A 1,145,246-nucleotide genomic window follows, 5' to 3' on the forward strand; every position below is an offset into this window, starting at 1 on the left:
GGGGTCACGCAGTTGTTTCAGCTATTACATACAAAACCTAAACGTCTCTCGCTGCAGCCTGCTGCCCAGCATAGCTCCCAACCTGCCTCACATCTAAAATCTCCAGCAGCATCCCACCAAGCCGGGCGCCTGCTGGAGGTCTGGGTGAGAGCAGCCACACCAAGGCATAACTTGCCTGAACAAGGCTGTGTGTCACCAGGCTAGGAAATGCACCTCCATGGCCTAAATTCAGCCCAAGCTGATTCCTGTCCAAGCACGAGAGCCCTTGCTGGTTAAAGCAATGCTCTGAACAGTTCCAGCCTGCCAATCTCACAGAAGGTGATCCCAAACTACTGAGCCACTGCAGGATGCTGGCACCTGGGTTGACAGTTTCCAGTGACAGCAACAAAAACAATGAAAAATGATGACAAAATCCAGCCCTGGCCCCCTGTGCCCGTGGTGGCTTTTTCTCCTCAATAAGACGATGTTCTCGGCTCGCAGTGACAAGCTGCTCAGCACCCGCAGGTGGTGACAATGTCCACTGCCCACCAGTGACACTTTCAAAATGTCGTGGTTCCGCTCGAGTGGGCAGCCGAGCTCCACCACAGCCGCTCTCTCACTCCCCCTCCTCAAAGAGGAATAGGGAGAAAATATGTGAAAAGGGCTCAAGGATTGAGATAAGGACGAGAAAATCACGCAATAATTATTGTAACGGGCAAAACAGACTCGGCATAAGGAGATAGTAAGATTTATTGCCTACAACTAACAAGCGAGAGAAGTGAGAAAACAAAGGAAAAAAAAAACAAAAGCACCTTCCCCCCCATCCACCCTCTTCCACCTCCTCCCCCCGAGCGGCGCAGGGGAACGGGGAATGGGGGTTATGGTCAGTCTACAGCACTTCTTCTCTGCCGCTCCTTCTCGGTCACTCTCGTCCCCTGTGCTGTGGGGTCCCACCCACGGGATGCAGTCCTTGATGAACTGATCCGGCGTGGGCTTCCCACAGGCAGCAGCTCTTCCAGAACTGCTCCAGATATGGGTCCGTACCACGGGGTCCATCCCTCAGGAGAAAACTGCTCCAACCTGGCTCCCCTACGGGCAGCAGCTCCTGCCAGATCACCTGCTCCTGCGTGGGCTCCTCTCCACGGGCTACAGGTCCGGCCCGGAATCTGCTCGGGCAGGGGTCTTCCACAGGCGGCAGCCTCCGTCGGTGCAGGGCCACCTGCTCCACCGTGGTCTCCTCCACGGGCTGCAGCGTGGAACCCTGCTCCACCGTGGTACTCCATGGGCTGCAGGGGGACATCCTGCTTCACCATGGTCCTCACCACAGGCCGCAGGGGACTTCTGCTCCGGCGCCTGGAGCACCTCTCCCCCTCCTTCTACACTGACCTTGGTGCAAGGCTGTTCTCTCACTCCCTTGACTCTCCCGGCTGCTGTGTGGCGCAGCGTTTTTTCCCTGTCTTAAATATGCTCTCACAGAGGCGCAAAACAACATCGCTTATTGGCTCGGATCTGGAAAACAATGGGGCCCTTCCCAAACATGGGGCAGCTTCTAGATCTTTCTCACAGAAACCACCCCTATGGCTCCCTGCTACCAAAACCTTGCCACATAAACCCACTACACAAAAGCATCTCCAGCAGCAGGGGAACAACTCCACCAGAAACAAGGCGCCAAGCATTTCAGCCCTCTGATGAATGTATTCATAAAAATAAATACATTTTCACTTTTTCCCCCCCCCCCTCACACAATAAAAAAGCAATTAACTGAATTAAGCAAGTTTCCTTCCGTTTTCATGTGTAAAAACAAGTGATGATACATAACAGCTACAGAGCTATCTGGATGTTTATATGAAATGATCTACATATTAAAAGCCTATTGCAATGATCACTCGTATTTTAATTATCAGCACAGTTCTCTTAATTTCAAGCTTGGCTAGAAACACACAAAAATCAATGTTTGATTAATGGAAAAAGGCTTTAATGGGTCAAGGAGGAGGATATTTTTGCACTTCTGCAAACTATGCAGGCAAGAGAAGTAAACAAAGATGTGGAAAGCTATTTAAAGAAAAATATTTGACAATATCCTGTTAAACAAGTTTAAAATTTACATCGAGACTTTTCCAAAATATTTGAAGTTATATTCATGATTCTGGGGGAGGAAAGGGACAGTAGAGGAAGAAGGGGTAAGAAAGTACTTGAAATCCAGTTTTTGAATCTATTTAAACCCGTTCTGAACGCAGTCCAAAGGTCTGCAGACTGTGCAATCATTGCCTTCAGTGACATTTTTGTCAGATCGGTGCGGTATCCAAAATCCATTTAATACTATGAAAAGCAGCACCTTTTTCATGAATTCTGATTTATTAATATTAAATCAGTCTAATATGGCACAGAAGCAGCAAAAAAAACACACTCAAAGCAACAACCAAACCTACTCTCCCCTTCGACAGCTGAACGAGCAATTACTGCCTTTCCGAGCACACCTCCTGAGCATGGCATCGCAGTTTCCTTATTACGAAATGCAATTTCACTTGGGTGCTGCAGCAGCAAAATGTGGCCTGTTAGGTCACAGCTAACAATAGAGATGAGAATGTGAACACCGATAACGCTAATTTTATATATATATATATATATATATTTTTTTTTTTTTTTTCTTAAGCAGAGCAGCAATAAAAATAGAACTTGAGTCATAGCTGCTGTCAAGCCCAGGTCGGCAGTGGGCGATGCTGGCAGTCACAGCCCGAGCAGGCTTCATGCCCACCACCACCAGGCTCCAGCAATGGGCACTGGCAGAACCTGAGCATCCTCCCTCAGTACCCATAAGAACGGAGCACCCAAGGATCTGCCGGCCCCCTTGGGTTTGTGAAGGGTCAGGGCACAACCGGAGCACAACTTCTGCCTCCCTCTTTTTTCATTTTCCAAGGGGAGACAGTAGCTACAGCTCCTTGTGCAGCGGCTGCTCCTGCTCCTGAGACAAACGAGTTCATGAGCTGACAGGTCATACCCTCCTGAGCAGAACAGCAGCCCAAAATTCAATGAAACCAGCAGTTAAGAAATGCCAAAGCGCAGTAAGTGACAAAGAGATCCTTCCCCTGCCGAAGGAAGAGCTTGTCCCATGATTAAGAGAAGGGGCTGATTGATTTCTCCTGATACCCTGTTCTCTTTAATGAAACTACAGAACAATTACAGAGCAGGGGAGGGATATCAAATAAAGTAATTATTAGATCCATGAGACAAACAACCACATAGATTGAGCTGGGCTGCAAAATTAAGATGCCGACAAGAAACAATTACTTATCCTGGCTTTTCTCTGGCTTTGAATTAAGGACAGTTAACTTCCCCAGTGACATTAATTACTAGAAAAGGTGAGAATGAATAATGTCCTGTAAATAAATTCATTTTACATCTAATCTATGAACATGTTTGCTGCATCTTGACTAGGAACAGCTCCCTCTAACTCGGTATAGAAGGACAAATCCACAAACGAAGCAGGCCAGCGAAGTCAGCTGTAAATCTGACCCCGTAGCATTTGGACTGCGTTATTCTTGTATGGATAACTCTAACAAATACAGCTGTCTCAGGAGAAGGGATTCCAATACAAAAACAATAAAAATGACCTTGTGGTGGCTCAGCAAATGTTTGAACGAGTTCATATTGGCTGTATTTGTGCCAGTTCTGTATTTTCTGTCCTCAGGTGTTCCTGTAAGTGAGATTTAATCAAATATTCCTGAAAAGGCACTCGCTCAGCTCCTGAAGCAAGCTCTAAATCAGCAGCCTGATAGTAGGAGATGAACTGGTGTGGCTGAGAGGCAGAGGATGTGCTTCTGACAGCAGCCACCAACCCACAACCCCAGTTTCCAGTTTTACCCATCCAAAGCCCAGCTACAGCTCAAACTCCAGTCACAGCTGACTGAGGGACACTCAGACAGGGGAAAAGGATGCGCGTGTCAAACGAAGGGGCTATTGGAAAGCATTTGCCCAACTGGGTTTGGCAGTTTGGCAGCAGAGAGGGAAGAGGGTTATTTCTAAATAATCTATAATAATTTCTAAAGGAGCACTTGTTTCTCAAAGCTGAGACATGGCCGAGTGCTGCCCTGACAGTACCCCAGTGCCCTCCCAGGGGCTGTTGCATAACCTCCAGTAAGGCAGAGCGGACCCACAGGGACTGCACCCAGCCTTAAAAATGACAAGGAAGGCTGCATGGGGAAAGCACAACTTGTGTCACGCTTACTGGACAAATTCAGATCCCAAGGCTACAGCCTGCTTAATGTTCTAGGGTGTGATTTGTGAAGATTTTACTCAAGTGGCATTTTTCCTGCTAGGATCAAAGAACCAATTACTGCCATGCTTTGTGGGAGGCCAGGGGATGGAAACGGTTTGGCATGTGCTGATCACCCAGCTCTCCTGAATCCTACCCTTCTCTCCTCCCACAGAGGGAGGGCACCGAGTTACATTCCTGTTTAAAAACACTTTCCTATCCTTCACCTCTGCCAACACAGACAGCTACAGACGTTCTTCCTGCAACATTGCCATGAGCAAACCCAGGTCCCAAGGACACAGGAGAGATGGGGGCAGAGAGAAGTAGAGAAAGGTCTTAAAGAAGAGTAGTAATAGTCAGGAGGATGGCCAGGAAATAGATGTTAGAGATTATACAGAGACAACTTTGAAAAGCAGGCAGAGGACTGGGGAGAAGCCTGCTTCGCTTTCCCTGTGCAAGGTTATGTTCCACAATATTTTATCCACCAACATTGTAATTCTATTTCTAAGCCTAATAAATTTCCCACAGAAGCCCTATTCATTCTTAAATCTCTGACTGCTGATTCAGGGAACTGTCATGTTTTTTCCATGCCAGCATCAGCTCGCCCCGTACTAAAAAAGCAAGATAAGGACTACAAAATAAAAGGAGGCATAATGCTTTTACCCAAAGGAAAGAGACAGCACGGGAAAGACTTGACAGTCTAATTTTGCTGATCATCAGTCTCTGCATTGGGCTCTGCGACCTATTAATGAAACGCGGGCTGCAAGAGCTGTGATTTCACAAGAAATCTGACCTCTCTCATCCTGAGATTTAGAGCTAAGCAGGAGGTCTTGTTCTCCCCATCACTGGTCCAGTCCATCATCACCACACTGAACTGCTGACTATCCATACTGTACTACTCAGGCTGATAAAACTTCCCAAGTGTGAGTATTTGGGGAGGTAAGAACATGACAGACAGCCCAAGGACCATGACATTTATTCTCCCAAACAATGGGACAGTTCCAGGCAGGAAAAAGGGGATTTTTTTCTTCTAGCTTTGAAGCTGTTATGCACCGTGCCATCCATACCCAGCAAGACATTTAGTTTCCCTTTGTGAAGGAGAATAAGTCCCTCTCTTCCATCACAGAGACACGTGGTACCTCAGTGCCTACAGCTGCTAACATCAAAGGAGCATCTCGGAGCAGGCAGTGCCCCAGGCCACCCTGCCTCTGGGCTGCCTCCAAAGCCTACCTAGAGGATTTCAGGAAAAACACCGCAATTTTTGATCCTGGCATCTGCTCAGAAGTTAATGGGCTGATACCACCAAACTTCACTCTTTTGCCATCCAGGACCAGAACAGTAACCCGCTGTTCTCCCATGAGACTCATTTCTACAGCCTCACCTGCCTCCTGACAGTCCTGCCATTTGCTCTGTTCACATTTCCCTTTTAGAAAACCACTCGTGCAGTCAACTTTCACACCTCTGATTTCACCACCCCTTTTTTCTTCAGATCTGCTCTTTACACGCTTTTCTCCCCCAAACCTAGCCTGTGTCACCATGCTAAGAGAAATAATAACTAACACAGAAGAATTCAAAAGGGCACAGGGCTGAACAACAAGAACCACTGTATTTGTACACATTCCCTTTTTCTGTTACTTCTCTCATAATAGAAGTCTTGGAATTCTCTTTGAAGTCACTTTAATTGGGGAAGAGCTGGCTCTTGCCAGCTGTAATAACACTGATGTTTGTCATCAAAGAGGTGCTTTTTGATTTGGTTTGCCTTTCTGCTGATAACACTTGCTAAGCAGCCAACCTCATCTTAATTTATTTATTGGCTCTACTCAAGCAGTGGCTACAAGTTAATTGCAGCTTGCTTTTTGTAACACAAAAACATGGTGTAAAATGGTTTTATCAGTGATCAAATCCTTGGATTACTCTGTAAATTGTGACCTGACTTAATCATGAAGAGTATTCCAATTTAATAGGCAATTTCTCCAGCTTTTTATCTTCATGGTTGCAAGCCATGCTTCTCTGGCAGAAAGCAAGGACCATTAACAGTGCTTTGGGAATGAATTCTAATTTCTGTATCAAGTGTTCTCCATTTAAACACACCACCATTTCCACTATTAAAAGAATCAGAGCTGCAATCCAGCCTTTTTTGTAATAATTTATAACCTCTCAGCAACTATGTGCATGTTATACAGAAACCGCTGCATGATCCATCTCCGATTTGCACAGGCTCAACTTTTGTTGGCAGATTTGTCAATCATGTTTATAGGTTCCTTTCTGCTGTACAGTCAGGAATTCTCATCCTATTTTGATCTGTGTCATAAAAATGTACTGGGACTGATATACACCCAAGGACTTTCTGTTGATTTGTTTCTGTCGCGCAAGCTATGTCTAATTTATGTACAACTTATCTCATTCTATTAGATCACTTTGTAATCATATTTAATTTAGATTTATTCTTGACAGTTCAGGCTGGCTCCAGGCATTTAATTAAATTTTGCCCTCTTAAGCCACTTAGTCAGTCTAGATTTCAAACATGATGTAGTTTTTCCTTGGACAGCTCTTTTCTATCCATAACCTTTGAATTGGTAATTTGTGTGTTGCATCTTACATGACATTTTCAAGAACTCCTTTAAAATCTGGCCTTGATGCTGCTCAGCACGAGCATGCAGGGAGTGTGGAGCGGAAAGCCTGGGGAGAGGAAGCCCAGCACCATCCAGCCCCAATTCAATGGAAACCAAGCTGCTTAGACACTTTTTTTACCATGCACAGAAGCCTGAAATCACAGCCACTGAGTCAACCAGGACACAAGAATTGAGGTCAAAGCAGGGATCATAAAGTTACGAAACTGCATTATTAAGTTACAAATTTGGCTTGGTTTGGAAGTCTTAAATTGAGAATTAAAATCTCATGAAAATTTGAGTAGAAAAATATTGGTTGAAAAATCATGGGATAAAATTAACAGCTATTAAATTATTTTTTATGTAGGCATAAGACAATTGCCCTTTAGGAGATGGACTGTAGGAAAAAAAATCTTGCCAAATATGGAAAATAATCATGAACATGAAAGTGTTTAGGAAAAAATAAGTAATGGAAAATTAGAATTAGAAAACAACCTTAAATACTGCGTTTATTAACTATATTACTTTTCTTCCTTAATTTTTATTAATAGGCAAAAAAAAAAAAAAAACTTTGCACGAACAGGATTCTTGATAGTTTCCTAAGAATTCTTCCTCTCTTGCTGGTTACTGGAATCGTCTCTGTCCTACTACGGTTACTGTCAAATAACAGGATTTCAGAGAACGTGCTTTGAATTTCCTTTTGTCCTGCAATTTACCTCACCTGTGTTCCTCAAACTTGAGCAAAACCCTTCAAGTCTTACAGATGTTCTCCTCCCCACGACAAATCCTCCCTGTTCCTTCCCTGCTGCTCTACCAAGTCTGACATCATTAAAATGCAGACAAGACGTGCTTCCGTGACAGCCATGTACCTGCGCACATTTGTGATGCTTTGGAGCTCCTAAAGCACGGAGACAACCTGCCCGCTGCTTTCCTGTTCATGTTCATGGAGGTCTTACACAGCAGAGTGCCCTGCAGAGACGGCTAGGCTAATCAAAATGCAAATTCAGGGAGAAACTAGTCACTTAAATTCTACTAATATACTTTAATTTTTCACCCAGCAAAATGATATATGGCTCCACTATAATTCAATCTCCTTACATTTTTCATGAATTAAATAAAGCATATCAAGATAGAGTCCTTCAGCTGTCATATTTCACTCCATGTGCAGAACTACTTCAAGCAGATGCAGAGCAAACCCTACATCCCACTTGGTTAGCTGCAGGGAATTTGAACCCAAGTAAACATAGATCTGAGGAATTAGCACATTGACGGACACAGGCAGCCCACTCAGATCAGCATCCCAACCCTATGAGTATTATTATTTCAGAGGGAGGTATATGAAACTTTTTTGCTAAGAAGAACTTATCAGCTAGGAAATTTCCTATTTGCTTTTAAAGCTCAGGTACTGGGGTATGCGTGCTTATCCCCTTCCATAATTATTTTCTTTTGAATGCAGACCAATTGTTTCAATGCTTCCTTCAGCCCAAAGTATTTGTAGCATCCACTGAAACCTCCAGACTATTTCAATGACAGCAGTATCTTGGTTTCAGCACAGCTTCAAAGGAGCAGCGAATGCCATGAAGGGTGTTTCCCCAAAACTGATTTCTGAAGGCTTAAGGAGGGCTCTGATTTACCACACATCCAGACTCACAACCTCCTGGCTGCCCAGGATTTCTGTATGCGGCTCCTTGACTGCATTGCAAGCACCACAGGCTTGTTGAATGCAAACACTGTAAAGCTCTGTTTCTCCTCTCACTCTTTTTACAGAGCATAGAAGAGAGCAAATGGACAATTCATATGAATAAATAGCCACCATTATAAGCAGAGATCGCAAAATGGTTCTTTGGAAGTACAAGCTCTGTTGTTACCAGAGTAGTCATTTGTACACCTCAACTTTCATAGCGGCTACTCTATTTTAGGAATTACACATTTATATGATACCTCTTTTACGTTCCATATAACAGCATTTTGTGACAGTAAGAAGTAGAAATCAAGAAAAATGTATTTCATTTACTTACTTTCCATTTTTGCTCCCTACCAGAGGCCATTTTGCTACAGAACAGTAGCTTTCCAACCTCTGACAGAGCTGCTCCTCGTCATTTTTCTTTCATCATTTACTTTCAAAGCTGCTCTATAAACTTTCCATCAATGCATTACTAATAATCTTAACAGACTTTTATCAAGGGAAAGCATAGGTTTTCATTGTCAGGAGGCCTTTCTCTGAACCTCAAGTGCTGGCATTTTTTTTTTTTTTTTTGGTCAATCCATCTAAAGACAATCGTCTCCTATTGACTTTTTCCAGCTATTTCGAGAATGACAACACATTTTAGGTCTGACAGTTCACCTGGCTCATTAAATCTTCCCTCCCACCTCCCCCACCCCACCCCTAAATCTTGACTGAAAATGCTGTTCCCTATTAAAAATACCTGACTTCAAATACCAGTCTCCATATTTCCTTCATTTCTCCAATTCTGTCACTCTTATTGCCATCAAAAACAAGAATCAAAAAAACATTTTTAAATGCTTCTGCTCCTACTAAAAAAGTTCGTATGTTCTGCTGCTCCTACTTTGATGGCCATTTTCAGTATGTTTTCAGTATTTTAACTTTTAGGACAATGACAGAAGGCAATACATCATCTCCTCTTAGGAATCACTGGGTGTTCACCCAGCAGCAAACCCCAGGAGGTGATGGAGTTGGCACATGAGCCATGCCTGTTTTGTCCCCATTTGTGACTGATGACCATGTCCCCTGGGTATCTCCAGTCCCTTTGAAGCAATGCCTCTGTTTGTGGTAGTCCTGAGGTCTGACTCTGCACCTTCTTTCCCTCTAGCTCATTACAAAGTCCCCTCGTGTTCAGCAGTGAGAGAGATGAAAGCGCCATTTACAGGCTTTACTGAACTGGAACCACATGTCTGTTTTCCTTCTGTAACGTACTTTTTTCTTCAATACAACTCCATTTCCTACAAGCTCTTTCTTTCCTTATAGACAGTTTGATCAAGTTTTACTCTTTATTCTCTCCAATAAGCCAAAAAGCCATTTCAAAATTTATTTGAACCTTATGTTGTGGTAATATTGTGTTAGGAAGCAAAGTAACTTCATTTTTATATCATTTTCTTTCAAGAGTATCTGTTCAAACGGGGATCCTGCCCATCCTAAATACCCATTTTCCTTATTGTCTTTCCAATTCCCAACACCCTTGGCTTTCTTTCTGTCTTCTGTGCCTTTTTACTTCATTTACCACAGAACAAGGAGGTCTTTCCTTCACAGCACACTAAAAACGCCCCCACACCACAGGTTGGACATCAGAGCAGCTCAGCCCTTCCAGTCACCCTGTCTCACGTACACACATGGGTCCAGAAGATGCTTCTTTGGCCCAATGCGGGCCCAGCTTTGGGGAGCTGTAGCCACCCATTGCTCCTCAATCCGAACAGAATGGTGCTTAAAGCCAAACAAGACAAAAGAGAAACATTTTTAATTGCTGGTTAATCTCTTCTTCTTTTCCCCATTGCATTTCCTGGGATGTTCCTGGCACAGCTCAAATTCCTTGCAACTGCACACCATAGATTTTTGCCCACTGACAGTAGCCATATCTACTCTGAAGAAATATCTACATACCTACCCGGAGAAATCCCTCTCCAGCCTATAAAAGACTGACTATGGCTTGCAGTTGCTAATTTTAAATTCATAGTCTGTCAACATTGAAAAGACTTCTTCAGCAACTTCTTCCACATATGTTCTTAGCTATTACATCCAACCCTTCTCTGCTACTTAAGAGGAGAACAAATAAATTCTAATCACATGCACAAATCTCCTTCCAATATTTGCTAAGCACTAAATCAACTCTTTATCTTTTCTCATATTATTTCCCAGAATACTCTTAAAGCTCAAGAGAGCCTGAAAATGAGAGGAAAAGTGCAGAGCATGCTAAAAGAAACGTGGAGGAGAAACCTTTTTTGAGTCAAGGGAGAAATCAAAGGCTTGAGTGATGGCTGACAGCACACAGGTTGTTTAGGATGAGAAGCCCAGCACCAGATTTGACCCTCGCTAAAGCCTGAAGCTGATAGCTAGACCAGATCCTTGAGAAATCTCTTGGGTAGAAAGTTTTATTGTTATTAAAGCAGAAATTGCGTAGGAATTTTATGTAAGAGACTTAAGAAAGAGACTGCCTTTTCTTCACAGATCTGTTTGGCAGATGCTGGCACAGCTTCTTTCCATTTTGATCTCCCCTAGGTTTTCATTTCTATGTATTTATGGCATGCTCACAGCCTTCAAGTCTACATCTGATTCAGGATGGAATTTTTCTACACTTCTAAATGACTTAGGACCACTGGTCCCTTTGGCCTCTGATAACAATGGTGCTCCTAAGCAGGTATGAAATCTCTGATCATAGCGCCTTGTAAACTACACCAAATAAAAACCCCTTAAGACAGGTATTTGGGTTCTGGCTGTTAAAACCACTTGGCTCATCATAAAACAGCAACGAGGTCCAACATTGCCCTCCTGTTCTTTAAAGCCATGAACCTCTGCATTTCAGGCTAAATCAAGCCAGTTAAAAATAAAAAATAAAAAAGCTATGTTTGAGTAAGAACCAGAGCTGCAGTAGGTGGAAAATGTCTCAGAAGCACTGGGTGCAGAAGGACTCCATCACTCCTGGAGCTGCATTAGCCTCAGTCAGAGGCAAAATGCCTTTGCTTGCCCACAGCTCAGCTAAAAACACCTCCGGGAGCAGGGCAGCCGTGCCCAGCTGGTGCACAGAGCCGAGGAAGGTATCAAAGCCAGAAGCAGCCAAATGAGAGTTGAAAGCCTCTGTTGTCAAACTGAAAGGTGAGAGAAATGGGATCTTTGAAACACATAGGCAGACTGAACAAAAAAAATTGTTTTTCCCCAAAAAAAACATTCATGAAACACCCACCCAAATGTAATCTCAACATTCATAGTGTGGCTGCACGCAGGCAAGCGGTTACCTTGCTTTTTCCAGATTCAAATCTGAATCTTGCAAGAAGAATACATTTAATCTGGATTGCTAAATATGTTGCTATAAATAGCATGCAAAACTGTGAGAAAGGTATAACACCACCAAGAGAACTCTTTTATTTTATCTGAAACATTCTTGCAGTTTTTGTAATTTTCCTGAGTCCCACCAGCACTCTGCATTGCATCAGGATTAACAAACCCGTGACATTTTGCAGCTCCAGAAATCAATGTTTTTGGAGTGTTTTTGGAAAAGAAGTTCACATAAAAAGAGGTTTTCTGCAGAGACCCCCAGCAATACAAACTGAAAACTAGACGGTGTGGAAAGGCATTGCAGTGAGCTGCAGATGGGGGCAGAAGCCACGGGGCTGTGCTGGAAAGCTCCCCTAACCCCACAGCACATGTAGAGAGCACATGAGAGGACACATTAATGGGGAAAAAAAGGGAGATACCCCAGGGCTGTGGACAGGGAAGGCAGAAGGGGCTGGAAGAGACCTGTAGAGTCCAACCCCACTTGAACAGAGACCTGATCTCGCTGAATTTACATGAAAATATATGTTGCTGCTAGACCGACAATGCAGCTGGCATTATGTTGCCCAAATTCATTATGAACTTTCTTAGATACAGTTTTCATATATAATTGCACAGGGCCTCCAGAAAAGCGAACAAGCTTACTAAGGAAAGTCAAGCAGCCAAATCCTGCTAATTCCTACTAATAACTGAGATTTCCCTGCAAGTTGCTGAAGCTTAAAAAAAATAAAAAATAAATAAAAAATAAACAAGCAAATAAGCCAAGCTGAAAAGCAGGGTATCCCAAGCTGTTCCTTCCTGGCGCTGTCACATTTTGCTAACTTGCTACCGAGTGGGTCACTGCTCGTGGAAAGCAGCCACACCATTTTCTGCTGTGCCTCATAGGACAGCCGGAGGGAACAAGGACAGCGCCAGTAACCCCAGTAACAAGAGCATCAGCATGCTGCCTCCCGCAAACTGGTGAGCAATGGGAAGGAACAAGTCCCGGTAGGACAGGGTAAAATTTTAGCAGGCTGCAAATTCAACACCGTTTCTGTAGGTCATGTTACATGGCCCAGGAGGAGGCCGCTAGATCGAGTGACACAAAGCCATTAAGCGCTGTATTTCCCCAGTGCAGTCCAAGTAATGAAACACCTGGAGATGGATGGCTCTGTGCAACTCCGGCCAGAAAATATTGAAGCTGTTGCTACTCAGGGGCCATGCATGGATTGGTATGGTCAGTGCACGGGGACCAGCAGAGGTGCAAAGCCTGGGGACAGGCCTGCACCTTCCACAAGAGGAGGCAGCCAAAGTCACAGCAGCTCCTGCACAGGTGGAAATGGGACTGTGAAGGTGTACAGCAGTGCACCGGGCACCTAAAAGGTGCTCAGTTCCTTAAGGTGCCCTTGCAGAAGAGCTGCACACTATTGGGGTGTCATTTTGCTGATAATCAAAAGCGATAGGCAAGCAAACAGGCACCCCGGGCAACATTAGACAAATGTAATATCCATGAAGTGACTGGGTCTGAGAGGATGCTGAAGAGAGATGAAGTCAAGAGCTGAGGAAGAGACACAGACGCTTCCAGCCCCACCTCATCCCCTGCTCCATAACAGAGAGATGAAGATAAATAGTAGAATGAGGAAGTTTTTCATTTTTAGCTAAGGCTTTTTCTGTTGAAAGGAGAAATAAGGCCCTAATTTGTTTATTATCTTTTTTCCCAGACTTCAGGATCTGATCACATCAGTTTGAAAGTTCCCTTTTTTCCTAGGAAGATAAACCCCTGTCACTTTATTTCAAATGCTCGCACTTTAATATAAGCCACAGGCTACTTCAGGAATTATATGTATATAAAAAAAAAAAAGTGACACATCCAAAAATATGAGGAAGTCAAATTATTTTCCCTGCTTTGATGTTTATTTGTATTTTGTACTGCGGGGCACTCGTGCAATATGCACAGAAATGCCAGGAGAATGACTGAATCCTGCTCAAGTAATTTAGAGGATGAAATGGTAAAAGGAACCGCTTTGAACTCATCCCACCGGCACATCACAAAACGCACTTTGTGGTCCCCGCGTCGTCACTGCCACATAGCTTGGGTTCGTGGCTGTCGGGTACATCTGGCCATAGACACAAAACGATGTACAGGGGTGAGACTTCAAGCTGGGGCTTCCTCCCAGGGCTGAGAAGGCTTAGGAAAAAGCAAATATGGGCCTTGTTTTTCTTTCAAGTCCTTGGATTTAAGAAAAAAAAAAATCTCAATTTTGTAAATGATTGATAAAACTTGTCAAGTAACAATTTCCCACTGATTTTCCCACTGCCTGAAAACAAAGCTTACTGCTTCCTAAGTGCCAACTGATCCTCTGAAGGTAGACCATGCTGTTAACTCGTGTCATCATTTTAACACCAGTCCCAAAAATAAAAATAAATAAATAAATAAAAACACAGCCACAAGTGGAATTCTCAGCAGTATTATTTAGAAAGAGAAGAATTAGGATACCAAACATCCCCCTAGCAGGAAGGATAGATTAGTTTTACATACAAAGAAAAAATTATGCAGAGGCTAAGAGTTCAAAGAAGTTAAATGAACTGTACCTGTGAAGAACGGGTTTCCCCCATTACTCCAACACAACCACTAAAAATTCATTGTGCATTACTTAAAAAATTACTTTGGTTTAGCTAAATAAACTTAAGTATTGCAACTATTAATTGAAATCCAACCCTTGGCTAATGTGAATTAGTGCTGGATTATAACGCTACATCATGATAAGCAGCTTGGAAATATTTCAAACAGATTTGGAAAGTTGTTTCCCCCGTTAGATTATAAATATTATTAACAGATAAAAAGCCATAAAAGAGCCCATCACTTCAAAAGGGATCTGGCCATTTTCTCGCAGAGGAGCTGGAGGTACACAGTTTGCTAAGCCAAATTTCAAAGCAGAAAGCAAATCAAGGCATATAGAATTATTATTGATTCCCTAAATTATTAACTTAAAGGATTACCTTGTTCACTTTATTTTTGCTCAGAATAAAACATTAGCTGGATATAGTAAGGGATAAGACGTGCTAAGCTTTTAGCTCTAAACATTAGAGGCTTTTGAAGACACACGTAAAATCAGCATAATGACATTATTTTTTTCCCTGAGCGAAGCTAGGGATAGCCAGGGGAGAGCAAGACTCTTGTGGGGTTGAGGACAGGCACAGGAGCAGTGCTAGCTCTGAGACACCCAGACACTTTCCTGTGCCTACATTGGATGCATCTTTATTAGCAGTTTATAAGAAAAACATTAATGATAGATTCACCTGAGGTTAGGCCAGTAGCTACACAAACATGTAGTTAAAAAAGCAACAACAACAAAAAAAGCCTTTCCCAAGTGAACAAATTGCAGAGAGATAATGAAATGGGGCAGACAAGGTGTCCTGAGGGAAAAAGAGATGAAATTAAACTTTTCATCGGCTGATCAGCATAAAGTTTTCTTTTCAGATAAATCCATCGAAAGAGGTTTGATCACAAAACACCATTTGGACAACTCATTTTCATTAACACCTTCTACATTTCCTTTGCTCCAGCAAGTGGGTGATCCCTTCTGCTCAGCCTCAGGTCCCTGCTCATGTAGATCAGGAGAGCAAATGGCTTTCTTCAGCCCCTGTGGCCACCCCTGGACCATCCTGCTGCTGCTTGCTTTGGCCCCAGAAATAGCAATCAACTAGTTCTGTATTTAAACCACATTATCCTGCCACTAATAACACAAATTTCCAAAATGTGCTTCTCAGGAAGGACTACCCCAGGCTCCATACACCTGTTCCTCTTGTAATCACAATCCCTCTTCCCACATTCCCAACGTACTCCCTATAGGCAGCTTGTCTTGATTGCTGCAAATCTCTCATATAAAGCACATAACAGGTAGTGACACATTTATAGCACTTTTCATCTTTACAGCTCTGTGTGCTGGTCAGTTTTTATTACACTTGCCAAAGCGCCTTCCTTATTGTCCACCAGGAAAGAGATTTTTTCCCAGACAAGCTTTTAGCCCGGCAAGATGTAACTACACAATAAAGACATACACACATCTTCCCCTATTACACTAACTGATAGAAAAAAGTTTGATCTAAGCACAGTGCGTTTCCATCTCTGTTCCCAGCTAGCCCAGTGCATCATCCTGAAACTGCTCATTTTTATGGTACCTTTGGACTTGGTACCATCTAGCCCCAAAGTGCTCCCTCGAGGGCCCGCATTCAACTCAGAAAGGATGAAAGGGCTAACTAACAAGGTCTGAGCTGTTGCAGGTTCAGCTTTAGGGGGCACAGAAAGCAAATTTCTGGTTTGTAGCACTTGCTTATTCCTAACGTTATTAACTGCTCCGATGCAGTATTTATAGCGGGGCTGCCTGCCTCCCTTTCCCCCAAGCAAAACTGTCACTATTTTAATGCTATAATAAGAAGCTGATTTAGCAGTGTGTAACTTCAAAGGGAAACTTTCTTCAGCTGCCTGATAAAATATTAATGGAAAATAACGCAGCGCGGCAGTGCTGCCCAGGAGCCTAGGACACAGCTCTTCTGGGGCTGCCAAGCGGCACTCCCCCTGCGCGGTGCCTTTTGTTCTCGCCAGGTTGCCTAATAAAGCTGCTGGCAGGAAGCTCTCCGATTTGTTTCCCAAACTGTGGCCAGGGACCAGCACCACTTTACCTGCACAATCTGTTTCCCTTCCAACCCCAAAGCTCCCAGACGAGGCGGTGCGGGCAGAACCAGCTGTGGGGCAGGCTCCTTTTGGCACTTGGGAGGGTTTGGCAACAATGCAACAAGTTGGGGAGCATGAGGAAGAGGCAAGAATAGATCAAAGCAAGAACAGGTCAAAACAACGGACAGTTTGTCATGCAGAAACCCCCAGGCTATGGAAAAGATGAACTCACCATCCCAGGCTCCAACCAACAACCATCCCACCCCAGCGTGGCTGCGAGGATCCCCCCTTCCAGCAAGCGTCATCTGATGGGGTTCCCTCAGCCCACTCTCAATGCACAAACACATCAGGTTGGTACATCAAATCTAGCACATGCCCACGTCCTGCATTTCCAACAGCAGTCCCTGTCGCCCTCTTTCCTCCCCTGCCTGGGTGGGCAGCAAGCACAGCACAACTTTTCATTCAGCTCTCCAGATTTTCTACAATTTATGCTTCCTGCATTTTCAAGATGTGTATGAAATGACAATGCTGTACAGTTTGGCACGAGCAGCTCCCCAAGCATTATGTAGCTCAACCAGTAACAGCAGCATTCTGCAGAGCTGTGGTAAGTCACGTTCTGCTCCTCTGCGCTGAAATCACAATTCCCAAATTGCTGCAGGTCCCAGCCACCCTTCTCAGGGGAGATGGAAAAGTGCAGCGCATCATAAAGGATGAGCACTGCCAGCTTCCAGTCATTTTATGTTCTTCCACCAACAAATATAGCCCCTGCAGGCAGGATTCAGATGCACGGGGCTGGATCCTGGGCCCTGAGGTGCCTTTGGGCTTTGCACGCCCAGCACCAAGGCTCCTGGTACAGGCAAACACAGACCAGGTTAGGTCGTGGTGGTGGTTACCACTGGTTATGGGGCTCCTTTCAGATCTATTGCTGCTTCCATCTTATTTCATAACGACTGATATAATTGCTGTCAGAGTGCCCAAATGCTCACTCCAGATTTCAGTTATTTCCCAGGCACTTGGAAGTACCTTAGCTCTGATGGGTACTACATGAAAAATGGATCCCTTCGCACCCATGTCATCCCGCAGGTTTAAATGTTGCCCCTGCTAAATCTCAGTGAACACCGCAGGACCCCAAGTCATTATTCACTATGGAAACATCAGCTTCTGGCCTCGGTAACGGGTACAGTGCACAAGGTCTTGTGATGGACCTGAAATCACCTGGGGCAGCACCCAGCTTCCTCCTGCAGGGGCAAGGCATGAGCCGAGAGCAGAGGAAGAGCCATTAACGCTCACTGATGTACAATGCACATACTACATTAGTCACAATCCTATAAATAAACATGTTTCTTATCCACACTACATTAATCTTGATCCTATAAATAAACAGATAGAGCACTGTTGTGGCTGGCTGAGATACCCCCTGCAGAACGAGAGTGGCGGTGCCAGAGTGCACCGCAGAGCTGGGCTGCAGCATCCACAGCTGATGAAGGCACCATGGCTCTGATTATTACTTCATAATGGCAAGTTTATTTATAGGAAAAATAGTGGCCTTGGGGGGAAGGGGTAGGTTCACACGCTATAGTACTGACTTCTAGTACTGTTCATTTCTAAGGGTTTGCACCACAGCCTCAGATAACTTTGCATTAAACCCAGCTAAATAAAACTGGCATCCCACGAGCATCACTGAGATTTCTCCTTACAAGATGAGGGATGTTGAGCATCACCTTACATCCACACAGTACTCCCTCTGCTTGTGCTTTTTGAGAAGGAACCCAATGTGCTTCTCAAAAAAGTAATATATATGTGTATATACTTTGGAATCGCTTTACCGATTACAGGAATGTGGCAGCTGATCAGCTGCTGGCCAGCTCAGGACAGGGCTGACACTGTTCCCAAGTAAAATAACAAGGAAGTGAAAGGAGGCAGAACACGGCCACCTAAAGTGCGATTTGAAGCAAGTGTCAGTGGATATTAGCGCCTTCGTATAAGCTGTAAAATTGTTTCTTAACAATCCACTTTAGCCATCGACCAGCTAAGGAAATGCCAGCAAATGGAAGGAAACAACAACAACAAAAAAAAAGTGTTAAGATGATGGAAAGATAGAGAAAGAAAAACAGAGTGAACCCTTTTAACCCCAAGCAGGTGGACCTGGAAACTTGCAGTTAGACACGGTGGAAGAGAAAGGCAGGAGGAAAGGAAGAAAATTAGTATTTAATCTGAGGCACAATTTCATTAGCTGTGTCTTAGTCTGAAGTGTAGCATTGGGCTAGAATTGGACATTTTTGTCTTTACAACAAACAGCTCTTGTATTTTAGCATATGACGAACCTCAGAGCATCTCACGAGCCTGGCTGCCTGCTCGTCTGGGTCTGCACAAGCTGGATTTGGGCAGCACGTCCCAAGGGCACAGGTCAGGGCTCAGGGAGCACCAAGCAGTACTCAGATGATTGGGAATATGATGCATTGGCCATTTTAATTAACTTTCCCACTGAGGGCTGACTGTTTATATTTTGTGCAATAAAACATGCGCAGCGTTCTTAATTTTTAAGACCTTGCAGACAACGAGACAAAATTAGAGCAAGCTATTGAGGCCATCCCTGGGGACCAGAGCTGTGTGTTGTCATTCCCCAGTGAGACCAAAACCAGCAGAGATGCAGAGGGAGCACAGACCATGGCCATGGCACCAGAAGTCTCTGATAAATGCAACTTCTGAGGCCTAAGCAAACTTCTAACATTTCCATTCACATGTGTTAACTGACTTTTTACTGAATCTTATCTTAGTGGAGGCACTTAAGCAATCAGAGCTAAAGCTCCCCATTAACAATACTGCCTCTTTTTCTACTCGTCCTTCTCAGGAGGGTGTAATCAAGGGAAATTTAATTGTTCATGAAAGACAGCATCTGCACATACATCTAACATACATCCGCCTGGAAAGCTACCCAGTGCGGCCATTCAGTTTGCTGCATGTTACCTTTACACTTGTCATTAACAAAGTTGATTTCATTATTATGGACCTGGAAGCTGTAGCAGGGGGCGATGCGCACATCCAGAGCATCTGTGCGCCTCCTTACAGGAGATGTACTCCATCAAAAGCAGATGCAGATGAATAAACTGGTAGGCAAGGTGTGTTGACTTTTTATTTTACTTAACAGTAATGAAATGTAACAAGTGCACCAGAGGGATGCATTTTCATAAGCAGACAAGCAGATGGGTGAAGAAATTTGACTTGCTATAAAAAGCTCAGAACTGCAGATCTGTCTGAAAGGCGCTGTGGAAAGAGTCGGCTGCTCCACGAAGAGCACTCCCCTTGCCAAGATCACACCTTGCACGCTGCAGACAGCTCTGGGGCCCTGCACATCCCACAGGGGATGAACCTCAAAGCCAGCTGCCAGCCGGGAGCCCCACACTGCCTGGCCCCAACACGTGAAGTCTCCCAGTTCCCCTCCTGCAGTGGGCAGAGGTTTCCACTTGAAGCACTCACCCCATTGATTCCACTGCCCACTGGGGTCTTAAAATAAATTGAAGCATCAGAGATTTCCTAAATCAAATACTCTGAAACCGTGCACATGCTGGAGGAGAGGTCACTACCAACCATCACTGGCACTTCATCAGGCAGGCTAACCAGGCCACAACAAACCCAACCCAGCTCCTTCCTCATGTGCAGAAATGCAGATGTATTCTTTCCACACCATAAACCGAATAAATATTTGGTTTTAAGGAACGCAGCAGGACTTAGCTGTAACTTTGTCCTGGGCTACATCTTGAAGCAGCAGTGAGGTTTAAAGCTGCTGTGACCCTTTTTCAGCTTTCTGCTAGAATCTTAACAGCAAAAACACTTCAGACCCTTTGTAGATGTGATCATTTAATCCAGCAAAAATGCCAACAACATCCAACAGTCATGCTCAACTCACAGTAGCTACCATGGTCAGCTTGCCTGGGTGTTTCAACCTGTTGCTTCGCAGGGTTTTAGGCTTTTTTCTTCAGGATTTCATAAGCAAACCACTTTTCTTGGTTATTTGTGTTCATTTGCAAGAGGCATAAGTCATCAAAAGCAGCTACAGATGAATACACCGCTGCACATTGTGGGTTTCCTTTTTAATACTGACAAAACCTAACAAGCCAACTTGAGAGATGTATGTTTATAACCAGTCAACCAGATGGGTGCAAAAATCTGATTTGCTATAAAAAGCTTATAGCTGCTGAAAATCTTAAGGATTTGCTGGAAGGACTCAGCTGCAACAAATCATGCCAGGGTACTAAAAAGACTGATCCAGCTTTGTCCAACTGTTGTCTCAGCATTTGCTTTCCTTGAGCTGTGCCAGGGCTGAACCTAGCACACCTCCCAGGACAAATAAGTGCCTAACGAGCAGATTCTCAATCAGCACAGCGCTTTGATGGACTCCAGGCAGAGCTCACCCCTCTGCAAGCTGCTGTCCTCTCTCTGCTGCCCCGGTCCCTGCCTCCTCTCCCACCTTTCTGAGCCCTCCAGAGAAGATGTTTCTGCAAGAGGACCCCAGTGGCTTGCAGGAACTGGTTTACTTCCCAGTTATTGCTAGGGTGTTGTGCAAGCACAATTCAGAGCAATCTCTTCTTCAGGCTGTAACATTGCCCCTCCATCACGCATAAGCAGAGCACGCAGCACAAAAACCTTTTAGGTTTTGATTCACACATGGAAGCTATCACCAGCCTTCTGTGTCTGAAAGGAGATTTGCAGAGAGACAAAAGCTGTTGTGCAAAACCTGCCCTGGACTGTTCATCCAGTTGAACTGGGAGCTCCACCAGGCCCCTCAGGGCTCTGGGAAGTGCCTCGCTTTTTCTCCATGGAGTTTTTCCTTCTGCTTTGGGGGTACACAAACCATATCCTGGCAGAAAGCAATTGTTTTTCACTTTATAATTTATGTTTTTCTTGAGAGGCAGTTTTCATATTCTGGGCTCTTTTGCACTGTCTGGGAGCCTGGCTCAGAAAAGGGTCAAGGCTCCCCAGCTGCCCAGGCCTGCAGGGCAGACGCTTTGACAAGAACGAAGCCTGTGCAAGACAGACAAAAACAAGACCTACTCACTCAGAAACAACAAAAATAATAAGCTGTGCAGATTCACACTGGAATTTGACACTAATCTGACAGAGTTCCCTGAAAGCACCCCAGGAGCAGCCTCACCTGCCCTCAACCAGGCTGCCCAGTTCCCCCCAGCCTCTCAGCCCCATCCCTGGCTCCATGCCCCCAGGGTGAGCTCAGCTCCCACTGCCCATCACTGCACCCAACCTGCCTGCTTTCCTCAGGTTACAGAGAGGGAGCATCACCAAAAAAAAAAAAAAAAAAAAATTCTGCTGCTTTAAAACCCAGCCATGATAACTGGAATCCACAAATTGTTGTTATTTCTTTTTTTTCCCTCCCAGACCTGTGGGACTGCTCTGAGCATAATTAGGTTTTGGGTTTACAAAAAACGCCAGCATCTGTTGCCTGCTCTGTGCACGCTGCCAGTCTGAAGGGACTGCTCCAGGCTCGCTCCAGCTTTTGTTCTCGCAAAAAGAGAAAACTTTGTTGAGCCTGGAGCAGGGCTGCTGGCCAAGGGAAGCTCCAGTTGTATTTGGGACTGGCAGCAGAAGCAGAGGAAAGGAAAGGTATGGAGTGGAGTGCCTCAGCCTCTAGCTGAATTTAATTTGATGAGTCTCAGTTAAATTTATGGGGAAAATTCCCAGCAGTTACTGCCAACAATCACATTATAAAATAAATCTGGCATAAAATAATCACCAGCATATGCCTATCTCTCATTTAAAGGAAGTTCCAAGAATTAGAGCTTGACCAAGCCTCTCGCTGTTTAGTAAGGAAAGTCCTCATTAGACAAAGATGCTTTCCTTGCCATCCACCAGCAGAGGAAACAAAACAGCAATGCTGCCCAAGCAGAGCCATCCCCAGCACTCTTACACACTGGCAAGGGGCAAACAGAGAGGTTGCTGCTAGTTCTCCTCCTCTGCACCGGGTAGAGTTTCATGGTCAAAAAGCCTGAGAAAATGACTACCATGGAGGAAAAAAATCAAAAATAATTTTTAGAAAAAAAAAAAAAAAAACATGTACTACAGACCTCCTGCACTCCTGCAGTCTACAATTAGCTCTGCTCTGAGCAAGCTTCATGGTGACCCCTCTGCTGCTCTCAGCTCTGGCTGGTTGCTGTTCCAGGAGCAGCAGCATGGTACAGAACAACGTAACGTGGAGCCTCAGGCTGGGAGGCATTAAAGGAGGACCACATCTCTTTGATTGTTAATTAAGAGCTCAGAACTGCACATCCTATAATGACTGCAGGTGATGGTCACTGTGTACAAGGTTGTCCTGCAGGCAGCATTCTTTGTAGTAATGTACCAGGCCAGAAAATCCCACCCAAACACACCTGAACATCAAGTTACATTTGGGTTTGGATCCTAAGAATTCCAGCCAAATCACTACTGTGCTGGGGATTAATTTCCCTTTCTAGGCAAGCTCCAAGCAGTTCTGGTTTCAAACCTGAACTTCTGCTCAGTTTGGGCTCTGCACTCTCTCCCTCAGCATCCAGCCTCTTCTTTCCTCTTTTTATTTTTTTTGTACATGACAGTGCTGTAAACATACTGTCCAAGCTTTATGGCACATTCTGCTTCTTTCTCTGAAGCCCAGAAGCACTTCTAGGAATTCCTCCCACTGCTCTGAAAGCACTATCTCACCTCTGCAAGGCTGGGGGAAATCCAGTCGCAGACCTTCTGCACGGGGGGACCAACCCGGCACGTCACGAGCTTGTAAGTAGCACTGATTCTAACCCAGGGGACCATGTTCAGCCAGCTCAAACCTGCATACATTTTTAGGAATACATTATGTATGAGGGTAGAGCTGTGCAAGTAGAGTTGAAGTTAAAAAAAAAAAAAAAAAAAAAAAAAAAAAAGCCAATTTACCTTTTGCTTCCTGCCATACTCAGTCCTAAGACAGAAATTTGATGAAGTAAATTCCAAGAGGTATATTCCATGGTATAGGGATTGGCAGGTGACAGTTTACTTTCCATGCTGTCAGACAAGTGGTGCATTTTGAAGGCCGTTCCCCACCAGCTGCTCACCCAGAAGGGTCAGGCACAGCCTCATGCAGGGTCAGGAACGGGAGCGCTTGCCCTCTGTCTCTGCTGGAGCCACCGGTAAAAAGCTACACTAACACCAAAGCAAGTTGTTTTGCCACAAGACACAAGGTTGTGCAATTGCTGTCCAAAATTCAGAGCAGTACTTCTGCAAAAATAAAGCAAAAACTCGCCCCAAACTCCATCTGAAACAGTTATTGTATCGCCGTGAATGCAAATGCGTGAAGCCGCTGGAGGCGTTCTGTCATATGCCAGGCTCTGGAGTCCTGCGGGTTTTCTGTCAAAGACGCCAAAGCTTTGATGCCAAAAGAACCGAGTTTGCAATTATATCGTTTGCCTTTTTATTCCCTATTTTTTTCTTATTTCCTTATTGCCTTTTCTAGGAAATGCTTAAAATAAATTGATGATGGATGGATAAGGAAGGAGCCTTAAACCAAGAAGGATAAAAAAGCCGTTACATGGAAGTGTTCAAATGTAGGGAAAATTATATAATGATATGTTACATCTACACTATTAAGAAGTTAAAATAGACTATAAAAGGAAGGTAGAATTGAAGGCAAAATAATAGGACTATTTCCAGCACATTTCAAACAAAAAGCTGGTAACAGGAGTTGTCAAACATTTCTGAAATCAAAAGACAAAAACTACCTCCTCGGGCACTTAAAAAATAAATAAAAATAAGAGAAAAACTTCTGTTGGCAGAAAGGAGGGAAACAGACACCAGAAATGAATGTTTTCTTCTCTCAAGTAAGTGCTATTGCCCAGGATACCATACCCAGAAGAGACTGTGGGGAATTTACTCCTGCAGACTAACAAAAGCCACCCACAGCTGCAATCACCCCTCAAATTCTGCAGGGAAAAAAAATAATAAAAAAGCAGAATAGCCAACACCGCCCTAACTACATTGTGCTGGGAGAGCTACGTCTGAGGCAGAGCCCTGACTTTCCATACCACAGCACAGTCCAGCACTGCCTCTTCAAGGAGAGGAGCTAGGAGCACTGGGGAGTAGCTGAGGGTGAGCAGAAATAAGTGATTTAAATTGAATACCCTCGTCCGCTCATGGGCCATCGGGGCTGCTATGAGGAAGGGGTGACCTCCTGGTTATTTTGAAGTGCTAATCTGAAAGTGTTGTCAGAGACCATCCAGATAAAGTTAATTGAGGAGCCAGGGTAGAGCCATTGCAGAGAGTGGCTGTGTTTTGTAAAAGCCTTTCTTTGTCTCTGTGTCAGTCTCATCTTGTTTAACTTTCCTGCATCAGCCATGCTGAAAAAATACATCAAGTCAAGCAATGTCTTTTGGGTTTCTTTTTTTTTTTCCCCCCCTCCTTTTCTTGAGGGACTGAATATTGTCCCAGACAGAAATTGCAGGCCAGGCTTGGAAGCCCTCTAACTCAAATACCGATTGACTTCAGTGGGGTTTCCATGTGTGAAGTACATGCAAGATCAAGCACATCGGTCATTGTTATAATACCACTTACAAAAGCACTTCATGCTTCAGAAATAAATTGATAGCTGCAAGAGGAACAAAAGAGTGTGCACATTATGGTACAGCTGAATGGAGGCTCAACATTGCTTTACATTATGTGGGCCATACAAGTTTGCTGGTTAGATGATTAGAAGGGTTATTAAGGCAATTCACTATCTTATGCCCCTGTTCTGCCTTACACATGCAGTAAAGACCTTAAAGCCTACTATTTCTTCTAAAACAATGAGAAAACAAGACATGAATTTGGCAAGTCCTACAAAAGCTGAAACAACACGCAGCAGTTGAAGGAAATAAGCCATTGACAGCTATAAGTTGTAAAGCAAAGCAAAAGAGAACCTATGGTTAACACTTCGTATATCTCCAAATGACTTGCCATAATCTTGTGACACCAGGAGCTACGTCCACTAGCGTGACATTTTGATAACCTGTGCTTTTAAAACCAAATCAACAAAAATAGAAAAAGCAGAGATAAATCATAGCAGGAACCAAGAAGGAGGTGGACTGTTGTTTGGTTTTTTTTTGTTTGTTTGTTTTTTTAAAAAGCCATCTGTATAGGAGTGTGGCCACACTGGGATACTCTTCATCTTCCTGAAGAATAGCGCAAATATAGGGTACGAAAAAGGAATTCATAATATATATATATAAAAGACTATTTACAACTCTGACAATCTCAGGAAAGACCAAGAAGTACTAAAGTATTCTGCAATTACTTCTTGTAATAACTACAAAAGGATCTTAATTAACATAAATCTCAGGGCAGCTGATGATTATGGACAGAGAAGTATGGGGCGCCACGAATATCTACCTACATTTTTACTTTAAACAATTTTTGAGGACACACAGAGATAAAAGGAAGCCCTGAAAAAGGACTGAGAAGAAATTATGTATGCGTGTTTGTCCGCGAAGCACAGAGCATCTAAATGAGGACTCGCATAAAACAAACTGCAATAGAGACCTTAGGCAGCACGTTAGGAGAGCATCAGACAAGGGTAAATATTTGTTGTGAGCTTACAGCAAACAACCGATGGCCTTTACGAGACCTAGCAGAGAACCGAAACCCACTTAGATCTCATATGCACAAACAGGAAAGCATTCGCAAGCAAAATTTTGTTCACGCCACTAGTCCCACCGTCAGCAGCCGTGCTGGCTCATCTGATGAGTGGCAATTTCATTTTATGCATCAGAAATAAGCTCTTCGATAATATAATTTTGAGGAAGACATTTGTGTGACAAATGCCCGTTTCATACTAGTCTGCTATTAATTTTGGAATGTTGTTTTTATTTTAAACCCACTCTCGTCTCCCGAGGTCCTTCTGCAGCCTTGCCTTCCTTCAGTGCCTAACTGATGCCATCGTGTGGTGGAAAAGGCTCTAACGCTGGCAGCCGGTAGCCAAAATAATCCCTAAAAAACCCCAGCCCAGTGCCCCTGGGACAGACCTCTTTCTCCCTCACAGCCTCTAGGACTGGGTTTCCACTGAATGATTCTTGCCCTACTTTAGGCTTTTTCCAGGGAAAACCAGCATATTTCATGCACCACTCTGGGATGCTTCCTGGGCAGGTTTCACGTGCCCCTGGATGCTCCACTCACATTTTCTCCAGTCTTCTTCTCAGAGCACTGACCTTACCCACTTGAAATGAGTCCAGTCCTTCCCTCCTGTCCCAAAACACACAAGGTCTTCCCTCTCCCCAGGCCAAATGAGCGGGTCCCCCCACACACACACACACCCTGCCTGTCCCCTTTGCTGGGGCAACCACACTTGGCCTCCTTTGGATGGCTGCAAAAAGTGGGCTAACCAACAAGGAGTTGCATGCACGGATCCAGCTCCCTTTCTCAGGCCTTTTTCTATTGCACATATTGCTCCATCAGCCATTGGTTGTGTGCAGGTAGAAATCTTTCATTTCCAAGTTACGCTTCTTAACAAAGCTCCCAGATACAGGCTGAGAATAGGGGGGGGCAGGCAGATACTCGCAGGGCTTCACTTGGTGCCTTGGTGAAGAGTCACCAGAAAAACCTTCCTGGTTTCCTAAAACCCACACATGAACAATGACTGGGACTTCACCATGAGCACAGACAGCAAAGGTTTTGTCTCCACCTGCCTTGGTGAGCCCCTGCCTCCCCCAGGGCCCCCAGAAGGTTTTGTTGTTTCAGCCTCCAGAAAGGCCAGGCTTTTTCTGAGCAACAGATACAGCAACCAATCTACCTGTCTGGTGACAGGTAAGAGATTGCCCCCCCACACCCCTTATATTTTCTTCTCCCCTAACTTAATTTGCCGCTGCTTTATTAAGTATTGGATTTTGGTTTGTATAAAGGTAAACAATGTTATCACACAAATCTTAATCTTATAATTGCAGCCTCACTTGAATTGCTTGATGATTAGCTTCTAGGCATAACACTCATCTCATTCAGTTATACCTTCATTATCATCAGATTCATTAATTTCATCCTCTGCGTGCTAAAACACTGCATGGTTAAAGGCAACATTTAGCAATATTCAGAATATCAGCAAGGTTTCCCAGTCCCTGCTGAAGAGTTTGTAGAAGCAATATTGCACCAAGAGAATCAAGGAGATATTTTTTCCTTTAAATCCTTGATGCATTGAGGTGATTGTATGTGTGTGTGTATATATATATATATATATATATATTTAACTTAACTATTACTTAATTATTCAAATTGTACCAAAACATAGCTGCAGTGTATCCTGAGCATGGTAAATGGCCTTGGGGTGGGCTCTGAGGGGCTGTGGGTGAGGCTGGGAGCTGCCTCCTCCTGCCCCACATGAGAGCAGCACAGCTGGAGAGGCCAGGATCCATGCCTGCTTGCAGGGATGAGCATTTTGTCAGCTATATCACTACCTGTCAGCAGCAGGATTTGCTCATCCTCCTGTCATCCATGGCTTTGCAGGCAGATTGGCTTTTTATTTTTATTCTGTAGTTGTTCCTGGCAGCACCTTACACCACCAGGTCATGCACAGTTCCTTCGTGTTCCTGGACTTGTTAGAGTGGGTCCAGAAGAGGCCACAAGGACGATCAGAGGCTGGGCACCTCTTCTAGAAAGAAAGGCTGAGAGAGCTGGGAATATTCAGCCTGGAGAAGAGAAGGCTCTGGGGAGACCTCATTGTGGCATTTCAGTACTTAGAGCAGGCTTATAGAAAAAATGGAGAGAAACTTTTTACATGGACAGATAGAGATAGGACAAGGGGAATGGTTTTAAACTAAAAGAAGGGAGATGTAGATTAGATGTAAGGAAGGAATCCTTTACTATGAAGGTGGCAAGGTGCTGAGCAGGCTGCCCAGAGCAGCTGTGGGTGCCCCAACCCTGGAAGTGCCCAAGGCCAGGATGGATGAGGTTTGAGCAACCTGGGCTGGTGGAAGATGCCCCTATCCATGGCAAGGGATTGGAGCCAGGTGGGCTTTAAAGTCCCTGCCAACCCCAGCCTTTCCCTGATTCCAGCACCATTAAGGCTGTTTTAAATAAACACAGCTGGAAGGAGGCTGAGATCACAGCAGGGAGGAGGCTCAATCACAGCAGCTCAGTGAGGGATGGAAAGCAGCCACCGAGGTTACGAGCTCAGGAGAAACTGTCTCTAAGCGACAAAGGTGATGAATACAGAGGCAGCAAAGCCATCAAACCAAGCCTGGTATAGCCTCTCCAAGCCGCCCAGAGTATGCTTATCAAATTACTGTTCATTATAGCTACAGAAGAGTAAAATAGGGGTGTCATGACATTTATCTTTAAAACACGTGTTTTAGTACCTGCTTGAAGAGTGATGTTTTGACAAGATTCCCCCGCCCTCCCATAGGGAAATGAAACCCTTACAGGCACAAAATGTGCCCTTCAGGAATTGCAACAGACAGATATGTGAAAATGAGTACTCTAAAGCTACTCCTGTATCAGCTTATAAAGGCTTTTGTACAGCACCACCAGAACAAAGAGGTCCTACATGAACATAACATTACCAAACCAGTTCACATCACTACAGGACATGTCTGTACTCCTGGGCCACTAAGGAGAACAAATACACAACACAGAGAAATAGCTGGCTGTGTTCCAGCTAGAGGCACAGTGACCACTGCATGTGAGGCATCAACTTTAGGCTATAAACACAGTATTTTAGCTTGATACTGAACCAACATTATTTTTGTAGAGATTGATACAACAACACTAGTTGTAGGCGAGAAGTGGTGCAGCTGACCTGCAAATAAACCACAGAAACATTCCCCTGGCACACTGAATTTAATAGGTAAAAAGGAAGGAATTAAGTAAATACACATGCAAATATGTGGGCCAATTTAATAGGGGCCTTCGGGCTCAAGTGCTAACATTTGTACAGCTTACATTCTGCACATCTTTTGTGTACTCTTAGGCTACAGACAGCTTCATTCAACAGCACAAATATGACCCACATTAGAAGAGCAGTGAAACATTTTTCTGGCTTATCTTCCAGGGCTGGAGCCCAGACACAGGATGGGAAAAGGAATCCAAAATACATTTAATCAAAGAGAGGTTTACAACTTCTATTTTACATTTAAAATACCTGTTTCAGTGGAGACACATTATTCAAATTATATTTCTCTAAGGAACTGCAGAAGATGGATTCCCTAAACACAACAAGAGCTCAGCAGCTCAGTTCCTCTCTATCCCTTTAGAAAGCCAACCAAAAAACACCAGCAAGGTTGCAAATGAGTATTTCTTGTCTTCTGGAGGTTTCTCACTGCTGGCTGTGGAAAATATTAAACTGAGCTGGGGAGGAGGGAGCTGCAGGAACATGTGTGAGAGTCCCCAGCTCCACAGCACACACCATCCTATACCAGGGAGGACTCCTCCAGCAGAGGAGTTCACTCCTCTATGCCTTCTCTAAAATAAAATATAAATAAATCACTTATTTACGAATACATAGTCACACAGAGCTTCTAAAGCCTCCTGCTATCTCTGCACTGCCTTTATCTGGGCTCTGGACCAGCTCTTAATAACACTTGCAAGTAGCTGATGGTGGACTGGCACTGCTACAGCAGGGATGTGAACGCAACTTTGGCTACAGGCTTCATGTGTACAGAATCATGCCCAACAAATTAAATTAAGTTATATTGAAGCCAGGGACCACTAAAATGTCAGTTAATTAAAGCTGGATTTACCAAAGGCTATGGGACATATTGCCAGCTGTTAATCTGTCAAAGTGTGAAACTGAAATGCACTGAGGAGTTCAGGGGATGTTTTAGGGTGATCAGACAACAAATCATGTCACACACACACTGACTTGCCTATGTAAAGTTGCTTACTTTCCAGAAAAGAGATCTTCAAAACGTTAGTTGGCCTTGAAGAGGCCACAAGACCAGGCTCCACTAATAATCCCACTCAAATCTGAGGAATCAATGGTCTTAAAACTAAAATTGATAAGGAAAAGAAATAACGAAAGGGCTCAGTTTCTTCTAAAATTATGTAATGGTGAAATTTATCAAGCATCAGGTCCTGATTTCACTTGTTGCTTTTATATTTACTTGGGATCAAATCTAGATACTCTCTCATTAAAAGCAACAGGCCAAGTGAAGAAGCAAGGTGGTTTCTCTGGAAGAGTAAAACTAGAGGAACGTGGTCCTGACCTATTTAAATCACAATTATAAAATGAGTTACCTGCAAGAAAGATACAAATTTCAGAATCAAAGACTTTCTCCTTAGCAGCCATGCTAAGAAATGACGGTGTGTGCATGTGTCACCTCATGTATCTTTTCAAAAAAACTAATTAAAAACATGGCATGGTGTCAAGTTTTTGTGTAAGTCTAAATCTCATCTCCATAAACTAATAGAAGGTTTTCTGCTTCAGCAACAAGGCAGCAACAGCACAGGCAATCAGTCCCTTCCCAGACGATGCCTGCTTCTGTGTTATGACAGAAAAGTGAAATGCTAATAACCTCTTGAGCCTGATTTCTTTTGGTAATTTTGAAATACAAACTCAAAAGTATTTAAAAAAGTAGGTAGACCACAATAATAGGGGGCTCTAAGTTCAACCAAGAGTAATTATTTGCCCTGCAGCCACCTGCACCCGTTCAACAAAAACATTCTCTGACCTCCAGAAATTTCTAAGTGTTATTTACCAAGCCGAGCAGCATCTAGGTAATGTCATTGAGACTTTAATTAGGTTTCTATCAGATCTGAATCCCAGACTCCAGCATCTAGAGAACATCTATTTCAGACTTCCTATTATGGGATCTTCAAATCACAGTGTCCTTCGGTTCAAATTTTGAAGTCACCTTCCCAAGCACCGCATGTCCTATTGCTAACTTGACTTTCAGTGGGGTGCTGGGGGGATAAACTTCAGTTTCCTCTGGAATAAAAGAGGACCTCAAGAAGACCTTATAGCTGAAACCCCACCCTCTGTCAGCCAAGGGACCCTGTTTGAATGAATGGCACAACAGCTTTCACCTGCCTTGCTGGGAGGGAAGGGGACACGTGGCATAAGGGGAATGGTTATGGATGTGGCCAAACCCAGAGCAGTCAATAATGTGATTTTTTGCACATCAGACATTACACATCCTCTGGACCCCATCATTTAGCAAGTCCACAACAGCCATGAGTATAACACGTGCAGGGAGGTCACCCCAGGTGGGGCTCAGCGGAGAACATACATGTGGGCCTCACAACACCAGTATTGTGATCTCTGAAGTTTTGGGGATACCAGTAAGTAGGGATTCAAACTGTGAAAGGGGTAACACAACACATGCCCTGGAAGTGTTCACAGGTAGCCTATATCAGCTTAATTGAGGCTGTAGCCCCTACAACCTGCAGGCTCAATTTGGAGTCTCCCCCACCTGCTCCCACCAGCTGTACCTCAGCTCCCTGCCCCACACCACAAAAACAAGTAACAAGATACGTGGCTTAAAAATTCTTACTTCTTGTCTGAAAGGTGTTTTTTATCGTGTCATCAAATGAGGGGCTCAGATACATAGAAGCTGGAAAACTAGGAAAGATTTCTACCACAGTACATTTGATCCCAATCTATATGCAAAATATAGTTCAGCCGCACTGCACAAGAAGAAAATCATAACCATATGTTTCCAAACACCGAGGAACACAATTTTCAGGAAGATTCAGCACTGCTAATTCTCTCTCACCAGGCCCACGCTCATTCATTTGGCTGTGCTGACCCCCAGAGCCCAGCACCCTGCATGGCACATCCTCACGCTGGGACCCAGGCGGGCACTGACGAGCTTTCCTCCTGCCACTAATTCAGAGAGGTTCTGCCGAAGTGATTGCTCCTGCAGGCTGGGAATGATTGCACCCTGACAGCCTGATGGAAAACATACATTTACTCCGTGTTGACTTAAATTGCTGCATACATGAGGAGCTGCAGAATTAACTAGATAAGGGAAACAAATTCATAAGTGTTACAAAAAAAAAAAAAAAAAAGAAAAACCACGTACACAAACTCATGGGGAAACTGCCTGATTGTGTCTAATATCTCCAGCCACATACCTGGCCAAACTCAAATTATCTCTAGATAAACACCAGCTGTGGCAGAAGGGATCAGTTTCTGCTTCTTGAAAGGCAGGAGGAAGCTGGTGCTAGTTTGTATTTTACACTTTTAGGGCTTTTATTCCTCTTTCTCTGAAATATTTGTTTACCACATTAATAACTGTCAAACATACTAATCAATCATTCTTAAACAGAAAGCAGAGATGGATGGTTTGGTTAATTATTCTTATGTTATTGCTGCATAAGGGAAATAATTGTTTAGAATGCATTTGCAGCATTAAAACCCCTGCAATGGGGACCCAAACCACTGGAGCATGAGAGAACACTGGAAGCCCAGTGATTGCTTTCTGTCTCCCTTCTCAAACAGGTTTCTTCCCAAAGCGTCATCCAAACAAGCAGAGTAGTGCAGAACACAAATACCTCATGCACAGTGCAACATATTACATGGAAATAAAGAATTGACTTTAAAAAAAGTATGCCTTCTGTCACATACTTTCTAGCAATGGACCGCCTTGACTCCCTTTTGCTGCCAAACCCCCCGCAAAACTCATTCTAGGATGCTGGAACAAGCTGCGGAGATGCAGTTATTACCACACTTAACATTTCCATTTCTCTCTTTTCTGATGGGTGTCACATTATCACGCAGTGCTTCCTACACATCCTCCTGTGAGGACAGGACCTTTGCTCTTGGCTGTGCTTCCCGACCTCCTCCTTTTTCTCCATCCCCTTTATGCTGACACTTGCCTCCCCAGCCACTACTGTGGTGATAATAAGTAGCAACAAACCAGAGGAGCAGCATTGTCTGATCTAACACCCAGGACCACACACTGGAGAAACCACAGGACTTCACCACCACCTCACACAAACACCATCACCACCATTTGCAAAATACCTGGTGCTGCATCCACTTACTAAGAAGCGAGAGGCTTGTATCCATCCCTACCCAAGCAACAAGCCTGACATACATAGCCCTGTACTGAGAGTTTCAGCCTCTTGCACTTACCTTTTCTCCTGAAGTTTCATGCTTGCCCAATACGTCCTCTCCTCCAGCCACAGGGTACGACGTGCCCTGAAACCAGCTCCTCCACCACCAACACCAACTTCCTCAGAAGCTACTCACCTTTGGAAAAGTTTCTTGGGACCACCAAAGAACAGGAGGCATTTCTTATAAAGAGAAGGCAAAAGGAAATCCAGAAAAATGATTAAACTTCCCCTTTGAAGAGCAGACAGAGTGGGGGAAAAAATGTTTGTGAGTGAAGCCATCAACACCTACAGCTGGAAACAATTGATCACAATTAAGACTTAAGTCATGAGCAGGTGTTCTGGTTTTAAGTAATTCACTCCCACCTGGTTTGCCTTTTTTTTTTTTTTTTTTTTTTAAAGGTAGCTCCCTAACAATTACATTACCAACACTCCTTAATGACAAATGATGCATTTCACAGTGACGATGTGATCGTTTGCGCTAGAAGCTTGTGCCAGTCTCTACGTTAATAAAAGTTGGTCCTAAATAAGAAAATAAAAAATAATAATAATAATTTCTTGTTAGATAAGCCAAATATCTCTCTTATCCTTTCAGATAATAAATATATAAATAAAGAGTTTTACATTCCAAGTATAGCTATTAAGAACAACATACATAACTAGTCAGTAGGCTGATTTTTGAGACACCCTTCTTCAGGGCATGCAGTCCCCAAGCCCCTCCACATTCTGGGTTCTTGCAAGCCCTGAGCATTTTAGATCTCCTTTTACTTTTGCTCTGTCCATTGGGTCCCTTTGGACCACGGTGCACAACCACAGCTATAGGCTGTAGAAAGGGCCTGCAGGATGGGGCCTGCAGCCCTCATTCTTTGCAAAGCCTGGCCCAAAGGAGGACTTGAAGAACCACAAAGGAGAAGTGAGGGAGCCACGGACCACTGATCTGTGGTAGCCTGCTTCCTGACGGGTGTTCTGGCAGTGGGTGCTCAGCCTGGAGTATGCAGGGCCAAGAAGGACTCAGAATCTAAACCCCTAAGTAACTTCCTTACTTCAGGCTGGGAGTAGAGAGAGACCCTAAAGTCCTACAAACTCATTTAGTGTGCGAGCCCTCAGCCATTTAAACCCTCAAACCTAGCCTGAACCTGGAAAGTCAATTTAGACAAAATCTAACACTCCTGGAATGATTTTATCATGTTCACCTTGCGAGGTTACCGCAAATTAAGTGTCCCAGGCTGTTTTCCATTAATCCACAAATTAGCTGCATCTTATCAACAACATTTTTTTCCACTAGCTCACTGAGGTCTGTTATCACAGTGCAGCTGCCTCGGGGATTTCTGGGCACTGGGTCACAGCTTTGGTGCCCCAGCACATGTCATGTGCCTGGGCATACACCAGCCACAGCAGCAACGCGTTAAAGCACATGTGGTGTGTGTTTTGTACATATTAGTGCATTTACAACTAAATTCATAATATGTGAATTGATTGTTCATTAAGCTTTTCTTACACAGATGAGAAATATTGCCCGATTCTGAATTAGAGCTGTCTGGAACAGCGTAGCTCTGCAATACTGTTGTTTCCATCAGAGAAATTCTGAAAAATGCACACACACACACACACAAAAAAAAAAAAAAAAAAAAAAAAAAAAAAAAAAAAAAACAGAGGAACTTGGCAAGGCTGCTCTTCCATCCTGAGGAGGGGCTGCTTGCCATGTTTCCCGTTCGTTAAGGCCTGAACTCTAATTTGGCTGTGGTGCCCCTGGCTCCAGCTGGTGGGGAGGCTTGCCAGGCTGCCCTCCTGCACAAGGTGACTTTGCAGGCACAGGAGCCCGGCACCACATCTGTGGGATGTTTCACGTTACAAACAGGAGACAAAATATTCCAGGTAGGAAGGTTTCAAGGAGGCAAAATGGGCCATCAGAAAGGGATTTGGCTGTGAGTAAAATAAGTAAAACAAAATTTTCTGTAAAAACGCCAATCCATGTGGTGTTTCCTATTCCTCCAGCAGAAAAGCAGAGCCCAGTGAGTTCTTCAGGTGGGTTCAGGATAGCTGAGCTCTGTGAAGTGAAATGCGGGGTGGAGGGAGACACCTATTCCCGGGGAGAAAAGGTTATGTACTGGGTTGTAATGAGATAAAAAATGTCTTCCAAATAGGAGTAATGTTTCTGATGTTGGCCTGGGGCTAACCAGTAGAAAGGGTTTGTGTTCAAAAATCCTCAAGAAATATCAAATAGGGTACGTTTCTGTCCCAATACAACTCTGAGTTCAAGTACATGATTTAAATTACACTTCGACATTCACCCAGTGAGACAAACTCAGTATTGGGTGAAAAAAACATTGCAGAAAAATGATAATATGAAGTAAGGGGCTGACAATCAAAACTAACGTTCAGATCTCTTATGCTCAAGAGAAGAACAGAGCCTTTGGGACAGGCATTACATGTCCTTTAAAGGGCCCCTTTACAAGCTTGGCTGAGTGCAACCAGGGTCTCGCTTTTAAGACTTGTAATTTACTGAGCAATATGCTGAGCAGGGGCTGCCGAGGTTTGCAATGAAGGAAGGAGAAGTGGCAGGCTCATGATAATACAGTTCGTAAATTGGGGCCAAATCAAATGCATTGAGCTCCAGCAGCTGTGCCAATTAAATCTCATTCAATTTGCTGAACAAGAACATTAGCATTAATCACTTTGGCAAATTTCTTAGAATATTTCGCGTCACTAAGTAGTTAAGTGATTTTGTGCTTGTTTATAGAGCAGCATAACGTTACCCAAAGCGAGAGCGTTAATCACGGAGCAACCGCGGGATGCTCTGGGAGCCCCGGGTAGCTCATGGCAACATTTCTGTAGCAGTCCTTCCTATATACTTTTTTTTTTTTTTTTTTTCTCCAGAAGCCTCCAATAGATGAAGTTATTTTTAATTGCAATTATTCTTTGCCAGTCATTTTGAAATAAAATCAAGAGTATTTGCAAATTCCTCCAGCTGCACGGAGCAACCCACAACATGACATTGCCAGTGTTGATCCGAAAATTAAATTTCAGGATCCCACATGGTAAATCCAGTGTTGTACATCGTTACTAACAGAGGCAGCACGAGGAGCATTGCTGGAAAACCAGTGAGCTCAGTGAGACGTAACGTAAGACAAAATGAGCTGTGCTACCTGTTAAATGTGTTGGTCTTTCCAGTGGTGTGGGAAATGTGTTAGGAAATAACAAGCCTATGGGGGTAAATGTGGAGGTTCTCACGTTTTCTTTCATCCTTTTTGTAAGCGCTCATCCCAGAAACTCAGCCATTTTGAGGAATTTCAGTGGTGGCCTGGAAAGCCCAACTCTGGTGAGTCGCCCCATGCCAGGCAGCCCCATCTGTTGTGCCTCCAGCATTTGGGGTGCAGGAGAATAAACACATCCCACACACAAGGACAAACTAAACCCAGAGTCTGTAATTGTATTAAAGAGGAAAAAAAGCCCCATAGAGTGATGAGAATGTCCCTTGCTGTCAGAAGCTGACAAAATCAAAACAGACCCAGAGGAGTTGCGTTAGGCTGTTTTTTATTCAAATTAAAGTACGGGGAACTACAACGTGATTTTGTTATAATGTAAATACGTCAGTGAAGACCAGTCCCTGCATTTTTCATCACACTGGACAAGGCAGCTGTCAAAGAGAATTGCTTTGCAACGTCCTTCATCCTTCACACACACAAATCTTTTATTAAAAAAATGAGCTTCAACCATCTTATACTGACTTATACTGTCAGCTGTTGAACCAACAAAGTCTGCTTTACAAAACCCAAGAATTCCACACCCAGGTAAATTATACAATCTTCTATTGTTCTTAAAGGTTTCTGTTTTGTTTTAATACATAAAAAGTACACGTTAAAATTCTCCACATTTATTTATTGTCACTGTAGAGGAAAATTTATAAACTCAGAAATAAAGATAAAGGCAGAGGGGGGAAAAAAATTAATTCATTCATTTCCAGGCTACAATGTCTAACATCCTCCCAAACGCTGTAGCTTTGAGCAACTGATTATGGGTATGTGGATGTTATTTATGAGCACAATGCCAAGCCAAGGGGGCAACTGCTCCAGTACAACATTTTATTAGCAACGAATCCCACAGGTTAAAAACAAGCTGCATTTATCTGCGGAACCATCACGTTAGCTTGATGAATTAGGCATCACACATCACTGGATATTAAGGATTTTTGTCTCCAAACATTGCAAACAAGAGAACAGTATTAAGCTTTCATGGTGTTGTCATGCAAATGCCGCCAAGTATATTTATGGTAATTACAGTGCTGTACACATCTGTACAAAAAAAGTATTTGGAAAAACTGAATGAACTGGAAATTGGTTTTAATCACCCCCAATTTATCTATTAGGCACAAATGGAAAAGATGGACTTGATTCAAACTTGTTTAAACAACAGATTGCTTGAGGCAAATATATCCTACTTTACATATGCTTGACTGTTTTGCAAACCAGCCGCGTGTGAGCCTCTTCACAAGCGCATACCCACAAGTGGTGCTGTCGGGTTCTGTGGGTTCACATCCTTAGAGATGCTTTCACCAGAAGAGCAAAGTCCCCTTGTGGAAACCCAAGGCCATAATCCTTCAGTGGGGACAGCAACAGACCCGTGCTGAGGAAAGCCTTCAAACTCAAAAAGGACCATTGGGAGGAAGCGGAGGAAGCAGCCTGAATTCCGTTTTAAAGCTTTTACAAAACCTGCAATAATTCCAGTATTTTTGGCAACCCGTGTCGTTGTGTTGTGCATCGCATCCTCCATCCTCAAGCAATGCCATGCTCACACAGGAGAGATGAGAAATTAAACCACCGAGAGACAGCTTGGCCACCAAGCTGCCCAGAAAGCAAACACAGCAGCAGAAAATTAAATTATTGAAATTGGTTTGAAATAAGCTAATAATCTAAGAGCATAGTGGTGACTGAGGTAATGGATTTTAATTTATTCCATAATGTTGAGCCCGATGCTGTCCTTCTGCTATGTCAGAATCAACATAAGAGCTGTCCCAGACCCTGGTTACAACATTTAATTGCTTGTGCAGAAAACATACAAATTCACACCTACGTCATGGCCAGCAAAAACTTGCACAGGAGTGTAAGAATTAGATCCAGGATTTAACATAAACGTCATTGATGACCATAAAAAGCAATCCAAAAAATTATTTAAAATTCTTATAAAAATATTTACAGTAAAATTTGTTAGCACTAATGCTACGTTTTCAGTCCTAGAAAAAGGCAATCTTTAAAGGACCTGGCTCAGGTGCTCAGAACGAATGATACAAACAAGGAACAACACACCAAAGACAGACAAATTCAAAAAGCATCTCAAGGGGAGGGGATACAGCTGGTTCGTCATGTGTTACAGTTGTTCATATTGCATAGCTGGAAAACGAGGTCACTTGACTTGCATAACACTGCAACATTTGAGAAGGAAAGAAAGCAACGTGTTTGCTGCAGAGGAGGAATGGCTGCGGCCCGGATCACCATCAGCGATGGCTGGCCAGTGCCGAGTCCTAGCTCTGTCCAGCAAGCCACAGGTCTTGGCCACCAGCATGACTAAATGCCATTTTACAATAAGCAGAAAGACACCAAAAACTGTTTCCCTTATAAGCAAGAAAGGTTTATAAAGAAATGGCTGTCGGGGTATACTTATCCCAGTCAAATAAGAGTCGCTAACTCAGACCAAAACGCTTTGGCTATCCCATTTTATCTCATTCCCACAAGCTGCAGGAAGGGGAACACCTGCTAACCAGCTTTTGGGGTAGCAAATTTCCATCAGTCCCAAGCAAGGCATCGTCTTGCTTACCTCACTGTAAAGATGCACCTCAGGACACCGATCTGACACCAGCTCGTCTTGGTCACATTCCTACCAACCTCAATAGCTTCTACAGTAAGACCAACCACCATAAAAGAGCAGCACGTTATACTATTATTTTGGCACATTTCACTGCAGATCATAGAACCCAGTGCAAGAGGCTTAAAGGGTACTACAGGAAAGATTAATTTTTCATTATTGTTTTCAAAACCTCTGACCTGACATACAGTAGAAGGCAGATCCCAAGAATACTACTACATTCCTTTGGACAGTTTGCTTTTGTTTGCAAACACAAGAGCATCCAAAGAGGAGCAGGTACTAGCTAACACTCCTCCTGATCAGTCCTCCTCTGTGCAACGTGAAGCAGCAAAAGCAAGCGCTGTTTACCCCAAAGTGAGCAGGCACCCATGTTACGAGGACCACATCAACTCAAACACTAAAAGTGTTCTTATTTACAGAACTAACGTACAGCCCTCTTAAAGCTGCACAAGATGATTTAGCCTTAGATCCCCCTGAAATCAAATTTTAAGTATTTTTCTTTTCTAGTGCAGAAGGTTGCCTCGAGTGTCTTTGACAGGAGATCCATGGAGAAATAAACCAGGAGAACAGTGGTAAGTGCTGAAGCTCGACAGTAACACAGGCGGATACGGTTCTGCAGGCCAGATGCCCATGACAGAAAGCCTCAGCTGGTCTACAGGGAGCAAGAGTGAGATAAGCCCTCACGAAAGGCAATATAAATCAAAGTTAAGTGAGCTGGGAAAGCTGGGAAAGAAGAGGAAAAAAAATGAGAAAAGAGTTTTCTTCATCAGTTCACTTTAGCTGAGGAATATTCTGGGAGTCCACTGCTGTACGCAGAAGCATGTCAGAGCTCTCAAGGAGTCAAACAAAGGTACTTGAAAGCCAAATATCCTCTCAGACAGAAAACTGTAAGAATTCAGGACGTAAACAAGACAACTACAGTGTAGCTGGATCAAGATTTTTCTGTTTTGAGTAATCTTATAAAATCTTCATACTAACAGAACACTTTCAGTGCAGGCAAGATTAAAATACCAGTTACAATGACAGCGATTAGTGAGATCTCCATCCTCTGGAAGCATTAACACACTGCAGGTATTTTACCTTGCTCATTAATCAGTGTTCAGGAGGCAGAGGGTTCTCACTGCACGTGGTGTCTACGTTAATGGCACTATAAGATATTTGACACACATATGCTCTATTATGAAATGGCATTGAAATGCTGGACAGAGTTAGAACTGGGGCTTTCAGCACAGCTGGCAACACTAGGGAAACACGGGGGTAAGGAATAGTTTCTATTCAAGCAGTATTTGTTTCACAGGAGCAATAAACCATGTCAGAGCAGCACACTTTCTGGGGTTGAGATGTTTTGTGTGGTAGAGTTGCTGAGACATCAGCCCCAGAGAAGGCAGAGCCCGGGATGTCCCAGCATGTACAGGAAACATCATTCATGGCAAGTAGAAAAATCACACGGTATTTATTTCCACCATACGACAAGTATTTCAGGGATACATACAGTAGTCCAGTGGCATATACAAACATATGACTGAGACAGCGTCACAATCAAGCCAGAGCACCCTGTTCCAGTACATTTCTGCTGACTCCTTTTCTCAGTTAGTACTCAGAAGTTTCCACTGTCAGTAGTAAAGTCCACCCTCCAGGCACAGTGAGCAAATAGTTCAACCAATGATGTGTACGGAGCATCAGTAGTGAAGAAATCCAGAAGTGTTCATTTTTTACTCACATGCCCAAACGTAGCAGTTTTGTTTCACACAAGAAATTCAGTGCCTGCAGTTCAAAGCACAGTGTTTATCCCATGACACAAGCCATTGAGAAAAACAGTTGATTGCACCACATATAACAAGCAACACCTCGTGTCTAGCATGGAACACGTCCCCAGAGGGATTTTCACTTTGCTAAGCACTCCACCGCAGAGCAGATGATGTTTGTAACGTATCACTTGTCATGCGAAGACTGTAACAGCAATGAGATGGGTCAAGTCAGAGCTCGGTCATCTTCCCAACACCACCTAGCTGGATCCACTTCACTTCTGCTCCTCGCATTGGCTTCATTGTGTGTCACAATGGTTTGTGAATCACAGCCACACCTGTTTTAAGGGGCAGACACACGGTTATAGGAGCAACTCCTGGGTTGCAATGTGGCTAAGAACACGCTGCAAAAGCTAGGCCACATAAAGCACACACACATTTAAGGTTACAGCTTCAGGAGGCACAGGCCTCCTTCAGGTTTATGAATAACCCCACAATCACGTCTCCCATGGACTATGTACCTGCGTAACTCCTCCCCGTGCTCATGCTGGTTGGCAGTAGCGTCCACTTGTCCGTGATGGGGTTGTAGTACTCCACGGAGGCCAAGTTGCAGGAACCATCATCTCCTCCCACCACGTAGAGGAGACCATTCACTGCACACACACCTCAAAGCAGAGTGCAGACAGTTAGACGTGGGCTAACTGCTCCCCCACAACATTGTCTGCCACGCTTTGATTCATTCCCTAGCAGATACCTCATCTTCCACTTTTATTACTTTTTTGCAATACCAATTACTTCTATTACTAGCACAACAGCCACATGAAAAACCACAGACAACTCCAACTAAGCACTACAGAAACGTATGCTGTGGTTACCTGCATTTCTTCTACACATATTCATGTCTGCTACTTGCTTCCAGGTGTTTGTTCCCGGATCGTACACTTCCACGCTCTTCCTGACTAGGGGACCGTCATGCCCCCCAGTGGCGTATAGCAGCCCGCTGAGAACACCAACACCTGCCAAACAGAGCCAGCATTAGCCAAACATATTGAGGAAACCCTGTTTTCCAGGGCTAAGTCCTTCTCAGATCTGTCTCACAATGTTTTTTTCACATTTATTTCATCTCTTTAGACTGACTTGCTCTCTCTTCCCTTTGGCTTTCCAGACTGCTGCACCTCACCCATCTTTATCCCTACCTGCCTGATATTTTCTGCCATGGGGCAAACTTGCTTTTAGTCTGATTGCCATTTCCAGCAGCAATATTTTTGCTCTTCCTGTTGCCTTTGTGCCACTCAGCATTTGCCTATATTCAGCTGTTAACAACAATTTAATACTTTAAAAAGTCCATAAGCTAACCTAAGCAAGTAAACACTCTAAGGCTTCTCCACCTGAAAAGCCTCCCTGTGCAGTGAGACAGGGACACAGGCAGAGTGGCCATCCCTGCCAGGAGGGGACTGCCTTTTCCTCCAGCACTGCCTGCACTGGGGTCACCGCCGGGATTTGGGGATGCTCGTCCTCTCCTCCGCTAGATGTCAGCATGGGGACGGCAATGCCTGGAGCTCCGAGCACGGATTTCCTTTCCCGAGCTGTACAAACAGCTCACACTGCAGCACCGCTTTTGGTGTCATCATCAGCCCCTTCCCGGTGCCTGCTGGAGGGGCAAATGCCGTGCACTTGGGTCACAACCAGAACCTGATGTGCTCAGCTTTCAGTTTGGGAAAAGCAAATTGCAAGCCTACTTGGCAGGCAAGAAAGAGCATTCGTAACACTAAACTTGCTGCTCGTAGTTGTGCTCTCAAAGCAGGGCTCAGAGCAGAGTGTTTTGAGCAAAGAAAACTCACTGAAATCTATCTCACTACAGGCATCAAGACTACAATCCAAAAAAAAAAAAAAAAAAGTTTTAACAGGGGCCATTTGAGTTTAATTCTGTTGCCTTGACTTGGTCTGCAGGTCAGCCAGTGCAGATGTGCTAAACCAGGAGAATCGGGGAAGATCCAGAAGGAAAATCCACCTGGCAACCCCCAAACAACAGCAAAGAGAAGGCAGAGCAGCATGACTTTCCAGTCCTTGGCTAAGCCTGCAGCTGGCAACTTGGAAAGACAACTCTCTGCTTACAAGTGAGATGCATCTGTTAGAAAAGCTACTTAGAAACACTGAACATTATTTCATTAATCTAGAAATTAATTTCAATTTGGCAGATTTTAATGAAGTCAGAAGAGCTGCTGAGAGCTTCCAAGCAATTATGGCTCTTCTCCTCATGGGAGGGGGGAAAATAACAGGTTGTACTTGCCAACCCAGCAATACTGAAGCATATTTTTCCTTCCTTTCCATGAACAGAGGAGAGCCCAGTGATTATCCACTTTTAAGAACACATCTTGGGGCCAGTACCTGCACCACTGCGCCGAGTGCTCATGTCAGCTACGTAGGTCCATTCGTTCGTGGCTGGGTTGTACTGCTCTACGGTACTAAGGCACTGACGGGACGCTCCATCGTAACCGCCCACGGCGTAGAGCTTACCTGGAAGAGAGAGACATTGGCATTATTAGCTTTACGGCTATGACTGACGGGCCCGAGTGAGGACAGATCCTGGCTGAAGCCCTGGGAGACCTGCCCAAACGTGCTGGCATGTCTGGGGAAAACCCTACTGAAAGGATCTGAAGTAGATTCACAGACAGGCGGGCCTGGTTTTAAAGCTGTAAAAGCTGTCAACTAAGTTAAGGAAATATCACAACAGCAGCTTAATTAGAAGCCAAAAGCCCAGAGGGTTTTCCAAATGACTTGTTGGCCCTGGAGAAGAGGTAATATCAAAGCACGTTCTGCTGATCAAGCGTTTCCTCCTGTTCAGGTGCTACATAACAAGGTGAGCTGTCAAAGGTCGATACTGTACATTAATTACAATATCACATGAGCAATAAATAGGCAATAACTTCTTAATATAATACCTCCATGGAAACCTAGACCCAATTTTGAAGATTCTGGGCCAAACCAAAACAAACCAATGCTGCTAGGACAGCTGTGGCCAGCCTGCTTACTCGTGCCAAGTGATCTTAAGACAGAAGAAATCCCAGGAGACCTTCACAGCACGGTATGTTTATCCCCCCTGCAACTCAACACAATGAAACCTGGACAACAGCTACCTAATGAGAATATGAGAGCATTATCAGATGCCACGGGACTACACCATACATGAAACAAGACTGATGCTACACGAAAAACCTCGTTCACACTCATACACTCTCCTTGTCTCCCTTTACCCCCTACTAGCTTTGTACACAGCTCCACTCACAGCCTCCTCAGGCTGTGATCATCAGATGTTTGCAACTGTGCTCCTCCTGTGCTGTTGCCTGCTCCACACCGTACTAATTGGAAACTGCTATGCCACGCTAAAGATAAGGTCAAACACAACGTTTCGTTTGCTTCAGAACTGATTTTGCTAAATGAAGCAAAAGGTTCCTATCTAAGTTGCTCCTTCTCCTGGATCCCAACCAAGTTGCTCAGTTCCAGCTCGTTCAAGCTGGGTGCTGACACATCCGTGCCAACAGCTGCTGCTGCGATCCTCAAAGCGCCCTCCCCGCTCACCTCGCCTACCTCATTCCCAGGCTGCCGCAGTATCAGCGTTTGCTATCGTCAGTCCCTGGTCATTTACGAACCTGACTAAGTTATGCCATGCATGCCTGAAAGCCTGATGTCAATAAACACAGGTTTTAGTATTCTTGCCAAACCACCAGCTTGGGGCTGTGGGATGAACTATGCTCCTGTTCTCTCGCTGAGCAGATTTTCTGTGATGAGTGCTTTTTCCACATATTGTCTGCTGATGGCAACAGTGCACACTGCATGACAGTTTGCTTTTATCAGCCAGCAGCAGCTCAGGAAGAATAAGATTCAAAGAAACTGGCACACACCTAATGGCATGCACAGAAGGCACGGGCTGGTCTCATACAGGTCTGAGGTTCTTGGAAAGCTACAAGTGATTTTTCACCAAGATAAGAAGAATGGAAAAAAGCTACAAAGATTACGTCATATATAATAAATCTTCACCAACTGACGACAACTTAAAGAACAGATCCTGCAGTTGCTTCCTGCTGCACTTAACCGTTCAGGCCCCCATTTGACACAGTAACATTTGTTTGGTAGAAATGGCTGCTGATGTTCTTACCCTCCACAACTCCAACTCCAACACTGCTTCTTCTTGTGTTCATGGGAGCCACAAAAAACCACTCATTGGTTTTATAGCTATAGGCCTCAACTGATGCCAGACCTAGTTAAAAAGGGGATACACAGGTTTTCTAATTAAAAAAAAAGAGAAGAGAAAAAGATTGGTGTTGCACTTTCATCTGCCTTCCACCTCCTCCCCAGCCTGTAATTCCCCCCACACTCCTACAACCCAATTTTGCAGTCCCTTTCCTTTCGGGCTGGGGCCAGCATGTTAACACCATTTCTCCAGCAGCTGGAAAAATTGTTATCACATAGACCCTGTCCTGGGACACCAAAGTGGAGCAGAGTCCAGATTCCAAGCCCAAAAGTCCACATTCTTTCAAGCACTATCAAATGTCCACACAAAGGTTTAAAAATTACCCCAGACCCTATTTTATTGTACTCAGCACTAGCTGAGATAGTCAGTTTAAGGCTTAACCAAGTGGCAAGGCTCTACAGCAGAGGTGTCAATCTAAACATGCAGTTTTATGCCAAACTAACTCCCAGACACACATACTCCATAAATGGCCTTGTTCACATTTCATTCATGTTGTGCAAATTTTAACTAAAACTGGGAAAAATCCCTTTTATAAGAACAGAATAAGAATGTTCACATAAAGAACAACACTGAAAGAACCGTATCACTACAGGAAAAAAGCCTTGGTGACACACGCTGCAATTACTGAAGGGTCAGAGCGAGCATATGGTTAGGTACAACACAATATGCCCAGTCTCTGGCTCATTCTCTCTAGAGAAGTCTGGAGCCTCACTCAAGCTCTGCAAACTTTGCTGGGGGCTCTGAAAACACTGTTTTGGATCAGGCACTGCCTGGTTTCTGTTCAGCCACCTACCTGTGCTGCCATCAAAGCCGCCCACTGCATACAGGAGATCGTTGAGCACAGCTGCTCCTAAAGTGCTTCGTCTCTCCTGCATGCTGGCTATGGAGGTCCACTGGTCCTTCACGCCATCATACACGTCAACGGTGCGTACCCTCAGTGACCCGTTAAAGCCCCCGACAGCATAAACATTGCCAGCCATAAATACAACACCTGGTAAAAGAGGAGAGAGATTTTATGGAGGTTTTACAAACAGCTTAGGAGCCAAGTATCATCAGATGTCTGCCAGGGTGTGTAAGACAGCAGGGAAGAGCAGAACGTGTGCAAGCCTTGAGCATTTTCTGCAGGTTAGGAGCTCTGGAGCCAAGCATGATAAAATACGTGTCATAAGGATAGTGAAATGCACATAAACACACAGCAACAGAAGGCACAGATGGATTTCAGATCTGAATGAAAGGTTTTTCTGAGTCAGAGAGGATACCAAATGGTGATCCACATTCACATCCATCTCATACATCTTCAGATGAACACTCAGCTTACAGATCCATTCTCCCCATCACCCCCTTAGCACAGCAAGGGCCTGACTCAGCTCCTGTGATTTTCACGAGGAAACCAGCTAGGAAAACTGGATGCCTGTGGGTTTCCACAGCGAGTGGGACAGGAGGAAGAGGGGAAACAGAGGAACAATCAGGAGAGAGAGATGATGAAGCAAGGGGACAGGCAGAAACAACTCCTATAAAAGCAGGGCATCCACCTGAATGTGAAGGACACGTGCATAGTGAAAGAAGACAAGGAATGGCAAAGAGCTGTTTGAGGTTGGGGACAGAGAGGAAGGCTGAAGGGACTGAGAACACAACTATCCAGCCGTGAAGAGCTGCACTGGGAAAATGAAGGCTGTAAGTTCCCATTACCTGCTCTGCATCTCCGGGAGGGAAGCTCAGCAACCTGATCCCACCGTTCCTCCTCAAAGTCATAGCATTCCACACTGCGAATGGCTTTGGGTGCTTGCCCGCCCACCACAATCATCACCTGGAGAGGGAAGATGAGAGCTGGGACACCTCAGACATCAGCCCAGGCAGCTGCTCTCTGAAAAGAAACCATCAGCACAACCTGGTCTAGAGCAGCTGCCACCTAAATGCTGCAAGCCCACCAAAACCTTCTGCAGAGACAACTATTTAAGTCAATTCTATTATTGGGGGAGTAAAACTATTTACCTTTTAATACAAACTAAGTGTGGCAGCCCCCATTAACCCTTCCTCACCATTTCCAAAGTGGGCAACCTGCCCTATTTCCCCCCAAAACACAGAACTGCTCTCTACCACGGTGCGTGCACGACTCACTGCAGAAATACTTTTAAGTGAAGAAGATTCCAGCGTAATTTCCACAGCCAGCCCACTCTTTAGTCATTATCTCCATGGTGGTGCTAAAAATAATCGATGCCACTTAGCAAATAAAACCTGACAGCTGTATTGCCACCTGCAGGGAAGATGACACTTGGGGAAATCAGGACTATTAAGACCCAGGGATGCTGGACTGCTGAAGGAAGTGATTTGTCAGCTTCATTAGGGCCTCTGGCTGCGACGTGTGTTGATGCAAATCTAGTAACTAAGCCTTAAATTCCTCACGTTAGGGAAAAGAAAAATCTACATGAAGGTAATCAACAGCAAATCTCAGGGGCGTAAGAAATCCTCTGCCAGGTCAGTCTAAGAGTCCACCTAGACCCAGCTCCCATTTCTAGCAACAATGAGCAGAGGACACTGGGGGAAAACAAGACATGGACCATGTGCAGTGTGGTCCTTCCCAGATCTGTCCTGCCTGCCACCAGCAGCTCTCAGCTCGAGGACAGCCCACTGACACATGCACAGGCAGCGTCCAAACCTCCAGTATTCATAAATGTCTCTACCTGTACTTTGTTCCTAACACGTTTCTTTCTGCCCCTTCACAGCTATGGAAAAGGAGGATTCATTCCCTTATCACAGAGAACAGCAGGAGCAAACACTGCCCAAGACAGTGTGATTTTTACAAGGCCAAGGAGCTGGAAGCGAGATAAGTGGGCTTCAAATATAGTCAAAGAGCAGACGGTACTGGCTTTAGCCTCTGCAAGGCGGCTGCAGGTAGCTGAGGCGATAAGATCAACACTTGAGGTCACCCCCACCGCAGCTGCCTTAAAAGTACAGGGCCAGACAAGCATCTGAAGTATTGCACGAGTACGAAAACAGTGAACTGCTTGATCTAGGAGGATGGAAACACGACCTTAGAAAGCAAATTCAGTCCAAGTTAGCAGTCTAACTGCTAATTGTGTAACAGTCTCCCATGGAAAGCTACAGAGCTTCAGACAATTACAGACCTGAGGGGTTTCACAGCAGGAATGAGCTCAGAGTCTCTCAGTAACTGGACTGCTGGAAGATCAACACCTTCTCCTATCTCTTTACAGTTAAAAAAAAAAAAAAAGGGGAGAACAGACCCACAGAAAATTTGGGTTTGTACTCACAGGTCATGCTAAAGAATACATTGAGAACCTCTGAAGTCACTGGATCACTGTTCATTTTTCATCCTTAACTTCTTTAGTCCTTGATGAAGGGTTACGTGGCCCTTCATGATGCCCCCAAAGCTATCTTCTACCAACTCCACCTCAGTGCCAGCAGGTAGAACAGACAAACACACTGACGTGCTCTGCAGAACTACAATTTCTTAACGAACCTTTCAGTAACTGAACATCTGGACACTCCCTCATAGCACAGATCACATATGCCATGCCACAGAACAGGCTCCCTATTATTTGTCCTTAGAAAAATAACACAGTGTGGTTTTGACATCTTACAATCTCTGAAAAGCTTGTTAATAACTTCAGTGACAGTCTGGTGAGAGACATTATGATGAACTGCGTTTATCTCTGGGGCATGGGTTAAACAGTTTCTGTTGTCATTTTCTCCTCACTAACAAAGCAGAGGCCAGAGCATCACATGCCTCCAGGACAAACGCAGGGAGTAACAAGGATTATTTATTCAGTAGCTGCTTTGAGTCTATTGAAATTTGCTTCAGACTTCCTGCTCACATGTCTGGTTGCCGTTGTTTCCTGCTTTCCTGCCTTCTGAGTAAGGAGACAGAAAAATGACAGGCACCGATGGTGATCCTCCCCAGCAGGGCTCCACCACAGCACCAGGAACCCGCAGAAACCTCAGCAGCTCTCCAGGCAGCTGCCTGCAGCCGCTGTCACTGCGGGTCACTGATCCTCAGGCCATAGCTCCAGGAGCAACAGTCCCTCCCCAAACCACTTGTGGCTGACAAAATGTTTTGAGAGCAGAGCCCTGTCCTTAGGAGCAGAGATATTGCTTCCTCTGTGGGTTTCGCGTTTATCAAACTTAATTATACACCCTCAGCGGGTATAGGCAGTACCAGAAGAGGGAGTAAAGCGATTCAAAGAATTAGGAGTAGCATTATTCAACCAAGATCCGTTTTTCCAGCTGATTTCCCCAGCAGGTGATGGCACGCTCCCCTTCCACATCAATGACTTTTGCTCTTTAACAGAACTGATGTAAACTCCTGTTATCTTCACTGACGATATTAAGATCTGACCTCAGCTGATTTTTGCTTGTGTCTGCAGCCCTGCTCAGCCTCAGCAGATGATAGCTGCACATGCATTAACCCCTAGTATCCAAGCAGCACCAATTATTAAATGGCAGGGCCTATTCTCCGAGCAGTTCCCTCCCCGTGCTGCTCACCCAACAAAAGGATTGAGGACTGGCCATAATATATAGGAAATACAGAACACATCCTGCTCTCAGACTTCCCTCTAATGGGCTCAGAGCAATTGAAAAGAAAACAATTAGGAGTTAGTAAAAGTACTGTGGTAAGCACATAAGCTCCTTTCAAAGACAGAAAACGCCACCAGTTATACTGTGAGAGGTGTCACGAAGTGACATTTTCCCTCCTGTTTTTGGAAGGGAACTCAGCTTACCTTTGGCAGGCTAACAGGAGTCCTTGGCTTTGTTCTGGGATTCTTGATCAATTGCCTTTGATCCAGAGGAAGCAAATGATACTTCATGGCCTCGATAAGGAAGTCTTTACACGTGTTGTTATTTTTGATTAAAGCTTCTTCTTCAACTGTCTGAGAACACGCACACACATGACAGATCATTTAAAGTTAAGGACTTGGTATCTCAGGTCAAAAGAGAGCTTTGCATTGAAACCAGAGCTTCTTTTCTGACGTACCAATACAGAAAATGCACAAGACGGAATGCCAGTTCTTTCCCAAGAAACAAATGCATTAACATCCAGGCTCCCCTTCTTCCAGTATCACTAAACAGCACCAGTTCTCCCTCTATTTTATCACCCCCCATCAAGCACCAAGTATCTCAAGACAGGAGAATTTACCAGGAGTTTGGGTGCAAAATAATTTGAGTCAGAACTTTTAAGGTGAGGCAATATCTGTTACTGGATAAGAAGATACAGTTGAGACAGACATGGGTGCATCTCATGTGTATCAATTTTATTTCAATTGTATTGGGTGTTTTTTAGACATATGTTGAAAGCTTAGCAGTCAAAGAGCCCACCAACCTCTTCTTTGTGGATTCTTGGCTCATTATTGAGGCCCAGATCCCAGGAATTAACTTGTCAAGAGCAATCTCTAAATCAGACTCTGACTGACAACATCTCACCTGCCAGTCACACAGACCTATCTCCATAGATCCTGCTCCTGCACAGGACACTTCTTAAGCCAAAACTATCACACATGCACTAGGGAAAAAAACTGTACAGCCCTGTAAGAGCATGACCTGAATATTTTCTGGGTGAAAAATCCTGAGATATTTACTTTTAAATGCTTCCACCAAGACTGGCAGGAGCTTAGCTCTCGGCACTGCCAGGCAGAGCACAGGTCACATTTTGTAAGAAGGTTTCTGTGTGCGTGCATGCGTGCACACACAGATTTCAGATTCCACCCAGTTTTTTCATTTTATTCCTGTTTACAGACTCAGCTACATAAAAATACCCATCTCAGAAGCAAACAGCCAAGACACTGATTAAGGAGCTTCCATCAGCTTTAGTGCAATATTAATTACTTTTTTGCAGACTAACCTGTACAAGATAATCTCTGGGCAAAAGGGGCAGGCGAACATGCTCCATCAGCTTAGCCATGTGCTCTAAGCGAGACTCCTTCTCATAATTTATCCAAGAAATAACCGCTTCAAAGACCTACACAGATAAAAATACAATTAATGTACAAAAGCGAACAGGCTTGCAGTCACCTGCCCAAAATCAGGAGCATTGTGATTTCGCAATGTCAAAGGAAGGAGACGCGAGATCCCTATCAAACAAACAGATGAAAAAGTCAGGACAGTATGCAAAGAGCTCAGGCACCACAGTAGCCGAGAGGCGAGCTGACTGTGCATGTTAATAAGCAACTCCATATCTCGATGTGCTGTATCGCTCTCAGAGCTGAGCATGTGTCCAGGACAATCATGCACCTCTTGTACAGTAAGGAGTACTGGAAGGCGGCCAGGAAACTTAATTAGCCTTTTGACATTTGCGGTGGACATTATTCATGAAATCAGCCACAACGATTACTGCTGATAACAAAGATCGCCCCTCCTGGAGCCTGTTCTCATGGCAAGTCGCTGCCTCACCGTATTTAATTCATGCACCAGTGCCCCCCAACCCAGGAAACCCACAGGACAGATTCACCCTGCTCAGCACTGCATTTATTTCACCACTCAAAATGCTCAGATACTACAGGCAGGGCTGCACTTCCCACAGGAAAACAAGGGCACGATGGACTTCTGGTCTGAGCCCAAATGTAGTTTTATTTCTGGATGCAGCCCGTGCAGATGAGGACCCAAACTTTGGCTCCGTGACACGCTGCACACAAACAGCCCCGTGCAGCAGAGAGCCCTGTGCGATGGACAAACGTGTACCGAAGTGTCCTACATGATCTGTGCATGAATATGCATACACTTACATAACTGTCAGCCACACTCCTCCCCAAAGAAAGGCCTAAAAACGTCACTGGGAGTGTAAAATGCTTCCTGAAAAAAGGCACAAAGGCAAGGCGAGGGGCTGGTGCTGTCTCAGATATTGCACAGCAGGATATTGATCCTCACAGTGGAGTTTCCCCACAGAGTCAGAATTAAATTCTGACACTTAACTCGCACCTACGGGCAAAATTATGCCACTGATCCTGCTCTCCAGTTACTGGGGAGGGCCAGGACGCATCCCTCATGCACACAGCCTGTGGTGCTGCAACCCCCTCGCCCCAGCACACCAAGCCCATGCCCGTGGCTTCAACTTCCCTCCGGGGTCACCGCCTGGTCAGGCCAATTTGCAAAGCTATTTTTTCTTTCTTTCCAGTCCCCCCAGCAAACCATTTCTTTGGTCCAAGATCAGTAATTTGACAGCATTAACTTGAACCGAGGGCACTGCCTCTCAGTCCCCAGTTGTTGCCAAGAAATGTATTTGCAGGAGGCACCGCTGGTCGCTTCCTCGCACAAAGGAGAGGCAGAGTGCAAAGGGGTTTCCTCCGCTTTGCTGAACTATACACTTAAAAAAACAAGTGAGCAGTAAAGCAGGAGCCTCATTTCCTATGCCAACAACCACTCTTGCTGAACTGCTTGGAATTCAGGAAGCTGCAGCAAGGATTTCAGCAACGCAACGGGGAGCCCTGTAATCAAACCCCAGTGAGCGCAGAGGCAAATAACTACTCCAGAACCTTGAAGTATTTTTAAGCACAAATAAATAAACAAACAAACTATTTCACTTCAGCTACAAGGCATTTAAAATGGAAACTAGGTTGTTAAGAGATTTTTAATTGCAAATGAGCATGGTAGGAGCATAAAGAGATGTTTAGCCCACAAACATGCTTTTCATTAACCTCTTCCGCACCAGCAGAACAGGTCACTGGACTGGAATATATCCAGCTGCAGATCAAATTGACAGTGAAAAATTGTTAAAGGAAGGTAAAGTAGCAAGTGTGTATGAGGAATTAACCCTCCTTGGCGCTGGAGACTATTCCAGAGGTAGGCACACGCTGACTACCCCACTGCGCCTACTCCAAAAATAACAGAAATTTTTCAAGTCACCCACTGGCATCTCCCATTGGCTCTAATTTTAAGAAATGCGGTAAAAAAAATCTTAATCTGAGACACCGATCTCTCAGTTTAAAGGCTGTCAGTCGCCACATCTGTTTCCAGTGCCCTGCAGAACTGGGATCCCTGCCCTGTCCCTGGCTCAAGTCGCATTTGATCAGAGCACAGGCATGGGCTGGGTTCATGGCCAGCACCTGTAGGGGCAGCCCCAGAGCTGGGGGGCAGCAGATTTCCCACACCCCATGGAGCAGGCAGGTAAAGCCTGGACAGCTAGACAGGTAAACCCTTTTCTTCACACCTGAGCACATACAGACATTTTCACAGCCTCTGCAGGGAAAAATCCAGTTGTGAGATGCTCCCTGCACTGAGGACCAAACTCTACATCAGCTTCTACTGCATGCCAGGAGTGGTCAATTAATGGGCTCTGTGTAAAGTCCCCAAAATAAAAAATCCCAAACCTCTCAGAAGTTTTTCGTCACTATTCTGAGGTGGCAGAAGCCATTTGTTGAGGGCTGGAAGCCCCTCCATTTTACTCATAGTTAGTAAATACAAGCAAACATGATTTTTTAATAGTTTTTCCTTGCTTGCACACAGTTATAATTACAGAGTAAATTAGGTCAGGTGCAGAAAGCACCAATAAAACTGTCTTTAGGGTACTTAACTATAGCAAAAGGAGCAGTCATGGACCAAACCCAACTTTTGCCCTAGGCCAGCAGGACCCGTGCAACTGCAGAGGCTGGCAACAGCAAGGGGGAGAAGGATAGAAGGGACGATAAGCTCTGATTAAAGGGGAAAATTCCTTGGAGTAGTCGTCTTACAACTAAATCATTTCTGTGGCAGCAAACAATTTTTGTAGTCACGATAGCCTAGGGATATTGTTGTGCCAAAATCTGCAGAGGTAAAGAACACATTTTATTAGGCCAATCAGTATTAGTCTGGGGGATGGCAGAGGAAGGGGAGAACATACAAGCTTTTGGGCACACGCCTGGTCTGGAAGCATATTAGGGGCAACTCTCCCCTCCAGGGCTCGCTGCCTTCTGGCCCTGCTGGGACTCAGCTGTAACTCCTCCACCTCTGAGAGATGGGAATGCTCTGGCTCATGGGCTGCAGCACAGGACACAGCAAGAACAAGAGCACGAAAGCCTCTCACAAAGTCTGGTTGGGACAATTTAACCCTCAGATGTCTGTAGCATTTGCTTGCTTACTACATCTTAGTGCTGAAAAATAGTTATCCTCTGTCATGCACACACAGTGCTGAAAAATAGTTATCCTCTGTCATGCACACACACATATAAATGTGTGTGGAAATGTACACATAGATATTTATACCAAACACATTAGCAGATAGGAAGAATAAAGGTCAGGAAAACTGCTTGTCTGTCACAATGAAGCTAATACAAAGCAGCAGCCGACCACTCTGCCCGCAGTTTTCAGCAGGTCTTTGGACTCCAGCACATATTTCATATTTATACTCAAATCCCATTCTCTGCCTCTCTCCTGTTACTGGTAGCTGTTATTTTGAATGTACAGCTAATGCTTCCATTTCCTTGCACTGACTTGCATATTCAACTTTTAGAACCATCTACAGAAATACTGCTTTGATTGTGTAAAGCTGAGAAGAGGGAGCAAACACTTTGATTTCTCTGGGCTCAAGGCCAATAAAAGCTTTTTAACAATGCTGCACAGGACTGGAAAAATTGGTTACTAAACTTGCACTTCCCTTTGCAGACGGCTTGGTTCACGCAAAGCAATTCTGCCATGAGTTCACACTATTTGTTTTTTCCCTTTTGGCCCTGCCTGTGTGGCACAGAGCAGCACCCCACCGAGATGCCCACGCTGGCCCAAGCCCTACGGAAACACACTCCCAGAGCCTCCCAGTTTGTTGGCTATGGATCTGAGCAAAGCGTATCTCCATCCACACCTCGCATGCTGCAGGTTTTCTGGCAAGCTTCACAGCCTGTATGGGCCCAAGCACATGCACATCTGCAGCATGGATGGACTGGGCAGGATGGGTGCACACACCTAGGCCAGCTGAGGACACCACAGCAGCACCCAACACACCGGGGTCCAGCCCCACCCCATCAAAACTGGGGGCCTGAAGTTACAAGCCAGGTGACCCTCAAGCTCTTCTGTAGCTTCTACAGGTGTCCACCTCCCTGTAGTGATGATTCAGAGGGAAAGACTTGAAGCACACAGCCCAGAAACCTGCTGCAGGTCATGACAAAGAGAACCTGGAGTTCCCTGAGTGCCACAACCACTGCTTGCGCTCCTTCCTGGGACTACAGACAACATGAGATGGTTCAACATTTCAGCCTCAAAAAAGCAAAACAGTGCCTTATTTCCCTCTTCCATTAAAAAAAAAAATATTCATGATAGAAAAATATTTCTTTCCTTCTCAGTTGTGGACCTCCTTTACTTGTTCTGTCCAAGGTGCAACAGAAGGCAGTACTCCTCCCTGGCTTAGTGCAATTCACCTACTTTTGAGGTTTTACAACAGGTAATACAAGCTTTACATCAACAACAGATGGGAGATTCCTAGTTGGAATTCAGTTCTGTCCCCCAGGGCTTTTGGAAGAGACACAGACCTGAGAATCATTACTTCCTATAAAGAACAACCAATTGAAGGTCATTTTCATGTATTTTAAAGAATTGCGCTATTTTAAATTCTCCTTTCGTGAGCTCTGTTAGAAAATGGCCCCTAAAGAGCATAACACGAGAACAGTTTCCAATGTAATATCTAGAAACATTCAGCATTCTTAAATTCACTGTTGCTATATGATTTACTGTACCTTTTCTTCAGAGGAGACTGTGAGCTTGTCACTTGATATTAAACTGCAAACCTGGTCCAGACTAAGGCTAAGAAATTCTTCTCCTAGCATCACCTCTGGGAAGTGCTGCTCTGTTCAACAAATGAAAAAGGGGAACACAAAATTATAATGAAATCCATTCTTTAAGTCAATGGAAGGGCTACAGCATTCAGAGAACTGCTATCGTTACAGCTCTGGGCAACCAAGACAAACACCACACTGCAACCGAATGGCCGAACAAAAAGAAAATAGTCTCAGAGGAGGCTAAGAAATGAGATGTTATTTGAAGTAACACAAGCTCCACGAGACTCTTTTGTAAAACGGCAATAAAACATAAAATGGAGCTTAACTTTCTGCAAAGCCACGAGGTACTTTCCAGTGGCAGATATGATTACTAGTGGCAATTGAGAAAAGAGTCGATACCTTCCTAAAGCAGTAAGTAACCTGGCTACCTCGGGATTCAATTCTTGCCCATTTCAACAACCTACTCAGAAGCAAATCTGCTCAACACTTAGATGAGAGACTCCATCGAGGGTGCCTGGTATTTGCAGTTATTTCAAGCAAAGCCAACCGTCAACAAGCACCAGCCAAACACAGTCAGTTTGGTGCACTCAGGCCAGCAGTGAAGAGGGAAGGATCCCAGAGCACCCACCTGGATCTGTGTGCACGAAGGGGCATACAGGGAGAGAGGCAAGAGAGAAGCCTCATCCCACACACACATATGGGATCAGTCCTTCTCCCCTTCCACCTTTTAATTTTTCCCCAAAAATTAATACATTTCAGCTTCCCCCTCCTCTAAACCCTTAGCACCCATCTTCCCAGGCAGCCTTGCCTCTTCCTACTCAGACTGCAACCTTACAAATTTCTCCTCCCTTTTTTGCCTCCAAATTCCTCCATGCTGTAACTTTGGGAGCCACCTGAAAACAAAATACAGCAATTCACATCTCCGGCTGTAATCCCAAACTGGAAGAATTCAGTTTGCAGCACAAGCCCAAAAGGGATCATCAAATCTGTCATGCTTTACATCTAGCCAAAGGGCACAAGGAAATAATTACTTTCTAGGAAAGAATTCCTAGGTCAAAATGGCCATTAGCTGGCTGAGGACAATTTTAGTTTTCCTAGCATTTCTTAGAAAAACACCTCAATTTAATCTCACCTGCCATTTTCTATGTCTCATTTACCTTTGCCTGAAACACAATTCTCAGCCACTTGATCTGAAGCAGCTTTTTTCAAGCCCTCACCCCTTTAGCTTTGAGAAGTTCAGACTCATATATCCAAAGAGCTCCCTCTGCAGCAAGATCTGCCTCTTGATTTCCTCTCTGCAAAGTACTTTGCCTGCCAAAAAATAGCACTACGGGGACACAAGCTGGCACAACTTCCCGAGAGTATCTCCTTGGAGATCTCACCCGAACAACTCCTTACCAATGCCACTGCTGCAGAGGGCACTTGGGCTTCCCCAGCCGCAGACCCCTTTAGTCTGATGGGGACCAAAACTCTACAGCTAAGCCAAGGGCTCTGATTAAAAAGATCAATAAAGCTTAATTCTGTGTTATGCTGGAAATCATATATAGGATCTAATGAACTTTTCTAGCCTTAAATACTTGAAAAACAGGAAATGCTCCTGACACAGTAATCTGTATGCACTCTGACTTCTGGACACAATCTCCTATTCATTCTGGATTAGCATCTGGCAATAGAAAGATATTTGATCTCTTGTTATTTGTTGGAAGCAAGTAAAAATATTTACTGATTTTAATAAAATAACTTGAGCCTGCTTCTATCAAGGCAGCTCCTCTACCCATTGAGGTTATCCACTGGCCAGAACCAAGCACTCCCAAGGAACTGAGCTCACGCACGCAGGGGCTCTTGAGCCTGGGGACCTCTGTCTTGGTTTAATGCTGTTACATAAACAACATAGCGAAAAGAATTTTAATGGCATTTTTATTAATGGAGTTCCATTAACATTACATGGGCTACTGTACTAACTGGGACTTATGAAGGCCAATAAAACAACAAAGCAGACTTTCTAATTGCCAAACAACCAAATAAATATACAGTGAATGCACTGCTTGTTGAGTTAAAGATTAAACAGGGCCTGGAAGCAAGGATAATGAGATATTACAAGCAAGCCTTTACAAAATTAACCATTCCTTCCAGGGTACCTTTTCCTCCAGGGGATAATACAGCCAAAGCAGCTGAAAAAGGTTTTACTTTTATTTGCAGAAGAATAGGGGAGGACTCAGTGGGCACCTTTTTATTCTACTGAGCCCACTTATGGTCCAATTAAGGACAAAAACATACCAAGGAAAATAGTGCAGGACGGAGCAGGTGCTCTGGGAGAGAGCAGGTGTATTTTTGCCTATATAAATAGACACAAAAGCAGAAAAACAAACCGAGTAGAAAAATTCTGAGCAGAGTTCAAGGGCAACTGTCCCAGAGGAGACTGGAAAGTGCAGGGAAGTTAGGAGTACAGGCCCACTTGAACAGCTTTACATTTACAACGCAGACGAGGAATGCTGAAAGCCATTGCCTGCGCCTACTTACTGCAACCAAACACACCCACACTCAAGGAATTAAGGAAATAAGAGTTTATCTACCCATGGTGTAAGCTACCATTGCTCCACAGATCAGAGGCTCAAGCCGCATGACAATTTGTTTTAGCTGAGTGTTCCTATTCCCACTCACAAGATTTAATTTTGCCCACTGCCAGTTATTCCTAGAGTGCCCAAAGCCCCAGCGACTGCTTCCTGCACTCGAAGGGCAGCACACCCTTTGAGAGGGCAATGGGTGAACACCAGCACTCCAACACCGTGCTGTTGAGCAGGAAGCCAAAGAGCTTACTAGGAACACTCCAAGGAACTATTTTGCAGGCTGGGATCCAGAGGATTGTGGGGTTGGGTTTTCTGTGTTTTGGCTTTTTTTTTTTTTTTTTGGTGGTGGTGGTGTTTTTTTTTTAATCCTTCTGCACATTTCCCTGCCACCAAACTACATTTCACAATTTGCAGCATCACAAGAAGTCACAAATTTACAACATTCCCTTTCCTGGTCTAATACTAGAAGCACGATGAGACCAACCACTACACACTGATCTTGCTCAACCTGTGAGTTGCTGCACCTGCAAGCAGGTTTACCCCGACAAACAGACGACCTTTTCCTCACCTGCGTAGGCATTTGCCTGCTGCAGCAGCTCGGTGCACGCGTGCACATCTGCAAAAGCTCGAATTCCAAGGCAGTTCGTGGGATGCAGCTGGGATTGAAGAAAGTCGCAGCAGTTTTTTCTAACATCCATCAGCTGCAATAAGCTAGCAGCTGGCAACAAAACCTGGAACAACAAGAAAGGGAAATTGGAGATAGCAACAGAGAAAGTTTAATTCCCAACTTGCACGAGTTAGATGCAAGCCCCCTCCAAACAGGGACACATCACTGTAGGGTGTGAGAAGGAAGGTTAACGTTTCAGCAGTATTTATACACAGAACTTTCCATTCTCTGAGAGATGGAAATGGCTATACCGTGTTGGGCTGAGAGCAGAGCTCTTCTCCTCAAACAACCTCAAGTTGGGTAAGAGGAGGACAAAACACAAGCAACCAGGGATGCACCTGAATCTCTGCCTTTGCTGCCGCTAGGCCCCACCCACAGACTTGTTTTCCCCTGAAGAGCTTTATATTATTTGCATGTTTTACCATCACATTCAAAGCCCACAACACCCCAGCACCCTCAGAATTGTGAGCCTCCTTATTTCCATCAAAACCATGCTGGCTTTTGAACAGAGTGCCTAAACTGCCCCACTAGAAAGGGAGACAGCAGCAAGCTCAAGCAGGTTTTGGAAACGGCAAGGCTTTCAGGTAAGAAAGAGCCAACTACTCAAATCAACAGTCCCCATTCTCAGCCACACAAAAATCTGTGGACGCTTCAGTGCTGTGGTTCATGACTGCATCTGAAAATGAGGTACTGCTTCGTGCCTACAAAACCAAGGGCAGAAAAGAGAGACAAAACTAGGTCAGGAATGTCACATCTGCTGGAAAGACCATTTTGGAAGTCAACAAGCAAGGATAGGAAGTAGAAAATAACATCGGTCTGGATGTTACAGCCTGTGACATCAGCTACTTCCTTTCTTATGTCTTACAGCAACTGCAGACGTTTCTGATCCCAGCTCTTCCGTAGCTCTGGCTGCTTCACACATGGTCTTCAAACCGGGCATCTGTGCTCACCATCTGAGCACAGATTTCCGGAAAGCTATTTCCAACCAAAAAAATGTGGCTGTTACACAAAACAAGGAGGTTAACGGCATTCACCTCCTTGGGTCTTGATGGCAGAGAAGGGAAAAAGACCTCCCCTCCCTGCCTGCCTCCCCCCACACTCAGTTTCCCATAGGGGCAGGACACTCACAACTCACCCCAGGTGTTTTCTAAGCCTCTGACACATTCCAGCTCCAGCACAGACCTACAGTACCTGACGGCTGCCAAGCAGCCACCTCAATAGGCTACATTAAAAAAAAAAAAAAAAACACAATTAACCTGGGAGCCCATTTTGCCCCAAGCCTCTTGACGCCAGGAGATTACTTTGTGGTTTTGGTTTGATTAAATCAAGATGGCAATGCTCTTGCAGTTTTGGAACCTAGCCGTGAGCAGCTTTCTACCTGGCTGAACAAGCTCCTTCTAGCAGCAGAAAGGTGAGAGCCTGACTTGCACGAGGGCTGGGGACTCCCTGCAGACTACCTGTGACCACCTAGGGCTTCCTCCAAGCACACCCTACCATCAAGTGTGCCTGCAGATGCAGGTGGGTGCCTAGCAGAAGCATTTGGGTATATTGCCTCTGAGCTACTGTCACTGATAGCCACACACTAGAGCCCCTTGGACATCCCAGTACCGATGTCCTGCAGCCTCAGGCTGGCTTGACAGGGCAGCAGAGAAGCTGCCTCACACCACTGCAGTTATTGTGAAAGGAGCATTATCATATCATGCTTTAGAAGTAGGATAAAAATAGCTTATCAACAGAAGACTGGATTTTCTCTTTCTTATTTCCCAGCTGAACATCTTACCGCTCTAGTTTTTTTGGTTTTTGTTTTTTTTTTTTTACCAGGGAAGGCAAAAAGCAAGCAAAGGATATCCGCTAGCACAATGTCTGTTTCCTTTAGAAATAACAAGAGGAAATGCCCTGCCTAAACGTGCAGCAGGACCAAGCTGCAACCCCATTAAAATCCAGGCAAGTTACTCACTTGGGTCTGGATTTGGCTTTTAATATTTGAGCTCCAACTACTGTGAACAATTTAGAGCACGTACTGTTCATCTGGCTTCTCTACCAGATCAGCCTCCTCACCAGATCCAATCCTCTTTCAAAACTATCAAAATTACCTGCTATTGCTACTGAGACTGATTTCTTTGCTAAATAAATTATGTCCAGAACCTCATCGACGGTACAAAACAGCAATAACCATCCATTTCTCCAGCTGTGCTCTCACCCTGCAGACTCTGTACCAGCCTCAAGTGTAACAGAACATTGTCTGTGCAATTAAACACTTTCAGAAACCTTTGATGTCTCCGAACCAGAAACATCTTTCAGCCAAAAGCAATCCGTGTTGCCGTGAGGTTCGTTCCATATTCAGGGCATTAACGCTAGGCTTCAGAGACTGGGGTGAGTTCCCTCCTCTGCTACAGCCTTGCAGGTAACCTCGGCCAAGAGGCAACCTGCACTATTCCTCTGCAAAACGGGGAGAGGAATGCTTCCCCAAAGCAGGGATATTAATGCTTTTAAGCTGCTTTGACAATTTAGTCAAACTGGAAGCCAAAAAGGGTGTTGGCTGTAATCCTCAGCAGCACATCCAGGGCCACAGCTGGGCCCGTGCATCTGCCCAAACAGGGAGACAGCTCCCGGGGGAAACCACGAGCAGAGAAACAAGCAGGGCTCACATTTGCAAGGCAGGTTAAATGCTCGGTTTTGACTTAATAGCTCAACAGTGCACATGGAACAGAGATAAAACGGCATTATTGTGATGTGGCTTTTCAGCGTGAGGAAGGCAATTAAGGCTTTATCACTCCCCAGTTGCTACCAGGCAGTGCCAAGCATGAACAATGGTGCTTGTACTTAAATGCTCCACCTGGGGTGAAATAGCCCAGGCAGCGGCATGCGTGGCAGGATCAGAAAGCCACACACCTCCCCAGGAACAGGCATAAGAAGGGATACAGGGAGGAGAGAGAAAACAGGGGAGTAGCTTGCAACTTCCCTCCTAATCTACCTGCTCCAGCTTCACCACACAGTACAGCTAAACCGTCTCTGGGTGAACAGTGGGATAAAAAGAAGTGGAGGAGCACCTGCCAGGCTTCCAGCACAGTCCTCTGATGCCACACACGAGTTTCTTCTCACCTTTCTGTAAGGCCAATCTGATCTAGATGACTTCCCAAAGGCTGAAAAGGTCCCCCCAGCCCACAACTCTGCCTTGCTGTTGGAGGACTCTCCAGCACCCCAGGAGGGTGACGCAAAGCAACAAGTTATTACAGCAGGAAGAAAACAGACCTGATTGATTGCATCTCCTAAAGCTGAGCTGAATGGCGCTCTGCAAACTGTACAAGCTGTAGTTGCAGCTTTTGGAGCGCACAGAGGGACGGGAGATGAAATGACCCACTTAACACCCTTCATCATTGCAGTACCCAAACTTTTTTCCCCCCCTGAGACTCTCCTTCCTCTGTTTTGAAGTCCTTATTCCTTTGGGAAACACGAGGTGGGGAAGCACACTTCTGAAAAGGAAGCGCTACAGATGCTAGCAAAGCTTTTTTCCTCCTTTCTCGAGACATTTTTATTATGATTATTATGTTTGAAAGCTGACAGTGCCAACATCTATTTCCCCCAGTCAGTTGATTTCTAGACATCTCTTCATTTTTTTTCCATGAGCCATACCTCAGACTGCAGCAGTGTACAAGGACACCATGCATGTGGTATGCTGCACCTCATTAATAGGAATTTAATCATGAAATCAGGTTAATCAGGACTTTTCCCAGGGAATCATTACAACCCTAATGGTAGTGACTTTCTTAATTGGAAGGGTAATTCTCAGATTGCAAGTAATTAAGTGCCATCACTAAGGATGGGTACAAAGTGCTGAAGGAGGACTGTATTCACTGCCTACAGACAGGAGCTCCTAGGAGAATGAAAGGCCTCCCCCCAGATCTCCTCTTCATTCAGTGTCACAACCAACCTGGACACCCAAAACCTGTGATTTCCATGGGCTTCAGCACAATTTCTTTTCCAAGATAAGCACACCATGAGCCTCATGCATGCAGATGTTTACCACAAAGGGTTTCGAGGTGGAGAAGCGGTTTTATTTTGAAGTGGAAGCCCAAATGGATAATTCCTATAATTTCTTGCCTTCCAAAAGGAAGATGCTTACCACAGGTACAGAAGAAGAGCAACTTGTACCTGGAGAGAGAACCCCACACACAACTGCTCCAAATCTATGTCGCTTGTTCCCACCTTCAGATCAGGGACAGCTGTTGACTTCTGTCATCAGTTTTCTGCACTTTCCCCCATTGTATTTGCTCATGGATGGAAAACCTTCTTGTTCAAGTCTGAATAAAGCCTTCCTCCCTGAACAACAACAGCTCTGACCCACCTCCCACTGCCAGCCCATCTGCAGGATGTTGTGCTCCAGCAGCATAGCACTGTTGGCACAAGAGCACTGGGCTCCTATTTGCAGTGCAATATGTCTCCTGCCACACACAGTAAACACCACAACAAAGACAAGGGCAGCCAAAAATTCACCTGCTTCAGCAACATGAGCGTGAGCATCTCTAAGCCTCCTAATAAATGGTAAAATAATTCTCTAGCATGCTCTGCGATAAATTTGCTGGTTCTCCATACGCCAGCACCAACATAACATCTTCAGGCCACCTAACAACCAATTAATGCCATTTAACAATCTTTTTTCTTGTAATTTCTACAATGAAATTAACTGGCACGCATACCCAGAAATCACTTCTTCCATCTGCTGAGGAAGTCTGAACAACTGGGTGTCAAACTGAAAAAAAAAAAAAAAAAAAAAAAAAAAACCTTTAATGCACCCTCTTCCAGGTAGGAAATCGGAGCTCCAGACATGAGGTAGCTGCTGGGAATTGAGGAAGTCTCACGACGAGACAGTGAAGGAACACTGCTGAAACATCGCAGACCGGCACCACCGAGGCACCCTTCCAGCTGGATGGCTGACAGAGCCGTGCAGCAGGAGGATGTGACAAGGTAAATTACCCAAACTGCTCACGTCTTCCTAAGGCTGACATTGCTAATCCACACCGAGGGTTTAACTGTTCACTTTGGTTTGCCTTTACCTGGGTGAACCTTTTGGAGGAATCACAGAATATTCTTTTATGTAGACTTTTCTCTCTGTGCCCATTAACCTGTTTATGGCATTCCGTTCAGTGGTTAAATACCCACAGATGGCATGGAAATTCCTCTTTAATCTTTCTATGGGCTTCATCACAAAAATCTATCAAATTCCATAAAACATTTTCAAGACAGGCATTTTTACATAACAAAACGGTCCAGTCAGTTGATCTTGCTCTAGATCAGCTTCATTTCCTAGCTCTCATGAATTAATTTACCTCCAGTCTAAAGAGTTATTCACAGTGTGAATATTTAAATAAATCGTGAAGAAAAGGGAGTGCTTTATTAGACTGGGAAAAAGCTCATTGCTTAAATCTTAGTATCTGCCAAACGTATTTTTGATCATGTCTGAGAGATGTGAGCCAAAATATGAGGATAGGCACAGCTCTTAACTCCACCTCTTTGTAATCCCTAGGCCAACAGAAGGTAGGATATGGTTAGGTTTTACTAAAAAAATATATATATTTTTTTTTTCTGTTTGATTGGAAATTAAACACCTGGACTTCTCAGGGCAGGTCTATCCTGCCAATGCAGAGCGGGATGGAGCTGGCCATGCAGCCACCCTGCTCATATGCAGGTGCAGCTCTACACGAGCACCAACGTGCTCTCATGGGGAAAAAGCTAGAGCACGTGCAGTAACTTCAAGCAAGCCTCTCTCCATGCAGACGGACAGGATCCAGCACGCCAGATGGCAGCTGGAGCTCAGCACGTCCCACGTGCCGAGTGGGTGCTTCTGGGCCACCTAACAACCAGAGCAGGGAAGGAACGCACACATTTCCGAAAGCACGTGGATACAGTCTTTACATTTCCCCCAGGAAGAGATGGCAGCTTGACAGTGTGTAAATGTCATTTTTCCTCCACCAACATTAGTCCCCAGAAGTCCAAGAATCTACCCTGCTTCCCCACTACGTATTACTGAAGTAGTGCAGGAGCTCAGATCCTTATAACCTTGACTACACACTGCAGTTAAGCACGGGACCTTGCAGTGGACAGGTAGCTCGGGGGGGTTGAACATCAGCTTCTTTGCTGCAAAGGCACCTTGAAGGTCTCCTCACCAGTGGCCTGGCTTGGACAGCCTCACTGTAGGGCAACCAGGGTCCACAATCTGATGTGACAAAAGCCAGGGCGAGAGCAGGCCAGAAAGACAAGTTTGTACCATGGGAGGGCAGAAAGAAGAAACCCACAGGCTTGGGTCATGAAGGATGGCCCAGGGCTCAGACCAGAAGGCAGACGTGGATCAGGATTTGCACAGGTTCCTGCAAGAAGAACCACATGCTGCAACACAGCGAGAACTTGGGCCCTCCCTAAGGGACCAGAGTAGGCGAGCGTGTCCCATCCACAGCAAGAACTCAATTTCACGCAGTAAAGGACTTCGTACCAGTCTAATTTTGCCATCTTAATTAGGTCAACAGAACGCAGGCAGCAGCATTTCCCCTCCCTCCATCTCTCTAGCGAGGCAGACACCAGCTGCTGAATCCCTGCCCGATGCCCACGTCACCAAGAGGACAACAACAGGCCTGAACTACCACTTGCAAACAAAACCAGGTAACAACCAAAAAGCACACCCGCACTCCAGCTCCCAGCATCCCTTCCAGACATCGGTGGCTAAGTGCACAGCCGTTTCCTTACAATCAAAGAAACAGAAGAGAAAAAGCTTTACCAGCAGCCACAGCCATGTGACACAGACAACAAAACGCTCCTCCTTGCATCCTGCTTTATCTGTAAGGCTGCCTTTCAATTACCCCTTCCACTTTCAGACAAATATTTACCTCAAAGAACTCCAAGACAGAAGGCACACAAAGAAGGGAAGAATGCCCTCGTTTTAACAATATATTCCACTCAAAGCTCTGCCAAACTAATCAAACTCCCCAGAAGAACTTAAAAACTAACAGGCAGATTCCTCTGCCAGGACCTTAAAACCACATTCCACTCTCTGCTTGTTTGAGTATCTTCTGACCTTTGACTGACTGACCCACAAGTCAGCAGCTTCTCGGAATACAAATGCCTAAGCTCATTGTAAGAGCTTGATACTAAAGCTAAATGCAACATGACTTAGGTGCAGGGAAAGCAGCAAAGTGCCTCAAGACTGAACAAGGCTGCAAGGAGCTCTTTTAAGCTCAACCTTTTACTTCCCGCAGCCTGAGGAGATCACTCACCCCTCTCCAAGGCTTCTGAGTTTCAAGCTTCTGACTTGGGTTTCCAAGGAGCAGCCGAACCAGACTCACCTGCACGTTCTCTTCCGTGACCTCTATCTCGGCTGTGTAGATGTAATCAATCAGCTTCCTCAGCGTCTGCCCATCGACGTCTTTTATCTCGATCTTCTTGGCTTTGCTTTCAGACATGTCTCCTGAAAAGCATTTCAAAAGGACAGTCAGAGTTTGCTTGGCAGGAGCTCTTTTCAGCCCTTGCTCCCCACACATGCAGCACATACTCCTGGTATCTAATAGACTCCCTGACACTATCCCTGACTACCTAAGGACAACTAGCAAGGCTCTCCGAACCTCTTAATGCAGCCTAAAGAGCACCTCAACATTAGAAGACACTGATAGAAGATAAAAGTCATCAACAAATGCAGCAAGGTCAATTTGTTGCAGAAAAAAAAAAAACCTGCAAAGTTCACCTGCACTGAAACACATTCAGGGGCTGAAAAAAGAATACAGCCTTCAGCCGTGTCTCATCACAGGGACAGATTCAAAGAGACTGAGGACAGGTCTTAGGAGGGCTTTACTAATATATTTAAATATATATATGGGTAGATGAATCATCTGCAACAGCTGTTAGGGTGCTTTATGGCACCCTAACAATCCTACAATATCCCTACAATAAAAGATAGCACCACCCTCTTTCTTGAGGAGTAACCTGAAACCTGCTGAGGAAAACCAGCACACATCCAGTGTGCTGCAGGCTTCTCCCCGAAATTACCTTGCTGTAACCTGTCCGCACAGCTGCACCTTACAAAAAGCATCTGTGCAAAAAGATGTGTTCGTCATTGCAGGCACCACGCACACAGACCCCGTGCGTACAGGAGCGCGTCCCAGTAACAAAAGCGCGGTGGGAAGGAGGAGGAAAGGCTCCCCAGGGCCCCTTCCAGCATTCACACACAGGGTGAGATCACCCAGCCCAGGCTCTAATCAGCGCGATCTCCAGGAACCACAGACCAGAAAGAGCAAGCTCCAAGAAAGAGCAGAAAGGAAACGATAGATGAAAAAAATAAAGACAGACAAAGGACAGCTCAAAAAAATGTCAATTCTTAAACCAGGACATGAATAATCACTACTGTAAGAAACCTGGTGACTCAATACTGCTGTGGGATTAAGAGGAAAAATAGTTCCTGCAGCCTATGTGAGAAGTAATTACAGCCTACATCCCCATACCGAGCACGACAAGATGCAGACGGGCACATTTAGTACACGGCACAGAGTCAGATGCTAAAGGGGGTCCGAGCCTGAGCAAAACCTGGAGCCTGGAAATTAAACTTCTGGGGCTTTGCTTATGCCAATGAGGAAGCAAATAACAGGAGTCAGGTCAGACCATAAGTATTAGGAGAGCCAGCACCACCCAAAAGGAAACAGACTGAAATAATATTTGCTCCAACTTCTATTTTTAAAATCAAATAAAATTTTATTTCAGAGAAGCCCATGAATAGAAATGTACAAGTACAAAGGGATAAATGACCTACATTTGGGGGGCTTTCAAAGTAGGATTTTTTGACTGACAAAATAAACATCTCCCAGCACTTCTTCTTCCCCCAAAAAATCCACACACACACGGAGCTGGCACTGCCTGCAAGGAGCACCCAGACAAAAACCCTACAGAGGCGAGGGGCAAAGAGGAGCAGCCACGGCACTGACAGCGCTCGCTGGAACCAGGGGCAGGAGCGGCTGGGATGCTCTCACCCATGATCGATACAGAAATATCGATGCAGAAATAGCTCGGAGGGACCGATCCGACAACATCATCTGTCTCCGTGGCGCTCATGTGACACAGCCAACAAAAATAAAGGCAGTGTGGGCTTCTACACCCACCAGCAAGCTGCCAGCCCTGCATGCTAACATCCCCCACTGGCTCTGCACAGCCACCAAGGTGAGGCTCACACGTTGTGTCCCAGGACAGGGACAGCAGTGGAGTTGGGACCGGATCCTATCAGCCACATCCTCTTACTGAGAATAAAATAAAAAACCACAAACCGTACCCCCAAGCCTCACCCGATCCCTTCATGACAGAGTGATTCAGAGCATTAACAGCAGCTCCCCTAGATGAGGACTGTGCTGAGAATGAACCTAATGGTGCTGGGCTGTGCTGCACAGACCCCGACCCCACACCCTGCAGGCAAGCAGATACAAGGGACAGGGTAAGAGGGCACAAAGATGTGAAAACAGGCAGCGTGCCTTCAAGCAGACCCCTTTTAGGGGAATGCACCTTGCAGACATGAGGGCCTTGTGAAGACAAGTCCTTCATGCCCCATACACAACACCAGCGCTGCTCTCTCCCTTCCTCCTTGTACTTTTTCCTGCCGCCAGCCAGCTCAGCTCCCCGGCTTTGTCACGAGAGGCTGCTGTCAGAACTGCAGCAGCTCCCAGCGCCTTGTTTACCCAGCACAGCAGCTTGCCCTGCCTCAGATTTACTGCGCTCGAGATGCTTCCCAGCTCCAGCTTGTTTCCCAAGTCAGTGATGTGCTGAAGGAGGAGAGCTCACAAGCGTACTGAATACCAATGCCACAGCCCCTCGTGCACGGGGGCTGTTAGGGATCTGAAAGGAAGACTTCTGCACTGCTGCCTCCTCACCCAGCACTGCCAAGATCCCCCCACGTTTCTCAAAGGCACGGTCCCAGCAGCATCTCTGCTGTTGTTCTTTCTGAAACTATCACGTTTTATTCTATACTGATGGAAATTACTGCCACCAATCATCCCCGCACAGCACGGTGCCAACAGGGACCATCCATCTGAAATGCTCTAAAAATCAGTAAAGAATTGGGAGGTGCTGGGTCCCATCTCTCCTTCAGTGGGGGAGGATACAAATGGAAAACATGCCTTTTATTTTAGGACTTGCAAAAGCTTTTGTCAAGAGACGTGCCTAACCAGAGGACACCAGGTGGTATAAGACAGATCCCACGGTCATCACAAGGTCATCCACGAGTCCAAAATCAGGCCCAGCCTACAGCAACAGCACCTGCAGAGAGGGCGTCAGACGAGGGGTCCCCCCCAGCTCCCCAAAAATCATTTCCTCCAGCAGGGACTCAGCACAAGCTGCTGCTGCCCCGTCCATCCTGCAGCCACCCTGCAGGTATGTGCATGGCACAGCTCTCAAGCCAGGCTGCTGCCGTGCAAAGCAACACTGAAAAATAAAACGCAGCTAATAGCCAGGCTGCGACGCTAAAATCTCACCCTCCAGAGACTGAAACAACACGCAGCTGGAAGTGGATCACATGCTCGGCCTCTGCAAGAGGAAGATCCAGCCCTTAGAAACTCAGGAGCAGCTGGACCAAAAGCAAACGGGGAGTTGTTCTCTGCCTACACCCTGCTGCCCCCGGGACAGGCTGGGGGCCCCACGGGGGCTGTCACCCAGCCCCGGGCAGCGCCGAGGCAGCCGCATGACCGAGGCTGGTGGTTAGCTGATTACTGGTTAACTCGCAGCGTGAGGGATTACACGTCCGGAGAATTCCTGCATGGAAACACGAGCGGCCCCGACCCCGCTCTGCACCACCGCGTTCCCGCTCAGGTGACCTCTAAAGATCAGAGGGCTTTCCAGTAACTTTCTATTTATTTATTTATTAATTCTCATGAGGAATGAGCATCACAAGCCCTCCCAAATCCCCTCTGAGGTGCCCTCTGCCAAAAGGTGCTTCTGAGCAGGGCTTGCTCCTCCGCCTCCTCACCACGGCCAGCACCCACCCGCTTCCAGCTCCCTAAAAAACACAAATGCTTTCCCCCTGAGCTCACCGCACAGACAAGGCCACCATGGCAAACCTCACATCTCATCTAACGTTCAGACGTCGACTTACACTTCAGTGTTATATGCTTTTTTTCCCTCCCTCCATTACAGAAAGGAAGAGAGGATTCCCAGATGACAGGCTTTCCTCAGAAATGCTGCATTCTGCTCCCAGCGAAGCAAAATAAAAGCAAGCCTAACCCAAAGGCTTGTAGAAGCAAGAAGCATCCACGTGGCCTGCTTCCAAACAGCTCCAAGAGCTCCTACTGAACTTGGCTTTCTCCTCCCCAAGGCCACAAACGAGGGAACATAAAAAAGTGGGAAAACCCCCCAAAATGCTGAAGCTGTGGGACTGTAACCACCATTCTCTAGAGCATACAAACGTTTTATTTCTATTTGGTTAAGTCAGCTTCTATCCTGGAAAGGAGGGGCACAGAAAAGGAAGAAAGCTAAGGAGCTCCTGACCAAACTGATGGTACTAGAAGGACTTAAATAAGCTGGTCACTTGCCTGCCTTGGGATTGACACAGCTCTTCTTGCTGCTCTGCCTGGGCACAGCCAGCGACAAGCACAGGCTATAGGTATCACACGAACAGGGCAAGGATTTCGTCCTCTCTCCTTCCCTTCTCATTGAGATTGCATCTGCCCTGACCAAAATATGCTGGACTGCAACAACACTCCCTGCAAAAAGGCAGGGCTGCTAATACATGTTTGGATCTGGAGAACAACAGTGTTATTTCGGGCAGCAGCAACAAGTGCCATGGGAGATTAAACATCCGTGACCGCGAATAAGCGTCTGCAGGGCTGGGCCTTGAAACTACAACTTCTACGCCAGCAACTTCTTTGAAGTGCACCACAGCCATTAGGGCACTGCACATGTGCTTGGTGTTAATTATGTGTGTTTTCCTGACCCGAGTTCTTGTTAAGGAATTAAAAAACATACACACAGCGAGTCAAGCCTCCTAATAATCTTCCTGTGAGCTCTGTGCTACGCACTCCTCCTGTAGCCACGCACCACTCCCAAGGCCATAGATTGTGCCTAAAAGAATTAAGCAAGGATGCTCAGCAACATCCATCACACACAGCGAAGTGCAGACCGAGCTGTACTTATTTCTCCAGGCCATGCCTCCTGCCTCTGCTCAGCTCCTGCCAGAGGCTCAGCAGAGCTCCCAGCCCCTTCAACCCGAGCGCAGGGTCTGGTGCAGAGCGCAGTACCTGTAAACATCGCACAAAAATAAGGGCTGCAGGCCGCAAGGACCACGCGGTGGGCTTCCATCTCCACAGTTTCAGCCACAATCACCACGTCACAGAGGAGCCGCTTGCTGGAAAAACACCAGAAAAGACAAAGATCATTTCAGAACTCCTGGTCAGAAAAAAAAAAACGAAACACTACATTGGTAAAGCCCCCAAAAAGTAAGCAGAAGTCCTACTGTTACAGACAAGGCACCTGAGCTCCTGCCAAATCCCAGTGCAAGGTCCTCTCGTCCTTCAGCTACCAGCTCCTACCAGTGCTCCCCTACAAAACAAAGCCTGAATCCTCCCGACACCACAACCCTGCCCATGGTTCTGCTGTTTTCCAGAAAAACTCTGGAAACCAAACAAGGTCTGGATGGGAAAGGGACTCCCTCCACCTCTCAGAAGAAGGGCTTAGAGAAGGTACTGAAGAGCTTAAGAGTTTGGGCACCACCTGGAGCCAAGCCCTGACAGGTCTATAAAGCAAGTACCAGTCATGCAAGGAAACACCAGCAGTAATTTCGTTTTTCCACTGGAAAAAGGTAGAGTGGAAAAATTATGTTATTTCTGCACTTTCTCCCATGTTTGGCCCTGCAGAACGTGACCAGCAAAACACCTGGTGGTGCTGATCAGTGCAGAGGCTGCCCCAAGCCCAGGGAGAAGCAGCCCATCAGTGAAGTCTATCTGCGGGCCTGAGGACTTCATTTACAACAGGAATTAGTCTGGGATTAAGAGGCGCCGGGATAAAAACAAGGGGCTCCAAACGAAAACCAAAAAACTTCTGAGCTCCCCCACTGACTCATTGTACGTCTTTGGCAAAGCCACTTCATTAATCAGTGACCTTTCCTACCAGCCCCACGTACATCCTTTGAGGATTCATTAGTTAATGTTTGCACAGGGCTTCAGAGATGTAGACAGCTAGAAGTGCTCAGCCTCCCAATAAGTTGGTTTAAGATGTTTGAGCATACAAATGCAAAATAAGGGTGTTCTTTCCAAATGTCAAGCCTGAAAAAAAAAAAAGTTCCATGTCTGTAAATCTAGATGTCGCCTTCTCCTCAGAAATGTTTATCACGATGCTCTGCTTTCACTTAGGCAACCGCCTATGAAATAAATACACACAGATCTTCTAACGGACTAGGTGTGTCTCCTCCTCCATATGTTGGATTACACGAACAAAATTATTTGTGAAATGGAGGGCTACAGTTGGAAAACAGGAAGAAAGTAAGAACTGATAACCTTTGTTCTGCTTTCAGCCCAGTTTGGAGGAGATGACGGTGGTAATGGGAGCTCTTTAATGGTCTGTTAATGGAAGCTTCCCCATATCCTTCAGCTTATGTAAAAGATGCTCTATTCAATTCCTCTTTGGACTACAGTTATTTAAAGCACCACTCATGAAAGTTAATTTAATTTACATTTGAAAGCTACAAATTCCAAGTGAGCAACATATTGTAAATAGGTTAAAGGCTTAGCAAGATTCTTCTAGACCCTCTGTGTAGGATTTCTTGATGCATTTGCTTTAAGGCACTATTATTCAAGGTAGCTATTAACACTGATTGTTGATGGCTTAAGGATCACAAGCTCAATGCACAATACAATGGACATGAGAACTGTGTATTCCAGAACAGCAGCAGGGGCTGAGAAGGAGTACCCAGAAAAAGAAAACATCAAACAGGTGCTTAAGGGAAGCTTTTAATCTTGTATTTTATTTTTTTTTAATCACTTGACCACAGCACAAGATCTAGCTAACTACAGGCACTAAAAAACATTTGTCAGTCTCCAGCTATTCCCACTATGCTTCAATTAACAAAGGAATAATGGTAGCACAATAGATTTCTGAATATAGCTGCACAAACCTCTATTTTCAGATCCTTTGCTTTCAGTACAAAGAGAGGACTAGAGGGATACCAATATATAAAGAAACCATACTCTGCTTCATTTAACTGTTACAAGGGAAAGATATTTCCATTTTCTGTTCCTTATGCAACTGAGAATTGCTGTGTGACATCCGTGGAAGGAGACATTTCTAACCCTTCCCCATACTGAAGAACATGTATGTTGGGAAACTATTTAACCTACAAAAGAGAGGTGGCTTCCACATCATCTTCTGAGCACCTAACACACGCACAAAAGAGTAAATGATGTTATCTGCTTTCATCATACCATCTGGAGAGAGAGGGAACACACACACTCACTTGTGTGACACATGTCCTTTCCATTAGGAATTCTTTTTAAAAATGTGATTTTAAGTCTGTGTTTGAACAGTAAGGGACTCAAATGAACTACCTATAGGAACACCTGCTGAACTTGTGCCTGGTTCATGAGATAAGAGCCAAAAAACAATTCAGACTCAGCTACTGTCATCACATCAGTGACATAGTGGTTCTTAAAAACTGCGTTCTTCTCAGCCTCTGTTCTCCTTGTACCTACGCAGTTATTTAAAGACACCAAGGTGTTCTCTTTTAACCAGTAATAGGATTTTTAAATTTGCAAGTAGAGTTCTAAATTGTTGGGGTTTTCTTCCTACTTTGAAGTGCTAAGCCCAGACTGAACAACACTGCTAGTTAAACAAAATAAGAACGGTGCATTAATAATCTTTGGTCTGTAATTATGTGTAGGTGTCTTAATGTCTGAAATGTTCTATTATTGGTTTTCAGACCATTAGCTCAGCTAAGAGCATAGTTTACAGCTAAATTTGCTGTAAGTAATGGAAAATGCTAAATGAATTATCATCTATAAAAGCAGGATATTGCTCAGATAATGTTTTTGAGCCGTAACTGGCTTCCTTCTGACTCGAAGATAGGCAAGTGTGAGACTGGGTACAGCAGCTCATCACAGAACAGCTGTATTGTAGCTGCCTCCTCCTACTAGCATATTAACATCCTCCATGCAACCATTAGCTGTGATCAAGGTGGCAGAGATTTTTATTTATTTATTACATCTTCCAGGAGCCTGTTTTATTCAGCACGATCCCACTAAACCAGAGAGGATGCCCAGAAGTGTACCTCCGTAGTTCATTCATGACCTTGAACGCCTTTCTCATGTGAGAGGGGTTGACTGTCACTGTGCGCTGCTCCTTTTCATCCTCAGCTGCCTCAGAGGATCGGGAACTCTGCTTAATGCTGAAAACAGGGACAAAAAAAGAAGTAGAAAGTTTGATTCAGTGACACACACACACAAAAAAAAAAAAGTATCCTAAAACTGCAGCACAGGGCATCATGCATGGAGTTATTACTTGCACGTTTGTTAGTCCGATCACGTTTGCCACACGAAGAGCATCACAAAACGCAGCTACCTCTGCATGGATGTTGAAAGCCAACCAGCCCACATTTCAATCAGCAGGGAAGAAAGTGAAAAGGTGCCAAACACTCGAGGACAAAGCCCAGTCTTGTAGGCTGCAGTCCAGGAAAGCAGTATAAGTTGATATTCAAGCCAGAACATAATTGCCTGACCGAATAGAAAGAGACTTGAGCACTGGGAACTGCAAGAGCACCACGGATACTTTAACAATCACACAGAGAAAGAGAAGTTGAGTTTTCCACATTTGATCTCAAAAACCTAAGCATAGAATATATGACTTGTATCTTCTGCTATAGAGGCAAGTAGAAAAGGACTATGAAAACTAACTGCAGGTTTTCCAAGCGCTAGCTTTACAGTGGCCACATCCAATTTCCATTGTAGCAATAAGGCTATTTAGTGCCACTGTAATGTATAGAAAGAATTACTGAGCTAGACTTTCCTAGCAGAACCACAAGCTATATAGGTAATGTAAAACCAAACGCACCCAGTTTTGTGCTGTTTAACCAGGCCAACAGGTGCCTAAGGCACATATATGTCCTCATTACTTTGTTCTGAGCGCTGGCTCTTTGTACAGCATTGACATAAGGTCAATATCTACCTCTACGATTTGAAAATGTGTGAAATCACTCAGAGCTAAAGGTTTCCACCTGTGAAAACAGCAGCATTTTAGTGCAAGATAACTGCACCGCTTAAATCCACAGCTCATTCCTCCCACCTTCCAGCCAGCAAAAGCAAATAAGACAAGTTGAGCAGGGTTGTCCTTGCCAAAAACCAACCCCAAGTGAATGGCAGCCCTTGCAAGGTAATCTCATGGCCACCATCCACCAGGCTGGAGACCTGCTCAGAGTCTTCCTTCCAGAGAATGGTCTCCATCAGCTTTGGGTTTGTCCCCATCTCCTTGTAACCTTTCTTAGCCGTGCTTGCGTCGTGATAAAAGAGGATGAATTGGGTTAAAGCAAGAGTCTGGCAGCCTGGCTTTACCAGCAGATCACTGAAAAAGGGTGCAAAGCCAGGGAAGCATGTGGGATCCTTCCCCAGAAGAGTCAGATGGCCTCTACTCATGTACGTATTCATGCACCTCTGCACGTGTATACATGTGTACTCACACACAGTAACTTTTCTGTTGAAAACCACAATTATTCATGATTCACTACCCCTTGACAATGTGTAGCCCTTACTAAACATTGCACTCTCCCCACTGTCTGCTCCTGACCACCTCCTGTTCCCAGTGCTGTATCCCCATGTCCCACAAAGCTCGCTGTCCCCCCAGCCATCCTCAGGAGGCCAAACTGTCCTCCCCCAAAAGCACTGCATGGAGCTGCAGCCAAGCTGCACACAGCTTGCACGCACGCCTGCATACTGAGCGGCCTCCGGCTTTGTGCCCGAGACAAAGGTTAGCCTGTAATCGCCAAAATCCGGCCAAGTCCAATTTCTTCACTTTGCTGAGCGAGTTAAATATTTCCAGCCATAAGCGAAGCCGCGAGGCTGAGCACAACACAACTCAGCACTTGTCTCAGATGAGGGAGACAGCTTCCCCGCCTGCACCTTGGTTGTCATCCAATTAGCCCTGCACGGCCAGATAAAAAGCAGAAAGGAGTGTACCTCTTGTTAAACATTTAGTACTCACGGGGCTGGCACCAGGCAACAACACAACCACTTTTTCTGTCCCTGGAGAAAGCTGAATGTGCTCCGTGCCAGCGGCACCCACAGGCACAGAGTGACGGCAGCCCAGGTCTGCACGCTGCAGTGAAAGAGCCTCCTTGCCACATGGACACAGCCAGATTCAGCTCAGCCTCTGTGCTGTATCGATCAAAAGCCTCTGCTGAAACCTCAGGCCAAGCAAAGATTGACCACAGCTTTAAAAATCCAGCGCAAAGCCTTGCTTTCAGAAAAGCCAAGCCTCCCCTCGCAGCACGCCAGATCCAAGCCAGGAAAAGCGGGGTTCTTACACTGCAAGCAACTTCACCAAGCTTTTAGTCTCCAAAGCTGAAACACCTACAGGAAGCAAACACGTCAAGAAAAAGAACAAGAAACAGAAAGAGGTGACAGCAGACACCTGGGGCAGGCACAGCGGGGCCACCGCAGGGCACTGGTTGTGGTCATGGTCAGAGATCAACCTCACAGGATCCAAAATCAAGCCCTGCATGCAGACATCACGAGGCTTCTCAAACAGGGAAAAGCACTCTGCTGAGATTTATTTGTTAGCACTCCAACGCCAGAGACCAAAGATTCATTATTTTCAAACTTTTCAGCTGGCACAAGATACAGATCAGGGGGCACAGCAAGTTTCATTGAACGCCAACACAAACGTCAGATCAACAACTCTCCATAAAGCCTTAACTCTGCCACCCTCCGTCTGTGTATTTTAAAAGCAAAGACCTTGCTTCATTTGAAAAAGATCAAACACTTCTTCCTAAAAAGCATGAAAAGTAACTTTTTGAAAAGCATCCTGAAAGACATTCTCAGATTTACTAGCAGGGGTGAACTTCACGTTTTACCAAAGAGCCAAAGAATCACCACAAGAAAATACTGCAGATTATCCAGTTAACAACTTGTTTCAAAAAATAAATAATTAAAAAAAAAAAAATCAAGATATGTTATTTAAAGTTCTTTCCAAATGACTCATGTAAGAAACATTTAAAAAAAAAATTAAGGGCCAAGAGCCTTTAACTCATTTTGAAACTGAGTCAGCTTCCATAGCATTTCTCCCCATTAATATATGGAGGCTGATTTTTGTCTGGGAGAGAGATCTCACACCCCCATGCACCAACTCGCAGATATCGCCGACACATTTCCAGCATCGAAATGCAAGAACCCACATGCTCCAAGCAAATGCAACCTGCCACAAAAAAAAAAAAAAATAAGCTACCCCTGGGAAGAGCAGAATAATGCATTACATAACCCAGACCTGAGGCTTCTCCCACTACACTGTTATTATAATTGTTATGCTTTGGAATTACTCCGTTATTTTATTAATGGAACAAAGACAAGGAGAGAACAAAGTGCTCGGATCAAAGGCACCAAGCGGGGCGTGCAGGATCCCACAGCCCAGCACAGGGATGCTGCCCCCAGAGCCTCCCGTTCGAGGAGCTGGTGTCCTACAGCCCCAGCGGGCCCGGCAGGCCGGGTGCCAGGAGCAATTTGTTCTATTCCTGGGCTATCTGAGGCCGTGCACCGAGTGAATGGACAAATGATTTAATTTCCCTGGGCCAGATGAGCAGCCTCGTTAGGGACACAGCAGGACTCTCCGATGAGCGACAAGGCCTGTCCTTTCAGAGCGCGCCAACCCCGCCACCACTTCCCGCGTGGCTTTTCAACGCCGTCCCCGAGTGGAACAAACGCACCCCCATTTCAGAGCCCCAAATTATGTCAGCCAAGTCAGTCAGAGCCCCATTTCCACCACGCTTCTCCTCTCACCAGCAGGGGCTTGGCTCAAGCCGCCCGCAGGCTCGCCGCAGCTCCCGCCTGAGCGCGGCCGCATACCAACCCACGGCAAGGTATTTTAAACACCCATAACCCGCAGCTCTGCTGCGTGCATGCATCAACCATAAAGTTGGGTTGCCTTAGCTACCAGCAGTAATTACAGACGTCTTTGTAGATTATGTGAAAGAATAAAAGCTCTCCTTCGAGCTAAACTGTCCCCTTGCAAGATTATCGCCGCGTGGAGAGCTGCTAAACCCCAGGAACAAAAATCAAGGCTCTGCCAAAGTCAGTTCGGAGATAGGTTTTACGGGAGCCAGAAGTTCACCCTAAAGGAGGGGCAGTTTCCAGATGAGCTTTCCTTCAGAGCAAAAGGAAAACACCACAGAGCACTGGGGGGCTCCGGGAGCCGCTCTCGTCTCCACAGGCCCAGCGCTGCCCTCACGGCCGGCCCCTTCAGCCCGGCATCTTCATGGGCACTTCGTGTCTCCGTTTTGAGGGATGAATGATATATTAGCTGCGAATCTGCAAAGCCTTGGCCACTTCTTTCTGGGGTACTTTACAAACATCACTGTAAAATGTCAATCTTTTGTTTCTGACAGGTTTGGCATAGCTCCGATCGAAAAATTTGAAAGGTACCCAATAGCAGCTACAAGTCTTCAAAGCTTAAACGCCACGTTAAGATAAATTAGGACTAAACCATTCATTTAGTCCTGAAGTATTTTTATTTCTTTACTGCAATAATTCTTTAGAATCGACGACCAAAGTCATGGAGCCAACACATTACACCCAACAGTGTTATTCCTCGAGTCAGACACACAGTAAGAAAAGGCAGTCAGTGTAGCAGCATATTTATGAAATCTTAATTTCTGAATTTTTCTTTATGTATATGCAAGACAGTAAAAAATGTGACTGGAGGAGTTCAAACGCATGGATTTTAAGAGGATTTCAAAGAAACATAATTATTAAAACATTTAAGATAGAGCATAACGGAAAAGATTTTTAAATAGCATTTTTATCCTATTTAGTTGAACTTTTTCAGTGCCTACATCAGCATGGAGACATTAACTTAGACAAATACATAACTGGCACACAACTTACCCCCAGAAGTACATATCAATGGAGACAGAAGACCTCAGGGGAAAAGCAAACTTCAGGAACTACTGAGGAAGGTCTTCACTGACAATAATGGAAGCAACGAAAAATAACCCAAGTGACAAGAATAGCATCTGCTTTCTCCATATTTCTCAAACAAATACTGTGAAGAGGCTACCACCACTCAGAGAGATATTTAAAAATCAGATTTAAAAAAAAAATTTTTTTTTTCCTTTCCAAACTCAAAAATCTTGCACATAAAGTCTCAGAGTACCAAGCCCAATCAGACACCATTACGCGTTTTCTCCATAAAATGAAAGTCTCCATCAGCACAGTAAAAAGAATCAGTCAGGATCCTGGGATAACTTGTTGCCAGATGCGTACATTTCAGGTTAAATCCCCCTTGCCCACGGCTGCTTCTGCCCCTGTGTAATGACATGGGCACATGACACCACTGAACAACTCAGATGTGCAAGCTAGCAGGATATTTGAGTCCTGGCAGGCTTGGGACCAGAGTCAGAGGTGATGCAAGCACCAGTAACGTGTTCCTCGTGAACTACAAAAATGGCAAATGAAAAACCAGGGGGAATGCTGCTGTCATAAAAGCCACAGAGTGTAAAATTTAAGGCCTAATCTGCATGACATATTTTTGAGTCGAAATGCATGGCAAAAGTACAAAAACAGGAGGAGAACCTTCCCACGGAGCCGCCAGCCCACTCACCGCCACAGCACTTATCAAGCAAGGTCATTTTCTAAAGCCTCCTCTCAGGTCTCGTTCAGAGCAGGCAAAGCAGCTTTGCTGCGGTTCTATATGACGTTCCCTTCCCGACAAGAAAGCAAATTAATATTTCCAGCTCTCCTTGCCAGGAGTCAAACCCCACTTTGTTACTGCCTGTGACCACCTCCAGGCTTCCTTCCTCTTCCCAAAAACTAGAAATGAAAACAGGAGTTTGGATAAGCATTCCTCACTTCCAGAAGCAGACAGCACGCCAATGGGGGCAATCAATCCTTCATGTCCTAAAACTGGACAGTCTGGGAAAAAAAAGAATGAGGCAAAACAACCCAGGCACTTTCCAGGTGACTTCTTCCCCACTGAATCCCCAGCAAGAGGCCCCCGTGCAATATGGGGCCCAATATGTGACAGTGCCAAGGATGAGCACAGCCTGGGGATACCAGAACAGTTCCTCTGTGTCCTCAAACACAAGGCTCATTTACATAGACATAAAGGGAAAAGAAAAAAAAAGAAAAAAGAAAAAGAAAAAAAGGAAAACATTCTATGTTTTCCTAACATCTTTGCCTAACATCTAACACGACAATATAAGATTTCAAGGCACTAGAAATTAATACCTGGATATAAATATCTGAATTAGTATCAATAGCTGGCCATTCATGCCCTTACTGGAAATAGAAGCTGTACAGTGTAATTTAGAGAGACATGATGGTTGTGAAAGGGTGCGTTGCACATTAAATACTCAAAGAATTGCAATTCTGGGGTCGCCTAAGGGTAGAAAGCCCTTCAGAGCCTGGGAAGTAACTCTGACAGGCTGCAGCAAGTGCTGCCCTTCAGCTGAGGGAAAACACCCACAATTTAGGGGTTGACCCCAGTTTAACTTTCCAATGTATCATACTTAAACAAAACTTGTGTCAAGCCCTGAGGATCAGTGCTACCAGCAGGTCAAGCCCCCTCTCTGTTCCCCCACCCCCTGCAAGGTCACTAGCACAACTTGAGAAGGAAGCACTCAGCATATCCTGTTTAAAAGAAAAATACAAAAAAGAAACAGCTTAGTGTTTAGCTTGAAGCCATACAAGTGTGCTTCTGGTGTAGGAAAGGCACCCAGACAGCGGGGAAGAAGAAGGCATGCAGAGAAGGCAGCGAGCGCCGACCACCTCCCTGGCACCTCCGTAGTCCCTGAGCAGCAATAATCTCTTTTATGCATTCAGCGGGCATCAGGTCGGCTCAGAGCATTTCTGCACACAGGTCTTGGAGCTAAATCATCACCTTGCAGGAAATAAAATACATATGGCCCAGCAAACGTGCGAGGAAGGCACAGGATCCGCTCCTGCCTGCCCTGCCACTCATGCGGTCTTCCATGTAGGCACAGGTACATCAACCCCCGAGGCTTCCCAGGCGTTACAGACTTTCATTCATTAGCCATAAAGCCCCATATACCTGCAGGTATATTAAACCTCTGCTTTAATTCCCAAGTCAGCGGCCGGAGGTCCAAGCAACACACACGGCAAACACAAGCCCAGCGCTCCGCGAGGTGCACGAACCGCTCCCACGGCACGCCAGCCCCACGCTGCTTGTGCTCCAGGTGCACAAGCCAAAATTTTATTATTATTGATTTTTTTTCTTCTTTTAACCACCTCCTGGAGCAGCCTGCTTGACCTCCCTGCTGCCCTCCAGCACCCCCCCTGCGGCGAGGCAGCCCGGCACCGTGACACTGCAGCATCCCCCCCCTCGGCCGGCGCAGCGGGGATGCCACCGAGGGGGCGGGCAGGAGGGGAAGAAACCCCACCTTGTGCGGCGGATCCCAGCCCAGCAGGGGCCCGCAGCCCCCGAGCTCGGCACCCACCTCTCCTCCTCCATGGTGCGGCGCGGCCGTGCTCAGCGCCCCGGGCCCGGCATGGCTGCGAGCGGCCGGCCCCGGGCCGCGTCCTCCGGGCGGCTGCCGAGCGAGGCGTCCCCGGCGCTCCCCGCCGCAGCCACTGCAGCCCGCGCCGCCCTCCTCCTCCTCCTCCTCTCCTCCTCCTCCTTCTCCTCTTCCTCCTCCCCCTGCTCGCTCGTCTCCGAGCAACAACAGCGACGGGGGCGGCCGCAGCTCCGCCCGGCCCGGCCCGGCGCTGGGGCAGGGCCCCGGAGCAGGTGGGGGAGCCGCGAGGCCTCGGGCTGCCCTCAGCGGGGTTCAGCTCGGGGGTAGCGGAGGGGCTGTGGTGAGGCCAGGAGGAGCCCCCAGCCCAGCTGGACGAGGTTCTTGTAAAGATGGAGTGCTGGGGGAGAGATTCCAGCAGTGTGGGCGGTCTGGGACAGGAGGGAGCGGGGGGATCGCAGTGCTGTGGGCAGCGCTCCCCTCCCTGCCCTCGCTGGAAGAAACGACGGGCAAGCGACCAAGGCTGTCCTCAGAGCTGCTCCTGCCCTTCTTTTCTCCTTCCCTACACGAGCAGCAGCCCCTCTCTGCATATTTTACAGTTTTGCCAGCGCTGCTGATAATACAGATAATGGGGGGCTTCTGGATTTGGGCTTTCTACAAAGTCCACAGTCCACCAGGTGAAATGCTGCTGCGCAGGGAACGGGGCCCTCCTGAATCGCTGCTGCTGTGCAGCCTGGAGGACTGGACCCAGAGTTGCTGTTTTCACTCTCCTTAGTACACATAGAGGGCCTTTTGGATATACTTTTTCTTTTTTCATTTTATTAAAATAATTTCCTCAATCTTACTCTGCTACAATGAGGCCCTAGAGGTTAATTATACAAAGACAAGAACAATTGCTTTCTTCATTACGTTTCTATTTACAAGATGTGCTTGTGCAGTGGAAAGAGGTAAGTAGAAGTGCCCAAGAGGTTTCTGTTGCAAGATGCCATTCTTTTTTGTAAATAGTATCACCCCACCCTTTTACATTTCTCCTCCAGTCCTTCTTTGTACCAAACTTCCATACATCCCTTAAAATATATCAGCAATAACAATTTCATAGATGTTATTGCACCTTCCATACGAGGATTTAAAGAGCTTGTTGAGAAACTTAACTGGTCATCATTCCCATTCTTCAGATAAGAAAACCCGAAACACCTGGAGGCTAAAGGACTTTATCAAAGCTGCATGGGGATGGAGATTTGAGAGTGCTGCTCTTTAAACACCACTTGGCAGTCCTCCCATAAACAGAAGAACTACAAGGCCATGAAGTCAAACCTCATCCAGGATTCAGGTAAAAGGAGTGATTCCTGCATTTTCCCTTTGAGAATCCTGTTAAACTAATTGGTTTAACACATTAGATCCTCAAGGATTTCCCAAGCGTCTGTGCAGTCTTACAGTCCTGATATACAACGTGCAAAACATTAAGACAAGTTCAAATCAGAGAAAAGGCAGCAATACTAAAAATAGTAGTAATTTATCTAGAAAATGAGGGCTGAAACTTGTTTCCATTTAGTAAGTCCCTTGACAGTCATAAAATGATCAAATGCAAGAGCAAGTCCTGAAATTGCTGCCAAATACCTGTGTATTTCTATTAACACAGTTATTTAATAACAACATAATATGCTTTTACCACAAAAATCTACACTTCAACAGCCCAGGGTACGAGGCACATGGGGTGCACCAAACCAGCAAACCTGCTTTGTCCAGCCAACACTGTGCTCTACAAATGCCCACAGCAAACACAGGAAGGTAAATCCCAACAACAGGAAAGAGCAAACCAGTGAATAGTCACAGCTGGGATGGAAAAAATGCATGTTCCAGTAATCACAGACTACCTTTATAGTAGCCTCACAAAATAATCGTGCCTGGATAACACCCCAAAATAAACATTTTTGGGCTGTTTTTAAGTACAGAGAATGTTATCTTGAAAAAAATATATTTTTTTAAAGGAGTTAACAACACTTGATGGGTGGAATTGTTCAAAAAAATTCTAGTAGGAAGAATTTAGGACTACCTGGGCTATCTAATCTATTCTCAGTCACTGGCAACCATATAACAGCGGTTTTGAAAGGTGCACAGAACAACCATGCAGTCAGTACTGCGTACCGTGGCCTACCAAAACCTTCCCAGATACCCGTGACAACCTTCAGATCTGTAGCAGAAGACCAAACCCCACAGCTCTAAAGAGCTGCAGGGAGAGATGAGGAGAGATCAAAGCACTGCAGTGACCCTACAACAGTAAGGAACTACTTCAATAAAAATGCCAGGAATGGAGATGATAAAAACATTCCCTGCTGATCCGATTCAAAATTCTCACCTGGCCCAAAGTCTGGCAATTTGCTTTAACTCTGAGTTTGTCAGAAAACCACACTGAGTGTTTTTAAGAATTTAGTTCTGTGAGTAGCACCAACATGTTCAGACAACACCCTGTCAAACTCCAAAGCTTCAGCAGAAGCCAGAAAGACCTCCCCTCCCCAAAACCCAGCAGCAAGCACTCTGTTTCTCTCTGCATCAAGGTGGAATAAAAGTCCTTTCTGTCTCTGCAAGGCAAACTACAGGAGCAATGAATCACAGGATCATAGTTTAAAAAACAGTGCAAACAGTGATTCAGTAACAAAGGTGCCTCAGCAGAGAAGCCCTGAACATGTCCTGCTTCCAATTATCAAAACCCAAAGCTGTTAAGTTTTAACTGGATGATTCCCTTCTTCCTTTTATGATACTCCTAACATACCACCAGCCCTCCATGTTACCAAATCACTGCCAGAATTTAGAGATCACCACTTTTACATTAAAAAAAAAAAAAAAAAAAAAAAAAAAGAAAAAAGGCAGCTCAAGTTTATCTCCTGCAGCAACCCAGAGGGACCCAAGACTGAAAACGAAGCTCTAGGAGACCTTCCAGGTAGCGACCTGTCCTGAGCTGGAATCACCAGTGTTTTGAAAGCTTAAGAGGTAAAAGACTCCCACCGAAGCAGTGCTTCCTGAAGCATGTGATCTGTAAGGACAGAGGCCGGGAGCACCCATCAGAGCCCTCTGCACCCGCCGGGCCCCAGGAAGGTCCTGCTCCCAGCAGAGCTGCTGCAGGAGCTGTCACCACTCACAGACTCTGAGCCTGTTGCCCTCTGCTGGCAGATGTGCAATTTCTGCACTCCTGTCTGCCACACTCTGCTGAAATTGGGGTTTATGAAACATGCTTTCCTTTAATCTTTAAAATGAATCACCATACCTATAAGGACAGTGTTCTTTCTCCAACAGTTTCATCATAACAACACCAGCTTTACAGTAATAACCTGGCCACCTTCACCCCCAGGCTGTTAGTTCTGGAGCACAAGGCATTAAATTGCTCGCCCTACCCGGCAGTAACAATTAGCAGAAAACGGGTCTTCCTGCTCCTCCTCTGACTCTTTCCTGTAGCATAAAAAAAAACTGATGTCACCCACAGGCAGCGATGTCAGCAGCACGAGCTTCCTGCGGGTTATCGTGGAAGATTCTCAGACAGATTTTGATTTAGAATTTAGCATGCAAAAGGAAAAAATTACATGCAGGAAGAAAGCTGTAAAAACAGCTCCTGTGGACTCTTGAACAAAGGTAAAGGCCAGTATTTGGGTGGCCTAAATGCTATGTCCTTCTGCCTAATGCTGCCTTCGTTTTGATTCCCATTTCTGCACCGCGGGGAGACTTGAGCAAAAGTTTAAGCTGTGGTCCAAATGTGGATCATTTTGAAGTGATTCTTTTTTAATATATCCCTTAATTCTTTCACAACTGCCCTTGGTAATAAGGGGAAGCTACCCATACGTTTCATAAAGATGCTGCATGGCTTCATGTCTCTAGCAGTAACTCAAACCAGCATGAACAAAGCCATGCTAAGTCAGGACATCCCTGCCCCAATCCAGGTCTATTCACTCCTACTCCTTGAACACTTACTGCTTCGCTCTCTTCTTCATTTTTTTTCTTCAAAAATGACTTTTTTTTGTTCTCTGTGAAAGCCAAGCAGCAGCCCACCAGCCTGGTGTTGGAACACAACATGCTGAATGTTAATGTGAAGGAGTAAATCACATCGATGACACTCATGAAAATTTTGGCAAGACTGCTTCCCATGGACACATTATTTCACCTGAACAGAAAAGGCTGTCTCATGCAGCATGCCTTCCTGGCAGATAACATTGTCCCTCAGTGTTTTCTGGGCAAACACCTCTTTTTTTTTTTTCCTCTCAATCTCCATAGCAATTCAGAATGGGAGTTGTATGCCGAGGGTTCAGCTCGGTTTCCTGTTTGCTTAGTGAACATTCACGGTGTCCTTCTCAGGGCTCAGCTTTCTCATCCTCTCTCCACACAGAAATGCACTCTGTGGGGAAGAAGGAAAACACGGTTAGAGAAGGCACCAGAGAGCACGGGGCACCAGCTGCTTGCAACACTTCTGGCCCAAAGCAGCACTGGCGCTAACACAAGCCCAGCTCTTCCTTCCCAACTTTCCTTCCAGAGGTGGCATTTCTCAACTCTCTCTCAGTTGGCTCCCACGTGCATGGAAAACAAGAGCTCTGCGTTGCCACCAGCTGCACACAAACCCAACCCCGCGTTTCCAAAACACGCGTGGTGCTGATTCACGCCTCGAGAGGCTTGAAAAGCAACGCAATACCTCAGAGCAGAAACTTAAATTCAATCTGGTGCTGGGCGAGTAAAAGAAAAGCCCGCTAATGATTTCCAAAACACACAATTACAGAAAAATTATTTGCCTGTATTTAAAGTTCCAGAAAATAACAGACAGGTTGGCTTCAGGTTACTTACTGCTAAGGCTTGAACCCTTTCCTGGCACTCATGAGGATCTCTCTTTTCAGGAGCATACATAACTATGAAAACACTCTGGCAGCAGCAGTCTAGCACTACTCGTTCAGGATGTATTTTACTAAATACCCTTTGCCAGAGGCATCAGAAATTACAACCACAACCATCCTGCAGTCTAGCAGTGATCTATGGTGAGAAGTCCCGAACCTGCCCTCAGGACACACAGAAGCTCTCCAGTAAAATAAGCATCGTTATTCCAGCAGCAGTGGAAAGAATTAAAGAATCCCAAATCAAATCACACAGTGAAGGATTTTGTCACCTGGCAAAATTAAATGACAACTAAAGCCTGAAACAAGATACTAGATTACCACTGGAAAAATAAGATTGGAAATGTTTGAAGGCTCTGCAACCCAGCCAGGGAGCAGTCAGTGAGCCTGAAACCAGAGGACATCCCTTTTAAGGAGGCAGGAGACCTGAAAGATGAAATAGGAGTAAACTATTTCAAAACACAGCCGAGAGCACTGTGCTTTCATACAATAGCTATAGGTAAGCACAGCCTCCTCCCAGAGCCATGCCCTGCCCTTGTTGCTGTAATTTGTTCATCAGGGTGTGTGGCTGGGAGAGGGAGGCTTGCCACTGAACCTGGGTTAGCATGCAGTAAAGAAAACAAGCTGATTGAGCCATAGAGAAAGAGAACAAGTAAAAAGAGAGTGAATCTCTGCTCTTAAAAAAAACACTATCACACTACAGCTATACTATGATATTGCAGTCTCTAAAGAGCTTTCTTTTTTGAGAGTTTTTCTTCTTCTTTTTGCTCATGCAGATTAAAAAAAAAAAAAAAAAAAAAAAAAAAAAGCTTTGTTTAAATCTAAGTCCATTCTGGAAGTTGGGACCAGACTCTGATCTTTCTCCTTCCAAATCAGTGCCTGCAGTCCTTACACTCATGCTTCTTCCCACCAGGATTTTGTGGAAACCAAGTTGTTTCTTTTGTTTGTTTGTTTGTTTTACAAAGTGGAAGCAGACAGTTGTACAACTGTAGAAACCAGCCAAAGCTACAGAAATCGCAGAGGTGACTAAGATGTTGTCTTTCACATTGAGTGGGTTACATACCAACTGGCTATTTACAGAGGCACCTCTCCACATACCCTCCAATTCAGAACAGCACATTTCCAGCAAGTACAGGGCTTCTGAGACACCTAAACTAGTCAGCAATTGCATGCTATAAAGCAACATTTTAACAACAGGTATTTTTAGATTCACCAGCTCATTCTGCTTCTAAGGATTTTTTCCTGCAAGGTTCATTAGTGATACGTACTTTGATGTTAGCGAGCAAATGTGCATCTTGCCGTGTTTGCAGCTAGAAACTGAATAGCTTTCTAAATTGGTATCGATTCCTTACTGCCTTGCACATGAAGAGAGATATTTATAGTTGTATAATGAATGTAACCTATCAAAATTATAGTTGTACACGCTGTAGTTTATTTTCTTTTTAAGGAAGAGCTGTTCTTACCAAAAGTATTTTCCATTTGTGAAAGCATTCAGGAGCGAAATGTTACGTATCAGACTAAGAGGGTTAATATGCAGATGCCTCAGACAGATGGCATTATTAGTCTGCCTGGGCTCGGCATCTAGTTTTCAAAGTTAAGGAGCTTTGGTTACTTGGATGTCTGACAATCTGAGAATAGCCAGGGCTCTAAGCCCGATGCATCCATAACAGCAATATCCAACAGCGCCTACCGGACTTGGAGTGCAACTGATTTCTTGTTTGCTAAGATCAGCTGCACTGAGGGCACTTAGCAAAAACCCTACTGCAACTTTTAGTTTAGGGCTCCTGCTGGCAAAGGCTGACCCAACAACAGAGACTTCTACTTAAGGGGTTTTTTTCTATCCTGACTGCCCAACCTAGACCCAAAGTGTTTCATCTTTTTAACTGTGTTCAGCCTATTCAGGAGATGCACTTCAGGAAATAAAAGAATCTGAAGAATGTCTCTCTTCCTCACCAAACTACAGCTTCTTTACAGCCCTTGCTCTCTCAGCATTCCCATCACACTACATTACACTTCTTCCCTTTTTTCCTGTTTTCCCCACGAGATGGATTAGATGTTTTTAAGGGGGAACACAGATATGATTAAAGCACTCTTTGAACCACACAAAGAGAGGTATTAGCTCTAAAGTGACTGTATTTCCTTCCCTTTGTATATTACAGAAATCAAAGAGCTCTGGGAGCAGAAAATGCAGAAAGGACCAGGATTTGTCAAAGGAACATCAAGGAGGAAAGCACCCAGTTCCATCAGCTCCTTTCAAAGTTGGAGCATACAGGTAACCGACAGAAAACTCCTAGGTAAAGATACATAGGAGAAAACCTTTCATTTTGTTATAAGACATACACCTCTTACACCAGTCAGTACTTGCATCTACATTAGGAATAAATATTCATTAAAGGTAAGCAGAAGTAGAGGTTCTGTGCATGGGTGCATACATGCACATACCAGAAATAATAGAAGTGTTAACACTTCAGCAGGAAACCTAAAAAACCTCTTCAACAAAAGCAAACAGTGCTTGTTCAGGCTAGCTCAAAACTCCTGCTAATGTTCTTTAATTGTGAAATACATTTTAACGCAAAGCAGAGATGTAATTGTTTATTTATGAAATACAAAAATAAGCAGAAAACTCATCTTTAAGAGTTGCATACACCAGATGACAGAATCCATCACGCTAAAAAAGATTTAAGGTTTTGTAAACTGCACCTATGGCTAAGGTGAACGATGGAAATTTTCAGTTACACTTTAATCAATTAATACTAAAGGTATTATTATATAGAGACACACTTTGAAAGAGACGTCAGAAATGTCTCCTCCCTGTTTGATAGCTTAGATAGCAGCAGTTCACAACAAGATGTATACCACACAAACGTGGTACAAACTGTTGGTAATGTGCTAAACTCCAATCCATAGCAGCTACCCCGCAGGAGAGGCAGCCCTTTTTAAAACACTTCGGTAAGCTACCTTCTGTTAGAAAACCAATTATCTCGGACTGTAGGAGCTAAATCCTGCTCACAAAAACATACCGCGGCTCTGTTTACCATGCACACAACAGAACTCTGTCCTTAAGAGTTTTGTTGTTATTTTTGTTGTTTTTTTTTAAACCAAACTTCAGCATTTTAGAGCATTCTGAGGTACGCAGACAGAAGCTGCTCTATTTTCCTACTTGATTGGGAGGCTGGGGTCCCCAGCACCACTCGGGCTTAGACCCTTTTCAGCAGCAGCAGGAAAGCCATTTTATTGTGACAATAGTATCAGCTGACAGGGCAGGATAATAAACCTCCATTCTGACCTGCACTACCCACTTTGGTCTTTGAACACTAAATGAAAGCAAAATTTGCTTAACAGATCGATCTAAGTAGCAAAGAACACCGTAAAGCATCTGAGAACCTTAAATTACATTTTTAACCACCTTCAATATTTCAGTTTCACTCATTAAGGCCGCTGTACGTGCACACAAAGTATCTGGTCCAGTTCAATCGCATCTCCTAAGTGCTCCCCCACCAGCAGGTCCCAGGACACTCTCCCCCATAACCAGAATTGGGAGCCCGAGAGCTAACGGGCTCCAGCTGCACCACTTGCACCTACTTCAGGACACAACACAAACCCAAAGCTTCAGTTCTGGAGAGTCAACATCGTCCACTTAAGTCTCCTACACAAGCCCAGACAGCACACAGCTTTTATTTTGTAAAATTCTCACAGCTGTAACACACTTTGTGACCCACACAGAGATTATTCTTTTTGTCAAAGCTGTTTCAGCTGCTGCTCCTGTTCTAAATTACCTTCTCATCATCTAATGGTGAAAACAAAGGAGATGTATTTCTACTGATTTGTGCAGATACCAGTCCATTAACCACTAACCACACAGGTGTCGAGCATCTTTTAAATGCAGTAGGATTTTAAAAAGTGTATAGGCTAATTTTAATGATAGAAGTGGGTAGGCTAATTTTATTAGCCAAATAAAATTTACAAGTCATACCAGATGCAGGATGAAGAACAGGTTATGCTTTGGAGTGACACGAATACTCTTCACTCTCACGGAAACCATGTGCACATCACAGCACAGCTGTACTGTGATACTGCAGTCTCTAAAGAGCTTTCTTTTGGAGTTTCTTTTTGCTGATGTAGATTAAAGATAAAAAGAACATCTGTGTTTTAAGAAACCTACTGCACTTTTACTTTATTCAGCTTCAAAAGTAAAAAAATTGCTCTCACTTCCCATTTCTGACAGGTGAAACCAACAATCCTTGAGGGCCTTCTGCTCAGGAATGAATGAAGTTATTAATTTCAGACACCTCTATGCCAGAACTAACCTACAGACTAAGGTACAGCAAACTGAAGTTAACCTTATTTCCATCTCTCTAAGACCATCCCAGTGCAACTTTGCAGCCTAAAGCTTTGCTTATGGAGGTCAGAAAGTTACTGTCATTAAATACATAAGCAAAGCTTTCACCAGATGTCTTCCTTTTACTATTTCTATTACGTATCTTCCTTCCATTACTATTATATATCTTCCTTTTACTATTACAGTATTATTACTTCCTTTTACTTTTACAGATACGTGTTCAAAGAGATTCTTTCAGTCATTGTCTCTTTAATGCTACCCAGTACAAATTTGTCTCTCTATATTCCATGCTACGACCCAGCATTACTGCCCCTTATTAAACAACCACTTACATGAGCCTCTGAAACATCCCCAGCACTGTCAGAGCGGTGTTCTTGCGCCCTTGAGGCAAAAGGTCAGAGCAGACCAAGTCCCAGCAACTTGAGATGCTCACCACAAAACATTTTGGAGGACACCTTTGTATGTTAACACAGATCTTTTGAGAAACACACGAGGTAGCATACTCCCTGATATAGGTGCAATTTCTGGGATCCACTTTTTCTTCTGTAAGACATTAGTCCTACAAGAGGACTGCTACATACAATCAAATAGCATGCTTCAGCACAACTCTTAAAATCAAGCTGTAACTTGGCAAAACTGTCAGATTTCACAAATGAAAAATTAAAAAAAAAAAAATACTTGTTTCTAGTATCAACCGGTCCTTTCATAGCACACGTGAAAAAAAAAAAAACACAAAGCTACAGCTGGTGACCAAATCTTTATCTCCTGAGTCAAATGACAGACCACATCACAGGTGAATTTAAGTGCCTCCCTCAGACCAGGTTGTCCCTTGGTAAGATGAAGGCAGCCCATCTCACAGGGACCACATCACACCCAGACTAACAGAACACCTAGAACTCAGTAGTTTAGCTACAAAAAGGAAAGCCGTGCTTCAGGTGAAGTTCAAGGATGACTGTCCAACATGGGTTTAGAACACAAAGGTACAGTAAAAAACATTCAAGCTCAGTGAATGAAATAAAACCAACCTCCTGCAGCTGCCCTGACAAGAGCCGGCACTTCACCAGTTGCGGTGTTTCACAAATACTTCTCCGAGGTGTCATGCACTGTCAACAACACATCGCTGATACTGGTTCACAATAGAGGCTGACAAGTGTTTGAGATAAAAAAAAAAATACAATATAAATGCAAATTACTTGGAACCTATTTACAACAGCTAAGCCAAAGAGAACCAGTTTCAGTGCATAAGAGCCACAAGCTATCACACTCCAGAGGAAACTCTGCTCTTGGTTTAAACCCCAATGATACCAAAAGGTTGTCCCGTTCACGTAAGCAGGTAAGGAACTGAGTTTACACTAGTTTTGTTTCTAGTAACAACAAAACCACTCATTTCAACTAAAAATCAGTGTCAGGTTAGCCCGACATTAAAGACTGCCTCTAACTTGAGATTTCATCCAAAATCCTTCAGCCCAGCAGCGCAAATCCTTAGATTTCCCTTTCCACTGGAATCGGAGGGCATTATATACCTATTATCTTGCACACCTGGCACAAAGATCAGCTTTTAAGGTGCAGTCCCATAAAGTATCTAAGTGCTTAAAAACCTCAAGTCAAAATAACTTTGTACTTTTTAACTCCATGCCCAGTATCATACATACTCTGACTCAAGCATATAAGGAATTCAATTCTTTATTTGATATCCATAAACCCATAAACGTTGCTATTCTATATTTCTATGCAGGAAGGCAGTTTTCCCCTAAAACATTATGCTTTTTAATAAACAACAAACTTTAATTCTATTGCGTGAAAAGGGCTACAAATATACAGTTGTTAAATCAAGCAGACTACACAAAGATTTTTGCTTTACAACTGGCACCTATGTTACTGGTACACTTAGCTGGCTCATTTGTCATAGCACTTTGCCCAAACAGCTTCGATGATCACTTTCTGAAATATATGGGCAATTGCAATTATTTTAAGAATAATGATAATGTGCTGAGGCAGGTACTGCAAATTTTTTTTTTCCGGTTGATACTCATGGAGCCCATCTTTATTCGCATGCAGATTTCGTTTCACTCTACACCAGTCATCTAATGGCATAAAATAACTTTCGAGTATCTAGTACAATCGTCAGCAAACCGATTTTACTCCTGCCGTAACGAAGCCTGCAGCAGCGGCTCTGCCATCCTGCCGGTAGATGGTGCTGCTAGAGATTCTCGGGGAACTTTAACGTAGGACAATAGTTGAGAATGAAAAAGTCTGTTAACCCGGTACTATGAAAACAAGAATGCATTTAATAGAAGGGATCAATATCGACCCTTTCCTGTAAGGAATCGTACACAGACAAACCAGTAAGAGGACTTGAAACTAAGTAATCGGAAATTCTGAACATTTTATATGAATGAAGCACATGCTTAACACAAACTATTTCTTCAAAACTACACAGTACATACGTTGATGGAGAAGTCCTATAGAAAAAATTGACCAACCATGTCAGCACGTCAAACTGCCTAGTACAAGATGGTGGATGCACACAAACTGCGTGAGAACGAGTAATTAAAAAACAGACCACATCCACGGATTAGTACTTCAAAAATTTCTCTGTCGAGTGTTTGAAAACCAATAAATCCGCTGGGGGTAGCAAAAAAGTCGATCAGGACCTTTACCGGCAATAAAACATTTAACTCTGAATACACAGAGACTTTAAAGCAGAGGAACACTTGCTTCAAACCTAGAAAAGCCTTAAACCGTACGGAATGGATCCTAGGAAAAAAAATTAGACATGTAAAGGTCAATGAACACAATGATTTATTTAAAAAATAAAAAACGTAAAAACGATTTTTTTTTCCTCCTTTACAGAAATGTTAATTTCAGTCATGGGATCCGAGTAGGTTTTGTAGAAAAAAATGTAGTAGCCAGGTATCGAGTCCTTACAACAAAGAAAATTCCCCCGTAACCCTCCCCAGGTTTTACTCCAGATCAGCAAGATGCTTCCCACCCCGTATCCCCCCACCCCCCCAAAAAAAAAAAAAACAAAAAACAAATTAAAACAAGACATTTTTCGTTGCTAGTATAAAAACGACCAAGGTCCAAGTAATAATAAAAAAATAGAGTCCATCAATGACTGTAACACAAAGTATGTGTGTGTGGGGCCCAGTCCATCTTCCGAGAGAAAAGAAGTGGCACGGGCAGCAGAGGCGACCCCCAGGGGGCATTTAGGAGCTGCTCCCCCAGCGGGGAGGCATTTAAAAGGAGCTGCCCTTCGGCGGGCGAGGGGAGAAACCATTTCCAAGATGCCCCGTGCCGGAGGGAGGGCTCTCCACGCCGCACCCCCCGGCGGCTACGGGCACTCCAGCTCAGAAGGAGCCGCCCCCGTAGCCTCCCCCGCCGTAGCCTCCTCTGTACGGTCCACTGTTACTGCGGCCCCCCCAGTTGCCGCCCCCTCCTCCTCCTCCTCCGCCGCTCTTCATGGGCCCGTAGGAGGACTGGTGCTGGCTGTAGCTGCCGAACCCGCCGTACCCGTTGCCGTAGTCGCCTCCTCCGCCGCCTCCTCCTCCTCCGTAGGAGCCGCCGCCGCCGTAGGAGCCGTACCCACCGCCTCCTCCTCCTCCTCCTCCCCCTCCGTAGCCGCCGTAGCTGTTGTAGCCGCCGCCTCCCTTGGCCAGCCCGTTGTGGTCCCGGTTGCCGGCTCCGCCGCCGCCCCGGCCCCGGCCTCCTCCTCCTCCTCGGCCTCCCCGCGAGGGCCTGGCCGCGCCGCCGCCCCCCCCGCCCGCCTGGATGTCCTCCTTGGGCACGGCTTTCTTCACCTCCACGCGGTGGCCCTGGATGGGGTGGAACTTAACCACGGCCGCCTTGTCGGCCGCGTCGTGGTTCTGGAAGTAGACGAAGCCGAAGCCGCGCTTCTTGCCGCTCTGCTTGTCGGCGATGATCTCCGCCTTCTCCACCGGGCCGAACTGGCTGAAGTGCTGCACCAGGTCCCCCTCGGCCACGTCCCCTTTGAGGCCGCCCACGAACAGCTTCTTCACCTTGGCGTGAGCCCCGGGCTTGGCCGAGTCCTCCCGCGACACGGCCCGCTTCAGCTCCACCGCGTTGCCGTCCACGGCGTGAGGGGACGCGGCCATGGCGGCGTCGGCCTCCTCCACCGCCGAGTAGGTGACGAAGCCGAAGCAGCGGGAGCGCTTGGTCTGCGGGTTGAGCACCACCACGCAGTCGGTCAGGGTGCCGTAGGCCGCGAAATGCTCCCGCAGCCCGGCCTCCGTGGTCTGCACGTTGAGGCCGCCGATGAACAGCTTGCACAGCTGCGAGTTCTCCATGCTGCTGCTGCTGCTGGTGGTGGTGGTGGTGCTGCTGCCGCCGCCGGGAGCGGGGCCGGGGCCTCGCCGGGGCCTGGCTCCGAGGCTCCTCCTCCCGCCGGGGGGCAGCGCCGCCGCCGCTCTTCTCCCCCCCGCCTCCGTCTTGCCGCCTCTTCCCCCGCGCGGCGCCGCTTCAGGGCTGCGGCGCCCGCCGAGCGCTGCCTCCCCCGCGCCTCGCCTCGCCTCACCTCACGCGGCCCGGCCGCTCCCGCAGCGCCTGAGGGGGGGAATAAGGGGAAAGGGGGGAGGGGGGGACCGAGGGACGGGGCCGGGCTCGGGCACGCACAAAATGGCGGCGGCTGCTCCTCAGGAGCTCGCCCGGCGACTGGTGCCCACACAAAGGGGACGCCGGGAGCTCCGCCCGCCCGCCCGCCCGCCGCGCCACGCCCCCGCCGCGCCGCCGCGGCCAATCGGAGCGGGGAGATTGGAAGGGGGCGGGATTAAAGTGGGGATTGACGGGCGCGGCGGCGAATGGCGGGGCGCGACCTCCGCCGCGCGGCGGCTGAGGGGGCGGGGCTGGCTGTTGATGGACGCGGCGGGCGGCCAATGGGATCGCTCCCTAACGGCCGGTGGCGCCGGGCGCTCTTCGCGCGCCTCGCTCAGGGGGAGGGATGGGGAGGAGGAGGGGGCGGGGCCGGCCCGCGCCGCGCACTGCGGCGGCAGCCAATGAGCTCCCTCCTTCCCGGCGCGCGCTTTCTCCCCGGCGGCCCCGCCCCTGCGGGCGGGAGCGTTTGAAAGGCGGGGCCGGGGGGGGTGGCTGAGGGGGCGGGGTCGGGGCCGCCTCAGGAGGGCTGTGGGGTCTTTAAACGTAAAGGCCGCGATGATCAGCAATCAGCTCCGTTAATATTTGCAATATAGTAACCCAATTTGTATTAAATGGCGGTTTTCTGCTATAGCCAAGCCTTTTAAGAGTGACACTGATAGGAATATGAAATCCCCAAGTCTGACTGCCACTCACAGGGAAAAACACCGTGGGTTTGGGTCCATTTATCTCAGTGCATGAGCAGACACAATCATTGTGGCTAGTTTAGAAAAGAGAATAGGCCTATAGAGTCACTGAAATATCTCTGGTTTAAAAATAACCATACCCTACTCTGTTAAAAAAACGTTTTCCTAGAGGCTGTGTAAAAGATCCGCACAATCACAGGAAATACAGAAATACATTTTGCCTACTCCTTATCGCAAAAACTGTGTAGCCCTTCCCAAGCTAAAATAATGGCTATTTCACATAGAAAATAATCCATGAGAGATTTATAGACTGTTAATAATTTTCAGAAAAAAAAAAGAAGAAAATTTTAAAAGAGCTAATTATGGCCACCAAGGAAAATAGAAGGCATTGTTATGGCTCCCTTTCCTCCCTGAAACAAGAGGCACAGGTAGGCAAGGAAGAGATCAAAGAAGTCCCTGCTTCTGTCAGCAGGAGGAGGAAATGAGGGCTTTCAAGATGTGAACAAATCACTGGGGAAAATCAGTAGCTGACCACATTCAGATCCAACCCAAACGTTTCCTCTTCATTTGCACTTCTGACTGGTTGATTTATGAAAAGGAACAAGTGAGGAAAAACCTTTAAAATATATATACCCACCTATTGTGGGTATATATAGAAGCATCTCCTCTGATCCTACAGAAAGCCTTAGTGGGTAGGACCCGTTCCTATGAACCGTGTGTCCCTCCTTGCTCCTGAAATGAGACTTTTCCATCTAGTTGCTGTGAGCTGCTGCAAACGTGCCATACACAGCACCTATGCAGGGGGCACAGAACCAAAAAAAGTCTCACGCTGTGCATGTGAGACGTCCCTGGTCTAAACCAGACAACATTCCTGCAGCTGCAGAAGTTTCCCTACCATTGTTTCCTTATTTATTTATTTTTTTTTTACTGTTTTTAACGACATATGATTAAATACCTAATACCAATTTATGTATTTTGAAGTTCTTAGGCAGACACTGCTAAAAACAAATACACACTCTTCTCCTCACAGGGCAGTTGCAGCATTAAATCGTTTCAATGCTGATAGCAACCTACAGAATAAAAACACATTGTGTAAGCTGTTCATTTCTAACACAGGCTGATGCTCCACCTGGAGCACCACCTAAAGAAAATGCATTTCTCAAGCACAAGTCACCAGTCAAATAAATCAGTGTGTTAAATGTCCTCATGGGATATTTTAGTTAGTATTTGAATATTAGAAGGAAGAAAAAAATATATATATATTGTTTTCAGGCATAAAACATTCAATTTATTCCAGTAGAAAGCATACTACCGAGATCCACAGGAGGGCATCACTGCTTAAGAGATCTTAAAACAGGAATTTAAAGAGTTCATTTCAGGCATTGAGCTTTCCATGTTATTATTTATTCTCTGTAAAAGCTGATACAAAATACATCATTAAGGAAATCATTATAGCATTTTTTATTACTAAAGAAATATAATTCTGTGATGCTGTTTAATTAGTCCAAATTTCTAAGATAGAAAAAGATTACTGAAGGAAAGACCTCCAGGGACAATACAATTATATTAAGAAGTCAAAAGCAACTCTTAAATTCTAAACATTTTGATTATTTAACACCTTGTATAAAAACAGAGTAATTGCCTTTTAATTTGTTTCAAAGCCTTTAATCTTGTTTTTATCAGTGCTGTTGGCTTCCATAATCAACACGTGTTGTTGATTTGTTTGTTAGAACAATTTAAGTGTATCGATGGATTATTATTTTTTAATGAATTTAAGTACACAGGTTTTTAGTAATGTAGTGCAATCCTCTAGATGTAGGTTTAGTTTTAACTTTCGGCAGACAGAATGCATATTGAAACCTACAGGATTCCTTTGTGCAGGCTGTTTGCAGAATGAGTTCTCCATTGGCATTATGCTCTTTGAAGACTATATTAACATTATTTTAATACATCCTGGCTATACAGATTTCATCCAGATTTTTTTCTAAACATGCATAGGCAAAAATGGTCTATGAATAGAGGGGACTTAACCATAATTTCCCAGATCACTTGGAGATCTACACACATTCAGGCAAGGTTTTTTAATTTAATCATATCAGAGGAATTATAAAAGACTCTTGGAAGTTTCACTCCCACCAAATCAACACCCCAGGCAGAGAGTAATTTTGCAGTTAATAGGAAGAAATTTCTGATAAAACATGCAGCAGCAACAGCAACTTCCCCATCCTGGCCCCTTGCTTAAGCTATGAGTGTGAAGAACTTCTTAAAAGAGATAAAACTTTCCTTGAGAAAGCTATTGTGTTTTGTTTGCTTTTTTAAGGCAAAACATTTATCTTTCATCGGGTTCTGCTGTTCATACCTTAATCTGAAAAAAACTTTAAATGTGTGGACTTACTTTTGAGACTAGCATGAATTACCACTGGTTGGGACAGGGTTTGCATTGAAAAGAGTGATTAAAATGCACCGAGAGGGAACTAGATACCTTTACCTATCTAAGTTTGAATAGGACATTCCTTGGGATAAAAATTTCTATACTGTGCAAATTCAGATGGGAAATAAAACACTCTACCCCTCTCCTTTATTTGCTTAATGCAAACTAAGATGTTCTCCAGATAAAAAGGTATCTGTAGAATACCCCACAGGAACCATTTATTCAGTAAGCACTATCAAAAGTTTACCTTACTGAACAAAATCTTCCCTGAGTGCCTTGTAAGGGGACTGTGCTGAAAGAGAGAATCACATCTTTGTGAGGGGTGAAGGGGAAAGTCATCAGATAATCCAATTTGCATCCTCTTCTTTGGACTTGTATTACCATTTTTCCTTAAATCCTGCCCTCCCTCTCCTCTTCTCTCTGAAGCTCAATTTCTCTTTTCCTCTTTCATCTTTCCACTCGTCTGTCATAATTGATGATTTCCTTTCTTCTCTTCCCTAAAAGTTTATATAAGAGCTGGTCATGATTTGGAGTGATGGGATGAAAGTAAGACAGGAAAAGACAGTCTGAAAAGTCAGAAAAACATGTCAAGGATCAAAGAGTCTGGCAACGCTGAGACAGATGTGAAAGGGCAGATCTTTCAGTATATCCTGGGCTAAGATAGGCCAGGATCATAAGTTTTGCCTAAGAAAGAACAAATCCTGGAGCCAGCAGCAATATTGTCCATGCTCTGATCTTTTAAACCTGCAAATCTTTGTGTGTTTTATGTAAAATTGAAATCTAGTAGCTTTTTTTTTTTCCCCTTAGCTATTCCTAGCCCCCATCTATTTCCTGATCCTGAGAGTCTCTGTAGTGGACTTTTTGGTCTTTGTTTTGCATGTCTGACATTTAGCTTTGTTTGAAAACAGCACCAGGAGTTATGCTATGAAGTTCAGTACTTACCTGCCTGAAACCAGCAGTAAGACATCCATGCTACTCAAGGAATTTTAAAGTGAGGTGTACAAAAATTAAGGCTTTCTAGAACCAATATAGCAAACTAGAATTCATATTTTTAATTCAGAAAAAAATATATGTTATTACAGCTTGAAACATGCAGGAAAAATTAAACAGACTGATGAAGAGGAAAAAAACTTCTTTTGATTACTTAAGTATTTCTTAATTAACAATTATGTCAGTAGAAAAAATTCATGGCATCAGAAATGCAGGACTTGGAGCTCACAGCGTTGTTATAAAAAGATTGTAGAATGGAAAGGAGCAGATACAAATGATCCTATCCCCCTCAAATATGCGAGCTATTCAAATAATCCATTCTTTGGAGAGATCACTCTTGGAAAACATCAGCTAGAGAAGTTCTAGAAAGCTACAAAGGATTGAATCAGGGTTTGGAAAGTGGAAACTATTATAAAATAAAATTTAATGCAGTCACACTCCTATTACAATTACTCATATATCTTATCTCTTTTTCAGTAAGAAAATAGAAAAGTGACTTGGCTGACCCAAAAACTAAAGATGCTAACCTTGCAGCCAGAGAAGTGTATCAATCTCCATCTCAATTGTATGCCAACTGAATAAGGTCCAGAAATTAGCCGAAAGTTCGTGGCATGATATCATTGTAAAAATGAATATGCTATTATAAGGAACTCATTTGAAGTTAAAGCAGATTTTAAAACAGTTGACTTTTCATTCTAGGCATGACCTAATTGAGAGGTAAGGACCAGAATGAAGATTCAAGGGTATTGTAAAGCTGCTCTGTAAAACTGTGTAATACAAAGAGTGAAACCTAAACTCCAAGTAGTGAACTTCAGTGATTTTTTTGACAATTTTTTCCAATTATGAAAAAAAAATCTTATTATGGATCAGTGTTTCAACTGACACGTATATATCAATCCTTCCTTGGATTGATCATTGCAGAAAAAAAGGAAATTTACAGTAGTTGATTTTCAAATGTTGCTAGTTTGGTCAAATCAATCTGTTTGCTGAAGAGATCTTATTGGCAGGCTCCACGAAACAGGAAACCATGAAAGGACTGGGCTTTTTCATAGCACACTATCTTACCTAAAGAACTCTTTCACCTCGGAAGCTGATAAATTGAACGCATCCTTACGTGTATGAGGTACAAAGACTGCTGCACAGCTGCACGGGAGAAGCAACCAAGCAAAGTAATTGGAAGCAGAAGGCTGGAGTGGTCAGCCACCAGCAAAGTCCCCTGCTGGGCAAGGAATCACGTAAACACCAAAGCAAAAGGCAAGCTTTGCCTCAAGGGACTCCTACACTACAGGATTCTTCAACAAGAGGCTGCTGCCACTACTACAGGCATTATTACAATTTTAAGGCTGGAAATACTGCTTCTTATGGCTTCTGATCACTTACCCTGACCTTCCACGCTGCCCACGGTGTGTATGCCTTCGTAATAGCATGCCTTCACTGTACCCAAGATGAGACTTTGTATACATGGACCCCAGTTAGTGTTGAGCTGGCTGGCTCAGAGGGCAGTGCCAGGGCCCCATGCTTGTCATGGTTAATTGCCACCTGGCTTAAAACCACCCTGGGAACATTTACCCAAGCTGAGGTCATGCCTCCGTCTGCAACAGAACAAGTGGCTGGGAAAAAATGTTCCAATCGGAATTACAATTTCAATATTATTATCATATAATTGCAATAAATCTGATGAGGTGATTATCAGTATAATGACTCATGTTCAGTATAATGAGGCTCGGCACACTGATTATTTTAGAGGGGTTTTTGTTCATTTGTTTGTTTTGCAAACTAACACTGCAAACTGAAATCCCCAATAAAACTCACAAAACATATCCAAACTCCTACCAGATCCTACAATAGAGAGGGATTCTTGAACCGCTGAAAACCCACAAAAGTAGAGTCAATAAATTTACATTTGACTGGGGCTTTACTAAGCCAGACACAGTCTTATCCACAATGTAGTTTTAATATTTTGTTATCAAGTTACATATAAAGGTTGCTTCTCACTAGCTGCAGTCCTGCCCTCCAGTTAGTTATCAATGTCTACAGATAAAGGACATTTTCCATTATTTTTATTATGCAATTTAGAAATAACACAATAATTTACGTAACGTAAATAACATTCTGCTATCCATTAACCTTTTATGCAAATAGACACTACAGCATTTGGGTGAAAACAATATACCTGGGTCCCTTCACACGCAGCCCTAGGTTCCAGTTAGCAGACCTACCTTTGACCTCGAGCACAAGCAGAGCAGGAGCAGCTACACCCATAAGCCTCCGACGTCGGATGTGAACTAATTCACAACAGGTTACAATAAAATTAAGTCCACAGAAGGTAGCAGATTGACACGATTGTAAAATAAATGGGATCACACATTAAACACTTCAATCCTTCCACGGATGGAGGACTGCACACAGTATTATATTAGAAACAGATGCCTATGTAGATAAGCAATCTGATCTTTGTTTGAAATATATAAATAGAATCAGAACATCTTTTAATTTGACTGGCTTATTTCATTTATAAACAGATAGTGCACTTTTATGGCTTGTTCTGATGCTCATCCAGCACATTCCGTTTTTAGGTCTTGATGCACTTCCTGGGTTACTCTACAACCAGAAGCAGAAACTCTAGAGTACTTTGGAAAAGCTTTATAATATTTTTTTACATAAGCAAAATCAGCAAGTGCTAGAAATATGTTTAAAAAGGTACATTCACATCGCCCAGTCATAGCAGTTTGGCTGAGATTTCAGAATTCAGCGACCACTCCTGGAATAAAAGGCAATAGCCCAAAGTAAAGAGAAGGAAATTTTAGGGGGAGGTGTTAAGTCAGTCTAACAGTAAATTTGGCACTTGAACACACAAACTAGGATTACCACTGATGTTTACAAAACAGGCTAGGCAAATATATCCTGAAGAGATACAAATATACTAGAAGCAGGGGATTGATCCGGCTGATTTCAGAGGCTCCCTCCACCCCCATTTCCCACAAATACAACAGCACAACCAACAATATTTTCAGCTCATGAGTTCCAGCCTGTGCTCCAAGCACAGCATCAGTCCTGCTTACCCCCAAATCCTACTGCCCTTCAAAACATTCTCTCCAAAAAACAGCAGCAGTAAGGCAGACTCCGGTACTCTCACATATTTTGTCTGCAAGATTGAACTTTTCTAACAAACAGGGAACCGTCATCTAGTTTTCCTGAGTCTGTCCCACACAAACGCTGGCCCATTTCCTATTTCCTCTGATTTTTCTAGCTCTGGAGAGCCCCAGGCTAGGTCAGTGTAAGAGACTGGGATACTGGGGGCTAAGGGGACCCAGGCAGGAACTGAAAAGTGCAAAATCAATATGCCAAATACCACATCCCAACAAAGACCAGCTCATTTCCTGCTCCATAAACATCCACACGACACGTTTACTAAGCAAAAGCTGAATGCCAATATTTATGAACAAGTGACTATAGAAAGTATGGACTTTTACTGGGAAAGGAGTAAGAATAATAAATCCCTTTTTCAACACCTCCCAGTGCAATGTGTCAGGCTTTGCTTTTCAGGAAGATTTTTACAACTGGCGTAAAATTTAAAGTAGGAATTTAGAGTGAAAAATATGATGAACTTAATTGCGATAAATTAATTGCAATAGAGCAAACGATGCACATAATAGGACATGCATGCTCTAAGAAGCTTATTGTATTTTCATATCTGTCAGTTAAAAAAGCAATAAGCCATCTGCAAATGTTTATGTATGAAATCCATTGTAGGGAAAACATTTGCACTACAGAGCAGATAAGATAATTGCAAATGAAATTGCAAGATAAGGTGTTTGACAGGGCGGAGGGAAGCAGCACAGTGGAGGAAAAACCATCCCCATGACTACTGGGCTTTTCTCCTCCCTGCTCAGTGCTGTTTGCCTCTTCTTGGATTCCAGAGCTTGTTTTATTCCTCAGCAGCCCTTCTGCAGCCTGGCGGATTCAAGCACAGTTGGAAATTGCGGGACTGTGGCTTGTTTCAGAAAAAGAAGAAAGGAGACTTTAAGTATAGGTTTAGCAGCAGATGGCTCTGCTTTGGATCCTCTTATACACAAAGGAAATGTGTTTGCTGGCTTTGTAATTAACTCGAAAAGAGAAAGAAAATTTTGTTAAAGACAGTGTGGATATGACTTGAATTATTCATCAGGTAAGAAGTAAGAGAATCTATAAACTTGAGAGAAAAGTTACTGAAATATATATTTTAAAGGCTTATTGAATTCTGTGCATCCTCTATTTAAAATTGAATGGAAAGTTTCATTCAGCTTTTATCTGTGCAATACTTTGGAACTTAATGAGCAGATGATGTTTGCAACCAAAGCATTTACTGCTCACCGTGAAGAGATGGAACTAGGCATTTTTAACATCAGTAAGAAAATACTTAGGAAAAGAAAGCTTTTTTGAAACTTGTTTTATTTTAGACTATGCGTTCAACTTTATTTTGCTTACACATGTTTTAGTAATGTTTCTGCATCTTGAGGAATGAAAGAACTGGGCTAAGTGGATTATCGTTTCTTAGGTTGTTAAACTCTCACTATTTATGGTAGAGAATCTTTTTTGAAATGCATGGATTAGGGACTGAAGAAAGTAGCAGAGACATTAGTTCCCTTATTAAACACTGCAATCCATTTCTGACATCAGCTGGAGTTGCAGTTCAGGGACACTGATTCCTCTATTATTTGTTTTAAAAAATAGCAGTAGGCATTACAGCAGTTTAACATGCTGCAAGCGAGTAGCAGTGTAACTTATTTTCTAATGCTGTTAATACTCCAGCTGTTTAAACAAGACAGATATAATTGTTTTATTGTTAAAGGAAATGTTTAAATTGCCTTTCAGAATGATACGAACTAAAGCGTCCACTTCTTAACTCAGAGTACAAAGCAAATAGAGAAAAGAAATTAATTGTTTTCCCGAGAAAAGCCTGGCAATGTAGATGATCAGTGTGCCTAATGCTAAAAAACTGAGTGAACTGACCAGCAGGTCAGTGTGGGGACTTTTCCTTACTGGTAGGCAGTGCCAAAGAAGCCCCACTGTCCACAACAAATTCTTGGGAGAGGGCATGCAGCACTTGCCATCAAACTGTGGTTTGATGGAAAAATAAGCGAGCAGAGCAAATAGTGCATGAAATATTACAAACCTGGCTCAGCCTCATGTCCTCTGAGTCCCCACAGCTTCTCTGGCTAGCACAAAAAGCAAGAAAGAGAAGAGCAAAGCTTTCTTTGAGGGTATCTTGTGTCTGAGGCAGATCCCCTGTTAACACCTGATTTTTCCTTAAAGGGCAGGTCGCAGGTCCCAGGGAGCCAGGTGAACACCCCATGCAGTGCAAAGAGAAAGCTCTCTACTGGGACAAAGCAGCCAGACTTGGGACCTGTACACCTCTGGAAGAAGCAGCAAAGCTCATGGGGGCAGCATTTACCACCGGCTGGCCCCTTGCCCTTCCAGCACGTGCATCCTTCCATGTGATAAATCCAGCCAGGCAATTAGCGCTCCTCTAGGGAAAAGCAGCTAACAGCACATTGCAGGAAATGTGCTGCTGTCATCCAGACACATCGTCTGGGTCTGCAGGGTACAACCACATTAGCTTCAGAAACCTTGCAACTTTGCCCGGATTCAGTAAGAGGAGTTTTTGCAAGCTGGTGCACTGTGCAGGGCACACAGCTCGTGTTCCTCACCTACCGGACTCAGGACACCTGTAAGAGGTCAATTTGAGCCACAGGACTTCAATAGCTCCTGCAGCAAAGTTGACAAAATTTCTATGCCATTCCCTCATTGTAGCTGTAAACAGGGCCACATGGGTTATTTAGGAAGACTTCAGAGCTTAATAATATCCCCTTACTACAAATTAAGTCGTATTTGGAACATCAACCACATATGGTCACATAAATCTAATGCCATTTCTCAGTCCAACATGACTACACTAAAATATACCATAAAAGTACATTTTAATCAGAATGACAGTGGTAATAGACCCTGCAAAGCTTTGGTGGTGGTGCTTGTTTTTAATCCTAATTTGAAGAACCCAAAGTAACATCAAGTAGAAGTATGAGAATAAAGCAGTACAAGATCTAACTTTATGTGGAATATTCTTTGGGTGGCTGTGGGACACCGAACAGTTGTAAAATCTTAGTTCCCAGTTTAGCCTTGGATTTGCATTTAATCTTGAACAAGGCACTAAATAGCTCTTATTCGCTAGTGATTAAATAATGGCACTCATTTGTGTAAAAAGGCTGATGAATCTTCTACATATAAACATTATTTCTAGTAATAACAAAACATCCACCCATCCCTCCCCCTTTGTCTGCATCCTCTAACGTTCCTCTGCTCCTTCACCCCGTTGTCTCCACAGGGCTCACAACACTGGTATTTAAGAGTAGGGGTGAAGAATGACCCCCTTCCTGCCAGCTCTCCAATAACCCCTACTTCAAAAAGGAATTACGGTGAGTTACAGTTGAGATTTGAAAGGTACATGTATAGAAGAATTTACCCATCTTTAATTTTTAAAAGCAACTCTTTTTCCTTTTTTCCTTTCCCAGGTTGGAAACACAGACTCTCTCTAGCCAGAAAGCTGGTGAGCCTTTGATTTCAGATAAACTTTTTAATTGAATGATAATTTCAAACCCATCAAGATTTTCTGCTGAAAATATTTCTTCCCATTGCTATTAGTTTTATAACAACAGAATTGTGTTGTAGCAGATTTTTGCTTGACATCTGCTAATTCTAGAACTGAAAGAAGAATCAGCTCCATGTCTCTAGAGGACATGTTGCATTTAACCACAGAAAACGTTGAGGTTATCGTTTGTCAAACTTGTCCAACAATGAACAGTGTGTAGAGAAATGAAAAAGACGATCTTTAGCAACTACAGATATGGAAATAATTGGGCATGTAACTAACATGTGATCTTTGTTTGGTTTACATTTTTCTCAGATGAGGTTGACTAAAAAGGATAGGCTACCTTGAACACATAAGCAAAACAAGAAACTCCCTTAAAGATGTCATTTGTAGAGGTGTGGAATATCATTTAAGCTCAAGCACACATCATTCTGGATTAAACCAGAGGGATTTGGTGTATTAGTTCACACTGCTTTGTAGTTTTAGAGCAAATGTGTGATGCCTAAGCTAGCAATGTGATGGCAAGTCCCAATTCTTCATTTTTTCTGATAACAAAAAAAGCATTTGACTGTTCTCACTGGAATTGCTCAAGCCTTGCTAAATCTTTGTCTGAGACGGACCTTAAAATATTTTACTTTGAAAAGCAAAATTTATCCAGTTAGTAAAAGAGGATTTGTATGAAAACATTCATGCGAGTTTAAACAGAGCTATCAATCACTGCTATTTCTCATACACCACGGTCCATTATAGCTCTGTAACGGTCAGTGCAGATCCTCAGGAAAGGAGCATCAGGAGCATCCATATTTCTATCTATACAAAGCTACTAATACCAGACCACTTGCCTTTTTTTTTTTTTTTTTTCCTCCAGAATTCTTCAGTGCTGTAAGTATTTGTAACAGATTTGCTCAAAACTTCAAGGAGACCAAACACAAAGATAGAATCATGGTAATCCCTGCCTTGGAAAGCTCCAAGCAAAACACCTTCTGAGCTTTAAGGGAAGGGACATGCTCATAGATGCAAAATCTTCATGGCTAAGTTTTGGCATAGGCTGGGAGATGCTTCATGATGGATAAAGCCATTCAGCATCCTAGTGAGATTTTATCTAATAGAACTATCTCAAACAGCAGCTATTCCCAGTTTTTTAACTTTGATACATGCCAACCTTCCTTCCCTGTGGTACTCCTGCTTATTACAGCCTACACAGTGGTTACAACAGTGGGGCTTTTTGGAAATCTTTGCCTGATTGTTATAATAAAGAGACAGAAAGAAGTTCAAAATGTTACAAACATTTTGATTGCCAACCTCTCTTTATCAGATGTCTTGATCTGCATCATGTGTATTCCCGTCACAGTTGCCTATACTTTAATGGACTACTGGATATTTGGGGAAGCTATGTGTAAAATAAGCTCCTTCATTCAAAGTATATCTGTCACAGTCTCCATTTTCTCACTTGTCCTGATTGCTGTCGAGAGATACCAGTTAATTGTGAATCCACGTGGCTGGAAGCCTAATATTTCACATGCCTACTGGGGAATTATTTTCATCTGGGTTCTTTCCCTTGTAATATCCATTCCTTTTTTAATATTTCACCACTTAACTGATGAACCCTTCAAGCATCTATCTTTCCATAGTGATTTCTATAAGAACAAAGCTGTGTGCATTGAAGCCTGGCCCTCTGTTACCGAACGACTGATTTTCACCACTAGTCTGCTGGTTTTCCAGTACTGCTTGCCCCTGGGGTTTATTTTTATCTGCTATCTCAAGATATTTGTATGCCTCCGGAGGAGACACAGTAAAATAGATAGGATGAGAGAGAATGAGAGCAGACTGAGTGAAAACAAAAGGATTAATATGATCTTGATATCAATTGTTGTGACCTTTGCAGCGTGCTGGTTGCCTCTCAATATATTCAATGTTGTTTTTGACTGGAACTATGAGGCGCTGATGAGCTGCAATCATAATCTAGCATTTACACTGTGCCACCTTGTGGCCATGATCTCAACGTGTATCAATCCCATCTTTTACGGATTTCTCAACAAGAATTTTCAGAAGGATTTGATTGTATTAGTTCACCGCTGCAGATGCTCAGCATCACAAGAGGAATATGAAAACATTGCCCTTTCAAATCTGCACACTGATGTGTCTAAGGGATCTCTGAAATTAAACACTCCCCCTGTGGATATCTAAAACAATCCAGCAGCAGTTTCCAAAAGTTTGTGTTTTGTTGCAGATGACCTTTTTCTATAGGTCTTGATTCTGTTACCACTGAAGTTAAAGGTGGTTTTTGCCATTTAGTTCAGCAAAACTGGGATTATGCTCCCAAAGGCAGACTGTTAACAGGTACTTTGTGATAGCATTAATGCTAAAAAAAGGAAAAAGAAAAAAAAAAGAAAAAGAAAAAGCCTGCACTTCCATGAGTCTTAAAGATCAATAATAAGGAATTATCAACAGTATTAACATCTTGCTTTTTAATCCACACTTTCCAGGTCACTGACATACTACCTTAGACCCACTGCTGATGAGCCCTAAGCCTCCACCAATATCTTCCTTTCAACATGACCATACAGTTTACTTGGGTTTGATACCAGTTCAGCATAGAAATTGAACTTTAACATGAGGAAAAAGCTAGAGTTGGATTCTTTTTTTAAATGAGCACTAATACATGCCCTATTTGATGTTCAGCAAATTCACCTCAGATAGCTGTTCAAGATGAGATACATACTTAGCATTTCTCCTAAAAGCATTGTATTCTCCTCCAAACCACCAGAAGAGCTCATTGCTTTCTCTGCTATCATCATCACCAGCCTTTAAAACAGACCTTTTAGAATCTCCATTATGAAACAGACATGCTATGAATTCAGAGCACCTCATTTATTTCTGCTACTTCTCCAGCTTATGGGTTTTTCTTTTAACAGAAAATTAGTTTTGTGCTTTAATTTCAGAAGTATCTTTTCCCACATCTCTTCACTAGCAAGAGATCACACTTGAGGCAAATGCAGTTGGTTTCTGTTTGGCCATGTTTGAAAACAGCTTCTCCTGTAATGCAGTGCATGGGAGCCCAAAGATGTAGTACTGAATACTACTTCTACTACTAAAACATATTAAAAATAATTTTCCAGTTTGGTCATAAAAGTTAAGCAAACGTCTTAGATGTCAACTTGCTTTCTCTTGTCCATGTAATTGTATGTAAAATTCCTTGCAATTTATTGCTTAACTTGAAAAATTTTCTTAAGCAAAAAGAATTAATGTTCAGATTAAAATCAGCTCCTTGATGTTTCAGCTACGACGAAACTTACCTTAAGGATACAGAATTCCCTTGGCCAGGGACCAGCCTTTCCTGTATTCATGGAGTTCTTAAAAGATTCAGTCAGGTCACAGTTCTCTTCTTCTGTTTCTATAACATTAGTACAATCTGTCAGCATCACAGTACTCATCAGAGGAGCTGTGAGAAGAGCCTCACAAGCTCTTACAAAAATGCTGGATTGTCAAGTGCTTCCTGATTCCTGCTGAAGCAAGAAGACCTCATTGAAACCTATTAGGGCCTGATCCCACTAAAGTCCTGAGCCAGTGGTACTCACAAGAGTAAGAATGGAAGAATTAGTGACATGGTAATCAAGTATTTGAGTGACAGGTATGAATTAGTTTTGGCATAAAATAGCTTTTTTTTTTTTATCGGATTAAATATAATGCCTGTGAAGTAGAGTGCATTAATACACGGCTTAAACACCTGCCTTCTGCATTACAGAAAGAAAACCAGGAGACAGCTACAGACCTAGTAACAATGATGATCTGCCCGTTGAGTGTATCTTAGCATTAATTATTTCCATTAACTCCAGCCCTCAGTCAGTCAAATCACTGGGCTCCCCTTACTGCTGATGCCCACCGTCTGCTTGCCCAGCACAAGAGGCGTCCAAGCAAGCAGCAGGCAGTGCCTGGCAGCCAGCAGCGCTGCTGACACGCCGTGCACAAACAGCGCCTGCTGCGTGCTCCTGATGACGGGGACGCGATGGAGTTTGTTCCCTGCTGTACAGGGTGGGACTCCAGGGTACGGTAATTACCTCCGTTCCGCTTGCTTAACTGAGAGCAAACGTGATTCAAGAATTTAACTTGTCTTGGAGACTCCAGTGCCCTACAGAAAGCCATCTGATATGGTCAGATCGCTCACTGAACGCAGTGCTGTAACAGATTACGGCAGCACAGCTGCTAGAAGCTGGGTTACCAGCCAGCTCACTCTGAATTTAGGACACCAGTCTCTATCTACCACAGTCTTTCTCATACTTGAGCACTGTTTACAGCTTCAGGACCCGTGATTAAAACAATTCACAAGCACATGACGCTCACAATATACTCCAATTCATCAGTATTTGACACGAAAGTTAAGATCACTCTGCTCTCCTTGCTGCAAATAGCTCAGACAGGATTTAGTGTTTGACTGAGGCCCAGCTGAGATTCCTGTGCGTGAACTTGGCCTAAGATGCTCCCATACCACTGCTGCCATCCCACTGACATGCCCAAGTCTGCTTAGATTTACACTAAAGATGTTTTTAGTTTCAGGCCCAAAAATGGTTTAAATGCAGCCACAGAATAAATGCTACTCTAAATTATACAGTCAGAAAGCCAGCAGAAACTCTTGTGACCTCAGGAAGGCCAGGAGTGCTGCTGGGTGGCCTCCCCTCACTGTCTCTGTAAGCACTTAGGCAGTACATTTCTGTGACATTAAATGGTTAATGGAAAAAAAGGTTACTCTTGCTTTTTGTGACACCAATTGTCTACTCCTGACATCCTGATTGGAGTTAAGCAATCAATTTTTCCAGTCTGATTCTCGGCATAAGAGGGTTCTTCGTTACCAGGTGGAAGCTCTCTGAGCAGCGAGCCTGCTTCACGATCCAACGCGAATAATAACACTTGTGCCTTGATTTCTTGTCATTTCTTCCTTACACTGTCATTTGACTCAAGTGCTGATACTCCATGGCTGTTCTGAGCTTTCAGTTATCAAGTATCTCTTCTCTTAATGCTCTACTTTTAAAATTCACGGCTAAATGAACAGAGTACCAGCACTGCGTCAGGACGTCACCCTCCATGCTGTACGTTCTCTTATTACAGCCACTCACTTTATACGCAGTCTGATTTCTAATTTCCAGACAAATCAATAGGAGTGAATTGACTTTAATAGGCATAGGTTCAGACAAAAAGAGTTACTTATTTGTAATACATAAGCATTATGGACTCCAGTGTGACGGTGACACATGTACTGTGCAATATGAAATACTTAAAATGACTCAAGTCACAATATTAAAATGGCAAATGTTGCCCTGTGTTAGGGAATGCTGAAAAAAAATATTTTTCCATATGTTATTGGCATAGCAAGTCGATACTGTTTTAACAACCTTGCTCACCAGAATGTTGTTACTTGAGGTAACCAAGGGGAGCTCTGAGAGCTTCCTTAGGGGAGCAGAAACATGGAAATGAATATGGGAAGCTAAATGGGGGTACCTGAACTCTCGAATGCTCTCACATGTACAAATAAATTCTTAGCAGTGATGTTGTTTAAAAAAAAAAACTTTCATCAGAGCTTTGTTCAAGTGGTTCGGTCAGGTAGACCACAAACATATTTATAAACATCCTTGTAAATTAATATATCCTTATGTGTATTTGTACTTTATGGTTGATTGGTTTAACTGTAAGCACACGTAACTAGAGTTAGATACTGACATTTATTGTGAAAATGATTCTGTAGAACAGAGAGCTCAGTTGATTATTGATTGTAATTATGTATGTGTATGAATGCAGTGCCAATGATGTGTTATTTAAATACATTGATTCCTCTTGTCTACTGACAAATAAATATTACGCTGTATAAAACTGCTGCATTGCCCAGCTGGTAAATATTATTGCTTATAATATTACTAGAACAGTTCTTATGCAAACAGTTCTGGAAACTGCTTTAGCATTTCATATGTTCACTTATTATATAAACAGAGATCAGTAAAAAAAATGAGGTACTTGCTGTTTCCAGCGGAGAGAAGGACTTAAAAGCACTTTAAATTCTTAGTGCTATAAACGCTTAGCTAAAAATGATGCAAACACGTAAACAGCATTCTCAGGGCTCATGGTGCTGACAGCCCTGTTGGTGAAGAAGGACACAGTCATAAACAAGGGAGGTTTCAAAGGAATTCATGCCTCAAGGGCAGAACAACTTACCTTACGATTGGTACCTTACGATTTGTACTGAAATATGACCAATGCATTTGGAATAGTGTTTTCCTAGACATTTCACAGATACATTAAATAATGTTTGCAATTTATCAGAGCAGAAGTTTCTCTCCAGCAGATCAGGAAGTTATATCTACAGAACAAATACTGAGAGAACTTTTCGGAGTGCTGTATTGCAGCCCGATTAGTACATATTTGTTTTAGAACTGGCCTCTACCACTGTGTTTTAATGCATTGATCTCTACACACAGGAAAAAAAATCTTTTGCTTTTTCTTGTTTAAGCCAAAATCTTCACACCACAGTTCCCTGCATTATCACTATTTATTTCCACTTATGATAGAAACTCACAGGGTGCAACAACAACACATATTACTGGGACAGATTCTTGACAAATTCTCGAAAATTTATATATCTTTTTATTTTATCCAACCCTGGTCCACTACAAGTAAAAAATGGTACTCAGGTTCTATTTCTTGCATTATATTTTTTTAAAGTTACATCACAACTGCATCAGTTGGAAGGCAGGAATATTTTATCCTGATGTAAACAAACATTGCACTAAACTGTAACGCAACAGGTGAAGTTCTGAATAGCACCCAAGCTGACTTTCATAGAGAGAACCTTTTCATCTTGCAAATGTCTGCATCTTACCCAGATTCTAGGTAGAAATTGAAATTATGGCAAGGTTCATAAGGGACACAAGTTACCACCACCCCTTAAAAAGTTCCACGCACAGTATTATGTGCTCTGTTCTACACTACCTGCTCAGAAGATGACAGCCTCAGACTAGCAAGAGCACGTGTTGTCCAGCTCCCAAGAAGGGTATCAAAGGGCTTCAGAGGGATGACACAGAAGTTTTGCCCCAGCATTTGCGATCCTGGAAATTAAATATATGTTATTAACTACACTGTTGTAAATGCATCAAAAAACTTTAAAAACCTTTACATTCACATGGGCACAACAAAGCCAAACTAACCTCAGAGCAAGGAAGAGATGGCGTAACTGAGACAGGACATGCTGTTAGTGGGTGTATGGAGAAGATCGGGCAATCCTGCCAGAGGAGCTCTGATAGAGAAAGAAGGACAAGCAAAAATAGTTGCATTTGTCAGCAGAGCTCAGTATGACTTCCCTTTTGTGTGAAATATTTATTGGACTCGGTACCAAAATGTTTCATAGAATACAGAAAATAACCAGATCAGAGAGACACTAACCCAGGCACAGCACATCCCAGAAAGGGGAAGGGCAAGCTCCGACATGAACCTGCTGCCGAGGAAATATTTTAAAACGTTATTTTGAATAGTATTCTCACAGTAGAGCTAATCTATAACAGCTCTGAGTAACCTCACAACAAAAGGTCAGATGGACTGCAGATGTACTCAGAGGAACCTCATAGATTCCACAGATGTCGAATGACACTGTCCTTTCAATTCTATGCTAATAACACACTTAGAAATGCTCCATAATGACAACCTTAGAATTATCTTGTCTACTGTTGCTCAGTTTTACACAAGGTTCCTTTGGCATATAGCTTGGTTTTCATGCAAATGCACTGACTGATGTCTTTTATTGCATTTTATAGGCTTCTCTATTAGTCACAGGCTATTTACATAATGTGATGGAAGTGGCACCTGTGTGGAGCTATTCCCTATGCAGAATTCATTTCATCCTCATACGTACTGAGGAAAACTTGCTGCTTCATGTAGACGCTCAGGCTATAGCAGCTACTGGGAATTTGAATTAGTTCTCCCAACCAAGAACGGCTGCTGCAGCCCAAAGAAGTTCTCAAAGTTTGGGGTCCTACTATATAGAATTCCTTACACAAGACTGACAGCTCCAGTTTCAGACTGGAAATGCCTGCAGGGTTTATCTCCACAAAGGAAGGAGCTGCTAGAGGGGTCTTGGAGGGGCACAGATTTCCCAGGCACACAGCACACTCCTGCCTGCTGCACCACCTCCACTGCCACAGACGCCCAGGCCGCAGCTCCTCAGGTTGTCTCAGCACATAGGTTGTCCCGCAGCTCCTCAGGTTGTCCCAGAGTCAACTGTAACAGTCTGCCCCATTCTTCTAAAATCCTCCTTAAAATGATTTGGCTGCCATCCCCTCCCCTTTCAAGCAACTCTGCAGGAACCAACTACCTTGCAGGCCTTACCTCTTCCTGCTGTCTCTCAGATGGATTCCACTATAAAAGGAGCCCTCTTTGGCTGCAGAAACAAATGCTGAACTGCCTGGATTTTGGAAAGGGTCCTATGAGCACAACAGGGTAGAACAGAGCTGAACCAAATACATACAGGAGCTCAGACACAGAAGTAGTCTGCAAGAAAACAAGGATACAGGTTACAAGCCTCAGAGTAACAGTAAGAAAAATAAGCATATGCATTTAATACAATACACTGTGGCAATTATCTGGGCTTTTGGAGCAAAAAATCTGTTTGGGCATCATTACCTTCATAGGATATTTCTATAAAGATAAAAAAAAATAAAAAAAAATAAAAAAAAATAAAAAACAAGGGATTATTTCATATCTAACTCACACCAGGGGGAAATCCACATGTACAACACTGGAGCTGTGTCTGGAGAAGTATGGAATAAGGGTTCTCCTTGCAGGAACTCAAGGCCATCAGGAGTCTGAGACGTCGGCAGGGGACCCCAGGCCTCCTCGTGCACAACTTGGCTCTCCCAGCAAAGAGCACACAGGATCCCAGAGCTGTGGGCTCCCCAGAGAATACCCCTGAGCACAGGCTTTGCAGCAGGACACGTACTTGGCATTTGCACTGGGGGGCTCTAAGTTTATTTTCTTTTGAGGAATTTCAATGTGAAGATCAGAGGGATCTCATCAAACCCACGGGACAAACCTTTGGGAGGATAATTAGCCCAACAGTCCCTTTGAAGGTACCCAGGCCTGATACCCCACTGTGTGTACAGAAGAGCTCCTATGAGTCAACCTGGCAAGGCTGTCAGCAGGCCTGATATCCCATCCAGTACACATTTACATTTCTGCATTTCAGATGGCTTGAAGTGCCTTATTACTTCCAGCTTATTATTCAGAGATCTTTCTGACAGTGTGAGCAGGTCAAGTTGTCACTCCCACCCAATGTGCCGTGCTGCTTGGGAATCGGGCTTACACATCTCCTCCCTGGGACTCGCAGAGCTCATTTAAACCAACACCAAAGATCTCAAAATCACAGCCTAGGCTTTCTCCCGAAATTGGCTCCCATTAGGATGAGTCCTGCAGGCGCCGTCTGTCTCCAGCTCTTTGTTTGAGGGAAGTGCCGGGTCGTGGGGCTCGCTCCGGAGAGAAGTGCTTTCACCAGCCGGGCAGGGAGGAATCGTGGAATATGTCACACTCCAGCAGCTCTGAATGCCGAAATCTGGGTTAGTGACCGTAAACGTTATTCTAAGACAGCATTCTCCAGAGGCATCCATAACCTTTGAGCAGTTCAGAAGCTCCTGCCAACCACCCTTGTCAGGCAGAAATCCCCCACAATGAAGCACACCAAGTTATAACCATATTTTCAAGGACTCTTTATTAGGTAAAACCATCTGAAATTTGGCCTGTGTTTAGGTGTGCACACAAAACTATGGGCATATTACATTTGATTGTCTGCCTGTGGAAATATCTGATGTCCTGTGCTGAGTAGGGATGCAAGGCTACCGGCTTCTAATTAAAGACTAAGCCGGACCCCTAAAAAGTTGGCCACAGAATTAGTATTGAACCCAAAAGCAAAATCTGAGTTGACTGAAAGGTCATCAAACACAGGGAGATAATTACTGCTTGATGTTCCAGGAAACCCAGGCTCTGACACTAAATTAAAAAAAAAAAAAAAAAAAAAAGGCAGCACTGGAAGCCTTTGATGAACGATAACAAAAAGATTCTTTCTTTCCCATCCCCACCATGCAAACAGATGAAGCGTGGAGATACTGAGGGCTTTATACAAGAAAACACCAAGAATCACATAAGCCTGAGCATTCTGTTAAACTTCAAGTCTTTTTTTTCATTGGCATACAGAACAAATCAAATATTTCAAAGCAAAAAGTCTTTTTTTTTTGTTGTTTGTTAGTATCATTTATTTTGCTGACTAATCCATTTACAGAGTTGGTTAGCTTTTTCTCATACAGATTTGGGTCCTTGCCTCATTCCAAAATGATGATTTACAATGTGCTAAGATCCTAGGGGTGCTCAAGTTTTGGGAAAAGGCTTAGTAAGGTAAGTGTTAAAAAATAATTTTAAGAAATCAGTATGTTTCTGCATGGAGGGAATCTGCAGCAGCTGTACAAAAAGCATTTGAAAGTAGCAACAAGATTATGAACAACGAAAAATTATGAACCGTCAAATTAATATAACCAAGAGTCACAGTACCTCTATTGCTAAGAAATAATAGCTACTTGTGTTCTTGGAAAAGATGAAAAAAATCAACTGCTAGTTTAAGAAGGTTTTCAAAACACGCAGGATCACAAAATCGCTGAGGATGGGAAGGGACCTCTTGAGATTATCTAGTCTAACTCCCCAAGCTCAGTAAGAGTATGATTATTCTTTTTCTGAAGCATAATTATAAGTTTATCTAATTAAAACTCAACAGGAAAAAAGGCTAAAGAGCTGCAATTCCCTTCCATAACATCCAAAGGAAAATAAACGTTCTCCATCTGTTTAGCTAATTTTATCACATTTTTGATCTGCCCTTAGTTAGTGGGGAGTCTGGGAAAAATATCAACTACTACTGCTAAGCTATGGGAGAAAATTCCTGCACCTGGATTCTGCAATTGGTGCCAAAACCTAAGTTTTAGAAGCCACTTGGATCGACCTGGCTAAAATGCCAAAAGCATAAGAATAGAGAGCAGCCTGGTAGCAGGGCTGGAACAAGCCAAACTTAACAGCGACATGGAAGAAGATCAAAAACCTCAAGCATCCTTGCCCAGGCTTTAGCCGGCACTTCAAGAAGTGAAAGACTCATTTAATTGCCTAGAGTATGAGTTTGCTTTCTTTCCAGCTGGAGAAGTAACATCAGATTCAAAGCACATACAAATCCAGGCACACGGAGTTGCGAGAAGAGCAGGAGAGAAAGCAGTGCAGGTAAAAGTAGGTCCTTGGAATAGGGTAAAGAAGAACACAGTGTGTGAACCTGCCTATTATTATTATTATTATTATTATTATTATTATTATTATTATTATTATTGGCTGGGACAATCTGAAGGGTGCATGGCACAACACTCGTTGGACTACCAGCAACAGAGATCCACGGTGTGGTCAGCAGACATCTTGGCAGGATCAAAGCCTTATTTTTATATCTGTCCATTCCAATTGCAGCGTTTGAAGCTAGAAATAGTGCAGGCATAGCAGGAGCACCATATGGAGAGCACACTCCTCTCAAAGGCCGGGCGAGAGAACAGGGGTCAGGCGGTGAGCTCTGTGCAGACAATCTCATTTCAACGCTGAGCGCTCGCTCGGGTGCTGCACCGAGGCCTCGGCTTTTAGAGCAAACACGATGCTAATCTGATTGTGCTAAAGGTGGCACACAGCAATACCTGCCTCAGGGAGCAGCTCGATTGCTTTAAAGGTAAAACAAATAAAGTCAGCATAAAAGGTTGACACGCATTCCGTAAGATCAGATTTGACAGCCATCCTCCAGACGTATTTAATACAAAACATAGATGCCAGTAAATCGCAGAATCTCTGGATTCTCATTGTATCTAAGGAAGGTCTTCTGGTCTTTTTTCCTCTCTCTCTACCATGTAACTTCGCCCAGGTAGCCAGAATGGGCTCCTCAGAGGGGTTTTTGGTTTTCTCAGAAAATTCTGCAACATGAACCAGGGTGGAGAACATGCAGGTGAGGCTAGTGCAAAAAGGCAGCTGGAGAGGGGCAGGAGAAGAGCAGGGCTGCAGAGAGGCAGGAGCATCCTCGCAGCAGTGCCGGGCAGAGGGTGTGCAGCACGGTGTGAAGGCTGGCTGGGTCCTGGAGGCAGCAGCAGCCTGCATTGCCCAGCCAGCAGCACGGGCGTGACAGCACCCGAGCAAACAGCTGCCATAAGGACAGCGGGAGAGGTTCCCATAAGGACAGCGGGAGAGGTTCCCCTACACCTCCCATCCGGGCGAGCAGGCTGACCTTGGGCACGGAAATGTCAAGGACACATTGGAGCCTTTTCATGGTAATTCGTCCGGACACCATCGCTCCTGCAGGCTGCGCCCCAGGACAGGCAGTACCTGCTTATCAGCAACCTGGGCTGACGTGCCTGGGTTGTTTCTGAACCATGGATGGCTTTTTTGTTATAAAAACACCCTTTTAATGTTCAGCATTTAGGTTAATATACTGACTAGTTTTAACATCTCAGCAGCCATCCTTCTGCAAAAACAAACACTTTACAGTCCCAGAATAAAAGCCTTGAAAGGCCAAGTATGCACAGGTGGGATGACAGATGCAGAGGTTATTTCCTTCATATAGCAACAAACCACCTTAGACCCCCTCATCCATAGAGAAGACAGAAATCTGCCCTAAGTAGCACTCACCAGTGCACTGAGTACACCATAACTGAACCACTTGGCTTGTAGGATCAAAGGTAGGAAACAGGTCGTTATCTGGGACTGTTAGGGATAGAGAAAGGTTTTACCCAGGCTAAGTTCCTGAAATACTCATAGGAAATGGATCGCTTCTGTTTTGGATCGCTTCTGTTTTAAAGCTCATCACCCATTTCTAGCTCCACCAGGGCAGACAGCCTTCCAGAGCTCCTCTTGCTCTGCCTGGATTCTCAGTTTCCCTCTGCCTCCTCCTCTCCACCACTCCCTTGCTGGGAAAGAGCAAAGATGAAGCTTCTCGCAATATTTGGCAAGAACACCTACATGACGCAACTGCCCAGAACCAGGACTTTACAACCCATAATTCAGGTTTACCAATCAGGACAATGCAAATTAAGATTTGGGGGAAGGAGGGAGGGCAGCATTTAGGGACTTTCAGCAGCTGGAGTCTCTAGGTCAAACAAGTTGTTTCCATTCACTTAGGTCAGTTTTAATTTAAAAAATAAAAATAAAAAATAACAGCTACAAAGCAATGGAAATCAAAGGCCAGACTTTGGCACCATTAAGAAACCCAAAGGATTTTACCACCCTAATCCCCAAGTCTTGGGCTACCAAATACCCAAGGTCTCACCAGACTCATCCTTTGCCTTCCCAGGACTTTTGTCTGTGTAGAATTGGAGATTTTGTCCATCTGTCTGCACTTACCAAGTGGTGGTGCTCAGATCTCTTCTGGGAAGGGTCAGGCTGACCACGTGTGCTGTAAACCAACTGTACCTGCACAACAAATCCAACTCTGGAGCCCATCAGTTTTACGGCTCAAGCACAGGCCATCTCCTTTCCACAGCACACCTGAGACAAGAGAAAAATTGGTGTCAGCTTTGAGATACGACAACAACCAAGTGCTACACTTAGTAAAGAGTGACTTGAAACCAGAATAAAAAAGGTGCTGCGTTCCCACTCCCAGTCTCTGATTTAGGTAGTTCAGCTGGAGTTTACAGTCTGGACAGGTTAAACAACTTGCACAGAAGACACTCAAGCTTTCAGGTTATGAAGAACTTTGGATTGTGATAGCCTGTGCGTCTGGCATGCTGAGGACTCCAGAAGTTATAACGTGTCAAGCATACAGGAGTTAGTCCCAGGAGCAGCAATACCCCCAGTTGATGCACTGATCACAGCAGGGACATAACCAACCTCAGGGAGTTAAATAGGTGCCGGGCCTGGATTCGCATCACTCTCTTGGAGCCAAGTTCAAGTCTGCTTTTCCTTGTCTGCTGTTTACTCCATGTAAGTGCCAAATGACATTAACATGAAGGCTCCCTGAAATTCCATCTCAGTAACATTTAAAAACACGCTATTGATTTGTGTCTGTCTTGTGTCGAGACTTGTCAGCAGGCTGCTGTGAAGGACACGCGAGGAGAGCAGGGCACTCTTCAGAGACGCTCAGCAGCTAACTGCAGCTCCCAGAGGGATCCGCACACTTTGGTAATCAAGATGATTCCATTTTCCCAAGCCAGATGGCTGATTGATCTGATATTATAGAGCACATGGTCAGACTAAAATGTTTTTTCACGCTCCATTACACAGTCTACTTCCAAGTCTAGTTAAACGTCTTCAGATCCTCTGGAGAATTAAAAAAAAAAAAAAAGAAAGAAAGAAAGAAAATAAAAACAACAAAAATACATTACTCTAAAAAATGTCGTAAGATAGAGTTACAGCAATACCATTGTTCAGAAACTAAGTCTTGATCCTTCTTAGAGAAATCAACACAACATACAACTTTTCCTAGGAAATATTTTGCTATTGGAATACTTCCAAAAATTTTGGATGTCACAAGAAATGGTCATTTGCAGGACAACTGCCTCACTTTACCAATAATGAAAGGCCAGGACAAGCTCAGCTTGCCTCTGCCCAAGTCTGCTTGCTCTGCTTTGATTCCCACGGAGCAGCCGCCCATGGTCCTCAGGGCAGCCTGGAGGCTCTGCACGTTACCAGGAGCACTGCAACCCACAGCTCACAATTTGTCCATTTACACCTTACTACACCTTATACTGATACTACTATAAAATACAGCAAAAGTCTTCAGACATTCTGTTATCAAAGCGTTTGTGCAGCCGCATTTAGACAAAAACCCCAAACAATCCAAGCCTGCAGAGCTTTGAGCATGAGTTGCCAGAGCTGCCACGCTCACCACTCTGCTAGTCAATCTGCAGTGGCTGTGTGTATTTTCTCCTGGGAGCCTCTGTGTAAATATGCAGAGCCTGGATTTATAAAACAATCCTTTTTCTTCTTTGCTCAGTTTTGAAAAGAAGGAAGAAAAATAACCAAGACTTTTTCCCTGCCTCATCCTTTTATTATATTGACATTTTGTCTTTTTTTTTTTTTAATCTCTGGAGACCAGGGTTAAAGTTTCATCTCAGCCACAAGTGCAGTGCTTGATAGAATTGTTTCAGTGCCTAATAATTATTTGTCCACACCATAAAACTATTATCTCCCGATCTGTCATCATTAGCCTTTACTGTTTGGCCAAGGCAGCAGGTTGCTTTGGTCATACCTGAAGTACATGCTGGGCTGGGTGGGTCAGAAAACACGGGAACTGCCTGCACAAAGCAGACCTTCGGCTAGGAGTATTGCTTGCTTTCCTGGAGGGGAAGAAAAAAAAGGGGACCAATTCAACACAAACAAATTAACAAGCAATTACAAAACAAAAACGAGCGATTACTCTATTGACATATTTCCTCCCAGCAGTTTATGGGTGCAAACTATTTTTTGCATTGGAGAAAAATCAAGGTCATATTATGCTTAGATTGTATCTGATTAATTTTTCATACTAAAAACATTTTCAATGCCAGATGGCTGATTTGTGGTCATTTAGAAACCAGAAGGCATCAGTCAGGAAAAGAAAAAAGCCTTCAACTTTGTTCACTGAACAACCTTTTTATCTATAGCCTTGCTAGACAAATTGTACTACATACTTTTGAGCAGGGAAGTCATTTAAGAGAAGCATGACCCTTTATGATTTTAACGTATCCATTTCCCTAGCCTTTAGAATTATTCTTTCCTACTCAAGCCAAGACTCTCCCGGGTAAAATTCCCAAGCACAGAAATATTGACCTCTGTGTTACCTTTTGCTAGGAAGAAAGATAGCAAAAGATCTTTGGGTCAGCTTTAACATCATCCAACTTGGGGACACTGAGAGAGATGCATGGGGAAACCTGGAGTCTGGCTCTGCTGTGACTGCCGTTGTCACCTTCAGGGCACAGTTTGCTAACTGGCAAACAAGAAGCATTCCCTGGGGACAGCGGAGCAAGGACAGAGCTGCTGCAACCCGCACAGCAGTGACCAGACCCCAGTTTATCAGTGCTGGGGCAGAGAGGAGCAAAGTGCTCAGCTCCCTCCTGTCCAGGTGAAGCCCAGGCTCGCACAAGCGGTGCAGAAGCTCTTCTGTCCTGCTTATGCCCGGCTCCCCGCTGCTTAACATTTGCCAGAATGTCGTTGGGAAAGGAAAAAAAAGCGCTCCTTAATTATGGCCCTTCTGTCGTTCGACTCAGGGGTTTTATTAAAAGGGAGAAAGCACAGAGAGGAGCTAATCAGCTGCTCCTAACAAATGAAGTTCTGGAGATTGATTTTTCAAGTGATTAGCGGTGCAAACATGCATTTTCGCAACTCGAAACCTTCACATTTTCCTCCAACCGCTACTTTCATTAACCAGGAAAGGATCAGAAAAGGACAGTTAACAGCCTCAGATACAAATGGTTTTATCAGCAGAGCACACAGATTTAAAAACCTATCTTGCAGCCTTGCTTTCCTAGTCCCAATAGCTCCACAGGTCCCATGGGCAGCTTTAATTAGAAGCCAAAGCCGTTGCTGTACCTTTGCACATACAATTCTTGCATGACAAAACATCCCTTGCTGGACAAAATGCCATGGAGCTTCACACAAGCCATTCACTGCCTTCAGCAGCATCTTAGCACCGCTGCCCCTGCGCTCACGTTAGAGGCTCTAAAGACAGAGCAGAACAGCTGCCAGCACCTTACAGGCTGAAACAGGGACTGGAGTAGCTTAAAGACAGATGATACACCCCAAAGGGATCTAACACTAAGTTTGGTGGCATCAGGCATCTTACATGCTTGCTGTGCTTCTTTCCATACCTGCCAGTCCCAAGAGGTATCGAGCACTTGCAGCTGACAGCACCACTGGGGGTGATGAGTGCTTGGCCCTCACGCAGTACAGCTGCAGGTAACACCGAGCCACAAAAATTAAGGCGAGAGAACCTGTTCAATAGATCACAAACTAGATTTAGTTTAAACCTCCAAAAAGGACAGTATTAATAAAATCATCATTTGTTTACCATTCGTTGCCTGATTTTCTGAAGGTGAAAGCTGTACAAGTTTCAGCAGCAACTTAATACCTTTCTGAGCAAGGGACTGGATGGGGAACAATTTTGTTTGCACCTGCAATCAATGAACACATCTCCACCTCATCCCTGGCTTCACATGTGCGGCTGCCAGAAGACAGAGTTTTTCCTCCACGTGCTCTGTTTCACCATACCCAATACACACCCATATAGTCCCCATCCTGACGCAGAGACAAGGAATTTATTTCATCAGGCAGATGAGGAAGTCCAACATGACCACTTTATTCTGGCAGCACATGGCAATAGCATGTGGCCAGCTGGACCTTTGCCATACCGCAGGGAGGATTTTCATGAAATTAAAATGCCCCTAGCTCACAGTGGAGGAAGCATTTTCCACAACGAAGGAAGCATATAGAGACTGTGGATCGCTCAGTCCCCAGCAGCTGGAGGGGCAGGAAGGGGAGCTGATGCTCTTACTTCATTCTCCCCAAAGCAACCTTAGCCGAGACAGGGCTTACAGCAGGTGTTAGACTCTATTCCTTCGACCTCTTACAGCTTCCAAGATGCAGCAGCCGTGTCCCTGGGAGGGAAGAGAGCTCTGAATTCAGGGCACTGCTGCCACGCGAGCTGCTGCAGCGCTCCTTTCACCCACGGCGCTCTCATTACGCAGCACCACGGGGCATTCACTCACACCAGCAGCGGCAGCTTCGCAGCCCTCCTGCAAGGGAGGGGACTTCGCTTCCAGTGAGATCCAGGATTTGCAATTAGTGCAGTTGTGCAGGACGCTGTTACTGAACCTGCCATTAACAATTACCTTTAACTGGTAGCGAGAGGACAGCATGAATTAAGGCACTGTCTGTACATCATACAGGTAGATATAAATGACTCGCTGTCAAGATACCGCACACCCTATCTCCAAACCCAGCCTTTTTGGGGCACTGCTTTTCATCCAGACCTGCATGGTGATTAAAATACATCAGTGGGACCAGGGTAAAATAAGACCATATGAGCTCAAGATCTCCTTCCCTGCCCTCCAGGGTCAGCCTGTCTCATAGCGATCAGTGAATTCTTCCCACTCCCAATAGCAGGTTTGTTTTTCTTCCCCGAACTGCCAGCACAGGAAGCTCTTAGACCAAAATTTCACTCCTAAGAGAAGTTTCGTCCCAATGTGGAGCAGCTGGAAAGCCACCTACAGCTGCTTTCTAAGAAGTGCTCCTTCAAAGAGAAAACTACCAGCTAATCAAGGGCTGTCACCAAACCCCCCGTGCCTCAACCTCCACTGCCTGGCCTTGGCACTGCTGGTGGAAGCAAGCACCAGCAACAGCCACACTGAATATATAGGGGACCTGAGACTAAAGGTGGATTCCTCGTGCTTACATGGGCTCAGAGATAATCTCACCGCAGTTCTCAGTAGAATTAATTCATGCACTGTGTGCGCAGTGCTATCAAGATATGAGAAGGGATGGATTACATAAATACACATTTGTCATGGGGAGTGGAACAGCTGAGACCAATTTTCATTTTCATTTTCGCTTCTGCACTTAGATACGCTTTGTAGATACTTTCCTTCAGCAAATGATTCAATCCATCACAATTAAAGTAATACAATGTAATCTTTCCTTTAATTGTTCCCTTTCTGCCAGATACACAAGTTCAAAATACTTTCAAAATACGTTCAAAGTAACAGTTAAAATAGAAAGATTATTTTCAAAATTAGCACAAATCTCCTAATGGGTTCAGAATTACATGCTGGGAGTCTTGCAACGCATTGATTTTTGGTACTTAATTTTAAAAGATTTCCAAGGTACGCCAGCATGAATCTGAGCTGATATTTCCCAGGAAACTCTAATGGACTTGGGTATTCAAACCTCTGAGAAGATCAATCTCCTTTCTGGTGCGCTGCTGCAGCCGCTCTCCTTCCCCACGTGCTCGGAGCAGCGGTGCCCAGCTGGGGCAGGGATGGATGGAGCAAGCTCTGCCTCCTCGTGACAGCAGCCCACGGGCCCCACACCTCATCCACTTCCACGGCTCAACAGCAAAGCAGTAGGGGAGGTCAGAAACACAAGATCAGAAGGACAAATATAAGGAAAGACACCAAGCAGAAATGTGGATGGTGTCTGTTACTTGCACAGCGGTGGTGAGGAAGAGGGAACGACCAGCCACACGCTGGGCTGCATGCCCCAGCAGCTTTGCTCGCTGCTAACTTGGGCAGGTTTGACCCACAACTTAAAAGCTTTTACCAACCATTCACAAGCTTGCACAAGTACATGTACACACAGATAAGCCTGTCAAACAGCAAGTAAGAGCGATGCTCAGAGCGTCTGCCCTCTCCTGTAACCAGGAAACAAGTGAAAAAGAGCAGTTCAACATCACCCCGGTTAATGAATGTGATTTTTTCTATCCCCTCGTTCCATCTCCTACTTGTTTTCAGCTCCCTTCCTTGCTGTACCTACTGAATGATTGATTTCACGTCCAAGCTCTGCAATGAAGCAACGCCAGCAGTGATGCCTATTAGGTGAAGAGCTGAGGACTTCCCAGCACGAGGCAGACCAGCACTCTCAGCAGTAGCTGGGGACACCACGCGACGGCGTGCAACGCGCACACGATGCCCAAGGAGCAGGAAAACAGCAGCAGGTTTCCTCCCCGTGCTGCCCCAGCACTGACAGCGGCCACCTGCTCTCACACATGCCAGCTCAGGCTCACGCAGCACGTTCTGGGAAGCAAATACGCTAAATTGTCAGTGCTGCCTTAGGAAATCATGATGTGTCTTTTTTTACAAGTCCTAGAGTAATCGTGCTTTCCGTGAAACTTGGCTCCCCAAATTGCAGAGCTGCTGGTGATAATTGTAACAGAAATGGCATCCACCAGCATTGTAAGGATTGAAGCTTTCATTAGCTGTCAAAACAGGGTTTCATACAAGCAGCACTGTTGTTTCAGGAACCCTTCCTCAATAAAGGATTCAAAGGGAACCATACCCACACCAAGCTATAGATCTGCATGTTACACTAAAGCACTTGCCCTGCTCACCACAGCCATCCAGGAGCTCTGTAACTACTGAGCGATGTGAAGGATGCTGAAGTAATCAGCACATTCGAGCTCTTACTGTAGCAGGTATGCAGCTGCACCTGGAAAACAGCCTTAGAAAAGCAACTGGTGTAAAAGGAGTACAAATTCACAAGTTTTGCAAATGTCTCAGCACATCCACCACGCAGCAAGCAGTGTGTGAGCACACACGACAAGTTTTAGCTGGTCAGGATGGGTGCCAAAACCAGTAACATCCTACCTGTTAGGTGTCCCCCAGCTGAGTCTGCAGAAAAAGCACTGCCGCTTGTCCCAGCTGGGCTCAGGCATCCCTACGTTGTGCTGCAGCACCCAGCAGGAAGCTAGCCCAGAAGCCACGCCATGCCACACGTTATCTATGAGCACACGCTGGAGAGGAGGCAAGGAGCAGGGGGACGGGGTGACAGCCCTTATCCCAAACCTCTCCCTCTCCTCCTGCCTGCACGCAGCACGATGCAGGTGAGCCAGGCTGGCGAAGCAGCAATGGGACACCAGGGAGATGGAAATGAGGCTGCTTTCAGCACACAGCAACAGGCAGTGCCTCCGAGTGCAAACCACAGCTTCTGGAGTCAGTCTCCGGCCCAAACTGGTCTCAGCACAGGAGGAAGCTGACCGGTTGTGCAGTAACGTGTGAGAAAATGTGTCAGTTACTTATCAGGAAACGTGTCTCCCTGCCTTCACGTAGGAGCTGAGGACCATTCTGCTCAGAACCACTGGATACAGCTATTTACAGCAGTGTTGAAGAACTCAATTCCTGTGTGGCCAAACGCAGAGTTACTTCACATAGCTACTCTGTGCTGAAAACCCCCATAACCCTTCACTTACATACCCATAAATTAATACACCAGAACTTGTATTCTTACTTCTCATGCATACGTTATTATTACTCTACCCCATCTGAAGATGGTGGAGCTAAATGAAATGCATGTTTAAATCAATGAAAGCTCTTTCCATCATCTTCAGCAGAATTAAATGACAATCTCGATGCCCAGGTCCTATCACACTGTGTTACTATTAATATTACGCATATTAGTACGGGCAGCAAAACACAACATTATATCAAATCCTGTCTGAACGGAGTCTTATCAAAGAAACGTCTGACAGAAAATACATCCTCCTAAAATAACCGCGGTATTTTCTAGTGGCACCCACACAGCGCAGCACTGAAACTCCTCGGCTGCTTTCCAAGCTCCCAGAGCAGCGACGTGCTCACGAGAACCCCGAGGGCTGCTCTGCTCTCCCTCTGCGCAGCCACAAGCAATTCGTCCTTCTTCCAGCACTGTAAAGCTTCCCGAAATGAGCCCGGTCTTACAGGACTCATCTGGACACATCCCGTTAAGTTTTGCCAAGCTAAAAGCCAAAGGGTTAGCAGGGTATTTGGGATTAAGCACATTCAGCAGGTCCAGTGCATTCCTGCCTTCCACACGCACCGTGATACTGGGGACACCACACATCAGCAACCCAGCCAGGATGTGCAAGCAAGGATTTATGGACTACAGGGAGATACCAGGCACATTTAAACAGTAAAAATAATACCTTGAGAAGTCTGCTGTGGCCTTATTTTTACAGTTTCAATGCTCAGTAGTACTCAGCTGCTCCGCTGAAGCAGGGCGCTGGTGCCACCTGCCGTTTGCTCGGGGCTGGCAGGTGAGCACGGGCAAATCAAACAACAACATAAAAGAAAATGACATGCTAAATTGAAATCTGGCAGAAATGAAAATGCTTCAGATGCCTCGGGGTCTCCTGTGGCTGTTTAGGGACGAGAGTCTTAGACAAGATTTATTTACGTGGGAAACACCAGAAGTGAATCCTTGCTGACACAGTCCTTAATGCCACGTGAAATTAACCACAACACCCTCCTGGAAGCAAAGGGCAGGAAAAAAAAACAGATACACATGCTTACTTTTAGGGGGCTGGGGGGCCCGGCTCCCCCTGCCAGGGGTGAGGACAAGCAGCCAGGGGCCTGAGGGGCTGCAGCCACTGGCGCTCACCCCGCTGGTTTTTGAGATGCCCAGTTGAAGTCCTGCCCTCACACAGAAACACCAGTTTGAGTTTGACAAGTGAGGATCATTTTATCATTTTCCTGGGGCTCAACTCATATAACTCCCTCTGTCCTTCCCAAGAACTATTTACTGACAGTTGTGCTCTGCCATAAACACCTAACAACCCACTGCCCAGCCAGACGATGGGTTTCATGCCAACGTCGGTGCTGCACCGTGCAGAGGAGGCAGGCAGCACATCACTGACACAGCACAGGCAATGCTGCTTTTAAATGGAGCCGCTGAGGCCAGCAGCACACGAGCAGGGTGCCTGGGGGCCATGCGGGGAGCAGCAGCTGTCGGGGAGGCACGCTGAGCATGCATGGGGAGCTCCTGTGAGAGCTAAAAACAGAGCGGGCAGCGCACGCCATCCGCCCGCTGCACTTGTTGTGGCATCCTCTGGCTGAGGCACACCACAAGTCCCTGCTCGGAGCCATTTCCCTGCCTCAAAATGCTTCCTGGGCACCCAGGGAACAAGCCCGTTGTAAGAGCGGTGCCGTGAGGGCCATGGAACAAGGGTGTGATGAGCGCGATCCTTCGTGCTCCGGCAAGTCACGTGCTGAGGGAAAGGCCGGGATAAAACATTGTTCTCTGAAATGCCTGGACCCACACTCATTGGGAAGCTCTCTCAATAAATTCAGACACATTTTGTGGAGCTGGATCACAACGCAGCCCGCAGAGACCCAGCTTGTGGGCACACGGGTACACGGTCTCTGCAGATACCAGTGTCCTACCTAGGGCTGGCCAACTCCCACAACGCTCCCCACTCCTCGAATTACCTACAGATAGGTCCACATAGCTCAGACTGGCACAGCTTTAACTTCCAGTGGAAAATATATCAGATATGTCAAAACATCTGAAGTTAAACCCGAGGGAGTGGTGCCAGAAGGCAAGCACAAATGGGAAGATGGGCTCACCCTTCTGGAAGTTTCTGCCTGAACACCAAACCTAAATGTTGGTCGTAAGAATTAATTTACTTCGTACCATCAAACCTAACCTAGGCACCAGCTTGGCAGTGAAGCCACTCAGTTTCTCCCCAGGGCAGGTCCATTTCTTTTCACACTAAGACCTCTTGTTACCCTGTCCAGAAACCCCCTTTGGAAAAAAAATAAAAAAATGTTCCTCATCTATCCCAGAGCCTGACGTGCTATCAGCTGAAATGTCACTTCAAAAGCTCCTGACAAAGCCCTTCAGGAAGAAGGGCCCCCAGCATCTGCGACCTTTGCGCCAGCTGCTTTCCCATTTTGAGAAGGGTTTAGGATGGCTGGAATAGCCGATTTCTTCCCACCACCCCTGCCTTCAAGCAGGTGTCAAAAGTTCATCTGATAATTATGCCATCGGGAGGTGAATAATAGTTTAAATTCCTCGGGCTAGATTGTCTAGCTGGAGGACCCGAGTCAATCCTGCTGGCTGGCAGTGGAGGTGCTCGTCCACAGGAGCGGAGAGCTGCACTTCTTGAGTTTGAGACCCCTTCCTTGGAGGTCTCAGAGCACAGAGAGAACTGGAGAGGCAAAAAGTATTCAGAGGAAGCAGGTGCAGCTCCCAGAGCATCCCTGCACCACAGTCTGTGATGGTAATATGATGTAAACATCCACCCAAACTGTAAACCGCACAGAAAGCCTGCAAGTGGCAAAGCTGCATCCCTGCCACAGCATTTAGAAAGCAACAAAATGAGGGTGGCTGGAAAGCTTTGCTCGGGGACATCTCGTCCTACCCGTGCACGTCTGCATGAAACAATTCCCCAGAGCACTGCAAAGCAATGTTTTGGAGCACAGGAACATCCTGGTGAACTCACTGCACTGACGCTGGGCCCAGACACAACCCAGAGCTGCAGAAATGCCCCGGCTCCAGCTCCTCGCCTCCACGGTACCTCACCGAAGAACACACCTTGCTTGGTATCTAAACATGTAATGGCAACATGCTTCTGCCACCAGACATTACTTCAGCTCCCAGGACTTTGCACAGCTTCCAGACTCGGTAGAAGTCTAACACGAAACTGCTGGAGTCAGCAAGGTGTAAACTGGCTCCACCAAATGCAAGCCGTCCCCTGCATTCCTCAGCATTTGGAGAGTGGGAGCAGCCCCTAATTTCTTTAATACCCTGAGTAAATACAAAACGGTTTACATTCCAGATCTGTATAAAAGCTATAAAAGCGGCCTGCTTCTAACAAAGGTTTGTCTCGCTTTTCTTTTTTTTCTGGCCCCCTTTCAAAGCAGAGAATCGCAATCAACCTGAGCTGGCGTCCTTCCAGCACTCAGGAGCACTACCAGGGTAAATTGTAAGTGACTCCAGAGCTGGCCACTATTGTATCCCAACACTGGGCCTGTTTTGTTCCAGCTAATGGTGCGGCTCTGCTGACTCTCAAACATGCTGGAGAGAATAAATTGCTGCAGTTTATTCCCATCCAGCTGACATTCCCGCCGTGCCATCACTCATGAGCAGGGATCTGCACGTTAGAAATGTAACCCACCACCCCAGACAGCCCTCAGTCCTCGGAGGGGAGTGGGAGGAGAGCAGACTTTCCACTTCAAGACTCAGCATTGACTCCATCCGCTGGCAGCAAGAGCCCCAGACCCAAACTGATGGCTTAGAGGTGAGTAATACTTTAATTTCCAGCATATTAATTACATTCTCAAGTTACGCGATAGCTTTTCAGGGGGTGGGGAGGAGAGGCAGGGCTGTGATTTGCCATTTCTGATCGTGGTGCTCCCCTGTCTGGCACGCTGAGCTCTGTCTTACCTGCAGACTCTTTGAGGGCTGGCGTTCAGGCATCCTGGCAAGCCAAGCGAGCCCATCCCTCAGTGTGCCTGCCTACTGGAGCATCTCTTACCCTTGTGCCCAGGAACCAGGCTGTCCTCCAGTAAGACTCCGGCTTCCAAAGTACACATGGAGTCTGCTGACAGCCAAGAGGCATCCCAGCCCCAGAGTGTGTGTGCACGGGGTGAAGCCATGATGGGCTCTCCCCTTTGAACACCTCACTCCATTAACAAGTTACTTTGCAAGCAGCCGATCCACCAATACTTTTAGTGTCTTGGGCTGGGAGAAGAGGCAAACGGTCCCCAAGGCATTCGGCTGCTGCTTTACACTCAGCTGGGCTGCAGGCTCAGGTATGCTGCTGAGCATCTGCTGGGCTCCACAGCTTCTTCCTAAAGGTGGCTCACCAGCAGGTAGACACAAAAGAGCAGGGACAGAGATGCTACAGGGGATTTTGCATGGGATTTGGATTTAGTCTTTCGCCCTGCTCTACCTTGCAGCAGCAGCAGCCCACTCTGATCCTCTAACAGCACATCGTTTGCAGCCACAGAAGTTCACAGACCAGCAAATTAACTCAAAGGTACCAGCATGAGCCATGAGAACACCTGGGTATTCCCTGGGTATTCCCCTACAGCAGCCAAGGAGGCAGGACGCCCTGTTCCTGCCCTGGCCATGCAGCAACTACAGCACAATAAACATCTCACACACTCTGGTTGGGTCTTATCCAGAGGGCAGTGAAAATAAGGGACAGGGAGGGGATTTTTGAGCCTTCCAAATTCAGATGAAAAAACAGCTGAGGATCAAGTGTTTCCTTGGCAGAGCAGGGGGTGAGGTGTACCTGAGGGTAGGACCTTTATTCTCTCTGTTGCCTGGATGGCAACTCATCCTTTCCAGATTCAGCTTTTCAGCTGTATCAGTTAGTGGATATGGGGTATCTGAGAGCTTTTTCCATAACACTATCTCACTGTGCTGTTGCTTCGAAAGATAGTGAGAAAATTCACTGGTTAGTCCTCACTGCCTGAGAGAGGAACTTCATCCATTCACCAAAAACAGTCAACAAGAACTGTAGCTCATCTCTACCTCTATTGCATGCTTAACTCTAAAACTTTAAACACATTTATCAACCAGCTCTCTTAATAAGCAAACTTTTGGGGGAGAGAGGAGCAGGCAGAGACAATGCCCTGGCTTTTCTATGCCATGCACTGCAGAGAAGCCTTCAGATCATCATCTCCTAACTTCCAAAGGCTACGGCTGATGGGGAAAATCCCTCGCTGCCTGTTTGCAGAGCAGCTGGGCACCGCTGCACCCACCTAGCAGGCACTACATGGGGCACTTCTGTTTTCCTGAGACTTTGCAGCCATTAGGCATTATAGCTTGCTTACAGGACACTTCAGCTGGAGTTTAGCAGACAGCCTCTCTCTGTCCTTCTCTGGCAGGCAGAAATTTCAAGCCTTGATGTATTTTTAGGACTTTTCTACCTAGGAAGTTGGTGTGTCAGCTGCCAAAAAGACAGAAACCCGAGCACCCACTGAGATCGCTTCCTAGATAGACTCCTCAGCAATCAGCATGACGTCTGGTAGATCAAGGGACCACCAGCAGTTTAGGCTCAGGCCACCGGTGGTTTTCATTAGATGAACTTCTTACTGTAGAAGCCTTTTCACTAGAGGGGAGCAGAAAGTATATGACCAGAAAAGCTTTCTAGCACTTGTAAACAGAAACAGGTAAGTGCCAGCATAAAATGCAATCCGGGGTGAGAAAAATAAGTCGAGCCTCACTTTGCTAATGAAATGGCATTAAAATCTGAGATTCTGGCACTGCACCATCTGTGGTTCCAAAGCTATTGCTGTGGTTTACATCAAGTCAAGTGCAAGCTAAACCCAGGCCTGGCTTTCTAGCTTGCCTTTGGGTGGAAATGAACATATTTGCTTTAGCAATGCACTCAGGTTGCTTGGCAGGTTGACAGATTTGCATGACACCAGCTGCTTCCAGCTCAAATGCCCCACACATAGCTAAAATTAGGCTGCTCAGATTTCCTGGAGGGGACTCTACCACACAGCCCACGCCCAGCCTTCGTGTGGGCTCCCCAACAACAGAGCTCACTGCTCAGCACGAGCCAGGCACACAGGGCGTTGTGGAAGCCCAAATGCCATTGCTCCTCGCTTAAACTAACCTTTTGCTCCCCTTGAACCTAGGGAATGGCACGTGCCACTGTCATTAGAGCTGACTGTGAGAGCTGAAACAGGCCAGTCTTCAGCTTCCTAGCGTCAAAACCAGAAAACACAGAGCAGGTGTGCCTTTATTGTGCATTTGAGAAACATCTGTGTAAGTTACTTAGTTTTATGGAACACTTTGCCAGCTCCATTTTCTATGAAATGGCTTGGGTTTTGTAAAATTATTTCCCTTTAACGTTTTCTTTGTACAGCAATGGCTTAATTTATGCTGCTTGAATAATGACAACTTGAGGAACTGACACTTTTAATTACATCGCCTAATTCTACAAACATGCCTCTGAACTAGTGATAATCTTATTATTTGCACTTTGCACGCATGATTTATGCTCTGTATAAAAGCTCTGTGGCTGGAATAACTTTTTAAAAAAATGGGACAGTAGCACGGGGACGGCTGTCCCCAGCAGCCAGACGGACACCCTGCTGCTGGGAGGCCAGCGAGCTAAAAAAAAAACTCGGGGCATGTCAGTGAAACTGGAGATGAGAGAGCTTTAAATAACACTGGCCTCACAATGCAAACACTCTCAAGGGAAAACCTGGGTTTCGTGCTTAATTTAAGGGTTTAATCTCACCCAGGGAATTTGCTCCGTGCGTGGAAGCACTGGCACTGCCTGTCCCCACTGCTGGTGGCTCCACGGGTTGAACACGTGCCAGCATCACCAGTGTTGGTGGAGCTGACACGAGACAGGATTTAAGACCAGAAATCACAGCGGGCACAGAGGTGAGGTGACTCACACAGATACAGCGTGGTGGCTGGTGGCCTGAAGGCCAAGTGCCACTGACCCTGTGCAGTGACTTCCCCTGTCCGGGGCACAGGAGGCAGCAGGGACAAGGTGCCAGGGTCAGAGCCCAAAACTCGGTCACTCACCTCTGCTTTCACCTCGACTTTCTCTTCTGCACAGCAAGAACATGGGCAGGCAGGGCTCAGGAGGTTTCATCTACAGCTCTACCAGCTGTAAAACATCAGGGCTGCAGGGCAGAAGGATCTGGCTGACTGTCAGGATACGCTGTGGGATGGCCACCCAGGGCACACCTGTGTTACAAGAGATGGCAGAAGCTATAGCAGGAGAAAGCTATGCAGGTTCTGCAAAAGCTACCCCAGCTTACTATTTGCTTCTGAGGGTAACTTCGCTATTGGCATCAGTCTACAGACTACATTTGAATGTGTTCCCACCTGAGGCCATGCTTTCTCTTGGTTCCTGTTCAATGCAATTTAAATGCTAGGCAAAAGAAAGAGGCTCTGAAAAAGGCTAGGCAAAAGAAGAGGCTTTTTTTTTTTTCCCCACTTTGTCCATTTTGGTAATTACTAATATAGTACTGCCATCCTATGGTATTGCAGTCACAATTCATTCAGTGCTGTTCACAAAAATTGTCTTCATAGGTAAGTATCGGGTCTGGTCTGGGGAGAGCAGGGATCAGAATACACCACGCGCTGCAGAAAGTGCAGATGTAATGCAGAGAAACAGCAAGTCATCGCAAGCACCGGATAGCAAACCCCTGAGTCATGCACAGTTCCATGCACTGACCACACGATTCAGATCTCCTAAGCCTGCTGGAATGAGATCTCCACCTCCTTGGAAGGTGTGCCCACACGAAGCACCAAGCTGGCTAGGCTGCGCTCTTCCTTGGCCCCGTTAACTTAATCCTGATGACTCACAGCAAAGTCACCACCGCACTGTAGGGTGACAGGGGCAACTGGCTGGCCGAAGAGCCTAAGGTGACTTTTTCTACTTCACACAGGGGGGTACAAACCCATTTCTGGGACAATAGAGACCATTCCCACACAAGCATCACCCAACAGGAGCTGCTGAGGCTGTGCCCACTGCAGCTCCCCAACAGCCACTGCAGGCTGTGGCCACGGCATGAGAACCTTCCTGCTGAGGAGCCCCCTGAGACTTATTTTACCCCCTTTGGACCCTCATGATTTCAAGTGGAAGCTTAGCATCTCTTAAAATAAGCTCTAAGCATCTTAATTTCGGTGCTTAAAAAGGGATTTGGTCACTTGGTCCTAGGAACTGTTTGACTCCAGTTTGACTCAAGTGTCCAATGTCCAGCGGCAGTTCAGCTGTTGCCCGAACAAGGGGTGGGACGGCCAGGATTTTCCAGCCCTGAGAAGCAGCTGTACCCAAAGGAGGTGTGTGACAGGAGGGACAAAGTCAATTCACTCCTGGCCCTGTCTGCTGCCCGTTTCCAGCCGCTGGGTGAGGGGCCTGGCTCCTGTGGGGCGAGCACCCCACTAGGCGGCCCCCAAGCCCCACCTGGAGCCACCGGGCTCACCCCTAAGGGCTGGAGCTGGGAGCCTCAAAGCAAGCAGAGGGTGATGTGGATGGAGAGGTGATGACAGCCCCTCTTCTCACACCATACGGTGAGCAGGACGTGTACCATGAGCGATAACACGCCAAGTGCACATGTGCCGGCACTCTGCCCATGGACACCAACATCCCACAGGGTGTGGATGTGACATTCCTCGTGACATTCTGCTCTGTACAGTGGTCAAACTCATTTTAAGCTCAAAGACTTCCAGGTATGGAGGCCGGACACACTTCTCAGCAGCTGTGCTGTTCTCCATGCTTGGAAGTCTTTGCAAATCCTACAGCAAACTGTGGGATTAGCTGTCCTTGGAAGCCAGCGCACCTTTTTGTCTTTCCTGGACAGCATATATGGCAATCCCCACAGGACTTCCACCTACGATTGTTCAGATGCCAGTCTAAAATCCTACCTGCTTGGAAGAAGGCATTAAAAACCTAACACAGAAAACACGAACCTTTGAAATAGCACACTTCAGCACTACATGTTCTGAACATATGCTACGAAAACTGCCTCGGTATTCAGCTGCAATTCTATAATTTAGAAGAGCTCCCATCAAGCTTCAAACCCAAGCAGGACTTTGCAGTTTCTGTAAATACCTCACCAATGGCCACAATAACCTCTTCAGCTGTTTGCTTATTTTCAGAATATCTCAGCTGATGCAAGCCCGCCCACCTCCCCATCCCAAGAGCAGCCATTAAGAATTCATTGCACAGCTTGAAAATATCGCGGATTTCCCTGCCACCTAGCCAGTCAACTCAGGAGCCTTGCTGGGTGGGAAATGAAACCAATAAAACTGCTCTTTTCTCACGTCCTACAGAAGCCTGGCATTCACCACCACCCTTCAGCACCGCAGGAACAACAGCAAAGCTGCTTTCATGGCACATAATCATGTCACCAAGTAACTTGTAACTAGAAAACTCACTGCTGAAGTGGTGACGACCTCCCCATTTAGCCCTGTAGCACAGAAAACAGCTCAAGACATTGCTTTTGCCTTCCCACTGCCTTCAATAAGAACTCATTCTTTGTGATCCTACTTTCCAATCACTGTTAATTTGTGTAGGGCAGTGCCACAAGACATCCAAGTGTCTAGCGTACACTCCCAATGTTTAAGCAGCTCTATAAAAATAAGCAACACCCCCAAGTGCATGCAGATGGCTTGCAGAATGCATCACTCAAACTGACTGAAGGCTGCTATCCCGTATTTCTATTTCAGCCTGTTTTCTAAATAAAAGGCATGCCAAGACATTAATATGCTGATGCAGTCTAGGCCTGCCCTCCCTCTAAATGTAGGTTCAGAATTGCACTCCTCCTTGCTCCCCACACTCTTTATAACACGGTGTATTTCAGATGCAGCAGATGCTCATTTTGATCCGAAAACAGATTTAATGGGTTTTCCATGATCTAAACACCTGGCAAAAGGGCTTCGTGCAGCCTTAATACTTTCCTAACCCGATGTTAAATTTGTCCCTGTGTTGCATATAGCATAATTCTGCAGCCATGTCAACTATTCAGGTAATGCTAGAATGTCGTCATTATGGTTTATGTCAGCAGCATGATCTGTATGTACCTTGTAATCATTCTGGTGTTGGGTTGCAAAGGTCCCCGGACTCTTCATTTGGCTGAGTCTAATTCCATCCTCCTCACAAAGATCTAGGGTTACACTAAGTAAAGGTTGACATTTACAGGAGACACTAAGACTGCTGGAACAACTCGCCAAGGTAAAGCCCTGGCTGTGTATTCTTTCAAGGGCGTAAGCTGTGCGGTGCCAACGTTTCTGCTAGCCCGCTGTGCTCAGTGAGGCAAAACGGGCCGGGGGAAGACCTTTAAAGCAGGTATGTCAGTCCAGAAGTTCCTTTAATAACCTGCACATCTGATTTTTATCACCCTTTTTCTTTGGAAGAAAAAAAAATCAGCCCATTTTACAGGTACTGAAAACCGACTACACTGCCCATCACCTGCTAGACTGCAAGGAGGCAATGCCAAGCATCACGGGGATCCAGGGTGGACTACAGCCAGCACTGGTTTGTGGCGGGAGCCCAGGGCAACTCAGTAACATTGGCTTCCCTTGCCCTCCCTCCCACATCCAAGGATTTAGGATTATTCAGCAGCCCTTGCATCATAGCACAGCCCTGCTGATGGTTGTGTGATACAACCTTGGACAGGAGCCATCCTCGAACTGCTTGAGGGATACTTATAACTCAAGAGCAACAGGCAGAAATATGAAGGCCATGGGTGGTCTAAGTACATGCGTAATTGCTCTGCTGGATCAGGGCCAAGGGCAGCGCTGCAGGTTTGAACGAGGCGCAGTGACATGTTCTCACCAGGGATGTCCATGATGCCCTAAAGCAGCCCATTGTCTCACGTGGCTGCCTACGGTTGCCAGGTGGCTGCACCAGGCCACCCCGACCAGAAAGCAAACAGCCTTCTCTGTAATCTGTTTTGATTGTTTTGGAGAAGGACAGAAAGCAGGGAGAGAGAATACATCTCAGATAAATTATTTGGACCAAATCATTATGCAAAGCCTCAGAAGAGTTCAGATGTGTACACTGATTTTGTTTTTATAGCCAACTGACCTGTCAGAGGTACCTAAAGCCCAGTCTGTGGAGGTGCCTCCATATCTCTGCACTGTGCTCCTATCTGCATCTGGTTAGATACTTCAATCAAAACACAGAAAAACCCTAACAGAACTCAGAGCCCAATTTCACTTGTTAACTCTGTACTTTGCAAAGGTCCGTACCAGTAGCCTTGGTTAAACATTGCCGTGCTCTGGAGGTGACCTAAGCCTACTCTCAAATACTGGAGGATGCTACTATTTTCTTTGGCACGTACCACTTGCTCTCTGAGCAGCATACGTTCTGTTCACAAAGCATAGCCATTGTGTCTAAGGAAAATGAGACGGCTCTAAACACGCTGCCTTATGTTTGTCTCTTCAGGTTCCCAGGGTAAATCTGAAGGCTCAGCCTCCTTGCAAGACTCAGCATCCTGGCAGGGCCAGGGGAATGTCACAGTAAGTGCAAACGGTGTGTCAACTATATTCAGCCTCTTAAAGCCCTTGTCGCCATCCTGCCATATTTTTTCCCCCCACACACACTAGGAAAAAGTAGAAAGCCACCAGCGTTTTGCTGACCATTGGTTCCTCAGCCAATGAATCTTTAGCAGCTGGTCAGTCCCCCAGAGTTGTACCACTTTAATTCAGTCATTATCTATTAATCTTCAAAGAGCACTTTACACATTTTTAAGATTATTATTTATAGTATCTTAGAGGTATTTTGTAAGGATCAGCTCACACACATATTCAACAAGTGACAAAGAGGCAAAGGTCATCACGAATATCAAGATCTGGACCTTAAGCCCTGGAAAAAGGATTTCTGTCTTGGAACATTTCCTAGCTGGAATTGCTAAGAGAACTGATGGAGCAGGGGATAAGGCTGGAAATACTTGAGTGGCTGCCACACAGCTTAGCCATTTGTCAGCCTCCTTCAAAGATTCCCTTCAGAACAGAGAGTTGATTTAGAGCACATACTCAGTCAAGAGCTGGGGAATTCAGACTATCTGGAGACCGACTGACATCTGAAATCAGGCTGGGAGGAAAAGGCTGACCTGGGTTATTTTGGAGAAGAGAGCGATTATAAAAAAGACCATTACCCCAACAAAACAAACCCAAACGCTTCAGCTGCACATTTATATGTGAGACACATGGTTCAAAAGCTAAATGAGAAGGATATGAGCAGAAATCAACACTCCACCATAGAACAAGGACATATCTTGTTCTGCAAGTATTTGATCACCTTAAAACTGCTGTTCTTGATTAATCAGAGACCTTATTCTAAGCTCTATGTCAGTTGAGCTCTAAGGAAAATGCCAAGACAGAATACCAAAGTTCCTTCTCATTTCAATTCAACCTCATTGCAGTTACCACATGCACCATGGATGACAAGTAAAACTAGACCAGTAAACAACTAAATCAGGTACAGATCTCTGTAGAATGGGACAATTACTAGAAAGCAACACAGATCTTTACACAAACCACAAGATGTGGGCATCAAATTGGCTTACAATGTAAGACCAGCAACACTTACCAGTTATCAGCTCTTCCTTCTACTGATTTGGTGGTAACAGTCCAGTGAGGCATTTTCCCTTGGAGCATTTAAACAGAGACTCTCCACTGGGTATGTATTAGGCTGGTGCATGAACAGAAAAAACATTGTCATCATCTTCTGTTTCAAATAACGTGCCGGCAACACAACCAGGTTTCTGCAGATCAGAAATTCAAGCTAAAAAACTTGCCTTTCTTCACTATATATAGATGCAGAGTCCCTCAGCAAGCCTGATTGGGTCTTCCTATGGAAGCACACCTGTGTTCACAAAGGTAAAGAGCATACATTGTCTGAGCAACATGGCCTGTTCTGTGACTTCAACTGCTAGCATTACATCTTGAGAGTTCTTGTTCTATCAGAAAATATTTAGAGGCTGTAACATGGGCTCATTCACATTTCAAGAAAGCCAGCACACTTAATTAGTGATGCTATCAAACTAGCATCTTAATTCGTAGCTGATCCAGACAGAATTACTCACATAAATTCATCTCATTTATTTCCTACAAAGAAGGCTGAAGTGGAAATCTCTCACAGAAACCTTCCTTATTGTGTTGTATCCAGTGGAAGAGATTTGTTGTTTTTTTCCTGCATTTTTATCTTCATTTGAATGCATAACTAAGCTAAAGCATTTTAATAAGCACTGGTCTACAGGTGAAAGAAACTCCACTCAAAAGCCTCTTCAAATACATTTAGAATTAAATAAATTATTATAAATAAAATAGGGACACCAAATCATCTTCACTGAAGGGTGTATTGTTCCATAATAATTGTTCCAGTGTGGAAACGCTTTTGTCAGCCACTTAATGCCAATTTCTCCTCCCCCAGGGTCTACAAAACATAAGAGCTACAAAGGGTCAATTGGTGGTATTTGAATGTCGCATTCGGGCTACACCCACCTTACACGTTCACTGGTACAGAGAATATGATCAGATAACAGATTCTGCAGATTTCCGAATACTACGAAAAAGTAGGTATTACTGTCTGTCTGGTGCAATTTTATTGGGACAGGGACAGAAAAGGCAGGAGAACTGCTGTAAAATTAGGAGACAGTACATATTAGAGAGTCTTGAGTTAAGGTTAAAAGTATCAAATGAAGTTGCAGGTGTTTGTGTAGCGTTTACACTTTCTTTGACAGTGCCTGAGCAGAGCAGGAGCAATGGGGAGAGACTGGCACAGTGACAGGGTACTGCTGAGCCACGAGGGCATTGTCACTGCGCATTATAACTAATGATGAATTCAAGGAAAAAAATTAGAACATTTTAAACAATTTGTCATAATCCCAAGCATGAGGTCATAGCTCCAGTGGACCAAGTTCACAGATGGACTAATTCCAAAGTCAGTGAAGCTCTTTCTCTACCACCTCAGCAGAGAGGTGTTCACACCATTGGGTCCCAGCCAAACCTGACGTTCCTCTATCCAGATGGAATTCCTTCTGATGGACAGAAAGGGAGATGTTCCCTTTTGTAACCTCACTGACAGCTGAGCTGGGAAAGGGAAAGAGGGCTGAAGGTCTTTCTTCCAGTCTGGCATTATAACAATTTAATTTTTTTTCTCTCTTATTTTGAGCAGAGGCTTGTTCATCATCAGTTCCTGGTAAGTACACTGCAAATTTCTTTGTTAGACAATTCACTGGTTTACTACCTCAAGCTTAGTTTTCCCCACCTCATCCAGTATAAAACAATCATGTTCAAAGGGTAGCCAGAAGACAGCATGCGATGTCAGGCAAAGAGTTTTGCTTTTGACAGAAGCACCTGAAAGGCCCCAGTTTGTTTCACAACAATGAAACATCACCGTTTTTACATTCAAAGACATGTGTCCTATATGTTAAGGGAAAACACATCAACTACATGGCTTTTCTGGGGTTTAAACCTGTGCAAGAGAACATGCATTTTAGAAAAAAAAAAAAAAAAAGTATATATATACATATACATACATACATATACATATAGTTGTGCCTTGTTCCCTTGAAGTCCCAGGAAGGAAGATCCTTCCTTCTCCTTTGCTCCTTCTGAATCCTTTGACTTCCTATGCTCTTTGCATCACTTTTTTTGCATTTCATTGCTGCCAAGCCCCACCACTAAGTAACAGTCCTTCTACAATGACCGATTCCTACACATTGACATGTAGCTTTTATGGTACAACAGTGTGCCTGAATGTGTCTTTTCAGAGGAAGTCTGCACCCTGGTCATTACAGAAGCTTTTCCTGAGGACTCTGGAATATTTAAATGTGTTGCTGAAAATGAATTTGGATCTGTAGCATCCAGTGCACGTCTCTCTGTTTCTCCAGGTAAGCATATATGGATTTCTGAGCAGAGCAACTAAGCACAAGAGAATTAATTTGCTGCTGTTCAGTGCCAGGCATAGCCACAGATATGTAACAACCAGAATTCAGACCCAAACACTTTTGTAGGCTCAAAAAGAAATGCCCCCAAAATGCTATCAGCTTGGGTGCTCCTCAAAGCTGAATGCAAGTTATTCTGCATTTCTGCTCCTGGCCCTTCCTCTTCATAGGTCAGGATGACAAGGTGCAGATGTAGATCTCTCTGACAGAGGAGTCTCGTCCCTGAGCTTCATCCATTCAGGAATCCTAGCTTAGCCCAACGCACCAGTTGTATTGACACCTTGTTTATTCTAATACATGACTTGCCTGGCTTGTGCTGTCTAAACAGAACAGCACTTTGTGTGTAAGCCAAAGCCTACCAGCCCCTGTGAGGAGACAGGTTTGGCTAATGCAGCTGTGCAAGCTTTGGTTTACACAGGGCACAGGCAGGTTGAACTCCCACCCACCCACCCAGACATACAGGTTTCACTCCCTGTAACTGCAGCGTGCTGTACTGATGAACCATTACTGTTTTCTGCCTGACCTGGGGACAATTCTACTTCCAGGAGCAAAAGACCTGGAAAGCTTTGCAGGTGCTGCCCGCTTGCCAGCTGTGCAAGTCACCATGAAGAAACCCACCTTCACGAGGAACAGCCAAGCTGCAGCCAAGGACCGCGACGCGCCCAGCCTGCCGTCCTACAGCACGGACACCCCGGGGCTGGGGAATCGAGCGGAAGCCACAAACTTCAGCCAGATGAATTCAAAGAGCGAAGCTGAAGATTTTCACGGTGTTTATGAGAATTCACCTCAAGCTTCTCCTCTGCGGTAAGACAAAGAAAAAATTCACATCCCTTGGTCAGTTTTATACCACACTTAGGGAATTAACTTTCTAGTCATCTCAGCAATACAGCTGCAAAGCTCCTGTGTCCCATACCCTAACAGCTCAAACACATGGGCATGCAATAACCTGAGCTGTTTGCCTGTATGACAATACGAGCTTGCAACACCAGCCTAGCTACAGAACAGCACAGGCTCCATTTGGCAAAGTGTGTAACAATCTAAAGGCTCATGTAGGTGGATAATGGTATTTGCAGAAATGCCTATCTCTAAGTAACTTTAAAAGCATAGCCCCAAATAATTATCCTCTAAAAGGTCTTTGGCTCCACAGCAGAGAAAAGGGAAAGGTCACAGTACCTGGAAATTTCAAGTAACTGCTCTGTTGCCACCAAGTTCCTCTGGAGCCTTGACCAAGTGGCATCACCTCATGTTTCCATTCACCACTGTAAAATAGCAACAAAGCTTGAGATGCTCTAAGCGTGGAGCAGACTGAACCTATAAAGTGCTCCATAGGAGACAAGTTCTGAACCAGTAACCAACTGAACAGAAAAAAAACTCTCCTGTGTCATGGCAGGGCCATTTCCTGCTCAGGAGATGAGGATTTTCCTCAAGAAAAAACATTTCTTCTTATATCAAGACTCAAACCAATTTCTGTCCCAAATACAGCTCTCAAGTAACTATGTACCTATGGCATTATTAGATACGTTGTTTAGCCATTCCAGAGAAACTAAACAAGTTAGAACTCACACCCAAATTTTAGCAGAGTTTTCCAGGTGTTTATTGGCATTAACGTAGACCTCAAATACCAAGAGTTAAGAGCTCCAAACTCAGCACTGCAAAGCAGCTTCTTCAGTTCTGTTTGTGAAGGGGAAGCTACGAGGCAGACGTGTGCCTCCTCTCCTAGCTGAATGCCAGTAATGCATTACAGGGGTACTGTTACATCGTGTGTAAACGGACGGCTGTGACAGAAAGCATTCTCCGTGCTATAGATTATTTCTGGATGTGCTCAGCCACTTTAAACCAGTTGTTTTAACAATTCTGGACACCCTCCTCCAAATTTACTACTGGAGAGACCATACCCGCAATACAAATTTATCTGTGCACAGGAACTTTTTACCACATTACTGAGTAAAAACGGGGTTTGCTTCAATAACCTGCAGCCCCCTGTGTTGTTCATTTAGCCCCAAGCTCACCCACAAAACCCAGGCAGTCAATCTCTAGTGAAATCAGCTGGGACCCTACAGAGAGCCCACTGCAGAACCAAGAGCCTGGCTGAAGCTAACTAGCACAGACTTCAGAGACTGCAGCCCTGCCAAGCTGCAGAGGGCTGCCTGCAACCTGTGCTGGAGCTGTGCATGTGCTGTCAGTGCCTTCATACATCACAAGCCAAGCCAAGCACATGAACGGTGCACTGTATTCGAGTCAATTCACACCCAACCACCCCAAATCCAATCCGAGACAGGAAAGGTGAATTTTCTTGGGAGTACCTACTGCTGACTTGCATCCCACTACTTGTAATATTTACCTGATGATTATTTTGAACAAGAACAGACTTTTTTTAAAATTGTCTGCCAAACAAAAATGAAAGCTTTTTTTTTTTTTTTTTTTTTTTTAATAAAACCTCTGTCATAATTACCTCTGGGAAGGAATGGGGCAGTTGCAGACATTTGCTGGCTCTCCTTTTACAACAGGACTAATTTTTCCATCCTCTCCTCACATTGCTCAAAGGCAGCAACTAGCCTCTGCTTTGGCATTTGTAACAAGCAGCATGTGAGGAGGCTCTTTTAGGTGATACTTCAATGCTATGGTTATGGCTTGCAGCACTGCTTGAAGTGCTGCAAGGTGAACTTGGGTTTTCATTTTTAAAGTCCTGGTTGGTTTTTAATGCGATATGTGACATCCTGCATGAAGGGATATAACATCTCACCAAAATCAGGTGTGGTTTATATAAAATGTTATACTAGTTAACATTTTTAGTTAACACTAGTCAAAGAGCTGCAGAGTGCTTTCAGTTGGCAGCAATACTGAACCGCATTTTGGAAGGCATTTACATGCCACAGGGTACATAGAAAAAACTATTAGACTTTCTAGAAGTATCCAGCTCTGAGCACTTAAATACTTTTGAAACACGCAGCCTTATTGCCATGTGCTTTGAAATATTGTGAATGGGACTCAACATTGTTGCTGTTAAATTAAGCTATCATCTCTAATGATTAGCTGTTATTTTTAACTGCTTTGGTAAAAAGATTCAGCCATACAACTATCACGTACGTGGTTGAAACTGTTATTGAAGACAAAAAGAAATACTGACAAGTACCACGATGAATGAATGCTGTCCCTGTATTCATACTTCTCCAAACTATTGCTTAGCAACGGTCACTCTACAAAAGCTGGAAAATGCAGTTGGAGAAGACTGAAGCTACTTCTTTCAAGGCTTTTGTAGCTACAGGTTACAGCATCCTTCTCGACAGCCTTAAAAAAGCAGAGTAAAACCAGCCCCTGCTAGACTCTGTACAGATTATCATCTTTATTAAAGCCAGTTAACCCAAGCAAAGAAGAGGTTTCATGCACTAAGTATATTGCCAGGTGTTTTAGGTAGTTTTTACAAATGCTTAGTAAATAAACAGAAGATTTGTAGCTTTTTCTAGACCTTCGTTACTATATCACTCAAGAAACTAGGAGAACCTGATCAGATGCAGTGCGTCACTGTTCACAGAAAGGAAACTGAAGCAGTACAGAAAAGCTAACCCCTAACAGTGCTGCTCAAGGTACTATTAAGTTACCCCCAACATAAGCTATTAGATTCAGTCCTCTGCCTTTTTTTATCGCTTGAGCTTCTAGTTCTTTCAAGTTTTTTTCCTACCTTCTGGATGTCACTTTTTCCTGTTCCTTCTCATTCATACAAGTCTCCCGGTTGTGTTCAGCCTCTTGAGCGTACGAAGCTGTCCTCAAATTGATGCCTTGCAGCCAACTTCAGTTCTGAAACGAGTGCACTGCACCCTCATTGAAGTCCCTGGGAAGCCAGAGAGCCTGTCTGAGCACAGAGCTTGACCTTTAGCATGCTCACAGCTTCCTACACCACAAGCGATCATGCTACACTTACTGTCTTTTATTTACTTTTTAAAGTACTCAACTCCCTCTGGACAAACTACACGATTTTTTATTATTTTTTTTGAACAAAAAAAAAAAAATAAAAAGCAACAACAAACAAAATAACCTCTCCAACAGCCAGGGACACACTTCCTCCCTTAATCACTTTCATCAGGAGAAATTTAAATAAATTAGCACTCAATTAACACCTGCTGTGTAGATTTAGTTCACAAATACTGAGTTGATGTTTAAATACAAACCCTAAATGTGGATTAACTCTTGAAGACGGCTGTGCTGAAAGACTCACCCATACAGTGAAGGGAGAAAAGAGAAAAGTTAAAGCCCACACACAGCCTGAGCTGCTGTGCTCACAGGGCTGGAGGTTTTTTAAACAATAGTGTGCATGTTAGGCAACAGTTGCTAAAGTATAATTAAGACACTTAAACACTATAATGATAATTTAAGATGTAATTAAGCACTAAAGCCTTTGATCAAAGGGATACAAATCTCCTAATCTACCAGCAGGATCTGTTGTTGTTCTGGTGAAAACAGCCTAGCTGGATATTTAATTCCAAGTTAACACACATAATAACGCCCACAAATAGCAATATACCATCAAATAACATCTCACCATCAAGTATACTTAATTTGTGTTATTCAGTGAAGGACTGATGCTTCAGGCTCACATCTGATTATTTCACCCCCACGAGTGATGCCACCGCTTTCGACTGTGCAAGGAGCCGTGCCCTGGGTACCGCTGCACGCTATGGCCGGCGGGTGCTGCTGCAGGGTTACTTCACCTGCATTCACCTCGAGCTTTCGGTATCTGCTGCCTTTAAACCTTAAAAGCAGCGCCAAGTTTTATCAATACCAGGACAATTAGCTGCTGTAGCTAACAGTTATGGGACATGGAGAAAGAAGGAGTTTCACTGAGATGTTTCACAAAGCAGGATTTGGGGGTGTCTCAGGATGTTGCAGCAGCCCTCTGCTGCTGCCTGCTACAGGCAAAAGCTGCTCTTCTGTTCAGCACCTGCAGACTTCTTCAGTTCTTTGCTTTCTCCTGCTTAGTCCCAGGATGTCATAGGGAACAAGGCTGACCCTCAGCAGTTTATCAGTGGGGAGAGCCGGGAGCTCCATGCCCGCTGCTGCTGCCAGCTTGGGCAACCCTGGAAAACCAGAGCCTTCAGAAACAAAGCCTCAGCTGCTGACTGCATGGAGTGGGATCAAACAAATACCTGGGCTTTGGGAACACCCATGGCTGCTCCAAGTCGTGGCCCCGACAGCGAAGCCAATCATCCCACAGCAGGCATGCAGGGTTGAGCCCCACGGAGCCATCCCAGTACTGGCCCTGTAGGAGGGCCCTGTCTCACCTCCCCAAGTGAGCGGGGTCTGGGCCTCACTCCTGGAGGGGCTCAGTTCCCCCATGAGCCTTGGAAGCCCAGCCTGGCGGTGGGGCATGGAAACAAGGACGTGAGGATGCTAGGGCATGGGGCGTGGAGATGCAAAGGCATATGGCACGGGCACAGGACACGGTGATGCAAGGGCACGGTGCCGCCATGCGGGCAGGTTTTACCACTGCCCACACTACGTGATTTGCTGACCACAGGCACCTGCCAAAAAATGAGGTTCTGGCCCTTAAATGAAGTGCCCCGAGAGAGTTGAGCTGGTGGAGACTCTTATTCTGACACTGGTGTAGCAGGAGGACAGGCAGGTCCAGCAGTGTCATTTGTTGGCAGCACATTAAAGTCTCTGGTCTTATAATGCTACGCAGAGGGCTACTATGACAGTCTGTGTCAGTGAATGACGGCCCCTTCCCAAAATACTGGTTAAAGCCCAGGTGACAACTTCTAGGCTGTAGGTAAGGTCCTTTTTTTTTCCCATCATTTTTTATTTCAAATCTGCTACTGAGCTGGCATGAGAAATTGCAATGCGATGTGTAATACTAAAATAAAAAGGTACTGTGGGTGCAAAGAAGGGAAAAATGTTTGTTGTTCCTTAAAGAAAGAAAGCGTTTCTTACTGCTCTTTGTTTTCATCTGGTAAAGTCAAAAGTCTACTGTTTGTTTTCCAATCAAGGTGGAATGATTTGAGGGAAATACAACTTATCCCTTGCTGCAACGGGTGGATCTGTGCATCATGGGGCAGTGTTCGTTTAGTATCTTATTTTACTGCGGTATTCTAGAAAAGAAAGTAAAGGTGACTTGCTGTACAGAGCCTGTAGATGAAATGAATGAACCTGTACACAGGCAGTGATATCGAAGTGGTACAAAAACAAGATTCTACCTTTTTTTTTTGCACTAGTGAATGAGAACGTAGTTTGGATATGCTCCAAAAATTTGAGCTGGCTTCAAATTCCAAGAACACGACAAGGGGAAAACTAGGGAATTTTTACTACAAAACCTGTTTAGTTGCTGTTAATTTACAACTAATATTGGCAACTACTTTTAGGAAATGAAAGCTTTAAATCCTCATAAAACAAGAGCAATGTCTCCAGCTGATCTCCCCCCAAGGAATTTCTGACCCCGTGGATCCCTTCTTTGGGCTCTCCAATGAGAGGAATACAATATACTGTGTATATATAGCAGCAAAACAGCTGATCTCAGTGGGGCAAGATTACAATTTTTTCCAGCACATGTAACTGTGTGGATTTACATTCTCATTTTTTTATTAGTAGCTTTTAATTTATTTGAGGAGGAGTGGGGGCTGGTGTTTATTTATCCTAGAGCTGAAGTTAGTTGTCAGTCTCAACAAATTTAGTAAGTTTGCTTAAATGAAACATTCCCCTTCTGTAAATTGATGGGATACCAGGTTTAGATATCAATGACTTCCAAAATAAATAGAGGACCTCTAAGCTGCTTGGCCCTACTTTATTCTGTGGCTATGTCATTCTGGCAATTATTAGCCACAACAGCAAACCTCAGGAAATCTCTGAACAGAAAAACACTGTCCTGACATTCCAATCCCAAATCTCAATTCGATATAAGAAGTTCTGAATTCAAAAATCTGGTGATGGGTTGTTGCAATAAGCCAATTGCTATTTCTTTCAGAAATTACTGGGCTCTTGCAGATAAGATAGCTATGGTGAGCACTGCAGCTGGGTCTGATGGAGTGCATGACTTGTTCTTTTAACCTGAAACGTTTGCATAGTTTTTGAAATAGCTCTAATCAATCCTAAATTGTCTTATTTTAAGCTTAAGCTTTAATTGTCAACTGCCTGAACATAGAATTCTTTAGACTGCTAATGACTGCTCACAACAAGATATTTTTGCAAGTTAAATTGTGATGTACAATTTACTTTATCTGTATTGTCTTCCTTAAGGGAAAATCCACACCAAGACAGCCTCTATTCTGCAAGGCCAGGGTTCCATTCTATCCAGGAGCCCAGCCAAGAAAGCTTTCGTGGCCTACCAGCTAGTTTTTACCCGCCACCTATCCAAAGCCAGTTATCACCAACAAAAACCCAGGACAGTCGTGAAACTTCTCCTATGAGTGCCCATAATTTCCCATCCGTTTCCTCTATGTGCCAACCAACCATGTTTAACTACGAACGTCCAAAACACTTTATCCAGTCTAAGAATGTGTGTCAAGGGCAACAGCAGCCTCCGGGACCTGCAACCTCTACAGAGCCGAGCAGACAAATCAAACAGTCCTCCATTCTAATACAGCCTCGTAACCCTAGCGGGCAGAAATTCTCCTCCTCGTCATCGCTGAGCTCTTCAATCACGCTCTCCTCGCCTTCCTGTAGTGCCCCTAAGGAATCCACATATCCCGTCACGCCTGCGTCTGCGCAGTCTCCTGCTAGCTCATCATCCGGGCAACGGCTTATATCCATGCCTAACCAACCCCCCGCAGCATTCCTGTGCTCAGTGCTACCCTCGCAGCCTGATTATAACAGCCAAACTCCTCCCGGGGAACCTCAGTAAGTATACACAGGCTGCTAACTTCCCCTCGCTTTCACCTGGCCTGGCCTGGCCTCTCCTGTGCACTGACCAACCCAACCCCAACCCGGCCAGCTTGGCCGAAGCCAATGGTCCAGCTCCCATTGACTTCTGATGCGCGAGGCAGGGCTTTGCATGCGTGAAGTGAGGCAGGTTAGGAGGCTGAGTGCTTGCCCTTGGTGTCTCTGTGGGATAGATGGGTGTAAATGAGGAATTGAACTGCCCAGCAGCCACGCCACTGGCTGTTGCATATGTTCGTTGGGCTCGGTTTGAATGGTTTAGTGTGATTTGATGGGAATCACTTGTTCAACGCTATCCAGAACAGAAGATAGGCGGTCATCTCAAATGGACTACTCTCAACAAAAATGCCTTGTGAACAGCAAAGAAGGCAGCAGCATGTTTCACATACAAACAGCATTAAAATTCCTAGTAAGTCTCAGCAGAATTTTCAGGCTCTACATTATGATCATGACTTCCCTACAATACAGTTTTCATTAATCATACGTAATGGCAGAAAGGCAGCCACTTCAAAATTTTACCCCTTAAGACCAAAGACCAAATTCTTTCCTGAATAAGTATTATATCATTTTGCCTTTGGGCTGCAATCCAAATACCTCCCAAGGTCAGTGAGATCTCAAAGGGAGCTGGGTCTTGCCTTCTCACCAACTTGTACTCCTGCCAACATTAGCTGGAGGTCCCAGGGAAAGTCAGTGCAGAAAATCCAGCAGAGGGTATTAGGAAGGTGATAGGGGCAGGGGGCTCATGCTGACCTGGGTATAAATACAGGTTTAAGTGCCAGTTTGTATTCAGGAAACCTGAATGTTTCTGGACTGGTCTCTTTCTGTATTTTGGGTGTTTTCTCAGAGCACTGTGGGAAGGTAAGACCAAGTGGGCTAGCTGAGACACTGAGAAGTGCTTTTTAGAAGTCCTGCAGGAGTCCTTGTGGGTTAGGTATGCATCTGGAGTAACTGCTGGGATTTGTGTATGTGGGGGGAGGTTGTTTTCATAGCAAAGGTTGTTTTCATAGCAAGACTTGATCATCTCTTGACTACGGATTACAGGAGCAGGTTATGTGGGGATTGTAGCACGGGCACCTAAAGACCCCAGTGGGATAAGCTTAGTTATTGAACATCTGAACAGAAATGCCTTCTGGGGCCCTGAAGAAGAAGATAGTAAATCATTTGTTCACACATAATGAACTTGTTTGTGACCCTACTGTGGATTTGCAGCACCAAGAGCTTTTTTAGCAATTGAAATTACACAGGAGTACAGTTCTCGAGGGAGAACTCTCTCCTGGAGAGACTCTCCAAGCTCAATGGAGCTCTCAAAACACTGCTAGCCCAGCTGCATGCATTCAAACCAGGACAGAGGCCACTGCAAGATTTAGGAATGCTGAATGGTGACCCACAGCAAGCTACTGTGACAGTGCACAGTGCTATGGGATGACACTGAATGACTTGATTTGATAATGATGCTTCCCCTTAAGTTTTTCATCTTCAGTCGTGCCGCCTAGCCTATCTCCCAAATTCTTTACAAGTTCCTTTGAACCACAGTTTCTAGGTAGCAGTTTCACGTTTTTGTGTCTATAGTGAACAGCCAAGTGAGCCTACAGGAATAACTTTGTTTTCTCTCCCTGCACGAGTAGTTACTCAAAGCCAATGTATAACAAACAAGCTAGCATCAACTCTATGCAGAAGACATCTGACCAAGAAATTCGAGGAACAAAAGAGGCCCTCATCCAGGACTTGGAAAAGAAACTCCGATGCAAAGACAACCTCCTCCAGAATGGCAACCAGGTAAGGGAAAGCTGCTGATCACGGAACCAGTTTGCTCTGCCCAGGTTTCACCCTGCATTCTAATCCTGGGGTTGATAAGCCACTGAAATCATTAGAAACTTGGAGAAATACCGATACTTAAAAGCTTATTCTACAGAGTACCACCACATGTGGTACACCTCTTTGATTTCTTTTTATATGAACAATAACCAATCAAAGAAAACACGTGACCTTTTATGATAAAGTCTGTGAGATATAAGAGGGTTTTATACTCAGTGCCTATCTATTCATTCTGTGAAGGGACAAAATACAATCCTCATGATCAAGAAATCCGAACCTTGGAGACAAATATTGCTTACCAGTTGGGAAGCACATTACAACAAGCTGGAGTAAGCAGGTCTTTAATGCAAGTTGCAACCTTCCTGTTGGTTGGAGCTAGACTAGTAAAATCCCAGTGTTTATGGTTCCAATCTTATTTTCCCTGAAATAGAAATGAGTTTTGCCATTACTATCAGTGGAAAAAGGCTTGTATCATATACATAGTTGTAAACATTGAAGGAAAAATAATGTCAGGTCAAATATGAGTTAACGTGTCCCTAACAGGAATGTCCTATCTGCTGTAAGAAAGTTTGCCATTGCAAGCCAGCCTTTCTTCCCATAGGAAGCCAGACTAAAAATAAGGCTTATGCAATCACCCCTGTGTGCCCTCCTCCCCTTGTCCTCCAACAACGTCTGAACCAACTGGCCAGTCTTCAGCCACACTTAATCTCAGCAGTAATGATCTCTGGGATATTATGCTCTCGCAGGTTTTGCAAAAGGTCTGTCTTGCTCTCTTCTAAGGAAAAGTCCCCCAAACCTTCTCAAATCCTTATCTACACAGGAGTAATCACATGTATGTCCTGTACATGAGATAAATTTAGTCAGTTTGTCCTCACCTCACAAATCCAACTTAAAACTTGTGGGAAGCCAAGAACTTGATAAACTTGTGGGAGGCCAAGTTTCAGGTGTTTTGGTGCTTGTAGGAATAACACATGGGAGTAGAGGACAGTAGCATCTAGCCTCTAGCTCCTGAAGTAAATCCACAGCTGAATGACTTGGGAAGTTTTCCCAGTGCTAACAGAAAGGTACCCTGGGACTTACTCTGGCTTCCGAGATAATGCCATCAGTTACCCATAAATAATCCCAGCGCGGAAAAAAAAGAGGCGTGGAAGGCCACAGATGGCATTAGAGAGGCTTTGATGAACAGGCAGTTTAATCTTTTATGCATTTCAGTGCTGTATATATTGAGGCTGACTTCAGTAGGCATCACGGACTGCAAACCCACTAGAACAGAAGTAGAGTTTCTGTTCAGCCACTGCTTTCACTGACGACACCCTGACTTTGCGGCATATTAATGCACTTTTACGAGATGAACTGAAATAGTAGATGGACTTACGACAAGAATTCCTCTCTGCTCTGCTTTTAGCGATTAACTTATGAAGAAAGAATGGCTCGCAGGCTGCTAGGACCAGAAAACGCTGCATCTGTGTTTGAAGCACAAAGTGAAGATATGCAGAACACACAGGTAAACGGGGCCTCTCTCTAGAGCAGTAATTCCCTGGTGGTGGTGCTGTGAACTGCTTATACTTAACAAGGATGGATGAGGAGATGGTGTTTTCCTGGTACCAGTGCAGAAGAGGGAAGGGAAGAGCTTTTGCTAGCGAATCTCAGTACAGTTGGGATTTGGGTTTGGGGGAGATGGTGGTGGAGTGGGGGCGGTTTAAGCACCGAATGCTGGCAGTACTTCCCCCATCCCCTTGCTGGGCCTGATCTGTAGGAATGACCTCTATAGGGAGGAATTGCAACAGCTGCTACCCAGCCTCAGCACTCTGCCTGTGACAGGCAGGGAGAAGCACAGCGAGGGATCCAGGTACCCACTCTAATAGCCTGAGTCCTGCCTTGGCCAGGACTGCAAAATTTACACCTGTCACTGTTTGGAGTCAGTGACATTGACTACAGGAGGTCAGGGCTGTGGGGTGGGATTGGTTGGGTTTTATCCCTTCCAGAAGCTTGCAATCGTTAACAGAAGACAAAGCAGTTATTTTAGCAGCCCACATGCTGATAGCCAAGAATCTATTACTACTGGCATGTTCAAAAACATTTTAGTTGGGGACTTGCATCATTCATTGGTTATTCAGAACAGGCCAGTTAAAAGCTCTCTCTGGCACTTCTTTGATCAAAGTTGCTGGAAATATCTGTGATGTGGCACTGGACACCTGTGCTGCCAAAGAAAACATCCCTCCTGCTGCATGCATGCAGAGAGCCAGCAGGCTGGCATTCATCTTTCCAAATGCAGTTAGCAAAACTCTTCAATGCAAGAGACACTTAAGATCACAGCAAGGGTGGAATACACAGTTTGAGCTATTTCTCCCCAGCAATCACCTGACAAAAGCAGACAAGAAAGGAACATGATGGATGTCAGAGAGGAAGAGAGACCTCATTTTATTTTGCATAAAAATGCTCCATATGAAATGGAAGGAGAAATTGGCTTATATTTAGATTTTTTTTTTTTTATTCGTTATTGTATTCACTGATTCATTCAGGGAATGAAGCTGAAACTTTATTTAAAGCTAAATCTTTACTTACGTGATGCTTGCCCTGAACTGAAAGTTGATTCTGTGTTTGAAGTTTAAACCCAGGCTTAAGTGTTCCACAGAAATGGGCTACGGAGTGCAGAACCAAGCACTGTAATGGCAAACACCCCAAAAATGTCCGTGTAGCATTTCCTCTGCCTGATTCCCTTGCTAAAATGAGTCACTAGTGATAAACTCTGCTTGTATTTTTCAAATATCCAAGCTCCTATCAGGAATCAGTCCTGGGTACTTTAGCAGATTTACTCATGTGATTGTGGAGCTGTCAGTAAGCTTACTTGGTGCTGTGATGTAGAAAGAAAAATATTTTCCAGCTCCGCATGTGTTCATTGCTAGTGGTACCATATTTAAGTGGGCACAATACTATGTTCTTGCCAGTGATTCCACTTCTATTCCTGCTATTGGGAAGGACATTCTGTACTTAGCTCTCATTTTAGATACTGCCAGCAGCACTGCTCTCCTCTAACAAAGGTTATTGGCTTGCCAAAGGCCCAGTGTGCCAAATGAAGCTGCTGCACCTATCACCTGTGCAGAGTGACAAGAAGCTGGTCTATTAATAGGACTTGTTGCTAGCACGGCAAGAAGTCTAGGGTGAAAAGAGAGCGTGTTAGCATATGATGCAAGTTTCTTTACATCTTAACCCAGCAACTTCTAAGTATTCAGTGTGCTTTAAGGAGCAGTATATTAACTCAAAATGGCTTCTCATTTGGTTTATAGTTAAACTTCCTCTGTAAATTAACTCACCTTTTGTCTTCCTCTTTCCAAGCACCAGAACGCAGAGAACATCAGGCTGCAGGTTCCTACAACACATGTAAGGTAATGCATAAACCTGTGCTGTGCTACTCGTCGAGACCTTATTTCAAGGATTTCTAGACAACGCTAGCATTCCTTTGCTTTTCATTTTTCCTGAAGCAGTAATTACTAAACTCATTTACTTCCTTTCAACCAAAATGCTACCATTTGTGGATGGCTGCTGAAGCCTGTGGTGTTAATGTAGTCAATTCTAAGCATAACACTAAATTTTGAAAGACTTGTATCTAGGGCAAATATGTGTCATAGTCTAGAAAACATATTTCTAGTCAAAGCAAGGCCCAACAATGTAAATGATAAAACACAGCCCACATTGTTTGGATATTAAGCCAAAGATGAGTTTTTCCTATGTTATGCTTCTGTGTTAAACTGAATAACTTCAGCAAGGTAAGTGGTTCATCAATACTCATGCCTTACAGCTAAAAAACAACCAGAATTGTACCGCTGGGTTCCTAGACATCCTGAGTGATTCAGCACTACAGTGATATCTGTGCTATGGTAACTTTCACACAACTGTTACTGTCCTCGTTTTAGGAGCAGACCATCCTCAAGAGGAGACGAACGTGGACATGACGCAATTCAGGAAAAGTTTTTTCAGCCACGTTTCACACAAGTGCCAGAGGATGTCATTATTGAGGAGGGGCGATTCTGCAGGCTCGACTTCAAAGTAATACCAGCCTTTCACTTTCAGTCCCCGTAGCTGTGTGGTGTGTGTGTGGCATGAATGGATCTGAGCTGCAGTGCCTTTGTGGCTTGATGAGCCAGAGCACTACCAGCAGGTTGCACAGGGTCTCTCCAGGCAGTATAAAGCTGGTAACAAGATGGGTAAATGTGTCAACATTTTCCCTTGGAAAACATAAGTGGAATGAGTTGCATAAGAGTATGGCTAGAGCTAAATGGTGGGTAAATATGGACCACCACAGAAGTGGTCCATAGATCACTAGAGCTCAGTGCAAAGACTGAATATTAAGACCTTGTTTCAAGCAATCTTTTAGAGAAGTGACCTTGTGCTCTCCACTGGGGCACCCACTGGCTTCAGTGGAATGGAAACCCGCCCAGCACAGCCTATGCAGGAGAGGGCTGCCTGCTTTTAATGAGTCTTCTATACAGCTGTAAGTGTGCCCCGACTGGAGCAGGCATCTGGCAAGGAAATGTACTAATTACAAACAAATAGAACAGCAGAGGGGCCTGAGACTGTACAGTAATTGTGCCAGCCCTAGGGTAGGAAAGAACCTGGCACTTGCACATATGCGGCTTTACTGCAAATATTGTTTTCTGATTGTGGCGTGCCTTGTTTTTTTCCCAATTGCATACAAGAAGACTTCCAATCCCTTGTCTTAAATAGTCAGGCAATACCTTAACGTAACCTTTAACCATTTTGCTGCGATGTGACAGATATGAATGTTTCTGACTGTGATGGACAACCTACAGCATGTCTGCAAGACACAGTTTGTTAACATACTTTATCAAAATTGTACAAATTTCGGCACTGCTACAGTGCTAGCTGTGAGATTAGATAGGTGAGTTTCCTCCCTCCATGAATCCACAATGAACATCCTTGATTTAATCAAACCTATTTTATGGGATGGGAACAACAGGGGTTTGCAGGAACAGCATCCACTGTCTTGCAGCTAAAGCTCATCCCTGCACAGCACTTCACAAGCCTTCCTCTCTGCGCAGCACCACATTAATATTCAAAAATTAACTTTTTGTAGTATGACCATGACTCTATCACCTATATACCTCAATCTCTATACAGCATTGAAGAGTTTGTATCATCTTAAAGCTTTTTAACTCTTTGCTGCTTTTCTCCCATTCACAGGTTAGTGGGCTGCCAACCCCAGATGTGATGTGGTATCAGAATGGAAGGATGGTACATCAAGACCAGTTTCATAAAATGATCGTGTCAGAAAAGGGATTCCACTCATTTATTTTTGAAGCGGTCAAATCATCTGATGCAGGGACATATGAATGTGTGGCTGTCAACCGTGCAGGAGAAGCATCTTTTGCAGTAAAAGTGGAAGTAATTGGTAAGACAGAGAGAACTGATGATTATCAGACACGGCAAACCACAGTCATCTAACGCTGCCTTCTGTGTGTTTGGGATATTAAAGCAATTACAAACTAGAGGCAGATCTCCAGATCTTCAGGCTCAAAGTATAACAAACACTTTACCTTTTCCAAGACTTTTTTTAATATATACATTTGGGTGAAATACTTCTTCAAAGCTCTTGTAGTGGGGGATTTAAACATAGTGTGATATCCAGAATTTGGGCGTTGCTCATCTCCTAGAACTGACAGCAACTCTCTTAAAATGGATTGTCTACTACACCCCTATGCACATAGGAATGAATTACCTGTAGGCTAAGAAGTTGCTGTAGGGAATGTGCCCTCCTAAATTTAGCATTTTGAAATCTTAAAAAAAAAATAAATAAATAAATAAATAAAAAAAGCCTGATAATAACATTCAATACTTACAGTAACTCCTCCTCTTTCCTCTTTAATTTAGCAAAAGAACATCACACACCTCCAACTTTCATCTTCAAGCCACAAAGCAAAAAGGTTTTTGAAGGAGATACGGCCAGACTCGAATGCCAGATCTCTGCCATCCCAACACCTCGGATTTACTGGAAAAGAAACAATGAAATGGTACAATATAATACAGACCGAATAAGGTATCCTACTAATGAGTTGGCTATTAGTGTGTTAGGAAAACAATAACCAGTGTTTAAGTCAAATTTGAATTAGCTGCTTAATAAAAACAGCAGCTGGGGAGCTAGATATGCCCCTCGTTTATGAGGCATGATGAACCAGCCCATGTGCTGGACAGGCATGATGCTCAGAGCATTGTTTTGAGGACAGAAAATGCTGTGACCAGATGCCACTGGATTCCAACAGCAGTTACACAGCTCAGTGAGAAGCATGGCTATGGCACCAAGAAATGCAGCGTTCATCACGCTCTGAGGTTATGGGGACTGCAGAAGGGTTGTGGTGCCACCAGAATGCTACCAAGATGTGAATTATTGGTGGGTTGTAATAAAAATGCAGTGTTTACATTTAAATAGTTAGTAGTGCTCCGCAAGAATTGTTGAGGGCTTTCACAGCTCCTCACATGTAACCAGACAATGTTTTCTCACCTTCCCCCTCCAAGCACTTACATGTGAATATCCACATTTTTTTTTCAGCTTGTTACATGACAATACTGGAAGGATTTGCCTCCTGATTCATAACGCAAACAAAAAAGATGCCGGTTGGTACACAGTGTCTGCTGTCAACGGAGCAGGAGTGGCCACATGCCATGCCAGACTGGAGGTTGCAAGTAAGTACCACTTTGCGGTGCTGTAACCACAACTTGGACAGCCACTTGCACCTGTATTCCAAATGGACCCTGATGGTTAACCTACCAAAGCTTGGGCTGTTGGGAGGACTTCTTTCCCAGGATAATGAACTACAGAAAAAGTAACTAGCCCAAGAAAATCACACATCTGTGCAATACTATGTGATGAGTCTCTTACAAATGGTTTGCATCTGCTGCCTGTCCTGCTAAAGTCTACATTTTGACAGATACCAAGGAGGGTGAATGTTGTCCTTCCCATAAATTTCCAGCTTGTCTGTTAAGTTCTTCCTAAGGGTTGGCTGTTCTATGTTGCAGATAAAAACAAACAAACAAAACAACTGGGTTGCTATACCCTGGGTCTTTCCACAGTCTGGGAAGACACTGAAAGAGGCTTTTTTCTCTCTTCCAGCACATGCAAACAAGCCAGTTCCAGCCCCAAAGCAGTTACGGGTTCGACCAACTTTTAGCAAGTATTTGGCACTTAATGGCAGAGGACTGGATGTGAAACAAGCTTTCTCACCAGAAGGAGAGTTTCAGCGTTTGGCTGAGCAATCTGGACTGTATGAAAGTGACGAACTTTAACTGGAAATGAAGAGGAAAACTCACACCTCTAAGAGACAGTTACTACATAGACGTAGTTAACCGATGGTTGCTCTGATTAGCAAAATACCTATCTACGTACTTCTACTTTGACTCTTGCACATTCTGTTGTTCCCCTTTTACCTGTTAGATTTTATTTATATGAGTTGGTGAATATAGCCATTTACTGAGTATTGTATTTTAACTATACAGGCTAAGAAAGCAGGGCAATTAGATTTTACAGGTGTAGGTGGTTTTAGCTCCACCTGTGCTTGGTTACTTGCTAAAGTAGATTGGTTTGTACTGCTTCTCTAATATCACTCTTGATAATAGCAGAACTCTGTAATGTCTGAATACGAAAACCAAATGGCCTAGAGTGTTTTTATGAGGACTGCATAGAGGCAAATAAAACTTTAAATATCCACCACGGGCTATGGCTCTTCCTTGATCTGTTAAAGTGCAGCTACAGCTGCCTGGCACCACATCCAGCCCAGCAAAGCCCAGTTCTTATCCTGCTGGCTCTGTAGGGGTTCCTCCTGTTCCTCTGCTCTCCCTGTTTCCCAATTCCTTGTCTTCTGCCTCCTCAGAGCTACTGCAGCTCTCAGCCCTGAGACACGGCAGTGAGGCATCACCAAGAGTTTTCCTTGCATGCTTGATGCGGAAGCTGCACTATAAAACACAGCACTGAGGCAGCCACAACTTCCCTCCTTCTAATAAAGGAGCAACTGGGCCTTATCTCTGTTGACTCTCAACAAGACGGTGATTTGACTAACTCAATTTCTATGCTGTTATTCGCAGCCATTTTGCTAAAAAACAAAACAAAACAAAACTGATTTTGCCAAATTCCAGCAACCTAACCTGAAGCTTTTTCAGCCCTGATCTCTAAAGGCAGATGGGTGAAGACAAATCCAGCCTGAACCCGATCTGTTGTGGTGCACAGTACCCCTGCAGCTAGCCAGCTCCCCTCAGAGCACTGTAAGGACAAAATGAGGTCTCAGCTTCTCACCCCACTGCTGTGCTGCTCCATAACCCCACACCCTTCAGCTGCCCGGCTCCCACCACCACCCTGCTCCTCCAGCTGGGCTGCCAAAGCAGCAGTAGCTGCTGTAACCACACTCTTTGCGGCTCTGACCTCAGCCAACACCGATTTATTACACCCGTGTGGGCTTCTCCCGGAGGCAAAAACCCCTCAGCGCTGAGGGCAGGGCGCGGTGCCACAGCCCGACACCAGCACCCCCAGCCCGCAACCACCGCTCAGCGCCCGTCGCCATGGCCGCAGCCCGCGTTCGTGCCGCTGCTGAGGGGCAGAAAGGAAAACCGAGGAGGCGGCCGGGCGCTCAGCCCTCAGGCAGCCCCGCCGCCGGGACAAGCGGGGCTCAGCGGGAGCCGCCGCCCGTTGCGGTTCCAACGAGCGGAGCGAGCCCCGGCAGCGGCCCCGGTGCGGCCCGGCCGCCATGGAGGCGGCGGCGGCGGCGGAGCAGAAGCTGAGCGGCGGCGGTGCGTGAGGCGGCCGCGGGGCTGCTACCGGCGGCTGCGGCCTCTGGGGTTTAAAGCTCAGCTTCTGCCCTCGCCCTTTTTTTCCCCTCTCCCCCCCCAACCCGTTAGGTGTCACAAAACCCCGGATGAGCTACAGCAGAGAACTAGAGCTGAAAACGACGCTGCGGGAGCTGGTTGTCTACATCATTTTCCTTTTCACGCTGTGTCTAGGTAAGGCAGCAGGTGAAGGGGGGACTATGCCTGGTTAGGAGCAATTAATTTGAAGCCTTGCACTTGAGGAGCCGTCCCTCCTCCAGTATGCAAGAGCAGGCAAGGAGAGAGGAGTCATTTAATCCTTAAATCCACCTGTCTGCCAGCCAGAAGCGTTATTTCAGTCAAAATCGCCCCGAGTGTGTTTTCCTAACAGCATGACTGGTGCTGATGATTGAAGAGGGGGCAGCGTGCTTAGAAGCTGAGGTCAACCTCTTATTTTCATCCGTGAGCATCCCCGTTTTGCCCTTTCTTCCTAGTGACATTTGGGATGGTGAGCACCAACATGTTTCACTTGAACGAAGTGATGTCACGTCTCTTTCTGGAACAGGCTTCTGCTGAAGATGAAGGGATTGATTTCAACAGTATTAGGAACGTGGCTGATTTCTGGAAAGTAAGGCTTTCTGTGCAAATATTTTCGTATATACAGCAACCAGGTAAAGAAGCTCCTAGTGTTAATACAGAGCAATAGAGGCTCCTGGCCCACCCAAAATCCCTGTGCTAGATGTTGCAGCTTCAGCTGAAGCAAGATAAATAACTTCTTAAAATGTAGAAATTCGGAGTACAAACTGTAATATTTGTACCTCTGATAGACAGTCTGAATAGACAGTTCAGGAAAACAATAGGTTAACTGCAGCATCACACTGATTGTTAGTTTCAACAAAAAGATTTGGGGTTTACAGTTTTTCTGATTTTCAGCTGTTTAAAAAAAGTTAAACTGTACTTGGTGTGATTTTCACTGGAGTCACCAGGAGAACATGCTGCCTTGGTTCACCTAGTTTGCTATTACATCACATCTTATTGTGGTGATCGTTGCAAAACAGGTATCTCTGTTTTCACTACTAGATGAAGGACCTCCCAACATTGCCATCACTGCCCAGGTGACATCCAAAGGGAAAGTTTTTCATCCTACCCTTCCTTAAAAATGGAAATGCCTGGCTATCACAATTCATTGGGAATAATTGTACTCCCTCTTATCATCGTGTCTGTTATTGTTAGTCCATAAAACAGTGAGCCCTTGCTATACAATTGTATGCTGATGTACTAAACAGCAGTTGTAATGCATGTTCCAAACCGTGGGGGCATGTTTTGCCCTCTGGATAATGTTTTTCTCAAGTTCAGTGCACTTTATCTGCATCTAAGTAACATACAGAAGTTTTCAAAGAACTTCAAAAATAAATACTTTCTTTAGGTTCAGATGACTAAAAGCCTAGTCAGAAATGCATATTTCAAAACAGATCTTCAGAGAGCAAGATCATGTTAAAACAACATGCAATATTTTTGTGTTTAAACGTGTTTAAAACTCATTTAATGATACTCCAAACAACTGTATGTCGTAGTTTTGCCCTGAGCAAACCCATTACATATCTCTGATAGAATACAATGTTCACCTATACACTGCCTCACTCAATTGAGATATTTACATCTTTTTCATGAATCCATTCTATTCCCTGTAGAATTCTATCTTAAATTCCATACCCATAAGTAACCTGGGAACCGTGTAAAGATTTGTCTTTTAAAAAGCAGGGTAATAGTGATATATAAATCTTTTGAATCTTTAACCTTGCTTGTATATATAGTTTGTAGAGGGACCCCTCTTGGATGGACTCAGTTGGGACAAATGGTATGGCAACTTGACATCAGACCTCCAGGAAAACAGAAGCCATATTTACTATGAGAATTTACTGTTAGGAGTAGCCCAGGTTCGCCAGCTGAAAGTACGCAATAACACCTGTTCCACCTACCCATACTTCCAGAATTTCACAAAAGACTGTTACCCCAAGTACCGTTATAGATCAGAAGACAAGTCTGACTTTGGTCTAAAGAATGGATCTGAGTAAGTCATCCTACTTCAGATTTTCTTGTGGCATCTTTTGGATATATATTTATAAGAGATTTTTAGATCTGAAATACTTTCAGTTGGAACCAGACAGCAAGCACAAAAGTGTTTTTGAAAATCTTACTAAATCCTTAATACCATTATTCTTCAGTAACTTACAATTGTGCATGCAGTGAGTTGAGTTTTTCCCTTGTTTACAGTGAGATAAACCATAGATTTGTTTTTATGCCAATACTATAGACAGAAATTTGGCATGGGAAATTTATAGCGGAGAGACAGGAAGAACTGGAAATGGCGAGCCCAGTTCAGCAGAAGTACGTTAATGGTTCTATTGCCATTAATATCTCCAGAGAAATGCTCACTTATATGAAGCCTTGATTTAAATCACATGTTTATAAATTAGAATCATGCTAAAGTGTTGTGGAAACAGAGCCAAAAGGCCTGTTTCACACATTTCATTTAGCATTGATTTAACCCAATGGGAGAATATATGAACATGCCACAGTAACAATGAAGTACAAAAACCAGAGACATTCTTTTTACCTATGAAGGTTTTGATGTAATTAAACTGTCTAGCCCACATTGGGTGAAATCCAGCATCATAAGCACTTGCTTTTTTTGTGAATGTACTTGGTAGGTAAAGAAACGGGAATATTTTAAAGTCATAAGTCTCATGCTTACTTGTAAATAAAAGTATTATTTAAAGGTCTAACTTAAATGGTCAATTGCGGATGCAGTGGAACACAAGAACTAACAAGTATAAAATAAAAAGTGAAAGCTTACTTTCATAGTTTTCATAGGCTAGCTGCTTTCTTTTCCTGTTCCTCATAGATGGAAATATTCTTTTGCCGCTTCTTTATCCCCATGGTACTGGGGAGAGGTAGGCTTTTACAGCAGTGGAGGATATATATTCACCTTGCCGAAATCAAAAGAGAAGAGCAGAGAGAAGTTGGAATTTCTCAGGAAGAATGGTTGGCTCACTAGAGGAACCAGGGTTGTATTTATTGACTTCTCAACATATAATGCTAACGTAAACCTTTTCTGTATAATCAGGTGAGTTCTTACCTTTACTATGTGTCAAATCCAATTTACTAAGGCATGATGCTTCCTGAAAGACACAAGGAAAGGCTGTTTGCCTCAGGCATACACAGTCATGTTTCTCAGGCAGTAGCTGGCAAGACCGTAGTAATTCATTAAAAAAAAAAAAAAAAAAAAAAAAGCAGAAATTCAGTTAGAGCAGGGAACAGACCTAGTTCCTTCATTTCCAGTTTTTTAAATGGTTGGTGTCTGTACAGCTGGTTGATACTGTCAGTAGGAATAGATTCCATAGGCTTTTGCAAAGTCAAAATCTAGATTACTCGTACTGTTGTCAGCTACTGGAGGGAAGACACTCAGGGTGGGGTGAATATATGCCCTTCTGAGACACAGTTTCTTTTAAGACTTAACCAAACTGCAGAGTTTGGGTGTTCGTTTAATAGATCTGTCATCCGCACCCTTCACTTCCTTGTAATACTGTTTTCATGGGGAAGTGAGCATCATCTTTAAAAGAAGATCTTGCAGATGCAGGAGTCATCCAGTTCTCATTTTTTGCACAAATGTTCAGCCCAACTACAGTCCCAGTTACGTATTATTACTGAAATAACAATTAATGTTAGACTAGTAAGGGCTGAGACAATTTAAAGGTAACTGAGATAATTTAAGGGTAATAGTAACTAACACCAGTCCCCAATTTTTTCCAGGTTGGTGGTAGAGTTCCCTGCCACTGGAGGTGTTATCCCCTCCTCGCGTATCTACTCTGTGAAGCTCCTCAGATACGTCACGTTTTATGATTACTTCTTGGCTTCTTGTGAAATTGCCTTCTGCCTCTTTATCATTACATTCATAATCCAGGAATTGATAGAAATAAAAAAACTGAAAATGGAGTATTTCAGAAGTGTCTGGAACTGGCTGGATTTGCTGCTGGTAGTGGTGAGCTGCTCCTTGATTCTTCTGTGCTTGCCAGCGTAGGTTGGCACTGGGTAGACACCCATCAAGCCAAAACAGCTCGACCCTGTTCCTGGTTAGAGTCACTCACCGAAGAGCCCCATCGTGGCTCAGCACACCTCAGCTCTTTCCTAACCTTACCGTCAAGGTGCTGTGGCTCCATGTCCCTTCCACTCTTTATCCACCTTGTTTGTTTTAGCTGTAATCTTGGCACAGCTGGGAAGCACTAGCACACAACTGTTAGCACAGTAAAATGAGAACGTATGCAGTGTGTTATATAGAACAAATCCACCGTTGCCACAGTACAAGTACAAATAAATTGGCCTGTAAGGTCTCGTATGTACAGTTCATGACCCAACATCTAAAAAGTTCTTCAAATCTCATCAAGGGCCTGCTGAAATCAACGCAGTCTTAACTGTGCAAAATAAGTCTGAAGAGAAGGGGGTAGCTGGACTTCAGTTTCACTGTCTTCTGCTTTCCTTCAGGTATCCATCCTTGCCATTGGCTTCAATATCTACCGCACCATGGCAGTGTCCCTGCTAATGGAAAAGCTGCTCTCTGATGAGAATGTTTATCCAGACTTCTATTTCCTTGCTTTCTGGCAAATCCTTTATGACAACATGATTGCCATCTGTGTCTTCTTTGCTTTTATGAAGGTATTGGCTCTTACTCCCTTTCTTGTACTCGAGAATCGTAGTGTTTCGAAGCTTATTATAAACATTCATTTTTACCTTGTTCCAAATGAACTGCAAAGGTGGGGCTAGAATGGGGAATTTTGTTTATAAGATTCCAGAAGTGTTTAAAATTATCTCATTCTCATAAACATGGGTCACACAGATTCCAAGCCCATCTAAAAAAAATTTTGCACATAGGCAGCTGTCTCCACTGGAGCAGCTGGGACACAACCATAGCCAAACAGCCTCCTTAAGCTCAGTCTTTTCCTAGACTCAGTATTATCCAGGTCACAGCCTGACCTATACAAATGGCATGGCTGTAACAGGTGAAGCTATTCATAGTTTTCATAGCTAGAAACTATGAAAACAGTAGCTGTTTTAGAACTGTCTATGGAACAAAAACGTATCTGAAATTGATTCAGAAATGCTTTTTGGCCAGGACACCTTTAATTTCATTTTTATTTGCAAGTGGATTTGCTGGTCTCCAGAGTAGCAAACCTCCCCAAGGTTACAGGCTACTTTTATTCCTAACCAGGTGCTCTGGGACCAAGCCAATCCTGTATCGTTGCATCCAGTGCCCCTACAATATCAAACCCCGGTGGCCATGACTGAGGCCATCTTTTCACCTGTGTCCAGGACACATCAGTGACTTTAGTTTGGTTGGCCTCAGCGTTCCCAGGGACTGGCTGAAACTTCCCAAAACTTTGCCTGATCTCAGTCTGCTTACAGGCCACCTCTCCAAAGGTATTTATTTGTAAAGCAGCCAGCACAACGTGGCTGCAGAACAGGAAGGGGAGGTGGTCACGTCTGGCAGAAGAGATCACGCCTTACACTCATGCTCCATACAATTCAAGTTCTTTAACGTACTCCACGGGGCTTTCTGGGTTTTGTCATTTGAAAATAACAGGCTTTTGGCCTTCCTCCACCTCCCAGGCCAAGGCTGCATGAAGCAGCTGTTGGGAGCCCTGGCTGTTAACTGGCTGCGTGGAGTCTCCCTCACGACATCCTTTCTGTACTCCAGCTGCACATTGCCCCGCGTTATCCTCCCAACAAACTCATGACTGTCAGTTTGGTAGCACGATTGTGCTTGCAATTAACAGCTGCCATTGGACAAGACCCGTGTTCAGGCCTTGTTCAGGTGCAGAGTAGTAGAGCTCCTTACCAACTCAGCTCAGCAGGGAATCCTCAGGTGCGGGAGGGTGGCGTGCCTTCAAGTCTCCTTGCCCAGGGCTCCGCTTCTGCCAGAGCCGACTACTCCTGCCAGCACCCATCAAAGACCTGGCCGTGCACTATCAGCTTTAGCATGTACGCCCTGCAGAATATTCCTTTTCTCCAGAAACACACCCAATCCTTCATATTCTGTGTAGATGCATCCATTAACATCTGGTATGCAATTTATTTCCAAGTAAAACTTAACCTATAAATTAGGATTACAGATAACATTCCAGAAGTTCTGTTAGAAGATGCGATACATTCTGACACTACTCCCCCCCCAGTAAAATATGGTCTGTTCTCTTGCAGATATTTAAATTTGTAAGCTTTAACAAGACTATGACACAGCTATCCTCCACTTTATCTCGCTGTGCCAGTAACATCTGTGGATTTGCTGTCATGTTCTTCATCATTTTCTTCGCCTACGCACAGTTCAGCTATCTGGTCTTCGGTCCGCAAGTTAAAGACTTTTCTACTTTTCCAAACTGCATGTATGCAATTTTCTGAACTTTTTAATGCAAAATCCTCAGCTAGTGCAGGTACAAACAGTTTCTGCTAAGCGGAACTTTTAAGAGTACAGGTCTCCAACTCTTAAGTCTATTTTGTTGAGTAAAACCAATTTTGTTAGCCCTACAAGCTGCTTCCCAAAGACATCATATGTCCTAAAGAGACAACAAATACGCTACATGGGTCAGAGAAGTGTAATACAGAGAAACTTGGGAGCAGTTCGCCCAACAGTGACAGGAGACTGTCCCCACAGCTCTCAAAACAAATTTGCAGTTTGTGAGCAGGCCCCTGGGCAGGCAGGCTGGCAACAGACTGTCTTGTTTTGCCTCTTTCAAAGCAGGGACTTGAAATTACCCAGCAGATGTGCCACTGGGTATGTGGTACAGTCCCCAGCATGAAAACCACATTAAGAAATGCTTCAGAGACCCAAGGGCTCAGAGCACAAGCTGAGTATGTTCAGAAACTGGAATCACAGCTCTTTCAAGAAACCATCCAGCTGCACGGCTGGGAGTCCCTTAATCCCATGCACTGGCTCTGTGGCTTTCTTCCCCAAATTTTTTTTCAGCCACTCACCATAGCAACGACATCAGATCAAGTCCAGGTGCCAGCTGAAACTGATTATGATGGTCCTTGCACCTTGTAGCAACCTTAACCTGTCATCCAGGGTGCATTGTTTCAGCTGACAGCCACATTCCTCAGAGAACTTTAGAGGGGTATCTTCAATGTACCGGATTGTTTGAAAGCAGCTTTTTCGTGTATAATTAAGGCACTTCTAAAGCCATAAAATATCTCATTCTGGATCCACTCAAATGCAGAACAGTCCTAAGATGCTGCAGTACGAAGGAATAAATAAATAAATGTCTTACCTAAGAATTAAATTCCCTATAGGGGGTCACAGGGGCCTATGCCACTACCTTCTATACTAACAGAAGATAAGGGATCCTACAACAGAAAGGAAATCTTTTTAAAAAATTTTAATACCAAGTGGTTTATTCAAAATGAAAGTATTTCCTCATACAAGACATTTTAAAATTATTTGGACTTTGAAGTTCTCAAGTATATGCTAAATACCCAATTTATCATTGCAGTGTAATGCTGGCTCCTTTTAGATTGCAGCGACTACAGTAATGGCAAATCAGTCTCAATTACATCTGATTGATCTTGGGTTTTGTTTGTTTGTTTGTTTAAATAATGCTTAAAATACTTTAAGAGAAGCCAGTCAACCTCATTCTCATGTTTTCTTTTTTTGTTTGTTTGTTTTTTTATTTTTTCTCCCAGCTTTTCACAGTTCCGTATTGTGCTGGGAGATTTTAATTTCCTAATCATAGAAGTAAACAGGATCCTTGGACCTATTTACTTCATTTCATTTGTATTCTTTGTGTTCTTCATATTGCTGGTAAGTAAAAACACTCTCTTTTGTGTAAGCAGTAGGGAAGAACCACTAGGTTCTGTTGCGTAGCACTCTGAGGCAGTCTTTTCCACCCAAAGATGACACTGGGGCCTTTAACAGCAGGCTCACCTCTGTCTGCCCATCACTACGCCTGGGCAGAAAGTCTGACCTCCTGTGCAGAAGTCCCCAGCTAGCAAGACTTTCACAGCTCTACCTTCCTCCAAAGAGCCACAAAAGGGGCTTTTGCACGATGGAACAAGGATGTTGGCACCTTTCACTATACTGCACCATCAATTTCTTGAGATTTTCATTTCTGAAAACTTCATTGAGAGCTCTTAAAAATTGCATTATTTCAGCCTTGTCCAGTGGGAAGGTTAAAGAGGGACTTTGGTGGCACGCTGTAGTTGCAAGTTTTCTCAGTTCACCGATCAGTTGGATCGGTGCTTTCATTAGTTAGTTCTGATTGTAAAGTCATCTGAAAAAGGTGCAATATAATACAAAGAAAACTGTCACTTCCAAGGAACCAGGGCATTTAGCTGATACTAAACATAGGAAATAAGAGAGGAATCTCCCAAAATAGCCCCTAAAGCCCCAAGATTCTCAGAGAATTTAAATGCATTAGAAGCATGCCTCCACCCAGCAAAGCTCCTCGAGTCCCATTAGTTCCATGGCTTAGCGTTGAACAGCCCCCAAAACAAGACCAGCATAATGAACACAGTTTCCAGAAAAAATGCCTAACTGCCTCCTTCCTGTGCAGAACATGTTTTTGGCTATTATAAACGACACCTATTCAGAAGTCAAAGCAGATTTTGCAGGGATACCCAGTCAAGAAATCCACATCAAAGACCTCGTCAGACAGGTAAGTAAATGCTTCTGTAACTACCTCATTTAAATAAATATTAGAGGGGGAATTCTATGCTACCTCAGTAGGAAAGAACCTTAAACAGCTGAGCCATAACCCTTTAAGAATACCCAATGGTTGATATTGTACTTTCAGCAAATAATTGACAGATATAACCTTCCATCAAACCCACAGGAGCTCTTAATGGTTATTATTGATACAAGTAACTTACAAATTAGGGTGCAAAGAGCCTACCTTTAGTTCACCCTTTCAAAAACAGTATTTAAGACCAGCCTGGTTTAAGGTATTGCATGAGACCAGCTTTCTTCAGAGCTCACTGTTGCTGTTCTTCCCAACCGAGAAACTAAAGATCTTCTCTGCATGCAGGTTTAGGGATGTTGCCAAGCGTAACTGAAGCAAAGGGGCCCCACACCAAAAGCACTTGTAAGGATATAAACCTTAATGGACGAGCAACAAGGCCTGTCTGTGCTGGTGTAACTAGATGAGAGAAGAAGAGCAGGGAAAGGGAATTATGACGCTTCTCAAGTCAGGGCAGTCAAATGCAGTCAGTTAAAAGGCATGGAAAACTTTGAAATAAGCTGCTAAGACAGACTGGGAAGACAAATAGAAATATGTACCTTTAAAATCCCACAGTTCAGGCCATTTTTATGTGCCAGAAAGGAGCACAAAAGGGAAACATATCTTTCCCAACTTTTCAGTCCAACTTGAAATTGTGACCTCCTTTCCTGCTGAAGGGGCTGCATACAGTTCTGTTGCTGGGACAAGTCAGTACCTCCACCTAGAAACCAGCCTTTAACTGGGAAATGCAGCATCACCAGTAAGACTGAAATACACGCTGGATGAAAAACCTACCCCTTCAGGCCATGTTTCTCCAGGCTGGCTGACACTGGTCACTCTGTAGAGGAAGGCTGGCAGCGTTGTCTTCTTGAAATTTTCCTGCAGGATTTTACACACGTTGTGGACGCAAATTACTTTGCTTCTGCAAAGCACAACCTTTCATATAGCCAGTCCCGTCAGCAACAGCACAGCACAGTTTCCTCCACCCAACCTTATTCCCCTACTAATCCTGGTCTAAGTTAAGATTAAGTTGTACATACTGGAAAATCAAAACCCTTATCAGATTTGGGTGGATATTACCTTCAAGGATTTCATGACAAACTTGAGATATAGCAGATAAGTTTCCCTGAGCTAAGGGAACCAAGCAAGCAGTAAGGATGGTGGGGTTTCTCTTTGATTGCCAAGGCACCACACGTGTGTTTTGTTCCTTGTGTTCAAGTCCTTGCATGGAGGTGTCTGGTTAAATACAAGGCAATTAACACGCTCAAAATTCTGTCTGTGTTCAGAGTTGCAATAACACCCTTGTGAAGCTCAGACTGAAGAAACCAGAGGCGGAGAACCTGGAAAGGTAGGATCTCAACCCAGACTTCAGCATTTACTCCCTGGACCTAGAACAGACCTATTCTCACAGGACTTCTGTCTCTTCTCATTTGTGTGAATGAGAAGAAAGGAATTTTCATCCACTAAAAGAAAGGATATTTCCAAGCTTTCCAAAAGAAGCAGTGGTAACGAAAAGGTAGGCTTTATTTTTTCCTATACTCTTACAAACTGGATATATTTCAAAAGCTAATTAATGCCAAAGGAGTCACAGTTGTCCCCACTGTTACTTATTTCTCCACAGAAAACTTTTTAACATGATAAGAATAACAAAAGCTAGAGCTGTAAATACATAAAAATTGCTAGCTATGCCCCAAGCTTTAAATGAAAGCTTGATTGGGCTCTGTTCAGACAAGGTCATGAAATACAAGAGCAGAGCTGGCAGTAGTTCCAGGCCAGTGTCTTAGCAAAGTGCTATGAAGTTATGAGCTGGGCATTTGCCCAAATGTTAAACTAAAACAGATGTATAGAAAAAGACATATTTTAGAGCAGTTTGTCAGGTCATAGCCTGCATTTGCAGCAAAAATCACTGTAGCTTCCACTTGCTTTACAAAAAGGTTTCCAACAGCCCTTGGTAGACCCATATCCGGGGTAAAGCCAGTCCAAGCACTTCTAAAACATCTTAAAAAGGAAAAAAAAATCTCCAAGAAAGGGGAAGTCCAACAGCTAGCTGTAAACACTGCTCCAAATAATGCTTGTGGTCTGTCACTTCTGAAAAGATGTGTATTCTTACATCCTGTCTTTTTCGAAGAGCCAGAAGGAAAATTACTTTCAGATGGAGAGAGAACATTTTTCTCCCCACAAATGCATACATCTTTTCCTGCTCATGCATGCTCCCTCCCTGCATAAGTGACATGCTGATATGCTAACAGGTACCCAAGTAAACAGTGTTGGCTTTTTCTGATGTTTTTTTTTAATCCCTCTGGTGTGGAATAGAAGTTGAGGTCACGGAAAGGGAGAAAGCATCATCTCAGGATTCCACCTGACAACACTGAACCAGGCGCCGCTTCTCAGAGCTCTGTCTCCCCTGCAGAATTTCAGCAGTAAGTGTTTGGGAGAGCCTGTTCTTTGAAGTCTTATTCCCATCCCTAGGCAGTCGCAGCAGCCCTGACTTCAATTAGCTAAAACCCTCACAGAGTGGCAACTTGAGAGACACAAGATCAACACAAAGTCAGTGATCTTAAGATGCTATTTTAAGTGCTCTTATACTGGCTGCCAACAGCTGCCCTCAGAGAGAGAAGAAGATGGAGACAGATGGACAATCAGTAGAACAGTTTGTAAGAACATTAGTCAAGAATGAGGTGGGAAGAGAATTTAAAATATTACCGCTCTTCCAGAACATCTCTTTATGGCCACCCAGAGAGGGTGGACAAAGACTGTAAGGCCTTGCGCTTGTGTTGGGGGTATTTTGGGACTTAAGACTGTTTGCAGCTGACACAATGCAAGTAAGCAAACAGGAAGGTTACAAATACAAGTTCAAGAGGAGCCCAACTCAAGGATTTGTTGCTGTATTTGTGTCCTAGGCTCCTCGAATATACAGCTGAGTTGGAAGAGGAATTAAACAACGCTAATGCAAAACTCAACAGAATTATGAAAAGCATGCAACAGATGAAGGAATTTTCAGGCATGACAGACGAGTAAAATGGCTTAGCTCATCTGGTAATAGAGATGGCTTTATTCTTCATACAGTTGAAATTCAAAGTCAAAAGAGAGCAATTCTTCCCCTGACACTTTTTTATATATTTCTGGATAAAAGATGCAGAAATGTTAATAAAGGTATATCATTGTTACTTCAGTCTTCTCCGTGAGTTTCAGGTAAGTTCTTCAACCCTGAGAAGCACTCGCCACCCTTACGAGCATTCTGGATAGGAATCCCTACAAATTCCTTAATGCCATTTATTCTGCTGCCTCGTGTTTTGAGACACAGACATAAGCTAGCTGCTGTCGTAACCATGAGAGCTGATAGTGAGCGATGACATCTTCTTGGGCCCACTTTGTATAATTCAGTATTCAGCTACGTGGCCCAATATAATCCTCAATTGCGAAGTACAGTCCAGCATGTGGCTCCTCAGCCCAGACTTCCCTGGACCACTTATGTGCACCTGTGCACCTGCTGGCAATTATAACGCTTCTCAAAAAAAATCTTATTCCAGGCACCTACTGTTTCCAGAACAGGTTTGTTTTCCCCCTGCAGGCATAATTCTTCCAGGAAAAAACAAATACATGAACAACAAAACCCATACCTGGTCCAGGGCTTAATAGCTGGAACCGCCAGAGGGCAGTTTGCTTTCAATCTGAATTCTCAGAACATTTTTATTCCTAAATCCATTTATACACATTGCCTCAGCCATGGTATTATGTTCAAGCCAGAAACTGTCTACTCATACGTAGCCATTAGTATTTGTTCTTCGTTGGGACTTTGCCACAGGAAGAAATAAAACAGAAGGAATGAATTATGTCCAAATAGCATCCGAGCATGCTGTTAACACCTGGGGTCATCACTAAGCTTCGACACCCCACACGCTCTGCATGCAGTTCTTCAGCTGTACATCTCAGCTGCTGCGTAACATGCAAAGCCCAGCCTCCCAGGTATCCTGAAACTTGTATGAGCCCTACAAAATTTGTAGTACTATAAAGATGTACTTACGTCTTGCAGAGCAAGCTACTGACCACGCTGTGGAGGATCTATATCGTGGGCAGGGGAACAGAGAGCCATTTAAAAGAGACCCAGAACAAGATTACTTGACCCCAGTAGCACAAGGCAGCAGCCATGCACTGGCTCCCTTGTTCCCTCAACTTCCTAGTTGTTTTTCCCATTTTACCTGCAATACTGCACATCCACAAGCAGAATTTTCAGTTTTTCTATCACCTGCCAGGCCTTACACTGAAAAAAGGTACTGTTACACAAAATACAAGTCAGTTTGAAAGACCTCAATCGCCTTTAATACGACTTTACACCAACATACTATGAATAATCAATTTGTCCAGAGGAAAAGCATCCTCTTGGGTTTACAGAAATATATGCACAATTACAGGGTTGGCTGGCCACTGATACTCATTTTAAGGCTAAGAGATCATTACAGATACAAAGGCACAATCAAATACTGCTCGTCAGCTGCAGGTGTATTCAAAAGCAGTGAACTAATTAGCACAGTAATGGCTGAATCAGCCCTCTGCCCTGTCTCCTCCCACAGTTGCTACCGTTGGAGTAGACATGAGTGAAACTCACACTTTGCTCCTGCATCATCACACAGCAGGCTGGCACCCTAGCAGGAACTGAAGCCCCCATCATACAATCCATCGAGCTGTCAGTTCAGGACCCGATCTGGTCACTCTCCTGCTGTCTCTGCTGAGAGGCACTGGCTAAAGAAGCAAAATAAAACTTAAGCTACCGCAGCTTCATCGAGGGCTGTCTTGGCACCAGAGCTGCCACCAGTTCTGGTGGCTCTGCTGGCAGGCTATGGAACTTACGCCTGCCTGAGCAACACCCTGAAATTTTTTTTTTTTTTTTTTTTTAAGGAATACTAAAGAACTCAGCACTTGTTTTTAAGGTAGAGGGGTGGGAAAAAGCACAAGAAGAAACAAAGATATATGACAATAAAGGTTAAGGTACTTTTATTATAAAAGTCTATACAATGAGCACCAGACATAGCAATGCAATTACATCTGGTTTAGTTATATATATATTCCATATCTATATATCCATATAGATATATAGGTTTTGCTTTTACCAAAGTAAAACTGTTATATCACAAAATGCCTAGTTCTACCATTTATTTATTGCTCAACAAGGATGGCACAAAACACACTCATAGCATAACTGTTGCCATGCTTATCTACTATACTGAATAAACAGCCAAACACTGCATAACAAACACAAAGCAGCTGTTAATTCTGAATTGGAACCAGTCTGATCACTCACTCACTTATAAAAATATTGGAATCATATAGATTTAAGCATTATAAAGGAGGAATATATTATTTAAAACATTTAAATAGTGCATATTGACATTCTGCATGTGGTATATAAAACACAAACATTCATGTACAACACTATACAGTACACATTAGTTTCAATGTTTGGATACACCCGTGTCTGCAGACTGATAGAAAAGTAACTGAAGTGTACATTGCACAATGAAACTGAATAAAATTGATAAATGGTCTCGAGACTAGTTTAACCTCATAATTCTCTAAGGTCCCAGATCATTTTGCTGTTTGAAAAAAAAGGCATACCACCAGTGCTCAATAGTTTTAGTGCTTTTTTTTTTTTTTTTTTCTGAATTCCAAAATTACATGCCTACAAGCAGAGGAAAACAAAACGGGAAATATTCTACAGTACTCAGGTGAAATCTGAGCACTAAAACCCCTACTTTCGATCTATTTCATATGCTTCATGGCAGAATAGCAAGTCTATGAGGTTACATGCTAGCCACTTTTTTCTTTGTGAGAAAGTTCATTTTTGGTCTTTCATAAAGCAGTGTGAGTAATAGCTATGTTGACATCAGCCAGTCATAAAAACATGCAGTGAGAGGAGGTGCATGCAAAACATGGCCACAATCAAACTGATACACTGAAGAAAAAAATTGAGAAAGCACCAGATAAAATTAACACTTAGATTTTGCCAGATCAAAAACAGCTGCTGATGGCTGCTGCAGAGCAAAAAGCTAGCTAAATCATCATTCAGCACAGCAGATGTGATGCTCAAAACATTATTTAGTTTCAACTCTGAAGCTAAATCATGCAAGGCCCATAAACTGTTTTGTTTACATCATAAGAGTTAGATAACTTATTTTTATTCTCCAACTGTAAAACAAAACTGTGACAAACAGCAGTAACTTCTTCACTCAAAACCATCAGTTCACCCTGTGGTGTGCATGAACTACGCTGATTTTAGCCCTTGATACCATACTTGTTTCAGGTAGAGTGGATTTTTAACTGACCTAAGCCAGCTCTTTTCTGCTAGAGCTACCCAAGTCTGAGCAACATCAGATTTCCCACACACTGAAATGTTCATCCTGTTCAAGATCTTCTGAAAGTGGAGATGCAGTATCCAATTCAGACAAAACACTATGTCACCACTAGCTGATAAACAATAACCAATAGAATGAACAACAGTAACGTAAGTCCTGTAGGCAGCATGTGATATAACTTTTCAGTTTTCCAAGTTTTAGAAGACACTAAGTAAGGTCACTTTCTTGTTTGTCCACTGTAATCTTTATCAAGGAGGAAATGTGACCACTAACGAGCAAAATCCACAGATGGTAATTATTACTGTTATAGATGCAATTTACTAAAACTTAAAGTTGTTCCACAGCAGTTCTTTGGAAGAAATTTCAGGCTGGCTTTTAAACGTTCCAGGAAAAAGAGCTGTATTTTTAATTTGCTGACTTTTTTCCCCACCCTACAATAAAATAGGCAACAGGAGTAGTTCAGTGTAGCATTATGGTATAAATAATTTCTTCAATAATGCAAAAGCTTAGTAACAACAAAAGTCTCTGAGTTCTTGAACACCAATAACAAAATGCTACGGTTGTTTTGGAACAAGATGAATGCATCTAATATAAAAATTTTGATGGAAATTGTGTTTGCTAAAGTTGGATAGCGCAGTCTCAAACTTACAAATCTTATTTGCTCTCTAGACAGGACCTACTTACCGCTCAAACATGTTATAGTGGCACCACAATAAAGTGCACAAACTGGGTTCTTTCAACAGTGCATGACAAATGAACATAAGCACCCGATAAGTACAGTGGTAGCATACGGAAACGTTATTCGATGTTTTGGAGGAACGCAAGTTAAATTGATTTTGAAGAATCCTGTTTGCTGATTAGGACTTCTAAGAGCCTAAGTTTGGCTTTAATTTTCTTGTACTCCCTGTACTCCTCAAGCATTGGAACACGATCTTCTTTCTGTACATTCCTGTAAAAAGAAGCACACCTAAGTTTCAGGAAAACCCTCCATGATGCAGCAAATCAAACATAAGAGCAACCATGTGCAGTTATCTTAGGACAGAAAAGCGTTGTTGTCAGGCAATTCACCAATAACAGACTGTCATATTTTAGTTCCTGGCACTTAAAATTGCCATCACCTAACAAAACTGAAGCATTTATTCAGTGCAACTTATTAACAGGATATGAAGATTTCAGACCCTGTGTATATATTAAACAAAAAGACAAATAAATTTAAGTATATCTCCATTTTCACTGTATGCAGACTGACCCACAAATTGATAGCAGAATATTAGTCTTATTTAAGCCTGGATTATAATAAATTAGTGATTAATAGGACTGTCTTTTTAAATGAACTCTTCATTATTAACCTCATTATTTGCCATTAAAGTCAAAAGGAGTTATGTCCCAATTTCTGCAAGTGTACAATGAAGCCCTGTTAGCTGAATTTGCATGACTTATGGTCTGGGAGTTTATAGTTACAAGAGAAATACAACAGGAAGTGTACTTAAATGGGTCACAAAAAATTGGCCTCTTAGCATGTTGTTATTTTTGTTCATGATATGATACACTTTGAAAAATCTCCTACAGCACAAACAGGGAAACAGTTCAGTTGAACTCATAACACATTCAAATAAGAAGCCTAAAAGAACAATACTGGAAAGAGTAAAAGTGCTACACCCCTTTAGTGTTGAAGCAAATACCCACTGTCTGGACTAACCTGCTGAAAAAGACAGACAAATAGGTGTTTCTTGGGCAGGGAAGTTTGCCTGTGTACCTGAGTTTGGTTGGTTTTGTTTGTTAATAAAACTACTTCTTTAAAAAAAAAATGTAAAGAAATGGTATTTTTAATAAAAAAAAATTTCCTTGTTATGATTTACAGACTCTAAGAGAGGAAACAAAACTCTAGAGCAGAATTCCTCCACTACTGAAAATACACGAGAATGTTATCTCCTTCAATATATTATTCAAAGTAAAGATTAAAACAGATGGTAAAATTCATATAAAAAGCTGAAGAAACACTTGGCTACAAAACAAAGCTGCTGTCCCACATGTATTTTTATGCTAAACAAACCTTCCATTCTGCTGATAAAACTCCTCTTCAAATTCTCGTAATGTCTTGCGTAGCTTCTTTTTTTCAGCTCTGGCCTTCCACAGCTGCTCCAATAATTCAGGCCTAAACAAAAAATATTGTTGGCCATAAAATAAGGTTTAGGTTCTTCGAAGCATACTCAAAAACAACCGAGCTAACTAAACTAATAATAAATTTATCTTGCTTACAAGGAATATGGTATCTGATCGTGAAATATCGAGAACAAACTAGTCGTTAATAAAAGGGTATGAATTTTCTGCTGTCTACACAGCTCAAGTGGGTTGAAGAAGATTTAGAAATACTAAACAATTCACTAAACACAAGAAAATCTTAGGCATGTCAGAAGAAGGAATGCTCATTCAAGCCAAACACCTCCTGAGAAATGCTGAACATGTCAATCCTTTTCACACATCATCAAATTTGGTATCATGACTAAGTGCCATCAGTACAACTTCTGTAATAGAATTAGTCATTTCTTATTTATACACACATAGAAGCAGCTCGGGTGCTTGACAGCCTAAGGTCTCGGGTCAGTTTCTCTTGACCATCTTCAACATCAGACTCTGAGTTCTCAACTGGGCTTAAAACAGACTGTGTCTGGACAGCAGTTTTTAAGATATCATTCAGGTCCGCAGACAAACCATCACTTTCCTCCTCTTCTTCCTGAAAGTCAAAGCAGAAATTCAATATAAGAAACACTTCAGTTCCCTATTACAGGTGCTTGGCAATATGTTTTTTAAAAATGTATTTATTGTACACACCTTAATTTCTTCAAAAAAATGTGCAGTTTCACCTTCAATAATAGGCTGTAACATCTGCCCCCGCCTCTTGGTTGATGGTGAACCCTGCAACATTACAAGTTTGATTATATGCAATTAGACATTAAATGCTGGTCAGAGTTTTGTTCAAGTTGTGTAACACCTAAAGGTAGTGATTCTGACACAAAAAAAGAGACTGCAAACAGATTTACAGAGTACAAACAAAACAAGCTTAAAGACCAAATGGCCAAGATGCCCAAAGCATCCTTAAAACAGCAGAAAGTGTTGTAGTTTGTAATTTACATAAAAATAGCTGAAACAGTAGAACTCTTTGAATTTTCAATAAAAAACACTCTACATGTTTTGTATAAAATTTGTAAAATTTGTAAAAAAAAAAAATTCACGTTCACTCTTGTTCCTCCCAAGCCACAGGCAGATTACAAAAATGAAGTTAAGGCCAGAGACATTTCATATCTTCTGGCATGCACACAGCAGGAATAATTCTGCCAGCTTCTCTTTCTAGACTACCTGAATCCCACCAATTGGAAGTGCTACACCAAAGTCATCTATTACTACCTCAGAGTCAACATCCTTTGAACTTCAGCCTGAACAGGTATTGTTGTGATATACAGGTGTTGCTGTTGGCAGCCCGTTACAAACGTGCTGTTATGCTCTGCTCATCCATTATCCCTGGACAGTATAAACACTTTCAACAGATGGACTATTTGAACAGGAGGAAGGTGAAACATGAAAGCCACACGGACAATGACCTGTCAAAGAACTTCTATTAGAGGGGCTTCCTGCCTCTTCAAACAATGCCATACAGGCTTCAGCATATGTGATTAGTACACCACGATACCGTGACAGGTATCTCATGAAAGCAGTTGTCATACAATTCAAAAAGCAATTCTTGAAATACCTGGCATAGAATACAGCCTACCTAGAAGCTACCACTGAACAGTCCTTGGCAATTAGAGTTCCACTTGTCTTTCTTACAGACTTCAAAAGCAGAGGCCTGTGAAATGTTGCCTATAGCACAGAACATGAATTATATTATTAAGAGCTATTCTGAATTTAAAATCCTTTTGGGTGGCCATCACCCATCCCTTTGTTTCACAACTTAAAAAAAAAAAAAAAAAAAAAAAAAAAAAGAGATTGATATTCATAAGGCTATTGGCAACATGAAACATCTCAAGCGAAGAGCAGATTTTTGAGAAACGAGTTAAAACCCAACCAGTCAAGGACACCAATAACAACGTGCGTCTCACCAGTGCTGGAGAAATGCTTAGGTTATTTAAGAGCAAATTCTGTGTGTACAGAATTCCGAAAGGGCTACTGACTTAACATTGCCCTTAAACTGAAACACGATTGCAATGTAAATCGTTTGTCTATAAAATCACCTGCTCAAAATGTATATGGAAAAAAGGAACAGTCTTGAGAAGTTTTTTGTTTTCAATCTCAATGTTCTTCAGCTTAAAGTGGGTAGCTAAGAACAGTCAGAGTCAACGTAGACTGTAGATTAAGTTGCTGCTGAGTAAGACACTGCCCAGTTACATAAATCTGATAGAGGACTGTTTTTATGTAAAGAGATTATCTCGTGTCAGCTATGCAGTTCCTTCCTTCTAAAAGGGTCAAATGGCTAATATCAAAACTATGTTTTGTTCCAAGCTCGGGTCAGCATTGCAAGATTTCGATTACAGTTCCTGAAGAACAGACATCTAGCTGGTTGTCATTCCACAACTGCCTTTTATCATGATAAAAAAAAAAAAAAGGTTTTATCAATCTCCTTGCACAATACAGACACTTTTCTTCCTCATCACTTACAAGAGGGAAAAGTAAGAAAAGAAAGAGCACCACAAGCTTGAAGGAAATGAAGTGAAGACACAATGAAAGAGCAGATGTTGTACAGATGCTGCAGGCATTGGTAACAGATCTCACACTAGGGAAACAAAAAGGAATGGAATGGTTCCTGTGGCCATCCTATTGCTCATGCCTCTGGTAACACTAATCTGAACTACAGAAGAGAGGCAAACTTCATCACAACTGGTGTGACTATTCCTTGGAGAACCAGGAGTACAATATGTACTGTGGATCTATACCTAGCACAGTGCCTTGAGAACGTCAGCCAAGGAAAGTTATAACAGCTTATTTACTTCCACTGGGAACCATTTACTTCTTCAGAGCTGTCAAGGTCACAGAGAGCTTTGAACTGCGCTGCTCTCAGTAGTAAATCAAATGCCTCAAATACAATGACATCACCTTCTATCTTCCAAAAGAAAGATGTGTTTTATGGAACAGTATTCCTAGCTTTTCTAAAGCCAGACTAACACTTAAAAAGTGGAAAAACATAAATAGCATGTTTTACTCACAAGAATAGGAGTAATGCTTGCTCTAGTTAACATTTGTTTTACAAGTCTGTATCTGTCATAAAGTGGCTTCACAATATGTCTTTCTTCTCTAGTAACCTAAAGGCAGAGAAACCACAGAATTAATTATACCAGTCACTCAGTAATATACAAGCAAACACAAAGTGGTATGCTTCTCGTGCCAGGCCACAAATTCCAATTAGGAACATAAAACTAGTTTAAACTGTGTGTATGAAATGGGATTTATGGAGAGAAAGGAAATCAGAAGGTGCTTTCTCCCTTTCCCTCCCCTCCCCATCTCTTTTCTCAGTTTAAACTTCTTCCTGAAAAATATAGTCAAGACTTCCTAAAAGTTAGGGGAGCTTAAAGAGAAGCAGACCCTCTAAAGACCCGTAGAAAAAAGGAAATAAGGGACCAAGAACCACAGAAAACTGTGTAACTAGCAATGATGGTGACTCTACAGAAGTGAAAGGGGAAAAAAAGATGAAATTATAGAGAGATTTTATCTGATACCTGATTTCACTCTTAATTCTTGGCCGCTATGTTTACAAACATAGTAAATCTTGAAGGTTATCATCAGCATTTACTGGCATTTTCTAAGGTGATTCCAAATCCAGTGCCAATATCACTAATACCATTATTCTTCCTTGGTTTTCAGCACTGAACGGCTTGTTCAGATACATATATGGTGGTGCTGATTATAAAGTTAGTATGCCAAGTCCAGAAGGCTAATAGAATAGTAACTGGAAAGATCTTAATAGAATAGTAACTGGAAAGGACTAGTGATGCTGATCACTGCCCATGATTCAAAACCCAGAACTTCAGGCACTAATTGCTGGTCACCTCCTCTAACTTCCATATCTCCAATTATATAAAGTACATGTCACATACTTTAGAAAAAAAGTGCCTCAGCATTTTTAGTTTTGTGTAATCCAGAACAACTTTTCAGGAATTTTCCTGGAAATTCAATAGTGTCATTATTTAGTTCGTTAAAGATTTCTTTTTGTTTCACAAGCGTTGCACCAAACTATACCAATCACTGCAAAATCCAAAAACCTACTGATCTGCAGAAAAGGGCCTAGGTAACAAATCAACACCTGCATTCTAACTTCCAGAAGTCAGTGCAGTAATTTCCTCTGATGGCAACATGGAAACTGTCAGATAACTTTGTGTTTGGGAAAAAAGCACCATTAAATTCTGGTATTACTGCTGCACAAGAATTACTGTTATTAAGTGCATAGCTTGATGAAGCAAACCAAGTATTACCGGCCGTCCATGTTGACTTTCATAATACAGGAGACTTTTCTGGAGGGATGTTTTCTCTTCTACCAAATGGTCCTTTGTCATTTTCTGTCAGAAGAACAGTTCACGTTAATCAAACACAAGCCACTTCAACAGTTGTTCTACAGGTATCAGCAATACCGGTGCTTTCGCCAAACTTAGCTTACTTAACAGCATAATGTCCCATCCTAATCCATTCAAATCTGTCCAATATTGTCAGTAAGTACTTGTAAATATTTTAAGAAAGACTGAGCAAGGAAAATGTGGTTCATCTTGATCATTTCCCTACAGAGTCTGAAATGGGAGGGCTTGGGAAAGCGCTGCTAATAAAGGCATCTTTTTGTTGATGAAACAATATCTAAACTATCTGACCATACTCTCTCCCCCTCCCTTATTTTCTTAGAAACGGCCGAACCATAACCTTTATGTTTACCTTTATGTCTTCTGGCAAACATCTTTCAACTCGTTTTTCCTTTAATCTTTTCAAAATGAGTTCTAGCGTAGCTTCCTTGGTGGGCTTCTTCTCTTTCTGCACAACACGCATCTCATCTCCATTTTCTTCATCCTCTTGGTCAAGAGAAGAACCAAAACTTTTTGGAAGAGTGTTACTCCGTGGACGTGTTTGAGGTATGAATTCTCCATCTGAGCTCTTCTGCTTTGCATCTGAAAATAGAAAAAAATATTTAATCCAAAGGTTTAAAGAACTTAAGTCCCTCAGTTGGTTAAACTGCAAACCAAGAAACACAGAAGTTTGCATGGGCAAAGTTTCTCTTCTAAAAACAAAGCCAAAAGAATAATATGATTTTGCTTCTGCAATAAAATAAGTCAGAATCTAGAAATTAAAGATTTTTACTGTCCTGGGAAATTCTGCTGAATGACTTAGCACTTCTATTTCAGTCACACAGATAATTTGTGTTTGTACAAAACCAAAAGTATAGCATCCCTTACCTTTTATTTGCTTTCTTAATTTGGTAAGGTCAGTCATCCATTTTAAAACTTTAGGATTGGCTGCAATATCACTATAGGAGGGCTGAAAAATAATACAAACAAAGTTTTATGTAGACAAGCACATTAAAGCTTGTTCATAAACATTTCATACAAGATTTGGCAATATTTTTGGCAGCAAAGGTGACTAGTAACATGGGTGCCACTCTTAGAACTTGGTAAGATCTCAATGTCAATTTAATGAACAACACTTGTGAAAATAAGGTTGAAACAAAATATCAGAGGTTGAACCAGAGTAGTAAAGACACTTTTGTCTCCATGTCTCATCAGATATCCCTTCAGTCAGATCGAATGTCACTGCCCTTCTCTGGGCTCAGGCTTTATGGCATGTTTTCTAGCATTGCTGTTGTTCAGTTCACTTTTGTAAACAGCAGCATATAACAAGATTATTCTCATTTATGAACTCAGTTGCTCAGTGATGAAATACAAGCAGTAACTCTACTGTGCAGTCATTTGTCCTGAATAAAAGCAGAAGTGGCAACTTACCTTACTGTTTTTCTCTTTTTCAAATTGTTCTTCAAATTGCTTTATTTTTTTCTGTAATTTCTTGACAAGCTGATAAGGCGTCTTGTCTTCCCTTTTGTCATCTTTTGAGCTGAAGGATGCTCTTCGTGTTCTGTATTAAAAACATTTTAAAATGTCATTTAAAATAATTGAACCAGTGCAAACAACTGTATATTTGAGTAGCAGGTGACTAATTTCTGTATTTTTTCCTCCAGTTCACAATTCATTCTTTTCAGGTTTTCAGTCAGAGATGTTTACTTACTGAATCCAAATGCTATCATCCACTGCCTTCAAAAATGATATATTATTTTCTCCTCTCTAGTTTCAGTTATACCCCTAACAGAAACAGCTCTTTGGTGAAAAACAGCATTTGAAATTCATGTGTAATAAGCATTTTAGCCACCAAACAAGATCTGAACTGTTTTAATGACAATGTAACTGACAGCACTTTAGTTTATCTAAATTACCTAGATTATCAGTACTTCCTGAAATACCTGGCAAAGAATGTAGCCTAGTCTAGAAGCACCCACTGAAGAATTCTTGGTAATTAGACAGCTTCACTTATCTGTCTTAGATAAACTACTAGATGCTTATCTTAAAAATACTAAGAATAATCTCCATCATCTAATCTGTTTGATTTACTAGTACATTTCTGCAGTATGTGATTCGAGTTTTGAATCACGTTTTGCACTTGTTCAGCCCCTTGACATTTGCTCCTTGTGAAAACTGTTTTCATTTCAAGACTAACCATAAGAATCTTCTAGTACATGTATTATACAAGGCGCCTGAAAGATCTCTCAACACAGCTAGTAACATCTACGTAACTCGAGATATTAGATGCACTAATCTAATAATCCACTACTGTCGATCCTTATTAGTTTCGGAATGAGAACAGCTATTATAATCAGCACTTTTCTGCAGGTCAGCCTTCTGCATCATTTTAGCAGTACTCATCGACCATCTTCTGCTGCTAGCTGGGGAACACTGAAAAGTATTTTTTTGTATCAGTTTGTCAATGGAAAACTAGAGATTATAAATTTGGTCTTTCATGCTCCAATTTATTATTTTATTTATTTATTTATTTACTTACTTACTTTTATGGGGTTATTTCTTCCCTAACAAGCAAAGAGATTTTTCTCAAACCGCTTTTCACAGCAGAGGCCACAGGTTATATACAATTTTTGGAGGATCACACTCTCCAGCATCACACAAATAACTTGCAGCTTAATTACAACTCAGCTTTCACCCGCTGGGTTAAATTGGCTTTCTCCTCTAAATCCACAAGAGAGGACCTTCATTAAGAACCCTCTGTCTATACTGTACTGCTGTCCCACACCTCTCCCTCTAACAATTGATTCTTTCCTATAACCCTTCTGGATGAAGGTTTTCCACAGCCCAAGTGAAGAATCTTCTCAGATTATTGCTGCATGTTTTTGTTGCAAGGACATGTGTAACTTGGCTCTTTACTGGAAGTGGATACGTGAAAAAAGCTGAAATTATGCAACATGAAGATAAATACTCATGCTACTGAAAAAAGGAAAAACTTCCATAAAATCATAGATCAACAATCCAGTAAGGACTGGTAAAAAAATATTTATATAACTAACATCTATATCTTCAGCCCAGGAAGTGCCATTACAGTAGGCTGCCAGAAGCCCTGACTAAACGCCAGGGAAAGCTCTGTAGGCTTGTCCTATTTTTACACTCTCTCCCTCAGCACCTGCCGGTGGCCCCTTTGGGAGAGACGGTACTGCCCCAGAAGAACCTCTGCTCTGACCCGTTATGGCAGTCCCTGGCTACGCAGAACCACCAAATGGTCTTCAATTAATTCATCATACCATGAAAACCTTGAGGTTCTTAATCAGCTGAATTTTCACACTGGAAGTAACATCTCCTGTCCCAACACCCTGCAAGTTGCATTAAAATACAATACCTAACAAAAGAAAGTGCTTTGGATGAAGAATCTAGCGTTTCTGGATCATGTAAAAAACGCTGGCTTTGCCCAAAATCCAAACTACGATGTGACAATATTGGGTGACAGTCCTCTTCCAATGGATGATTTGTCATTCTTCCAGCCTGTGGGGAAAGTTGAGCTTCTCCAGATTCACTGTCTTCCTGCCAAGATTTGAAAGCGGGAAATGGATCTATAAGATAAAAAAAGGAAACAAAATGGTACTTGTCTGTTAACAGAATTACAAACTAGAGTCAAAAGGAAACAAAAATGTGTACCCAAAGCTTAGTCTTGTATGCTATAAAGGATGTGGTGTCATACACAAAGTGAATAAAAACAGTGAAATACATCAGAAAGCTACAAATTCTGTCATATAACAACTGAAAGAAATATGTACTGAAATGAAGTATGCACACTAGGATCCCTTTTTCAAAGTGTTTCTTACAAGTATGCATTTCTGAAAAATTCAACAGTGTAAAAGCATTATCAGAAATCTGAAGTTACAAGAATATATTTACTGTCTGTTGCAACATATTGATGTGGAATTTAAATTTCATACCTTACACATATGCTTTGAAAGATTGTCCTCTTGATTTTGAGCAAGATAAGCCTACAGTACTCATTCATTTAGTCTTTTTTAAGAAGTGTTGTTTGTTGGGTTGGGGGGGGCAGTTGGTTTTGTTTGTTGTTTTCTTTTTTTAATATATATTTAAATCCATCTTGACACCACTAAGAAAAAGAGATTTCTTAATTTGTGGAAGGTGATTTTTTTTCAGGCAGGGGACTCCAAAACAATTTTTTTTAACCCATCTGAAAAGTTACTTGCTAACATTCCATACAATTCTCAGCTATGGTTTTCTTGCCATCTAACAAAAAGCTGGCAGAGCCTTCTAAACACTTTAGTTTAAAACTCACCCCCTTCCCTTTCAGAACTTTGCCTATATTTTCCACAGTCCAAATAGAAATTTTGAAAACTGGGTTCGAAGTGTGCAGAACAACAATAAAACCCACAAAGTAATCTTAAAAAAAAAAAAAAAAAAAAAAAAAAAAAAAAAAAAAAAAAAAGTAACCCTTGTACCTGCTTTCCAGTGGACATTTACTAAGTATTATGGGGGGGGTTGTTTTGTTTTGGTGGTGCTGGTTGCGTGGTTTTTGTTTTGTTTTTCAAGCTAGAACCTTGCCTGTTTGCACAGTACAAGATACATGAAGGGGACCTTTGGGAGGAGGGGGGTAGGTAGGGAAGAGGGAGGTAGAGGAGGAAGGAACAAAAAAAACTTGCAAATCAGAACATTCCCAAGATAAGGGACAGCAGGTGAAGGGTTAGTTAGAAAGCAAACCATAAACTATCAAAAGGCAGATAACTGAACGTATGGCGAACCATACTTACCCTCCCCTTCTCTCTGCAGATGCATTGTTTTGAAATCAATGAGGGGGAAAGTGATAGGGCATGGCGCTAATAAAATGAAAAAGAATGGCAAAAATACTAAAGTGAACACACAGCACAGTCAGAACAAACCATACATAACATGTAAAGCAGGAAGATACAGTACCAGGGAAAAAAATCCCATATTATGGGCCAGGTGCTGAGCACCCTCGACTTCCAAGCAATTTCAATGGCACTTAAGGATGCTCAGTCCTTAGCAAATTCGAACTGCTTACTGAAAAGGTTTACAAAGAACTGACAGAGTAATCATAAAGACTTACTGAAATTTCATAAGAGTCTCGTGCATCTTCATGTTCACAAAAGATAAGTTCTAAATATAGTTTTGCTCACACTTTGTCAATAAAAGATGGTAGTAATTTCCAAAAAGCAGGACAAATGCAGAAAAATACATTCAGAAAAGTAGATTAACTGATCTGCATTTTCCCCTATTAAAGCAGCAAGTATTTAATGCTCATTTTCAACAGCTCTATTGGTTACAGGCCATTAAAATTGCCATCAAACAAGATTTAATAATCCAAATATCATGGAAGATTTGGACCAGTACAGAGTTCTTTACAAAGCCAAGTACTTAAACGGAATGCCACGAGGACTTGCAATGCCTTGGAAGGCTGAGACCCCAATAACCATTCTAAAAAGGACTAAAGAATAGCCCAAACTGAAAAACTTCACAGTGAAATACCATGTCTTGTACAATACCATGATTTCACTACTGAAAGGCATTTAATATAAATGTATATATAGGTATGTTACATCCTCTTCAAATTTCATAAAGTTGGATAAGCAAAAACAAAGCAACTTTTATGAAAATAAAGAAATAATGAAAATGGAATCCACAAACTTTCTAAGAATATGTATTAAACAGATAGAAACTGCAACAAAACAATGTGCAAGTAAACAATTAATGTAAATAAACATCAAGAACACATGGCAAGTATTTCACAACTATAAATAATCCAAATTGCAAATGCCACTTTTAGAAGGGTTAAAAATGAAGTATGGATTCATAGAGGGAATCCATTTGTAAACGTGTCACTGAAGTTGACCATTTAACAGCATTTTTAATTATTATTTGAGTTTCAGTACAAAGCTTTACGTGCAGACACACTGCAACTACATGCCGAGCTGTTAAATACATACATTTGAGGTATACTTCACTGACTTTAATATTTCTAACACAAAGTAATTTCATTCACTCTTTGTTACTACTGCGTTATTAATGTTTGATGATGACACTTACAGGCACCTCAAAGAATAGCTTCCACTACAACAGTCTGTGGGAAGTAAAAACTAATCCTTGTGTAGTTAAACTACCCTAAATCTACTGCTTTGTATTTGCAATCTTTAAAACTTGGAAATAAGTAGAGTGGGATTGTCCTGTTGGTGATGGTTCACAACATTTCAACAGACTAACACTTAGATTTATTTATACTTTTTTGGTAAGGTGTAGGTTGATGATTCAGAGTATCAATACCAGGCAGAAGAAATAGGATGTAAGGAACATGTAAAAAGACAAGTACTTTGAAAAGAAGGTATCAACTAGAGTGTTTTGCTCTTGTTAGAGTACAGAAAAGTTGTGTTTCTACACAAGTAAAAGGACAGTTTAAACAAGCATTTCCACACATTTGAGCAGCAAAGTTCAATAAAGTCACAAGTTCAGAGGCTTGCTAAACCTGAAGGCCATAAAGAATAATGTCAAAAAATACAGTTTTGCCTCAGAAATGATTCCTTATATTATTCCTTATGTTATCCCTTTTCCTAAGATCCAAAAAGAGGGAAAGGGGCACAGAAATCATCCCCATCTGCACCTAATTTTTACTTGTAAACTGGCTGTTTCAAGTTGTCCAGTGACAAGGACACCAACACTGGACATTTCTGATGTTTAAAACAAAACAAACAACACTTTTCAGACTAAATCAAATATAAATGGCTGTGTTTAGTAGCTTAGTGATTTTAAGTCAAACAGCTAGCATTAGAATTTCAATAGCTTGCATTGAAAAAAAAAAATCACAGACATGATACGACATGAATATCAGCTGCATGATATCATCAGATAAAGCATTTATAAGCACTCAGGTAAGAGACAGTCATGGGAACACTATGACACCTTTTTAATTAAAGAAACGCTCTTGTATGAAGCTTAGGCTTTTTTGCTTTCTTTAGTTGCTTTTTAACTATTTTTTTTCTTCTGTTTTTTTAAGGTCCTTTCTTAATTAAGTTGCAGAAAGTTCTGAAAAAAGATGGGACCTTATATCATGATGTGGCCAACCTTATCAAACGTATAGGAAGATTTTATTCATATCAAGATAAAGAAAAAAAGCGTTTAGTTGTCAAGCCACTTCTCCTATTTGAAAAGTGTTTTTATGTATTTTTGCTAGTTAACTATATTGTGAGCTAAAGGGTGAAAATTACCTTCCCATTTGTCACCATCAGATGCATTCTTCAGATCTAGACGTGGTATTTGGACACCCAGAGCTTCCTCAGAAACATAAACATCACCATCCACTGACACTTCTGAATCAGTATTTGCATTAAGATCACAAGTCTTGCTACTGGAATCCTGTATTTAAATAACATAGAACAATTTTATTCTTATTTAGCAACTGAAAAACAGGTAATTATTCAGGGCTATTTCACACACTTCTGGAAATTCTGGAAAAAAAAATATTTCCTTACTCAAGTAAAGATGGTCCCATATGCCACAAACAAGCTTCTCCAACCCCCCCCAGTCCTCTCCAACATTAGTCAAGTATTGGCATAATGAAACATTCTTTATATCAGATGCGTAAGTATAGGCTTGCTGTGTTGCCAAAAGTTTCTGTGAAGCTAGGTGAAGAGATCTGATAAGGCTTTTGCAAATCTTGTGGCAGGCCAACCAACATAACAAATTAGTAAAAGCTAAATTTATTTATTTTTAAAATATCTGCATTTAAAATAAGTTTATAAGATGTTGTGTATCTGTATATAAATGAAACTGTAAACTTACCAGAAGCACCTCTGAAGATACTCTATCATCGCCACCAGCCAAAATACTATTTTGCCTAAAAACAAGACAGACCTGGTTATCACTTCAAATGCATTCCATTCTTACATACAGCAGTCCAGTTTTAGCAGATATGCAATATATTTCTTTAAAGTGATCATTAAAATTCTGGGAACCAAATGTTACATTTTTTTGTTTCCTTCATTCTGGGGCAGATGGGGACAGGGCTGGCTCTGTTATTTCCAACTGAAGCATGTGCATCTGGATTAATAGACTTGAACTAAGCTAGAAATGAAAACAGCTCAAACCCTCATTCTCAAACAGGGAACAGGTACTTTGATACAATTGGATAAACTGAACTTGAACTAAAACTTAAATCAGTGCTGAACTCAAACTGCAAATGTACAATTTTCTGGCTAATCACTATTACCAGCATTAATTCCAAAATAATTAAGAGTGATACAGATTACCAAAAAAAAAAAAAATAATTAAATAACATTTTTTCTTCTATTTCTCTTGCCCAGAACATCAGGTTTTTGACAAAAAAATATATATATAAATCATAGGTTTGTACTTAAGTTTAACCACATTAAGTTCCACATCTTTTTTATTATCATCATAAAAAGGTAACTCCATCTTGTCCTCTGTTTTCAGAGAAATTTTATGTTTAGTTTCACCTCCCTTGTGCTATATACTCTGTTGTCACAAATTGCCAGTTTGGTACACATGTTCTCAAATCTGACAATATACATTCTGCCGTTTCTGTGATAAATAAGATTCATACCTTTCACTATTATTTTCTCCATCAACTTCTGCATCTTTATCACATCGCTTCAATAATACATCTGCAGCCTGTTGGCAAAAAGCATGCTTAGAAAGATTTAAGAATGGCATTCTTAGCTGAAAACATTTCCATAATCACCACAAAAAAGCCCTCAAGAACAGAAAGCACAAGTTTTTATGCATAGGTGGAAATCATACTATTTAACCATGCAATATTTTCTACATTTAAAGTGAAGCCAGTAACCAGGCGTCTTATTCACTAGACCAACAGTGACCTTCCATCTTTGGACAAACCATGATTAAGGTTTTAAAGTTATTGGTGCTGTTTTGTTTTTAAGAAACCAACACTTCCAATACAAGTCGTCATAGCATGAGTCTGGGGGTAACTAGAGTGATGGTAGTCCTGCTCCCAAAGATAACTGAGTTAGATGCAGACTTGGGTTCAGCATTTATGAAACGAAACAAGTCTGACAGACTTTCTAAAAGGAACTACTAATCCTCGTTACTAAATAAAGCAGCAACAGAACTGGAAGGGTATGGAGAAATGCTGGCATTTCCACGACACCATCTCACAAAACAAGTTCAGATGAATTTACATAATCATTCTGTACACTAAAAGTTGGCACAGGAACACTGCTTTAAGTAGTCTTTTGGCTTAGATAAAGCCAAAGCCCAGCAACTGCTTTCCTTGAGAAGTGTCTTATTTGGGAGAATGTAAGTAATTTGAATTATAAAACATAACCTTCTTGAATATCAGATTACATTTGATTTCAGATTTTAAGGTCTCCCAAACGGTCTTTAAAGTGTCTGAACAGAATATAAAGAGAGTCACTCTGAGTTTAAGTATACATAACATTTGACAACTTTACAGGGCTATGTAACATTTGCCCTTATCAGGCATAACTCCACTCTTCTCTTCACATCTTCACGTTATTTCTGCCCTCATGCCAAATTCCAACTCAGGGAAACAATTTCTAATTACAGGGCATTTCATACTCCAGCAGATAATTTCCACCCTAGAGAGGCACATTTACTGCAGTTGCAGAAGCAGCTGCTTCTGTTTTCATTTCAGACCCAAAGTAAAGCCTGTGTGTACAGAAGTTCACCTTTTGTTTCCTACAATCCTATTCGCCCATCAGCAAAAAGCACATTTATACATAGCCATTTAAGAATCACATTCTCCCTTCATATTTTTAGCATGGTAAGGTATTTCTAACTCATAAGTGAACATACTTCTGAAATATAATTCTCATAAGAAGTATAATTCTCATTTCTCGGCTGTTCTTTTACTGGAACTGCATAAAATGCAACAAAGAATGACCAATTTAAAATTTTTGTCAACTCCATCTACATTTTTATTTTTTGAGTTTTGATTTCTGGAGCTCAGCATATATTTTAAATAGGGAGTAATGGGGAAGTAAAGAGTTAGGAGTTAGCACGATAAACCCATTCTTGAAGGTTTCCCTTGTCAAACGACCAAAAGCCTAAAACATACTACAAATAAAAGATGACTGATAACCAACAGCCAGTCAAAAAATGCAGATGGTAGAAATATGCCACTCTACCCTGTACTTTCAGCACAGTTCTTGCAAAAAAATAATCTGGGCAATCAATACATCCTGTAAAATTTAAATTTATAGGATATAAATCTATAGAACTTCTTATGACAGAAGTTTTTCAAGTAAGTGAGGAAGTATAGAATTGACTTCTTCATTAGAATTGCTTATTTAACAGCTGCGTATGTACCATTTGATAGAAGTGGCAGTAACTGTATTCTCTCATAGTTTTTTTTGTTTGTTTTTAAATGATGTATTTTACAGCATTGCCTGCTCACATAAAAGTACCCTGAATGAGAGACTGATGTCTGACTGTAATTTCTTTCATTTTCTTTTGCTTAACACCACACGTTTAAAACTCCTAGCATGTGTACCAGCATGGAGGGGCACAAGCTAACAGCACAGCAGAAGTCAAATACCTAAAGGTAGGTTTACAGGTAGGTTTAAGGAGAAGTACCAAAACCTCTTTCAAGTAGACAGGAGATGAAGGTGTGTTGAGAAGAACAGGACAACTATCCCTACATCAGAAAACTGTGGAAACCGTGAGAAAAGGCTGAGAAACAAGCTTCTTATGGAAGTTTTTTTCTTTTCAATAGGCCAGTTATAAAACCATTCTCTCTCTATAAAATTCTCATACTAATGTTTTTGCACTGTTTAATGCAGCAAAAGGCGCAACTGTGGGCTACACTACAGTCATAGCTCTGGATCCTTTTCTCCTCACAAAGCCTTTATTAACACTGATGCTATTCTAACTAGTGTATCAGGAAGCATAGCACTGACTTACCTTTACCTGAGCAGAAGGAAGGGCCAGCACCTGTGAAAGAGAGAAAACCCCTTAGTCAGGGTCCATACAAGCTGCACAAACGTACGTAAAAATTTCTCTGCATGTCTACAAAGTGTGTCCAGCAGAAAAGGCAATTAACTGCACAAAGCAACAGGATCACATAAAGCTACATCAGAGCTATTAGGAAGTCTCGGATCACTAAAGTACTTTGCTCAAGTTGCTGCAATTTACAGTTTGCATATACAGGAAGCTCCTCCTCTCACCTGAACACTTTCTTCTTCCTCTGTTACAGTATCCTGTTTCATAGCTTCGCTGTCTAAATCTGTGCTAACCAATACTTCAGAGCAGCCTCCTGTGTTCTCACTGCTACCAGAGTCATTATCTTCAATAACATCATTCCTAAAGAGAGAAACAGAAAGACTTAGCAGCCTGTTCTTCAACCTTTATCAGAAAAAAAAAAAAAAATCCTTTAACAGTATCAAATGTTAGGTTGTTTTCTCCTCTTGATAAAATTATTCTGACTAAAGATACTGGCAATACATAGAATTTCAATCACCTGTTGTAGCTGTTGTAGTCAAATTTGATTATGTAGTTTATATACACTTCTGAGGTTTTCTGTAACTGTATGATAGATATATACAAAGTTGTTTCCCTGATTCTCCTATTAAGGGTCATGCATAGATCCCTCACTATGCTGACATAAGGAATGCAATGACGTACTGAAAATACCACAACTAAATGAAGTTGCTTTGCTGTGGCTTCACTCCTCTCAAGCTCATTTAAAGCTAGTATCAGGATGTTCCCCTCACTGAGAAACCCTGTTATTTCTAACATTTTATCTTCCTAGTACTCAAGTTAAGGCCTGTAACAGTATTCCCAAATTAGAACTACTTACACCGTAAGTATGTCTCTCCACATACTCTTTATATGCCAGCATGCCAGTTACCACATGATATTGTAATTCATCACAAGCCTTTGACTTCTTTTCCTTCCTTCTCCTCTCGCAAAGAGCTCCAAACTACTTTTAAAAATGCTTCTATCAGGTGTCTAGATAGTAAACATGATACTTTGGAACTTTAATTTTTTTTTTCTTTTCTTTTTTTTCTTTTTTTTTTTTTTTAATTTCTGCAGTCATTTTGTTATTCCTAGGAAATTTACACATGATCACTGTGTTTTTTAGTTGTCTGTTTAACTGTATATTTGCCTTGTGCATAGTGTGTGTTGGCTGCACTGCTTTAAAGAACCCAGATGACCTCTTTCAAGAACACTATCATGTATCATCTATTACAGTTAATCCGCAATGGAACGATGATCAGAAGCATTTGAACTAGTCACCATGCCAAAAGAGTATATTGGTTTCAAACCTGCAGCGATGTACTTTTAGCTTTTGCTTATGTGAGGCCAGCCAGACTTAAAAGCGCTTATGCTGTAACTGAAGAAATTCAGCTACAAGAGATCTTTCAGTGTTTACCCACTTACTTATAATTCACTTCAAAGAAATTAGATCTGTAACACTGAAACTCAAGTTATAATTGGACATTTATCAGCACTGATTATTATTTTTACAATCATTTGCTAACTTTAGCCCAAACCCTTGTCACAGATAAGACTCCTAACAAACAGTTGAGACAGAACATTTAGAAAACGTCATTTCAGTCTCTCAATACTACACAATGTTTCAGGCTCTGAGCCACAAAGGATCTTACATACCGAAGTCCTTTGGAGTTTGGGAATTATTCATCATTATTTATTTATACTCAATAAACACCAGAAGGTACCAGCTTCTCAGTGCTGCCGTGGCAATTGCTACACCCATAACCTAGTACAATTTATAATAAAAGCTAATCAAATAAGACTGAAGTCCTACACAAACAGACCTACAGGGTTCGTTCTACCTGCTGTTAACTGTTTTGTTGACACTGCTGGCCCAAGTAATACAATAGCTATGTTGATGTGGAACAATATGGTAAGGAAACTGAAATAGCACCAACCATAGCTTCTTTACATGGTAAAACTGAGTCACGAGTAATATAAGTGAGATAAAGTGATAATTAAGCTCTTCTGCTACTCACACAGAAATCAGCAGCGAAGCAGATATGGTTCACTTCCAAGATTCATAGCTATATTTTAAGACCAACAAAGTATTTGCTTCAAGAGCTGCTCATTACTTACAATTGATATAAGCTGATTTGACTTAAAATGCAAGAATTTTTTAAGTTAAGAGCAAAAGTCATAACTTTTGCTTTGGGTTGAGGTCGACTGGGGTAGTTTGGTTTGGAAAAGCTAAAATATATAACCCCACACAATTTAGGACAGATTCAAAAAACTCTTACTGGTTGTTAGATCCTTCCTCATCCCCGCTGGGATTTTTTGCTTCATTGTTACAGCCCAGTCTTTGTTGCTGTATATGTTTAAGATCGTTATCTAAGCTGCTCTGCAGGTCAAAAAGGTGCTGTTCCACAGCTGCTCTAATAGTTCGTTCTAAAATGCTAGAAGGAAAAAAAAGAAACCAAAAAAAATAATATTAAGAACCCTCTGTTGCATTGATCAGCTACGCAGAAAGGTAAAAATACCAAGTCATACACACAACAGATGATGCCAAGTGCTTCAAGGAAAAAAAAAAAAAAAAAAGCAGACTATCTATTCCAAAAAGACAATGGGAAGTACTGAAATTCATAGAATGGCTCGGGTTGGAAGAGACCTTAAAGATCATCTAGTTCCAACCCCTACTGTATTAAATAAGACTTGCACAGAAAGTATTATGAAGTCTGTTAAGAGTATTTTAAGAGTAACGAACACATTACAATGACTATGGTAAGCAAACTAAAAACTACACACCAGCATATCCAAAACCTTCTAAAGCTTAATACTGTAAGTATGTGACAGTAAAATCCTGTGTCTATGGCAGGTTGGAGTCAATCCCAGAGCAGGCACCATTGTAGTACCTCCTGAACAGGGCTGTAATTGTGAAAAGCAAAATCCAAGAAGCAGCGGAGACAATGAACAAGTAATGGATGAGGGACACAGAACACACCCAGACGTATGTCAAATGAACATCAGTCTTTAAAAAATAAATAAATAAATAAATAAAGTAGGCTGTTGAGTGCTTCTTAAGCATCTCATTCAAAAAAAAAAAAAAGTTAGGCCTGTAAAATTGTTTTATTTTTTTCTCCACATTTGTATATGCAATTCCTCTGAACTGCACTATTAACATCTAGAAGTGGTACTAAAATTACATTGTGAAACCTGTTATAATTTTAGAGTCAAACACCTATGAAGTATCTAAGCACAAAAACAGATGCATTTTCAAATCTCACTTCTACCATACTGTGCTCTCACACTTCTGCAGTCAACAACACTGACACACATTAGGTTTTTTTCTGCATTAAGTTCCATAAGTGAAATATTTCACACTAGAATGTCTCGTAACTAATCATCAAACCTACTGCATTTCTTTTTCTTGAAAGACAACATATCAATGTCTAATAGCAATTCACAAATTTTACATTGTCATCATACTTACTCTGCAGAGGCTGGCAAGATACTTATGGGAGAGATATGAGCACTGCAATAAAAAAGAAACAAGTTAGTGTAATGCAAAAAAATCACCACAATAAATAAAAATCTTGAAGACTACAGAAATCAACTTAGAAAATACTAAAACATCTAGTGAAGCCAATAAAAATAAATATGTAGGAAAACAAACACTAATTTGCAGCCCCCTTAAGATTTCTCCACCTAAATAAAAAAGAATGCCATCATAAGACAAAGTTGTGGAAGTAGCATCTCAGGTTTCTGTCTCTCAAGAGCCAATACTCAGGATATTATGAAGCTGTAAGCTCTCGGAGGTATGGTCTTTCCCATGGGAAATACTAATCGCTTAGTCTCAAAAGACTTCCTGACACCTTGCTTAAGAATGCAGATTTTAACCTTGCTGCCTAAAGCAAGTTCCAAATTACTTTGCTTTCCTCCACTGTTGCAAATTCACTGAGATTTTCCCGTGCCTGTCAGATTGCTGCGTAATTTTATTCTGCAATGTTTAAAAAGGTCGGCAGCATTCTCCAAGGACAATTACATTTCAAGTCCAAGGCAGGTATTCTCGAGAGGTTTTGAGACATGGTATAGCCACTTGTAAAGCACTTAGGAATCTCCCAGCACAAGACACTTCAGTCTAGAATATTAAACCCTTGAGGAAGGAAATAAAAAAAAGGAACTAGCAAGTTAACTCAAGCACATGTTCTCCCTCTCCAATTTTCCATTAACATGATCAAAATTCTCTTATTGTAAACATAATACTTAAGTTTTAGCCAAAGTGATGATAAATATGCTAATGTCAAAATAACATGAAAAACGCACAGGAACTGACAGTGAGTTGCAACTGAAATGTCTCATTCAGGAACACACAAATAGAAACTTCATTTCCACTTGGGATGTAAACAAATGCTTTTCCTTCCTATATCTATACCTAAGCTCAAAAAGCTGAAAAACAATATTTTAATCTACTCTTTAGCATGCAGCAATACTGTCGGCAGCCAAAGTAGTTTTTAAAAATGATTTTCATGAATACATTAAGTAAACCCAGAAATATAAAGGAGCAGAGGGATACTGCAGCCTCACTAGAGAAGTGAACAGGTACTTCTGCAAGATGGTTCTGGCTGATAACAGCCCTGCTTGTGCTCAAAAAATCATTTAAAAGTCTCTCTGGTTACCTAAGAATAATATTAATACAGCAAGGAGTATCTTGTTTAGATCTTATCAAGTGTATTAGTAGTTTTATATTCACCACTAAAAGTAACATAATTAGATCACCTGAAGCAGACTTGCTGTTTCTTCTTCCTTCAAATAGATGCAACAAGCCATAACGGACTTTCCTTATCAGGTAGTGTTTAATTGAAAGTAGTTAAAATATTGGAACATAACGATACCCTTTTTTTTTCTTAGGCATCTTGTAGCTAATAGCGATGTGCAATGTATTTTAACACCATCACAACCAAGCCAGTGCTCACAGAATTTTTAAGTGACACAATTCTGAATCCAGCCCATTTTAAGATTCTGGCGTTTGTTTTTCAGGGCAAGGGGGAGACAATACAGAGCTATTCCAAACACTGTGACAATAAAGTCACCTCTAAAGTCCCGTTCCACAACAGACACTGCCACGTAGCTTTGGAAAAACTGAATACCTGTTGTAAAGGCTAGATCTTGTAACCACTAATTTCAAAGGTGCTGCATCACCTGAGTGAGTCTGAATGTAACAGCATTTCTGCCTTCTTTCAAACCCAGAAATAGGGGTAAATATCCTGAGTTGTGTACCTCAGCTTTTGTCACTGATGTATCTGTGATTAGAAGTTCTGCACAGCCCTACTACTTGTGAAAAGTGCTAAAGTCTTCTGATAAACAACTTTTGCTTTGACACTACTTGAAATAGAAAAACAAAGAGACAAAGCTGTCAATAAGATCAGCCCCATGAACAAGATTAGACAGAAGCATGAGCAAGAATCTCAGAGAAAAAATAATGAGATTTCAAAACATGAAAAATGTAATTTTAAGTATCTGGTCTTGATGTTTTTAATGAGTTCTACAAGAGCCGCATTGTAAAAATGCTTGGTTACTTTCAGAAAGTTGTAATTTGTAATTGTATACATTAAAACCAGTTTACTATTCAAACAGGAATTCCTAGGACAAATTGGGGGAAAAAGAGAGAGGCGATCAGAGCACAGAGCACTGCAACACCAGATGTAAAAGAGAGCAAAAAAAAAATATCAGTCAAGGACACAAGTACAAACACTATTTATAGGAAACTGATGGCCTGGAATCCTTTTATTCTATCACTTGAGACAATGAGGAACTGTGTCAAGAGTGGGGAGAATCAAGCTCATCTCAAAAGAATCCAAAAGATTCCAGATAGGATTCACAACAAAAATTTTCCATCTTACTGCATAACCTTCAGCCCCCCAGCGGAGGACTGTTCATCAATGCTTTTAGTAAACACCTTCAGATGCATTAGAAGTACTCAGCAAAAGATGTGTACAAGTCAGCAGTATTCCAAAGCCCGAACAATCCTCTTACTACGCAAAGAATATCTTACGTCTTCCACTAATCACTTTAGCAATTAAGCACTTTTTGAAAGAAACGTGTCAATCGCTCCTAGGTGAAAACATTACAACTTCTGAACCGACACACCACAGTTCCAGAATACTTATTTAAAAGCTGTAATTTATACTGCTACACAGTCTTAATGCAGCATGACACAGCAAGACACACGAAGGTAAACATCTTTGTTTCATAATGCTAACCCACTCCCGAGAATCCCTTTTGCACCTTCTCCCTACCCATAAAAAGTCCCGGTAAATATCCTGAGATAGAAAACGACATTAACTAGATAAAACATTTCAAAGTTTTTCTTGCTAATTTACTGGCTGTATACTAATCCGTATTTCTCATTAAAAAGAAAAGCAATTGTGACAATATTTCATTTCATGATATCCCCAAAATACATTAATCTCATGTCATTTTTAAGTTAAAAAGTCTTATTTTCTATCAAAGCAACATTTTTCTTTCGTATATTTACCTGTGCAGCAGAACTTTACAAGCCATTCTGATTATTTTTGCTATCCCAAATGAGCACTTCATGTAAAAATGCTTCATTTGAGAAACAGCAAAGTGGGATGGTGGCTGCTGGTTATGCATGCTGCTTGCTCGGCTCCGGTGGCTGCGTGTCAGACAGCACTTCTGGAGTGCTGCACTAAACCCTGCAGTCTAAATAGAAATAGACTGCAACATGAGGTCACTCCTGACAATAAGCTGCCCAATCAACACTTGAAAGCTTTTCGAACATGTTGTTTGCAGATTTTCCAGGATGGAAACAGGGACAAGCATTTGGATGTTAAAGAGAGAGCTAAACAAAAGCAATAATATATTTTCTGGTAATTCAGGCACTTGTTATAGTTGGTTAGCTTTGCTATAGGGAAGTCGTGTTACTTTGAAACTGTTATCTCGTCTCTCTCACTGCCCAAGCTAATTAAGACAAAAAATGGATAATATACCCCACAAGGAGCAAGGAGCTCACTCTTGTCATTGAGTTTATTACAGGGGGATAAAAGCAAACTGCTCACCGAGCTTACTTCCGTATCTCACCTTGTATTGCATACAATTCTGAAATGCCCAAAGAACACATCAGGGAGTTTTACTTTAGGCTTGTGGCTGACAATATTTGAGATGAATGTGAAAAGTAAAGCAAATACTATTTGACAAAGAGCTGTGAGGGGGGAAAAAAAATCAGAATACTGACAGATAAGGACTCTAAAGCGATTACTACGACAGCACATCTTAAAGTCAGCTGCAATGCTGAGTCAGTAATTCTTTTCTACAGAGTCAGGAGAGCAAAACTGACAGAGCCATGCTGAAAAGGCTCCTGATAAGAGAGAACGCGGTTCCCTCACATACACAACGTCAGCTCGTGCAAGAAATGCTCCCTGGCGGCGTAACAGACTGAAAGATCACTCAACAGGTTTATTTTAAATATCCTTCACAAACAGTCACTAAATCAAACTGCATTAATGATCGTCCGTATTCTCACCTCACCTCTCACACTCAAAGTCAAAATAGCCCCACGCAGTGCAGGAAGGTCACACAGTTTAGCAAGAACGAGGAGAGAAAAAAAGGTAGTGAGCAAAATTTTAAGTTATAGTTCAGGTAGCTAAATGGAAGGTCATATGTCCTATCAGATGAATCAAAGTCATCCATCAGTAACATGATGGACACAACCTCAGTCTTTTCTTTCTTTCCATAAAGAGACCAAAGATATACAGATCCTTGGTTCTCAAAGCCTGGTAACAGCAAGAGAACTGGTTCAACATGACTCTTACAATTCCTCAAGACTTCCTTCTCTTTCCTTTACAAACTGCTTCAGGCCCTAGGCGAAGACAAGCATCCTAATAAATCCACATTAACATTAGTTTATTTTTAAAATCAAGGAAATAAAATGCGAAAAAAGCCATTAAAGGAATATAATGAAAAGTTTTACATTTCCAAAAGTATTTACACTATTTACAGTAGTTAGAAGTTTAATAAAGCATACTTCATTCAGCCTGTAATTATTGTTATTTGTAATGTTTAGTGCAATTATTCTAGTTTTACAGTCAAAATAGTCTTTCTTCTTCTATAGTATTCTTCCTTATCCGTCCCCACAAATTATGCAAAATGCCAACCATAATTAATGCCTATTAATTTTTACTTAACCCTAAACATCATGTAAAATTATTTTCTCTTCAGGCTACCGAATTTAAACTTTTATACGTGTTGAGTTTGTCACTACTGCTGCATTTGCACATTCCACAAAGGAACTATAAACAGTAGAATTGCTTAAAAACTTCAACTGGAACAATGAACTTCTGCTGAATTCCAATTTAAGGAAGGTTTTTTGTTTGTCTGAATTCAAGTCAAGCTAAAATTAAGCAGCTGCCTTACTGCCAAGGATATAATTAAAGTATGATTTTAGTTATAAAACAGAAGGATGTTTTTTTCATTATTTTACATTTTACAAATTCCTGCAACGAAGCAGAAGTGTGAAGCAAAGCAACTAAACAGATTTCAACCTGAAATCCAAGCCATCTTAAGACCCAGTCTTAGGCACTACACCTACTCCTGAATCTCCCTGCATTTGGCTGCTTTTAGTTGCACTTCTTTTACAGATTCCTCCTCACCCTTCCCTACAAGTTGCTACACGCCCATACTGAAATACGTGCTGCGTAAGGGAAAAAGTAAAATTCCATTCATAAAATGTCAACTCTAAGTACAAGTAAAGCAGACCAAAAAAGCCTGTGTACTACAAGCAAATAAAATATGAACCTGTGTATTACAAGCAAGTACAAATAAGCTCTCAGACAAGTACAATTTTAAGTTTATGCATCACCTTTAATGAGGATACCTTAATTAAAAGCTCACTCCCACTCTAATACTCCTGCCTGTATTAGACTTTGCAGCTCCCAAACTTGCTCACAGCTCTTTACCAGCACAGCCTATCCAAACACAGCCCTTTCCAGAGTCGGGCTCTTCAGCAGGTAGTACAGGTCTCCCAGCTTCAGCAGTAGTTACACCCATTTAGATAATGTGAGACCTTGCCTTTCTATGCGTTCTTCTAAAAACCAGTTAAATTAAACCTCAGCTTGTGCATAAGCGTTAGTCATATCACTCATATTGATATAACAAAGAAACATCAACCCGGAGTTAAATTTAGCTAGCAGGGTTTAAATGAACTCAAAAAGAATGCTCAGGTGTTTTACAAATGTATGAAATAGTCAACTTTTACATGTATAACGCTGTATTTGAACAGGGCATCCAGAGTCTTCTTTTCAATTCAAATTAAGAAAATTTTCTGGATCCTCAAATCAAATTTTGTGCAGTTGCATGCAACCCCTTCTATGAAATCTCATTTAACCTCTCAAAACGCCACCTTTAATTTCCTCAAAATTTCCTCTGCATTACTCCTACTGATAGGGCCATTCCAGAACCTTATTCCCCTAAATTCCAAGCTAAAATCGTTAACAGTCACTATTAGCTCTTCACAAACACAGTCCTAGTGGTCATATCTTGATCCCCTTCGACCCTGGTGATTCTTCTTTCTAGAATATTTTCAGAAAGTAATCACACCTACAGAGACTTCATTATAATTGTTTATGAAATAGATTCTGCGTACTACAGTAAAATAAGAAAGCACTTTCATTTAACACTTGACAAAACTGAGCATTAAAAAGAAAAAAAACTGAACTGGATAAACAAAACTTCATGGGTTTAGGAATGAATTAGGGTCGTGTAAGGACACTTATGCCCACTAGCATGTGACAAGAAATAACCCTCATATTTCTTGTTGGAAGGGAATAGAAAGAAAGGGAGTGGTGGAAAGATGGCACAGAAGGGTTTGTATCTACAGAATCTTTTTTATTGTTTTTATTGTATTTATTATATTTATTGTTTAAATACCACTTCACAATTTCACTAAATATGGCCATTTTTCCCCCTTTCTCCAAGTAAATCATCATAGTTAATCCAATCTGACTTCTACAGGCCTTCTACTGAATTTGGGAACAGTTATTTTATTCCACAGTTCACCGCAAGAACTGCACCTACTTTGTAAGCTTTTGAGGTGCATTTCAGTGTCCACAAACAGAAGTCTGACAGCTCCACTCTCACACGCAACAAACTACATGCCGTATTTTAAACCCAAACTCCAAGACAGAAAAATGTTACCTTGTTGATGCTGTAACACTCCTGGAATCCGAGATACTCTCTGTCATATCTAGATGCACCACAGCTGGCCTTTCAACAGGTTTCTCTGTGCCATCTTCTGGAAGTTCTTCTGACTGCTCAAGCTTTACATCCTCCTCCTCTTCTAAGAGATCATTTATCTGTACAAAGATTTATTCACAGTTAATGGCTGGTAAAGCTCTTTTAAGAGGTCCAAAGAATTGTAAGAACATGAGAGATATAAAAAATGGTATTTATAAAAGGAGAAAATTCTTCAATTTCAGAAATATCAGGAACGCTATGCCTCTTTTATGCAAAACATACACTCTACACCCTAAAAAAAAAAAAAAAAAAAAAAAAGCAGCTACATAACCCACTTGAAATGTTAGACAAAAATTAAAGAGAGAAGTACCTTTATGCAGTAAATAAATACAAGCAGAATCAAGAAACATCAAAACCCTGGCTACACGTAAGTCATGTGGCACAGAACCTTTCTTCCTCTACCCAAAAATAGGGACTGATATTTTCCTCTTATTTGTATGTAAGAAGCATTTTCAAACCCTTTTATGGAAGCCAGTACAGAAATCCAAAAACCCAAACTTTGAAGTAGTAAATGAATATTTATGATGGCAAATGCAAGAGTATTGAGAATTCCTTCTGTGAAGCCATTGTCTATTTTTGTTTCTCAGTTTCCAAATGCAGAGGATGTTTTTACTGAAGCAGCAAAACAAAGTCACTTGAGAAACTAAAACAATATGGTCAAATGACAAATTAATTCAGATGCGTTTTTTTTTAAAAAAAGCAACTATGTCTAAAGCAAACAGGTAAACACAAAGTGATTTTACTTGTTTCATAAGAATCCCTCTTTGATTACTGACCTCCCAACCCCACATACCCAAAAAAAATCGAAGTATCAGTAACAGTCTACAGAAAACAGGCTTTATAAAATCTGCCATGTGAGTATAAAACAAAAAACACTGAACTAAGAAAACTGAAACTTAAGCAACGTTTAAGATTATAAAGACAACAGAGAAGGGTGTTTTTTTGGTTTGGTTTGTTTGTTTGTTTTTTTAAAGGGGTGTGGTATGTTATATTGCACTACATTCAGGAGGAGTGATTTATTTACCCCTGATTTTCTTCTGCAATTGCATGAGGATGTAGCAGTGAAGCATGTGGAAGCCCACCCACAGTTAGCTTCAAGCAAGGCTGTGTCCTGTATGGACAGGAGCCCTTCTGCACAGCAACACCACCCCAAAACTCCTCACACCAGTCCCGCAGGGAGCAGGACCCAACAGAAGTGCACTGTTGACATCTGGTGGAGACACCATGAAATTATAGGGACACCCTGCCAGACCTCAAAACTCAAAGAAAAAAAAAAAAAAAAAAACAGCACAAAACAACAACAAAACCCACACAACCACACCACACACACGCACTGTTCGGGAAGCAGTTTTGCCAAAGTATATAATGAATCAGAGATAAGTCAGTAATTTTAAAGCATGACAGCAAAGACCAGCTAACTGTAAAGAACAGTCATCGTAACCTAAGGCAATAGTTCTCAGCCTTGGGTTGCAGAAGTTAAATCCAGCTCAGCTGTATTTAACAGCTTCCTGTATGCAGCAGGACAACGTCAGCTCTCAGTGCCTGAGAGGCTCTTGCTAAGAGTTGAAGGGACATCAAACATTGCAAAGTTGCAGCAATCCACTTGAAGAGCTAGCAGAGCAGACGCTGCTCGATCCAGAACTTGCTGCCCACGCTTGGCAGTCCAGACCAACGGGTGAGATATCTGCTGCAGCAAAGAGGAAGCAACCAGCTGCACTAGTACTTGCCTTACCCGTCTTGCTGGAAGAGGGCTTTGTGGGATAGTCAGGGTTTAAAAACTCAGCATTTCCTATCACCTTACTTAACAACTGAAAGTTACTCATTCTTTTTCCTTTTTTTTCTCTTTAAAGAAAATACACCATTTTAAGGTAACTGAACAAGAAAAAATTAGGTTTATAGTTTTTCACATTTCTGAGCAAGGGTTTGATCCAGGATTTCATTAACAATCCTGGAACCTGGCTTTGATTAGACGAGCTTCCGTGCATTATCATTTATATGTCTTGTTACAATGCAACATATTTGCCATGCTGAAGAAGGCTGTATCATGACACCACATTTTCATTTCCCTCCTAATAGACTATTTTCCTCAGCATGACACAGTATTTTACCCTACAAAGTTAAATTTGTTGCAAAGAAGGCAAAATGGTGATAATGGAAACCATCAGTACCACGAACAGGTGAATCTGGCAACCTGGTGCTTGAATACTAAGATGCAGAACATTTATCTTCTACTCAACTTTGTTTCTCTGATTCCAAAACTTTTCCCCACTAATATCAAAGTGTTTTGTAGTCTTAGAATCAGAAACACCACTCCAAAATTTTAGTATAGGGAACCACCACTGATACCATCAATTAAGTGGAGTGCAAGAACCTGCATGTTTCTTTCTACCCATACTACTGACCAAGACCAACAACGGGGGGGAGGGGTTCTGCTTTCACTTAAAAAAGTTCTCCACTCCTGAAAGGTAATTAAAAAGCTATACTGTTCATATATAGCACATATATCCATATTGGGTAGGATGTTATTGTTGGTTTAATTCATAAATATTTTCCTATATGGCATAGATACGCTTGCAGAATTGTTGCTTGGAAGGAAGTACATCCATGTTAAGAAAATGCATTTAACGAAATACTACTTTTTGTCAGGTTGCACGAAACTACCAAAAGACATTAAAAAACTATTGCTATGTACCTTTCATACACATAAATTGATGTGACAGATACTTAAGGGATAAACAATTGCCAATTAAAATGTTCTTACCTGCTCAGTTATTGAGCTTAAATCATTAGTAGATGAAAAATCTTCCTCTTCATTTTCAAAGAATTCATAGTAGTTCTCCAAAAGTCCCGCCATTATTCTGCTAACTATTTCTTGTTCTTTCAGATCCTCCACATCTGTGTAAATGCTAAAGAATTCAACACTGTTTTAGTTTAAAAATCAAAATCCAGCCAATTCACCCCAAAACTCCTGAAAATGGCTTCCATGACTAAGGGCTACACTTCACATTATCCCTATTCCATTCTGAACACATAATTTTAAGCACACCTTCACACTACTGTGTATTATAAATCTTAATACTAGTTTATATTTAGAAGTGGTGAAGTAACACCTATTTAGTCAGTTAACTGTTCATGAGGAATGTTTATAATTTAATTATTTGCCTGTAAAAAGGAAACCCCACTATATACTTGCACTTCAATGGCTTCCTTCCTAAAATGTTTTGCTGAAAAAAAAAAAAAAATTAAAAAAAAAAAAAAATTAAAAAAAAAAAAAAAAAAAAAAAAGAGAAATTGAACCTCGGTGTACACTAATATAACAATCAAATCTGTGGCTTCCAATACAAGCTGTGGTTCAAATCCAAGCAAAAAATTGTAATATGGTGCTGGGGAAAGACACAGAAAGAATGTTGCCCAAAGCAACTGCATACGTGCTGCTGTTACTCAGGGACTAGGAAAGACTCTGGACTACAAATTTACATTGTCAAATGCACATAAAAACACTATATAAACCTTTATAATCAACTTACTGAAAAACATCTGGGCCAAAGACTGCAGCCAAAGAACTTGCTGACCAAATTTCTTCATGATGTGATGCTACATTGGCTAAAAATTTACACAGAAACTTTAACAAACTGTAATTAACAGGTGGAAGCTGCTGCAAGAGGAACCTCAATTTTCTTCCAAATTCATCTTCATTATTATAATCTAGAAAAAAATAAAAATATTTTAATCACAAAATAGAATTTGAAAAAGCATGTATTTCAAATCAATCAACCTTTTGATTTGGGCAACAATTACTTCTCTCTGAAGTACAGGCACTTTGGTCAGCCCACTTAGTGTCAGAAATTGAACTGCATTTGTACAGTCACACTTTCATGCTGTATCTGTCTGGGGTGGGTGGAAGAAATCCTTTCACAGTCACCTTATTATTCAAAGACTGGGTTGGGACAGAGGTTCCACGCTATAGTTTACATGTCGCAGACATTGTGTTCCTTTATCACACCACAATCCCATTTCCAGTCCTGATAAGGTAACACTACAAATCACAGTGCATAGCACTATTAGCTGACAAATGAACAGCCAGCTGCTTTCTGCATTACCAACTTAACAATTCTTTTATCATCTTTTTCAGATGGGAAAAAAAAAAAAAAGTTTACTAGCTGCTCAGTGAACCATGACTTCAGCAATGCAAATCAAAGAAACATATCACTAATGAAATTTCATCCACTGAGAGCTACGTCAGTTTCCCATTACTGCACACAACAAACACACGAACAGAATTTCAAGTTTTAACATGCTTCTCTGGTCGGCAGCTTCCAAAAATTGTTTCCAGCAGAAGACTATTTGGTGCTGTAGAAGAAACATATCAGCGTTCAGCCATGTAATGACTCCGTGTTCAAAGTTTCAGAACATACGGATTATCATGGGAGGAAACAGAAGCACCATCACACTCACTGCTGGAGACGACCCTCCATTTCACCAGTGACTAGATGTAGCATAAATTCTACCCTGAGCAGGACTAAACATGAACTAATTCAACATAAAATCAAAACAGACAGAAATGTGATTCTTACTAAGCACAGGCCCAGCAGCAGAAAAGTGCTAGGCAACACTGGAAGATGAGCAAAACTCCTGCAGAGTTCCAACCAGCAAAACCATCCGTTATGTCACAGGGTGTGGAACTCTGACGTCTCCTACCTCTTGAGGTTGCATTAGTTAAAACATTTGTCTTGCGGCAGTGTGTTAAATAGTCAAATTATGAATCAGCTCTAACACCACAAAACCCAGCAGAGGCCAGAAGACCCACGATAGTGGAAACACATAAACAAGCTGGGAATTGGCAAAGAAAATACTGTAGGAATACAGGTGGGAATTTGAAAGTGAAATGGACAACAGGGTGTTTTTTTTTTCCTCCTAAATTTTAAACTTAATAGTAATCCACAGTGGGAGAGCAAATATGACATGAGTATAGGGCTTGAGCTTCCTTGTCTGGTATATATAAAGCCAACTTGAATTCAGTGGCTTTGACGAGTGTCCCAGGTTCACAGACAAGCACATAGAATACTTGGAATTTATCCTATTTGGCAGCTTCACAGTCATCCTACCTGTTGGATAAATTGTGTCTTCTAAGGAAACTCAGTGTGGATTCAAAGGCCTGTTTATTTGGACTTTTACGCTTAGAAAGGGTAGTGTTTGAATGCCTCCTAGTTCACAGGCTATTACACAGAACAACAAAAAAATCTGTATTGCCACTACACATCTAGATTTTATAATGTTTTTTACTCTTAAAAAGGGAAAACACTCCATCAAAAATAAATTTTACCTTGAGAAAGTTGCATCAAGTGTGTGTGCAAACTGCCTGGGATAACTGGCTCTGGAAGTTCTTGAAGAAAAAATCTAAGAAGGCTAATAGCTGAGGGTACATCTGCTTCTTTAACCAGGTCCACATCTTCTCCATTATCATATCGTTGCCGAAGCCACTCCACTGTCTCAGCATTCCCATTGACTTGAAAAAGTCCTTCTTGTTCCAGACCCCCTGTGTTAAAAGGAAGTTATAAACTTTTGGATCTAGCATAGATAAAGCTACTGATAATCAGATCCACACAATTCACATACTGAATGACTTTCTTGACCACAGTTCTGCAAGCCCTTTTCCCAGCACACACATTCTTCTGCCCAGCTAACAATACAATAACAACATAAATATTAGCAGTACCACAAACACAGTTTTCTATAATGTACTCTACTAAGGTGGTTGGGTCAATGTCTTCTGGAGAACAGGAGTAATCACACTTAACAGAAGGAATAGAGCAAGAAAGCTTTTATCACCAAAGAAAGTACAAAAATCCAAACCGATTTAATAGAAGTAACTTAAAATAAATACTTTTCAAATATCAGCCTATTCTGTAATAGTAATAGATAAGCATATTATTTTAAAACCAGAAAGGTAATACATACCATGTTCCTCAATATAGTCCACTACATGGCGGACTATGAATGGAACCTCATTGTCTGGTTGCCCTTCTTGCTGCAGCTCATCAAGTGGAATTCCAAATATTTTGTTAGCGAGAACAGAGTTGCAGTTACTCAAGGAAGGGGAGGAGCTCTTCCTCATATCTTTTTGCAGCCAAAAATCAAAGCTGTCTTTTCTGTCAAATAAGAGGAATTTTAATTAAAATCATACTTCAGTGCACAGTGTTGAGTGTACCAATCTGTAGCACAATTTGTTTTAACTACCTAATACAAATATCCTCTGCTCTCTCTCAATAAGGGCACTGATTCTGTGAAAAGTTCCATAATGACTCCCAATAGAGCTAACTAGATCAGTAGCTGCTGAGGTGTTCTGTTAAATTCTCAGCAAAGGACTGAAGAGCACATACACAGCAACAAAGGAAATTCAGAAATTCTTAAACACTATATTGTTACTCAAGTAAGTTTTGGGATACTTTTGGAGAGACAGATTCTTCAGTATGCTTTCTGAATGTATTTACCAGTCAGGCTTTGAAAAAATCTACCTCAAATGACACTCCAGAGGAAATGAAACTAGTGGATCACACCAAAACAAAACCTCAATGTTTAGCTACATGAAAGGAAGCAAGTATTTGGTGATACAGAACTGCACTGCAGTCAGTATCTAACAGGTTTGGCATTTTCTGTTCTACACAATAAACCTTTCACCACCTGCATCAAATTCAAAACTTTGCTGAACATAAAAACCTTCAAAACAAGTTTCTAGCTGCTAAGTGATAAAATTCTTATCATGCAGAAACTGAAACATTACTTGCAAGTCTTTGCTTGATACAGGATGTAGTTAGATAAAGGTATTACCAAAGGCAGTATAAGTCACTCGGTTAAATTGTTATCCTGTCAAACCAGAAAAATTCTAGCAAAGAAAAAACTGTTCTTTCAAAACAAAAGAAGAAGGAGGTTGGTAGTAAGCAACTTAATGCTTTGCTAATGGATTGATAAATTCTAATAGATTAGAAAGACTGAAACCCATATTATTTTTTTTAAAATGGGTTAAGTAGTTTAGGAAACTTACCTCAGAGTACTTAAACAGCCGAGTTTGAAAAACGTTTTCTGCGCCAGCTGCCCTCACTGACCAAGCATTCTTTTGTCATTTATGGTTGTTTAAGATTATGGCAAAAGATCAGCCTGTAGTTCCTCATTGAAGAATAGCAGAACTCGATCAGTACTTCAGCAGTTAATCTGAAAATAAGGAAAACATGATTAGGCTGTATGGTTTTCAACAGTTTTAAGCTCAGTCACAAGCCTAAACATCACATTTGAGGAATTCTCCTCATCAAGTCATCAATTTCCTGCCCTGAGCATAATGATCACGTTAGCACATCTTAGAAGGGAGCATGCAAAAAAGCCAATCCCCCATATTTTACTGAGGAGTTAACCAATCTTAAAGCAAAAGTCAGTACAGGACATCTCTGTCTTCATTATGAAATAAAAATTCTGTTATTTTCAGATTTGTTCATTCTTCTTCCTAAGTAGGCTTGGTAAGGATGTTTTAAAGTACCTACCATACTGAAATATTTAACAGCTGCACAATTTTGTAAAGGATAAAGGATCCCAGGCACTAGTTTAAACACACTACCTTTAAATGTAAGCTTGGCATGAATGAAGTCAACTATGAAGCAACATACAACGTCAACCAGTTTCCAGATCATCTTTTCTAGAAGGTTGATTATACATCCCAGCTGCCAGTTCAAAGTGCAAATAATTGTCAGATCCAGATAAAAGGTCACATTCCCTAGAACCTTTTTTTTTTTTTTTAGAACACCTTTAAGACTCCAGAAAATCTGAATATTTACTATGTTCTCAGTTCACAAGATAGCTGTGGGTCCAAATGATATTTTCTTTTGTTTTCTGAGGTATTAAAAATTTAGATTGAAGCCTCATGACACAGTGGAGCTGGTCTAACGTCAAAGGGTCATCTTGCTCTTTTTCTCATGTGTTACAGGTTCTATTTAACTGAAGCAACTATAAATGGGTTGGGATAACCAGGCAAAACTAGCTCATGGTGAATACGTATACATACGAAGACAACACACCACCTAAACTAGACAATAAAATGGCTTTTCTTGGCTTTAAGGTATAGGTAGTAAAACCTTACAGTTCTGAAATTAGAGATCAGTATGGGAATTCACCTGACCGACTTCTTGGAAGTACCCTCACTTTGTTCCTCCACCTTGGCTCCTGCCTATATTCCGTATCAGCCCAAATTAATTTCATCTTCATCTTCCAAGTTATTACAACCTGCTGCTCTCATTTCAATACCCAAACGACACGGCCACCTATTAGCCTATGACATCAAGAACCCAGTGTTCTTCCTACTTTATTTTTGAGTAAATAACTCTTTCCAGCTCCCAGTCTTCCCCAAACAGCAACCATGTTTTGAGGGAGTTTGCCATAAACTCTACACAATACTGCTTCATTCTGGTGCTCAAAACTTTTTTGCAGAAGCTTGGACACAAAAAAACCCACACATATTTCAGGCTTACAGGTGTTGAAATCTTTGCCTATGAAAGCAAGCAACACCGCCCAATATCCTTTCCTGTTCTGTCATCCATCTCTAGCTCCCTACTGTCTCACATTATGCACAGGCTGTAAATGTGTCTTGCACAAGTGATCCTGCTCTGAGATCAGGACTCCAGGTGTGCTGACAACAGACAACAGGAGTTATATTCTAGTCAACTAGCTTTACCATTTTTATCAATTATTTTCAAACCTGTCATTGGGTATTCGTGGTTACTAAAGGAGACTGCCAGATTTCAATAGTGAGTTGCATTTCTTGACTCTCCTATGCTTTAAGAAGACACTGCCCAGCCATTCTTGTTATTTTGGTGTATTAGGTGATAATCAGCATAATCTTTGTGTGCAAGTAGATTTTAATCAATCCCAATACACCCTGCAACTTTTAAATACCGAGTTGCAAACAGCCTATTTTCTCACGTCCTACCGAAGTCAACCCGTCCACAACAAGCCAGAAAGACTCACATTACCCAACTCTGGGGTTAATTGCAGCTGGGAAAAATCTTTGATGGATCTGCCACAATGCTCCAGGCTGCCTTGCTAAAAGAAACAAACAAACAAACCCTCAAAACCAACAGCACCTAATAAAAAGAGCAAATTAGAAGCAACTACTCCTTAGTACCACAGCACCAAACAAACAATACGGAGTGACAGCTCTTGCAGAGGATAACTTTGTGCTTAGTTAGCTGGCACGAAAGCATCAGCCATTTTTACCAGGTGCTGAAGATAAACACGCTGCCTGAATATTAATTTCATTCAGGAGGCATGGAAAAAAAAAAAGACTTCATTTTAACTAGCTTGGCAATGTACCAATGACGTTGAAACAGCCTGGTTGTCTCACATTTTAGAGCAAAACCAGATTTACAAGCCAAGTTTATACTTCAAACGAAGTTTCATACAGCTCATCATCACCTAGATGAATTAGTGACTTTCACCCGCACAGATGCAAACATCCTTATACATGCATAACTGAATATATCACAGGCATTCATTTATTTTCAGTGCATTCAAGTCTTGTGCCTTTCAGTACAGGCTTTGGTGTGACCATCACAGGCTGGGATATTTGATATTCACCAACTCAAGAAAAAGCTAGATATTTTTTTCAGTTACCTGATTTCCATCAAGTTTTATTTCCTGTTATTTCTACCATTCTACAACCAAAAGGCAGGCTCAGGAGCTGTCAATAATTACATATTACGTCTCCACTTCTTTATATTAACAGCCTTCCCATGCTTTGGCTCAGGATGTGCATTTCCATGGAGACGAGTCTGCAACCTAGGATATGATATCTAGCCTTCAGTATTTCTAGAGTCTGCACTGAGCTTTTATTGCTTTTACTAAGCAATACTGAGCTGGTTGTTTCCATGATCAAACATCTCAGTAACCAGAAGCTGAACCATTCCTTCAACTATTCTTTTATCTGTGTTACCCAGACCTTCTAGAACATGCACTTCTGCCCAGTTCACAACCTAAATGCTTCATAAGTCCTACAGAAACATAATAATTTAAAATAAAAAAAATAAAAAAAACCAACGACTTCATTTTTTATTATAAATATTTTCATTACACCTTTCTCGGTCTCCTCCCCTTGCTACTGCAAACGTTTATGCAGATCCCCTGAACTACAATAATATTTTCTAAAACTTAACTACAAAAAATTAAAAGCACCCATTATTGTCACCACACTTCATTCCAGAATTTTTCAAGAGGCTGGAAAAAAAAAAAAAAAAAAAAAACATGTCTTATGCAACATCTTGAGTTCAAACAGCTTAAATGAGGGTGAGACAAAGTTTCATTCTGTATTGCATACTTCATTGCTCTCATCTGATTTATTTTTTTTAATAAAATCAGGCAAGTATTTCATGAAGTCTGCTGGGAGAACTGCCCCAAAAGTCTCATTTGGACATCATAATATCACTCACTTATCTTGGCAACTAAAGCAGTATTCACACCCACACATGAAATGCCACTAAAGGAAATACAGAATACATGGCTAACTGTCGATATTTGAGGAATACATATGAAAGTTTAGGCTTCAGTTTAGTTCAGCTTTTACTTTAGTAGCTGAACTACAAATGTACGGATGTCGTTTTAACTTCGAGTCCTCAGAGCTCCAACAACTCTTCTTAAAATAAAGGAATGAAAAAACAAGAAGTTAAAAGTAAAACAAACTAAAAAGGCTACAAACTGAAACCATGCTACAGGAATGAAAACATTCATTCTAGACTTAGGATTTTGGCCACAAATCTCAACTAGTTAAGCCATTCTTTTATCTACTTATTTTCTTTATCTAGCAAGTACTTCACATCGCCTGTGAAACCAAAACCAAAGCTAACAGCGACTGCAGTTCTGCTCTATTTTTAATACATTGTCTTAGAGTTCGGCATTTTGTGGGATTAGCAGACACCACCAGTGACTTTGTGTAACATGCAAACAGTAAGAAAAACACAAGAAGGCTGTCAGATGGAAGAAGTGTTGCAGGGCAACAAAGTCTCCTGTCCCTACCTGTCTGGAAAAGCACCTCGGGTTCAGACTTGGGCTCTGCAGCCCACGACGCTGCTGTCCTGTGAGGTGCCCATACCGAGGGACGGCGCAAGCCACTTGCCACTCACCACCCCCCGGGACAAAGAGGATCCACGCTTTAACTTTAAGGTGCCTCAAAAAATTAGTGTTTAGTTTCCATTTAATAACCAAGGAGAACACACAGAGGCTAACCGGCCTGCCTGGGAAACGCCCGTGCCCCACGCACACTGTGCCAGCTCATCGACAACCTGCACTCTTCTCCTTGCTCTTAATTTTTGTTGAGGTAAAAGAAAATGGAGAGCTTTTTGTTTAAACTCAATGTCACACTCGTAACAGTGAACGCTGCTGATTTCTATGCCATTTGTAATTGCACACTACTGTTGGCATCCCCAGCTAATGAAATGCTTTGGGGCAGAAGAGCTTTTGCTCCACTGACTTCCAGCTTTTGTTCAGCTAACAAATCTGAAAAGAATATTTTGCTCATTTTAATTAATTCAGCCACAACTGAAAAGATGGCCAGGTCAAGGCAGGAGAATCAGTATGGAAAAAAGGGGAAAGAAAGGAAAAGAAGGAGCTTTAAGCAAACAAACAGGCCCCCACCACCACCCGGGACACAGAAAAGGACAAATGATACTTGTCTCAAGAGCACAGTTAAAAGCATGTTAAGCTGTGTAAGCGCCTGAATATAAATAGAAACAGTATTTCCTCCATGTAAAAAGAACGCTCGATTTTAAAGCTACACTGAAGTACCCAATAGATTTGAGTAGTCAAAACAGAAATTATTTAAAGAAAAGTTTTATCACCAGCAAGATGAGGTTCAAATAGATTCTTACAAGCAAGATTTCCTCTTTTTGACTGTCAGCAAAATCAGCCATTGAATGGCATTATAGCCAGAAACCTGGATCAGCAAATCAGACACTCGAGCTTATTATTTTAAGTTTAGCAGGACATTTTTCTTAAGACCTTTTCCATCCCCACAGAGGGGCAATGTTTAAAAAAACACAAGTACAGAATTCCACTTGCGATGTTGAAGGAAACCATGTTAGAAGAAACGTCTTTTCAAGCAGATGTGATCTTCCTGCTCCCTGCATTTCTCCGTGTGACACTGACAAGTTCACTTTCTGGTTCAGTGGGAACCAAGAGGAAACAAGCTTGTTGCAGCCTCGCACAGTCACAGGAGCACTGAGCAGAAGCATGCCATACCAGCGCTTTAATTAATAAGCTTTCACCACTCGCCCGTCTCTGCCTTCACACACACCCCAGCCCTCCACTGAGTTAGCTGAAATTCTGCATCGTCTGCCTGCCACTAGCACTTCTGAGATAACCTCAGAAAATACTGGTTATACCGACAAAACCAGAGCCAAAAAATACATCGGATTTAACAGAATGCAATTACAACGCAATTTTTGTTTCCCGGAAATAAAGCAGCAAGCCTTCTAATTTACAAATTAAACTATTCAAATTAAGCCTTTACGTTCTTACCATGGAAGAAAGGCAAGAAAGCAACCCATGAAAGCTCTTCTGAAAGAGGTATTTAAATCCAAAATTCCATCCGTTTTATTATTTTTAAAATTTACAAGCTAAGAAGCCATGTATTGATTAGTATTTATTTTCCTCTCATTAAAATTTAATCTGCAATTTCAGCAGACGGAACTGAATTACACTTTCTCTGAAACAGCCCGTCAACAAAGAGAGGCCTTCCTGAGGCATATCCCAACATCCAGAAACAGGGACAGGCATTAGCTAGACTAAACACGAAGTTTATGTTTTTTTTTTCTTAATTTCAGACTTCAACCAGGCCAGCAAACCATTCAGCAACTCTACTGCAGCAGCATTAATAAGGCATTGCACACAGTGACTGATATAAGCAACATACAAAAAAGTAAACATTTTTTGAAAGAGAAAGCCAAGATCCCTGAAATCTGATGTCTGATTTTCCCAGTGTTTTAGTATAGAAGAATAGCATTTTATATTCACTTACTAGATAAGATCCAAAGGCTTTTTAACTGCATTACAGCAACTCATGATCCTCCTGTAACTGTATTTTAGCAAGAATTAAATAACACCAGAGATGCCTGAAAAAATAGATGTTTGCTTGCTGCTTGACACCCACCACCGAACGCTGCCAGATTTGCTCTCAGCTGCCGCCAATGCACATGTGCAGAATTATAAAGAAACTTCCTGCTCGCACAGATCCCATCGCATTCTTAACAACAGTAGTTAATAAATAAAAAGGCTTTTGTATCTTGTGTAACAGCTAACTATATTCATCCAACTTGCCCCCCCAGTAAAGCTTCCTTCACCAACCGCTCGCATATACGTGCCACTCCACCAGATAATACAGAATTTGAGTGCAATGGTGTTATAAAAGGGCAGTACAGTAACGAACAGGAAGAAATTATCAGTAAAACTGCACATTTCGAGAAGTGCAAGTTATAAAACAAAACGAGTTCAACAATTATCACTGCTGTTAAGACAGACTTTGGAACAGAAGTCAAACTACCTCACAGGCACCAGGGAAGAAAAAAAACTATAAATATATAATGCAGCTAATTTATTATACATAAGTTATCCTATTACATACAAAATCACCAGCTTGTTGCTCTCCCTCCCAAACAGGTAGGCAGAAAAAACCCGTTGGAACTCGGCATCTTACAAAATGTAACACAGAGCCCACTTGCTGCACAAACGCTGCCTCTGTCATAACGCTGACCACGTGCCATCAAAAGAAAGGCCAGTCTCAGCAGCTCCACTGAAGGAAGAAGACATCTCAAAGAAGAGCTCAATTCTGTAGCAATGACTCTTTGAATTGCAGGGAAGGAAAAAAAGCAAAAAAAAAGAAGAGAAAGGACTGCTAATGAAGTCTCCTCCCCAACCAATTCTTGTCACAACTTGACCGTGACCAAATTTGACGATACCACCACAAATCACAAGGTTAGAAGACACTTTATGGAGTAAAATTAAATAAAAAGTAACCTGATGACATTAAAACACCAACAAGACAACAAAAGATTTAATGAAATGTGAAGTCCAGCAACAAGGAAAAAAAAAGAAGCTTTCAAATACACACACTTAAGAGTACAAAGGAAGAAAAGAACCACATTCATAAGGTTCCAGCTCTCATTTTTTCAGTTTTGCCCAACCATTATTCTCCTGCACAGCTGAGCACAACTGTTAATCCTGAACACACTGCAGGGAACACAGAACAGAAGAGATGCAGCAAGAGAGCAGCTTGCAGGACTGAAACCTGGTCAACCTCCACAGGGCTCCCACCAGATCTCTGCTCTGTGCCAGGAGCTGCCCCACCCAAGCAGCCTTACAGGCAAGGGAAGAAAATGAAGCATTTAAACCTCCCAATATCAAAAAGCTCTGCAAGCCTATGTACTTTTTCACGTGAATTCAGTCTCTGTCTTTGTTACAAGCTGTTTGAACACAAACATAATGCAGTATCTTCACTTTAACCTCAATTTTGCCATGTTTTTCCTCTTTTAGGACAAATATATTGGATAAAAGGTATTTCATACATTCAGCAAAGAGCATAACTATTTGTCACTATCACGACAAGCTGTTTATTTCACTATAATCACAATATGGTCCTAGATCCAGCAGCACAATCAGTACATTTCTAGTACTGAATGACCCCACCCATATATTGCAAATCTAACAGGTTTTCAGCAAGGCAGACACCTTCTGAACTAGGCTTTTTAAGAGTTCGCAGTAAATCAGCTCCACAAAAGAAAAGAATGCACCTGGTAGAAAATGCAGCACAAAACACACTCTCATTCATGCTGTAATAATATACAGGCTTCATCTGAATTGACTGAACTTTCCCAAATCCCAACAGTTGGCTATGAAGTCAATACAAAGCTACAGATCCAATTCTGAATTTACCAATCCAGGGACAGCCAGCCATTATTCTCAACGGTTTTTGCAGGTAGAAGTGTGTAACTTACAGCAAAATAATACAGTCAGCAAGAGACTCAGAAATTATTTGCCCAATTTCACTAGCTTTCCAGGGAGCAATGCAAAAACCTTTTATTCTCTGCCTGAATCTAACTTTGACATGAGACATACACCAGATATTCAGCACAGAGGCCGCATCAGTCACATTACAAACTGCTTTACAAGCAATGAGCCTCACATTCTTCAACGATTTAATACTTCCTTCAATATTCTATTTTTTGCTCAGATTTTTCTGTTCTTGAGTAAGAGTCCTCATATCTCAAATGATTAGTAAATACGTAAGTGGGTCTGCAACACAAGACCAGACGTTAAAAAGATTTACCTCTTTCATCCTTACAGATCCCAATGCCCAATTGCCTTGCAAGAAGCCAATTCACTTTCCTGCCAATGGCTACTGAATTTTTGTTGTGTGCTAACACTGCAGCACAGACAAGCTAGAATGCACAGAATTTAAGGACAACTTAAAGGCATTCTCTGACCAACCTCACTTCCTCTTCGAGTTGCTGCTTCTTTTAGAGAAGAAAAAAAGAACTGGAACAAAAACCACCACTTGGCAGCTTTTGCTCGCTTTCTAATGAGCCTTAAACAAGGGCATCGCTGCTGAGTTATGAACGTTTGACCGGAGATCAAAAGTTTGAGTACTCAAGAAGGAAATCTCACAAAACCAAAAAACAAACCAAAACAAAACCCTCCACACGCAGAAAGCAGGGGCTTTCACAGAACTTACTCATGCTTGTTCAAAATGCACGGAACATTTCTTCAGCCTCACCTGCTTCTGCAAACATGCTGTTATGTACACTAAAAAGACAAGTTAACTGCACGCACAGATCTGATGTTATGAGCTGTACAAGGCAAATATTAAATCAAGCATTTTAATGGGTGTTGGGAGGTCCTCCAATGCTACCAGCAGTGTGTACAGGAAAAGCCCAAAGTGTTTAAGACTGTGCAGACCAAAACTGTCCTTGGCCAAGCCCAGATGTTTCAGCACATTGTTTGTGCCAGAATCTGCCAGCATTATAAGTTATCAGGAGTTCCTCCAAGGCAACATCTCTGAATGTACCATGAAACACTCTACTTGACTGATCTTCCTAAAATAATACGTAAGTTTCCAGAAAAATGCTTTCAAAACAATGAGACATTTAGCCTCAATACTGTAATGTTGTAAAGACAAGGAAGGGACCCCTACAGTGCTGGGCAGGGTACAAAATAGAGCAGATAAAAAGAGACATGCTGAAATGCCTTCAAATCTATGCAAAAAGCACACACAAAGCAAATTACTTGTAATGAGCAGTAAAAATAAAACAGGATACCAAACAGAGAAGGGCTAACGAGACAGCTGAATTTGTTGCACTGCAGGCCAGACTGGCTTCTTCTTTCCTTTTCTATGCGAGCAGATTACATTGCACAGAAGACAGAATAACTTCTAACCTAAATGCTAATCCAGCTCGCCAATTTATTCCAAAGTCGCACACTAAGTATTCCAACCTTGATGGCGCTCAGGAATACAAGCCAAAAAAAAAAAAAAAGTGAAGGTTTTGATATATTCACTTTCTTTTTCATTGTTGCTTTTAAACAGGCGAGGCCAGAAAAGCGCGATCGGGAGATATTTACTTCCTTCATTCTTTACCTTTTCCCCGCCTCGAGCCTGACAGCAGTTCCCTGTAAGAATTTACCACGGCAGCCAGGCCAAGAACTCGAAAGCGAGGCTGATCCGCGTTAGGCGCTGAAGATGCAGCGTTTTATTTCCCCCCTAAACCCAGCACAAACCCCTCCAACCCCGCAGCACCTCCCTCCCGCCGGGGCAGCCTGAACAACCCTTCCCGCAGCGGCGCCCAAACCCCCGCGGAGCTCCCCGGAACAATGGCCAAGCCGGCGGGGCGCATTCCTCGGGCTGCACAGCCGCTCAGCGCGGGGCTGAAACCGGCGGGGGCCACCGCCAGCGCTGCTTTCAGCCGGCGGGGAGCAGCTCGGGGGGCACGGAGCGGCGGGGCCGGGCTGTCAGCAGCGGGGAGCCCCCAGCGGGAGCTGTCAGGGGCCGCGGCCCCTCCCGGGCGGCTCCCCCCGCAGACCGCGCATGCGCCCCGCACCCCCCCCCCCACCACCACCTCACCGCCCCTCAGGGCCCTCAACCGCCGCCGCCGCCTACCCCGGGGCCCGGCGCGGGCCTCGCCTCTCGCCGCCCCGCCGCTCTCCTCCTCCTCCTCCTCGCCGCGCCGCTCTCCTCCTCAGCCTCCTCCTCTTCCTCCCGCTGCCCCAGCCGCCGCTGCCCGCAGCCGAGCCGGCCGTGTGTGTGTGTGCGCCCGTGGCCGCCCGCCCGCCCGTCCCGCTCGCCGCTGCCTCGCGCGCGCCTCCGCCAGCGGGGGGTCCCCAACGGTAGCGGCGGCACCGGGCGGAAGTGACGCGCTGACTGACAGGTGCAGCGCGCCCCCCGCCCTCCCTCTGGGTCACGTGGGATGGAGGCGGGAAGAGAGGAGGGGGGGGGGCGCTGAGGGGAGCGGCCCCGCTGAGGGGGCGCTGGGGGAGGAGCCGCGGTTGGGGCGCGGCGCGGCCCTGAGGCGGCCTCAGCGCCGGGCAGGGGGAGCGGGGAGAGCCTTGGGGGGGTGGTCCAGGGCTTCTCTGGTGTTGGTTCGCCTCCCGCAGCCGCCCCGGTGGGGGTTCAGTAAGCGGCCGGGGGGAAAGCCTCGGGAGCAACTGCTGCAACCGCCCCCCTGGACAAAGAGCGTTGGGAAATAAAAGGTCCAGCACCTTCACACCACGTTCTGAAATCAAAGGTTTACACCCTTAAAGCAAGGCACCATCACATTCTGAAATAAAAGATATACACCCTTAAACCAAGGCATTATCACAATAAAAGATTTACACCCTTAAACGAAGCTATCGCATCCTGAAACACCACATTCAGCACCCTTAAATCAAGGACCATCAAGCTCTGAAATACCACATCCAGCACCCTTAAAGGAAGCTAGCAGCAGTCTGTGAGGAGAGGCACCCTCATAATAAGTGCTCGAAGCCGTGCCTGGCAGCCCCCGGTCCCCACACGCCCCACAGGAGCTACAGCGGGTTTGTGTCATGCAGTGCCAGCAGCCGGAGGTGGTGGGTTTAATAAAGCATTTATGGAAATTTGGGTTTAGTTAGTAAAAATCCTCATAGGAATAGGAAAACCTTTTCTTTTCTTACCCATGGAAAACTTACAACGGATACATGAAAGGAGAAAAGGACAGAGGTAGGATAGGATCGGTTGAAGCTTCTGCATTGCCAATAGCTGGGAGGGTTTTGGTACAGGTTTTACAAAATGGATTCTGAATTTCATCTGGAGATACATTTATAAGACTCAGTAGCAGGTTTTAAATTTACAATCTGAAGAAGGGGAGTCACAACCCCACAGGAAATTAGCCTATTTTTAATCAGGTCTGAACGGTATTTTTCATCTAGAAGTCTTGGTGCCATTAGAAGATGCCATACGAGCACAATAAAACGCACGGGGTCAAGGGAAACGGCCCTCAGGAGGTCTGTGCTTTCCGTCAGTCTGCTTCCACAGCAGATTTCTCCACTTGAACAGCTAATAACATTTCCTCACATCAGGATGAGGTTTCCGAATTTGTATTTTGTATACATAGCCGTGTTCTTTCTGATTCATTTAGCCTCATCAACAACAATAAAGATACTGAATCAGAACAAGCTGGCAATTTTGTTGATGAAACATGGGAGAGAGCGGACTCCAGCTGGCTCTTCAGCAGATACGTTGGCCAGTTGACAGGAATAAAACTGCAAGAAATCTGACACAGAAAACACACGCAGAGCGAGGAGACAGACAGCAGAGGTAGGCAGGTAGGCAGGCATTGCACAGCACCTGTTCAGTGGTTTTTAGTCCAAGACAGTAAATTCCCTCCTCTGGACTGGCTCCGAGCACGCCATTTCGTGCCAGCTTATCCTACCTCCTTTCAAGCACTTCCAACGTTCCTTGCAGGGGGCAGGCATATGCAGTCCCAGGCTGCCATTTTAGACTTTTCTGCTCATTTCGCGTTCTCGTTTCCTCTTTTTCTGAAAGTTTGAGGAGAACCTGGCAGTCCTGGAGCTTTAGCCACTTTTTCTAAGTCAGTAAAAACAGAGGAGGAGGGAAGCAGCAACTCAGTAACACCCCCAACACACAGCTTTTGAAAGCATCAGCCTCAACAGACCACGGTTAAAAATTACAATAGAGCAATGTGGAAACCATCACCATCCATTTCGTGTTATCTCAGCCCACATCTCATAATTTATGGTAGCATTTTGTAATTCTCCCACTTACAGGACACGCAGACTGCGGCACAATTTACAACACCCAACCCAGTTTAAGCAGCCTTGACGTGGCAGCGTGCAGCTTGCACAGGCGCGTCTACCCGCCCCGAACTCTCTGGCATGTGCAGAGCAGCCCCAGCATGAGCAGGGGTTGTGCAGGTGCACGACTGCAGTCCCACAGCAAGGCAGAGGACTGTCACCTGCTCATTAGGTTATATGACAATGCAGCACCTTGCATGGAGTCGGTGGTAAGGCTGCAGTGTGGGGCTTCCCCTGTGGAGAAGGACCCATTCCCCAGCTGCTGCACAGCTCCAGGAGCTTGGCAGCAGCATCTGGTCAGCATCTGACTCTTTGGACCAGAAAGCAAGAGTGCTTGTGGCATCCCAGCCTCTTCAGTAAATCCACACACGCAGCCGCACCACAACGAGTGAGCCATTTTGGTAGCTCAGTGCATTATCTCATGAGCCCACCTAAGTTATTCAACCTAAAAGTTTCGCAGAGATTCTGCTGGTAGACATCCACAAAGCAATTCAGTCAATCTGAAAATTATGCTTGCATAATTCCCTTGTTTTCAGGAAGAATATTCGTGTGCAGAAGTCGTTATTACCAGTGTATGTCACAGAAGAGCTGGAACGTTTTTCATTCATGTCTCTGATGTCAGTCCTGACCTAGTGTGACTTCGGAATAAACACTCTCTGAAAACTTTAGCTTCCAGTTGAGTCTAGTTCCAGCAACAGCCTTGAATTACTCCTCATCAGAAGGAGGAGCAAATGAAAGAAAAATAGCCTTATCCCAACCGTGCTCACTGTTGTGCAAGACTTCGTACAAGCTGAACTGTAATACTCCAGAACTTAAATACATTTTGCAATGCTATGTCATCCCTTGAAGTTTGATAGCACTGCCATGCAATTCTTCACCTTCGTGTTGGGTTTTATCTTACCAGAAGGGCACGGAAATCCGATGCATACCAAAACAAGACATCGTCTGCTGTAGTATCTCTGTGTTATGTTCCAACAGCTTGTACTTGGGACAAGTTATCCCTGTGTCAGCAAACTATTTGCTTTTGGTTTTAATTGTCCATCTACAAACAAATTACTTGATAAACTTTCCTGGAACTTTTTGTCTTAAATGGATCCGATTTAAAGCCTTGCAAAATATTGATAAACACGAGCCCTTCTAAAAAAAAAATAAAATAAAGAATTAGCAAACAGCAATGCTTTCCAGCGTGTTGCTGTGCAAAATGTTTTCTTTTCCTGTATATTCCTTCCAGAAACAGAGACATGTCCCCAAAAACAGTTTTTACTTTGTTCCTCTTTTCCAGCATTTTAAAATTCTCTAATGAACATTTTGTTCCAGGATGCCCAGCACAAGACACTGATGAGTGCTGGACACCCATAACTTTCCATGGAAGCTGTCAAAGCAGCACGTATCCAGTTCTTTCATCTCATGGTGTCCAAAAGAGCACTGAAGAATCCATATTTTTTAAAAAAAGCTTTGCCCTGTGTTAACAAATGAAGCTTCACAAAACTCAAGCAAACAAGTGAAAGAATCTATTTTCTGGAAACAGAAACTCCAGCACAGAGAAATACATTAATCTTTTCAAAGACTGTCTGCCATTACAAGACACATATGTAAGGATTTTTTTTTTTTAAGCTGAATTCAACATCAAAGGCACATGTTCTATGTAAATGTCAGATATTTTTACTTGGTTTTCTACCATGGTTTTGTGATTACAGCATAAGATTTTTTTCCTTGGGTTTGTAAGATCTGTCTTTAAAGTAGAGATCTAGGAATATGGGGCAAATGTGATTTTGGAGGGCTGTTCAGATTTTAATTGCATGGTTGCAGACTTAACAGATAATTCTTCCCTTCTTGAAATTCAAGACATTGAAAGGTTAATTCAATCTTCTCAGTTCCATTTCCTTCCTTCTGTTCTCCTTCCCACACTCTCTCCCTCCCGCCCCCCAATCTGTAGACAGCTGAGTTATTTGAATTTTATGCAAGCTTGTATTCATCCAAAGGGAAAAAAAATCATTCAATGTATGCATCAGACAAGCAAAAATTACAGTATCGCTCGCTTTCATTTTTCACTTCCTATTTGCTTTTCTCTGCATTCACCAATTTGGGCAGTAGACAGACAAATTCATGCCCTAAAAGTGGTTTCCACTGAAAAGTTGACTTGAATTAAGGATCAAATGTCCCAGCTCACTTTAGATTTCCATTCTTTGAGCTTACAAGGATCTAGAATTGAACTGCTGTGGTGCTTTTACCTTAAGTCGTGGAAAGGCTACAGTTCAAGTTAGCACAATTTGTCTGCTGCCAACACAATCAGTCGCTGCTGCTCCGATGTTATTTCATGGTGTGGTCACTCACGCTCAAAGCACAGCAACTCCAGAGGAGTCAATCTGAGTGTACAGAGCTCGAGTTCACCCTTTTGTGAAGGCACAGCCTTAAAAAGCCTGCAGCTGATTTCTGTTCTTTGTATATATTTGCAAGAAACAAGCCAGAAAGATGGTCATTGAAAACTATCCAATTTGGTCAAATTCTGAAAAGACAGCTATTCACCTCAAATGCTGCAAGGAAGAAATAATCAAATCTTTTTCCTTTACATCTTAAAGAAGAAAAACTGTTTAACGTAGTATATCACAGCTTTCTTTCAAACAGGCAACAGATAACAAGCGTGGCACTTACTGACTACCGCTTCCTTAGGTAATTCTTGACCTTGTACACCACCTGTAACATCTCTATGTTTGGCTTCCAAACTTATAAAATTGGAAGATGATTTTTGGAAAAGATTGTGTATGAAACCCTTAGCAGAAATACAAGTTTTTATTCTGGAAATTGCTCAGAGACCAGCTAGAAAAATCTCTAGTCCATCTGCTCCTCTGCTTTAGTAGCCTTGTTTCCTTAAACATTGAAAAACTTCAGGGTTTATCTTGTTTTCCCCCAAACAAAAAGTATACTTAAGCTGCTAGGAGGTCCCAGGGTACTGAAACCAGAATGATTTTGCAACACTGGTAGTTAGGCATCCCTCAAAGCTACATCCACAGCTCTGTGTCCCTGAAGCCAAGGACACCACGCCTCCACATTTCACACAGAACAGAGCACGATGTGGATTGCACTGACAGATTCACCTGTTGTCCTTTTTCCTCTGGACAAAAATAAAAATCTAAATACTGTATTAGTACACCTGCGGATTGTATTACCTTATCTTTGATCACCTTGGTTATCTATTTGCTACTCCAGCTGTATGCTAGGTGCCACAATCTATTCCTCTTACAGAATGGTGATTTTCCTTTTTTTTTTTTTTTTCCTCTTCTAGGTAAAAAGAGTGAGAAATTCAGCAGTGGATTGTTCAATTTCAGAGCAGTCAGCTGCACTGAGAAGGGCCACCTTTGAGGACACTCCCAACCTTCACCCAAAACTCCTCTTACTCTTTCCCTCTGCTTGCAAGTGATGCTACCGTTACTAGTGTCCAGAGACAGAAAGGAGATATATATATATATATATATATGTATATTTAAAAAAATAAAAAAGAAATAAAAAGGGTAGTTCGTAAAGGGTGGAAGTCATGCTAAACTAGCATTTCTCGAGCAGCATTCATCACAAAGCATCATGTGCTCCATAGCATGCTAACTGATATGACTAACACATCACGTGCTTCTTTCCCCACCCTTTCTTTGGGAGAGAGGCATGCACATGGTCATTTTTTTTTTTTTTTTTTTTTTTTTTCCTTTAATAACTCACACATATCTCACTGCACTTTGCTAGAGAAGGCAAGACCAAAGCCAAGTGCTTTGTGCTGGAAGATAAAGTTTTGGGTCAGTCCTTGAGAAAGCTCTGTTGCAGGGATCTCCATCTGGCTAAACTTTTAAAAATTCACCCCCATACTAAGATTTATAAGACAAAAAAAGAGGGAGAGAGAAAATTTCCACTCCCAGTAGCTTATGTTTTTCTTTTTTTCTGCATTAGGACTCCAAAGCTACATGGGAAACATAGGGCTGGAAAAAATAGCCAGAGCAGAAGGACAGGAGGACTGCCTACATCCAGCCTCTCCTCTCCTCCGCTGTATGCGCCCGCCCTTAAGGCTCAATGGTCTAGAGAAGGAAAATGAAACACCTCACGTAGTGATAAAACACACACAAGAACCAAGTGTTTACACACCAGCAGCGCAGTGTTACAGCAGACACCCTGCCAAAGAGAGCTCATTGCCTTCCTTACACCCGCGGGATTCATTGTCTCTTAGCCTGGGAACCTGTCTCCGTTCCCAAACATGGATATTTTTGTTGGCAGCAAGACGGAACAAACAGCACAAAGAGAACTAAGAAAATCCTTTCAGTAGAGCTGTAGGCTTTTTTCTGTTCCCCTAAGGACGGGAAACCTAAGGCTGGCTTACAACACACCCAATCCTGCCACCTTTCTGGAAGGTGCTCAGTTCTCACTGGAATTGGAAGGAATTTGGGTGCTTACAGAACCCAGCCCAGTGCCTCTGACCTCGCAAAATTAATCTCCTGCCTTTAGCACCAAAAATACCACAACATTTTGGAAATGAAATCACTGTTATATTTGAGTGGGTGTGTTATTTCGAGACAGCACTAACGTGATTATAAAATCAGTTGTGTCAGCTTATTGGCTCGGCTGCAGGCTCCGATCTGCTCGCGCGTCTGTTCGCGTTCGGGTGCTTTGTCCCTCCTCGGTCCCACACGGAAACGGGCACAACCTCATTCCCAGTGCTGCACCCAAGAGAAAGAAACCCCTCTCCTTGTAATTACCCACCTAATCTCCATGCAATTCAGCATTTCCACAGCTCCTCTTGTGCCAGACATGAGGACAGGATCCCCAAATTGCACGGGCTGAAGACCCACGAGTCCCCACAGCCCAGCCCCATGGACACCGAGCTCATTGCTTCCACAGGACAGCGGCCCAGGGAAAAGCTGAGCGGCAGCAGGCTCCCCTCTGACTTTTCCCTTTCACTTGAGCTCCCTTCAAACCTTTTTTCTCACCCATGATGGCAGCGTGGCAGCCAGCGTTTGTTTTCCCTGTTTCTCTGGGGGTGTCTGACAGCCAGCCACCCAGCGCTGCGCCGCGAGCGGCCGGTGACTCACTGCCATCAGAGGTGTCGGGCCCGGCAGGATTGACTCAACCTCCATCCTTCGGCAGGAGGTTGGAATAAAATACGCTTTCCGTGGCATCTGAGGCAGCTTTTCAGACATGACTACCAACACAGTTTGTGCACTTGACGCGTACAGGGTCTGTAAAGATCCTGTGGTGCTCCTGCCTTGCTTGCTCTGCTGGCTGTCTGGTTTGTCTCATCGTTATAAGCTAAACCATTCAGCTGTCTCCATGCTCCCCAAATGCTGTGGTTCGTTGCTCCCACCATCATCCCACAGCCAGGTAACTGCTGCCTTCCCCGTGTTGAAGGTAGAGCCCGTGAAACGCTGCCATTAAGCCTTGTCTAATAACAGCCTGGCTGCTAGGATCAGCAAGAACAGCCCAGTTTCCAGAGAAAGAGGTGTCTGAGGGCGAACATCACCCACCCACCTTCCTTCCCATGGCCAGCCACATCTCAATGCAGTGTTCAACACCATCAGGGCAAGTTCCACACAAAACCTTCCACGTGGTACCTGTCTGTGCTGCACAGAGCATGCAAACACAAGGACTGGGAAGGGGTTCCCACCAGTTTAGCTCTAGATTTGGCCCTGGACTGCAGCAACGCCACCACTGCTGTGCGTGGAGTCCCCTTCAACCAGGAGCAGGGGCTCCCACCCACCAGGCAGCTGTAGGATATTCCCCTAAATTCCTCTAAAAAAGCCACCCGCAAACGAATCCTGCAGCACCAGCCCTTAGGTGAACTCCAAACCTCAAACGAACTCTGAGCTTCAGCATTACAAAAGAAGGGCAGGAAGGGAAATTCAAATATTATTGTCTCGGTGAAGGAGGAGGGAAAGAAAAAAAAAATCAAGATGTATTTTGGCAGTTTTCCACCTCAGTTTTTCCATCTCCCTCCCTCGTGCACTTTCTGCAGCAGCAATCTGTCCCTTCCTAAATGCTGAGCAATCCCGGCACTGAACTAATCAATATTAATAGCGATGGGATCGGGGGGTGGGGAGGAGAGGAGGGATTAACGTGACCTTTTTAAACTCACACTGCCTCAGACGGGCACCAAGCAGCTGAGGAGAAAGCAGCCAGACGGTAATGCCATGTGGTTTTAGTAGTTTTCCTTTTTTTTTTTTTTTTCCTCTCTTCTTTCTTTTCCTGTGAATATTTACTTCTGTTGTCTCAGGGCAGATCGCAATGAACTCAGGTTGTCTTAAGGAAGGAAAAAATATATTTCTATCAGCGGTCTGCAGGCCAAACCGAGCCTTGACGGAAACTCCGCTGAGAGCAGTGGAATAACACCCAAAACGAATTTTAGCCTGAATTGCTGTTAAAAACAGGAACTAGATGAGGGGCATTTTGACAGGTGAAGCGTTTAATGCTGTTGTATTTCGTGGATTTCTGTGAGAACAGGGTGTAATCAGAGCCACCGAGCGTGCGGCTCGGATACCGAGTGCGGGCGCAAACAAAGGATCTGCGACGCCGTCCTCCCATTGTTAGCACAAGTGCACACAGCAGCTAATCCACCTACCAGCGTGGGGACGTACTTAGGGCAGTGCGCTCAGAATTAACGAAAAAGCCTCTTAATTCAAACAAAACCATTATTGAAACTCTTTGTGCACGGTGGATTCACGGCTTATTGCGGACTTTCTGGGTATCAGCATTCCTTACAGCAGTGTTTCAGGTCAGGAGGCACCCCGGCTCCTTGTTAACTAACGTGCTGTCTTTTCTCTATTTCTTCTTTTTTTCCATGTTCAAATTATGATTTTTTAGTGATTTATTCTGAGAAATCTAGATAAAATTGCTGTTAATGCTTTTTCTCTTTTGCTTTGCGAGTGCCAAGCCTTGGGGAGAGGTCCCAGATTGAGGAGTGAGATTTGTGTTGGCTTTGGAATAAACATTTTTCTGGTGTCTTCATTTTTACAGCAGAAATTGCTCTGCAGATGGCTGATATCACAGCACTAGCTAATGAAGCCCCGGGTGTGTTTTTCCTTTCTTTGTCAGGACCCATCATGTCCGACAAACCAGATTTTGCAGAAATTGAAACATTTGACAAGACCAAGCTGAAGAAGACAGAAACCAGAGAGAAAAATCCATTGCCCACTAAAGAAAGTAAGTGCTTATGATGCTGTTTGAACTGAGAGCAGCGAGAACGCGATCTGTATTGCAGCTAATATGCAAAATGAATACTAATTGTAGCATTACTGCCTCAAACTCATCCCTGACTTTAACTGCGTGTAATACTAAGACTTGCACTGGATGTTGTTGGGCTTCCACAGATATGAGTAGCTATACCCAACTGTACATTTAGTCTGAAAATCATCTTTCTGATGGGACTGATCCTGCTTCTGCTAAAAGCAAGGGCAGTTTTCCCACTGGTTGTGGGTACAAGGAACAGCTGTCTGCAGCGGGCACACTGTCCACCCCTCCAGAGGCACGGATGCTCAGGGAGCCTTGCCTATGCCCCAAAGGAGAGGCAGCATCCCCAGGCTCCGGTTGGGCACGCTATCAGGCACAGGAGCTGCTCCCTCCAGCTAGGAGAGCTCCAGGCACCTTCTCTTGGAATAAAGCAGCAAGAGAAACCCATCATCATCCCAACCAAACAGGGAATTTTCCTTAGCAAAGGGCTGCACCCCTGGGTTTTCTCATGCAGGGTCTTCCCCCATGCCCATGCTGCACACCAGAACCAGGCACGGGCTGCGGTTCACATTCAGCTTTGGGTGTGAAGGTGGCACTGCCCTGCTCCAGGACCAGACTTTGCAAGTGGTTTCCTTCAGAAGAGCCCCAGTAACCAGGAAGGGAGCCCAGGGCTCCTCTGTTCTGCTGGGTGGCTTCTACCTGGGGTGTAGAAATGGGCAGTTATGGAGATTCACTGTTCCCCTACATAAGAAACCTGGTTTTCCCAATTTGTTATCTCTGCAGACACTCAGGAGTATCTTGAGGAGAATGCACATTGTGAACTGCCCCCCAGTAGCTTTACAGACAAGAACGGGTTGGCATTTTGGGGTGGCCAAGAAAAGCCAGGGGGAACTTGATGCCCCCTGACTTGAAAAATGGCCACAGGAGCCTGCATTGTGCAGAGTCCCTGCAGCAGTTATTGATGACAGTTTTGTTTCCTGTGTTTTTCTGGCAGCTATCGAACAAGAAAAGCAAAGTGAAAGCGCATCCTGAACATCAAATGGACGATGCAGCTGCTGCTTCTTCAGTGGGGTTTGGGCTTCTGCGCTGGGTTGTTCTGTTTTGTTTCCCCGCCCCTTCATGCCCCCCCCTCCCTGCTTGTTGTCCATTTAATTTAGCAAACACTCCCTCCTTTCACGTTCCCTGGGAAGTCTGTTTTGTATTTGTTGGACAAGATACTTTGTGTTTGTGTTCTTAAAACTGTAATTCAAAGTTCTGTACCGCCCCCAATTACTTGCCAAAAAAAAAAAAATCTGCGTAAAAAAATGTTTTCCTAAACCTCACAATAAACAGGTTTCTTCTGACCAGCTGTGTTTGAGACTTGCAAAAACAGGGCTTACTCTGCAACTCCTACAGCAAACGTGCACGTGAGCCAGGGGGACACCAGCACCCCTCTGTCTGCACAGGGGGCTAGGGCTGCCTTTACCTGCCCACATCATCCCTCCATGGGGGACATGCGGGAAGCCCTCTGGGGGCTGCATGGTCCCACAGGCAGCCCCAAACTGCTCCCTATCACTCCCAGGATGGCACTGCCACCCCCCACTGCAGCCTGCAACCTCCGTGCCCTTTCCCCATCTCTCCAAAACAGAGAAAGTTTTCATACTGATAGCTCCTAACCTTTTAAATCCACCTTGGTAAGAGGTACGGATAAGCTGGGAAGCTGTTGGCCTGTTTCAGTTCTACCTGACAGCAGGTCAGAGGTCTCCAAGACAAGTACCTCTCTCCACACCATGAAAAATTGGTGGCTGGGCTGAGGAAAGACTCAAATTAGCAGCCAGATGGGAGAGCAGCTGCAGCCTCCTCTCACCAGTTTTTCACCCTCATTAGCCTGACAAAACGCAACCAACCCTGGAACAACCATGGTGTGCAGCGTCCTTTGCTCACCTGATACCAAGTGATATCAGAATGCAGGAAGGAAATAAGGTTTTTTTTTTTGTTTTTTTTTTTTATAAACTTATCACATCAGTTTTCTGGGATGAGAGACCTCGAGCAGCACACAGGTGTGCTACAAGCCCAACGAAGCAAACAGGGCTTCCTTAAGTCTCCATCGCTGGTGGTGCAGTAACATCATCGCTGGGCTGCAGAGGGCTCAGCCAAAGCCAAACCTGGTCCTGCTCCCAGTTCCATGGTATTGCCTTAGCACTGGAATTGATTTGCAATCATATCAGAAAAACAGATGCATGCTGTGGGAAGATAAACCACTGGAGCTGCAGCCTGACCCTACTTGCACAGGGAAACAGGAATAATTCTGTGTGCTTCAGCAGGGTTACTCTGGCCTTAGAGCTGCCTGAAGTCTGCAGGCTTCAGGAAGCAGAGCCGAGTGGTGGTGCGGTGTGTAGAAAGCTCTGCTTTGCTCAGGAGTTGTTTGACACTTGACATTGATGGTGAATAGCAAGAACTGTAACTAAACAATAGCAGCATGGCCACAAATTGACTTGCAGTGGCACCAAAAGGCAAACAGAGGTGACCAAGAGACCAAGGAAAAGCAGGCTACGTGCAGGACTGGTGCCTTCAGTTAGAGCTCCATTAACTCCAGGGGTATCCAAAGGGCTACGGCTGCAATTTGAGTCACTCCTCATCAGTTAAAAGTTATTTAGATACCTGCTTTGATGGCAGCTCCTTGGTGGAGGCAGCCTCCCAAGCTGGTACCAGCAGAGCAGCCCCTCCTGGAAGCTCTCACAGCGCCCAGCAGATTACCTGCTACTTTGTGCAACGATTTTGGCAACCGGCACGCCCTGTGATTGCACTCAGCATGCGAGCCCGCAGACTAAACTTCCCTTTTTTTGTGCCAGGAGACAGCATTTTGCTCCACGTGACAATCCCCCTTGTTCCCTGCCAGCTCGGAGCATCTGCCAACTCGCTCGGCACAATAAGTTATAAATCTCCCCAAGCTTCTGTCGTGCAGCGGAGCTGGTGGGAAGCGCCCGCGGAGCCCCGAGGTCTGGGCCACGCTCTCAAGCAGGAGGAAGAGAAGCAAGGTCTGGCCAAAGCAAAAAAACAATAGAGATATTCTCCTCTTTCCTTCACGCAGAAGCAAAGGATTAGCAGCATGGATCTAAGGACTGGGTGGAGAGGCTGGAGCAGCCTAAAGCTCTGGAGACATTGAGTTTGTCCCAGCTGCCCCTCTGCTCACGCAGAACCCTTCAGGTCACAGCAGAGCACGCAACAGCTGTGCACCATGAAAAACTCTGCAGGGTAAGGGGCAGATCTTGCACAACTCCCCCAGTGCCCCAGGGGGCACGGTGCTTTCTGAGGGGTTTAGAGGCTGTTTCTGCTTCTGTTAGCAGTTACAAGAGGCTTAAAGTTAAAGGCATGTAGCCACAGGACCCCAAGCAGAGAAGCATCCCCCTCTGCCGCACCTTGAAGTCACCTCGGAGCTGGCTCATGAAATTAAAACCTGCAAAACCCAGGGTGAGGTCTGGCTCGCTGTTACCTTAATCAAACAGTGTCACAGCACCCATCTGCAGGGCAGGCTGAGGGCACAAACCAGGAAGTTGCGAGGCCAGGAGGGTGAATTTTGATCATTGCAGCCCTTCTCCTGCAGCAGTGCCTGTTCCTGCTAGCAAGCTACCACCCCAAGCACTTCGGGCACACCTTGGAAGCGCCTTCTGGGGGACAAACCACTGCCAGCCCCCACTGCCCACCCCCAGCCCCAAAACTCACCAACAGCTCCAGCACAAGGACCTTCCCCAGCCATCATGGTGGGAGCTGACCCAGGCCACCTTCCCCAGCAAGCTCCACCAGCTCCAGGTGGGAAACTTAAGGTTTTGGGCTAATTAGCCACAGCCCTTTGCAATTTGGATGCTTTACATAACGAGATGCTCCTCTAAAGGAAAAAACACCTTACGTGCTAACCCCGTCACGGCGAAGAAATCATTACATGCGGACAAATGGAAGCTTTCTTGGCATTGCCATAAAGCCAGCCTTGTCCCCTTTCCCCCGTGAGTCACTGCTAATTGCTCCACATGGCCCCAGCTGAGTGGAGGAAATCCGTATTCCTGTTGTTATTACACAGAAGTTATTTGATTTAACAAGGCTCGTTAGGCAGGTGTTTGATAACAGGGGGAGGCAGGGAGCACAGCCCCTGAACCTGTTGAGTTTCGGCTTGAGCTCAGCTAGAAGCCGCTCGGGAAGCCAGCTAACCCTGGCTCGGGTATCACAGCCCCGGTCCCAAAATACGTGTTTTTTTCCAAGTTATGTTTGGAGGCTCTCTCTTATTTCAGGCATTAGCTCCATGGTGGCCGAGGCATCTTGTGGCAAAATGCCCATGCAAGGCTAAGGCTTGAGGAGCCAGGGCGTTGGGAAAACATCCCTTTGTATCTCTGTTGCTGGTGGTGCTCCTGACCTGCCAGAAACCTTTCCTGCTATGAGAAGAACATGGGAGAGGAAAACAAGGGAGCTGTGAGGAAGGAGGACTCTGACACTAAGCTGCAGCTGTGTGGAAAGAGATGGGGGAGCTGAGCACAGGCGTGGGGGTGCCCGAGGCAGCCGAAATCCCAGCCACAAACAGCAAGGGCAGGTCTCGTGCCTCTGCCCAGCTCTCCCACTGTTTTTTTCCAAAACCACCGGCCGAAAGCAACGGCCTTTTAGAAAGCACTAACCTGCCGGTGCCAAGCTGGGAGCCTCCTCCGCAGCAAGGACGGGAACAGAGCCGCTGCCTTCCCCCGCGTGCGGCCCTGACCCAGGGCACCGTGCTTGGGCCCGATCCAGGGTCTGTGGGCGCAGGTACGAGCGTGTGCGGGGGTGTTTCTCTCCACCAAACCCGACGCCGCTCAAACTGACAGCAGGCTGATGCCTCTTCTCGCTGGGGCTCTGTGCCGGCAAGGGCTGCTCCGCGTGCCTGCTGTCGTTTCAGAGGAGATCGCTTGGGAAGGAACAGTTGCTGGGGACAGTTCTTGGTGCACATCTCGTATGCTGTGCTGACAGCAGCTCCTGACAACTCCTACAATAAGCTGCAAATCTTCCGATGCTGCGTGTTTTCATCGAGGCCCTGCTCCAGAATTCCTTTGATTGATGGAGATCAGGGAAAAAAAAAAAAAAAAGAGGACAAAGTGGGGAGCAAATGGGTGTTCCCAGTCCCACAGCCATGAAAATGGGGTCTTTCAGGGCTCCAGCAGTAGGCAACAAACAAAAGGAACGGAAATTTCAAAACAAACCAACAATCTCAGGAATTTGAGGCTGGTCTCACAAATTCAGAGGCCAACTCAGTATCAAAATTTTTGGATTTGGCAAGTTGCAACAATCAGGGAGGGAAAAATAAAAATATGTGTGACTCCAAGTGGGTGTTTTCAAACAGCATCTTGTTTGGGGAAAATAATCCCTCTTGGTCTGCTTTGTTTTCTCGTGATGCTGGAAATAATTCTCCTCCTCAGTGGGAAGAATTGGGTTTTTCTTTTTCTGTGCCCAACTGGGAGCCACCCCAGGTCACGCCTGACTGCAGCTGGTTTCCCCCATCCTACTAGCACTGGAAGTGCCACCTCGAAGTGTTAAAGAAACATATGACGGGATCCTTATCATGCTTTTGGCTTAGCAATGAAGAAAACGGGTACACCCAAACTCCCTTCCCTGGGTGCCCCGCAGCCCTGCAGGGCACCTGGGGCAGCAGCATCACTCCGGGGACCCCTCTGCAGGGAGCAGGACCAGACATATCTAAGAGCGCTATAACAGCTTTGTAATAGCTCTGTGATAGCTGCACCCTCCCCTCCACTCCTCCCGATTTGTACTGTTTTATTTCTGCCCTGTCTGGACTCCTATTTCAGCAGCAGCCAGGTAACCAGAGCCCTTGGTTCCCAATGCAGCCACTCCACACAACCCTCACCTAGCAGAGGCACAAGTGGCAAGGATGGACATTGAGAGGAAGGCAACGTGAAACAGCTTTTGTGCCAGCTGCCGTTCTCCCACATGGGCACACATCCCCAGGAACACGAAAGACATTGATGGCATCAATCCAGAGTGAGATGAGGGCAGCTAAAGTTATATGAAAATGATGTAGAAAAGCTGCAGCCACCGCTTGCCCACCTAGTGCTAACCATGGCTTGGCCAGGTGGTGAAGGGATGTGCTTGCTTTCTGGAGGGCTTCATAGCCTTTCACTGCCCTGGAGGGCAGTGCTGACAGTGTGTGTAGGTGGGGATTTGCTGTGCCCGTGTGGTTAACACGGGCCTGCCCAGGCACCCTGGGGCTCAGCGCTCCCTCCCCACCTGTGCTGGGCCGCCTGCCACCAGCTCACCCGGAGGAAAATCATCGTTCCTCTTGTGCTGCTTTAATAGCCCAAGCACATCACATGTGCCCAGGGCTCCCATTTAACTGTATTTCCCTTCTAATGTGTTTCAAAAATAGCCAGGGACTTAGAAATGTGAGGGCACCAGCCTGGCTGTACCCCGTGCAGATAGTGGAGGGCTGTGTCAGCCAGGCACTGCCTCGAGGCGAGCCTCAGCCCCTCAGGGTGCTGACCCCAGCTCCAGCTGCCCCGAGTGCTGGTAAAGCTTCAACTTCCCTGCTCTTGCAACCTTTGTGTCTGAAGCATTCAGTGCCAAGAAGGAAATAAAAAAAGCTTAACCTCAAACATTAATCCCGGAGCCCTGCTCAAACAGTAGGGCAGCTGTTTTTGACGCCGGGGTGAAGGTGCCAAGCGGCAACACCCGTCGGTGACTTTGGTCTCTGCCCCAGTGAGCACCGAGTTCACAGGGAGGCGCTGGCGGTGCTGCGCTCAGACCTGTCGGAAAGGCGATTTATTGAGCCTCGAGATTAAGCCCTGGTGCTGTTCGCTCCTCAGCAAAGTAGGAATTGAAACAGCAATGGCAGCAGGGCCGGGAACCTTTCCCCGGTGTCATTACTGGGCTCGAGAAGTTCGAGACCTTCTCCTGTGCCCTGGTGCTGTGTGTACCCAGGGCCTGGGGCCTGCAGAAGAGGGCAGGGGGCTCAGTGCTGCCAACAGGCAGCTGGCCTGGGTGCTGGCTTTTGTGCAAACCCCAATTTTTCAAGGTTGTGGCCGGACCTACAAGCACCCAGAGCCCCGGCAGCACCGGGTGCTGCCAGCCCCGTTTGCCCAGTTAGGGCTTCAAGCCTGGCTGGCTGCTTTGGGAGCCAGCACTGCAGCCACGAGCGAGCCTGGCCACCTCCTCACTCTTTGGTTTCACCACGGGTGAACAAGGAGCGAGGCAGCTCCCTCCAGCTCCCCAAAACGGCAAAAAAAAAAAAAAAAAAAAAAAATCCTGTCTATCCCCCGAGGCCCAGCGCGGCCCTGCCTCAAGCTGCGCGGAGCGGGGCCGCCCCCAGGGGGAGCCGCGGCACCGGCCTGAGGGGGCCCCGCCCGGCACAGCCGCAGGAAAAAGTGGTCCCAAATCTTTCCTCAGGGTGGCACAGGGACAGAGCCAGCCCCCAGAGGGCCCTAACAGCTCTCTGTGCCCGGGGGATACTGAGGAGCCGTGCCCCCGACCCCTGTGAGCCTCTGGACCCACATGGAACCGAACAGGGAGGGCTTCACGCTGGGTCAGTGAACCCAGAGAGCTTGCCCCAAGCTGTCACCTCGCTCTGTGCTCTGGTAACGCTGGAAACATCTCCTCCCACCTCAAATATTAATAAATGCGTGGCACTGGCTTCATTTGTGGGCTGATTGAAGTGTATACGTGAATATGATGCCAATGCACCACTCATTAGGGGATGGAGATCCGCAGCTGGACACCTGCAAGAAGGTGCGGGACATGAAGAGCGTCCTCAGGGTGGGGGAGAAGAGCAGCTGACAGCAAAGGGAGCGAGCGAGCCCACAAGCAACCCAAATCCCTGCCACCTTCTTCTGGGAAAGCAGGTGCCCGAAGCAAGTTTGCTTCTCGCTTTGCTTTTCTCAGCAAGACCCGAATCTCTTTTCATCTTGCTGTCCGGCCAGGCTCCCCAAAAAGAAGTCTCAATCTTGTTTACTTAGGCTCTATTCTGTCCAAAGCAGGGCTGCAATGGAAATAGAGGTGAATTTTAAGGAAATACCCATAGTTCAAATCACTATTCCCTTCTGTGATGCTCAAAACCTCCCCCCACACTCACTGTCAGCAATGGAAGGTAATGCCCAGCACCACCACAGGTAAAAATTACAGATATACATATTATAGATTATGTTTTTCCCCAGGGCACCAAGCATGTGGGGGGCAAAAGTGACACAGCCACAGCCACTAAGGGACAGTGCAAAGACTCATGCTATGAAAGGAAGGGGAGCACCATGCAAGCGAGGTTATTAATCCGTTAATTTCACTTGAGTTTGAATGGGAATGATGAAGAAGGAGGTGATAATTTTCCTTGCTATCAAGTGCCCAATCTCTTCCTGGACAGGCGTTTCCCTGCTGAGGTGCCGCATTTCCAGGATGAGAGATACCCAGGCAGTAACCTAGCTGCTGCACTAACACCGCTTTGCATGACACTTCCTCTAAAGAGGGAGAGAAAAACAAGACTCTCGGCCCTACTTTATCATGCTGCTGTGTAAACAGCCCCGTGGGCTTTGAAGGGCACACCTAAAGGTGAGGTGAGTCTGACGAGGTCACGGCGCTGCCCAGCCTCACGAGGGTGAACTGGGAGGCTGAGTCCTCTCAGGAGTCACAGAGACCTGAAGGTCGATGGAAACCTCAGTGTTTTATTCTACCCTAATTTTCATGGCAGCTCAAGCACATTTTCATGGCAGCTCAAGCTCATTGCCCTAAAGCATCTTTGCCTCCTCTTAGGATGCTACAGAGACAGAGGCACTGAGCAGCCACCAGGGTTTAGTAACCCATCCAGCTCCAGGAGGACGGACAAACAGCCCTCAACAGCCCTTCCCTAGGGGTGGCTGCTGAGGGAGGAACAGCTTCACACTGCTGGAGGCAGTGGGAGATTTTGGGTGGAGAGCAGGATTTCCATGCACGGTGCAGGCGGGGTGACACAGCAGGGCTCTTACCCAGACGTTTGAGCCTGCAGGCTCGTCTGCCTATTGCCCTGTGCTGGGTGGGAGAGGGAGCTGCCTTTGGGAGCCTGAGAATGGCTGAGAGAGGACAGCAAAGTCATTAAGATGAGGAGGTAGCGGAAAAGGGAAAAGGGCAGCTTTAAAACATACAATGCAAAAACGGGGAAGGAAGGGGAAGAAGTGCCCTTTATCTGCTTGCAAGTGAAATAGCCTTGTTCTTGCCAGGAGCAATGTCCCGGCCTGCTCCTGGGCTGATGTCTCAGTCTCAGATGAGCTCCCACCATGGCAGGGTGCAGCTCACCCGCACCTTCCACCCCTCCTGGCCAATTTGGGCAGAGGTTGCAGCCTTGTATCTATCCCAAATATATCCCAGCCTCGGATATATCCCCAAAACCAGCCAGCCCACATGGGCTGAGCTTGGTGCCTTGCGTTGCTGAGGGTGCAAGGGATCAACCCTTCCAGTACCACCTTGGAGAAAACGTCTTCAACCCTCACTGGGAAGCATCCGTGCTCCCAGACAGGTTGTGGCTGGAAAAATCAGAATTTGCTTTCCAAAACTTTTTTTTTTTTTTTAGTTCCTGAAATTAAAAGAAATAAAGTACAAACTGTGCAACCTCAGGCCTCCTGTGGTCTTGGCATTTGGCATCCCAATGGTCTATTATGTTCCAGGAGGTGTTTCCTTCCTTACCTTGGAGTTGCTCATGGCTCCCCTGATGAATTTCACTGCTTGCCCCATCACGCCATGCATGAGGCTGTGTTGGAATCAGGATTAAAAGTCAAAAAGCAGAGCTGGTTGCAGTGGTATAACCAAGGGGACACGAGCTGCATCACAAAGGCAGGAGATGGGAGCTTCTCAAGATAATTTTCAAGGGTCACTAATAAGGCAGACCCTAACGCTGCACTGTTGGACTGCGTAGCCTTGTTTTCAGTGAACATTAGGCCACCTCTAATTATGTGCCATAATAGGAATCAAGAGGACTAAGCCCGTGGGATAGGTGTGGCGTAAAAGCTGATTTCAGTTTCACCTGATCTTCAATTAACATTCATTAATCAAAGCGCATTCGTTATACAGGCAAAACTCCCACCAGCACTGGCAGGTCCGGGGCTCGGGTCCTGCGGGCTGTTCCTGCTGCTGGGAACCACAGCAGACAAAGCAGGCAGGAACCTATTTTCTCCGATATGGGAAACTTTGGAGTTGGGAAGACTGAAAAACGAGGGCTGAGCATAGCAGGGGCTTGCACAGTGCTCTGTGATGGATTATTTTAAAGCAAAGTGAAACGTCCCCCCGGCTGAGAGGCTGCCTGTGTACAATGCAAGGGTATGGCATCACCCATGGGGGCTCAGGCGGCTTCCCAGGGAGAGCACAATAAAATGCAACTGCCTCCGACATTGCTGACGAGGGGGTGTCTTCCTAATTACCCAGGTGGATTTTATTGTAACGAAGCCAGCAATGCAGGATTTGACGCTAGGGCTCTGAATGTATCACCTGCTCAGGGCAATTTAGCAAGTAGTCTATGCTTTATTTTCTTGTTTTCTGTGTTGGTGGTGCTCACTCCCCGCGTTTGTGACCCCCACACAGACCATCATTCCTGTTTGCTTGGGTTTCTGCATGCAGCACTTGCATAGACTGATTTATCTTGTGCCTGCCTTCCCCTAAATGCCATATTCTGATGTGAATAGGGTTTTATGGGTGTAGGGGTTTGCATATGCGCTATTAAAGCCTCTTGACTTAGGGCAGATACCAAAATATTTTAGGACTCCAATCATCCCATGAAAATCACTGGCTGTTTGGTCGCGTAGCAAGAAAATAAGAAACAAAGCATCAACATTTGATCAGTAAAGCCAAGGGGCTCTGGCGGACATCCAGGACACCGTTTCCCAAACAGCGTTCCCTGCTCAGTTGTTTGCAACAGCGCGGAGCCAGCGCAGCCTCCGCCGGTGCCACTGAAGCCTGCGGCTCGGGGCTGCCAGAACGCCTGGCCGTTCATTTTCTGCATAACCAGGTAAATTCAGGAGATTTTTTGCTTTCAGTTGTTTTTTTTCCTAACCCAAAACCAAACCAAAAGTAAGTTTCTAGGGAGCGGGCAGGCCAAAGGAAAGCTCCTTTGGTGTTTCACAGATGAGCACTAGGGCTCGATGAGCAGGGCTGCGACTCACAGGCTTGTCCCATGGGTGTTGGAAGAGCCAGCACCACGCTGCAACTTAGGGCGCAAAACACTGAAATCAGCATCAGAAGAGCTACAGCCAGTACAGCTCTGCCATTTACTGCCAGGTTTCATGCACGCTGGTCTCTGTGCCTCAGTTTACCCAACTGCAAAGCAGAGACTGCTACATTTAATCTCTCTTACTACAAGGACATTGAATGAAGCACTCTATAAATGGAAAAATTATTAACACAGCAAGAACAAAGTCTGCTTTAACATAAGGTCTGGATGGTGGGAAAATCCTGCAGCGAGGTGACCACCCCAGTCCCATCTGTCGGGGTGGGCTGGACACAAATCCACGCTGACATTGGTGCCTGAGCAGCTCCTGCACCCTGGGACAGAGCTGGGAACACAAACAAGTCCCCCAGAGCAGGAAGGCTTGTCCCAGCACAGCTCTGCCTGCTGACAACTAGCGTAAGTGACAACGTTACAAGGGACTTTTAAGATTCCTGTGACTTTAATTGGAAAAGACATTTTTAATAGCCTAGGCAAATAACTGTGTGATCCTGCCAATTGCAGTGACTGCTCGCAGCCGCGCTTCACGCCCAGGGAAGCTGTTATTTTTCTGGCATGCGATAGGAGGATCATGTGTGAACTGACATAACAGACACGCCAAAATTGTTCAGCTGTACGGGCTCTCTCAGACAGGAAAAAAAAAATAAAACACAACCACCAATATGCCCCCGGGGACAGCCAGACACAAACCCCAAAATGACATGCATGCACAGAGAAAATGCACAGCAGATTTCCAAGTCATATGCATGGGCTTTAATCAATGAACCTCACTGATACATGGGAAACACTTCATTCCCAGTAATTGTCCTTTGACAGCTCTAACAAGCAGGATCTGCTCAGGATGGTAATGATTAAAATGCTGACTCACAGAGGGTTTTGCCGTGCTGGCAGGAGTACACCAGAGTGGTGCTCACTTGGAAGGTATTTTGCATCCCTGCTTCTGAACCGATCTGCATTTTTAATCCTCTGACTGCAAACAGTTGTTTGTGGCTTTGCCGCGCTGACTCCAGGTTTCCCTTCTGCGTGGGCTGGCCGGGGAGGTTCCTCTCGCCCGCTGACCGACACGGGGAGCAGGGCGGGGGGGTCCCTGTGCTCCCCGAGGTCAGAAATGTCACGGAGCTGATGGGATGGAGCCGAGGCCGTGTGTGTGCAGGGCCTCGGGCACCCAGAGCCAGGATGTGGAAAACCATGCAGCTGCTCACCGTGCTCGCACGCATTTCGCGGCAGCCCACAGAGCACTTTGCAATCACGTTTGTGGCATAAGTCTTTATTCCTGCTGGCTCCTCTGCCCCCGGCCAGCACAGCAATGTGTGGTACAATCCAAGCTGCTGAAACGTCCATGCTGCAGGCCCTCAGTGCCTCACCTCGCAGTTACAGCTATTAGCAGCAGGAGACCAGATGTCACCATCTCGATGGGATAACGAGAGCAGTGGGACAAGGACGAGCCCTGCGCAGCCCCAGGAAAACAAAATGAGAAGTTTCCAGGAATAAAGTCTCACTTCTGCTCCCTTACAGCCTAAAGGATGTACCACAACGATTATGCATGACCATAACCATTGATATGTAACGCTGTAATATTGATGTATAACACATGGATGACCATAACTACTGAGAGGCTTTTTGGGGTTTCCTCTGATAAGGATTTTCCCCTCCCAAGCACAGGGGTATGAAGCAGAGGGGCCGAGGCCCTCGCTCGGCTCTCAGCAGTGCTCACGTGCGCGGAGCCAGCCAGAGCCCGGCCGCTGCCGGGGCAGACCTCACTGCAGGGAAATTGCTACCCCCGGAAAACTGTTCCCCTAATTACAGCGTTGAAGCATGGAGCAAACCACATAAGTGATTCACACAGTGTTCCCAAGCTGCAGCCGCGTAAATTAGAGAGATTTCCAAACACTCCTGCGCCGTGCACGCTGTTGTTATCAGGATGGAAATACAGAAGCTTTCATCCTAAGGAGGCGAGGAGGGGGGAAAAAAATCGCCGTTAAACGAATCTCGTCAAATCGAGAAGACCTGGGAGGTCTACCCCCGGTGGATCTGTAGAGGAGTGCTGCTAAAACTCCTCGGGGAGCTCTCCTGGTAGGGAGCAGGCGGCTGGCAGGGGAACCATAGAAATGCACGGGTTTGTTATTGCTGGGCACGCAGGGGCCCGGCCTCTGCTCGCAAGCGGGGTGTGAAAGGGAGAAGGCAAGTGCACTTGGGGCAGAGAGAAAGGGATGGCGCTGGTGTGGAGTGGAGTTAAAAGTCGCCCATTGTTAGGGAAGTTTGCTCTCCTCACATCATCACAGCTCCCGGTGACACCGCTCTGCCTTTTGAAGTGCAACATTAGGCGTTTCCTTGTCACCCATTGGCGCAGGAGCTTTTTTACCACATTAAGTCATTGGGTAGCAAATGAATGGGGGGTTTTGACTATTCAGAACTTCACCTTATAAATATCAGGGTTGTAGGTTCCTGCAGCTTTCCTGGACCCGAATATCTCGAGATACGTTGGGACTCGGTGCGGCGAGGCGGCCCTGCCCAGAGACCTGCGGCGTGGGAGCTGCGGATCAGCCGGAGGGATCCAACTCCTGGGCTTTGACAACCATGAGCAGCACCACCTTCCTCATCCTCTCCATCGTGGGCATCTGTGGTGTCATTTTCAATGCAGCAGCATGGTAGGATTCAGCAGAAGGGGCATTCCTGGGGGATGCTCTTGAGCCTGTGCTAAATCGTGCGACTCGTTTCCTTCTCTTCGTTTCAGGTCTGTGAACAACTTTCTGATGACAGGACCTAAGGTAATTAACACAGTCACTATCAGCAATTTAAGTAAAGCCATTTTGTTTTGCAAATGGGAAATATTGCTTTTCTAAAGAACCAGAGTTCCCAGAGCGTATCGGCTCCAAACCGGGTTGAGTAACAAGGGAAAGGGCCCGCAACCCTTCTGGCTCTGTTTTCATGGATAAAAGCTGAAGTGCTGAGGATCTCACCCACGCTTTCCCGTGCAGGCGTACCTGACGTACTCCAGCAGCGTGGCGGCGGGCGCGCAGAGCGGGATGGAGGAGTGCAAGTTCCAGTTCGGGTGGGAGCGCTGGAACTGCCCTGAGAGCGCGCTGCAGCTCTCCACGCACAACCGCCTGCGCAGCGGTGAGTGCCCGCGGGGTGCCTCCGACAGGAGCCGGGGGGTGCTCTGAAGAGAGCAGCCAGCCGATGGGGAGGTTTTCTGTCCCTCAGAAACCAGGCTGGCTTTTCTCCATCTGTGTTAATTGGTCTCACAAACGATGCTAATATTTTTTCTATGATCTATATCCATGCTAAGGGAGTGCCCTTTGTGCAGTGCTGATCCGTGGGCTCCCTCCTGCTGCTTTTGTGCCGCATCTCAGGGAGCACAGTGCTAGAGGCACCTGAGTTTGATATGGGGGGAAGGAGAGATGAAGGGAGAAACCAGGGGCGAGTGCTAAGAAACTGCCCAAGAGAAAGTTGTGGATATATTTGAATGCTATCTACTTCAGCCAGCATAGAAATGCCACTGGAAAGAAGCTATTTGACTCTGTTAGGAGAGCCAGAAAAGAAACTAAAATAGAAGCATGGGTCCTGACTGCTATTAGCACAGGTTCAACCACTGGCTGATTTAAGATGAACTGTAATTTTCCCCAGCAGGTGAGACCAAAGCAAGCACAAACCCCCCGAGCAGAAAATGGCAGGGACAAACCAAGTGCCAGGTGATGTGAGGGATCAGCAACCTTGGTGAGAGCAGGATTGGGGCACTATTGTGCCATCCTACTGTTGCCAAGAAACTGTCCCATGCACAGACACCTGCAGAATATTGTGCCAAATTGCTGAAACTATCGATGCTGAAGCCGGAAGAGATTCCAGTCATGAGCATTTCATTTCTGTAGCACCTTACCTTTTGCATAAACTGTTTTGTTATTCCCTTCTTGCACCTTTGCAACGCTGAAGGTTTCACAAGAGAGCTCCCTTCCCAATAAACCAGGACTGGTGCGGATGTTTGCATGTGACAGCTTTTGTCTCCTCTCCCCCAGCTACCAGGGAGACGTCCTTCGTGCACGCCATCAGCTCCGCCGGCGTCATGTACACCCTGACCAGGAACTGCAGCATGGGCGACTTTGAAAGCTGTGGCTGTGATGACTCCAGGAACGGGCGTGTCGGTGAGCTGCCGGTGTGCTGCCTGCCACGGCTGGGCTCCAGCCCCTCTGAGCTGGCAACAAGACAGGCTGGCATCATCCCAGCCCTCAGCTCGGTGCAAGTCCTGGGGCGGGATTCACTCCTTCAGGGTGGTTCTGTTCTTACCGCACATCTGTCTTGCAGGTGGCCGCGGCTGGGTCTGGGGAGGCTGCAGCGACAACGTGGAGTTTGGGGAGAGGATTTCCAAGCTCTTTGTGGATGCTTTGGAAACAGGACATGACACCCGCGCCCTGATCAACCTGCATAACAATGAAGTTGGGAGACTTGTAAGTCAAATATTAAAAATAATAATAGTATTAGTAGCAGTAATAATAATAATAAAAACAATATCTATACAGGAAACAACAACAGAGCCTGGTAGACTGCTCAGGTCCCCTTCCCTGTCTGTGCCAGTCTAGACACTGTGCTATGTGCCTGGGGGAAAAAAAGCCACAGCTAGAATCTGACCATAAACCTGAACATGAGGAACTGCAGTAAGATTCAGTTCCAGCATCTGCAGCTTTGTGCAGCGCCATTAACCATGGACACCGCTTATTCAGCAATATGCCAGATTTATACTCACATCCTCTGGTCTGTAGTGCAACACAAGAACCACCCCACATTCCTGCAATGGGCACTTCCAAGAAACTCAGCAGGGGAAGCCAGGTGTGAGGAAGAGCGTGGTACCCGGCCCACAGAGGCTGCCGGCTCTGGCCAAACCTCCTTGTCTGTAAAAACAAGGACGGTAACTTTTAACATACCTATCTCATAGGGTGTGTCGAGGCGTAATCTCACAGAGATACCAGTGATTGGGACCTTATAAATACCAGAGGGAGATGGGTAGATAATATCTGTGAAGTGCTTGGCCTGGAGGAGACGTGTAGAGGTTTGGTGTCATTACGCCGCAGCGCTGTTTCACACATTTTGAATGAGATCTCTGTGCGAGGTGATGGGTTGATACGCCGATGAGAGAGGTGAGCCGCAGACCGGGACGCGCCAGAAGGGCATGACCCTGCACGCACACCTTAATCCTGGCCTGGAGAAACAGCTCCTGGAAGGGCTGGGGACAATAGTTTGTGCCCACTCATTATCTCCATCCTTTAATTAGTGACAAGGACAGACAGATGTTTGCCTGGAACTGAAATAAAGGCATGAGTTCATGTCTTGGAAGGACCTGAAGTCCTGTCCAGCAGGAGCCACATTTGACCCACTGCCCCTGAAGAAGCACCATGTATCCCAGTTTTGAAACGTAAATAGCAATGATCTGCTGCTTCTAACTTCTCCCCCTTTTCTACCCAGGCTGTAAAAGCTACGATGAAGCGAGCCTGCAAGTGCCACGGGGTGTCGGGCAGCTGCAGCATCCAGACCTGCTGGCTCCAGCTCGCTGAGTTCCGAGAGATTGGGAACTACCTCAAGATGAAATACGACCAAGCCCACAAGCTGGAGATGGACAAGAGGAGGATGAGAGCCGGCAACAGCGCTGACAGCCGCGGGGCCACGGCAGAGACCTTTCACCACGTCCACGCCACGGAGCTCGTCTTCCTGGAGGACTCCCCCGACTACTGCACGAGGAACGCCAGCCTGGGCCACCACGGCACTGAGGGCCGCGAGTGCCTGCAGACCGGCAAGAACCTCTCGCAGTGGGAGAAGAGGAGCTGCCGGCGGCTCTGCACCGAGTGTGGCCTCAAAGTGGAGGAGAGGAGGACGGAGGTGGTCAGCAGCTGCAACTGCAAGTTCCACTGGTGCTGCACGGTGCGCTGCGAGCAGTGCCGGCAGCTGGTGGCCAAGCACTACTGTGCCCGCCGCGACGCTGCCGCCACCAACCACATCAAGCGGAGAAACAAGGGCCACAAGAGATAGAGGAAGGCCCGACGATGCCGTGCCCAGGCTCACGAGGTGGACCTCTGGGTTTCTTCACCTTTTGTGGCCATCGCCGTAGCTCAGGTTGGGAAGGAGCCTTCCCCAGGGCACAACAGGGATCTAAAGGGGGTTTGGAGGTCCGAGTGGACAGTGAGACTGGGCCTTCTCTGAATTAATGCTGTGAGATCACGAAGCACAAGGCGCGGGCGCTGAGGGACCACAGTCCTTCTGGTTTCATGGTTTCTCCTCAGTATTTACTAACAGCTTCTTTCTTTTCAGGAGTCACTTTGCATATCTGATGGAGGGAAGACTTTCACTTTTTCGGTGGCTTCAGCTCATTGCACTGCTGGCAGTGGTCAGCCCAGACCAGCAGCAGTAAACAAGGGTGGGACGGGCACTGCAGCCTGAACTGGTCCCACTGGGCAGCTCTGTCACTGCCACAGGCATTGCAGCCCAGGGCCCCCATGGTGTTCCTTCACAGGTCATGCTTATAAATACTCCTGGTGGAAAACTTATGCACTTTCTGATGTGAGAGGGATTTTTGCAGCATTGTGATTTCTATTAGAACAGCTGCAACTTTTTGAGGACTTTAATAGGTTTACAGACAGTGTTTACAGTTTTTTCTTTTTAACTTTTTTTTTTTTTTTGAACTTCTGTGATTTGGTACCAGAACCCCTGCCCCAAATGGACAGTAGCTTCATGTATTTGTACCAGATGAAATTAAGCAGTTTAAAATTCCTTTATTATTTTTTTTATATAATAGCAGATAAGAATTCAGAATTCTTTATGCCTAATACTGTTTCTTAATAAGTTGTATTATTGCTTAGCACAATCTGTTTTCTCCGTATATTTTGAAGGCATCCCAAAAAAGTTAGATTTTGGACTGTATTTTGCAATAAACACCGTCATGAAAACAATTGGCTTTTTCCTTTCAGGCTTCCTAGCAGCACGACTCCAGGTGTAAAACCGCCCATTTCCATGCAAAGCCCAGCACTTCCAACATTTCCCATCATTAATCCCAAAGTCACTGAAGTCAGCGAGAAGCCTTTTCCTTCCCAGACCTCAGTGAAACTTGGCCCCAGCCTTAAATCCCCAGAGGGTTTGCTTTAAGACCTATCGCTGCAATATCTAACCTTTTCCAAGTGCTGAGCATGCAGGGTCGCACCCGCCTGAGCCCATTTTGAACCTCCTGAAGCCTCTTTAGTTTGTCTGCGGCCTCAGTCCCCCAGACGACGCGAGGCTGCCCTGCTTTGATGTGGAAAGCATCGGCACTTGCTGCACAAATCTGCCAGGCACGAGAGGAGCCCTTTGAACTCGGGACAGGAGAGAAAACTTGGGGACAGCTGTGAATGCGTCTGCTGGCTCCCTGCTGCTCGGGTGCGGCAGTGGGGAGGGCAAGAGGGGTCTGCTTCCATTCCCAATGGGTCCTGCTTCCCTCACAGCTTTCACCGTGAGGTCTTGGTGTAACCACGGGGGGAGGCAGCCCTGCCGGCACGTTACACCCACACCACCAGGGCTTTGATGCCGATGTGTGCCGACATCCCAATGTGTGCCGACATCCCATCAGCTTCCAGTGCAAACACAGCCGCCAACACGTGCGTGAGCCATGGCAGGAAGCTCAAGGTGTAAAACGCACACGTCGGGAAGCAGAACCCTTCCACATGCATTTGTTTTTTTTCAGCAGACAATTTATTTAAAGAGGGAAGGGCTACAGCAGCCTGCCATCAAGCTAGGGCCCTTCTGTGCTGCCCTCAGAGTAGCTGCGTCCAAAACTTCCATAACAGGCCACATTACCAAAGCTAACAATAAATAAATAAATTTTTGTCACTGTTGTCACAACAGTATTTATTTGCAACCCCCTCCACAACATTTAGGCTGAACTAGAAATGACAAAAAACAGCAAACAAAGCCCCTTTCCTTCACTGTGCCCGCGGGCCGGCCTACCCACAGAGCAGTGCAGGCTCCATTTTGAAGAAGCGGCCCCAGGCCCCCTGTGCAGTGGGCACAGCACAGCACTGCCGTGGGTGCCCGGGGCAGGAAGATGTTATTTCACCAGGGGAACTGGTAAAATATAGAAACTGCCTTACTGCACGGCAGGATTGGGGTTAATAAATTGCCCAGGCCAAGCCTGGGGGATGAGGGCTCCGCACGAGCTGCTCTCCCCGCTTCCCCCAGCCTGGAGCCAGCGTCTTGCTGAGGTAGCTCTCAGCTCTGCTGTGCTGTATTTAGATGTTGGAAATGAAGTCTCCTTCCCTGAATTTGTCTAATGGCCTTTTTAACCCATTTATATTTCTGGCATCCGGACTGTCCAAGGCAACAAGCATATTTTATGCAAAAGCCAAAGACCACATGCAAATTGAGGAGGACTTGGGGGAAAGTTAAGTACCACCTCATGATATCAATTTCCACTCTTTCTATAGCTTGCTGAACTAATACTGAGCCTCAACAAACACAAGAGACAGTGCTATGCCTTAGAGCTGCACCTTGACAGAGATACCACAGTCCTTGGGAAGCTGAAGCTCTCTCTTCCTCCCCTTGTTGCTTGGATACAGTAGTCATCAATTCTCACTACATTCACTACAAAACAATAGAAATTCAGGATCATCCTAATCCATCACACGCTGTCAGGGAGCCACTGTACCCCTGAGCACCATTACTCATTTTCGGAAACCACACACTCACCACATGCATGGGGGCACAGGGTAAGAAACCCCAGGCTGCTGGCAGGGCACGATCCAGGCTGATTTCACCACCTCAGCAGAGGCTTTACTGGAACAGCAAAATTCTGCATATCAGTTTTCAGAATAAATAATGACACACAGGAAATCAAAGTCCCATCATCTGCTGGCTTGCAAAGACTTGCTCTCTAACCACAAGCAAAGAGCAGTTGAAGGGACCGATGGTGTCTTTAAACCTGAATGTATTTACTCTTGATTACCTGAAGTCAGCTCAAATTTGGGACACTAATCCCAACTACCTGTAAATCACTTCATGCTTGAAAAAAAAAAAAAGGCTGACCTGGCTTTATAAACCCTTGATGAGGAATCTGACTGCCATCCTACAGACATAATAATGATCCTAATTAAAATGAACAAATAAAAATCTTAATCTGAGCCAGGTACAGCAGATGCCGCATGAAATCGAAACAAAATCCTGATGCCTGTCCCCAAAGGGCTGTCACCTCTGCCTCTCCCCTTTGAGGGCAAAGGCTCCTTGGATTGTGGCATGGGGTATCGTGGGGTGGCACCCAATGGGCACACTTTTGCCACTTTTGTGGCCTAAACTGCTTGGACGGTGCTGGAGCATCCCCAGCAAGGGTAACCTGCTTGCTAAGGGACACCCAGGACAGAAGCTGCCTTGGCCTGAAGTCCCTGCTCTTGCTGTGTGGGTTCACCACGTGAAAATCAAGTTTATTTAATTTGCAAAACGCTTCACTGCTGACTGCAGGGGAACGGGACAGCATCTGCTTGATATATCGACAAGCATGGGAGGGAAACGGAGCCAGGAAGGCCACGCACTGACAAACTGCTTGTGTAGGTGGTCTTTGCGAAGTGGCTGTGCTTCGGCCGAGCTCTTCTCACACCCTGCGGGCTCCCAGCCCAGCTGCACGATGCTCTCCTCCCGCTGAGCCCCACCACAGCCCCAATTGTGCAGCCCAGCCACTGCGCGCAGCAGCCCTCCTCTGTCCAGGCCTGCTTCGCCTCAGCTGTTACACTCTTTGCCGGGTGGATTACCTTTAAATCATGCTGCCAGTGCCCTTTCATGGATTATAATTCTGTATGAGATGTTTGGGCTGTATCCTCCCCCCGTATTAAAGTGTCAGGAGTACATCCCCGGGCCATCCATCTTTTAACACTTCCGCATGGGCTTGGCAATTCTCTGACATGAATATTATGGCTCTCAAAGCCGCGTCTCCATCACTCAAGCTGACAAGTGTTAGATTCTCCTCTCTTCAACAGGGTAAGTGACCTTTTCATATGCAGCGTAGATTCCCGGTCACGCTGCAGCTGGTGCAGTGAAACCAGCGAGTGCCAGCAATTCCCTAAAGTCTTGAAAAACAAGTCACAGGTCCTTTTCGACTTGCAAAACCAACCCTTAGCATGACAAAGTTAAAGGGCCTTAATCAGCCCCTGGTTAGCCCCTGCTAATGCCATTCCCATAGAGGAGGATGAAAAAGCATCTGTGCGATGCCTTCTGCAGGATTTATTAACAGGGGTTTTCAAGGAAAGATAGGAAATTTGGGTGTCTGGCTTGTCGGAGTGCATAGAGTAGGTTTTTGTGAGCAGTTAGTGACTTTAAAACCAATTCTGACCTTAAGCAACACTTTTTAAAGTGAGGTGCTTAAAGTTAGATCCCTAAACCTCCCCAGCTTGATTTTCAAAGCTGCTAAGCACCTGTGCTTCCCACCCTGCACACAGGAGCTTCATTTCAGCAGTGCCTGGGAGAAGCAGGGGCAGAAGCCCACCCTCCACAGCATCTCCTGCCCATCCTTCATAGCGGTGCTGCAGTGAGGACACACCAGTCCCCGTCATGAGACAGAAAATGAACCCACTGAAACAGAACTGCCTGGCAATTCAAGTTAAAAATCACATTACCCTGGGTCTTTGGCTAAACCGGTGCCTAATACTTTTCCTCTCTGCAGAGCAGAGGCACTTTCACAGCAACTTTGCCACCTTCCCACTCGGAAGCCCTGTGCAGTGGCTCATAGCCAGCACAGCCCAACAGAAACTTGTTAACACCTTTTCAGCTCAGTCTTATTAAAGTCAAGGCAATTAACAGCTTTGCTATTTACAAAACAAATCCTCTCTGCAACACCTGAGAAAAAGCATTACAAGTGTTTCCCAAACATTTCTCAGCTGGGGAGAACACCTACAATAACTGTCTGCAGGGAGGTGTTTCATCTGCTCTCCCTGAGTGGAGAGGACAGCTCCAGGTTCACCACAAGTTTGTGCTGCACTCTCATTTAGGAGGCCTGGCTGGCACATAAGGTCTCCCAGGAAGGTTTATAATCCAGGGGGAAAGATGCCTACAGAAAGCCAAGGTGGGATTTTGTTGCCCACCTTCTGGTTGTTCCTCACGCCTGCTACAGGCAGAGGTGATGGTGTATGAGAGCTGCTGGTGGATGAGGAGGTTGCTCCCCTCCAAAAGCATCTCCACGGGTGGCTGGGGAGCAGTGGGTGACACACTGCAGGTTTCCACCTCTGCCGAGTCACAAGCTCGTGTTCTGCCCTCTCCCCCCAGCCCCCTGCCTTTTCCAGTTCCCTGCTTTCTCCTAGGATACATCCCATGCCCCCACTTGGTGTAACAGTGTCCTGGCTTACAGTGCAGTAAATTCCCCCTCTTCAAACAATCCCCAAGGAGATGAGCCATTTAACAGAAGATTGATGGAATAGAGACAATCAAATAAATGTAACCTGCAATGTACTTTCAGAATTAATTCCTTCCTCCTTTTCTTTCCCATCCCACTTCCCAAACACACAAAGCTTTCCTTGTGGCCCATAACTTATGAGGACAAAAGGTGATGGAGCCTAAAATATTATTTTGGTGCAGAGGTGACTGCTGGGACAAGAGCACTCCCCGTCAAAGAGGACTCAGTGCAAACACTTCAGGGGTTTAGAAAGATCCTGTCTGAAGCCTATATCCCATCCTGGCCCCAAGTCAGCTCTTATGGGGGCTCTGAAATGTGGAGAGCAGAGAGGGAGTTGCTGGTAACTCCAAGTGCAGTAGGGAGCACAGACTGATGGCTGCAGCTGGGAAATGTTCACCAAATGCAGTCAGGAGGTAAGAAGAGCAGCAGTTTTGTGGGACATGGCCAGAAAATGAAAGACAAGAAGTCTAAATCTGCCGTAGGAGGGGAATGTAGAGTTTTACAGGAGGGAGACATCGTGGGAAATCTTGGGTAGTATTTCAGCTTTTCTTGTCTTTCTAGTCTTTTTTCACTGTCCTATGCAACATTAAATGAAGCCACTTGTAGGCACATCCAGGAAAGAATAGCTCGTCGGGGGACATACACAGAGCCTGGACAGTATACGGCCCTTAATTTCCTCCTCTGATGCTTTCAATAGCTCATGGGATGCCATAAAAGATGATAATGATGAGGCCAGAGGAAAGACTGTAAAACAATGGGGCATGAGCAGTTACCTCACTTGGGCTCAAACTCAGGCCATGCATGGACCGAGTTTGCTGGTTGCCAGCCCTGCTGCTGGGGACAGCAGCTGCACGTCCCACCACGGGGCTGGTGCCAGAGCTCAAACCTGTGCTGTGAGGAGTTACGGGGCCTGAAACGTTGGGTTATGGAACCCGTGGGACTCTTCTTGTTGATTTAGATCTCACCTGATGTTTCACTTGGACACAGACAAGGGTGAGGACAGCAGTTCTCACGTTGCTTCCCAATTCCACAGATTTTTCTAATTTACAACACTATGGCTCCTGGCTCGACTCTTCTGGGTGCTTGTCCCTCAAGAATACAGCTGACAGCTTTAAACACAATAGCTTATTTTTCTCTCCCTTTTGCCCAGTGTCTTGAAGCCAAGCCTCCTCTGGCCCAGCTCTCCATCCCCGCTCCTGCCAGGCAGACATTTCTGCTGGCCAGCTGCCACCAGCTATTACAGGGACAAGGCACCTCCTCCCTATCGCTAAGTGGATTTCGAAGGCAATAAGAAAGAGAATAATTAAATTAACTCGGTCCCAAATACCTCCCGAGGTGCTGAGCATTCCCAGCACTGCAGCAGCACGGCGAGCAGGTAATACCGGTCGGAGGCAGGCTGCAAACGTGGCTCCGGGGCACATCTGAGCGGGAGCAGGCTGCTGCTGATCCCGGCTGAGCGCTGGGAAGCGCAGCACCCAGACACTCGGGATGGCTGAGCTCAGGTCCAGAAGTAAACCAGCTATGTTTATACTTTGATGTGCTGAAGCTAATAAGCCCTATCCTGGAGCAAACACGGTTGTACTTCTTCCCAGCTTGGCCTACTTCATCCTCGGGGTTGTTTCTTGCCCCAAAGGCAACCCCCTGCGGGGTGCCGGGGATGTAATCTCAGGCAGCAATCTCAGGCTCTGTTTCACCCGACAGCCTGCTATTTAAATTCCCTGTGAAACATCTTTTGACAGCAGCACGTTCATTTTTTTTCCCTCCATCTACCACAGACAGCCTTGGGCTGCGAGACTTGATTCTGGATTTGAGGCAGCCCACCCTTCGGGAGCGCTCGGGTCACCTTTGCCCAGCCCTGTCCCCAAGGCTGAGGTGTGCCAGGGCCTGGCCAGGATCAGCAGCAGGAACCCGAGGATGTGCCTGCTGCAGAGCTTTATCTTGCTGAGCACCAGAGAGGTCACAAATCACCATCCAGCCCCTTTCAAGCAGCTGGGAGCTCTGAATTGTGCCTCTTGTAGCCAGGCACCGTCCACTCCAATCTCTCAGAGCCAGGCCAGGTACGTTGATAAGGAGATAGGGTAAACGGTCACACAGGATGGAGCCCCAGATTCGCAGTTTCCTGTGCTTTAACCCAGAGAGTGCTGTATCGGGGGAGAGTCTTGTTTAGATCATTTTAGATTATCTCGCTTTCCAAAGGGGGCTGTTCTGGCCAAGGATTTGTCACAGTTCTGTGAAGAAGGTCCCAGATTTCATGTGAAACTAAGTACGGAGTGCTTTGTACATTTTCAGCACAAATTTGGTAAGAACTATAATAAAATAAATATTTTGGATGAATAACAAATACTGCTATGAAGAGTCCTGATAATGGCCATCAGTTTCTTCTTAAACCCCAGCTGGCCTTTGGGGTACCCCTACTTTCTCTGTTCCATGAAGATGTCATTAATTTCCACATCTCCATGATTCGTTCAGTATTGTATTCACCACCCTACCTTGTAACCAAGCTAACCACCGAGAAAAACTCTTCAATTCATTCTTTTGAAACTTGACTGCAAGAGGACGCTGACCTCACCCCAGGGAGCAATTTTCCTAGAGACAACATTTTCTGGCACTGAAAACGCAGTTAAATCTTGCTAGGCCATTAACTCCACACATGAAAATAAATTTGTGAGTGTGTTTTTTTTTAGCTTCACTTTAAGGAGACATAAATGCATCAGAACATTCCTTTGAACCAATTCACTCGTCTTGCTTATTTTCCCAGACAGGCCTTTTCTTCATTGGAGATACCTGCTCTGGGGTAATTTTTACCTGCTCGAGTTGTGGAATAATAGCACTGCCCTTCAGGTACCACTCTCCAGAAGAAATGCCACCCTGGCCTGTGTTCAGGATGACAGACGGCTTTTCACACAGATCTGCTCACCCTCAGATACTTCTTTTTCTCAGCCATATGGCGACGAGGAAGACAGTAAGGCTTGAAGGCTGGAAAAGAAAAAGCAGCAACGTGCTGCTGGGAAAAGCAAATCGGTGCTTACAGGGTGCCTGAGAGGCTCACCAAGGAGCCGTGGCCCAAGGTAGCTGCGTTCAGCAGCAGTTTGTCAGCAGGGTCGCAGATGTCTGGACAGGGAAGGGCAGCGCTGGCAGCTGGCTGCAGGTCTGCTCCCTGGGTTTTAGCTCCCCGCTGTTCCCTGCTCTGCCAAGCCAATGCCCATCAATCATCGTTCGGTGTCTAGCTAAGGGTCTAGGGGCTTCTCGGGAAGAGTTTGATGGCAAGAGGCAGACAGCGAGCAACAGGACATGAAATTTCCAGCCCTCCCATCTCACCAGCACGTAGCTGCTTCTGCAATGGGCCAGGCATATCCTTTCTTTCTGACATACCAGAGAAAACATGTGCACTGCTCTGCTTGCTAAAGGACACAGATTTCCCAGACAGCTAAGTAAAACACACCAGAAAAAGGACTAATAGTCAAAAACAACAGGAATCCTTAAGAAAAGATGTGGATGTGTATCCCCAACACGGTGGGCACAGAGGCTTTGAGGTCAGGCTGTTAGCCCACCCCACAGCCCCTGAGGAACTGGAAGAAATGATCTGGAGACTTCACCAAGCATCTCTTGAGACCAGTCAAGTTTTTTGTTTGTTTGCTTCCTTTACCTTTTTGCATATGAGGTAACTGTTTCCAGCAGAAAGCAATTTCTGCCTGATTTCACTACAGGTCTGCTATGCATGACATGCAAGTGATACCACTGCAAATATACAAACAGCTGGGGAAAAGGGTGAGTAATGCAGCTGCTTGGCAAAGAATCACAGCAGCTTGTAGTCACACTTCAAATTGTAGCCTGTTGCTTGCTCTGATGCCTACAGATAGGGGATGCTTAATTAAAAAACAAACAACAGCAACAAAAAAACAGTATTGGGTGCCTCCCCTGACGAACAGCTTCCCCTAATGAAGGCTCTGCACATTCCCACCCTCATGAGACTCTCATAAACTCATTTCTGCTGGGGCTCTGAGCTCCGGGGAGGCGGCAGGCGCAGACAGCAGCACCCAGCCCTTTTCTCAGACAGCTGTGGGCCCCCGCAGCCTCCCTCAGGCAGGGCAGGTAAAGAGGATGCTCCACCTCACCAAGACAGTGTGCACTGTAAGGGAAAGCTCTGGGAGCTGAAATACACCACGGAAATGCCCTTGGGGCTTTCTGGAGAAATCCCAGCAGGCCTGGGGTCACCCAGCTTTCGCTTCTCGCTCCCCTGCCCTACCAGCAGTACATCCTGGGGAACACCGAGAGGCCACCTGGAAATACCTCCAGCCTGTGGACAGGTTGGATTGGTTCCTCCCAACTACAGTTTCATCCCTTTTGGGATGTCAGAAGAATCTGGTGTCCTCAGACCTGGCCTCAGTCTCCCATTATCTCAAAACATCCTGCACGATGCTTTTAATTCCCCGGCTGTTTGTCTGGAAGAGCAGACAGTCTACTTCCTAGGCTCTGTCACACTGGATGGTGGAGAAAAACAGATGTAATCTGTTTTGGCAGTGGTATATGTTTCTGTATTACTTTGCTGCTACGTTTATCTCCACTGATTTTATTTTTTTATTTTTTTAAGTATTTGTGCAGGATTCTACTCATTCAGTGTACTTTAAAGTACTCCTTACACATTAATCACTTAAGAGGAACAAAATCAATTGATACTTGCACTGGAGAACCTTTTTTTTTGGGGGGTTGTTCACTCCATGACATGGGCCACATACATTGGCGTGCCAGAGTGAGAAAATTATGTCAGACTCGGGCATCTAAGGGAAAGATGTATAATAGAAGGTTGTAAAAGAGGCAGCAAATTTATGCTTCCTGCAATGGCAAAAACAAACTTATTGATTGGGCTTGAGAGAACATGAGAAAAAAAGACTTCATCTTTTCTACAGGACAAAGTGCCAGAATTAAGAGGCCTAAGCCAGACGCAGCGCCCACGGGGAAGCAATGGCTCAATGTAATTCATAAACCAAGTCCAACTATTTTAGCAAAAAGCAAACAAACCACAACAATAACAACACCAAACCAGGCAGGAAATCAGTTTCCAAGTGTTTCAGCCAAGGAAAGATGCTCTACCCGTGGAAGTGGGTAGCCAGGCAGGCTTACAGTATGGCTCCAAGTCCGATAAGGGTCAAGCCCAGAATAAACCACGCCGTGAGCTTTCGCTGCTGGTCACACAGGCATACCCCTTTTTTACACACACCTCCACATTGCCTCCAAACTGAGGATCTAGGAACCTTCTCGGTAAATTGGTTCTGTATTTATGCCATTCAGGAAAGCGTTAGCTCTTTGAAACTAGAGAGTGATGACAAAGGAGCTTGATTTCCACAAGGGAAAGTCGGGTATAGCAGCACTGACAGCAAGGACTCGGCTGCCCAGTCTGTGTAGAGACCAGAACACCCCAAGGCAATATCTCTGCCTCTCTCTTCTGCAGCCTCGTATGCAAGATTTCAGTCTTCCCTCGTCTCCTACAGCCTCACTAATTTAACAGAACGGGTTAATTTTGACTTACCTTATTATTTCTTCCAAAGAAAAGATCCAGAAAGTTACTGCATCTCCATTAGGTGTCTGCACCCCCTGCTGTGGCTTGAACTTAAGACACCAGAGGAGCTGCAATGTTAGCTGCACTGGAATGTTTTGGTTTTCCCTTGCAAAACAGGCCCATCTCTCCAAGTGTGAAAGTGCTTCAGTTACCAAAACATACTTGCAAGGGGAAAAAGGAAATTTCCATATTTTGGATTTAACTTAAGAATTCCCACTTTTGATGAAAGCAAACAGAAAAAGACATGTCTCGACACGCTCCCTTTACGCTATCTACCAAGATAAGAAGGAATATTTAGATCTTTTTTTCCTCTATAGATTAAACAAATTCCCATCAGCAATTTGTAATCCCTGGACCACTGCACAAAAGCCACAATCTCTGTGAGGAGAGACAAGTTAATGCTACATGTGTGCACATAAAAGACATTTTACTTTTGCAAAAGCCTCCTGGCACCAGGCACTGCTATTTCACATGCAGAGGTGGCTTGGCACACATGAAAGGTGATTTCTTCGTGTGTCTGTGCGTGTGCAAGCTTTCTTGACCAGAAGGAAGAAAAGCTGTAGCAGAACAGCTAATTCATACTATGTGACAATGAATCAGTTGATTTTCATTGAAACTGTACAGATAAATAAACATCCTATTTCTTGTTGCTACAAGGGAGTGAAAACCCAGGCCTGCCAATTTATACTGCCAGACCTTTACATTCTCAGATCACATCCAAACTGACATAATATCATTCACTTTAGTAGAATTACGCCAGGTTATAGCACTTAAGGATGTGGCCCAGCATCATTAGCTGTAGTAAATCTAGAAGAGTGCATGTAATACCGTTCATTTCATTTAGAAAATATACTTTATATTATTCCTTTTCCCCCATATTAGCCGATAAAGGTCACAACACCTGTCTGCACCCAGGAAAGAGCAGTTACAGCAAAAAATAGCTAGAACATTTAATTGTTATTGCAGAGTGCAATAGGGATATTAATACAAGGTGGAGGCATAGGGAAATATTTTATTTCAGTGTTGTAGGAACAGAGAAAGACGTAGGCAGTTGAAGCTGAGGTTGCAGAGAACAGAAACATGCCTATCCTCATTTGGCCTTTTCTCTACCCGTTCTCTTCATTTTGCAGTTCCAGAAGATGGCATAAGTGAATGTGTTGTGTGTTTTCCTCCTGGATCTTTACCTTTAGTGGATGTGGACAGCAACACAAAGCAGTTGGCAATGCCATTAGAGCATGGAGACACAGCTACTCCACGTGGCAGACTCACGTGTATCACTGGAGCTGAATTACTCCAGTTTAGGAGTTGCACTCCAAATCTCCCTGTTCAACACAGACACTAAATCAGAACTATGCTGGCTCCGCTCATTTCCACTTCCACAGATAAAGCATGGCTTCGCAATCTCTATTACAGATCCCCAGCTTCCTTCTTCCTTCTCCCACAACTGTGCTACATAAAAGTGTGTTTGTATTTATTTATTTGTTAATGAATATTTTCAGTTGAAATGTTGTTTTGGCTTCAACTTATTCCCACTACAATTGAATTTACATGTAATTGTTAATGCAATGCCTTAGCAAGAGACATGCTAAAATACTACCTTTTCCTTTACTGTAAGATACTCTTATGTTAGATGAATTGATTCTCTAAGGTTACTTTGCAATACATGTTATTTTCAAAAATAAGCGTTGGCTGGACGCAAGAAAGCTGATTTTTCACTAATTTTACACTAATTTCTGATCACTGATTTGGAAGGTCCAGAATTCATTGACAGATTTGTCTTCTGTGATAGCAGCTTCCATCATTCAAGCATCCTCCCACCCACACAAATTGTCTACATATATTCAGGTAATAGGCATTGCCTATAAAAAAAAAAAAAAAAAAAAAAAAAACTTTCAAAACACAATGTGCCAAATGATCCCAGCCCCAAACAACTGGCAAACCTTAAGAATCCAGGTGTTGAACTCTCCATTTCTGTGTACAAGCAGGTACTTTAGCATGCACACCACAGCAGTGCGTATGCAATACCCATCTGCTTGTGCAGTTACCCGTCCTTCCTCTCCAAAGTCTAGGGTAGGTGCACAAGCACTAATGCTCTGACAAATGGCCTGTTCAGCCGAGCAATCCACCAGGTATTGGATCATCATGTGAATATTTGCCCACATTCAAGCAGGAAAATTGAGACAGTAGGCACATGGCAGACTGGGGGACAAGCCCAAATGACAAGTCCAGTAGCTGTAGCTTGTGTTCTGTTCCAAAAAAGACAGTGAAGAGACTTCTTCCACATTAACTCAGAGGATATGAAATAGGGCTAACATGGTGTTGAATCTATTCAATTATGCATGAGCATTTTTAATTGAGGAGATATGCGGATACACTGCTTAGTTATGACACAAAACTGGAGCAAAAGAGAGATGGAATTTATCCTTGGTTATGCTGCTGCTTCAAAGGGTGACCTGAGGAGGGGTCATTTAAATTCTCTGACAGTGACCTTCACACTTGCACCATTTATGTCCTGCTAGTTCCTTTGTACTGCACTCTGTCCTCCAGTTAGAAGAAATGTAATCAAGAAAATGGGTATTGTTATTAAAAATACATTGATGAATTATTTAACTTTTTTTTTTTTTTTTTTTTTTTTTTTTAATTTCATTCGAAGAATCTCATGCAGTCTTAAAGAGGAATATTTTGCAGGGGGAATGAGGAACTGGTAGAGATGCCCCATGGCTGCTTTGTAGTGTGAAGACTTTCTTTGCTATACGCAATGATGAGTTAATGGCTAATATAACACTAAGTCTGGAGAATGCCTCAACACTGAGTCAGTGTGCAGGTGAGGCAATCTTTTATTGCAGTTCCTAAAAAAAAGGCAATAAAAGGCTTAAGAGTCATCACTGATCCTAACTACATAAACCTAATAATCAGTATGATAAACTATCATTTACATGAATAGGAAATTGAATGGACATTTCATTTCCTTAGCCTTTGTTGCTCCCTTTCAATTGCACTGATGGTGCTATTCAGGGAAGTCAGCATGGTGCCTGTTTACAAGAGAACTTTGCAAAACAAAGACAGTCACGGTCAAAACTTTGTTGGTCAATTCAGTATATTTACATGGAAGACCTCAGAAGGGGAAAAAAAAAAAAAAAAAAAAAAAAAAAAAAAGATTCTGAAATAGCTCGTGGCATAGTTTAGCTGGAAGTGGTAAGTTAGGAGGGAATGATCTCACAGCTATCTCGATTCGTGGTGGCCACAGAAGAAAGCATCTGGTTTTCAGCGAGGCTCAGACTTTCCTTATCCAGGCAAAAACACCATGGCAAAACTCCCTGAGCAAAATGGAACATGACAAAGTGTCCTCCATGCAGAAAACTGTATTATCCATGTCTGACTCCAGAGAAATCAGGCACCAACTCTTTACTCGCAGTCGGAGTGCAGAATGTGCCATGCCAACATCCAGCAGTGCATTTCAGATGTAGGTGTAACGTACCAGCTGAGCAGCTCTCAGATTTTCTTTCTTCCTTTTAAATAAGGGAACGGAGTTGCTCTGGATTGACAGTGAAGCAACTGAAAGCACAGTTGGGACCAATGCTTTTAGGGAGTCCTTCCTACACCATAACTTTTCACAGTTCAGTTGCTAAATTACACATTATAAAAATAAGTAAGTGCAATCGAGAGACTGTGTTAATCTCAGAAGTTTAAACATCACCCTGTAATGACTGCTTTATATTGGCCTGTAGTAAACTACTTTATGGGGCATGCAGGAGATCTATCTGCACGCGTACGTTAAATACTCCTGGGAATTTTCTCACATAGAGAGATGAGGACTGAAACAAACCCCAAGACGTACAAAACATTGCCGTCATTCACACTGCAACAGGAATGCCACCCAGTAAGAAAAAACTTTTACAACACCTAAACGAGATAAGAACCGAGAGCCAGCAGGGCAGTAAGATGTTGCTTTTGGAAGTGCAGAATTTCCTAACCTGACAATCAGTGCGGATCCTGGAAACGTCACAAAAAAACAACCGTCTCCTTGCAAGGAAATGAGAACTTAGGCACTGCCTATAAATAGATTATAAAGAAACATGGGTGGTTTGCAGACTAGTTTATCAAAGCCAAGAGAATTTAGAGCCAAATTAGGCTCTTGCACATAAAAATTCCCTGGAATTTAGGGTGAGTTCATATGTGAGCACTTGCCCAGGCAGTCTGGGACTGACAGACTGCACCCAACTGCCTTTAGCAATTTCTCTCTCTAGTAATACCGAAGATCCGGCCAGGCTGACTCAGAAATCCCAGGTGAAAAGAATTTTAAATCAAGTAAACATGATGGTAAAGAAGTTGCAGACATGGTAACACTTTTTTTTTTTTTCTTTTTTAATAACTTGTTTTCAGAATAGTACTGTAGTAAAGCAGGAGTGAGTGAACCTAAAATCCATTGCTACACACAAAGAGTCAGTCAGATTTTCTCAGGGGAGAAAATACAGTGCCATACAAGACAAATGTAAGCATACCCCACAAAGCACCACATGAAGTCCTTTGTACAAGAGCATTCCCTCCCTCAGCCATAAAACACTCACAAGCAGCAAACTGAAGATAACTCTTAATCCCTCAGTGTTATCATTAATAAAGTATCATTCACCCACTTGTCTGCAAGCTGTCTTCTCCCACCGACTGCTTCGTCTCATAACAATGCCTTATTTCTGGCTCAGAATCCAACAATAGGCTCTCCCCTGAGCCCGCGGCAGCATCTCCACCATCACCTGGCAGGAGGCAGCATAACAATAATTTGACAGGCACCCTCTCAAGGAGACTCAGCATATCAGTCTTGCGGCTGACACTCCGCACCCCGAGGAGCTCGTCCAGGCTACAGAAGATTTCTAGGTAGGGGTAGCTGCTATTAGTGCTCCGTCCAAAAGACGCCCATTTATTCCATTTCACTGACAGCATAACAAGAAAGTACCTATCTCCTGCGATGGGCACTGCAACATGAGTTTAAGCTAAGTCCATTTGAGTAAAGCAAGTTAGCAGGCAGTCAGTGAAGGGGACCGAAGTCCTAATTCTAGACCATGAACAAGTCTACAGACAGTCATCTAAAAGGAAACAGCGCTGGAAAAATAATGGAGAGTTATCTTAATTATCTTTTTTATGATGTGCAGAGTCCTTCTTTCCAGCAAAATAAAGAATTATTACTCTTTAGATTTCTACTTGAAAGCATTATTATATATATTAAAAAAAAAAAAAAAAGAAAGTGTTAAAGCAGCATTTTCACCACAGAACTTTCAAATGGTGAGCTGTTGTTAGGTAAGCCCAAAAATGACCAACAGTTAGTGACCAGAATAGCATGAATTATCCCGATCTGACTGCTCTGGCTTAACAAATTTCTATTAACTAAGGCCCTTATGAATAAATAAATAGATTAAAAATAGACTCTGCTATTCTAATATGGCACTGAAAAAAAAGTAAGAGATTGAGTCATTCCTTCCCTCCATATAGTGCCATGCGACCAACATCCATCAATTTATCAATCTATGAATTTTGCTTAGACCACAGTTGTTTGAAGAACAGTCACAATTAATAACTTCAATGAAGGAAGAAAGACAAATTCTCTCCTCTTTTCCTAAGTGAAAAAGATGAGGGTTTGCAAATGTCCACGCAACACACTTTGTTTAAAGTTACTGAATGAAAGTCCTGAGCTGTGGACACTGACTCATTTCTGAAGCTTGGCATGCTGAAATGCTCTGACTTACAGGCAAAGGGGAGCTGGCTTTGATTGAGGTTTCTGCTATCTTTAAAGTATGCTCAAGGTTCCTGGCAGTTTAACTGGTCTATTCTTAAAGATAATGAATCCCTTATGAGACAGGAAGGCTGAACAATCATACACTTCAGACTAGCTCAATCTATAGAGTACCAATAACAACTTCCAGGGCAGGTAATAGCAAGCCTCTGATAAGCAAATTTCCAGAAGAAAGTTGAAAAAACAGAATTATGGGAAACAGACCGAGCTGCTGGTTTTATGGACATAGCTCTATTCCAGCACCCAAGCAGTAAAACTAAAATGAACTCCCTCAAAGTTAAAAATACCCAATAAAACTCAATGGGTAAGATAATTATTCTAACTCAACAGGGAAAGGACAGGTCACCAGTTCTCACAGAGTAGCCTGCCTTGCTGACACCAAATTTTAAGACATATTTCATCTGTTTTTCCTAAAGCTACACTTTCTCTGAGGTGGATTTATAACATTGGCCAAGCTCCGTGCCAAATAAAATCCTGAAGACCAGCTGAAACGTAAGCAGCACTGCCTCAAACAGCCTCTCCTATGGTGTAACAGCTCCCCCAGGGGACCAGGTTGGTTGCCCATTCGGTATCCCTAGGACTGACCTTCTGCCCCCATCTTACGTATTGATGCAGCTTCCCTCACCATCCCAGCTGTGAGATTTTCTGGATTAATACCTGTGTGAAGTGTATAGATACAGTGAGCAGAATGGCATCGAAGGGATGAATGCACCTCCTCTTTTTCCCTTTAAAAAATGGAAGTGAACAGCAGTCAGCAATTGAAGGTGTTGGCTCTAATATTAGAGAATAAAGTCCATAACAGACATCCATTTGAATGACTGATATTGCAGTTATAGAAATAACATTGGTAACTTTAGCTGGTTTTGCCCTTGCTCCTACCCTCTCGGTATACCACAGAACCCACATACTTGCTGGGGAAGTTACAAATCTTCTACAGGTATAACACAACACAGGTCTGTCGCAAGAGACAAACTAAGAACTTCAGCTGTAACTTAAAGGAGATATTTATTGTCAGGCTGCAACACATCAAAATCAGGAAGCAAATACCATCATAGCTGACAAAAAATGAAGGAGAATGTATTGTGAATTCACTGAATTTTTGTTTCTGTTGGGTTCAAATGAGAAATTGTTGGTTTGGCCGACAGGAAACCACAATGCACAACTGTCCCGTAATTGCAGCAATCAGACGTTTATAGGGAACAATAATAGTAGGCAAAAGAAATTAGTTATAAAGGGATCTGTTCAGAGGATTTCTAATGACCTCTTTTTTTTTTTTTTTCTTCATATTTGAGGTTTTGGGCTTTCTTTTTTTTTAAAAGAAAAAAAACTCTTAAGTCTCAAAACTTGTAGATCTCACTATTGTAGGGACTGCTTTTCCGTATGTTTATTCTTTGGGGTGGCAACAGTCACTTACTCCACTGAAAAGATAAACAATTAGCTTTAAAAAAAAGTTTAATGTTTCTGGTAATTAATCAAGCAAGGCTTGTCATAAAATAAACTATGAAGTTGTTTATTTATTTAGTATTAGTCAAGGATGCTAATATTTCAGAGCTGGCAGAACAACATTGTTTTCTCCATGCAAGGCAGGAAAGTCATAGGATGCAAACCTTGAAGTTAACAGGGCAAATGCAACATGTAAGAAAACAAAAAAGGCCCCCAAGCATGTCTCACCCTCCCCCCAAAAAAAGTCCAATTACATTAATAATAGATCATAGTGCATGATTAACACATTGTCTGTCTGTTGAACAACACAGCCCCTAACGCATTCGCTTGAAATTCTCCAACAGAACACATTAAAGTCCAAGTGTAACCAACAATACAAGGAAAACAGCAGAAAGCGGCAGACCTTTTAAGTGCAGTAGGACACAGAAAACACCCTTAAGGTGAGCTGCTGCAATTAAACACCTTTCTTTAAACAAGTGTTGGAAGATATCATTAGTCCTTGACTAAAGTAAACCTTCTTGTGACTTCTAATGGAAATCTGAGACTGATTTATAACCACTGTGTTTTTTTCTGTCGAGATAGGAAATGTACATTCAATGTAGCTTTAATTAAGGCCTTCAAATTGTATTCTGACAAAATACATCAGTCTTGAGTGAATCATCTGTAAGAGTGACCATAGCTCGGTGATGTAACCAACAATAAAAATTCTCAAGTTGCTAATACGATGCCACCAGTACCTGTTTTCTAAGTTACATTCAGGTTCCTCTCCTTCATAATGGGATTTGCACCTCTTGACAAGTGCTGGAGACAAATTACAGTTTCACAAAGGATGGGCCAGCTGTATGGCATTGAGGAATCTGCAGTGGTCTAAATAATTTTGTTTTCCCCAAACAGACAGAACAAGGTGATTGGGGAAAGCAGCAGTATAAGTAACACCACAAGATCATTTCATCTTTTTCTAATCATTTGACACAGTAAATTTATCATGTAATTCTACATTCTCCAAGTCAACAGAAAAGCTACTCTAACTTAAATCCTGGTTAACTGAAAGGTTTATCCCACAAAGACATGGGTAGTTAAGACAATATTTACTTCAGATTACATTAATTGTACACCAAAGGGATACAGTGCCAATGATAATATAGATCTGTAATTTGAATGCTTGAGGTGGTTTCCACTGAGTGATGTTTTTCACTCCCGATGCTCTTCTTCAGTGATTTGATGTCGTAGCTTGGGTTTATTAGGGTTGTGTTCAATCAACCAGTCAGCAAGCCAAGTCTGGATGTATAACAAAGAAAAATTAAACACACATTTTCAATTTTGTTTTGTTGTGTTTTTTTTTTTTTTTTTTTTTTTTTTCCTACTTAATGTATGGAAAACTATTTAGAGCCTTGTTTGAAGCCTCTGATGCACTCTCCTACTGTGTTGCAAAATGAAGACCTTTCAGAAAAAATGAACCTACAAATAGCCTGATTTTTCTAGACATTCTTTTAAATCTTCACAGTTTGCATTGCTTTTGAATAACTCACGCTGATCTTTAGAAGACAACTTTTCCTGGAAATGTCTGTCTTTGTGTATAAGAATATTTTGGCCATACTTCAAATAAACTGAACTCTGTTTTGGAATGAAGCTGTACAGTATGTATGAAAGTGCTTAAAATATTATTCCCAGAAACACTTACAGATAGCCTATCTAGTAATGATTCATTAACAATGCCACAGTCTTCTACACTGAAATCACCTTCTAATGCCTTAAGCTTAAAAACAAAACATGGGGACTTTTTGAAATTCATCTTGTACATTTTCCAGCAAATTGTACTTAAGTAAGAATGTGAGAGGTAGGAATGTCTTGAGTCCTAACTTAATCTGCCCATGTCTTGGCCTGGCCTTAGGCAAAGTAACCTCTGCTTCGATTTCTCCACTTGTAAAGAGAAGATTTAACGCATCCTTATTTACTTCACAGGGCTGTCAATGATTTGTTTCTGGAATGCTGTGTAAAACAGGTACCATATCCTGAAGTGAAAGAATTGATAGAATAGTAGACCAGTAAGGTAAGCGACACTTTCCTTTAATTACCAGTTACAAAAAGGATAGGTTTAAAAAATATGCTAGGAAACTGTGCTGAAACTGTAGAGATTAATTGGAAACAAGTAGATTCAGAGAAATGTGGCCTACAAGATAAGATAGAAAAAATAAGTTTGTTTTTTTTTTTTTAATATAGTGAAGAAATAACTGAAGGGGAAAAAAAGATGGTGACACTGCAAATATGCAATAGATTGCTTTTTTTTTTTTTTAAAAAAAAAAAAAAAAGGAGATAAAAGGAGATATTACAGTGGACACAATGTCCTCTGGGGCTAGTAAAACAAAACAAAAATTGTCTTGGGTTTAAAACCGGAGCAGAGGAGATTTGGGCTAACTTTTAGTGAAAGATTTTCATCTAAGTGTAATTAAGTGCTGAAATAGATTGCCTAGGGAGACAGTAGATGCTCCATCATTTGGAGGGCTAAAGAACAGGCCAGACAAACATTAGTTAGGAATGGCTACATACAATTGGTTGGGCCCTTCGGCAAAGGGGTGGATGAAATGACTACTTCAGGAACCTTCCATCCCTATTTTCTAGATTTCTGTGCTAACGGTGCCAGACATACAGATAAAGTGAACAGATTACAAAACTGGAGCAATCAGAGTACATTTAATCTGACCTCATGTATATCACACAGGTCACAGAAATACCTCTAAATTATTTTTAAGGCTTCTTTCTTTTTCCCTGTGGAATCTTTCAGAAAAATGCAATGTTGATTAGAAAACTGATGTTGAATCCACCACAGCTGCCAGTAAATTGTCACACTGATTAATTATCATTATTCTTTAAGAAGTACTGGTGTGAATTACTTGAACTTTAAGAATACTACCAATAAAAAAATAAAACTAACAAAGAAACCCCCACATTTTCCCAGATGAAAGCCAATTTCTGTAGGGCCTGAAAAGAAAAATGCAAGAAATGAACTCTAGTCTTTCCACTAAGATATGTGATTTGTATTAAATTCTTGGTTAAAAGGAATAACTTGTGAAAGAAGTGCAAGATGCAACAACTTGCTAGATAGAAAGGGTTAAGACGACAATTTTCCACAGGTCAGTTTGATTATTCAAGATATGATTCTTCTGAGTGAAACCTAATTAATTTTCCTGGTGAATTATGGAACAGCCCAAATAAATGTTATCAATGCCATATAGTCGAGATAATTGTTTATCCTAAAGAAGGATGAAGTTAATATTATGAAATAAAGCATAACAATGACAAAACATGGGCAGTTTGCTACAAACTCTACATTGTTTTACTCAACCACATAACTACTACCAGTGTGATTAGCACCTAATCTTACCTAGAATCTATTATTAGAGTTATTTCATTTCAAACTCACCTCAGAAACATTAAACAAAATAAAAAAATGTGTATTTGGCATCGTATGATAGCCCCTGTTTACCTTTCTAGATGTCTGTAACTACTATGTGTTAGCAACAGTTTTATAGAAGCCACCAAAAACAACTGTCATTTTGTCAAAGCTGATTTCGTTTAGTCCAGGCCCTCATTTCATCTGTTAACAAACAAATCAACTTATTGAAAGGCAAATTTTATTTGGCTACCTCATTACCACGTAGCTAAAGGAGCACAGCTCTTTAACAGAGGAGGAGTTTTCCTGCAGAGACCACGAATTCTAACACAGAGGAAACGTATCACAAAGCACACAACACGATGCTGATACACTGTACGTACCATAGGATCTGCAGGCTTCTCTTTACAAAGTGCAGTGAGCCCTGCTAGTAAGGTAGGATTTACATAAAGGTTCAAGTAATCCCTAGCTCTCTGCCCAGCTGGAACTGGCTCCAAGATCACTGTAAAGAGTAACCACAGGTATTTGACAGCAGTTTGTAGAACGATCAAAAAAGGCATTCTTTCAACAGTAGTTTATAGGTAAGCAGAGACTCATATAAGTTAATAATACACAATGGTTGGTAGAGCTTCTCACACAGCCAACTGTAAAGAAACTACTTAAATCCCTTTACAACATCCCTGAGGTAATCTTGCTAATTATAGCCAATTATGGAAGGAGAGGAACTTGGATCATCTGGGGAAACACCTATATCCTTGAAGATTCATTGGGTGTAGGAGAGAAACAATATATCCCATGTTTTGTACTTCCTTCTTGCAGTATGAAGCTGGTTTCTGAAAGCCTAAATCTCACACTAAGCCTAGCTTTGTTGTCAAGACGAAGAAAAGAGCCATAGTTCACAGGAGGTATGGTCTGTAGGGAAGTGTAACAACTTTTATGAAACTAAGGGATCCAGCCGACAAAGCAGATGCTTTTCTGGTCAGTTTCCCTCGCATCTTTCTATCAGAGACCAAAATCATCTTTCAAATGTTACAGACAAGAGATCATCTCCCAGCCTGTCCAGGTGCTATGGCCCATTTCTTTGGCACTTAACTCTGGAATTGCACTGTAATGTGAGCACTCAGCTACTGTTGAACAGGAATTACTCATCCTCAGCCCAAGGGAGTGAGTCTCCTCAAGCCAACAGGAGTCCCTGGGCTGACAGTGCCAGAAAAACATGCTGGAGTATAACAGCTTCCCATTTCCTCTCATTTACCAGCCTTAGTCACTCCAATTCCCAAACTACAGAGTCTGAAAAGTCGAGGCAGTCTCTGTAGCTATAATAGCTCTTCAAATTGATTTTGGTATGCACTTTGTAGCAGAGAATATCAACTTAAAGAGATACACATTTGCACAAAGCAAACAAACCTGAGCCCTTCTAAATCGAATTATATTTAGAGTCTGAAAAGCGACAATCAACAACTGAGCAGACTGCTATCCTCCCAAACATGGGCAATACATTGTTTGCACCATTTTACCTTCTGGAAACATGAATCGAATTTCTCTTTCTGCTGAGAAAATGTTGAGACTGCCATGAAGCGCATTCCTCAGCTCATCAGTCCCATAGATTGCTCTTAAACTAAAAGCAAGAGAAAGAACTGTTTGGTAGGCAGCTGCAAATCTCTTTCAGCTCTCAACAGCCTCGGGGTAAAAAAGCAATATACATGGACCAGTTAACAAAGCAGTGGTTTGATTTTGTTTTTTAAACAAATTGAGTAGCACCCTAAAATTTGTGTTCACGCACAAAGCATTCTTGGAAAAAGGGGTTAACTGTGCCTACTCCAAAATAGTAAAAAGAGTTAAAAGTTATTTTACACATAATTTAGGATGATAACAGGCTGATCTAAATCTGCATCTCAGCTGAAAGAGGCAGAGACGAAGAGGGGGAGACACAGAAATTCAGGTCTCATTTAAGAGAACAAGAAAACCCTCCTGACTTCACCACGGCAAACCAGTGAGTTACCTGTGAGGGTGAGTCCTCCTAGCTTTTATGCTGTTTGATGGTCCGAGCAATTCCTTCCAGTACGAGACTGCGTTACGTCTGGCAAGAACCATAGCAACTAGAGGTCCAGAGCTCATGTAGGCTGTCAAATTGGGAAAAAACATTTTTCCATATTGCTCTGCATAAAAGTTGCTACATTGCTCTGGGCTTAACTGGAGCTTCCGTTTCTAAAAAATAAGTGTAAAATAAAAAAGAATTAAAAAAAAATCTTGCTAAATTAAGATAGCTTGCTACCACAGATACCACACAGTTCTCTGGTGCAGTCACATTTTCAAGTGCAGGCCTGACAGACATGGAGTAACCTTCCAACCTAATCGATTCTCCCACACCTGATCCTCTTTGAGGCACAGAGCACCAAAAAGCAGTAAGTTTCTGTGTTAATTAAGCAGACAAACATGCCATTTGAGTAAGGTGTGATTTCAGTGTACACAAACTACAGCATTTAAACCTGCTGAATGACTTCAAGTAGTTAGGGCACTGTATAGTAAGCGCGAAAAGCATTATAACAACAGTATTTAATTATTCAGCTGTTCCACAATAATGTTCTACTTTTACGTAGATTTCAACCCACAATGTTAATTATGCAATTGTTTTTCATTCTTAGGCTTTATGTTTTCACAATAGCAGCCTAGCCTGCAAGTTCAGCAGATTATCCATCAGAGGGCACAGGGCAGTCACAAAAAAGAGAATTAAATGTATTAAAAAGTGCTTTCTTTGAGCCTGATCTTACATGATACATAGTAATGCAAATTCAGATTCCTAACAGCTTCAGTGCCAAAATTTACTGGCGGCATCAGAAGATACTAAAAACGTATTCTCATTAAAAATAAATAAATAAATTAATTAATCTCACCTCTGTAAATAAAACAACCATAAGTGTAGGGAAAGAAAAAAAAAAAAAGTGTAGGAAAAGAGAGACATTTACAAGAATGAAAGATTATACCTTTAGGGGAAAAAAAAATAAACATATGATATAAAGAGATAGGGAGATAAAGTTATATCTAGAAGCTCAGCAGGAGCAAAGTGCCGTGACCTAGGGTGCTACTGCCCCAGCACAAGGAGAAAGAAGAGGAGGAGGAGGAGGAGGACAGCGGCACCCAGCGGCCGCCCCGCTGGGTAACCTGGAGGAAGGGTTTTTGTCTTGTTACGATCCGTTTCTGGACGAGAGTTTAACTGACACTGCCTGCCAGGCACAGAGCTGCATTGCTGGCTGCTCCCTGCCGCAGATCCTGACATATCCCTTGCTTCAAAGTCATCTAGGGATTCTGGCTTATTTTAATATTTTTTTTTTTTTTTTATCTGCTCTTACAAAGACAGTGTGTGACAAGACCCCTAAAAGAGGGCCTAGAGAATTCATTTCCTTGCCAGCTAAAGGCAACTTTTTTCCCTCAACACAACCTCTGCTGAAAATCACACCTTAGAGTCTTTCCAAGTAGCAGAAGGGTTGCAGCAATGCTCCAGGCAACATTCCCATGACCACTGTGTCAGATCCAAATTTAAAAAGAACTCAGCAAGGCCTATTTAAACGAAACATTTGTTCTGAATTTAAACATTCACAAAGCCTATTTACAAAACCAAAAAACAAAACCAAAAAGAAATCAACACTGGAAACCAAAAAACATGTCAGACCACAATTGGACACCACCCTAGGTCAATTAATTCTGGAAGCACTCACTTGGCAAATGGGTACCAGAAACACTGTGCTGCTGGAAAGCAGACACTCTCCAAAGAGTTACTTTGGAGAGTCCACTTATCTGCTACATATGTTTGCTAAATCCCAGTTTATCAACAAAGTCTGTGTTTTCCCATGGTCAGCAAAATTGTTGATCTGGCAGTTGTAGCTAATGGCATGAAAAACACAAATGCTTTCTGGACACATGAGCTTTTAGTTACTGTCTTGATGGCTTCAAGTCATCAAACTGCAATTATTTTCTCTGGAACAGTCTGTTACCTGAACGATCAAAAATCCTGATCTGAGAATGACATCCTCTATTTCCTCCTCTTTATCAACGACATCTGGTTTGATGAGGGCCAGAGTTCTTTCCACAAAAATCTGAGGTTCAGGCATTAACATCTGCATCTTCGCTTCTAAGTCAGAACTCAAATGCTTCTTTTGTACTGCAATGACATAAGTTCATGACATTTGGGGTTTCTCCACCATTCAGAGACCTGCAGTGACACTCGTGGTGCGCTCTAGGAACAAAATATCCCAATTTCAGAGCATCCACGTGAGATTTTCCCTGGACTAGTGAGCACACTGTAATTCACATTCCCATTTCTAGTAGAGTAACATTTGTAGAAAATATGCCAAAATTAAATGTTAGGTAATCATGAGATATAATTACTCTTAAATGTCACTAACTCAAACAATGGATGTGAGAAACATCCCATAGACTGTACTACCTGCAAAAAGAGCCAGGCCCACTGCAGTACCCTGACATTCCCCATCTAAAACCCGTCTGTTCCACCAACTCCCAAATCTGTATCCTTATGCACGAAGAATGCTCTGTGGGATTTATCACTTGGACCTGATCCATCTGCAAGCCACTGGGTATTTCCCAATTGCCAATTAATTCTCATACTTATGGACTCGAGACAACGTGCCAGTTTCCTAACTGTGTGGATCAGCCCGTTAGCAAGCTATTAGGCTACAGAACCGCTCTGTGACTCCTGGAAGCGCTTTCCTAGGAACTATGACCACTTTTCTTCTCACCCCACTTGCTCGGGGCGATGTTTTGCCAGGAACAACCCCGGACCCCCAGCGAGGGGGCTGCCGGCATAAACCTCCCGGGGCTGAAACCACCCACACCCGGCGAGCCTGGAGCCGCAGCTCCCTGCCCCGACAGCCCCAAGGATCTGAGGCGAGGAAGCGGCTCCTTCACCCCACAGCAGCTCGGTCCCCTCAGGCCCCGTGCCGGCCGCCATGCCACGCACCTTCCCGCTGCGCCGCCGTTGCTAGGCGACGGCTCCGCCCGGCTCGGCCACAAGATGGCCTCCGCGCCCCAGCGCCGGGCGGGCCCCGCTGCCTGCGTGCGCGGGGGGGGCTCCGAAATGGCGGCCGGGCAGCGTCGCCACAGCCCGGGCGCGAAAGGGCTGCTGCCCAAAGCCCGCCTCAGAGCCCGCGTTTGTCCCGTTCTGAGCTCTTTGTGTAATAAATAGGAGAGTAGAGGAGGGGTGGTGGATGCGTGGGGAGGGTTTTGGTGCCCGTTGTGCTTTTTGTTGTTGTTTCGCCCAGACAAAGCCCGGGTTTTACCTCCCGCTCGGGACCGCCCCGCGAGCCGCGAGCTCGCAGCGGGCTGAGTGCCCTCAGCAGGGGGAAGGCGATGTGGGGGAGCTGGCGGGTTTGAGAAGGGAAGGAGCCTTTCAGCGCGCAAGCGCTCTGCGGGTTATTTAACTCGGTGTTTGTCGTGGCAGCGCTTATTTTATTTCCCTGCCGGATCTCCGGCACAGCGCCCCGAGCCCCCAGCTCCTCAATACCGCCATTCTGCTTTTTTTTTTTGTTGTTTTTGTTTTTGTTTTTGTTTTGTTTTTTAAATATAGTCTCCATCCAGTGCTACTGGTTTTATCACAGCCACACGACGAGGAAACAGCAGCCTCCCCGTTCTGACTGAGGGCCCGCACCGGGCGGCCCCACGCGTCCCGGGGCTTCCCCGGGTCCCCCCCCGGTTTCACCTCAGCGCCCCCCCGGGCCTGGCTATCGGGGCGTGCCCCGGCCGGCAGAGCCGATAACAACCGCGGCTCCTCGCCCTCGGGCCTCCGCCACCCTTATCGGAAACGGTGCGAGCCCAGGGGGTGGCTGACACCTCCGGCAGGAGCTGCCCCTTGGCCTTCAGGAGCCCCTGAGGTGAGGCTGGGCCGACAGCCACCAGTGCAGGCATCATTTCTTAATGAAGTCTGACTGAAAACACGAGGCCAAAAGGCATAAATGCTGACAACGTGTGCCCCTGGTTAGCAGAAGGACTGTAAGTGTACTGCAAAAGGTGGGTTTAGTGTAAGAAAGATGCACCGTGCCTTATTTTTCACATGTAAATAATGTAGAAATACAAATGAGAAACAAAATCACACCATCTCTTTCCAGCCAGCTTGAAGCATGTTTTGAAAAATCAAAGATTGAAATTGTTTTTATTCTCATAACTTGAAAAAACAAAGGCTCCAAGAAACGAAAATGCACAAGACTTGATCAGCCGCAGACTGATCAAGTCTTCGTTATATACGGACTTCATTAATACGGACATACGATGCTTGCTGCCTTGACAGAGATTGCTTATCCAACAGTTAATCTGAAGGCATTAGAAGCACAGCAAGAACTCAGATAATGGAGAAACACACTTTATGAAAAACAGGCTGGTAGAAAGATTGCAAGTTCATCTGCTTTTTCATTTAGTTCAGCTAATGCAGCAAGAGTCATTTTTTTCCAAAGTAAATGGGTATGTCTGACAGCCCGACGTTAGATTTAGCAGCTCAAAGGCCTCCTGAGCCCCAGTGAATACTTCAGATTATTACATAAGAAACATTGAATTTAATATCCTTGTAAAACACTAACTTTCTTGCAATTTCCTTTTTATGTGCATTTTTTGCCAGTTGCCCAAGTTAGAGAAAAATATATGTATCCTTCTGTGCACCCGTATACGCTGAAGCTTCCCCACCAGCAGCGTCCTGTGCACTTCGCTCCTTCCCCCATCTTTCTGTGTCAGAATTTCTCCTCCTTGCTGTTTCCAGAAGCATTTCTGGAGGGCGGAGATTGTCTAATTTTAGCATCTCAGAGAATCCTCTGCTCTCCAATGAGCAGGCTGCTGCATCTAAAGCTGCAGCCAATTACCCTGGGTTTCCTCCTGCTACACTTCCCACGACAGTTTAATAACGCAGCCTTACACATTTAAAGTGGCCCCATATGTTAAGAGAATAACACGATGCATTCCCTAACAAAGACATGTCTTTTTACAGAGAGAGCATCTCACAGATTTCTCCAAAATCCTTGGATTCTATAAACCCATCTTTACAACCCTGTCTTAATATAATTATTGTATGCATATTATCTTTATAGTGCTTGAAGAGATATTTCAAATAACCAAAAGGCCAGTCTGAATAATTTTCCCTAACTCCTGCAGGCCAGGAATGTGATTTTGAGTTAAAGAAAAGAAAGAATCAAAGAGTAAAATTTTAATTACCATGTAATGAACCATTACAGTTCTGAATACTTCTCCAGGCATAGCTTTGCTGCCGTATCTTATCTGTTAAGCGGTTTAACAAGCCTTGGTTGTCTTATTTTTAGCTGGCACGGAATATAACAACACTGAAAGACTGGGGCTGCAGGTGTATTTTCACGCCAGTAACAAAGATATGTAACTTTTTAAATGAAAAAATACTGTTTCAGAACTTTGTACCCTAATACTGCAAGAAGGTGGACAAAATAATTACTTGTGGATTGTTAGTTTTTAACAAGAAAAAGAAAAGCAGAATGATGCAAGATTGTGTTGGATAACACGATAAAAGCTACAGAGTCCTGGGTGGTTGCACTGATTAAAAATGAAACTTGCACATATTTTAGCTTTACATGCATTTTGATGTCAAACAGAGAAAAAAATAATAAAAAATTACTAGCTGTACATTTGCCGTATACACAACTTTCACCCACCACTGACTTCTTTGCTTCTGTCTCTCATGATAAAGTCTGTCATACCTACCCACAGCACCAGCTTACCTTCAGCACCTGCTTCATCCATGCTTGCTTGTGCAGTGCAAAGTGTTTCTGACGGAAATCCTGTGATCACGCTAACTTCCTCTCCTGCAAGCCTGCTCCCTCCTCCATTTCTGCCTTCTTACAGCTAAACAATTCTACTTGTGCAGCTTATCTGCACACATGTAATCCTAGCTAGCTTTTTATTGCTGCTGACTAACCTATTTCAAGCCTTTCTTTCTGCTTTCCTCTATTTGCTAACTCACAATTTTCTTTAAAGATAAAATTAACAAAATGTTCTCATGACGTTTCCCCTTTCTACAAATCTCTAAGTGATAACAAACATCTTACCTAAATTTCCTCTGTAACTCCATCACTTGCCCTATTGACCTCATCCTATTTAATTTCTTGATCACCCTCACATTTGCTCTTTCATTTAGTCACATCTTTAGTCATTTGCTCTGCTCTGACCGCCCAGCACCCACTCAGACACACTTGTCTCTTTTACATAAAAAGTAAAAATTAAAAATCGTTCAGTAGAAGTGTTTCTCCTCACCTCACTTTTAAGAGTCTTCCAACCACATCTCTTGTCTGATTCTACCGTAAATCCACTTCAAAAATAGTTTTGCTTCCTCTAGTCATCTGAAAGTTTCTCAACAGATCTTCAACTGATCTCTTCTTTGGTTGTAAGTCACTTTTAGCACAGCTAATTATCTACCTATCTTAGCTTTTGCAATTATTCTTGCTGTTGCTGCTTCCCCAAATGCTGTTTCAGCTTGGCACATCAGTAGGTTCCCCTTGTGCTTCTTTCCCTCATCTGCAAGAGCACTGATGAGCTCTGATCTCAAGTCTCTCCTCCCTTCCTTCTCTGACAGCCTCATACTACTGTCTCCTTTCAAACTTAAGCTGTCTCCATTTAAAGTCTTGGTAATGACCGTGCGCTAGACAAATCTGACTGAAAACAACCACTTTTTTACTGAGTTATTTTACTGCCAGCTGTGCAAAGAAGGGGGTGAAACCTCACTGCCAGGAATGTGAGGTTCAAGCTCAGATTGATCTAAACTGCTGTGGAGATGTAAATCAAGGTAGGGAGATGTAAATCTGTGATTTATTGACGTGGCTGGGACTCTTGCACGGGTTCTCATCTTCTTTATCGCTGACATCCTTTTCTCTGGCCTCAACAAATCAATCATTCATTTCCATTCAGAAAGATGCTGCAAGACATTTTTTTTTGGTTCATCTGTTTATGCTAGTTCTCCACATCTTTTCAAAGCGAGTCTTCTATATCAGGCACAAAACTGTTAGTCTTCAATTGCAAGCCCATTCACGCATCGATCCAGTCCTACTTACCTTTTGTTCCACAAAGGATAGCTCCTACAACATGAGCCAGCCAATGCAATTGAATTCTACTAATGCATTTTCAAATAAAGACCTTCCTGCTTTGTCCCATGTTGTTGCTCAGGATGAGCTCATGTTGAACACCTGTAGAGGCTACCATTGATTTGCCATTTTCTATAAAGCTCCTCCCAGTTTGAATATAGGCACTGTGTAGAGATGCTGCATAGAGATATTAGGCTTCCACCCAACCTTTCAGAGCACCACCTCTTCTCTCTCGTTGCTCTACGTGATGTTTAACATCATATTGCTTTGGGTGATTGAGACCACTAAGCTCTGGGATTAAGTACTCAGTGTGATACTATCCACCATGAATAAATGACTCTGAGAAGAATCTAATAGCAATATTATTATTATATGCAAATGGCAAGAGACAAGCAGTTAAATAATGTGCTTTGAAAGGTTATATTGTAAATACTTGCTTAAATGCATCTTCATCTTATTTCAGTGTAGCATAAGGCATCCTTTTTGCAGTCTTATTCTGACCACTTACTTTCAACAATTATGTTAAAATCAACAGGGCTACTTGCATAATAATAATAATTATTATTCAATTATTATTATTATTATTATTTATGTATATTGTGCGTAAGAACTAACTTGCAGGTGATATTTTATGTGTAGTAGGCTACCTGTGACCTAAATGAGATGCTTACCATCAATTTATACAAGACAGACACAGTCTTGGGAAAAGGGATAAATTACACCAGTATTTTCAGACCAGTAAATGTTTTTTTGTTTGTTTGTTCCTCTGTAAGAGGGAAACTATACAAATCAATGCAATGGAAATAAAAAGGAAATAGGATAAAGAAGAACGGGAAGGAAGCAATGAAGACGGGTATGGCACAAAACTCCTATGAGCAGACAGCAAGGGCAGGGCTTGGAGTAAACAAGTTTGGCAGAAAGGCAAAATTAGGCCCAATTTCAAAAGTTCATACACAAGTAAAATTCAATTGAACTTCAGTCAACACCATTAATAACAACAGTAATTACAGGATTAACAAAATAGCAAATAGAATGCTAGTTTTTTTTCTCAGCAGTAAATGTGTCATGTACGGATTACCGCCCAACAAGCTGTGTGTCTATTTTTCATTGATTAACCACAGGCTTTGAATGTGGAGTGAAAGGCAGGACTGAAACCCAGGTTCCAGCTGAATTATTTTAAATAACCTGTGTCATGATGGGGCCTGGTGAGAAAAATATTACTCATTAACAGCTCAGAGTCTCATCTCTCAGTCTTCAATGCGTATATATGCAAAGAGTGGCTCTGTTAGTCATGCAAGTCTTTGGTTTCCAAACCAGATACGCAGCCGTGTTGTTATCCTCTTGCTGGATATGGGACATAAAAAGCAGCAAACATCAAAATGGGGCAACTGGGAATCACAGATAAGACTTGGCAGTTGGGAACTGCTACTTAGAATTGCCAAGCTGAGAGATTGAGATGGACCTAACCAGAAGAAACGGGCTGCCGGAAAAGAGAACTGATTTAAAGAAGCACTGTTAAGCAGGAAAATGATAATATGCCAAAATATCAGTGCAAGAGCTATGAAAGGAAAGATGAAACAAGTGCAGCAAAGTAAGAAAGAAAACTGAAAAAGAGAGAAGGGAAAAACATGGAGAACTCCAAATGAAATGATAACTGTGCAAACCTTTAGCAAGGCTTGATGAAATACAAAGGGGATATTCAGAGCAGAGGGAGATTAAGTAATAAATTGTATCATCAAAACCACTCAGGTTCTATCCATCAGCTGAGCCTAACCTCACATGACAGACTCACATAAACTGCTGCCCATTTCAGTTTACTCTCACGAGCTGGTCTACAAACTTACAACTTCAGAAGGTGTTTCTGCATTCAGCAGCTGCATGCAGAGAAACCTGCAAAAAAGAAAGTGGCTAGTGAGGAAGGGAGGTAGTAGCCACCGTGTCAGCCCGCCCATTCAACTGTACCTGCAAACACAGGTCTGATCTTAGCTCTCCCCGTAGCGATTTACGCAACTGCAGGATATTTTCCAATTGAAGCAAACTGACAGCACTGTGTAAATTAACACATGCAGCTGACACCGCGGTTTGGTGATTCTAATCAGGAACCATACCTTTTTGGTGTAAACTGATTGCAATCTTAGCCAAGGCTGCCTAAAAGAAATCAACAGAAGTTCTCTTGCCGGATGTGGGGCAAGTTCTCTGAGATGGCATAAATCAGGATAAAGACCATCTTATGTTTTTTTGTTGTTTTTGTTTCTAACATTTTATTTTAAGTTCAATGTAAGAAAAACAGTTTAAAAATAGTCTTGTAACAATAAGAATCTTTATCAGATAACAGATACAACCTGTCCTGCGGGCATTACAATCTCCAACCATGCTGGTTAGGCACTCTTCATACTGTTGTAAGTGGACCTGACCTCATATGACATGCATTCACAAACTTTAGCCTTAACAGCTAGTTGTGGTGCTCGTCTGTAGCCTGCTCTACTCTGTCAACACACTAGGTTAAGATAAACATCTCTAAAGATAAAATTCTGAGCTATTATAGCTTGGTCTGAAGGTGTAGCAGAATATTTACAAATTAATGTCCTTCAGGAATAGAGCACCTGGCTGACAAAATCACACATCAGTCTATTACACTGTGCCCTTGCATTCTTGAAATTACTCATGTTGATCACGTTTTTAGACCACTTTAATATTTTTTGATTTGTGGGCAGTAAACATTTGAGGAAAAAAGGATTTACAAAAGCAAATAGCCACTATGTCCAACAACTTACACTCTAGAAATTATATGTAAAAAACCCTGCAATTCCAGTAACAAATATGATGCAGTCTTGCTGTGCGTGTGCATGGGAATCCAAAGCAGCTTGGACCGGTTAAAATGGCTCTTGTGGCAAGCCACAGCACCGTAACAGAAGAGTGGCTTCAAATTCTTGGCTGTAGCAGAGGGCTATTTCTCATATGATAATAAGATATTATAACACTAAGTATGATTTCCTTTTTTTTTTTTTTTTTTCCCCCTCTCCTTTCCCTTAAGAGGTCTGGCTCATAGCCCAAGGCAGCGGTCTGTTTTTAACTTTAAAAAAGTGGATGGAGCCCTTAATCTAAACATACTATGTTGATTTTATTTTGTGCTCATCTTTAGTGATCTGCTGTTTGTACAGCTACAAAGCCTATAAAATCACACCTAGCATAGCCTATTCTAACTTTACCGAGTTGCAACGTGAGAAAACAACTCTTGCAGAGGATAAAAGATGCTCTAAAAGCAGCTTGCTGAAGGCCAGCCTGGATCCTAGACTAGGCTGCCTCACAAAAAAAACGCCTCGCTGTGCTCAGTTGGCTCCGTGCATTTTTCCTGCCCTGTAACAGCGGGTGCAAGTAGGGCCGGGGGAGATACCTGCGGGCAGAGCACCCTCACGGCACCCGCATCCATTACTACAGAGAGTTAGGAAATAATCGCTGCTCCCAGCCCTCCAGCACAGGGCCCGATTTCTCCTTTGTAAAGGCGCGGCTGTGCCCGGCTGTCCCAGCCCCGCGCTCTGCCCCTCTCTGACGGGAGCCCCCAGGCCCCCGCACGGGGCGCTGCCCCCCTCACCCGGCTCCAACTGGGCCAAAACGCCGAGGCCCGGGCCGAGAGCGGAGAGCTCCGCTTGTGCCAGGGCACAGCCCAGAGCCCGGCGGGCGGCAGCGGAACCGGCCGGGGACCAAAACCCCGCGGCGAGCCCTGAGGCAGGCGGGGAGGCGGCGGCCGCCTCACGGTCCCCTCACGGCCCCCTCAGGGGGGAGCCGAGGCGCGAGGCCCCTCGCGCGCCTTCCCCCCTCAGCCCAGTGCCGCGGGCGGCCATTCGCCAACCGCTTCCCTCCGCTCCCGCCCCGCGCCCCTAAACCAATCAGAACCCGCAGCCGGCCTTGAGTGACGGGCGGCGGAAGCCAACGGCGAGGCGCTTTGTTGCGATGTGCCCGGGGCTCCGGCGCTATAAAGGCGGCCACGCGTTGGGGCTGCGGGCCGGCGGGGACGTGTCGCGGGGGGAAGGAGGCGGCGCGGAGCAGCGGCGGCGCCGCGGGGAGGGGACGGCGGAGCGCAGCGGGCGGCTCTCGGCGGGCACAAGGGGGCGATTTTAATCCGATTCCGGCACGGCCCGGATTTTATCGCGAGCGGGGTTTTAAAGTGAGTATGGGGCCTGTGGGGTGGGCGGGGGGGGGAGGGGCGAGGACCGGATCAGACCGGCCCGGCCCGGCGGGGGGGGGGGGGAGGAGGAGGAGGAGGAGGAGGAGGAAGGAGGGGGAAAGGGGGGGGTGGGGGAGGCCGGGGGGAGCCGCCCGCTGACCGCCCGCCCGCTCCGCCCGTGTCTTGCAGGCGCCTCTCGCCTCAGCGGCCGGGGCAGCATGTCCGAAGCGGAGCAGCAGTTGGCGGCCGCCGCCGGCGCCACCCAGAACGGGCACGAAGCGGCCGAGAGCGCCGGGGGGGAGCAGCAGCAGCAGCAGCCCGACACCGGCGGGGCCCCGGCGGCAGCAGCGGGGGCAGCGGCAGCAGCAGCGGGCTCGGCGACGGCGGCAGCGACGGCAGCGGCGGCGACCACAACGGCGGCGGCAGCCGGAGCGGCGGCGGCGGGGACGGCGGGGGCGGCCGCCAGCCAGAACGGGGCCGAAGGCGACCAGATCAACGCCAGCAAGAACGAGGAGGACGCGGGGTAAGGAGGAGGCACCGGCAGGGCCATGGGAGGGGGGGAGGGAGCCGGGCCCGCTGCGGGGCTCGGCGGTGCCCGGCCGGGGTTGGGTGAGGGGGGGGTGGGAGGGGAGGCCCCGGTGCGAGCCGCGGCCCTGCAGCAGCCCCAGCAGGGCTCGCAGCGCTAGCAGCAGCAGCGGCACTCGCAGCAGCGCTTCCTTTGTTCTGGAGCTGCCTTTTGTTGGCGCCATGTGGTGGCTGGGGGAGGGGCGGGGAGCGCGCTGCTCGCCTGCTCCCGCTGTAAAATGGAAGGGGATGGAGCCGGGCTCGCCTCCCGGCCCGCGTTTGTTTCTCCTCCTCGGTCCCTTTTTAAGGGAAGGAGAGGATGGGGGGAGTTGGGTTTTGGTGGAGGGGGTGGGCTGCTCGCAACTTGGCGGGGGCCGCACGGGTGAGCCCCGCCGTTGGTGTAAACACGAGCACGCTTTGTGTAACGCCTCCAAAAATAATAATCCGCGCTTGGAAGGGAGCCGTGGTAGTCCTAAGTATTTTTGGAGGGAGTAAGGGGAAAAGCAGCGTGACCAAGGTGATGTGCGATGCGTTTGGGAAAGAAAGAGCGGTTTTGGTGTACTACTTGGCAGCATTGTCAGAAAACTGCTCATCGCTCAGGAGCGATTTGTGGAGGAGTCTCGGTGGCTTTGTTGGATTTTAGCTGTAAGATTATTTTACTTACTGTTGTAGTTTGTCAGCTTCTTATTTTTATGAATATCCACGCTTGACTTGAGAACTGCAGCCCGTTTCTAAAGAGGGTCTTTGTGATCCTCTCTGCCCGTGTGTTTCATTGGAACTCCCTTTGTTGTCACTGGGCCTGATCAGAGGGTCAGCTCCCTGAGGCTGAGGCTAACAGCGAGCTGGAGCCACCATAGGAGAATGGATTTTGGCTCTAAGGGAAGGAGGAAGAGTTCTACAAGTTTCCCATTACCTAGGGCTGGATGTGCCTTCTTCACTGTTGAAGGATTGAGAACCACACTTACAGTGTCTGTGTTCTTTATATTATCTTCAGTATTCTGCCCTCATGGTGGGTGTTAGTGTCTCGTCTCCTCCTTTGTTGCAGAGGAGGTAACAAGTCTTCAATCCCAAATCCACCTGAATTAAAACCTCTAAAAAAGCAGTTATTTTCAGGGATTGAACTATGAAAATGTAAACCTGCAGACAAGTCCAAGGCAGAGTTCAGGACACTGACACTAACCCTTCTGTTAACAGCTGAACCGTGCTTTGAATTACCTGTGTTGATATGGTGAGGAGGAGGAAGAAAATAACTATACCTTAAGAGTGCAATTTTCTGGTCTGTGTGGCCTCTGAAAGGGAAACTAAATACTAGGAAATTGGTCTTAATTTCAAAGGCTCTACACAGTGGTATTTCTATGCATGTGGGTGTTGATCATGATAACTTGAAAAAAAAACAAAGCATTGTAAATCACAAAGTGCACTATCTGCTGCTGTGGTAAAAGATGAGTTTAGCACGTGGCAATGTCTGCATGTCTACATAGCCCTGTCTGGTGGGCATAAAGCAGCTAAAGCTGCCTGCAGACAAACTGCTGTTGTCCTCCCAAACTTTGAATTTCTCTGGATCCATTCTGTGTGCTTAATGATGCCAGGGTTTGCTACAGAAAGTCTGCAGATTACAGCAGTCCTGCATGGTCAGCTATTCTGATGTGAATGAAGCCATCAGGTTAACTTTTACCTGTTAGTGAAAGGCTTAGTGGAATTTGTAGGGCTCACTCCTTAGGGCCTGTTTTGTAATGGCTGTGAGAAGCATGCAGTTTGCTTGGGCCTTACGTACCACTCTGCACTTGAGAGAGCAGGGCTTGATCTGAAAAATGACTGAGCCTACAAAGGATATGGCTCCTTCCAGTTCAAGGCGAAGAATCTAGAAAACAGAGCAATTAAAGGTTTTTTAATTATGTTGCCTTTTGAGCATCAACGGATGCTGGCTTTAACAAGTCGTGGCTACACTTTAACACCAAAGCCAATTCTGTGTAGCCCTAGTTCAGTTTGTAAAGTGCTGCTGGCTTCTAGTGCCAGGTGTAGCTTGCCTCTAAACAAAACAATGACAACTTAAACAGCCTTAGTCTATAGTTAGGTAAAAAGGCTCAAATGCTTTCAAAAGCTTAGTTTGTTACCTTGGAAACTCTGAAAATAGAAAATACAGTCACGTTATTAATGTTTTCATTGGAAGTGAGGCATTTGATAAGTACCTTATTGACAGATCTTAGTTTTGCTTGTTAGCCTCAGTTCTGCATTGGACTTCACTAGTTTCTAGTTCTTTGTGATACTTTGGAGCTGTTCTCTGTGGGCAAGTGGGTAGAGAAGTGCTGTATCGTGGCCTCTCAGGAAAGGGAAGGCTGGTTGAGTGGTGTGCTGGTGAGGTAGCTAAACAGGAAGAAGTGCACAGCATGCTTGTTGAGGCAGGTCCAAAGTCCTGTCTGTTGTAGGAGACTGTTCTTAGGGGTTGTAGTTGTCTGGTTAAATTCTGGAGGTTGTTCTTAGGACTAACATTTCTATAGCCATTTGTCCAAATTGTAAGAGCTTGCTTTTTGATTTTTTTGAATTTTGCTTTTGATGCCCTTTCCTAGCCTGAGTGCTTTCAAAGCACTAGAAATGACCCCAGGTTCTTTCCAAAACCTGAACTGGCAGTAATTGGTAATCAATACTGCTTTGTTGCAAATAGCAGAATCATGTTGGATGAATGTAAGCCACTGGTAAGGAATACATTAGGCCGCCTTTACTGTTTCTTATGGCATTGCATAAACTTTAGGTGTGCACTGTGTAATTCCCTCAAAGAGGAGGGAAAAAAAAAACATGTTGTGCATTCCTGTAGTATTAGTCAGGTTTTGACAAGATGCAGAAATGTTTAAGGTTAAACATTTGGCCCTGTTTCTGACAATGCTGCTGAGTTGTGCACCAGTCTAAGCATCTTGCTGCATGTGCTTTTCTGTTGTACTTCCTGAGACTAAATAGCTCTTCTCTTTGAAATTTCAGGAAGATGTTTGTTGGCGGCCTCAGTTGGGATACAAGCAAAAAAGACTTGAAAGATTACTTCACCAAGTTTGGTGAGGTAACCGACTGCACGATAAAGATGGACCCCAACACAGGAAGATCCAGAGGCTTTGGATTTATTCTCTTCAAAGAACCTGGCAGTGTTGAAAAGGTGAATTTAAGTTTCATTTTTCTTCAGATTCTTAACTTAAAGGTAAACTTTTCAGCTTGAGTTAATCTTATCAAACTACATTTCAGGTTCTGGAACAGAAAGAACACAGGCTAGATGGACGACTAATTGACCCCAAGAAGGCCATGGCAATGAAAAAGGATCCAGTGAAGAAAATCTTTGTTGGGGGACTTAACCCCGAAGCCACAGAAGAGAAAATCAGGGAATACTTCGGAGAGTTTGGAGAGGTGTGTAGCATTATCTTACTAAACACCTGCACACAACATAGTCTAGGGTTGCTGTTTGGTTGACTAATCATCTGCAAGTTGCAGAATACTTGACTTAAGAAGTATCAAGGCTTTTACAATTGATCCAGAGGTTACCTGTCTTGAAAGCAAGGCAGGCACATGCTGCAGTAATTGCTTACTTGGCTAATTAGAAAGCTTACCTGTAACAAACCATAATATTTATCTTAAAAGTGCTTTTTAAGATTTGTAAAGTCAAAGCCTCTGGTTTGCAAGCTAATCTTCCTAGAGGAAGATTTGTGCAACTTTGCACAATATGAATAGATGGGAAACTTACTTTCAGTCTTATTGTCCCCAATGCAATGTACTCAACTGTTCTTCTAAACTGCAAGTCTAACAGCAGTATTTCATGTCTCCAGATTGAAGCAATTGAACTTCCAATGGATCCAAAGACCAACAAAAGGAGGGGGTTTGTGTTCATCACTTTCAAGGAAGAAGATCCAGTGAAGAAGGTTTTGGAGAAGAAATTCCATAACGTCAGTGGAAGCAAGGTAAAAACTTTTTGGATTTGTAAACTTTTGACCAAGTTATTAAGCATAATACCACTACATCCTTACTCTGAAAAGGATATCATGGATTTCTGATTTCAGAGTACCCAAAGTACAAAAAGGCCAGCTTGCAATTTACCATAATTCCTTTTTGCCATACATTCAGTCATAGAGCCTACCAAGGTTCTTTGCCAGTATTTGTGGCTTTAATGCTTGCTGTGTTCTAGGGGCTTTTATAGGTAAAGGATCTAATTGTGTTACTCAAACACACAGGAAAAACTGGCTTGTTTATATATCAGCATGGTGATACAAGCCATTTGAGCAGACCAATACTCTTCTTTCTGTGTAGAGTAACTGCGTAAATTCAGGGCTTACTGGAACTGCTGCAAGAACCAGAGAGCAGATGAATGCTGACCCTCAAACCTGGCCTGCTCTAACAGTGGTGTGAGATGCTCCGAGCAGCTGACAGTGCTCATCTGTGCCAGGAGCTACTGCAGCTTCAGGTGTGAAGCCAGTGAAAAGGACTGGAGGCAAAGAATGTTTGCTGGCTGGCAGGCATCCCTCTTCGCTGTGTCCAGTGCCAACCGTATAGTAACTTTGAAGCCTGCCTTGCTGGAACTCTTACACTGCTTCATGCAGTGACTTGGGTTGCTCTTAGTTTAAGACTGGACACAGTACAGGGTAAACTTTTTGATCAGCACATACCTGTTCATTGTTTGCTGGACACTGTAGTAAGCAATAAAGCTCCTCAGGAGAGGGGAAGGGTCATGTGTGCAAGGAGCAGAGAAGCCATATTTGTGTATTCTGCAACTATGGCTTGTTTTGTCATAGTAACAATAAAAACAGCACGTTACCTTAAAGCAAGATCCCATGTGAAGAACTCCAAGCTGGGTGTGCTCAGGTACCATTGCAGGGAACAGTTCCTTTCCCAGGAGCAGTAGCCTTCGTGTCTCACCATGTGCAGATTCAGGAAGTAGAAGCTGGCTGACAGCTTGAGCTGGGGAACCAGTCTTGGACATGGCAATACTGGTTATTTTTACCTAATCTTATAACTTGATAGGTTATTTAAAGAGTTAAGTGTACCTTACAGCCCAACGCACACCCTGTCTGTAGGGTGTATGAAGGCTGCCAGGAGAACTCTCTGGCTTATTTCTCAGCCGCCTTGGTAGCTCCTCAGTCAGTGCAGCTCGGGCGAAGCAGGCCAGTAGAGCACCTTAGCCTGAGAGGGCCTGCAGGATGCAGGGCAGCCTTGTGGCTGCTGCAGAGCAGTAGTGGTTGTGCTCAGGTGACCTCCCCACCTCTTCTGTGGGGAATGGGCGGCATGAAGTGCACCGAAAGCAGTGGCCTGCTTTGAATTGCTGATAGTGGCTTACCTTTGCCCAGGCGGTGCGATAAATCAGATGCTCCTGGATATGCAGTTGTCTTGGTCATAGGACAGGGAGCACAGCGCATACATCTCCTTAGCCTCTGGGATAATGGCTGGCTTCCCTAGGTGGCTAGGTTTGGGCAGTGCTGCTCTAAGACAACCTACAAACTCCTCCTTGTTCTTCATTTTCAGTGCGAGATAAAGGTAGCACAGCCAAAAGAAGTATACCAGCAGCAACAGTTCAGTAGTGGTGGAGGAAGAGGTAGCTATGGAGGAAGAGGCAGAGGTGGAAGAGGCGGTGGTAAGTACTACACGCACTACTTTAGTATGGACACATTCAAAATAAGTTGTGTGTACTAAAATGGGATTTTGTGGATGGTTTTCCCTTCTATAGCTCAAAGTCAAAATTGGAATCAAGGTTATGGCAATTACTGGAACCAGGGTTATGGGAATCAAGGATACGGCTATCAGCAAGGTTATGGTGGCTATGGAGGCTATGATTATTCAGGATATGGGTATTATGGATATGGACCAGGCTATGATTACAGTAAGTAAAGAGAACTGTATTGGGTATAAGCAAGCGTAACTAATTAGCAGTTTAATGCATTTGTTGTCTTGTTCATAGGTCAAGGCAGTGCAAATTATGGGAAGACACCAAGGCGTGGTGGCCATCAGAATAACTACAAGCCATATTGATCAAACTTATTCAGGTATGCAGTGGCATGGTCTCTTTTGGAAAATGACTGCATAGGTTTTGTATACAATGCTGTAGATGGAGATTTCAGTTCTGTACCAAATTTAACTTTACAATAAATTTCTATGGCCTGTTAAATGTGCATCTTACTTGGAAGAGCTCCCTGGAAATGTTTTACATGTTTAATACTTACAGATAACTAGTTGTCTAGACAGTGTGGTGTGTAAATTTCAGCTTTGCTGAAGATATTAATTAATGATTTTATTAATAGGTTAAACTGAAACTGATTTTGAGGGTCTGCTTAAAGCTGCAGCTCTGCATCTAGGGACTGCCTCTTGGAGTTAACTATGGACTCTGCATTACTCCAGTTGTACAGAAAGAGATGCATCTTAGGGAACCAGTGTCACTTTCCACCTTTTTATTTTGTATTGTTTTTGTGTCATACATTTCCTGTAACGGAAGTGTTAATTTTACTGTACTTTTTGGTACCTTTTTGGAATCTAATGTATTGTAAGGTATTTTACATGTGTTCTGATTCACCATGACATGGATATTGAAGCTATCCTAGCTTTTGAAATAAAAAAGGCGTAATCTAGTGTCTTGTGCCATTCTTCAGCTTATGTATTAGTAAAATGGAGGTGTGCTGTTCCCAGAACTTAGCTCATGGCAGTACCTTGGTAGATGGAGAGCTGGGCTTAATGCTTTTAATCTCAGAACTAGAGGGCTGTATTGGTAGGTAGTTGTTTGCTTGCAGTTAAGTGGCAGCTACACTGCAGTCACTTCTGCCTGGAGGTTATGGAAGAGAACTTGGGTGGAATTCCCCAGCTGCTGGGGAAGGCTGTGCTGTTGGCTCATGTTCTAGGCAAGCAGAGGCTCAGCATAACTGTAGTAATGCTGGCGTTGTAAGGCTCTGTGGGAGGAGCCAGAGGCATAGGTTTCAGGTAGGGCTTGGCAGTCTAGGCAGCTTTGCAGGAGGAGGCACGAGAGCTATGCAAGAAGCTAGCTGCACTTCCTTCATGTTTCAGTGTTCTGAATCTGAGAGATCCCTACAAGTTCTCACTAATACCTACACCTGTCTTGGAAGACAGGCTAGATGGATATTAAGTTATCAATGCAGAGTCTGAGTTTCACAGTCTTACTGTGTACCCCCCAAAAACACTAAAGAACTTCTACTGAAGCTGTGCTGTGGGAGGAAAAACAACCAAGCTGCTGCTAGTGATGCAGCCCTGTTTCTAGACATAAGTGACCAATTAGAGAGACGCTTTCCTTTTTTTTGAGTAGTTTACCCACTACTATGTAATAACTGATTTACTGCCTTGTTGCAGAGGAGTCACAATCTTAAATTTAAAAATAATCCAAATTGTAAGTGCTGCTGTGCAAAGTAAACTTCTAATCTTTGTTGCAGTAACTGGTTTGATATTACAATAAAAATTATCAGCTTTAAAAGTATGATTTCCACAAACCAGAAGTGGAACCAAATCAAGTAACTAAGAAAAGAGAAAAACAAACTTTTTCATAAGGCAAGCAGCTATTCCTGCAGGGACTATAATATGCTGCTCCCTGCTGGTTGTTTCTGGAAACAAACTGAAGTCTAAGACTTCTGACCGGGGTTAAGGAGAAATCTTGAGTATAAAGAGAACTGAAGCAGATTTTAAATCATATAGTGGGCATGATAGCTATGCTGTTGGAGTAACAATGCCCAACTCAAAAATATAGAACTACAGACAACTGAAACAAATGAGTCCAGTATTCAGAAGTATTAATCTTGAAGATTGAAAAAGGAAGTGGTGTACTCTGTTCCATCACTTGTTTTCTTTTGAAAGGTTAGCAGGATTTTTTCCTAGCAGATGGTTTGCCCTCTAGAGGGGGATTTGCATAGTGTTGTGCCAGGACTCACTGCTGCAGTACTTCTGGCTGATGTGTTAGCAGTAGCTAGTCAGCTGGCTGTTAAATTGGTGCTGTTTGGAAGTAGGTCCTCAAGTAATGCTTTCTTTCCAGGTGATGTGGCCTTAAGCACAAACTGGGGATTCTAGCACTTAAATGAGGAGCTGGATTTCCCTTCTTTGCATGGAAAGTTTGTGATGCAAAGAATAGCTAACTGCCTGGTGAAAGCGGGGACTTGTAAGCAAGGCAGTTTCTTATGGCTGTAACAATTCTGATTTACTAATCCTACTCAGATAGTTGAGGACAAAGTATTTCCTGAGAACAGCTCTGGGAGCTGTGACCCTCAGCTGTCTGTTCATCATGCATTTGGTGTTAAGGGTTTGGGGCTGAAATTCTTGGCTTAATTGCTCATTGAGACCTCTTGTTGAATATGTACTAGGAGGACTGACCTCATTAGCATGGAACTGCCTGCTGAAACTGGTCAGAGGTGCCTGGCAAAGGCAGCTAGAATGGTGTTTCTATAGGTAGCTGTAGATAAAAATAAGAACTAATGGGCTCATCTTAGTTTTTAAGCAGGCATAAACCTAAAAGAGTATGAGTTTTGGTTTTGAAAACATAGTTTATAGTAGCTACTAGGAATATATTCCTTTATATGAGGTTTTAGATACTTTGTTAAATAAGGGCTGATTCCACACATCTGCCACAGTTGAAACAAGCTCTTAAAATTTATTTCTCCTAAAGCTTTTACTTAATAACAAGGTAACTGGAAAAAATAAAGATTAACTTATCTGGTTTAAGACATGCTAGGATGAAGATTAAACATGCATTTTCATGGTAGAATAATACTTCTTAGTAGTAGATCTTGAACAATGTTTGAAACCTGTTGGGGGGAAAAATGTTTCATTGTAAAAGCATCACTAAAAGAAATTATTTAATTGCCTCATTTTCACTTACATTGTATGTAAGTGTAATACTGGTACTTAGAGGCTTTTTCTGTTCTTGGTTTCTTGTAGAAAAACTTTTCTTGCTTAGTTTAGATTGTGGACAAGCACGCTAAGTTGCTAGGCTTCTAAGTTTAACTGGTACTGTGAGTAATCTTTCTGTTCTCAAGAATACATAGTACTAACAGCTGTATGTCTTTCCATTAATTTGCTGAATAAAATACTAACACATTTTTCTTGTGCCTGCTGTGCTGTTGCACTGAACTGCATCCTTTTCTTAGCATGTAGGGCCATAGCAGGGTGACTCTGGTATGATGCTTGAGAGCAGCACTCACCACACTGATTACATTCATACCCAGGTACCTAAAGCTTCATTGGGTACTTGGTTAAAAACACATGTTGTTGTCTTCTGGTTGGAGTAGGCTAAGGAAGTGCCAGGTGTACCAAAAGTGGTGTTACCAAGGTGTTAACTAAGTGCTCACTGCTCATGAGGGTGTGACAAAGTGAGTAGCAGCTGGGTGTTCTCTGTAAGCAAGCTATAGAGGGGCTGCAACAGATACCAGGACTGCAACATTTGAAAAGCTGAACAGGGTTGTGTCTTATTGATGCCCACAACCCTCTGGGTAGGGGGGTAAAACTGATGCTTAATTCTGATGCATCAGCCACAAACTTGAAATGATTCTGTGTAGTTAAAAGAGAAATGTTCAAGAAAACCCAAGGCACTACTTCAAAATAAAATGTTAAGTGAAATGGGAGCTATAGCTGTAAAAGTACTGCTTATAGCTCTTCATAAACTGTTGGCTTCAGTGGAGGTTCCCCAATGGTGGCACGTAGAGCATACAGTGCTGCAGCACATGTTCTTAAGGGCAGCTACAGAAGGCTTGCTGAGAGGTGGTTATCCGTCTGACTGTAACTGAGCACTGCATGAAGCTGCACCAGCTTCTGCCTGGAGGCAAAATGCACTGAGCAGCTTTGTAGGAGCTGTGCTTAGGGTAGGAATTTGAGAGGTGTTGGACTTAGTTTGAAGACGAGTGAACACACTGTTTTCCAGAGGTGTCAGACTAATAGAAGGTAGCTACGAATGCCAGATATATCCCAGCCTAGTCCATGCTTCTAGGCTGCCAACGATACCTGTAAACTAACCTCAAGTAAAAGCATGTCTGAGGAAAATTAGTCCTGCTCTATTGCCAGTGGCAGTGCCTGTGAAGCTAACCTTAGCTTTTAAATAGTACTGTAAGGAGTGAATATAAATAAATACCTGCTTAGGTAGAGCAAGTGGATGTTTTGTCCTGGTTCAGCTGTTGCTCTTCCATATCTAGAGGGACAAAAAGCAAGAACTTAAACTCATGGCTGAGACAAATTTCTGTCTAAGTTAGACAATGAATGCACACAAGTTGTACAACAAACAAGCTGTGTGTCAAATGCATCAATATGACTTTCAAGAATGAAATTTAACTCTGACAGTTCCCCTTGCTCAGATGAGTAAACACTAACCTGTGCCAGAGCAAAACTATTTTAAAAGGTGGCATATGCATCTGTGGAGTAAACAGGCATCTGTGGAGTAAACAGTTTTCTTGGGGAACTTTAAAATGGAATAATTTGGAAGTGAAAGCTAAACTTTCAGTGACTGCTTTCCTACGTGTTCAGTGCCTACCACTTTGGCTCTGTTTCAGGACTTTAGGAAAGCAGGCTCAGATGCTCAGTCCAACAGCAACCACTATAAGGTGATTTTCTGATCAGTAGTACCTGTTAGTAGTCTGTCAATTGTATCCACAACAAATTTTGCATCTTCCATGTTGAAGCACATCGGGGGCTTGAATTTAAGTACGTTTCTTCCTGGCCCATCTGTACTCAGTAGAATATATTCTTCCTTAAGCCTGGGAAGAGGAATAACAAATACTTATGTTCACCTTTGCATGCAGTTCAGAAACACTCAAAAGCATTGATATGCTGGCTGCCCAGGCAATGCTTTTCTGCACTGACTGGTGTCAGTTTCTTCTAGTTGGCCATACTTTAGCAACTGCTGAGTGCCAGGCTCCTTTTAAATGTTGTGCTTGCCTAGCACAGCGAGGAACCACACAATTGTCCCATGTACCTTGTTATTAGATGCTCTGCTTCTGCTGTGGCTGGGGTCCTTTCTGCTTGATCCTTAATTAAGTCCACTCCAATGAATAAGCCAGAACCCCTTTGAAAGAAACAGAAGTGGTCAATCTGTGTAATAAGAAGGAACTGCAAGTGAACTAAAGGATCAAGAAAGGCTTTTGTGAGACCAAACCTAAATAGCATGCAAACTACAGCTGGCTGTTTGCTAGTGTAGAAAAGGTGTTGCTGTTCTACAGAAGTGTAGTAGTACAGTACAGACTCACCATGTGCTACCATTCTGAGCAGATGCATGATGAATATATTCCTTATCCAATTTACTAATTTTTCTTTGTGCGCTTAAAAGTTTAAACAGGAGAGTGAGCTATTTCCTCATTGAAATCCATGAGGCAATACTGGCCTAGAGTGGTCAGGTATATTGGACTGTTGCCAAGCTCAAGTGTGGTTTAATCTAATATACAGTAGGGTTTTGATTTTCTGCTGAAAGCAAAGATTTAATGAGATTCTTAAAAACCCTGTCAGTTTTATTTATCATGAACAATTCAATCCAACAAAAAGCAGCTAAAGCTGTAAATAAGGCATTGTTACCTGACATCACCAATAATGGGATGCTTGATTTTCAGCTCCTTGAGTAGCTTCATCAAGAAGTTGCCTACTTCCATGGCATGAGCCTGGAGGTGTTCCTTCTCTATCACATCTAAAACTGCTAATCCGATGGCACACGAAACGGGGTTTCCTCCAAACTGAGTTCAGGAAAGGCACACATGTGGCAGGTGAAAGGGAAGAAAGATGCAACCTTGGCACTGAAGGTGTAGCCTCAGTGACAGAATGAGCATACTGATATTTATAGCTGAGAGAGCCAAAAAATAAAGGTTATGTACTAGAAAGATACCATTCACATTAACAGTAATGGTGTAGGTAATGAAGATAAGAATAATGTTGCATTAATATCACATTCTACTACTCAGGCTCACCTTAAAAAGGAGAGTTTGGTCAACTTTTTACTTACTGTGTTAAAATACTCCACTCCTGTGGCTGCAAATGCTTCTGCAATTTCTTTGGTTGTTGCTACACAGGCAAGTGGGTGCCCATTGCCTATGGGTTTCCCCATGGTGACAATATCAGGTATAAAATCTTCTCCCTGAAGCTGGAATGCCCAAAAGTGCGTTCCAACCCTGCCAAAGCCGACTTGAATTTCATCAGCAATAAATACACCGCCTGCCTTGTGCACATGCCTGTAACATAACAGCTTTTAGTGTACTCTAAGAGGAGACTGAACGTAATATTTACAGCTTTAGAACATGCAGAGAGCAGTGCTTTGCAAACTTTGCCAGGCCTAAAGTTTGTACCGTGTGCTTACAAAGAGTCCTGTGCCAGACAAAACTTATATTTTAACAGAAACGTTCACCTTGATATGTTTGTAAAGCTGCATACTACAGAAGGCAGATAAATTCTCTATCATCTTCATGTAGGATGCATTTTAAACTTTAAAAGTGAAGATAATGAACAGCCACTTACTCTGCAACCTTCTGAAAATAGCCTGCTGGTGGAATGATTTGACCACCAACGCTTGGCAGGGATTCAGCAAAAAATGCAGCGATCTGAAACACAGGTACCATGTAGTGTTTGGACACGACAGGAAGTTGTGGAAATCAAGTTAACAGCAAGCTTAGTGTTATTAGATGGTCACCGCATTATTACTACATGATTTCTCTTTCTGATAAGTCCGTATCACTTAGCTCAGTAATGTTGAACGGCACTGACCACCACCTGTGCTCAGTTCCGAGGCAAGACAAAGGGTTAAGGAAGCCATGCTTACCTTTCTGCCTTTCTTATGTGCTTGCTCAATAATAGTTTTCACTTCATTAGCATAGGCTGTTACTGAATCTTCATGGTCCTCTCTGTACAGGCCTCTGTAGGTGTCTGGAACAGGAGCCTAAGCAAAGGAATGGTGTGTTCTCTATTTAATATATCTAATTATTCTATATTTAGTATAACATAAATAAGACTTGATTGAATTTACAAGTAGTCAATAGTCATAGGTACATACCACGTGGACCCATTCCTTTTGTCCTTCTAGATTTCGGAATTTATATGGGCTTATGTCAATCAGGGATGTCAGGTGTCCATGGTAAGCACTTAAAAAAACAATCAGGAGAACTAAGCAGTGATTTCCTCAGTATCAAGAGTTCTCTAGGATTAACATTACTGACAGCTAAAGCAAAGTAGATGGGCTGTCACCTAGTGCAAATACAGTCATTTAGCTGAGACCTGCCCTGAGATCTCTCTCAGTCAGCTTATGGGTAACTGGAGTTTTTTTAAAAGCATCTGAACATAAGGGATGCAGGGGTACAGTATGGTCAGTGGTCTTCTAGGGCCAGTGACTAGAATCACAGCAGTGTAAGTCACAAGCAGTATTAAGAAAGTTGCAGGTGTCTGTCCTGCTTCTGACTATCCTCTAAGGATGGAGATTTCAGTCTCTCTCCAGCCATCCTGTTCTAATATTTGACCACCCTCATGCTAGGGAAGTTTTTTCCTGTGTCCCATCAGAATTCAGCTTATGGCCCGTGTCTCTTCCTGTCACCAGGCAGCTTCAGACCTGGCTTCACATTTTTGTGCTTTCCCAGGAGGCAGTTCTAGATTGCAGTAAGATGATGTGCTAGCTTCCTCCTAAGGCAGAACAAACCCAATTTTTCTAAACGTTTAAGTCTACAGCTTCCCTACCCTGTGGCAGGCTACTGCTGGCCTTGCTTTGGTGTGGCGATGTCTGCCTTGTGCTGGAGCAGCCCCACCTGAACTCTACTTCAGAGGTGGTGGCACAACTACTGAACAGGGAAAAATTGCTTCTCCCACCTTCCCGGCTGCAGCCTTCCTACTGCAACAATCATGCTCCAACCCCAGCACAGAACTGTGCCTTGTACCCCACAGCAAATAAACCATACTTACTGGTCTAAAACTATAACATCCTCATGTTTTGTATACTGCCGTGCCATTCTTAGAGCAAGATCGTTAGCTTCAGATCTGCAATTGAAAAATTTGATAAACGTTTCGTTGTGGATAGCAGAGTTTCAAAGTTTTGACTGCCCTTGCAGAAAACGCACAGAACTAGATGTAAGGTGCTGACACACCTGCAGTAATCCATAGTGCTTTGCACTCAGTAGGTCTGCTCAACAGAGTCAAATCCATCTTAAAAAGCAGTATTAGAGAAATGACTTGGGAAATAGTTCATTTTATTCTAAACTGTAAGTTGCTTAGGAATACAAGAACACCCACAAGCCAAAATATATGCATCATTAGACTGAATTTTGATGATAGAAGAAACGTCAAGTTCAGAAAACAAGTCAGACCTTACAGTTAATCCTTACATTAATTGTTTGTAGTCTAAGGCCTTATAAACAGAATAAAACTCTTCTGAAATAAAGCACTTGTTCAGTTACCCGATGGAGGGCTTGGTGAATGTGAGCTTCACAGGCACAGAAGTTCTAAAAGTGACTGGTTTCTTCAGAACAGGAAAAACCCAAGCCACTTTTTAAATACATATATATTATAGTCATCCACTCCAGATCAGGCAGTTGGCTTTTGATAAGGGTTACCCTTGTGTGTGTATAACTGGTGTAAAAATGGTGTAAAGTCTGCCGTAGCTGACTTACCCAGAATTCAAGAAATAGAAGGTGCACAACTTTTCAGGTAGTGTGTCTGAGAGCCTCTTTGCATAATCAACCAAGTTGTCATGAAGATAACGAGAATTTGTATTTAGCACTTGATTTTGCTCGTGGGCTGCTTTTACAACATCAGGGTGACAGTGGCCAACTGCAAGAGAGGGGAGAGGGGGTTTAGGGTTTGTTGCATTATGCACAGTGATCGTTAACAAGCACATAACTGACTTCATGCTTAAGTCCTGTAACAGTGCAGAGCTATTGTCACTGATGTTCATATTGAATCTGTGGGACATTAATGGTATTGTCAGCATAAGATAGTATTGGTATGTCTTGAAATCCTTCACGAAAAACACTTTTTCTTGGTTCTGAAAGTTTTAAATTGCCTGTTGTTATATTTCATGGTCAGTAGTTGAAAATAATACATAATGGAACAGTGTCCAATTTGATATTTTGAATACAGACATTTGAATAGCTTAGTAGTTTGCATATATGCAGATAAGCTTTACCATCAAGGAATTATATTATGGCCCTAGTAGGATATTACTGGCAGCACTGACCGTTTTAAAACAATTTAAAATACTGTCAGAAAAACAGCTGCTTCATAAAATGCAAATAATACACCTTGCTGAGCGGCGGTCCTGTGATAGTCCCCTCAGTAACTTCTACAGGTACAACAAACTATCAGTTGAGAGTTTTACAGTTAGATGCTTGACTTGCATTTTCAGGTACAAAGCTCTGTACGCTTTAGATAATACCTTTCTGTGAAAACAGAACAGATGCAAGTCTGGAAAGCATCATGTTCATGCACACAGATTCAAATGTGAACAAATCTCACCCTAACACAAGGGAACAGTGGTAAAGAGCACTGATTGTTCCTTGTTCTACTTAGGAAAATATAGTATCAAATAACAGGACTTGAACTTACCGTGAGCAACGTTGTTGATGCAGTCAAGGTATTGTCTTCCCTTCTCGTCATACATGTACTGGCCTTTGGCCTTCACAATCTTCACTGGATCATGAGAAAAAAACAGCTTGCAAGCAGAGCTGTGGTGGAGCATCAGAAAGCAAAGCAAGCATTAGTGATATTCCCCAAGTCAGAGTTTATTCTGCCAGTCATGTTCTCAGTTGAGTTACTCAAGAGAAAGACGTTTCCCCATGCAGCAGCAGATGCTGTCATCTTACTGCTGGCCCCCAAAACAAAGCTGGGGGTAGGAAGAGAACAGCTTTTGTGCTCTGACTCAGTAGCCAAATTTTGTCAGGCTTGTAGGGGAAAAAACACTGTAGAACACAAACCCCTTCCCTAGGAATTCCCAAGCACAGCACACAGGACTTGCCTGTGATGTTACATCTCATCTACACCGTCTGCCCTTCCTGTTCTTGAAGCTTTGGTGTCTGTGTCTTACCTTATTACCATTTTTATTATGTTCTTGGTTCTCACTAAAGGTACTGATTGTCCAGACTATGGTGCAGGTGGTTCTTGAGTGATTCAACGTTATTTTTTTATAAGGCTGGGCCTGATTAAGTGAGCTTGTTTTGTTTCACAGATATGCATTTGACAATTAAAATTGAAATGCATCTACCAAAATAGAGTCACAGGGATATAATTGGCACTGAAGGATGATGGCAACTGCTTCATTTAGTGAAGATTGCTTAAACAAAAAGAAAAGGGAAATAATTTGATGATAAATATTTTTTTAAAAAAGTTATCAAACAAAAAAAAGACAATGCTAAAATAAGAAAATACTTCAGTGTCCCTACAGGAATCCTCTACCTTCTCTATGAACTGGTAGCAGGTTGATAAAACAAGTTGTTGTTCTTTTTGTTGGTTTTTGTTTGGAAGTTACCCTGACAGTTCAACATGTGCTAAAGAGGCATTTGGAGAGGCTGGGTCTTTGTTCCCAGTAACGGGGCAAATTGCCCGCAAAAACACAAACGGTGTTCTTCAGGTTGGTGCAACTGGCACAGTTCTCAATTCAATGACAAATTCAGCATTTACGCTTCCAGCCTGCCTCTTACTGTCACAAAACATTACTGATTAAGGCCGCCTTGATTACTGAATACACAAGGGGCAATTCCTGTGGTCAAAACCACATAGTTCTGCTGCTATTGCTGGGAGCTTCTGACAAAACTAAGAATGTAAAGTCATCTGAAACAAAGCAAGTAACTGGGAGTCTGGAAATGAGTCTTGTACTTACTAGAATTAAGTTGAGCAGATGTATGCTGATTCTGTCAGGTTTTTGGTGTCTGAGAGTCCTGACCTGCTTCCTGATGAGCTTTAGGTCGAGGTGCCCAGCCCCGCAGAGCCCCTGTGGCACAGGGACGGGCACGGCGCTGCTCCAGCACCACCCCGAGCCTCTGGCGCTTTCCTTGGTTAGAGCCAGGAGTGTTCTCGGCCAAGCGGCCAAGAAGTGCTTTATAAGCAGTTCCAGACATGCCGTGTCAGACATGTTTTAAGGGAACTTTATGCTTTAGTTTTATAACCTTCTCTCTTCCTTGAAAACCAGTAATTACGGCTAATAACCCGAGCAAAACCCAGGTTTCGGAGGCTATCAGCACTGCCTTTACCCCCTCGGTGTTGCTCACTTAAACCTAAAGCACTGCTGAGGCACAAATCGTCTGGCCAGCGAGCAGGCAGAGTATCTGAGCCTTTGGGCTCAGCCCAACTTGCCCGGCTGCAGCCACGTGCAGCAAGGAGCACCCGGTGCCACTGCAGGCCCCACTCCCAACCAGGGCAGAGCAGGCCCAGGCCCAGGCCCGGCAGCCCCAAGCAGCCACGTCAGGCAGCCCAGGAGCACACAGGGGGCCCTGGAGGGGAGCAGCAGCGCCCGCTCCCCGCAGCACTTACCCGATCAGCTGCTGCCGCAGGGCCAGGGTGTTGTGGCGGTCGCGTTGCGCCGGCCTCATGGCCGCTCTCCCCTCTCGAGGCTGCTCTCCTCCTCTCCTCTCCTCGCTGCCGGGGCGGTGCCGCTGCTGCTGCCCACGCAGGGCGGCCCTAGCCAGGAGGAGCCCGGCCCCAGCCGCTCCCCCTGCGGGCTGCGGAGCCGGCAGTGCTGCGCTCGGGTGCCTGGCGGATCTGGCAGCTCCTTGCCACGTCCTGCCTCACCGGAGCACACCGGAGCACGGGGGGGGTTGGTGGGAGCCGTAACCGAGCCTGCCCTGAGGGAGCACAGCCCCTGGCCTCCCGCCCACTCCCAAACCCCAGCCCAAGCGTGCCGTTAGCTATCCGCTTTCACAAAGGGTAGGGAAGTAACTCACCAGCGCCTTCGGACTCTTCCACTTGCTGGACTGAGCTCCTTTCTCGTGGTGGCTTCAAGCAGGAGGTCCCATAGCACTGCCAGGGGAGAGGCTGCCTCCGCCAAGGTCCTGTGAGGCTGCTGTCAGCCCGCGTGGGGCCGGAGTGCAAGCTGGTGCCAGCGCACAGCACCAGAGCCCGTTTAGTTTCCAGGCACCTCGCAGGCAATAAAATGTTTCTGAGGGCCCTTCAGGCGCCTTACAGCTGCCACAGCACCCTTGCCTTTGAGCGGCTCGCACTGCAAGGAAGTTTCTCCACATTCCAAACTAATTTGGGGCTGTAGCGTGGGTGTTAGGACTGAATTAACTGCACACTCTAAGCGAAAGTGAAAACAAACCCGTGCCGTGCTGTGCTCCTCTGCTGGGTCGGTGACAGATGAGCAGTGCTTGACCGACTGGGGAACAGCCCAGCCTAGCGTGGGCACTGGGTTAGGATTAAACAGGAAAACGATGGTCCTCTGCTCAGTGTGGTTTGGAATTTCTTAAAAATACAAAGGTAAAGAACCAGAAGGGGTGTCCTGGGATGGGTCCAGGCCTCTGCTCCTGCAGGCGTTTTGTCCCAAACTGCGTTCATAAGCTTAATATCTCTGCTGCCAGATTCTGTTTGCATTCATTTGTTTTAAACTGAAGACATCTGCTTTTTAAAATTTTCTGGACTCCAGAAAATTTTAAATTTTGATCAACTTGCTAAATGTAGCCACTAAACATTTCTAGTTGCAAGTATATGTGAGAAACATACGAGCAAGTTACGTTTTTTGTTAATATGGAGAATCCAGAACCAAATGGCTGTGTGCTTAAAATTAGGTTGAATTTAGGAAGTAAAACAGTTGTTGCATACGTCAGTTTATAAGTAACAAAAGACAGCAGAGGAAGTGTTACTAATGGCCGTTAATCTTTATTTGAACTCTTGTCTGGTTAAGATACTTCATAGCTATTTATAGTAACGTCCTGAACATTTACAATTTTGAAGGTTTATTCTTGGTTACAAATGCAGAGTTCATTATACATATTCACACAGTTGTCAAAGTAACCTGTACAGAGAGACCGGCTTGGAAAATCTAGTCTGTGCTTTTATTACAAAAAGCACAAGAAAATGTTTCTGGAGGTCTCCAGCTAATGTACTGTCCGTTACAGCTTTAGACTAGAAATACACAATGCAGTACTAATTAATGCCATTTTAACATGTTAAAACAATGGATAAGGAATACTGTTATTAATGCCTTCATTTTTAAAGCAGTTGTTCCCCAAAGAAGTGAGTAAATAGAACACTTTGTGGCACATACATGATTAAAAATTGCAAAATTTTGCAAATAGAGATGTTAAGTATTCTTTTTTTTATATTCTTAATATATCTTTATAATTACACTTTTAAAGGTGATACATTTTACAGAGATGTAGTCAGCTTTATATAAAATACCATGTAAGTACATTCCAACAAAACTTTTCATGGTTTCCTAACGGCACACACGTGCAAATAGCCTTAACTCTTCTGAACAGCCTCACTGAAGTGATGCACCCATTCGCATAAATAAGGGATATTTGCGTAACACGGTAGAGGATTAAGCCCTATCAGCATAATTCCAAACAAATAAGGACAGATAAAGTACATACCACATGTATTTTTTCTAAGATGCATATAAATAAGTCAGATTTTCGTTTAGATTTTGAATACCAGCAATTAAAGTTTCTCAAATTACGTATTTCAGAAATTGCACCTAAATGCCAGGGTACTTGCCAGCTTTAAAAGACCTATGTGCCCAAAGTAACTCAATGCACTGCAGCTGATGACTTTCAGTTTTGACTGCTATTTTGTGCTGAACATTCGTCACATTGAGTAAAAACAAAGAACTCCAAATAGTAATGCAAGAAGTTGCCATGCTATGGAATTGTCTGTACAATGGTATCCCATCTACGAACCTACCCAGTAAATGCAGCAGGACTCCAACCCTCCTTCTGGCTAATAGCCGTTTACTATCTCTTCCACCTGGTTTGGAAATTCATTGAGTAATTCAGCGAGGTCCTAACTTTTCTATTCAATAGCCAAAAAGCAGATTTGATATGCACCTACTTCAGAAAGTGACGTAAAATGCACTCTTAAAGCTAAGTGTACAATTCAGTGTTTAACAATATAAAAACCTAAGTGCACTTAGCGTCATTTACCCAGAAATGTACTTCAGGTACTCGGGACATCTCCACTTTAACGCTCACCGTTCCTATCCACATTATATAAGAAGCCACACACAGCCACACAAGTTAGCTGACTGTTCCATGAAACCGAGCAGCTATGAGGCAACTTGTACCAGAACTTAGCGAACAGGGATTGATTGTTGTCCTAAGACATAGGAAAACCGCAAATGCTAATGTATTTGTTATTCCACTCCGCTGTCAATAACGCCACTTCTTATGCATTGAAAACTCATGTTTCCCAGCCTCCCTGTGGTTTCCCCCCCGGCTCCCTACAGTAGTATAGCGTCCTCTGGTCTATTAAGTCCTCCTCCCATTCATTTCGAAGTGTCAGGGTTTCAGCACTTACTTTAGCTGCAGATTACACAACAGTCAGACACGCCTTTTGTTGCACCATCTATCTAATGCCAAAAGCATATGGGAAAGTTGCAGTGGTTCACTTAGGAACATGAAAACAACAAAAGGAATTGTTAAGTTTACAGATCCAGGCCGTGTACTCGCTGGTTAGCTTCAGCGTGCAGTAGGTGCCCCAGGACAGAGCTGCAAAAACTGTGCCACGTTGCTGGCAGGTTCACCGCAGTGCCAGGGACACCACAAAAACATGGGTGACCCCAGTAACTGACAGCGAGACTTGACTGCAGTGGCACCTTTTCTCCCTTATTTGCTAGATCTTGTTTTAAACTGTTTTTTAAACTGTTGCAAACAAGTCCAAGAAATGCTCTTACATGAATGTTGTGCTGGAAGGTTGCCCAGGTCACTATATGCTACGTAGGTTGTCTCGCAAAGCTAAAGTATCTCAGGCCTCTTGAAATCTATCAAAATGCTTCATCTGTCACTTCTTCCTGGTTAAACAACACCAGGCAAAACTTAGGGGCCTGAAACGAGGTCAGGCGGCACAGAGGTTTGGTTCCACCCTTGGCCACCTACTGAGTGAGGTCTGTGGGACCAAATCTACCCCATCCCTGGTGAATTAGAACCAAACTCACTGAGCGGAGTTCAGACAGATCCGTAATTTGTCCAAGTTGTTCGTGAACACTTCAGTTTTACATTTCTATCATTCATTGTTATTAGTATTTTTGTAAAACAAATCTGTTGTATGCAAGGAAAATAACTCAAAGCTTCCACTCTAACATTTCAAGATGGAAACTTGGCTGGTAACCTACTTCTATTTGCATAACACCTTTAATTAATTATCTGGGCAACAATTGGATTAAAAAAAAATAAGACATAAGAATATGATGGTATTTCCCAAGAAAGAAATACAAGATTTGGAAAAATATTTAAGTCTCTGTGTATGCGCTTCTGTTCTACAATGATCTATTCAAACCTTAGAGCCACACAAAAGACGTGCCCATCCCTATGTATGCTGTCAATTAGGGGCACTGCTGGTGGGGGCAGGAGGGGAGTGTTTTCCCCTCGTGGCACCGCATTTGTTTCTCCGTTAAAAATCGGGCCTCTAGAGGGCAGCATTAAATCAGCGTTCAACAATTCGGGCACCACGACCCGGGATTACTGTGGGGTACTGGGAGAATTTACAGGCCAACAGCACACGGTTACTGGCCAAGGGTGGCTGCGTACCATTACAGTAAATCCAGGAATTTCTGGCATCTTAACTATTTTAATTAAGGTGCCTGCTACAAATGGGTGAGATCTTCCATTCTGGCCCAGGAGTTCAGGGTATTGGTTATAAAATCAAGTGCCACATGTACCAAATTCACAGATGCATTCTGAGCTGTGGGCTGGGCACTGCAGGCACTGCAGCCGGGGGCTCTGCACGTACGGACTGCTTCAGCTTCCTGCTGACTGCAGTCAGGGCCAGCAGCAGAAACGGGACACTGAGCTGAGGAAAAGGAGTAAGAGCAAAGGAGAGAACAGGCTTTCCTGCATGAAAGCCATGGTCATAAAAAAACATGCTTCTGGGACAACAGCTATCACAACCTTAAAAACCCGGGGAATGACCGGTGTCATTCCCCGTGGAACACACGCTGTCATTGCACAGGGTGTCTTGAGCTGCTGAAACCTCCCCATGCATTTTACTGGTTTGCTTAAGAATTTTAAATTCAAAGATAAAAAGCTCACAGATATTTTATCTTTTGGTTCCCTAAAAAGAAGCACACATCAGAAAGTCTGGTATTATAAGAAAATTCATATTTCAATACACAGGAAAAAAATCCATAGGGAAATAAACTCATTACCATGACATACATACAGCGAGCCTTAGAAGCAGCGTGTACACGAAGACTCCCCCTGGAGAGTAAAACAAAGCAGAGAGCAACATCCTTCTTGTTTCTTTTAAAGTTAAGTCCCGGTGCATTAAGGCTTTGAAATGGGTTCAGTCTGGAGTCAGACCAGGTTTTATCAGCCACCCGTTTCACAACCCAGAGAAATGCTCCTGAACTAGCTGGCCAAGCCCGCAATTATGTCAGCTGCACAGCTAATTAATCTCACCTGCCCCCATCCACTCAGGCCAAGTCATCAGGATCCCTCTGGCAAGGGGCCCCTGGAGCTGCCAGCATGCTTTTGGCACCACAGCCACAGACATGGGAGATGTTTGGCTGTGGTCACCCCCCCAAAAATACATTCACAGCCGAACTCTGGCAGGTGGTCAATAATTTCAATTTGATACAGAACAAATCTTACAGAAAGTGCTCATCCTCTGCTCCCGGGCAGCAGAGAGGTGGCTATCTGAGCGTAATGGAAATCACCCTGCTTGTATAGTCAGTTAAACCAGACTAATAAATTTTGTAAACTAGAAAACAAAGATAAACGTGAGTTGGCCGGCCTTTACATTCCCCAAGACAAGTAACTCAAGTGTCTTAACCCAAGTGTTTGTTCATTGATGAATCCCCAAAGCTAACACGTTAACGATTTCAGTGATCGAGATAAATCAATGGCTCGGTCAGTGACCTACATTTCACAAGCATGAGCAGCCTCAATCATCTTCAGCACGTCAGTCAGCTTTATTGCTGCTGACATCTAGTGGTAACATCCAGCTGCATTTCTGAATTCCCATAAAACAATCTTACATTCTCTCAAGCCAGAAAAAAAAAGAGAGGTTTCCTGAGGGAAAAACGCACTGCGCTGTGTGAGAGGCTGAGATAATTACCGAGTTTTGTCTGGGACTGCCAATGCTACCTAAAAGTAAAATTTATCTTCGTGAGCTATTTGCAAATTCAAAGTATTAAAAACCCACATAAACATTTTCATATGGAAGGAGAAAATAATGAACTGCTCTGGCATGAACGTGCTGAGCAAAGCACATCTTTTTTTAACTCTTCCCCATAAGATCATGACTGCTCTGAAGCAATTTATCATTTAACAACCCACTCTTCCTAATCTGTGTGGAAGGCACGTGGAAGTCTGAACGGATTTCCTTAGACCGTACAAAGGAACAGTTGCTCTAGCAGTTTCCGATTTGCGGTGTATGACACACCAGGGACACAGCTCAAAATGCACGGGCTACCCGCACCGATCCCCTGCACTATCCGTGCCCGGGGAGCTGTGCCATGTCCTGTGCCTGCCGCCACTTTTGGAAACCAGAGCCCAGAGCAGCTGCTTCACGGCTGCGGCTCTGTACGAGGGCAGCAAAGCTGCGGCATCTCCAGCATAAACCCCTGCAGGAGGCCTTTACCTGGGAACTGTCCAGGGTTACCTCTAAAACGTTTGGCAGCCGGGGTGGCAGTGCTGACGGGGACGGGTGCTGGCTGCAGCTCCGAGTCAGGAGGATGACTCGAGCCTTCCTCCCAGACAGGCAGGGAAACACCACGAGCAGTCCAGAACATGGGGACGGGGAAGAAAAACCCCGGTTAAGAAGTTCAGGTGACATAACAAGAGCTCTCTTCCTCTGTTACAAGCAAATGTCTTGGGTTCTGTGGTGCCAGAGGCTCTGTGTTGGGAGGGGGAAGGCTGCCGCGCAGAGCGGTCAGAGCAGCGGGTAAAGCACTGTTTGGTATTCTGTATCGATGTTTTGCAGGCCTGGCAGTGGTCACAGTTGATGCCTACAAGCACTGGATATTCCACAAGTTGAAGACGGAATACTGACTTGTTTACCTGAAGATAATAGGACTTCGGGGTATTTCCTCAGAGAAAATATAAATTTTAATATAATTTCATAAGCTTTGGAGGTTAGCTTGTCTCGTAGCTTCAGTGATATCAAACTTCTTCAAGTAGGAGCTAGATAGAAAGCTGTTTAGTTTTTGCCAGCGTATGTAAAACAAGACTTTTCTATCTGCATTGTAGATTGTTTGTGGACACTTCCAGATTCTTGTGCTTTCTGCGGTCATTCTGGGGACTGAGCTCTCATTGATACCAATAGAGGTTCCACGAACAGGACATCTGCGGGATATCAGGCGTAGCAGCCCACAGCGTGGTTTGGAGTAGTTCATTGTTTTAGTTTGGAGGTGGCTGGGGGAGATGGGAAGAGCAGCTGTACGTTAAGGGAGCAATTACAGATCTTCTTCCCAGTGACATCAATGAGAGATTTGCCTTCAACCTTCCACAGAAGAATTAGCTTTAAATTGGGACAGAAAAGGGGTTTTTCAAAAGAATTAAAAGCCAGCGGGAGCTCGTTCAGCTGCTCCGTACGCCTCTAAAACCCCCCACACCAAAAGTGATAGCTAACATCATGAAATGGAAGTAAATAAAATGCATTTTCATTGCTGTTTTGAGTTAAATAATTCTCGTTTCTTGATTTGTTAGTCAATCTGAATTTACAGATTTAGTCTATACAGCGACCAAGAGTCAGGAATTGCTGAAGCTGTGAAGCGTAGCCACAAAGCAAGCAACGCCTAGGTGTAGACCCTAAGCAGCAAACAAAGCTAATTAACAGCAGGTTAAAGCCTACAAATCCAAATCTTGTGCGTCCACACCTACCAAACTGGCAGCTTCCCCTGGGGCTGATAACCGCATCCCCTCCCGTGAGTCCCCTCTGGCACCGCTGCCCTCAGAGATGCAGGAGCAAGGATCTGACAGGGTGCAGATCTGCTCAATACACCAAAAACGATTCCCTTCTGTTCTCTTAAATTCAAGGCCACAAAGAGCCCTTCTATCATCTGGTTTGATACCACGGTCAGGCTCATAACTTCACCTCAGACTCCTACTCACAGGCAAGCAACTCGTATTGGGCTCAATTATTTCCTCCAGAAACGATCTGTGAAATCAAAGAGGCATTAAAGTGATGGGGATTCCATCACCAGGCTGGTTAGGATTAACCAGCCTCACCGTTACAAAGCCATGGCTTATTTTATGTGATTTTACATAGCTTCAGCTTCCAGCCATGGGATGAACTTGTTTCTGTAAAGTATCTCCTCCCTCTAAAGGAATCCGATTGCCTCAGTCTTCATTGTAAGCTGAACAGCCTTGTCTGTAAGCCATTTTCTTCCTCCCTGAAACATTTTTTATGGCTCTTTACTGCATAATCCTTGTTTTTTTTCCCCCAAATCTTTAAAAACAGCTGGTAAAGATGTTGGCAATTTTTTTTAAATTTCTGTCACTAACGCAATATGCAGAGAAAAATCGTAACCATCATTTTATTCATTGCCTTGCTCTGCATGGGATGTGCCTGAGATAATTAAAAGAAAGAGACCAGAAAAGGGGAATGAAAGGAGGGTGAAGAACGCGCAGAGCTACAGAGTTCACAATCAAACCACATAAACCCAAGAAAATCAAATGCAAATGAACCCTACAAACCAAAACAAATGCCCCAAACTCGGAGATTTGGGAAGCCCAGTAGCAACAGTCCAGGCTCTGTTGCATAAGAAAAGACTTGAGCAGAGCCCTCCCTGGGGTGCAGCTCTGGACCGGCAGTCTTAGCGTGTTTGAAATTTTGCAGTGAAGGTTTCCGCGGTGGGATCTGCAGTAACAAAGTGCTCGCACGTCTTCAGCCACAGGCCAGGACCCGGAGGCGCTTCCTTTTGGGATAGAAGCTTTCCTTGAGAGGAGCAGAGATCCGCAGGCAGTCCCGCTTGTTGCATTTCGCCAGAGGCTCGCTAGGTCCATCACAACGGCAGGTAGCGACGCAGGGAGCTTGGCGTTGTTTCCTCTGCCAGTTTGCTGGCACACAGCAGCTGCTTCCATACCTAGGGCTGCGGCCTTTTTTTCTTCTTCGTTTTCAGCCAGTTTTTTTCGCTCTTTTAGCGTGCACGTACAATGCAAATACAGAGTTGAGAGCCAGATTAGGGCAGGGACTCGTCCCTGCAGCGTGCGGTGAGGCACACGAGGCCACACGCCGCCTCCGTGCTGTTAGTTCACGCAGCAGCGTTAGCGGTGAGCACTGCTCATTCCCAGCCAGGGTCACTGGTACCTCTATCACATCTCGCTGTTACCATGCGTAGCTGACGGGTTTGGGAGCTTTACAGTATTTTCAAAGTCCATAAATGGCAGAATCCAGTATAAAAAAAGGTCAATATATTACTGTCGAAGGTTTTTTTTTTTTCCTTTTTTTATACAAAAATTAAAAAGATCAAAATATATCACATTATTTACACACTGTGTTTCATGCTTAGAGATCACTGAAAAAGAACACAGACAAACATTTTGATCAAGAGAAACACTCACTACTAATCTTGCTGTTAACATAAGGACTGATGGTCAGAGTTCTCTGAACATTAACAGTGCATCCAAACAACTTACCGCAAAATTAAAAACTTACATGCTAAGAGCATGCTTACGTTCTAACAGAGGGTCTGCAGCCAGTTAGTAACATGCCTGCTATTAACTGCTTTGTGTCCGTGTACCACGCTGGAAAATGGGTTAGTAATCCTGCTCAGCTTCAGCGTCACAGCCTTGCTGGAGGCCAGGCTTGCAGCACCCTCGTGTCAGCCTGGATCAGATGCTTGTCTGGGGGCAGACGTCTCTCCTCGCTCTCCCGGGCTGCCTTGGGCACTGGCCACCCCTCCCGAACACCCCCTGGCTGTTCCTGCACGAGCCGTTAGGAATTACCTGCCCCCGTGCACCCAGATGTGTTGGTCAGGCACTGAAACAGCGCAGTAATTGGGATTATAATTACAGCGACAGAAAAGCCTCAGTTTGGAAATTGATATTGTGTAACTGTGACAAAAGGTAGCTCCTGCTCCAGTCTCAGCCAGGACGCAGCGCGTTTCCCAGGCACATTTTGGAGGGCCAGGGAGTTTTTGCACGAGTGGCTCCAAAGCTGCTGGGGCCGTAACTGAGGCCTCGTCTGAGCGAGCCTGACCAAACGCTCTGTTACTGACAACATTTAGGAGATTTCTCAGGCTTAGCAAGCTTTTGGAGTGGTGTTCCTAGCACTTGTGCAGATACCAGTCTGCTGCCGTGGGGAACACGGCACGAAATGAGGTTGAATCCTGCTCCCGCAAGGCGTGACGCTGCCTGCCAGCTGCAGGGCAGTGCGTAAAGGGAACGCAGTCGTACAATCACCGTGCACCAAACCAGCCACTCAGGGCCTACTCAAAGATCCGTTATTATTATTACTGTACCTTATGCCAACATCCCGCTACTGGCAGTCCATCTGGTCCCTGCAAAATTGAATTTACAGACTTAAATTTCTGCTGACAGAGATTTCAGTGTCAGACCCAGAAACCCAACGCTCAATCCTCACAACAGCGACGAGAGGTTTAGCAGGAAGGTTAATTACCATGCAAAATCTACACACTATGTCCACAGAGATAGTCACTCAGTGTCACAGACATGATGCTGAGTACACCCCAGGGTTAAAAAAAAATAAAAATCCACACATTCTTTTCCTTTAAACAAAAAAAAAGGAAATGCAAACAAATATAAAATCTGGAACCTCAGTTAATTAACTCTATAATCTGCTGTTTCTGTTTTTTGTGATCAGACCTATACATGGAAAGCATGATGTGGAAATGTATCTTGTTAATAACGCGCTTTTCGGGTTGGGGTTGGTAGATATTTTTGATGATAACCTGATCGTGTTAAATTCAGTTCTGCAGTACTTAGCTTCTTTAAGAAATCTCGAGTTGCTGAACTGATTGACATAGAGTAAGTTGTGGACTATGCAAAGGGAGTGAAAATATGTGTCTTTTTCTGATGGAGATACAAGAAACACAGAACTCAAAGCCTAAGAGCTTGCTTGCCAGGAGGAAATCACTGAAAAGGAAGGAGCCCCTTAGAAGAGGAAGGACTGAGTGTGACCGACTCCTTCAAGATACTCTTGAAGAAAACAGCTGCCTTCAGCTGCCTTTTCTGATGCTGGATTTTTTAAGGCTCTTGGATCTCTGGTTGCATCAATTTGTGCGTGTAGAGCCACAGAGAGCACCCAGGCACTGACCCCTCCCTCAGAACCATCTCCAAAGCAAGCAGGGGCTGGAAGCCACCAGGACGTGTCTGCAGCAGAGAACTGCAAGTGCAAATAGAGGTCAAAACACATTTTTACATTTTTTACTGTAAATGTCAGTCATCACATTTTTTGTATTCTGTATTGATTTTATATGTAAAATAGCCGATGCCCAATAAAAGAGATGCAGTGACGCAAGGTGACCCTCTGCAGCTGCTCGCAGCGTGACACCTCGGGTTATTCGCACGCGCCTTCCTGTAAATTACAGACTTGGAGGCACACACAAATTTCTGCTGACACCAGTCAATGTTTTGGTCCGTGATGATAAAAAGAGACAAAAAACGTGCAACACGTGCATTTGTCAGAGTAGTTGGGGTGAAGGCTAACGGGGACAACACGCAGAGCAGGTGTTGCCCCCAGGGAAGCCCTGGGCTGCTGTCAGAGCCCCCCAGCACACCGACCCTCACAGGGCTGACGATGCCCTGGGCCTTTTCTCCCTCCCATGCACTCCAAATCCTCATTTGGCCATCAGGCTCCACACGTTTCTACCACGTTTCACTCGAGTGATCCCAAAAGGACTCAGCTCACAGAGCGCTTCCCAAACCACGTGTGAGGCTCACGCTCGCGCTCCTGGACCGAAAGCAGTCACCAAGAAGCCAGCAGCCCCTGGCTACGCCGAGGACGAAGCCGACACGCGGGGAGCCCACACGTGCACGAGCCACATTAACCAGCTGCCTGCAGGAGAAGCCACCTTCTGCACTGGCAGCATAGATGGGTCTCGTGTGCTCTGTAGTTCAGACGGGACATGCTTAGTAAATAGAACATCTCCGGGGAGTAAATACGAAGAGCTGGAGCAGGCCTGCTGCTAATCATTGGTTTCTTTGACACATATGAAAGTAATTTAACTTTTTGAAAGAGAGACAGCTTACTGCCCTTTTGTTTCTCTGAAGACAACTGCAAATCATCTAGCATGCAGCATTTTCTATGGTTAAAAAAATGAAAATAAAACAATGACCTCGTTTAGCTAGTCATGCAGAACCCTCTGGATCAGGGAGCAGAGCGTGAACCTCTGCATAATCGGTGGACTTCAACCCGAGCTCTGCAGCACGGAGCTGGCACAGCAAACACCACAGCAAACGCCTTTTTGATGCCTCAGGTGCCAGTGACCTCCTCCAGCCCTGCTGCACAGGTTCGCAGCACCCACGGGGACAGCCTTGCAAAACCCAGCCGGGAGCCTGACGTGTGGGGCTGCAGAAGCACGGGCACAAGGAGAGGCTGGGCCATGGGTAGAGAGAAATGAGAACCGAATTTCTGTACTGTTGGGAAGGGTGGACTCCCCTGGCTCCTTGTCTGAAGGCATTTTAACTGTGGGAAGAAGGCACAACGCTTCGGTGTCCTACAAGTACCAAAGCAAAGCGCTGCTCACTCTCCCTGGAGGGTTCACTCCTGAGGACAGGGCTCAGGCACAGCAGGAGCACACACGAGCCATGCAAGGAAGGCAAAGAGCAGGTACTGTACCAACGGGCAGGGCACGCTCACCCCGGCCAGGCCTGGCAAGCCTGGCTCCCCTTGGCTGCCCGAAATGCTACGATCTCCCTGTGCAGAAACAAACAGAACCGCTCGCTGAGAACGACCCCGGAGTCACTGAGCAGACATCAGTGTGTGAGCAGAAAGGAAAGCACTTTGTCAGGGCTTCGCACGCCCGTTTCTGATGACACAGCAAGTCGACAGAGGCGCTGCGTGGTGGGGAGCAGACACACACAGCCTCATCTGGGAAATATCTCCTGCGGCGGGCCAGGGGTTCGCATTTGAACAGCGCAGGGAAAAAGATGAGGGTTAAATCATCCAGCATGTTAAGTGAAGAAAGGTGATCCGTCAGAAACAAATAATGGTAGTTCTCATTCAGTCTCCAAGCAAAATTCAGTACACTGAGCGAGGGACACGGCTGCTGGTACAGGAGCTGCACGGCAGCTCCGATTGCCATGGCTGTGCATGTCATTAAATGAAGAGCAGGAATGAAAAGGAGGTGGATTGTAGCAGGCCAAATAATCAGTGCAGATTTTGTTCTGGGCCGCATCAAAGATTTGAGACATTGTGGAGCAATCCACCTTGCACAGACCTGGAGGAAGGTTTCTGGAAAGCCTTTTTGCCTGCACGCTGTGTGACGGTGGCCCAGGATGTGTCTGAGAAAGGACAGATCTGAGGCGCGAGCTGCTATCTCAGGCTGAGAAACACGGGAGGTCTGTGCTCCCAGAGGCACTTTTTGGCAGCCTGAGGAGCTCATACATCACATCGCTCTGGCAGTATTAAGATGCTATCAACACCAACCCGCTTCCCCACACGGCAGAGCTGCAGCCAGCTTCATCCCTGCTCGGTGTGGGAGCCGGGATGGAGAGCCGACCTTGCTTTCGGATCGCCCCCCGTCCCGTGCCTCAAGTTCCTCCCCAACTGCAAACGTATTCCAGTGCAGGCAGCTTCACCAGGGCACGCTATCTCCTGAAGAGCATTACTGAAGCCCATTGTTCCCGACTACAATAAGAAGGTCTCTGCACAAAGATTCTTTAGTTTTACTGCTGTGGCTTGTTCCCATCTGGCCAGTGAGGAGCCCTTACAGTGAGCAGGGAACTTCCAGCAGTGCAGATAAAACAAACCATTAAGAAAAGTGAGAAAACAATAACCATCTGCTCTGATTTACTGCGAAATAAAGATCTACCAAATCCTCCCTCGCTTTCCCTGGCTGCAAAGCCACAGCCACTCACAGTCCCTGCCACGCACGCCAAGGATGAGCAGAATAAACGACGTACCACGGGGCAGGGCTGATCCAGTCCGGGAGGGCCAGGTTCCCCCTTCTGCCCTTTGGCTCCTTTTCTCCCTGGGATTCCTCGCTCACCCTGTTGCAACGGGAAAATAGAATCAGGAACAGGAGGGGCGGCTGGCAGGGAAAACACACCTCAGTTTCACTTGCACAGCAGCTGCTGAGCCCCAGGTCTCACGCAGAGTAGGGATGTCTGCACTGGTGCAACCTCAATTGAGCAATTAAATGAGTGAAAATCTTCAACTGAAGCTGGGTAGAAATATTTTAATAGATAATTTTATAACAAACGGACTAAATGACCGGTTTCCGCTAGAAACCAGGTTGGTAGCTGGCAGCCAGGGCTTTGGGGCAGCCCCTGCCAGCACGGCTGGAGCACCAGCTCCCAGCTGCTGCCACCAGCCGTGCACCCTTTTAGTTAAGGATCCCTATTACAAAACCTCTACCTTAGATCCAATTTCAAGGTCTATAAACCAAAACTAGCGATTCTTCGCAACCCAGAGCTGTCAGGCAGCTCCAGCTCCTCCAGTGTTTGCAGGCTGCGGGGGGGGACAGGCTTGCAGACAAATATTTCTACCACAGAAAAGGCCCTACAGCAATAAACCAAGAAATGCTGCTGGGCTGGAGGGGACCCCAGGGCTGCAGGAGCTGCCACCATGGCCCCCTGAGCGGAGCAGCCAGTCCTGCCCCTAGCCAGCTCACCCCACGAGCATCCTTACAGCCATAACGCACTCACCTTCTCCCCTCTTTCACTCTTCTCTCCTTTCTCTCCTCTGAGTCCTGGGAAACCCTATTACAACAATTTTTAGGTGGGAAAAGAAGAGGTTTGTAAGTTCGCTTTGAGCACATCCCAGCATCTCAGTTAACAGAAGCAACCCCCTGCAAGCAACCTGCCCTCCCAGTGGCAAAGGATACGACACATTTGTTCTGTCTGACTTTGGATCTCATCGATTTCTTGGGAAAGCCAGTGCTTTAACACACCCTAATAATACTTCATCCACAAGACATCTTTGTTTTCCTGAATCCCATACAAATATTCTCGATGGGGAAGGGGAACTCCGGTAGCACCTCTGGTTCAGCAGGGAGGTGCCACGGGGTGGTGGGGTTACCGCTGTGTGGTGGAAGCAGCCGCCCAGCAGCTGGTCTGAATTAAGCCTTTTCCTACTGACATTGTTCCAGGGACAAAGGGGAAGTAGCCCATACCACGTTAACTATATATTTTTGCCAATGTCAAGCAATTTCATGGTTTTTACATGCGAGTTGTTCACATTTCTGCGTATCACGATTATGGTCTCCATACTCACATCAAGTCCTGGCTCCCCCGGCTTTCCCTGCAGTTGGAAAAACAAAGAGGAGACACGCTGGACTGGGTGCACACAGCAGGTTCAGGATGGCACCCGTAACCCCTGGCCTTGCTGTGCTGGCAGGACCCACTGTGACAGGGGTTTTAAGGCCCCTATTTTAGGATTGTAACACAATTCCACCCCTCCCATCCCACAGCAGTGATTACCTTCTCTCCTTTGGTACCGGGTAAGCCAATGAGCCCTGGGGCACCAGGGAGGCCCTTAAAAAAAAGGGAAATAAACCCAGCATTAGGAAAGTTGCTGTAAGGTAGGTTTGTACTGACAGAAGTCAGATATAGGAAGAAACTCACAGCCGGTCCCGGGTCGCCGTGCTCCCCCTTCTCGCCGCTATCCCCCTTTTCTCCCTTGGCACCATCCAAGCCCTGCAGAAATGAAACACCGGCATCAGCCAGGCAACAACCAGGCCTCAGAAATGCCCTCAGGGGAGAAGTTGGTGCTAAAGGTCAGGATAGTGCCCTAGGGCAGACCAGTGGAAGCATAAAAAAGCCGCAGCTCCAGCCCAAAATGCAGCTGAGATGAGGACAGCCAAGGACAAGGACATCTCCATCAGCTCACACCCTTGCTGCTGTTAATGGTTTCCTCTTGACCAAACCCTAAGAGAAGCAGTTGAAACTAAGGGTTTCAGCCTGTGGGTTTGGAAACCCAGACTTAAATGTGCTGCAGGCCATCAGGACTCCATAAAGGAAAGCATTTAATATCATAAACCTATTTGGAAGGAAAAATGGCTTGTTTTCAAAAACACCAACTGCTCAACGACACAACCGAGGGATGTGTTGTCACAAACAGCGACAAAAAAATCAGTCCCCAGAGCTGACAGTCTTTTGTGATCCTGCAAATAATGCACTGGCAGCCTGGAAACAGTGGGTGACATTTAATTTATTGACTTACTTTAGGCCCCTGGATTCCTGGAGGACCCTGCAGGAAAGACAATGGTGCGTTTGAAAAGCAGAATTTAAACACAAACCCCCAAAGTTCGCTTCCCAAACCATTTCTCACTAAAGCTACGGGCTGACAATGGCCAAATATTTCTTTTTCAAGACAGGTGGTAGTTTATTTGGTTCTCCTGTGTCAGACTGGTGGGAAGAACTGAAAAGGGCTGAATACCACACAGCAACAAGACCCCAAGGAATCGGCTCTGGAGGGTATCAGAGCTCTGGTACATAAGTAAAAATGAGAAAGCTGCATGGCTGCAAAGCACAACCTTGCTAGAGGCTGAAGTGCTCTCCTAAATCAGGTGCTTCTGTCTCCCCAAAGATAGCAGCCACGCTGTAGCTATTCCCTGATTTTTTATTTATTTTTTAATCCCTAAATTAAGAGCAGCCCAAGGTGGTTAAATAGAGCAAAGCACCCTCAGCCTCCTTTCACTAATTGTGTGGGGTAAGGGAGCTGCAGCTCTGCTCGATCGCTCACTCCGTGTCCCTGAGTCCTACCATGGGGCCGGGCAATCCGGGGGGTCCTGGCTCCGGGATGATCTGCACGGAGGAATTAAACAGCACGTTAATGGGACTGGGCACGCAGTCGCAGAGAGAAGGCAGGCGGTTTGGGAAGGAAAAGCTCCCATGGCCCAGGATCGCTGTAGCCTGCCCTCTGATTTAATAGAGGTGATCCAGATATCTGCTAATCAAAGAGATGGCTGTGGAATTTATGAATAACCGGATCTTAATAAGCACCAGAATCAGACTGGCCTCTGAAATTAGAGGCGTCAGCCACGGTACTTGGTGCATTTGTTAGCTGTAAAATGGACAAAGAGGCTATTTTCCACACAGACAAGGAAACAGCCTTTTTGATTAAAAAGCACAGAAGAAAACTAGCATTCTCATGTCATTAATAAAAATATGATCAAAACCCACCAACTTTTAAGCAAAAGGCGTGAAAAATGAACAGTGCAGCAGGCCTATAAAACGGCACAAAGCTCAGCATGCTTTGAGAGCAAAACATAACAATGGCATTCAGTATCTCAACCATCAAAGCAAAATCTAAAGCAACTTTGTGGTGCCAAAAAAATTCCCTGATCTTGCCTAATAACTAAGCCACATTTATTGGCATCTCGACGCTGTCATGGAGAACGGCTGTTCTCTGCTCCTCTGCACTACGCCGACGAACTGCCTGCCTGCCACCTTCGCCTGCCCTTGTCATGGAAGAAGCTTTGTGGTGCCAGTGTCTTACATGGTTATTCTGCAAACACGGCGATCCAGTGTCTCCTTTGTCTCCTTTTGGCCCATCTGCTCCCTAAAAGATAAGAATTTGGCTGTGACGGTGTTGCATCTTCCAAAAACAAGAAGAGAAAAAATCATTTATCTTCCCCCGAACTCCCTCCCTTGCTCAGGCAAAGCTCTGGTTCATCCCTGAGGAGCAGTGCTACCACCCCGTGCCCTCTGAAATCAGCCACCATCAGCATCGTTAGGAAAGCTCAGAGCTCTCGCACCCTCCAGCTCCGCTGTGGTGTGGACAAGCCATTGCTCAGCTCAGCAGAACCCAGGCCCACACCAAGCATTCACAGAAATCAATGCATTAAAGCAGCAAGCGGCAGACGTACCGGTGGGCCCGATAAGCCCATTTCTCCCGTCTCTCCTTTTTGTCCTGCAATCCCTGCACTGCCTTGGTCACCCTTAGCTCCTTTGGGACCCTAGAATTATACAGAAAACAACTTAATTTGGAGAAAACTGTAAACATGGGTCTTCAGAGCAAAAATAAACAACCCATTTCTGCCTTTCTTCTGTTTTTCATACAGCACCAACTCAGGAAAACATGCTTTAACATTAAAACTTGCATATACTGATTTTGCAGACTCAGCAGAATTTCACTTGGCCATAAGCGAGGAATGCAGCAGTTTAGGGTTTGGAAGGTTTTACGCTGGAATTTGAAACAGTGTCTCATGAACAGCTCACAGAAGTAGCCCATTTCACTTGGCAGACGTGGACATGAGCAGCATCTGTGTGCTCAGGGCTGGGGGCATTTAATTCCTGGAGGTGCAGCAGGACACCGTGGGGCAGAGCGCCTGCTCTTGGGGCAGGCTGAGGTTGGCTTTCCACATGGACAAGCATCATGAACACCCAGTTAACTCCTGACTCAGCTCCCAGTGCTCGCCCACAACGTTTTGCCCGATCCAGCCGTGCCCACCTACCTTTTCGCCGTCTAGCCCAGGCGGACCCGGCAGGCCCAGCTCCCCCTGAAGCAACACAAAGGAAGCAGAGCCAACAGTAAATTACATCAGGAAATGATCCCAGGAAAGCGTTTTGAAAGGAAATGAGTTGGTCACTTGCATCAAGTGCTGTGGTTATCAGTTGAGGACCGCGAGGCTGAGGCGCCGCAGCGAGGGCCACAGGCAGGGTTTGGTGACCCTTCACCAGCCCGGCGGGACCTGGGCTTGGGTTGAGCAGCACCGAAATCCTGCCCCGTCCCAACTGCTGACACTTTTCCACAGATCAAACCTTCTTTTAAGGAAGCTATAACTGACTAGAGGTTATTGGCAATCAGTTCTGAACCAGGACAGTGGCAGTGCTGCCACACGGTGACAGGGCACAGGCCCATCACACAGCCATGAGGCAGGAGGGGGGCTCAGCAGGGCCTAAGGCACCCCCAGCCCCACCTCAGGCATCTGCCCCGTTTCCTTCTGCCTCCCACCCGCTGACACGTCCCAGAGGGGCTGGGGTTTCACCCCTCGGGCGTAGGGTGGGGGTGGATTCATTCCTCAGGCACCTGCCTCTGGAGGAGGCCAAGGATCAGAGTAAGGCAGGCCCAGCGTGGCTGCAGGGTGGGAACCTGCTTCTTCAGCCAGAGTTAGCACTGAGGAACATTTCCTTCTGCACACAGTCCCAAATCCCACAGCCACCATCGCCTGCCCTGTTTTTGGAGACCCACATGCAGTGTGTGCCTCGTTACACGACAGCCGCTAACGAGCAGGCTGGGAGGCACAGCCCGCGTGGCAGAGGTTGGTCTCACCTTAGGGCCTGGAGTGCCTGGTGGGCCTGGTGGCCCCGGGGGACCTGGCGAACCCTGAAACAGCAAAAAAAAACCAAAAAAACGGCATGAGCATGACTTGGAAACTGTGATATCTGGCCAGAGAGGTGCGTTTGAACAGGGGGAAGGCATAAGAAACTCTTGCACCCCCAAGCATGTTATTCTTCCTCTGCTCTGCTGGGTATGGAGAGCACGAAACGCCTTGGGATGAACAAGTATTTTGTGACTTCAAGTTCCCTCAAATAGCAACCTCACGGCTTCTCAGCTGAAAAACAATCCTGTATCACACCCCCAAGCACCTTTTTTCCTTGACTGCATATTCAAACACTATTACACTTGATCACACTGCAAGTTGTGTCAAGCAATCGCTTTTCAAAGCTTTGTACCCGGGTATGGTGAGTGTGCAAACACTGCAAACAGGGAGCACGCAGGAAAACTGCAACAACCAAGTTAGCAGCACTCTGTGGCATGTCCCCCAGCAATGTCCACATGCAGCACACGAGATCTCCAAGCAGATGGGATCTGCAGACATTTGGGGGAGCCTCTCCAAGGATTTCCATCCCCAACCTCCACTCACAGAGCTCCATGCCATGCTCCTGTCAGAGCAACCCATGCAGACATCTGGCAAATGGTAATTACCATCACTTTGTGTATCCCTGCAGCCTGTTATAAAACAATTAGAATGGTTCTCAAATGTGTCTGTAATTAAATATTTGTTCTATTTGCTTTCTTTCATCCTAATGTGAGTGGCAGCACGAGGCTTGGTGCTGTTTGCCCATGGGTGCAGGGGTAGGTTAGTGCCTGGGCACCACTCCCCATCCTCCCATTGCCTTCAGAGAAAGCCAAATTGAGGTGATCTGCAGTGAAAACCACACTCAGGGTGGAATAAACTCTTCCCTCCTAGCTGGTTCTGTGTCGAGGCATCAGGAAGGAGAAGTAGCACAGGGACAGCCCCTTCCCTTCCCATTACCCTGCAGGAATTGGCACGCCCCACTGCGGTGCTCACCTTGAGTGCATCCAGGATCCGGCCATCATAGTCGATCACGACGGTGTCACCCTGTTCCCCCTTCAGGCCAGGGGGACCCTGCAACCAGGGATGAAGTTTAGTTTTTGCAGCCCCTGAGAAGCAGGCAGCATGACAGCAAGGACCCCACACCCAGGTGCCTGGGGGATTATCGCCTTACAGACACCAACTTAATCAGTTCCTACACTGACAGCTGTAACCGTCATCCAACCGAGCCTCAACAGCCTATAAATGTACATAACTGAGAAGTGCATCAACATTATTATTTGAGTATCCCTATTCACAGCTTCCATATTCCGAAAAAGTCACTGGATGGTTGCGCTGAAAAGAAAATGGGACTTGACTGTATTTCCCAGTGCCATGTTCAGTGGCAGTATTTGGTATCTACATAATGATTTCTTTAAATATGCACCATCTGTATTTTCTGACACAGAACTGATCCTTACATTATTCAACATGCCAAACAGAAAGAGGAGGTGGGGGAGAGCTTGGGTTGAGGCAAATACACAGCACGAAACAGAAAAAAAAATCCTGAACATCCATACCCGTGGTCCGATGGAGCCAATTCCACCCTTCTCGCCAGGTTCACCCTGAAAATCAAAATCATATTTTTGGTTCAGAGACACCAAGGAAAATATGGAATATTTATCTTAAAATTACTGTAACTGCATGAGATGCCAAGATGTGTTTTAGATTAAAAAAGAAAAAAATAAAGTACAGCACCAACAAGGAACTGCTGCTCCCAGGAAAAAAAAGGCTCAACAAAAAACAAAAATCAGATTTGACTTCAGAGCAAATGTATTTTGTAAAACAACCTTAGTGTGAGCTAGCTGACAGCAGGAACACATCTCAAGGTGCAGGGAGCCGAGCGCCCCGTGGCTGCGATGTGCCGTGCCGTCTCACAGCCCCGCTTTCTGCTTCCAGCAGCAAGCTCCGTCTCTTTCTGCTGTAGTTTCTGTTTGCTTTAGGCTGATTTTTGTGTGTGGAAAGCTTCAGCTGACACATTTAAACCATTTCTGAGGGCAAGTTTAAGGAAAAAATCTGTGCCAAATTTTTTTTTGAAAGTTAGGAGGTTTCGGAAAGCTGAAATGCATTCAGAACAGCACTGTTTGCCCTACCAACAGAAATCTATACATTGGTCAAATTAAAGTCCTTGAAAAAGTAAAAAAATAAAAATAAAATGTATAAACACAAAGATTCTTCATAGGAAAAAATAATTTTGGTGGATGCTAGGGGGAACAAACACGCCCTGGTACTAGGTTTTTAGAAAAAATAGCTAAGGATCATCCAAGCCCGCATTTCTTCATCCTATATGGTCTCATGCCTAGCAAGGAGCCATGGCTGTTTGATACAGAAAGCACAACTGGCTACAGACCCAGCTAAATAAGAAGCAGCTGGGGGGGGATAGTGGCTCATGAACGCTGTCCATGTTATATCATCACCACTTAACATATCACGACTGTCTTAGTTCATTTCTTTGCAGCTACGGAGGTAAGTAGAACATTAAGGCACACAAGCACTCTCAACTTTGAAGCGATACCACAACAATCGATACACGAAGATCAAAATGCGATCAGAGATTTAGCTGTCTTGGTATAGAGAGGCCACTCGATGGAAAACATTCGAGGAGATGAGTTTTAAAAACTCTCATATCCATGTCCAGCTTTCATTAAGCCGCCAGGAGAAGGTAAAATACTGCTCGAAATCCCCCTGGTTTGTTTCATTTTTGGCATTTTATGAGGCTTTTAGAAAGCAAAGGCTTTTAACACCTACTCAGCTGAAATGTGCTGCCTCAACAGCGCTGCGCCCAGCTTCCCCCGTGGACTGGTAAATAGTGGGCTGGTATTTATTTACCTTGGGTCCTGGTGCGCCGTCCGTGCCATTCTCTCCCTGCAGACCTGGGCTTCCTTTTTCTCCCTGAAAGCACAAAAATTCAGGTGAATAGTATAGGGGCGGGATGGAGAACAGATTTCTCCAGGTTGTAGCGTTCTTGCTTTGTGTTTACTTTTACGTGCATGCGTGAGCAAAGTCCTGCTTTTAGCCTACAATGTGTCACGTTACCTATGTGCCAAAAGGGGGATTTTCTAGATAAAATGAAGCTTTCAGGCTTAGCAGTTTGGCTGCGGGTGGTACACTGGGCTGCAAAGTTAGCCCCAAAACCGCAGTGTCAGGAGGCTCCTCCCAGCCTGAACACCAGCTCTGGGCCACCACCAGCAATGCTGTTTGAATTATTTCTGCAAGAGGAGGCTCTCCATGGCAATTCTCTGCAACAGCCAACAAGCTGCAAACTAGGTAGCTCTGCCCAGAAAGCCTCAAGGCAGAGGGAGGGGTTATACGTTTCTTTTGGAGCTTTTTGTTCTTTTTACACGTTCAGGCAGAATTGGCACTTCTCAGCCTGCCCCAGCCATGATTTCTTGTGACAAGAAAGCTGGGGAGCAAAAGATGGTGCCAAGCATGTCCATTAGACAGAGAACGAGCAGAAACCTACCTTAGAGCCCGTAAGTCCTGGTTCCCCGGGGATGCCATCATCACCCTGATGAGACAAAACATATAAAGTGAAACACAAAGAGCTCGTACACACGTGCCATCGGGATCCAACACTTCATCCACCCCCATCGAGCTTTGGGCAGACCTGAGACCCACTTGTATTTGCAGGAGACCAGGGGATGGGAGCAGCACAGAGCCCAGGAGGCTGCAGCATGGTCTTCTGCTCCCTCCCAGCTCTGCCCTTGCCTCCTCTGCTCCTGGGGGTTTTCTGGGTTTCAGGTGTCATACTTCAGGGGAACAATGAAGTAAAACTGCCCCGTAGGTGCTCAAGAGGTTAATTTTGCCGGACAGTTATGAAAAATGTTAAGGATATTCTAGTCTGCAAAACACATATGGCCTTGTCTGTTTTGGGGCAAGGCAGAGAGAGGGAAGGGCTGGGCCCTGTCAGCACTTTGCTTTCTGCTGAAGGCAATGATTTATTCACTTCTCAGTGGCGCCAACAGCAGAAAACGTGGACAGCTTGGCCACGTGCATCTCCTGCAGTGTTCAACACCCCAGCCACACACAGCATCCATCCTTCAGAGCGTGGGAACCCCCCTCCTGCCCACGAGTAGCGACCACACCGAGATTGTGTGCGGCCATGCCTCACCATGGGCCCTCCCAGGAAACTCAGCCACCACAGGGCCTTTTGGGAGGTAATGTCCTCCAAAAGCTTCTCAGCTGAGCTTGAATTATTTGAGTGAAAGGGTTCAGACCTACTGCTTTGTTTGGCATTTGCTATTTCATTCTTTGTATATTGGGCAGATGTGATTGCAGCTTCTGGCCTGTTTGTCATCATGAAAGCCATGCTGAAGGCACAAGAGCATCTGTGCTGTGGGGTCACGGAGTTGTAGCTCTTTGTGGAGCACGTGTGAGAAACCCCAGGGAATGCCAGCACTGGGCCACTACAGGCAGCCGGGACTACGGCTTCCCCTCTGGCCTCTGGAAGTGGTTTCCCTGGGCTAGCACTGAACAAAGCAAAGAAAAATTCCTGTTTTACCTTCTTCCCTTGCATGCCGGGTTCACCCTTCAACAAGAACAAGCAGAGAAGAGAAAGAGGATTAGGGAAATAACAATAAAAGACCAGTCGTACTGATACTCAAAGCTAATTGTAAAGTTAAAATACTTGGCTCATGTTGACCTGCGTTATCCCTCCAAAACACAAGGAAGCACATCCCTACAGTGTGCTGACTTCCAACCCCTCAGCTCCTTCCAGCCCCCCTCATTTCACGATTTTAACACGGGCAGTGACTGCGCTTTTTGTGTAGGTGCCACGTTGACACAGACGCCTGCAGCTCCAAGGCAATGGCTAGTTCGATACCTCAGATATTCTGTGTCTGGTCAATACGGATGAGAGTAATTCCAGTGCGAAATAATTATGTTCATTCCCCCCACCATGCTGAAATATTTCAGGAATTCTTGTGAAAATGAGACAGATAACTTACTACCCACCTTTGGCCCTGGGGGTCCCCTGGCGCCCTGTTGAACACAGAAGTGCTTGGTTATATTTATTTGACAATAGGGTAAGACAGGATAAAAACATTTCCAAGAATATTTTGATCCCCATGAAAAAGTGACACAGCTGCCAATTTCCCATCTTCCCTTATAAATACAGCTGTGAGATCGCTGTGCTCCCAGCAGTAATAAATATTTTCTTACATGTGCAATCCGTGTAAGTAATTTTGGAGTCAGTGGCACATAACCACTTGCTGCGGGGAGCTAAAGGCTGAGGCACGGCACGCGGGGCGAGGGGCACGTACACTGGGCTCGCCCAAGTGCTCTGGGCAGAGCAACGCGAGCGCGTCTGGGCGATACTAACCATGAGGCCATCCTCTCCTGGGTCGCCTTTAAAACCCTGCAAAAGCCAAAGAAGTTGACATTGAAACCTTCATCCCTCATTCTCCAAAATGCCCAGTGATAACGAGGATGTTCAACAGGATTGTGTTTCAGCCTGTTTCTTTGCGAAATGAATTGCCAGTGATCTGGAGAGTCGCAATAGGTTGTCCAAAGGGACGAGATCCCCTCTGGGCTCCCTGAGTTATGGCCAGAGGCCACAGACACACTCTCCAGCTCCAGCCCATTGCTCCGAAGCTGGAGATGGAAACCCCTCCTGCTCCCTCACCCCATGCCCCAAAGCTTCGTGGTGTGAGCAGCCAACAGAGCCAGACAGGGCTGGGATGGCAGCACCGGGGAAGGGGATGCCCCGTCACCATCCTCTCCCTCACTGGGGTGGGGACCACGCTGCACATCTCTGGTCCTTACAGGGGGGCCTGGAGGTCCTCTTGGGCCATCCTTTCCTGTGTCACCAGGAGGCCCCCGGGCACCTGGGGGTCCTGGCGGACCAGGGGGGCCAGTGGCTCCTTCTCGACCTTGATCGCCCTGGAAGAAGTTCACACAGACATGGTGAGACGAAGTGGCGTGAGCAAGCCCCCGGCAGCTCGATGTTGGCGTGGGGTGCCCTCAAAACATGCACTGCATCCCTGGGCCACGGGCACTCTCCTGGTCCCCACCATCCCGGGGGTTAAGCTGCCAATTCAGGAGGCTGGGAGCAAGCTCGCTGCTGCTTCGAGCCCCTTGTGCTTGGTTCCTTCACCAGGATTTTGCTCAGTGCCTTCTAACAAGGTTTTATCTCATGAAGCCCTTGCCCAGCGACCATATGCATGGAAACCACCGATTCAATGTACCAAAAATAACCCAAACCCGAGGACATGCTAGCACGGAGCATGCACACACATCCAGAGCTTAGTGGACCACACCAAAAAAAAAAAAAAAAAAAAGCCACACAGAAAAAGGCAGCACTTAGTATACTTTAAGTACAGCCGTGGTCACACATTAACATCCAGCTTAGCTCACACCCCACTGGGATGCAAAGGAAAAAAGCAGCATTCATCTCCTGGTGCTTGCAGGGGCTCGGTACGTGCCGTGTGGGATGGGAGCACCGCGAGGGGCTTTGCTGCCCGGTTATCGGCTCCCAACCCACCGCCGGCTGCCACAGCCCAGCCCCAGAGCTGGGGCCGGGCACATCCAACATGTGGCTGCACAATGCAAATCCTCACGAAAAGGCCGTCTCGTAAATCTTTTAGCAACATCTGGATGGGTTACCACCGAGGCAGCAACAGGACTGCGTTTAATATGTGGTCCGCCCTCAAATCAGGGACAAGTGTGGGATTTTCAGAAGTCCTTAAGTGACTTAACAGCACAAATCCCACTGCCTTTCAACAAGACCCGTGCTCCTAAATCACTTACATAATTTTTTTAAAAATCCTATTGCAAATCCTGAAAACTGCATGCAATTATGTCAACTCCAAGAGTCTCCCACTGAATTTTTGCCTAATTAAAAAGTCACACTTAGAAGATGAGGATTTAGACAAGTACATTTTAATACGTTTTATAATACCAGCATTGCTCTTTGTCCCATGAACATTCATGGGACTTGTTGCTCGATCCCTGCTTCCCACAAGGGGCCAAATGCTGAAAACTCATCACTTCTACATCTCCTTGCTTTGCCAAAACTCCCCCTAAATTCTAACAGGGTTCACCGAGGGTGCTCCTAACAAGCACCTGAGCGTAGCTCATGGCAGTGGCAATGTGAACAGCAGTGCACCATCAGCCAGCAAGAGGGAACAAAAGCAGCCCAAAAAAACACAGCAAACCAGAGGGGGCAGATTCAGTACGTCTACCTTGAGCACTCGCCGGCTAAAGACAAGCTGATCGTTAGCCAGAAATCCGTGATTGAGGTGGGGAAAAACCATCTACAGCCCAGCAAAGTGGAAGGCAGAAGAGGAAAGAGCAAGGATTTAAGATCACAGCAGAAGAGCGAGTTTGAAAGGCCATCAAAATACGTAACAAATTCTCTTCGGTAATTAATTGATACGCGAGGAGGAAAAGATTTAGGTAGGCAACCCTGGTGGTTTTAACCTTCTGGATACCCTGGAGGCTCAGTAGGCAGCAAGGAGGCATAGGGAAACAAACATCTTTTCATGACTTTACGGCACAACAGGACATTCAAGGCTGCTGGGGTACGGAGGATTCCCCCCGTGGGGGTTTTCTGCAGAATGTGGAGCATTTTTCCAGTAAACCCACAGGGGATATATCCCAGCATTTCTCCTGAGACCAAATATTATAGTTTTTTTTTTTTTTTTTTTTTTTTTTTTCCCCCAAGGCTAAAACAAATACTGATGTATTCCCCAGCCTGCAAAGCACAGATAAGTCTCTCAGATTTATATGATGCAAAACCAATGTATTCAGACCATGTCAGTAGTCATTGCTATTGTCTTTTAGCCTTCCTACCTATCTATCTAGAGAGGAGCAGAGGAGGATTCCTTTCTCAGGATGTTTCTTGCTTGCTCCCTTTCTACCAACCATCCCCAGGTGCATCCACGGAAGGACTTGCAAGAGGAAAGCCCAAGGGATGGAGCAAAGCCACACCTGGGAGCAGACAGCACGCCCTCCAGGAACATTTTGGAAGGTTTATAAGGAAAGAAACCCTTGTTCAAATTGCCAAGAAGTTTGGCCTTTTGGCTAGATGTTTAAAATAACAAACACAACTTGATCTGGGGCTCAGCACCCTGTGGCCAAGCCCACCTCCTGCTCAGCAGCTCCCACCACGGCGTCTCCTCTGCTGCCAGAAGTCATAGCTGGGCTCCTTCAAAACATTCAAGGACAAGTGGAAGCCCCTTTGCTCTTGAGAGAGATTGAATCTGATGCTGCTGCCATGTGCACTGCACACCCACTAGCCCAGATGTGCAAGCATTCATCAGTCTCATCCTTTGTCTAGACACCTGAATTGTCAGTAAGAGCAGCATTGACCAAGCTAGGGTAATAAATTCAGATCATCACACTAAAACCATCTCAGGGAGCAAGTCTGGATTATAGAAACAGTCCTTCCAGAGGTGTAAGGCTATGTTTGATTTTAAGAGCAAAACACCAGCCTGAATAGCAGGGCACAGCGGTCCCAGCCTCAGCAGCGTCCTGCTTTGGCTCCCCCTTTCCTCCCCAGAGCAGAGAGGAGATCTGCTCTTGGTTTCTCCCTGTAAATGCACCCACGGGCATTGTGCCAGCGTGTTGGGTACGTTCAGAAGTTCACTTCCCACCCTGGTCAGCTATGGCCATGCAGCAGCCTCCAAGGACCCTCTGCAAGCCCTGAAGTCCACAGTACCTAAGACAACCCAATGCGATTTGCTTCCTCAGGTCTCCCAAAATCACCCTCCAACATCTGCATGAGGCACACTCACATGTGCAATAATTCGGGGTTTTGTCCCTGCTGGTAGCAGGTGTTAATTAGGGGCAGAAATAGAGGCAGTGCAGACACCCACGTATTCAGCAGCTAATTCCTAATTGCCCTCATCTCACTTCCATTGCCTGTGGTCCCTCCGAAAACACACCAAGTGCTACTCGTTAATCATTCCTAATGATAATATTTGTGTTCACTGACACACGCTATCCCAGCTCCATCTCCCCTAGCCATGCACATTTAGGAGCGAGGCAGCACTGGATGTATTCATGGTTATTTATCTTCCCGTTGATTTGATGACTTGCTGTGACATCTTTCAAAATCAGCTAAACAAAGCTACCACCGAAACTTGAGGAAGAAGATAGATTAAATTAAGAAATAAAAAATAATCTGGGCCAGATGGTATTGAGAAGTTTCATATCCAATCCAACCCGGAATGTCTGGAGACATAAAGGAAGCTGTTTTCACAGCCAGGCGCTGTTTGTTAGACCTACTCGTTCGGGGGCTCTGCCAGGTTTATTTCTCCTCTTTTCCTCCCAAGTTGTTTGTGAGACTTTTTATTATTCTTGTGCAAAGAGGCATGAACACATAAAAAAGTAAAACAAAAGTAAAATACAGTCTGGACAAATGCAGATCAGGAGAAAAAAAAAGAGAAAAATATTTTTATCGGTAGATTAAAAAGCAGGACAGACGTTACCTTGGGAGCCGACACCTACGTCTGTGGGTCCAGACCGAGCCTCTTCCCCGACAGCTCCTGCAGCAGGGCTGGGAGCTGCGGGCAGGAGGTGGGCTCCCAAATTCCCCAGCAGCAGAAACCATGGGAGCTTTGAAGCCTGGCGAGCATCTCCTCCGGCAGCATGCAAATCACCAGCCCTGCGTGGTGCCCTCTCCCGCAGAAGTTATCCACAGCTCCGGCCAAGGAGTAAAAACTCATGCCCTTGCGCGGCTGAATCACCTCTTAAAGCCTTTTCGGAGTACGTGGGTGGGCACTTGCAAGGCTGAGACCATACACCGAGCCCCTCCGCAGCCAGGGGGGGAATAAATCTGTGTGAGGGATTTTAGGGGCTCTCAAAGCCCGAGGATGCACCCAAGGAGCTGCTTCAGAAAATGGCAAACTTCAAAAAGTCACTGAGCAGCCTCTAGGGGAAAACGAGAAATGACTCCGAGGCATCTCTGGCCGTTAACCACTGAGGTCCTGGCCACGTTTCTGGCAATGCCATTGAAGGCCACCAGCCAGCTCTTGGCGCCTCCAGCTCCAGCAGAACCTGGGCACCAGAGCACCTCGGTGTGCAGGAGACTAAATTATCTGAAGTTTCTTGCCTTTTAAGCGTAGACCAGCAGTATCTAAGAAGCAATCACGTCCTACACTGCACGGGCCACCACCGCTCACTGAAATGCATATTGGCATAGGAGCCCAGTGCTCAGCCTTCCCGATGTCCAACAGATCCCCCAAACCATGAAATGAAAATGAAGCAAAACAGCCCCCCACTGGTGATCATTATTCCTTCTTCCCAAATCACAGCACAGGCAGGGGATGGATCGCTCTGCCCTCCTCGACAGGTCCCATGGCTGCTCAGCCTGGGCAAAGGCAATCGTTCAGCAGGGGCACGAGACACGACCCACCAGACAAGTCCCATCCTGGGGCTGGACAGGATAGCCCTAATCCTCTCCTGTCCTTGGGAGCCTGACTCAGGTCCAGTTTTGGTGTGACGGTGGTGGCTGGGATTTATTCACCCACCTCCCATGTGCAGATGAGGATCTCCTTGCACACGGTGCACGAATTAACAGAGCAGTTTCATGCCTCTCTTTGAGGCAATCGTACCGTGGGAGGGACATGCTATATGCTGAAGAATTTGAGCACTGGGGTTTTCCTCAGCATTCGGAGCATTTCTTCCCTGTGGGTTTCTGTGGGCACAGGAGCACCGGCTCAGCGTGAGCCATTTGCACAAAACTCCATTAATTTCTGTGTTATAGACAGAACAGTGTTCCCTCATCATCTAGATACTTAAAAACCTTTATTTTCAAAGGCAGACAAGACGTTGTCTGCATCCCACCATGCTGTCAGCAGGAGAGGACAAACCTCCAACCTGCACAGCGCTGTGCGGGCCCTGCCTTGGGATGCTGCCTTACTGCAACACGTTGGCACTCTAACACCCACAGAAAAGGAGCAGAGCTTCGAGAGGAACAATGGGGCTTGTCTCTGACACTGGAAGAAGGATTAAGGGATAGGAAAGGCCGGTAGCTGTGAAATTCTTCAAGAGGTACCTGAAGATCTTCAGCTCTTGTTTTCCCATGTTCACAGTTAGAAAAATCACCAATGCAAAGAGCTCCGATGGCAAAATAAAACATTTCCAGAGCTGTTACCATACCCCAGTTTGCAGGGACAAAGTAGCACGAAGCCCTGATGTGTGTGGTGACCAAGCCCGAGCGCATTTTAGAGTAAAACAGCACGCTGTGTCACTACTTACCCTTGGGCCGATGTCCCCTGCTTCACCCTGCACATCAGGCAAAACAGCAAGGGTCAGGCATTAGAGGTCAAATTTCAAACACGAAGGACCAAACGCAGGGGCAGCTGGACGAGGGAGCAGCACACAAGGGAAGTGGGAAGAGTCCTATTGCTTAACATATTCAAAACCAGGGAGGAGAAGGCTTCGAGACAACACAATAGGGAAAGATTCTGCCCTGGCAGGCGATGAAACAGATAATAAATCTGAAATAGCAGATTGTTTCCAACTCCAAGGCTCCCCTAGCAACTGCTTATGTCCTACATATGCAAGGACTAACATCACTTTCAGTACAGCGATGAGCTGCTCCGGCTGCTCAGATTTCACGGGAGGATGTCATGCAAACAGGGCGATGGAGCCCGCAGCCTTTCAGCTCCCTGCTCTTGGAGGGAAAGCAAGAGGAGAGCTGTGTGCCACTCCCCTACCCCTTGAGCAGTTAACCACAAACCCTGCAACTTGGACAAGCTTTAGGGCCGTGTTTCTTCCTCCTACATCTCTGCAGCTCCTTCTGCCCTCCCTTTCCTGGGGCTCTTCTGAAAGCAACCCAGGAACCTGCTGTCACGGCTCCACGTCCCAACCAAACCCAGCAGTGATGCCATGTTGGCATATTGGGGCAACCCGAACTCAAAGAATCACAGGAGAGTAAGGACACACAGCTGGTTTAATAACCACATGCTAAGGCAGTCTTTACCTTTTCCCCTTTTGGTCCTGGAGGTCCCTGGAAAAAAAACATAAGAAGGTGTGACAATTAAGGACAGGCAGAATCATCAGTGCGTATGCTCTTAGCCCAACATCAAAACCAAGGGGACTGCAAGAATTCACCACCCTGAGCCACGTTGCTATTACTGTAAGTCAAACACTGCTTTATAGGCACTGCTGGGAAACAGCGAGGAGGCTGTGCCTGCTCATGCTGGGACCGGGGACCAGAGGAGGACAGGGGCAGAGCAGGCAGCGTGACAGCCGCTCGTGAACATGTGATGCTGAAGAGATGCGAGACATTTCTTGAAGTATTAAATCACTTCTAGAAAAACACATGCTCAGCATATCATTACAACAATTATACATCTGTTTGAAATAAACAAGGAGGATAGGCTGCTTTCTTTGGCCTATTTGCTGAAGACATAAGTCATATTCCCTCCAAACAGCTCTGTGTACGACAGGCAGACAGAGACACGCCGCAGTCCCAAAGAGAAGCTGCGGGGCCAGGCTTTGATGTGCCTGCTCTGCAGCCTTCAGGCACAAAAACATCGAGTCTCGGTTCAGGCCAGCCCACGGTGCTCACCGAAGCAGGAGCAGTGTGGGAAGGAGGCAGGGCAGCAGCATCTGCAGCCCTGCACAGCATCCCAACTGCTGTTGGCTCTGAGCGAGCCTCCTGGCTCCTTGCTCCCATGAAAGAGATCACGAGCAGTCTGGTTTGAGTTTGGACGTTTGATAAGTTTGCTTTTACATTCAGATTCTCCCTGTCTCTCACCCAAGGGTCTTGCTCCTGGTCCAGCATGCACACCCTCAGCCATTCGCACCCCCGTTGGTGCAAGAGCACGGTGCTGAGGCTTTCGGCACCGCCGGTGCGGGGTTCTGCTAATTCCAAGCCAAGCCATGGGTGCAGTGCTGGGAGCTGCCCTTCCAGTCTCCCCCTTCTCTGCCACCGCCTTTTTTCTATTTTTTTTTAATTATTCACATTTACCATCTTCAAGTATAGGATAGAAAACAGGATAAAAAGCAACTTCAGCTGTTACAAAATAAATAATGTACAGCTATAACAAAATGCTCTCTAGCTAAAAATAAGCACCTGGAATAACTTGGCAATTGCGAAGACTGACTGACTTCTGCCCACTTTGGAAAAAAAAAATCAACAAAAAACCAACACGATTAGTTGAGGACCAAAGCTTGAAAAGATTTCAAATGGTGCCCTCTAGTGAACGTGGAATAAAGCGGGACTGGGAAACAAAAACCCAGAGGTAGCCGTGCGCTCCCGCAGCAACTGAAGGGTTCAGCGCTGGCCAGCGTTCTGCCAAAAGTCAACAAGGCTGTTTCTGTGAAAGCAGCAAGAAAAGAAAGGAGCACCCGACTATTCAGAGGGCTTCCGAGCAGCAAAGAAATCAAGAAAACAGCTCAGAAAATGAAGCCCAGGATGCTCCAGAAAGCACTGCATCACACAGCGCTAGGGAAACTCGCCTCTCACTCGAGCGCTGCGTGCCCGCGCTCCTTTGGAGCTGAATAAAGGCAGCTTGGAAATGATTCTTGCCATGACGCCACTTTGTGCTGCCAGCAGCCCGTGACCAACATCCCTGGTTTGCTTCTTCCAAGTAGTCACACTCGGTGCGCAGCCCACGGCAGGACGAGCCATGGAGCTCGTCCCACCTCTGGCTGCAGCAGAGCACAGGAGATCCGTGGCCGAGGCTACTTCAACCCATCATCCCCAGCCACCAGTGCTCAAAAAAGACTCAAACTTGCAGATTTCTAAATCCTATCTTTGGACAAAAGAGATTCAAACTTGTGGATTCCCAACTCCACTTTACCTTCAGCACTGGGATTGCCACCTTGTGTTTCACCCCCGCTCAGGGTTTAAACTTGCACAAGTTTCAGACCACAGACTAACTTTTCTAAACAAACTCTTCCCAGTTATACATATAGAAAATATTTGGATTTGGACCATATTTGAGGTTCTGCCCAGCCATTGCAGAGCAGCACGAATAAAGACGCGACACATTTGGCACTTGGTGCTACTTACTGGTTTGCCATCCAAGCCAAGGGGCCCCTGGAAAGGGAAGGAGAAGACAGCATTATAAAAAAAATAAAATTAAAGACCAACACTTTACAAACACAGCAATATCAGTCGTGCTCTGAAAGAGGCTCTGGATGCATACAGTACAGTCTTTGGCTATGTTACTTGTATACCTAATCCTTCATGCATGCGCTCCAGCAAGAAGGTTTCGCAGAAGCCGAGTAAGAGGCGACAACGTGCAGAGCACGGAGAGGCGTGAAAGGAAGCGACAGGGTTAGTGACAGGGACAGGGACGCTGCTCTGGCACAGCACGTGGGACTGCCTCAGGACTGTAAGGACTGAGAGTTCACACACCTGGTTTGGTTAAAGTGAGGGGGGAGCAATTCGTAGCAGCCTCGGAGCTGAACTGGTTGTTTTCGGAGAAGGGCTTGGTACAACCCTGCTGTGCGACGTGGGCAGCAGCCATCGCCCTCAAACCACGCTATTAAGTCTCGCTGAGGGGATGGGATGTCTGGCTGGGGAGGGAGGAAGGGTGCATCCATCCCACAGACTGATACCTACGTGCTCTGCTCATCTGCAGCGCCGTGAGGCTGGAAACACGCCTTGATTTGCGGGGCCGAGCACTGAGCTACCCCAGCTCTCCCCCAAGGTCTCCCTTTTTTAGGGTAACTGCAGGAGCACACAGTAAATCCCCGTGGTGAGAGGCTATTTCCCCATCGTTCCAGGCACATGGTCCTTGATTAACACAAGCTGCTGAATATCTCGTGTTGTAGGAAGCCTTCTTGTGAGAAAGGATGGGTGTGGGGAGGGGAAGAGCAGGTGCTCTCATGCCCACAGACAGACGCAGCTACCCTGCCGCCAGCTGGGGATAAGGAGAAGCAGCACAAAAGCTGTGGCAGATCCCAGAACGGCATTCCCTGATCCACTGCCTGCAGCCTAGGAACTTGAGCCCTTTCCTCATTTAAACCCAAAGATGACTCAGCCCTGCAAATGTTTCCCGAAGAGCTACGGACTGATGGCTGTGGGTCCACACAGCACTGGGCCTCCTGCTTCCACCATCCCAGGCTTCCATCATCCCAAATACAAGCCCAGAGTTGTTTTCCTCTCTGTCTGCTGCAAGCACGATGGCTGTGCTTGCGAAAGAGAGCCTGGGTTAGCACATCCCACACCTGCACACGTGTGGACATCTTCACAGCTTGCTCTACAAACGTGCTGGGCTCACACCTCCTCCCGCACGGAGGACTCATCTCCTCTAAGTCTTAGGGAACTGTTTAGGGTGAACCTTCTTTTAACTTAGCTTAAATCTATGATGTTGAAATGGATTAAAAAAGAGAGAAAAAAAAAATGTTGGCAAGAGGACCCTAACGGCCGCATTAAAATAGCATCCTTCCAGCTCCCAGCTCCAGCCATCAGTAAGGAATAAATCAGTCTGCGGCAGCCGTGTGGCTGGGCTTGGAATATAAACCCTGGGATGTGCACAGCTCTGTCGGGACAGAGGCAAAGCCAGAGGACTGAGTCCTGGATGAAAGATGTTCACCTGAAAATAACGGGGCTTCCTACACGCACAACATTTCCAAATTTACCCAACAGGTTACATTATTTACATGATATAGATTATTTCTTAAGAGGAACTACCGGTGCACAACTGCTACGTAGCATTAACAGAAGGTACAAGTGAATGCAGCCATATCCGTCAATACAAAGGCTTACGTAGCTTGGCCAAACTACTCCTGCCCTGACAAACACCCCTCCATACTTTGTCTCACCACGTTTCTTTACATCGTAACACTTGGGCAAGGCACCAGGTCCACCAAGTTTCTTTCCTGAAACTAAGGCTGCTGGAGATGATTCACCTGAAACAGCCATCGGTGATGTGCAGAGGAAAAAACTGGGACCTGAGCAAGGAACGCACAGGACGCCCGAGTTCTCAAAGAAGTAGAAGTCCCACGCATTTAAAAAAAAATTATTAAAAAAAAAAAAATTACAATAGCAATTCATCAGCTTCTAGCTATTCTTGTATCAGTCCACAAAGGGACATCCAGAAGGAAATAACAATGGCCTATTCAAAGGATGTTTGTTTGAGGGAAAGCATTTAATGCTCGAGAGAAACAATATTCATGGGGCTTTCAAAGGGGCTCCGGGCCAGCCGCTCCGCTGAGCGGACAGCGCTGGGACCCAGGCTCGGAAACCTTTGGTCAGCCTGGGCTGGGGACCCGATGGCTGTGTCCCACCATGGGGATGCAGGAGCCAAGGCACCGCATGGCTGAGCGGCCAGGGAAGTGCACGGGGAGGTGAGGGGACAGCATCGGAAACCTGGGCTCGTTGAACGCAATTTTCAGGAGCACCCACGCATTGAGATCGTCACCATCTCTTCCTTGACTTCTGCCGTTTTAATTAAACACGAAGCGATCTTTAGTTTGTTTGCTAAGTAAGGAACAGAAAAACATCAACTCCCTATTTCCCCCTCAAAAGCCACCTCTGTGTAAGTTTTCATTCTAGAGGAACAAAAATCACTTCCACTGAAACGACCAGCACAAAGCTTATGGGGAGGGTGAGCTCTCCGCACACCCTGAGCAAGAGGAGGCATTGCAGCAGCTTTTTGCCTAGGGATAAATTTCACTCATGCCTTTGCCCATGCTCTAATACAAGCCTTTTGCTCCCATTTCAGCTTCAGAGGAAGGGGATGTGCTCGGTTACAATTAAAAAAAAAAAAAAAAAAAAAAGAGCCTAAAGAGCCTTTGTGTTTGTTTGTTTGTTTCCATAGCAAACGCTCAGGAGGGTCAAGACGTAGCACCAAAATTTTTGCAGCGGCAGGTGATTTCACCCAATGCTGAGTGTCTGACGGCTTGGGAAGAATTTTACGTTCAGCCAAGAGGGAAGACATAGAGCTCATAAGCAAGCCCTGATTCACAAGCAAAAGCTCTTGCAATAAGTAAACATTTCCCCGCTCCATCCCTCACCCTGCCCAGGGAAAGGCTGGGTGCCAGCCTGGCTAGCCAGCCCTCTGCCTTCCTCCCCCAGTGCCATCGCTGCTGCTGGTGGGGATGGACTCGCTCCAGCAACATTGCAGGAACGTTAGGAGGAAAACATGGAGTGAAAATGCAGCCAGAGATTAAGAGGACAATCCTTCTGAGTTGGGCAATCTTCTCTCATGGTTATTTTTAATGTTTCCTGCTCTGCTAAAAATTAGCACAGGGGTCGGAAGGAACCCTGCAGTCAAATTTTAACAGATTCAAAGGGCTGCCTTCAATCTCTGTCTCTGTGGTTTCGAAAAATCGTAAAATCTTAAATTTGAAAAGGAGGAAAGTGTCAGAACAAAAGGACATGGCAATATTTTAGCATCGCCGCGAAGGGCCCGGGGTCACTGGGCGTTGCGAATGCTGCGGCTGGCAGCGCGGCACAGCCGGGGAGCGGGGACCGTCCCTTCCTATAGGCTGCAGTGTAAACCCTATAGGCTGTGCCATAAATCCTATAGGCTGCACCATAAATCGTTGTGAACGGGATGGTGCCCGCTGGCAATACGGTTCCTCAGCACATTTTTGCATTAGAAGGGAGCTCTGGCAAAGGCTGTGGGTGAGCACACCCATCCAGCCCCGGCTGTGCTGGACAAAGAGAACTTTGAGAATGCGTTGGTTTGTCCAGGAGCAAGAAACCTTTGAGGTTATTGGGATAAATGGGGCAGACCTGGAGAAGTCACGTCCCACCCTGCCCTGTGATGTCCGTGCTGTGGGTCATGGGTTTGTGCCGGCCATTACTTGGAGCAAAACCACACCAAACGTCACGAGGAAAGCAAAGAAACCAGCCAGGCTCCTCCAGCTTCACCACCACAGGAAGAGGGGAGGAGAGGGGCTGAGCAATGAAAAGAGGGGCTGAGCAATGAAATCTGGGACCTCTGACAGCACCTGAGAACCACCAGCACCAACTGCAGGTGAACCGAGTACAAGAAAGGGGCGCTGCCAGATGTGTCCTCGTCCTCGCCCCCATCACCGCTGCCTCTCCTCCTTCCCTAAAGCCTCAGGACAGGACCAAAACCACATTTCTACTCCATCCACCACGAGAATCCTTTACCCTCCTGAATAACAGCATTTAAATGCCTGCACGGAGGTGGCTGACGCCCTACCGACACCATATGTGAAGAACTTACCTGGTGTGCGCACTGACGGCAACATCACCGCAGGTGACAGCTCTGAGCCCAGGTCCCTTTGGGGATCACTGCCCTGCACTTATGTCTGTAGATGTGTGCTCATACAGTAATGGAGTATATATTACTGTACATAATATAACATTTTATAGTATTATATACAGTATTTATAAATTCCGTCAACATGAACGTGCTCATTAATAATCTTTGCTTAATAATTTACTCTGTTTGTTAACATTAAATAAAGCCACTTCAGTGTAGTCCAATAGAAATTCTCCTTTGGTCCACGGCTGCACGCAAACCTTAAAAACTACTTTTTTTTTTAGGAGACCTGCTGCCCCACGAGGGATACAAGCCTGATAAGGACCAGGCGTGTGTTAACAAACCAACCCCTCAAAATCTGTGCTCTATTCCAAAAAATAAAAAAGAAAATCTGTCCTCAGACTGCTGGGCAGCCTTCTGTCCATTCTTTGATAGAAACAAAGCAGAGACGAGCAGTAATTTGCTAAAAACTTCACCCATAATGCAAACCAGACCGTGGGGCTCTGCAAGAGAGCCGCCACCTCGGAGGCTGGGCTGGGCCACGCGCGGCACCCGGTGGCTGCGAGCCGCCCACCACACAGCCATCCTCTGCAAGGAGATCCCAGCGCCCTCATGCAGGACACTGATGCTTGTGAGGGATCTGAAATCCTTCAAAAATAGAAATCAAGGAAAAAGTAAGCCCAGACCCTACTCTGGGGGTGTTTTTGGGGGCAGCATCAGGCCCTGTCCACCGCTCAGCCCCTCCGTAGCATCAGCAGCGCAGGCTGCCTGGAGCACGACAGCTCCCAGCTCTCTTCCCAGATGCCAACAACGTTCATCAGGGGTTTGTCATGGAGATAAGGGACTTCTTCCCTTTCAATAGCTGCCTCAAACACAAAACTAGCCTCCTTCCATCTATTCACAGAACTCCCCCATTGTTTTGCCAGACATCTTCTCAAAGACGCCCACGAAAAATGCCTGGGAGCAAAACTAACGCTGACCAGTCCAAAGGGGGGGAGAGAAACCACTGCACCAGGGCAGCTCGCTCCAATTTGTGAGCGAGCCTGCTCGGACCAAACACACAGCGATGCCAGAGCAGAGCCAGGGGTCATCCCCTCCTCCTGGCACACGGGGCATCGAGGAGCCACCACAATCGAGTTCCTCAACTCGGGGCCAGCTCCTGCTCCCCGCGCGCAGGCACGCCAGATCGCCGCATCTGCGCCGAGCGCCAGCTCGCAAGTGAGCGCTCCGTCATCTGTGCATCACATGGCACCGGTTCCCTTCCAAAACAACAAAGTGCTTTTATGGAAGAAAGAGTCCCCTGACTTCCCCCAAATTTCTGAGGTTTAAACGAGTTCCATGTGTACCGTGCGACTGCTTCTCGCAAGCGCTGGGTGCCCAATTGGTTCGGGAGATATTTTGCATTTAATTTGCATTCAATGTCCAGCTAAGAGAGGAGACAGCCTCTGTGGTGGGAATGAAATTTTGACGTTGGGAAGCAATTGTTTGGGAGGAATACTGACATTTGAAGCAAACACTTCAGCCTCTTACTGTCTTTGTATTCTTACCCTGCCAGTGCCATCCCAGCTCTCCAGCTGCACTGGGATTACTTCTCCCTTGTGGTCGATGAGCAGACTTCTTGGGTTTTCTCAGTTTCCTTCTGCCTACAAGCCAAACCTCGGTACCAGGTGGCCGTGTCCAAACATACCAGAGACAGACACAGATGCACTCGTACCCAAAGTGGTGAACCAGAGAAAACAGGGCAGGAAGCCAGAAACCAGAGCCCTGCTTCCAGCAGGCACTCGGGTGGCGAAGGACCTCTTCCACCACCCGTCCTTGCAGCCAGCTTCCTCACCAAGCCTCCTCCTACCCCAACCAGCTGGGGCCCAGGCGGCCACCTCGAGTCATCCCCAAATTGCCACGCGTGCTTAGTGTCAAAAATCCACCCGTGCAATTGGGGCAGAAAAACCCTCCTTGCAGATGTCACTGGTGCCTTGCGAGGTGCTCCCCTCCGCTTGGCCAGAAGTGCTGGAAGAGAAAAGGGAAGCCCAGATAACCAAATGCATCTGCAATTCCTCTTCTGTGTGGGATATAAGGCAACTTTTTTTTTTTCTTTCCCCTGTGCAAGATTTACCTCTAAATCAAAAGAAAAATAAACAGCTGCCTTAAGAGCTGCTCTTTACAAAATCATTGTTGTGTCCTCAGAAGAGAGCCAGCAAACAGCCATAACAGGACAGCACGCTGGATCTGCTCCCCCTGCTTAAAGAAGTTATCCCCACCAGGCAAATAGTTATGTGAATTGGCCACAAAACTGATATTAAAATGAAATGAAAAAACTGAAACTAAAAAAGTTTGCCTTGTAAAATGAATGTTTGTTACTTCTGTCTTTTGGGGTCCTACTGGGAGAAGTATCCTTGAAGTCTGAATATGTATGAATAAAGACACTTGCGGGAACAAACACAAGGCTGAACCCTGTAATTAAGGGCAATAATTGTAGTTCAACAGTTATGACCTTGACGAAGGTCATAAGAAAACAGCTTCACAATAGCAACTATATTGGAGATGGATACAAATTACATGATACAGTTTTTGGAAATATCTAATGATGTCAGACGTTAAAGAAGTCTTTTTTTTTTTTAGAATATGTGCATGCCCAACAAACCAAAACACCCATGCAACACACAGGCACTCCGTGTCTGTACACGAGCTACCACCCATGGTCTAGAGAGCATCTGCCTATTGCAAAAAGCCAAGAGAAGTCTGAGGTCCACATGCTCTGCCCTACATAGCACGGTCTCCCGTTCCCAGCAGTCGTCCTGAAGGGTTAGGCTGCTGTTCCCAACACACCCAACACAACCCATCTCTTGGAGCTTTTTGGTAAACTCCAAGTGACCACAACAAGATGGAGAAACTGCCACGAGGAGCTGGCTTTGGCACGTGTTCCTCATTTCCTGCACATCAGCCTGCGTTCAGAGCACATTTATGGGTCACACAAAGAGCTTACGTGGACTTTCCCTTGCTGAATTATCTGTTAATTGAGGTTTTCAACTGCTCAAGGAAGAAAACCCAAAACTCATTTGATTGAAGGCAAGGTATAGAGCTGCCACCAGAGCCAGGGCCGTGCTGCTCTGCTGTCTTGCAAGTGGAGGAACCAGCTTCCCTCCTGCGTGTGCTCCCCCAACTCCTTCTCCCAGACATCAGCTCAGAAATAACATTTGGCTTCACTTTTTGTCTTGAAAATTAATTAAAAACAGAGTTTATCATCCTTACAAAGTTGATTTCCAGCTCTAAGCACTACAGCTGAGCATTTAGCTCACTGCACAGAGCTCCCAAAATAGTCTCTGAAGATGCTGAGCTGCTTAGCTCCACCAGCTCCTTAGCCTGGGGTAGACCATAAATATTTGAGCATACCCCGTGCAAGAACATTCAGTTGTGACTGAGCAATTATTCCTTGCAAGGTGCACCAGTGCAAAGCATGTTGTTCTCAGAGATCATCCAGCACAGTGCCAGCACGCAATGAGGGTTCAAAGGGCCCCTATCACAAAACACATAATTAAAACAGAAAACGGGATGCTCTCCTTTACCAGAACTCCATTGACTCATTGCGGTGTAGTTATTTGTCATCAAAAAAGGATGTTGTTACTCAATACTGAATTATTTTGAGTAAGAAGCTTCCTTACTTCCAAGCACGCAGAACTTGAGGCATTTTCCTTCCCTGCCTCCCTGAAGAGCTCCCACCTTTGCAAGAAACGGGCAGAACAACGCTGAGGCTCTTTCAGGCAACGCAAAAGATTTACAAAACTCAAAGGCAGGCATGCACCAAAGGAACCAAATGAATAACACTCTGCTCAACTAAAAATAGATGATAATATTCCAAGGAAAACGTATAAAGTAGGAGACAACTCTGTTTCATATCACAGTTTTTTCTGCAAAGCCTATTCCCAGCTCTGCTTTTTATTAATGAAGACATGCACATGAAGTAATTTGCCTCATTAATCAACTTCGTTCCTTTGGTTTCTTCCCACTTGAAGTGACAACTCTCCACTCAGGATGTCACGTTTGGATGCCGGCGTGGAGACCGACTCTGGGAGAGACGAGTTAGAGGCAGATGAAACTCTTCAGAGACTTGGGCTCCAGAAGGCCTCTCTGGTGGATGGGAAGAGGGAAGGAAACGGTGTCTGGTGAGCAGCAAAATGCAACAGCTCACTGGGGAAGAGGAGAAATAGCACGCTGGAGGAGAGCTGAGTGGTTTGAAGGCAAAGAGAAACCATCCCTGAGTGGGACAGGGGAGCAAGACGAGGGCAGGCAGCTGAAGGCACCACCCAGCCCCTGCTTGTTCCCTCCATGGATTATTTGGTTCCAGTAAGCGGCTACGCAATGGGAAGATCTGCCTGCACCAAAAGGTCAGCTGGAAAGCCTCCTTCCAGTACAGCTCTTCCATCTGGTCCTCATTTTTCTGTTTTCCATCCTCCCCAGATGTGGCTGTCCGCGCCGCTAACGTAAGCAGCCGAGAGCACCCCTGTGCCAGCCCTCTGCAAAGCCGGCCCCTCTGCTCCTCCGCAGCTCTGAGCAGCAGTGTCCCCATCGTGCCGAGCCTGCAGCACGGCCAGGTGAGCTGCTTGGCCACACAGGTCCCTTCTCGGCCACCAAATCACGGGCACTGTGGGGACAACACCGGCTCTGATGCTGTCACCCTCCTGCTTGCCCTCACCGCTGCTTCAGGGGGATCCTCGCCCCAGAAAGTGCAGCTCAGGGCAAGTCCTGGGAACAGCCCCAGCGCCTCGTTCTGCCCAGCAAGAAACACGTTTTGGTCGTCACCTCAGCTGCACATCTGCTTTTCTTCTGCTCCAGCACAGCTGTGCAAAAAATCCAAATCCAACTCCGGGGCTGCACTTTGGTTTGGGGCTGGGCACTCTTTTGGCAAACACCGAGAGCGTCAGCCAAATTCTGCTCATCAATCTGATCCAAAGGCTGCTGTCACCTCTTCACAACACTGGCGAGGGGAGCGCCAGAGCGAAACAATGAAGCTGGAGCAGCAGTAGCTGGTGTCCTGCCCGCGGCCACGCTCAGCAATGCTTCCAGGGCAGCAGGGAAACCACAGCACCCACTTGTGCCCACTCACAGCACGCACAGAGGGGACAAGCAGAGCCCCAGCATTGTCCCCACGGCTGATGGAAGGTCCCTGAGCAGGATGCCCACGGACACAGCGATGTCCTGTTTATAAAATGGTGCTGGTCCATCCACAGTCCCCCTTGGTGAGACCGGGCAGCTCACCTTGCATCCCTGCACCCGCTGCAACTCCTAACCCAGGCCTCGCAGCACTGCCTGCTTGGGGCCAACCTGCACACAAAGCGCTGTGTATTTTTGGCAGGGCAGCAGTGGCACTGCCCTGGTCCTGTGTTTCTTGAAGCCTGGATAGAAAATGGCTCATTGGGATCTCACGTACACAAATGCCCACCGTGCTGCAGCCACTGGCTACATTTTGGAGAAGCAGCAGCTTCACTGTGTGCGCTCAGGACCTTCTGAACAGAGATGGTTGAGACTTCATCCTCCCCATGTCACCCTTTTATCCAAAACACGGTGGCAGGTTCCCTCCTTCCCTGTGAACACACCAGTGGTGGGACAGTGCAGCCTCCACTGCGTTGTACAGCCTAGAGCAGACTTTGTCACACGAGGTTTGTGAAGAAATAAATTAATTATCTGAGTTATTAAGAATGATATCCCATCCCTCTTCATCCAAAATGTGCAGGTGAACATCCCAGAAAGCCCAGCAATGTCCTACACGTGGCCACAGGTGACGATGGCATCCAGCACAGGAGAGCAAGATGGGAAACAAACACTGGGACCAGGGAGACAAAAGGGACCCCGTGCCCTCCATGCAGCTGCACCAATGCAGCTCAAAGGCTTGTCCTGACCAGGGTCGTGCCAGGCCAAGGAGCCCCAGCTCACTGGGAGAAACCACCTGAGCTGCTGCACTTAAAGCCCGTAACTGCAGAGGGCTCCTGCTCCGTTTCCACTTCGTTCACTTGATCCTGATACTCGAAACCAGGAGGGATTTCGAGCAAGGCTCATTATTGCTGGCACGTCCTTAACTGTTGAGCACAGGTCTAAAAGCCCAGCTGGATCAAAAGACCTGCTCAAACCATCTCAGGGCCTACCTGCTCTCCCTGCTGCTGCGGTGGCTGAGCACCTCCTGGGCTTCACACGTCGATGCTCTGAACCCTGCAGACCTGAGCAGGGCAGGGAGCTGAGAGAAGGCAGAATCAGAGCTTCCAGAAAAGGAACAGAAAGACTCCCAGCACAATCCTCAGCATCCTCTAAGCATTTGGTACAGCGGAAGCAAGCGTACAGCAGCACAAGTTTGTGCCTTGCCACCAGTCATCAAAAATGCTCACTGTCCCTTAACCTGCCCCAATATCAGAGTTCACAGTAAACTAATCCCCACAGTCTTTGTCCTCCTGTCAAATTTGGCTGAAACAGGGAGAAAGGAAGAAGGCAGACCTGTGCAGCCCTTGGTCCATAGGAAGCTGCACTAGACATGTTGTGATCCATGTTCAACGGGATTTCAAAACTGACATGAACAAGACTGGAAAAAATCAACAAACCCAGATCTGCCATTGCAGGAATAGTAGGGCAAGCCGTAACCCTAAAAATAGAAACCAGTTCTCTGGGGTTTATAAAATAATAACGAACCTACAGAGCTCATAAAATAGAAATTGTTTCTGCAGTAAAATTTAATTTTAGGGCCCATACTCCCCCCCCCCCCCCCCCCCTTATGATGTTAACTATCAGAAGATTAAAAGCATCTTACGAATGCTATTTTGTCTTCGGGCCTGTCTCTAGAGCTCTGATTCACTTCATCCGAGTAAAGCTTCCATTATTTTCAACTCGCTTAAACACCAGCAGCCCACAAAGAAAATCAAAGCGCTGCTACCCAGGAGGTGGAAGCGTTACCACATCCATCTCTGCTCCCAAAGACCATTCCATTTCCACTTCGCTTCTGCATTTGCTCACAGTTCAAGTTTTGCGCAATTTTGGTAAGGAACCGCAGCAAGCACGGAAGGAGGGGAATTTTTAGAGATGATCAGGAAATGCGTGCAACAAGGAACAACATCCCTGCGCCCGCTCACAGCACTGCACTGAGGTTTGCCACATGAGAGACACCTCCAGGCGTGCCAGTGCCCAGCTCCAGCCCAGGCAGCGCCCACCCACACGCGGTGCTCTCCCACGAGGACATCCCACCACGAGCATCACCCCTGCAGCACAAGCTGGGCTTTGAGCTCTGCTCACCCCCTCCGCCAGCCCTGACCTCTTTAACGGAGGTAACCACAGCTGGATGAGGACCAAATCCATCTGCTGGATTTTTTACCTGCTCAGAGTTTGTTTGATCAGCCTGAAGGGAACTAATTAAATCAGTTTGACTAAGCAACTGGATGTAATAAAGGCTCTCCATATGCTTTTGCTGAATTAGGCTCTGAAGTCTGCTTTGTGCTGAGTTTCGCCCTTCAGGTATATGTATGGCTTTGGAAATGCAATTATTATCACCTCCTTATTAGATAAAGCTACTTAGCGCAGCCACAGGCACGTAGCTGCAGTAACTCACTGTTTGCTGGGCTGGGCTCACACAGTTCTGCAAAGCCAGGAATAAAACCAGCCTCTGAGCCTGTCTGGACTGCAGGTCCCAGGGAGCAAGGGGAGAGGAGGTGGATGAACAATCTTAGCGATGTTAAAGCTGTTTTCCCAGTGCAGGTGTGGCGGCAGAGCTGGAGGTCACTGCGAGCACTCAGCACCATCCAGGAGAGCGGGGGCCACCCACCAGGACAGGCTGGGGTGCGTGCTTTGTCCCAGGGGAAAACTCATCTCATCTCATCTCATCTCATCTATCTCATCTCAGCATTTCTGATTTTCAGAGCTCCACAAGCAAACCCCAGGTGCAAGCTTTGCTGGACTATCACCAACACAGAGATGAAGGGGGCAAACCTACCTCCGGTCAAGGGCGCTGCTCACCCATCAGTGGTTAGCCACATCCTGCAAGAGCAGGAAGCCACCCTAAAACTGCTATTAAATGGGCTGATTGAAGCAAGGTCTCCCCCCTTAAACTCAGCTCCCTGCAAGATGCTTGTGTGTTTCTGAGCCCTCCTTGCTCTGCCAAGGTCCCACGGGCACGGTGAGCCCCCTGGTCCAGGCTGGTGCTGCTGGGGGAGACGGAGCCCCATGTCCCCCCCTTCCTGACCTCCGTGTGGCTTCTCCTCCAGCCCTTTACGCCAAGCTGCTTCTCTCACAAGCAGTCGGTGGGGCCCCAACCTACTGCAAAATTCATCTGAAATGCATCACCACTGAAAAACCATGAAATACCATGAAGGAGTTCAAGCCTTCCACCCGTGTAACCATTACTGGAGAATATCGCATTGCTTACTGAGTTTTAGGGCTGAACCTCTCAAAAGGCTTTCACTGATGGAAAGGGAGGAAAGAAGGAAAAAAAAAAGATCAAGACACGCAAAGAAAATCAAGTGTCATGGAAAAGGTACATAGGATCACAGAGCACAGATTAAAAGAGAATAAAAATAAAAGGAATAGCAGAGTTACCGGGTAACCATCGCGTCCTGACTGCCCCTGTGGTGGGGAACAAGCGAGACAAGAAGTCAGTCAATGCACCCATAGCAGCACGACAGCACATGGCAGCAGGTAGGGCTGGGCTCATCAGCTCCCCAGCTGGCCCCAGGGCTGAACTCCCTCCAGAGGAACCTCTCAGGGCAGTTTTCCTCTCAAAAAGGTCACGCCTACAGCCCATTTCCCCAAATTTTGACCTTGCGCTTCACTTTGGCTACTTACCGAAGGTTTCACCGACTCGCACCCAACCCCGCTGCCCCAACAATCGGCCAGATCCTGGCCGTGCACCCACAGCCCCTGTCCCACACGCTGGGGAGAGGTTTCACTGCTGACTTCAGCACCTGGCCCAGTGCAGGTTTTCCCCTCTCAGCCCCATTCATTTCCTCGAGGAGGCGGCTCTCCCAGCTAACCCTCACTTCTGTTTGCAATGAGGCAGAAGGAAGAGGATGCTATGGGGAGAGACCTTAAATCATTAACACCTGCAAGACCAGCAGAGAAAAACACAACCCACCCAAGGTATTTCACCTTTTCTTCTCCCCCTTGGAGGGTTCCCAAAGGCATTTACAGCTCGAGCTGCTGTAAATACACCATGAGCTGTGCTGGCGGCACTGCACGGGGCTGCAGAGGAGCCTGCTGCAAGCCAGACGTAAGGCAGATATCCGGGAAGGAGCTGTTAAGCATTAGCTGGTACACAAGTAGGCAGTAAAGCCTGTGTCTGGTACAGCAGTGTCATATGCTACTATAAACACAGGTTATGTCAGCGTGCTGCAGGGAGATTCATCCATTTCTTACGGCACGAGCAGCCCTGGCAGCTGGCTCCTACGCGGGGTGGTGGTTCTCGCTTCTTGCTAAGTGCCCCGAAGCTTTGAATGCCTCCTGCAGCATTATTGATTCATCCAGAAACAACACTGACTTCAACAACCACCTATTTAACAAATTACAGTCTTGGGATAAAAAGTAGAGTGAGGTTTTTATGGAGACGTATGGCACTGGAGCGCACACACAAATAGGAAACACTTGTAACTCTCTCGCTGGTGAGCTCCCCAGTCAGCATGCTAATACATAAAGTGTCTGTTAATATCTGGGACTGTAAATGTTTAATTACGCTGTGTGGTAAGCCTATCCTTCAATTGTAGAAGTTTCCTACCCAGCATGTGATTTTAATACCCTCGGAAACAGAGGTTTTATAGCACATCGCTGCAGAATACCCCTCGCTCACAGACAGGATGATCAATCATCCACCAGCCACAAATCCTGCACCACAAATTCTAATAATTTCATATACACAACTAGCTTATGACAGCCAAAATGAAATACCAGAACAACTGCTACCAGGGAACAACGGAATTGAGGATACAGTTTTAGCAGAGTGTGATGCCGTACATGTAAGATGTAATCAACTCCTTATGGCCAAAATCAAGAAACAGAAGAAACTAATAGAGTTAAATGCAGTACTGTTGAAATAAAATAATATTGTGGTTCTGTGGGTTCTAGGACTTTTATTATATATTATGTTTAAAGAAGTCCCTGGCACATGCTACTTAAACTAAAAATGCAGGATTATTATTATTTTTGTAAATGAACTGAACCAGGAGTTGTCTCTTAAAGGGCAAGGGGAGAGAAAAATGTCTTGTTTGTGTTAAATCTCCCCTGCGCTCCCTTTGCAATTCAATCGTGCCGTGGGAACCAGGAAACGAAACCAAGGAGAGACAAAGAAAAATGAGGAGCGCGCCATATGCTGCCTATGCCGCGTACACCAGGAGTGAGCAGAGCACACGTGAAGAAGCGTAACACAGTTGGCCGTGTGTGGGCTGATAACAGCCCCTGATAACAGCAGGAGCAGAGCTGAAATGGTTAAATAAACCCCTTTTAAATAGCCAAAGTACTTTATGAGAAAAAGGCCCTACGAAGATGCATATATCTGGAAATATGGAGATTTCAATAGCCTGTATCCTCTTCATTTGTAACCTGCCACTGAGCAAGAAATTAAAAATATTTTTCAAATTAAGTCGGATTGCATGAGTTGCAGAGAGGAATGACACTGTCACCCTGCGGAATCAGCACAGGGCCCGGCCCCGACACCCGAAATGCCCCCAGCAGCGGGACTGTGCCCGGTTCCCCTTCGGATGCTGCTCGCCCCGTGAATGCCCCCGCAACCAACATTTCACAAACCCACGGAGTCATTTTTATTGTGTGGGTAGAGAGGCTCTGTTGCAGTTTTTAATTACGGAATATTTACAGGAAAATTAATTCATTGACAGGCTGAGTTTTGGAACACAAACTAAAGGGAAAATTCGTTTGTTTGCGTTTCTCGAGCCAGTCAGTATCTTGGATTTATTGCTGGTGCTGGGCACAACTTTTAGTGCAAATGTGTTCAGATCTCAAAGAACGGTCAAGCCCAAGCCATTAAGTCTTAAATTTTCCTGATTTGCTTCTTCAAAACCTGGCCAAATAATAATTTAGCTCAACTCCCTCTTTGGGCTAAAAAAAATAAACTTGAAATGGAAGCAAAATTTCCAAGGGCTAACAGCCATTAGCTGACCCCACCGGTGGCGGCGTCCATCCCAGAAGCACAGCCATGGCGCTGTGACAGCCCCTGTGCTCCACACGCATTTCCCTGTCAGCTTTTGGCCTCTAAACAGACGTACAGAGCTGGAAATTAATTAGCCCAGGAATAGTCAGCATTTTTTTTTTTTTCCTGAAACGATCCCGTTTTAACCCAGTGAGGTTCTGTAAGAAGAGTGACCTGAAGAAACATCTCTGTTAATGCAACGGTGAACAAGGAAACATGCAGCTGCCAACAGCCTGCACCTCTCCTCCTCCTCCGGCTTTGGGGGAAGAAAGGTAGAAGGAAAACAGAAGCACCTAACGCCCATAAATTCTCTTTAAAAATCCCTCAGCAGCTCGGAGGGCCCAAGCGAAACGCTGTATTCTCGCTCCAAGAGCAGCGGGAGAACATCAGATTTGGATGTGGTGGTGGCACAGCGAAAGGCATGTCTGAACATTTGGAAGGAGGAGTTGACACATTTTCAACTATTACCCCTTCAAACAACAAATTCCCCATAAATTTTCTGGTCGCACTGGGAGGAATGCTCGTTACTCTCCCCAAGACTTCAAAGAGAAGCAAGCGAGCTACGTCGTTCCCTCCAGCCCCCTTTGCGAGCCTACCAAACCCGTATTAAGCGATGGAAACGCAGCAGATAAGAAAAGCAAGACAGAGCTTTAGGACTAAAAATCCCACCAAAACGTTAAAATATTAGTATAGCACTCATTCAGCTAAATGGAAGCTGAGTAAAGACACTCTACAGGGAAAACTCTTTTTACTGAATATTTGCTTGGTTTAAAATTACTGGAAGTCCCTGAGGGCAGCAAGTTAAACATTTAAAAACTCCCCCCACACCATTTGTCTACAATTGTGAAAAAAATACAGCAGCATCTGGTACCAATTGTGCTTCCAGACACACCTCTACCAAAAAATGCTGTGCTTTTGCAACGACACAGAAAGGAAGGGGAGGGGGAAGGGGCAGCCTTAACTTTGTTGATCCAACAGTAAAATCCACGATACTTACTGCAGGTCCTGGAAAACAAAAAGAAAAACAGAGTCACTTAATTATGAAGTATAATCTACAAAAAAGCACATAACAGGGGAAATACCAGGAAGTCGCAGTACTTCTGGGTTCAGTCCCAACGCGATGACTTTTTGGACGCACTCAACGCCACCCGCCTGCTCCCGTGTGGGGCTGTCTCACCCCCTGATGGCAGGGCAGCACCTACAGTGGCTGTAAGACCCCGTTCCTGCACCCTTTTCCCTGTGTGACTCCCTTTTCTGCCCCGTGTGAGGCCCTGGGCACGTCACGAGGCATCGCTTGCATTCAGCGCCCACAGCACCAGGCGCAACCACACAGACAGCACCCAGCGAGGATGTTGCTACAGCTGCCCTCGAGGCCAGAGTGATGCACAGACCCCAAATGTCACTGTCATTCGGTCCCCCGACCTCAAAACATGTCACAACGCCAAGATCCTGTATTTGCTGGCTGCTCTGTGCATCCTGCTTGGAGGCTTTGCCGTGCCCAGAGCCAGCTGAGCGGCTGATGCACGATGCCTTAAATCCAGGGGGGAAAAAAACACCTTCTACAGTAAGTTTTCATGCACCAGTATCACAGCCTGAAGCTGTGGTTAGCAGCAGTTAATAAACAGTAATAAATAACCCAAAACTGCCTTCCCCTGCAGGGCAGGGGTCCCCGCCACGTGCCAGACTGATTCCTGCAGCTTTCCCAGCGTTCGCCCTGCTCGGCGCTACCCGGAGGTGCACGCTGAGCCCCCGCTCTAATGCAAGCCATGTTTCCCTCCCGTTTGTGAGGCATCCTAAAGCTCTCCGATTTGGGCTCCTTCATGCTCCATTTCCCGTCTGATCCAAACCAGAAACAAATCACAATTAAAAAAAAAAAGAAAAAAAAAAATGTGGGAAAAATTAAAACGGAGGAAAAAACGCCTTTCTTCATATTCTATAATATACAACAGGAAACGTGTTTCGGGCTAACACATATTCAAGGTTTCTTAAGTTTGTTTAAAAATTCATATGTTGAAAAGTTAATCAAGAAAAAACCCAAAAGCCTAAGAATTAAGACTGGGACCAAGGAACAAGGAATCAGCCCAGTACCCCGTGCTCCTCAGCTTCCTGTGGCCAGCTCTGCACGCAGCCAAGCGCATGGGGGGCACGGAGAGGAGGCGACGACCTCCAAATCTGCCCCCTACCAGGGCCAGCCAAGTCTCAGTGCTAAAATTCACACGGGCTATTAGCGTGCTTTCTTTGGTTTAATTTCTTGTGAATACAGAAGTCAATGGATCTCGGCCAATTTATTAACTGAGAATCATAAACCTGATTTATTAACTCCCTTATATGCCAAGCTACCCACAAAAGCCCCTTTGTAGAAAAGTAAAAACTAAGTCTCAAACAAGAATCGGCCAGGAAATTATTTTAATATGGGATTTCAATCAGCTACCAATTATAATCTCTGTGGAATTTGCTGCCTTTTTCCTTTTTCCAGCTACCGTTTTCTCCCAGCGCATGCAGGCAAATGCTCCGTTAAAATGCAAGGCTCAGAGCTGAGGGCTCTCTGTAGATGCCAGGTGGGATGCTCCTTAAAGACACCTGGGGAGTTAGGCTCCTCTTTAGTGGCAGTCATAGCCAAAAAGTCTTCATTAAGGCATAAAGTGCAACCTCCTGAACCAAACTTTTTTCCCCTCTAAGAACAGCATCACGTGCTGGCTTGCCCAACGCGTTTGCTAAAAGCTCAGCCACAAGACTCCTGTGGAAGCAAGTCAAGCGTTTTGCAAGGCAGCAGCAAACAGAAGTTCCTCGCATGCCAAGGGGCTGTCCCCGACCTGGCCGCCTCCTCGGCACAGGCACATTGCACAGGGCACGTTTTCTGTTCAGAGAAATTGGCCAGAATTCGCTGCTAATAATTCTGAGTAGAGCCAATATTTCTAAAGCCCTGAAGAATGAAACCAGTTATTATTAGAGCTGGAAACAGATTTTGTACGTCTGAAATTTGATAACAAGTAAACTTGGGGGCTTAGTTCAGAAGGAAAAGGGGGCAGACAAAATAGGTTGCATTGCATAAAATTTGGTCTATGATTGGTTTGCTGTAGCGAGGGAAACTTGCCACGCTTTTCCGTAACGCGCAGCACACGTTGCTGCTGTGCTAGGGGCACCAGCTGGGATCCGAAACTGCCAGGGCACGGAGATGCCTGGATACACCAAAAGATTCCTCAGGAATCTGAACAGTTGTGCCAGAGGGAGGTGAAAATGGAAACTTTTACAGCTAAGTGACCCAGATTTGCTGCCTGATGGCCATTAACGTTACTCTGTATACCCAAACCTCACTAATGCCCAAAAAGTATCTCCACAAAAACACGTGCTGCGTGTTTATGCGCACAGCTACTGAGCAGGGATGCTGCGAGGGGAGCAACTCAGTCATGGACAAGGAGGAAGGGGACGACTGCCAGGTCAGACATCATGGATTAGCTCTGCAGCACGGGGAAGAAACTTCTGTCCCTTTCTGCTGGCCTCAGGATCTCCTGCCCGTGCCTCAGCGCGGGTGCAAGTCCTAGCAAAGAGGCTTGCTGCTGAGAGCAAATGTAGGACAGATGAGATTTTTCCTAACGCTCAGTAGAAGCCAAAGCACTCCTCCATGTCCGATGGCATATGGACATGAACAAGCATGGCAAAAGGCAGGGAGCAATGGAAATTCCCAAATAAATAGAAAGCTCTCTGTGATTTCCTCGCACGCACACATGCGCTGACTGAATAACAATTGCACGTTTACGGTTGTACAGTCGCATGGCCAAGAGGCTTGGAAGAGTCTTAATGGGTAAAATATGGGGCTTAAGTACGTGTAGGGCTGGGAGAGAAGTCATGTGTCTCTGCACAGAAACTGCTTTGCTCTCATTCCTTGAAAAGAGCTTCAGAGTCGCCCCTGTTCCAAACTGGGCTATTTCTGTAAACAGAAGAGATGTAACAGGATAATAAAAAAAAAAATTACTTGGTACCAAAACCTTTTTAGAAGTTCAAGCTGAAGAAACAACTGCAGCGCGATGTAAATTTGGAAACAGAGTTGGGGCGGGGGGAGAAGGCTGTTTTATCCCTTTTCAAAATTTCAAAACCTTTTCCCTACAAGTGTTTCTGAAACAGAAAATTTCTGTAAACAAAACTCGCTGCCAGAGACAGCAGTTTTTGCTAAGTCAACACTTTCCAGTGCAGAAATACTTTGTCCAATAACGATAACCCTTCCAGGCCTACCCATATGGGCAATTTCTGTGCCTGAGACAGCCAACTGCCCTCACCGCGCTGTCAGTTCGGGAGGTTTACGTCCAGAACCAGATCTTGCTTCACGTGCTGGGAGTAGAGACGTACACGGAGACTTCACAGACTTCCCACGTCAGACGTGTTTCCTTCCTGGTTGTTCTGAAGGGATTTTGAGTTGTGGATCAAGCTGCCAGCCCCCAGTCTGGTTACGCAGAGACCCGGACACGCAACCAGATTAAATCCCCAGATCCTGGGTACGATTCATCCATCCTGCAGCCGTGCCCCAGCGTGGACCAACCTTTACAAACAGGGAATGCTGCTTGGCTGCAGGTTTTCAAGGGCTGGTGGGAATGGGCATGATGCTCCTGTACAGCGGTGCTGACACGTTTTGACGGAGCTGGGGACGTGCTGGAGCAGAGCAGGCACTGCCAGGGGCACGAGTGAGCTGCTCCAAGAGCCCCATGGCACCGGCTGGTCCATCGCCGGAGCCGCAAGGGAGATTCCCAGGGCCAGCTGGCTGCTCGAGTAAATAAAGCAGGTCAGATAGCACCGCCCGGCTCCATAACTCCAGGCTTTGTTTAGCTGCACTGACAGCCACAGCAATGCTCCCCGACATATCTGGGCTTTGTGTTTATGGTCAGTGAGGAGATGACAGCGGGGATGACCGTGCCACCGCAGGACGCTCAGGTTCTCAGTCCTTTTTGAAGCCTGTGCAACCACGCTGCCTCGTTTCAAAACAATCCAACTGGTTCAGCTTTATCTAGAATTAGCTTAAAGTTAATCTTCAATGGTATTGTGTTTTTCTGTAGTAGAGTGGTTGACTCAGTGTGATTTCAAGCTGACAAATTCTTAGCTTAGAGAAATGTAGAGCTGTTGGATTAATTTCCTCTATGATCTGAATCCATCCGAGCAGAAGAAAGGTAACAATTGAGAATTGTTTTAAAGCAACAGGAGAGTGCGACTGAAAAGGGACAGGATGATCTGTTAATAGTTTCTCTGCTTGTTTATAAAAGATATAAATTGAAAGTTTCAATGTGAATCAGAAAAAGTTTTTCAACGTTACCATTTCAACAACTGTCAGAAAAAAAGAAATGCTCCCTTTGGCAGGGCTGAAATGAGCACTGAGCCTGCTGGCTCTTCAACAGCGTTTGTCTGGAGGCTGTTAGACCATAACCACGTCGGGTCCCTGGGGGTGGATGCTATCATGCTAGGCAAACAAAGTTTTATTCACGTTTATCAGCTGTAGCACAGGAACAAGGACCTGGTTTACGTGTGGTCAGCTTCTCCAACAAATATAGAAATATATCTTCAGGCTTTCTGTGAAAACAAACAGCTGGCAGCTCAGCCAAAACCAACATCCAGAGGGAAGCCTGCTCTTGGCATCTCTACCTGTGGCAGAGCAGAGCAGAGCAGTCCGCAGGGGCTGCATCAGGTGGGTTCAGCTGCTTTGCCCCACCGAGTGTTTGTGCACATGAGTGTGGCTTGTGATGCACAGGGGTGTTTGCTGCTGCCAGCCGCCTGCTTCAGAAGAAATCAGTTCAGATGGCCACTGCTGCCAGGTGCCCTGTGGTTCTGCTTTCCCCAGTGATAGCCCGCTCTCCTTGATTTGCCTTTGCAATTGTATAAAAATTCAGAAAAATACCAATTAGTAACAACTTGTGCATCTTTATTACGTGACTTGTTTTCCTGCTTGTTTTTCTGCTTCTTCAGACGGATGCTCAGACAGCTGCAATGCAACATCAGACCTCCCGGGTGACAGCACATGGCAGCGAGCCTTCAGAGGTGGCACAACCCGATGACAGCACTGACCCGGTACGAATCGCTCTGCCTTCTGCATTTGCTTGGAGATTTTCAAGGTTGTATCAGCTCAGACAGCACTGAGGGTGTGTGGGCATGCAGGAGCCAGTGGATCACCCAGCGTGGAGGTGGTTGGCATCTGCACGGAGCTGCTTTAGTAGGGCTTGTGGGCACACTGCAGCGTGAGAGGAGTGGCCCTTCAGAAGCTGTCGTGTGAAGCAGGGAGAAGGAGAGTGGAGGGCGAGGACGCACTCAAGCTCAGCACTGTGAGCACCATATCCGCCTCCCAGAATTGTATAAGGATTAGGAAGACGCCTTGGAAAATATTTGCATAAATACCTGCATATAAATACTCCAGATTCATCAGCAGACCTCACCACAGCTGCACGTTGTACTCCAATGAGGGCTTTAAGGAGCACGGTTATGTTCCAAAAAAAAAAAACCATGACAAAAATCAAAGCCAGCTGGTAGGTATTCCTACAGCACAACTGTTGGGAAAGTGGGGTTTAATGAAGAGAACTGGGATCCATCATTGTCCCTGTGAGGGCAGTTTCCATGTTTTGCCTGTGAGTAATCCCCCATGCTTCAGGAGCAAAAATGCCTCAGAAAACACCATGAAATAGCAGCGATGGAGGAGAAGGGAAATGCCTGTCTGTCTGCCACGGAGATCAGCTCATAGCTTGCAAAACAAAACCCCTGATTCGCTCTCCCCAGAGATAAAAGTAAAACTTGATGGCCAGAAAGTTCTGTGTTTAGAAAACCCAGCTGGGTATTTGCTGTAGCCAACGAGCAGCACAGAGCAGCCTCCCGGCTACATGAAAATCTCCCTGGTCCCCATTAATTCGCTCAAAATTCAACAGCTTAAGAGACAAAATGTGTGAAATGTTATCTGCTTTCTGATAAGTAGAAGCAGTTGCAAACTACCTGCAGCTTTCTAGGTACATTCCTGTACCGAGGTCACTGTTTTCCTCAGACAGCGCAGTGCCAACCACATCTCTCCCCTCTCCAACTGCACTCCAACCTAGAAGCAGAGTCTGAGCAGTGCTGCTCCCCAGCTGACACAAAATCTGTGTTTTCCCAGTCCACAAGACAGAAGAAAACCCACCACATATCAAAGTGCCAAAGGAGTATTAATATAAACCAACATTTAGCAAAAATCTGAGTCCCCACCAGGGCCAGTTGGTGGTTTAACCAGGAGCCAGCCCGTCAGAGAGAGGTGATGGTAGCGGTATGGGGAAGTTTGTGCCCAGCCCCGTGAGAGCGGTGGGGTGACCGCGATGCTTACCGGGCTCTCCGCGCCGTCCGGGCTTCCCTCGCCTCCCCGGAGGGCCTGTGGAAACAGAGCAGAGGGTTAGCGATGGGCAGAGGGGACAGAGGGCAGCCACGAGCCCTCCCCTTACATCCAAACCACCGCCTGCCCTCCCCACCTCCACTGCAATCTTGCAAGTCACACCAGCGATCGAAGCGAGGAACCGAAGCCTTTTCTTCCTAACCATTATCCAAGCCTGAAGTCCCCACGTTGGCTGCCAAAGTAGCCTAGACCCCATCATAGACCCACTGTCCCAGCTATAAAACATTTGCTTCTTCTCCCACCCAGCTGGGCAGCAATAGCTAGGTGGTCAATAAAAAGCTGTGAGGGGCAGCACGTCCTTAAATCAAGGATAAAAGGCACATAAGCAGCGGGCACAGAGCACTGCTGCAGCCCGAGCTGAGCACCCAGGTCCTGACCCGGCTGTGATGTTGCATCCTTTGTGCTGCGGGCGAAGGTTTTGCAACCTCTGCTGGCAGCGGGCTCCCACGGCTGGGAGCTGGCAGCTTCCACGCGCCCTCAACACACCCATGGGCAGATGGGGACAAGAAGCCGCTTCTGGTAGCCTCCTGCAGGAGGTCAGCCAGCTCCGGAGAGGCGTTCACTGGGTGTCAGCAACGTTAACAAAAACAAGAGCTCCCTTTTTATATGGGAAACCACCCTGCTCCCTCTGCCTTCTGCTGCTTTGTTAGCTTTTAGGTGCAAAGGACAATAAACACAGAGCCCTAGATATCCCTGCGCTCCTAGCAAGGTTTCACTTTCTGCATAAACATTTCCGTGCCCAAACAGTGTAACTGGACCCCAGGTGCAGCCAGGGGCTCTTCTCTTTAACATCAGGGTAAACTTGCCATCCATCCATCCATCCATCCATCCATCCATCCATCCATCCGTCTGTCCCTCAGCACATCCCCAGCAGGCACCGCAGGCAGGGCTCCAGTCCCTGCTCTCCCTACGGAGGTGACAATTTTGCAGGTACGAGCCCAGGGCTCACCCTGCAAGGGGTTGGTAGAAAACATCCCTGGGAGCTCCTTGAGCCAGCAGGTTGCTGGGGGGCAGAAAAACCCCATTCCATGCCAGCCACGGGAACGGGCCAGCTCTGAGCATGCCGGTGCCCAGCTCAGGCGCTGTGCGACTGCTGGGAATTGCTGCTGTCATTATGAAACGGGGCAGCAGCCTCCAGCCTCCCCCTGCACCCATTTTGGGGGCTGCTCCATCCCTCAGGAGCACTACGACGTGCTTCAACTCCAGCGGCTCTGTAAGTTTTACCTCTCTGCTGCTAGAGGCAAGGAGGGAGCACGGCGTTTCTTGGGAGCAGGGAATGTGCCAGTGGAGCTGGAGGAGAGGCTGGGTTTTGAAACAAGTGACTAATGAGTTGGTAGCAATGCTTTTAACTCGGTTAGAGGAAGGCTGGTGCCGGAGGGCGAGAGCGTGCCGAGCTCCCATAAAGCTCAGGTTGGGCCCCGAGGACTGAGAGTGTGAGAAACCAAACTTTGTTTAAACAACTACAAAAATCAGTAGTAAACTTAAAGGGATTTCTTACTACTTCACACCATAAGGGAAAAATTGACTACTGCCTACATCGTGTAATTCTTTACAGTCTATCTTTTCCAGAAGGGAATCTGTAAAAAAAGAAGTAACACCTAGACCCACGAGTACAGCACGCTCACAGCAACCACTGAGAGAAATTAAAGATGAGAGAGAAATAAAATCCATTCTCTTCCATTCCCCTTGCTGCATTTGTCTGAAAAAAAAAACATCGGTCAAAGAAACGGAATTGGAAAAGCAGGAAAGACTTTTTGGACTCAACATACAGAATCCTGCTGCCGTTCAATAGCTGAATTTGGAAAAGTCTCCGCTGAGAGAACCTGAGCAGGGACCAAGAGGGACACGGCCACCTCCAGCGGGAGGTTGGGGTGCTCGGCAGCGAGCCGCAGCCCCGGGCCATCAACCAGTGCACGTGTGGCCAAGCTCAGTCTGCACAACAGAAATTATGGTGGAGATGTCTGCAAGAGCTTCACAAGCAGAGCTGCTGCCACCAGCTTGGGGACGAGGCACGGTGCGTGGCAGCAGGTGCCAGACACCCGCAGGTGCCGCAGCCGCACCTGAGCACCACCAGGGCTCGTTCAGGAACCGATGCTCATGCGATGGAAAAAACATCTCTGCCCGATGCAGATAGCACTAAACGTTACACCCAAGTTCCGTGTCTAGTTTCAAACCCCATTAGGAGGCTACAATGGAAATTAAGGAGGCCTGGGAATTCGTTTGAAGATAAATGCGAACTGTAAACTGTTCCCTAACGACTCCGACTGCTCGGATCCTGCAGCCTGATGCTCGTTCAATATAATTAAGATTTATGTTGCATTAACGTCAATTGGGCAATCGCTGGGCCTTTTCTCCTACCCATCCCAGCCCCGCTGTATCAGCGCTGGGAGTTCTTTATTTACATTTTTATGAAAGACAGCTTGGAGAGGAGAGCGGACACAGAGCACGGAGCGCTGTGTTTTTAAACAACGTGTCACGCTCAAGCTAAACAGCCCGAGCGCGCGGCACGGCGCGCGGTTCCTGACAACACCACGAGCCTGCCAGCGAGACGACAGATCCAATAACACCGAGACAAAGGAAGAGCACGGAATACATCGCTGATTGGAGCTGTTACGAGGAAGAGCTGATAGGTGCATCTAAGGAATAGCCGCAGAAATAAGGTAAAAAGTTCACGGCAAACGGACGGGGTTGGCTCAGCCGCTCCGCCGGGCAGTGGCCACGCACGTCACCTACTGCGGGTGAGCAAATGAAAAATTAAAGGCAACGTTGGTTTTGTAGCTCACAGAGTATTGCCAAGAGCCCAAATAACACGGTTCTCCACAGGGCAGTAAATTATCCCTGGTTGAACTAATTTACCCATTGCAAAGTGGGTAACTGCTGACTGGGTCGCTCTATAAATTCAGCAACCCACCAGTACCGGGGCAAGCAGGGCTAGCGCACCAAGCGTGTTGAACACGGCTTTGTCCCTCCTAATTCAGCCAAATCTGGCACTCCCAGACTGGGGAAGCTGCGTTGCTGGGTCCTGTCACTTCAGCTTTGAGTTTACGAACGCTATGACCACCTGCCTTGCTGATGGGCATAAGGTAAATTGGTGTTCACCAAAATGAAGGTGGGTGTTAAATGCCAGCAAAAAAAGATCAAGTTTCACACTGTTTTGGAGGGCCTACCCACTCATAAAATCAGCATTTTTTCTAATTTTCATTTTTGTGAGCTCCAAGTGGTTTAGATTGTTTCCCGTTCTTCCCTTTTGGCATTTTTCAAATTGTCTTCTTCCTTCCCTTTTTGGTTTTTCTCCTCCGGTTAAAAATGAGTCAACCAGAAGAATAGCTTGAACAAATTGGTTGGTTCGGCCACTCTCGGAAAAGCCTATTTTATTTTTTTTTTCCCATATGGCTTTACTTAGAAGGAAGGAGACCTGCGCAGCGTACCGCAGGGCCTGGTGTTGAGCACTAGGAAGCTGCAGCCCCGCTCTCGCTGGCTGTTCCTGCACAAAGGCCAATTTACTTTCTTGTTCCCTGGGGAAAAGGTTTATGGTTCACGGACAGAAGTCAGATTCGGCGATGCTTGCTCAGCTGATACTCATCAGGCATTCGGGCCGGACTGCAGACTCTGAGACCACAGATCTAAGATTAAACAGTTTTGGGTCACAACGTTTTGCATGAACCTTCTTGGCTACGGATTCCAGCGGACCCAAAGATTCAAAGCAAATACCAGACACAGATTGGAAACATGCAGCACCTACAGTCTACAGAGGTTTTCCAAATTAAAAAAAAAAATAAAAATAAAATAATAATAATAATAATTTAAGATTCATTTCAAATTTGGTCCAAGAGTCCTGAAAACTCCGGAGTCCCGGGCTATGGTTTATGTTAGTAGAAAAGCCACCCAGAAAGCAAGCTCTGGTTGTTAGCGGAGGGAAGCTCCTTGCAGCTCCATATGTGATCCAGTTGCTTTCAAGATACAGAACAAGCAAGGAATTATTTCCCTTCATACAACTCCACGTGGTCTGCCTGGGCAAGGATGCACACAAGCATCCTCCTCGCCATGTGCTGGGAGCTGTGCTCAGTTTCTGGGGAAGAAGGCAGCTCCAGGACCCAAGCTGGAACAACTGGGCAGCATGCGAGGTGGTGTTTTGGCTAGAGCACCTGGGCACCAGAGGTTTATGCCACAAACTCTACGGCTGAGCTACAATGAGGGGCTCCCAGCGAGATGAGATGGGTGCAGAGCTGGAGGAACAGCCTTAAACCACCCCAACAAGGTGACAAAGCCAGTCCGTGTCCCAAACATAACCTTCACCAGCAGCAACAAAACCCACACGAGAGATACATTAGCCTGTGAGATGGCACAACTCAAGACCAGAGGCAAATTTGGGGCGTTTCAGTGTTTTTCCTAGCTGTAGCCAACAAAAGCTCCTCTTCCCTTGGGTGGGTGCTTGTTACAAAGGGAAAAATAATATTCAAGATCATTCAAAGAGTGAAATGATCTACAGGCACACGATGAAACAAACCAAAGCGCCGCTCATGCTACATTTAAAGCAAGTGAGGTTGTGCTGCTCGCTCAGTGCTCTGGATTCCCCCTACACACACACCCTTAAATCATTTTTTCCCCTTTTTCCCCACACCCAGAGACAGTTTCTTCAAACAGTCAAGCGCGTACAGCTCTTTTGTTTAGTCACCCGGGCATGAAGATAAACTGAATTTGAAGTATAAATTAAGAAGTGACTGGAATAAAGCCACAGCTGCACTCACATCAAACACGGGCGATTTGCCTTTTGTTATGGCTGCTCTTGCTCAGGCCGCTTTCCGATAAGGTGCTGGCACAGGGCAGGAGCAGATGGACTCCCCGCCTTCTTTTTAAACCAAGAGGACGTTTAAACCAAGCTGCACGTTTGGGCAGCTGCGCGGGCTGCCACGTGCAAGGTGGGAAGGTCCATGGCAGATTTCAGCTTCACACATCTGCGCTGAGGCAGCTGCTTGAATGCAAACCCTGGGCAGAGGCGGTAGCTTTGAAAGCCCTTCGGAAGGCAGGCGCCTACACACAGGCTTTGGTGATTCTTTATGAGATGTGACCACCTCTGTTCACCATACCTATATGCTTCTGCATGCTCAAAATACCTGGAAAAAAAAATCTTAAGCAAATCGTTGTCTGGAATGAATGAGCAGATGCCCCCAAGGACAGCTCTTTCAGAAGTAGGCTTTTCTCTGCTGAAGTACTTGCTACCACAAAGCCACCTCCTGGAAGAGGCAGAAAGTCCCCAGGGACCAAGACGCCCAATTATTCAGCAGGTGGAGCAGAGCACTGCTCTGCACCAGTCAGTAAACTTACCTTAGAAGATACCAGCCTGCCTGCAAACCCAAAAAACTCACGCAATGTGTTGGGAGCACCTCTACAAGCCCAAGAAATGGTTGCGCATTTCTTGCAGCAATGCGTTCATTTTCTCTTTTCCCCAAAAACTGTAAGACACTTCTATAAGGTAAGCAAGATAATGAAGCACTTATTGCTTCCTTTGGCTTTCAGTTACGAGCTCACATTTAAACAAGTTTGACATGTTGGATTACAAAACCTCTAGTGCAACATTCAGCTCTGACACAAAGTACTTGGGTTTTGATGAATTGCGTTTTTGGAGCGCGGAAGTACTCAAAACTAATGCTCGTTATCTGCAATCAGAATTAGCTGTTCCAGATCCAGGATCCCACAGCAAAACGTAAAATAGCCTCTGTCATTTTCCATATTACTCAACACGCACAAACTGCAGAAGAGAACCTGGCAAGACAGGAGTTGGAGAGCAGCTGAATAACCGCGCTCCTTGAAAACCTAGAAAAGATCCCAGTAACTGCACAGGAGTGAATACACGATGGATTTAAGCAAACAAGCTTATCCTTTGCATTTAAATGTTATTTTTACGGGAGCACATCTGAGGATGCAGTCTGTGGTTGGTGCCCATTCGGGCAGGATTCCCCACCCTTCGTTTCTCAGCTTCCCCACACCAAGAGCTCAATCTGCCACGTGCAAACCATACAGCAAGAGAGGGACGGGGCCAAGCGGGTCCCAGGAGCACGTCTACAGCGATCACACTAATATCACCGACAGATTTAGCTTCCATGTTACCAATAAACTTGAACATAAAAATCAAAGTTTTCCTGTTTCAAAGCTCATCCCATGCTGCACGATTACAAGTCTCAATTTCAGCATCTTTAAAGGAGCTCTTAAATCCTTCCTCCTGGGATCTTCAAAAGCAGCAGCTCTCTTCTGTTGCAAGCCCTCTCTCCTCCCCCCAGCAAGTTTTCAGCATGCAGAAAGCACTCCCTCCACCTCCGCCTCGTTTTCTACCCACTTCCTCACAAGCACCATCGTAATGAAGAGTCAGGGCCAAGAACAGCCCATCAAAGACTTGCACGGCCAGCTCAGGGAGCTGTTTCTATTTTCATTATTTGCGTTAACCCAGGGCCAAGGCTCCGCGACGCTGCGTGCTTCAAATAACAAAGCAAAAGCGCATCTCGGCGAAACAAGCCACATCAAAACCAAACAGCCAAATCCCTTCCACGCAGGGCACACGTGAGGAGGAAGGTCCAGGGCTAGGAATAGTTTCTCCTATATGGTGGTGCAAGCAAGACCCCAGCAGCACACGCGTGTTCCAGCAGATGTTTCAGATAAGGGGAAGCTGAGGAATACGCCACTGGGGATTTAAGTTTTGCTCTGACCTGACCGCAGCCGCCATTTGGAGTTTCTATTTTTACGCTGAACTTGGCCAGGATCAAACGCCGATGACTGATTTTGAAAACCTAATGGTATTACATCAGTTTGGCTCCCAAAAAAGCCTGCAGCCTCCAGCAAGCCGGCCAGGTGATGAGCAACAAGCTGGTGTTGATGAAGCCCTTGTGAAATTTAAGTCAAGATCGTACTCCACAGAAAATAAATTAATCATGTTTTATCACACTGACAGCAGGGTTACACAAATAAATCTCGTTAAGCTACGGACATGAACAACGTTGGCTGTTTCTAAATAATTGTTCTCAATGTAAAGCATCCAGAGAAACTACCACAGGGATTTCAAGAGAAGGCATCTGTCCTGCGAGGTGCTACAAGATGGGCACAGATGATCTTTCTCCCGGTGTGCTCGAGCACCAACACGGGATGTGTGTGGATTCACGCTGCCCTTCTCTAATCCCACAAGTCCCTCTAAGAAAGCAGACCATCTGCAAGCAGCCCGTTACTGACAGCAGGGAAAAGAGGAAAATGAAGATCTATCCTTTGCTCGGAGTGAGCCACTCTTCCCTTGGCACAGCCGTTTGAGGGGCTCCTGGAGCAGGGATGGGGCGCAGGGCTTTGGGACCTGTCTTACCCAGCACCTGGCACCATCTCAGGTCTTGGGGCACAAACACACAGATACAAATGAACTCACTGCGGGTACATCCACTACCTGCATCTCCTCGGAAAAACTTCAAGGTCTGTGGCATGTTCGTTTGCCACCAGCAAATCCCAGAAGCCAGGGAACCACCTGGTGCGGGTGCAGGTCGATTCACTGCTCGGGCCAGGCACGGCGCACGAGACGGGCGATCTGCTGGGCAGTGTCATTTAAAGGAAAGATGATTCAGCCAGCAGGAACTCTGCCCTACCAGTAAACGTGTCACTGAACAGCTCCGGGAGAGGTACCCCGAGCAATGCTGTTAAAATGCCACTTGCACGCAGGGCAGAGCTATTATTAACGGCATTGTGACCTTGGAGAGCTAGAGATGTGTCCGAGGAGAGGGGCAGCAGGCACGAAACGATGCTGCTCGCTGCCAGGAAAACGCCTTCTAACCAGCAGCTGGTGGGACAGAAAGGAGCCAGATGCAGCACAGGTAAAAGGCCCGCGTGAAGCAGGTGGCTGGTTTAACACATCGAGGACAGACCAGGTGAACTCAGGGATTTTTTCCCAGTTTCTCTGCACATAAATTTTATACCGTGCACATCGCAACGCCACACTTAAGCTCCTAAAAATTGCAGTTTTTGATAGAAAAATACTCAAAAACCAATGTGAGCTTCTAAATATAACACATACAGTGCTTCAAATTTCCTCATTTTTAGCTTCTGTTAAAATAAACATAACCCAGACAGGCACGTAAGTCCTCTGGTTTGCCCTGTGATGCACAAGGCTGGAGCTGCTCGGAGGCTTTGCCCATACCACTGGGTACCAGCAAGGCCACCGCCACCACGGGACAGGCCACAGCGTTTCTTGGCCACGGGGCTTTTTCCCCTCTTTCTGCTGATATATTTGCCATAAATCTTCCAGGAAGGTAAGCTCTAACAGTACGCTTACTGCACAACTCAGCGAGTATGAAGTAATTTCTCTTCAGGTTCTGTGGAAATTAAAACCTTTTGTGAGCAGGCAAGTACATAGCGGTGCATCTGACAGACACAGCCCGTGTCTAACAAGCATGGAGGGAAATATTCTGCCTTCTGCATTGCTGGGAAAGTTTTCTCCTCGGTAATTAAACCTTATTTTTTTTTCTTTTAATTTTTTCCTGAAGCATGCAAATCATTGGTTTAAAGTTTAAGCACCACTGAGCCACAGTTTTTACTTTAAGCATTCCCTCCATCTTCCCAATGACATCCAAGTGGGGTTGCATGGAGGAGGAATTAGACAACTGGAAAGCGACTGCTCTGCAGGTACCAGTTCCTGGTTATCTCCTGGATTTAGGAGCTTCCAATGTTCACGGGTACCTTGCCTTAAGTCATTTGGGTATATTAATACCTGCCTTGACCCAAATTAAGCTCTGCCCTGAGGACAAGAGGCTCAGTGCTCCACCAGTGCTCAGCTCTGGAGGCATCTCCAGCGCAGGTTTCAGGGCTGGCTCCTGGTAGGAGGTTTCACATGGGGGAGTCCCAGGGAAAGCCTGGAGAGCAGCCGATGAAGGGCACTGCTGAAGGACCAGCAGAAAGAGTGAGAACAGAGGAGAAAAGAACAAAATATGTTAAATGCCAAATGCGTTAAATGGCCAAGAGTCTCCAGATACATTAAAATAAAACCATCCCACTGACTAGCCTGGCACAGAGGTAATTTCCTACTTGAGGCATAACTCGGAGGCGAGAAGAGTCTCAACCTTGTAGAGGCTTCCTACATCAGGGATGAAATTATGATGGAAGAAACGTCAAATAAAACGATTTCACTCCCGGAGCAGCAGAAACAATGTACTTTGTTCTCACAAATTGGGACCAGGTAGGTTGGCACGAGGTCTTTGGCAAAGAAACAATTTAGCCTCAAATTTGAGACCAGAGCAATAGCATTAGATCACTTACTCCGACTTCAGTTGTGAGCAGCTGTTTGGCTTTTATTTCACACAAAAGCTTACACTGTAAAAGGAATTCCTGGCCCCCATTCAAATGCTATATTTGCTCGTAAGCAATGTTTCTCATTTTAGTCCTGATAATGCAATGAAATCAGTGATGAAAAATTTTTACAGAGAGATGTAAAGGGTGAAAAAATATTTCTTTTTACAGGCTTTGAATTTGTTGCATTGAAATGCAATACCCAGACCTTGACTTTTCACCACGCTGAAGATGTGATCACCAAAGTGTTTCCTCGTTCTGACTGTGGAACCGAAGGCACCGTTGTCTTTTCTCTGATGACCCCGGGCAGACGGCAGGCTCGCTGTGTGTAAACAGCTTGCTTTCCCACCCATCTGAGAGCCTTCCAGCGAAGGAATATAGGAAACTTTATGGAAAATAGTTTCCATTATATAGACAACCAACACGTGCTACAGCCATATTCACTTCTTGGGAAGAATACGGCGTTTCCTGGAGCACGTGTGAACGATCCAAACAATATCAGCTCTTTTACTGCCGTGTTCCTGACCCGCACTGCACCACTTCCAGCAGAAACACGTCGGGGCAGCACAGTGGAGACCGCTGCCCGAGGTCTCAATGGCACACTTAAGAACTCAGTCATAAATTGCTCTTATTTAGCAAACTTAAGAGCAACACTCGTATCCGCCACTGCCTCCCTCTACAGGATTAAGCTTCCAGCTTTAATACTAATCCACGTCAAGCCCGAATGCAATTAATGAGCAGGAGCACACCGCAAAGGCATTGATAAGGAAAATCAGAGAGCAGCAGCACTTCCAGGCAGGATGCCGGCACCGATTGCACATGCCTCTGGGCATCCCCACAGTTAAGAAATGCTTTAACATGCACAGCAGAGGTTAATTACAGCTGCCACCACAAGACAAAACTCTAGGATACGTGGCCACAGAGACACACAGCCTCTTGCTCATGGCCAGCCCCAGGTGAAGGAGCCGCAGAGACCACAGTCGGGGTGCAGGAGAGCTTGCTGCAGGCTGGGAACGTGGAGGCTGAGCAGAGTCAGCAATGAGAGAGCACAAAACAGCTGTAGGAAGACCAGAAGGAAAAAAAAAAAGGTATATTGGCACGTGTAAAAACATAGTTGAGATACCAGAAAGTGTGCTGACATTTCTTTGGCACACACCGTGCCTCGGAGGTGGTTGGCACAAGGTGGGGAACAGGCGCGATTAATGAGATGGCACAAGCCAATGCTCACAAAAGTTGCTAATTAAACGTTGTTATAGCCCATTGCTGCCATGTTTTGGGCCCGCTCTAGCCCAGGATTCAGTGGCAACGATTGCTTTTATTTCAATGCAAAGAGGGAATGATGTATTGCTCACACATCTGGGGGACGTTTCAGTAACAACTTCATTGTAGACTGAAGTCTTCTCCTGGGCCAGCGCGTTGCAGCGAACTGCTTCCAAACGCACGGCTCAGCAAACGCCTTTCCAAAACGCAACCTACTCTGTGGAGCTCTGCAAGTGCACGTTAAATTTACAAATTACCAAAATTACCACCACGGTTTGTTTAACCATGTTCATTTGCTTACTTGATGCATCTTACTTGATGAATAGTTTGTTTTATTTGGCTGCTTCAGGATCACTAGTCTTGCAAACAGCTCCGAAAGCCATAATGAAGTGACTGACTTTGCTCAGCTGCCTCTTCCAGATGCTAAATTCACTCCCAAGCAGCCAAACGCATCCTTTCAAGGGTACTCAGACTATTTTCAGCTCCAAATTTTCAGTTGTCTGTAAAGCAATAGGTTTATAAATCTTTTGACATGACAGCTAAATGCATTCTCTTTCCCCATTTTAAAGTGGGGAAAAAAAAAAAAAAAAAGCAGGATTGATAGGATAGAAGGGCAGCAGGGGAGATGGAGATGTCCATGTTTTTCCTTAATAGCAAAGAGCATCTCAGAGATCAAACGGGAAATTTAAATTATTTCTGACAATACCAAAGGTGCAACCTTTTAGCTCCAGACACTTCGGTTTGGATCATCTGCAGATTGCAGAGATCAGCTAAACAACTGCTGGATGGCCAGCCTGGCTTACCAAACAACATCCAGGAAAGAGGCTCAAAGTTTTACAGAGATGAGGTATTGTTGTTCTTTGAACACTGAGATAAGATGAAAAGAAAGAGGCAATTATTGGGAGCAAAGCTATCCAATATGTTACTAAGTTTGGACACCACCATCGGTTTCCACTTGTATCTTAAAGCGGCCAAGTTTGAGAAAATGGTGTGAGATATGGTGGAAACAGGAAACAAGGGCAGAGAAATACGGCAGGGAAAGGTGGAGAGCATCCACGGTCCTCGGTGGGCAGCAGGGACAAGTGCAGGGACGAGCGGTGGCATCGCGTGGGCTGGAGCTGCTGGCACAGGAGCAGGGGCGAGATGGTGGTGAGGGAAAAGAGATTTGCACAACATGATCAACACATGAACCTTCACTCCCCAAATACATCACTTTGAGGCTCAATGAGATCATTCTACGCACCATTATTTTCCCAGTCATATTCTACCATAATTGTATTTTTTTTTTAAACTCCAAATCCACTTCATTCTCAAAAGATCACGAAAAAGGCCAGTCTCTCCCCAAAGCGGGGCAGCGGGGTTGGCCTTCATCTTCCAGTCATTTTTATGCGGTGCCTATCACCACATCTTGCCAAGTTTTTAACTAAAATCAGACCTGGGTTTAAGACAACACAATAAGCTGAATCCTGCTTTCAATTTTGTTTTCTAGGTTCCAGGATACGCTTTCAAACTATTGATATACTGGATCTAATTTCACCTGAGGATCTAAAAGTACTTAAAGCAGAAACCCTGAGAGTCCTTCACGAATATAGATATACTGCTGCATTCTGCAATGGAGATAAATGAAGCCTTTGGAAGGGCAGTTAACCACGTATAAAAGTGTAATGGCTGGAAATTAGCACTGAACACGGGGGAAAAAAAATCTAGATTCCGGTTTCCCGCTTCTGCTCTCCAAACCATGATCCGTGAGGCCACAGCGAAGGGCTGGAGGCTGGTCTGGCTTTCATTAGCCCAACTCACAACATCTTCAGGTCCGTACATCTGCATCCCGGAGACGTCCTGCACGCTGGTAGCAGCCTACGGGATCGTAACGTTTTCAAACCACTGCTCCAGCCCTTATTCCCCCCCCTCCAAAATGAAGATTTTCTAGCACAACTGACTCATTCCTCCAAGAAATGAGTGGGTGTCATTTGATCATTTGATTATTAGCCATTATTCATGACCAGCCCTCCGGCATCTACTGCCTCCACAGCCACATAGCGTTGCAGGACAGAAGGGATTCAAGGAACACTGCACAACGATGCCCAGCCCAAAAGAGAAATCCCAACCCAAACATTTGCACTGGCAGGTCTTGGAAAACATCAGACGGTGCCTCCCTTCCTCTGACACCCAAGGGCAGAGCCCCTGTGGATGCAGCAGGGACCCCAGAAGTCACCGGTCACCTCTGCAGGTCAAGGCCACATGCTCAGGACTGGTTGCACGGACCTGCCCGAACTGTAACCAGGGAGCCCACTGCAACCACAGCCAAAAATCTGGCAAAAACCAGGCTTTTGGGTGAGAGGGGGGCGTTTCCCTACCCACAGGCAGATAGGTGGGATAACCCACGTTACTTGGGTGAAAGAAAACCGAGGAATGCCATCTGGTTTCTGCAAAACTTGGCTGTCAAACCTCTCTCTAGCCGATGTTTCTGTTTCTTATCTTTTTGCTTGCGTTGGAGCTCAAACAAGATCCATCTGAGCGAAGCAGCCGGCTGCACAGCTCTGACGGGCCCCGCGCTCCTCCGTGTCCGCGGCACAGAGACCCTGAGCGGCACCTGCACCATGGCCGGGACAACGCGGGCACTGTCTGGGGCACGAGGCTCCCCCGGCATCACCCCACAGCCCTTCAAAGTGACAGTGTCTTATTTTTTACCTCCACGAGAAGGACCATCGGTTACAAGGCTGTCTCTACCCCTTTTCACAGCTCTGAAATCCCCCTGCTGCTGACAAAGTCTATTTCCCACCTTCGTTTTCTTCTGGCGCTGTTGAATTATGTGTTTACATTTGCCGTAATACCACAAAGTAGAGTAAATCTTGCAAATGCTCTGCCTAAATCCATATAATAAATCAGATCCTCCAAAAAGCCTGTGTCAGATGTGCAAAAAAAAAAAAAAAAATCAGAAAGTCTAAAAACCAGAATTATCACAAGCTCCACAGCCAGGCAGGAAAGCTGCTGGTGCTCTGATTGACGGGGAGACATGAACAGACCGAGGCAGGGCAGCTGACTGACAACCCGGTTTCCTTTTGTGTCTGATTTTGCTTGGTAAACCATTTAAAACATGTCAAACAAACACTGCACTTCAACAGTTCCCTGTGAAACGCTTGCCAACTCCGCTCCCACTGGAGAAGGCAATTACCTTATTTATAGGGATTGGGGAACAAATGCTGCATTTCTTCCCCATAATCATTTATTAATTGCTCTCATATTGAAAAGTGGCTTTGATAAAATAAATAAGATCCAGCCCGCAATCATATTGCTGCAAGAAAAAGGAATTTTGCAAAAGTAGGGCATCCCGGGGCCAGCCCAGAGCATGAGCTCGCGGTGTCTGCGCCCGCCTGCACAGGGACCGGGAGTGAATGGGGAACTGCAGAAAACATTTAAGAAGAGAAACTGGGCAATGGAAACATGTCCCAGCTTACACACAGACAGCAGGGTTCGGCTCTGAGGATTTATTTTGCTGTTACTGTTATAGCAACCGGCAGCCCATGGCATGCTTTGCACGCGTAGCCATTGCATGTTTTACACACACACAAGACTCCCGCTCCAAAGCCGCTGCTCCCTCATCCCCACAAACAACAACAAAAATGAGTTTCAATAGGAAACGGATGAAAGGAAGGGAAGGATAAACAAGAACGAGGGTATGACCATCGGTTTCCCATGGCCACTTCTCTCTGGCCGCAGGGACTCACGCAGGTTTTACGATGCCATTTTACAGCCACAGAGGAGAGCTCGCTTTGACCTTGTAGATGGTGCTTCTCTTTCCACCTCTCGAATCCTGAAAATCCCTTTTTAAATTTCAGAGGTATGAGTTTTGCCCGAAAAAGCTCAGTTTTCTGCAGGTGTTTTATTTTCCCTTTAATTATAGCAGGAAATTGCAAGAAACTAAAGTAAACTGGACACTTGACAATCACTAGAAAATATTTACTCTAATATAACTATCACTGCCCAAAGCAAACAAACAGTTGCCAGAAACACAACTGAAGCTGACAGAATGAGAAATAAACACAAGAATAATGGATGGGTTCAGCACAAGACCTTCGTGTGCGTCCCCAGAACCATCCATCCTCCTCTGGCACTGCTGATTCGGCCCCTGCCCCACGCCAATTCCCTGCTCCTGCCTGCTGGGCTTCACCGTGATGCGATCTGGGACTTGTCAGTGTCTTCGTTTAAGCAGCTGAAACCTTGAAATCCAGAGAATTTGTTAGCTACAAACCCTTTATCAGGGCACACAGCAAGAGGGCCACGAGCCCTGAGCCACAGCTCCAGACCCACTGCGTATCCCAGCCCAGCGAGCTGTAGAAACACAAGCACGAGGCCAAGGCCAGCTCTGTTTCGCTTGTGGTAGCTTCGTGTCAAGTTGTTTAATTTTATCTTTTGGTCTGATGATGTCTGTACAGCTCTGGAAACTGTACAGAAATGGCCACGTATCCGATCCGCGTTTTGCAAAAAGGAATTTCCACCTAGGTGATTAGCAGAGCCCTTTCAGCAAGTCACTCAGGCCCTATTGTGACGCGCATGGAGCAAGAGCCTGCTGAAGAAATTAATTCAGCACATAGGGAACAAAGGCCATTAGAACTGCCAAGAGAAATATTAACTTTTCTCAAATGCGAGCCTGTTTGACATTGTTTTTGCCATACTTATTTGCATACAATGCACACATTGCACAAAACCAGGCGAACTAATGACAACAGGAATAATTCCACAAAGCAAATAGTGGTAGGGCAAAAAGTCAAATTTTCACCATGGGACTCCAGGTATTTGGGCTCCCCGGAGCAAACTGAGCAGAACCAGACAAGCCCGGGGCGCTTTCATGTTCCCTCCTCGCCCCAGGCAGGAACCTGCCTCGAACACAGAGCACCTTTGCCATCTCTTTGCCATCTCTTCCCACCCCACGGGCTCAATACTGCTGGAAATACTACAGCCAGCGTGGAAATGCCTTGGATGAGACATTCCTGGTGCGTTGTCATTGTCACCTCCATCGATGGCAGCCCCCGACTCAGCGCCGCTCCGCGCTAATCCCCGGTTCAGCCGCGCTCCACCTCTGCCTCTGCAATTACCCCAGGCCTGACCCACGGAGCAGCGAGATCTAATCCAACCCCTGAAACGCTTCCAAGCCAGATGCAAGCTGCCAAGAACGAGTCTGCATTCCTCAATTTCTATCACCCTTGGCTATATGTTTTGTTGGCTGAATTATCTTAATAGAAACACGTAAGTACTCGAGTGTGAGTGCATGCACATCCCCGCCGCCACGGAGAAACCTGCTTTGCCCATGCCCTGGGGAGCCCGTAGGCTCGGGGTGTGTTAGAGATGCGCACATTAACCCCACCAAACCAGCTCGTTCAACCTGACTGAAAACACAGACCACCCACAACAGTTCCCTGCATTATGAAGACCTGTTTCCCAAACTGGCCCAGCCCTTTCTTGCAGGTCACTAAGAAGTTCTCTCCACTTATTTCTAGAAGAAGGGAGAAAAAGAGTTTTCAAGCTCAGTTGGGCCATGGGTCCAAGTTCATGCCCAGAAGGTTCTCAGTATTTTGAGGCTGAACGAGTCCCTGCTCTGCCCAAACACAACTGCTCCTTCGTCCCTCCTTTGATCTCCTTGGACAAAGACTCTGAGGGAAGAGATCCCGACTGGCTTCAGAGGGATGCCCAGAAATGCTCCATGCCTAACAAGGCTGGTTTCCAAGAAAGTCACATACAAAAATATCTGCAGAACTACTGAGCATTAGACTTCCACAGCACCCTAAAGAGCTGTCCACAGCAGAATAGACAAATATTTTTTCGTTTTATGTCTACTAACGTGTTTCACCCAAGAGACGTACAGTGGTGCTTCATGTTCTTGGGGTAGTTAGGGAGAGAAATGAGACCACGTCTCATGAAAAAAGTAGGGACATCCCCACACTCCAAACAGAGTGTTTAGATCTAAAAGTTTTTGAAAGGTAGAGAAAACTGGTCTATTAAATTCTACAAGAAAAGGGACCGGTGATCTTCGTGTAGATTTAGAGCAACTGGGGAGTGCTGTGGCCATTTGTTCAGAGTCTTTCCAAATACTAGATGTAAGATTTCACTCCCTCTAGGACAAAATAACACATCCCCTCCCACATCATCTAAATCCCCCAAATCAAGATCCCAAATCCACCAGCTTCAGGAGGTGAGGGGCTGTGCACCACGATGGCAATTTCCACCCTCCCCTGACAAGGGGTTAATGCCAAACAGACTGGTGGCATCGCCTCTCGCCGTTAAATCGAAATGGGCTCCTTGAAATGGGCTCCTTCCTTTCTTGTGCCACACACAAAACCCCCCACTAAGTTTCAAATTGTTTTTCAATCTAGTTATTAAATGAAGAGTCTTTTTTTTTTTTTTTTTTTTTTTTTTTTTTAATCTTAGAAAAGAAGCTTTATTTGTTTATTTGTTTATGATTTCTTTTAGAGCCAATGTAAGAGGTCAAATAATTTCCAGATGACATCCAGACTGTTTTGTATTTGAATTTCTGTAGTTTTTTTTTTTTTTTTTTTTTTTCTTTTGAAATAGATTGAAAGGAACACAGTATTACAGGAAAACACAAAAACCCTAAATCCCCGATAGAAATAAGATTAGTTTCAGCTTCCACTTTCAAGGGCATTACCGACACAGCAAGATCCCTGCTGCAAGATACAGACTTGCGTTGCTCAGCTCAGGGAACACCTAAGTGCAGGATACGATACTGTTTTTATCTTTGTTTTCCATCTTGTCAGAGTATTTGGTGCTTTTTCCAGTGCCAGACTGGAAATCATATGGTAACAGGAATTGTACCCATCATTCCCAAACAAATTTCCAGTTTAAGAATTGAGGACAAGAGGCTGAATACTCAACCATGAACCAAATTCATATCACAAATGGCTCAATTCCTAACTGTTGACCTCCAAGTCTGTCCGCTGAAGCACTGCATACATTTTAACCAAAGCTAGATTTCCTGACGTTAATCACAGGCCTAAATAACCAACACAAGTGCCCAGGAGAGGCACCATTTTGCATCTCTGAGCCGGTCAAGTTTTGGTCCCATACGTGTGACCCCAAAAGGCAGCCACACGGAGCAGGGCAGATGCTCTCTCCCCACTGGGACTCCCCGTCAAGGAAGCTCCCGGCTCGGCTGCCGACCGCCCGGTAGGGTTGCAGCACGTATTTTAATGCGACCAGGCTGAAGCTGAGGGCCAAATGCTGGAGGCCTGGAAATATTAATAATAAAAAAAACACAACGCCTAGTCCATTTCTGTGTCTGAAAAGACTACAAAGGCTTTTCCTCGCTCAGAACTGCTGGTTTCCCAGCATTCACGAATTTTGGCCTGAACTAAGCTACTTCAAAGGCATTAGATACGGCTCAGAGAGAAAACAAAATTGGGAAGAAAAATTGCTGGCACTTCAGCAAAACACTGGTCATTTAGTGGGATCTCCGAATTAGTTTCAGATTGCTTGAAGTTTATCTTGTTGCATCTTTTTGATGCAGAGATTCACATCGGCCAGTGAGATGCACGACAGTTTGGTCTCCACAATCCCTGAAAATCCAAGGAAATGAATCCGACTGCTGCTTCCTAGTCATGCAAATGGTAAGCCCAATGGCTTTCATTCTTAAGCTCTCATCCATGAGCAAAGTGCAGGAATGAAGCCAACGCCTCTGAAGAGCCCCAGTTGCAACACCAGAGTACAACCAACACCTGAGAGGGGAGTCCCTTCTTTTTGTAAAGCATCTATATGAACACATAAATGAAAATGCAAAGTTCAGTGAACAGCTCCTTTGCACTTTCTCTTTACCCCGCTGAAGTTTCAGCCTAATTGCACCCATCTGTATCCTCAACCACAGAGCCAGGCTGGTACCCTGCAAGGACCTCATGGTGGCTGAGCTCCCAGCCACTGGTACAAGACTGAAGACGAGTCTTCAGATCACCCTGGTGCTACATTTTCCATCTGTTCATGAGCTGGGTCTCTGCAACCTCTCCTGGGTTGTCCAAAGGATGCAGCCAGACCCTTCCCTGGGGCTTTGGGTGCCCTGGGTGCACCCAGATGGGCGGGAGGGGAGATGGTGCCCTGGGGAGGTGGCCCAGCAGAGAGGGGAATATTGCTGGGAGCTGTTCCGAGCACAATTTGAGGATGCAGTTCTTACCCAAAGTTTGCCAATCTCCTCTACATTTGCACGCAGCAGGTACGCAAGCTGATGGAGTCAAATATCTGCACAGATTAATTTCCTGCTCGGTGGCAGAGACGGCGCTGACTGGCCAGGTTTAGTAAAACGAGGAACACATCAGCTGGATCGTAAATTGGTTTAAAGGCTAGAAAAATTATCTGTTAGCTGGCAAGGCTTAATTCACAACAAGTTGTCTGGTGCAGAAGCGAATTAATCATGCTCAAAAATGGATGGAGTGCTCAGAGCTTTGTGGCACATCTGTACACATGCAGCCATAAGGAAAAACTGAGAATTTCATCACGCTGGATGGATAGCCTGGAGCACAAGGCATTGTTCTCGAGCATTTCAAACAGGTAAATGCTTTTTTCATTGCTGCTACGATGAAAGCCATTGCCTTCAGTTTGCAGTTCCTAAGGAGAAAACTGATGGGGGAATCAAGGAGCCACTGCACAGCAGCTCAGATGAGACACTTCGGAGCCCAAACCCGAGTTGTGGAGCCCTCCTCGACTTACATTTCGTGCTCGTTAAACCAGCAATAACCAGCCAGCTCCCCGTTTGTCTTCAGCGCCGTTTCAACTCCTCTCACACCTCGTGACAAGCAGCTCTTCCAGTGCTATCCAGCCACAAGCCAGGATCCTTGCCTTAGAGCTATCTCAGGTAATTCAAGCCCATATTATTACATTAGTCGTTATACTATGGCATGTTTGATTGCCCTCTGAACATCCTGTAGATGCAAACATTAAATTGTTGTTTAAACACTGCTTCTATAGAACTTGTTTTATCAGCCATTTGTATTTCACTAGAGTAAAAACATTAATTTAACCGAATGTTTTACTTAAAAGGAATTTGTAAATAATAGTCTCGATTTTCAGCAAAGGTCAAAGTCAGCCTTTAATATTGGATTCTTGGAATTTCCATGGCGCTTCTCGCTGGAAGAGCCCAAAGAGCACGTAAACGAGCTGGTTATTCAGGCTTTACAGATAGAGAACAGCTCCGCAGAGCTGTTTGAGACATTTACCCCACTAACAACCACCGTGGCCAGGGCTAAGGCCAAGTTTCCTGGTTTCCAGCTCAGGAGGCAGAGACCTGCTGGGTACCAGCCGGAGCGCCCATACTGCTGCACTTGCCCATTTACATCCTTCACCACCAGCTAATTTTAAAAACCTTTCCCATCCCTTACATTTCAGACACAACACACTTGAAAGCAAGCAAATCACTCTCTTGGGGTTCAATTCCTTTGGCTAACCTTCATTTTTTATACTCTAATCTGACTGCTGAAAACTAAGGGCAATGCTTCATGGCGAACATGTGATCCTACGTTTAATTCTTGCCTGCGTGAAATAATCCCATCCCATTCAGCTGATTTACCAATACCATGATGCCACTTCAGAGCTTCTACAAAAGGCCAGCACTAGGCTCAAGGTTGCATATTTACCACAGAAAAATAATTGTAAAAAGAGTTTTCCCTTTTTTCTTGGTGTCTGGGGCACAAAACATTTTCATCCGGACATCCTTCTCAAGTGACTTCACCAGGGGGAGGCAAAATATCAGATGCCAACATCACTCCAGGTACCCCAGAGAGATGCAAGGCACAAGTGACCACCGCTCAGCTTTCCACCGAGGGAAGCCCAGCCAGGTCCTCGTGCTTGGCCATGCCTCGCACCAGAGGGGACAGGCCCTTTTTCCCACTCCACCATAAGTCTCCCTGAAAACCCAAGGTACTTTACTAAAAAAGGCTGGAAAAAGCAATCTGGAGAGAAAAGCGAGCTTTCAGAATCCTATCTTATAGTACTCATTAAGAAGGAAATTAAGCCTTTCCAACCAAAAGTCGGAGCAGCACCTGAGCTGCTCAGTGCATTTTCATACAATGACCACATTGAATTGATTTCTAACGTTATGGCCCCAAAAGCTTGAGCAGCAACATGCTTCCACATTTTTTCTCCCTAGTAACAAAGACGGACAGTGACAAACCTCCATTCTCCATGAGGTGCACGTTAAAAAAAGAATTTATCTGGAGTTAATCGAAACTTGTCTTCATACCAGTGCGCAATAATGCCTTGAGAACAGGAGTCTTTACTATGAGCATTTTTCTTTTTTACCTTCAGTTGATTATGGTCTCTTTGCTGTTTAAACCCTAGCTTCAAGCCACATGTGTCTCCACATCAGCTTATCTGCCGCTTTCAACCTCTACCAGCCCCTGCTTTTACTCAAACAGGAAAGAATACAGAATGTTCTAGTTAAAGTCTATTTTTGAAAATAATAAAGCTACGCAAGCCCATTTCCATTTTCTGGTGTCTCCAACAGACAGACTATCCAAGTTCATTAGGACGACAGTTTCTTGGCAATCAGGCCATTCTTCATTGTGGCTGTAGGAACTTATTCCATTAATCCTTCGGCTCGCTTACAGAGCCCTGTGCTCAGCACCAAACAAAGGGACCCTCCTTATCGTCAGGCCCACACCTCGCGCGTTTCATTTTAGCCTGTGCTGCTGGGGATGGTGAAGCGAGGGAAGAAATCAAGCAAGTGAAGATCTAAAAGTCAACCTAAACAGGCTTTCAGCCCCGCTTTCCCCTGCTGTGCTTCCCCAGCAATCAAGTTGAAGTTTTTTTTCCCTCCCTTTTTGGTTCTTGGGAGCAAATAACACGCTATTAAATTCGCGACTTTCTTTAATCATCAGTCTTGGAAGACGTTCCAAGAAACCAATGGTACAATCTACAATTAAATGACAAGGAAAATTTTCCAGAGCCACCTCAGACATTCAGCCACTCTCTGTACTTGCACAACTGCAAATTTGGGCAGTTTCGGTGCTGTTCTGCAGCTCGGGCTTCACTTTGGTTTTGTTCCGCGCCTTTCCCGAGCTGAGCCCACCAGCACCAGCTCCTCGGCAGCTTCAGTTGAGCCAAGGACAACAGTGTCCAGCTCTTAGCTGGAGCTTGGAGACATGAAAGTAGTGCAAATGACAACTGCTTAATATTAAATAGTAATAAAAATGCTCATATGAACATGAGTATGAGATATTAACGTGTACATGTGCTCACCATACAACCCAGCCTTGCGAAAGGGAGCGCTCCCCTGCCAGCACCGAGCTGGGCAAGAGTGAGCGCTCCTTTGGAGCTTTCCAGCCAGCAGGATTTTGTCAGAGGGCCCTTCTGCTGGTTTCGAGCTTTCAGTCTTTGGTTATGTTCTAGTTAGCACGTCAGCCCAAACACTCTTGCTCCCTCCATCCTTCAAAAGTGCAGCCCTGCCCTCACCAGCAGCACGCTTATTCCCCCAGCAAAACTCACCGACTCATCCCTCATCTTTGCTGAGATGCAATCAAGTCATGTCTTTTATTCTTTTAAATACAAACTTTTTGTACAAAGAGTGCAAAATTCAAATACATTTAACTCCTGTTTTCTTCCAGCACCCTTCAAGAACCCAAGGACAGGTTCTATAGAGCACAGGTCCTGGCTCCAGGCTCAGCGCTCCAACACTGGTTTGCTCTGGCTCCCAGCTCAGACCCATTGCTCCTTACCTCTTCAAGAAGTATTAAACAGGTTATGCACGGCACCTTTGGGAACATGCTTAAGCAAAGCAACCACATTCAGCACGGAATCAACATAACCTCTTCTCCCTAATCTCCAGGTCTCCCACATCCAATCTTGTTCCCCCAAAAAGACTACCTAGAAACGTGCGAGCTGCTCTTATACACGTAGGAGTTCATCCTTTCAGAGGAAAGGACAAAAAAAAAATGGATGAAACTGAAAAGTGACCGCGTGTTCACATAACATCACCCACTCCATCTGAACAGGGAACGCGGCACGCAAAAACCTGGTCTTAATGTCAGCCACTGCTCTGACACACCGAGCCAGGAATGAACTAACACAACACAGAAGGACAGCAACAAAACAAGGTCCCGCCACACGTTTGCTCAACAGAACCCATGCCAGGAGCAAATTCAAAGTAAACCCCTCCTTGCACGACAGGGGCAGGGCCCAACCAACATCCCGATGACTCAAAGCTCCCCCTGAGTGACCCAGGCTGGGAGCACGGAGGCTGGGAAGCCCTGGTGGGGACGCGGTGCCAGGCGCACATCGTGCAGGATGGGCACGCCAAGGGGGCAGCATCAGGGCCTGACACGTGAAGATAAGGGAAACGAGGGATTTTGTGCACAGCCACATCACCAGTACAGAGTGGAGAAACTCACTGCTCTTTTCATCAATGGGTGTGAATTCATCTCTATAATCTCATGATAATCATCATGCATGTATAATCTAGAGAGTCTCTATGAAAAACTATTTTTTGACATACTTTTATAGCACGCATTACCTGCTGCTCCTTGCCAGAGCACATGGCAGCACAGAAACAGGCAGAAACCTCTTTGGATTTCTCGGAAAGAAGTTTTTATGTTCACAAGCAACCCCTCGTGTTGAGCAAAATACATGGGCAAGTTGATCTTTGCAAAGTTGGTTGTGCCTTGTCCTATCCCACACCACTAGCCATGGGCACAGGCAATGCAGCCTTCCCAAGTGAGGTCCGAGCACAGCAGTTTTAGTCCCGTGGCCATGAGACAACAGCAATGGGATTCAATTTTCTTCCCTCGAGCTGGGAGGGAAACATCCCTTTCAAAATGTTATTGAAATAATAAAACATTTCAATAAGCATACAGCTGCGGAGCAGCAGTGCTAGGAGTACGCACCGCGTTAAAGACCCTGGTAGAATTTTACGAGTCTGCTAAAAAGCAGAACCCAAAGCTCTCTGCAGTTCCAAAACACGCAGACACGCACACCAAGCCCCCCAAGCAACCACTCCAGGAACAGCTGGCTTAAAAAAAAATCATCCTGGAGGAAAACCTCCTGCACAAAGACCCCTTTGCGCTCACGTGCCACAAAGGAACAGCAGTGGGCGAGCAGGCAGGGATGTCCACGGTCACCTTCAACGTGAGAAAAAGGCACAAGGCCACAAAACCTCTCAGCTCCAGGTGTGCAGGGATGGCAAATTTTATTTATTGATTTTTAGAGGTGCATCCCAGGAGCAGCAGCCACAGCTCTGAGCCTTGGTGCAGCTGGTGCCGGAGGACCCCAGAGCAAAGGCGCAGCCTTCACAACCCCTGTGTTCACACGCAACCCATGCAAAGAGGTGTGAGCGGCCTCATCCCCGAAACCTTCCTGCCCCGTTCCAAGGGCACTGCAATTCCCACAGGGCTGAGTGGGATCGGATCAGCTCTGCAGGGGACCCCGTTGTGGGGCAGAGCTCTTCCAGCAGCTCCGCTTGGCCGAGGTTCCTGCTGCAGTTACCGCGGCAGGTCCTGACATCTGCTGCGCCTCCCCTGGGGAGCCTGCCCAGAAAGTGAGGAGCTGCAGATGCCACCACATTAATCTACCAACTCGAAGATTTTAAACAAAAGAGAAAGGGTGGTCTCCCCCTGGGGATTAACTGCAGCAGGGAGGTCTCCTCTTCCCCAGCGTCGGAGGCGAGTGAAAGCAGGGTAGATAACATTAACCAAATTGCCACGATTTCTCAAGTCATTGCAGCCAAGTGCTTGCAAAATAAGAGCTGAGCCATGCTGGGGTGGAGCAGGAGGAAGGCCAGGCTCAGCCCCTTAGTTTTCGTATTGTACCTATGCAGAGAAATCCCTCCCCAGTGAGCAGAGAAACTCTACCTGCAACTTCGATATGCTAGAGAACAAGGAGAAAGCAGGCGAGGCAAAGAACGGAGGCTATGGGGAAGGACCGGCAGCTGATGAAGCTGTTTTCATCACTTCCAGCCTGAATTCAGGATTTCTGCTTGGTGCAGGTGTGTGGAGCTCCCTGACGGAGGAGTGGGAGGAGGCAGGGGAATTGTTGGTACCTCCTGAGCAAGGACTCCCCTCTGCTTCCATCTGGAAAGCCTCCGGCTTTGCAGCTGAGCCGCGTGTTTTCAAAAAGCAACAGGAGCTTGCAACTCCATTTGCACTACAAGCGTGTCCCTCAGTGCAGGTTTCACGGAGAAAGGTCTGATAAAATCTTTGTTATCTTTTGTATTGATCCAGCACAGCTGAGGGGCAGGAAGGAGTGCTGCAGAGACCGGGCATGCTGGGAAAGTAATGAAAGAAAATCAGGAAAAGAGCGTGCTTTTATTAAAAAAAGTCCTATACAAACACCCCCCACAAAGATGTTTTGGTGCAAGATGTTCTACCCTCGATTCCAGCTAGGATCTGCAGCCACTACAGTTCAGTCCCCAGGAATACAACAGTTACATGGAAACTTTAAGCTCTTTTCAACTCATTAGTCACACAGTAATTGCTACGAAGGCGCAACGATGCCTGGATGATGAGCAGAGCCTCACCCCATCCCGCTACAACTCATGGTTTGTGGTGGTGAGGATCCATCGCACGAATGCTTGCGCATGAGTGGTGCCCACGGCTCTGCACATCACACCCCGAAATGGGACTGACAGCCCTATAAAGGCAGAGAGGTGCTAAGTACATCCTGGTTCCTGCCTGTTCCTGCGTCATCCGTGCCATAAAACCCAGCGAGCCATGAACAAGCCCTAGCAGCAGCTTCAGCAGGAGCAGGGAAGCGCAGGCTGATGTGAGACCTGAAGATAGAGGTGAGAAAAGGGACCGCGAGGGACTCGGAGTCCCACCTCCGAGCAGCCCCCAGGGACCGGGATTCCCAGTTTGGAGCCATGTGCAGGACAACCACGGCTGCAGTAATTGAAAGCTTTCAATAAGCGCTCCGGCCACTGCTTCCAAGATGAAACCGAATCACAGCAAATTCATTTCCTGGCACAATTTTGTGGGAAAATAATAGCGTTTCCTTTCCAGCTTTATTGAAAAGCGTGTTCCAATTCAATAGCAACAAATAAACCAAAAACATTCATGGCTGCGGAAGAACCTGCATCTCCTCTGTCTTTATTAACCCTGGAGCTGTTTGTCTGCCTTGGCAATGATAGATATTTATAGAAAAAAAAAAAAAAAAACACACAAAAAAGAAGAAACCCAATGAAACTCCATGATTTAAAGTTCCAGTAAAGGTCTGAGCTCTAAGTCTCTGAAACCTTTGCGGAAACATGTAAAATGTAAGACAACGAAGCAGGAAAACTTTTCTAATGGCCTGTTTTCTTCTTTGGAAAGCATATATACCTACAGAAGGAATTTACTGGAACATTAGACATGCTTTTACAAAATAAATGCAACCTCGGCACCAGTCCACAGTTTTCACGGGTCTGTGCATCTCCTCCAGTCAGCAATCCAGTTCGGGAGCCCGAGCAAGTAGCTTTGAAAATTACAAAGCTTGGGCCACAAGTTTTCATGCTCATGTCTCATGGAAATCAGAGAATGGCTAAACAGTTGCTTTCCCTTAAATTTTGTGGCAAATTTCCTCATCTTAGCAAATACATAGTTGATATCTCAACAACCCAGACCCCTTTGGTGCAGGTTGCATCCTGCACAAACACAGACTTTCAGTGCTTCTCTCGAGCTGCAGAAAGACTCCTTATATTTTGTTTTGACTCATCAGAATGCCAGAGCCCTCCCCAGATAGCGGGATCTGAAGCCCTTCGGAGAACACAAACCATTTGGGAAGGCTGGAGATGAAGCTCACGAGGCAGCGAGGTACCGTGTTTTATATCACATCTGCAGCTTGACTTGTTTTCCTGAATTCTTTCAGGCTCCTATTCAGCCTCCATCATTAAGAACCCACTAACGAGCTGTAGTTTATGTGAAATTATTTCTTGTTCCAGGTGCTTTTCTTAGCAAGCCATTAAACAAGATTAAATGCAATTTCAGAGCTATTTCTCTCCTTCAAGTTCACATTTTCCTTTTTGTCCCAATCTTCTCTTATTCTGCGTGTCAATCTTCCATACCTAATTCCTTTCAGCTGGAATATAAAAATTTAATCTGTTTTAGCGTAATGACTAAGCATTATGCAAACAGAGCCCGGTCCTGTTTCCTATTAGCCGAGGCTATAGTTTATAAAATATAGACACGGAGTTCACCTCCCTGCACACACGCGGCTGACTGGAGGCCGCTTTTACAACTCGCAGGGGAACGAGCGAGGCAGAGCGAGCGGCCCTTTTGGTGCTGTGCTGCCTCTGTCTTGATCCAAAGACTTCAGAAGCCTCGGGGACGTCCATCCCAAATGGGCCATCTCGTTACTGCCCCTGGGGACAAGGTGGGGTGTGCAGCCCCTTATCCCACCGTGTGCTTTCCCAGTGCCACCGCTTCACCCTGCACGTGTCGGCTGCGGCGCCCCGCCACGGGCACCTAGCCGGAGCGAGGGGTTCTTCAACACCAGTGTGTGAGCAGAACTCAAGGTCAATGGCCAAATGCATCCCTCCTCTAAGCCAGTAAGCCCTTCTGCAGAGCTGGCCTTGTCCATCACTACTATCTTTCAAAGGCCTGGGTGCTTCGCAGATAAGACTCGGATCAGCAGCTCCAAAGAATTTAGAGCCTGGACCAACAGCAAGCTTCTGTGACCACGTTATCCAAAACCTTACTTGAGGAGGGAAAGTAAGAAAATCCACAAAACAAAACCTCAAAAAAACACAAAAAAACCCTGCCATTTCTGAAGCTTTGCTCTGGCTTTTGGGCCACCCCCAGCAACATCTCCCTGCCTGTGAGCTCGGTGGATCCAGCACCTCGTGAGCTTTTCCATACGGGTTGGAGAAGTCGCCAGTGAAGGAACAGCTCGCTATCACGAAAAGCACCATAGTCCTCTGATTTTACTAGCAACATGGAAAGATTTAACTATTTTTTTTTCTTTTAGATGCTTTTACTCATCACTGGCTACCTTCAGGCGAGGGATTTTCAATTTTTTTTTCCATTTCAGAAGACATTGTTTCTGATTTCCTACATCAGCCTTAATGCCAGCAACTTCAGAATTATAAGAAACAGACCCTGTACATAAACAGCATCCGGGGAGCAGTATCTTGGACAATATCACTGATATAAGAAAAACGAGTCTCCATTTTTATAGTCTTTGAAGATGTTCAGGCACTAACACCAACCCAGCTGCCAAGAAATGAAATAACACATATCTGGAAGAGACGAACCTTTGCATTTGACTTTGCATTACCGCTCTTGTGATAACCAGCTTGCTCTTTAGAACTCCCCTGTAAAATAGGCGAAAGCATAAAATAATTTTCCAAGTTCCTTTTATAAGGATAAAACTCTTCATTAAGCGCTTATCACCAGAAAAAGTCCTGCTCCAGCGAGTGACTGCTTCATTCAGAGTGGAAGAAAACAGCATTCCCTCGCAGCACGTGCACGAGAGGAGCGTGCTGCCGAAAACGCCATCAGCAAAAATAACATAAATCACCAAGCACTACAGCTCAACACAAGAAAAATTGCAGGAACAGCTGGGTTTGTGCGCAAAATTTCTGGGTCTGCCGACGCTGATGGCAGGGTGCTCAGCTGGGAGGCAAGTGGAAGCAGCGCTTCGGGTGACATCTGATAAAAACCCCTCCAGAACCACCCCGTTCACAGCTTTTAGATAACGCCAGCCCCAGGAGAGGTACCACCTCTGAAAATCCACCTTTAACTCGGGGGAAAAACCCCTAGCCCTATGACAACACCCAGCCAGGCAGGGGCCACATGGCGCTGTCATCTCAGCTGCCAACCCACTTGCAGCCAGAAATGCCCCTAAAGCCAAGGAGTCACCTTGAGGGAAGGCAGCCGAGGAGCCGGGGCTGGGACGTGACCCCGCGTGCCCAACGTGCCACGCGCCGCCCGCGCGAGCCTCCTGAGCTCTGCTTCAAAGCCAGGGTTTGTTCCTGGCACATTCCCGCGGGGAAGGAGGCGACGGCGAGGGCTGGAGCTGGGCCAGGCGCATCAGCTGTAATCAGATTATACAGTAGTGACTTCAGAAATCAGAAGCATGTTTATTATCAAGCACTAACCAGACTGACAGTAATTTGGTCTAGCTAAGCTAAAACAGTCTTTCAGAATCATTTTCTGATTCAGATCACATTTACTTAGTAAGTTGTAAGTATTTTTTGTAAATTATGCTTAGAGAATTATGGTGGTTACAGCCTATTTATTTATTTCTTTGTGATGGTAGGAGTTGGTGCCATTATAAAAAACGTTCCTCAAGTTTTACTCCAATTCCTAAAAGAAACAGGGAATTCTGTCCCTTCACCAGGTTTGCAGCACACCCAAAGTGCCAATTCTAGCACAGGCTTCACTTCCCTCTCTGAAGCAGACGGGGCTGTTAAGGGCTAACAGCTCCAGCCCCTCCTCGGAGGCTCAACCTGAAGAGCACGCAGAATATTCTGCCCACCACCTCTACGTGCTCTACCGAGGGAAAGCTTTTTCCCCATTAAGACATTTAATGGCCACTAAAAATAAATAAATACGAATGCAGTGATGGAAAAGCAGTGTCCAAAACCCACTTCAGATCAAAGGAATCCACGCCTGTCCTAAATAAGCCTATTTTTGGCTGGCCACCAGAGCACCCGCAGCGCTTTGTGCCGTGCAGGGTGATTTGGGTCCTGCACGAGGAGCTCGGCATGGCCACCTTGCTCGGCTCCCCTGTGATAAGAAGCATAAACAAGTCCTGGGTCACCTCTGGAACAGCGTGTCCAGCGCACAAATCCTGTCTCTGGCCACGAGCCTGGAGGTCCATTCCCCTCCTGTCTTGAGTACAGCGATGAATTCGGGAGCAATACACGGATGGTGCAACTCCTGCAGGACGCACACAGGGAGGACTCGCAGGTGCAGTCGGGAATGGCTGCACTGAATCGGCCACAGAAATTGCCTCCAGCCACTTAGAGTGCCCTGCAGTCACTGAGTCCTCTGCAGCCTCGGCTGGCCACTGTTTTTGTGTTTGTTTTCTGTTTCACGTCAGCACAGATGTCAGAAGGCCCAAGCTGCATCTCAGTAGCAAACAAATGATTTTCACAGGGCTCACATGCAGCCAGCAGCATGGTTTGGGACGGGGGCAGCACTGTCGGGAGCTCACCGCCAGCTGTACTATCTCCAGGCAGATCCCCTTGCTCAAGTGCGTGCACCGACTGCGGTTTAATGACAAGCATGTATGCCACGACTGAAGCCCAGGAAGTTTTAAAATAGCTCACTTTGACTTGTAATCGACCTCTAGCTCTGAGGATGACACTGTAAAAGCGTGAAAAAGAAAAGGACGGGTCCTGAGCACGTGCCAGTGGCACTGCCCCAACCACCCTGCCCCTTGTGTCCATGCGGGTCCTGAGCAGCAGCTGCCAGGCTGCCTTTAAGTGCCAGGGGCTGGAGACACCACCAGCAGTCCCCCAGCCTGGCACTGCTTTTTGATATTCACATATATCAGCTGTTAATAGAGGAAAAATTGGGGCCGAGCTTATAGCAACAAGACCTGAGGTCTCGGTTGTGTTGCCTTGCAGCTGGCATCGGCCACCTCGCACCGGCGCAGCCCTGCTAGCGATGGCTCCAGCAGCATTTGGTGAGCAGATGCATGGGGTGGCAGTGACCACGGACACTGCACCCAAGTCACAGGGCACGCAAAGCCTCGTGAGGCACAGCCACGGGTCCTGTGCTGGACTGCCGGGCTCCCTGGAGCAGGAGCTGGCAGCGCTTTGCTCTCCAGGCAGCGCCGCTTCCCTGCCTGAAGCTTACACGCAGGCACGAAGAGCTCATTACAAGCTTAACGAATAAAAAGCAGGGGATTTTTCAACCTGCTGAGCTAGAGCCCTTGTGAAAACAGGAAAGCAAAGTCTGCTTATCTCGGTTGAGAAGTCACACTGATTTCCTGCAAGTTATTCCAGCAGATTGACCAAAAGATAATGATACCGTTAATTACGGATCAGAGACTAAAAGCCTAGGTTCAGACAGCTCCATCTGCAAGACCTACAGGTGGAATCCCATGCTCCTTTCCAAAACCAGGAATGATACAGCCATAGATCTGGGCAGCCAGGCGACAAACTCACCACCTGGTCCCTGTCACCATGCACAATATCTGGTTATCCGGCGAGGAAACACCCAGGGCCCCTTAGCTCTGGGTTCTGACTGAGGGCATGGCAAGGGCTGGGCACGCTGCTGCAGAGGGCTGCGGGAGAGCAGAGATCCCCTGGGAGACTTCAAACTGCAAAGATCCTTTTGCTAAGGAAAAGTGAATAATCTGCTATTGCAAAGGAGGAGGGGAAAGAATAACAAATCAGGAGGGAAAAATGTACTGAAGTATTTACACAGCTGGTGTTTCAGGACAGTGCTTTTATGATCGGCTCTTTTTCAGCTGCACAGCTCAAAAATAATTTTAATACATAAGCAGCATTTCCACTGCTGTGACAGAAAAAAGCTCTGCAAAATCTCTTCATGTGCTGAATGTGACTTGACCGGGCTGCTCCCAGTTCACATCCAGGTGTCTTCAGAAGGACGCGACCACTGTCGTAACATCACGGGCCTGGACGCTTTCTAGAAAAAGCAGGTTTAACAGGTGGCTTCACATTAGTGCCCTGCCCGCATGAATCCAACCAAATTAAGAAATCAGACAAATTAAGAATTATCTTTTGTTTTGGAAACACCCGCTGGATTTGCTGAGCACAAGGGTTGTCAAAAACTAACCCAAACTTGAGTTATTCGCATGCAAGACGAAGCCGAATATGCAGAGTGCTAAAGCAATAAAGCCACATCTGATTTTACTTTTGTTCCCTATGAATTGATGTCAACACAATCGCTGCCTTAGGACTCAAAACACCACTGTGGCATTTTCACCCATGTCTGGACATGGCAAACACACCCGCTTCGTTTTAAAGGAGGCTCCCTTTGATCCGCAGAAGAGTTCTCGCACGTCTCACACACGTTTTTTAAATTGCCGTCAGGAAATATAATAAAAGTAAAGGAATTAAACTCCTGAGAGGCCTGGCTTGGTGTTGCCTTTGGAAGGTGAAGCACTTATTCCCACTTCTGTTCCCCAAGCAGTGTGGCCAGAGAGGAGCACACCGGAGGTACAGCCTTGGCCAAGGGACCGAGCCATGCTTAGCCTAGAAAAAGAGGCTACAAGCCCAGGAGGGCAGGATGTCCTGCTCAGTTTTTAAGACTACTTAAGCCTCAGAACAGCATTGGCATAAAAATAATAAACTGACCACAAAAAGCTGATGTTAAGAATTAAGAGTTTCCATCCAATAGATCCGAAATAGCTTCCAGAGGAGTGTGGACAGAAAAGAGTGGTTTCAAGACGTTGCTTTGCTGATTTAAAGATTAAATGAGTGTGATTACTTGCCGGGAAGCGGGCTGAGCAATGGATCATCCCTGTGCTGCCTCCAGCTCCCTGGAGCATCCCTGACCGAGGCAGAGGGAGCCGAAGCACGGCGCTCCCCGCGGGGCACGTTGGACAAGCCGATAGCCCGCAGCCAGCAGAGCTGAGCTGCATCAGCCGCTGCAGCCCCGACCGCTCGCGGTAATTGCGCCTCACATGTGTTCCAGCTTCAGCACAGGAACTGCCTGTCTGATCAATGACGGCTTGCGCCGGCTCTCTTATTTAAATGCTAGTTGACACCAGCTATTCGAGCGCTCCCCAGCCCTGCTCGCAGCAGAGCGCTGAGGGCAAGCAGCGCACATCAACGCGCCGCTACTGCTGCCGGAGGATGCTGACGGCGTCTCCACAGCACGAGATGGGTGAGGCAGGAGCTGTATGGGAGAGATCCTGCCCAACTTTTTCCTCACCAGATATCTGTAGGAGCTACTCAATCTCTTTTCTGTGGACTAAGCCAAGCAGCGCATTTTTAGTATTTCTTTAAACCCACAGCCCTTCCCATTTAGCCCATGTGCCCACAAAAGATATCTCCAATCATTGCTCTTTCTGGATTAGAATTTGATGTCTGAGGTGAACATCAAACAAAGACCAGCCAGTGGTTGAGAAAGATGCTCAATACACAAGTGATTTCTCTAGCACATTACAGCTGCCTGTCCCAAAAGCAAACCACGAGTGGCAGCAGATGAAGTGTAACCCAGAAGGAAGGATAACTTCTCGGGCATTCCCCGTCATAGGTCTCATCACTAAATGGATTGGTCATTTTATAAGTTATTGTATTTTAAATAAACTTGCTAAAGATAAAAACAGCGATGTGTTCCAATTTCTTTACATTTCATTATTTCACTGATTTGTGGCAATAGGATTGGAAATCCTCGGGGTTTTAAGCAAGTTTTCTCTCCCCAGTCCCTCTAGCATACTTTCAGGCTTGGATCACAAACACAACATGAATCATTTGAAAAAGAGTCAAATAGACATTTTAAAATAACATGAAACATTAATGTATTTGTTTTTCTAAACACACATTATCATTTGGAGCTGAAGTACCTGACAGTAGCAATTTAAACAATGTGAAAGGAACAGATATTTGTATTTTATGTTTGTCTCCGAACTCATTAGCGTAAGACGAATAGATTTTTAATGCATGGTGTAATGGGATCATTTGTTACTTTTTGAACCCCGTTGAAAAGTTTATCGGAGCAGCTACAGAAAGTTCAAGTTCTTGTAAATGGCAGGAACAGTACTCAGAAGTTTAAGATAATGTATCTGCGCTTTAATAAGCCTTCCCTCTAAAATGTTGATTAGAGCAGACGATTATTTCTTGTACAGTTTAAAACTTTCACGTTGCTACATAAGGCTTGACACTGTGCCAAGACCAGAATGGAAAGTCATTTTTGCTCTGATTCATTTGAAAAGATCAAGTTTAGCTTCCACAAACCAAAAGCAGGAAGTAAGGCAATTGTCTAAATTGTCCTAAATTCACCTTGAAACCATTACGCTATCTAGACGAACAAAAGCTGTGGTTTGAAGCCTGACTTGCATTTGCCTGTGTCGTCGTCACACGCCGGGGAAGCCACCAGCATCCCCTCGGAGCCACGGGTTTTACTCCGGCACATGCTGCATTCAGCCAGCGAGGGCAGACGAGCGCTGGGAGAATGGTGACTGTGCTGAAAGGCTTGCAGAGCTGGACCCACCTCAAGTTGGAAGCCTTCTGCGGGGAGAGGCAGCGTTTGTGGCCAAGGATTACAGATGGAGCAATTCCACGGTCTCAAAGACCATTAGAGTTGAGTACAGAACACAACCTTTGTCTTTGGGACACGCCGGAGTTGTAACGCACTCGGTGTACGCCCGTGAGTAAAGAACTGCCCACAGGTAGAGCTCAGGGGCACGGGGCAGCTCCTGCAGCGGGGATGGCTCTGTCTCCACGCAGACTTCCTAAAGGAAAGAGGTTGTGAGAGACGTAAGGTCTTTGGGATCCTCTTGCGCTGTTTCAAAATTAACGTTGGCAATTTTCCTACTTAAAACCTGACGGTGCTCATGGCCACCTGCAGTGGGGAACTCCTCTGTGAGCAGCTCAGCTGAGGGCTGGAGAGGAGCGGAGCTGCTGGACCAGGCACCAGAGGGGCCGACAGCCTCCTCTATGGCCATGCACATGGGGAAAAGCGAGCTGGGGACCAGACCTGGTCGTCCTGCAGAAGTCACCAGAGCTGCCCTGATGCCAGCAGAGCATTTGGCCTTGATCTGGAGAGAAGCGTGTATCATCGCAAGCTGCCCACAGTTATTTGTACTTTGAGCAAAACGGAGCAGGGCTGGAAAACAAAATAATCCCCTATGGACAAAATGCAGCTGGGGGAGCATGCGAGATACCAAGGCTAATGCATGGAAACATCTGGCAGAGAGGGGAAGGAGACCGAAGCCTTCTCCCTCCGCGTTAGTGGGAACACGCTGAAGCCTGACGAGGGCCCTGTCCGATGGAAATACCACTGCCCTCGTCATCCAGGCAGTCAGCCTTGAAATCCTGACATCAACATCGGGGAAAGGGGGGGGAGAATGACTCCACCGCTTCTGCTTTCCATTGAAATAAAACAGTTTGCAACAAAAGGCAAGCGCATGCATTTGTTTTCCCCAGTGTGTTTCCAATCACCGCCGTGTGTTTAAGTAGTCAGCCTGCATCCAAGCCTTGAAGCTCGACAGCGCGCAGAGGGCAGATGACATCCTGATGGCAAGAGCGGCCGTGTAAATCATCTCCAAATGACGGTGTCATACACGGAGAGCTGCTTAATTTGGAATGTGCCAAACGGTGCTTTTCCTCATCTGGCATCATCCATACATCAGCCAACAATTCCTCTGGGGATTGTAATTCTTGCCATAGACAAATGCACAACAGATGTCGGAGATCTCCGCAGAGGTAACGCGGCAGCCACTCCTGGAGGCAGAAGGGAGCCTGCGAACAGCCCCAAGCCTCTCCCAGTCAGCTGGCTACCGACCTTCAGCAGCGCCCAGCGGTAACCGGGCAGGGAGGCGAGGAAGGAAGAGTAAGCGACGGAGAATTCAGACCCCGAGCTGCCCGAAGCTGCTGGTTCTGATTAGGGGTTTTCACAATTCCTTGTTTTAGAAGTATACAAATGTTACTCGGTTTTCTTGTCCTTTTTTTTTTTTTTTCCCTCCCCAAGTACTACGGACGGTTTCCTGCCCACACACTCGTCAGGTGCTTTGTCCAGTTTGAAGTTAGCAGCAGCAGCACCACCAGAGTTAACAAAAGTCCTCTGAGCACAGGCATCCCCACATAAACCATCCCAGCAGCTCTTTACTATGCAGACAATCTCCTCAACGTGTTAAATAACCTGGGAGAGAACTATAGGGACAGCAGTTCCACATTTACCAGTTTTCTCTTTTTGTTCAGAGAAATTGTGCAGCTATTTTGACTTTCCTGTCCCTCACAGGTACAGCTCAATCCCATAGACAAAGACAAGAAGCTGGATACATTTTCTGATTCAGGACAACAAACTCACAGTTATATGCTACTAAAGCTCCTGGCTTTGTACCCGTTGTTGCTGCAGATATATAACCCCAGCAGCTTTCCAGGGCAAGGTATCAGGAACAGACACTGCTGAGGGAAAGCCACGCAAAGCCACCAGCCCACAGAGCTGGCACCTGGAGCATCGGAGCCCAGGGAAGGGGACACCGGCAGCAGCAGTGCTGATGGAGGCTCAGTCATGGGAGGAGACCACAGCCTGTGCAGGGCAGCCCTGTGGAGAAGGGACACCGCTGCTGTCCCCAGGCCCTACCCAGCAAGTTCCCCCGGAGATCTCTGGGTGCCAGAACTGAGCCTTGGATCTCGAGAGAGCCAGAGGAGCTCCAGCGACAGCCGACTGCTCCAGGGACCACAGAAGTGGCAAGCTGCATTTCGAGAAAGTATATTTTGTGAACAGTTTTTCACGTCAAAATTAATGTTGACAGACTTGCAGATCAAAAGAAAAAATAGCTCCTCCAGTATGCTGTGTGTCAATGGATGGCTGGGAGAAGCTCCGAATGCCTCGTGGGCACACGGACGTGTGGGACGTGCTTGGGAGCCAGTCACCTGCAGAGCTTCAGAGGGAATTCTCCTCGGCTCTTTCAAGATCTTCAGGAGTGCCCTACACAACCGCCTGCTCCTCAGCCACAAGGTACCACAGTCAGATCCCCCGAGAGGCCGGGGCCGTCTCTTCTGGTTGATATTTTTCATCGCTTCAAAGCCTGGGCTGAGATTTGCTGCCCACTCAGAAGCCTGCTCCCTTTGGCATCCCCCAGAACTGACGGCACATCAGCCTTGGACTATTTTTGCTGCTGGCTTCCCAGCCTACCCTTAACAGCCAGTGTCCACAAGCTACATCCTGAAGCTCTTACCCAACCCCATGGAAAGTTTGCTGGAAGAAGGGATGAGTAAAGGTTACAACATTTTTGTCTCATTATTATTAGGGAACACACAACAGCTGGATATCCAAACTTGATATTTTTACAAGCCAAGGAGCAATCATGCTCTTCTAAACCTTGGCATGTCTGTAGCTCGCTGCGCAGAAGTTCCAAGGGCCATGAGTCAGCTCGCAAACCCATAAAAATCTAATTATGGTTGATGAGCATCCTTTTGTTTACACTGTATGTAAAACTCTAGCTGCTTCCGATACGCGCCGTCGGAGCAAGATTTCCCATCCATCTCCAAGCTGCTGCTATCACATCAGCAGGACTTCAGATGGCCTCTTTAGGACTGAGCAGAGCCCACGCTGCACACGAGGGTTTGCCTTACTTGCCAAAAGCTTGATTTGTCGTACAGCTACTGAAGCAGTGCATGCTCTAAAGTCATTCTTAAATTTAGAAAGAAGTTCAGAAACCCCACGCGCTGCAGCTGAGTTCCAGTTCAGAGAAATCCCCGCGAGGCAGCTCCTCTCGCAGACTGCAGGGCAACCGAGCTCAGGCCACACAGGGAATTGGCTCTGACCTGACGCAGACCTGAGCTGCGCTGCCAGCGTCTGGATGTGCTCAGACAGAGGACAGAAAGCAAACATTTCGGTGATCGGGGTTACAGAGCAACCTCACCATCCTCTGAAGGGAAAGGCTGCATCCTACAGGGCCTGATGGACCCCGTGGAAGGTGCCATCGCCTCAGGATATCCTACAATCCTACTGTTCCAACCCGCTGTAACGGGGGAACAGCAGACAACAGCCGATTTCCCTGCTCAGGTGAACTCAGATCCTCTTTGATCCATTTCAGCAGCTGCCCCAGAGAGCTGCAAGGCACTTAACCAACATCACATCACGATCCATTAGCTCTATAAAGAACTTGCTGGTCCAAGCTAAGCTTCAGGGAAGCACAAACACACTAAATAATGAAGCCACTGACAAAGCTTGTATTCCTCTCCTTTCTAGGAACATAGGATTTTTTTTTATTATTATTTATTTATTTATTTCAAACCAGTTCCAAACCTGCTTGCACAGGTCTTGGGAAAGAAAAATACGCCCTCCCGGGAGCATGGTCTAGCTTGAATCTGGATGACTCTCAGAGCAGAGTCTGCCAACACGACAATTCCTGGAAAGCTGCACAAGTGCAGTCAAAAGTGAGATTTCTAAGAGGAATTCCATCAGGTTTACATATTGCTCATGAAACCAGCCCAGCAGCTGGCAAACCCAGGAAATTTTCAAGAAAAGTCTGATTCTGCCCATCCCATTCTTTTTGCCCAGCAATAGTTAATTTCAAGTTGCTTTTGCACAGCTCCTAAGCACAGGTACCACAAGAAATACAAGCATGAGTACTTCCCATACGTCTACCCAAACCAGGGCAGACTGAACCCATGCAATTTCACAGCACTGCTTAAGGTCACAAGCCATGCCGTGGCATCCCAGTTGCTGAAATTACAGTATCAGCAATCATCTGCGTGGGGGCAGAAAGGACAAAGACAATTCATCCCCGCAAAAATGTTAGCCTAAAATAAGCACCCTCAACAAGCAATGCTGTTGTCTGTACAGCCATAAATAATGGTTGCTCCAAGTCGAGCCCTTAAACAACAGGCCTGGTTTTATTGCTCTTAACACCCACAGTTTGCTCAGTGAGAACTGGATCTGTTTTATTCGCTGCTAGGCTGGGAATTCAAATAGCTGCTGCTGGTCAAGCGATAATAAACCAGGGGATATTCTCTGCAGCAACAGTGGCCCCATACAGGCAGCGAGCAGGCTGCCCCCAGTCCAGAGAGCACAAGGCAGGTTGGTAAAAGATGTGGGACACGATACCGATTGCTGGTCTTTGCCACGTGGCAGGGTCTGTAACACTGCTACCACTGGTGGGACAAATGGAGAACAATTCCCCGCATCTGCCCTTCCTTCTGTCCTGCCACGTCCATGCACAGACACCACAATAAGCAGTGAGCTAAGAAACAAACGCAAGAGATTTAGTTGCAGATAGGAAACATTTAAAAGGCACAACAATAAGCAAACCCAGCCTCTCCGCATGAAACAAATAAGACTTGCAAGGTACTACCAGGGGCTGCAAAAACCCGAGAGAGTTGGATTCTGGAAAGCAGCAATTTCTCTTCCCAAAGGAATTTTATAAGGAGAAGAAATCCAACAAGGATGACCCTATGCATATTAAACTTCTGGCACTGCACCGTGAATTTCTAAACTGTGAATTTCCCTGAAGGGTTTCTTAGTGCTTCTCAGAGACTTGTGCAGGGAGGGACTCTGTGCCCAGCACCCGTGTCTGGGCTTTGAGGTCATGGAGGCTTTAGAAGTGTCCATACGGCACTTAACTCTAACGCCCTGCCCCTGAACACCAGCTTCTGACATTTCATACCTTAAAATACTTTTTGACTCCCAGCCCATACAGATTTTGTACAAGAGAATCCATTTTCTTGGGCATCTCTGACAACATTCCAGTGCAAATCTTCAAAAGAGGAGAGGAAGCACCAAGCCGCTGGCCTTTTACCACCCTTCCGCCCAGCGTTACGCGCTGGCTGCGGCTGATATCGAGTTGTCTTTAAAATGAAAATAGGAAGCATAGGTCAGACACTAAATATCTGAGCCCTCTGATGGGAATAAGTCACCGCAGAATTATGTTTTCCTTTGGGTTTTCAGCTGTCAGTTTGAAGAGCTTTTTGTTCCAGGAAGAATACACATTTCTGAAGCTCAAGTGACACCGCAGGGACAAGCTGCCTTCGCATGACATTTTACTTAACCTAGTTATTAACCCTTGCTTGTTTCTTTACTTTAGGGCCAGCAAAGTTTAGCAGTTTCAATTGTTTCTGCATAAAAACAAACAAGGCATTAGGTTAATCACGATTAAGAGCAAATTGTGAATTAGGGCTACTTCGGTACCTGCTGGTTTAGGCTTTGTGGCGCAGGTTGCTTAAAACCAGGGCAAACTTACGTGCAACATTAGGAGGTAATCGCCACTGCAGGGCAAAAGTGGTCAATTTGAGAGCCGGTTTCTGTTCAGAACACAAGCCAGGATTCGCACAGGGGTTTTCTGGAACTGGAAACCTCACAGCATGGGTGATTTTCACCCTCAGCCAGCACCAGTTTCACAGACAGGCTCTAGGTACTGCAATCCACACCGGTGTGCACAGCCAGACCCCAACCCAGCTCTGCCAATGCCGAGCTCTGTGCCCCATCCCCCAGACCATGCCATATTTCCCCACCACACTGCCATGCACCTCCCAAAATCCACATCCAAAGGAATGAGAGGCCGTTAATTGCTGTTAAACAGAAACGTCGGAAATTCCCTGTTGGTCACGTCAAAGAGATTATGCCCAAATCGGAGCGCGCACACATCTGTGGGAACGACCTGCCTGCCTTCCCAGACGGGATGACAGAAGTTCAATTACTGCCCAGGTCAGGAGAGCTCTGAACCAGCAAGTCACAGGCAGCAACCCCCCATTATCGGGGATCCGACAGTCCTTTCTTCTCAGAAACTCCTGTTTCCTCCTCCTACCAACTTTAAAGAAGAAAACTTTCCAAGCCCAATGAAACCGCACATTAGAGTAAAGAATCCTATAAAAGAACAATTTGGAGCTTGCAACATCTCTGTTTGCTTTAAAAAGGACACTGAAGCGATCAGAAGAGTCAGATAAAAAGTAGTCTTAACAGATAATTTTATTTGCTGTCAACACAGCGCTTCCACTTTGCGATAAAGCACTGCCAATGCAAACGGGAAGCTGCTCCTTTTCTCATCGCGACCGATGCTTTCCAACCTAGCCGAGCATCCCTCGTGGATTTTCTATCTGGAGGTTGCTCTTTGGTCTTCAGCACAGAGCTCAGAAAAGCGCGTGCTGTGCTGCCCAGACCCTGCGGCCTCAGCACCCCTTCGGAGGCACGGTTTGTCTGATTCCTCAGCTCCGTGGTGCTCGTCACAGCGCGGGTCTCACCGCTGCACGTGGAGGGCTGGGGGTTCGGGAACATGGGCACATACACGAGCACTTTTGGAGTAGGAGGCTTTGCACCATCAAAACAGTTTCCAGAGATCACGGATCAGCTGCGTTTTCTTAACACCGTCCCTACTCCCTCTAAAGAGCGACCAAAACCCCTGTTAATGACCATTATCCCTTTGTTATTGCACTCCAAGTAATTGGGCTGGACGAGTTTAAACTTCATTACAACACAAAACCCAACCCAAATACCATCCCGCGTTTCTCCAAGAGGCACCATTAAAGCTTTTAAGTGGACACGCCGTGGTGGAACAAGCAGATATCTGCAGCCCTGGGACGAGGAGAGCACAACAGCCCAGGGTCTTATGGTGGAGCCTCCAACAAGGAATTTGTTATTGTGTTCGGGGAGCGGACGCAATACCCCAGTGTCATTTTCAAAGGCCGCAGATTTCAGTTCTTGGAAAGGGCACGGTAAGAGTAGCACTGAAACGCAAACTTAAAAACAAGCTGTTTTTTTCTTTTTAGAGTTCAAACCACGGAGGAGGCGAGCTGCTAAGCTCGGCTTCCCTCACGAGCACAATTACAGGGGCTCGAAGCGGAGTGAAAATCCCCCCCGCAGCACCGAGAGCTGCAGCCCCATGGATTTACTGCCCGGAGAGCTAATTCCTACAGCTGCTTCCCAACGCTCCCGCTCCTTGTTTCCACTACACCGAAAACACCTGGCTGAGGAAGGACAACCCTGGAGACCTGCTTGTCAATGTCAGCCTGGATTTACTCCGCTCAGCCTGAGAGGCAGGAGCTCAGCATTTCAGATCAAAAAGGAAGACGTTGCTAAAGCTTTGGAGGTTTGGTCTGAGCAAAATCAAGTTTTTTTTGGTCTGAATCTGCAGGACGGAAAAAATATTTTTTCCTTCCTTCTGGGACATGCCTACAAATGCCCACATGTGGTCAGGAACGGATGTCGAGACCCATGAGGACGGTGTCTCCAGGGCCACACAAAGAGCCACAGCCCCTCGGGCCATACCCAACACGTCGAGCGGGGAGCACACAGCTCCTGCCAGTCCCTTTCCTCCTTTCCAGGACAGTGCTGTGTACCTCAGACACTGCTCCCATGCTTCCAGCAGTCAGCTTATTTACAACAAGCATCTCCAACACAAGCAAGCACCCCAACAAAAACAATAAATTCAGCAAAACCAGGGAGAACTCCCAGCCTGCAGTCCCCGTGCTACAAGCTGCTGTCACATCCCATCCCTCCCCCAGCACCGCCTCCTCCCACAGGATAAATGACTCTGTTTGTATTAGGCAAGATTAATTTATTTAGATTTGGCTGCGCAGCCGTCGTAAATCAAAACGAAAGCAAAATATCTTCAGTATAATCTCTGTTTATCTAACTGTTTCTGCCCATGTCTCCGATTCCTTCTCGGCTCTCTGCTGGAGCCCTCGTAGGGCTCCCACCGGCCGTGGCCCCGTCTGACGGCGCTGCCCGCAGAGGGATCGCTGCGGCCCGTGAGTGGCTTTATTAGAGGGGCCTGAGCGAGCACACTTGTCAGCAGCCCCCTGGGCCATCTGAGGAGCCCTTTCGGCTGCCTTTCAGCGCGTGTTAGCACGTCGGTGCTAATGCAAATCTGCCCCGGCGCACCAGCCGATAACGCACAATGGGTCCTGTATGCGCCCCGCGCGTTTTTATCAAACAACCCAAGCTAATCCTGACAGAAACGCTGGCTGATGAAGTATATTGGCGTCTCCAAGATTTCTGCGGGCTGTTCAGCTGGTTTGTTCTGCATAGTTGTGCTTCCCCGAGCAGGCGAGCGGTGCCAGCTCCGGCTCCCTGTGCCGGCGGGGGCAGACAGAGCAGCTATTATGTGCGCCGCGAGGGCTCGCCTCCAGCCCTGCAGCTCAGGGCATGCTCTTGAGGGTTTCCCAACACGAAAACACGACAGAGGGGTGCTCCCCTATCTTCTGGGAGCACGCCACAACAGTCTTCAATTTACCAGAAAAACACCCAGCGTGGACTTCACGTTTTATCTGAACTCTGTGAGTCTCAAGACGAGACTTTCCCACCAGTGTGGGGCCAAGCCCAGACCCAGACCCAGCAGCAACCCTTCAGTAAAACACTTTGTGACAGATCCCTGTAAAAAACAAATACCTGGTGCAGTTCATTCTCGTACCAAGCCACAGGTCTATAGGATTCATCATTGCATGTGCTTACATCTCTAGGGTGATTTTAGCCTTCCCTGGAATAGTTTCTGGAGCCCAAGCTCCCAGGAGTTGAACGCTGCTAACAACCAGCAGTGACAGGACCGTGTTCCTGCATCCACTGCAAGGCAAAAGCTGAAGTTTCTTCAGATGAAAAAGCTCGGATATTCTACCTGTCCTCTTATCCCAATCAGTCACGGTGGGCTTTGATTCTTTAGCATTACAACATTTGGGGTTCAAAAGCAGATAAAAGCTCTACACAAGCTGCCCAGTGCATCGCAGACGGGCTCTGCATCCCCTGAGCCATAAACCTGTCATCCCGAAATGAGTGGGAAACAAGTTTTCTTGTTTAAAACAGATTTTACTGGAGGTGATTTCAAGAAAATTTTTCCTAAGCGAGCCCACAGCTGGGAGGTTCCCCCATGCAGCCATCCTCCTTTTGGTGAGGTGCTCCCAGACCCCAGGCAGCACCTTCAGGCTGAGCCCAAGCCTACGTTGCCCCAAGTTTTCATTGTGGGGCTTCTGGACCTGGACAAAACACTAAGAAATACAATTTCCAGCTTGCCAAAAGTAAAAGTCCTGACTCCTCTGCTTTGCCAAGGAAAGCTGATGGCTGAGGATGAAGCACTGTAATTCTCACTCCGTGCAGACATTTAGCCCAAAGGGTCTTGCCCTGCTTTTAGGGAGGCCAGTTCAGTCAGAGCAGAGCCACGGAGCCCCAGGCACTTCAGGGAGGCAATTTCTGCGCTTTGCAGACAGGAGAAAAAAGTGACAACATTTTGCTGCTGTTCACACTGTGCTCGAGAAGGAAATGAAACCCAAGAGCTCTCAGCTCCTCCAGCCCAGAGCCCCTCACCGCAGCACCCTTCCTTTCCCTGGTGGGTAACGCAGCTCTGCTGGCATTTATGCTTATATTTAGTCCTAAAATTAGGACATCAGCAGCAAAAGCTAAATCCACAGGTAAATATCAAGAGCAGGAGAGATGCGGTGAGCCCACAAACCAGAAGTCAGAGCTGGACAGTTCAAGCTGGAGAGGCCAAGACCAAGGTCACCTTCTCCTTTTCCATCCCAGGCTGCACGTATACCACTTGAAGGGAACGATATCCATCCTGCAGGCTTCTCCCCTGGGGGTAATAGGTGTATAATTGTTGATTATCTGCGCTTCAGAACCTTTGTTTTTCGGCAAAGGGCTCTGGCTCCCCGCCCTGTGTGTGCAAGCACGCACAATAAGAACCAGACCCATCCTGGGTGGTACGGAGACAGTAAGCTCATCAGGAACCGCGCGCTCTACCATATGAGACATCGTTTCATTCGATGCCAGAGAGGAAAGGGGGGTGGGAGGAAGGAGGATGTGTAGTGCCTTTGCTCCCTCCTCTCTGCGCCCAGGCACGCTCAGTTTCTGTAAGCCCGGAGCGCAGGCTGTCTCCACCCCAAGGGCACTCGCGCAGCTCCAGGCCATGTGTTCTGCGTCTCGACAAAACCTCGCCAGAAATTATTCACAGCAGAGGCAGTGGGCTGCTCTCCCGAAGGCTTCTATTAGCACTATTTACTCTAGGGGTTAAAAGCGATCACTAGGGATCTCAGGAGATGCTCCACAGCATGTACGTAAAAAAAAAAATCCAGAAAAATGTGTACAAAACAAGCCTTAGGAAGTGATGTTCACACTGAAGAACTAAATCAGCGGAGCCGAAAGGTAGCGAGCGGTCTTGCTCTCAGCGTACTTTTACTGGCGCATGTTTTATGGCTGTTTGACTGACGTCAAAGTCAATAACACATCATTAATAGGAGTTTTTTTTTCCAGTTTCTACTCAGATGTCTTTCCTGTTTCAAATCTCTCCTTATAAATCTCAAATTAAATTTTATACAAGGGGATTTATCAACATTTAAAAGAGAACACGAACGCAGCTGATGCCTGAACTGATGCACTGTGAAGAGGCACCAGGGTGAGTTTTGATCAGCAACAGGACGCGAGTTAACGCATCGTAGCCCTCTGCCAGGGTTATTGCTGGGTAGGGTCATTCCCAGCAGCTCCTTCAAAGGGAGGAGGAGAACTGAGAAGCCGTAATTCTGCAAGAAAAATGTGAACTGAAAAGATCTGTGTGTTAGATAAGAGATCACAGCGTAAGGAGGCTGCAAGCAAGGAAGGAAGCTCTCGTTTCTGCTCTGTGCCAGAGCCCAGGCTGGCAGCGGGTCCCTCGGTTCTGCCTGCACACAGCAGAAAGGGACGAGGCGGCCACGGCTGAGCTGCAGGGAGCTGGCTGAGCACAGGTAGCACGGACAGAGGGCAGCCGTGGTGCGTGCTGCCACCTGGCCCCACAGAAAACAGAGAAAATGAAGTCCAGACTGGGTGAAGCGCCCCAGCAGGGCGATGCCCGAGCCCACAGCACAAAGCGGTGCCGTGCTGCTTTTAAAGCCATCCCAGCCGCTCTCTGGGACAGCACGATCCTGCACAGGGGAAGGCAGAAGCAAGGAGGGATTAAGAGGATCAAGGGGATTCACCTCATTTCAGCTTTACAATACCCCAGCAGCAGGTTTGCTAACCACGGGGCAGGACGGAGCCTTCTGAACCCTCTCGAGCCGAGATAAGCTTGGCTGAGAGAGATGGAGAAGGAAAAAGCCTCAATACTGAGCATCTGAAAAGCTGTAAGTTATTCAAAATAAGCAACCCGTGACGACACACTACAAATTTCTGAGCACTGCCTGACAGACCCTTAGTGAATATCAGAAATGGCCACCACAGCACCCCAGCCCTGGGGAGGTGACGGGGATGACACCTGGACCACGACAAATTGTGCTCAGAGCCATCACTGGTCTCTACCCCGTAAATGGTACCGGTGAGGACAGCTGGGAGCAAAATCCTAATAAAACATCAAGAGCTGATGTTAGGTTAGCACAGGTGTGGCTGCAGGAGGACTGAGGGGCAGGGAGGGAGAGGCAGCAGCAATGCTGCAGCCCCACAGCTCGTCTTTGCAGCCCCCTGCCCTAGGAAGCCTGCCCCAGCCCAAGCCCATCCTAACTGCAACCAAATGAAAAACAAACACGGATTCTCAAATGACTAATTTTAGTTTTGGATTTGTTCCTCTCTTTATTCCCTCCCCTAAATTGAAGAAAAAAAAAAAAAAGAAGAGAGAGAGAGAGAGAGAGAGAAGGCTGTAAGGTATAATGAAAGCAGCATGCGAAAGCAATAAACCAACTGCAGAGCAACCTAAACACCCACGTGCAGCTGATCTGGGCTAGGGAAGGTCGGGGAGACTCGCAGCACGGCTCTGCTCCACCTCTGGCACGCAGCAGAGTGCAGCCCACACCGGGGAGGGCACGAGGCTGTGCCCACGGGACACGGGCTGCCAGCTGCTACAGGAAAGCACAGCACTACCACCTGTGGGGGTATGTATATATTTTAAGCTTTTACACCCAAAACTTCACGGCAAAAGGAGGTTTGGTTCCAGTTTTGTTTGGTGTTACGGGTCCAGCATCCCCTCATCATCCCCTGGGCCTCACGATCATAGGGCCAGAGTCAAGGCTTGCAATCCACCCAAATCTTGTTTAAACCTCCAGTCCGTCCATCAGTAGCAGGTCTCAAACAAAACAGTGCCAGGAGCACATCGGCTGCCTTTCCCTGCTACTGCCTGTTCCCTTTCTGAGCTTTTTGGGATGTGCTGCATGCCGCTGACTGTGCCCAGGGGTGAGCCAAATGCCCTGCTCCAGCTGGGGGCAGAAATTCAGCATCAGCTTGAGCAGCTCAACAGGACAGCAGCACATCCATGCTGTCAGCTAAGGTGGAAGCGTATTCAAAAGGAAAACCACAAACAGGACGGCTCCTGTGCTAACTTAGCTTTCAGCAAAAAGCGAGCAGCTCCCAAGTTGTCCATGCAAGACTCAACTCTGCGTTCGATGGCTATTTCAGAGATCAAACTCTTCAGATACAGAAGGTAAAGGAGTTCATCTCTCAGCTCCTTGGGTTTCAGAGTCCAGGTGATGTTTCACGAACCACATGAAACATGAACATATTGTGCTTGAAGGAGATCAAATTTAATAATTAGGAATGCAATATTCCAGCAACCTTTCAGTTCAGCTGGATTCGTGTCTCTGCATTTCCAAGCAATATGGGAATTATTGGCGTATTAAGGTGAAGGACATCTGTGTATTTTAATAAAGTCATACAGCTTCAGCAATGACTACCAGGACTACAAGCGAGACGGGCTGGTGATCATTTTATAACTGAAATAAGCCATTGATTCACCACATGGCCCGGGGCAGATTGCTCTGAGCTTCCCTGGGTCTTCGTCAACACAGCTGAAAACTGCAGGTACGAGCAAGCTGAACACCAGATGTTGCTTCTCAGCTGATCTCTGCTGGGGAAAGCAAGTACAAAACTACAAAACCCTCAGCCACTTCAGCACGGCTGGGCGCCGCGGCAGCACCGAGCACCTACCTCTGTGAGCAGGGCTGGGTGAGGGGAAGCCACCCCAAGCAACCCTCTCCCCTACAGCTCATTACCTTGCGAGTACATCCCCTTGTTCTTCTCTTACAGCAGCAGGTTTGAGATTTTCAGCTGCTTTTTGTCTAGAAAGTGAGCAGCTGGCCACAGAAAGCCTCAGTTACTCCACACAGCGAGAGCATCGCCGCTCTTACCCACGCGCACGACACAAGAAGCATCTCCTCGGGTGCCAGTGCCACCGGTACGGGATCGGGACCCAAGCCCGGACTCAGAAGAGCCCCTTCCACGTGTTATTTCTGATAGCTGAGCTGGTTCCCAGCCCGTTTCACCACGTGGAAAGGCAGATGCTCCTTCTGTTGGCGTTGCCGCTAAGAGAAGCATCGGTTGGACGACAGCTTGAAATAACTCCCTACTTCAGTAGGGTAACCAAGAGCAGACCTTGGCTCCCACTTCTTCCAACTCCTTTGTAGCTCTCAATCTTAAAATAGAGCTGGGGATGTGTTTCGAAGTTCTGAGGTTTTTGTTGTTGTTTTTTCTAAACTCCAGCCTCAGAGACTGTTTGCAAAACCACAGACCAAATACAAGCCATTCCGCAGTCATGATACTTTGTGGTGAGATTGAAAAAGTTTGGAAGGCCCTCTTGGTAAACTACGCACATAATATTTCAAAGCCACGTATAACTTCATTATGTAGTAAATCAAAATGACTTCAGCGTTTAAGCAGCACAATATTCCATGGAAGAGTTTTTTTTTTTTTTTTTTTTTTTCATTTACATTTGTCGTATTACAGAATTTACGGTCGTCCCAAACACGAAACACGGGCTGCAATCACGCGAGCCCCGTGCATGCACAGAGCATCTCCAGCTGCAGAGAGCTTTCCTCGCATGATGGAGCGGGTGCTCCCCCATCCACTGCTGCACTCCAACTCGCTTACACATTTCCAACTCGCTTACACTTTTCACATTCATTAGTGGCAAAAATCGGGAAGTTCTTGTATTTAGTTCCTGGAGAGGTGCTCGTTACAACGTCCATGTCATACATCTATCTACCTTTGCAACCGCACATACAGCACCAGTTGCATGCATTGCGTGCACAGAACCACACAGAGCCAAGAACTTTGCAGTGGCATCGCGTCAGTTTTGTAACAGACTTTACAGTTGCAGGACTTCATGTCATACTTGGGAAGGGGGTGATAATCAATCAAAACCTTTTTTGATTGACACAGTTAGTAACTTGACACTTTACCCATGAATTCAAAGCTACAAGAGCGTATACAAGGAAGAAAGAAGCAATGGATTTACACCAACCAATTTTGACATCGATTAAGTCTTCAGCCAGAACTTTTCTCCCTTAATTCAGAATCTCATCTAACACACGTTACAAAAAATATTCCATGTTTACTTTCCCCAGCGATCTCCCAGAGACACAAGGTGCACACCGCTTTCTTCCTTCAAGGCAGCGTCAAGGACTTCTGCTGTGCCCCCTCCCACCCCCCCACAAGTGCTATCTCTCCCGTGCAGGTGCTGGGGCACAGTTAGCAGAGCTCGACTACACAACGAGATTAGCAGGCTAAAACGGGCAGCTGGAGATACAAAACGGTCTTTGTGTCCAGCCGTACTGGGTCACCTACACCCCGACCTTGGTCCGTGTGGATGCTGTAGGAACAGGACCTCCAGAATCCTTCCCTGGATGGCTGCCAGAAACAACATCAAGGTCCTTCACTGGCACAGCTTCCAACAAGACCCTTGCAATTCCCCAAATTGCACATTCGCTATGGATAAAAAGAAAAACAGGTAGCAAACCAATGCTTTTTTCCTGAAAACATGCACCTTAGAAGCCTATTGCGCTCGGTGCCTCTGTCACTTGAGCTCAGAGAGAACCTGAATGTTTGCACAAACACCTAATTGTTTCTGCATGTCAGTATGTCAGTCAAAGAGAAAGTTTATTTTTCCACTAGCTTAAGTTTTTCTCTATGTACAATTACCATAATCCAGGAGATGACATGTTTCAAAAAGCCCCATTTTAACACACTACCTTCACATACGATCTACAAATCTCACTGGAAAAATCTCCCACTAGTATTTCAGATCTTTTACGGTTGACTCAGAACAAGCCACTCTTTGGCTCCAAGAGGTACTTGACATCTCTTAAAATGAAGCCTTTTATTAAAAGAAACGGCCATTAACAACTCTGAGTGTTTCTATACTGATCAAAATATGGAAACGCGTGCACATCTTTTGTCACCAGCACCACTGCAGGGCTCAGATTAAGCAACCCCCGTACAGTTTTAAGGTGCATCAGCAAAGCGCAGGTATCGCCATAAAACCACATACACAAGGAGAAACTGGGTAAAATCAGAACTCCAAAGAGAAGGGGGGAAGTTTCAAGAGGCATCTAAAATGGCAAGCAGTTGCTCGAAAGAAGCAGCTCCTCAGGCTGACAGCTACACCAAAGATGTGACAGCCCCAGCTCCCCAAAACTCAGCTGCAACCAGAGCTGCTGCGCAGGGCATCTTCAGGGAGACACTAAGCCATGAGATGGGAGCAGTGAATGGAAAACCTGTTGTAGCTCCTAGGAGGAGTAGCAGGGCAGCTTGGGATAAAGAAAAAAAATTCAGGAGATCCAAGACGGGGCGAAAGGTGAGGCCATGCCTCAGGATGTCTCGGTTTAGTCACTGCTGCCCTCGGGTAGCAACTTGCCCAGGGTTACAGTGCCGTAACCTTCAGCAAATAATTTTTCTCTGCCTGCCTTCGCCTCTTGAGGCGTTTGTCACTTGTTAGGGTTCGTCCAGGAAAAGCATCCCTTCCTGCAGCTTGGGTTACGATCTCGAGCTCCATGGCTCTTAATGAAATGCTGCTGCTAATAATGGAAGTATGAAGGCAGAAGGGATGGAGCTCATTTACTCCTCAGATCTCCTATTAGCTGCAATCACACACAAGCTCGAGGCTGGACGTGTAACTGAGGAAGACCCATCTACTCCTGGGCAGGACTCAAGTTTCTTTCAAGCTGTTATGTTTTACTACAACACACACTGAACTCCTTTTGAAAATAATCACAACAAATGACTCAGTGTCCTTCTAATAGTCCAACAAAGCAGATCGTGTTCTCACAGAAAGAAAACTGAAGGTTTGATCACCATACCAGCTTCTGACACAGAAAATAGATGAAGAAAGTCAGGCCACACAGCCTGGACTGACAGCTCTTAACCATTCAAAGCCCACTCGATGTTTTGGGTTCCTACCCATGAAGCCAGATGCCACAGCTGGGCTAGGGTCTGGGGAAGCCGAGCAGCCCTACGTGCAGCTTGGGGTGAGCCTGATGGGATTTTACCAGACAACGTGGGACAGGATAGCACGGTGCCCACTTCAGAACCGGCTTTTCAACAATTAAAATCAACATCATCAATGAACCAGACAAGAAAACCCAACACAATAGGAGCAGCTAATAAAACATCCCAAAATTATAGGGCTGGTGGGGGAGTGCATCACATCGCACTTCAGGCTTTATACTTATCTACAGGGAGAAAACACCAAATAAAAAGCAATGCTGCTTTGTTTTCTGGGGTAATCTTGAGCTCCATAGCCTGGCCCTTTGTGGAAGGTCGCCCTGACGCTTTCAGAAGGCACCGACACCTCCCTGTGCAAAACTTTGTCAGAGGACGTCTTTAGTAGTGAGGAGCAGCACGTTTCACAGAGCAGATGCAGGACTGGTAGAGAAGGTTTCAGGACTGCTAGAGGTTTGCCTTCTGCGTGCAAGTTTATAACCGAGTGACAGAAATCATCGTATGCCTGGGAACGGCTGACAGCCCGCGCCCTGGGAGCAGCAGCGCTTACAGGCAGAAGTTTTCCTCCTCTAAGCAAAGTGCTCGTGCCACATCACCCCAGTACGTTTTGAAGTTGTTGTATTTGGAAGTTAAGAAGTACAACTACCGTGCAGCAGAAGCAAGACGTGAAGCTGCAAGACAAAACACCTTTTTTACTTGTGACCAAAGCCAAGGAACACAGAAATTGATTTCCAGAGCTCTTCCTGTAGAGTTCCCTCCCCAGAGGCAAGGCTTCAGAGGCTGAACGTGCACATCACCGGGAGCTGTATCAGGCCTTAGATCAAACTTCAACACTACGTGCAAATTTGTGAACAGCTGAAGCAAGACAAGGACAATTTCTTGACCCTTTTAGACCACCACTTGATATCATTGTTTAAGAAAGCTGTTGCAGAGATAGAATTTCCCATAAAACCCTAAGCCGAGTGCTAGGACTCGGACTGCGTGTATGGGTTTGTGATGTTTGCTGGAACTTATGTCATACATTAGGGCTTGGCAGTAGCGTTACTTCCTTCTCATTTTCTGTTGTTCATTAAACATGTTGGGAACAGGGCTTAGGTTGTTCCTTTCCCTGTTGCGTAATTCCTCGCTTTAAATGCTTATCAGAAGGTGGGAAGTCAAAGGGAATTAAAGCAAAGTAAAACCGTAGCGATGAGAACAAAATCGTCTTTGGGGAAAACTCTGCGTGAAGAAAGGAGGCAGCAGCTGTGTCAGGTATGCTAAGGCAAGAAGGAGAGCCCACCGCGCTCAGCCCCTGCTCCTTGGGGGAATAGGCATGGAGGAAACGAGGCACAGCAGCAGAGTGGCTGCCAATTCCTTGGGAGTTTCTGTCCACAACATCTGCGCTCATGTCAAGCTCTCAGATGATAGCGAGATAAACCGGGCTCTCCTGCAAATGGCAGTCTGTAGGATGTAGAGAGGCAATCTGCAGCAGGGCTGAGAATTAGCCTTAGAGCTGCTTTAATCATCTCCGTTGCGGAGCGAGCGCTGCCCTGCCGGGTACCGTGGGCTGCACAGTGCCAGGCTCTGGGACACCAAAAGGGGCCTCGTTCATCCCGAGGTGCCTGCTGAGGGCAGATCCAGACTCCTGGGAGCTGCACCATGCTTGGCCATCACGCCACAGTTGCTGCTTTATCCCTTTATAACCCCAGCGCCTGCAGCACCCACCTCCAAGCCTTCTCCAGGAGAAGGATGCCTCGGTCCAGGAGACGGAGGCCTCGTGGTGACTGCCAGCAGTGGGAGCAGTTTGCAGAGTTCAAACGGAGCACACCACCCTCAGCCAGCCCCACGCACATCGTTCCCATGCAAAACAGTGAGGTAAAGATTCAGCTCTGTTTATTTACAGCCTGCGTACCAATGTGGTATGAATCAGCAGGGGGAAGGGGCACACATCCGTAATTGCTCTGGGAATAGGCTGGCTCGCTCGCCCCAAAGGAAAGCAGAGAATTTATTTAATGCAATGGGTCAGTTGTGCGGCGCTGCATCCCTGGGGAAAGTCTTCTCTATCAAGCAGGAACAAAAATAAATAGCTCATTCTGTCCGTCAGTCACTTAAAAGTGGTAGAGCCCATCTGTACAGGAAAGTAGGTTTTAAGAGAGTTACCCCTAATAAACTAAACCCCAGCTCCTCATTTAATAAGCTGCAGCCTCTGTGCCACAGCAAGATAATGGGAAACGAGACTCAAAGAATGTGCTATAAACCTAGGAAGACTTTTATCAAAGCCTGAATTAAAAGGAGTATCTGCAAGCTGTATCTCAGTACATCATTAAAGCAAGCAGTCGCTACTTTAATCTCTTCCTCTCAAAGCACGTCGTCCTCAGAAACCATTTCTCTGCTTGGAAAAGCAAGCAGTATCAATTTGATTATTTAAATTAGGGTACTAGAAAAGACATCCATAACCAAGTAGCAGAAGTCCAAGACGATATATCCAAAAAGCTTGTTACATTTTACAGCACTGGACAGAGATGCAGATAATGAAGCCAACCCTGACGAACAAAGTCTGCTTGAAGTTTATGGATCTATTTCAGCTTGTTCATAAGGACGCATTATTGAACACCACTAGAGAAACATTTATTAGAATGTTTTTGTTACTGACGAAGCATGAGAAGCAACACAGACCTGCATTGTTCCTTCTGGAGTAACTTTTGGAAGCACAAACGCGGACTCCTACCTGCTCTGAGCTTCAGAAGTAACCCAAACCCCAAAACCAGCTGCTTGTATCTTTACCATCAAAACCCAAATACAGTTCTCACGTTTTGCCATCGATGCCTTGCAGCTTCTGAAAGCCTGCTTCGTTTTAAGGAAAGCAGATGAAGCCCAAGAGACGTGGCTTGGGTGCACGCAAACAATTTCCCCATAATCCAGCGGAAAGGAGATAAGAGCGGTCGACGTGGTCTGCCTTGAGAAAATGGAAACGCACCAGTCAGCAGAGCGGGCAGGAGGAGGCAAGAGGAAGGCTTCTTTCAACGCCACGCCAAGTCACACGCTGCTCTATTTACCATCTCGGGGGCCCGACAACAAGAGGTCTCGGCAAAACAGGCAGCTCGGAAACTCGGCACTTTTTCCAAGCGCTGCCTCCCTGGGGCAGGGACCCCGCTGGAAGGTGCCCAGGGCCCCACCGCCTGCTTCTTGGTCAGCCCCCAGGGACATGGTGCTGTGGAGAGCTTCCCCCGAAGTGAGTGAAGGCAGCACAGGGCTCCCCATCACCTCGGATCATTTCTCTCCCTCTTCCAGAGCCACCGCAGCACAAAGCCTGGCAATAGGTACCGCTGAACTCTGCCCAGCAGGGAAGTGGGGACAGAAGTTTGTCTCCATTTGAGCTTTTCCTTCCCTTAAAACAAGCAGTGCTCCCACCAGGAATGTTCTCTCCTAGCACGTCTCACCTCATAAGATGCTCTGAGGCAGCTCCTGTTTGTCCCCGGGGTTATCAGGTCCCCAAAGCTCCAAGTCCCTGCGCAGGACGCTATGAGCCACGTCCTCCTCAGCTACGCTTGGTCTCACTTTGGGCAGCAGGAAGCAAGAATATTTGTTGGAGAACTTCTCCCCAAAGCGCTTGTGTTTCCTACAGCAGCACTGGTGGTTCTCCAGCCCCCAGGGCACCTCGGAGCAGACGGGATGCTCCTGGCAGGAGCTGGGGCAGTGCTACGCCTCCCCTCCCTGGGGCAGCCCTCCTTCCCAGCAAAAATCAGTGGTTCTGCCCTGAAAGTGCCAGCACCAGCCCAGAAAATGATAACTCAGAGCCGTAGAACAGGCTATAACCTCTTTGATGACAATGAAATCGTGTATTTGCTTTCAGACTCATTCATTTTTATGCGCTCATGTTGGAAAAACGCCTCTATGCTAGGAGGGGGGGGGCACGGGGACTCAGGGCTGGGGGAAAGGCGCCCGGCAGAAGGCAGAAATCACCACGGGGGAGCTCCTCCCCGAGACCCCGGGCCCGACGGGGATCTCCCTAAATCTCCCCCTGACAGGAACAGCCATTTAGCAATCAGCACAACTTTCAGCACGAGTCAGACGAGCCCCTGTGATGGAAGGCTTACGGGAGTGATTAACATCTCCTTTTGGTTACAGCATCTTCCGATGTCAAGGTAACAACGGGGAGAGAGGGCTGGGGATGACACCCCGTCCTCTGGGGGAAACTAAGGCAGAGATTCATCCAGAGAAAGCATGAACTCATAAATCTGCAGGCAGGAATCCAGGAATTCGGTGATGTTTATTATTCTCCGAATACTTTCTAATAAATCCCCTCTTTACTACAAAGCCCGCCTGATCCAACTGTACATATTTACTCAGTCTTCTCTCAAGTGGCTCGCAGACTGGCTCAAAAAAATAATCATCCCACAGTGCCTTCTCCAGACAAGCTGGATCCCCCGGCTGGATGCAATGGCAAGTTTCTTTTCATTGCTCTCCAGCTGGGCCCGATGCTGAAGCCCACATCCACCAGGCAGGCTCGGGGGTTCGTGGAGGGTCCGCTCGCCCGGCCAAGCCTGGACGCAGTTGAGGAGACGCTTGGCAAAGAAAAATCCCGACACCTCGTGGCAGAGACTGCCAAATGAGGGGGAGAAATCTTTGCAGAGTCTCAAATTTTAAAAAAATTGCAGAAAAACACATGTTCTCTAATCCGTTGGCTCGAGGGTCAGCATTCTGTCTCAGCTATGCCAGCGGCACTTCTTCCCCTCCAGCGTGTATTTCGATATTGCCTTCGCACAGCAGGGCTGCTGCTTTCTTGCCCCCTCAAACTCATCTGCTGGGCAGAGAAATTAAAGGAACAACTCAAGCCGAATTGTTGACAGAGGCACCTGGCTTACAGGGGCAGCATTTTAGCCTGCAAAGCCTTAATGAGCTAATGCCAGGGACGGGAGAAATTCCTGGGGCCCTCCCGGCGCTGCCCCTCGCAGGCCAGGCCCAGGTCCCCGTGGGCAAGGGGTCGCTGCCGGGAGCCAAGGATGAGGACCAGGAAAACACAGACAGGAAGGTAAAGCTGCTCATTGATTTTCACGCTTACATGTTCTATTTTCCCTCTCCTCTCCCTTAAAATACCTTTTTCGTTTCTTTTCCCCCAACATGACACTTCCTGGCAATTACGCCCAGAAGGATCAGATCAGTAACAAATCAAACCCCATCAACGTCTCCTCCAGAGCTTCAGAAATATTTTTGGTACCGTTCACAAAGCCGCCATCAGTTTATCCATCAAATTAACAGCATTTGTGCTCGATTCGCTGCCAGCGAGATGAGATAACCCAACATAACCCCGAAAACTGCTGAGCAGAGACCACCAGGATTATCGGCACCAAGCGCTGGCACTGGGAAGATGTTTGGGCAGCTTCCATGGGTTTCAGAAGAGTATGTGAAAGTGCTCCCCAGCTCAGGACTGGGCACACTGGGGAGGCAAAGGAGCATCGTGGGCACGGGCTGAGCCCCCCAGCACTGCTGGAAGGGCTGGTAGAAAAGCAGACCCAGCTCAGCCATGCTCCTGGAAAAGTGAGGCCATGCCTTGTTCTCCTCGGGGTGAAGCAGAGAAGTCTCTATTTACTCTATTTAAGGCTAAAAGGTGGATGCCAGTCCTCAGTGCCAGACAGCAGCAGGGTTACTTGGCCCCAGCTGGCACCAGGTGTTAGCAGCACCCCCCAGCCCACACCACTACTGCATGGATGAACCAAGGAGAGCGACCCTGAAGGGCAAACTCCCCCTAACCCTGCAGAAGGCATGCGAGCTAAGCAGTACAACGCCGCTGGGATGCGTTCAGCATGTCCTGGCCTTGGGCCCAGGAACATAAATCCATCCCTTACCCTGGATTGAGTTTGCTTTAGTCTTTCCATTGGAGCCCGGCCAAAGCCGCGTCCATCCCGGCAGCATCGCTGTGCCCTCGGGGTTCGGCCGTCCGCGCGGCATCGGGGAAAGGCTCCGGCCTCGGAGCTCATCACGGCTGGCTGGGAACTCCTGAGGCATTGCTGCCATCAGGTCAGGGAACCCAGACTGCTCGCCTGTTTAGGGACTTTTCAGAGGGTTTTTAAGCCAAAAGGAAACCTCTTTAGCCCATGGCACTATTGGTTATACTCAGCAGCACTGGTGGCAGCGGGGGAAGAGATTTCTCAGGGGAAGGAGTCTGAACTCACATTCGTGCAGACAGGCTCATCATCCCCTTTTCTTGGGTTTCTTATTATAAGAGAAAATATAAGCAAGACCCCAGAGGATCAAAAGACAAAATGTCGGTGTCAGATGATTCATGACCGCCCAGTTCCTCTTCATTTCAAGAGTGACAAAGTAAAATAAATTAAGTCCAGCTGACTAAAATAAGCCAACCTAATTCACAGATGAACCAGGAGAATCAAAATCGTATGACAGCGTCAGCGGGAAAGTCTTCTTTTACATGCAAACAGCCCTCAGTGTGTAAATGGCCAATTAATTGATGGGAGCCAGATGTCCCTGTTTACAGCCGCTGTTTACCTTCCTGCCCGGCCTTTGATGGATTGATGGATGGCACCGGCCTTCAGCAGCGGGGCTGTTGCCTCCCAGGCAGAAAGCCTTCGCTATCCCAGCCCTGACAGTTTCTCTCCCCAGCCTACCTTCTCCTATTTCCAGAGAAAGACATTCCTTTAGTAAATGAGGTGAAAGACGGTCCTCTTGCCATGAACGAAGTCACACAAACACAAAAACCAGACACTCCCCACCCCAACACGGGTACACGCGCTGGTCCCTGACGTGCTCAGAGAGCTCCAAAATTACCAACGTGAAATTAAATGCAGCACAGAAGAGCAGCGAAGCTTTCTCCAAACATATTGACTATTAATATTTAAAAATAGGAAAAACAGAAACAAGAGATATTAGATAGAGCCACATCACAGCTTCGAGATAATAAGCAGAGCAAAAAAAGGTTTTTAGAAGATATGCCAAACTCCTCCAGAATCAGAAACCCATTTTAAATCTTATTTTATAGCATATTGCAAATCTAATTCTAAAGATAACCGGCAAGCTATAAGAGGTGGACAAAAGAAATGGGATCGAAGTGCTCTAACCTGCTTGGGTCACAGTTTAAATCTGCAGATAAACAACAGGAGGAATAAGGGCAGCTCAAACACGGGCACAAGCTACTACTAACAGATGCACATGACAGTAAGGATGGCAATGCTCTGTGCTAGCCACTTTTAGCAAGTCCTCAGCAGCTTAATGTGAGAAATTAACCCATGTAGCACGGTTTGGGAGAAGCTGCCACCAATCAAGATCGATGCCCTCGTGCCCTACCACAGGGAAAAATCGATGCATGCTGCCAGCTGCTCCACACACAGCGACACAGGACAAGAAGAAGGGGAAAACGGATTATCCCTCATCTATCCAAACCTATCCAAACTGACAGGACTTGCCAAAGTGCTGCCCATTTGCCCCCAAGCAGTTATCTCCAGCCTACAGTTCAGCAGCCCTGCTCCTCACAGCAGTCACCCTCTGGGAGCCCGCAGCTGGGTACGCAGGGACCAGCCCCATCTGGATACTGGATACATGCCTCACTGATAAGAGGCTGAAGCTGGGATCCCACAGTGCCAAAACAGTGAAATACGCAGGCCACCTGAGAGGTTTCTGCAGAAGAGAGCAGTGCTGCTCATGTGGTTTTAATTTAATTTCATTTTTTTTAATGTAGATATTCTCTTTGTTTATGGATGTTACTGAGAGCTGCGCTACAACAGGTTCTGATCTGAGTTTCCTCTGCAGCCATCCCAGCACCACTTTGACACGAGCGGCCAGGGAGCCTGCTCGGCACCTCCACGCCACGCTTTAAAGCTTAACACAAGGATCTCAGCACACTGAAGCCCCCCATGTTCCTACCCCACAACTACCACCAACTAATTCACTTCAGCACATGCTGTTGGCTAGCAAAGAATCCCTTCTCAGAGCCCCGAGCTTTCCAGCATTGGTGCAGCTTCAATGATTTGGTCATTCCAGTGGTCCCTGTAAAAAAAATTATTTGTGACCAAACCTTCAGGCTTTCAGCCCAGTTTTTCCTCTAATAAAACTTTATTGCTCCTCATTTATTCAAAGTAAGAATCAATAAGTTGAACATAAACAAGAACTGGACCTAATATTAGCATCAGGCACGACAACAAGACCTCCCTCAATCTGAGCACTTCCACATCACGCTGCAGCTGACGCAGGCGTGAGACCCGAGCCTCCGTACAGCTTCCCATGCTTGCTCACTTCAGCAGCGTTCACTGGGATAAGCAGAACCAGCCCGATGTCTCCATGATCAGAATATTAAATCAGACTGAAACCAGTTTTCCCCTTTTTACAGGTTCATTTCTCGCCTCGCTACTGCTGCACGTAACGCTCTGCACCCTCGGTACGAGGCACAAAGTGCAGGAGGAAAGCTCCGCTCATTATTTCCCAGAGTCTTCCAAGCCCCAAGATCAATATTATATTTTCCTCTACGGTTTTTCATCTGTTCTGTCTTCAGTTTGAAGTGTTCTCAGCGGTGAACATCTGTTAGAAAATCTCTTACAAAACCCCACTTAGTCTATGGCCCTTTAATCAAAGAAGGGTGAGGGTATTAAGAATTTAAAATAATATATCCAAGTTTAAAAACAAATACATGTGTTTTTTATTTGAGAATGTGTGTTATTACTTTCACATTCTGACCTGTTAAGTACACATGCTCCACCACAAGTCTCTCTGGAATTTTGGCCAGGACCAGCATTTATTTAATAAAAGGCCTTATTAATCATGGGACTATCGTTGATACTCTGCATTTACACAGCACATTACATTTTCAAAGCACTCCAACATTAAATAATTCAAGCAGCCTGTATATTTGCATAGATGGATGCACACAATTGTAAAGGAAATCATGAAACGTGTTCACATGTTTCTATCTGAGAGAAGCTACAATAACTAAATTCTTGAGTAAATTGAAGATCGCTCACTATTCTTGGCACCGCGTTGGGAGAGAGCCTTGAACCAGAGCAAAATTACTCCAGCATGTTTGATAAGGACTTGAGAGTAGGATTTCTCTCACCTGCCTTGCCTACGAGGTAAATGTTGCCTTCGGAGCTGGTCATCCAGACCCTGCTACGGTCACAACCTGCCTCTCCTCACTGCTGGTTGTCCCCAGGAGAGCCCCTTCTCACATGGACTTAACCAGGGCGACCTGGTGGGCCCAGCGCAGGCACTGGGGCGCTTCTCCATCAACGGCACGCACAGCTCAGCAGATTAATTCACTTTAGCATCTGCCCATGCCTGGCCTGTTTAACTGGAGAGCATTAACCAGCAAATCTCAGGTAGCACATGAAAGGACTGAAAGCATCTTCTTGTTGACCAACACCTAGTCAAACTGCAGATGGCAGGATCTGCAGGATCTCGAGGAAAACATATCGGTCATCACGGCCACACATCACTGGTTGCAAACGATGGGGATTTGGGCTCCTCCCAAGCCATGCCTACAGCTGGTGCCTGGGGAGGAGCGAGAGAAGCACATTGCTGGGCTTCCCCAGCAGCTTCCCCATCCTCCAGCAACACCTCCGCCAGCTGCTGTGTCACTGCATTAAGGTCTTGGGTGCTCTTTTCCTGTGAATCTACTCAGGCATTTGTCACTTCAGCATTTAGAAGCCTACAGCAATGTTTCCGCAGCTCAGCTGTGACAGCACAACCCCAGAGCACCTCCTGCTTGCTGTGGGGCTACCCGCAGCCGAGCTCATTTGATGCTCTCTTGCCTTTGCTTTGGCAGTAATCAATCTTCCCAACCCCACCTTCGTGCCGTTCCTGGTTTCTCAGGCTCCTACACTTCTCCTTCCATGCTGCCTTAGAGCAGTCTGTCCCAGTGATTTCCCTGCTCCTCGTGCACAGGCTGCCCCACGTCTTGCATTATCTTCTTTATGAGGCTGGAGGCCTTCTGTCTCCTTTCTGAGGGGCAGGTTTCAAGATGTAGGTGAAGCCTCAATTTCTGTCATCTTTCCCAATGATTACTCACTCCTCTCCCACATGCACGCCTATTTATCTGCGCCGCATTTTGTCATTTTATTGCCTGATCAAACAGCTGCTGGGCAATTACAGCAGACACACACACATGTATCTTGTCATTAGAAAACAACCTCCCAAACCCCAGCCCAACCACACCCGAGTTCCTCACAACACATGTTCGGCTTTGACCTCGAGGCACTCTCCCCGGAGAGCTCCCGAACAGCTGCATCCCCCAGGCTTGGTCCTGCTGGTATGGGAACCACCTGGGCAAACACCCACCGCACCTTGTGGCTCCAGCAACAGCCACAGCCTAGGAAGCTGGAGAGGGTGGTTAGGAGAGAAAGATGGGTCTGAACCACGCGTTTCAGAAAGATACTTCTGGAGCCATACAAATAAGAGATTTTCACCTGGGAGCGCTGTTAGAAGTTCTACCTTCTGGGTGCATAAACATAATTCTTATCTGATTTTGGCCAGATCACTTCTGCATCCATCGGAAGTCCATTTATATACATCAGAAACTAAGGAAAACCCTAAGAAAACAATTTAATGATTAGTGATTTTACATCATGATAAACCAAGTTCTTACATGTGACTTTCTTAGAAGTCTACAACTGGCTTACACCTGACCAACACAGTCCTAAATCTGATATTTTTCCCCTTTCCAAGAAACGCCACTCATCTTTCATCCGCACCACAGAATTTCTCCACTTTACACCACCGTATTATAGAGGCTTATGCCAAACACTGTACTGGAACCTTCTCTTTTCGCATTTTACCATAAAAACAAAAGAAATGTGCTGTGTGTGAATCCTCACATCTCACCGTAGACAAGCAAGTGCACCTCAGATCAATACAGACATTCCTGTTACAAACACTAACACCTGAACACTTGCAAAAAGACCATGCCATATAGCTGAATCATGTTCTCAGCTGGAAAGAGTCCTAAAAAATACACACAGGTTTCTACTTTTTCCTTTCCAAAAAAGAAATTCCATAGAGTGCCCAGCCATCAGCTACCTATCAGTCCCAGCAACATTCCTTACAGAGACAAAATCTGAGCTTCTCTGCCCAGCCTGCCACGAAGAACAGCTTCAAGGGGGTGACCACCAGGCAGGGCTTGCAGCACCATTTGGCCCCCAAACACCCAAGCCATATCATTTTCTCTTTTATGGAGGCACACTAGGATGTTAGTATATACCAAAACCTCACTAATTACTGTGATTTCCCTTTGGATAATAATCAGGAAAATATACGAGTCCATGAAATCCAAGTGGTAAACAAAGCACAAGAGGAAGAGATTGGGAAAAGCACTAATAACGTCCTCGTTCTTATTTGTGTATGTAAGAGCCTCCCTCTGGGACCAGAGCCTGGTAAAATTCCATGTTTACACTGCTTATGAAATTCAAGTATAGAGAGAACATATGACGGTACAGATTCCTTTAAAGATTTTATTGCCTCGAGTTCAGGTCTGGTAGAATTATGAAGGTCTTCCCAAGCAAAAGCAATAAAGGCTTTACAGCATCCTGGATAGGCAGCGTGTTTGTTTTTATCTTCTTCTTTCAAGCCTCGTTCTTCTGCCTCTCCCTCTTTGAAGTTTGCTGCAGAAGAGAAATGTTTTGGTGGCTGCTGGCGCTGGTCAACTGAGACTTCTGCTGGTAACAAGATTCATTAACCCTTGTTAGAAAAGGGACTGCATGAAAGCACGAGGGTAACTAGGAGAGAGGCACCGTCCGTCCTTTCACATTGTGCATGGGGGAAAAATAGCCACAGTGGCAACTTGCATCTAAATAAAATTTGTTGGGACTATGGAGAGGAAACGTGCCAGTGCAGCTGCAGGAGCAGAATTACCCCGTCCTTGCAGCTTGCAGTGCCAGACAGTTTTCCTGTGCAAACAAGCAGAGCCATCAAAGGCGGCCAACAGCTGAGGGTGGCGTTTCACCGACCCCACGCACTGCACCGGCACGCGGAGCCCCAGCGACGTGAGCACCTGTCCCTCCGGCAGCCGCCTCTCGCATGGCGCTCATAGCAGCGTGCTCCTGCTGGGGATCCCGTTTCAGTGCCGTGCGTATCAGGCCATAAATCAAAGCAGGAGCCTTTTAGTTAGCATCGTTAGCACCAAAAGTCGCATTTCTGTCTGCAAGCGGCAGAGTTGGGAAGCTGCAGTGCTGGCAGCATGCAGTCCCCTTGGACACCTCAAAGATTGAAGAGTAACAGAATGGGCGAGCACCAAGCCCAGGGCTTGGATTCCTCCTGTTTTTCATCTGCTACTTTTATTTAGAGATTATGAAGCTGTCATATCAAGAGGCTGGAGAATGACAGCTGCAGGCCTCACGCTGCCCATCACACCCAGCCCAGAGCCCGTGACAAGCACTTTGCTTATTTTAATTGCAACTTCGAAATATTTCTCTTTTTATTCTCCCATCTCCTCCTGTCCGTGCATCTGTAACTCACCCCTCCATTGACTTTTAGCTGATCTGGCAAGCTGCTACTGAGAGCATGAACCACGGATTGGGTTTCAAACACTTAAAATATCTTCTGAAGCAAAGAGCAGCCCCGAGCGCCTGTTCCTTTCTTGTAGCAGCCCTTCTGATCTTCGGCACGGGGGGATCTGGCAGTGACAAGGAAGTGTCCCTGGGCTCCGAGAAGACACACGGCTTCCTTCCCGGCCCCGCAGGAAGGATCACTCACTGCTCGGCTATGGGTGGCCTCTGGGGACAGCAGCTTCAGCAGCGGGGGAATTCACAGCTCGGCCCTGGCACCCCGGGCAGGCACAGCCCTCGCATAGTGCCGGCGGCTTGCTCTTCAGCAGGACACCTGGCTCCTTGTCACCCACCTTCAAAACCCCGACGTAAACAGCACGGAGGGGATGACAAGCCTGCTTTAGTGCATTTTCCAGTGCAAAATGGTTTTGGAGAACAGCGATTTGACTGCTTTGGGAAGCGAGCACGCAGGCGCCCTCCATAAGGGAAATTCAGTCAACTCCTTTTGGAAACCGAGCAGCTCAGAGCCCTGCCAAGCGAATTTCACCCTTGTTAGCTCTGCTTGTTTTGTTTGGCATTTCAGTTACACCACCCTGGTCATGGATAAGAACCGCAGCAAATACTGCATAAACGTGGTGCAAAGGCAATCTCTTGCCCCAGAAGCCTACAGCTGGGAAGATAACAGCTCAACCACACCAAGACAGGACCACAAAAAACCCGATCTACATAGTAGCGTTCCCAACGTCCCCGCAGCCAAAGCCTGTTTCACATCTTGATAGCCATGGAGAGATTTATGAGTGGGAACGAGGATGGGAAGGACGAGATGGCGCTGCAGATGCCTACACGCAGCTCCTCCCCAGCATGAAGGTGCTTGTTGGAAGAATTGAGCAACAGAAGAGCTGGCACCAGCCCTGCAATTTTTGATGAAGATCACTTATTTTTCTACCAAGTTGCAACACTAACTGAGGTAATGCGGAACGCATGTTTACTCTGCGAGATGATTTTACAACCCTACATCTGAAAACCGAGCATATATTTCTTCCTAAACACAAACAGAAATAAGCTTTTGCAAATGTTGACAATCAGTTACAACCTAATGCGTGAATCTGTTCTGGCTGGATCAGGAGACCTGCAGGACAAAAAGAGCAGCGTCAGCACTAACAGGCTGCACGTTCACAACTTTGGCAAGTAAAGGAGGAAGAGCTGGAAGTAGCCCAGTCTGGCCAAGCAAGCAGCTCCCTAACATCAGACCCAGGCAGCAGGAGAACAGGGCGCATGCTCGTCCCCAAACGCAGCTCTGGGTGGTGACTGGGGGAGGTCTGACACTGCCCAGGGGCTGCACGAGCAGCACAGGGGTATCGGGATGGTGGAAGCAGAGAAAAAGTTTCACATCAGGCCTCTGGAACCAACCAAGGCTGGGCAAGGACCTCAAGGAGACAGAGGGCTTCCAGCAGGGCACCTACAGCACCTCCACCTCCTCCCACCCCAAAAGGAGAGCTTCCTGGCACACAGCGGGAGCGACCATCCCGGGAAGTGAACTGAAAGCAGAGAATAAGAAATGAAGCTGTCACAAACAACCCACCTGGTCTGTTTTGGTGAGCTATGGACACCACCGTACGGATAGGGCAGGGTGCCTTTCCTGCTCTTTAAGGCCACAGAAAGCTCACCCGTGTGATCTGTGGTAATAAACATTGAAGGCCGCAGAACGATTTGTCCTCAGGGATATTGGAAGGATATCAGGAATTTTTAACCACCCCTTTGGAACTCCACAATAATAAAAATCCCATACAATTATAGCTGCATCTACATAAATTTAGGAGGTCAAGAAGTCACAGCCTAGTAAGAGTACCACATAGGGCAAAAATGCATCTCGTTCTTCCAAAAGCCAACTGGAGTTGGTCCCCCTGTGCCTTGGAAAATCTTATTCTAAGGTAAAGGAATCCAATTTGATAGAATGGCCAAAACTATTATTAATTATTAAACTAATGTTTTACAAATGTTTGCTTATTAGTAATGCCCAAAGAAGAAGAGTGCACATGCAGCCTATTTCTTAAAGGAGACAAAAATCATAACTGAAAAACAAGAAAGGAACGAGCTACTTGTCAAATGGGGGAACCTGAGATGTTTCAAGAGCAAAGCACACAACCAACGTCAGTAAACCAAGCCAGGAGAGAGACCTGCACAGCAGATATCGAATCTACTATTCATGAAGGAGTAAAATACAATTACAGAAGCCCAAAAAATTAAAAACAGTTACAAAAGCCCCGCTCCTCTCCTTCGGCTCCCAGCCACAGGCCCAGGTCCTGCCCTGGGCAGCTGATGGGCGAACGGGAGGGCAGCAAGGGCAGAGCTACAGCCGTGATCCCTGCACGGCTCCTCGCGAGCCAGGCATTTCACTCCCCCCAGCATCCGCAGCACTCCAACCCCAACACAGCGCGCTCCAACCCACAGCACGCAGTTGCATTCCCCTTTTGGAAGGGCTGCAGGTTTGGTTTTGGCTTGGCTGGGAACAAAACCAAGCTAGAAACCCTTCTAAGCACTTGCAAGCAATCTGTTTTTGTGCACGAGCCCGAAGCCACCAGGCGCTTTCAGCAGGCTCGTCCTTAGCGCTCCCCAGGCACTCCTGACCCCTCAGCCCCTTCATTTCCTGCCCTGACTTCAGAGATAGCTGGCTTGAGAAAGCAGCAGGAGGGAGAAAAAATAAAATAAGATTCCCAAAGCCACAGCTCCTTCGCCGTGCTCCGAGAAGCCTCAGCGTGCACTCAGGCTCCCCGCGAAGCATCGCCGGGGGTCTCTGAGCCTGGGCTGCTGCTTCTTGCGCAGAAATGAAGGGAAAACAAAACCCAGGGGGCAGTGTCAGCCACCGGCTGCAACTGGCAATCGGCTCCACTTCAGGAGAGAGCACCACGCTGTCCTCAAAGAAAAAGGCCTGATGAAGGCCCGGTGCCGTGCACAGCCTTGTGCTGCTCCCTCTGCCCTTCAAAAAAGAGGCTGGGGACAGCCACACATTTCCTTGTTCATTGGGGAACCACTCCAACGCCTTCTGTTTCAGCCAGCACGTACAACTGCAGATGCAAATCTCCTAAAATCAGTTCTACAGAGCAGGACTCCTGCAGACAGGGGAAGACACAGGCACGCTATGGTCAAGAAAAGCAAACACATCCCCATCACCACCGGTATTGGTGGTGCCACGAGGCATCCCGGCTAGCTCAGCCCCTAGAGGGGGTTCTTTAACTACTGCAGACATCATACAGTGTTTTACTTTTTCCCCCCACAAGCACAAAGCGTGGCAGAAGTCATCCCATGTGCACACCCCTCGCAATGGTGCTGTCCCCAGGGCTGAACGGCAAGGCTGGGAAAAATGGGACTTGGATGCAACGGGGCACTGAGCAACTGGGACACGTTTTAACAACACACTTAAACTGTGCTGAGGACAGGAGGCATTACAAACAGGTTACCTGTTCTGTCATTTCCCTGCCCTAGATTTTTTTTGTTTTGTTTTGTTTTTCCTTTAAGCCTTCTCTTCGGGAAGGGGCACGCAGAGTGCATTTCCTCAGCATGGCAGCAGCACCGAAGGCAGGATGCCCCCCGTGCATCCCTGCAGCCAGTGGTGACCCTGAACAATGGAGCAAAACGGCCTGGGCCACGAGATTAAACTTAACGAGTCCCTTCGGGAGCCACAATTTCTGACTTCACACACAGCAGAAAGCACCGACCTCCAGCTGGAGACGGACAGTCACCACCGAGGGCTATAAAGAGCTTCCTTTGCACAGAGCAGTCGTGCACAAATTATCGCTATGCAGGCTACACAGAACTGTAAGGCAATTTGGCCTTTTAATTCCCAAATTCATAAGAGAACAGGAAATGCCCCCAAACTTCCAAATTCATCCTGATTTAGGAAGAGACGGGAATCTGAGTTGAAGAGAAGGAAAAGCAGTTTGCCATCACCGGCAGGGAGCTCACGGCCAGGACAGAACCGTTTGTGCTGCTCAGAAAGCCCAAAGGTTACGTTCAACAGGCAAAACCAGAGCAAAGCTCCAACCTGCTTGAGATTTCGGCCTTTTTCCTTTATTTAAGGCCTCCTAACAACTCCCAGCATTAAGGTTCAAATTTTTTCTCCTCCTTTTTGCAGCAACACATTAGTGATTCAAGTTTTTAAGACCAGCTCAGGGGGTCACCCCAGCCGTGCCCAGCTCGTGGGCTGGCAGCAGGTTGTGCAGTGACAGGAACAAGGCACGTCGCCTCCTGATGCTGTCGACTCCAGAAGAGGCACTTCTGCTTCCGACTCTGTGGGACTTCACCTTGTCTAATCCTCCCCAAACTGACCTCGTGTTTTTACTCTGTCCGAAAGGGCTAATCCCAAAATCAATTACAACAAGGAAGAGTTCACAAATCCAGAGCTGATAACGCCGAGGGAAACCTTTCCCAGGCACGTGGCTTGGCTGACTTTTACTGTTTGCTGTCTTTTGCCTGCACCACTCAAACACCCAGACAAATCCATGCCCTTCAACTGCTGCATGATGACAACCACCCCTACTACACGCATAATTTCTGTGCTGAGGACAGTCTGCCTCCTCGTAGAGTATTGAGCACAGGCTACAGGCAAGGTTGGGTTATTAGTGGTGAATTTGTTGCTTCTGAAGTCCAAGACAGGGATTCTTCTCAGACTAGAGCAAAGCAGTTATGGAGATAGAAAAACGCAGTGGGTCCAGTTGGTTCCCTTGCCCCCGGAGTGTCCGTGGGCAAATCCAGCCCTTCCCAATTGTGTTGCACTGGGAAGTGAACTCAAATTGGTGGTCCCCAGCTCAGAGGCACTCACTGAGCTGCAGCCCCACCAAAAATGAAAGTGAGACCCCAGGGAGCTCGGCGCTCTGCCCAGGCTCACACCACTGATGCTCCCATCTAGGAGCTGAGCTCCCCAAATGGCCACATGAGTCCCAGGCCACCCTTCTGGGAGGAGCGGTTCTTTGCATGATAGCAAGGGCCTGAAGATGCTCATGTCTTTGATCTCTTCCCCTCACCACCATAGTAGATAATCATGATTTTTAGCATTTTTCAAGAAGTTTGCTCACTTTCAATGCCAACACGCCAATGCCTGAAGAAAAGCAAGCAGAAACCTAGAGGCACAGGGCTGCCGGCGGCCAGCAAGACCAAGAAAAGCCTCTGAAGGCTGCTGCAGTGGAGAACTTCAACAAAGAGAAAAAAACAACGACAAAAAGTAAATTAATTCACTAGTAGCTACTTACAAAGGTTCAGAGAACTACAGGCAAGTAAAACAACTCCACCTGAACTCAGCTCTTAATGACAGAAATTCCTCTAGAGAAAGCTTTGTGCGGGGCGGAGAAGAAAGCGCCCGGTGTCACTGAACCTCGGCAGCTTTTCAGCAGTCAGAAAACACCTCATTAACAGTTAATGTCTACATAATGGTGGTACTTTACCACCACCTGATTTTTTAAGTTTACTTCCCCAGCCTGGTCAGTAGACACTGAAGCTTCCACCACTGCTGCCCTCACAACCTGCCCATCAGCGTCCCCACCTCCCAGTAAAGCTCAAGGCCATTTAAATCCTCCCAGTCCTCAATTAACAGTCACTTACGTCTGACTTGAGGCCGAAGCTTATCATTCATGATCAGATATATTTCAAATAACCCAAAAACATCTTGTATTACAAAAGCAGGCAACACAGATGCAGCTTATCTGTCAATAACCCAGTAAAAGCCTTCCCCCTCTGAGTGTCATTTCTCCAAGGGCAGATCAAGCTCTCATCAAGGCAAGCCAAGTCAAGTTTATTTAGTGCTTTTTCTCATTTTAAACCCTCTACCTTTGCTGCACTTCTCCCACAGGCACGGTGACACTGCTGGCACTGCCAGGCTGTTTTGGTCCCTGCAGTTTCTCAACTTTTTGCTCATGAAATTGCTGCTGAGCGCAGGACATGCAGCGCCCCGGTTCGGGACGAGCTGCTTCCCCAGCACATCCTCTGGGTAGAGGAGCAGACAGATTAAAGAAGAAAACAAGCAAATTTAAACCCCTGTACCCCTGGCATAGGTTAAACTTAAACAAGTGGCCAAAGATGCTCTCGGGTACATCATGTTCAGCACCAAACTCTGGTAGTTATTCTTGTCCACGCAGGATGTGTGCGTGGGGAAGGGAGGAGTGAAGCAGAGCTTGGACACCCGGTGTAAAACACCAGCACTTGAGCTCAGTCCCCCAAAGCCCAGGTATGCTGCTCTCACTGCCTCCACGCTCAAAAATCAGCCAAGCAGCTTCTGCACAGCCACACAAGGAAGAAGCCTGCCCACGTTAGCTCTTGCGCTCAATCCGCCAGGCTCCAGCGGTCTGAGCTTGCCAGATAAGCTCCGAGCAAGAATGCGAAGCCTGGGTGCTGCCCCGAACCCACAGCCGAGATCTCTGCTGCTTGCCCACCGCAGCCCGTGATGGATGACTTGCCTCTGCTCGGAGCCTCACAGGGCAGATTAGATACCTTTCTAAAACGAGAGGTTTTAATCTGGTTTCTGGGAGCAATCCTGCAGTCAGGGTATCAAACGCAGACTCCCTGACCCTAATAACTCTTCCTGGCCTTCAAGTCTAATCTGCAATCTGGGGGTGTCAGGCAACTGCTACCCGGAGCTGAGATTACAAACCGTGTCGCTCCTACGCGGTCACAGAAACCTACACGAAATCTCACAAGGCTTATCTCAAAGGAAATAAAGATAAATATAAAAAGTTTAATAACTACTGACTTGCTGATCTGCAGATGGCCACCGTAAACTGCTGCGCGTCAAGAGCCTTTTCCCTCCCAAAATCCAGCCAGACCTCTACTCTGAAGAGACAAATTGCAGTTAACACCTCTTGGGACAAGCACAAGAACACTTCCCTGAGATTCAATTCATCACAATACCCAAATTTGCCCAAATAGTCACTTGAAACTAAGCGTGCTGCCCCCACCTCCACGTCAGGTGTCCCACTGTGCACCCAGATGCCAGAGGCAGCTTCCAAGGCATTGCCAGCTCCCAGAGCACCTGCTGGGAGGCAGGGACTCCCTGCACCCAAAAAACTCTGGGCAACGCACACTTCCCCTCCCCAGACACCCCAAAGACACCTTGAAGGTGACACCACGTATTCAGAGATCAGATATTAATGCAAAGCCAGCGCCAACTGCAGAAACTCCCCCAGCTGGTTAGAGATCTTCTGCTTTGTGGGCTGAGCCCCCTCGTCCAAAGACTCACTTGAAATGAAAGCCTGAAGTGCAGACTGACGCTGTGATGCCAACTGCTGTCGTAACAGCGCTGTGAGCTGGATGACATCACAAAGTAAAAGCTTCACTTTGAGTTAACATCTCATTAAAGTATCTTGAACTGTTCAGTCTTCATTAAAAGAGCCAATACTTCTCATTACGCGCGTCTCCAAATTACTTCTTTCCTCCCTGTAATTTACCGTCTTTGCAGACCTTCTGAGCGTTTCATCCCGTCCCAAAGCTCAGACACCGCCTGTACCCAGAGCTTTCCTGGAGGAACACAGCAGGGTGGGCTTGCAGCATCCCCACCTCCACCCCCAGCGGCCCTGACCCGTTACCAGCAGCGTCCTTCGCACCGGGGCTGCTGCTCCCCTTGTCCAGGGGATCCTGTTGTTCACAGCCAGGGAGCTCTGGGGCTCAGCATTGTGACCAGAGGAGCCAGATCTGCTGGAGCAGGACATACCCAGCAGGACAGGGCATGGGCACAGGCAGCTACACCCCTCCATCAAGGGGCTGAAGCAGATTAAAAGCCCTCCTTGGGGCTTGCTGCTGAGATGAGACAGCGTGCCCTCAAGTGTGCCGAAACCCCTGCTGAGGTCAGCAGAGCTCCAGGGCTCAGCACCTTTGGGAGAGGGAAAAGCCACCAAAACCTTATGTATTTTAAAGCAGCCCTCACACACGTCACATACACCGTGCTCAGAGCAAAGCCCGTCCTCCGCTGAGCGCAGCCACCTCGCCTAGAGACCACGAGCATTTAAGAGCAGTCCTTGGGAGAGGGCCCTTTGATCTGGTTCCCAGTTATTTATTGAGATTCACCCCAGAGAGCAGTAAAACGTATGAAGGAGTGGGAGAAGGCAGACTGCAGGCTTTACCGAGTTGCACAAAAGTGGAGAAAGCCACGTGCACTGATACGACAATTTGTGCCAGCCCCATTCAAATAGTCAGCTGCTTCTGAGCGTGGGGAGTCCGAGGTCCATGCAGACAGCTGGACACCTCCACGTCCTTCACAGCCCCCTCCACTCACCTCCAGCCCAAATTTAAATGCAAAGGGAAGACACGGAGATGCACTGTGCCTAAGCCCAAGTTACTTGAACACCCTGCTCTGCATTCGCGAGACCAGAGACCCAGCAGGTTATTACCTCTTCGTTTACACTCAGCCCTAATCTAACATGTCATGGAAATGCACAGGAGGGAAAACGAAACCAAGAAACCTCCCAGCCCTTTCCTTACCCCCGAACTACCAGACCATCTGCAGTTTCAAAGCACTTCTAGCAAGCGTAGCTCAACATCTGCACCCCATTAAGATCTAATTTGAAACAATTGCCATTCCCTATCTCTTGTTTTTCCTGGGCAGAGCAGCTTTGATGTCTCCCAGTTGACAAAAATACATACAGAATCGGCATTAAAGAACATCGGCTGGAAGGTAGGAATTCCTTCACATGAAGCCCAGGTATCGGTGCTGGGCAAACACAAACCAGAGCCCGAGCGCTCGCCTCTCCCCCGGCACAACAACTGCTTGGGGCCTGCGGCCACCACGGTGCTGAGTGACCACAGCCTGCCCCAGGGGCACCGGCTCCTCCAGACTGGATCTGAGAGGGGAGGACCCCCATAATCCCTGGGACGGGGCCCTGAGAACCTGACCAGGTAGAAAACAAAGGGGTGAAAAAAGATTTTAACTCTTGTGTCCATAGCACAGACCCAGCAGGCTCAGTTCCCTGCACGGGAGCAGGTCAGCTCTGGCTCCTGAGCTGGGAAACATCTCAGAGCATAAAACCAAATGTTTTTCTATTAAAGACTTCAGGTAAGCAGCCCCCTGGGAGGGTGCAAAAGCTGTTGATCAGCACGAGGAGAGTCTCAACACTCCAACAAGGTGGTGCCATACTGGTCTGCAAGGTTTTGCAGCAACTACAAGTTTAATTTGATAAGAGCAAGTAATGGCAAACCAAAATACAAGTCCAGGAGATTCATCCCTAACAAATACAACCCCTCTCTTCCTTCCTTTAATCCCTCATACCTCAACTTCAGCACGCTGGTGACAACCCACCATCTTTTCTGGAAGTAAGCTTTGCATTAAGCTGCTCACTGACATTTTAAAGGAAGGGCAACCGAGTGAAAATGAATTAAATTCGAGTTCAATGCAGTAGACGCCTGGTATTTTTTAATCAGCAGGACAATAGCTTTCCACTTCTTTAACCTGCAAGAGAACAGGAACGTTATGAAAAAGCCATCCATCAGCTCGCAAATAGCCCGTGTAGCAGAGAAGCCGACATTCTCCCCATGTGTTTAATCCCACTCTGTGACTCATGCGCTTATTTTTATCCTTATAATGAAATTATTATTACTGGAAAACTTCTTTGCTAAGTCGTCTCTGTAGGTGCCACACATGAGTTGAAAGCACATGAAGTCAAAGAGGGCCTTTGGTTTCGGAGCTCGTCAGCTGGTGACCAAATGGCACCGGCGCTCCAAGCGCAGGCTGCAGGAGGCAGAGAGCTGCTCGCCTGCACAGCTCTGCCCGAACACAGCCTTGCTCAGATAAGCCAGAGGGAGCTGGAAGTATTTGGCGTGTGGGAAGTGTGTGATTTGCTTTCACTAAAATATAAATGAGACAGAGGGATCTTCATATAACCGAGGAGGAAAACAACGAAACCAAAAGCCAGGAGAGCTCCCACAGCTCTGAAGACCCAGAAGGGGGCTGTGAGGCACCCCCAGCCCTCTCCAGCCAGGACCAAGGGTGCTAGCACAGCACCACGCCTCATGTCCGCAGGGCACGGCCCCATTTGTGTCTGTTCCCATCCCACAGCCCTCCAGCCCCACCTGCCCTGGCAGAACCAGCAGGTCCCACCCGCTCCGGAGCCCCAGCACCAAAAACCAAAGCAACCTCTGATTCGGCAGGCAAATCAGCGAGGACAGGAGAAGGCCCTGCCCTAGCAGGACAGGGAGGGGGACACGCAGGGGCCCAACACGGTCCCCCCAGCCGTGCAGAGCAGCCCCCACAGCCTCAGCACGCACAGCATCCTTCAAGGGCTGTGGAGCTGAGGGCAGCGGGACACGTCCCGCGCTTGCCCCAGCTGGGGCTGGCGGAGACCCAACAATTTAAAGAGCAGAGGAAAAGCAACTCCAGGAGATAAGCTTGACAAGTAATTGGGACATCGGCCACCAATTCGGCAGGCAGGGGACCAGGTCACAAGCAGATGCGACTTGCCAGGATTTTGCTAGCATCCTGTCGCCCTCGCTGCGCGCGGAGGCCCGCTTCCCAGAACCGCAGCCTAATGTACACAAACCCGAGGAGAAAAACCCCCGAGTGACAGCACTTTGGGCTAAACCCATCCCAATCTGATTAATCAAGTCTTAAATTGCACATTGTGCTGGCAAACACGCTTTCCCGAGCCGTAGGTTATAAATATTTACAATTTCCACTGCAACAATGCGGACAGAAACTGCACACAGCTCATCAGGAGCGGAGCCGAGCGCCAGGCGCAAGAGCCGGGACTCGCGGTAGTTTCAGGCTTCTCCTCGTGGATGTTTCAACACATCGTGTAGCCTTTTGCTGCCGTCGCAGGGTTTAATCCAGCGGGGGCTTTGCTGCTCCTCCCAGCTCCAGCCCCATCCCACCCCGTGCTGGCCCTTGGCCGGCAGCGCTGCGGGGTGAACCAGGACAGAGACAGAACGGAGATATTGGGGGAAAAAATGGGGAAAACAGGGTTGGGTTGAGTCCCTGAAAGCTTGTGCCAGCAACAGGGAGCAGATGGTACAGGGACAAAAGCCATCAGAGGATGGAAGAAGCTCTTCTGGTGGCAGAACGAGTGGGTTTGGTTCACATTGCCCCAGAAAAATGCCTGTTAGGGAGAGGTCTCGTTGCGTGCAAATGGATCGAACTGCAGGAATTACAAAAGCTGCCCTCTCCCTGCCATGGGACATGGAGAGGAATCAGCATGAGGATCGCCCTGGTGCTGAGCACGCTGCCAGAGACAGGAGGGCAGCACGCTGCGTGGTGGCAGCCAGCTGAGGACGGATCTGCTGGAGCAAAGCTCCAGGTTGGGTCATTCCCCGCCGCCTCCACACGCACCGCGGCGCAGCTGCACACATGCGTCCGCGTGTGTAAACACATCTGCAGGAAAATAAATAGACTGAGCTCGGGTCTGGCAGACAGCTCCGAGCTGGTCTTCTTGGAAGTCTTGCACACCACGATGCGAGCAGGATGCTCCACGCAGCCCTTCCTCTCCAGCCCCAGAGCGCAGAAGCCTCGGTGAAGCCTCTGAGCAGCGGTTTTGGGCTGCAGAAGCGAGGATGTGCCCCGTTTTACAACCACCTGCAGCCAGCCCGAGCCTTGTGCCACCAGGGCTGTGCTGGCACAAGGCTGTATTTGTCTCTGCTCCATCCCCAGCCCAAGGAAGCGTTAAGTGAAGGCCCTACGTAGGTGCTCTGCCCACTGCCAAGCTCCGCGGTGATGCGTCCTCCTCCAGAGCTTATCAGAGCACTGCGAGCTTCCCGGAAAGCCCGAGTGTTTCAGCGTGGGATTTCAGAGCGAGACCTTTCCAGCTTAAACAAATGCAGCTGACAAATGACCGGGCTGACTTCTGAAATCCCCCTGTCCACTCCACGAGGCAACGCAGCCCAGCAGTACCTCAATTACAAGCGCTACAACTGCAACCCGAAAAAGCACAGCGAAAAAAGGGACTGACAGCCTCTTGGGGCAGCCCAGCTGCTCACCACCAAGCAGACAGAAAAAACAAGTCCAACACCCTCCTTTCAGGTGCTGCCACCAGCCTGCATAAACCTGAGGCCACATCCCCGGCATACGCGGATGCTCACAGAGCCCCCCCAGGGGGAAAGGGGCAGGGAGCACCCGCTGAGCTGCAGCTCTCTGAGCCAGGACAGGCAGGAATCATCTACATGCAAGGTCCATTACAAAGGGCGATATTTCATCTTTTTATAGGAATACTTAAAGACTCTTCAGTTAAAGTAATACTTCACTTCCACTTCTGACAGAAGAGAGAAACGCTGGAACAACTTTCCCTGCAAGACTGGTAGCCTCGTGCTTGTCCCAGCCCGCTAACACAGAGCGCTTTCTGGTTTCTGAGTGCTCCACCTCTAATGGTTCTCGTTATATTTTAGCCAAAGCCAACGTGCATGGTGTTGTCAGGAAAATATCAAACACAAGAGGCTTTCACCACAGAAACCAGGCAGCGCCAAGCCAAGGTTTTATCGGGAGCGTGCTCCCGAGATCCTGAAAGCACAGACATTTTCCTGATGTTTCTGAACCCTTTGTACTTCAAGGCCCAAAGCAAAAGCCTCTTCAGAAATGTCTTAAGTTACGCCCTTTGGGAACATCGTGTGCCACTGGGTTTATCCGTCTTTAATTTGTTGGGTGATTCGCTCCAAATCATCGGGTCTGCTCGCAGCTGTCCCGAGCCACGCAGCCAGGCCCTGGGGACACCAAGCACCGTGCGAGGGCAGCAGCAACAGGGCCACAGCTACCTCGTGTCACCCACCTACACGCGGATAAAAATAATAGTAATGAAAACAGCCTGGACATCTCCGCAGCCAGCTGCCTTGTTCTCAGGAGATGCCAGCAGTGAGCATCATCTTCCTCCGAGGAGAGCTGACCTTTCGGCTCGCTGCTGACTCAGACACGAGCTGTAAACAACTGCGATTTGTTCTTCCCCCGTAGCCAGTTGTTCTTCTCTCCCCATCTCAGGCCGCTGACAAAGTTCAGTGCCCCGCTCGCACGCTAACCTGTTTTTCTCTCGGCATCCCGAAAGATTTGAGTTCCTCTTGCTGTGGTGTTGATGGGTTTGTTTGAATGAGCTTCCCAACACACTGCACACACTCACTTTGTTGTTCGTGGCACACAAATCTTTGCCTGAAAACACATTGCTACGGCAGCGGTTGTATCCTTCTCAGAACACCACGCTGCAGAGATGGAGCAACTTTGAAACCCGTGCTCTTTTTCGCTATAACCTCTAAAAGGAATAAAAAGTAGCCCTCACTGCATAGCCACCACTCCGTAATATTTCTTCTCTTCAACAATTTCCCCGCTACACCCCCACGTCACCTAGGAAATCTGCTCATCCCCAACACCTTTTCTGACAACTGGATGACGAGTCAGGGGAATTTCCAGCACCAGAAACAGCTGCTCCACTGGCTCCGTGGCTGTTTGCTAACCTGAATCCAGAAGCACTCCAGTTCTTTCCCGCAGTGTTACAGCTACGTTTCCAAAAAGCATCACGCCTTCCACGTGGAGCTTCTCAGGACGTGTTGCTGCACTGCTCTGGCAGAAGGGAAATGGCACCGGAGAGCTGCCCGGGCACGGAGTGCTCAGCACCCCCAGCACTGAGGTCACAAAGTCACCTCGGAGCCAGGACACTGAGCCAGCAGAGCTAAGGGCTGGGTGCCCGCGGCAGCATGGCCATGGGGTGGCTGTCAGAGCAGATCTGCAAGGCAGGACTGAGACTCTCCTGTGTTCAAAAGCACATCTGTCTTGCATGCATACTTAGGGTGATGAAGGGATACTGCCTCTCCCCCAAAACACAAAAACCTGCACAACGCTGTGCTGGTACCAACTGAACCAGCCCGCATCCATGAAATCCACCGGGCCCATGCTGCTCCCCCAAACACAGAAGCAGGACGTTCTCCCCAAGCCCAACACTAATCAACTCCACGGAGTTAATTTGTTATTAAAAAGCCCCGATCAGGACTGTCAGGGCTCTTGATGTCGTGGTCTTTCAATGCCTGCCTGTAGGTTTTACCCATGTTATCTTTTCCGGCAGAGCCACTCTGCGATTATCCAGGAGAGGCTCTCAGCCCAGGGTGGGTTTGGCATCTGCCGTTTTCTTTTACAAACCTGAGCTGTCACGAGGCAGTAATTAGGCTGCCTCGCTAACAATGAACTTGAGGTATCATCATCAAGCTGACAGAGCTGGCCAGGTAGAGCCCTGTCGGGGACCCTCTTAGGGACTTGCACTCTTCTGGCCACCCAAAGCGGTTTTACACCTCCAACCCTGAGCAACCAGGCAGGGGAGAGAAGGTACAGAGCTGGCTTGGAGCGTGCTTGCAGCCGAATTAGAAAACTGGCACATTTTAACATCAAAAGCACTAGTGCAGAAAACCAGCAGCAGCAGCTAGTGTCTACGTCAGAGCACGCACCACAGCTGTGATTAACAAATTGAATGGTGCAAGCCTGAGCTGCTTTTTTTTTTTTTTTTAAATATAAATTAGCTTGATTAAAAGCAGAAGGAAGCAATGACTAATCCTCAAAATAGAAGAAAACATCAGGTCAAAGCGACACTGTCAGAGCTAAGCTGTTGAGGGACATGGTGATTTTAACCCAGCAGCACTTGTGCTTGTCAAGTCGTAAAACACCATTGCAGATGAGGACAAAACATTGTCCACGAGTTCCAAAGCCTTGCTGCCTTGCACTGTTACAGCTTCATCTCCCCACCAAGAGCAGAGATGGCTTTACGAGAAGAAAAATCCAGTGAAACAAGAGCTCACGAGAGCTCTAGACAAGCTGCCTGTGAGGATGCAGGTCGTGACACCCCTGCCCAGGTCACGCATCTCGAGGTGGGTGACAACGCTCCGGAATGCCGAGCACTCGGATACAGAAGTGTCGAAGCAGCTCTTCGATCAGTGTTGGTCTGCGCAGAGTTTGGACAGTAATCTCCTATTTTAGAGTCATCCTTGCTTGTTTATGGACTTGAGACTGGGTTAATGCATTGATTGACTTCTACAAGACAGAAACCAAAACCATCGAGCGCTACGTGGAGCCCAGAAATGGCAGCTATGGAAAGCGACAGTCAAAGCCAGGACTCACACTGCGACCACTGGCACAGGGCTGGTGAGAGGCGAGAAACCCACAGCTGCTGTCACCTTCCCCAGGGAAGCCTTTTCTGGCACATAAGCAGTGCTCTCAATGCCCCAGGCACTCTCTCCTGTCCCAAAACGAGCCCTGAGGCCAGCTGGGTGGCCACAGGCTCAGCACCATCTGCAGAGGCAGAGCCACACCACCAGTGGGGCACCCACCTTCTGCTGCACCTCTCCAGCCCCAGCCAAAGAACTGGCTTCATTAAAACTGCCTCTGATTAAGCTTATACCAGCTTTATCCTCAGGTTACCGATTTAAAGCAGGAGGCTAAAATGCCTCATAAAACCTCCATGAAGCCCGCAAGCAGCTATAGAAAGCAATTACCCCGCAGTTTATTTTAACTTGCTCACTGAAAATATTTAAGCAGGAATTTCACGCCGAGATAAGCCACTGGGTAAGGCGAGAGGTTACGGTACAGATATGGGGCACTGTGTGTGTGCGGGCATAGGTTACAGCAGGGAGCATTAGGACTGGATGGCATTTCCAACTTAATCCCATTCTTCGGCTGCAAACAGCTTTATTAAACCAAGCCTGCCAAGGCCCGAAGTTTTCCACGCATCAGCTGAGCCGGAAGGCAGTTTTTCTTGTAAAACTTCGAGCAATGCAGGGTCAGAGTTAAAAGCAGGGGGAAATAAAACACAACCCAGGTTTTAGAGAACCCGTCGGCTGAAGGGGAATATCCCATGGGAAAATTTATTCAATTATTTTTACTTAAACAGCAGAGTATTGCTGAACACGTGGCCATCGGCATTCCGAACTGGGAGAGGGGAAACCGCCGGGCAATGAGGGACGATCCCCTCCTCAGGGCCTGAATCTGAGGGCTAAACCCTGACATCCCAAAATCAGATGGGTCAGAATGTCAAAAGAACTCACCCCCAGCTCATATCTTGAAATATGGGGAAAGAAAAAGGGTTTTCTTTTTCTTTTTTTTTTTTTTTTAAGCTAATTGAAGCCTATTGCATCAAGTATGAACAAAGTTCAATTCTTCCTGGAAAAAAAAAAAAGGAAGGCTGTATCACTGCAAAGTCAACACATCATTTAGGAAAGAAACTAATGTTCCGAGATAAAATTTTGAGGGGAATTAAGAGCAGTTATCTTCCTAATTAATAATTTGCAATTTCCTTTCAAAAATGGCAAGCGGGAACCTGCCTCTCCCCTTCCCCCTCTGACCGGCCCCTTCAGAGCAACTGTGAGAAAAATGTGATGGGAAAGAGTTTCAGAACAGCAGAGCGATGCTTTCGCATGCACTTCTCTTGAGTTATTCCTCTGCTCCCAACATCACAATGCAATTTCCTCTCCAAGGTATTCTTTATCACTGGAGATTAAAGGCACATTTTGCGGCTGTTTGATTTGGCCCGTGCTCAGATAAACAAGTAAACTGCAGGAACGCAGAAGTCAACAATCAAGATCGCTCGGGTTGACGGCAACGAGATAAAAAGCAGCAGGTCAGGGTCTGGTTTGCTTCATTTTCTTACACATCCTCTTGCCCTGCTACAGACGGGGCTCGGGGAAGAGCTAGCGCTGCTCTGCAAGCAGCCTACCTTCCTTCACGGAAAAGTTCCTTGTGGAAGTCATTCAGAGCCAAGTCAGCGTTCAACAGCGCCTTCTTTTCTAGCTCATTCGTTGCTGGAAAGAGAAGAGGAGGCAGCTTTCCCACCCAGAAGTGCAGGTGATGACTTCTCCGCCTTCTTCACTTGCTCTAAAGCAAAGGCACAACCACACGCTTGCTGTGCTTCTGCCCCACAAGGACAGGAATTGCAGGGGGTAAAGCTTAGGGGAGCCAGGGAATAGGTGATTATTTGTGTTTCTACAGGACTGCATATTTATTAAGCAATCACAACTGGTTTTTATTTAAAGCTCCACGTACTTCTAAAGGCAAGCCCCACTCGTGCATGCAGCAGTGGCTCTGGAGCTGGAGCAAGCCACGCCGTGCTGCCCCGAGCTCAGCCCAGCAGCACTTCTCCTGCACCAGATAAATTCCCTCCCTTCCACCCCAGAAGGGCTGAGGTGACACAGATTGCTTCAGCCCAGTGATTTACCACAAAACCGAGCCACTACGAGCTCAAAGCTTTGTAAATTTGATCAGCTCTGGAGAATTACACTTCCTGAAACTCCAAAGACACATTGTGGCACGTTGCCCGTTCCTGGAAAAGTTTGCCAAAAAGGTATTTTAGGGCCATTTCCTAAATTAACTCATTCATAGTTTTATTGTTTCTCTTGCAGTGCCCTTCCCCCCCCCCCCCCTTTTTTTTTTAATTAACCACTGGAGAAAGGGAGCCAGCAAACAGCTTAATTTCATGCTAAAAAGTAATTAAAAAAATGAAGTCATTATTGCAAGGAGAAGCTGAACCATACATTTGTGATATCCTGCACTGAAGCTTTCCTGATGGTTAAAGGGAGGAAGACATCCAGTTCAGCAGAGCTGAGGAAATGTACAACATTGCTCATAAAAAGCACAGATTCAAGCTGGGCACAAAACCATCATAAATTTGTACTCACCCTCGCAGTTTAACTGAGGTAGGAATGAGTGCGGGAGGGGAAGGGAAGGGAGAGGAGTTTTTAACAGATGAGAAACAAAACTGCTTCAGGAGACTTTCCCCAGACAGAACATTAACTGTCCTGGAACAGCGTTCCCCGACCAGAGAACACCAGGGTTTGAGAAATTACATTATTTTCTTGTAAAACTGCGCTGGGCAGGACACTTCTGCATTTCTGGGAAGTCTGAAGAGCTTTTTTTTTTTTTTTTTTTCCTCTTCCTAACCGCTAAGCTTTGCTTTGCCCCTACCCTTCATCTTCGCCCCAAGTTGAGGGTAGATTATTCCAGATTTTTCCCCCCCAGATCCCAGCAGCACCACCCAGCACGGTACCGATCCGCCTCAGCTGCCCCTGGCCCCAGCTCCCAGCCAAGCACACCCAAGATTCTTCTTAATTCTCTGTGGTCTTATTCAGAGCCTGTTGCCTGGTGAAAGCATAGCACAAGCAGAAGACGAGGACTTCATGAAAGAAGCAAAACTTACTAAGAACAAGAGATCTTGTTTTTATCATTGGGATATTTGCGTGGAAGACCAAGCCACTGCACGGCCCAGGTCCTGCAGCCTGCAGGCACCGCTGAGAGATGCAACCCACCAGGGAGGGGTTAGTGTCAAAATACATCCAAGAACACCCCAAAGCAACTCCTTTGAGCAAATTCCCAGGGCCAGAGACCCGGGGACACGTGCCCTGCTGCTTTTCCACCTGGAGAGCAAGAGAAAGGAGGAGGAAGCAGGACCGGCCAGAGGAGAGCCAGGACACTCACAGAAGCCACTGCAATTCATGCAGCCATGCCCATGGAGGTGAAAGAAGGCGAGTGCACAACTGCAGGCACTGCTGGAGAACAAACTGCTGGTGCTAAAGGATGAGAATCAAAGCAGAAAGCAATTAAGAGAAAAAGTAAATGCAGGAGCACAAGCATGTGTGTTAAGTCACTCCCTAAAGAGCTTGCACAGCACCTCGACCTCCAGTTGGGGCTCGGTGGGTGACTGGCTTTCGGCACCTCCTGGAGCCGCACAGCACACAGCCCCACAGCCCTCACCCGCGAGCACCCGGTCCCCACTACATCAGAACATGCATTAGTTTGGTGAAAGAACACATTTAATTTCACAAGTTTTTTTTTTTTTTTTTTTAAATCACTTCTTTTGAAACCAGAACATAATAAAGCGAACAAGAAATGCACGAGCAGCATGATGCTCATTTATTCCTTATACAGCCCAGAAGGAATGCAATTTAAAATGTGAACTTTGGCAATCCATCACACGGTCTCTCAAACTTCAGCATTTTCAAAGAGGAAGCTGAAACGAGCAAGATGTTTGACACTGGGGAATGCCTCCCACAAGCAGCCGCACCACGCTCAGCCCCTCGCGGCTGCAGCTCCGCCGACTCGGAGACTGGCGGGGGGAGCACGTGAAATACTATGTACATCATCACACCTCAAAAGTGTGTATAATCACATGGAAAAGGTGATTTAATTAAAATATTCATGGAGTGCAGGTGGCAGCTGTTTAAAGCTGTGATTTACCTACATCTCCACAGGACTTGCACAGGAGTTACCACGAGCACTAACGTGCAGTGCAACTCTGCTGGGTAACACTGAAGGTTTGGGCTAAATATCTGAACAGACAGCTTATTTCCGAACCTGATTTGTTTATGCAGCCATCTGATGGTGAGAAATAAACCTCTCACATCAGAGGCCTTCGTCCAGATCAACGCTGGCCGTCCTGGGCGAGGGGCCCTGTGCTGGGAGCATCCCATTTGGGCTCCTGGGGCCGGACAAGGCACAAACCATCCCTCAGAGCTGTCAGAGTTCCCAGCAGCACAGGAACGGGGCTTTTCCTTCGGATACCCTGCAGTAAGCAGCAAGCCCATTCACCACTCACAATTAAAATTAATAGGCACCCTTGCCCTCCCTTATCTGCACAGCACTCATTCCCTAAGGCTCGCCGTGCCGTGGTGCCAGCTCTGCCCCGGGGCCTCCCGGAGCACAGCACAACCCACCGGATCCGCGAGCACGCACGCCAAACATTTTTTGGAGGCAGATACACGCCTCTATCTGCTCTCATTAAGCAATTTCCTGTGGTATCTACTGAGCGGCTACAGCCTGCCCAACAGTCGTACCCCTCCCAACCCTCATGTTTTTCAGGACATGTATAAATATATTTATTCTAACTGGGTATGCAGGGTACTGACAGTACCCAGCGAGCTGGGAAGCCTGGCCAAGAAAGCCCAGCACAACTGTCAGTCTTCTGTCGGCCCCATGGTAGCATAAAACCACGTTACCTTCATCTGTCCACCCAGGAAAACAAGTTATTTAAGAAGAATTTATTGACTTTTCTAGTAGCCTGCTAGAAAACAATACGAATTAGCCTCAGACCTATGTCAAGCAAGACCTCTTGTTCCTCCTAGGACTTGCCATGTGTCCTGTTCCCAGCTAGGCTGCCAAGGCTCCTGCAAGTCTCCAGCCCAACTGGCTCCACATCTCCTCCCTCGCTTCTCCGTGGATCCACGGACACAGCTACACCCTCGCTTGCCTGCCGTGGGTGGTAATGTTGGGCTACAAATCACCTTCTGGGAAGAGAAAAGCCGTTTCCAGCCTTCACATTGCAAATGCTTCTGATGTTTTGGTTTCTCGTTTCGGGTTCTGAATTATTTCCTCCCCCTCCTAGGGCTTAGGCACTTGTTTCTAATAAGGACTAAATTTCTCATGCAGCTAAACCAAACAGCTGGTGGGTAATTAAATATTGCAATACTGTGATAAGCTTCCAAGCGTGCATCGATACTTTCTTTTTTAAAAAGTTCAACGTGAACAAATTATAAACAAAAGGAAAAATAAAAATCCCAAGCTAGGAACAAGTTGGGTTGAATTAAATTTAAGTCAGCCTTGACTGAGCTGGTGACAATTTCTGCAGGGGACTGAACTCGGATACCTCGTGAAAGCAGTGAAGTTGGAGCAGGGCTTGCAAGCTCCAAAGCAGGCTGCCTTTCATCACCATGAATGATTATTTTCTCTCCTTTCTCTTTTGCTTCCAGAAGCAGTACAGAGGACACCCTTCAGATAAGAGCTTATTTTTGTACCTTGAAAGAAAATAGCAAAAGCATTTTCTCCGCTTTAAGCAGCCTTAAAGACGCGATTTGAAGTGCTCTGGAAGCATTTATATAATTGAATTATAATTTGCTTCATTTGTGCTTGTGGTCTCTGTGCACTGTCCAGTGCACAAATCAGGCATTTTGTACAACTCAATTACAAATATACTCAGGAACCTTTTAATCTCATATTAGGTTTCATAATTGATTCCGGCTGTCAGCATCAAGTCTCGGCATTCAGCAAGTCCTCCCAAATCATGTGCAGAGTCTATCAGATGTTCACAGGCAAAAAAAAAAAAAAAAAAAAAGGTACAATTAACTGTAATGTATAGGCTAAGCCAGATTTTCGGGACCAGATCTCAATTACAGAAGCGGCCAAAACCGTGAGCACCAGGGTGGTGACATTCGGTGGCGCGGCAGCAATTTACACCCGTGACTCCTTCCCAAATACTTGTAAGTTCTGGGTTTTCCTCGGAAAAAATAATATATACACACTGCTGAGCTATAGGCAAAATGTAGTGTAATCAGTGCCTGGAAACACATCCCTTCGGACCAGAAAACAGGGCTTGTATTTTTAGAAACTGGAAGAAGTCCACAGTAGTACATCTGTTAAACAAACTCCTCAAACTCCTTCCTAAAGTAATGGAAAATGTCATGGTCTCCTGATAGAGTAGTGGAGGCAACAAGCTCCTTTAAAAACTAAAACCAGGTGTTACCACTTCGGGTTTCAGCAAGAATAAACCCCAAGCTCACCAGTTTACAGGGGCTTCCCAGGGACTGGCCATTTCTCCTGTCCCTTGTCCCACTCAGGCGGGACAGCAGAGCCCGCTCCCCTTCGAAGCCATCATAGCACCCGAAGTTGGAAGGGACCCACGAGGATCATCACATCCAGCTCCCAGCTACGCAGAGGACCACCCGAAAACCAAACCCTACATCTGAGAGCATTGCGCAAACGCTCCTTGAACCACAAGAGGCTCCGGGTCACGGCCGCTTCCCTGGGGAGCCCTCCCAAAGAGCCCTTCCCCGGTGGTACCTAGCCCAACCCACCCACCTTTGGCTGAGCCATCGGGGAGCTCAAAGCAAAGACACGGCTCAAACACTGTGCGTGAGCAGCTGTGCGTGGAAAAGATGTTTCAGAGCTCTCCAGTCTGGTAGATAGAGCTGGAAAATGAAGCAGGACTTACTCTATACCGCATACTTACTCTGTACTTAGTGTAAGTCCTGCCTCGTTTTGCAGCTATCTTGGGTTGATCAAAATGTTTTTATGCATCTGAAGTTGTTTCAGCAACCACAAGCATTGCCAGCACTTTGCGTTACCCAGCTTTTCCTTGAAATTTGCTGATGTTTTGGCTTCGCAGAAATCTCATTCTGACATCCTAGTCTGATGTCTGTACACGACAGAGCACCCTAGGTTCATACAGAAACCCAGAACCAGCCCAGCAGCAGCACAAATTACAGGACTGTTTTGCTGTTCTCCAGGCAGGTATTAGATGCAGCGGAGCAGATCCAGCTGTGCTTGCACATGAATCCACACATCTGGGAGGGGTCGCACTGCATTTACCCATCTCTTTTCACAACCCACGGCAGCCAGCAACAAGCCCTGCCAGCTCCCTCCACAGGTTCTCAATGGGACACAAACCGAGTTACAGATCTTCAGCCACGTCCCATCCCATCTGCCAACGTGCTCCAGCCTCAGCACCAGCTCCTGGCTCCTCACGAGCTGAGTACCTTGAGGGAACAGGCAAAGCTGTCTCACCTGGTCTCTTGCAAACCACTTCTAGATAGAGGATCTCACAACACACAGCGGTTACCGTCACGCACTGCCCCACACGAGGTACTCAAGGCACGACTTCTGGGGCAAGCAGGCAGAGACCGGCACAGAAAAACAGGCAGATACAGCAAAAAAATTTGGAGAACAGACTTGTACACAGCACTTGGGACCCACTTCAAAGCCCAAGTTTAGGGAAACAACTGGTACTTAGCTCCCATTTGCTTTGTTGTCATGGTTTATGCGTGCAGTTCCACCAGGCAGGGTTTGTTTTTTCCCTAAAAGCTCTTTTAAACATAAGCCAGTGGGAAGGAAACCTCCGAGCAGTTACCTGAAGTGAACCGCCGGAGTCACGGCTGGTATCAGGCAGTGCCTCCCCTGCCTGCTGCGGTGGGACCAGAGGGAAAAAAAAAAAAACCTTTCCACCTTCCAGCCCATGTGCTGTGTGTTTAAGCAAGCTATCTGTGTTTTCAACACACGATATTCATAATCAGACCACATCAAAAAGTCGTAAATGCTCCTGCAGCCTAAACACACTCAAACAATGCCTTTCACGAGGGAATTACAGCGCCGTGGCTTATCACAACGTAAGGAACAGTAGCTCCGAGGGCCTGGAGAGCTGCGGCAGTTCCTGATATGCAGGAGGGGGACAACTCCGTCACCGCTCCGCTTCAGAAGCGGGGATGAAGAGCAGCTCTGTGAGCCACACCTGTGGGCCCTGACCCACGTTCAGCTGCATATAAAGAAAAAAAATCCAGCTTCCAGCCCCCCAGGGTCGCTCTGAAGTCTGGAAGCCCCATGAGGTCCTCCCCACAGGAAGGGAAAGCCCAGCGAACGATACATGAACCAGAAAAAAGAATAAAAATCCATTTACACCCCTCTTTGCCAAACCGACACCGTAGCATTAGGAGAAATAAAATCCTCCCCAGAGGATCTGGGATACATAATTTGTAAAAATTAAAGCGCCGTTCTCATACTGAAACTTAACCAGCCCCGAGTTTTAATATTTATGAAATGTTTGCAGCCCTCAGGACTCGCTAAGCGAGCACTGGGGTAACGCTATATGTTTGGACAGTGAGACACAGAAGGGAAATGCTGTGTTGAAAAAAATCACACGGGAAACACCAAGCACCAGGCAAGGCTCAGCACAAGGCTTTTACCCCAGCAGCACCTCCCCAGGAGGAAGCTGCCCCCGCAGCCGGCTTCTCCCGAGCTGCCATGGGCAATGGGCGGCTGCACCCCAGAGCCAGGGATGCCCCAGAGCCAAGGCAAGAGTAAAAGACACCAACGCCTTGGACCTTCATTAAATCACTTTTAGATTTATGTGTAATTAAACCACAGACCTGCAGGACCCAGGCCGCTCTCAGACAGCAGGAAGCCCAATGTAATGGCAAGGAAAGAAGATAAACCCCCATGGACAAGGCAGCAACTGGCAGAGAACAGCCCCAACGCGACTGCATCGTCTGCCTTCGCCTCTGACTGGCTCAAGGGTGATGACAACTGCGGGACCTTTTTCAATTATCATTTTAGATCACTTAGAAAAATCTATGTGCTGATGGAGAGACAGACACAGCGGGTTCCCCTGCACCAGAGGATCATTAATAAAGACTCTACAGGCAGAAGTCTTCGGGTCAAGACATAAAACATGTCAGAGCAGGGTGCTTAATAACCAAACGTGGCACAGAGCCTTGTCAGCCAGCTGCCTACAGCTACACAGAAAGAGAAAGCAGGCTTCAAGTGCTCGGCTTGTGGGATCAAGCACCCAGCACCAGAAAGCACACAGGTCTGCGAAGTTCAACCTTGGGTCCTGAGAAACGTCCCTGGTTCAGCACAGCCGATGCATTTCCCCACACCACCAAGCCGAGGGCTCTGTCCTAGCTCCCGGTGGCCGTTCCCTAATGATGCTATTTTCACCTTTGAGCCTTTAAAAAGGGACGCCTGTTTATTTCATCCGTTCCTAAGAAAGCTCTGCTTCAACAAACCCAAACTGCTGGAAAACGCCTGCATCCATTTCATACCATGTGAAGTGGATCTTGCGTCACGAGGCAGGAGTTTACTCAGTCACCCCAATTAGACACGGAGGCCACATTGCTGCGAGCACTCAGAGAAAAACGTGATTTGAGAAATACCTTTCTACAAGCTGTAAATATTTGTAAGCACTGGAGCATTTTGTGCATCTCCCAACTTCTACATTTCCCATTCAGAGCAGGAGAACTTCATTCACGGCTCGCAGCTTCCAGCAGCAGGGACACAGAGGGGCCACAACTGAAACACTCGCTGCATTTTCCTCTTGTTCCATGTGACATTTTTAGCCTGAAGCTTGGAGAGAAGTGAGTTTTTAGAGAAGGATTTTGATATCACAAGCATTAGGGGTGCTGAGGGAGAAGGCACACCAGCAGCAGGCGATGCCACGCAGCCGGCAGTGGACGGGCACCGAGTGCTGCAGCCTCCAAACCAGAGCCAGGTGGGTGCCGCGGTGCTCCTGAGCCAGCCCCAGAGAAGGGCCGGATCCTTCTCAGAGCACACTTGAGCTCGTTGCTCTGACACTAACACTGAGCTGAACCATACAGAGCTGGGCTGCCAAGCGAGGCGCCCATGCACGCAGCCAGGCGATTTCCTCACCACCTCCCGCAGCTGATGTTGAAAACAAGTTCACATCAACCACTTCGTTTTCTGAACTTGTTTGTGTGATGCAACAAAGTCAGGAGGAGTTACTGCTCCTAAAGCCTGCAGCATGCTCAAGCGTCTGTGTTTTTGGGTAGGTTCAGGGATATCCTTCCTGCAGCTGGGCTTTGAGCACACACCACTGTGTGTCAGTACGCAGCAGCCCAGCGTGCCAAGCTAAAACCAGGACGTTTGCAAAGGACTTCACAGCATTTCCTTTGGTTTTCCTGTCTCCCAGGTGAGCATTGCCAGGAGAGTGCCCCCCATGCACAGCGGGGCTGGCCCCATGCTCCCCAGCACTCCCACATCACCAGACTGAACAGCCGAGGAAAAATGCATCTGGCGAGCTTCTCCCTGAAAATACATCGTGCACAGGCACGGATTCGCTCAGCAAATTGGAACCAGTTGGTATCTTGTGAGTGTGCTTGGTGCTCACCATAAAAGTGGGTCACTCCAGAGGAAATGGTCCTCTGGGGATTTCATACGTGTTTTACAGCTGATCCAGATATTTTCCCGAGAGAAAAATATACCGATTGGGAAACATCTCCCCTGCTAAGGTTCCTAAAAGCTTTCTGTACACCAGGAGAGATAGGGATGGAAGAAAAAGGTTAAACAAGCAAGGATTTAAGCCAAATCTTTATATTATTCAGGAGAGCTTACTAAGAAACTGCAGCTGAGTTTTGCAAGCAAGTCAGAACAAAGTCTAGCAACCAATTCAGAAAACTCATGATGAAATCTGAAGCTTCCATTTCTTCAGTGCGAGGCAGAGCTCCGTGGGTGACAGGGAAGCCGCTGCAGCCTGCCGGGAGCTCTGCTGCCCAAGCACAGCGTGTCACAGACCTCGCTGGAGCAAGGAGCCCAGCACGGGACCTGCTGCCAGCAACACAGGATCCTGCAGAGCTCTGTCCTGCCCCAGTCCCTAGGACACAAGGTATTCGTGCACCAGGTGAGCAGTTGGAGATGCCTCTTCTCTGCTTAGCCACGTTCAAACATGTTCTTGCAAGGCAGTTTGACCCAACGTGAGCATCGCAGTGCTGTACTTCTGCTGTAGATAATCACAGGACCGGATTCCAGTAGAGCCAAATTGGCATCGTTTGCCAGGAACAAAAGGAATTAAACAATAACCACATAAATCAGAGTCAAGTGCTTGTGACAAAGAGCAGATTCTTACATTTTAACCTACACAGATTTCATCTTTCCACTCACATGGACGCCTGCTAATTGAGCTGCCCAAGACGACCTATAAAACTTAATTAGCAGACAACCAACTACATGAAGTAATGTGTTAGAAATAAGTTCCTATTTTCTAGCCCACAGTTCCTTAAATGAACCACAGAGATAACCTCTGGTCATACTTTTTTCCTCCAGCCTGCCTATGAAAACAAAGCTGATTGCGTATCACGTTAGTTTTTTCCACGTGTAACTCAATTAGCATGAAAACCTGTCTGAAAACCACATCCTGATGGTTGCTGGCTGCAAGAACATAAAATCACTTGTGGAAATCCCAGGCTGCCCTGGCCAGCAGAGCTGCCTGTCACTCCACAAGCACATGGCATTCTGGCACGACGCGGGTTGGGGCTTCTGAAGACATCTGACTTCCCTCCAGGGTACCCTGAGGAGTCAGCCTAGCATGAAAACACATACCCTTCTCGTACAGGTCACGGGGAAGAAACATCTGCTGTTGATTCAATCCAAAAAAACTCAGAACTAATCACTACAAACAGTTACTTCAACAATCTTCTCTCTAGGAAAGGTTACTCCAAAGGAGCGGTTCCTGCTCATGCGTGAAGCCTCATCATTCATCTCTTGATTGCAGGTGCAGAGGGAGGAAAAGGATTCCTCCTGGAGAGCCGGATCACTGCCCTCAGTCAGGAGGACGTCCCGCAGGTAAGACCATCATCAGATGACTGCAATGCTGACAGATTTTTGCCTTTATTTTTTCAAGCCCTTTTTGCACCCCTCGTAGCAGAGCGCAGCTCTTTGCCTTTCTCCCAAGTTTCCTTTGGGGCTGAAGCCAGGCTCACAGGTGCCAGGTGTGCTCGTCTGCAGCTCCATTTGGGGCCTGGCAGAGGTCAGGCTTCACAAACATTCACGCTCCTAAATAAATGTGCCCACCTGGCACTGACCCACAGCACCGAGAGCAGCCCGAGCACCTCCCTGCCAAGGGGCCAGGCAGAGCTCAGGGGCTCACAGCCAAAAATTTGGTGTTTAACCAACCTGGTGTGGATGTGAGGGACCTGGCGGTGCCATGGTGCTGAGCTCTGTCCCCTTGGAGCAAGGGGACCAGCACCACGGACCCCAGGGGCTCTCGGGGCCATGCACCATGAGGTGGAAACTCCAAGCCAGGAGGTAAATCAGGTGAAAGCTGGAGCAATGTGAAGGGAAGAGGAGGAAAACCAGCAGCTCTCGATTCTCCCACAGCACGGGATGGTTACAGTTGCTTTCCCAGAGGAAGCAAAAGATAAGCAAGGGAAAAAGCCTGACCTGATGTGAGAGACCTTCAGGGATGGCTCACACCACTGCCAGGGAGTCATGAGGCTGGATAAGACACCCCACAGATCTGCAGCCACCGACCTTTAGGGGAAGGAAAAGGGAAGGAACAGCTGCTGCAGCGAGGCCCTCCCAGCAGTCACCGGCACCTCCGTGCATCTAAAATGGCCTCAGCTGCAGAGCAGGTGGAGGTGTGAGCTCAACGTGATTCCAGGAGCGAGGTGTTAATTTCCTGACAGTGGTTCTGGCTGTGTTATGTCAGCTTGCAATCTTGCAAACCCTAAGCAGGGCCAGACACTGCCCCCATTCACAGGGGCATACCGGGACAGCCTTTATTCTCTCGCAGCCCCACTACCACCACTCCTTCCCACAAGGAGGGCAGAAATTCAGGACCTCAGGACCGTGTTTTGTCCCAGGGGACAAAGGACACTGTCAGCCCTCTCAGAGGTGACCGGGTTCCCTCTCTCACTGCCTCATTTCCTACCCAAGCAGGGTGCTGGGGCAAGGAGAGGGGCATTGATGCCAACAGGGGCGTTTTCAGGCTGAAACTGTTCGAGCCATTTAGTTTTCCAAACAATCCCTAACTTTCTTCCAAGTGATTTTCCTCGTGGTTAAGCAATAGACACACACACTAATTAAAGCATTCACTCGACTCAGAGGTCAGAATCAGTAGAAGGCCTTTTGGTGCTCAGAGGAAAAAGAAAATGGAAACCATCCTAAGCAGATCAAATTATTCACTCGCTGGGTTCCTCACTACCTACTGCTTCTTGGGATAACTTCTTTAAGTTAATTTAGACTTAAAAGCCTCAGTGCACATCTGCAGCAGTCCTCGTAACGAGCCAGACTGCTGCCTCAGGGGTTGGGGACATGGCACACACACACCCTACCGCAGCACACTCCTGGCAGCCCATCCTGCTGTGCCCTCGCAGAGCCCTACTGACCATTATGGAGATGTTTGAGGACATCTGATCCACCCAAATTTGAGAAGTTTAGAAGAAGCAGGTCCGTAGGTATTTCACACTCAACCTGATTGAATCCTGCCCAGTGAGAAGTCACTCAGAGGTGCCAAGATCAGCCCAGGCTGTGCAATGCCCTAACACAAGGCTCTCATGGCAGAAATGCTCACGGTGTAAACAGACAGCGTGAAAACTCAGTCTGCTACAATTATTTCTGGCTGAACAATCAATAAACAATTAGGTTTTAAAATTTTAGGTATGTGAAAGCACATCAATGTGCCTGCCTGAAGGATTCCAGTGACAGCCGTGAACGTTGTGGACACGAAGTCCATCAGTTCAGCAAACAAACACGGCATCGATGTGTTCCCTCGGGAAACATCCAGCAGCACGTTGTCAGGTTTTGAGTCATACATCCCAAATTCACAGTGGTGCAGGTAAGGATTCATACCTGAGACCACCCTACACCCTGATGTTCCTGGGCAGTCCTGCACCACTGCGCTGCCTTCCAGGCCCCGCTGCCAGCTGGAGGAGGCGACACAACCACTAGGGCTTCTTCCAGCAACCACAACGCAAACTGTACCGGCACAGAGCTCTGAGAAGTGCAGCCTCCACCTAATTCCACCAAGTTCTCTTGCACCTCAATGGGCCGTTCTGTAACTCACACTGCTGAGGGGTTTCACAGCAGAGCAGCAGCCACACGAGGGGCTCCTTACAGCAGTGTTACAAGGCCGGGCATCCCTGCTGCAGGGAAACAAAAACCTGCATGAGCAGAGCCAAAGCACACACACCCCTGGAGCCCCAGGTCAGTGCCAACGCAGGCTTTTCTCTCTCTGACCCCCAGAATGGAGTTTCAGTGGGTCTGAACTACCTGCGTGAAACCCAGCCAGCACCGCCTCAGGAAGCAGAACTCCATCCTCTCTTCCCAGCACGTGGAAGAGCTCATGTTTTGCTTGGCAGCTCGGTCTGTTCCAAGCACACACATTAGGAAAACCACAGCTGGAGAGAGGTGAAAAGGTGCGTTTGGAGAGTGGATCCCATTTGGTGTACGCAGCAAGTACGAAGTTCATTTCAGCAATGCAAACACCCAGGCTCCCTTCCAGCTTTCAAGAAGCTAAAGGCTCAGTACAGCAAATTTTAGATGTCACCCAGGCAGCATTTTGTGCTGATGCACAAACTGCCTTGAACAGAGCAGGAGACATGAATGCTCTCCCTGCTGCCAACACGCAGGTCCCCAGCGCAGTCCCCACGGCTTTCATATTCCAAAGTCCTGGTTTACCAAAGGATGAGCAGCCAAATTGCTCCCAACTCCATTTCTGAGCAGGAAGAAACTAGCGTGCATCCTCCCAGCTGCAGACAGCCCCCAGTTCACTCCTAACCCCTTCCAGCAGCTCGCCTCGTTGGGACTGCTTCCCAGGGACCTTCGTGGCTCCCTGCAGCCACACGCTCCAGCCTGGGGAAAAGGGCAAGGAATTGTGCCCACAGGGTGAAAAGCAGAGCTGGAGGGGGAAAAAACATGAAAAAACAAACCCCTGCATCCCATGCAGGCAGACAGTAGGCCATACAGGCTTCACAGCAAGGAAGGAGGCTGCGTGCACGCAGCCAGAGCCCGATGCCACCCAGCGCTGCCCGAGCCTTTTTTGGTCCTTGCTCAGGGCATACATTAAAAAAATAACAAAAGAGCAAAAAGATTTGCGCTCCTTGGGCTAGACACTGGCTGCTACAACACGAGTTTGTCTGAGTTCAGGGCATGGAAAGTTTCTGAATTTAAAAGGAATTATCTGTTTAACACAGACTGGATTAATTAGGGTTTATTGCAGAACTGTATTCTGCACTAGAAAAACACCACCACATATTTATCAAATTTTAACCATGATTACTGTGTTTTATTGTTTCATAAACTTGGAGAATGTCATGTCATGATCTATTTCATCTCCGACTTTCCTTTCCATCTAGAAACCATTACATCTGCTCCGCGGAGAAGCCGGCCCGGCTGCACGCGGACGTACCGCGGGATCCTGCTTGCAATGAAAGCGATCTGCAAGCGATTCTCATGGAGAGCAATCCTCACAGGCATCCTGTGAAGCCAGAGCTAAATAACAAACAGGGGTTGCACAAACAGCGCCGAACACCACGGGCAGCTTGGCCGTGCCACTGGGGGCTTGCAAGCGATTTTCTAATCCCCTTGCTCTCTCCACCACCACAGCAGCACCGAGCTCTCTGCTCCAGCCCTCACGAGCTCCAGATGCCCTCACCCACAGCAGTGGCTGTGCCTGCGACCGATCTCCTTCCCTCTTTATTCCAGCCCCACGTGGGAATTTCATTTACAGCCCCTCTATAGCCACCCACCCAGCTCTTCATTCAGCTTCAGTGGGGTTTAAATCCCGTTTGGATGTTCTGGATTTACCAGCCCGATTACAGGGCTATGTTCTGCCTTCTCTTGATGGTTTTCTGGTCTCCATCGGAACAAGGGAGATACCCAGACAACAAAGCCTCTGCCTGACACTGCCTGCAGTTCCCCCAGAGCTGTTGAACTGATCTGACACCAAGTTGGAGACATCGTGCTCCACGCAAGCTGGGTGCAGAAGCCTCGCTTTGGTCAGCCCCACATCAGCACCCCACCGAGCAGGAGGGCTGACCATCCCCACGCTTCTTTAATCATAGCTGGCATCCCATTAACGCTCAATCTGGGAGTTGTGGCAGGCTCCGAAGAAGGGAAATTCTTTCCATGCTGCCAGCCGGGTGCTGTGGCCGTGCAGCAGGGCCGAGCCCACACCGTGCCAGCAGAGAAAGGAAGGGACGGAGCAGCTCCCTCCGGCCCTCCCCAGGTTACTGACAGCCGGTCTCAGAGCTGGGAAAAGTAAGAAGACCCTGCAAGCAGGTACCTGGGAATAAAACTCCAAGCAGGGATAAAACCCTAACACCCAGCCCCAAACACCAGTGACCGGGTGCCTGCCTCTGGCCATGAAAAGCCAAACAAACATCCAAAGCTTCCCCCTCATTACCCACCAAACACACCATTCACCCTCAGGTGCCACCACCACATCCATCACAGAGACTTCCAGCACTTATCCTGCTTCTTATAAAGCCTGGAGAGCTTGATGTTAGCTGATAAACTCTGAAACAATAGGATTTACAAGTGCAAGAAGCACTTTTTTCCCCCCCTTTTAAAACTTCTCTATTTGAAGCAGTTTGCCGGGATTTCTGCCAGGGTCTGGTGGAAAGTTTTTACATCTGGGCTGTACAATTAAAATGTCAAAGCCGGAGATTATTTACTGTATTAAGAGGAAATCTAAAGAAAAGCCACACATTTTTGAGTCAGATTCTTCACTGAATTATGCCGGGACCATCTCCTCATTCAGCACGGGCCAGTATTTCACATACTGCTACAACTGGGACCGGGACCCAGCCACTTTGAAGCTCTTCGGTGCTTTGCCCCCTTCCCACCCCAAATCCCTCCCTCCTTCCCCAGCCACCCCGCTCACAGCAGTGCCTCGAGCACCCCCCAGCACGGCAGGCACCCTCACCAACACACCATTTGCTCCCCTGCATTAACAGCTCAGACTCTGCAGGTGATTACGTGCAAACTGCCTGGGTGTGAGGCTCTGGCAGAGGTGGCAGGACACATCTGTGCTATGCAGGCGTGGTTCACTCACTAAGGCTGCTGCTTCAAGTCACAAGGACTATTTTAGAGCCAAACAAAGCAGGTAAGGTTGCCCCGTGCAGCAGGTTCCCATTCAGCTCCTGCAGACTTGCAGCAGGATGCTCACAGCAGGCTAACGGCATCAAAACTGTGCCCTTGGGCAAGAAGGGTGAATTCTCAACCTGTCAGGTTCCCAGGACTACGCAGTTAAACTGCCTGGGGAAACAGGAGATGGGTGCAGGTGAGCTGTTCCACGGGACATTGCCACGACTGGACAAATCCACACGCACAATCCTATTAAAAGTCCTCAAGCCCTAATAAAAGCCATTCAATCCTAATAAAGACGAAGCAAACCCATTAAGGACAACCAGGATCAATTACCTAGCTAGAACCAGGACTGAGCACAACCCGAGGACCTGACGTTACGTTGGGCTGGGAGCTGCCTTCCAGCCACAACAGGATCACTGCACACCAGAGCCCTGAATGAACCCAAGAGCACGGGGTGCTCGGCAGGCTTCAGGAGAGCACCGAGCCACCGTCCTCGAGCTGCTTGCTCAGGAAAGGGCAGGCAGCACAGCAGAGCATCCACCAAGAGCTGAGAGGCTGCCACTGTGGAGCAGGTTCGCTGTCGTGACAAGTTGATGTGCCTGCAGCCCTTGAGTTACAGATTACACCAGGACCCCTCCCCCCCAAGCCATGGCTCACCCAATGGGAAAGACATTTCTGATAGGGGTTGGTGCCCTTTTGGTTTTAATTATTCGTTCGCAGCTCCATTTTGGGAGGGTGGGAAGGGTGGAAAGACCACGAAGGAAATGACATGTCAAGATGCATAAACTGGTAAGGAAGACAAGCAAACCAAGAGGGCTCCTGCAACCAAAAATATCTGCAGAGAAGAACTTGGGCTCACCAGGCCCAGTTTGAGATGCATTATTTATAGGTGAGAGCTCAAGAGTCGCATGAGAACAGAAAAGAGGCTTAAATGATAACACATTAGTGATGTTTATATATCCAGCCCAATCCCTAAATAGGGACCCAGGCAGCAGGGCATGCAGCTTTGATGTATTTTTACCTAGAGGAGCTGGAAAAAAAAAAAAAAAAAAAAAAAGCAGATTTCAGCTGATTGGAGCTGTGTGAGATGCTTGGCACTGAAAAGCTTCAGTTCAGCCCCGACCTGTACCATTTATGGCTCCAACCAGCAAATCCCTTCATGCTGCTCAAAAAAATAATAATCCTCCCTGACTTTAATAAAAAAAATAAATAAATCTCTCTTAAAACTACCAGGGAAGGACGCCTTCCTTGCAGTAGTCCCACAGAGGTGTTCAAAACACGGCCCTCGTGTCGTCCCTCCCTGGAAGTGAGGGCCCCGATTAGGGCTCGGCTGCACAACCCCAATGGAGCGAAACCAAACCATTTCACAGCCCACAGCCTGCCTGGCTCCCCTTCAAAACGCTGGCAGCCAGGAGAAGGAAATCAAACCCCCAGTCCCCGGGAGGATCTCAGCCACTTGGTCCCCTCACCGTGCTCCTTCCAGCTTCTGCCCTTGAAGCCATCAGACAAAGACAAATCGCCTTCAGCAGGTGATATTAGCCAAGCCCTCGGGTGCTGATGGCTGCACCACCCACAGGCCCTTCCACTCTGTCCTGATTTGAGTGGAAACAGCTCCAGCAAAGGGCCTGGATCTGCTGGGAGCCGTGCTTCAGCTGGCCCCACTCGTTAGGCTACCCCTTACTCCTTGGCACGGGAACAACCCCAAAGAGCAAAGACTGATGGCTGCAGCCCAGGGCCCCACTTCCACCAGGACTATTGCAAATTCCTGCTGAGCACCAGGGTCGGGTCCCGGAGCAGTTTGGCACGGATCACCAGGCGGCTGGCACCGCTCAGCAGCCACCTCGCCGCCCGCCTGGCACAGCCCCAGCTGGTTTTATCAGCGCTGGCGAGCTGCAGCCTGCACCCCGAGCAGCCGCTGCCAGCCCCCTGCATTCTGCAGCACATCCTTCCTCATAACAGCTCGTCCTGCCCCAGCACCATTTATTTTAACTGCGGGCATTAAAATAAAACACACACAAGCAGGAGCGCAGTCAGCCGAGTGGGAAAAGCTGCCCCAAACGGAAGGTGAGGAGCTTGACTGCTGATTTTTCCCCTTACAGCAGGAACTTCACCTCTAGGAGTCGCCTTCCTGCCATAAGGGCTGCTCCACCTGCTGTTTTTGCCCAGATCCCCTCTTGCTGTGTTTCTCCAGGAGCCATCTCAGCGAGGGTTCCCAAATTCCCCAGCCATGTCCCTGCAGACCAGCCAGGCCACCCGCTGTGGCTCGCAGCCCCGCTGAACCTCCCTGCTCAGGAGCCTGGGGAGCACACACACACCAGTTTATGGGGTAAAAGCAGTGCTTCACATGAGCAGGGTGTTATCAAGGTCAACAGCTGGGAAGGTAAAGACCCCTCAGAAGCATCTTGGGGCTGAAGATCTTAGAGCTGGGCCACGTCACCCTTCCACGAGCCCAGCCACACGCAGGTAGACACCTACACACCTCTGCTTTGCTTCCTGCCGCAACGAGTTTCACTCCAGTGCATCTCAATCCCCTACTTCATCTTTTAAAAGGGGCAGAGAGAACGCAGGGACTTTCAAGCATTTAACATTCATTCCCAGGCTGAAAGGCAGCCCCACCTTGCCAAGAAAAGATAAATATTAAATACCACAAGACTCACCACAGAGCCACGTCCTGACCTCCTGGAGACCTCCGGACTCAAGCCTGATCCAAGCGATTGATGAAAAGCCCCAGGAGAGCTCAGCGGGTGACTATGAGACCTCTCAGCACCACAGCGAGCTCGGGCTTTGCAGGAAGGGGAGGGAGAGGCCCTCGAACACACCTGGGCTGAAGGTGGCTCATCAGGAGCAGCAGCTGTACGCAGTTAGTGGCAGAAGCAGGTGAAGCCCTGCTGGTTAGTGCCCCAAACGGGGCAGTGGTGCTCCCCTCTGCGGGATGGGGGGGAGCAGCTCTGCTGCATTTCCATCCCTGTTCCCTGAGACGTTCAGAGGAAGCATTGACGCTCCTCGCACCTCTCCTGGGAAGGGAAGCAGCGGCAGTGGGGTCACTGCTGGGGTCGGAGGGGATGTGAAGGGGGCTGTGAGGGAGGGAGCTGGCAGTACAGGGCCAGCATTGTGATGTGTGAGCGAGGCAGGGGCGTCTTCACCCGCCCCTGCCGTGTCACAGACCTGGGCTAGGGTCAGTGCTGCTCTTCTCTTGGCCACAGAAAGGACCAGGAGCTATGCAGCTGAGACAAGAAATCCTTTTTAAAATGTGCATTTGGACTTATAATACTTGCATTAAGAGCTTCCCTATGAATAAGTTGGAAAGTCCAGCACGTGGTTCTGATTATCTTGCCCTGACAAGGATGCTGGGAGGCATTCAGAGGTCCAGCGCTCCCCACTGGGGCTGCCAGCACATCAGGCTGCAGGGCAGCAGCTAAAGAATAAAACGCTCCTTCACGTGACGATGCTTTGAAAGGGGGTTTTGGATCCCAAACGACACAGCGTCAATGCGTGTGTTCCCCTCCCTGAGCGCATGCAGTTTTACACCCAGGGAAAAGCAAACATTTTCAACATTTGGTGGCAAAGGCCAAACTCCTTGGGGAACCAGTGCCAGGTTTGACGTTGCTGGCTCAATTCAGTCGCTCTGCGTGGGATTTCTGCCAGAGGCACTGAGCTCACTGTGTAAAGAGGCTGAAATTCAGGGTAACGAGGGCACGTAGACATGCGGCCGTGATACAGCCATAGGGAATCCCAAACAACAGCAGTCAAAGCTTCCAAAATTAGGTATCAAATCATTTTTAAAGCAACTCAGATCAACAAAACTGTTGTGTTCAAGCCACACGTAATTACCAGCTCAAACCAAATCAGGACGGAGCCAACCAGCATCACCCGTTCCCCACAACGCTACTCCCCTGGGATGAGCTCTTGGCACAACATCATCTAGCAGGGCCTATCTGGAGCAAAGAGGAGATAAAGTCTGCAAAAAACGGTAAAAGAAGATGGTATTTATTCACCAAGGAGAAGGAATGCGTTTATCTTTCCTTGCTCTTCTGTTTTCATTGCATTTTGTTTTGCCCACTTAACATTAACAAGCACTAATGAGTATACACACACAGAATTACATATGTAAAGGTGTGTATATTTATATCCATGCATATATTGGTATAGTTATAAAATAAAGACCTTCTTTGTGAACACTACCCATGGATGGGATGGAGATGGGGTCCTTCCAACTTCAGATCCCCTCACTAACTCAAAAAAGTGGGTTCTGTTTTTTTTTTTTTTTTTTCTTGCTACCCCCCCAGTGCCTGCTTTAACAAAACGCAGTCTCCCCTCCACTCTTTTTTTTTTTTTTTTTTTCCCCTTGCATACAAGCGGGGAAGCCTGGCTTTTATCAAAGGCCTGAATGTGTCTTTGTGTCGCTACAACCGAGGGGAGCCAAAGCAGGGGGGTGGCTGTGCTGCTGCTCCTGCAGATACCCCAAACCTCGCGTGTCTGATCGTCTCCAGCGCAGCCGTCTGCTGCCAGCACCAGGGCATGGCAGCGCCTGGGGACGCTGCGAGCATCGATGCACTCTGACCTCATGTCTGTGTGAAGAAACTGTTTAAAGACTGGGAATCTTTTCACTGGGAAAATGAAACAGAGCTCCTTAAGGTCTGGCTTAATTCACATTGAAGCAGCTCCCAAGCAGCTAAAATGCAGCGCTTTTATCCTCAATGCCAAAGTGGGCTGCATGAACTGCCAGGCTGGGCCTGAACGTTTCTTCCTGGGGAAGCTAACCGTATCTTTGGGATTTAAGAAGGATTTGTATACAGCCCTGGTCTACAAAACGGGGAGCTCAGAAACAAAAGCAAACCAAACAAAAATCAATCAAACAAAACAAAACAACAACAAAAAAAGCCACGAAGAAATAAAGAAACTGCAGGAGAAACAACCAGCACGCGCAGCTTCTGGCCAGGGCTCCTCTGCCTGCACCCCATGCCCCAGCACAGGATCAGCGGTCACCCCACTCCAGAGTCAAGCCTGCAGGACTGAGCTGGAAAAGCCGTGTTTTAGGATGCAAAGTTTAGGAAGAAAACGTTAAAGAAGCAAATGAACACAAGGCATCCATGGCACAGAACTGCCGAGGATCGCAGCACCACCAGCACGTTGCCCCCTTCCACCAGCACGTCCCACACCCGATGGCCTTCCAAAACCAAACCAACACAAACCAAACCCCAGCAGTTGGTCTCAGACAAGCCAACACCAGCTGCCAGTAGGCAAAAATCCAGCTCTCTCTTGAAAAATGGCACGAGAATTCCTTACAGCCCTCTATCGAGACCTGTTATTGCAGCCAGCCATGCCCTCCGGTCCCACTGGCACCGTGCTTCAGTCTCTTGCACTCTGTACAGCACAGCTGAGCATGTTTGCACGACAGGGACCCGGCAGCATCATTATTATTATTTGCTTGGAGTTATTGCCAAAGCCTCCCAAAACACAAGGCAGACTGTATCAATACCAACTGGGCTCATCTTCCAGACAGATCTGCTGGGGGAAAAAAAAAAAAAAAAAAAAAAAAGGAAAGAAAAGAAAGAAAAAGACAAATCTGTTCAACATCTCGCCCAAGCTCTTCAATCTCTCTCAGTGAAGCAGCACAAACCCAAACCCGCCCGCTCCTTCCACGCCGCGTGCCTCGCGCTGGAGTAGCACGAACAGGGGCTGCTCAGAGACAGCACCAAACAGGGAGAAAACCCAGACAAAGTCAAGCCAGAAAGAAACATTTCCAGATGTACAGGACTGATAGACCTCGTCTGCACTGCTCTTTTTTTTTTTTTTTTTTAGAAGCCTGACCACAAGCGTACAGATGGCTGGGAACTCCGCTGAACCTATTCAATTCCTCTTTGTAAACACTTCCCTCTCCGTGTCGTGCTCGCTGGGAAACCGCCCAAGAGCCTGGGGCACTGGGGTACAAACATTGGTGGCAGCACGGCTTTAGGAGGTCCACCCGGGGCCACGAGGCTCCCCGAGCAGCCCGCACGGCTGAGGAGCACGGCTGTGCCGTGGGAAGGCCAGAAGCAAAGGGAGAAATGTGGGATTTCCTGCAAGTGCACCAGAAATACTGCACGTGGGGCTGGAGCCAAGCTCTCCCCAGGAGTTGTCTTGGCACGAACGGGCCCGGGCAGACAACGCACACCAGCGGGAGCCTTCTGGTGGGCTCAGCGGGATTTGGGGAGGTGCCGCTCAGCAGCAGCAGTTAAAGGCTGAGAGCTGCCAGCCTGAGCCTCTCCATCCATCGTGTCAGGGGCTGGGCAGCCTCCAGCACCGCCGGTGTCACCGCTCTGATGTATTACACGGCCTTCCCCGGGTACGGATCGGTTCCTCTTGGCATCCAAGGCCTGTCACGATTGCAGGCATTTTCTGAAACTAAACCATGGAGACAGATGTAGTTCAGCAGAAGCCAAGCGCTCTTAACATCTTAAATAAATAAATAGTCCAGATTTAAAGTGCGCCAGAAACATGAAGTAAATACAACCAACACAGCCCTAAATCTCTACCCCAGCCGAGATTCCGTATGGCCACAGAAAGTCCCTATAAAAAAAGCAAACGAGCTCATGCCGGGTGGGCAGGGGGAGATGCCGGACCCCGCAGTGCCACCCCCTTGGTTTTCAGCAGCTCTCGCTCGTACCAGAGGCTGGGAGCTCGATCCATCTGCCGCGGGGATGAAACCGAAGAAGCACCGTGCTTGCGCAGGCTGCCGAGCCCTGCTGTCCGGGAGCGTCTCAGCAGCAGCAGCGGCTCCGCCACCACGGGATAAAACAAAGACTGACGGGGACAAACACAGAGCAGGTGGAGGTTTAATTAGCTCACTGAGCCGTGGGATTGCAACCTGCAAAGCTGCACTAACGCAAATGCTCGCGCCCACCACGCTTGGCCTCGGGGTGGAAAGCACAGCGCGAGGGGACGGTCGCCTCCCCGGGGCTGGGTGCTGCGCCCCAGTCGTGGGGTTAGCACGGGGTCACCGCTGGGAGACGATGAGAATTGTTGCCTCTTGGGTCCGATTTAGAAAAGCAGAAAGAAATCCATCCTTTTCGCTGTCTAGGTTAGCACGGCAAGACAGGTGCAAACAAAAAAAGCTCAGCGACTGAATGTGCCTCGCGCTGCTTCTCCAGGCGCAGTGCCACCACGAGGAGCTGTCACTCAGGCCAGCACACCCCATGCAGGGCGAGAGCATTTCAGTGGCAGGCTCCTGCACGGCCCTAAAACGCCTAAACCTAAACCTAACCAACCTAAAACGCCTACAGCCACCCCTCCTGGCACCCCGGGGCCAGGGGACCGGAGGGACAGCCCTGCAGCAGCACTGCCTCCCAGCTCCTCACAACCACGACGGACAAACCCGGAGCCAAATCCTCCGCCCTGGCCACGTTTCGAGCAGCTCCTCGGTGACTCCCTGCAGGCAGAACGGCTTCGTGGAAATGGAGGAGTGGGAGCACCCGTCCCAGGCTGCAGGACATCTGCCAGCCTCTTGCCACCTCTGTGCTCGAAGTGCTGCTGTCACCTTGCCTTCCTGAGGAGCGAGGTCCGCAGGTCCACGAGCAGATAGTTACTGATTTTGCTGCTGCTCTGAAATACCTGCAATAAAGGCAAGCCCCGCTCTGTGTTAAGGATTAAGGAGGATGCTCCAAGCTCAGCAGCTACTCAAGGCCCCGGCAAAAAGATGATTTCCATGCTGTAAAATTCCCACTCGCTTTGAGTAACGCGGCTTCTGTTAAGAAGCCCTGTGGCAAAAGCCAATCCTGCCCCATTGCTCCACGCCACTGGCATCACTCAGGCCGACTTCCCAAGAGCCTCAGCAGTGAAAGCAAAAGGAGGGGACGGCCGTAACCCAGGAGAGTTCCCTGCTGGGTGTCACCGGCCGCAGCGCAGACGAGCAGCCCCAACACCCCCGGGGCTGTTCTCATACCAGGAGGAGCCGCGGTGAGGGCGTTCAGACGGAGACCTGCCGCTGCTGATTTAGCGATGAAAGGAGGCTGAACCAGAAACGCAATTCGGAGGGAGCACAACCATCAAGCATGGCAGGGCAGAAGCTGAACAGAAATTCAGCCATGTTTCTATCTCAAATGTTTCGTGATCTAACCGTAGCTTTTTCCAAACTTTTTGGAGGTGTGATCCACCCTGATTCTTTGCCTCCATTGAGTATGAAGAGTTACTAGAATTTATTCACCATATTTACCAGTTTTCCCCTTTAACCTCTTTGCATCTTCCAAGTGAAAATAAGACAAAAGTTCCCCAAACTCTGGGTTTCTCCATCCGAAATAATTCCTGGGGTTTCGGTGTGGTCCCAGCCGACATGATCGATGCTTGGCTCGTGTTTGGGGCTGGTAGCAGAGAGGAGCAAAGGCATGGGGCTGGTGTTCGGATTCACACCCACGTCCACGTAGACCAGGCAAGCAGCCCTCCTTAGCGAGCAGCTGTTGCCACATCATTACTTGGTTAAAATCCTCCACGGACTCTCAGCGGCAGCCAGCTTTGGGTCTCACTCAGCACATCACAATGCTCCTTCCCAGAAGGGCAGTCAAAGGATGAGCAGATTTGGTGACAGGAAGGCTTGCTCCTTTGGTGCTGGAGTTCAGAGGAACGCTTTCCTTTTAGGAAACTCTAACAAGAACTAAAATGGACTCACCCAGAAATCTGTAAAACAGCCCAAAAGCTACCGATGGATTTATTTCCTTGGGGTTAATTCCCCAGGACCCAACAGGCCTTTATCAGAGTGACAGGAGAGCTGAAGATACATCTGGAGCCTTTAAACTGCGCTGCACCTATTGCCCCCGCAGCCCTAAAAAGAAAAACAAACGACAGTGGCTTAGAGCAGTAAAACAGAGCCAAGCTGCACCGTGGCAAGGGCAGAACAGGAAACACGCCAGGTCTGAGGGTGGTGCAGGGCTCCTCGGGTGGGACGGGCAGAGGCTGGTGGGGCAGAAACGAAGCCCACCCACTGGAGGGAGAGGAGAGGCAGCAGTCGTACAGCTCCTCTGCTCTGCTTTGATCTTTGATGGCTGTTACCTGCATGCCCCCAGCCAGCCGTGCAGGTGCCTGTGCTTACAGCAGCGCGCATTTATGCAGTGGAAGTCACGGAACATCGGCCTGGAGCTCCTCGGTGCCGGTAAAATACGGCACCTCTCACTGCAGGAGTACAACAAAGGCAGCTGACTGCCCAAAAATGATTTCCGTGCTACAACCTGCTTCTGTCAACAGTGCATGAAAAATAAGGTCAGCTGAAAGCACGCTGGGTTTGAAACACGTTCCCATCCCCATGCAAAGAGGATGGATGGAAAACAACAGCACCAAGCCAGGGCAGGTACCGCACCAAGCACAGGCTACTTCCCGTAATCAGTTCTGCAAAGCCAAGTCGGTGCCCACGTGGGTGACATCCTTCCATCATTTGGTCAAGAAGGAGAAGGAAACCAAGTGGCAGCAGACGGAGAGCTCCCAGGTGAGGCAGTCCACGAGCGTCGAACCAACCTGCTTCAGCGCCTCCGCTCTGGCCAGGCAGCGCTGGAGGGGCTGGCAGCAAAAAATATCTGTGCCTAGATAAATGACTTCATATGTCGAGACAAAGATAAAGTTACACAGAGCCTCTCGCAGAGGATATGGTCATCGGGTTTATTTTTGTAGCTTTCATTACACTCAAAATAACTTTGGCAGACGTAGAAAAAATAAATTTTCAAAGCCTTCTCCCATTGATGTCACCATTTTTAATTAATTTTTGCTGAAGTGGTCTGAAAACAAACGCTGCTGTGAGAGGGCCAACTCCTGGCGTACCGCTCGGGGCCTCGGCGCTCGAACGCCGTGGTCGCACCAAGCGGCACCAGATGAAATACCGCCGCGGTCGCGCTGGGGGATGGCTCCGGCCCATCAGCCTGTGCCAGGGCTTCTGAGAGAGCCAGCGAGGAGGCCAGACTGCCTTTCAGCTGGTGTCTCTGACTCCGTGACAGAGGCGCTGCCAGCTCTGGGAATAACAGTGGTACCACGCGATTTCCTGCCTCGGGAAGTGCCGGCCTCAGCCAGCACTGAATGTCCCCTCAGGAGGGCACTGCGTGTCACCGCTGGCTCACACGGGGCCTGAGGTGGGGACGTCAGGTTTGAGAGCAGCCCTCGAGCTCCCACATTCACCCTGCCCGTCCCTGCATGGCTGGCTGCCTCCTGCATCTCCCTCCGGCAGCACAAGGCCCTCAGAGGGGTGCGGAGCGGTGGTAGAAGCGGTGTGTGCAGGGGAGAAAAGCAAGCCAGCAGCAGCACGCCTGACGCTGCCACGCCATGCCAGGCTGCTGCAGCACCAGCAGACCTCTCTGGACACACAGCAGAGAGTAAATCACTCACAAATCTACTTTCAAAAGGGACTTTGGGCATCTTCCTCCTTGCAGGCGTCTCCCCGCAGAACACAGCACACGCACCAGTTGTACGCCTGGATGGAGATGCCAGACCAAGCAAGACTCCTGCTCCTCTGTTTGTTTCCATTTATTGCAACCGCTCTTAGAAAACAAGCCCCTGACTCACAGATTTCTATCAGCAGAGTCCTGAAGACGCAAAACATCTCTTCAAGCACAGCTTTAAGGCTCCCAAGGATGAGACCGAGCCCAGCCAAACACCGCAGCTCAGCTCTGCTCCAACATGAGATCAGTCTGCTCTTCGCTTCAGTCAACACATTTCAGCAAGTCTGGCTCACGCTGGCGGGCCTCAGGCACTGTCCCCAGCACACTGCCGCAGGTGACACGCGCTCCCTTGGGTGGCTTTGGTTGATCTGGGAGAACCACCAGCCCCAGCGCTCTGCAGCGGCTCCTTTCCAGGAGCTCCTTGCAGGGAGCCGTGGGGTGTCGGTGCCCATCCCAGGTAGCTGCGGGGAGAAGCCGGCTGGCGGCCCCTGCACATGTGGCGTGCAGACACGGCTCCAGATGTCCTTGGGACCTTCCACGAATATCCAAAAGGGACGGGGAATGGTCGCCAGGAAGGAGCTGACGGAATGTAGCTGGCAGCAATTTTTATGCTCAAAGGGACGCGAAGCGGCATTTTTCCAAAAGCTGCTAAGATCTGCAATTGGATCATGTTTTGAAGGGGTAAGATTTGCAAACACATGCGAAAGAAAGTAAGTTCCTGCATTTAAATGGCACAATTTGTCAAAAGTCCTTCCCAGACCGTTGTTCTTCATCATCTGGGTGCTTTAACACTTGGCTTCTGGCTAATCTTTAAAAATCCTGGCACAGGTTTTTCTGCACAGGAAAGAATTCCGATTGTTGTTTAGTGCAAGCAAATCCTGTAATTATACTGTCCTAGCCTCCTGTGGGCCAAGGCAGACCAAGGAAATAAACCCTGATGAAAGAAAGTGACTGGTTGGGTATGGGAAGGGATGGGCTTCTCATAGAAGCTGAGGTAAGCAGGGTTTAGAAAACATTTTAAATCTTCAACAAGTTGTAAAGCACTTTGTCTCATTCTAAAATACAGAAATTCCAGAAAGATACTGAATTTTAATGACTTCGTTGGCTAGAAAAACATCTCCTGAGGTGACGGTAAGGAGTACTTCAGATATTTAAGATCAGTAGATGCAAAGCAACTCACAGAGGCAGAGTTCGCTGGTAATTTCAGAAAGAAACACTTGCTTTCACTTGATATTTTTCCATATCTATTTAAGCATTCTGAAGAAATCATGACTTGAACATGCAGAATTACAGACCCATTACTGAAGACACAGAAAGAGAGAAATAACAGAGAGCTTCTATCACGCACGAGTGCGAAACAAAGAGCCTGCGTTAGCAGAGCTCAGTGTATCACATTTGGCCTGCTGGAAAACATCTGCCATTTGTCAGGACTACAAAGCAAACAGAACCCTCTCCTCCTTGATCTCCACCAATTAGGGAAATTCTGTTGTGCTAATTACCTGGGGAGACAAAGAGGGGAGAAGGCAGATAGCGAGTGACACTTGAAGACAACATTTACACGAGAAAAAATTAGGCAGACATTGCAAGTCACTGGGAACCACAGAACATTTCGTGCCAAACTTTCCCAGCAAGATGGGAAAAGTCCATCCATGTGCTTAAAAAGAAATATAAATATGAATAAAAATAAATAAACTGCAGCAAGAGAGCCTCCAGAGTTTGCAAGAGGTACAGAGGATTGTAAGTGATAGACTTCCCTGAGTACACATGGTTTGAATTGCCAAGAAACGGAGCCATCCTGCAGGCTGAAGTACCACTCACCTCTTTGTGTTGCCAAGTCATTATTGGGAAATATTTGTCACATATTAACTGGAACATCAGATTACTACACTGCACATTTAACACTGCTTTGTAATATGTACATACGTTCAAAAGCGTATGATACTGTCTCAGCATGAACTCGAGACGAAGACAGGGATATGCATCACCCGGCAGCCAGGAAATTCGGAGTTCAGGCTTCTCAGTAACTCTGAGTGCAAAGCCTGCGGAGATACAGCACGTGGAGACACCAGGCATGTGCTGAGAGACGCAGCGCTACAGCCACGCAAAGAGCTGGAGACTTTCACACCCTCAGTCTGCAATATGAAGAATGAGCTGATGGGCAGGGCATCTTCTGAGGACTTGGTCCTGTTTTTATGTTTGTTGTTGTTTTAAAATCTATTTCTACTGGATTTAGGAGGAGAAGTTTGCTCTCAGGCTCTAGTATGGTACCTCCAGAACCTCAAGCCTGAGGGACTTCCTCACAGACCCCAAAGAGTTTTATTTAACTAGAGCCCTTCATATTGCATGTTTCAAAAGACTGCTAAAAAAAAATACAAGGGGTGGAGGGGAAAGTCTCCTTAAAAAAAAAAAAAAAAAAAAAAAAAAAAAAAAAAAAAAGATAAAAGCAGTCAGAGGCCACACAACTGTGAACAAAGTATCTGCAAGCACGAAGTTTTAGTCTTGCTTTTAACCCACTTCACTTGCTCCTCAGTTGAAGGCTGTCCTAAAAGCCATGTAAACAAGTGTTCGGCACCTGCTAAGCTGTATCTTATGAGGGATCCCATCCAGAGAAAGAGGCTGAATGTAAGGGAACAGAAACTCTCTGCGAAGTATCACACGCATGGCTCAGGATAACAATAATAAAAATACCGAGCTGCTGTTTCGCAGTGAGCCAACATGTGGGGACAGCCTGTCCTCGGTCTGGCCAGCACCGGCAGCACGCAATGGCTGTGGCCCCCAAAATAGCTGGAGGCATTGAAGCCAAAAGGCCCCGCTCCTCACCACAGCGGGGTCAAAACCATCCTGCTCCTCACCACACGGGGCCAACACTGCCCCAGTCCTCACCTCAGGACATCTCCCACAAGTGTTTTCCTCCCATTCTGTACCACAGAATTGCCCAAACTTTGAAGGAGTGAAAAATAACACAAAACTTCCCCCCTACCATCCACCCACACCGCTTTTGTTGAATAAGTAAAGTGAAACAAATCACTTCACATTTCCATGATATCCCACAAACACAGGTGTTGATGGCAAACACCGAGACACCTTTTGGAGCATCCCGAGTGTCAGAGGCACAGCAGCACTTTTTAAAAACCTTTATTATCGTTATAGTATTTTACGATCGGGATTCGTGCTGCTGACAAAACGGCCGGGCCCCCTCTGCTGGCCACCAGCCCCAGGCACCTCAGCGCCTGTCCGGCCCCCGGCCCTCACTGCCCCTCCGCCGCCCTCCCAGAAAGCACCAAAACCCCAAACTGACTCACTTTGAGGCAAAACGCGTCTTCTCCAAAACAAATACAGAGTGCAGGGCGAGCTCCGAGCATGCAGCTTGCTTCAGGGGCTTTGTGGGTGCTGCTGCTCCCTGAAGAGGCCCGGCTGTGGCGTGAGGGCACGGCCCCGCCGCCATGGCCTTCACAGAGCCCGCTGTGAGGAGTCGGCTTCAACTCGTGGGGTTCCTGGCCACTATTTTGGGGCAGGTGAATGGAGGCTTCACTGTTAGTTGCCAACTTGGTGTGAGAAACAGAATTGTGTGTAAAGAGCCCTTTGATTCACTCCAAAAGGAGCTGGGAAGCTTCAGGACAGCCCTACAGAGTGTCCTCACCTCAGCTCCAGTCCTCACCTCAGCGCAGCGCTCGGCTCTGGAGCGGAGGTGGCCAGGAGCAAACACCGCTGCTGCAGTGCTTTCTGTCCACCAGACAAGCCTTTGGCCCACAAATTACCTAGACATTCGTTGCTAATGACTGTAACAAGCATTTAAGCAGCACATGGGAAAACCTTCCCCCTCCTCTCTTTCCCCCATCTTTTAAACACAGAAACCAGCAAACCCAGTGACCCAGAACAGAATTGGGATGTGCCTGGCAACAAAGGAGCTCTTAAATCCCAATTGCTTTCTGCAGAGCGAAGGAAAAGCCCTTTGACCACTTAATCATGCCAGCAGTGTCCCTGTTACATGGACAGGAGCAAGATACAGCCCACAGGGCCAAGGGACTTGGTTCGGTCTGTGCTTCAGAGGGCAAAAAAACAATATGACCACTGGTCTCCAAAGAGCTGGAAATAAGCTTCATTTGTGTCTTGGCTGATGTGGTTTGGTGCCAAGGCAGAGAGGTACGCAGGACGCCCGCAGCAGCCTTCCACTTAAAAATCAGTTAGGGCAACTTCAGCAGCACAGAATCATCACCGAAATATTTCTGAGGCTATCACACATAATTTTACGGGGGTGGGGGAACAAAAACTAAATCAAAAACAAACAAACAAACACATCTTTTTTTGTTTAGTCCTGTGAGTATGCACTAATGCTGTGTATTCTGGTATGATTCATATCCAGGATGTCAGGAAAATCTAAGACTGCTCATTTGCCTATAATGCTTCTACATGTAATGTTCAATTTTTTTCTCTTTAAAACTAGAATTGAACTATCTGCTGCTTGCAAAGCTTTGTAGCAGGCCCATGCATTCTCCGCCATCAAAGCAGTGCACATCTTTCTCCCATCTTTAGCTACTTCTGTTGAAAAAAAAAAAAAAAAAAAACACAAAAGGTTTGAAGTGCATCAGACCGAAGTCATTCATGCCGTTCAGTATGACAGCAGAGCACTTACTGAGTATTTCTAGAATGAGATTCCTTTACAAACTAATCTAAGCTGTTTATTGTTTCCAAGGAGCATGCACTTCCACAGCAGAACAGGAAGTTTTGACAGTTTAAGAAGTTCATTAAACTCTGGGAGGAAATTTAAACAATCAGTGACAGCTTTCATACAGCAAGGCACTGGAGAAGTTGCTACCCTCCTAAAAGGCAGAGAGAGAGGCTGCAGCTTTTAATTATCACACTTGCATTAAGACACAGTGATTCTGTTACTACTTCTAAATTGTTTTGGCCCAACACCCAGGGCTCACAACCGAGTAAAGCTGTTCACTCTTTTATTCTTATAGCCAAATGTCGCTTTTGTCCAAACCTCAAACTCCTTTATCTGTAAACAGGCCAAAGCAAGGCAGTGGAAGAAGTTAATAGTCTCAAACACAAGAGAGTGCTTCAGCTTGGAAAAACACTTCTTAGCACATTTTACTTGAAACAGGGGAATACATAAAACAGAAGAGGAGTTCAGCAGCGTCGGTCCAGCAAGCCGTCGGCTCCCGGGCAGTCTGGCGTTGGCTGTGCCGATTCGTCTGCACCTACCTGGGGGGCACATGCAGTCTGACGGAGCCTCTCTCGCTGTCCGCAGCTTAGCTAGTCCTTCACCCAGTTTCTGTTTGGAGGAGGAATAAAAATAGCCATTTAGAGAATACATTATATCTAAACGCATGCTGTGCGTGCATTCCAGCAGCCAAAGCATCCATCACACTTCCTCGGAGTGAGGCAATAGTTTCACCCTGCTGTGTTCAGCCTCTGTTGGTAACACCTACAGCAGCACACAAAACATTAAAAGTTTCTTAGCAAGCAGGTAGCCTATGGCCCTCGTACTGAGCAGCTAGGGACTCCTGCTGCACAGCCCAGAAATCCCTTGTTCCAAGCCCCATAGACTGGATTCGTGCCCATTCGTGGAGCAGATACTGGTCCTATGTTAGACATTTTTAAGTCCCATGTGCAGATTTTGGCATCATCTCAGCGTGTTTGGTGGCAGAAGCAGAGCTGGAGAGCCCCTTGTGCTGCTGCTCCATGGGCTGAACACAACGGGAGGGAAATGCCAGGAGAAAGCCCCGCTGTAATCAAATGCGAAGCTGCTTCCAAACACTCCAGGGGTTACGTGGCAGGGTGATACTTACAGAACAGATGTGACCTGATTTTGCTGGTTTTCAACTTAAAATTCATGCTACGTGGAGTATGAAAGTTTTCTTTAGGATAGGGATGAGGGGATGAAGGACAGTGAGGTGGGCAGTGCCAGCGAGTCCGCGGTGCTCTCCCACCCCAGGCCCAACCAAAGCCCAACGTGTTACATCTGTAAGGTGAAAAACTGATCGGTGGGACTAGTAAAACATGTAAAAATTCCCCAGACTGAAGCAATGTCTATGTGGCATATTGTAGACAGATGTGAGTGCATTCTGCCTGCTCTCTAAGCCTACCAAAATGTTCGTGCATGATTTCAGGACAGTGCCAAGCTCGCGTTAGTAAACCCCCATGACATGTAAGTGGTCTTAGCTCAGGCACAGCACCTCGTGGCTGCAGCAGCCCTGCAAGGGTGGGAGCAAGTCCTCTTTGCTCCTAATTGTTACTAAGTCTTTTGGGAATCCCATCTCACCTAAGTTATTTACCACAAGAGAAACAAGCAATCTGACAACTGGAGTACACATCCAGACATTTAAAAGAGAAAAAATTCAGTGTACTTTTTGGATTCAGGCTTGAATTTTATCCAGCTGATGATCAAGTCTGTGTTCAAATATTTGACCACTGTGGACTATTTGGGAATTAGGCTACGTGTGAGTTAGGTTCTGGTCCTTTTATTCCCAGGATTAAATAGTTTTATCTGTTGTTGAAATCCTATGCATTCCTTTCTAGCTGCTTGATGCAAAGAGGTCCTGAAAGTTATCAACTCGGTTACAAAGAAACTGACAGAGAAGTTGTCCTAAGGGAAGCACAAAGAGCAGGATGACCCAGCTGTGGAAAAAGGCATTTGAAGACTTTTCTGGCATCCACTTACAGTCACGATCTTACAGAGCATCACTCAAATTTGGTGTTTGTTTTAAATTATTTGGACAATGAAGGTGCTCGAGGAAAAGAAAGCAGCTCTTCCATCTCTTCCATTTTAGTTTTGTAGTCAGAGGAGATCTTTTCCTGTCCTGAATCCTGGAATGAGTCTTCTGTTTTCCCATTGAATTGTTCTTGTCATGAAGCTGATTAATCTGGACACTCTCTGCCTACTGCGGACAATAAATCCTTTGTGAACAAAACGGTCCAGCTTTGTTTACAACAACTGGATACTCCGATAATCCTCACGTTAACTTTTTCACTCCAGCATGGAAATGATGCGCTTTGAATTCGGGCTTTTGCTGCAGAGCAAGTGGAGGTAGATGCCACCACAGTTGGACCACACTGTTAGAAACATTTCAGACAGCATCAAACCAGGACTCTGCAGCTCGTTCAGCTAAAGGAGCACCCGAGGGAAAGCTAAGTTCCTGCATCCTTAAATCAGCAGTTTCTCTACAGTTCGATGGTTGCCTGTCACAGAGCCAAAAGCTAAACTTCAGTTGTCCAAATCGGCTTTCATTGCCTTTCCTACACATTTACCCTTCCTTTATTATTTCCTATCCTCTTTAACTTGCCAAACATTTAAACAACACTAAGAGGAATGGAAACCAGCATGTTTGTCTTGCATTTGCGGCTCTTCATGTGCAGCTCTTCCATAAATTACGCTCCCAAACCCCAAGACTGGTATATGCAGTCATGCTTTTTGTGCAGTGACAGAGAACAAAGTATCAGGGGTCATGCACAGAGAGCATATGGAGCTTTGGTTTCACTTCTGAAATACTGTGGTAAACTTCAAAGAAGGACCAAAACAGAGTGTAACAAAAAAACTGACCCCAGGCATCAGTTGATGTTCATGTTGATGGAAATATTCTCTCGCTCCCCAGAAACTCCCAAGCACAGAAAGGCCAGAAGTTGCCTGACGAGCGAGAGGTCTTATGTAACGGAGAGGAATTTGCTCAAGAAACAGGCACGTTCTGAAACCTTAATGTGAGTGAATCAGCCTGTTTAAAATGATGATTAATAGATAGCACGACGGCCACCATGCATTCCTTGAATCTGTTACCCTTTCCAAAATTTGCTTTTGGTATTGACAAAAGTTTGGTCATACGAAACGTTTCAACAAGCTCCCTCTTGCATTAGAAACCCAATTATGCGGTTTTGCTTTATTTTCCCCTGTACAATCTCCATCTGAGCATTCCCAGTACAAAACAAGCTTTCCACACTTAACTAAATCTCAGCAAGAGGTTGCACATGATCTTAGGCAGTGCCACAGAAGCCCTTCCCATTGCTAAGCACATTTATTGGAGTAATTGGAACAGAACCACTGCCACGACTGGCAGGCTAATTCCTGCCTGCAGAAAGGACGCTAACTAGATTTTCTGATTACGCCTCACAAGCACCCCTCTGTTCTGGTATTCAGGGTTTTCACTAAAATAGTTTTTAGCGTTTCCCTTTATCAAGACACATCGGTGCGACCAGGTTTCCAGGAGCATGGGCACAGTCCAGCGGTGCCGGCGGGACCCAGCTCCAAGCGTAAGGCGCAGCAGCAGCAGAATTTCTCCTGCTGACCCCAGAGCTGTGTCCGCCCCCCACGCAGCCCCTGCACACACGCGGTGCAACTTTCGCTCCCCGGAGCTGCTCACAGCTGGAGGGAGCTGCAGGAGAACACATTTTCACACGACTGAGGCTTCATGGCTGCAGTGATGTTAGTGCAGCACCGTGCCTTGCACCCTGGGCAGGCCGGCAATAAAATACCAGCATAAACCCTCCCCAGATGTCAGACCCGGGCACTCGGGAGCATCCTGCTGCAGCCCCGTAAGCTGTGCTGGATCCCACCACACGTTTCGAGCTCCTGTTTGCAGGGACCCAGCAGAGTGACCGTGGGATCTCCAAGCAGTTCCTACAAGTGGTGGGAGCCCTCCCCATCACCCTCGCCTGTGCAAAGCCCCAAAACTAAGCGCCACAACGCCCCAGCCTGTGGAAAAACATACTGCTGGGATCAAGTGTGACTTCTCCTGGGGGCTTGGCTTAGTTACAGAGAAGGACATCGGCGTAGACAACTGCTCATTAAGTAGAGGTCTTTCAGCACAGAAATCTTTAATGAGTAATTTCAGAAAACTTTGGGGCTGAAAGTGGAGGGACCCGTCACCGGTCTTCTCTACCCACCAGAAATCGGCTCAGCGCTGCTGGACCACTCGATACCCTGTGACTGAGCCTAGATAACGGGATCATCTTCAGATGTTTCTGACGAGGAAATTATAGCCCATTGCGCCCGGGGATAAATAGCGTGTAAGCACTCGGATTACTTTTGCCATGGAGTGGAACGAGGGGGAAAGCGGGACGGTCTCAAACACGGCCCCTGGGGCATTTCTCTGGGAAACCAGAGGGGCCACCCCACAACGCGCTCCGACTAACGGGCCGGGACAGAACAGGGGATAAAGTTCTGCAGGAGGGAAGGGCAGAAAGAAGCCCCAAAAAAACTTTTCCTAAGGAAACAACGAAGCCGGCGCCTCCACACGGAGCCCCGGGGGGGGCTGCCCCGTCCACCCCTCACTCACCTCTCGGAGGAGCTGCTCCAGGCGGGGCTGCAGCGCTTCCAGCAGCGGGCCGGGACCGGCGGCTCCGCGCTCCTCCAGGGCTGCCAGGCGGCCCTGCAGCTCCGCCGTTTTGGCTCCCAGCAGCAGGCAGACGGCCACGGCGGTGAGCGAGAGGAGCAGGCAGAGGGCGGAGGTGGCGGTGCCCGCCGCGGTGCCGGCTCCTCCGGCCGCGCTCATCGCTCCCAGCTCCGCGCCGCCGCGCGGGGAGGACCCGCTGGGGGGGACGGGAGGAGGGGACCGGGGACCGACCGGGGACCGGGCACCGGACCGGAGCCGCTCGGCTGCCGCCCGCCCGCCCCCGGCGCCGCATCCAGCGCCCGCCCCGTGCGCTGCGCGCCCCCGCCGCGGCACTGGGGCTGCGGAGCGGCCGCTGCTCCTCCGCTCGGCCCCGCCGGGACCCGGCCTTTAAACGGAGGAAGCGGGGAGGAGGAGGAGGAGGAGGAGGAGGAGGAGGGGGGAAGCCGGGCAAGGGGGGGGGGGATGCTCCGGGAGCGGCCCCCCCCCCCCCCCCCACGGTTCCCCGGGGAGAAGGGGAGGGGGGGTTGACGCCCAGCAGAGCCCACCCCCGCTGCCCTGCCCGGCCCCCTGCGGGAGAGCTGCCCGGCCTCGTCCCCCCCCCCCCCATCTCCACGGTGTCCCCCTCGCCCCTCCCGGTCGCCCCCAGCGCCCCCCCGGTAGCAGCGGGACGGGGCCGGCCCCGGGGCCGCTGCGCTCGGCAGCCCGCGGAGCTGGCGCCCTCCAGCGGGTCCCGGCCCCGGCCCGCTGCTAATTGGGGACCCGGAGAGCGGGGAAGGGCCGGGGGTGTTGTGTGTCCCCCTCTCTTTCTTTTTCCCTTTCCGTGCTGGGGTTGCGGGGTGGTTGAGGGAAGAGGCAGCACCCGCAAAGCGCAGCGGTGTTCCAGCGTGCCTGGTAACGCACGGGGTGAATGGCAGTGAAGGGTCCCGGCTGCTTTAGGGAGCCTTTGAAGCAGGGAAGCTGTGCTCACAGACAGCATTAAGCAGCCCCAGACTTCGCCGAAGTCTTCCTTGTCTTTTTTTCTGTTACAGATTGCATCACATCAACGCTTGACTCACCTATAAAACAGCCTCAGGTAACGTAACGCTTGTCTAGACTCTACGAAGCCAGATCTGCTCTTTGCCTCTTGGCCCCAGACCCACCCTTGCACACGTAACCCTGACTTCTGGAACAGACAGGTGAAGCCTAGGACAGCGCTAGAGAAAACTACTAGGAGTGCTAACAGCAACCGTGTTAATAAAACACACCCGTGCACGCAGCCAGACTGCCCTGGTGTACACGCAGTGCTTTTTTTGTAGCCACTACTTCCAAACCAGTTAGCCAGGTACATTTATATCACTTGCTAACAACTATTTCCTGCCCTTCACATGCCTGAAGACACAGGAAGGAAAATGCCAGGTTATTATGAGCGACCTCCTCTCTTCCTTCTCCCTGTCTCCTTTCTACACGCCTGCTGAGACTTTGCTGCTGATCTCTCAGTGCACGTACACAGTGCTATCAACCTGGGGGAGCTTGCAGAGCATCTTGCCTTAAAACACGTGCACATGGCCCGAGCCCTCCTTACAACAGGGACATCCAGAAAATGCAAGAGGAAAAAGGATAAGTGGCTACTGCAGCCAAGCCCTCTGCCCCACACCTCCTCACATCTTTCCTCTGAAGTTTCACCCCCAGTGCAAGTCTTCCCCTGTCCTACTCAGCTTTTGAAATGCTGGATCTTGTACGCTGTTTGCAGCTTACAAAGCATGTTTTGTTCACTTAACAGACAGCTTAATTTTCTCCCGTCGTCTATGCTTAGTGAAATATAGAACTGACCTGTTACAGAGATGCAAACGGCTGCTCTGCCTCTGCCTGACAACACTTTGCAGGTTTACAGACTTGTTCTAGGTACGGTAGCTAAAAATCAAAAGCACAGAGAAAGAGGTAAATAGATCTCGTCGTTATTTACCAACAGGGACAGGCAATTAGCATTAGCTTGATCCAAATACGCAGAGATTACAAATTGTGCCAACTACATTCATGTAGTGACAACGGGGTGTGCATGTGAACATCTTGTTCCCCATGAAGATAAAGCCATGGAGGGCAGCCCAAAGAGGAGAAATCAGACCAATTAAGGACAGAGCTCCTGGCACCCAGCTGTTCCTCAGCTACACTGCTCTGTGCTGCTCCACTACTGAGCCCAGCGATGTTGGACCTGTGCCCATCCTCCTTCTAAACTAAAAAGTTTCATTTATGCAACGCTGTAAGGCCTGCAAAACTACTTGGCACCTTGCTGCAGTTGTTGTGCTAATTGTCATAGTATTATTTTTAAAGTTTACAAGGAGGAGAGTGAATTTCAACAGGATAGTATGTGTACATATGTGTACATGCACACACTTTTTCTAGCATGCATCTCCTTTAGCAATGTGTTTTAGTAACTACATTAGCAGAAGCTTCAAGTACTGCTTCAGGAAGGATACACAATCCCTTTCTAATTTTGATAGAACTGTTTTGGTTTGTACCGTGTATGCTGAAACGCTCAGCCAAGTACCTGCTTTGCTCCTGAGAAAAGTGTGGGATGGAAAGTATTGGTGGAGGAAGCCAGGGCTGAAATTCACTGCTGTCCTCCTCAGTCCCACCAAAGGCACTGCTGACCTGGATGGTACCAACTGCTGCGTTCTGTCACACAGAGAAGAAACAATGATGCAAAGAACCCAGGAAGAGGGGTGTCTGTATTATGAGATATAATCAAGCACAGTAGGTGGCACTGGTTACAGAAGATAAGCTTTCAAAGCCTCGCCTCAGCTGTAGTCTCTCCCCAGCTCAGAGATATGCATGTCTGGAGCCTCTTGCAAATTAAGCCTTCTCCCTGCCCCACACATCAGAGGAACGCAGACACCAGTTTAAAACCTTACTGTGTTTGAGGACTTGCACAGCAAGCACAGAACCTGAAGTGAGGCTCCTGCAGAGCTGAAACAATTTACTGTTCCTCTCCTTAAGACTTGCATGCCGAAGACTGCAATAAATGGCTAAAACTTGCAAATTGCATCTAGACTGGCAGACAGCCTGGATGAGCCCTACCATCCCTCCCGTTCAGCAGTGAGAAAGACAGAGAAAAGAGTAACTTAAACCTAAGAGAGCAAAAACTACGTAAGAAAGTAGATTAAAGAGGCTTATGAAGCAGTACCACTCAGTACTAAAGTTCAGGAGTTACGGCACAGAACCCATCCTCCTCCCTCCTATATTATAGCCTGATGACAGTGCTTCCCTGTTGTCAGGGTTACTTATCAGTAATTACAGATCAAGCTCCACAAAAATATGTAGTTGAAGACTTTAGGCTTATCTTGTTACTACTGCAAGAGAAAGGCTTAAATATGCCACAACCACTTCAGAGTATTTCTCTGCCTTTTTTTTTTTTCCAGGGGCAGTACAGTCCTTCAAAAAAAAGAAAAAAAAAAAGCTAGCATTTCTGTGATAAGTTAAGTGAATTAAAACAGTATTGAAAATATGAAATGTTACTTTCCATCCTTACCTATAAACTTGCCTGGAAATATTTACCACTAAGAACACCAGACAAGTTTCCAGTCTCTAACTAGACTCCTTTTAAAAGAGCAACATACGCTGTTTAAAAGGAAGTTTGGGGAAAAAGGGGACCCACGAGAGGTTTTCTACTTAGATTTTAAACTCCCATCTTCAATCATGCTTCCAAATACTAGAAAAAGCTATTACATACCACATTCTTAGGTAAGCATAGCCCTTGAAATCTTTGGTCTAACATTTAAAGAAAGCTAGCTGAAAATGTTTCATACTTTAAAAAAACTTGGTTAGCTAGCGCACGGACTACTCATCCAAAAAGTCAAATGATTAACTAACCCTACCTACCGGAAGAGAATGAAGTTTCAAAGACAGAACTATTTTCAAAAATGAAAATTACTTTATTTTTCACTTTGATATCCATAATCAAGACTACAACTGTTCAACAAGATAAACATGACAGTTATACAAAACATATGTAAATATTTACAGACTTAACTGTACAAAATAATTTAAAGTTTACAAAAGTTTCATGCAATCTCTGTTGACTGACACAGTCTAGGAAATCTCCTTGGAGAAGTGTAAAAGATCTTTGAATTTATTTTTTTAATGGTTCAAAAAAAGGATGCTGCAAAGCTTCATCAAGAGTAATTCTTTTGGCTGGATCATATTCCAGCATCCTGCGAACAAGGTCAAACAGACTTTGATGATCTGTGTCTTGGCAATGCATGAATTCCTGAAACGAGAAAACAAAAAAAAAGTATTTGAGAGATCTTTCACAATTGCAAATCTAATACAATAATCAAAATCCTCAGTCTTACCTTTAGAGGCTTACAGCGTCGCCTGACGTATCTACCTGCAGAGCTGTGTTCATCCCAGTCCAGTTGGTCATGGTGAAAATAGTGTTTTCTGCATGACAAGAAAAATGATTTTAAGATAGTTGAGACTATTTAATTCAGCTAAAGCTGACAACTTCTTACAATAGACTAGCAGTTAACAAGCCTGAAGTCTTTCTTCATTTTCAGAAGCTCACAACTAACAATGGAACCTTTAAAATTCCTTTTATAATAGAAATATTATAAAGGCAACTTACTCCTTTTATAACGTACTTACCTGGATTTTTTGATCATGTGAGCTGGTAGAGGCCCTAGTATTCTTTCCATCATTGCCAAGTGTTCTTTACTATCATGCGTCTGTGTGGAAAAAAAGCAACGAACACACTTAGATTTTTCTACGCTCCAACACTTGACAACAACACTCATCTATTAACGGTATGCTTGACAAGGCATCACCATATTATCTTTAGACACCACCCCAAGTTTTGTATGAATATGTTTACTTTATTCCTAATTTCAGCAGCACCCTCAAACTCTAGACATGTTTCATTAGCCAAGAAGCTACAGTAGGTATCTTAAATAGTCTGAGGGAGATGTCCACACCATCATGTTTTCATATATGCATGCTGCCTTTACAACCTGATCTCTGCAATATTTGAAACTTGTCAGGTTATGCCTTTCAAATTAACAGTTAGGTAGATATTATTAAAAGATCAAAGTCAGAAGCCTGTAACAAAAACATTTGATTTAAATTCACATACACACCTGAAAAACTGTAAACCCCAGGTAATACTCAATTAGAATACATCCAATACTCCAAACATCACAAGGCTGCGACCATCCCAGTGCTGCAAAACAGGCAAAGTTGGTTTACTTTTTAATATATTCTCAAACTCTGTAATCCACAAAGGATATCCCCAGTTTTCATGCAATTACTGATGTCTATTTCCCTCCCTCCATACCTCTCCCCAAACCTTGGTTGTTAAAAGGGGAGAGGAAAGCGTTTGGACTTGTGTTCTTACAATATTTCTTTTACCCCTTACTCTCAAAAAATCTAACAGCACCATCTGTAAGAGATGACTGAATTGTTAGAACCATGAGCAACCACTCCAGTTTACAAAATAAAGACATCGGAATGAACTGTAATAAGCTGTCAGAAGGTCTGAAAGTCTCTACTGACCTAAGATAACCTCAGGAGCTCTGTAATGTCTTGTAGACACTAATGTGCTGTGATGTTCATCATCAAAAGTTGCACTTCCAAAATCAACAACTTTTATGTCTGTGTTTTTTAAAGTGCGTTCATCTCGCTTCTGTAAGAGAATCCAAATGCCATTTGTTAGTATTTTTAGAAGCATGCTTAGAGGCAAAAGATACCACATTACCAGTTGAAATCATCTTTCAAGTTCCAATTAACCATCATGCTAAAGATTAAACCTATGTAACAAAACACTCCTTTGCAATATATTGATTCCTTTTCAGCCCCAGCTCCAAGGAAGAAGAGCAGAGCACATAAAGCAATTTAATCTGAATACTCAAAACTGAATATCTAAAGACCTTCCCACAGTAAGAGTTCCTTTTCTCTTTAGATAACTAACTGAAGTTACTGTTGAGGTTAACAGTCTTGTTTTTTGCTATCCATTGGTAAATTCATATAATTCTATATAATTTTCCACTTATATAATTTTAGCTCTTGAAAGCAAATTAATAAATAAAAATGAGCCTCATGCATAACTAGATGTATTGATGCCCATACTGCTTTTCTGTTTCTAGGAAGCTTCTAAACTTTGAAAAAAGAGCACCAGAATAAAAGAAATAGTTTTTTTTTTTTTTTTTCTCATAGTACAGCCAAGTTCTCATCCTAACATTGCATGTCTGAAGTGTTTTCTTGAGGACTGATCAAGAACAGTCCTATTCTCGGCCCATGCCAATTATCAATGTCACATGTTGATCACAAAGAGAATTCATCTTGGCTACTAAGCCTGCTGAGCCAAGGGCTGCTACATGGCCTTCAGGATAATCAAATAGAAAGCAAGACCCGACATACTTCTCAAAACTTACAGACACTTTAAAGAAAGGGATTCAAACAGCTCATTAAAGAAAAATGAAGGAAAAAAATCTTGCCAAATTTAAAGCCATTAACATAATGCTTCTTATTAATGCCAGAACTTCATTAAACAGCAAAGAATTTAGCTAATGATCAGATGAAACACTTCAGTTTGAATTGGAGCAATGTTACCAGCTTAGCAGAAATCCAACACGTCCCAAAGGACACAAGAAATCTAGGAAGCATAACTCTGATTATCACTTGACCTTTTTATATGTAGAAAGACTACTTTTTAAGAAGAGTTCAGATGAAGAAGTTCAGTGCTGAGAGGAAAAACAAAAAACTTACCATTTTTGCATTGTACTTCACTATGTAATCAGACTCCACAAACAAGATATTTTCAGGCTTTAAATCGGTATGAGTTAATTTATTGTGATGTAAAACTACAAGGAAAAAATGAAAAAAATCCATAATTGATACTTTGATTTCCTAAAGGAAAGAAAAAATAATATAGCAACATATTTGATAAAAGTACTGAGATTTACTTACAGTTTATAGACTGGCAGATTTGATAAGCCATGTTTCTAATGTCATTAATATGAAATGGCAGAAAGCTGTTTTCCTTAATAAAATCGTATGTGCTAAGTCCCAGCAGCTCAAAAACAATGCAAACGTGGCCATGATGATCAAACCATTCCAGCATCTGAACACAGCGGCTTGAAAGAGAAATATATAAACACGTGAAAACTCAATTTACTGAACCTTTTGCCAAGCCCTTAGCGTGCCATTCCCCTTTTACACTTACAAAGTGCTGCTTGGATCCATGGTGTTTAAGTGTTCCAATACCTGTATTTCTGAACGGGCTGCTTCCCGATATCTACCAACATTTTTCACAATTTTAACTGCTACATGCATTCCTCTCCTTCAAAAGAAAGAAAAGTACCAAAATTGAATCAATTACTGTGAAATATCTACAGTCCCAAAGTCACAATTTTGAGCTGGATTAGGGGAACGTGACTTAAGGACATTGCAAAGAAAAAATCAGTATAAAAACATTTCTGGTCAAGTTCATATACCCACAGCGTATGCTACATAACCTACTTCTCTGTCTTATTATCTCATTTAAGGTAGATCAAGCATCAGGAATCTACCTGAAAGATGACTCGAAAACAGCAAAGCTCTCATTTGAAAAACCTACTACAAAAATTTATCAGATTTCTGCAACTTGAGTAACTTCTGGCTCTTTTTCAGTGCTCCTATAGAATCAGGGGAAGTAAGTAATTTATTTTAATATCTGAACATTTTGTACTAGTGAAGACAGACCTGCACTCAGTGTAACATTCAAACGCTAATGCTATTATTTAAATGAAACAGATACACATAGGCCATTCTATCCTATCCACTAATGGACAATTTTTAATTGTCTCTGTAGAGTTATTTAGATTCTAATGACTTAAGAATACCGTCTGCCTTTACAACATGACCTCAAGCTCCTGAACAGTCTTAATTTGTGAAATGACCGAATACACCACAGCCTCAGGAAACAAACTACAACTGCTTCTTTATACTGAAGTGCAGATATAAAACATATGGTTGATATAACTTGAATCTGGGTTTTACTAATTGTTTAAAGGTCTCAGAATACACAAGCTGTAGAAATACAACAATTTCTTCTTCTCCACTGAAGATGCCATCACACTGAAGTTACCAAGCTATCAAAAAAGCATGACTCGATTACTGCGCATGCAGAGAAAGCTGAAAGGATTAAGCCTGATTATGAAGACTGAAGGAAAGAAATTTACAGCTTGAGCAGTTCCAAGCAGTTGCTTTCCACTAAGAATCAAAACTATATTCTCAGCATCTCACTGCATCATCCTCAGTCTCTTAATTCATTTCCATACTCTGCAAACACCTGCACATCCTCTAGTTACGGCAACAGTGGTTGTAGAACCAGCCGAAAACCATAATGAAGGAACACAGTTCTTCCCTTTTAAAAAAAGGGCAGATGATATCTACTTAGATATATTCCTAATTTGGAGTTTATTCCATGTGCTTATACAACTTCTATAGAATATACAAAGGTTTATTTTTGAAAGGAATCCTCTCTAGGCAGATGTTTCCCAAGACAAATGCAGTCAAGGAAGTTTATTGTTAAAGACAGATTCTCAAAATCTAAGAGAAAAAGTAGCCAAAACTATTTCTCTGTATACCATCTTGCATAAAGTTAATAACATGCAAGGGCCTTTCACAGAGGAAAAGGAAAAAAAAAATTATAGAATTGAAAGCAATGACTGAAGAACCTTAAAAATGATCAGGGAACAATACTGTTTCCATACAAGAAACCTTTAAAAATTTTCAACCAGAAGTCACCTGAAAAGGTAACTCAGATCAAAATAAAACAATTTCTTTTTAAATATACTGCAACACTATCTGAACCACAACTTACTTTCTTCTGAAGAAAACATTCTACAACTTTCATTTCTGAGCTAAACAGCATTGTCAGTAAGTACATCTCATGACAAACACTTACATATCATGATCTATACACTCCACTACTTTTCCAAAAGCTCCTTCTCCTAAAGTCGCAACGATTTCATCTAAAAAGAACAAACACAAGTTAGAATTATGCAACGACTTAACCAAGAATGAATATTACTAATGTAGATTAAAAAATGTGCCATTACAAAAGCATAATTACTTTAAATCTCAGCATCTGAACGTGTTATTTATTCGACAGTTGTCATGAAAACAGTTAGCCAAAAAAACAAAAACAAAAAACTATCTCTTGTTCTAATCTCAAGATTCAAGTTCATTTACTACTTGGAACTTTTTGAACACAGTACTTAAATTCTACAGAAAAGAAGATATGCAAAAAAAATAAAACAAAAAAGCACAAAAAAAAACAAAATAAAAAGAGCAATGAAGATTTCTTTAGCCCCCCTCCTCTGACATACTATTCTAAACAGATTTTTTGCTGAAAAGTTTTTAAGAAGTGTTGAAAAATGTTCTATACATCTTGCTCTTAGAACGTCTCCACTTTCACAGATCAGGTGACCCTCCTCATCATCCTCTACACTCCTGGATCTTTTCCTTCGGTGACTCTTCTGGAAACGGCACCAAGATCGTCCAGCCAATCAATATATCAGAGTGAATTCAGGGCAGAATACGCAATTCATTCAGCGGGGAGATATTCAGGCATTCAGTTACGCACCAGGCCACGAACAGTTGGCAGGAGCAATTTCAAATTCAGTCCCCAGAAATTCACAGGGCACAGTTTATGTTACAGAAGAAAAACATGGCAAGGAACAGATTTTCAGATAAATACTTAAAGTGATAAGGCAACAGAAAAAAAAACAACACAATTTTGACTCTCAAACAGTGGCTTAATTGAAGACAGATTAAGACTGCAACGTCACTATTTCTAATACTTTGCTATCAAACAGCAAAAAGCAGTTATTTATTTATATAGCTAAGCTTACAGTCAGGTGAAACGTTACTCTTTAAAACATACAATTCTTGTCATCTAAATATTATCAGCTATCGAGTAATTTTACTTCCCTCATGTAAGGAGAGTGAAGAGAAATTACTCTCAAGCCCTTGATCTGCATTGCATAGTCTAATACATTTTGCCATTTCTATTGCAGAAATGTGATTGAAATATTTGGACCTGAAGATTTATCAGTGGGCATCACGCCAACAATGAGAAATTCACACAGCATGCCTTCAGAGAAGGCAAGCAGCAAGCTTATCCCACCTTCAGTAAGACATTAGCTGCCACTGGTCAGGCACATGACTTATCAAAATTTTCTGAAATCAGGCGTAGAATTGTGCAGCTTCTTCTGATCAATTTACCAGACATGCATGTTTCATACCCCCCGTTACATTAAAAAAGTACATTACTTCAATTATTTTTATTAATAGGATGGATGGCATCTCACAGCCTACTTGAAAAACAAGTAGTTCACTATGCTCTAAGACTGAAGTGATAACTGCACTGCAAAACAGCTCAGTTACCTGTCTTCACTTTCAAGATAACATTTTTCAGATTAATCCCCAGCGATCTACCTGCTGGCCACCTACATGCCCAGTGTGTAACTGGTACTGATAATCCCCCCAATATCCTGATCCAAAACCTCAACTGAGAACATATTCATATGCTCACAACTGGATTCAATTACAAATCCTTTATTAATAAAATAATATTTCCCCAAAGTACTGTGACCAGGAATTGAAGTTCTAGCACTTGCTTAAGAAGTCTATTACCACTAATTCATTAATAATAAAGTTAAAAATTACTCATACCGAATGTGATTGGTGACTGGAGCAATGATGTCTCTTATGCTTCCTTTTATGACTACTTTTCCTGCTCCGACCAGAGGATTTGCTATAGTGATGATGGTGACTCTTTTCATAGTCTCTGTGATAATGCCTGTGGTCATATACTTCACAGAAGTCATTTCTGTATTCCTCAACATATCTCCGGTCATGATGGTCTCTTTCATTTATGGCTCTATCGTCCAAATAATGACTGAAAATATATTTAAGTGAATGTTCTCCACTTCAAAAACTTGAGGTTCCAACAAGATAAGTGATTGAGCTGAGTTACAGAGTTACACAGTATCTGTCTTTACAACAAGAAAGTTTTCTAATCAACTCCCTCCTCAAAAGAAGCGGAGCTTTTCTCATTACTTTATTGGGATCTAATGACATTGTCAGTCCAAAATACATAGCCATCCACAGGAACAATATATCATCAGTCCACAGTTTGCACAGTAATAAAGAAATTCGGCCTCAAAAAGTAGAGAGACTTCCTAAATATACCAAGCAACTCAATTACAATTTCCAAAGACACAATATCGAATGCTCTTAATACAGTAATAATCCTTCTACGGTTTCAAAGCTCAAAACATTTAAAAAAAATAAAACCTGGAGATTCTGAGGTAAGCAGCATTCATCTTAGTACTCTACCCTAAACATTAAGTACTTCAGGAAGTATCTGGATCAAGGATCTTCTCTGCCCAGAAAAAAAATAAATTAAGAAAGCTGCAGAGGCAAAGAGCCCCCATATTGCTGTACACCTACCCCTTCCAGCATTTTATAAGCATGAGTATGAGCTCTTAAAAGAGTTCCATGGGATCTTCTTCTCAAGGGAAAAACAGAAAAACACATCCTTCCAGTGAAAGCAGTGTGGGAGAAAAAGCAAACCACCTCCAAATTAGTAAGAGAAATCTAACTCATACTTACCACTGCATTAAATGACTAAACAAACCTTCTCTTCCCCTCCTTCTGCTCACATTAAGTAAACAAACAGACATACTTTTCACTTGAAATTTAATATTGAACATATTCAATGCCAACACTTAACTGATAACAGAGAAACAAACTAGTAAACATTCACTGTTTTTATTAAAGAACTTCTATTTAGTGATTCGGGTACTGTGTTAACAAAACCAACTACCTCTTCAGCTTGTCTTAAGTGAGTCAAACTTAAAGACTCACCAGCTCTGGGCATTTAAAACCTCATATCCTGAAAGTCTGTTTATTTTAGGCACATTAAGAAATTATCACTACACGATTCAGAGTCTTGTACCTTTCCGAAACGTGATTTGGCTTATAGTGCTTGCTTTCTTGTCCACTACTGTGGGACCTTTTCCTGCGTTTACGGCTGCTGCTGTGCTTTCTTTGATCCCAGCTCCTTCTATCATCCCACTCAGGGCAATGACTTTGTTTTGAGTGCCGCATCTTCCACTAAACAAACAAAAACACAACAAAAAAAACACACATAAAAGACAGAAGTGTTACACTGGGATTTGTAGTTGCAAGTCAGATCTAGAAAGAACCATTTCCTCAATCCTCTTTCCTTAGCTTTGCCCATGCACTACTTTGTTTTTGAGTGAGCAGAGTTACCTCATCCCAACACTGTTACAAAACACAATTCAAGATTAAATAGGCCAGCTCATCTTCACTAATAGCTTCAAACATGTTATTAAAGTCTGTTTTAAATAAACTCTCAGGTGACTAAAGAGAGCCATTTCCTTAAATAGCCTCCCATGGAGAGGGGCCTTAATCTTCAAATATTCTCTGAAAAAATCACAGATTTGGTTCTTTACATTGTACATAAATTACTACATGAAAACCAAGTATGTCCAACTAGCCTAAAACATCGCTCACAAACCTCTTTACAAATCACTATTAAACAGAGATGTTTAATTTTCTATTTTTTTTTTAAATTGTAGCGACAATCACAGCAAACATTGATAAATAAATAATATAATTGCAGTCCTATAAACCAAACCACTATTTTTGAGGTCTGTTAGCACACGAGTAAGCAGTTGTTTTACAATACAGCTGATTTGCCAAAGACAAAACCCACCAGCTCCTGTTGCTGGACGTTATATGCAGGAATTCTGTGTTCAAACAGGTACATGCACAACTGAAAAAGAAAGCAAAACACAGCTGTAGGATTAGGAACATATCAAAAGCAACCACATTCATCCTTTAGCAGAAAAATTAAAACCAAGAAACATCTTACATATCCGTTTCAGCGTATTCTAAAGAATTAACTATGAAAGGACAAGTAAGATTTCCATTGCATTTGTTGACAGGAAGAAAAGTAGTTTAGAAAGAAATATAGCACTAAAAAATAGTGATATATCCTTGTGCAAATTGACACAGAGCAACAATGGTTGCCTCCGCACCAACTATGGGCATGAAGAAGGATACTTTTAGAGCATGTGAATGCTCACGTAAGTGGCAAGCTTCTTCTGAAAGAGAGGTTTTCTGACACACTTCAAATTTCTGACACGTTGGCAGTTAACAACGCCTATATCAGTATGTTTCTTCCCTTTTTTCTTTTTACAGTAATGTTTTAAACTCTGCAAAAATACGTGACTGGTGCAACCTTTGCATCAGTCACGATGCAAGTCACCTAAAAATCTTACTCATTTACCATGCATTAGTAAGAAATAAAAATACTGATGCATCTAAAGACCAATCATCGATCCTAAAGAAACGAGATAAAATCTGTTACTCCTTCATTTACAGGCCCGATTTTCTTATCTTCTTACCTAATTCAGCAGCCATTTTTCTCTATTTTCGACCTACACAACTCAAGTTACGAAACACACCAAGATTTCAGTTACAGCACTTCCGAGGTGAGAAGTGCTCTGTGCCCCACGCCCTACTCAATAATAGGTGAATTCAGGATCTCACCTATGACCCCTCCCCCGTTTGCCAGAAAGCAGCCTGCAAGAAAGCCCTGTAATGGATAAATAAATACCTAAATAAAAGCCCCGTGAAAGAGTGCTGCAGAGGGAGGTTTTGGGGTGGAAAAATAACCACAGAAATCTCGAGAAAAAGGTTTGGTTGAAGATTAACTGCTACTTAACTACACTTTAGTCCTCAGAGAATGAGGAAAAAATAGACAGAATTTGCATGTTCTTGGCTAAAGGAGCCAAGTAAACGCAAACCGGCAAGTAATTGTTAGAAAATCGATCTGTGCGAGGCCCAAAGCGGCCAAAATCCATTTTACAGTAGGATCCATCTTAGGATTTTAAAAAAAAAAAAAAAAATATATGCCCTTCCTCTAAATTTCTGCTGAGGCGCCTCCGTTACGTAACGCCACCAGCCGCCTTCCCCACACGCGGCCCTGAGCAGCTCGAGGACCGCCCTCGCCCCCGCGCCGTGCCACAAGGCTCCCGAGGGACCCCCACACACACAAAAAAAATAAAATAAAAATAATAAATAATAATAATAAAAAAACCGCCCGGGGCAGGCCGCAGCGGCCCTGCGGGAGCTGCACACGCAGCACTTTTGTAAATGCAGCTGGCAGGCGGCGCAGGGCAAAGGCCTCGCTGCGCCAGCACCGAGCCCGCCGGGCCTGGGAACGGGGGGGGGGGGGGAACGGGCAGGCCCCCAGCAGCCGCCCCCTGCCCCTGCCCAGCCCCAGCCGCCACCCCCAGCCCCCTCCCGGCCGGGGGACGTCAGGCTCGGCCCCGCCGCCCCCCCCCGGGCAGGCCCCGGCCCCCTCAGCCCCCTCAGCCCCCTCAGCCCCCTCAGCCGCCCGTACCCGCGCGGCCCCCGCCCCGGCCCCCTCAGGGCCCCGCTGCCCCCTCAGCCCCTCAGGCAGCCGCTGCGCCCCGCGGCCTCCCCCCGCTTGGAGCAGAGAGGGGAAGGAGGGAGAAGGAGCCCCTCCGGGGGGAAGGAGCCCGCCGCTTACCGCTGAGCACCGAGGCGAGCGAGCCCCGCGGCCGCCCTGCGCGCCCCAACAAAATGGCGGCCGCCGCCCCGCGCCCCGCAGCTCCTTCCTCCTCCTCCTCCTCCTCCTCCTCCTCCTCCGAGCCCCGCCCACCTCCGGCGGCGCCGTGCGCAGTGACGTCACGCGGCCGCACGACGGCTCGGCCCCGCCCCCTGCGGCGCCCAGGGGCAGAGCGCGGGGGGCGCTGAGGGGACTGAGGGGAAGGGGGGCGAGCCCTGAGGGGGCCTTGAGGGGGAAGGTCCCGGGCACGGTCCCGGGCACGGTCCCGGGCACGGTCCCGGTTGGGAGTTGCTTCCCGGAGCGGTTCTGTCAGATCTTACTGAACAGGGAAATTGCTGCTGACAGACCGCAGCACCTCGCACTGAGCGAGCCGTGTGTGTGCAGCGAGCCCCCAAAGCACTGGCACATGGGACTGAGAGGCACCTTTGGTTTTGTGCTCCTAAAACTCCCATTAAAGTTCTCCCGCCAGCGAGTGTAAAATAAGCATTTCAACCTGCTTTTCACTACGTTGAAAAACCCATTTCTCTTTTTTTTAAGATGAGAAAGTAACACACAGAGCGTTGATGGCCATTTGGTTTCCCTTCATTTTTAAAAGGCCTCGTTACCTCATGACCCTTGCCGTGCCTCAGCGTCAGTGCCCAGCATGGCCTTGGTGCCCGTGGTTTGCTATTTTAGCGTGTAAGTGACCGGCCATTACTTATAAAGAGCACCAACATCTGCAAAACGTCTTCCGAACATCCCCCGATACATCCCCATCCACTGATACATCCCCGCCTTAGCAATGCTCTCAGAGCACAAGCAACACGAGAGAGATGAGGAGGGACGAAGCGAAGCATACGGCGAGACAGCGGGCACATGGCAGGAACGCTGCCCACGCCGAGGGCTCTGCACCCACTCCCTGCCCATCCCACAGCTCTCTGCCACGGGGGCAATGTCTCAGGTATTCAGGACAGCCATGAGAGCTCTTGAAGAAAGGCTGGTGGCAAACCAGTGCCCCGTGTTGCTGGCAGGGCAGATGAGATGGGATGTGACAGAAGCACGTTGTCTGCCTTCCTTACCACCTCTTCCGGAGTCTCACTTCTGCTGTTTTTGTCTTGCCACGTAAATACACAACAGGCACTTCTACAGAGTCCAGCAGCTCAGAGACGGTTTGGGGAAGTCCCACTTATTGGGACAGAATAGGTTGTAGCTGAAGGGAGTACCAGAAGTAACCGTACCTTGAAAGGCAGGAAACACTTGGTTCTAGGGCTTTGTGGTTCCTGCCTGTTAGGAAAAATGATTTTCAGACTGAAAAGGGGGTGGAAACAACTATTGTTCGTTATGAAAATGCGGTGAATGGGAGCTAGTTAAAATTTACCATTTTCAGTTAAAGGTTTTTGGCTGACAACTGAAGGAGGAATAAATCTGTCAGAAGCTAAGAACAATTAGCTTTTTATTATGAACCTTTTTGAAGAAAAAAAGGGTTGTATAAAGGTCATAACTTCTTCACATCAGACATACATGAAGTAAATGAAAGAAATTTCACAATGAAGCAAAAACCTTACAACAGATTTTATAGAAAGTATTCTGTGTGTTACAAAGCAGACTTTCAAATATTGCTCTCTTTGTGCTGAACGGAGTCCAGAGCTTTCAGAAACACCTGCACAGATATTCCAAAGAAAAGCAGCCTTGAAAGCAGTCAATTTTCCTTCCTGTTCAGGAGGTGGCAGTGGAGACCCAGCAGCAGAGAGCCCTCAGGCTGCTGGAATTGAGGTGGCATCGCTGGGAAGGACGAAATCAGAAGTTTCCTGGCCGTGCCCAGGTTCTGTGGTGCAAACAAAGCACCAGCTGCTCTAGGATGGGAATGAGCTAACAGTGAAAAATCAAATGAGAGGAATTTCATCTTTACAGCAATGGGAAGGAAACCCTTTTGAGTGCATTTATAGCTACTTCTGTTGCCAACTCGTGTGGTATTTACTTTGGTTTGTTAGAGGTATTTCCTTTTTTAATTAGACTCCACAATGCCAAATGTATGCACAACTTGAGCAAGTGACACACAACACAAGCATGTTTTCGTTCACTCTGTACAACAGAATACATTACGTTTCAGTGTTATTGTCCTGGCGGGGGACATTTGTGCATGTATGAAAAACTACATTCAAAACATTTGCTTCCAAAATGCAATATTGTGTTGGTTGCTCTTTCCAGTTCTTTACAGCGGGAGGTGATCCATCCTCACAGCAGCCATTTGCGAGATGCAAAGCTCATCTACTTCTCTCGTTGTTTGGATACAAAATTTAATATGAGCTGACTGCCTTGCCCAAAGCCCCAGAAAGAGGCGCAATGGCAGAGCCAGAAATTCCTGGCCTTGACTACTTCCAGTGCTGGGCTTGCTTTCTCTTAATTAAAGATGCATTGGTTTTGTTATCCTCCCTCTGGTTAGTGTCAGAGGCTGGCTGATTAGTACTTGTGCTTTGCCTTTAGTTGTTTATGGATTTCTGCAGTTCCAGGGTTTGTTTTTTATAGTGATGGAGGGAATATCATAGAACTCAACTGGGTGGTAGCAGCTGTAGGGGCTCAGGGACGGTAATGACAGTAATGACTCTGTTTAGGAGAGTCTGAACAATGGGGATGGAAAAAGCAATCAGGAGCCTTTCTAAGATATGTTGGGAAAAAAAAGTGTTATTCATTTCACAAAGCACTATAACTAATGATCAAGCAAGGAGGCGTCCCAGATTGTTGTGGTGTGACTAAATTCAAGAGAGAATAGGAACTGGAAAACACAAATAGGAAATGGAAAAATGCAAACATTCAGCCACAGCAAATTAAGGTCTGGGCTCGGGGACACATTTCCCTTATTAATGAGTTACTGGAGATTTTCTTGGGAAAGCAGTGGCCCAGAAACTTTGTGTGAGCACGTGCACTTGTGTTCATTCCCAAGCGCATTGTGAAAAGTCACGGCCGAGCGATGGGATTGTTCCCTCTGAGCTGTGGTAGGGGGCAGGCTGGAATTGCCTGCGCCGCCGGCAGCGTGTTCATGGCTGTATGAACTCGTTAAGGGCAACCCAAATGCTGTGCCTTAAATGCCTGGCAGGTTGCCACTCAGGCAAGGTGTTTGCTCTGCGGTGTTTTTGCTGATTTTAGCTTCTGGCCACGCGCTGTGCCTGCCCTGATGGGGTCCCCTTGGGCTGAGCTGACCCGATTCAGTCCCTTTTATTGCGAGGCTCATGGATGCTGCAGCTTCAGCTTCTCACCCTCTGCTTGTGGCAGAGCCGAGTCTTCCGAGCACTGCAATGCTTTAGCCTAACAAAGCCTAGACAGGGGGCTTCACAGTGGGAAGCCTCAGAAAGATACAGGTTACAGGACACTCAGTAGAGGACGTAGTCCTTTTTGCCAAGAAGCCTGCCACTGTATGAGCACGGTGCTGGGAACGGGGCTGCTCACGGCACTTCTGCAGGATCTGGAGCCCGTGGTAGTGCTTACACAGACCTGCAGTCCTCCCTCGTGTAACAGCACAGAACCAGGCTGTGCTGAATAAAAGCAACACACAGAAGAAATGTAATGCAGACACTTTTTTTTTTTTTTTTTTTTTTTTAATCAAGGAAACTCCACCACTTATACCTACGCAAGAGTTTCACCTCTGAGCCTTCTTTATATAAAGAATTTTAAGCTACTTGCTGCATGGATGTGTCCTACTGCACATGCTTACTGAAATGGGGCCTTCACCCCATTAGAAGCTCTCAGATTACTGCAATACTAATAAATAATAGAACACGTTTAAACATCAGCTGTACCACAGAACTTTATAGGAACAGACTAAAAATACTCAGGCTGAGGCCCAGCTTTTTGCCTCTCATTACGATACTTTGAGCCTGTAACTATTTGGGAAAATACTTTATAATGAGAAATAAGAGCAATTGTCTCTTTTCCTGGTAGTGTACAGTGCAGTGCAATCTTCTGAATGTATGAGGATGGAGAGAGAAGTAATAGAGTAGAAATGAGGAAAAGCAGAAACTACAGGTACTTTTATTTCCACATGCATATTCATGAACTGCTGAGTTGAGTCAGGGGTATCTTTGTATTTTTGGTTTTTCAAAGCAACCAGAGTTTCTTTCCAGCCTATACTGTAATTTAGAGCTGTTGAAATCTCTACGAGAAATAAAGCTGAAAAACAAAATACACACAGCTGAGCCAATTTTTCTTTTTTATTATTCTAATTTGACACTCACATTACAAAATTTAGAAACCATAGACAGTTCAGGCAAACTGTTAAAACACAGTATAAATTAGGGGGGTTTAATATATAAATTCTATACATAGGTAAGTTAGCTTGAACATGACTGACAAAAGGATTTCAGAACAATCTTACCACAACTGTATAAAAAGGCATGGAAGTAGGATGGGCACTATAATCATGAACGCGGGTTAAGACATTTTCCACAACAGCTAGAAAGCGTAACAATGACCATGCTATCCTGGCGGTGTTCATGTGGGGTACAGTATGCATATTACCATTAACATTTTGCAAGATCTATGTACAGTCACGAAATTATAACAGCCACTTTCAAGTAACTTTACTGTTTTCTGCCTGCGCAATTAATAAAGTGGTGATATTTGTTTCGAGGACTTCTAACAAATCTACATGGGTTTAGTATTATGGAGGGTAGGGGGATTTCGATTTGACCCGAAAATGCTGATCATAACATGAAATAGCTTAATTTAAAGGAAAAGGTACAGGAAAAGCGGAGCCCCTCACTACTATTGCTCCCACAATCATTATCTACCAGTCTTTTAATCCATATTTCTTTTATTTCCTAGCTTATTCTCGATTAAAAATAAAATAATTTATTTCCCATTTTTCTAAGCACAATTGTAAAATGGAGTTATAACAGATGAAATGTAAGACTAGAATTTGGGTGTCAATATGGGGTAATTTTGGAATGCAAACGCTTCCCAGGTGACTGTGGACACATCGTTCCATCTTTGAATTCCTCATTCTGAATATCAGGACAATTCTGCTTACTCATTTTTACCCTGTGTGTTTAGGTCTGTGAATAAATGTTTTGGAATAGCGTGTTCCTGGGTTATAGGTTTAAGATAACTGGTACTGTCACATTTCACAGAACTTGGTAAAAGCGAAAAAAATACTAAAATCTGATTTCTCACCTTTATATACCAATGAATACTTGCTTAGAGTCACCAGTTCTGGAACCCAGCAGCTAATTTATTTTCCACCTGCATGGCATACTAGCAGTTTTATTTCTTTTTACAGACTGACTCCTAAGGGAAGTACTTACGCGTTTGTAAGACTCGTATCTTGAAACACTTAAATTTAATAGCTGTGTGCTTGTATCGCTCAGGAAGAGTTAGGAGGATTCTGCTGGAACTATTCCTTCCAGTTCAAGGTGAGGACATACTGTAAGTGATAACCCAGCCTGGGCTGTTTTGGAAGTACAGATCATGTCAAGTGTCTAGACTCTAGTCCCTGTTTTCTCAACTCTTCAAACTCCCTTTTTGACTCATGGGCCAAACACCAGGAAAGCGTCATATGCTCAGTTATCCCCAAAAGACTGGAATTCTAGAAGCACAATTAAACGATGAAAGCAGTGACAGAGTACTGACCAGTTACAGTTCACTGAAGAAGCTGCATTTTTTCTGAAAGGTAGCTGGAAGTTACTGGTCAGAAGTCCATTAAATAGGTTGTGCACATATTAGAAGGAAATTTACTGTACAGATATTTAACTTACAGGACTTGTGAGCTCTGAACTCTAAGTCTTCTGGATTCACGAAGGGCTGGGAATGTTGCTGCGCTGCAGTATTTGCCTGGGCTAGCACTTTTAGTGCCAGGGAAGGGAGAAGGACTCCTAACGTGAGAGCTCTGGCGTATGACTGCAGAGCCCCTGTATGGCAGAGAACTAGAAAAATATTGGTACGGCATTTTGCAGAAGCTGTTGATAGAGCAAAATACCACTTCTGTGGAAGGAAAGGTATCAGAGGGAGAGGTGGCATTCTAAGCCACTCCGAATCTACAGTGTTACAGTCTGAGGCTGGCCACAGTGGAAGGCAGGGGATCTAGCCAAGAGTAACTCATACTTTTTTCTGTAACTCAGGTTATCGCCAGAGTTTCAGTGTCTTGCACCTGTGCAGAATGTAGGAAATGCCACCCCTACAAGCTATTAACTTCTAATATACATCTTGCATAGTATAAAAATGCAGAATGTGATGCCTTCTATGTGCATTAACTTAATGTATTTGATAATTTCTGCATATCTGAAAATATGCAAAAAGAATTGTAAAATAAATAAGTACAAAAGAGATTAGCTTCCAGATCTGTTTCATTAAAAAGGCTGACTTGCTTGCTGCCTCCCTGATCAGCTCAGGGACTGGATCTCTACAGAGCAGCTAACACTGGCTGCAGGGAAAGGGACCCACTGCAAGGCAGCGTGCTTTCTTTCCAACATACCCAATGTGAAAACACAAATATGGGAGCAGCTTGCTGTGTGTATCATTTTTTCACTGGATTCTCTCCTGCTTTGGACTGCCCAGCTGCCATTGATGTTAAGAGGAATAGCATATGCACGGGTGTCATTTTCCACTCTGCTGCCATGCTGTGAAATATAAAAGTTAACAACCATCAAGGTATTGCTCATAATTCTTACGTACTTATTTTACCATGCTGCTTAGATCTTAAAAATTCTGTCAACTAAATAACAGATTCTCCATTGTTTCAAGTCCTCCAGAGGAACCTCTTTTAGCTTAAAGAATTTTCTTGTAATTATTCTGTTGGACGGAGAAGGAAGTATGTTTTGCCTCAGGTGAACTTCCAAGAATTTCTTACCTTTCAAAAGCAGTGTCCTAGCATCAGAAACCTAAGGGTGCAGGCTCAGATATGGATGTGCACGACAGCTTTGTACAGGAACATCTGATCACTGCTGCATCCACCGGTTGGTGTATGTGCTGCCATACAGACGCCAGCTGGATCTGCACTGCTCCCTTGCCACAATTCAGTAATGCCCTGCACCAACTACCGAGGTAATTTCACTTAACAATGCCTTTTTTAAACAAACAAACAAACAAAAAAAGCCTTTGGCCCACAGTTGAGCCTCTGAGTAGTGCCAAAGGAGCTTTTCCATGTTTCCTTGTCACTTCCTAATCCTATTCTGCAGTTACAACAATAGAAATAATGTTTACAATCAAAGGGGTTTTAATTTCCAAAGAAAGACACTCCTGAGACAGTAGTGCTGATTTCTACAATTTTTTTCTTTTTTAAAAAGAAAAAAAAAAAAAGATTTCTTAAAAGCCAGAAGGCCAAATTTTGCTCTCTGATGAGATAATTCACTGGATCAAATTCAGTCCTTGAATTTGCTGTTGAAACTACAACAATGTCAAAGCAAACTTTTGCCAAGGCTGGATTTTCACCCTGTTAAGTGCACCTGCCCATCCGAGATTTGCAGTTGGCTCACATGAAAGGCCGAGGACTACAGCAGTTGCCAATGCAATTTAATCCCTATACATAACTTTAAACAGTGTAGTTGCAGGACTGCTCCAAAACCCACCAAAATCAATGGGAATTATTCCTCTGACACATCCCCGTGCTGGGTTTGGTCTCCCTCTATGAAGCAGTCACTGTTAGGCCAGACACCATTAACTGCATAACATTTTTAGACTGATATGCATAACTATCTTTTCTACTAACACATTTTCTTTTTGATAACTCCAACTACAGCTTCATTAACCTGAACTCCATTCTGAACTGGATTTGCAGTGCTCATGTGCTTTAAAAAAAGGTGCATAAACTATTGCAACACAGCATGATAAAGTAAGGAGGGTATCAGTAAGGGACTGGCTTGATTTTAAGGGGGTGATTATCTTATCGCTACTGACCACATCATAAAAACCTTCAAGCTGAGAAGTCTCTCTACGCTTGAACTGCTTTCTATTTGAAATGCCACAGTAACTTGTCTTGATGTTAGTCTAATGACTACAAGCCTTTCAGTGGCCTAGTGTTTGGCGTTAAGTGATACCACTCTTTTTTTAAATCATGGTAAGAGCTCTCCACGTTTCTAGCAAGAATACATAAGTATCAGAGGTGTTTTTTCTCATTTTGTGTTTCACATAATGCTAATATTTTCTTCTGAAAGAAATCCATTGCTCAAATTGTCATCCTTTTTTTTTTTTTTTCAGTTGTATTCAGACTTTGTAATGCCGGTTGGTGAAGCAGAGCTCTGACCACACCACCCTGCTGTCTGGAGCTGTACTCCCTAGTCAGGCCAAGTATAAGGCACGAATGCAACCGAAGCTGTAACTTAACTCTTGAAAATCAATTTAAATCAATAGGATTTTGGCCACAGAGCTATGTGAAGGCAAGCCACGATTCTTCAAGTCTATTTTGAAAGTATTGCTGTCTCATTTTAAGGTGTTGTGTATTCTCATCTCCAAGTTATCTGCAAGGTGCAGTCAGCATTTCTGGAGACCACATGCTATGGATCAATGTACCATGCACCTCTATCAAGCAGTAACATTCACCAAGAGATGAGGATGTTTAGCACCTCTAAGAAAAAAAGTGTGTGACTACATAAAGACTTAAAGATGATCTGGTGCTTCTGAAAGCCCCACTAAGCCCTTAATACCTCCCTAAATCTGACTTCTGTGCTCCCATTTTAAGCACTGAGGTTTGAAAGTTTTGGACTATGAATTTGTTTAGCTTGCAACATCGATAAACTTTATGAGACCAAATTTTAACTCATTCTTATAAAATTGCCTGAATGCAGGAAGGTACCCCAAAATGTAAAATATTATCAAGAAAAATCACATTTTGATTAATCTCCTGGGTGTTAATACCTCAGCTCTACCAGCCTCAATGGGATCATTAGAAAAGGAGTGAGCATTTGCACTTTAAGAAACAATTTTTAAGGAAGGGCCCATCCACCTACGGTGGGTTTCAGATGACTGAAAAAACCCATTCCATCATGAAGTCACGCTGTGCCTACTAAAAAGATTCAGACATCACACAAAAAAAAAAAGCCCATTTAGCAAACACTTACGAGCATTAGCATTGTTGCAGGTACATTTGTGGTTATTGCTCTGGATTTGTTTGGAATTAAACAGGATTTTAGTGGCATCACTCTGGAAATGGTTCTGCTTGAAGGAATGGCTGTGTGCGTACATTTCTCTGTACAGCTCTCAGCTCATGTACAAAAATTAACAAACAGCATATCAACAGTGTCACCAGAAGCATTGCTCCCTGGCTGGAATGATGCTGTACTAATCTTACGCTTAGTTCTTCCATACACAGCTTGAGTATTGACATGACATTTTCCCCTGACATGTTGCCCCTACTTGAACTCATGTGCTGATAGATAAACGAAAAGGAGAATTGGATTTCTGCCTCAAGCCCCTCCGTGCACAAATCTGGATGAAACTGTCCTGCTCACTTTGACTGCTCATCTCACAAAACTGCAAGAGTGGATTCCAGGTTGCCACGGTCCAGACTGCACAGGTTTTCACAGATCAACACCCCACACAAGAACGGCACTGTAAACACTACCAAGCTTTAGTATGTCACGTAGAACATGTCTCAGGCCACCGTACCCCAGATCAGCTTAATTTTCTGGGTTGCCCTCAAACAATAGCTCACCAATACCCCTCACATTTCAACAACTCACTCATGCATGGGTAACTTTTGTGAGGCTTGGCAGTGAGCAGGAACAGTTCCACCTTTCTGGCTAAATGCAGAGCCAGGTTTTATGATTAGCCTCACTTTTCCAAACCCTACAGTCATTTTGGAATCGCTCTAAATTGAAATAAAGCAGTTAATGATTTCAAAGCAAATGTGATGTTCTGCCATTGTAGACAGAGAAAGACTGGAAAATCTGAAAGGCCAGCATCAAATCATTAATAAAACTAAGTTGAATATCACATGGCATTTAGGTTTCATCAAAACTTTTTGAGGTCTGTTTTGGGGCAGGTGGAACAGTCCTTTCACATACAAACAAGTAGTCTACTGTTAGGGCTTAGTTTTGAATCTAATATCCATACAGTTCATTATCATTTATTGATAATATATGAGCACCATGATCATTGTACCAGTTAGAAGAGAAGCCACAGTCTCTGTATTATCTGCAAGGACGTGGTGGATATGGTTTAGACCCTAAAAACCAAGTAAGATAAAAATGGTTATCTGTTAATGAATGACAAATTTTGTACTTTAGTTCATTCATTCCAGTCTGAAAACCTTTGTCTTTTTAAAGCATACCATATAGTTCCCACTTCTGAGCAATTACTTCCCCCTTCCCACCCTCTTAGCATCATGTTGCAAAACAAACAGTACTGTAATAATTGAAACCTGATAGATTTTTTTCAAATGCTAATGTCGTATCTTTTCTTGTAAGTGTGATAAAGCCCTCTAACGGATGCATCTCACCATGAACAAAATTAGGGAGAACACTACATACATTAAATAGAGGTAAATTGAGCCCAGAGTAATTTGCTTCTTCAGTTCAGCTTGGGGGAGAGGTGGTATTTAAGGAACACCGTCTACACTGTATGCCCTCCGCAGATCTGCCGAGATTCACAGTAAGAAAAACAACAGTGGTGGGAAGAGTAACTAAGCAATAGCCATACTTCAGATCATTCTCTGTAAAAATTCATAGGATGTGTCCGACTCTCCCATGCCGATGTGATCTGTATGTGACATACATGTGTACGTATGAGTGAGTGATGTCATTTTCATCCACTGGAAGCTTATACCTGTTGCAGTCAGTGCTTTGTTCAACAAGGCTGGGGGACTGCTAATGTAAGATTAAGTTCTTCTTTCTTCATTCAGCAATGAACCAGATTGCTGCTGTGTCAGTTTAATTTTATAATCCTCAGAGGGTTTAAAGAGCTGCTATCTGAAGCACCTGCTTCTGAAATAGGCGTGTCTATTTTTATTTTTACATTTCCATTCTCTTTTGCAGTACCATGGTTCTCCATGCTCCTGATTTTCTTCCGTTTTCCTTCAGAGGCAAAGGTTACAGTGATCCTGACGCAGTTTGGGCACAGCCACAAATGGTCTGTCCTTCCTTTATCTCTCTCATAGTTAGAAAAGCGTCCATGTGCACAGTTCTGTTGATTTCAGTGGATGAATCCAGTTCATCCAGCATGTTAGGCAGTCAAAAAAAAAAACAAAAACAAAAACAAAACAACAACAAAAAAAAACTCAAACAAAGTAAATTGTCTACATCCCAAACAGGCATCTTTGGAATCAGTAGTGCAAAATGTTTGCGGATTTCTTTTCTTTGACCTACTGCAATAATCTCTTAATCTTCAAGTCTTTCCTAAAATAGTGGATCTGCAAATTTAAAACATAAGAACAATGAAAAAGTAGTAAATATAAATGCGATATTTTTTTTTGGTTGTTTTACATCACTCTCTTCAGATTCTCATTTACATCAAACCATTTACCATCACTTATAAATCTCTTACAAATAAGAGATGTAAACTGTAGGAAGATTACAGGTACAGCACTGTATAAACACACAAGTGGAAGATATCCTTTAAATGGGGGATAATACGAGATTAAGTTTAGTTTTTATCAGCACAGACCCAGCTCTGTAAATTAGTCATAAATGGAAAAGACCTCCAACGGAGGTCACGCTTTAAACGCCAGCACTTTACAGGCTTTGACTATCAATGCAGCATTTTGGAGGTATTTCAGAACTGAGCTGATACAGTGAGTGGTTACCTTAAGGATTTCCATCTGTCTTTTTCAGTCTGGTTTTCTGGACTTTCACTTTCATAGGAAGCCAGATACAAACCTGTAAAAGGTAAAAATATGTTATTTCAACTGCAACAGGAACTCCCTCGCTTCATGGTCTATCATGTATCTGGAAATCAATATGACACTGGTGTTTAGCTCACATTTTTACCTTTGGAAATCTGTTAAGTTAATTTTGATGGAACTGTAAAGGAGCCCAGAGTTAAAATATGTTAGCATGATGTTCTTATAACAACACTAAAGAGTTAAATGGTCTCCAGTTTTGAATAAAGAGATCTGGGCCTATTTACTTCATCACAGTGCTGCTACCAAAGTGTTATATAAACATTTAAAAAGAGAATTGAGAGTGAAGCAAGCACACTTTTAAAATTAAGGCTTTTCCCATTACTTAACACAACTTAATCTTCCTCGATCTTTTTAAAGCTTAAGTGAACACGGTATCTTAACTGGATACAAAACAGCCCCAAGATAAGAATGAGTTACAGAAACCAGAGAAGCAACACAGTAGAAGAAAATAAACAGGTCTCTTTTTTTTTTTTTTTTTTTTTTTGGTGGTGCATTGATGTCTCACTGTCTTCACACTTTTTTTTTTTAAAGTAGGCTATGATGTGTGTTCACATGCATGTCCTCATTTCATTCTTTAGCGATGCTCCACTCTTTAATGCAGGAACCACCTCAGTATTCAAACCTGTGTTACAATTCAAGCACATTTTAATACTCAAGGGTTGGCTCACTATTCCTCTGCACCCTGACAAGCACAGTCCAGCTGTACTTCACGCACCAGGGTTGCATCTATCTGATACATTCTCCCATTTTTTACTCAGGGTGAATCTTTCCACCCAGCACTTCATCCTGGCTAACAGGGGAGGCCTGCTGTGGCTTCTGCAAAGGGCATCTCCTGAAGTGTATGAATATGGCAGGGGATGTGGGAGAGAAAATCTGCAAGCAATTAGTGGCTTGAGGTCACTCTTTTTCAGTCTACCAGCCCCAAAACTGTACTTTTAAACACCACTTCTGAGATACCCTTGACTTTCACTTTGTGTCCCTTCAGAGCCCAAATACGGAACAAATGCCTCCTTTTACTGCATTAATTATTCAATTTTGGTAGTCATTTTTCTTAGCATTTAGGCAGGATTTTTGAGGGACTATTTTGACATTTTTAACTATGAAATAAAAGCTGTCTGGTCTGATTAACCTGGATCAGTACAGAAAACTGCCTACAGAATCGAGAAAAAATAAACCCAGTGCCAGTATGGCTTATGGGAACACAGCTATAGATGATTTCTGTGCGTGACAATGTACAAAAAGCAACTGACATGACCCAATATGAAATGGCACAGCCCATTGTGCTCAACACCAAATTGAAAGAAGCAAAGAAAAGACAGATAGGACTAAAAAGACAACCAAAGACATAATTTCAGACCAGCCTTTTCATAGCTACAGCTTAAATTAATTACTAGAAAGGATTTTTCTTAAAAATTCTTTTTCGTAGATAATATATTTCTTTGCTGTAGTGAAGGAGGTCAGTGGGACTACCACAGCCCCAAGCTGTGTTCGCTAAAGAAATGTCAGCGTTGGTTTGCAGAAGAGATTAGTCCTGGCTCCATCAATCACAGAATGAGTTTGGCTAAGGAACAGCTGACATTCAGAGCAGTCCATGACATGGTTTTGTGGCCATTTTCTTGATTACAAAAATAGGGCCAGCATGGCAACTTCCTAGACAGCGCCTCATAGAGAAGCTATGGACTAGAGAAAAGCAATCAGGCAGCAAGAATCAGGTAGATGGTTTCATCTGCAAAATCATGTTGATAGTTTGGGGATAATACACAAGCTGTGTGACAGAAAAGCTAGGAAAGAACCGGTCAGTAAGAGAGATCTCCAAAGCATGAATCAGGTTGTTAATTAGTAGTGATGAAGGGACGTATTTTCAGTGATTACAGATTGTACTGTCTTACCATCTTCAGTAAAAATGGGAGCAGTATGCAGGTAGTGGATTATGTTAGCATCTTGTTCAAAGGGACATTCCACTTGTTTCCATGTTATAAATTCTCCTACTTGCTTAGCCAGTTCCAGAAATTTCTGTGAAGATAAAAAAAATGTATCCAGGAACAAAGTTGGGGTTATACATACTTAAAGAACAGAGGGCATAAACTTTAATGGAAGGGGAGGGAACAGAATTATACACATCACATGAAGTGGAATGACTCCAATCCCTCACAACTCTTTAGGCCTTCCAACAGTAAATGTACATGGCAAAAATATTCTGATATAATTTAAGGGGATGCCAGGCTTTATCTTATGCATTACTCACTATCTCACAATGGGAATGGCTGAAAGAGAAATTTAATGCAACTGATCAAAGAGGTGCTGAAGAAATGATTTACAAAGAATCTGAGGGCTGGAGAACCATTTTCTCATTGACACGGGTCAGTTCTTTCAAAAGCATTTCATCTCTTCCCCCCCTCCACCAGATTACATGATCACAGCAATTGCAAGGCACAGCACAACGTAAAAACCCGAGTGCCTGCACACAGCCACTAGCAACACGTTGCACCACCATAAAACCACCCTCTCTGGCACAGGATATATTAGTACCTAGTGCTGGGGCTGCGGGGGAATATCCTACTTCTGTTGATAGAAATTCTTCAGGGTAAGACTTACAGGCAGGAGATAACATGTTCAAATCCTTACATCAATAGCATGATATTTACCTCTTGAACACAGTGACTCTGTACTCTATATGTAATTCTGCCTGTATTCTAATCTTTCCGTAATGACCACAGTTAGTTTGTCTTACTCTGCCAAATCTTTTTATCAAAGTGAGACAGGGCTAAGAAGGCAGATACAATTTAGTAAAAAGTGTTTTATACTGATTTGTCAAAGCATGCGTGTAAGGCAAATACAGCTTTCCTTGTTTGCTGAAAAAGTCCTCTTCCCCTCCAAGTCATGTGTATAATCATGTATGCTGCTGACACGGCATTTCTAGCAGCCAACCCACATGAAGCAAGTCAGAATAATCTGTTTGTCATGTTTGTATAAAATATATACATTATTGCTTTTAGAAAACATTCTGAGCTTGGTTTAACCTTCAAGCAGTCATTTGAGATTGTCCCTTTTGGCACACTCAGACTTTGTTGGTCTGCACTGAAATTGCAGGCGAACAGTCTTACATAGCGCTGTCAGAATGGGATAGATAAAAACAGTTTTCAGATCTTACTTCAAAGTTGACGTGTCCATTTGGAAGGCGATTAGCACATCCTTCATTCAAAAAATAAATGTCTTTGATCAATAGGCTGAAGAAGGGGATCACAATCTGTGAAAAGAAATGGTATAACTATTATCTTTCCACTTCAGTATTTTCTCTGCATGAAACGAGAACTCAGCCAGGAGAGAGGAGAAAAAAAGTATTAACTTTTCAGTGTTTTGTGCACCTATAAAGCAGCAGAGTGACAGGCAAGCAAAAGGGCAGGATGGTGTAGAGACACCTTCAGTCATCAGGAGAAAGAACGCTGAAGTGAGTGTGAACTGAAAACAAAGTGCACCGAGCAGACTCCCATGACTAAGAAAATACTAATAACCCAGTTTATTATCTCTTGGTACATCACAGCATCATTGTCTGAACCAGCCTGAGGTAAGGAACGCAATTCAGCCTAAGGTTTGTTTTCTACCAAAAACTATGATACTCACTGTCCAGGATGGCAGTGGTCGTATAAAGTCAAAAGACACACACAGAGCTGGAGCCAGGCACTGATCTCCAGCTAGGAATTACTGCCAGCCTCTGCCTACATACTTGTTTTCAGACAGATACAAGCTTGTTCTGCCTGCTCCACACTGCCTGGGAGCTAGGTCACCATCATTAATGGTACTGAACATAAACGAAAAGCCTTGCTGAGAAGGAAGGTATATTAACGTGGGCTCAGTGCCATGCTAATACAGTTACAAAGCCACCAGCCAGCTCAGAGCGTGGGCAGTTTGTTCTCATCTGCATCCAAAACGCAGCAAAGACATTCCCTAGGATACCAGTTCTCCACTCATCTCCAGAGGATTTGTATCTTTTGGTCACCATTTATTTCCCCAATAAAAATATGCCACCCTGCATGTTTTGCCTTCCGAGTTTCTGTAGCAAAAACAACAGAAGTGGATAGAGTTACACTTTAACGTTGGCTTCAATCCAGGCACTTTACTAGCATAAAATCTGGGTTAGTGCCAGAAACTCCGATTTCACTCCCTTTTGATTCCCCCCAGCGCATCCAACCCACCCACACGCCGAAGGGCAGTTGCCTCCTGCAGGAAGAAGCAAGCTAATGAGATCAGACGTGTTCTTGCTCCGCAGCATCGTGTGGCAGCAACACACGGCACGGTGCTGTACACGCTCCCAGCATTTCAAAGCCGATCAGAAACCCAGCATTAGCACTGAGCACTGGGTTTCCCAGTGGACTGCCTTATTTTGGAGATGGAACAGGTCATCTGACTGCACAGCTAAACCCAGGCTTAGTTCCTGACGAGCACAGTGCTCTGAATGCTGCACGAGGCACCAGCCCTCCTTCGTTAGCGGTGCTCTTCTCACCCTGCACTCTGGCAGGTTTCCTTCTGCCTCTGTATCACATCTCCTGGTTTTGAGAGCTGCCTTTCCGTGCCTTTTTACAAGCCTGCTTCTGAACAAGTACAGGGAGTTGTAACTACACCATATACACCCTAAGGAAAGGGCTGGATTAAAACAGTCCGGACTGAGCTCAGGGGATCCTCCATGGGTATCCTGAGATCTTCTACAGCCTGTGCTGCAGGCTCATGCCAGCACCCTGAGGATCACGATGGAGTGGATGATGTATTTCTCAAGCAGGTGGACTGAGGCCCGAAGTCTCCATGTGTGTTTCTGTGGTGCCCAACTGCTGAGGAGAGGGGCAGAGGGGACTACGACCTCAAACTGTTATAAGCACAGCTCAATTAGAGGAAAAATATTTTCTTCAATGAGAGCACTTTGCTACAAGCTTACTACAAAAGAAGGTAACATCTTTGATCAGAAGAGGAATTGTGTTCTTTCAATTTTACTCAAAGTCATTAAAATGAGTAACTAATAATCCGGTTTACAATAGGCAACACAATTCCTTAATTCCTACAGCATGAATGACACGACCTTCTCTGTCTGGCACTGTAAAATACTCAGCATGAGCAACTACCAAGTCATGTGCTTGATCATTTGAACTAATGTTATGTACACAAGAGAAATAGAATATAGGCTTCTTCTTATGTAAAATAGCTTCCTTTCAATTTAATAATCTCTCTGTCCTCCATCCTAACTTCCTAGGGGGAGAGATATGGCAGAGACTGCGAACTTCCACAGGAAATTAAATCAAACAATAAAGCAGCTGGCTTGAATATATATCATGGTTGCAGAAGAACGAAACTCCAAAGAGATCTGACTGATGGGTCCTTGCTGTGTTCTGGGAGAGTTAAAAGAATTTTCTGCTGCTCACAAATATCCACAGCCATTGTCTCCTCCTTGCCTACAGAAGTGCTTTTCAGAACAACTCAGCATACTCCCTTTGCAGCTGAGTCAGCCTGCGACCAGCTGCTGATCTCATTTCACCGTAAATGCTGCAAGATTCCATTAGCTTCAGCAGATTTACATCAAATTTGCAGGGACGTGAGATCAGCATCTAGCCTGGCTCCTCTAGTGAAAGAATATTCAATTCTGCCTTATGCTTGTTCACGCAGTATCTACCTTAGCTACGCTTTGTGCAGAGATTACCCATTTATTACTATGTGCAATTGCAATGTTAAACACAACCACTCCTTCATAAAAATAAATAAGAGAACTGAATGGAGAAAGAAGAAAATGAACAAGATGCACACTGAGGCCCAAACCAGCAGGATTACGCACTAACATCTCATCGATCTGATCTTTTGCAGTATCAGTGATGTCTCAGAAACCTATATATATCTACTGCTAACACTGATGGCTCAGTTCTTGCTCAGCAAGATGGCATCAACAACCAAATGAAATGAAAACTCACAAATAGAGAATTTCACCCCAAATTTCCTACAATGGCTTCAGACCAGACTTTTTTTTGGCATGACTTGCAGTAGGTCATCTTTCTGTAATATAAATGGAGAACTAGCTTATCATCTCTGAGTGCTGTGCTTTGTTCTCTAATCATACACTTACAGTAAGGGCTTGTCTGCACAGAGAAGCTGGCTGGCACAGTTGCAACAAAGTGCAGCTCCACCTGGGCCTGCCAAGCTCATGCTCCATACCAAAACAGAAGTCATTTTAATCTGGAATACCCATTCCACCCGGTTTATCATTCTACACAATACGAATTTTTAAGAGATACGGTGATGCTTGCAACGAAGTCCTCCCTACTGCATGTCCTGCCCTTCCCAGCTCCCTGAGAGCAAGTCCACAAAAGCCCCACGATCCATTTCAGACTCCTTTCAGCTGCTGACTTACATTTTTGGTTGAGCTTAGCAGTGTGCAAGCTTTGCACTGGTGCCCCATGGAAGAGAGGAGAGCACTTGCATCAAGTGTTTCAGTCACGCTCTCAGCAGCAATGCACACCAACCGTTTGGAGGTGAATGGGATGTGGTCACACCTACCTTTTCCCTGTTGCTGTGTGCAGTGAGGGATCTGTGAGCAGCCCCCCGCAGTGCAGTTCTGTAGTTATAGAAGTTACCAGTAGGGTCCATCTGGTGCTAGATATACAAAAGACAACACATTGGTTAGAACACAACCTGCATCCTCTGAAGGCAGCTTTGTCTTTAGTTGTATCAAATTGTAAACAGAGTCTAGCCTACATTTTCAAAAATCCACATGCACACAAAACCCGTGAACCACAGATACAATGAGAGCTCTGCAGGCACAGATCATGACTGTAAATAAGATTTTTTCTATTTATAACTTTCCGAGCTTTTATTTGAAGACTAAGGACTGCAAATTTTATATATGCCAAATCCTAGTATTCTCCATACAAGAGCCAACCACCCTGCATAAACTGTTTGAATAGGTGGTTAAAAAACATGCCCTCTAATTACTGTTTATTGGAAGCCTAACTCCTAAAAAACAGTAAAGACTCTAACTACTGTTTAATGGAATGGGAAAATTCACAAAAACAAAGAATCCGAAATACAATTCAAGCAGTATGCCTTTATTTATTCATTTACCTCAAGAATGAAGAATTTGGCTGTTTTCACTTTTGACCAAGTCTTCTTTAACCTGGAAACTGGACTCATGTTCATTCCAGCTGTGAGGGAGAAAGCGTAAAAGAAAAGCCATGGATGAGAGTCAAGCTTCCCCTTTATTTGTTACAGCCCGTGGTGACATCTGGTTAGGAGCTGTACTTACAAATGATTGCCATCAGTGAATTAAAATTCCCTATGTTAAAGCACTCTCGGGCAACATCAATGAAGAATTCAATGACTTGTGCTCGCTGTTTCTTTTTTGCAGGCTGCAAATTAGAATAAATATTTGTAATAAGCACATGCAGAATTGGAGGGCATCTCAGGTAATCATCCCACACATAGCAGGGTCCATGCTACTTAAGCTACCCGCTGCTATCAGCCACGGGCCTCAATTCTATTCCAGCAACCCAGTGGATGCCGGTGACTGGCAGTGTCCAAAAATCAAAGTTTACATTGCAATGACCCAGAAAGACTTCAAGGCAGTACCCAGGCTTGCATCAGTGTCTTAGTGATGGAGCAGGCAGCCCAAACAGCCCAAGCAGTGCCAGCTCCCTGCTGGCCTCCCTGAAGTCAGTGGGCACATCACTGCTGACTTTCCTACGGCAGGATTTCACACCCATCTGACACAGCACCTTTCTCCCAGGAAGGCTTTGTTTCCCTGCATTAATCTCTTTCCCCTGTTCTGGGCCTTTCAGCAAGACGGGCAGGCCTAATGGAACCTTGCATTTTAATCCACATTGCAACTGGGCTGGAATCACCCCACCTTTCAAAGAAGATCTTCAGACGACAACACTGTCAAATCACAAGCTAAGGAGGCTGTTTATCCTGTTACTATTCCCCCCTTCAAAGGGCAAAACATTAATTTCATTTTGATGGGGTCAATCTAAACAAACTAAAACCACTACCAAGTGAAAAATAAAACCACACCAGTCACAGCTACTGCAATGGGCAGCAGGACAAAGCACCACGCGATGGGAATTCACATGCACAACAGAGCTTCAGGATGACAGCTAACAAATACTGCTCCACTAGAATCTTTTCCAGCAGAAATCTCAGAGGATAATTCAAGGCATTTTTTCCTCTCTTTTTCCCTGCAGGGTTCATTATTCCACACTGTGCTCCTACTACATCAATAGAAAGCCTATCCCCAGTGTGCTGCCAGCTCTGTTTTGCAATATGCTTGTCATTTATCAGGTTGTTTCTGTGAATGCAGCACTGCTAAAACTTACTGTCAGACGCTTAGCTAGGTCATAAGAAATAAATCCCCAGGTTTCCTTATTAATGTGCCACCTTAAAGCGGTACCTTGAGCAGCAGTAAAGCACGCCACATCTATTCCCCTTACCATGCAGATTTCCGTTGCTACAAGATAGCAGAGTCTGTTGAACCATTTCACGTAGGCCTCAAGGTTACTGGTCTTCTTCTGTTCACTGAAACAAGGCTGGGGAGCAAAAAGCACGGGAAGACTTGTAATTGCATTTCAGATACCTGCCCGATCGCTAAGCTACATCCTACACAAAGCAATCACTCGACCACATCTCTCTCAGGCACCGAGAAGACAGCGTTAAGGGCTCCTTGGAGAAAGGCAGCAGGTGGGTGGGTGCTGTGTGGAAGCATGGGGTCTCACCCCCTGTGTCACTCCATACAGTTCAGAGCAGTGCCTGGAAAACATCCCCGTTCTGCCTGCTCACCAACGCAGCCTGCGCTGACCCTTGCTTGCTATTACCAGCCAGCAGGCAGCAACAACACCACTCAGAGAAGGTAAAATGAGCACCATTTTCCACAGCCACCCGGTTTGTGCCTTTGATTCCAGCACTTCCCTCACTTCAGTGAACACCATCACCCACGGCTCTTTTTTAGAGGGGAATAAAGTTCCCCATAATTCAGGGAAGTGAACAAGCAGTGAGCAAAAGAAAAAACACCGCTAGTTACTTCTTTATGGGAAAAATATTTCTCTTATTCTCTCGAGTATTCAGGGTAATAGGCTGTGCAGTGCCCCAGCTCTGTCTTGCTGGCTGCTCTGGAACAGGTCACGTACATGCAAGACACACTTCTTCAGTGTGAGCCATGACAAGAAGCACTTTTAGGAAGTTTTATATCAATTCCCGCAGCTAATAAGGGGCTGTGGGAGCAGATACTTGACTGAACTCCTGCAGCTACTTTGATATCAGCAGATAATTTGACTTCAGCAGGGTGACAGGGTAGCTCACCCAGCCTGAAGATGCTGCTTGGGGTTGTAAGAATTTTAAGAACTCCTTTTCCCAGCCCTCAATTCTGAGACTGTCCATTGAGGACACACTGCTCTCTAGAGTTCACATCATTTACCTGAACATTCGTCAGCATCCACTAGAGGGTATCAGAGAATACTGGATTTTTGTTTGCCACAGATGATCATTTCCCAGAGCTGCCATAAATACATGCCACCAAGAAGAAAATCACAACGCATAACCACAGCTCCACGAACGTCAGTGGGACTACCCACGTTATGTAAGTTAAACAAGCGCCTAAAACCCCTTAAGAAATAGGCCTCAGTGTGATTTACATTACATTATGATTCTTCGAATCAAGGTAATTCAAAGAAGGACAATATTTACCTGCAATTCTGTATGCAGGCATTTTTGGAAGCAGAAATCACAGTACTATACTGGGGGCAAATCTTAACAAGCCTGAAATTCCTACCCCCTTTATGAGTAGACTATACATAAAATAAATATATATATATATATTAAAAGCATCTCAAAAGTAAACATTGGCAAGCAGCACGTGAATATCAAACAAAAAGAAAACCCAAAGCAGCCCCAGCCTATCCACAGCAGTTGCTTTTATTGCACTCTGTGGTATTTCTTGTTCCCTGTTACAGAGGAAAAAAAAAAAAAGTATACAAAACCTAGTTTTTGTTCTGAATGTGATATTTCCATCACAACACTGCTGTCCCGTGCCAGGTCACAAGAACGATAGCTAATGCCACAAAACTTGTGTAAAATGCATACATTTGAAGCTGAAGGAGACAGCTTTTTAAAGGTTAAGATTTATAAACGGCAACAATATTTAGCACCTCCCTAGCATCCTCCATCTGCAGCTCTCAACGTGCTTGATAAACATTCATAAATGAAACCTTTGAAGCCTTCATGCAAGAAGGCAATGCAGTGATGCATCCCTGCTTCAAGCTCTTCTTTTCTCCCTTAATGTGCACTACGGTGAAGTCACAGGACTGGCACTGGGCAGCACCGCAGCGTTCAGTTTTGGATTTGAAGAACATGCATAACTGTCAAATTTGTTTAGAAAAATCTGTTGTCAGAGTCTATTGAGATGTTTTGCTTGGATTTCCCATCCCACTGCTTCTTTCAGGCTCTCCACCTCCCATTCTAATCCTACCTGTCCACCTTAGTTGATGTTTCCTTATTACTCAGTATTACTCTGTGCTGGCATCACATTAGAAATTCTAGATACAGCTACAGCCATTGTGCACACACCTCCTTATTGCTGAACATTTCCTTCTTCTTCTTCTTAGCATCCCTTCTGCTCTATGGCTTGACAGAATTTGACTTCATTTGCTGCTGCCTCCCTCCCATTCTTCCAAACTTCACTCAGATTCAGTGCCCCCATATGATCCCTTTCATTTTTCTCTCCTCTCCCTGAATCTCCGTAACCCCAGTGAGAGAAGGACAGAGCCCAAGGCTGCACTTTTTGTCTGTCCGTGCCTCCCTGCCTTCACAAGTACAAGCTATGCTGGTGCTCTTTGGGAAACACTACAAACAGCAGTCTCCCTGTTTCTAGTGATAAATTCTGCCACTGATGTATGACCTCAGTGGGAGCCCGTGCATGGGTCTGGTTCTGGGGAAGAATTTTCCACCCTCTTTCTTTCCTGGCAGCACGTGAAATCTCAGACTCCCACTCTCCAGCCAGGAAGTCTCTTCCCGTTTTGAGGCACTCACTGAAACGCTGCTTCAAACCCCACTGGAATCAGCGGAAAGACTCCAACTGGCTTCCAATAACTTAGGAGGAAACCCTGACCAGGCGCTCCGTTCCCTGCAGAGCTTTGGGTTCCAAGCTATTGTGTGCAGAGAGCAGAGGCTGTTGATTCATAACGCACTGACTCACTGCTGTGGTGTCTGGGCACACGCCGTGTGCATTACCTCATGTCCAGAGTCTTTACGCCTCAAACACCAGCAGCAGACACCCCCTGGTTGTGCACAGCTACAGGCCCTCTGCCCTGGCCAAAGCAGGTTAGGAGGAGAAGCCAGGGGTCAGAATTTCAGCCAGGAGGCCAGTCTCTGGCTGGGACATATTCTCACAAGGAAGGAATGACAACGACCTGCCAGCAAGAGATCTACCACCAGGTCCCATCCTTGCAGTCAGAATACAGCTCTGCCAGCTGGCCTGGCCCTGGCTGATATACGTCCCAGGCCCTGCTTTTATGGATTGGTTCAGCTCACATCAGTTCACCCAGAACAAACAGTTATTGCAGGAAATACTTTGTGTGTGGACAAGTCATACCTTAGTGCCATCCAGAGGGTCTTTATGTACAAATGCCTGCACAAACTCCTCGGGTCCAATGTGACTTAGCCTTTCCTATTAGAGGGGAAAATGAGAGAGACAGGAAGAAATAAGAAAGCATCCCAGTCTTCTGTTTCTCTTGGTAAAACATTCCCATTATCTGTAAGTTTTGAATGATGTTGCTGAACTGGTAGACAGCCAACTAGCACGAGACATTAAAATTCATAAGAACAATTAGAGTTGTTTCAGCAGAAAGAGGAAGATGAGAATAAACACGTCTCATTACTGAGAAGCCACAGCAAAAAAGCAAAAAAAAGAAAACACATTTTCAGTAGGTCACAGGTCACAAAGTATTTTAGTGGAGATATTTTGGAATTCATACAACCTAATCTTAGGACACTCAAAGACCATTAAAATCAATCAGGGAATTATTAAAACATCTGAAGATCTGCAGAGGGCAGCAATAATGTTTTATGCTTTTCCGTGAGCACCCAGGGAGGACCTGAACCTGGAAGAAAGGTGTGCAGCACAGCACTCTGGCCAAGATCTTGGTGCTGCGAGTGGTGCATTTACCATCAAAAATCTGTTGGAGAGTGAACTGCAGTCTGAGGAGGAAACAGCAGGACTTCGTGTGGAAGTGGGGAGCATTTTTGGTATTTGCACACCCTTGGATGTCTGTGCACAAAGTAACAAAGGGAAGAATGAAAAAAAGATATCAGGCAACTCAGATACTTTATGTATCTGTAAGAATACATTTGTATTGTTAAAATTTCTTCAAAATCAATAAAACGGCTAATGATCAGCCATTTCAATAGCACCTTCAGGTTTTAGGGCTCAGAGTGAGTACCTTACAGAAGGGGGAACCTCTTCACCTTCCTGGGACTAAGACTTGTTTAATGAATAAGCAAGCTGAAAAGGTAAAGTGACGTGCCCCAAGATGCACAGGAACACTCTGATATACATCTTGCTTCCCAAGCATCTCTTAACCTATCAAACCCTGCCTCCTGCTGCAGTGATGATACAGCACGGGATGTGCTGCAGCAGTGCAGACATTTTTTGGTTGTGTCTGGAATACTTAGCAGCTGATGGCTTAAAATAATATCTCTGCCTGCAGAAGTTGGAAACCATTCCTACGTACCAGCTCCACATGTGTCAGCTGCTGAGCCAGAGTGTAAGGGTCACTGCAGACGCTCAGGATCTCTCTCTGAATTGATGGTGGTTTACTTTTAAAGGCAACCAGCTTATCAGAGACAGCAGCACTGATCTTGACAATCCCTTCTTGCCCATGGCTGAGGGTTGCAAGCTTCTGATTCAGGGTCTGCAAAAGCTGATTCATCTTTTTCCAGTAGGCCTGGAGAGACAGGGAGAGAAAGGAACGTAAACCACTCACAGCATTTGACCAAGGTGTGTTTTTAAGCTGAATTTTGCCTTCTGCAAAATCCTCCTAAGCCAGCAACAGGTTACCCGAATAATCGGTTGGCTTAATTACAGCTCTGTGCTCAGGGCTGCAGCAACAGACTGCAGCCTAGAGAAGAGGCGAGCAGGGCTGGTGGGCTGGGCTGGCACCAACACTCACACATTGCTGCCAACACCAGTGCTGCTGGGATCAGAGAAGATGTAATGCTGCAACAGGAGTTATTCCAGCTTTCTGGAGCACAGCAGCATTTGGTACCCATCCTTTATGTCAGCGACGTGTTGGCTGAAAACTCTACCTGTTAATAGTTCCTGGTCAACTCTAACTTACTGGGACTAAGAAATGTTTTTAAATCTATTCTCTCCAGCCTTTTGAGCTGAGAGCAGCAGAAGCACGCTGTTACTTGCTACCCAGCTGAAGTGGTCTGAGCACCACATAGCTTTGAGTATTTAATATCCAAAATGTTAATTACTACTGAAGGAAGCTCATATCGTATTCCAGGCACGGCCACGTGCTCAGCGGGATGATCATTACCAAGTTGTGCAGGTTGCTCTCAGAGCTGGAGCAGCTCTTTACAGAAAAAGAGTGGAGCTGCTGGCCATGGAGGATGGGCACAAAGAAACACCTTAGATTCTTCATGACTGACATACGCAGATGTTATAAAGTTGAGAGAACTGGTAGATGGGCTCTGAAGATGAGGATTAATTGTAAAAGTCCTTGGGCTAAAGCTTCACATGGAGCAGATGATGTATCGTACTGAGGTGTTCCTCTGCAAGAAAGCCTCATTTGCTTTCCCAGCCAGAGAAGAAGCACCAGGCAGTGGTGTGATGGGTGCTTGCTGACTTTCTGAGGGCACTTGGGGCAGTAGTTTTCAGGCTGGCCTGTTATCAGCTGCTCCCCCAGCACAAAGCTGCACAGTGGAGAGATTCTCTGGCTGCTCACGTGTGGAACACCTCCTCTCCCTTCATCCCAGCAGATTTCAGTGATGTCAAGTTGCCAGTAACATCAGTTTGTAAAATGCCAGCGTGAAACCAGAGCTGGCACACAGCCCTCTTGTGTTACATCTGTACTGTGCAGCAGATGTACACCTTGGCACCCTCCACGCAGTTTTTACTGTCACAACAGGGACTTGGCCCACGTGTGCCTTCCCGTGGAGGCCAACACACACCTGTGCCACGGCCAGGCTGCACGCAGCCCAAGTGCATGCTTGGGAAGTAGTCCTGAATCCCATGGATCAGAAACAGCCTTTGTCTTCTCCAGGTTTCTGTAGACTGCAGGTAGTCTTCAGTTTTCGGCACTGACTAGAGCTCACGTGTTAGGTATCCAAAGTAGCAGAAACTGGAGGCAGTATTCTCCTTGCTGACATAGGATCCCACCTGCCCACTGGAAGCAGCGTCCCCATAACATGCTTACTTCTGCCCTGTTCCCGTTAAGGTCTCAGGCTGGAAGCCCTCAGAACATCCCAAGTGCTTCAACTTCCATGCAGTGCTTTGTAATGTGTACACAGTTCTGGCAGGAGGTTTCACATTGCTGAGGTACCTCTCAATTCATGCAAGGAAGATGTTCTTTTGAGTCAGGCTGGAGCACAGCCAGAGAAGCAGTTTGTAGTCAGGTTATTTTGCAAACCAGAGCTGCTAAGTCCAACACGAAGCAAGTACCTAGAAGGCAGGAGGGACTCAGCTTCAAGAACATCAACACAGGTTTCATTCAGAAGCAAATCACAGAGGAGGAGTGAAAATCGAGTGAGGAAGATGTAAAATAAATAATCGAAATAGTTTTTAGAAAATAAAAAACATCTTTCACTTTTTATCTGTTCCTGATATACACTAGCTCCAAGGAAAAGAGACTGCTGGTCTTCTTCATGTAAGTCCTGGCTCAAGCAGATGGTCACTCTGATTTGCAAAGACCATTCTGGGCCTGAACTACTGAATGCCATCAAAACATTTCTGCAGCTTACATCCAGGTATGTTTGCCAAACTCAGAATAGCCTACCAAGGTCTATGAATAGAATACTATTTTTAGTAGAAAATCAAGGAGTGATGTATTTTGACATTTTGTGAACATGTTTTGAAAATATGGAAATTAATCTCTGAAACCAAACTTTTCTAGAGAGTATAAAGCATTCAGCTAAAAAAAAAAAAAAAGCTGAAAACCAACTTTGCTTTCCAAAAGGAGTTTGGATGAGAAATCTTTGCTCAGCCATGTCTGTGCAGTATCAGTCTTCACTGTTTGGATGAAAAGCCAAAAAGCAGCAGAATTCGTTGAAAGACATGAATATTTAGCAAGTCTTTCAACACACCATCATCAAGAGATCTAGTTTCATCTAGCATCATAGAGAACATAACACAAAAAAATTGATATAGGCAACAATAGACAAAGATTTGGGTAAGCCAACCAGATAACATAATGAAATAAGAGTTAGTGGACATAAAAAAGATTATTCATAGAAGAGAGCTCTTGAGAGACCCACCCAGAAACCTCTTCCTGTATTAGGGAAGAAATAAATAAATAAAATTAAAAACTGCTTTTGCCCTTTTAAAAGTATTTCCTGCCTCCTTTAGACTATGTTCGGTAGGTGAAAACAACATTGTTCATTACCTTCACCGTGCTGATAATTACCTTGCCACCAAGTGACCCCCCTTGAACAGGAGCCGTGTGCGGGACTCTGTCAACCTATTTCACTTCATTGCCACATTAACAGTCAAAAGAAGCCTGCTACTGTTTAATATTTAAAGAAAATGTTTCATTCTTTACTGGGGAAGTTACTCTGAAGACGGCAGGCCTCAGCAGGTGGCTTAGGAGCTCAAATTTTAATTAAAATTTCCAACTCTAAATGCAAATCACAGCACTTAGTAAGAAATGCTTCTCAGCATGGACACCTTCCTAAGCACATCACGGAGCCTCTGGACGACACAAAGGACAGAAGCATACACTGCGGGGGAAAATCCTGCATTAACCTACATGGACTAGATGACCTCACAAATCTTTCAATCTTTAATTTCTCTCATCCGCAATGGGAACAACTTTTTTTTCCAAAGAACTAATGGGCACCACCACTCTTCCGTGCTGCTCCTTAAAAAAAAAGAAATTTGCATCTGCAGGATACGAGCTGTTCCTTAAATTAATTATTGATTTCGCTCAGGCATAATTACTTGCAATTATAGTTCCTAGTAGTATTTGAAAAACAGTGATTTGAACCTAATCCAGTCTGAGGCCCCCCAGAGCACCCAAGAACGTCATTGCTCATCTGTGCATGCTCCAAAGCAAAGGTGCGCAGCGTCTGCCCAGGTTAGGCAAATAAATTACTGCTTTGTATGCAGAAGGTTGATTTGTACCATTTACTTCTCTTTACCGGGGCACGTACTTAGCACAAAGCAGCTGCCTTTTAAAACGGTTTTCTCCACACCCGTTAAATCCCTGCTGTCTGCCCCGTTGGCTGGTTCCTTCTTTCCAGTACATGCAGACATGATTTCGGTAGGTCTGTACAGTTCAGGTGCTGGTGACTTTCTTGGCGGTTGGCAGGAGCAAGCTCATTTCTTGTTTCCCTTGAAGAAGAATTTTGACTCTCAGCTCAATGGATTTGGGCCCCTTCTGGGAGCCCTTTTTGTTTCCTTCACCTCCAGAGAAGTGTCACGCAGCTTCCCCTTCCCACCCTGTCTCTCCCACAGGCTGGTCCAGCCGAGCCGTGCCAGCTGAGAGCCACCCAAAAGTGCCAGCTGTGATGCCAGCCCAGCCCAAGTGCAGCTGTTTCCATTTCTCTTGTGTTTCATGTGGGTAGGAGGGCTCAATTTCATTTCCGTTTTGCTGCAACTCCACTAGTTCTTTCTCTTTTTCTCTCCACCCTCCCTCTCTTGCCCTAGTGGGTATCGTTCCTCTTGTTACACTGAGTTGCACACATCTGTGGCCTAACCCTGGTGCTGCCAGGGGGACCGAGTCCTTCCACATCCCATGGTTAACCATTAAGTAATTAGAAACTCTCTATGCGCTATTTACTCTTATCCTTGTTATTTTCATGGACTTTGTGGTACTTTTCATGTTTCTGAATTAATTTATGGAGTTCACCCACCTGAGTTTGGAAGCAGGCCTCACAGATGTGCTGTTGACTGTGTCCTGCTCTGCCACACGCAGCTCATGTAAATTGAACACCAAGACCACGTAACTATATAGGCTGATTTTCTGCCCAGAGGGCAACAAACTGCTGTCTTCTGCCACTTTTATACACCCAGAGAAGCTACATGCCCATAACCATTTTTATTTTTTTTGTTAAAGATAGGAACTGTCCCTTGCAATCTCGCTGTATCAGCAAAACAGACAGGATTCAACAGGAGCTACGTTTTGGCCCACAGATATATGGACTTTGATGGGGATCCCAGTGGCATTGTCTGCCGTTCTGTGACTGTCTGCCTTCCATCCGGGTGCCAGCTGTACCATATCAACCAGCTCAAGCACAGTGCCTGTGGACTCTTTCATGCAGGACAGGAGTGTGCAAATTGAATCCTTGTTAGATTCACTAATGAAAAAGATGAGAAAATGCAAAGATTGTTTCAAGACAGTTACCAGACTGAAGACATGTAAGGTTAGGAATGAAAAATGGTTCCACTCTCACAACCACTCATTTTCTTAGAGATAGGAAGCCTTTGTCAGGCACCTTTAAGCAACTGATCATCCTGATCATCTTTTTTTAGTTCCATACTGTCAATTGATGATGAGCTGCTTGTTCCACTCCACAATCACTAAATTAAACATCCTGAAGTGCTCCCTAAGTCATTGCTTGGGCAGGATGGTCATGATACTTCACTCCTCTGCTAGGCTATAATTTGGGAGATCACACCTCTGTTGCTATTTGAATTCTAAGCACCACTTTCAGTCTATGCTATCTATCAGATCTCCCGTCTGTAAAAGAGGAATATGCAGTAGATGAGCCCCATTGATTACTCTGATGTTTCCCTGTGTTACTACCACAGGAGTACCTACACCAAGAGATGTGGCTTTCAGGGAAACTACTACAGGTTTTAACCACTAGAGGAGAACAAAACCGTGAGAGTTCCAAGGCAGAGTTCCTAGAAAAGTGGCAAACATCAGGAGGAAAAGGAAGAACCATGTGGGAAAATGAACTGAACTCTTCCACACAGTGTCACAAGTCAGCCATCCTCACCTCATCACATGGGGCTATCCTGTGAATCATGTCTTTCAGATGGCCGATCATCCGCTCTTCCTGGAAGTCATATGGGAATGTTTCTGTCCACTCTGTCAGCAACTGTAAGATTTTGGGTCCGAATTTTCTGATTCGTGCCTGAAATGGAAACCAGAATGATGCACAGGGATTGAAATGGGTTTACTCTTTAAAGTCCCAGCAAATACGTATCTTACTGAATGTGGGGCCAGATTTTCAAAGAAGACACTTAGAGTTGCACCTGCAAAATCTGCACACATGCAAACTAATGGCATGTTGCACAAATGACACATTTTGGCATGCAAATATACCAGTACTTAAATCCATGCGCAACAACCTGGTTTACATGCAGATTTAAGTATTCTGCACATGCAATTGGCCACTTTGTAGTTGGCTGGACATTTTGTGGGTGCAACCTTTGTACCTTTTTTGAAAACAACTGGCCTTTTGGCTGATTTGAACCATGTGTTCTTCTCCTTTGAACTTACAGCCCTCCTATGCTTTCATCCTTTCCCAAAAAAATTGATTATCATGTATCTCTTGCCCAACAAAGTGGTGAGTCTTTTGCTTCTTTCCTTTCTGTGTGGATGAAAAAACTGCTTAGTGACCGGGGGCATATGTAACATGAGGAAGAACGGATGGACAAAACACCAGCCCTTAGTAACTTTACCTGGACTACTGACAACGTTGTGCTCTTCCCACATGAGCACATGAGGTCATGATAGGATAAGGACACCCACTCACAGAACACATAGCTGGTGCCCACTTTGCTTTTGGTGTAGATTTATCTGAGGATGCAGCAGCAGAACAGTCGGGATGATACAGAACAAGGAGGGAAATGTGGGGAACAGCACAATTGGTGCCTTAGTATTGTCTCAACAGACTGCCAGTGCAGCTGCTTCCAAAGCTTTCATCCTCCATTATCCAAGAACATGGGAAAAGGAAATTGCGTTAAACAACAAACTGCATTTTTATTTACAGAAAACACAGACCCAAACAAACAGCCTTCTTTTGCATCTTACGTACTGTAGCTAAAGTGTACCCTGTAATCAGGAAAAATTATACTCTAGAGCTCCCTGCTTTTCAGCCAAGGTGGTTGAAACGCGTATTTCGGCTTTCCACCAACAACAGGTTTCAATGAACCACATCTCTAAAAATAACTGCTGTCAGCTAGCATTAAGCTCATGCTCAAAGACCAGCAGGTGGCTGCTAAAGGGAAAGCTTTATTGGAAACTACAAAGGTCTGGGGAGACATTTGCTCCAGCTGTATAAACTGCTATTACGAGTGGAAGGAGAGGACGTGGTGCAAGTCAGAGGACATGGCTCAGGGGATGGGAGGTCACTGATGTGCAGTTTCAAAGTCAGCCCCACTCTCAGTAACACAAAATCAGCTGTCCCACCAACTGTGCATTACTACAGGAACGTCCAAAATGCAGATTCACTTTAGGCAGATTTGAGATCATAATAAGATCATGTTTCTCATTTCTTGCAAGGTTTAATAAGCAGCAAAACTTTGGAATGCTCACATTTTTAATCCTCCTAAATTTGCATCTGGCATAGCATCAGAGAACAGAATCCATCATACCTCAGAAAAACTGTTTTGGATGCTGCACCTCACACAGGTATTTCTAACTTACACTGTATGTGCAACCTAAATGCTAGGCTTCTATGCAGTCTGGCTGATTGTACTGTGCAGCAAAGGCATAGCTCCTGCTTCTCATGCAACCAGTTGCTCAGGTTTGCACAGGCCAAAAGAAGCACGCACACTCAGATGTTGGTGATTGAACACCGATGCCAAAAACATCATGTTTCAAAGCTGGGAAAGCTGATCCTGAAAATCATGCCAGAATTCTGGGTTCTTTTTTTGGAAAATTGCAACTGGTGTGTGTTCTTCTCCTCTCCACTGCACTCAAGATTCATCTCCTGCTCCAGGTAGCATACCAGAGAGGTCTTCCATCATGCACTGAGACTCTCAATGCAATCCAGTGGGATCCAGCTGTATCACAGTGCCTGTGGGATTGCCAGAGAATGCAAGCGTGTTGGTAAACACTGTACTGGTCTGCAGAGTTGCTAGGGCAAAACAGGAGGAGCAGTGACGCACTAACAGCTTGGATTTGCTCATTCTGTCAGCTTGTCACAGCCTCAGTACTGCTTCAGCTCGCTCCTGGTGTGCCAGACAGCGCCGCTCTGCAGCATGGCCGTGCAGACGATCTGTCAGTGCCAGCAGCGGGAGGTTAGTGGGTAGCTGCACGCTGGTACGTGGCGTTCACGGTGACAGGTAAGGCCAAAAGGAACTGTTACATACTGTACCAGAAGCAAGAAATAAAAAGGTCAGATGCATTAAGTAAAAACGGGAGAGGGAGCAGTGTGCCGCCACCTGCAATTGACAGTGTGTGAGGTTTATGTCCTACCTCCTGGCATCCTGCAGGCTTCAAAGCCTTAAAGAAGTTAGGAAGGAAAGTCACCTGGGAAGGCTGAGACAGTGGGAAAGGGAAATTAGAAGAAGATCTGAAGTGATTAGTGGCTGGAGCGCTGCTCTGGGACATGGGTACTAAGATGCCTCAGTGTCAGGATCTCAACAACAACCGTCACACTTAGGAAAAAGTTTCATTCAATCCAAAGGGAGGCAAAGCCACAAACCAGAGCCCCAGAACTCTGTCTGTTGAAAATGCCTCACATTTTTCTGATGTAACGATGAACTAACCTTGTCCAGCACGGGGTCATCCAGCCGCTGCTGCTCAATGCACTTGTGACAAACTCGGGACAAAAGCTCATGGGGTTCGATGAAGAGTCTGGAACTCAGCAGGAATGTAAAGATGTAGGCTTTCTGTGGGAGAAAGTCAAGCACACCTGCTGTAAGCCAGCCACTCAATGGGTAATATTAGTCATAAAAGCCCTGAACTCCATGGTTTTATTCCCACTGGCACAGACAGAACAGAGCTGTGTGTCTAAAAGCCATCGATTCCTGGCCCCTACAAACAGAACTGGTTGCAGTGGGCACAGGAGGCAGCAGTAGCTCCTACCTCCACAGCATCCATGTCCAAACTTTGCTTGCCCAAACGCTGTGCAAAGGTGCAATGAAGACTGTGTGTAGGTCAATCTACAGGAGCTGGCTCAGGTATTGGAGACAGCACCACCAGGAATGCACAGAGACCACTGGAAGCTGATCGTGTAAACTCAGGCATCCCAGTGCCGTACAGGGCTGTGAGCTCAGAAACCCCCACGTGATTCACATTTTGTTACTACCCTGAAGGTCTCACTCTGCCTCCTTCAGGGAACATTTCATTTATTCTCCCAACTCCCCAAAATATGTTTCTATCAGCTAAACTACACCACATGCAGCCTCACATCTGAGGGGAGCAGGCCTGTTGGATAAGTCCTTGGATTATTTAAAGCATTTCTGCAGTGAAATTAAAGTATATGCATGAATCCTCAGTCATTTGCTTCCCAACCCACCCTGGTGCCTGGATTATCTTCTTTCCCCCAGACCTAGCCATGCTCCTGAGCAGCGGGTGCAGTATTTCCTATCACACATTCCTTAATGAAAATCTCACAGACTAATCAGGCCATTACCTATTTTTATTGCCTTTCTGTTCTTTTTTAATTAACATGCTTCTTTATTACTTATTTTTAGCTGATCAGAAACGGAGCTGCGGGTAATTTAAAACACGCTGTCTGCTCTGCATTGATAACTTTAGGAGTTCTCTAAACTGCCCAGAAGTCAATGCTGCTCCAGTGCTTTGAAACACAAGCCCTTCCGCAGAGACATATTAGCACTTGAAAGTCTTCCAGTAAAATTCTGTGCTGAATTCCACTGAGTATGTGCAAAATCCAGTGAAGCCAATGGCTTTCAGGACCATAAACCTGCTCACAGTTTAAATCCTCACACTGCTGATGGAGAAACATTGAATATTCACTGATGGAGAGAGGATTAGGGTCCGGATCCTGCTGTCCAGTGACTGCAAAGTCGCTGTGATCATAACCCCAGGTAAATTAAGAAGCCACCAGAAGCAGCATTTCTGTTGTCACTGAGGGACTGTTTTGTACCTGCAGTGAAACCTGGATGACTTCAGCAGCTCCTGAAATTCGGCTAATTTAATGCCAGTTCAGATTTGAAGTTTTTTGCTTCAGTCTTCATCTGAATCTCTCTGGGATGCGCTGCTATTTTTGCAGTGTTCCTACTGATAAATCTCTAATTCATCATCGCCACAGCTTCTCCCCCTGCCCTGTTCTCTCACTTACAGGCAGCATCAACTTTGGGATCTACTTTTTCATGGAAACAAATGCAGAACAGCAAAACAGCATTTAAAGCAATTCATTTACATACCCCGCCTTTACATAAGCCCTCTTAATTCAAAATTGAAGACATTTGCACTTTTGCATAAAGCACAGTCCCAATTCATCAAAAATAAACTGTTTATTGTACTGTGAATGGCTTACTTCAGGGTAGTAATCAGTGGTAGGTATGAGATGCTGGATTAGAGCATCCAGAGATGCTGAGGTAAGGTTTCCATCCTGGAAGATCAGTCCTCCTTGTTCATCTTCTTTTGCAGTATGTAGATGAGGGCTGAAGCTACATGGGGTAAACATACTGGTAGAAGTCAGCGTTTGGGGCATGCCTTCCTGCAACAGAGAAAAGCTCACATCAGGCAAAGACCCTTCAGGTTCCCAGACACAGCTGTCTTCAGGTTGGTTTGAAAACCAGAAGCTAATAATGAGAGCTTCCTGTTCACATTCACTCTTCGTTATATCATCTTTTAGAGTTGTCATTAGCAGATCACACCTGCAATGGGAAATACACAGGAAAATGTTTTGATTTACCCCTTTGGATTTAGGATGAGAGGGAGAGAAAAGGGGGTGCCAGCCTGGGTTTGGCTCAGGAAGAGCCTTGTGAAATGCTCCGTGGCTCCCACGGGACAGGAGAGCCATCAGAGTGAGCAAGTGATAGCAGCAGGAGCAGAAATCAATTGCAGGAAGATGGAAAAATAGAAAGAGTTGATAAAGGGATTAAAGGGCAAAGAAGAGAGGAACAAGGAAGAGGAAGAAGGCAGACACCTGCACTGTTTTTGGAGCCTGAAGCTAGTCAGCCCCAGATCTATACTTAGGTACTAAGTATATGCTTCAGAAAGATCCTGAGCAGTCATCAGCTTCACTAGAGCTGCAGAGTCCTCAGCACCTTTGAAAAGGAGGCCAGGCAAACTCAGAGCACGTAGCCCAGTTTCAAGCTCCCTGTGTGTCAGTTCTCTGGGCTGTCTGGGTTGCATTCTGGGCTCTACCTCAATTTTGTGGCTTACAATCAGCTTTAAACATCGCTTCTGTTCAGCAAAGTAGTTTTTTGTTTCTGAGTTGGTGCAGGGAGAGGACAGATTTTGCCCTGAGGGCTTTAAAGCATCTCCAGCTGTCTCCGAAATGCCCCCTCCAAGCTCTGCTCTCGGCTAGAGGCTGGGCTACAGGACAGGGACTGGGACAAGGAGAGCGTGCACTCACTCCCAGGTCAGCAAATGCATCATCCAGACCAAGGTTCTTTGAACACACAAACCCCCTGTGACCTGACGATTGGCTTCGAAATTTGATTTAATTTGACAAGAGGGAGGATGGGAAAGAGATGACAAAAGGGAGGAGTCCTTGAGCCAACCTCTGCTCCCCTGAGCAGCTACAAAACATCTCCCAGGACTGCAGCTCTCCCTCCTAAGCATAACCTCTGCCTGCTGGAAGAGCAGGATCTGCACCCCATGGCCTGAAGGGCCAGCATCCACCTCCCACGCAGGGAGGCACAGGGCCACGGGCTGACACTGCCTGCTGTGACAGCTCGTCCTGCCTGCTGCTGCTCGGCCTCAGGCACTCACCGGATACACCTTATTTTCTGGCATCTTTCTCTGCCGTTTCCTTCACCCTGCTCCATCTCGTTTTCTGCTTCTTTACCATCCCACACAACTTCCAGAGCTGCCCCGTGGCTTTGGCTTACAGACCTGAGCTCACGTTTCTCCCTCACGCTCACAGGGCGCGCTGTCCCCCTGGCAGCCAGCTCAGCTTCAGTCCCACGCACGGCACCTCGTAGTTACTCCTCCAAGAGCCCTGCACGCAGAAGCACCTCTCAGCCTGGCACAACCCAGCTACTCCCCCGGGCTCAGGCTGCTGTGAGCTGCCAGCTCGGAGCGATGCTGGGCAGCGAGGAGGGGAAGGCAGCGCCTGTAAGCCAGGCCGGCTGCGATGCCCCAGGAGATGCCGGGAGCTGAGCCCCAGCACAGCAGGAGATCAGGCTGTACGAGCAAAACCGGGGTGGCTTCCCCCTTCAAAGGAGGGATCGTTCCCCCAGAGCCAGTATCAAGGTTACGGCATCGTCTGGGAGGCCGGGAGCAGGGCTGGGGAACAAATCCCTGCCTCAAGTGCACCCCAAACGAGGTGGCGAGGATTTTAGTGTAAGGACTGTAACGTCTCAATGTCATCCCAGGCAGAAGGAAAGTTGAAGTATCCAGTTTTAATGATCGTGCAGATGTGCCTGTTAATAAGGCTTTGAGAGCAAGTAATTGCTGCTTTTTGTACACAGCTCAGGCGCCGTGTAGTAAATGGGGGAGACTGCCAAATCCCATTTGTTACTTCCACCACGCTCCATGTTACATCTTGTTTCTATGGCAATAATCCCAAGAAAGATTACATGTCCATATAGATCAAGAAATAAATCTTACGGACATATAGCTGTCTAGACGACAAAAAGAGAAAGTTAAACCAGCTGCGAACTTACAGGGCACATCCCGGCCTCGGTGTAAAACAAAACCCAAAGTAATGATTTATGCAGTGCAATCCCTCACTGTCAGCGCCACTTTTTATTATCAAATAGAAACATATCTAAACAGGATATTGCCTGAACTTTTGCATCTCATTACAAGAGAAATCTTGCTGAAATGCATAGTAATACTTTTTTTTAAGTTATCTTTTCTTTTTTTAACTGAATAAAACCAGCTGCACAAACGTTGCTGAGGCAGTGACACTTCTGGCATAAATGACTTGCCTTTGTTGTAAACTTGAAGGTTTTAACTTCATGGCTTTTGGCTCACTCTTGTCTGACACCATTACCCTCAGAGCAGGATGAAGACCAACTCTCCAGAGACCAAATCCCCCTGAACTCCTCATGTTGGTAAGAACTAATGCTGGCATTCTGCAGACAGGAGTTTAGGATGGTGACTTTCCTGCTGGCCACACCTTGTTCCTTTTTCTGTTCATGCAGCTTCCAAAGCGGTCTTTACCAAAGCAGAGCCAGTGTAGGCAGAGCCAGCCCCTCTCAGGGGAGTACAGCAAGCTGAAAGGCACCAACCACAGGCTGCAGGAGGGAAACTCCTGCTGAGCTAAGAGAAAATCCTCCCAAGTGCAGCGTGCAACTGGAACAGGGACCTGGGCAGGAGGATGTTCAGTCTCCATCCCGGGAGATTTTCAGAACTCAGACAGACGAGGCTCCAAGCACCCAGAGCAAAGTTTGCAGTTAATCCTGCTCAGAGGATTGGAGGAGCTTGGACCAGAGACCACAAAAGAAAAAAAAAAGGGAAAGCTTGGGGAAATTTGGATGTGGATTAAAAAAAATAAATAAATAAAGGGGGGGGGGGATTACAAAGGCTCTGGGCTCTGCTGGAGCCCACAAGGAGGTCTCTTCAGATCAACTTCTCTGTGATTCTGATACGTCTCTCTCAAACCAGTGCAGTATTTCCCCATTTCTTGGCTATATTTTAAGTATGGAGAGAATATCACATGAGGGAGTGAAACCTTCCTTTTTAGTATAAACCATAACAAGTAAAAAATCCAGATCATATTTGTTAAAAAATGTCCATGTTGGGTATAAAAAGCTTTTTCTAATTTACCTGGAAATAACAGCCCAGAGGCGGCCCCAGACTCCACCGTATTTCAACACACGGATGAAAGCAGGTAGCCCACAGACACTTCTCACTACAAATTACGCTGTTTACACAAAATATTTAAGGACTTGATTCATTGAGCCAAAACAAGGAGCCAATCATGAGTGCTTGGGAGAGAAGCCACCCACAAACTCCGCACCGATCTACAGGTAAAAGTGTCTTAAAACCTCTGGAAAAGCAGCACCCACCTGGAAAAATGAGCAGGGCATGACTTGGAGAAAGGGCTGCCCAACCATGCATTTAACAGGGACCCAGCAGGGAAGCCTGCCTCCTCTCCCACTCGTGCTTCTCCAGGCTCCACGCAGACTTCAGCAAGAGAGGTCTGGTGAGCTAGCAGAGAGCTGAGAGGCTGCCAGCTCTGCCTGCCTCCTGCCAGCTGGTGAGCACGGCAGGGCCACGAAGGTAAATACCTGACCAGCATTCTCCAACTCCATTGCAAGGTAAATACCCCAGCAGCATTCTCCAACTCCACTGCCTGGCATCGCAAACGTCCCTGTAGCAAGTGCAGTTAATGCTTGCGTGGACACAAAATGTTCGGGAAACGTTTAATGTGTTTTTCAGCAGCTTTGATGTGATAAGTGTTTTATCCTTTTATCAAAAACTTAATCATACTGTTTACTTTTGATCTTCATTTCATCTCTGCCTTCCATCTGCTCTGCTCCTCTCAAGGGGAAACAAGAGCTGGGCCCATGTGACAAACAGTGGGGCTGCAGCCTTATCTTCCCACCCACTTAACTTTCAGATTACCAAAATAAATAAAACCCTTCCCACTTCAGGGATGAAAGGCACAGGCTTTTGAAGATCTCCCACCAGAATTACAGGAGCCAGAGAGGATGGGAAGGGAAGGTGTGGAGGCTGGGGTGTCCGTCTGTGCCATCAGGGAGGCTTCAGATCCGTTCTCTTTCCTGGCCATGACAGCAGGGTCCTCCTTGCAAGGACATAGGACACGTGAGGCAGTGCTCAATGAGCACAGGCAGGCACTCACCAAGGTATAGGAGACCCGAGGTCATGCATAATCTGGCAAAGCACAGACTTGAACAAACATCCCTGACCTAGAGCACGGTGGAGTGGTTCTTATTCCCATCTGAACAAAGGTGGCAGAGCTCTTGCATCCCTTCTCAGTCCTGCAGAAGTCTCTATCAAGCAAGCTTTCACCAAAAGCCAGAGAGTTCAAGGAAATGAAGATGGTTCACACTGATTTTTTTTTGAAAAAAAGAGAAAAGAAAAAAAAAAAGAAAATCTTCCAGGAGAATTCCTGGCCAGCTTTAGTAATCAAACCTATTATCCAACCATTGCTGGTATCTCCACGTGACACTCACTGGAAGAGCTTTGCTGAAGGATTTGCTCTGCTTCAAGAGTTGTCCCTGTTGACAATTTCACAGGCAGCCTGAAGGCAGAGCCCAGAGCCACAAGGAGCTGTCTGTCTGTAGATGCACAGGTTGGCATGAAGACACTTTATCAATGATGGCTGAGAACGACAGACACCCAGCTTTAAAATTAGACCAGAGATGCTCTTGTAGGCTCATTATGCCAGCTTTCATGTGGTGCTAATTGTCAGGTGTAAACACCAGCATTTATGTCTCAAGTTTAGTGCTCCCAATGCCTCCTTGGTGGCAATCAGCTTAACTGTGGTGTCACAAATGTTGGGGGACTCCAGCACCACGGGAACACATCCCCTGCTGTGTCCAGCCAAGCAGAGACTAACTGTCTCCTACAAGTGCCCACATATCTACCTCTAAACAATGATGATCCCACGGCGTATTACCAAACCAGGGCAGGGAGCAGTGGCAGCACGCCCATTAGGATCCGTGGGAGCCAAAGCTCAGTGCTTCTAACAAAAGCAAGGTTCTTCACCAGCAGAAAAATCCAGAAATCCAGACTCATTTTAAAATGAATCTTTCCTAGGTGAGCTCTGCAGGAAAACGAGTCTTTGTCCAAGTAGGTTTGGGTAGGATTACTGTAACACAGAGCTTCGGGAACCCTTCTGCTGGATGCACCAGGAGGTGAGGGAGACACAGCTTCTGTGCAAGGGCCTCATCTGCCTCACTACCTAACTGCTGCTGTCATCCAAGCCCTACACACCACTGGGCTCAGCAGAGACTTCAGTAACACATGCTCATTTTCCTTTACATTAATTTCAGTAATTTTCCAACTATTCATCTTTGCAGTCAAAAAAAACAAACACCACCAAACTTTGGAAGATAATCACGGTGAATTAAAATTCAGATTATTTTTTTTTCTATTTCTTTTGTAGGGAGCAAAGCAGAGGAAAGAGGAGAGGGAGAACTCTGATGTTTCAGAGAACAAAAGAAAAACCACCACAAAGTAATTGCTTCCACTTGTCAAGGCCATGGTTGTAAATATTTTTCCAGCAGGAGTACCTGGCATTAACAAACTCATAATGCATTTGATGCTGATGCAATTAGGAAGCTGGTAGCAGATGTAACTTTCTTTTCACCTTTTCAACAGTTCATAAAACATTCAATTTACAGTCCGTGAAGTTGTGAGATTGCAGAAAGCTCAACCTGTCAATCCCAATACTGCTGGAAATGGTTAAATGAGCAATATAACGAAGCCGCGCAACTTACAAGCACGAAAGAATCAGACGGGAAAAGAACCAGGAGATGGAAAGGAGATGGAACCAGGTGGGGAAAGAACACTTAGCTGCAGTATTCTCCCAGCTCAATAGCAACGATTGCCTTTGGACGCGGGCCGGCTCTCTCCCCTTTCCTATCCACTCCTTGCACCGGCTGGGGCACTTTGCTGAGATCCACATGGATGAGACTGCAAGAGCAGCAAGTGAATTTCTGGGCTTTGGTTTCTGGGTATCTAATTGGAATTAGGTGACAATTCTATTGCCTTTGATCCCATCTGGGTCTCACCTCTTACTCATCTCTACCCCCGGTCAGCTCCTTAGAGTTCACCTCCTGTGCAGAGCCTCCTCTGGGTGCTGCAGGTCAGGAGGAAAGCACAACCCCCCCTAATCCAGATTTAAGGGGAAAACCCAAACCAAAATGTCCTCTGTTGTATAAAGCAGCCACCAACTTGCACACTGAACAATTCTCAATGCATTTCCACCTTCCCCATGGAAAGTGCTCTATCCAAGAGCATCCCAAGATTTGGCCCAGGACCAGGGCCCGGCACCTCCAAACCAGCACCAACGTTGCCCCAGGAGCGATGTGACCACACAGACCAGCCCTCAGGTCTCTGCCCTGTCCCTGCTGGCATTTGGACATGGAGCCACGCTGCTCAGGGCAGGCACAGGCAGCAGGCCAGCTCCTCCTCTGCAGCAGCCCTCCAAAACCCAAAAGGCCCAGCACAGGCAGAGCTCGCAGCCTAACTCCATTCCCCTAGGGACACTGCAGGGCAACAGGGAAACAATTTAGCTCAAAACCCACAGAAATTACCAGGTTCTGCATCTCACGTATTTACTCTGAGCTAGAACAAGAGCTTTTATTCTCCGAGATAGGCACGTAACTGTGCCCAAAGGCAGCCAAGAGGAGCACGTGCCCACACCTACCTGCCCATTCTCTGCCATCGTGTCAGTGAGAGCGATCACAGCTCCTTTTGTACTCGAGGTTTTACGAGAAATATCTTGCAGTCAAAATCCTACGGTGGAAAAACCACTACGCTAACCAATTACCTCCAAATGTGACGGACGTGGCTCTGAACGAGGCCCAGTTTGTAGGTAAGGAGGAGACATTAAATCAATTACCAGCACAGGGCAAGCGAGAGCAAGGTCACCTTGCTGACGGAGTATTTCTGTTTATGCTCCTGTCCGAGTATTTTGCTCGATAGTGAAAAATGAAATCCTGATTATCATGAATTTGGTAGACTGGGCTAAAGTAGAATGTAAATCAGAAATGAGGAGATTTATGGCCAATTAAATTGAACTCCAATCAAAATCTCATTCAGGCAACAGTTCCCTGGGGGCTTCAATTTGTTAGTGCCACATTTTTTTAATAACTTTCTTTTTCATGTAACATCAGCAATAATAAAAGCCCTTCAATAACAAGCGGAGCAGCGAGCCCGCTATTTATCTCAAAACGCCATCGTCGCCTGGGATCAGAAAGCACTGCCAGCACGCGCTGCCATCGCTCGGGAACAACCCCCCGGAAAACGGCCCCAACGCAAAGCTTTTTTTTTCCTCAGTCTCAGAACAATTTCCCTTTTCATTAAATTGGTTCAGGCCTGAAGTATTTCTCCTGAGTAAGAGCGAGCTGGCATCAACCCTGGCACAAAACTGAAGGCAGCCCCTGCTACCTCGGGCTGCCGGCACGGCGCAGCCGCGGTCCCGGTGCTACCTCTGCGGTGCAGGGCCCGTGGTGCATCCGTGCCCCATCCCTATCAGACTTTTAGTAGAGGAGAACTCCCCTCAGCGTACTGCAGATGCCCTTGACAGCATTCAAATGTATGCTAAAGGCAGCAGTCTGGGTTTCTCTCGCTTTAGGCAAGGAAATCCATTTTCTGCTCTAACCTGCCGCTGCTCCCCTCACGCCTCCCCAGTTCCCGGTGAAACCCTTGGACAATGTGAAGATTATTCCGAGGCACAGCATTTTTTTTGTCCTTTAGGGAAAGGATAACTAGAACAGAAATGGAGTACAGAAAATGAGAGTGCTTAGAGTGAGAACGAGTTACTATAGGTTTTGTTAAAGGCAGGATTGTGAAATTGCCCAGAGCGAAGTCCGAGCTCAGCCAGGCGTGGACAGCGAGGGAAATCCCGGAACAAAACCATGCCGGCAGCGTTCCCAGAAACCACTGACAGCAACAGGAGCCTTTGGCTCATTTCAGTCACTGCTGATGGGCCACCACTGTGACTGCCTGGAAATCGGTCAGCACTTGGTTTTCTCGCTTAGACAGAAGCAGTGAGGAGAGGAAGGTTTTTTAAGGGTAACTAAGAGCTGCCAGTCTGAAGGGTCGGGTGCTTTTGTAGGGCAGTCCGGGCTGCGGCATCACCAAAATCACACTCAGAAATGAGAAAGCTGCTTTGGGAATTGTATTTAATACCTCAGCCCAGGTGTGACGTTGCCTGCAGACCTCAGCAGCTGCCTTCTCTCAGGAGCTGCTCCTCCCAAACCAAACCTGGAGGAATCGTAGAGGCTTAAAGGCAGCGTGGCAGAGTCCGGCCCCTGCAACACGGACAGCTTTGCATGAGCGAGGACGCCTCTCCCCATCTAAATGGATGCTGTCTCCACCGCGTGCTGTCAGAACTACAGTAGAAAGCCCGTAAATAAAACAAAAATGCAGACTGAAGTCCTCCTCGCCTGACATCTTGGTGAGAACAGGCCCTGACAGGAATAAAAACCCTCCCACACTAAGCAAAGCGCTCCTGCTATTTATGCAGGAGGAAGAAGGAAAGCTGTATATCAAACAAATAATTACAAGAGCAGCTTTATCAGTCCCTGCTGATTACTCTCAGCTCGGTTTGATGATCCTGCCAGCGCTCCGCAGGTTGTTCAGAGAGGTGCGTGTCACAACATTTCACTCGCGGTTCTTTCATTTATTAGCACCTCCTGCTACCTGTCTTGGAGTCAAAAATCTTAGCATACATTTAGAAATCGGTCTCCTGGAGCCTGTCAGGGAGGTTTAAAAACCTATAAATCATGCTTTATATGTACACATACACCCTCAGACAGACTTCACATGCATATATGAATGCATAATGATGTATTTTGGGCACTGCACATGCACACACACACAAATATATGCACACACAGAGACACGCACACATTTTTATATATGCACACCCCCACCCCCGTATGTAAATACAGCAATTCCAGTGCCTCGCCTGTCACTGCTCTAGTTTGGGTAGGACATTTCATTTGATTTTTTCCTCCAAATTCGCTAAAACATTTAATGGAAGAGGGTCTAATCCTTCTCACAGAAAGATCAATGTCTTCCGAAGACCAGTGTAAGCTCTGCCAGTCACCAACATCAATTTATCACTGCTGTTAATTACGCTGTATTTGAGCAGTGCTCAGTTACCTGGTTAGCACCAATTCCTCAGGGACTTGTTCCCAATGCCACAGTTTGCCAGCACCCCCTAGAAGATGGATGTTCCACCACGAGGCATCCCCCACGGCACGCACCTCTGTGCTCGTTGTGCAGGACCCAGCCAGCCAGATGGACAACCAAGAACCCAACTGAAGGTGCTCACGTGCCCCATCCTCAACTTGCCTTCAAAAGCTTCCCACAGGATCCAGGATGAGAAAACTGAGAGGTCAGAGCTGAGCCTGTCACTGATGGGAATGGACACTCAGGTTCCCAGCATCACTTGTTCTCCCAAATAACCCCTCAGCCATGAGCTGGGGAGGCACGGAAACCCCCAAGGATGCTCACACGCAGGAATTCACCCACCACCAGGGAACAGACGCAGAGCACAGGGGTTATGGCCAGCACCAGTCTCTACCTATATATTTTGGTTATTTCATCCTAGCAGCCCTGGAGGACTCCAGGCTGACGAGCTGGTTCTTGTGCTGTATGGATGGCATATGGACGTGTCTCCCTAAAAGAAACGAGCTCGTGAGCCTTTGGATATCCCTTCTGGAGTGCCATCTGCACCCACCATCAGTCCCACCACCTGCTACCATGGCGTGACCCAAGGAGCCGGGCACCCAAGCAGCATCATGGTCCAGAGCTGTCCCCTGATCCAAACACGTTCCTGCCGGAAGACGCTCAGCCCACGCAAATTCAGCCTTCATCTGGGCAGCCAAGGAGATTTTTTACTGACAGATTTTCTCTGGCTGGGTTAAGTACTCGAGGAAAAAAAAAAAAAAGACACTGCTGATCTTTAGGATAACGCAGTAAGTCTGCAGCTGGGAAATGAGTCCCTCAGCTTCAGAAAGTATTTCGGCTGTAGCCTGAGCACCTCCTGCCCACCGGTGAGGGTGCCGGGCTCCCATATTGCAGGGAAGCACCGTGCTCAGCCCTGAGCACCTCTCCTCCAGTGGGCACGGGCAGGGGGAGTCAGGCGCCGAGCTGACTAATTGCTCATTAGCAGAAATCAGCTCCGTGAGACACTTCTGTGATCATTGCTAAAAATCTGTCATTAAAAGGGAACGTGGGCATCAGTTCTCCGCTTCCCATCAAAGCACCAGCTTTGCCTCCCTCTGCTCCCCGGTAGGCAGAGGCTACTTCTTACCCTGGAGCACGGGATTTAAGGTCTGTCCAAAATCTGCCATCGGTTTTCTCAGTGCCAATATACAAATTACAACCTTCGGGAACCAGCGAGCAGCAGGCTTTGTAGAGCTATGCTGGGGAGCTCGGTGAAACGCACGTGTAGCGAAGGAACTGACTTATAAGGGGATGATTTTTTTTTTTCTTGGCATCACTCCACTGATTTTGGTAGTATAAAACCCAGGGGTGAACGTAGTCCAAGACACACACAAAACGAGCTAAATTCCAAACTGCATTGACTGACCTCATAACTCTGCAGCAGCTGAAATGTGGGTTACAAAGCCAATTTCCATAAAGGCCGCGTTCAGCTAACAGTGGGAGACTGTGCTGACTCGGGCTGTGTGAGCACGCCACTGAGCTATTTCCCACATAATCTACATTCATGCCATACTTTTCGGAAGTTCTCTAACGATGGTGCAAATCACGTCGAGCAGCAGACATGTGACCCACCAAAAGCACAGAGCTTTTAAACTCATTATTCCAGTGACATAAGAAGCCACAAAAACACTTTTTTTTTCTTCCCCTCGCTCTCCAAAACTGCAGAGCAGCAGCTTGTTTAGCTCATAGGCGGCCTGTGTGCTGTGCACGTGTATCCCCCATAACACCTGAAGCAATGCCATACAGGGGCACGGTGAAGGTCCTAAGATTTGTCTCTGGATAGGGCCCAGCATAAAAAGCTACATTCATTCACTCATTTTGCTCATTCCTTGAGCAATAGCATGTTTTTCAAAGCAGCAACCACAATTGTTACGAAATTGTGCTATTTTAATAATATGACAAACTACCCGATACAAAATTTGAATGAACACCAGAGTTGTTACCCTTTGGCTAAATGTCTCACCCTTACTTAATCTTCTAAGACTCCAGGCCTGCACAGACAGAGACACACACAACAGGGCTTTAAACACTGTAGGGGAATTTCTGGTGAAATTATGCATGTACAGATATGCAAATATATGTAGGATTTGCAAAAGGAAGAGTCTAATGTCACCTGTAATCTCTTGAGCACATAGATTTAGACATGCAATTGAAAAAAAAACCTTTGACTTCCCACACCTGCATGGGAAATTGAATGAATCACAAGCTGAAATGAGGTCGGGCACTGCCACATAGCCGGAACCAAGTTCGAGCCATTTTATTTCTGTTCATCAGCCTCAAAACACGGTAAAACCTTCAGATTAGTGTGACTATTCAAAAAGTATGCTGTTGCTGCTTAACATGGATAAGAGGAGCCAGCCCTGCTCCCCAAATACACCCAACTGCTCATGGAAATGTTTATGGCAACAAGGTCAGATCGTGCCTTTAAAAATGCCGTCTCTGGTATTTTTAAGTTTTCTGGAAGTGCTAATAGCAAACCCAGAAACATGCCGCTTGTCTTGAAATGTTTATTCAGCTAAATAATCATTTCAATTTGAATAATTCTGAAGAAGCTGAGCCAGCAGCCTCTTTCAAACAAAGAATATTGACAGGAATGAGCAAACACAGGTTTAAAAATCAGTTTAAGGCAGTAACTGGAAGAAACATACAGCACGTGGTTAAGTGGACATAAAACAAATAGGCATACGTGATAGGAGACAGCTAGGTCTTAAAGGCTATTTTAGTACTACTTGGAATTTAAATAATAACAGAGATTCATGGTCAAGCCATCAGCAATACATCTAAAACATGCATGGATGGATCTTCTCTGTTCCCAGTGCAAAACCCACTGCAGGAACCAAGCCCTTGGGAATACATCACCGGTCACACTCACACAAACATTTGCTCTTGGAGGAGTTAAAGAAGGATGGACACAGGACAGAGGAAAATTTCAATGCCCAGTGCTTTGCTGGGAAGTCCTCTGTTGCTCCCACAAGGGGCACAGTGAATGTGAGTAGATTAAGGAGCTATCTGAACTCCATAAAGAAAAGAAAATGTGGAAAAGAGGGATTTAATGAAGTGCTGCAATGCAGTTCGAATGTTGGTTTGTAGGCAACAGTAATTAGATGGGAAAATAAGTGAATGCCAGCCACATGAACCTCCAGTGAAGTTACTGGCAGTACAAGTGAGGAGCCGAAAAGCCCTCTGCAAACAGAGATGCCCTCCCCCTGGTACACTGCAGCATTACACTTTGGACTTAGTGCACGGTTACTCTGTTCACTGGGGTGGCATGAAGATCTAGGATGCCTTCCAAGCATTTCAAATTTTTTTAAAAGCTTCATTCCAGCAGTCCCTGCTGTACTTTTAGACAGCGCTGAAATTTCAGTCCGTATTTCCTTGGTGGCATACGGAAGCCATTTAGGAGGGAATCAGGGAGGTAACCAGCTGGAAACCCACAATGAAGGAGAGACTCCTTGTTACCTTCCCAGGGGAGACAGGCGAGAGTAAAAGTTAATGGAAGGATAATCAGAACTCACCAGGGATATCAGTTTATAGGCCAGGAGCACATATAACCCGAGACTTGTTTGCATATCAAGAGACTACAGGAGAGGTGTGACAGCCAAATGCAGCTTATGGAAATATGGCTATCTGCAAAGCCGATAGCTTCTTTGCATGTGAAAACACAAACCTAACGTTCAGCTTGGCAACTGAAGGCTAAATAACATCAATATGTCTGTTTTGGGCAGCCTGAATAGTGAAACTGCTTCTTATAACATTTCTATTGCTCTCAGCAGCCACGCCTGGGACTCGGAGCGACGAGCTGGGGGGTTTCTCCCCATACCTCAGCTGGGAGCCCTTTAGAGAAAAACAAGGAGTTCACCCACACCTGATTTCTGATTTCCTCCCATGCTGTGTTAAGCATTTTGCTCAAGTATTTTCTTGGAAATAAAGGCAACTGAAGATCCCCACGACTCAACTTCGCTTCCCGTCTGCGCACTGAACAATCCCTCCAGCTGGTCCGCACAAGTGCCACCACGCTCCGGCCAGATCCGTGCCCTGACCTCCCTGCCAAGCCCAGCACAAAACTCTCCTTCTCCTCCTGCTCTGGACTGCCTGGCAATGTCGCTACACGCTATTAAGCAGTATGAAAAGGAAGGATTACTGAAAGCCTTTCATTGGGCTAAGCACTCAAACACAGGATTTTATTATTAGAATCTGTTTTGTCAAAAAGCAGGATATTGGCCAAGATTATCTCAATCTGTTTTGTGATCATTTCAGTGAAATCTTCCATGTTGGCCAAGTCAAGAAATGTGTGGGAAATTAACTTATTTATCCCATTACGGCTCTTTTACTGTGCAAATGACCAATATTCTTCTTTATTGTCAGGGCATTTTTAAGTACGTGCCTGTCATGCACAAATATATAATTGCTTTCTTGTTTATAATTTTTATTAACATACTGAATATTTAGATGGCTGCCACATAATTACCTTGGGAGAAAAAAAATTTCCTCTTGCACATGGTGCCAATTCACCATCACATTACAGGACTGCGGTCCATTTTACTGTCTTACTCATTTCCCATTGGGAACTCAATTCAGAAATTCCCAAATCCTCCACTTTTAGAACATCCCTTTTTATGTTTCGATGGCTCTTCATTCCACTCCACTGACACACACGAGCCAGGAGAAGCTGGAGTCGGAAGGTTATTCTGGAACTCAGTCGGTTGTTATTCAGTGCCCACGCTTACAAAAGCCGCCGGGACCTCACCATTTCCAAAGCACCCTCCCACGAGGAAAGGTTTTGTTCCAGCACCACTTCTCCATCCCCTCTAGAGTACCATGTATTTTTTTCTTCCTCTTGCATCTGCAAATCTTCGATAATTTTCACCTTCTTTAGGCAGTCCAATGACACTTTTGATTTGCAAGTAAGTTCAGGCATGAATTTTATCGGATGAGTAGTTTTGCTATCTACATGCATTTTGCTATCGCATTAGTATTGGCTTTCTTCCAGCCAGGAGACTTAGAAGAATCTTGAAGAGGTCTTTGTATTCAGACCAAGCCTTCTGCTGAGCTCTGGGCACTATCTGTAAAGTGACTCTATGAAAATGACATCATTGTGGGGCAAACTTGTTCTTCCGACAGAAAATGCGTTTGGCAACGCAAGTCAAAACCGAGCTTTTTCAAATTGTCAGCATCTCGAGCTCCGTCTTGCAGCTAAACACCACGTTGTGTTCTTTCTCCTTCATGTCTCGCACATCAGCAACAAGACGAGCTCGACAATCAAACCTGAGCTGGCGTTTTTTGTGATGACTCACGGAGCTGATTAAAATACAATTGCCCTACCGCATTTGTACTGGCTCAAAACGGCAGCGAATGTATCAAAGAGGTGTCTCTTAATTCCCCACCCTTTGTTCAGAAAATTAAACACACACAGAGAAGAGACAGATGCAGTAATGGAGTGTGCATTTTCCTGTCATTTGTAACCAAGCCAACCCTTAACTAATGGGGCTTGATGCAGTTGTACATTATGATTTCAGATGGGCGTCTTTACTCACGCTGAGTTATGCTCTCCGTGAGGAGCAGTAACAAAACCGTGCGCTCACGAACTGAAGCATTGAGAAATAAGGCCGGAGACAGACTCTGTAAGTTAAAATGACATTTAGTAGCATAACAGCCACATAACCTCAAGATAGAGGCTCTTAACCCATAGCAGGCTTATTTCTAATGCTGTATTTGTCACAGGTGACATGAAGTTACGTACTCCCCAGACAGCAGCGGTGCACAATAGAGAAGCCTTCAGTCTCCTTCAGTCTCTCCAAAGGCAAAAATATTTGTCCTTGTCACCCAGCACAAGATGGTAACCCCAACCAGAGGGCTGCAATCACAACAGCACTGAGAAACCAGGGGGAGGAAAATTAAACCACGAAAGAGGCAGTGCCTACCTTTTGAGTTGATTTATCTCAAGGCATGCCTGTAACCCTCCTCTGCGAGCCGCCGCCGCTGAGCGCTGGCAGTGCCTTTAAGTCTCTAAAGCAGTCAACAAATATCGACCTCTAAAACACCAGCCTGGCTCCTCCGTATGAACCTGGGGTATGACTCAGCGTGGGAATAGGGCTTCAAAAGCAAGAATTTCAGACGGCATTCTCTTAAAAACACTTGGAAAAAAAAAACAGTTCATTTCAAATCAGTCTTCCTTCTTCCTGTTGTTTTTGTTCTTAATTGCATCAGGAACGAGCCTTTTTGGGCTCCTATTTTAAAAGTTTGGGCCTAGAGGAAGTTCTGCCAAGTCCTAGCAAAGCACAATGTAATTTTAAAATTACAGCCTGACAAACTGCTGCTTAGAGAGACCGACCATCTAAATGACTGGGCAGGACGTCTCAAATCGCTGCTTTACATGAGAAGAGAGAGGGCTGCAAGAACGCGTAGTGGTTGCTGCTCTAACTCCACGAGGGCCCCGGACTTCAAAGACATCTGAACATCACCGCATCGCTAATGCAAATCCCACGGCATTGCTCTGCACATCCTCAGGTGGCCTGAATTCAGCTGCCGTGCTGAAACGTCAGGACGGTACCGAGGCATGTCTGCTCACGCCTTGCTACAACTCCAGACTGATACCACACGGCTCCATCAAACAGAAATAAATCATGTCTCGCAGATATGATTAAATCCCTTTGTGTTATTTAAGTCTGAGCTGGACCGAGCCCTCGAGAACATTACACAGAGGCTGGGCACCCAGGGAACGGCGGCGATCACCTAACCGAGTCGGATACACTCGGCAACAACCTAGATTCCAGCTGGACGCAGGATTGAAAAAACAGTGATGGATGATCTCTGGGTCTCAGCAGAGAAGGAGGAAACATCTATTTTCATTCCTCCAGACTGCTCTGCAGCCTTCAGCCCATGAACGTTCAAACTCTGCCTGGCAGGAGCAAAGCAACCCAGGGTAATGCTGAGACGTGGTTCTGCCACAGAAATAGGAGCGATGAGGGAACTCACCTCTGCTGTCATTCCCCTGGGATCCCACGTGGCACCTCCAGGATCTCGATGCAAAGGGATGCGCAGGGAGGATTTGAGAAGCTGTCAAAGGGCAGAGAAGACCCAGCACTGCTTGCTCTCCACTCCACACAGCCATGCTGCAGGTACCCAGATAACACATGGCCCAGAGGAGGACTATGAAAGGCTGGGAAGCAGCTGGCTGAAACTGAACCCTAACTTCAGAGAAAGCTTTGGAGAAAGTTTCAGCCACAATTCAGTCACTTTTAGCCCAAAACAAGCCTGTACCCTGCAGTCGTCCCTCCTGTGTCCAGCCTGAGGGACAGCGTGTGACATGCTAGCCACACTGCCTTGCTGGCAACCAAACAGCGTCTGGTTGCTTACATGTATTTTCACCACATAAGAGCTATCTTTTAATTTTATTGTATAGCAGCACCAGAATTCCCATGCAGCTCAAGGGGAGGGAAGGAGGACATGCTGACCACACGCACCACCTGGGCTGGGCTCACAATTGCCCAGGAACAGCTGGAAGGAGAGGCAGGGAAAAGCCGAGCAGCGTTCCTCTGGCATCATTTGCAGAAAGCCAAGACCACTCTACGTACCTCTAGGCCTAAATGCTTGTACATTTTCTAATTTCTTACAAGAATTGTGTTAATTTCACACTCTCTTTCTGTCTTCAGGGATATGAGTGAGCTGTGCAACACTTAGCAACAGGTACCAGAAGAGGCAGTATCCAAAGACAAGAAGAGCAAAGTCGACGTGCACCTTCCTCAGCATTGCTTTGCGGTTAGAGGTGTTACTGTCACCACCACAGGGCCACTTCTGTGAATAAGGAAGAATCAGTGCAACCACCGTGTGCTTCAGCTCATCCTAGGAGAGCCACTGCTAAGGCAGGCTGCGGGACAGGCGTTCATCAACCACAAAATGGAAACTGTAAAGGAACCAAGCTAACAGACAAAGCGATCCCTGGATGGAAGCATCATTGCATTCCTCGCATGCTTTGGCTGGATCTGGACCCACGTTCTTCCATAGGCCAATTTATCCAGAGGGGAATGCACCCCTGAATTTACCCCAAATTGAAGAGCAAATTCACTTGTAAGAGTTTACAGACTTGACAAAAATCAGACAGCTTGAGATGCTGCAGCCCCAAGCAGGCACGTGTCCCCATTTCCCAGCTTTAGCAGTCTGCAGAGCTCTGCCTGCTGCTGGCTGTAACCTAGAGCATTAAGGCTGTACAAGATTTACATTTAAAGCGTATTAGCAACACTTTTTAATGATGAGAGAGGCATTTTAGCAAACAGTAAATTCCGCAGAAGCTCTGCTTGGCAGAGTTATCAATAATCCTATTAATGACAAGGTGCAATTTACAGCAAAGTGGCAGTGGAAAGGAGATACAGTACTTATGTGAAACAAAAAGATAATACAATATTATTCCATTGACTGTGCTTTCTCTTAATTGCCTTGTTATGTACGCTCGGGGCACGCAATCTATCATGGATGAAGTTGTTTGTTCATAAAGCGGCACGCAAGAGGTTCTTAATCCAAGATCCCTCTAGCTGCATTTCAGGATTTATTTCAGAGTTGTCTTTAATTTTTCTATTTCGTGCAAGTTCATCCTAATATTAGGGAGCGCTCCTCTGAAAAGGAAACTGCTGTGCCCAGTAGCGCTGCTTGCGCTTCCTTAGGGACTGCTTCTCGGGGCGTTATTCAGCAGGAGCACGGAGATGGGCTCTGCACAGGCTGTGCATCTCCCATCGCTTGCCTCTACCCCCAGAAGGGCTGCTGGCCCTCGGGACGAACCCAACTACTGCTCATTTGTGTGTCTAAGCGACCCACGTTCAACATGCCAGGTTCAGTGCATGCATTATATTATAACAGAGGCGTTCAGGATACCCTTTGCACAAATACAAAACAACTCCATCAAAGCAAATGCCGTCATTTTAACGTAATGAGCAAACTTGACCCCCTAAGAATTTATCCATCCTACTAACACATGAAAAAAAAACACACTGGAAACTTTAAAGACTGTAGAAAGACACTTTTGAGGCCTTCAGATTATTTTAAATGATTTGTTTTCGACATTAACTCATCTTCAGGTGTCTGTGTGGGAGGGCAGACAGATGGTTACCCCACTGAGGAACTTTAGGCTGTTCTTTGTACAACAGTAACCACCAGCAGGCTGAAGACGGGCTTTGGACCAGACCAAAGTCCAAATAAAGAAGAGACGATGGAAACAGCGTGTAAGGGAACTGCTCACATCTAGCTTTTGTGTGGTTTTCCTTCAGCTTGGATTCCCAAGGCTCTCACAGATGGATTTGGTCATTACGCCATGAACAGCTAAAATGCCCAAGATGCACATTTTTGTACCATATATAGTGCTGAGAACGTAAACTATGCTGGGAATGAGAATGATGAATGAATTTATTTTATTTGTAGTTTTAATTATTGGGTAAATTCCATTTACCACCTAGAACGTGAATGTGTTTTATTACAATAATAAGCCTTAGGCACGAATCCAAAAAGAGCTACCAAGCGAGGGGGAGGGGGCCTTAAATCGTGCTGGCTTGTGTTGAAAGCACTTGACATTTCTCCATTTCATTTCCTGGGTGCAACATCATAAATAAGCTCAATAAACTGTTGCTTACAGCCCTGGCCAATTTGAAACTCTACCTGATAGATTTATTTCAAGTATACTCTGTCCTCCAAAGCTGCCGGGAAACAACAACTTATCACTGCCAACCTGTTATTTCTGGACCCGACGCTGTCTGTAGCATCAGCAGAGCCATTTCCAGGGCTTGTTGCAGAGTTGCTCAAAGTGACCAAAAGCTGGTGGCTGCCTGCAGTCACGGCTGAAGAGGCAGCAGAAAAGCTGAGTGACACTTGGCTGTCCTGCCAAACACAAAGACCACCTCAAAAGGCAGAAACAGATTTGGATTTTTTCAATCCATACTCCACAGTTTAGGAGAAGTAGGGAAATATTCCTCGCTTAGGATAATAACATTGGCTAATCTTTTCTTACAGCTTTACTTGGTTTCTTATAGCAACCAAGTTGACTTATGCCAGAATAATTCAAAGTTGTTCACAACTTTCTCTTGCAAAAGTCATCAGCTTGACATTACATGCCTCTGGCAGACACAGCAGGAATCAGCTGAGGGTGTTTCTCCAGGTGTGTGCTTGTTAAAATACACACGTGTTGTTGGCATCCTCCGCACAGATGACTGATGTTAAGAGGACTGGAACATCAGCTGCAGCTGCTGGACTTGCCAGCTCGAACAGCCTTAGCTTAAAAGAAGCTGCAGACAAGATGGTCACGGTCTGCTCCATTAGTTCAGGTACATGGTGACATTCGTGAAGCCAATTCAATCCTAGGATCCCACACCTTGCAGCTCACACTGCAAGAAGCACTCGCAACGCACACCCACCTTTGGGTTTTCCGACTCAGAAAGCCATTCCCCACTCCTGCTGTTATGATGCTCCAGCTTGCAAATCAAACCCTACCTCGTTCAGCCCTCCTCAAGGCCATTTGCCACCCACCTCCCTCCACACGCTCACAGTCTCACAGCACCATTTCCCTCTCGCACACACTCCATGTGCCACTCCGGCCTCTGATCCCAGCTGGAGCTGCTGGGCAGAGGGAGACGGGCCAGGAGATTTCCGCATTATCATGGCTCTCCATGAATGACTTCAAAGCAAAGCACAGATCCTATCTCCTGGAGATTAGCTGGAGCTGTACTGCCTGCGTAGGCAAGCTTGTTCCTGCCTTTTATCCTGTGACTTGCAGGATCCTCGTGCAGCAGAAAATTCAAGACCACATTCACCAAAGCCTCCTACACCGGGCCTGCAGGGGGTCGCTTCCAGCAGCCAGAGCCAGGGAGAGGATAACACAGCACCTACAGCCCCTCCTGTAGGAAGGAGGTCTTTACTCCAAGGTATGAAGCAACCACCAAAGCTTTTGGGTAATAGGTATTCAAATCTTGCCTTGTTTTGTGTTCCAGAATTGCTTTTACTAGTTAGTTTACTAAACACATATAATTACAGTTCCATGAACACAAAACCCATTTCCTGCCATGCCTTTACATTCAAATAAACAGCTCAGCAGCACACAAATGCATGTCTGGCGGATGGCAAGTCCCTGGGAGCTCTGGGCGCCTCTTTCCATGAAGAAACTTTGCCTGCAAAGCAAAGAACAGGAGCCACAACTGTCACGAGCAGTAAACAATGCTATCTTTAAAAAGTACGTGTGGGTGCCTGTGTGCAGCTGCGAAGCCCAGGGGAAGCTCCATATGCTGCTACATTTCTACTTAGTGCTGTCACACGGAGGCTCCTCGGGCTCTGCACAAGCTGCTGGGGATGGGGCCGGGCCAGTCCCCGCTCACAGCTCTGTAGGAACCCCAGCGTGCGTCCACAGGTCCGATTTCTGGCAGTCCCCACAGCTGTAGTGCTGCTGTGAAACTTCTCACTCTTACACTCTTGGAGTGACTCCCTCCGTGACGGAGGGACTCTGGATCCTCACACATCCTACCAGGAAAACACCGGAGAGCCAGGGACAGAAAGAAGGCACGCTCTCCACAACTTCTGCAGTGGCCTCAATGCATCAGAGGGATCTCGGTGAAGGAAACAAGCTGAGCTTGACCTCCACGTCCTGCTCATGCTGGCTGGAAGAGGAACGGTAGGGCACAGAGAACGAAATCACATGGCTGTGGCTTGCTCCCAGCAGCGTTAGCTCAGCAGACTGGCACACACCATGCTGCGCTGCTGACAGCCACCCAGCACCAAATCCAAGCTCCCTCAGCACCCCCAAGCTTGCACAAATTCCGGGTGCTTGGCACAGCCTGCAGGTCGTTCCCATTTCCTCACATAACCTGAAACGTGAACAAACCTCAAAGTTGCGGGGTGCCAGAGGTAAGGATGGCGCAAGTTCCCCTCCTCTGGCTGAGTCCTCGCGCCGTGCCAAGCGGTGCCGCATTGTGCGCAGCACAAACTGCTCCAGCTCCCCATTAGCATTCTGGAGCACAACTTCATCCTCCTGCCTCAGAGACCAGCCCCTGCTTTACATAAATCTTTAATGAAACGCTCTGCCTCAAGCACCGATGCCTATGCACAAAAGGCAGAGTTGAAGGAAAACAAGGTTTTCGCCTCCGAAAAACAGCATTTCTACAGATAGCACATGGAAATTACGCTTGCTACCTCTCTGGGATCCCTGCAGCACCACTAAAGAGATGGTACAGCATCAAGAAAAGCAAGGAGGTAATACTTATAAGTAGTGTAGAGTAGTTTAACTGTGGTACATGCTAAAAGACAGCAGGACCGCCCCAGTGTCCCAGCACCCACGTAGAGTTCATGCATGTGCAGGAGGCTGGAAGGCTGCGCGTGCCGTGCTGATGGCACCGGGTGCTCCACAGCACCCCAAACGGGCTCCCCGCTGATCAGGAGGCTGTTCTTAAAACCTCGAGATTTAAAAGCACACACACACAGTCTATGAATTTCATATTCCCTCTGCGATTCCAAGCACTTACGGTTAATGCTGTCAAGTGTTTCAAGTCCTTCTTTCATGAATGCAAATGTTATAAACATCCATCTCCCCCCATAACAAGCAGTAAACAGAAATAATAATGGGAACTGGCTGTACCGCTGTGATCCAGGACTAGGAACCGTGATTTTAGGATAAAACTAAGTATCAAGAAACAAGATAAAATTGCAGGGACTGGCAACACAGTGCAATAAGGGCAATTGCTGTCCTGATGCACAGCAGTGACCAGGAGATGTCATAAGGCCCACAGAGCTGAGAACGCAGACTGCAGTGTGAAGCCACCAAGCATTTAAGGCTTCATACCATAACACTTGATTGATGTTTTCAAAGCAGTCTGCAGGAATTAAGACATGTATCTCCCATTAATCTTAATGGAAAATGTTTGTTGAAATCCCCAAGACTGCTTTGAAAAAGAAGTATTTCAACTTCACAGCCTGGGTTGGATGCCTGCGTTTTCATTTGAATATTCACATCTGCGTGTTGGCCCGAGGTCAGTAAATCATTTAAATGTGTGCTTCAACACGCACCAGCCAATAAGGCTGCTCGTGTGCTCAAAATTAGGTAAACATATAGATGTCCCATCCAACAGAGATGGGGTTGCTCACGTGATTCTGTGTTTTGCTGATCTAGTGCCTGCAGTCTGCAGAGAGGCTGCCATGAGGAAGTTGTGTTTTGCCAACAAATACCACGCTGTTACCGTGCTTATTCTTACCGAGACAAAGGCAATCTCGGAGACACGCTCCAAGACACAGTCACGTCTCAGAGACATCACTTGTTTGTGTACCTTGGCTTCCTCATATGTATTTTGGACTCCCAAACAGGGATTTGAACCAAATTGAAGACCTGGACCCAACTGAACAGTTTTCAAATATCCTTTTAGTTCTTCTGAACTCAGTTTTCTTTCTAGTCTTTCCTAGCCTAGGCCTTCTATATTGTATTAGCAGCTATTGTGAGGATTAAAAATAAAGCAAGAAAAACCCTTCAACCCTAAAAAACAAAACCTTAAAATAACAGTGAGATGAAGTAGAACAAATCCTCCTCCCCAGCTGGATTTCAGACACACAGAATGCAGAGGGCTTTGGCAATCCAATATACTTTCAGCTTCAGCTTCCCTTATGTCTGCATGGCAGCCCAGGATGCCCAGGGACAGGAGTTAAACCCTGGAACTTGAGCTGATCACCCAAGGATAGGCAGGGAGCTACCCCCTTGGGGCCAGGCATTTGGGGAAGGATCACCAGCAACATTTGGACATAATCTAAGGCTGGGGAAATGAGGTCTCCGAACGCATGGAAATATTTGGATCCCATCATCTGATTCTCACTTACCCCGATCAGCACAAGTCTGACAAAAAATTAATGACTTCATGCACACAGAATTTCAGCTTTTGAAAGCCAAGCAGCTATTTGCAGCTACATTTTAAAACTCCAAACCCAACACCGAATGCGTAAATGCTCAGCTGTTACCATTTGCAGACCCATCCAAAGTAAGCAGGTAAGACAGCAGCTTGATGTTAAACATAATCCGGTGCGACCATGCGCAGCGTGAAGGAGAGATCCTGCTCTCCCACGCTGCCTGTTGCTTCCCTTGCAATTTAGACAGCAACTGGAAGACAAGAGGGGTGAGTCTGCTCAGTCTGCTGATCTAGCAGAAAATTAGCACAGCAAGAGGAGAAAAAACCCTCTGAGGACTCATTTGCCCCGTATCAAAATTGAATGTTGCCCAGAGGACAAGCCCAGTCAGCCAGCTCCCAGTGGCCACACAACCTGCAAACCTAAGGCAAGGGAGAGGGAAGAGATGCACAACTGCAAAAGGGGAAAGAGACTGTCCCTTCTGGCATCCGCTCAGTTAGGGTGAAACCTTCAAGCCCCGCTCTTGGTGAGCAAGTGGCATCCAGCATACGTGGGGGAGGGCACAAACTTGTGTATTTTGGGCTAGCCAACAGACAGAGGCAGGTTTGCAGAATAACACATAACCAGTGCATGCAGGGACGTGCACAAAAAAATCCCAGCACGTGGCTGGCAGCCTGCGTGATGCTTTCGCACAGCTGTGCCGAGGCAGACGCAAAGCAAGGGCGCCCATTTGGCCTCCGCTCCGTACAGCTGTAAGCTTGGCCCAAGTCCCGCCAAGCACAGAAGAGTGCCACTTTTCATAGCAAATCCCTCCTTCCTTCCTGAAATGCTCCACGTATTGCTGTGATTTGGAAGGAAGAACACAAGAAAGAGGCACCCTGACTCTCCTACCTAGGGCACAGGCACTGTTAGGTGTCAGAGGTACGTGGCCCGTTCCCACTGGGGGTAACGCAGGGGCTCGGTACCAGGAGGATCTTTATGCACATGCTGCATACAGAACGGGGCTTCCTTGAACTCATTTCTGTGAATGACAAGATCATTTTCTGAAAAAGAAACTCACTCGGCTCCATCTGAGTAATTCCACTGATTGGAACCACTGGTAGATTGCTCTGTGGCTCACTGATTACGCTCAGTGTGAATAATTACGTTACAAAAATAGGCCGGCACTGACACTGCCGAGGCCAAGTCGGAGCAGCAGGGGATGCGGAGGGGCTGAGCCCACCTGTGCAAGGGCCACACGAGCACCCCGACTCCAGGAGGACAGCAGGAGGTGTCTGTGTGGCTGCAGAGAGCCCACCTCCAGGAGCTCCGAGGTTCATTTGTCCTCCCCTACGGCTACAGCATGCTCCCAAGTGGACGGGCTGCTCCATCCCGGGTCCCAGCCGCGTGTTTAGCATGCATGACGGTGCTCCTGAGGGCAGCGCCTACGCGGAGCGGCGCTAAACATGCTGACAAAGGCAAGGGAAGTGACCTGGAAATGACAAAGTGAAGCGAGGCAAGGAGCAAAGATGAGGCAGCAGAGGAAAAAGACGTCTGCGTGGTTATATTGGTAAAGCCCACCGAGGAAAGGCGGCGGGGTTTGGCTGATACAGTTGGCGCAGTGCAGGCGCTGCTGGGTGTCTGGTTTGGGCAAAAGCTCTGAGGATTGGCAGCCAGAAGATTAATCCTGTGCCTCCCAGAAGCAGTGGGGGCTACACGTGGAAGAAAAAAGACTACTTTACTTTTTCATCACGTAGAATATTACATCAAACAGCAGAGACGTACTGTCCTGAGCACGGTAACAGCTTCCTGGCAGCAAGCACAGAGCTGCCACGCGATTCTTCGCAGCTCAGACTGCAGTTCCTGAAGCTGGAGTCCTTTTTTCATAATGAGAAGTAGCAGAAAAATCACTTGATCCGGAAGGGATCACTTGTAAAATCAAAATCAGTTCTAAAACTGAAGAGCTACTTTTCACAATGAATGATGTTCTAAATACTGCAAGACAGGAAACAGTTTCCTGAAATAGGTGCCAGTTAATTAATGAGATGTGGTAAATGAGTGCATTTCCTGCACAACAAACTACAGATGTACCCTTACAAAGTACATGATGCTGAAGTGGAAGAAAACTATTATTCTGAAGTGAAAGACTGCCTGCTGGGGGGTTCACACTAAAATAAGTCCTCCAGGAATACCTTCATCCAGAAACACAGGCAGCGACCAAGCAACCCTTAAACATACCAGTATCTCCTAAAGGAATCAGTACAAAGATGAAGCTCCTAAATGCCCAAGAAAACACATCAGCTGGGCCTGTTGGTTTATACAAAAGCTCAGGAGGCAGGGCTGAGCTGCCTCCTGGGAATAAGACCCTCGGGGCACGTCCATGAGCTGCAGTATCAAGTCATGAACCGGCTCTGGGTCCTGCACGAGGCCACGCAGACACATCTCAGCCTCAGCACCCTGGGACCACAGCGTACTTGTATTTAATCAGTGAACTCCAGCGTGTGCTGGTTTGTCTAGAGTTACTTAAGCATTTGGGCACCGTGCTGCATTGCAGGGGGCAGGCAGGACGGCGCAAGCAGACAGCAGCTTTTCATCACCTGACACCCTAACCCCTCCGAGAGAGGTGCCACAAACAAACTGATGGAAGAGACCAGTCCTAGGACCACCGTGGCTCATGATGACCCTTCCCAGATCAACCCGTAACACCCCCAAAGCCACCTCCCCCAGCCTTCTTTCAGAAACCTGCCTCCAAAACACTTTACATGTGCAAGGCTCCCAGCCCAGAGGGAACGGTGCTCGCTGCGCGATTCACCTGGTGGGCTCCTAGGTGGGAAAGTCATTTGGGAGAGACACAGCCATAATCACACACTCTGGGTGTCCAGCCCCAAGGACTATTAGTCCTTAGCACACTCTGTGAGCTACCAACACAGAAAAACTGTTCAGGTTATTCCCTAGAATAATAAGCACCAACCTTATCTGCTCAGGAACATCTCTGAGCTCTCTCGCTGCACACAGCCAGTGTCGACTCACTGGGATGCCGAACGCTTGACTTTCATTACGGCAAATTATTCACAGCAGAAGTGTCATTTTAGCAAAGTAAACCCCTTGCCATTGCAAATATTTTCAAATCATGACTTCGCTTGCCTTATACCTGCGGCATCTTAGCCCACACTGCTCTGCTCTCCTTTAGACCATGCTTGGCTGTTCCCACATGAAGGAGAGTCTCCAATTTACCAGAACACAAAGCAAAATTAACAATAACCTTCCTGAGACCTTCAGAAAGAAGCATTAATATTAATTTTTACTGCATTTTGTGATTTTTCCCATTCCCCCAAACAAATTCTCTTTTCCTACCAGGACGCCCAAGTATGCACGTGCTCCATCTTCAGTATAATCAATATATTGACACAGAAGTGAATGCCTTGCAGTGCATCTTCTTGCTGCTTTAATACCCTGACTTTTCCCTATGGCTGTTTGAACTAAATCCATTCTAAATCTTAACTGTGTTTCTGTACCAATGATTTCCAACTCAGAGGCTTTGCATTGACAATTACACACATGCCCGCACATACCTACATACGAGTCTCTGTTAATTAAGAGATACTTGAATCCTTTAAGACGCTTTTCCAAATTTTACAATTTCCCCTACAACACTAGTTCGGTTACCAATTAACCCTCTGAAATATCACTTTGTCCAATGCTCTTAAAACAGTTCTCTCTTTACACAGCAGAGAGAGACAGCGCCATGGCACAGAACCATGCTTTAATCTTCCAACATGCAGATATCGAGTCTGGGCTTTGTTGTAACTGTGCTTTTTGCTAACCTATCCAGGGGTGAAAACATTCAGCATGACTTATTCCCAACTCCACTTACCCACGTTTATTTTGTTAGCTCAGAGCAGAGCCACCGAGCCACAAGAATCCTCACCCTATCCTCAGCGGTCTGTTTGGTACGGCCAGTGCTGGCAGTGAACGCAAATTTTGCACATTAACAGAACAAGTAGGACAAAACAGCAACAGGAGAGCAGATTAGGTGTTACAGCAGCTGGGACACACCTTACTTCAATCTCCCAAAACGTGCACCTCTGAAACGGCAGCACCACTTCCCATTTCCAGGCCTGGTTTTGTGTTGTCAGCTGCCCCAAGGCGTGGACATGGACAGCAGATGAAACTGCTTGGCCAGGACAGGGCTGGAAGTACACAGAGGGCTTGTCCTGCCCTCAGCCTGCACCAAAATAGCTGGGGAAACGAAGTGGAGGCTCAAGTCCCTGGTTGTGCCCCAGAACATCAGTTTAGTCAACCTTACTTAGATGTCAATGGAGTCTTCAGGACCATATTGGTCTTCACCCACAAGGCAGTAAAAGGAAGACAGGAGTAGAAACAGTCCCTCCCGCGAGCCATGGCTGTCTGGGTATTCTTCCTGCCAGTAAATCTTTGATTTTTCAGCGTTAGTGGTCTTTGAATTGAAGTCACCTGCAGTGTCCTGTATTTCCTAACACGCCTTTGTCCACTGGGATAAGTGCACATTTCTGTGCTCTGGTCAAAAATGAGACTTTTTCCCCTGATCAAGGGAACTGCATCTTTCATGTTGCATAAATAACTACAGAAATGAAAATACTTTTCCTAAATGAGAATGAAAAAAGAAGGACAGAAACCTTCCTACATAAACACAACAGTATAGACACTCAAGTCGCATACCAAGCATTTTATGGTGGTTTGGGAAAGAGAAGGAATATAAAATTGGAAGTTAACATTCCTCATGGAATGAGATTAGAGATATTTATTTTACGCTCTACTTGAAACATCATAGTAATTTTCATCTGCACTAATAAAAATAAATCAGAAGCTGATCTTCCATGCATTAAAATTACCATTTCATGCAACAGTCACAATGTTTCTGAGACACATGTGCCCTTTGGAACTCGTGCCACAAATAGATCTGAATTTAAGGACTGCTGCGTGCACAAATTTATGACACCAATTCTTTCCAAAGCGGGATATCGTCATGTACAAAATGCCACGTGAGCAGCTACAGAAAAGCATCCAGCACTGAGTAAAGACTCTCAGATTTGAGAAGAATATTAAGAACTGGGAAACTAAAAGAAATAATCACAATGGATGGCACCAGCTGTTGGGTGACCAGCAGAGCCCGGTTTGGAGAACACTCATCACCCAGACAGGAATTGATGGATTCACCAGCAGTCTGCAGCCCAGCCTCTCCCAAAGACGCTCGTTTGCAGAGCAGGATTCAACTTGCTGTTAGACAGGGGAAGTTCAATATTCATTAACCAAAAGAGCCCCCACTCTGCGCTGCTGTCTGCAGTACAAATCATCTGCCTGTGGGTTTTGTCAATGCCATCGCCTGCTGCTTGGTGAAGGCTGCACCTCGAGACACCATGCGATGCGTCGATATCCCAGCCCTCAGCTGGGGGGTTCAGAGCCAGAGTCCAAAGCTTGGAAGCTGCAGCCACTTTTTGAGAAATTCAGATAGAAAATGCTGGAGAGACAAAAGGTTGCACCTCAAATTTGCATACAGCAACTCCTCGCAGCAGTCTTTGAAAAAGCTATGTAAAAGGGGAGGATTGAAATGGGCAGCTGTCCCCTGGGACATTTACTCCAAATCCTCCCAGACAGCTCTCCAGCAGGCTTGCAGGTGCATCCTTTTGTATTGCAACTCAAGATGGCAATACATCTCAAAATGTGCTAAAACAAACTTGTCAGGTACATTGATTTTAAGCAGATAGTACACTGAAGTCATACGGACTTCATAAAATCATAAAGAGATGCAGGCAGAAGCTGCTTCTTCCTTGCTCTTTGCTACCTGCCATCCCCATTGTTACTTCGGATGGGAGACGTGCAGGGAGGCAGCTCCAGGGGTAAGGCAGGCTGGGGTAACCTCACCCAGCTCTAGCAAACATTGCCAGGGGAAAATCCGAGGTTTCTTAAGAGGTCAAAGCCAACCTTTATTAGATTCTTCTGTGTCTACCTTTCTATGACTGAGCTCAGCACCTTGGCAACATGCAGATAACCTGAGAAGCTCACTCAAGCCATAGCAAAGTACGGTAGAGCCCCAGTACTACAAAAGCTGTCAAAAAAAACCTGCTTCCAAGCCTCTGGAAGCCATACAAAAAAGATCTTCATAGCAGGGACCAAGCAGATGGCTAAGCACACAGTCCCAGCAGAGGCACGGGTCATGCTGGAAGGTAAATCCAGCAACCCGCAGAGCCCCGCAGACACCTTTCAGTACCACCCTGGCTGAAGTTTGCCCCTCCAGCACTGGCAAGGCTTGGTCACAAAGGTGTTTTCTCCCCCCTGTATGCCTGAAAATGCTCCTTATAACACAGCTATGTCACAGTCCTGTCACCAGGTTCCAAATAACTCATACGAATGTCTCGCATTTTTCAAGTGGTGTCATAAAACACGGGGCTGCACATGCCACAAACACTGACATATTTCACTAATACAATCCAGCAGCAGCTTACAGAGAATATTTATGCAGCTCTTTATTATTTTTTATGAAAGGTAAACGACCCTTTTGGTGAAATGGTGACTTGTGCTGACAGCATCTTTGTTTTTAGGGAAAAAAAAAAACAACAATGAAGGGAGGTTCGGTGAGTTTGCAAATTAACTGAGGGGTACGAATTTCTCCGGCCTTGTCATAATAAAAAAATTATCTTCAAAAGGTTTTACTGCCATTCATCTTTTAAGCTGGTCTTGCTAAACTAGTTACTTCACACAGTAATTAGCAGCAATATGAATGAGCTAGAGATGCCTATAAATTAAATCTATATATTGACTAAGGGAGTCTGGAAACACAGGTTTCCATGATTTAGAAATCACCTCCCCAAGATACTTTCATATCTTAAGGTCAAATATTTCTAAATGAGGAAATGAGTGATTCTGCTCATTAGCACAGGGCTGAGGCTAAGCAGAGTCAGCTGCACACCCCGATCTGCTAAAGCATTCCCAGGCCAAGGAAGCAGTAAGATTTCAGATGTCTGTCTAATTAAGTCTTCTTAATTGCTGTTTTACTAATTGGAGTAGAGTGGTTTTGTCATGATTTTAGCTGTTGACGAACAATTAAGTAGAATGCAGCATTAATTCCTCCTTTAACTACCGAGGAAGGCCAACGCATGCTCAGACTCCAGTGAAAGAAACCAAACCTAATCAGAGCGCCGTGGTTATTAGCACCCGAGGTGGGAAGCCAAGAAACCAGCACCACTCCCCACCAAGCCAGCGGCAGGAGATCCCCACAGCGCTCCCAGCCCAAGCAGGTCGGATGCCACAACCTCAAGTCCTCGCACTTGCCCCTTGCTCACTGACAGCGACAACCTTTGAAGGCTATGCCAAGGTGACTCTTCACCAAGTTACTTTTCTTCTTCTTTTCTTATGTGTTTTCTGCTATTCTACTTTTTAGCATTTCAGACAAAAGCCCGTTTGCATTTCTACAGGTATTTCCCGTTAGCACAGGTCTTTGCAAAAAAGATCTCTTCCACTGCTGGTACTGGATTCAGCCCCCTGCTACTCCATCAGGAACAAACTTTTCAATATTTTAAGCACTTACAAGAAAGACCTGCGTAAAGTCTCTGTGAATCCAATACTGCTTTTTCACAGCAGGGAGGTAAGCCAAGGTAAAAGCTGATGGTTCTTGGCTTTTCTAGAGCTGGCCCATTGGTAAAAGGGCACGTCAGCCTCACTCTCTGCTGTCACAAATACGGGGAACTTCAGGCTGACCCATGCCTTGGACCCATGACAAGGCAGGTGCAGCATCAGCTTTCATGGTTCTGGCACTGTAGAAGCCAGGAATTATCTGAAGTAATTGGGAGAGAAATTGGGCAAACTCATTCCTCTTTTCAGCAATAAATCATCTTGGGGAAATTGCTCAAGGCCATTTGAAAGCCCCAAGTGATGCTCTCCCAAACACCTTTCCCTTGGGAGGCAGCTTAAGAGCAAGATTCGATCTGAAACAGTAGCATTCACTGCTTTCTTACAGCTTTTAGATCCCCTCCCCATCCCTCCAGGAGGCCCCTGGCTGCTCCTGCTTTCAGCCCTGATGCTCTTTCCAAATGAGATCAGTGCAAGCTCCCCAGGTCCCCAGTTTACATGCAAACCGCACCTTGAGGGGAACCAACACCAGCTTCCAAACTGTGCTCTTCATTCAGATACTTCCTAAGTTTCTCAATCTTTTCCAGAGGACTAAGAATTGTCTTCAAGCTACAGAGGAAGCTTGAAGGGGCACCAGATCGCCCTAAGGAAGAGCAGTCCAAGACTCGGGGGACCAGGAAGGTTTTCAGGAGCCAGCTCTGAGCCCCTGTTGCCTGCTACATCACAAAGCGGCCCTTAGATGAGTCCCACAATCTCCCTGTCCCTCTGTTTCCGCCTACCAGAAGTGGATAACAGCCTGTCTCTAGCAGGGAAGGACGCCTTGATAAATGTACTAATTATCACCAGACACCCCACCCAGCAAGTAAGCACAGAGGCCATTTATTTGCCTAAAAAACTTCCAGTTATGAAATCAGTGCTAGAAAATTGTGCAAATCAAGACCCTGGAACCTGATTAATTAAATCAATGGGAATTACAGAATTAATTTATAAGAAGACTCAAACCTAACATGAAATAGTTTGTATCGATCAACAGACAAAGTCCTTCCATGCGCTGAGAGCAAATCCATTTTTATTATTCTTAGCACTGCAGAAGCTGCCATCCAGCCGCTCCGCAGCACCGCCACAGCCCTCGCAGCCCAGCTGCAGCTCCACCGCTCCATTTGTCATCTCAATGCCCCATTTGTTCCTGGGAACACCGATCATCTTACACAAAGCAGTTGTCGTGCGTCTTCCCAGTCCCGACCATTTCGAGCGCTCCGCATTCCTCTCCGCACATGCTCGCGAACATCACTTGCCAGAAGAGTTTTAAACGGGCCTTGTCAAAGCATCCAAAGAGAAGGTGTTCAGGACAAAACCTCTGATTTCTTGTGCTGCTTACCCAAACGGCCTCACGCCTTACACACGAGGCTGTTCTTTTTGCAAGGTGCCACTGAGATATTTGGACGTGGCTCGTAAAGGGGAAGAGTTATGCCAGGAGGGTAGCAGAGAGAGACACGACCACCTTGAAATAAATTCAGGCGCATAACTCTACAAAAAGGAAAGCCTGTCTACCTGTAACAGAAGCCATTAGGAAGTGATTTAAAGTAGTTTAGAAGTAGGATTTGAGTGGCTGTTTGAACACCTCCTTTAGAGCACAAACACTCATCAGGCTATTTATAGTCCCTGGGGAAAAGCTGCTGATTTCACCCCGCCAGGCACAGAGGACCAGGATCTGTTCTCACTGGGAAAAAAGAGTTTCGGCAACTCCAATGGACATGAACAAGTCACTGGATTTATCTCACTTTAACTGATTTCAAAAAACTTAAAGCAATACTCGAGCCAAGTACTCTCAATCTCTTAGAAACTCAGCCCTGTACTAGACCCGCTGCTGTGTAGATAGTGATTGCTCATTTATTGACAGCAAAATGCTGAGGATCAAGCCTTAGTATCTGCTAATATCCCTCCTGAAATTGGACTTCAATGGTCCAATCCAACTCCCATTAACCAGAAAGGATTGAGTCCTATTTTCTTTAATGGAGTTGTACATGAAGTTGTAGCAGTTGGGAAAAATATTAGGAATTTTTTTCCCCGAGCGGGCAAAAAAAAAAAGTCAGGATCAGGGAAAAAATATATAATTTTTGGACCAAACACTTTTTACTGAGTGCATTTTATCTGATATGAAAACTCCAAATCTAAGGCTACAACAGAATTTCAACTACACTGATGTATTCAAATTAAAAAAATTAAAGTGTTGAGAAGTAGAAATCCACCTCTCATTCAGTTGGGCATTATTCAGAAGCAACCCTGGTAATTCAGAAGCAACCCTGGTGAAGCCAGGGCAGCTCCAGGAACATAAATATGAAGTGACAAGGAAATCCAGCCTACTATTCACATCACATATTTCATGCTTCTTTCTATTTCACAGTAATACACCAAGTTAAGCTGCTTATTAGATGGGCACATTCTCCTAACCGCAGCCAGATTTGTATTTTATGTCGGGCTAACCATCAGGACCGACTGCCCTTTAATCATAATACTGCTGTCATTTGTGGTTCCACTTTGGAAGATACTGGCTTTAATACACAAGCTGCACAGCTGTTAACATTGCTGTATCCCAGAAGAGAAAAAGCACAAGAGGAACTCCAAGAGAGGGATTTTACTGTAGCCATCCCCGTTCATACAGCCCTCTCACACATTTTCCTCAAATATTTCTGCTAGCCTCTGTGATGCTGTAGCATGCGTTGCCAAGTCCCACAGCACACCAATTTGTAAATAATGACCTTCCTGACATGACCTAGTAACAGCTAATAGCTATGCCATAAAGAACAAAAGGCTTTGTTGCACAAAAGGTCTTTTATGGAATGAAAAAAAGCCCAAGTGCTTTTTATGAGCAGGATCACTACGAGATGCGTGCTTCTCGTGTGCTCTGTGTGGATTTGAGAAACGTCTAGCACCAGTTAATGAAGTTATCCTAGAAAACACAAACAACCCCCAAAACAGCATTTCAACACGCACACCGCAGCCTGGCAGCTTATGAATGAAATGCTCCGTAGGTGTTTGTGTACATTTATAATTTACGACACCACATTAAGAAATAAGACTGAAAATGACAAGCTGACACTTACAACCCTGTACACCACGTGGTGGTATCTTAGGGCTTAACTAGCCTCCCAACCAACGTCTTGTTTGAGTCAAACGGGATGCAAAGGATCTAAATCACCTCTAGCATCTGGGTAACGACCTGCAGCGACTTTGCCTGTACAACATTTTTATTGGGGATGGTTTAAAACAATACACAACAAACACCTGAAGTGCTGTTTAACAGAGGCACAAGCTGTGAACAAAAGCATAAATCCCATCCCTGACGTGCAGAATTGGTGTGAGGTTCATGCTGGCAATCTCCACATGGACTGAAAGGATCAGAAACCTCTCCTCAAGGCCTTGGCACAGCAAACCATGCCCAAGTCCTCCCTTATGGGCTGAACAGAAGGGTCACATCTCACCTTGCTCTACTCCAGACTCTACTTCAGCATGCATCCCAAATTCGCATGAAGTCACTGCACATCTTACAGAGCCAGACATCCCTATCTGACAGCTCACGTAGGACCAAAGAGACAACTACTCTAAAGGACAGTAAGCAAAAAAACAGTCATCCCTAAACAGCTAGCAGCCCTGTCCTTCATTTGCAAATGCCCACACTCAGATACTGTCCCTGACTTCTGAAGAACAGGCCACATGTCCCAAATTATTCAGCTTATTTTAAAGTATCTTCAAGGTTACAGGCTTAGCATACTTACCAATCTGTCCTAACAATATATTTTGAAGATGGCAAAATCAAGAGTGTTCTAAGCTGTGGTCTTCCAGGCTTTGCTTGTTTCCTGACTTGGTTGCATTGGACATGATAGGTGCAGTAGCCATTATTACAATGATTTAAAAACAAACAAACAAAAAACCCAAAACAACCAAGGCTCCAACCAAAGCAATAAAAACAAAACACTCCAGCACAAAATTATTTTATTCTGTCAAATGAGGTCTTTGTGGCCATATGCCATGACCCCAAAGAATAAGTCAATAAGCAGAATTAACTACTTCATCCGTCTTTCACTTTGGTCTTTTTCTCCTAATAGGTATTGGAGCTTACCCCTGACCCTTCAGAAAAAGGCACAGGATCCTACAGCGTCAGTGATGCTGGTGATATTGGGGTGTCATGTCAGAGACCCCCAAACATCTCCAACTCAAACCCAACAGACTTGCAGCAGCTCCAGCTGTTAGATAGCAGGATGGGAAACAGGAAGAAGCCACCCAAGTAAAAAACACGCTCAATTAGTGGATAGCCTACACATTTTAAGGCTTCATACCCCAAACCCAAGGGGTTCTCCTGGGTCCATTGTTTGCCTTGGTGAATTACTTCATACTGTGTCACCCCAACAGCCACATCACCAGTGACCCGTGTAATTGTAACCTCAAACTCCTTTCTCCACATGCAGATAAAGAAGCTCAGCAGAGCTTCAGTCCCCTGAGTAAGACAACAGACTTGAATGAAGTGACAGAAGAGATCAGAAGACCTCAACAGTCATCTTTGTTTTTCCCAGACCCACTGGGTACTCACAGCATCCTGCCTGTGTTCCTGCAGAAGTGCCCTGGCAGCAGTCCAGGGACTGCCACAGAGCCCCAGTGCTTTCAGAGGGCACTTCCTGCAATCCACACAGCAGAGCAAGGGGTTGCACAGCGATGTCTGTCTGAAGTCTGCTCTTGCGCCCAATTTCTACATCCCTGCATAATCCTCGTTCCTCTCCTGAGCTCCAGCCCACAGAAAGCATCTGGCCTTTTCTCTGCACCCATGCAGAAAGTTGCAGCTTCTCGCACTTGTGGCTTTTTCTTCTATCTGCTTTGATTTGTGGACAATAAATTCCCTGGAAGATGAGCCCCAAGCCTGGGTGACCAGACCCTGTACGATGCTTATACACATGCATTCAAACAGACTATATGTACGTGTTCAAAATCGCTCAGGAAATGAGCCACAAAATGTGTAAATGACAGCACATTATTAATCTTTTTTTTATAGCTTAAATTAGAATCTTTGGAATTTCACAGCCAGAGACTTTTAAATAGGTCAGAAATGTGCTAATCACACTTAATGATCGCGCTCATATGCGCTGCATCAGAGCTAGTAGCGAGGGAACCTGAGCAGAATGGATATGAACCACTGGTACATTCAGAAAAGCATTTAACAAACCTCAAGTGAGTTTTATGCCAAAGCCAAAACACACAGCCCGGGCAAGAAGTTGTTTTTGGTTTTGGTCCTGCTTGTCAGAACCGAGCTGTGAGATTTCATGCTGATCAGAAGCGAAGCGCTGTGCCTCTGCACCTTCCTTTTGGCTGGTGCTGCAGATTAGCAAGACTCCAGATTTGACCACTTACAACGGGAGAGCACTGAGTGATGAAAAGAAAGCCCTTCCCAATAAGGGATGTGCTTTATTAGTGCACTTGTCCACACACATTTCACCCCAGGTATGCAGAGCTAAAGTGCATTCCTAGGTATCAGCATTTTGAGATCTCTTAATGAAAGCAACAGAAATACACACAGCAACCCCAACAATCATCTAGGCTCCAAACCAGGGAACACTTCACAATATTTCCAAGTTCAGACACACACTTATGTTCTCTTTACAACTGGACTTCACGTACAATACACCTGATGGAAAAATTGGGGAAAACATGAGAATTTCAGTGAAATACACCAGAGCTGCTAATTAACCCTCTCCCGTCAAGCTACTGATACGTAACCAAAAACTTAAACCAGGAAAAAAAAAAAAAAAGTCAGCTATATTTTATGTCAAGCTGAGGAAACAAAGTCAATGTTTGTCTACTGTGAAAGTACAAAGTCAGCAGGGGAGACTGCTTGGAAGCTTATAAGAAAGCTACAGAGAAATGTTTTTTGGTTTCTTTTTTTCCTCCAGTCAAAATTGGCTTCTTCTGAAAAACAAAGCAAGGCAAAAGATGAAAGGCCTTCTTTTTTGAAGCCAAAGATGAAGAGTACAAAGAATATTAATGACTAACAAGTCTGTCCATAAATGCCATGAGCTTAGCTGCAGCAGGGACAAGAAGGAAGAACAGCTCTGCTGTTAAGTAATGAAGTTTCTGATCTAACCAGCAGCGCTGAAGGCTGATTGGGTCATTTAGGAAAGGAGCATTAGTTCAGAAGAACACAGATTTGCTGCGAAGGATGAAAGGTAAGAAGATGCCATTAGACACATGTGAGTGCTCAGGATGACTGTGGCTCACTCACAACGCACGGAGCAGTAGTGAATTCCCAATTAGGTCTTGTGTCTCCCTCCTGCGTGTTTGGATGTGCAGGTACACAACATGTCTGTCCTGCAGGAAATTTAGGAATTCTTTCAGATTTGTCACTCACCTCGCATGCTATTTCCAAGGCAATTCAGTTTCAGAACGTTGTACTTTAATGAATCACATTTCCCAAAGGAAAACTTCAAAAACACAAAGAGGTTTGCCTCTGGCATGGTTATCAAACCCCACAGGGGCCTGCCCAGCCACCGCAGCTTCCCAGGCTCCTGGCTCCCCCATGCCAGGAGGGATTTGTTGACAAAGGGCAGAGCAGCAGCGGAGGCAGGCGCCCAGCCTCTCACCTTCACGCCACGACGTACAACAGCACCGAGCAACATCAGCACAAAGCACATTCCTCCACGTTTGACATTCGCCCGTTCTCCTTTGAGAAATTCTTTGAACTCGGGGAAATAAAGCAAAACAAAACCACAGAGAAAAATAAAGAGCCAGGAGTGACACTAAGCAAACTTCAGATTGGGAATCTGATTCATTTGCCAGCTCACGGGCATACACACCTAGCGTGTCTATATTTATATGCGGGGACTCAGGCTCTCTGCTCTGTAGAGGCATTCTGAGTATTTTTAAATCAGCAAGAAATCAAGAATCATCGCGCTTCCAGGAGAGATGATGGAAAAATCCCCCCTGGTCTAAGCTGTGACCGTTCAGGTTACAGGAGCCTTGAGACTGCAGCTCTCCTTACAACATCCAGCAAGACGGAGAGCCAGAACAGATAAAAAAAGTATTTGACATTCTTTCCCTTGACAGGCCATTGCTCACTCCTGCAGACAGACTGGATTTTGGATTGGAGTCTGATCCAGTAGATGATATGAGAAGTCTTTGTGTTAACTTCAGAGGCCTGTGGGATGGAAATTTGGGGAGCATTCTTATAATATGAAAGCTGGCAATGTTCAAGCAAGCACTGCCAGAGAGCTGTGCTGCTGCCCCCGTCTTACAGGGCTGGGCATTAAAAGCTGCAAGTTCAATGCCAGCTTTGTCCCTAACACCCAGCGGTCTCAGCAGATCCCCAAACTCTCAGCATCTCTGTCTGAGAAGTGGGGATAATGAAGTGTCCCAGCAGAAGCAGGAAGGTTCGTTAATGCCTGCAAACACTTTGTAGATAACGAACATCGAGACAGCAGTTAGCAGAGGGATTTTGGGCGGGCAGACATAAATCTGAAGTACTCACATCGTCTATGCTTTTAGACAAGTATAGCAGCAGATCAGTTCCCTGTATTTAGTGGTTGTGGGCTCCATCTTCTCAACATACTGAGCAGCCTGCCTTTGATCCAAAAAATGAGCCCAGGGAGAATATTCACATGTTTAATGTTAATCATATGCTTAAATGCTCTGAATTCATAAAGAGGGTAAAAGAGAAAAGTGTTCCCCAGCTCCAAAACAAACACAAATTCCCAGAAGTTATATTTAGGACATGAGTAAACATCTGACCACCAGAGAAAAGGCCTCAGCTACACACCTGCTCAGCTTCTGTAGCCCTGAAGAAACCCAGAGGTGGGATAAGCGTCTGAAGTGAGTTTGCTGAGACAAATCATTTCTTAAATAACCAATGGGATGTTATTAGAAAGAAGCAAGTCGGAGCATTTAAACTACTAATCCACAGCCAAAAAGGGTCCCTGAGCAAGGAAAGGAGGAAAACAAACAAACAAACAAACAAACAATAAATGAAGTTTACTAAAGAATTCATCACATAGATTTAAATTATGGTTATAAACTAATTTCCTATTATTGATTCCTTTATTTACTGGACAGGCACTGCCACCAGGACCCCACAAGCACCTCAAGCCTTGCAGCAGACATTGGCAGCACTTGAGCATCATGTCCTTAATGCTCTGCATTAGAGAAAACTTAAACACTATGCAAAAGGCTTTAGGACACCCTCCACTTTTCCCTTTAAAGCCTTATTCATTTTAAGCACAGCTAAGATGAGAGAGATCGGTGTATCCAAAACTTCTAACTCATTTTTACCTCCTGCTAAACTCCTGGCCTAATCCCTTGGGGCTACGAGTGTCCTACACCTGCTGACTGGGGTGTCCAGCAGCCCGTCCTCTTGCATCAGCCCCACCTTGGCTTCTGCAGGTGCCTCAAGTCACTCAGCAAGGACACAGCACTGCTTTTGCAGGGGTCAATCTGGCCAGCAAGAGAAGGTACCCATGGCATCAGGTGAGCTGAGCTCCACCTGGTTGCATGGATGCACCACCAGAGAGCAAGAAGTGCTTCAGGCCACGTTCACAGCTACGACCCGATCGGTGTCAGGAGCACGCACAAGTAGCTGGCTTCCAGAGATGATTTTCAAAACTCTGCTCAACAAGCATATATAGCAAGAAAAGCCGCAGGCAATTAAAGGACCACTATCCAGAGCCTGATTGCTCTAACAGATCCGTAAACATTACCCAGCTTACTCACAGCAACATCACGCTTCACCAGCGATGTGAAAAGGACAAATCACTCTCTCAGTCTAAATCACCCAAGATGCTAAATAAGGTTCTTAATTATTTTAAAGGCCTTTTTTTTAAAAAAAAAAAAAAAGAAAAAAAAAGAATCCTTTAAGATTATTGTCTCCAAGCTTGATTAAAATAACACTTAAAATCCTTTCACCTGAACATCATTACGTGAAGTTGACTTGATGCTATAATAGAAACGTTTTCATCTCAACTAATGAATTTTTGTGAAGCGCGCTGTTTTCTAACAGACACGCCACATTACCTGAACAAACCAGGGTTTGTTAACTACATTAGTCACATCTTACAAAGGGTTAACCAGGTAATTATCTCCCTTGGTTGGCTGAACTAGGACTATACAAAACACTGTGCTTCAGAGGAGACAGCAGCTTGTTCCTACCTCCACCTGCCATAAACCAAAAACCACAGGGGACAGAATTACATCGCTCCGTGGGGCTGCGGGAAGTCCAAGGGAAGTGACCCCAGGAGCAGAAACACCGGGTTTGTTCCTCCTCCTTTGCAAGGCACTTTGCTCTCCTAAGGTTTGCAGGTTCTACAGAACACCACAAAATGCAGTCATTGCACCTCATTAGCATGAGCTGGCAGACCCCGCCACTGGGGAAACCTTCTGGAGAGGGCCAAATGCCCCAGGAGACACCACTGGGACTTTCTCAGCATGTTGCCTAAGAAGCCCTGTCTCTCATGATGGGGTAGGTTGCAAGGCATAACCACAAACCTGTGCACTCTCAGAGCATCTCTGAGAATAACCTAAGACCAGCAGGATATCACTGAGTGCCTCTGCTTTGTTCTGTGCCTCCACTAGAATCACCCAGGAGGACAACTCCAACAGACCTTCACAGCCAGGCACCTCTCCCTGGCTAGAACCTGGACTCACCCTTTCCTCTACCATTTCTTGCAATCCAGAAAGAGCATGAGAATAACAAACGAACACATTCCCATCCTCACCCTTTACCTGGTCCTTCCCCATCCTACACAGACAGTCCTCTACCTCCCAGCCCCACCAAAGTAAGCAGGACTTGAAGAATCCTGGGAAGCAGAGGCAAGGCACATCGCATCATTCCCACAGAGCCACGGCCAGGCAGGAGGTGCCACCAGCTGTGGTTATCCCGCAGCAGGAGCCCGACACGGGGCAGGCTCGCTGGAACTGACCTTCCGTGCTGTATGGGCTCAGGAGCAGCAATTAACTTCCACTCTCATTTCCCTCTGACCTAAGTCCAGAACGACTCCCATTAAGTAATTACCGACACGTTGTCACTCTGGATTGTTGTCTCAGACAAAGAGCCCGCGGAGCTGCTAAAATAAAAACAATCTTTTGAAGCATGAAATACCTGCCCAGGAAATTTCAGCCGTGGAACACAAGTGAAACTGCAGCAAAGGACCACGAGGACCATCCAGCCCAAGGAATGCAATCCAGACACAAACAGCTCCTCCTCCACGCTCCTCTTTTCCCTCTCATCGGTGTTTTATGCTGTGCCAGAGCTGAGGGGCTGGCGTGGGTCCGCACAGAGGCCACCCAAACCCCCCGAGCTATTTGGTGTCACCCAGGGACACCCCGGGTGTTTTGGCCGGCACGGACAGGGGCTGTGCAGCTGCTCCCATGCCCTGTTAATGAGGTACTACGGACACGCTCATGCTGCAAGCGCATCTTTGACATAACGTAGCATGACAATTTCTTCAGAGCCCCAGAAATGCAGAGCATACAAATAAACCTGAGCGCTGAAACCACCTCATTGTTCATAGGAATATGCACACTGCACCTGTTACGGCCAAGGGCACTGCCCGTGCCTCGGAGCTGATTATTCCAGCCTCCACCAAACCTGTCTGTCTCGGAGGGCTGTTAAATTCCAGGAGCAAACAAAACGCTGCAAAATTATTTCACGAGAAGAGATCACGAGCGGGTATACAGAGAGGCGTCTTTAGATCCAAGGGAAAGAAAACAATCCACAAACTGACATTTTCCCCCGAGCTTCTCTTACAGCAGAAGACTCCGTTTAAATTAAATTCGGCTGCAAGAAAAGAACTCGGAGACCGACACCGGCAAAGTCCGAGCCCGAAGCAGGGATCTGGGAGCCCAGCCAGCCCTGGGCTGGGGGCAGAAGGACCGGGGGTCGCCCCCGGAGCCCCCAGCCCCAAAACAGCCGGGGAGGGGGGAGGGAGCAGGGGGCAGAGCCGGGTGGGGTTTTACCTGGAGGGGGAAAGGAGGAGGAAGAGGAGGAGGAGGAGGAGTGCGGGGAGGGACCCCGGGCCGGGGGCACTCACCCAGCTACGCGCTGCCCCCGCTGCCGTCCATGGGGGCGGCGGGGGGACGGGAGCCCGCTGCGGGCCGGAGCCGCCCCGCGATCCGCCGCATCTGCCCGCCGCCGAGGAGGAGGAGGAGGAGGAGGAGGAGGAGGAGAAGCAGGAGAAGGAGGAGGAGGAGGAGGTGGAGGAGGTGGAGGAGGAGGAAGAGCGGAGCTCTCCGCGCCGCCCCGGAGCCCCAGAGCGCAGCCCGGCCGCAGAGCGCCGCCTGCCCGCAGCGCCCGGGATGCGCCCGGCGGAGGGGAGGGGGCTCGGAGGGGGGCAGGTGCAGCCGGGCTGGGGTCCCGCAGAGCCGTCAGAGCAAGGGTGAAGCTACAGGGAGGTGTTTATCTGCTTGTTTCTGAAAGCACGTGTCCCTGGGAAGCAAAATGACCGCTCCACGGGTTGAAAGGGAGGATGCGACATCGCAGTTTTCCAAGGCAGAGGTCACACTAAATGCCGGGGAAGGCTTTTGAAGCGCAGCCCCACCTTAGGATGCCACAGAGGATGTCCCTGCAGGATGACAGGAGCCTCATTTGCCTTTTGCTCTACCTGTGCTCTCCGTGGGCCAGGTAAGCTGCTCCGCTTCTTCCCAGCTCCGTTTGCCTTTGGAGCAGTTGCCAGTGAGGACACGCTAACACAAGCCAGATGCGCAGGCGTTTCGTGCTTGGATGTGGGGAGAATGGATCAAGCCCACAAAATCATCGCGCAGATGACGAGCAGCCAACTCAAGGTTATGATTTCCAGTCACTACAGGCCCCGGAGCAGACTGCTTTTCTGCGATGACTCAAAGCTGGAACACGGCCGTACCGTGCCTGCTGACACTCGGGCACTACGAGGAACATAAAGACCTTGGATAAAGCAGGATTAGGGAATTCTCCTAGCCCAGGGTGGCAGAGGGGAGCCACATCTGTACCTCTCTCCATGTGCCAGCCCAGGCGGTGTCTAAGGGGCTGGACATTCCCATGTAGTCACACAGAAAGCAGGCTGGAAGTGGGCACCCCACATCCAAGAGCCCACGTCCTGCCTGCTCTGCTTGCACAGTCTGGCATCTTCCATCAGCCCGGTTTTGTTTGTTTGTTTAAGTGAAGGCAATCGACTACAGTCCTTTTGAGCAAAGACCCCATTACAGCCCAAGCCCACAATGCTGTCACTTTCCCACTTTATGTTTACCAGCACCACCAATGTGACACCTGCGGATTAAGAACAGTTTTGTGCCAACGCACGGGGTAGAAGGGGTGGCTCTGCCCAGAGGCTGGGGCTGCATCAGTTTTGTGCCATTAATTCTGACCTCAAGCCCATGCCTGCCCACACGCGGGTTTTCCCTCTGGAACAAATTGCCATCCAGATGGGCAAACTCAGCTCCAAGGGAGCAGCTCTGCAGGCCCAGCTTAAAGACAGCTAGAGACAAGTCTGAATTGCCCACACAGGCACAAGCCCTCTGCACAAGGATCTCTGCCTTTTCTTCAGCAGGAACAGCAAAAACAGCCCTTGTTTTTGCAACTCTGCTCTGCAGGTGGGGGGTGTTGCACAAGGCATGCGTGGAATGGTTTGCCCTTGTTTTGCCCTTGACTTGGCACCTTTGGGTTTTTGCTCGCCCTCTAATACCTCCATGGCTGCTCAGAAGTCAGAGAAGCCTACATGATCACAGATATGTAAGAGATGTTTTGTCTTTCAGCCACTATTTTTCATATTCCTGCTTTCTGTTGAGGATCCCCGGAGAGAGAAGCCACAGGGAAGGCACAACGTCAGAGGCAGCTATGCGTATTCCCTGAGCACAGATGTGACTGCAGCGGATAGCTAAGGAGGCAGGGAGGGATGAAGAAGCTCAGCCATGGTAGAATCTTTTCCTTAGAAGGATATAAATACAGAAGAGGTGAGGAAAACACAAAACCAACACAACCTGGAACAAGCATGGCTTGAACCAGAAGGGCAGGCAGCCTGGCAGATTGACTCCGTGATCTTTCACTTGAATTCTTTTCTTTAAACTTTAACTTTTTGATTTTAAAAACCCATTATAACTACAAGTTCTCAGTCAGGCTTCCTAATCTCCATCTAAAACCAACACATAAATAGCTTCAAAGTTATTACATGGAAGACATAGTTTAGTCCTTCTTACAGGACAGGCACTGGAAAACATTCACCCTAAACTGGGAATTCTTCCAGTTTGTGCACTCTTGAGTGAGCATACAAGTAGACGAGCATGCTTACCTTATTGACAACATCCTTGTTTTTCTTATGCCTCTTGGACCTTTCAGCAGGAGTAGGACGGTCTCCTCTTTCTCACAGTTCTGCAGATCAGTAGCTCTCACCTGTCTCTCATTGACTCATTTTCTACCATGTGGTGTTAAGCTGTTAAGCGTATGACTTCTAAGCTTTGTCAAAGAGAAGGAATAGTGAATTTGTTCCACTCTGTTACATCTCCTATCCTCCAGCCATTACTAAAAGTAGGTGGTTCAGAACTGGCTTCAACTTGTTCCTTAGATATTCCAGGGTAGTCATCTTCAGGCTTTGCCTGTTTCATTGTACCTTTTGCACCTGTGCCCCTCTGCAATTTCCATGTTGTTTTCTGAAGGTCTTCTAGAATTAAAAAAACAGGGAAGCTCACTGTAGAATTCAGCCAATAACAGGTCAGTCACTGATTTGGGTCTTTATTGTATTCCGTTTCAAGAATACATGTTTTCTTAAAGAAAACAAGATAACAACTGTTTGATCCTGAACAAATAAGAGCAATGCCTTTTTTCCCCTGATATAAGGCACCTGTCCAACATTTTATTAACTTTGCTAATTGCATTAAGCATCATGAAGTGCTGAACAGTCCTCAACTGCTAATTCCCAAATCACTATAGTTTGGTTGACTGTTAAATGAGAAAAATTCATAGTAGGACAAAAAAGAAAAGACATTTTAGATCCACAGTGGCCAAGCTGATTGTACAGTTCTGAATTCTGATCAGATTCTAGCAGCAATCATACTTTATGGACCACTGGAAGATGATGCTAGGACTCAGACACTATGACATGCTTCTGAGCTGTATGGGTGCAAGTGAGAATGACTGACAGATCTTACGTGTTCAGACATTTATACAAACAAGAAACATTCGTTTTCCATATGTGGATGTTTTATGCAGATTTCTGGGCAGATAATTTGTACCTGCTCTTTCATTTTGTTACCTGTAGTATTACATGTGAACATAATAATAACCTGAATTTACATACACAAATTACTGGAAGGTCTGGATCTGGCACACTGGGGAGTAGTTTCTGGCTGGAAACATTAGAGACGTGATAACTACTTAGACAACTATATGAAATGAAATAAGCACCTGTCAAGGGAAAATGCGTTGTTATGAAAACTGGAATTGGTATGTTCTCAAATAAAAATGTAATCTATGAAAAAGAGTTGATCAGAAATTCTCTCCTGCCACTCTCTTGCATTACTGCTTTTCTCGTTTCTTTCTCTTTTCCTGGGTGAAAACTTGCCACCCAGAAGCAGAGAGCTGCGGAGGCAGAAGCAGCACCACCACACTGCAGATGTGGAAAAGCAGTAAATCACCACTCGAGGCAGAGGGTTGACAGAGGTCCTGCAGTCCAGATGCTGGCTCTACCTGCAGGGATCAAGCATATGTACACCCAAGGAGGACCCCATCCATGATGTGGGCGTAGCATACATTGGGACCGCCTGTGCATGCGTGGTAAGTTTGACCTGAGAAATGTTGGACTTCATATTTTTGGGCCTGACAGTAGCTGAGACCTGAATTCTGCTCCAGAAATACGGAAGAAACAAGGCTGGAGGATACCTGTGGAAGAAGCTGCAGCCTTTGGACCATGGTTTTGTGGAGTGGATATTATTTTTGCCTTTTCTCATTTGATCATCAGCCAAATTGGCTACAGCTAACCAGAAGAAAACTACAAGGAATCAAGAAAAACAAAACAAAACAAAACAAAACAAAAAAAAAACTAGTCAAACTACTGCTAGTCACATTAGTTTATATACATTGTTTACAATTAGTCTGCATAAATATTTGTTTCCTTACTTCAGTAAAGACTGTATCTTTCCAGGACCCTCACCTTTATCCATGGTCTTTGTGGCAGACAGCAGAGATAGGTACCAATTACTCAGCTGTTATTTAGCAAGTACTCCAAAGTACTTTGACGCAGCAACAGTGTAAATTATCAGTAGCAGCTAAATGTCTCTTTTTAATGCATTTTTAATAAGACACCTAGGAGAATGAAGAAGGAACACAAAAGCACCAAAAATAATAAATATCTTTGAGTTGGCCTCCTAGTCTCTATTTCTGCCTTCCTGCAAAATAGCATTTTCATATCAACGCGCAAAGGGGCAGCTCCTCAGCTTCACCCAGCTGTGTGACAGCATCATTCTCCGCCACACCATAACCCGTCTTCCACGGGCAAGGGAAAGCAGTGGCAGATCTGTAAAAGGCCATGTAAGGGATGCACAGAGAAGAGGCCTCCAGTCTGCAGATGTTCCACGTCTCCATCACCTTTGTCTGTCTAGGCAACAAAGCCACGTTTCCTATGTTGCCAGCAGGCTGTAGAAGAAAAGTTGTCATTCCTTGTCATTTGAAATAGATGAGATTTTCAGCTAGGAAAAAAAAAGGTGGCAATGGGGTATATTTTCTTCATTGGCAACTGACTCCATATTTTTTGATAAAGTAAGGGAAAAAGTTGTCTGTCAGTCACCAGCTTGGTCTCATTAGTTAAGAGCTACACCCACCCTTCTGATTTCTCACCCAGCTTAGTGTTATATATTCTGTGCTAGTCTCAACATATACATTTTATTGCCTCAGCGGGGGACTTAATTCCACTAAGACAGAACTGCCCAAATCTCTGCGAGCAGCTGAGCTTCGGGAAGTCTCTGGCCACGCACCCCGCTGGCTCTGCTGCTGCGAAGGCCAGAAGAGAACAGCGCGTGCTGCAAGGCAGCCGCTCCCCAAACCACACAAGGAGCTCGTGGATCAGAACCAGCAGCTAGAATTGCACCCAGGAGAAAGAGCACTGGACATTGAGCAATAGCTTTGCTACGTTCTCAGTTTAATTAGAAAAGCACCTATGGTAACACCTTGCCTGTGTGCCAGTTTTCACTGAGGGATTCATCAGGAGTTGAAAGGCACCCCCAGTAGGCCGTGAGATTTCTCTCTGATATTCCCCTCACAATTTCAGCAAGTATCTGTGCTTTTTTCTTAGCATTGTGATAATTTTTACCAGTTGAGGCCTGTCAGCAGTCACAGGCCGGTGCAGCTGGCCCACAGCCACCTCAGGCCATCAGGGAAGCAGATCCTCAGCTGCCCCCAGTGACGAGGGCTGGAGCCCCTTCATGTAATGGCAATTTCTGTCTTTAGCTCTGACATCTTAATGAGAATCTGGCGAGACATCAGGTCCACAGGAAGACCTACAAGTTGCAGAAGTAGCTTGCAAGTAGCTGTAGATGCTCTCTTACAGAGCTGGGCACAGATGGCAGGGGTCCAGTCAGTGCTGGCCTGCCTGAGGGCCTAAGCCTGCAGTCACTGATGGGCTTCAGCTGGGGAGAGCTCCGGTCCAAGCTCAGGACCTTTGGTGCTTAACAGCATAATGACATTTACCACTATCAGCACGCCAGCAAACTAGCTGCTTCTTCTGTATGTGTTTTAGCTGCTTAATTCATAAAGGAGCTTTGCACATCTGCAGCACTGAGACAAGCGGCTTGTTGAGCCCAGCAGAAGGGCTCTCAAGCCCTTGCTATGGCTGTGGTGGAGTGCTAGCACAAACACTCCAAAGTTAGTCGCAAAATTCCCCTCACGTTTTGCCGCTTCTGGGAAATGCCTTGAAGTGAGGTGAGCCGGCTCCTTCCAGAGAGCTGCGAAGCTGCTGGTTTTGTTTGAAGCAGGGGGCAGAGGGGCACGTTGCGACCATAGGTCAGGGAGGGCATCACTTTTGGGAAATGAGTATTGACACACTGAATCTACTATTACAGGAAAAAAAAAAAAAAAAAAAAAAAAAAGCTCAAATGCCATAGCACTTAATAGCCCTTTGTTGATGCAGATTATTTTGACAAGACCTTCAGGAAACTTACTTTCACAGTGCAAGCCCGTTTTCAGGCTATTTTTGCCCTTGCTGGATTTCATCTCTTTTTCTAAGATAGATTTTTCTTCTCCAAAGATGAGATCCCAGTTTCTTTCCAGACTTGGACAATGGTGCAGTTGAAGAGGGTGACAACAACATGCTTCTTCTCAAACCACCACACAAAAGCCGTCAGTCAGGATATTTACAATAAATACAGGCTCCGAGTGTGAGGGCTCCCATTTCCTGGCAGTGTTGCTCTACATCGTGTTTTCTCTGGAAGGAATCAATTACATCAGTGGCCTCGGGAATGTATGTTGCGATGGTTTAATCAGAGCTGAAAAGCACAGTACAGAAAGGGGCTTCAGTTCTTCTGGCGGGACACAACGTACCCAATTTGGGAGCCACTAAGGAACTTCATGGTATCAGCCACGTTAGCTCATCTCCATCCAGTGTCAAACTGGCTGGTGGCAGCACTACGGACCTGATTCAGCAGAGCACTGAAACACACTGAACTTTAATTTCTTCAATTAGACTTCAACATGTGCTCTGGGCTGAGGATATGCCACAGTGCCCACAGAAATCACAGCACTGTTCAGCAGGTAATTTGTTTTGGCCAGTGAGCTCCTCTGTAGATAAAAGTTTTGTCATGTTTCCCGTGCTCCCGGCTGCTGCTCGGCTCTCCCTGCTGACTTTATTCTTCCTTTGCTATGCAGTCTTTCAGGACACAACAATTCTTTTTCATAACATATTTGTACTACATCGAGTACAAATAGGCTGGAGTTTCTCTAGCTCTCGTAATACCAATTATTACAACAGGAATGGATTAAGTGTAGGCTTTATTGCCCTCCTAAACAGAAGCTTATATTTAGACCCTTATCTTTCTCGTGCTTTCCTTGGTGTGTGAAATGGGGCTTTGCTCAACCCAGCTTGCTTTAGATCCCCACGGGGCAAACTGTCTGTGGGTGGAATGACATCTATTTGAAAGGAACAGCATTAAGCGAGAAGCAAAGATTAAAAGGTCTGGAAAACTTCTAAGACTTCAGCTGACATGATGAGCAACACCAAGGTTGTGGTGAGATGACAGAAGCCGCGTTCCTATGTGACTTGAGAAGCTATGGAAATGCTGGATGTTTCTGCAGCAAGCTAATCTGCTGATAAGAACTTAAAGCAGTGGTTAATTAGAGAGCAGGTTCAAGGGAAAGCTCAGCTGAGCCTACAAAGTTGTTGCTCCATTGATAGGGCAGGAGGTTTCAAAAGGAGCACCGAAAGTAGGCAGGCAACCTCCCAGAGACAGGCCAAAGCCCACTCCTCCACCAGTGTAAAATTTATCATCAGTGGGAGCAGATTTAGGCTGATAATCATCAGAAAGTTTCGGTGAACGCCGGAGTTGGCTGCTTAATTGTGTGAGAGTTGCAAGAGAATGATAAAGGTGATCTAACTCATTATCCAGGGGCAAGTTGTAACACTGCTGGACAAATATTTTGCTGAAGGGTCTTTCCTAGCTATCGGGTTTTTATCTGAATTCTATCACCTGCATTCCTACGAGGAGGAAAAAAGCCTCAAAGAGCAAACCCTCGCCAACAGAAGAAATAGTATGTTTGACTGACAGTCGTGTGTTTTTTTTTTTTTTTTTTTTTTTTTTTTGTTATAAGTCAAATTTTTTTAAAGGGGGTAGGGCCAAGGACCTTCCCTTACAGACAATCGAGGGTCACATCCACTACTTGTCTCAACCGACTCGGTTTCATTGACTCCTTTGCTGATTTACAGCAGCCGAATGTCTCCCAAAAATACCGACCAGACACAGAACAAGCAGCACACCCATGCTGGCTCTCCCGTCGTGAGGTAAAGCGTGATTCATACCTGAGCAGGGGAAAAGTGGAATGCAAAAAGCAAACAGAAGACAAGGTGAAAAGTAATTTCACTTCCTTAATTGCAGATTTTTCTTTTAAAAAAAAGTCAGAGAGAGAAAAGCGTAACAGTAAAAATTGTTCATTAGATTCTTTCTCTTTAGAAAGCCATAAAGTGTGAAGCCAGGCTCTTTATTGAATTACCTTTTTTTGGCAGAAAAATAAATATTGTTGTAGGAATTATTGGAACATATATCCAATTAAAATCCTCAAACAGAAACACACCGTTAATGTGAGAGCTATTAAGCAGGGCTGAAATATATAGATCATATTTAAACTGAAAGGAGGTAAATAATCCATTGCTCCGATGTGATTGCCATTGGCAGGAAAGGAAATAAAGCAGAATTATGATCAACGGTGCAGCCAATAATGGAAGCTGTGGCTGGCATCCTTAAAGGAGGCACCACCCAGAAGTGGTGAGTAAAGAAAGTAGTAAGGTAAATAAAGTAGTGCAGGATCTATGTCATAGACCTCAGGCCTAAAAAAACACTCTGAATGCAGAGAGTTCAGCCCAGACAACTGAAATTACAGGGCCCAGGGCACTGAGGAGCCTCAGCTAACCTGGCATTATGGTTTGGTGGCATTTAATGCTGCTGTGTGACAGCAGGTGGGTGGACGCAGGTGTGCTGGCCATGGGCTGTTCTCCATTTCAGCCCAAAGTGGAAGGCGACAGTTTGCTTTAATTAGCTTTAACTGGTTCGAATTATGTAAACATTAATTTCACACTTACGGGTTGAGATAATAGATACTGTCAAAAGAAAAATTACAAGAAAAATGTGTGTGCAAGAGTAGAAAGGGCTGCTGCGCAGTGGTACAGAGGAGAAGAAAACTCCCTGCAGGATGGGCAGAGCAGTCACCTTGAACAGGTCTCCCCCCACAGGAACAAAGTATTTTCTTAGTGAAAACAGGCAGCGATTCGGAGTTTTGTCACAGCAGACATTTAGGCTTGCTATCTGCAGTGTAGTCTGTGCGACTTCAGAACCAGCAGAGCAATGCTGCATGTGTCCAATATCAAGTCGCAAAACAATTTATTTGCCTTTTCTATCAGAACACACTGTTCCTATGGGGGCATAATTTTACAGCTCAACTCTTGTGCTGCCTCTGAAAGCTTCTATTAAGACAGAAATCTCCCAGATAATAGAAAACTGTCTTAGGCCCCATTCTCTTGCATCTCAGCTGCTGGCTGTCTATTGAGGAGTTTATAGCAAGCTCATCTTTGCAATAATAGAGAGAGGTCTGAAAAGGCCAGCAATTTCTATCAGCATCCCTGTCCCCCTTCCTCCTCCGTTGCCTCTTTTTCCTCCCATGTTTCAGGGAATCCATCATCACTGCACATCAGCTCTGCTCGAGGGATCTTGCACCGAGTTTGGAGTGTGGGACCACTTAGGGTAACATTTTTTCCTAGAGGGATGTTCCAGAGGTTCAGACAACAGTACAGAGGCTAAACTAGGATCCCCCAACCAACCTACTCCTTCACAGAGGCTGAAATCTGCTGGCAGCAGCTCTCCGTGCCCCCAGAGCTCCCCAGGCAGGGAACCTGCTCCTGCTTTTCCCACAGGAGGGGATCGCAGACCTTAGGCTCTTTTACAGAAAGATGAACAAATACAGGAGAAAACAGAACTGCAGACAGCTGCATTTCATTACTTTCTGATTTAGTCATCCACAGAGCTGCACTTACAAGCGATAGTAAACATTGTTATCTCCGTGTACTGGGTGGGTGTGAAATACTTGAAGGACACTCAGCGCTGTTACTGGCTTGCTTTACGTTGCAGATTTCTCTAATAGAGCCGAATGAACTTCTCTGTACTGTATCACAGAAGGAGACTGGGTTTATTTAATATCCAAAGATGCTGGCCCAGACAGGTGGCAAGACAGCCTTCCATCAGCAGATGGAGAGAAGAAAAAAAACCCAGACCATTTCTCTAGTGTATTTGTTTTAACATCTTTCATTGCCAGCATTCAATTAGTCAGCAAGGTTAATCTTTAGCTAGAGCTCTTTGCGAGGACTGTGTTTCTTTCCTCCTCTCTGCCAAAGTTCCCTGTGCATAGAGTCTTTTTGTCCAAAAAGGCAGGAACTGACCTGGGAAAAATGCAAAGCTGTCACCTTCTCCCCAGATGCTCCCCGAGAGCGCAGGCTGCGCACCAGGCTGCGTTAGCACATCCCCACTGACCCGAGCCTCATCCAAAACAACAACCCCAGCCAAACCACCACGGATATTTGCTCTTAAATGTCAGGCCGAGGAATCCAGCCCAGACCTGTCACTTCCTGTGCAGAAATGGCGTTTCAGCAGCCCCACGGCCCCCACCAGCCAGAACCAGCCCTCGCTGCCCTCCCGAGTGGGTTTGCTGCAGCTCAGAGCTGCTGGGAGAGGCCGAGCAGAGACACTTCAGGAAAAATAACAACAAAACCCAGCACACCAGCAGTTGTACTTCACACACAAACTCCTTTTTCTGAAGAAAAAGTTATTAAATATCTGAAGAAAAACTCCAGATTGTGAACTTCAGATCTCCTCCCAGCAGAGCGGCCTTATCTCGCCCCAGAGCGAAGTGCAGGCGTGAGAGCGCAGGACAGCTGAGATGGGATCACTCCTTCTCCTTTTGTTATGTGGAAGTTATGGGAAACCCAAGCCAGGACAGATGATTTGTCTACATTAGCCAGCCAAAGAGCTCGGACTCTTGCAAAACAAAACCCCTACCAACAATAATTCAGGCTCTCCAAGGAACACATTAGGGAACGTAAAAGCTGGAGACCAAAAGACGAGCTGGGAGGTGGGGGAACACTTGCCTCCTCTCGGCACGAACAAAGGACTCACACCGGTCATTCCCAGCGCCGTGCCACATCGACCCATGGTCGAGCTGGGGGCAAGCCTGTGCTGAGCATCGCAGCACAGCCCCATCCATGCAGGCTGGCACCGGTGCCATCCGAACCACACAAGCTGCCAGGCTCCTGTCGTGGGGCTTCCTCCGCCAAAATTCGGTGAAATAACACACTCCATCACACAGGATAGAGTCACGTCATTATAGCTGATACGCCTGGGGATTTATCTTCCTTGACACTTTGGATAAATAAGACATTGTTGGTTACATTCACATGGAAAATATCGAGCAATGGGAGGTGTTAAACAGCTCTTTACAAGAGTTTGTTGTAGGTCCTCTAAGCAAGGAGAGTAACTGGACTATGAAACAACCAGTCAATATAAAAGGATACAGAGAGGCCAAAATCCTAGAAGTAGATTGTATCTGTCCAGTCAAACTAGAAAACACTACCAGGGAAAATTAGATTGGAAGTCTCCTTAGTTTTGGTGCTGGATTGTATTTTTAGAGCTGAAGTGTATCCAACGGGGAACGAAGTTGTGCAAAATTTCATTAAGCGATAAAGGGGCTAGGGCTGAAGCTGGGCAGAAGCAGCAGAACAAAGCACAGACAAGGAAGATTTTAAAGGCAAAGTGTGCCAAAGAAGGAAAACAAACCGCTTTGAACGGTGGGCAGGCAAACTCATTTTCCAAGTACATTATTCTGCGATTAAATGATAAATCTGGGCATTACGTTATTTATTCCTGATAACATTCAGCCCTTTTGTCTACATTATTTTAAAAGTCCACAGCTATTTGGCAAACAGGACAGAAGGAGAAGTGTCAGCTGGTCGGGGCTCCTGCTCTGAAGATAAATAGACGAGCAGACAAAGAGTCAAGGAAAGGCTCGGGCGTTTCAGCTGCGTGGCCACGAGCCACTTCGTTGTAGCATATGGCGTACACTAACGGGTTTATTTTCCATGAGGAGGATGTATAAACTGTCTGCAACTGCTCTTCACACTTGTCACTCTAAGTCAGATGATTTTTCTGAGGCATCCTGCACAAACAGCCCCTCGGTTGAAGTCGAACAAAGAATTTGTGGACGCCTTGCAGGTGGGCTGCGCTCGGTCCGCAGAGGGAGCGCGGTGGAGCACACGTGGAGCGTTATCAGAGGAGCTGACAAAGGCGGACGGACACGATATGAAACGAGAGCAATTAAACGAGGGGGGGCAGGGCCGGAGGGAGGCACTGCTGGGAAGTGGAGTTAAATTCGGGTCAGGGAGGAGAAGCAGCACGTGGCGGCACGGCCCCGCAGCTGCCCCAGCCACATGGACAGCCCTGGGGCTCTCCCCCCAAAGCCCGGCAGCACCCGTGGGCGCCAGGGCCGGCACCTGCTGCCATCCCGGTGCTGCAGCCTGCCCCGAGGCCCGTTAGACACCGTGATTAATACGCCGAGACCAAAGTGACTGGCAAAGATAATTACACAGCGAGTCAATTGGCTGGCAAAGTTAATTATGCAGGGAGTCAAATGAGTGGCAAACCAAGTGACTGAGGCGGAATAAAGAAACATTTGGCAGTGACAAATGGCAAAACAAGTTACTCCGACAGGGGGTCAAGCGGGCTGGACACGAGATGTGTTTTCCAGCAGCAGATGCTGGCAGGATGTCAGCGAACAGCGGCCGTTGCGCGGTCGCTGCCGGCGCTGCTCCCAGGCGAGCAGCAGCAGCGCTGGCGGCACCGCTCAGACCCCGCTGGGACTCACACCCCGATCGCCCTCGGCCACTCCGTCACCCCGTAACCTCGAGCCACTCGACGTCCCGCTGCCTCAGGACTGCTGCAGATGAAGCGTTTCGCGTTCCCTTCGGCTCCATATGGAGCTGGAAGGGGAGATAAGAAGCAGCCCTGAAGCAGCCGGGGTGCACCTCGTGTGCTGCTCGGTGCCACCATCGGCAATAAGCCCTGCTGCTTGCTCGGGAGCTGAAAGGAAAGTTACCCTTCTTCTTCTGCCAGCAGCAGTCCAAAGGGGAAAAAAGCACGGGCACAGAGGCCAAAATAGTCACAGACCTAAAGGGACCTGCAAGAGGCCGGAGAGAGGCAGTGACGGCAGCTCTTTGCTCTTCACAACATGTAGGCAAACTACGAAGCGCTGAGATCCTCGAGTGGATGATTCTGTTCCTTGCCTGCTTTTACACTGGACGCCCCACACGAACATCACAACTACGGACCACAAAAACCTACGAAATCCCTAGAAATTAAAGAAATTAAATTTGAATGATTGAAAAAAAAGAACGTTTAATCCTGCTATCTGCAAGAATTCGGGGGTTGTTATTATTTCCTTAATTCTTCTGGTCAGTTGGCACTGTTGGACAATGCAGGGTTCCCCAAATCTATAGGAAAAGCTCAGGCATCTATAATGCAAATTTGCACACAATTTCTCTAGTAAAAGAATATAAATTAATTTAAACTTTTCCAAATTGCCCACAAAGATATTTTTTCCAAACTATACCTAGTGTTTGCCACATCAACTCTCTTCTTTACATGCAACATTCTCATATCTCATTCTTGCATTTCATTTGAAAGCAAACAGAGTTCTTTTGGGGTGATTTACGCTACCATGGCCATGAGATAAAAATAAAGGAGGAAAGCAAAACAAGGAACATCGACCCCAAAACACCAGACAGTTTAAAATAAAGAAAAACAAATAACAATAGCAAAGAAACAAAGTGGTACATGAAAAATAAATCCTTTCTAGGTCATGCTTAAATTTGCATTAATGGCCTTCTTGTCAAATTATCTCAGGGGAGCTTCAGATTAGCATGCAAAAGCAGCATGATACAAACTGGAGCAGTAATACTTGTTTTATTTACCAGACCATTTTCTCCAAAGGCACTGAATACGAGTATTTTGAGGGATCTGACTTTCATCTTTTATAAAGGAAGTGCAGTTGGGAAGAGCTCACCATAATTAGCAGCTAGTCAAATAGTACATAATTCCTCCCTGTATTTACCCAGCAGTGTGTACTTTAATCATGGCACACATTAAGCTGACCCCAACCATCTCCTCCTATAGACAGCTCAGGAGCTCATTTGTTCAGTTCCGGGATCAGCTCTTAGGAAAACAAATCTTACCAAGCACGCTTAGAAGTAAACATAGGGCATTCCCAAATCTGCATAGGAAAACATATTTAATAAACAAGATAGTGCAGGTAAAAAAAAAAAAAAAAAAAGTCAAAGCATTTCATCTGCCACGCTGATGTTTAAGCAAGGTGAGGCCACCTCAGGCTTGTTGCTGGTGGTTTGCAGGGGCAGGGTGGGGTTTTGGCAGGATTTGGGAATTATCACAGACCCCAGCTGAGTCCCAGCGCACGGTGAGCGAGCGACCGGCTACACCGCTGTGCCGGCAGCACGTGGGGTGCTCGCTGCACTGGGATTTGGATCCATGCACTCTATCGGCATGAAATGAGACCTCTGACCCTCAGTTTTTCTTCTTATCACGCAGCCGTGCAGAAAGCAGGTGTTATCTCGAGGGCACTCGACGTCTCAAGGGGTGCTGGCGGGCAGAACCTGGAGGCTGTGTTTTACACTGCTGCCTCTCTGCTGGTGGGCCATGGTATAACCCGGCAATTCAGGTTTTATTTAGCAAATCTGTTAAGGTTTGCTAGATAACCAACCCGCTGCTCACACAAAGGGAGCCAGGAGATAACAAATGTACTTCCGCACCCGAATCCGAGGGGCACGTGAGCACACAGAAAGGCTGCCTAACCGGCAAAGTGTTCGTGCCCGGGGATCTGTGCTGTTATGGCAGTGACCTGTGCCAGGAAGCCTTTGGTCGGATGCTAAAATCTCACCCCTGCCCCAGCAATACACCAAATACAGGAACACCACCACTGGCATCGCTTCAGGCTGAGAAAATTGCAACAAATCCTTTGAATTAAGTCATCTTTAATACCAGCTGAGTGCTGCAAGTTCTTGGACTTCTTGTAAGTTCTCTGAAGTTTAAAGCTGGTCAAGACTTTTTTGGAGTGGGAGTAGATAGCCCAGAGCCTGCTATGGGAAAGAGCCTCGATGGGGCAAGAGAACAGACAGAGCACCACGGCTGGCAGAAATTATTTACACCCATTTTATGGAGTCACCAATTGTTACAGAGGGCACGAGGCAGTGAAAAACTTGGAAAACTCATGCACAAAGAAAATTTAGGGCAGCCAGGTTGAGACAGAAGAAAGTGCCTAAACACTTGTTTTTAAAGAATCAGCACCTCCAGTGAGCACAGGTACCTGTTTTCATCCTGGTATTCAAAAGCTGATTTTCAGAAAGGTGAGGCCCATATATCGACGTGGTTCGATCAGCAGTGGTACGCTGCTGTGCCACGGCTGCCTTCATTATCTGCTGCCCATCTGTACTGTTGGTAGGCTTGGCTCTTGTACAGTGATGATCATGTCTGATTTAACATGCCAGGTTACATTAACAGCTCGGAAACCCAAACGGCCACACAAGTCCTGGAAAAACGGTTGGGCTGCTTTGCTGTTGTTACGAATCATATTCCCCTCCTCGTTGTCACTAATTCCAGCCCCAGCAGCACTTTTGGGGGGAACCACCAACACCCAACACCGCAGCCCACAGAGCTCTGCCAGCCCACCAGCAGCTCCGAAACATGCAGAGCTTGTAAGGTTTCTGGGCATCCCTCCTCCTCCCACTTAGTCACACCCATGACTTCTCTGTACAAGGAATTAGGAATGGGAAAAAAAAATTAGCCTTTCCTCTGGCTTCCAGTTTAATAAGTGGCTTTAAAGTTCAGTGAATTCAAAGAATGTAACCTTTGGGGCTCTCGTGAAGAACAATGGAAACGGTAAGGAACTCTAATGCTTCTTAGGGAAATATATCCTTAAAACTGCTAAAAAAAATAGCTTTTTTGGTGAAAACTTAAACCAGAGGCAACTCAGTGTTGTCAGGCTGCAATAAGATTAAATAGGCTATTAATCAGAAATCAGATTAACAACACTTTGTTAGAGCTAATTACATGAGGAAAGCCAGCCTGTTGTTGCATTGCCAAAATATTGGATATAATTTTTTTTTCTTTATTCATTGCACCATTTTAGACCAAATGTTTTGGCAGCTTAATTAGAGGCAGGTGGTGCCGTTGCCATAATTACATAGAAGTCCTCATATTTTGTCATCATGCTTAATTAGAGCCGTTGATTCAGCGTGAGAGGGAAGCATCCCGGCCAACTGAGTATTCCTGCAGCCTTTATGGGAAATGCAGCGCACCTTTAGATGGGAGCTGCCTGGTTTAGATGACGCCAAGAATTTGGGACAATAATTTGGGAGAAGGTTTGGGACAATACAGCCTTCTCCAGTAGAATACAGTTAAATTAAACCGAAATTAAACCTATTCACAAATGAAACCCAAGCCTGCTGCAGTCAATGGCAAAATTCCATTGACTTAATTAGGACCAAAACCTAGCTTGCTTTCCTGAGCTGGGTAAGACTGATTTATTCAGGACAGACATGGGACAACTCCACAAATAGAACCGAGATCAGAACTTGGCTCGCTGATCTCACAGGAGCTGGGTTGGCTGTGTCCAGGGAAAGCAGAGCTGGATGTGGCTTGTGTGCCAGCTCAGGATCACAGCGCTCAGCTGCCTCTGCTTGGGAAGAGGATAATGTTTTTTTTTCCACAAAGTCCTGCTATGATTTATGCTGAGGTTGTAAGGAGAGTGGTCATCTTCAGTTCAAGGTCACCAGCTGGTACGAATGGGAAATTCACATCTCCTGCCAGCTAAATGGCAGATTTTTTTTTGGAGTGACAGAGCAAGCGTAGATGACAAAGTTACAGCCGGCACGTCCCAAGCAGTCAGATAACCTCGCAGCCTCAGAGGGTCCTGCTGGGCAAGGGAAATTGTGCCGTGGCACCCAAAGGACGGGCACAACCTGCATCACATCCAGCAATTTCCAACACCCCAGACCCAACTCCATTCATAAGTAAGGTACCTGGGCTAACAGGTCTGAACATAGAGCATATGTACAGATACCATATGTACAACACACATGATCTAACCAAAACAGATCAAATACATACGCATTTTTAACACCTTTGCCCTTGTTCCCATTTCTGCCATCCCATTTCTTTACATCCACGTGAATTATCTTATCTTTGTGCCCCTCAGCGTGGGCTCTGGGGGCCCTGCATAGCTGCAGTGTGTGGAGCTCCCTCTGATGTGGATACGGTGCTGCTAGCATTACAGAGCTATTAATCAAGATCAGTGCTGCAGACTGTAAGTAATAAAGGCCTTTAAGCACCACATTTCCCTTAAGCCTTCTCATTTATCCTGAAGATCTTACGCTGCCTGTTCAAAGTTAGTGACAGGACTCAATTTCCCATCCGTGCTTGCTAATTTCTTGCTGATCCTACAGGTTTTAGGCCATTCAATCCAGAGAGCCGTGCTGCGGGGAACGGAGCCAAGCTAACATAGCTCAACGAGCAGACCGGGAAAGTCACCTGGGGAGAGCACCCAGCTCCCCACAACGCCTCGGTCTTTGGGAAACAGTCTGAAGAAATCAGCGCTGTGCTCTCTGCTTTTCTTACTCCGGAGCCCACCTCCCCCGTGCACATGAAGAGATCAGCTACCAACCCAAACAATATTTTCATTTCCCTATTTTGGCCGGTGTCCGTTGCTGCAAAACTGGTGGGAGCTCAGCTTCTCAGCAAGATCATCAGCATTCTCCCAGTTCAAATGGGTAGGCTGCCATGAAGAACTGTGAATAATTTCCACCGTAATCAATAATACGTTTTATCACATTTCTAATGCATACAACAATTTCAAAAGCTTGTGGCTATTATTATATTTAACATCAATAACCTAGTAATAATCTTATTATAGCTGCAGTTTCAATGAAGTACTTAAAATGTCACCAAGTCTTGTAAAGTGCAATCAACCCAACAACCTGAATAAAGATACTGCAGATTATCAGATTTAGGGGGTTTTCCGTACACGTAGCTAATAAACCCTGAAATGTATCAACAAAGCCCAACAACAAATAAAGATGATGAGGCTATAAAAGACATTATTTAAGATCTTTTCATTGCTAAAATAAAAAACAAAAATAACAGCAAGTATGTAGTGGCCTTTGTGAAAACTATGAAGCCTGAAATAAGAAAGAAGTCCCATAAAATGAGTTCCTGAGCTTTTAAGTTTACAAGAATAGAACCAGCGTGTCTGATAGCATTTACCTGAAATGACCGCGCAGCCAAAAAGGGAAGCAAGAGTCAGTCAGGAAACAAAAATTTGCATTTGTTTGTTTGTTTGGTTTGTACAGGGAGAATGGATGAGAGGATAGACTCTAGCAGTTGTTAGAATCACGGCTTGTTCCGTATTTCTACATTTCCAGTTTGGACGGGCTCCAAGCTCCAAATGAAAATACTCTGCCCTATACTACAAGGGAGCTTTAATCCACCCCAAATTTAGCAGCAGCAGCCTCCCTCCAGTCATAGCCGTGTGCATTTAACAAAAAACTGCTGCAGTCATTTTCCACTTTTCCAAATCCACCGCTACAGAGAATCTCCATGTTTCATCTTTATGATTTTCCAAATGCAATGGCAGGGAACTTTTCCCCAGGGAGAACTCACCGCTCGGTCCTACAAGCTGGCGGCTTCGGAAGGCAGCTGAGTAGCGGCACAAGCACCGTCAGGCCTCCAGCAGGAAGAGCGATGCCCTGGAAGGGCTCAGCCCGAGCTCCCAGACACACTGACACGGCTCCATTCCAGCTCCTTGCTGGTTCAGGTGCTCCCAAGCTGGTTCAGGTGCTCCACGAGTACAGCCCAGGCAGCTGAACTTCCCTCTGTACAAGCTGAACGCGGCCAGCAGTGGTGATGGTGATGGTAAAGTGAGCTTGGGAAACCCCTCGCTGAGCTGCAACAAGACTGTGACTCCTTTAATTTGTTCTGAGAGAAGAGAAACATCAGTATTTAGCACGGTCACAGCTGGATGCCACATCCCCCACCGCAGCATTTTGCTTTGTTTAATTACACAGAGTTTTTCTCTTTAATTTAAAGGTGTTTCCTGGAAGCGGAAGAACTGCAGACAACACACCAAGCATGTCTGTAGATTTCAGTATGATATTTATGATGGTCACAGCAACTTGCATTCCCATGGAAGAACCAGAGACCAAAGGGAATGCTTTGCCCAGCTCCATGAAGCAGCCAAGTGGACTGGTAAGCTCACTGTTCCTCCATCCATTGAGGTTTGTAACATAGTACTTCAAGAAAAGCCCAGATTCACATACTCGATACTGATTTGAAACCCATAAATTACTTGACATGAGACAGGTTCCAATAAAGAAAATAATTTTGGACTAAACCCAACTCTTTCCTTAGTTTGGGTTTTCACGGTTTAACCAAACCCATATCCTACGGCAGCCAACGCCAGCCTCGTTGGGATGAGAAGTGAAGACCCTCCATGGACAGACGCAGGGCAGCACGCCTTCCTGGCACGTCCCTGAACCTTTAGTGTGAGGGACTTGTTTCTCCCCCAAAAAAGGTTTACTACGTACAACATGGTAAATACAGGTAAAGGAACACTCTCACAGGAATCTAGCTGTGCATTTACACACCTCTTGCCCGGCATTCACCAAAGTCGTGCCCACGGACCCCAGCTCAGCCCTGCATCTTCACTCCCTGCCTGAGAGATGCTGCAGGAGTACCTGGCCCCAGCTCTCAGCTTCAATTTTAGCAACTCCCCAAACGCTCCATGAAACATATCCTTTTCTCTAGCCATTATAATACCTGGAGTACAGAAGGTTGGGTGGAAAGCATTTTTATCTGAAAACCACTTAAAGCAAAGTGATCCCTGTCAGTTTTATTCACTGCAAGTTTTATAGGAAGAGAGAATACAAGGCGTGTGGAGCTTCGGCAGCTCTTGTTTCTGCCTTGCTAGCTCAAAGAAAATTCATTGTTGCTGCCACACAGACACAACATGGGTAGGGCATGGTTGCAATATTTCTACTGGTATGGAAGAGATATTGCGTGACTTAATATATTCTTATTGCTAGTATGCATCATTTGATCACGCTCTATTGGCTTTTGTGCTGGTTGATTCACACCCCAAATAAATAACAACAGAGGGCTTAGTTCAACACACACATTCCCTTTACGAAGGCTCTGCAGCAGTGGTGGTGATTTGTTCCTTGTTGCCCCAGCGGACAGCAGGTGGGACATGGCACAGCTTCAGGGCTTTTGGGGTTTGCTGAACAAGGCTGTCACTCAGCCCCCCATTAGATTTCCAGGCATGGTCTCCTGTCCCACAGCCACAAGGCTGGGCAAGCGTGGAGTCACTTCCAACACGGACTTTAGTCCTGACTGAGAAAAGCTGTTTGTCCCATTACCAGTTCCCCAGTCCCCCTTCTTTATGCTTTGATGCCTTCAGTTGTACTTCAAAGGCTTTGACCCCGCGATCCTTAATCAAGAAAATCAAAAGGAATTTTGCTAAGTTAAATCAAAACCAGATTTACAAGATTAAAGACTGCAGAATCAGGAATTCAGGTTGAAAAGGAGAATCTCTGAAGTGTTCAATACACGGGAAAGAAATACAGTTTTCCTTATGCACCTGGGATGTGAATTTCCAATTTTGTGTCATGGAAGGAGGCACCCAGATCCCACTGAAACTCCTGGGAGCCCAACACCTAATTGCATTAGGGCACTTTAAAAATCTCAGTCATGCTTATTAATTGTCTGTGATAAAACTTAAGCGATATATTTGCCCTTCTGTTTTCCAAGGCAATAACCCAATTAATGTGTGGATAAACTAGGAGGCCAAAGGGAATTGGATTATGTCTGAGGAAAACAGAGGAGCAATTAAAGTATCACTATCGCAGGACAGACTGAATTACCATAGTAATGAAAACATTCTTCCCTGCTTGGGAAAAGGAGGCTCGGTCTCCAGTTCTGCATCTAGGGCTATGAGCAGCGAGAGCTCCTTGCAATAACCCCTCAGTCGACATCACAGCCATCATTTTATGGCACGAGGTGGCTACAAAGGAAGGAAAAGACAGGGATAAAAAGAATCAGGGTTCACGGACCTCTTTTTACCCCAACGCTCCGCTCTCCTGCCAGCCTCAGCTGCCCTCTCACATCCACACCCAGGGGCTGCTGCTCCCCTGCTTCCAGACAGGGCTTTAATTTGGAGTCCAAGTGAATGCTTTAATTAACAGAGAGCAACTTCTACCTAGAGCAAGCTCATTAAACACATGAATCCAACACTGGTCATGATTTGCCCTCAAAATTAAAATGGTGCCTCCAGGAAAACATAAGATTGTCTTACAAACCCACAGAAAACTATAACCATAAACCAAAATGCCTTAGAGTAACAGAACAGCTTTCTTTCACCCACACTGCCAAACCTACGGCAGGCTTGTAATTCCAGCCCATGGGGCTATTTGGCTTCACTGAGTATAAAAGTCAGGAGTGGAAAAAAAAAGCATGGTTCCTGACAATGGTTACTGCTAGTTTATGGCTTCTCTCCACCTTTTGTCCAAGTGCCAGGGTCTAGCTTATAGCTCCGCCAGTAATATCAGTGTGCACAACGGTGGAAAATGAATTATTACTTGGTGTAACAGAAGGGCTTCTGAAATCATGATGATAATGCTTAATCATGTTCTTTGCAGACTTTGCTCCCCAGAGTCATAAGGATGCAAAACAGTGCTGGAAGCACATTAGCAAGAGAAAGAAGGGCTTCCACCTCTCTTATGACTTTGCTAAAACTCCGCATTTTGCATTGTCTTTTCTGGAGATGTGAGCTGAGTCCTGGAAATGTTGAACAAACTGATAAGTTAATGAGTTTTGCCAGTGAATAGACTTTCAAATTTAAGGCTAGGGTTGAGTTTGTTTTAATTGAGAATTTGGATAAAGCTATTTTCAGTTGTGTGCTAAGAAGTACGTGCTCACACACCACGAGGGATTACTTGCTTTCTCAACCACGACAGTAGCAGCAGAGAATTTCTTCTCCTAATGCCCAGCCCAGTGTTTGCAGCACTGGAGCAACCATACAGAGACCAGCTGAGATGATGCACGAACAAGCCAGCAATATATATTTTTTGTTCCCAAGGTGAAAAATGTGTGATAGTGACAAGAAGCCAACTTTCAAGCCAGGGTACCTATGCACCCTAGTTGGGCAATCTGGCATCTTAGTATCCAAATTCAATTCAACACGTTTGGCTGAACATGGGACAATTTTAGGGAAGGCATTATTCAAACTTGCCAAAGTGATCTGGAGGCACTGGTGCCATTATGTGCACTTTTAAAAATAAACAGGACGATTTGTAGGTGAACAGCCTGTTGGAGATCTGACAGATTGTCCCTCGTGTCTCTATTTCAACTCAGCTAGAATGTAAGGAAAGAAAATTTGAGGATTTTAAATATTATTAAATATTATATTAATTAATTATATTTAAATATTATAATAATTAATTATATTTAAAATATTATTTTTAAATATTATAAATATTGGTGATTTAAGTAGCTTAATTCAGCCCTGAAAATACACAAGTACGATTTCCAAAGCCAACCCCACTAATCCATACCAGGCTATTGTTTAATTCCCTGGACTTCTGGATACCTGCCTACCAAGGTGCACATCAGCCAAGCAATCAGGGTTTTTACAGACTTAAGACTTAAGGTATCCTCATGTGAGGGCCTGGGTTCAATCCACAAAGTCTCAGTCCCTCTCCCCTCTGCATCCCCACAGTCCGTGCAGAAGCCAGCAGCATTTGCTCCACCTGTACTGCACTTGTGCAAGTAAACTTGGAATATAAACTGGAGTACAACTGGGGTAAACTTCTCACTTACAATCCCTACTAAACCAGAATTGTGTCTGAATAATATTAAAAGTCCCAGACAAACACTCCCACTAAGTCCCTTCCACAGAAGACAAGGCATCTGCAAACAGCCTTTCCCATCTGTGTGCTGTTATGAAATGAAACCCAGGCTCCTCGGGCTCCCAAAATCTCACAGCTGAATGGCTGAGGCTGCGCTTCACAAATATTTTAGACCACTTCAGCACTGAACTCTTAAACCTATCTTAATCCATCCTCACTAAGTGCAAGTGTCTCTAATCACACGTAATCTAATTGAACGCTCTCGATCTCCATGTCTGTCAATGATTACATGAACTAACACTGCACTCACACAGGCCTGGTTAAGCAAAAATGAGAGGTATGTTACCACCCTGCCAGAATCAGGGCAGCTCTGCTCCACAGATCGTCCTGCTGGCCCGCAATAAATCCACAAAAACTAAGACCTTTCACAGGAAGCAAATCTTCCTTATTAACCTGCTTCCTGGGGCAGGCGACAAGTGCTGGGGATGGAGTTACAGCACACAGCTGGGATGTCAGCACCAAAGTCCTGCTCTCCGCCTTGCTTCAGCTCTGACATGCATCGCCCCTTGTGCTGTGCTACCTTTTCTTTCCTATTTGCCAGCAGGGTTGGACCCAGGGAGAGCCTGCCCCAGTCCTTCTTAACTGGCAAACAAACCCGCAGACATCCCAACCACATGCACTTGAATCAGGCCTGGTAGGCAAACATTGCTACCTGTCTTTTGAGATGTCCAGCAGTGAAAGCTTGTGGTCGATGTTTGTCCTTGTCCCCGCAGTGACTGTGACCGCCGCTGCAGGCTTCGTGCTTGTGCTCTGCTTTACCCCGGGGCTGTGCCCTGCAGAGCACAGCTGCTTGCTCCTAGGGGTGACACAAACTGACCCCTTACCCAAGCCAGCAAGCTCCACAACAAAGATATCGCCCTTGCTTCAAAACTGGCTGCTGGCTGGCTTTGCCCTTCTTATTTTAAGTTGATCTGATACCACAGGTTACAGCACTTGAGAAGACTGCAGGGGACGTGTGGTATTAAAAAGCAGAAGCACCAGGAGAAGCCAGCCCTAAAGATTCCCAACCAGAGCTGAGCAATGGGTAGCAAGCAAGAAATTTTAAGCTGCTGGGTGTTTTTTAGCATGCATTCAGCATGGAACTGCTGTAAATTTACCAAGGGTGGGTTTCTCATCTCGCTCAGGACTCACTTGTTGCAATCAGCCTGGGCACACGCATGTGTGTACCAGGTCCAGGTCCAGTACAAAGACTGATGCTCATCGCAGCAGCCAAACAAATTTTCTAGCTCATTTGATTTTAAAGCATGGAGCTGGAAGATCTGAAAGCAGACTTCTTTCTCAGTTTGAAATGCTTTTAATCTTCCTCGCAAAGGAAGTTTCTTCCGATTCCTTCCTTGCTTTCTTCTCTGCCTCCCCTCAAACTGCAGCCTCTCTGCTATCCTAACAAGCTATCAGGCTCTTAACACTTCAGTGCATTCAAACATTTCTTAACAAGAGCCTAGAGAAGGACCAGGAAGAAGGAAAATGATTATTCCGAATCCATTCCCTAGTCAAGCTCTTACATTTTAACTGCACTTGAGCTGAAATTCATTAGCAAATTATAGGTAAAGAACTCAGAGAAAGAGTCAAAGTAGCTTTCAGAGAAATTATTCCCTGCAGTCTGGTTATTGAATGGATAAAGGGGGAAAAATCCACATCAATATAAACATTTGTCCTTTGACAAGCACTTTTTTAAAGCCACTCCGCTAAACTGGTGATTTTTTCCTTTAAATGGTTAATATTAATAATTCACCAGTACTGAACTGATTCCAGCATTTTATTTCATTTTTGAGCTAGAGCTTTGCTTTTATCTTCACAGACTTAAGTCAGTCAGCATTTAGCTGAGATCATGTTAACATAATGAGACAAAGATCGCTCTGTGGTTAAGGCCCTCCTAACGCAGAGGAGCGCCAAGTTCAGTTCAGCTTCTGCCCCGGAGCATGTGTGGGACCCCAGGGAAGTCATTTAGTCAGCTTGCTCTTGAAGGAATATTTCCTCCATCTTTTCTATTAGACAAAAAGGAGAGCTTCATAGGAAATTGGTCTTTGGTTGCAGAAAAAAAAAATAATAAAAAAATCCAGAAACATTTTTTGACAAAACCTACAGCCTTTTTATGAAATTTAAGCCCCACATTATTTACTCGATCCGACATGGCATTTTGGAGAGATGAGGGCTTCCAAGCAAGTAGGAGATGGTGACCATTCAGACATGCATAAGCTCGGTCAGGAGCCTGGAAAGTCAGGTCGTTTCCACAAAACCACTCAGATTTGACAAGTGGAAAATTCCTGTTCAAGAAGCTCCCACCTAGTTTTGCAGACGAGCTCCAACTATAAATTATTCAGGGTATAGATGAGCTCTGATTACCCAAACGTATCAATATTAGGGACAGAGGATAGCTGCTCTTGGTTGGTACCTCCACGCGCTAAATAATAGCGTGTGCCTAACGAGGGGCAGCTTCTTAATGTGAGTTATTGAATTAGAAGGAAACTTTTGACAACAGCTGCTTTCAAATGTCTCATTTACACTGTAAAAGCTGCTGCTTCCTGTAATAATTGGGAGGGAGAGGAGGGAAACCACACGTAAGCTGATCCGTGCCCCCAGGAGCTGTGCACGCAGCTCCTGTCAGATCAAAGAGGAGCCTCGCATGGAGTCTGAGGGGAGAACTTGGCCCCTGGCACTTTACACAGAAATACGCTGGAGCTTGCCTTGTATTTAGGCAGCACCCGGCCCGTATCTTTGATGTGTGATAACAGCGAGGCAGGTAAAGCATAAGGGGAGGCCTAACAAGTTATAGCACAAGTGGGAAACGCCGTTACAAGTCCAGGATGAAGGAAATAACGTTTGTGCTCTCCTGGGAGAGCCCAGCCATACCTCAGCCATGGAGCGATCCAGACAAAGGGAAAAAAGCTCGAGACCCAGCGATCTGCAGACAGTGAATAAGCTTGGAGGTAAGGTGAGTGGCCGGAGAACTCAGGAGGTGGTTGAGCTGCAGAAAAACCCCACAGTGGGTGCACACAGGAATGGCCTTCAGAACGGCAGCCCCTGGGTGCCAGCCGGAGGGACAACGTGCAGACGGGTGTAGCTCCATCACTGAGCAGGCTTCATTGTACATTCAGCATCTCTGCATCACATTACACTGCCTCCCTAATGAAAGGGATGCGGTAAGCCACTTACATTTTTGAAGGCAATTTCGTTTTGAGATGGGCACAGAAAGCACGCGGGCTGAGCCAAACCATCACCACGGCTGCAGATCACATCTCAGCTTCACAGGCTGCCAGCCGTCCTGTGCAGCACATCTTCCCTCCTTATTTTCCTACATCTTTGTCCTACTCAGGAATAAAAAGAGAGCACACAATTCCCACTACCAACGTTGCAGGATAGCCCTGCAATAATTTCTATTAAGCTTTGAGGAAGGGAACCTTTCTGTCCTGTTACACACACTGGAAGCCCAGGGGACCTCCACATGCAACATTTGTACGTTTTCCACTCACAGGCTGTGGCCCAGAGACTCTCAGAAACAAAGTCACTGCAGAAATGAAGTCGAGGTTCCTGCTCTCCATTTCACATTTATTGTTCTCTACAGAAGAAACACCCTGGCTGGGTTTTTAAAGCGAGGCTTAAATCAGCACAGAAAGGTTGCGCAGGGAAGTCGTGTTTGTGCATGCTGCACATGATTGAATGGCAAAAATAAGCTACTACATAGAAAGCCCAATGTCATAAGACACCTAACAGAAAGCCAAGAAAAAAAAAAAACAACTTGGCCTGATTTGACTGGTTTTGCTTCCGCAGGATGCCTTCAGCAACCTTTTGTTCATCTTTGACTTTACAAAGAAACAAATGCAAAAAGACTCCAAGATGTTCCTTTGAACCTTTTTTTCTGTAAAGGGAAGGAGAGAATTTAAAATCCCTCAAAAAAAAAAAAAAAAAATTAGGCTGCTTGTGAAGATTCTTATCTCCTAAATAAATCATTTGCTGCTACTCTTAAAGATGTGACTGATTCAAGAGTCAGAAGGAATATGATGGCTGAATGCACTTGTTAACAGCTACACATCATCTGTCTTCAGCGAGTGACCAAATGTTGGTTTAACCTTCTTAATCCTACAAACACCACGAGCCGAGCTGATGATTTTAGTGATCAGTATCACCCCCAGGAGAGGAGGGAGGCAGAAGACTTGACAAAGTGAGTGGTAAATAAGGGCACCAGATCGGCTCTGGGCTCTGGCTCGGATACTGAGAACCTCCTGGTACAACTGAAATTGTCACTTTCAGCTGATGGCAATATTTTTATATATTTTTTTAATCATGACATTGAGACAAGCTTCAGTTTCAGGCCCAGAGTCCTTCTAGAGACTGCTTCTACAAGACTATCCCACATAAGCATAAATCTAATTATATCCTTGGCCAATTAGCTTTTTAAACTTCACTTATAAACCACAGAAGAAACTTGTTTGAAAGGGAAAAGAATTCTTTAAAAAAACAACGTCTGTCAGGCAGTTTTAACAAACTTCACACAAGTGCATGCCAACGCTTTTCTGAGCCATATGGGGATTTCTGTTGTCAGTTAAAAATTGCGAATACCCCATGCACGAACTACTGAATAAAGCTGTTTTTATTATAGAAGTAAACAGAGAAATTTTGGACGATTCTTTGCATTTCATCATTATTACCAACTTCAGGCACTTTCACACACATTAAAGTTTGTGCTGCTCAAAAAACCATCAAGCTTTATGAGTAGAAACAGACATCGTGTTTAATATGAGCTTTTCAGCTAGAACAGCTGTAGCTGTGCGGAGCTGGTGCTCTCCAAGCCAAGAGCCATCTTTTTGTTCTGTGATCACACAGCGCCTCACGCCAGACGTTTATCCTCAAACCAGTAACTCTTCTGATAGAGGTTTACCCTGTAGGATCGACCTGGCATAGGACTGAACATCCCAGCTTATACTGAAGGAGGTTCTTGTGACTCCTGTCCCCTAGGAGAGCTGAGGATTCAAGCTTGCTATCACAGAAAAATCCCAAAAGTGAGGAACCCCAGGGCTCAGTTGGCTCCCCGTCCCACTCCCATCATCAGAAAAGCACAAGAGCAAGGGCCAACATGGAGCTGAAAGCCCCGATCCAGCTGCTCTGGCCGGTGCAGCTCCTTAATATCTCTGGAATTCCCCAGGCGCAGTTTGCAGCGGGATGAGCCCGAGCAGCTTGTTGGTGCGCAGCCTAACGCTCAGCACGGACAGAGCCTTTTAATCTGCCATTAAAACCCACCCCGAGCAGCGAGCTGAAGAAACGCCATTGTCTTTCCGCGGTTCATCATCCGTGCTTCTCTTTGCTTTCTGGAGGCAGCTCGGCTGATCTCCGGGAGGCCGCTGCGGGTGCACCCGGAGTGCGAGTGCAGATGGCACCGTCAGCTGCAGAGATGGCACGGCAAGTCAAACTCCTGACAGCACCGCAGACAGCTGGCCCTACACTGACAAACTTCGTGGACACGAGAGGTTTTGCAGCTAGAGGTGGCTTTGCAGCAGAAAAGACTCCTCTGGGGCTGTGCTCCCACAGGTGTGGGGGCACAGCTCTGCTGGAGCAGACCGGGATGGAGTTAAGCAGTGCTTAAAAATCTTGGCTCGTGTTCTGCAAAATGAGGGCTCTGGGATTGTTTAGCATCCTGGTCGATCCCTGGCTCTGCCTCCCGTGTTCTTCCTCTAAGCTGTTCTAGCTGAGCCTGGGGTTGCTGGGTCTCTCCTGTGCCTCCGAGGCTGCTTTTTTTTCCTGCCTCTGGTCCAAGCTACAGGACCACCCCTGGCTACCTTCCTGGGGTGGCCCTGATGTTCTGAGATGCTGCCAGGATGCAGAGGTTTTCAAACCAGGCCATTTCCAGGTCTCTCACTTGTATTCACTGACAGACAGATCACCACGTGTTTTACACGCCAGGGAAATACCAGGAGTGTTGTAATACGTGGTAGATCCTTCAGTGGAAAGTTAGGAGTCACTGTTTCAAATTCCTCTTGAACTATTACAATCAGCCTGATTTTTTTGCTTTTTAAAGAATGCGCACTGACAACAATCTCCCTCATTTCAAAAGAGATTTTTATCAAAACCTGCTAAAATGCAAATTGCTGAATCTCTGCTATTTTGGAGAATGATAGTTATGAGTTGACAAACAGTCTCCTCGCCATCTGAAAGAGCTTGTCACAACACACATACATTAACCCTCCCCCCTCCCACGGAGCATGGTAAGATAAAATATAAAAAAAAATAAGAATTTCTTTTCTTCTTCTACAGCCCATGGAGAATTATCTTCTTTGCAGGGCTCCTTGTGATGTATTGCTGCTCAATCATGCATGCACCTTTGAAACAGCATCACAAGTTCTTCCTGACAGCAAGGAATGTGTTCCTACTCCAAGGTTACCTTTGTTCAAAATATACAATAGCAAGTAGATGCTAATGAGAAAATAAATGCACAGCACTCTTTGGAAATGGCAGTGCTGAAGCTATCACCTTGCCTGAAGCAATAAATTCCAGGCGAGCACAGATTGTATTTTTAAAATTTATCACCTCCCAGGCTAACAAGCATTGATTACGTGTTTTTCTCTGAGTAATTGCCAGTATCATTAATATGTTCAAAATTATACTTAAAAAGAGAAATCACATTCTGCGCTCTTCTCCACAGAATATGCATGAAGTATAAAGACTAAAACCGGCTGCTGGAGGAGAATCCCAGCCAGCCCCCGAGCTCGGTGAGGTGGCACAAACTCAGCACAGCAGTGGGATTGTCACTGAGGTTAGGTGCTGGGGAGAAACCCTCACTTAACTCTCGAGTCCCCCTCGGTGGTCCCAGCAAGCAGTCCCTGTTTAGGACCTCTCAAAGAACAGAGCTCAGAAGCTCTGCAAGCGCTTCCAGAGCCAAACACAGTTCAACTCCCCCCACACTTCACCTCCAGGTTGAAGCAAGTTGTGTTTGTCTAGGGCAACCTAATTTCTATCCAGTTAGGTTAACCAAAATAGCCAGTGGGGATTCCTTTCCCACCATTTGGTACAGAAAAGCCAGAATAAGCCCCTCCTTCAGAATTTTTCCTGCAGTCCTTGACCATGAGCATTTAGCATCTATGTCAGCACGGCCTTCCACTAAAAGGCACCCAAGGGCAGGGCACAGCAACAGCTCAGCTCCCACTTGCTACCAGAAACACTGCAGAGAATTATTTTTTTTGCATTTTTGGGGTGGGAAGCACCTTATTTTCTCACCGTTTCAGTGACGTTCTCCGGCCTCTACTACACCAAGGCATATCTGTACAGGGCAACCATGTTCCTCCTTCTGGCTGAGAAAGAACTGACTCTTAAAAGAAATAAAGAAGACACTTGTTAAAATACTGGATTGAGAATGTTCCTCACCTCTGCAAGAATTAATACAATACTACTTCCCAGCAAAAAGGGCTTGTCCTACCTTATTTAGGAATTTCTGAAGGTGCCGCTGGGTTACTGAGACAGGCACAAAAGCAGAGGGGAAGCCTGTGTGGAAGCCCAACTCCATAGCTCTCACGTTCACTCCCTAATCAGGGGTTTCAGAATCAAAATGAGTCCTGGATTAGTGTTTGTGACACTTATCTGCGTCGTGCTTCTCACATTGCCACTGTGCGTTTCAGCCAAGACGCTGAAATCCTATCTCAAAAAGGCGTCAGGAACAGAAAAACCCTGGATAAGGAAGGCTACATTTTTCCCTACACAACACTATAGATAAGATATAAGCTGCTCATTTATCGGTTGTCACCATTCTAACAACGCTAAAACACTTCATTTTCTGAATACCATCCTTAAACACGTCTTGAAAAATTAACTAGCCTAAAAAGAACAAAATAACCAGAGCCCAGTGCAGATAAGAGAAATATTGCAGAAGAGGAGCCTTAAGAAATCCAGTGAATATTAGATATCCATCATGTACATTCGAAATTTCAGATTGAGGGTAATTATTTTAATGTGGAACCTTCAATCACTGCTCACCCTACAGAGCTTCCCCACGGATTTGAGTTTGAGTAATGTAGTAATGACAGCATTACCACTTGTAATAGGAAGAATCATTACAGCATCATTACCAAGGAATTACTCGTGCAATTAGTAATAATTCCCACATTCGGAGTCAAATAAGTAACACTTTCCCCATTAATTTAATTTTCCCTGTAAGCGATAAGAATAGTTGCTTACCCGAGCCTGTTTTTTAATATACCTATCTGCTTCTTTGTCTAAATAATTCCTAATGCTCTGCTTTTGAAGAGCACTGCATCTACTCAGACAATTTCACAGGAATCAAACTATATGATCTGTCAGGTTACTGGGCAGGTAAAAAAAAAGAAAAATAATCTCATGTTTGACCTGGTTCCACAATGTACTCTAAATGGAAATCACACCCTTCAAATGCATTTACACCATGAGAAGGATGATAACTGAGGACAGTGAAGAACGTTATCCTGTGTGCATCCAGTTGTTTGCAGTGGCTTCCTAACTACTAGCAGTAAGCAGCAGCTCAAACGAGTATTGCTATGCAATTCCTGGGGCTTCTGGGGTAAAAATCCCATTAAAAGGGGTGAATGTTCAAGCTCTCAGAAAGAGCAGCCCAAGTTCAGAGTTCAGGACCACGCAGTACATGGGAAGGGTTTTGTTTGCTCGGTGCTCCAAGCACATTCACCTCCAGGGAGTCTCAGGTAGTGATGTCTTCATCCTTTGTTAGCTCCCATTTCATCAGCCCCTCCATCACAGCCTCCCTCTATAGATGAGATTTCAAGGAAGAATGCAACTCTGTGGTTTTATATGTACTTGCATAAAGTATTTTGTGTCAGAGTGAACCATATATATTGAGACTCCGGAGTATTTTCTTTAAGACAAATCTCACTGCAGTGCAGGCGAAGGTTGAGGGGTTTTCCTGGTACTTTCAGTGATGTTGATGGCAGAGGTTAAGTTCCAGAAACCTTCTGTTGTCCTCTGGTTGCTTATCCTGGGGAAAAATTTGGCAACTCAGATCAATCCTCTCGTGCTGAACTGCCCTGCATCATGCCAGTCCCTGTCCAGCCCTATTAAGAGACTGACAGAACTGAAAACACCACACTTCCCATGTACTGTAACTTCACAAAACGCCTGCAGCCAGTCCCCCCTCTCCCTGCAGGCATCAAGGAGCTACGAAGGGCACAGCCCTCGTCTGCACTGCGTTCCTCTGGGCTGCCATGACGGACAGCTTTTCTTGCTGGCAGACCCAAGAAAGCGCTGAGCACAGTGCTCCCTTCACGCCCCTGGCTCCTTCACACAACGCTTAAGCGGGAGCCAAAACCTTACCCTAGGTATGGGCACTGACTTTTTGAAATGCTTTTTCTAAGTCCAAAGCACGCAAAGCGGGAGAACAAAACAGCCAACCCCATGCCACGGCCTGCACGGCCCATCAGATGGCTGTGCCAATCTCATTCCTAATTCTCTTACATTCCCCTTCATCCCCCAGCTCAACTCTCTGCAGAAGCCCTCCTCAGCGAGATCTTACAGCTGCTTTATAGGGAAGCCGATGAATACGCTCATTGTTCCGACACAACTCCGAGGCACACAGTTCCTCAGTACATCAGACATTCAATACACAGAGGAGAACACTGTAAAGCAGTACAAGATACAGTAAGCAGTACTTGGATTACTATGAATAATTAACCAGAAACCATTGGATAGCAGATCTCCTGATGTTCCTCACGCAGATTTTTCCCACCTCACTGCTGTTACACGCCGTCTCTTTGCTTCAGCTCGCATTCCCATAGAGCTGCAGAGGATCTCTCGAGCCAACACAACTCTGCCATCGTGCTCCATGTCATGCAACCCTTCAGATAATAATCAGATGCCAATTTAGGGCTACTTCAGGTGCCTCGTCTACATTATACTTAAGGCAAGATCTTTCCAAATCCCTGTAGCTCTCGTACTTGGAGACCTCTTCGTGCCCAAACTAAATTTGTTCTCAGCCAGACTGAAGCGCTTCAGTGCCAAGCATAGAGCTGCCACAGCTACTGTTGTCTAAGAGTATAAGAAAGGCAAAATCTGCAGGGAGATGTAATATCTTTCATTAGATCACCCTATGCAATGGGAAAGCACTGGGCAGGCTTACAGATATTGGAAGCCAGCACAGGTTAACTAAGCTCTTCTTCCTGCTACCTACCCCATTTTTACAGCCAGCTATCACTCCTCAGTTTTCATCTCACGAAGCTGCACCAGCCAAACTGCTTCTCCTGTGAGAGCCTCAACCTCCTGTCCTAGGATCAGAGGAGATTTCTTGTTCTCCATAGCGAGACCAGAGCACAGCGCTGCTGGCACGGCAGCCTGCTGCTTGCTCTTTCAAATACCACAGTACAAGGGTCTGAGAGGCAACACCAAAAGAATTCTCTGGAAAAAGCCAAAACTTCAAGCATCCTATGAAATGTATTTTGTTGTTGATGTTGTTCCAGTCTTCTCACAAAGGAAAGACACGACGTGTTTACCTTAATGATTTTAGTACCAGGAACAGAAGCACGTTGTCTGAGGCCGGGTGCTGTTTTCCGTTGTTTGATACTTAAAAACAACCCTGGGTGGTTTGCTTCTGCTCTTTGAGAGAATTCATAACTAGAGATCCACTTCTTGCTTCTCTCTTTGTGCAAAACAATTTTTTCCAGCTCTAGTGTCAATGGGCAGTAGTGTTGAAGGGCATATCACAAAAAGCATTAATGTCACAAGCAGGAATCTTGTCCCCACATCACTTCTAGCGAATGTGTAGATTGCTTCAGAGGAAGGGCTCCTTCTTGGATGATGCTAACTCATTGTGCTTTGTAAAGCCCGGAGCTCCGATAACTTTTTCGCTATGAGTGAATGAAAAAAAAATTTGGCATTCCTCCAAACATAGTAAAATGAAAAACATAGAAACATCACCGAGCAATTTGTTCTGGTGGAGCGCTCCAGCTCTGGGGCTTGAGCACAATCCTGCAAAGCAAAGCCCTGCAAACAAAGCCCTGTATTTACTGCAAACCACCCTCTCCCAGCATCGCTGGGACCTCAGATAGAAAGTGTCACACAAGGACCCGGCTCAACCATTAGATGCCCCGATTTCGTGTTCCTGTACGGAGCAGTCACGTTCACGAGGACACTGCCCTCAATCCTGGAACCCCGGTGGAAGGAAGATGGAAACCGTGCCGTGGATCAGGTTTCCCTCCTTAAAACCCAGGGATGGGAAGTCCGCACCCAGGGGAGTGTGAAACGGTGGCCTCCACGGCCTTCAATTTCAGCTCCAGCGCAAGGAATTGAACTTGCCTGACCCCAAGCCTGAGCTAATAAATCCCCCTACAAAGCAGCGATGCTGTTTGCAATCACAAGCAACCATCACTGCCCTGCTCCGTGATTGCGCTGTGCACACCTAGCAGCGAGGGAGGTGAGGGGGGCCAGGAAGGGCTGGCGGCCGTGCTCGTATTTGTGCTGCGAGCAGTTTGGTTACAGGGGCGATTGCCTTGCTCGGCACACCGAGTGCTGCACAAAGATCATACAAAGAATTTGCCATGAATTAAAAATGAACGATACTTAACCACCCCCCCATTTTCCTATCCTCTCAGCAGCATGCAGCACAGCGAGGTAACTTTTCAAAGCAAAGCCTCATCAGTTCTGACACTTTATAAAACACACAGCCTGACCTGTTCAGCATTTACATAGCTCACTGATCAATTAGGATGCAGCGCTAAACAGTAGTGCTCAGGACACATATTTCCACACCTTGGTCCTCTTTGACCTCCCCACACAGTAATGAATTTTCTTCCTGCTTGCCCTGCAGAATGGATCAGCCTTAATTATCTCACAAAAGACCAGCGTTGACCTGGATTTATTAGAAAATCGAGGGGCTGTCATACCAAACTAAAAACTTCGATGTCACATCGAAATTAACTCGTAGCATTGATACACATCTCTGCAGCCAGGACTGCGTGCGAGTCAACAGCAATATCAGCCTCCGAGTCAAGTCCTGCAGACTGAAACACACGGCAGCCTCCCAGGGAATCACCTCTTAAACAGCAGTCCTGCACCATCAGTCATCTTCCATTCTGTCTGCTGGGGGGGTCTCAGCATCCTCCAAAGCCAGGTCAGATGTGAGGCCTCGCTAAGGGGAGGGATTTCACAAGGATGGAAATCAGCAGCCACAAAACCAACCTGGGCAACACGACGCATCTATAACTGGGAGTGCAGTGGACCACAGCGCTGCTTTGGTATCAGAAGACCTGGGCTCAAAAGAGACCTTCCACAAACCATTCGGCTCCTCTGTAACACAAAGGGGAGATCTTCCTCACCAACTGCTCTGTGAGCAGATCAAATTATTTATTAATTAAAGCTTGTGGCTACAAATGTATTACTGTGCCCAGCTTCTACCAGAAGAAGTTAGGACTAGATGGTAAGGACCTATTAAGTACATAGGTAGGCTCCAGACAAGACGAGTTAATTAAAACCCAATCATAAATCAGCGTAATTAGAAATAGAATAAATGTGAGATGTAGCCATAATGAGAGAGCCCTTCACGAATACAGAAGAGACAAATCATGCAATGGGTGTCAGTACAGAGCGATCACGCACAAGCCTATTTCCCAATCTAAGTTACACTTGAGGTGTTTGCCAGTGTAGAAGCCTCTGCAGCATTTCCTTGTCATTTCGGTGCCACGCCTGTCCTTGTACATGCCCAGAGCAGTGGCAGCTTATAAATATAATCGCTATGGATTGATGCACGTACAACAGTTCTATTTTAAGTATTACATTTTCCGAGGCACTCACTGGGAATCAGAACTGAGCCAGAGGACAGAGGCAGCTGCACAGTAGATCTTTGGTAAAGCACAGCTTTTTGCTGGGAAAATCCACGTTTTGGGAAGTACAAAAATGAGACTATGGCTAGAATATCAAGAGTACCCAATAAACCTAGCTAATGGGTCAAGGGGATTACCACTACTTCAGCACTGTTCTTCCATGTGGGTAGAGATGCCTTAATTGTGCGATGCTTTCTATGGTAACTGATGGAAAAACATGCTGGTCAATGTGTGAAGAAGTCCTTGCATAGGAGGTTATTCAAATCAAAGGTACCAGTTTTATCCAAATTTCAAACAGTAATTACAAACTCTCAGTATTTTTCTTCTTTCAAGGAACAAACCTTGCATATTGAACCAAAGGTACTAAAAATGCACTGATGTGCCTGACTGTGAAGGACATCTTGAACTACCGCAGCCCTCTGCTTCTGCTGAATCCAAGACACTCAGACCCCAGGAGGTCACTTTGCAAGTGACATCTGGGGATCCAAGAAGGCCACACCACACAACACAGTCTCAGACCTGGGGAAAAGGCAGGCCTGCACCCTGCTTTTGCATCTCTGGTCCAGTCTAAGGACTCAAAGTGAACAATAACAAATCAACTCCACTGAATACCCAGATCTTACTATGAGCCAGCAGCCCATCCTACCAAGTGATCAACGATAATTTCCATGCCCCAGTGAATTAGCATGCAGCCGTAGGATTCAGTCACTCTGCACAATCTCCAAAACAGATTTTAAACAGCAACACTTGGAAGACTTATTTATACTGTGGCAGTATCCAAATTAGAACTGGAGTCCTACAGTAGAAGATACCATATAAACACATAAGAAATTGTTCTCTTCTGCGCCTTCCTCCCCAAGGACCTGCAATTTGACCAAAGATGAAGCTTGGAAAATAGTGGAAACTATCCTAATGGGAGCTCATAGACAGGATGCAGCTTTTAAGCAGCTATGTAGTATGTATCAGAAATCCCTGCAGATCTGTGAACTATCTAATCCACCCTTTTAGACAAGGAATCAGTCTGAGTCAACCTGTTAAGATTCAAAAGCATTTTTTCAATCTCTAATTCACTGCCTTCGTCAGTGATTATTTTACAGTGGAAGTAATGGAGCAAGAAAATGATGTACTTAATATACCAAGTAGCTAACTTAAAGCAGCTATCTAAATTCATGTACTGCTCAGCTTCAACTCCAATGGAAGTTGCTATTTTATTTTTGTCAGCTTCTCCTCTGGCGTGTACCAATAATAACATCCAGGGAGCGATACCCACTTCCATCAGATAAGGACATGTCACGATATTATCTGCCTGCCCGGAAAAGCTGGCTAAAGTTCTGAATCCCATGGGTCATTCCAGTCTGGAGGAATAATTACTAGTGGAGTCTGATATCTTTGACACAATCCTGTTTGCTTTTAAATTATGTACAAAGCCTTGTTTCCCTTCACACACCAGGAACGAAACAGCAGGAGAGATCTCCAAGTCCCTTTTTAGCCAGCAAAAAGCTGCATTCAGCATTTTCTCAGGACTGTGCTGCCAGTGTTTTTTCTCTGCGCTTTTTCTGTCTGCTATCTTTCTCAGATGATCTGATGCCATTCTGCCAGAGCCACGCAAACCTTCACAGCAAAGCATCTCATGAAGCCTCTATACTTCCTCCGACTGGTGACTTCAGCTTATGCTTTTGCTGGATTTTTTAGCACACAAACAAGGAGAGCAGCTATCTCCTTTATTTTTCTGAAATGAAGGAGACAGCCATTTACACCAACATTTACTGCAACTCAGCAGTTACTTGATTTAATGCAACTCATAAAATTACAATTTATACTTTCTAGAGTCACAATCCTGGTGGCTCTCTAGTCACTGAAGTGCTTTGGGGTGCAGGCAAGTATTAAGCACATTACTCTAATACAAAGACAAGGTCTGTCTCTGTGGCTCCAGATCTGACCCCAGCTACTACTGCAGCTTCTTCCCCTGCCTGGGAATGACCCTGAATCAGGGAGTTTAACTGCAGCCCTTTTAGCTAACAGGCCAATATTTTAGCACTGTAACTATCTGACTGAGGCTACATATATATAATGTGTGTGTGTATTGATATATACACACACACACACACGGAAAGACTCAAGACAGCCAGCTGCCTGGCACCAATCTAGAAACAACTCAAAAACATGGTATGGCATGTGCTACACCTTTGTGTACAGCTTCCCTATTCTCTTAAAGTAGAATACTTCAAGATTGCAACCTTGTATTTTATTTATTGTCACCATGTATTTATCACACATCTTAGTTCGATTTAAAGCCACATGCTGAGGCAGCATCCCACTGTTTCCCTCCTTGTTCACAGACTGTGGACTGCACCCTGTAAAACATGCACACAGGCATGCAACAGCACAAAAGTCAGCCCTGCACTAGTCTGCGCTGCCCCTTTGCAAGTTTGCTCAGGACCATATATTCCCCACCATCGCCTATTGTGCTATTTGCAAATGGAAGACATTTGCATTCAGACAAGTATTTAAAAGCGCTTTGGATTTGTTACAGAAGTCATCATTGGAAAGGTGGTGTAAATCAATGTGCTAAGGGTGAGAAATATTGATTTCCCTGCAAGGTTTATTTGCAGTATGGCTGAAAGACCTAATACTAAGAGACAACAAATTGAGCCATCTCAAAGCTCAGGGACAGTTTGAACAGGGTTACAGGGTGCACAGGGAGCACAACCAAGCAGGCACCATGCCAACCCCATGGCCAGGGCCCAGCAATGAGGGAAGCACCCCCAAAATACAGGCAGGACCAGGAATAGTGGAGGGTCAGACCCCGCAATTAAAGCTCCTCTTCACAGCAACCCAGTGCCTACCTGCCATGTGAGAGGCTCTTCCACACACCAAAGCTTGCTATGAATGATTTTCCACCACCTTGAGCTCCAGGTGTTCTCCAGGGGCTGTTCGGTGGTCACTTGTCTCCCAGAACCCTGCATAGGGCTGCTGTAGGGAGCTGCAATCAACCCTAGGAGTCAGGGCCTGGGCACAGGAGAATGTGCAGAGCTTCAATGTCAAGGAGAAACAGTTCTGTTGTCACTGTTGTTTGTTAAATATATATATATATATATATATATATATAAAATAAAATCTTTGTTCTTGTGTTTAGTTATATGAGATTCTAGCCATTCTGTCACTGCTGGCCCAGCCCTTCTGCGCCCATTCCGTGCCCTCACGCAGGGAGCAACAAAGAGGACAGTGGCAGTCTGGCCAGCCCTGCTCACTGTTCAAATCTTGGTGGCAAAAAAGGCGCTGAAAGCATGAGAGAAAGTGAGGGCAGCACATGGCATCTTATAGTACTGAAGGAGCCCTCTCATGGAAGGGCACATCTCCTCTAAGCTCCCAGGAGGAGAGGAGGCCATTTTGCAGGGCGCAGGTCATGGCAGCCATTTTAGAGCCCTCAAGAGGCAAGACCTCTGCACTGTGCTGGGGAGAGAGGCCTTCCCTGTGCAGGAAAGCACCTTTTTCCTATTTCTTACCCCATTTTTCTGTCTCAGGAGTACACCTGGTATCCTTCTCCTGAAAGCTACTCCAACAGTAGATAAGGCTGACCAGAAGTTACTTTAGGCAAAGTGGGTGCAGAGATCACCTCCCTTCTAGGCAAGCTGTTTCTCCCTCAGAATTTCACCCACAGTGTCCTTGGAAAGCAAGAGAGATTCTCAGAGCTAAGGGCTGCTTCACAAGCATGGTGAAGCATGTACACATGTGTAGGGGGAACACACTTGCTAGTAGGGCAGAGACATGCTAGAAACTCCAGAAAGGGCCTGGTAGCATGACTGGGAGCAAAACCATCTCCTAGCCCTATTCATGGGGCAGTCCTGTTTCCTGTGCAACCCTGCTTTTTAAAGGGGAGATGGGATCACAACGTTCGCTCACTCCTGGAGGAAGGTCTCACAGAGAACATCTCAGTCAGAACAAGATGGATGTGCCATACCCTTTCAGTGGGCTGCAAAAGCAGAGCACCAGCTCTGAGATCAGCACAGGGGAAACACTTCAGCTGCTTCAGGCCCACAGGGGAAGCAGAAGCACTGCCAGCAGCTGAAATGTGTTAAGTCTTACAAACACAGGTTTTAGTCTGTTACTTCAGGAAATTAATTTCTACTGAGTTTTGCAGTTTCTTCTCCTTCTCCATGGGCCCTGTGATGGTCATTTGTCACTGCTGCTCAGAAAAAAAAGGCAATTTTCAGGAAGGCAATGAGGCATTCGACAAGGTTTCCAGTAAGTGTGGAAACATCACACATTGTCATATAATCACACTGTAAGCAGCGACGCCTCTCAGACAAGTTGTATGGTTACATCTCTAGGTAGTGATGAAAGCTTTTGTTAGGTTTAAGAAGCTCAGCAAGGATATGCTCCAGAGCAGAGAAAAATATGAATAAGCAGGAGATGATTAGATGCTCAGTCTCACAGACATCATGCAAATAAATTGGTGTGGAAATCAGAAACCCCCTAGCGTGAGTCAAGTTCTGTGGTCCTCATTCAGCCCAGCCTCCCTGCAATGGTTCACCCTTAAGCCACTTTCTGGTAACGTTACTACTTTCCTAGTTTGATAAGCCTCCTCCACACACACACTGATTTACATGAGTGTATAGACAGACCTTGCCACTGACATTTGCTAGAAACTTTCCCAAGGCCTATACTGAATTAGCTTTTCTCCCCAGGCAATTCAGGCCCTGGTGTTGAAATCCTGCAGCATTTCCTCACAGAGCAACTAAGTCCTGCCCAGTGTAACCTGCAGGTGTTTATTTAGTGCAGAAATCAGGCTATAATGGAACCAGAACCCTTTTGACCTTGTCAATAAAGGGGTTACATAGTTCTAAGTACTCCCTTTGTCAGGGGTCATTAATTTACTGGTGACCAGTCTCCTTGACAGTTAAAAAGAATAGGACTCTGAGAGAAAAGAAGCTGGGGAACATGCCTTCCTTGTCCTGCCAGCCTCCCTGCCTTCTTAAGTCTACAGCTTCCCATTTTGCTGGGAAAAATCCCATCTTCCATCACAAACAATGCGTAATTCATAGTCTGGATACCAGGCAGAGGTCAGTGGGAAGGTACAAAATGGTATAAGTAACAGTAGGAATGAATACATTTCACTTTTGGCTCCTGTGGAGAATTAAACCTAAAAGGAGGTGTAGCCTACTTCAGTCAATACTTCTATATCATTGCTTGTCTTTCTAAAGATATCCTGCTCTTCTGGCTCTTTACACAGAAAATACTCCAGCTCAGGTGGAGTGAGCCATTTCTGTGGTTATGCGTGAGTAATTGTAATACTTGTAGGTGCCAACCAAAGGGCAATAAAACTGGTTTAACTAGCATACCAAGGGGCCCATGCAAGCGATGCCAGTTTTGGTTTAGTTCTGAATTTGCGATTGTCATCTCCATCACTATTTACTAAGAGATATGTATGCTTTTAATCTAGTCAGCCATCTCTTTCCAATTCGGGTTCAGAATAGGTAAAATATAGGGCTTATTTCCATATTACCTTGTGCAGTTCAAGACCCCATTTTGGAAAGACCACAAATTACAGCCATTTTTTCCTTTTACATTTACCTGTGCCTTCACATCTGCATTGCACTGTTAAATGGTTAAGGTCTAAGGCAAAGATTGAAGTTGGTCTGTGATAAACAGTGAGGAGCTGACCTCATATATCGGAATCGCTTTCTCCAGGAGCTAAAGAGCATCTTCCCTATTCCAGCTGCATATTTCCTCAGGTTTTTGCTGTTTCAGCTAACAGTTATTTCCAGAACAGATCTGGTCCATTTTGATTCCAGTGCCCTCTGAACAAATTGGTTGAAAGATGGAAAGAAAAAAAAAAAAAAGGAGAGATCTATCCACAACAGAAGTAGCTGCCTCGAAGAACAAAATGGGTACACCTCTGGATTTGAGACTAGAGATCTTAAAGAGACTAGAGGCCTTAAATGAATCCAGAAGAGAACATATCAGAAGCATTTGAGGGAGAGGTAGAATGTATGTCTAACTCTAGTTAACAGGGTCTAGTTTGGTCCCCAAACATCCACTTACTCAAAAACAGCCCTGCATTCAGAGGTTCAGTTTTCATTCTGGATCCTTACAACAAGTGAGAAACTGAAACAATGAAAGACATGAGTAGAACATGTTAGACTTGCTTCTATTTTTATTTATGGCAATTTTGGTCTAGCTTCATTAACTTCAGCAAAAGCTGGATAATGTTCAGAAACCCCAGTTCAGATTGGGGCAGTATTTAACCATGTACTTTACCTCACAGGAGCTGATACAGCTGAAGCAGACTTCCAACTGAATACATCCTTAGCTGCAATTGCAAGGTGATAGCTTTATAGAAATCAATGGGAAAGTCATTCATCCCTCATCTCAGACATCTATAGAAGTGGCACCTCTTTTGCCCAGGGCAATATTATGGCTTCTCTCAATTTTATCTATCCATGCGCGGTCTGAGTTAGGTTTGTCACATTTCTAGCTGTTTAGAACATCACTTCTCACACTTAAATAGCCACAAAGCAAGACAATGTTTGTAATAATATAGAACAGTCACTTACCCCTGAGCAAGTAATTTATCTCAGACCAGAGCGCCAAAGTAATAACTGGGATTAAAGATAAAGCAGTCAAGACAAAAAAAAAGGTAAATCAATCACTACATTAGGATATTGGAAGAATCATTTGCATGTACTCGGAAAGTATGATACTTTCTATTAAGCCCAGCTGTAGCAGAATCCCAAATTCATAAATATTCATCAAATAACCTTTTAGCAAAACTCAGTGACTACGATGGTGGCCAGCTACAGAATTCAATCTAATTGAAAACCTGAGAAGTAATGAAATGATTGCATGTCTGTCTCTTCATTAAATCAGTGTGCAAATTTGCATAGATTAATTTGTGTCAAATTAATAGCTCCACTCTTGGCTTTGAGCCAAGAGAACTTATGATCAATCTATAGTTTTAATTCCATTCTGCACTCCCAAAGTGTTGGGTGGTTTTTGCTTTTTTAGAGACAAAAAAATTAGAGCTGAATATGATTTTCACCACTTCTGTCATTTCCCCCTATTTCTTATGTTATGATGATTAATTATAATAAAACATGCACATGACTAAAAAGCAAAAATGAAACACACACTCAGCCATGGAGAAACGAGATCTGGTTTGCTTCTCTGCAAGTAAAGACGCATTGGAATGCCTGAATCCTCAGCTACATTAAATTCAACACTGGGTGGTGTATGTCTGGGGCTGAACAGGCAACTTACTTGCCTGTTTTATGAGCAGTTCCCAAGACGGGGTATTTTAGTAGAATTTTGCCTGTCATTTGCTGGGTCCCCAGCCCACCATGCTCAACCTTTCCATAGGATGCAGGATTTGCAGTACCTATGTGGCTGTTTGATCCACATGATGTGCAGAATATATTTAAACATTTAATGTTTGCTATGTTGAGATCTGTCTGGAAAATAATTATTTCAGCCTTCAATTATTTGAAGTTAGTGACAGGGACAGACAGTGCACTCATTTACATTTTCAGCTTGCCTTTTTTTTGTTGTTGTTGTTTTAATACAATCAGGCTTTAATTCAGGACATTTGATTAATCAAACTCAGACCATCTGCTGCAGTCCTGTCTCCTGCTGATCTGCATTGCCTGCAGTGACATGCTTCAGGGCTGCAGTCTCACACTGTCTCTTCCTCTGTCAGCTGTTTTATTGCTAATCTGCTCCTTTCACCCAACATACAGTGACTGAGCTTTGTTTACTATGATGACCACTTACGATAGTCAGTGCTAGACAATTACTATCAAAATACAGGACATGTGCAAAAGCCAGTTACACAACAAACATACCAGAATGAAAACAGTATGAACCCAAGATTCCCTGTTAACCAGAAGAAACTCTTCACTAAGACAATTCAAATACTTCCAGTAGAAACAAGCAATTTTAGCTTCCTCATAGTTAAAACTTCCTAGCATTAATAGGGATTCTGCATTCATGTGATTTTTTCCTCTCACGGTCAGAGATAGACTCAGAAATTCGGAGTGAGGAATCAGGCAGCATGAACTTACACAGCTTAGAGATTTAAAGGCACAAGAGGCAAGCAAGGTACATGATTTCCAAACAGGATTTCAGTTTAAATTGAAGGGGAAAAATATTGCAGGCTTCAAATCAGAAATCTCAAAAAAGACATCAGAGAGCTTCTACCCCACCAGCCATCAGTCACTGCCGTGGATAGGGCACAGCTCTGCACATCCCTGGGTTTGGGCCAGCTCTTGCTGGTTCCTGTGGAGCTCCATAAGGGGCTGAACACGCTGTGGTCTCTGCAGAAATGGGACAATAGCGATCTGAATGCCTTCGATAACAAGCATCCTCTAGCTACCAAGGCTAATGCAATAAAGAGAATTTCATTTTGGCATAAGAACGACATGATGCATTGGCAAGATTTCAATTATATGAGGCCAAAGAGGCAGCTTAAAAGAGTTAGGCCTTTATTAATCAGGTAACAGCGATGCTGCATTTCAGAACAGGCTTAACACCTGCTAATTTCATTTCAGGGCTGCAGAAGCTGAGTCAGCTAACTGAGCCTGTTGCGGAACAGGCACATTCAGAGCAGCAAAGGTATTTCTTGCCTTCATGAAAATGTTCTTCTCTCTTCAGTAAGGACACTAAGCAGGGAATGAGGAGAAAGGATGGCACACCTCCTCCTTTAAACCTGCCAATACCCTGTGCAGCTAGAGCTGTGGGGGAAGGACAATAAGAAGCATCACAGATGCTTGCAGAATGCATTGTTGCAGTTGCTAATGTTTATTAAAAGCTAAGGTTTCAGTAACTTCAGAGGACTTGAGGCAGATTCTACAACAAAAACACTGGTGTAGGCCAAATTATCGTCTTGCTTTCATTCTGTTTGGAGACAATTTTCACCCCAAGGCTAACGATGAGAAACTTGAGTCAGATTTTTATAATGGAAGTCATTTTGCATCCTCAACTACAACGTTTGCTATCAGCAGAAACTATAACGCTAAAACTGTGTGATAGTTTAATAGTTGATAATACAGCATACACCTCATTTTCCATGACAAAAAGGTATAGTAATAGCAAGAAGCACTGCAAATCAACCATAATATACTGAAACAGGACTTATTTCACCAGGATTGGCGCTTACTAGAAGCGCTTATATGGTTCATTTATACGGTACAAAAGACAATTGTGAAATGACTGGAAACGTAATATGGAGGAATGTAATTGGTCTTGCTGGAGATTGATAGATGGTCATTTATGAAAAGTAGCCATCAAAGGTTGGATTGTCTTCTCAGTTTCACCAGAGTAAGGCAGCACAATTTTGAGATCAAGGAAAACCCCAGATTTTTACTGTCCAAAGGACTCAGGCTGATCTGAAGCAAGTACTTCAACAGAGAACTTTTTTTTGAAACTGCCACAGTCCTTGCTGGCCAGATGGAATTTAAACATTGTTGTACCTAACTTAAGTCCAAAATGTTCCCAAAGTAATGGACTCTGATGAAATGTCTGTGTTATTCAGTCAGTACTATTGTTGTTCAACACATTGCTTTGTTCTTCGGAAAGTTCTGCTGTAGAGGAATCAACTGAACTTCTCATATCAGACCCATTTCTAGAATCAGAATAGGAAATGAAGAATATAAGCGAAGATCTCTCCCCCACACACACCATTTCATTAAGATGAGTTACGTGACAATCCTTCATCCTTGCAAGAACCCCCAGTTAACACCTCAGTAAGACTCAGAGCCCAGGGCAGTCTGCCTGGCTGCTGCACACCTGGAGTGTGCAGATGAGACATGGGGAAGAAAGGCATTCTGATGCAGTGAGAAACTAAGCCCTTTGTTTTGTGCCTTGCAGATGCTCTACTATTAGCCAGAGGTCCTCAGCTAGGAAAGGATAATTACAGCAAGTATTCGGTCACCTGAAGAACACCAGCTACTGCAGACCAGACAATGCTTCCATGCCAGGTCCCCCTCACCCACCTCCAAAAACAAAAAATTCTTATGCAATCGAAGCAATTCTGGGGAAAGGTTTATTTCTTCTTTCCAGTCTTTTTACCTCTCCAAAGCCTTGATCCTATAAGTTATCCCATTAAGCCACCACAAACTCCTACGGACTCTACCAAGAGAAAGCTATCATAAGTAAAAAGAAAACCTGAATGGCTTAGAAGTCCAGATTATTGAGAAAGCAGCCACAAGACTCCCCTTTCTAATTTCAAGCATAAAGCAAGTCCTTCGTAAACGTATCATGTGCCCCACTGCAGTGAGACAGCCCACAGTGGCAGGAGGATGCAGCAGATACAAGAGGTCAAGCACTTTCTGTTCCTCGGGATCAAACATCTTTCATCCCCTGTTCAACATTTTTTATTTTCAGAGCTCTCAGTACAATAGGTGTTGAACTCTTCTGAAAATCAGTAGACACCTGTCTACCAAGAACTGCTGAGTAGCTTTATTGATTGCTCTCGAAGCGGGCAGACTTATATTTCATAAACAGCGTATCAAAGTTCAAGTATAATGACTGAGGACAAAATGCCAGTAGAAGCATGATAAAAAGTTTCCAGTAATAATTGAATTAGCTTGGCCATATATCACTGGACTTTTTTTGCATGCCCAAACAACCCACAAACAGTAATTATGGTTAGCTGTAAAGAGGACGATAAGCAATCATAACAACAAAAATATCACACGGGTCTCATATATGTAGCAATCCACAAAGAATAGGATAACCCCAGTCCAGTTTTTCCTTTTGCAGGACACAGACCTCCCTTCCCAGCAGACTGTCCCAGGGCACTTGCAAGGACCTTGGAGCAAACTGAAAAAACAACCTACATGATCCCCACTTCAAAAGCCATAGAAGTGAAACACTACAAATGGAAACATTCAGCATCAAATTAGCCAGGGGACTGCTGCTTACCCAGGACTTAAAACATTCAGGTTGCAAGACAGCTTCATAAAAACATGTTCTACAGTAATAAGGGGAGAAATCCCCCCCAACACACATCATTATAGCTATAGCCCCTTAATTAATAGATCATTAGAGCATGGCTGAACATCTTCCAGGGAGGTGTGAGTTGCAGGATGGAGACCAGGGAGGGGGCAGCATGCAGCTGGCAGCGATTCATGGCTTTTCATCAGCCAAAAGGATGCTCCCCCTCCACCACCAGCTGCTGCTGGGGGAGATGGAGTGGCCCAGGTGAGAGGCTGCTTGCACCTGGAATAATTTACCAAGTTAATAGCTCTAAGAAGCAAAACATAGCCCCTCTTTAGATCTAGCAGCACAGAGAGAGGGTCTTGCTCCAAAGGCAAACCTTCTGGGGTCATTGTGTGTGTCTGGCTGTGCTGTGGAGTAATTAGAACAGCTAAAACCGAGACACGGCAGCTGACCTGCTTTCCAAAACCATCATGATCTTTGGTATTTTATTAACAGTAGCGTGCTACCCTGAGCTGCAGGACAGCACAAGCAAGGTGCAGAAATAAGACACAAAGAGCCACGTACATCCCTTTGGGAGACTTTCCTTTAGCCTCCATAAGCACAGATGAGATGCAAACATGCACGAGTCTCCCTTCAATACTGAAGGTCTGCCTGAGAGCAGAGAATTCCTGGAAAATTAAAGCTGATCTCTCTAGGGGCAGACTTCTTTCTTTCCTTTTTCTTTCTCCAAGTGACATTTAAAGACAATGAGACCCCTTTGTATTTCAGGTACAATAGCTAAGCAATAATATTAAAGCTTTGAATTTGCACAGCACTTGCCACCAGCAGCCCTAGCACGCTTGACAAATATTTAAAGTGGGCTTTTCCAGAGCATCTGTAGGAATTAGAAGTGTAAATCACAGAATCTGTAATCTTTAGAAGAAATCACACTCTTAATGTTAACTTCCTCCTTGTGGTGTTTCTGTGCCTTTGGTGTTATCAGGGCCAGTGTTCTCAGTGCTGGTAAAAACGCGTGCCTAAAATTAGGAACTAGACTTGGGCACCTAAATAAATATCTAACTCAAGAGAAGCGACATGATTGTGTTTTGTGGGCTTTTTTGTTTGTTTGTTTCATGCTATTGTTGTGTCTCAACAGAAAATCCCTTTCCTTACAAGATGATTTAAATGCTACATCTTTTCAAGCCTGAGGGGAAGCTTTATCCATCAGCCATAAGAAGAAACATCCCTGAATAAAGTTGCCTTTTGGTTTTCAGAGCTACTTGAGGACATTTCATGCCTCTACCAGCCCGTTTGCACTAACCATCGCAGCTCTAAAATTAAAATCGCTTCATCTTGCACCAGGTTTTCTCCCATACCTGACTCACTCCTTTACAAGAGAGTGCTGGTAGGGCTGTACAAGATGTGGTGTTTGGTGCCATTTCCTAAAAAAAGTGCTGTCCTTCCTTGCTGTTCCCCGAGGGGTGACTCTGCTCCCTCTCTCCCCACCAAAATAATAGCTAAGGCCACCCTGGGGATTCCTCAGCCGCCGCTGCAGCAGCCAGGCACAGGGGAATGCTAATTTATCACTGACATCAGAGGCAGTGAGCTGCTGGTTCCCTGCAGCCCTCATTGCGATGGCCACAGGTACAATCTTTGTTAGAAAAATGATGATTCACCACGTTTCGGAGGCAGTGGCTTCAGCTGCTCGTCTGGATCAGGCCTCCACGCTGAGCTGGGAGCTCTGCTGAGAGTCAGACCTTTGCCAGGCTAATTTATATATTTTGTCAGCATGCTGGAAAGGAGCCTTTGGATATATTTTCAGCTTGTGTCAAAACACCACACGTTATTCTGATCCCAGCACTTAAACGCTAAAATGCTTTAAATCTGCTCTCATCTTTGATATTTTTAAATAAGAAGTGTTTACATATGCATTACTATGGTGACAGGAAAATAAAAATAAAGGGAAAAATTCCACCAGCGTATCAAACTCCATTTCGAGTACAAACACCATTAACATATCTAAACGAATCAATAGAGTCTGGATGTCTCGTGATACCATTTTGATCAATAACAGAAGAGGTATGAAGATAAATTCCCATTACAAAATCCTTATAGATTTTCAGGTCTCTGCCCAGTTCATCAGCATCCACCAAATAATTAACCCCTAAGAACGTGAATCAATCTCCTTCTCCAGCATCTCCCGCCCCCACGGTGAGCCCCCAACCCTCTGGCCACTGGAAACTAGATTTGTTCACCAAAAATCACCCAAACTAGAGGTGATGATGCTTTCTCATCACTTGCTGCTGAGCCCATTGAGGCACCCGACCTGCAGGCTGCCCCCACGGTGCTGGCTGCTCCCGTTGATCTTTCCTGAGGTCTTTCAGAGCTTGGATGGGAGGAGGCTCTGGCTCAGAGAAACCATTCCAGCAACCCTCATCCTCTTTCCTGAAGGACTGCTGACCTCTCTTTCACCTGAGTGCAGCTCTCAGTGCTCTGGTAGCATAAATACAAGTGCATTCATTTTATAACAGGAACCTTCTCAAAACATAAATAAATAACCGTAAGAGTTTCCCAGGCATCACAGCAAATCTTACTTTCAGGAGAGTTCTATTTTAACAGATGAGAAACCTGGAAAAAATGTAAAAACCAAAACAAACAAACAAACAAAAAAAACACCACTACCACCACCAACAAAAAACACTGCTCCACAATGACAATTTTTATTGAGGACTGAAAGCAAATTGTCAACACTCGCAGGCAATACTTATTAAGGTCTGGTAACAGGAATGAGAACATATCACTCGTCTCCCTCACACTGCCATTTATTACAGGGTTGCAGACTACACTTCTACTACTTGGATCCTAGCTATTGAAGTAACAGCCCCCGAGGGCCGTAAAAAAGTTGCCACTGTCACATATAAATCAGTTTTCATCATAAAAAATGACATGGCTTGACACGGAGGGATAATATAATAAGGTAACTACTGCGGAGGCTTCATGCTTCGATATGTTCAGAAGGATGTTTCTCTTTATCCCTGACCACAAATACTTGTTGATGGTTTCTTGTCAGATGCTTGAAAGCCTTAAAGAGCTGCTATCTGTGCCAGGGTCTGCTCCTTGGACAAACTTTTCATTAACCTTTGATCATTCTCCAGAGTTTTTTTTTTTACCATCTGAAGAATTTCAAGTGCGACATGTTCATATGTGTGTGGGGGAGAAGAGGAGGTGAAGATTTTTATAGACACACACATACATCTCGTACAAATATACACCCGAGTCCTTAACACTGAACAGGGCTGGAGAAAACACAAGTGGGCTCTTCTATTTTTAAGGCTTACAAAATCAGATGTGAGAGGAAAAAGGATTTATTCCCCCCAGCTTACTTACCTCTCTTCCAGCCTCTTTGCTCCAGGAATAAGAACAGGAACGGTCTCTGCTGAGCTGATAACCACCAGCAAGGCTCTGCCTCTGCACGAAACCTCCAGTTTGCAAAAAGCTGAGGTTTCACATGCACCTGAATGGCAAATGTCTGCCCTGAATGGGCAGTTTGGAAACTCAGGGTGAGATGCCTGCTTCCCAATCAGGGCAGGGACACCAGCATGCCCTGTGGTGGCAGCTGCTTGCCAAGGCCAGCCCCGACCTTGGCAGCAATGCTGACTGAAGGCAACAACCTCAAACCCCTCCAGGAGGGTCTGCACACATGTTCACAGGGCTGCAGCTTTTTTGGCACTGCAACACCAAACACAGCTTCGTTCATTAGCTGCAATAGCTCATTAGGGCACTGCGGCTGTGGATACCCACGGTGATACGTTTTACCTTCTGTTCTGCTCCTTTGCTAATGCAATTTCAAGGATTTTCTCCAAAGCAAGCACTTGCTCACAGAGGTGGCTCTATGCATTTGGGTTTCTTCCTGTGGTATTGCAGTACTCACCAACCTCTCTGTGTCATTTTTAGCAACCCTTTTCCTCCCAACAACCACCATGGCAAACACATTTTCACTGGCTAACGTGCAGGGTAAACTTGTGAGCTGGCAGCTGCACCAAAGCGTCGAGGATATGGAGCAGCTGTGGCCATAACCTGCTCCTGTTTTGGCCAGGCTGGTTAATTACCTCTTTGTGTAAGAAATCACCCTGCTGCCGAAATGTCCTTTATTTGGTGCATGCTGGGAGCTGTAGTCTTTGGGGAGATTGAGAGATTCGTGTCTGGGAGGAGGACCCGAGACTGCAGTGCAGCATTTATGGCTCGCCCTGATTTGTATTTTAGGTGCTTCTGTTTTGATTCCCTAAACGTGTTTCTCTGTACCAAGCATATAAATCTGTGTATGTACCTATGAGCACAGGAGTATAATGAATTTGAAGTGTCTGAAAATAAACATGGCTCTTCTGCTCACCGCAGCTCTGATGTTTCCAAGAGGATTAAATAAATAACAGCGTATTACTTAATCAGAGTAAGACACGGAATTGGTTTGGGGATGTAAGGGTGTTAATTTTGTTTGGGAAAATGCCCAAAGAGAGTGCCATTACAGATAAATAACCGGTCCTTGTCTCTCTAGCCGGCTGTTTGAGAAATGTTAAAAGGTTTCAGGTCAGGTTTTTTTCCCTGCCTGCAGTCTGTGTGCTGGGCAGTGCCCGCCAGCAGCAGCGATGCTATCAGAGCATCTCCAGCTCCCTGGAGATGAGGTTACGCAGACGCCCGTTTCAGTCCTAGGGGTCGATGCCCCTCTCTGCTATGCTGAAGCCCACATTTTCAGAGCACTGGGTTTAATCCATGTGGATCAAAACCATGGGGCAGCCCCACAGGTGTTGGGAGGGCACAGATGCTGCACGAGCAAGCAGACCCAAGGGGTCAGCACGGTGGGGATGTTTCTGGCTGGCTTTGCTGCTGGAGAAAACGCTTGAGTCACCACACCCAGAGTTTAGTTCTGATGGGAAAAAGGATCTGTTTTAATGATGTATTTGATATGAAAGGGCACAGTGCTCCAGTGCGTAGCTTGCAATAAGCGGAAAGCAGATATGACAGCTGAGATTTCACAGTGTTAGAAATGGGCCTTTCAGACTCTCAGAAAAGAAAAACAAACACTGAAGGACAAATTTATGGCTGGAATAATAGACTGGTGAGTTTGGGGGGACATGCTTCAAACAAGCTTCCCTTGACAGCTTCTATATTTGTCTCAGGCTGCCTGCTTTCCATGCAGCATCCCCACCCCCACAAGCCCCTCAGCTCTAGGTAGAGCTGGAGGTTTAACTAAGTCCTCAAAGCACAGCCAAAGTGCCTTGGGAATTATCACCGCGAGCGTGTGTACACCGTGCTGCAGAGCGGGAGACAACCCAGTGCAGCTGGGGCTGGTGGAGGTGTGAGGGAGGCTTGCTGCAGGCTCGGGGTGCTCTCCGTTCGGGAGCAGAACTAAAACACGCAGGAAAGCAGCCACAAAGTCTTTTTTGGTCACTGACAAAAAAATAAAAAGACAGCTTGTATGTGGGGAGGGATCACGGAAATGGGAAACCATTTTCAGAATCCGAGCTGGGTGTATCAGAACACTGTTATCTATATTTATACGTAGGGGGGAGAGGAAGACACAGAATATATGGCTGGCACTCTTCTCTGAAGCTCTCCACTGCCACCGTTCCCCCCAGATAGCACTGGCATATGCCGTGGTGCCCTGCTTTAACATCAACCCCAGAAATTAACTGATGACAGTTGGCCACTTTTACCTGTATAACTTATTTCTTGAATACATCAGAATTTGCACAAACATGGGTTTCTTTCTCTAAGCTTTGGGTTTCTTCTCAATTTATTTTCTCTCCTGGGAACTGTAAATCTGCTTTAACTGGCCAACCCCCCACTTTCAGGTTCCTGGCTTTGCAGACACATCTCTTGATGAACTGAGCTATGAACTAAGGTATTTCTAAATTTTGTTAAATGTGTTAAAATTGAATAATATGTCATTCCACTTCTTAAACACCAGCAAATTCTGTGAACGTTGTGGCCTTTTTAAGAAATGGAAAGTGTACTTTCCATATAACCATGCAAAGAAACTGTCATTTTCTACAGTTTCACAGAGTTGAAGGGGTAGAAAAACTACCAGGATGACTGCTGAATAAATGACTGTACAAATACAGCAGCTCAAGCGTGCAACACACTCAACTTTCATTTTCTCCTGATATGTGATAGGTGGATTTCCATTTATATTCCTTTACTACCTGAACCGCCCATAAAATTTTCAAAGAATCACCCATGTTCAGTTTGTGCTTATTTCTATAAAACAGGGGCACAAGATTTTCTGAGAATATTACCGTATTTCTTCCCCTGCAAGACTTGGGCATTTATTTCACTCCCGTACCGCAAGACCTCCGATGGGTTCGCATTTGGAGGACTGGGGCCCAGGTATTTCAAACTATTTCTTTTGGCTAACAGATACATCTGACAGCAACAACAAAAGAACTCTAAAAATTAAAAAAAACCCTCCACAGTAGATGGCATCACAGAAGGTATGCTTTCCATTCCTAGACATCTTGGGGACCCAGAGCATTTCCCAAAGCCAGTGGATGCATCATGGTTCTTCCCGTTTTCACTCTGACCACCGTAACTGTTTTTCAGTAATGCAGATGCACCATTTCTAGCAAAAGGGCTTCCTGCAGTACTGGCTATTTACAGCCAGGAGAATAGAGAATATATTTGGCATCTTTCTTCTACCCTCTCTGGTTTCCACTCCAAGGAATCTGTCTTTTTGTTAAAAAAAAAAAAAAAAAAAAAAAGTATCTTTTTTTCATAACTCCCTCTCCAAAAATATACTTGAGGCTTTCAGTAACATAACCAAAAGCTAATAGAAAGCGAGTGCATCAGCTAATCTGCAGTTGTGTTAGGTAAGTTTATGTATTGGCTTGCTAAATAATAAAGTAAAATAAATTAGTTCCTATCAAATGTTTCCTGAATGCATTCCAGCAGGAGCTTATTGTTATTTATTCATCTGTTGGATTGCATCTGTAAAAGCCAAAGCTCTTTCAGGAGCGTATGTGACTGGAATAGTCTAAATGGAGGAGCCAGGTCTCGGGAATGAAGCCAGCAGGTCGTTAATTAAGTGGCTGTACAGTCTGCAGTCAGCATGGTGTATCATGAACACTACCTAAAATCAGTTACTGCCTCCTTGCAGCTGCAGAGGTGTCAGCGCCATGCTTGGGGTAGGAACCCGCAGCGGTGGACGAGGAGAGGCAGATGCACACCCATCGTGCTGGAGCTGCAGCACAAGGTGTCAGCTTTCTGCTTCTCCCTCGGCATGGCTTTATTCTCCTGGGAGGTGTACGATGTTCTTTGCATCCGATATGGTGCCAAGTCTGCATTTCCAGCCATATCTATCTGCCTCTGTTTGAATGGCCCCCATTGCAGGAATAGTTGAGATGGAGTTGTGGAAGAGGATAACAGAGCAGCTGTGCTTTAAAAGAGAAACCATTTCAGATCCTCCAGGTCTTATTTCACGATGTTCAAAAAGCCTCACGTAATGTAGTCAAGAGAAATGTGCCTGGCTAGCACAACGGGCTTTTTCTGTGTCGCTGCTCTTGTAACCCTTCTGATTGCACTTTTAAAGTGTGGCTCATAACATTTCATAACAATGGCAATAGAAGCGTGTATTTAAATTACCCTTTAATTTAAATTAGAAATATGTACAGTTACTTAGCCAATTTCTGTTTGAAAATGATGGAGTAGAACATTCACAGGAGATCAGCAGCTGCTCAAACAAATGAAAAGGATTTTCTTCTTTTATTTACCCTGGAACAATAAGCATGGATGCAGCATCTGGTCCTCCACGAAGTCTTTGCTTCTTATGCAACTTCCAGCTGGAATGACCGAGAGTCAACGCGATTGACTGACCTTCCTCAAGGTCTCCGGTGATGCCACCCAGAACAGAACAGAGCATCCTAGCTGGATGCCTTTCATGCTAATCCCCAAATCAATACATTTCCAAGATCATTTCTGGGCTTTCATGTGCTGCCAAAAGATCGTGCTCCAGCGGTCCTCTCCTCCTCTGCGTTGTTTATCCTTCGGAGCACTCTAGATCGTAAACCATTTTAACCATCATTGCATATTGTGCTCCCCTTGTCTAATAACCAAGAATGTGGGAAAACTTTTCTTCATATCTTCCTGAATAGGGAATACCAAGCTGTGAAGTAGAGAAAGACAGAAGCTAAAATAATTTTGAGCCCTCCACGTGGAGGCAGCCTGCTTGGAGGATGCTGTCCCGGCCTTGCCTCCTGTGGCATTCCTGTCAGGAGCAACAAGGCCGCTCTGGTTGCCTAACACACAGGCACCCGGATGACAACTTCCCATAGCTGAAATATGTATTTATTTACTTATTTATTTAAAGAAAACAGCAATGTGCTAAGACTTCAATGTCTTCACAGGAAAGGAGCGTGACGCAAATCTCCATCCGTTCCCAGAATGGGCAAAGAAGGCCCAAACCTGCCCCGTCCCGTCCAGGTGCTGGCTCTCAGCAAAAGCCCGTGGGAGGTAAAATCCCATCGTCTCCCGAGACATGGTGGAAAACAAGCTGCCTGTTATTGTGAGCGAGAACAAAGCGCGGGAGAGCAGCAGGCACCTTTGTCTTCTCATTAACACCGATGGCTAAAGCTCTTTGGGGAAGGGACTTTCCCACTGTGTGTTTGCACAGAGGGAGCTGATCCGATGAGGGCAGCTGAATGCTGTGGTATAAATAATGAATTACACAATAAACGCTACAAGACTGGTTCAGTTGAGGAAGAAAAATAAACACAGCAAACAAAGAAATTCCTCATATTAGTTAGAAATCCCACGGCAAGAGATTCTTGCCAACTTCCTCCAAGAGCCCAGACTGCAAACATTATTCCATAAGTATAAAAAGCACTTCTACTCACCAAACTTTGCTGTCTCACATCCACCCAAAGGGCAGAACGAGTGTACATTTCCTTTTCTATCTGTATTCTCAGTTTCTAATATAAGCGTGACCTTTTAAAGAACCATTTTTGCATATTCTTTCCCAGTGGCAGTGAAGAGTTACTACTTGATCTCTCCTCTAGCAAGAAAAAAAATTAACAAAATATTTATTTCAGCAGTGTTGTATCTTAGCCAGCCAGGGAACCTTGCGATGTGCAGGGAAAACATTTGTGTAATAAACCATGATAAGGGCTGTGAATACCAGTGCTGCAGAGCTCTGGGCTCAGAGCCACTCTCGTGGCTGCGTTCAGATGTTGCTATTGATCTAATCTGCAGCGAGATGATCACAGGAGACACTCCTTACATTATTTATCTTGGATTTGGGGTTGGACGGGGATTTTTTTGTTGTTTGTTTTCTCCTTTATTCATTTCTGTTATTATTAATATTACACGCTGTTAACAAATTCCGCAGACAAACGACTCTCACCTCTCGTGACACATTATTAATCACAAGCGATGAAGGATTCTGCATTCCTCACCACTCGAGCTGTGTGACCAACCCCAGCTTGTGATCTACCCGCAGCCTAACGCAGGGCTTGGCAACCACGGCATGCAGGCGAGGAGGGCACGCAACGTGCGGGGTGGGTGGAGACACAGGCTGGGCATCCCGATTCCCACACAGCTCCGAGGGGAGCAGGAGCCAGCAGACCCACCTTCTGCAGCTACACAGCACAGCCAGAGCCAAGGAAGAGAAGAGAGACGCCAGCTTTCCAAAAGATTGACATCTGACAGGGAAAACCCAACGCGCAGCTAAAACCGATCTGACATCCTGATGCTCTGCTTTGCACAGAGGTGTCAGTCTGCGCCTGGGTTCATTTCGCTCCCAAATTCGTCTTGCTAGACCTGTTATTTGGGTCTGGCATTCCTGCTCCCCTTGCCCCCCACTCTGATTTATTCAGTTCAGGCCCTCTTAAGCAAGATTTTTTTAGACCTGTACAGCATTGAGCTTAACGTGATGCAGGACATAGTGGTCAATCAGCAACACGAGCTGTACGGAGGGCACATGGGGTTCTCTGCCTTTGGTGCTTTCTTTTTTTCATTCTGATTTCCTCCTTTTTCCAACCCCAGGGTTGCTCAGCACAAAATACCTGTTTACTCTTCGTCTGTGGAAGGCTCTAACACATACCTGCATGCCATATGACCTCCCTTGCACACACGTACATCAAAAATGTCAAACTCATCTCCAAGGGTTGTCAGAAATAGTTATCATTGCAGCCTGAGCTCTTGAGATTGCGAATGGTAATGCTGAACCATGCAAACAGGAGATGTCATCCTGTCACCATGAATGACAGATGATTATGGCTCTTTCTAGATGCCTGTAATTAACACAGCTTTCTAGCTTTGACAAGAACATCCAGAAGCCCAGTAGATGGGGAAATCATTTGGAAGCTTCGGCTTTCTTTTCCTCTCCTGCGTCTTCACCCTACAGGTCTTCAAATAAACTGAAGAAATCACCAGTGGGTCACTAAAATCACTAAAAAGCTTCTTAGAAGGGCAACTGCAATTCAGAGCACCCAATAACTGCGTGGATAAATATCACAGCTGAGGCTGAACCCAGGCATTGGACATGCACAGTTCTTCCCCTTTGGTGTTCAAACATGAATAATGCGGGGAGCGGTGCCTGGGAGTCACACTGTTATCTTGAAAATCAGGATTGACTGCTACCAATCTCTTTCTTTGGCCTATGCCTCCTAATATCCTCTGCCATTTCTGTCTTCTATCACCCTTTTGCATCTATCTGTTAACATTTTTGCTCCTGACCTATGACAACAGGCTTTGTCAGGGCAATACAATTTAATATGTGGTGGATGCATGATGTCGGCAGCGGGCTTAGGTATCTGAAGAGCCTGGTGAAGAATAATAACTCCCTGCTACATATCCTGGATTGCTGTTTAACTACATGATGCTGAACATCAATCAAAGAAGGATTAGATGCTCCTGGTAATAGATAAACAGCAAAATGAACAAGATCATCTAAGCTCTTCAAACAAAATCATGTATTTTTAGCCTATGGAAATCCAAACCAGGGCTCAGCCAGAGACCAGGAAAAAGCAAAACAAAGATTATTGAAAGCTTATGTTTAAACAGTTTCAGCCCAAATATTTACTGATGGCACAAAAAAAAAGAAAAAAGAAATGATCGTATGTTTTGCAAGGAAGAGCTGGACCCTTTAATTGCATAGGAAGCCAGGCTTGGAGAATGAAAAGAATAAATAAACAAACCCCCTGCAGAATTCACTGCAAAGCCTGTACGTTTGTTTACATTCCCATTTCTCTTTAACCTACATTACCCCTGACAAAGGCTTTGTTTTGGGTAATAATCCTTTTCATATGGGCCAAATCTACAAGAAACTATTTGCAATTCATTTAAAATATGGATTTTGGAATCTACTGTAAATCCCTTTTGCTAAGATAAAAAAGCACGGAGAAGAAATAACATGCTGCTTAATCTTTGGGCTCATCAAGTCCTGGAAGATTATTTTGACAGTTAATTTGATGTATTTAACTGAGCTTCCAGTCTGCGCTGCTCGAAGAAAGCCATCATTTATGACTTGCTGTTGTGTAGGAACATCCCAGATAGCTGCAGTGACTTTTGAAGAAATATTTTCAAGGGGAAAGAGCATATATTAATGTTTCCCTGCTGTTTGAGCTCAATACTTCCCGAGTCCTCACTGCATCTTTTCCTTGGCTGCTCCTCAGCCAGTGGACGGGCAGAGGGAAAGCAAAGGGTGTCTGCAAAGCACGTGGGGGCTCCCAGCTGTGTCCTTTGCAGTCCGTAGTGTAGAAATGGCTTCATTACTGCATGTCCCTCAGAGGCTGATGCATCCCCAGAGATTGGGGCACAGAAATGCGTGGTCATGGGGTGCATCAGCCTCCCCCAAAAACACCCTCCTTGCCTTGGGGGCAGATTTTCTAAGGTGAATATTGCAGCGCAAGGCACCGGTGCTCACTGCTGGAGCTGGCGGAGGCTTCCAGGCACCAAGCGCTCCTACAGCGGCTCGGCAAGCCAAAAATACAAGGGATGCTGTTGTGCCTTATGTACAAACAACAAAAAGTAGGTCAGATCCCACAAATGCAAACAGACAGGGGGAAGGCGCTTGCGGTTCTTTACGCTCATCTTTGGGAAAAGCTTCGTAACGAGGACCAAAAGCCCTCCAAGGGCAGCACCCAGGCAGCAGGGCTGCTCGGCGTGGTTCCCTGCTGGATGTTCGCAGCTGGACACAGCTTGTGACCAGCTCAGCGCCCGTGCACGTAGAGGCTGCTCTGGGGAGGGACACCCTGCCACACTGGTGTGATAGACTCCCAAAATAAACGCCACAGGGCTGCGGGAGCTGGGGTCAGATCCTTTGCCTGGTGTAGCAGAGCTGTCGCTGTCGGGTGATGCTCTCTGCAGGGAGGACTCTGCCGGCTGAGCAGCCCTCTTCAGGAGGAACACCAGGCACTTCTGAGCATGCATAAGCAAGGCAGGCTCATTACCATTTCTAAAATCCAGCTGATGAAGCCTCTCTTGGCTCTGTCACCTCCGGCTTGAGGACTGATGAAAACAGGGAATTTCTGTGTGGTTTAACATGTTTTTTGGGCTGTGCCTGGCGCAGCTGTTGGGAGAGGATGGGGCAGCAGCAGTCCAGCCCAGCACATGGGAGCCCCGGTGACCCCCTCATACTGCAGGGGGAGCCTCACCCAGTTGCCATTTATACCACAAGAATTGCTGTTTGGGACAAACCTGCCCCACAGCCTCTGGCTACAGGTGTTAAGTGTGGCCAAGATTAATCTACAACATGGTTCTTCCATCTCTAAACCTCCAGCCCGAGTGGTTTTGGTGCCAGACTTGCACCTCCTATCCCCAAATCCCAGCAAAGCTTGAAGCACACCCAGCTGCAGTTTGCAGGAACAGCTGCAGACGTGGAGGCTCCCAGGAGGGCGCTTCACACGTGCAGGCTTTTCTCCAAACCCTGCAGTGTCAGACAGCTGGCACGGGAAACTGCAGCATGCAAGCAAGCTTCACAGCAGCGACTGAGCCTGGCTGCAGATCGCCTCGCTGTGGATATCCGCATTCATCAGCACGGCTGCAAACCAGCAGCAAAAAGAGAAGCTGAAATTTCTAGAAGGAAGCAGGGAGCTCCAGGGTCTGATTCTGGATGATGCATCAGTGAGGTTTAGTTGCCCTGCCTGAGCTGTGCCCACACACCACAAGCACTCTCCTGCTTTTTAGGGCTGCGGAAGGGACATCCCACCACCGTGCCTGTGCACTACAGAGTCTGGGAACACAAAGTCCCTGTATTTCCTCAAATAGTTGTGGGAGTCACCTGGAAACCCACCCAATGAGGTTTTGCAGGTGGTGTGCATGGACAAACCCTTTGGCTTTATAGGGTCAGAGGCTGTCCTTTGAGTTTCTGATTGAGGACTACTCAACATACCACCGAAAGACAACTGCAGGACTTCCATTCAGCAGCTGGTCCAGGTTTATTTTGTTTTTGCATCGCTGGGCTGTAAGGCAGGCTGTGAAACCAGCTGGCTACATGTCACCTGCTGTAAATTATGTCTTCCCCACCAGCATCAGCCAAGCCACTCAAGGTATTTCTAATCAGAGATTGAGTATATTCTTACCATAATTGAAGTATACAGTATTAAAAAATAACTGCATTTTTTTCATTATTTTTTTTATGACTTAACTACAATTGCCAAGTGCCTGCGTGCAGCTTGACTATTATAGGACTGCATTAGCAAATGGGAGTTCATTTGCTGCAGTTGACTCACTCTGGGCCTGACCTAAGCCCACTAAAATGCCTTTTTGCTGTCCTGAGATTATTTTGGACGAGGCTCTGGTGATACTAAGCATACTCGGAACAAGGAGGTGTCGCCTAGCTGAGGAAAAGCCCTTCCTAGCGAGCATGCAGATGAGCCGAAGTCATGCCTGGTACTGCTCTAACAATGCCCGAAGGAAAGTGCCAGGACAGGATGGGACCTTTTCAGCTTTGACCTTCACTGTGCGTGTCCTTGGGAAGCACCAAATTAGTTAATCACAGGAGCAGCAAGAAAAATTTCTCATTATAAATATTCACAGGATCGCATGCCATCCAGCAAATCCTGTCTAAATGAAGGAAAATAAATTAGGAGAGGATGCTGGCCCGCTGATTAAAACTTAACCCCCGCTCCCTGTGATGGGCTGACATTTGCCAGCTCCTCAGAAGCTGCAGTCACACAGACAGCCCCTCCGGCTGCCAGTGACATTAAAGGATGAAGCTCCTCGCTTTTAGCAGCAGCAGGTATGATGGCATCGATGCTCCCGGCTGTTAGCTGCTCAGGGAGCAGCCCCATCCCTGGGACGAGCTCTGGTATCCTCCACCACTGCAGGAGGCAGGAGCACAAAGTGCCTTGCTCCCCTTTGGTACGTGCCTGTGAGCTTTTCTTCCTAAAAGCAAACCTGTTGGCAATTGTATAGCTAGATGCCCCTTTGCTTCAAAGAGAGAAAATAATAATAAAACGTGAGGGAAAGAAATGCCCCTTACAATGCTTACTGATCCCTGATTAATTTTTCATTTACAATTATTTTCTGTGCAGCACTGGAGAGTTCAGGTGGTAACATTAAAAATTCCCTGTGCCCTCAGCTTTCCCTAATTAAAATTGACAACCCTCATTTTGAACCACAAACATAATTACCCGGTCCTCCTCACCGACTTGATAGCTGAGATTGTTTGTTGATAATTTATGAGCACCGAGGAAGATGAATAACAAAGCCGAGGCTCTCAGAAACCTCTCAGCTCCTGCCTTTGAAGTTCCAAACGTGCCAGCGCAGAGCAACCTGTGCAGAGGCTGCGCAGAGGTGTCCCTTCCCGAGGCACTCCTGGTCCTGCTCTGAGTGATCGAGACTGGGAGCAATTGGTCAGAATTGCTTTTCTGAAGGGTTTGCAGAAATACTAAGGCATCTACTCAACCCCAGCTGCTCTGTGGTACGAAAGCCACCCTGGGGATGCCCAACTTGCTTTATGGCCCAGTGCAACACATGCCAAGTGACTCTGCCCAAGGACAGCTTGAAAAAGTTTCCCCATACCAGAACATCAAACAAACTAGATTTTCCCTACGTTTTCCCACATTTCCTTATCATCTAAAAAAAAAAAAAAAAAAAAAAAAAAAGTAACTCTAGAAAATCCTATACATATTTCTGAGTAATCCCAGTATTTATTTGGTTTCTCACAATAATGCCACACTGAATTTCTGGTGACACCCACAGCACACATGTGGAGGAAAGCACCCATCACACAGGTCACCCAGGCTGGGTTCAGGCCAAGTCCTGGGTTCCTACATGGGGATGTGGCTACAGCCATGGCCTGAGCAATGTGGCTGTCACTGCTGGAACTGCAGGCAGAAAACCAGGTTAAGAGGCCAGCAGGTATGAGCAGCACCCACGTGCCAGCCAAACTACTGCATACATCAGGTGAGGGCAGGGGAAGCAGTAAAAAGATGCATTTAAATGACTGCTTGCTGTTGGGTTTAGTTAGGGAAAGCTTTTCCTGGCCCTGTTCTCAGAGGGGGATTTCACAGGTGCAAAACTTAAATGCTACTTAGATCAGAGTGGGAAAGCCCTTCCTCCAAGAAAAATTGCCCCCCGTGTTTAAAGACAGCGATAACATGGGGTTGTTTTGTCTATCAGTGCTTGCACAACCTGACCCACTGCCAGGAACGTGGAGGCTGGAGAGAAGAGAAAGATGGGGAAGAGACTGAAGTGCAGAGGCAGGATTATTAGAAATTCATGTAGGAATGAAACAGCATGCTGAGAGCTAGGCAACATCACTGAGCAACACAGAGTGCAAACAGACAGAGCAAAGCTATGCTATTCCCTTTAAGGTCAAAGCTTTCTATAAATTCACAGCAAAAGCAACTCAAGTGCACTCTGTTCTCCCCTTGACTTACCCAGACCAAAGGCTGGTGTGTATCCGCATCTTTAAAGAAGCCATAACTCTCTACATGGCCATGCACATCTATCTGCAAAGGGCAAAAGAATCCAATGTGAATGATTTTGTTCCTTCTGCTGCATGAAAATTTTCCACGCACAAATCACTGAATGCGTACCTGCTCATTGCTCCTCTCTGAACTGCAAATAGCGTGTGGAGTGCCACTGCTATAAAAGAGCATTGCCACTTTACTGGCAATTCCCCCTGCTAAATTGTAGGAATTAATAAATGTATGCCTATCCAGGAAATTAAGAGTCCTCTCCCCAGAGCTGGCCCAAGATGATCACCATGATGTTAGATTGGATTCAGCACAGACCAAAGTACCAGTGTTTTTTATTTAAGCTGCATCCAAAGCTGCACACACACAGACCCCAAATTTGGGGTTTTTATAATGAAACGAACTTAAGACGACAGATTTAATGGGGGAAAATCAAAGTGGCTCATTCTGGAAGTGTTAAAATAGCGTTTTGACTTTTAGAAGAAATTTTTGTATGAGCAGCTTGGTGAAGCCAAGAGGAATTCATAAAACACTTGGATTTTGGCAAATTACTGGAAATACTTCGGCATAAAATACAGCCCAGCTCTGCCACCAGCTGATACAGGGGGTTCCCTTTTTCTTCAGGTTGTTCCCAACCTGTTTTCTTCCCCTGTTTTCCCTGGCATTACTGTTATTTCATCAATAACCTCCATGAAAAATGAAAAACCACTGAAGAACAATTAATATCTATCCATTTCCTCTGGCATTAACAAAACGCTTCATTTACAAGCCAGCTCTGCGTGCTGTAACCCAGACACGTGCCACAATCACACCCATTTGTCACCAACCCAACACTCAGAGCGCGTGGGGACAGCGCCAGTCCCCAAGGGCCAAATCCTCAGCCAGGATGGGAACCTCTGCCCCCCGGAAAGAAAATTAGAGGAGCTCAGCATCAGAAGGTGCAAAGTTTCAAGGTGGGCATGAAGGAGATCTAGGGCTGTCAGAAATGAGGGCTTTTATTTGGGATCACAGGCATGTGTTCTATTAAAGAGTACACAACCAGTGCTTGCGTGCACAGCTGCTGGCACCAGCCCTTATCACAGGTTTGCCATCAGCACAAAATTGGCTTTTAAGAACTTCTCATTAAGAGCAACAAGGGTCAGGATTTCCCCAGTCAACCCAAGGAAATTATGCATCTTGGCTCTTACCATGTGCATGAGCAGAGCTAGTTCCTGGGATCATGCTGCTACTCAAATGCATATTAATGTTTTTTTGAAAAAATAAAAATAAGAATTTTTAAAGCAGAGTGAGGAAAGCAGACATCTGGGTTGCCAAAATTCCCACCAAGGTGTCTCTTCACCCACACTGCGATGGGGCAGGACATCACCACTGCTCCCACACATCACAAACCAAGTTGTGCTATGCCACAGCACCCAATCTGCCCCCCGAGAATTGACCCCCTCCCTGGGCACTGTTACCAGTCAGCAGAGCTTGAAATAAATATTCTAAGTTTAATCACTGGCACAGTTGTCAGGAATTTATTTTTAATTTGCCCTGTTCAGCATCTTAATTACGCAAGATCCAAGTTACTGGTAGGCCCAGTACTCAGATTTCGCAAGGGTGTCTTATGGAGAGCAAGGCTGCTGCCACTGAGGCAGGAGTGAGGCCTCAGCATCTGCTGCTTATGGGTGGAAATAAGTGGGTTTGTGCTAATTAAGTGTGCATTTTATTTTATTGTGGATGCTCAGCTGTTGGTGATTTTAGGCTACATTTCAATCCCCACTTTAATATAAGACAAAAATGCACTTTTTAGTTTTGATCTAGAGCACAACTCTTATCATTCAAGCAGGACAGACACGGGGAATTTGGGGCAGACCCATCGCCTGCTCTGCCCCTTCCCACCCAGGCTGTTCCCATCCATCTCCTTCCTGGCCAAACCCGTTCCTGAGCACCATGTTCCCCTGAGGGCTCCTTGGGCAACCTCCTCCTGACTCACCCTGCGTAGGAGGGCCCCCAGCAGCAGCAACCACCCGTGTCTGGGCAGAGCTTCGGTGACACCTGGAAAATTCCCCTGTGACCGGGGCAGCTGAGCTGGGAAGGCCACAACAGGCCCTCTCCATGGGCCACACCGTGGTGTTTGCACAGCCACCGCAGATACAGAGCTGAGTGTTTGAACCCAGCTTGGTCTCACTGCTAATCATCAATGCCCAATCCCTCTATTTCTAACCATCCTATTCCTGTTCCTGGGTAACAGGGTTTGAGGCCTCCGGCCCACCTCAGACCCCAGCTTAGGAAGCCATCAATGAACTAGGCCTTTTTGCCCAAACCAAGGCCCTCAACCCCAAAAGTCTTGTTTAAAGCCTCAAGTTTGTTGAAGCGGTGTCTTCTGAGGAAGCCAACATCAGTGAAAGCCCCCCAGGTGCCCCCTCAATGAGGTTTGTGTTATGTTGAAACATCACAGCACAGTGATGTTCACCCTCCGAGGAAGAAGTGCAAAAAGCTGGCACTTGGGCTGTTTGAGAGCAAACTGCTGCTGTAAAAAGCTGATAGGAAGCTTGAAGGAAAAAGAGCTAAAGCCCAAAAATCACCAATCATGTCTCCCCAGGACCCTATACCATGGGCTACCAATCTGCCAGAACTGGCACATGAGCACATCCCAAACTGGGGATTTTACAAGTCAGCAACAAATAAAAGTCGCTATAGCTTCTATAACCCCAGACATCCAGGATCTGTGCAGGTGTTTTTCACTAACACAGCAAATGGCCCCACACTTCTGCCCAGGGCAGGGGATGCCCAGGAGATGTGTCAGGGCCAGTCCGGTGCTGGGCACTGAGCTCCTGAGCACAGCAGGTTGGGGATTGGAGCAGCTGGGACCTGTCGCTTTGATGCACAGGGCTTTGCTTTGTGGCCACAGGCCTCTCATTCAATAAGTATATAAAATCTAAGATGGTTTCCTTTACCTGATGGGATTTCTTGGGCTACAATTAGCATCACAGGCTTTTAAAATGCAGGAGTGAATTTACAGATGTAGCTGTCAGGTAGAAAGGGAAAAAAACCATCCCTTAAATCACCAGCAGCTTTGGCTTTTCCATACTAATACACAACCACAGCAGGCACCGCACTGGTAGTGCTGTTGTCTGCGTCCTCAGAACAACTAAAATGGGATAATATACACAATACAAATAAAACTGAACACAACAATCTTCATGGTTATAGCTTCCTGTAAGATCTACGTGGGTTAGACTTTCTGTATAATTAAATCTATAGATTGCCTTCAAATGCTTACCTTGCAGTTCCCTGAGCTCTGATGAGAAGTGCGCTGTTTGCAGCGACAAGATTTATTGCATCTAGCACTCTATATTATAGCTGCTCTGCTAACCACAGTAAACAAGATATGAAAAGCAATCACACAGATAATGCCATGGAGGAACAAGCACCAGCTCTGCCTTTAACCCTTTCACCTGCCTTCCTGCTGGAAACATCAGGCAGCAGTTCTGCTGCACCATCCAACCCCAGTGTGCTAAGGATATTATGGCAGAAACAAAAGAGACAGGGCCTGGGTTTCTCTCCCCTTGTTTCTAAAGCACCAGTATTGTCAGGAGAGTGGGTTTATCTCTGTTGCTATTGAGGGCACAGCCCATGGATAGAAGAAAACTAAGTAAGCAGAGCCCGGAAACTGCCATGTCCAAGGCTAGTTAACAGGAGTGAAAAAACAGGACTGTGACTGTCCCCAAGAGAAAGGAGCTTTGTGGCACTCCAGCCCCCACTCAAAGCCTAGTCACCACCAGATTTCATCCCCCTCCCCAGGGCTGCAGTGGGTCTCGGGAAGGGCTGGGACATCCCGGTGTCACTTTAGGCTCAGCCCCACTTCCAGCAGGATGCTGCCAGCCCAGGATGCAGTGGTTTCATTAGCAGTGGTTTGCATCACAGAAGCTCAGATTTGACCCTGGAGACTTAGAAACATTATTTAAAGGGCAAATTTCCATATGAAGGTCGAGTGGAGATGCGTAAGCTTAATCAAGTCACCGCTCGCTAGCGGAATAGGTCCCTTGCTGCCCCCACACCAGAGAATATTCTCTCAGCCCCTCCTTTAAATCTTCACCAGGTCCAGAAAAACACCCCAGAGACAAGAATAGCAAAGATTAAAAAAACACAAACAGATTTCTTTTTTGCCATTGCCATTCAAGTAATGTAAACAATGAGCACATATTCCTTGCACCTAATCAAATAAATAAAGCCCTGCTAAATATTAGCACAGGAGGAAGCAAGCAGTCACTTGTTTTCTGCCTTACACACGTAAGCCATTGACCATTTCAACCCACAGGAATAAAAAAATGCTCCACAGGCAGGAATTCACTGCTCTATTACAGTATTTTCTGCCCCAAAATCCAGTTAACTGTTTACAAACATGATGAGAACTTCAGAGGTGTTTCATTGCTTTTTTTTTTTTTTTTTTTTTTTTTATAGGGACAACTAACTTCCTTTCTTTCCTGTCCACTTTTTTCCATTTGTAAGTCTATCTCTAGCCAGACAGAAGCTGACACAGTCCTTGCCCACACAGAAGTTCACCAGAATAAGCCCCCTTCGGTGGTGCTGAGATTGGGCAATGGAGAGGGAGCAGCAGGGCCTGGGGTTAAAGTACAGATCAAACTGTTTTATCAAGGGCAGAGAGATTTAAATATGTTGGAAATAAATTTAAAAATAGACCAGGGTCTGCAGTCCAAACAGAGTGTATATTTAGTAGTTGTGAACGGGAAAGAGCAGAACATTACTGGAAAACATTCAGAAAGCATCTAAGAAAGATTAAAAGATTTCCAAGCAGAGAGTTTTAGGGCAGGTTGCTATGGATGCTGGAGAACAGCGTTAACCTCTGACCCTCAAAACAAGATACGTTCCCCAAAAGCCATTTTTCCAGGAATGGTAAGGGGAATGTTAGTTCTGGAAACCTGTGAGAAAGGAGTATATTGGCGCACAGCAGTCCTGAAGCACACAGGACCTTCAGCCCCAGTGGCAAACAACCCTGGGAAGGACCAGGAGAAGCAGCCTAACCCCTCCCTTAGCCTGTCAGTCAAGGTTTGTCAAGAAGCATTTTCCCCACCCAGGCTGTTCTTAAACATTTCTTGATCTCGAGGCTGTCCCATCCTCCTCCCCAAGGCAATCCAATGCCTGGCCTCACCCCTTATGACCGATACGTGCCCTGCTTGCTGCAGGTAACTGCTGTTGCCTGCCCTATCCACCAGATATATAATATATATATATATATATATCCATATACTTATATCCAAAACTTCTGCAGGATTGGGTCTTTCAGCATGATAGAGACAGCAGGAGACTAATCTTCTGTGAAAATGACACTAATAAGGCTGATGATTTCCTTGCTAGTTTTCCCCTTGTTTTGTCTCTTAAGGAAATAAACCTTTGTGGCATCTGCTGCTTTTACAGCTCATCAGTCTGGTACATCTGATGAAGACAAGATGCATAATAGAGGGCAAAAGGCACAGCCAGCCTCCGAGAGCCCACCAAAAGCTGTCAGTGCCCGAACTTCTGCCTTTACAAACATGGTTCCCTGTGACATAAGTCAGGCCCATCGATTTTTGACCCAGCTGAGAAGCAGCCCAAGACTTGCACACAAAAATGAGTACTCTGATATTGAAAGATTAATGACAAGGAGTTGAGCACAGGCTATGCATCGCTTCAGGCAGCTCAGGGACAGCAAGCACATGCCTTTCATCTCAGGCAGCGCTTGGGTGCTGGTATCACTCACCGCAGAGGAGTTTGAGCTGTTCACCCACCCCTGCCCCTATGGCAGAAGGCTCCAAGCTTGGATCACCGACAAAATTCGGTTGCAGCATAGACTTCTTGCCATCACACACAGAAAACTAAAATCTCGTGATATCCTGCTTGGGGAGAGTGCCCAAATTTGTCTACAGGAAAATGGCCCTCTATTTATTTGCTTCTATGGAGAACAAGTCCTACGAGGAGCGGCTGAGGGAGCTGGGCTTGTTCAGCCTGGAGAAGAGGAGTCTCAGGGGCGACCTTATCGCTCTTTTTAGGTACCTCAAGGGAGGCTGTAGCGAGGTGGGGGTTGGCCTGTTCTCCCACGTGCCTGGTGACAGGACAAGGGGGAATGGGCTTAAGTTGAGCCAGGGGAGTTTTAGGTTAGATGTTAGGAAGAACTTCTTCACTGAAAGGGTTGTGAGGCACTGGAACAGGCTGCCCAGGGAAGTGGTGGAGTCACCATCCCTGGAGGTCTTTAAAAGACGTTTAGATGTAGAGCTTAGGGATATGGTTTAGTGGAGGGCTGTTAGCGTTAGGTCAGAGGTTGGACTCGATGACCTTGAGGTCTCTTCCAACCTAGAAAATTCTGTGATTCTGTGATATGGCAAACAAGCTCATGAATGGATAACCTGAGTTACTACAAGTATTCCGTAAAGCAGCTGATGCCTGTGACTAGACAGAGGGAAAATACATGTAAAATTTGTTTTTATAGTCAAAGCAGTGAAAAATCAGCCCCTGTAAGAAACAGGGAAGAAAAACTAATGTTTGCATGGGAAGTGCACGTGCCTGTTTGACCAGAGCACTCCCACAAGTGTCTTTCCAGAACACAAAAGCAATGATCGCTCTTACGAGGTACAGAAGTTTGATCTCTTCGTAATATAACAGAAGAATTTCAGAGATTCCTGCCTTATTGATTTTGCCTAATGGAACAAGCTCATTTCCTAGGGGCACTACATATTCCAGTCTGCAATACAAAGGGCAGGAGAAATCCTCCACTCCTACTACAGCAGGCTGTCAGCATTTAATTAATCCAGGGGCTGCAGGGCAGATTCTTAGTGCAACCAAAAAGCTCAAGACAAAACATCAATTTATGCTCTGAGTGCCCCTGTGCATTGCCATGCTCCTGGAGTGTTTAACTGGAGTCTCCGTGGCTGGACTGCTGGTAGTGGCTGAACAGCTGTCAGATTCCTCCCCCCCCAAGGCCCCTGCCAGTTACTCTCCATCCTTTAGAACATCAAATGCTTTCAGTAGGAGGTTCTCCGATGCAGATTTTCCATCTCCAGATAGATGGTTTCCTTTATATTTGGAAGTATAATGAAAACACCTGGCACTTCCTTAACTGCAAGTGCACATAGCACAAGGGACCTGGGCAGGATCTTTGGGAGCATCCCATAATACTCCAGTGGGTCACTCCTGCTTGTCACCACCTCCTCTAAATGCCACCAAGTATGTATATGCATCGTTCCTGATCCCAAATACAACCTGCACACGTGGTGGCGTACAGAGTAGCATACTTTTTTTTTTTTTTTTCGACTCCACACATTTTTTTCTCTTCCCCTGATACTACAGACCCACTGGGTCACCTACTAAAAGACTTTTTTTTTTTTTTTTTAAGCAGCTTTGTAGATAAAATTTAGAACTCGAACCTTTAAATTACTCTGGTTTTGTTTTCAGTTATAAGTCTTGCTCCCTGTCACTGCTACAAGCTGCCCCACTTTGCCTTTGTGGTCTCTCCTTTTCTCTTCCCATCCCACAAATACCTCCTGTCCACATGGATGTCATTGGTAAACATCACCTGCCTTGGTTCACTGCAGGTTAGCCAGCTAAAAAACAATTCACCAAAAAAAAAAAAAAAAAAAAAAGTATAACATCTTATGCGTGCTGGGGCAAAGCTACCACCCCTGTATGCCTCCAGGGACCCACACAGAAGATCAGGTGCACTGTCCAGTAATTTAAAGCCCCTGGAAGCTCCCTCCCAGATGTACAGGGCTCATGGCAATTCGTGTTGGCCAACAGAAGTGGATGAGCAAAAACCTTGCCAGGGACACCAGGTCGCTCAAGTCTCCTGTTGCTGTTTCTCAGAGCACTGGGAATGCAGATAACAGGCAGACACCTTTGGGGAGGTACTAACCAAAAGGAGAAAAAAAAAAACACCTTACCACAACACAACATTGTTTTTAATCTTTCAGGCTTGGCAGGGAACATGTAATTCAGGGCCATGTCCGGGAAACAAGTGATTTTACAGCCTGGCGTGGCACACTCCCCATGTAGATGAGAAGCCTTTTTCTGGCACCAGGTGCAGACCAGAACTTGACACTGGTAGTGATTCACTGTGAAAATGGGTGTTGATTGACTTGGCTTCTTCAAAACACAATGCTACCCAGAGATTAAAAGCTACACAGCAATGACATTTGAGACAGATAAATTTTGGTGAGCATTTCTCAGCTGCCAAAGCAAGTAGTTACCTTTCGGGGTTTTCAAGCATTTTGCCCCTTTCTTATTCTTTCAGAATCAGGAGGCTGGGAGTTGTTAAAATAAATAATAATAATAAGTGTGGCAACAAAACTTTTCCTACACAGCTGAAGGAAGCTCAGAGCAGGGCTGTTTCTGTATCTGCAAGCTCAATTCTCCCTTGACTGGAAATTTGCAGAGATCACTGCATGTTCCCAACAGTGCCTTCACGCTTCTTTGGCACGGGGTGCAGCGATGCAGAATGAGGGAACCTACATACAAGAAAGGACAGAAAGATGACTCTTAGGGACAGTGTGTCAATGAGATTCCTTTGGTTCAAGGCTAGGGTTTCTGTTCCTTCCCATTCCAGGAAGAGCTCAATGGGACTACAGGCTTTATTGTGCTACAACATTAACCAAAATTGTGATTCGTGTACAGTGAAAGAAAACATGCCAAGGCCACCCACTGTCCTGTTCCTCCACAGGGGTGTAAGGATGGATGAAGAACCCCTTCAGCAGTTCCTTCAAGTTGTACTTCCTTGAGCAGAGACGGAACCAGACAGCCTGTAGCAGTGCCTGAGAAGCCGCCAAGGTCTCAGGCGCCATGGGAGCATGAGCCATGAGGAACCAGATCTTTGTCTCCCGGCCGTTGGCTTGGGACAGGCTGCTTTGCTTTCTGCTCTGCACGAAGGCAGCAAGCAGCAGCATGCTTCAGAGAAGTGGGTGGACAGCTGGGATACCTCTGAGCAGACAGTGATGCCCAGCAGGGCTTCCACCCTCCCAGCTAAAATACCATGAGACAGCAAGGAGTTCCCTGTGTGCCCTTAAAACCAGCTCCCCCTGTACAGCCTGATAAAGGTTTTCTCCATCACCAGCACTAGTGGAATAAATACTGGCTAAAGCATGGCATTGGATGCCTGATCTTTAGCTCTTACATTGAAAGTAGACGCAGCAAGTGGGGAAGTGCGTAGGAAGGTGCCCTACCCCTTAGTGAATTCTTTGCCATCCATCTCCTTCCCACGTGTTACATCCCCGAGACACCAGCGGCGTGCAGATAACTGGGTGCTGGACCGCCGCCAGCCCTGCACAAGTAAGGGCACATCCAGGCCCAAGATGTTTTCTGGCATCAGCATCCAGCTTTCTTTCTAACTAAAGATGCTTAAAGGGCATTATAATAGCTGCCTGAATATCCGAGACACTCCCATTACTGTCTGATTTCCTCGTGCAATAACGCATGGTCAGATTCACACAAGGCTTGCAAAGGATCAAATCTGCTCTTTTCAGAGACAGCTGGGAATACCCCTGGAAAAAATGTGAAAAACACAGCATGTGTTGGGAGCAGTGTCTCTCCCTCATTATTCCATGTAAATACAAGCAATCTGACCCTCCAAAAAGACTTTGCATTTCTCAGAAAGTGACCATCTGTCAGGCAGCAAGGGGCGCTCATTATTTAAATTAAGGATCCATTCCCTGCTGCCATTTTCACTCACATCTCATTATAACAGAGTTTCTCTAACACCCCGTTCCTCTAGCAGGAAGACCTGAGATCACAACTCCCCCACACACATTTCCCAGCAGCTATTGCCCATAAAGACCCAGCTAAAGGATGCCAAAATATGTTGGCCAGTAGAGCCCTGGACTTGCCATCCAAGAGAGTTATACAAATCAGGGAGTACACAAAGACTCCCTTGTATTGTAATTGTGTAATGGTGATTTTGGGGTATCTTATGAGATTTAAGTTCTCTAGAGGGGAGTGGATATACGTGGTGGGGCCATGAAGAGGTCCATCTGCAGGCTGGGGCTGGCAGGAGCTGCCCTCACATGCTCTATGGGTGCTCTGTGCCTCCTGCTACCCCTCCCAATCTTCCCCAATAACCCACGCTGTGCTAGTGGAAAGGCAGCAAGGCCAGTCAGGTATTGGTAGTAGTCATCTGTGAATCACAGCAACACCTTATGTGCAGCTGCAGAAAGAGGGACAGAGGAAACCCAGCACAGCTCCACTCCCACGGGCAGCTCTACAGCCTTCACAGGCCTGTGCTGCTGCAGAGACAGCTCTGGGATAGTTTTTCTTGCTAGCTCGTAAATCAAGAAGCATTTCTGCCCACCCCAATCAGACCAAGAGGATCATACCAACAAACCCCCAGCCTGACACAATTTGCTAAGCATGGCTTGTTATGGGGCAGCACAGCTCAGGAAGTGTTACTGAGAAGCCAGAGTCCCTACAGACCTGTGTCCTCACAGCTCTGCCTTGGGCATCCCCCTCCCGGACAACATGGAAGAGCCCTATTTCTTGTGGATGGGTGGGTGAATAAATGAACGACCACATCATATCCAGACACTTCAGTGATGTAAATAAGCAAGGCTGGTCTGAGAAATACCCAGCTCCTGCTCGGTTGGTGGAGTAGGTCCAGCTTTTCACAGGCTGTTGTCTCTATCACGAAATACCCAGTGCACCAGAGATGGAAATGCCTGACTTCCCTGCGGCGTGAAAGACAGCAGGGGGAAGCTTGTGCCAGCCGTGATTAGAGAGCACTGGGCTTTGGGTTGACAATTGCACATCGTCTCGAGGTACCACACGAATTACAAACCCTTTGCTAGAGGCAAGCTGCGTGGCCAGGCACCGGAAAGGATTGTGAAGAAGTCATTCTCAGCTGGAAAGAGCCTTGGGAGTGCAAACTATTTATTAAACCAAAAGAGACAAACAGCTTTTAATATATCATGTTATGAAGTGAATCAATTCTTATCATTTTTAATAAGGCAAATTTAAAACATTGTCAGAAGAGCAGGAAGGGATCTATTCAAAGCAAGTGCAGGCTCTCCACAAGCAATCCCAGCCTGTGTTTATTATGGGTATTACCACATTTCTGCAAGATGCAAAAATAAGAATCAACAAAGCATAGCCTGCTGTATCAAATTGCTTTGTACTCTAAAAAGAGCCAGAAGGGAGGGGGAGCTTCAGGAATGCTGAAATGACATCAGCTCTTCTCTTGATCAAAATCAGGACCGAACAAGTAGAAGTATGTGATCTCAAGTGCTCGATGCCAAGTGACCCCATACCAGGAAATTCTGAGAGCCGCGTTATAGATTGAGCCTGACATTTATCAAGAAGCAGCAAAGAAACACGTAGTGAATGTATGGGGGTTGGCTGGAGCTGGCAATAGGTGGCTGTGAAGAAGCTTGGTCAAATGCTAGGATAACTGTGCAGCTCGAGAACATGTGAATAAATCCCATTAGGCGTGACTAATCAAAGACTTGGAGGGGAATGGTCTGATAATGCCTGTTGTCTGCCTTCTTGGCATGGCTTCTTTATGCCACTGAATGTTTTGGACTGAGGTTTTCAGAGGAATTGAAGCTCCGCATGCCAGTCATCTGTGTTTGGTGTCCAGCCACAAGAACACCCTCTGCTTGAGCTCACTCCTGCTGTTACCAGCCACACTCTGGGGAAATAAAAAACAAGCAAGCAAACAAAATCTCTGGTACAAATTTAGGAGAGCTGGACAAAAATTAATCAGAGCTCATCTCTGGAACACTCTTCAAAAGATATTAGCTGAAAGCAAGTCAAAGGCTATCATCCAAGAACAGCAATGGAAAAACATCCCAGAGACACCAGTTACAGCAATCACTGCAACGGTTAAGGAAGTATGAATAGGAGAATATGGTGCTTTGTGCCTTCCCCCTGCAAGTCCTTATTTCTATCACAAGATGCTTTGCCACAGTGCATGCCCCTAGGAACAGGTTGTACAAGGTTAAAAAAAAAAAAAAAAAGAACCCCCTGCCTCACACACAAACAAGGAATTAGTTTTTCTTGATGGCCAGCTTGCCCACACAAGTGAAATCACAGCACGAAACCCCACTGAAAATCAGCACTCTATTGCACAAACAGGAACATAACCCTAGAAAAATGATGCACCATTTTTCACTGGAAGAGCCTCAGCTGAATTATTTTGTCTAGTTGTGCATCACACAACAGGTCCAGAGGAAAACAAGAACAGCCTAGGAAACCAGTAGAAAGCAAGACTGAATGAAGTGGGACTATTTGGCTTAAAAATAAGAGCAAGAGTGATGAACTTCAAATACATAACTGGCTTCCCTGCAAGGAGGGAAGGTAGGACCTGCTTTCCATGCCTTTGAAAGATCAAATTGGAAAAAATGAGCTTGACCCAGATCAGGGAGGGCACAGAATACATGTGCCTCTGTACAACCCATTATAGCTTTCTCCTGCTCCTTCTTGGGGTTCATATTTATGGAAGCAACGCTTCACGTCACAAAGCCAGAGAAGCACCTTCACTATCAAATTGATGGTTAAATGAGAATTCAAAGGAACGCTTAAAAATTTCATCAATGCCACTTGGACATATGCCTTCAGGCTGTTTATCTTTAAATGAGATGTCACATGTAATTTAGTGGCGAGATTAAGTATTGTTTTTCACTTTTAGTTGCATTGCTGTGGGCAGCCCTGTATCAGTGTACACCTTCATTCTTTATTAGGTAAGATAAATGAAAATGGCACCATTTTTCTGAATTAAAGTCCAAATATCTGACATGTCAATACTGTCTAATGGAACAAAGCACTACAGATTCCTAGAGCAGGTGTTTAATTTGCATGTTATTACTGACAAGCAAGATTAATGCTTTACTAAGTACTTATGCTGCAATAATGAGAGAAGCAGAGGGGGGGTTATACTCAAAATGAGTAACAAGGACAAAATACTGTAAATTCCTTTTACTCCTCAAGTTGTTTTGTCTTTAGAAAAGAAGTCTCACAGCTCTGGTGGTAGAGCTTTTCTGGGGATTTATTTGCAGAAAAAGCAGTCTGGGTCACACCACCCAGAAATCCTACAGGTTTTCCCTACAACCAAAGCTGTGGAGTGGTGGCAATGTTCTTGAAGGAAACAGGGATGTTACCTACTGCTCCACCTCCCCAACCCTTCCTTCATCCAGGAACCCTTGTGCAGGGAGACAAAGCTTACACCTCACCCCCAAGGCATTCTGCCCCCCCAGGACATTTCTTTCTACACCACAAGCTGGCTCTCAGACTGCTTCCTACATATGCATATAACAGCAGAACATAACAAGAATCCAAACTGCTTCTGGAGTAATAAAAGAAAAGCTGAAGTGTAATTAAACTACAGCTCTGGGCCATTTGTTTTACAGGAAATCTTCTGCTCTGCAGAGACTTGCTGCAAAAACGTGGCAGGATCAACCCTGCTCTCAGCATCACCATATGAACCCAGAGCCTCTGCCCCTGCTTTAGGAGAGCTCCTCTGTACACAGCCTGGTCCCATCATTTTGACAAGAACAGCAGGAAATATATTCAATTTCAATTTGAAAAGCTGTATGAGCTCACACATGCTGGGTATCCAGCTCCTGTTCTCCACTGCTGATCAAATTAGAGAGGACTTGTTCTTCACTGGATATAAGAAAAGCCAGAGGACTGCACTTGTATCAAGAATCTGCCATTTCACAGCAACCAAAGCCAAACCAAGAGATTTCCCCCTCCACAACTGCTCCCACTTGCTCTGCATACTTGCCCAGCTTTACCTCACCACAGCATATACTGAAACCAGCAGGCCAGGCCCTTTCCCTGGCACACAGCAGCGATGCTCTGCTGCATTTCGTTAGCACAAGCACCACAAGGACAGCAGCAGCGATGGCCCAGTGCCAGTGGGGCAATAGCATTGGATTGTCACAGACCCAGTGCCTTTAGATTTTGATTTCTAAAAATGTTTAGGTGCAAACTCAACATGAGAAAGGCAATGACTCTTCCACAAGGCCACATCTGTGCTTGGACATTTTGGCAGCAATTTGGGGTCTTGTTTTTTCCTGGCACCTGTATGGGTGGTGTTGGTGATGTGCCCAGGAGAGGAATCTTGCCTTTAAAAGCACACCACAGCACACCTTCCAGACCTTCATTACCTGATCTCCCATTCATTTTCCATGAAAGGACTTTTACTGTTTTACAGACAACAAAATAAAGGCTACCATTCACTGGCTGTCAGGTTAATGATTCAGAACAGGCCTGTGTGCATTGAAGAACGCATGAGTTAGGGAGTAAAACCAGTATTAATTGCAGCACTAGAGAGCTACACCCTCATTCATCAGTCCCCCGCCCACAGCACAGCGATGCTTTGGCCTCACTGGAAACCAGGAGAGCCCAGCCCAGCAGGTCAGCACACACCAGGACTGTGGGGGCTCCTGGGGGTACATGGGCTGTACCCTGCCTCATTGATCAGGCAGGAGGGAGCAAAAATTGATGGAGCGATCAACCTCAGCTAGAGGGAGAGGCTTGGAGTCACCACCTGCAACAAAACCCTTCCAAAGCTATGGAAAGCCTCTGGTTCTCCCTTTGAAGGAAGCATTTGGCCATTCCCATATATTTCCATGCCTAACATTTCCACAAAAAAAAAAAACAACTCACAGCTCCTTGGTGTTTTAAGGACACTCAGGTTTAGGGAGGGTCCCCAGCAACCGGCCAGGCGCCAGGCCCCTCAGTGCAAAGGCCAACAGCCTCTTTGTGTTGTGGGATCCAGCAGCTCCCCTCATGGACACAGGAAGAAAATGTGCTTATTGGGGATGTCCACTGCTGCCTGGGGACATCATGGCAGGGACAAGGAGCAGCTGCAGGCACCACCATGGTGCAGGACATATCCACAGGCCAGGTGCTCAGGCAAGCACTGCACCACCTCACAGCGCAGCAGAGTACACCAGGGCCCAGCTCCATCCTCCCCCAGCAGCAAGAAGGGACACACAGTGCACAACCTCCCCACACAGCCACTGCTCTGGGCTGCACCCCTCACGGACCAGGTGGACTTAAGAAACACTTCTCACCTGGTGTCTCCGTGGGTCCAACACCAGGGCACCACTGACCCTTCCCAACTTGCCATTGAACCACAGAACTTTGGTCCCCATTACACAGCAGCAGCACAACCACATCCCAGCCTCATCCAGAGCTGATGCCCCCAGCTTGAGGTCTGCCCCTCATTTATACCCCCCCAGGTCATTAGCAGAGGCTTCACCTGTCCTCAACTCCTCACCACAGGGGCTCCAGCAGCATCCCCCAGCTGTATCAGGCTTGTCAGTCCTTCCAGGCAGCTCACAGCAAGTGGGGCTTGGGGAATTGTTGGCCCCAAAGTGATTCCTGCAGCTGAGAGCATGACCTGGCTGGGGTGCTGGGAGGATTCAGCATCACAGCTTCCCCAGCATGTGCTAGCAAAGTTCAGTCCAGAGGGGTTGTCTCTGATTAGAAGCACCTTACCCATCTTTTAATAAAGCACTTGCTTTATTAAAAGCCAACTATTTTTTCTCTTTCCATGGAGGAAGCTGTGTTAATAAGCAGCTCACTCAGCTGCTCGTCCTGCAGCAGCCGGTGCACTGCAGCCTGCAGGCTGGCAGGAACTGTTGCATTAAATAAAGTAAAAAATTGTCATTAAATAAAGTAAAAGCCTTACCCGTTGTGCTGCTGTGCTCCCGCTGCATTGCATATCATAGAAGAAATTAGGAAAAAAAAATAATTACTATTGATTTAAGTAAATGTGCTCACATTATCAGGTGGCAGCAACAAATGGCCAACCACACCGAAGCCACTTCTCAGAAGCTGCGTAAGCAGCTGCCTGTGATCCAGGCCTCAATGAGGCCTCAGCAGAATCGCTGAGATGAATGGAAACGTTTAATTGTTTTAGCCCAAATGAAAACAGAGCTCATTAACGTGATCAAAAACCTTGGTGTCTGCACCTCTGCTCTGCTTGCTGGTGCTGCTGTGGTTTGAAGTCCTGACGTGAAAGGGGCTCCTGGCACGTCAAGCGTGGTGCAGGTGACAATTTGGCATCACCTGGGGGCAGACCAAAGCCAGTGAGCCAGAGGGCTGATCTCCACAGATGATGGAGGAGACCAAACTCGAGGCACCAAGGCAGGTGCTTTGCTCCACTGCCGAGCCACAGAAATTGAAGAAAATCCCCAACATGATGAATTGGGCATGATGTTGTGGCCACAAGTGCCACCGAGGCCTGGTTTGAGAGAGGTGCTGCTTTCATACTCAAACCCTCAGCAAAGCTGACCAGCCTTGGTGCAAGTTTGCTGCAGATCAAGCAATAGGAGATATTTGGGGACTGATAGTTTGAGGATTTGCCTGCAGCAGCCACTCACAGCTGGGCAGATGTCACAGCCCAGCAGCGCTGGGATGTTTTCAGCCCAAAATCTGGCCAGGTTCAAGGTTCAAGCCCCTCTTTGCTCCTGGGGCCTTCCAGCTTGGGATCACAAAGCAAAATGGACAATTAGTGAAGTGGCCTGGAGAATTTTCTCTTTAAGAGTGAAAAGCAAGCTAGAAATATTGAAAGCACTGTTGAGAATCCCTGATTTTTATGCCTGCAATTTAAAACAAGACTAAAGTAGAGGGACAGACTTTTATAAGTGGCTTCCTCTTAAACTGGCAATGTGTAACCCGGCTTTTGCCTGAGGCACAGCTTTGCCTCTTCCCTCCAGGCAATAACTGATTACCACAGAAATCCAGAAACAGCCATAGCAGCTTTAGGAAGTCCTTCTAAATGCTGTGGCCACAGTCAACACTCATGCTTTCATCTCAGGCTCAGGCTTCAACTTCTGGCCAATGAGTTTGATATGTGGCTGCCCTGCGTCCTTATTTCAGCGGTGTTGCAAAAATATGAGCCATGCATCTTTAAATAGCCTGGTAAGAGCCTGATCCGGGCACAATTTATGTTGCCCAAGCGTTGGAGCTCCTTCCAGACAGAGCGTGGTTTCTTCTCGGTGTGTGCTCACAGCGCCGCTGATGTACAGCTGCGGGGTCCCCACGGAGCCCGAGCGTCGGGGTGCTGGCAGCTGCAGGAGGCACTGGGGTGCCGTGGGTCATTTGCACTGATTTATTGTCCTAGAGGAGGAAACGTAGCACGGCAATTAATTGCAGAACTTTAGCTGTGGGTTTGTTCTGATTTTATTTATTAGTAATTACAGACTGAGGAAAAATGAAGGATAGCGCATTGCCACTATCTAAATAACTCCTTTGCCCACTGCTGCGCCTGTACTGATGTGCAGGCCTGTCTGCACTCTCCGAGTAAACTCTTTAAAGATTTAATCAAACAAATTAATCCCCTAACTTGCCTGCTCCCTCGTAGCTGTCATTCAGGACAGCTTATTTTCCCATTTCCAAGAGCCCAATTTCTGCTGAGCGCAATTTTAAATTGAAAAACTCCTTTAAAAACAGCCAGATAAAAGATTTGTTCCCCAAACCAGTTTATAGCCAGGCATTTGCCGTGTATGAAATTGAGATCCATTTCAATCCCACAGCACCGAGCGCTGCTGCTTGGGGTGTGCTGAAGCCGCTGAGGCCCTGCTCCCTTCCCTGCGCCGTCTGCCCTGACCTTGGGGATGCCATTTGAACACTCCACGCTGTGCAGTCATCTGTAAAATTAGTCTATTGCTATTTGCCCACCTCCAAAGAGATACAGTGAAGGTCACTGTTCGTGAAACACTTGGAGACTTTCAGGGGAAAACACTTCGTATCACATCCACCGGTTTCTGACCAGCACCGAGACCCTGGTCCTGCAGATCCTTGTCACCCATGGGAGAGACCCCGCTGAGCTGGGGCGAGGCTGCTGCTGGAGCTGGGCTGGAGCTGAGGTCCAGCAACACAGTGCTGCTTCTTGGAAACTAAACTGTATCATCTTGGCAAACAGTTCTGTCTTTTTAGTCATCATTTGACTTATTTTGCACTTGAAATAGCAAAATAAATGGCCCCGTGACTGCCAAAACTCTCCACGATGTTCGTCTTGTAAATGAGAATGAAACTGAAAAATGTTTACTTGGTTCTGCCGGCCATTTCCTCTGGAAACAAACTGCCCTACGAACTGCAACAGCCCTGCTTGGATCGGTAGGGAAGGCAGCCCTTAAAATGTGGTGTCCCCAGCAACCATGGAGCTGTGTCATACCTCTGGCTTTGTACCCAGATGTTTGGGGTTATCTCTGCAAAGAGGTGCTAATAAGTAGAAATGACTTTAAAAAAAGATGTAAATAGAAAATTTGGATTTCAGAAAAGCCTCCATTATTTGCAGGGTAAAAAATTACCCCTGCAGACCTCCTTTGTTATTCAGCATCTTTCAGGTCCTTAATTCCAGCTGCCCCAGAAGCGATGCTGGAGGATGCAGCACCCCCAGGTCCCAGCTCTGCCCAGTGGCACTGGGAGCTGCTGCGCCACAGCCCAGGGCATTGAAATATCTGGGGCAAAAGGGAAAAACTGGGAGCAAATGGAGATGAAACCAGTGCAGGACCATGAACGGGCACCCCGGCATGACACCAATTCCCCCCACCCTGCACAGACATCGCTGTGTCATTAACCTGAGCTTGGCTTTGAACCAGGGCTGTAAGGGTTTATACAAGTAGTAGCTAAAAGGCATTTAATAGAACACTGCAGCCAATAAGCAATGAATTATTTAGAATATTTTACTAAGAATAATTGCTGTTTTTAAAGTGATTTTTTCCCCCATCCTCCCTGGGGCCTGTAAATGGTATCACAGTAGTAATAATGAGTAAGAAGAAAAAAAAACTAAAATACAGAGCCACCCAATAGTGGCTGCCTGGGATCAACTAAATCATGATGCAAAGGAGAAAATAAGCATCTCAAATGTGGTTTCAGCCTGTGTTTATTAATTAAAGCAAATACACAACCGCAGACAACAAAGCAAGCGCATTGCCAAGAGTCAGACTCACAGCTCGGCTAGCCCAGGCAGGATGGAGCACACTCTCACGCTTCTAATATTTATTATAACTCCCCCAAAATGCTAAAGAGCTGTTCCCCATGCCCTGGGGGGAGCCAGCACCCAGTGCTGCTATGCCATGTGCAGAGCAGTACCCACAGAGGTTGCAGCTCATGCCCTATTCAGAGATGCCATGGCCCAGCAGAAAGCTGTTTGGATTTTTATTTTCTTTTCTTTTTTCTCAGGGGGCATCACGGGGACAACAGGGCTTCTGCCTGGAGGCCTGATGCTGGTCACTTAGCCTGGAGAAATGAAGTGAAGGGCGATGCTCAGCCCCCCCAGCCTGGTCCTGCCCCAGCCCAGGGATGCTGTGCCTGCCCTGAGCCCCTCTCCTGCAAACTCAGCAGCAGCTGCTTGCACACGCAGCAAAATGGGTTTATTTATGTGGCATTCCAGGCTGGGAGCACTACTGGGAGGGGTACAAGGGATCGGGGATCAGAGAGAAGCTGCCCAAAGATTTAAGAGAGACGTTACACTGACCAGGGCTGCTCCTGGCTTTTTTTTTTTTTTTTTTTTGCTTTTTTTTTTTTTTTTTTTGCTTTTTTTTTTTTTTTTTTTTCCCCAAATTCACCCCTTCCAAACTCTGGGCTGAGAAACCCCTCTCCCCTCTCTTCCTTCACAGGTGGGAAGAATGTGCTTCCCTCAGGACACAGAGTCCCACAGAGAAAGCTAAAACAAATTCACCTCCAAATACTTGGTTCAGAAGCTCTGAGGCCTTTTCCAGTTGCCAGTCCCTGAATTACAAATGTTTCCTCTAATTAACAGTGCCCCGCTCCTCCGGTGTCTACTAATGACAAGCTCTGGCCAAAAGACCTCGAGCAAGATGCTCTCTATTGATCCCTGCATTGATTTTTTATCTTTTCTCATGTTGTTATCGTACATGCAAATGGATGGTAATGACTCAACATTACGAGCGCTCTCTCCAAGTGATGTTTGGGAAAGGCAATTTGGTGCGATGCCTCACAGGGCCATGTCCCCTCCGTGCCCCCGCTGAGCCCTCTGCTCCCAGCCTCACGCACGGTTCCATTTTTTTCTCCCCAAAACCGTGCCCAAGTGCAGGACCAAACTGAGCACCCTGTTGGGCTCTAATTAGATGGATTAAGAGCATATATTTATTCCTTCCACTGGGTTTACTGGTGTCAGAGCTCGCTTTGCCCGGATAAAATAACATGCTGGGTGATACAGCGAGGCAGCACAGGAGCACGACCAGAGCCAGGAAGGGAGGTCCTCTCGGGAAGGGGTTTCCTTAAGAAATCAATTAAGAACCAGTGGTGCATGGGGATGGACAGACAGAGCAATCAAAGTTAATGGTGAGGGAAATTCGAAGGCAGTTGCATAAAACCCATCGGTTTCGATTCACAGCAGATTCTGGGTGCAGTGTCAGTGGCAAAATGCAGGTAAAGCCTAAATGTTCTGGTAGAGCACGGAAAATTGCAGAGGGCTGGAGAAAAATAATCTCCTTTCTTCACTCTTTCTTTTGTGTCTTTCCCTGGGACTGGAGGATTTTGCAGTTCTCCCAGGATGCTGGCAAAGCAGTGCTGCACTAAGCCAGCCTCTCAGCTTGCATCCTGCACCATGCAGACACGGCAGCAGCACACAAGTCGCACACATTCCCAACACAATCGTGTTGACATGAACCAGAAGAAAAAAAAAAAAAAAAAAATAGAAGCACCAAATAGATTTTGTTTGAATGTGGTTTAAAAAAATCCCTTTAACAGATGACCTCGGAGCTTGTGGTAAGGCAGCAAACCCACGAGAGTTCATTCCTCTCCATGCCGTCCAGCTCTGGACAGTTCAGCCAGAAAACCAACAACTAAGGATTTTGTTGGGAAATTCCTGACATTTTCTCCTCTTTGATGGGCCAGAGGACATCACAAGAACAGCCTTTCCCATAGTGTTTTGGTATTTCTTGGCTGGGAACCATCTCGGTGCAGGAAGGTTGCTGAGCCTCTCCCCGTCACCTCCCCAGACAACGAGGGACAGAGCCCACTTTGGTCCCTGGATTGGAAAGCAAGTAACAAGACTTGCTAAACAGCAAGGGATTGGGTTTGGGGCCAACTTTTGTAATGCTTTACAGTGCTGCCTCCCTGCAATGCAGCTGGCTGCCTGGCCAAAACGAAGCAACCGGGGTCCCGCCCCAGGAGAATTCCCCCTTACAAAGGCTCTGAGGTTCTGAGCGGAGGATTTCCCTGCCCACCTCCAACCATGCTCCTCCCGGTCCCCACCTCTCACCACTATTTGATGCGAGGCTGCTGGAGCCAGCAGTATTTGCCCTCCTGGTCACAGCCCTGTGCACCAGCCGTGGTATTTCGGGAGCACCTGACCCCAAATCTGCCAGGCTAGGAATGAGGCTGCCGCTTACAGTTGCTGTTAATGAGGTTAATTATGTTAAATGAGGGTCAGTGTGACATACTTGAAGTTGTGATTCATGGAAGAGGTCACCTCTGATGTCCAAATACAAATTTCAGAGGAGGAAAAGAAAGAAGTAAGAAGTGGGATGGAGGAAATGGGGAGCCCCTGAGGTCTGTACCTGCTGATGGAGCAAAGCTCCCTTTTCCTAGCTCTGCTTGAGAAACATAGAGCTGAAGATGCCAAATGAGCATCACGTTAATCTGATGACTCTCCAAGATGTCTAGACTGCTGTCGGAGCTGATACGAAGCTGGCATTATCCAAGCTCATTGAGCCCTTCTTGCCTTTTTTTTTTTTTTTAGTAATAAGATTCTTTTCATATTATGCACTGCTGGAAAGTCCCGTTTGCATGCAGACAGCTGCTGTGTTTATAGACACCATCCAAAATGCAGCTAAACACGACAGCTTGCTTTAAGTGGAGCAGCAGACATTTGTTAAACTGATTTCCAGAGGGATTGCAGGAGCTCTAAACTTTTTTGTTGTTGTTGTTCTGTTTTAAAGACAAAGCCTTGTCCTTGTGCAAAGACACAAGTCCCACATGGAAACATGCCTCGGGAAGAACCTGGGAGCAAAAAAGATTAAAAAAAAAAAATATCCTTAAAGCTGAATAACAGCCTGAAAATCAGCATCTCCTGTTGATGTTAACCCGAAGTCCAAACGCTGAGCTGAACACACTGGTCCCGGTGAATGGCCAAGGGGTCATCCTCCAAGCATGAAGAGGTCAGCTTGGCTTCAGCGCTGTGCAGACCAAACATCTCAGTTTCTTCCTTTCAGATCCGCAGAGCTAAAATTATAAATAAGTGGGGAATTGCATCAAAACTGTCTACAATTGAAAACAAAATCCTGAACAGCAATTTGGAAGGGTTTCTTTCAGTCAGTTTTTCCCCATTATATCACAATGGGAGTTATTGTACAGAGGAAAGTGAAGGATGAGGGCATTAATTTGAACATGCATTTCAAATTAAACCCCATTTCCCCTCCCAAATGGAAACCCCACGCCTAGAGCAAGCAGGTAAGCAACGCTTAAGTCACCAAATGCAGCATTTCAAGTTCTGACACCCAAATTCGCTCCTGTGTTTGTCCCACTCCTTTCTATCAGCAACCCCTTGTCCTATTATAAGCCCGCACCCTGTGCCAACCACATTTTAGCTCAAAAGCATCAAGAAAGAGCAGGGGGCTGGGGCTCAGGAGCTCTTTTCCTCACGAGCCTTTCCCAAATCGCTCATGGAAGCACGGGGACAGGGTTGGCCCATATGGGGAGCCGGGTGCAGCCTCCCCCAGCCCCACTTTCTGGTCTGTGGGATCCCTTGGAGCAGGGATTTTGCCCCCTCCCTTCAAAAATAACCTCACCCCAAGGGCACGCTGCGTGGCACAGCCAAGCACACAGTGCCCTCTCCTGCCGGGAGCTGCTGTGTTTTGTATGGCTCCCTCACCCGTCTTTTTGCCCTTAAATTGTGAAATTAATTCCCGGCTTGCTTTCACAAAATGCTGGTCACAAAAGGCGACTGAGCTTGACAAAATTGCGGTTTTTTTCCTCGCCAGGTTTCAGGTTCCTGCACCAATCCAGACCCAATCGTGACATCTAGTGGGTAAGAGGCTGAATGCTTTCCTCGGGTCAAAAAATAAATCAATCATTTTTACTTTCCCACCCATTCCTGCGCCCTGGCAGCGGGAGCCCCTTGCATTTGGGGGTGTCAGCAATGGGGTAGGGATCGCAGCTGCCCGCAGAGCCCAGCTGCTGGGGACGGTGGCACCACGGGGACAGTGGCACCGCAGGCAGCTGCAGCCCTGCACAAGGGAAAATACCCAAATGCAGTAAGAGGACTCCAGCCTTGTTTTTCACACAGCTTCCAGCTGGCCCAAAGGCAAGCACGCTCACTTTCGGTGATGCTATCTCCTGCAGACCTCCTTATTTATGCATGAAAAACAAGTGGGGCAATTTGCAATATTTCTGACAAGCCCCAAAGCTTGAAAAGCTCAGCAGTGCACGCCTTTTCCACCCCTAGTGGGACAGGGCAACGCCTTTGCACAAGAACAAGGATCACAAAAAGGCAAACAAAGTATTAAAGTTTAATTAGCTTTTAAAACCAATTTATGAACGCTTGCTTTTTATTATTTTGTTTCTGTTTCTCTTTACAAAAAGATTGATATCAAGCAATACAGGACTGCTGCCAAAAGCTGGAAAACTGAGACACCTGAAGCAGGGCAGTCAGTAAGCACCTGGAGCTTCTCCGAGCCAAGGCTGATTTGTGCTGTGCCTCTTTTTTTGCAGGTGCAGAGAAAAGCTTTTCTATTATTTCCAATTACACATCTTATTCAGCACAGTAAGTAGTTTGTACAGAGTTAAAGAGACCAAATGGGATTTGGGAAGAAAAAAAAAAAAAAAAAAAACAGACACAGGAAACTTGTTTTCCTCTTACAGTTGATAAATTAAAAATAAAAGTAGAGATGAGATTACAGGATTCAAAATTCTACAGTCATTGAAATCCAAGCTGAAAAATAACTGCAAGAGCAGAACATCCAATTCATTAATGGAAAACTAAGATAGCATGAAAGTCAATTTTAGATGCAAAACATGCTGACTACAAGTAGCTCCATTTAATGAGAAAATCAATTAGTGCATTTTTGTTGAGTTCCAGTTTCCAAACATAGCTCAAGACAAATCGTTATGCAAGAACCCAGTCCAGAACTGTTTCTTCCATTACATCACAGAGCAGGTGTGGAAGTTCAGTCTGAATAAATGCGTACAAGCAAAGAGCTGATATACATATATGGGGCTAATCTAGCTGTGAAGCAACTATAAAATATTTCAAGTTCACCATAGGTGTTTAACTGCCAACACATAATAATTACCAACCAAACAGAATTATTATCCCAAAGAACGTCTAAATGCCTAAAATGCTTAAACTTCAGATCTGTCCATCCATCCTGATATCACACACACAGCTCCCACTCCATGCTGCTGAAGACAGCAGTTCTCCTGGCTGCTGGCACGTCCTTGGGATGTCTTCTCCAGCCCAGCACGAGGGACCTGTTGAGAGTAAGGAGCCTTTGGAGCAGTCCTGGTTTTTACTTTTTCCAACCATTCCAGTGCATGCTCATGTCCACCAGATTGAGGAAAGGAGAAAGTGCTGATAAACATGGCTTGCAAACACAGAGTGCAATTAGCTTTTGAGTAAAGGAAGCAACAAGCTTTTCTCTGGGCAGTAACCCCAAAGCACATTCCCCAGGCAATCTGACATCCTTTTTGGAGCAGTCGCAGGTCATCTGTCCGCAGCACAAAGGATGCCCTGCAAAAGGCGAGCTGGGGTATGCCATTCTCTCTCTCTCTCTCAGGGCCCGGCCGCGATGCACAGAACAGGCGGCTGGCGCCGCACCAGGACCGAGGGAGGCTGCATCCCACAGCTCGCCTGGAGGAACTATTTCAGGCATGTCACATTTTAACCACACATGGCAGCATCTCTGCACTCTGCAGAGAGGTCATCCCGGAGAATCACAAGCTCCATCCGAAGCCAGTCCAAAATAAGAAACGATTTTTCAAAACATCTCAGCTCCATGCAAGCCGAAAGCCTGGAACAGAGTCCTTCCTCTGCCTCTGGGCAAAAAGTACACAGTGTTTGTCATCGATGACCCTTAATTCATGAGGAAAGTAATACCAGACACGGGGAAGGTGCAAGGAGAACAAGGTGTGTGAATAAATGTAAATCCAGAGGTGGAGGGGTGGAAAAATCAACATCATGTGCTGCGTTGCCAGACTGATGTTACAGTCAAGAGAGGAGCCACAGAGTACACGACACCGCAGCTGTTACACCCTGATGGGCTCCATGTCCTGCCCCTGCAGCTCAGCAGCTCCCTGCAAAGGGGTTTTTATGGGACTGCCTTCAGGACCAGGCACAGAAAACAGTTTCAAGGTTGAAGAAAATGTTTCTGTGGCAGGACCCTCTGCCGTGCCTTCACCCCACCCTCAAAGCAGGCCCCGTGCAGCTGCCCTCACAGCAGCTTTCTGCCCTGGGGTCTTTCACTGTGCCCCCCCAGTGTGACCAGGGCAGCTCACACGCAGACAGCAGGACTTATCCCAGGGGCAATTTCTTTTCTTCCCAGCTGCCCTGCTATCCTGCCAGCCCTGACCTCCAGGAGCAAGCAGGGAAGCTGCACCCTCCTCACCCCCTGGTTGTTCTTTGATCAGCGCTGACGTTCCTCACATTGCTCTGAAACTCCGCCAGTGCTGGAAGTGAGCTGGCGAGAGGAGTGACGGAAGAGGACTCGGTCTGTGCGTCCATTGTTATCTTTTCACTGCACGTCAGCTCCGAGATAACAGCAGGGTGAGTATATTAGCAAAAACGCAAAACTAGAAAGAGCTCTATCGTAGGAGTGCCAGCTAATGCAAGTGTCTGGATCAGTGCTAAGATGCCTAAGGAAGGTGCAGCAGAGGAGCAATCCTTGGGGCAAGCTCCCACTAGTCCCCTGCATCTCTCTACATCTCCTTCTTACTGCAGAGATTTAAGAAAAGTGCCTGAATGAGCTCCCAGCTCTTCAGCAAGGAACATACCGCAGCCTTGTGATTAACGATTTTGTTAGGCATGACTGACCATTTAATTCTGCATTTTTTGCCTCTAAGACTGAGGATTTTGACTGGATGCAACCACACCCACCCCTCTGAGTTGGTGCTGTGCTCCCCTCTGATGGGCAAGTTTGTGAATGACATTTGATTTACCTTTGGCAATGATGCAAGAAAGGGGGGGGTTCTTAAGAGGAGAATTTAGGAAGTTTGGTTAATCTGACAGTTTCCTGTTACTATCAGAAAATTGATGAAAAGGTGGTCGTCTGTACAAGATCACGGTCTGGCATTTCTTACACCACTTACTTCTTACACCAAGAGACTGAAAAGGTGGGGGTCAGGGAGAGGAAATAACTTCCCAAATTATTTGGTTGAGTGCCTTAAAAACAAGAGACCCTTTCAGCTTGCTTGCAGATTTGGTCTTCCTTTAGTTATAGCCAGGATATTTCTGTACTGGACCCATTCTCCTGTGAGAAGAGGCAGCAAACCCAAACAACCCACATTTATTTCTATCCAGTAGTTTTTGTAAGAGGAACTGAAGCAGGGTCGAGGAGAACCCCTGTGCCCCTTGCCCTCCAGGTTCTTGCCCTCGAAACACCATGGGGTGAGGCCCGGGCCTGCCTCACTCGCGCGGCCGCCATTTGCCTTCCTCACAGGTCCAGCAGGGGCCCAGCGACCTCCGACGTCCATGAGATGTTCCTCAGAGCTGAGGGGCCAGGGAGAGAGCAGCCAACAGCTGGGACTTGTCTCTTTTCTGACCCCTGGACAGAGGAGCACAGAGTCCTGTGCTTGCAGTGTGAAAAATATATATATATTTTTTTACTTTGACTACAGAAATAATCTCCCAGCCCAGGAATGAAACAACTCCAATGGTGGGCAGCTCTGCAATGGGCCACCCGCAGATGTCAGTCAAATAACACTGAAAATAGAGAGGGTCAGACAGCAGGAGCAGATCCCAGGGCTGAGAAGCAGCCGGGCATAGCCACTCGAGGCCACAGCATACAAAAAGCAAAACTGGAGCCTGAAACGAGATCCAGGCTCCAGCGAAATGGACTATTTCCAAGTATTTGAAAAGCTTCAGACAGCTGTGGGAAGGAAGAAAACTCTCACAGGCTGTGACAAGGCAGAGCGAGAGAGGCACGAAAACAAGTTCCCCCATGAAACAGGAAAGGCATTGAGGCTCTGGCAGCCCGCAGGGGACGGATGGTGCCGGCTGGGCAGGCGCTCTCTGCTCAGCAATGTTTGAGGAAAATCCTCCTTCAAGGTACCTGACAGGGCCAAGCCACGCAGAAGACCCCCAAGAAACAAACACAGCCACAGGAGGTGTTTCGGAGGCTCAGGAAAACACAGGACCCATCCCAGGGGATACCAGCGACAGCCGTCCTCCTGCCAGCGAGCCACCAGCAAGCCCCAGCTCCCCACAGCAGCGCCTGGCCTGCCTGAGGATGCTGATGTCCAGGCAAAAGGCAGAATATGAATCCAGAGTTGCAAGGTAAAAGGCTTTAAGAACTGTGAGGCTTCGGGGCGGGCATCGCTTCATACTGCATGCTACTGCTGCAGGGGCTCTGGGCACTGCTGCAGTACCACCAGTAGCAGCATCCGCAGCCAGTGTTACCAGACAGGGTTAGCAACAGCTTGGTAATTTCAGTCCACTTCTGTGTGAGGTGCTTGAGAAGTGTCAAGAGCATATATAAGGTTTTCAGCATGACTGTGCAGAGCTCTTGAAAAGCATCTCCTATATTGTGTATTTTTCCATTTAGCCTTAATCCAATATTAAATGTTTCTAAGAAAAACGCGCTGGGTTCTCAGCAGTGGTGGTAAGTAGTAGGTCATTATTCTTTACACATTTTAAGCCATGAATTTAAAAATCTGAGGAGAGTATTCATAAGTCTTTTCCAGCTTCCTAAAATGAGAAATTGAATAGAGATTTAGCCAGAGCTTGTAATCAAAATAACAACATGGCAGCATTTCCAGGCTCCACTCTCCAATTGGTGCTGTTTTTTCCTGTCATGTAGGTAAAGGGAATGAACATTTTAAATACAGTACCATTAGCTATAAATTACAGGTATAAATCATGCAAAATGACTATCTGATTAAAACATAATATGCTTCAACATGCATTTTTTCAACAGACAGCACGGAAGTTGTTTAATTTTCCATTACACTTTGCCTTGAACACTGAAAGAGAAAAAAATCCATTAAATCTTTAATTTCCTAAGGAGGTAGTCACCAATTTCTTCTTAATAAACAAACTGTTCCTAGGTTGTTCGCTTTTCTTAATTATCATTAAACTCCTCATTAAATTCTGCTTAAATTTTCCCTTGCAGTTCAAGTTGGTATCCTCAGTGTTTCCTAAAATAAATTGCACTGCCATTTACTGTTAGACTACTGTAGTACTCCATAAGGAAATGATTTAAAAAAGCATCTCCCCCAAAATACTGCTTTGGCCATATGGTTATTTGTATTTACTCTAGATTGGGGTAAGTAAGGTTAATTGCCCTGTTTGTTTGTTTTTAATATTTAACACCATAAACTGGAAAAGCAAGCCCTAGTATCAAGTGCTGAACAGCGAATTCTGACAGAAAACAGACCCCAGTGCTGAACAGATGACACCAAGAGCCACATCAGACTAAACATGCACACTGTGCCACTGCTGCCTCCTCACCCCTCTTCCACCAAAATCCCAGTGCACAACCCAAGAGTTTAAGTAGGTGCATAGGGCCGAAGCTCCTTCTAATGCTGGGTAAGGACATAATTTAACACTAGATTCCCCTCACAAAAGAAAATCAGCCAGTGAGAGCAACTTTGGTGCATTATCTCTTGAAAAAAATCAGTGTAAGAATGCTGTCCCTTCCTACACAGGTTAACAAGGGGCATGTAACAGCCCGCTTAGGGGCTGCTAATATTTGTATTTATAGGAACATTTGTTTAAAAAAATTAAAAGCTACAGCTTCATTAAGGGGAAAAAAAACAATTTATCATGTCCGTCTTTCAAACAGCCTGGAGCAGCGGAACAGAGAGCTGCAGTCGGAGATTAAGGACATGCATTGGAAACTGGGACAGCAGCGCAAGCAGCACAGCCTCGTGGAGATGAAAATGCGAAATGCAGAGAGAGCAAAGGAAGATGCAGAGAGAAGAAACGAAATGCTTCAAAAAGAAATGGAAGAGTTTTTTGAAACCTTTGGGGAAATTAACAAATGGAAATAAACAGTGACTTGTGCGGTTTGAACTTGAGCTCTCTCTGTAGGAGAGAGAAAAGCCATATTCTGATCTCAGAAATTAAGAATCTCAGCAGTAAAAACTGGGCTGTCAATTACAAAGCAAGCAGTGATACAAACTCATGGGCATGCCTTAACTCCAGGAACTCTCTGCAGTGCCCTACTAACACCAACGATGCTCTCTTTTACCCCTGGAAAAATCTTTCAGACATGCTTTGCATTACCCATTCCCAAACCAGCCTACACAGCACAATGGGGAAGCTCCCTGGTATTTTCAGGCTCACTCGTACTAATGCACCAAGTGGCTGACTTTTTTAATTTCAGGATATTGTGCTTGTTGGGAGTGTTTTACTAGCCAGCCTAGAAGTCACATAGGTGTTAAATGGGCTTCAGGGGTGTTGAGTTTATACCTGCATCCTTAAATCAGATGATTTCTTTGGAGACCAACACAGAAATAATGAGACCAAACATCTCCTTATAGACAACGCCAGCACTGCCATGTGGCCCTGTGGCTGGAATCTGAAGCTTCAGGGTAAGTCCTGTCCTCTCCATAAAGGAATTTCCTTTCATGGAGGAAGAGGTATCTCGGATAGCCAAGAGAGTCTCCCTGCAAGACTCCCATAAGTATGCCAGTCTTAAGAATGTTACTAGTAGACTCCTTCACTCATCTTTGCAGAGCTACCTCTATACACACCATAAACACATTAACTATTTTAATACTAGAGTTTTAATAACTATAATTTTAATACTTTTTTTTTGTTGTTTTAATACTATAGTTTTAATAACTATTTTAATACTTCCCCAGTTACATCAGACAGCTTTACAAAGTGACTAAGAAACCTTATCAGTGTCTTCACAAGAATACTTACCTCTTCAAGAAAATACAATGAAATTATTTATTTTTTTCAAATTTAGCTGTACATCTGCATTGTTCAGTCAGGACAAGATGAAAGAACATTGTTAGAGAATTAGGTGAAAAGCAAATTATTTCAAAGTCCATATATATGTACAAATATATACACCCCGTATGGCCTGCAGCTTATCTGCATCTTACAAGAAAGTCTGAAAAACCAATTATGATACTGGTTAAACACAAGGGTGTGAATACAGACCTGTCAGTATCACCCAGAAAGCTTCTGCAATTTTGAAGAACAAATTCCAAAATACACTTCTTACTTGGCAGTAAAACCAAGTGCTGTTAAACATGTCCAAATGTTCCAGCTGATCAGGAGGAAGCAGCTCCAGAAAGTGTTTTAAGCTGATATTAATTTACTTTTCATACTCATACTTACTTTTTGGTTAACTGAAAACTGAAGTGTAATGAAACATTATGTTTTATAAAACTAAGAACATATTCTTTTAGTTAGATAAAACGTTCCACTTCAACACAAGAATAATCAAGAAACAACACACAGCTATAGTAAATAAAACAAACTACTCAAATTGTTTAAGTATACATATTTATTTGTAATTTTACAGTGGCTTTAGTATTGTTTTATGATACGTTTTTTGGAGAAAAAGCATCAGAACAAGGCTTTAACTAGCACTTCAGAACTAGTTATTGACAGCTTTCCTTATGAAATTCTAGTTTACTTAAAAAATCAATCCGAAAAATCAAGGAAGCATGACTGCTGTCCATGAAACAAAAAACACTGTCTAGTCATCCTGAAAACAAAGTCCAGCATCAGACAAAATAGCCACTGCATTGAAGGGAACATGTTCCTATTGCACAAGCGTAAAGAATGAGATATGACAATCAAAGCCTAATTTCATACGCAGAAGAGGCCACATGTATCTATATAATTAGACTTCAAAGCACATCTTTCTTCTGAAATTATATACCATAACTAATATTAAGGCCATAAAATCAGAACACTATTACAAGTGATAGGGCTTGATGCTACTTTTTGTGACATTTGGTAAACAGAAGGTGGAAAAGAGGGCCAAAACAAGACAAACAAAGCATTTCAAAGGGAGATAAAGGCATTTCAAAAAAGTTCTTGAACTGAAGTTGGGTGGGAGGGTGGTTATTTTAAGTAATCGGGAAAAATTGGATTTCAATACAAATAACTCAAGGAGCCCATTATACTCTTTAATAGCATGTGTTCTGGAGCAAACTACATTATATATTCTCTGGATTTAACATCTGTATTTGTACAAAACAGTTCATTAATTCCATTTGATATTCTCTCTTTAAAATAGATGAAAATTCTTATAATCTTTATAAGTTATCTTAATGACCAGATAAGGCTTCGCTGTACTGGGTTAACTAAACACAAGTATCTCTGATTTGCCCTTACTTAGGTATCTTAACTAAACTAAACTAAAACCACCTGTGGGACCCAGCATGTCATGCAATTTAAAGAAAGGGATTGTAGTTATGCATTGCTAACTTCTCTAATCATGTTCATTTTATTAGTGTACAAAACACTTGAAAGCAATAGCTCCAAAGAAGCATAACCGGAATTTTACACACTTTACTTTTGGAAAAATCGGGAATCTGACGAACCTAAAAACATACATTAGTCATTTTATAAAGTTTGGTTTGCCACAATTTAAGAAAATATAGGTATCAAAAACAGACAAATACATTGCTAACCATCTGTTACATTTTCTTTTAAAAAATTAGCACCAATTTAAGCATCTGAATTCATAGAAAAGCTAGTGACACACATGGTTTTTCAAAAAAGTTTTTTTCCCAGTAGAAGACAATACAATAGCACATGTTCATGGATATTAAACTAGCTTTGCTGTCGTTAACAAATATGACTACTGTTTCAGGTAGTGGACATAAGATGTGGTTCTTACGTGACTGCTTTCTTCTCTGCTTTCATTATCCTAAGAAACCATGGAGTGCTGAACTCCAGCCTGGAAAAGGAGCTCATGTATGCCATAGGAGGCATCAAGCTTCTAGACCAGTATTTTAGAGACACTGTCTTCCTATGGTATCCTCATAGTATCTATAAGTGTGGAGTCCCCACGTGAGCAGATGTTCTGGCCTCACCACAGCACATACATCTAGCTTAGGATGAATAGCTTAATGTTAATAAAAGCTAGCTGATCTCGCTACATGACAGACTTTTGCATTTCTTTATACCATAGATGCCTAGGTAGTCACATTGCTATTCAAGTCACCCTACAGGCATTTAAGTAGGGGATGCTTCTCAAATCATCTCGTACTATGTGTTAAATTTCAGCCCTAAAAAAATCTCAAAGTTCACCTCTCTCAAAAAAGGTTTATATTTAAAGGAAAATGCTGATCAAATCTGTCAGATCAAAAGACTGAAACCAAATTTGAATACATCTGATTTTTTGTCTTTCCTTTTAACACCATATACTGGTTGTATTCAGAAGAATCCTAAAGTGCTTCAAACCCAGCAATTAATAAAGTTGATTTCTGTTGTGCAAAACTGCAAGCACCTTTTCAAAAAATAAGCAGCAACATCAAGGAATAAGAACTGAAATATTTAAATGTATTTTCTTTTTTTTTAATTCTTGGACCAAAATAATTTGTCATATTTCCAGTAACAAATTGCAGAAGACTATTTTATTATTTTAATTTTATACTGGACTTCTTATACATATATTTATTTGAAATAGCGGACCCAGGTAAATTTGTATCAACAAAGCAAGTCTACAAGATTGAAATCCAACAAATAAAATTTTAGCTACAAAAATAGTCATTTAATAAAACACAAACAGAAGTGGTGATCTTCTCTTCACCTTCCTCCAACACTAATATGAGAAAAGATGGCTTACTTAAAACATTAGTTTAGCTCCAGACGTTTTAGCATGCAGTGGGCAAAAAATAAAACTGATTTGATAAGTTGTGTAATAAGCTTTTAGAACATCACTAATTACTCATGTAATAGACAATCTAAGATATATGGAAAATAATGAGGCAGAATACATTTTTTGTCATACTTCATGTTGAAAAAAATCAAAGACACTGTGGAAAAGCAAAGAAGTTACTAGATTCATTTATAGGAACTTAAGTCCAAATTCTGCATCTGGGTGCAGGTGTCCCTGGATCAAAACCAGTTTTGAGCAGGAATTACACAATACACATCCCAGGAAAGAATTTGGTTCCCAGTATACAGTATCACTAAGTTTAGCATCAAGCCCTGATAGAATCCATATGACATATGTAGAATATACAGACAAAGGCTGGTCAGCATTTACCCCTCACCACACTAAGTACTTCCATTTCAAGACTCACAATTCAAATGAAACGCTCCACACAAACTGTATTGCTGCAAGACTGAACCTGTATTCAAAAACAGCATTATGCTCAGTAAAGATTTGTCTGCACTTCAGCAACTGAACTTCCAGTGCACACCAAACGGGAGGATTGCACTTCTGCCAAAAAAGGCTCATTTACCCAGTTCTTGGAGGCTCAGTGTGTCAGTTTTTTGAATGTCTGAATCCTATTTCGTTTGTAAAATTATAATTTTAAGCCAAATACAATCTAAAAAGGAAACCAATTCAGCATTATGATTTAGAAATTGAGGTCTTTCCTTTAGTAAAGAAAAATAAAACATATGGAATTACTTCCCCCAACACACACTTAGTTTTGAATAAACGTATGTGCACTCTGTTAGGACTCCAAAAGACAAAAAATAATAGTCCTTTAGTGCCTAACAGTCTTAACAACCAACCAGTTAATTCTGAGTTAAAGTTCAGTTTAATTTTCATTATTTTGACAAGGAAATGCAAACCCTTACCAGAAACAAGATAAAGCTTCACAGGCTGTTTGCAAACACTAGTTTCCAGTCAGACTTGTTTGCTTAGTAAAATCTGTGCAGACAAAACCTTGATTTTGCCATTCATTACTCATGTTTTTGTCATTTTCCATTACATAAAATGAAGTTTGTCATATCACACAGTTTCCTCAAAGCACACTTACAGGCTGCTTATCCAGATTTCAAAAAGCCAGGTTTCTTTAAGGGTGGTGTTTTTTTTGTTTGGTTGTTGGTTATTTTTTTTCCGATTGGATTTTTTTTTTTTTTGAGGAAAAACGATATGAGCACAGAACATTTTAAAACATACTCCATTTCTGCAATGCCATTCAGCTACTCAGTGTTCATATATCTAACAATGTTTCTGGTAAATAATCTGATTGATAGCCATAAATCCCTCTTTTTTGTTGTTTTTCAGGTGAGCAGTTAAGATTACAGATTGCATCTATGTTGACTGCCACTTCTTATTAGTCATATTTTATAAATTGTTTATGCATACTGCAGTAGTGTTAACACAAAGTCTCTCATACAGAAAAGTAACATTCATGTTTACAAAACTGAGCAGGTTTCTAATATATATGTATACACACTCACATATTCTTAGTCTTTAAATACATATAAATATTTATAAAAGCCAAAGTGCAAAAAAATGGTCAATTGTATCACTTTACATACATGATTTTAGTATTAGGAATAAAAGTGATTATATTGCACACCAAACTTTCTCAACTTTTAAACCCCTGTCAAGATACATGTGCATTTTACTTTCCATCAATGATGAGGTTCTCACAGCATCGACAACCATTTCACAGATGTGGCACTGAACTTAATCTGTAGTCAGGAATACAACTAATATGTATAAAGTCTGCATGCAGTGCGTTTATAGTCTGTATGCTCACACTGAAACAGCATGGGAGCTTTAGCATGCATCTATCCTGCATGCGTTTTGCTGAATATAATCTGTTTATCTGCCTTCTCTAAGAACTGGACATCTATTCAGGTTATTAGCAGTTTGCTTTTAAGTTATGCGGGAATCAAAATCCACAATATTCACACTTTTCATTTCATGCATGTTTTGAAGGCAGTAACATTTTGGTAAAATTTAGAAGCTTCAAAGTATGGCATAGCAAGAAGCCATTAAAAACATACAGTATGAAATGGCTTTTCCTACAAACAATAAGATTTACAAGGAAGCTCAATCTCAGGGCTTATTTTGTTCAAAGATTACATATTTGATATAACAGTATATACTAGAAGGTCAGATACCAGTTCAAATCCTGGGGATAGGGCAGTTCTGTGTTAAAAAAAACAAACACACACACAACATTAAAAGACGATTTGAATCACAGAGTAATTTGGGTTGGGAGAGACCTGGAGGCCATCTGGTCCAACCAGCCCAGCGCTGAGCAGCCCAAGTCCAATATGAAAAACTCAACTTTGAGCATATCCAAAAGACATGAAAAGTATTTGTTGCATTAAATCTTCTGAAGTTAAAATGATGAATGTAAAGTATAGTGCAACTTCACTTGAAAAAGCTAAAAATAAATCTTGAAAAATGAAATCCAGTAGATGACTTCCATAGTGAATAAAGAATATAAAAATATTCTTATATGGAAGGAAGGGGGGGAGGATTACAAGTAATCCAAAATCACTAATGTTACTTCTGAAAAGGTGTCTTAAATAATTTTAACTGGCACAAATAACAAGGATTAAAAAGAAAGAAAAAAAAAAAGAAAAAGAATAGCAACCTGTACTGTATTGCTATCTGGTAAAAGGTATTTTAGATTTATTTTTTTCCAGTAACAAAAACAATAAAAATGTACCATCAGTATTCAAAGAAACTAAGGTATCCATAGGTTTAAAACAAAACAACAACAACAAAAAGCCCTCAGTATCCTACAATTCAATAAAACTGATTTATTTATTTTTTTTAATAAAAAGTTCATAATTCCAGACGAAAATTCTGAAGTTAACATCTTAAGTACTTCATTGAATTTTCCTTTTCTGGGACAGTGAAGTTTTTGCTACACCAAATTAAGCTATTTAAAAACACATGGATACAATTTAACAAAAGCAATTTTGGCATAAAGTTACTGCTTTTTCAAATCTTAAGGTCAGAAAGAAGGGACACTTGTCTTTTACAAGAATGTACTAGACATGTCAGTAGCGCAGTGGCTAGCTGCACAAGTATATTTTATAAGTGCTCTTTTTAAATTCAAGTCAGCAGTATCTGAATCAACAGCTAAATACAATGCCTTTAGGAAAGTGGTGTTTTACCTCATCTTGGACATCCATTACTATTATAGTTATATAGTTTAATCATACACACATGCACACATAAGATCCTTTAGCAAAATTTTACACACCTGTGCACTCTAAAGTGAATGTGCACAAATTCACAAGTGTGTAGCATCAGGTAATTTAAGCCCTACTCTACTGCAAACATTTTCTAAGAATTCAACGTACTGTGCAGGCAGTGTTTGTATTATACAATTCTGAAAACTGCATTGACAAGCTTCTATTGAAACAGCAAATAAGCTCCTCTCCTCTGACACTGTATTTAGAAAATATATATGTATTAAATATATTAATTTTCTCTCTCCAGTAGGAAATTGAGAGGTTTTCCTAATTTGGGAATAGAGCTAAATTCAATTAAGTAAATACTTTAACTTAATTGTCAAATGACTTAAAGCTACTACATTTGTTTCCTTAATTACTCTCTAGATAGCATGGACCCATTAAAAAATGGAAAACATTTATGCAGCTCTTTTTCAGGCCACTTAGGCTGCAAGTCTCTCCAATTCACCTGTCCTTTTTAACAGTTTGCACTGAATGAAAAGCACAGATATAATTTCCTTTTTTGTTTGTTTTTGTTAAAGGACCACTATTGCAAGACAGAATGTATAGAACAATTTAGCACTCTCCCCTCTTTTAACAGGCACAACTTCACAGAGAAGTCACTCATCCTTAAGATTGAACTAAGCCACTGTGTGTCTTCCATCCACTTCAGTTTAAATAACTGAAAAGAACGTCAGAGACATATTCATTGGTGAAATATGAAGGGATGGCTACATTCTTTAAACTTCACAATTTTCTCTTCTACAAGAAGATAGACAGAATTATTAGGAAGTGGATAGAAAGGGCTCAATAAAAAGTGCTATATGTAAAAATAATTGCCCTTTAAATATAGTACTGAGTGTTCAATATGTGAATTAACACTTACACACAACACTCCAGTAGTTAAATAAAGCAAACTGCCAAAGTCACATGTTCAAACAAACTTCATAGACACTATACATTCAAAAAACCTACTAATGAGCAATACTGTACTAAAATGTAAACAACCATTGATGTCACAAAAGCCTGCCAGTTGGTACTGAAGATTCATGAACCCATTTAAGAGAAGTTATTGGTTAAAAATCTATTATAACTGCTCACCTGAAATAGGCTGAAACAAAATAAAAGCCTATTATAGTGTCTAAATTTATTTTTTGTTGTTGTTCTTTAGACATTGATTTAAGTTCTACAACATTAAGCAGGCAGTTTCATAACAACTGAGTAAAAATAAAAACAGGCATTACTTTAGTAGAACATGCAGAACATGGAGTTTTTCTAGTTTTGTTCCATTAACTTACAAGCAATTCAGGCCCAATGGAAGCGAGAGTTCTTTTTCCAAAGTTAAGTCTGCAATCCTGGCTGATCATCGGCATCCTTCAAGGGGTCCTGTCAAGGCATCGAGGCTGCTGTCTGTATCTGAAGCCAATGTTTGCTCTGTTGACATGGATGAAATGTCATTGATAGATGATGACTGGGAAGGACTGGTGTTGCTATTCACTGCTGCATCTGTGCTAAGTAAACCAAACATAATAAAATCTGAGGCAAGACAATATTGCAAGTACAAATAACCCCACTTCTAGGCTCCGAGCATCATTTTGAGCATCATTTTCCCTAGCGAAATTCTTAGAAAATAACAAATCAATAAACAGTAGAAAAGCAAGTACTAAGTTTCTTAACATGCAAAACCTGGAGTGAATATCAGGAGAATAGATTATTTTTCTCCTTCTCTAAGGGGGAAAAAAAAAAAAAAAAAAAAAAAAAGAGGCAACATAAGATTTTGTTCCCTAGTGGCACAAATACCAAGAAATCTAGGTATAGTTAATAAGAGATAGTACAACTCCAATTACTGAACCAAGAGAACAGCAGCAAACATCAAGGCTTCAGTTGCAGACAAACACTTTGTACTATTAGCTGTTTTAAAGGAGCTCTGAAGATGTTTAACCCTGCATGAAACATATGCATTCACACAGAGACAAAGAATAACCGCTCAGCATAAAAGTTATCTGTGCAACAGCTGGTGTAACATGGCATCAATTATTTCTTTTGATGCCTAAGACTTGTGTGGAGAAGGCAGTTCAGTGTGTTGAACGCCCATGACTTACACTTTCCTACAACTTATTTCATAAAAATTAAATACTACAGCACATGGGTCTCCAAAGGCCGATCAGAAACCTTGTCTTTAGGAACAGAATTTTTGCCTACCTGGAGTAAGTAGGATTTTTTCACTCCTCTAGTCCACCAGATGAGCCCTACCCAGCACAGTTATAAAAGAGCTACTGAAACAATGACTAACCTGAGGGTTGATCTTTTACCACACCATTCTTGCTCCTTTCTTCCCAATCCATTACTTCTTTGTATATTAACTCTGATGAGAGGAAGGTGGGAGGAATGAGAGAAGAGAGAGAAAAAACATTGTAAGGTCAGAGGCTTTATATATAATTTATAAATGAGTAAAGGTACAATTAAATAGTTACGGGTCAGTCTGAGTACAACTGCAAGGGCATTTTCTTTTTAAAGGCCTATTAACATAATTAGAGAATCCTACATGTTTTATGTATCACAGAAAGACACTAAGCATGTGCCAATATCAACATTTTACAAACAGAATAGCTAAGTCATCCCACCTCAAAATATTACATCGATACCTACAATGCACTACAATTAATTGCAAATAAATGCATAAATCAAATTTGTATTTAAAATATCATGCAGATAAACCTCGGTGGAAATTTTATTTTGACATCAACAAATGTCTGCTCTTGAAGAACATGACATGTTCTTAGTGTCCCATCAGGTACGCCAAGTTACACCTTCCTTTAACAGTGTGCATATCCATAGGCATAATGAAACCTGGAGCAACAATGTTTAAATAGATTAAGACACCTCTAATTCTGAGTAATAACCAAATGGATTCCATTTGATTTGTTTCTCTTTCAGAGCATTTTCTATCACGAAAAAAAACACATTGGGATTACGAACACCTAACAACAAAATATTCAAGGGAAAGGAAGAAGAAAATGAAAACTGACATTTTGGTGAACAGACTTCAGAATGTTACCTGTATGTGTACATACATGCATATATATTCATTCCAAGATTAGTACATTTTTCCAGTGATTTCTTTTCATACTGGCGTAAGTAGTACTGCATATTTTGAGTAGCAAGTTCCATTTACACAATCCAACACACGTGTACTGTGAGCTGTCATTTATAACCTAAGTTATTACAGTAAATTTTGTCGGTCATGCTCACTTGTTTACCTTTCCATTCTTCAATTGCATGTTCTCTTTCTTCCAATTGTGCATCATAGATTTGGGGTGGAGGCTACAAAGAAAAGAAAGTGTGTAATTACCTATTACATATGGCCGACACAATCAATTATAGTAAGAAAAACTGAAAGTGATCTTTTTAGCCATCTCATAATTACTTTCATTTTGTGTCTCCAGAATTTAGGTCCTACTCCCACTGAAATGCAGTTCAAAAGCATCAATTAGAAATTAAACTTTTCACAAGGCTTGATGGGGCCTCTGAGAAAGCCCACTATTCAAAATGCACTAGCTTGCCACCATATAGGCAACTCTTTCCATAAAGGGAACTATTACATCAATTCCACTCCAGGTGGTTCTTCAGGTGGTTTGTTGATCTGAATGCTTTACATGCAACTTTGACTAGTTAAAGTATGAGTTCAAAGTATGTTCTTGACTCAAACTAAAGATATTCTTTAAAATTATTAAACTGATATCTTAAAATTTATTTGCAATGCAAACTTACAGCTTCTGCTTCAGCTGGGTCATACCAGACAGTAATATAAGGATGACGTAAGGCTTCATCTACAGAAATTCTCTTGTCTGGATCTACTACAAGCATTTTTGATAATAAATCTCTAGCTTGGCTGGCTAGAAAGTAAAAAATGAAAAAACAGAGATAAAAGAGCTGTAGATTTTTAACACATGACAAAATGCGTACTGGGAACAGAAAACACAGATTTCTTAATCGTCTAAGCCTTTCAACACGTTCCATTTGTTGGCGACATGAGAATACTTAATTTTTAATCCTGTGGGGTTAAATAGGTCTCACTGAGCACTGCCCATATTTTTTTTTTTTTTTTTGTACTAAAGCTCCACATTTTGCTAAATACACAGAAACATTAACCTGCACTACCAGAACAGGCTCAGAGATGCAAGCTTTCCTATACTGGTACAGACTTCTTTCAAAATGAGGTCACAATCCTCTAGCATAAATGTTATTTTACTGTAATCCAAAGCATAAGCCCTGCATCTGACATCAACCAAACTCAGTTTTGAACAGTCATGTTGGTGCATGGGTCACAGTTTTTTGCCATTAACTACTGAATTTAAAATACATTTGTAAATGCACAGTAAGTTGCTATTCATTGTTGCAGAGTCACTGTATTGACTTTTTTTTTATGAATGATCATTGTAATGCAATAAAATACACTACCAGATAATATTTCATATATACATATATATGTATTTATTACATACGTTGCAGACATTTTGAATTAAAATCTTGAAAAGAAGAAAAAAGTTTGCCTTACTTTTTAACTTGTCACGATCAGATTCTGATGGAAATATCCAGTCTGGGAAGAGCTCTTCAAATTTAATACCAGGATATTTGGGCCTGTTTTCTACATAATTCCTCACTGTAGGCTGCAGTTTCTTCATGAAGTCCGCTGACGGCGTTCCTAATTGTTCAATAACTTTATTCCACTGATCAATATCTGCACCATATCTTTAGGAAAATCAGCTGAAGAATTTGAAGTCTGCACTACACAGAAATATCACTTACAGAAATCTGAAAAGTTGAAAACTTGAACAAATGACAAAAAATAAGAACTTCATTCTAAGATCAATTAACATTCTGAACTGCCATGCAAAAAGCTACATTGACAAAAATGTAAAATTTAGGGCTTTGTAAGACGGACTAGAAGTGCTGCATAATGTATTATTCTTAAATATCTTTTGCTAATTAATAGCTATTGGCCAGTTTTGAAAACAGTAATGTCAAAAAGAAGCTTCGTTTGGTAATTATATCCATAACAAAACAACTACAGGGACAGAAAAGAAAAGCTGCTGTTGAATCTTCCGAAGTACACAATATTATCACATGGAAGATTTTTGAAAGTAAGGAAGTATATGTTTTTTAAAAAGCCCAAAGCACAAATACAACACATTCTTCAAAGTAAGGAATTTTGTGCCTATGTCATGAGGAAATTAGGTTTTACATTATGGGAGTTTCTTTCTATTTGTTTTCGTTCATTTGGTTGCTTTTTATTTTCAACTTTGGAAGTTTGAAAGGGTTCTAAAAAGTGAATCCAGATTTCTGTATATTTTTATATAATTAAACCAAAAGAACCTCCTAATCAAAGACTACTGTTTTTAAATGCAGATTCTAAACATTTCTTAGGAATTGGATTTACATACTACCAATTCAAAAATGTGCCTCAAATTACTCTTGGACTGCGCCTTTTTTCATCTCAAGGTATTTTCCCTAGACTTGGTGAAACATACATATATTACAGATACACTGGAACCTTCTCTGAGCGAGCTTAGCTAGTCAGGACAACAAAGCTCTTTCACACCGAGAAGACATACTGTGTTAATTCTGTACAAGTATGTAAAAGACATAAGTATCAGCGATACTAATACAGTAAGTTTACTCAGACCTATACTTTACATTTTTCTGATCAAAAGAATGTGCAATTCCAGCAAAGTCTAACCATCAACCTTTATATATAAATTCATAACCTATCATTTCAACCTATCCATCCTCATACATATTTTCTAACAAAATACATTTGCTGCACGTAGACTTAAAGTATTTATAAAACATTGAAGCTCTTTTCATTTCAGTTAGTGCACCAGAAATACAAATAGAAATATATGCATAGTCACTGCTTCATGCTAAAACTTTAGATGCAAAGATTGAAAATTATATTTGCTTATTGTATACATTCCAATGGAAAAACAATATAATAAAAATTCAAGTCGGTACTAACTCTCATGCTAAAACAAAGCACATAAAATGCAATTTTAGACATACACCAGGAAATTTTGTTTTGAGTTGGAAAACTAATTTCTGCAAGAACTCCACCAATCCATCTTCAAGAAGCTTTTTTTTCTGAGTAACAGTAGCCTGGCTAGCCAGCTACCCAAATTAAAGTCCACTCTACTGTGGTTTCAGGGTGAGGGGATGAACAATGATGACTAAATATCCTACTTCACTAATAAAAACCTGGAGAGAAAAAAATGGAAAAAAAAATTCCCCAACATAGAGTTGGGCATCAAATAAGCAATGTCCATTGTTAGAAACCCATCAGGGAGAAAACCTTAATTTCACTGTAAAACGTGCAGAGCATCCTATGAATAACCTTGCACTCTACAGACAGAATTCCCTTCCTGGTCAAGTAAGTGACCTCAACATCAGTAGTAAACCAGTCCATACCAAGTGTGCCTGCCTACTTTGTCTGTCTGGAAGAAGAGAAGTTGGAAACAGAGTCCTTATTACAATTATAATAAAGCACAATTTTCCCCCAATAAATCATGACTATGACCTCATGCTTTTTCCATCAGTCAGGCAGTTGCTTTCACCACCTGGGTAGCAAGAGCATTAAAAACATTCTCTGGTGCTGCTATGCTTTCCATTATTTCATCTTCAGTATCTATGTTGCATAGTTTTTCTGCATTTTTCATCTCCAACGCAATAGCAACCGCCAGCCACTCAGGCCAGTTTATGCTCTCAGCACCCGTCAGGAGCAGGCTCAGCCCATCCATCGCTCTGACAACGTGGAGCATCTCAGCCTGCCCAGGGCAATGCTGCAATTCCCTCAGAAACCCCTGTCGGGATACAAACTACTGGATCTAAGAGCAGGTTCTCCTGAATATAGTCAAGGGCACATCATTAGGGAAGGTACTGAAACTGGCCCTACTCTAAATACCCCAATACAATGACATTTCAAAACTTAAGTCAAAAAACGTTTTGTAAAAGGGAAAATTTCATGGCCATGCACACTAGCATCCCCCATAAACCACACAGTCAAAACAGTCTTGCAGCTGCAGCTAAATGAAAATGACAATCTGAAACTTTTCCAGACTGGTAACTGCGTAAGTCAACAACATGAATAGTTGTCAGTATTTCACATTAAAGGGAACCGAAAGTCTTACCAGAAAAAAAAAAAAAAAAAAAAAAAAACAACTCTAAGCTCAGCTATGCATTCTGGTAAGATATAAGGGGAGACTCCTTGAAATATAGACTGGTGGAGCTTCAGAGAACCACAGATGATAATTCGCATATTCAAAAATATGGACAAAATTTCCTTCATTTATCATGAACGAACCAAAATAGCCCATGCTGACATGCAGGTGAAAGACATATAACATACATGAAGAATTGTGTTAGGTTGGTCTGAAGGCTTTGAAAGGTAAAACAATAAATATAGAAAGAAAGAAAGGTGGAAAACAGACTTATTTAACAATTAATCATTTATGCTACTAAATAATGCATGATCAACTGCTGAAGATTAGTGTCATGAAAATTAGTATTCAAATTTAATCTACCCCTCTGTAAGGTACAGAGGTATCTATAAACAGATTATGTGAACATATATTTGATATTCAAAGTGGTAGACCCAACATTTACTTGCTGACAAGAAAAAAATAGACCTTCTTCAAAATGTTGGACCTCAAGTAGCTAGGGCTTCTTAAGGCATACAGCCACACATGGCAATTGTGGTTTAATTGCACCTTCTGCTTTCTATATATTTACTGATAAACTTGGAACGTCTAGTCCTACAACACTACTACTTCACAAGATGATTCATTATAAAGGAGAAGAGAATTGGTTTCACTCCATTTTTTTTTAATTGCAACTTGATAACGAGTCAAGTGTTTTAAATTTTGTTTCTAGGGAAATACTTTGAAATGCATCAAATTCTTCAAGGAACATGCATTCAATTAAATGATTATTTTTGTTCACTTAACACAGCATAGGGGCTTGTCTCTGATCCACTGTTCTTGAGATTTCCAAACTAAGGTATATACAAAAATATATGGTTTTAATACAGAAAAATTTCCTGTAATTCCTATCATATAAGGAAGCACAATTATGTGAAGACAAATTTGGATCAAAAATACTGGAGAGGGAGATGGGGGAATCTTAAGAAAAAGTAAGCCTGAAATAAAGTTTTCATAAAATGAAAACAAAAATTCCAAAAGAAAAATAATTGTTCCTTTTGTATTAAATAATATTTTTTCTTAATATCTCATGCAGTGTGCTTGCAATTAGCACTTGCTGGACAGCAGTGTCCTAATGAGCAAGAAAAAAAAATCTGACAAACTCAAAAACTTGTACATTAAAAAAAAAGTTCACTGTTCAACAAAATAGGAAGCAAAAATGCATGCATAGTAAGAAGTAAATTTGTAGGCTTTTGCTTATAACACTTATCTACAAAGAACAATAGTAAGAAAATATACTTACTGGTGTTTATTTTTTAATCTAACAGTATCCTTTTAAAGCTAGAAAAGCTGAAGTTCTTAATGTAAATCCTATGGATTCAATCAATACAAATTACAGTAAATAGTCTACTACAAAAATAAAATGGGAAGGCTTAACGATTTGGCTAATGACACTAATTTCATATATTACAGTAGATCTATTAAAACATTATGGAAAACACTATTTATGCTTTTATACTTATACAGGTCAAAATGTGTTTCTGTTGGAAGTGGAATGGGGTTCAAGGATGACTAGGGAAGGATACGATCAGTGCCTTGGAAAATCACACAACCTTTCACCAATTCTCCCATGATGCACCCAACTGACCAGATATCAACTGAAAGTAAAAATGAGATGATCAAATTATGAAGTCTCATGAACAAAAGTGAGGAAAAAAACAAAAACATCTAGCATCTACAATAAAACGCAACAATGTGGAAAAACAAACTGTTAACATGAATTTTCAATCATTTCAACACCGACTAACTTAACTGTTGCTAAACTGTGGTTTTAGCATTTTGTAAAAATATAAATAGTGTTTACATTTCTGAAACAACCATGAAGAAGGATACAATCTCTTCCTGGGAACAGGACCTTATGGAGGACCATTTCTGCCATAATGCACCCAACAGACCAGATATCCACTATCATATGTTAGGTGCAACAAGGACAAAAGATTAAAGATTTTTTAAATACGATGATTATTTATTTGTAACTTCACACTGCACATTTATAGTCCTGCAATTATTTTCCTGTCCTATCCAGAACTGTCTCTATTAATGTTCTCATCCACATGAGTATTTGCCGTAGTACAAGCTGCCACACGCATCAATGTGAACTCTTAAGTGGCTCAGCAAGGTCCTGTGAGTCCCTTGTATTAGGCAGCCAAAGTTACAGAAAGTACGATACCCCCAAGCCCCAATGACAAAGCAAAAAGATGTACTAAGATAAAAAATCAGAGGAGGCAGCATATTACTCCACAGCTAGTAAAAATCAGCACGTAAAACACTAATACACAAGTTCGTTGGCTGGATGTTCAAGGCATTAAAAATAGTTCAACTATAGCATAACACCCAGTCTTTTTAAGTGCTTTGCAGATTTAAGGGAATATAAGACATTGTTTCTCCTAGGAATCTGAAATAGATTTTAATAATCACAGACATAAAAGGGGCAGAATGTAAAAAGATGCTTCACAATAAAAATTACACTGATATAAGGGTTTATTATTTATACAATGATCATTATTTTAAAGTATCATCCAGCATAAATGTCTCACTTTTTTTTTAGGGTAAAGAAAATGACACCAGGACAACACATGAGAAGATAAAACAACAGCAGGGGAGCAGGAACAGTATACATTAGAGATAAGCATGCAGCAGAAAACTATTACCTTCTCCAAAATAACCAGTGTATATTTTTGTTGTTATTTCCAGTAATGTCATTAGCACACTTTGTTTAAAAACAGACATGGCAGAGGAAAACCAGCTCTGCCCTGATCTTTTAAAGCTGTTATGTTCTGAGACAGATATGATTTAGACAAAAGATTGTTAAAGAGATTTTAAAGTGTTGCTCCAGTAACTTACCATTTTCTTTATAGCCCATTCCAAGGATAACCTCTGGTGCTCTGTAATACCGTGTTACTACATATGGAGTCATCATAAAATTAGTACATGCTGTTCTCGCCAGTCCAAAATCAAGGATTTTGAGTGTACAATCTGATTTTACTACTATGTTGCTGGGTTTCAAATCCTAACAAGAAATTATTTCAGTTAAGGAAGGCTCAACATACTGGATAATACATTACTCCCCACTCCCAAAGTCCTTATATACCCCCAGTTCACCTCACATAACAACTTTACATTCGTGTTCTGGTATTTCTGCTGGTTTATATATACACAGACCAGAGAGAAGTGAAATGCTGCACAGCTCAGTGCTCAAAAGTCAGGGAAATACCGAATCAACATCATCTGCAGACTTTTAATCTACACATTTGTGCAGTGACAGCATAGTCAGTTACCTTACATTCTGTAATGCACAATGTGTACATTTATCTACTTCCTTTAACACATTGAGTGGACCTATTTTGGGTATGAATAATAGTTGCATAGAAAAGGAGATTGTATGAATCTGTCAGGTGTCTGTAGTAGAAAGTGGCACAACACAATACATTAATAACTGCATTTGTTAATGACAGATAAGCCACCTGCATTATTTTGATTAGCAAATTTCACTGTTAAAATTATGATGTAGAGAAAATACAAAGTTATCCAGTGGGCAGAGAGAAAAATAACATATTTAAAGATATCTGCCTCATGGGAAAAAGCATTATTGCACCCAAAGGAATATACAGCACAGGAAAAACTAAAGCACTTTTTTATTCACAGATTATCACAAGTCACTGAATTACAGATGCACATTTAATTCTGCTCAAATGTTTGACTTGGTTTCAGTCACATGAACTATGCTTTCAGGTACAAAATATTCTTTTCTCAAGGGAGATGATAGGGACATGCAAATAGATCAAGTGTGAACATTTTAGGAAGGCAACAAGTTTCTGCAGAACAGTATTGAACCAGCTGGCTTGGAGTTTCTAATCTTCTACTCAGACTTTTCTCTTGAAATAACAGAATAATTATTTACAGTTGTTGGCAGTGAAATTTGTTGTCCTCTCATCTTGCTATAATGCTGGGCCATGTGAAGGATATCACATTTCAAAATTCATCTATTAATAACAGAGGTGGGAGTCACACAGATTATTTCAAAGTTCTGTTTGGTCACAGACTCTTAAGTCATCTCTAGGTATATTCCTTTGAGCTATACCTGTTCTGTTCCTCTCCTAGACTGGATTCTCTTCCAACTCAAATCTCCAGTTCTTAAGAATATATGTTCATAGAGTATCGTTAACGATCTAATACTACCTACTCTGTGGATGATACCAGCTGAGTGAAGATGTTTGATACCACATAGCATCTGGTAAAGAAGATAGGACATTCTTTCATGATCCAATTCCATATGAATAACTTGGCACAAATTGGCATCCATCAGCTCCATAACCAAGTATCTAAAGCATAAGAAAGAAAACATTGAGAAACCCTGAGTCAAAAAGTAACCAAATTTAAAATGCATTTCCATAATTTCAAAATTATATTGTTATCTACTCAAATAGTCTAACTATTAAAAGTGAAAAAAATATTCAGTAGTCCATCACAAGAAATTAGAATTTAGCTAGTTTTAGAAATGGCAGTCAGAATAATTCTGAGTTTTCTAAATTGATACAGCACGAAAAACTCAGACTGACTGAAATTGATGAAGAAATTGCAGATGCTGCAATGCATCAGGACTTGATGTTTCCTTTCACTGTAATTACACCCCACACACCCCCAAAAAATATTGTAAGGACTAATAAGAAACGTTTAATTTTCAAGTTAAAATACCATTTGCTTACCCACTCAAAAGACACACATACCCTTTTACCCAAGCCCATTCACTAACCACAACAGCATATGCACTGAAATGACCTACACTTCCATCTTATGAGTGTAGTAAAACATCTTATTTTTTTCTTTCTTTCAGAAACATCCAGAAAGACTAACTAACGCCTGGATTTACTCTTTTAGCTACCCTCTGTATTCAAAGTATAAAGTCTGTAAGATGGTAGAAATATAGCTCTATGGCTTATGCTACTATTTGTCAGGAAAATTAAAACAAAAAAATCTAGTACTTACACATCCTGAAATTCTTCTAGTGATTTCTGTGGTGTAAATACATTTAATAAACTAATTATCTATAAAGGAAAAACATTAGAAGAAGTTTCAGCTTTAATTCAAGTAAAAAGTCATTTATTGCAGAAATTATTCAAAATCAAAGGCACACTGGTAATATACAAAATTTAAATATTACTTGGTTTCACTTAATTCACTTACACTGAAAAACTGCTGTTTCAAAAACAGTTCAGAACTACAGCACATATGCTGAAGGAACTGAGACAGCAGAAACGTTTTTCTTTTTGAAGTTACATGACACCTATCTCCCTCTCAAGTGCCTAGACGGCACCCTTTTTTTAAGCTACATCACTGCACACTCCAAACCTACCAGTTAAATACTGTATTTAATACAAATCTTGCCTAAGCTCAGAAAATATAACTACAGTGCAGTTACAAGAGCCAAACCATCTGCCAGACAGGCTTCGTTCGCTTAACAGGACTACAAGAGCAAACACACTACAGCAATGTCATCTTTACAAAGTCTACACTGAAGGTAAATCCACAACAGCACTGCAACAAGAACCTCCTGCTCTTGGCACTTCATCCTCTTAACAACCAAACAGCTCGCCCAAGAGCTCAACCACACATCGTGTAAATTCTATTACCCACACCAAAGCCTTCCAATTTCACCATTTTTCTGGTATTTTGGTTATCGATAACAAGAGAGCTTTTAAGACAAATTACTCTAAGATGAAAGAGGGAAATATAAAGCCAAACTTACATTTTTGTGGTTGACACATTTTAAAAGAACAAGCTCTCTGTAAGCTCTTTTTGCATGGGTTTGATTCTGAAAAGGACGACTCAACTTCTTTACAGCAACATTTATTCCAAGGACTGTATCAAACGCAGCACTAGAAGTTTTCAAAAAGACAAACAACTTAAGCTGAAGTCTGTTTTGGGGAGAGGTGGGGGAAAAGGGCAGATAGGAACAGGGAAATAAATCGAGATTTGCAAAAATTAGTATCAACTAAGCAGCTTCATCTAATTTACATTTAGAAAATGTACATTCCTTAAAAACAGAATTAGGTTAAATAAAGGCACTAACAATCTTACAAGAAGTCTTCTGTGCCCCCCCAATAAGACAGTATATGCTGATTCAATAGATGGAAAAATATGTTAAGCTTATTTTAAATTAATAAGTATTTCAGTTGCCTAATCTGTATACTTAGGCCTTTTTTTGGGACAGCACTGCTGATAGTCATTTAACATTTGCAAGAGGAATTTTCCTAAAGGATAGTCACAGCACCTGATCTGTTCCACAGGTGTCAATGCACTCCTCCTGCATGTGAATAAATTACAAGTCTGCTAAGCATTAAAATTACTATGAAAATTACACTCATCATCTGGTTTCGCACAAAATAAAAATCCATAGAATGGTGAAATGTGGAAAGCTCCCAGATCCCAGGGAGCAATACAACATTTAAAAATGAAAATGGCCATTCATCTGGCATTATTTTTCAGTTGTCCTTGTTCGTTCCCTCTGCAATTTGAGATACTGATGCAAACTTGCTTTAACAGCTCTGAGAATCTAAGGCTAAATTATCTGAAGTCTGAATATCCTCATTATTAACACAGAGACTATTTAGCAAATTATCTCCAAATGCATACCATAAAAAACACAGATGTTCCAGTCTCCTACCTCTGTAGCTTTAAATAAAGATTCCCATATTACTTCCATTTAATATTACTTTGACAGGGTAGGAAAGAAACATACATTTTCCCAGAACATTTCTTTGCAAATTCCTTCCCTGTCTCATCAAGGCATGTACAACACCAGGCTTAAAAGGACCACCAGATTATAGGACTCTTACAAAAGAACAGCTCATCTGTGATAGAAATACTCAAATCATACAAAGTTTACCAGCATCAAGCCACTACTTTCCCTAATGGAAAAAGCAATACACCACTAAGCAGGGTTTGCTTGCAAAACGATGTTTTCTTGTCCCAGATTTGAATCAATGCACCACTTTCATTAAAGGCTTGCTAGCATTTATTTCAACATAGTTCTGCGAAATACACAGGTCATTATTCAGTGACGTATGATCACTCTCAAATTTAAAGCCTTTATGTCTATGTGAAACAAAACACAAAATGGGAGGGCAGGCAATTGCACAAACTATTTTCCTCCCAAATATGAAGCACTGATGCTTCAATATTATTCACTTCACCTAGAAGGCATAATACGTAAAAAAGTTTCACATACATTAATGACTAACAGTGCCTGGGAATTACTACAAAGCTAATAATTAACAGGATCTATATGAAAAAAAGCTGTCCAAGCCAATCACAGCCAGCTAGGTGACTGCAGCAGAGGGGCATACGAGCAATTTTAGGCAAAGTATCCCTCTGCCACCTGACAAATCTGGTATGTGTCATGACTCATCCTCAGCACATATAAAAAAAAAGTCACCTGTACCTTTCATTTTGCTTATTTATCTACATGAAAGTGACTGACACTGCATCTCAAAAAAGAATCTGCAGCTGCATCTGCTACCTTCATATCCAAAATTAAAAACAGACTGGTAGGGAAAAGAAAAAAAAAAAACAGTAAAAAATGTATGAGCATGAAGTAATTACCAAGAAAAATATAACATCTTTTACCACCAAAAGCATACTTCTAAATATCACAATTCTATGTAGGCATAAAAATCATAGTGAACTGTAGTAAGGTCTTCCCTGCACTTGTAATAGATTTGCATCTTGAGCAAACATTTAATATTAGGAGTAACAATGTCACATACGTGATAAAATTATAAACAAAACATTACAACCTAAACTACAGCAAGAAATTACCCTTCAGATCTGTAGGCAAAGGACTTTCTCTTTGAACTGCAATATGCTACTACCATGGATTCCTGCTCTGCCAGTTCCACTTCACTAACTTCCCTACTGCCTAAATACAAGTTTGCATGCAGCAACAAACTTCTCCCCACAATTTCTTAAAGTGCAACTGTAAATAAAGTTATCAACAGTCCAAGCTCAAATGAGTCTACGAATATGATTGTGGTTTTGCTGCACTGAAGGACAAAAAAAATTTATTGGGACAGAAAAATCAGATTTACTAGAAAAATGTAGGAAATCAAGGGCAAGACAGGAAAAAAATGATGACAGGAAGTCAAACAAAAATTTCAAGCAATTTTGTGCAAGCGGTTACTCAGTGGCAAATAGATTGTAAGGTTTCAAATATGTAAATTGTCCAGGAGAAAAGTGTGAAAAGTCACATACAGAAGTGAACTTCGTACAGAAACACCCTCTAGATAGCAATCAAGTTCCCTTTTCATGTATATAGAGCTCTCATTTCGTATTTCCTTTATCACTGTTCTTCGTATTTTTAACTAGTTAGTTTTTTCTTAATATAAGATGTAGAAAAATAAGCAGCAACAATACCAATGAAGTTTTCCATTAATATTTGGAAGAAAAACAACAGCAGAATTCAGACCTCTCACTACTGAAGTAATATACCTGGTTTTAAGAACTCCTCGCCAAAAAAATACTACACACAAAACCCCAGAAATATTTTTCGTAATGTTTGTGTTAAGCACAGGATGATTTAAAAACAAAAAACAAAAAACTATCATACATGTGTATCACACGAATGCCACTGACATTTTCCCAGCCAAAAATGACAGCACAGAAGTCATCTTATGGTGACATTTCTACATTATATATCCGTGTATTTTGCATATCTCCTTTGTGCATTTTAAGGACTTTTATGGAGAAATTAGGATTTTGCACCTTCTTCAACTTGGACCCAGTTTTGAGATGTTTCACATGAAGATGAGAATTTATGCAATGTTTTAGCCTGTTGTTCCAAAATATCAAGTATTCTCAAAACAAGTCAATAAATCAGATCATCCCTTTCTCCACCCAAGATGTTGACCTTAACACAACCCCAACTTTGCTTTGCAGCAGACGCCTAGCTTAAGTCATATAGTTTATGCACTGCTTCCAATGAAAGAAGCAGCAATTACCACCACCCTGAATTCTTTTATGCAATCTAGAATACATAAATACACTTAATGTTATGCTGGTTCTGTATGTGTATTCTTTATATCCTATACTAACTCTTACCAAACACTAACATGAAGATCTAGCATGTCTACCCATTCATCACTCAGCCCACTAAAGAAGAATGAAACAAGGTGGTCTCATCTTGCTTATTTTTCATCTATTTAAGCAGGGCAATAAGAACAGCAAAGTCATTTTATTTTTAAATAAAGCTATGTTCACACAAAAACTAAAAGGCTAAGAAGACACGGGCAGGTGCAGTATAAGGAGTTGCTGACAATATGAGTCATCACACTTATTCTGCAGAATTTGTAGACAAACAAAAACCACAGGCTGGATTTAAAGCACGAACAACCCACCATGCTGTTCTGATCAAGTCTAATATTAGAGTTCCTAAGCCTATCTGCTTACTCCCGTGTGTACGGAATTGTAAAACAGCATCGATAAACATTTCCCTTGTTACCAAGTAAGTTTTGCCCAACAAAATAAGGGCTGGCAGTAAGCAGTGCAGAATGGATTGCTGCAGTCTAAAAAACATTTGAAAGTGTTTACCTTTAGCTGGCCCAGAGGTGTGGTGCCATACAAGAGACTAAGGTTCAGGATCAGACTAACGACTCTCTCGTCCTGGGCCAGTGGAGGCTGGACACAGAGCTGAGGTGACACACCAAGGAAGTGACGGCCAGCCCAACCCCTCACACAGCATCCCTTCCTGGTTAATCCATGGAGTGACAATGACACTGACTTGCCTCGTCCTGCCAGTTAATGGCAAGGCACTGCATGGATGGCTCCTAGAAATGGACAGGAGTGATCGGGAATAAAAGGGGGAGAAGAAAGGGGGCCATGATGAAGAAACGAGTAAAACCCAGAATCTCTCACCATCTCATTGTCATTCCTTACACTGTAATATCATGACTACATGGGGAATGTGAGAAGTAGAAACAAAAATAAAGTGGTTAATGAGAAGGAAGTTTGTTGACCCTCTTAATTTATGCAGTTACATAAATATTACTTTTCCACTAAAGCCAAAATAAAAAAGCTAGTTTTGCACATGAACTACTGCGGGCAGGTATTTTAGTATCTATTTAGTCCATCATACCCCTGTAGCAAGAGACAGAAATTAGCATCAACATTTGACATCCTGGCACCTCTATCAGTAATACAATCAAATTTTGTTATGTATTTAGAGCTTTTTATGTTTTAATAAATTATTTTTACTCACCAAACAATGCCCTGTGCCCCTGATCCTATGGGCTTCAATTGCTGATAACGTTTTAGTACAGTGAACGTTGAATCTGCAACTTGAACACTGTAAAACTGACTATCACATTTACTGTCACTCATGGTGTAGTGTCATGTAGTTTTCTCTCTCAAGGACCTGGTACAGGTTTCAAGATCTTGAAGAAAAAAAAAAGAAAACAGATGTTCAATCTGTGACTAATTCAAGGCAAACAAGTTGGAAAATATATTTTAATACAATTAAATTTTTCAGTAGCATACTCTTTAATAAGCATTCTTTCAACCTCACTTATTACTACTGCTAATGAAAAATTCCTGCAGACAAGACAACAAATAATTATAACCTTCACAGCTGTAAGCAAACACATGTTTCTATTCCAATCCCCAACACAAAAGGCAGCCAAGTAAACAACTGCAAAAACAAACAGTAATGCCTTAATCCAACAGCTTTTTCTCTACAACGTGAAGGAAACTCCGTAGCTCAGAGCTACGGCTATCTCAACCCACTCTCCTCCTCCTTTTATCTTAAATGCACACACCGACATCCCATGCTATTTGTTAGTGTGCTTAAAGCCCTACAAGGATCAAAGAGTTCCCTTTAAAGAAGGGAAAAGCAAACTGTATGAAAAAGAAATACCATCCAGGCAGTGACACTCTGCAGCTGGCCTCTCCCAAGCAGTTCTAAACGGCCTCCTGCTCAAAGTTGCAACTGGATTTTTACAAAGACACAGACTGAAGTGCAGAGGGCAGTACGGAGCAAGATCTGAGAGGAAAAAATACCACATTAACTGGGTTGGTTACCCAGAAAAAGAGGAGAGGAGGAAAGGCATGAGAGACTGAAGAAAGGAAGAATGAAATAATGTATTCTCCACAGACAGAGTGGATGTGATGATTAGCAATGAGCTATAAAGATGTTGATTAGACAGTTTAAAAGAGGGGAGAGGAAGAGAAGACGACAAAACAAAAGCCAGTTTGTAAAAATAGGAGCAGCAAAGCACTCTAGAAGATTCCCTAAGGAAGTGATGGACTCTCCTTCACTGGAGGTTTCCGTGCCACACTAACAGCTGTCAGGAACAAATTAGATGTGCGTAATTACACATCCAAGAGCAAGGTTAGGCACTAAACCTCTTTAGCTCTAAAGCACTGCAGTAATGAGTGTAGACCTCCCGTTTTCCCGGGCATCCATCCCTCCTCCAAACCTTACAAGCCCTCAATTACCTCAGTGATTACTGTAGAGGTCCCTAAGAAATTCCCCCATTTTTAATTTCACATTCAGCGTGATAGATCGTGTCATTACAGCCCAGACTAAATTGTAGTCAAGTGTTCCTTGAAACAGGAAATGAAAGCCGATCACCTTCCCTCTCAGCAGCTGCCCTGACCGCCAGGCCGTACAACGTCCTTGTTAGCTACAGAACAAGCAGTTGTTCTCTCTCTCTTCGCTGGCCTACAGAATATTTGTGAGCCAATGCAAAACAGAAAAGCCTCAAGAGCAACCCAGAACCCCCCCCAAAAAGGTCACACAGCCACACAAAAGGCTTTCAGTCCTTCAAGAATTAGCATTTGGATGTCACCCTTCCTTGGCACAAACAGGAAGGAGCAGCATCTTCTCCATGGCTGGGATCAGCAGACGAACATCAGGAAACGTGCAAGGAAAACAGGCAGAAGAGCAGCAAAACCAACCAGAGACTGGGGTTAATCTGGTAATGGCTCGTCTTAAGGCATTCTCAAGAAATATCTAGAGTCCCATTTAGCTTCTAGCATCCTGGAATCTAAGTAGCATTTTAAAAGGCAGGTACTCAATTTGGTCATCGCTGGCAGCAATTTAGGCAGTAAATTTACCTGAGACATCCTCTTAGAAGTTTAAGGAAAAAAAAAAAAGCAAGGGAGAAAGGATCAGCAAAAGGAAAACGGAAGCAACCAGTTTTCTGCCTCTGCCACAGCAGCAGTAGGGAACAGTAATACATCTCCTACACAGGAGTGTACGCAGTGCACTCAACCTTTCCTGCTACACCCTAGGAACAAACCCACTCTTCTTTCCAGCCTTTTTTATTACTCCAAAGCTCTACACTCTGCAGCACTCAATTTTTTGATTAATGGCCCCTGAGCAGTCCTGATATTTTCAGTAAATCTCCAACACTGCAAGAAAGACACAGCTGGAAAGTGAAAACCCAGCTCTGCAAAAGACTTATAGAAGAGGGGGAAAAAAAAGTAAAAAAAACTGATTAAGCTGTAATCAAGTTAAAGACTTGTTAGTTATGTGAGAATCATGCTGTGCCTCTTCAAAGGATAATGAAGATCATTGCTTCTCTGTAGCAGTGACAACGAAGAAGTGGGAAAAGGAAGTTATCCCAAACCGGAGAACCCAAACTTTAGGAAATCTTGTCTGTCCAAAGCCATCTTTTGGAAACTATCTAAAGACCAGGATGAGCTCTTTAGACAAGACCGAGAGCAGGTCTCATGCACTGCAACGAACAAGCATCATAGATTCTGACATCCTTTGGAATTCAGTGTGCAGAGAGCCCAGCCCCTCCATAATACCTGGAGAAAAGCAGCAGGCAGCGCCCTAGATTGCACCTGGGCTGCAAGCTGCTTGGAAGCATCAGCACATACGTTATTTCAGACACACATGAACATAAAACTAGGTGGCACGGGACTGGAGGTGTTCACAGGACTTATGGCTTAGAGTCTATTCTGAGGGGGGTCAGGCCCCTTGAATAAGAACAGATTTCCCACTGCTCAAAGGAAAAGTGTATCTGACAAGTGAGTTTCATAATCCTGCGCTGTTACTCTCCAGCCTGAAATAATTCGATGCACCACTCCACCTAGCAGTGTATGCAACATATTCCATGCTTCTGATATACAAGAATCTCATTTCCATTTTGGAAATTTATGTTTTCATTTATGGTTCCCTAACTACAAGCTGCAGCAAACAGGACCAGTGCCAAATATGAAAGTCGTTCATTCACAGGATGGTCAGCAAACGTACTTCTACGTATTGACAATGGCGTGTCACCGAATCACAAAGTTTCTGGATATCTTTTTATTTTAGACCGTGCATGAGATGCATAAATTGGGTGTGGATTTTTGTGCTTGTCTTAGTAGCTTCCTTGTACGATTGGAGAAACTTAAGAAGCACGAAGTTGATTTTACTGCATGTGGTGAGTTCACAGCGCTCACAGAAGTGGTCTTCAACCTGAGCTCATGGAAGATAAAACAACCAAAAACAGGGAAACAAAAAAAACACCCAACCTACCTCCAATAGGTTTATGAATTGTATGAAATATTCAGGGGTTGAAAGCAACTGCACTATGGTGTGTATGTATATATACGGCCTGTATTAAAGTCACCTTTCACAAGTCATTTATTAAAATGGCAACTTATTATTAACCAGATCCATCCTCTGGACATTTTCCAAGCCAAAAGCTTCTGAAACAAACAGGTTCTAAGAGCGGGGCACACATTCCCCGTGTTATTTTGGATACAGGGGTGTTATTACAATGAAGCATACGAACGTCAAGAAACTGAACTTGGGTTTTTAAACTTCAAGCCAAATCGTGCTGCAGACGGGAAGAATATACAGCGAACGTGCTACCTATACATGAAAAGAGAAGATATTCTGTGCTGTTTCCGTATCTCCCCCATTCCCTCGTTACCTTTACCAATTAACCAGTAGCGCTGGGTCCCCAGTCCTTACAGCAGGATACCAACAGGTGCAGGTCCCAGACACAGCCCCCGCCGCGGTACCTCCCGTGCGGCTTCTGGCAGCCCTGTGGCAGCCCAGCACCGCCGGTGAGCGCAGCCCAGCGGCACCGGGGTCGGTCACTGCGGGTTTGGGGGCACCCCCGGGCCCTGCCCGCACCCCAACCCACCCGCCCTGAGGAGGCTGAGCCGGGGGCAGCTCCTCGCCTCCCCCCCTCCCCAGGGCCCTGCCCGGGCCGGGGCCCGCGCCCTCTCCCCGCTGTGGGGCCGGGGCTCCGCTCGCCTCAGGGCTGGGCTCGCTCCGACCCCGCCGCCCCCTCCTCCTCGCGGCCCTTCCCTCACCGTCTCGTCCCTCAGCGGGCTCCAGCGGGCCGGGCCGGGCCGCGGCGGCAGCCCCCCCCCGCCGCCACAGCCGCCGCCTCCTCCTCCCTCTCCTCCTCCGCGGCCGCCGCCTCCTCCTCCTCGCAGGGCCGCCCCAGCCACAATGGCCTCCCGCTGCTCCGCGCAGGCAGCGCCAGGCCTGCGCGCGCTGACGGACGCCGCCTCCGGCCAATCGCAGCCCTCCGCCGGCGGCGCTCAGCCAATCGAGACCCGAGGGCGGGACCTCACCGCGCTCTCCCTCAGAGGGCGGGGAAGGCCCGCAGCGGGGACGGGGAGGCTGCGGCCAATCGCGACGCGGCGCCCGCCCTCCGCCGTGACGTCATCGCCGCACGTCAGGCTCTCACGCCGCTCGTGACGTCGCTGCCCCGCCGCGGGCAGCAGGGAGGGAGGGGGGGCGTGTGGCGGTGACGTCACGCGCCAGCAGCACCTCACGGCCCGGCCCTGAGGCCGTCAAAATTAATTAAAATACATACAGCCGCCCCTTACGGCAATAGATAAATAAACCCCTTATTTGTTTAATATTAAATAAGTGGAGCAAAGGCTGTTAGGAGCTAGTGTAGCACCTTCCAGCTCTGAACCTGAATAAACACACAAACGGCACTGGTCATGACATGTATGGGCTTGCTTCTAATGAAAAAATAAATTCACTCATCAAAGATGTAATACAGGCAGAGAGGAAAGATTTCAATTTCTGACTGTTCCAAATACACAAACAGGTGAAGCTCTCCCATAATTTGATACCCACCTTATTTGAGGTTTATAATGCTTCCTATTGCTAGTTAATTCACAACTAAAAATCTAGGCCATTGTGAAAAAAATAAGATCTGAAATCATTAACAAGGCCTTTCATATAAACAAGTATTTCTTTTTCTTGATTAGTCCTAGCTTGAATTTGTAAATAGTACTCTCTTATTTACCAGTATAGGGGTTTTTATTTTTTTTTTTGTATTCCTGTGACTGCAGATTAGATACTATATTAAATACAAGTTTATGGCAAGCTTTTATTGGCCTAGGAGACAACATTATGTCCGCAAACAAAACATGTAAAAATAAAGACACAGCTTTCCTTTCCAACTACAGATATCTTCCCACGTTCATCTACCTCAAAAGAAGGTAAAATATAAAGGCTTAATCCATTCTGTGATTCTATGCTCATGTAAGGAAATGAATCCAACTCACTATGTGCAATCAGTAGCTGGTGTGAACTCCAGTAGGAGCTACAGAGACCGTGCTGCTGTACTGCTACGGGACTCATAAAACACTGACGAGAAGTCACCAAGTGCAGTGCTCCTGTACTCATGTGCTTTGTAAAGATGGTAGAAGGGGCAAGCTACCTAAACCTGATGGAGTCTTTCGAAACACAGCTGCTGGAGAAAGAAAAGTAAGGTGTGTCCACCTTTTGTTAACATGAGACCTGTGTCACCCAGAAAGGAAGAGATGAAAGAACTCTGATATCAGGACTCAGATGAGACTGGAGGAAAAATCTCTCCTGCTGGTACCAGAGTACTGCAGTGTTGTATTTGTACTCAGACCTGAGATAAGGAGGCATTAAGGGATTAAAAAAAATAATAATAATACAAAACAAACCACCACCACCAAAAAAAAAAAATCAGAAACAAGAAGAATCTATATAATCTTTTCTTTAATTGCATTTTAATTTCATTGTACATACTTCAAACAGAAGTATCATTTGATGAAAGACAGCTAGTTCCCTTATTTTGTTGCACTGTACATGTTAGGCGAGTAAGAGCTGGGTCAGCATACAAAACAAGATGTTGTTCTGGCTTTTCAAATAATTAGTTGAAAGAAACAGGAATTTAAAACATAGCTGGGAATTTACAGCCACAGAACAGCTTTACAAAAGACTGGTTAAATACAAAACAGTCACAAGGGCAGGGAAGCAGAAGCTGGGTGGGAAGAGGGACAACAAATTTCCAGTTTGAGGCTGAAGTAGGAAAAACACTAAAAAACTGTACACAAGTAAGTGTGTCAAGATGCTCAGTATTTACATTCTGAGCATTACCAATGCTACAGATAAGCAACATACTAAAAAAAATAACTTAAAAAAGCTATACAATTGTACTTATAAATACTTTATCTTTAAAACTAGTTAAGTAGTGTAGGCTAAAAAATGTTCACAGTTACTCTGAAGAGAGCTGTATATATATATTGCACAGTAGAAAAGTTCATTCAGTATACCATGTGTAAACAATTATTTTTATCTTCTCCTTTGGCAATTTCAGGACTTAAAGAAATATTTGCTGTGAGCAAAAGCACTTGGGTAACAAGGCACATTGAAAGCTTTTAAAGCTGCAAGATAAATCATTCTGACACTTGCCACTTAGCACTGTCATTCTCTTTCAAAAAAAAAGTGTACCTATCAATTCAGAACAACACATTTCTACAAGTATAACTCAGAGGTCTGGTGACAAAAAAAAGAGATCAGGTGTTCTTTGCCGTTATTCTACAGTAACAGATTTGGCCAAGTTTCTTGGAAAATCCACCTAGAATGAAAAGACAGACTTTCAGTATATGACAGAACCAAAGTGGCATTCTGAACTTGACAGTTCATTCAGTATGCTGGTGTTTTTGTTTTATTTGCTTTAAAAAGTTTTCCTAAGGAGATTTCCTTTATTCTAGAAACATTAACACACACAAGAGATCATAAATCTGCAGACCACAACTCCCTGTTGAACTCATTCTTGCTTCCAAAACCCTCCTAACAAACATACACTGTTTTATGGCACAGGGCATCTTTGCACAGGGGTCATCATTATCAAACCGACACACCTAGACAGAGTCAACAAATTATGCTGTACAAAGCAGTGAACTATTTTAAATTAAGGTGCAATACCATGTTATAAATTTAGAATTCTGAAAAAGTATTATCTGCATTCTTAACTAATCAAGCTAAGCAAACAATCTTTACATGTTTTAGAAGGATAACGTTAAAAAAAAAAAAAAAAAAGAGGCTGAAGAATTGGCACTCTTCAGCCACAGTTCTATTACTACCACACCTCTCCTACCAGAGTCACAATTGGAGCCTGTAACTATCATAGCTCTTTGTTAGAAATGCCATATAAACATGTATCTCACTTTAGATTGGTAGGAGGAAATTCATGACTGCTCTGACTGGAGGGCTAAACGTAGAAAGCACTTACATCGTATCCTCTGAGAACAGCCAGGTGGAATGAAAGTAACTGGAGAGGAATAACACTCAAGACTCCTTGAAGGCAGTCAACTGTATGAGGCAGCTCAATGGTCTTGTAGGCAAATTTTGAGCTTTCTGTGTCTTCTTTAGAACACAGAATGATTGGACGACCCTGAAAATAGTTTTACAGTGTTAAGTGAAGAGCTGACTTAGACCTCCTTTGCAATATTAGTTCACAACATGCCTGCAGTATGTTTGAAAATTCTAAAGTTGCTAATAAAGATAATGCCAGTCTCGCATAATGGCTTTCATCACCCACTGTTGTGTGAGAATTGAATGTTTTCACCTCTTAATATTATACCCTTAGCTTCAAAACTGAAATACATCCACATGCAATCAGTTGTCACTACTAGTGTTAACCTTCAATGACAAACTGCAGTGAGTGTATAACACCTTATTTACAAGTTTTAATTAGAAAAAAGAAAATCAATACATCTTGCTTCTGAAGCACAGTCAGCAGAAATACAGTGTGCACAGTTTCTTACTCTACGACATTATATGAGTTAAACAACTTACCTGTCGGGCAGTGACCTGTTGCAGAGCATTCTGGCATTTGGTGAAGCAAGGATCCTTCATTATCACCATAATAACCGGCATTTGTTTGTCTATTAGGGCTAGTGGTCCATGTTTCAGCTCACCAGCCAGGATACCTTCAGAGTGCATATATGTAATTTCTTTTATTTTCTTAAATAAAAAAAACAAATGCCAAGAAGTTACAAGATGACGAATAAAAACTGCAAGAAGAAAAATATCAAAGCTGTACATCTGCCAATTAAATACAGACATACACTATCAAGTTACCATTTTCAAAAAATCAGCCAAAGGCTAGAACAGACAGGCGTATATGCTGGGATTTCTAGCAGCATGCTGGTGGAAATTGAATTTCCTGATGCCCATGAATTTTCAGTTAAAGAAATGGAGTAACGAACAAGAACTTTTAAGAACACAATTTTGCCTAATGCCGTCTAGCTTAAACATTTCAAATGTCTGACAGAGAAATATACATCCATACTACCATGACATTTGAAATTAAATTTAGCAGTTTCCTGCATGAGCATCTTACATCATCAGCACATTGTGTCTTGTGAGAATATTTTCAAACAGATCAGCATTTTAAATGGTATTAAATTTTCTGTATATAATTACACTCAATAAGCATTGAAATTATTATGTGAAAGAACCAAGAAATTGATAATGAATCCAGGTTCACCTTATGTATGCGTTCAGTCCAAAAGGACTAAACGTTCAACATTATAGATAGCAGTTTTACTGCAGTAGAATTAAGTTTTAAAGAAACATGAGAAGTACACTATTCTGCGGAAGCCACAAAAGCTCATTTTAAGTAGAATGCAGTGATTTTGAGAGGTTCCTACCAGAGCTCCTTCCAGACAAGTGGCATAATTATATCCACGACCCATCACCAGCAGTGATCTTTGTTTGTACAGTTCAAGAGCCAAATCATGAATCTTCTCATCCAAGGACAAGACTTCCTTAATCATCTCTATTGGATCACACAAAAAGGACATAAGAAAACTCCATCAATTGGAAAAAAGATTACTGCCTGGTTTGCTTGCAATATGATACTCTAATGATCTATCGTAACAAATATGCTTAACATAATTCAACCGTTAACTACATATCTGTGCAACTTTGACTGCAGTTTAAATAAACTTTGTCTGGCCTTATTTACAGCAACAAATTTAACATTTAGTGTCTGTGCACCCCATTCTAAAGGAAGTTCTGAACATACATTTTAAAGTCAGCTTGAATTAGTTTTGTCTTTATCTATGCCATTTTAAAAGTGAAAGGCTTTACTAATTTTAAATTATCAACTTAAGAGATCAAGGAATATTTCTTAGACAAAACTACCCTATTGAAATCCTGATCTTCCTGCAAGGTTTCTTGAAAGAGTATTTGTAAAACTGGCAATAGGTGTAGAACCCAGTAGTCCATTTTTCATACATCATCTACCTTTCAGGAAGAAGTGAAGAGTGAGACTTAAACAAGAAAAACATTTCTAAAAGAATTTGAGTAATATTTTACTACCCATTAAATAAAATCCCCTATCCCTCCTCATACCCAAAATATCAATATACCTGGCAACGATTTTAGTCCACTGATGATTTCCTGTCTCCTTTTCTGCAAGGAAATTCTGTCTTCAGACATCATTAGGCCAAACATTACAAGAGACACAAATTGGCTGGTATAAGCCTGCAGACAAAATAAAACATTTAGCAGCTAAGTCTGCAGAGTGTTAGCACAATCTCAATTTGAAGTGCTACAATTAAAATTTATATTGGATTACACAGTGGTGAAGTATGGAAGTCAAACACTGAACAATAATTACCTTTGTGCTTGCCACACCTATTTCAGGTCCTGCATTGATATGTACACCACAGTCAGTCTCCCTGGATATCGAGCTTCCAACTGTGTTTGTGATGCCAACTGTTAGAGCACGACGTTCTTTACAATACCGCAAGGCCATAAGCGTATCTGCAGTTTCACCTGGAAAGCATTTACAAACATTTACATCTTAAGATTGACAGAGAGTAACAACGATTCCAGAGAAGCATAAAATACTACAGAAGTTATTCTGTGTTCTAAATAATTGCATCCACACACACACAATGCAAAATACAGCTGAAAACAAAATGTTTCAGCACTCACTCATTGTCTATGTGTTTGAATCAAGACTGAAAGAAACTTCATTCAAGAAATATTTTTTTTCCATTTCTCTTTAGCACTCAGTGGAAGATAAACAGCATAAGCAGCTCACCTGACTGACTTATAAAAAAGCACACGTCATCTCTGAACACAGGTGTGTTTCTATCCAGGAAGTCACTAGCAAGTTCCACCATCACTGGTAGTTCAGTTAATTCTTCCAATACTTGTCGAGTCTGTATTCAAGCAGCACACAAAATTTGTTAATACTGCCACCCATAAAAGTCTTAACATCTTATTTGGATTGAGAAATAATCTAAATCAAGTCTTAGTTTAAAAAGATAGATAATTAGAGCCCACCATTGATTTAAACACTGAAACTAAAAAAGTTAATTTCTAGCATGGTAGGTAACAGCACAGGAGCTTTGATAAAGAACATGGCACAGAGGAAAACTAAACAAATAAGTACAATCCCTCAATGAAAGGCAAAGTTTGTACCACAAACAGAAAAGCAGATGAAGAGATGTCTAAAAGCCCCAAAGCTAAAATTCTATATGCATTTCTGCTAAAGCTGAACATACAGCTACTGCAGCATGGTAACTGGTCCCACAGCCAATAATAATCAGTCTTCGGCATCTTCTGATTTCTTTCAAATGGTCCTTCAGGCCCCCCAGCAGAACTGTAATAAAACAAAAGCAAAAATCCGTGATGTTATTTCATTTTCTAATTAGTACGTTTAAAATTTGTAGGCTTAGTGCAACTTGAATGCCTGTTCTGACTTACCTGTGCTGCTCTCAAAATTCACCCTGCCTCTCATAGTGTTGACAACTGATTCCGGTTGTTCAAAGATTTCCTTCTGCATGAATGCACTGAAGTTACCTATACAGAACAACATTACACGGTCATGCTTATGCACATGGTTTGCTGTTCGAGGTCTATTACAAAGAGAACTTTACTCTTTTACAGTTGTTTCAACCCACCCTTCATGATTTGCTGCAATTCCATCTGCAAGGTTTGGATGGCCCTGGAAGGATCATCACTAGCTGAACGCTCGAGACGGTGAATTGAAAGCTTCCCATCAGTTACTGCTGCAATGTCATCATCTTCTAAGAAAATTACTCTGTTGGTATGTTCAATGATAGCACTATAGAAAACACAGAAGCAAGACAATCCTGACATTTTAGTTAGAGCTGATAGCAGCATTCCTCACTGAAATTAGATTATGTCCTATCATACTTCCAGACTCACTTCTCTCTTCCTTTTGGACATAACTACAAATAGAGCCATCTTAAAGGAAATGGCTCCATCTGCTGCTCCTCCTGCACTCTCACAGGAACCTGGAGCAGGAGGCTCGGGAGCCACAGCATCTCACATCAGCCAATTAGTGCTGATCTGATCTTATTTGTCATGATCTCTAGCAGATCCCTGAGGTCACGAACATGTTCCTGCTACAAGTGTGTATCCAATGCCCACACTCCTGCTACGTTTGGAACCACACTGCTATTTCCTCCTCTGATATCCTAGATAGATGGATTAAAATGCCAAAACCCAAATTAACCTATAGTCTGCCCAAATGCTTGGCTGATAGCGGCTATTTGTACCCACCTTCCCTTCCTGCACTGTATATTTTTCATAGAAGGCAAAGAGGTTAGTAATTAGCAGATATTGTACCAGGTACTGTAAACAATTCAAATGCTGATGTCAAGATTCCACATTTTTAAACTGTGGGCTTTATGAAGTAAACTGGATAAGAAGCTATCCCATCAGAACACAACTGTGCAGCAGCACGACAGCATAAGATTTCCAGAACCACCTCACCTCTAAGCAGAAACAATGCTTTGAGAGAAGGTCAAGTTCTTTAGTACCTTGCATCTGAAGCAAAGAAAAATTCTACTGCCTTATCCCCAACAGCATGAAGGCAGGTAGAGCTGTCCAGTCTTTTCATTCGTGAATTGCACATGTTCTTCACATTCTCAATGTTGCCTGTTAAATTAAAGAAGTGAGACACTTTAAATGGAAAACCAGACCTGTTCAAGTTAGACATTACAGACTATACAGGTTAAAGGTATCACTGTTGCAAAGTTACACAAATGTTTAAAGGATCTTTGGGAGAGAAGGGACAGGGCACTTTTACATGAACTACACATTCAGTAGTGTAAAAGTAGAATACCCTCAGCTAAGAAGCTATTTGGGGCAGCAGCTGGTAGTTTTATAGTACAGAGATTAATTTAATCTTGTTTCTAATCAAAAAGTAACAATAACTTTAGCTTTTAAAATTAATGTAATTGGTTTTATCAACTTACATGTTCTATATAGAACAGGAATCTGTTCAGTGGAGAGCTTGTACTTGCTTCTAACCCCAATGAGCAAAGGACTCCCTCTCCTACAAAGAGAAAACACTGACGTTTATACAGAGAAGTCAAAGAGCATCTGTGAAGTTGAAAGACAACATCCCATTCAGCTTCCTAAATGGAATGATCCTTCTCAACTCTGATCCTAAAAACATTATATGACAGGAATTATATAAACTTGACTTGTTTCTATAAGACTCTCCAGATTTTGTTATATGGATAAGTGCCATATGCTTATGTGAATCTTTCCCAATGATCTACCACCAGGTAGAGGAAAACATCTATGAACTAGTTGTTTTCCTTCCAGTAATAAGGAAACAGCTTAGCACAGGCACCATTTTGAATGCCATTAAAAACAAACAAACAAAAAAATCTCACTCTGACTCTAAATTGAGGCAATTAGCCCTATCACTCTTTACTATTAAAATGCTGTTCCACCCTTTAGTGTTTTAAACTCAGAACTGTCAACCTCACGGATCTCTAAAACAGTGGAATAAAGGCAATTTTTTAATTATATGGGTCATGTGCCACATAAAGAGCTTATTAAAAATAAATAAATCTCATGGGGATAAAAGAGTAATACATTCCCTCGACACCTCAGATTACAAGTTTAGCTCTTCTTAATCCCCTCACTCCTAAACACCCAAACCTGAACCACACATAGAATAGTTCAGTTCAGATGTTCTCCAGTTAGAATGATGGTACAGCTGGCTTTTTCGCAACATTAATAGAGTCCCATTTTAGACCACAGAAGCAATGGGCTTTTAGGCTACCGTATAAAACAGGCTTTATTCCCACTATTACTTCACTTGCTACTTTGGTGTCTTTATATGTCCTGCAAGTTTTTTCCAAATATAAATAGAACTAGAACTCACAAAGCTCATAAATGCTATAAAAACTATAGAATGTTATTTGTATAACCTATCAGTATGATGGGATTTCAGCCAACCTGAACATACCCTCAGTATTTATCCATACTGAAAGGTGGGTGGTTGGACTTGATGATCTTAGAGGTCTTTTCCAGCCTAAACAATTCTGTGATTCTATGAAAAACTGTACCAAACCCTTTCCCTCCCCTTTTTGATAAAGTAGAAGTGTTACCAGATTCTCAATACAACTTTAGAAACAGAAGATATACTGAGCATCTTCATTGACACACTATAACATAAAAGGACAGACTACAGGAATGAGTTTGTCAGTGGTAAATTCTTTCAAGAATGTCATTTGGATGACTAAAAGCGTATTTGTGTGAATAGAGAATACATCATCTGGTTACTTTTCACTGTTGTGTTTACATCCTCAAAGTCTGTATCTAATTTAGTAAACAAAAGCAAGTTAAAGATGACAGAATCAAAGACCTCTGCAAATTCTGTGTACAGTCAGTACAGCTCAAATTAAGTTATGTTTAACAGCCAGTTGAAGAGAGGCTCAGCAGAACTTTACTGTGCTTCAGAAGGATTCTACTGACATAGCTATCTACCTTCTGAGATTTAGTTAATCACAAACTTCTATATTTTTTTAAATAAGATACTGATGTTAAAGATGTTTACTGACATTTAAAGAGACGTGAGCTTTTCTTTTATATATACCCAAAATGGCATATAATATATTTAAAATGGACTTTTACTAACCTGGTAGCAACAGCTTCACCTGGGTAATGGATACTCTTGAAAACCAATGCAAAAGCACCTTCCTAGACACCATGGAGACAGAAGAGAAAAAAATAAGTCCTAAACAACTTATCTCAATTAGTTGTGCCTCATATAACTGGGGCCCCCTCTTCCTGAGAAGGCTCCAAAGGAAAGCTCTGCACTACTATCAGGAATCTCTTCCTGAAAGGCAGACTGCACCTTTAAAAGGAATTGGTCGTGAAGCAGAACAAGCTAACATACAGACACAGTGCAACAGCTGAAAGATCAGGAAGCAAGCACTTAGGCAAGACACTTAGCCTCTTTTTATAAATAATAACAATACCTTCCTAAGTAGGGGTTAAGAAAATCTCAGATGTATAATCAAATGAAAATTGTATAGATGCATAATAATGAAAATTGTGTTACAAATTTACTTTTAGTAGGAATATGCACATAGGTTTGCCTCCTTGTGCATTTTAAGCTAAGATTTTGAAATTACTACTTCTAGTTTAAGCAGCAAAATCTTATTAGTGCATTTACCCAAACAAAACAATGCACACAATTCAAAAACCCCAAATCCACAGTGCACAAACAAGAGCAGGAACATACAATAAACAACTTGTATTCACACAAAACTCACAAGTATTCCAGAAGCAGAAACAAAAGCAGAAACAAAAATCTTGCAAACAGAAAAGAGATGGTAATATTCACTCCCCTTACAGAGACTCTGGTCTGAGACTACTCTGCACTTGTTCTGTGGCCAGATGAAGCCACCCTTCCCCTCAACTAGGCTGGTGCACCACTATTCCCTCCTGACCCACAAAGGCCTTCCTTTACTTCATGCGTATTCCAGCTCTGCTCTAGGGAGAATACTACAGAGCTGCCTTAGAGAGGAGAAAGGGGAGGTGAAAAGAGTGTAAGAAACTGCAGGAAGGGGAGGAAAAACATCTGCCTGGATACTGGGGAAGGAAACAAAGCAAGCTTTCTCCAAGTTTGCAATGCATCTGTCAAAGATCTAAGTGTTCACATACTAAGTAACAGTAGATTCCCACTTCACAGTTTGGGAACCAGCTAAGCCACGAATCAGTACAGCTTGTTAGATCTATTTCCAAACATGGGAGTCAAAGCATATTATGAGACAAACTTGAATCACAGCACTGTTTTAACATGATCAGAATAGCCTTTGAGAGCACACTGCCCTTTATGAGAGATACCAAGCCCCAGAGGCTGCTACAATATATTTATCTTTTAAACTAAGCTGCTTCATTCAAAACATCTGATAACTTCATTCTTAAAGAAAACAAAAAAACAAAACACACACACACCAAAACTGCCCACCAACTTCTAATGCAATTAAAAGCTTTTCAATGGCAAATTTTAGAATTTTCCAAAATTTTAATCTCATTTCTTGGTCTATTGAGCACTGTTTAGAAGCCAAAAACTGTTATCTACAGCACTTTCTAAGGAACCCTGCAGAGAATCCAAAGGCAAAAATGCAGAATCCTAAGGAGCCACATAGTTAGCTTATACTTTAGTACTCAGGGGAAAAAAAAAAAAAAAAAAAAAAGGAACTTCCCACTTACCAACTGTTGAATAACTCTTTCTACCAAGGCTGAAAAACTGGTGTCTTCACTCTCTCTGTTGTCATACATGTATTTGATCAATTTGGGGATCGTTTCTGTATCTGTTTCAGATTCAAATTCGTAGCCTTTGCTCTCCTAAGAATATTAAATAGGAAAGTAAGAGGTGTTTTCATCCTCAGGCAAGAAACACTTCGTCTGTCTCCCACCAGAAACTGCACAGTAAAACAGACTGCTTGGAGCGCTACATTGGACAGGTGCACATATATATATGGATATTTAATATACATATCACTAAAAAGTATAAAGACTTCTCCTGTCATAGGACAAGTGTTTCAGAAACACTTTAGTAAGACTTGCTTAGCATCTTCAAGCAATGAGGGACAGGAGGAAGCCCACTCCACATGCACTTTAAGCCAGTTTGAACACAGTGCTACTCTACTCAAAGTACTTTGCATTTAGGATTACAAGAACATATTACTCTTTGCCAACTCTTGAGTATCTTTCTTAAGCAGATTCCTTTACGCTATTTTACAGCTGACATAAGAAATTTGAATTCAGGTTCTAACAGTCCTGAAAGACCTAACATCACACAGTGGAGTATTTAGTTTCTAGTTTAAAAAGTAAGTTGCCACAGACTCACCAAAAACTTTCTCAGGTCCTTGTAATTTGTGATGATCCCATTATGGATAACAACAAATTCTAAAAGATAAAAATAGACATACGTAAGTAACATATTAAAATTAAGATATCTAACCAGAACACAGAATTAGAGAAAAATGGCTTATAAGTACACTAGGAACCCTCTGATACAGCTTTCAGACCTACAGTTTATCATAACATTCACAACAGAAAGCAGAAGATTGGGAGTTTTGAAGGCATACCAAAGGTAGAATACACCCAGTAGAACAGCACCAAGACAGCACTCAAGAGAGATACGAAATGAAATCTCCTCTTCCCAGCCCAGACAATATTGATGCATTTAGTTTCTTGGAATCTCAATTTTTTAAAACAAAAATGTAGTCCTTTGACTAATTTGCATCCATTTTCAGAGAACAGACCTCATGAGTCTTTTACAGTGCTACGCTAGCCTCAGAAGAGGCTGTTTTATTGTGTCTCTAACCTAAGCAGAATGGTAACAGCTTAGCCCTAGTATACAATATAGATAACCTCTATTCTTACTTGCATTTGGGTATATGTTGTACTATGGGAATTCAACTGTTTCAAATTCATACCATTCCAAAGCGCTGTGGAAAATACATACCATTTCCTTTATCTGATCTCTGAGGGTGACTGTTTATTGCACTTGGTACTCCATGGGTCGCCCAGCGAGTATGAGCAATTCCAAAATGTGTTTCAAAATCTGCTTTTGAATCTAAGCCATCTTGTTCTATGGACAAGAAATTAAAAAAAATAATAATATATATATATATATTTAAAGTTGAGTGAATCTCCCTCTCACACTCACACACATGCACAAAATTATTAGAACTCTAAGAGAATTCTTGCAGCAAAAATCTAAAAGTTATCTTCTGGCTTCCTTTAAAACCATTTGCTTACTTGACATTACACTTCAGACAGTTCAAGTGACTGTGATTAAAACTTTGTTTGCCAAGACTCAAGCATTCTCAGCCAATACCAACAACTAGGCCAACAGACCACATTACTACAAATTATAATATAAACTTATTAAAACACAACTTCAGTTCTTCACAGATGGAAGCATTGCATAAAGCAGATTGTGATGACAGCCAGCTGCTTAAGTGCTCATAAATTCTGTCAGAGTCCATGTTCTGACATTTCAGCTACCAAACACAGAAATCATCTGAGTAAATCACCAGTGGAGCCCAGGTCTTGAATACAAACAACCAAATGAGGGGGGAAGTAGACCAATAATTTCACAGCACCATATCTGAAGACCAAGCTTGCTTTTTAAGTGCAGAACTGGGGAGCATAAATTGTTTAACTGCAGTTATTTCTGCAATAAAACCATAACTGTAAATTTCATGGTCTTTCTGCTGAGATGCAGATATCGGCTGACTGGGTAGCCAAAGTAAAGGGGTGTTTTTTAAGACACTTACTGTACAACTCTTCTTCTAGGGCCTTTACTTTTCCTCTTTTCTTGACCAGTTTGATGAACCTTTCTTTGTCTTCATTATTATTTCCATCAATTGCCACTCCTGCAATACAGGACCCAATCACAAGTGTTAATTGAAGCATGAAATACGTCATCTAAAAATGGCTGAGAAAATACAGACAAGCATATACAACTGTTATTTGAAAGTTATCCTTCAAAGAGATGTACTTGAAATCTGTCACTAGACCTGTGTATGTTCAAATGACATTATTCAATTTCAAATTGCTATTCAAATCAAACGAGATAAGTGATTATCCACTGCATAAACGAAAAAAATACAAGACAGTTATCTCAAATTTTGCTTGAGGACACACTGATGTATTTTGTCTGGTGAAATCAGCAAGCTCAAAATATAAGTTCAAGCATCCTCATCTTTTCACTAGGACTTACATACACACACAAAAATTGAGGCACAAACTACATGACACTGCAATGAAAGACTTCTTCCTCACACCCTGTTTACTTTGCTTGTATGTACTAAACTTCAATCACCACCTGATTACAGAGCTGCACACCCAATTTCAAGTCCTGAAGAAAGCTGAAAGAAGATCCAAGAATCTAGGTAATTAGTACTGATCATTCAAAATGAGGGATTAAAAATAAAACTTCAAGATGAAGAAGCTGAAAGTCACAAAAGTAACATAAGTAGCTATTGGTTGCTAAAATTAATTTGTTAATTTAGATACCTGCAGAGTCGTATCCTCTGTATTCCAGTCTCTGTAATCCTTTTATCAGGGTTTCAAATATTTCCTTTCGAGTCCGAGGTACTCTGTAGTTCAGATAAGCAAAAATTCCTGTTTAAAGAGAAAAAGGGAAGGGGGAAAAAAGAAGCGACATTTTTTTGTTAGTTTGTATCCCTTCAAACTCAATTTAAAACTCTTTACTTATTAGCATCACAGAGAGGTCTGAGAAGGATGCCACCTCCCATTTAGTACAAATCTCGCTAATGGGTTTTTAAGTTGAAAGAGCTCAAATACAATAAATGAATCAGGACCATCATGTTGATCAAGCAAACACAAGCTTTCCTGGCTGGTTTCACTCGTCTCATATTACCCACCAAGAGTTAAACAGTTGAGAGAGCTTTAAAAAAATCTACTTTTAATGAAAACCACAGCTGAAAATGGAAACATTATGATCTATTTCATATCCCAATCTAAAACTAGACATTTAAAGAAGGAATATATTCACCAGTTCTAACACAAGGAGACTTTTGTAATCAAAGTCACGGCCCCAAATACCCATGGGTAGGTACTAGGCACAACATCTATTTTTGAAAGGCTCCAGCCTAATCTGGCATACAACAGCCACTTCAGCAGGAACAGAATACAGAAGCCAATATAAAGAAAGGGCAGAAGTCAAAAGGATAGGACAACAAAGGAAAGAAACAGAAGACACAGAACAGGCTCACCCAAAAACCAAGCATTCACCCTTTGCGCTGCCTCAACACAATGCTGCCTGCCAAACCCAAGGCAGAGACATAAGATCCCTTTGCTTGCCCCACATTTCTCAGGTCAGCTTTTACAGAGGCATCACAGGAAAGGCACGAACTTGCTCCTCGCCTACTTGGCAAACAGAAAGCCTGAAAGAGTCTGCAAGTCTGATCTCTCTTCTCTTCAATAAGCTAGTCATCAACCAAGAAGTGGCTTTTTGAGTTTTTGGCCTGTTTCCCCTCCCTTCACACACTTTTTTTTTTTTTTTGAAGGCAAGAGTACACAAGCATTTTTCTGAAATGGAGTTTGGGGGATGATGTTGTATCTTTAGAAAAGGTTTAATAAAAAATGGTCACCTTCAAGGAAAAACACAATCATTTCTTTCTTCTGCCTACTACGCTTCCTTGGGACTTGTGCATCTATAAGGACGAATTATGCCCTGTTATTAACCCCTGTAAATCTGTATCCCAGTAAACCAGACGAGTCTAACTGCACCGTTTCAAGGATTTCTCCAAGTAGCAAGCGAGGACTGGAAACTAAGTTTGCAAAAGGCAGACTTGAAGAGCTCAACAGATAAGCAGTTCAGACAAGCATTTTAAATAGAAAAAGCCTTTGTTTGCAATTCAACACCCTTTTCCCCCTCAATTAGAGCTTTGGAACTGTAAATGGTTGTAGTGAAGAAGCTGTTACAACGATACACCAGTAAATCGTGCTTATAAATATTGCTGTGAATTTGGTACTCCCCAGTTTTAAGCCATTAATGCTGCTGATCTGACAGTGAGCCTAAGAGACTATTCCACTGGTCTCTGGATTTATCTTGGAAGGATTAAAGGCTGGTAAATGCTTTTCTGCTAAGGAAGTGAGATTTACGAGGAGCTTCGCCTAATTATTTCTGGAGTGTCCAACATTAATGGAGATATTAAGACAATAGTTGCATTTAAAGAGGTACTTGGGAATTCGAACAGCTAAATACTGTTCTTCATCGACGCTTTGAAAAATAATGCCTCCAGTTATATAAAGCCACCTTAGACTGAGAGCTTGTTGATCATTTTTCCAGACAGACATTTACCGTTCTCTGGCACTAACCACGAACCTCAAGAGCAGCATTCTTCAATACAAATTTCTCAACATCATTCCAAAACATTGCTACACACCTCATTTCAGACCCAGCTATACTTTCTAGGCCAGATTTCACAATGTATTTAAGATGCATCAGGCTCATGTGTTCCATGTGGCATCTCTGACTACACCGAGCTCCAGGAAAAACCTTCCTTCGGGACTGTCCTCACAATACTACCAGTGTGCTGGAATTGTTAAAAGGATCCTTGTTTCTAGGGAACTGTAGCTGTGCTTCCACACACGTGAATTAGGAGACTCAGAAGTCACCAGCGGCTGTTACAATGAAAGCAATAGCTGGAGCCTGACTTCTTAAGAAATGCACTACAAACTCTTCCAGTTAAAGGAAATAAATCTTGCTCTCAGCACCTTTTCTCCAGTACCGCTCTGTTTCATGATTTTCCTGCTTGCGTATTTTTTTCCCCTACTCAGTCATCATTTTGCCTAGATTTAAAGCACATTGCTCAACTCACAGAGAAACAACATTTGATAAAAGTGTCCTGTAGCTTCCTTCCTTCTGGAAGCAAATCAGTGCAACTGAATCTTAGCTGAATCATATTCATGATAACAGAGGTTTGTGATGTAAGTAAGTTCCCTTATAGCTGCCTCCCCAGGCTATCAGATGCCATTTCCAGAGCTTGCTTCTCCCCTCCCCTGTAAAGGCTCAAGTACTCATTTGGCTCACCTTTAGAATCAGACACTTAAAGCAGGGTTGTTAAAACACTGGTACAGACAGCTTTAATGCAGCACAGACACTGCCAGCAAGGCTCTCCCCTGACATGCATATCAAGACTTCAAAGTTTCCCCTTCCCCTTTCAGTATTGCAAGCTGAGTGTCACAAAGAGGGAGGGAAAAAGTTCACTGAGTATATTTGTGAGAAAATTCTACAAGAATACATGCAATTGCAAGATTTCACCAAAATCAAGAAGGGGGCAGCCTATACTTGAAGTTTGAGTAAAATTAATTTATTTTTTAAATAAAAGGGTGCTTCTGTTGGAGTAAGCACATTGCTGATGCCAGAAACTTACTTTTGAGAAACTCCCGGACACAACCTCATATGCTGATAAAACGTTTCTTTTAAAATAGATAATCCAGTTTTAAGAATAAAAATAAGAATACTTCACCCATTTGTTTAAACTCTGCATAGTTTTGCTGTACTGCCTTTGTATGTGCCAGTGTGATAACATCTCAGCTTTGTTGCCTAAAGAGCATGCATATGTCAGTACCTAATGACCTACGTATCTTCAAAACAGTGAAAAGCAGTTTTAGATCTTCATGTGCTACCTGAAGTCAGAGAAAACACAGGACACATTTCTTTGAAACCTGAAAAGACATTTTTAGAAGTTTAAAACTGCTAATTGCAACGTCTGAAACTCCTGTACTTCCTACATCATGGCAGGGGTCGCTGGAACTAGATGATCTTTAAACGACCCTTACAATGCAAACTATTTTATGATTGTATATTCAGCATAGTAAGGGAGATATGGGATCACTTTCTTGTTAAGAAACACCACATTAAATTGGCTCAGACTTCAGAGTTTAGGAAACAGACCAGCGATTCCCCAAGACTTTTTTTTTTTTTCCCCCTCAGTAACATTTTAGTCCTAACTTTCTCGTAACATTTACCCATTTTGCTGTTGCTGAAGGTGGCGGATCTCCAGCCACTGACAGGCACAAACCAACACTCCTCTCACTGTGCTTTATGAATTACTGCCTTCTGCCATTTCACACTGAGTCAGTAACTCCACCCCAAGCTGCCTGTTTCACCAAACTCATTCACCAGCGTTGACACCCTCGTTTCCCAATCAATATAGGGCTCACATGTGCCAAACTCTTGATATCGTCATTACGTATCTCACTGTTTAGCACTTGCAACCGGTACCTTTGGCTTGCCTAGGCACTGGGCCAAGCCTCTCACCTGAGGGGGTTTTGTGTAGAAGGCACTGGGTTTTTTTGGTGGTAGCGACAGGAGTCACGTAGGCGCTCAAACAGAACCATCTCCTGTTTCCATTCAAGTGAAAGAGGCTTGCTAGACCGCCTGAACTTTTTGAGGTTACAATCAAAGAGGATGTGGAGGCAGGGAAGAGATAACTAGCTCGGGACGTGCATTTTTGGGAGCAGTAACTCAACTCTTTTTTCAGTCGGGATCTCACAAAGAAGGTTTTGTCTGTGACTGCTAAAAAGTACGTGGGGAGATTTTTCTTCTTTCAGCCAAAATATCTTCAGAGGAAGTTTCCGTGAAGGAACAGGTAAAGTTTTACTACAATTTCACGGAATATATTGTATTAGCAGCCGTTGAATCCCTACTTTTTCACCTCGCCCAAAGCATCTCTCCAACAACCGCACACGTGATGCGGCCGTTATCTCCGCTATCTCATCTTTACGAGATCAGGGAAGGCGAATAAACTCATCCGCGAGGAGCTAAGCTCCTTCACAGCCTTTGTTTGAAAACCACAAACTCTCCCTGCCACCGCCGTCAGTCACGGCGGAGCCGCAGCCCCGGGGCTGGCGAGGGCAGAGGCACCGCGCCCAGGGCTCCGCACCAGCCCCGGCGGCGATGAACCGAGGGGAGGCACCGGGGGCGAAGGCAACAACGTGGCCGGGACCCTCCGGGAATAGGCAAGGAGCCTTTGCTGAGCCAGAGATCACAGGACACAGGCTGGGCAGCGAGCTGGCTGCCTGCCCTCAGAGGAGCGAGGAAGCGCCACCTTTACCTGCTGTTACCGCTCAGCCCCTTCCCCACACACACACACACAAAATGGACGCAGAGGGGCCAGCTCCCGAACAAAGCCTCCTTCGCCTCACACCCCGCGGCTCCGGCACGGCACAAAGCAGCTGTTATCCCGACAGAAATCGCGACCTGCCCCCGGGGACAACGCGCTTTGCCCGAGCGACCCCCACCACCACCACCGCGGCTGGGGAGAAGCCGCCGGCTCCGTCCCGCACGAAGGACGGGGGCTGCCCGGGGCCGGCCCCGTCACTCACCGCACATGGTGGCTGCTCTCGACCCGTCCCGCTACCAGCAAAGGCGGCCTCGCTGGGGGACTGCCGCCGCCCCGCTTCTTATAGCACTGCCGGGCCGGGCCGGCCCCTGCCTCCCCTGCTCAATGGGCGGGGAGCGGGCGCTGGGGCCGCTCCGCCCGGGGCCCCCCAGCGGGTGGGTGCACGGCGAGGGCAGAGCCCGGCCGCGGCCCTTCGCGTCCTGCCCCCAGCACGGCCCCGCCCGGTTCCCTCCTGCCGGGGGCCCGGGGGGCTCGGCCGGGCCGCTGAGGGCTGGGGGAGCCCCGGGGTGGGCGCACGGAGGAGGCCGGGCAGCAGCGCGGCGGTCCCTCCTGTCAGCGCAAGGGGCTGGGGAGCTCCTCTCGCGGCTTGGCAGTGGGGGGTGTCCCCCATAATCGAGTGTTTTCGGTTAAAAACACACACCCACTGACCAGCACATGCACCTGGGTTAGTGCCCAGCCGGGCAAGGGCCAAAGGCCAGGGCTATCAGCCTCCATCAGCCACTGAGGATTCCCAGCAGCAGTTGACCAAACCCCCAGCCACTCTGCACAGTCCTTTTGCAGTCACTTTCCTCCCTTTACTTTGTGAGAAAAACCCTACAGACTGGCTACAACAGCCTCCATCCGCTTCTGTCCTGGGCTGTGCGCTCCTTTGGGATGGATGTGGGGAGGGTGTGAAAGGCCCACAGGGCCAGGCCGGCCAGCACTGCTCACAGGCACCTCAGTGCAGACGTGACCCATGCAGCAGGCTCGAGCTTCGCCTTCTTCTGGAGAAACTTGTGACCTCTTATCTCAGGAAGCCTCTTCCGAGCAAAGGAATGGGAGCGATGACTGACAGAGCGAGTGCCTCAAAGCGTGTTGCTGGGGAAACCGCAGCACTTTTGCTCGCAAAAGTAGCTCAAGCAGCTGTCGAAACAAACATGACTTTTTAAACTACATAGCTTTGTGATGTTTCTGTCTGATCATAATAACAAAAGGAAAAGGGAAAGTAACACAGAAATACTTCACAGAGATAACCCTAGCTACGCCTTACATAGTTACTGAAATTCAAGTGCAAGGCATCCTATTTAAAATAGAAAGTAAGAGCTCATCTTATCTTGTAACTTCTGTAGTAGTTCATTTTTACTTAAATGAGTGATTCCTTCAAACTGTTACTTTTGTTGTTGATGCTAAGGTTGAACGAAGAATAAAAGATTGAACCTCAACATTTCAACTCACAAAAAAGCAGGTACTTTTCTTAAAGTAGCGCAGGAGCTTACAAAGGAAATCACTCATTTTTAAGGCGAGATTTAAAATATCTTGAAGTCATAAAAATAAAGAGAACCAGTGTATTGTTGGAAATCAATTTAAATTAGTTTCTAAGAAAGAATACATGCATTTTTACTGCCTGTACGGAACAGCTATGCACACCATACTCAGTACAAACCAGTTTTGTTTTCTTCTCCTCACTCCCCCAGAATAAAACCAAACGGGCCCATGATTTGTCACTCTGGTAGTCCCAGCTCTGTCACCAACTTGCTGTGTGACATCAGGCAAGTCATTTTGACACTCCATTCCAGTTTATCTTGTCTGTTTGGATTAACTTCCTCCTCCTCTGAAGCAGACTCTGATCTTGCATTTTCTCCCAAACCCAGCCCAAATTGAGTGGGAAGTTCATAATCTCATTTATTCGTGTTAAATTATCTTGTTATTTGTATTAAATTATATACAATAAATATAACATCTTTTTTAATCTCTATGCAACATGAATTTTTGTAACTTGTTAGCTTTTGATGATTATTTTTTAAACAATCATACCAAACTAATGATCTTATCTAAGATAACCAGCACAAAGGCACGGAAACACCCAAATACAGATGTGCAATAGTTGAAGATTTCACTACTTTCAGCTGGGCCCCCTCCCAGTCTTCTCAAGGTTACCTACCTCCTTCGTAACACCAGCCCATTATTGTCAGCCCATCTGCTCCTCAGCCTCTAGTGTATCATTTTAAACTACCCTTCGTCTCAGTTTGTTAGTGTTCACAGCCTGGTGTGTCAGCAAGCTGGGAAGGGGCAGACCCCTCTCCTGCTGGTACTGGAGATAACTAGCCAGCAGCACAGACAGTGGGAAAGAAGCACTTTTTTTTTTTTTTTTTTTTTTTAATATCACCACAATTAGTAATTGCCAAAGATTACAAACCAGAGCCCAAAATTTCACTCATGCAAAACATTTCATCTCTGTGTGATATTCCCATGAACAAAGCCAAACAAAAAAGAGATTAAACCGAGCGTATAAATTGTATTAATTAGCAATTAATGCATCACTTTTGTAACTTATCAGTCAACACTTCCCAGACTCATCTAATGCTTTTCCATGATTTTCTTGAAAGTGAATTAGAGAATACATGGGAGGAAATGTGACAAATATTTGGAAAATTTTAGAAGTAGTTATGCAATAGAACAGGCTGCAAAGCTGGTTTATGGCCCTTTCACTGGTGACAGAACTAGACTTGACACTGCCCTATGAAGCATCACTGAAGTGAGTGATCTGGATATGATGCAGAGGACAGTGGGTGAGCAAATGGAAGTCCTTTACAACCTCTGTGGCTGTAGCTGGGTTATAAAACTCTTTAACTACCCTTTTTAGACTGCTGGTTGAATGGTGACTGATTTCTGAGAACTAATAATCTGTAGCTAGATTCATACCGAAATACACAGCAAAAGTTCTTATATCAATGATGATAATTCAATGGAAAAAAAGAAAAAGAAACTGGAGAAGAGGAACACTGATGAGGGTCCCTTTAAATCTTGCTTCAAAATGTAAAAAATAAGAACAAAAGCAGCCATTGTACACTGTAGGTCATCATCTTCCTCAGCTACACTCTTGCACCTTCTGCATTTTTTATATATTATTTTTAATAAAAATATTTAAAACGTTGAAAGAAGTTGAGCACTCCCATTGCCGCCACTTCAGTTTCAGTAATGTGCAATGGAGCTGTTTCCTACCACAGCCCTCAGGAATATTTGGGCTGCCAGCTCAATCTGGATTTCCCTCTGATAAAAGAGTGACTGCTATTTAACCTAGAGTCATTACTTTTAAGCTGAGATCCACGAATAGAAGGGAAAAAAAAGGGAAAGAGGCTGACTTTGCTGGCACTTGTAGAAAGCTGGGCACTATGCCACGTACAGCCCGTGTGCTTCAGGACAGGACACAGCTGAGTACGAAGGGATAGCCACCCTCCGCCTCCACCTCAGCTCCACAGCAAGTTTTGAAGATAATCAGCAAGTGCCTTTGAAGTGAGAACAGCAACACCTTTCTTCTGCTGAGAAGTTCAAAGGAAAGGAAAAGATGTTTGTTATATTGACGTTCTCTCAGCAGAGGTGTCAACTAGCAATTCACCTGGGACTTGTGTAGGAATAGGGACTTGGTATTTTCAGTTTAAGAGTCCATAATAGTGATTAACAGCTTTGGAGCTCTTTGAGAACAGGACAGAAATAATCAGCATCCATCGCTGACAAACAGCTGGCTTTGATACAGTAGAAATTGTGTGTTAGGAAGAGTTATGTGTAAATGCAAATCAACATCCTACCTATGACTGAGAATTAAGTAACCAGGATTCAACTCAGTGACAGCTTTTCACCAGAATTGCCATGATGAGCATACGCAATGTAAACCCAACCAGGCTAATTAACTACATTTGCAATACTTAAAAAATATAAGGGCACATTTAATAATAATTCATTTAAAGCATTATGTTTTTAAAAGCATTAAGCATTTTCCTGAGCTTTGATGTAAACTGCTCATAACAGGAGCTGCAAATAATTTAAGGGGAAATGACAGGGAGATAAAAAGTGTTTGGAAAAATCTATAGATTTTTCAAGCAAGCTAGCTTTTGGTACAGGATTAATTTTCTCAGCCCATTGTGTGGTCTTTAGGTCAAGAGTAAGAAATGCTGGCAGAGCATTACAGATACCCAGAAATTTGGGGTTGGGGGTTATAAGGATATCAGAACTATCCACTCAGTATTTTTCATAAATACAGGATTCCCACAGATTATGTGGGATTGGAGGGAGCAGAGCTAGCTTTTCTCAATAGCTGGCGGAACCATGCCAATGTTAGAAATCAGCAAGCTTAAATCCCAAAGATTAAAAAAGGCATTAGAAGTAATCCTTAACTCTATCCGGTATACACCAATGTATGGCTCGGGGCTTCACTTAAAGTGTTTGAACAAGGAATCAGAAAGGCACCACAGTCACTGCTGGTACAGCTAAGTCACACCATCAGACCAGTCACAGCATCACCTCCTGCTTCTCCACTGGAGGAAAGCCTCAGGCTCCTCACTCAGCTCCTGCAGAGCCCTCCTTGCAGCAGCCACGCTGCAGCAACGCGGCACTTCCCAGCTAGCACAGGCTCACTCAACACCACAGAGCAGGGTGAAGTGCAACTTCTGCGCCGCTCTGGTTAATTTTTGCTTCTAAACACATGAACCTGGCTTGCTACTTTGGTAACAATAATTTCATTCCATTCTTCTCCCGATTTGTTTTTTCAGCTTTAATACTTCAAGGATTTAAACTGGCCTTTGAAAGGAACACCTTTGAAGCTAGAAAATAGTTTTGCTGCTGGCTGCCCTCTGGTTTGCCCTTTAGACAGTTCTCTGGCAAGAAGCTTCTGATTTTGCAAATCAAAACCTGCTGTTCTCCAGAACACATACCAACACTCTCCACAAAGCAAGGCAAGGGAAGGCTAACTAGAAGTCCAGTTTTCTTCACCCTCTCACACCCCAACATTGCTTCTTCCACCACTGCCTGGCAGAAAACTGCTATGGGAGCAACTGGAAGGAGCTGGAGGGTAGCAAGGTGCTGGGGGTATGAATTGCTTTTGCAAAGCTCCAAATACCAAGGTGCAAGGATGTCTTGTACCTTCCTGAAACATCTGATACAGATTACAGTCAGAGTTGAAACAGAGGCTGGAAATCCATATGTCCCCCCCCATTGGATTTCAGTATAAGAAAGCGATCTTGAGAAGTAAAGGGTTAAATAAGGAAATTTCTTCTGAAACCAAGAGCCTGGGTGCATAAAGCTGGTTGTCTCCACCCAGGCACCAAACTTCTCAAACATAAACTCCAAGAAACTGTAGTTTTCATTGATCCTCCTACCTCCTGATCATCTCCCTACCAAGAAGGATTCATTTCTTTAGACTGCCAGTCAGTGAAGTCTAATGCACCCTCTATGCCTGTTTTTAGAGTTGTAGAGCTTTCAGATCTGCCACGATCTACCAGCTCTCAAAATCAGGTTTGGGCACATTTGTATTGGTTTTCATTGCACATGGGAGACAGAGAAACTTTTCTATCGTCATTCACGTACACAAACTGCTCAAGCCTTGTGCAGTTCCTCTGTACCAGGGATCAGGAAGTACCAGAAGTAATGCAGAACATCGAGTTGTTCACCACATACATAGCATTGGTACAGGACACATTGAGAGAGACTGCTGAAGAGAAATTATAGGTTGATAAATTAATAGAAACAGATTGCTCTACAACAAGCACGCAGGATGTTAACCTTAAATTAGCACAAAACAGAGGCAAAGTTTTGCAGTGACACAGCAACTCCCCTGTAGCTTCATCTGGAGCACGTCCCACACCAAGCTACCACCCCTTGGCCAGGCTCATGCTTATCCATAAATCTGTCCCTTGCCAACTTCTACAGCAAATTACACAGCTAACCAACTGTTACGATGAAGTTATGAGTTACACTGATTTACTGCCAGGAAAAAACAAAACAAAACACTATTTTCTCTTCATTCCCTGTAACTCCCTTAATGAAAAAAAAAAAATAAAATCTCTCCTCTAAGCAGAGGATCTTCGTGTTACAGTAAAATTAAAAGTTTCCTTTTGGGTTCACTCAGACTCCTGCTACTCCTAATAGCTCCAACTCCTAAACTGATTTAGAGTTTTGTGTTTAGGGTATACCACCATCCACAAAAGGATGGCATCCCTGGGGGGTGTTTGTGAAGTAGAACTGCGAAGTTGCCTCTGGCAATCGAAGCTGCCTGTGGCATTGCAGTTGGGCTATGAATATTTGGGTGTGAACATACTAGATGAGACAAGCTATAGGTTTCCCAAAAGCAGAAAATTCAGTTTTGAAGCAAACTATTGTCCTCAATTCACCCCATCACTGTATTTAGGTAAGGAGGAGACAAGGTGATGCTTTTTCTCTCCCAGGAGACTTTTTTCCCCACAGAACATTTTTTTGATTGTAAAAGAAGTATTGCCACTTAACTGTGCTTCTTTGACTTACGTGTTGAAACCAAGCACAAACATTATAAAAACACTTCCTCCTGCTTCTACAATTCAAAGAGGAAAAAAATATTAAGGCACTACATCCTGGCCAAAATTCCAAAATTCGGAGAAGAATTTGTGGGGGAGCATAGAGGAATGGGAGTAGGCAGTTGCCAGAAAATCAAAGAGGAATGGGTATTTGTGTTATCCATATTTTACTTGCTTCTTAAAAGGAAATATTTTTAGTCTAAAAATATTGTCCCCGGTTATAACATTTAACTTCAGGTCAAATCCAAAACCTTTTTTTTTTTTTTTTTTTTTTTTTTTTTAAAGCTGTACATTTTGTCAGCAAATTCACTTTTCAATTCAATTGACCCAAAGTGGCTGACCAACTCGAAACCAAAAGAGCTGAGGCCCGTGTTTGTACAGCTGCATGCACCAGGCTCTCCTCCACCCCCTGCAGATGTCCCTGCAGGACACCACCTCTACACCAAGGCTGTTACCACCGGGTCCTGCAGCAGACAGGCAGGACGGTCACAAGTCTCCTTGGCTTTACAGGCTATGGAAGTCCTGCCCATGCTTTTGAGGGAAATGGTGTTAAAGTCTTCAAGCCACAGAGGTGTTTAAACCAGTGCTTGTACAGTTCCACACACAGCATTGCCATAGCCTAAGGGAGCAACTGAATGCACTACATTCAGCTTGGGTTGAGAGCTTGGCTTCAGTCATGTTGTTATAAGATAGTTTATTAAACCAAATCTAGTCAACCACAGATAGGTGTCGAATTAAAGATTTGAAGTGGCCAACACTTAACCAGAATGTGTATTTATAAATATCTCCATTTTTCATGCTAGGTGAATTACTTCTAAGCAACCTAAATGAATGCAGTTCTAACGTGGTTCTACTAAAAACATCATCTACTCACGAAGAATTTTCCATTAAGGAATAATTCTATTTTATATCATCTGTCTTCTGAATTAATTGACAACAAAAAAGCACTCAAATAAGGCAGAAAAGACTGTTTCAGTCTGTCTGTCACCTGCAACTGGAGTTGGAATGAGAATTTCAGTGCTGGGAACCGAAGGCAATGCTTTTTAGGAAGACTGTCAGTTCACGTGGAAGCAAGCCTGAAACCCCTGGTGCTAAGGACCAGAAATTTGCTGCTTCATTTTGCAGTGATATCCATGAAGCATCACTTGATTTAATTCTTATTTTTTTAAATGAGTCATCCTAAGGAAATCCCAGCTAAGAATCTTTGCCTTTTCCAAGAAGTGGAGGATTATCATCTGCCATAACTACACAGTCTGGTTTACTGAAAAATAATCCATTTTCTTTTTTTTTTTTTTTTTCCCCAAGTCACATTGTTTACTGGCTGTCTTGGAGCAAGGAGCATAGATGTGAAGTGGTAACAAACCACAGCACCTTCTGTATGTTACCGACTAGCAATAGCTTACACTGAGGCATTACTCCTTAGCTCCAGTCCAGCTGGCAAGTCATTGCCTTGTCCAGATGAGTGCATAGCTTCCTTATGACAGGACTTCTGCTTCAAGGGTGCTATGACATAGCAACTGCTTCCCCCACGTCTGCATAGGAGGATAAAACCTAACATCCTGGAAATCCAGGATGACTGAGAAGCAGGAAACATTTTTTTTTTTCCCCTCAAACAACACTCCCCCAATTCCAAAGAAGTTTACCCAACCCTTTTAAAGTCCCAGGTAATGTCGCTCTGCTAGCCACTATTTACATAAGGCTTAAAGGCTTGCCCAGACTGTAGGTGCCTCTAAAAGCACCGCACCATTCACAAGCCACGCAGCTTCTGGAAGCTCACAATGAAACACCCCCTGCAGCAGAACCACAGTGCATGCTGAAAGATTTTAGTAGGAGAGGTTTCGTGTTCAAAGTTTTTCCTCTCTACCTTCTCTTTACTTATTGAAGAGAAGGCTCTCCAACTCATTGCTTGTTACTATTTTGCTTGTCAAAGCTGCTGGCCCCGGACCAAAGCCCAGCTTCTCCAGCAGCTCAGGATCGGGGGAGTGTAACAGGATAGGAGAGGACCTTCGGGAACAGGAATATTTGTTGTTGAAGAGTGCTGGGAAATAACACGATGAGAGGAAAGGTGGCTCCTGGGGCAGGCTCAGGGCACAGATCTCAAGGAAAACATCAGCAGAGGTCTAGAAACGGGTTCCCAGGAGTTGGGATGATGCCATTGCCTCCCCAGATAGGGGAACTGGAGCAGTACATCTAGCGAGCTTTGCTCCTGTCTCAAGTCAGGCTCTCACCAGTTAACATTCCCTGTGCAGTTTTTATTTCTGTACAGGATTCCTGTGTGCTTTTTGGTAGGAGAAAGAGATCCTTGTAAGGAATGCTACACAGTCCAAACTCCTCAAGGAGTAAATTAACATCATTTCTTCTGTCTCCTCCCCTTCCCTTCAAAAGGTTAACACAAAACCAGTCTTTACTATCAAGTACCTTGTTGGTGTTCTACAAATAAACCTGGATTCCAGAGAAGCTCTTAAAAGATCCTCTTCTCAGTATTTTTTTTCCTCAGAGATAAAGCAAACGAGGTAAAAGAAACTCTTAAGTGTTTGACTTTTCTGTCCAGTCATTTCTTTTTTTTTTTTTTTTTTTTTTTTTTGGTGAAAGAGGGCAAAGAAACTCTTTCATGCTGCTTGCTATGAATTTTCAGCTCTGTTTGCTTTGAGTTCTTGTAGCTAAGCCAAGGAATTAAAAAAAAAAGTCTGAAAATTTCCACTAATGAATTCCAGACTTCTGGACTGCAAAGCCATCTGCTTTCTCCCAAGCCATGTTGTCAACAACTGAGCACAGCTGTATGAAGGACAACAAAATATTATAGTTACTCGTGTTTCTACACCCTTAAGTTTGCAAGTTTACTGAAGTAAAAAGCAGTAGTAGAAACCAAACCAGTAGGTTTTGTGCAGTGTTCTATAGCTACATTTACCTCTGCAAAAGCTGGAAGTATTATTGTGATTGCACTGGGCAGACATGTCATGTGGTCCATCTTCACTGTTTTTTGCATTAACACTGCAAGCTGACAGACAAATACTTTTGCCCATCCCTGCAGCTATCAGTGACACCCATCTACAAGTCTGCTGACCACTGTGACAGTGCAGTGTAAGGGTAATAGCTTGGTTTGCTTCCCTGAATGTGCTTCTGATGCCCTGCAGTACCCTCTGCAACAGCCGTCATCCCCCAGAACATCCACTCAATACAAAGAACTCAGAGCACTAGCACTAAACTTGTTCCTATTTTGAAAGAATAGTATAGGATCTTCAGTGAGTTTGAGAAAATTCTATGCCTTATCTGCAGACAGCAACTCTGTGTGCCTGCTCACACACTGGGTTGTTGTTCCAAGGCAAGGGCATCATCACTGAGATGCAACAGCAAAGGCACAAGCCTGAACCCCTCTGCTCTCGGTATCCCACAGCTGCCACAAACCCCACCAGGCAGCTCATTCTTGTCAAGCATAGCATTTATGCCTCTGTGAGGTGGGTTCTAAGTAAACTTTCTTTGGACATGTAGCCAAAGTGCTTGCTCCTTACATTCAGCCCAGCAAACACAGCTCATTCTCATTGCCTATCTGTCTCTCCCCATTCCATGGGGCAGCTCTGTCCTGAGGCAAATGATGTTTTGCCTGAGTTAGTTCTTCTGTCTTCAAGAACTCTATCCCAAAGTTCAACTTCTTCATGAAATCCTAGATGCCTTTAGACTTTTTCAAGAAATATAAGCTAAAAAAGCAGTAGAGCTAACATAGCAATTTCAGTGTACTAATAAGGGGGATAAAGAGAGCAGACACCACAGAAGACTTCCTACTTGCTCCTCTTAAATTTCAAGTTTTCTCAAGTCATTTCTTCTAATCTTTCTTTTTTATAAGGCACAGAGGGAGGAGAGGCTTTGACATAGACATTTAGAAGCTAAAATCACATACTTAACACAGAGCCAGCCAGATATTTCAAGCTAGAAATAATGAGCAGTGTATAAATAGCTTGTACTTCAATTGTTAAACCTACCTGAATATATTTATGACTAGGTAGGCAGGCTGGGGAAAAGCTCAATTCGGAACAGAGCACATCTTTTCTCCTATGGACAGAGCTCCTATAAATTTCCATGAACAGTAATAAATACATAATTTATTTTACAGACTAACGAGATCCAACCCCCAATCCCGTTCTTCCTCTCCCTACTCCATTAACAGTGTAAACCACAGCTTATTCATTGCCTTAAGCCTCACAGATCCCTATTTGGCTGCTAATACCAAACCAAGTCAAGCTTCCTCCTGATCCTTTAAATTTCTGTGTATTTATAAAAATATATATACACCTAAAAACACTTCTCCACAGGCAAAACCAGCTAAATGCAGCTCACAAGTCATTAAGACTACAACCCTTAAATATAGCTAGCTTTCTCCCACTAATAAGATGAGTTCAGCCACAGAGCAGAGCAATTTGCCTCATCCCCACTGACTGAGAGCAGCTGAGTTAATTTACAGATGCAAACTGCAAGCTTCTCAAGAAAAACAAAAACCAAAACACACACACACACACAGCTGCTTTGGGAACCTCAGTTCCATTTTCCATACAGATGGCTTAAGTATTTAGGATGAGATCTGAGCTTTCAGAAGCAGCAGTTGTGAATGTTGCATCAGTCAGGTTCTTCTGAAAACTCACTTTTCTGTAAACTGGCTCAAAATTGAACAGCCATCATGGAGATGCTCGAGACAAGCAGTTGGCTGTGCTGCGTGATGCTGCAACCAGCACCTGGTCTTGCCCAGTGGTCATGCAGGGCCTGGCCCCCAGGATTATCCTATCTGTTGACCCCGAGGGAAAACAGTTGAGAATGAAGCTGGAGCCTGGTTCATTCTTGGTCACACTGGTTTTTGCTGCTTCTTATCAGCACCTGGCCAGGTGGTCACTTACTTCACCCAAGCCTGACCAGCAACCTCAGGGAGACCCTTTCCTCTGATAATTTGTGTCCAGTACATGTCTGTCTATTTTCCTTAGATAGATAATCACTTGCGAGGAAAATTCCTAAAAAATCAAGTCTTTCTTGCTAGGAGTTTCAAAGCACAGAAGTATAATGCTGGAGCAGTATGCATGCTTTGCAGTTTGGGACTAGAGCTGTCTCCTATGGGCTGTGAGCTCAGATCTGTGCACATGGTCTTTAATGTGCAGAGATGTATGTAGGAGGGATTATTCACAGCACCTAGAATTCAACATTTGTATTTAATTTTAACAAGGCAAAGAATCTGCAGAGGAGATGAATAGAATATTCTTATTCCCGCTCATGGGGTAAAGGACTTGCTAAAGGCCTCAACATAAGCAACAGCCACTGTGTGATGCTGAGCATGGAAGTGCCTCTGTGGCATCCTGCAGTATTGCTGTCCCAACCACATGCTCATCTCTCACCTCTCAACCTACAGATGATAACAAAAGGCACCAAAATATTTCACTTTTCCATACAAGAGGTTTCCCAGATGATCCAGATAGGTAAGGACCTGTCCTTTATGAATTTAGCTTCTGAAGACTTCAGGTCTTACCTTGCAATTTTTACTCCATTGTTGTGTTACTCAGCACTTGAGAGATCCTATCCAAGAGGACATCGGATGCTTCTATTGCAGCCAACAAAAATAAAGGCAAAAAAAAAAAAAAAAAACAGTATCCCTCTCCTCTTCATTTTTTCTGACAGCCCTGTGCTATGCATTGTTAGTGAAACAGTACAAAAATGCAGTGAAAACTTCCCTTGTCAAAGGGAAGAACTAAAAAGTTTCCTGAGTAAGCCATATAGAGTTCTCTTTCCTCTTCTATTAAAAGATCACCCCTAATAAATAGCTTTTGTTTCTTGCTTTAGTGACAACTTAGAGGACATTTCAGCAATGACTGTCCTTTAATGGAGCTGAGCTCAATTAACCGGGCAAAAAATTAAATGGCATGTCTGCAAAATTAACAGGAAATACATCGTTTTCTGGCATGCAAAAATACAATTCCTTTCTACTAAATTTGGCTTAGATTTAACAAAACATGTTACACAGATGGAGATTCTTTCAAAAACAAATTAGCCATCCTAAACTAACCAAGCTTTAATGGTGCTGCTAGGACAAAGAGATACAAAATAAACTACCCAGCAATATTAGTTATATTTTTCCTCTTCTGTCAATGTATTACTTGCCAGTTGGTTGTGTTTTATCTGGACATAATTGTCAGAGTAATAATTGTTAGACTACTAATAGTATAAGGCAAAATTCAACCTGTGAGTTTTTGAAAATGTTCATTTCCACTATTTGCTGTACAATATCTGGGGCAAATGGATTCTGTGCAGTGCCTTTTGAATAAATTTCCAAGTGTTAGAATGCAGAAAGAGTGAATTAGAATACGTTCTTTTCCTATGTGAATTGTCTGATGAAATATTGTCTGTACCACTTGGAGGAGTCCTAAACTTCTCCAAAAATCAATGCTCAGCCATTCCAGTACTCAGTTGATAAATGGTCTTACGCAAGCTAACAGTGACTGAGTGAATTCATCTTTTCTGTTTGATAAGATTTTGTTGTGTTCATCCAGCTCTAGCCTCATGTGTATGGAAATGGTTAGGTTCCTCTGAGCTTTCCTTACTTTGATTCGGGAAAAGAATGAAGCTGGTCTTTTGATCATGTACTACTCAAAATGAATCTAAACCCACAGAACATTTTGCCAGATCTTTTGTGGTGAAGCAGTATCCTCACTATTTGCAACAAGTATTTCTGCTTCCTTCCACAAAGTGAGACATCAGAAGAACACCACAGCGAGAGGAAGCTAACAAAAGGAAGGTGTCTTCAGTGAAAATCATTTCCCTCTTCAGACTGTATTTAGATATCTTAAAGGTTTCCAAGAAAATGACCTAGCACATGCATTATATTCCCCAGCACCCCAGCTGTTAGCAGCTGGATGCAGTGTTTCAGCAGTCACTCTTGAAGGAAATATAACAGCAATTTTCAATAATGGACAGCAAGCTTCCATGGATGTGGACTAGGAGCCTAGTTTTGCAACATAACCCACCCCCCCCAGGCTTTCCTTTGAAGCACAAACCCACAGATGTTACTAGCCAAGATGCTGAAGCTCCCAGTCTGTAAACTGTTCGGAAGAGGCTCTCAGCAGCCAATTTCCTGACCTTCAGAAAGTGCTATGAAAGCAGAACATTGAAACACCTATCAAGGTTGCTTTCTATGTAAAGGTATCTCCAAGGTGAACCCAAGAACTGAGCTTGTGGCACTTTCCTTTATCTCTAGAGCACCACTTAGACCAGGGGAAAGGGCTCAGGGGTTTACGGTGAGCATGGGCTTTAGCAGATCCTACTTCAGTCTCATGTTCCACCACTGCTTTTTTTTTTTTTTTTTTTTTTTTTTAAACATAGATTTAGGTAAGTCACTTCACTCCAAGTAATTAAAAATACGTGGGTACCACTTTGTTTGGTATTGTAATGCCTTGTGCCTAGGCAACTTGGGAATTTAAGTCCTGAGCCTCTAGAAGCAGTCTGGCTACACAAGAGTCATTAAGGAAGGAAGGATGGCCTTGGGGAATTGGGAAATAAACCCCACTGAATCATCAGAACTGCCCACAAATGACCTGATGGGAAAGAGGTTCGGACAATAAAGCAGCTGCCCCACATATCTGCCTGGCCTGGTAGAAGGAAGAGGCAGCTCCCTCCACCAGAGTAGCCATGAACCCTCTCCCAGATGGCTGCATGTACCGTAACTCATCCCACACCAGCTGAAACCATCGCGTGCTCATGCCCTCCTTTGTGTCCCCTGCATGCCTCCAGCTCTTCTGTGTGTGCACGCTCTGTGTCATCCCTGCCCACTGTAGGAGAATAGATTTAACTTTCTGGTCTCTGCCAGTGACCATTTCTTTGGCATGTTCTGCGTGAGCTGGAAGAGCTCAGATAACAAAGATCTGCCTGCATGCAATGTGCTGGGCTTTACTCGACTCTTTCTAAAAGTTACTTGAGATCTAAGGCCAGGCTGAATTAATCCATTCCTCACAAAATATTAGATTTATGTCCCTAAACTCTTTTTGAAGTCTTTTACTGAAATCTAGGCCACAAAACACTTCACATGACTATGCCAGTAATGTCTGTAAGTGTTCACTCTAGTGAAAGGACTGAAAAAAAAAATGCAATTCCTTCCTAGCTACTCACTCTGCTGTCTGCCTCTCCCCTTGTGCGCAGAAACACAGTCAAGTGATGAGATCATGTGCGTTTTAGTGACAAATACATCTGAGCTAATGCAGGAAGACGTTGTAGTCAAGATGGATATGACCCACTGAAGCAGTAGCATCAGATCTTACACCACTGGGAACTACATCTCATAATTTTCTACAATAAATAGAAGCTCCAGAGTGGAGTCAGCTCAGCAAGAAGTATCAAAAACCTACATACAGAAAGCCCAAACCATCTCCTAGCTAGTCAGTTTACATCACAGTTGGCATGGTTGAACTGATGGGTAGGGTGATCTGCCAGCTGGAAAGATAGGTGTGCAGCTATAAATGACCTGTAAAAAATGTCAGAAATAGGCCATCTGCCATGTGAATTTTCTTGAAAATTACTTGTAGGGGTGCTGCTGAACTGCCTGTAGATCCTCAGGGATCCAGCTGATTACTTGGAGAGGAAGAACTGCCTGGTGACATCTTCCTGCCTGTGAGAGGTAATGACTTGACTGGCTTTGTGTTGTGTACAACCATACTTCAAGGATCCTGGCTTGTCTTCTTAGTCCTTCTTTTACAATAAAAAGTTATAAACCTGTCTAAATGGACCAGCAGTAACTGTAGCTGGGCTGGACTAGCAGCATACATTTGGCATTCAGGTTTCTATTTAGGGAAGGGCCTGCAAGGAAAGGCATTGTATAGCACAATTTGGGAAAGAGTTAAAGCTGAATGTTATGTTATATCCTTAGTGCTTCCAATAAAGACAAACAGTGGACGATAGATAAGAGTTTGCATGATCTCAGTAGAGAATGATGAGAAGTTTTAGGATTCTGTAACAGAAATGGATCCCAGAACATAGCGAGAGAGGGGTTATTTGAAGTGTCACCATGTTTAGATATCCAGTCGGAATCCCTATCCAGAGGAAAACACCTCTGTAATATCTGGTCTTTTATGACTCCAGCAAATCTCTAAGTTCATCACTGTCTTTGCAGAAAAAGGTCCTTAAGGTAATAATGCAAAACATCTATTTAAACAAGACAGAAACAGCTCTAGACCTGAAAAGCTTCTTGTACAGACACCAGGTTCGCAGCCATCTTACCAGACACCTTGCTGACTGCTGCAGTGCTTATGTACACAGAGCTAGATTTTGGGGGTGGGAGAGCTTGTGTTATGGCAGCTCAGTGGCCTTCATTTGCAATGCAAAATGTGTCAGAATTGTTTTTTTTTTAATCTGATACTGCAGATTACACAGCAGTTTTGACCCTCATAAAAAGAACTTTCTTCTTGATCTTTCAACTGAGCCGGTCTTAAACTTTCCCAGCAGGGCACACTGATGAAAACAGGATGTGATAGTAAGTTCTGCTTTCTGTACAAATCCAGACTTGCACATTAGCTAAACCATATTTGCTGCAGGGGAAGAATTGTTGATATTTTTTTTTCCTTTCCCATCTGTTTTGTCTTTTCTCCAGGGCATCCATTCTAACATCTAATCCTAACACTCCGAGCAACAACACCAGTGCACGCCTGACGCCACCAGTGAGGTAGGGAACTTATCGGGAACATCGGCAGCAGCCAGAACTTTAGCCTCTGAGCAAAGTTACTCAGTGGCCATCAAAAGATCTACACCAAAGGTTTTCTTTTTCAACTTCCACCAAAGGGTGTTTGTTTTTATCCGCTCCTTTTCTTTCCTCGGTAGCAGCAGAGACGTTTTGAATAAAGCGAGGGGGATACTTCTGATTGTTTGGATTCAGTTCAAGAAGGACAGATTTATATGTTTACCCTGGAAATGACTTATTGAATCATACTTGAATGCAGAGCCAGGGAGCCCCTTTGCCTCCACCCCCCAGCCAGTCCTCAGGGCTCTGCCACAAGTGGTTTTAATTATAAGCAGGAGCCGCTGCAGTGTTTTCTCCTTTACTACAGTATTTTTCATTATGCAGGCTGGAGAAAGACTAGGAAAATCAGCCTCTGTTAAGGAAGGAGTTGATTAAAATTATTGGGGAAAAAAAATCAATTTTAAACTCTTAAATGTGTAGTCGTGTTAAAGACATGATGGTGGGGGGTGAGCAGAGACTTACCTGTGTCTACAGGGCAGCAATTTGATATAACAAGGATTAATTGACTATGGACCTCGAAACTCAGTTTGGATCCTTGATGTGTCTCTGCCCTAGGTTCTCTCCTGCCATTCAGGTGTATTTATTTGGTGTGATTATTTGGTGGCAATCCTACCGAGGAATGCTTCTGCTTGCCAGCTCAGTACCTCGGTGCTGCCTGACCCTGGGCCAGCCGAGTGTAAGCAAGAAACTGCTTCTAGAGGGATGAAGATGCTGAGAAAAGTCCCCTTCAGATTCAGCTTTCCTTGGGCTTTATTTTTTCACGCCTTCAGTACCAGAGGGTTAATCAAATCCAAAGTACTTCTCTTGTTTTTGTCGTGTCACTATAAAGCACTTGGGAGGAATACCAGAATGCAAATGCTCACTCTGTTGCCTGGAGGGAGAGAAGACAGAGCTCCCATGGGTGAAGAAATAATTGCTACTTTTTGGTGACAAAAATATTCATCCCACTAACTTGCTGAGCGACAGTGCTTTCGCAAGGCGTTCTTGCCAGCTCTATTCATGTCGTATTTGCTCTGCCATCAGGGATTAGAGCCCAACTGCCTCCTCAGCAAACCAGCCTGGTGGTTATATCTCCTGCTAAAAAAGCCGTGACACCAGCAGGGAGATCAGCCCTGTGCACATCGGGTCTGCTCACCTAATTCCTACCTGTGAATGGCACAACAGCCTCTGGGCAAAGGAGGCTGCTTGCTGCAGACCCCAGGGGCCCATGGGTTGCTGTCAGCATCTCTGCACTGACTTTTGCCCCTCAGAATTGTCCTAATAAATCCCCCAAATTGTATCACCACTTGGAGGAATTTCTACCTCTACAACCTCTCAGTCTCTATCAGTCTGACAGGCTGATATATACTGAATTATGGGTGGTTTTGCACATTTGTTTGTGCCTTTCTTCAGCTTTCTCCTTTTCTTTTTCATCTCTCAGTCCTGCAGTTTGAGTTAATTTAAATGAAGCTTTACTGAGTGATATCCTGTTTTATATTATATTTGAACTTTATTGGGATGAGGAGAGAGATGATGAAGCTGAACAGTGAAATTCTGAGGTTTCCACGGGAATTCCTGGTCCAGGGTTCACGCACCCCTCCCAGAGCAGTCAGTCAGGAGATCATCTCTGATGCATGAGACATGGAACAGTCACCTTTCCACAAAAAGAAACTCTCCTAAATTCATATATTTTCTCTTTTGATATTTTCTTTTCAGATGTGGCTTTGGATGAGAAAACCCAAATCTGTGTTTGTTTGTTTGTTTTGTTTTGTTTTGTTTTTAAAGAAAACTCAACAATTAGCAGATATAATCACTTAGGATATTGAGCAAGGAACCATTTACCCAACTGGAACCACTTGAATTGTCCTCCAGATGTACCTAGAGCATCTCTGTCATGTTAAGTGGAACTTCCTGGGGCAGAAAAGACCAACTGGCATGTTTCTCACAGAAACAGCATTGAAGAAGCTCTTGTAGAGGTATTTTCAGTCTAACAGCAAAGCTTGGAGCAGTGTGACATTTCTCAAGCAGTGTGACATTTCTTGAGTTGGGTGGGATGAATGATGTTTTATTAATCACTGCTTTTGGCGTTACATCACTGTCTATGAAATTGAAAAACAGAGTATGCTGTGTAGTTTCAGTAGGTTTTACCATCAAATTGCGCAAGTCATCGGTGGTAGGGGAGTGGAATAGGCCATCCTCATGGGCTAGTCCAGTGCATTTTTTTGTGCTACCTAATGCCTTTTTCATCTGAAAGTGGCTGTACCTAAATCACACTGAAAATTACGCAACTGCAGAATTGTGTCATTGACTTCATCTTTACCAACAGTGTTGCTGAATACGTAGTCTGTCCCAGCAAAAGATTTGTGTTTTTCATGTGTTAGAATCAGGCATAGTACTGCTAGAATGAGGCCTGTTAAAAAGCCAGTGACTTTTTAAATAAAGAACATTATGGTGTTTTGTTGTCGTTGTTTTAAAAAAAACTTGTGGCATTTGTGAGTGTAATATACCTAGCAACACTCAGCCAATTGCCATCATCTTCCACTGTTATGAGGTAAAACTGGCCATTTTCAAACATGACCTTTGCCCATTCTTGGACATGGCACAAATACAGTAAAATTAATACCAAAAGAATGGATGAATTCTTTGAGGGATCCAAGCTATTCACCACCGGGTACCCGGATCCAGCTGGCTGCCCTCTGCAGCAGGGGGTCTTCATACATGTGGGCTATTGTGGAAGGAGCAATTCTGTATACAAAACAAGACAGGATCCTGCAGCAGATGCTGGAAATTTCTTGCCAACCCTTAGCCCAGAGAGGCCATCTGAGCACTTGGAGCCAGTTCTTGTTCCTGTTGAAGTTAATAGATTTTGGCATCATTCTCAATGGGCAGTGTAATCAATCTTCCAGGGGGGTTTCTCCCACATGTGTGATTAAGTTTGTGTACAAGCTCCTGAGTCAGTTTTCATCGGCCATTTCTTTAATTAAGTTTGTATTTTTCAGACATGCAAAATAAACATTGATTTCCTTTGTTAAATGGAGAGCAATAAAGTGGGGTTGCATACTTTTATTATTAGGAAATAGTATAATGCTCAAAATTTAAAAGCATGCAGTTTAGTATGCTGTACATCTAAGCCTGGGATGAAAACATCCCATTACTGATATCAGAAAAGACTTTGCACAATAGTATTCATTTACATATGTATTTACATGCATACATGAAGCAAGATGTGGCTAGCCCATAAAAATGTAGAGAATGATACATCGGGAAAAACAATATATAAAATGATAATCTTCTCCATCTACAATATTCAGCTACATCTGTGTTGGATCAGAGTTTGGCTGCTGAGGATGAACTTTCAGAATATGTTGTTCCCATTTTTGTTTCTTTAGGGAATTGGGGAGCTTTTCCTCTGAATTTTCATGAGTTCTTCATTTCATATTGCAAAGAGCTGGGCAATTACAGAGTTATGATGTGGTAGATACTTAGGCAGGAGAAAATGCTAAATGGCTTCTTCTTTTTCACATATTTGTAAACTTTATGCACTCACAAGGACTTGAGCACAAAGCTGCTAAGTATATAACCAGTAGATGGCAGGGACGCAGGTTCCCTCCCATCTCTGAAGTAGAAGTCAAGATATTAGAGCCCGATATGTCACTGGAGTTGCCAAAATTGTAGTTAGTGAGTGAATAGTTCCAAATCTGAGACTGCAATATCCAAACGCAGGCAATTTGAAACTTGCTGTCAAACCAGGAAGAGAGCTGGTCAGTCCCTGCAGCTTTTAGCAGAAGTGTCTATCGAGAGGCAAGGGCTGAAGTAACAAAAGAAAATGTAAAGCCAAGAGTACAAATAGCTGGCTGCATTTTGAGGATTTAAGAACAAAGGTTCAGAATGCATTGTCTCTTCTGTAATGCTTCATAATGAATTTATGTTAAGTCCAGTTCTTACCCCACTTTGAAGAGCTATCATTTTACACTATACAGTGTCAGAGAGCTCACTCTCAGGCATTTATTTTCCACTGCCATGACTTTATGGCCAAAAGATGACAATGTCAAATCAAGATTTTCAGAGAGAGATCCTGTAATTTCTGTTTGCTCAAGGGTCTGCTTCTTTTCTAGTCACATATTTGCATGGAAGTTCGTGTGACCTAATAACCCCTATCCCTGCCTGTGTCTGCAGCAGGCAATGCTCCCAGTGGCCAAAACATAAGCCATCTTTTTGTTTTGTTTTGTTTTAATTCCGGACCCAGCTCCTTTTCCTACACCAGAATGATACGGTTGCTTTGATAGCTGGATTTTAGTGACTGGGACCATATTTAGGACACCTCACTTTGTATGGTGTCATCAGCCTACAGTAAGCCTACAGATAGTGATGCTGGACATGACAGTGTCAGCGTGAAAGTGGTTTAATCAGTAAAAGCTTTCATCATCATGCTGTGGGATTCCTGATCATGCAGCCTAAGTAATGCAGTCTAACCTGTCCTTTTGTCCCTCTTAGTTTTAATTCTCTTGTTGCTGTGGGAGGTCTTGCTGGGATGTTCTTGATTTGGGGATTGATGCTTTGCATCATGTGCCTTCTACAACAGATTTGCCCTCTCTGTTGTGGTAAGCAGTGAGACATTATAGTAGTTCACATTTGTTTAGGTTTGTGGATTTTTTTGCTGGTAACTACTTACACATCTCCTTTTGTAGCAGCTGTTTTTCTGTGACTTGCATCTGTGTCATGTTTTTGAGGCCAGGAGATAACAGATTTGTTGCTGAATGTAGACATAATGTACGTTGTCAAGATTCATATGCAGTGAAAATCTGTACCCCTTCAAAATGCACCAGGGTTTATTTGTTTTCTCAGATTAAACTTCCCTAACTGATCACTTGCTGGCTGGAGTCTGGCACAAATTCTGTGGCAGCATTGAGGGAATTGATAGCTTAAAAATGTTTGAATCACATAGTCACTGGGGGGCATTTTATTCCTATAACTTGTGCCCTTGGAAGGCAATGCAGTAAAAAATATATACATATATAATGGGCTGCTATTCAGTTTCTTATGACAACATTCAGTCTATCCTTGTAAACTGCAGCAGAATTTTACCCACAAAAAAACATGGGTTTGGACACACTCATATGGCAAAGCCACAAAACAGCCAGCCAAATGCAGAGCTCACTTCAGAGCTGCTTTGTCCTGCATCTCTGAAAGAGTGAAATTCAGTCCTGAAACCTGGGCAGTCCCTTCTGGTCATTAGTTATTAGGTGATATATGTTCTTTTATGCTCTTGTATACACAAAAACAGTGCACAAGAGGACATGTGAGCAAACCTTGGCTTGTATCTACAAAAAAAAAAAAAAAAAAAAAAAAAAAAAAAAAAAAAGAGCTGTTTGGGTTTCCTGTGCTGTTCACCCTTCCCCGGTCTGGCACATTCTCCTCCAGGGGACTTGCTGCTGCTTTAGAGGATATCCAAAGTGACAGGCACAGAAAGCATCGTGCATGAAAGACAGAAGACAATCCCATGTAACCTATATTATTTGACCCACTATAAGCTCAGATATGCAGGTTAGAAAAACTGTGCTGAGTTCTGAAAGTCCTGCATTGAGTACAACGTGGTGAGGCTGCTTCTGCTCAACACAATCCATATGATGGACAGGCAGACCATGTCCATCCCCACTGCTAATCATACATGGACAGAGCCTCCTGCTTCTTACTTTAGTGTTCTGAAACAAGAGTATTCATATTTTTAATTGCAGAAGCCTCCCTTGCTCTCCACCAGCTGGCACCAAACCCCCTCAGCTTGTGAGAGAGGGAAAGGAAAGGTGACCAAAAAGTATGAGAAAGGTAGAGATCACAGACTTTTGGGGAGGGTCTCCTTCTGCAACATTAGTTTCATTTACCCTGTCAAGACTGAAGTCTTCCAAGCATTATGTATCAAAAGGAAAGCTACAAGGAAAAATAATATATATATATATATATTTTTTTTTTTGCTTGTCTCAAAGGCAACAGGATTGGATTTTTTTGTGTGTGTGTTCTTGTTTATTTGTTTGTTTTTGTTTTGTTGTTGTTGTTGTTGTTGCATTTAACAACCCGAGGCATTTTCATTTTGCTCCAAACCTAATTTCCTGGTATTTTATGTATTTTCTGGAAGATGATCTTATCTAACTCCCTTTAATTTTATTCAGCATGCCATTGCTGCATTTCATGCATGGAATAACCATTCTAGCACCTGAGTATGCCTGAAGTCTCGTTCTATATCAGATGTACAAAACCAGAATAAATCCCAACTGTAAGTTATCTAAGGTAACACCAGTTATGCTAACAAAATCTTTCCTTGATATGTGATTTTCTAAAGAACAGGAATGTGGTAGAACTTGGCTATCAGGACTTCAATAAAGTATTTGGTTAGGTACCAAGGTATCACCTGGAAAGTCAAATAAATTGGAGGAAACTGAGATTAACAAGGAACTATTGATTCAGTAAATTCCCCTGGTGAACAAACAAACAAACAAAAAGAATGTTGTGTTGTATAGGGAAATGCCAAAGCAGCAGCAGGAAAGGGGAATACTGACTGCCCACGTCACCTGGGGAGTTCCTCAGAAACAAATTTTGAGAACTGACACCTTCAGTCTACACAAGTGACAACGGGAACTGATGTCTTTCTATAAATACATGGCAAAGACAACGCTTGTGAGAGAGAAGAGCTATTTAAGAATCATTTTGGCACAGGAATCAGGGGCTTTCTAAGCTTTCTAACAATCTGAGCGGTGTGGTTCTGGAACAGCCTCCAACAAGCGAAAACCCCAGCTAAGTGCACCACACGTTGCGGCATTACCCAGGAGGGCGCTGTGCCATAGGATAAATGATTTATTCCCAGATTTATGCCACTGTAAACCCTCGGAGCTGCCTAAAAAGGGGGCAGACAGCTGTCTATCATGGAGACGATGGAGATGGTAGACATGGGGATCTGGAGGGGCTCCTTGCGGCCTCCTCTCTGGTCCTACCCCTGCTATGTGAGTGTGTAAAGAGGTGAAACGTGGCTGCACGCTTCCTTGGCCGTGTGGAGATAGGGCCAGCCCTCTCCCAGGCCTGCTTGTGGTGGTGCTGCATTCCTGGGAGCGGTGGGTGCTTTTGGAAGGGGTGGGAGCTTTCCCTGCAAAGCCCAGCTATCCGGCTCCCACGCCTGGGTCAAAATTTGACCCTTAAGACTGCTGAGCATGACATCAGCTAGTGGAGATTAGAGCTGTTTGATTTGGGGTTTGGGAAGGGTTTGTTTGCCCTGTGCTTGAAAAATCCCACAAGCATGGAGGGAAAAAATGCACCGATGCAGTCTGAAGCTCTGTTGGCTTCCAGCTTGGCTCGGCTCAGGATGACTGTGGCACAATGGATTCCAGATGCTGAATTTCCGGCAGCAGCTGACACACACACACACACACACACACAAACACTTCCCCAGCTCCGAGGGCTCAGACATAATCCCAGACTAGTACAGACATCCGAGACTGACACCACGAGAAAGAGAGACATTACCAGCTCCAGAGCTCATTCCCCCATGGACCTGACTAGCTCACAGCCTGGCAGACGTTTTGGGTATTTTTACGTGTGTCCTGGCAGTGTGACGTCCCCCGCCTATGGCAGCTACGAGGCAGCCCAACACTTTGTGCCAGCAGCAGCACTCGCAGGACTTGCAGCAATCTCATCTCAGCCCCACATGAGCGCAGTCCTCCGGAGGTGCAGCGCAGTGATAGCAATGCCTGGTTAACCTGTTGCTGGCTGTAGGCAGAAAATTAATGACCTGATTCCAATTATAAATATCCCAGAGAGGGCTAATGATGATTAATCTGCTGTTACAGAGTTATTCTTTTATGACTTGTTATTTATTGCTGGTATGACTATACTCGCTTGTGACACCTGTTCCTCGTGATAACATCTATCACTTATTAAATCTCTGTAAGTAATTTAGTAGTGTAACCGCCACGTATAAATGGTACTCGTGTCATGTTTTAATAGGATGAATGACACTAGTAATCAATTGGCAACACACAGACAGAATGTAGAGCATTAAAAACCCCACGTTTTGCATCTTGCATTTTGTCAGGCTGCTGCCCAGTATCCTTAGTAAGAAACAATTAAACTCTGGCATGTTAAGGGAGACTGTCTCCAATCCTCCTGTGCAACACAAAATCAGAGCCTCTGCTGCAGACTGTAGACTCCAGGAATACCCCCAGGCAAAGGCTCGAGCTGGGACTCAGCACAAAGTCAGGGGAAAGCTAATTTTATTGAGAATTTTTAATATGAAGATATAAACTTGCAATAAAAAGTTAGCAACTGCTTTAGGCTGGGATTTTCCAGAAACGCCAAGGGGCAATAGGTCCCCAAATCCCACTGAACTGGTACCCAGCTCTTACAGGCTCCTCTGAACAGCCCGACCTTCACTCTGACTCATTACCCATTCCCTGCTATTATTTCTTCATAAGATTTTGTTTAAGTTATTGTGCTCTTAATTTCCTGTTTCACAATCTTTTAGTGATGCCAGCAAAATATATTAATGCAGCTTTCTGGATTTGCATTTAGACATTCAAAGGATTAAAATTAATCACAGCTTCTCATTGGCTCAAGGCGATCAAAGGTTCAGTATAGAGGGCTCAAATTAATATTTCTCCAGACTGCCATTTGCCAAAGCCCAAGTAAAAGAACTGGATCTTTCCCAGCCATGTAAACACCGGGGCAAATCCAAGTCTAACACAAACAGGTGAAGCTCCATGAATCTCACTGAAGACACGCTAGGTGCAGAGTTGTTTGGCTTGCTCCTAGGCAAGGAAATGAACTGACAAAACTAAGGCTGTATTCACCGTGAGTAACGAACACCCGCAGTTCAGGTCTCTGACTAAGGGCTGCTTCACCAGCACGGTCATTATTTCATTATTTCTTTTTTCTTTCTTTCTTTTTATTTTTTTTTTTTTCAGTAAGAAACCATTTCTCCCAGTGGAGGTATAAAAGCAGATTAAGTGGGAGTAAAACTTGGCATGAGCGAAAGATCTGTCAGCAGACACATGGGGTTTGTAGGAAAGGTTTGGAGACGCTCTGACATCAGGATTTGCTTCTAACTTGAGTGTGCCTCCAGAGCCTCTGTTTTGTGAGATTTCTCAACAGAGTGCCCAGGAGTGGGAAGGAAAAAGAAATTTAAACCAAAAAAAAAAAAAAAAAAAAGAGTTGTGAAGCATCTGGACTGACTGCCAGGAAGTGTCTAATTGCAGAGTAATCCAAGTGTCTCCAGTGAACCACACAAACCAAAGGTGACTTGCCCAGATCACCCAGTGGGCCCAGGGCCAAACTGGAGCGAGGATCCCAGCCTCGTAAGCCCCACCAGCCAAGCGTATCATGAGCTAAAAGATTTCTATAGACAAGATTGGTTTATCTAGAGTTCTTCAAAGAGATTTTGCCCCTAATTTATGCCTGGTCCATCCTCACCACTTTAAGTAACAATGGAATCTGGCCCTTTTATTCTCATTTCCATTGCAGATTAGCAAACATCTTAGAAAAGAGTCTGGTGTCAAGATGTTTCTTCGGGTTGGCGGTTTGGTCAGATGGGAATAAGAGAACTTAATTCCCTAGGGGAGGATGTGTGTAGTCCTAATTCTTTCTTCCAACCATGTGTCCGGCCAGACAAATCCACAAACATGCAAGATGGTAACAACTCCAGCCAACAGAATTTTTCTAATTATCTTTCTGTGCACAAAATCCAGTGTTTCTGCACCTCAGACCCCATCCAAAGTGCATTTAAGTGGATGGAAAGGCTCCCACTGGTGCAGCAGCCATGGGTCAGAGCCCCGGGACAAGAGGCAGAGCAGTGGCTCCATTTACTTTAGAAATTCCATCCGTGAGCAAAACACTTGTTGGAGAAATCCCATCCCTCAACATGAAACATTTCTCAGTGCTCTGGTCTCTTGTTCCAAACTGTGCTCCAGCCAGTGGCATTTTGGTACATAAATAATTATCCTTTGGGCTGCTGAGGCTTTGCTCTCCCTGCCAGCTTTCTCCTACCCCCTTCCTTCATGTCCAGCACTGGTCTACAGACCTTTTGTGAGCCTCAGGTGTGAAAAACAGGCCAGTTCCAAGGGCTGAAGTGGAAACTGGAAAACAAACCAAGCTAAATAAAATATTCAAGGCAGGCATTTTGTGTGTATGTAGCAACAAGTGCTGCTATCCAGAAAGACTGAAGTCTCTCCCAGACTCCAGATGATGAACAACTTTGCTGATGATGGGAGTCATTTGGCCGTTCTCTGCTGTACCCACCACTGAAAAATGGGGATCAAGCAAAAAAGAACCATTTGTTTTGCAAAACAGTCAACACTTACAACCTCTATTTCTAAATGATGGTGCATCTCTTTTTCTCCCTTTGGGGAAGTGCCCAGGGAGATGGTGACTGTGGAGGTCCTGAAGAGGTGGAAGAGCTCTTTTCATCGGATGCAATTTGAGAAAACTGGCATTGTTGGAAGCTACATCAAGTCCAAGGGGAATTTACATCTGTCAAGCTTTTACCATGCAGCATCTACTATAGACAGTTCAAGCAGCTCAGGGTAAGTCAGCTCTTGTCCTAGAAACAGTTGGCTGCAGGGGAGAAGAGAGGAAGGGAAGGAGAGAGGGAAGGAAGGAGGGGGATGTGGAGGCCATGATTCTGTCAAGGGATGGGGGAATGCATCCTACACCAGCTGACGAGGCAGCAAAGCTTAAACTCCTCCTGCCCACCTCAGTAAATCAGTGGCTGTGTTACCAACAAGCTCCAGGCAGCCTAACTTATGCTGCTTAGACACCACGATGACTACGCTGATCTCTGCAGGCTGCAGGTGCAGGGTCACACCCGAGCCCTGTCTGCATTTCAGGTAGCTGCAGCCCAAGCAGGTGGCAGGGGAACTGCTCCAGGTTGTGCTTTCCTTCCGCAGAACAAGGGGGAGGAAGGCAGGTAGTGGGGTGGCAGGCGTGGGGAGGCTGCTGGACCTGCAGGTGGAGAGGAAGGGGTGGTGTAGGGGTAGCAGCAGGAGGCTGATATCAGCCCTGTGCTTGCAGAAAGCTGTGATAGTTGGAAGCGAACAGAAAGCAAAAGCTGACTCCAGCAAAGTTAATGGTAATACTTCCCGTGACTACGCTACATTTCATAAAAATTTCACTGTGTTTCATAAAGATTTCACTTCCATGGCTTACATTCACGGTTATTAAAAAGCCGGGTGTACTGTTCATTTTGAATAAAATGTGGTGGATATTTAAATTGATACAATTTGTTGCATTTATAGTATTAATAAAGCTAAAGCCTATAAAAAGGAGGCATTTTGGGGAAATAAAATCCTTCTGAAAGTTTGGTTAACACAGGGCAGATGTTTCTTCTCCTACTGACAGTCAGCAGTTCATAATAATGGAATTTGCTCCCTTTTTAATTAAAAAGGCTGGTGTTCCTTGAAAGGTGAATAAGAATAGATGTTTGGCAAAGGATCTTAAGATGTATTTTGAAAGAGGTCTGTTTTATTTCCACACTCACAGCTGCTCATAAGTCTAAATCTCTGAACTGACTGTTGCTTTTGCAACTAAATGCAACATATCCCCTTATCTTCTCGCTGTGGAAATCGCTGAATTCTCTGTTATGCAACTTCACTTGCTCACGGATGGGCGAATATGGGTAATATGGGCTGCTTTGGGTTGGATTCGTTTCACTTGCTGGAAAGCAACTGGAAACTATTTCCCATTAGAGTGCTACACTCTGTCATTTTATATCAGGCAGAACCATGCAGCTCTCCCTTTGAAACGTCACACAGCAAATGAAACCAGTGAGCCCTGAAGATTAAATATTACACATGAGCTTACACAGCATTTCGGTTCCGTATGGGACATGTTCTCCTGTCTTTATAAAGGGGGTGTAGCCAGCAGGGTGTGGGTAAGAAAATGTGCATTGCTGTAAGGCAATATGGGTAAAATTCAACGTCAGCAAGGGGGAAAGAGCCCCGTGATCCAGCCTGGCTCTGGGCACGTTCTCTGCATTTGGCACACCTTGTAGCCCACGTTTTCATGCTTTGGGCAGGTCAGTAAGACTGAAAGTTTATTCACTGTACCCAGCTAATCTGCCTCCTAGGAAAGGAGTCAAGAGAGGTAATTTCTCAATGTGTGTGGTCACATTTCTCATGCACTGGAGCAGAAGGAGCATCTCAGAAGCTTGTAAAAAGCACCCAAGCTTGGCTGGTACAGGGGGAGAGCAGAGAGCAGCAAGAAGTGCCAGGGGTGATGCAAGAGAAAATCAGTCTCCCAGGACACTGAAGAGGTTTTAAAGCTAACCAGTAAGAAAAACAAGCGGGAACCAGTCATTGACACACAGGACAGGGGCCAAAGGACATGCAGAAGGGACAGGCACTTGGCCAGGGACTGAGTCTGAACTATTGGTTGGATAAAGGGAAGAGATCCAGAGCTGGCGGGCCTCCCATCGAACTTTCTTGGAGAGAAAAGCCTCTCCAGAAATCCTGACCTCTCCCCGTGCTCCTGTGTCCACACAGAGGCTGGGGCATGCTGGTGTCTTCCCCTGGTCAGAAGGGGTTTTCCTTAGCATCCAACACTGGATCACATCAGCTTTTATTTGTTTTGGTAGACTCGGGATTGGCTAGAAAGTGGTATTATGTTTAATTAAAAAAATAAATAAAAATGGAGCTTTCAAAATTTTCTTTCTGCTTAGAAATGAAATTGAAACTGCTTAAGAAAATTAGCTCATCCCCAACCCACCATAATAAATCTTCTAGTAATCTTAAATCAAGGATTTTTGTCTGTTTGCTTGATTTTTTATTTTTTTTTAACAAAAAGCATAATCGAGAAATTTCCAGTCTTTTTTCTTTTATAGTGACAGAGGGGAGAAGAAACAGAGTGGGTGTTTTCAAACTCTTTAAACCACCTCTAAAGACTGCAAAGGGCTGGAAGTTACCATATTTCCTCAGTAAGAGTCAGCTTTCAACCCAGCCGGAACCAGCTGTGACCGTAGTTACAGACAACAGATTGTGCTAGAAATGCCAGTGACAGATGGCCCTCATATATAAATGTATTTATACACACCAACCCTTACATTCATCCACCTTCGCAAAATATTTTGTGACCCTCAGATGAACGCTGATGTTTTAAGATCAAAATATTATTGTTGCTTCATTGTGCCAGGAAAACAGCTTTCCATCTTGAGAACTTTATTAGCTAATGCAGAGCAAAAATAACTGCTTACCAGAAATGTGGAAATTTATTACATTCAATTTCATCAAATTCCTAGAGAAAAAAAGAAATATATATATATATTTGGGTATATTAACAGCTTTTAAATAAGACTGCCAGCTACAATCAGCTGAGCTCTGGGATGGGGGCTTGGCTCACACTGCGAACCAGCCCAAGCCTAATTGCCAATGTGACTTTTATTCATCGCTTTTTTTCCAGGTACAGCTGTCATCCAGGACAATGATAAACCCCAACACCTTATAATTTTCTCAGCAAAAACAGCCTGGAACAATGCGTTTGAAATTAAAGGGTACCGAGAAGATAGAAAATGTAGTGAATGTACTTTCAATACCTCTTCCTATTGTTCTTCCAGGATAAAATTCTCTCTTCTCAACAATTTGTGAGAGCAAATCTGACAACTCCCCCAGCATCTCAACGCCCAGTGTGTCAGCAGTTGCTTTGGCTGGGATGCACGGAGCAGACACTGAACCCTGCTTCCCCCAGGCTTATCACTGGAGCCAGACTAGCTTTCCAAAAAGTATTTTATTTACACTTCAATCCTCAACCGCACATCAGAAAGCCCCTCACGAGCTCTGGGACGTTCCAGCAACTGCAGTCCATCAAAGATAAGAAATTTTGTGGATGAACTGCTGGGCTGGAAGTCTGGAGGTGCTGGTAGGCCTCTAGCCGCAGCTGCAGGCCTGCCAGGCCATGCGGGTGAGCCGTGGCTCTTCCCCTTGTGCTTTCATCTGCTCCGAGCATGAAACCTTCAGGAAACTGCATCTACCAACGTCTACTATGCTCATGTGGGGTTTTTAGGCACCACTGAAATATCAGCAAGAATAAATTGGCTCAGACACAGCAGCGCTCCCCTCCTCTGCCAGCTCCAAAACACCCCTGGAGACACCTTGAGCCCCGCTGGAGCCGGCTGAGGCTGAGAGGTGCTGCAGCTGTGCCAGGAAGGCCAACAAATTCTGGAGTTTGTTCAAACAAAAGCTTAGCTTCGTTTGGCTTCTGTGGTCTCTTATGGCTGCCTGGAAATGGTGAGGGGGGAGTATGTGTATGTGTTTGTGTTCATGTCCATGAAAACATGTAAGAAAATAGCCATCTAACATGTTTGTGTTGGGCAGAAGTGGTATTTAGTGTATGTATTCTTCCTCGAGGAGCTGCTCTACTGCTGCTTGCAGAGAGCAAGTAAGTGAGGCCGAGGAATTTCAGAAATACCTCTTTCTGAAAGAGGAAATGAATTAGGATATGAAGTGAAAGCTGAAGACAGGATTAAGGTAGATGGAAATAAAGGTTTGGCATGCTGAGTCAAGTGCCTTATTCCTAAAACCTTCTCCTATATTTTTCAAACAAAATTAATGAGAATCTTTCCAGACGTAATTCTCTTCAGACCTGTATTTATTTCTCCCATGATTTGTAGTGTTCCTCATGGCAGACCTTGTTAGGTTGAGAAATGTGAAGGCAATGGGATATATGTGTGTTAAAAGCACTAAACTTCAAACTGTTACAGGACTTTTCTTGTAGAAGAACCTCAGAACATCTGTTCATTTTATCATGTCCAATTGCCATGGAGATGAGAACACCCTGTGTTATTCACAGGAAGATGACATAGCTATTCTTCTGCAAAACAGAAATTACTTTTTAAGTATTTCCAATCATAAATCAGGAAAACACCCAAAAATCCAGATTCCACCCAGGGCCCAAAATACCACACCCTATTCTGTCAATGTAAAATAAATGCCTGTGATAACCTTAAGCATGACTTGGACTTGGACTGAAAACGTCAGCGGGGCAGCTTGCCGTCAGCCCTCCACTGCTCTGAGCAATGGAAGGATTCACATGGGCAACCAGTTTGCAGAAGCAATGCTCATCATGCTGGCAGAAAACACTTCATTGCCTCAATGTCAGCTATCAACAGCTCACAGCAGATACACCAGCCACCAAAACATGACTCTTCTTGGACAACCTGGCTGGGAAATGCATGTTAAGGAACAAGACGATTGTGATAGCTTTCCAAGCAGAAAGCTGCTAATGGAACAAAATACACGTGGTTATATGCACCATTGTCTAGGCTCTGTCTTATATTAAATCTTGCAAGTCTGCCACTGACTGTTTAGCAATAACATCATGTTTAATAGCAGAGGGCCTGGAACTTTAGCCCTAAAGTGCTGTCAGGGAGCAACCCCAGGACATGCCTGCCCATGCACTGTAGTCCTGTGGAATAAACTTGAAAACCCCGCTGACACGTGCTCTGACTTCTCCCCTGGACTTCTTATAGGAGCAAGGCAGGTGAAAGAGGAAAAATGAGACATCATCAGCAAGCGACAATTAAGCCTTCAGATCATGAACTGCTTGTCCCATTGGGAATGTAGCTCCTTCAAAATACAAAGAATAATGACTAGTGATTGCAAGGTCCTCTGCAGAAACCTCATTTTTTCTGGTTTCCTTTTACAGCCTACTCTCCATTATCTCAGCATGAGTTATGTCCTCCTATTTGCATTATCTAAATAAATTGTCATCAAACTTAGTGACTTAGCATGTCACTGAGTTCCTAGACTACACTGACTGAGATATGACCAATGCTGGCTGCACACACAGCAGCATCTCAAGCAGCACTAGTGCCCTGCTCAGAAGTGGCTCTGTGAGGTTTTGTGGGGAATGTGCTGCTGCTGGGTCCCCTGATCTATTCAGATAATTAGAACTTAGCTGCATTGGGAATTAACTCAGTGCTTCCAGCACTTGCAACGTTACAAGGACAATTGCCAGGCACAAACTTTTCCTTTATAAAACATAATTTTAGTCTCATAATCCCAGCTTGATATTTCACCCTCCAGCTATTTTCCACATTTTATGATTAAAGTAGGCTTTCAATTAACTTGTTTTATGGATCAGATGCCACAGGCAGATACAAATACAATCATAAGAAGTGGATGGTTGCTCTGAGGCTGGAGAAAAATCCTGCACTTCATCACTGGTTTAAATCCAGCCGACGTGATGGACACTTTCACTGATGGCTCTTGAGGAGATGATGTTTGATTTTCTGTGCATCCACCATTTAGCACATCTTCCATGAGCAGTGGCACTGCTGAATTCTGCAGCACTATGGGACACAAAACAGACCATCCCATAGACAAGTGGCACCTTTAATGGTAGAAGAATGCAAGCATGAATGATTGTTCATTCTTAAAGTTATATTTTTAAATAAATACAAATTTATTTCTTTTTGTGTTTTAGGTTATTTTTCTGCAGGATCTTAGCAAGCACTGACCTTCATGTGCTGTGCTCCCTATTTGTAGGGAAGTAACTGTCCTACACCTTCACACCACTGGAAAAGCAATTGTTAAAAACCAAAATGACTGGCTAATGTTATCAGAATAAAACCACACACTGCAGGAATTCCTACTGATATGAAATGAAGTTGACCTATCTGCAATTTCCACTGGGGGAATTGCAGTGAGATCCAGTGGGGTTTGCAAAGCATGAGCTCTTCTTCTGGCAGACTTGGCCAGGGGCATTGCCAATTGCTCTCATTAGGGCCCTCAGTTGCTATGTAGAAGAATTGCAAAATCTATGAGATAACTTGTCTATTCTTCCGGGGGGGAGGGATAAGGAAATGGTTAGAAGACTTCCAACCTGCAATTTCATTATTTCTGATGAAGTTCAATTGGTTCACAAGTCTTTAAGGTTATACGGACTATTGATAAGTGCTCTGGAAGACATAGTTGTAAATCCCTGTATTCCCTTTTGCAATCTACATATGCAAAATTTGTATAAGGGCTGTACTTCACTGGAAAAAAAATAGGGAATCAGTAATGTAAGAGGGTTTGAAACCCATCCATCTGTGCCTTGACTGCAGGTTACCACTCCAATGCAAAGAAGCACACAGATTTTAACCCCTCTCTGCAGCTCTGCCAAGTAACCCAGCATGAAAAGAGGTCTGCACTTGGGTGAGAGATCTGAGCCTGTGGATAAGGGAGCATTAAAATCAACACCCAAGGGGATTCTGAGGGCAGAGAAATACCCTAATTACCCCACAACTACCTCCACACACAGGGTTTCAAGCTCTCTGTAACAAGTTCAGCCTTCCTCCTTGTAAATTTCTGGCAGAGACGGCAGGAGAGCACCACGTAATTTGCATCTAAGACAAATGCGTGGGAGATTTTGATGCCTTAGAGTTGCTTTGCAAGGCTCCCGAGAAGTGGCAGAGAAGGAAGGCAGGCCCCTAGCCCTTGCCCAGCCCCGCACTGCCCCAGCCAGGCTGCTCTTGGCCCAGGAGCCGGCCACGGGGGAGCATCCCCAGTGCCACCCACTCGTGCCCCCAGCACCAGGCAGGGATGGATCTTCGTGAGGCTCTGCCAAACGCAGGCAACAGAGGCTTCCTGGCAGCCTCTAGTGGCACTGCTGGTTCCCTGCAGAGCTCTGCCTGGCTTAGCCCTGGGTTTAACCCAGCAAAATTTTACTTTTTCAGCTTTTAATTTTGTGCATGGAGACAGGTTTGGAGCTTGCACATTCCCACCCTGTTTTCCCCTGAAATTTGGTGTCTCATACACACCGGGTAGGGCAGGGGCAGCCGCCAGCGACTCCCTTATATTTATCGTTGTGTGCATGTACATTTTGCTCATAAACACCATATTCAGGCCCAGTACTCAGTTAAGATCAAATCAGGATCTCAGTGTGCTAAGGCATGTGTTTTTCTGGAAAGCTTTAAAGTTATAAATGATGAGAGCCTGGAGGATGGATAGCTTGCAACATCATAATGGTTTTAAAGCATCTAATATTTATCTTTCTTTCTTTCTTTCTTTTTTTTTTTTTTTTTCCCCTCCTAAATTAAAACCAAGCCTCCTTTGGCTTTTCACTAGACAAACATTAACTAGTCAACTAAGTGGCAATGAGCTAACGTAGAAATCAAAATGGGACAAGAAGTCCTGGTCTTCTGAGTGAAGTCAGGGCTGGTGATCCAGATACGAAAGTGACAGGAGCAGGGGAAGGAACTGCCACATCACAGAAAGGGCCCCAGACCACTTTCAGCACAGGATGGGTACAGTGGCAGAACAGGCACAAGGGGATGCTACAAAAGAGGGGGGTGCTGCTGTACCTGCTGCCACGGGGGCAGGCATGCACACAAATCCAAACACTTCCAAATATTTATTAAGATACCAAGGAAAGACTGTTGGTTGAAAAGAAGGCATTTACTCCTGAAACATCTTTCTTTTAAATGAGACAGAAACCAACGAAGACTTTAGGAATTAGTGCTAAGTAAGAAAATGCTTGTAATAGGGTAATAAAAGCCAGCCAGCTTCCCTACAAAGGCGGCGGTGATAACAGAGTTGCTTTTCCTTTCCATTTCTTCTAAATTGCAGAACAACTGTAGAAAATTGGGAGATCTGTGCAATGCTCCTCTTGGCAGCTGGCACATTCAAAGCTGAACTTTTCAAGGAGCACAGCGTGGGGATGCTCTGCAGTGCCCCACTGCGAGTACAGCCGAACCGCAGCACACGCCAGCCTTCCTCATGCTGACGGTGTTTACTGGAAATGAAACTCCAGTATCTTCAGGATACTGCATGAAACGTCACACTGGGCATTCACCCTGTGCCACTCTGCAAAAGCCACGTGCAACACGGTTTCTAAAATGCAAGCAGTGCAAATAGAGTTACACTATTTCTTCCTAAATTGCTTATTCTCTGCTTCATCTGCTCAGCTGTCTTCCACAGACGAGCATCCAGGATACTTTCTTGTAGATGCTTGGAAGCGAGGAGTAGTCCCCTGGACTTATTATAGCTATTTCAGGGCATGGTGCCAAAGAGACGGTGCATTATAGTGCTGCTTCTAATATAGTTAAGTGCACAAGGACCACCAGTAACAGAGTTATCACAATTTAAATCAACATCTCAATCAATTGAAATGATGCTGTAAGGGCAGTTATTGATTAGAGGGAAGTAGAAGGTTTCAATGAGCAAAGGCAAAACCAATGACGTCTTTGAGCTGGCATTCAGTGTGGGTCTTTGTTCGAAGTAGATCACTGCGACTTCTGGGAGCACCCAACCTTCCTCCTGCTTTCTGGGTGCATTTGCAGCTGCTGAAGCTCAGATATCCTTACCCTATAACTGGTGGTTGGAATAGCACAGATGGGCTGATACAGAAACCTCCTGAGGAGTTCTGTGGTTTGGGTTACAAAGCAGGCAAAAAAAAAAGGGTGATTGCTCAGTTGCAGATAACATTTTCAAACAGACTTTGTATATATTACTAAGCTACGTATGAGGCAACCAATCAGTTCTGATTGGGAAAGGCTGAGATTTGTATGTTCAGCTGTTACTTGTGATGTAGCAAGGAAAACATCTGCATCAATCCAGTCACTTCCATGGGCAACAGCATAGATTAGATGCTATGGAGCGGAAAGAGCTTGTACTAAAAATCCAAATATTAGGTCATATCTTATAGAACCACTTTTTATCTTTATACACATTTACAAACATGAAGCAATCCTTTTAATCATTAATCTCTGATTAAAAAAAAACAACAGAGGATGCCTTTTACAACTGGATATACTGGTAATCAGTTCAAACTAAAACCAGACATGTTGTTTTGTTTTTTTAACATCTTGGTTATAGGGAGAATCATTTTTCCTATGCAAAGCAAACCAGCAGTTGAAAAAACAAAGATGTTTTATGGACAAGCACAGGCCCTTCAAAATACTGTCAAACATTTCTCCTGCCAAATGAGAACAATTTCACACTATATAATATAGAGTAATACACACAACACACCCTATGACACATCAAGTAGTACTGCGTCATTAACAAAGTTACTGGAACCGATACTCAAAGAAGTCATTTATCTAAAAAATATGCTCTTTTATCCTGCATTATCTGTTTCTTTTTATCTGACCTGAAGAGGTGATCTGATAAGTCTCATTTGGATTCAGTCAGGCCAGCACTGAGGAAGAGTTTCTTTTTAGCAGCACTTGAATATTTCCATTAAATCACTTTTTTCTTTCCTGGAGGCCTTTATAACCATTCAAAGTACTCCAACACCTAATTTTAAATACACAAGCAGTTTCAATGAGATAAATGAAATTACTCACATTCATTGCATAAGTAGTGAAATACTTTGTAGGGCCAAGGTGAACAGCAACAAAGCAAGCATGAACCACATCCTTTGATCTGGATCTACACATCCTCAAACTTTGAGAAAGCAGGATTGTGGCTGCGGTCTGGTTTTCAGTGATAACTGACAGAATTCCTGAAATCTCCCATGGAAAAGGGCATTTTTTCGTCTTGGCTTTATTATTGCTGGGGTCTGGAGCAGATCTCCCTTCTGCATTCCTGCGTGCTGATTGCCTCTACTCCTCCTTGATATCTGCAGCCTGGGCTGCTCCTCCTTTGCTTCCAACTCCTTCGTGGTGTTGAGCCAGACTGTTACTTCACCTGCTGCATTACATTATTATTTTCTTCATTCATTTCAATGCTGGTAAGATAGTTTGCAGCAGAGACAGTTTTCCTTAGTGGCTGTGCAAACCTCTGTGGATGCATACTTGAAAAGCCTACAGAATAAAATCCCCTGAACCATTCTGACCTCCACATGCATCACCAAAACACCATAAGCACTTAAATGAAAGCCTGTTAATATGAGAAAAACAGACATGCCCTGGATCTCTTCAGGCAAAGCCCCATCTGAGAAGCTTTTTCCTAATAAAACAAGACTTACGGGATCTGACATCTGTGGGGCAACTGGTAGCAGAATCATCTCAGGGAAAGGAAATCCCTTTCCTTCTGGCTGGACCATACTAACCCAGCAAATCTATAGTAAAAACTCCAAATATATTTTCAGCTTGCCCTCATTCAGATCCTTTTGGGAACACAGCACATCTACTGTTTCCTTAAGTTAAATGCTTTGCAGCTGAAACCTACAGACATCAGGGGACAGTTGGTGGATTCTTGTCAGGTTTACGGGAGTTTTTCATGGGGATCTCACAGTCAGGTACCATGTCTCTACCATATAGGGTGGAGTTGTCCTAATTATTAATGTTCTCCTTAGCCACCATCTATATATAATAGCAGGACACTGTAGGTGAGATATCTGTTGTCTTGGCCGGCAGCCTGACAACTGAACCTGTGACATCCCCAGCGAGGAGCCGGAGCCTCGGGAGCCAGAGCTGAGATCTACAGCCTCAAATGTGCTCACCTGTCGGTAACATGAGCACCGTGTTCTCTGCCAAAATTTACTGAAGCGCCCCTTTAGTCCCTACATATGCACACTTCGTCACTCTGGCTAGAAAACAATATTGGATGACCATCAAGGGACACAGTGAAGCGTGGCACCATGTGAAACACCAGCAAAGGCGTTCAAATGGCAGAGCCACACAGGTCAGAGGAAAACACACACGAGCTCAGCTGGACTTTCAGACAGAAGTGCCTCTGTTCCTGAATGAAGTTCTGTAACTTGACTCTGAGCAACTCAACATTTTTTTTCTTAAAGACACAGCTTAGAAACAAAGCTGAACTCATTTACACCACTAAGCAAAACCAGAAAGCTGTCTCAGTCCTACCTTCACATTACTGGTTATTCACAACTCAGGTCCTTCTGTTGCAAACCTTAAAAGACCCCCTAAAAAGGAAGGAATTTGTGTCGTAGAAGCTGGTCCAGCCAGCCATTACCCCCAGGTATGACAAGAAGGAAGGGAGAATAATGGCTTTAGGTCCTGTTTATGTTTTCAGAGCTGGACTCCATCGTGCACATCCACGTTCCACCTACAATTAATTGCATGTTCCCTTCTGTACTGAAATTAAGCAAGAAAGCATGGATCTGTCTCAGGGAGACGTCTTTCATAGCATGAGCCATCTGCACTCCTACAGCGGGTGGTTCCCCCCACGTCATCGCAGAGAAGGTTACTGGCAGGACACCCAGTCTGTGCTACAACTTGTTACAAGAGCTTTCCTATCATCCTGTCCTGAAGGGAATTTTACTTGCTAGGACTGATATTTCTGCAAGCAACACCCTTCAGAAGCAGCATGCTGTAATTACAAGCCAGAGTCTGGCTAAGCTTGACCGGTAACTCCTTATCAGCTACTTGGACATTCACTTACACATCACTCATCCTAGCAAGCCCTCTTCTCCTCTGCTCAAAATGTCTCCCACAGTACCGTTTAGTAGGTAGAAAATTTTTCTGCAAACTTTACAGAAATAACTCAGAAATGTGCAACCTCACTGAGGAATGATTCCTGCTATTAACATTTGGCTGAGTGAGATTTGCCACGTGACTGGGACGCAAAATGAATACCCGCTCTTTTGGAATAGTTGGGGGCTGGCTCAACTCTGGAAAACCAGAGGACTGCAGAGATAATTCATCTTCTAGATTACCCAGATGAGAATTAATGACTTTTTACTGGTAAAAGTTTAATGAAATAAAAGTTAATATTGCCACATATTGAATTAAGCACCTGTCTGAGACAGGTTTGCATTGAAAAAGAGATGACACAGTGACCTCAGCGTATTGAGAACTAATTTAAACTACATAAAACAAAGCAGCTAGATGACTTGGAAGTTTGGCCAGTTCTTTGCAGAATTATTACTTTTCCTACATTTAAGTTAGGAACAGGATCTCAGCCTGCTGCTGAAGAAGAAAAGTTCTGGCTTGTTCAAATGAAGACATAAAACCTCAAAAACAATTAAATTACACCAGGCTTATGGTTCAGTCCTGTAGAAACCTAGACAGTTCAGATTACGCGGAGCCAAGCTGGATCATATATTCTTGTGACAGCATCCATTTTCTGTGGCATAAAATTCTGGCATTTCTGCTCTCATAACTATAAATATATAAAGATATAATAGATTATATATATGTATATATATTATACAACCAGCTACCCCTGAAAATACATCCCATGTAGGAGGGCTAAGCCTTCTGGCACAACCCAGCTGTGCACTGGCCCCTGTCTGACCAGGAAAGAATTCAGTCTTTATCTCAGTGATCAAACTGCAGATGTTGTTGTCCAGATGTGGGCACTTTTAAGGGTAGTCTGAAAGCAATTATAAACCCAGTTGAAGGAGAAATCTGAAGTTAGACTGCCTAAATTTCATTTAAGAATATCTAATTGGAGCAATTCTTCTCAGGCTATAGCAGATTGTCATAACAACTATGTAAGTCTAGTTATTGAAAAATTTGCACCTTTACTGGAAATGAAATATTTGCAATGCAAGCAGTAAACAGTGTCTGTACTAAATAAATTATAGAATGAATATATCATCAACAAATCAATTAACTAGGCTGAATGCTCCCAAACTGCGTGTGCATATTTGCCTGTGTTTGTGCAGATGTTTTCACCAGTCCTATACAAAGCACCATCTTATGATAAAACTTACAGGAATACTTGTTCAAAATTATTTACTTTGTTCCTGCTGATTTCCAGCTTGCAGGGAAGAGAGACCTGTATGTTTTACCTGCCAGCCAGAGAGCAGACTGAACCAAGTGGCCAGACCCCTTCTGTTTGAAACTCTGTCCTGGTTATTGTCCCACCTCTCAGGAGCCTTCTACTCATGGTCCATCTGTGCTGGCAGAGTTTATTTCATTTCAGAAGAAGTGCTAGCTGATGCAACCAATTTATTTCAGCTTTCCCATGCAGGTACACACAGTGTATATAAGCTCACTGCTTTTCCCAGCCTGTTTCTTCTGCTTATTCAGCACTACCTGCATGCTTCCACAGCAAAATTATCATGCATGATATTACAGATTCAAGCCAAGACTCGTTCCTTCAGTAATACAACAGAGGAGCTCAGCGGGGAAAAGTGACTAGAAATGTCAGAGGTGAAGGGAGTGGCTTTAGCTTTCTTAGAAAAAAAAAAAAAAAATGGAAGCAGGCTAGCTACTCATCCTCTCTGGAAGCAATCTTTCTCTCCCAGACACCTATTTATAAAATAAAATGAAACTTTGGAAAGCCCAATTCTTAAAAAAAATAAGTATTGAAATGAACGTGTGCTACCATCTGCTGTCCATTGTTTGAAAGAGCAGCCTCCACAGCGTGGATCCTGGCGAGTCACTGGGACCTGCAAACTCTGGCACCAGAAAGTCTCTCCATAGCTTAGGCTGCATCAAAGCAAAATTATGGCATTCACTAAAGATTTCACATTCCTGCCCCAACACATCACAGCAGCTTGAGTCAGTGCAGTAACATCATCAAGGGACAAGGAATAGTCATTCTAAGGAGAAAGAGTTGGAGATTTTTTTTTAATTTGTGAATATGTTCAAGAAAGAACAACATAAGAATTCAGAGATGAGGTTAGAAGGCAGCTCTGAATGGTGCCCAGGCTGGAGCAATTTCATGCATATGTCAGAGTCATGAATGCACACGGAGCTACTGCGATGGAGAAAACAACACCAACAGCTCCACACACTCACTTCCCTGTGGCCCATCATCATCTGCCAGCACATTACCGAAGGGCAGCTGCTGTTACAAACCAACAGCTGTTACGGCAACCAATGGCAAAAGACTTTCAGAATAAATACAGGTTTAAATAAATAAATCACTGTACAGGTCACTTAGCTTCTACACATCCCCGCCAGGTCACTGATGTCAAACCAGCAGCGTGAATCTGAAGAAATAAATCACGTAGGGCTGACGGGAGTAACTTGGCCCAGCGCTCACAAATACAAAGAATGTACTTAACCTTTTTCTGTTGCTGTGGTGAGCAAACAGAGTATGCCTGGCACATTAGGGAAGAAAGGTCTGGGCCCTTCTTGTGTTAGCAAAATACCCATAATTATTTGCAAAGTAAAATGGAGGCCTGTGGATTTGTCTAGGTACTTACTGTTCAGTGCAGCAAAAGGACTCCCAGGAATCATCCTCCCGAAGTCCTGACAAATAGGTAATTAAAGGAGAAAAATGATCTTGTTGCAACTATTGTAACCAGAGTCATGTATGTCCAGAAACCATTGCTTATGGGTAAGATATTACAGGAGAAAAAGAAGGGGGAAAAAATCTGGATACATCAAAACTCCACCTGTGTGCTTCACAGTGTGTATGCTGGGGCATTTATGTTTGCAAGGGTCTTTCGGTATCTCTCATCCAACACTGGCAAAACAGCTCTACAACTACTTGTTCAAGCACACTTATTTTAAAAAAGCTATTTTATAACAACATCATATATCTGAGCAGCAAACTTCAAACACTAATTCAGTGCAGAACACATTACAGGTTTGTCTTGAACAGCCTCGGTGCTCATCTGTACTACCACATTGAAGATTAATTAACAAGTAATTGGGAAAGATATTATCTTTTCAAATAAGGTATATGAAAATAAAGTGTGGCTAAATTTAATTAATAGATTACTTAGATGTAATATTGTGATCAAACTGTGACAGAAGGTTTGGTTGCAGTTACCAAATTACACTGCTAACTTCTTTGGTCTTCCCAAGCCTGTTACAGTTTGCTCTAAAAGCAAATCATCTTGGATTGGAAGCGACCATTTCTATAACCACATTTGCCCCAGTTTTATTTGAAATTGTTTCTGTCTAGCCAATGTGCTGGAGCAGTATCTACCAAGGAATAAAAAGGCTGATCCAGCATCAGCATGAAGAACAAAGACAAAAGGTACTCAGAGAAAAAGCTAAAAGGGGAATAAGCTATTAGCAATTCAGGCTTTACAAATATGTTTCAAGGGCTCTTACTTTCCATTTACAACAAAGAAAAGAGAGAGACAATCTGTGCTGAAATAAAAATGAGCAAAAGAAGAAAATAACGTGTTCTAAAACCATTTTTTTTTCAAAACCTTGATGATATTTCGCTTCTGCAGCACTCCACATCTATTCGTAGGTTTAAGCCAGCGGGCGGATGCTGGTTTTCTTCACTCTCATAGCATGAACTCGTACTCCTTGCAATTCTCAATCTGTCACATTCAACAATCACATGCAAAAATGACTCACACTGCCAGTTGTCTCCATGTTGTGCTTGTTGAGCATTTGCCAGTTCTTCGGGAGCAGGCTTTGTATTGAGAGACACGCTTTTGAAAAGGTGGCTGTTGTCTCAGGTTGTTGCATTAGGCTGAAATGTTTTGAATTTTGTCACACAACTTTTTGTCCATTTTTCAATCTTGCAATCCAACAATTCTGGACACAAAGGAAACAAGAACAGATTAGAGTGGTGGCTCATTCAGCTTGGCTTTTTGCCCTTACTGAAGGCATTTATTCAAAATGCCTAATATTTTGGAAAGAGTTGAAAAAACTTAATGCACCAAGCCAATCACAAGCTGTAAACATTGGACAATTTTTCTTCCTATCACATGCAATGATCACCTGAGAAGCAAGTAATTATTTTGATCTTTTTCTGAGCAAATGCAGTTCAGTTGTGCAGCATTTTGGAAAGCATGTCCATAAGAACTTAGCCAACCATCTCCTATTTGCAAGAGTATTTAGCATTTGTTCAGCTTACTGAGGCCTCCCAGCCCTTTGAAACAACTCCCTTGCAAGTTTCTTACTTTCAGCTCCAATATGTGATTTTAAATCCTTTGGAAAGAAATTACAGCACCAAGGATGTGTGCCGTAGACTCCACTGACTATAAAAGCAGCCTGTAGTTACCAGCTCACACACATATTCAATATATGCCCACACCCATTTAGGTGACTCCTACCCTTGGGTGTCCCAGAGCAATGGACCCAGCTCTGCACAAAACAATCTAGGAAGCAATCTAATGTGTAGCTCCATGACAAAAAACAGATTCTGACTTTTAATATTTAATTATACTCCCTGTGATCTTAAATGTGCTACAGCCAATACTATATTGTTCCTCCTCTCCACAAATCTGGTGCTTAAGGAAGGTATTTTGTCAATTCAGATGAAAGAAAAATATACAAATATCCACATTTAACTGCTAGCTAAATTTATTCAGTCATAGTTTTTGTAACTACCAATGGGAAAAAAATATTGCTACCTATCATATCCTCATGATTAAAGTGTGTTTTTCAAATTCAGAGACTGTCCTTAGACAAAACTCTTCAGATAAATAATGATCTCCCATGCAAAACATGCAGCAGTGAAGAAAACATGTTGGAAATGTGAAACAGGTAGCAAAAGAAAGATTATGTGTATCTAGAATATGGAAAATGTATGAAGTCATTTTCTGTTATGTAATTTGTGCCTAAGGTTTGATGCAAGGAAATGATAGAGATTGATCATCAAAGCTTCATGCAACCATTTTATTGTTATTCAAAGTAATTAAAACAAGTTACTAATTTACAAAAGGTAAACTATATCACTCATTCTGTCTATCAAATATCAAAAGTAAGGTCATGGTGAAGATAAACAAAGTTTGCAAAGTCTTCTAATAAAACAGCGAATGGACTTTATATTCAAGAAGCCTCCATAACTTCCCCTAATTGCATAGATAGCTGTCTACAAGCATATGGCTTGTGTAAGGACTGCATATACCATATGCACGGATCACTTCACTTGCCACTGAAACAGTTGTGTCATGGGTGGAATGTGGCAACTCTACCCACACACAGTAATGTGATACAACAGATGAAGATAGTGGAAAGCCATGAAACAGCATGGAGAAATTTAAGTAGATTGAGTCCATCCCTACTTCAATGGGAATTAGATCAGACTCCAAATGAGAATTTATGCATGACAGCTGGATTAACATATATATTTCCTCAAAGATAGTAGCTTTGTAAAGCTGAAGAGTTTCCTCGTGCCACACTAGAGCATTAGTTCAATTTTTATTAAGAGAAAAACCATCACTTTTTAATTCACAGTAATTTCCTCCAGGACAAAGGTTTCCTTAGTTATCTCCTTTGAGTCCTGATCCTACTTAATTTGCAAGGTAGAGATTGCAGCAAGTACAGCTTAGTGCATATTCGAGTTACAGTCCCCCATATATTCTGCTTCATGAGCAGGAAACAGTGCAAGTATGAGATGCCCAAATGAATTAAAATTTCAAAAGTCTCCCTTTTCAGTGAACTATCAAGCATCAAAATATTGTGGTATTATTGCATTTCTTTACACAAGAAAAAATTGCATACCCTCATTTTTTTTATTTTTTATTTTTAAACCATGCCCAAGTGCAAGTACCCTGCCTGTCTGATAAGCAGTTTGAAATCTTGGCACTTCTGTACATTGGAACTTCCTCTCAGTCATATGAAACTAAACCAGACACGCAGTGCCACTGCAGGGGGAAGCTTTACAACACAGGAGCACAGATGGGATCAGCTTGCAAGTAAATATGTTTCTGTTGCTAGAGAAAAGCATAGAAAGCAACAATGAATAAAGATGAAATATAAGACACTGACAGAAGAAGGAAAAGAAACACCAAAATGGGTACAAAGAGAAGAGGATATGGTAAAAAGGATGAAAAAGCTGAATTGGCAGTATGAGCATCTGGCTTTCCACTAATGAGAATCCCTCCATCTTACATCAGTAATGCCATTATTTGGCATTAAACCTCTCAGTTGTGACTCCATAACTGGGAATTGAAATATTTCATAGCAATTTTCACTATTTGCTCACTGAACTCACGTATGTAAAAGCCCTTGCCATGTAAGACAAAGCCTTTGCTCCTTTTGCTGAGCTTTGAATGCAACTAGGAGCTCTGCCTGCGTAATGAATGTGTGCCGGTCATATCTTTTAATTTTTCTTTTGTATCAATATCTTAGTTTTAATATGAGAAGATGGCCATTTTCTTGGAGAAACAGATGAGGAGGTGATCCTAGAGATAAAAATTTGTAAGAATTAAAAAATTACCTTATTTTTTTCCTTAAAAGTACCTAAAAATTACAGTCTGGAAAACAACATCATGGTTCATAATTCCAGTTCAGCCTCTTAATGATGTTCAAATTTTATTATTTGATTAGGACAAGTAAGAATCATAGTATTCTTTGATCTGTTACTTTAATACTACAGTACAGCACAAATGTACATACTAGAAAAAGATTAGTGACTGAATGTTCCATAGACCTGCAAGAGTACAGTAGAGAACAAAATTTAATACACTTTTTACTCTGTTACAGACCTGATAATGGTTTGAGTATCTATATAATTAAAGCAGTCTTGTAAACATGGCATGTAAGCATCTCAGGTGATGGCAGAATTCAGCGTTAGCATCCATAACTGACAAGGAGTTAGAAATTCTTGTCTCACTATGGAAATATTCATATTAGACATAGGTATTTCTAGACAGAAATATCCAAAAAGTTTTCATCATGTTTACCTTCTTTTTATGTATTTATATCTGTAACTATTTATAACTATGTACATTAGCATTACTTGGCTTTGCAGCCAAGTACCTACAAATTGTGCCATCCCAGGATTCAAATTCCTTAATTCAGGACTGTTGTGGATATGCATAAGGTGAGTTTTCAATTATCTTCTTACGTGCAAGTCTTCTGGATGCTACAGTCCATGCAGAGGAAAGCAGGAATATTAATTGCCTCGATGCTTTTTGTATGGGACTTTAACTGAAGTTTTAATGCTCAATAAACATTAAAGATTTATCTTCATTATCCAGCTGCGACAGAAGACACTCTTACATTCATTTGATAGATGGAGAACAGGCCATAAAACTGAAGGCTGAAATCATCAAATATGTAATGATTTTAGATGTCCAAACTGAGAGCGCTAAGATGTCATATTTCAGACTACCTGTCATTTTAGGAGTGCTCCATGTTCAGAGCAGCGATCCCACTGATCTCAATAGTGATGGAAGTTATCTTGCAATTCTGATCCCTGTCTCTCTACCTGGATATATTGAAAATACAGAGCTTAGCTAAGTTCTGCTTTCTTATTTGAGATCCCTCACCTCCTCTCATTTCTTTCTTCCTGATTATCTCCCCTGCTTTGCTGTAATTCAACTCTTCTTTGGTTCATTTTTCGCTTCCTTATATTCCAGTTATATTGTTCCTTCACATTTCTTGGGCACAGAAAGTGGGAGAGCTGAAAGCACTGCAAATTTCCTTGTTCACCTCTTCTGTAACCACAGACACCAGAGGCTTCATAAGTTGTGATGGCTCTGCACTTGTTCTGTCATGACAGGGTGACGTCTTGTCAGTTCACTCCTTGTGTATGAGCCATGGAGGATGAAGGATGTGTCTTCTAGCCCAAAGAATTTAGAAGTCAAACAAGACTTTGCTGCGCAGCTGTATATAGGTACTTCAAAGATAACAGTTTCACTAAATATGGCCATTAAAGCAAAGAAAAAAGTACCATAACCCTGCCACAGAGACAACTCTCTACCACAAGTTTCACATCCCTCTGTCAGGGCATGGAGGCAGCAGGTCTTCAAAACAGCTGCGAGTGCCAGCAGCGTGGACAAAGCAACCCTCCCCAAGTCCTCCCAGACACAGTCCCCAGCCCATGCCTTGTACACAAAGAGGGAAGATGACAGGGAGAGGGGGGTGTTAAGAGTTTTTAAGCTACTCACAGCAAATCCTCCTAGCTCCACGTGTAAGGTCAGCAAGGTTGGAGGAGGCTCACCTTTGTTTGGGTGTGTGTCACAAGCTGGATTTGGCCCAAAGGCAGCCACCCAAAGCCTTGCTCCACAGTGCAAAAAGGTATTTTTGTGCATGGGTAATGAATGAAAAGCTCGGTAAATTTCACAGTGTTAAAAAGAAGCGATTAATTTCTGCTCTAATTGGATTCTCTAACAACAGCACCATCCTGAGCTCAGGGCAACTGTACTCTACGAGACACGGCAGCTCCGATGTATGGAAACTCTCAGGGGCAGGTAAAAGATTAATGGGAAGGGGTCTCTTTTGATTGATGAATCTGTGACCTTGAGCAACAAGAGCACTTGCATGAAGCCTATCCACCATGTGAGACAGACAAAATGAAAGAGGCTCACGTTACGCTCTTAGATCTCATTAGGCACCCAGACCAGAAATACCGATACCGGCACTGGCCATCTGCTCCAGAGTTTGCATGCTTACAGGTCTGATAACATGTGGAGCAAAAGTTAATCATATGTACAGAGGAGCAGCAGCACTTCTGCACAGGAAACTCAGTGCAGCACAACAGTTTCTAAAAAAACCACATACATGTTTTTACCTCATTTTGTTGCTTCAAACCACACAAGCAAATATTCAATTCAAACAAAAGCTGTTAACATAAAAGGCCATAACTTTAGACTCTTCAAATATCACTGTGTTTTTTTTTTTTTTTTTTTTTTTTTTGTTTTTGTTTTGTTTTGTTGTTTTTTTGGTATTTTTTTTTTTTTAGAAATTAAAAAAGTAAAAATATCAGAAAGTTATTAACTTGAAATTTGCCAAATGGCTGTGATCTACTATTAGCTTTTTATAATGGGCAATAGAGAATTATTTTGTGATTGATTTAATTCTTTTAATGCTCTTTTTTGCTTATGTCATTTATTTGAGAATTGCTAGTATTTTCTGCCATTTGCTTTCCATTTGCATTAGTGAAGGTCCTTGCCAGTAGACCTTTCCAAATCTACTGTAATATTACCCCAGCATCCACCCCCAAGGAATGAAATTTCCCTGCAAGCATTTTCAAGAGACTTGTGATCAGCTGAGTTTTCTTTGCTGAGAAGCAGTTCCTGGAAAATCCTGCAACACACTCAAAGACTTTACTACTGCTTTTGGAGAATTAGCTCCAGGCAAAACGATACTGTCTACTGAGGCCATATCTGACCTAGAAAGTATTAACTGAAGAATGTGTGGGACAGCTGGTTATCGGAAGGAAAACACATACAGTGCAGGAGAATGACAGTAGAGCTACTTCACCTAGTTCTGAATGACTGTCAGCTCTCCAGAGCCTCTGGAAGCAGATACAGCGCTGCTGCCAGAGCCCGTGCCGCATCCAGTAACTGAGCCAGCTCAGGTATCTCTAACGCAGCACTGCGCCGTGCAGCGGGGAGACGGTTCATCATCTGAGAACCCTTCAGATATGTGATACGATAAGGCTGAACAGAAATCTGAAGTACAGCACGATTATTTCCCAAACTGAGTGCCAAAGGGCTAAGCCTTTCTGAGGAGGAGGTTTTAGGAGCAGGCTCGGTACGCAGCATGCCAGAGGCCTTTCTGTTCAAAGTGCTGCTCTCGTGGGTTACTGCTGGTGTTCCTCAGCAGAACCAGGTTCAGTTCTGCCTTTAAACTGTTAGAAGGCCTTGCTGCACAGTGAGAGTACCATTTACTCCCAGCTGTGTATCCAGTTACACCAGAAAAGGTGAGGCTTCAATTCTTTTTCAGCTTTCTGATTTCAGAAATAGGGTTGGATATCTGGGATTTTTTTCTTTACTATTCCTTTTGATGAGGTGGTGCATACCAAGCGCACATCTGCCACCATATCACCAATGCTTGAACATTAGAACGGTGTGATAATCAAGGTAAATTCACTTCATTTTGCAATTGTTACTTATAGTTTTGGCCAGTACCACACCACTGATGGTACCTTCCCACCACCTTTTAACGCAGTTTCTTGCATCTTACAGTAAAATCTTGTCACACAGTGGCAGCAACAACTACACTTAAAAACAATGTCTTTTATTTTTCCATGTATCTGGGTACACATCCATTAATTGAATAAGAAAACGATGTGCAATGTGAGTTCCAGCAGGGGTGCCAATGGGAAGTCGGTGGCCATTTCATGGCGAACACTTTGTGAAAATCTCACAGCAAAGGATCTGGGGTACGGATTTGGTACATACATGTACAGAAGGGATATATTGTAGGGATATATTGCCTGATTGTAGGGTATCCTACACTAAGGGGCACTCAACACACTATCCACACCTTGCCTGAGGTCATTTGCTGCAAGCCTGCGTTCTTGATTCATACTTACGCAGGAGAATTTAAAGTTAAATCAAGTGATCACTTTAATTAGGCTTCCTGGACTCACACTGGGAACTGTTTCGCTGCTGTACATCATTTACACCAGCTCAGCGTTTAAAAATACGCCTGACGTGCTACTTTTATCTACTTTTCCGTCTCCTCCTTCGCTCTGCACCCACATACCTTCCCCCCAACCCCCCCCCCCCAGACTTCCTACGGAATCCCCCCAAAACAATTCCCCCGAACCAACCCCCCCAAAAAAAAAAAAGTACCCCAAAAAGAAGTACCCCAAAAACAAGCCTTCCTAAAACAACCCCCCCAAAAACCAACTCCCCCAAAAAACAACCCCACAACAAAACCACCCCCTCAACGTTTCGTGACACACTGTCCCTCCCCCCAACACCCCACAGCCCTCTCCGGACCCCCCCCTCCTTGCGCCCCCACCCCAAAATCCCCCCCCGGTCCCCTCAGCGGCTGGAGGCTGCGCAGCCGCGGAGTGGGGGCGGCCTCGGCAGGCGGGGCGGCAGCAGGAGCAGGAGGAGGAGGAGGAGGAGAAGGAGAGGAGGGAGGAGGAGGAGGAGGAGGAGGGAGGAGGAGGAGGAGGGCCGGCCCGCCCGCAGCCGCCGCCGCCGCCACCGCCGCCATGATGCTTGTTTGCTTTCAATGAGTGTGAGGAGGAGGCGGGGGGGAGCCGCTCTCCCGTCCGGCCCGCGGCAGGAAACAAAGAGCCAGGCAGGCGGCGGAGCGAGGGCGGCGGGGGGACGGGGATGCTGCAGCCACAGGTAGGGAAGGGGGCGGCCGGGGGGGAGCTGCGGCCGCGGCGCCTCGCCTGGAGGGGGGGCTCGCGCTCAAGGGGGACGGGGGGTGGGAGGGGGTGGGGAGAGGGGGTTGATTAATTAAGGAGGGGGGTGGGTGGGTGATGGGGGAGGGGAGCGGCGTTGTTATGGCGAGAATTAGGGAATTAGGGGGTCCCTTAGAGTTTGGGGGGGTTGTTGGGGGTGGCACGGAGCGGGGAGGGGTTGCCTCAACGCGGGGTGGGGGGGGGGGGGCAACCGTGGCGGCCGTGGCGGAGGTGATGATGATGATGGTGATGGAGGAGGAGGAGGAAGGGAAAGGAGGAAGAGAAGGGGGACGACGACGGCAACGACAACGCCGCCGCCCCCCGAGGGGGGCTCCGCGGCCGCAGGGGCCGAGGGGCAGGGGCCGGGCGGCGGTATTGGCATCGGGGAGGCAATCAGGAGAAATCAGGATCGTGGCATCTGCCAGCCTGAAGTTCTTTCTTTCTTTATTTTTATTATTATTTTTTTTTTCTTTCTCTCCCCAACCGGGCAACCGAGTTTAAAAATAATTAAACAAAGGCGGAGGGGGAATGACACCCGCCTGATGGTTGCCCGGAGCCCCCCCCCCCAACCTCCCCCCGTTTCCCAGCCGGGCGAGGCGGGCGGAGGGGAAAGGGGGGGGGGGGGCGGCTGAGGCCTGGCGGCCACCGGGAGGCCGGAGCGGCCCTGCTCGCCTTGGGGAGAAGGGAAATAAACCGGGGGGGGTGGGGGGGGGAAGGCTTTGGGGCCTGATTGCCAGCCCCGTTGGCCAATGCAGGCGAGCGGGAGGCTGGGCTTGCGCTGACATGTGGGGCGGGGGGGTGATGGGGGGGGGCGCACACATGCGGGGATAAACAGAGGGGATTTGGGACAGGGCCTCCCGCGGGGCCGCGGTGCGCATTGAGGTGGGGGCTGTGGGCTCGCAGAAGTTCCCTGCAGGCGATTATTCGTTCACTGAGCCTAGGGGGGGGGTTTAGGGAGGGTCTGCAGGGGCTGAATTCCCGAGGTGGGCGCCCCACGAAGCGCAGAAGTGGGTCAGTGGGGCTGGGTCCTGCACCGCACGGCTTCTGGGTCACAATTCGTGGCGAACTTTAAGCCTGGGATCAGATAAAAAGCTCTAGAAAAAGTGCGTATCTGTACATCCGCCTCTCCATCTTGATCTGCACGTATATCGCGAACGCGTTCTTATCGGTAGTTTTTCCATGAATGGTAAAAATTCACATGCAGCTTTATTTGCATTTAGTCATATGAAAATACAGCCAGAACAAATACTGTAAAACGGGGTTGGGTTTTGGTGTTGTTGCTTCTTTTTTTTTTTTTTTTTTTTTTTTTTTTTTTTTGTTACAGCTATCTGTCTCTGTAAACACATAGAAAACTGTACTAGTGAAAATATAACTCCACAGGCAGGTGTTTGCTTTATAAGCAGAGTTGCAGATCTCCATTTTTTTTTGTTGTTGTTTTATTTCTGGGGCTTATTTTCTTAATCTAGATTTCACCACAGTGGGTAACTAATTCAAAATTCAAGGGATTTAGAAATACCTGTGGTATTTGTCTGGCTTAAATGCGAAGATGTGCAAGTGTTGACTGGTAATTGTGTTGTATCTTGCATTTTTCTTTCATTCTAGAGCAGGTCTCGTAATTGGGAATTTATCAACATTTCCACTGGGGTAATTTTACAGGATTATCCACCCTCTGTTCTTCCTGCTGGTTCATCTGGACTCTGTGGAGTTTGCTGCTAGCAATGAAGCCTTCTGTGGGGGTTTTATTCATGCTATTACTGAAATGGAGCCCTTCGCATTTGGATTAACTCTTTATTCGCTTTTCACCTGAATCGCTTGGATCAGTCCATTTATAAAAAGGATACTACCATGCACCCTTTTTCTGTTTGCATTTTGAAGTTGAACTCTGAATACAGTCTTGATGTGTTCAGGCTGTTTACTTTGCTTGAATTTTAGAGGAAGATCTGAAATATAAAGATAGATGAAACTGTAATACTGCATGGGCAGGTAAATACTTCTGATGTTTTATATATGAAGACTTGAAAACATGTCACAAAGGGCCACAAATTGAAAGAGCATGGTACCCATCAAGGTAAAAATCATTAAGATCAGTCAGTACTAGATATTAGGAAGACTTATTTTCTATGCAAGTGCAATATGCATAATGGAAAACATTCTTTAAAATGGGGTACAATTCTCCCAGGATTGAGCAAACTGAAAACACTTTCCCAACTGACCAAAAAAAAAACCCTATTTTTAAAAACATGGCAGCATAAATAAAAATGGTCTTGCTAAACAATCACCAAAAAGTGAAGTATTTTTGCTTGTAGTGCAGTGTGTGTTATTGTTTACACTGCCACCATGCCTAGGAGGCTGGGTGGTGAATCCCTCATTCCAGTTGTGCAGCCCCTGCTGCAGAGGCTGCAGGCCTCCTGGTTCTGTTTGCTATCAGACTACTGAGGTCTAAAATTACCCCGTTGTTTTGTCATGTAATTTTGGCTGCATGAGTGCAGCCTGTAACGTTACATCCCTGGCCTAACTGGGGCCATGTCCAGCGAAGATTATGTGCAGACTGTACCTTTATGAATGAAAATGCCTTCATAATTGAAAGAACATAAATGTCACATACAGGTTTTATTTTTTTTTTCCTTAGATGAAATACGTAATAGTCAAAGGTAATAACAAAATATGATGAGCAATTTGCCTTAAAACCCCATTACAATAATCTCAACAGACCCTACCTCTAGATTTCAGTCCTAGTTGCATAATACAGAGGTTGGCCTTTGCCCTATTGCATACAATGTATCAAGGTTATTTTTTTTTTCAATGTACTAAGAGCTTACACTATTTTCCACCCAGTTTAAATTTAGACTTCTTCATGGTGTAATTTTGAAGGCTTTATACATAAAGTGCTCAGACTGAGTCACCTCAGGGTTTCATCTGCTTTGTATTCCCCTTCAGCGTTGGTGCTTCACACTTGGAGGTGTGTTTATTGTACAATATCATGCCAGATTATTAGCGTTGTATTAAGTCACATGAATCGTTCCGGCATTGAGATTAGGTTGTAGAAGTCCACTCAACAAGGAAGCTTGGCATGGGCTTGGGGACTTGCACGCACAATTTCTAATTGAGTGATTTCTGCAGGTGAAGTCTTAAAAGAGTACAAATGCTTAGGCAGGCTCCATAGAAAAAGCAGTTTAAATGCTTAACATATCCTTTTGAGCTACTAATTACGCTTCCAAGATGGTGCTTATTTATTTAAAAAAAAAAAAAAGTTGGCAACTACTCCATTTTCTCTTTTGTAGGACTGCAACATGAATCCTTTTTTTAATGCCTCAGAGGGCTTTTTTTAGCAAAGGGATCAAGGAGGGGCTAGGAGCAGAAAATGTATACATAGTTGTTTACTTGAGAAATAGAATACTTGCTGTTAGTATTCCGGTTTGTACTGTAATGGAGCTCTGAAGGAAGAAGGTTTTTTGTGTGTATGTTTTTTTTTTAAACTGGTAAACATGTTAGGCATTTTATGGAGGCTGCCATTTAGATACTGTGATCGGAGCCTGATACTTTGATGATTTTCTTATGTCTTATCTGTTCCTGATATGCAAATTGAGCCGCTTCTTACTGAAGGCTGTCCTAAAGGCTTTGTACCATTTTCTCATAGCAGTACCTCCAAAGTCTCCTGTAGCTCTTTGCAGCCCTGTTGAGGAAAGGGGAGCTCAGTGCCAGTTTGATGGCTGGGGCTTTGTAGAACACACTAAAACAATAAAACTGATAGATCACGGTGTTAGGGTACAGCCCCTTGGCATGGTTAGAGACCACGAAGGGTACCATAACTTAGGGTACTTCACATTTCAGATGATCCGTGTAGCTTTACTACTCGGGATGTTTTGGAGTGTATTAATGAGTGAAGCATGGATCCTGCAAGTTGATCTGGCTTAAATGGAGCCCCACAAAAGTTTCTGTTTAGATCAGTTTCCAGGTCAGAGATCAGAAAAAAAAAAAAACTGGCTGCACTTCACAGACAGATCCTTTCACATGCTTTTTGGAACTCACTGAAACACCACCTGCAAAGACAGGAAGACTCAAAACTAAAATAAAGCAAAGCAAGATTTGCATGTATGCAGTCTGATCTGTATCTCCCGTCAGAACAATGAGCCTGCATCATAAATGGCTGAATAATAAAAAGCACTGAGATGTTTTACGTCAAGCTTTCACCAGGAATTCTTGTTCATTCTTGTTTTCAAGTTTTAACAGTTGTCCACCCGACAGAAGAGGGTTGCCTGACAAAGCAAAGGTCCTGTGGACTCAAACAGGAATTTCCGTGCTGCCTTAATCGCAGTCTGTCTGTAAATAGACGAGTACTTTCAGGGACAAGAGTTTTTAGGAACAAGCGATCTTTGGAAAAATAATTAAAACTAGAAAGTAATCCTTGCTGAGGAACATCATGAAAGATCTAATCCTGGAGATGTGAGAACTGCTTTTACAATAGCTGCCTGTGCTGGCACAGGTGTTTCCTGGGAGCAATAGATTTGGTAACCCCATGGTGTCTTCTGGTATGATCACGATTCATGTAGGAAGTCAGAATAGCAGCATGTGAAGGCTTTTCTTTCCAGTGGCAGAGCTGGGAACTACTACACGGGTTGTTCATTACCTCACATAAGCTGTCAGTACAACCAAAGATAGCGCAACTATCTTTGGAAGAGTACTGAAAACCAACCAGTGACGTGACTAAAGCATTAATTTTTGAAACCGCCACCACCAAAACCTGCTTTCCTAGCTGGGTATCACTGCTGGCTAACAGCATTGTCAACACAACTGAGCAGGGTGATGAAGCAGGACATGGGGTCGGCAGAGGAATCTTGAGTGGTCTTTAATGTCCAGGAGAGTGGTTATGAAGCAACATTTCGGGCTTGTTGGTCTCATTCGAAGTAAAGGATCTCTGAGTGGTCTGGTTGCTTCTGTCAGGTGGGTAGAGCGTGCATAAATAAATTCTGCAACGTGCTGAACTTCAGTTAGTTTAGCAACTAATATTTACAAGTGTGTTTAAATATCTTTTAAGTATTTTTAGGAAGGCAAAGTACTTTGGAACTAGATACTGAAGTATTTTGTCATAGTCATTCAGATCTATAGCAGGAACACTGAAAACGAGCTATGTCCAAATAAAATAATTAGGTTGTCTCTTAGCGTTAAATTCTATTGCAAGGCAAAGATAACAGAGTACTGGTATGCATGGTGACCTCATGTTTTCACCCACTAAGCAACAGAAACATGGAAATTATTCTGCAGGTGGAAAAAAGGGAAGTGTGGTAAGGATCCTCATGGTATATAGGCCAGCGTATAGAATGGTTTCAGTTGGAAAAGATAAGGAATTATGCAGTACTTCAAACAAAATAGTTTTCCATGATGAAATAATAACTAAGTTGTCAAATATGATTGTCTGGACATAAGATATTGAATAAGAATTGGCGTTTATTAATGTTTTTGGCCACAAGACCATTCTTACTATCTTTCTGGAGGTGTTTGTAGGCAAAGCTCTTGAGCCTTGGTCTTCGAATCTGTTTACATTTTTAAAACTTGAAGCTGAATGTTTTAAGATGGAATTTTTCCATTTGGAGTTGATCTGTTAGGTTCCATCTTATTTGTACAGTATAGAATAACGTAATGAAAGAAAATTCTTAAAGCAATTAGTGAACCTGACTGGTCTTTTAGTGTATTGGCATTTCAGAATACATTAAAATAGAAAATACAGGATTGAGTGTGGTGTAGTACTCATTAGCTAGCCAAAGTGTTTCTAGGGATACCAGTTAAAGGTCAGTCTTTGCTTTGCAATTTGGTTTTGCAGTAATGCTTGTTTTGTATACAGCAGCCTTTTACTATAGGCATAATTATGTATAATTGCTGATAATTAAGAACTATTCTAATCATCTGGACTCTGTGTTACACAGAGAACATTTAGAAATGGTATTTCTAATCCTTAGATGTTGCGCAGGGTAAGGGGTGGGAATTTGAATTATCATGATTCAGATTAAGTGTTATCGTGTAGATCTGTCTAAAAGATGGAGCAGTCAAGGACCTTTGTGCTGAAACATCCCTTTTGTGCTCTGACCATGTTAGAGTTCTCTTTTGAGCCCAAACTGATCTACATAGCAACTGAACATGGAAGTGAAAATCGCTGCTTTGCACTAGCAAAGATAGTAAATAAATTTCTCACTCCTTCCAAGGTTCAGGGGTTGCACGTACTCCAGTAAAATACTGGGCTGCAGGTTGCTCAGCTGATGGGAAATCATGATGGGAGTAGAGTGGAGGGGAGGCAGGGCTGGGGAGGAGAGGACTGGAAAATGGCAACCTCCCTGGCCCTGGCAAGCACCTTGTAACTGGGCAGCTTGCATTTCCATAAACACACAGTTAAGAAGGACAAAGAAACCTTTATTACACTTGAAATACCTGAAGGTTAAAATTTAATAACGTGCTCATTTTAAAAATGTGAATTGGCTGATTTTTAGACTTGATGAAACTTAAAGCCTGATCCAGTTAGGTGCTCTGTAGCTCTACACAGTGTGATCAGGCCTTCCTAATTTGAAAACAGCAAACATATCCTTTGACTTTATGGCTTGGTTGATATGAACTGGGATACTTTGCGTTTTTTCCACCCCTCCTCCTCTTTTTTTTAAAGGTTGCAGGAGGGTTGCGTCTCATTTTAGTCAGCTTCAGTTAGATTAAGGGCTTTGCAGAACTTTTTATAGATTTTTGTGAAAGTATATTAAAACTTTGTCAGCTTACAAGTTTTCTGTAGTACCACCTATTTATGCAAAACTAAACTTGATCCAATTAGCCATATTTCAGATATATTCACATGAGCTAACGTGTATTGACTTATTGAGTATCTTACATTATTATATGGTTGAAATGCACGCTCACATACCACTGCATTATCTACGTCTGCAAAAGAGGAAGGGTAACTTGTGGTTCTGTATTGGCAATCAGGTAAAACTCTACTTTTAGAAGTCCCTAAAATATGATGAAGCAGCATTGCTTCCCTGATGAAGCCATTAAGTCTTACTGCACTAACAGCCTGACATGTATGCAGTCATACCGAGTGAAAGAGCACTTGGAATGGAGCAACTGACTTTGTGTTGGGTAGTCAGACTTTTTGTTTGTTTCTTTTAAGTTTAGATGAGTCCAACATTAAGCTATATGTTGGGTTAAAGGAATCTTGACGTTTTCCCCAGATCTCACAGGGGTGTATTAAGGAATCATACTTGTGCTGCTCCCCTGTGGTACTCCAATTCTGCCTGTGCAAGCAGCTGCAATGTGCATGCAAGGGAGGTAAATTCTGAACTCACAATACATATTCTGAAAAACCTCTGGTCTTACCCTTGAGCTAATTTTCCTTTCCCCCCCCCCCCAGTTTTATGTTTTCAGTGCTATGTACTATTATTAAAAAAATGAATAGACTTTTTTCTATTAATGCCAAGAGTGTTTACACTACTCAGCAAATAAATAGGTGTTTATACAACCGATGATATTTACCTAAGAGTAGCATACTGGTGGTAGGGATTCCTGTTTTCTTCTAGCACTTTTCTTTGTATGTTTCAATAGAGTAATCATGTTCTCTAGTACAGCGTTAAATATAAGGTTGCATTTCAATAGATAGGCCAGTCCTTAAAATTCTGTTTATTCAGCTTCAAAATATTTGTAGTGTTAGTTCTGATCTACTTTAGCATGGATTACCTCTCCTTTGAAGAAGCTTTAATTCTCAGGAGGTGGTTTTTTTTGTTGTTTTGTTTTGTGTTTTTTTTTTTAAAAGGTGTTGACTTACCCCTGCATTTCTGAACTTTAGTTTATTTGCACAGTTCGGTATTGTAGCCAAATATTACCAGAAGCAGTATTTCAGAGTAAGATGCAAGTCTTCAGTATTATTGCTTATACCTGCTACTGGTTGGGAAGACCGGAGTCATAGCATATGTTAATATTTTTAAATAAATCAAACTTGTTTTTAAAAAGTTTAATACATGTTGAATAAAACAGATAAAATAAGACGCACAAAATTTCAAAGACTTTGTTGGAACTGTATCAGGTACACCGAAGACAACATGCAGTTCTCCAAGTTTTATGGGGCTGTGCAGGCAGACAGGTGGCTATGGCTGTGTCCCAAATAACTCTAGCTGAATTACACTGAGTTTACTTCACGTGACACTTGAGGTTCAGCCAGGATATATTGGATGTTTGTTTGCTTCCTTGCTCCACTATCCTGTCTTGCCTATGAATCCTTTTTTCCCTTATTTTTCAAGATTAACATCATTAACTAATTTGTTGTCATGAATGTAAATCCAGTCATTGACCCAACTCATCCCTTCAAAAGTGTGAAATTCTGTAGGGCCTGACCTTTACCATAAAACTGTTCAAGTTTCTGTTGTTTTTCAGTGAGGAGACAGATGTTGCACCTTGTCATCCCAGCCAGGGGCAGTGTCCATTTACATAGTGTTGTTGCCTCTGCTTCAAGCTGAAATGTAATTAAATTCCCATAGAAATTCATAACTTGCTAAATAAAATGTCAACAGTGAAGGGAACATGAAAGTAATAAGCTTAATTCATCTTGAGAAAATACTTGTTTAAAGAACAGGTAGTGTAACTTTGAGTGGGAACGAGCAAAATAAGCATACTTGAAAGAACAGGTTATTTAGCAAATCTTAAATTTTATCATAAACACAAGTACAACATTGAAATTAGCTTACGGACTTCTTTCCAAGGTGTTATAGGTATCTTTTAGATACATTTCTGTTCTGCATTCCTTTTAAAAAGGGTCATTATTTGGCGTTTAAAGCAATGATTTTTGTTCTGAATAAAGCTGAACTGCAGATTAACCCTTCAAATGCAGGTTAACATCTTTATTAGCCTATACATTTCTAGAACTACTACAGTTTTGTTATCTAAGAATCATTGTACTTTGACTTCACTTAGGATTTTAGACTTTGTTCAGTGTTACTATTTAACTAATGAATGGATGATGGTAGTTGGAAGTAAGATTTTGCTTCCTGCTTTGCAAGAACAGCTTTTAGGTAGGTGTGGCCAAAACCAATTATGTTGTTGTTTTGTTTCAGTCAAATGAACAGCTCTGTTGTGAGTCCACATTGAGGTTACTACTATAATACAGAAAGCTGGGCACCCTTAAATACATTCCTGCTTTTTCCTCCCACCTTTGATTTTGGCAAGTTTAAGTCTCTTAACCTTATTTTCTGATGCAAGTGTGAAGTGGAAATGCAAAGTCCTGGGGAGGAAGGAACTGCAGCAGGACCAGCTTAGTTCTGCTTAGCGTGGTGTGAAACCACAAGGCAAGTGGCTGGGGAAGCAAAGAAGATCCCAAATTAACTTTGAAATCAAGATGTACTATTCAGTTTTAGAATCAGATATTTGTGGGGAAAGCCCTTGAAGTCCATTCTCAAATGATGCTTTGGATTAAATGAAAGAGCTTAAAGGTCAGAGGCACAAGGCTTCAAAAGAGTGTTCAGATATGATCATCCAGTATTAGAATTGAGGGGTGTGGGGCAAAAATTAGATAAATATCAACTTCATATTCACTTCATAAATATCAAAATAGTTCTTTCAGAATAACTGATTGGATCAGATGAAGTTAAGCTCATATCCGAACATTAACTTACACTGTTTTCAGCGTTTCATGATTTTCAGAAGAGTTTTTTTTGCCTAGTTTAAAGTGTGGTACGGAAGAAGCTCATATTTATAGGAAGTTTTCTGTAGATAACATAATACCTCTATTTATAGTGACATCAATATTATGGAGGCTCAATAGTAAACTTGAGCTACAGGAGTGGTCTAATGCATTTAGTTTTGAAATAGAGTTAATTCATCTGTGGTCTCAGAGAAATCATTTCAGGATGTGAAGAAATGCTATAAGCTTTTGTTGTTGTTTTAAGGGGAAAAAAAGCTTTCTGCTTACTCTCGGAATACTGCTCACCTACCTATTTTGATTAAATGTATCTTACCACAGCCTTCCAACTTCATAAAACCTTCAAAAGAAAAGAATGGGAATAAAACAAAATCTTTTCTGCCCTACCACTCAAGACAGTTCTAGGCTATCATCTTTATTTTAGAGACATTATTTATTGGCACTTTACAGAGTTGTTTGGATCATTAACTACCTTGTATTCTAGCTTTTACCTTTCATGTTGCTATAACAGAAGGACTTACCATTACATGGACCTTCTCAAGCATCACTCTGAGTCTTTTTGCATTCTTCTTTAGATAGCAGAGGAGCTAAAATGACTTGGCCTTCAGGCACCTCCTCCAAATCCTCCTTTTCTAGGCCACTAACTTTTCCTGAGACTGCACTCTTAATTGCACCAGTGCTTTGATAATAATTCCTCTTCAGCAGCAAAGCAGCACCTGCTTAATAGAGCAGCACACCCACTCACATAGTTGCTGGTAATCACACCTTCTCTTTTCCAGGACAGTTTTCTAAACCAGCACCTAGCTTGGCTGTTAATCACCTGACTGCACTCATTACTTTAATCTGGAGAGACAGGCAGCAATTGGTGCAGGTGCAACTCAATCTTGGGGGAAATTTAGCTTTGTCTCTCGTGATCTGTTCCTGAGTGAAGCCAAAGCCAGTGCTCCATCCTCCTTTTGTCATATCAGCCACTTTTGTCAGCTCTTCTGACAGTTTGCCCTCCCTTGACTTTGCAATCTTCAGTATTTTTCTTCTCCCTTTCGGATCCTCACCACTCCTGCACCTCTCCACGAACAGCCTGGTCTGTCTCGGTTTGCCATTTCCCCATTCTCCTGTCTTTGGGTACCATCCTGGCAAATAAAGGCTTAAAATTGTGTCTGCATCAAAGACTCCAGATCTAATTTCTTGTGCTAGATCTTTTGTGCTGTTGACACCACCAACCTGTTTCAGCTCAGCTTCTTTGGGTAAGGAGTGTTAATTCCACGTTAGGATTGAGTGACCTGGGGTAGGAATGGGCAGCTGTCCTCCTCTTAAACTCTAAAGCTCTTCTGTGTTTACAACTCTTAAATGCAATTGCGATAACCTAGTACAAGATAGTAAACAATTTTATTTGCACTTAAACGTACTTCAGTGTCCTCTTCACTCAATTTTTGTAGTCTGGAATGTGTGCTGGGCATCTGTGTCATAATTTCTCTATAAACCTTTTCTCCCTTACCAACTAACTTACTGCATATAACAACAGGGGAATATCCAGTGGTGCTTCCCCCAGGCTGTCTTGGTGCAACTGAAAATTGCAGATGGTGAAAGCTGTTTTGAAAATGAGATGTGAGTTATCATGTTAGTTATGTTATTAAAGCTGCAGTTACCAAAAGCTTTAAGGTTGCTCAGTACCATGTTGTGCTTCTTAAAATTGGTTTAGTCTGACAAAACTGCATCACTTCACGTAACATCTACCTCAACAGTGAACCAGAGTACCTCAGCAGGTCCTAAAAGGGGAGCTGGAGAAAGAAAAGTGATCTGAAAAACAGTGATTTCCTTCAACTACTCCATGCTCCATGCATACTCCAAGTTTTGACATTTAGTTCAAGGTATCACATTCATATTTTATGATGACCTGTGAAACGTGACCCACATTTAGCCTTGGTGTCAGGGCCTGAGAGATCTCGAACTCTGCGATGAATAAAGATGCTCTAAAATGTGGCAGGATGATTCCCCTGGCATTCTGGTGTGGCTGGAATCAGTGGTGCCGATCAGCAGCTGGATGCCTGCCCGCGAAGCTGCCCTGCCTCACAGCCAGGAGCACTCCTTTAGCAAGGAGGCCTCGTGTGCATTTGCTGCTTTTTCTGCTCTTGGCAATCCTCAACAACGCGGAATTGGCCACTTTGAATTGCAGTGAGAAAGGGAAAACTGTCAAGAGCAGGAGTGCTAACGAGGGGTAGAGCAGTGACAGGGGTGGGCTGGGAGCACGGGGGCACCAGGATCTTGCATTAAAACCTTCAATCCTTACAACTCTTCAGCTGTTTTAGTGCGCGTTAACAAAACCCCTTGGAAAAGTGTGTCATCCTCTTTTAGTGGGAAGGAGCCATGTACTGCTGCTACCAGCAAGTCTGTTAATTAGTGCATGTGATTGACCGTGCTCTAGGGAGTATCCGTATTGCTGTGCTGAATGAGATTTCTCTCTAGTATTACCTGCTTTAGTTTTGAAAAATTGGAACACGGTTATTAAGTTGGGGAACCACAGGAAGAGAAAATATCAAATGACCAAAGAAGGTAAATCTTTCCTGAAAAAGCAGTGCTCTTACAGGGTGATAGTGTTTGTGAAAAACTTAGTAATTTGTAGGAATTTCAGAAGAGAAGCTGTATATAGTACTTTGCCACATATTATTGCACTGATTAGTTACTGCAGGGAGACGTTCTGATTTTACCTTCCTTGTGGCTTTCAATCAACTTTTACCTCCTTTAATTGGCTTGGAAGAAGAAATTATTACACTTCACAACGTTAGCATTCTGGGTACTCAGGTACTGTCATCCTTTAAGGAACTCACCCCAGCTGCTATTTATAATCTCATCGTTTTGCCCACCATTCATTTCTTAAAGAGGAATTTCCTTGGGCATAGTAAACCTGCCCAGGGTTTACTGGGAGTTGACTGGGAGTGGGAAAGGAGAAAGAGGAAAGAAAGAGTGTGAATTAGTAGAAGAGCTGTTGCATTAAAGTAAGCATTTGGGGGTCTAAAAACTTTTAATTAAGACACATAATTAATTATTATTTTTGTTTGTTTTTAACATATACAATAAACCATTCCCTGTAAATTCAATCCATAAGAAACAAGTCTGGTTGATAACCTAATCTTGTAAAGGTTCTTACTGGTTTACGCTCTGGATAAGTACAACACTTTCTGATATAGTCAATTAGTCCAGCGACAGGAAAAAAATTGACTTGATAGAAAGCCTTGAAAAATTTGGTAGGTAGGCGTTCCTCAGGGCTTCAACCAATGGAGGTTTTTCTCTGTTTACTGTTTTTGGGATAATATTATAATACTGATACATTTTGCTTAACAATTGTGTAATGTTTCTGGTAACTTGCTTGTAAATACTGTTTGAGTCAGTATTGTTTAACTTCTTTATTGCATATAAATAACTTTATAGCTCACTACTTGTGCTTTTCTGTATGTTTGGATGCATCACTTTAAGCTGGTGAACTCTTTGCCATAAAAGCTCTTACATCTACATAGAGCTATGCAAAAGTACTTTTCTAATCTGTGATAAAAGCTATTTATATTGGAAGCCTTCTGTAACCTTAAAATACGTAACTAATGTGTACGTTAATACAGTAGTTACTTGAATCAAAATATATTTAAGCTGTTTTCCCTCTTTAACTGACTAAAACCCAAATGTGATTCTTAATCCTAAAATACAAAAGAGAGGGTTATAGAACAGTAGAACAGGCTTTTAGTATCAAGACAGGAATGCCTTATTTTCCTTCCTTCTCTCTGCAGTGGGGTAGTACAAGTATGTTGATGTACAGGAATCCCAGAGGGAGGCTTTTTGTAGAGGAATTTTTGCTCCTTCTTTTTCGTGGTCTGCAATTGGATATGAAAAAAAAAAAAAAAAAAGAAGAAATTCAGAAATGTTTCTGGTAAAATTATCAGGAGTGATCTGGAAGAGAATGAGAAAAATCATGATATCTTAGAACAGCTTGGGTTGGTAGGGACCTTAAAGCAATAAGGTGTCCCTCGAGCCTTCCCTTTTCCAGGCTGAACATCCCCAGGTCTCCTGGCCTTTCTTCTTAGGAGAGGTGCTCCAGCCTCTGATCATCCTTGTGGCCTCCTCTGGACCCTCTCAAGTCCACATCCTTCTTGCACTGGAGATAAGCGTAATCATTAAATGCCTAACTGAAGAAACTGGCAGGAATCTCTACCTTAGATGCAATATTTTCAGATTCAAAGGAGTAGGATAAGGTTTGGATTAAAAGGCTGTTGCTTAGCAGACTTGAAGAATTGAGGATCCTTTTGAAATGTTCTTTTCTTGGATGCTCTGAATTGTGCGATGAGTTGAGAATTGCAATAAGCTTGGAACTGGTAGATAAACAAGGTTAGAGACAACTGTTTTCTTCACAGTTTATACAAGGAAGAATTTGGTGGCAAAGGAGACTGCAATGCGTTGGGTTGTTTTTAGAAGGATACAGTGAAATACATAATACTTGTGAAAGGTGTCAGGACAGAATCTTTATATTGGTTTACAGATTTTGTTAAATTGTTGTCAGAGGGTAGAGGGGGATTGTCATCTGTCATTCTGGGAGCATCGGGAATCTGAGCTCATCTATTTTTAGAGCAGGCTTTCCCATTCAGTAAAGTTTATAAATGGTCACAAGTTGTCTTTAAGTTTTGAGACGTGTTTGGAGTGAACGTCTGAAAAGATATTTAACTGAGAAATGGAAACTACCTTTCAAATAATTCACCATGTAAAACATCATAATTCATTCTTCGTCTCTTTATCTTGACAGGAATGCCCAAGGAAAAGTACGATCCACCTGATCCACGGAGGATGTACACAATTATGTCCTCAGAGGAAGCAGCCAACGGAAAGAAATCACACTGGGCGGAGTTGGAAATAAGTGGTAAGAAACTGAGGAATCTGAGTAACTGATTGTAACTGAGTTACAATCTCATTGCTATTTATGAATAGCCTGTGTCGTAGTACAGGCTTGAACAAGAAATCTAGGGAACGTGAAAGAATGATAGGAGAGAAGTTGTATGCTCAGTGTGGTACATTCACCTGTGGTAAACTGATACCCAGCTTCCACTGGAAGAAGGAATAAAAAACTGAGGCTTGACCTTTTGACTTATTAAAGGTCTTCACACGTTGCACAGCAGTGTTGTAGGTTATCACATCCAGCAGATTTTCTAGTGATGCAAATTTAGGCTGTAATTTTGATTAAATATGGAATTTCTTCATGAGACTGCAAAAACTGACATGGTATTTCTAAATGACTGACTGTCTAATACAGAAATTTGTAGAATACAAGTAGTTCGAACTGAGAAGAGTCATTCTTTCTGTCCAGATCGCTGAATCCATTTCTTGATTCAAGTGCTACATGCCTTTACATGGGCATTTCTTACCTGAAGGTTGCAGGTGCAGAAACCTAGTTAAATGGTGGTCTTTTAAAAGGCTTTCAAAACTTTTTCCACCTTGGAGAAATTGACGTTGGTACCCTTCTTCTAATGCCATTGGCACAGTTAGATGACTTGTAAATGAAAAGAGCTCTTCCAAAAAAAAAGTCTTGGAGAGAGAAAATATTTTGAGACCTTCTTCTGATTATATCTCACATTGCTCACATGCAGCAGTGTAAGAATCTTGATTCTATAACACAAATCCATGTTTCCACCATTCAGTTTATACGAAAATTATACCTTTTTTTTTTAAATCTCTGGCAATAATTTATGCAGCTTTTGGTTGAATACCAGATGGAAATCCATGTTCTTAACGAAGCATTTTAGTCACCCCAAATATAGTACTTCTGTCTGTTCTTGGCTGGATTAATGCCACAGAATAAAGACTTTGGGTTTGAAAGATGTTACACAGAAATAAGGGGCAAACTGAAGAATCTTTCACCCCAAATATAACCTGTAAGACAAATATTTCTTAAACATCTATTAATTATTGAATACATGGTCAGTTAGTAAATGTCTGTTTTGTATGGGACTTGAGAAAGACAGATGCTCAAAATTTAAGTATGGATTGGGAGAAAAACAATCTAAGTGTCCCTGGCAACACTTTAAATTCTCATGTACAGTGCTGAATTTCTTTGGATTTATATAATCAATGATTAATGGATTTTTATTTTTTTCCTTCACCTTCCTTCCACAGGGAAAGTGAGAAGCTTAAGTTCATCGTTGTGGACACTGACCCATTTGACAGCTTTGCATCTCAGTGACAATTCCTTATCCCGTATTCCTTCAGACATTGCCAAGCTTCACAATCTGGTGTATCTGGACCTGTCCTCTAACAAAATCCGCAGTTTACCAGCAGAGCTCGGAAACATGGTGTCACTCAGGTATGTAAGTTTTAGCAGTTGAACAATTTTAACTCCTGTTATCTTATAGAAACAGCTTGGGTTTTGGCATAATATTGATGTTCTAGTCAACAGAAAGGATAAATAAATATCCCCTTCCTGACTCTTTACCTGTCCCCCTGAACACTTGCTATAATCTTTGCAGTTTATAGCAGTGCTGGATTTTCTGTGATATTCTGTTCCAGTGTATAACAGTTCATTATGAGCTCTGGAAGCGCTCAGTTTGATAATAGTCAACCATTTTATATCTTTCCAAGTAAGGTTTCCTCTCTTATGCATCTCTTTTCAAACTCTTACAAATCTTTATGTGGAATTCTTCTCTAAGAAATGCTGATGCACAAACAATTGCCTTTGTCTCATAGGAAAGTAGGAAGAAGGTCCGATTAAACATTCACAGTCATGCTAACTACTATTCTTCCTATTTATTCATCTTTAGTAATTATTTCTAATAATAATAGTTCTTATTCTCTTGGTTTTGTAACTACTGCAGTTTTTCTAACATCATCTCCTTCCTACATTTACTCTCAAGTAGCTGCATTCCTATGCAAATCGAAGAGGGGGAAAAAAAGTACTATATGCAACTTTTTCCACTTAATTTTACAATGTGAAAATGCACAAAGTTTGCATGGAATGATACCTCAAACATGAATAGTGATGAATATTTACATTATAATTAAGGCTGCAGCATTTCACTTTACAATACATTGTTATGTAAATATGTAAATGACATATAAAGGTAAATATTTACAGGCAACACTCTTTTACCCTTGACCCAAAAGAAGAGCCTTATCTTTAGTTTTATTAGATAGTTACAAGTAATTGACGTAACTACTTTTAATTTTGAAGATGTTTATGGCCAACTTTCTCAAAACCAGAAAACACTGAGTCTACAAGTAATTCAAATTTTAGTGGAAGTAAAGAAAGAAAATAGAGAAATGGACTGCCAGGACAGCTTCAATAAAACTGGAAGCAAAGCAAGTTTGTACATAAATATGTCACTGCATTTTATTCTACTTTAGAGAAGTCCACTCTGTTGGAGAGGATTAAACTAGCCAATTAAATTGGTACTAAAAGCTCAAATTCCAAAGTACTTTAAGTCTCAGTCTTGGTGGTTGAGTAAAGGAACCGTACTTTTTAGAATATAATTGGCAGCTCTCCTTTGTAGTGTGTTGTGTAGTTGTTATCAGAATTGAAATAGCTTGTTCTTTTGTATTTTATTTTTAATGTTTTGCATTACTACTCCAATTAAAAGCAGTTATTAGTAATTTTCTTCTCTCCTTTATCCATTCTTTAGATAACATGAGCTAGTAATCCTAAATCCTGGAATATTTTCAAATTAATCTTTTCATTTCATCAGCATTATTTTATTTTCATCAATCTTTTTCCTTCTTTCTGAAATGTTGCTGTAAAATTAATATTCATGACATTAAGTTAGAATAGCCCCATAGAGTCATCAGCAGAGTCCAGAGATACTATGCTATCTTCACAATATTTTTCCCAATTTATTCTAACTTTATGAAGTTTCAGCTCTCTTCCAAGTCCTAAACCTCTTCCAAGTAGAGAATGCTAAATCTTGTGAATGTGAAATGTGTAGCCAAGGCCTAGGATCAATCCAGTTTTCTGTTTGTGATATAAACATAGAAATTGAATCCAGACCTCTAGACGTGAAAAGCTAGTGCATTAATCCACTGCACTCTCTCTGTCCTCAGTAATTGCAGCTGATCCATGATTTCTTTTCACTGTGGTGAAAGTGAAGAAAAATCCGTAAGTGCATCCTGTGTGATAGCGCTCTGCAGGTCTCAGTTGTGCTGTAGTTTTATGTTTCAGGCTAGCTCTTACTGCTGACGCTTCCCATAAGTTCTGGGAAGTTGTTCAAACTAACGGTAATTCAACACTGGGCATTGCTAATACCCTGAGCCACAGAAATAATTTGTGCTCTCACGCATTAGAATTGATAACAGGTCTTCAAACTCTCACATCTGGAGCTCTGTTTTTGGTCTGTATGGCAAAGCTCACCCAAGACTCATTGCATCTCTGTTTTTGCTGCAGGTACTCAAGAAAGAGGTGTCAGAGAGAGCAGTAAGATTTCTGATCTTTGGGGAAAGAGGAGAAAAAAAAACATTCTAACATATTACCTTGAAAAGCTCAGATCTAAAACAGATTCTCTTGATATGCTTGAAAGAACTAGTGGAATTTGCTGTTATCATCTTTGCTGTGTAAAGGAGGGGTTCCAGGAGGCAAAGCTTATTAGAGAAAATAATCCTTTCATCCAAGAGAGAAAATGTAATGATACTTACTTTTATGCCATTCTTCCATCCCGCTATTTTTTCACTAAAGGAATTTAGCTGTATTTTTTACACTTCATACATAATCTAACTTTTTTTAGACTTCGGCAGTGCTTTGAAAAGCTCTTAATGGACAAGGTACCTTCCTAAAGAATAAATTAGTAGCCTTTTAATGTCTTATTGAATATTATCTCTAAAAAATGATATCCATTTAAGTCTCAAACGTCCATGGAAGTGCTGAGGACCATTGGGAATATTTTGTTTTAAATAATATATTGTCTCCTTATTTACCTGCCATGTTTATTGTTCATACTTAGAAACTGTATAATGACACAGTGGGCTTCTGAGTTTCTGTCTAAAATATGTGCTTTCATCTGTGAGATTTTATATTCAAAACAAACAAAGAAGTAACTACAAAACAGGTGACCAGTTGTATTATATAGTCTGGCAATCAGATGAGTAATGATTTAACATTTCTAGATAACCCAGTCAATCAAAAAGAAAGTCCCCTCCCTTATCTTCTGCTATTCCACACACCAGAGTATCTGTGAAACAAGCGACTTCATTTTTACCAAGGTTTCTAAATATGCAGTTAAACTGAGAATTTTTTTGGAAATCACTGTTAGGGAAGAACTGTGTAGAATTTACTTTTGAAATACAAGGCTCGGAGAAGAAATGTTTCTCTTTGCTTTGAGTGCTGTCTTGTAGAAATCTAAAGGCAGTAACATAATTCTTGGCATCCAGGTTTGGTGTCGTTCCCTCCCCGAATAATTTTTGAGTCTCTAGACACCAAGGTGAAAACACTTTGAAGTAGCAACTTTATATTGAAAATTTTAAGGAAAGTCTTCACCTCTTAGCTTGGAATGCTTTTAAGAAATTGAAAAGCTTGCTCACAAGTCCATTCTGTCTGCCCAGTTGATTGGGATATCAGAATCCAGACCTGTTCCTGTATTTATTTTGCTTTTTGGAAGGTAAAAAGCATGTATTTCATCCTAATGCTGAAGTTACAGAAACAACAGAAAATTACTATTTGTTGGCCAGAGACAGATCAACTATTTCTTTGTGTCTGGAAACTTGTACACAGTAGATCAGTATGCACTTACCTTTCCTTATGTGTCAAAGGAAAGAAGCTTAGTGGAAAGAATTAAATTACCTGAGGCATGCACTCCGCTTTTCCCTACTCCATGTAAAGTGCAAACCAGTATTCATGAGAGACCTTAACCAAAAAGAATTTTAACTGTGTACTAACATGATAATGTCATAGCTCTAGTAGTGCTGTCATGGTACTTCATTTATTTTTTGCTTATTTGTTTTCTGGGTTTTAATTTTCCTTTATTTGGCTTTTAATCATAGATGAACTGTTTTATGGTGTGGTTTGTCAGAGCTGTTACTACTTGATCACTTGTAGTTATTAAATGCTTTCATAATTGTTAATGTTTACAAAATTCCTGACTTTTTAAGATGAACTTGCCAAACAGCTGCTTTCCTCTTTACTTCAATGTAATACATATTCTGTCTGTGTGTGTGTGAGTACAGCAGGATTTCCCTAACTATTGCTGTTTAGTCTTCAATTTTTTTCTTTTTGAGTATTGTGGTTTGCTAGTATGTTGTTTCTTTTTAGTTAAATCTCCTGTACTATAGGTTGCTGAAGACAAACTTTGGTTTGTTTTCAGCCCTATATGATTCTTACTCTGTCTACAGGGAACTACATTTAAATAACAACCTGTTACGAGTTTTACCTTTTGAGCTGGGAAAACTGTTCCAGTTACAGACTTTGGGTCTGAAAGGTATTACTACTTTTTCTTGGTATCCGTGCTTTGTTTAATGATATCACTCCTGAGATGTAATGGCTGTAGACTGCTGATTCATAAAATGTTACTGAATAGCAATCCCAGATGCTACTCACTACTTAGCTACTTCACTCTTATAAATGTTGTTATTTAGTGATTAAGAGAAGAGCTCCTTGGGTCAAACACTCCAAATGTAAAGAGTCTTCCTCCTTTCTGCAGAGAGGAAGCTTTCTGTTGCTTGCACAGGAATCAGATAAGAGTGCTTTAAGTCTGCAGTGGGCTATTGATAGTGAACTCTAACCAAAAGGGGTATATGCTTTGTACTGCTGTACAAAGGTTATTGTGCTGTTTACACAAGCAGCTATATTTTTTCCCTTTTTTCTCTGAATTGTATGAATTATTGTTGCTATAAAATTGCTGATTTCATTGGAAATTGTCACATGAGGGCCTGCAAGATCAGGAGTACTGAGCGATAGCAATATCTCCAAATGCTGTTAAGTCTCAAGTCTTCCTCCTTTAAAACTGGATGATTACCACGTGCATTGTCCATGAAAACCTTTATGATCAGCTTTATGAGTTCAGCAGTTGGTAGACTCCATTGGGGTAGGACAGGCAAACTGACAGTGGACACTTCACTCACATCAAGCAAAGCAAACAGGTTGCTCGTGTTTTTTGCCTCATCAGCTTTGTGCCTGCAAGTGATGCAGCACACTGTACCATGCCAATTTCTCCCTGCTGTTAGATCCAACACCTGCACTTGGAGCAGGCTTTCAGAAGAAGAGAGAATGCAATTAAATTCAGCAGAAATAGCTGCACGTGTTGTGGTTTGTGGGATTGAAGACTTGAGATTTGAAGTTTGTTCATAGTTCATAGTAAATTTAGTATTTTTCTCAGAGATGCTGGCTTTAAATGTGCATGTGTAAATTCATACTGATTCTGCATATTTCAGTATTTCTGTAAATGTGTTTGCAGGAAATCCACTTACACAGGATATTCTGAACCTTTATCAGGAACCAGATGGGACACGAAGGCTACTGAACTATTTGCTTGATAATTTGGCAGGTACTGCAAAAAGAAGTAAGTGATCATTCTTAAAACATTAATTTCTGCTGTATAAATTAAATGTGATTATCACTTCTTGTATTTCTATTTTTAAAATACTTCCATAGTTTCAACAGAGCAACCGCCTCCAAGATCTTGGATTATGTTGCAAGAACCAGACCGTACAAGACCAACAGGTACTGTAACACTTCAAGGACTTTTCATTTCTTTTTATGAAAACTGTTGATCTTTATTATCTGCTGAAAAGTTTTTGATACTTAAATTAATTAATCATCTGACCATTGCTGGCAGCTAGTTGAAGCAGTTCTACCTCAACTGGAACACCTGGTTCAGATCCTATTAGGATGTAGTTTCTTCTTAATGAGCATACTCTTCCCAGGAAGTGAAATTGTTGTCCACAATGAGTTATATAGTTGTATTATAACAGGCTCAATTGAACATTTGTTGAAGAATGAAAAATGGAAGACCATGGTCATAATTTCTCAAAAGGGTAGATATTTTTTTTTCCTTTCAAGTTCCCTATGTATCATCTGCTTCCACAAGTTTCTTGCTCTTGGGAATCAGGATGCATTTATCTGCTTACTAATTTCTTCTGCATGAATTATCTAAAATACAGCCCTTTTTATTCATTTGCAGACTGAAAATATTCTGCAATTATTGCAGTGTCCTCTGTTTCAGGACTGACATACGTTACTTTCCCCTATTGATTTTATCAAGGAGGTTACTTCAAAGACCATGATGTTATGCAATATGTCTCTTGCTCTCACCTATTTGTTTTCAAAGGATTGAGCTTTGACCCCCAGTCAGCCTTGGATTGTTGCCTCATTTTCTAAATCTTCAAACAGCTGTATTTTTTTCTTCTCCTGTGTTGTCCTCCTTGTTGAGAGGAGCTACCAGTAATCTTCCAAGTAAAGTATCTCATTATCATACTGCAAATTCCTTAGTGCTTTTTTAAAAACAAAACCAAATATCCATCCTACTGGATTACCTGTCATGCTGCCCTGAACTGTCTTAAAAATAAATTGTTCAAAAATAAATACAGAGAAGCAAAAATAAATACTTCTGTTCAAAATAAATACAGAGAAGCAAATGTTTAACGTTACATGCAAATTGTAAGCTTTGTGAGGAAAATTAGAGGTGGATGTTTTTTACTTACTGTTTTGCCTATACTACTTATTTGTGTGAAAAATTCCTAACCCTGATGTATATCTGCAAAATTATGAGGATCTGTTACATTTCATGCTGATATTAAGATAGATTTTTAAATAGTCTATTTCAAGAGCTTAAAAACTTCAGGATAGCTAGCAAATTTAAATGTTCAAAACACCTTGTTCTAGGCTTTTCACAGTAATGCATCACTTAGCATGGAGTACATTTGTCTGCTGTCTATTTCATTATCCATATAAAGGGTGGTTTTGGTTTTGTTTACTAAGTAAATGTTAGTAGATGGCTTCCAGAAGCCCAAACTTGAAGGTAACATCTTTCCAGAAGGACTAATAAATGCTTTTTTAGTATAAGTACAGGTGTTAATTTTTGGTTGAAGCAAATGAAGCTTGCATTTATAAATCTGCAGAAGACAAAAGTGAAGAATATAACTGCGTTTTTTTTGTTCTTAACACATCAGTGTGTAAGTAACATTATTTATCCACAGCCTTGTTCTCTGTCATGTGTTACAACGTACTTTGTGATAAATATGCTACCCGGCAGTTGTATGGCTATTGTCCATCTTGGGCACTGAACTGGGAATACAGAAAAAAAGCCATTATGCAGGAAATCCTGAGCTGTAATGCCGACATCATAAGTCTTCAGGTAAAAGATATGCTGCTATTTCTTTTCCTTTTGTATTCTCATCTACTGGTTTCTCTATGTTAACTATATTTACAGTAAATGGTCTGTTTTCAAAACCATCTGAAAACAAAAGAAAAAAGAAAGGGTGTTTAGAGCAGTATTTGTTGCTTGACATCAAAAGAATGCTTTTCAGCCCACACAGTTGGAATGTGAACCAGCAGCTGCTGATCAAAGAAATGTATGTGGGGGTGTCTTTGTGTGTACATGTGTATGTGGGGGTATAATTGACACATTTTCAAATAAAAGGCTTAAGATAATCATAACTCTGTGGATTACAGAAATTCATTCTATTTTCTTAAAATAGGAATATTGCTCTCAAATTTACATTCTGCGATATACTTGATTCTTATGTGTGTTTGTTTTTTTCTAATCTAATTTGAAAATGATTTAAACTTCAAGTCTAAATAATAACAGTCCTGTGTATTTTGTTATCGTACATTCATGCTGTGCTCTATTCTGACTCTATAGGAGGTTGAAACTGAACAGTACTACAGTTTTTTCCTGGTAGAATTGAAAGAACGTGGCTATAATGGATTCTTCAGTCCAAAATCCAGAGCTAGGACAATGTCAGAACAGGAAAGAAAACATGTTGATGGTTGTGCAATATTTTTCAAAACAGAAAAGTAAGTGATAGGTTTTGTAAAGCCTTCTATTGTGTCTTGCTCTTTTTCACACAATTTCTTGTGTCATTCTACAGTCAAAACAACTTGGCATTAGTCACCCTTTCTGTAGCTGTTCAATGTTTGTTATGGAGCATTCCAATCTCTAGAAGGAGTAGTTTGTACAGGAGAAATCTTTTTGTGCATAACTAGCAATGGAGAATTTTATCCTGAATTTTTGCTGAAGTTGAAATTTTCTTCTATTGGAACAAAACAGGTTAGGACTTCACTAAGTTACACTTCATACACTACTGGTAGGTGTTAATAATTAGAAGGAAGCAAATGCTTTTTCCTTTTTTTTTTTTTTTGTTTTAATTAAATGGATAGGTAATCAAAATTGCTGAAGTAAGGGGTCAGATGACTGACTTTTCTGATGCATTTATCTTCTGAGAAAGGAGGGGAAAAGAATGCACCTATTTTTAGGAGTGAGCAATGATATTAAGACATCATATAAGAGCTGCAATAGTTACTCGTTGTATTATACTTGTACAACTGTTTGGATATGACAGTAATAGTTTTCCTTCCTTCTGCTTCCATTCCTTTGTGTTCACAAGTAAATGTAGGTGCCAAAAAACAATTACTCAGTCACTCTATTAAACCTGCAAGTTTGAACTAGAATCTCATGGAGAATCAAAAACAAGAGCTCCTATTCTATATTTTTCTCTTTTTAAAAATAAAATAAATACTTAAATTTAAAATCAGCTTAATATCTTACAGTTTTCCTAGCATTTTTTTTTTATCCTTTGATTTCAGTTTAGGATTTTTATGAAATTATGTTATAGGCTGAGACTTTCTCATCATAAATGTTTGAGCTTTAATTAAAAGGAGAATTATCTATATCATTTCCTTTGATATCTGTTTACTGAAGAAATCACATATAATGTTCTTCTTTCAGATTTACTTTGGTTCAAAAACATACCGTTGAGTTCAATCAACTAGCTATGGCAAACTCAGAAGGTTCAGAAGCTATGTTGAACAGAGTTATGACAAAAGATAACATTGGAGTTGCTGTATTATTAGAACTGCGAAAAGAATTGATAGAAATGTCATGTAAGTCCTATCTAGCTTAATTTTTGAAATGATTGTATTTTATAAATTAAAAAAATGGACTTTTGTTACAGTAAAACAGAAACCAGATCCTACAGATGAGTTTGTTCATACACTGTATGCCCAGACAAACTTATTTCCAAAGAGAAATTGAAGAAAAGGTGTATTATTCAAAGGATGAGTTAGTTGTTGGGTTTTTTTTATTTGTAGCTTCACTTGTACTATTTTGCTTTGATGGACTTTGCTTGGAGAGATGTACAGGTATCAGAGAATCAGTTGATAGTAGTTGGGTTTTCCAGGTTCATGTATCTGCATCGTTTTAGTTTGTTTTCTTCAATGTTATGCTTAAACCCAACTTGTTCTGCCCTGCCATTCCTTAATTTATGAGATGTAAGTTGGCTTTATAAGTACCTCAGTGGGTACCTATTCAACGTTTATGTTTATCCAAGTATGATTTTAGTTCACATTCTAACAAGGTTTTTAAGAAGTAATTCTAAGTAGGTAGCTAACAATGTGAGTAACTTTAAAACGCAGAGCTCATTGCCTAGTAAGATACGGGCAGAGCTTGTTTGCACTCACAGATAACCTGAGGAAAACTGTTTTAATTTTTAAAACTACAGTAGTTTTCTGTTAGTGTGGTTATCTATTATTTATGGTGATAGTGGCATTTCTAAATACATAAACATTAGAGTGATAGTCTGTTAATGGTCTTCAGTGTGAAATAAAATTATTCCTAATGCTTAGGATCAACTAAAACACTTACTAGATCTAAGAGGAGTTGTATAGCCATCTTAAACTAAATGGTATGAATTGTCTTCAAGCAACTGGTATTTTTCTTCCACTAAAATGTCTTGTATAAAATTCAACACAGTTAAAGATGATAACATTTCTGTTGCTGACCACATAAAGTAAATAATCAATTTTAAATTTTAGCTGGAAAACCACATCTTGGGATGGAAAAGCAGCTAGTTCTTGTTGCTAATGCACATATGCATTGGGACCCAGATTATTCTGACGTGAAGCTAGTTCAGACTATGATGTTCCTGTCTGAGGTAAAGAACATTATTGATAAAGCTTCCCGTACTCTCAAGCCTGGTGTTTCGGGAGAACATGGAACCATTCCACTTGTACTGTGTGCCGATCTGAATTCTCTGCCAGACTCTGGTAAGAGCACTGTTTTATTATTTTTCTGTAACAATTTAAATTCTAAGGTCTCAATTTTTAGAGGAAATTGCAACCCAGCTAACACATTGTTTCATATTACAAGCTCTAAAGGTACTAAGGAAGGAAAAAAGATAGGAACTGCTTCTTTTGTGAGTGACTTTTATTGTCTATGCAGTAGTGTAGTTCTGTCTTGTCTTTCAGGATCATTTTGATTGTTATCTTAAACAGGAATGGAAAGGAAGAAAATGTCTTCCAACATAACTGGAAATGTTAGTATGTTAGCGATAATTGGGGGTTGTTGGTTTTTTATTTATTCTTATTACTTTAAGTGTGAAAATACATGTTCTTCTCTTTAAAGTTGCATCCTTATAGTCATTTTCTGCAGCTCAGATGTTTTAGGACTCCTAAAATTCAATATATCTCCTACCAGAAAGGAATTCTTCATAGCTCTTTACTATTGTGCTAATTTTTATGATTTTGTGGCAACTTTATAAAGTGCAAGGAAATAACAGATTCAGTGAACCGCTTCTTTACTCTTTCTCAGGTACCCAATTCAAGTACTGAACTCAAGAGCCATCCTTCTTTCTTGCTGCTAATTATTAAATATAGTAATCTTCATTCTTGGTCTGCCTTCCTTCTGGCCTCTGTCAACTGTTAACGTCTGCTAGAGTTGATATGAGTGGTTACTGCTCAGAGTGCTGGAAGTGTGTGGGATTTTTGTTTAGTTTGTTCTTTTTAAATATGATCACAAGAAAGCAAGCTGGTGCTTATTGCAATGGCCAGTTCATGTGTCTCTTCAGAACAGTTAGTCATCTCCTTTACCTTCCAGAACTCTAACACACCTCTCCTGAAAAGGAGCACAACTGTAGTTTTCCAAGACAGATATCTGTCTAATTTGCTTTGTGCCCTCTTTTCAAGTGAACTTTAGCTGAAGTAGTGTTATGGAACTGGTCTTTTTGGCAGCATTTTAGTCTTGGAATGTTGAAAGCTAAGATTTGTGCATGGAGACAAGAAGAAGTTGCCTACCTAGCACCTACCTGGAATTTTACTTCCACCTCTTTTGTCTTCATTTCTTGAGTCAAATTATTCTTACTAATGTTCAAGTTTTTCTAATCAATGAATGTTTCTTTGTTCTAGGTGACAGTTGCTCTAGATACGTGTATACATTGTCTCACAGTATTTTATAAGAACTGCTGACTGTATTGTGTACTTGTTAAGGGTTTCCTTATATAAAGCAGAAAATTGCATATAGAACTCAGAGTAATCCACACACATTTACATGCTGAATGCTTGTTAATACCTTCCTGTGTGTTTGTCTCTCCTGTCAGGTGTTGTTGAGTATTTGAGTACTGGTGGAGTGGAAACAAACCACAAAGATTTCAAGGAACTGAGATACAATGAAAGTCTTACCAACTTCAGCTGTAATGGAAAAAATGGAACAACAAACGGAAGAATTACACATGGTTTCAAGTTGAAGAGTGCCTATGAGAATGGTCTAATGCCTTATACAAATTACACATTTGATTTCAAGGTAAAAAACTTTGCTGCTGTTTTGAAAAAGTTTCCTATCTGAAGTTTTATTAGAGCAATTCATGTTAATTGTTTAACAAAGAAGTTAATGTTTAGATAGCTAACAGCAGATTTGCTGAACTTATATTTAAAACATGGTTTCTTGGACATTGAAATGTTGAGCACTCCAGTAGCTAAGTCATCCTTTTTTTGTGTTAGGATCTTGTAGTAGATTTGCAAGAGATGGAGTTGTTTTCTTTTCATATATATATGTGATGTATTTTAATACTCCATGCTAAATGAAGTAGTAGAACACAGGCAGTTAAGCTGCCAATTCCAAGGAAGCAATCTACACCGTTACTGGAAAGCTGTCAGTGTACCCTTGGCATGAGCAAACAGAGGGCTGCTTCCTTCTTCAAAATCAGAAGTGTGATTTGAAGCTTTGTGGGAGGTTGGAAGTGACAACCTGCAAAAGCAGAGCATGAATGACATGAAGTGGACTTGTTCTTTGTTTCCCTAATCTGTATTGGGACAGGACAGGAAATATAAGCCTCCTAAACTGATGGTATACTGTGGAGAAGGAATGGTAGCATTTCAGTTACTCCTAATCCTAAACTCACATTTGTTTTTAAAAAAAATAAATAAATAATAATAATAATAATAACTTGGATAAAGGTTACACACTAATAATGTTATTTCTATTCTCGTTTTAGGGTATTATTGACTACATCTTCTATTCTAAACCTCAGCTAAACATACTTGGCATTCTTGGACCTTTGGATCATCATTGGTTAATAGAGAACAATATAAGTGGTTGTCCGCATCCGCTCATCCCTTCTGACCACTTCTCACTTTTTGCACAACTGGAGCTTTTGCTGCCTTTCCTGCCTCCTGTAAATGGAATCCATCTCCCTGGCAGGAGGTAGTTAAGTACATTTTAGAGGGCAACCTCAATCTAACTTGTACAATTGTAAAATCTGAATATAGAGGAGTGAGGTATGGCCAACAGGGATTTTTTTTTTCTTAATAATCTTAATCTTAAATCTAATTATTTGCTAAAGACATAGTAAAAGCCAGGTGCTATCAACAGACACAATTCTGAGCCCAATATACTTTGTATACTGTTCAACAGTGATTGGTGCATTTGCACCTTTCTTTAATACGTTACAATTAACCTTCCTGTTTCTTTTATCCAACGTGACATTTTCATGCCTTGAAATAGGGAATTGTTATACAGTATATTCTCTTTGCACAGTTATCTGTAGCACTACTTTTTTGAGGCCAGTAGGAACATCCACAGAACATTCTTCCGTACTTCACTCCCTGCTTTTTCAGACTTGTTTGTAAAATATAGAATTTGAATTTAGCCTTTATTGATTGTATATGAACAACAGAAAACCTGATTTATGAGATTTTGTACTTTAAAAAAAAAAAAAAATCAGATTTGGAAAATGATTGTATTGTAAACTAAGGCTAAATTTTTATCTGTTTTCATGTGTTATAAAGGCCAGCTTGTAAAAGAGGTTGTCACAGGTTTTCTCTGCTAACGATTTGCACTGTTAGGGTTTTGTTAGCCCTTTTGTACTACTTTTTATGTTCAATTGAGAACGTTGCTTTTAAAATCCAAATCTATAAAATCTTAGTATCTTACAGAGATAACTAAATACTTTCTGTTGATTTCTGATTTAAAAAAGAGAAAAGCATAGTGTTCTCGCAGAACAGATAAGCTAAGCAGTGAATATAAGTAAACCTGTATGCATTCAAAGTTATTGCTGATGCGTATACACTCAGATATTTTTCTCATCTCTAACTTTTGAAGTAAAATTTAGGGATAACTGTGTACAGCTTGTTTCTGTTTTAAATACTTGTTCTATCTCCACTGTGCCTGCTTAAATTTGTTCTCAACTAGCACTGCCTGTGCATGCAGAGAGAGCCTGTGCATCCTCTTTTATTTTTTTAAATAATGTTAACACTTGTGAAAATTTTATGAAAATACTTTTGTATAAGCTGTGGCATCTTTTTTTTCCTTTGTGAAGCATTGGATATCACACTCTTTGAACATGTTCAGGTTATGGGTACACAGTTTCTAGCTTCTAATACCCATGCACTGCTTCTTTCAGTGTCATTGCACAGTGCTCTTTTTCCCACTAAGAATTATCATGTGAATTCTCCTTAGTTTAAGTGTGTTCCTCAGTTTCAGAAAGTGTAATTCCTTAAAGAAAAAAATACTTAACAACCTTACATTTTCTATTGATGAAGCAGTGTAAAAATAAATGCGTTTTCAAAACAGGTCCCAAAGACAATTCTTCAGATCATTTTTTAAAGTGACCAAGTCTTACTTTAAAGTGTCAAGACTAAAGTTGTAGTATACCCTCAGTGCCATTTGTGTCATGAAGCCAAGTATATAAAAGCTTACAAATTTAACTTGTGTATTTGTATCCTAAAAGAGAGAAGTTATCTCCTTAAACTAATACAACTTAAATAATCAATGTAAAAAAAAAAAAAAAAAAAGTGGAGACAGAGAGCTTGGTCTTAAACAGCTTTTGTTTCAGCTGCGGGCAGGGAAGCAAAAGGACACTGAGCATTATAACTTTCTAAATATTGTGAATTTTTATATATATGAGTGGATTGGTAATAATGATTCAAAATTTTATTAGAAATTGGTAAGCACATAAGTGTGCTCAAACAATTCAGTTTTAAGCTGAAAGTAAACATTACTAACAGTTTGGATATGTAAAGTGTACATTTTAAAATTTCAATAGGAGAAATTTTGATCTTGAATCCTTGTCTGGGACCTGATCTCTTGGGGTTATTTTGTTTTGGTTTTAGTTGTGAAAACACCAAACATGTCCAGTTTATAATCAGTACATTGAAATGCTGGTAGTATTGCTGTAGTAGACTTAATGCGTAGTGTTATTTTTTTTCTGTTTGTTTTTTTGGGTTTTTTTGTAAAGTGTGAATAAAAGGTGTTTTACTCATGTTTCCTTAATGATGTCTTGGTAACGTACATCATGACAATTTCCAGTGATGATGAGCCAATTTTGCTTGTCAAACTGAGCAAACTATTTTTCTTTTCTGATTATCTGGATTGTGTAATGAGTCCAGAAAGCTTTACAGAAGGGGAAGGGAAGCACTTACTCATTTTGTATTTCTTAGAGGGGGATAATTTACTTTAATAGATGCTGGAGCTTGAGTGCACTTGTTAGATTCAAAAGGTTTGAGCTTTATCCAATATGTGTTCTCCTATATCTCTTAGATTTAAAAGCATTTGACTTTGACATCCTATTAAAATATGGCCCACTGTGCTTTTGGAGACACAACTATTCCTGTTCAGTCACCTTACAGTCGAAGGGTCCATGTAAATAACCGTTTCCTCCAGCTTTTATACTAGTCCATCGGGTCACAACCGAAAACCCGATGAGTACATTGAAGACACTCCTTTGACTTCACTGGGTTTTAACTGGACTGCAGTGGTGACTTGGGGGGTGAGGGAATGAGTAATCTTGTGAATACAGGGAAAGACCAGATGGCACCAAAACAGAGCTGAGATACACTTTGTCAAACAATCTTTCAAAGAAAATATATTCCTGTGTCAAATCTAACTCAAAAGTCTCAATTTCCAGCTATAACATAGAATAAGGCAATAAACCATGTCTTCACAAAATCAAAATGTTTGCTTCATAGTCTTTAACATAAAATGGTTATTTGCGATGTTTTTATTTGAGGTTGTTTTGGGTGTTGCCATAATGTACCTTCAGTGTTCTTGTTGTAAAAGCACATAGAGCAAAAGTCACAAAACATCCGAGGGTTAAAAGGATTTATTAGGTTTGACCAGGCTTTTTTTTCCACTTAAAGTATGGTCAGCCATATCTTGTCAAGTTTTAGCTACACTTGCAAAGAATTCTGAGTATCCAAATGTAAATTGAAGCATACTCAACGAATTGATTAGAGTACGAGACTAATACCATGAGTTACTGCTTTAAAATAACACAAGTTGGGGGGTGGAAGGGGAAGAGCATATAAGTTGGTGAATTTTGTAATTATTTTGTCCTTCTAGCAGCTTCAAAAACAAAAAAGTAAATTTGGCTAACACTGACAAAACTGACTTTGGTTAGAACATTGTATGTATGCATTTTTGGTGTAACCTTAGCAAATCTCTCAAGTTTTGGTGGGAGGGGGGATGATTTTGTTTGTTTGTTTGTTTTTGAGCAGACTCAAAAGATAGTTTATGGTTTGCTTTTTCAGCCACACAGTAAAACCTGTACTAAAGACAAAATAATTACAACATCATTGGAAAAGAAAACTAATTACACTGTAAAACTTTAAAAATAATAATAATCAGTTAACCGCATAAGTAGCAAGCCTTCTTCATCCAGCCGGACACAGTATTTTTTAGTATGTTAACTGCTATTCTTTCCTTTTGGTTGCATAAATTTGTAACACTTAAGTGTCTTGGTATGTTCAAGTAGTGTCTAAAATAGAATATCTTAGTCTTTATTCACAGTACTTCTGTATAATGTGTAATGCACTGGACTAACTCTTGTTTACCATTCATGTAACAAAAACCAGCACATTATCTGCACTAAGCTCAAAGAATGTTGCATTTGTCTATAGGCAGCTCTTCAATAAGATAAATGGGAAACTGAATATGGTCTGATGGTAAACAAGGGCTTTTACTGTTCTCTTCAGTGGAACTTTCTTCTTGGTCAAATTTTAACTAGTTAGTATTATATTTATATACAGGGTCTTCTTTTTCTTTACCAATGTATTTTCCTACTCATAGCTGACCAATAAATCCAATATCTGTTTCAAACCTTCTTGAAGTCTAATTCATATTTTAACTTAATTCGTGAAACTTTTCTTCAAGTTGCACATATGGCTAAAGTGAATGAAGAATGCTAAGGGTAAAATGGAAGCAAATAAGAGACTCAGTCATCCCCAAAAGCTTTTCCTGTACTATATAGGTCCCCAGAACAAAAAAGAAAACAGTCTGAATCAACTGGCTTTGAATTGAAAAATCAAGGAGTGGTTAGTAATGCCTCCAGAATTGGTGGAAAACACCTGTCCAAAACTAAAATGTGAAGCTTTCTCCCTAATGTAAACTGCACCTCCATGTCTTCATAGCTGGCCCTCTTTCACAAGTCAGTCAGCAACATCCTTTGTGCAGCGCAGGAGCCATGGCTTGGCTCCAGTAACCTGCTGTGTGCCCCCACCACAAGTCCCTAGAAAGCCCCAAGTAGATCTCTGCCCCTTGGCATCTGGCAGCAAGAAGAGATTCAAAGGTTCCTCTTTCCATTAATTTACCATAGGAAGGGACCAAAGTGAAGATTTCTTGCCTTATTTTTTTTTTTTCCTTCAGGAATGAGGTTCAAGCCAACTCTTGTCCTTAATTTTAATGTCACTGTCTTTATGCAGTGTACTCTTCTGCATCAGCATGTATGCATAGAAGTGCAGATTTTTGTTTCATATGATGTCCCCATCACTAACAGCAGAAAACATAAAAGTATCTGAGCATGCTTGCTGTGTAAATCATTGAAGCCCCTGAAGACCTCTCCCTGGCCCTCCTGTGTCATTCCAGAACTCATGTTCTTTATGTTGATGCTCATTTGTTTGGAAATAAATGACCTTGTTCAGTGTTCCCCGAATACCCCATGCCTCAGAGTGCTCACCTCTTTGTATTTTTAAAATTTACTGTCTTGAAGCAGCTCTAAGTCCCTGACAGAGTTACGAGCCCATTAGAGACTTCAGCGACGATTTCTATTTGGTTCCAAGTGCGAGATTTTAATTCTCGCCAGCGCATTTGCTGTGTTGCCACTAGATGGTGCGTGCATCTCAGGCTTCGTGTGCACGGGGAGGTGCAGGCGCTGTGCTTTGAGCGGCATCCAGAAAGCGGAGCTTGTGCATTTAGTCTTAGGATATTTGCAGAAATTCAGGCCTAGGATCTAACCTTGCCCATTGGCAGCAGTTGATTTGGTAATGTCCATGTTAGTTTAATATTGGCTTTATAAATTCAGCTGCCATGATGGGAATGAAAAAGACCTGCTTTGCAGCTAGTTTAATATAACCCAGTGCAAAGTCACTCTGGCCAGACTCCTGGTTACCGTTTCCTTATCTACTGACCCTTCAGGCAGAGCACAAGGTTATTTTAGGGTGGGAACTTCCCCAAATGGTACTGGTGACTCCATGGCATTTCTTTTCTACTGACACGGGTAGAGAAAAATATTTAAAACTGAGAAAAATATTTGGAACTGAGCTGGGAGAGGGAAGGCAAAAATTCTGAGGAAAAGGTAAGGGGGGAGGATGAGAATATGCAAGGTACGGAGGGTGACCTTCAGGGGAAAAAAAGCCTTACGTCGTTAAAGTGTGAGTGTTCTGGTTACTTCCTTGCTTTTCATCTTACCCTCCTAACCCAGAGGCACTAATTGTTCACTCTCTAAATGTTCGCTTACGCTGTTTGCATGGAAAGCAGTAAAGTTAATTAAGCTATGGGGACCTTTGCTGCATTTGAATATTTTCTTTTTTTCCAAAATAAGCCCAGTATTCTTACATATTTTAAGTTTTTAAAAGATAGGAAGATATGCTCTGGTTAAATCTTCCCAGTGTGTCAGTGGACAGCATTAATTCTCAACAAACATGGAGTGGTTTTACAATAATAAACATACATTGCATGAAATAAAAACAACTGTTGGGTTTTAATGACCACAAAGATGTCAGCTTCAGCTAATTGTTCATCACACACTTTTTTTTGTTTGTTTTTCTAGTTTCAGACAAAGAACATTCAAGGTACAGACTGCTCCCCTTGGGGCACAGTAGTGGATTAATGGCACTTTCTCCACAGTGGCTAATGGTATTGATAGCTCTTCAGAGGCTGCACTTATTGATTTTATTTTTCTTCTTCCTTTAAAAAAAAAATAGCAGACCAATTATTAGTCTGCTTTTCGGCCAAGGAGTCTATGGCCTGTTGTATCTAAAGACCTGAACCAATCCACCCTGGCAGCAAAAAATAAGATGCAGATGAGCTGGGGAATAGCCTGGAGATGCACAAGGATTTCTTTTAATGATCTCTTCCCCTCCCACCTCTCACAGACACTGCGGTGTGAGTGAGGAACTGCATTAAAAGTTACCTCAGTCCTGTCAGATTCCCCAAGCAGAGAAGACAGCCCTGCTGAATGGGGGTCCCAGCCCAACCCTGAGCATGCCACAAGCCAGCTGGCTCACCCCGAAATTATGCTACCAGTGCAGTGTGGGCATGAGACACGAGGTGGGTCTGTGCTGGAATTTCTGACCTTAGACCACTGATTTTAAGCCAGTGAAATAGGGGACATAACTTACAAGAAAAAAATATACATATTCTAAGAACTGACCTGGGTCATAGGGTACACGTGGTGAAGGGAAGGACCCCGCTTTACATCCTATCTCAGTGTGGTAGCCCATGATGGGGCTGTTGCTTCAAACACCTCAGACACTGGACGAGGCTAGACCTTTCTTGTTTATTTTTCTCTGTGATTTTCCAGGCTCTGGTGACGTGAACCAGACTCCAGCTGGTACAAGAGAGCATTTCCCTTCAGCGTGGTTGTGGTGTTTGGGTTCTGTGAACCAAGACCTTGTTAGCCAGACGTCTGCTCTCACCCAGGTCACTGGGAGCACGGGATGTCATTCAGGGAACATCTTCTGCCAGAAGCTCAGAAATCTGAATTGCAGGTTACTATGTAAAGGAAGCAAATGGATATATTCTGGCAATGAATGGAGTTTTTTTATGAAGGTTTCATTTTTAGTGGAGACAGCCACCATCATTCTAATATGTCTTAACCTTGTCTCGGCATGGTCCTGAGTTTTCCAGTAGATAATAGCAGCTACATTCAGCAAAAAGTCTCAGTGCTCTGCCCAGTGAAAGAGCAAGCCAGACATGCTTAGCTTTCAAGCTGAGGTTTGTTCTTCAGTTTCTCAGCTCATTAATTTATGTATTTTCATTCCGTTTGCAGTGTGTGAGTGTAGGCCATACTCTCTTCCCTTTCCTAACCCAACAGGCAGGGGGAGGGTGTGTGTTGGGATTGTGGCACCAAATACAGGAATTCAGAGTCCACGAATTGTTGCTTTGGGATCCAACATTTCTAGTTGGATCCAGTCCTGAGTCTTCGGTATGTCTGTACAATTTAATTAAGCTTTCACATTTGACAATGTCAAACTTTGGTCTCATCCAGTTACATAATCTTCAGGAGACAGCCAACTGTGCCGTTACATTTGTCTTTGTGTTGCTCATGTATTACAGAACCACAGAAACGAATAAAGAGAAGGAACCCACCCAGGGCTGCAGCACGTGCTCTCCTTTCTCCAGCGCAATTCTCTGCTGGCTGAGCAATTACAGAGAGTGCCTGTAATCTGGTTCTATCTAAATGTTATTTCTTATATGTCTGGCTCATTTTAAAAATCCTCCTTTTTCCCACAAGAGTTATTCTCATTCTATAGAGCACAAAAATCACTCAAAAAGGTAATAAGTTGCTGAAGGTCACACGTGTCAGGGCTGCAGAGCAGGTTGTGCCCGCACTCCCCATCTCTGTCACTTTCTGCTCCATTTTGCAGGTGAGTATCAGAAACTCCTATCCTATGAACCAAAGCATCTGGAGAGAGCTTAAGGAGGGTGCATTCGTGTAGACCAAACGGTGTGAGCAGAGCACAGAAAAGTGGCCGTGTCCTACCCTGAGGACGGCTCCACTGTGCGTTAAGCAGCGTCCTCACTCCGTCATGTGGCGTTTGTTCTCCTCCGTCCCCCATGGGAGGAGCGCTTTGTTTTCATAACGGTTTTAAAAATATTTCAGAGCTGGAAAAGCCGAACAGTCTGTACGACTTACTGAAACAGTGGCTCCTTAAGTATGTCTGCAATGCCCTGATCCGTAAAGATAGATAGGTCTGCATTTTTGTTGAAATGTGAGGGAGATTAAATAAGTCACTTGGAGCTGCCGGGGAGCAGGGCGTGAGGGCTTTTGCAGCAGAAGCAGTGAGATCTTGCCGGCCCACTGTTTTATTATGACATAGCAAGAAACACTTCTCTAGGAAAAAAACCTACACGTGACAAACTGCTGTGTAACTGTAGTGCTTAATACTGTTAATGAGAAAGAAAAGAATTCTAATAAATCCTAATTAGGGCATTCTCTCTGGTAGCTTAGTCTGTGTAGCCCCACTGTGTCTCAGAGGATGACAAAGTTGTGGCAGGTCATGTTCAGGCTGCTCTTCCTGAAATATTGGGCAGGTGGAAAAAGAAAAACACAACGAAATTTTGCAAAATGAGAACCTCATTTTGAAATGAAATGCTGGAAGGCACTCACAGCACTTTTATGTGACAGACCTTGCTGGGGAGGCTTTGCTCCCTTAATTGTGGCAGGAGTTGTTTTCATCCTTATTTTCAGATGACAAACTGTTAAGGCGATGGGCATCCCTAAACATTAACGTACTTAAATGTTGTGTTTTCCTTTCCACCCCATACCATTGGCATTGGGCTGTAGGAAGACAATTTTTGTCTTTGGGCACAAAATCCAAAGATTTCTATTTCTAGTCCAAGATTATCAGGTAACTTTTCTGTTGCTAGCATTAGGCTTAGAGAGGCATTTCTCTCAGAATCTATTTTTTGAAGACAGTGAAATTTAATAAATTGATTAACTTTGGCCACACTGTTCCACAGCTGCTGTCACACACTGCACCGTGCCTGCTGGCAAATTGGGCCAGGAGCACTTTTTATCCATCAGAAAGATGTGCAAAGACTATGGATCTTTAGCTGGATATTTAAAATGAGAAAGAAAAAAAATGGAAATGATTATAATACAGAATTTCACCTGTAATGTGTCTTCTTTGTTCAAATTTCAGCAGTTCAAAGGTTTTAAAAGAAAAGAATGAAAAATCACATGCAGCTATTTTAGTCTCCAGCACATTTTTGTACTGCAGGCTTACTTTAACATTGGCCTCTGGAAGGAGAAGGCTCCTAATCCAGCACAGGAGGGTTTGGTGAACCTGTGAGCAGACAGCAGGAACAAAAGCCGTGCCCATTTCGCTCCCACTGCACACATCCCTGCAGTGCTGCTAGAGTTGGCTTCAGGGTTTGGATATTGCCCAGCCTGGTGCTCTGGTTCATGATGTCACATTGTTAAATTATCAACTTAGTTAATTATGCTTACAAAAGGGTTGTAATTTTATCACAGTTCATTTGAAGCGGAAGCCAAGAGTGACTTACATGATTTCTGTCCTGAATGGAAGCATTCCCTAAATCTTTCAGCCCCCTCTTGTTGCAACCTGGGTTGGTGTACAAACAACAACTGTGTTCTGCTGATGAAAAGCACAGAGGAAAATTAGATGGTATTTATGAAACACCATGTTGTTACCTCAGCACTCAAACGTGACATTTTGAAATGTGGTTGGCAGGGGGGTCTGCTCCCCTGGAGACTGATGGGGTCCATGTAGAGTGGTGTGGTTTATATAAAAGGAGAACAGGAAGGTTTGCAAGCAGGGCATGAAGGGTCAATGGTAAAATGGAAGTTTCACCTGGAGCAAGAAAACAGGCTTTATCCAGGAAAGGAAACTAAATTCTGCATCACTGGCTCATTTCTCCAGTTACACAGTAATCATTGGTTACATAATGAGAATGTACTCAGTGTCCTCATGGCCTCAAGGAAAATATTTTGCATGCAGTACTTTATGGACTGGCACGAGACTGTTCCGAGAACAGCAAACATCTTCCCAGAGCTGGAGCCCAGACCTGAGAATGAAGCTTGCCCAAACCACAGCAGAGCTGCTGCAGGTGGCGGTCCTAACCCAGCACCTTGCTGCTCACCTTCGGGTTGGATCGTGCCTGGTTCCTCTCCTGGATGGAAATCCCTGCGTAGTCTGAGTGGTTGCAGCTATTGAATAGCTATGGCCATGCTCACACAAGTAAGGAGATGAGGTGAACTTTGGTGGTGGAAACCTCTCTGCTGCATTTACACCTGCATGGGGAAAGGAAGGGAAGCCTCTGGGCTTGAGGAGAGCCTAAGGCACCTTGGTTGAAAATGCTGCAGAAGCTGTTGCAGTCTGTTTTTCCATGGGTTGTTTTTGTTTAGAAATAGTCTTTTATATGAATTTGTAAGTATAATTCTTCAACCCAAGCACGAGCTGATGGGGAATACAAAGAGCAGCTTGAGCAAAACTGCTGTCTCTTGTGTAGTTACTCTCCTGTGAGCAGAAGTTGTAGCCCAGCACTTCTCATATAAACCAGAGGTACTCTCCCCCGTGCTTGTGACCAAGGGAAATAAAGGATTCAGCTGAATTCAGATGACTTGTATGTGTCATATTCCGCCACCAAACATGACATGGCAGTCTCCCAGCTGGCTGGTACTGCTTTCACCTTGTGTGACCGCCGAGCTTTGGCCAGCACAGGCTGGCTCATCCTAGGGGGAAAAGCCAGTGCACATGGTGGGAGGTACAGGCAGGTAGAGCGATGAGGGTAACACAGCTCTTGCTAAGCTCACAGCAAGCTGATGGGCTTTCAGCTTGATTTGTTTAAAAACAAAGACAAGAAATGGTTGACAAAGTGCTAATGCACACAAGTAAATAAACTAATAATTCTGTTTCCCTCATCAGCTGCTGTTTTACATACAGCAGAAAATTGTTCCCATAATGAGTCCATTCCAAAGCACTTACGGGCTCCCTTTGATTTTAGATGAGATTTGGTCAAATGTTATGTAGCAACTAGATGATATTCCGAAAATGCCCAGATTTTTGCAACAGTCCTCGGAAGTGCTGCCTCCAGGAGCATTAATTCCAGGAAGGCTATGATTGCCAGGGACATTATATGTGTATTTACACAACGTGCATTTTGCATCAGCTTTATCTTGTGCCAGAAAAGTTATACTGCAGAATCCAGGATCATGGGAAAAGGCCACGAGACCGAGATGTGGTATTTCAGGGTTCATCACTGCTGTCAACTGTGGCCCATATAAGCGGTGCCAGCCACATAAATAAATGTGGGCTCTGGTGGTCGAGGCAAAGAGCTGTGCCTAAATGATACTCAAATGCAAGACTGCTTTCTGAGCTGGTACTGCAGAATTATCTGAGGTGGAAGCAGGACTCTGCCTAGATATCGCAAGGCTGTCACTGACAGTGCTGCTGCCTCTGCAGTGACTGACACAGCACTGCACCCCACACTGCCTCCAGCTGCCAGCCCTACTCCCCCTCTCTGTGCATGCATTTGGCAATCATTTTGGATCTCTTTTCTGCCTGTGGTTGCTGCTGCAAATGCAAAACTCTTGGCCATCAATCATGTTGCTGATGGAACATACGAGGCTTTTCATTCAAAGCTAAGGGATCCCTGCTCAGTCACTAAATGCAGTTTAACTTAATTGTACGCCATTTATTATTACTCTCCATTTGGGGAGGCTCAAAGTTAATTAAATATGCCCTCAATTAAGCCCAATTGCAGGCACTTTAGGGTAAGGGGAAGTACTGAGGTACTACTAGCCACATAGTCTCCAACCTAGGCAGGCCTCATATCCTGCCTCAGGCTTGGGTCTGAGTCCCTTGAATTAGGCCCTTTTCTCTTGGAGCTTTAAGTTAAGGATTTTTTCTTAAAGACAGCTGCTTTTACCCTAACTTCAGTACTGACATTTAAAGAACTTTTCAGAAACTACTTTTGCTGACCTCACCCACGTACCTCCTGCATGGACCTGTCTGTTGTGTTCAAATCTTCTCCATCTCCCCTCTTGCCATTGTGTTCACCCTTTTGGGCAGGCCCGTTCCTGACCCTTCCCTGCTTCTAAACACGTTGCATGTTGGCCTGTCGCTTACCTGTGAACTGGTTGTGAAGGCTGAGACTGCAAGCTGCTGCTTTGGCTCCTCTCTCAACATGGTTTAAAGAACCTGGATTTGGGGTGATTTTTCTTTCTAATTTCTTTGCCAACCCAACAACTTCAAAACCCAGCCCCTTTGAAGAGAAACAATTTTCACTAGAGCAAAAGGATGATCCAGAAAAAGACAATGCTCTCTGAAGCTTCATCCCCGCAAGCCTTGCAGCTCACCATGCCTGGGGCAGCCCACAGCTCAGCGAGCCTGCAGCCACGGCCACACTCATACTGGGAGCTTGGACTGAGAGACCATGGCTCTGTGAGGGGCTGGATGCTTCTCCTGTGTGTCCTGTGCTGCAGCTGCATCCCTGTGCTCTGTATATTAACTTATACATGGAGCCAGCAGTGGTGGGAGCAGCCGGGTTGTTTGCTCGTGGCTGGGCTGCCACTGGGACGCACCACATCAGCGCTCCGGTCCCTGCTCCAGAAAATGTAGGTGAGTTTTAGATTTCTGGGGGGCTCTGTTGGGAAAGGTGATGGGTTTGAGGATTTGGGGCATTTGCAGGAATACGTGGCAGCTGAGGAGGAATCACGGAGCTGGGCAAGAGCTCCTGAAGGGGCTGCCTGTGGTGATCTGCTGCGGCTCTGCCATGAGGGCCGACATTGTAGCCACGGCCTTGTCCTGGGGGAGCCCTGCTGATGCACAGCATGGCAGGTTTAGTACAAATCAAACACCTGGGCCTGACTCTGACCAGGCAGAAAGGCTTTGTAAGGCATTGCCTGTGTAGGGAAAGGGCCTGGGGGCTGGCCATGCTGTGAGCCATGCATGGAGCCACAAGGCCGCACCTCACAGAGAGGCCCTGTGGGGAGAATGATCACACAGTGAGTCTGCAAGAATGGAGACAGCAGCTCGACGTAACGGTTTTATTTGTTTTTCTCAGTAAAATGTAGTGATACATGCAGTTGGCACAAGACTTGCTAGGCATTAGTGTCAGAAACATTCACGTGGAGAGAAACTGAAATATCCACAGGGCAATGAGGACAAACGTCACCTCTTCCCGACCTGGGCCTGAGAGGAGGAGGAGGCAGAGTGGGCGAGTAAAGCTGGGGCTGGTGCTACGCCTCGGTCAGCTCGAGCTCTCCGTCAGCCTGCATAAATGCTGGAGCCGCCTTCGCTTTTGTTCTTGCTGTGTGGTTAGTTCAAAAACTTAGATGAGAAGCAGTTCAGCTCCATAGTGCTAATGAGTTTCAACAGGAATAAAAATATTTGAGGTAAGAGATGTGAGAATGAGAAGTTCAAATATGCTCACCTTTTGATCTTCGAGTATATTTACGCTCGCATTGGTACTGAGCAGAAGTTGCCGTCTGATTTAATCTACTGCAGGGTGTTTTAGAAATCGCTTGTGAGCACTTTTATAATTGCAGCTTTGTGGTGGTATTTCCCATCCTAGCTGCAGTTGAACAAACAGCCTGGTCCCTGTGCTCGCCTCTGTGCCAAGATTTATTCGTGGTAGTAGCAGTAATAATTACCCTAGCATTGCTCTGCAGTTTTCTCATCTATGTCTCTCACCCGGCTACACAGGGTGCTGCCCGGAAAGTGTGGGTGCTCTGGCTGCAGGTGATAAGTGCGGTGATAAGTGCGGTGACAAGTGACATTTTTTGTATACGAAAGTCTCAATGTGGTAGTGAGGGGATGACTCAGCCATGTGCTCACCATGCTGGCACCCCACAGCAACATGGCAGTGCTGCTTTTTCTCCTGGCATCCCATGTAGCAGTGGTATCATCAGCAAACGGATTGTCCTGTGCACTTTAGCTGGTTCTTCATGTTTCACTCTCACAGCACCAGGCAAGGAAAAGTCAGCATGGTTAGCGTGGCCAGGCAGGGGAAACTACAGAAGCACACACATGTAAGGAAACCCAGAAATGATTCATGCGTGCAGATTTCTCTCTCAGCACTCAGCTCTGTACATGCCCCGGCTCTGTGCAGACACAGCAGTGCTGTGGCCACCACAATGTAGAGTGCTGGGACCTCAATTCCCTCCAGATCCAGGACAGCAGCAGCATCAGACAAGAGCTGTCCAGATAACGCTCACCCAGGGCTCGTAGCTTGTCCCCACTGAGGGCAGATCACGGAGTGAAGGTAGTATATTTTTGCAAGGCTAACGAAGAGGAAAATCCCCACCCTAAGCTGTTTCAGGATTTTCCATGTTGCTCTCTAACAGATCCTTATCAAAGACTTCCTATAACTTTTAAAAGTATTTATTTATGTGAATGCACTAACAGATGACCTATCCAGTGGTGTTCTGGTGTCGACGCTGTGATCTATGATGGGTCTCTTGGTAAATGTTTATGTCAGTGAGGGCATATTTAGTACTGTCCAAGCATTGTTCCCAAAGTTCCTTTTGGAATAACTGTACCCTAGAGTGAGAAACATCTGGCTGCTTGGCATTTGCTGTAAAACACCGCTAGTTTGATGTCCCCGCAGATTACTTCTCCAAAACAGATGGGTTTTTGTATTGTCTTCAGCTTTTCTCCTTGCTTAGGGCCATTCTAGGCAATAGGTGTGGGACAATACTTTGTGAACTGTTGCCTTTTCAGAATGAGAATTAATTGCTGTTTCCTCAGCAGACAAGACTCTGAATTGTCCATTTGCCCACCGATGAGGGATATGATGGATCACAAAAGGCTGCCTGACTTGCATGCACATTCAAGCCACGTAATTTCCACGTAAGGACTCCAGGGAGAGCTTCTAGAGCACGGGGTGGTTATTTCTTGCAAACAACATTATTCGGAACAGATACTTTTTCACACTTCAGCGATGGCTGGAAGCAAACAAGCCTTTATCTTTGCTTCTTTCCAGATGCATCTGTGCTCTGAAATCCAGTTATGGATCACGGCTTTTTTAGCTGCCTGGAAGCACTCGGAATATCTCTGTTTACTGGGAACATCACCCATTGTATTTTTGTCACTGGAAGAAATTTCTCTCTCTTCTTTTTCATCGGCACCTGCTGTATTGAATGAACTGCTCTGCTTCCTTACAGAGCACCGCAAAACTCGGTTTCCTAGCAGCTTCCCTCCGGCTGAGCATGGCAATAGCTTTTCACCATTAATGAACATGGTACCACCTTCTTTCTGACTGTGATTACTGCTTAAAACTGCTCCCTCATCCCTTCTGAGATACCTCATCTCCGAGCAGAGTGTTTCTTTCTGCACTGGCCTTGGAGAAGGAAGCCTTGGAAAACTGAACACCCGTGGGAAACTTGGGTTCCCTTCAGCTTTTCCTTTCATGGCTGGGGGTTGAAGGTCACCATGTGGGGTGTCCGTGCAGCTGGGAGAGTTGCACTGTGAGGAGCTTTTACTCCAAGAACCCTTGGAGGAACAGAGCTTTCCTGCACCCGTGTAGATCTGTGCCAGGGGGTCCTCTCTGGACCAGAAATCGGTTTCTGCATCATCAGGAGCAGGCGTGACTTTTCCCAGTGGTACCACATTTGAGATGAAATTGGTCAATTTACATGTTGATGTTTCTGGCAGGGATGGGGACCATGACGTGGCTTCAAGGCTCTGCAGAATCCTTCTGTTAGGAACTTTATGGCTGTTTACGGGAAGGCCCGGGAAGGTGGGTCTGGCAAGGTGGCAGATAGATTGGATGTAATCATCACTGGAGTATGAATCTGGGTTGGTTGAAGTGCTTCCAGTGTGTTTTGGGTTGCTTGTCAAGTCTTCCATTGCTTCCTCATGGGTTTCACATATGGTTGGGAGAGGTTTTGCAACACTGAGCCTTATCCGGGGTGCCATGGCTGCAAGGAACAGATGAGACATGATCAGCACAGGACAGCCAGCTGCAGTAAAGAAATCCCAGGGCTGTTTCTGTGAAATCTGTGCTACTGGATCCACCCAATATTTTCTTCTGGCCAAGAGTGGTGTTTACAGACATTCTAAAAATCTGGTGTCAGGATTTCTATACCTATGGCTTCCAGGGGAGCTCATATACACAAAAGAAGCCAAATGGTTAAGTGCAGTAGAAGATAAAAGGTTCATTAAAGAGGCTCATGGAGGTCAGTAACTGTGTTCCCTTCTCGTGCATGCAGTTAGCAGCTAAAACAGCGCAGTGCTTGTGCACCACCCAGGCTGTACCAGCAAGGGACAAACTCCTCTCCCTCATCCTCCACTGCCTGCTCACTGTAGCAGGGCTCGGATTCCGCATTGGGTCTGGCCTGGCAGGAGCTGATCTCAAAAGGCGAGGAGCTGACCTCCTGCCATGGGGAGCATCACGTGAAGGTCGTGACATTAAAGCTGATCTCTGCTGTAAGACTACAGTGAGGTGGAGGTGATGATGTACAAACATTCACTTTCGTCTCTACCAGGTTTATAAATTTAGGTATGGATTGGTAGAGCCTTACTTGAATGCTTATATAGATTCAAGGTCTTTATGTGCAAATAGTTATCCTCATCTCTTTTTAGGCTGGATTTCCATCAGACTGCTCCCACTGGTCAGGTACACCCTTTTTAACAAATATTTCACGTTGCAGTGTTTGCTTACTATAGGGATTATTTTTTTATATCAAAATACTCTTTCATGTGCTTTGTTTATCTCACATTCTGGCAGAAATGACAACATTGCCTGGATCCTTTTTTCTTTTTTCTTTTTTTTTTTCCCTATTCCCCCCCATCCCCGGTGGAATTTGTATATGAACAACCTGTCAACACAATCCAGCTCTGCTGTGTGATTAAGCACAAAAGTGCTCTGCTCGCTATTTTAGTGCCTTGCTTGTCATTGCTGGAAATAAGCCTGGCTTTGCTGAGCCTCCGCGAGGCTGCGGCTCCCGTAGGGCACGCAAGCGAGCGGCGCACGCAGCGCCCCGTGCCCACCCCTGCCCATCCTGCTGCTGGTGCTACTGTAATGTCAGCCAAGGTGGGCTTTGCTGAATTTTGGGGCTTGTTTTAAACCTCACGGCCTTTATATTTCCCTTTCTTTATTCTTTACCTGCTCCTTTCTTAGCTCTGTAAGCTCCAAGGGAAAGGTTTCTCCCCTCCCTCCTAGCCCGGCACCGAGCAGCCGCAGCACCAGGCCTGCAGCCCAGGGCAGCGGGGGGCTCTGGGGACAGGCAGGGTCTCACCGGGGGCTCAGCACCACACAAATCATTAACTGAGCCCTGCCAACGCCTCCTTCCTCCCGAAGGAAACTGTTACCTACTTACATCGCTCTTCCGATGGGATGGACGGGTTCCAGCCCGGCCGCATCCCCACTGCTGCCACCACGGCCACGCCATGAGGAGGTCACCTTGTCACCTGCAGCCACCCACCATCCTGCTGGTCCCGGCAGCCCTGGCACCCCCAGCCCTCCCCTCCCTGCTGCTCCCCAGTGTCTCAGTGCCCGTGACCACCCGGGTTCCCCTCCAGCCATGCCGAGGACGAAGCTCCGTGCGCCAGCAGCGCCTTGCCCTTACCTGAGCCGCAGCCTCTGCGGGTGTTCGGCACCTTCCAGCTCCCCGGGCCCCGGCTCCGTCCCCTGCTCTTTCTCGCCCTGTTTTCCGTGCAGGATACGTGCTGTCTACAACTAAACCGTGCTCGCTGCGCCCAGTCAGCTGACTCGGCTGCCTGTTTTGTTGTTGGTGCTAAATATAGACTGACGGAGCCCTTCCCCGCTGGAGCCCCGGTGTGATAAACGCAGCCGAGCTGCAAACCAGCCCCGGCAGGGCAGGATGAGCCCAGCCAGGGTCACAGCCCCGCTGCTGCAGGGCTGCTCTGCGGTGCCAGCCTGGGTGGTCGGCCAGGGGAGGCTCCGTGCACCGAGCTGGGTGTGCGAGCAGCGGTGCGGTGGTTGGGATGCATTTCGCTGCTGCGTGCAGGGTGCGGCCCTTAGGATGTCTGATTTCTCTCCTGGGTGCTTCGTGCCTCTCAGCTCGGGTCTGGGGGTGGCTTTCACCAGTGCTGCTGCTGCTCCCCTCCATCCCCATGCCTTCCCCAACCCCCTCGCCCTGCAGCAGCCACCAGCCCCGTGCCGAGGGAGACCACACAAACGCAGTGCAGAAAATCGCTTTGCAAGGAGGGCAGGCAAAGTCTGACCTCCAGGGCCAGCGGTCTCCAGGCAGCAGGGGGTTTCCTTTGTTTTCAGGCTTATTAGCACGCTGTGAATTGATTGCGGTTCTCTATATAACCCCAGCATCCTGCTTGTAGCCTCTCCTGCACAGTGGGTGGGGAGGTGAACTGCAGTTTTGCAGCAGAATCTTCCTTCTGCTATTTCCAAATGCTGCCCTCGGTTCCTGCTGTCAAGGACCATGCTGCACGACGTCCTCCCCACACCACTGAGCTGCTGGGAGGGGTGGAGAGAAAAGCAGACATCCTAGACTGAAAATCCCAGCTTTAGTTTTAGTTTTTAGTGCAAATATTCTCAGTGTTACTGTCACTCAGGCTGGATCAGCTTTGGCAGCTGATCTGATTGCCAAAGTTTACACTCATCATCCAGGTGCTTTCTTTCACTCTGGTGGACAGAAATAAGCAGCTCAAAGGACTCACATCCATTCAGGTGTGGCTCATACTGGAGATTACCTGCTCTCTGGAGCTATCCGCCCAGATTTTAACTATAAAAGGTGTGCAAGCTGAAGTTTTGTTGGGATTCCTGATGCCACACAGCTGAAGTTAGATGGAATGACCCTCAGCCCTCATGCACTAAATATGCTAACAGCAATGATCAGCAGGGGTTATGCTTTAGCAACAACCACAGCTTAGAGTTCTCTTTTTCCTTAGATTTCTCCAAGGAGCTGCCCGAGAGCCTTGGAAGAGATCAGGATCCTCAAACAATGGGGTTAGGTAAGGCATCTTTCCTTATGAAACTGGGCTAAAAATACAGTTTTGGAATAAAAATCCCTTTCATCTATTGTAAAGAGATTCTTCAGCTGACTGATGTTACTGTGGGAAAATCACATTTATAGAAATCCCTGCTGTTGGAATAACTCAGATAACCCCCATATAAATGATTTGTTCTCCATCATCTTTTGTATTTTCTTGGTGATACCAAAAATGCCAGATACAGATTAAAGAGTAGCTACTACCATCCATGCATAATTTACAGCAATGCTTTACTTCTGTTACCTCAACCACAGGCGTTCTGTTTTCTCTTTCTTCAAGTGGTTGCTCAAATTTTTAATTAAAAAAAAAAAAAAAAGGATGCACCTTTGAACACTTGTTTGTCTCCTCCCCAAACTGTTGTAGGTTTTTTCTCAACATTTCTGGGGTGTCTCTGGTTAAACCATCCCCATCTCCTGCAGCCTCCCCCGAGTAAGCACAGTGAATCAGCATTCCTGAGTGCACAAAAACCGTAACCAAATGGGATTAATGGCAAAAGAAAACAAAGAAAACAGCAACTTCAGCGGTGCCAAAGCTGCCAGGGAAAACAGGAGCTGTGAGTTCTGCAAGGGTTGGTTGAGTGTCTGAGATCTAAATGCCGGGGTGTTTCTTCTTGTCTGGTGCTCTGCTTGTGAGCTCTTTTCAAACATTTCCAGTTTGGGAGAAACCTGTCTTAAAGCAGTTCAGCCATGGGAGCTGCACAGGTGGAACAGGTAAGTCTCCTTCAAGTGTTTTTGAAGCTTGTTGGTGTTTGGATAAACAAAACAGTTCATCTTTGGGAGCCCTGAATGGATAGAAAATATCAGTTCCCATCTTGGGTGTGCTCAGGAAGAGCATTTGCAATGCCAAAGCGCAGCTCTGCAGCCACCACAGCACTGCCTGCTAACCCAGCCTCCACCTGCAGGGCTCCAGCGTTGCCAAAGCTCCTTCAGAAATAACTTTTACTTTGGACGATGGCAAGGAATATTTATTTGGGTGGGAAAAAAAAAATCACCGTATGTTTTCCAAGGCTATGAATCCGTACAGAAAAGGTAAAACAGTAGAAGCCTCTCTGGCCTGGTGTGGCAAACTGGTGTCCGTGTGTGGCCAGGAGGCTCGTGGTGCTCAGCAATGCTGCTGGGCACCCCTCGGCCCCTGCTCTTCGCTGAAACCTTGTCAGATTATCAGCAAAGGAGCAATCCTGAGTACTTGAACGCTGTGGCGCAGAGAACTGCTGCTTTCTTGCATCTTTGTCATTGAAATTTTGAGAAAGGAAAGGAGTTTGACCTGATTTGTGCCAGATTCCAGACGATTTCTGTTCTCTAATTATATCCCACAGCCCGTTGACCTCCCATGCAGTGCAGCAAGCTATGGTATGCAGCAAAGACGTTCCCTTGAAACATTAATGGGCTGCTTTCGTATTAACTCGCCGGAGCCAGGTTAGAAATGTCGCACCCACGGTTGTTGCCTTGACGGCAGCTCACACAGTAACCAGAGGCAGCTGTTTGTGCAAACACTGTAATTGATGCACATAGGTTTTCTGGAAATTATTTCTTTCTTTTCTGCAAGCGAGGAACTGGTTGCAGCACAGACTTGGTATCGCAGCCCCTCGCCATTTAGCACAAGACTTGTTTGCAGGGACTGAGCTCTCCACCCACCTGGAAACACGGGCTCGGTCCTTTCGGGAGGCTTAGAAAAGTCTCGGAGCAATGTAGGTGTTCCCCTGGGATTTCAGTTCAACTTGGAAAATGACCCCAGGGAGCCTTTGCAGCACGTTTCGAGGAGGTGCCAGTTTCAGGGGTTTGCCAGCCCAGCTCTCCTCAGGCACCAGCTGCCCTTGGTGCTGGAGCTTGGTGCCGGTGAGGACACCTGGATACAGTGACTGACTTTAACTATTTGACATCTCCAAATGTGCAAAACCATGGGGGCTGCTCACTGGCCTCTTCCTCTGGAAATCCAGCCCAGCGTATTCAGTTGATAAACTACAGATAATCTTTATTTATGGTATTACAGTTCTGCGGAAGGTCGCATTGTGTCTTTGTAGGAGGATAATTTGCCATACCTCATTTCAGATTTTAGAAACGCACGCCCAGCCTCCAGCTGAACCCAGCAGGGTGGCCAGGGATGATGGCGGGGCCGAGGCTGCCCGCAGGTCATGGTACCTGCCCGGGGGGCTCTGCGCAGGAGCAGAGATTCCTCACCCGTGTTTTTCACCCCTGTTGTTACAGACTGGGGTGGGATTTTTTCCGTTTCACCACTCACCCTGTCCTGTCTTTACACGGCTGAAAGAAGCCAGCCCCGAGTTAGTGGCTGACCTAACTCCCCGGCAGCACTGTGAGAGCTGGACCAAGCAAAGCAGCGAGCCGTGCAAATCGTGTCACCTCTCGCAGCAAACGAGTTGGTTCCTGCTGGCCAAGCTTTTAAAGAATTGAACTTTACCTGCCTAGCTCTTTTCTAAAGCCTGTTTGGCTTTGCTGGTGGAGATAAAGGGTCTGAACTTGCCAAGCTACTGACCCACCTCGCCTCTTTCTGAAAAGGAACCCAAATGGATGAAGGTCAGCGTAGATACATGCTGTGCCAGAGGGGGTGAGCCCTCAGCTCCAAGCAAGCAGGGTTTGGGTCCCTCTGCTCTGAAAACCTCCCTGGTTTGCTGCTTGATGAAATGAGTTTTTAAGAGTGCGTGTGCATTGATGTGGTTCAGTGCCTCTGTCACTTCGGTCCCCTGCTCAGTTTGAAAAGCTGCACATGAAGAGAGATCGTGGCAGGGTGGTGGTGGGGAGCGAGGACATTCAGCCCCCAGAAGGGCTCTGCACCGTGCTTTGACCCCTAAGAGCAGAGCAAAACCTGAGCTGACCCTGGGCGCTGTGTGACAGCAGTCAGATTGCCACGGCACTTTGAAGGAGCTCTTTTCTACCTGGTGTAATTGCGAACAACCTGAATATCTGCTTTCCTGCTTTGCTTTTTGGTTTTGCCTCTTTTTTTTTTTTCTTTTCTTTTTCCCTGAGAGCTCTCAGAGGAGCCAGCTGTGGGACTCCCCAGGTCCCTGCTCACTTCTGCACCACCAAGTGGCGCGTCCGTCCAAAACACAAATATTTACTCAGGCAGGCTCTGGTTTATCTGTACAGACTCCTTGCTCTGCCCACGACCTGGTGTTAGTGGGACTGCAAGCAGATTTGGGGGGTCTCTGCTGGGCAACACTATCCATAGCCCACCCCTTCTGTCCTTCCTCCCCCTGCTGCAGCATCTCTGTCTGCTGGGCACAAGCCAGCGAGCCCCTTGCCTGTGAGGAAGACGAGCGTATGCACACACCATGAAGTAATTTATCACACGTGGTGGGTTTGCTTTTGTGTGAATTTGTGGAGCCAGACATGGCTTTGTGTTCAGGAACAAGCAACGCACCGGCATTTGGTATTTGTGCATGCTGCGGGAGTAGGATTTTGTATGGACATCACCCATGCAAACAAGACAGAGAATTCTCCCCTCAGCATCTCTCTCTTAGGGTAATGTTTCTTCTCCTTCTACTGCCAGCGAGCTTTCTGCTTTAATGCACACTCTGCTCTGAGCTGGGTGACTAAATCCCAGCTCGTGATTCATTCGCTGCTGTTTAACCCCTTGTGCTTCTGAATCCTTGCAGTGCTAGGCTATGTTATCTGCAACAAGACCAGAACTGGGCCTCTTGATTTTAGGAACGTGAGCACAATGCTTTCTCCTGGGGCAAATGCTCCCATTGCTGCTCCCTGAGCTGCTTCTGAAAACATTTTGATAGCCCAGGATGGGTTCAGGCCTAGAGGCCCCAGCCAGGCCCTGGGTACCGTGCCTGGCTGCAGCAGCAAATGTGACAGAAAGGGGAGCAAAAGCAAACAATACCGCAAGATAAGGAGGCCTTTGGCATCGTCCCCATGCCCTGGGCTAGAGAAAGGTCGGAGCAGCCCCCAGGCTGCAGCTGGAAAACGCTGGTGGGTCTGTGCCTGAGGGACTGACACGAAGGGGCTCAAAAGTTAACGCAGGCCAGGAGAGGAAGACCTGCCTTCCTGTGGCTGCCTTCTTCGGGCATTTCAGACACAAACACAGGGGGAGGGAGGACTGTTGGATGTGTCTGAAACCCACTGGGTGCTTTTTGTGTCTGGGGCATGGATTTAAGGCAGCTTCTTGTACCAGAGCAGCCCCCCTCTGCTGCCAGCCGGCTGCAGGCACGGCGAGCCCTGCTCCCTGCCCTCTGGGACCAGAGGCTGCTTTTCCCCTGGGTCCAGAGGTTGCTTTTCCTCTGGCAGCTGTCTTGGTGACTCAATAACCCCAGCTGCATAAAGATTTTGAGGGAAACCAAGAGCCAATTAAATATAGCCCTTGTCACAGCTATAAATTAGATACTATGTGAATTGTCACATGAAATGAAACCCGTGTTTTGTCTGGTCTGTTTTACCATGGCATTTCAATAAATTAATGCCTTTTTTCTGAATTGAAAATGCTGAGGTGGCCCGTTACCTGATTAAAGAACATGTTGGACTTCAATGCACGGCATGGTGCTAACTGAATAATCAAGGCAAGCAGGGAACTTTCAAATCCTCAAGCAACAAAATTCAATTAGGTGGAAGAAATTCAATTATGCTTTAAAGGAAAGCTGGCTATGAGATTGCAGGGTATGGCAGGAAAATGTAGGCAAAAAAATGTTGTGGAAAGGAGCAATTATTTTATCAATAGGACTTGCAAAGCAAAATTTGGTCATCAGTGCCAAGTGGAAGCCCAAGTAGCTGAGCATTTAAGATGATGATACATGGACCAGGATGGATTTCAGCAGGATGTAAAACATGAGAGCCTCAAGCAGGCTTAAGTAAGTTTGGTTAATTCCCATGCAGTGATCAGCTGAGGTTTCAGTCCAGTAAATTCATAATATTTGGTCCTGGATAATGGACATTGTAACAAGGAAATAGAACTTCGGCAGCAAGTATATCCCAATCCCAATCCCAATCCCAATCCCAATCCCAATGCCAATTCATTAAGATAAAGTTTTAAAAATTGAATTGGTTTTGAGTTTAAAGATGCCAGCTCCTCCTTCCCCAGCATCTCTGCACAGTGTAACTTCAGTCAAAAAAAAAAGCACAGGGAAAAGTCAAACACTTTGCAAAAGGACACGGACATTTGAATTTAATAAATTATAAAATTAAAGATTCTAATTTGTATATACATTTTTAATATACAAGAAATGGCTATTTATTGCAATTGCTGTTAAGGCATATGTAAGTGAATGGAAGTTGCATATAGATATTCAGATGAACATAGCTAATACTGTGCATTGTAGGTGAGTAAATAAGACATTAAATGCATTACGTACTAAAATAAAACATAAAACCCTTTGAGTACTGGTAAAGCACCATTTATAAAATTCTCAAAATATCTGAAAGCATTCTATGGAGATGTTGTGAGGTTCTAAATACTGAATGGATATATGAATATAAAAAGTGATGCATTCATAATAGATTACAGAAATCTTTAAGGCATGTTGGTGGAAAAATGGCAGTCAATTGGAACCAAAGGAACATGAATTGGTTTGAGATCTTTTTTTTTTTTTTTTTTTTTTTTTTTTTTTGATGAGGGGCTGACACTTGTGTTTTACGCTTAGACAAATAGAAAAAATAAGAGAGCTGTGTTTTTGTAAGGTTAGATGAACAGACATCACAAAACGCATTGCTTAATGGGAGTACATTTGTTTTAGCTCTCAGAGCTCTGAGACAGCCTCTGCAGGAACATAAACCAGCTTACTTCTAAATCTGCTCTCTTTAGTTTCTGGGGATTACGTTAAATTAAATTACTATTCTGCTCATTATGTCTCAAAATGCGGTACTTGGGCAACAGCAAAACGGTTAAAGGAGACATGCGCTGATGATGCTCTTGCCCAATTACAGCCCTGTCAAAAAAAGGATACAGCTGTCAAAGTTCAACCAATAAATGACCAAAATTCCCACCAGGTAACAAGGAACAAGCATCTGCTCACCCAACCTATTGCCCTGTGCTGCTTTTTCTTTATGGACAGAGCTCTGCTCTCTGTTTTCCAGTACAAGTGTGATGTATGTTCTTAGGAAACCACCATCAAAGGCACTTGCTGAAAACACATCTTCTGAGATATGCAGGTGAGCTTGAAAAGAAGGCACCTTTCCAGGTATGGAGACTTTTTTTCCTCGTACAGCTAGACTGTAAAGAGAAGGCAGCTGGTGCCTCTGCTCCAGAAGGAGATGGGCCAGTCTGTGTCTGGGCAATCTAGACCGAAACTGCTCCTTCAAATGTCATTTCAGTGTTCCCCAAAAAGCAGCAAGAAAAATATTCAGTAGAATTAAAAATAGGAAGAAATAAATCAAACTAAACCCCTAAAAAGGTGAGACTGAAGAAGGAGCAAGCCCGTCCCAAATGCAGATCTCACCAAGCATTGCATCAGGTCCCTAACGAGCACCAGATGGAGCGTAGCACCACACCAGATCCAAAACGCAGCAGAAGTTTCCACCTTATCTGGAAAAATGCTTTTGGTCTGTTTGATTGAGAACTGACTCACTCTGGAGAAAAAGCAAAGCAGTCAAGTTCCTGAACTTTGAACCAGCTTTGCAAGTCCAGCCAGGGTGTCTGTGCCGCACGAGAACAAATCCCTGAGCATCAGCCCTCGCGTGGTGGTGCTGACCTTGCCCAGCCCTGCTCACCGGGGGACACAGCTGGAAATGCTCAGCACAGAACCACTGAATCCCTTTTGAAGGTTGGGTCACTGCACTGGAACGGGCCTTTGCTCATGCTGTGTGCAGAAAGGTCACTTGAAGCAACACCAAAAAAAAATCCTGCCCCACTCTCTATTGGGATGCAACTTAAAAGCTTTTTGGAGAGAAGAGGCATTTGTGAGATGGCGTTTGAGCTGTGGGCACCTCCTCACATGGCATTTCTTCACATTGCCTGGTCGACTAAGCCTGTCCCTGATGCTAAGGAAGACCAGAAGCCATTAGATGTGTTACCTCAGGCTTCTGCAGGCCAGAGATACGGGTCTCCACGAAGGCCCAGAGAGTAAAACAGGAACCAACCAGGGAGCAAACTTCTACCTCACCACCTGCATAACTCCAAGCCCCAGCCCCTCTCTGTCCTTGGGTTTGGCAGGGCTTTTTCCTAAATTTATCATATGCTTGGAAATACTTCTAGGCTATGACAAAGCTTGGCTTTTTTTGGTGTTGTTCTTATTGTTCACAGATCTAAAAACAGGATAACAACTCGAAGGGGAAGAGATGAGTTCTACACTGACCACGTCTGTGTAAACGAAGTATGAAAAGCAAGAACTGCTCACTATGACTACGGGCTGTGAGCCCAACTACAGCCTGCTCCTCCTGTGGCACAGCCGCTGGAACGATGTTGTTTTAGACACGTCTTCCTTGCTTATAAATAGCACGGTGTTTTTTTTTTCCCCTTCAGTGCACATTGTTACTACATTGCTGTTTTACACCGATGTGACCTGACCCTACGCTGTTACAGAAACTTGCTCTCTCTGTCGGCAGCATCTTCCTGGGGGCCGCTGGAGCAGCTTGCTGCAGCACTGGCATGGAAACCAAGCCAGCTCCGAGGCTGGGGGCGGCTGCTCCCCCCTGCAGCTTGGCCGGCTGCTGCCATCACAGCTGCAGCCACGTCTGCTTGGCCCAGGAGATGTTTGCTGGTGCTCTGGGCTTTTATCCGTCCCGTTGTGCTTCCCGGCCTTCACTCCCATCCCTACGCCATCTGAGCGGCTCCCACTCACTCACCCGAACGTACCACCACAGTCCTCTCAAGAAGGGACTCTTGATGCCGTCACGCCAGCTGAAAACCTTCCTTCTCTGCCTCGGCTACCACCTCCGTCAGGCCCTTTTCTTAAACCAGACTCTTGTCCTTCAAACGCTTCTGGCGACAGTTCAGGCCATTTCAGTGCTGCGAGGACTGCTTTTCCTGCAAGCTCTCGGCCCTTTCCAGCAGGAGCAGCTGCACGAGTTTTGTTGTTTTGTCACATTTTGAAGAGGAAATCGGGCATCCTGCTCAGCTGGGGTGCGCAGGGCAGGAGGGCTGCCCCGGTGGGGTCGCAGGAAGCCACGTGTGGTTTTCACCTTTCAGTATTTCTGAAGCTTTTTTGACAGCATCCAGGCCACGGGAGAGCTTACCCGTTGCTGGAAATTTGGCACATGCCCAATGTCCGTGTGACTGTGTACAGGCTTCTAGTTGGCTCTGCTTCAAACTCCAAACAGCTCCAGCTAATGCGATAGCCGGAGGATGAGATCTTCCTCTCGGACTGGAAAATCTGAAGCAGACCTACTGAGTGGTAACAGGAGGATTTCAGGGAAGTCCTGGGCTCTGCAGAAAGCTGACCAGCAAAGAGGAAAGAAATGAAAGAGTCCAAGCCAGGAGACAGGAGAAAAACAGCTCAGATGCCACCTGCAGAAGGAAGGCCACCAGAGCATGCTGCCAGCCTGTGCCACGCTCCTGGGAGAGTTTCCAGAGCTTGGGGGGGAGAAAGGGCAATTTCCTCACCTACGTCCAGAGTCCCGGTACAAGAACAGCCCTGCTAAACCCACACCTCAACCGGCAGCAGCTTTTCTACTGCTCTCCACAGGCTCTGGATAAAGCCTTCAGTGCCTGATTTACTCACTTGCCATTTTGTTGGGATGGCAGAAATAATTCTGACATTGGGTGCTGCAGGCTGGGTCTTACTGACCTCCCCATTGCCCAAGGCCTCAAGCACAGAACAATCCCCAAACCAAACAGCTGATCTGAATTTGTCTTCTGATCTCCAACCAGGAATTTGAAATGACCGATGAAAACCATGATGACCCTGAGGGGAAAGGAAGTACTCAAAGGGTTGTCAGGTTACACATTTCTAGCAGACCTGGTACCGTGTGTGTGGAGGGGTGTACGTGTCGCTGTAGGGGCACAGGGAACAGTTGTTCACTTCTGTGCCAATAAAGCTGTCCTATGGAAAGGAAGAAAATTATGATTTCCTCCAAAATAACCTTGTCCTATGGGAGAAAAAAAAAAAAAAAGTTTTCCTAACAAAGCACCAAAGAAAAGGCAACAAGAATCCAGTCATCTTTAACTTAACCAGCATGTGGGTAGAAAAAAATATCAGACCACAAAAAAAGCACCAACCAAGGAAGATCACTGAGGCTGTTGCGTTACATGAATGGATACTTGTAAACAGAAAGACTAGGCTGTCGTCAGTCCAAGTTGGCCGGACCTACCCTAATGCTAAATGTCTTGCACATGTTCGAATGTTTGGGAGAATCCTTTAAAATTGCTTATGGAAATATGTAAACTACTGGTTGTCAGTTTTTAATTTACACATAAATATACGGCTACAGAATTTTCTATATATTTTCTTACGCAGTCCCGGTTAAGAAAGCTACGTGAGCACATGCCTGGCTGTAGCCACGGGAGCAGCTCACCTAAAGGCAGCTAACCTGGGGCTGGCACGTCCTCAGGTACCTTCCTGAACCGGGGGCTGAGTTAGTGCCTGGCTTTATGCAATGCACAGAAGCATCACAGGATTGCTGACCACCTGCTTGTCGGTATTAATGGGATCTTTAGTGTCTTGGGACAATTTTCCTCCATCATAAGTGTTAACTTCCATTGCTATTCCCAAGCAGTTTTACATGGGCTTAGTAGACTTAAACGAGCCCATAAACAAAAAAAAACACAACTGCTAACCTGGCTTACGTCTTAAGGTTTGTTTGGATTCAGTGAAACGCTGTAATGATATTGCACTAATACTCTGCTGTACCCTGAAAACCTAGCTGTCAAAGTGTTCAGATTAGCACTTACAAAACAATCTGTCGTTTCCATGTATAGTAGGCTTTAGCATTTGGCATCTCTGCCATAGCACCACTTTGATTTTTCCCCATTTGTAGTCTCTACGACATGGGCAATCCTATGATGTTGGTAACATCTCTATAAGAGAAAAATGCTGTTTGTGCCATATTTCCATTTTAGTTTGTCTTTCTAAGAGTCTCTTTTTTCCTTTTCTCAGCGATCAGCTCCTGGATTCTTTGATTCCTTGTCCTTTCATAAGGTATCCTCCTCCGTGTAATGATGTTGTGCTGTGACACTTCGTTGTCCAGCCCATCGATTTTATAGGGAACGTCCACCGCATTAATTTCTGGGTGCTCCTCGGTTGCATTGGAAGGAGGCACGTGTGGTTTAGAAACACGAGGAGGGCTGGTGGCAGGCTGTGTGGTGGAAACTCCCGTGAGAGGGCTGAGGGTTGTCAGGAACTCCTCCTCAATGACATTATTCTTATTTATGTTAGATTTGGTTGCATTGCCTTCCTCGGTTAGGTTGTTGTACATATTACAGGACTTGCAACAGAGCTTATTGTAACCGGGAATTGAACAGTACCGAGAGAGAACTTCCATGCGACAAAACATTGACTTGTCTCCTTGACAATGATCTTCTGAAAGAGAAAAAGGGAACAGATAAATAAAGAGCATCTTCACGTTAATCAGAAAAAGAAACACAGCTGAGGCTTTGGCAGTGGGCTGAGGATTTGCTATTTTAACGTGGGATGGGAAACTGGCAACTGAACCTTCTAGCAGCAGAAGCAGACTTAAGGCTAAACCTAAAACTTGACTCGCTTGTAGGAAAGCAAAACCTGATCTAAACTCTGTGGACTGGCCCAATCCATGCTGACTGACCTGAACACTAAGTTTTGGCTTTGCATTCTGCAAGTGCTACCCTGGAGACTGTCACCAAGGTTTTTATTAAGAATTTTTTATTTTTACTTTTTTCCTTTGCACTGTGTAATGTTTTTATGCAATCTAGCAGTGACTAACCAAAGTCAGGGGGAATTCATGTCTATCTCGACTGCTTTGAGAAAGTTAAGTCCTATTTCTATGTGAACCACGTAACTCTCAGAATTAATACATTTCCCACTGGAGCAATTTTTCTTCCAGGTAGCCCGGTTCTGAAAGAGGCAGCATTGCCTGAGCATGTCCCTTGCTTGAAAAAGAAGTGGCACATTTAGCATAAGGCTTTTCTCCTCCTCCTCGAACAGCGCTGGTATTTTTAGGCCAACAACCTCCAGTGAGATGGAGCCAAGCCAGTCCATTAATGACTGAGAGACTCATAAAAAAAAGTCATTTTTTGTTTCCCTGAGTAAAAAATAAAAAATAAACATACAAAAGGGAAAGAATGACAACGTATGGGTTCTGAGCTGTCAACACCTGATATGTCAACGCGCATTACATAACAGGTATCATGCCAGATCCTGATCTTGCTGAACCGTAGGTGGCGTGATGTAGGCTAGGGTGCTGAAGTGGAACAGATCACACCATTGGATTGTCTAAGAGGCACTGACTGAAGTCTACTCAGAGCTGACTCAAGCCCACATGATTTCTGCTCAGAGGATGTGAAGACTGTCTGAACTGGTGGTGGATGGATGGCAAAGGCTTAGCGGGCTCCTTTGAGAGAAGCTCCCTGTCCTCCGTCCCACAGACAAGCCCCATGCCTCCTGTGTCTCAAGGGTGAAGTGATGGAGCCAGGAAGTACCGGGAGCTGCAGGGAAGTAAAATTCCCAACATGCAGCCCAGGCTGGAAGCAAGAGGAATCAGAGGGCTTGCAGGAGAGGAGAGTGCCAAGGAGAAAGGCAGACGGACCAACACTTGGCAAAATTGGTAACAAAATATTTTCTCTGTGACCACAGTGCTGAGGCAGATGAAATCACTTCTGCCTCTCTCCTTACTCTTCCTACATCTCCACCTACTCTTACAGTAAAAGATGAGTAACTCCAATTACCCGCCTGTACTCAGAGCACATGTGATCACACAGCGCGTTCCTGGAGCTCGCTTTTTGCCATCCTGCTAGGAATACTGACTTACCCTGTCAGCAACCTTACAGCAAAGTAGAAAACCAGAGCAGATTCAGAGATACCAAGTGAGCTCAGAAAGTGTAGGTGTCGCCTCTTCACTCATCCTCAGTTAACAAAATAGGGCATTATAGGTGTTTAATTGGCAAACATATCAGTCTAAAATAAACTAAGAATTATTGCTGCTGCTTTAAAATTCTACCAATGACTGACAAAGGTGAAACACCTTTCTTGCATTGTATTTATGCCCTAATTGTTGCATTTGTTGCAGAAAAACAGTTCTTATTATTGTTTTCAAATGCATCAATTCATTTTCACAGTTTTCAAATGCTAAACTGAGGCTGCTGGAAAAGGAAAACAACTCCTTCCTTAGGAACCTAAGAATAGTATTTTGGTTTTGGACATGTTTTCAGACCAGCCTTTAAGAACTGGAACTGTTAGTATCCGCAGGCGTAATGCTATACAAAGGACTGCATGTGCCTATACAGCTTTACATATTTTTTACATACCATGTAGAATCCCCTTTGAACATTTTGCCTTGTGTTGCATCACTTTAATGCAAGCTCCTCTAAATGGCTTGCAAAATAAAAGTCAACAAGCGTAACACTTAAATGTAGCTTCAACAAGGCAGATCTGTTCCTGGCTTTGCTAGAATCACTAAAAACACCTTTAGAAAAATGCCTTTTTTCTGTCAAAGTCTGTAATGTCATCTTAAAAATGCATGAAAATAAATCTGCATGAAATAATACGCTTAATGACATCTGATAAGTTATGTAAATAAACTTTGTATCTTGTGAATGTCAGAATGAAAATTTAATCTTGTATCCAAACCAAAATATCCAGATTTGCTGAACTTTTATTTATTTTTACTTGCAGTATGCATGACAGACTGGAAGTATATCTTCAAAACATCAGTAAGAAAAAAATAAATCAGTTTCACAGTCACTTTGGTACACATTAGTCTCATAAAAAATATTGAAAAGCAAACTGAATTGGCACATCTTTAATATTATGTTAAATACATACAAAACACTAATAAAATATCCCTGATAAACCAAAGTGCATATAGACATAGTGCACAATGCCCAGATACCTTATTGCACCATTCTCTATAGCCACCCATCTCTTGAAACATCACTAAACATTGTCTATTTAAAGGTAACAGTCATGAATATATTTATACAGTTAAACATCAATTATTTTACATAACAGTATTCAGTGCCAGATACGTGTCTTTGCTTTTTCACCTTGTCATGTAGATTGTTAACATGTTTCAAGAAATTATCATATTAACAGCAAAATTTAAATATGTGATCACATGATAATGACAAGTTTGAAGTGCTACACTGTTGAAGATCCAAAGATTCAAAAATGCCACTTTTGTAAAGAACATGATCAATGCAATAAGGTAGTAATTTGCTCCAAGACTGCAGGTTTAAAACCGATACGTTTCTACTATTGTTACTGACTGTCACAAACAGTTTTATGAGTTGTGAATTCCAAATCCTCAACACAAACACGTACGGTGAAGCAACAATGCCAGTTAGATTTCAGTAAGTCAGGTAACAACCCTGTCTTTATGAAGGTATGGATATGCACTGTGCAAATTAACCTCGGATTAAATTTACTGCCTTGTAATAGTTATCGTTCAAGTAAAAACACTCCATATGAAGATTAACTCAAGGTACCAGTGTACTGTTTATATTTAAAGCTGGATCTGGTAAATTAATGCCATTTACATTTCAACATTAAGGCATTTTTCTAAAATTCTTCTTCTAAGCAAAAAAAAGCAATAAAAATTGAGGTAATTCTGTAGTAGTTCACACTGTTATGTTTGCCAGTTGACACTTCTATAGAGCACACACACACACGCACACACACACACGCACAAACCATACCAGTCAAGTCAGACATGCACATGGTGAAAAAAGACCAAAGATGTAATGAGTATAAACAGCTCCTCGCCGAGCAGCTGGAGACATCGTAGTCAATGAAATGTCATATTGCCTCAACCAAGTAAACAGAACCACCACACAACCTTCAACATGGACCATGCCCATTTTGCCTTTGTTTTTGTTTCTAAAGCGAAAGTAAACAAAACTGGCAAAAATTGTGTGATGGGAAAATGGATGCAGCTTTTCACAAGGAAAAATATTTCGAACCACCAACAGGAGTTTGGCGAGAGCAGACAGTGTCATAGCAGCACTTCAGGTACCGACAGAAACTGAGCGTCTGGTGTCAGTGAGCCCTCCCACAGGCCACAAACACAAATGGTAGGGTCAGGAATAAAAAATGAGCAGCAAGGGTGAGTAAAGCAACAGCACCACAAAGGAAAATGGAATGGATAAGTTCCTTCATTCAATAGCCTACCCTGTCAGAAAACTGAAACTAGAGTTATGAGATTTAGGGTCTTCAGATAAAGGAGAACTTTAGCACTACAAGGTGTCATTATTGTGATGTGATCACATTCACAATAAGTTCTCAGTTTTGCTATCAAACTGAACATCATGAACCAGTAAGAGCCTTTTTTCACCATCACCAAGCAACAAGCAAACTGATCCCAGCTTCCCTTCAGAGGACTGCAACATACTGTGGAGATCCAACTTCACACATCCAACACTTCAAGACCTCCACCACCAGTGCTACACAAGCTCCAGAGAAGAAAGACACCGAGCACCAAGTGCCTGGTGTGAAAAAAAGATTCAGCCCAAGATTTAAACTTGGCAAAGTCAAGGGAATTTTCCGCATAGAGAGAAGAAAAGAGCAAAAGGCAAAGTCCACATTCGATGTGGCATGCATTTAAGGGCAAAGGCAGAGTTATAAATGGGTCTTTTACTTGAAGATATTTTCTGGATGGGATAGTCTGGATCAGGTCTCGACAGCCATTGTATCATGTAGGTTTTCTTGGAAGGATCGGAAACATTTCCTTGAATGGAGGAAAAAGAAAGATCAATATTAGCATTAAGTAGTTTGCCTGTCAGAAGTGCATCCAAATAAATGCAGTCAACTTTATTTATTTTCAGTGAGTAATATATGCTAGAAAAGTCAAACACTTACTTGGACACGGAGGTAGTCTGCAAATCCTTACGGTCTCTGGTTTGGCTTCTTTGCAAAGGCCGATAGCATTGTCCCTGGTCCGGCACAGGACGGGGCGATCCTGTGTGCCATTTCCACAGCTGACGGAACACTGAAAGGATATGCACCAGTTAGACTCTGAGTCACCCTTTGAAAACAATAGGTTAGAAATTATTTTTTAAATTTTAAACCAGTGCACTTGCTTTGAGCTGACATGGTACAGTATTTGAACCAGAGCAGTACCTTCAGTAGCTAAACAAGAGGCGGTGCCACTGCTTTTTGGGGCATACAAGTATAGAAACAACTGCAAATGTGAAGCATCTATTCATAATGTGCGCCAGGGATAGCATTCCTTGTGACACCTATTAAACCTAGGGAGGACAAAAATTGCAAAAATGGCATGGTTCCAAAATGAAATGTTGTGTCTACATATAGAGCCATATTTTTAGAACAATTTAATGGGGAAATACTGAGATGAAATGCAAAGATCCAATGTGTCAGAATTATAAGAATAATTTAATGTTATAATATTGTACTCACATTTCCTGCCATTAGATAACTGCAAAGGTTTGTGCATATGAATAAATGAAGCTTCTTATTACTCTACTAAACACTGCAGCAAGAAAGAGTCTGTGCACAGTGGTATTACTTTCCTTGCTTACACGAGGAGTGTGTCGAAGAGCCAGCAATGAAAAGCACAAAATGCCCAGCTCCTGACACTTGTTACAGGAATGACAGGATCCTGTTTTGCCCATAGTAGTGGCAAACAAAAAAAAGGTAGAGGAGACGTTACTCTGTGAATAGTTGTCCTGTGTTTCCTTAGGAAACTACGTTAAAAAAACTCTGTCCTTTGGCTTATGGAAAGAACTTTACGAGACTGAGCAGTTAAATCTTCCGAAGGCCTTTTCATCAAAGATGCTTGCACCTTTTGAACTCCATGAACTTGGTGCCTAACTTTCTTAGCTGCCCTTAACCACAGTAACTGAAAACTTCGATGTCTTCGTTACTTGAAAGACAATAAAACAATGACAAAAGAATTAATTGCCCTTCTTGCAGCTAAGTCAGCAGGTAAACAACTGTGAGCAGAATAAAGAGCTGGCAGAAGTCAGCTTTCCCGACTCTGACATCATCTATGGCGAGAGGTGGCTTCACAGGGTCTGAATCATCCATCATCATGGCAGGATGGCTTCACTGGGCAGTTCACTGCCACCATCTCTCCATCCAACTCACCTTCCATCACATTAGTAACAGTGTAAGACCCTCTGTGTGGGTGTTAGTTTATCACCTTAAAAAGCACTGGAATAGAAAGCACAGAACAAACTCTCCATGATTTTCTCATAAGAAATCAGTTGCTTGAGGCCCCCAGAAAGAAACTGACCTGTGACCAGGACCCTATTCTCCACTGTGCTGGACAAAGCTCCCGGTTGCAAGGCCTCCTGCCTTCTGGACGATCATTGTTGCAGTACTTGGTATGAACAGACCGATTTGTGTTGTCGTGCAGGGGCTGGATGCATCGGACAGATCGCACTTGGTATCCTGTTTTCCCACAACTTTTGCTGCAAGGCTCCCATTCTCCTGTAACCCATCTGCGTCAGTAAAGAGAAAGCAAGTTAAGTAAAATGCTCTGTCTCCTCAACTGGATGTATTGAAACTGTCTGGTGAAGTGTAACTCTTAATCAGGGGGTTAACAGGATGTTAGTACAGGTTTTGATATGGAAAAAGAAGACGATAAGCAAACCAATAAAGAGTTCTGGGGGGTGTTATTTGATCACGTCCCTGAAAAATCACTAATAAGACCTAGATCTTCAGATTCACATGTCTTTCAATTCGTCTCTCTGTTTTTTTTTCCTCCTAAGTTGGAACACGCATGCATCCAAAGATTACTTTCCACACTGGTAGGACAATACCATGTGGTTCTGAGCTGTCCTGTTAGCAGATCTGACCACTGTAATTAAAATTGATTTACCATTTTTTTATACTGCAGTCAAAGCTGTTTACCATAAAACTGTATTAGATCCATTTACTAATTGAAATCCATCACCTTTATTGAATGTTAAGGCAGATTTAGCCATTAATAACCTTGAAAAAACTCTTATAAAATATAATTTGCCTTTTTTTTTTTTAAATGCAAAGGAAGCCTAAATGGTCTCAGATCAAATATAAATGGCCTCCCTTACTAAGCTTGAAAATACACTAATTCCACTGGTTTGAACTACAAGGAATGTGTGTTGCTGAACACTTACATAACCCTTGACTTCCCATTATTCTTGCCTTTCTTGCAGTCATTCAAAATGCATTTTCCAAAACACAAATTTAATCATGTTTAATTCATAACAGAGAATGGAATTGCGTATTTTTGGAAAGGAAAAGTAAGGAAGCATTAAAAACAACCCAAGGAGCCAGTGCTTTGAATAGCCCCAATACAAAATTTCAGCTTTGAAGGACTAACATTTTGGTCCAGGGACTGAGTCACCATTTTGAAATATCATATTAACGCCAACACTAGATCCAACTTGACAAGAGCTCTTTTGCCTTAAGGGCACCTGGTCAAATATTTCTTCCACACTGATATTCTGTAGGTAAGGCTGGGTTTTGGGGGCATGACTATATATCGTACTCTAGCAATAACTCTTTATCGTTCTCCCTGTTCGTCTTTTTCTTGCATACAGGTTTATGCATTACTGTGAGGTGTTTTCCAGCTGTGACAGTATGACATTGCCACTAGTATAATTATGTCAGATGGTCCCTGTAAGTACTTGTACAATCAAAGCTCTGCTGAAGTACCACGGTGCAGACAAAGCTTCTGCTCATTTATCTCTCAGATAAGCATTACTCTTGCTTTGCTTCATTTGTTTTGATTTTAAGCTGGCTCCTCCAAGACTGCATAGAAGTTATGGTCTGTAATTTTTAAAGTCAAAAGCAGCCAACCCCAGGGTGTTGCTGAGCTTCCAGGTCCTGGTGCATGTATGGGCTGTGCACCAGCCGTCCCCACAGCTGGGTTCCTAAAGGCCGTGAATCCCAACATCATAAATGTTTGGTCTAGGGGAAGGCAAAGCTTCATAGAAAATCAGAAGGTTTAAAACGTGTAAATCAGTTTGGACACCGGAAAATGTCACATGTGGTTTGTAATGTGGCATAGATGAACACTTTACTGAAGAAACATCCAGAATATGAGCTGATTGTCCTAAAGTATTCATAAAATCCTGTTTTTAGAAATAGTTAAGAAATATCATAGGCACAAAGAAATGCATCAAGCTCCCAAGTTAAGCAAAAAGTACAGTGGTAATCATCCCACTTTCTCTTTGTAGCTTACTGAAATTACACAAGCTGTGGAACTCAGAGCCATAAGTTCTAAGGTGATTTCTGAGTCAAAGTTGATTTTTTTCCCATTAACCACAAAGAAGCAGCTATCAGTGTGGTTCTGGGTGTTGCAGAGCTTCATAAAATCTCTTATATAATAGCCTCTCCTATATATAAGTGCAAAATGCTCCAATGCTATTCTGTAGAAACAGGCAAGAGAAACATTCAGGAATCTAAGTTCAATTTAAGATCCTATTGAGACTTTGTGGTACCTGGGTCCAATTATATTTGTGTCTGAAAGAAGAATACAGTCCTTTCCAGAGAGTCTGAGATATGATCATTAGGTTGTTACTTCAGTTCCAATAAATAAATGTTAAATCCTGACCCGTGCTGAGTTTATGGGGCATAGTTTCTTGATTTTTCTTTTTCAAATCTCTTTTGAAAAGAAGTTAGGAAATATTGTGTGATATGTTCTACTCATTTGTTGTGCTCCCTGGAATCCAGACTGAGTCTCCAGAGGTAAAATCTGAAATCAACATACTCCTTCTTTGTTGCAGTAGCAATATAAAGAATAAAAAATAAAGAATAAGGATTACAAGAGCACTACACGTGGCAGGGTAACCTGCTGCCAGTCAAAAAAGCACCTGAAAAATGTAAATAAAAATATTCATAACAACTGACTATATACAGCAAAGATGAACATATACCAGGTGTACCACGCCACATGAAGACAGCCAGAGAAACCAAGCATGCCAGATATTTTTCCCTGTATTTACATGTCCAAAAATATGCTGTGAACTCTAGGAAGATTTGGGTTTGAGCGCATGTATGACATTGGTTTTCTTATGTAGCACTCAGTAAATTTGTTCTTACATGATTATCTCACACTGTGTAAAATCAACTAGTATAAACTGAATTTATATCTGTTTTTTATTACCTCAAGATGGCCCAGACACAAATGTTTGGACTCAGACAGCATCGCTTTTCTAATCCAACTTATTTCAGAAGTCATAGGAGCCAGTAGTCCCAGGAATGGTATTTCTACAAGCAGAATACAGCATCACACCCTCACAGCCCTGCGTCTCTGTAATGATGTACAGATGTCCTTGAAGGCTCTTAAGTTCAAGCAGCCATGAATCATGTTGGAAAAGCAGCTATCAAGCTTAAACCGCCTTCTTCCAGCTGATAACAGCTAATTGGGTGTGATGCAATCACAGGTGCCACTGATCAGTGCTGGTTGGCTCCAAGAAATACTTACATGGGCTGGGAGCACTCCTGCAGATTGCACACCCTGCGAATGGGTTTCGGCTTCTGGATCAACTCGCAGTAACTCCGATGAACCATCTTGTGGTCTGTCTTCCTCCGGCAGCCATATTTTGTGAATTGGTAGCCTGAAGAAAGACACTCCTCTTAATTTCAGGACTAGCAGTTCTTACACGGGACTCAGGTTTCAAACAAAACTGCACACACACTGTCAGAGGCTGCAGTTTGAACTACAGGTGAACATGCTACAAAAGGAACTGTCATTTGCACTGAATAAACACTTCAATTCTTGTAGACCAAGCACCCAGACTTGTTCATCCCTTTTGCTGTTCACTACGGGCTATAATGCAAAAAACACCACCACCTAGTGTTTCAATCCTGCACAGCCACGCTGAGCGGCTAAAACCTGCTGTCACTCTGGTGGACATGGATCAGGGCCTCCATCTGACTCCCAAAGGAGGAATCTTCACATCGCAACGTCCACATCACAGCGTGCAGGACCTATTGTAGGCCTGTCCCTGCTGCACCACGATGTTTGGCACCCTCGTGTCTCAGAGACTCTCACCCAATCTTGCACACTTGTACAATTTTTCAGTTTAATAAACTCAAGTCGGAAATGAGTCATCCCAGATCTGCCCCAAGAGCCTTTTTAGTCAGATTTTTAACACCATTTGTTATTTATTTATCTTTTTTTTTGTAACCTAAATGAATCCCTCCTATACCTCTGCTCTCACTAACATCTTGTAGCAATGAATTCCATACATGGTGTTCAGTTTTCTGCTTTGTTTTTTTTTGTTTTTACCTCCCCCACAAGGTCTTGAACATTGCGACCATTTCTTCAGAGCCCATTCATATGATACCGAGTCCTCTTCCAAAACATTATTGTTATCTACATTCAAAGAATCTTCATGGATCATGTACTTGTAAGTCAGAGATATCTTGGCACTACCGTGAGGAATCACCTAGTAAACAAAACAGATGTAGAGAAAAAAAAGATTTAAAGACTGGTATCAGAAGCTATGCGAGATGACATGAAATAGAAATCATCATGGTTCAGATACAAAAACATCCCCTGAGGGATTTAAACCTTTTAGCTGCACTCAACACATTTTTTTTTCCTGATGAAAAAGTATCTCTCTCCTTGTGACACAGAGTTTCTAAACTGCGTATTAAAGACTGTTGTTGATTTAGACTGATGTTTCTTGCCAGCATTGGACTGACTTCACAATACTAAATTTTTTCCATATCCCATCATAAAGGAAGGAAATGTTCTACTAAAATGATAATGGATAGTTCCACTAAAAGAAAAGGCAAATTCAAATACACCAATAACTGAAAGAGGTGGAGAAAAATGCCTAAATTTCTGATAAAATACAACTACTCCTATGATAATCTTGGGAATTCTGTGAGGCTTGTTACTTTATCCTGTTAGAAGCATAAACTATTTAGAAAGAGTTTTTGCTATCACACTGCACCAAGACAAATGCAATAAAACATAACTCAATGTGAATACAGTGTAAAGTATTGGTCCTTTGAAAACATAACATTTATTCTTCCTTTGATGTTCAACTGGTGAAGACCAACACATTATGGCTGCTTTCAGAGGGATTCTGAATCAACCTACTCCTACTTATTGTAGTCTATCATTTGCTATTTCGCAATGAAAAAAGAAGATAGTTATGAGGGTTTTGAAGTACAGAACTGGTAATGCTCTAGCAAACTGAGCCTGGAAGCCCAGGAATCCTGCATTGGACTTTGCATGATACATTTTCAAAACATGGACAGGAGGAGTCCTTAGACCTATCTGATATGAATCACTTTGATTTTTTTTTAAACTAATGATCACATAACAGATATGGTAAGTGGGCTGAAGAGTCTTTATTCAGCGACCATTTTCTCGGCTATTCTCAGGAAATAATCAAGAGGTTGCTCAACACGTAATCCTGGGTTATAACAATTCATGTACAGAGCAGTGAACTAGGAGAAAGGAATTGAAATACATCTTCTATTGTCTTACAATCGAAACAGATGTCTTCTTGTAACTCACAAGAGGAATCTAAAATATATTATAGCACATTATGACTCTGTAATCCTGACACTGTGTTCCATGGAAGATGGTTTTCATTTGACTTACCAGAATAACTATTCCATTACGCAGAGGCCCCATGGTCTGCACGGTTTCTCTATCATCGTCATTCCGATATTCCCACTCCACACCCATGTCAATAAATACTTTAGAGTCTGGCACGTAGTTGTCTTCACTTAGAATGAATCTTCCCGTTTCACGATTTTTAATTGCTAGAAACAACATAAGAAATGTGAATAGTAAAGGTTCGCTTCTCATCTCTGTTCTTGTCTGCTCGTGTCCCAGTGGAAGAAGCAGAAAAGGCCAGGCACAGCAGTGTGCAATTTCCTTCTGTTCCCTCACAGGTTTGGAAAGACTTTTTCAGGTGTTTCACTGAACTGCCAACGCTTTCCTGCTCAGCTCCAGAAACATCAATCGCTCTCTTTTTTTGGGTTTTTCATAGCCTGCCCTGCCAGAGAAATGAGGCCAGCACAACCGCAGTGTGTGCGCCTGTCTGCCTGCTCCCAGCTAATGACTTCTCAGCCCACTGGCCAAATCTGAGCTAATTTGACCACCACCTGGGGGTCCCGTGGCTCCTCAACTCTTTCACATCTTGTATTATTGCTCCATGAGAGAAAGGCTTGTGGGCTAACCCACAGCAGTCCCCGCTACAAGAGAGAGGGAGGCTGGAAATTGTATTCCTTCTGCTCAGATACAGCCCTGCTAACAATACAGCCCAGATGAAGCTCCTGGTGCTCTGCAGGAGTGTGCTCTTACGCACAACGCGTGACTCCTTGATCAACTGTAATGAGCGTCCCATCGTTCAACTGGAGAAACTTCAGCCACCTTTGTATCAGGACTCTTTGTTTTTCCCTGAGATGGAAAATTTGCTCTCCCCATTAGAAGCAGCAGGGACTGTTTGTTATTTACTGCCAAGTTTTAACTCTCTTCTCTCTCCAGCAGCTAACTGAGCCCTCCCCGCCTCAGCACTGGCCAGCTCTTTGTTCCCCCATGCACCGCTTGCCCCACACTGACAGAAGAGCCTCGTCTGAACCTGTGAGTGATGGCTCCTGCTCCACGGGGCAGGATGGGAAGCATTTACTGGCAAGAAGTTTGACTGACTCATGATACAATTAGTAGGCCATTCACCGTGAATCTACTTCCAATTAATAACAGCCTAGTAGATACTGCGTCTCATCGATTACATGGCACTGCTAGGAGAGGATTTCAATTACTTCCTAAGCTGTGTGATTGATTGGGCAGCCTTGTGTCAATACTGCTAGCAGTGGGGCAGAATCCAAAATGCAGGGAATGCACCCACTGCTCTTGGGATGAAGCTGGGAAATGGCTGAGGAAGGGGCGCATGTTGTGAGAGACGTACATGAAGATAATGCACTGCAACCCATAAAGCAATTCAGCTCCTCTTCCAGCAGCTTTCACACATGCAGGGATGTTCTTGCTAGGACTCCAGAGAATACAGCACAGGGAAATCACATTGCCAAACAAGTTTCCTAATATAACATACTTGAAGGAGGTATGTGATGTGGGAGGATAATGGGTAAACAAATGCATAAACACATTGTGAGGCTCCAGAGACAAAAATAAACAGCAGAAAAAAATATTCTGACTGATTTTTTTCCTCCTTGTTACATACTTACCAAGATTATGACTAGTGGCGTCTGTTTCCTGTATAAGTAAATGTCTTGCACCAACAGGAATTTCAAACATCTTAATGTGACCTTTATTGCAATATTTAAAAAGATAGTAACTGGTTAGTATGCATCAAACAGGAAGAGCCTGTCTAAGGAATTCAAACAAACATTATTGTCTAATACCAGGGCATATTACAGAAGCTGAACCTCATCCAGCATCGTTCCCATCCCTATTTCTGTGCCAGGTGATGAAATGTAACAGGAACAAAGGGCTTTGGGTCAAAAGAAAAATGCCTTGTGTGTCATCAACAAACCAAATTTGCTTCAGAATAAAAAGTGCTTCAAGTGCCATACACATCCACAGAGAACATGGAAGCTCGTGCCTGACAGAGAGTGATGACAACATATTACTGCAGTGCTGCGTGACTCAAACCGAGCAGCCGAGTGACATCAGCAGCACAAATCAATCCACAGTTCGTCAACAAGGAACACTGAAGCCCTCCTTCTCTATGCATGTGCAGGCCCTGATATCAGCAGACTTAAATGATCACTGGAAAAAAGTCTCATTTTTTAATTCTAGGCATGTCTGAAAGTCCAGAGAGTTTACTGGAATTAGGGATGCTGCAAATTATTTGTGATTGCTCTGGTATTTTCCATGAGACTTTAAATACTAGAAGAGATCAAACAAAAATACCCTGAATTCCCTAAGACAAAACACTGAACGCACTGACCTTGTTTCTTTGGTACTCTTGAAAACGTTCCTTTCACCACTTTGCAGTGGGAATTATCTCCTCCACAAACACCACACTTATCTTCCTGCTTTGTGGAACCTATGACCCTGTCACACCCAACTTTCTGTGCACAAAAGAGAAAATCAGTCATTTTTACTTATCCAAGCTTCAGTTCAAATGAGCCTTTACTTCAGATACCAAAACCAAAACTTCTCCTTCAGCAAAGTACAAATTGTAGTATTTTCCTGGAAAATCAGCATCTAACTGGATTTTTAATATTTGTACTTCTAGTTCTTATAATATCTGTCAATTAGGTAATGAGATTTTAATATTCTTCAAAGTAGTCTTCCTACCTAAGCAAAGCAGCACTGCTAAGGAAAAGCTCTTAGCTTATCTTAAAGCAGATGCTTAAATTCCAGGGGAATCAAAGCAACTGTGAGAACCTCCACCAGTGCTTTGCTGAGTCAGAGCCTCTAATTCTGTTGAAAGATGACCTGTGTCAGATCCCAAGTTAGAGGAACTTGTACTGATTTTTTAAAAATAGCTTGATCAAGTACAGAAAGAATGCACATCAGTCACATATTACCAGCGCTTTCCTTGAAAGCTGCTGCATGTTAGTATTTCATTGTACATTCCACCCCCACTAAACCTTAGCAGGAAAAGCTTTTGTTGAAAGCTAATTGTAATAGTTCATCTTAAAATACCACATTAAATAGTACTTGTGTAGGTAGGCGCTGTTGGAATTGAGTCACATGCAGTGTGATGGTAACTGTGAATATCACACATAATATTGTGACAATAATTCTAATGAAATCTCGTTATTGCCCGAAGTGTTATTATACCTACTTAAATACTCATTCTCGGAGAGAAACATTCAAGCTACCATTTAAATTGTTTTCACAATACTAAGCTCTGAAACAAGTAACCACAAGCTTACCAAGCAGTCTCCCCTCACACAGATGCTGTAAGCATCTTTGTAGGAGCAGCGAGTCCCATCATGTACCATCCTCTTCATATACACGACATCGCCCGTTTCCTTCGATTCACAGTACAGGTGGCACCTTTCCTTAGCTGGAAAACAGAATTGCACATGTTCAGCTACAACAGTTTATTTGCTGATTTTGTGAACATGACAGTGTTTTCATTACTCCCTCTTACTCCTTGCACACATCACAGGAAAATACAGTGCCCAATAAATCATCGATGCTTATCTCCTTTCAAAGGCTGTGTGACCATTTGGTAACTGATGAGCCATAAAGCACCCAAGTGTCACTATCAGGAGACAGTCTTAGAAAATAACAGATCATTTACGTTCACTGGGGCCTCCATTTAATTCCATGCCAGATAATGCAATCTAGCAGAGGTTTTGGCAGCCTGCAACCTGTGAGAGATGAAGGTTTCTGCATCAATTTCTCCTACAGTGCACCTAAATCTGAAAAAGCAAAAGCAATTTTGCCATTAAAAACAGTCGTTTGATGCTAAGTGAATATGGATTCTAAAATGTCTTCAGAGACAGCTGAGTCACACTAAATAAGAAGCTGATTCTCCTTCTTTGTTGAACTTGTATTTCTGATAGTTTAAACCATTAAGCAAGATGAGATGTCGAAGAGATGCACAAGCCTCCAGACAAGTGTACCTCTTTCTCCTAAACTGCTCCAAAGAACCAAGAACAACGAATAAATCTGAAATGACTAGTCAGTGGCTGAATAAAAGTGTCTTCCACCAGTTTATTTCATTTTACCCATTTCTCTTACTTTCCCCTGCCCTATCATCGGATTCACCATGCTTTTTTTTGGCAGTGAAGAGTAGATGGCCTTCCTATTAGATGAAACAAATAAAGATTCGGCGGTTTTAACATGATTAAATCTTAGAACACTTTTCCCACCATTTAGAAGAACAATGAACCTTCAATTACAGTAGTTCAATTAACATAAATCTTCACAGGCCCTTTGCGTTCTTCCCTTGTACAGTTTCATGGCCTCTGCCCTCTTTTAATAAAGTTCTTGTTATTGCTGCTGGTGTCCTCATGGCCACTGGGTATTGGTACATCAGAGACCTTTGTTACTGCTCCTGACCAATGCAGATACATCTTGCAAAAAATGTAGTGTCTAGACTATTAAAGCAGGTACTTTACTTGTGCAGAATCTTAACGGAGGAGATATTAAGGTTAAGTTCACAATAACCACAGACCCGTGGATCTGCATGTATTAGGAACATTAAGCTATGCACACGACATAGATGTGCACACACACACCCCCCCCCACATACCATTTATTCACTGCGTGCGATGAAATGCAAACATCAGAAGGTCGGAGTGGCTGCCACTGGCCCTGTCCAATGGCTTTATTTTAGAAAGAACTTTCCCATTGCTCCCTAAGGATGGTAAATTTGCAACTGCAATTAAATAGGACCCTGGTAATTGCAGTGTAATTGTTCTCTTTCTATTCTCTTTCTATTCACTGGTGTCTGGCATAGTAGAGGTGCGGGAGCACAAAATCCAGCATCTGCCTATTGCTGTACCCCAGCTCCGTGGCTTTTCTCTGGGCACGGGATGAAACGTACCTCCCTGTCCCCATCACAGACACGTGTCAGAAGTGTCCAGCTGAGCTGCATGTCAAGTACATGGATTTATGTCACTTCTGAGTCGTGGCTGTGTTATCTGCACAAAGTACGTCACTGGTATGCCTTACCTCTACAAAAGGCGGTTTTAAATATATTAAAGTTCACGCATAAACCATCCTCTGGCCTTTCTTCACAAAAAAAAAAGAAAAAGAAAAAGAAAAAAAAAAAAAAGCTGTTCCCTTTAATAACACCACAGAGGTAAATGTAATTCTCACAAAGGGGGGCTGCAATTTGTACCACAGCTATGTGGAAAACCAGCAGTGGCCAGTGATCAATCCTCAGACATCACTGAGCTGGTTTCTGACCCAGAAGCCATTGAATTCAATAGAAAATGTCTGATTAGTTTCAGTGGTCTTTGCAGCAGACGGCTCCAAAGGCTAAGTAAAGGTCTAAGCAGAAGCAAAGGTCTCTGGGCCACAGCGTTCCTCCCCTCTCCCTGTGCCAGCAAAGCAATTTCATGAAACTGAGCCATGAGGCTGTATCTGAGCTCTGAAAATCCCAGATTGCACAAGATGGCATGAAAAGAATGAGGGAACCTTGAGGACTGTTTAGGAAAAAAAGCCAGACAAATTAATTACAAACAATTTGCTGTTAACTTCTGGCAGTGTCCTCTCTCTGGAATGCAAAAGGATTCACCCAAAGTGACCCTTTCCCTCCCGGAGACCTGCTCCTGGCTGAGCACAGCTCGGGCACCCAGGTACCTGCCACCCGTCTCCTGCCATGCCAGGCCTGGCCTGGAAGACCTGTCATTCACACACGGTGACCAGGTTTAAAAACAACGAGCAGCCTGCACTGCTTGTCAAACAAGTGGAGAATCATTGCCATCTGCCTTTTCAGTTTTTAAAAGTACATTTTTCAACACAACACAGCAACAGCGTGGCAACAGTCTTCATGCCCCAAAACCAATTAGCTGCACTTCTGTTGTCAATTAAAGCAGAAGAATTAACAGTGAAATGAACATTTTTGTTCTAAGAGGCCATGTCTGCCACGATCCTGGAACACCAGAGTGATTGCGTTGGTTCTCACCCAGCTCCCATCCAACCCAGTACCTGGCCTCCTACAGTGCCCAACAGCGTTTGCAGGAAGATATAAGGCAAAACCAAAACTGATACTTTCCTCAGTGTATTCTCCAAGGTTGTTGTACACTGCAGCTCAGGGATTCCTAAGTCATGGCTGGATCTTGGTGTTTAATAGTTCTTGATGGATTAAAGACCTCTCAGAAATTTCCCTAAATCAGTTTTAAAACTCCTGGCATCTGCAACATCCCATGGCGATGAATTCCACTTTAATTATATGCTTTGTGGAAAAGTACTTCCTCTTATTTGTTTAAAATCTGCCACCTGATAATTTTATTTGATGTTCCCAGGCTTGTGTTATGAGAAACAGAGTGTAATTACTCTGTGTGCAGCTTCTTCGTGCCACTTACAATTCTGTAACTTTATCTTCTTAATCTAAGCCATGACTTTCTTTTCAGGGTGAAAAGTCATAGTTTATCTAAACTTTCCCTATTCAGAAGTTACAGCTTGTGCTTGCTTTGTTTGGGCCTCTTCTACTTCAACTGCTGCTTTTTAGCAGTGGGCAGCAGTGAGACGGGGACAGCCTGAGCTAAATCAGCAGAGTATTTAAAATGCATGCCCCCATGTGGAGTCATACGGAGCCAGATCAGTGCTCTCTATCTCCCCCTTTTAACAGTCACTGAGCACCAAGCTTAGGTTCTGCTAAAGCTACCCCCAACCCTCAGATTGGATATTGGGAAGAATTTCTTCATGGAGAGGGTGGTCAAGCATCGAAACAGGCTGCCCAGGGAAGCAGTGGAGTCCTCATCCCTAGAGGTTATTTAAGAGAAGTGCAGATGTGTCACCAAAGGACATGGTTTAGTGATGACACTTGGTAGGTCAGGTTAATATTTGGACTTGATGGTCTTGAAGGTCTTTTACAACCTAAATGATTCTATCATTCTATGAAACTTGGCTTTCCATGCCAATGGCAATGCCAGTGCCAATGGCTTTATTAACACCCAGCTCCAGGCCTGGCACTGCCCTCACTGAGTCACATTTAAAACAAGAAGGACTGCTCACCATCGACATGTTCATAGGGGAGCCAGTGGTGCTTCGTGTTCTGATACTCAAAGTAAGGATCCCACTGCCTGCACTGCTCCTCTCTGAAGTCTTCAAAGTCCTTAGGGCAATCCTGAGTGTTGCAGAGCTGGAACTCGTAGCTTGGCCCCACGCATGTACGGCCTCCGTTGGCAGGACTGCAGAGGAAGGAAAGCGATGGTTAGTTTTGCCATTAATGCCTGAACAGAGCATCTATCAAATCCTCTGAGACACAATTTAATTCCTAGTCATGTCAACAAGAAGTTGATGAAGCCAGTGGTATATTTGGGGTACTTCCTTCCCCTATTTTTATCAGTACATGATCTAGTTTAATAATTGCTCTGGTATTTGTTTCTGTTGAAACAGTCTGGGAGACCATTGGAAAGATTTCTGTCTGTATACATCATCACATCTGGGATAAAAGAAGCAATCATTTAAAAACCCGCTGTTGCTCTTTAGCTCTCACAGAGCAATTTCTGCAAGTAGAGCCTCCAAGCACTTGAAATAAGCAAGAAAACCCATTTTTCTTGCTGTGGCCCAGGAAAGGAAAGCACAAGCAGCCGAAGCGACTCATTCACATTCACCCCTAAGCCAGCAGCAAATCCAGAAATGGAGCCTAGATGACTGCTGTATCCACCAGACAGCCACACAGCCCACGCTGGTACTCTGTTATCTAGCAACACAGAGCTCAAGTTCTATCTGGATTTGCACCCTCTTCCAGGAAACACAGAAAACACTTTAAATAGTACACTAGCCTTTCCTACACAAAAAGAGATTCTACAACTAAAACTGACTCTGCAATTATAAAGGTCACTTTCATGTTGCCAATGCAATAAAGGCTTAAATTAGAACTGGTACATTTTTTCTTAACAAAACAATTTCCATCATAAAATGCGGCTTCATTGTCAAAACTGAGCTGTTGTCTTTGCTTGTTTTTTAATCAAGATTATTTTCAACACTAGTCAATTTCAATTACTTTATCCTGTACAAAAATGTTCAAAAATTCTCCAGTAAAATCATGTAATTCTGAATATTGTTTCACTTTCTGCTGTCTTGACCTTGATATTTTATGATATAGCAATAATTATGTTTAATATCATTTATATATATGGATCTATATTAAATATGTCATAGTTCCAGTGTTACTGAAATTAAGTCATTCTACATCATCTAGATGATCCATATGTACGTTATCAAAGCAAACCAATTCAATATTATTAAGATTAACTTTGGGGAAGGTTCTGATCTCTAGAGCTTTGTTCCAACTTGAAATGAAAGCAGTTTGAAAATGTCAGCGTATTCCATCTTGTAAGACTTTCTTGTTGAAATATCCAAAAAGGTGGATTAAACAAAAATCTAAAAAAACATATTAATTAAAAAAAAAAAATAATCCAGCAAATCATTGCCATTATTTCACGCTGATGTTAGAATAAGACATACATAGGACTCTGAAGTTTTACTTATGCTTTATGCAATAATGTAACAGCACTTTCAAGATCTTTGTACTGGTATAAACAGCTTAATAGATGGATAAACTGAGAAACAAAGATGATTCATGACTTGCTAAAGGGCCAGAAGTAGAAATTCTAACAAATACCACTCAACGTGTTTTATTGTATGGTTCTAGTAGCAATTTAGCAAGGATTCTCACCATTCATTCATTCCATGTTAGAAAAACATGTGGGTGTAGGTGAACTTACTGTGGGTTGTCACATTGCCGTGTCCTGTACTTCACCCCTGTGCCACAGGTGCGAGAACAAGAGCCAAACTTACTCCATGCCCCCCAGTGTCCATCCTGTTTCAAGATGTCTGGTGTCAGCCAGATGCAGTGACCTTTAAAGCAATGCTAAAAGAGAAAATTGGACAGGGAATGGAACGATTAGGTGATTAAAGCATGTCATAGGAGAAGCTGTGGTACAATAAACTTCATTTTAGGCAAAAATAATGGATTTTTTTCACCTCTCCAGGAGAAAGCAATGAAACCCATTGCCATATTGTGCTCATGATCCCAAATTCCCTCAAATTTTACAAACTTATGTATGTTAAGTATGCTCGTATATGCTAACAGGATTAAAGCCTAGCAAGTTTGTTAAACTGCTCTCAGCATTACATGCCTTTATCACATGTCTGCAGCAGTGATTTCAACATAACTGATACTCATTTAACTGAGTCCCAAATCTTGGAGGCTAAAGGTAAAATTCTACCACTGCTATTGCACGCAGCGATGGCAAGAGCTCATCCTGCAGCACAGCCTTTCCCAGTAGCTCCTGTAACTCTGCATACATGTGCCTGCAATAAATGTGGTTTGTAAAGTGGCATGAAATTAAAGCCAACTCTCATTTTAGACATTAATGATATTTAATAAAAAACTCTTGCAGTTTCTCTGGGGATCCCAGTAAAACTGACTGAAATACCAGGAAGCCTTTGTCAGAAAACAGCCCTGGACAGTCCCATTTCGGAGCAATTACTCCCAACCTATGAGGCTTTTTCTTTTCTCTTACCTGATTTTTAATACAGTCATTCTACAGAGGCTAAAACATGAAATTTGCTAAATTCCCCAAACCCGTAACGTGTTTACACATTTCCTTAAAGGCTTTTGTAGCTTCAATACCGATATCCTCTCCACTGCCTCCTCTCATTAAAGAAACCTGCCATTGCCTTTCGACCAATTTCTCCAGTCCCTAATCAAGGAAGTTTTTCTTAGCTCGAGTCAGGATGAATTCTTCTCAAAGATCACAGCTTCTGGCCCTTTCTGGTATTATTTCTGCTTACATAAAAGTCTACTGATGAAGTGCGGGTGCTAGAAAATATTTCCAGCACAACAAACGACTTTGCCTGAGACTGTCGCAGTCTGTCTGCGTTAACGGTTACTGTCGGGATAAGGGCTCTGGCTCACGCGCACAGATGGCTACAACAACAAGTGCAATCAGTCACTTACTTTCCTTAACATTCAAGTCAACAACAACATTTTACACAGCTTAACAAGCCCTGGAATTCAGGAATTTGGCAGGCAGCACAAGCTGAGCATATGGTTAAATACATGCTGCCAGCAAAAACAAAATCAGAAGATATATAACAGGAGAGCGTTCTTAAGCATAGAGCGATTAGTGATCTGGAAGACAAATTTAAAAGGGATGGATAATCATTAATAATGCTGAATTTAAAAAGAGACTCATTAGTAAAATGGTGACAAGACACAGCTTACAGATTTGCTAATCTGCTCAATGACTCGCTCTTTATTCATGTAATTTATTTTGTTACTGATTTGGTTGGACAAGGAGTAGAAAACAGGGTAGAAATTTGGTTTCAACTATTTGTTATTTCTCATGACTTCAAATATTCAAAGTCAAAACCTATGAAGTAGACGAGTTACCACAAAGCCAATTATAACAATCCTGCTCCAGAGATGTAATGGGCAGATTTTTTTTAGCTGTTTGACAGAACAAGAGATAATGCAGCAAAGCATGAAGGAAATGCAAAATGCTAACACGTCCTTTGCTTTTTTGAGTTTTGAAGTTCAGCACTGTACTCTTCAGGGACTGTTTACTTATGGCTTTATACAGGTTTGTTTGAGCAAACACTTTGAGTCGTCTGGCCCTGTGTAGGAATGAGACCACTCGGAGGGATGCAGGGGAAGCTGGCAATGCAACAGCCTGGCAGCACGGATCTCAGCTGAGCTGGGAAGATGAGATGTGATGGCTCCTGAGCCCTGCTCGTTTAAACATCTTTTTATCGGGGTGCTGAATCCTTCAGGTGTAAGTTCCACAGGAATCACTGAATCTGTTTCAAGAGCCACGTAGCATATGCTCACTGTGTGATGCTCCAGGATCCAGCACTTGGATCTCCTCGGCAGAGGAAAGGAGAGACATGTGATGTTGTGTTTTCCAATCTCTTTCCCCTGTTTTAGCCAGGAATGGGGGATGTGGGTTTGCACCAGCCTCTAATAAACCACCTTTTTGACACTGTGACTCGTTCCTGAACTGGAAGGCAAACACGGAAAAGTGTTATTGACTTTGCTGTGCAAAGAAAAGAGCAGCACGGAGTTTTACTGGAGAAGCTGGTCCCACGCCGATTGTCGGGAAGCTGAGGCAGAGCTACGAGGAGACACACATTTGTGTACAATGAGTCATCACCTGCTCTGCCTTTTTGCTTGTGGATTGTAAGAAAGGAAAATGATTCACAAGTCTTAAACTTTGCAGACCTATGCAAGAAAAAGCATAAGGAGGTAAAACGCAAAAAAAAAGAAGCAATCTCCAGTGTAATAAAGGAAGCTAAAGCTGCCCCTTCCTATTGCTACTCCATTAACTACATAATGAGCTGGAAATGAGCCAGTTTCAACCACCATTCCCTTCATAAACAGGGGTTTCATTTAAACAGTGAAGCATACTAAAGCAATTTTTTTTTTGTAATATGAAAAAAATTGAGTAAATGCAAATTGTTTTCTTAGTGGAAGAGAAGATGACTTCTTGTAGTCTCGCCTGTTTTTCTGGCATGCAGGACTGTCCAAAACAAGTGCAATTTCCAGGAGAGGAAGCTTAAATCTCTTTCAGTAAAACATTCCACTGCTGTTTTCAGCAGTTCTTTGAAACAACTGCTGTGGGGGCCAAAAAAAGAGTCTGTGTGTTCCTGTGGGCTTAACACATCTGCAAGTTAATTTTTCAAGAAAAGACTTGCAGATTTTCCTTCAGTATCTCTCCTTATTTTATACCAGGCTGCAACTGGCAACCCTTCTGTCTGCCTCATAGCCCAGCTATCTGCCAGGCAGCCCTGTGTCCTCACCGTGGCTGGGGGCTGTCAGCTATCCCTGCTCTGCTGAGAGCGTTTCAGGAGAGGGCTATTTATTTATTTGTATTTCCCATCACACACAGGCTGGCCCTCTCCGCTCCATCTGCTTGAGAATAATTAGTTGCAAGGGATAAACTGAAAGCTGTAACACTGCAATGTACCCTGAGCCAGTAAAAGTTTCTTCAGTGGAGAATCAAATATTCTTACTGTTTCTGTGGTGACTAACACAGCATACACTTACCCATCTGTCTCCTGTCTCCAAGAGGAGCTGAGGTCAGCTTTCTCAGTGGGAAATTATCTGGATTGCTTTGAGTACACATTAGTGTTTTCAGAAACCCTTTTTTCTACCTCCATTTTTCTTCTCAATAATATCTTTTTATGTCAATATTTAATCATTCTCTTCCTTTCCTGACAGGCCAAAAATACTTCCAAGTTCTACTCTCCTAATCTCTGCAACATGGGGCAAGTGCAGAGAGTACCTGCTAGGTTCATCTTGGATCCTTGGCATGTGTGCCAAATTCAAGAGCAACATCAGCTTGGTTGGCACAGGAAAGTAGCAGGTTCTTACATCTCTCCGAGAAAAGAAATAAAAGAATGTCAGGCAGTGCAAACCTTTGTGTTTGTCACTATAGCAAGCAGATGGACTCTAGCATGCACTCTCCTTGCATGAATGACTTCCTTTTTTACTTCTGTCTGTGGAAAGCAGTTAGCTGCTTCAGCCAATACAAATGTCTCCCCAGAAGAGTAATAGCTTTAAAAAAAAGGAAGAACAAAAAACTGATGATGTATTTCTAAAGGTTGCCTGACTTCCAAAGCCTGAGCCTAACGGTGGAGCTGACAGAATTGTATACGAGTAAATAAATCATTAGCTGAAAGCATATGTGTTTGTTTTGTTTTTTTAATCTGCAGAATGTTGTGCAGTTAAGCTTTGCATAATTATCTCTTGTCTGCATGTTTTACAGTGGCGATTTATGGAGCATCTTTGACTTCACATGAAGACTCCAGCCCTCTGTGTGCTTAACTTTACACACTGGAGCTATTTTGTGGAAGTTGATGTGACCATTCAGACACAGAAGTAAGTGCAAGTTGCTGCCTCATTGAAGCTTCAGAAAATCAATACAGACTTTCCTCTTGCTACTGAAAACTCAATCTAGTTTTAAAAATTGGGTTGAGAGCAACATGAAATATTTTATTTCCTTCGAGATTCTATAAAAATAGTAGTTTTCTTCACTAGCTGGAAAGCCCTGAGAAAATATTTTATTTTTCTGTCACTAAACCCAGCAAAGTACTAGTTTGTTGCCAATTAACATAATGTATCTGTTTGTTCACTGTCTCCATTTGCACAAGGAGACATTAGAAAGATTTTTCAAATGGTGGAGCCTCATTCTTTTAACAACTTATTTCAAATAAACACATGCACAGGACAGCTTACAAATATTTACCTACATTTCTTTACATACACATCTGTATGTAGGCATACACGCAGAGATGCACACATACATACAGCACTACAAAGTCTGATATCCCTTCCATTTCTAAATTGCAGTGCCTTGGTCCATGACACGGGCTGGGCATGCAGAGACACGGCACTTATCGGTGTGGCTGCTGAAAATGAGTTACAAATACAAATCTCGAGACTGCAATAGGTGCTCTTGCTCCTTGATCTTCAGTGAGGAAGGAGGCAGCTTGACCTGGGTCCTCCTCGATAACATCTGCTAAGTTTGGCCAAGTGAAGAGACCAGTATCAGTTATCTGAACACCAGGCTTAGGGGAAAATATCACCACGTGCCCTTGTAGTCTCCTGACCATTGCTTTCATTTCTGGCATTTGGCCCCCTCAGCTGCTGCAAAGCCAGGATGTTTCTTTGACACATCAGCACTGTTTTGATTGGTCTGAGCTTAAAATAGGCGCTGGGAATTAGTGGTATGAAATCATGAAAACTGCACGTCTCTGAAGTGGGAAACAAATGGATCTTTTGAATCAACATCTTTAAATGCTTATGTTCCTGTTCCCTTCTTTTCTGGCATTACTCCAAGAAAAAAAAAAAAAGTGGATGGAGTTTGAAGTTATTTTCCTCTTCCGCATGCTGAGATATCATGGGAGATATATCTTACTGGAAATTGCCACATTAAGTCCCAACTTCAGGCAATGTACGCATTTTACAGTCACAGTTCTTTCAGCTAAAAGTCTCTGGTATTATCCCAATTGGTGAAGATAGAGAAGAGAGAAAGGCCAAATCAAAGGCGGGGATGGAAAGGAAATGAAAAGGTGAAAAAGGACTGATCTGATGTGCTTGTATTAAAACACCAGCAACCCCTAATAAATACGCCGGTCAAACGCTGAGCCCAGAAACACGAAGTCAGTTGCAATGCTTACATAATCACTCAGTCTATTGAGCCTTATCTAACAAAACGGTTTTCATTTTATATCATTTTCTCAGGTTCTGCTGGAAGGCTGCAATAAGTTTATTTATCAAAAAAACTGGGACAGCTCCTCTGGGAATAAAACAGTTACAGTCCTATCATCTACTGAAACTTCAGGATGTGCACATACTCTCCTGCATCGCCACTGAACTAGAAACCTGGCTGTCTGTGCAGTTAGCTGAAGCCTTGGATCCTAAGTTCCAGTCCAGAGAAAATTTTTACAGCTGAGTTGCATAATATCCTGACAAACTGTTTATAATGGAAGCACTGGACTGATTGTTAACTGTGTGGTTACAAGTTCTTTTTTTATTCTCACTTCTGTGCAAATGCTAAAATGAATGAATGGCTTGGGGAAGTAAGTGAAGTAACAAACTGGAATACATTTGTATTTTTCTGGGGGTTTCATGTGCATATTTAATAGAGAGTCAAGATACAGAAAAATGTCTGAGGTGAATCCAAGGAAATTGCCTAAGATTGTGTATTGTAATTTGAAAATATATATTTTTCAAACAAGCAACAAAGCTGTTATGACATAAATAATCTAAAGAAGAGAAAACCAAAAGGGAGTGGCTTATACAGAGCATGGCTTACTACGGAAGGAATCTAGCATTAAATTATGTTTTCATAAAAAAGGCATTTCAAACCACAACAGCAGCTGCTAATACGGTTCATTTATCACATAAATGATGTCATCCATTGGGTTTTACAAAACATCCTTCCACGTAGTGACATCTTCCTCTCCCCCTCAAACACCACATCCAAAGCCCACTGAAGTCAGACTTTTCTGCAGACTTCAAAGGTCTTGGAGTTCAGACCCGCTGTGAGCGCAGTGTGACCTCCTTAGAGGGTAACTAAGACGTGGAGCAGGTCCAGTGTGATGGCTGAAGGGTCCGAGCTGTCTGAGCCCTTGCCACTTTGCTCCTTCCCTTCACAGTTTTTCATCTCTCCCTTGACTCTCATCAAGCTAGCAAATCCACCTCCGCAAATCTGCATTTCCTCCTAGTCCTTCTCTGCTGTCATGTCAGCTCTCTCCAGCTGGCACTCAACTCCCACATCCATCCTTTCCCTTGGGGCAGGCACTGCATGCAGCCTTAGTTTGGCTGTGATCTGCAAAACCTTACTGCTCTCAGCCCCCTCAGCACCATGCAGGCCAGTTGGCATCACCACACTGATACAAACACAACCTTCCTTCCCGTCCCCAACCACATACTTGTCATGGGCAAGTGAAAATTCCCCATTTTTAGCTCCACGGTGGCTTGGCAAGAAGACAAGGGCAACCTAGAGATGTGCAGATAGTGCCATGACTTGACTGAGGACAGGGTTTGATGGCCAGGTGCCATGCAGGACACACCAGCCCTGCTTCCTTATTTGCATCCAGGAGCTTGCTTCACACCTCAGCTGGTTTCAAATCCTCAGACAGGTTTTTCTGTTGTTAAACTGACTGTATTGTATCTTTGGCCTAAATGGGACTCAGGACCTTGTGAGTTACAATGCAGCTCACAGCCAGACCCTCCCTGAAGCTTTATGGGGGGGACAAAGAAAAGCCATGAGGTTTTCCTTTAGGCCTTCTCCGTTATATTCTCCAGTCATCTGTTTCACGTATTTCTAGATATGAATCATGAAGAGAAATCCTGCCATTTTTGCCCTTGATATTATGAAGAACATCCCAGGCTGCACACAGACTTGAACATGCACAATCGTGCTGGCACACAGCACCCGCTCCCACCTTTCCTGGTGCACACATGGTCCCGTCCAGCGGAGGCCCTTTCTTTGTTTTGCAGAAGTAGGGGTTCTCGGGGTGGCTACACCACAGCTGCTTGCAGGGATCAAACGTACGGAACTGAAACACAAGAAAAACCAGAGCAGATGATGCTTTGACAGAGCTCTGACTTGAAACTGCAATAGAAGCTGCAGCACAGTGGGGTTTTTCCTTTTCTAGCTCTGAAGTCCCAGCTGTTCTCACTGATTCTTGAGGAACTTTGTGGATTGAATATGTCTGAACTTTCTTGCAAACTCATCAGTGACTCTGAAGTGACATCCTGTCTGAATTTGAGGGAATTATGCTGGCAAAAATAGCATTATGCAAGTGACCAAAGACAGACTGGGCAAGTGGGAAACTGGTTTTTCTTACACTGCCTTTTCTTACAGTTTCTCCAAATGGTACCACTTCATTTGACAAACAAAAAGAACACTCTTTTTTTTTTTTTTTTACACAAAAAGAGTACTCATGAGAGAGGGAAGCAAGCTGCTCCTCTTAGGAGGGTGGAAATCTGACCTCAGGACCCTGATGCAGTGAGCAGTTCATCATGTTACCTACAGTACAAGTACAAGTGCTTGTACTGGAAAGAGTGAGAACCACCCACCACACAATGCAATAAGCTATTTATCTGGCCTCCCAGGCTCCCAGGCTCCAGAGAACAGCTCTAAGACCCTCTTTGGCAGGGATATTCTTCCAAGACAGCATCAGTGGGAATTATGTCAAGACACAGTTTTACAGCTGATGCTTAAAAGGTTTTTATCCATTATCTGGAGACACTATGCAGCACGCACAGTCCTGCTGATGGGAATCAAAGCATAAATATTATGTGTTAGCAGCTGCCACACCAGCTGAAAACACCTCTTTGCATTTCATATTTTTGTCCCGCTTGAGGAGATGGAGGTGGGAGGCATAGCCCCAGTACAGAGGACTGTCCTTTCTGAGGTCAAGACACTGCAAATTGCACCAGTTTTTGCTTTGCTTTACATTTAGACTTATTCCCTTGTGTTCCCAGTACAACAGAGCCAACCATGTCATCAGAAGTCCTTGCAAGTTGTTCTACTGGCTGTCACACTTCCCTGCACATGCTAGGCATCAAAATACATCATGCCTTCCACAAAACTGGAACATAAAAGCTTACTGCCCCATGTAAGCACTACAAGATGTGACACCAAATCCATCTCCTTCTCATCTGGGTGGGAGTTTTGTAACAAAATAAGTAGCTGCCAGCAATAGGAGGCTCAGTAATATAGCAAGCTTGTTTGCTTGAAGTCTAAAGCTATTTATGAAACTACAGCATAATCATTTATGTAAATTCAGTTTAAACAAACAAACAAATAACAACAGAGATTCTTAAAATAATATATTTGTCAACATCAAGTTTTTATTTCTTGCTCACAGCTAAGTGGGCACCACATCTTTCCTTGTGGGCTTCACTACACTGACCCTATTAAGAGCATTTCAGAGACACTTACAACACTCCTGGATGAGAAATAGCAGAAGCTAAACTTAAGTACTCACAGCTGTGCACATCATGTAGCCCAAACCAAAATCAAAACGGCACTGCTCATTCATGGAGTAGTGAATTCCTGGCAGCTGTGGAAGGGAAGGCCAGTCATGTTCGAAGGGATCATCGCGCAGACAATCGTAGGAACTGCAACAGGCAAAAATTACAGTAACAGATGGGGCTGTGAGACTTGCACAGAATTTGTGGTTTCAGTGGCTCCTTGTTCCAAACATAACAGAGCCTACGATTTCTCAGACATTGGTTGTGAAGAGCGGTTAATATTGCAATTATGCTCACATAAACTTTATCATGTTGTATCCACCTTTAACTGATTCGATATATTTTTTCTTAAGCCTTTCCATTTTAATTTCCATTTAGCTTGCAGGTAAATTTCCATCAGTTTCCAGGTTCCCTATGAGAAAGGAATCAAAGGAACAATCCACATGAGACCAAGAAGAAAAGAATGCTTAATTAATTTTCCATTTGTGGAATTCCTTACTACCTGCAACTGCTTTTGAAGTGAAATTTTAGAAGCAGAAGCCAGGGTAACCACCCAAGAATACTCCTAAGCTTGCAATATTCCTGTCCCTTGCTGAGAAGCAGTAACTCATTGTAAGCATGTGCACTTTTCAGCTTGTATATAATGCTCAGGATTTCTCCCTCTGTTTCTCCTGATAGTTGTCAGGAGAAATAACCTGTCATCCATAATCTGTACAAGGTTTCCTTTCCATGGAATGAGATGAGAGATTTGGAAAATGGGTGAATGTGGGAGATTTTCCTCAATGGTGAGGATAGCTTGTAACGTACTGGAATCATATTTGACTAAGGTGCATGGAGAACAGAGGACTGATGAGAATATCATTGAATAGTTAACATGGTATAATCACTGGTTAATTCACAAGACCAACGTGGTAGGCAGGATCTCTGAAATGTCTCCAATTTACTTAACAGACACGAGGACACCATACCCAAGTCTATTCTGGCAATCATTCAGGCTGCCTTGCAGATACCAATAGCTGGAAGCGAATTTTGAGGTTAGATTTACTTCAAAGCAAGCCATCATTCTGCTTTGTTATAAGACACTTAAAAATAACTGTACTTAAAAGAATATAAAGCAGCCGTCTAAGCCAGATGATTTTTATTTAATGGATAATGCTCTAAAGGATCTTGCTAATTGAAACAATCACACATCTCTCACAATACTTCTTTGCTTTATTGCCATACCTAAATTATCTAAGATAATAGAAATATTGACATAAAGACTGACTTATGTGCATTTTGCTGCATCCTTTCCTACTTGTTTTCAGTTTTTGCTGTGTGTCCTGGTAGTTTCCCCATAAGTTTTCCATACATCTTGCACACAACAAAAAGGGGAAGTTCCTTTCCATAAGAAAAAAAAAAAAAAAAACAGGATCATAAACATCAGAGTTTATCGGAGAACTTGGGTACAATTCTAGGGACTGAAGGATCAGTTCCAAAGAGAAGGCAAGGGAAGAGGATGAAGCTGTTAAAAGGACTGGAGAATAAAATAGCTTTTTCTTTTAGGATATTTAAAGGAAAATAACACCCTGAAAAATTAATTCTAGGGTAATGTTCTTTTTTTAGCTATCTATTAAAGTCAAGGAAACCTCTAAGCAATTAAAAAGGGCAGAATTTCATCTGTAATTAGCACCATCTTATCACTGACAGATACCATAAGCAACCCATGGTTCCTGGAGTCATACTTGGTATCTGTAAGATACAAACCAGCTAGGGGTTACGTGAAGGGGGAAGGAAACTTTGTATATTAGTGTCAGCGTCTCCCACTGAGAGGACAGCGTACGTACTATCAACATTCAGAAAATGAAACTGAGAACTTGCATTATTATTATTTGCAATTCATGGGAAAGCATCTGTTTCCCAGTAGCGTAGGGGTGAATTTCTTTGTTTTATTCAACCCCATTTGAGTAACTAATAAAAGAATAAAGCATAAATGCTAAGTGTAGAATTGTTCTTAGATGTTTCTTAATCAAAGGAGAGAGACGGTTTAACAGCTACTCACTGGAGGTATCGGTTCAGCTCTTGCTGGCTGCAGCGAGACCAGTGGAAGCGATGAAATGCAGCTTGCACAAGGGGGGCCATGATGCTCCCCAGGCGGACTTCATCCCCGCATCTGTTTCCTTGGCCATCGTGCTCCATGCCTAAACTGTCCCGCACAGGAGAGAGCAAGCACAGTTACGTTGCAGACAAACTCTCAGTGACCATATGGTTTCGTGTCCCAAATGTCACCTGTGGTTGATGCAGCCAGGTTCTTACATCCCACAACCCTTGCCCACGAGAGTGAAGTCATTAGATATAAGACAGGGTGACACTGAAGTGAAAGAGCTAGTCTGTAGCCCACACAGAAGTACTGACCCCCTTCAACCACTTTCAAAATAGACTAAAATGCCTTTTTTAGACTTCTGTTGTACATCAACATTTGTGACCAACTATGGGTAAGTGAATCAATTTCTGGATTAAGAAGCTAGTCTACTCTCCAGGAGTATTAAAATAAATTTATTTATACTCCCTATCTGGAGCTATTCAGAAGTTTCTCCAACTTAACAAACAAACAAGCTTATTTGCTTAATTTGAAGTAATTTGCAATTGTAGGCAAGTGGGGAAATAAGCCACACTGCAAGCTAGTTTAGACTAGCTGCTGTTACTGCCCACTAGCAACTCCACATTGTTTATATGTGAAATAGCCTGGAAAGTGTTGGGTGCCTTCAAGAAAATTACCCCAAGTTACAAATATTACAAAAAAAGCAGCTTTCTAATGAATGTATTTTCTTCTTCCCTTTGCTAGGACCTTATATTGTGTTTTTTTTCCCATGTTCACTGTTTGACTAATACGGGCACTATCTGTCCGAAACTGAAACTGCATTAACAGATTGGGGTTGGATGTGATTTCAGAGATTACAAACAATCTTCAGAGGTCTCTCTTCTAAAGCTCACTGTGTACTCTTTATAATCCTAATTCAAAAATTCTGGTATCAAATACCATCTGGGTATCAATTCTATGTCCCTGTCTAATTAAGATACATTTATAGTGAGATTCAATAAACTTTGGCAATTTTTTCATTTAAAGTCCTCAATAATTTCTGATAAAACAGACAGAAAAGGACCTGCAGGCTTTCTTAGGGAAAATATAATAGATTGAAACTGTTCAGAAAAAGCCTTCTGGGAACTGGTGTTCTACCAAATAGAAAATCAGAAATCAGTGGGTGTCCTCTGCAGACAGAGAAACTAAAAATGCTCTGAGAGAAAACAAAGCTCTAACAACTGCTGCCTGGCAATTGGTTCCAATCACATCAATTAAAAAAATATTGCATTTCAAAAATATGAAGCATAAAGAATAGTTGTAACCTCAGTGCTTAGCAACTTGTTTCTATACAGTACTGTATCCTTTACCAACAGTAACATATCTCATGTGCTTACTTAACATGGATTGTTTTTGAGAATCATGTATTCCACTAACTCAAAGAATTCATATTTCATCATAACAGATACTTTACATTTCCACCAGGAGACCATAATACATCATTCAATCTGGTTTCACAGCAGCTCTGGGAGGTATTTGGGTATTAGTTCTTTTTTCCATTTGAAATTACCAAAATATAAAACTTACTAAAGATCATAAATAAAGTCTTGAGAGAGCTGAAATCTGAAGCCAGGGCTAACCCTGAATATTATATCTTAATATAAAGTGCGCCTTTCTAATGTCATAGATATCTGTCAGTGCCAAAGACGTAATAAGGTATGACACAGGATGTCCACAGTTTTACTCACACATGTCCAGTTTCATGAGCCACCACAAATGCAGATGAAAAACCATCTTCATGGTTGAGAGTGCAACTTCGGACAGGATGACACATTCCAGTGACTGGAGCATAGCCTGTGAGATATATGACATGTTCCAGAAAATGAACAAGTATTGAAAGGCAACGTGTGGTGAGAAGCTGTAGGAAAAATCTCTGTCTTCCCCCTTGTGACACAAATATGAGGTGGTCTTTTCAAAGGTAACATGAGACCTCTGCTCACAGACAACTAATATTGTCATCCCCTATGTATGAAACAGATGAACCCAGCCTGCTGAACAAATTAAAACGATATTCCTGGCTCACTGAGAAGATTGTTATCACATCTAGGACCATTCTGCAATTGCCTTCTCCAAGTACACAAGGCAGCAGAGGAAAAGGATACCACATACAGCTCTTGAGCTCGGTGCAGTTCCAGCCCTCAGGGAATGCATGAGCAAAGCCCCAGCACTGTGCTGACAGCAGATCTGGCCAACCCAAAAGGAATGGGAAAGCACTGAGATTTATCCCCTCCAGTGAACAAACCTGATCCCAGAAGAGGCAGGAAGAAAGGAAATAGTGGACAATACTGGGCCCTGCTGTTCCAGGCCTCTTGGTAACAGCATTTCTTGGCAGTCCGTGCTGCAACAACTTTTTAAACACAAACTATTCTTTAATCTTTGGGCATTTTCAGATATTTACATAGGGATCCCATTTGTTTGGCTTCACTGAGAGTAAAGAAATGATCCAATAAATAATCTCATCAGCTAGAAAGGACAGAATAAGTGAAACAGTTACAGTTGAAAATGAGCCTATGTAGAGCAGTTGGGGAAAGAAAGCATTGGCCCAAGCTAAGCAAAAGGTACACGATAAAACTTTGTAAAGTGATAAAAACAAATGCTGTTCAGAAGTCTTGCCATTTACAACACAAAACCTGATGCAGATCTTACCTTGCATGCCAGATGGACCAAAATCCTGCCTGGTGAGAAAGATAGCGTGGTCGTGATATTCTGCATGCCCAGTGTCCGGTTTCTGCTGTAAGTAGGCCCAGCGACACACATTCTCCAGGCTTTGAGAAGGGTTCCCAATCTCTATCAGGCTCATGGACTGGACAAGCCAAGGAGAAAAGACAGCAATAGTTATTTATTAAGCTTGGGTGATTTTTTTTCCAACTTGTTCCAGCACTTGACCAAATATTCCATTTCCATTAAATCTCTGTTCTTAATAAACAATTACGCTTCACAAACAAATTGTACAGGATCAAGAGAGTAAGAAAGAAAATAGCTAAAGTTCACAGCTAGATTGAAAATGATTTCTGTGACATATCCATAAGCTTTAAGATATAACAAGAGGGAAAGAAAAAAGAAGTATTTTAATGACAAAATCAATATTGTATTTTGCACTGTGCATTATTATTTCTATGCCACCTTGGCACCAGCTTGCACCATCACCTCCAGTCTGGATATAAGTTTCCAACCAAGCACATACCCTACGGGAAGTGCACCAGCACTTGGCCAGCAGGGACTGACCCACCCTGGGGAGAGCAATGCCTGTCAAACTCCTGGCCCTGGTTTATTGGCCACTTTTGCCATGCAGCCAGGATGTCAAGGATGTTTTTTCAGCAGTACTTGAAGCATTACTTTGAGAAATCAGTGGCGTCCCCCAGGGCTCGGTGCTGGGGCCGGTCCTCTTTAATATCTTCATCGATGATCTGGACGAGGGCATCGAGTGCACCCTCAGTAAGTTCGCAGATGACACCAAGTTAGGTGCGTGTGTCGATCTGCTTGAGGGTAGGAAAGCTCTGCAGGAGGATCTGGATAGGCTGCACCGATGGGCTGAGGTCAACTGCATGAAGTTTAACAAGGCCAAGTGCCGGGTCCTGCACCTGGGGCGCAATAACCCCAAGCAGAGCTACAGGCTGGGAGAGGAATGGTTGGAAAGCTGCCAGGCAGAGAAGGACCTGGGAGTGATGGTGGACAGTCGGCTGAATATGAGCCAGCAGTGTGCTCAGGTGGCCAAGAAGGCCAACGGCATCCTGGCTTGTATTAGGAACAGCGTGACCAGCAGGGCTAGGGAGGTGATCGTCCCCCTGTACTCAGCTCTGGTGAGGCCGCACCTCGAGTACTGTGTTCAGTTTTGGGCCCCTCGCTACAAGAAGGACATCGAGGTGCTTGAGCGGGTGCAGAGAAGGGCGACGAAGCTGGTGAGGGGCCTGGAGAACAAGTCCTACGAGGAGCGGCTGAGGGAGCTGGGCTTGTTCAGCCTGGAGAAGAGGAGGCTCAGGGGCGACCTTATTGCTCTTTACAGATACCTTAAAGGAGGCTGTAGAGAGGTGGGGGTTGGCCTGTTCTCCCACGTGCCTGGTGACAGGACGAGGGGGAATGGGCTTAAGTTGAGCCAGGGGAGTTTTAGGTTAGATGTTAGGAAGAACTTCTTTACAGAAAGGGTTGTGAGGCATTGGAACAGGCTGCCCAGGGAAGTGGTGGAGTCACCATCCCTGGAAGTCTTCAAAAGACGCTTAGATGTACAGCTTAGGGATATGGTTTAGTGGAGGGCTGTTAGCGTTAGGTTGGAGGTTGGACTCGATGACCTTGAGGTCTCTTCCAACCTAGAAAATTCTGTGATTCTGTGATTCTGTGATTCTGTGAAATCGACTTGCCCAAAGACTGCCTTTTAACATGAGTTTTCTTTAACTCTTTCTGTATTTGAAGATCATTCAGGACATAGCCCATCTTCCCCATCTGGTACACCTTTCTTCTACGTACAAGCTGCGTGTTACATCAGTGCTGGCATGACTTTGCTGACTTGAATCAGCTAACATGCATTAGGTGGGTGCAAAGGACAATTCTCTTGAATGAAAAAGAGAAAGGTATTTTTTAAAATTCAGCTAGTATATTTGGTTTTTTTTGTTGTTGTTGTTGTTCAATAGTACTTTCTTAAGAATTCCCAGCTAACTCTACTTAATATTGTGCTTTGTTAAGACTTTAAAAGCTTATTGTATGCAGGATGCTATAAAATGTATGACTAATTGACCCACCCCAAGCCTTCCAGGATTTTTAAGAACTACATATGTGAACCCTGACTTTTCATTTACAAAAATTATATCACCATGACAACACTGTGATCATAACACAAACCACTACAATTTAGATGCTATACTGTACTGTAAGCATTTATAATTCCCAGATACTTAATTTAGAGCAAAACCTAGCCTGGGCCAAAAATAAGAGAGAAGTAATATAGTTCGTGTTTAAATACAGATGTATTTGACATCTCCTCTAATTGAGTGCATGATGGAGTACACAGAGTATTGACTACACGAAAAAGAAAATCCTCAAAGGGTTGTGGAAGAACAACTGGAACTGATAAAAGAAAAGCCTGCCAAACTGAGGTCTGATTTTGGCAAAAATGGGATATTATAATTCTGCAAATGTTCAGAAAAACAAATTAATAAACGAAATAGAGGCACAGTTTGGATTCTGATACCACTTTGGAATGAAAAAGTGGTAATATAATCCCATGCTGGATCATGCTGCTTCCAGCCATAATTCCCTTAGAAATAGAACTAATAACCATGCTAAAATGGTGGGACAGTTGTGGTGCCTTTATTGCATCTTCATATATTTATAAGAACCGACAGGAGCAAACTTTGAGTGACTAATACAAAGTAAAATCCTGGCTCTTCAAGCATATATTCTATTCAGCTAAACAACGTGTGACCACTGTTTAGGTCTTTAGTAAGATCCATCATTAGTTTAAAAAAAAAAAAAAAAAGTAGCTATCTACATCATCTCCACCTTGATCTCTTCTCCAAAGCTTCAGAAGAGAAACCAGTCCCACCAAGAAGCCTGGTGAGAAATCTCACCGTGAGATTCAAAAAGCAAAGAACATTTGTATTATGAAGTTGAAAATTTTTAAATCATGTGCATAACACAAAAATCATTTACTTTGTGAATGGTAAATCTTTGTCTCATAATGACCTCCTTCTACACCTTCTACCAAATGAAAGTAATTCCATTTTATGACTGATCAGAATGCAAACAAAAAATACAAATTATCAACATGTGCTTTGTTTAAGGGTATCTCAGTATTTACAAAGAAATCTCTGCATGATAGCAAACAAGCATGGAATATAAAAAAGGCAGTAATTTCCAAATAACCACCAGTTTATAGTTTTCCTTGGTCATGAGTCATCTCCACCCTAGCCTCTAAGCAGCAACCTTTGCTGATGGACCCCAGTACAAAAGCAGAAGACTAGGATGAACTAACACAGCAGCTTGCAACACTCTTCTAATGAAGGCTGAGCCTGCCAGAGACCAGTCTGCTGCAGTGCATGCAGCAGCTCCCACAGGCTGGGCACGGTGTTGGCATTTGGAATGAGTCGACAACTGTTTTCTTTGTATCCTGAAGTCCACTCTGGAGAGCAAAACCACTGGTTCAGGCCAAGAGCATCTCAATGCCTATTTATCATAATTGCAATTTTAGAGTTTGTCTTCAAGTGAACAAAAGGAGAACCAACTGGCTAATGTGGAGCATTGAGTTTTTCTTTTCCAACCAACACACTGGGGAAAGTGGAAAAAAAAATGGCTTAAGAGGGGAAACAAAATATGCAATTCTTTAAAACTTGTTTCAGTTGATGCCCAACTTCTTTGGCAATGACACAATTTTTAAATCAGAAATGTTGCATAAATAAAATTGAGCCTTGCTCACTGTAAGCTAGGAAATGAGGCATCCATTAGGAAATCAATTCATTTAGGTGCCCATGTGCTACAGATATGGAAAGGAAGCCTAGGTCCTACAACAGTGAGGAGGGCTTCCTCACATCCTACCTGCTGTACAAAAAGTACTTGAGCCCACTGAGTACTAATAACATCCGTCTTTCCTCACTGTAATGTGGTAGCCTGAAAAGAGAAACCCACTTGGTTCCTAGCAAATTTTCACCTAAATTCTCATGCTCTGCGATTTGTCAAGGAGTTCTAAATCAGAATGGCTCCAGCAGTATTAATAGTGACCTTGGCACATTGCTGGGATCTTCCCATGCTCTGGAAGTCTCAACTAACACAAGGGTTCATTATCCCTTTATACAACACTAGAAACTGATGGCAGTGGCTAGGCAGAGCGTCACCATTTGCCGTTGAACCTCCCAGCTCTGTCCTGAGTCATGTTTCATTTGGAATCGGTGTGATCCCGGAGCAGTGAATATTGCATGGCCAGGGAACCACCAATCTGGGATCTGATTCATCCCCACTGTGCTACGTAACTGCACCAGCTCAGCCAAAAATCCATGTAAGTCGGTGTCCTCTCCTGACAGCAGGCACCAGGATGCCTAAGGTCAATACTTATGGGACCTATGTATACTGTGATATTTTCCTCACATAACCTGCAGTGCTCCAGTGGTCTTTGGATCAGAGATTTCCTGAGCCAGATATGCCTTCATACTGAATTTTCATTCACTTTTTCAGCTGCCCTGCCTTAAAAGATAAATGCTGCTGTCCTGCAAGAAAGGTGCTTAGGAAATCATGGGACCAGGCACAGCTTGTTACTAGACAGGGCAGATATAATACATTTTGGAAGGATGTTGTCCAAGAATTTACTCTTGTAGAGGTATCAGATAACACTTGATAACATTTTCTCTTGGAAGTCAATGGGGAGCTTTCATCAGACTCAGAAAACCTCAGCCCCTTATGAAATGGACACAGTGAAGGGATAAAGAGGAAAAGAGATGAACTGTGTGCAGTAATAAGGACTGAAAGTAAAGCAAAAATCCCTCTCTGTCACACAGCGAAAGGCTGGGGGCTAGCAGGCTGGCTGTGGAGAAGAGGTGTAGGTGTTAGTGTTGGCCAGCAATGGGCCCCCGCTGCCAGGAACACGCAAGGCCTGCAGCTGGCTGGGAAGGCCGGCTTTCCAAACAGGACAGCAGGCCTGTGGAGAGCATTACTCAGCTGATCAGCAGGAAAGCTGCCAGTGGAAAGAGAAATTTTCCTTCTCACAGCAAGAAAAGCAAAAAAAATCCGCGGGCATTTCAGAGAGCTGCTGATGGAAACAGATGGAAATGTTTGCCGAGAAGTGGAAAGGCCTCGGCTGGGGGAACGGCCCCCACATGGGGAAGCACCCCAGAGGCCTACGAGGACAGTATGGCCCAGAGATCCAGCTGAGATCCTTCACCTGAGATCCTCTCACAAACCCAACATCTACTCATGCCCTTCATTTTCCTTCTTTTCTGATTCTGCCTTCGCATCTCTTCTACTCCCCTTCCTTTTTAGAGTGAAGAAGCAGAAAAAATTAAACAAAAATGGAAGAGGACTGAGTTGCAACCACCATGAGTACAAAGAGGCAAAGCAGGGCAATAAGAGATGATTCTGAGGTCTTTGCTACACAGATTCAGATGCCTTTGAGCCTTCTTTGATACCTGTCTTGCTTTTCAGGGAGTTATCAGCATTATGTTCAGTTCTCCGTTATAGAGACCGAAAACCACATCATTTATGAATCTGTACTGGGAGGTCCTTCAAATACTTTTGGAAATAGTTTGGAAACTACGAAATACGTCAAATAATTTTTCTTTAAGAATTTCTAATATAAGATTTTCATTGGAGAAAACTGCAAATTTAGTCTATATTCTACTCAAACTTTTCAAGAACGTTCAATTTGCCAGTAAAAGATACACTGGTATTACGCATACAGTGGCAGCTTTCATTAACCAAGTGTTTGATTCATCTGCCATCTGACATAACTGGGTACAACTCAGCAATGGTGGTGATGAGCAGGTACTTGATAATACTAACACAAGGACTTTAGGTAGGTCAGGAGCTTGCTGGAAAAGCACCTTCCCTAACTCATCCATTAGGTGGTGCTCCAAGAGTGCCAACAGAGAAGGCTCTGCTGCTCTTCAGTAGCTCCAGAAGGAGCAGAAATATGCTGAACGTGCTAGACTCCAAACTATGGTAGCAAAAGTTGGAGCATTCTTGGGAGACAATTTAACATATGACTTTCCCTTCTTGAACGTGTAACATCTCTGTGAAACATGGCACTTCTGTTGTTCACTGTATATTGGATTAGATCTTTTATATTCTTCTCTAACACTGAACAAGACAAGCAAAAAAATAAATAAAAAGAATTATCTAGTGTCCATGGTAACCAAACTAACAAATATAGCTCATTCAGCAAACTGTCATTTTGCATTCAAAGGATCTGCAAAGCTTTCTTATGGCAGCAGTTTGTAAACATTTTTCAGTCTCTAATTCCGTATAAATGTAAGCAGATCAGGAATACAAAGTACTGTTTATGCTATCAGCCAGCTCTACATTCTTCAAGGTCCCAACAAAACACACTGGGAAATTACAAATGGTGAGTATAGTATCTAAGTAAGGCAATTCATCAGTTCACACAGATAAAAATAAGAAGGGCAGTATCTTCTCTCATCTTTATCCCCATATTAATCTAGCCACACAATAACAGCACAAAAATATGAACAACAGCCTTAATGGTAAATAACGTGTAGGTTCTGGCCTTGCAGCTAAGCCTGTGCAAAATCAGTTAGTGCTCATAATCAAGAAAACACACACAAATGAGTTACCATTCTCAACCAGGAAATGGGCATCAGTTTTGAAGGCTCTTTCTAAGGATCTTCTGCACTTTCTAATGTCCATGGAAAACTACAATACTCAACATTTCTCATTAGTGAGCTAACACAAGCACAGGATAGAAACGAGAAGGCTCAGGGGGACCTCATCAATGTCTATAAATAGCTGATGGGAGGGGAATAAAGAAGACTTAGCGAGGCTCTTCTTGGTTGTATCCAGAAAAAAGACAAGAGGCACAAATTTAAATACAACAAATTCCATATAAATGCAAGAAAAAAAAAATATTTACTGTAAGAGTGGCCAAACATTGGCAGAGGTTCTAGAGTCTGGTTTTGGTGATATTCAAAACCCAACTGGACAATGTCATGAGCCACCTGCTTGAGCAGTGGGGTTGGACTAACCAAGCCCTGAGGTTGCTTCCAGGCTCAGCTATTTTGTGACTCCAGCTAGCAAACCCCTCACCTTGCCAGGCACAAGTGCTCTCAGACTGAGCCCTCATCTCTTCCCAGGAGAAGTAGAGATGAGGGGAACACTGAGCCTTTCCCTCCAGCCTTGGTCAACCGAAATATGGGGAGGTCAAACACCTGATTTAAGGGAGAGACCTGGTTTGTCCTTCCATCTCAGCCATGTCACCTGTGCCACCTTCTGGGAAACAGAGAGAAAAACCTGACTCAGATTGAACTGCTGCTTTCCAGACTGGCTGAGCCAAGAACATCTTGCCCGCTTGCATCAAGCTTAGATATGAAAAGGTCAGATGGCAGAGACGGAGAGCACCACATTGTAAAAAGATCGAAGGTAAACCCTTGTCTCAAATGAAGGCAGCGGGAGCTGTGTGAATAACTGAAACCCTTCTCAGTTGAACAGACCTGTCCTGTGAGATTGCAGACAACCATCTCATTTTACCTTTTTCCAAATTGCCATATTAAAACTTGTTTCTTTTTCTTTCTCTTCCCTAACCTTTTTGAAAGGTTCTCTGCCCTGGTGGTCCAGTTCCTCTTTCAGTTTGACCAAGTTGATACACAGTCAGAGGCCAACCATTTGTTCTGGGGCCAACACTGGTCTATAGCTAACTGGTTTCCATCCCAGCTGAGCACAGAGCAGACACAGCATCCCACAGCCTATCCCACCCCATGTCTGAACATGAGTGCCTGGAGCTGTGCATGTTGCTCCAGAGGACAGCTCAGAGGTGTCTGTGGTGGTTTTACCGTGCTGGGCAGCTAAACCCCACAACCGCTCTCTCACTCCCCCTCCTTTAGATAAGGAGGGGGAGAAGTAAAGCAAAGAACAACTCACGGGTTGAGATAAGGATAATTTAATTAAAGGGAAATAATTATAATAATTAAATAAAGACTACCATGAACTAAACAATTTAACTAAGGGGAAATAAAAGGGAAAGGGGAAAAAGGGAGGAAAACAAACAAACAAAATAAATGAAAGCTATATGGAAGTGCAGAGGAAAGAAATTACTCTCTACTTCCCACAAATGAGCGATGATTGACCACGTCCTTGAAGCAAGGCCTCAACGCACGCAGCCGGTGTTCGAGAGGAGGACCGACGTCTTCTCAACGAGAGCCCACCCCTCCCCTCTTCTTCCTGTTTCCACCTTTTATTGCTGAGTGTGACACCACATGGTATGGAATATCCCTTTGATTGGTTTAGGTCAGCTGCCCTAGTGATGTTTCTCTCCTCACTTTTTTGCCCACCCCCTAGGAGGGTTAGAGAAAGGCCCATTGCTGTGCCACTGCTGCTCAGCAGTAGACACAACACTGGTGTGATAACACTGCTGTTCCAGCTACAAGTACAGAGTACGGCACTGAATGGGCTGCTGCCGGGAAAGTTAACATTCCAGCCAGACCCAGTACAGTGTCCTGCATGGCCACGTTCACATTTCCCAAGAAACATCTCTCATAAATCCTCAGGTGGCTCATTTAGTGAAATCCATGCAGTTCCTCTGAAAGTCTTCATGACTTTTTTTCACTAATAACTGTCCTAATTACACCCATCACAGCTAATGTGTGCTTTCCTCTGCTGCTGTGTAAAGGCACTTCATCTGCACACAGAGTCACCATTGTCGATGGACAGAGCATGGGGCCGGAGCCAGGAATTTATGAGGTCTTATCCCCAGCCTGCCAGTGACCTTCCGTGTGGCCTTGGAAAATAACACTTAGCGTCTTTGTTTTTTTAGCTGTAAAATGGGAATAATAATCTTTATTCATCCACCTCAAAGAGGCGATGAGAGGATTTTATGCAGTGCTTAGGGTTTAAATGTTTCCAAACAAATTTTATGATATCCAGTCAGGGTTTTGAAATCCATTTTCAGCTCATCTCTTGCCACCTCCTCTGCACTTGGTGATAGTGGCTGCTTTGGCTATTTCCCTGAGTCTTCTAGAGTTTGCTGGATTACAGAGCTCTTAAAATAAAAATACATCTAAATGGAATAATTTGCTTAATCACTGAATAATAGCCTTTTCAAATGATTCTGCATTTTCCAAAATTTGGAACTCCTGAAGTCAAGAAGGCAGAAACAAGCAAGCTCTTCTTTTCCCATTTGAAGAAAAATGAACTGCATTTTACTTATTTGCAGCATTGAGTCACATCAATAAGTCAATGTAAAGAAAACATAGAAAAATGCACAGTAACTCCCAAATATTTCATGGATATGGGGCAGGCTTTGCATCGTGCAAAGGATGGGACAGGATGTGAAGCCTGCCCCAAAGCTTTTGGATGTTGCTCTGTGCTAATGGTCTCAACCTGCCACAGCCTCAGCCTAAGTCCAGAGGTGATAACTTGCACCAAGCATGACTTCAGTAAAACAGCGTCAGATCTTGTGAACCTGCCCATGGAGTAACTTCAACGTCACCACTAGGGAACATCCTGGTGATGAACATTTTTTCAACTTCTCAAGGCAATTAATACAATTAATGAAATTAGTGAATTTTTGAATGTACGGCTGTTTGCTTGAAGATACTAAAAAGTATGTTTCAAGGAATGGAGTACCTTCAAGCAAGAATCACTGAAAAGCTGGTTGCTATGCAACTCAAGTATTGTCCATATTATTCTTATCAAAAGATGACATATTGTATAAAATAATATAATCCTCTTAAAAAAAAAAAAAAAAAAAAGCACACACAATATAGTAAAAGGCTGCTTAGGGGCTGAGAATTGGCAATAGCTCAGAGTGCTGTCAGAAACCTGACGGTGAGGGTACATACTTCATCAGTTACAGAACCATAATGTAATTATTATGATTATTTAAATGGCACCCTTGATAATATATATAAATTACCTACAATAAAGCAAGTGAATCTGAAGATATCAGCGACAAGCTTTGAAAATAAATGCTAACTCTAACAGGACTGGGATAATATTTCCATATTGTGAAGCCAAAGAGGCTGCTTTATGCATGCATTGCCTTAACTTGTACATTCACCATTCCTTTTACTATGTACATAGAATATACGATCCTGAAAAATGATAGTGCTGGTGTGTTTTAGCAGGACAATAAAATATTGAAGGTTTTATTCTAATTCTTCAGAAAAGGCTCAGAAGATAAGAACTATACATCTTTTCCCTCTGCCTTTCCACTGCTAAATAATCTCAGACCTCCAAAGAGAAACGTCCTTGTATTCTACTCTTGGTTACTAGTCCTCTAACGAGGAACTTTGAAATATGAACATAAAAAAAGCTTTATTCTTATACAGCTTGGACATGCAGGCCCATCAGGCAAAGGAGCTCTGAAATGATACCTATTGCATTCATTTTACTTTTTCAGAAAGCCATAAATTGCCTTTAGATTAAATACGAATCAGATAAGGAAATACAAGAGAAATTCTCTTCGTGGTTATTTAGTGCTAGCTTCTGACACTAGAATACTTGATACTGTGTCCCGCAGGATAACTCTGGAACTAAAACATCATCTGCTGTGGATTATGGAGCTAGAATCCATAAGTAAACCATTCACAAGCAGATTAGACAGAGCAACCTGCAACTGCTAGTTAGTAATGTGGCCAAAGACCCTCCAAGAAGTTGTCTGTGCTCCACCCTGCTCTCCTCTCTGAAGAAGATTAATGTGAGATTGACAACTTTCAAATTACCAGTTGACAATGCTTTACTCTGCAAGTTTCTCAAGGTGAAATGAAGTCTACTGTACCTATTGTGTTCCATCAGAAAAAGTAGCAGAACTTGTCTGAGTTCACACTCAGTGAGTTCACAGTGCAGATTTGCTGAGCTAAAGATGGACATGCACAACAATTATGAAACATTTATGAAATAAGGACAGCAAAGGAATGACTAGCCCGTGTAGTCCTTCCACTATTGCAACATGAGATATTTTTGAGAATTATTAGTCAATCTGCAATCCCTCAAATTGCTTTCATTACAGCAATCACAAGACTATTTAATTTATTTCATTATTTAATGTCACTAGGCAGACCATAAACTTTTGATGACAAAACAGAAAATGTGACCTCTTCTACCTTTTAGTTTTGGACATGCAGCTGATTGAGCTTAGCCAAAAGACTTAGCCACATCATTGTATCTCTGCAGGAAGAGCAGAGACGGATTGTTGTGTTTAGTTCTCAGATGAGGAAGCTCAGACAGAACAACTTCTCCCAACAGCAGGTGCCCAGCCCAGGCTGGAACGTGGAGCTCCTGCATTCACACCAGGGAGAAAAAATTTTAGCTGGTGATGAGCACGACAAACTGGTGCCTGTCAGAGGAGCCTCACCACTGACACTGAGTTGGCTCTTTCCAAACAGCATTTCAGCAACTTGCATGAACATACAAGGAGTCTTCCAGACCTCAAGTTTATTGCACGAGCTTGCAATAAATACCAGCAACCCCAGTCACAGAAAGAGACATTAGATTATAAAGCTCTCCTTTGAGCAGCTGGACATGCTGCTCTACTAAAGAGCACTAAAACTGCCTGTCCTTAAATAAAACGTTTATTGACATACTTGAAACTCCATTGTCCGGTTTCTGTGGAATTTGATGTTGATTTAGCCAAAATAGGCTATACGAACAGAGCAGTTTAATATTTTTGAAAACCATGTAGCATTTCTTTCCTCTTTATGCAAATTTTGCCCATGGAGTAACTCCTCCCTTAGAAGAGACAAGAGAACACTTGGAGCTCTTAATTACAGATTTGATCTGCAAAGCTCTTGCCTTCTGGCCCCTATCCCACTGAGCTTGCACTTAACTTTAAGCATGTGTAGTCCCACTAATGTTAAGCACAAGTTGAAATGAGTTCTTGGAATGAGGTCATAGCCCTCAGCATCCTGCAGAACTGATCTTGCATGTGTTCGCTGTTAGTTATGTACTGTTCTACCACAAAACTTCGCATTTTTCTTAGGAAGGAGAATGCTCACTAGGTTTCATGGTTTATTCCAAACAAGTCTGAGAAGACAGACTTGCCGAGCTAAGCAGCAACTTAAAATGACACAGGGAAAACACAGAAGAAATCATAATCATTTTCCCAGTGTGAAGTTCAAATGATAGACAAATAGGTATAAACATAAATGTTCTTTATATTCATAGACTGTAAAGGCAATGTATAAACTAAAATACAAATCTGATACACGTCCTGAGTAACTACACCACTCATAAAAGAATGAAGTTCAGAGACCTTGATCTCCTCCATCTAACACAACCCTTACTTACCTTGCCGTAGCTCAGTAGGATTATCCTCACCAGGACAACGTTAATGTGAGCACCCAGGGATTCGTCGTGGTAAATTTCGTTAACCTGCAAGAAAGCAGTCAGAGCTTCAACCATAGTGCTGGCAGCAAGTAGCTCTGAAAGCAATGACAGAACAGAACCTTTTATGTGCTGTCATTGAGACAAAGATCACCTGTGATCACGTATAAAAATGGCAAATTCCACTGATGTGAGAGGGATTTTTTTTTTCTAGACTCCACTGCAGCTTCTGAACAGGCCATAATTCAGGAAATTATTTAAAATCAGCACAACATTATCAGAGACTTCATACTAACAGCTATTTAAGTGCCAACCTAAGCAGATTTCCACATCTGCAAAGCATGGTGTACCTCTGTACCTGTGTCTACCAGCTCCTGGTGCTGAACGAAGAGTCCCAGCTCCTTCCTTCTCCCTGCCCCATCCCACATGGATGCACCTGAGCCCAGGGCACAGAAATTTAGAGGAGTTCTCTGCTGGGTGACACCACGCATGGGAAAGAGGCAAGTGAGCAGAGGGCCAGGCCCTGGGGCTGCCTCTCTCCTGAGAGCGATCTGCTGGATCTGCTCAGCTGCCCCCCGTAACTCTTCCATCTGGGACTCATCAAATTCCATTCTGACAAGGGGATCTTCCTCCTCCCAAAAGCATGGTCGGCCACATGGGCTGGCTTTGGTGGTTGTCACAGCTAATCAATGTTAAACTTTGCAAGCAGAACCAAAGCTAAAAAATGCCAGCAAATAAAAAAAAAAAACAAAAACTGTCTTCTGTTTTATGCTAGAGCTACATAACTGAACATGCACACAAGCAAATCAGCCTACAAACACTGAAAAGAAAATGGTAAATATTTACAGTGGAGAATGAAATGTGGATGTATAAAGATGACTTAGGAAACAGCGCTACAAGCAAGCTAGGCAAATATTAACTGCTAAAGAGGCTGATTTAGATATTCGGTGTTGAATGGATGCATGAGACCAGACTGCTCATTTGCACCAAGGTGCTCAGCCAAATGGCAGGAGTTTAGCTTCACAAATGCGAAGAGGCAGATGAAATTCCCTGCAGGGCAAGTGTCTTTCCACAAACATCTTTCCCTTGGTAATGACTGCACCAAACTGGACCGCTTTACTGGCCGGACACAAATTTCATTAATTGCTACAAAACAGATTCCTCACTACAAGCTAATAAGTAACATTCAGAATACTTTTCATTAGAAACATAGTAATAAAAAACGTTCTGTTTCTTCAACCAGCCCTAGCTCTAACGACCCATCTTTTACCTCTGTAAAAATAATTAAAACTAAGTACATCAGTGTAGGTTTCACTCAGCAATCCTCATTGACATTTTAAAAAGAATTTTAATTCATTCTATCAGTATTTTTGGATACAAGAGCCTAATCTTATGTCTGGTAGGAGTCTGGGTTTTCAAGTCCTGAGCATCCCGCACCGCTGGTTATGAGGCAGCACGGCTGGCTGGTGGCTCCTGGAGCAGACTCAGACCCTGCAGGACATCTGTCCAGGCACCCGGGGAATGGCTGCGGGATGTCTGAGCACCCGGGCTCCTTACGGGTGGATGAGCAGATCCTTGGCTGGAAGATGGGTGGAAGAAGAGCCCAGGGTTATGAGCGGCTTCAGGACTGCTATTTTCATTGTGGTATGCAGCAGCTGATCTGCTTTGTAAACAACAGCTCTGGAAATTAGATCGTGTATTTGCATGTGTAAATAAGATTTTACAGGACTCACTTTATGTTTCTGTATCTAAAAGATTTTTTGAGGACCATTACTGAATACAGATTATACAGAGGTAAGATGTGAACACGTGTTTTGCTTTACAAGACCGGGAAAAAGCCCCTTGCCTGTTGTCCAGGGAGGGAGGGATATTAATTTGCCTCGCTCTTTGTGGACTGGGAACAGAGCACACTCATCAGTGCTGCGAGGCTTAAATACGCTGTAAATTATCTATACGTGAAATGAGTCCTGCACAAAAACTCCTCTATAGAAGACAGTAGGAACGGCATGTAAATAAGTATTTAATTAGTTCATAACGCATAATCCAAGTTGCTGCACACCATTCTCTCATTAACTTCCCGAATTTAACCTAAGCCTCTTTTAACAATAGTTGAGTAACAGAACAACCGTATCGCTGTTGCGTGCCAAAAGGAAACTTGGCACGAAAACGTTGACGGAACAGAATCGAAACACTGTTTGACTGTTCATGCAAATGACATCTAACAAACAAACTGTGAATGAACAGAAAAGCACAAGCACTGTAAAAAGCTGCTTGGTTCTCTTGGGATCCTGGGTTTTCTGCGAGACAGTGGGTCAATTCAAAACTCCGGGTCTTGGTTTCATTAAAAAGGATGCGTCCAAGCCCTCTTCACACAGTGGCTGAATTGAACCCTCTGCTCCTTTCTCTAAGCTGAACTGTGGCTTTCCCAGCAGCGTCTCACTGCACATAGATAATATGCTGAAACAGATGCTTTTTTTTTTTTTTTTTTTTTTTTTTTTCAGCATGACCTAAATTGCACCTATTTGTTTCAGGAAGTTATTAAAGGAATGAGATCTGAGTGACCCAATGTTGTGCTCGCAAACATTCATGAAAAGCACACACACTGGAAGGGCCTCCACCAACCCTAGCTCAGGCTCCCCGCATTTCCACCTGCCCATTTAACAGGAAAGCAGAGTTTAGCTAACACAGCCTGCTGCACAGGGCCTAAAATGACCGACCACCCCATGGAATCGGAAAGCTCCAGGCTCTTATCCAACACAACTGCTGCTTTAGATGCTGAAGTGTTTGTTTCCGAGCATGGATAATCAAACTACAGGCGTGTATGTTCAGATGGCCGTATAATAAACACACTCAGGTGTGAAAATGATTACATAGTACTTTTGCAGCACTCCATACCATGTACTTCTGTAGCACATCCTGATTTCTAGCAACAAAAGAAGAATCAGAATCGATCTGCTCTTAGATCAGCAAGGACCACGGGTTGAAGTTGTTTTGCTGCATAGGAAAAAAGAGTGCACAGAGACCATCTCAAAATGCCAGCTCCTGAACCGAAGGCAGTGAAGATTTTGCATTAAATCTTGTTAGATCTCCACAGTGATTCAGCATTTATACAGGGTGATGAAGAAGGCTGGGTAAATCTCAAGGAATTCCAAGCACGGCGAAATACCGCAGAGACTTTTCATAAAACTATTGTAGTTCACAAACTATTTTGGGGCAACTAAGTATCGTGGTTTATTTTTGTGGGATACTTCAGTCAATGCAAAACACGCATTTCTATTTCTGTTTAGAAACCAGGCTGGCACAGATTGGTTCTACTTAGGAAAACAAGGACTTGATTTATTTTTTCTTCTTGTGTCCCTCTCTGCTTATTTTATCATTCTTCTGCCCTAAGCAAGTTTGAAGCCAAGAGAGTAAGCAAGCAGAATACATCAAAATAACCCCAAACAACTAAAGTGAAGATAAGCATTCATGAGATGCACCATGCTTTGTTAAAGAAGCACTGCAAAGCTTTTATTAGTCAGCAAAACGGGGTCTGATCCTGTCGGGGAATGTTGAAAATTGTTGTAATGCAAATAGCAATAAAGAGCCTCCAGCTCTAGCAGTATGCCAGCGGGGTTGCCAGCAGTTGTAACTGAGGATATGTGCTGATAGCTACAACTGCTGGTGATCCTCAGCCTCAAACGGATCTGACCCAGCTACAGTGGCCATCAGAGGCCGTATCTGACCATCTGGGGAGAGCACGACACGAGCTGCACTTTATGCATCTGGCTTTTCAGCCACCGCAAATTGCTGATCCATCCAGCCCAGTTAGATGGCCCTTTGGCCAGCCAAACATCCTTGCACAACCGCTGCTGAGGACATCACCTATGGCTACTTGCCCTTGGGCATCGCGGGGACCACGTGCGATCGCGATAGCGGAGGAGCCGGAGAGCATCAGCGCCTGCCCTGTGGGATGGCAGCGCTCTGGCAAGTCATTGTTCGAGCCCAGCCCGAGCTGCAGTTCATTCATCGGATCTTAATTATCTGCAGCAAAGCCTCGGTGCCTGGTGGGCATCCAGGGATTGTCTATTTCTGTAAGGAATGGCTGTTTCGAATTACAGACGAGGAACCAGAAATGTCATGGTGGATACTGAGCGCAAAATTTTGTAATCTGACCCCTCCCAAAAGCGTTCCCCCTCTCACTTTATTTTTCTGCGTTCCCACTTCAAACACCACTATCCTCTTCTATTTTCATCACCTCCGTTATGCTTTTGAAGATCCCAAACTGACATTTCTAACATTCCCAAAGCTTCGTCTTAATCCCACAGGAATAACATTACATCAATTCCTTTGGTGGATAAACTACGGTCCCACAAAAAGTCATCAGGCAAATCCAGGGCTCCCAGTCTCCCTTTTTAGTCCCCACAAGGCATTTCCTCATTTCCTCAGAGAGGAACTCTTTTTCTTTTTTTCTTCTGCAAATCCTCGTTGAGCATCACAAGGAAAAAAGAATAATGAAAGCACACAACACACATGAAACTTAAAGGTCAAACTGTGATCTCAGATTTGGAAAACTACTATTCCGCTCAAAACCATAGGCAACGGGCAGCTTTAGCAGTGCTTGGCAATGTGCATTATGAAACAGAGATAAGAATCTGGCATTTTGAATGTGAATCCATGTCCGAGAGCTGATTTACCTTCACGGGGGTGACAGACAGTAGATGTTACCAAGTCCAAGCTAGCTGCTTCTGATCAAAATGAAAAACATTCCCCTGAGCAGATGTGTTGGCAAGACACTTGGTAGCGTCGTGTTACAGGTCTCTATCTCATCTTTGACTGTTACATGGGTTTTAGAAAGGTCATAGACTTTGTTTCCTGACTTCACGACTAATTTATTTTTCTCAGTTCCTCCCTCGGGCTCTTGGAACTCCTCGTTTTTTGCCCACAAACCACTGCTCTGGGAAGTTTCTCCAAACACCGTAAATTACATTTGCACCAAAAAAAGTAGTATTTGTTTGAATTACTGTCCCAAGGACACTTTAATAAAATCTACTGAAGTATCATAAAATAATTAAGCAGATTAACTCATTTTAACACAAGACACGGAGTCAATGCAAAAAATGTGGTAAACTCTTTAAGTTTAAGTGGTTTGGTTAAGGAAAGTATCCAAAATTCAAAAGCTGATCCTAATTATCCATACTCCATCACACAAACCGCACTGTCACATCACAGAAGTTCCTGACTGCAACCTTTATGGCTAAAGTTCATGTCGGTATTTGGAGAAAAGGAAAATCTATCTTCTAACAGTAATTACCCTCTGCCAAAAGGGTGGTACCAAAACCTGTGTGATAGTCTGGGCTAGGTACACCAGGACAGCAAGGATTAACAAGTCCTGTTAATCATGAGAAATGCTCACCTAATTGGCACTGGGAATAAACTCGAGGTGGAAATAAATAAAACTTGTATGGGTTCAGAGAGAACATTTCCTACAGGACCTCCCAAATGCCCAGTCACATGTGCAACTTCTACTGTAGTGAGGCAATCAAGATAACGAACAAAAATAATCTTCTGAGGTCTCATCAGAAACTTTCCTCCTCAGAAGTCACAGCTACTGGTTCGTAACGAACAGCCTAAAAGCAGAGCTAGCTCTCATACATGTTAAATTTTCAAACGAGCTGTAATTCTACTTTTGACAGCTACAGTCCCTCAGATGAATAGATCTGGACTTGCATTTGTTATTTGAGCAATTTCTTGGAGTTAGTCCAGATCTGAAGTCTATACGTTGAAATAAACTGATTTGAAATAATGAGTATTGGAGCTTATAAATTATTTACTTTTAAAAATCCAGTCCAATCTATATTACTGAGATACCCTTCCTGTCTAGAAAAACGCTTTTTAGTTTAAAAAGCATGATTCTGAATACAGGGTGCACCATTATTTCAAAGTATTCAATCATCACTTTCTTTTTAACAGCTTGAATTAGACATGCTTTCAGGTTTTCATCCAACTGCCAGTTAGAAACCAGTGGCATTTCTGCCCTTTCCTCTCATTAGGGACTTGCTGTTCTGTACCTGGAAATCTTCATCCCTCATCAGCCAAAGGCACGAAAGCAAAAATCTCATATATAATAGTAGTATCATGTACATCCTATTAAAGAGGATGGATAACATATTCAAGAGTGCCTCAGGGCCACAATTTCAAAGATATGTGTAGTGCTGAAAGACGCAGGTGAAAGACTCCTGGGACTTTCCAAAGCTCCCAGCTGCATAACTCCCATCGATTTCAGTTATTCAAATGAAAATTTGTTAAATCTATTTGTTCTGGAGCTGAAGTTTCACTTGAAGTCTGGGAGAGACATAATCCTATGGGCTAATTTTTAAAACTGACTCTCACTGATTTCAAAGGCAGGTAAATGTCTAAATATTCAGATAAATCCAGCCCCAAGTGAGGCATAAATCCTATTTAGGGTCTATCTCCCAGTGAAATAATGACATGTAGGTCCCTGTCTGCTTTGAGAAGCCAAATTTTAACATTGCAAACATTCTGACCATACCCATTACACGGATGTAACACAGGCTGGACACTAAATGTGGCACCACCATATCTTTTACAGTAAAGGAATGGAAAGCACAAACTTAAGGATTCTTTTATTTTGCCCTCCAAAATAGTCCAAAAATCAAAGAACGCACACAGCTTTTAGACAAATTCTCCCCAAATATATATACAAGACAATTGCCAGCATTAGCAAATGAGCAACTTGAAATGAGGCTCACAAATACTGCTATGTGAATCCAGGAAGAATGACAAAATAAGCAAGAGAAGGCTAAGGCAGGGGTCTTACTGGGAAAACTACCAAATTAAAAAACACAAAATGAAAAGGAGCATGAAAGCTGAAGACCTGAAGTCTTCACCCTGGATGAGACCCTGAACACAGGGGCAAGGAGGCTGAAAGATTCACCCTACCCCATGAAAAGATTCACCCTACCCCATGGAAATATTCACCCTACCCAATGCCACAGCCCAGTCGGGTAACGTAGTGGCCAGCCCCAGCTCTGCTGCTCTTCCACAGCAGGCCACAGAAGGCCTGCTTAATGCTGCAAACTGTTTCTAAGAGGGTTAAGAAACAATCCGAGGATTTCAGCCCCAGGCTCGCTACCATCAACACCCGCTTCAGCTCAGCCGTGCCCATTCAGCACCCTGCTCCTCCTCCCAAAGCCTCCTGCAGTGAAATCCCTTTGTTTCCGATGAACAAGATAATTCTCCAGTGCCGCTTCTAGCCAAGTGCTTTTTAATATTTCCCATACACTTGTAGGAGCAGATAAAATCCCTGACTTCTTTAGCCGCTTTCTTGCAGAAATTAAATTACCTTCCATGTTCTTGAGTAAACGACAGGGCTGCGAGATACCTCCCAAGTATCTCTCCTCTGTTGCAACGCTCCTGCATGCTATAAATACAAAGTTAATTTGTGCAATGTGTGGGCTCGCACTTGGAAACACAGAACACTGTGCAAGCTAATATCCTTCCCAGGAAGAAACCCAGCATGATGCACAAAAGAAAATGGTGCAAGCAAGAGGCAGCCGAGGGTCTCTGAAGTACAAAACAAAGACTTTTTTTTTTTCCAGAGCTGGACTGACTGCCCCGATGGTGCTGAGCAGAGAAGAGGGGATGTCAAGAGCGAGCAAAGTTTTTGTATGAGGAAATGACTGGAGGATAAAACCGAGGTGGCAGGAGGCCTAGCTCGCTGCGGTGACATGGCTGGCGGACAGACAGGCGATACGTGGCTGCAGCCCAGTGTTCAAAATCCTCTGGCGTCTCTCACCATTCGTTAGGGACTGACTTCACTTCCAAACATTGGGATAAATATTAGCACAGTTATTCAAGATAGCCAGGACACCCAGCCCCTGTTTTTTCTCACTTTATGGCTTTTAGGTGTGGACTGTAACACATCACTTAAGCAGCACAAAACAGATTTACTGAGTAAGTCGTTGCGCTGGCCTTGAAAAAAATATATTGTTTTGATTGGGTCGGTGGTGGGGTTCCACCCAAGATCCCTGGGAAAAGTTAATTAAGGACAACTGCTCACACCATCACGCACAGTGAAATCAAGCGAAGTGGGGAGGGCAGCCCTGCTGGGAGCTTCTTCTGGGAAAGCGATCACGCCTCTGGGACTCTGGGCACGAGGGAGCGTTCACCTGGAATTTATTTTATTTTGGGAACCACAGAAATTCAACCCTTTCAATTGCCCTCTTATCTCCAGTAAATACTTCCACTATTTAGTTTATTTATTTGCTACGTACACTTTGATTTTATGCTTAATACCTTGTTGCCGTACGAAACTAATTGATTTTATGCTTAATGCCTTGTTACTGTACAAAGCGAATTGATTACACCCACAAAACCATCAGGGAAAACACAATCTGATGACTATGGTAGGATCTTTCACCAGAATTTAAAAGACAGATGGAATTTTTTGCAACCATCTCTTCTCTTTCAGCTATCCTTGGATCTATGTACCTCACCAGAAACCTACCTTATACACGCAGTAACAGGTAGTACCTGCAGTGACAAAGCCCTCTTACCTCTTCATACTGGAACAAAGTTTAGAGAGCTGGAAACAGAGGACTGGTCACCACTACCTCGCTCTTTTAAAGTATAGGCTCTAGAAACTGGCTGAGTTTTGATGAAGGAAAGATCAGGACAACTCTGCTGACTGCCAAAGACTTCCCAGCGCCTCCTCTAGAGGCTGCTCGCATCGTGGACACGAAGGGAAGGAGCACATCCTCATCCTCAGCCCCCAAAGGACACGTTTCTACCTCACGTCTCCCAACAGAACAACTGCTGCCTGTGCCAAGAGCTGTTACAGCCCTGTGGATACGGTTACACAGGCTGCACTTTCTAAACCACTTGCAGAGACAGCATGCTTCAGAGTTGTTATTTCTTACAATTTGTGTGTTGGATGGTTTGCTAAAGTTAGGATCAAGTATATTCCAGAGCTGGAACTTTTATGGCTTCTTTACCATTACCGTATATTTTAATTCTTAAAAATAGTTTTAAGTGACATGATAAGTAAAGAGTCCTGGTTAATCTATTTCAGCCTCTTTGCCACATTCCTGGTTTGGCCCCTTTGGCTTGTTAATTTAGAGATATATAAAACCATCTGTTTCACTGTAGACTGTCTTAAGCCTCAGAGGAAACAAACCACACAAATAAATGAAATTCACTATGTCATTTCTGTTTAGAATGTATGTATTTACAGCCATCAGAGTATACACCAAGTACCCTATAACTCTAATGTTAGTGCAGATTTTTAACTATTTACAACACTGTTATAAAAAGGCAGTCAATTGAATTCATATCACACAAGGGATTTTCTTAAACTGTATTCCACCTCTCATTTAAAATGAAAAACACTGACATTCCACACATTGTTAAAAGAATGCAGTAAAGAAATCAAAAAATAAGCCTCACAATTAAACTATGTATCTTAGAAGAAATACATCCCAGGCAAATGTACCTAACAGCACAGATTTTTGTCCATATATCTGCCTCTGCGGTTTGCAATGCCAGGAAGTCACCTACAGACACCCCATCCTCCTAACGTACATTTCAGCAATCCTAGTCTACCTGTCAAAAACAGAGCTGACCTACAATTTTTATTCAACAACATTTCACAAAGAACACAAATTTGCTTAACTTAAAGTTTTTACAGAAGCGAATATTATCGAAAACAGACTTCTGTTCCAGGTGAGCATGAGAAGGAATAAAGTCATGCCAGAATGAGTTGCCTATGAAGGGGGTTACCACTTACTCCCGTTTTTTGGCCAAAGGAATAAACACATTTTGATTTTGATCTATAAAAGAGATGATTTTTCAAAACTTGATTCTTATCCCACAAAACAGAGGCCTTGCTTACTGACTGGGGTACTAGAGGGCTGCTTATTATGGGTGAGCCTATTGCTCTGATATTTACAAAGAGAAGATGGTTCCTTCAAATATTCTCTACTATCTGCTTTTATCACTACTGCATTATATAGTACCACTGACAGTGGTTCTCAAGATTAAATATTTAATGAAGGAAATCCAAAGGTGTCCGCCATAGACTAAATACTAAATCAATTTAAGAAAGTTCAGTGCAAGACTGCATAACATTTTCCTGCAGTGTGAACAAGGAGTAGGTAGGTGGCCTGGGACCTGAAGCGATTCTTGAGGAATCAAAGAACTTAACTGAGCAGTTTTAAAAATGTATAAGCCAATCGAAGCTTCTAATACAACCATATTTGAAGACAGTTCTCCAAACCATGTTTTTCAGCAGGGAGCTTAGGATAAGGGAATACACATCTAAAACGCAAGGACTTCCAGGGACCTGAGGCCCTGACCCTATGCCACCATCCATCAAAACACATAAGCAGGACTTTGAACATTTTAATAGTCCCACTGCCAGCTTCTTCCTTGGCCCCTTTTTCTTCTTTTCCTTCTCCCATTTTGGCTTTTCTAGAAGTGGCCTGGATTTTGCTCCTAGAATTATTTTATCTCCTGCCATGAGAAAAATCTATGATGTCTTAATCAAATGGCTCAGCCAACCTACATCCCCCCTCCCCTCGCTGTCTTCCTGCAGTGCAGTTAGCAGGGCTGTACTCACAATGTTCATCAGGGTCAGCAGGTACTTCTGAACGTGTTCTTTCCCATGGAACTGAACAACCGAGTCGTCAACCCCCAGAAGGACTTCAATGTTGTAATCATCATCCGTCGCATGCCTTCGATAGCGCTGCCTTGATCTATGCACCCGGTCTTCAATGAGGCTCAATGCGCTGTCGAGACGATCCAAATTAGTGAGGTTAGCCGCTGAAATCAGACAGACAAACAAGTTAGCAACCAGCCACGGTTCAGGCTCAGGTCTCAGCTAAGCCGGTATGATTTTGAAGCAGCAGCCTTAGTTATGTTCCATATGTTACGCAACAGCGTTAGTCGCACTTAATGACAATTAAAAATGACCTAAACAAGAGAGAGAAATCTGACCTCAAAAGTTACTTTGCAAAGTAAAAGAAATACTTTCTGTAAAGTAATATTGTGAAAGAAATATAAAGCCAAAAGGACAGACACCAATGTCTTGATGAGACTGATGGAGCTGTTTGTGGTAAAATAATTATTGCTTCAAAGTACTTCAAAGTAACAGAAATACACCATTCAGGGGTCCCATGCTACCAAGGATATCCATGATTTCAGAACCACAATTAAAGGCAGATAACACACTTTAAATCTGATTTTACTGCCCACAATCATATTTCAAGGTAAGTTGCTAACATAACTTTTTAATATTCAGGCAGGTAGTAACAAACCAACCCCACACCCCTCATCACATTAGCTTCTTTCCTAGGTACACAGATGTAATTCGACAGCACTGACATAAATCCTCTTTATTGTTACAAATCAGGAACACACTTTAGATACAAAATGAATTCATTTCAAGCTACATTCAGGAATTGTTTAACAGCTTTTCATTCTTCATTCCCTGTTTGTCATGTCACTTTGCATTACTGCATGTCAAAGACCAATCCATCAGGCACAACAGCAGCCAACATTACTGCTAATGGTTTTAATAGTGCCTGCGATATGAAAAGCTTGTACTTTGACAGGACGGAGTACACCTGATGTGGCACCTAGGCACTAAAAATGAATGTGAAAATACGGAATCTTGACATCTCACCCCATAAAATAACAATGATGAGTGTTAATATTATTATTTTCATTTGCATTACAAGAGTCCTGGGAGCCCCAACAAGAATCTCTTCATTTCACAGGATGTCAGAAGAAAGACTTGCTCAGAAAGGCAGCGAGAGCGCTGTGGATTGATTAAAGGCTTCCAGCGCTCACTTCAGAGCAACATAATAAGAAGCAAAGGGAGGAAGCTAAAGCCATCACCTTCAAAGGAGAAATAAGAAACAACTCTTGGAAATGTTACAAAAGAAAGTGGATTCTCCATCTTCGTTTATTGAAGTTTTCACATCAAAACTGGCTGCTTGGGTAGAGAGGAATGAGTCACCAGGCCACGGGGCTCATTACAAGAGTATCTGGGCTCTTGCCTTAAGGCCGCGGCCTCAGGTTGCCACCTCAGCAGGCCCTGAGTGATGCCGCGGTGCCAACGTGCGGCACCGTGCGGCCTCCAGGCACCAGGACAGGAGGCACAGGCGGCCTCTAACCTCGGCCACACTGCGTGCATCCTTTGCTGTGCCTTCTCCTGGGCTTCAGCCTGTGTCTGCTGTGCAAGGCCTGAGCTGCAGAAACACTCATCTCTGTGCCCCCTGCAAGAGACCTCTAGGCACAGCCCCTGAAGGGCACCTGTGCCTGTGTAGAAAGGACAGGCCTGGCATGAAACCCACAGCCTCAGGCAATTGTGCTGCACTCACTGCTCCTTCCTCGCTCACCAGACAGACAGAGAAGGCCCCATGTGGTGCCCCTATGTCCCCACAGGGCCCCCATGTCCTTCTCCTGGGAGGTCAGTGCCTGACGCAGCTAGCAAGCACAACCACCATGTTCTGCCAGCCCCAAAGCTCCCGGCAGCTTCTGCTCCTGGGGATGCAAGATTTTAAGATTAGGCTGGTCAGAATCCGTGATTCAGCATGAAAATTTGCTCTTCTCACAGAGCCCAGCTTTGCCATGGAGGGGAACGCGTCTGGCCTGGCAGCGATGAAGAGAGCCTTTTGGCAGGGCTCTAAGCCAGCCAGCAGCCAGCACCAGCCCTATCTCATGGTTTACTCCACTGGGAAAGCCTCAGTTTTAATTCTTGCTAGCTCCCAGAAGTAATTACTTAGCTATCACAGTGGGCTCAGGAGATTCGCTATGGGATCACGGGGCAATCATGCATTCATGATCCACAAGGCAAATCACAGTTACTGTAAAATTTGACAATAACTCTTATAAGCCCTCTAGAAAAGTAAGAACGGGCTGGCAGGGGCTGCAGGTCGTGTCCTCTCTCTGCCTCTCACACAAAAAAACACAGCAATAAGCAGCAAGGCCAAAGCTATCAGTCGTGATATTGCAAACCAGCAGGCGGGGGAGAGCCTGAGCCCTGCGGTGCGGCTGCAGACGGGGCTGGTGGAGGCTGCAGATGGGCAGCTCTGATGGCTGGGGGCCTGCCAGCCTCAGCTGCCATGCCTTTGTTTTGGTGGATGGGTGGCTGTCAAGGTATCTAAAGCTTTTGTGCTTTCATTTCTTTCCCTGATGTGTCAAAGTCAAGCTAACTCCTCGTGTGGTTTCTTTATTCCTGCTGTGAGTAAATCAGCCAGAGGCAAAACGCGATCCTAGCATCCTGCACTTACCAACCTGCAGTGAAACTGCCTGCTCTCCCTCTGCTCCTTTCACCGCTGTCCCACTGGCACCCGACAGTCCTGCTGGCTCCTGGGAAGAGTGACCAGGAGGCTCCCTGGGATTCATCTCGCTGCCAGTGGGTGCCAACCAACCACTTTACATTCTGCTCAGAGCATAAAAACTCACCACACTCACACTTATCGCTGCCCCTCCAAGACAGCTCGGCCGGCAGGCACTGGTACTTCAGAGGCACGGCCCTGCCGTGCTTCCCAGCCGGCTGGAGTCTGCCTCAGACCAGCAGCAGAGCTCTGGATATTTACGACAGCAGCTGCGAGGGGTTTGATTCACATCCCGACTTCCCGCTGGCTGTCCTTCCCCGGGCAGCTCTCCCGGGACAGCGGGGGCTGCTCCACACACGGCCCGACATCACGCAGCTTGCTCGGGCTCTGCTCTGCCGCCCAGCCTCCTGGATGGCAAAGGGTTGGATTTGCTGGCCCATGCTACGTTACAGCCACAAGAAGTTTACTCAACTGACAGCTGCACCCAAATCTAATTAAAACCTCTATTTTCCTGCGGTGGGAGAAAAACAAAGTTGCATTTATAGTAAATGAGAAGTTTGCCAGGTTTTGGCATCTCAACTTTTTTTATTTATACTGTTAATTTTGTTGTTGTATTGTTGTACTCTTAATAATATGCCAGAAAAGATAAGAACTCAATGAAATAAATAAGACACTAAACTCCTCCTTCATATTTTCCACATTACCTTGCTTCTGACCACCCCTGCATTTTGCACAATAATGCTACAAGTCACCTCAAACTGCACTGCACTTTACTAAATCACCCCAAGACCTCTCCATCATATGTCCATTTTCAGCAACTTTTGCCAAATCAGTGCATCAGCCACTAATTATTGGTGCCAACTTTGCTCTCCATCTCCCCAGAGCAGACACTTGGCGTTCTCAGGGGCTAACAATAGCCTCTGTTGAAACCTCCTCTGTGTTCCCACTAGGAAAAAAAAACACATTTCTGAAAATTAAACACTGAGAGACAGGGTTGTATTTTTCTCTTTTGCTAATCATCCAGAATAAATCACAGGACAGCACCGCTGTAACAGTTCACCCACAAATCCCTCAAAAAGTCTTTTTTAAAGCCAGCTAAAAAAATAACTGATCATTCAGTGACTTTCTCCTAATGCTGCGGACCTTCTTCCAGCTCAGTATAAGTGGCCAAGTTGTTGATAGAAGGAAAACCTGGGCGTCTGGCTTAAGCATAAAAATGGGAGCCAGGCAACCTGGGCTGTGTTCCTGCCTCTGACACAGACTTCCCTGCGATGCTGGAGGATGCAGCAGGCAGCTGAGAGCTGGGAGGCAGAGCCTGCCGAGGGAAAAGCATGTGTACGACCCAGCTCAATTCTGCAGCCTGAGATTTTTGGGTATCCTTCACTTCTGCTTGCAGTTAATGCAGGCATCCTAACTTATCCTACTATTTGTATTTGCAAACTTATCCTAAGCAGTGAAGTGCTACTCGTTTGCTGACTCAGACAGTGTCCCCAGCTGTGCCAGTCCCAATGATTTGTTAATATATGAAAAGCACATTGGAACCTAAAGAGGAAAGGTCTTTATACTGTGCACCCAGAATCACACAGCTTTCTGGTCTAATCCCCATCTCTAAGACAAGGAAAATTCACACAAACATCGGGTTTGCCTTTGCAGGACTTCAGGTCACATCTGCCAGCCGCAGCATCGCAGCCTTAAGACTGGACACCCCCAAGCTACCCTGCTTGTCCCATGCAAGAATTTTCCATCTGTGACTGTTCAGGATTTCTGACAACACTTTATTTTCCAGGAAATTTCGCCTCGCTCATTAATCTTTGATATCACGTGCTTTACAGAAACCTAATTATGTGACATCTTCGGAGATTCTGCCTTACCCATCGCAGCAGTCAAAACTCTAACAGATGCTGGGAGTTACTGAAGCATGAACGCTGCCTGCCATGAAAACCGCCTCTCCCTGTGTTTTCTGTCACTCCCTTTAGGACATCCACCAAAAGTACAGTTGCTGGCTTGTGATCTTGTTTTGTTTTTTTTTTTTCCTGACCGCTTTCAAAAAGGCTCAGGGAAATACAGCTGCACCTACAGTTCTTACAAGTCCCTTACGAAGCTATTGCACTTTAAAAATAGTATCAGCTGTAGGGTTCCCCAGTCTCACAGCAGCGATATTGTCCTAATAAAGCATTTCCTCCTTTTTTTTTTTTTTACCTTCTCCTTCTGGTAGGGGAAAGGCAACTTTATGAAAAGCCCAGCAAAGAGACCAGGACAGGCAGCTGGGAGACTAAACTGCGTGACTTGTTCACAGATATCAGCTGTGGCTTGTCAGCAGAGCAGCCCACTGGAATTTCATCTCAAACATGAGTGTGCAGCATTCAGACCGGCCAACCACCATTTCATATGCAGCTTGTTTGCTTTTGCGGCCACTTCATCTGTCACGGTGGGAGCAGGCAGACACCTGAGCCGAATGCTGAGCTCCTCTTCTGCAGCCTCACGAGGCTGAGCATTTCTAACTTGCTGATGTGCTGCTCATCTCCATTCCCAGGACACGCTTCTGCAGGGACTCCCAGCTTCCCATTTTTTCATGTCAGTTGCTGCAGAACGCTGGCTTTTTTTTGTTTCTTCTCATTAACCCCGGTGACTCAGACTGAACACTGGGGAAGCCCAGCTGGAGCCCATCGTGTTGCGGTGGCATCAGATCTGTGTGTGCAGCACCGTTGTGGCCACCCTGGGCTCCACACCGCTCAGCTGCAATGCAGGAGGTGACAACGCAACCCCAAGGCCGAGACTTGCAGTCACAGCGGAGGTGTGAGGCCATCCATCACTCGGTGCTGCAAATGCAGAGAACCAGGCTCCGTGGCAGGGAAGCACAGGCAGGCGGGATGGACTTGCTGCAGTTCTCAGCTTCCCACTGCTCGAGTACATCTGCACCTCTGGAAAAGTACCAAACACCCTCGACAGCTTGACAAAGAACTGCTCTTTGGGGAATAGCACTTTAAATCACAAGTCATCTTTCTGCAACGCTCCCTGCCACCCCACGCTGTAGGCTTCTGTTGTGCCTGTCCTCTGTGTTGACTGACTCCCCAGTCAGCCCCCCAGTAGCCCATTCGTGTATTCTGCCAAAATCCCTGTTTGTCCTCCACACCATGGAGGTCTGAGGCAACAAACAACAGTCAACAAATCTTACTCTTTATTTCCTGGCAATTTTTTCTCCTGTTTTAAGTTCGTCTGTTTGGGTTTTTGTTATTCCATCCTGTTGCATGCACTCATGATGTGTCTTGTTCATTTGCTAATCAAGTTTCTTTGACTTATTTTCTTTTTACTGATTTCTGCTGTTTATGCAGCCCTGCTCACCTTCTTCTTTGCTTTGTTTTCCAAATGTCCTCTATTTGCCTTTCTTCTCCCCCTTGCTAACCTGCTCAGCTACACAGGACTTTCATAATTTATAAATCCCTTTTTCATACTACAGTCTGCATTCAGACCTTTCTGCTATATATCATTCATATGAGAACTGGGTAAATCCAACAACGTGAATTAAAATGGAAAAGAGCTCCTGTGAGGTGAAAACTAATTGAAAAAGGGCTAAACAAGAGAAGTGAATCACACACAGTACACTCGGCACATGATACAAAGCTGGCCCTGTTTAGAAGGGCATCCCCAAGAGGATGTTGCCTCAGCACAATTTTAACTTGGAACTCAATTTTCAGAGGATTTCATCTGATTTCTTGAATCTCAGGTTAACACAGTGGCTGCTACCTGGTAAACCCTTACCCAAGAGCAATTATCACAGCAGAACTCTCTTTGGGTGTGTGTTCAAATTCCTTCTCGTCCACTTTTTTACATAAACCAAAAGCAAGACCACACCAGTAGTCTAAAGACCAGGCATGCAGCAGGCATCCTCACAGAGGTTACAAATCCCAGTCCTGCCCTTATCTGCAAAGACGAGTAATTCAGACGGAAACTTTTGGGCTGCATGCCTTGCTAACCATATGATCTCATTATGAGCTCCCTGCCTCTTAATTTACATTACTGCCGTGGCTGGTTGGATCGCGTGTTAACACAGAGCCTGCTCCACCTTCCACCCATCGGTGGGCAGTCTGCCACAGGTACTGGGGAGCCTAGGCTCCAAAACCTCCAGCCTCCCGGCCTCCAGCTGCAGGAAGGCCAGCAGGCACAGCAGCTGAAATCCTCCTGGAATGACCAGGTCCCAGCACGTGAAACCACTACGAGATCAAAGTACTTCGAATACTGCATGTTTGGGCCTAACAGAGCATTCCTGTAAACTTCCTGGGTTAGGAAAATTGTCCCATATTTGCAAAATGAATGCACATTAGCAGCACACCAGCATACTGAGTGCAGGCGGGCTGCTTGCCAGGCTCTTCTTTTCTTGTCACCTACACAATGGTATGGTGGCTTCAAATCTGGAGACATGCTCAAGAGTCTGCCTGAACCAGAGTCACAAAGGATAACAAAGTTGAAACCTACTGAAGTGGCAAAATCTGGGAGAACTTTGAAAACTGAAGAAGAAATGTCGTTTCCAAAGGATAAACCAATTAGTGCAGTGACAATGGCCAGGTGGATGCTGTGGCAAACAGCCAGGCGAGAGACACGAAGAATAACCCCAGCGGGTTGTTGCCAAGGAGACTTTTCTGGCACGGCACAACAGAGAGGAAAGGTATTACAATACTAAAAAGAAAAGTTGAAAACTAAATTGATCTCATCAGGGCCACAGTCACACAATGAGCAACACAAAGATGAGAGGTAATTGCACTGCTAAAAGATTAAGTGATAGCAAGGTAATATAATATCCTGGACTAAAACATACTTTTTTTTTTTTTTTTTTTTTCAAAATGGTGAAACATCTTGTGTTACAATTTCAACTTTCATATTGCAACATAATAGTCAAAAAGGTGCATTGAAAAGAAAGGCAAACCAACCAGGCAAACCATTCAGTGTGACCTTGCTGAAATGGAGCGTTCTGAGAACTGAACATAAAGTTTTTCCAACAGCAAAACTCATCCTTCAGAACATTTTCAGCTGTCATCCTTACTAAAGCAAATGCAGGTTGCACGATTCAGCACCAAACAATGAATAAGCAAGATGTTTATAACTCGGCGCTTAAAACTAAGCTCAAAAAGGGCAAAAAAGCTACCCTGTAGAAAATTAATTTATGGGCCAACCTCGAAGTTTCACTGACTTAATTGATTGCATCTGGGAAATGCTTATCTTGCAAATATTTTGGCAAGTCATTGTAAACTGGCCTGTGTTGCAGAGCCTGTGACTCGCACATGTTGCCCACTTCACCACATCCCACCCGCTCACACAGCCCTCGCCCGGCCCAGGAACGTGGCTCACGAGCATCCAAGCGCAGGCGTTGCAGGCGTGCCACAGGGCTTCCTCTCAATGCGTCCCACGGAGCTACAAAAGGGAACTCTGTTCTCTCAAGCTCATCGGCAGCTAATGAACAATAAATTAAGGTGTGGAGCTCGGACACACAGCACCAAGCCTCCAAGCCCCCATGCACGGCATGAGATGCATCACGGCGGCTCCACAGCCTGTGGTGAAGCAGGGCTGGAGGAGTGGAGAGGCCTAGGCCAGGAGGCCATATACAGGCCCTCTGATGCCACCTGATACCACTTATTGCCCTCTGACACCCCAAACCCCAAGCCCCAAACCCTTCTGCTTCTCTCAGAACAAGGGATGAGCATCTCACCCACAACTTCCATCCCCCTGCCAAGCTTTAACGAAGTGTTTATGGGCCACTCGAGCCCGAGGCCGCCACCGAGATACTCAATGCATGATCCATATTCCAAGCATGATTAAATTACAGCAAATTAGCACATTAAATCAGCTGCCCAGCCGACCCCCCAGCTTTGTAGGTGACACGTCTAACAATCTCACTTGCATTTTTAACAGAATGAAATGCCAAACCACGGTACAGGACTTGAATAACAACAGGTTACGGGGAATGGCAGTTGTCTTTCCATAAGCCAACTATTCTGCATGAAGGGGAAGTTAATTTTAATTACAGTTTAACAAACAAACATTAAAAAACAGGTTTAAAAAAAGTTGAGCTCCTACACAAAGCTAGGGGAGGAGAGAGGAAAGAGAGAGAAGATGCAAAAAAATACATACAATAACCATACCTCATTGGAAATATTACTGAAAAATAGCATCTGAAGCAAATATACATCTTTCCAGTGCTTTTTAGCCAGAGCCACTGACCAACAAACCTTGTCTTTCGGCAAAGTTTTGAAGTAGGACTCTACCACCCTTTGAACAGGGGAGCTCTTGAGGGAGACGTGAAGTCTCACAAAGTAGTAAAGGATCCAATGTCAAGTAACAAGCAGCACAAATCTCATCAATGTAACTAATGAATCACACAAACGACAATGCAAACAGCTCTTGGTCTTCTGTATAATCATAATGATCTTTTAATTAGACAAAGTAAACAGTCTGCTGTGTTCACATTGTGAAGGAAAGCATAGGAAGAAAGTTTTCCAAATCCTAGGGTGAAAAATGTGCGCGGTTTGAACTACCTATAAATTCAACCAAGTTCTTGAACATCTCAGAATATTATACCAGAAACCATCAGTCACTCAGGAAAAAAAAATGCTAATTTAACGAGAAGAAAACATCATCCAGGCAGCGTGAGCAATGGCAAAGCAATATATGGCGCCTTGGCTACTTACACTGGCAGGACTTGAATCAGAGCAAGAAGGAGTTATAATTTTACCTATGTTTTGAAAATACCCATGCTGCTAAATCTGCCTGGACTTTCTGTAATAACAAAACCAGCTGCAATTGATTAAAGACTGTAAGAAAGACACAGCTAACTTGGAGGAAGCGTGCATTTCTTGAACTTAAAAATGACAGCAGAAAACCCTGAGACAGAGCCAGTCTCTGCTCCAGTGGAAGCACAAGAGGTTTATTCTCAAGGCATTTCAAAATCAAGGGCAAGGGCTTCTTTTGTCGTTCGTAGACAGAGCTCTGGCTCTGTCAGGTCCTACAAAAGGCAAACTGCTAAACACTGCCTGTTCCTATTGAGGCGTGTGGGTGTGAGATGGGTCCCAAGGACAACAGCTGAGAATAGAGGCTTTCAAACTGCAGCACTTTTTTTGGAGGATGGATCAAGAATGGAGAGTGATGGAGGGAAGGAAGTAGAGAAGAGGAAAAGGGAGGAAGGAAAGCAGCTGGATGGATGCAAGAAGTGAAAGCAAATCGAGAGACAAAAGCTGGAATACCAAATAGCACTGAAAAAGAGGCAGGTGAGAAGAAGTCAAGGCCAGTCTTCATGCTGTGGTTCCCCATTGCCTCCAGGAGAGCAGGTGGAGATGGGAGCCTGGCTCTGCGAGGCCGCCCAGCTGCCCCATGTGTGTGGGCAGGGCTTGAATGTTTCTTTTTGAGATAAATTTAACATTAATATCTATGGGCTTTGGAGGGATTAGAGCCAGGTCAACTTTCAGTTGTTTAGTTTCCTGGCAGTTCCAAGTTATTTTTAATTCATTTGGGGTCAAATGGCCTCAAATACTGAAAATTTTTAAAACCGAAGAAACAAATCATTTCAGCTGACCTGAAATCACGTTTTCCTCATTTGATATGAAACCAAGCACCTCAAGTCTCAATTCAAAGTCTCATTTAAAAATATAAGATATTGCAAAGGAAAGAAGGAAAATGGTTTGTTTCAAACCCACAGCCATGAAACCCAATTTCAGAGTTTTTCATTCTTTATCTGTATGAAGGTCAGTGAAACTTCAACATCTTTTAACACGAATAAAAAATCATCCAGCTCAATTGCAAGTGCAAGGCCTACTAAGAGTTTCCATTTGCCTCTTTCCACCTTCTGTTCTCTTCTTCCAAAGGGACGCTCAACATTTCAGGACCTCCGTATCTTTTCCTTGGATGTTTAAGTTTTATCGATAAGCAAGTTGTGTTCAGTGTTGTCTGATTTGTCCTTCAGTTTGGCTTGCAGCCTAATCAAACTGAGGATATTTGTCTATTAAATAAGATGTAGCTGGTAGGATGTAATATTCCTTGGCAGGCTTTAGAGCACTTCTCCAACAGGGACAAATCAGACCCATTGAATCTCAAAATAAAAGCCTTTCAAGAAATATGTAACAAGGAATTTATCTCATACATTAAAGACAGTATCATCTTTGCCAATGCAAATAAGGCCTACAGTGGTCAGAAACTGCATTTGTATTCACTTTGCAGAGTGTTATAAAATTTCGTTAGTATTAATGGCAACTCTTACCACAGAAAATGAAATCAGACCTTGGGAAGTGAATGCAGAATGTCCAGTAAGAAGGGCTGGGAAGCCTTTTACATACATGTACACATATGAATATAACAGGAGCTAACATGAAAGAATTCTGTATTTTCACAAGGTATAATGGAGGTTGGAGGGTTGGTGGACAATTCATGTTAGCTAATGTTTCTGTTAGAACCGTTTTTAATAGGAGTTAGACATACTGGAAAGCTATCAGAAACAACAGCAAACTGAGATATTCAATTTAAACAAATTCATTAATTTCTCTTTAAGAGTTACAAACCCAAACTGATGCTGAGAAGTCTAAATGAGTCAATGGCTGTTAGGGAAACAGCAGAAGCTGTTAAGGATAAAAACAGTCGCTCCAAACCTTCAGACAGTTTCTGCCTGTTGAACTGTAGCAGCCTATAAAGACCACTTAGCCTCTAACTTGTTACTTCTACAGAGTAAACTGGAAATGTCAAAGCCAACACTGGAAAAGCCTCTCCCTTTGCCTTACAAAACTAGAGTAATCAAGTTAACAGAGAGCTCTGCTGATTTAAGTAGAAAAAGTTCCCAGTAATTAACACTTTCTATCTAAAACTGGTAAAAACTCAAGATCCTGTGCTTCTGCAATGAGTTATGGGTTTTATCCAAACGCTTAGTTGTGGTTAGTTGTACTCCATCATCTGTTTCTACCTAGTTAAAAGATTTGCCGACCAAGCTGCTCATGGTTTACTTGATGCAAAACAGTCTGTTATCAATTAAACAACAAACAATAAAACGAAGGGAACAAATACAAAAGTTTCCCACAAATCATCAGCTCTAACACCATAGCTTATGTTTAATTTTAGGAACCAAAAGGTAAAAGGCTGTGCATAAGTATAACCATATTCTTTATTCTTTCAAAAAAACTAAATCTGTAGATAAAAATACTTATCATACCAACACTGGAAATATTAATTATTAACGCATGCTGTGCTAACAGAAACAGTAATGTTGTCCCCTTACTTGAAGTCAGAACAGAATGTATCCTCAATTCTGGCAGAGCAAAAAAAAACATTACTTCAGTTGTCCAAGAGATAAATTCTTTACATTTTCCCATTACCTCAAAAAAGAAGAGAAATTTATGCAGCTAAACAAAGTTAAGCAATAACTGAATTTACTTTAAAGAAATAAAGAGACATCTGGCAGCATGGGGGAAGCAAGGCTGGAGGGACAACTAACATCTTTTGGTAACTGAAAAATGCACGTTCTGTGTGTCAGGGTCTCTTCAACAGATTATTGTACTCCAGAAGCATAGTTTCCTACGTATCTCTTCGGCAAAATTAGTACCACAAATAGTGTTTCCTTCAGTCCACCTATAGAATTTGTTCACACAGATCTGAGACCATGAACAGTGCCGAAAAGCAATGTTTTTGAAAGTCAGACAAAACTGCATTTATTTGGCCAACAATAGTTCTATTGAATTATGCAACACGAAAAAGACATTAAAGTACCACAGTCAATAAAGGCTCTGCTTGGCTTTGGTGCCCTCAAAGCCCCCACAATCCCAAACAATTATTTTGGACTTGCAGGACTCTGCTTGATCTTCTGCAGTGTGGGAGCCGGAAATGTATTTATTGAGGCTGACACTAATCAATACCCATCATTTTCTCACAGGCTTCAACTTTATTAGAAAAATCATATCAACAGCTGCTACTGTCCCATGGAGCTTCAAAAGAAAGCAAAGGGTGCTGGTATCTAGGTGCTCTCATTGCCTGGTTCTCCAGCTTATTTTCATCTGAGCTCCAGGCTGTTTTCGGTGCAAAGTTTTACATCTGACCTTTCCTATCCTTCTCTTAACTTCAGAGAATTTGAATTTATTACTTTTTCACTCTTTCCAATCTATTTCTGGCTAATCTCTAAAATTTCAGAAGCTTTCAGAAAGCTTTCTTGCATTCTGGTTTCAGTCCAAGATGTCTTACTCTGAAATACTGCAGTGCAGCTGGGCAACTCTTGCTGAATAACTGGCTCCCCCAAATGAAGTTTGGATTGTTTTGAAATGATTTTCAAATTAAATTTTTAGAGGGGCAATCAATCAATAAATAAATAAAGAGAATGGAGCAGGGGCTCCTGTTTCATTCCAGTGAATGTAGACTCCACAAAACAGAAGAGCCCAACCAGCTCAGGCTACAGCAGAGGACATGCAAGTGTGCAAGAGCCTGGGGGTGTTTATCTTCAAATGGCAGAAGGCAGCTTTAGCTTGCAAACTTGCAAATGTTGCAGAGTTAGTCTGTGCCTTAGCTCTCTGAAGTATAATGTGCATTAAAGAGGTTGATTCATAGAAAGAGCCAAAGGGCAGAGTGCAAAGTAGGGATGAACCTTGCCAAAGGATTGTTATCTGTGGGCGTTTGATGCAACCAGGCAACATGAGGGAGATCTCCAGTCCCAGAGCTTGCCTTTTGCACAGACTGTTTAAGTTATTACTTTTTGACCCAAAAAGGCTATTTGAATGGGACAGCATTATCCCAATACTCTAGCCTTGCTAAAAGTAAGGAAATACCAATTCTGAGCATCCAGCTGCACTGGGGATGAGGGGCAGTGGGGGGGGACACAATGGAAAAAAAAAATCACAATGTGAAAAGAAGGGAAGCAAAGCAGTTGGCACAGAGAAAAACCTTTTAAAACTGGAACCATAAAGCAGGAGTGTCAAGCAGCAGTGTGAAATTAGTGCAGCAGCCATTACACATGGCAGGAGTTTCAGTCACCTCTTTTCACCGAGCTGTAGCTGAGGGGCTCAGCGCTGGGGCCATGGGGGTGGCAGGGAGGCAGAACCATGGCATCAGCCACCGGGGCAGGCTCAGCTGGGTCATCCTTACAGTGTTAAGAGAATGAAAAGATAAAGAGGGAGATGTGGGTAGCATCTGCTCTACAGGGAGGATCTGAATTTCAGACAGAGGGTTGCAGACAGCACTTGATATTCAAATAAATACTGCCCTTTTTTCCCCAAAATGAAGACCTTAGCTGAAGAATTAGGGTTTTATGCTCATGGAGCTGAATAATTTCAGACAATCACATTAATATTATGTTTAAAAAACTTATCTGGAAATCCAAGCAATGTTCTGGGAGACAAAAGAGCACACTAGTATTTGGATCATCTAAAGTACGAGGAAAGTCAGTACAGAACAAAATGTCTGAAGCATGAACCTGCCAGAATTATTTCTTAACACCACAAATTTCAGGTCCATTTGAAGCCTCACAACAGAGAAACTAAGGCAACCGATTGAACTTCCATGTGAAAAGATGAAAAACATTCCTATAGAGTACAGCATGGGGTCTTGCAGAAATGTCCTGAAATCACCCAGGGAGAATGAGGCCTGCTGCAGAAACCCTCTGGTTGCATCAGTCAAGGCAGAGAGAGGGTAAAAATGTACTTTGTCATCCAGCTGCATATGCAGCTCCTCAGCCGGCGTTTTCTAGTCTTCCAGGCTTGGATCTAGCTCAAGCCAGCTATTACCTGGAGCTATCTCAACAAAACCAAACACATGCCCAGCAGCTGGTGATCAACGTGCAGCCCCACTGACACCAGCTGCTTCACTTCAGCGGAGCCACGTTTCCACCTTCTCCTTGTGACTCGGACTAATTTCCAGAAAACAACCACCCTTCCCCAAAGGCAAGTCGTGGCAGAACCCCAGCAGGTTCTTTAGGTAACCATCTGGGCAGGGAAACAGCTCGAGCCAGATTGTGTGTGAGGGGGGAGCTGGGTTGTTTGGGCCTGGGGAGAGGAGTTCCACTTCCAAGGGCTACACCAGGAAGGGAAATGCCAGCAAATATCTGCAAGGGAAGAGGCCAAAAAAAAGGGTGTTGACAGAACAGAAGTGTGGGGTCAGAAAAAAAAAAGGTATTTGTGAGGCAAAGTGGACAGATCAGAGAGAAAGAGCCAAGTGACAAAGAATAAAGCCCCTTGCAGGGAGCCTGGGCTGCAGGCCGCTGGTGGTTCTGTGCTGAATCTCTCTAGGTCTACCTAGGAACCATCCATGGTCTCCTAGGGATGTAAATGTCCTCTAGGAAATCTAAGCAGCCTGTAAATTAGCAGTTAATTGAGCCTCCCCAGATTTCCTGCTCCCTGAAAGAGTCGGGAGCTGCTCCTGGGCTCTAAGATCCCAGTTTGCATCCTCCCCTTCCCTGCTTCCTGGCTGGGCTTTAGCAATAGCAGCTGATAGCAACAAGCCATTTTTTCCTGGAGCCAACTGTTTTCTCAAACTTCTGTAAATGTCTGCTTCCTAACATGAAGTTAGCAAAGATGTATAATTATGGATGTAGCATAAGGAGCAGACAAGCCGAATTAAGCTTCCGATCGCATGTCTAATTTATGTACAACTGCAGCAATTACAGATGCAAATTAAATAACTGTGCAGAAAATGGGTTTTATTAGCCATAACTAAAACCCAATAAAACTCACTAGCTCATGCACATCTCTGCACTGAATGTGCCTCTTTAGAATGTCAATTAGAAATGTGAGAAACAACCAGGATTTTCTATTTCCTAATATGAAAAAAGGTAAGCTGTCAGAGCACATCTTCCACAACAAAACGAATAGGAGCTCTAATTGGCAATTTCAGAGCAACACATTGTTTTAGAGGCAGTAGTTCTACGCAACTTTTAAACACATTATTTATACTCAGCCTTTCGTGCTTGACATGGCTAAGGAAAGTCTCATCTAATAAAACTACGCGTGTAAAGTAACTCAGATTCAGAAGAAACCCACTACGACTGCCTGGCAGGTTGGAATTTAAAAGTTTAAAGTCGAAGCTGAGGAACACTGTGCTTAACTTTGCAGTTCTTCTGAGATTTGGGAAGTTGGGGGCCTCTTAGCATCATATCAACTGGGTCCAGGGCTGCAAAATGCCTCTCTCAATGTTTTAATACTGAAACCACTCAAATCTTCTGTCACTCAGGCTTAGCATGGGGTGCTGCCACGTCTAAGGAGCCAGTGCTAACCTGTCAATTTGTTTAAAAGCAATAAAATAAACCGTTCCCATTAAATCACAGTTAATCCTGCTGCTTGGTTCTTATACAATTCACTGTTATGTGTGATTAAACCTCCTCTATACTTATGTAGCATGAGCACCTGGATAAATATATACCACGGTGTGACCAAACTGTCTGCTTGGTTCATCCCTTGTTTTGCAGTGGGAGGAGATTCCCCTGGCTGCCTGCATTGTGTACACGTGTGTGAAGTGCTCCAGCTCTGACCTGGAGTGACTGCTGGCTCTCGGCATGGGAATCCTGGCATGGTCCTCTACAGCCACCCAGACACAGCAGGTCAGAGCAGGGCCACCAGCACATTGACACAAGGCAGGACGCCCAGCCACGGGATGGATAATTCCCAGTATATATCCCATCCTTCATTCCCCATCCAGGTGCATACAGCCCAGGTGGGGTGGGATTGCCCAGCTCCCTTCCACAAGGGGCACTGGTGGCAGCTGAACAGGGCCAGGGACACGAGGATCAGACAGAAACACCCAGCTTCTCACGTGGGGCAGGCTCCAGATGCCAGATGGGGAGTAGGCAGCATGCCAGGGGTGAGCAGCCCCCTTCTCTCCAATGTGCCTTCCACCAGGCGCCTCCTTCTCCACTCAAACCTGCAGATGCTCTCTGCTTCCTCAGCTGTCCCACTTCGTGGTGCATTATTTCCAACACAGTGCCTTCCCCAGTGCACACAGCAATAGAGGTGGGACTTCAAAACACCACATGAGATTAGCAAGACCTATTCATACGCTGTCTCCCAGCGGACCCAGTCCTGCGTGCTGTCCCTGTCACTGCCCCGCGCTTCTCGTGCCAGACCGCAGCATGGACGCTCATTCTGGTTGCAGAAACCTCCTTCAGAATTTAAATATACCACATTCACCGCCTTCCCCTTATCTCTTGTGGCAGTTATATCCTCGAACAACTCCAGCAAATTACTTAAGCATGACCTCCCTTGCCTGAATGTCTGCCAGGTAGTCTTAATTAAACTGTGCATTCCCATATACGCGCTCCACAACACCCTGAGGAGAGGTTTCCAAGATTTCCTCATTTTGTGTATTCCCTTGGATCATTTAACATTAAACAGCAATAATGATAAGCAAAATGGAAAAGACAAGAATAGTCTTGTATCTACATAAAGATAGCACACAGAAAATAAATAACTAGAAATTGGTTATCAGACTGGCCACCCCGCCTCTCCCCACACCGAGCCCCTGAGATGCTCCCCTACCACCACCCAAGTAAAATCCAAAGAAGATGTGTTCAGAACAGGTGTTATCACAGGGAGGATTATCTACGTTGCTAAAAGAGAAGGCCCAGAAATACTGATTCTGCTTATGATTTAACAGGAGCATGTACACGGATGGAATCATTTGCTAATTTTATTAGCAAAGGGTCTCATACCAAAGGCATCATCATTTGGTAATTAAATTTGATGTCACAGTTGTATATTCAGAAGTTCCAGGCTCCATAAAAAGCTGAAAAATCCCAACCCTCAGTAAGCCCACCCCCTTCCCACACTGGTCCCTTTCTCTTAAATCAATGCTACACCCACTGACGGGCTGAGCACGTGCGGGTGCATTCCACCACCACCAGCAGCACCCAGCTCCAACACACCACTGGGGCAGGCAGAGCTCGCACATGCCAGCAGCAGGAGCCTGCCACGTAGCTCATAACATCCAGGCCAGGTGAGCAAGGTAACGGAAGGCATGGGTTTATTAATCCTGTCAAAAAACAATTTAAGGAGATTTAGGATTTACATTTATCCCATGCCTGATTTAAGAAGATATTTGAAGTCCTGCCTTTGTTTCTCATCGTATTTTGTAGCTGACCCATTTCGGTTCATAATTAACACCAGGGTTGACCTGGGTTGTATTTGGACTGATGCAACGAGATTGTTACCTAAATTCTGAGTATAAAACCATTGTATATCAGAACAGTTTGGGTTAGAAGGGACCTTAAACCTATCCAGTTCCAACCAGCCCAGGTTGCTCCAAGCCCCATCCAGCCTGCCCTTGAGCACCTCCAGGGATGGGGCATCCACAGCTTCTCAGGGCAGCCTGCTCAGTGCCTCGCCACCCTCCTAGTGAATATAAGTGAGCAAGAGAAAAAACAGCTTGATTTTGTGATCCGAGTTATGAGCCAAAATTGATCCAAGCACAACTTCATACAGCTCAGCACTCAAGGAAATGCTGTATTTGTAACAGCACAATTAAATCTGTCAGCAATGCCACAGCCATGCAAATGGAAGGCCGCAGTGTCATCTCTGCAAAGTCATTTTTCACAGGAGATGTACACCTACACCTCAACCACGCATTGAAAAAATTCCTTCCCTGCCACCTAACCTAGGGAATGTCAGGCAAATAAAAACCCAGCAGCTCACACCACAGCTATGCCATTCATGGAGTAGCTGAAAAGGAAATAATGTAAATACCCTTTTAATGAATAATGTCTTAGTAATTCAAGAAACTACTTCCATGCTACTTCCATACCTGCTCGTATGTCTGCAGCTGATGGTTAGTTGGCAGAGGGCACCAGCGTGGAGTAGAGGGATAGGGTGCTGGGGGAGGAGAGGAGAGACAAATGATGGGAAAATCAGAGGAAGGGCCTTCCACATGGCCAAAGTTTGCCTCCTTAAAATAGATGAAAAAATCAGGAGATACTTTTTTTACAGAGCGATGCATCTACTAAAAGGGTAGTCACAGTCATTTGCGGTGGTCCGGAGAACAGGAAACTCTATGTGAGATAAATTACACCACAGAAAATGCACGGGTACATCCAGTTTGGATTTGGACCTTGTCTGTGCAACTGGTGTGAAACCACCAACAAGACTTGGTATTGACGCCCGTGGTTTGTGGGCAGCACTTCCATTGCACAAGCAGGATACAGACGCCCTGTAGCCAGCAGACCTATTGAGATCATCTCGCTAGAAGACATCATTTTCTTACATTGCACACACTGCATCTGTATTAAAAATTAATGAAGATTCGGGGACTGCTATCAATAAAATCAGACAAAAATGAATACTATGTGCAAGAGGTTTCTGTGCACCTGAGGAAAAGAGTCACTTTCAGACTTCAAAGCTGAATATCGCACGCAGTTATTTTGTTAGAGCAGCATCCCAAAAAGTCAGTGCTCCATCAGCTGCCATCAATCGATGCAAGGTTATGCAAGGTCTAGAGCACACTTCCTACAGAAACTTACCAAAACAGAAATCCTTTTAGTACTTAACTTGAGATTTTAAGATTCATTTAATCTGCCTTCTTAAAGCACATTTACAAAATCAAAAACAATCAATAATTCCACCATTAAATTGCATTACTTTGCATAAGTAATTTGTGACAATACATCAAGTAAATGAATGAATAATCCTTGAAATCTCCATACAGTAGGACAACAGCCTTAATAGTAAGTCCTTGCTGAAAGGAAGACCAGGGATTCAGGCTGCTCACCCCATCTATGAAGCGACTTTAAAAAAAGAACAAACAGAAAACAATCAGTTTCATACTGGAGGCAAATGGATTAACTTTAAAAGACACCAGCATGGCAATTTATAGCCATTACAATTTCTTTTGACAGCATAAATTTCCAATTTCACCAGTCAGAGTAGGTGAAGCTCTAAGCACAAAGAGCTCATTGATTCAATATGTCTGTACAGTTTAATTCTGAAAAATCGATCATGGTGCATTTCCTCCGACACTTTATTTGCAGCATCCTCCTATAGAATTTATTATTATTGCTTACTGCTGAAATAGAAACGGTGATTCCACCATTCTCAGCCCTACTAAATCATTATTTAACGTTTCGTGCCTGGCTTCCTTATATAAAGGGGTAGCTTGGTTTCTTATGCAGAACATTATTATCAAACATTTCTCGGTTATGTTTATAGTTGGTGGCTATTATTTTAATAATTCTGTTTTCTTTGAGCAGATTTCCCTTGCCCCACCTCTGTCGTGTCAAGCTCTTGGAATCAACCCTAAGGGAAAGGTCACTTTTGGCTTATGAAGTATCCGTGGGCAAAAGCCAGAAGTTATAAACATGAATTTTTCATTATATTAATTGTCCTAGTTTGACTGTGCAACATGACTCTTCAGCTGATACAGAATTTTAATTGTGTGTGAAATATTCAGTCTTTATAAGCCCCTTTCCTAACCTTTTTTATACTGCAGGGAGCTTCAGCCAACAAACACTGCCTCTTAGCTATGTTCAACTTTCTTTGTAATTCACTTTCTTGACCTTTTATTTTGACATTTTCACCTCATATATTAATTTCTGCCTGCACTGAATACTGCAGGATTATAATTACTTACATATAAACCTTTCATCACATCTTTTGACTTTGTTAGAAGACGACATATATCAAATAACAGCAAATTTCCCATTAATCAGCTGGCCTTTCAGAGGAACAGGCTGCTGCCGCGAGGCGACGATCACACCTAGAGCCTCCGTGCTGCCGAGCGCGGGTCAGAGGAACCTCCTGCCTTGAGAGCAAGGCAGGGCACCCAAGAAAGAGAAAACAGCCTTCCCGGGCCTCCCACGGTCCTGTGGTTGTGTCCCAGCCTTGCCCTCGCCCAGTTTTGGGGCAGCTGTAAATTAGGCAGGCCACCGTGCACCCGCCTTGCTCCGACGAGCTGGGAGCAGAGCACGGCGCTGAATCCCCATGGGATGCATGGCTTTGGGCAGGCAGCAGGGAGGGAGGTTCTGCTGTTCCTGCTCCGTGATGCTTGGGACAAGCTCAGGGCATCCAGACCTGGGGTCATCACAGGCACCCCACGAGCATCACCGCCCCAATCAGCCTTTGCACAGGCTCCGGAGTCGCCCTCCTCATCCTGCTCTCTGCATTAATGGATATTCGGGATAATCAAAACTACATTTTCCAGTGGGTTTATTAGCTGTACCAAGAAAGCAAAGCAGATAAATCAAGTGGGCTCTATTGTATACTTTTATCCACTGCATATTCACACACCATTTATTGCGAACGGGTACGATACGGTGTCATACCGACACAATCACATTCAATACATGTTTTTCTCACCTGGTTTCCACGTTAGAGACAAGTAACAGAAGCTGTACAAGGCACAATTCAGGTGATCAGCTCCAACCAGTTGGTGTCCATTAGACCTGACACCTCACAAAACCATCCCAGCTATCCACCTGCGGGCCTGCCCCAGTAGGTGGCATGGAGCAAACTCATCTTTGTGCTCCTGCATGGACCCAGCACCACGGGAAGGTTGGATGCACCTTACCTGGATGAGAGACCTGGGTCCAAGAAGAGCTGGTGCAACAAGCACCAGGTTCAGCAGCTCTTCTCCATGACACTTACTCTTTGGGATAGAGATGAAAGCCACCAAACTGTCTGAATGATAACAATACCTTACGTGCCAGCTACACTTCCCACAGCAGCATCTTTACAGGGACAGGTAGGTTTGGGGATGGCAACCCATGGCAAATCAGAGATTTAGCTGCTCAAAGTCCCAGTCTAATTTTGCCTAACTTCCTTCAAGTTCTGTTCCACAAAATATCATAAAAAGTATTTAAATGTTTCCACAGCAGCTGCCTTCAGAAATTCTCTTGGATGCGATTGCTCTAAATACAATTCCAGGCTATTTGGGATTTTCATCTCACAGTTGCACTGAAGGAATTGTAGGAACTCCACAACTGTCACAGATTTTTGATACCTAGACAGAAGAGATTTTCAAATAACTTGTGCAAGGAGCACAGATGTTCGTGCATTGTTCTTCCAGCTTCCCTTCGTCCAAGGCCCTCACTTCTGTTATTTACCATGGAGACCAGTGAAAAACGAAATCAAAATATGTGGGTGAGTTGAAGTAACCTTGTCAATAATTCTGAGCAGTGGGTATGTGCTCAGTGGAGCACGGAACACAGAAAAACACAGCAAAGTCTTTTCAAACATCATCAAATGTGATTTGCAGTCACATCGTGAAACTATATGTCAGAGGAAAATATCCACAATTCTATTATCTATCCTTTTCTTTTACTTGCTAATAAAGATATAACCTGATTATTTGCAGGCAGATGCAGCTGAGTATTCTTCACGCAGAGATCCAAGCCATCAGCCAGCATCACAAACATTAAGCAGGCTGAGATTCGGGAGCGATGTTTGACAGGCAGGATAAACTTGCACAAGAGAGACAAAGAAAGGCACGATACCTGACTGTGTGCAAGCACCATTACATACACTTACAGGAGTCGAAAAGTGTACCGGGACAACATCACAGAGATGTTCATGGGATGCTCAGCTTTTCTGGGTCCAAAAAGCATTTTATGTTTCTCTTCCTTCCCCTTGTCAAGGTCCCGTCCTGCACCTGGTTTAGTGCTCGTGCCTTGAACAAAACCTCAGCTCCAAACTTTGCAAGCTCTTTTTCAACTCCTAACACCAACAGGAGACTTGCCCATTAACTTAGCCACAGTTCCAGCCTAATCTTTGCAAAATACCAAAACGGAACTAAGAACATAAGCATTACTAAGCAGACATCATCTGTGCCAGAGATAATCCTGTCGCTGAGAGGACTGTGAGGTATTTATCCTGCGTTGTGGCTTTCCAAGACCACCAACGTAATATTTTGTTGGAGATACCGATAGCTGGGCTGACACGCTATTTTATTGGTCTCAAACTCAAAAGACAAGTCTGCTCACAAACTCTAACTGATCTTTACTTCTAACTTGCTCGGAAGAAGCGGAGAGCTCATGATCAATGTCCCACTATTTTTTAAATATCATTTCAAATCTCTCTGTGAGCAGATTATTTGAAAGCCTGATTCCAGCTCACTGCAGAGCGATGCTCTTGTGGAACTTCTGGTAATGGGAAAAGAGTGAGCAACATAATGGTTATTTATCAGAGCACATTGTAGGAAAGAACTTTGTGCCCATAAAAGCGCAGCCGAGCCCCGCAGGTCTGTCCAGACACCAGCACTGCCATTTAATTGCTGGAAGCTGGAGGAATATTCAGAATCCTGGAACGCAAGTCAGTAAATTAAACAAGTGAAGCTCCTCTCTTCTTTAACTGTTAAAAGGAATTTTCAGCAAAATCCTGAAAGCCAGGCAATACGGATGCTTTATTCCCGTATTCAAAGAAATGGTAACAAACCTTCCCAGGCTTGGCAAAGGGCAAACGAATTACTGGTGTCTGGGTTTGCTCTGTGCCTGCAGCGCGTACCTGCGCAGGCTGGGGGACGTTACAGAAGGCAGAGCTGTGACTCCACAGCTTAGGCTGAGCCACGTCTTGCACTCAGAGCAAAGCTCCAGCCATGAAGGGTATGCCATGCCCGAAGTTACAGAACCTGAACTCTAACAACAGCATCCCGCCCTGAGAATGTAGAAACAAGTACATTTTTTAACTTAAAATTCTACATTCATCACAAAACTGGCCCTCCACAGCCCCTGGCACTGTGTTTCACCCCAGCCATGGTCCCTGTGAGTCCATGTGAGGGTGTCCCTGCAACAAGATGCTAACTCCCTCACTACAGCATCTCCCATGAAACCTCTGCTGCCTGTTCCAAGTGCTATTCCAGCAAAATGTTGCATGCCTCCTTTACATTTCAGTGTCTTCATTTGCTTGGATTTCTTCGAGTGTTATCTCACTATTGCATTGATCTCATTTTTGTTAATTTTAATTTAGGAATAATTGTGTCTCCCCTAAAATGTATAACCTTTTTAGATTACTGCCAGTTGTAACTTCAATATATATAGTTATTTTTGGCAATATATCAACATTTAAAAATTACTCTGATTCATTTATACCAGAGTTGGGAGTAACTGGAGGCAGCTGAATTAGTGCTGGGGAAGATCAAGGTTAAACTTATCTAACCTGAAACACAGAAGGATGCTGTCTGCATGGTTAATGAGGCACTATTTATAAACAGGATTACATCCTATGCTATGCCAACCCCAAACATTAACCAGAAGCTGGCTCAGTAACAGCACAAGCATTTTGTTGTGTTTAGTGTAGAAATGGCACCCAGTTAAGTGCAGGAACAGAGGTCGTACTCTACAGAGTGATGAGCCCTGGGAGAGGTGTACTCACACTCATCACCATAAAGCAGAACTGTCTGCGCTGAAGTTTGTTAATCTCCTCTCTTGGACGTTTCCATTAAACCACGTTGCAGAAAGCCACAGCTCCGTTCTGCCAAAGCCATGCAGCCAGACAGACCCGTCAGCAAGCGGAGCCGCGCGAGACCTCAGTCTGTTCAGCAACCACGCCAACAAAACCTGCATTTACCCAACAGCCCATAGTAAATCACAGCCTGTCCAGCTTCCCAACCCATACCTGTGTCTGAAACCATACATGTGAATGTATGTGCCCATACCAGACCTTTTCTTTTGCCAGGGCATACAGCAGGGGCTACTTTCAGTCACTGTGAATCCCGTTCCTCTGGGACCAGGATGCCCGTGTATCACTGAGAGCACTCCAAAGCAACCTATTTTTGTATCTGTCATAATATTCAACAAGATCCTTAACGTTGGCTTTACAGCAGGAGACAGTATAAATTTAAGAGATTGAATTAAGTTAAGGAATAAACAAGATACAAGAGAAGGCTACAGCCATTTGTTACAGATACGCAAAAGAAGTATCGCCACAGCTCCTAGGTATGATAGATTTTTTTTCGACGGGCCCCGAAGGTCAGTGGATTTGAATGACTTTGGGAGAAGGGAACATGTTAAGTCTGAAGCTGAAAATCCACCACAGAGAACGTCTAGACAGCAAGTCTTAAATCTCACTCCTAAATCAACGGAGCTGCAGCTCAGCTGTCCCTGCGATGTCGTCATGCCGGGTGAGAGACAAGGCTCAGCTGGAGGAGTCCCCAAACACCACCACCAAGATTAAATCCGAGCACCTGGGGCACTGCCCCAAGGACAGGCTGTCTGACAGCAGCCCCCCTGCAGCAGAGATGCGCTGCAGAAGCTGTACCTTTTTATTTTATTTTATTTTTTTAAGGAGTCAGTAACATTCTGCCTGAGCTTCCAGGTGGATTTAACAAGAACATCTGCAGCAGCAGTGAAAGCAAAAGCAGCAGCCAAGCTCTGTGCTTTCAAACAACAGATCTCAAAATACCTCCAGAAGCGACTTGGGTCATTACACCACGTCCAGAGAGGGAAAGCGAGGCACAGGGAGGGGAGGTGACCGAACTGAGAACAGGCTTCCCAGCACAGTGCCACGGCATCCCCATCGCCACCACTGCCAGTTCCCTGAACGTGCCCACGAGCAATTCTCCACCTTTAATAACTGCAGCTCCTCCAGCTGCCGTTCACTTCAGCTGTGCTCTGAAAGCAGGCATAGGAAAACTCAACATCATCGAAAGTTTCGTGTCTGTTTTTCTCACAGAAAAGAATATAAAACTCACTTCACCGACTTCTAATTCCACTGGCTCCTCAGCCCTCATTCAGAGGCTTGGATACAACGCTGCGCTGTATCTGGAATAGGGTAAGAGCTGCACATTGTACCACTTTGGGTGCTGTGTTCTTCAAACGTGATTTATCAGGCCCAGCTCACCATGAGGACTGCGATGCAGGGGAAGGAGAGAGAGAAATGCCATTAATGACTGGCCTGAGAACACACAGGGAAGGAACAGCAGCAGAATGAATGCTGTGGGACTCCTAACTCCTAGCCATGGCTTTAGATCATTAAACAAAGATATTGCTTTATGCTACACCAGGTTTAGATGCACTCCATTCTTCTGTTTAATCCATGAAAAAATAAATATAGCAAAGAAACAGACATGCAGTAACTCGGTTTTACCCTGCCTCCTCCCACCCAAACATCTTTTTTTTTCCAGGATGAAGATGGAGAGAAGTCGTGCCATCATTACTGAGCCTTAGCCTTTGCCAGCCCTTAGTCTGAGTACCTCTAATTTCAGAAAAGATCCCAGAACTAATAAACAATTAAACCACAGAGGAAAGCCACCTGGAAGATGCATTGCAGAAGGAATTAAAGACAGGTTGCTGGGCTTTTTCTTCTGGCCAAGCAGCAAGAAAATGCGAAAACATTTGGAGCCGTCCAACAGCCTTGGGATTCACAACATGCGACATATGAACTTGGTAGAAATTGTAGGTGAAAATTAGTAATTTCATACAGGTGTTCCAATGAGGAGAAAAATATATAACTAATAATAATAAACCATAAAGAGTAAGTGGAGAGAGAGAGAGAAACTCAGGGGTGGTGCAGAAATGGAAATGTCAGAGAATGTCGCAGGCAGAGGGTAGGTATGGGAATAACAGATCCAGAGCAAATCTGCTGGAGATGTTAAGAGCTGGCAAAAGATCAAAGCGATAAGAGGCAGGAATGGAAATAACCTTTAATTCTGTGCCTATAAGAGGACATGAAAAAAAGTATTGCAACAGAGGCCAGCCAAGGTAACATGGACAGGGGCCTAGTCATGTGCTGGGGGCTGTGCTGATGTCCATCCAAACCTAAGGGTTTTGTCCTACTTTAAGAGGCGATCTGCTAAAAACACAGCACAGAAAAGCTCTGAAACAAAGCTGGTAGACTTTGGGGTTTGCTTTTTTTTTTTTAAGTAAATCGAGGCTTTAATTGAAGTTTTTAATTCCTCAAACATAGCTGGCTCTGTAAACATGCACTTTTGCTCCTCGTGCAGACATGGAGGCAGGCTGGTGATCCATAAGGAATGCAGTTTATGGCACCACCTTTAATCAGGACGCACAGCAGAGGGACAAATGGCCAAATCCTGCTTTTCAGCGTCCTGCTCCTCCTCTCCAGGCAAGGCACTCAGAATCCAGTCCCTCATCAGACACCAAATACCCACCATAACTGTGAAGCTGTGCACAGCCCTGACAGCTGCTCCTTTACTGAGAAAAGTAACAACTAGATTGCCTTTTAATTTGAAATCTGCTAATTATTCCAGATCAAATTCAAAGGTGAGTATGGAGCTGACACAGAATATAATCTTGGATCCAAGCATGTTTCCATCCCTGGTTTCTACCTTCGTTGTCCCCATCCCACCATGTCAAAACTCTACCAGGGTATCAGTGAGGAATTTACAGCTTGACCCCAACCTAGAAATCCCACAAAAGTTTATCTTTACTACTGTTACAAGCCCTGTTTTGCAAAACTTGAGATGCTTCAGAAAACTTGGCTAAAACCTAGAGAATAGCTGAGCTTTTGAGCAGTATCCGAACTGAACCACAGGAAAAAACTAAGGCTCATTCATCACTAATTAAGGGCTTAACTGACATTACCAATGCTTAGCATATGTTCTTCCCTATTAGCTTCCAAGAACAACAACAGGCCCACAAGATTATTTTGAGCATGAGTTGAAGTAAGGTGAACCATACCTTACGCCAATAAAGTTTTCCAGAAGGAACAAACATTTTGTTTACTCTGAAGTCAATTCGAAGACACGAGATATTTACCCAGCTTCAGCACAGAGCCACCGATCAGCCACATTTCCAGCAGACTGAGCCCAGCTTTATTCTTACTTCTTCCTTTCACAAATTTCAACTTGCTCATATGAATCTGAACTGCAAAAGAAGATATTCTACTAACATCAATTCCATTAAATGAGCACATTTTTATGAATTTCTAAGTGTTTTTTTTTTCTATAAGATAGTTTTAGAGTGCCCTCCTGGTTACAATGGGGCCGATATCCTGAGTACCCACCCGCTGGTTTCTCCAGTGCACAAAGATGCACTGTACATTTGTGATGGGAACTCACTGCACTGAGCCCCATCACAGACCTCAGAAAGGCTAAAAAGAGGCTCTGTGGAGCACAGAATTTGCTGCACAGAGGAAAAAATTAATCCTAAAGTGGATTTCTTGCCACATTATGGTCTATAGCTACACAGCACTCACAGCACTCACTAACTTCTTTATCTGTAGGCACATATGGAGTTCCACAGAACTCGCCGTGATGCTTTTATATTTAAAGGTTTATATGGTCAGAGACTTGGATGTCATTATTCATGAGCAAATAAAATTTCTGAACTGCAAGGCATTATGGAAAATGTCAAAGGCAGTTCATCTCATTTTCACATAAGTTTTTATCATCATCATTTCATCAACATCATTTAATGTTATTGTTTGTTAAACGGGAAAAAAAATATCACTCATTTTTAAAATGGAACACCCAGTTAATAAAACAGGGTTACGTTTTAAAAATCAATCTGGTTCCTCCTAAAGCCAGCAGAAAACTTCATTGATTCCACTGGGAAAAAGGTCAGGCCTTTAAATACGTGCCAAAAAAGTAAGGTTTTCTCCAAATGTAGAATACATATAACATCGAAAGGCCTAAAGCCTTCAGGTGCCAGCTCTCCTGCAAATACTGTGTGGTTTCTCTCCTGGCTGGTTCAGGATCACCCAACTTCAGTGCAAGGGGAAGGGCTCAGCCTCTTCTGTAGCACAGCCTGGATTTAATACGTGCACAAGTGAAAATCTTGTAATTTTCTTCAAGGATCAAAAATTTCATTATTAAAAGGTGCCACTATTTATTTTGCAATGTCCTGCCACGTACCAGTTCAGCGGCTTACTGATGCATCCTGCCAGGACTCCCTGCTGCCACCAGGATATCTTTTGCTAGAAACCCAGCATCACTGGTAGAAATAAATAGTTTGCACCAGGCAGATTTTCATCCACTGTGAAAAGGTCAGACACATCCCAGAGTATTTTTAGTGCATATTTAGGGCCCATTCAGGCTTGATTTATGCCTCCTTTTAAATCAAAGAGTTATGAATAGCATAAAGTTACAGTATTTTAAAACTCATTTAGTAAACATCTAAATGGAAAACCTAATGACCTTCCAGTGATCCAAGACAGATTCAAGTGTGATTAGTAGCAGAAATGAAAACTCATTTTCTCATGATGAAGGACAGTCAGCTTCAGCACTGTGATGTTATAATTTAGTCTTAAACCAATTATATTTATAGCCTTCCTGGTGTCTTATGCCCTGCCTGGTAAAATAGTTGTATCTATCAACATCCAAACAAAGCCTCAGTGGCTAGGATCTTCACACAACAACTGCTTTTTGGTGCCTGACTGAAATGCCTTCAAGAACCTCACTTCTACAGCAAGCACAGCTCAGCAGATTTTGAAAACAAAACTGTTATGGATGTATGAAAAGTTTTAACTTAGGAACTACCTTCAAAAATTTAGGCCACCTGTTTGCACTGAGTGGAAAAATAATCAGGATGCTTGTTCTCAACTCTTCAAGGCAGCCAAACTGGCCATGAAATACGATTTAGCTTCCACCAATTGCCAAAGTCAACTGTCTGGTGTAAGAGACCTTCAGTTTTGAAGCAGTTCCTGCAGGGAAAGGCTGTATGCTAAGATCAGCTTAAAGGGACTCAACCACAGGAACATCCCAGGACAGCTCGCCTTTGCAAGACAGCAAGGTGCACTGTCCAGTTGCTTTGCCTAAATGCAGATCTGAAGAGGCATTCAGCATTATTTCAAGGGTTGAAAGGAGCAAGATGGGGAAAAATGTTAAGTGATGCAGCTTGCCATTTGTGGCAGCAGATGAAATAGAATCAGTATATCCACTGATAAAGCTTTGAGATACCTTAATGAAATCCTGATCACGTAAGTCCAAATCATGGTTTTCTAGCCCAGTTTGCAGTCTGAGCTTTTAGGCTTCAGGGGCACTGTGCTCTCAGCTCTCCCATAGGAGCACAGGAGGAACACTGGCTCTCGTGCTTGAAGCTGTGCTTGCAGCTTGGCTCATGTTTTATGTACAGGAGATGTAGGATGTCAAGACAAAGAGTGGTGCATGCAGCCAAAGAGTCCTCATTGATGCCTGAACTAGGAAACCTCTTCTAGGGAGGCACAAGGAAGTTTCCATTCCCATCAAACACATTTCAAAGAGATTCTAATGCAGGACAGGCAAAAATTCTTACTTGTTACACTCCGATGTAAGGAAGGTGGGGAAAGGTTAGAAGAAGTCAGATTTTGTCCTTGAATGGCAACTATCACACCAAAAAGTTAGCAGCCAGAAATAGCCATAACGAAGGGAGCCAAAGTAGTCATTTACTTCTTCTCCTGGTAGTCAATTTGCTCATTTACCTCGCTCTGAGAAGGCTCACTTTTTTCCACGTATGCGTCCAGGAAAGTGTCTTTCACCCATCTGGAGCAACAAATGCCAACAACCTAAAAATCTGCCACTGGAGACTTCACCTGTCTCCCAGAAGCTGTAATTGCTTTCTTGGTATCACTAATGAACTGAAAGTCTGTAACCTACATTCAAGCTGTCAAATCTTGCAGCTTACTAATATTCATGAAAACCAACCTCTCTCTTTTCCCTGCATACAACATACACTATTTTCACTAATTAAACTCTGGACAAATAAGAGACATTTTAACTGTCTTTTCACTTCCCAGACCCATGTTGCTTTACTTGAAGAAAACAAGCTCCATTTGGAAAAACTGGATTAACTTTAGGAAAAAGACCATGAAAACAGATGGGCAAATTTACATGATGGAATACAGACAAGACCTTTACTAAAAATGGCATTTCTAGCAATGAACCCAGAATTGTTTAGTATTAAATTTTGTTTTCACATATCCACAGGAAGTGTAACTCTACTGCCCTCCCCTCCTTGCAAACATCCTCCTGCCACATGGATCACAGCCACTCAAACTACTTTACTGCAGAGCAAAACAAGTAAGCAGAACACTACCTGCTTATTTGGAGCCCTAAATGGATTCACACTATTACGGAGTTCATGCACACAGGGAAGGATTTGGGGGAAGCAGTAATCATGCACTCCATTTTCCAAACTGGTGGTCTGATGGCCTGAGAAATTCACTGCAGCTTCCTAAGCAGAAGCTAAGTGGAGAGAAGAACAAAGCCAATGAAACGATTTCTTTGCAAAATGGAATCGAAGGTAAGGGCTTAGCTGGCTCCTGCCGTTTGTCGACTGGCTGTTTCACCAGGAGGCACGCAGGAGAACAGACCTGTAGAATTAATTGGACAGCATTGTAGGTGAGCTGCGCTTTGAGCAGGCCTTTAAAAGCAACCTGGTGCCAGGCTAAGGAGCCTCTTCACTTTCATTCATCTCCAGCACACTGCACACCGCGTAACCAGATACACAAAAGACTCAGCAGTTAGCATTTTAATAGCTCTTCACAGGTAAATATGGCAGGCACTTAGGAAGCTACCTTCTTGGCTATGTAAGCTTTAATAATTCAGCAAGATTAGCCACGTGGAATAAGAAAGAGAAGCTGCATTTTTTTTAACTTGGAAAATGAGATGGGGCGGTTTGCCTTTATTCCTTTCTGGAGACGAGTAATTTCTGCTCGGCTGCTCTGCCTTTTCAGTAATGCTCCAGCGACAGTCTTTGCTCTCCAGCTCCAGTAAACTGGCTTTCGGTTTGAAACCCTGCAGAAACTTCATGCATCCACCCCAAGGGGAAACACTTTAAATATCTCTGTACTCATATGTTTGATGCAGGTCTCCTGTTTAGGGATCAACGCAGTCCCTCCGCTTGGAACGTAAAGTTTGTCATATACAATTTGTGAAACCTTAGCTTTTATAAACTAGTTTCCACCCTGGGATCTGTAGTAGGAAAGGTTTGTCCTAGAAAACTACTACGTGGATATAGTAGAAGTTGGCTGATGTGCCCAGCTCCACTGCTGCAGTTATTCTTACAACACGGCCTACATCTCACACACCTTCCCTGCAGACAGCTCGAACTAGGTCACTATCCACGGGAATGAGTCATCCTCTCCAACTTTGGCATCCGATGCAGCGAGCTGTTTAGGAATCTGCTCACCTTAGACCCTATAAATAGTGAGCAAAGAGAAAAAGGCATCACCAGACAGTGATTCAGAAAAAGACAGCAACCTAAATTGCTCTGCGACCTTTTCCAGGGGAAATTCCCTGCGTCTGCTGACTGCACGAGCAGCACGGGGCGGGTGGCTGTGTGTCAGAGCTGGCAGCTTTCATACCACAGCGATATCAAAACCTGGTACTAACGGCCCTTAAACTCTTCTGTTGATAGGAATGGAAGAACTCTTTTCCCATAAAACAGAATTCAAAGAGTCCCTACATAACAACACTGCTGGGCACCGCTTGGTGCAAAGCGCATCCTGCTGCCCGTGCTACAGCCCCACCACCTCCCCTACCCCAGGGACGTTCCTCGAAGGCCCTCTCACAGCCTCAGGGCTTCACTTAATGGCATTACTTTCTCCATGAACAAGGATTAAGCCCATTTTAGCTAGAAGAGCTAGAGGTCACCCAGTTTTTATAAGCAGCAAACCAGGAGGGAAGAGGAACTAAACACAAACAGCTGATCTCTGTCCAGCCCTTGTTTGCTTTCACTGGATAGATGTAGTGGGATAGAGTCACTGGATAGATGTTAGTAGAAGGTTAGTAAACCTTCCAGCAATGTCCACAGAGCTGTTATCCAATTAAATACTGCAGAATTTGCCTAGAAAGAACAAAAATTTGTATAATGTGAGGCCCCACTCTGATGCAATGCCTTAACTCGTGTGTTTGGTTGCAGCGTGATGCATTGTGAAAGCAAAATTTGCCCTTTTCAACAAGCCAAGACATTTGAAAACATTTTCAAAATCCAGAATACTCAGTAAGATTCAGCTAGCACTTCTTTTCAACCAGGACCTGGACTTCTGCTCAGTACTGGTTCCATAATCTCAACTCCAGCAAAATTTTACAGCCGCTGCTGCAAAACCCAGCTGATTGTAACAACCGGTTAGCTGGTAGCATGCAGTCATTAGCTAAAAGATGCTAACATGCCCCGTTCTGTCCAATGATTTATTTTTTCAGCACATTCTCATGACAGCACGCAACATACAGCCCATGAAGAGTGAGTTCTGTCTTAGGGCAATCCTAGTTGCTGTTAGACCCACGGCAATGTTATATAAATTAGTTAACTCAGCTCTCCGAATGTGAGTATCTGCACCACTCCAGCACTGCAGTGACTGTCATCAATATTTCTAGAAACTTATCAGAGCAAAGGAAAACCTCAATGACTGAATATTTTTCTGCATAGTCTCTTGATATTACCTTTTTAATAACTACATTTCTTGAAAAACAACAAACTCAAAGAGCCTTAGACTGGCATTTTTTAAATACCACTTATCTGTAGCACAGCTATAGATTTTTAGGCCTTCTCCAGCAGTCTGACACTAAGGAATACCAATGATTTCACCGAGCTTTGGATTAACTCCAACTGGAAGTATTTCAGGAGTCAATCACTGCCCGATTATCCATTAGAAAACACTCTGGATCATATCAAGTCCAGCAGGTAACAGGAATAAGCACAGGTTGTCCTTCAGCTGGTAGAGAAAAATAAGAACCCCTGCATTTCTAAACTGTTGATGGCTGTCCCAGCTACAAAGGCTGCTTACTAGGAACCACCACAATTAATTAACCCCGCTCCCCAGTGCACGTGTGTTATCTCATGGATTTGAATGAGATGCTCACTTACTGCTTTTTTGCGCTGAATCACTGACTGGATGAACTACGAGCACTTGTAGAGAAGCAACAGAAGAACGTGGTGACTAATTTTGTGTGGAACTTCCATCAGTGCATGTTGTAAAAGATCGGAAGTGTGTTGAGAAGTGTCTGGGGAAGGAAAATATGGTTATACACTGGCGGACTGAGGACTCCCATCACAGGCACCATGAAGATGTTTCCTTGCAGGTACCACGAAGTGCGTGCTCTTCAATGGGCCTTTGATTTTCAGAAACCTTAACCACTTCTGTCTGCAACGTGGCATTACAGGAGATGTGTTCTGCAAGTTTACATCGCTGAAAAGAAACAAAAGGGGCCTCACGTGGGCCAGCCAGAACACAAGGGCATTTCAAGCTCCTACCGCTGGTTCCTGGGTTTGCTCCTCTGCTGGATGTGGAAGAAATGTTCTCTTCATCTCAGAGGGCTCAGAAAAGAGATGCGTTAGCAGCTGTGAGACTGCAGCCAGAGCAGTGGTTAGTGGCAGGGAGAACAAATGCAAGAGGAAATTCAGTCATCAGAGCAGGAAATCAGGAACGAAGGCATGAAGGGATACCCTGGACGGCAAAAATAAAGCAAAATGCTGGGCAGAGGCTCCCCTGGAGAGCTTCTTTACTGTATCCATCAAGGAAGAGCTGAGCACCACTGACGTGCTCTGCCTGGTGAACCCGTCTCCTTGAAGTTTCCGCTATAACTTGGCCCCGGCACACACCTGACACAAAATCCTCAGCCTGAAGCAGTCGAGTTTGGCAAATTTTTTAGCAAAATAAAAACAGGAGTTTAATCAGAGGAAACGCCATGTAAACTCAGCCGTAGGTGATACTACCCACTCCGCTCACAGTTCAGCCATCTCGGAAGGAGAAGTGCCAGCTGCCGACTGCCCACACGGCGGTTCATTGAGAAGCCAGGAGGAAAGCTCAGTGTTGTGTTGTTCGGTGCAACGTGTGAAATTTATCATATGCCGCCTTTTATTTTTTTTTTTGCTCTTCCTTTTCCCTTTACTTCAGACTGACAAGTGCAAATTAAAATTTCACACTCAGCCTCGAGCAGGGAGCAGAGAATTCTGGTTTTGGGGATTTAGGTAGATTGCGCCAGGATTAGGCTGCTGACAGCTACCCAAGGCAGCACGCCTGAGACCATCCTGGCCAGCCGGCGCTGCCCTCCAGCAAAAATGCCTTGGTGCAAAGGCTTAACAGGGACACAATGCAGGTGTAGCACTGTGTAACAGCATTATTGCACACTCATATTTCTATTTTTCTGATTGATAATAAGAAGAAATATTTATAATGCAAAGTAATTTCAGGTGAATCAAACCAAGGTCCTAGATACCAAGCAAATGGACGGAAGGTTCATTAAAAATCTCCTGAGACTTCTACTGGGCCATTTTTGGAAACAAGAAAGGATTTGTTACTCTGGACCATTTTTAGATATTCCCTGTCCTTAGAAGCATATCCCTATTTCCTCTCTCTTTGGAGCCCCCAATAGTATGTTCTGGGAGAGGCTGAGAATAGTAAAATTATTGCTGAGAAGCTGACCTTGATATCTTGGGCATAGTTATTCCATGCCAACCTCAAGAACACTTTTGCCATTGCTAATGACAAGCCATGGAAAAAAAAAAAAAAAAAAAAGAGGAGACAGAGACAAAAATGACTTATGAATTTTGGCAATGTGAGGTACCCAACATCTTCCACTCCTTTGTTACTGTCTGCCCTTGCCCCCTTAGCCCCAGGAGCAAGCACCAACCCCCTGAGTGCCTCCTGTTTGCTTCCCCAGTTTTGCTGGGCAATTCCCCAGTCCTTGAGAGCCCCCTTTCTTGTGAGCCAGTGCCAATTTGGTACCAGCAAAGAGCAGGAAATTAGGCAAAAGGTTAGAAAAATTCATGAAAGACATTCTTCACATGCTAAAAGCAATGCATAACAACCCTCTACCAAATGGGAGTCCCTTGGAAAATTCCCAGTAAAACCATAACTTCACTCAGGTTTGTTTGTCCCAAACTGTCTAATATCTATTGGGCAGAAACCTGTGCTCAGCACAGCAGCACTTCTGATCGTCAATTTTGGACTTTCAAATGATTTTATTAAGCAAAATAGTGATTTCCAAAGCCCTTGAGTGAATAATGTTTGTGCTTTAACTTCCCATATATTAAGTCTTAACCCCTTGCCAAACTGCTGCAATGCTGGATGAGGGAGAACACGTGTGGATGTTAGCAAGTGCCACTCACTTCTGGATTTTTCATTACCTTGAGCAGTGGAGTTCCATTTTTATTGAGTTAAATTCCCACCAGCTCCTGCTGACATTCATGATTTAACTGGCAAGGGCTGCAGTGAACTGCTGAGCAATCCATTTAAAGAAATAGGTTGGATATATTAGCTAGGAATTTGCTGGCACCAGTTGCTATGTTTTGGTTAGTATATACCACAGCACAGACATTCAGTGATCTATTTTCCTCTTTGCAGAGAACAACATTCTCCCCATTTTTGGAACGTATCTAGCACATGTTAAATGGAGGTGGGACCAGAGTCAACACTCAACGGTGCTGGTTGATGTTTAGCACAATCCCAGCAAAGCCAATGGCTTTGCAGAGTTTTGGACCATTACCAGTGTAGTTGAGAGAAGTTACTGACCCGGGAACTCTTTAAAATCCTCTGCATGACACAGAACTGGGGATTCGACACCTGAATTATTAAAGTTTTACTTGTGATTATGTTGTGATTATGCATTTGAAACCTTTTCTAATTCAGAATGAGGATGTGATATCACTCCAACAGCATACAAGCACAATACTTCTGGAAGAGTATCCAGAAGTAGATACTTATATAAAATAACTGTACCCAACGTCAGGACAGCACTGCAGGATTACCTGTGTAATCCACATTTGAATATTGCTTTCAGTATTCTTCAATACTGAATCTATATTAAAAAATAAAAAAATAAAAAAGCCTTGCTCAGCCAGGATGTTTTAATCACTGAGTCTTATTTGGGAATATGAATGTATGAATAAGAGTCATTCCTCCTTCCAAACACCACCAAACCACAGCAGAACATGAACTCTGCTCAAGGACACACATTTACTCAGCTGATCACTATGTTGCTAAGCTGCCTACCCATTTGTTTTGTTTTTCTTTTTTACGGGTGTGGAAATCTTCTTGTTTGTTCACTTCAAGGCATGCTTCTAGTGCATTGACCTGGATCACTTACCTTCTGCACGGCCACGCTCGGTGCAGGCAGCAGCGTGGGTACTGGGATAAAGGCACCTTCTCCTAACCGGGATTTGTCTTCCCATAGAACTGAGTTACACAACCACACGAGTGAGGTTGCATCATTTTAACTGCAGGAGGTTACATTAGTACAATTTTTGTATTTACATAAAGATGAAGACGAAGGAAAAAATAATCATCTCCAGGAACAAAAAAGTACATCTTGATTGAAGGATGGCTAAGACAATCTGATAACAGCGTATGTGTCTAGAAAACACTGGCACATGGAAGGGAAGGAATTTTTTTAAAGAAAGTGGAGGAGGGCTAGCTACAAAGGATAGATTGTGAAAAATTATTAAACCTAGACCCAAGAAAACATTTTTAAGCGGTGAGATCATTTAGGCTACAATGTAGGCTTCAAGTGCAAAACGCTGAATTTCTTTCTGCGAAAGTTTTATGGAAGTCTGAACGAGGTACGACAGGGGCTGGTGGTACACAGGGTGCACTGAAGGACACGAGAGATTATTTCCATAGTGGGCAAATGACACTAATCCTGCTGTACAAGTGACCTCAGAGATCCAAGTATTTGGCTTCGAAATCATACGAGACAATAAACATCTCATATTCTAACCACATTTGTATGGTTTTGCTTACACTGCGAAATCATACATCAGATGGTACACGGAGCGGTGCGAGGCAGAGACAGATGCAAGGAGAGAGGAATCATCTGTAGCCCTTGCAAAGTGTACCTCCGCAGGGAACCCTGGGTTTCTCTTGGTTACACAGGAATTATTGAATACATTTCCTGCCCATTTGGTCAGAAGGAGTGAATTTGCAGAACGGAAAGAAACAGCTTCTCAAGACAAGTTAAATTTGAGAATACCAACAGTCATGAAACAGATTGGAAATACCAAGTCAAAATTGGACTTCAGCTTTAATTCAGCAAACCACTATCAAACAGTCAAAGCGAGAAAAAAGTACAGCCAAAACTGACTAAAGCTAGGAAAATGCCTTCAACCAAGTGGTCTGACTGAATGCTTCCCCATGCTCACAGAGGGAAAGGCCAGCATGGACGAGTCTGTCTGATCAAGAACTTAAAGCCTTTGTGATTAGTCATTTGCACCAAATTTTCAACATCCATTTTTCTTTTTCTTTTTTTCCTTAATTATGTATTATTTTATTTGGAATACTCAGCCTACATTTCACTCCTGCTTTGATAAGGATAGTTATAAAATTAGAACAGGCTCTAATTTTGGCCAAAATGTATTGTATTCTGCCAAAGGGGATTAAAAAAAAAAAAAAAAAGCAAAGAAGATGCACCTTTGTGGGTGGTCTCTGGTGAAACTAGCCAAAAAAAAAAAAAAAGCACTGTTTTCCAGTTACATTTCTATATTCAGTCATGTTTGCATAACTTTTGCATTTGGAAAGGATCTTTCATATTTCAGGGGAAGACGGTTCTAGTAAGGAAAAATTCTTTACCCAATAACAAGTTGCTATTGTATTCTCCATTTTTAGTTCAGAAAGAAAGTTTCATCTTGTTCACCAACACAATCCAAAAACCACTGAAACTTGATTCTTATCAACTGCAATCCTAACAAAGCTCTTGAGAACAGCACATCCTTGAGCCTCAGGTTCTGACAGTTCACCCAGGTTTCCTCCTACTTCTACTCTTTATCTTCCCAGATGTTTTATCCATGTGGAATAGGAGAACAATGGCTGTTTGTCTTACTTTCCTAGATGTCCAGATGCCTGACCAACCTCCTGCTGCTTTGGACCACTCCATCATAGGAGAGCACTGGTCACGAGGCAACCAGCTCAATGGGTGTAACAAATCCACTGCAGCTGCAATGGACTGGAACAAGTGAGCCTGCAGATGCCATGCACGTACCCAGTAAATCCGAGACATCCTCCAGGGCTGCCTCACATGTGCAGAGCATGTTGAAGACTTCCCTGCGTGCACACAGTAAGCAGGACACACGTGGTACATGCTGGGTTTACGGTGCATGGGCAGACGATCAGTGCAGCACACACGTGAAGTCCCACATAGCTTGGGCACTGCAGATTCACTCCGGTCAAAGCACGCATAAATCCTTGCTTGTAAAGTCCTGGCTGGAATGATGACACCCAGAGCCCAACAAATTTGTCCAAGCCACATTAAAATGCAGGAGGAATCAGGTGACGCTGAAATTCTTCACCAGACTTGATCATTTAACCATAAAGACATGGATCTCTTGCAAGATATAGCTAAATCAGCAAAGAACAACACTTCAGATTGGAAGACAGATTGGAAGATTCGAGTTTTTTGACACTGCTTAATTAAGCTATGCTGCTTTTCACACCAGGACTGCCAGCAGAAGGCAAAACATATTGCACGCATACAGTTCCATCTACAAGCAGACACTAAATGGCACTCCTTCCTCGCTTCCTCCCTCTGCTGTGCGCCGTCCCACCTTGCCTACCAACCTCCCTGGCAGGCGACCAGCACGCCTGGAGCTGCTCTTCCCCAGGAGCACAGTGACTTGTGCTCTGCCCACAAGCCAAGGGAGCCCTCGAGGACAGGGCACCACGTACCTCCGAGCCAAGCAGGAGCAGCATCTCTTGGCAAAGACTTCTCCGAGCAATGAAAGCACCTGCAGCAGCCGCGTGTCCTTATCCACCTCTGCAAAGCTGAGCAGATCCCAACGTGGCTTTGCACAGCAGCCCCTCTTCCAGCCTGAGCCCCGGCACTCCAAGGGGAGTGAATTCACCCCGAGCTCTTGGCAGCATTGCTGAAACATCCTGTTAATCATTTTGCGGTTTTTAAGAGTAAAAAGTGAAACGAAAAGAAGCCCAAGGGCTTACCTTGACTTTGTCATTAAGGCAACGGTGAGGGGGAGAAACAAGAGAGGAGAGCAGCTAATGGGTATGCAGAGGTCAGACCGGGAGCTTCAAAGTGTGTAGGTGCCTTATTGATTCTTCCCTCAGATCCATGAAACCAATAAAATTACTTTCCTGAGATCCTTTCCACAGCGACTGAAGGCAGTACTGTCTCCTGGATGCCTAAAGCTTGAAGCTTGTTTGGAAAAACCTGAACGTTTTGCATTTATTATAAAGGAAGTGAGAAAGGTATTTGCATGTGACAACGATTTCTGGAAGAACGGGGGAAAAGATCAATACTGCAAGATGCTTTTGGTGTTAGTACCCATGGAAATGTGCTTCTGTTCAGCTAGAACAGAACTGACACTCGTTTTGCTAGGGTTTAATGCATATTTTAGGATTTGGGGGCAAAGATTGCCTTTTGTTTTTGTGTTTCAAGCCAAATTGGCCCGTGGATGAGAAATTCTCCTAAGTGCTAACAAAATATTAAAATTCTTACAGAGATTTCTCTGTAAGATGATTATAAATTGAAAGAAAATTAAATGAGAACAGCAGAAGCCTTATGCAACATGACCTCCTGGTATACGCGGTCAAAATATTGAGGATGCATGAGGAGGTTCTTTGAAAAATGTGGATGAGAAACCTCAACGGTACCAGGATCTCTTGGAAGGATGGAAATCGCCCAGGCATCACTTGGAGACCTAAATTAGTCTCAGTTGTTAAAATAAATAAATAAATAAATAAATAAATAGATCAGCTAGATGAGACAGAAAAATAAAAATAAAATTAAAAAAAAAAAGACAAATTGGAAGCACAAACCAGTAACAACAGAAGTAGAAATTTGGGATTACTTGAAGTTATACTGTGGAAGTTGAAGTAGTTTTGGTGAACTAAAGAATCACAGAGAAGAACAGCCCAACATTCATTCAATTATTGAAATCAGATCAGTAGTTTTTAAAGAACTGGAGCAGAGGGATGAGAAGAAGGTACGGCTACTTGAACACAAAGCAGTGAGTTTTGGAAAGTACTGTGGGAAAGGAAGGCACTGCATATGTCCTGCAAATTTGATTAAAAACAAAGTAAGAATGGAATAATGAGATCAAGGACAGTGAAGTGCATATCTCAAAACAGGGCTGTACAAAGAAAATTTAGAAAATTATTTAATTAGAAAGCACCAGGAAGGAATGGAGGCACGATTATTACTGGCAGAGCTTAACAAAAGTACATCCCAGCTCTGAATGCCTCTGTAACAAATACTGGGGGAAGGCACACCTGACCAGGCAATGGGAAGAAAGGTTGGGCTCATTAAAAGGAAAAAGCAGCAGCTTGTGCAGAAAGCCCAAGACCTCTAACTTTGCCGCTTATGATCTGAAAGCTCCTTATCACATTCATTAATGACAAATTGGTTGAATTTCTTAAAACTAATGATGTGTTTGAGATGGGGAAGGGTATCGACAAAGCATGAAAGGGGAAAGAAATCAGCTCACGGTGGCCAAGCTGCCAGAAGGCAGAAAAAGACACTGCCTGAAATGCCTGAGCAAATTCCACAAACGTGTACGCTGCTGTCACAAACCTGTGTGCTATGTGATGAAAGCACATCTGTTGCAACAGTAATCCCTGTAAAATATGTGAAAGCAGAAGATTTTTGTATGGAACACAGTGGTAAAACTCTACGGAAAATATGAGCGTTTTCCAAGGGCCTCCAGTAATTTTCGTGAGCAATGAAAGATGTTGGTGTCTCAGCTGACATAAGAGGGGTGTCAGAGTGAGGACCTGCACGCGGTGGTCTCGCTAGGAATACGTTCAGTCGGTCAGCTTCTCAATGCTCCATTCCTGATGCAAATTCAAGTCACATATTAGCTTTGTTTTGTTCGAATGAATCGCTAAGTAAATCACGAAACCCAGAAGGTACAAGATGGAAGCAGAACAGAAAACAGACATGAATATTTTGCAATCCCAGCAAATTCAGCCTCCCAGTTTCCCACAGCACTGCGCCGGGTCTGCCCCCACTAAACTCACTGGGAACTTCTCCATTAAAACCCATGTCAATGGGATCAAGTGCATGGTTTGGCTGAAAGCTATACATTTACCAACCAAGTATTTATTATTACATAGGCAGTTCCCAGAAGATGCATTCATGTACGGTCTGTGAGAATTAGCTATCAGATAACATGCGTTGCCTATGGGGAGTTTGAAAGAGACACTGTCATTTATTTGGTGGGAGTACAGTTCCACCTCACACTTCAAAGTGTCTGAGTTCTCCTTTAAAAACTTCAAAAAATCAAGAAGAAATAATCTGACGGAAGAAATGTGGCCTTTTAGCTAGCGGATCCTTCCTCCCAAAGAATCTTGGAAATGCCCCTACCATCGCTTCAGAGACAATCAGACTTTCCAGTTGTCTGACCCGAGACCTGGAAGGACTGTAAATCCTACCAGTGCAATCAATCTTATCTGCTGCAAATCTTCAGAGCTTAGACGCACCGGTTTTCATGCAAGGAACACTCTGCCCTTTGCCAGGCCTTCCCAGCGGGGTTTCAGCAGCACCGCAGACCATTTAATTCTCTTCAGGCGGTCTGATAAGAGGGTCCCAGATGGAACGGTGTCAATCAGTTGCTGTAAACCAGTAAATACCTTCATATAAAACAAAGGCTTTACTAATTCAGGCACTGCACCCTTCCCACCCACATCACCAGCAGCCAGCGTAACACAGCTCGCAGGAAGGCAGCCAGGTGAGGCTCTCTTGAAGCCCAGCAGCACCACTGAGAAAAGTGGAATAGGAGTTGCTGCAACATTTTTACAGCTATCCTACCTGTATCATGCATCCAGCCATAGCTCCACAACCAAAAACAAACCCAAAAGGGCAGAAACCAACTCCTCTGGGCTTGAGTCTGGTGAGCCTTGAACAAAATTTCCACTTAACTTTATTCCGAAGCCTGTGTTTTCTCATCTGCATTTAGTCGCTACACTCTTGTCCCTGCATCTTGCAGCCGACTGATAGATTTCAGCAGTCTTCCAAAAATATTCTGCTTCAGTAATTTATGACCTCCAGGTCAATATCTGAAATGCTACAATGGGTTGCCATGGAAATGTCGATACGATCGGCTTCTCTGCACACATGTAATTGTTATATCCAAGAAAAATACCTGGAAATTTAGAAATTATAGCCCAGTCATCTTAGGGTGATTGAAAATAACATTTTTGCCCCTTGTTAGGTTTTATACTGGAGATTCCGCAGTGCTGTGGGGCTGCCTGGGCCATTTAATGCCCCCAGCTTGAGCCTTTGGGCTGCCTTTTCCTAACTATCTCACAGCCTAACAAGTCTCCAGAGACTCTGCTTGAAGAAAAACAAAGCAAAAAATACTTCAGCTCGCAAGTAGAATATAAAGGTAAAATGAGTGATTTTTCAGCCTGCTCTTTAGTCAGAACTTTCTTAACAGGGCTTGGTAAAGGCTACGGCGGAGTGGCAGGCAGAACGGCCAGCGAGCCTGTGAGCCAGGATTTCAGCTCCGTGAGCCTTTGAGCCCTGATTTAATCTATGGCCTTTAACAACAACATGGCATTTTAAGCCCAGATCCTTGAAAGAACCGATTCCCCAATTTTCAAGTAATTCATTTTATGATGTATTAAAAAAAAAAAAATCTGTTCTAAAAGCCACCTAACAAATATATTCAATATAGCCACGGATATCTGGGGCTTGGCATAGCCAGCTTCAACATGAGGGCAAGTAGCAGAGACAAGCAGGAGGCTCACATCTGTGAATAAAGGGCTGTGAGGGTGCTGAGACCCCAAGATCTCCGTAGGATGGGGATGAAACCTCTGCTCCACTCCACAGCCAGAAGGAGAAATGATTGTGATGTGTTCATCACTATAAATAGCGGTGTCTCTCCTAAAAGGAAAGCCCTAGAAAGGAACCCAGGAGGATGAATGAATTCTGAAACGATGGTATAGTAAAGTTCAGTGAGACAAACTGGATTGCTGCCTGCTCAGCACCACAAAATGCAGCTCACGAGATAAAATTCTCAGTGCCTGGTAATTTCATACATATTAATAGCCAGGCAAGGGCAACTTCTCATGTCACTGTTTAGTTCCTGCAGCTACCAGCCCCACCAGATGCTTTCACGTGAAGCGACCTGGACTTGCTGCCCTCTGACAGGACGCTGCTTCAAAATGTCACCGCTGCCCACAGCCAAAGGCGGAGATCAAAACTCCGTGTCACTTTACAGCACGCTGCCAGGTTATACCAAAGAATGAGAGATACTTCAGGAGACACAAAAAAAAAGATAAAGAGAGAAAAAAACGAGAAAGATCAGAAAGAGGAAACACAATACTGGTTGTATTTCTTTATAAATTTTAAAAAAATTTAAAAAAACTCCCTACACCGTCAACATAAACTTTCTCTCCTGACTTTCTGCACCGGGATGTGCATTTCTGAGGCAGCTGCTTCAGGCATAAAACATTTCTGTGCCTCGCCATTCAGGAAGCAAGCACCTTCAACAACTGATATGTCTCCACATGTGCAACAGGAAAAAAATCTCTTGACAGGAAAAGAGAGGTGGACACAAAGTGCACAGATGGCTGACAAAATTACAAGTTTTAAAATGGCAGTAAAGAGCAACCACTATTTTAGCCTTTTATTTTCGGGTTACTTTTAGGGCTGAGCATGTCTCACATGATTCCTTCTTCAGATAAAAGAATCCTTCATAAAATATTCTTTAATTAATCACACCATTATTTTTTTAAAGCTACGATTGTTGAAGGAATGTTAAAATATCGCAGTGACCAGGACTATTTTTTTTTGACTTGACAACCTACAGTGGCCAAACCCTGCAAAATGGAGCGGAGCCCAGGGAAGTGAGTTCTGTCCCAAGGACAACCGTCTGAAGCCCAGAAGCGCTAAAGAAAGCGCTCCGGAGCACGACGAGGCTCTTTGCAGCACCACAGCCGCCGGGCAGGCCAGCAGGGAGGGACAGCAGAGGATGAGCCTCCGAGAAGCTTTGCTCCTGCCTCCTCCCTGCCACCGGCTCCAGGTCCAGGTTTCTGGCCTCATTCCCCTCGCACGTCCACCCCGCAGCACGCAGGGGCTGCTGAGAAACCTTTTCGGAAGAACTACCTGTGGAACTGTCAGCTCTGGAGCTGAAATCAAACCGATCCCTAACCCCCTCGCCATCCAGATTGTGATTAATAATTTTTCCCCTTGAAAGCACTGCGCGTTGCCGGGCAGGCGAGCCGTGCCAGATGGTCTGTGCACACACAGAGAGCTGGAACAAGTGAGTGACTGCACAAAAACTCACAGATAAAAGGAAAAGCAAAGATGCAAACCAGGCTTTTAATCAAAGAACCTGCTGCAAAATAGAGCACAAAATATTTAACCCATTAACAAGCACTGCGGTTTGGAGAGCAGAGACTTTACCCCGTGCCAGGGGCTGGGACAAGAGGCCAGGTGCCACCCTGCATCAGGGTCTCTTTGGAGGCACGTTGCCAGTGGAGGGCAGGGGCTCCACAGGCACTGAAAAAGGCAATGAAATGTTTCAGTCGCTTGCCCTGGGGTTGTCAGACTCCCCAGTAGCCTCCAGCAGGTCACTGCATCCCTTTTAGCAACACAGCCAAAGGCTCAAATGCAGCGGAAAGAGAGGGCCGGACGGGAGCTGCAGGACTCCTGCAGCATCTCCAGCAGCCCAGGGCTGGGGCTCAGACAGCAGCAGCCAGCAAAGGGACAGGGGGGCGGCTGGGACAGAAAAGGACTAATCATTAGCACAGTTAGACTTGTTTAACCTACTTACGAAACCATGTCCCTGTTCTTTTTTCAGCAGCAGAGGCTCAGCAATAGATGCAGATCTGTGCAGGAAGCGGTGCAGCGCTCAGCCACGCAGGAGCAGGGCGCCGCGATGTGCCAGCAGGTCACAGACACAGGCACTGGGTACTGCTCACCTGGGGGCCTTTAACAGAAACCCTTCAAATCCACATTAACAAAATAATCATCGTTTGGCTAAGAGTACATCGTGGTTTGAGTCAGTCCTGCGGAGAGAACATTTTAAATCGTCTTAAAATGCAAGTGATGGGTAACATGACTCCGAAGGTTTGTAGTCAAATGAGCCAAGACAACTAAATTCAAATTATTACCAGCAAATTTGTGCATGGGACTTCGTGCCACACTCTCCATTTGGGAGCAAATACTTGGAAAACCTATAAATCATGTGTAACACTATCATTTAGAGGGATCAGTCTGAGCTCTGTTAGCAGTACTACAGTTTCCGCCACTGCCATAAACTTCTTCCACTGTTTCAAAACAGCATTTCTGCTTTATAGAAAAGCACATATTTTGAAGAGGAAATAAATTTACTACTGTGCCGGAGTTCAGACTCAAAGCTTTTGAAATCAGAAGTCTTACTGGCTTTTTCCTGGGCTGAGATCTCCTGCCTCTTATAACTTCAGGAGAGCACTGGGGAAAGGAGACTTGCAGTAGCCGAAATGAAAGTTAGCGCTGCTGCTGCTGACTTGTCAAGTGAAAGTTATTTTTCCCTAAAAAGTCCAGGCAGCCCCAGGCATTGCTTATGGAATTTAAAACAAAGAGAACACAAACAAATAAGTGAGAGTAACACCGGCTACAGAAAGTTATTACCCAGCTCAGGCTCTAGCTACGAACACAGCTCCATAGACCAGGCACTGCCTGTGCAGCACCAGATTTGAGGCACTGAACTCTTTTAACTGGAACTGAGCTTAGGAGCAAGAAAGCATTTGCTTATAGGGCCATGCTGGTGTACAGTAGCCACCATGAGTTAAGTGACCGCAGAGGAAAACCCAAATGGTTCTTCCTCCTCCTCCTGCTGCATCTTGTTCTGTTATTAATGCAGTGACCCATCCAGTGCCCTCCTTTAAGCAGCGAGGTACCAGCAGCACACTGCATTTCTTCAGGGGCTGGCCACCGAGGAGCAGATTTAACAGCACTGGGAACAGTCAGGACCAGGTGGAATACCTTTTTCATCCTTGGACCACTTCACAGGGCCTCACATGGGGCTCTTCTGTGTCAAGAAATGACAGAAATGTCAATGTTTGAAGGCTATCCATCTTCCCCACAACTCTGGGCTTGCCCATCGCTTTCATTTGATGATGCCTGAAGCTTTTTGCCTGATCAAACCACTTTATCATCATTATCATGGACAGCAGACGAGATTTATGCTGCTTTCAGTCTACAGCAAATGTTTATCAGCATTTTCGACTAAAGCTTACTTCAGTGACGCATACCAGATGCTATTTTGCGTATTGTTATTAAACAGAGTTTGAAACCCATCACACAAAACACCAAACAGTACATGCCATCCATATTTTCAAATTCTCAGTTTCAGAATCCATTTCCCAAACAGAGATACGGGTTGCAGAATGTTTTCAGTTGTCGGGACAGAATATTAAGGTCTTCCTGTGAACAAGTTTCTCCCCCTTTGTGCCTGGCAGACACATCAGAACCTGCTGGACTATTGCCATCCTCCGTCTTTCTCAGCAGGTTGGACAACACGAACACAGCTTGTAAATAAACAAGCCCCCAAAGGATGCCACTTCATGGAAGAGCTCACCAATAGATGAGGAATTGCAAAAAGCATGTGGGTGTGCACATACATTTTCATAAGCAACAACTCCACACATGCCTGTGGGCGGCTGCACACACTCACACATGCAAGCACTTGCACGGGCTCTGCAGGCAAGCTTTGACTTCTGAACTGCTGCTCCTATGAACTCGGGTCTTGCAGTGGGCTATTACCAGCAAAAAACAATATCAGCTTTCAGTAAAAACAAGGTTTACATTACTCTTGTCCAAAAGGCAAATATTTTGTTCTCTCTTTCCTCCCATGAGGTTGTGAGGCTCAAGTCATTAAGTCTTGTGAGATCAATGGATGTTATAATGAAGAATAAAAACAAACATTAATGAAATCTGTTATAAAGTGTATCTATAAACAAACAAGTTTTGACTTGAATAAATATAAACAAGTGATTAGCCAGGCTCAGCTTCACACACCCTTAGTGCTGAATTAATTAATAGAAAAATGTGAAAAATAAAATGAGCGCTTTCCCCATGCTTTCAACAGAGCTTCTCACAAATATTTTGTAGGATTATTTGTATGAGAACTGTTGTTTTACGGACCAGGATCGGCCTTATTATCATTTTGTTATATTTAGCAACATTCAGTACATTTGGTAATATTCAACTCCAGCTGTAAGCTGTTTACAACCATCACGTAGAGAGCCCTATCACATTGTTTCAATTTAGTAGAGAAGCTGAAATGAATCTGTCAGTTAAGAACAAAGTGAATAGTATTTTTTAATTAGCTAACAATACGAGCAAACTGCTGATATTTAAATAAGCACAAATAATTGAGTTGATCACCTTTAACTCACGCATAACTGAATAGAAGTGGAAAGCCCTCGGTAACTTGCCTCATCGCGCCTCATAACCGAAACAGGAACCCAGGTCCATTCAGAAAAATAAAAAATAAAAATTGAGCCTAAGGTACATGTATTAACACTACTGAAGTCAGTTTGACCATGTGGATCTCAAACTGCCTAATGGCAACAGGGGGGAAAAATGCAGAAACCAAGGGTCTTAACACAATGCCGTTATGTTCCTGTACACCACATTCCTTATATTTCACACAGAACGTATATAAGCGTCTTGTTCATTAGCATTCAACTAATCATCCCAGATCATTTATTGCACTCTTATGAAAATAGGAATCTTTAGATTTGCTCAAAATATTCACGTAAAAATTACTACAAAAGTCTTGTTTGCCCGTGCTGGCAAAGAACTGCTTCATCAGCTCCATCTCTGGTTAGGAAGGGTGACATCCAAGGGCCTAGTAACTCTCTGGAGACTTGCTTTTCTTAAGTGCATAACCTTGCTTCTTATTCAAGAGTTGAATCACAACTGAATTTCCAATCTTTCCCTTCCCAGAAAAGCCGTGTGAATCTGCAATGTGAAATTCAGAGAAAATCCAAGACAGGAGAAAGACAGATGTATTTATCATGCACAGATGATGTAGGAAGGAGACAAAAAAATACTGTCCTCAGTGCCTTACTGACTGCAAAATAAGGGAACAGTAATTAATCAGCAGGAATACAAACTGAGACGAAATATTGATCGGATTTGGAGAAACTTTGGTCTTCTGAAGGAACTGTTCCTCTGCAGAGGTAACCAGAAAAGTTTCTGTAAATTAGAATGGCACCCAGCCAGCCTGCAGCCAATCTGAATGTCGTTTCAGGCAATCCAGAAAAAAATGTGCAACAGATTCACATTGGTTTCTAAAAAGTAATTTAAATACATTAGTAAATCAATGGCACTGACAGCTTGATGGACTATGATGGAGGAGTCTTCCTCTGAAACATCATCTTTAAAACCTGTAAAGCTCTGGCAGCTGAGTTGTTACAACTTCATCAAATTTTTACTTTATCACTTTACTTTACTTTATTACTTTCCCAACAACTTTCAGTGTTTGGTTACTTCAGCTTAAATGGCCATGGGTTTCACTCCTGCTGAGCGGGGCCCTGACCCCTCAGGACTCTGTAAGGTCCCACCAGCACGAGGAAGAGAAAGGCTTTAGCTCTTTTAGGCCATGGAGAGGCAGGAGGTGGCACTAAGTGGACTGAGGAGAAGCTTTGCTCTGACAAGGTTCAGCTACCTGTTCAGAAAGGAGCTGGTTGCCCCCACTGGGTAGAAGTAGAAACACCTTATTTCCTTCCTTTTACCTGACTGGTGCATGTTTATGGCCAGGGGGATGTTAGCCACCTGTGACTTGAAGGAGGAAACAATAGTAGACATTAAACAAAAATGCCCCAAGAAGTACATTCCAGGGTCGCACAAAACAATCACATCTTTCAGCACCAGGCCACCACTGCTGTGAAGACCTGCCACAAACCCAAGGACTGCTGTGGGAAGGGGCTGCCACCCTCCAGAAGAGGCCGGGAGCCCGCCCAGCCTGTCAGCCCCAGTATGTTCCTGGTGGGACTGGTGGCAGGTTGGGCTCGGCCCTTCCAAGGGATTCAGTTAGCGGCCAAAGACTGACCAATCTGCCTGGTTCAAGTGCATTTGGAGAGGTACCTTGCTGTCTTCTTCAGTAATAAACTGTTCTTTGCTAAGGTCATCTTTCAGCTGCACAGTAAATACAACTGTCAACTACAGCTGAGTTCTGCTTCTCATCAGTCAAGCAATACAATAAAACTCAGAGGAGCGTATTTAGACAATGATTTGGAGAGAGAATACAAACCTTGAGGAAGTTTTAGTATAATCTTTTCCTCCCAGCTGATCAACAAAACAGACACAGTAATTTAGCTTGGGATATGCGATATAGTTTACAAGCCTGACACTCAGACTGCCTTTAGAGACAAAAACAATCAAGTTGTTTTTCTAGACCTCGTCATAACCATTAATTAAACACTTACCTTCTCTTCACTTAATGTCTAAAGAACATTTGAGAAAAATAAAAAATAAAAATAGCAGTTTCAAGAAAAAAAAAAACACTTCTCAAGCTTGCCTATTTAATTTTAATTCTATTGTGTAGGAAGTTTTACTGCTGTCAAGAAACATTTCTCATCTATGTAAGAAGGAATTCAGCTGGAAATTCTAAAATATTTTCAACTTACTGCTTATTTTTATCTAGAGGACGATAAATTATTGTATGCATGCAAGTAGTAAAAACACAGTTGTCAGAAAAAAACAGGGTTTATTCCCACCGTACCTGCCATACATCAGTGAACCTATGAAAATATTTCTTTCCAAAACAATTAGCCCAACTGAGTGAACTGTAATGAGCTCATGTTGACTTTTATAGTACTACTCCTCTCCACATTACTGCCCTAAAATATGGTGCCTTCAGTTCTCCAGCACATTAACAACTTGTGTTTAAGGGGAAAAAGTGGTAGAAGTGCTGCTCCCTTTACTCTGTGATTCTCACCAAAACCAGATAATCCTACACCAGTCAGAACGCGATGACTCAGGCTGCCAAAACAAATATTTACCTTTCCCAATATCCTAATAGCATTTTACATAAATGCAAAAGCAATCCTGATGTTGTCCAGAATCAGCCTCTGCCGCTTGTTTCATACCCATGCTTTCCCAGCACGCCGACCAAGCTGCCATAAAAGATGCACACCCCGATCTCTGCAGGCGTTAGGAGGTGGTGAGTTTTGTTCTTCTGTGTTTTGTTGTTGTTTCGTTGTTTGTTTGAAGAAAGAACAAAATCTCAATTTCCCTCCCTATAACAGACGGGTAACACTGCATGGAAAATGGTAGAATAACCCTGCTGTCAGGTACACCTCACGGGCCTGCACATTTGGGGTGTAAATTGCAAAGCCCCTGCCAAACACGAGGCCTGGCGTGACCACTGCCACGACCACAGTGGCAGGGACAAACCCCACATCCTTGGCACGACGACTGACCCACCCAGCTCCCAGTCCAAGGGGTTTTTGGTTCCTTCACCTCCTGTCTCGCTGGGATGAGAACAGCTTGTCCCTTTTCTGGGGGAAAAATGCAGAGATAGGAATATTTACAAGGAATTCCTATCTATCTTTCCAAACCCAAACATTCACAAATCATGAGTCATGACCCCCCTTCACAAATCACTGGATTAAATTAATTTATCATGGGATTTCGGAGGATGTTATCTTCAAAATTATGGAACACCATGCAGTCTGTATTATTCATTGCTTTAAAATATTTACAGTCAGAAACCACAAAGTTTTTATCAACCGTTAAAAGATCCAGAAGCTCACCTAGCAGGAGAAAAAAAAAAAAAAGAAGTAATCACATATTTGTATGATTCCTGGAGGCTGGACTTTAAAAATAGTCCAAATGTTACAATTCATCATATGTAAATTTATGGGACTTGGCAACAATGCCAATGTCTCCAGGGATGGTGGAAGAGGGGGAGTGCTCTTGGTTAAATGCTCTCTGCCTCTCTCTCCCTTTCTATTTTATTAAATAGATACAGCGTGCTGAAAGTGCCTTAAGTATATCCTAAAAAAGCCCATTGATCAATTTGGAGTGTTATGGAAACACGCAGCACATCATGCTTATCAACACCCCATCACTAAGTATTTTGACTCTTGTTAAGCAAAACGAGATGCATTCTGGAAAAAGACAACGCAGAAAATAAAATTACAATTTTTATTTGCAAACATGCCCTTTCCAAGACTATTGCCCAGAGCAAATCAGGAGTGAGAAGCCAGGTTTAATAAAAAGCATAGAAGAACAGCCCAGTTTCAGCGTGGTTGTTCACTCGTTTCTTAAAGGCAAAGAAAATTCCATGGGGAAAAAAAAAATTATATATATACAAATATTGTGGTTTTGTTTTGTTTTTCCAAAATAAAAGCTAATCTTTAATCAATTTTACAAATCAAGAGAGGACAGATGGAAGGGAAGATTACTCTCTTTACATTTTTTCCCTTGTTTTAAGATTTGAAATATGAAAAATTACTACAATTCCTACCTGGCACAGATACTTGCTGTTCTAGACAAGGTCAGTGCTACGTCTCAGCCTGGCCTACAGATCAGCCTCATTTTTGCTTTGTAATTCCACAGTGCTGGCTGATAGCTATTACTATTTTGTACCTCTGCACCAGAGCCTGCAAACCTGAGTCCTTATGCAAGTGCACAGCTTGCAGGCCCTGAGGAGACGGAGGGCAGAAGGCTGCTGGCATCGCACACCACACCACAGCGTACGCCGCGTCGCCGTCGGTCACACCTGGGCGTCCACGAGCAGCTACACAGCACGGTGCTGCACTTCACAGGGGTTTTCAGATGCTGCTGTCAGAGCCTTCCTCCAGCAGGTACCACATGCCAATAACTGGAGCTGATCTACAATTTATGCTTTGCTGTGTACCAGACTCCTACTCCCGAGGAATATTTATCATCCAAAAACAAAAATACTGCCATAAGGTGTGAACAAAATCAAGTCTTTTGTTTAAAAGGAAACACGGTGACTGGATGATATTTTCCAACATTGCGGTAATTTTATAAACATATACTAAGAGAGCAACTTCCACTGTGTGATTCTGGGATGGCGGCGCTCAGACCCCTGCCTCCTCCCAGCTCTTGTCCAGAACAAGCACAAAGACCACCAGAAGAGCCCGACACAGCACTGCATCAGTCACAACATTCAAAAGTCATTTTGGTGACCAAACTGGAAAAAAGTCAAATGAATACCACTGCTTGCTTCCTTTTTCATCCCCATTCCAACTTGGACATTGAGAAATTTAGTGTGCTAACTTGGTGCTAATTACTGCCTAATCTGTGGCTGCCTGTTCCTCCAAGTGGTTTCAGGGGATTACTGCATGTAGAAGTGACGGTAGAATTTTTAGAGCAGGTTACCCCATTTATCTTTTCAAAATGTAAGGTGGCATACTAGAGAAAGAGGGATCATGGGCGTGTTTCTACAAAGGGGAATCTAACGCACCACAGAATACTTGAAAACATACTGCAATAAGATAATGCTAGGGTATGAGTGGCAAATAACTGCAGTTTCATACACAAATTTGGAGCCAAGTTGGATTTTTTGCTTCCAGTCAAATGACCCAATTAATCTCAGTGTTAAAGTCAGCTGTCAAAACATCCACTTACCAAGTTTGCATCCCTTATTTATTCAGCAAAAAAGGAACCACATCCGAGTAGAAATAGAAAATACTACAAAGCAAGGGTGATTATGTTTAGCTCTTGTTATTCCATCCCTATCCTCATACATGTTATGTTAAATTCCACACATGGAAGCACAAATAAATCAAGAAAGTTTATGTTCATATCTGAAGATACCATTATTTCCCTGTTAGGATTAAATTCAGCGCAGTGAAAACAGTGACAATGTGAACTGTATCAGCCTTGCTGTCCCTGCTGCAGCCTTTCAGCACGGCCTTCGCAAAGCCAGCACTGCCACCTGTCCCCAGCACACAGGGGCACCTGTGCCCTGCTGCCCCAGCCACCATCCTCTTCCTCTGCCCTGACACAGGGACTCGTGACTTCACGCTGTCCCTAGAGCATACACAGCTCCATCATCCTGGAGATGGTTCTGACTGCTGCAACACTCGTTTATGTCAGGTGAAGTGTTCAACTCCTTCCCTACCTTTTCATCCACAGAGGCAGAAGAACACATTTCCATGTTCAAGGACAGAAAAAACAGACAGCAGATCACATTGCCTACCTGCCTTAGCATCTTTATCCATCAGCTGGTATTAACACCTTTCCCTTACCTTTATACAGGGTATCTGCATTCTCAACAGCAAGTTGCTTCTTGGCAGCTGCTCTGCGATAGACCACGTGTGTTCTGCCTCCTCCCTCCTCCTCCTCATGGGCCCCCTTCTCCAGAGGTTCGATGAAGAACTCATCCTTGTCCGTGCGAATCATGCCAGCCTGGAGCAACAAGGCAGAGATCGAACATTTTGTGTTACTGCACATACAGCAGACACTGTGAGTAAACAGTTACAATATGCTTAAGCACACATTAGTGCTCTCTAGAGAGCAATTAGGATGCAGAGAGGAAATCAGGTGAATTCTTTATTAGAGCAAAATGACGCATCGTTTCCCCAACTTGACAAGAAAGGACAAAAGGTAAAACCCTGAACCAAAGGGATTTCTCCTCGAACCAAATGAGCAGAGCACAGGTCTAAGAATCTGTCTAGGAAATACCATCTCAATTAGGAACCAGCTACAATGAAAGTTAATATGACCTTGGCTATCTGTCAGCCACAGAACGCTCCAGTGCTTACTATCTCTGCTAAATAAAGAATCGGTTCAGAGCTGGTCCTTATGGGCAGTTCTACAGCCAAGAAGCACAGAGTCAGCCTTTCTGTTCAGAAGCAAAGCAGAAAAGAACTACGGCTTACGTGCAGGCAAATAAGCCTTGTGATTATCTTCCCCTTGACACACAAAAAAAAAAAAAACTTCTTGCAAGAATTAGCTACAAACTAGGTTTAAAAAAGGTGTCAGCTGTGCACTGCCAAGAAAGAAAAACTTATCCAGACTGGAACAGACACCCAGGTATGAAAAACTGAGAAATTTGCACTGCTACAGAACACCTCAAAGGGACATCATCTGAACAATTCTCACAGTTTTCACTGCTGCTTAACACAGCAGGGAAACCAGCATAAAGACTGAATATTTTTTAAAAGTCTTTTTACCATTTTCACGCAGGTGAAACAACCTGGATGCCCTGCAGTTGTCTCCTGCTGGCTGTCTTGCCCCAGTGGAGAAGGTGACCAGAGCCAGCAGGCAGCTGGCAGAAATGGTTGGCTTCAATCAATTTTCCTGCGTGTGTTTACACATCTGTGTTTGAGAACTTACACTGACGAACACTTATCCTGTAAACAGAAAGTCTTACTATGAAGACTGGAATCTTAATAGTGGAAAAACTGTTTAGAGTATTAAGGAGAGACGCCTGAAATCCAACCTTCAGATCCTTCTTCATTTGCGCTCTTTTCCACTCTGTCCACTGACACCCAAGTCAAGTGAAGACACTGGACTTCGGGGCTGTGCTCTCACCAGCGACACATTTCTTCCTGGAGCCCACATCCTCTGCTGGGAGAAGCCCAACTTCAAGCTTCCAGTTTGTCTGCCTCGAACCCAGCAGCCTCACTTGAAGCACGTACCATCTAAACACTCTTATCATACCCCAGCATTAAAGTTCTCATACAAACCGTATTTTTCTTCTACAAGCAGCAAACTACATTTCGACTGCTATAAATACAGTATGTTCTTTGGTTCCCTCCTTGGAAAAATGTCAGGTTCATTTGTCATGTCTTAACTTACATTAGGCAAGATTTCCAGTCCCAGATTTCATATATATAATGTATACAAAAACAGATTGAAGAGGAAGGATTAAAGAAGCAAAATTATATCGAAGCAATTTAAACTGATGCCATCCTGCCTGTATAGAGAGGAAACTGAATTTGAAATCCTGTCCTGTTTCTTCTTATCTAATTTAGATTCTACATCAGCCACAAAAAAGGTGAGACAGGCTCAGCAGCTCAAGGAAGCTAAGACAACCGAGCGAGTAAGTGCTGAACCCAGAGAGACAGCGACTGACATTTTACTGTAAGAAGAAGTACATGAAAAATTCAGAATTGATGTTTTATTCCAGAATTACTCTCCTTTTAATATATATTTTAATTGTATACGCGCACACGTTTCTTCTGGATATTGGATATAACATTCGGCAATTTTAAAGTCATTTTATGAGAAATGCATAACTAAAGATGGAGAAGAAAGGAGCGTTTGCATACTCAGCTGCACGCAATACGATGCACATGCCATACAGACACCCAGGAGAAACACACAGGCAGCCTGACTGGCAATGAAAAAATACATGATTTGGCTTTTGGCAAGTGAGCTGTATCATTGTATATGGACGTATTCCCGGACTTATTAAACCTACTATTAACTTAGCAGCTAATGCTGGCTCTTAATTGTTCACGCGTTGTTAAAAATACAGACCGCACTGGGGGAAACACTGCTGCCACTGCCTACACAGCAGGGTGCACCGATGAGTTTGGAGATACTGAAACCTTCCAAGAAAATCAACAGAGAGGCAACTTCTGTCTGATCAGTTCTGTTACGGATCGCAGATGATCAATTCTTATAACTGAAATCTAGCTTCCAGCACATGGCGGTCTTTTGGAAAAAAACAAATTAAAATCTGTTGAGACTGAAGACTGCCCCCCGAGGAGATGAAGGCAGCACCCTGGGACAGGCTACAAGGCTCAACAAGGGAGACATTTGAAGGCTGCTGCCCAAGACATAAAACCAGTGGCTAAACGCTGACACTCCTTGCAGAAGGCTGTGCCTGGTGCTGGCCTTGTGCATGCAGGGGATTCCCGTGGCACTGAATGCTGCCCATCCATCAGGTGCTCTTACTGCATACTATGCTTCTTGGGTAGACACAACACCACTCTGTACATCCCCATGACAGCAGCCTCCTTAATCCTGTTGTAGTGTAGATAGGAAGAAATGTAACCGTTAAACATGGCTGAATACTTCTCCCCCACACCCCTCATTTTCCTCTTGGACTTCGTAACTTATATGACAAATTTCTCTTTTCCTTTAGCCCTGTGAAACACATCCATTATTTTTGGTCAGAAGTATTAGGAAAGAGTTAGCGTGTGTTTGAATTATAAAAGAATTATTTATTTATATAGATATACATATATTCCACACAGTCTTTCGTTTAACCAGCGTATTTTCATCTCCTAAATTGAAATAAAGAAAACATGGCTTTGTTTAAGATTTTGAGAAGAAAATTCACTTAGAGTTCCTACAGCAGTCCACAGCTCAAGCCATCCGCCTAATAATATACCCACAGCTATAAATGATTCATTACGAAATATGTGGGGCTCCTGAATGTCTCTGCCACACACTTCCTTGCTGCTTCAAGCAGGACATTTAACTTCTTTACTTCCATTTCTCCACCTCTGAACCCTCACAACAACAGTCTTACAGGATAATTACAAGGGCTGATTTGTTGGTTTTTGTCGTGTTGTTTTTTTTCCAAGTGCTTTGAATTTGAAAAGCTTGAGATGATTGCCTAATGCTTTTTTTTTTTTTTTTTTTTCTGATATTTCTCAGAACACCCCCAAAAAAGCCATCAGGAAGAGGAGATTGCTTTTAGGCATGAACTCAACACCAGGGCTTTCGGCAGCCAGGCGGGCAGCGGAGGGGCACAGCTCCAGCAGCATGAGTTTGCCCGTGCCCTTTACCCAACCTGTCCCAACTTTGTGATGACATCAGAGAGCATTAGAGTTGCTGCAATTTGCTGGAGAATACCTCTGGATGACCAAATTAGAAATGCCATATCATCTGAGCAAATTGGTTCCTTTCTTTTGACACAGGTTACACCAGAAAGACCTGAAAACATTCTGGGGTTCTCTCTGGACATTTACTCCAGGCAATGCAAAAGCAGGATTCAGGCTCTCAATTATCAGTCCCCTCCAGCTCTGAAAAAAGAGCTGTGGCTCTTCTTCTGTGGCTGCTTCATGAACTAAGAGGTTAAAAGAAAGTGCTAGGGGCAGAGCTCTCTGCTGCCATGCTCACCACCCACCCCAGGAGCTCTGGATACAGAGCAGCACCTCCCCTCGCCCCCCTCCGGCAGCCACTCAGAACTGGGTGGGAACCCAGCATCCTCCCTGGGAAGTACCTGCAGGTCTGGCAAAGATGCAGAGTGAACTGGTACCTCCTCCCCTCCTCTTCTGGGACTTCCAAATAGAAACTGAAGTGAGTACGGGAATATTGCTAAATAACGACGGCAGCTGTGACTGCATCCTGTGACTTATAAAGATACAAATTAATTGCAAATGGTTTGCCTTTGGAATGCACCAAACTGCAGCGAAAAACCTAGAATATCCCATTATTTCCCAAAGCAGGACATCCCCAGGCCTTCCTTCCAAGAGTTTTCAGATCCCAGCTGCAAATTACTCGAGTCAAGCACTGCTTAGCACTCATTAATATGCATTAAAGACTAGAGCAGAAGACACTTAATCAAAAGGAAACTGCAGATCGGAGAATCAAAACCTCGGCTAAGGTTAGCAAGGCAGTTATTTAGAAGTGAAAGCCACAGGAAAAAACTCATAAGGAATGCAGAGAGTGCCTGTCCTGCCTAATTACGACAAGAGTTATATTGATAAGGCACAAATGAGTCCGTCCCAATACAGAGGGCGAGGGTTTAGGGCTCCACAAATCTCTTGTGGGGCAACAGAGCTCCTGAGCCACCCCAAAGACCTGCCAGGCTCACGAGGACCCCTTGACCTACAGATATGTGTAAATGCAGTGACTGCACAGACCCTTCTGTACCACTCAGCTTTACAGGACGCTGTGATCGGGTGACCACCTCCCCCTGGGACCTGCTGCCGATGCCAGACCCCACCGCTGGGATGGGACCACCGGGATTTCCTCGCCAGCTCACCCCACACTGCAGAGCTCAGCAGTGAAGCAGGTCTCTTCTCCAGCCTCCTCGGCCCCTCTCGTGTTTCTAAAGGCATTCTTTTAGTCTAACTTGACAGAAAAACCGCCTGGCATATTTAGACTCGGCAGAAAACTCCAAGTTTTCGAGCATTAGCTCCTGTGGCTAATTAAATGTCTCACTGGTTCTGCACTCGGTGAGCGACTTAATTGTCTCCTCGTTCCCATTCCCATCGCTGCTCCCTGTTCTAGGCTGTAATGAAGCAACCCATCTAGCTGCTGCTGCACAGCTCCAGAGCTTCAGCCCATCCTGCAACCGCAAGTTTAATTAATGTTCATTTTCTTCCTCATTAGTACTGCTTTACAAAGTTTCTCATTGCCATATAAAGGCAGATTTACTTCCCAATCTCCAAGCACACGACACAGACAGAAAGCTAAAATTAAATGTTAGCAAAACTGAAATTAATAATAAATAAATTTTAAAATTTTGAAGTGTCTGCTTGGTTAAATCCATAACACAGAGTGTTGCACAGACTCTTGGAAACAGTATTTCTGTAAATAGAGAACGTTCTGTTGCTTTTTTTTTGAGTATTTGATTCTGAAAAAGGTAACTGGCCACACAATGTACCTGTGCATGACCATACCCTAAATACAGTCCTGAACTTATTCCCCTTATATATATATTAAGTTCGGACTACCTGATATTTAAGCTCAGAGTTTGGGTTAGGAGCCTGCACTCTGATGTCAGCGAAGCCCCCAGAGGGGAATCTGCAGTACGGGACCCTCCCAGCAATCAGTTCTCAGAGAAGCAGAGACAGGAGATTCGTACTTCACTGTACAGCTGCCAAAAAATATTTTGTAGATGACTCGAAAGAGAAAAATATTTACACCTGCAGGACAGCAGATCAGACAAGGTCTTATTCTACTTCTATTCTGTATCAATGTGCTTGTACCCCACATAAACTTGATTGCTGCACATTTGACTAAATGGGCACTGATATGACACTTTCAGCAGAGAACAAGAAACCAAACTGCACATTCTATTTTTATTTATATCCTTCTCTAGGCCTTAGAGCCACAAGAACATGCCTTTTCCAAACAGCAACAGGCACGTCCTCCCAGCACTGAAGTCAGGTATGGAAATATTATTAAGTTCAATTACATTACAACAGACCTTGTGCATAAAGAGCCCAGATGACTGGAGCGAGATCACCCAGGAAGTCTGGGGTGTGACAAAGGACACAACACAGACCTTGCAAGCTCCTTCCAGCCCACGGGGGATTCCTCAACGCTTTCAGTCCTGCAATGTATTTATTTTCAATCATAAAGTACATTGATTCGGGAACAGACATGCTTGGCATTTTATTTCCATTTATCTTCATTCATATAGGTAACAATGAAAAAAGACCTTCTTATATCATATTTGCATTTGATGCTTTGAGTACGTCTTGAACTCTTGAAGCATTGCACGGCAAATCCACCTTTCTCTGAACTGAATGGAGGCACTGAAGGAATTGCATCAAATATTTGGAAGATGTAGCCACTTATTGTGCTATATCCTGCTGCTGTCCTATTTATTCAGGCCCAGGCTGGGTGGGGAAAGGGAAAAAGATTCTTTTTTTTAACGTGTATTTTTTATTACTGTCAGCCTAAAATTAGTATTTTACAGCTTTTTTTTTTTCATTTTTCCCATTAAGTTCCTTTATTTTCTGCACTTTTTCAAAATAATTGAGAAGGTAGGGGAATAATTATGTATACAAATAGGAATTACATAGATAGATTGATAGACAGACAGGCAGAGCCTGCTGGGCAGCCATAGGAAAGCTGGATGTTTCTTAGTGACCCTATTTATCCTCTGCAGAGCAGGGTTAAGGGCACGTTTTTAATGCACTTTGGGATCTCCTAATGAAAAGCAGCACACAAGAGCTATTCATACTACGAGTGCTTTCATGACAGTCTGCTTTCTTACAGTCCTTGCAGCACAAGGGAGAAAGAAAACCCATCCATCCACGCGTCCGCTTCCACTGCTACCGAAAATAAAGTTTTGTCCACAGAGCCCAGGCGAGCCACGACACAGCTGCAGGTGTGATTAACAGCAGCAGTGGGACAGATCTGCAGCCCATACAACCCGAGTTAACAGAGCCCTGTTAGTTTACAGCAGATGAGGATCTGGGCCCAAGCCGTGCATTTATATGGAATAACTCATTTTGTGTTTTCGAGAGCGGTTTTTGTGGTTTTCGAAGAGACAAAACAGCGAGACAGACTGCGCCTCTCATTCTCACTGAACTGTGAAGAAAACAGACACGACTAAAGCAATAGCAGCACATTTCAGGACAGACACAAGTGTTCCAGCCACGATGTCTCGCTTTAACCGCTGGCCGACACTGAACCCATTGCCTCCCTACTCCCTGTCTCTACGAGAACAGCACCAAGATCTCACCTGGGCCACTCAGTGCCTACCTCTGGGCAGCAGCAGGTGCCCCAAGCACGGCTCCCTTCGGTGAGCCTCCTGCCTCTGCCCCCCACCACTTGCTCCCGCTGCGCTGGCATTTGCTTACTCCAAAATCCTGGGAGTTCAAGAGAGGGAAGCTGCGTTTTCAAAAGGTTACATTACACACACACAACCACAGCTTTCTGCAGAGTTATCTGTAGCAGACACAGAATGCAGCCTGCAGAAGTGTGGCAGAGACTTGGAGGAGGCAGATTCACAGCAGATGTCCCTGACGCTGTGCAGCATCGCTCCTTTGGCAGGTCTGCTCCCACCTTTCAGGTGCCTCCAGGACCACCAGCAGGAGCCTCATCTCCAGAGTGAAGCTGCCAGACCTCTTACAACTCCCTAGCTGTTTAAACAGAGCCCAGCATGGTATTTTAACTAAAAGAATGCACAAGCAAGAATGTTTTGGGAAGTCTCTAGGTCTGAGGTCTGCAGGTCTGTGTAATTCCAAACGGGAAAGAGGTGAGTTATTAAATGGCCGTTAAGAACGAAAATGATAAATGCAGCAGATCGCGCCGACTCAGGGGACTGTAAACTTGATTGCTGTTGTTGCAAGCAGGGAATGGTAATTGCAGTTCTCTGCAACAGAGTTTCTCAATTTTAATCTTTCAGGGAGGAAAAGCATGAATATCAAGTCTATGAATTTGCTAACAGCAAGATCCAAAAGGATTAACTTTCCCATTTTAACACAAGGAACCATTTGAAATAAAGCATTTCTGAGGTCACTTTGACAAAATGCATAGCTGAGTTCTACCCTCAGCAATAAAAATGAATTGACATTCTGCAAGAAAACAAAACCAGCCCAACTGGAGGGCTCTTCAACTCAAATTCTCACAAACTGGGGTGGTTGCTACACAAGTTTTCTTTCAAAAATATATTTGCTTAAGGCACAAATCACCACCCACTGAAGTCAACGGGTGTCACATTCATAAATCTCAAGGCCAGGATTCATAAATGAATTCATAAATATTAAAGCAGTTGAGTCTGACCTTCTGTGTAAGACAGGCCAAAGACTTTCACCAGAGCCTCACTGCAGCCTCCCCAAAGCAGCCTTCATCTCGAATGCAGCAGGGCTGGATCAGATCCATCAATGGGTACGAAACAGAAGCTGGGGCTTTGCTACGGTAAACAAGATAAAAGGATGCAGACCAAACACTGGAGGAAAAGGGGTTACTATATTCAACTTTTCTTTTTTTTTAATATACTAAATCTGAGTAGAAACTGTAGAAACTTAGCATTTAAAATAATTCAAAGCTACTATATTGTTTATAAATAATAGAAATCCCGAATCTTCCCTCGAGAAGATGGCACTGCAGCAACATTTCACATTCCAAAGGAGTACCGGTGCTGCAGAGCAAACTCCAGCACAGCAGTGCCAGCCGGTCAGGGCCTGGGCCACCACGGCCTGCTCCTTCGCCGAGCTCTCCCCGTGTCCCTCAGCAGCCCCATGCCTGTGCAAGCGGGTTCAGGATCCTCACCCCAAAAGGCAGTCCTATGAAGACGGGCACTGGGACAGAATCCGGGTTTCCTGGTCCCCAGATTCTGGCACCAGCACCTCCAGTGGAAGCCAGACCCCCAGGTGCAAAACCTCACCCGGGCGAGGGGGTGCACACCCCCCGGCCCCATTCCACCCTGCTCCAAACCCAAACCAGGCCATAGAAAGGTCCAGGGGTGGTCTGTGCAGTTACCCACAGCTTAGAAATCAGAGCCATGCTCTGCTAAACACAAGTTTTACTTAAATTTAATGCCTTTAAGGCCGAGGGGAAACAAAAGCTCCAGAAGCTTACTAAATCTGGCACTTGTTTTCCTTCCCACATCCCACAGCCAGGCTTATTTTAACCTTCCTGCTCTTCCCCTGGATGGGAGGGACAAACCTGAAAAGCAGTTATCCAAATGAGAGCTTGAAACCTAATGAGAGATGAGCTTTCAATTTTATCCTGTGCTCAGTTCTAGGCTTCCAGTACAAGATGTCAACAAAGTGCAAGAATCAGTACAGAAACTAAAATAATTAATCCCTGGAGGAACAGGCTTATTACGAAGGATTAAATCAAAAAACTAATGTGCACTATTTGTCTATATGACAGAGGAAAGGAGGCATATGATAACTCTCTGGCATTTGAAAGCACAGAAGAATAAGAATTGCTGATAGAGAAAAACTTGGATGTATTAGGAAAGAAACAAAAAAAGCAGCCACAACAGAAATTTGGGGCTGAAATGTTACAGACAACCTCACGCAGCCTAAGAAAAAAAACCACCTCAAAAGCCTATCCTTAAGAATCTTTACATTAATATTTTTGATTCTTTACATTGCATTGGTACCTAGAGATTAAGGAAGATTTAGGTGCTGAATGATAATAAATACAGGCCAGTGGGAACTTGGCTGTAGGGGAAGAAAGCTGGAGGCTCTCCATCCCTGACTTCATGGGCCAGCCACAACAACGGATGCCAGACAGACCACCCAGAGACAGCCTGAAGCTGCCTCCTTGCTGCTGCAAGTGGAATAAGTGCAGGTAGAAGTCCCCTGGAGGGGCAGGGCTTATTTGCACTCTCACATAAACAATCACCATTCCTTACTGCAATTAATCCATATGGTGATCCATACGCCTAGAGCAAAAGTGGCAGATCCTGCAGCATCCAGAGGGTGTCTGAAGAAGCACTGGGAGGAGCTGGTGCTCATGGTCACTGATGTTCTGGGTGTCACGTTGCAAGCTGAAAGCAGGGGTTTTGTTGTGGCACTGTTCTAACAATGTCCAACCCATGTGAAAGGATGAGTCAGAGAGGTAGTGCACAGCTGAGAAAATAAGGTATGGATTTAGGGGGTATGGAAACAAAGTTTGGATTCACAAAGTATTGGGGAGAAACTCTGGAATTGATGAAATCTGTACAAGAGAGAACAGCTCCTCCCATATCATCACTGTATTGCACACTGAAAATGCTGTAAAGAGTATTTTAAATAAAAGGAGAGGAAGGTGCAGAAGGGTAAATGTTGATGTGTGTTGATATAAGAATGTATCAGACACAATGAAAAGTCTGGTGACACTAACAGCAGGATAGGAAGCGCACAGGAACAGTGAAGAGGAGAGTCTAGGATTAACTCACATTAACCAGATCAAAAAAGAATACAATAATTTAATCCAGAAGGATTCTAGATGTAAATAGGAAAACAACTGTATAGGGTAATACTACCAACTGCTTGACAGGGACAGCAACATCAGCTGAGCTACACTGAGGGAGAACAGAAAGGCTACAAGGGCACGAAGCACGCAGCAAGGGGAGATGTCCACTACTCCCATGGATATTGGGCATCGTTAACGATTGCTTCATGAAACTCTAAGACTCAGGCTGTGAAGAGAATGCAGCCTTCGACTGCGTGAGCAGAGTGGTGGAACTGTTACTGTTGGGGCTGAAAAATACTCTGTAGCGCTGAGCACAACGTGCTTGTGTTCAATGGCCTGGCAAGAGCAGCAAAAGCTGTAATATTTCTACTGCGGTGCTTGCTTTCAAAAAGGATAACTATGCAAGGATAAAGAAGCTTGTTAAAGAACTGAATGGGCACCTAAAAGAAAACCTCGTTGCAGGTAGCACTGAACTATTTAAAGACAGTGAAGGCCCAGAGCAAATGTACACCAGCCATCAAAAGAGTTCAGAAAGAGCAAATGAAAGTCAGCACTGCTAAACAGCAAGGCGAGGGAGGGTTATTCGAAGAATACAGGCATCTTTCCAAAATAATACAATAAAATAATAGTAATAATAGTAATAAAAAAAAAAAATGAAGCAGAGTCCAAATTAGGAAAATTGAAAGGCTCAGACTAACAGATTAAATGTAAAAACACAATACAGGCAAGCAAAAAAAAATAAAAAAGAGTCCAAGGAATAACTTGCAAAAAGCATAAAAACTAATCAAAAAAACCTTTTTGAAATAGATCAGGAGCTGAAAACTCATCAGGGAATCTAAGTCCAACAGATTATCAAGGTGTAAAGGAGCACTCAGAGGCAGTACCGTAACAGCAAAATTAAGTGAGCTTCTTCAAAACAGGCTCACCTTGAGAACCTGGAGGAGGCCCCTATGTGGGAACTTTCCCGTCTAAAGTTGCACTGAGAGATCTGTCTCGAGCTGAAAGATCAAATGAAGAGGTTATAGAATAAAATCTACAATAAAGAGGTTACAGGACTCCATACTGACAACACTTGGAGATGAAACAGTCTAGCTACTGCCTCAAAACTACTTCAGAGCCAGGGGACCGAGCGCAAATAAAAACGCAAAGCCAGCTTTTTTAAGAAGGGCTGCACAAGAGATCTTGGGTCCAAAAACCAGTAAGCCTGACGGGCACTGGGGGCCCTGCCCAGTACAACACGCATCTCAGCTGTGGGAGCCCTGGAAGCAGGGCACACCTGCCAATAACTGAAGCCCAGAAGGGTACTGATGCCAAGACACCAGAGATATTCGGTCACTGCTGACCAGCTCTGGAGACAAGTTAAGGACTTTGACATCTGGTCTAGTGTGCTACAGCCATTCATATGATCCATTCTTGATCACCTCCATTTTTCACATTATTTGCTGTGCTTTTCATGATACTTTTCTCCACCACTCCCTCCAAGGCTCCAGCACCTAATATAACATTTCATTACTATCTGAATTGAAGAAGAATATTCCCTTTGCCTAGTCCTTAAACTATGTTTCCAGTAACCATAACCTTTTCATCAAACTTCATGCTCCACAGCAGAACTTAAAATATTCACCTGTACAGACAAAACTCTACAGGATCCAAGCCCAGCTAGAAAACTGCAGAAACATGAGAAATCAGTAGGTGTTGACACAGAAGGGAGGCTGTAAATATTATTTTATTTTAGAAAATAAAAACCACCTATATTCTTTGGAATAAAGTTAAGAGTGGCTGATTTCCTCAAAAAACAGAAATGAAGCTCCAACCTCTTTGCAGCAACCAGCAACCGGATAATCAGGAGCTGAACACAACACACACGAAGTCAAATGGAGCCCATAGAGGATGCACTTGCTGAAAAAAACAGGGTATGGAAAACAAATGTAAAGAAAAACGCATAAATCAGTCAGTACACCTTTCAGTACTACTAGAAATGGGATTATTTACCACGTGTCAGTAGACTAGCGTATTCACACCATTAGAGCTGGCTTAGGGCCACCACATTCTGGTGAGTTTACACATGGCCTGTGTTTATTTGGACAATCCTATTACAACACAAGATAGATACTAGGGGAGTTCTTGAAGAGGTGGTTTCCATATTTTGCACATCATCTATAAAACAATGTGGCTTTGTTATTTAAAGTTGTCCATAAATCTCATAAGATTACTTTATAATTAAACAGACTATTAATTTAGGCTACTAGGCAGAGAGAAAGAACATTTGTAGCTCTTGAGCCAACAATGCTAACAAACTTCTCAAAGTCGATTGTCCAAATGAAGTTACAAGGATCATGAGCCAGGAATGTGGAGCGAAGGAAATATGGTGGTAAGAAAACCAGTTATCTCCTCTTACAAATGCAAAAAAAAGACAGTTTACAAACGAAACTACCAGATCTGTATGAGCTCCACCACTCAAACCTGTTGGTTGCTGCAATCATCCCTCTAAGTCCTGCCTAGAGGAACAACAAGTACCCAGCAGGGGCACAACATCGCTGCCCTGTGTCTCCTGAGGACACGCAGAACGCTGCTGAGGATCCCACTGGTGACACGCATCCACCCAGGACAGTGACACAGCCCAAGTGCAGGGCGCAGAGGCTCCAGCCAGCTCATCGGCAGCGCAGGCAGATGGATGAAGACACCAGAGGCAAGTCAAGATGTGGCGTGTGATCAGAGAGCCACTGAGGTTCACGGATGACAACTTCCAACATTTCTGAAAGACTACAAAGGAGGTCCACAACACCCTGACTTTTCCACTTAATTAGCCACTAACTACATATCTGGGTTAGAGAGAGCAGCATCAGGAGCCCAAGAGACACAATTCAGGAAGATCAGGGAATGAATGCATAGGAAACTGTCAAATGGAAGCTAACACTAGCAGAAAAATAAATAAATAAAAAACTAAAATGCTTTGGCAGGAGCATTTAACTAACCCACACATCTTACAAAGTCCTAAATTAGCTCCTGCCAACTCACGTGAGAGATGGATGACTACTGCTACAAGTTCAATGAACATTTCCTCTCCCTCTACAGTCAAAGTAAACCAGCACTTTTCTTTTTTTTTAAAGGATGTTTGAAGATGGGATAAAAAAAGACAAGACAGATGGCATTGTTATTCTGTTATACAAGTCAGTGGCATGGCTGCATTGAAAACACTGGATTCAGGATGCCCGCAAATGCAACCAAACCAAAATGTTCCTATAGAAGTTAAATGGGAATGATCAGAACCTCAAAAATCACTCTTATTTTAGCAGAGAGACTGAAGACGTGAAATATATTTTCCTAATATGAATGAGAAAGAGAGGAAAAATATTAATGGTGCATTAAGGAATACCTGAAAGTTGTCTCTTCATTTCTTCATGAAGAGTAAGAGCCTATCAATTCAATTAAAACATGATTTCCCCTGCCTCCCTCTGCCTAAACAAAACACAGAATAAGTCCGTATTTTTCATCCCCCAGCTGACATCTTATAGCAAATTAAAGGTCTTTAATACAAACAGTGAGAAGCCTCAGAAACTCCAGGGTGCCCTAGAAAGAACAGAAGCAGGTCTGGTCTTCTTGGTCTTGGACTCCTGCCAGACCAAAAGATTTTGTCAAATTAAAATGCCCAGATGATCTTAAAGAGAAAATCTCCTGTAGTTTATTTTTTTAAAACTAGTGATATTACTTCATATTTACAGGTTGAGTTTATATTGGTACGGTTTTTGTTTTTACAAGCCCATGTTCCAAGTGACCCTGCTTTCACAGTACTTACACCTACTGTGACAGTTTTACAACCTGTTGTAGCTGCCCCACGCAACACAGCCAAAGCCAAGCTGTTCTTTTGGTAGCACCATCAGGTTTCATAGCTCTCCTTCAACAGGTCTGAAATTCTATTTAGGTTCCTCATCTCTATGGAAACCGCGAACCCTACGGAGCCTCACTGCACCGTGCTGGAAGAAAACAATCCCATTCCCTCAGCGAGGAAATGGGAGGCAGGCAAACTGGGTGACTTGCCCGGGAACCCTGTGGCAGAGATGAGAAGCTGTTCCCAGATCTCCTGAAAGCCAAGATCAGAGCGTGAACCACGAGACACCCTTCCTCTCCTACCAGCAAAGGCTCGCGCTCCCAGCAGCTCTCAGCATTGGAATCGCTTCCGACCTCGCCGCGGTTCTCAGCTTACAAAGCAGGAGCCTCAAGGGATACGAGGGATATGCCGTTCTGTGCTCTGCCCCTTTGCTACTTTGCTGTGATGAGTGTCCCTCGGAAGAATCCTCTCTCCCAGAGCTGCCTCAGAGCCTCCTCTGCTCCCTGCCAGCACTGCCACCAGCCCAGGCCGGTCGCCGCGTTGCGCCTTGGAGCTTAACGCAATTAAGAGTTTTGTGGGACTCCTCTGAACTCTGGGGAAGCAGGAATTTCACCAAGCTATAAAAGTTGTTTTAAAAAGTTTTCCAGATTTTATCATTTTTCACAGAGTCTGCAATTCTCCTTCCTGGCTTTTTGAAAAATGACACACAGCTGTGCCCTGGATCTCAGCGGGGCCTCCTGGCAGCCGACGGAGGAGGCCAGGCCCGAGGCCGGGGCCGAGGCCTCACCCCAAGCCCCCCGGCTTTGCTCTCCAGACAAGAGGGACGAGGCCACCTCACCACACAACCTGGTACAGCACCACAGGCTCCTGCCATTCTCACCATTATCACAGCACTTCTGAACCCATTAAATAGCTGTTTTGCTCTCCCTGAGTAGGATCAAGGTGAAAAAGTGAACAAACGCGTGAAAGGAGATGGGGGAGAAACAGGAGAAAGCCTGATGAGCGTTGCATCGGACCTCCCCGTTTAAGGCAGTTTTCTTTCTGGTGTTTTTTACTTTTTGTTTTGTTATTTTTGGTCTGTTCTGGAGTTACCCAGGCTCCTCACAATTTTCAGCATCTTATTTTCACATCCATCTTTTCCCCGGATTCTGAACATATTTTCTGCCTTTTCCAAAGAGCTCACATTGGGTTTCACGTCGCTGCAGAACAGATGGCACAACGCTTACATTTTCTTTACCAAATGGACAAACGCAACTGCTTTGTTCCTCCCCTCGCCTCTGCGCTCAGCAGAGGATCCATCCTGTCCCCACAAGCCAGGCAGTGGCGACGCAGAGGCCAGGGCAGCCCACAGCGGTGTGGGATCGAGCACTCACCTCACTCCCAAAGCAGAACCCAAACACGGGTGCTCAGGTGGCCACAAAAATAGCATCTTGCCGTCAGCAAGTGCCCAGCTTCCCTGCAGATCTAGAGGAATAATAAACCTTGGGAAAGCATGAGAGCACGAGGGGAGGTAGGGAAAATGAGGAGCACAAAACGCTGGCTCTCCTGCAAGAGCCTGAGGACAAGTGCTGTAATTTTTTGCCATATTTCAACCACTTAAGCAGCCTTCAATCAGTCAGAATTATAATATGTAGAAGAAACCTGTTCCATCTTGGAAAGCCAGAGGCCACTTAGCTTCATGACAGCAGACTGTGATCAGACCCAGCTTCTTGCACAGAGCAGCAAGGATTAACCCCTGGCCTGCCAACTGCTTCTCCTGTGGTGGCAGACAAACACAGCAAGTGTTCTCTGAAAGTTTTATAAGGTGGCAGATGAAACAATCAGTCTGCTCCCTGAAAATCCGGTGTGCTCCAGAGCTCAGATTCCCACTGGGCTGACACTGGGCTTGCGATCCTCAGCACACTACGTGTCTGGGATGTCTTTGCTGTAATGGCCAACGTGAATACAGATAAACTTTTAAATATACTATAACATATCCTCGGTTATAAATCCATCAGTATGTTCACAGGCACTAAATGCTTTTAGCATGAACCAACTTGTTCACCCACTCACTAACCTCTACGTTTACAAGTGTGTTGTTGTTGTAAAACCAGTGCTTCAGAAATGAGACCCAGCTACCCAAGATTGCTCCTTTCTGAGCTGCAGTAATCTCCTACCTTGGGCAAAGAGGAGAAGAAAAAAGAGGGCAGGAAAATGGAAACCAAAATTTTTCATTCAAATATTTTAAAAGGGTTTTCCTACAGTTTTTTCTATGAATTTTATAGCCTTTCCAGAGGAAAAGAAAAAATAATTCTAGTTCCATCTCTTAGAAATTGAGAACTTATATTTCAATTTCACTCTCTACAAACCCCTTCTTACTTCTCTCAAGAGTGAAAACTTTTCTTTTTTCCACACTTTAAAGATTATTTTTTTTAAATAGCACATTTTACAATTAATTGTATTTGAAAAATAGGCAGAACTTCAGCTTTCTTGCAAGCAATTACTGAAGTGAATCATATGATTATGCAAACCACAACCAATATTTTGGTGCCAAAGTACAGCTCTGCAGAGAGATGTATAAATACTGGCTAAACCTTGGAAAATAAAGGTTACACAAGGAGATAACAGAACTCTCAGCAGCTACTCAAATTTCCGTCCTTTTTAATTTCCTTGGAAAGGAATCAATTAAGAAACAAACATTTCTTCAGCTCCTGCATCATCCTTTTCATTGCTGCTGTCTTGTGGAGGGAACTAAATCACACCTCAAAAACTCTCCCAACGTTTCATTTCAGAAAGCAAAGTCACCCGGTATGGCCAGAGCTCTCAGTGCTGACTCAGCTCCTCTGTGCCCAAACAATTAGGGGGTTATCAAAGCAAAAACTCAAGAACTACAAAGTTCAGGTAGCAGCAATTGGTCTTTGGCACTCTTTTGGGACTGTTCTCTGCCTCTAGTATGTGACCCTCCAACAATCACAGCACTCAGCACAAGTGAAAGATGTGTGCAAACAGAGGGCTTTCCTAATTCACAAGTGATTCATAGGGGAAAATTGCTGAAAGACATTTACTTTTAAATCCCTTTTTGTACTCCACCAAGGTAAACTTAGGCATTTGTAAATTTTTGTTCAGTACTTGTACAAATTTAATATATGGCTAAAATTAACATGAGGGACTCTTAGCTATACCTCATTAAAAAAGACCTGAATTATAATTAAATATTTGTATGCATAAAAAGTAAGAAGACTTGCTTTTCAAACCTGGAACCAATCTTTCTTCGGTGAAGCATGCATGCAAAGTACAGCCAGATACTTCTAAAAATGATAGCTGGGGTCTGATATTAGGAGGCCCCTTTGAATATAATGGGGGGAGAGAAAAACAAAGAAACAAAACAAACATTAAATTAGAATATCAGCACCACAAACCATCTTCTCAGTGCAAATACATACACTGATCAGTTTAGACTGTGGGATCACACAGCTTTATGTCAGTACAATATTTTTTAAAAGCAGTTGATTCATATGGAAAATGTGTGGATAGAGCAGCTTAGATATAGACTCACCCATCTGCCACCTTCTCCTCCAGTATCACTCACTGGTCATGCTACACCTGCAGCTCTTCCTACCAAGGAAGGGATCAACCACATTCTTAATTCCTGCTGGAAATGCCTAAACCAGGATGTTGGCTATTCTTTATATCAAGACACAGACCCATAACAATGATCTTGTACACCACATTGTGCTCAAAAAGCACACCCTGCATGCAGTACACACCTGTGTGTGTCAAATTGCATTTTACTACTACTACATAGAAGAAGATCAGTGAGTTACTTGGCTGAGTTTTTTCCTGTTTGCTCTCCACTGATCTGTTCTGCATCTTTTTAGTTGAGCGATACAGATAAGACATAGGGTCTTTTGAGTGAGCTACTGTTCATAATAATACATCCAGGTTTATTGGAATTTGTTCCTCCTTTCCTTTGATCCAAACGTAAGGAACTGTGCGCAGAAAAAATATATGGACATTCGTATTTTTGTCTTTTCATGCATGTCAGACATCACAGTGTGCCTCCCCTACACGCCCCACATAAGTAGGTATAATGTCAAATTAAAAGAGGTTATGTTCATCTCATCTATTATTAACCAAGGATCTTCTGAACAGATTTGAGTATGTGTTTACTCTGTCAAAACCTACAAACTGCAATCTACACTTAAGAGCAATACTACACCTACGTAAGTGGAGAAAAAGCAGGAAGAGGGTTCTGCAAAGCAAATGAGCAAATGCTAAATAGATGCTATTATATTGCTCTGACTGTTGCAGTGCAAAAGGGAGAATAAATATTGAACACACAGCACTATCACTTAGTTTTTGATGAAGTAGTTCAGGACTAAAGAGTTAGGCATTACATAACCACTCAGCCCACAAAGAACTTACAATCAAACTGCAACCCTGCGCACAAGGACTAGATACAAAAAACATGAGTGGGGTAAACATCAGATGCTAATTCTTTCTGATTACCTGCCAAAAAGCAGCAGCTGGGGCATCTGAGCACACGTAAGTCATCTAGTTCCACATGTGTGCAGAGCAGAGCCTGCGCTGCTGGGTGCTGCCAGAGCCCAGGCACCTGCCTCGCTCTGCGTGTGCGCAGCCAGGGCACCGAACCCCGGGGCTCGCTCCATATGGGAGGCACAGCACATGGCAGGCTGAGGGCACAACCATGCACACAAAATGATGAAAAAGCATCATAGGTTCCAGCAGATTGCCGGTTATCATTTCGAACGCAACAGAAGATCCCTGTGGGCAATGCTATTTTGAGAAGTCTACCTGGCAGGGGAGCAGCTGAGCTCGGGAGCACGTGCTGCTCGTTTGTGCCTTCCTCCAGCTGCCCTTTGGCTGCTCATCCAACGGCTTAAAATGTAGCTGAGGCACATTACAGAGATGTCTTCAAGTTCTTCCTGGATTTTAAATTTATAATGAACATTTGATCACCGAGACAGAGAGGCAACATAGCACAGGATGTTTCCTAAGTTCAGCATCACTTCCCAGCTTACCAGAGCCACCAGTCTCAGCACAATGAAATAAAAAGTTGGCATCCAAAGCTATTACAGCCAGTGAGACTCACGTAAGCAACATGCAGATTGTCAAATAAACAGAAGTATTATACATGTCTAATGCCTTTAATTTTCCATATTGCAATCTGGTGCGTTAATAAAGCCCATTATAATGGGTAAAAGAAAGATTGAAGCAATTTCTACACATTAGCGTGCTTGGAAACTATGACATGAGCTTCAAGTTTTGAGGAAGTGCAAAGATTCACAGTTCTCATTAGCTGAGCAGTTTTGTGAAAATTATGAAACGTATTTGCAGGCAGCTAATTCTTGCTACTGGGTGACTGAATCCATGTTGTCTAAAAAAAAAAAGACAAAATCAAAACAGAAATCTACTTAGACAACATTTGATAATCTACAGGCCTGGCATGGACTTTTTCTGACTCATTATTAGGAAAGAAGTGGACAAAAAGAAGTCAGCTCCTCTTTGTTCATTCCAAAAACTTTAGGCCTAAAAGAAGTAAATAGCAAGCCCGGTTACATCCTCATGATGGAAATGGGCTTCATATCTTGGTCATGATGAAAACCAGAGTTTAAGTTTAAGGTTAGGTACAATACAGGGAAAAAAAAAATCCACTGTTTACATTTGTTAATGAAATTGCTTCATCTGCCCTCTAATGAAATAAAATTTGGCAGAACAGCTGGCCAGAACAGGAAATTCTGGCAAATATTGCAATATTCTTGCATGCTGATGAATTAGAATACTCTCAAATCTTGGGGAATCCTTTCAACAAACGAAAAAAATTGACAAGTTTTGATAATCTAATCACAAAATGGACAAATAAGTCCTGGAATTTCTGTGTCCAATGTAACAGCTGAGCTTCTGAATGTCAACTGTTCACAACAAATTGCTTTGGGCTGAGCTACAAAGTAAGGATTGCTGACAGAAATTATTTGGTGCATAATTTTAATCAACAACCAAATTCGGACAAGTTATGCCCTATTGCCAAGCAATTCATAAATAGAAGAAGGTGACATTCATAAAATAAATTACTCTTTATGAATTATTCACCCTATTCTAATGTCTTTTTCACGATTTCCAATCTGTTCACTAAACCCTACTGTGAAAAGTTCAAGACCATACTCATTAAAATAAACTTAATGTAACCGAATCCTGAAAGAATGTATACATGGATCAGTTTTACAGAACACGGTGCCTTATCTGCAGTTCAAAAGATGTACCAACACCTGGATTACAAGTGGTACCCTTCAAAAGAAGCTAAGGATATCTGAGTGTGACCTACTGACCTGCTTCAAGACCAGCACAGGTTAACCTTAAAAGACATCGCCCCTCCTCTAGCAGTGGCTAGGTGACATAAATCTCAGGAGGAAGCTTTGATCATAATAACCCTTTTCCCTTGCCATGTGAAAGAAAAGGCCTAAGGTAAAGCAAGTGAGAAGCTACGAGGGAGTAAACTCTCTGTGTCCTGATCCTTGCCCTGCCCTACAACACTGCCATGGTCTTTCCTCTGACAAGAGCAGGGAGGAGGTGTACAGGCTCCTGAAACAGCAACTCACTTGGGCCACACTGCCAGGAGGCGATCGCAGCCCCTCCAGTGATTCATGAATGCAAATCCTACAACAGAGGCAAGCAAACCAAACATATTCGCTGACCTTTGCCTGGGGAAAGCTGTATAGTGATGAATGAAGAGGGCCTGGAGCTGTTGCTATCTGAATTACTCACCATGGAGAGTTCATTTCTCCCCCATTAGTAAATACGAAAATATGCAGTTTTATTGGCAGCCGAATAGCCAGGCTGTAGTCCTCAGAGGATAATCTGGCAGTCGTTCCTGCAAAGTTTCTCCATTTGGTTTGATATTAAGTTAAATAAGATATCTCAGATCTCTCTCATAACAGTCATCTGGTGTGTTCTCTCCCATGTATATTAGGAGGGCTGTTTTCCCGAAACCTAATGTATCATTGTAACTAGCATATGTCAGGGAATTGCAAATCAGCCCGTTACAGAGCAGCGCTGCCGTCCCAGCCCTGAGAACAACACACAGTATGTCACCGGAGGACAGAGCGGCGCGCGCTGCTGGGAAGCCGAGCACACGCTGCCCCAGGCACGGCCTGGTGGGATGGATGGGAGGAGACCCAACATGCAGATCTCCAGCATTTTGATCCCTTCCCAGAGTCTTAGCAAGGTTGTTGAGGCTTTGCTGGCACTTCAAATGAAGCTGGGGAAGCACACAACAGCAGGAAAAGAAACACGAGGCAGCACTCACGTGGAGCCTCTTCACGTCACCTGAATAAACGAGAGGGGCACAGGTAGGCAGCTGGTTTGGGAAGTACCTCAGAGCCACTTCTGTCCCTCGGGGCCATCAGGAAGGAGAGAGAAAAGTGTGTGTTCACAGAGGGATGAGGAGGAATGAAGCGACGCTTGGTGCCTTGCCACGTATGGGACACAGCAACGGCACCAGGGGATGAGGGGTGGCCCCCAAAGGCCAGAAGGTGGCCCCATCCATGTCCTGGGAGATGTGTCAGCATAAATAAGTTATCCCTGCTGTCAATTAAACAAGCACACCTTCCAGATCTGACTTCTCCATGAATCTCAGAAAAGTTGCTGTTTCTTTTTTTTTTTAAGGAAAATTGAACATTTACATAGATATTTCTGAACAAAATAAGGGTTTCTGTAAGAAAAAGTATTATTTTCAGAGAGAAAATTGACCGAGAACTTCCAGCTAACCCTAACAGATCTACAGCTGTGCTCCCTCTGCTACGTCACCACCTCTGACCCTACACAACCCCGATCACCGCCCTGCAGCCAAGAAACATGACTAACGTGCTGGGAAGTAATCCCATGACTCAAAATCCTGGACACCAACCTCTCAGGGCAGCATGGTATATCATAAATACAGCACGTCCTCAGAGCTGTGCTGATTTATGGACCTCGTGAACCAGGAGGGACTGCAGAGGCAAGAGGAAATGGGCCCCATAAGTTGCTGACCTGGTCCCTGCCCTCTCTAGCTGCTCAGTGCTGGCCTAACACCTCAGAAAACATTTTCCATGGCATCTCCATGGACCTGCAGCTGAAAATTGCTTAAGATAATTCCTCTAATTGCTGTTGGCGAGAATGAATGTAGGATGGGAATGCCCGTGGCTCAACACAACATGGGGAGGGAAGGAATGAGGAGATAGGAAATCAGAAAGGGTGAGCACAACCTACAGCAGGGAGCAAGAAGATCCCACAGCAAGGACCAGAGGGGCCCAGAGGAGAAAAGAATTTCAACTCACGTCACAAATTCTTTGACACCCAGCTCCCACCAATGGAAAGGGAAACGTATACCACAAGAAATGTAAAGTGATGAAAAATTATGAGTGAAGCCACAAATGTTGTTCCAAGTTTCTTCTTTACCACGTACATGCCTGTAATTTGAAGGCAAGGGAGAGAGGACCAAGCCCATCGCGCTGTTCTCCGAGATATTTATCGCTGCCTGGCTGCAGCGGTACAACACATGCGGTAAGAATGGCCTGCAGCAAGCGAAAACTCATCTGCAGTTCAACAGCTGCACCTTGTTTTCAAGATGAACAGAAACAGACAAAACGCATTTTGTGTTATTTGAATATCTACATATAAAAATATATCTAGTAGGTAAAGGAAATCGAAATCCAAAGCACCAGCAGACTGCCAAAAGAAAAAAAGTGGTATTGCTGCTGGCTCCGCCAGGAACTATAAAAGATAGAAATGGAAAGAAAAGGAGAGGAGAAAAAATATAAAAAGAAGAAAATTAGCATATAAATTGAAACCACATACAGGATCCCATATGTATAGCATGCATTCCAGCTCATGGTACAGATCTGCCCTGTAACTCACAGCTTCAGGTCAATGCTCTCCATTGTCATGGTTCCCTCTCAGAGATGTTATGTGAGGTGGCATTTAACAGAGGACTTCTCTACCAGCACCACCAGTACATCTGGGAACCTCTAGACCAAGGACTGCTGACCTCAGGTGCAATGCTTTCGGCTCTACGGCTGCCTCCTGGAGCCAGCAGCAACCCAACTGCCAAGGGTGCACGGGGTGGACCACCCTGCTTGCAGAGTTCAGGCATTGCTGCAGCTGGCTCAAAACCAGGGCTGTGGGCATCAGAAGTGAAAGGAGATCTCAAATATGTATAAGGGGGAAAAATTTGTGAGATGTTTCAGGTGCTTGGAGTGGTTTGGAACAAAGCAGCAGCTTAGCAGGCTACCTAGCAGATCTGGGGGCTCCACAATCCAGTGCTAGAAGTGCGAGCAGAGAAAGCAGAGGTAAATGCATTAGCTAATGCCACAAAGTTAATGCACATAAATTAAAGCTCATTAAGCTCTGGGGAATATGATTATCTGGAGTGGGCATTTACTTGCCATAACTTAATCCCAACCCCGAAGATGACATGGAGCAACTCTGCCCACTTCACTGCCAGACAAGACCACTCCAACAAAGATTTCATATGCTCTAGCTAAGTCCCAGCAACTTCATAATTTCAGTAAATTTTTATCAGTTTTTTGGTTCTTCAAATAAACAACCCTCAAGCACTGCTATTGTAGCCTTCAGATTTCTTTAACATGTAAATAAATCAAAGTATTCCAGGGCAAAGAGAATCTGTTCGGGGCTTCAAAATGGAACTACTTTATGTCTGTTATGAGCCTCCATGTACCTACAAGTGGGTTTTTGGCCTTGGCCATTTTCAGGACAGAATAAATGCCTGATGGGAAAACAGATGTTAGCTGATATGATCAAGCCCTTATTCCCAACACGCAGTAACTACCGCTCATTTACATACAGTGCAACCCAGCTCCCCCTGCGATCCGCAGAAACGCGGCGCACTGACGGCTCGAGCTCCACAGCTGTGTTTCTTCAAGGAAGAGGAGAAGGATCAAGAATGTGAGCACGCAGAATTCCTGTTGGTAGAGAGGCAACAAAAACAAGATTGCACAGTCTGTGAATTCAGACTGATAACTTCAGGTTTTCACAACCATTTTTCCTCTCTTTGCACCACCAAAATCAAATGAACCCGAACACAGTTATAAAGTGGCCTTCCTAAAAGCAGGATCTGTTTCCTTTAAATGCACAGAGCTCTACCATCTTGCAATACATGGAATCTGCAGCCTTTGCACTTTAAGGGACATTAATTCAAATGAATACAGTAGCATACCACTACCATATATTACCCTCTGTTTTTACAGATGTGCATAGTTTTCAGATTCAAAGATAAAACAGTGCAAACCTAGGCAGGAGAATTAGGCACACAGACCCAGTCTGCGTACAGGTATGAAATATAAAGCAGGAACGACATGCTGACAGGACATTTCTCTAGGGAAAACTAACACTATCAGAGGGCAAAGCGTGTGGCTTGAGAACATCTGAATGGCTGAACACAGTTTCCTGTTTACAGAAATTAATAGATTGGTCTTTTCCAAGGTTTGGGTTCAGTACGTGACGTGTAAATTCCATGTGACTCACAAATCCATTGCAAATGACCAAGGAACACAGGATTTTCCATCCCAGACCAGAACTTGGGTCCAGCATTTTTGTGTAATGGTGATTTCTGGGAAGGGGGATAGAAACTCTTAGACACTGCAATCTTTTCTCCAATCCACCCTTCTAAAGACATGTGAGACTGGTCTGCCTTGGCAACTCCATTTTGCAGAAGCAAGCCTGGGAAAATGCAAACCAGATGGAAACACACAGTTCTTATGGAGCATCCTAAGAAACATGAGGTATCTTATCAGTCCCAGGGCAATGCCCCTGCCATAGAGCTCTTATTTCTCCTGCAGAATGGTGAATGGTCTTATCTGCTCCATTCCCAATGTAGGGGCTGAATAAAAGCAGGAGGACTCCTCTACCAATGGCAAATAGTCCATGCATGTTCCAACTGAGAAATAAGAAAGGTGGGAAGCAAACTCTTACCACCATGGGAATTGCGTCTAGGGTCTGTACTCAAGGAAAATATTCGCATCCACCTCCACTGAAATTTTAAGCCTCATGCATGCCACCAAAAAAAAAAAAAAAGATTAGAAAAGCCTCATAGCTTCATCTGCCACTGAGGCCAAGCACTATTTACTATAAACAGGAACTCTTTGATGATTGCCCCGCTACCAGAGTGGAAAAGGCATGCTCCCAGCAAGGACGGGCATCACACTCGCTAAACACTAATTGGAGGAATCCTCTGCTGGCTGCTTTCGCTGGCCTTGCAACCTCTTCGCACACAGTCCAAACACTCCTTGCAGGAAAGCTGGCAAAAGCCCCAGAGAATTACAAAATGATGAATCTTGCTTGGACAAGAGAGATTGCCAGAGTTAATTATGAACCATTATTTAGACATATTGGTGAGGAAGACATAACAATCCTCAATACTCAGACTTATTATCAGGCCTGCCAAATTCAAGTCTCCGGGTACAACACTGCACGTAGACCAAGAAATTTCTCCAGAAATTGGCATTGATGAAATTTTATGAGTAAGCAAAACATCCCATTAGCAAGGGGTCTATGAACATCCATTACCCAGAGCAGCAGTAAAAGCGTGGAACGGAGCAGCCCACATGGTCACTCTTGCCCTGTCCCAATGACACGGATCGTGAGAACCTGATTTTCAGCCACAGAAAGACCCAAGAATGTTGATAGCTTGGGAAAAAGCTCAAATTTTGCACTGTTAACTAGAGGGACCTGGGAAATGATTCCGTATATTGCCAAGAAATTAAACCAAATTTAATTCCCCATCTTGGGCTTTTTTGTGTCTTCTCCATTCCTTGCAAATCAGTCAATATGCCAAGAAAATATCTTAAAAATATCACAGCGAACACAAAACCCATTCTGCTAAAGCAAATGGTGAGTTAGAAAAATAAAACATTTTCTCCAGTGTCTGAAAAGTTTCGGTGCCAACTAGCAGAATATGGGAGAAGCAGAATAATAAGAAACCGAGTAAGGTTAATACATGGAGGGTAACAGGATATTTGGACGATATAATAGAGGAAAGCTACTGAGAACTGCATTAATAGCAAAGATCTGATCCAGTCTTAACAGCAGTAATGGGGGGTGATGATGGGACTGTGGAGAAATACACTCTGTTTTCCACACTACGAGATGAGTAAAATGAAGTCTGTGCTCACTGGGGCAGCCAGATGCAGAGCTTGCAGGGATGTTCCTCGGGAAGGATGCTACAGAGACAGAACAGCAGCGTACGTTAGCCTGCTGAGTGCAACTGGGCACCCTTGGAGCTTCACAAGCAATAACATAACAAATACTTTCAGTAAAGTGAGACTCGGGGGAAGAAAACCACTCAACATCTGTTGAAAGATGTCCTGTAGCTGCTTCTCGAGAAACTGTGTAAGAGTAAAGCAAACAAGTAGCGGTGTTTTCCAGAATACAATTCCTACTTCTAGCGAAGTGCGAGTCAGGGATTTCCCGAAGCAGAGGTGATGACTGGGAACTTACCAGTCCTCTATCAACAGTTCTTCCATGAACTGTCCTAAAAGGAGACAGGCTCGTGGCAGTCCCCATCCCACTCAGGCAGTCCAAGACCACGATTCCATTTAGTTCCCGTACTGCTCTACCAATGGTCCTATCTTCCAGAAGCTCGGATGAGAAAAAGTTTTGGGGAAATGCTGCACATCACTACGACTCACCAGCTGTTCCTCCCTAAATGCTAACTTCTGCAGCAGGGCTGCATTTCATTGCCTTGCTCTATGTTATTTGGAATCACGAGTCACACCTCCTCCAAACTGACTGCAAAGATTCCCTCTCCTCGTTTAGTCTCAATTCAAGGTTAAGCTCAGATTTGAATGCAAGATTTGCAAGTTACAACTCAAGGTGACATAACACTATGGTTGATGAAAAGTGACAGACTGCAAAATTAGTGGTTTATCCTACACAACCACAGCCTCTTCTATCCCAGTGAAGCCTTTTTTCCAGCACTGTGAAGCTCGAGCAATTCATACTGAGAGGAAAGAACTCATTTCACGACTTTATCACTGTTGTTATGATACCAGCAGGGGTTTCTTTTAAAGCCTGCTCTGGCAAGAACATGACTCCCTAGGATTCTCCCCCTGCATTTAAAATGAAGCAGCTCTAGCTGGTGTGGTTGCAAAGAAATGTTTGAACTTCAGTGCAATCTTAGGAGCTCAGAGAAGGCGGCAGATACAAACCCAAACATGATGAGAAATTAAGCAACAAATCTGAGGACTTTTAACCAAACCTCATTTTCTGAGCAATTGGATTTAGTGCATGAACCTCCCTCTGCTTCCCAAAGTTGTGCCTACAGCTGATGCAGGATAAGAGTAAGTTTAAAAGAGGTTCCTTGGATATTCATTTCGCCATGAAGCTCAGCACATTTGCTCTGTGTTTTGGGGGGTTGCAGCCTCCCCATCAATCTCTTGCCTCCTCAGCAAGACTGTGACCAGTACTAATCTCAGCTTAAAGTTAGCTCAGGGAGTCTACACAAGCTTAAACGCAAAAAGCTTCAAACACTCATTGCTCTAAAACCGCCCTACGATTGTTCTAGGCAGAACCAGCCACACATTTACCAGCTCCGTTTCGCACCCAACTCTGGGAGCTGACCTTCCCCATCTCTCCTCATTTGTTTTTGGCTTACGGCTTGGCAAACTCGGCCTGTCGCTTACTTCCACAAACACTGACACGCTTCCCTCAGCGCTGCGCTCAGGCCTCAGCAGCTTGCAGCCACATCTGAACACATGAACAAACACTACTGTGAAATTCCCTCAGATGTTTCAAGGTAGCTGCCTGAGGAAATACTCCAGCCATGAGATGGCTTTTTAGATCACGTTACATCACTCCCACGTTGTTTATTTTATTTGCCTCCCTTCTCTAGATACACTGCGGCTTGGCAGAAGACGGCTGTCCAGCTCCTGTTCTCACTCTAGGCCTTCACCTTCCGCATGTGCCACTGAAACCAAGGATCTCTTTCTCCTTGTTTTAATTCAGTGCCCCCCACTGACCAGACAGCCTAGACTAAAGACGATGATGGTGGAAATACAGTGGGCTACACCCAGCCAGCTCCTCACGATCTGCAGAAAAGTGGCGTGTGGCCTGCAGGCCAGGCCAGCAGGAAAAGACACCAAAAAAAAGGGAAGATACTGTTTGGAAAGGGAAGTCTTGTCTCCAGTTCTGCTGCTTGAAAGTCTTCTCAGCCCTTCTGAAGGGGAGTATCATGTTCATAGAGCTGCTGGATAGGAGAGGATGAGCAAATACTCCTTAGGTTTTCCTGAAGACCTGGTGTAACTTGTTGAACCCACCAGGAGGAAGAGGGGTTCCCTCATCCACCTTCCCCAGATGTAAGCTGTGGCACTCCTATCAGTGTTTTGGTTTAAGTGTCAGCACATCATCACCTAAACGCTCCCAGTTACATGAGCTGCAGCCTAAGCAGCCTGGACATCTGTCCAGAGTAGTCAGGTATGACTTGTGATCCCCAACAGTTTCTTCATTTACATGAAGAGTTTAAAAAAAAAAAAAAAAAACAAACACAACAACTTACACACATATGCCTTATGAAACAGCTAAAAAAACAAGACAGGCAGAACCCCATTTATCTGGAGATGTTGACAACAACTCCTGACACGTGAAGCCGGACCTTCTAATCCAGCCAATTTGTAAAACTACAGCAATTCATCAGCGATTCATTCCAACGCTACACAGCAAGCACGCACCAGCAGAAAATCAATTCCAGTGAGCCAAGGGCTGCGGAAAGCACAGAATGCTTACTGAAGTGTTTGGTGAAGGCTGAGCTGGTTATTAACTTTTGTTTTCCTCTTATTGTCAGTACCTGTCTGATGTATGCACCTAAAATTTCCAGGACAGGTGATCAGATGACACGGAAATAAGCTTCCTGCTCCTAGGCTTACTGGTTGTAGTACCATTACCAACCTCTGCAGAGCAGTTCAAAATCACAATGGATGATGGACTGCACAGAGTAAAAGCCTTGTCTGATACATTCACAGAACCACACAACTCTTCTAGACACAAAACCTAATTATTAATTACCCTGCAGCTCCCCTCTATCTACTCTGCAGGTTTTTTATAATAGCAATACTTGTTAGTATGGAAAAAAAAATGCTTTCTAAGTCTCATTTCTGTGATAGAAGCAAGCACAAGGGGACTGCTGGTGGATTCCTATGTCAGGGAGGAACTCCTGCTGCAGGAGCTGTGCCCACAGGGTCCAGCAGCAAGCCCAAGACGTGGCTGGCAGACTGTGGCAGGAACATACCCTGTAGCTCACGTGGAAGGACCTCTTCTATAATTGTTAAGGATTATTCAAATTGCAGCAGTGCTTTGAGGAACCAAGTACCAGCGTGCTTGCTCCTCCTGTTCCCAGGGTACAATACAGAAGGAACCAAACAGATTCAGACCTGAAATCGATCCCTAATTCTTAATTGAAGTATTTGAAACCTATTGTCTTCTTAATCCTCCTGGTTTTATCAGAAGCCTCCAAGGTCAAGTTTCAGTCCCTGCCACTAAACATACGTGATCATCTTCATATAGTGGCCTTTTTTAAAAAATAGCTAAAAAGCAAAGTTTTAGCCCTCACAGTAAGTAAACAGAAACTTGAAAATAGAAAAAAACATAGTATATTCAGAGTCAAGAAACAAGAAGTCAATGTGAATAACAAAAATGATTCCTACTTTTTTTTTTATTCACATGATCCTTTAGTTGGGGGGTGTTACTGACTCAGAAAGCTTTAAATTGGCTTTACTGCAACATATCTTCCAGAAGGATTTAAACAAAGCCAAACTGAGCAGAAAGCCTTGGCGTTCAGCTCAAGAGCTGTCTGGATCAAAGGTTACAGAAGGTATCACAAGGCCACATGACTATTTCTACTTTGACATGCAGAAACTCTCCTACACAAGGTTCTGTCCAAATTCACCGCAAAATATCGTAACAGCAGTTATATAAATGATAAAAAGAACACAATGATAAATTGTGTTCTTAATGCAATGATATGGCAGATTTTTCCAGTTCTTCAAAAGGATTAGTGACTTGCACACTGTGCCAGAAAAGCAGAGAAATTTTAATCTTTCCATTTGTTTTGCAACCCAATAATGATTGTTTAGGAGTATGTTTTTCCTTTATGCATTGCTCAAAGTACTGGAATATCTTAATGCACTTGAAATTAGCTCCTGCCTATGATCCCTGCTACCCTGTGTAAATCACATACTTTAAAAGAATATTTAATTAGAGGTGAAATAATACCAGCATACCCCCATGAATTTATTTCACAACATCCATTTCTGTTGCAATTTTGATCCTTTTTTTTTTTCATTCTAGCTTGGTGACAGTGTTATGACAAAGAACTATTAGATATACCTGCAAAAGCACAGCAAACTGCAAGCAGTAAGAAGAGAACAATATCAAACATCCTGTTTATAGCATGAAGTATATAAGTTTTATGGAACCCAAACGGCAAAGTCTCATTTCTCTGACTTCCTTCCCTATAAAGCTAGGTAAGTGTTACGAGCAGCACATTTGTCTAGAAGTGGAGCACACATTTTGTTATGGCAGCTTACCTTAAATTCAAGCTTTCAACCTTAAGGGGTAAATAGTCAGCGTGAGGATTTAAGAATAAATCTCAGTGAAACACACGGAAGATTTACGACAAACTATCTGAATAAATAAGAAAAAGCATTATAACAAAAATGATTTGGGTTATTGGGATAATTCATTGTATATGCCCTAGTATTTACAATGCTATTCACTATATTACACATAAACAATAACGTATATATTCTAACCTTACCTCATAATTCTGATACATGTACTTCACGGACACTTTTATATTTAAACACCTTTATACTGATACAACCACATTTTCATTTTAGCCTCTCAATGTGAATGCTTCCCAGGAAGGCTGTCCTTAACTCCCTCTTTATATCTGAAATAAATTATAACAGCCTGCAGTTTATATATTGCTTTTACTGCACTGCCTTATGCTGGAACAGTTGCATGGGTTATATAGCCAGCCTCTAACAATTTTTTATGCTGTTTTGTTAGCCCTTCAGAGTTTCTCAAGAGGATTTAAAAGAAAATGGAAAGCCTATATACTATTTTATAAACCATTTAGATACACTGAGAAGCACAAGCCTGGGCCACTGTTAGACAGCAGTGAGAGAACCACATGACGATGTTGCACTTTTAATTTTAAGAACATGTTATTTTGCAAAACTGGGGCACGTAAAATACTGGCAATGCCTGATTAAGATGGACAGTGGGCCAAGGCCTGAGCAGATCTCAACACGCTTCCGAGCCCTATCAGACAGTTCTTTGTAGTGTTGTAAGACTAAAACACCAGCAAACCATTCAAACTCCAAAATTCGCAACACACAACGAAGATTTTCAAAGGACTTACTGCCCCAAAGGGACACATAAGAAAAGCTGGCAAGTGAAATCAGATCATGGAAAAGAGTTCAAAAGAAGTTTCCGTGGCACATTGCACTCTTTCTTGCAGCAGATGAAGCATGGATGCACACGCCAAGTGGGATACGCACGGCCTGGCTCTGTAGTTCCCGTATCACCAAGGAGCCGTCTCTCCGTGGTGGCACAGCCGACAGCATCATCCTCGCTCCTCAAACCAAACAAGCCTATTGTAAACTTATCTAAAAGCTGTCTTTAAAGCTGTGCTGGCTACATAAGCCAAGAGCACCAACCATAGGCTCTGCTGCACTCCTTAAAACTGCAGGCTTGAATTAAAATCACACCCTGCCATTAACCCGCTGACTAAAGTCAAATCCTATCAGTTAGTGACATCCTAACCAGTGACATCCCCACTGCTCTGAACAGGGTTAAATCAGCCTTAGAGAAGACACCTTTTTCTGGTTTATTAAGAGCCAGTAAACTGTCTTTCTCCCACCTAGCACTGATGAATGCAACCACAATTGTTTCAAACCTCTTTGTGAACTGAGCTGTGCAGCCCTTCCAGAGGGAGAAGGGCAAACATCTTTCAGAGATTTTAATTCTTGTTACACCTTCTATCTGTTGACCACGCAAAATGCTCTCATTCCTCAGTACCAGTTACAACATATTTAAGTGGATTTCAAGATTTCATCAAGGTTTTCATCACAACTTTACCTTTGATCCTAGGAGAACCAGAGGACCATGTCTCAGTGCCACCTGAAAGGGCATCTCACTGCTAATACAACAATATCGGTGAGCTAACATACTGCCTCCCAGACCCCTTTCCCACCAGCTCCACAAAACCCAGGACCATCTTCAGGGAGAGAAGAAATTTTCTTCCATATTTTTTCCATTAACATCCATGGGATCTCAGAGTGCTTCACGCTTCCTAAAATCAGGTCCAGTATCAACATTCATACATTTGGAGACTGAGGAAATTCCTCTGGCCTGTTCCATGCTACTCAAGTGTTGTGCTAAGGGGTTAGCAACACACTTAAAGGCACAAATCAAGGCGACAACCCTTCAGAAGCACTACCAACAGCTTTGACAGCTTGCTGTTAAAAGTGCACACGCACACTGGTAAACTAGCTGCAGAAGGAAAGTTGATCAGAGAAACGACTTACTAAATGCTCTGCAAAGATTTACTATAACTTACAGCTGTTTTCCAAAAAACCTCTAGTAAGCGAGCAAATCAGCTACAAAAGACGATTACTCTCATCCCCCCCTTCTTTTGCACTAAAATTTGCTAATTATCCCCAGCCCAAGAATCAGCCTCCTAATTAGGAAGTAAATCTCTTGGCTTGAAAGGACACCAGCCAGTAATTACTACTGCATGTTCATTTCCATTCTCTGCAGCTTTCCATGATGTTTGTCAACACCTCCTTTGCCTTTGGATATTTATTCTTTCCTGTTTTCTTGATGCTGATTTACCTGCAAGGAGAATGGAAGCCCCTTTTATTTAATCTTTCTTCTAGACTCTCGCAATGCAAAATGTCTGCGAAACACAGTGCTGGAAGTAGCAGGTTTCAGTTACTGAACGAGCAGGAAGCTCATAATGACTTGTGGCTTCGTGTCTCTGAGACAGAACCCAATCCTCCAAAACGCCAGCCTTTCTGAACAGACGCGAGATCATAAAGCGGGCCCTCAGGCTCTTTACGTTCATGTAACAATTTCACTGACCACAGCAGTTACTGCCTACTTTTGTTAGTGCATGGCAGCGAGATGTACTTTCTAACGTCTTTGCCCTAAAATCCTGAGGAATGTTTCCAGATTAAAATTGCTTGAGAACTGCTGCAGAGATTTCTACGCTCGGTGAATAAACGATGCTTCCTTCCAAGCAGTGCGACTGCAACGCAGACCTCTGGCTTTGTGCTAGCCATCCACTGACACATCTACGCAAGTACCACACGCTGCTTAATTTTAAAATGGATATGGAAAAAGGGGCAGCCTCACCTGGGTACTGCAAAAAAAGGGGTGATGGAATTTAACCACCTGCACCAGCAGCAGAAGGCACGCAGCAGCACGGGAGCCTCCTTCCATTCCTTGTTCCTAAGAGTAATGAATCCATGCAATGTTCTTTGAGGCTCTTAAATGAAAAACATTATTTAACCAAGGCTCTTTTTATAGAGCATTTTGCATCGGTTCACTATGGGGCACAAAGGGGAAGGAAATAATTTCTGGAGACTTTAATAAGAATATACTGATCTGACTAATGGTCTTGCTATTTTAACTTTGTATAGATTCACCTTCTTCAAAGCAGACCAATAAAATATGTATTTTACTGCAGTGGAAACAGGTAGGTGTACAAAAACTGTAGCTTCATCTAAGGTTTGGTTTGGTTTAAAAAAAAGAAAAAAGGCAGAGATACATCTGCAGCCTATCGTTACCACAGGCACCGCTTCCAAACCATTCAGAGCCTCTCCTAGCATCAGAAGTTTTCCGTTAAGTTCCACCTCGGTAAGCTGAGCTATGCAGAGAATTTAAATCTAGAAATAGTGGTAAACACTGTCCTTTAGTGGCTTTCCTATAAGATCCAGGGCCAAGTTCAGTTTTGGCTTATCCAGTTTGAGAAGTTCGTGCAGTTTACAAGCGAACTTCCTTTGTGCGCAGCAAAGCCCAGCTCCCTGCGTCACGCCGGAGGATGTCACCAGATGAGAGCACATTCTGTGCACTGCAAGTCATCCGCACCGACGGGATGTCAGCCTGCTGGGATGCAGCGTTTGGCCCTAGCAGTCAGGAAAAATATCCTAAGAAAGCCTGAGCAGGTAACGCTGGAGGTGGTGATGCCTCAGTTTGTGATTCTTACGGACAGATTAAGTTATTATTACAACTGGATTAGAAAGAAAAAGCGTGGCTTCCCCTCCACCCACCCCCCTTTTTTTTAGATTTTGGAGAAGGATCAAAGGAGGAAGAACAAGAAGGAGAAACTGCTTGCAAATCTCAGTGCAGTGCGGGGGGAGAAACCACACACAAAGCCAAGAAACAAATGGATAACTGGAGAGAGAAGAAGCCTCTTTCATCAGGCTCTTCTAAATTTGAGGCAGACTTTCTCTCCGGTTGTAAACTGAGAGAGCAGTGAAGAAAGAGATGGTACGTTTGGAGTCACGATGGAAGCATCAGAATATATCAAAACAGCTGTAGGCACAAACGCACTGGCTGGGACAGCAAGCCCATTGCCTAAGCCTACAACCACAACTGTCTGCCCTAGCCATAAATCAGCCTCTTAACAAAATGGTTTTTCAGTTCCCAGGCTCCTCCGATGCTCCTGGGCCTCTCTTTTTTTTCCGAACACATCTCCAGGGTATGCAGATACATTTAGGGAGCAAAATATTTGCTCTCTCATCTTCTCATGGCTTTGACAGCAGGAGGCACCACCACCACCACCGCCACAGAAGAGGTAAACCTTGCTTCCAGAAGCCAAAAGGCAAAATCCACCAAGAGGAGAGAGGAGAGAAAAAATTCCAGCAGTGACCTGCAGCGATGCTGTGCTGCTGGTGCCTCCCGTGCGAGTCGCCGAGCCGGGGCTGCTCCGCTCCTCACGCTAATAGCACAGATGCTCCGGGAGGCCCCAGGCAACAGGAGGGACGTGGATTTGGCAGTGCCTCGTTGTGGTCTTTTTAATATCGTTTATTTAAAGCCTTTCTGAAATCTCCTTTCAAACTACAGCAGAGCGGGAGAAGGGTAATTAAAAATAAAAGGAAGTTTTCATCTGTTTCAGCACGATCAAAGGAGAAGGTAAAGGAGCGTGCGAGTCCTTAGGGACCCACGTTCCCCACCGCTGCACAGTCAGCTATTGTCATAAAACACGGACCTGGATTTTCTTCAGGCAGTTTTGCTTAACAGGATATTCTGGGATGCAACATCTCATTTTCATGAGGGGCCTCAGGGGACAGAGTAAAAACACCCATCATGACCAAAGTAAAGAGCATTTAAATATCAAAGTAAGAGGGGGGAAAAAAAAAGGTAGAGCAGAAAGCTTTGTCCAGCTACAGGGATTAATGAATGATGGCACAGGTTGGTTTACCCTCAGCTAAGTGAACTTTCTTAGTGTAAGCAGGGCTGGGGATAAATTGGGACATTTATTCCAGATGACAAGAGTAGAGTAAACAAATAGATGCTTTTTAATTTCCCCTTTTACTTAGGGAGCCATAAAAATTCAACAGCAAAGACACTGCACAGGGGAAGACTTAGAAGATTTAGATTAACGCAAAAAATACAACTTTCTATCTGAGCAAAGCTTTGTCATAATAAAGGAACAGGAGTCTTTTAAGTCCAGAAGGGCTCATCCTCAGAGAAAAGCACAGCCCCGTACCCTGCACGCTGGATTCCTGTGCCCACATCTCTGCTCACCTCGGTTCTGCCCCTGTGCAGGGGTCCTGGGCGCTCCTGAACTTTCCATGAAAGCAGCAATGGTACGAAATCCTCTCACATCTTATAGGGAAAACAGAGCAAACACTGTCCAACCCTAATTAAAATAAACCTGAAACACTCGATTGTGCAAGTAGGCTCTTCAAATCCCTATTTGAGCTTTTAAAATCAGGTCATTTTTAAGTGCTGTTTGAATACACAACTTGCTTTCATTTCATTGAAATGGCGGGACAGGATTAGCCATTAGATTTACTGTAGCTACCAGGATCAGCCCAAGGGGACCACAGATCTGATGTCACATTTGAAGAAGCACTTTGAATTAAAAGACAATTAAAGAAGAGATTAATAATACATTCCATACTTCATCCCTCAGTAAAGTAATGCCATCCTACCTCGCTTAGCAAAGCACGTAGCAAGCAAAAGAGTTATCTGGACCTCCAGAACATCTCAGAAAGTCCACCCCACCATCATTTAAAAACAAGAAAATTAAACACTGCGGTGATGCGTACAACATGGACACAGAGCAGCACGTTGCATTATCTATAGGAACTGTTTCTCTTACTAAGGATAAAGTCTAGTTTAAGCACATGGTTCTCATGAGTTATAAATTTTTCATAAAACTTCATCTTACTTTTAATTGTTGTCACAAGCCTGAGAAATCAAAGATTTTCAGAAAAGAAAAAAAAAAGCCTTAGGAGTCTGTGGTATACTATACTTTCCTTGCAGCTAACTCTTTTGAAGACTTGTTTTTTTGTTTTTAATTACAAAAGGAAAAGGGCTTTTAGAAGGCACAGGAGTGGTTTAGCAAATTACTAGCTAGAGCACAGCATAAAACCCAGCGCTGACAAGGGGGTGCGCTGAGAATTTGGGTCCTGAGGTCAGAAATACCATCTGTAATGAAAGATGGTTGTATTTCAGAGTGCCAAGTGACAGCTGTGGTCCAGAGCTTTTCGTCAGATGTGCAGGAAGACAGACTCCAAAAGAGGAGAAATTGGTGTATGCACATCTGGTAGAACAGCATCCAGTAATTTACTACAGGCATAATGGCTCCTTAGCTTTTAAGGCAAAATATAATTGGGCATGAATGGCCATGGTTTTAAAAGGCAGCTTCCAAGATGCATAAAATAGAGGTATCGTACAGATGAAACCTCTTCATATACAGGAAACCTCTATCTCGGTACCTAAGTCATTCACTGTCTTGGTTTTGGACCTTATCCAGAGCCGGAGGCAGCAGTGGGCATCCTCACTTGCCATCAGAGAGCAAGGCCTGAAGAGCCACAGTAAAAGAGAGAAGGGCAGGAACTCGGCGCTGAGCAATCTTACAGATACATAGATTTAAATTCCATTTTTCATCCTGGATGAGGGAGGGAAGAGCTCTATCACTCTGGAAGAACTAGAGCCAAAGATAAATACTATTATTAAGAGCAAGAATAATGCATACAGTTGATCCTGCAAAATTCCAGTCAGCACAAAAAGACAAAAAGGAAGATGACAATGCAGTCTCTGGACTTAGCGTAACTTTTGCTTTTTAGATACAATTTTCTGATCACTTCTGATGGTGACCAGATGTATGAAACCCCTCTGATAAATGCGAAGTATGTTTTTTTTTCAAATTAAAAGTAAATTTTTTGTTCTAGATCCAACTCAGCATACATTTTGCATTAAGAAATGCTGCCAAATTTCATAACTTAATTTGAAAAAATGATCTTTCCTTAGTCTACAAATTGCTACATTTCAAGCACATCCTACACAGCCTGGTCAAACTTAACGCAGTCTCATAAAGCTTAAAAGAGACTATTTCCACTTGTCCAGGAAAGTCAATAAGACAAGAATGAATGTTACTTGTGATACCATTAGAAATACTAAATACTTACAAATTATGCTACAAAACATGGACATGAATAACTCAGTGTAAGTAAACTCAATAGTATAGGACTTGTCTGCTTTTTTTCCATGAAAACAACTTCTTAGACGCTGTTCTTTAACATCAGAGCCTGTTGTCCATGAGATATTTGTAACTTGCCCATTTAATTGCAGGCTTGTCTCTCTTTTGCATTTGAAGTCTATATTATTTCAAGGAGTTCTGCTCCACTCTTTCCTCATCATGGTTTACACACTGTTGCATAATGCAACCTTATTAAAGAGTACAATCTGCTGTAGAAGGCTTTCTTCTGCCTGGAACTACAGAGAGAACCGAACTACGGCTGGCATCATTTCAGCAGCAAGTCAGTCTACTTCCTGAAAGGCAAACTAAATAATTTTATGTCCTAATTACTTTGGGTAAACTTGAATTTAGCCTTATGCCATCTCTCTATGTAGTATTTAGCCATGAACTGCAGACTCACTAGCACACCCTGACCCACTTAATCGGAAGCTGAATCATAACTGATACCAAAACAGATATCAGAGGAAAGCGTTAGCCAGTTCACCAAATTTCTTCCCATGTCTGCAAAAACTTCAGCTGACTCATTAAGAAATTACTTCTAGAAACGAAATATGGAAGAGCAGCAATGTCCTAATTAACAGAACAGGAAGCACATAATCAGAAGGAGAACCATTTTGTCTAGTGGGTGCACTGTTGGACTTGTCACATCAACCAAGCTGTGTTAAAAGGCTGTGTTCATCCCCAAATGTGTCCCTGCACCGCTGTTGGGTTTTCTCGCTACCCCACACTACCGTGAGCTTAAATAAACCTGCCCCACAATCAAGCCTTACTAATCTGCCTACCGAGGTAGATCAGCTTAAAGGACGTTCAAAGTCATCTCTTAATCTCATCTCTGGAGATTATAACCTCCTCCTATCTGTTCCAGGAGTTTTTTAAAAACACTTTTGCTCCACTGCAGAAGAATGTATTTTAACCAGAAAGAGGCCAAGACTAGAACACGGCTTCCAAGTCCTTAACAATTCAGGTGGGGCGCCCATCCAAATCTGCTCTGGATGCAAGTCAGATCCAAAGCTTCAGAAAAACTGTTTTCTTGTTCCAGTTCAAATATGGACAAAATCTCAAAATCTCTCTTGAGACAATGAACATACGCCTCAGATGAAATACGATTAAAAATACTGTTCCTCCTTCATCTCGCGGTTTAATTCTGAGGAGATGGTCCCACTTTCCCCTCTTGCAACATTACACCCAGCTCTGCTGTCAGTCCACGTGACACCGAACAAAAGCAATCTCCCTTTGCCAGCTACAGACTTTCCACCACTTTCTCCTGTTCCAACCCAGCTTTAACACTTTAACAAAATATGCTTCAGTCCTTTCCATTTCCAAAGTCAATTCCCACAGATTAATGCGTGTGGGTTTATGAATCAACACACAGGACGTTTAACTTGAGAAGTTCCTCCCTCTGCCCTCTCCTTGTGACTGCACTCCATATTCTCAACTCCAGGCACGTTATTAGAATAGTTACTCCTAACTTCATTAATCAACACCCTAATCCATCCCACAGGACGCTAGCAGAGGATTCTTTTCCTGCAAAATCCTGCTGCTAAGGACGACCGCCCTACACTTACCACATGTTTAAAATCAGCAGCTTTTCCACCTCTTTTACCCTCATTCGCTTTCACTTCCACCTCATAAATATACCTTCACCAAAGGAAAATCAAGGAAAAAAGAAGCCACCTTGCTGGCCCACGGCTCCTTGCAGGGTGACTGCTTTCCTCACACCAGCAGCAGTCTCCGAGTCTCAGCAGCAGGCCACAGCCAGGGAATGTCAGACCTGTGGCTGGCCTGGCTGTGTTCAGAGTGCTTCCTTCTGGGAATGGGACAGGTAAAGAGGCTCAGACCTGAGTTATTCTTCACCCAAATGTATCTGCTGCACTCGGAGGTACTGCTAAGCAACTTGTTATTTGGGTGGTAGCTACCTTCTCCTGCAGTGGTATAGGGAAAACGAGTTAGTCCAATTCCTGAGAAGCTTACGAGTTCAGCATAACATATAAGAAACACTTTTTTTTCCTGCAACAATCTGCTCTTTGGCACAGCCTCAGAATACTTTACTGCCACGTCTTACTTTGAAATGGGAGGATGCCAAGAATGAGATAAGTGCAGACATCCATGACTGGGAAACACAAGAAAAAGGCCTTCTCCAGAGCCAATTACAGCCTTTAGCAGACAAGCGCTTCAAAGGAAAAAAAAATCCCCCAAACTAAACAAACAAAGAAAAAGTAACAGTAAATTTGTCTCTCTGCATTCAACAAGCAGAAACACAGCATTTATTTCTTTAGATTAAAAGGCTCTCCTTTTTTTTCCTTTTTTTAAATGAAAACCCCTAAAATATCCAACCAAACCGAAATAAAGCCTTTGTTTCTTCAGCACTTGAGAAGTCTGGCTCTGTGACTCTAAAACATGAATGCCTAAATTATTACATTAAGGAAGAGATCATTCTCTATCTGCAACTCTCAATCCATTGAATGGAAACCTAGATTACAGCAGAGACTTGCCATGAGATAGAACTGCTTTAGGGGCCAGATTTGTCTCCCGCCAACTCCATTTAGCTTTTGATCTTCCATAAAATACCGATAGCATTTTATTGTGTAGTTTTATCATCAGTTTTTCCACTACTACAGGTTGTAATCAATATGAGGCGAAAATGTCAATGTGCCTATAGTCCTAATTTGAAATTCCATAGTTTGACATTTTTCCTTTTGGAAATAGGAAGTGCTAACTTAAGTCAATTAGGCAAAACACAGTGTGTGAATACCTTACAAAACGTTAAGAGCGGGGGCAAATTAATTAAATTAAATAAGCCGCAGCAAGTAATTGACCAATTACATTCAGCTTCATGCACAATTAAGTCTGTTAGGGATCCCAAACTGACCCATTCTGTTACCTTGCCCAGGTACATAAAGCCAGCAGCTGGCCAAGAGAAGACCAAAGGAAGGAAAAGACCAAAAGGCACGATAGCAGGAGCAATGTCTTTTGCTAATACAGGATCATTTTGAACCTCTAGGGAAGATCTCAGAGAAGCAAGCAAGCAAACACCCATATAATAGAAAAATAACAGCAAAGTCCTTCTCCCCCCTCACCAAAAGGCAACTGAAAACATCTCGGGAATCTCCAGCCTGCCTAACCTCAAGGAAGACTAACACAAGTGAATGTGTCTCAAACCAGTCAGTCTTAATGAAACTAAAAATTACCTTTAAACAGCACTAGAAATGTAAACTAGCTGCTCTTCAGTTGCCTGATCAGTTCACGTTGCCTGATGCCAGAGTTCCGGCCACTTCAAAGTTTTTCCTCCACATCTCCTTGTTTGCTAGAATATTGATGCTCATTGCTGCTATTGCACAGGAGAGATATAAATAAATAAACAGACTAGCATTAAAACAACTCCAAAGCCTTCTGAAAGGGGTTGGAAGACTATCCAGGAACGGCCAGTGCCATCCAGCACACCTCCACGTCCCCGAGGCTCCAACGTGGGCCCGATGAGAGCCAACAGCTCGCAGTGCAGAAATGCAGGCCAGCTGTCCAGGGCTACATATTCAAAGTATTTACACATCAAAAGAGGCCGTCGGTAGGATGTGCAAACCACCCCTCAGGAGAGCTGAATGCTTTAAACTCACCGCAGGTCAGGCAGGTTACACGTGTGGAAGTTTTACTTTCCACCAGGTGCCACGTACCTTTTTTAGTTCCCCACGTAACCCTATTAAAGTTTGTACTCTGGAATGGACTGCAGAGAGGGCAAACAGACACGGAGTAGTTCAGAAAATCTACTGCAGCCTTTAGTATCACTGGAAGTTTCAGAACCTTGTTTTTCTGACAAGGTTGTTTTGAGTCTCAGGCACTTTATTAGGCTGGAGACAGGCACGACTACAGGAGGTTTTGTGGTTTGTGTCATACAAGAGATCAAACGTCAGGGTCATAACTGTTCTCAGTGATATTAAAAATAAAGGGCAAAGGACCACAGCAATGCTTTTGTGAACACGTGCAAGAATATTCACTGCTCACAATTTAAACTAAACTAACTTCAGCCGATCACCGTGACTGCTGGAGAACAAGCCAACAACCTGCAGGCCTCTGCCAGCTGGTGTATCACACACACAGCCCTGGTAGAGTGGCAGGAGCACCGACGAGAGAGAAAATTCAAGAAATGATTGAATGGGTTTTGCTGAAAGTTTCCACATACATGAGAATTTACCTCTGGCTTAAGACCAGGAATGAGGAACTGACGGTCCAAAAAGAATGTCTTGGCCAAGGCTACGTAGAGCTTGAAAAGGGGGCTTCTCGTGAGAGCTCGAGTGTTGTGGTTAGTCTGGCATCTGCTATCACATGTTTTACATTTTCCTTCCCTAATGATATTAAGCTCCCTGTAAGTACTGAAAGTAAGGAAGATTTACTTTTTTTTTTTTTTTTACCCGTTTCTCCCATATGCTCTGGAGATGCATTAGCACCATTTGCCAACTTATTCCATTTTTAAAGCAGTTGAGGGATTTTAAATGTACAATAATTTAAACGATTCAGTCCAAATTTCATTTAATCAATACTTATCTTCAGTTTCTGTGAGTTTCATAAAAGATCAACTGTCTTTTGCAAAAGGTGGTACTTGGAATAGCTTGAATATACAATATAATGTTACAAGTATAGGGAAACTATCATATACACAGACTACTCCAGGAAACCTGTCTTCCAGTAGTTTCCATAAATCTTAATCCAACAACTAAGAAGATTTTTTTTAATCTTTGACTTCTTTTCCAAAGAAAAAAGCAATGCACACTGGGTAAGGTAACTATGCAGAAGATTAAAAGTAGGAAATACAGCAATTTTGGAATACCCAACATTGCTGAATTGTAGCTTTTGGGCTCTCTTAGGACCTTCTCGGTCTCTCTTAATGTGCAATTATTCTAATAGCATGCTCAAAAAAAAAAAATGTAGCATTGAGCCAAGGAAACCACAAATAAAAAAGGAAAAATGTGAACCTGATGCTTGATAAAAAGACTATTACTTTAGATTTACTTTCATCTGTTATTTTTCAATTGTACCAGCCCAATTGAGCAATTTTAAAATCGATGGAAATGCCATTCATGCAAGTAAAATAATGCAACTGCATCTTATTGTTGAACTCGGCTGGGCAAACCTCTCCTGAGACAGCACAGCACCGCCACGTTAACTGAGCTCCTACAAATGGGGAACGGAGACGGGTTTCATCCACTTCTTCCCCAAGCAGCTGATTCCCATGGTCGGAGAGCAGTCTGATCGCCTGTGCTCCCAAGTGGTGAATGTAGTGGGTAATGCTCTGCTTAGCTTGAGACTCCATATGCAGAAGAGGCAGAAATGAGCTGAGATGGATCAAAGCAGGGGCAAATGCTTTGGAAGAGTTCATGTAAGGACAACGCCATAGCCCAGGCAACTTCTGCTACAAATCGGGGCAAAGAAAGGGGAATACTGAGTCGCCGTAATTCCCCCAGCAGCAGTAGAACAGAACTTCCCCAGTCCTGCAAAGAGGATTTGGAGGTGGTGTTATTGGATTATACCACAGTGAGCAAAAGATGCAGAAACCTAACAAAACAGAGCAACGTGCATTTTAACACACCTAAAATTTCAAGAGAAACAACTGTATTTTGAAAGGAAGAAAAGCCCATTCTCTTGTCTGAAACTGGATTTAAGGAATACAGGAAGCACAAAGCTTTGCATTACTTGTATTAAATGTTTGGCTGGTTCAGTAGCAGAACACAAATTAATTATCTGAAAATTAATGTCTGCAAAGTGACTAGAAAGCTTTTATTTTTCCTAAAGGAGGCTTTTTATATGAACTATCTCATTTCCTGATTAGCAAAATAAAACTATGAAATTATTTTCACCCTGGCTACATCCCAGCTGGATCCCAGCACTGGCCCGAGAACATACTGTACCCATTTAGCTGTTGAGAAAGTCCAGGAGAAATTCAAGCATCTACTTCTCATCTCTCCTGATAAAGATATTAACCCAGGAATGTAAACATAGGGCTGGGCATGTAATATACAGGCAGATGCTTGCCTGGAGAGTTTTATACCTGGTTTTTGTTGCATTGTTACCCCCACAGCACAAACAGCACCTGTTCTGCTTTTGGAGGAGAGTCCAAGTCCAGCCCTAGCTGACAAATCACTGAGGTTCATACCTCTGTTGTTTCTCTTCCCAGGTCTTATGCAGAAAGGTTTGTTCCATTCCAGAAATGCTCTCACCCCTAATGAGGGCCAGAGGGCTACAGCCAACACAGGATTCACCAAACACTACCAGAGTCGTGCACGCACGTGGGTCAGCAGGCCAGCAAGGAGCAACGTGTGGGTCGAGTGCTTGAGTACAATTCCTAGCAGCTAAATGTCACTGCAATATCTGTTTTCAATAAATACGGAGAAAAGAATCCATACCCACACGGTCGCAGTGCACAGGGTCATTCCTGTAAGGCTTTTCCTGCTCCAAGCCATAAAGTCACGGAGCAAGACAAAATTAGCAGTTAACCTGGTTTTATGTTAAAGTTATAGTTTTATGTTTAGTTACACCATTAGAGTAAGGGTTTAAGGCCATGACAAGTACTGCTGGGTAAGTCAGGTATCTCCTGTCTCTTGAAAGGTAAATCCAAATACACACTGAGAGCCAAAATCCGAGAGCAGAATTAATGCCTCTTCTGTTTGGAACAAATAGAGCTATCCTTCAGGAAGGTGTCTGTATAAATGCTACAATAAGTGAGAATTGATTAGTATCTTCCAAAGAGCAATGTTAAGATGGATTTATAAAAGCGATCAATAGGCATTTTTTTATTAGTCACATTTTTGGCAGCTTGCCTATAACTGCAAATATATATTTTAGAAGTTCAATTCAGCAGCCAAACCACGTCACAGAAAAAGAAAGACAGTAAAAGCACATCTCGTGGAATTATATTAGTGCTCCCTCCTACCTACAAGAGAAAGTTTTACAATTAATTCTGGCCAAGCAAATTAATTCCACTTTACTGTAATACCGTCCCTTGAATTCCCTCCACGCTGACTAGGTCTTTTCCATTCCCCTTCCTCATTCTTTTATTTCATAAATGCTTGGCAAAAGCATTGTCTGTTGGATTAGACTGTACTTAACCTGAAAGGGGTTCATCAGTCACGGGTTTTAAGGTAAGAAACAAGGCAGCAGCACAGGGAGATCTGGTGTCCACCACGGTCCTGAACAGGGCTCTGAGCATCCCTGGTCAGCAACAAGGCTGCTGACAATGGTACGGATTGAGAAGCAGGTGCACATGAGAAAAGTCAAGGAGACAGCCCAAAAACACACAGTGCAGAACATCAGACAGAGAAACAGGCTGTTTTCGTACAGCCCTAAGAAAAAAAGACTGAGTTGGGCATTGGGTGAAGCAGCCTTTGAGCTGGGAGCAGGGATCTGTGCCCTGTTGCTTGATTTATTTTGAGTTGAGGGAAAGACTTCCTACCTCCTTTGTCAGCAGGCAGGCTGTATGAAGGATAGCTGACTCCAGCACCTCGCCCTAGCTTCAGCTAGCTGCAGGAGCCCAGGTTTTGGCAAGTCTGGCTCGTGGCGAAAGAAGGAGCGATACGTGTAGACGCTTCAGAGTTTAAAATGTCATATTTTGATGCTGACAAGTTCAAGACACAAGAAGAGGTTGCCATGGAAACACACACTGTATTGCCTGGAACATAAGGCAACGTTTTACATTCACACAGGGAAAAGAAAAACTTGGACCAACAGTTGCCAAATCAGGTTTTGGGTGGGGAAAAAAATTAGTTTGTCATTTGTTCTCAGACAAACACTTTAATTTAGAAACAATGAAGCCAAAAGTAATGAAAGCATTTAGAATTTATTTCACATGGCTTCCCCGTCCATAGAAAATGACTTTTTGCTCTGAGGAAAGATTTTATTTTGCAGTCCATCAGCAGCAAATCCACCTCTGTATTACCGTATGCTGGTGTCTCCGTCTGATTGTCCTTCTATAATTAAAAAAATAATGAACAGTTGTGTTCTTTGAAAAGTTACTCCTGCAACGTTCCTTATCCAGGTACCTACACTGGCTAACAGAACTAATACAGGAATAAAATTGGCCAGAAATGTGCAAATTTGTATCCATAAAGAGGCAAGGTCTTCGCTGTTACACTCACTCTGCCCAGCCCCTTCTCTAACTCACCGCTGGCCTGATTTTAGGACCCAATTCCCACACACCCACGTTTCCTCAAAAGAAAAGAATTCCTTCCAATTAATCTTTCTCCCATAAATGTATAGCTGGAATGATTTTTCTGGAAACTTTCTATTAAGTAACCGCTGGATTTGAAAGACAAGATTTTTTTTTTTTTTTTTTTTTTTTTTAAGAGAGGGAGGTGGGGCTCGACTTCAAGCACTTTATTTTTGGAAGCACAGAAGACAGTTTGAATTGTTCAGCCTGAGCCCAATTCTTTTCTATTTTGAGTGTTCTAGGAAGCTTTACATTACTGGGGCATTTACTTGTTTGGGATTTTTGGCTATCACAAGCACGATAGATGTACAAACCTTCAGTTCAACTGAAATATTTCCAGTCCGCAGCTGTGATGAGACCTTCCTGATTTTTGCAAAGGAGGCCAAGTTGCACTTACAAACACAGAGAGCTGTGCTCTGTATCATGGTGTCGCGATCAATGTTTTTGCTTGATAACTTTAATAAAACCTAAAACAAATTGCAGCCCATATTTCTTCATCAATACTGACCGTAACTACCACTGAGCAGCACAAGGGGAAATCTCTTTTTTTGCTGACTATGAGAGGGCTAAGGATGTTCAGGTCACACCGGCAGGCCTGAAGACAAGCAAACAACCTTGTGAAGCAGCACGAGTGCTCTTCTGCTCCCTGTAAACGCCCCAGCATGCCAGCACCATGGTTATAAATAAATCCTAATGCAGGGCTGTGTTTTCACAGATGCCTATGGAGTCAGGTGTAGCTAACTGACATTAAAACACTATTGGGCTCCCAATTTCCTCAAAACTTCAGCTTATGTGGTTACAATCACATTACATCACATCCAACTGGCTTATTTTTTTTTCCCCTCCGATCATCCTACTGTTATAACGACACCCTGTAAACGTTTTCTGCTGGAGGGGCAACTGCAGCGTCTCAGCAGTGCTGTATGCTATGGAATTCAGGAGCTACTGCTGCCACCCATGCAAAATGGATCACAGCAAAAGGACCAAGAAACACAATTTTTTAATGCCAGATCATGTTTGCATCCATCCAGCAGCACCCATAAATTTGGTGTTTATTACTGTATTTTCAATCTGTCTGTACGAGATTGATTCTGTGGCTAGTTCCAATACAGCCTTTTTTTTCTTTTTAATCTAGACCACTTTTTTCACACAGACCTTCCAGGTATGCAGTATATGAACTTTTCCCCTTACCTTCTACTTTCAGCATCAGCTCTGAAAAAAACTTTTGCTTTTCTTTGGAATCTAGGAACTCCATGCATTCCTTAAAAACCTGACAAAAACATTGAAGCAAAGCAAGCATACTAATACTAATGTGTCTTCAATATTGCTTAAAGCATACCCTCCTCTGCAGAACAAAGGTAAGGATCTTCATACACTTGGTTCCCTTTAAAAATCTACAGTTGTATCTGTTTCAAAAAGACTGAGAGGCAGGGAAATATGGAAAAGCTCATCTGTGAAGTTATGGAGACCTTGGCTGCAGTTCATTCAGCTTTGCAGGGTTCATCACAACAGTATTTGGCTCTTCTCTCTTCTGTTCTCTTCGCTGCTAATGGATACTTTACTGTTTAATTAGTGCAGCATGATCCAAATCCCATCAAAGTCAATAAAACTCTTTTCATTTATGTAAACGGCCTTTGGACTAATTCCTGAATTAGTACCAGAAGCAAATAAAACACCCTTAAGAAAAAGTATAGATACACTGAGCTTACACTTCAAAGTACAATCCTAAAACCTTCCTTCCAAGGGTTTTTACTTGCTTCGAAGAAAATTTCATTATTGAACAACTCATAAAAACAGCTCGACAGGCCTTTTTTTCCCCAGTCTGATTGAAGTGTCAAAACGAATCTAAACATAGGTACCGCTTCTCTGAAAAACCTTCCCATGATTAGGGCAGCAAACCTGCCTCTAAGGTTATGTCCTCCTGAAACCACTACCTAGGGTAAGCCCAGGAGGGTTTCACCCTCCAGAGGAGGGATGTGGCAATAGGACTGTATTTAAAAGGTCCTGCCCCCAGCCACTTGTAATTCCTCCAGCACCCAAGTTCAACACAGCTGGTAGTTGTGCCAGCGCAGCTGTGTGCTGGGCTCGCCTGGAGACAACTTCACCAACCTGATTCACCCACTGAGGCTATTTAGCCAGACAACATCCAAACCTGGCCGAGTGGGATTAAGATGACGATGCCCACCTGAAGAAGGCTCTGTTCAGTGGAGCAGGCAGCACTGCGAACAACACAGCTCGTTTTCTGTAGCCACTGTAATCAAATTAGCAAGAGAGATCACCGGCTATTTTTATAATTCAGGGTGGAGTGGAGGTTTCCTGCTCTCAGAACGTAGCCTGCTTGCTGCAGAAATTAATGAAGCATGAAACGAGCAACATGATGTTATGTAAACAGGGATATTAAAGCTTCTTCTGATACTTTTGGAGTATCCATGCTGGCAATCCCAACCAAGCCACACAATGCCACTGCGTCATCTCTCACACAGCAGCATGTTTTAGCTGACTGGCACATTAAACATTAGAGCTTTTTGCCAAGTTTGACCACAGAAATCACATTCATATCCAACCAGTGCTGATTCAGCTGCAGAGTCACAGAATGCTTTTTTAAATTCCCCAAAGCCCAAGGAAAAGAGCCCGATCTGTGTTACTGGTTTGGGCAGTGTTTTTATTCGGTACCAGCCCAGGCTGGCAGCTCAGCAGACTGGGAGACAACTTTCCTGAAACCAACTCTGGCTGAACGTTAATAGAGAAGGAAGAAAATCCGAGATCGGGATGAGAGGTGCTTCAGTCCCATGTGGCTGGAGCCGTGACCCCTTCCTGTGGTGGAATTGGACACGGCAGCTTTGTTGGACACGTTGGTGATGAGCTCCAGCTCTCTGCTCCCCTCTGCCCCACGCTTCTGGGCAGCCCCGAGCCATCACAGGGACTTGGCTGTGAGATGCACCAAGCTGGGTTCGCTCTCAAACATTAATTATTGCAGCCCTGCCCTGCAGGCTAGCACTGGGGATAAATGGGGGCATCACTTCTTGCTTTGTTCTGCCCTCTGGATGTACTTGGTGAAGGAGAATATTCACTGACCAAGGATTTTGTTGTGAATAGCCCAGAAATCAGTGCTCTCTGCCCACGCCTGCGGCATGGGCTACTCATGAGCTATTATCACCTCAGCACTCCAGTGCCAGGGCTCAGCATCTTCCCTGCTAACAGGGATCAAACATCTCCAGCTGCTCTTTCCTTTGGCCTTTCTTCCATCCCAGCGCTCCCTCACACTTGGAGCACACACAAGGACACTGCCTTCTCGCTGCTCCCAACACCACGCTTCCCCGCAGGAACCATGGGGCATTTCTCTGCACCGAAGGGAATATTTCCAGCTCATGAAAGGACGAGCAGTGGGACACACCAGCTCGGTAGCAGCCTGCGGGGAGCGAGCCTTTCAGGCAATCTGTGTAGCTCTGGAATTCAAACCCTTGGGCTGTGGTGGAGCACGCCAACCACCTCCTGGCAGCGGTTACAGAGATGGCCAGTTGCTCCGCATTCCTCCACGAAGGAACGATGCTGAGGAAGTCCCTGGCTCTGTGAAGGCAGGGGATGGGGACCCACAGGCTCAGCTGTCACTCGGGCCACCTTCGGGGAGGACCAGTCAGTGTGATGTGCTGCCCAGGGCTTTCACAATTCAAGCAGCACCAAAAATCATAAATAGTACATTGGATTACCCAAGCAGTACCCTTGACAGAGGAAGTCTATTCCCAGAACGAACTATATTGCTCTCTGTAGCTGTCCCTTGAATCTCTGGCCAAATGCAGCAGGAACGGGAGCAAAAAAAGGAAATCTCTTTGTCAGGGACCGGGCCAGGGTCACGGTGCGATCTGAGCCACAGGCAGTGCTTGAAGGGTTTGGCCCAAAGGTTGCCCACTTCTGTCTCTCTGCTCTGCCTCCACTTGGAAAGTCAGGGACACATGAACAAAGCCAACGTGCAGGGATGCTAACGAAGCTTATGGAAACCAGCTGCTGAGCCACAGCAGGACTTTCTGCATCAAACCTGGGGCAGCCTGCCCTGCTCCTGTGGGCAATGCCAGGGAGGAAGGACTTCTTTCGGATCAGCATGACAGAACACCCACGGAGATATTTTCACTGGGTGGCTGGCCAAAAGACCCTGAAGTTTAGAAGTCTCCATTTATTTGTTTGTTTGTTTGTTTTTGAAAAGGGTGGACAAAAGGCTGGCGAGGTAGCACTGAGCCAAACGGGCAGCTTTACGACAGGATGCTCAACGTGTGATTCCCTCCCCGTGTGCTGCTCCCTCACAGCACTGCAGCACCACGGCGAAGCTGTAAGGTCACCTTCTGCTAATTGCAAGTAGTCAAAAGTACAAGGCCACTACAGCATCTCGATGCGATTTCCAAACCTAACTTTCCAGCTTGATAAAATGCACCTTCTAATCCACAATCAGTTGCCCTCTCTGAGTGCTAACAACTCCTCCATGAAGCAGCCCACGAAAGATCAGCACAGCCTTAAAAGAGACAGGGATCAGTTGACGTTCCCCATTCTTTCCAAGGATACTTTAAAGCATCTCATGATTTGTCACTGATAGCCTAGAGGTCACAAAGCAGCCTCAATTTATGAGGTTTTGTTTGGGGCTCTGCCTTTTTTAATTAAGGATGTGATGTCCTAACAACGACAACAACAAATTTAAACTTTGGGATTTGGTAGACTCCTTGCAAATGTCGACGTTGTATTAAGTCAAAGCAATGGACTTAGTGGCGCAGAAGAGATATAAAGAGGATTAAATGTGACCTGATAGGTCTCTAACGTCAGTGACAAGTGATCTTAATATAAACAAATATAAAGCAAAAAGAGAAAAAACCACCAGTTTCCCACAGTGGGACAGCTAGAACATACCATAGTACTTGCAAGCAGTGATTCATTATTCCAAAATTGTATCCTTGGGTTAAAGATGACACAGAATCCGTTCTGGAAATGCACTTTAAAAGTGCTACCTAGGCACGACACTTCTTAAACCCGTAAGTTAAGGCAAACACCTCTCTGTTGTTCCAAAGGAAGACAAAATTGCCAGGAGCAGCTAAACCCTTCAAAGACCTAAGTGTATCCATCGTGGCCAGATTTCACATTATTAACACCATGTTTATTCAACAGTATTGCTGGCGGTGTCCTGATTTCTATGGGCTTGCATGATAACATGAAAATGTCACCAAAATTAGGTCAGAATGGTAATTCAGAGACAGGAGGCCATGGGGCCTTCAGTGAGCCCAAACCTGTGTGTGAGCACCCACAGCTCCTGCAGCTGAGCCTTGAAGCCCCTGCCCCTTGGTGAGCAACGCCTCTGCGAGTCCTCCAACATGCCCGGATCACTGCTCTCTTCTTTCAGTGCATTTTGCTATTTCCAAATACGCAAACAAATCCCAAATACGTTCCTTTACCAAATCTCGTGTTAATAGCTCACATGCATTCGCGGGTTTTGTGCGTCCTGCTGCCTCCCAAGCACAAGTGGATCTCTTTACAAACCACGACAGGCTGCAATTCAGACTGTCGGAGGAGGGCACGTCACCAGAAGAGTGTGAAAACATCTAATTACAAGAGGCCAGGTCCTCAGCTAATGCAAACTGACAGAGCTCCCAGAAGCCCACGAAGACACGATGCTGCAGATTAGCAGAGGTTTGCCTGGTTATAATTGAGCAGCCCCAACTTGTGATTTTCCCACATAGTGACAGATTGTTGGACTCCTGACCACCAGAATCTCACGGAGGGCACTGGGGAGTTGAAAGCAGCTTGCATCAGAGAAAAGTAAACTCCGGTTTGGTTGGACACGTATTTGGGATCCAGCTGAATTATCAGAAAAGCCTGTTGAAGAGATGTGCAGTTAGCGTTTTTCTCACACAATTTGGGCGTTTTTTGGTTGCGGGAGCTGGGTGGGCAGACTCAGACAGGAGGAAAACCTTGTTCCTTTCTGGCCCCATCTTCATAGAAGAGCTGTCAGAGCGAGCCTGCAGATTCAAGGCAGATGGAATTGCCTCATCCTCCTGGCATGGACACGAGGAGGGTTTCTCCTGCTCCCTCCCCCCTCGCTTAATGCATCGCCTCTTCTGTGGTGGGGATGTGGTGTGAGGCAGAAGGGGAAGAAGCTTTAGCAGAGCTATTTCAGTTGTAGGAGCACACAGTTCTGTCCTGGTCATCCAGCATACGGGATATAAACAGCAATGGAAGAGCTGCACTTGAGCCTCTCGCACTCAACTCCCTCACCACCACCGCACCAGGGGACAGAGAACAAGGTGACAGCCAAGGTTATAAGCTGGAATACTTGATGGCCTCCTTTTTGTCCCAAATTCTTTGCTAATCAACCTGCCCCTACAAAGCCAAATGAAGCCAGTGAAACTAAACTGACTTCAGCAGCTTTGGAGCAAACCCAAAGATCAGCTACTTGCACTGGGACTTTCCAGGCGTTTACGCAAAATGATGCTGGACCATGACACAGGAATTGACAAGGATCTATTTTTACTTTGCAATTCTCTGCTTGGAGAAATGCAAGATTATCCTGTATTTTCATAGGTCCAGCATTTTTACTGTATAAGATGCATATGATTATTGTTGGGCTTAATTTGACTGCAGTGAAATGCCTAAAAACTTTATTTTCACAGTAAATTCACTACCCGACTGAGGAGTGCCAATGAATTCTCTTTTCTTTCTTTGCTTGTCCATTACTTACCCAGCCTGAGTTTCATATTTCTCTTTCAGAGCAGCAATTCATCCCTTGATTAATCACATTTTTACACTTACTGCTATGTCAGCCTTAATGTGCCATAACTTTGCAAATATTTAATATTGACAGACACCTCCAGCACTTATTTGGTGATTCAATACTTTGGCTTAGGAATGAATGCTGGATCTGCCATATTCACAACGAAGCCTAAAACTATTGGGAAACTCTGATTTCAAGCTTTGTTATAAATCTGAAATCAAGCCAAATTCACCCCTACAATTTCTTCATTCCTAAGCACTTGATTTGCATTGAACTGAGGTGGTGTAAAATTTGGGCTTCTAGGCTTTGTTTTTTTTGTTTTGAGTATTTGTATGCCATAGGTAAAAGTCTGTGACTTTAGTTAGGATCACAGTGCCCTACAGAGAGAGATTTTGAAAAGTTTCAAAGCCATGTTTTTAATCTACCTATTACTTAAAGTATATGAAAATTTTTAGACATTTTCAGCCTTGCAAGTTCCACAGACTGCCAGCTTCCAATATAACTTCTGTCACGTGAGAGAGTGTTGGCACATGAAAGACTCTTGGCCCAGCTTAGCTGTCTTCATCATCAGGTAGTGATTTATTTCTCAAAGACTATTTTTTAAATACATTCTGGTTTGCAGAATGCTTTCCAAACAACATCTTTCACATTCCTTCCACAGCTCCTCTGCTTGGGGAAAGAAAAAAGCCCAGCAATGCTAACGCTTTGAGGAATCAAAAAGTGTATTCTTCTGCATACGAATTGGATGAACGTGATTTGCCCAGAAGTCATGATTTAGAACAAATAAAACCACTATTAAAACAGCAACCACAGCCTGTGCTGCCACCTATCCTTAGTTAATCTCTGCATTTTCTGTCGACTCTTTTTCTACTTGGGAGCAACAGGCGCTGTCCTGGGAGGTCTCCCTCCCTGCTGATGCAAGAGCCACAGACGCCAGCCCTTGCAGCAGGCTCAGGAGCCACAGGAACTGGCTGTTAGTGCTGGGTTTTGCACATGGGGGAAATATTAGCAAGGGTAGCAAGTCTTTAGACTGAAGCCTGTGCTCTCCCCTCTTCTAAATTCTATCATTTTACTATGTTCATATTAAAATTTAGATGGGTTATTACTATGTTTAGCTCCTGAAATATTTTGACGCCCAAGAAAATAGGCCTTTTCTTTCCTGTTAGACTTGACAAATTATTTTGACTTTCTCCCTCCAATACTGAGCACAGTACTCAGTGCCTGGTGACAGAAGGCACCTGTTCACCCCTACAACTTGAAAAAGAAACTCCTCCAACTGTTCAAGAGCAGCACAGAACCTGGAGCCTGGGCGTGCAGTGTGAAGGTGCCTTATCCACAAGGATAGCAATGATATTCATTGACTCTCTCTCATTACAGGATTAGTAAATTTCATGCTTAATTTCAGCAGAAAATGGATTGCAATCTGTCCCCTGAGGTTCACCGGGCTAGAGGTTAAATGCTGGAAAAAAGTGGTCTGTCCATGCAATGAAATTCAAACACAGAGGTGAAACTACAGGAGAAGTTCGCTTCCTTCCTCCTGTCATTCCCTTTAATGTGGCTTTATCGATACCTCACCCTATGAGAAGAATAATGATAATGTTGTACTTTGCAGGTATAAGATTCAGAAAGTATCTGAACCTGGGCAATTTCAACCTTTGAATTCTCCATGGAATGATACGCAAGGGAAGAATTAATCGTATTTATTTATTTTGAAGATAAAGGTCACAAATGCAGGAATAAAGAGGGAAAGACATTAAATTTGACATAAACCAATATAAAGGGAGTAAGAAAGAATATAGCTGTGAAGGGAGCACTGATAAAGCTCCAACGGAGGTGGAATTTTACTGTAAGGTAGAGAAAAACCAAGCACAGCTACAAAGGGGAAAGCCACAAAGCAGAACAATAAGTTCCTCCAAAACTGCAGTTCCAACTTGTGATGCTCAAAGACACAAGCCACGCTCCCCTGAACAGACTTGTTTTCAAATCCTGAGAACAAGGCTGTGGTTTAACAATGCAGCGTGAGTCCACCTGCTACCTAAGGAGCCATCTCACTTTTCCTGTCGCGCTCAGCTGAGGATGTTCCTGCTTTCATCCCTGTGCCTGTACAAACGTCTGTCTCTTTCCACAAGGAACCAGGTCAGGCAGCTGAACTGGGAGGCTCCAATTCACTGGTTCTGCCAACCACCCCCAGCCTTACCATGGAGTAAGAAGCAGCCTGGTGCAGGACCAGCAGCACACCATGGAACAACACAGCCAGGGGAGCAGCATCACCCTCTGGGCATCAATGATGTGTCGAGAGACCCATCCGCACTGGGAAATGGCACCTTCAAAACGATGTATGGGGCTGATTTTCACTGCTCTGCTGGGCTTCAAGTCTTCAAGAGATGCAATTTCTGTCTATGTCTTTTGCTTGAGGAAAACTCTTACTTGAAACACTTAAACAGAAAGTTTCTTAAAGATTTTTTTAAATAAAAAAAAATCAATGCTGAGATTCACATTTGTGATACAGAAACTCCAGGTTTGAGGCAAGTACCAGACATTTCGAGACCTGGGAATAACTCAGAAGATCTATAGTGGAGACTGTGATTTAGATATGAGGAAGCAACATGCTCTTCAGCACTTGAAGAGGATACTCTTCTTTTCAATGTTACAGTTTAATGGAATGGTGCTGAAAATAGCGGGTGAGATGTAGGCCTTTCATTTCGCAGACTATTAAAACTGGGAACCTGCTGTGTCAAGACTCTGCAAACAAAGATGAATTTAAAACACACACAGATAAAGGGGCTAAGGAAAGCAGATGTAATGTGTTAAAGAACTTGCTGAAACTTTGGAAGAATGGAAGCAATAAAAGGAGAAGGTGATCTGAAAAAGAGGGTGTGCACATCAGAGCAGGAAATAAAACCAGAATGCAATTTCATGCAACCGCCTCCAAGAGACTGAAGACCTGCTCCCTGATTCTCTGTTTTAATCAGGCCCAGTACGAGAAGTGTCCTTGCTGAATGTGCAATTAAGTAATGGCATGACCTGCTTACAGAGCAACCGTCACCAGTAATAAAAAGGGTTCAGAAATGGGTCAAATAAAATACTAGCGCGATGTGTGGAGGAGAGGTCCTGCTCCCCACAACAGCAGGAACTCTGGCTGATCCAAACAACTATTTTGCAGCTTTCTGCAGGAAAAGGTATACCTATAATTAACTCAAAACGTGGGAATGCCTCCCCATTTGCAGGAATGTGTACTATTAGATTCTGGAACATCTTTCCACACCGTGGAAGCACTGAGCTAGTAGCTAAATAAGCTAACAGCATCCTTCAAAGGACACGTCTTTGGAAACTGAAGAGGGACAGACTTCTGGAAACTGCTTACCCCAGAAAGTAATTATGACCTTATCAAAATTAGTTACTATATTTGGGTCTTTCAAGATGGAAAGCAGAAGGAGCCATTAGGCACATTTTCTTGGATGTACGTGGTTTAATATTCTGGTTGGAAAACTAGTTCTTGTGTCACCAAAAAGAACAGCACCATTGAGATACCACCACAAGGAGGACAGCATGAGACAAGGTCAGGTAAAACAAGAGGAAAGACCTGTCTGTTATCCATAGGCCTACAACATACCACAAAGATACCAGCTTTGATTGCCTGAGGATTTTCTGTCCCACCTGTATGATGTCAGAAGTTACTTTGCCCTCAGCTAAAACATAGGTGAGATAATCCACGCACAGAAGAGGCAAAGGAAAAAAAACAAAAACAGTACTTACTGATGAGAAATTCTCTTTTAAGGAGAGCAAAATGAGGATAATTTACTCCAGTTAGAGGCTGAATCATAGTGTTTACATTCTCTGTATTTCAGGCTATAACTCAAAAGGAAAAGTCTCTGCAATTACAAAGCAGAAGAGGCTGTCTAACTAGGCTAGTGTTGGCCAAGGACATGAAAAGCAGAAACCCAGAGAATGGATTAGGAAGTAAAGTCTCTGTCCAGTGAAAATACATGGAGGGGCTTGAGTGTGAGGCATCAAAACCGCTCCATTGCTTTCTGTCAGGTGATGCAGGTCTTTTATAAAACGTGTGTGAATGGTGATGTGCACTCAGACTCTGATTCTGCTGAAATTTACACATGTGCTTGGCTTAAACAAGTCGAGAACCCAACTGAATTTGAAAAACCATGTGTGTAAACAGAGATCCCACTCTAATCACCTGCAGAGCAAGGGCTGCTGTTTCGTAAAGAGAATTGCTTTTAAGTTTTGTTGTGCCGTGTGTCACAGGAATTACTTGCATTTCTCCTACCACTGTGCTATAGTTCCACTTGTTTACAAAGCAAAAAGCCTACAGTGTTTTTTGCCATTGCACAAAAAGTAAGTGGCAACTTTGGTTTGATTTTGTTTTAATTTAAAGCAAAACGCTACAAAGTGAAGAGATTCTATATGCCAAATTTTAATCCACTGAAAATGAATGCATCGTAGTCATAATACAAAGGCTAAGAACTCAGAATACAAAAAAATTTACTGGAATTAGTTGTAGCAGGCATCTGTTTTAACCATCAAGCACTGGACTTGAGCAGACTTTGAAGACAATATTGTGCTACCTTGAGTTCTGCTTTTTTTCTCCATCACAAACCAATGAAATTCAAAAAACAGATAAAAGAGAAACAAAACTGAATTGTAAATCCATATGAAAGCAGGAGATGGATGTCTGAATGGAAAAATAACAGTTATATAAGCATATTTGTCTTCTCCTGTTGCATTCATTGTGAGCAGAACCTTCACCCTCATACCCAGGTAAATCAGAGGATCTCGCTAAACTAAGCTAGGTTCATCTTCAGCTCTGCAGCCAGTTTCAGGAAGGCATCTCTACCTGGAAGGTGCTTACGAACATAACCTTAAAGCTCACTGACTCCAAAGACCTCAAGCACATGCTCAAAGTTAAGCAGGATTATACTAAACAAGGACAGATTTCACAATGTGTTTAAACGTCTTCAGGAGCACAGCGAACACGGCAGGAAGGACAGGGGGAATTATCCCAGGAAGGAGAGAGGCGAACGTTTCACCTAGGGAGTCCGAATGGCTCTCAGGAAACACCACGGACTGACTCTGGAACCTGGGCTCCAACATTTACAATCTACATACGTGCCTGGAATTAGATCATACGAACACCCCCCTGTAAAATAAAGGCTGAAGAAAATACAAATATTCCATTATCTGATTTTAAAACAGTAAAGAAAATACTAATAACGCAGCTAATACATAAAGTCTTGGGACAATTGCCACTTAACACTTGACAATAAGCACTTAACAAGAGCCAAAACACCAGCCAATTCCTGAAGATTCATGACTGGTGTGAATGTATCACCCTGAACCCACCCAGGTCAGCTCAGTACTACAGCTACAATTAGTATTGGGCAAGAGTCTGAGAAGGACGCTGGCTTCCCAAGCATTTCTAGAAGAAATAGCATCTGGGCAAGCAGCCAGCCAACAGGCTTCTCTCGAACGGTTTGTGAGAGTTATTACAGTATCCAGTAGAGACTGAAATGTTGTAGGGCAAACCCTGCCTATTTCATCCCCTAAGAAATACTTAATGCCAGTCTTAATGTTAAGGTGACTGTGGCCTGGTACCCCCAAACAGAATGCATGAAACATGATGCATATAGCTCTATTTCACAAATGTTGACAAACCTGCCCTTTTCCAGGCAATAAATCTGGAAGGGCTGCCATAATCCTAACTCTTTATTATCTTATGGCATTTTTACAGCCTCCAAGTCCTTCCCCTTCACAACTAACCCTCGAGGAGAACAGCCAGCTCCCTTGGCCTCCAGCTGCATCCCCAAGTAAGGGCCTGGCCAAGGTCCATGAACGTACTCAAAGTGCAAAATCTTCCACATCAGCCTCCAGCCAACAGCTGCCCATGTTGGTTTTGCCCACTTTGTGGAAAATTAGTTCGAATTCTATCACACCAATCAAAGTGATACCAAGTTGTTCGGAATGTTTTTAACTTAAGTTTTGTGAAAGCTTTCACTCTTTTCTTTATATGGTAAAACTCACATCTGTAATTCAAAGAGCTGTTAAAAAACCTATTGATTAGCTTTAACCTTCTAATGATTTGTAAAGACCCATATGAGCTCTGGAAGCACACCTGGATTGCATACTTCAGAAGTCCTCTTCATCTGTCTCTGATTTGATTTTTAAGTCAATATTAGTAGTTTTGTCATTGATTTCTGTTAGAGAAAACTGAGAGGCCCCGATCCAACTGTGCATCTCCTCGGTCAGGGCAGCAGATAAGGCTGCATATGCATTCACTGTACCTTTTAATTTTTTAGAATGGCTGTGGATTAAAAACCTTCACCATTTATAGTACAGTTCAGAAATCTGTTCACAGATCTACTATTTTCATATAAATCCATTCCAACAGCCTCTCATTCTGGCAATACCAGCAACACCAGACTCTTCTCAGACAATAATTGGAAAATAAGACACATTTGGCAGTTAAGTGCAAACCAAAGGGGATGTTCTGAGGAAATAACATCAGAAGTTGGCAAGGTGGTAGATGCATTCACTGACTTGAACTAGATTCAGTCAGCAAAAGTTTGCAATGTAAAGATCAAAGTATGAAACTTTAATTCAAACATTACTTCCACCTTAATGTCCGGATGTAAAAGCTGGAAACCCATCAGAAGCACGGGCAGATGTCAAACCACCTTTACAAGCAGGCACTTCAAGAAAATACTAGTCATTAGATGAAGCAAGTTTTGACAAACTCTACCCCCTGTCTGTTGACATCTCAGTTGTCACAAAGCTCCACCATCCCTATCTCCACAGTAGCCTACAAAATGAGATGGAAATGCTCAGGATATGTTAAGAACGTTGGCATGTACATCATTAAGCAGCTGAAAGAAAACGCATGAGGCTTCCCAATTTCTCCACTGGGGTAAACTAGATACGAAGCAAAAAAGAGACATACAAAACCAGTTGGGAATAGCCTTGCCCATTTCTTCATTCCCATCTGAAATACCAATAAACCCAAAAGAAACATATGGGCCAGTGGTCTTTAAGAATGCCTCATTAGAGATGTCTTGCTCCAGAGACTCTCCAATGCTCCTTGCAAACATGAGAAATAAAAAGGTAAACTAAGAGAGAGTTAAACTCAGTTTTAACGTGTTAGTTCTCATTACTTCTGACCATAGACCGGTGACTTTTGGAGAACTGCTAGAATCATTTCTCGGAGTTTGTGTAATTCTATTGATATCTGTTTTAAACTCTTCCCCAAGAAGAAAGAAACACGGATGGAATGGGTAGAGATGGAACATAGTACCCAGGGGATCAGAGTTCAATTTGTTGTTCCACAACAGATTTAGTGCACAATCTCAGGGAAATCACTAAGGCCAGATGCCTAAAGGTATTGAGGTAATGCTTCCTGCACTATGGTTTCAGGGACTTGGGCAATAACAAACATGGTCTCTGCCTTGCAACATTTGCAATGTAGATACTCACTAGAGGAGAGCAGCAAACTCTTTACAAATGCATTAACAGCAGCACAGAAGTTGTAGCACCATGTGAAAACCAGCAGGACTTCCAGATTAGAATGTGGCAGCTGTCAGTACCACACTCCCCCACTAGACTGTATCTTCTCCTGATTCTTCCAGTGGACAACGAAAACAAGAATATCGGAAAGAATCAGGCACACAGGTTGTGGATGCAAGCTGAAAACTGAAATTCTGGTGGTAGCTTTCTAGATTTTAGCCATTAATGAGTGCCATTGAGTTGAGGACTCGCTTCTTTCCTTTGCATTTGAGAAGGTGCTTCCAACTGTGCCAAGACCAGCACTTTATAGACACTTTGTCATTGTCCCATGCAACACAAGACCTTGGACCTATACCCATACTTTTGACCTTTTGGACCTTTTTGGACTTTCTTTGGACCTTTTACCCATACTTTGGCCTTGACTCTTGCTATATTTTACCATAGCTCTTCCAACATGCATGGAGTCCACGCTCTGGGTAACAGCGTGCAGATGAAGGAACCAGCTTCCCCACTGCCCTCCCAGTCAACTCCAGCACTGAAGAGAAGAGCCAGCACAAAGTAGGCTGCAGCTGTCATGGGATTCTCCTCCACCTTTCAGCACAAGGAAGAAGAGCTTTGGCTCCGAGCTGGTTCTGCAATGCCCACAGCAAGTATATTTTGCCCTACACAAAATGATCCATGCTAGGTATAGCAAGACCAAAGTACTTCTGCTTCCCCACCAAAGGTAGGCCTGTAGGCTTGTATTCTGCTTTCTAAATTGCTCTTCTTGCACAACACTGGTGTTCCTCTTGCCCTTAAGACAGCTGTCCACATCAAACAGTTACAACATTAAAACCTGCATCACAAAACAGGAATGTACATGGCCAGGAGAAACCACAAGAAAGGAAAGAGTAAAGGCAAAAGTATTTGGTTCCCTTCCATTCTCAGATAGCCAACGCACTATTCCCATACATGTTATCTTCTTGGCACAGCAAGTGAACAACTTCCTATGATTAAATAAATAAAAATACAACTGATTCATACTGGCTTTTTTATGCAGAGAACAGAGTGCATTAACATTCAGTAATCTCCAAATTATAAACTCTAAAGGGTACAGCAAGAAAATATTGGCTAGATGAGCTGTTCATTATCAAAAATATAGTCTTTTCTCACTAAACAAATTGCTAGGCAGTAATCATCGTTCAAATGATAGTACAATGGTTTAGGATGCCAGGCACAAACAGTTACCATTGGACTGCTGAACGTGCACTCCAGAACAGAAAACTGCAGCAAGTTTTAAAACTCCCAGCCTTGCAAAATGAATCACAGGGAGCTGTTTCACTTGTAAACTCCAACTCTTTTGAGACTTCCCATCAATCACTTGATTAGGCAATAAAACTCACTGAGTGAAAGATCTATGAAGAAAGCCTCTGAATAAATTTAATTTCTTCCAGGGCAAAAACATATCTTACCTATGCGATTTGTTTGCAGGGCAGCCCAGCCCATTATTCAGGATTAAGTCTTCTAAAATTTCTCTTTGCGGACTGGAAGCGAAAAGCAGGAGAGGATTTCCAGAACATGACATTTCATCCTGTTTCCAAAGTGTCAGATACCTCAAGTAACTTTACCACAAATCAACACAAATCTTGGCTTCAGCTGCGCTGTCACAGAGTAGCTACCGCAGAGCATGTGCTCAAACTTCTAGTGCCACTGTCTGTAAAGAAGAGCCTGGTGCAGCGCAGCTATTCCCACACTAGGGAACATTAGTTAATTTGCATTCACAGTTACCATATGAGGTGCGAGTTTATGGCAGTCCACACATTTTATATTTAAATACTGTAGGAAATTAATGTAATTATCTTAGATGTAATAACAAAAGTAACTTACCAACCCGTCGCAATTGCTGATAGCAACCGAAGCGTTTGGCAGGTCAGTGATATCCCCAACATAGAGGCAATTCCCATAGAGAGGTTCGATGTGAGTCTCGTCAGAGTCCTCCTGCCATTCAACTGTTGCTCCGGGGGCAACGAGCCTGGAGTTCGGCCGCAACCTGAAGTGAAACTCTCTTCCAAAAACGGTGACATTGTAAAATATTTGCTCGTTCCCTGCTTCGCGTTGCAAGTCCTCCGCAGCCCTCCTGAAGCGTGCTTTCGGCGGTCCGGACACCAGGTGGGATAGGAACCTGCCCTGGGAATCGGTGCTGGTGGGGATGACGAGGCTGTACTCCTCTATATTCCTCGAGATCGGATCTTTACGGGGAGAAAGGAGAGAGACACTCGAACTAAACGCATCCTGACGCCGCGGGATTTTGTTACTCCATAATTCATTAGCCCGGCAGCCACTTACATAAGGCAGACGGACACGGCGCTCCGCGCGGGCTGAGCACTTCGCTCGGCGGCGTGAAGCGCTCCGAGTTCATCCCAACTCGCCTTTGGGTGCCCACAGCCGCCGGCAGCCCCCCGAGCCTGTCACCCCTCAGGGACCCTCAATGCCGGCCATGCAGCGGGGTCCCGGTCCCCCCGTGTCCCTCCCGGTGTCCCCTCGGGGCTCCGCGGGCGGGCAGCGCTGAGGGGACGGCTCTGAGGCGCTCGGGGGGGGACCGGGTGGGCAGCGGGAGCCCCGAGCTGGTGACGGGGACGGGCGGCAAGCGGCGGTGGCAGCCCCGGGACTTTGGGACGGGTTAGGAGGATGAGGAGGAGGATGAGGAGGATGAGGAGGACGAGCAGCCGGGTGCCGCATCCCGCCCGGACAAGTCCCCGTTTGTGTGAGGGGCAGGGGCACGGCGGCGGGGCTCCCCGTCCCTTCCCCGCCGGCAGCGCGGCCGCCCCGTCCCCTTTCCCTTCCCCTTTTTCCCCGGAGCCCCGTCAAAAGTCCCGGCGGCCGAAGTTGCAGGAAGGTTCCTCACACACACACCACACCACACCACACACACACACCCCTTACCTGAGTGCCCGGGCGGCCGCAGGGCAGCGACGGGCAGGGAGAGAGCGCAGCAGCAGAGCAGGACGCAGGCGAGCCCCGCGGGAGGCTCCATCTCGACCGGCCCGAGGCGGGGAGCGGCACCGGGGGCTGCCCTCAGCCGAGCCGGGCCGGGCCGGCGGCGGCCGCCCCCCCCGCTGCCTCTTCTCCCCTCAGCGCTGCCCCGCCGCCGCCGCCGCCGCCTCCTTCCCCTTCAGCCCAGCCGCAGCGGCGGTGGCGGCCGCGCTCGCGGCTCGCAGCGAAGCAGAGACACCAGGAGGCGGCGGGGGTATAATACCGGGAGCGCGGGGCGTGCGGGAGGGAAGGCGGCCTGATTGACACAGCCGCTGCCACACGGCGCTCGGCCCGAGGGGAGCGGGGACTGCCCGCGCCCAGCCCCGCGCCCAGCCCCCGCCCGCCTCGTCCAGTTCCCTTCTGCTCCGTTTTTGCTCCTTTTTTTTTTTTTTTTTTTTTTTTTTTGCCCCGGTTTTGTTCCGTTTTGTCCCGTTCCGAGCCGGGCCGGCCCCCCCCCCCCCCCCGCAGCCCCTGAGGTCGGCGGGTTAGGGCTGAGGAGGCGGCCCCGCGCCCCGGGCTGGCTGAGGAGAAGTTAGGGCGATTCTCGCCGCAGCCCCCGGGGCCGTCGAAAGCCCGGTGGGAAATGGAAAAAAAATAGATGAAAATAAAAATAAAAGTGCCAGCGACCCCGGCAGGGCCGGACCGGGGGTGGCCGCCGGCTGAAGGCGCTGCCCCGAGTAGCCACAGCACGGGGAAAGGATTTGGGGTGGCTGGTGGCAAGCCTAAAAATCCATGCTGCAAAGCCATCTTCTGTCAAGTAGCTGCAAGATGGAGAGAGAGACCCTGGAAGCATCCAGGAATGCTATAAATACAAGATAGAAGGAGATTTTTTAAATAATTAAATAATAAAGAGTGGCCTTTATGCGGGGAAAAAAAAAAAAAAAAAAAAAAAAAAAAAAAAAAAAAAAGTTATATTTGTTTCCATATGGCCAGGATAAATGCCATATCGCTTATTCCTTTTGGATAATGTATATATTTACTCAGCTGCAACATTATTGGGATCATTTGCTGCTTTCATCGTTTTACTCCGTAACCTTGCAGAATCCCCAAAGCCCTTCCCGTGCCCCCTCAAAGCGGGCATGCGGTGCCCTCCTGCAGGAGGCTGGTGCTCTGCCAAGGAATTTTCCTGGGTATCCTTCACTATTCTTGCTCCGATGCGACTACAGTTCCAATTAATGCCTTTCATCCCCATATTATGGCCACAGCTGAAGGGTATACAAGAAAAATGACAGTGCTGCTTAATGCCAATGCTTGGGTTTATGGATCCTAGGTCTGAGCAACTATGGCAGAGCGTGACTTTCTGCTGGCGTGGTTTGATGTTCTCGTTTGATTTTCCCAGTTTTTAGGTTAAGGATAAAAAGGGAAAGATCATTCTGAATAATGGAGTAGATCAATTTGTGCATTACATTCAAACATCCCTTTATCTTTTTAAATGACCTCTGCTTGGGTTGGCCGTCAGTGCTGGGCTTCTCCCAGTTCTTCCTTTTGGTTTGTTTTTCCGTTGGCTCGTTTTTTGTTTTGTTTGTGAGTCCATATTGAGCAGCTTCTCTTAAAATCTCATATACTTTCATCAGTACACAGCTGGGAAAGTTCCAACTTCATTTTTATTGGACTTGTATTTTAAGCTGATGATGTGGCTTTTTTATGTTCCATCCGTCCCATCCTGCTCAAATTGAAATAACTTCTGCTCATAAACTTGAAAGGGAGAGGGGCCGGCCTTATATTTGAAATCAAAGTTCTTATTTGTATATGATGCATCCAGAGAAAAAAACAAAAAAAAAAAAAAACAAAAAAAAAAAACAGGGAGACAGTGTATATTATAGAAATACAAAACACAGCCTGGCCAATAGTTCTACTAATTAAGATGGATTTTAGTTCTTGAAAAAACTGAAGGTTAGAAAGTATGCTTTAATATGGATAACAGCTGTACTGCAGAGTAATGATATAAACAAAAAAGAATCAGTAACTGCCTCCGCGGAGAAGTTTATTCCTACACAGAAACCAAGTTCTATGTGCATGTCTTACTATGTGCATGCCTTACTATCTTACCCCATGTGGCCCAGAACCAAAAACTCCGTGGGTTCCATGGGCTGGTGGAGCTCTTTCACAACCTTCTTTATAAATTTTAATTTTCTTTTGAAGAAAAAAAAAAAAAAAAGGAAAAAAAAAAGGAAAAGAAAACAGAACTAGTGTCAAACAATAGAGCCAGATCTGCAGTTGGTAAAGATTGTGCATCCACTGAACTGACTGGAATAAATCCTGGTCCCCACTGAATGATGTTGGTGAGAGCTTTGCTGTTGACTTCAGTAGAGCCAGGATTTTATGCGAGAGATTCACAGCGCCAACTTAGACCAACTGAGGATGTGCCACATGGCACAGCAACGGGCCCGTTATCCTTCCAGAGAAACTACGGATCCAAGTTTGATCCAGAGGAGGTGGTCCAAAGCCTGCCAGGCACTGCAGAGCCTGAATGGGTGAAATTCAAGAAGAAAAGATAAGTTCTTACGTCCTCACCCTGCTCTTACACCACCATAGCAGAGAAGTTCAGGGACATCCCCTCCCCAGAACTAGTTCTCCATTTCCTAAACTCCTCACTTGGTATTCTTGATGCAGACAACTGAGGTTGCTGCCTGGGTTTCCAGGGAAGGGCCCTGCCATGGCTGTCTCCAGAAGGATGCTTCACATTTTTTTAGGATGAACCAGAAAAGCTCATCATGAAATGTACTGCAGCATTACTCACACTTATAAACCTCTCAATTAATTGGTGTGAACGGAGCCGTATCATGGTTATTTTACTGGAATGAAGGGAGGAGGACCAGATAGGGGGGCTCTGCTCCAATAGTTTGATCTGAGGGTGTGCCTGTGCTGCTGTCAAACGTGACTGTGATGACACAGACGTTTGCCTTGGCTGGAAACAGGCACACAGAAAGGAAAAAATGATGCTCTGTGTCCTGAGTGAATACCTAGTCTGAAGGAGAGGGCTTCCAGCAGCTCACGCTGACATGCCCACAGCAGCTTTAAACAAGCTAGCCGAGACACAAACAGCTCTGTAAGTGAAGCAGTCCGGAGTTCAGCACAGACTGCCTGCCTGAATATTCACCTGGATTTACGGATCTTGTCCGCACCACGTTTGTGCAATCTGTTCCTGTTCCAGCCTGGGTACACGCATATAAACTGCAGTCAGACCTTGCCTGTGGAGATGTTCTCTCTACATTTAATTTTGCTTGGTAAAATGAAAAGATCCTGGGTATACATCACCAGCTACTGCTCTGAAAGTGTTTAAAAAACACGTAACTAACTATACATCACAACTAGAAACCTTGTCTCTGAGATTCCTAAGATTTCCTGCTGCTTTCAAGGGAAAATGCTCGCGTTAGCTGGGCTTGGGGGGGAGAGGATGGACTGCAGCACTCTGCCTTCTCCACAGGGCATGTGATCAACCTGAGCAGGTAATCTGGAGCTTGCCAACAGCCTTTGTGATCCAAAATGGTCCAAGCTCTCAGGCAGAGCTCCCCAAAAGGAGAGTTCTCATTTCTGACCTCCTCACTGGGAATGTGAGCAAACATCTGCAAAGGACTCAACATTGCCTGCTTTGTGTTTCTTATGCAGATTGCTGTCTTTGCTTTCACCCTTAACTGGAATGCATACTTTGTGGCTCCGCAACACCATAAAGCTTAATAAAAAAGAAGAAAAATTAAAATAGCACGCCAGTTCATTTCCTGCACGCTTGACATTTCCAGGCTCTGTATTGTTTGAACCCTTTTGCCACTCCGAGGTGATTCTGCCAACACAGGAGCAGCACAGGACGTGCCCCAGAACGTCGGGGCCTTAAGTAACTTCTTTGGCAACAACTTCAGCAGTTAGACAGTAGTTTTGCAGCCTGTCACTGTTGGGCTAAGGGACTAACCTCTCACTTCAGACAGCTACGATTGCCATCCTCCAACTCTGCGCAGAACAGCAGGCATCCTGCCCAGCCTCACACCACCCGTCGGTACTGATGCAGGACTCCTGCAGCCTGGCACAGCAGAAGGTCAGGCTGCCTGCAAATCGCACAGGCCAAGAGATTGCCCTGCAGTAAGGGGAAGAGCTGCAGGGACCAGCTACAGATGTTTTCTTGGGTCTACGCTCATTGATAATGCACATTCAGATCTATTCTGCACGTGGCCCAAAACTCCTGTCTGCCTGAGAGCGGGCTGGCAGCTGAGCTGCATGCGCACAGGTTGCTCTCAGATACAAGGAAGAAAGGAACAGGACCAGGGGACAAGTTTCCTGCACTTTCTCCTGTGTTTGGTTCACCACTTCGCAGCCCATAGAAATGTTCTGTCTTAATTCCCTTTCACATTTTCTCTGTCAGCATACAATTTCATTGTTAACACTTCTTTCACCAGCTATCTGTATTTAACTGCCAAGACAATTGTCTTTTGATAAATAGTACAATCCCTCCCCTATGTTTTCACCTTGATTCTTTCTGCGCAGATTTACTGCCTTGCTATTAATATTCCAGCCATGTGATTTATCCCAGCATGTTCCCGGAATACTTGCCTTCCCTATATAAATATTTGAATGATCTTAATTTCAACTAATTAGTACTGGGACATTTGATTTCCCTCTTGAAGAATTCTCATTTGTTACTAACCAGTTCCCTTCCAGTTCATGAGATCTATTTTGAGGGGAGAAAATAGAGTTACTGAAGGAAGCAAGCACTTTTTCAATACTGTTCTATCCTTCCTCATACTGTTCATGTCAATCTGGTGCCAAAATAACTCTCCGAGACCTAACATCTCAGAAACTCCAAGTGCAATAGGCATTGACAATAAAGCCTTCCTATCCTGCCCATCAACGTGCTTCAGTCCTCACAGAAAGCCAGAGCTGGGGAAGACAGACAGCTAATATCAGAGTATTGCCCATGATCTTGGGGAAGAACTTATTTAACATCGTATTATGCTGCAGATTTGTGCAAGTCAGCCAGCTCAGATTCATGCTAGGTCAGGGAGACATACCAGGAGTTAGATGGCCCTCGGATCTCGGGCACCCTCTGGGGCATCGCTTTCACCATCGGCTTCAGCTGCAAAGGAAGCTCACGGCAGCTGGGCCTCAGTCGAGGGTTTGGATTCTCTTTTTTTCCCCAGTGAAAATCCAGCTATATATAATTTTCCCTAAAAAAGCATTTAGCAAGTTTGGCTGAAACATTTGTGTACCATGACTTTTATGAAAGAGAAGAATCAACATCTTCCAGGAGAAACATTTCTGGGGAGGAAAAAAAACGTTTCTAGTCAACATATTAATTTATTGTTGAGAAACAATTTTGATGGAGCAGTTTCAACCAACCATACTTACAAATTATTCTGCTAGAATAAAATCTTCTCCGAAGCATTTCAGCCATGCAGTTATCTTTACCCTCCAGAAAAACCACACCATTCATTTTCACTGGTTGACCCACTGAAGACAGCATTAATTGGCTGCTCAGCCTAGGCATCTTTTAGTGAGTGAGGATACATACAAAGAGTATGTATTAAGAAACAAAGTGAAAGTAATTCTTTATAATTACAATGCTTATTAAAATACTTATTTATAAATCTAATTGAGTAAAGACAAAAAGCAGGATTTTCCCAAAATTAAGGAGTTAAGAAACACAAGATTTCTTTTTTTAAATTAAGCACTATCAAGATTTTCAGATTCAAATCTCTCTTCAAATAAAACGAATTCTACTTTCCAGTCACCTGTTTCACAGCTGCAGCCCTGGTAATTGGACATCTCAGTAATTTATATCTTCACAAAAAAACTAATGCCCATTTAAAACGGGAGATTTTCCAGCCTCAGGATCATTATTTGTGTATTTGTATCGAAGTAATGCCTAGAAGGCCCAGTGGAGACTGAGGTCTATTGAGTTAGTAAGACAGTGAAGAAAGTGACCTGCCTAAGTACAAAGTTCAATGCAGCAGTTCAGCAAAGCAAGTAGAAAAATAAGGATTTCCATCCCAAAATCCTGCCAGGTGGTATAATCTTTCAAAAACTCATCCCTGCAATCCTTATCTGTTACTTGTAGGCATACTATTCAAGTAGTATCTGTCCTTTACATTTACAAACTGTTTCTCTGAATAATTATTTCCTTTAACAACAGAAGTCTCAAGCTATTTCCCGTCTCCATTCTCACCGCCTACACTACCACCTCGAGAGATCTCGTGCATTTGCAACTTAGCCTTTTTTTTCCCTTCTTTTAATCATGCTTTCTGGGAGCCATAAAGCTGCAGGGGAGAAAACCATAAATAATTGCATCTTCAGAGAAGAGTTGAAGCTCTAAGCGGTGACAGAGATACAGGGTTCATATGCCGGCACCACACTTGATCAGAGAAGTCCTTACAAATCAGGCTAAGGAAAATTTACTACTATCCAGGATCCTATATTTGAAGAGGTTTTTCATCAGTCACAGAAATGATATCATTTTTGTAGCTGCCGTTTAAGTACATAAGTAACACAGAAGGAAAAGCACAGCAGATTACTGGGATCCTGTCCAATATGGAATATCTGCAGCCTCAAGTCAAACAAGCTCAGAAGGTTCATGGAATTTGACTCAGCGAGAACTGCCAACTCGGGGAAGGTCACAGCGCTTAAATGATAAAGGAAACCACTTCTCAGTCAGGCAGGAGACGCAAAAATTTTGGGAAAGAGCCTTTTCCACCTTACAGAAGGAGATTTTTGTTGAACTTGTGAATTATGTTTTTCCTTTAGCTCCGCTGTCCAAACCTGCCAGATTATGTGACACTGCACATGGATACTACGCCTAATTCTTCACTCATTCAGATGAAAGAATGAGGGCAGGGATTCCTAGGAAATATTTGAATGCAAGCCTCTTGCATCATTTGTCATGAAGAAAAACTCAAGACAAGGACTAGGACTAGAATAATTCCTATTCACCTTTGTAGCACAGAATGTAAATCCTGTCCCTGCCTTCTTTATAACCCCAGAACAGAACAGAACTTACTTGAGTGTGAGCTGGCACTCTTAGAGCACACTATAAATTGTGTCAAACTAGCATCAAAGGAAAATAGCATGGAAAATCTCTAGTAAGCCCAGGGCTATTATTGAAATGCATGCAGTAAAACAACCAAATGTTTCTGGCTGTTCCTCAACTCATTCTCCAAATGACATGTTCGGGTCTAGTCCGTAGCATGAATAGCTCTAACTTGGGCTGGCACTTGGTATGTTTGCCTTCTAAGCTAACAAAACCTGGGTTATACAAAAAATTGTTGTAGCTTAAGAGAGCCCAGCTTAGTAGAAATAATGAAGCAAGTTTACAGAAACAGAACTTTAAGGGAACACATCCAGAAAGCCTAAGAAACAATTTTCACCTGAAAATTCAAAGCTGTAGAAAGCTGGCTTGTTGCAGCAAATGCAAATCATGCATTAAGCATTACGGTGCCCCGGGGGAATAAAGAGAAAATCTGGATGTTTCTAATGACCTTCTTCATTTCACAAATGTAATAAAATCACTTTCAAACAGATACCTAATGTTTAGCAAATTTATAGCTGGTTTTTGCTCCACTTTCAACCAATGGCTGACAAGTCGACTGCAGCGCTCAGTCCATGACCTGAAAGCTTGTTAGCAGCCTTCCTTGTTCTTTGGTTCTTTGTATTGATCTCAGAGTATCACAGGGAGTATCTTATGATTGTTCCTGTCCTTTATAGACATATAAATCAAGAGCAAATTCACTGAACTCAGAGCTGTGACCCTCATGTGAAATGGATGTTAATACAATCAGAATCACCTACTGGCAATGCATTTTTGAATTATTTCAGCCTGCTGTGCTAATAGTGTCCCAGCCTCTAACCTGTAGTTTTTGACAATTATTCAAAGTGCATTTCATAGTCAGGGAGCAAAGGATCCCTAAACACCAAAGCAGGTGAAAAACACACAGTACGTCTACTAAATGTGATACCCTACCCTTATTGCCAAACATCGTGTGTAATTTGGGGGCTCTGGGGCTGCTTGAGTTTCAACAGAGTTAACCGGCTGCAGCGTAGGATTTTATTGATTTGTTTTCACGCTCACAGCAATGATGTGGTCCTATGTAAGAGATACTGTATTAATGATCAAAGTGCCTACGCCTTGCATTTCTGGACAAACTTCCGCCTATAATAATAACCTTTGAGTTCCATCTTCTTTTGGCAGTACTACACATGAAGTACTCAATTTCAGAAGTGGCTCACGTATCTTGTCTATGTCAAGTATATATTTCTTAAGAGCAGGAACAACTCCTTAATTTCTGACCTGTTTGTATTCATGAGCACAAAGCCTGGTCACTTCCCCAGAGCCCTTCTGAAAACATCACAGCGGACCTGCAGGACTCCCTGCAGCTTCTTCCAGCTCAAAGATAGTTTTGGTTGAGTGGAAGAGCCATCAGCCACCAGAAATAGCTACGCCTTTCACTCTGCATATTTGCTTCTAGCATTCTGTTTATGAAACGATGAGGGAAGTTACAAGCAGTTCTGCTGGGGCAGTGCCTGAGCACAGAGATGTTCAAAGTCTTTCAATGGAACAGTAGGTAAAATGACACCTGCCTCTTAATTAAACCTGACGTAATTCCTGATAGAACATGCCTAATTAATATTTTACAGCTTAATAAACCATGGTCAGTCTCTCGGGGCTGGTCAGACTGAAGATACCAAAACAGGTTTATGCATCAGTAAGACTCTATCTGTTCTGGAGAGTCCACGTTTCTAGCCCTCTTTGGAAGCATTCCCTTCACTACCAAAAAGAATTAAGTTGTTTTTCTTTTTAAATCAAACCTACAGAGTCTCATAATCCATCAGGCAACTTCACAGCATAAACACATCTGCATAATCCTCCTGAAGTTGCATAACTCTCCAGCTGTCCTCATAAAAGGGATTTTATTCTATGCCTGGCAGGTTTTGCAAGAAGTACATGTTCTGCAGACTATGCGTGTACTGATGTACATGATATTGGGGACTTTTTTTTTAAACTAATCAGTTTTTAATCTCTGTACCTTTCTTTTGTAAAACCGGCCTTCCCTGCAGTTGTGTACACAGAAATGCTGGTATAAATACACAAATACAGGTGCACCAACTATGGACCAGACAGCAACTCCTTATGGTTCTAAGGGTGAGCCTGGTTAAATATTTTAACAAGAGCCAAATACTTTTCCGAATTCTCTCTCTTAGAACACACACTTCTAAAGATACATCACATTTGTTGTGTCAACTGGCAGTAGTTGAATTAATAATTTAGTATGATGGCAATCATGGGACTTCTCATATACATATACAATGCTAAAACCTATGTAGAACCACCTTGTTACTTTTCAGTACTATAGCCATTTCTAATAATGGTAAAGCCCAAACCCTATTCTATTTCACAGAATTGCATTTCTAAAATTCTATCTTGTCCAAGGCGACTACGACAAAGAGTTGCTTTATTCTTTTCCAAGTGTGTTTACAAATTCCCCTCCTCCAGTATTAGAGCTGCTTACTGGTGGTGTTGCACCTAGCTTCATCTGTTCACTGCAATGTTATCACAGGCATCAGGAGGATTCAGTACAAACACAAAGCTTCTCACAAAGCTGAAAATTCGCCTATTTGTAGTTGGACATCGCAAGCAGGAGAGGAAATGGAAATAGTGTTCAAGACGAAGTCCAAATCTGGTCGAAACTAAAGTGGTCAATATCTGGCAAATTCTTAAAAAATCTGCTCTAAACTGAAGGGAGGACTGAAGTGCAACCTAAGCTACTTGTGACCAGTTACTACACAAGCTGATATTCCATTTCTGTGACCTTTACTGAGGCTAAACCAAACTGCTCTTAAACTCTGAGGCCATTAAATAGCTAGATCTGTATTTTGCAGTACAACCTCGTACAACTTTAATATCATTATGAGAAAATCAGTATAAGAGAGGATTAATGTACAGATTCCCTAAAGAAAAGGCGCCGTTTCTAAGTGCTGTGAATTAAGAGCCACGATTATACGTAATTATTAAAACCACTGTAATTCCAAGCAGATTTAAACAAGACCAGATCATACTGTGCTAAATCCTGTTACAGTAAATGACTTGCTCTTTTGTAAAGACCTTACCCTTTACATACATGAGACGTGAAAAACAGGAGAGGAAAAGCAAATGCCGGGAGTAGATACAACTTGCTTGCTATCATACAGCGGGTCAGCCGAAAAACCAAGATTAAAAGCTAAGTCTCAATGGACCATGTAACCATTACCTCAGAACATATCCTATCATCACCATAATAAAAGTGCATTACAGTTGGATAAACATTTGTTCACCATTACAAGGTCTGGTAATTCGGTCCATCAGAACAGCGAAAGAACATCCAACGTTTAACATCTGCATTCAATACCCTCAGATATGACTTCACGTTAGACGTTGATCAGACGGCATTTTAAATGATGCAAGAAACGAAGAAGGGAAAGTGTACGCTCCATATGCTAAATACTTCTGCACTGAGAAAAGCAAAAAAAATATTGATTCTTGTTCCAAGGTCAACCATGTGCGTGTCTTCACTCTAATAGGGCTAATTACGCCAGAAAGTTGCTCCCTGCTGTTACAATCATTAAATGCTGCTTAGACAAACTGCCACTTACGTCATAGTGAACAGAAATTATTTTGCTTTCAGTCTTATGCTTAAATTATCCCCAAAGATCCAAATCTTCCCAGTTTATGTCCTAATGCTACTGTATTTTATGTGGGATTCTCTTTAAAACAATGCAGCAGTTGAGCTGCACGGAGGTGCTCTCAGAAACTACAAGAGCTCACGTCACATTAACCTGACCTGAGAATTTGAGCACAGGTTACCTGCTCCTCAGCACCATCCCCGTCTCACTCAACAGGCTCCTGAATCCACGGTTTCAATCTTCTTCCTGGGAATGTTTTTTAGCTCAGCAGCGATTAATATTTTTTCATTCCTGACGTGACATTTTGAATTGTTTAAACGGAGGGAGCAGAGAGATCGTTATTGTAGCCAATCTGAGGCTGTCGAGACCTTTCTCACACCCCGCGTGGCCGCCCGGAACATCACGGCAGCAGCACTAACAGGAGGCTGGGTAATGCTAATGAAAAAACCTCTGCATATTTATTTTAAAATACGCTATCAAGGGAAATCAAAATTGAGCTGAAAGTTCAGCATTTGCTTTGGTTTTGAATACAGGATTGTTTGGAGGCTCATCCCCTTTTTACTCCACCAGCTGATCCTGCATCTGCCTGTTTCTCCTCTGGACGCAGCTACAGCTACTGAGACAAAGGTAAAGTGCACTGTGAGCAACAGCCTATGGTGTGCACTCCTCTCCAAAAGAACTGGAAGAAAATGTTGTGTTTTTTTTTAAATTAAGACAGAGGAGCAGACATTTCCGACTGAGACACAGCAGATGGCTGCCAGAAAATGGTAAAGAATTCAGGAAGATGAAGGGCGAGGCTGCCTGTGGGCTTTGGAAGAGAGACAGGAACCCAAGACCAAATACAGCGCTCTGTATATGCGGGGCAGAAAGGTCTGGAGAGGGAGAAGTGTGTAGGAGTCTCCCTCTATGCACTTTTGCTGGCATCCTCCTGGTCCTGCTGTAGTAAGCTTCACCTTCGATAGCATTCCACATATGACAAGGAAATGTGTCTATAAGTACTCTGCTAAGGCCTTTTTGGCCTTTCTTCAATAAAACTGTAACTGGAGCTGTATTTCCTGGGAAAGGTGGCCTTATTCTGGTACAGCAGCTCTGCAAATACTTTTCTTAATATTGAAAACAGTTAGCATTGGAAGGGTTTAGACAATTCCACAGGAAACCCATCGAGCTGAGGAGCTCAAGAAACATTTTATTAGAGGTACTAACAACCTTTATAATAATAATAGGGAAAGTCAGTATTTCCGTCAGTTTATGTTAGGAGGTGTTGATACAGATGCTTTCTTTTTGCAATCTATGTTATTGTAATGATCACATTTCAGGAGGGTGGAACAGGAATTTCTTTTGTAACTATCTGCAATGAAATTTTGAGATATCCCTCACACAAGCAGTTTTAGCTTTTTATTCTCAATTGTTCTGCAATTGCTTATCTGAAGCCTCAAAATAAAATATAATCAGCTGCAGTAGCACGGGACTGTAAATAAGAGTTCAAAAGTGTATTTCTTTTTATCGTGCCCAGGGTTCATTGCATTGTGATTAGACATCTCCGCATTCTGAAGACTATTTTGGCTCTGATTTCAAGGAGTTCATAGCACCTACCTATGAAGCTGAGCTTCCAGTGGGGCTCAGCTCCTAGTTCAGAGCCTCAGCCAAACCTTCTGGGGAGTCCAGCACCCAGACATTCTCAGCCTTCTCCAAGACAATGGCAAACTGCTTTGCGGTCCAATTCCTTTTCATCAGAATACAGCACACCCAGACATGACGACTGATTACAACCGCCAAACAACCCCTTTGAGTAAAAATACTCATTCACAGGATTCAGTTGTATGAAAACCAATTGTTTGCTCCCTAATCCATTTAAATATCTAAGGTAATTATCTGGACATTAACTGCTACAAACGCAAAACACAAAATTCAACAGCTCTGTGAGCCGGTTATTAAACAAGCCCCAGATTTACCACACACCAAATGCAGAAGAGTTGTTGCAGGAGGGAACACTCACACTTCTGACAATAAGCAGACCTGAGGTTTCACAATCTTTGTGTGGACCACAGGTCCCATCAGTATTTACCATTCCATTTAAGGTAATTTGGTACAACTCTTTTGGCACACACACAAATAAAATTAGTGTAGCCACTGAAGAAAAGAATTCAGCTTGCATGGACACCTACACATCTTCCGCACGTAATTTAGCAGCTGAAGCTTATCACAGGGTCAGGCAGCCTCTTGCAGATAGCTTTACGTATGGTGCTGATGCCCTTCCAGACCCCTGACCTTGCACAGGATGGATTCGGGACAACTCAGCAGTGTGCCTGCTTTTGCATATCAACTAGAGGAAGTTCTTCTTCAGCTCAAGGGGAATGGGCGCACAGCTGGGGGATAAGAACAGCCGCTCTCACCACGCAACTGCGAGCAATGAATGGCATTCGACCAAAAAGTGATTGTTAAAATCCCTGTATTGGCCACACTGCAATATTTACAGAAACATTTGTTCAAAGGGCTTCTCCTGCTTGTTGGGAACTATTGTCAAAATTATGCTACTGTGACGGTTGTTAGAAAGCCTCTATAATACAGAACACCCAGCATTACAATTCCAAAGTCTATGTTCTTCATTAAAAGCGAATAGAATATTACTTTCCCCTTGTTTTCTCACCTGCAGGTGTCTGCTCAAGACCTTCAGAATGTTATTGTGAAGGTGCTTTACATTTCTGCATTAGAAAAAAAAGAGAGAGCCAGGGGAGGACTGGATTAAAACATGCTCACACCCTTGGGATTGATTTTCTTTTAGGTGCATTTCACATGTGTATAGTTTCTTCCTTCTGCACTACAATGCTTCTTTTCATCCATCAGAAGTGCACTATTGTCAGGAAGGCAAGAGAGGGATCCTAAAGCTCATGTAAAGGATATTGAAGGCTCACAAACAGCAGGAACCAACAAAGACAGTTCCAGCCTGTACTTCATTTTACTGGAGGCTGGCAGAGCAACAGCATGAGACACGCAGCTCTCACCAACCTCACAGGATAGCATGGAGAAAACTTCCACAAAGACAGTCTGGTCCCACCTCCCACTGTTGCAGGAACACAGCCTGAATCTGGACTCTTGTTTTTATTGGCATCTTGGTTAATTCTATAGAGCAATCAAAGTAATTTGTTCCAACTGTTTTCTTCCAAAACAACTCACATTCACTGCCACACCTCAGACAAAAAAAAAAAATAACAAATTGTTAACAAATGGCTGAGGTCTCAGTCACAATTAAAACAACAATTGTGAAGAGGAAATCATAATAATACAAACACAGCTCTATCCAGTTCTTGCTGGGGTAAGTCATTCCTGCAGAGATGTGGATTACAACCCAAGTGGATGTGATGTCTTTTTGTTGTTTGGCTCAGTGATCTCTCACAAGCAAAGCAGTATTCCTGCAAAGTAGTGCTGCTGCTATTTATTTGCAGTAACGCCCTCTAATCGTTGGTGTACAGTCAAAGTAAGCAGTAGAGTACTTTTCCTGAAGAGTTTTACGTTAAAAGCACAAGCTTCTCGTGTTCAATTTAAAGCACGTATGACACAGAGTAATTGCTTATCTTCATTGCAACATATGGTTACTGGTGAGCACTTCCTAGCAGCTGGCATGATCGACTCGTGATAGAAGATTTTAAAACAGATCTGCCCGTGTTTCAAATACTGGTGTGCACTTGCTTCTCAAAAGATGTATTTTGCATCATCCACACTGAGACACAGCCAAGCATCAAACAAAAAGTTTGGGAATAAACACACTGCTTTCTGACATGATGAGATTAGCTGCCATGCTGCTCACCTACAGAACAGATGTTCAGCTTCCTAGTCACCTAAAATCATCCTCCAGAAATCCATAATTTATATCTAGCTGCCTGGATTTAAAACATGTATGGACAGCGGAATCCTGAACAGATTCAAGTAGTTCACAGCACACAGGATGTTGCTGATGTGTTCAATGACAGGGGACAAAAACAAATGTTAATCCAATTGATACTGAAATGTACATCCCAAGTACTAGCTACAAATTATTTTCCTTGCAAAATGAAATACCTTGCAAGGCTCAGGTGTCCTAGAAATGTTGTTTTTCAATTCACCAAGTGTTTGACTTGAACTACACAATGACCAAGTCAGATAAAATTTTCTACTGTACGTATGAATGTTTAAAATATGGGGAATTAGTTGGTATAAAAATTATCAAAATGTTCATTGTGCTCATTTTTATTAAATATTGTATGAATATAGTCTAGCTGTAAAATGAAAGATGGGAATTAATTCATGGAAGTTTTAACCTGAAATCAAAGATATTTCTTTACACCAATTCCCATACAAGCAATACCTTACGATCACAATCAAACATATGCGATTTTAATCACACATGCAAGAGCATCTTCTACTTTCTGTTTCAAAACCCCACATTTTCCTTACACTCTTATCCAAGCACTTGCATCCTTCATCTCCTCCAACCATTAGAAACAAAGTCACATCTCAGAAATACACACACAAGAAGTCTAAACACCTATGGAATAAAAATTAAGAGATAAAAATGCTCTGTTTAGCTTTCAAGACTGAACTGATGCCAATACAGACCTGTACTGCTGGAAATACTGTGTTTCCCATGGCTTGTTATACTTGAGTTTGGTCACTTCCTATATTTCAAACTTCTTTTCTTTTGGGTTAACTATCCTCATTAACTTTTCATCTGAACCCTCATGTTGTTATTTACTGGGTTGGGAATAGGAATAGATCCTAAAATACCATGAGCACCTAACAGGAGCTGGGTAGGGGCTTCACAAGTGCCCACTTGGTGCTGGATGTGTTTGTACAGAAGCTACTCTGTCTTGCCTCTTAATCCTTTTTGTTGGTTGTCTCCAAATTCCTTTCACATTTCACATTTCTGCTATTGAGCTGGCCAGAACTGAATTTATTATTTTCTCCAGTTATATTAGCTTGCACTTCTCCAGCTTGAATCTCATTTTGCTTCCTGCACGTATTTCTGAGCTCTTTAGATCCCTTTTTATTATTTCTCCTTGCTCACTTAGTTTGCAACACCTGTCAGTTTAGTGTATGATTGCACCATTAAAAAGCAGGGCAGCTGCAGGGCAGGCAATGCCACAGTGCCCTTGGGAAATTCCAAGCAGCCCCGGGTCTCAGACTTTGGGAAATTTACCCATGGCAAAGAAAAAGTACCAAGAACATGTATAGATGAACTGGTGCTTAAAATAATTTGCCAGAAAGCACAGTGTAAATGAAGGGCATCCATGTTGTTTCAGAGGAACAGAGCCGTTGTTTTTCCTGAAGTTGCTCCTGTGGCCCAAATATGATTTTTACCTGGGTGTGAGGGATCTGAAAGCTCTTCATTACCTAGGGAGCCCTGCTGGGTGTTGGCATATCACTTATAAGTGAGCCTCTGCATCCTCCCTCTGCCTCCTCTTTGGGGAGTGCTGAACTACTAGGCAGTTCCTTGCAGCCACAATTCAAGCATTTATTTTTTTTTAAGTGACTGATCTGTAAGACATTAAAACATTTTAGGACTTGGACTTGAAAAAATTGGAACTGCCTGCAAGTTGGTATTGATATTCTGAATTGTAGTGCTCTTTAAGTCCGAAATGGCAGCACAGGGATTAAAAGTTTGGGAGACCACGTTCACACTGAGTACAGACATTAATTCACTTTGTGAATTTTCAGTTCTTATCTGGAGCCTGATGTTCAGTTTTTCCGTGGCATTTTACACAGAATTAACTATTCTTCTCATGTCTTATTATTTCCCACGGCAGATCCCAGGGTGATTAAATTATAATACTGATAGCTACCTCCAGGGAGCACTGAGTTTCTGTACATGTGGCTGCCTGGGGACTTTATCTAACCGGCTGCATCAAGCAGCAGCCCACTGGGCAGCACAGAGATTTTGCTTACCTTTGAGGAGAATGAGGCAATTTGAAACATGCACATTAGCTCTCTCTAAAGAGGCTTTTCAGTGAATTCATGATAATGCCTCGAACAAACGTCTTTCCAGAATTTTTCATCTGCCCATTTTATTCAGAAGTGGAGCAGGTTTTTTGTGTGTCACTCTTCTGTATCTTACTAATCCAAACAGGAATATAAATTACTGAATCAGGCTTTAATCGATTGTAATTTTGGCTGCCATTTCCTCCATAATAAAGCCTTAGATTTATAAAAAGCAAGTTTTAGCATAGGAATTTTTTGTGAGTAATGCCTGTTAGGAGCTTTTTTTGGAACCATGTAATTACGATGGACAAGGCTGCACCCTGCCCTTTCACAGCCCCGCAATAAGCAGTCAGGACTCCACCCTTATCCTTCACACTGCCTGCAATTATGGCCTGAGTAAAAAAGTCAAAGACGTTGATCCATTGACAACAATAAGCTTAGAATCAGGCTATTAAAGAACTGAGGACTATGTGCAAAATGTCCCTTTTAATGACAAAATAGGGGAAATTGTACCTTTCCCTTAATAGCAGGGTGCTCATTCAAAAATATGGCATTTAAGGAATATCTAAAAAAAGTTTTAATTGTTCATGTCTTTCCTTTTTTACAGTTTGGATAACAGCTTTTATAAATAAATTATATGTCTGAACATTTAATTGAATTACCTATCCTAATTACAGTACATGCTCTGGCATACTTATACATAAAGATGGTGAATGGAGCTCGAATCCTAAAATAATGCATCTGTAATTAATTTATAAATTTGTATATAAGACTGAATATTTTTGTGGCATTCTAAAGGGTTTGTGTGTGGGTTTTTTTCATATCATTTGTGTTCAATAATGCACTATAGTAACTATGTTTAGCTTGAAATAAGTGGTTCTCTTATCAGTAATAAGCAAAAAGAAAAACTATTTAATAAGCGTGACCCTTATTTTAATTGATTTTTAGCCTGACTTCATGAAGGGACATTTTAAAAATTCTTTTAGTTCTTAAAATTTTTTAAGGATTTACATTTCTTTCTGAAAAGTGAGTGTGAAAGGGAAGACAGCTCCTCCAAAACACCCTTACTGAAACCTATTTCACTTTAGGACTTCCTCTCTTCCCTTCAGAGCCCCAGATAACTCCCATGTTTGCAATGACTCTTCATTTTAGGCAACTTCAGGAGTAAGGGCACCCGATACAGTCAATGGAGCCTGGAGAGAGCAATTCAGAGCATTCTCAGTGCTTAACTCTCTTCTCAGCCTAATTTCCTGATTATATAGAGACTCAGATGTCCTACTGCAGGCAACTCACTTAAATATCTAAATTAGGAGGGTGAATAATTTAACATTAACCCCTTGGTTTTGCCATACAGGAATTTGAAGACATGCATTTTACTGCAGAATTGGGGTTTTCATAAAAAACGGAAATTCTTGGCAATATCTAGCTGAAAAAACTATGCCTTAATTAAGAAGAAATAGGAGGTAGTTTAAGAGTCAGGAGAGACGATACAAATTCCTGTCCTGCCACAGACTTTCCCTGTGACCGTACGCAAGTCACTCAGGGCAAGATTTGTGAGGGCATCTGGACATCTGACTCCAGGAGATTTAACTAATTAATTTTGAAAATCTAGCCATTGAGCTCTCTCTATCATTTTCCACTTGCAAAATGTAAATAGTGTTACTTCCCCTCTCACCTTTTACCTGGGAAAGCTTCTAGGTGGAATTCTCTGTTAAAAGAGTAATGTAAGGATGAGAGCATACACACTATGACAAAGCATTCCACTGCTTTAGAATATTCCCTGAACAGATTATGATTCTCTCTCTAACCTATTATTTGTAAATTTTGGGGACAATTCTTCAGATTCCCTATAGCTGAATAACTGAAGTTTCTTCACCAGTATTTGGTGTCTCCGTCTGAAAGAACAACAGCTCTCAGTAAAGCAGTAAGGTAAAGTTATGTACTATTGTTTCCATTCCCAAAATAGAGTACAAATATTTGCAATTCAAATATCTGCCTATTTAAATTTAAAATTCAGTTTCAAAGATCTGCCAGCTAATCTAACTTGGAGCGTATGCCTTCCACCAAGATTCTCCCACAGTTAGGGCAACTCTTCAAGCAACAGTGCTGCAGCTCCTCTCCGTTCTCTGACCCCACGTATCCTTTGTCTGCCAGCCCTGAACAGCCAGCCCTGTGCGTGTCCTGAACAGAACATGGAAGGGGACACAGCGCTGAACCTGTCACTGCAGCTTCTATTGGAACAGCAACCTCAAATGTTCTGGCTAGGTGGCACAGACAGCAGCACCACATCCATGTCATGCACTGTGATATTCCTGAGGGGCTTCCCATGATGTGGCTCAGGGCTGCGCAGTTTCAGAGGCCAAAGCAAAGGGAACTCAGAAGGTTTCCATTAATGCTTGCCTCTGCCACTTTGATTCACTTTCTGCAGTCCTTTTCCAATGAAGTATGACACAAACCAGATTTCCTCTTGCAGTACTTTCTAACAAACAGATGACTTGTGGATATGTCATTCAGCTGGGCTTTCACCTGGAAGAAGATGGAACGTTGCCTACAGTGAAGTGACTTACTTTAATTGGCACAAATTTCTTTTTGCATCATTCTGTGCTCATGTCTTGGCTGCATCTGACGGAATATATTTTCCATGTATTAGCACTTCCAACATACTGAAAGCTAGCAGTACATATGCCGGGTATCACTCCAGGTATGTATGACCTCATAACATTTCACAAATTTTGGGTATCAGTTTGTTTTGCAGTTGTTCCTAGTGTATAGAAGTGGAAGGTTTGAATAAGAGCATCTAACCTCGCTTAGCTATAGGCATATTTATAACACACCAAGAAGATCACAGAAACTCCAGACAGTGAATGAAGCTGGAAATCCAGAATGATTTCTAGTAAATTTGTGTCAAAATGACACTTTATTCACAAAATTATTCATCATCAACCATTGCACACGTTAAAAAAGACCTCCGAAATGGTTTCTAATGTAGTTTAGCAAGCCACTGCATTATGTTGAGCAGTACCTTGCCCTTTGAATAGTCCTATTGATTTTAGTTCAGAATAAGGTTGGCAGAATGGGGACTTAGCAACTGCAGATGGACAGCAGTTCCTTCCTTAATTTATATTCATCAGGCCATGTTTGACAATTTTTTTTATTTTTTTAAAGAGGCTCTGTCTCCTCTCTGAGCAAATATAAATCTCATCAGCGCATCTGATCTGGACAACTCTTCTGGTTATTTCCCACTGACTTTTGCTGGAAGATGCTGATGCTGCTTAATCGATGGCAAAAGTTCACTGGTTTCTATGCAGCAGGGTTTTGCCTTAATTCTTTGGGTATTATTGCCTACTGTAGTTATCTTTGGCATATTTTGCTATTTCCCTGCCCTGGACTTCATTAATGAAATATTTCCTTCTAATAAAGCTCTGCAGTATAAAACATAGCATGTTTCCAGGCCATATTTCTTCTTTTCCAAGTTCAACATTTTGGCAGTGCACTTCTCACTTTCATTTTTATTTTAATCCCAAATCTATCGGGGCTATTATCCTTGCTTTAACAATTCCCTGTTATATCATCAATTGTACCTCCACTATTACTTAATACCATACCTACAAATATACTCATTTTTGTTACGAGATGCACGTAATAATCCAGAAACAATTCTAAATCACTTTGAATGTCACACCCTTGATTTCCAACAATAATTGAGTAGTACAGTGCATACCTGCCAAAGTTAGACATTGGCACAAATACTGCCCCAGATCATTTGACCACAGCAATGAGTTACAGCAGCCAGCTTACCCCACACTACAGCACCAGTCTTGAAAAACAAAAATGCAGGAAAAAGGACTACAGCACACCCAAAGCCTTAGTTCCCATGTGCAAATATAAGCATAAAGGAAGGGCATAGTGAAGAACATGGTATAGCTGCCTTTCTTCCTAACATCCACCTGCTTCTTGTATTGCCCTGCAGTACAAATGATATTTTTTTAAATTCACAGACACAGAAATATATAGAAATACAGATAATACAGGCACAGTAATATATAGAAATGGACCTTTTCCATTATTTCTGCCCAACTGAAGGCTTCATGTGGATTCACTCATTTCTCTCAAAGGCTGGGCTTTCAAGTATCTCTGGTACAACCGAGAACCTCTTTGGCAGGACCTGAAGAAATGTTCCCTCTCTATAATTTGATAGGAATATAACCCATTACTAAGATGTTTCGAAACTGTTACAGAGCTCAGCTTTGCACTTCAGAATGTAAAATGGTTCCAGAAGGAAAGAGAGGAGAGGCAGAACATTTTTCATGTAAGCCAGTTGTAATTCAGAGTCTATATTTCTGCCAGTATTTTAATCAGTGTAAACACCCTACCAAAGACAGATCTAGTTAAGTGTTTTGTGGTACCCAGCTGAAACACCCTGTTTTTCTAAGGCTGGATCCAAAATTTAATGGAAGTTAACTGAAGGGCTCTTATTATTTGCTCAGCAAGCAGTGACAGAATTCCTACGGAATTAGCCTTGTCCTCATTTTTTCTTCTCAAACTCGATCTAATTCTCCGTTTCCAAGATCCTAACAAAGTTTTGGGGAGTCCTGCTGGCTGTGGCCAGTCCCTTTTACCTCCAGCCTCCGAAGTGTGATGGGACCAGCAGAAGGACTGTCTTATTTCTGTGGCAGTTCCCCTTCTTGGGAGGTCATGAATGGCACTGGCAAATGCTTTGAAAATGTTTAATTTCAGTCCATTACTTTTGTGTTTATGTTTTTTTTGCCTTGAGGCAAAGCAAGGCAAAAGGCTCTGCAAGGTACTAAGCAGGCCCTGATTTTACACCTGCCAGCTTCAAATAAAAAGGAGAGCTGGTTTCAGATTGATTTGTCTGATTTTAATGCTCTCCCAAATGCGCTTTGTGAAGGCCAGTGAAAAATGAACACCACAAGCTTATTCCTGGCTGGAGCAAGTCAAAGCTATCCCAAGTATCTCAGACACTCATTTTACTTCAGATTTTACGTTGGTATTAATGAATCTCAGCCAGGGAAATGCTTTTAGCAAGACCAGCTATTTGACTGTAATGTAAATTAAAAAGTTTCTTTATTATGCCCATAAAAAGTCTTCAACTTTATTATATTTTTGTACAGTAACTGTGACTTTTATCATCTTATGTAAAACCTTAATCAGGTCTGAGTGTCAGATGAGATCAGACAGAGTTTTACTCTATCCCTTTTCTCCTTTACTTTTTCTGACCAGTGTAGACCCGATACACACAGAATACTGATTTAGCTGTTACCTTTCCCTTTATTTTACTGAAAGATCTCTGCAGGGATAAACATGCCCTTCTGGAACTTTTCTTTTTTTTAATTAAAAGTGAATAATAAAGTAGAATGATCCAATAATGATATGGACATAAATTCACACTCCTCTGAAATTTATATGAAGTTCTACAACCACGGAGCTTTATGAAACCCAGCATTCTTCCAGCTTTCTATTTTCAGTCCGCATGAATCCTGTATCACTGCCGTCGTTCCTTTTAACCACATTTCTTTCCTCTTCCTTTATTCCTGGGAGTATGAGAACCTTTCTTCACTACTATTGTGAAAATATATACGGCAGCAGTAGTTGGAGCGCAAGGAAAGATTACCCCTGTGCCATGCAAACACAGAATAAAAGCCAGCCTTGCCTCAAAAGGTTTTCGTGTCAAGTGAGGTGTGAACAGAGAAGCAGGTACAAGGAGAGAGCATGCGGACAAATGAACAGCATGAAAAGTTGAGTGTATTTGTAAGAACTCTGCCCCTTGTTCTGTTGGATTTTCATTCTCTAATAGAGATGCAGTACAAATAGCTGGCACAGGGAATTAGGTGATAGCATGAGGTAAGAACGAAAGCAAGAAGAATGAGTAGCACGGTCAAAGCTCATCACCTGGCTCTGGATGCCCAGAAGATACATCAAGGCTGAAAAGAATCTCTGAGAGATTTAAGACAGAGAAGGTGCCAGCTGTAAAAGCATGGCTTTATTTTTTGTAAGATTTCCCAAAAAAACATGAAGGATGTCAGAGATTGCAGGAAGGTTGATTTTTTTTTAAAGAGCATTGCATGCTACATCATTTACTCCAACACAGGGAGAAAATCTTTCTAAGACTCAGATGTGTAAGACAAGTCGAAAGAAACTCTTCTGGCTTTTCCACACTGTTTTAAGTCTTGTCTGCATGGTTATATTGACCGGGAAAACTACAGAAGAACAAGTATCAGACCCTAAGGATTGTCATGTATCTCCCCTCCACGGACATTCTATTTTAGAATAAAGGATTTAAAGGATTATTCTGGAACAGAGCATCCCCACAGGAAAGCAGAGATGTACTGGCATCATTATAGAGGACTAATAACACCCTGTAAACATGACCTAGGTTTTACCCCACCTTATGTTATGGCATTCAAAACCCCCGTAGGAACAGTCAGGTGCTCAGCTGCCAAGCAATTATACTCCTGATCTCTACAGTGCCTTGGTTTTTAGGAAGACCTCCCTTGCTGCAGTCAGGTGCTACACCCTCTGGAAACTCAATGAAAAAAATTATGCATACTGCAGGAATCTCTGCCGGCTGCCTGGGATTCTCAGACTGTGCACAGAATAAGATGGGACAGTAAAATGTATGGTGCAAACAATAAAAAGAGAGAAAAAATAACGGAGAACTGCTTCAGAGATGCTCGAATGAGCTCCAGCAAAATTGTTATGGTAAACATTTATTTAATAGTAACTGGATTTTGCCATGCCAGCTTAAATGCCCTACAAATGCTATCTTTCAAATGAAACAAGATATTTTTGGGCTGTGCTTCTGTACAAATTGAGTTGAGATTACTCACCTCTGATATACTCAGAGTCTTAAACCTGACATATCATTTACAGCGCCCCATCAAACACAGCATCATTTTCTTTAAGCTGAATCACTACAGCTTTACTGGAGTTACTCTGACTGACACTTATGTGAGAGAAGAGCTCAGTCTTGACGCCTATAGAAAGGGTTTTCGGTTCATTCATGTTCAGTTCTGGTCTTTAGGGTCAAGTTGCCTTTTGGCATTTTGCTACTTCTATTTCACTTTTATCAGCCATAATTCTAGTAGAGAAAAACACACGCAATGGAGAAAACGATCACAGGCAGGACAACCAGCCAAGCCATAAAACAACACCTTTTATCCCTCCCTCTGCGCAAAGAGAACACTATGTACGGACCGAGTCCCAAATCATAAAGCCCTAAATTCTATAAATCTTCCCCAATAGAATTAGAAGTGACAATTTTATTATGTAACGCAGATGATATATCTGCCACTGTGGCTAGGGACCTGCCTATTTGAGTCCAAAGCAAAAATAACCACACACCACTCCAAGGAATTGTCAGTGCCCACTTTCCCTTTTAGATTAATCTTCTTCTAGCGTAATTTGCAGAAAAGATCACAGTCAACTAGATAGCACACGCTGAATACTGTCTGAAATTAAAGTCCGACTGACGACTTGGAAAGTGGCAATTCCTCAAAACTATCCGGGAAGTGAGCAACAAGGAGTATTTGTGCGTACTGAAAACGCACGTAACCAAACGAGCTCACCAACACAAATAAAAAGGGAAGAAAATTGTACCCACACCGGGAGAAATTCAGAACTAATTAGGAATTCTGTGTGGAACAGTAACCTGAGTGAGGAGTTGGAAGGAAAGGATTATCTGAGGTTAAAACTTACTTATTCCTGATCAGATATTGGGCTCTTTTGGAAGAAAGCCAGGTTTTATTCTGCACCTGTAGTGCCCCGGCTGTTAGCAATGTCATGGTATTGCACTACAGTGAATGGCAGGCTGCAGCGCATGCAAAGCTGTATCCTAGGGACAGACTGAAACTTGGTATCTTTATTGAATAAAAGAATTTGCTCATTCATATAAAAGTGCAATAAATCCCTCTCCACATCCCTATTACACTGCCATTGCTGTGTAAGGATGTGGTTTCAGAATCAATTTAAGCCATCTAAAACTGCATTGTCACTGAAAAGGGCTGTCCGGAAAGTAAAACAGATCAGTAGCAATGTACCTTCGATCACCTCAACCTGCACGTGGAAATGGAGCCTAAGCAGTGTTGGATCTGCCGATACCAGCACTAACCACAAACGTTAGTGGGTTCTAGATCACCCTGATCATTTGTTGTATTGTGATTTACGTTATCTTTATTCATAAAATATGTATGCATGGATATGCATACAGAGAAAATTTCCGAACTATCAGCTATGAGCAGATCACTCACAGTTTACAGTATCACCAATTTATTATTTAACCCATTCTTCTCTCTGAATCAGCAGCCTCGATCTCTGGTGCCATCAATCCCATACTGTCACATTAAGCATCAGGAAATGCTTAATAACACTGAACTCACTTTATACTCTTGGTTAGAGGTGGTTTAGAAAAACAATGCTGTCGTCTCACTTTTAGGAAAAAAAAAAAAAAAAAAGCACCATGCATTAGCCATAAATATGCATAGACTAAAGTAAGAACATCTTTTCTCAGGCTAACTCTGCCTGATTGTATGGTTGTGATGTTCCCAAGCTGCCATGTACCATTTGAATTTGTCCACAGTGAGTTTTGAACAGCAATTTGCATACAGGAACCAAAAATAAAGAGTGGTTTGGGGCTATAATACAGCTAATCTCTGTCAAACATGCTGCCCAGGGGTTTCGTCGTAAAATTTTCAGCTGTAGTTGGATATTATAATACTTATTCCTTAGCCTGTATTTATTACAGCAGGAACCAGCATATAAAAGGAAGTGCTATTCTTTATCCTTTTTACTCGGTCTCCTGTAAGGCCTGCTTTTAAAGTACAGCTGTCTACCAGATGCAAGAAAATTAAGACATTTAATTTCCTCTCTCGTGCATAACTCCCATTAATGTTAATGGCATCTAGGTATGAAAGTAGGAAGAGAGCTACTGTGAACAGACTGAGTATAATAGCTAATAGCTCGCCTGTTTCAAATAAATCTGGTTGTTTCAAAAAGAAAGGCAGAAAAACTGTCACATCACATCACATCTTATCCTTCAGCGTAAGACCTACAAATTCATACTCGATTGACTTCAGAGCCACAGTAGGTATGACATGCAGAACTGTATTAACACTTAAATACATACCTCCAATTTCACTAAAACATCAATGGTAAGACATATAAAAATGCAATTCTTGCTTGCATATATTTTAAACTGCAGCTCCTGTGGTGCTTTTCTGTACCTCTATGCTTTTTATTAAAAGGCCTCAATTGCCAACTGTGGGCATAATCCCACCAGTTTAGCCAGTCAGAGGAACCCAGAAGCATCTGGTGGAAACGTTTTGCCATGCCCAGGATGCCATTATATTTGTACTCTATTTGCAACGCCACACTTCAGATTGCCTTCTCTGAACTACACAGCTTTATGCCAGCAATGCACAGGAAGACTGGGACATCTCTATCAGCACCTTATTCAGGCAGAACCATGTTAATGACATTAATGTCCCTACTTTACTTTTAACCTTTGTGTTTTATACTCACTTCATTCTATGTAGCATCTAGATGCCAATAATGAAAAAACTGTTCTGTTAGTCTCATTATTCTCTGCACATTTACATCAAACAAACTCTTCAATCATGGAATGGGAACAGTGAGCAAGGCCTTTCCAAACGTCCTCAGCCATCATTCCAGAACTTGTCCTTACGTTGCTCTGCTACTACACAATTACTGGCTCCTTTCGGGATCAGTGCTTATTTCCTGAGCGATGACTGAAGAGGGGACAGTGCAGCACGTGTAGCTGTTCCATAAGATAGCAAATCAAATTCCTTTTTCAGTTCCAATTGAAATTCTGAAGCATGATCTAACAAACAACAAAATCTGGATGACTGTGCTTTTGACAGATGTAACAGTTCTCCCAACCCATCCGTGACTCTGGAAAACCAGTTACAGCGTATTTCGTTTTCGTTCCATACATCTTTGCAGTTAAGTGAAAAGTGTTTCTAAATGATACAGGCTTCTCAACCAAGACATTTCTGTCCACCTTATTTGACATAAATTTTGGACAGACTAAAATTCCTTGGAGATCATTTACTATGACCTACAGATTCGAGCTTGTGGCGCACCGGAATTACAGGATTAAAACTGCTGGGACAGACACACTGAGAACCCAACTCACTGCTATGTTGAAATCTACTCTTTTGTTCAGCGCACCGCATTGTTTGTTCACGGTTGATTGAGCTATAAAACAGATTAACCTTCAGTTCTACGGAGGCAGATTTTAAGGGTAATTGCAGAATTTCATTGCATCCAGACAGTTTAAGCCTCCAAGTGGTTAGTGTCCTAAATTTGAATGCGGTTTCCTTTCACAGAAAAAGCATACACAGTCGTCAGAGCCTGTGGTTCAAGGTATAAACCACACAAAGGTTTTATCACGGATTAAGTTTCTCTGTCTTTTAAATGGAGCATATCTATGCTTGCAATAGAGGAGACTTTCAAATTCAAGAAGTTAGAAGCTGAATGCATACTGCCTGAATAATCCCGTGTCACTGCTTTGTGTCTTCGGGTGTTTATAATCCAGCGGCTACAAATACACTTTTAAAGTCACAACATTTCTTGGGCTTTTTAAAGCCTTCACTTAGAAATACCTCCTGTGAAAATTCAAATTCCCCATTATTAAATTTTTATAGGAGATCATCACCTGTCACAAAATCAAGGGTACATGTAGAAGTTCTAATATTAACAGAGCAAATGCAATAGAACAAATTGCTTCCTCTGCTAACTTTCTTCATAGCAGAATTTAAATAATCAGATAACACCTTCTGCAGCAAATGTTCACCAGGGCTTTCATTTTCAAAAAAAGACTACATATAAGTTTAATTCAAAGGATTCTTCTGGAAACGCTGGTCTCAAAATCCTGGCACTGAATATGGAAAAAGCAGCTGGATCACAGGTGGCTCAATGAGCACTGTAAGAAGTACATATTTGTACATGCCACATTTAAACATAAATAAATAAATAAAAAATATGAACCAAAACTAGATCTTTCTTTTTTAAAAAATAAACTCAGAATTAATCCATCACAAAGTATCATGTAGTACTTCAGTGGCAAGGCGTAAATAGCCCACACCAGCAAGCAGTTTTAAAGTCTTCCCTATATTTAGACCAGAAAGCAGGAAATACTGCATATGAACTGACAAAAGCAGCATGATAGAAATACATGCATTACTTTCAAATATACCTATTCATATTGCATTTTGCATGTATCTAATGCATACATATACTTCAAAGATGGAAACCTGCTTGCAAAAAGGAGTGGAAGTTTATAAGGAACTGCATTGTAACAGCTGAGCAATAACAAATATTTCTATCTTCATTTACTGCTTGCACAAGAGCACTCGATGTAATTGCTCACATTAAAGTTGAAACTCCACTTAACTGTCTGACAACATTTATTTTTTTTCGGTTTTTATAAAAGAGTAATTGGATTTTTTAACATGGGGGATTTGTCACCAAGTGTTTATTTGTTGAAATTTAAATTAAGTCTTCCAGTAGCTTTCAATAAAAATGTATTTGTGAAACCTAATTGTTAGGAAAATTGTATTTGTGAAACTTAATTGTTATATCCATTAACTTTAGTTCTATCCCAAAATGCTCCAGTTAACGTAGATTAGAAACCTCCGAGATAATCACTCCAGTTTAAGATGCTTACACCAAGGACAAGCGAGGCCGGTGTAACACTTCCTTAACTCAGCTCTCAGTTTACAATGTTAGCCTGAAGTGGGATGTAGTCTGACTGCAATTTTGACAAAAAGAGATACCACAGTTACCAGGAAAGAATAATAAAGTACATTTTTCATGATCTCTATCACTGGTAATAGCACTGGCTTTGAACTCTACTGAAACAGTTTAAAAATGTGATTTTATCCATCCCTTAATCTGTAAGAAATATTCTAAATGCAGGAGGCTTAAATCACCATCCTTTTGCAGAGCATTACGACACCAGGAAGTTTTGTATCCATGATCACCCTGAAGGTACAACTATGCAAATAATTATAAAGCCTGGGGCAGTAGAGGCACCATGAAAACATATGAACACGAACAATGAGGAAAACAGAGACAAAAATCACATTCAACAGGTCAAACAGATAAGAAATTATTTTAGAGTAGAAGCATCTTCGTGTTCTTAGTATGAAAAAAAAAAATCAGGAGAAAAAAGGGTGAGATGTAGAATGCATTGAAAGAAATTAAACAATTTTAATCCAAAATCAGCAATGAGAAAATACTGAAACTCCACGGTCAGGACACATAGGGGATGTTGGCTTTGTGTCCAGACTCCTCAGAACTGAAACAGACTGCTGAAGTAGGAACTTAAACACATTTCAGTCCCATCCCTCAGACCATACTTCTACACCTCCCACCATACTTCTACATCTCTTTTAAATAAAGCTAAACAGAATCGCTCTAACCTGAAATGCCATGGATTATTTTACACAGGTTAGTCAATTCTTATTGGTAGGGTCAGCATCACCCTATAACACTGCTACTACAGGAAAAGCCATTACAGATATTCAACTATTTCTACAAGGATTCTCCAGTCTACTGATTACTGGTTTCTAAGACATCTGGATTCCTTATTGATATTTAAAATATCAGCCTTAAATATTATTGTAATATTATGGCTTGTTCCCAATGGCCTATCTACAGATTGATGTGTGCAGGAAACAGTCTGTTCTTTAAGATCTGCTTTTAATTTAAGTCTTAAATCCCAGATTTTTTTTCATAAGATTTGGACCCAGAATACTAGAAAACTTCATCGTCAAGTATTGCAAAGTAATTTGGAGTAATAACAAATTCTGACTTCAGCACAGAATCAATGATTCAGGGACAGACTCAAGATTTTAGGATTTTAGGATTGACTTTGAAAAGGTCACCGATGAAATTAGGTGTCAACACTGACATTCCTGTTGCAATTGCTTTCCTAATATTAAATACAAGTAAAACAGATGCTAATGCTATGAAAAGCACACGCAGACAAAATTACAGTAATACTGGATTGAAGTGTGAAAAAAAACTAATTCCTTAATTCCCACGAGCCTTCAAAATCTGCAGTCCATATCTATGTAATACACCAAGAGGCAGAATTAAATCTGTACCAGCTGCAAGAATAATCAAGATGTGAATTGTAGCAAAAAATAAAAGAAATTCCTTAAAGACATTGCAGGTTTCTGCAAAGAAGTTAAAGAACACAGCCTCCCTGTTCAGGCTGTTCTGGGAAATTTCCTGCCCAAACTGTTTCCAGTTCTCCTCACAGATAAAAAGTGAAAAATTCAGACTGTTGCTTAGAAAATGAAGGATTGCGTTGAGGAAGCAACGTACTAGTTTACTTTGATCTGATTCCACCTTAAAAAGTTACGTTTCTCATCTTGACCTGATGGTTATGCCCCAGCAGGTCCAAAACAGACACGACATTAGCACTGGCACTGCTGAATACTCTGCACCAGGCTGCAATGGGTGCTGGAAGATCCTTACCTACTGCATTTGTATGTGGTCTACGGTAACAACATCACCTCCGTTCAAATAGCAGTGAATAACTTTGTGATATTACCTAGTAGTATGAAATCTGCATGGAAATATTGCATAGAAAGCTCAAAATTGTCTCTAAGCTGCCACTTCTGTACAGTAGACTTAGAGCTGAATTTGTGTAAGCAGAGATATTTGCCTATGGAAGGGTAAGGTTTTGCCATGTAGAACAAGAAAAAAATGGGAGAAAGGAGAAGATCTGAGCTCTATTTTCTGACCTGGCTCTGCCTCTGGCATCAAAAGATCAGCGTCTGCCTCTCATTTCCCAGCCGTCCTCTAGAGACCAGTACCTGCTCCTGGAGAGCACCTGATTAAACTCTCTTTAGCATAGGCAAAACTGGCACAGGATTTCTCAGCAATACAGGCAAAAATATTACTGCCTGAAGGGAGAATGATTGGGCTGCATCCTTCCCAGGAAAGGGAAAAAAAAAAAAAAAAAAAAAAAAAGGAAATGCTGGCCAGAGAGCTGGAAAAGAAGCACAACTTGGCTGCTCCTGACACCCTTCAGAGGGGTGAGATGATGCAGCATGGGGTGACAGATTTTTTGGAGGGGTTTCCTGCCCTCACAGCTGAAGTGACCATCATAGACACATCAGCCTCTCCTTAGGCAGCAGCAGGAGCCAGCTGGGCAGTGCTCTGGTCATGGCCCGGGACTATTTTTGCTGCCCCTGACTGTCTTGCTGCCTTAGGTGACTACTGCTCTGCCTGTGCCTACTGCGGGCCCTGAAGAAAGGCACTGGAAATGCTGTTTCATTGCAATTCTAATGAGAAAAGTCTTGGCAATTCATCATGTGAGTTGCTTATTTACCATTAGAGGTCACTGTCCTGCTTATGACATAACCATTAGCTACACTTCATTTTACCATGTTGTACACAAATGGGCAGGCATTTTAAAGGCTAATAAACAGTAAGGACAGATGCCATTATTTAAAACAACATTGCTTGAGAAGTAAGAGGCAGCAATTAAAAAGCTGACCAGTGAGCTGCTGAGTGCGCTGCAGCACTGAAACGCAGACCTTACCGTGCTCCCAGCAAGCGATCTCAGTCCAATAGCAATGCCTTAAATGAATACAGGGGACGCAGCAAAAATGACAACTGTGATTTGAAATTTTGTGTCTCCGTCCAGTAAAAGCCACTGGGAAACTGGAAATGTGAAAGAACTTGAAACCAAACAGGAGAGCGATAGTTACCTGCACTGATACAGGGAGATCAGGGCATTTCCCTGCTGGAAAGGCCTCAGTCCGGAATTTCCTGCAACTCTTTCCTCCTAAGGGGTAAGAGCAGAGTTTGATCTCTCTGGGATGATGGCACCGTCACAGCTTCCTGTACTCTCCTCTGGCCCTTTCAGCATCTCTAAAGAAATGCTGCTGGTTTGCTCAGTTCCACTGCCCCTCACTTCACAACTTATCATTTATTGAGAAACATTGAATGAGCATCCTTTTTCTAGACTCAAGGTCAAACGATGCAGCACTGCAAACAGCAGTCTCTGCTTCCTTTTACATCTGGCTGGTAAAACCGTGTCCCCGTGCTGCTCCTGCGATGTCACAGAACTAAAGCTACACAACATTTCTGTGAGGTCATAAGAAGCTGGAAACTCACAAGAGACACTACCTTTCACATCTCTACTACCTTTCACATCTCTAAACTGACTTCTCTTAACAACAGAGAGCAATCAGATCGGGAAAAACACCCAGATGAAGATGTATGACCACCGACTCCGCCTTTAATTCACTCTAATGCCTCGATATAAAAGGACTCTCTAGTTACTGTGGTTGGTGTGCAATTGCTCACAAGTAACACAACACGGAGGAGACTCGGTATTTGTTAGCATAAACAACCATTTAATGGTTTAAAACACTCTTTGGGTTAAACTCAATGTTACTGAAAGGAGTTTTCTGAAATTCATTACAACTACTGTGAAATACTGCCATGGGTTCGTAATCCAATTCTGTCAGTTATCTTGAAGTGATGTGGTCCTTAATGGACTTTATTGATGCAGAAATGCACATCGGATAGGTTAAGAGCAGGAGAACACGAAGATGGCAAAGTTGGCATTCACCGTGCTTCCCACTTTTAATTAGGCCAGCTGGGAGTATTTCAGCATAACGTGCTTCAGCTGTAAAAAATACCACCTTCAGAGACGCACCTCTCCTGCTAGGCGTTTGCAGTATTTTATCATCGCGCTCAGGATTGTTGCTCAGCAGTGAATACTTCATCACTCGAAAGAAATTCAATAACATCTCTTAAAGCAAAGGTCATGAGCCCTGCGCACTAAGTCCTTATTATAGGCTGATGTTCTTTGTAAAACCAGAGCCACTCGTTCTAGTAGGGAGTAAAATCTAGAGGAGAAAGAGCCTTTTCCTGGGCATATATCAGTGCTCTCATCTGTTAAATATGCTGATGCCTTGTACTATCCACTATCTAATGTGTACTTGCATCACATCTGCACATGTGCTGGGGTGGTCACAATAAAGAACATTAACGTCACGTAATGACATGGCTTTTTGCATGTCTTTCAGAAAGTGATGTCAGCGAGAGGTACCTTCCCTGGTAAAAAAGAACCATAAACTGCCATAATGGTCCTGACCAAGTATTCTTGGAATATGAAAATGGCCATTCTAGGAAGACGATAACATTTCAGAGTCAACATTTTCATTAGTCTTCAAGCCTTACTGCTGAATTCATCCCTGTGTGGTTATTAAATAATGCTCTTACATGTTAGTACAGTAATTAAAATAAATAAGTGTAATTCCCATTACTTAATTCACTGCTCTTCCCCTGTAATGGAGACTGAGCTAGAAAGAGGTTGGCAATCTTGCTACAGAACTTAGAGAGAGATTTTAATCACAGTTACAGACAATGGATTTTTTTCCAGGACGTTTTGGGTGGACCTGGGTATTAATCACACATTTCCATTAAGCATCTCCATTCTGACCATCTGTTCAAAAGACTATCATAAAGGAACATGAAGGTGATTCTGCAGAGAATTCAAGAAGCCAAAGAATAAATATTACCATCACATTACCAAGTCCCTAAGAGTGAAGAGAGAGGACAGATTTAACTTTTTTCTTCATTGGTGTTGTTCTTTGTATTAAATTACAGAATCTTTCAGGAGGAGGAAATGAAAACAAACTTGGAAGTTGCACCCTTTATTTATTTATTTATTTATTTGGCAGTGTAACAGACAAATACTTGCCGGGCTCCAGCCTGATTACTCATACTAAGAGGAATTCAAAATGTCATTCCAGTTTGGAACAACTTTGAAAAATGAGAACCTTCTGAGGACAGGCTAAGGCATTTAGATAAGTCAAATATGAAAAGATCATACATTTTTTTCGATCACTAATAGATCTGTATATTGTTTTTAAAAAGTATTTAAGAAGAATAAGTGACTTAGAAATCTGAGGCCCAATTCTACTAAGGGAATTTTGCCACTGAGACAATGGGTAAAAAGTCAGGTCCAGGAAAACTCTCTCTTCCATGCAACTTCCATCCTCTGCGTGTTTTTAAAATCATGCACCTCATGTGCTAGGAACTCTATCTACCATCTACTCTACCAGGACCACAGAACATGCAGTAACCAGACAAATTTAAACTTTTGACACGGGTTAAATTCCCTCTCACTTTATGATGGGAATATGACTGGCATCCTCTAAATAACACAGCCCCAGCAGGGTGATGAAAAGGTGATGCTGACAAATTTCAACCTGCCCGTCTGTGATCTGCTGCCATTTTGAATTAAACCCCCAAAACATTCCACATGAAGATGGAACAAATACAAGGATAACTTTATACTTTGAAGCCTTTGTTACTGTTTCCCATGCTCCCCTCCAAGTCCTATTAATGTACACTTTGACAACATGTTCAAGTTGTACTTACATCCAACGAACGGGAGCATGCAAGGTATTGAAGGGAGTCCTAGGCAGCCTGCTAAAGCAAACACAGAAGAGGAGGCAGAACACATTTGTCCTAACAGTTTTCCTTATCTATAAGAAATGTTTGCCTTGTTTTAAAATATTCCTTGTTCAGTGTTAGCAGAAAGAATCTCTCTGTGTGCTTCATTATTATGAAAAGAAACGCAGAAAAAGTACCTGAGCTTAATGAGATTTTGGAAAACAAATATACATCTTGAGTTGTCTGTGTGGTGGCGCCTTTTAATGAGTTTAACTTTTGGTGTGTAAACAAATATTCTCTTAGATGCCATCTGAATAATGTGTAAATTAAAAGAGGCATAGGGTAAGTGCTTCAGTGCAAAATTTCATTCTTTCTACAGTATAATATTTGTTGTTTGTTATCTTCTGTAGGCAGCAACTGATCATTATTTTCAGGATGTGCTCAGGGAAATCATGAAGTGTTTGTTTTAGATAATGATGTGCAGCATTCATAGCTACTTGTGACTTTCAAAAACTGAAATTAAAGATTCTGAAATATCAAGCACATAATTTAAAAAAAAATCATCACTAAGACTTTCGCTTGCTTCAGTTTCATGTAATTGAACAAAATGTTCTGTTGAATGCTTTGCAATATGATTTAAGTTAAGCTTAAGTCCACTTAGCTGAGTGGATGCAATTTTATTTCATTGCAGTTGAAGTGCACCACACGAACCCAATGACCTCCTCTTCTGACCTACTGAAGGTTGTATGCCCAAAGCTTCAAATCCCTTTAACAACTGAGTAAAGAACAACAACAGCCTCATTTATCAAAAAACATTTGCTCCGTTCCCAGTTAACTCTTCCAAAATGGCTAATTAACTGGCCGTGGTCTTTCTTTAAGACTCTGTAGGGTGATAAAGTGAAAATGTAAACAACTGACACCAAGAAAACTGTCAGCTTTCGAAAGGTGCTCACTGAGATTTTGGCCATATGCAAGTGCCTTCAGTGCTTTAGTAAGAATGAAACTAAAAGCAAGTTGACTTGTAAATACTTTTCTACAAATTAGAGGGTATACTAAAGTTTGTCCTTCATCTTAAAGAGGATGGCCAATCTCACTTCTTAGGTCCACTACATGGACTTAGGCTCCTTATTTTTTCCTTTCACCCTGCCTTGATTTAGCAAAGCATGTAACATTTGTTTATGTTTAATATCTTATAACAAGATTGACTTAAAAATCATTTGTCTTTTTTTCAGTAATATACATTGAGTTCTTTTCATCTGATTTTTGCTTTTTTAGTCTTTATGGCACTTTTTAGTCCATTTCTCCTCTCCAGCTGGCTGTTCAGCTTACTGGAACTACTGTCACTCAGTTTAATAAGTTCAGTCAGTGAGGGTCAGGAGTCCAAAGGAGACAAGCTTAGCCCAGAAATGGCAGCAGAAATTCACAATAATGGGCACAGGTTAGAGATCAGAAGGCTTTGAAGTACTGCAAAGTTTACTGGTATTTGAATGGCATTATCCTTGTTGTGACACTAAGCAGGATTCTCAGCCAACGGCTAGGACCCAGGCACACCATGTGTGTAGCAACACAGAGTCAAGAAATTATCTCTGTTCAGAGAGTGGTTACCACCCGTGCAAACAGATCAGGAGACAGGTAAATACAAGTAACCACAAGCAGACTGGAGTGAAGCAAGCAAGCAGATACAGATACTACCTGTTAATACCATAAATTGTAGTGTAAGTACACCAGCAACCTAATTGCAGCCAAATTTTTTTTTTGCAAGCATCACTGGAAATTAGATTCTTAAAGAGAAATACAAAGATGTGTTGAGAGGGGATCCTTCTGAGACCTGATTAATAAGACTTCTCCCAACTATATTAGAAAAACAGAATTTAAAAATGCATTTTTTTCTCCTTGGGGAGCTTTCAAAGTGCTATTCAAAAGCAGGCTCATTTTCCATAAATTCATAAAGGAACATCTGGATTTTAAATATCCTTTCATCCTTTGCACATCATTTTAACACCTTCCCCTGATACACTTTTTGTCTTCCTGCTTGGATTTATTAACTCCTAAGTAATTACCTTTTGTTTCTCATAGGTGTAATCATTGCTTGGGTCAACATTTTCAAGGGGCTCTCACAACTCTAAAAATGTGGTAATCAACATTTTCTGATCATTATTTGCTGTGCTCTTCTTCCTTGTCTCCTCTGCAATGACTGCCAAGGCATTTCTTCTAGTGCTCTGTGTTCTGCAGGTGCATTCAAGCACTGTGTATTCCAGTTCCTTCTTTCCATCATCTGGGGGTTGAATATTTTCTCCTTTTAATTTAAAACTGATCTCTAATCTTTAGTTTGACTTGAGCACACAAGAAGAAAGTCTCTAAGAAGGAAGCTGTGATGGAGAATGGGCAAGATTCTTCCACATTCAGCTGGTGCCTATGCTGTTGGTTTGTAGGAAGATATTTCCCCAGAACTCCCCCTTTTATCATACAATCAATGCAAAAGTCCCATAAACCTCCAGAAGTGCACACACCAGGTTCTTGCGGCACTGTTCCTTTGCAAAGCAAGTATTTACAAGCTTTGCAGAGAAGCACAGAGAGCAACTGTAAAACCCTTTAGCTATCCTACGAGATCTGTGGCCATGGTTACACAGCTGCTTTAATCCAGCATAAATCCAGTCTGCCAGTGAAATGGGGTACTTCGAAACTCCCCTCTCTATGAAACTGCTCCTTTTCATTGCCTCTCTAACGCTGGCTGTAGCTCTCCCAGGGTTGCACAGGGAGTCTGAAAAGGGAACTGGTACAACTGTAAACTAACCCAGCAGAAAGAAAAAAAAAAGAATAATCATTTTTAGTCAAATTAGCGCCCTGAACCAACCCACTGACTAGCTCTAGAAACACCACCACTGGAGAAGAGTGGGTATATGCAGCTGAAGATGAAGTGCTGGGGCTGAAGATACCGCTCCACTGAGTAGCAAGGAGCTGGAAATCAGCTGAAAGCAAATATGAAACTGCAGCCCAGTCCTTCCCTTTCTGTCCCTGAAACTGCAGCTCCATGAACAAGCTTACTGCCACTAGTTCCTTCTCTTGGCTCCTTGTACTAACAGTTTGAACTCGTGCTATCACCACTTTTTGCAGAAGACAGGGAAGAACATTCTTCAAACAGACTCGACTCCTAATCTCCACCAAAGTGCAAACACAGCAGACTGTTCAAGACTCATCTCTCTGAAAGCATCTCCCAAGTCTTGCAACAGGAGGAGGAAAGCACTCCCAGCCCTACACAGCAGTTGAGGTTTGCAATTTTCACTGGGGATTTATGGAGCGTGAGCTTCCACTGGGTAAGCAAAACTCCAGCCTCTCTCCTGTCCTGCAACCCCACAAGGCAGATGCAAGCCCTGCATCAGGTCAAGCAGACCCGACCTGCCATACACAACCAGAGAGGTCCCTTTGGCTGCCCAAAGGGACAGGGACAGAGCCAAGCCATGGGCCTTATGGTGCACGAGGCTCAGGGCAGGTGAGGCTTGACAGGTGTGGCACAGTCTCAACAGATGGCTAGTTGAGAAAGACATTTGTATTAACTTCCCATTTTCTTACCTGTGAGCATTCCTAGCTTTTTTCCAGCAAAATGGAGCCATTGCTAACTACATGGCCTGAGCAACTGACAAAAAGCTGATCCATAAGAAAATACACTGACGAGGTTATTCAATTCCAATGACATCATAGCACGTGCTTTGTTATTTTGATGGCCTAGAAAAGAAACAGGGCAGAAACCACGGGCTGTGGTTGCAACACATGCACCTTTTTCCCAATCGGATAAATGAGAAACTGCCAGTGGTCAATCAGCTGTGAGCCATCATCAACAAACCTGGCTACTGTAAACAGCAGTGAGCAACAGAAATACCCTTCTAATAGACAGAGGAATCCTTTGCTTGCTCCCTTAAAATCAATAGAATCCTGCTTTCAACAGAATCAGAGCGCAGGATTCAATACCAAAGGATAACCCATAATCTCGTACTGACTAAAAGTCATTTTCAAAGTGAAACAATCATTTGTTCTACTAAAATTAGCAAATATTACCATTAAGATGCCTTTGACCCTGCTCCAGCTACAATCAAGGTAAACACTTCCTTTAATGCTCTCTCTGCCACGGTGGTGCAGCAACAAGTCTGCAGTGCGAAGAGTTCTATAAAAACTTAGATCCGGTTAAGAAGAGTTTCCTTTTTTGCATATGTTTCATTCTATAGAAATCCTGAAGTCCAGGGATGATAAAGATACCTCCACATTGTGAGCTTAGTGTCAAAGTTCAAATATACCTTATTGAATCAAAGGGTCAATGGAGTCCCATTGAATTTATGTGCTAATCTCATACATACATTTTTTTACCTGGCCAGAGTATGACCACATTATTCACAGGATCCGTTCAACAAAGGAAATATGGCAAGTGAAAGTTTTTCTATTGTCATTAAAAAATGACACCGAAGAATAAAACATTTGGGATTTACACAGTTCTATGGCCTAGGCTTAAAATTGCAACCCATGCTGAAATAGGTAATAGCACTTAATCTACAGGAAAATAATTCCTCTGGTACTCAGTCTTAAGGTCGGAAGAAATATTTTGTCAATTTTTATGATATCTGGAAGTTGAGGATGAGCAAGGTTAAGGAGAAGGGTGAATCCTCCTGAAGCTCCAATACAAAGAATCTGCACTCAAATAGCATTCACAAAGCAGCACTGTAGATACTTCAGGAAGAAAAACCAATTTGAAACCTAATAAAATTTTCCTACATACATGCATGTTATAATTTTTCTCTTGTTGCACCTATGTACAAGGAGTTAATGCATGTTATACAAGGACGGTTACATAATTACAAACATCCACATAACAGAATTAAACAAATTATGTGAAACTATTGCTTTTAAACATACAGCCACATACCCATGTACAGTGGCCTGAATACAAGAAATATTAATAATTAATTTGAATTAAAAAGATGTATATTTTTAAAGCATTAAGACATTACTGCTTCCCTGTTGCACCAACTCACAAAGCTGGCTAAAGAAACCTGGATAATTTTAAAGAGCAAATCTGGTGTTGCCCAGCAACAGCACACCCTGATAGAAAGGACGCAGGATGTTGGAAGATTTAATATTAGGGAACTGTGCTTGCAAGGGAAAGAAGAAGAACAAATACAATTTATTCATACGGCGTCCATAAAATTGGGACAGCTTAAAAAATAATAATCAGATGAAGTGATCATGCTAATATTAATCTTTGTATAGTAGAGCTAAGTAAAAAGTTATTGCCTGGAACCAATGAGCTAGCATCACAGTTCATTAAATGGCATTGATGTTTGCACTGCCCTGATGTGATACCATGAGAAAAGAAAGCAGTGCATTTTATGAGAATCTGAGAGCGATCTCCCAGCTGAGGACTTTAGTTCTGGCACTGAGTTGGATGAATATTGGCCAACGTGAGGACTGAATAAGAACCCAGGCCTCTGCAGTTTCTCCTGAACTGGAGGAAGCCTGATGTTCTCAAAGGAGAAAGTTTCTCAGACAACACATGCCTTACCTTTGCTTTGGTTCCACAGAGACAAATCCTTAAACTTAAATCCTTAGGTTGTCAGAAGCTATTTACATCAAATAACATCAAACTTTCACTGAAAATACAAAACAAACGCCCTTTAAGAACCTGCTGTCCCAAAATGATATGGAAAAAAAAAAAAAAAAAAAAAAAAAAAGTAGACTAGAATGAAAAAGTTTAAAAGTTTAAATATTTCATAAAAATAAGCATTTCATTAAAAATGCATACTCATAATTTCTCTTACATTCTGGGAAAAGGGTTTTTAATTAAAATCTGTAAGGCACAAGTATAAGGTAAAAGGCAGAAGTAATATCCTTTAGAGTAAAAACAAAACATCAGAAGAAAAAACATTCTATGGAAAATGCAGAATCAAAGTAGCACCACGGTGAGGATCTGACCCCTCAAATTTCCCCATTTTTGTCTTTACTATATTTCCACTTTCAAGAGGCACAAAGATCCCAACACACTCCTCTAAGTTACATCAGAATTTTGCTGAATCTTTGTTTTCAATTTTGGAATATGATTGCTGCAGTCTTCAAGGCTGTGTGAGGTCGTCTTTATTTAAGAGCAATACCGGGCCCATGGCTGAGCCCTTCAGTACATATATCAAGGGTAAATTGTACCTCACTGAATGCTAATCAGTGATTTTATTTACAAAAAGAATTGTGAGGACGTAGAGCTCTCTTGTAATTCAGAAGAAAAATTTTGAGAGGAAGTGGGAGAAACTAAAATATAACAATGCTGGAAAATATTACTCTTTGCTAGAAGTAGAGGCCTTTTTTTCTATCCTTTTCTTGGCCATGACTTTGCAGTGTACATTTATGTGGTAGAAGTGTGTTAAAAAGAATATTTATTCTGCAGATTCTTGTTATGGTTCTCAGTTACGTAATTCTTGAAAGATAATTGTGTGGTGCCTTTATGACCGTGTTTTCCTGACCTGTGGCCCTCAAGTTCAGAGAAACAGTAGCAGCTGAGATGAATGCACTGAAGAAGATGTGAGGTTTTTTCCATAGATGCTACCTTGTTATTGTTAATTTCCAGCAGTTCAGCGTCTAGACCTGGCTCTTAGGAAAAACAGTTTCTTTTTGGATAAGAAAAAACTCCTCTGAAAATTTCAAACAGAGTTGGTGCAGATTATATAAACCACAAGATAAACAAAGGGCCTAAGACTATACCATAACTATATTTTTTGCTAGAAAGCTTTTGAGCAATCATGATCTCTTTGAATATATCACTAAACCGAAGGCTTGGAAGTCTATCCATGGCAAAGTATTTTAACCAGTAGCACGTGGGTTACAGTTTAGAAATTCATATAATAACAATCAGCTAGAAAAACTATTCTCCCAATTCATTTTAGCTGCAGAGGTGGAATATATTACATACATTATATGTAATTGGAAAAAATTATATATATCTTTTTCATACACAATAAAAAGAACAGAAAAAGATTACGTGTTCTGTAACAGATTCATCAGAAAAGTAGAAATAAAGAAACCCCAAATCCAACGTCACTTCCTTGGATAGAAAAGGGTTTGAGAGGGAAATGGATTTTAAAAAGTATCTGTGAAACAGATGTGTCAGATTTCCATGAACAGAAGCTAAAAAGTGTTGTTTCAAAGCAATTATTACAGAACATATCAAACTTGCAGATATTTCATTGTGCAGCATCCTTAAAAAAAAGAATGCATTTCAAACTTGATTCTGCAAATTTTTCTTATACCCTAGACACAGATGTATAAAAAGTTAATGAGGTCAATTATGACTTGCCGATGTTTCCCTTAAATTTTACACCAGCAGTAATTCCAAAGCAGGTCATAAGATGGGGGAATCAGATTCTGACTACGTCCTTTAATAACAACTTGCAATTAATAGTTGTTTTTCATGTTCATATTCCTTGGACAGGCAGTGGATTAGCATACCAAAACATGAGACTTTTGTCAGATAACATATAATTCATGGTACCACACGAAGTTACTGATACCAAGCATGTGCTTCATTTATCATTGTAAAACCCAAACCAGCAAGATCTCACAAAATCCTCTGAGCGGAAATGTGTCCTGAAAAGTCAGCAAGTAGTACCCTAACAGGGTAACTTGCATTCTTCTGATCACTCAGCAGTGACTGAAGGATGTTTTACCTTCAATTCTGAACACATTCTAAATTTCAATCTGTTTCGGAGAGATCTGCATGTGATGAAAAAGGAGCTTGTTGCCCTTTTCAGTTTATAATGTCACCAGAAATTAAGTCTATTTAACAGATGTGGAATTCATCATTTCAGCCTTTAGCTTGCATTAGAGTCACCTTTTTGATAACTGATCCCACTGTGTGTTGTACATACTGCAAGTATCAAAGGAAGTCACATTAAAACAGATTTTCTTTTAACAAAAAAGCCGCAGGTTCCTTGTAGTACAACCAAACGAGTCTCTATAACACCAAGTTTATCAGCAGTTTATCAAAGTTAAACCCTTGCAAGCAAAATAAAGTGAAATAAAAAATAGTTGCACTTTAAAACCCATATCTTCATCTGATGACAGTAACTTTTATCTGACCGATCGTAGCTCACTAGCATTAAGAGAGAACAGCCAACATCATTTGAAGAGCACATTTAAACATTTTAAGAGAGATGCCTAGCAAGTACTTGCATCTTTCTCTCACTATACAAGTAACTTTTACACTGAGAAATGACACACTAAACAATCGGACAAAAAAAAAATATATTCATTGTTTCCTGGTAGATACACCACAAACTAATTCCTGTCATTTCTCTGCCTAAGTTTCCCTCCTACAAACTGGGAAAAAACAGAATGGAAACAAATTAATTATGCATGGTATTCTCAATTAGTCAAGACCTTGATCCATGCACACCTCATTTTTATATTAAAAATACATTTAATACCTTTACTCAAGCCTGCTAGCAATGCAGGTTTTGATATGATCCCAGATATGATAGAATTTGATATGATCCCAGGAAGCTTTCCTCTTTTAAATTGACACAAATCCAACTGCGGTGTTGCCTCTTGAATACGCTCTGTTCAGTTTCTTGCTACTTACCCCAATACAACAGAAAAACTGTTAAAGATTCTTTAAGAAGGACTATGTGCTTCTCTGCAGACAAAGGAAGGTCTAGACTAGACAATAATCCCTTTTTTTGTTGTTGTTGTAGAGAGGAGTCTCAAAACATCCAGCCATCATCCATTGACCACAAGGACAACAACTGTTTCCCTAGATTCCTTAAAAGTAAGGCAGACTCGTGTTAGACTTCTCGTAACTGGAAGCATTCTGGTAACATACAAGGTGACCATGCTTAAAAAAATGGTGTTCCTAATCATCTTGCATTACATAAATTTACAACCTAAGAATTCATTACGACAGGAGGGAAGTAGGTCTGATATATGAAATACTATTTACATAGAAACTTTAGCCAAAGTAACTTATTCTTGGCCTCTAATAGCAAATTAGTTCCTTTTTCCTATTTCACTGCATTTCATTTCCATATAGATCAGGTCCTTGTATAATAATTGTAACAATTCCCTCAGCTTTGTGAAATAAACATTAATTCAAAAGAAACTCAAACGGAACAAGAGAAAGAACAGAATTTAGTGGAAGTCAATTCCCATACACTTACAAATTTCCAGGCACCTACATATTTCCAGATTTGCAAAGCTGTGATTAGTCATGAAAATAAACGAAAATTAAACAACCTCGAGTTTTGTAACGAACCAGGAGGCAATTCCAAAAAAGCACTCAAGATTTTTCCAGGCAAGTGAGAATACAAAGGGGAGGGTTGATTTTGACACTGGCCCTTTCCCAGGCTCAAGGATCATTGCAATGATGAGGCTTTTGCCTAGCTCTGTGTCCAGAGTCAGTGCTTGCATAACAAGAACATACTGCAGGCATTCGTATCTCCTTTGTACGAAGCTAGGTTAGTCTTTTCAGGACACCTGTGCAGGTGTACAGGAGGGAGAGAGAGCAAAATCCCGATGGTAGTTCTGGCCAGGAGTCTGGTGCTAACTAGCCTTTAACCCACAGGAGGAGGAGACGGCCGTCTCTTGCCCTGCTTCCTTTCCCTTTATGGCTGTTAGACTGTAAAAGTGAACAAAAGCCATGGAGGGTTTTTATTTAGTTTTCATAGCCCAGTAATTTAGCATGGACATACCTGATGCAGCTGTACACTAAAGAAAACACAAATGTGGTACTTCCTCAGTCTCTCACTACCTGACACAGGTCTTCCCAGCTCAGTCAAAGCCAAAGCATTCTTCCCATTACCCCATTACGCCATCACCCACCTGTCAGCCACCTCTGCTTCAGCCTTGCACTTCTTCCAAAGTGGCAAAGGCAGAGAAGTTGCTTTTAGCAACTTCTACCACCCCTTTTTCTCATTCCAGCTGGGTCATTCTCCACTTGCTACCATGACTGTTGCTCTGATTTATTTTTTTTTGTGCCTGGCACAATTTTTATAGTCCTGTAAGACATGCCTTTCTTCAAGGGTTTTCATTTTCTGATTTACAGGAGTATTTTCAGACTCCTAGAAACTGTTGTAATGATTAGAACCTGTGGCGAAAATCCAGTATTTCCTCAATAGTTTATTTTTTCTATCTTTTGCTCTTTACTTCTTTGGAAACAGAAGCAAGTATGATTGGTGTTCAGGTTACCAATTAGAAAACAATTGTCACTTTTCTTCTCAGACAAGCTAAGAGTGAAAACATCTCTTCTTATAAAAATCAAGCTCTACTTGAATCCTTTTTCCAGACTAGCAGTAAGGTTTGTATATAGACATTACTGTAATAATGTCAAAGTTCAATCATACGCAGAGTTTATTAGATTTTGTTTTATTCTTTCCCTTGAATTATTCATTGACTATCTATAATTTCCCAAAGAATAATTTCATAAAGTGCTACAGCAATAAAACTCTCCATATATAGCATACCAATGTGGATGGTATTTATGATGTACTCAAAGAAAGATCAGCCTGTTACATTAATCATGTAAAAGTATTGAAAAATTATATTTAATCATTTCTATTTGAAAATAAAACCTGCTCAGAGCTTTAAAACCTGCATGAAACTTAGAATTAAATCTCATACAACATTTCCTGCAACAATATACATAATTATTCAATACTACCAGCTTTGTCTGGTGTTCAGTAATCTATCATCTTATTTTCTCTGAATTGTGGGTTGTATTTAATCTTTTTGATTGGGTAGGTTTTGATTTGAGCACTCCAGATTTAGGAAGGAGAAACAGTAAGATGTATAAAGCCCTATTTTCTGTTCAAGACAAGCTGAACGGCAAGACATCTCCTTCCTGAACCCCAGTTCTGATTCTGAGGACCATCAGGATTCTACTCAATACCAATACAGTTTTCAAGCACCTTTTGGGCACATTCTGTGTTTATCAGAGTCTCTATGATGAGAAAAAGTACACACAGAACATTTGTGTTGGAAAGCTAGGGTGCAGACACGGTGTGTTCTTCCAGAGTACCACAAATTTCCTTCAGGGCTACCTGCAAGGATGTCTGTTCATTCAGTAACAGGCTGAAGGAAGCAAAGCTGTGGCCGACTACAGTTTATTACTAGAAGTGTTGTGACACAAATTGTAAGCAGAAGTAACAAGATTAGTAAATTCTTTTGAATGCCACCTAGTTAACGAATTGTTCCCTGTATTTGACTTCAGGGAGCACCAAATCACTCTGTATTTCTACCTGGTCTGTCTGACAGTTAAACTTTTCAGGCATTGCTATCCTCTGCCTGTACAAAGTCAAAGGAAAGTCACATCTGAAGACACAACCCACTCTCCAATAGGCCAAAAAGCAGCTCTGCCTAGTACTTCTGGAGAACTCACATGCACTGTGAGCCAAATCACATTAACATCTTTCAGGTGTTTAGAAAGCTAAAAACAGCGTACCAATACACCTAGCATGTGGCATATGAAATCAAATTAAAAATGACTGAGCGTGATTCCTAATGAATCAGAATGTATTGCCATAGAGCTTTACCTGTGTAAGGCCTGTAGGATCATTCCAAAAAGTCAATTTTTGAAAAGCTGGAAACTGCAAATAAACAAACATGTACTTAATTAGAAAATAAATCTATGAAAAGACAACAATGCCTTTATAAACTTTAACAAGCGGTGTGTGTGTATTGAATATAACAACTTATATATACATAAATGAAAGATTTTTTTCACAAGTTTAGGGTCCCTGTGAAGGAATCAAAGAATAAATAGTTGGTATAATATCAACATGCTCAGCTTTCAGCTTTGAGCATTAATAACTTATTTGAAATAGCTCTGCCTCCTGCATATGAGCCACCCTGTAGTGTTTCAGCTGATTTTGATTCTCTTCATGCAGAAACCTTTTAGCTAATCATTTTCATCTCTGTGTGTCAATAAATCTTGCATCTCTAGGGCAATGACTTTTACTCAGCAAATGTTAAGCAGAAATAAAACTGCCCAGAACACTCTAAGCATGAGAATTTCAATAAGAATTTAGCAATATATTGATCTACTTCTCCCCCTTCTGACTTTTCATTACTATGTCACTTTCGCCTCCTGAATTCAATAAGATAAAAAGCTAAAATAGCATGTGACTTACGGGCTTTAGCCAACCCTATGCAAATAATTTTTGAATGGCTTCACCAACAACAAACTCACAAAAGAGCCTTATAACAATAAAAATGCTAGAAAACGGTCAATAATCTACTCTTGAACAGAAGAATTGGCAGTCAGACTACAAGCAAGTGACCTCTTATATAAATATAGACAGAATAAGACAGAGAAATTAGAAGATTAATAAAATAAAAAAAATAGCAAAGCCTGTAATGAAAAGCCATGTTTCTATGGCTTTCTAAGTGTAATGTATTTTTAAATGCTCTCCATTACCTCTTCCTTCCAAGCCAGCTGACCAACTATTTACATTTTAAACCATTCCTTAAACAAAGTAAAATGAAGTTAATGCAACTCTTGTGTAATTATTTATAAGCACCTACCACCTGAGAGCCGCTTGGATGTGCCAGATCACATTTCCTGCACCCAAGTTGAACAAATGGTGTTTCCATTCCCCTAATATTAATCAATGAGAACCAGAAGAGGGCACATTAAACATTAAATTTCCTTCTGCCTCAAAGTTATATGCTGGCCTTCTGGATGTGCTGCAATTTCTGGCACATCAGTCAAAGGGATTTGGAAATTATTTGGTTTGATTGCCTGACAGGAGCAATGCAGGGAAGGAAAGCCACGGATAGCTTAGAACCGACAGGCTCTTCCCACGAGATCACTGACTGTGAAACAGCCCATAGATAAAACTGTATGCTACAAAATAGATAAAACTCACCAAAATGGCTAAGTGACAAGCATTTGTAAATTAGGACTGAGTACTTTTACCAGTCCTGAGTGCTCCACAGAAAAAGTTTGTTGCTACGTACTAACACCTGTCAAAACATCTTAGAGCAGACAATGCCTATATTAAGAACAAGTGTTTTCACTAGGAAGTGTGGGTTTACCTCCACAATTGTAACAAATGTGATGGCCAACTCTCTGCTTGTGATTTACAAGACTACAGCCTTGCAGGCTGATGTGGTTAATTTTAAAGCACTGTACCATTTTGTTGTCAGTGTGAAAAAGAAGAGAGACAGCAGTTAAGAGAGACGCATAAATGGGGCACTCTACAGCTGATGCAACCACTCATTCTAGGGAAGTCAGTGAATTGGAGAATGTTAAATATTGTACTGGCACTGGCTCGGGTGTGTTTCTAACTCCTCTGTAAGCTCACTCTGTCCAGCTGGTGGCAGAAAAGTAAGCCAGGTAAAAATAAAAATAAATAAAATAATAGTAACAGGGAGTAGTCAAAGCCAGCAGTAAGGACAACAGCATCAAATTCCATAAGGTGTTAAGGGACAGAGTTTCTGCTGGAGGACACTTTGCAGCTGGCTGATAGCACAGAATATCACGTATAGACAGTAAGGGATTTCCAGACTGAAATTCAAAAGACTGATTACTTGGCTGATGTTTTCAAACTCCAAAGAGGTGGAGGATACACCAGACTTCCTCCAGTTACTTATCTGCTCTTCACCCTCTCAGTCATCTGGTGGTGCTGTATCTATTTGTGGCTGTATTTTATTTTTTAACCTAAGCCATTTCAACAGCGCAAGGTTAAAGAGTTACTGTACGTGCTCTCTGGGCTCTTCTCAGATTTGGACTATCAAACATGTTCCTAGCTTTCTCTTCCAGGTACTTGTCCTGTTCTCTTCTTCATTGTTATCTCCTATGTGTACCCCTCTTAATGATGCTCCCTTCCCATTAATAATTTGTTATAATGGTTTTCAGCTTTTTTCCACGTATAGAAATATTTAACAATGAAGGCGTAGACTCCAACAGAGTAAGTTTCAGCACAGCTAAAATGAGCTTGGTTCTGTTTGTTCTTAGAATATTCTACAGAAAATAAAGAGTTCACGCACTACAAGTCAAGCTACCGAGCCATAATACTGACACGGAGATGCAAAACCACAAGTATTTATCACACAATTTCATTTTCTTATCAAGAACTGATTCACTTCTCTCGTTATCTTCCCTGCTTGTCCCTTCCCCAGCCAACGGAGATGGCTGAGGTCTCCAAACACAGAGCCTGATTTCTTATCTTCTTTCAGAATCTCCTGGAATTAGTTAACTGGAAAACAATTAAGGAAGCCTTCTGTAAGTCATTAATAGTTATGTTAGATTTCTCTGGAGGCCTTTGGATTATTCAGTCTATGTTTGCTCTGACCTGACCGAAATGTAAATCCTCAGTACTTACTGCTACTTGCTGCACTACCCTTATTCAGACCTTAACAAACATCCAAGTTACAGAACAGCTACACACGACAGTATATCAGATAAACCAGGGGGTAGCTGTTTTCAGCAGGATTTACAGACAAAAAACTGAGCCCAGACAAAAGCTGATAACCTATAAATCCAGCTAAGCTGTAACAGGAACAGTACGACTGACCCTGCTCTATCAAACTGGTGCCAGAGCACAGCACAATTTCACAAGAAAGATTATGAGTTCTGGGACAATATCTATTTTCTTTCTGTTCCAGAGCAGAGCTACCAGAGTGGGGTCATGATCCAAGATTTACACTCCCACATATTTTTACTGCAAATGTTGAAAAAATGGCAATGAAAATAGAGGAATTTGGTCACTGAATAGTGTTTACACTCCAAAATGGGGGTGATAAATAATCTAAGGTAAAAAAGACTATTTGCAACCAGGTTACTAAACCTTAGAAGTAAAACTAACAGCATCCATAATGTCCTGTATATTTAGTGGCAGCAGTATAACTTTGCTTCTCAAAGAGTAGAGAATGTGCAGTTACAGATCTGAAAGTGCCCAGAACGCCCCCGAATGAAGTCTTACATAGCAAAGCAGCCCTTGAAACTATTGTTGCCTTATCATAGACAACTTTTGTCAGCAATGTGTCAATTTAAAAAACATGGCATTAAGAACTTGCTTTTAAACGCGCATGGCTTCCTGTCTTGAAATGGAAACAAAACACTGCAATTCAGAACTTCTTACAGACTGAAAATTACAAGTTTTTGTCTTCTCCATTCTGCATATAAATGACAATCCAGCACTAAATTCTCCTACACATATTCCTGCATCATGATGAACTTTTGTATGCTACAGCCCACCAAAACATTAAATAAATTAAAAAATAAAAAATAAAACACCTTTACAAGGGTAAGTTGATCTTTGTCTCTCCAAGAATCATTTTCAGCATCCAACAAATGTTAATCGCATTTGTCCTTACACAACTGAACACTTCAAAATGGAATGTATGCCACCAGGGCCTTTGTGCAAAGATTCAGAAAGGTTCCTTGGGGCATTTTTTCTGCAGCACTTCATGCAAACCTGTACTGTTCACTGGTTTTGGTAGACACCTGCCTTGTAAAGACCAGCAGTGCTTTTTATTTATTTCAGGTAGAAATGACAAAATGAGCTCAGACTTGCTTTGTTTGTGTTTAAATATGAGCACAAGCATATTATCCAACTTCTCTGATATAAGATTTCAGCTTTTCATAATACCTGAAGTGTCTCCATGAAAGAAACAGCTTCTGGTACTCCAGTATTTTTTTTAATAACACAGATGATATGGTGCCAATTAAATTACAACACAAGTACAGGATAACATTTAGCATCTCTCTCTCATATACAAACTAAACTCATCTCAGAGTTCTGAGTGCCTTGAGTATTTTTCAAGGTCACACTGTAAATTCATAAACTTTATCCATAATAAAAACCCAAACAATTTGTAGCTTGATGCAGAGTCATTCACAGATAGCTCCCATAATGTCTTCATATATCAAAGGGAAATCACGTAATTGGCCGTGACAGTGGACTTCTTAAAAATTTAAATTTAGGTACAGCTTCAGCAAGAGATTGCATTTTATTAGCTTCAGTTCAGATGCACGAGCTACAAAGTCTAGTTGTTCCCTCTGTGTGTCCCTTCTACGATTAGCAGAAGGAACAATTTAATTAGAAATAATCCTGCCAAGGACAAGTATCAAAGAAGAAAAGCTGGGAGAAAAAGCTTTTTTTGTCCAGCAGACAGATGAGCCTGGTAACTAGGATGTGGGCCGCGGTCTTACCTCAAGCAAAGGATAATGCATTCGTCTGTTTCACAACTATTTGTTTATTCTATATTTTTTTTAATGATGCTGTGATACTTTCTGAACATAATGGGGCAGTACAAAACCTGCCAATTGTTAAAGAAAGCAGGATACAGTTTGAATTTGCAGTATGTACTTCACACTGACTGAGCTGCAGAGAAGAAACAAGCTTTGCCTTATGTAATGTTGCTGCCTCATCTCAAACTCTCATAAAGGAAAATAAAGTGCCTTTTGGAGGTTGTACTCCCTCCAGAGTTATTTGGTAATAAAGACTTAACAGACAAAGTTTGAAAGTAAAACCAATTTTTAAGCAAGCCAGGATCACAACTCTTTGGAGATTATGGCTGGAGATCAAAGTCAGCAACAAACACTTGGAGCCAAACAGAGAATGTCAGCGTTGTTTTCTTAGTACGTGGAAGCTTCCGAGTTTTATATGGTCCCCTTTCTAATTAAGATTCAATATATCAGTTAGCTGTGATCTTTGGTGTCCTCTGCACCTGAATAATATTTTCTGACATTTAAGTGAAGCTAAATCTGAGTGTGTCAGTGACAGTAATGAACTGTATACTCAGAACTACATTAAAATAAGGTTTTGTAGGTTGGGTTTCCTAAATTTCATTGAAAATGTGGATCTAACAGCAGATTCAGTTCTTTTTAAGATAATCTCCAGCCTGGTGACAACTTTTCATAATTAGGATAAAAACTGAATGCATCAGGGTAAATAAAAAAGTAAAAACCTGTAAAAACCCGTCTTTTACTTGATATCTTACAACACAGGGTTTCTGTCAGCAGTACAAAACAAATGTGGCCCTTTTTAAGACCGAATATTTTGGGAATTTCAAGTTCCTACTTCCTAATATATTTATTATCATCATCAAAAAAACTGTGTCAGGTTCCTCCTTTTGTCTTTTATAATTTAGCGTATTAGTCAGAAATAGCTCCAAAATGCAGGTGTCTGAGAGGCTGTCAGGAGGTTGAAAATGAGACCGCTGTTTTTAAATTCTTATGTTGGGCTGCTACAGGAAAATGATAGTTATGACAAATGAGCCAAATAAGAAGAAGCCACATCACATCACTGTATTATTTTTCCAACAACGTATAAGCCATTGAGTTGCAATCTCAGAAATAACAGCTTACTCTGCAAATGTGTAAAGCTACCTATCATCTAGTGGGTGTTAGCAGTTTTCAGAGATGCTTTAGCCATAAAGCAAGAATTTTCCTTTGGACTCTACACTCAGTGCACAGAGGTAAAATTTCACTTAACAAGTAAAATCAGGAATCAAACACCTCACAGCTCTGATTCTGATCTAAAATTGAATTTAAATAGAGATTGGCTAAGTAGGAAGTTCTACAGAGGGCCACAGCCAAATAAAAAGAGATGTTGAAGAAATCATTTTTAAAAATAGCTTGCCACACAGATACCATATTTCCATGATTTTTCCATCTTACTAACCAGGGACTAGCCTGAAAATAAAATGGTTCAACGCTGACATTGTGACAATGTCTATATTGAGAATCAACCTGTTTTTAATTTAATTGAATTTTATAAAATGTGGGCACAATGGTGGGAAAATATAATTACTAAGTCAACCATACAAGGACAAAAGATTAAAACTTTACTGTTATTGTACAGTCCTAGTGCTCTAAAATTGCCCTATCACAAAGTTGGAATATCTTGAAAATCCCCTGTCAGATCCCGACTGTTCAGGACAAATTTTTGCTGTCCTTTTCCTTCCACTTCCTTATTTTGGGAGATTGCACCTCCATAATTTCAGAAGCTCATACGTAGTTTGCAGCTTGGCCTCTACAGATAACAAATAACTAGGATACTTTACTTTCAAAGGCATGTCAGGAGCTGAAGTTAGAAGGCTGTGGTAAATTAATTTGTTTCTGCTAAAGAAAATTTCTAGCTTTCATTGCAAAACATTTTCTCTATGACCAGACACAGATAACCTTAACTGGCAGCACTCCAATTTAACAGCAGTGCTTTACAATATATTTTTTTAAACAGTAGCTTTAAATATATATCTACTTATCCAAACCACATTAGCTCTGATTGTGCCAGGCATGATATATGCATTTAGTAATAAAATAAGAAGTCCCCATTCCAAACAGCCTACAGTCTAAGTAGATGAAATGAAAGAAGATCAAGACTATTCTGCAGAGAGAAAACTGAGGCAAAGTTCAGAATCACAAACAATGTCGGTGCTAGGATAAAATTCAGATATGTTCTAATCCCAGATACGAGAGTAGAACAAGGACCTTCTACGTCCCTCTCCAGTGCCTTGGCCATAAGGCTTCTCCTTGTGCGTAAAACGCAGCATGGCTTACATGGCGCTGTGAAGCTTTTTAATCAAGGAGTCTTTGGATTACATATAAACGTAACATTTTCTCCATAGCAAAAACAATCATTCTTCTGACAACATGCTACTTTTTAATGACTTTTCAATTTAAAACCAAACTGCAGTGACCTGTGACTGCTTTGATATCCCATTTACTCATCTTTTCCAGAACAATCCATATTTTCTCCTTCATCTGAAACTGCTGGTTGATTTTTTGGAAACAAAGAAAATGCTAATAGTCAAACTGAGATTTGTTCGTGCTGAGAATGGACATCTAATGGACAAGAACCATCACATTTGGAATATCTGGAGAGTTACCTGAAACTCCATCTTTATTTTAAGAGTTCCAAGACAGCAGGGGTAACATACCAATAAAACACTGTGAAACAAAAGATTTTTTTCCTCCATTTTTCACAGACTGAATATACAAACCCTGAAATGGTTAAAGACCACACAGGGCCTCAGTATTATGTGAATCTTAGCACCTCGGGTGGCCTTATGCCCTAAACCATTACAAAACATTGACTCAAGGGAGATCAATACAACATATCCTGGCATTACCAGAGTTTGGAGCTTATGAAATCGGACAAGATCACAGCCTGAAACCATAATTGGCATAGAATAACAAAAATTTTTATTACTCTTATTATTAAAAATAAATATGTTTGCTTTATGTTTATTGGAAAAACAACGAGACTTCAACTTCAGCCTTTATCGCTATTTTAGGGCCTTTCATTTTTCTTTTATGCTTTGCTCACTACGGCCACCTTCTTAAAAGGATTTGGGGTTTGGTTTTGGTTTCCCAAAAAGGGAAATTGTTCACATGCAGGACTAGAAAATTTTGCTACACTTACTGATACCGTATTTCCAAGCAGCAGACAGGGAAACGTGTAAAACCTTCTGGAATTAACAGAACAAAGAGGAAAAGGGAAGATGGCAAGACACTGTACCTTAACAGCTGGATGCCAATTACCACACTCTATTAACAAAACATCTACTTGAGGTGTCTTTGTCTCCTCACCCGCTCAAATTCAATTAGAGGTCTCTTTTCCTTTCAGGCAGCTCAAAATTTCAAACAGGTTTCACCTAAAGAGATGAGTGATCTCCATTTCATTTAATTGAAGGCATTCTTATGCTTTTTTATTGCCACCCTAGTTATTATAAATTAGGGTTCTTTCACCATTTGATAAATTCCGCAACTTTCATCCCTGTGCGCTTTTAAAGTTCACCTCTAAGAGGGAGGTCTTCTGTATAGAAAGGAACCCTCTGGATCATGTGAGATAATTTAAAGAGATGTGTAGTACATGATGTGAGGTATCAACAGAAATTTGCCATGGCATGCACTTCTAGGAAGGGCCACCTGTAGCACACTAAATATATCTGGCATTATTAGACCCTTTTTTTTTTTTCCTAGCTAAAAAACGTGCAGCGCTTCCCTTGCTGTGTCTGTCGGGATTCCAGGAAGCTGCACATGGCCATATGACTGTATTACCAGCATTCAGCGTTACAATTATGGGTCAGAAGTAGTACAAATTGAAGATATAAATAGAAAAATATATAGAGAGAATAATCATTTAAAGGCTTTTTTTGGGAAGTTTTGGTTTGGGGCATGCAAGCTTTTGGTTAATACTTAGGTCATAGTTTTCTTTTATTCTCTTCACCTAAAGATGGCTACTTGAGATGCAATTCCTAATCACAAAGCCCCTAGTCCACTGGTTAGTAGAGGCTTTCAGGATTTGTTAACACAATGACAGCTCTTTCTAATTCTGGTCCTTTTTTCCCTGTGCATTTACTGCTGCTACGCTGCCAGGAGCCCCTGTGACAGACAAGATGGGAAGAAGGATGTTTAAGGTAAAGCACTCCAGCAGTAAGTCTGTCATCTGTTCTGCTAATCTGCCATGTGGAGCCTTCACGGAGAACTCAGGTCAGGCAGAAAACTGAAGGCTGAACAGGACGTACATATAGTGAGTAATTCTTCTGACACACCATTTGGAAAACCCGAGCTGTTTCAGTATATTAAATCAGTAGGAAAACTACTCACTTCTGCTGTATTAGTTTTCTGCCAGTTCAATGCACTGCAATGGCACAGCAATCCAGTGACCTGGGCTGGGGAAAGTGGTCGGTCAGAGGCAAGAGACAGCAACAAGGCAGCCAGGAGTTGGATTGCCTTCAGCTGTTAGAGAGCTACAGTCCTAAATTCCTGTCATTTTTTACCTTTGATTGGCTTATCAAGAGGTCAGATGGGGAGCAGTTGTTGTAAGGAACAAGTTACTGGAGTTTCCATCTTAACTTCTGAAACACAGAAAGGTCTTCAGAGAAATTAGCCTAACTTGTAATGTGAGGAGACTTGGTAACAGAGAAACTGAGCTAGATACTTCTGTTACCCAAACACTTAGGTTTCTCTTTGATTCTTTCAATAACTAAGGTGCTTTTGCACATCTGTAAAACAATTAGTTCATCTTTTCCTCCTCCTTCACACCCTAAAACAATCCCTGGGGTTATCCCTAAGTGTGGCAAACCAGCTGTTGGTTTGCAAGCTGCAGGTCTGCAAGGATAAAAGCTCTGAAGAAAGAAAGGAAAGGAAAGGAGCAAGAAAGAATCACATAATGATATAAGGGCTTGGGTTAGAAGGCACCTTAAAGATCATCTCGTTCCGACCCCCCTGCCATGGGCAGGGATGCCACCCACCAGATCAGGTTGTTCAGGGCCTCATCCAGCCTGGTCTTGAACACCTCCAGGGATGGGACATCCACAGCTTCTCTGGGCAAAGAGACTGCTTCTGTTAAAAAAAAATCTAGCTAATGATTTATTGACTTCACTTTTGCTTTAGGCTCTCTAGATATCTTACTAATTAGTACGCAGTTGCATTCACAAAACAAATAGAAAGCTGAGAAAATCAAAAGGAAAAAAAAAAACAGGAAATTGCATTTCTCACACTGTCTGCCACAATCTCTTTCATCTGTTTGCTTACTGCATCTTACAGATGGGACTTAGTTATGAGACTTCTATTATTTGGGGAGAAGACTTATCCAGTCTGTAGCATGTTCTGCTCTCAGGTGCATAAATGCAGCGACACCACATCTGTACGCAAGCGCCTAAATGTTCTTTAGTGTCTTACGTGAAAAAGATTATTTTAGTGTTCCTATTAAGGAAGAAACATCATTTAACTATATTGTAGGAAACTTAAAATCCTTCATCTAGTTCTCTTTCTTCCTTTTTACTGAAGCAGCAAAAGAGTCTGTTGTCTGATTTGCACAGTACCTTGCAACAATTTAATATCCTCTAGAAGTCTGACTTTTTTAATCCTATTAATTAGTAATCTTAAAATAATTTTCCATAAATTGATATTGCTTAAACCTGAAGTCACACTTTTGGGTGACAAGAAAACACAGAAATTAGCAAAACAGTGGGCACCAGCAACACCTGACCCTGCTGGGCCAAGAGAAGATGACCACGCAGGAGAAAGAAGAAAGAGCAGTAGCTGCAGGAGGAATCTTGTGCTGCTCTTGATCCTTCCTCATCTCCTTAAAGAAAACAGCTGAGACTTTTTGGTGGAGCAGGGGAGCAGGAAATATCTGGTCATTTTGGCAAGAGAACCACACTCATGGCTGCAGTTGGCCAAGGGAAGGAAACAAAACTGGTAGTGCAGATAGATGCCAAAGGCAGAAAAAATCTGAGAACCACTCACCACAAATAAACTTACTGCCTCATGATTTTTGTAGCCATGGTATAGCAAATCATGCCAATGATATTTTATTTGGGATAGAATTCTGTCTTAATTTGATGTCTGAATTGATGTCTGTTTTTTTTTTTTCATACTTTAAAGATAACAGATTAAATTTTATAATGAACTTTCAATATTTTCTTTTAAAACATATGACTAAAGTAATTAACATTGGTTTTGTGCAGCATAAAAGTACTTTTCTAGACTTGTCTACAGACTATATCATGTATTTCATTGGATTATTATTATATCTCAGAACATTTTCTTCTGTAATTTGCAACATACTTCTGTTACAATAATGGAACTCACGAGCTCATCTCTTCAGCTAATTAAGTCCATAGAAATATCCTCAGGTGTGTCAGCTGAAAACTGCATTAAGTAGCAAAAATGCCAGCGCACTGATACTGCATTCACATCTTACTGGGATTCAGCTTGTGATCACATTCATAATTCCTTGGACCCTCCCACCCTTCAGTCCAGCTAATTCACACCACTTTTATATAACCTTCAAAATTACACATCATCCAAAATTGTCTAGAGAGTGTAATAGAAACAAAAAGCAAGTTAGTAAAAGGAAAAAAAAATGTAACCCAAAACCACACAGGTCATGTAAGTCATTATACCATTCAAACACTCAAACAGACGCACCCTGATTTCTGGTTTGGTCTGTAGACTAAACCAAATTATCCAATTCCTCTAAGTTTCTTGACCCTTGTAAAGTACTTGAAAGTACTTGGAACATTATCCAACAACTTTTAACAGACCAAAATCTGCTGTAAAATACTACCCGTTTCAAACCCTAGAACTTGGAAATGACCCTGAATTCACTAGCAGCTAGGATTGTATTATATATGCACGTCTAGATTCCTAGAGATATATGCAATGGTCGCAAATTGAACTTCCTATAAGAGTTACCCAATCAACAATTTAACTCCCTTTTCCCAAAAAGGCCTGTTAGCACAGCTGGTATCATGGGGCACTGCAAGTGTCATTCGTGTTAATATCCAAGTTTTCCTATTTTAAAAGTTTGGTGGGGGAAAGTAAAACTTTTAAAGGGGCGTGGTTTTGCCTTTGCTCAGTTTTATTGCCAACAAGTGGCCACATAAAGATCCTCTTTAAAATATATATGGTAGTTTTGCTAGCACAAAAAAACTGGTATTTATAGACCCTGCTGGGAAAGTGGCACCTTGTGAGCTATTTGCTGTTTCCCAGGTAGCTTCACAGCATGAGATTTGCTCGCAGAGTGTCCTTGCTGTATATTAAATGCTGCTCTGTGAAAAAAAGTAGTGCCGTGGTGTCACCTAGTGGGAAGCTCTGCTTGCTGCCTCTGTTTTCACAGTACCAACAAACAATGTGGTAAATAACAAAAAAAAAAAAAAAAAAAGAAAATTGAGGTGTTGTTTTTATCTGCTGACATTCCAGTCTACTATATTGCTGTTACAGACCTTTTGTTTTGTTTTGTTTTGTTTGTTTGTTTGTTGTTTTTTGTTTTGTTTTGTTTTGTTTTTTCTCTTTGTTTACTAAAAGCAAGCGATAGTTTAGAGTTGAAAAATACTGGATTTTCCCCAGACTTAATATACACCTGATGAGTAAATTTGGTCTTCACTGGCTGATTTAAACATATACTAAACTCTGATGCCGCTCTTTTGATTCTGTACCAGTGTTTTAACGAAAGTTTCTATTCACTATTCTACTCTATTTTTCCCTTTATCTACTAGAATGACACGCATTTCCACCTAGTATTATTTCCATTTCAACTCAGGAATTCTAATGACTTGTGAGATAACACTTTCAAACAGCTGATTCTTTCTGCAGTAATGAGGATTGCTTCAAGAAAGGCATTGGTGGGTGTATTTGTATCAGGGACCATACATTTGTGGTTTAAAATAAATAAATAAATAAATTGCTTTGAGTCAAGACAGGTGTGATAGCACAACCAAAAACAATCTTTTTTTAAGAAAGTTCACTGATTAGAAGTGATTGGTGATATTAGCTAATTTGCTGAGGGTAGAACAACAGTTAAAACTGTTGTCTCTAAATCACTGTTATAATGGGGGAATTTATTCAGTGCGATGGAATGTGCTTTGGGTTTTATTGTTTTGGGATTTTTTTTTTTGTGAGTTTCTAGCAAATGATAACATGTTTTTGTTAACATTGTTTTTCCTCAGCTGGCATTCCCTTACTCCAGTGCACAAGGGGAGGAAGGATCTAATGGCTTGTGGAATAGGAGGGAGGGAACGGTATAATGCAAGCTTTGCTGGCAGATGTTATAGGAATGCAAGGTATAACTGACAGCTAATTACAAAGTTCACTTGTTAGCATACTATGGCATTTTTGGCTGAATTAAAATATCTTAAGCATGTGATTCATCTGAAACATTAAATGGCAAGTGAAGCTTCTTAAATCATTACTCTACAAATAAGTAAATCTGAGATAAAGAGGAATTAACCAAAGACACTGTCTTGAAAAGTGTCATTGTGTGGGAAATTAATATCCCTTTCAGAGTCACTAAATGCAAATGATACAGATTCTCCTTTTCTAGAATTAACCATCTTCCATTTTGGCTAGTAAAACTTTTGTCCTAAAGATACAGTTTCCTGATTAATAAATGAGTCCTTCAGGAATAATCTATTTCTGTACTTCAAATTCACCAGTATTTAAATATCTCCAATTTTATAAATATTTCAATATTTAAGAAGAAGGAAGAGGGTTGGCAATAAAACTTAACAAAGCCACGTACGATCTGCATAAAAAAAGGGAACTGAATTTCACACAGCTCAGAGAGCTTCATGATGACACTTTTTCATTTTTAGAAGCATCTTGTTGATTTCTAAGGATAGGAAAGGCAAATAGCAGTAACTGGGTCACTTAGTTTCCTGACTAACTTCTCAGTGAGTCCTAACGTCTTTAAGTCCTCAAAACTTTTATGTTTGTAATTACATGGAACTGATATGTATTTATTTTGGCACACCTAGAGCCACATAATGGGCTCTCAAAAGAAAATGCTGTTCATCTTCACATGAATAGCAAGAGCTAGACTAGTGGTCTGTAAAGAAGAGACTACAGTGGTGAAATATCAGTGTCTGCAGAAGCCAAAAATAAAAATGAACCCACTTTCAGAGCTAAATGTGAGTAGCGTTATTCATGCATAGTGCCTCTCATTGACAAGAAGACAGCTTGAAACCAAAGTAACAAACTTTTTTTTTTTTTTTTCTAATGTGTTTAAAGCTGTATCCTATGTAAACTACTTCCTCTGTGGTTGTTTCTTTAGTCTGTACACTGAAATGTTTTTTTAATAGTGACTTACAGAAAGATGATCACAGACTGTGGTACTTTCAATTACTGTTTTTACAAAGTCGCTAATTGTAAGGCAGTATGGGGAAGTTTAATGCATCTGTAGCTATTGGAACGACACACTGAGAGGTGATCAGGAGTCTTGGTTTGTTTTTATTTTCAGTCACAAAAATTTTCAAGTCCTATTCTTCAGCTGTATTGAAAAATAATGTATTTAGAAGCTTGGAATCCTGCTTTGCTCATCTAGCAAATATTGTCCTGACTCTTAATATTGGGTGCATAGTGATGGCAAAAAATCAATGTCAAGTCTTACTCACATCAAATAGAAGTATGTTCATGTCAGCAACAGCAAGAAAAGGACTTGCGAAGCTATTAGATACTATGGCCATATAAACCCACTGTCAAGTACTTCTTGAGTCCACTAGATGGAGTAAAATTTCTCTCTGCACCCTTTCAGCAAAAGTAGCTCACAGCCTATACTTAGCTCATATGAATCATGTGTGAATAAGAGGCTGCTGATCTCTGAATTCCCAACAAAAATGCAAGAGTTTCCTTGGACCTTGTGGAGCAGGAGTTGTTAAACTTTCAGTATCTGAGAAGCCAAGAGGACAGAATCAATCTTAAACTAGCTTAACGGGGGGAAATAAATAAGACATGAATACTAATAAAATACTAACATGAATATTTAGTTTACTGCAATTGACATCCCAACTCTACTATTCCCTCCCCCCTTCACTCATTTCTTAGGAGGAGAAAAAAAAAAAAACTTTTTTCTGTATGGCAAAAAAGCTAATGTGCAGCATCTCCTACATCGTGAAAATGTGAGTGCTGTAGCTCAGGTACGTACAGTTCCCGGATGGAAAAAATATACGATAAACCATCAATAGTTGTGACACACACTAAGGCTGTATTTTCATACAAGGGCCATTTCAGTTCCCCTTTATGACACATGCCTTCTACCAACCACAGCCCAAATACGTTAAAGAAGTCGTCTTACTGTCTGTAGCTATTTTGTAGTGACAGCGATACAAGCAAGCGCTTTTCACAACAGTGAACCTGCCGTTCCTGTCCACCAGTTTCACCAAGCTAGGATGACTTGAGTTACAGGCGAAGTAATAAAGATCTTTTTAAGTTTTCATAACACTGCACAAATCCAGGATTTCAAAAGCTGGTACAAATTTTCTAATTGAAAGTAATATTTGGGAAGAGAATGCAATGAAAAAAAAAAAATCTGCAGAGCGCACTTTTGTTAGTTTGACAACTTGTTTAAAAAGTAAACTCTTGCTCGGTTTGCCATGCCCCTCCCTGCTCCCCCCTCCTAAATCTTTAACCCAGAACACGGAGCAAACTGCAGAGCTCTGGAAAGGCTCGGCTCGGTCCTGCTGGTGCATGCACCTGCTGTAAAAGATTTGAGGGGGCTGTGGGTACCTGGTGCTTGCCCTGCAGCCAGCGGGCAGGGCGTGGGGCTGCTGCCTGGAGTGCGCCTGATCAGGGTCATATGACACGGTGAAGATGGCTGACGGGGAGAAATGCACTGCTGCTGCTGCGGGAAGGCAAGAAGACTTTGAGATCATTGACAAAAACCAGATTCCTAGTGCAACCGAGCTGAAGAACGAGGAAAAAGAGAAAGCGGCAGAAGAAGCGAGGTGGTCTGCTCCGATCTTGTCGCTGGCTAAGAAAGCCTCGGAGAACTTAGCGCTGAGCTATGGCAACGCTCTGAAGTCTGCAGCTTTGGTAGGATTCATATCCAAACCAGTCAGCAATGACAACACAGCAAAAACAAGTATGGTTATGTTTATTTAGTACCCTTGCTTTTATGCTGCGCAAATAAGTTAGCTCCCGTAAGTGGCGTTTCTTAGGGAGTGATGTGTTGTTGTTACTTGGAGTTTGTTGTTAAAAATCTGATGCTGCAGTTTTTTATTTAAGGGAAATTATACGAACAACATAGGTGTGGAACTAACAAAATATATTACAACCAAAAGAATCCTAAACTGTTAATATGTTTGGGAAAGTTGACTTTATTTTTTGTGCGGTGGGCTTTTATTAATTCTATTTCTCCCTCTCCCTCTACGTTCAGCTCAGCAGCAGCCTGCCTGTGCTAGGAAGGATTGGCTGGATCACTTGCTCTGGGGGCTGGCTCAGGGAGGGAACCAGGCTGATACTTCATGCATAGTTTTCATGTCAGAAAGTGGACAATTTGACTAAGAAACAGACTTGTTATAAATTAACTATGCTAAAAATAGCTTTACTTAGTTACAGCTTGCTTTACTGAACATCTGTATTCATCAGTATTGTAACCGTATGGATTTATGGAACAGATTTCTTAAAATGGAATTAAGAAGGCTTTAGTGGGATCCTTACAGAAATTAGAGCTCAGTAATACTTAGAGCATGGAAACAAAAACATTCATATGTAGGAATGGGATGTGTTAGTCTTGTATTCCAGGCTAGTTCTTGATGGTTTGGGACCAGTGGAACTCAGTTATGCTAACTGGTTCAGGCCTTCTTGTTTTCAGTATTAAGTGTTCAAGCTGCATTGCTCTGGGGATGAATCATAACTACATGGTGGAATAAATCATTGTTGATGGACTTTTTTTTTTTTTTTTTATGAAAGTACTTCAGTGTTACATAGGCATGTAGTCAGAGTTCAAGATTAATCATGTCCTGAAAAAAATAGATTCTTATCTTTTCCTGCACTACAGTCTCACAGTAAACCTGGATGCCCATCCTGAGCAGCTGGGATTTAATCTGAGGCAGAATATCTCATTACCTTCAGCTGCGTTTGAAATAATGTTCTGAATAGATGTAATTCAACACAACACATGGTATTTGGTGAGGAGTTGAGAAAACAATATTCGCCTTCCTGAAGTGAAGCTCCCAAACCTAATGAGACTTTTACCACAACCTTTCACCCTCCTATCTCTGAAGTAAGGGAATACAGTTCTACCTTCCCAAATTGTTCAAAGCATTTTGATAACATGTTGATGACTTATGGAAAATTCCAGAAGAAAAACTTGTTCATAACTTAGGTGATTTAGTGTCTGTTCACATTACATCTATTCAGCCCTCCTGTATAAAGAGCTTTCCTATCAACTTTGACCAAGCACTATACATATTCAATTTAAAGCTTGTATTTTTAAATAATATGTGGTCTGCCACATATGTGGTCTACTTGTGGAACACTAGATAAAGAAGGCAGCAGGGATCAAGCTTTCTTTATAACCTCTACCTCCTATTTCAGATCTGTTGATCACATGTAAATACTGCTGCACACTATGTACTCAGCTGGACAGATAGAAAGGGGAAGATGCATCATAAACCCATTTTCTGTATTTGATTAAACTATCCTGCCTGGCTGGGAAGGCAGGAGCTACAAATCTAAAGAATATGAGTCAAGAAAGACTGCGTGTCTTAAAGACCAAAAGATGGAGAATTGTCAGCTTTTCTTCAGGCTTCAGTTATTTTCAAGGTGTGCTAAATAGTGGACAGTAAACAAGGCATGGGGCTTCAAAATGATGATTAAAAAATCAGTTGATTAAGAGGCTGTCTGATAATGTTTTAAAAAAGATTGCAGCATATGTCTGGGATCTTTTGCACTTGCGTAACTCAATTTCTGATCTTTGAGGTTTGACTTTCATAATCTGCCTAATACCTGGATACTTTGCATGTATCTGCTAGTACGTAGTTTTGCAAAAGGTGTAAATTTGACTGTGTAAATTTGCAACAGTCAAAATAATTGTTCAAATTATTATTTAAACTTCTTACAAATTTTTAAGAGGACACTACTTAACTGAAGTTTGTGTTCATAAAGAATATTCCATACACTTTTTTTTTTTTTTTTTTTTTTTTTTTAAGTCTGGACAATATAATATTTTTTAAGTTGTGTACAATATAATACGTGTACCTCTTGAGCAAGTCTTACAAGCCAAACAGTCCTGATAAGTTCAAGTTCAGGAAACGCCCAAAATAACTTGATGAGTTGCTACTGAATACTTCAACAAATATTTCTAGTCAGGTTTTCTTTCTGTTTTTAATGTATAACTTGGCAATGCTGAAATCAAAATTCAAAGTACTACAGCCCTTAAAATCCTCAGTCTCATCTCAGACATTATAAGCAATGTTGAGGCATCCACTAAATTGACTGAAGATACTAACATGAGACAGGTAGGCTACTGGGAAGACAAGAGCTCATGTGCCCCGTTATTGAAATCCATTTGATTAGGATAGCTGTTTTCACTCTTTTCGTAGGGAAATTTTTTGCTCAATTCTAGATAACCATCCTGTGCGGAAGAAGGTAATGATGAAAATTAGTACCTGGATAGACTTTTGCATGGTGTTAGTAATAGTTTTAACAATCTTGCATGTGATTAACATAGGGGGTCTACCTGTTGCACTTGGTCTTCTGTACGTGCTGTTTCTGTGGGCAGCGTGGCCCCATTTGATGCACAGACACCAGGAATCTCCTAACGCAACGTCCCTGCCTCAGAAAGTCACTTAGGTGTAGTGGTGGCAGCATCTGTCAGCACCTGCATGAAGACAAAGTGCTAGCTGGCAGCCTGCCTGTTTTTTTTTTTTGTTTTTTTGTTTTTTTTTTTTTTTTGTTTTTTTTTTTTTTTGTTTTGTTTTTTTTGTTTGTTTGTTTGTTTTTGTTTTTTTTTGGCTTGTTTTGTTTCTTACCCCTCGTTCGGGAGGAGCGCACCTCTTCCCCAGCACGAGGGGAGCCTCGGAGCAGGGCACTGACGCCCCTGAAGGCTGCGGGACCCGGAGCCGCAGCTCCCTGAGGCGCCGAGGCCGCCAGGCGGGGGAGCTGGAGGCGGCGCGGAGCGGCCCCGGCTCCACAAAATGGCGGCGGCCGCGCGAGCACCGCGAGAGGCGCGGGGAGGGAGGCGGGGTTGCCGTGGTAACGCAGGAGCCATGGGGCCCGGCCTCGGGGGCAGCCCCTGCCCCGCAGGTAGGGCCGGGGGCGGCAGGGTTAGGGATGGTGGATGCTCTCCCGGTGCTGGGGCTCCCCAAGCCGCTGTGGTTCTCCTGCCGTCCTCGGTTCTGGAGCTCCGCGGTCAGTGCGGTGAGGGGGGGGCTCCCCAGCGCCTCCGCTCACCTCAGCAAGATGGAGGCTGCGATGAGGAGACGGCGCTCCCCGCAGCGCCGGGAGGGAGCAGGAGGACCGTGTTGCTGAAAAAAAATAAAAATAAATAAAAATAAGAAACGCTTTTCTTTTTTCACCCTTGTCCCCGCCGCCCAGGTGTGCGATACCACGCCATGGAGGAGCGCACCAACCTGATGAACATGATGAAGCTCAGTATCAAAACCCTCATCCAGTCGGCCCTGAGCCTGGGCCGCACGCTGGACTCGGACTTCCCTCCCTTGCAGCAGTTCTTCGTGGTGCTGGAGCACTGCCTCAAGCATGGCCTGAAAGGTGGGCGCCCGCTCCCTCGGCCTGGCCGCCGCGCTGAGGAGAGGCGGATAACGGGGTCGATGTCGTGTCTCCGGTGTGACTTCTTGTGTTGTTAACGTCAGTTGCATATGGTGAATGGTTCTAGGCAGCCTTCCCCATTATAAGTGTGTTTTTATCCTCAGATATAAGCCATGCCTCCTAAACTGTCAATTTTTTTTTTAATGCCCCATTTCTGTTGGTGTATTAGGAGCTGGTAAGGTGAAGTAAAATGTGGAAGGTTGGAGGTGGAAGCCTGTCGGTTCTCATCACAAACTTCTCTATATACTCCCGTAGTGAAGAAGACCTTTATTGGGCAGAACAAATCTTTCTTTGGTCCTTTGGAGCTTGTGGAAAAACTGTGTCCTGAAGCATCAGATATAGCGACTAGTGTTAAAAATCTGCCAGAGTTGAAGTAAGTTGGTTGTTGGGGAATGTGTTTCACTTATACTGCTGGGTAAAAGAATCCTTTGGGTAGTTTCTTGCATTGGGTAGTCTCTCTCATTCAGTAATGAGATCTCTTTCCCAAAGAGAAAAATTTGTATTTGGCTTTGATTTCTCCAAGAAATAAGGAGGCCATCTCAAAATATTCAGTGCTTCTGATTCAAACAATATCGTCTAATTAAAAACAGTATGTGGAAACTTCTGTGAGCTTGCTAAAAATAGCTGTAGTCTTCACCTATTTTTTTTCCTCTTGTTTCCATCACTTATATGGTTTTGTCTAACATTCTGCATGTTTGTATTTCGTTTAGATAATTTGGTATAATGAAGGGACTAGTGTTATGTTAAGAATGCATGAACAGCTGGGTTGTTGTGCTAGTTGAAAATATGTAGATATTTCCAGTTTGTGCAGGTTTTACAATGTACTTTCCCTTCATGGAAGCAATGGGATGTACTCAAACGCTTCTCTGTTCTGGAGATGTTTTATTTCCCCTGGGATTTATTTATTTTTTTATTTTTTTTTAGTAAATAACTACCTTTGTCTCCCTTCGTAAGGAGAGGATTTTGAATTGCACAGGTGTGCTTAAACTTTTTGTTTTTACCAAAACATGTGGTGTTTTATTTTAGGACTGCTGTGGGAAGAGGAAGGGCTTGGCTTTACCTGGCACTCATGCAAAAGAAGTTGGCAGATTATCTCAAAGTGCTCTTGGACCACAAGCATCTATTAAGGTAACAGTACAGACACACGTACGTTGTATTCACTGAATGTACTTGGACTGCTGTAGTAGGAGGTCATTAATTGACCAGTTGAATTTTAAACTTCTTCTTGCAACCTGCAGAGGAGGAAGTTATTCGTTGCTTTTGCAGTGAACCTACAGTCACAAGTATTTTCTGTTCAGCATCTTCTGCCTTGCACAGTAAATTAGTAAGGGACTGATTAGCTGAGCTTTATAAGGACTACATTACTATTTAAATTATTTTGGTGATAGAAGTACCATTAAAATTACAATGTGCAGTGATGCCTTTATAATATTTCTTCTAGTGAGTTTTACGAGCCTGATGCGTTGATGATGGAGGAGGAAGGAGCAGTCATTGTGGGTCTGTTAGTTGGACTGAATGTTATTGATGCAAACCTTTGCTTGAAAGGAGAAGACTTGGATTCCCAGGTGAAGATTAAGTTTAAATAAGATCAATTCTTAAAGGACTCCTGTAGAATTAAGCACATCCATAAATGTTTTACTGAGATGGGTCCAGAATTTCTAAATCTGTTATGCAGACAGTGTTTGTCATTTTAAGTGGGCATATGAATGCCTCATGAGAAATCAAACATTAAATGAGCTGAGTTAACGACATGACATTGTCGAGATCAGTCTGCTAAGAGTTCATGGTGGGTTTCATTTTGGGGGTGGTGATAGTTTTCTTTTGGTTTGGGGGTGGGGAATGACATCCCAGATGTCTGCTGCTTCAGTGAAACAGGCCAGGAGTTTAAGGAATGCTTTGAGATATTCATGGCCCAAGTAAATGAATGGCATTTTTGTTTAATTTAATGTTACATTGACCTCTGCATAACTTACTGTGTCTTGTAATTCAATACTATGTCCTGTTTCAGCCAATCTGTTTTATTTTTATATTAGATAAACTTTGACAAAATGGGTCAGTAGCATTGCAGGAGTCTAACCCTCTTTCTGTGCTAGAAATTAAAAGTGTATGTGGCTGTAATTTAATTCTTACTAACCTTTTTCTTCTTTAAGAGAGACTGTTGCAGAAGATACTGAAATTATGTTGCCTGTTCTACAAACCTTGAACATGGCTAGCTGTTAATTCTCTGATTTTGTTAAAGAGATTACTTAAATGTCAGGTCCCTGCAAGAAGATACTGTGTTTGTTTGTAGAAAGTCTGATTTAAGGTGTTTTATTTCCATTTGGTAGGTGAAGACAGGAATGTCCTGTTTAGAGGCTCGTCACATTTCTCACACTGACAAGTACATAAGTATCCATCACTTCCAGTAGCAGTTTATAGGAATGCTGTCAAAACTAATAACTCCTGGGAAACCAAGCACACTGAATATAGTCATTTTGATGTTTTTATGACAAACACTGGCTTGCAAGTTTGTTTCAGTTGTGAAGAGTATAGGTTTTACCTGTCTTCCTAAATCTAAACTTTAGATTTTTACTTTTTTCCAAATATAATGTCAGCTGCTACTCAAGAATTGCACTGTGAAAGTGTGTTAACTTATTTAATATGTTTTTCAGGTTGGAGTGATTGATTTTTCCTTGTACCTGAAGGAAACGCAGGACAGTGATAGCAAACAGTACGTATTAAGTTTTTGAAGAGCAAAGCTGTCAGATCTGTGGGAACATATCAGTGCTAGAGGTCTCAAAGTCTTCTAGTCATTCAAAAAACATAATCCTAAATAGATTTGTTTACTAAATAAAAACACAGTAAAGGTTGAGGCCATGGCAGTTTTAACAATACATGTGGGGAGTCTGTCCCAAGCCAGGACCAAATTAAGAGCCCACAATTTTAGGTAGTGTATTTCTTGATTTTTAGGAGATGTGATCTGCCTAGGCACCTTTTGTTTCTTCCTTTTGCCTCTAAAATCATAATGCTATTCCTGTACTTCGCTGATTTTTGGGACAAAAAAGTCATCTTACTGCTTCCCAGTCCAGCTCAAACACAAGTATTTTTAGAAGAAAAAGAAAAGGTTTGCAAAACTATGCTGAAAATCCTAGTACAAATTAACACTTTCAAATAAAAAGAATTATATTCTCAAATAATAAATTTTCACTTTACAATTAGAGATGGAGGGATCACTGCTGTTCTTGACCAGAAGCATTATGTAGAAGAACTTAACCGGCATCTAAGGTAGGAGTTTCATCTATTCTAATGCATAAACACTCAATTTTCCATTACGACATTTAATTGTCTTTGCCGTCAGTCATGTAGATTCTTGTCTGATAATGAAACGCCTTTTCTGATTCTTTGCCAAAGACTTGCTTTCATTTTGTAATCTTACTCTTCTGAGGGCAAACATAACACAAAAACAAGTCTGTGTAACCGTGTTAGTTAACCATGTAACAAGTTAACCGTGCTGAGGCTTTCTAATGGTAAACAGGACATTTTGGAGATGAATTTGTGATAGAAGCATCTCAAGATTTGTTCTTTACGTGGAGATGCATTCTGCTTACAAGATACAACCATCTTTCCTCTGTTCTGTTTTTTGTGTTTTTTTTTTTGTTTTTTTTTTTTTTGTTTGTTTGTTTTCCCAGCTCACCGAAGTATTTCACTGTTAGCAAATACAAGTATGGTTGTGGATAAGAATAATTGTTGAACGTTGACACTTAATGTATTGTTTTTATGCATTTTTCCTTACTGCAGTTGCACGGTTGCCGATCTCCAGAACAAAATAGACTGTTTAGAGAAGACTAATTCAAAGCTGCAGGAAGAGGTTTGTGTCTGTCTGTTAAATATTTCTTAGCTCTCTCCTGTTAGAGGTAAAACACCCGAAGAATTCACCATAGGCTTAAACTGTTTCAACTGATATTAGTGTGGTACAGAGGACTAGTGAGAGCTGGGACACGTGGCCAGCTCTGTGGAAAGGTTTTGTTATTTTAGTAATTAAAATGCTTTTGGATACCCACTTGTTGGACTGGTTTCCTTAATTGAGGTGTTTTTCTTGCAGGTATTTCTCCACCCCAAAATAATCATATCACTTAGAAAATGATTTGTCCCTCTTCTTTCTGCTCACACATTCATATATCTGTTGTGTGAGGAATAGAAGTCAAAAAAAAAAAAAAAAAAAAAAAAATCCCAGTTCAACTTGGAAGCCATTCCTAGTTGGGAACTGAAATAAAAGCCAGCAGCAGCACCCATGATGAAGGCAGGGAGGGTTTCTGTTTGTTTGTTTTTAGGTGATGGTGGTTTTATGTTTTTTATTATTACATGTATTAGTTCTGACTGCATTAGTATAGTCCAATTTCTAACACACCTTTTGGTGCATCTCCACTTGAAACTGCCATAAGGCTCCAAAGGCGAATGTCAGCCCTGACGTGGCATGTGCCTTCTAATTCATACCAGAAGGAATACTACAGACCTCAAACCTGTGGTGGTTTTTATGCCTTTTACACTATGATAAATTTCTTTGTACAGATAATACTCAAAAGTAATTGAGGGCATGAAGCAGAGGTCAAGTAATAAATGTTGGTGGACTTATTAATTGAGGCTGCATAGTGAGTGTGGCTGCAAAATGGGCAGGCAGTTTCTGGGAAGAATGAAAAGCTTAAGAGGGAGAGTGAGAACTAACTATCTTTAGAATTCATCCTGATGCTGCATGGTTGTACACTGATAAAAATATACATATGTTCTTTTCATAGCTGGCAGCAGCAACTGACCGAATTGGATCTCTTCAGGAAGAGCAGCAGCAGTTAAAACAACAAAACGAATTAATTCGTGAACGGAGTGAAAAAAGTGTAGAGGTAGGACAACGATTTAAAGATGGGGATCCTTAAAATAATCAAGCTCTCTTGTTCAACTGGAGTTAGTGCTCTTGAAAGAGCTTTGAACTAGAATGCTAAGTACCACTGTTTAGCACACTACTGTAAATCACTGATTATTATAATATGCAAGTATATTGGATTTTGCTGTTCTCTGCCAGAGACTTAAATATGTGTTTGCAGAAGGGAGATGGCAATAAAAGTGTTAGAATGGTTTCTTGTTATTTGTACTCTTTGAAATTTCAGTTTATTAATGTTGGCTAGATTTTAATCATAAAGTGGTAGGATTTTGCTTGAAGTAGCATGTTCATTCTTGTGTGAAACTGTTTCTGAGGTACACTTAAATTGTGTGGCTTTGTAGTCTTATGTGGCTTTTGCTAATGTTTCTTATAGGTAACAAAAGAGGATACAAAAGTAGAATTGGATACTTACAGGCAGTCTCGGCAGGGTCTTGATGAAATGTATAGTGATGTCTGGAAGCAGTTGAAAGAAGAAAAAAAGATAAGGCTGGTAAGGAAACTTATTTATAGAAAAGAAAATGAAAGATCCAGGACTGTGTATATTAAAGTAGCATTACAAATATAAGATGTGTGCTGTGCACTTCTTGAAACTATTCAAAGTTCATAATGGGTTTACAAGCAAGATGCTGGACATAGATCACTTACAGTGTCTGTAAAGAACTAGAAATCTGGGCTTTTGGAATGCTCAAAGTGGAAGGTCTTCCCCTATTTAAAAATGTACTGAGATTATTACAGAAGAGGCTAAGATAAAAAGAAAAAGAAATGTAACTGTGTTTATGGAGGAAAATATGGTATGTGGACAAGGGTCACTTCCACAGTGAACTGCCAGTTAGTGGCTGGTAAAGAGACTGACAAGGCTTGCTGTGTAGGTTTATGTGGGTTTTGGAAATACTTATCTGTGGCACGTGGCTACGTCATAGTAACTAGGAAATCTGTTTGTAAGGAACTAGAGAAAGAGTTGGAGCTACAGATCGGAATGAAAACAGAAATGGAAATTGCCATGAAACTTCTGGAAAAAGATACTCATGAAAAACAAGACACCCTGGTTGCACTTCGGCAGCAGTTAGAAGAAGTGAAAGCTATTAACTTGCAGATGTTTCACAAATCTCAGGTACGTATGTAGTGGTGAACAGAAAGAGCAGCTGCAGTGGTGGCTTTTCCATGCTGATCATGCACAAGGTGTACAAATGCACTTACATGCATCTGAAGTAATAGATGCAGCAATTTTCTTAGGAATATCTATTTTAGAACTGTGAAAGGAATTGTTTTTTTTTTTTTTAATGTCTCCTTGTTATGAGATTGGGGGTGTTTGGAAAGAAAGGGACTTTCCTCGAGAATGCTGTGTAGTGTGCCATAGGATATCCAGGAAATGCTGAGAGAGGAAAAGATGGAGAGCTCTCACAGGGAAGAAAGTGGTTTTAAGGGTCTTTGTTTTAGCCACTGAATGACTAGTCTTTAAAAAAATGTAGTTACTTAATACAGCCAAGAACTGTTTTGCTTCTCCTTCCCATCTGTGTTGTCTTGCTTTTCACTTAACAGTTTATCATAGAAACCAACAAAAAGCTTCTCTAAACCAATAGAAATTAAGTTATTTTCATGTAATTTCTGGAGTCTGTATCGAAATGGTCAACTGAGTGCTGTAGCTAGAGAAAAGGCAATGCTGGATCTGAGACGGGGGGAGCTCTGTGGTCAGGACTGGTCATACACTTGTAGACTTTTCTACAAGGAAATAATGGAGTGGTAGCATTTGCACAAAATATGCAGAGTTTGTGCCCATTAATGAAAGGGATTTAACTAGACTTCCCCTCCCATCTCTGGTGCCAGAAGTCCAAAGGTGACTTCTCTCCATTTTTATGGTCTGTTTCCTGATGTTTATTCAGGCTTTGTCCAGGCTTTTGCCTCCTTCACAGATGCATATAAATCTGCAGAGCAATAGCCAGTGAGGCCCCAGTGCTGAGGTATGCCTTTGCTTTGAAAAGCAGAATTTACTTGATGTAAAAAACCCTTTTCTTGGCTTTCTAGTTCCACACCCCTTAAGCGCAGCTGTTTCATTCAGATTGTAACAGTAACATAATCAGTATACTTACCCTTACAATATAATGTGACAGTTTTCTTCTTCAAACTCCTTAAAAGATTTCTGGCTTGTAGCTGATCTTGTGAGTCAGAGTTTAGTACACTAAAATGTTTTTCTGAACAAAGCAAATCGAGGAGTGTTTGCTCTGTCATTATCAGCATTTTGTTTGTGCATTCCATTTAGACGTAGGCACGGTTTGTAACAAGATAAACAGTCTTTATCTAGGGACTGACTTTTGTTAAGGCCTGACACTGTGCTTTCAAAAACTGCAACGTCTTACCTGCAGTGTCTGTTCACTTTATTCCTACAGAATGCAGAGAGTTCATTACAACAGAAAACAGAAGCAATATCCTCCTTTGAAGAAAAAACAAATGAGATGATGTCTTCTATGAAACAAATGGAAGAGAGGTAATTAGAAGCTTAACACCACTCATGTCGGTGGAAAGGTTTCAACTGAGACCTTTATAGAACGACCTTGTATTTCTCCATACAACACTATCAGTTATGTCTCCTATAGATATTTGGGCATGCATGCTAGCATGATGTTCTTTTTTTTTCCTCCCCATTATCACTCTGTCATTATCTATTCCCTTTTCCCAGGCAAACATGCACATAGTTGACTCATTTGAAAATCATAGCTCTTTTCAGAGCAGACTGTTTAAAAACGTGTTGACATTAGATAAGGAACAGCTATGACTCCTGATTTTGTGTTTTGCAGAAACGGTTGTTTTCAAAAACTCAGTTGTTCTCTAGTATCATCAGGTTTAGCTTTCTGTAAAGGCATATATGGTAAATATAAAGGAACAAAATGACAGCAAATAGATACGGAATATGTGAATTAACAGCAAATGTACATGTTCCTTACTTTGCAGATTGCAGCACGCAGAAAAGGCAAGGCAAGCTGCAGAAGAAAGATGCAACAAGATGAAGCAAGAGCTTGCTGGCAGGCTTGACACTTGTCGGCAACAGATGTCCCAGCTGGACAGCAAATGGTATTTCATTAGTGTTTGTTTTTCCCCTCCTACCATTTCCTTAAGATGTGCTATCCTTAAGTGCCATAGGATATTTTCTGCTGTAGGCTTTCTCAGAATCAATTATTTTTAAATAGCTCAACTCTGGAAAAGGAGTTAAAATCTGAAAAGGAACAGAGACAAACTTTGCAAAGAGAACTACACCAAGAGAAGGATGCTACCTCTCTGCTTAAAACAGAATTGGAACAAATGGAAGGACTGAAAAAGGTATGCATAGTGCAAACGTGCCCAGTGTCCAGAATTAAAGCTGACTTGAAATGAATGCAATGCTTGCATCTGTAGCAGATATGTTGTTTCTGTACCATGCTCATTCTCTGAGTGGGTTAAAAAGCTTGGCTGATGTAACACAAGTCTGTACGTGAAATGCCAAGAGGAACTTGGAGCAGTGCAGGACTCGGGCAATTAAAACAGCTTAACTAGAGATGGCTGAGGAGGTTGCCATCTGAGCTACCTTAGCAACAAGTGCCTGAGCCACTTACCAGTCAGCCAGATGAAGAAGGGGACAAAAACCTCAGCAGCTGCCCTATGGTGGGATAGCCCTGCTCATGTAGGAAATGGCAGGTTCAGAGCTTTCAGTGGCTCTGTAAGAATAAGAACATGTTTTCAAACATTCAGAACAAATGAGATGTTTTGTTTTTAACATGAGAGTTCTTGTGAACCTAAAAAGAACATACTTCTGTGTATCTAGCAGTTTAGACTTTGAAGGCACAATTGCACATCAGTATCTGTCTATATGCTTGTGGTTGGCATAGGACTGCTGCAGTCTAGCTGTGTTCGAGGATGGTTAAAGCCTGAAAATCTTACTCTATCTCTGGTAAACAAGATTAAATGACTTCATTGTAGGCTGAACAAGAACCCATGGGTAGTTTGTTCATGTAGTGCTAAAATAAAGCCTTAGAAGTAGGTAGCTTTGTAAAGGAACTTATGCTTGTGAAATGCTTGGGTATTTTGGGTAGATGTTATGGATCAGACTTGGCACACAAACTTGATTTTGTACTTAATTTTACAGGAACTGAGAAAACTGCAAGATGAGAAGCAGCAGTTAGAGAAAGTCTGTGAAGAACAGGAGCAAGCTCTTCAGGAAATGGGACTTCATCTCAGCCAGTAAGTTCTAAGAGTCGAACTACTGGAAGTGATGTGACTTGGGGGATAGTGTATCAAACTAACACAGATAATTCTAAAGCACATCCAGTTATATGTGAGAATTTTAGGAGGAAATTACTATGCACAGGGAAGCCACAAGATAAAGGTGAGGGAAGATCCTTGCATGAGTAAGCTGGCTGAGATGGGAAACTACAGTAAATGGGAACCTACGGTTCTTAGCGTAGAACTCTGCTTTTTCCATATTGCTTCTGAATATACCAAAGAGGGGGGTTTACCCCCAGGTGACTGTTTCCTGGTGATACTAAGTGGATCAGAGCTGTAATGGTGAGCTGACTGAAAAAGAGTTTAGATTCAATGGTTGGACAGGGACATGGCAGGTAAAATTGAACACAACAAAATGGGAAGTCATGCAGAGGGAGTAATTTTTTTATTTATTTTTTTTCAGATCTAAGCTGAAGATGGAAGACATTAAAGAAGTAAATAAAGCATTAAAGGTACTGTGTATCACATGGATATTTTGGCTAAACATGCATTTCACTTAGAACTTCAGATTTCACCGCAGTTAACTCCTAATTCATTTTATCTTATGTTAAAAAGATGGCTTTTGAAAAATACCAGCAATTGGTTGGTGAACTGCTTCTGAACTTTATTTTTATCTGTACTGATGGCTTTGTTCCAATTTCATAGGGTCATACCTGGCTGAAGGATGATGAAGCAACACACTGCAAGCAATGTGAAAAGGAATTCTCTATCTCAAGAAGAAAGGTAGTGCTGTTCGGGGGTTTCTTCTCCTTTTCTCTTAGAAAACAATGCGTGCTGTTGCCTAGTTTGCTAAGGAAAGCTGACACTGCTTAGGTTCCAGATCTTGTTCTCAGGAATTCTAGTTACCATACCAACGGGAAGTCTTTGAAAAGACAGCTTCCACAGCTGTGTGTTCTGCCTGGGCCCTTTCCTTGGCAGGGAGCTGGTGTGAGCTGTGTCCCCTAGGTTTGTTTCAGTTCTCTGAACTGTACGTGAGGAGGACAGCAGCACTCTGACAGGCCGTGCTCGGTGCCTTTCAGGCACAGGGAACCTCCTGCTCCTGCAGGAAGAACCTGGCAGCACCAGAGCAGCCAGGGAGCACCAGCATGGCCCAGGGAGGCCGCAGTGGGTACAGACCGTGCTGCTCGATGCTGAGCTCTCTGCAGGAGGAAACTGCTGTGAGGGGGGTGGGCTGGGAACTGGAGGATGTTAGTGGACTCTGAAGGCTTTTCTGAGCTTTATGTCCTCAATGTGCTTTTTATTTAGGCAGTTGGTCTTACTTTAGCTCTTTGTTTGTAGCATCACTGCAGGAACTGTGGGGACATCTTCTGCAACACATGCTCCAGCAATGAACTTGCACTGCCATCGTATCCTAAACCTGTCCGTGTCTGTGATACGTGTCACACCTTACTACTTCAGCGGTGCTCATCTAATTCCTCCTAAGGCTCTGGTAACCTCTAAGGGACCACTTTAGCATTGGGAAAGTAGCCATTATTTTTTTAATTATGAATTCCAGGCACCTTCTGTGCAGCACTGTCTGCTCTCTAGTATTTTCCACTGTTGGATAGGTCAGTGTAAACGAATGTAGGGCTTAATTATGCAAGTTAATATTTCTCCAACTGGAATTACTGAGAAAACTTATTGTGTAATTTCCATTAAAGTTCTATTTGAGATTAAAATGCACACTCACTTTCCAATTTTTATAGACAAGGTATTTGTACTAAAATTTGTATATGGCATTTCTACAGTTACAGGGATTAGGTGTAAAAGTTTATTCTGCACATTAATGTCACTTCCTCTGTGTTCAGTGTAGGTGTTCCTGTTTGTTATACTGGCTACTGTACAGTTTTGTATTTGTGCTGAGGAATGTCCATTTATGAATTATCTATGGAAAGAGCTTTATCCGTGTAAATGAATGTGCCTTCAGTATACTTCCTAGTCAAAACCTGCAACTTAACACTTGTTCTGAAAGTGGCTGTGAACACAGTATGGTAGCTGCACAATAAAGCCTTTTGCAAAAACTGAAACTGAAATTCTGATTTCTAAAAGCTGAGAGGGTCACAGCTCCTGGAAGAGAGGGTTCTTGTGCCGAGGTCAAAGGCTTAAACTATAGAGACTGAAACACCTCTGGACTTGACCAACAGCTCCAGCATGCTTTGATACAGTATTCCTTTGGATAGGCTCCATAGAGCCAACTCTGAGGAAGTAACTTCTGTGCCTCCTTGAGAGGAAGAACGGAGCCCAGCATGCTGTGACCATCTACCTGGGGCTGCTGTTCACATTGACTGCCTTCAGGACCAAGTATGGTGTTGCCTTCTTGCACACTTTAATTAGTTACACACACACAGAAATAGCTACTGTGTCATGTGAGGGGAAGAGTAGCATCAGCTAGGAGTAGTCTTACCCTGCTCATAAACCACATCTTTAAGCACAGTTTGACAAATTGAATTTATTGAAACACAGCTGCACTAAGCTTTAGCATCCATTGATCCAGCACCTTAGCTGCAAAGCTGCAAAGAACAGAATCACCTCCCAGCCACCTCCCAGCCCCCAGTGCAGCTTTAAAACCACATCACACAGGTAAGGTTGCAGAAGCTTGGCCATGTCACAGCCTTGTGACATCCTGAAGCCCCTTGGTGGCAGGTTTCTTTCCTAAGCCCACTTCTGGCTGAGAAACAATTGTCACTTTAATATCCCACAAGGCCAGTCTTCACATGGTAATTGCAGTTAGAAATAGTGTCAGTTGACAGCAGATGGATGTTGAGTACTGTGAGCACTGGCACCACAGAAGCACAGTCACACTTCTGCATCTATCTATACCACAGAAGCTGAAGGTCAAGAAGAAATGAGTTCCAGTTTTTAAAAGGAAGATTTATTTAACAAGTTTCACTTAGCGCAATACACCTAAAAAGGAAATCACAATACAATGAAAGATTAAATCAAGGCCTCAGAATTTTATACGAACACCAAGACCAAAATCCTAAAGTAGCCGTATTGCGTCTCAACACGTTTCCCCCATTAACTTAAAAAAAAGCTTTAACGTGCCTTACAGGATATTAAAAGAAATAAACTAGAACTAACATGCCAAATGTTCACTTTGAATTTCAGACACAGCTCCTATATTGTTTCTTTACAAAAAAGCATGTTTTTTCAACATGTATTCAAAACAGTGTTGGATGTAATATGGTATAAGAGCAACATTTAACATAATTCAAACAGCTTTAACCTAAATACGCTTACTGCTTAAATACACTCCTACAACAAAACTAACTTGAGAAACGCTCAAAATTGTTTAACAGTTATAGTCTTTGCTCAACTTGGTTATTACATCCTAGATGAATGTTCATTTCTGTATGTTCAAAAAATACTGAACCTGAAAGGTTTTAAAATAACAATCCTGATTTCACTTACAGTAAAGCATAAATCACAAGCTTGTATTGCAAAACTGTTAAACTTAGTTTTTTGTTTTTTTGTTTTTTAAAAAAGATTTGACCAAAAGTCAGCAATTGGTTACATTCCCCAGCCGCCACTCATGTTGGACATGTTCGACATTCCGCCCATGCCGTTCACTCCCATGGACGCACGGTTCCCGCTGCTGTAGTAACTGCTGTTCATGGCGCCCTGACTGCCCGGGTCTAGGGAACAAAGAACAAGAACAGGTGAGCAGCCCGTTCACACGTACCTGAAGGATAATCCCTTTTGTTCCTGGGCCTCCTTGTAAATACTTTCTGCTTTGCCCAGTACTGTGAATTGTCAAATTACAGCTCCGTATCCCAAGTCAGATGTGGTATTTGTTCTACTATCCAACTGTCTCTGGGGATTACCCATCCTCCCCCTCCCATGCAGCCCCTGCCCCACACCTTTGTTACAGTGCACTTATACCAGGTTAGTCTCCAGCATCCACACTCGAAGTGAAGAAATGCTCAATGGAGGTCTGGAAATACATATCTCCTACCCATCTCTGAATAATTCAGCAGGCTTCCCCCTCTCCTCCCCCAGTAACAAATTCCTGCTTTGATTATTTCCCTCTACTACTCAGTCTTAGGGCTCACGACACCCCATTTGTACAGTTACCCTTCAACTCCAAGACCTTATGACCTGCTAAGCCACAGAAGGCAGCCCACCTAAAAAACACCAAATAAATGCTCTTACCATATCCACTCATGCTGCTTTGGCCACCATATCCGCCTCCGTAACCCCCACTCAACTGCTGGTTAGCTGGGCCACCATAACTGGATTGGCTTCCTTTTAAGTTAAGGATACAAACATTAAATACCCGCCTGTAGGTCAGCCTTCCCACTATTGACAATTCCACCCTTTAACTAACTGCTCTGTTCTGGAGATGCTCACTCTCTAGCCTACTCAATTTTCTTCCAAAGGTAGCAAAACTCAAAGCTTTGATCACATTTTTAGAAGCTTTCCTAAATCAAACAGGAACTTCCAAGAACTACAGAAAGAGCTTGTGGTTCTCAAGCACAGCAGGATTTGCTTTTGCACTTCCTGACTATAGAGAACATTACTCATCTGCCTGTACAATGCACCCCCCAAGAGACTAAGTGCACCCAGCTTCCCACACCACCTGCCCACAGCAGCACCCACCCCTCTAGGAGGCAGGCCCCAACCTGAGGCCTCCTCCAGTTCCACACTGCTCATCCAGCACAGCTGCACCATGCCACAGAAGGCAGGAGGCCTCAAATACAGCTTACTAACCACAGCTCTTCACCTATTACTTTACTCCCACAGAACCTTTCTGAAGTTAAAAACAGCAGCACTACTTTAATCATTCTGAAATCAAAATATCACAAAAGCAGTAGGATGCCCACACGCATACCATACCTCCCGCCTCCCCTCCCACCCTCAAAGAAACCCCAAAACACCAACCACCACCTTAAAGTCTAAGAAACCAGAAAGTAAGGTATCAGGAAGGGTATCTGCTTTAGAGACAAGCCACTTAAGACTTGTTCTGCCAATGCACATTTTAGACTCTGAAACAGTTCTGAAGTTCACTAGAACAATTCACTTTCCCCAAATTTGAAAAAGGTTTTCCTGAACCAAGACCACGCTTGAATGGCAGATGACAACAGATACACCCTTCCATCACCAAACTGTATTTGTGTCTCAAAATAAAAAAACAAACGGGGAGAGGGAAGATGGGGTAAATAGGACAGTTATTTCCCATTACACCGCGCTCCCAGGAGCCACCCATCCCATCACACACACTCGCATTCAGCACCACAGTTTATTCAACCTATTAATAGTTGAAATGTATTCCCAAAAGGTTTATATACCTGGCAATGTGCTAGTGTTCCAATCTTGAACTACCCCTTCCGATTCCTTGACTGTGTGATTAAGACAGAATGTTGAATTTCAGTTTTTATGCCAGGCATAGAATAAGCAGGAGCTGTACAAAATTAGCCAGCTTCGTTAAACATGAAGTGCTTTTTAAGAAGTGCAGTTAGACATACCCATTGCTCCCATCATTTGACTGCCATAGGCACCACCACTTCCTCCTGCTGTAGAATTCAAGAAGAGTTCTACGTATCTGTGTTCTGGAAGAAAAAAATAGTTTGCATGAGAGTATTTCACACCAAACTCACTGCGAGGCTGCAATGGAATGCCTGGCATTCCGCTTGCAGCGGACAGCGCACTCCAGTCCTGCGGTTTTGTGGAGCCATGCACTCCAACAGCCGTACTTACGCATATTCGCTTTGTCTTTGGACATAGCGGCCACTGCGTCCTCATGAGTAGCGAATTCAACGTCTGCCTCTCCAGTCACTCTGCCATCTGGTCCAATTTCAATGTGTACTCTTACAGGGTTCAGAGGTGAGAAGAACTACACGCAAAACATTGAGAGATTAAAACGCACCAATATAGCGCAATTCGGTTCTACAGCAAGCTGTTCTCTCAAAAGGAACACTTGCTAAGAGCAGCACAGTTAACGCTTCCAGCAATGATCACAGCACATTAAGCTGAGTAAGGTAAGAGAACGGCAGATCTGGAACTCACGTTGTAGATGTCGTTCTCCGTCGCTCTGTAAGGCAGACCTCTCATGTGGACACAGTGGCCGGTCGTGCTCTGGAAGGTGGACGTCCCGTCGCCGTACCTGTGGTCCGACATTCCTGCAGAGAAGAGAGTCCATTCTAGGTCTTTCAGATGTATTTAAGTTTCTGTTCTAGATGTATTGAAAGTTAGTTAGTATTCCTATTAGAGATCTCTTACCTCTTCCAAATCTATCAGAACCAAAGCCATAGCCATCGTTATACCCATTGTAGTCATCGTAACCTCCGTAACCTATGAATAGATCAGACAACACATTTATTCCAACTACAGAAAGATCCACAGGTACATATAAAAACATGGCACAGAACAGATCAGGAAGTTCCGTTTTGTACAGAAGAAATAAAGCCAAGCACATCTACCAACCGGCAGTTACAAAGCACAAAGACGATCGCTCCAAGTGGTGCTGCTTTCTCACCTGAGCAGCTCCCTCTTGGACTTCATAGACTTACCTCCTCCGTAAGCTCCACGCCTCATTCTTTCCAAGCCACTTCCTCTACCAAGACTGTTGTATCCCCGCGTCAGACCAGGCCTGTCGTAAGGACCTGGTCTCTGCATTGCCATCAGCTTGCGTGGAGGGTCATAGTGAGTGCGCACTTCTGCTCGGCTGCTCTTGAAGATCTCAATGTACCTAGAATGTGTTTCCACAGGGAGTAGTCAGTCGTAAATTCCTTCCACAAAAGACCTCACAATTTTACATTTTTACAAGACATTTAGTCATAGCCTTGAAACTGGCAGTAGATTTTAAGCCAGATTTCTTTACATTATGTAGGCAATGACGTACTACTAAAACCACTACTTTACTTTCAAATTAGTGTATTTTCAAGAAATTACGATTACTGAAGGGTTTACATGCTCCTCATACATCACAGTATCCCAGCCTTAAGGGTGGGGGAGCAAGACTGATTCCCCACCCCCCTCCCCCAAATTTAAGGTGTTAGTCAAAAAATGTAGGAGGGACCAACGTCCACTCAACTCAGCACTGTTTTGCTCATGTGGCAACATAAACAGAGGGTTAAAAACCCAGCCTCCACCAAGATTTTAACCCATCAGGATGCTACAAAAAGCTCTGCATGTGCTAATGAACCCAGCCTATGCTTCAGCGATTCAGCGTAGGCAAGAAGTGCATGCTTCAATGAAAAATAGTCACAAGTAAAATAGAATAAAAACCCTTTGTGACAATTTCTTGAAAGCTATGCTTATTACATTGAAGATTAATAAATACAGTAAGAAAATTTGTTACATTTCAACTTATATAAAACAAGTTTAGAAATTATCACATTTTCTTATGGTAATAAGAGTACTGTGCATGTCTTTAGAGCTAAAGGCGTAATTGGTGCTATTTGAGAAGTTAAAGCCATAGTCTCTCAACTTTGTTGCTTTCAAGCTATCAGTTTTGCACTCCTCCAGTATTGTCGTGTTTTCAAAGCATGGTTAAGCTTAGCCCAGTTTTCTCCTTGGTTTTGGATCAATTTAGACAGTCTGTGTCATATGTACAGTAGTAATACCTTTAACTTGTGACCACGTTTGAGACCAATATCCAAATAGAAATAGTATTTTTAACACTTTCAGAAGAGAGAATATGGATTTAATTGTTTACCATAAGAAAAGTGACATATCCAACCAACCATCCATCCCCACCTGTGCCCTATTCTTTCCTTGTGTTTCTTTAGAGCCTTTTCAGCTATTTCCTGTGAAGCAAACTGCACGAAGGCCTCCCCCGTACTCCTCCCCTGGAAGTCCACCGGCAATGTTATCCCATTTGGCACGATTTCCAACCCTTCAACCCAAGGACAAATAACCCCAGTAGGGGGCAATATTAACATCACAAGCCCAGTCATGAGTTTTTCTTATAGCTTTAAATACACCAGAATTTTAATATTTGTAAGAGAATGGTATGCTGATTCTAGAACACTAGAAGAAAAAGCATGTCAACAGAAGAAATCCACGATCGCATACCATTCAGATTACGTTCTTAACCCACCCTGCAGAGCACAGCCAAGTTCTGAGTGTCAAGTACAACCCCTCAGATAAGGCATCTAATGCAGGGTGCATTAAGAAGTTTACAACTATTTAAAACCTCTTCAATTCCGTGAAGGTATTTAAGATGAATTTTTAAATGTAACAGATTCAAACACAGCAAGTTAAACAACTTCACATTTAACAAGTATTTTTTTACTAGAAGTCAGGTTAAATAGTCTTATGCAAATATTAAGTTTCAGTATTATTTTTATCGTTAAATAAAAATAATGAATTTCAGAAGTATTAGCTTATGAACAGAAGAGGTACACTTCGTATATTAAGCAGAGTAACAGCATTTAAAAGTTTATACCACTTAGCCACGTTAAAAAAAAACAACTTAAAATGCACACGCTTTGGAATTGTTCTTGTTCACATTATTACCGAGTCAGAATACACAAAAAAAACAACTTCTGAATTTGTAAAGCTAGCAATATTTCTAAAAATTTAAAAACAATAAGCTTGATCATATCTAAAAGGCTTGTTAAGGCAAAACATTCTAGCCAATTTTAACAGAGTTATTACTTCAAAAATACTGACACGTTCAATCCTAGGTAAGTGAACAGATTTTATCCTTAGCATTTTTAATAGCATTCCAACTGCTAAAAATAAACATACAAAAGCTGCAAGAAAGTGAGAATTAAGGGTCAACACAAGACATTCTCTCTTCATCCATAAAGACTTTAAGCTATACTACCTTCAAGGGCCTTTTCCCCTGGGAAGTGGGGAGGGGGGTGAAAAATCCATACTTGAGTAGAGTTCAGCTGGATGTTTTTTTTTCCCCTAGGGTATTACTCCCTGCTAAATGTTTAAAAAATCATGGGCACATCATGGTCTTCCTCATCCTGCTCATTATACTGGGCCCAGTGCTAATGGCACTCTATATCCTTCACAGAAGAAGAAAATAGCAGCGTGAACTAGCTAAGACTGGGTAGAAAGATCCTCTTACTTGGTCACTTATTAGAAAATGGGAAAAAAAAGTTTTCTGCTTACTTACATTTATCCTTACTTGCAACAGTATGCCACACTAAGTGTGAATTAGGACAGGTTTTGGAGATTTCCTTGGTTATTTGTTAGGAGAGAACTTAATAAATCAATCTCTTGAGCCCAGATAACTAATGGAGAAATACTTATTTACTTTTATTACACATCACTGTACTGCTAAAATACTACCGGGCAGCGTGCTTTTGGGGGTTTGTGTGGTTTTAAAGTATAGACCAATAGTGCTACAGCTAGTACTTTTACCCCACATACCTGAAAAAAACTGTACAATTTCTTCTTTACTACAGCCAAATGGGAGTCCTCTAAGACGTACAAAACCATCATTAGCCGTATCAGGGCTGTTGGGACCAGTATGCTTCAGAACCCAATCCATTTCAACGTTGTTTGACTTGAAAACTGTAAAAGGCACTTAGAATTAATGCATTCTGGAACACTCAACTGTTTTAAAAGTCATTTGCCTTGAAACTAATCAAGTTATGATATTCAAGTCCATTTGTCCTTTCACATGCATTTTAAAGACAAAACAACAGTTAACAAAAAACCCAGCAAGTACAAATACATCTAGTCAGTTACTAGACCAAATCAAACCTTCAACATATCTGTGTCCCATGGTTTCTCTGTCCTTCTTCAGTGCCAGTTTCACATCCTCTTCTGATTCAAGCTCAGCAAATGCTTCTCCACTTGGTCTGCCCTCCCTTGTGTAGATGAAACGGATACCTAAAGCTCCATTTAGAATTTTGCAGTCTAAAGAAAAGAAACAGGGATTGATTTAATTTTTAGAGGAACACAATGGCTTTAAGTTTCAGATAACCTAAAAGGAAAAAATTACTTTACTTCTACCTTTGTCTTGTAGTGCACTTGTTACAAGTTTATTGGTCCTTGTCTGGAAGATAAGGGCCTGGCTAAAACGAACTTATCCTTCTCTTCTAGTCTACTATTAGGAAAGTGTTAGGGATAAATACAAAACCAGCTATTTTTAAAGCTTTGCTGCATCAAGACAAGTTAAGTGTTCTTTTGATCATAGGTGACTTAAGACTTTCTGATCAGCATGAAGCAAGTTAAACAGTAAAAATCAAGCGCAGGCATAATGAACTAAATCACGACCAAATACCTTGTACCAAATTCCTGAAATAGCAAACCTATTACAGCAGCAGCAAGAATTAAATTGATTTAATTAAGCTTGAAACAAGAGTTCTGAGATTTTCCCTCAAATTTCCCTCTTCCACCTGCTCAAGAACACAAGGCAAAACACAGCTGCAGCTACTGGTGTCCTGCCCCTACTAACTGCAGCATGGCTGTCCACACTGCGTTCTAGCTACGGCACTTGATTCTTTACAAACTTCACTGGATACTGGAACTACTCCAAAACTTCTGTGACTGCTCACTGCAGTATTCCTGCTGCTATAGCTTCCCCTGAAAGAACCCTGTCCCCAGTCCCCCATTCCCTCAGTTCCACTTACCAGAGAAAAACCTCTGCACCTCCTCAGTGGAGCAGGACCAGGGCAGCCCCCTCACTTTCACCACATATCCCTCGCTGCTCTCCGTGTTCAGCATCACATTGGAGGTCAGGTTGGGCTCCGCCTCGGTCTCTGTGGTAGCTGGAGAAAACCAAAGCGCGCTCTTTGAGACGCTGCAGGGCACGGCCGCCTCCCAAACCCCCTCACAGAGCGCCCGGCGCCCCCCGGCCTGCCCGCCCCCGAGCCTCCTCTACCTCGGACCGCTGCCCGCCTCACACACACACAGAGCCGCTCCCGCCCGGCGCACGCCTGGCCCACCCGCCCGGCCCGCGCCCAGCCCCCGTCCCCGCACGCACACATGGTGGGGCTCCGCGCTGGTTCTAGGGCTCCGAGCCTGATCCGCTGTCCGGAGAGCGCCTAGTCCCGGTCAGGCGGCAGCAAGCGGGCGAGCCTGTGGCGAGAGCGCGCTAGGAAATGGCGGCGGGTGCTCCCGCTTCCGCTGGGCCGGCCCTTCCGTCGCACCAAGCGCCCCCCGGCCCGATCCCACACGCCGCCCGACGGCCGGCAGCCCACAGCGGGGCGGCGCCGCGCTCCTGCCCGGCTCGGGGCTCAGGGCCCGCGTCCTTGGGGGGCGGCGGCGGCGTCTGCGGGCCCCGCGTTGTGCTTGGGGACGGGGCGCGGGGCGCATGCGCGCCGCCACCCGGAGGGCCTCTGCCCCCCCTTCCCCGCGGGCCCCTCCTGCGCATGCTCAGTAGCGCCACCACGCCGGGCCGCGCACCCCCACGCACGCCTTCCCCGCGCCGCTCCCGCCAGGTTGCGCATGCGTCCTCGCTAGGCTACGCTTCCCCACCCCCCCTTGCCCCCAACCCGCCCCCCCTGCCCCCCCCACCCCGTCCCCGCGGGGCTGTGCGCATGCGTCGCCTGCCTCCTGCGCTGAACAAAGCCGAGGCGCTGCCTCCCGCGCCCAGCCGCCGCGCATGCGCCTGAGAGCGGCGTGAGGCGCGCGGCGCTTCCCGCCCCCCGCAGCCCCGGGCACGTCTGGCTGCACGAGAGGCGAGCGGGAAGCGGCACTTACCAGCTTCAAAGGCTGAGGCTACCCCGCGTGAAACAATCTGCTCGCTTCGGTCACTGAAGCCTGGTGTGTTTGTAGGAGATGGGGGGAAAGAAGAGACACGGGTCACAATTATCATAATGAAAAGGAACCTCGAACTCCCTCCCATCTCCTCCAAACACACCGGACCGAGCTCGGTCTCGCCCTGAACCTCCCTGGCACGGAGACGAGCAGGTACCGGGGGTAACCGGCAGCACAGCCTCTGGCAGCGGCACCCAGACGTGTTAGCCAAGCTTACTCAACCCCCTTCCTTACACCACCAGGACCAAGCAGCTCATGCCTCAACCACCGCCCACAGAGCGCCCATGCCAGGAGTTAAAGCAGGCTCTGAAGCCCTGAGCATGCCAACACTGCTGCTGGAATTGGAGCTGCAAGGCAGGGCCGCTCCCAGGGCACCCACATATATTTCATTCATGCATGCTTCCTTTCCAGTCAATAACAAAATTAACATACAGCTTTAGGTTGAGATGCTTCACTGACTGCAAATTTGCATTGCCTCTTATTTCCGTAAATACGTAAAACATTTATCTGATCACAATTCAGACTACAAAAAGCAGGCGGCTTTTTGATCAAAATGCTCTGGAATTGATGTCTGGAACACAAGCAACATGGGGAACTCTTCGAAATTGATGCAAATCAGACCAAGTCAAGCAGTAACTTCCTGAAGGAAGCCACTCTTAAATTTCCCTCGCTCAACACCCAATTCAAAAAAGCCCTGCAAGCAGAGGCTGGGCGGAGGCAGGAGCGGGGGGAGCGGGCAGAGGCTGCGCGGGAGGCAGCAGGAGGCAGCCCTCCCCTCCCGCCCACCGCTTGGCGGGAGACTTAAAGCGGGCAGGAGCAGCCGGCTGCCCTCAGCACTCCGCCATGTCCACCCCTGCCAAGCGGCGCTGCTGCGGCCCCAGCGGCTCCCTCGACTCCAGCTTCCAGAAGCGCCTCAAGAAGATTTCCATCGAGGGGAACATCGGTGAGCGCGGCGGCGGCGGAGGGAGGGGGGGAGGGGGAAGGATGCCTCAGGACAGGGGAGCCCTGAGGGGATGTGGGGAAGGCGGGTGAAGGGGAAATCCTCCTGCAGCCCCACTGACACCGCGGGATGGTGGCAAAGGCACCTTTGGGGGCCTGACAAAGACACCAGCCCCCGCGGGTGGCCTCCCGCTGCCACCCGGCCGCGTCCCCACTCCCCTCGGGACTTTTGGCAATCGGCGCCATGGCGGGGGGCAGGACCCCGCCGTCCCCAGCAGCCTCCCTGCCCGAGGGCAGCCCTGTGGCCGTTACAGCGGGGACACGGAGCCCCGCTGACGAGGAACCACCGGGGACCGAGCACGGAGCCAGCGCTCCCCCCCCTCCCGGCCCTTCCCTCCCGCGCACCCCGGCGGCTGCTGACGGGGCACCGGCCGCGCGCTCCCGCTCGCCTCAGAACCCCCCCCCGCGTGCACGCGCCTCCACAGGGCAGACGCTCCGCGCGTGCGCGCAGCCTCCCCGCTCTCCCGCGGCCCGCCAACAATGCGGCGCCAGCCCCGCCCCGCGGGCAGCCTGCTCCTAAAATGGCGGCTGCGGAGGTCCCGTCACGGGGACCTCCGCCTGGCGCCGCAGATAAGCGCCGTTTTCTCGGAAATCTGCCCCATTTTGCTCCCTCTGGTCCTGCTCCGAGCTGCAAGCACGCAGCTCGGCACCTGCCCGCTGCCAAAAAGGCGGCCTGCAGCCTCCTACACCTCACAACTGCCGCTGAGGGTCAGTCAAAAGACCACCCTAATGCACGCCCTGAGTAAAACTTCAAAAATCTTTTGCAGCTGCGGGGAAGTCCACGTTTGTCAGGCTACTTGAGAAACACAGCGATGAGTGGGAGATAATCCCTGAACCTATTGCCAAGTGGTGCAACATTCAGACAGCTGAAGATGAGTACGAGGTAGGTGCACCACACTCGGGAAGCGTGAGATGGGCACAGAAACTGAAGGGACTGGCCAAGGAACACGGCAAGATTCACCTCATGAGACACTCAAACTGCTACAGCCACTTTGCAAGATGCCATTCCATGCATCTGCCAAGTAGTCATCCCCTCACTCCACAGAAATAATTCTCAAAGCCAGTGAAAGACCTATTCTAAAAAAGCTGTCAAAGACAGCTTTTCAGTTTAGAAAAATTTTGTTTCTGTGCCAAAGTCACTTCCTTTTTAGGAAGGATCACCTACCAGAATTCTGGATTAAGGGAATAAAAACCTGCAAATATACCAGGAATTAAGCCTTGTCCCCAAAATATACTTGTTATTAAGTGTTCTTTCTTGTCCCTCTAGGAGCTTTCAACATCTCAGAAGAATGGAGGAAATCTACTTAAAATGCTGTACGATAAACCCACAAGATGGGCTTATACTTTTCAGACTTATGCTTGCTTGAGCCGAGTAAGGGCACAATTAAAACCCGTCTCAGCCAAATTACATGAAGCAGAGCATCCAGTGCAATTTTTTGAGAGATCTGTGTACAGTGACAGGTAATTACTCACACTGCAACCAGTATAATTAGTTCGATTTTGTCATTCCTAGCATGACACTTAATGCCTTTCCTTGCAGATACGTGTTTGCTTCTAACCTGTTTGAATCTGGAAACATCAACGAAACGGAGTGGACCATCTATCAGGACTGGCACACTTGGCTTTTGAATCAGTATGAACCTGATATAGAACTGGATGGCATCATCTACCTCAGAACCACACCGCAGGTACCCCCAAGTATATCCATGACATACTGCAGTGACTAACACTACACTAGCATTTCATTCTTCAGAAGTTACAGGAAGCCTACGGTAACTTCACATTGGATTCAGAGATCAAACTGAACACCCTCCTTTCTGAGCTGCTATTTCGATGCCAGCAACACTGTAGTTAACTAACATCTACCACTCAGCTGAACAACTTTCTGCATAATGTTTCACTTCCAAATCACAGTGTATGTGAAGGAAAACCTTTTATGTAAGAACTTTTTTCTTAGCCAAGGATTTAAGTGCTCCTTGTCTAATGCTTTTGACACTTAGTTTCATCATAAGGACTGTCAGTTGTCTGCTTAACACTGGCATACTGAACATCCCCATATCCAAAGCAAGTCACCCAGCAAAAAACACTAGTTACAGAATAACCTGCAGTTACCCTCATGCATAACTGAACATGTACTATTTGCTATCTTTTTTTTTTTTTAAATCTGTTAAGTATTAATTCTTCTGATTTAAGGACCAGCTAATCGATTTAGTTCATTTAGCCTTTTAACACATTATTAATGTCCAGGCTTGCGTTTTTTTCAGAAATGCATGGAAAGGCTGCAGATGAGGGGAAGAGAAGAGGAACAAGGAATTGAGCTCGAGTATTTGGAAAACCTCCACTATAAACATGAAACGTGGCTTTATGAAAGAACGCTGAGGTATGAACCCATTTTCCCTATACTACCAAAATAGCTTTGATCTGTTACCATAAAAGCAGCAGAACACTGAAATCAAAAACTAGTGGCTTATTCAAGCTTCAGCTTACAGGCAAGGCTGTTTTCTACCTCAGCTTCCAGTTCCAGTGTAAGGGAAGGCAATGTCCCAGCTACCTTTAAACCAGGGTGATTGTGTTTCAACAGTTATCAGAAGGCTTTTGGTAGTTAGTATTATACACAAACTCCCCAGTCCATGACTAAGATCTCTGCATACCTCCCTCCTCACTTTCCTATTGACTCATTAGCTTTCCTCACGTAAGGATCTTCTGGATGCGAATGCTAACTTCATATTCTCCCCTGCAAGAGCCTGAAATACTTTACTGAATGGAAAGCAGCAGGTTAAACATTACTGACTGCACCACTTGACATTAGCATATATAACAAAAGAACATCGTTGAAACATTCAGGATGTTCTTGATAGGCAAGCGTGCCTTTTCAGCTGAAATAAAAGAACTCCTTCCAGCTGGAGTACTAACATTCAAAACAATTCCAGGAAAAGTATGTTAGATTGAACCTCGGTCACATCTGCTTTCCGAAGTAGAAATTTCATGTAGGGTGACCCAAATGCTCGGGAGACAAATGCACTGCAGTATTGTGGCATTCTGGGAACATTTACATTGTGTACTCATTCCAAACTCATGAGCAAACATTTCCTGTATTTTTAATAGGAACACTCGGTCTGCAAAACAACGTCAGAATGCTGTTCAGCACACTTACTGGACTTCAGAAAGGCTTTTCAGACATAGGAAGAGGAAAGATGCAGTGGTTTAGGAGAACTAGAAACAAAAGCATCTAGCTGCACAGCTACTGCTCTCTTCTGCACCTAGCCTGTGGCCAGAACTGTCTTATCTTGCAGCCATTTTAAATACCTTTCTTGTAACCTGTTAAAAGATGCCATCCCCATTAAAGGGTGCTGTAGAACTTCATCTTAGGACATGGTTTAGCAGCTAACTACTATGGGTGCAGGGGGGATATAGGGCAAGAGGCATTTTCCAGGAAATACTGGTTGAAGTAGGATAAGTCATTAACATCCCAGGTGCATGGGATAATCTGAGCAGAGCTGCACCCCTAAGATGTCTCAGAAAGCAATTAGATCATGTAGTAAAAATAGTATTAAGGACTGTGTGTAAAACAATTTTGCTCTCTCATAACAGAGTTGATTTTGAGAACCTTAAAGAAATCCCCGTTCTCGTTTTGGATGTTAATGAAGATTTTAAGAATGACAAGATTAAGCAGGAGTACCTAATTGATGAGGTAAGTAAAAACATTTCTTTGCATTTTTTCTGCAGTAATAGCTCCAAATTACCAAATAGAAGTTCTTAAAATTCTACTACCAAACTGCAAATCTAGGAGTCATGCAGTAGTAGCTTAGGGCTTGTAGAATCAGTCTCCACCACAAAGGTGCAGGAGAGGCTTTTTCCTTTCCTCCATAAAAGGATTGAACCCCACAATATTATCCTCAAGCTTGAAGCAGTTCACAGAAGAAAAAAAAACCAGTATTTTTCAAGAGGGGCAGGTGGGGGGGGGGGAAACAGTGCACAGTAGCTGCACTGGAGTCAGACTGCTCTCTGCCAAGTCTGCACTGCCATGCGACTCATTAAATAGTTTACACAATAATACCATCCAATTCATGTCAGCCATGTTGTCTTTAGAAAAACCCTAGGCAGCTTAGAGCTATTTATGCTCCTTCGCATTCTAAGGATCTAGGCTCTTCCTGGACACCTCACAAATGCCGAGATCAGGCGTAGTTCTAAACGCACGAAGTGAAACTCGTAAGTAGGGAAGGACGGCCATTAGAGGAAACAGTGAGAGGTCACGAGACAAAATGGTGTTTGCCAATTCTGTGGGAAGACAAAACTCGGGGTGGTGAATTCCCCAAATAAATCCTTCATTTGTGTGCCCTGTCCGCAGCAAAAAAAAAAGTAACATGAAATACCCCATTCTTGGTCAGGAATTTATACTTTTACATCCAGTATCGGTCTCCCAAGTAATGGGGGTGGGGGCACGATGTTCAGTCAGGGTACTACAGGATCATTTGCTGTGAATTTTATTTTCATGGAAACAAGCAAACAGCAGCTCTGAGTTATGAGCTGCTACCCACAGGTATTATCTTCCCTTTAACTTTGCTTCACTGAAAGGCCACCACTGTTGTCTCCACTAAAACCCCTTCAAGCCAGCATTATCAGAAGCCAGCTCTACTTTCAGTTTAGGGTGGGGGCTAAAGGGTACAGCACTATGCTGGAACTGTCTGGAAATTAAGCCCAAGACCTGGTAACAATTTCTTTTTAGAGAAAAGCTACTTAGTGAAAGCAAATCCATTTGCTTTAAAAAAATAATATGCTGTAAAGCATTCCAAAAAGCTACCATTCTTAAGTACCTCCCATCTTGCTAATAAATTATTTAGGTTGCTTAATTCTACCTAGTAACAATACCGAAGTGCATTTCAGATCATGAATATGTACAGGCACAACAGTACTGGAGACTGTACAGGAACAAATCCTTTGTTCCTAGGGAAGGGAAAACCCTAATAGGGTTTTTGTTGTTTCTTTTTAAAATGCATCAGATATAATACAGGCTCTGTTTTCACAGGTCAAATCTTTCCTGACTTCTTAAAGAAGATGAGAATTGAGAGGAACATCAACTGCTCGATATTCAACAGTTAAACCAGTGTTCTAAGACAATTTAAACTAGATGAGGAATTACCCTATATAAAAAAGTGCTTTTTTTTACGTATAAATCATGTATTACTTTTTGTTTGTCTGGACTGTGTGGTTTGCTAGAATTTAAGGTATAGTTTAAAGGAACATGCGTGGGATGTTTTGGTAATGTATTTCGAGCATATTCTATACTGTTTAATAAAGATTTTGAACTAACACAGGCTCAGAACCGACTTCAAGCACAGGGGAGTTAGCCGGTTATCAAGGGCCGACAACCCAGTAAATATAGATAGCAGGCGCTGGGGCCGGGTTGTTTTGCAATAACTGGCATAGTTCACCATTTTAAGACGAGACTGTTATGGCGTCCAGCAGCCTTACTTTCAACTTCTGCTTTACCGAGCAGCCGCTTTCAACCCTTTTACCCTAAACAACGGGCGGCACTGCAGTCGCGAGCGGTACACCTGGAACAAACTGCAGTTTAACGGCATTTCCCTTACGGACCCCCCCCGGGAACCAACGGAACCCCCCCCCACACCCCCCCAAACACCCCCCCACCCCCCCCTTGCTTTTCCACGAACACGATCGCGGGCGGAATCCGCCGGGGGGGGACCTCCAAACCCCGATTTCCCCCCCTAAATCCTCACTCCCCCCCCCCCGGTGGCTGCTCCCCCCCCCCACTCCGCCACGCGGCCGGGAGGGGGTGAAGGGAAGGGGGCGGGGGGGGTGGACGGGGAGCGGCGCGCGCACACCGGGCCCGCCCGCGCCCTGCCGCCCCCCGCCGCCAGCAGGCGCCAACGCGGGGGGGCCGCGGCCCCGGATCGGGCGGGCCCCGCCGCCCCTCCCCCCACCGCACGGCCGCGCCGCCCCTCCCCCTCCTCCACACCGCCTGCTAGTCCCTTCCCTTCCCCTTCTTCTTCCTCCTCCTCCTCTTCCTCCTCCTCCGCCCCCCCGCCGCTTACCCAGCCCGGGGATCTCGCCCTCGGTCTCCTCAGTGTGACAGGGATCCATCTCGGCCGCGCCTTCCCACTAAGGGCCGTGTGGAAAAAAAATTTAAAAAAAAAAATACGAGAGCCGCTCTAAACCAAAAAAAAAATAATAATAATAATAAATCAGCGAGTGCCGAGAAGCCTCCGCGGCGGTGTGGGACCAGGGCCTGCCGCCTTTGTGCCGCTCCGCTCTGCTCCCGCGGGGATGAGGCGCGATGCAGCCGCCGCCGGCCTGCCCGGGCCCGACCCGCCTGCTGGCTGCTCCTGCGCAGCGCCGCGCACCGCCCTTATATAGCCGCCGGCCGCGCTGCGCAGCGTCATGACGTCACGCGCCGCGCGAGCCCGCCCCCCCCGCCGCCCGCCAGCCAATGGCGGCGCGACAAATGAAAGCAGCCAGTCAGGGCCGGCCGCCTGCTGGGGGGGGGGACAAAATGGCGGACGGGGTGTGGGGAGGGGGGGGTGAGGGGAAAGGGGGGGGGGCAGCCCTGTAATGGCCGCCGCGGTGGTGGTGGTGGAGGCTGTGGGGGCTGCGGGTTCTGTGCGCTCCGTGCCTCGCCTCATGGCGCTGAGGGGGCCCCATGAGCCCGCTCCGCTTCGTTGTCCGCACAAGCACAAAGATGGCGGCGGCTTTGTCCCTCACACAAACACAACGCACCGCCCGCCACGGCCCGGCCCCAGGCCTCGCTCGCTCGCTCGCTGCGGGCGGCGCCCTCACAGCGCTGGGCTCCGCCTCCCGCCGCCTCCTCTCCCCTCAGAGGGGGAGCGGGGAAGCGGGGGCTGCCCGCGGGGTCCCGGCCCGCCGACACCCCCTGAGGCGGCGGGGAGGAGGGAGCGAGGCGCGGCCCTCCCGGGGGGGGAAGGCACGGCGCCGGGATGGCGTCGGCCGGGGCCTGGTGTGAGGGAAGGCCGCGGGAAGGCCGCTTTTTTGGCAAGCCCTCGCGTGGAAATGCCGGCGGTGGCGCTGGGAACGGCGCAGGCTGAAAGTCTGCCAAGGCCGAGCTGTCCGCGCCGTGCTTCCACAGCGGCTGTTTGGGTTTAAATGCGGGCAGGCTTATTTCTGGATCTCAAACCTGAGATCTCCACGCAACCTGACGGAGATATGCAAATTCCACGTGCCCTGACAGAGATACACAAACGGGGGCTCTCTCACATGCCCCCAGACCCCCGCAGTCCATTTGCCCTACACGCAACCAGACCGATTCCTTCTGCACAGTACTGTTACAAAGAACGCTTGGCTAAAACAACTTGGAGCTAAATAGCTGCAAAGGAGCCAGCGTGATGGAACAAATAAGTGGTGACCTTAGCACTGCGGAGGTGTGGCATCTCCTCACAACTTCGCTTCTGACGGAGTGGTTAATGTAAAGCGAATCCCTTTGCTAATCCCTGTTGAATCATTTGCATTTCTGACTGAGTTAATAATTTTTGTCTTCCTTTAATGAATATTAATAACCATAGAGTGGGGTACACTTACTAAGTGTTATTCTATTGCCCTGGTCTTTTTAGTCTCCATTACTGCATTTGAATAATGAAGGAAAACTGGTTCTGTTGTTTACACATCGTGATCCACGTGACTTCATAACTTTGAAGTAAGCAGCGCTGCCTGATTTCTTGCACTCTAATTTTCAGTGATAAATAAAGCCTTGTTTGCCCTATACTTTCTCACCCTTTTATTTATTGAAGTCAAACAGCATTCTGACTAAAGGTTTCCCCTTGGAGGTCTCCTAGGAAATGGAAATTTTCCTGTGTTCACACTGGGAAGGAGTTCTGCTGCACTCATACTCCTCCAGCGTTAGAAATGTCATATGACTTTCTTGTAACTACATAATCGGTATTAAACACAGGCAAAATACTTGCCTGCCTTGGAAGCTGACGCATCCAACAGGATGTTGGATACAGCCACTTCTAGGAGAAGAATGCAACTGTGAACAGCAGAACATACAGACAGGCAAGCAAAGACCTAAACAGTTATCAGAAGAGTTATAATTAGCCAATGTATATGTGGTGTTTGAAGGATGAAAACAATTAGCAGTTCAAGTGAAGTTATTGTTAGCAGCAGCAGCCTTTTTCCTGAGAGGCTATATCTGGTAAACGCTTTTGTAAGTAAGGGTAGTCCCATAGTATGTGTGCTCTTGCAAAACATTTGCTAGGCGGCCAAAATCTTGCTAGAAACATTTGATGCAGGATTTTCTTAGATTTCTGGAAGCAAGGAAACAATTATATATGTATTTTATGAATGCAAACTTCCAGGTCTTGCTTCCACAATCTCTTCTTAGGTCTCCATCATCATCTGTTTACCTGGGTGTTTTTTTTGTTGTTTGTTTGTTTGTGTTATAGTGCCAGCTTGACACCTGCACCTTCTCCAACTATACCAGCTAACTGTGGCACATTTGTCAGCATGTCTGCCTGCAACTCAAGCTTCAGCTTTGCCTAATTGTTTTCCGCTGAAGTGGCTTTGTTCTACTTCAGAATTTCACCAGCCTGTTCCTGCAAAGGCAGAAGGCAGACCTGCAGCCCTGACTGCTGGGGAGAGGAGCTCTTCTCATTTTCCCGGTTAAGTTCCCAGAAGATAAATATAGCTGTGTACAACTCAGCATGGGGAGGGCCATAAGCCAAGCCAAGCTCAGCATGCTGGGTTTTGTAGTCCATCTGGTAGAAAATGGGCAAAGAGGTGGCCTCTTGGATAGAAAACTACTGGAGAATGATCTGTGTGAAAATCACACAGCCCCTGTGCAACATCTCCGGTGAAGTTCATGGAGAAGGGGTTTGCAACACACACCAGGACTGTGTGAGCTCTGGTCCAACCTGCAGAGAGATGTAGAAGGCCGAGTAGACATGTTAAGTGATAAACTAAACTGAAGGACCAAAGTAAAACTCTTTCTTGAAGCCTGCTACCTGCTCTAGACATTTCTGTTTGGCAGTCATAAATTGCTCTCTGTTGGCTTTCTTCAGTTGCTTTCCTGGGCAAGAAAGTGATGGAGAAACTCTACAGCTGTGGTTCATGGGGTTTGTAGGCATCTAAGCACATGGAGACACACTGCATTTCTGGAAGTGATGCAGATGCTAATCTCTAACTAGGCTTTAGAGATACTATTGCAAAGCAAAAAGTAATTGCCAATAATTCTATTATGGATCAGCATCTGACATTTCAGGGGAAAAAAAGAACAGTGATGAGAGTTTAAATACCTGCTCTGAAATGATGACAGAAGTCATTATCCATCATGCTGGTACAACTGCTCTATGCTCTATACCTTTCTTTCTTAGCTAGATGTTTTCCATTTGTTCTTCTGCTTCCATCATAAGCTTCATCCTTCACATCTCAGCTTCAGCTGTCGGCTACAGCTCAGCTGTCTAGATGTGTTGCATGTTCCTTACATTTGCATATAAGCATGTATAATTCAGGATCTAACGGTTAATCTGCAAACCTGATTATCTCTCGACAAATACTGCTAGCAGCTGACTAGCCTTGTCACCTGAGGTCTGAAATGGGGAATGCATGGAAGTCTCATGCTATTAAAACTTAGTAGGTTTCTCTGTATTATGTGGCCTAGTCAAGCCCTAGAATTCAATTATAACTCAATTATTAATCTTTCTGTTGCTACCTATGGCAACCTCCAGCTGTGACAAATACAAGCTAAACAATGCTATTAAATATGCATGCTGTGTGTTCTACCATATTAGATAACACATTCGTGACCTGCTAATTCTGCCAATTCACAGCTTTGCTAATCCAGCCCCTTGTACTTTGGGCAAATTAAGAGGCTTTTTAGTTACACTTCACCTCTACTTTCTTTTCACCTTTTCCATCCTTCCCTTGGAAACGGTGGTCGATGGTCTACCACAGAGGTTTCCCAGTTTTCCTCATCTGTTTTACTAAGAAGCCAAGTCTGTCTCGAAAACAATCTGAGAGGCTGAAGCAGACACCCACGTCCCTCCTTCTCTCTGAGACCAGTGCTGTACTTTTTGAACCCCCCACCCTCCCCTTTATACTACCAGCTCATGCACAGCTTACGCTCAGTATCCTTTCTCACTGCAGGAATGGAAGAATTGCCTCTGCTCTGCTCCTTCTGTGATCACACCCACTCGTGGCTCAGCTGAATGTTCACATCTGATGCTTTTCTGCTCAGGCCTGTACCACCGTACCTAAGGCAGCAGGCAGAATACTACTCACTTTCTGCTCCCTTGCTGTGAATGCCCTTACAGCAGAAGGTGTCCTCTACCAGCACACCTCAGCTACCTGCGTGTTTTGCCTGCCTCTGAGTGGGGTGGGCATGAGTCAGCTCTGATCCCAAAGCCATCTGGCCGTGCAGTGCTGCGTGAGCTAATAAGGCTGATCTCTGAGAAGGTTCCTTCTGGGCTCAGGCAGAACATTTGCAACTCTTTGGCACTTCAGCCTTGCACCTTGCCAGGAGGGAAGTGGGCAAGTGTCCATTTGCATCCCTTGCAACGAGCCTGGCCTGCATTTCCTCATTCCCTCCCAGAAGGAGGATGAGCTGTAAAACTGTAAATACTTTACTGTGGGGGTGACTGAGTCTAGTCTCGGGAGAGAGTGCTGCGTTATCTGTATCAGGACAGATAGCACGCTGCCGCTCCAGCATGCAGGCAGTGCCTGAGCTCTTGTTATTCCCAGGAACACCAGGACCCACGAGGCCCCATTACCCTGGCAGCTTCAAAAGCAGGCAGGGCTGCCATGACAGAGGAGCCATCAGAAACTCACTGCTAGATGTAGATCTAGCCACTTGTCTTGAAATTGAGCCAGTTTGCACCCAGGAGCAGTGACTGCAGGAGCTCATCGTTTTCACACTTGCTGATGTGATGATCCCTGACTCCTACCCCTTGCAGGTAACCTTGCCCTAGCTGCTGGGGGTCACCCAGCTTTCTCCTGTCAAGTGGTGCAATGCCCGAGCAATGCAGCTGGTGCACAGGCCACACGTGCTGCTGGCACAGATCCTCTCCTGTTCTCCCAGGAGTGCTCCGTGAGTCTTCCCAAGAGCTGGCCCTACTTTCACTCTTCTGACCTAACTTATACTGTTAGTTTTAAACCCTGGAAATCCCTGGACACAGTGTTGGTGGAGGCTGAAATGGGTTGTGCTGTTCCCTACACCTCTGCAGCAAACCTCCAAGTTTTTCTTCGGAGGGAGAGCGTTCACAAAAGAGTGCGTTAAGCCCCATCTGACTTGTGTGTACTATGGCTCTGTCCTCAGCAGGAGAAAGATGAATTCCCAGTGCTGTCTTACAAGTGATAGTTACTGGGATGTACAAAGCTGATGAAGACAAGGCAAATTTTAACCTTTACATGTGGATTTTCCTGGCCATGTACCACTGCTGTTGCATGCACGTACAGCCCCCAGTTTCCCCAAGCAAGGCAGTCTTTCCTCTGATCTTGCTGTTACACACCCAGCAGATATCTCTGCCTGTGTGTTCACTCGGATCAGCAGGGTTCTGCTTCTTGCTCTTGAACCAGAGCGTTCTCTGCACTTTTGGCATTGATCGATACATAATTCAAAACGATTATTCTGCACACAAACACCAAAATGCTTTTCTGTTGATAGTGCAGCCTCTGCAGACTCAGCACATAAAATGGGTCACTACAGCGGTTGTTCTTGTTGCACAACTCCAGTGTGACTTCTTTTCCTTTTCCTTGCCCTTGAATGTAAACAAGTAAAACTAAGACAAGTCGGTAACAAAATCAGGAAAGGAGAAGGGGAAGGAAAGCTTCTTTCGGGACTGGTCTGGAGCTGAGCTTCCTCCCTGCTTCAGCAGCCTGGCTCCTGGGAGCTCGGGTGCTGGAGCTGCTGTGGAAATAAAGACCCATTGAGCAGTCTGGCTCCAAATTAGCATTTGAATTCCCTTGTAGTCTGTTGTCAGATGGGCAGGAGGTGGGTGCTAGTCTTGGTTTCTCAGTCCTGATACACAAAGGTGGCTTTAAAAGGTTTTCCTTTTTATTTATTTATTTTTCTCCCTGAAGGAAAGAAACGCGCTGTTCACGCTAGGGACGCTTTGTGTTTTCGTTTTGTTGTTGTTGTTGTTTTCCCTCTCCTTTTCCCCTCTGCTTCATCCCCTCTCCCGGATCAGCCTGAGCTGTGGATATGGACCCGTCTGGGTATTGTTAGCCCAGTCTGACCTACTTCTCTCCTTCCCCTCGGCCCCGTGTTATGGATGCTGGTGCTATGGAAACCTGGGTGACATGCCAGCGCCACAAAGCCAAGGCCACCAGCTGCACCCTCCTCCCCCAGCCCCTTTCTCTCCCAAACACCCCTTGAAAAAAGTTAGTGCTGCTTCTTGTGGGAAGCCAAGGGGCTGCTCCCTGTGGCCCAGCAAGCCCTTAGCATGTCGCTCATCCTCCTGCTCGGCTGCGTTTCCTCCCCTGGTCCCCGGCACAGCGTTTCTCTGTGCAAACCCACACACCAGACCTGTCTGTGCACGTATCCTGCACACCAAGGGGAGGAAAGTACACGTGCGTGCCCTTGAAGTTTTCGAGATAATATGCTGCAAAACTCTTTATCGCAGTACGAAAGCCTTACAGGAGCCTCAGCTCCCACACACGTGCAGAGTGTGTGCACGGAGACCCCTGCAGCTGGTGGCAGAGGCTTTCGAAGGGGCAGAGCTGCCTGCTTCCACCTCCCAGGGGTGACAAGGCCCACCGGGAGGGAGGCCTGGTTACAAGACAGAACAGATCTCTCTGGTTTTCCAGGTTCCCTTTGCTGTGCTGGCTGCTTGGCCTCAGAGGCCGTGGCCGTGTGCGAGCAGATTCGCTTCCAAGTGCCCCAGACCGGGCTTAGCAGCGGGAGGGGGGAGCAGAAAGGAGCCCAGAACTCTCTGAAGCACTTTCAGGGGGCTCTAGGGACTTTAATACGTCTCGAGGAGATCCCTTCGAGGCTGCAGGATCCCCACACTACCCCTAACACCAGGCCCGGCCCCGGCCCCGCGTGGCACCGGCGCCCTCTGGTGCCCGCCGCCCGCCCAAGGAGCCCCCGGCCCGGCCTCGTCTCCCCGCACCCCCGGGGGACCCCCCCTCGGGGCCAGGCCTCCGGGTTTTTGGTGCTGGTGAAAGGGTGAGGAGAGAAAAGGCATCAGGAGGTGGTGGGAGGCATTCATGGGAAGGCTACCTAAAATCTCACAGGGGCAGGTGATGTGTCTGTACCTCCCTAAGGCACAGCCAGGGTAAAAAATTGCTCTGCTTTTGCTAAAGGGTTTTGCCAATGCCGCTAGAAAAAAGTTATTCTGTCTTTTTACACTGCTGACATCCCGGGCTCCCGTGAGGATGGGGCCCCGCTGTGCTGAAAACTCTGCACAGATGAGAGCTGTGCAGTTATTTCTGATTGAATTTAAGCCTTCCCGTGCAGCGTGTGCTCTGATCCAAGGCAGGAGAGCCTGAAAGGGAAACGGACTGGGAGCTTTGCTGGACAAGCCAATTAAAGTGCAGGGAAGGAAATGAAGCAATGTGAAAAGTTCATCTCTTCCAGGAAAAAAAAAAAAAAACACCTAATGTTCTTACAGTGTAGGATATGTCTATCACTAGGGGAGGGAGGGAAGGAAGGCAGCCTTTAAAACCTGGTTAAGCTGGCAGCACGCTATCGCAGTTGTTTTTGTTCCCCGATGAGAATTCCCCCTGTGACAAGGGCTCCGAGCACTTCTGGTGTTTTCTAAGCTGAGGCAAAAGGCTCAGTGCTTCCATCACTGAGCTCCTGTGAAAACCCAGCCCTCCCCATCACAGAGCCCAGAGGGAGACCCCAGCACCGGCCAAAGCACCCAGCAGGGCTGAGTATTCACTTCTGGGTGCCTCAGACCCAAGTCCAGGGGCTCTGCACCACCGAAAACTGTCTTCTCACTACTGGCACCCCTCCTGCAGGGAAACTGAGGCAATAGCAACGAGCCCAAAACATTCAGCTTTTGTCCTGTGCCACACACGGACCCACAAGGAGCACAGCACAGCAAGCTCAGCGCCTTTTTATTGGCAGTAGCTCCCGCGCACGTTGTGGCTCAGCGATTTTCAAAGTTACATGTGCAGCAGTGGTGAGTCCACTCCCTCTCCCCCTGGCTCTGCTGCCTTGCAAGCTGCTTGGAGCAGACCATTGGCACGTTTACGGCTGCTCCACTTTATCCCTCGCCCCTTGCCCTGCCCCAGCCCACAGGTGGCTCCAGACAAATGCCTTTCCTAGGTGTGGGCCCCAGAAAGCTGGCACTGACCCCACAGCGGTGCCTGGGCTGGACGTACCCACAGGGAGAATGGGAACGCCTCGGCATCTGCCCTCCCTGGCTGGGAAGCTGGGGCTGAGATGAGCTCACTTTTCTGTGTCCTGTTTTCCTAAAGTTCTCCTTTTTTCAGGGCGTTGTTTTTTCGGCATTGGTCATGACAGAGTTGCCAGATATTTGCAATTGGCCCAAAGAGCACATGGGGAAAAATACCTCTGGAATAGCTCCGTGGTTCCTGCCAGTACGGGGCAGCAGGGAGGGAGGTGTTTAAAGCTCAGGTGAGGGTGGATTTGCCACCAAGGGCTGTACTCGGTGCAAGCCGTCTGCTATCACATCTGAGAAGCAGCAGGACATGGAGGCGAGGACACGGATGAGGGATGGGGCGTCACACTGCCAGCAGCCGGAGGACGTTCAGCCCCGTGTAGTGAGAGAGGAAGAAATGCAGGAGGCCCAGGGCCGATGCCGCCACAAGGATCCAGAGAACTCCAGTGCTGAAGTAGATGGGGGCGAGCCTGGGAGGAACAAAGACCGAGCATCACTGCCCTCGCGTGGGATCACCCCTGGCAGAAAGGCAGCCCTGGATGCCCCCTACCCCTGCTCCTGCCTGGAGGGAGCAAGCACATTCACCCACAGGGGTTCAGGCAGCTCCAGCCTCACCCCACACCCGTGTCTGGTGCCAGCCCCGTTCCCGTGCCCACACTGCGCCCAGGGCTGTGGCAGGGCTGACCCTGAAGCAGCCCCGGGGAGTGCTGAGCTCCCCCTCTTTCCCGAAGCACGCTGTGTTCCCCGGGGGTCCCTGCTTGCTGGAGGCTGTCAGGAGGTGTTTACCTTTCTGAGGACGATGCCCTGTATCCCATAAAGTAGCAGTAGCGGGAGTAGAGATAGAGCAGACCCAGGGCTGCAGCCAGACCTGCAGGTGAGAGAGATCACAGTGACCACCTCCAAAGGCTTTTTAGAGCTACTTCGGGCCCAGCAGATTGCCCAAAGGGGAGGGATAGAGGCCGTGTGTCCTCTGGCTCCATACTCCCAGCAGAGACAGAATTACTGCCTAATTAATTGTTCAGAAAGCGAGCAGGACCTGAGGGCTGAGCCAGCGCTGCTGACCCAGCATCCAGGCAGGTAAGAGGCTATTCTCACCTTGATGGAAGAAGAGTCCAGCCTGCCACAGAAGTGCCACAAAGATGGGAAAATACTCGGAGGAGTTCACCCTAGAGGAAAGAGGACAGTCATAAACACGGGAAAGGAGGAAGATCTTCATTTTTTGGTTTCCCTAGCAGTTTCTAGATGCTGTAGGCTTATGCTTCTTAGAGATGATGTCTCCATAAAAGCCACCAGGCTTGTGCCTTTCCCTGCAGTTCCTGTCCTACCTTTATTCACAAGAATTAAGCAGTGGGAGGATCTGGGTCTCCAGGCCAGTCAGTCTTTGCAGGGAACTAGAAGATGCCCAGGTCTGACCATGCACAAAAAGGCTCTGGGAACAGTTGTCTCACCACCACAGCTTAAATCCTGCCATGAAAGCCCAGAAGCCACAACCAAGGTCTGTCCCAGCTGGCTGTGTGTGTGTCCAGGACAATGTGCATTGTGTGCAGACAAGGCCATAGCAGGACGGGAGCAGGAGGGAGCACTTGGCTGTTCGAACTGTCTGTATTTGGGCAATTCCCCTCGCAGCCCCCCTGAGAGCTCTCTGGGAGCTTGTATGTCCCAGCGAGATGGGTTCAGAGCAGTGGTGAAGCTGCCTCAGGCTTTGACTCTATTTGGTGACAAACAGCCTAAGGCTCAGGCACCAGAAACTTTGCCTTTGCTCTACAGCACAAATTCCTCTGTGGTTTCTATCAGCAGTGGTTGTTGTGTTTAGGACTTACGAGCCAACAAAGTCCCGACACTGACTCTTATACCCCTTAACTGGACCCGGGGGAGGTGGGTGCCAGCCGCAGTGCTGCAGGGCATCCTGAGAACGGAAGGGCAAAGCAGGGGAAGGGCAGTGCTGCAGGCACGAGGTCTGCAAAGCACCTTATAAGAGGGGTTTCTTACTGTGCTCGAAAGATCCTCTCGAATTCAGGTGGGCCTGAGATATTTGGAGGAGAAATGCCAAACCTCCGCCTGGCATAGATCACCTGGAGGAAGAAGTAGGCTGCAGTAAAGGAGAGAAGAGTAGCACGGGTCAGTCATCTGAGTGCATTCGGTGGCAAGGAGGCTGTCAGAGATAGAGGAAAAAGTCCTGCAGCCTCCCCCTGACCTTGCAGCCCTGGAGAGCAAAGCCAGCTGAAAATCCCAGACACCTTTCAGACAAGAAAAAGGGAATGAGACAGGGCAACAGTGAAGCAAGGAGTGTGCAGTCATGTACAACCAGTGGCAATCTGGTTTCTCTCTGGCACGATTAACATATCATCTATTATCTGTACAAATAGTTGTGCAGTTCAGAACACATTGTTGCTGCCTTTTTTTTTTTTTTTCCTAGACCTTTATTTCTTTCCCCTTCTAAATAGCCGAGCAGGGAGGGAACTGACACCACAGATAAGCCAGCCAGATGCTGAAATAAATGGTCACGCAATGTGAAACAATGGTTGAAGGAGATTCTGTGTGCCCCTCTGTGTCCTGCTCTTCCCCCTCTCAGAGCTGCTGTGCTTTTTATGCTATGTTCTGCACCAAACTCTGAAAAGCAGCTGAGTGGCAGTGTGACAGCAGAAGCACAGCATGGAAGTGCAAGGAAATTGGTGGAGGCACAGTAGATTGGCCCAGCAGGTATTTGGGCACGGGTATACGATGCTCCCTACCTTGCTCCAGGACTCCCAGAACTGTCACGGCAGCCAGCAGATGGATCTGATCCAACATATTGATTCTTCCACGCTGGAAAACCTGATTTCCTGAGCAGGAGCTCCTCTGACCGGGTTCAGTCCTTGCTGATGTGGTGGTTGGTGGTGGCAGCTGGCAGCATAGGCTGGCTCTAATCAAACAGGAGAGATCTGTAGGCAGTGCTTAAAACCAGGAGCTCGCGGGTGGCCCGTTATCATATGCACAGTAGAAGTGTAAAGTGGTGGAGAAAGTTCTAACGGAGAATTTCCGTTCCCACCCTCCCTCTTCCAGGAATCTGAGATGAGGAAGTGAGAAATCCAGCAGAAAGCTTATGGGAGAGATAAGAGAGGGGAAGGGTGATGGTGGTGGGGGGGGGGGGATGGGACAGATCCCAGCAGCCCGGCTGGTTCTTCCCCTGGTATATCTGGTTTCAAAGCTCTCCTAACGCAAGCCAAGGCGCATCCCTCCTGCTGATGCAGCACACGAAGCCCCCACCTGAGCTGACACGTTGGGAACCCCAGGCAGCAGCTCCCAGGCATGTGCCAGGTACAAGTCGTGGCACAGGTGTGGAGCCAGATAAAGCCCCCGCACCAAGAACCTGCTGCAGCTGCAGGACAGGACAAGAGCAAGCACAGAAGGCACAGGTCTGCCCTGCAGTGTTTTGCTGGATCTGCGGGTGAGACCTGCACTATGGTTAGACACGGGTTTCAGAGCCTGCCCTCACGTTGGGAAGGTTGGGAGTGGGGTATTTAAGCCTCCTGCTCAGTCCTCAGCCAAAATAGCTCTCATGATCCACATCAGAGAGGTCTGGGAGGGTAAAAACCTGCACAATCCATCAGGGTAGAGCAAGAGCCCGGTGTTTTCACATGTGTGTGCCTGGAGCAGCCCGCTCGGCCGGTTCCTGTCCATCAGCACTGCGCTGGCACAGCCATGCTGCCCAGCCCTGGCTTTGTCTCCTTCCTCTCCGTCACTTAAAGAATTTCCCTTTGGCTCAGGGAACTGAGGGTTAGGACAAAACGATCATTAAACTTCATTGTTACGGAAAACAAGATCAGACTTATGCAAGAGAACTACGTTGTAGTCCGGTGCCCTCGATGGACCTTCTAAGAAACAGCAAAGCGGGGCTGGCTTTTCGCCTCTCTCTGACAGCTAAAGACTCAAAGAGGCTACAACGTGCCCCAACTTATTTCTCCAAATACCAACAGCAGACACCACCATTTTTCAAGCATCGGCTGCAAGATTACTTCTTTCATATCAGGACCGATGCTTTTCCACTCCAGCAACTGATTAGAAATACGAGGGCCATGGTGTTTTGTTTCCTCTAGCTTGGCTGTCAGAAAAATAAATAATTTTTCCATGTCAGCTCAGAAAGGGCAAAGGTCTCTCTGTGCTCAGTGCAGTTGGTTTTACCTTCAGTGCCTTGCTGATTACAGCCTGCTAGCAAAAGAAAACACGAAGCACAACAAATGAACAAAAAGCCCTGTGCAGACACCTCGGTCAGACGACAGCACAGTGTGACTTGAGTCAGACGTGTGTGAGGAAGCCTCGGCCAGAAGAAGTTGTGAAGAACCATACAGAGCACTCCCGCTCCCCAGATCATCATTAGAAACAAAATATTTCTAGTATCATCTAATATAAACTAAATATATCAAAGGTCAGTAAAAACATGAATGAAACAAGCAGAGAAGTCTCTCCCCTCCTCCCTCGCACAGAAACATGACTTTTCAAGCAGCCTTCACCTCCCGCAGGCCATTGTATTTATCTCACCCCTCTCTGTCACCACCAGAACTCCCTGTATTTTCCATCCTCACTCCAGGCTCGCCAGGAGCCAGCACGAGCACCTTTCTCCTGCACTAAATGCCACCCTACGAGGTGACTGCGGGCTGCTGGCAATGCCACCACATCCCTGGGCTGCGCGGGTCGAAAGGGGAAGGGGATGGGATGGGATGGGACGGGACGTCACCGCTGTCACCAGCTGCCTGTGATGCCACTGGAATGAGCATAATGCAAGACCTCACCCTCCGAGGCTGGTGATGCTGAATTTCCTCCTAATCAAAGACAAGTCCTGCAGTCCCAGGTCCGGGCCGGGTATGGATTTTTGGGGTGGGAGCTGGAGAAACGCTGCCCTTCTCTTCCCGGTCTCCCCTGGCTGTGTGCTGCTCCCCACTGCTCCCCAGGCTGTGTGTATGTGAGCATGGTCCAAAGTCGTCGCACCTCCCCCTGAGTCATCGCTGGAGGCATTTCTCTGAGCCCACGCAAGATGGTGTTGCTCTTGCCACCCCTTCGTGTAGCCCTTAATTCTTTCTGCCTCCTAATTACCACCATAGGGCTGCACGGCGAGCTGTATTGCAATGCTGATCTGGATTAAAAGTAATCTTGGGAGGAAAAACAAGCAGCACAAAAGGCCTGGGGGAGCTCGCAGCAGCAGCACAGTGTGCAGTACCTATTGCTCCCTGGCAGCAGGGGGGCAAGAAAAAGGCAGCCCAGAGTTTGGAGAAGTTACACGCAGCAGAATCCCCTGGAAATGTGTTTCATGAGCCTGCAAGAGGCCAAGAGCTCTGTTGGTGGAAAAAAAAAAACCAACAACAACATTTTCCTTCCGAGCAACTTACCCTTCAGCTGCGAAGCACTGAGGCTCCTCGTCCTTCCAAATGCATCGTAAAAATATAGCAGTGCTTTCGAACCCCGCTGGCACTCGTGCTTCCTTTCGTTTCTAATGCTTCTGCAGCCACCGAGCACATCCAAACCTGGGACAGCGGAACTGCACGCGGGAGCAGTGAGTGTCTTTGCAGCAGCCACGCAGAAAAAGAGAATTTTGGGTTCAAAAGAATTAAAAGCCAGAGAGAAAAAAATAAAAAATAAAAAAAAATAATGGGGGGGGGGGGTAATTAAAAAAGGTGGATTTTTTTAGTTCAAAAGAATTCAAAGCCACACAGAAATAGAAGATTTTTTGTTGATTCTAAAGAATCAGAGAAGAGCCCCGAGCACCTCGGGCTGCTCAGCTAACCCCTCCCTTGGGCTGGGACAGCGGAGGGGGCAAAAACGCCTTCCTGTGCTCCCGCGGCTGCGGGGAGCTTCCATTGTCTCAGATCAACATGTGTCGAGACTTCCTTTGAGTTCTTGGATTTTGCAGCTGCAAAAGGAAGGGCAGGCATGAAGAAAAACGTGGCAAGAAGACAGCAACTCATTATTTCATCACTTGTTAACAAGCTCTGCCATTCCTAAGAAACAGGGACAGCTGCAGATTTCTGCTCTGCGCTTCCCACCGGGGCTCCCGGGAAGGTGCAGGCTGGCTCCGACCTCCTGGGCGTTTTGACATGCATCCAGGCCCTGGCATTTCACAATAACCTTGAAAACTTTGCAAGAAGTGGCAAGAAGCAGCTTCCTAAAATGCGGAGCTGTACAGAGGCTCCTCTTTTCACAGAGCGAGGCGGCAGACGGTTGGTTTTGCCAGCGACGTTCAGGCTGACATCCTGCGAAGTGTCACTCGGCGTACGAACTGGGTAGATATTGGAGAAGCAGGATAGCCCATTGAGCTGGACTGATTTCAGCTGTAATTCCCAAGATTTCTGGGTCTGTGCCATATCAAAGAGGTCACACAAACGTTATCAGGTAATTGGTTAACGTAGAAGTTTTAAGGGCCAAATCTTCTCTGGGCTGCTTCAACCTTTGGCCCTACTGGCAGTGGTTTTCATCTCAGCAGAGATAAAATGCTTCAGCAGCGACGGTGGGAAGCCTCCCTTTAAAGCCTTTGGGAAACTGTGTAAATAAGTGTATGATTCTCGTTCAGTCAGGGATAATTTGGAGGCATTTTTTATAGCTTTCTTCTAAAGGAGGCTGATGACCTTTATCTATGCGCGTATTAAATCTGTCTAGAGGGCATGTTAGTATAAAAGCAGTGCCAAGAAGCTACCCTTGCTTAGTCATCATCAAAAGCATCAATACATGCAAATATGTAATAACTCCTCTTCTACGGCCAACATCTGTTAAAACTATTAAAACACGCAAGTTCAACCCCTCTCCTGTCCTGCCTTGTCTCATACTATTGTCACGTGGAGCAAGCAACTCCTTTCCGAGTATTTTGCCAATTTTCCTACTCCCTTTTCAGCAGAATGTCAGAAATAGCACATAAATAAAAAAGAACAACACCACAAAGGCAACTGTGCTTCTGGCCAGAGTGAGCAAGAATGAATTTCTGGCATGATAAGTGCATATGGCAGGAAGAGGGATGATTCTGCCTTGCGGAGGGACAAACAAGCCTTTCAAGTACCTTTGGCAGCTCTGATGTTAACACACACTTACTGTTATCCTATAATGATGCGGGGAAAAAAAATGACAAGGCTAAAGCCACATAAAAATGCATCAAAGGGCACAAAGCGGCGGTGGAGGGCGGCTCGCCTTTCCTGGATTACAGGGGTGAAAAAACAGAGCTCCCTCACTGCCCTGTCCCATTTGGGCCAGGAAGGGAGTGCCTGGTTTCGAGATGGAGCCAGGGGAGCGGTGAGGGGCTGAGCGAGGGCAGCTCTACAGGGGTGTTCTTTAGGAAGGAGCTGGTGTTTCTGATGGGTCTCCTGCAGAGGAGAGGCCCCGGGCTTGCCAGGCACGGGGAAAGAGCCAGGGGAGTTTGCCCAGACTGGGGAGGTGATGCTGGGATGCAGCCACCAGGAGGGCAGTGGTCACTGTGCCCTTACGGGGGCTTTTCACACCAAATCCTGTCCCACAGGGGGAAGGAGGAGTTCCTGGGGGCAGCAGAGGCGTGATGTGGGTGGGATGGATGGATGTTTCGCAGGAAGAAAAGCGCTGCAGATGGCAGCAGGGCTCATGCCCTGCCGAGATGCGCTGAGTGATGTCCCCCAGGGGGACACCAGCCTGGTCTGCCCAAACTGCTGGGGCTAAGGAATGCGGCTGCTGTCCCTTCCCCACTCCCAAGGGAGGCTCTGGACACAGCCGCTGTCCATGAATGCCGCTGGCACGGGATCAGGGAGCCAGCAGCAGTCAAACATCACAAGGGCAAGAGGCAGCCGGGAGGGGCTGAGGTTCTGGTTACCAGCTGTGACTTCTCCTTGCCTTTGTTCAGCTGAGCCTGGCGAGGAGGCCGAGGTGACCTTGCAAAGCTGGGCAGGGGCAATCCTGGGAGGTGCCACAGACCAACCCGGGCATCGCTTTTCCTCCCAGTGCTGGCCGGTCCCACCTCCGAGCCACGTTGTCCTCTCCAGCTGTGGGGCGCTGGTTGTAAGCGAGGAGATCGTGCTCTTCCCGGAGGCCTTAGAAGCAGCTGACAATTGTGTCAGACACAGGGAGCTTTCACAAAAGGCCAGAGTCTGTCCCCCAGCAGTGACCGATCACACACGGGGACAAAAGAATAGCTTTAAAAACAGCTGGGTTTATTTTTAGGGTGTGAAATGGCGGCACGATGCGATTGACTAAAAGAATAGAACAACCAGAAGCAGCACTAAACACCAAACTTGCCTGCACACCCTTGCTTTTAACCACTGGGACGCTGAACGGCAGCGATAGTGGTGTTGCTGATGGCGATCCACCTTCCTGCACCCGAGTGTGGGATGGACGGATGGTGTCTCACTGCTCTGATAAGAGGGCTCTGATAAGAGGGCAGTTCCTCGAGCTCCTGATCACAGCTGCACCCCGCAGCTCCACTGGGGAAAAGGAAAGGGAAACAGCACGCAGTAATTTGAAGATTTCTTGTTGCTCTCACACAAGAAGCATCCCCCTGCTTCCAGTTCCCTGGTGTGGCGTGCACAGCCTTTGTCACGGTGCTGCGGGGCCTGGGCAGGCAGGGCAGTGGCAGAAGCAGAGTGCCCAGGACCTGTGTGCTCCTGGCCACCACCTCTGAGACCTCTGTGCTTTCTTCTGGGTCTGGCGTGGAGCTGAACGCACACAGGAGCTTGGACTTTTGTTCTGGAAAGTTCTGGCGTTACCGCTGCTCATCGCAGTTCCACATCGCAGCATGGTCCCGCAGAGCCTGCACAGACCCCAGCTGATGCCACGTCCCGTACGGTTTAGTGATGACATGTAACAGCTTGCTTGCTTCATTCCTTGTCTTGATCTTCTCATCCTGAATGCACCCCTTAAAGTTTTGGCTGTTGCTGTAGTTTTGCAAATACCAAAGAATAATTTGCCCTGCCCTCTGCGCAGGCAAAAGGTTTCCGTAACCCGTGTGACAGCTAAGCTCTCGGCAGGAGGAATGACAGCACTAGAATTTAAAAAGAAAAGTAGATTATACAAGAAAGGGATTTAAGGGAACTCAATCCCACATTCCTGAAATTGCCCAAGAGGAGCAATGGTTTCTTAGAATCTGTTTTAAAGATCTTCACTAAGTCACAAACCGTGGAAAAAGACTGAGCATCAACCTGTAGGACTGCTCATTATGCTCAGATGCTAACGTAATCCAATGCTATAAGGACATCACCTGGGCAAAGGCGACCAAATAGGGTTTTAATTCACTGTCATCCCCAAACCAGTGATTTTTTGCAGGCAGGGCTACAAGTGAGAGCTGTTATGAAGCAACCAGAGAGTTTCTGGGTCTGGCTGCAGCCCACCACGTGGATAAAATCCCCCCTGAGCACTGGAAGTGGGTGAGAGAATGAAGACTTCAGCATGAGCCTCCACTTGGAGAAGCTGTAGGAGGCCAGGCTCTTGTCTGCTTTTTGGTGATCTGGGCCAGTAAATCACAGCGCACAAATCTGTTGGCCGTGGTTGGGCAGCTTTGCCTAAAATCAGCTTTGTTCCTCCCAAAATGGCTATAAATCAGTCAGAGTTGCCTTTCCACAGGGTAGAGCGTGGATGCCCACCTGCAAGGACACTTATTGCATGCCTGCTTTAAGGAGCAGTCACCTGTCACATGAAGAAATGCCAACAGAGAACGCTGCAAGGAAAAGGCTTGTATTTAGTCTGGTGAATAACAGGATGGATGTCAACCTGCCAATAAGGTCCTCACGGAGTTGTCCCTAGTCCAAGGGGGTTTTGTTGGAAGTTTTATTAGGACACTACTACTTTGTCTAGTTTTTAACTTCTGTCAGAGAAGGAAGTGGCTCCTCAAGAATATAGAGTCCAGTCTGTTGGTACAGGACATACCAGGGGACCACTGTTTGGGTTTTTACTAAAGCAAACAGGAAAATCCCCTCCTCTAATTTATATGAGGTTCCATGTCTACAACAGATTAACATGGACAGCTGTTATCTGCAGAACACTTATTTTTTTTCTCCAGTGAAAATGAGTTCAAATTCCTCTCAAAGTCCTCTAATGATCAACCCTTTTAGTATTTAATATTTCATTTCCTAGAGATCTTCTTAACTCTAAATACAGGGTTATTCATATATATACATATAGGTTTTTATTACCTATGTTTTTATTACGTATAGATTTTTAATTATACATACAGATACAGATCTTTCATGTATTTGTACATGTATATATAAAATCTACGAAGATCTGTAAAACAGACGCTGATTTAGCAATCAGCTGAAAAATAAGAAAACAGAAAAGCCTGCATTTAATACAGAGATTTTGCTGAGTTTGTGTCACACCTACATCTTTACATATGAAAAGGAAGGAGGATCTGTTTGACTTTCTTTGCTGCCTTGTAAAATACTACCAGAAACAAACAAACAAACAAACAAAAAAACCTCCACTGAGAATCTGTTTAGGATAGCAGAAAGCCTGCAGCTCAGCCTGCTTCTAACTTGGATCGGGGTTGTTCAGAAGGAACAAGAGGAAGAACCCTTATCACTGAGCTGATGGACAGATGAAAAGTGGACCTGTTCATGGGACAAAGTGTCATACTGAAATGTCCCAAGATAACAAAGGAAGCCAAGGATGTGTTTTCAGAAAGTCAGTCAGTAACTGATTCAAGTTCCACACACAGATGCTTGCAAAAAAGGAGAGCCTAATAGAGAAAACACTTAGAATAAATAAAAGGAATAAACAGGAAATGCAAAAGCATAAGAGTGAGTTTATCTGACATAAACTGATTGTTATAATCCACAGTTTCTAAGAAAGCAGCAAGGGAGGCAGGTCAGCTGCAAGCCTATTCCTCCTGGCATGGCTAACATGCTCTGAAAGAATTCAAGCTCTTACCTAGCCTGGTTTCTTGCTGGAAAACTAAACCACTGTGCTTCTGATGCTGGAATCTGTTTGAGAACAGCACCATTCCCTGAGGCATAGTTGATATTTTTAATACAGTCTTAATACCTCTCTTCATTCCTCCTCATTCTTAAGTTTCCATTGAGCTTAGTAGCAGCTTGCCTTTATAATTTGATCTATTTCTTTCAGTTATAATACTCAGCCCATGATTAATTCAAGTCTTGAGTGATAAGATCTAACTCCAAGCTATTTGACTTGAAAAAGAGAGCAGAGGTTGTCATGGTTCACTCGTGTAACCTTAACCATCTCTCGCAGCCTTGTGCCAAGCAGACATCTTCTGAGTGCCTCCAGACTGTCTTCATTTCCCTATCAGCCAATGCACCGAAGGAGGCCTCTCATTCTCTAATTTCTGTGTACTTTTCTAATAGCCAGCCAGTGCTGAAATAAATCCCCACCTCCACACCCTCATGGGTTTCTATGTGAGAAAGCTTCTGCGTCTTCCAAGTCTGCAGAGAATACTACAGGGTTTGTTTCGATGCACACCGCTGCCGTGCTGCTTTTAAATCCATGACTCACCCTTTTCCCTGAAATGATATCAGAACAGCCATGATACATTTAGGATTTTTTTAACAACTGCCAGCTCCTGAACGTGCTTTGCTGAAGGCAGGAGCTGTTCTGCCCGCAGGAGGACAGCAAAGGACCATGAGGAGGGGACACCCCCGGGGCCGTTCTCATCGCTCTGCTTCCTCGAACCAGCAGAGAGCTGGTGGACCCCAGGCCCTTGCTTACATCTTCTTTGTTCACACACTGCTTTAAAAAAGGCTCTTTGATTTCTGAAATATCAGTAAGCATCTTTTCCTTTCATTCCCTCATCATTTATACGGCAGCGGCAGCAAGATCCACGCCCTGTAGGTAAACCTGGAGGAACGGCTCTGCCTCAGGCCTAACCCTGGAGGAAAGGCTCTGCTGTTCCCTCGGCCTGAGCCCGGATGGACAGAAATGTTTGGTGCCAACACAAAGTCACCCTTGTGACATTGGCCAACCCGTTCAGGGACATCTCAGGCCTTGGCTGGGAGCCCCCAGGGGCACTCACTGCCAGAAAACACAGACCATAAGGTGAGACCCTCTGAGGTCTCCACCTCACACAAGTTCACTTTGCTCCTTCCAGCTGTCAGAGGACAGCAGGCAGGGACCGCCTCCAGACGCAGCAGCTTATCCTTCCCTAGGAGATTAATATCACACACAAAAGCAGCAGCAAATCCTATAAAGCCTTCACTCCTGGCTGCTTTGCTCCCAGCAACCCAGGCTGGAAACCCTCTCGTTGCTCCTGCCCTAAGGAAATGCACCGGGGCACAGCACTCGCTGTGTCGGGGACGTGTTGCATCCTTGGATGCAGAGCTGGACCCTTGGGAACACAGGGGCCGTTATTCTCCATCCTATTTTCTGGCACAGAAAGGAGCCTTTTGGGGCCGAAACCACGGGGAATTTGAGTGATGCTCTGCAGGGAGGTGACGCCAGGGAGGTGCGAGGCTGAGCCCCTAGCGCTCGCCCTGCCGAAATGCCGGGCTCGGAGGGAAGGGGATGGGCGAGGTGGATGCATTTTTGCCACCAGAAGGCACTGGGGAGCTGCAAATGCTTGCACGGAGCCTTAACGCCGTGCCTGGTGCTGCCTTTCGCCTTCAGCCTCTCTGCGGCCCTAAAGGAAAGCACAGGGGACTGCAGCTCACCAAGAGAGCCGTGTTATCATTTTCCTTGGAAAAATATGTGAATCAGCTTTTTTTTTTTTTTTTTTTTTTTTTTTTTTTTTTTTTTCTGAGTAACAGCGATACGAGGCAGGGAAATAACACCACCAGACTGGGAGGCTGGGATCATCTCCAGGCTCTGAGCTGCACCAGGAGCCACGGGGCACGACAGCGGTGGTGCGGTTTTTGGGGTGCTGCCCTACCTGCAATGGGAACCCTGCCTGGGCAAACATGAGCGAGGTTCTGCCTGCTCCTTGGGGCTGAAAGGGAACACCCTGACAGAGGAACACGGTGCCAGAACCGCTGATGGCTCAGGGAGGTGGGACGAGCCCTGCAAAGGCAGCAGGGCCAAGCAGCGCTGGCTGGGCCGTGGAAGGTGCAGGGACCAGAGCTGATGGGGACACCAGCTTCTGGCGATTTTGTGAGGTTAGTGAGCAGCTGGCAGCAGGAAATGGCTCTTAAGAAGCTTCCATGTGTAAGAAAATATTTCCACCTGGTTACCAGCCAATTTAAGTTCTGACAGAGAAATGGATGTAAATCCTCAGCGTGCACAGACGTAGCTGGCACCTTCCTGGGGTGAGCACAAGCATGGACCCCCCCCCAAGCCACGATTCTCCACCACCATTGTTATTTTTGGAAGGTGCAAAGTCACTCTGCCTTGCAGCTCAGTGACACATGGCCGAGTGGCTCTCAGGGTAAAAACGCTTCATGCAGTAAGTGCGTGAGGTCCTCGCTGGCTGCTTGCAGCTGCCGTGGCCGCAGTGCAGCTGGGCTGTCACCGTCCCTACGGGCACGTGCTTGTCCTCACATCTCTGGGGGACGAGCTGCTCCTAGGAAGACTTCACCCTGCAAGGGCTGATTCTCAGAAGCAAGTTCCTCCTGCACATTGCAGGTTTACAGAGCTTTTGATGGTGATTTAAGGGGTTGCCAAGCTCACCTGTCCACCTGGGCCATGCACCAGAAGGTGTTGCTCCATAGCAAGTGCAGCTGCATCCATCCCACCTCAGCCGTTCTGATTCATAGTGAAGCACTTCAGCACACACCTACACCTTCATCAGCAATTAAACTGGCTGTTAGAGATTCAGTTTCACAAGCTGTTCAGGTGTACCTCCATCCGCGTGCTCATATAAAGAACAACCTGCTAATGCTGCTGAAATCAAACCTCGCGTTTTTTTGTGTTTTGTTTTCTGCTGGGGCAGGTGCCCAGCTCCAACCACGGAGCAGCCATGTGAGCACGGAGGAGGAAGTGACACAGAGGGTGACATGTGGGTAACGCAAAGAGAAACGGGCTTAGCATGAAACCACATGCGAGATTTAAGTGAAAACAGTGAGGAAGTCAAGCATAGAAAAATAAGGGTCAGAAGCCAGCGAACAGAGTAGGAGCCACACCTCGGTTTGTCTTCCCTAAATGGACGGTCAGGTTTTTTGGTCAGACTGGGACAAAAACCCCCAAAATGACTGAAATATCTGCCTCTTGCCATCTGGCTCCTTCGGCTCCAGGAGCCAGTTGTTGCAAGCGGGAGAGTGGCAGCTCTGCAGAGGTCACTGAGTTACGTGCTGCTAATTCTCTGTTTATTGACCTCAGCGAGGCAGGATTAGTGCAGGCCAGCAGCGCGAGGTGCTGTTTGCAGGCACGCCAGGAATGTGGCTGCTCTAGCGTCATTTCTGCTGGGTTTTGAAGAGGATGAGGAAGGGAAGGCAGGGAGCTGCTGTGGGGCAGCAGACATCAGCTGCAGGGAACGTATGGAGCTGCCGAGCAGCTCTGGGAGAGCGGCTTTTGGCACCCACAGTCAGTCCTGGCTGCTTTGGAAAGTATGAGCTAAAGCAGAAGGACTGTATCACCGTGGTGTTGTCTTGTGGCCTTGTTCCTAACAGGGACAGCCCCAGTGCCTCCCTGCGCCTGGTTCCCAGGGAGCTGCGTGCAGGGATCGTTGTGGCCTCTGTGAAAAGCTCTGGGCATTGCTGATGCACCCAGGGCCCCGAGGTGGCAGCCTGCTGGTACCACTGCAATGTTTGCACCCGAAAGGCAGGCAGAGCTTCCCTAGAGAGGGAATAACAGCACAACCCCAAGTGCACCAGAAGATGCCTGAAGTCCAGCTCCTGCTGCCTGTGTCGCAGGAATGCTCAGAGAAAACTGCCTTGAGTGTGAGACCCTCAGGGAGAGCACAGACCTGAAGACATTTGAGGCTACTCTCAAGCAAATCTTTATCTGTTCTCTGAAAGATCTGGCAGAAAATGGCCTAGCCAGGATCAAACTGTGACCAGCAAGCTGGTGCAATGCCTACAGGAGCTACCAAGCCTCTATACAACCCAAGAAAACCATCAGCATTTCATTATCTATGTCCAGACCAAACTTGCACCTATTGCTTTGTCTTGCATAATTCTGAGCTTCTGGATCCCAGAAGTTTTCTGTAAAGTTTTTGTGCCCAAGGGCACTTCCTAGCTCCTTTGCTTACTCTACCAGATGGATAGTTTATCATCTTCCACTTGATTACTGTGCCTCCCTGTCTCCTGCCATCTATCTCCTCATGCTCTGGTTCTGGTTCTCCGGTGCTTCTTCCTTTTGCTGTTTATCCTCCTTCCCTTGTTACTATTAATTCATGATGTTTCTTACACTCACATTTATTACCTTTGAAAGTGGCAGGACTTTATTTATTTATTTATTTATTTATTTATTTTCCTGTAGACACTTGGGCCGCTTTGTTTTGCTAATATCAGTGTATCTTTCCTGGTCTCCTGCTCAGGAGTGGTCTCCAGAGATATCACTGTAAAGAAATGTTTTCCATGAAAAGTGTAACAGAGCACATGGACATTGCCCCGTACTGAGATGTGAGCTTGTCTTCCCTCCCACAGTTCAAAGTTTGAAAGAGCAAAAGTCAGTGTTCTCCTGCTGGTCATCTGCCTTTACTGCCTGCTATCTGCCAGCATAGTGTCACTGATGTCCTGCAGCCCTGACCTGCCTGATTTTCCACTCACTTCTTGCCAGTTTTCCAGAGGAGAATGAGATCTGAAAAGATCTCCAGCTAATGCTTGAAATGCAAGGAGAGTGCTAGCGATGTGGCAATGCCTTGGAGGGATTAAGGAAGCAGGAATTCTTCGGAGATTGAGGTTAGAGGGAATTAAGAATAGAAAGTACCAGCTGAAAGTGCAGCAGGTTTCTCTGTCTGGTAACAGTCAGGAAAAGAAACATTCCCCAAAATACAATTATTCAAAGCCATGGTTTGCTCATAAACCGAAGATTCCTGTCACCTCTGAGTTCTTCCTATTCTGGATTGAGAACTTCAGGCTTTTCCAGCCTCGCCACACTGCCCTTTTTCTGCCTTTCAGAATTTCCTTCTAAACTCAGAGAGCAGCACAGCATGCTCCCCAAGCGTGTATTAGTGGCAACTGGTAAATCTGTGGCAAAGCTTGAACAAACCTAAATGGTTTTCCTTGACAATGTCCTGTTTGTGGTGCAGTGTCTGCCATCCCCCTTTCTTTTATCGCCCCTGCCCTGGCACTCCATAGTCTGGTCTAAAAATACCACCTGCTCGGCTGCCAAAGCACTTAAATCTCTGTGCATGGTTCTTCTGTTCCTTTCATCTCTTTATTTTTTTTCCCCCTTGATTATTTATCTGTCTTGCATTGATTTTGTATTCCTTTCATATATAAGTTCAAACATCTTGAAAATCACACTGCAGGGTACACTTTCAGCCGCTTGTTTCTTTTCTTTTTACTCTTCTTTTTCTTTTCTTTTTAAATTTAGGACTGTTCTTTTCCCCTGAATGACAAAGCAGCACAGGCAGGAATGGGTTTCACGGCTGCCTGCCTGTGCCATGATTCAGCAGGTTGTAAAAGGAAGGAATGTCTTCTTTTTTTGGGAGAGGGTGGGGGAGAATGAAAAAGCTTGTGTGACAGGCGTGTGTGCGACTGAATTTGACTTCCTGGTGCTTGTGTGTTCAGAGCGTTGCATTTTGCTATCCTGCGAGTTACCCAGAAGTTAATAACCTGTTTCAAAAGAGGGACTTGAAAGATGCTTGCTGCAAAACTGGACTTTACCTAGACTGAGGAGGAAGCCTGCTGAATTATATTTCATTATTACTCTTTAGAGTATTCCTCTGTGGTGTTTTTAGTTTCTTATTTAAGCCACTTGGTATCTCACATGCTGCCTGTTGTTTGTGGCCATTTCCCTGCGTGTCTCACTGTATCTTGTGTTTGGTCTCTGAGTGTAGCTCAGTCAACACAGAGGTTTAGGAGCCAGCTTGGTGGCTTTCTGGAAAAAATGTGAGCACTGGATTCCAAACTTCGGTGTAAACAGGGCTTTGCTGATTTCATTTATGCTGAGCCTTATTTCTGAGCGCTGGGCCCCTGCTTGCATTGTCCTAACGCGGTGGAATTTTCTCTGTGGGGAGACTTATATTGCTGACTCACTGCATCAACTCAAAACAGATTTATGTTTACAAAGAAAACCCCTCTTCTTCCTGCCCCTCCTAGCAGCACTGAACGTGGCGTTGCTGTAGAAGACCTCGTACCTGCTGGAGCAGGCTGCAGCCCACAGACCACACAGGGGCTCGCTTTAAGCTAGGTAGTGCAGATACAGCCTCCAACATTACTTTTATCACCTGAAGCAGGTCAGGTGGAACTTAAAAGCAGAATTACTGAGAGGGCGGCAGGAGCCTGCACTCATCATAGGGCCTTATTCTTTGCCATCCCACACTGCCCTAAGGGAACAGGAGCGGGGCTGCTCAGGTTCAGCCCCTCTGGCGATCCTTTTTGTGCTCCTGCAGCCACCTCCTCCTGCCTTCCCTTCTGTCACCGCAGCAGGGACCGTTACTTCTGCATTCCCCATGCTTCCGTCCTTGTTAGGCCCTATAAATGCAGAATTTTTACACAGCCCTTCAGAAACACATTTATTTTGGAAGCGTGGCATTGCCTAAAGCTCCTGGCGCTACACAACGCCTCCAAGCCCCAGGCCGGGTGGCACACCCCAAATGCCTGAGTATGGGCTGCATCTCGTGTTCATAAATCCTGGTTTTGTCATGTTCCTGATTCCCAGTTTTGTGATGTTCCTGTTTTTGTGCTGTTCCTGATTTTGTGGTGTTCCCAGCTCCTCATTTGGTGACATTCCTAATTTTGTGACGTTCCTAACTCCTAGTTCTGTGGTGATGTTCACTGCAACCCCACGAGAGGTGCTGGATGTACATAACCTCCTAAACGTGTGGAAACCCTTGAAATCCCCTTAAAACGGGCTAAATAAACATGAAGGACACGGGAAACGCACTTGTGCTGCTTCACACCACGGGGCCCGGGCCCGGGCCTGTACTGGACGAGGACCCCAAGGCCCGGCCCCCCTCAGCCCCCTCAGCCGAGGATCCCTCCCACACCCCAACGGCCTCCCCTCCCTCAGCCAACCGCCGCGCACTTCCTGCAACGCGCCGACCAATAGGCGCGCTCCACGAAGGGCAGCGCCGGAGGGGCAGGCTCCGAGGCGGGGCGAGAGGGTGAGCGGCGGCAGGCTCAACCAATCAAAACGCCGGCTCGGTGGCGGGGCGGGAGGGCGGGCGCTGCGCCCACCAATGGGAGAAGAGTCGAGAGGTGGGGCGGGGGGCGGCGCGGGCTGGGCGGCAGATAGGCGGGCGGGCGGCGGCGGCGCTGGGCGCGGGGGGCCACGTGACGGAGGTGAGGGCCGGGGCGGCGTTGGCGGCGCTCGGTGAGTGCCCCCCCTCGTGTAACCGGGCGGCTCCGTGACTGGAAATCGGGGGCTGAGGGGGCTGGGACCCGGCTGGGCGCTGAGCCTTGGGCGTGGTGAGCGGCGTGGATAGGCCCTGCCCCGCGGCGGGTGCCCCCCCTCAGCCGGGATCACCGGGGAGGGGGAAATGAGGGGAGCGTGGGGGGGCCGGCGGCTGCCTGGGGACACCCCGGGGTGCTGCGGGAGGGAGGCCGGGCCCCGAGGCCTGTGGCGGTGGGGGCGGCTGGGCCCTGACGGGGGTGCGGGGATGGGGGGGGGGGGGAACGGGCGGAGCGGGGCCGGGCTCGGTGGGGGGGGGGGGGAGGGGAGCGGAAGGCTCTGGAAGGGGGGAGCGAGGCTCGGGGGGGATGGGGCTGCCAAAAACCGGGGGGGGGGGTGCGAGATGCGGGGCCCGCTGCGGCCTCCCGAGCCATGGGAGCCTTCCCGAGCCTTGGGAGCGCGGTGGGGCCGGGGGCTGAGCTCGGGACGCGTCTCATAAGGTGAAAAAAAGCCCCCGAGGCCCAGCCCCGCTGCTCCCCTGTCAGAGCCCGTCGCAAAGAGCAAAGTTTCACGGGCGGTCTCGCGGCCGGGAACTTTCTAGGCTGCAGGAGGAGGAGGAGGAGAAGGGCTGCGGGTGGGCCCGGCCTGAAGGGAAGCGGCCCCGCGTCAGGGTGCTGTGGTAGTGGTAAAGCTCCCGGCTTTCGTGGTGTTGGTGTCATAGGGTGTTAAGCTGTTAATGTAATTAACGCTGCAGCGTTTCTGCAGAGCGTAGTGGAAAGCTCCTTCCTAAATTTGTTTGGGATGCGTTCGGTGTTGCTGAACATCGTCGGGTAAGCGTAGTTAACGTACAGGTTTTATGGGGCATCTCGTCCCCTGCGGTTTGGGGTGTTACTAAAATATTACAAGGAGATAACAGGACTGGAATGATGTATGGGTTAACGTAGTTACAAGTACTGGTTAACAGACAGATTGTGCTGAAGTTATTTCGAGTGCATCAGAGTGACCAGAATATTTACATAAAAAAAAATACTATGGAAGGAATACTTCTACAATCCCTGAACCACCTCCCAAGCTGAGTGTAAGATGTTAACTGCTTCCTGGTATCAGCTGCTCTCCTAGGATGGGAAGCCTAATGCTAAGCAGTAAGAAAGCTTTCGGCCTCTGCTAGGTTACCCTTTCATTTGGTGTCGCAGCACTTCCTCCTAAGTCAACGAATAAATCCTTTACTGAGAGTACCCTGTAACTTGTACTTAGCCCTCCCTTTTATTTCCTTTTCTGGCCTTTCATTTTTCTGCCTCTAGCAGTGATCGAAATGGCAGCCTGTTCTTGCAGGAGTCAATTCTGTAGCAAGGCGAACTTGAATTGATTCCTAGGATCTGAAGGATCTTGGGGCACCTCCAGATCTCTCCCCACCTACCATAATTTCCCTTGCAGTCCATCTGTTTTATGGCCAGAAAGCCTTGCAGTTCTCTTTGTCCTCCAAGGACTCCCAGTTCTGCGGGAATCTCTGCTGACAAACGGTACATGGTGTTTCCTCCCTTGCTGTTTGTGCACCGTTGTGCATTATTTTTAGAAACTGGCATATTCGAAATGCTTATTAAAAGCAAGCTTTGCCGTCGCCTTTCACACCTAATCTCTTGCTTGGGTTGTGCTCAGTGCAACCCAAACAGAGGGCTCCTTTTTCTGTGGGACCTTGGGGCTCCATGGGCTTGGCCAGTCCTTTCTAGAAGACTTCCCTCAAGCCTTAAGGAGCAGTGTGTCCTCACCACCCCCTACTTAAAAAAAAAAAAAAATCAGCAAAAAAACCACCCACCCACGCATGTAACTCTGGCCTGTTGTAAGCAAGGCGATGCTGGAAGTTGTCTAACAGCAGAACCGAGCACTTAAGGGAGAAAATAGTGCCTGCACCGTATTAGCTGCTGCATATATACGAGCGTAATTTCATTATATCCCTCTCAGAGCAGCAGTGAGGTAATTTGCTGGCTGCTGAAATTATGGTGCTTGGCCACGAAGTTGGTGGTTCAGCTTTGCCCCCGAGTGTGGGTTTCCTAAGTCTGCCCAAAGACAGGTCTGGCTGTGGCAGAAACGCACGTGATGCCATGGCGTGGAGCTGACGCCGTGCCTTGCAGCTTCATTTCCTTTATCCTGGGCTGCTTGCTCATTTTGTTTCATGGTGCTTTCACTTGTCCTACAACACCTTCTGCCCTTACGTGCTGGACTGGGGAATTGATGAAGAGTTAAAGCAGCACAGCAGGAGGATTTCCAGCACTCTTAAACCAGCGGCTGGTTCACCGTCGGGCTGTGTGAACGCCTCCCGTGGCACAGCAGAGGAGCCAGGACGTGAAGCTGGAGGCATCTTGAGATGGCAAAGAGGAACCTCTTGTTCAGTGCTTCTAACTTTAGGAAACGGGTGTGCTGCTAAGCAAGGAGCCAAGTCTTTGCTCAGAAATGAAAAAAATGTAGTTTGAGGAGGGGAAAAACATGCATCTGCCTCTCTGCCTTCCTCTTCTGGTCTCTCTGCATTTTTTTTGTGTGCTGAGATGAATTTCTTATGCCTCTAAACTCTTGTCATGATTCTTGTCTTGCATGAGGATGTGTTGTGCTTATTTTTACAACTGTGCTTCCACTGCAAATACCACATGGAAATCCAGTTTTCGGAACAGGGGGCTTTGCTAGTAACCTTTGCTGCTTGTACATGCTCACGCCAGTTTCAGCTGTCAGTTCAGACTGATGAAACAAAAAGCAAGGATGCTCTCCCAGTTAAACTGCTGAGGTGTAGCTGATGACAACTTGCAGGATGCAGGCGGTTTTCCCCCTTCAGTTCTGCAGCAAGTGCCTTGTTTTTGCGAGACGTGTTTAATCTGACTGTTAATTACTTTTAAAAAAAGGAGAAAGCCACTTCAGTCAGCTGTGTATCTGGTAGCAATCGCGATGTGGTTCTGTGTTCTGAAATATGCGGCGCTAAGAGCTGGCTTGAGGAACCACTCAAATAGACGTGTAACCAAGGAGATGATTAAACTGGTTTTGCAGGCTCTGCTTAACCTGTCAGGGAAGAAACTTTCTAAATAGTATGTTCTGGAAGTATGATAGCAAGGCACTTGGATATCCTTTGTGGGGCCCTTCCAGCTGCCTCTCCTTCCCCCTGTGTGTTTGTGGGGATAATCAGCTGCTGTATGGGTCAAGCATTCCCAGTGTCATGCCAATAATCACAAAACTTCAGGTTTTATGCTGCAAAAAAGGGGTTCCAAGTAGGAATAAATCTCTGAAGCTGCAAGTCCTGAAAGCATTGGAACCTGAAGGTGACAATCGCTCAGTCCTGCACTGGGAGTGCTGCTTCTATGGCAAGAAGCTGATCCTGCCTCTTTGTGTCCAGTTGGTTTAGTTCCTACCACTGTAAATATCAAGCTCTGCAGTGCAGCTGTTCCAATGTTCTGGTGTCTGCCCCGTAAATTCCAGGGGAAAATGCTTCATTCAGCCTTCTGACAGTCAGGAGTTGGTGAATGGTGCTTAAATGTCCCTTATCCCTTCCCTGGCGTAGAAGCTGGCTGTGGGTAGGCACGCAGACAGAAGTGATTTGTTAGCTCTGACACTCTTGAACACTCTCCCAAGTCAGTGCTTTGCGATATTATGTTGGCACACTGCATTGATGGGAAAACTGCTGCAACGTCTAGAAGACCTCATTTATTTAAAAAAAAAAAAAAAAGTAGATGAAGTTCTAATCGTATTTGACTTGGGACAGTGGCACGGTGAAGGTGAGTTGCACTGCAGTGGAATGGAGACTTCAGAAGCCCGCCTATTCTGAGGCTGGGGGCAGTTGCATGGTGAGAAATACGCTAACCTTCAGCGATATTACGCAGTGAAACCTACAGAGAGGAAGTTCAGGCAGAGATTCAGAAATAGCTGCTGGTAATCGCTTGGAAACTGGACACTTCTTCAAAGGAGGAATCTGGCCATGATGGTGGCTGTGCTGCTGGAGGTTAGTGTGTTAGGTGGCTGAGCACCTGTACTTCCTAGCAACCCAAAGCTCCACCTAAAACCACCAAAGAATTGTTTTAAGCCTGAGTTTTTATAAAAACTAAGTCTTTTTTCTCTCCCTTTCTATTGTCCCATGTTTATGAGTAACCCAATTTACTAGGGTCTGATTGCTTGTTGTGTCCCCAGGGATTATGTGTGGCTGAAACCTTCTCATGTAGCAATATGTATGTTACAGACAGATGTAGCTCTTTAAACATCCCAAATGTGTGTTTTGCTTAAATCGCTCTTCTGAGAACATGCTGTCTTTTATTTCTTACACTTTAGTTTGCGTATTGTTAGGGATTAATAGAACAAGGAGCTTGCCTTGACAACTGGCAGTTGCTGATGGTGCTACCAGTCCGTACTGGGGTGTATGAATGAGAGCTTATGTACAATTTGGGAATGATTTAATACGTAGGAGGTGTTCTAAACAGCTTTCTATAGGAATACAAACTTGTGAAAACTGCTTGCCAATGATTATAAAGGAGCAAGGGTACGAAACTGGATTAGCTCCTCTTGGTGCTTGTAGCTTTTGTGAAACAGAAAAGCTTCGTGTGCAATACCAGGCCGTGTGGTTTGCCACTTGCTAAGCAAGAAGTGCTGGTGTTTGCTAAAGGTCACTGCCACTGCCAGAAGCTTCCAGGGTTGTGGTTGGGGTGGGATTGCCCAGGAGGGGTGAATTCGGTGTGGAGGTTGGGGGTGGGTGATTGGTGTCGTTCACCAAAACGTCGTTGCCCTCGGTGAGGTGACCAGAGAGATGACTTGCATGCTAAATCGCTCATGTCCTTCGCACAGGCTTGGGAGGCGGTATGGAAAAACTGTGTCCCCTTAGAAAGAGGAAGGCATTGGCTTACCTTTAACTTTGCTGTGCTTTTAAGGTGACTTTGCTCGTATCACCCGTAGGAGCAGTGCAGTGATCACTATCCGCATAATGTAACGTGAAAGTGGTTACAGGACTTGGGTAAAATCTTCCTGGATTTAGCTCTGTAAAGAATGAATTTGCTGAGGCTCTGTTAGCAAGGTGAGACAAAATCCAACCCTTCCCTTGGAAAGGTGTCCTTGTGCCACCTCGTCTGTAGTCGCTTCGGTCTCAGCACACATCTGGGCTCCAGAGCTTGCTTTTTCAAATGAGGTTTCAGGCTCTTTCTGGTTTTTGCTGTTGGCTGTGGATTTATGCAGAGAGCGTACTGTCTGTGCAGGAGGAATGTGAACTTCCAGTGGCACTGATGTTTGCTGGACAGTTTTTGTTCTTGGTTTTGTGTTGTGGTTCCCAAATTTGTAATATCTATGAGCAGCTATGTGGTCTGCAACTGTTTTCAATTCTGCCTGTACGCTGCCTTAAAGTTAACAACAAACAAAAACACAAGTAGCAGGCTTTGCTTATATGTAGGAACACTTAGTTTTTGTCAGCTGCTCATGCTGTGAGCTGTGTCCTTTGGCCCAGGGCTGTTCTGCTGCAGTTGCGGGGGCTGTGAGCATGTACTGAGCCCGTGGTCCTCAGGGCATCGCTGCTCAGAAACTGGCTGCAGTTGAACGTTGCTGTAGTGGCAAAGTGGACATAACCTCGACAGGTCCTAAAATACAGTTTTGTTGTAATTAAAAAACATCCCCTGTCATTAGAAGCAAGTTAAAGAGTAATCTAAGAATGGTAGATTTGGTATGCAGTGGTGTTTTGGTGTACTGGGTAGTGCTGATAAGCTTTTAAGACTAAATGCTTTCAGTTGCCTAAACATGCTTTGGAAAGTTTAAAAAAAAAAAAAGTTTTCTAGCATGAACTTCTGCCCCTACAGGCCTTAATAACTCCATTTGAGTTATGTTTGTAAATCTGTGGGGCTATAGCCTGCGGCAGGAATGTAGGAGAAGGAGAGGATGTTTAGTTTTATAATGACTTTCAAAAAAAAAAAAAAAGAATTAGGCTTAGCTAAAACCTTGACTTTGGAAGTAAAATCTGGAATGTAATTCAGGGAGCAGACTGCTTTCCTGGTTGCTGTGTGGGTAAAACTACAAGCAGTATGGAAGGAGCGTTGCTTTCTGTATCAGCATAAAGGTGCAGTGATCAAGTAATATTTTTAGCAGGAAAGTCAAACTGAAATTCATTTTACTTAAACTTTTTGAGCTACAGATTGTTGAGGTCCACTGTGTTTTTGGTAGCGTAATATGCTGGGCACATAATTTATTAATTGGTGTGATAGTTTAATTCTGTGAAGTCTCTGTATTAGATTTCTTTTGGTTGTTCTGTTAAGTTAGAGATCAAATTAACTGTCCATTGAACAGCAACAATTTTTCTGCTGGGTCTGCCTCAGTGTCCAGCTGCTTACAGACATCTGCCGGTAATATCAATGGCTGCTGGCAGGAATTCCAGGATAAAGCATGGGGAAGGCGACCGATGAATGAAAGTGCCAGTGTTCTGCATGTGAAAGGAAGAAAAATATTGAACAGGAGATAGAAGATTGATTGTTCCAGGGATGCTTGAAAGAGGTAGCTAATTGTACTTCAACTCATGAACTCGATGGAAATGCCCATTTCAGCATGAAGCACGTAGAGCTCTTCACAAGCAGAAATGAGCTTTCTGTTCAGGTTTTTGTAGGGGTGCGAGTTGGGGTGTTGTGGACTTGGGTATGTGCAGTTCTGCTCATGGGCTGGCAGTGGAGGAGCAGCACTGACACTTCTGCACCGGGATATGCAGAACTTGTCCATGGGCTCCTCCAGTCTGTTAGCATCTGCTTTGTAGTGAATACTTCACCATTATCTTGTATTCCTTTTCTTGAGCTGTCTTAACTAGCCAGCCAGGATAAATAGCGAAGCTGAGAAGGTAAGTTTGTACCCGTCCTTCAGTGGTGTGACGAGACACTTCACCTGTTGTCCTCGAAGCTTGGTTTTGAACTGCGAGTTGTTGCCTTGCTCCATGTGCAGTGCTGGCCTGACTTCTTCCCTTCTCTTATTCAGATCATGGAGCTGAAATGGTTACTGTACGTGGCCCTGCTAGCCCTCGGGACTCTTGCCGTCCAGGCGCATGATATGGATGATGACAATGACGGTGATGATGTAGTTGATATTGAGGATGATTTGGATGATGGCATTGAGGAGGTAGAAGAGTCAAAGCCTGGAACTAGCAGTCCTCCTCCAGCTCCAAAGGTTTGGCATGGAACTTCTTTAAAATTCAATTACTGCTTGTGCTGTAGCTACTGTGAATCTGATCCGAGTTCTCTTTGCTTTGCTAATGCTTAATGTGTTGTGATGTTTTTCAAGGTGTTAGCTGGGAGTAAGGTTTGGAATTAAGCTTAGCTATTCCCTTTCTTTCTCATCTGACCCTGTCTTCCTTGAAGACTTATATCAGTATTTCAAATCTGAAGTGTAAGTGTCAGGCATTAATGCTTCCAGCTAAATATATACTTCAGTTTTAGCTGCAGAGAAGAGCACAATGGCTTGGCAGAAGCAGCAGTATTTACATAACTTCTGTACTTCTGCTGCCAGAGTGTTCCAGGTAATGTGCTGAAGTGTAGACTGGGAACGCGAGCTGTATGTACCTGTTCTTCTTTAAGGTAGAGAATGTGCCTTGAAAGGTGTGTAAATCCCCTTTCCTCTCCCGTAGGTTACCTACAGGGCTCCAGTCCCAACTGGCGAGGTGTATTTTGTGGAGTCCTTTGATAAAGGAACTCTGGATGGGTAAGTATGATCTGAGGGATGATTGAACATAATAAATCAAAATTTTCTGTGAAAGGGAACAAAACTTTCTAGATTCTGTTACTCAATCACATTATCAGGCAGTGGTTAGGGAGGGTTACAGCAGTGACTATATGATGCTGGTTTTTAGTACTGAAGCAAACTAATATATTCTTAGGTACTAATAATGGGGGGAGATGAGCCATATATTGTGGAATCTTTTAATGCTTTTCATCTGACTTTCTGTAGCTCAGGTAATGTGAGGATAGTGAGGTTCTACAGCTTTTCATAGTAAGAATTTATGAAGAACATGATGCTGAGGCAGTGATCCTACTTCACAGTGGGGTGGGAAATAGAAAATGCAGAAAATTTTGGAGGCTTGGGGATAGAATTCATGAGGGGATCAAGACACTGGGATGCTTTAAGAGCAGGCATTTTAGTGTGTGGTGAAAAAGGATGGGTTTCTGACCGTTGGATGTTTGTCTTCTAGATGGATCCTTTCCAAAGCCAAGAAAGATGATACAGATGATGAAATTTCCAAATATGATGGTGAGTCCTACCCAGTTTTTTTGACTGCTAGATGTTTCTGATGTCCTTTGTCATATGTAAAGAAGAGGTGCAAGTCTGTTTCCTGATTGCTTGCTGAAATTATTTTCACTGAAGAAAATGGGGTAGTATTTGTGTACGTGGTTAACAACATGAAGTGTGGTTCTGCTGCAGATGAAAGATTCAAACAAAAGCTGCTTTGAGGTTTTAAAGTTTTTAGTGAAGATGTTAAACTAATAACCTGAGGAGGCGAAGTGCTGATTTTCTTGCTTGGAATTGGGCTAAGTGAAGATCATATCAAATGAGTTTTGATAATGTTTGGATAATTTCCCTCCAGGTAAATGGGAAGTCCAAGACATGAAGGACTCCAAGCTTCCAGGAGACAAAGGGCTTGTACTGGTAACCCGAGCCAAACATCATGCAATTTCATCCAAACTTTCAAAGCCTTTTGTATTTGATACCAAGCCCCTTATTATACAGTAAGTAAAAGATAACTCGGTGTTCTGTTATTTCAAGGGTGATGTGATAGCAGGCTGAGGTTTATTTTGTAACAGAGCTCTTGTTGACTGGGAGTCTAAATGACACAAGATATAATAACCTATTATACTACTTGTGTAAGAGTGTAAAACAGTAATTTAGATTCCTAAAGTGTAGAAATCATGAACCGATGGCTCCCTCTGAAGCCTGTGAAGGAAGGTAGTCTCTGACAACTACACTTGGTAACCAGTCTGTCGACTTCATTTAATTCATTGTGTTAACAAGGACATAAACAGATTTTTCTACTGTTAATCGTAGAAGTCCATGTCTTTTTTGGACAAGACCTCATCTATATGCAAGTCAATGTGCTTATTCAGTAAACTCTCATTTCAAAGGTGGGCAGTGTAGTAGAGGTGCACTTGTTGCCTCCTTCCTTTGTTTTAGTTCATCGGTCGTGGAGGATGAATAGCTTGTTCAGCCCTATTGGGCCATGAGTGATGTAGAAGAATCTACTTGCTGCATACGTGTTAGACTAGCAAGCAGGGGAAAAAAAACTTCCAGTGGCAACAGTTGAGTTGTGGGTTATTACTTATCAGTTGTAAACTGAGTAAGCTAATTCATATTTGTACAAGGTAATGAGTTGGTCACTTTGCTTTGCAGTACTGCTTAGTTTTTGGCTCAAAATACAAGGCTAAAAATAAAATAAAGTGGTCACCCACTCCAGCTGCTGGCATTGAGAGAGGATCAAGCATACTTAGCCTATTCCTGACAGACATGTTTTGCCTTTTTCAGACTCCTTGGCATCTCTAAATATACTGTTGTATGCTTATAACCCTAAAGGGCATCTTCCTAGGACCCAACTGTTCTCCCTTTGGTCATCTTGCAAATTGAGTTGTCTGCTGTAGCGGTTGTGGGGAAAAATGGTTTGCTTTAATCTCTGTTGCAGTCTCTTACATACTGAAAAGCCTTTTCTCTCTACTTCTAGATCATAATCTTTTAGACCAGCACTCAATTTCTTTAATCCTTTGTTAGGTTAAACCTTCTAAATCCTTGATTCTTCTCATTTTGCAGGCCCTTATGAATATCTGCTTAGTCCTTAGAGCAGAGCTTGTGTTTTTAATGTTCACTTGACTCTTGATTTAAAACAAACAACAGAAGTCTTACTCTGAATTTGTACTTGAAAGTTGCAATCATGTATTGTGGAAGTAAGTTTTCCTTGTGTATAACATGCTCTCAACTTCTTTGTCCAAAATTAAAATTAGGTATGAAGTAAACTTCCAAAATGGAATAGAGTGCGGTGGGGCCTATGTGAAGTTGCTTTCAAAGACCCCTGAGCTTAACCTGGTGAGTGATGCTGAGACTCTGAGCATTAGCCATGAAATAACGCTTGCTTTATTTTGCTGTTTCCTAGAGAAACCTTTTCAGTAAATGTAGTGGGGCATAGTTTGGGCTTGATCTCCAGAGTACTTTGTACTTAGTTTCCCACTATTTTCAGTTGGAGATGAGGCCAGAATATTTCAGTATTTCTCTTCAGTAACAACTCCAGAGTTTTCCCATAGCTGAGCAGTTCTACTACTTGGAAGTCTACAGTACTACAGATTTCCCTAGGTTCTAGAACTGAAGAGGTCCCTTACCAGAGTAGCCAGTGTAGAGACCTTCTTGGAAGCCACTGTCCAGAAGGAAGATTGTTTTATCTTCTAAAACACTCATGCAAGTAAAAACATACCTGGCATTTATTGTTGTGCCTTTGAACACTCTTGTCAGTTACTGGATATACTTTATATATATATATCTACACATATATATATATGTGTGTGTGTGTAGATATATATATATCTGAGGTTGGACTAGATACAGGCTTGTATATTCAGAAGCGCACAGTAGTTGTATAGAAGAATTTGCTTCGTTTGCTTCATAAAAGGCCCTTGAATGCATTATATTAAAAGTGCCCTCAATAGAAGAGACAATGCTGCATCCTTTAAAAATTAAGAGTCACTTCCTCTCCTCCCAGTAATATAGTTGCTTTGAGCGTTTTAGCCTGTTCAGACAAAGCTTTGCTGCTGGGTCAGCGTGTATATATAGGCTTGTATAAACTATGGATTTTTCCTAGACTTCATGGGAAGTACCTTTTAAGTCTTATCACCCATCCTTTCCCTTTGTTTTGCATTCTCATTAGAGTTTTATTAGTAATACAGATTCCAAACTTAAAGCTGTCTAGCCAGTTTCATATGCGCATTGAATCTCAAGATAACATTATCCAAAACAAATAGACTTGCAGTGTGCAAAGGTGAGATTATTATATTCAGTTAAGTCTTAAATTGAAACAATATACAAGCTTAGAAGTATGTAAGCTAAATACAACTTGGCCTCACTTCTGTTGTTGCTTATCCCTTTGTATGGAAGAAACTCAGTGCACTAACTATTAATTCATTATTGACAGTACCTGATATGTGTATGTTAATAACTTTAAAAAATAATTTTTGCAGCGTAGAGATGTTTAAAAATACATACATATATATGGTTGTCACAACTTAATGAATTACTTATCTTGTTGATAACACTTGAATAGCTATTGTTTTCCCTCTGAAGTAGAGGGAAGGTGCAAAATGAAGAAGTTAGGCTAATTCTGGTCTTCTCTCTAGAAAATTCTGGTCTTCTCTCTAGCAGCTTGTAGTTGTGATGCAAGTTTTAGTCTAGCTACTATCACTGTCTTGATATCCAAGCTGCAGATCAATGTCTAATGATTCAGGAGGTATTATGGTGGGCAGTGGTTGAAGTTGTATCTCAAAATAATATCACTGTTCTTGCATTTCTTCTAAAGGATCAGTTCCATGACAAAACTCCATATACAATCATGTTTGGCCCTGACAAATGTGGAGAGGACTATAAATTGCACTTCATCTTCCGACACAAAAACCCGAAGACTGGCAAATATGAGGAGAAGCATGCGAAGCGTCCAGATGCAGACTTAAAGACCTACTTCACTGATAAGAAGACGCACCTTTATACTCTGGGTATGGTGTCTGTTAACTATGCATGTTAATAACTACTACTGTGTTTTCTGAATCAAAAACTCAAAGTAAACCAGATGAACAAACAAATCTTTGTATCAGCATACAGCTTGAAAGCTCTGAATGCTAAAACTAGTCTTACTGAATAAAGGCTTGCTTCTTCCTTGCAAGAAGTTCTGATTCATGTAGGAAGTCATGAGACCTTGAACTTAATAGTTAAAGAAGAACTGAATTTCAGAACAGTTACGAGTAATGTGATATGCCAAGTGTATCCAAAATTATTAGCAACATCTATATAATGTTTGAATGCTGCCCTCTAGTAATTTGGGATATTAATAAACTAGATGTAGAGGAGAGATTAAATTACTACCACTTCCAACAGACTTGCATTCTTTGGGAACAGTGGCTTTAGTGCCTAACTTTTAAAGTCAGTTTTCTGTAGCATTTAATTTTAGTTGATTAGTTCTGTACTTAGATTTGGACAGCACAGTTCCAGGTGCAGAGGGAGGGGGCAAGGATATGGTGGTGTTCTCCCCACTTCTTTCACAGTACCAGACAAAATCAGTGGTTCCTGAAGTACAGTGTTTGGCATTAGCTATGCCTAAAAGTATCTAATGGGAGTACTCGAGCATCTCAGTGTGTTCCATTACAAAGGTAGCAATAAATAAAGAAATTCAAACCCTGTGAGTCAGCAGTGGGATTATGAATGGGGGTCTTACTCTTGAATAGGATGTGAATAAATACTATTCCTATTGCTAAAGCACTATTCAATAAATCTTAGTTTAACAAGGTGAGATGTTACATCAGCACTAAGTACGCTTAGACTTCATGGGAAAGGTTTTTACCGAGTCTTAAAAACAATTGTTAGGTAGATGGTAGCTTGGATTGCTCAAGTTTGAATTGTGCAGGTTACAGTGGGGATGAGTGATACCATACAAAACATGCTTCACAAAGTATGTGCAGTGGCTGCATTGACTTTTTTTTCCTTCCAGTCTTGAATCCTGATAATAGTTTTGAAATACTGGTTGATCAAACGGTTGTCAACAGTGGGAACTTGCTAAATGATATGTCTCCTCCTGTGAATCCACCCCGAGAGATTGAGGACCCGAATGACCAGAAGCCTGAGGACTGGGATGAGAGGCCCAAAATCCCAGATCCAGATGCTGTTAAACCAGATGACTGGTAAGATGTTAGAGGGGTACTTGAACCTGTGTTTTGTGAACCATAGACTTGACTTTGAGCTTGTATGCATGTTTGCAGTGGCTGCTAGGGCAAGGGATTTACTGCAATGTGCCCTTTCTAGATTGGCTTTAAAAATGAGTATGATCTTAGGTGAAGTTAGGACTGTGCTGTGAGGCACTGTATATAGGTAACAGGCTGCAAGGCAACTTTATTCTTAAAACGTGATGGTGCTGGCTGGTAATCTAGATCAGTGGGCATGTTCAGACTCTGTAGAATCATGTCTTGGGGTTGAGAACTTGTTGCATATTGTGTGTTAATATACTGACTGACTTCCTCAAGGGATGAGGATGCTCCTGCAAAAATACCTGATGAAAATGCTGTGAAACCAGAGGGCTGGCTGGATGATGAGCCAGAATATGTAGCAGACCCTGATGCTGAGAAGCCTGAAGATTGGTAAGTTTACTGCCTGTTGCAAATGACATTAATATTTTCATGGCTTTGGCACTGGTTTTAGCAAGTATAAGAATAGCTCATTTTAGCAAGTATAAGAATAGTTCATTGTTGCTCACTATCAAAGTTGCTGTCAATTCAAGCTATCTTGCTTCAAAAGCAGAAGGCAGAGCTGGTCTTAGTAGGTATCTTGTGTTCTTGTGTTCATCTGTGTACTTGTCAACTGTTCTTTCCTATGACTGTAAGCTGAATAGGTCAGGGATGTTCATCTTGTAGTTGTGTACTGCAGTGGGAGGGGGTTGTGCTCAGGGGCTGGCTTTTCGTGAGCTGCTGTGCTTTCACGCTGCTTCCTAAACTACCTCTCCCTTCTGCAGTGTCTTTTTCAGACCTATGCTATCATGAGTTTCAGTATTTACATCTTATAGTAGGAATCTTAATATTCCTGGCAATCAGACATGCTATAAGCTTGTAAAAACAAGGGGCAGACTTCAAAACTGAGTTGCTGTTACAGGGATGAGGATATGGATGGTGAATGGGAGGCACCTCAGATTGCAAATCCTAAGTGTGAGTCAGCTCCTGGCTGTGGTACCTGGCAGCGACCAATGATTGACAATCCAAACTACAAAGGCAAATGGAAGCCTCCTATGATTGATAACGTGAACTATCAGGTTGGTTTCTTCATTTTTGTAAACTTCTGGCCAGAGCAGGATTTCCCTTCCAAAAATCAGAATGATCTACATTTAGCAGATGTAATTAAGAATAAAAATACTGTCATGGTCTTACTGTGTTTCAAGTGGACAGTTTCAAAGTGTTTTGTTTAACCTGGCTTCACTCTTTTGTAGAACAAATAAAAATTGGTTCCCAGAACCTGAAGAGCCACATATATAAACACTGTAATTGAGTGCAATTACCTTAAAGGAGGTTGTAGTGAGGTAGAGACTGTATTCTTCTGCCAAGCACTAAGTGATAAAATGAGGGGAAATGGCCTCAGTTTGTACTGGGGAAGTTTAAGTTGGCTATTGGGAGAGATTACTGAAAGGGTTGTGCAGCATTGGCATAGGCTGCCCAGAGAAGTGGTTGAGTCACCATCCCTGGAGGTCTTCAAGAAAAGTTTAGATGTAGAACTTAGTAGCATGGTTTTGTGGTGGACTTCTCAGTACCAGGTTAAAGGTTGGACTAGATTATCTTAGTTGTTTTTTTTTTTTTTTTTTTCCTCAACATGAATGATTCTGAGATTCTTTGCATTGGTCTTTTTGGCTGAAATGGGCTGAAAAATAAAATTCAACCTCTGTGCTAGTAAGTAAGGCTTGAATGTGTTGTCTTTCCTAGGGCATTTGGAAACCCAGGAAGATCCCAAACCCAGATTTCTTTGAAGACCTGGAGCCTTTCAAGATGACTCCCTTCAGTGCTGTGGGACTTGAGCTATGGTCAATGACTTCTGACATCTTTTTTGACAACTTTATCATCTGTACTGAAAGAGCTGTGGCTGATGATTGGGCTAATGATGGATGGGGACTGAAAAAGGCAGCTGATGGTGCTGCAGAGGTGAGAAACAAAGGCTTAATTGTGTGCTTCCTACTGGAACGGTAGGAGCACTGCTGCTATTCTTGTCTAGTCTTTATCAATATATACTTACGTGTACCGAGGCTGTGGATTGATAATCCTTGTTAGAATCTCAAAACCTTAATTTGTAATTACAGCATGTAATAGTTGCTATAAATGGCAGTAAGTATTTACTGCTCTTCTGAGGTTCTTGCTCTGACAGCTGTGCTGTTAATTGTAGACTAGTTCTTAATTTGTAAACCATGGAAGAAGTACTGGCGCAGGCTAGCTTTAGTTCTTTTAGGTATTAAATATGTTCAATGTTGCAGAAAGTCTTTGAAAATTCTGTAGTTCAAATTTAACTGTTGTAATTTGAGTTTTAATGGTTCACTTTATCTTCTAGCCTGGTGTTGTGGGCCAGATGATGGCAGCAGCTGAAGAGCGTCCCTGGCTTTGGGTAGTGTACATCCTCACTGTGGCTTTGCCAGTGTTCCTTGTTGTCCTTTTCTGCTGTTCTGGGAAGGTATGCATTTCCTCTGATAAATACACTGAATCTTTTTAAAAATTCTACTTAATGTGCCTTAGCTTCACAAATAACTGGTTGGTTCTGGCAATTTTTTTTAGAAGCAGCCAAGTGCTGCAGAATACAAAAAGACTGATGCTCCCCAGCCTGATGTGATGAGCGAGGAGAAAGAAGAAGAAAAGGACAAAGGAGACAAAGAAGAGGAGGAGGAGGAGGAAACAAATGAGGAGAAGCTAGGTAGGCAAACTTAGATAATCTTGACGTGAAATTCTATCTGAAAGAATAAAAAGATTGGCAGACCTTGTATCAAGTCATTGGTGAATTGAAGGTGGCAAAGTCTTAATGACAAGAGAATGAATGAGTTTTTTTTTAATTTCTCTTAGAAGAGAAGCAAAAAAGTGATGCTGATATAGGAAGTGCTAGTCAAGAGGAAGAGGAGGAAGAAGATGAGGAAGAGGACAGGAAACCTGCATCAGAGGTATGAGAGCACTTAATTTTTGAGGGAAGCATTGTGGATTTTTTGTTGGTATAGAACAAGCCTTACTAATGTGTTAACATCTAAACTTTTCCACTGTTAGAGCTCTAGAGAACTTAATTGCTGTGCAGAATAGGAATTGTTGTGGCCAACCTCAGCAAAGCAGGAAACCTTGCTAAAGGCACTTGCTGTAGACCCTGCATTGTGAGAGGAGTAGGACTGTGTGGAATGCATCTTCTTGAAGCAAAAGGCTTATTCAGCTTTGTGTGCAGTCAGGATGTGACCTTTTAAGTGCTCCACATTGACATAATGGCTAACTTAAAAAATAAAATGGGTGGAGTGTTGCTTGAAGTTAAATAGATCCTCACAGCAGCAGAATCTGTTAAATATTCTCAGCAAATATTTATATGTGCACCATGAAAATAAGAATTTGTCTACCATGTATGTAAAGGAAGGGGTAGTAACTGCAGTTGGTCCTTCCGAAAATGAAACTGCAACGTAGAGCTGAAAGTTTTTTAGTAGGCTTGCTCAAAAAGGCTTTCAGGAGTAAATTTAGATTAGATTTCCTTGATGTTTCTACAACTTTCTTACAGGAGGAAGAAACTGTGAATAGATCACCCAGAAACAGAAAGCCAAGGAAAGATTGAAAAAAAATCATAAAAACTTGATCTGTGATTTTTTTTTTTTCAAAACATGGTTCTGGGAGAGGACCTTGGACACCTTACATTGAAACTTGGACAAACCTCAAGATTTCACCATCCACAGGTTCCAGTCACACTATCCAATGTAACGGAGTGTCTAGCAGTAAAATATTTGCAATCATCTGTTTTAAAGAACATCATTCCTGTAGAAAGAATGCAGTTAATATAATGGGCTGTGGATTTTGGAATGTAACATAACTAACCTTTTTGTTTTTGGTTTTAAATATTCTTTTCTGGTTTTAAGTAGATTGGTAGAACTTTACCAGTCTCAAACCTTGGTTTAATTTAATATATTAATTAGTGAGGAATAACAATGAATCTTGAAAGTGCTAGATGATAAAAATGCAGTTTTATAACTAGTTTTTTTTACAAACATGTAAATTCCTAAATGCACCAATGTCTTTATATATATATATATCCCTTAAAATTTAATAATTGTTTAAAGAAAAGCTATCAACATATTTGACAATACCTCTTCCCACAAAGGAAAAAAAAAAAAACGGGAAGGGGGTTGTGTGGGGAAACCAGTAACTAAACTCTCCAATCAGCTCTGTTCTTCTGGGGGTCATGGTGGGGTGGGGGAAGAGGAATGGGTGGAAGGAAGGAATTAGTTGGTCTCTGGAATATGCACTCTGTGCATGGCTAAAGCCCGGTTAAGTGTTGATAAATGATCTAGGATTCAGAGTGGATTGTCCTAATGTGGCATTTAATCCTGCAGACCTTGCAGATAATAGTTCTTGCTAGTTCTTGAACTCTTTTCGTAAAGCTAATGTGTCGTTGGGGTGGGCTGGGGTTAGACTACTTTCCCCTTTCCCCTCTGTTCACCCACTGATGCTTTCCTTTCTCTCTGACTGTACAGCTTTTTTCCTGAGTGCAGCTTTGCCTCAATTGCTGGAAGTGCTTCATGTTCAGCTCATTGTCAAAACTCTTTATTTTTATAGCTAGGCCTACTCCAGGGTCCAAACACTGGATAGGACAGTGTCCCATATCCTCTCACTGTTATCACCATATGTCTATTCCTGTAGGAATGGGGGAGGTGGTCAGGTAGACAAGATGAACCGAATATTTCGTAAGGAAAAACAAAACAAATAAATAATAAAAAAAAAACAAACACAAAATAACCAACATGTCAGTATTTGTAGGTGGGGAAGGAGCATGTGGAATATCTTAAGTGGTATGTGAAACTGTTTAAGTCTTTTATCTGCTCTTCATGTAACAAATGCATCCTAAATTATATTGTGAATGTTAGGGAGTTCCAATTCCAGCTGAATAAATTTTTTTAAAGTGTTGAGTCTACCATATTATACTGTTTCAAACACTTGTGGAATGCCGGTGATCACTACAAGAGCATACCTCTGAGGGTGAAATCTATGTAACTTCATTACACTGTACCAAATATGTTGGAGTTCGGATGTCTATATAGATAAGCTTTTCTTTTTGTTTAGAGTGAAATTAAATGTCCTAAAATTACTCTTCTTGCACTGAATTTAAACACTCCAGTGTTGTTTGGTCATAGGTATAGTACGGGGAGTAATTCCCAGGGGCTGGGGAGGGATGGGTGTTCCAATTACCTTGCAAACAATCTAACCAATTACTAAAAGCCTCAGTTTTATTTTTTTATTTTTTTGGAGAAACATCTTTTGCTGCCTGTCCTTATGTTGTATCCCTTGGTTGTTGTGTTTGAAATAGTAGTGACCACAAATGCATAGCAGGATTTCTTGATCTTTCTGCAGCGTGCAAATAAACTATTGTAAGCAAGATATTGGAAGTAATTTCAGACTTCTGTTGGGAGCTATTGCATGTTTAGAATGCCTTTGCCTGTTGAACACCTGGTAACTGCTGCTCCTTCCTGCCAAAATAGCTTATACTCTGACATGGAAGATGTCATAGCTTAAGCATTGCTATTAGCTTGTTCTCAGGACTGTATTTTTATCAAGGAGCAGCTGCTATTTATGACTCAGTCCTTTGAGATGAAGTATATGTAAATGGTTTCAATTCAGCTAACATCTTGGGCACAATGTAAATCTATTAATCCAATGTTTTTTATCTTAATATGCAAATTGCCTTAAATTCCTGAACACTTCATGTGCATACATGTTCTTTCCAAGCATCAAAAAGGAACTTAAGATCAGCTATCAGCTTCTAACTAGCACTATATTAAGGTGAAATGTAAATCTACATTTGCTTCTGCTAAATCTCCTTAAGAGGTCTCCTGTCTGCATGTTATGGCTTTTTTTTTTTTTGATACCATAGTGTATGCTTAAATAATCACTACAATAAATTATGACTTTCCAAAACGGATAGACAACTCAAAAGTTACTTCTTATCTTGCCTTCTCACTTGGGTGGCTCAGTTTAACTTCAGAATTGCTTTTAAAGCCTTGAAGGAAAAAAAAAAATTGCTGTCTGTTTATCCTGACTTAAAAAAATGCAAGTACAGCTGTGTTCTCCTAGTAGTGTAGCTCTGCCTGGTGGTGAAATGTCAACTAGGATTGAAATTGGTTCAAGTAAGTGAAAGTACACCTGGGTTGGGTGTCTGTGAGCAGCCTCAGTGAGAGATGCCAATTTAAGGGGGGGGTGAAGGAGGGTGATGTGAGGTGCTTCAGCTAAATGGGGGGGCTGGAAGAGTAGAAAAGGATGAAGTTTGTTCCTCTTTTCTCCTAGCAGTTGATCAGGCTGCAGGTAACCTGCTGTAGAAGTGTTATTACGTGGGAACTGTAACTCATAATTAATTCACAATAATTCATCAGGGATTACTAAAAGGTACTGAGGTTATCTGATTTAGGGCTGGTTCCTGGTACCAGGCAGGGTTAGAGGGAAGTGCTGAGGGCTGCCAGAGCTGCTCCTCGGCCTCTCCCTCCCTGTCCCTATAAGAGCGGGGCTGGGACTCTCCCTGTGCCTCCTGTCAGAGCTGCGCCTTTCCTGGGCTTATTTATTTGTGGCCGCACTGCGCCTTTCCACCTACTTGCGGCTGCACTGTACACTTACACACGAAGAGCATGTTTAAAAATATATGTATAATAAAAAATTAACCCGATTTTGCCTTCCGTTGTCTAATTAATGCCCTCTGGGGGCGGGTGGCTCGCCCCGAGCCCTCACCTCAGGGGCCCCTCAGGAGCCGCCCCGCGGGGCGGGCAGCCCGGAGCCCCGCCCACCTGCCTATCACCCCACAAACCACGCCCCCTTTCTCCGGCTCCTCCCCTCTCCCTGCCTTTTAAACCCCCGGCCGGCCGCTCTCTCCCCACCCCTTCCCTCCCCTCTCCCTATTGGCCGCCAGCCCCGTCCATCACTCCCCGGGGCCGCGCGGCGCCGCGTGACGTCCCCCCGCCACCCAGGAAGCCCCGCCTCCTGCTCCTCCGCTCGGCTCTGGAGGGGGAAAAAAACAATTTCAAGATGGCGGCGGCGGCGCGGCTAACAATGGGGGCTCGGGGCTCGCCGCCCGCCCGCGCCTGAGAGCGGCGCCCGCCGGGCAGCGCCGGGCCGGGAGCGGAGGGAGCCGAGCGAGCTCCGGCCGGGGGAGCAGCGGGGGCAGGGCTGAGGGAGAAGGGAGCGAGCGGAGCGGCTGCGGGGCAGAAGGAGGAAGTGGGGCGGGGGGGGGGGGGGAGCCGGAGGGGCGCCGAGGAAGAGGAGGAGGAGGAGGAGGAGGAGAGGGGGGAGGAAGGGCGGCTGAGGGGCAGCCCCGCTATGGCGAGGAGCCGCTGAGCGGCGGCCGCTCTCCTCCCCCTCCCGGCCCATGGTGCTGCCGCCCTGCCCCATGGCGGAGTTCGTGGTGCCGCGGCACAGCGCGGTGATGGAGCGGCTCCGGCGCCGCATCGAGCTCTGCCGGCGGCACCACAGCGCCTGCGAGTCCCGCTACCAGGCCGTGTCCCCGGAGCGCCTGGAGCTGGAGCGCCAGCAGACCTTCGCCCTGCACCAGCGCTGCCTGCAGGCCAAGGCCAAGCGGGCCGGCAAGCACCGGCAGCCGCCCCCGGCCCCGCCGCCGCCCGCTCCCCCCCCGCCGCCGCCACCGCCTCAGCAGCCTCCTCCCGCCGCGGGGGGCAGCGCCGACAGGAGCGGGGCCAACGGGCTGGACGCTGAGGGGGCGAGCGGGGAGCAGCACGGCCGCAGCAGCACGCTGATCGCGGTAAGGGGACCTTAAGGGATCGGGGGGGACCGTAGGGGACTGGGGAGGACCGGGGGGGACCGGGGGGTGGGTGCCCGGCTGGCAGCGAGCCCCCCTCTGGGAGCTGCCGGTGGCTGTGGTGCCGCTTGGTTCCCTGCTGGAAGGGTGCTCAAAGGTGCTGCTGGGGGGAAAAGAGGGTTAAGGGATCGCCCGCCGGTCCCTACAGCCGGTGGTTGTGGTCCTTGGTGAGGTGTGTGGTGAGGGGTTTCACCCAAAATGGCCCTGCGGGGTCTGTCAGGGGTGCCTTGGTGCTGTGGAGGCTTTTGGGGGGTGTTTTATGTCGGCTTCAGCCTTCGTATGATCTGTCAGGGTTGAATCCGGTTGCTTGTTAAGGGTGCTTGATACGGGTACGCTTATTACCGTGGATAAATTAAAAAATAAAGAGTTTTGGTGCATCTTGGAAGGAGCTCCAGTTGAAGTCGGAAGGCAGCTGCTTATTTGCTGCTCGCTGCAGTGGGTGTGAACGCGATGGGAATCCCACTCCACCCAGCAAAAAACTGGCTGAGCTCAAAATCTGAATGTTTCTCTGGCCTCTCTAGCATTTCTGGTTGTCGGGACATATTCATGCAGCCACGTTTGTATATCAAGATAGCTGTTGCTTAACTTATTCTGAACCCTTCAAACGTCCTGCTGTGCGCTAATGTGTCGGTAATGTAGGTTAATGGGATAACCTCGTAAAGGGTGCCTGTCATAATACCTGTCTTTCTCCAAAATAGGTATTCCTAAACGGTGGCCTTCATGCAAATGACCCGGTGCTGTCTTAGGTGCCTTTAAAAAGTGATGCTGGGTTAACCAAATGTGTTTTCAAGTTAATGTATACGTTAAATCCAATTTTTAAGGTGGTCTGTGTGTTTCTTCAGATTAGAGGAAGAGGAGGACACGATTTTCTGCTGCCTTGGACTTCATTTAGCTGCAGTTTTTAAAATAGAATTGCAGCAGAGCTTACCGTGTTCTCGGGTATGAGTGTACGTGGTGTGAAGCAGTGAAACATGGCACATGGATGTCAGCTCTAACGTACCTAGCGCTAGGCAGCGTGCATGCAGCTTGTAGGGTTTGTGATGTGAACTGCAAATGTTGCTGAGCTGAGTTGTTGTTGTTCTTCCTAATACACACGTGCGAATCTTGGATGTACAGACTTTGCTGAAGACCTCAGCACTCATGGTAGTTAGGGCACTTCAGGTGGCTGTTAGAGAAGTCTTTGAGGACAAGACGAAACCTTCTTACACATTCCTGACGGTGATCCTGTAAAACTTTACGGGTAGCTGTTGTTCAGTAGGCTCAGCTTGAATGTAAGTTTGTGTCAGCATACAAATGACTCAAACTCATATTTTGTTTTGAAAGACCTGATGGGATTTGTGTTTATTTCCTGTCAGGGCTCTAAGGCTTTTTCATGTGGGGCTCTATCCAGTAATGGTGCGTCGCTGCACATTTTCGTTGCACACTCTGCAGAGCTCTTTAGCATGTCAAATCCTGTTGCTTAAACTGCCACCACGCTGCTTCTTCGTATTGATCCTCTAAAAGAAAGATGTCTTTGATTCATTGGTGTTGTTCCTTTTCAATTGCTTTGGATGTGGATTTGATCTAATTAGCATCCATTATGATGAGGACTCTCAACAGCAGTGTGGTTTTGAAATACACTGCACATCTGGGGAAGCCCTTCTTGTTCAGGAAGCTGCTGCCAGTGGCCAATTTACACAACAGAAGAGGGTTTTAGTGTATGAATGACTCTTCCTCGTGCTGGCCTGCTGTTTCCTTCCTAGGATACATGACTGTAAGCTTAATTGCAGCTGCTGATTCATCATCTCGTTACTAGGGTATAAAGTTGGTTTGCTTAGTAATTCAAGCTTTGGAAAACAAAACAAAACAACAAGGAAAACAACAAGAAGCCTCTGCTGTAGTTGTGTTCCTTTGGTGTAAAAGGTACATCTCTAACTCAGTACTTGACCTCTAGCTGTGCCTGTTGCTTGTAACCTGTCGCTGTTACCAAGACCATGTACTCTGTATGGGAAGGACATGGGTATGGTTTAAAATATTCAATAAATTTTGGATTAGCACCGAATCTATGTTGTTTTAAAATTTCCTGGACCCATCCCTTTCAAAAGAATGCTATTAGTTGAGTGAAACGTGTTATAGCAGCTATCGCTGCTCTTGGGGTCTGGTTTTCCATGAAGCCACATATGAATTTTCTCTCTGAGACTGGTACTCTGCATTCAAAGCGTTTATTTTGATCCTTGAAAGGAAGGAAATGTAAAGGGTATGTGATCTAGCACCCAAGAGCTTGGAGCAGAAGGACCTGAAGCTGCAGTGCCGCAGGTGTGCCCGATGCAAGCGCTCCCAGAGGCTCCCCGTGGCAAACCCAGCCGAGTCACGGGGAGCGCGGTGAGCACCACCACTTCCTTTGTAACGTCTTGTGTGGTTTTACACATGGCCCAAATCAGAAAGTAAGTTTGTCCTCCTTAAGTTTTTTTTCTGGTTTAGGTCCTGAAACTGGATGGGTCTCAGTTACAAGCAGAAGTAAGGGACGGCTTCATCCTTTTGTTTTCTCACTAAGCAGTGCTAGAACGAGAGTGAACAGAAATTGAGAGAATATGGCATCAATACAAGTCCTGGGTGGTTTGTGCACCACGTAGGCCTGTCCTTCATTTGAGGAAAAAGATGAAAAATGGTAGCTCCCTATTTAAAAAAAAAAAATAGAGACAATAATTCAATTGACAATTCAGTACTGAAATTTACTTTATGCTCTGTTGTTGAAGATGATGTTCAAAGTAGGAGATGCTTAGAAGTTGAATAATGTATTGTCTCTTGTATTAATCTTGTATTTTTTAGAAACAGAGAAGTTGGAAGGAGAAAGGACTTGCCACCTAGCATGTTTTTTCCTCTTTGTCAGTTTCTGTTTTTGAGAAAGTTCATTTTAATACTGAGTTCTGCCTACTAGAAGGGTTGCCTTGTACATCTCTGGTAGGCTATAATGCAGTGTATCACTGAGTTGAACATTGAGTGTTTCCTTGATGCAAGAGTAAAGAGAATATTAAGAGCTGGATTTTTATCTCCATCTGATGTGGCATTTTGGAAGGAGACCTGCTCAGTGATTCTGTGTTTTCCCCTGAGCACCCGAGTTGTGTGGATGGTTTGCTTTGCCCAGGACTGCTGCAGATGGTATTTCTGGAACGGGCAGAGAAGTCCAGTCAGTGGCCTGCCTTGGGGTTGTGTTGTGTTAAAGCTGAAGGGTTTGACTGGGAGCCATCAAAGTTTGTACAGTGAAAATAGCTAAGTGCTAGCCGAAGCAAAGGCACCAAGTAGAAAGTACAGAAAGAAATTTAAGTATAAGGAGAACGAAGAAATGTTTTGTGGTTGAAAGGACCTGAAGTAATAATGTAAAGGGAACAGATTGCCCGGGTTGTACTGACAGGCATTCCACTACCGAAGCCCAGGCCAGCATGCTAACAATTCAGAAGACCTCATTTTTGTGTAAGCTGCGGTATATGGGTGTTAAATTGTGAAATTATGTTTTACCACAAAAATAGCAAATTATTTCCACATTATTTATACATAACTACAGTACAGTGTAGTCTTGCCACCATTGTTTGGTTTTGCTGACAAGTCTGATAGCTTGTTGCCCAACAACTCAGACAGGTTTTTCTGTCTCCTTTTAATGCTGCGTGAGGTATTGTTGTAGGTTTGAAACATTTCCCCTCTCAGGCTGCTTAGATATGCAGTGATGCTTTCTAAATTGTACGGATCTGGGAGGGACTGATCTGCTGCTGCTGCTGCTGAAGTTCAAGTGAGGTGGAGGATCCGGCGCTGCAGCTGAAGGCACGGCATTTTTTTGATTCAGCAGAACAATTCCTGTAGCAGAAGCTGCCCCTTGTGACTAATGCAGGCTGGGATATTTATAGCCCTGCATATCCACAGCCCTTCTTCACTCCAGCAGGCAGTCACCCAAATACAAAAGACTTCTGGAATTAAAGTAAAAGTCAAAATTAAAATTAGTCCAGCAGTTTGGTTCTGACAACACGCTGGAATGCAGGAACACATTTGGTAATAAAATGCTTTCCTCACAGGGAGAGCACGAATGTGGAAGCTGGGTATAGATGCACAGTAAACGGGGAGTTTTTAGTACAGCGTGTGGCCACAGTGTTATTTTTTGCTATTCAATACCCTTACGTTGCAATTCCTGATATTTGCATTGCTCTCCCAGCTGAAGAGGTTGTCATCCGTGTTGCTTCTGTCCTCAGCCAGGCAGGAAAGGAGGATCCAGCTGTGCCTGCACAGGCCCTGCTGTAAGCTCTGGTCCCTGGGAGCTTATCTGTGCTGCGGTGCCACCACTGAAGACAAACTGATGTCTTCTAATTTGATTTCCCCTTCTAGGTGACAATGCGGGTATCTAGCTGGAAGGCATGTTGCAACTAGACTGTTACTAGTTTGCAAAGTAACACAGCATTTCTTCTGTGAAAAATGGCCGGCATTGTGTCTCTTGCTGATGTGTCATGACAAATCCTTGCAGACATAATTCTAAGACTGAAACTGTAAACTTATTTGAAATAAGATAGAAAAATGTAAAGCTCTGCTGAATCTGGTAAGAACAATTTAATATCTGTAACAGATGCTTCAAAAAAATAAACAGGAACGTCATAATCAAGCCTAAAAGGTAGGGCATACAAGCTAGATTTTTAAAGTTTTGTTTCTATCATTTTTACTAGGTGTTTTTCAGAATGCATGCAGTTTCTGTAACCATATATAATGTAAATATTTACTGTCTTCAGCATTTTTAGAAAAGTAGTTTTAAGTTGTGGTTAGTCAATTCAAAACTCAACAGTGGGAGATTTCTTGTTTGCAAGAGAATAATGTGAGCTGAACTTTTCTGCTTCCTAACTTCTAATATATTGAAATGCTGTTGGCTTCAGATGGTTATCTAAAAGCATTTTCAGGTACTGTTTGTTTGACTCTTGTGTTTTGATTTCTGGGATAATCTTTCTCTTTAAAAAAGTTTGTGTGGTATTTGATATTAAAAAAAGAAAAAAAAAAAGTGTGTGGCCAGTTTTATGAAGCCTGCTGATGTGCCTGTGCAGTGAGACTCCAGTCTGGCTCAGCATCGTTGAGGTAAACGAGACTGGGGATTTAAGGTGGGTGTCGAGTGCAGTTTATCACAGTTATTGATGTGTCCTACCCTGTGCCCTGCGTTTTCTGACAGGAGCCCTGTCGTTTGGGCCCTCCCAGCATCGTGGCCCTGCAGCCTAGTCCTGTGGGGCATGGGTGTACCGGGGATTGTGGGGCCAGAGAGTGCCTGGGTTGGGCTGGGCACCCCTTTTGTTGTGAGGGCTGGTACCTGGGTTTTATCTCTTTGTGCTGGGCACACGAGGAAGCCACAGTTAGGGCCTGACTGGCTTGTGTTCCCCTGCCGAGTGAATTTATCTGTTCCCACCTGTGGCCTGTCGTGGCTGTGTGACTGAAGTGTGGCTCTGGCTGATGCTGAAGAGAGGCAGCTTGTGGCCAGTGCTGATTTAACCACCCCTGTCCAGTCTTAGGCCAAAGGCACAGGCTGATGCCCATTTCTTCTTTTTTTTTAATAGTTGCTGTATGGCTTTAAATACTTCGGATAAATGCTTTTGGGGTAATAGTTTTTGGCAAAGTTCAATGGGCTTGGTGCAGAGAGGCTGGAGGTTCGTCTGTTGTTGGGAAGTTGAACCGGCTGAGAAAGTCGGAATACATTTCTGTGTCTGATCTTGTGATGATGGGAATCGGCTTGTGTGTTATAAATAAAGTGGGTTGATGCTCTTAAGGAAACTGGGAACAGCATACCGGAGGGCCACCATGCTTTACAAAACGGTAGCAGACAGAAAATTGCTAAAGGGATTCTCTTTGTGAGTAGCACGGCACATTTTATTTTTGTCAGTGCTTTTTTTTGTTTGTTTTTTTGTTTTGTGTGAGTTTTTGGCAGAATGGAACAGGTTTTTCTTGCCTCGAGAACTCTGTTGGGGCAGCTTGATATGTAGATAACTTGCTGTCTGACTCGTATCTCACATGCTCCCTGTTATTTTTCCCCCCCAAAAAATGGCTGTAATTATACAGAGACAGACAAACGGGAAGAACTGAATTTAACATTTCTCCTGCTGTTAGGAAATCAAGAGCCGAGGTGGTGCATAAGAAAGGTATTTCGCAAGAGGAGGTTACATTATTGGCAGAGCAGCTGTATGAATGTGGTTGGTGTGAGAATTTCAGGTTGTGCTATTCAGAAAGTTGAACGTGAATACATAGAAGGTGTCGGGATGAGACATCTTCCTAATGAGACAGGAGAAGGAACCTGTAACTTTTGGCTCCTGCAACCTTTTGTAGCACGATCCTTTCTTGAGGGAAGAAAGGAGGTGGAAAATGGAGCACTGTTAGGTTAATTTCAGCTGGTTAGCTGCTGTGATGCTGGTAGGGTAACTGCAGTAGCACAAACCTCAGCAGAGACTTACTGCTTAATAGTTCCTAAAATTCAGGAATTAAATGTCCTGGTTATGAACTGGGCTCAGTCTTTTCTGGTACAAATAAAAGATACACAAATGTTCTTTCTTTTCTGCTGGTTGTTGTGTACAGGTAGGATATCTTTCAATTAATCTTACATTGAGATGAGGTGAAGCAAGGCTGGAAAGCAGTCACCCCCAAATTTTACCTCATTACTGAATTCCTTTGAAGTTATATTTCTTTAATCTTTTTTTTTTTTTTTTTTTGACAAAGGAGTATAGTTTGAGGTGAAAGGGCTTTGTTTAGAGCAACTAGCACCAAGAAATTGCAAATTGGGTATCTTAGTGCTATGATGAGCAATGAAACCCATGTAGATATGATAGATCTTCAGTTTTCTGAGGGAAAGAGCCTGTGATGGATTTTAGGGGTCTGTATCTTTACCTAGACTACAGTAAGTTTAGCTTAGCACTCTGGATGATTTAGTCTTGCGTATATTGCAAGTGGTGTAGCGCGACACCAAAGCAAAGACTTCAGCACAAATTAACATGGAGAATATTTGTCCAGCGACCCAGGTGAGTTTTGCAGCCCGTGGCTGTGTGCAGCCACAGCTGTAACGCTACGTCCTGGTTGCCTGGGGTTGGCTGCATGAGTTACGGTTCCAGCGGTTGCTCCAAGGGCCGTAAGTCCCACATTAACACAGAAATTCGCTTCAACTACAAGAAGAATACATTGTGTACAATACTAAATTATTATTTGTATGTCATTTTTCAGGGAGTGTTTTTTCCTTAGTGATTTAGAATTAAGGAGGACTCATTCCCAATCTCTGATTGACTCATATGACCTTGGGCAAGTTACTCATCCACCTTGAGCTTCAGTTTTCCCTGTTGGAGTGTAAAGTAAACAACAGGAAACTTGCTGAAAGCCAAATGCTGCAATGGAGCTGAAGCTTTCTTGCTTTCTTTCTGTTGCTTGTTTCACCTTTTTATGAAAAAGTAAATTTCCTTTATTCGTTCATTACTTGAAAAAATTGTTCTAGGTCTGCTACTTGAATGTTGAAATGAAGAGAATTTAAGATCCAGCCTCCTCTCCAAACGGGTACCTCCTCTAAGTAGGTCTTCTGCTAATCTCACTACTCTGCTGTGATTTCCATGAAATAGCCAAAAGATCATGGTCTCCTGGAAGTCGCAGTCCATTCCTCTTAGAAAAATGAGGTTTTGCCACTACCTAGGCAAGCATTAAACAGTGTTTGTTTCCAGAAATCAGCTAACTCTGGACTGCTTAAATAAATAAATAAAATTAAAACGCTATGATCCAGTCCTATCCTTAAATCAAAGCATGTTGTTGCCCAGGCAAGTGCTGTAAAATTCTTCTGATAATTTATGCTGGCTCTACGTACAACCTTTTGCTTTGGTGCAGGGATTTTGAGGTTTCCCCTGTTTGTTCTTGGATGAGACAGTTTTCTCCAGGGGTTAGTGGACCGTGTTATGGAGACTGCGTATTAAAATAAGCGTACTTGTCTTGAGGTTTGTTTAATGAGCTTCTTTTCTGCCATCTGAGAGAACTATTGTTCGGCGAACCGCACTTCAGACGAATGGCTTTTTGTGGGGATTCTCCTCATGTGTCCTGCTGGGATGTACAAAGGCATCTTTTACAGGTCAGGGGAGCTGACGGGAGCTTTCCCTCTGCAGGCTGAGGCTTTCCCTCTGAGCAATGTCTCTGCCCTGCAGGTTTGTCTGTGTTGGTGTAGCGATTCCAGTGCAAGCAAAGCCCAGGTTTCTTACAAGATGTACCTGAGGGAAGTAAAAATTCCCAGTCATCTTTGATGTGTGCGTGAATTCTGTTCTCAGGTATTTTGGGGGTCACTGGGAAGAATATTGGAAAGAAAGCTGCCAGAGAAGAGAAGTTGAACAAAAGGTCCCAAGCTCTGCTAGCAGAGCTGAGGTGCTGTTGCTGTACTCTCTGGTTGCTTCTAGGTGGCACTGCAAGAAAAAGAATACGCATGTTCACCGGCTGGGAGCCAAGCAGCTGTAGATCTGGTTGCTGTTCATGGTCATGGTGCACAGGGTAGCAGGGGGCAGATTCTCTAGGAGAAAAGAGGAGAGGAATGAATTTGCTCTGCTACAACAGAATCGACCCAACTCCTCCTAATCGCTTCTTACCTAAGCGTGAAACAGTGGTCGCTTAGTGACAAACTGGTCTTGCCTAATGCCAAAAGTGTGACTGTGTATGAAATTAATATACATATCTGTCCTCCAAAAACTATGATCGCAAGAGAAATGGTCCTACCTTTGTCTAAATATTTAAATGAGAGACTGCTTTATCAAGAGGTCTTGCAGGGAAGTGACACTGTGTGTACACAGACCAGACAAATACAGGTTGTTATGCTCATCTAAAATTTGAGTCTTCCTATTCTGCAGTGATTTTGTATTTGAACAGGAAAGATCATAATATGTTCCAATTCAATGCTATTTCTCAACTTTTTGTTGCTGGCAGTATTTGGCAGCTCTTGTCTTTGAAGGAAGAGACTGTTTGATTCAGCATTTACTTTTGAAGGTTTACCCTAGCAGATTTTTAAATCTCATATGGCGATTTGTAAAACAAATCTTATCAAAGCAAAGGTTTAAACTTTTTTTTCACCTTAAATGTTTTATTCATTTTTTTCCATAGTCAGACCAAGACAAAGCTCTTGGTTTGGTAAGAAATAATCTATGAGACCTGAAGCTACATATCTAAAACCTTTTTTTTTTTTTTTTTTTAGCAGCTCCATGAGACTGTGAAAAGAAAGCTTGATAGTGCTTCTTCCCCTCAGAACGGAGACCAGCAGAACGGCTACGGCGATGTATTTTCTGTGTCCAAGAAATTGCGTCGTGATGACGGTCTTGGTGGAGCAAGTGGTTCTTCCAATGGAATGCCCCCCGTGTCTCCACTCCATCATCTTGACAAGAAATCTGGCAGCGGAGATACCTTGCAACTTAATGGGAAACATCCGATGGGGCTCGATGGCATTAGCAAGAAGTGTCTTCCAGATTCCAGCCTGCAAATGAATGGAGGTGGTGATGCTGACGACTCATTTCCTCCGAGCTTGAACAAAGAGCTGAAGCAGGAGCCTGTAGATGACCTTCCGTGTATGATTGCTGGAGCAGGGGGTTCTATATCTCAGAACAACTTGATGCCTGATCTTAATCTTAACGAGCAAGAGTGGAAGGAGCTTATTGAGGAGCTTAACAGGTCAGTGCCTGATGAAGACATGAAGGATCTCTTTAATGAAGACTTTGAAGAGAAAAAAGATGCAGATTCTTCAAATTCAGCCGCACAGACTCCCTTGCCGCAAGATATTAACATAAAGACAGAATTTTCCCCAGCACCCTTTGACCAGGAACAGATGGGGTCTCCCCAGGTTAGGTCTACTTCTTCAGGTTCAGCGTTTATTGGTGCTGCTTCTGTGCCTGTAAGTGCCGCTTCTCCAGCAGTTGGTAGCTCTCAGGCTATGTTTCAGCCTTCTAGTCAGTCGATGACTGACAATCCTAATCAGCCCATGATGCAGGCATCAAACCACTCTCAGAATGTCCAGAGACCTCTCCCCAATGTGTTGTTACCTGGGAAGGGTGCAGGAAGTGCCAAAGAAATGTCCTCCGCTCATCAGCTCCAGCAGATTGCTGCCAAGCAGAAGAGAGACCAGATGTTGCAGAACCAACAACAGGCTTCACAAGTCCACCAGACAAATCAGATGTCTACCTGGCAGCAGTCTGGGCCTTCTCATAGTCCGTTGGCTGTTCCATATACCATGGAAAATCCCACCAGCCCGTCAGTGTACCAGCCGGACTTCAACAATCAGAAGCTCATGATGCCAAGTATGGGAAATAAAAGCTCGCCGAGAGCTGGAGGCAATTACCACGTGAACATATTGGGTCACCAGCAAAACAACATGAACCAGAACCCCGTGAATAGTCAAGGCTCGATGCTAGACTATGGGAACACCAAACCTCTTTCGCATTACAAAGCAGAATGTGAGCAGGGGGTTACGGTGCCTGGTCAGAACAAGACTCCCATGTTGGCGTACATACAGCAGCGCCAGCAGCAACCGCTGGCTCACGTGAGTGACGACCAAAATGGAATGATTCTGTTGAAGCAGAAATCTGGAAACATTGCCTACCGGCTACCACACAGTCAGGTAAATGTTCTGATTTTTGTTACTTTTGTTTAGCAGCAGACTTAATGGTTTTGCAAGATGCTGTTGGATAGGTAAGACCTAGAGTAAGGGTACAAGTTATTCGGTGGTGTTTCAAAACAGTTGCTGCATGTTTTTAAAGAAGAAAATAATACGCAGTATGCTGAGGCAGGAATCAAGATCTGTGTTTTCCACTCAGGACAGTTTTAATATGCAATTCTAGGTCATGTTGTTAATGTGTGGCTTCCAGCCTAATATACTTCGTGGGCAACAAATTATGTCACACTTCACAGAAGGTTCTACTTACAAAGATAAATGGATGCTTTGTAAACTTTTGCCTGAAATAACTCATGAAACTGCAGTGTTAAACTGTGTTCTCAAAGAAGCTTTGCTTTCTTTACCTTCTTTTTAGTCCCTGACTTCTGTCAGAGTTGGCTTACTATAAACAGATACGCCTTCGGTTGCTGCTTTTTTGAAGAGAGATGGGGGTGGAGTCTGCATTCCTGGTTTCTTGGGTGTTCCTTGGGGTTTTTAAATCTGAGAATTTGTTATTGGTTAAGTCTCTGGGAATTGGGGAAGCAGGGGATATGAGAGAAATATATCTTTAGGAAGAAGGGTAATATTTGTCTGCCTGAAGCAATGCGCTTCAGGCTTTTCTGTAAAGGAGGAATCCAGGTTGCACTTCTTTGCCTTATGAGATGTAAGAAGTTTGCAATAAAAGGATAACAATATATAGCTGATGTTACAGGTTACAGGCTTGCTGGAGGACTTGTTGAGAAACAGGCTTTTGTTACAAGAATTCAAGCTACTTTTGCAAAAGCTGATGGAGCTCCAACTCTAGTAGCATGCTTCTTCAGTACAGCAAAACACGAAATGTGGGATAGAGAGATCTCATTAATCTGTGGTAAAGACCACACTGATGTAAAAATAAAAATGTGAGATCAATAATACATGCTTCATAAGGCACAAATTTAATCTCTAAAAGCTAGCTGAAGTAACGATCTAATGATATTTTTGATGGAGGAAGAAGAAGGAAAAGGGCAGAGATCATTGTTGTATCTCTCTTGCTGAAAAACTTGAAGATGACCTTTCATCTATGCTGTCACACTGGTGTTGAAATAACAGAAATTCTGGTGCGTGCTTCTGGAGAATTTCTCAAAAGCTTGCATATAGAAAACTTAGCACAGTGTTACCTATATTTGGCTTGTGATTTCTTACAGAACTGCAGCACGTGAGAGCCAACAGCCTGGATCATTAGCTGAATTCTGACTGTGAAAGTAATATCTGTTTGCATAATGAGGAATGAGACTGAACAGTGCTTAAAAATGATAAAAATTGTCAAATTTCAAATGGATTCACTAGTATAAAGAGGACAGTATCAGGTCTTGAATGATAATCATTCTATATGTGACTTTTGTTAGTGGTAACATGCTTTTCTCAACTTCCCGTTGCCAAAAACAAAAAAGCAGACTTATGGAAAATTAATTAAAAAAAAAAAAAGAGGATTATCCATAGTAGTATTTTTTTTCCTGTGTAATGTGGTGGTTGGATTGTTGAAAAAAATGTTAGGACTCTTCATTTTTGATCAGTGATATCTTTATTCACCTGTGAATACTAAACTCTGATACTTTAAAAAAAAACAAAAACAAAAACAAAACTTTAGGAAGACTTTAGGAAGAAAGGGATAAACTTGCTGAATTAAATGTTGACAGAAGAGGCAGGATATAAATAAGTGTTTTGTGTGATGAAAATTCAAAACAGTGTTTGAAAAGCTGCAACCACGTTAACCAAAGTTCAGGTAGATGCATTTAAGTGCTGTTTGTAACTGGCGCTGTTCCTCTGGCTGAGCAGCAGCACGCAGAGCCACGTTCACCCATCTGAGCTGGAATTTGGAAAGTGCCTTAAGTGAGGTTGAAGTTAAAGCCTCTGTTCCTGAATCTTGAGGAGCTTCTGGCCTGAACTCCAAACTCTCACTTCTGTGTCTGGCTGTCTTTAATTAGCTGAATTGAATATGTGTCACACTTTGCTTTTTCCATTAAAAGCTTCACGAGCGAAGAAGCTATTGCATAAAGATGAGAAGATAAAAGAAACTGTTCTATCTTTTATTAAACAGTGTAAATGCACAAGCAAGCAATAAGTGTCAATTTCTGTTTTTCTGAGGTGTTATAATTCCCCTTTCTGTGTAGAATTCATTTATAAATTCTCTTTCCCTTGTCCTTCACAAAGATAATGTAAATTGTGGACATCAGTTTGAAAGCATCTTTCCTTGTCTGTGTGACTACACACTGTTTCTAAATTCTGGAGGCTGACCTCCTTCTGTAACTCACATAATTTCTGTTTAATATTCCGCAGGATCAAAACCCGTCTCCTAATGTTCCTCGTGTCCCCGTTTCTGTCCCTGGCCCTGGTGTTGGTGCCCAGGCTCCCAATGTCACCATGGCAGGCAACCACAGCAACACACCTTATCTCAGCAATCAACAGCAAGCAGCAGTGATGAAGCAACAGCACCAAATGCTGATGGACCAGCAAAAGCAGAGGGAGCAGCAACAAAAGCACTTGCTCATGGAGCAACAGAAGCAGCAGTTCCTAATGGAGCAGAGACAACATCTTCTAGCTGAGCAGGTAAGAGGGGCCAGCCGTCATCTTTGCGCTTCTTTAAGATCTTGCAGAAATGCTCTCACCTTACAAAACAGGGGATGTAAACTAGAAGATGCTTTGGTATCATAAATGGAATTGCTCTTTTTATAGATATATAAAATTAACTGCAAAATATAGCATTTGATTGCTGACTGACTTAGTTTTTCTTTATAAGGCACAGTTGTGAACAAAAAGAATAAAACAGAATTTAATAGTGTTGAAATGCAAGATAATACCTACAGGAACAGAAGATATCATAGCAGTGATGGTGTAATTCTTTGTGAGAGAAGAAAGGCAAGTGAAATCAGAGCAAAATAATAAAAGGTTGGGATACCTGTGATGTTTTGCAGAGCTTTAAAAATGGAAACAGTGAGCAAGGGGCTCTTTAAGCTGGTTGTATTCTGCCTTTCTTCTCCATGAGTGCAACAACAGTTCATGTTTCAAATTTTAAACCATCTTTCATTTGTTTGTTTGAGGAAAATAATTAGACGTTTGCATCCAACTGCATCTTATCCTGCCAAAAGAATTTAACTCTGCTATCCATCAGACTGTGCAGAAAGCTGCTCTAGTCTCTCTCAGTGAAACAGGCTCCTTGTGTGAACCTTCCAAAGCTTTAAACCTTTTGCAAGTCTTTCAGTTGGGAATCAGCCCAAAGGGCCTTATTCCTGTCATCTGTGCTTTTCTGCATTTTTGAAAAGCCCGTACAGGAGTGTTCCAAGCATTGGCACTGTACAAACAGAGAAATCATTAGCGTCTGGTATGGAGGGAAGGAGAAAAGGTTTGGATGCTGCATTTGCCATATTTCGGTGCTTCCCAGACGTTAAATCTTGTTAGCGTTCTGTTTTGATAATTCTTCAGATACGGATGGTGCTGGATGTAGTTTTACAGAAAGGTTTCTGAACTGGTCAATTTCTGCTTTGCAGGAGAATGGTAGTTTCAGGTAACTTCCCTACCACTTGAAAGCTTTCTTTGTGTTTGGTATTCTGCATCTTTTTTTTTTTTTTTTTTTTTTGCTGAGTGAGGCTTTTGCAGCTCTTGGTTTCTCTTAGAGCTGTGGCATCTCTCCCTGCCTTCTGTGGTCAGCATCTTTCAGGTTTGACTGGTCCTGCAAGCAGCAGGTCCTTTCTGTCAAACACCCTGCCCTCCTCATTCCTCTGCATGTCTCAACAGCTTCGTAGTTATAGACACTTCAAAACAATGGTAGTGATGTGTATCTGCCTCTCTGCTACACTGCACTAGTTTCTTCTCTCTCCTTTTTTTTTTTTTTTTTTTTTTTTTTTTTATTGCTTGTGTCTTTGCCCCAGAACTCATGGAAGGGAATTTCTGTCCCTTCCTATGCCTCGTGCAAACTTTTAGATAAGTGGTAGTTGTGGATTGTATTGTTTCCCAATTCTCTCAAAATTTCAGTCTGGTTGAAGATACCTGTGGAAGATGAGCCAGAAATGCTTCCCTGGTTGTGTTTTATATTGTAAAAGCAGCCTGTTGGCTGTTTACACTAAGATCTCCAGGTGTACTGTTAGTGCATGTACGTACACACACCCTCTCCCTTTCCCCCGTGGCTTTAAATTGCCTTTATTCCCCAAATATTCCTAATAGAAATTCACTTATTTTTCTAATGCATTTATCATAACGTAGGTACAGACTGGATGCTTTTTTAAAAGGCAAGACGATTTTGAATCATTAGTAGGGTTTCTTACAATGAACAAGTGAATTGTTGAGAAAATGGTTTTGAACAGTTGTTACAAAACTTGTTTAGTTCCTGTTGGAAACTTAGTTCTATGGTTTTCCATAAGCTTTGAAGAAAACCTGTGGTATATAATAATTTGGGTTTGTATATGGCTTTGGTTTTGAAAACTAGGCCTGGAAAACATTTACATGTTTTTACTTTTCAGAGTAATGCTGACATTCATGACTTCTCTTTCAGCTATCTCTTTGCAATTAAAAAAAATCATCTGGGGGCAAAGAGTAAAAAAAAAAAAAAAAAAAAAAAAAAAAGTGTGAATTTTTTATTCTTGCTTGCTTTTTCTCGTTAAAAAAATAACTGGAAGTCAGGAATGTTAGTCTAAAGGCTTCAGACACGTATTGCAGTAACTCCTCTAATGAGTTGTCCTCTTGACTTTGAGTTCCTAGCCTTGTCGCTCATCAGATTAAACTGAGTGCTTGAACCTTAAGAACAAAGGTCTGAAAGAACTTCAGGTTGCAGAAGCCCCTATAATTACCAGCTTCATGTAAAAGTATGATTATCTCGGATTTTTATCTGAGATAGTCACCCTTGGAAAAAGCTTGACCTGCTTTACAACTGTCTTGCACTGAACCTTTCCTAGGAGAAACAGCGGCAGCAACAAGAGCAGCAGCTGCAGCGGCACCTGACTCGACCACCTCCCCAGTATCAGGATCAGCCACAGAATCCGTACCAGCAGCAGGTTGGACAGTTCACAGGTAAGCAAACATGGTGTTGGTAAAGTGGCAGACAAAATACCAGGAACAAAAACGTTTTTTCTCCTGCCACTTTTGTACATTAATACATCTGTTAGGAGCAGAGTATGTGCTTCTATAAATGAACATTTTTTTTTTCCTTGTTGCGATGATTGTAACTGTTTCCTGCATCTTAAATCCTGGTATGTGTACTATCTCTTTGCTGTACCATTCCAGTAAGACCTGCTTGCCCCATAACACTAGTTAATTATTAATTCAATGTAGAGCCAATGTTACTCACCTATCTCAAAAAAAAAAAAAAAAAAAAAAAAAAAAAAAAAAAAAGCCTGCAGCTTTTTGGTTTGGAAGTAGAGAAGGTTTTAGTTAGGGTGAGTTTCCCTTGGTTGACTAAGAAATGTGGGGAGGAAATGTATTATAGGAATTACACTTCACGGTGCTTTTCTATTCTTTTTTGTTTTAAGTAGGGGGCTGTTTCTTCTACAGGGAAAAGTGTTTTCTCGTGTGTTTTTTTTTTTTTTTTTTTTAACCTAATTTAGAAGAAGAAAGGATTCTGAGAAGACTTATTTTTGCAAATCCTTTTGGTTATTGGCATTGCATATTAATAAAGTAAATGTTTCACTGTGGAAATTAAAAACCAAAAAATTCTGAAAGTTATAAAAAAAACATTTCTGGAACTATAAAAAAAAGCACAGGACTGGAAATCCTACAGTTGTAGGATAAGAGACTCGTTGTGTATGCACAGAATAACTAACAATGCATGTGTGCAGTAAGTGATTTTTTTAGCAGACTAGCAAATTGTGCATGTACTTAAAAGTATGTGTGTATACTTCTGTTCACAATGGAGTAACTACAGTCTTGTCTTTAAAGCCTAATTTTTAATTTTTAAGTTCACGACTCTGAACTCTTAGAAGTGGCATTTAGACTTTTTAGGATGTTGGCATATCTGTGTTTGAGATCAAGGTAGAAGTGCTAACAACCCTCTTTACTTAATTACAGTACTGCTGTCTGTGTGATGGTTGCATAATTTGCTTTATACAAATGCAGCTACACCTTGTTTCTTGATTATAGTGTCTACACACCTAGGTCGTCTCTGGTTGAACCAAAGTAGTTAACGTACAAAATATTTCTTTGTGTTTCAGGGTCATCTTCAGCCATGCCTGGGGTCAGTAATTTAGGACAGTCCAGCTCCAGTAGTCCACGGATGTTTCCTCAGCCCCAGAACATGATTCAGATGGGACCTGGGCACAGTTCTGTTCCTCCGCTCCAGTCGGGCTCCAGCCAGCAGGATCGGGGGGTGACTCAGTATACCAATATGCAAAACATTCAGCGAGGGGGATTGTACAACTTGGCGTCGGGTATGACCCAGATGGTTCCCCAGCATGCAAATCAAAGTGCCAATGGACAGCCACCGATGCAGAGACAGGGCAGCTTGGGCCAGGGTGCTGCTGTTCCTGCTGGCTACGGGCAGAACACCTTAGCGAACTCAAGTATTTCTCAACAGCACAATAAAGGCGCACTGAATCCAACCTTATCTAAGCCACAGATGGCAAGAGTACCGGGTGCTATGGGGGCTCAGAACCCATCTTGGCAACACCAAGGTATCCCTAATATTAATAACCAGACGCAAGGAAACAGTGGCTTAGGACCGTTTACTGCCAGCTCCTCTTTCCACATGCAGCAAACTCATCTAAAGATGGCCAACCAACAGTTTGCTCAAGGAATGCCTCAGGTAAGCCTCAGCACCAGCAGACCAATGACCTCTATGAACGCTGCCGTCTCTGGGCAGATGCTGTCATCGTCTTTAGGCTCGCAGCAGCGGACAAACGCACCTACACAACAGCAGGTACCCTCACAGCAAGTCTTGCCTGGCATGAACCAGACTGTTCCGGATCTGAATGCGTTCAACCAGAATCCAAATCAGCAAATGCCCAACAGAGGTAACATGCACTGTAGTCAAGGGTACCCGGTGAGGACAACGAGTCAGGAGCTGCCTTTTGCGTACAGCAGCCAGTCGGGCAATAATGGACTTCAGAACTTAACTGGTGACACAGATCTGATAGACTCTTTGCTGAAAAACAGGACTTCAGAGGAGTGGATGAATGATTTGGATGAGTTGTTGGGAACTCATTAAAAATGGGCTGGGGTGGGGGTTCTACTTTGTTGTTTTGTTTTTTTTTTAATTATTTCATGAAACATAAAACAACACTTGGACCAAAAAACCTGTGGCATTGAGGAGAGTTGCAGGCATTAGAGGTAAATGGTTGGTAAAGGGACTGGAGCTGCTTCTCAATGAGTGTTGATACATGGTGAAGGCGCACCAAGCAGGTCTGCAGGAGCAGTGCGCTTTATCCTGGTGTCTTTAAGGAGTCGCACGTCTGAACAGGTCAAACAAAACTGTGCGTGTCCTAGCCAGCCTTTCAGAAATCTCACTTGCAGTGTTCTAAAAATTAAAATTTTGAATTATTTAAGGATAATGTTCCACAGAAATAGTGCAGAAAGAAAGCAAGTAGTTGCAAAAATTGTTGTTTAGGGCTTAGTTTCCTACAGCTATTACTTGCAATCATTATTGTTCATAGCTTGACGTGCTATTATAGTACTGTCATCAAACGTCTGACTTTTTATTTGAGAAGAGGCTGTATGCACCTGAGTACGCTTGCAAGATGTTTTGAATTGTTTTTTTTTTTTTCCATCGCTGAAGCATGTGCCTGTACTCTCAATAAGCAAGTGATATTTCACGGTAAATATTTCTAGATGCTGGTGATAGATGAAAGAAAGTGTTAAAACCTGGCCAGTTAGTCTAGGTAGTCTTCTTAATAGATTGTAGTCTTTTAAGCTGCAGTTTGCACTCTGTTGTAGAGAGGCACAGTTCTTGGCTTATACCTTGCTGTGTTTAAAGGGGGAATTTCTTATGGGAGAACTTTTAAACTATAGTAGTTTTAACATGAATTGTAAAGCCATTTACTTTGCACCTGTTTCTTCATAACTTATTTCCAAAGGTAGTTGTATTTAAATGAAGGCTTTGCTTCATGACAGCTCATCTAGTTTTCTTTGTTGTAAAAAGCAAAACTAACTTTTGAGATCAGTTCATTCCCCAAAGTTAGCAGTGACACAATGAGCACAAGACTTTGTCACTTCAGGGTAAAATGAGGAATAAAGAATTTGGCTGAGAGGTGAGAAGTCCTTATCAGCAATAATAGCACAGGCAGCCTGGGAGAATACTTGTATCAGGGTTGCTCCGATATCGAAGTCTCCCCCTTTAAATACTTTTTTTTATACTGGGTTATGAGTTTGATAATCCTTCTATAGACAGGTGGGTTTATTCCTTTAATATCCCTTGAAGCAGATGCTGGTTCCTCAGCTCAGCCCAAGGAGACCTCATCCATGGTGGGGTCAGTCTCAGAAAGGACAAACACCACAATGGGAGCAGGAAGTGTTCCAAAGTCCTTACTTTCTACCAAAAAAAAAAAAAAAAAAAGAATCCCTTATCCACCAACAAACCACCTTGCCTTAACCTTTACTTTAAAATGAAAATAAAGTTGAAAGCTTTTGTTTTAAATGCACAAATACCTCTTCCCTTTCTAAATCCACTTTTTTTTTTCCTTGAGAACTCCTTTAAACTTTCTAACCAAACCCAGCATTGTGTTTTAAAAGCATTTTCCTTCAATGGACCGGCTTCTTTGGGAGTTTTCTGCACTGCAGAGATGTGAGAGGGTTTTTTTCCAGAGTGGGTGATGGAGAAGTGAAGGATAACATTGAATTCAAGGAAGGAAAATATTTTTACTGTATCTGCAGCTTCTTTATCAGACAATTTGCACTTTTAAAAACTGCTTTTTAACACTAATACTTTAACCCTTTCCAAATATGCATGGAACATGGTTTGTCCAGCACACTTATCTAGTGTGGATGAATTGCGCTCTGTTAAACAGATTTGATCTCGTGTCATGTTGAACTGTCGGTGAACAATGTGCATTGATCAGTGGATCCCACCGTTGAATAGAGGATAAAACTTCCCTGAAGTAGGCTTAATCCCTGGTAGAACTTTTAACTAAGATTGTCTTTGGATGGGAAGACAAAAGTGTTAGCGACTTTGGTTGTTGACACTTGGGATATTTTCTAGAATAAGTAGTTGAGATGCAAATAACTGATGCTAACTTTTCTTATACTGGCAATCAAAGCAAAGAGCTGGTGAGTTTGGTTTGCTGTCAAACCAAACGCTGGTCCAAGGTAAGTGTCGTTAGAGTATCAGTAAATTAGCAATGGCAGGGGAAGAAGTGTTTGCTGTATTTTTTTTATTTTTTTTATTTTTTTTTTAAGGGTTAACTTTGCACCAGTGTGCCTTCCCTTCCTGTTGGGGGTGCTTGGGACCTCATAATTTCAAGTGACATCCTTCAGTGTCACTGCTTCCACCCTCTTCTCCCTCTCCCTTCCCCCTTCGGTGACCCCCCCCCCCACAAACACTTGAGAGAAATAGCAGGGTAGGAGGATTCAGCTCTTCTTTCTTCCCTGTTTAGAGTGTGGTGAAATCTGCTACATTCTCCAGTAGGTTTTGCACACAGACTTTGTTCTGAGTAAGTCAAAATACAATCCATCCAGTTTTAATTTCTTAATCAGAGGAAGAGAACATCTGCTGTTTGTGTTGTTACTACCAAAAAGGCAATCCAGCTTAATGTCCAGGACGATGCAGATGTACTTTTTCCTCCACTGTTTCTGGAAGCTAAGGTGGATATTGCCCCATTTGCCAGAGGGTTTGTTCAGGAAGGCGTCAAGTTTTGTGACAGGGCCTTTTCACGGTACTGTTGAACTAAAATTAAGTGTGATTCTAGGCAAACTAGCTTACAATGCCCATTGGCCTTCGTATGTGAACTGGATCCAAACAGCATTTGGCCTGGTAGAAGAAAACAGCCCTTGCTTCTGGTTTTGGTCCCTGTGCACGTAATGCGGTCAGACTGTTAAAAATCTGGTGTCACTGTAACAATACTGAAACAGTTCAATGGAAATGAGAACACGGTTTGGATGAAAGAGGTGCATGGGCAGGGCTGGGCTTTGCCCTTACGCCCTTTAACATGTAGCTGTCTAAATATGCACTTGGGCTTTCCATTTGCTGCAGCTTCAGAGCAATAAAATGTAGCTCCCCTGAACTGTACCTAGCCAGCCGCCCATGGCTTTATTTATAAACTGCGGTTCTGGTTGGGTAGGAAAGGTGAGAGTGTCACTGTGCAACATCCACTGCCTTCCAAAAACCACAATTCAATTGAAAAGGGTGCTCAAAATTTTGTTATACACATTTCCTTTGTGTAAATAAATGTTTACAATTTTATATTAAAGATTTGAATAAGAGTTAGATCTTCTGACTGTATATTTTTTACTTTTTATAGATTTTAAAACTATAATTCTTTATATATGTGTTTGGGGGGTATTATGGTAAGTTTTATGCTTGTAAATGGAGAACAGTTGAATTTGATGCTAACCTTTATGAATTTTTGTCATTGAAATTTATAAAGAGTCCATTAATCCCCTTATTCTTTTACTACAATTACTGGTGCACACCAAAAAAAGAAATCCTTCACTTCTGTTTTATCATTATAAAATAAATATTTTGCTAGTGTATTAAACATACATGGTGTGACTTTATACGTTTGTGTGAGCTAAGCAGCAGGGGGTTCTGTGTTTTCCTACCGAGATGGGTCCCTTCATCCCAACACACCACTCTGGTCAGCCTCTTACAGAAGCTCAGATTTTTCTACTCTGTTTAACAAATCTTAAAGTTTTAGAAAGTTCATTTTGGCCAGGACTGGATAAAGAGGCCTTAAGAAGGCAGTCTGAAAACAAGGCTTTAAGCTACAACCACAATTTCTGGCCCTTTGTCTTTTTATTTATATATTTTTTAATGCAGTTTTAAGCCTTAAGCTAGAGAATGTGACTGCGGAGGTGGTGGTTATTAGCATTGCTTCACTCTTGTTTCTAAATTTGAAAGTGAAGATGTTAACTACTCAGATGTGCAAAATCCCAAAGCTTTGAGTGTGCTCAGATTCCCTCAAAATAACGGGCCTTGAAGTTGGTTTCCTTGAGACTTGTGAGAGGAGAATGTTTGAAGTAGGCAGATTGTATGTATGCACACACAACCTGAAACAAAACCAAAACAAAAACCACCAAAAACACCCCGAGAAATGAGACACAAACTGCAAGCGTGAGTTAATATATCTGATCAAGGACCAAAATGCTGGCAGCAAGTTACACGAAGATTTTGGTTTAAAGTTGACAAGGTCACGAAGCTGATACATGGAGCGGGTGGGTTGAAGAGGCTGTGGGAAGTAACAGTGAAATAGGGTTTTCAGACCCTATTAGGTCTGAAATAGGTTTTTCAGAGTCTCTTAAGTTGGACGTTTACATGTGATGGTTAGAAGCAAAGTGAAAATCTGTGGCTCTGTCATCATCCGGAGGAGTCGGCTTTCAGTGGAAGTGCGTTAGGGTATTGGTGTGTTCTTGTTAACCAGCTACAGCTTGATGAATTACTTGAACATTTCAAAGCAATTCTCTTAAAAGTGAAGCATGCCACTCACAGCAAACACACACATTCAAATTACAAAATATACAAATTACAAAAAATACAAATAAAAATTACATAGTATTTCCTGTTTGTCAAGGGTACCTTTTAACTGCTTATATCTAATCTCAAGTTTTAAACTACCATCTCAAATCTCTCTCCACAACCACAGATGTAGCAATAGTGATAAAGAAGAAATTGAAAAGCGTGACAAGCTTCTTGCTAAGGCTGTGTTCATCTTACAGGTTACAGTAATTTCAAGCATCCTCCTCTGTAGGAAAAATTTTAGTCAGCTTTAAATGTTGAAGGACAATTCTCCAAGCATTGAAGTTGGGGTTGGTGTCTCATTGTATGGCCATTGTGCGTAAGGCTTCAGCTCAGAGCCATCAGACGTTTTCACATGGTGCTTTCTGAATTGCTTGAGTGTATTTCCTGTTCTTTTATGCCTTTGGGTTGTGTTTGGGGGAGGAGGAAACGTGTAACTTCAGAAGCTTGTAAAGAAGCAAAAGTGAGAAGGTAAATAATAATACCAAGTTGGGCTGCTCCTGGCCTGCGGGGATCTGCTAAGTTGTAGGAACTTCTGATTCATTGTCCCATTAAAAGTACTTCGCTGAATTCAATGTTGAGGAAATCAAATTTCCCAAACTGTCATCCTGTTAAGTGCATGTATGTGTTTTTTCCAAAGATTTTACAGAGTCAGCAGCAGCTCGGGATCAGCCTCTGCTCAGAAACCAATCTTTTTTTATTATTGATTTGTTTTTCTTAAGGCTAGCGTCAATCCATAA

The 1,145,246-nt window shown here is 44.2% G+C and overlaps 26 protein-coding genes and 12 long non-coding RNA genes across 113 annotated transcripts; 14 read left to right on the plus strand and 24 right to left on the minus strand.

Annotated features, from left to right (window-relative positions):
* Window positions 1–29,284: 29,284 nt before the first annotated feature.
* Window positions 29,285–33,825, minus strand: LOC311444659. 4 transcript variants are annotated; one of them, XR_014697989.1, is made up of 4 exons: window positions 33,811–33,825; window positions 33,541–33,701; window positions 30,329–30,451; window positions 29,285–29,924 (listed from the first exon to the last, which is right to left on the minus strand). It is a non-coding gene; the product is annotated as an uncharacterized lncRNA (long non-coding RNA). The 4 variants fall into 4 exon arrangements; XR_014697991.1 differs by lacking the exon at window positions 33,811–33,825 and having other exon boundaries at window positions 30,347–30,451; window positions 33,658–33,799; XR_014697992.1 differs by lacking the exon at window positions 33,811–33,825 and having other exon boundaries at window positions 33,541–33,799.
* A 6,989-nt stretch (window positions 33,826–40,814) lies between these two features.
* On the minus strand, window positions 40,815–82,089 carry KLHL3 (kelch like family member 3). Of its 6 annotated transcripts, none has more exons than XM_084535268.1 (15): window positions 81,954–82,089; window positions 74,568–74,684; window positions 71,548–71,654; window positions 66,631–66,752; window positions 59,198–59,360; window positions 56,021–56,130; window positions 51,229–51,345; window positions 50,111–50,260; window positions 47,064–47,181; window positions 46,168–46,365; window positions 45,279–45,380; window positions 43,511–43,639; window positions 41,998–42,138; window positions 41,644–41,787; window positions 40,815–41,460 (listed from the first exon to the last, which is right to left on the minus strand). In XM_084535268.1, the coding sequence occupies exons 1-15, from the start codon at window positions 81,965–81,967 to the stop codon at window positions 41,432–41,434; spliced, it is 1,761 nt and encodes a 586-aa protein (XP_084391394.1). In that variant the 5' UTR covers window positions 81,968–82,089; the 3' UTR covers window positions 40,815–41,431. The 6 variants fall into 6 exon arrangements, with proteins under 6 accessions (XP_084391394.1, XP_084391395.1, XP_084391397.1 ...); XM_084535269.1 differs by lacking the exon at window positions 81,954–82,089 and adding an exon at window positions 79,384–79,405; XM_084535271.1 differs by lacking the exon at window positions 71,548–71,654 and having other exon boundaries at window positions 81,954–82,088.
* A 10,750-nt stretch (window positions 82,090–92,839) lies between these two features.
* Window positions 92,840–95,850, minus strand: HNRNPA0 (heterogeneous nuclear ribonucleoprotein A0). Its single transcript, XM_084535329.1, has one exon. The coding sequence runs from the start codon at window positions 95,477–95,479 to the stop codon at window positions 94,523–94,525; it is 957 nt and encodes a 318-aa protein (XP_084391455.1). The 5' UTR covers window positions 95,480–95,850; the 3' UTR covers window positions 92,840–94,522.
* Window positions 95,851–96,329: 479 nt separating this feature from the next.
* Window positions 96,330–112,377, plus strand: LOC311444262 (neuropeptide Y receptor type 6-like). 2 transcript variants are annotated; one of them, XM_084535278.1, is made up of 5 exons: window positions 96,330–96,894; window positions 100,365–104,055; window positions 106,252–106,342; window positions 106,439–106,473; window positions 107,384–108,957. In XM_084535278.1, the coding sequence occupies exon 5, from the start codon at window positions 107,578–107,580 to the stop codon at window positions 108,700–108,702; it is 1,125 nt and encodes a 374-aa protein (XP_084391404.1). In that variant the 5' UTR covers window positions 96,330–96,894; window positions 100,365–104,055; window positions 106,252–106,342; window positions 106,439–106,473; window positions 107,384–107,577; the 3' UTR covers window positions 108,703–108,957. The 2 variants fall into 2 exon arrangements, 1 of the variants encoding a protein (XP_084391404.1); XR_014697785.1 differs by lacking the exons at window positions 96,330–96,894; window positions 107,384–108,957 and adding an exon at window positions 109,002–112,377 and having other exon boundaries at window positions 97,722–104,055.
* On the minus strand, window positions 110,156–134,932 carry LOC311444263. Its single transcript, XR_014697786.1, has 9 exons — window positions 134,845–134,932; window positions 134,539–134,703; window positions 123,384–123,506; window positions 121,787–121,874; window positions 120,427–120,855; window positions 119,941–120,084; window positions 114,880–115,041; window positions 113,706–113,794; window positions 110,156–113,606 (listed from the first exon to the last, which is right to left on the minus strand). It is a non-coding gene; the product is annotated as an uncharacterized lncRNA (long non-coding RNA).
* A 5,354-nt stretch (window positions 134,933–140,286) lies between these two features.
* On the plus strand, window positions 140,287–147,644 carry LOC311444385 (uncharacterized protein; the record flags this gene model as incomplete). The annotated part of the gene is made up of 7 exons (XM_084535503.1): window positions 140,287–140,349; window positions 140,903–141,044; window positions 141,647–141,670; window positions 142,245–142,364; window positions 142,964–143,222; window positions 147,005–147,146; window positions 147,393–147,644. The coding sequence occupies 7 exons, from the start codon at window positions 140,287–140,289 to the stop codon at window positions 147,642–147,644; spliced, it is 1,002 nt and encodes a 333-aa protein (XP_084391629.1).
* Window positions 147,645–147,988: 344 nt separating this feature from the next.
* Window positions 147,989–159,816, plus strand: MYOT (myotilin). 4 transcript variants are annotated; one of them, XM_084535274.1, is made up of 10 exons: window positions 147,989–148,182; window positions 149,643–150,242; window positions 151,907–152,057; window positions 153,502–153,600; window positions 155,433–155,482; window positions 156,011–156,143; window positions 157,299–157,506; window positions 157,986–158,151; window positions 158,662–158,795; window positions 159,223–159,816. In XM_084535274.1, exons 2-10 carry the CDS (start codon window positions 149,809–149,811, stop codon window positions 159,393–159,395), a joined length of 1,548 nt encoding a protein of 515 aa, XP_084391400.1. In that variant the 5' UTR covers window positions 147,989–148,182; window positions 149,643–149,808; the 3' UTR covers window positions 159,396–159,816. The 4 variants fall into 4 exon arrangements, with proteins under 4 accessions (XP_084391400.1, XP_084391401.1, XP_084391402.1 ...); XM_084535275.1 differs by lacking the exon at window positions 149,643–150,242 and having other exon boundaries at window positions 148,003–148,182; XM_084535276.1 differs by lacking the exons at window positions 147,989–148,182; window positions 149,643–150,242 and adding an exon at window positions 149,354–149,404.
* A 657-nt stretch (window positions 159,817–160,473) lies between these two features.
* On the plus strand, window positions 160,474–175,176 carry PKD2L2 (polycystin 2 like 2, transient receptor potential cation channel). 6 transcript variants are annotated; one of them, XM_084535231.1, is made up of 14 exons: window positions 160,474–160,889; window positions 160,998–161,099; window positions 161,399–161,532; window positions 162,896–162,975; window positions 163,810–164,031; window positions 164,718–164,946; window positions 165,447–165,617; window positions 167,157–167,338; window positions 168,633–168,750; window positions 169,502–169,603; window positions 170,950–171,011; window positions 171,110–171,179; window positions 171,977–172,083; window positions 172,564–175,176. In XM_084535231.1, the coding sequence occupies exons 1-14, from the start codon at window positions 160,847–160,849 to the stop codon at window positions 172,679–172,681; spliced, it is 1,740 nt and encodes a 579-aa protein (XP_084391357.1). In that variant the 5' UTR covers window positions 160,474–160,846; the 3' UTR covers window positions 172,682–175,176. The 6 variants fall into 6 exon arrangements, 3 of the variants coding, with proteins under 3 accessions (XP_084391357.1, XP_084391356.1, XP_084391358.1); XR_014697775.1 differs by having other exon boundaries at window positions 160,475–160,889; window positions 162,719–162,975; window positions 171,110–171,178; window positions 171,965–172,083; window positions 172,564–172,603; XM_084535230.1 differs by having other exon boundaries at window positions 160,475–160,889; window positions 162,719–162,975.
* On the minus strand, window positions 174,631–234,182 carry FAM13B (family with sequence similarity 13 member B). Of its 7 annotated transcripts, none has more exons than XM_084535226.1 (25): window positions 234,087–234,182; window positions 210,883–211,049; window positions 209,799–209,989; window positions 209,164–209,376; window positions 207,368–207,545; window positions 206,602–206,746; window positions 203,742–203,899; window positions 197,020–197,061; window positions 195,830–195,985; window positions 193,760–193,895; window positions 193,497–193,526; window positions 191,158–191,225; window positions 190,377–190,431; window positions 189,803–189,950; window positions 187,337–187,402; window positions 185,932–186,142; window positions 183,981–184,110; window positions 183,438–183,519; window positions 182,923–183,152; window positions 182,475–182,558; window positions 181,212–181,307; window positions 178,846–178,929; window positions 178,575–178,747; window positions 178,067–178,168; window positions 174,631–176,962 (listed from the first exon to the last, which is right to left on the minus strand). In XM_084535226.1, exons 3-25 carry the CDS (start codon window positions 209,953–209,955, stop codon window positions 176,839–176,841), a joined length of 2,868 nt encoding a protein of 955 aa, XP_084391352.1. In that variant the 5' UTR covers window positions 209,956–209,989; window positions 210,883–211,049; window positions 234,087–234,182; the 3' UTR covers window positions 174,631–176,838. The 7 variants fall into 7 exon arrangements, with proteins under 7 accessions (XP_084391352.1, XP_084391353.1, XP_084391349.1 ...); XM_084535227.1 differs by lacking the exon at window positions 234,087–234,182 and adding an exon at window positions 221,017–221,171 and having other exon boundaries at window positions 193,503–193,526; XM_084535223.1 differs by lacking the exon at window positions 234,087–234,182 and adding an exon at window positions 221,017–221,171.
* A 3,704-nt stretch (window positions 234,183–237,886) lies between these two features.
* Window positions 237,887–240,278, minus strand: LOC311444802. The gene is made up of 3 exons (XR_014698076.1): window positions 240,033–240,278; window positions 239,339–239,412; window positions 237,887–238,365 (listed from the first exon to the last, which is right to left on the minus strand). It is a non-coding gene; the product is annotated as an uncharacterized lncRNA (long non-coding RNA).
* A 2,536-nt stretch (window positions 240,279–242,814) lies between these two features.
* On the minus strand, window positions 242,815–246,443 carry LOC311444252. The gene is made up of 3 exons (XR_014697780.1): window positions 246,302–246,443; window positions 245,441–245,978; window positions 242,815–244,326 (listed from the first exon to the last, which is right to left on the minus strand). It is a non-coding gene; the product is annotated as an uncharacterized lncRNA (long non-coding RNA).
* Window positions 244,141–248,564, plus strand: WNT8A (Wnt family member 8A; the record flags this gene model as incomplete). The annotated part of the gene is made up of 6 exons (XM_084535244.1): window positions 244,141–244,211; window positions 244,298–244,331; window positions 244,542–244,680; window positions 245,577–245,702; window positions 245,863–246,005; window positions 247,018–248,564. The coding sequence occupies 6 exons, from the start codon at window positions 244,141–244,143 to the stop codon at window positions 247,576–247,578; spliced, it is 1,074 nt and encodes a 357-aa protein (XP_084391370.1). The 3' UTR covers window positions 247,579–248,564.
* Window positions 248,565–265,274: 16,710 nt separating this feature from the next.
* On the minus strand, window positions 265,275–274,235 carry NME5 (NME/NM23 family member 5). Of its 5 annotated transcripts, none has more exons than XM_084535248.1 (6): window positions 274,098–274,235; window positions 273,115–273,281; window positions 271,125–271,330; window positions 270,640–270,740; window positions 269,506–269,624; window positions 265,275–267,009 (listed from the first exon to the last, which is right to left on the minus strand). In XM_084535248.1, exons 2-6 carry the CDS (start codon window positions 273,241–273,243, stop codon window positions 266,923–266,925), a joined length of 642 nt encoding a protein of 213 aa, XP_084391374.1. In that variant the 5' UTR covers window positions 273,244–273,281; window positions 274,098–274,235; the 3' UTR covers window positions 265,275–266,922. The 5 variants fall into 5 exon arrangements, with proteins under 5 accessions (XP_084391374.1, XP_084391373.1, XP_084391372.1 ...); XM_084535247.1 differs by having other exon boundaries at window positions 273,115–273,356; window positions 274,098–274,129; XM_084535246.1 differs by lacking the exon at window positions 274,098–274,235 and adding an exon at window positions 274,046–274,066.
* Window positions 274,236–275,697: 1,462 nt separating this feature from the next.
* On the minus strand, window positions 275,698–282,173 carry LOC311444251. Its single transcript, XR_014697779.1, has 2 exons — window positions 277,397–282,173; window positions 275,698–275,890 (listed from the first exon to the last, which is right to left on the minus strand). It is a non-coding gene; the product is annotated as an uncharacterized lncRNA (long non-coding RNA).
* Window positions 282,174–282,249: 76 nt separating this feature from the next.
* Window positions 282,250–311,478, plus strand: HNRNPAB (heterogeneous nuclear ribonucleoprotein A/B). Of its 10 annotated transcripts, none has more exons than XM_084535238.1 (9): window positions 282,250–282,385; window positions 282,575–282,908; window positions 285,923–286,091; window positions 286,178–286,336; window positions 286,753–286,884; window positions 288,440–288,548; window positions 288,642–288,794; window positions 288,873–288,957; window positions 311,035–311,478. In XM_084535238.1, exons 2-8 carry the CDS (start codon window positions 282,604–282,606, stop codon window positions 288,941–288,943), a joined length of 1,098 nt encoding a protein of 365 aa, XP_084391364.1. In that variant the 5' UTR covers window positions 282,250–282,385; window positions 282,575–282,603; the 3' UTR covers window positions 288,944–288,957; window positions 311,035–311,478. The 10 variants fall into 10 exon arrangements, with proteins under 10 accessions (XP_084391364.1, XP_084391362.1, XP_084391365.1 ...); XM_084535236.1 differs by lacking the exon at window positions 311,035–311,478 and adding an exon at window positions 307,240–307,660; XM_084535239.1 differs by lacking the exon at window positions 311,035–311,478 and adding an exon at window positions 296,575–299,191.
* On the minus strand, window positions 291,527–300,493 carry PHYKPL (5-phosphohydroxy-L-lysine phospho-lyase). The gene is made up of 13 exons (XM_084535233.1): window positions 300,371–300,493; window positions 298,451–298,569; window positions 297,517–297,676; window positions 296,813–296,887; window positions 295,917–296,004; window positions 295,686–295,802; window positions 295,385–295,467; window positions 294,876–295,101; window positions 294,455–294,609; window positions 293,862–293,951; window positions 293,513–293,643; window positions 293,025–293,081; window positions 291,527–291,705 (listed from the first exon to the last, which is right to left on the minus strand). The coding sequence occupies exons 1-12, from the start codon at window positions 300,427–300,429 to the stop codon at window positions 293,029–293,031; spliced, it is 1,356 nt and encodes a 451-aa protein (XP_084391359.1). The 5' UTR covers window positions 300,430–300,493; the 3' UTR covers window positions 291,527–291,705; window positions 293,025–293,028.
* COL23A1 (collagen type XXIII alpha 1 chain) lies at window positions 309,792–471,212 on the minus strand. Its single transcript, XM_084535250.1, has 29 exons — window positions 470,824–471,212; window positions 466,760–466,829; window positions 356,086–356,130; window positions 349,765–349,772; window positions 346,172–346,198; window positions 333,430–333,456; window positions 331,390–331,416; window positions 330,663–330,689; window positions 325,224–325,340; window positions 324,781–324,816; window positions 324,414–324,440; window positions 323,962–323,988; window positions 322,924–322,968; window positions 322,290–322,352; window positions 320,981–321,025; window positions 320,418–320,495; window positions 319,394–319,447; window positions 318,576–318,620; window positions 317,988–318,077; window positions 317,618–317,680; window positions 316,882–316,923; window positions 316,340–316,366; window positions 315,742–315,813; window positions 315,598–315,651; window positions 315,392–315,418; window positions 314,824–314,877; window positions 314,080–314,166; window positions 312,794–312,871; window positions 309,792–310,493 (listed from the first exon to the last, which is right to left on the minus strand). The coding sequence occupies exons 1-29, from the start codon at window positions 471,037–471,039 to the stop codon at window positions 310,446–310,448; spliced, it is 1,626 nt and encodes a 541-aa protein (XP_084391376.1). The 5' UTR covers window positions 471,040–471,212; the 3' UTR covers window positions 309,792–310,445.
* LOC311444250 lies at window positions 410,655–453,955 on the minus strand. Its single transcript, XR_014697778.1, has 2 exons — window positions 453,818–453,955; window positions 410,655–411,204 (listed from the first exon to the last, which is right to left on the minus strand). It is a non-coding gene; the product is annotated as an uncharacterized lncRNA (long non-coding RNA).
* Window positions 471,213–474,765: 3,553 nt separating the features above from the next.
* Window positions 474,766–485,595, minus strand: CLK4 (CDC like kinase 4). 2 transcript variants are annotated; one of them, XM_084535337.1, is made up of 14 exons: window positions 485,486–485,595; window positions 483,641–483,700; window positions 482,858–483,015; window positions 481,570–481,795; window positions 480,281–480,371; window positions 479,798–479,864; window positions 478,073–478,189; window positions 477,817–477,983; window positions 477,616–477,710; window positions 476,404–476,533; window positions 475,989–476,071; window positions 475,501–475,580; window positions 475,209–475,296; window positions 474,766–475,123 (listed from the first exon to the last, which is right to left on the minus strand). In XM_084535337.1, exons 2-14 carry the CDS (start codon window positions 483,692–483,694, stop codon window positions 474,986–474,988), a joined length of 1,494 nt encoding a protein of 497 aa, XP_084391463.1. In that variant the 5' UTR covers window positions 483,695–483,700; window positions 485,486–485,595; the 3' UTR covers window positions 474,766–474,985. The 2 variants fall into 2 exon arrangements, with proteins under 2 accessions (XP_084391463.1, XP_084391464.1); XM_084535338.1 differs by lacking the exons at window positions 480,281–480,371; window positions 481,570–481,795 and having other exon boundaries at window positions 485,486–485,572.
* A 4,095-nt stretch (window positions 485,596–489,690) lies between these two features.
* RASGEF1C (RasGEF domain family member 1C) lies at window positions 489,691–612,247 on the minus strand. Of its 6 annotated transcripts, none has more exons than XM_084535254.1 (14): window positions 611,760–612,247; window positions 519,963–520,145; window positions 518,227–518,349; window positions 515,505–515,642; window positions 510,074–510,286; window positions 508,936–509,010; window positions 505,784–505,879; window positions 504,604–504,706; window positions 504,423–504,502; window positions 503,859–503,954; window positions 500,479–500,574; window positions 499,217–499,340; window positions 497,229–497,301; window positions 489,691–496,835 (listed from the first exon to the last, which is right to left on the minus strand). In XM_084535254.1, the coding sequence occupies exons 2-14, from the start codon at window positions 520,137–520,139 to the stop codon at window positions 496,811–496,813; spliced, it is 1,419 nt and encodes a 472-aa protein (XP_084391380.1). In that variant the 5' UTR covers window positions 520,140–520,145; window positions 611,760–612,247; the 3' UTR covers window positions 489,691–496,810. The 6 variants fall into 6 exon arrangements, with proteins under 6 accessions (XP_084391380.1, XP_084391379.1, XP_084391382.1 ...); XM_084535253.1 differs by lacking the exon at window positions 611,760–612,247 and adding an exon at window positions 564,205–564,573; XM_084535256.1 differs by lacking the exon at window positions 611,760–612,247 and adding an exon at window positions 561,976–562,160.
* Window positions 565,308–566,272, plus strand: LOC311444254. Its single transcript, XR_014697781.1, has 3 exons — window positions 565,308–565,355; window positions 565,481–565,685; window positions 565,761–566,272. It is a non-coding gene; the product is annotated as an uncharacterized lncRNA (long non-coding RNA).
* A 3,048-nt stretch (window positions 612,248–615,295) lies between the features above and the next one.
* On the minus strand, window positions 615,296–639,443 carry LOC311444538. The gene is made up of 3 exons (XR_014697930.1): window positions 639,322–639,443; window positions 624,248–624,319; window positions 615,296–616,527 (listed from the first exon to the last, which is right to left on the minus strand). It is a non-coding gene; the product is annotated as an uncharacterized lncRNA (long non-coding RNA).
* An 11,627-nt stretch (window positions 639,444–651,070) lies between these two features.
* On the plus strand, window positions 651,071–672,832 carry LOC311444412 (rho GTPase-activating protein 24-like). 4 transcript variants are annotated; one of them, XR_014697873.1, is made up of 5 exons: window positions 651,071–651,716; window positions 653,224–653,974; window positions 663,456–663,578; window positions 670,320–670,407; window positions 672,616–672,832. XR_014697873.1 is itself a non-coding variant. In XM_084535537.1 (2 exons), the coding sequence occupies exons 1-2, from the start codon at window positions 651,463–651,465 to the stop codon at window positions 653,429–653,431; spliced, it is 462 nt and encodes a 153-aa protein (XP_084391663.1). In that variant the 5' UTR covers window positions 651,071–651,462; the 3' UTR covers window positions 653,432–654,888. The 4 variants fall into 4 exon arrangements, 1 of the variants encoding a protein (XP_084391663.1); XR_014697874.1 differs by lacking the exon at window positions 672,616–672,832 and having other exon boundaries at window positions 670,320–670,606; XR_014697875.1 differs by lacking the exons at window positions 670,320–670,407; window positions 672,616–672,832 and having other exon boundaries at window positions 663,456–663,766.
* MAPK9 (mitogen-activated protein kinase 9) lies at window positions 654,886–682,225 on the minus strand. Of its 5 annotated transcripts, none has more exons than XM_084535532.1 (12): window positions 682,082–682,225; window positions 678,024–678,198; window positions 673,518–673,647; window positions 672,758–672,816; window positions 671,955–672,093; window positions 670,616–670,781; window positions 669,298–669,369; window positions 665,077–665,259; window positions 664,290–664,414; window positions 663,779–663,842; window positions 662,812–662,883; window positions 654,886–662,024 (listed from the first exon to the last, which is right to left on the minus strand). In XM_084535532.1, exons 2-12 carry the CDS (start codon window positions 678,143–678,145, stop codon window positions 661,882–661,884), a joined length of 1,275 nt encoding a protein of 424 aa, XP_084391658.1. In that variant the 5' UTR covers window positions 678,146–678,198; window positions 682,082–682,225; the 3' UTR covers window positions 654,886–661,881. The 5 variants fall into 5 exon arrangements, with proteins under 5 accessions (XP_084391658.1, XP_084391660.1, XP_084391659.1 ...); XM_084535534.1 differs by lacking the exon at window positions 669,298–669,369 and adding an exon at window positions 669,605–669,676; XM_084535533.1 differs by lacking the exon at window positions 682,082–682,225 and adding an exon at window positions 681,694–681,712.
* Window positions 682,226–683,745: 1,520 nt separating this feature from the next.
* On the minus strand, window positions 683,746–701,378 carry GFPT2 (glutamine-fructose-6-phosphate transaminase 2). The gene is made up of 19 exons (XM_084536185.1): window positions 701,223–701,378; window positions 696,378–696,485; window positions 695,636–695,734; window positions 694,819–694,944; window positions 694,198–694,256; window positions 693,558–693,692; window positions 691,975–692,036; window positions 690,296–690,375; window positions 689,858–689,975; window positions 688,973–689,136; window positions 688,776–688,871; window positions 688,574–688,671; window positions 688,108–688,228; window positions 687,679–687,836; window positions 687,428–687,542; window positions 686,705–686,832; window positions 685,848–686,015; window positions 685,282–685,443; window positions 683,746–684,624 (listed from the first exon to the last, which is right to left on the minus strand). Exons 1-19 carry the CDS (start codon window positions 701,227–701,229, stop codon window positions 684,580–684,582), a joined length of 2,049 nt encoding a protein of 682 aa, XP_084392311.1. The 5' UTR covers window positions 701,230–701,378; the 3' UTR covers window positions 683,746–684,579.
* A 236-nt stretch (window positions 701,379–701,614) lies between these two features.
* Window positions 701,615–711,960, minus strand: LOC311444799. The gene is made up of 3 exons (XR_014698075.1): window positions 711,829–711,960; window positions 711,519–711,603; window positions 701,615–702,142 (listed from the first exon to the last, which is right to left on the minus strand). It is a non-coding gene; the product is annotated as an uncharacterized lncRNA (long non-coding RNA).
* Window positions 711,961–717,079: 5,119 nt separating this feature from the next.
* Window positions 717,080–719,892, plus strand: LOC311444773. Its single transcript, XR_014698054.1, has 3 exons — window positions 717,080–717,220; window positions 717,851–718,090; window positions 718,991–719,892. It is a non-coding gene; the product is annotated as an uncharacterized lncRNA (long non-coding RNA).
* Window positions 719,893–735,659: 15,767 nt separating this feature from the next.
* Window positions 735,660–737,795, minus strand: LOC311444774. The gene is made up of 2 exons (XR_014698055.1): window positions 737,571–737,795; window positions 735,660–736,871 (listed from the first exon to the last, which is right to left on the minus strand). It is a non-coding gene; the product is annotated as an uncharacterized lncRNA (long non-coding RNA).
* A 13,075-nt stretch (window positions 737,796–750,870) lies between these two features.
* On the plus strand, window positions 750,871–781,453 carry CNOT6 (CCR4-NOT transcription complex subunit 6). Of its 5 annotated transcripts, XM_084535582.1 has the most exons (13): window positions 750,872–751,039; window positions 752,701–753,081; window positions 765,543–765,656; window positions 766,907–767,093; window positions 771,098–771,183; window positions 772,159–772,263; window positions 772,356–772,424; window positions 773,900–774,057; window positions 774,565–774,719; window positions 775,651–775,805; window positions 776,736–776,966; window positions 778,295–778,497; window positions 779,189–781,453. In XM_084535582.1, the coding sequence occupies exons 3-13, from the start codon at window positions 765,545–765,547 to the stop codon at window positions 779,399–779,401; spliced, it is 1,674 nt and encodes a 557-aa protein (XP_084391708.1). In that variant the 5' UTR covers window positions 750,872–751,039; window positions 752,701–753,081; window positions 765,543–765,544; the 3' UTR covers window positions 779,402–781,453. The 5 variants fall into 5 exon arrangements, with proteins under 5 accessions (XP_084391711.1, XP_084391708.1, XP_084391707.1 ...); XM_084535585.1 differs by lacking the exon at window positions 752,701–753,081 and having other exon boundaries at window positions 750,871–751,039; window positions 772,159–772,248; XM_084535581.1 differs by lacking the exon at window positions 752,701–753,081.
* Window positions 781,454–792,188: 10,735 nt separating this feature from the next.
* On the minus strand, window positions 792,189–796,981 carry LOC311444813 (uncharacterized protein). Its single transcript, XM_084536196.1, has 2 exons — window positions 796,727–796,981; window positions 792,189–795,076 (listed from the first exon to the last, which is right to left on the minus strand). Exon 2 carries the CDS (start codon window positions 795,072–795,074, stop codon window positions 794,085–794,087), a length of 990 nt encoding a protein of 329 aa, XP_084392322.1. The 5' UTR covers window positions 795,075–795,076; window positions 796,727–796,981; the 3' UTR covers window positions 792,189–794,084.
* A 6,233-nt stretch (window positions 796,982–803,214) lies between these two features.
* ADAMTS2 (ADAM metallopeptidase with thrombospondin type 1 motif 2) lies at window positions 803,215–982,197 on the minus strand. Of its 2 annotated transcripts, XM_084535586.1 has the most exons (22): window positions 981,880–982,197; window positions 980,824–981,185; window positions 918,611–918,770; window positions 864,926–865,128; window positions 854,272–854,355; window positions 841,984–842,140; window positions 841,026–841,131; window positions 839,260–839,403; window positions 837,233–837,365; window positions 835,682–835,795; window positions 828,448–828,593; window positions 826,730–826,905; window positions 822,967–823,100; window positions 822,030–822,153; window positions 821,305–821,385; window positions 819,716–819,879; window positions 818,384–818,543; window positions 817,577–817,709; window positions 814,397–814,604; window positions 813,001–813,130; window positions 812,780–812,869; window positions 803,215–808,533 (listed from the first exon to the last, which is right to left on the minus strand). In XM_084535586.1, the coding sequence occupies exons 1-22, from the start codon at window positions 981,968–981,970 to the stop codon at window positions 808,070–808,072; spliced, it is 3,564 nt and encodes a 1,187-aa protein (XP_084391712.1). In that variant the 5' UTR covers window positions 981,971–982,197; the 3' UTR covers window positions 803,215–808,069. The 2 variants fall into 2 exon arrangements, with proteins under 2 accessions (XP_084391712.1, XP_084391713.1); XM_084535587.1 differs by lacking the exons at window positions 980,824–981,185; window positions 981,880–982,197 and adding an exon at window positions 936,281–936,352.
* On the minus strand, window positions 960,374–966,656 carry LOC311444441. The gene is made up of 4 exons (XR_014697892.1): window positions 966,173–966,656; window positions 965,895–965,973; window positions 963,951–964,166; window positions 960,374–961,992 (listed from the first exon to the last, which is right to left on the minus strand). It is a non-coding gene; the product is annotated as an uncharacterized lncRNA (long non-coding RNA).
* A 60,825-nt stretch (window positions 982,198–1,043,022) lies between the features above and the next one.
* RUFY1 (RUN and FYVE domain containing 1) lies at window positions 1,043,023–1,058,230 on the plus strand. Of its 3 annotated transcripts, none has more exons than XM_084535588.1 (18): window positions 1,043,023–1,043,372; window positions 1,046,831–1,047,004; window positions 1,047,317–1,047,434; window positions 1,048,088–1,048,189; window positions 1,048,503–1,048,626; window positions 1,049,713–1,049,771; window positions 1,050,260–1,050,325; window positions 1,050,839–1,050,908; window positions 1,051,834–1,051,935; window positions 1,052,347–1,052,463; window positions 1,052,917–1,053,084; window positions 1,054,358–1,054,455; window positions 1,054,920–1,055,039; window positions 1,055,156–1,055,285; window positions 1,056,088–1,056,182; window positions 1,056,628–1,056,676; window positions 1,056,870–1,056,947; window positions 1,057,503–1,058,230. In XM_084535588.1, the coding sequence occupies exons 1-18, from the start codon at window positions 1,043,102–1,043,104 to the stop codon at window positions 1,057,644–1,057,646; spliced, it is 2,085 nt and encodes a 694-aa protein (XP_084391714.1). In that variant the 5' UTR covers window positions 1,043,023–1,043,101; the 3' UTR covers window positions 1,057,647–1,058,230. The 3 variants fall into 3 exon arrangements, with proteins under 3 accessions (XP_084391714.1, XP_084391715.1, XP_084391716.1); XM_084535589.1 differs by having other exon boundaries at window positions 1,043,101–1,043,323; XM_084535590.1 differs by lacking the exon at window positions 1,043,023–1,043,372 and adding an exon at window positions 1,046,340–1,046,539.
* An 823-nt stretch (window positions 1,058,231–1,059,053) lies between these two features.
* On the minus strand, window positions 1,059,054–1,075,210 carry HNRNPH1 (heterogeneous nuclear ribonucleoprotein H1). Of its 13 annotated transcripts, none has more exons than XM_084535594.1 (15): window positions 1,074,923–1,074,942; window positions 1,067,814–1,067,873; window positions 1,067,095–1,067,189; window positions 1,066,742–1,066,879; window positions 1,065,870–1,066,025; window positions 1,065,534–1,065,677; window positions 1,063,902–1,064,040; window positions 1,062,713–1,062,891; window positions 1,062,423–1,062,494; window positions 1,062,210–1,062,343; window positions 1,061,901–1,062,036; window positions 1,061,669–1,061,752; window positions 1,061,492–1,061,542; window positions 1,060,356–1,060,448; window positions 1,059,054–1,059,838 (listed from the first exon to the last, which is right to left on the minus strand). In XM_084535594.1, the coding sequence occupies exons 3-15, from the start codon at window positions 1,067,096–1,067,098 to the stop codon at window positions 1,059,714–1,059,716; spliced, it is 1,455 nt and encodes a 484-aa protein (XP_084391720.1). In that variant the 5' UTR covers window positions 1,067,099–1,067,189; window positions 1,067,814–1,067,873; window positions 1,074,923–1,074,942; the 3' UTR covers window positions 1,059,054–1,059,713. The 13 variants fall into 13 exon arrangements, with proteins under 13 accessions (XP_084391720.1, XP_084391718.1, XP_084391723.1 ...); XM_084535592.1 differs by having other exon boundaries at window positions 1,062,210–1,062,349; window positions 1,074,923–1,074,941; XM_084535597.1 differs by lacking the exon at window positions 1,067,095–1,067,189 and having other exon boundaries at window positions 1,062,210–1,062,322; window positions 1,074,923–1,075,210.
* Window positions 1,067,880–1,074,179, plus strand: LOC311444440 (deoxycytidine kinase 2). The gene is made up of 7 exons (XM_084535604.1): window positions 1,067,880–1,068,813; window positions 1,069,637–1,069,752; window positions 1,070,137–1,070,330; window positions 1,070,410–1,070,557; window positions 1,071,134–1,071,249; window positions 1,072,461–1,072,560; window positions 1,073,896–1,074,179. The coding sequence occupies exons 1-7, from the start codon at window positions 1,068,714–1,068,716 to the stop codon at window positions 1,073,917–1,073,919; spliced, it is 798 nt and encodes a 265-aa protein (XP_084391730.1). The 5' UTR covers window positions 1,067,880–1,068,713; the 3' UTR covers window positions 1,073,920–1,074,179.
* A 7,670-nt stretch (window positions 1,075,211–1,082,880) lies between the features above and the next one.
* On the minus strand, window positions 1,082,881–1,089,348 carry LOC311444442 (leukotriene C4 synthase-like). Of its 5 annotated transcripts, XM_084535605.1 has the most exons (7): window positions 1,087,954–1,088,474; window positions 1,086,759–1,086,934; window positions 1,085,917–1,086,086; window positions 1,085,174–1,085,273; window positions 1,084,280–1,084,350; window positions 1,083,971–1,084,052; window positions 1,082,881–1,083,654 (listed from the first exon to the last, which is right to left on the minus strand). In XM_084535605.1, the coding sequence occupies exons 2-7, from the start codon at window positions 1,086,842–1,086,844 to the stop codon at window positions 1,083,528–1,083,530; spliced, it is 636 nt and encodes a 211-aa protein (XP_084391731.1). In that variant the 5' UTR covers window positions 1,086,845–1,086,934; window positions 1,087,954–1,088,474; the 3' UTR covers window positions 1,082,881–1,083,527. The 5 variants fall into 5 exon arrangements, with proteins under 5 accessions (XP_084391731.1, XP_084391733.1, XP_084391735.1 ...); XM_084535607.1 differs by lacking the exons at window positions 1,086,759–1,086,934; window positions 1,087,954–1,088,474 and adding an exon at window positions 1,088,548–1,089,348; XM_084535609.1 differs by lacking the exons at window positions 1,086,759–1,086,934; window positions 1,087,954–1,088,474 and adding an exon at window positions 1,088,548–1,089,348 and having other exon boundaries at window positions 1,085,917–1,086,105.
* Window positions 1,089,349–1,101,375: 12,027 nt separating this feature from the next.
* Window positions 1,101,376–1,119,369, plus strand: CANX (calnexin). 3 transcript variants are annotated; one of them, XM_084535611.1, is made up of 15 exons: window positions 1,101,376–1,101,435; window positions 1,108,445–1,108,633; window positions 1,109,091–1,109,164; window positions 1,109,652–1,109,710; window positions 1,110,045–1,110,186; window positions 1,111,447–1,111,528; window positions 1,113,006–1,113,198; window positions 1,114,188–1,114,377; window positions 1,114,717–1,114,830; window positions 1,115,339–1,115,495; window positions 1,116,157–1,116,372; window positions 1,116,773–1,116,892; window positions 1,116,994–1,117,129; window positions 1,117,276–1,117,370; window positions 1,117,961–1,119,369. In XM_084535611.1, the coding sequence occupies exons 2-15, from the start codon at window positions 1,108,448–1,108,450 to the stop codon at window positions 1,118,012–1,118,014; spliced, it is 1,818 nt and encodes a 605-aa protein (XP_084391737.1). In that variant the 5' UTR covers window positions 1,101,376–1,101,435; window positions 1,108,445–1,108,447; the 3' UTR covers window positions 1,118,015–1,119,369. The 3 variants fall into 3 exon arrangements, with proteins under 3 accessions (XP_084391737.1, XP_084391736.1, XP_084391738.1); XM_084535610.1 differs by having other exon boundaries at window positions 1,101,394–1,101,466; XM_084535612.1 differs by lacking the exon at window positions 1,101,376–1,101,435 and adding an exon at window positions 1,101,487–1,101,561.
* A 2,342-nt stretch (window positions 1,119,370–1,121,711) lies between these two features.
* On the plus strand, window positions 1,121,712–1,143,533 carry MAML1 (mastermind like transcriptional coactivator 1). Of its 2 annotated transcripts, none has more exons than XM_084535279.1 (5): window positions 1,121,712–1,122,190; window positions 1,131,435–1,132,847; window positions 1,135,197–1,135,466; window positions 1,137,806–1,137,920; window positions 1,139,057–1,143,533. In XM_084535279.1, exons 1-5 carry the CDS (start codon window positions 1,121,801–1,121,803, stop codon window positions 1,140,046–1,140,048), a joined length of 3,180 nt encoding a protein of 1,059 aa, XP_084391405.1. In that variant the 5' UTR covers window positions 1,121,712–1,121,800; the 3' UTR covers window positions 1,140,049–1,143,533. The 2 variants fall into 2 exon arrangements, with proteins under 2 accessions (XP_084391405.1, XP_084391406.1); XM_084535280.1 differs by having other exon boundaries at window positions 1,131,438–1,132,847.
* The last annotated feature ends 1,713 nt before the right edge of the window (window positions 1,143,534–1,145,246 follow it).

Source organism: Aythya ferina (genome assembly GCF_964211825.1).
Source record: "Aythya ferina genome assembly, chromosome: 14".
Lineage (NCBI taxonomy): Eukaryota > Metazoa > Chordata > Aves > Anseriformes > Anatidae > Aythya > Aythya ferina.

Coding starts and splice junctions, on each gene's coding strand:
- GFPT2 (XM_084536185.1), bottom strand. Junction 694,257..694,818: donor GAGATCAGATAAAGGAAATG/GTATGTATTTTC, acceptor TTTATCTTTTAG/AATTTGTTGTTATCCATAAT. Junction 690,376..691,974: donor GGTGAAGCTGTTGCTACCAG/GTTAGTAAAAGT, acceptor TTCTCTTTGTAG/GAGAGGGAGTCCTTTGCTCA.
- LOC311444440 (XM_084535604.1), top strand. CDS start 1,068,714: ATGTCCACCCCTGCCAAGCGGCGCTGCTGCGGCCCCAGCGGCTCCCTC. Junction 1,069,753..1,070,136: donor CAGCTGAAGATGAGTACGAG/GTAGGTGCACCA, acceptor TTGTCCCTCTAG/GAGCTTTCAACATCTCAGAA. Junction 1,071,250..1,072,460: donor CTTTATGAAAGAACGCTGAG/GTATGAACCCAT, acceptor CTCTCATAACAG/AGTTGATTTTGAGAACCTTA.
- LOC311444412 (XM_084535537.1), top strand. CDS start 651,463: ATGTTTGAGGAAAATCCTCCTTCAAGGTACCTGACAGGGCCAAGCCAC. Junction 651,717..653,223: donor TATGAATCCAGAGTTGCAAG/GTAAAAGGCTTT, acceptor TCTTTCAAACAG/CCTGGAGCAGCGGAACAGAG.
- MAPK9 (XM_084535532.1), bottom strand. CDS start 678,145: ATGAGTGACAGTAAATGTGATAGTCAGTTTTACAGTGTTCAAGTTGCA. Junction 672,817..673,517: donor AATGTGTCAACCACAAAAAT/GTAAGTTTGGCT, acceptor TTTCCTTTATAG/ATAATTAGTTTATTAAATGT. Junction 662,884..663,778: donor TGCAATTGAAGAATGGAAAG/GTAAACAAGTGA, acceptor TCCTCTCATCAG/AGTTAATATACAAAGAAGTA.
- RASGEF1C (XM_084535251.1), bottom strand. CDS start 561,107: ATGGTCCTCGTGGTCCTTTGCTGCAGTTTCACTTGTGTTCCACGGCTG. Junction 518,350..519,962: donor CCACTGATTACTACCCTGAA/GTAAGCCATTCA, acceptor TTTCTCCCACAG/AAAGCCTACATCTTTACATT. Junction 503,955..504,422: donor CCAAATTCTTCATTCTTGAG/GTAAATGAATAA, acceptor TTGTATATCTAG/CACCAGATGGACCCTACTGG.
- ADAMTS2 (XM_084535586.1), bottom strand. CDS start 981,970: ATGGAGCCTCCCGCGGGGCTCGCCTGCGTCCTGCTCTGCTGCTGCGCT. Junction 842,141..854,271: donor TCCTACTGAGCTACGGCAAG/GTAAGTAAGGGT, acceptor TGGCTTGTCCAG/TCCATGAGCCTGATAGAGAT. Junction 823,101..826,729: donor CCCCTATGAACATGTCGATG/GTGAGCAGTCCT, acceptor TCTGTTTTCCAG/CTAAGGAAAGGTGCCACCTG.
- HNRNPA0 (XM_084535329.1), bottom strand. CDS start 95,479: ATGGAGAACTCGCAGCTGTGCAAGCTGTTCATCGGCGGCCTCAACGTG.
- MAML1 (XM_084535279.1), top strand. CDS start 1,121,801: ATGGTGCTGCCGCCCTGCCCCATGGCGGAGTTCGTGGTGCCGCGGCAC. Junction 1,132,848..1,135,196: donor ACCGGCTACCACACAGTCAG/GTAAATGTTCTG, acceptor AATATTCCGCAG/GATCAAAACCCGTCTCCTAA. Junction 1,137,921..1,139,056: donor GCAGGTTGGACAGTTCACAG/GTAAGCAAACAT, acceptor TTTGTGTTTCAG/GGTCATCTTCAGCCATGCCT.
- HNRNPH1 (XM_084535591.1), bottom strand. CDS start 1,074,971: ATGGATCCCTGTCACACTGAGGAGACCGAGGGCGAGATCCCCGGGCTG. Junction 1,067,874..1,074,922: donor GGGCGAGATCCCCGGGCTGG/GTAAGCGGCGGG, acceptor CAAACACACCAG/GCTTCAGTGACCGAAGCGAG. Junction 1,065,678..1,065,869: donor GGGACACAGATATGTTGAAG/GTTTGATTTGGT, acceptor TGCCTTTTACAG/TTTTCAAGTCAAACAACGTT.
- FAM13B (XM_084535226.1), bottom strand. CDS start 209,955: ATGAGGAAGAGCTCCTCCCCTTCCTTGAGTAACTGCAACTCTGTTCTC. Junction 187,403..189,802: donor TGATGGTGACAAATGGGAAG/GTAATTTTCACC, acceptor TCATTTTATTAG/CGCCATGCCCTATCACTTTC. Junction 182,559..182,922: donor GTTTGCCAGAAGACATAAAG/GTAAACATAAAG, acceptor TTCTTCTGACAG/AAAATGACAAAGGACCATTT.
- CNOT6 (XM_084535582.1), top strand. CDS start 765,545: ATGCCCAAGGAAAAGTACGATCCACCTGATCCACGGAGGATGTACACA. Junction 765,657..766,906: donor GGCGGAGTTGGAAATAAGTG/GTAAGAAACTGA, acceptor TTCCTTCCACAG/GGAAAGTGAGAAGCTTAAGT. Junction 771,184..772,158: donor ACAGACTTTGGGTCTGAAAG/GTATTACTACTT, acceptor ATGTGTTTGCAG/GAAATCCACTTACACAGGAT.
- PKD2L2 (XM_084535230.1), top strand. CDS start 160,847: ATGGAGGCGGCGGCGGCGGCGGAGCAGAAGCTGAGCGGCGGCG. Junction 161,100..161,398: donor CCTTTTCACGCTGTGTCTAG/GTAAGGCAGCAG, acceptor CTTTCTTCCTAG/TGACATTTGGGATGGTGAGC. Junction 171,180..171,976: donor GAAGCAGTGGTAACGAAAAG/GTAGGCTTTATT, acceptor GGTGTGGAATAG/AAGTTGAGGTCACGGAAAGG.
- LOC311444262 (XM_084535278.1), top strand. CDS start 107,578: ATGATGGATAAAGCCATTCAGCATCCTAGTGAGATTTTATCTAATAGA.
- LOC311444813 (XM_084536196.1), bottom strand. CDS start 795,074: ATGGCACCCCGGATAAGGCTCAGTGTTGCAAAACCTCTCCCAACCATA.
- LOC311444442 (XM_084535605.1), bottom strand. CDS start 1,086,844: ATGGACAGGAACCGGCCGAGCGGGCTGCTCCAGGCACACACATGTGAA. Junction 1,085,274..1,085,916: donor TCTGGGAGTCCTGGAGCAAG/GTAGGGAGCATC, acceptor CCTTTACTGCAG/CCTACTTCTTCCTCCAGGTG. Junction 1,084,053..1,084,279: donor TGGACTCTTCTTCCATCAAG/GTGAGAATAGCC, acceptor TCTCACCTGCAG/GTCTGGCTGCAGCCCTGGGT.
- NME5 (XM_084535245.1), bottom strand. CDS start 273,943: ATGCCGGCAGCCCCCTCGCTGGGGGTCCGGGGTTGTTCCTGGCAAAAC. Junction 270,741..271,124: donor AGGAGGACTCACCCTCACAG/GTAACTCACTGG, acceptor TCTTGCTTTTAG/TTTAAGAGCAATCTATGGGA. Junction 269,625..270,639: donor TCGATTCATGTTTCCAGAAG/GTAAAATGGTGC, acceptor TACTCTTTACAG/TGATCTTGGAGCCAGTTCCA.
- CANX (XM_084535611.1), top strand. CDS start 1,108,448: ATGGAGCTGAAATGGTTACTGTACGTGGCCCTGCTAGCCCTCGGGACT. Junction 1,111,529..1,113,005: donor AGACCCCTGAGCTTAACCTG/GTGAGTGATGCT, acceptor TTTCTTCTAAAG/GATCAGTTCCATGACAAAAC. Junction 1,114,831..1,115,338: donor GCTGAGAAGCCTGAAGATTG/GTAAGTTTACTG, acceptor TTGCTGTTACAG/GGATGAGGATATGGATGGTG.
- COL23A1 (XM_084535250.1), bottom strand. CDS start 471,039: ATGAGCGCGGCCGGAGGAGCCGGCACCGCGGCGGGCACCGCCACCTCC. Junction 333,457..346,171: donor CAGGACGCGATGGTTACCCG/GTAACTCTGCTA, acceptor TTCCCTTTCCAG/GGGCCCCTTGGCTTGGATGG. Junction 315,652..315,741: donor ACGGCGACCCGGGACCGGCT/GTGAGTTTCTTC, acceptor CTTTTTTTTAAG/GGCCTCCCTGGTGCCCCAGG.
- KLHL3 (XM_084535268.1), bottom strand. Junction 47,182..50,110: donor CTCCTGTTAGCCTGCCAAAG/GTAAGCTGAGTT, acceptor TTCCCTCTCCAG/GTGATGATTGTGGTGGGCGG. Junction 43,640..45,278: donor TGGAGTTGGAGTTGTGGAGG/GTAAGAACATCA, acceptor TCTCTCTTCCAG/GTAAGCTCTACGCCGTGGGC.
- RUFY1 (XM_084535588.1), top strand. CDS start 1,043,102: ATGGCTGACGGGGAGAAATGCACTGCTGCTGCTGCGGGAAGGCAAGAA. Junction 1,048,627..1,049,712: donor GAGAAGACTTGGATTCCCAG/GTGAAGATTAAG, acceptor TATGTTTTTCAG/GTTGGAGTGATTGATTTTTC. Junction 1,054,456..1,054,919: donor ATGAAACAAATGGAAGAGAG/GTAATTAGAAGC, acceptor CTTACTTTGCAG/ATTGCAGCACGCAGAAAAGG.
- CLK4 (XM_084535337.1), bottom strand. CDS start 483,694: ATGTACCTGTTTGAACACAGAATTCCTGCATATAACGTCCAGCAACAG. Junction 477,711..477,816: donor AATCTGCCAGTCTATAAACT/GTAAGTAAATCT, acceptor TTTTCCTTGTAG/TTTTACATCACAATAAATTA. Junction 475,297..475,500: donor CACATGATCAAAAAATCCAG/GTAAGTACGTTA, acceptor CTTGTCATGCAG/AAAACACTATTTTCACCATG.
- HNRNPAB (XM_084535238.1), top strand. CDS start 282,604: ATGTCCGAAGCGGAGCAGCAGTTGGCGGCCGCCGCCGGCGCCACCCAG. Junction 286,092..286,177: donor AACCTGGCAGTGTTGAAAAG/GTGAATTTAAGT, acceptor ACTACATTTCAG/GTTCTGGAACAGAAAGAACA. Junction 286,885..288,439: donor ATAACGTCAGTGGAAGCAAG/GTAAAAACTTTT, acceptor CTTCATTTTCAG/TGCGAGATAAAGGTAGCACA.
- PHYKPL (XM_084535233.1), bottom strand. CDS start 300,429: ATGAGGCCGGCGCAACGCGACCGCCACAACACCCTGGCCCTGCGGCAG. Junction 297,677..298,450: donor CATCAACAACGTTGCTCACG/GTAAGTTCAAGT, acceptor CCTCTCTTGCAG/TTGGCCACTGTCACCCTGAT. Junction 295,803..295,916: donor AAAAGGAATGGGTCCACGTG/GTATGTACCTAT, acceptor TCCTTTGCTTAG/GCTCCTGTTCCAGACACCTA.
- MYOT (XM_084535274.1), top strand. CDS start 149,809: ATGAGTGCCCATAATTTCCCATCCGTTTCCTCTATGTGCCAACCAACC. Junction 153,601..155,432: donor AAGATATGCAGAACACACAG/GTAAACGGGGCC, acceptor CCTCTTTCCAAG/CACCAGAACGCAGAGAACAT. Junction 155,483..156,010: donor GTTCCTACAACACATGTAAG/GTAATGCATAAA, acceptor TCCTCGTTTTAG/GAGCAGACCATCCTCAAGAG.